At 39.9% G+C, this 1,132,010-nt stretch overlaps 7 protein-coding genes across 12 annotated transcripts; 3 read left to right on the top strand and 4 right to left on the bottom strand.

Moving 5' to 3' along the window:
• Positions 1–51,571: 51,571 nt before the first annotated feature.
• Positions 51,572–164,612, top strand: ABLIM2 (actin binding LIM protein family member 2). The gene is made up of 21 exons (XM_086464636.1): positions 51,572–51,587; positions 60,018–60,161; positions 75,644–75,827; positions 85,563–85,678; positions 90,487–90,613; positions 92,700–92,793; positions 109,000–109,087; positions 112,353–112,411; positions 116,160–116,237; positions 120,900–121,046; positions 122,871–122,903; positions 125,544–125,664; positions 133,008–133,109; positions 134,393–134,446; positions 140,490–140,542; positions 141,159–141,306; positions 147,619–147,677; positions 150,034–150,088; positions 151,430–151,494; positions 151,663–151,743; positions 164,499–164,612. The coding sequence occupies exons 1-21, from the start codon at positions 51,572–51,574 to the stop codon at positions 164,610–164,612; spliced, it is 1,938 nt and encodes a 645-aa protein (XP_086320762.1).
• Positions 164,613–230,170: 65,558 nt separating this feature from the next.
• AFAP1 (actin filament associated protein 1) lies at positions 230,171–296,046 on the top strand. 5 transcript variants are annotated; one of them, XM_086464135.1, is made up of 18 exons: positions 230,171–230,297; positions 235,546–235,643; positions 249,311–249,419; positions 254,941–255,152; positions 259,176–259,355; positions 268,842–268,934; positions 270,426–270,510; positions 273,953–274,102; positions 277,417–277,628; positions 279,120–279,265; positions 282,797–282,914; positions 284,446–284,703; positions 286,589–286,703; positions 288,201–288,365; positions 288,939–289,129; positions 289,822–289,983; positions 293,264–293,314; positions 296,020–296,046. In XM_086464135.1, the coding sequence occupies exons 1-18, from the start codon at positions 230,171–230,173 to the stop codon at positions 296,044–296,046; spliced, it is 2,499 nt and encodes an 832-aa protein (XP_086320261.1). The 5 variants fall into 5 exon arrangements, with proteins under 5 accessions (XP_086320261.1, XP_086320262.1, XP_086320264.1 ...); XM_086464136.1 differs by lacking the exon at positions 293,264–293,314 and adding an exon at positions 276,671–276,674 and having other exon boundaries at positions 273,953–274,106; positions 277,380–277,628; XM_086464138.1 differs by lacking the exon at positions 284,446–284,703.
• A 19,844-nt stretch (positions 296,047–315,890) lies between these two features.
• On the bottom strand, positions 315,891–887,426 carry SORCS2 (sortilin related VPS10 domain containing receptor 2). Of its 2 annotated transcripts, XM_086463685.1 has the most exons (28): positions 886,962–887,426; positions 698,134–698,201; positions 563,623–563,722; positions 429,434–429,598; positions 424,623–424,696; positions 411,231–411,295; positions 408,951–409,069; positions 405,009–405,098; positions 391,793–391,972; positions 386,305–386,451; positions 384,813–384,915; positions 374,267–374,343; positions 369,179–369,270; positions 367,608–367,715; positions 352,775–352,895; positions 351,311–351,444; positions 350,581–350,709; positions 349,022–349,193; positions 345,443–345,629; positions 340,897–341,030; positions 339,433–339,556; positions 337,519–337,631; positions 335,766–335,891; positions 330,961–331,060; positions 329,391–329,493; positions 318,523–318,680; positions 316,255–316,334; positions 315,891–315,914 (listed from the first exon to the last, which is right to left on the bottom strand). In XM_086463685.1, exons 1-28 carry the CDS (start codon positions 887,328–887,330, stop codon positions 315,891–315,893), a joined length of 3,462 nt encoding a protein of 1,153 aa, XP_086319811.1. In that variant the 5' UTR covers positions 887,331–887,426. The 2 variants fall into 2 exon arrangements, with proteins under 2 accessions (XP_086319811.1, XP_086319809.1); XM_086463683.1 differs by lacking the exon at positions 315,891–315,914 and having other exon boundaries at positions 316,174–316,334; positions 886,962–887,330.
• Positions 887,427–936,434: 49,008 nt separating this feature from the next.
• On the top strand, positions 936,435–943,593 carry GRPEL1 (GrpE like 1, mitochondrial). Its single transcript, XM_086464097.1, has 4 exons — positions 936,435–936,505; positions 937,454–937,622; positions 939,235–939,316; positions 942,355–943,593. The coding sequence occupies exons 1-4, from the start codon at positions 936,435–936,437 to the stop codon at positions 942,699–942,701; spliced, it is 669 nt and encodes a 222-aa protein (XP_086320223.1). The 3' UTR covers positions 942,702–943,593.
• Positions 943,594–944,779: 1,186 nt separating this feature from the next.
• Positions 944,780–951,089, bottom strand: TADA2B (transcriptional adaptor 2B). Its single transcript, XM_086464096.1, has 2 exons — positions 950,820–951,089; positions 944,780–949,582 (listed from the first exon to the last, which is right to left on the bottom strand). Exons 1-2 carry the CDS (start codon positions 951,087–951,089, stop codon positions 948,590–948,592), a joined length of 1,263 nt encoding a protein of 420 aa, XP_086320222.1. The 3' UTR covers positions 944,780–948,589.
• Positions 951,090–959,550: 8,461 nt separating this feature from the next.
• On the bottom strand, positions 959,551–1,032,273 carry TBC1D14 (TBC1 domain family member 14). The gene is made up of 14 exons (XM_086463793.1): positions 1,032,231–1,032,273; positions 1,026,004–1,026,739; positions 1,008,174–1,008,294; positions 988,365–988,483; positions 985,619–985,701; positions 983,348–983,465; positions 981,655–981,761; positions 980,678–980,758; positions 979,648–979,742; positions 978,679–978,750; positions 977,204–977,332; positions 974,063–974,172; positions 963,873–964,131; positions 959,551–959,747 (listed from the first exon to the last, which is right to left on the bottom strand). The coding sequence occupies exons 1-14, from the start codon at positions 1,032,271–1,032,273 to the stop codon at positions 959,682–959,684; spliced, it is 2,139 nt and encodes a 712-aa protein (XP_086319919.1). The 3' UTR covers positions 959,551–959,681.
• Positions 1,032,274–1,041,534: 9,261 nt separating this feature from the next.
• Positions 1,041,535–1,112,046, bottom strand: KIAA0232 (KIAA0232 ortholog). The gene is made up of 9 exons (XM_086463789.1): positions 1,112,016–1,112,046; positions 1,093,564–1,094,067; positions 1,077,486–1,077,623; positions 1,062,033–1,062,099; positions 1,060,582–1,060,663; positions 1,055,973–1,059,270; positions 1,045,730–1,045,811; positions 1,043,574–1,043,671; positions 1,041,535–1,042,613 (listed from the first exon to the last, which is right to left on the bottom strand). Exons 2-9 carry the CDS (start codon positions 1,093,792–1,093,794, stop codon positions 1,042,434–1,042,436), a joined length of 4,176 nt encoding a protein of 1,391 aa, XP_086319915.1. The 5' UTR covers positions 1,093,795–1,094,067; positions 1,112,016–1,112,046; the 3' UTR covers positions 1,041,535–1,042,433.
• Between the last annotated feature and the right edge of the window lie 19,964 nt (positions 1,112,047–1,132,010).

Genomic DNA, 1,132,010 nt, shown 5'->3' with positions numbered 1-1,132,010 from the left:
CAAAACTATAGATTTGCCTAATAGTAGCAATCCAAGGCTTGAAGTGAAATGTACTTGTGCCCACTGCTAATTATTCATTCTTGGCCAGCTTTAGTGCAGAGCCTCCAAGGGATAGCATCATGCACATTAACAGAGGCAATGCAGGGGAAAAACATCATTTTCTAAAGACGGCTAGAACAGAACAGGTACTGCATGCTTAATTCAAACAAGCAGGAAGTTTTTTATTAATTCAGTTAAAGAATTAATCTTCTGCAGGAGCCCATGGTGCAGGAAGACTGGCATGCAAGGATCCAAAGATTTCCTTGGAGTAAAGCAGAAGAGAGATATACTGAGGCCCAAAGGCTAAGTCTGCAGCAAGACTCTCAGTGTCATGAACATCAGGAAAAAGGAATAGAAATGGAAGCAGAGCACAAGTAGTCGCAAGCTTCGCTGCTCCCTCTACAGTCACTGATGTGAGACATCCTGCAATCCTGTTTCTTGGGCACAAGCTACTTCGGTTTCAGAAAAGTGTAGGCAGACCATCAGCCAATGCATCCACAATGGATGTAACTCACGTAGCCAGCATGTGCCCCAGTGATATTTAGACCCTTTTCCTTAGCGGGCTCACACATGCCTTTGATTTCATAAAGCCACAGGATAAATTTTGCTTTAGTCCTGGCACTTGGGCTTAATCCAAATTGCTCTGTGGTTACTCCAGCCATACTCATTAACGAGCTACATTAGTTATGAGTATACAAACTTGCAATCTTTGTGAAATTTCCTCTCTTGTTTGTTTTCCAGCAGAAATTGCTTAAAACTGAAGCTGTTGATGGAAGATTACTTCCGCTCTGCCAAAACCTCAGACTAGTGTCTGGTCACCTACTATCCCCTTGTGATCTGCCTTCAGACTGGCCAGGAAATTCCTCCCTGCTCCATGCACCATGCAATGTGGTATCCCAAAGCACTTTGTTCTGGCTTGCTCCTTCACATACATGCCCTCCAACACTTCTCACCCTCCAAGCTTCACACCATAGATCCCTAAACCTGAGCAAACTGAGCACCAATGTGAATAGCACGAATAGCTCCTACCTGTCTGCCGTGGTAGGCAGGTACATGGCACAAGGCAGTAATCTGTTTGCACAACTTTCATACTGTTTTGCCCTCACTAAAACCTTTAGCCCATGGAGCAGTTGAATAAGCAGTAAACTACATATAGACAGAAGCATGTTATGCAATTATAAAAAATTAATGAGGTATACTTACAGGTGGTCTGACCAACTCAGAGAATTAAACCGTAACCACATCTACCACAGGCACATAAGTTAATGAAGTATGAAGAAATCTAAGTGTCTACATTTAGTCTGTACCAAGGCTAAACTGTAGCAGTTGCTCTATCACCTGATGACCCCTCACCAGCCAGGAAGGGGAAATCGGGAAAAGAAGAGAACCGTGGGTAGAAGTGAAAACAGATTTAATCAAACAGCAGTAATACCAATAAAGGCATACAAAGCGATACTCAGCCAAATGAATACATAGGAGAGCAGCCCCCAGGAGCAGGGAGGAAGAAGAGGAGGAGGAACCCCATCAGGAACACCACAGGAACTCTTCTTCCTTAGCAAACCTTCCCCCTTTATAATGACCATGACATGGGATGGGCTACACCTGTAGCTAACCCAGGTCAGATGCCCCGGCCAACTCAAAACTGCTGACAGCCTGCCTAGCATGGCTGGGCTGTGATTCTATCCTGGATAAACCAGGACACTAGGCTGGATGTTGTTTTACTGTTTTCATTGTTCCGTTTTGCCATTTATTCAAAAGTGCCCATCAGAGTGGTGAGGCCAATTTTCAAAAGATGCTTTGTGGTGTAGCACTGCAGTTCTCCACATAGAGTTACATGTATAAATTCATATACACCTGTGAAACGCAGATAGTAACTCAAACACAAGTGATTTTGATGCCTTTTCTCAGAAAAGAGTATTTCTACTAACATAATTAGGTAGCATTATAGTTCTGACTTCAGATCTCAGTTTCTTTTGCTAACTTCTCTGAAAGTTGATGGCTTCATTATAAATGATTAAAAATACAGGCCTGCCAGAGACCAAACTCACTTTTCTAGGGATATGCTTTTTCATTTGTATAGCTTGTTATTCCCTTAAAGTAATGTCAGTAGCTAACACTATTCTTTTTAGCACTGTACCAGGATTTTATGTAATGCATTGTAATTTTTACAAGAATTAAACTCTTCTGCGTATACTTTGTAAATACTGCTATCTCCCATTGATGAAGATGTAAATATTGTCATATTAAGAATAATTTAATGCCAAAGGTGGTTGTTTAAATTACATTGTTCTATGATTCCAAAGCCAGTTGCTATTTTTAGATCAGGATTATCCTTAATGCCAGAAACAAAATTTAGTGTTCAGAATATTCTTTTTTTCCCATCAGCTCCTATCTACAAGCAGAAATATCATCCTTGAAAAAATTTAGGAAAACAAATATGCTGTGACTTGGATTCTTAGAATTCAGTTGAGTTGGGGAAAAGATATTTGTTAACTTCTCAGGTCTTCTGCATCAGAGCATGTTGGTAAGATTTACATATATAAACAGGGTAGTGAATGAACCTATAAAGCTTGGTGCTGCAAGAGCAAGTAGGACATCTGAACAAATCAAAATGGATATGATCTGTTTAAGATGATTCAGTCGTGTATCCCAGATCCTAAGCCAAGGGAAAAAGATCAGCATGAGTGAAAGAAAATAAAAAATGGTATGTTCTTATCAATGTTTTCTCTTGGCTTTTGCAAAACGCACAGAATGAAATTCAATTCTCAAAAACATTTTTAGTAGTTATGCTCTCCTCTATGGATTCATTTCCCATTTTTAATGTTTACCTTAACTATCAAATGTCAATGCATGTGGCTCTGCATAAGTACTGAGAAGATAGTAAAACACTTTTCTGTAGCTAGGCATCTAGTCTACCTAGGTCCTTTTGAATATTTAACATCTAAATGTATCCTAAGTGATACAAATTTTTTCCCAAGTGACAAAGATTTTACAGAACTTTGCACCACATCTCCGCCCTTTTACTGTTCACCTTTGACTAATGTATAAGTATCCCAAGGGGCAAAACTGTAACACACAATCAATGTTATGGTATAATCATATTTGTTATGCTGATGCTTTCTCATCAATTATTAAACTGTTCCAGGTCAAATTAAAACAGATTCAGAGGCACCAAACCACAGAAAAACATTCGTCCAATATAAAACAGATTTAGAGAATATTAGACTTCAGTACTTGAGTCACTGTCATCATTAGAGATTTTTCATAATCCTATAATGTTAATTTACCATTATACTTACTAACAACTAGCCATTTGTTGATAGCAACAAATACAAGATGCAGAAATGGATTCAAGATCTAACACTCACCTTGTAAAGCAAGTTTGTCCTCTATAACTAGTTCTTATAACCTACATTTATGTGCACTGACAAGGCATTTTATTTGTATTTTAGACAAAATTATTTTATCTCATGCTCTTTCAGACCTAACCAAGAAATTCATATTTGGTGCAGGACATTGGCCATAAAACTTAATGATCATCTCATTTTTCCAAACCAGGAGCCAATGTCTAGTCAAAAGCCATGGAGGCAAGAGGTGGCAGTCCCTGCTGATCCAGGGGAACCTCACTTTCTAAGTCAAGCTCTCGCAGTGGGGATGAGCAGTGAGAGAGGAGAGGCAGATGCTAGACAGCTCAACAGCTCATACTGGAGCGCTACTGGGTTCACTGGTGTCATCCCTCCCCGTGGCCTGAGCTGCCTGAACATGCTGCTGCACACAGAGCCCTTGGTAGTACCTGTCCAGCCTTACAAGGCTCAGAAGGTCACTCTACCTTCCCCTTGCTCACAGGGCACGGCAGGCTGGAAAGGTCTGTACTCAACAGCTGTTGAACATGAGGTGGAAATAAGACACTTTTCCTACTGGAAGTTCAATAGAACAGTTCTGTCATCTCGCTTTTCCCTCTGTGGCTGCTTCCTTTTTTATTGAGTGCTTGTATCTGTTTTCAAAACACAGATAACCAGAAGGAAAAACATATAGCTTGACATTTTCCATTTCCCTAACTATTCAGGCTTTCCCTCCGCCCCTGCCTTTTGTTGTTGTAAGAGAAGATGTGGATGACAGGAACACTTTCTTTCCCACCAACTCCTTCCCATTTAAAGGGGATTGAAGAAGAAAACTAATAAAAGCCACCAAACAGGTTCTCTCTCTTTAAAGGTCTATTTCCAAGTTTGAGAATTGGATCCAGTACATAAAAATGAGTTATATTTGAACTAGCTGCCTAAAACCCGCATGCAATGCAGTATTTCTCTTTCATTCATTATCTTTCCTCTAGGAGGCTCAGGACAACTTACCAATGTCTAACTTCAGGTTTCCAGTGGCAACTATAATTATTCTAGTTTTAGAAATGGAAGTCAAGACAAAGATTATTTGCATCACACAGGAGTGATACAGAAGTGCTGGAAAAGTAGCCAGAGTCTAGAACTGAACGTAAAGTTGAATTAGTTTACCCCAAGAGGATTTTCATACATATTGGAAACCTCCTGGATGGTACAAGGTTGCTGCCAGTGCTCCTCTGTGCACCAGTTACTATCTCATCCAGAGAAAATGAGCACCAGCTACTCTTTGTTTCTCCCCTCATCTCACCTGAGCCCTTGGTGGATCGGGGCAAGTCTTCTAAATTTAAAGTCTCTAGACTCTTCCATCACTGCTACTGTACCTGAGACAACAGAACTCTAGTATCCCCCAAATTTTTACTCATCTCATGCAGTGCGTTGTGTTCCTCCAGGGCTCCAAACCAGGCAAGACATTTAGTGAAGGCTGCATGCCTTCATTTAAAGGACATTTAACTGTGTGCATGCCCTTGATCCTCTGCTCTGCTTTATCTCCTGTACATCTCATGTCATACAATACTTGTCTTGCAACTGTACTGCCACGATTTATTCTAGATCATTTCCCCCAACTGATGCTAGAGCAGTTATTTTATTATTCCTTCTCCCCAGTTTCAACTCACATTTGTTTCACATCTTCTGTATTAGGCTACAAACATCTTACAGTCAAAATAGTGATAAACTTTGTCCTCAGAGAGAGTAAATCACAGCCTTGATTGCTATGAAATTCAGTCACAGGCATGAACTAAAAAAATCCGTACTATGTTCTGTATAGGCAACATTTAACACTTTTTTCCTCCAGTGCTTCTATGTATTACACAAAAAGGTAAAGCAAATCTGTAATCAGGGTAAACAGACTTAGGAATCTGAGTACTCTCCAAAAATGGAAGATTGGCTCCTTTATCACTGAAGTAACTTTAGGCTAGTTAGCAATTCTTAGTAAACTATGTTGTAAGCAGTATCATTGTTCACAGTTGGTCTACAAACAAAAGCACCCTAACAAGCTTCAAAGATGCAACAGATCCCTTCAAAAGTTTTAACCCTCTCCTACAATTTTTTTTTTTTTTTCATACCTCAATAGCACTGAAATATACTTTCCACCTTCAATCCAGATCTGAAAGCACTGTAAGTCCAAAATTTCCAAGTTTAGGTACTGAAAATTGTAGACTAAAATCCTCAATTTCATATCTGATTAAAAATAATCATAAGCTTATAAAAAAAATCAGATCACTGTTAGAAAACTGTAAGAGGCATCTGTGAATCTCGATACATCATTTTGAGTGCTAGATTTGACAGTTTGGCCTGTGGCAGCTATTTCAGAGAAATAAAGTAGAAGGAATGCTTTTGTTACTGAATAGCAGCTCAGCTCACACAACACTTCCTAGAAGAGGGAACACAGAGCAGCACGGGAACTCCCAGTAGGTTCTCATAACCATGAAAGATCACATTTACAAGTATTTTCCAGTCATTTCATTATGGGCACACCAAAGTATTGAACACTACTGAAATTACCCCTGTTTAACTGGCTGCAATTCTAACATGTTGACAATAAACCTACAGTCAAATACCAGATCACAGGTACCTAAAACATAGCAAAAGATGGACCTGAAGATACAGAGCACAAGACTTTTCCTACCTTTTCCAAGTCCGATTTGCTATAACATGCTGGTAAAAAGCAGACAGATCCGTGCCTTCCTCAGCTCTGCTCAAAACTGACTCCAGCACAGCTCTTCCTGTTTGACCTTCTTATCTTTCCTGTTGATTGCACAGCCTGGCTTGGATGTGGCAAGTACAAAAAGTTGTCTATTAACTGATACTGTTAATTCGAAAACATTTTTTTTTTTCTTAAAAAAAAGAAACATTCATGAGCATGGAGTTGAGCTACTAAAGTTCATTATGCAAAGCAGAAACATATAAAGTGTGCTGGAATGTTCATTCACACACTCCTGCTTTTCAAAGCAATAATTCATGTTGGCATTTTGCATTAGTGGCTAAAAGGCTCCATGGGACATATCCAGGCCATTGTGCTAAGTGAGCATTGTTCAGACAAAGTAACAAATAGTCCTTCAGACAGAGTACCCCGCTTTGTTGCCACTTTGCTTTTGATCACAGAATTAGATTTCTTGCTATCATTCCAGCTACAAAAAGCCTGATGAAGAACTGTGTGACAGTTAATTTACTCTGATACGCTTAGGTTTAAATTGCAGAAGTATAGAATTTTGCACATCTATCATGCCCTATGCAGCTACGCAGCATTAAATATCAGTTTGGGGAGTTAAGCAAGTCTGTTGTGGAATACATGCAAAGCATATTTTCTGTGTCACAAGACTTTATCACTGATCCAGATGCCGTGTCCTAAATGACCCACAAAGGAAAGGCTGAGAGAAACTGAAAATAATCCATCCTATTTCAAATCTGCTTGCTTTTTGTCCTCCACACCTTGAGATGTTCTTGTATTCTCTTCCTCCCTAACACACAGAAAATTTCACGTACAGTTAGTCACAGTTATGCTACTGTAAGCACTGAGTATCCCACATACCATCACTGTGGGCTGCATTGCAGCAGGTACTACGTGAGAACGGAACAGTGTCTGCCCCAACAACCGTACTTCTGCCATCTCAAATGTCTCTAGTCAGCAATATTGACCAGTTGTGTGTGTGTTGGCAAGGGGAGGTGTTGTCCTGGGATACAGCAGTCAAAGAGCACTTGTGGGACAAGGCAGCACCTGGGGAATGCGGTTTGAGGTGATGGGTTGTCCCACACAGCACTGCAGCCCACTTACAGCTCTTGCTAGGGGGAATAGAAAAAATTGACCCTTCAGATGTCTTAAAGACATTAGTTATGACACCTGCTAACCTGTCTCATGCACTTAAAAGTTTGGTTTAGACACTATAAACTAGGTATTAATTATAAATCATACTCTCATTTACCTTACTCCATCCCATCACACCATGTTAACATGAATTATAAATGCTGCTTCACACTGATCAGCCAATCTGTTCCTGCAGTATGCTTGGGAACTGTCCATCTTTCCAGAAATTATGAAGTTGGAAGGTATTCAAATAATTGTATAAATCACAACTAACTAGTCATCCCACAGAGCTCTCCTCCCACTAGGATTAATTTGATATCGCACTATAATGTAGTACACAAAGCATGCCACTTCTGGTTTGATTAATTTATATAGTAGCTATACCAACAGCACAAAATACCACATTTCTGTCACCATTTTACTGACTAATTTTCTATGCGTTTCATAAATGTATGAATCTTTTCATCACATTTATTTTATTTTTATATTTAAGGATAATCTTTGGTTACATTTTTTAACATCAGTTCTTCACTGGTATTCCTATCACTCTCCTGTTTTATGTGTACTCCAGATAGTTTTGCAAAAAAAACCCCAAAAATCATCTAACCCTATATTTTTTCCCAATGACTATCAGTCTTCCATCATCCATTTCTACGGCCCAATCATTGCAGAATCTACCACCCGTTAGTATGTCCCTAAAAATCTCAAAAAATACAAACAATTTTTATTTTAGAGAAGTGAAGATGCAACTCACTTAAGGAAATAAGTAACAAAATAGCAACAACAGAACTCCAGGCCCCTTAACTCCCTTTTCAATACCTGCTTAGAAGCATAGAACAGTTTGGGTTGGAAGGGACCTTTAAAGGCCACCTAGTCCAACCCCCCCTGCAATGAGCAGGGACATCTTCAACTAGATCTGGAATCCTCAGCTTCCTCTAAGATTTTACTCCGAATGCCATGCACAGTACTTCAATTCTTGGGGGTGTCTATTGACTTGTATTTTAAGTGGAAACAAGGAAAACAAAGGTTTCAGCTTCAGGATAATGGCATCAAAAGTTGGCCCTGCACTCCCTGTTGTCTTATTGAAACAGTACCAATCTGCATTACAGAAACGTAAGTGAATAACCTTGTTGAAGATGTGAACAGCTGCTGTCATGAAATAACTCCAGAGGCCAATATATTGTAGCAAGCAGGAAAGACACAGAGGTAGCACAGAGTGGTTTCCATATCAGTAATCACATCCCTTATACTACATTTTAGTCACTGAAATTGTGCTATCTGTTCAGGTTTTCTTATGCTAAAAAATAGGCTTGAGAATACGTCTTCTTTTAAAATTGCATGAAGACTTGATGGCCCTGTTTATGTTTGGTGCTCCCTGATCTTTTCAGGATTATTAAAAGAACCTGCCAGGAGGCAGAGGAGGATGTTGCGTATTGAAACAAGACACTTCCTCTAATTGTCTCTCCCTGTCATTGCTTTTCATCATCCTGTTTGTCTGCCCTTCTGCAGCTGCATATTTGCCCGACTGCTTTTCACTACAGCAGCTCGTTTTTGGAAAAACCACACATTTTAATATTAAGGCCAAGTTATACCTTCCAGTATAACTATTATTCCATCACAGCTGAGGACATACCTATGAAGTCTGCTGCAAAGGGACTAACTTTAACATGTAAGCACATTGAAATGTAAATCGTTTGACTGTTCATTAATAACTGATAGAAAATACCAGATTTAGGCAAGAAGGGATCTTCGTACTGACTTTAGTAAATTCCTGCCTGATCTCTTTCAAGTCCACTAAATGTTACAAAGCTTATTTCTCCTTGCTGAACCCTATCATTAAAAGATCCTCCTTGTTTCACATTTTTATGAAGTTATCATCCCTCACTATTTACAGCTGGCACAACAAATTTGAAATCACACAAGATCCTGCTTTCTTGGATAAATTAGTCTGTGCCAGCTCCTATTTCATCCAATGAGTGAGGTATACTTGCTTAAAAAGAAATGTAATGTAATACAATCTGTACTGCAGAGTTCACAAAGAACTATCAATTGAGCCCCTAGATGTGAAATCTACCCAGCTTGAAGCATGAACTCACAGTGGCAACCTTTTACTTAGCTAAATTACCCAAATAATTATATTAATTTTAGCAGGATTAGCAGCATGCATAGATATTAGTTGCATTATCATGTTCGCACTACAGTTACACAAAACTTCCACAGAAATAGGATTAGCCATATGTTTCCTTTTGATTAGCATGTTATCTCTCCACAGTATCTGCATCTAGAGCTAGCTAAAGAGTTCAAGTGTTTTCTGATGGAGTCTTGTCATCTTTTCGTCTGCCTGGTTGGAACCCAGATAGCTTTACTTCCCCCACGTCTTGCAAAAAACACCACTCCAGCTTCATAGTCTGGTTCAGAAAGGGAAAAACAGAAAACATGAAAATAAAAATATACTGCCATCCATCTGTACGGAAATGCTGTCGCCTTGTAGTCTGCAGGAAAATGCTGAGTCAAAACATCCAGCTGTTACACTGCTTAAACAGTTCCTAAGCTATTTACCCAGCTTACTAAATAATAGCTAAGTTTACTTACAATTACCAAATGTTAATAATAGATGTTACTGAGCTTGTTATTCCTCAGCACAAACAATAACACAGGGTACACACCTGACAGAGTTTCCTCCTTGGTTTAACAGCTCCCAAGAGCCACTGTTATTCCCTCAAGGACATTTTTGGCCATGGACCAAAAAGCCAACATCCTCCTACCAAGGAAACAATTTGGGCTTATATCCAAATCCCAGCAGGCAAGAAGGTCGTGATTGGATTCGCTGTTCCATCTCAGCCATGACACAGACCATAGGCCTCCAAGCTTTAGAGAAAAAGAAACCTAAAGCAGTTTTATCAATTCAGAATAAAAATTGTTAATTAGCACTTACCACTTAGAAGACTAATAATGATTTCCTTTTTTTGCTGTCTGGGTCACCGGGATTTATTTTCTGCCTGGCATGGATAACAAGCTCCCCAAATTAGGCACAAACTTTTGAGTCACACACAGAACAGAAAGCTTTTACTTGTCAATGACACCAACCCAAAAATATTTAGAGAGTTTGTATTCACAAGCTTCACTATAAGGAATGAGCTTTCTCTATTTTTGTTTCATTTTCAAATATCTTCTCTTATCTACAGGGATTAACAAGCCACTTGGTAAATAAGGCATCTCAAACATCCAACCAGTCTTTAAGAATGTAGGTAACGCATGTTGATATGGAAGCAGTAATTCTGTTCTACAAACCTGCAACTGTTAAAAGTGTAAAATAAAATTCACATGCAATTCAATTTACACATAAACTCCCATAGAACACCTGCTCTTTAAAGAAATTAAATTATTTTTTACTCTCCACAGGCTAAAACCCCACCTTTTATAGCATTGCAGGTGTTTTAAATTAAAATGGGTACTTGCTTTTATAATCAGGTGAATTGATTTCTCATTAAAGGTTAACTTTTTTCAGCTGCTTGAAGTTTGCAGATAGAAATGAGAGTTTATTCTTAAGGAAAGTCTTGTAACCTTCTTAATAGATAGCCAGGAAATACTTATGTGATGGTATATTGAGTAGAGATTTTTTATTTTGTCATTCAAATGAATCTAATGTCTCTTTTCCTTCAGAGAAATATTTTCCATGTTAGGCATTCAGAAAAGGGCACTAATCAAGGGTTTTCCCCAAATTAGATTTCTCACTTAGGTTGTCACAGATTTTCTGCTAGCTTTTAAACCAGAGAAAACTATGTTAGTGTATCTGAAACTGTTTATTATGAGGAGAGAAGTAGAAAGCCATGGCTCCTTGATTTTAAAAAAGAAGCAGGAACAGCAACAATGAATGTTTAGCTCTGCTTCAATTCCTTCTCCCTTCTAAGGATTTGCATAAATGTATACTATTTGAAATGTATTTTTATATTTCTATATACATTTTCACAGTCTTTTTTTTACTAGGGTGCTAAAGCACTTCTGGGATGGATAAAAAGACTTTCAACTTGCAATCCTTAGCTGTACACTGAAACACTTAATTTGCAATACTAAAATTTCATCCATCTGCTTGGCAATTCTGCTTAGTGCTAGAAAATGCAGGGTGAGGGTATTTTATTTATGGGACTGTGTAGATTCATGGAATACTGATCTCCTGAGCTAGTTTTGCTATTGAGGAAGTAAATTTTGACTTACTTAAGCATCCAAAGTGGAGAAAAGATATTGCAATATGGATTCAGTAGAAACAAAGGCTCAATTTTGCCTCTGCTCATGCTCTGTGGAAGAACATGCCTGAAGGAATGCCAGGAGGACCCAAAATGATAGATAGCCACGAGGCTAGAAACGTAGAATTGTGATTTATCATTCTCTAATCTCTGTGCCATTCATGAGATGCAACACAGTTTAGTGCCAGTAGCTTCTGTGTGAAATGGAGTGAATGTTGGTGGTAGGCATGCCGTGTAACGGTTTTCCCTTTGATCAAGGTAGTGCAAAATACTACCTTCTTATAGTTTGAGATTAACATCTCCAGCCACCAAAATGTCTACAGTATAGAAATTCCTGTACTGATAATCTTGACTTCAACAAATAACTGTAGAAGTCTGCATCTGTGTAAAACTGGCAAAGTAATTGGGATTTTTCCAAATTATTACTGCCCTCTAGCTGAGACCCGAAGAAGGGCTCACGTGTGCAAAATGGAGTCCATTTATTGCAGCCTAATCTGTAGTTACAGATAATTAATCTAAGTTACAACTCCTAGTAACATCTTTCCTCTTATATGTATCTTTTGAGATCACTTGGCCACAGACACCACAACTAAGTCTATAAAAAGATGGCGATAAACATAACAAGCACAACACTCTCTGTTTCTCAAGTACCCAGCCTTGGCATGCTTGAGGCTCTATTTCTTAGAAGAAGAATAAAATCCTTAAAAGGTACAGTGCAATCAACAGTCTCGAGAATTATGAAGAAAGATTTTCTATTTAACGAGAAGTTCTGAGGCACAGTGGGGCTTTTGTCAATATGGATCTGGAAATCATCAAAACTCTAGATGCTTCCAGTCTGAATTTTGGCCTTGGAATCATCTTACAATTCCATTTATGGACTTTTGATTAAATGAAATATACTTTCTCTTGCCATCACAGACAATAATGATGTTAAGGTGTGAATGTGTGGGGGTATACTATAAAAAGATTAATACGTTTAAGGATATGCAGCAAAACACAATAATTATAATAAGCAGTAACGCATTCTGGGATCACTCTGTTAAATGCACAGTATGTGTCATGTCCTTTGTTATATTCAGTAATATTTTTTCCACTTTTTCTCACGTTTGGAAAAAAAAGGTTATATTTTCATTTCTTCTTATTTTCTAATTGACATCTATGCATGTGTTATCCACAAACCTCACCTAAAACCTTCAAGTCAGCTTTTAGGTAGGCTTGGCCCAGGCTGTTACATACAGATTGGGACCTTCACCTTGTATTGTTAAGCCTGGAAAGCAATGCTGATAGCACAAGGCAGCTTTGATGCAGCTGAGGACACAGACAGAAGTTTTAGGTCACAGCTGCATTTTTCTAGGGTCTGATGCCTGCAAGCCCAGGTATGTTCCCTGGCAGAGTGTGCTGAAAGCTTCTATAAACTCTCATGCATCTTACCAGGCAAAGCCTCACTTACAGATGGTGCTATGTGAGAATTTTATCACACAGGAAGAGTCTAAATTCTGCTAGCATGATGCTGTATTTTTTTTACATAAGAACAGTGTTAGAGATGCAATGTAGGACAAGCAACAGGAAATCTGCATACATCAGCCTGTACTGCAAAGCAGAGTTAAATTAGCTCAGGGCAATGGGTTGCAATGGATTGTAATATCATCTACTTCAAGTGAGAATCTGTAGCTTCACATAAAGAGTGGTTTTCCAAGGAGTCATGTTTGCAAGAGATCACAATATGCCTAATAAGTGTTAACCTCTCTGCAACAGGCACAAAAGGGACAGTATTACATGTTTACTACAGAAAGCACAACATTATTTACATGTTTACAGTCAGGAGTACTGGTATCACTGTTACACAGACTGTGTAACGTTGCACTGAAATCCTTGAAAGCTTCATCTGCTGTTCTCAAATTAAAATCAAGTTTTTGCCAATGTTTTTTTGCAAGTGTAGTGACTTTTATATTATTCATGCTTTGTCTTGGCTCTTCCCCAAACCTTCCTTTGCATTTGTACTTCTGCACATTTCATTGCTGTAACCTGGGTGGTTGTCATTCTTCTGTCTAAATTATATATTGATGCTAATCATTACCTGCTAGACTTCCTGTCATATGCAGCAGCCTGCAATATTAAAATTTATTTGTTCTGACCAACTTTCCAAAAGCTGACTGCTGACATGAGAGAACAGTCCTTGATTGTCTCACTGTAACAAAGATTTCTTTCATCCTCAGCCATTGTTTCCTTTGATGTTATTTCATTCTGTTTTCAAAGTTTGCCTGGGAGTTTCATTTGAGCTACTGATCGTAATGTGCTTAGCTTTGTAACGGGTAATTGATGTCTAAGTTATAAGTGCTGATGCAATATTTATATTCTGACCATGGTGTGAGAGGAGCTTTGCATAAAAGTTCTTACAGACATCTTGATAGTGCGATGCAGATATCTCAATATAGGGCTGTTATTATTTCATTACAGCTGCTTCACGCTAATTCATTATTTATAAACATGTGTACTTCTGGCTGAGTGAATAGTTGGCAATTTATTTGCATACCCAGAGTCTCATTTCAAGATCCCAGCCTGTTATTCTTCTGAAACTACAAACTTGACTTATGTTTTATCTACTATCAATGTCGTATCAATACAACGAACAGTAATGTGGTAGAGAGGTAACTTCTGTCACAGGCACAAAGAGGTGACAAACACAAGCATGGCTTATTTTGGCAACTGTTCCAGAACAAGTAATTCCCTGTTATGGTTTGTCTGGGAGAGAATCCTGGCTTTAATGTAAAACAATTCATAACTTAGATTTGGGATTAGACATAAAAGTAGACTAGTTCAGCTCTAGCTACAGGACTGAATTCCTGAGAGACATGTGACTCAAACAGGTAGAAATGTTTTTAAGACAGAGGTGTTTAGGGAGGTTTCTTCACACAAAAGAGAATCAGTAAAAAGCAAAAGAGGACTCATGACAGTATGTCATACCAGTTTCTTGGTCTTCTGTACATACTGGTTTGGCTGGGATAGAATCCCAGCCCAGCTACACTAGGCAGGCCATTAGCAGTGTCAAGTCAGCCAGGGCAGCTGACGTGAGTTAGCTACAGGGATAGCCCATCCCATAATGTCATGGTCGTTATAAAGGGGGAAGGTTGGCTGAGAGAAGAGAGCTCCTGTGGGGTTCCTCCTTGGACTCCTCCCTGCTCCTGAGGGCTGCTCTCCTGCTGACTGCAACTGCTGCATGCTCAGTTGGCTGCGTATCGCTTTGTATGCCTTTGTTGGTATTACTGCTGTTTGATTAAATCTGTTTTCACTTTAACTCATGGATCTCCTCTTTCTGATTCCCCTTCCTGGCTGGTGAAGGGTCATCAGGTGATAGAGTAACTGCTACAGCTTAGCCCTGGTACAGGCTAAATGCAGACACTGTCATATAAAAGAATTGCTGTTTTGGAGTAATAGAAAAATGACATTTCTAGAAATTCATAGAACACACTTGAGGGATAATTTGTCACTTAAAAATAAGCACTTCAAAATAAATCACTATAAATTGTAAGATTACTTTGTTTTCCAGAAGATATAGTTGTCAAAAGACAGCAGCTTGGAATGAATATGAGCTTCATGATTACATTTCAGATTAAGAAGTAAAGAAATATCAAAGTTATTTATAATTCTAAGCTCAGTTTTCGGGACTACCAAATAGAATTTAAAGACGTGGAATACAGAGGTGCACAGTAGGTTTTACAAAAGGATATCTAATTTATGTGGGTTTCTTCTGTTTGAGTATGTTTTCATGAGAGCCATTTAGGACACTTAGAAGGGTTTGAACAACTAGTAACATTGCTGGCACAAACTGATTAATTGTTCCTTTAAGTCTGACTTCACGCTATTTGACGTGAATATCTTGTGATACTATGCCAGCTTTGAACCTGAAGCCAAGGGCCAACTTCATCAGGTTAAACAGCTACTTGAATTTGTGGTCTTCTATATTTGGGATTAGCAAGTAAAGCACTTCTGGCAACTGGCTGGATGATGGTTTTTTCACATGTGCTTTTTTTTGCTGAAGAGACGAAGGTTCTGCTTCATTCCCAGTGCAGAACTTCTAGTTCCCCTCCCTTTTGCTGGACCCTCCATCACTGGGATACTTTTAAAATATGACCCCTTTCATACTCAGTTAGCAATGACCTAAAAGGCTTTGTGGACAAAAAACCTCAAATAAAAGTAATAATTTTATTGTGCTGGAAGCCTCCAGCCTCCTCATTGTTGGAAAGTTCAGAAATATTAGAAGCAATCTATTTTGCGTGCTTCAGCTGGACTTTTCCAAGAAAAGCACTAAATAAAAAATGTTGTATGACAACTTTGCTGTGAAACTGAATTTTAAAACATGAGTATTATTAATTGAATATCACCCCAATTGGATTCCCTGTAGTTTAAAGGTAATGTACTTTTTGATGTGGTTAACTTCACTTAAATATGCAGGAGGGAAAATAAACAACTTTCAGGCTGCCTGAGCTACACCAGCTTCTGCAAGAATGTATATTTTGTCTGACCATAAATCTGCAGTGTACTTAACATATGGAAACATGCAGTCAAGTGTAATACTAATATCTGTTAATGAATATACACTATATTGCTTGTTCTGTTTTGGTTTACATTGAGTGCTCACTCTTTTTCCCTTTACGTGAAGCTGTATCCCCCTACTTGTTGAGGGAATATACAAGAAGATGTATTTACTTACTCGATGAGAATGCATATCTGATGGTTGAGAATTCGATAGATAGTGAAGACTTTTTTTATTCCAATACAGCTATTGTAATACAGCAAGATGCTTGAATGTACTTAGACATTCAGTTTAAATACACAGGGACAGTAAAATGCAACAGAAGTTCTTCCATAACACTATCTAAATAACATTAGTGGAGAAATATTAGAAAAAGTTTGTGTACTAAAAAGTAAAGTCTTCTGCCTTGCATAGTCTTCTAAGCTGTTCCAAAAAAAAAAAAAGTGGTGCTTTTAAAAGAATTGAGGATGACATTGAGGATGTGGAGGAAGAAGCAGGATTATCAGGATTGCCAAATGCCAATTCAGTTTCCAGTAGTGACAGAACTGATGTGAAGTGCTGTTTAGAGGCTGACTTTTCAGCCTTCTTTGCAGTGGCTGGACAAGCTGATTGCTTTTAAAAATGAAAATAGAGAGATGACTGCCTACTAGCCTGAGACTTGGATTGGTAGCAAGAGACTGAATCTTACACTTATTGGAGCATTGTATCTGCCCATTCTCAGGATGGATCACTGTCCTGAAAGTTCTCAGCTGTACCATCTGTGAGACTGGATGCTTCGTTTAAATCACTTGGTGTAAAGCTTCTTGCCACCTCTTTCTGAATGGTTTCACTTTGTCTGTGAAGCCCGCAATTCCACCAAACTTTTGCTTTCAATGCTTTTGAAGCCAACTTCCTTAGCAAGAGAGACAATGTCTTTCTGGAGAGCAAGGACAGCATCAAATCCAACAGAATTCAGAATAAACTCTGATGACTATTTTTGCCATAGAGCACTCATACACTGAATTGTGACCTAGAAGTAATGCTAGTGTCATCTATGCCATCCATGATATTAAACTATCTCAAAAAGTCATTCAGGCAGGGCTTTTCTTTACCTATTGTCTCCTGGATAAGCTTGGGAGTTTTAGACAGTGGGCCTTGAAAGTGGTGATTACTCCCTGGTTCATTGGTTGAAGTAATGGGACCCTACTAGTGGCAGAACATGACTTTTCCATTGGGTCTCCTAATTAAGCTTGTGGCAGGTTGCACTGTCCTAAACAATGAGAATTTTGAAGTCCGTGACCTCTTTTTCATAGTGTTCACAGACTGGTAGGGGTTGCAAGGTACCTCTGGAGATCATCTAGACCAACCCCCCTGTTAAAGCAGGTTCACCTAGAGCAGGATGTACAGGGTCATGTCCAGGAAGAGTTTGAATACCTCCAGAGAAGGAGGCTCCACAACCCCCCTGGGCAGCCTGTTCCAGTGCTCTTTCACCCTCAAAATAAAGATGATTTCCCTCATGTTCAGATTCCTTAAAGTCTGCACCATAGAGACACATTTGTTAGTAACCTGGGCCTTTCAGTTGTTTCTATGACTGGCAGAGAGAACTTCCAAAAATCCTTTTGTGGCCTGTAATGAATAAGCAAAGACTTTAGTGTGCAGTCTCCTTCTGCACTGCTGCCCAGCAGAAGGGTTGAACTATCTTTTAGCAGCCTTAAAGCCCAAGGCAGTTTCCTCTTCATTACATCTGATAGGGATTGCATGCCCACCGCCTTCGATACTAGTTTAGCTTCTAAAGCAACACTTCTGTATAGCCACAGGCTTACTAGCATCACACAAAGGTTACCTTGAAGTCATGATGGTTATTATATGCAAAGATAGTTCATAATTAAAAACACGAATTGCAGCGGTGCTGGAGGCCAGATCCCATTGGCCTAAATGCAGAACAGACAAGATGGATCCTGCTGCAGAGCCACAACTGAAGTGCTTTACTCATTTCTACTAGTGTGATACACAACATACGTGCACACACGGATATTCATGCATCATCTTCATCTTAATGAGGTTCTACGAGGCCAACTGCAACTCAGCTGGCATGCTTCAGCAGAGCTGGGCAGTGCAGGAGAGCTTTCAATGGAGAATGGGTGGTAGAAGATTGCAGGATGGAAGGTGGGTAATAAAAGCACTTAGCAAAACATGGTGTTAAAGAATCAATGATGCAACTCCAAAACAAATGATAGAAAGCAACAGACAGCAGCACAGTACTTAAGTTACAAGTCGCCAGTTTTAAGGAATGACTAAGTAAAGTAGGAGTGAAGGGTGGAAGCTGATAGAGCAGAATGAGCGATGCAGAGGAAGTGACTAGGGAATGATATGTTTGCTATCTCTTTACTACAAGAATGAGTGGGCATCAAATAGAGAGCGCAAACAGCAGGATCGAAACAATAGCAGATAGTTCTTTGCTCCTCACATAGTTCAGCTGTGAAATCCCTTGCACGGGATCCTGTAGTTGCTTGAAGCGTGCATGGGTTCAAACAACAACTGGACAAAATAATGGAAGAAAATCCATGGAAGCTTCTCCGATACAACGAATGCACATCTGGCTCAGGAAGTCCCCTCAGCACATATCCACTGCCGGTGACTGACAGGAATGGGAAGTGGAATTGGGTTGTCTGATCCTGTATGGCTGCTCTGAGTGCAGGTCCACATTCTTCCCAATGGCAGTGGTTACCTCCAGTTCTCAGTTCTCATCAGTCGAACAACGTGAGAGCCATACCGCGCTGTTGTGCTTACACACAGCCGAGGATCACGATTCCCTACCGAATCATGACACGTAAGCACTGCCACGGAGCTCATTGCACCTCAGGTACTGGTGTAGGACGGGAAAGAGGTGTAGGTTTTTATGGTTACAACTGTTAGTTAAGTCTTAACTTTTAGATGACTGTTGGTGGGAATGAGCATAAGCTTGCCGGTGCAAGTGCAGAGCAAGTCTTCACACACCTATTTCCTCATGCTGTTACTGTCACTCCAGGCTGCCCTGAACCCAGTCTGAACTCAGCATCACACAACGCACTTATGTAACTGCAGCAGCCTCCTCCTGGGTTAGTGAAAACAGATGTTTTTTAGTTTTGTTTTGTGGATTTTTTTTTTTAATTATTTCTTCCAGGACTATAGTAGATTTTCAGATTGATGAAATACTTAATAAGCTGGCTTTAATGAAACATCGTGTGTCTTGTGCTTTCAAATACGAAGGGTCAGTGAGAGCTCACCTGGCCCAGAAAGCATCACCTTCTCCTCCTGAACAGCTGGACTTGCTGCCAAACATCTGTGCCGTCTTGCGCTGCCTGGAGCCTAGGCTGAGCCGAGGAACAATGCAGGCATCCTCATCGTCATTCCCTGGGCGTTTTGGGGCCATGCTAAAGCACCTGTGCGCCAATTTGCTTTGCTCGGTCATCGCACAAACCGAGCCCAAGTAGGGCAGGAAAATGCAGAGGCAGGACCTCACCCCCGGGGCGCGGCGGGGCTGGATGGAGAGCTGGCGGGAGAGCAGGGGAGAGCAGACTGCGGCTCTGGCCGCGCCGGCGGGGAAGTTTCTGCTGGCGGGGGCGGGGGGCGCGGGCTGCAGCATCTCTGCCCGCAGAAGCGGCGGGGCCGGAGCCTCCCCCCACCGCCCTCCCTGCGCCGGTCGCAGCAAGGCACGGAGGGGGATGTAGTCCGCGGGCGGCGGCGCGGGGAGGCGCGGAGCTGCCTACACTTCCCAAGGTGCCCGCCGTGCCGTGCCGTGCCGTGCCGTGCCGTGCCGTGCCGTGCCGCGCCGGGGCTGTGGGTGCGCGGCACCTGCCGGCGGGGGCGGAGCGCGGCGCCGCCTGCCCCGCTGCGGGCTGCGCGCCGGCGGCGGCGGGCGGGGATGGTGCCGCCCGCGGGGGCGCGGTGACGGGCGGCGGCGGGGAGCGGCGGCGGGCGCGGCCCCTCCTGCGCGCCATGAGCACCGGCACAGGTAGGCGGGCGCGGGGGGCAGCCGGGCACCTACCTACCTACCCACCCACCCACCCCCCGCCTTGATGTTTTGGAAGGGGGTGTTGGCGCTGCTCCGCTGGGGTCCGTCGCGTTGCGCTGCGGCTGCTCTCCTGGGTGCGGGCAAGGGGAGCCGGCTGGATATTGCTAACCTTAAAAAACCAAAACAAAACCAAACGCCGACCACCAGAAAATCCGAGCGCGGGTCTGTGCGCGTATCTCGGAGGGGAGCTGCCGCTGCCGCAGCCGCGGGCGCTGCCAGGCGGGAGGAGCTGCGGCTGCCGCCGCCGTGCCGGGGCGGCGGGACCCTGCGCGGGGCCTCCGGCGTCGCCCGCACCCCCGGCGGGGAGCCCCGCGGGACGGGCTTGGCCGGCCGCAGCGGGAGGTGGCCCGGGTCGGCCACTGCCGCCACCGCCGGCCCCCACCCCCGACACGGCTCGGGGGGTGTCGCGTCCCGGCCCCGCAGCCGAGATGCGGGTGAGGGCGGCTGGCAGGCTGCTCCCCGCCCCGCATCCTGGGGGGTGGGACCACGCGGCTCCTCAGGCGGAGTATTTGGGTTAAAAGCTCGTCCTTTTCGGCTGGCCGAGATACCGTGGTGACAGGGTGAAAATCGCGGAGGGTTCATGGAGCCCTAGCTAGGATTGCCACCCGGAGGGATCCAGTTGCCCTGGGCAATACAAAAGTAATTTATCCTGTGATACGTGCAGAATCTGAGAACTGACTTGGAACTGTATTTTCCTGCAATTCAGAATTCATCTGCGTTTTGTGGCGGTGGGGGGTGGTTACTTTAGAGCGCAGCTGATGACAAAATATTACAGTCTTTAAGGCAAATACAGGGCTCTGCGTAGGGGAAAGGGAGAGCCTTTGAGAGTTGATTGTGTATTTCATTTCTGAGGGTAACTGTAGCTGCTAAATATACCCTCTGCCACAATAACAGGGGGATGTTGAACAGCTACAATTACGTGGTGACTCTGTATGTCAACATGCTTTATCATAGCACATCCTCGCAGAGAGCCAAATGAAAGCCTAGTGCAAACAAAGGGGAAAATGAGCTCCCTGTTAGAACAGTGTGAGACCTGGGGTCAGGCACCTGCCAGAGATTTCAGCTAAAAACGTAGTTTGGCATTTCCTCGTGTCTGTTGAAGGTGTAGATATTTCCATGTGTGCCGATCATCCACGTTCCCATGTGCTCTGTGGATGAAACATGCACTGCCAGCACGCTGGTCCTCTCTGGGGAAGTGCCCAGGCCAAGACAGGTGCCCAGGGGTGCGGGTGAGAGCAAGGGTTCAGGGTGAATTGATGGATTGAGTCGTGTGCTAGAAATCCCGAGTCTGTTCTCTGTCTTGAAAGGGAATCGAGATGGTTAATGCAGATGGTGACATCTGCGTTGGAGCTGATTAAACTCCGGCACAGAATTCTGTGCTCTGTTACTTGTCTGTAATTTTGAACTGAAGAGTATGGAATACTGTGAAACATTTAAATTCTGTAGTGGTAGAACTGTGGCTGGAATATTAAAGTCCAAAGTTGTATCTCTATAATATTTAAAACACCAATTAAATAGATTGTAAATTTATAAACCCAGTAGAAAAGTTAGTGCATAGCAGTCTTGTGCAGAGGAGACTTGACAGAATTCTATGTCAGTAATTGCACAAAACATGGTGTAAATGAAATAGCAAAAATGAACGGTGCCAAGATAAAAATAACATCCTGGGAAAAAAGAGAGTGGAAAAAAACCCCTGAGAGTTCTTAGCTCTCGTTTGAAAGTATAACTGGCAGTTTTAGGAGTACTGGGTTTAAGTATAGGTTTAGCTTTGATGTTTCCAAATTTTGATTTTGCGTGTCTATGTGGGCTATGTAAACAATTTACAATCAATTTTCATGATAAGTTAAATGTGAGGAGCCCACATCTACTAAGCAAAATCAATGGAAATTTTCCATTAACATCAATTGAGGCAAGTATTGTACAGCGAATTTAATGCCACAGTTTGACTAAAATCACTGTTTCCAAAAGATTTCCACTGAAATTACTATGGAGAGGCTGTAATTCGATGTTTGATGTTTACTATAACAGAAAGATGTTTCTGGTTCTGCAAAGAAAATAAGGGTGCAGTGTGGTATTAAAATCAGCCTGACACAAGGTTCAAGGAATTGCTGCACTGTTTGATGATCCTGGAGAAATCCCTGCTCTTCCTGTGGCTCTTGAGATGGAGTGAACTGTTGTGGATCTGTGCTTGTTACTTGGGAACCTTTGCTCAGTCTATGTCCCCTCTTGTGCTGATGCAACACAGCATTACATATCTATATCAAGAGAATTTCAGCCAACCTTGCAATGCTGCCTTGCTGTTATAACCATAAGATTTGGTGTTAGGTGTAGAAATGCTTATATTTGGTAAACATTATTTAGTTCGTATTATATAGATACAGGTAATATAAAATGGCTCAGTACTGCATACTTTGAACCATCATTCTGTGTTAATGGACTGCAGGCTTATACTGTAATTTTAAATCTAGAAAGCATATGACCATGTCGCATAGTAAAACACAGCTCAAATGCATTATTACATATGTTGTAATTAGATTTTTCCACATGTGATTTTCCTCAGCTGCCTTCCACATACTTTGATCTTGGCTGAAACTATTTCTAAGATAGAGCCCGTTCACTGCTTTTTATACCTAGAGATTTACATGTCATGGCTGTGCTTTTAGGATTCTAAATGTACTTTTAAGAGTTTATAATATGGTTTTCAGTGTAATATTTCAATTCTTTGCCATCTTGAAATCACAGCAAGAACAGACTAGGTTAAAAAATTGAGATTGAGAAAATTAGACTCCCATCAATTCCCAGAAATAGGGTAACATAGTGTCTATTATTTAAGTGCAAAAAAAAGGAATCACAGAGCTAATTACATACGAGGTGAATTATCTTAGATTAGATTAAATTAAATGTCATGGCACAAATGCACAGGGCTATTTAGTCTTTAAACTATTATATTAGAGGGAAAACTTGATTGCATGGATCAGAGAACAGCTAATGGAGTGTCACAGCCCAAATGGAGCAGGAACATGGCGATTCTGGTTACAAAAGAGGTTATGCGGTCTGGTCACGCAGGGTCCTGCTCTGCTTGGGAGATGCTTAATTCATTTGCAAAGTTCCCATGCAAATACACCTATAGGAATACGCTCTGGAGACATTAGTGCAACTGTTTCAGACTGTAATATATTTTATAGTTAGATACAGTTTTTTAATTTCAACCCTTTATTTTGAGCACTAGTAGAAGAGAGCATTGAATTACTAGATAGGAGCAGCAAGAGGTCGACTTGCTTTGGAGTTCTCCAGCTGATGAATGTGTGCAGATTATAACTTGCAATCCTCCAAGTAGTAGAACAACTTCATTTCATTGTCATTTTGACCATGTCTCCTTGAAAAAATAAGCAATGACACGTATTCCCCGATGGTATTTTCTTCCTCTGAAGTTGAATTGCGTAGACTGTATAGAATTTCTTAGATTGGAAAAAAAATAGGAAGCCATATCTTAGGATTCTTTAAGGTTTTTGGTTGAAGATTCTTCTTTACAGCTCTTTAGAAAAGGATTTCATCTCAGTGTATGACGTCAGTTAAAAGGCGTCATGCTCTTGGATTGTAAGAACGTACAGCACAGTTATGAGAGGATGAAATAGGTCAGAAGAGGTTATCAGTTGATGGTACATCAGCTGGTAACTCTTGACCGCAGGACATCCTGGCTGCCATGGGCCTTCACGTCCTGCCCCAGCACTGCAGCAGACCTCTGGAAAGGTGGCTAGTTCTGCTTTAAAAAACCCAGATATTTGGCTTGGTGAGCAAGATCTACTTCTTGCTAATTTGCCTGTTTGCAGTGCAGCATCTGTACAGTAGTGGGCATCCTCCATGGCTGGTATCTGTACACACCTGACTGCCCTTTCAATACAATGTTAAAGTCAGTATACTTTCAGTTTTGCTTCTCAGGGCATTAGTGGCTTATGTACTGAATGCACAATAATCAACTTGTCATAAAAACATAGAGGGCTAAGAAATGTAAAGAAAATTGAAAAATTGATCAAAGCATGGCTACTGAGGTAACCTTTTCCCTCTCTTACCTTCTTCTATGCCATGGGCTGGTCAACATTCAAAGAGAAGTGAGGAAACCCTGATTTTAATTTTGCCTATTTTGACAAGTCATTCCTCCTCTACACTACACAAAGTCAGGCTTTTAGCAATGGAAATGCATCTCTCTCAGCTGTTGTTAACTTTAAGCTCACTGCTGCATTTTCCAGTCCTGCTAGGGGATTGCTGGTACCGTTAACTCACCTTCAGACCGTGGGTTCTCAAACCAAGCATCCAGCACTCGCAATAATGAATGAAACATACTTGTGTGGAAATGGGCTGTGCTGCTTGGGGCTTTCCGAAGCAGAGCTCTGTAAGCGCCCGGGTGAGAGGGGGCACAGCCCATAGGGCCGTGTCTCTACACAAGCCTGGTGTCAGATGCAGGGAAATGAATGGGCCTTTGAAATTATTGGACAATTTGCTGGCTTGCTGTCTGCATCCTTAAATATAACCTTAGGGCAAATATTTCTGAATTTAGATTATTCCCCATGTCAAGATCCGTTAGCAGTGTGTCAAGGTCCTTAACTGTTATCATCTGAAATATTGGAATGTTTTTCTCACAGCTTATTAGTTGGTGTTCGTGCTCTGAAATCTGGATGGAGTATTGTTTTGCACAAAGCACGGTTATTTATTTTTCCATTTTAGAAAAGGAATGTGAGAGGAATATAAACTCCATTCAGTGAATATTTCTATCTGATTTAGGAGCTGTTTTTTTCCCTTTCTCTATAAAAAGCAAATCATTCTTCTACTGGAATTAGTCAGATTGATCAATAACTCTATTTTGAAGATGCTTCTGATCCTATAGGACAAATTTTTTGACCTGTAGTTGAAGCAAAACAAAGTGTAAATGCAATTGGCCATGAAAAATAAACAATCCTGAATTGTAAGATATCACTGGTGATATTTTAAAAAGACTTTACTGTTCTTGTAATATGGATTTTTTTTTTTTTTTTTGCCATTTAGAAACTGTTATTTTTAGGTTTAAGTAATACTGTGATTGTAAAAAAGTAACAAATCGCAATTGCTCCTCATGGTGGATATGAGGAACAAATGTGGTATCTTGGTTGCTGCTGTATCACAAATACAGCATCCAGTTTCCTAGGAAGTTTTCAAGTACTACTTCTAACACTTCAGAAGAGGATGAAATGTGATTGTCCCACGTTCTTCCTCTTCCTTCTTGTCAAGTTCGTTTGAGCTTTGGGGCGGGCGGGGGGGAGGGGAATAAAATAACATTCCTTACCCATATTGGTTTATGGAGTGAAATAAGTGGCTATAGTATAAATGTGGAGCACTAAGTATACAGCAGTTGTGTTCCTTCAAGCCTGCTTCAGAGGATGACAAAGTAAAATCCCTGTGACACTGTTCATATGTTGAAATCCTTGGTGAAGTAGAAGGAGTTGATGTTTGATACATACCACATGAAGAAGAAGCCACAGAACCTGTTATGCAAGAACTTTTGTCACTTTAGAAAATAGGTCATATACCTCCTTCCCCTCACAGGTATATGACTTGAGGATTCATGGATAGCAGGGAATTTCAGAAGTAATACATAAGGCAGTTTAATAGTTAATGTCTAAATATATGGTGGGATCTTCTCTGCTGAGGAACGCTAAATGAATAGGCAGCCTTAGATGCAGGGGTTAATTTTGAGAGTTCTTGATCACAGACTGCTTCAGTTTTCGCTTGACTTATTTTACCTCTGTCAAGGGAGTTTATTGAGGTACATTTATAAATCCCAGATTGCTGCAAATATTGCTGTTTAAAAGGATGTGAATGCTGTAGAAGCAATGAAAAATATTTTTACGGTTTCATCTTTTCTTTCATCTCAGTTCCTTTCATTTGCTTTGCTCTGTTTACAAATTCTCTACCTCTTTTCCTGTTGATGTTCTCAGTATTGCAGACTTATCTGGGACCTGCAAGTCAAACAGGTATTTCTGTTGTTTACCTTGTAACAGACCGGTGAGGATTTTTGATAGCATTCAGCTGACAAGTTTGGCTTCAGAGAGTCTTGTAGGGTTTGCCTTGCTCTGATGTTTGGCTTTGCAATACCAGCAGCATTAAAGCAGTCACTGGGTTACACTTCTAGATGCAACACAGATACAGAGGATTTAATCTTTATAACTGTGTAGGGCACAGAGACCAAAGGAAACCATAGAAACGGGCCGTGTTGCCACTATTACCCTTGATGACAGGAAGGCGGGAATGGAAAAGGCTTTGCAGCCAAATCCCATAACCGGGATACAAGGCAATCGGGAACAGCTGGGGCTGCGTCTGTCTGCGCTGCGAGTTGTAGCGAGTGTCTGGCAGTGACTCCAGCACCTCACCCCTGCGACTCGCACATATGCTCTCCATTCTGCTATCTGTTAACCTGGCTATAAGTCAGGCTCAAGGAGTGCCAGTTGTAGGGTTTCTGCTTGCGCTCTGAGCCTCGGTGTGCTCAGCGGCTCCTGCCTTGCTCAGGCTAAACAAAACCCCGTGCTCTGCTGTAGGCTTTGGAGCAGCGACAGGAGTGCGCCTGAGCGCAGGCGGAGGGTAAATACTGGTGATAAGAGAGCAGTGTTGGTTTCCGTGCTGTCTTGAACCTCTCCATGACTAATAGTGTACACTTCGGTACAGCGTTCCCACCCACTTGGTCAACAGAGTCCCACCCCAAATCCTACCAGGGTTTGTGCAGTGTGCATGATGATAGGAGCTGCTGTATGCATCCCTCAAGTGTGTGGTGTGCGTGGAAAGGTGGAGAGGTCTACTTTTGTTCCACCTGGAGAAGGGAAGGCCTAGGGGAATTGAATTCTGGTCTTCAACCCCCTAATAGGTGGGTAGAGGGAAGATGGAGCCAAGCTTCTTTCACATGTGAATGGAAAAAGGGCAAGAGGCAACAGTCAGGAAGTGTAGCAAGGGAAATTCCCACTGGTTGTAAGGAAAGAAAAATCACAGTGACAATGCCTGAACCCTGAAGGAGGGTGCCCAGAGAGGCTGGGAAATCTCCAGCCTCAGAAATTTTCGAATTTGATTGGCAAATGCCTGAGCAACCTGACCTAACTTTGAAGATTGGCTTGCTGTGAGCCAGACCTCTGGACATCTGGTCCAAAATTTTCTGAGTATCTGAAGCCATCCTTAAGTGTGACTGCAGAGCTCCTGTTGAGCTGCTACAGAGATGTATAGGCAGATCTTGAATGTTTTGCTTGTCCGTTTACCAACCAGCCTTCCTGGCCATGTTTTGATGGCTCGTTGCTGTCTTGGAAAATTGGAGAAAAACTAGTATGAGCTTCATGTTTCAACATTTGTAAGCTCTCCTGCACCAGGCCCAGTGGAGGAGCAGGGTTTATGCCCACAGATCTATTGAACAGTTGCCTAAAGATGCAGACCTCTCTCATGGGTTGTGTATGTGCAGGTGCAGAGTCCTTCCTCGACTGGGACAGAGTTTGGTGGGAACATCTGGCTTCTGCATCATTGCTGGGACTTTAGGAAGTATTAAGCATCTATCACCCTTGGGTGAAATCACAGTGAACTGCAGAGTGTTTTGTCGCTCTGAAACCAGGGCATGCGTTTATGTGCCTTAGTACAGAATTAGATGTAAACACTTTAACATTTTTAGCCTAATAGCCATGGCTTTTCACAGTGCAAAACTGAGATAGCAAGCATCTCAGAGACTGTCTTAATGTGTTGTCAACCGTGAGAACAACCAAAGCTTTTCTAGCATCTTCTTTAAGGCTTCTGTCCTTACGAACCATAAGACCTTTAGTAATAAGCATTTGTGTTTCAATTTGCTGTATGCCACATTTATTGTCATTATTTAAGATCATAGCACTGTCTGTGCCAGTTCAGATTAAATGTCTGTGTGGCCCAGTTGCCTGTGTCCAGCTGTGCCCATCGTCCTGACCTGGGAGCTAAAGATAACAGTAGCTAATACTGTCTGTCTTGGTCTTGAATGTTTTTCAAGATGGTACTAAGTGATCTATCACCTCAAATGCCAAATTTTACCTCTTTCCTGGTAGTGTGGCCTTAATTTCGTTGTCCGCAGAAAGCCAGCCTAACAATAAAATTCTATTAATTTCTTAATAGAGCTTAATATCTTAATAGAGCTACCCTGTTACAGTGCTGTAGCTTTGATTGTGTCTATATTATTAGTTGTATTTGACCTGAGACCAACACCAAGGTTGTGCTGAGGACCCTTAACTCCCATTATTTCTAAACTTTGGGATTAAATAATATTTCTGGACTGAAGTGATATGCTACATTTTCAGGAAAACTACTGGAGCAATAGGCACCCATTTCACGTTTCTTTCCACAGATCTGTAATGTTCACTTGTGATATGCCTGAGCTTTCTTCCAAGGTCAAGGCTGATTTTCCATGGGAACAACACGGTCTGTGTCCTGTAAAGAATGAGACTGACGTTAAGGTGATGCTGCCAACTCTGAAGAAACGCTCGGCTGGGCTTTGCATCTTGTCGCTGAAGCACACAAGGTCTACATAGATGTAGAAGTGTGCCATAGTCATGCCTATTTTAGAAAGCAGCAAACAGCACGAGCTGCAAATTTAAGTTGGCAGAAGAAGCCTGGCTGTTAAGCTAAAGCTGTCGGGAGCTGCCATAACGCTGGTTGGATACTTGCTTGATTTACCCATTCTGTTAGGAGTTAGAAAAAGGCAGCTTCTTAGAGCCTTTCTAAATACAAAAGTACTTAATGTTTTTGGAAATATATAGGAATGCTATATATTGGAGGCAGTCCCAGGTTTGTTTGCAAAAGCAGAGCTGTCTTCCCTCAAGACAATAAAAGATAATGAACCTATTGCTTCTCCGTATAGTCCATTTCTGTACTAATCACTCTGCTTGCTTAGAAAATGCTGCACTGGTTTATATTTTTATTTAATAAAAAAATAATTTTCTGTTTTCTCTAGTTGAACCTATTCTCCGTGAGTGAACCCGTGAATTAATTTTAAGGAGTTGCACATCCAGTGTTGCTTACAGAGACCTTAGCAGTGGGTAAATAGCAAACCTTGTAAAAGCAAGCTTCCTACTCTTAGCTTGCCCTGTGGCTCTGTGCTGTGGATCTGGGAGGCAGGTGATGACTCTTGTGCTAGGAGGCAAAGGACTGAGGTTTAACAGGTAGTCCCTATGAATTTTCTAGGGAAATTATATATAGAGAGAAATGAATTTTCTAGGGTAATTATGCTATGGAAAAAAATTATGATATGGAAAGTATTTCCACTGCCTTGTATTATGGTACCTATGAAGTATTAACAGTTACCAAAGAACCTATATTGGTCACAGGCTATTTGGCATTTCAATTTGACAGCTATGTATGGCACTTGAGCAGTAGGGAGGGAGGACTTTGGATGGACAGTGAGAGCGGCGCATGCAGGAGAGCTGTTGTACTGACCCATAAACAAGTCACCCGATGTGTTTCATTCCTTTTTGTCTCCAGGCTGCAATCTCTTCTGCTGCTTCCATGGCGACTATTGCATATTGCTGTCAGTGTTAAAGTCTCTTTTCATCAATTTGTTTAGACTTTTTATTGCATACTTCTATGTAAGCATCCTAAAATGTTACGCCTTAAAGAAATCATTAAAATGCAATAAAAAATTGGAAAACTCTTTTAAATACAAGTAATGTAATTAATAGGGTAATTGCTGTTATATTAATATTCTCTGTATTTCATCAGACTGCAGTTTGTATTGTTTGTAAACTTTTTGGAGGAGATGCTGTCTCTGGCTTTGTGGGCTATATAGACAGCTGTACTATTTTTAGTCCCAAGCTGGAAGATAACATCATCTCTTTAGGAAAATTCTGCCATATTTGCAGGAACTCCTTCCTTTTTTGGTAGGATGTATCACTCTTCACATTTATGTTCTCTGATGTCAATGTTTCTTTTTGGTGGAATTTCATTATGTTACTGTTGGTGCTGTGTATTTTTATGGCTGTATTTAGCTTTTTAATAGTATTTTTTGGCGAATTGACTGCAAAGCTCTTGAAAGAGAAGGGAATTTGCTTGTACACACAGGAGAACTGAGAAGAGATTTGTGAATTGTGTTTGGTACGATTAGTCAAGAGGAAAAGAATCTGAAATACCAAAGTCTGAATTAAATTTTGCATCTACTAGGTCACTCTGACTTCACATGTATAAGGCTTAATACGTTTTGGGTTATTTTTGGCATTGGCATGAGTGGCTGACATTTGTCAGAAAGGAAAATAAAAGCTTAATTTGTTTGCTATCTTTCACTAAGTTTTGAAAAATAATATCTGATCCTTAGCTTGTCCAGCAGTTCAAGGAGGGAATAGTTGGGCTTGTAAAAACCAACTGCAACAAAGCCAGTTTCCTGTTGATAACTCCATGCCCAAGGCAGCCTAAATATTCTCCACTTGCTTTTTGTTTCTCTCTGGATCATATCCACAAGGAGATTTCGTTCCAAAAAGAAATCAAGATTGCAACAGATCAGCCATCAGATAAGACTGCACATGTAAAATACTTAAAAACAAAAAAAATCCACAAGAACCTAACCCTGGAAAATGTTTTGGTGTTCTGTTTGTTTGTTTGTTTGTTTTTAATTTTATTTTATTTTTTAATTTTTATTTTTACATGGTAGGAAACGGCTGCACGTACTGGCACCCGAGCTGCAAGCGTGCAGCCCCACCCAGGAATCTGTGCAGCCCGCAGTGACGCCTGTCCTGGCAGACCCCTGCCAGCAGCTGCCACTGTCACTTGCCAGTTGTTTAAAGCTCTTTAAAGGTGACGTATCGTGGCAAAGAGATAACATGCAGCTCTCTGCTCTAGAGGCAGGCTTAAGTTAGTATTTCCCTAAAGGCCAGTGTTATAGATACATGCAGAAAAGTGGAAAAGCCCCTGTTTTTCTCTCTACTCACCCATCTCCCTTTCCCAGCCGGAAAGGGAAGCTGGGGATGGAGGCAACTTTCCAATTTTTCAATTTTTGCAGCTTTCATCAGTTATAATCACATGAATACAGTGGGTAATTTGGAAAATATTTGTGATCCATTCCAGATCAGACTGATAATGCATGTCAGCTTTTGTATTCCCCGGTGACCTGAAAGCTTAGTTATTGGGGTGAAGATTATTTCAGTCCTGTGGGCTTGTACTGAGTCAAGCTTGCTTACTGGATACATTTGTCTAGATAAAGTGGACCTAATCCAAGCCACACTTAGCACTTCTGTTCAAAAAAAGATTGAAATAACCATGTTCATTTTAAGAAAAGTCTGACCGAAGTGCACCACACTGATTGTCCCCTAATGCTCTCTGTGTGGCAGCATCATGTTCCTATATTCATGTGTTTGTAATCAAGTTTTAATCATTTCATCGTTCTAGAAGAGTGTAAACACTGGTATAATTTAATACTGGGGGAAAGAGCATCTACATAATGAGAACCGTTCAAATGAGATGTGGAGCAGACAGGTCACACCAGGGGTGTCTGCTGGGGACCAGCACAGCACCAGCCCAGAGTGGTTATCAAGAACTGCGTTGCTGAACAAGCTCATTTCAGCTTTTGTGTCGTTTGAAGCCTTTTCCCAAAGTTTAGCCTTGTTCCCGAGGTGGCTCACAACAGGTTGTGTCTGCACGTGTTGCACTCGGGGATCATTGCAGTCTTGTTGGCGAGGAGCGAGCGTTTGACCACCATCAAGTTGAAGGGGCCTGGTGTAAAGAAAAGTGCTGACAGGTATTTCTTTGCAGAAAGTCCTCAGTGCTTTATAATAATGGGCTTTAACTGGGCTTCAAACCATGGAAGCCTATGTCTCAGAAGCTATATTTTGAAAAGTGTACTCCAAAATTTGTTCAAGTTTATAGTTTATTTTAAGAAATTCAGAAGGATTATTTTCAAGGCTGTTGACATGAAGCCACTGATGAAATAGCAGCCAGCCCTGCAGCCTGCAGCCCCCATAGGGAATGGCTGTCAAAATATGCCATGGCAAAGCATCAGGGTAAGGCGCTGGCAAGTTAAATTTGTCTTATGCATGCCCAGAGAGTCTCAGGAAACCAGAAGTGCTAATGCTAGGGATGCTGACTTATCAAAGGAGTGCAGCTACATGCAAGAGGATTAATTTTACTAATACATGCTTATAGTTCGTCAAGCTAATAAGGCTGCAACAACTGATGCAAATCCACAAAAGAGTTAAATTTAGTAGGCATTATATTGTGCCCTTAGTTTGAAATGGACATTATTCATGTTTACAGATTGGAATTCCTCATTTGGAGTGCTCATCATAGTTTTAAAAGTTATTCTAAAATTGATTCCTTAAATGTTTTTGAGATGAATAATTTTCAAATTCGAGACTAGATACGCTCTTTGTCACGTATGGTCCTATTGCTTGGAAGAGTCCCTGACCTTAGAATTGAAAATTTGAAGAGTCTTTTTTTTTTTTTGAAAAAGTTTGATTCAAATAAGATTATTTTAGATTTTAGAGAATTCCAAATATAGCCTTCATCAGCTTTCTTGTGCAGACATAGATATTAGAATGTTATTCCTTAAAGTTGAACCCCCAGAGCCCCCTCACCAATGAACTATGGTGCTGCAAATTATTATGGAAGTTCACCTCTGTCTTATGTCGTTTAATACAAATGAATTGTAGATAAAATATGCTAGGACATTAAATGTTTATTTGAGATAATAATTTTGTTTATTCAGCTTGAGGAAACTAAAGGTGAAGATAAGAGTACACTTAAACAATGCAGGTAGGAAGAAGAAAACAGGTTTTAATTATGATTTAAAATGAAATAAATAAGCAAATAGGTCTAGAATAAAATTATAAAAGATGGCTGTAGGTTGCTGCGGTGGTACATTAACATACTAAACTATTTGGAGTGTGACACATTTTCCACATCAGAATTAAACAAATAGCAGCTTAATGCGTTAAGTCGTTTCAGTGACATCTGCTCTGTCAGTTGCCTACAGGCTGGAAAATTCAGTATTATGGAAAAAGATAGGCAGATGGATCCAGCAGCTCAGGATTCACTCCAAGTGGTGGAGGGCTGGGGGGCCAGTTTCGGGTCCCCTGATACCAGTCACATTGGTGAGATGCTTTTGGTTCCTACCTTGGTTTGGTAGGAGATGCTCAGCTACGGGCATTGTCAATGGCATCCTGTTTCCCCCACCACAGCAGTAAAATCAGTGAGGCTGATTCTGGCATTTCCAAGAGGAGTATCACTTGCTGTGGGAGTATTTTTTCTTTTTTCCCCTAATATTTTTCCCTTTCATGGGGTCTACACTGGTGAGTGGAACTGCTCTGCTTTATCTGCTTTTCCCAACAGCCTGGGAAGGCAGCTTCACAACAAAAGGCATGTGATTTGCATTCTTGCTCAAAAGCAAGGTATTATAGTGTATCTCTAGGACTTTAAACAATCTTTTACTATTTTTTTTTAAATTACTGTAGTGTCATCAGTTTACCAGGTAGTATACAAGCAGAAGCAAAAATCTTATGCGTGCCCCTGAGATCTATCAATTCGGCCATGTAAACACGCAAGAAGATTAAGGGAGAAATCACAAGCAGTAGCATCTGTATTCATAAAACAGAATACAGGTTGGAGCCTCTTTTTTACTATTTGAATTATGTTTATGTTGTTCACACAGAAAATGGATGAGGAGACTTTTTAAAATGTTGAAAACCCTTAACCTTGTCCTGCAACTATGACAGCTAGAACCAAATTAAAATAATAAAAAAATAAAGAACAGGTTGCTGCATAATCACTTATCTCCCAGTGATGGTAATTAATTTAAAACTTCAAGTATTTCAAGGCTGTGATAAAACTGAGACTTAACAATACTTCTTATGTTGCAGTCAAAACTCCCAGAGCTCCCATGTCGAAGAGTCAGGCAAAATTCAAAATGCAGCCAGATTAGCAGTGTTAATCACTTTGCCTGTTCTTTAAATTGCAAGGAACCTGTGCGGGGTGTAGAGGCTGGAAACTGGATACCTGTGCAATAATGCCTGTGACCCACAGGTTATGTGGTTAGGTGGGACTGGTATTTACTGTCGCAACAAAATCCCTACTTCTAAGGCAAGTGAAATGTATAACTTTGTAAACCAGGTTGATTTCTTTGTATGTTTGGTGTATGCGTAGATTTAAAAAGACAGCTTGGCTTCTCCTCTTCCTGTGGCTTTTTGGTGGTGGGATCACCAAGGTCATGGCATGTCTAATATTTGGGTTGTAGGATTGTAATGAAGTTCCTCCTGAATTCTCAGGGTCAGTCCTTGGACCAGGCTGCTGCAAATCTGAAGGCAGGCAGTGTAAGTGGAAATAGGCATATTTGTTGTGAGTGGTAGCACTATGGGACAAAAAATTTCTTCTAATATTTATATCTGGAAAAAAAGAATTAATTCATTTAGCCATTTATACATGAGGGTGCCTAAAATTAGCTTCTATTCTGTTAGGATCCAGTGATTTAAAGCTACGTCTTCAGATCAGAAATGTTGACCCCAGGAACATCCCAAGTTCCTTATGGCAGATCCAGTGAGAAAAGTTTTGCTTTATTACTTGTGGTATGTAGTACAGTATTACGATGGAAGGAGGCCTTGTAAAAAACCTGGATGGGCAAAGATGCAGTGAGTTAAAAGTGATCAGCAGTGCTGAACACCAGGTCATTTTTCAATAGATGCTAAATATGAGTTTGGAAGGCTAATTTTAATCAACCTGCTTTAAACTGTGTGTTCTCAGTCACTTGTGATGATGTTCATGCTAGAGGGGGATTTTAGACGGGTCTGGTTTGCTGTCATGCCAGGGTCCTGCCACTGAGATGAAGTGGAGCAGATCCATGGATGGGCTGCGTGGACGGTCAGAGGCTGGGTGTACAAGGAGGGGCTGCGGGAGCCAGGCTCCTTCAGGAGGCCGAGGGAGAAAATCACTGTCTTTGTGTCCCTGCTGGTGGGCTATAGAGGAGATGTACCCAGACTCTTCTCAGAGGTGCATGGGAAAAGGACAAGAGTCAACATTGTGACAGCTTGCAACACGGCAAGTTCTGATCAGATACAAGGGGAAAGAAAATTCCCAAGAAGGTGGTAAAGCACTGGAGCAGCTTGTCCAGGGAAGCGGTGGCCTTCCATCCTTGGAGGTTTTCAGATTTCAACAGGACAAGGCCCTGAGCAACGTGATCTAGTGGGATCGGCACTGAGCAGGGGGCTGGACTAGATGACCTCCTGAGGTGCCTTCCAACCTAAATTATTCTGTGGTTCTAAATATAGTGTGTGGGAGTGCTAAACTTGACTTTGGCATGATTAAAATTGCATTTAAAGCTAGAGCAGGACAGCAAGGCAATGCTTCTGGGACTCTCATGCAGCACTCCCCAAAAATACAGACACACGTACATTTTCAATGGAAACTCAGTTATTCTGTAGCATAATGGTATACCAGCTGAGAGTTACATGACTGTTTTAAACTGTAGCTATGTCTCGGGCTGTGGATGATGCTTAGATGTACTTTCTAAGGGATCAGATGCAATTCTCCAAGTCATAAACTGAACAGATGAATGATTCAAGGCTTGTATTTAGCATTCTATGACAGATTATTGAAAGATCTAATCTCTTGTACAGCTGGCCTGAGAATAAAGACAATGCATTTCCAATAGTCTGTAGATTTTCTGCATAGTAGAGTACCCAGCTTCTCATTTTTAATTTAATATGTCATTACTACAACTAGGCCAATTTTATGATAGTGTCTTGAGTTAAAGTTGAATCTTGGGACCGTTATTTTCTTGTGGACTGAATGTAAAATATATAGTGAATTCCTAGATAGGAGAGGTAGAATCTCATTAAAACTGTGAAATGACTGTAAAAGATATTGAACAAAAGGAGCTTTTTTTAAAGATTAGAGCAATTTCAAGTTTAAAAAAAGCAAAATTTATTTTATTACATTTTCTAATTATGTCCATTCCTTATCATGCAACTAATAAATAGATTGATGTGTACCAGAGTTTAGGATTAGCATATAAGCATTAAAGCCTTTGAGTAAGTCTGAGTGTGTTTGAAAGGTTTTAGAGCAGTGCTTTAACTAAAATAATTAAATCTTACTGTGTGAGTAGAAGAATACCCTTTAAACTGATTGTTATGATTCTGCCTTTGTACAAATGTAATCTCACTTGTTGAAGAGGGAACATACAAAATGAATGAAAAACTGTCTCGGTAGCTTTCATGTTGATTAGTTTATTTTCTGTCTTTTCCCAGTTTCTGATAATTATTAGCTGACCAAATACGGAAGTAGGAAGTCTGTCAGTCTTCTGGAGGATCCTTGGGGACTGCTATTGTAGTGCTATAGTGTTGGGCATATAGGTTGCCTATCTGGAGGACAGAGAGATGATTTACAGCAATTTTCCTTTACCCTTCCCTGCTATGAAGTGGAACTCACAACTGGAATTGGCCTAATCAATTTGTAAATAGTGTTGATTACATCTATATAGGTATAATCGTGCTAGCAAACTGCCAGTAATTGATCTAATGGCATGAATTAGGTGATGGATTTGACCTGCAATTGGAAAGAAAGTTAAATGGAGGCTTAAGAGAAGCAAATTGTAAAGCACAGCAGAAAGTGTTCTTGAACTAGAGGTGCAGGGATTCTGCTGCTTTCTCCAGTGCCATACTGAATGGCACTGTATAGTGGTGTATTTATTAATACGGATAATAGTATTACTATGTGTATGGAAAACCTCCATGACACCATTTTGACCAAAGAATATTTTATTTAAAAAATCCTAGTTTTTTAGGTAATATGTAGTAATCAAAGAATCACACAGTATTACTCCTTTTTTTTCTGCAAATAGGTAGCTTTTGGGGCACTTTTTATTGTTTTGGTTAGAAGGAAGGATTGACAACAAGTGCAAATATTCCATGCAAAATTAATTTTTCTTAAAAACATGAAGAAAGGCTATTTTTGTTGTGAACAGCAGGGCCAAAGAACAGGAGACAATCTCCTGATTCAGAAACTTCTGTTCCAGCTGTTTCTTCACTCCAGAAAACTTGTTGCTCTTCTTTTCCTGTTGAGGTTAGTAAACTGGGTGTTGCCTTTCTCCTGGTCCTTCTCTGTCCTCAGCGAAGGACCCGTATTTGCCAGTGGTTTCCAGGTGTTTATATGCCGAGGTTTTCTATTGTGTCACAGACCTTACTCTAAAAGAGGTGGCTTTATTTTTCTTTCTTTTTCACTTAATATAAGTCTTTTTCATGTGATATGAATCTATATTAAAGACACTAGTTTGCATGGGTATTTAATATTTAGTTATATCCTGAACTTGTGTAGTCAGAATCTGGAAATAACAGTTTGAGAAGTTGTGTGAATACTAAGTCAGAAAAGAGACTTTCTTCTTCCATTGCCTAATTTTAAAGCTTAGAGATTAAAGGTATTTCATTTTTTGTAACACAGTGCCACATATTGTTAATTCCTGCCCAAGAGCAATGCTTAAACTCTTATAAATACCTTTGCTTTGAATAAAATATATTTACGTGTAGTTTCATACATAATGTTCTGGCTAAGAGATTTCATTTGGAAACTACTTTCTTCTGATTAAACTTGCATAGCTATTGGCAGTAGCATTTCAGCAAACAAAAGCTGGCATCATATAGACTTAACAAAGTATTATGATCCTTCCTTCAAAGAGCTAGCGGTGTGACCTGCCAAACCCGTCAAGATAAATATCTGTGAAGGTCTTTGACTTTTCGCATAGGAATATTTCCGCTGACTTCCACGCTGCTGAAATACTGCACTGCTGTTGTTCATTCTTTGCTGATGTTCATATTAGTGTACACTCTACTAATATGAGCATCCAAAAATATGAAAGACTGTTAATGGCCTCGTGTTTTCAGAGAAAAGTCAAAGAAAGAGACTAAATAGACATTAATTGGGATAATTCGCAATTAAAATTTCATAATTATGTAGAGGTACTTTAAGGGGGAAAATAGCACAAAAAGGAAGAAAATGGTACAGTGCTGTCATGGTTTAATCCCAGCCCTCAACTAAGCCCACGCTGCCACTTGCTCGCTGCCCCCTGGTGGGATAGGGGAAGAGAATGAGAAGGGTAAAAGTGAGAAAGCTCGTGGGTTGAAATAAAGACAATTTAATAGGTAAAGAAAAAGCTGTGTGTGCAAGCAAAGGAAACCAAGGAATTCCTTCACCACTTCCCGTCGGCAGGCAGGTGTTCAGCCAGCTCCAGGAAAGCAGGGCTTCATCAGGTCGTAACAGTTACTTGGGAAGACAAACGCCATCACTCCCAGTGTCCACCCCTTCCCTCTTCTTTCCCCAGCTTTATATGCTGAGCGTGAGGTCATACAGTATGGGATATCCCTTTGGTGAGCTGGAGTCAGCTGCCCTGGCTGTGTCCCCTCCGAACTTCTTGTGCACCCCCAGCCCACTCATTGGTGTGGTGGGGTGCAAAGCAGAAAAGGCTGTGTCAGCACTGCTCAGCAGTAACGAAACCATCCCTGTATTATCAACACTGTTTTCAGCACAAGTCCAAAACACAGCCCCATGCTAGCTACTCTGAAGAAAATTAACTTTATCCCAGCCAAAACCAGCACAAGTGCGTTGCTGAAGTAATGGATTGAAAACTTGATCCTGAAGTGTTATCAGCCTCACCGAATTGTTAGAAAAAGCTAACTTCCAAAAAAGATTATATTTGTTTATAATTGTTATACACAATTCCCAAGTAATTTGGGGGTGGGGGTGGTGTGTCGTTAGAAAGCTATCTTTTTCTTTTCCTAATGAAGGATATGATTTTCACATGTTTACAGGGCTCCCACACTGTAATCACAAGAAGCATCGATAAGGAGGATCAGAGAGCTGGCAGCTGAGTGACAGTGAGATCTAGAAAACTCAGACATGATTTGCCTAGGAAATAAAGAAACTCACAATCCCAACAAAAATTTTAAGCAAGCACAGAAAACAGAGTCGCAGTTATGCACTCAGGCTTGGATTTATGTCATCTGACTTGAAGTATCTCAACATTAGGTATCTAGCCTGAGCTAGTCCAACGTTGAATGGAAAGGAGGCATTTACAGAGGACGTGCCTATGGTGGCAGTGATGGACTTCGTGGTGGGAAGTTTCTGTCTCTTTTATGATAGTGGGAACCTACTTTAACTACATTCCTAATTTCTGGATGCCTGCAGTTAGGTGAGATGACTCCCACCCTAGCAAACAAGGGAAGGCTGAAGGTTTACCTGATCTCTATATTTGTATAAAGCTCATGTTTTCGTAGAGTGAAGAACTGAAGACATGTTCCTTTGATGATTACAATTGCTGTTGGAAAAGGAGCCATGTTAGTCTTCCTCATAGTGCTTTGGAAATATAAATCTGTCTAAAAGCATTGTTGTTACGAAATCAGTGATACAATGCATGGTGTTAAAACATGTCTGCCTTGGGGTGTCAGCGTGGTGCCAGATGGTGAAACTGTGACATGATGGGGGTCATCAAGCTGTATGGCTTGGGGCATAAGTGCATGTCATTCCCATTTTCCAGACTGAAATTCAGACCAGACTCTTCAGCTCTGTTTCAACTCAGTGTTAGATGAGGAGCTAAAATTGAGATAGTGCTGCAATTTCTAATGCTTAGTGATACAGGAAAGTATTTCTAATAGAGTAGCCTAAAGAGATGGGACTGTTTGTGATTGACAGTATGAAAAAATGTTATTAGAATGACTGAGTCGGGAAGCTAGGCCAAATTAAGGGTTTCTGCAAGTCACAGTGGCTAATTTAGAGATATATGCTTTTGGCACCCAAAGTCTCACTGGCTTGTGTAAGCAAGTTGGTTAATCAGCAGAGAGAAACACTTACAGCAGATGTGTCATTTTGCACAGCCCCAATGACAGTTGTAGTTAAAATTATTACGAATGTAAGGATTGAATTGCATTAAGGAATTGTTCCTAGTTCTCTGTTAGCCCTTACTGTGTGCTTTTTCTAGCGCTTATGTAAGAAACTGTGTTGCAGAGATAATTCAATTGCATCCTATCATTTTTCATACCCTGGGGACCTCATCAGTCTTTTCACAGAGTTGGGTATCATGCTTTGAATATGAAATTGATACTCACTTCTTTCAGCTTGGTCAGATTAACTTTATTAGACTATGTTTTTCTTAGGCAGCTCACTTAGTGCTGCGTTCACACCCATGTTTTAAGAGAGTACCCAGAAAAACAAAATAACTTTCTGAAATTCAGGCCTGTTCCTACAGAAACACTATTAAAACCAAAAAGTTTTGAAGTACAGATACTGATAGTGCTTAGCAGTGCAGAAAAACGAGTCATACTAGAGCGAATGTTGATTTCATTCATTACAAAGCAGAATTGTCCTTTTTTAATTCAGTGAGAGAAGGGCTGTCACTCTAAATGATAGAGAGAAATGGGATGCCATAGAAAGGGTATTTACCATCTGAGTCATCATTTACTTTATAAGTATTTGGACTGGGAGAATTATCTTTGATTATATTCTGGTTTAGAAATAAACACTGGAAATGTGCTGTGGTAGCATGGATCACTTGCTCTTTCTGTGTGTCACATTATACTAAAGTTAGGCTTCTCTCTCGTTAAAACCAGTATTTTTGTGTGATACTCTGGGAGTAGAGCAGGGCCAGATTATGCCCTGATGCTCATTTTATAAATGGTCTGCAGTGGGGAAAGGTAAAAAGGGCTCCCATGTTTTGCTGCTGTGCAAAACAGTAAGGGAGGCTCACCTCCTCCAGCTCCACAGGGAGCCCTAGGGCTGCTGGGAAGGAAAGTGTGGAGAAACTATGTGCCCAGGAGAAGGGAGATGTCCAGGAGAAGGATCGAAGGTGGGGAAAGGAGGCATCAAGGTGGGTCAGGGAGGAGCATTTGTGGTAAACTGGAGAGAAATTAGGAATAAACAGGGCTGGTTGCAAGTAAGTTAGCTGCCACGCAGGCAGTGTCCTCTGGCCAAGCCCAGCGCCTGATGGCCACAGTCTGTCCTGTTGTTGTCTTAAACTGTGTGGGTTTGGTAGGGGTGTGTGTGCTTATTCAGGACTGTAACCCAGCCTCCTTGCTGGCTGCATGTGGGAGGCATCCCCGTGTCCCATGGTCCCCCAGAGTTGTCTATGCATAATTTATCCTGATTCTGTGTAGTGCCAACTGGCTCAACAGCAGTCATCAATGCACAGACCAAAACGACATGTAAGATGTGGTCATCCTTTGTGGCGAAGCAGAAGGGAGCTTGAAGTGGTTAAGGAGGAACAATGTGAATACAAACAGCCTCAGAGCCATGTGTACAGCAAGAAGGGGATGCAGTAAAACGTGTAGTGTCGTGATCTGAGTCCATGAACCAGGTCGGCTGTGTCAGCGATGGCTCAACAGACCAAGTCTCACTTCAGCGGCATATAGGTCAAGGAATATCATCCTGTGTAATTGTTGCCTTACTAAAGACTTGAATCAGTAGGATTATTGGCAATTGGAGCAGCTTGCAGCCAGATGAAACTCTCCGTTTCCTTCCCCTTGCACGGACAAGGAGTGACCTACATCTGTCCTGTGGGGCTGCCAACCTCCACATCGCAGTGGCTCACTTCTGTGTTCGGGACAGAGATAAAGGCTTCTCTTGAGACAGAGGAAAATAAAGGTTTTTCTAATGCTTTTGCTAATCTAGCTGGTGTTCACGAGGCCTTGGCTACAATTTTGTAGATTAATTGTATTTTTTGCTTGGAATGTGAGTGCTTACAAGGTTCAGTCCCAGGGAAACTAAAAACCAATTTAAATTAAGAAGGTACTTCAAAACAGTTTCTTTTGCTTTCTCTTGTTTTGACTTGAAAAGCATTCTTTGGTGCTTTCCTTCAGTTATATTTTACAGTTTGCCCCCTTGGTGAACAGAAACAAATCCCTGAATCACACTTTTGATCATGCAGGGCTGCATTTATTCACAGAATCATAGAACAGTTCAGGTTGGAAGGGACCTGAAAAGATAATCTGGTCCAACCTTTCATGGGAAGGGGAGCCTAGATGAGATTATCTAGCGGTCTTTCCAATCACATCTTGAAAACCTCTAGCAATGGGATCTCCACCACATCCCTGGGGGGGGGGGGGTGTTCCAGGGCGTGATTGTTCTCCCTGTGAGAAATTTCTCTCATATGTCAAGATGAAACCTCTCCCAGTGCAACTTATACCCATTGTCACTTGTCTTCTCCATGTGGCTCTGTGTGAAGGGAGTCCATCCTTTTTGCAGCCACACTTTAAATACTACAGTACTGTGATGAGATCCCCCCTGAGCCCACTCTTCCTTCTTTTCTAGTGAGTTGGACTAAATAAATACAAGCAATGTGAAGACTGTGGCAGCTCCTGTTTGTGCTTACCGCAGCCTCACCCTGACATGCCACTGGGACCAGACCCTGGCCATGAGTTTCTCTCACCTGCTTTAAACTAAGGTCTCCATGCAGAAGCAGCCTGGGTAGAGAGGCTGCATGGGGACTAGCGGGCTCCAGCATCTCCTGCCCTCAGACCACACATATCCCACTATTGTTCCCTCAGCACAATGAATGTACTTTGTGTTTCAACTCTGTTGAATCAGGAGAGTGAGGTTAACGTGGGATTTGGCATTGCATTTTCATCCATCCTTCATTGAGTTGCACTTCTGTACATGATGTGGGAAAAATGGTGTGTGATATGTTTCTTTTAAAAGACACAATTTTATCAGATGATGTTGCTTCTTCCCATTCCGTTTGCAAAAGGTGAATATAAAGCTTCAGACAAAAATACTCAATTTGACCTAAAACTCATTCGCTGTCTGAATGAGGTGGCAGGTTGCAAATTAAGCAACCTAAAACTCAGTCAAAAATCAGGTTGTATAGAGAGCTCAAAAATATATCCATTGACAGTAGAACTGTTAGTTGCAGAGCTGTGCAAGAAGTAGCACAGTGGCTGTAGGCTCCGGGGTTGTGTTTGTGTGAATATAACACATTTCTCTCATGAATGTGGTGTTGAAAGATAATTGATTGCAGAAATTGTATAGTCTGAATGTGAAAAGGGAGGCAACTTGCTGATGTATATGATTGGGATGAAGCACAATTAGGTTTGTATGAGTGTAACTGACTCTAAGAAGAAGTTCTCATGCTGTGACAACTTCACCAAAGTGAACTAATTTGCACCTGTGTAAGGTAGTGTGACTTTAGCACCAGTACTTCAATAACGTCAATATCTGTATATGTTTGAAGTAGCTGTATGGTTGCAATAAAACAGCAGCTAATCCCTTCTTAATGCCAAATTAAGCAGAGCAAATAAAACCAGGAGTTCAGTTTTCTATTTCAGAGTAATTATTTAAGACATTTTTATATGCTGTAGAATACAACATAAAAAAGAAAGAACCTTTGGAAAGGTCCTTAAATTATTGTTTGTAATCCTTTTAGAAACACCATTTCATACAGCATTAGTGGAAAGTTAGTAAATTGTAATTTAATTAATGATTGAATTAATTAATGATTACTTAATGATTCATTGTGACTTGGCTATTGTTGAACTATTTTTTCTACATTATATCATCTTGCTTTTGCTTTTTGGTGTTGCTATAACAAGCAGGCATTGTCATTATTATTCCGTTTCTACCAGGGAATGGAAAGATAAATGAGCCATGGAAATTCCTTCTAAACTGTTTTTTCCCAGTTCCAAACATTTGCTCATTTCCGAGCCAGGGAACGTGCTTGTTCCCCTCCTCCGTTCAATGACACAGATGGAGCAAATAGCAGCATGAAGAGTGACACCAAACAGGGGTGCAGCCTGGTCAGTGCTACAGACCTGTGAGGAGGAAATAGCACCGAAATGCTGGTTTCTGGTCTAGGGTCATGCATTTCTATAGCTTAATGCCCTAAAGATGAGGGGAGTGATTATCAGGCAGCCAGGGAGCTGCACAGCATTAATAGACAGAGAGTCCAGTGATTGTTTGTTTTATTTTTTTTAACTGATTCTTAAAATTTCAGAGCTACTTCCGCTGGAACTGAGCAATAAAGAATATAAATTAATTTAGACATACACCAGGAAAAAAAAAAAAAATCTATCTATCTGCTTTGTTTCTTGGTATTAAAGTGAGCTCAGAGACATAATTTCATTTCAGATGTTACTGATGAGAAAGTATAACCTTAGGCAACCAGGGGAAAGGATGAACTTCCTGGTAGTGATGAGTAAATTGCTAAGATCAAAACTTGGCTGAGTTCAGATCAGAAATTAGTGTTGTTGAAAGTCGTCAACTTAGATCAATAATAGTTTTACTGTTGGACTTCAGTGGGAACAGGATGAAGTTCAACAGCGTCATGCTCCCAAAGATGACTTCTTTTTTTACCTCTTTTACTTTCAGAACAGCACTCCCTCTTGACAAATTCCTCAGTGATCATCAACCAAAATTAATATATTTAAGTGGGCTTTGGATCTGACCTGCCTGCTTTTGCAACTACATCTCTTTATAGAGAGTGGGATTTGGAAGGCAGGCAGAAAAATGTTTTCCGGCATGGTCACTGTGGGGTAAATGCAAGGATTAAAGCGCTGGGAGTTGGGTGCATGTGCACGGGATGCAGGGAGCTGGGGATGAGGATGCGTCTGAAATCCCCTCTGCCCTCTGGGGCAGGTTGCTTGTTCAGGGCTTTACACTTGGGATTCAGGCTGGATCCTGACCCTGATTTCAATGTCTCTCTCTTTGCCTTTGTAAACCTGAACAGAGCTCTCTGTGCAAAGGCTGAGGTTAGACTCGCAGCCACTTGAGCCCCTGAGTAAGTGGAATTTGCAGCTGTGGTTCCCTGTTGGATCTATTTGGGTCAAACTCACCTTGACACTTTTTCAGATTGCCCTAATCTGGAAACTGTAGCAAATCTTTTGCTAAGAGTGGTTTCTGCATGTGTGTTTGGCCATGCGTGCCTGTCCTGGTAGTGCCATGCATCAGAGACAGGCTGAGCTGCACGGCTGTGCAGCAAGGCAGCTCGGGCTCGGGGCGGGGGGAAGGTCTCTGTCCAGGTTTCCTCCAACAAACGTGCCAAGGATCTGGAAAGGTCTCTATAGTCATGTTTTCTTGGAAAACAAGGAAGGTAACTTCAAATGGAAGATTCTCAGATCTGCTGGGTGATCAAGTGCAGTGCTCAGTACCCCACACTCACACAAAGGATATAAGCTTCAAACAAGCCCATATAGCTGCTTTACCATCCACTATATCTGGAAAAGGGGAGGGGGGGGGGAGGAAGACGGAGGCACTTTCTTGCAGTTCTCCGTGGACAGCTGGGAAATGGGAAGCAAAAAATCAGCTTGCTCTGCCTTTGGACGTGCAGAGGAGCAGGCATGAGAAGGGGCTTTTCAGCCTTGTGGCTTTGGACTTACATCTGTGGCATTTCAGGCACATGAGTCTTTCCTTAGACCTAGTCCCAGGCCTCTTACTCTCAAACTCTTCCATTTTTTCAGGGGTTTTGTGTGCATTCATTGCTTTTTCTTTATAAGACACCTCCAAAGTTAAATTTCTGGATTCTAATTAAATCACATGAGAGGTTGAATCTTTTTTCTAAATAGCACCCAACCCACATTATGATTTGATAATTTTGTATGATAGGTAGCTGGTGATTGCAGAACAGTGGCAATGTCTGTGTAACTTTTCAGAAAAGAGTGAAGAAGTAATGAAGATCCTTTCAATCTATCTAATTTCTTAGTTAATACTTCAGCTTATTCTCTATCTAAGCATTCAAAATTATCATTGATTAAAAATCCGGTCAATTTAAATAGTAATTTTGTATGTAAAAGTATGATAAATTAACATTGTGATCTCTTTCTTTCTGTGTGCATGCAGCATCAGCCCACACAGAAAAATCTGTCCTTAAAAACCTGCTCTATGCATCAATTTACTCCTGGAAGAAATACCCCAAAATGATCTTGGCGTCTTTGCAATGCCTGTCATCTTTCTTGCACCGTTCATGATTCCCTAAATGTCAAATTCATATTGTAGTTTAATTCCTCCTGTATTAAATGATATAAATGAGCTTTGCTAACTTTCATGCCTACTATGTGCAATTTTTGGCCGCACCAACTGACATTTATTGCCTTGTTCTGCTTCTTCGATTTCCCTCCCATAAAATGCCAGGCTCAGATTCTAGGTTTTATCTCAGCAGTTCTTGTTACGGTACTGTGTCTATTGCAACTGGAATGCCTTCCCTTAACACAATACATCCCATTATCCTGTTCACTTTCCCAGTTTACCGCTAGGTATTCAGCAGACAGTTTAAGTTTCCCTCTCGCACTCTGAAGTTCTTTCTCTGATTAGTCCCTTGTAGTGCCAGACCTTTTAGAAACTAATACCTTTTGTTAATTGCTTGCCTTATCCTTATTACATGGTGTTTTTTTCTGCACTAAATGGTAGCCTGTGACCTCTGCTTAAGCAGATCTTTTCTTATCTGGTGTCTACGCAATCTGTAACCGGCCGTCCCTATCAGTTTCATGAGTTCAGCAGATTCCCTGTGTGGCAGGTTCATTTCTGAAGGCGTGTGACCTGTGGTACCATTGCTGGGGCTGTCATTATCCCTTTGCTGCTAACCAGACTGTGTCCCTTTACCCTCTGATCCATGTCACTTTGCAGACCGCTTTTTGGACATGCTGGTACTCTGTCACCTCATTATGAGACACCGTTTGGGTTTTTTTTTCAGTCCTCTAAGGATTTTCTTGCACCCTATTGTTATCCTGTTGTATTGCACAAGTGGTTTGATATACCACTTCTTCCCATTATAAAATCTCTGTTAAAGGCTTTGCAGGCTTTATGTTTGATTTCTGCTTGCTATTTCGTGCGTACAGGGAATAAAGCACTCTTTGGTCTGGATCTAGGTCTGCTGTAGAGCGGTCCCCCCTGAGATAAAGGAGCTGGGAGTGGGAGAAGTTCTGGTTTCCTTCATCTGACTTGCTGGCCAGCAGACAAGGGCTGTCATCACGAATTTCAGGGCTGAAGCTCTTTATTCCCAAGAGATGGCAGGGAGCAGGGAAGAAGTGACCCAGTTACCTCTGGAGCAAGCACAGCTGCCTGCTCTCCATTATGCAGAGCTCAGAGTGGATTCTCAGCCTGATCTCATATTTTAAGTTTTCCTGCTTCATAAATATGCAGCATTGTTTGTGTCTTATGCTTCAGTACCTCGTACTACAAGAGGTCACAAATTGTTATTTTTCTCTCTCTTGCTTGTATGTGTATTTCAATAAAGATGCCCATGTACATGGCTCGTGGCTGTGCAGGTGATGAGAGGTGTTTTCTTGTGTGTGAACTTGAGGATGGAGGTGTTTGAGAGCCAGAAGTTTAAATTCAGCCTGTTTCTGGGCAGCACAGATTTTGGTAGGGAGCAACTGGTCCCCGTGAGCATGATTGGGTGACTCTGAAAGTCTATTCCCAGCAGGAATGGAATTTATGCAAGAGAGGCTGGGCAGAAAGTTGGAAGACATGGGTTTAGCTGCAGAGATACTTTTTATCCAACTCTATCTTACTAAACCTTTGACTTACCCTTTTACTCTTCGTTTTCACTCCTACAATGGGTTTGTCCTCTTTGTTTGGATCACAAGTGCTTGAGGGCAAGGACTGTTCAGCAGTAGTGGCAACATTGAACACAACCACTAAGGATTGATTCAGTTCACCTAGTAACTGATGGCAGTTAAAAGGAAACATCTGTGTCTTAATTTTAGTTTTGCCTAGTGATCAAACATCTGCATTGTTGCATACCGAGATATACTTAATTTTATTGCATTTTTGTGTTTGTGATCATATCCTTACTAGAGAATCCGAATAAACACTGACCTGAATCAAAGCCACCGTAAGTCAAAATGAAGATGAAGCAGCTCTACAGCCAGTTTTTGAAACTTAGAAGGAAAGATACGTTAATGTGTACCGAGAAAGATCTGTGAAACATGATGACTTCTTGTATTTTCCAGCATTTTAAAAGCAAAATTCGTTAATTATAGATTATTTATGGAAAGTAACCTGTATTGAGACTGGACTCCATAGTCTCCAGTTGCTATTAAGCAGTCCTATACGCAGTTGGTTAGAAACTTAGTGAGTGACTTAAAGTCCAGAAACACAGAATCATAAAATCATAGAAGATCCTGAGTTGTAAGGTACCCATGAGGATTGTTCAGTCCAACTCCTGATTCTACACAGGGCAACCTAAAATTAAATCAATATCCAGATCCCAAGCAGCATGAGAATTGCTGTATGCAGGCAGGTACATTCATGTAGTGTATTGCAAACTCCCTGAGTCTCTGGTGTGGTTTTAGCTCTGATTTGTAAAAAAATCTTCATTAGTATTTTGTATTTTGTAGTGAAGAAAAACATCTGTGTTCTTCCATATTTAATAAAATAAATAATTGTTTCTAAACATTTTCAAAGACAGGCTATGGAAGAAGCTCAAAATGGGTCTAGTGAGGTGCCGTGAACATGGAAGAGCAGGAGCGGGGTTAGACTGTACTGTCACCTTCAGTTACTGTTGACATTCACTTTAATTTTTGCTGGGAAGAGGGAAGTGAGTTCAGGAAAAAAACCAAACCTGTTAATAAGAACGTTGCTGAAATCTTTTAAAAATGGCCTTTTAGAACCGGCGGTACCATAGGTTATAAAGAGTTTGCAGCCAGCTAATCCATTTCAGAATGGCCTAAATTCATTGCTAAGCTGTCTGGCTGCTGTTTGCAAAGACATGAGTGAAGGCATTGACCTCGGTACTGTAACCTTGGTGAAAGGAAACCTGAAACAGAGGATGGGTGAGGGCATTGCTGTGGCTACCAGAACTTTTCTTGAAATTGTAAGAGGAGCCAAGTGCCTCATCCTTTTCTATAGCAAAGGCAGTGTACTGTTATTACCTTTAAAACAGTGGAGTTACAGGTGTCTGGCTTGTGTTGATTTGAGAAATCAGGTTAAAGCTGTTTTGCTTTCTGGATCATTTGCAGCAGGAGTGGCAGCAGGCGGTGTCTGAGCTGTCTCGCCTGCACTGCCGTCACTGCTGTCTCTTGTCACGCTCCCCCGAGTCAGTCCATCACACTAATGAAGTACAATAGTCTCGTAGTTTGTGCCCGTGAAGCTCGTGACTGGTGCTGGAGTTTCACAGCAACACCATCACAACCCTCTGAGCTCTTCGAGTATGATTTTTTCCTTTGCTGTAGCCAAGCAGTGAGACCACAGGGGAGGCTCAGGGATTACACGTAGAATTGTAAATACAAATTAGTACACTATGTGACTGCATTATGATCATATAATGTCAAAATGTGGGTTATATAGCGTTTAGCCTTGAAAAGGAGACAGCCTGGCGAGCGGAGGGAAAGGCTATGTTAGAGTGAAAGCCCTTTCACTTTTCCTGCCTATTAATTTACGTTCCTTCAGAGCATTGCTATTTAGCAAAGTGCCTTCTGCGTTTCTGCCAAGCTGAAGTAGCTGCTGGGAAAAACTAAGTAGGCCAAATCCTGCAGATATCTGGAAAGCTCCACCAGAGTGGCTGATGATGATCCAAAAGAGTGCAGGGACAGATTTGGCCTCACACAGACAACACAACAGTATTGAACAAAATGAAACATTGCCATAAGGTTTTAATCCCAAAAGTCAGTTGCTGCAAGATAATGCATATATAAGAAATTTTACAAATTTCATAATTTTGATTCAATATGCAGAACCTGGGATCTTCAGATCTGCTCTCTGGGTCTCAGGCCATGTCAGCCAGGGGCTATTTAAAGTTACAGACCATGTCTGCATGGCCCAGGGCAGTGGTGTACTTACCATATAGATTCCTGAAGTCAGAGCTTCTCAGTGGTCCTTATAGAAATGCTTGTCCTGTTCCCAGTAGTCTACACTGGACAGACAGTGTTTTGTTTCATATCCACTACAAAATATAAAGACATTTTTTGTAAGTAATAAACCGAAGGGAAACGTTCTGAAACTCAGGGGAATTCTGGATTTCTGCTTTAGGTGATGGGCATTTCTGTAAGATCAACAATCAGCGGTTTCTGGCTTCTCAACGTGAAATACTTTTAAACTTGATCAAAATTGCATATAGATGCTTTTGAAGCATTGACGCTTTTTGTTTTTGAAAAAGAATAAAGAGCCTTCACCCCCTCTTTATATACTGTTTATAACAGTTCATCCATAGTGACCTGTTAGGAACTTAAAAAAAATTCATAGCAGCTTCACTAAGCCATAAAACTTACACTTTATTCTACACAAATAAGGCCTTTTCCAAACAAATTAAAATAGCAATATTTCAGGTTTTAAACAATAGCTTGTGTTTTGAAGGAGATTGGAAGGTATTGAACTTTCTGTGAAATGATTCGGCATCGACTGTTGAGGTCGATGGAGACTCACCCTTCAATATACATGCAGATTGAATCAGTTCAATAGATTTTAATATGATTCAGTACAAACTATTCTACAGCCTGTGTAGCAGAGTGAACTTACTGTGCTTCTTGTGCATGGTGCTACACAAGCTGTGTTGCTTTCACAGCCCTCCCTCAGCAGCATCAGAAGCTGTGGAGACCTGTTTTCACTTTCACACCACTGACCAATTTCTGTTTGCTGAAGGAGAGAAAAAGCTGTTTCTTTGCTGCTTTGTAACCAAGTAGGCAATGGCTGTGTAAAGGATGGTGAGCGATGGAGGGGGGGAGAGTGTTTTGGCTTCTGTGAAGCCTGCAGGGAAAAAAAAAAGATCTGCATTGTGAAAAAGGGAGGTGCAATCCTGTTCCTATCCCAGCACTTTGCTCCAGGTTTAGCCAGTTTATTCTCCAAGCCATCAGTCCCCTTTCCGATGCACAAGCCACATTACTACCTTCATACAAATTTAGTCCAAAGCAAGTAAGAGTTACAGATTTTAATCCTCTGGAGTATTCACATGGTAACTGGGCAAGTAAGTATTGCTTTAAATAGCTCAACACATTGCTATTATTCCAGTGATATGCAGTCCAACTCCATATGAGCAATCAGGGGAGAGATTTTTGGCTGCCAGATATCTCACTGACCACCTTTGGGAGAGACATGCGCTTACAGCATCTCCTTCTGACATCAGGGCTGTGCCCTCCTGCAGCAGGGACTGCCTGGACTAGTGGGATGGCTAGAGGGGTTTCCCAGCTACCTCAGGTCGTATTTTTAATTTGTGGGCAGGCAGTTTGCAGGTTTTCCTTCTTTAAGCCTTTTTCCCCAGGTTCCCAGCACCACCCTGCAGTGGCTATGGCAGGTGGCCTCACCTGATGCAGAGACAGCCATCGCTGGCCCGTGTTGCGTCCAGTCCCTCTGGGACCCTGCCGGCGGTGGCCTGCCCTGTGGACGTGACAATATTTCGGCTTCTGCAGGACTCTATTTTTACGTGGCGGCAGCAGCGAGGTGTTGGCTCACGTCCCGCCTGTGCGTGGGTGCTGCAGGAGTCATCTGAGCCCGGGGTGCGTTGGTGTTGGAGCGGCTGCCGTGAGGGCACGCTGCCGCAGCTCCCGCTCCCCCGGGCTCCTTGCGCCGGCCGGCCACGCAGCAGCGGTGCTTCGGGTGGCATTTCCACTCTCCAAGGGAGTCAATGCAGGAATGCCGGAGGATACAGGTACAGTGTGAGAACCCCACGTTTTGGAGAGCCTAAACCCAAAATGATTTGTTTTTCATCTGGAGGTGCAGTAACTAAATCGCTGATACTGTCATGAGAATAATTATTCTGTGTTTACATGGAAACGCAGCAGAGTGGAGGGAGGTGGTTAAACATTGATCTTAAATAATGCTTCATATTCTTTTAATTATGTGAATGATGATTTGGAAATTATAATGATTCTGGCACTTAGCTGACAGCTCAATTTGAAAACTTTCCTCATTTTGTTTAATTTAAATTGACTTTAGAGTTTATATTAGACTGAAAATTAGAAAAAAATACCCAGTGCTTTATGTAGATATATTGGAGTTCTGTTTCTATATCCTTTCTCACTGTAATCTTCTAAACTCACACAAAAATAACCTTTACATTGCTGCAGTAATTGTTCCTAAAATTCAGCAGAGATTTTTACTAACTGGCTTTGGATTTCATAAAGATTTTAATATAATAATGAGGGCAGGAGGTTAGCTCATGCTAGGCTTGTCTATGTGATGTGAATTTTGCACTGAGCATATGGTGAGATTTGCAGCTCTTGTGTGCTGAGTACTTGTGCTGTGTTGCATCTATGCATGGTTGTATTTGCAGTCTGCCGGATAACACCTTCGACTCTGATCCCTGAACTCTGTAATTAGTGGTAAAAGCAGAGTTTGCTTCAGTTGTGATGTCTGCCTACTGTCCTGTATCAGCTATAGGTTTCTGTTTTGGTTATGATCCATAAGGAAGTGATGGAAAAGGCATGAAATGCTTTTCTTAGTGCCAATGGAAAAGCACTGTAAAAGCTGTTGTTTATAAGTAGTAGGTATGCATTTCAAAAAGGACCACGATTCTTGAACCATGTTATTTTGCATTTTTGGACTATGTGAATTAATTCAATTAAATAGAGACCTACTATTATAAAGATTTATTGAATTTGCTGAATTGCCCATTTTACGGTGTAGGAACTAAGAGAAGCAGTACAAGTGCTTTGTTGTAGGAGCTACAGCAGAGGTCTCAGAAAGAGCAGTGAGGATTTCTGGGGGAACGGCTGGTCCTGCTCAGTGCAGAAAAGCCCCGTTGAGGAAGCTGGTGAGCTCATATGCACTGGCCTGGGGACAGTTCAGCCCTCTGTATGGCCAGCTCGAGGGCTTGAGGGACTATGTAATATGGACATTCAAGGCAAAACTTCTTTAGCTTTCCCTTTATCCTTGTAATCTTCTGCTTTGTGGTGAGATGTGTGGAATAAAAAGGTATTGTGTCATAATGACAAGGCACTGTAAAGCATGCAAACGCGTTTAAACTGCTTTTAACACAAGCTGCTGATTGAGAAATATGGTAAAACAAATTACCACTGGATACTTAACATGCTCTTGCAGAACATCTGTTTCTAATTCGTCTGCTGCTGGACAGGTTTGCCCCATCCATTTGGGCACATGTGGTCCTCGCTGCCCCGGTGCATGGCTCACCGGGGTACATAGCCAGGCCGGGCTGGGGAATTGCTCTTCCCTGCTGCCGAGCGCAGTTGGAAGGATGGATGGGGAAAGCTTGTGGTTCCCCATTTCACAATTGCTCTTTTTCTCATCCTTTCTGTGGAAAGGACCTTCGAGGTCTCAGGCCCCCACAGGGTTCCATAATGAATCTGCAGTTCTTAGGAACAAAAAAAATCCCAATCCCCTTATCTAAAGTAAATTTATAGCTCACACCCATGCAGTTCTCTGAACACCGCATGTAATACTGTATTACTTATTACTGTCTTACATTACCCTTACCCCCGCACCAGCCCTGGAAGAACTCCTAGTCACTGTATTTTACACATGGACACAAGGCAGGGTGGGAGCAGGGGCCAGCTTTAGGCACTTAAAACCAGGAATAACTATCACAGGATATTTAGAGGCACTTAAATGCTTGTTTCCTTTGCTTTCATCTGGGTGTTTTTAAATCCAACCCTGAGTGTTTTGACTGAGGCGACACAAGAAGGGTTTGGCAAAAAACCAACTTGAACTTCAATCTCTAATTCCGGTTGGGTGCTGCTGCACTCATCTGTTTCTCCTTTAATCTGCTCAGAGAAGATTGCAAATTTAATTCTCCTCTGGGCTGCTGTGAACCACACCCTCCTCAAATCAGTGGATACAGCATTTCAGCAATCAATACTTCTGTCCTGTTTCTCAAATACTTAACAAGTAAATGGCATTTGGGTTTTATATTTGTTTATTTTGATTTTCAGTAACCATCTCTAGCTATAGGGATGAAAGGTTTCGTTGTCAACACAGAGATAATTTTCTGCTGATTCCTTCATGAAAAATAATACCCATTAACAGAGCTGTGCAGTTTTGGTTCAGAGTTGTAATGTGGACTTTGCCTTTGTTGAAAAAGCTGTACAATTTGGTAATTTTAGATATTAATATCTTTCTAGTATTTTTTTTTTTCCTCAAACAAAATGTTTACATCTCATGGAGCAAGTGTAATGAGTTGTGAAGAAGGGATGTTCCTGGTGAATTTATGGAGGACCCAGTAGTGCTCATAGTTGCTAAAGAAAATGGATGTAGTTTTTCTGCTGGTGGAGGGTTGTTGTTGAAGGCAAACGATACTGTATTTGTATGAGCCTGAAATGGCAAGGCTTGTACTTTTTTAACTCAGCCTCCAGAACAGGATGAAAAACCCCCCAAACAACCCAGAAAAAGAACAGAGGAGGCGATACCCTCCCCACCTCTTTGATTTTCCTTTTACTGTTGCCTTTAGGTTCTGTTTCTGCAGTATCCATCCAGGAGTCTTGGTGAGGAATTAGCACTTGCCCTGCATTGAGAGGTAATAGTTGGGATTATGGAAACTTGTTCTTTAGGAATAAAATATTTGTTTATGTGACAACAAAATATTGTTGTCTCTTCATTCAAATTACACCTTACTTTAGTTCACAGTGCTCTTTAAAAATGTCCATATGAAATATCACAGAAGGCCAGGTTGGGTGGGGCTTTGAGCAACCGGGTCTGGTGGAAGGTGTCCCTGCCCATGGCAGGGGGGCTGGAACTAGATGATCTTTATGGTCCCTTCTGACCCAAACCACTCTAGGATTCTATTGTGGCATTTAGCCTTTGTAATTTCATGCTTCTGAAATCACCAAATCTAATAAATTTTTTTCAGAACAGGGTTAAAAAATGTGGAGTAAATGGGATATGTGGCCTTATTCGTGTTCATATATTGAACAAAGCATGTGAAAGTCTTTATTATTAAACTTCATATTTGAGTATATTCTTTGATATATACTCATTGTTCTATATAAACTTCGTGTTTAAATGTATATTCTTAAGCATGACACTTCTTAACTTTTCAGTACTTGATTTCCAAGCTCAGTGATGGCTTCTGTGGGTTCTTATGCTAAGTTAAAACAAAGTGCACCAAACTGGGAAAAGCATTATGACTGTGTCGAATTCTGCCGTTTCTGGCCATGTGTTTCTTCATCAAGTCTGTAATCTACCATGAAGATTTCTTTCATTTCGCTGTTGGAGAGTCTGATAGCAAAGGGGTTTGTCATCCTCTGCATGGACCTGTCCTAGGTGGGATCTTTTGCCAAGGGTTTGATTTCCCTCAGCAGTTTGCTCACAGCAGAGAGAAGGTGACATTTCCCATCCCAGGCTCTGGAGCAGAGCATGACCAGGGACTCGCAAATCTTCTCCCTTCTGCCACAGCCGTCAGCTTGTCTTGTGCTGCTTCCAAAACACTCCTGGCTCAGCCAAATCTCATCCTCAGTCCTTGCACCTCATCCTGATCCCCACTGCTGTTAAATCTTACCTAGTGTAGCAATGCCGAAGGAGCTGTGCTTATTCAAAGGGTTTGGGCTTTTTTGACCACATATTGTGGATTTTCATCGAACCAGTGTACCCATCACTAAATCCATCTCTGTCAAGCTTCAGCCTTTACTCCATGTACTTCCAAAACCAGGGTGCTATGCTTTCTTTTTAACATGGACAAAAAATAGATTGTATCCTATTCTTTTTTTTCACCTTTATAAGAAGGTTAAACAGTTTGTCTGAAATTTCCCCTGAAGAAATAAGCTCAAGAAACCGAACGTGAATAATGTCTATGGAAATAGTAAGTTTGGCAAAGTTACAAGCACACTGAAAACAAAATAACAAGCGATACCACTGTCCCCTCTTCCCCGTGATACTTGCAGCAAGTGCATATGTCTCGACCAAGCAGTATAGAAGTAAATCTAAGGAATATATCTTGTCTGACAATTTTTTAATAAACTATCGCTAATTCAGTAAGGCCTACCTATCCAAAGTTTCAGAATTATGTGCTGCATAGACTGTTGGAGAGGGGCTGAGTCTTGACATCAGAAATATGTGAGCACAGGACATTTGGCAAGATTGTTGGCAGTGATGTTCCCAGCAGACAGGTCTTGTACACCAAAGAAGTGCTGTGGAAAGTGTTTGCTAGTTCATTTCTTGCCAGTTTTTGTGCTTGTCAAAAAGTGAGTGCAGTCAGGTCTTTTAAGGGTTTAGGGATTGGTGGAGATATCTCTGCTAGAGCAGAATGCAGTCTGGGAGAAAGGGAAATTTGGAGAATCAGGCATTCATTCGTATTTCTGTTTAGAAGAAGTCATTTAAAGTTAAGAAGGAAGTTTCTAGTTTCATTAAATTCTACAAATCAGGGTATAATGTCAGCATTTAATTTTTAATGAGCTCCTTAGTTATGATATGATGAGTAGTCTCAGATCATTGCATTCCATCAGTAATTCACTGTTTCACTCATTAAATATGTTGATTGTATCTTCTGCTGCTTCAGAGACTGATTTTGGTGCATAAAGGCATAAAAGTAGAAAGCTGAAAATTGCCATGTAAACATATTTCCTTAAATATGATGAGAAAGTTAAAATGTTTGGTTCACTAGTATAGTTTCTCAAAATTGTCAGCCGTTGCAATTTCAACATAAAGTATAATGTATTTTAAAATATTGAAACTTAAACTAATGTATCATTAATTATGTCAATTTGTGCTAGATGAAAGAATAAGTATTTAAAACTATCTTCAGAAGCAGAGTTTTATAATGAGCCTGAAGGCACTGTATTCCCACTGGAGTTTTGTGTGAAATACTGCGTAGCTTAGTTCTGAACTGAGAGAAGAGCAAAATAGTTATTCATCTGTCTACTACACATATTGTAAATATGATTTGTGTTACTTCAAGATTAATGGAAGAATTCCAACAGAAATAATAGATCTTTTCCTTTTCAATTTATTTTATAGCTGAGTTGTTGGTTTTTTTGAATTATAAACCTTGATCCAGAGACCTGAAGAGAAGCAAATGTGTGACGTCGTCCTGCCCTGCGCTGGGTACCACATGCATCGTGGAAAGCAAGGCTTTATGTTTTCTGCCGCTTTGCAACAATTTTCACAATTCAAAAAAGAAGTTTGCAACAATTTTCAATTTTCTGCTGCTTTGTAATATGTGCAGCATTGAACTCTCATGTGCAAGAAAACATAAAAATGACGCTTTCTCTGGAAATGTGACAGTATTTTCACTTTAGGGAAATGGGGTATTCTTGGTGTGGAGGGCTTCCCTCGGGGCAATATGGAAGTGCGTCTGGATCATAGAATCATAGAACAGTTTTGGTTGGAAGAGACCTTCAAGATCAAGTCCAACCTTTGTCCTAGCTCTGTCAACACCACTGAACCATGTCCCTAAGTACATCTACCCCTCTCTTAAACAGCTCCAGGGATGGTGACCCCACCACCTCCCTGGGCAGCCTGTTCCAATGCCTGACAACCCTTTCAGTAAAGAAATTCTTCCTAATGTCCAGCCTGAGTCTCCCCTGGTGCAGCTTAAGGCCATTTGCCCTTGGGTCCCTCCAGCCCACGCTCTGCACAGTGGCTGAGGCTGCTCAGCCAGGTTGCTGCCCTGCCCGTGGGACACACCACGGCACAAGATTGCGGCCCTCTGCATACCTCCGCACTGGACAGGTGCTGAAGCCTCTGGAGAGATGCTGTTCCAAAAGCCTTAGCCATGGGAAGAGTCGAGCGTGAAAAAAGTCAAATGTTTAATAGTTCCAATCAGAATTTTATATTTCAAATGTAACTTTTTAGGCTAAAATGTTCTGGGTATGGTCCGCTCTTTTTAAGTCAAGTGTTCCATGAATTAAGTGCTACAAATTAGAAGCTTATTAGTAATTCTGGTGGGAGCAAACCTTCTTTATCCATAGTTACAAACTTTTAGCAGCTACTCTACTAAGTAACTCAGGAAAATAACTCTGTTTCAGTTCCTTACAGGGTTGATTCTTTTTCAGGGAGAGTAGTTTGTTTTGGGCAGGTTACAGTAAAGAGAAATTCTCACGTCAAAAGTTAAGTATTGCGAAGTTCAGAGTTTCCTTCGTTTTCTTTTGAGGAGTGTCAGACCTTCATGTTAGCTTGAACCGTGGGCGCTGTTTGCTCTGTGTAGATTTGGGCATCTGCCTTTCTATAAACTTCTAATTGCCTATCGTGATGTGTTGTTTTTTTTGGAGATGTGCTTAATTATAACCAGGGCTTCAGTAATCGCTCCAAAGTTCACATTGCCTCAAGCAGGACTTTTTTGACAATCCCAGAATGGGTAATTTCAGCAGATAAGGTAGAATGCTAATGGGTGTTGAGTAATGCTATGGGCAGCTTTATCCCCTGTATCTCCTTGGGGAAAAAAAAACCCACCGCTTTACTTACAGGAGTAGAAAGTGACAGTTTGGACAAAACTTGCAGAAACTTCCCTGGGAGACTGGGTGGGAGGCTCAGCATCTCATTGAAGTACTGACTCCTTAAAGTCAGTGGATGTGGAAAGGCCTTTTAAAAGGTATCACCACAAGGTGCTGGCGGTGGGTATGAGAATAGAGAAGGAAGAGCAGCAAGGTCAGATATTACAGAACAAGAGCTGGATGACGCTCACTTACCAATTTTGGTATCATCTGTTATCATATGTGTACATAGGGACAGTACCATCACTGCCTCTCTATAGCATCCCTACCTATGGTGATGGTATAGGCATTACTGTTGTTTTGTTGTTGTTTTAATTAAAATAAATTTTATGGGTATTTTTTTCCGCCCTTTTTTTTTTTTTTTTTCAGAAGCCTTTTTTTTTCTGAAATAGCAACTCTGATATTACAATAGGAACAGAAACTAAAGGTCTTGGCCAGTCTGAGTTTAACCCAGCCTCTTAGAAATTTACTAACCGTTTCGCAGCAGTCTCGTACAAAAAGTTACTACCCTATTATTCTTTGAATGTTGATGAAAGAAAAGGGTTACACAGCAGTGGCGTTATCCTTTGACTAAACCCTGAAGGGAAACATATCTGATTCCCATTCATACTCAGGGTATTGGCCTATGAGAGGTTGCTCTATCTTGACTGGTTGGTTGGTAAGTTTATTTTCAAGTCAAAATTAAAAAAAATCAATCACTTCAAAATACACAATCCAACCTTAGAATAAGCGTGCCACATTACAGAAGAAGAATGTCATTAAATATGTAATTTACTTAAAATGCTTGCTATATTTTCCTGTTATTAGTTCTTCTTCACATAGGAAAAAAAGCCCAGTTTGAGTCACAGTACAGCCCCTTTATAATGAGCTGCCTTGATGTTTGCTCTCTAGACTCTTAAGTACACTGCGATAAAAAATCAATGCAAGTGCTGCAGCAGAATTGCAAGAATAAGGTGATATCTCAGCTGTTCCGCATAACACACTGGGGTACCAATTTTTATTGTTATTAACAGCCCAATAAATGCAATTTCTAATTTACATCACAAGATGGCAGCAAATTTTTAAATCACTTACTATTTTACTAACCTAGGTAAACCTAATCTCTTGGAATCGTGGTTTTCTTAGAAAATGACAGCAACCTTTGTTTAATGATCAGATGTACGTGGTATTTATAGGGATGTCAATGTTTCAAAATATGAACTCAGAACACCTACGGTATTTCTATCTTAAAATCAGTGACAAAGGCAATTACCTTGAACTTTAAAGATCAGTAGCTCATAGTGTGATAGTTACTAAATCCCATTAAAGGTATTTTGGATAGTATTTTATCTATTTTTTTCTATATATCTATATCTTTTATCTCTAGTGTTTGACTTCTTGAAGAGAAAATGTGACAATGCATTTTTTTAAAGTTAGACAGAGGCTCTCAATACTTGATCGTGTGGATTCTTTCCTCTGTATGCCATTCTGATTTATTTTTGAAATGTTTGCATGCATGAGTTTTGAAAGTTACGAAATGAGAACCTTGGCTCAGCTCCTTTAGCAGATCTTTTCTCCTGTGCTGACCAATACGAGAAGTTAAAACTGTATTATCTGTTTGATCTGGTTTGTCCCGGGTTTTAATTGCCGTTATTTGTAGGTCTTACAGAAGATGCATCTGATGGCCTTTAAAATGCTCTGCCTTTTGTTTTCTCTTGCAGTTTCACAACCACAGGCTGTACACAGCCAACTGGAGAAGCCATCAAGTACTGCAATTCTCTGCAATAACTGTGGAAACCCATGCAAAGGAGAAGTTTTGAGAGTTCAGAACAAATATTTCCATATTAAGTGCTTTGTTTGCAAAGGTAAGCATTTATGACAGCTGATCCTATGAGTAGGGCGTTAACACTGTTTGTGTGACTTAATGGTCCTGGAAACTTCACAAGCCTATTTCAGAATTCCATCTGTGCCTGAAAGGATTTACTGTAAACTCTATGACTGCTTACCGTAACATTATAAACATCCTAAATCCTAAAAATGGAATATATTTTGAATTGATATAAACCTGTGCAGTTTACTATAGAGTTGGGCCCTGAAGAAGAACCAGTTGGGAGAACTGGTAGTGACTGAAACATGGTGCAGGGTTAGCAGAGAATTAACATTTACAAAGAAACTTGGAGGTAGTCCCTGTCCCAGCCTTCTATTGCATGCCATAGGGTAGGCCATGGCCACATCTGTTCACACTCTCTTGTGTTGGACTGTGATGTTTCAATCCCGGTGTGACCCTCTGTGCTTTTCCATTTTTTGGGGGGGAACTACTTGGTTTGCTCTGCTAGGTTAGTGCCCGGCTGTGATCTAATATTGACACATTGTGAATGGCAGAAGGATGGTCAAGGAAATAGGGAATTAACTGATACAACATCACTTTTGTAGATACTTGGTTGTTTGAAAAACTATATGGAAGTTGCAAATATCTGATTTGTTTTGAATGTGCAAATGAGTTAAAGTAAACTGATGTTTACTGGGCAACGTGCTTACTTCATTATTAAGCAGTACTTCAAATGACATTATTAATTCTTGTAGCACAGCCTAGAAACATGAGCATAGCTCTGGTCCCAGCTGTGTTAATGTGACTATTTCCATTTCTATTTGGAGGAAACTATCAGAAAGAAAGCTGTCATTATCTGTCAGCTACACTGGCTTAATCCCATGGGATTAAGTATATAGTATTCAATACCTGAGTCAATCTTTAATGAGTTAGACAGGATTAAATGTTCAGCTCAATAATTGTGTTCTTTGCAAAATTACAGGGCAAGAAAAATAAGCATTGTGCACTATCCTAAATATCAAAAATATTTTGGTCACCTATTCAGAACCAGAATGGTATTTAAAGCAGGGCACAGCCCATACACACCTCTTTCAAACTCTTTCAAAGTCACCCATTCTTACATCAAATTTTATTATCAAATTAGTTTTTCAGACCTAACTCAGGAAGAGAGCATCTAATTTGTTATTCAGGAGTCTTGTCTCCTGCATGAAGTCTCAGTAACATGCTGGTATGTGCTCCATATAATTACCTTGATGAAATCCAAGCTCCCTTTTATACAGATCTGCTGTAAGAAAACGTTCAAAAGTCCTGCGAAGGGAACAAGACACTATACATCCATGTTTTCATTTCATAGGGCATCTCCTTTTAGAGGTTCCCGGGTCATCCACAAATGCAGCAAGCAACTTCTGAAACTATTCACTGATCCCAAATTTAGGCAGAGTGGAGGCTTTTTTCCCCACCCCCATGCAGAAGATGATGATGAAGGTACTGTAGAAGCTGCATTGCCCCACGTGTCTGTATGAGATAAGGAGGAGTTTGTTCGCTTCAGGCACATCTTGGATAAAATGAGAAAAAAATCACTATGTTAACAAGGAAGAAGCAGGGTAGCATCTGTCAGCCACCCATCAGACTCTCAGCTGGCACAGGAGATAGTGTCAGAGACGTGTGGTTAAACTGCGTCTTGGTGTCAGGGCTCTTGGAGTGCTTATATTCCTCCTTACTAATCATTTTGCCAAGTGCTAAGTTTACAAACACATGGTTGGTTTTTCCCCCCCTCATTATTTAAATGTCATAATTTCTTTTATCACTTTTCAAGGGTTTCCATCAATTTGCTGGCATCCTTCTGGAGTCTGTTTTTGTTTTGTTTCTGGGTTTTATTTGTTACTTAAGAAGCATAAGTTGCTGTCTTGTGTGGATTTACCGTGTTGTTACGTGAGAAGAGCTTAGGAACAGGACAGAGCACTGAACATACATTTTACTAGCTAACATGAAGGGGAAAAAATATCAGGTTAGGCAAACGTGATTTGGACTTTTAATCATATACTCAAATCAATGAATAAATTGTTAATGTGTTAGGATTTAGCAAAAAAAATGATATTCAATTCCCCTGGTCAGTTAATCACTTACCTCCTGTCAGCCTTGGAGGAGAGGTTTGTGTCATGCCCCCTTTTCTGAACCCCTTTTCTTGTCATGCCGCTGGACTGTTGTGCATGGGCAGGGTGGTGATCCTGGGAATATATTTACCTTACAGTTGACTCCTCCCTGTGGTGCATTTATTTTGATGGTATTCAGCGATGCAGTTTGCCCCCTCTCGCCTCATCCGCCAAAGATAGCACCTTGAAAGAGGCTGCGTGTCCAGTGCCCAGTGCAGCTGCAGGACAGTCCCAGGACAGATAATCCCATGTGTGGGCTGGCTGCATTGCTCCACTAAGCTGCCTGCCTGCTTAGGTTGACTGTCTCTGTATTAAAACATCTCAGAGCCGTCATCAGAAAACCTTAGGTATTTGTAAAACTGCAGAAAATTATGTTCCTTCTCACAGTATTTACAGGTGTATGATGATGGAGACCACAAACTGACAAAGAGCCCGTGAAGAAGAATGACAAATGACCATGTCTTGAGAGGGTGACTAGAGGTATTTGAGGTCTGTTTGAATGACTTGATCAGTGACAGACGATATTACACTGGAAGAAGTCACACTTACCTTTTTGAATATGTGCGAAATGTGGAACAATTTCTGTGATAGTGTTGGATAAATTATAAGGTTTCAGGGAGGCAGAGACATTTAGTTGTTTCAATTTTTTTAGGATGGAAAGTTACTTTTCCCTATTGCCATACTGCCTCCTGATTATTCCTATGGGTTCTATGAGTTTCAGAATGGTGACAGCAAGTAGGCAGATGCCTTTTGTATTTAAATTAAATTATATAACCAAGGAAGGTTAGTATAAAGTCATTCATTCCAATCAAGTTCTTCTTACGTTCCCTAGATAGTGATTCTAAACAATTCTAAGAAAAGTTTTAAAAATTGAACAATTCTTCTCCTTATTCAAGACTGAGGTACATATCCAGATTAATAATTTTAGTAGCAATGCTGTGAAGTTCTGCTAGTTTTCCTCAGTACCAAAGTTTACTAGGACTTATGGATGTAAATAGTCGTTACAAATAAGGTTTATACTCATACCTATTATATATATTATTTCTTGTTAAGGTGCACATCTAATTGCTAGTAAAAGGCTGTAGGGAACATGCCATCTAGCCTCACTTCAAATTTTTACTCAAACTTTACTTTAAAATATCTTTAAAGTATCTCCCATTTTAATTTGGTTTAATAAAAATGCATTTATAATAGAATAGATGCCTTTGAAATAATAAGGCAAACATTCATTAGGTGTCAAGGGCTTTAGTTCCCATGTTTGCGAATCCTCTTACTATTTCTTACCACTGTAATGAAAGCACCATGGAAAATGACAAAAGGTGATAAAATATTGATGACTCAGACTATCAAATTAAATTGTGTTGTCTAGTTCATTCTGAGGGTGTCTGTCAGGTCAGGACTGCTTCTCATATAGTGTATGGTAATAGGCAAATACTCACTTGGAGCTTGATTACAACAGTATGATTTAGTGAGCCCATAGAAACGCAGACTAATGCAGAATTATAGATAGGAGAGATGTAGGTGCTGAGCTTATATTATCCTGGGTAGCCTCTTTGATCTTTCATAAAGATAGAATTTACTTTGTTTTAAGAGTGTTTGTCAAGTATTTCTTTTTCTGTGATATGACAGCATCCTGGCATTTCCATAGTAGCAGTAACCTACTTAGGAAATATTGGTAGTGTGAATCAAAGCCAGATATTCTTAGGGAGTCTGGATAGTTTAATTACTATAGCTTTATATAAAATCAGAAAGTACACTTTACAATATTTTATATCTTCACTCTAGCAGACCAAATAATGGACAATCTATAGTGCATTTGCAAATCTATTTGCATGCAAAAATCCTGCTGCCTCCACCCTAGTTAAATGGGAAAATCCTTGCAATCCTGGAAAAAGCTGTTCTTTGTACAGGATTAGTCATATGTGAGAAGAACCATAACTCATATCTTTGTCCTTTACTGCTTTGGTCTTGATGAAATATAGTAAGTTTGCAGTCCAAGCCACATGACCATTGTCCTAGCTTCACTATGTACAAGTCTGCCTTGTTTTACCCCTAATCAAAATTCACTGGATTGCTGTCTTGCTATGGATGCAGCACATGCAGTCTTCCATGCCATCACAGCTAGCACTTTCAAGCGTACTTTTTTCCCCATGAATTTTCATCTGTTTGTTTAATTAACCTCTTAGAACATATCACATCTTCAGCTTAGAGTTGGGAATGTGGTTCTGTGGGTCAGTGTTTCTGATTCTTGTGGGATTACAGTTTTCTGGGAATTGTGAAAAAGCCCTGGGCTGGATATGTCACTTCTATGCCGTCTTTCAGTAGAACATACACCACGACCCAGAGTTATATCATTTGTTATGAAGCCATATTGTTGGGAAGGGCTAGGACAGAATATTTGGTGAAAAGGTTAAAAACATTGAGCAACTTGGTAGTAGAAGTGATTTGTTTGTTAAATCAAATGCATCTGCTAGGATATAAATATGTGAAAAGCTACGCTGAGCAATCTGAGGGACTCGCGTTTGAACATAGCTATGGGGTTTCACGTTTCAGAGTGGGAGTCATTTACGGGAAGCTCACTAGTAATACTTCTGAGTCCCAACTTTTGGCCAAGCAGTAGCAGTTGATGGCATGTGTGGTATCTTAGGCACTGGGGATGAGCGTAGGGGCTCTTGTTCATCGGGTGCTTTCAGCAATGTGCCCATTGCTTCCCAAGTACTTTAGGAGTTTGCAGTCCCAGATCATATTAACTAAGTACAAGAGAAAAAACTATGCTTCTGACGCAATGCTCACAGAGTCTAGCTTGGGCAGTATGGTACGTTTGGGGCTGACTTAGCAATGTCATGCTAGCTTAATATTTTATTTCACTGAAATAATAATAATAACATTAGCAATAATAATAAAAATAATGATGATGATAATAACCACAACTTTTGCCTGTGCAAAAGTAATTTAATGCAGTGGCTGAAGATTCTGTGCTGTAGCGTTGAGATTTTTAAACTTTAAAAATAATTAATCACTAACTCTCTAAAAGCAATTCAATAATTAAAGCATGAAAAAAGGTTTTGGTCCGTTAGTAAAATCTCACAATCACAAAGTAATTGTAATTTTTCTTTTGTTTTAATCACATTATTATTGCAACCTTTTTTTGTATTCATAAAGAACTTTCTGCAGCCCCTCATGTCTTGGTCATACACCAATCACATCAGCACTTTAGCAAAAGCTTTATTTCATGGCATATATTTCATCCAGAGTCTGATGAATTTTTTTAAGAGTATCTTTCATGTATTTACATAATATTAGTAAACTGTGGTGAAAGGGACAGGGGAGGAATCACAGTTGCAAGTAATGGTGATGGAATATCTTCCGAGCATTTCAATAAAGGTTAGCTAGCTATCTACCACAGGAAGCCAAGCTTCTGTTATTTCTTGTTTCCAACTTGTTTTATTTCATTTAAAGACAAAAAGTTTTTGGGGTTTACATTTTTAGGGCATAGTAAAGCTATACATGCTTACTCTTGTCTTTATACCCAGGATATTACATAATGGCCCTGATTTATTTTCTTACTACTTATATTTTTCTTTAGTCTTTTCTCCTTATTTACATCCTTCTAGACCTTCTAGACCAAAGACTAAGAAGTTATACTCGGAAGCTAAGTGCTCATTATCTGCCATGCCCCAGAAATTTGAATTTAATCCAAACTGCAGATGCAGCCATGTGCAGATGTTTGCATTGCAGGGGGCTAGTTCCTAACTGGGAAGAGAGGGGTATCTGGGAGAGGTGCTTAACAGTGCTGGGAATGCTGAGGTAGATTTAGACAGAGACACAAAAGAAATGGAGAGTAGTAAAACTGATCCTGGTTGAAATCAAAGCAGAACTGGGACAAAACTGAATGCATTTAAAAATTATACCTCGTGTTCATTAAATAAAGTTTTGGATGGTAGCGTAAGCTTTGCAGAAAGTACAGATACTATTCATATAAAGAAGTTTTGAGCATACATAATTTCAGCCCACATTAGATAATGTCACACCCACAAAGAGCCTGTAGTTCTTTTGAATTACTAAAGTTCTCTTCTTAGGGTAAGGTTTTTCCCCACGCAGAAAACATCAGTGCAAGGATGCCTTTATGCAGGGGGCCTTTCTGTCTGTATCACACTCTTTGACATGGGGATACAGCAGGGATACAGCCAGCACGTTCCAGTAGTTACTGGGTGTTTCGGTGCTCTGAGCCTGCATGATGTGAAGCCTGCATGGAGACCCAGAGAAAGCTAATGCATAAAATTCATCACTGCCACAGTGGTGTTATTCCACCTCCCGCTTTCTGCAACTCATTAACATGAGACCATCTGCCATATCTGTGCATAGTCAGAGCAAGCACTTAATTTGCAAACCTGTAACTGACACCCAAAGCATCATTATGAAAAATCATATGAAAAATATTTAATGTTGTTGCTTTACAGGTTTTAAAAAAAAAAAAAAGAAAAAGGCAAACTATTTTAATTAGTCTGGCGAATGATAGCAGTATTTTATCATAAAACACTTAAGATGCTATTAGGTTAAAAAGTGATTAAAACACTTTATTCTGTTTATTACATCTCTTTAGCATGCTTGAAAATTTTAAATAATCAGATTGATTCCTTAAGATAATAAACCAGTGTAAATCAAACAACTTTTGCAGTTTTCCTGGGGGTTTCAGTAGCTTGGAACAGCCACGTACATAGTGCTGTGAGGATCTCTCTCACCCTCAACAGTATAGGAGAGCTTTCATAGGGCAGTAACACCATGTTTAAGCTGCTGGGAAATTCTGCTTTCCAGAAGGGAAATGGAAAATGGAAATGCACTTTCTAATGCAAGAAGTACCACATGTGACGTTCCCATAAATTACAGGAGTCAAGTTACATAGTGCACAGGAAAATCCCCAAACTCTCCTTCATTTTAATTAGTACACCTGAGTCGTTAATGTTTTGTCAGTCTCATAAGAGCATTCTGAATCTCTAAAGGTTTTCCTGCACTGATTAATTTCTGGGTATCATGGCCAGTCCAGCTTGAGAGCTTGTGTATATGTGCTGCATGCTGTGTCCTTTATAGCCTTATCAATGCTACACATGCGTGATGAGGTGTCATAAGATGCGTACGATATATCCCCACAGTTCTCTGTATCTTTTCTGTTCCAGAAAGTTGTTCTGATTTTCCTCTGGCAGACCTGTCTGCCTTCCTGCAGCTCCTGGTTGGGAGCTGGGGAAGGGGCCAGCTGGTCTGCCCCAGACTCTTCTGGTGCTGCATATTGCTATTGTTTGCCCTGGACTGTAACAAAATGAGATGAGATTCCAGTCCTTCAGATTATAAATGATATTTCAGATATTATAGCTAAAATGCTGCTGGTGACTGACAGGCTTGAGTATTCTTGATTGCACAGACATCTTCTTGGAAAGACTTAGATATGGTCACTTCTGCCTAGGAAGAGGGATTGGATTATATGGATCATATACCATCTCAAGGTCCTTCTGTCTTGCTGCTGCCTCACCAATAGACAGAACTTTCAGGTGTGAATTGTCCAAGAGGGTGACTGAGATATTGCCATGCAGAATTCGCATGGTCAGCAAACGTCCAGCTGGGGAAGACTTCCCTAAAATGTTCATGAAAAGCTTACCTGGACTCATCCACACCATGCAGCAGAAAGAGTATCACAGTGACAGTTTTCTTCTGGAAGTGGCCTTAGACTGCTTCAAACGAATTGCAGGTCAGTTTGAAGTCAAAGCTGTAGCGGTAGAAGTTTTTGCCATGTGGTTGCTATTGCTTCTCACAGGTATAGTGGCCAGGAGAAATGTTTCAGATAATAATCATGGGCTTTTGGAGAATGGGCTCCCAGACTGCATCAACAGTGTATGAAGACATGCAGTTTAGCTGCCAAAAGATAATTATGTCTACAACATACTACATGTCATTCTTGAGATCTTAGTCAGCCACCAGCAACCACCTCGGAGACGGAGGAAAATACTACAAATGGACAGGAAGCTGCAGTGCTGAGGAAGAAAACTTTTACTTAGCTCTGAGCAAGCAGAGATCTTTTTCTTGTTTTCTCTGTAACGACGTTATGAATGGGTCTTTTTTCCTTCTTTTATTTTCAGGGTCTCTGCTTCTCTCTTCTGTGTTGGATTCATGCCTGGTTGCTTACATCAGGCAACAAATGAGAGGAAAAAGAAATAGACTTCATACATGCAGTTTCAGGTTGATAAGCAAAATGCTTGATTGGCAGGCTGAAAGCAAAACCGCATTGTTTGGATGACAAGAAGACCAGTGCATTTTAGTGCTACAGGCTGCTGTAGTGCACAGCAGCACAGTGAGCCTCTCAGGACACAGCTGATTTTTAGGCCCAGCACACAGCCAAAAAATTAATCTACTTTCAGTAGGTTTATTTGCCAGCAAGGAAAATAGAGATGCATTTCATATTTGTACAGTGGAAATGGAAATCTGATGACATACAATAGCAGGCTAGCAATGTGCTTGAAGTGCATTAATTAATTGCTATTGCTGCTATTTATTTTTATAGGCTGAAGGCAATAAAGAATTATGGAGTTAGATTGACTGTGAAATCATACAGCATAAATGACAGTGCTCCAGATGCTGTTACAGACACTGGGCTGGGGAAGAAAGTAGCCTGTTTCTAAGCAAGCAGAGGAACCTCTCAGATCTGTATGAGGTATTTTGGTGTCAGGTAGCTGCAAACCATCTTAATGAGTGGAATTACTGAGTTATCAGAGAAGCCATCCTGAGGTACCCTCCTCAGAAATGCTGTGGATATCTCCCACCTGAAGTCCCACAGCATGTCCGGGTCCTGGCTTACTGTCAAATACCGTAAGAGGAGACAAACATTTATTCACTACTTGAAAATTACTCCTACAGCTTGTAACTGTTCAGGATAGGGCATTGCCTTGGTATGCGGGGTAATACCAAGACAAACAGCTGAATTACTCAGTATTAGTGTCTTCATTATCATAAGTGCTATGTTTGCAGTGCTTTTCTTGTTTCACTAAGATGAACGTCAGTAATGGTTGGAAACTGTTTCTAGGTTTTAAATAACCCTACCTCCAGATACTCATTTTGGATGACAAGTGTTGGGTAGGAGTGGATCTGTGACATGACGCTGATTTCCTGTCCTAGGAGAGTAAAATCTGGTAGTTGCCTTCAAACATGCTCCCAAGACTTCCTGCAGCTTTCCTTTCCCTGATTTCTTGTCTCTGCAGGTCTGCAGAGTCATCTCAGCTGGGCAGTGTCTCTGTCCACGTAAGTAACAGGCAAAGAGCACAGCATCTCGCCCAAGGGATGGCTAATGGGTGTCTTTTCAGAGCCAGTCTTCTCAGCTTTAAATTGGCTCCATTTTAGTATCCAAACCAGTATTTAACTGGAATCCCTGTGTGAACCTGTGGACCCATGGAGAGAGAGAAACCCATGCTTGAGCAGGTTTGCTGCTAGTGAGTAACCCCATGGGGGACCCACACTGGAGCAGTCTATTCCTGAAGGACTGCACTCTGTGGAAAGGACCCACGCTGGAGCAGTTCGTGAAGAGCTGCAGCCCATGGGAAGGACTCATGCTGGAGAAGCCATGGAGGACTGTCTCCTGTGAGAGGGACCCCACGTTGGAGCAGAGGAAGACTGTAAGGAAGGAGCGGCAGAAACAACAGTGTGCTAAGCTGACCGCAGCCCCCATTCTCTGTCTCCCTGCGCTGCTTGGAGGGGAGGAGGGAGAGAAATCGGGAATAAGCTAAGCCCGGGAAAGAAGGAAGGGGTGGGGGGAAGGTATTTTAAGATTTGGTTTTATTTCTCATTACTCCTCTCTGAGCTAATTGGTAATAAACTACATTTTTGCTCCCCAAGTCGAGACTGTTTTGCCCGTGACGGTAAATGCTGAGTGATCTCCCTGTCCTTATCTGAACCCACAAGCCTGTTGTTATATTTTTCTTTCCCCTCTCCAGTTGAGGAGGGGGAGTATAGAGTGGCTCTGATGGGCACCTGCCATCCAGCCGGGGTGAAACCACCACATCTACTTTGGTCAGCTGGGTGTCGAGCTAAATTGTATCAGATTCAAAGAGTGCACGAGCATGCAAGGGTTCCTGACTCAAGTTGTGGCTGGTGGAGCACAGCTGATGGTGGAGTGATGTGTGAAGAGCAGGGGAGGAGTATTTGGGTTGTGGAAAAGCTGTGACTTCCCCATCCTGCATAATCAGTGAGTAAGAGGGAGAGTATAACCATGAAGACTCCCTCCTGTGCTCCAGATTCACTTATGAGCTGGATTTATCTTTATGCATGAATAAATATAAAGACTTTGCAGAGGGTAGTACCTCTGTGAACTGTCACGTACGTGGTCTCTGTTATGGGCGTGTGCCAAAACAAGATGGAAAGAAAGTGTTAAAAGGGAGCTCTAGAAGAACTAATGACCACTGACAAAACCTGAGATTAAGGGGCCCAATGTGGCATCAAGGTTTGATACAAATGATTTTTGAAACCTCATGGAATGCTGAAACACTGGAAACCTGTATCAAAAGTGGTGTCACTGATACAGATGAAAACTTGTGTGATGGCTATGTCTGTTTGAAATCTTTTCATCCCAGCTTTTTTCTCTGAAGAAATATTTTACTCTGTACCTAACATTTTTGCATGAAAAGCCTGTTACTGAAAAGCTATAATGGAAAAATATTTTTCTTTAATATGGCACATGTAAGATTGCTTTACAAAATCTTCCCAAGTTACATTTATGTGACATAAAAGTGGCTGGCTTTATAAAAGAAATATTCAAGAAAATTGTAATCCTCTGCTATAAAAATGTTCTTGCACTAAACTAAATCAGTAGTCATGCTGACGTACATCAGGAGATTTAATAGTCTTGCTGAGCAGAAAAGGTTATCAAGTCTCTGAAGAACAAGCGTGTCGGCCACTAGTCTCAATTCAATTTGTTACGAACCTAATTGGTTCCAAATAAATTTATACTATAACCTATTTATATTTCAGTTTATTTCTACTACTGTATTATACAGAATTTTCTGTAGAGAAAGAGTTTCTTTCCTTATTTCCCATGCATTTTGGGTGTAAGCAGAGAATTCATGGACTTGAAATTTCCTGCAGTATTGGTGAATAGTTGAATAACTGTTCAGATATTTGTTTTATTGTAATGTTTGCTGAGTACTGATTTTATGGAAGATGACAGATGCATCTGCTTAATTAAGCAGAAGCATTAAACAGAAGAACTGTGCTTTCGAATGTCGATATTTATGTTTTATGGATGGTATTGGGTTTAAGGTAACCAAACCCTAAGAAATCTAAAAAAAAATAATTTTTTTCCTAATTTTATCCAAACTTGTCTCACATTTGATACTTTTTATGGTTCTAGGATCTCTATTGCAAATGCTTTAAAATATAGTCTCTTTAGGCTAATATTTTAACTATATTTCATCATCCCTTTTTAATATTGCTCAGGCTTCATTCCAAAGCTAGAGAGATCTGAGGTCTTTTTTTACGTGGTTTTTTTTCATTCTTACTGGGGTGCCATTCCACAACTTCTATCCTGTAATGGTTGGAAACAGTTCTATTAATTTGCAGCCTCCATTTATTCATGGCCAGAGTTTCCTCACTTGTTCTTGTGACAATATTCTCATAGTATTTAAATAGCTCTTCATCTTTTCTTTAACTTGCTCTGGTTAAACCTCAGATGTATGTTGAGATGTTAGTTGTTTCCTAAAGTGGTTGTTTTTTTTTTTTTTTTGTCAGGCTAAACAAGCCAAGTTCTGCTTTTCTCTTAAAATAGGCTTTCATGCTGTAGGTCATCCTGATAGCCCTAGGCTGCTGTGAATCAGTCTTTTGTGGAAATAACTGAGCAAGTTTTACCCTGTGCACTAGATGAAGGCTCACACACAAGTTTTACCATCTTTAGTACTATCTCACTCTGTGGGACCTTCTTGCCCCAAGTGAATCCTTTCTTATTGCTTCAAAACATTATGACTTGTAATTGTCCTGTGATTGCCAATATTTGCAAGTCTTTCTTTCCTTCTGCCACTCAGAAGGGAACATTTTTGTTGCTCCTATTTGAATGAAAGATGTTTCACCTTGTGCAATTAAAGTAAATCCCTTCTCCGTTTCTCCAGATGTCCAGCTCTCCTTCTATCCAGATCCCCTTCTGTACGAATAGTGCCTATGGGCTTTGGGTCGTTAGAGCACTTCATTGCCATGGGTCTTGTTTGTTGTAGCAAGAACATTATTCCTATTGGTGGTTCCCTTAGTCATTAGTCAGCTGTACTAATAGCCTTCCTTAGGGCTGTACTTCTCCCTTCTTCACAAACCCCTGTCATCTGCCCCTTGGCCAATTACCTAATTACAATCTTATCCTGTCAATTTTTTCTATTCTATCTATTGCTCTAGAGGTACAGGTAGGTGAGGTTTACAGCACTTTGTTTATCTAGAAAGTTCTGTATCTTGAAATAGCTTTTTGCAGGAATTAAATCATTGTTGTGGAGCAAGTATGTTGGTAAGCTGTTTTTCCTTCTCACAGTCCACTTCATTTCTTCTGTTTCTTGTATGAATTTCACCATAGTGTGGTGCGTAGTGAAAGCCACTGAAAGAATCCTTACTTCGGCATACACTTCACTTGCAGTGTACCTGTTATAACTGTCAGGCTGTAAGTATTAATTGGAAAGTACAATAACAGGTATTAGAACAACTTAGGTAGAAAACAATGCTTAATTTTCATTCTGCTGTTCAAATGAACATGGAGCACTTTGTGTTCCTCCTTACTGAATTCAGCCACTCTTTGTGTACAGGGAGGCTGAAGTGATGGCAATGCAGAAAGGGGCCTGATTAGAGGATGCCAAGCTCAGCTTTTATTTTGAAATCCAAATATCTTGGTTTTCTGTCTCTGACTGGGTGAACAGTTTCACTGCAGGGTTTCCTGAGAAGCCAGGATTAAGTGCATTAATGCAAACTGCTTTGGAGTAATACACAATTAGCAGCAGTAATTGTAACCTCAGTGTCAGCAGACAGAAAGGCACATGCCTTCAGGGTGAGACAGGGTCCCATTAAACACCAGTGACAGGGCTGTCACCAACCCCACCTGCCCTGAACCTCATGCTGGGGCCGTGTTAGCAGCAGTGAGACCGGACCTGCCTGGCTCCCCTTAAGGACCCACGTCAACAGTGAAAACACGTAGATTTGCTTCTACTTACTGCTGATTTTAGCAGGTGAGTGGCAAGAGTGCATGACACTATGAACTCCCCATCTTCCTTTTGTTATGGAAGCCCAGCTCCAAGTCCCTCTTGGATGGCACAGACCAAAACGCATAGTTTAAACTTTGCAAGTTTAACTTGTATCATACAAACACTGTATGATACAATTTAGAACTGCTGTAGTGCATCATTATTATCAGCTCAGCATGCTGTTCAGCATGTTCTTAAATCCATAACTGATTTGTGCATCTGTCACACCAGTACATACCTAGGTCAAATATACAGACTGAAAGAAGCTCATAATATTCAGCAAGTCATGCTGTATTTTTGAAAAGTTGGTTCAAAAAGTGTGTCCTTAGTAAAAATTAGAGCAAGGGTGAGAAAGAAAAATGTTAAAGCAAATGTGTTAAGCCTGTGAGATAAAGCACATGAACAATGTATTGCAATATAAATCATCTAATCCATAGTTGTTGTCTGTAACAAATGCAATATAATTGGAAATATTTTGACTTATAAGAAAAGTTAATTAACCCATGGTTCTTCTTCTTGGTCATATACTAATACAGTTTCAGCATGATTGTAGTTTTCTGTCAGTGATTGGGAACATATCCAGGGAGAAAAATCAGGATTTAAATGCCTACTCAGGGTTTAAAGAGGGCCTTGAGCCCAGGCCTCCTGTGCTGCAGTCTCTAACTGCTAAGAACGATGGTAAAAAAGGACTGGTGATTGGATGTGTTTTTGAATGAATATTCAGGATCCTGTGCTTTCTTGGGGTTTCTGTGTTGTGAGTATGTGTTATTTTGTGCCTTGAGCATGCCTATTGGCTGGACTCATTGCTCATAGTTTAGGTGCAAGATGACTGATTCTGGTGTTGCAGACAGGCTTTGCTGTGAGTTGGGAGGCTTTACATTTAAAAAACCAAAGTGCCTGTGGATGCTCAGGTACCCAAGCAGAAATCTCACTCTTGAACTATAAACATTTTGATACTTCTGCTATTTTGGGACCAAGGCACGGAGCAGCTCTGCAGTGTTTTGCACATGCAATCCATATTTGATAAGCAACACTCCCACTCTTCTTCTGTGTGCTGCATGCGAGTAGTGACACTGCTGCGGTCGTCTGTTCAGCCTCATTTGACTGTAAGCACTGTTTGCTGCTGGAAGTGCTTCCCTACATGCACATTCCCAGGAGCAGAAGTACGTAGTAACAAGTGTGATGCTGTGACTGAGAGTAAAGTAGTAGGCAGCACAGCAGCAGAATGCCATTTTGAATTCAAGCTCTCCTTATAAAGTGATTCAAATCTGTTTTCAAAGATCCTAATCAATATGGATGAGGATTATCTTCTACATATCTGTCTATTTCTGTGTGACTTCAGCCAGACTGTTGTATCTCTCCTTTTCCATCTTATATGTTCTCAAAATGCCAGCCTAGTTCTGTGCCTGATGCAATGGAGAAAGCCCCTGAAAAGTCTCACAAGCCTTTGGTTAATCAACTTTAACACTTTCCTACAGATTTAGCTTAAAAAAATGTAAATTGACAGATAGGATTAAAACCTCCACTTCTGCGAGGAGCAGATGGTTCTGGAGATCACTCCAATTCATGCTTGGTGGGTGTTGTTTAGCAGGTAAACATAAGATCTGATTACAAAAGCCTTTTGGAAGTTTACGGCCATTGCCATGCTCATCAGACCCCCGTGTTTAGAAGAAGCAGTATTTTAACCACTTTTGTGTCCAGGAGGAATATCAGACAATTGTAATCTGCCAGAGACATTTCTATGTAACATTGATGCTTTAGATTTGAACGTTTATATCCTTTATGCATTTTCTTTAACGTATTAAATATGATGGGTGTCATATATGCTAGCTCTGAACTCAACTCCTAAAAACTTAACTCTTGTACCAGCAGACTGTGCACTGAATTTAGTATTTTTACATGGAATAAATCCAAACTATTAATGTACAAAATACATCACTGTTGTAATTTACTATAAACATAGTGTTTTTCAGGTGCACAACTGTTCCGTGATCATAAGCCCCTATATTGAAGTGCTTAAATATTCCACTGGGAACTGTACTGATCATAGGTGAAAAATCAGCATCGTCTTAGAGAGCGATCTTTGCTTTTCCAGTCTTCTGAGTCTGCCTTTTCTCTTCCTGCAGCTTGTGGATGTGACCTGGCTCAAGGAGGATTTTTTGTGAGACAGGGAGACTACATCTGTACTTTGGACTACCAGAGACTCTATGGCACACGGTGCTTCAGTTGTGATGAATTCATTGAGGGAGAAGTGGTCTCAGCACTGGGCAAAACCTATCACCCAGACTGTTTCGTGTGTGCTGTCTGCAGGTATGTTTTCTACATGAAGCTGTGTTTTGTTTAAAAACTAGATTTTGAAAGACCAATGCCAGGCATTCAAACGTACAGCCTATAGATGGAAAATAAGATAGTTCTGTTTTCTATTATCCGCTCCTTAAAAAGTAGCAGAATTTTTTTTTTTAAATGCCTCTTTTTTTTTCAAATGCTTTTTCTGCTTTATGTTCTCTTATGTAGGAGGTTTTCAAAGTACTTGAGAAACCTCCACTGCCTCTACTGTCATACCTTTTTCCCCAAATGTTGATTTATTTTATGTTTTGTTGACTGAATTTACAAAGGATTCCAATGCCAGTGGCTGAGTCGAGTGGATACTGTATTAATAGATTTAAACTGAAGTTTCGCAGTGCTGCTTCTCAGAAACTCTGATAGTCATTTAAAATAGAACAGAGAGGTCCTGGACTCACAAACACATACATGTTGAATTTCATTGAGGATCTCCAGCAGCCATGGAGGTGATAAGTGACACAGCACACAAGATTTCGCCCCACTACAGCCCAGTGTAGCTCGGTGGGATCATTTCACACGTGGGTATGTGTGGCGTTGTGACCCAGTGTGGGTGGGCATGTTTGCAGACTGCAGTACAAACAATTGATGTCCGATTGACCTACATCATAATTCTCGTCTGTGGAAATAGCGCAAACAAATCTGTTGAAGACTTCAGGAAGAAACTTTAAGTCAACCAAGCCTTCAGAAAATCCACTGTTACAGCAGTTTGGAGCAAATGGAAACGCTGTAATAATTTCTCTGGCTAGTTTGAGCCTTTAGCAGTACAAGAAAAGTAACCCCACATTCAAAGGGAAAGCACAACAGGGCTCTGATGCACCACACTGTAGATCTATATGTGCTGATGCCTCATTCAGGTGAGTATGCAGTCCAAAACCAGCATGTCCATGTCCCTGTGGCTGTCTGCCAGCCAAATCTGCCCAGCCCGTAGGGCTGCCGAGCTCAGATGTCCTCCTGTGTTGATGCAGAAGCAGGACTTCAAATTCTAGAACAGACCCAGTTCATGGCAGGATCTCAATGTAATGTATCAATTGCAGGAGTAATTAAAAAGCCATGTTAAAGGGAAGACTCTGAGGCTGACAAGCCTTTATTATATCAAATTCTGTCTGTTCAGGATTTGCTGTGTTTAATAGGAGATTTTTTCTTTGGGGTACTTTAAACAATCAGGAAAAGTAAAGATAACAAAAAAGCCTAAAATCTTTTTTGTTTTGTTTTTAAATACGAGGAAAAATGATTTAATTGGGTAATTATGGATCTCATGAGTTAACTGCTGGCTGAACGTGCTCTTGGCCTGCAGCCTGTCGGTATTGTAGCTCTTGTGTAGATGAGCACAGCTAATACTTAGTACCGTCTGTAAAGTGAGGTACTTCTTCATTTAAGAGAAAACCAGGTTGATTCAGTTTTCTTGCTAAATGCGCCACACCATTATGTTTTAGCATTCAGGCATAAATTATTTACCTGTCTGTTACTTTACTTAGCAGCTTGGTACCTAATTTAGGTTTCAGTCAGGCCGTTGGATATATTAACCTTCTGCTGTATTTAGTCAGTACTTTGGCTGATAGTTTGGACTTGGTGGTACAATTTGTCCCATCTCCCTCGAAATTCAGTGTGATTTTCTGTATGACTAAACTATTTATTCTTAAAATTCAGGTGGACTGAATTGCAATACAGTGAAAATACTCACTAGAACATGCTACAAATATCATATGTATTGAAGACATGCTAAAGCTTTTGAAAATTAAGTCCTTCATACATCAGTATTTCATATTAAAAAATAATTCAGAGATGATCTCTAACCTTCTGTATTAACTAAATAGTTGGATTAAAAGCTGTTTTACTGATGAAGTTTCTAATTGCCACTCTCTAAAACTTCAGTAGGAATACACAGATCTACTTCTGTTGCTTTCCTTAGATGGACACACAAATTCATGTTGTCTTCATCAGTCAAGTAATGCCCTGCTGACTAGCAGGATTCAATTAGTGTCTCCCAGGGGGGTTGTAACACTGACATGTGGTGCAGAGCAACAGAAGAGCCCTGTCATCTGTTTATAGTAAAAACCTGGACCAGGTCTTCAACTGCTTTAAATCAGCATTGCTTTAATTACCCCAGTCTTTGCAAGCCAGACATAATTTATGGTTTTTATGGGAAAGAGTGTCCTATCTAAACATCATCAGCATTTATTTTATTGAGTGATATCCTCAGTAAAAATAAGGTGGGTAGACTGTAAATACATGTGGTTTAAGCAGAAAGAACTTGTTTGTTTTAAAAAAATATATATTAAAAGGCAAAATATAGAGCCATTTGATTTGAGGTACAGGATTATAAAGCACTGTACCTTGGCATTTTCTTTGGTGGGAAGAGTCAGGAGTACCATTTGTGTCTTCATTTCTTACAGATGGGCAGAAACCTTAAATAATAGGCCAAAAGTGTGCTGTTTGAGGCAGTTAGCTGATCGTGCAAACTGCATCTTATGTTTCCTTTTACAACTGGACTTTAATGTGGGTGCTCTTTTAGAAATCTGATTTCCAGAATAGTGTGAACTTGAGAGCTGATGATGGCCTGACAGTGGGGCTGATCCTGCTCCAATGGAAACCAAGCAAGGCTCTTACCAGCTTCAGCAGGAAAACATTGGCAGCAGAATGCACTTAGCACTCATGTCACGGGTCTCCAGAGTGGTGCAGGATTGTTAAGTGCTTTGAATGAACTCTTTTATAACCTGTATTTCCGTAGCTCTGAAGTAAGGCTTTTAAACTGTTCCTGCATTGAATAGTAAACCAGTCACAATATCAAGTCCTTTTTTTCTCATTTTCAGAGAAGATAAGATTTGAATAGAAATTGATGGGAGGTGTATATTGCTTCAGATGGTAAAATCAGTGAGAAAATCTCATGTGCATACAGCTAGCTGGAGCAGTGGGAAAAAGCCAGTAACACAAGCCCATTCGTTTTCTGAAGCTCCTGGTATTACTACTTTTGAATGCAACTTGGCCCAGCGTCACAGAAAAGAGCTGTGTTCCCTGGTGCCCTCTGCACTGCCTTCATAAGCTGCTGCCAACACCCACCTCATCCCTGGGCGTCCCGTGGGACTCAGATGCTGTTGCCCAGGGCTTACACAGGTCAAAGTGTGAAAAAAATGACTTAGTATTCAGAGAAAAGCTATTAAAAGTACAGTATAATATATTGTCCTATGGGATTGTTTCTCTCTGTCTTGCATTGACCAGTTCACTCTTAAACAAATTTAGGCTTTAATTGCATGTTTGCTCTGCTGGCATAAAGATTGAGGGTTTGGCCCCTTCTTCTTCCAGTGGTGTTTGTAGTCCAGTGAAATGGTTTTCTGCTGTTGTTTTTTGTTGTGATAATGCCTAAAACTAGGACTGAGTAGAAGAATAACAATATAGATTTAAAAAGTTGTATATTAGCTGCTTACTCTGAATTCCCAGGAAATGGGTGAGCAATCTTATTCTTACAGCTTCATTAATTGGAAGGGGATCTGTCCTCCAGGTGACTGCCAAAGACATTTCCTTCAAAAAGTTCATGTGTTTGTAAAAGTGAAATAGAAAGAGGGAGAAAATTAAGGCTATCTGTGTCATCAGCAGCTGAGTTTTATTAAAATTGTGCATGCAGCTCTTGTGTGGGTGTCAGAGACAGGACTGTACGGCTCCCAGGAGTATCTTATGCAGGATGGGAAAGGGCAGGAAATGGAGTCTTTCAAAAATCAATGGGTAATCATACTTTTGAAATAATACTTTTGAAAACAGAAGTTTCAGAAACTTTTGGGAGAAGTCTTAGCGTGATAATAAGTTATATAAATGTATTAATACATCCATGCAGACCATACATATTTAAGATGTACAGTCTGCGTAAGGTTGTACTATGCATAGACTCTGTATTTCATTTCAGTGTTACTGATGTGCTCTGTGTGCATAAGGTGCCAAAAATCTGAGTCTTGGTTTTAAGGGTTAATATAATTTGTAAAGTTGGGGGTGTTGTTTATTCCATTATTCCATTCCTCCAGTTGGAGGAATGTATATAGTAGTTATCCCTTTAATTTCAGTATTCGTTTAATTAATGGTTGGAAAAATATAGCTTTTTGTGACATATAAATGATGGAGAGAGGACAATTTAATTCTCACTTAGCTGGGAGGATAAATTAGCACATATGTTCCAGGTTACTCACCAAACAGGTACATGTTTTCTTTACAGAACTTGGATATCTGAGTTCAGTATTTTGTCTGAATTCAGGAAGCTTTGTCTTGAAATAGCATATTGACTGAAGTTAAATATGTGCCATGCAGAGGTGAATAATGTGTGGAGGGGTAAAAGGCAGTTAAATGTTCTTCAAGGGATTTTGTGCCAAATCCATATCTAAAACTCCTCTCAATCCTTTTGTATTTCTGATATCTTCAAGAAGGTAATTCACTGTGGCCAGGCAGTTGAATATTAAAATTCAGAAAGCTGAAAACTTTTTTTTTTTTTTTAACACGGGATCTTATAGTCCTACATACAGCACTCCTATTTCTTGAAAAAAGTTGAGGGATTTTGTGTATGTATGTCTTAAGAAATTAGTACTGAAAATTAGAAGTTAAAATTCAGTTTGTTCTGGAATGTAGCAATTATGTCAGACTTTTTGGATATGCTAAACCTTTTTAATTGCTTACTTATTTTAGTGCTGCTGAATTTTGAAAGAGTTTGGTTCCCACTTCAGCAGTGCTGGGTACTTCTTAAAGCATCTCATGACACAGGCCTCTTCATCTGGATGTTGAGGCCAAAGTTTTGAAATCAGACTAGGTGGTGTTCTTGGCATTCTGATTCTAAAACAAATACATTTGCTTCCTGAACAAAGGAGTCTTGCTGTCCTGCTCTTCAGGTTTACACCTGGAGCATACCTATTGCCCTAGAGTCATGTAAGATGGAAAGGACCTGTGGATGTCCTGTGGTCCAGCCCCTGGTTCAGGGCGAGTCCAGTTTGAGCAGGCTGCTGAGGGCATTGTCCAGTCACATTTTAAATATCTCTGAGGATGGAGGTCCCACAGACTCCCTGGGTAGCCTGTTGCAGCATTTGAGCATGCTCATGGTAGGTTTTTTCTCTCCTTAGAGCTGGCATTTCCCATTATGTCTTCTGCCTCTTTTCCTTTCCCTCTGTACTTCTGGCAAGAGTCTGGCTCCAACTCATATATGCATCATCAGGTAGTTTTAGACAGCAATTATATCCCCCCTGAGCATTTTAAGGCTGAACGAGTCCGTCTCCTTCAGCCCTTGCTCATGTGGCCTGTGTTCCAGTGGACCTAGCCGCCTCCACTGCTCTCCCTCCAGTAAATTTTGTCCTGAGGAGCCCAAAATGACACACACTGCTCCAGATGCAGCCTCTTAAATGACGAACAGAGGGAAAGATTGCTTCCCTGGATCTGCTGACTACTCTAACGCAGCCCAGTATGCAGTTAGCCACCTTTGCTGCAGGGACACTCAGCTGGCGATGTTCGACTTGGTGTCCACCAGCACCCCACATCTTTTTATGCTTTCCAGCTGATTTATCCCTGACTTATACTGGTTCATGGAGTTATTCCTCCCTGAGTGCAAGACTTAGTATTTGGCCTTGTTGATATTTGTGAACGCAGTAGATAGTAAGTAATGTCCACTTTGTCTCATTGGGTTTAACACCCTGGGTCAAATTCATACCTATGAAGTAACCTTGAAGTATGTGATTGTACCAGGTACAAATTAGAGCAGAATTTGATCCTGTAGATGCTTAGGTTTCAGTCTGACATTACACCTGACCCAGTGTAACTACAGTCTGCTACTGAAATGAGTAGCTTTGCTCTCCCAAGAACCCTGACCATATGCTTCTCTTAATTTTCTTATATAAAATTTAGTTGACTGTTCAGCCACAGAGTCAGATCAGCAATTTAAAGAGCAGAAGACCATCCGTGCGCTCTGAAAAAGTTGAATATTTTCTTTTGGCCCAGAAAGGTTGAATGACTTGCCCACAGCTGCATAGGTTGAGGCATGGTGCAGAGAAGCATAAGACCAGGACCAGACCTTTCAGTGTCAGCACACAGTTACTCTGCATCAGGCTGATGGTGGTTTGATGTTTTACAATATAATTTTGTTGGTGAGCTCCAGTTGTTTCTGGGTTTACAAATATTGTAGGCACATGGATAAAACAAAATTCACTGGGAAATGAATCATGGTAATACATAGATGAAGTATTAAAATCCTACAAGTCATTTCAGAGAGCTGCTTTAAAGATACTCTTAATTCTCATTTTAAAAATAGATTATCCAACTGTGAAAATCACACTGAATATTTTTGAAAGGATAAGTAGCTAATTAAAACTCATACCTAGCAATGTTCAGTGGGTGACTGGTGGTGAGATGTTGTATTCGAAGGCAGATACACTGCTCTTAACCTACAATGCTATATATAGTCCTGCTCACAAGTTAGAGCTCAGAAACTGAAACCTCGTTAATTGACTGTTACCACCTTCTGTTGTGCCTTCACATGTACTGGCGTCAAAATCCTCGAGCAGAGCTGCTTGTGAAAGGGAGAGGTCAGATGTTACAGAAATACTGGCAAATGTGTTGTGTATGAATTCTGGATTCCCAATGAAGAAGATAGTGAAGCAAACTCTGAGACTTGATTATGGATTTAGAAGACCACTGAGGGAAGGCAACGTCTGCCTGTACGTTTGGGCAGATAACTTCCAAGGAGGATTTCCCTGATTTTTTTAGAGTAAGGCATCTTGCAGATGTGGAAAACTTAGTAGAGAATTGAAATTGATGCTCTCGCCCATCTGAATGGAAGGGCATTGTGATTTGTTATTAATCCCTTAGAAAATAAACCAAGAAAGATACATTTATGGGCTAGGAAAGCCCTCACATGCCCTCCCCTCTAAGGCTCTGTGGCATGCTATGGTGCCTGTGAGCTTTGGCATGTTTTCTGGGTGTTATCTACCTGGCTCTGTGACATAGGAGGTCAATTATCCTATTCTTCTCTTCTACTTTTAACATATTTTCTTTCAGAATATCTAGTTGCCTAATGTAGGTGTAGCAGAGCCAATTCAAAGTGATTGGTCTTTGCTTCCAATTTACTCGATGCTTGGTGCACCTGTTTGAGATGAGCTTCTGTGTTCAGCTGGCAGTTCAGCTGGATTTTTGTTAGGTAAATCGTTGAGTCAAAAAAATGTATTAAACTTCCCTCTGGCTACTGCTCCTAATATACTAGATTCTCAGTAGTCATGGTCATTCTTCAGAGCAGTGAATCATTAATGGCTTCCTGTACATCACCAATCTCCAGGATTATTAATGGTGTGAAGCCTGCTGTTCTACTGAGATGACTCATGAGAGCCCGGTTGGGTCATTAGCTGAATCCCAGTCTTGGTCCCTGTAAAGACTATAGCAAAACTACTTGATATTAATATCCTGCCCAGGCCATGCCACTATGCATAAAAATGAAAGATGTTGTTTGATTGTGTCTGTGGAGCAGATTACTGGTTTTGTGAGGATTTAATTTGGAGCAGATTACCAGTGGTCATAATAAATCTATGGATATCTGTAAATCATGATGAGATGTCTTCCTAAAAACCATGTGGGAAGTTGATTACAAGTTCTCATCTCAGTTCTGGAACAGTTGAAATTCCTTGGCTTGTGCCTTTCCAGGTCAATCAATAGTGCTAAGTTCTAGACTTGATTTTGTAATATTTTGTTAAAATGAAAACGTGATTAAATGTTTTCTTTCATACTCGAAGCAGAAAACTAAGACAGCATTTGGATTATATCCCACCAGTTTTGAGAGGTTTTGATAATTAATAATTAATTTTTATTATCTATATAGAAGTGAATTGTGTACTGATTTTTATTCAAATGTATTTATGTTCGTTTGTGTAAACTTCTGGGGTGCACCAGATGACCTCCAGAGATCCTTTCCAACCTCAACTGTTCTGTGATGTTCATGAAACCTTTTTATTATTGCATGTATTAGAAGGCTCAGCAACTTTAAGCAGTATAAAAATCTGTTGCAAATATCAGTTGTGACCTAAAAAGAACATTTTTTTTTTTAATATATGCATAACACAGGAGCTTGCTGCTGCTGGATTGCTGCAAGACGGGACAGACTTGCTGCTCACTGGAGCGGTGTGGCTCCATCACATCCTGTCTGTGGTACTAGAGGCAGTGTTTACTTCTGATCAGGTTATTGAATAAAATCCATGATAGAAAATCCTCTCTTGAACAGGTAGAAATTTAGGACTCCTGAATCTGTACTAACATGGGGCTGCACCTGTTTGTACCAGAATCACACAGGAAGCATTTAGTTGTGTCAAAGAGCAAGACAATTTTAAAGGCTATTTCCATAAAGTATTTTTCCTTATCTTAACTTTAGGTAAGTAAGAACGTAGCAAGTATGTGGAGTATAAAGGCATTAGTGAAGGGGGGAAAAAAAAAGGTGAAAAGCAGGATTCGTTATCAGATATCCAAAGAATACCCATATTTAAACTCCATGTGTCCTCATGATTTTTAAAGTATTTCCTATGGCCCAAAATGGAGGGCAGTGTTGAACAACTATTTAGCTGGTTTAAAACAGATTTTAGTAACATTCTTTAGAAACAAAGGACAGCATTGCTTTTGTTCTCTTTTTAAGCAATAAAAATTTTCTTCTAAATGCAACACAAATGTAGAATAAGCCTCTCTTGGGTTATTTAGGGAGCAAAATAATGTTTACACTTAGCAAGAGGTATTGTTTTAGTGAAGACAACATCTCAATTGGTATTAATTTGATAACATTTGTGAGGGAATGTCATGGAGAGTTTTAATGAAATGTTAATGAAATAATCTGATCAGATGGACTTCACCATGAGGCAGAAGGCCTGTGTTATGTTTGTGCCCCACTTAAGCCATATTTTGATAGCTTGCTTGGGATTTAGTTGGACATGAGCTTTGGGTGGAGTGAAATGTTTTTCTAAATCCTCACCATCGTTTGCTATATTATGAAGTGATTTGTCCATCTGGTCCTCTTAGAGAAAAAATCCTCAGCAGTTTCTGTGTCCAGACAAAGCTCATGGCAGAAAGCTTTTTGTTTTAAGGACATTGATAAAAAGGAAGGATTTAATTAAGTGTAAGGAGAGCTGTTGTTGAGTAGAGCAAACAAGTAATGTAGACGCTTTTGGTTTTATAACTGGGTTAGATTTTCTGCTATGAGAGTTCATTGACATTGCTTTCTGAGCATATGGATTAAGAGAAAGACTTTGATATTATCAAAGTTGGGAGGACAAGTGCTCTTTTTTTTAATGACTTTAATAAAAGTCATCGTTCTTGTGCAGCATTTTAACAAAATGAAAGCAGCTGCATTTGCCTGTACTTGCTCCCTGTAATTCCAATTTTATTTTCATTCTGTAACTGATCCTGTTAGTGATCAACTCTTGCTGATACTATGTTTCTTAGATACACAGGGATTTGGACTTGAGTGATCAGTGTGGTTTTGTATTTTAGTTATTATTTTTTTTCTAAGTACCTGTTAACATCTTCATTTGTAATTGTCTGTTTGATATGTTCCTTCGATACTCTACCCTCCAAGTGCCTGAAAAATTGTGAATGAGAACTGGGCAAGCAGAGAAAAAGAAACCAGAGTAATAATCAGTTCCTTTATGGAAAGATATTTCATTTCAATAAAAGTGTGAGACTGTAAACTGTTTGCTTTTGTTTCCTCTGTTGTAGGCTGCCTTTCCCTGCGGGCGACCGCGTAACTTTTAACGGGAAGGAGTGCATCTGCCAAAAATGTTCCTTGCCCCCTTCCAGCAGCACTGGCTCTTTCCCGATACAGAACCTGCGAAGTAAGTGGAGGTTTCTGCTCTTTTCCGTTGGTACTTCTTAGTCTGCACAGGTTGAAATAGCAAAATCTAACACCAATATGTGTAACTGGGACTTCTGCCACTATGCTGTATAAAAGATGTCAAGAAATACAATGTAGTCATGTGAAAAAAGTATATGGTAGTTTTATGAGAAAGTCTGATATTAAAAAGAAGCCCAAATGGTGCCGTTATAGGGTTAACAATACACAGAATCAAAACATTTGATTAAAACTGAAGTAAATAAAATAATTTGGAGAGAGGCATAATACAGATTTGAGAATTTAGTCCAACTCCAGCTCAAATAAAATGCAACATGAGATTTAATAATTTGTGTTACAGTATTCCTTCAGAAAATATCAGTGACAGGACTGAATGGCTAAATACTACACAGGAAGGGTTAATGTATGCACTGTGACCAGAGGGACATTTCCCTTGACCTCAGTACTACTGTGTACTATTAGAAGTTACAAACACTGCAGAGAAGAAATGTGGTCTTTTCATACCACCTTTTTTACAGCAGATCATAGAGTGGCATTGTTGCTCTGAAATCTGTTCCTCTGCTGATTTGTTCATGAGAAGCTTCCACACTTTAAGAGTCAACTACTGCCTTTATGTAATTAAACAGCAACATCAATTCAGTTGAACAGCAAAGACAGAGATATTTTTAATGACTGTCACATCGTATCAAGCTGGATTCAGCATGGCTGAGGAGGGGCTCCATAGATGGCTCTTCTTTGTGTATGAGGAATTCAGCCCACTTCAGGGAGAAATCTCTCCTTTCTTTTCCTGTTCCCCCGCCCCCCCATCTCTCTACAGAAGTTTTCATCATCTCTTTTCTCTAGTTTCTCATCAAAAGCTACTGTGTGAATGCAGCTGCTGTGAATGCAGAATGCTATGTTGATTCCTCTTTTGCCAATGCTGTTGTCTTTTGGGGAGGGGATGTCTCTCTCTTAGGTGCTTTCTCTTGTCACTTATTCTGGAGATGGATCATCCTCAGCCATCTTGGCTGGCTGCGTTTGCAGATCCTTACTTTAATGGCCTATCATCAGTTTGTCTCCTTGTCATATGGGAAAAGTGCCTTTGACTTTAATGAACATTATTTGCCTGATTGAGTACTGACAGAACAAGTTCATTTGATTATCTGTGATGCAGAATCTTTTAATCTGCTTACATTCCCTTTCTCTGTACACACACCCCCCCATGGAGTTCTTGCGTTGCATGTCCTCTCTCAGGTCACTGCACCAAGTATCCCCAGCGCGCTGGTACCTGCAAAGCGCAGCAAACCACTTGCCTCAAAGGGAAATAGCACTGGAAGTATATCTTTGTGGCAAAACACAACCTTGGAAAACAAACTCTTAGCTTTTCCCCAAGTGAAATCTCAAACATATGTATTTAAACCTCAGATACAGGTCTGCTTTAAATCTCTTTAGAATGGATCAAGTCTTACCATAGGTTTCAGTGGAATTGGTTAGGAGTCTTAGTTCAAACTTGGATGATACCTGCCACACTGTAGACTGGACTTATAAAGGAATTTGGTCTTGTCTTCACCTGAGGCTAACCAGCTCTGCTTTTCAAACAATGTACTGATGGGGCTGAGCTGATGGGTGTAATGACTTCTCAAAGTGCAAACTGAAGTCCATATCTGGCCTGCAAGTAAATTGTGCTATGATGTTGCCAGGTTCCCGGATAAATAACATTCTTACCTGTGTAGACTGTATCCTTTCTTATCTCTTCCTTACTCCGTTTCCCCCGTGTCTTATAGTGCAGCTACAGGCCACCATCTTCTGATTTCATGGTGACATGCAGCACCCAGCTGACCCAGGAGCTGTGGAGCTCGTGATACTCAGGAAATTGGATAGCAATGGTATAATTCCTCCGTGGCGTGGGGGATAGAGCTTTGATGGGTCAGTGGGAAACACATGCTGCCACAAATACATGGAGGCGCCTACATGTGTATGTAGCAGGGTATGTGAAAGCTTGACCAATGACAATACACAGAAAATTAACGAAATATCTAAAAATACAACAAAGAATTTGGCAAGCATTCAGAGCAATGTGTAGCACCAGCTGTTTTCCAAGCACCTAATCCTTAGGCTAGAACCAGTGTTTCAGGAATAAACAAGCAGCATCAGACACATCTTGGTTGAACTGGAAAACTAAAGGTCCGTAATGGCTGTCTTTAGCTATGCTGCATATTACACAAAGCAATAAACGCTGTGTCCCTTCTTGAAAGAGACCTTAATGTTTTAAACAAACAATTCTTTTTATGACACAACAGTAGTGCACAAAACCATGCGATTTTCAAGCAAGCTGAGTCAAGAGCCAAGTAATACACTGACCCACTGTTACATTGGTTTTGCTTCTGGCTCAGAACTGCCTGATATGTCCTGTGCCTGTTAATTCGTCAGCTTAGTTATCTCTGACTCTAGTTTAAGAATGCTTTCAGATCTCTTGGGACTCTATGAGCTCCCTCCCAACATCACTGCCTCCTCTGACCAGTCCTTCTGTTTTCATCCTCCCACTTTGGTTTTGACCTCCTTGATGCATTACATTTGGAAGAAATGAAGACTGTTAAATATTTGCTTTTTGCCCGAGTCCTTGATTTTTTTTTTTTTTTTATTATTATATATATACCTACCTACCTGTTTTGTTTTGTTTATAAAACGCTAGCTTCGAAAACCTCTTGTGGCAGTGTTGATGCTGAAAGAGTACTCAGAGAATATCAACATGTAGCAGCAAATTGATGTGTTCTTCAGAGTTATTGGTTGAAATTAGATGAGTCATCAAAGGATGCTGCATCCAAGACAGGAAGACAAGGACGTCGTATCGGTAGGCACTGTTGGCATAGCAACCACAATATTTGTTTTTAATTATCTGGAACTTAACAGAGAAAACAGCAGTTGGGAATAAAAAATGTAACTCACAAAATGCTGCATTTCTGCCCACCCAAGCTTAAGCCAGATGAAAGGTGAATGACATCTGAGCATGCAGTGTTGTATTAAGTTAGTGAAATAAACCCTCAACAGTGAGATTGAATTAGATTACCAGATGAACCCCTGGTGAAGGGGAGATCACAAACAAATCTCTGATTGCAGTTAAAGAATACATACTGCAGAATACTGCAGTATTTATTCTCTTGTGTGACTAAATCCAGGCATACACCCAAATGTTCTCTTTTATTAGCAAAACTCAAATGTTCTGACCTGTGGTGCACACGTTTTTGTGCTGGGCTTGTTTCCACATATTGGTGCTCTACAGGGTGACATTAGAGAGACATATTATTACTCCCTTAATCTGTTCCAAATCCACTAAAGGAAAATAAGAACTATCCTTTATTGTTGTGTGCTCAGAAATGAAACATTTACAATTTCACTAACAGTCTCATTGGGGTCACGTAACAAACTAAATAGAATCTTAAATCAGAAAGTTTGTAAGAGGACTGTTTAAATCTTTTAATGAGATCCTACGTTTGGAGTTCTTTCTTAATAACTAGATAAATCTTTTTTTAATGCTTTTGTGTATATTTCTCTTCCATGCAAGACATTGCTGTGGTTTTTTTCTTTTCTGGCATCTCTTCCAAGTGTCTTTCAGGGTTTGTCTAGCAAATTGTTGGTATATGTGAAGAATTCCTGAAAAAAAAAAAAAGGTTTCACATAAGATGGAAGATATAACCATATGGAGGATTAGAAGGGTCACTGAGATATTGATACTAGAATCAGTTTATTACTGATATTTATCCCATTTTTCCCCCATATTCTGATTATTTTAACATTTTGTAAGAAAATTATGCACAGACAGGAATCTGCAGGGTGAAGAGTGAATGAGGGCTGGACCTTGTAGGGGTCCATTAGAGGATTCATTTAGGATATAGAGAACCAGATTCAAATCCGATGTCTGTGTAGCAACTCTAATGCACCAGTGCTCATTGGTGGACTGTTGTGGAAACTGAGAGTAGGTTTAGCTTTTACTAGCATAGTCAAAATCATTTGTCATTAAAAAAAAAAAAAAAAGTCCAAAAGCAAACACACATTCCCCCTCCCCCCCCCGAATCTTGTCCTCAATTACTTTTCCTGGGGAGTATAGCTAGTTCACATATAGCTTGTTTAACCAACATAGGCTACCCTATGTTATCCTGTTGTGACATGTTTTGCAATTAGTTTTCATTATCACTTTTTGGTGCTTTATGTAAGTGAATTTCTATAAATAATAAATACATACCCAGCCCTCACTTTCACGTATTGCAACGTCACTACTACTCGGGAATTTGTAATGCCTCTTAATTATTGGTGTATTTTTACTGGTTACAGAATTTCACATAGAATTTTAGCTTAGGTTTTTTCCATGGTTGCAAAAAGAATTTTGAAATAATAAGTAAATCTTTCAGGCCCAGAAGCAAAGTCTAATGTGAAGAATCAATTATTTGTTTTAATCTCATGACTTTTACGTCTTTTTTTATTAATTTTATTGGGCTGATTTGCAGTGCTTGAAAACTTAATTGACAAAACTCCTTATCTTTTAAACACAGTATAAATGAATTAAAATAAAACCTAAGTCACAAGGAAACCTAAGTCATTAGTTTTTTTCTTTGAGTGATTCATGTCTTTTAGCAATGTTACGGCAGTATTAGGGCAGCACCACTTGCCATCCAGCAGCAGGCAGCCAACAGCAAGCTTCAGAGCCTGCATGAGCTGTTACTAGAACACCGATGGATCCTCATACTGCAGTAGCTGGTATTGTTGTGTGATCATCTAAAGTGTGTGATTCACTCATATTGGATTTTTCTCCTGCAGATTGTGGGGGCTGTGGTTCAGAAATAAAAAATGGACAGTCGTTGGTTGCCTTGGACAAACATTGGCATTTGGGCTGTTTTAAGTGCAATACATGCGGCAAGCTACTGAATGCAGAGTACATCAGCAAGTAAGTTGAGGAGCGTTTGCACTCGTTTTCAGCATTTTTTAATACCAAATAATTAATTTAGCATTACATATCCTTTAGTTTTTGTTTAAGTATATTTGGAGATATATAAAAGAAAACAGATTATTATCTGAACTGTATTAAAAGCAGAAAAAAATAAAATGAAGAAAAGTAGAAGTTGAATTTGTCCATTTACCTGGAATGGTACTTGACAAAGCAGCTATGCTATAGAAAGGCAGCGGGTGGAGTATGCTTCAAAGTCCCGTAGATACACCCTTAGTTATGTCTGTTTGACTTTGCTCTATGTGACGCTGTAATGTGAAGAAGCAGATATTATCCTTTCCATATGTTTCACATAAGCAAAAATATTTTCAAAAAGTCCGTATGTATATCATGCTTTTGTGCTGCTCCAGACCCTCGTGCTGTCAAATTTGGACTGAATGTGATGACAGCAACAAGAGGCAGCACGAAGCACACACGCAGACCAAGTCCCGTGTCAACACTCCTATGAGTCCGATGAGATATAGGGCTTTCACTGGCCAAAGCACCTGGGATTAATTTCTGCCTCAGAGAAGGATGTTGATGTGATGAAATTTTCCTAAACAGCTAAGTAACTCAATCACCAGTGCCCAGAGATGATGGAGTTTCAGAGCTGGTGTCCCACTGATTTACAACAATTCTTTGGATTTAGATTAATACAAGTGTTAAATTTAATTTCACAGCTTGCACTGAAGAAACAATATTTAGTAAAAGGGTGTTCTTAAATAAGGTTTTGCATTATCTCAAATGTTATACTACTCTGCTGTATTGTGGTACAGTACTTTTTTTTTGCATGTTATTTAGTAATAAAACCCCCATAAACTGTAAAGATACAGTAATTGTGAAATCCTTTTTTGAAAAGCTGTGTGCCAAACAAAATAACTCAAGAGAAGAAACATCCTGGCTTCAATTAATTCAATTAATTGTTGTGATAACTTGTAGGTTAGTCTCTAAGCAATCCAACTTGTATTCTATAAAATTAATTTTTATGTTTCTCTGAGGAAATGTCCAGTAAAATTATGCCTCTGCTAACAAATCTGTCTGATCATGGGCTGTTTTAGCATAACACACTAAGCATATTTAACTATGTTTAACTTGTACTTTGAAACAGGGTAAAAGTCTCCAGTTTCTTCTAGATTTATTTTCATTCATGGGTTTAGTGGTCTAAGTGTAAAACTTGGTAAAATTGTGATCTAAATGTAAAATTAGCAAATAGGTTCATTTCAGAGTAATAGTCCAAGTGTTCTGGTTTTGAATTTTTAGAATAAAAGCTAAGAGTCTTGTTTTTATTTTTCATATTTTTAAATTATACTTTATCTTAAATCACTTGTGGTGGTGAAATAACTGCTCACATCATGCATGAACGTACTGCAAGATGTCTTCTGCTGCTGAGGTTGAATTCTCGTAGTCATTACTGGCTTCTATGGAGCAGGTTCCCAAGATGGTTAATCCATGGCTGTCTTTAAGCAAGTCCAGTCAAGAATGTCAGTAGACTTAAATGTTAATCAAAGCTTGGTTTACAGTCAAGATACTCAGTTGAGAAATTACTCTGTGCAGTCTAAGCTAAAAGATAGATGATATATATATATTAGATGATATGTATATTAAATGAATTAGATGGCAAGTAAAGAGGGAAGGAATAAAATGTAGAAATAATTATTTTTTCCAAAGAGAGAGAAACACATGGACAAAGTTAATGAGTAACACTATCAAAACAAATGGTGTGAGGGTCTTGGAGACTACGTGTTGTGACAAGGAGAGAGGCGATGGCTGAACTCAGCGACAAAGCAGGAAAATGGGATCATGGTAGACTTGGAAGGGCCAGAACAAAGCAGGAAAATGGGATCATGGTAGACTTGGAAGGGCCAGAATAGTTCATTAACAATTCAATTCTTTACAAAATTAATAAATACAAGCATCTGGGAGGTGTGAAAGTCCATAAACACCCTCTGAAGTATTGAAGCATTACCAAATTTTAGCTGTATAATCTCCCAGTAAACATGTAAGCCTACATAAAGCAATCTCTGTATGGCATGTTGTTTTTCCCTAGGGATGGTGTTCCATACTGCGAAACGGACTATCATGCAAAGTTTGGTATCAGATGTGACAATTGTGAAAAGTATATCACAGGAAGAGTGCTCGAGGTAAGGAGAACCTGTCATTCAAACACATCTCAATGTACAGAGACTTGCTCTTTTGGGTGTAGACATATGCTGACAAATGAGTGTTAATGCAACAGTTTAATGTTACTTTTATGAAATACTAGGTAATTTTTCTATATTTCTTTTTTGTTTCTTCTGTTAATGATTTGATGATACACTCTCTCCCTCAATGGGTATTTGCGGTACTGGAGAATGTTCAGGTAGCAGAAGTAATAAGTGAATGGGTTATTGGACACTAAAATGAACCATTTGAAATTTGTTTTTGCACCCTGAAATGAGCTATGTCGCAGGGATTTTTTTTTTTGAGTTTGTTGTTCTAAAAAGCAAGGAGGTTGTTTAGTGTAAGTGCGTGTTTATACTTTACATGAAAGAGATTTCCACATAACTGGCCCAGAGTCAGAAATTAATATATTCCTTTGATCTGAATAGAATTTATCCTTGGATCTAAGTGTATTGTTATCCTATCAATGTCATCAATCATCCTTTTTTCTTTCTGCCCTTTCCCTGTATCTTGTGAAGCCTTAGCAGTACTGGAGTTAGGGAGAGGTTCCCCAGGTTGCTCAGTTCACTCTTTTCTGTTCATCAGTTAAGAAAGCCTGGAGAAGTCCCAAAGGACTTCTACCAGAGAAGGATCTACTAGGAGTTGTAGAAAGACTTGACTATCCAAATGGTGGACAATTATAGCTAGGTAGGAACTGAGAAGCAAGTGGAAGGAAACAGTGAGTCCATATTAGATGGTATAATACAGTGTTGGGTTAGGCATGGGAGGCTTTTCCGTTATCAGAGGGTTTTACAGACATCTCAGAAAACAGGCTTCTAATAAGGAATTTGAAAGAGTATAAAGACAGCTTTCTTGCTTTTTGCAGATGGCTCTCTCAAGTGGGAGAGGCAAAACAGAAGAAAACATTAAAAACCCTTTAAAAATTTAAGAGTTAACCAGTGGAAGCTGCTACATGTTTTCAGAGATGTCAGCCTTTGAAAGGTAGTAAGAGGGGGCAGGCTTTGAAGGTGAAGCTAATTAACTTATATTTGATGCAATGGAGGAGAGGTGAATGCAGAGAAGCGTGTCATGGTCAAAGCTAGAGCAAATTTGGGGTGCACTTACAGCAGGTTACAGGGAGTGATTAATACTAAGATGGGAGAAGAACAGGCACTTCAATTTCTGTACTGACTCTTGGCTTCACAATACTGTGTTTTTCTGTCCAGGTTCTTGCCTTAAAATATGTACAAAAATACTATTTTTATTTGGTAGTATTTTACCCACAGTGTGGTTAAACAATAGCATGTGGTGTGATGTGATTAAGAACTGGGTCCTTATTGTCTCTGTGGATGATGAAAAGGAAAAAGAAGTTTAAAAGATCTGCATAATAACAGTGGTGAGTTGGATTTGTGGGACCTGGGGGCATGTGTGGTTCTATCTGTTTCTCATAACTGCTTGGTGAGAGCGTACTGTACAGGAGGAGAGTTCCTTGTTTGTATTGTATGTAGACCAATAACAAACTTGAGACAAGTTAATTCTTTAAAACTATTGTAGGAATTTTACCACGTCTGATTACGTATGTCAGTGTAGTTATAGGTGATGTTTTTGGTTAGTACATGTGTGCCCCCCTCCTCTCCCCTTCCCCAATGTTGCTCTGATGACAGTGCTGAGGCACTGTTTCTCTTCATACTTTTGTACTGCTGCAGGCTGGAAGTCATTGAAGTCTGTGGCATTTAACTGTGGGAAAAAATACTGGTGCAAGATTCTGAAACCTTTAAAAAAAAAAGATGAGGAGAGGACTTTCGCAAACTGTAAAAGCACAGCAGTGTCAGGTAGTGTGACTGTCAAATAGGAAAGTTAGGTTGAAGTTAGTATGAAGCAAATAATGGATTTGAGCAGATAAAATTATATTTAGTGTCTGCAGGCTTGTTACGACAACTTTATGGTCTATAACCTTCTTTTCGTAGTATTGTATAAAACAATTTGTTGTTTTGTGTGCAACAAAACTAATGAAGCTTGAATACGACTGTCCTGTGTCCTAGCATTCTGCTGTCATGATAGGTCCTGTTCCTCATGATGTCTCCCAAAATACCTGCTCCCATCCCCTGTTTCCCCATGAAATATCTTGAGAGCTTTCATTACTTTTCCACTGTCTGTTTACATGGTCAAGAGGTGACACACAGTGTGAGGCCCTTTCCGTGGTGATTAGTCTGTGATTTCCACGAGCCTTCGGACCTCTGTAAGGGATCACTTTAAATGGCCATTGAGTTTCAGTGTTGACTGTGGAGAGCAGTCAGATGAGGAGGTAGCGTGCACACCACATTTCATTAGGAAGCTAGACTAAAAGTCATGACCTAAGCAAACAGATTTGAAAGAATACAGAGGGACCATATCCGTAGCTAATGGAGTTCAGTCATTTGTTCTGCAGCAGACAGACATGTTCGAAAGGCTTGGAACTGGAGCTGATCTCTGTCTGGTAGTGAACTTGCTGTGTGTTTGTTACTAGCCAGCTTGTTGATATGTTTGTATATCTCTAGGTCAGGAGGACAGGGGGGAAAAAAAAAAAAGTAGCCATGGCTGGTTTTTGTTGTAGGATGTATTTTTTTGTGGAATTCTCTGGAATCCTGAAACGTTTTTCAAAACGTCAACGTTTCTTTTTACCATCTTGAATATACTCTGAAGATACACAGAAATAATGGGGCAAATTGCTATTAAAGTAGGGGAAAATCTTGACAGAAATACTTGTTAGGCAGAGGAAGTCTCCCAAGGGAGCTGCTGGAAGCTATCACTTAGATAGCATTAAAACAAGATTGGACAAGGCACTGGAAAATCTACGTTGGGGAACAGTCCTGCAATGACAGAGGGAGGGACTATATGACCTAATAGGATTTTTTCCATCTCTGATTTCTGTGATAATGTCAGGAGGACAGCTGCTTCCACAATTATTCTGTGCCCAGATTTTGTAGTATTGTCTCCCTTTCCAACACTTGTTAATTTTAAGTGTTTATTCAGCAGAGCAGGAAGGGAGAGTCAACTAGTGTGAATTACTGATAACTTATAAAAATATGGCTGTTTTTGTAGGTTGCTAGCCAAATACAATGATGATTTAGTTACTTAAATTCTTCCTTCAGCCCATTTTCATTCCATGTAGTAAATGGGCTTAACACAGGATAGCTCTGTTTATAATTCCTTTCTTGTTTCTTTCTTCCCCTCCAGTCCACCTTGGCTTGCGCCTAGTCTCCCAGGGAACTTGTACTGGAAAAGCTACAAAAGCAGCTGAGCAGCTAATTTACAGAGTCCATAAATTCTTCTATTGCTTTTAAAGGCAACAGTTTTGCTGTTCTTTTTACAAAAACCCTGCCCACCAGTGCTTTTTTTGGGCAAGGTTTGCTTTGCTCATGAAGCATACAGAGTCCTGTTTAATGCAACATCAGTCCTCCCCTAGAAATTAGTATGTTTTATCCCTGACCATATATGTTGATAAACCTACCATCTTAAATGGGGAGCAAGAGGTGGCTGGAGTTTACTTTATAGTTTAACTTAAAATGCAGTGCAACTGAAAACCTTTAGGGAGAAAAAGGATATATTTTAGTGCTTATACTATAGTTTTGTTCCCAGTCCAGCAATAGCTAAAATCATGCAATTACACAGAAAATAAACACATGTTAAAATAACAAGCTGTTGATTTTTATAACCAGCCATTTTGTTGTGTTGCAACCTATTTCTCTGCATTTGGCACTAAAAATATTTTTTTCTCTCTTTTTGTATCACAAGCAGTTTTTTATTAAATAAAATGCAACTTGTGCTAATAAGCGTTACATAAAAATAGACAAAATAAGTGTAATTCCCTTTTCTCTAAAAATATACAGTATTTCACATATTAATTCAGAGCCTGACAGAAACTGCTTTCAATCAGGAAAACACTTTCCGTTTGTTTCATGATTTTTAATCAGTCTCCTAGCTGTTTTTTGCTGGGAGGAGGCAGTGGTGGGTTGTCTATCTCCTGGTCCTTCCCACACAGCAGGCCGTGCAGAGGCTTGGAAGGCTGTTGAGGTGTGTGGAGGAGCTGTGTGACAGGCAGTGACTCCTCCTGGTCCCCTTTTGGGGAGCATGCATGGGTTTCCTTAATATCTGATATTTAGAAACTTTCTCTCGGTTCCAGCACCTCTCTATTTTAAAGTGGTCTGTGTATAGTTAGTATTTCTTTGGATACAGATTGATTTTTAGCTTTTTTATCTTCTCCCCTTTAATTGATGAACTCTAAGGAGAATTTAGAGAGAACAGTCTTAGTTCCTGTCAACTTTTATTTTGCAAAACTGAATGAACCAAATTCTCTTCTGATTGTAAGTCAGCTCCAGGCTCTTCTGGTAATGCTGGTAATGCTCAGCATATATTCCTAGCTGGAACTGCCTTCTCTCAGCATGGATGGACATTGTGCTCCAGATGATGCGTCACCACTACCTTGTGCAGTGATAGTAATGCCTTCCACTGTGTCTACAGAAAGTACTTTCCCTGGTATATGTCGCACTGAGTGTGGTTTTTTCCTGTGGCTTCGTTAACATTGCCAGCCTGTAGCAAGATATGATTTGGGGAGTTTTCTCTTCATCTGCTGTTTCAGCTAATGATTTCCTGTGTTGTGGAGGAAGCTTTGATATCCAAAAATAACCTCCTGGGGTTTTGATGGCAAACTCAGTATAGGCTGTGAGAGGGTCAGGTGTGATTGCTTGGATAGGCAACTGCAGCCCAGTGCCGTCCAGGCTGAGCTGCCTCATAGCAGGCCTCTGCAACCAACTCTACTGGTAGCTGATGAACCAGATGGATCTCTACTGCTACTAGCTGGTGTTTTGAATTTCATGTGAATAAAAGTTGACAGTGTAGCACATGGGAAGTTATGCTTTTGGAAAAGTCTCTTGGGGCTTATTTCATAGAATCTTAGAATAGTTTGGGTTGGAAGGGACCTTTAAAGGCCATCTAGTCCAATGCCCCTGCATTGAGCAGGGACATCTTTAGCTCGATCAGGTTGCTCAGGGCCCCCACCAACCTGGCCTTGAATGTTTCCAGGGATGGGGCTTCTACCACCTCTCTGGGCAGCCTGTGCCAGTGTCTCACCACCCTCATTATAAAAAATGTCTTCCTTAGATCTAGTCTAAATCCGCTCTCTTTTAATTTAAAACCATTACTCCTTGTCCTATTGCAGCACACCCTGCTAAAAAGATTGTCACCATTTTTCTTATAGGCCCTCTTTAAGTACCGAACTTTTATGCTGTTGCATGCAACCCAACTGCTCCTGTAAGCACTGAGGGGTATTTTGAGCACTTGGCTAGACTTCTGTCTACAACTGTCGCATGATTTATAGCTACATGGTGCTGGTGAAAATGGCTGTATCGCTAAACATAAAGATGGGTCCAACCACTGTATCTGACATCCTAACATGGCAGCGTAGCACTCAGTATATGGGGAGGAAGAAAGGGTTAACATTTTCCTGGTTTACATGCGTGTGTAAATGTCTAGAAAAGCATAATCAATATTTTTTTTAATCTTTTAATCACAACCATATGTTACTTTAAAATAAGGGAACAAATGCAGTAGGCACTAGGCAGGAATGAGACTAGAAATGTCAATAATTTATATGTCTGTTAAATGCCACTTATACCTCAGTGACTTATTAATTAAAACATTAATCTTATTTTCTTCAGTTTGTTTTTTGCCTCGCAGTAAGGTTGAGCTGCTTCTGTTTGCAGTCACATCTACTTTGTAAATCAATTGCTTTTCCCTTTGCAAAAGTCTCAGTATAGCAGAGAGACGAGACTAATTCTTTACAGCAGGGTGTACAAATTTCTGCCTGCAGTGTGGAAGAATGGTTCATTCTGAAATGTCTGTTACCCTGCTGTTTCACTAACAACAAAACCTAGTGATGTGTGAAAGGTACTTGAGCAGCTTATAATATAGCCATTAATACCGAAACGTGCAATAAAAGCAGCTTCGTCTATACGAACGAAGGGTTTCCTGTAGCATGAGCAGCCTTGCGAAGGCTGTCAGAGCTGCAAAGGGATCCAAGTGTCAGTGCTGCTCTTCGGTTAGGAGCTGCTCTCTACACGTTTTCTCCTATCACAAGAGAAGAAGGAAAACTTGGAAAAGACACATCTAAATAAATCAGCATTAGCTCTTGCAAAAGGAAACCATATAAGGTAGGAAACTTTAACTAGCATTTTCAATGTATAGTGTTTGCTGAGATGCAAGGCATTTTGCAGCTTGGGAACAGTCTGTTTTGGTGCCACTTGCATTCACCTGGGGCTGATGATTTGCAAAGGCAGGTTAATCATCAGTGCATAGTATGTGAACTTGGCTGGGTCTTAAATGTTAATTGACAGTTGACTTGGACTTGCTGTTTTAAAACAGGCATCATTAAAAAGACTATCAGAAAGCATACAAATAGCAATGCAAATGCTTTTGACCTTAGCTTGTAGCCTTTTCTGTAGCCCAGTTGTTTTTTTAGATACATTCACCTTATCTTTCTCCCACCCTCATCTGTTCCCTTTCTCAACCACCTCTTCTCTCCAGAAAAAGATACAGAGCTACATCTATCCATATCTATCATCTGAACTGTTAAAAGCTCGCAATTGTTGACATGTCAGGAAAAGCCAGTACCTATTAAAAGGAGCTGTTTGCATAGTTTTTACCCAGTAAATCAGTTTTTAGGTTTATTGAGGAAGACTACTGAGTAGCATTTGGTGATAGCTTAAGCCTGTTACATTTTTACCAAAGTAAGAGACTCTGCAAACTATTTCTGAATAACACAAAAGAGAAGTTCAGAATTTGAGGGAAAATGGTTGATAGAGAAGAAAGAATGACAATTGCAGGGTTTGTGGTGGTTTTTTTTTCAGTTACTTGCTTGCTTTTCTGTTCAGGATTTGTCTCATATGTATGGGAAAAGTCCCCAGTAGTGCTGCAGTGCATTTGTGCCTGTGTGGGTTTGCATGTTTTAAGAGTTTTAGTGTATAGTTTGACTCGTGAGCCTGGCAGGCAGGTAAATTATGTCCACTGCCTTTTCCCATTATACAAAAGTGTTGCACCAGTTAACTATCTTAAATTATCTTACTTGATTAATTAAAGCATCAAAGCAGTGATTCCAGTAGTCACCTTGATACCTTCTGAGCCTCAGACACAAACAGCATACAGTATGCCAGTTACAATGCCTCCCGAAGCAGTGTTGCTGTGGAGATGCATTATTTATTATCTAGTACTATTTGCCAGCATTTGAATACTTTGACAATGTGAAACGTTGCACTTTTGGGATGTCTTCAGTTCCTCATCCTATTACTTTGAATAATTTCTTTCATTTATGATGGGCTTGTGAGTCATGCCTGGGGCACGCTGTGGTCGGCCAGACCATTGCTCTGCAGTGCCCTGGACCTACCCGACAGCACAAGCGCCTCCTTCCAGCTCGCTTCCATAACCATGACAGTGGTGCAGCAGTAAGTGCACTTAAGTGACAATTGGCTTTGTTGATAAAGTATCTCCAGGATGCTCTGGCCCATGTGACAATGGTTCAGTGTGTCTGCTAATAGCAAGAAAGCAGCCTATGTGATATGTTTCTTGTATCTTTAAGATTTTCCATCCTGCCAACCTTCAGCATTTTTTGTGCTTCTCAATTTTTTTTTTTCCTGTCAAAGTAAGATCTGCTGAATGGTACCTTGAACTGGAAATGTGTGGATGAGTCTGAAAGTAGCAACTTCCTACTTCCAGGAAGGCCTATTAATATCAGTTCTGCACATGACAGCAGCATTTCCAGTCCCAGCTAAATCTGGGGATACAAATATCAGTCCTTATTCAGGCAGAGAATGAGAGACGACTACTGTCCTCAAATGTTTGCAGCCTGGATCACCACAACCAGTGTGAAAAGAGCTGTGCTGCCTTCATCTGATAAATCATGCTGCCTCTCCAGACCTGTTTGGTCTTGGTTGCAGCTTCATTCTTCCCATCTGAAATGGGTGGGCTGAATGCACAGCTGCAAAGTTGAAAAGGCAAGGGAATATGTCTGCAAGTCATCTTTCTCCTTCTTCACTCCCTCTCCCTTATCAAGGGATGGTAGAAGTGAGAGCCAGCTGCAGCTTGTCTTGGCCCATAAGTGGGTTTTAAGGAGTGGGAGAGGAAAGTGGAAAAGAAGTGAAGAAGATTGTTGAGCAAACGGGAGACAGAAGCCTCTTCCAGTCTCAGTGGGTGGCAAGAAAAATTTGCAAAGCTGAAAAGACAAAAGGGGCAGATCACTCATTGTGTAACTAAAGCAACTGAGTGCAAAATCAGTGATTTTAGGCATGACAGACCATTTTGGTTTACAAGATCATGTCCGAAATTCCGTAGAAAAAAGGCACTATTGTCCTTTCCCAGGTTTTGCCTGACTGCGGCAGGCTGAGTGCTCCTGAGTCAGAACGTGTTTGTGGATGTCACAGAATGGGATTACAGTTATAATCATGATGGCTTTTCTTTCTAGTCTTTCTTTTTCATAATTATTCCCTTTAGGGTTTTTTAATTATTTTTTTATTTCTCCCACAACCATTAGAAACTTCTCCTTCTGAGAGTCCAGTATGTAGTAAGTTACTGTCGTTCTGAGATAAATGTCCTTGTTGGTATGTTCGATCTGCACTTTATACCTGGAAGAATAAAGAGTGTGTGGGAGGCAGTAAAAATGACTCAAATGTGGGTGGGAAGTCTCAAGGCTCTGCAAAGTACAGCAGGATGAGCCAAAACCAAGACAATATGAAATAACTGTACATGTGAGACAGCTAAAGCTGTAAGTAATGTTGCAGGTGCACGTATTGAACATTTCACATGACTGTTTCTTGGCATCTAGTGGGATAATAAATTAATCCAGTAAGGAGAAGACGAGGAGAAGGATTGATTCAAAACATTAAACTACATTTACACTAGTGTAAACCCTGTTGAAAACGGTTCATTTGCCCTGGCACACTGCTGAAGTGACTCAGTGGTGAGTCAGGTCCACTGTGACTAAGAGAATTAGTAAGAGTTTTCCTCCACATAGTTCTCTCTTTGTCTCCAGGCTCTCACACATTTCTCTCCTCAGCACTGTTGTATAACATAAGTAATAGATATTTTGCCAAATACCTCTTCCTTAATAATGTTGCCTGTCCCTTCATACCCGGTAGATGACATGACAGCTGTTTACTAACTTAACCATTACTGTATACAACTATTACTGAGTAATCCTTCAAGTTCTTCTGTAGCATGTGCAAAACTTCAGCTTTACTAGAAATGTGAATGGAGATTTTATGTTGTTACACTTAAAGCTGATAACTGAGCACAGTATTCTACTCAAAGCAGCAAAGGTTATCTGATTTTCTGAATATTATCACTCTAATTTGCAAATACCCGATAGAATCCAGTTTATGGAGCCAGTATTGTCCTCATAATATGCCACTGTGCATGCAATGGCAGAGTTACGAGTGTGTGGCCATTGAACAACAGTTGATGGTGTGGTGCTGTGCAACTTCTACATGGTATTCTTGAGATAAGGACAGAAGGACAAACACCTGGGCCCTTGATTTTACACAGCCTTTAGGGTTAAATCCACATTGCATAGTCCCATGTTGAAGTGCTGGCCAAGGACAGGAAGGTTGTATTACCAGGTGGGAATACACAAGAACAAACCCTGATTTCAGCCTAGTAGGTGGAATAACTTGATAGGAAGATTTTTCTGGGCCAGTTCTGTGCTGTTAGGTCAGAGAGTTATTAAATCATAACTAATTTAGTTCTAAGAGCAGTAATTAAAACCTTAGCTCAGCCATAGTCAGGGAACCACGTTTACTTACAGAAATTGTGAATTTGCCTCCATAAATCAATGCAATGACTGGTTGGGCCATTTAACATCAAAATGCTGTATCTCATTCAAAAACTTCATTAAATTTCATGAAGATAAATATCTGGCGTTCCTTTTTATACCTGTGTTTCATTATCAGTATCCTGGACACTTCCGGCACCTAAGAAGAAGAACAGTTCATTCACATAATAGTTTAATATCCCAGTAAAAACAGTCATTCAGGGAATGAATGAGGAGATATAAACAGGATAAATTAAATATCCACTAAAGAAGTTCAGTGATTTTCTACTTTTTTTTGATTTGCATACTCTGAAAAAAACTGCCCAGTGAAGGTACATACCCCTCAGTGTTGAAATTAAATTGATTGATAGTGAACTGCCCTTACCCAATGTTTTTCCCCCCAGATCTACTCATACGAATTCATGGACATAAGCTGAAAGTGGTAGCAGATTCATTTATCAAGGAGTTATGTCTTGATTTTATGTTCTATTTCAGTATAATGTATGTCCATCAAGCACATCTTGATTTATTTTGATGTCTTATATTCAATTATCAGTGCTTGGAAATGTATATGGGATATGGTGGACAGTCAGCTAAACCTGAGAGCAGTGTGCGCTGGCAGTGATGAGGGCCGCCAGCCAAGAGGGCAATTTCAACAGGAGCACAACCAGTAGATTGAAGATATGCCTCTTTCATTCAGCATTTGCTAGACCATGTGCAGGATACTACATCCAGCTTTGTGCCCTCCCATACCAAAAGATGCTGATTAGCTGACATGAGTTTGGTGGAGGACCACCATGATAGTTGAGGGCTGGAGCACATGTCCTGTGAGGAGATGCTCAGGGAGCTAGACTTGTTCAGCCTGGGGAAGGGATGGCTTTCAGGGGACCTAATAGCAATGTTCCCATACCTATAAGGAGACCCTCAAGGATGTGGAGACAAGCTCTTTACTGGGGTGCATGGTGGGAGAGCAGGAGACAGCTGTCATAAATTGAAAGAGGGGAAATTCTGACTGGATAAAAAGAAAAAAAAAATTTGTTCTAAGGATAACTAAGCATTGGAACAGTCTCTCAGAAACTGTGCAGTCTCCATCATTGGAGGTTTTCACTATCCAACCGGACCAATTCCTGAACAGACTGATCTGAATTGAGCATCACTTTGAGCAGGAGGTTGGATTAGATGACCTTCTGAGATCCTTCCCCACCTGAATTGTTCTATCATTCTGTGGTGCACTTGCACACTTCTTGACTTTAAACTGGATTATATTCTTCTGTTATCTGTAGTACAAAATGCACTTGAAGAAATCTCAGTGTGCTTTAGTGAATGAATGTGAATGTCCATGTGAATGAGAATTACTTAGGAAATAGAGACGATGTATAGAAAAGAGAATAATTTCTTGTCTAATTGATGTTTTAAACTTCTGCCCGTCACTACAGTAGCTAAGTATTTTTCCCCTTCCCATTCCAAACAATTAGTGATTCCATTCCACTTAAACAGGTAGCAGCAGTCAAGTCATATGTCTTTCATAAGAGCTTTAGTCCTTCATTTCAGGGTGAGAAGCAGCCTGATAGAAAGGCTTATTGATGGTCGGTGGTTTTGTTCTTTATTCTGTTTCACTTTGCTTGAACAGGTGCTTGTCTTGTGATGACCCAACTCTCCAACAGATTTGTTCCATGTGAAAAGCTTTTAACTAAGAATGCTTTATACCAGTCTTCTGTGGGCTTTGTTTCTGGGTCATGCGACTGCACCATGCCTTGGCATGCCAGCAGGCTCAGGCTTTAGGAGGCCAACTTGCATTATCTTTGCTCAGGATAGGATACAGTTAGGACATCATTTGGAGATTTGTAGAGTATAAGGACTGCAGGATTTGGGCCTACCTCAGTAGTAGTAATGTCACTCAGTGGTAATAATGCGCTATTACAGCAACCTATATTGTATTATGCCCTTAAAATGGAAAATATGCTTTGATGTGATTGAATCATTGCAGCAGTCTGACCTTTTCTCACTTCCACAAACTCTTTACTCCCAGGAGTAAAAGATGTCATTTACCACTGTGCATTTTGATAACAACATAGATTTTAAAAATTATTATTATTTTTATTTTTACAGGAAAAATTTTACTGAAAACTTTTTCATTCTCAGGAAAGGAACCAAATAGTTATGGACTTATTTAATACATTAAATGATTTTGCCTACTTTCTTTCTTCCCTTTACTAGCTACTTCACTGAGCAATGCAGTGAGATAGGATGTACTTAGACTTTACTGGTGAGAGAGTCGTCAGAAATCTCGAGTCTTTTTTCCAGGACCAAGCTCACACTTTGAACTTTAGGCTGCTCTGGTTCAATCCTTCATGTGTCAATCCATAAGCGGTTGTCACTCATCGACTGCAGTAAAAAATAACATCACTCACACTCCTAGCAACGGCATGAGATGCCAGATGAGCAATATCATTGTGACAGAGTTACAATTATTATACATATCATCTTTTATATATTCTGCCACTTCATCAGTTACTGCAGCCATAGCCAGAGAATGAGCAGAGGTTTTTGCTGAGCTGTCTGCAATAATGTAGTATCTTTTTCTTGAGTGATGACAGCTATTTTAAAACCCTACCTGAACTAGTTAAGGTTATTCCTTTCGGTATGAATTACTCCAGTTTTGCTAGCATTGCGTGTTTCATACTGTTGGTGTTCATACTGTTCTACAGACTTTATGATAACAATCCTTACTGTCTTCAAATTTTGCATTAAATGATGTGATTCACATTTGTTGCATCACGTTTGTTCTTCTAGTTCAAGCTCTGAAGTTAGGAGAAATGAGAAAAGGTGGTTGCAGAACTTTCTGGTCCTGTTTTAAATGAAGCATGGATGTACTTGATGTGCTGTGGGACAGATAGCAACACTGCGGTGCCCGCCATGGTTGGGGCAGGGAGTGCAAGGAGGTCCTCGGTTCCACTAGGAGGATGTTCCTCACATTGACTCAGCCCAGAATGGCTCTGCCTGCTGTGCAGAGGAGATTCACCGTTCAAAGCAGTCCCTCATACCTAAAGGGAATGAAATAATTCATAATAGTTTATCTGTGCTGCTAAGGACACGCTTTGCTATTCAGGTTGGAGTAAATCTTGGTTGAGAATTAATCTTTGAATTGATCTTCATAATAATACTGTCTTCACATCTGGTTACCTGGGCACAAAGACCTGGTGCAGCCTTGAAGCAAATGTAGGATATTGAGAAGGTTTCTTACAATCTACCACTTGAACCATAAGAGATCTCAGAGATGAATGTCACTTCTTCTGTGCTATGTGTGTGTTGATATTTTATTGAACACTGAAACAACAATCTGTCAAATTAAGCTTTCAAACTGTGAAAAGAAGTAACCATATGGTTAGGAATTTGTTTGCTGCATTAAACTGCCTCACGTCAATATAACTAAGAAAAGAAAAAATAATGAGGCCATCATTACAACTAAACCGAAAACATAAAACAGTTGCTGCCCTAAGCTTATAAAATTTCTGGGCTCTGCTGGAACTGATTGTTCATCTATGAGATGAAGCCTCTGAAATAGTTTGAAGAGAGAGGAGAAAGGGCCACTGATGAAAGCCTCCTTGGCACATACCCTGGTGAGGTTATGATTCACATTGAGACCAAACACACCCAGGTCCTAGGTTTTGATATAATTTATGGTATCTAATCAGGCTAACTGTATAAACATACCAGGGAATATTATTACTTAATTCCTGCATCAAGTCCCTAGCCACAGATTGAGCTGTTGTCACTCATTTACAAAGATGGTGTGATCTGTTTTAAATACTTAGTGATGAAGAGTCTGCTGTGTCTTGTCTTCTATGCTTTGGCTAGAAGAGGGACAAAATACAAAAATGCTAAAAGGAGGGAACAAAAACCACTGTCAGCACTTAGAGTTGTATGAGAATTTTGACAATGTCCCATTTTAATTCAGAGGTAATTATGCAATGTCCATTGGAATTATCCTGGTGTGATCATCAGCAAAAGGATCACTACACCTTTCTCCCCTGATTTTTCTGTTATATCTAATAAAAGAGGTCTCTTTGTGTCATTCTACAGCTAGTTGATATTACTTTCCTATACAGAGTGAATTAAAATGATGTATTTGGTTGCACTGTTAAATTTGACGTAATACATTTTATTCTGTGGTGCATGCAGGTTATCTGAGAATATGTTCTGACAGCTTATTTTAGCAAAGGACTAATTGAATTCCGGTAGAGAGTGTTACCCTGGGAATTGTATCAGCTGTGCTAAATCAATTGAGTTATTGAGGCTATGCATTGCGTTAGCGATGTTTGTGCAGAACAAATCTAGAGGAAATGATATTTCTTTTCAGCTTCATATTGCAAACCTAACTTTATCTGGTGATAGTTAGATACCCTTCTGTGCTTAAACACCTGCACTTAGGCAAGCAATTTTAAACCTGGGGTTTAAGCCAAATACTGGTACTTCATGGTCTGATACTTTAAGGTGTTGGCACAGTTAGAAGTTCTTCAGACATCTTCCATGTCTGAAATTGCAAAAATCACTCAGCAGTGTGCACAAATGACACCATAAAAAGAAACATGAACTGAAACAAAGCTGTTTTCAAAATGGCAGTTCTGATGTGATGTGTTGCTCTTCCTTATGGGTGATTTAAAGTGCAGCAAATTATGTTCTTTAGTATCTCTGAAAGCTTTGACATTCAGTCAATGAAAAAGAGTAAGACAAGTCGTCTCTGTAGTAGCAGTGTTAAATTTCTAGATTGATAGAAGGGGAATTTACAGTGCAATGCTGTGAGAGCATATTCACATGCTGAAGACAGTGGGGCGATACTTTATAGTTCCTTAAAGGCACACACAATCCTAGTAGCACTTTCAACCTTTTTCAGATGAGCAGGTTATGACACAATCTACATGGACCAAAATTTGCTTATTTTTAACTTCGGGAGCCTTTCTATTGAAGTCAGACTTAGCTTGGCTTTAACTTAAACTCAGTTTAATTTAGCTCTAAGTTTTAGAGTTACTTGGTCTCCAGGCTTTTGTTCATAATGGAAGTGACATTGACCTTAAGCCACTTGAACAATGGGCCATTCTGTCTAGCACAGAAGAGTGTGGGGTCAAAGAGGAGGAAGGAGATGCCAAATTCGGCTTTCAGTTCTGTAGGGGTTTTGAAGAGTGAGGAGTGCTGGGAGCATCTGCAAGAGCTGCCTTTGGGCTGTTGAACTGTGTTTTGTGAGTGTCACCTGAAAGATGGGGTGGGGGTGCAGTTTGGAGAGGCTGGCCAGTGTCGTTGACTTAGAAGAGCACAACTCCCTGACTGCTGTTTTTGTCGCTGGCTCAAGCCAACATTGCCTTGTGTTGCTGGTGTCCTTGCCTGTGGGAACCAGAGCTAATGAGTTTGCCCACAGTGAGCCATAGAATTGAATTTTGGCCAAATTGAGTCCTGCAGAAATCCCTCGATCCAAGAATCTTGTCTTTTTTTCCTGGTAGTCGTTTGAGGTTAACTTCACCCTTGTCTGTGTCACACATTGGTGTTCTGACATAGACAAGCCCGTGCTCCTTTATAGCAGGTGGAAGTCTCCTCTTGATAAACACACCGAGGTCAATGGTGAAGCTTTAATTAATGGGGTTATAAGGTAATTGGAGATTTAAATTTATGAAAATCAATGAGTTACTAAGCTGCTCTGAGCAAATTTAAGACTCCAAATAATTAAAAGAATGGTATTAAATTATGTGGATTAATCTCAGAACAACTGGCAAAGCTCCTGGCTTGTCTGTGTGAGGGAGTTAACACACAGTACCCAAAATTGTCAGCTCTGAACTTACAGTCCTGGAGGGACACCACACACATTCCTCATGGAAACCCTTTAGTACCCATTACCTGCAAGATAGTTTCAAAGCAGATACAAACGTTCCTTGCACAAGATGGTTCTTGCTGTGCATTAAGATTATATATTCAGTGGGATCATGACAAACATACAGTTGAGTTGCAAATCCGTGCTCAAGGTTATGACTTCCCAACTTCCTTGTGCAGGTGAGTCCTAACCTACCTTGCACTTGGTGCACAGTATAGTTGTTTACAGTGAAAATGTGTTCTCAATATAAGATTGATTCCATTCTGTAAATTCAGAGACTTAACTATTGCACATTAACTTTTTTTTTGTGTAGGCAAGACAAAAATTATGTTTTAAATCATTAATTGTCTATAAGAAAATAAGTATTGTGGTTGTAGGAGATTGTTGAACTAATTTGCATTAACTAATTTACTCCCATTAGTCATATTCTAGAGGATGAAAGAAAAACTCCTCATAGTGAAGCTGCTAAATTGATCAGTGTACTTAATCATCTGTACCTTTTTTCCCAAACAGGCAGGAGAAAAACATTACCACCCAACGTGCGCACGATGTGTCAGGTGCAGTCAGATGTTTGCAGAAGGAGAAGAAATGTATCTTCAAGGTAAAAACAAAACCAAACAAACAAAACCCAAACCAGTTACACTTGTCAGCATGGCCCTCTTGCCCATACCGACTAGCAGGGCTGAACTGTTTTGTACATATTCTCACTTCATAACTACCAAAGAAAGTGAAGAATGCAATGTGTAGGCTAAGGGAAAGCAAAAACAAACCCTTGTTGCTTCTTACTCACCTATTACTTCTCTCTCAGTTCAAATCCAATAGCCAGTGTGAATCACAGAAAGGATGAGTTGTAGCAGTTATTTCTTGCAGATGGAACTACTTGACAGTGAAGATTATAAAATTTTCTGTTTACTAAAAAAATGTGATTTTTCTACACTGATAAATGGTCCAGATGAATGTTAACACACGGACAGGACAGCAGGCTCCCTAAAGCTGCTCTTGCAGTCCTAAGACCAGTTCTGTACCCATTGCCCATTTGAGTATGAGGAGAAAATCTGAAGTTCCTTACCTGGATTCCCCTCAGTCAGACCTAAGTGTCCTCGGAGGATGGAGAAGAGGATGCCGTGGAGCTGAAGCCCTTACCACATAATATGTGTATATCTTATGCATCCATAAGCTGGTACAGGAGAAATTCAGTGTTTCTTGTCAGGGAATTTCAGTGGTAGTAGAGAAGGACTTGCACAATGATTTATTCAATGAAAAAAAAAAAAGTTCTTTAACATAGGTACGAGCTAAAATCTGTATTTCATATGGAGCAATTTTTAGCTGTACTAAACTGATGAAAGAAGTATCTACACAGTTAAATACAAGGTCAGGCACCAGAGAAAATGAAGGGTTTTGCCTGTGTCTTTGACTGGCAGTATCTTTTCAAAGGAAAACAGAAAAGAGGAACTCAGTAGCATGTGGGAACTGCAAGGCTGGTGTATTATCCTAACATCACATGCTTGCCCAGATCTGTATTACAACTTTGCAATTGTCCACAGTTTTCTAGAAGCATACTTTGAAATCATTCATTAAGTTGGAAGAGTTAGACTTTATTTAAAAAACAACAGTGGTCTCAGTAAGATCTAATTATAATTTAGTACGTTATTTAAAATGACAGTCTTATTGTCACTTTGGTTTGCAACAAGAACTAGCTCATTAAAGGACATAATGATCCTTGTCTGTGTTCATGGATTCTCCCTCAGGAGCCAGAAAATTCTGTGGTTTTTCCAATTGCAAAGTAGCTTAGCAGTACTAAAATCCCCTAGGAAATCAATGCTTAAAAAAAAGATATCAAACTACAAATTTGTTTCTAGATTTCAAACCCTCTGAAACTGGATTGAAAGTGAATCTTCTTTTTAAGTTCAGTTTGTTATAAGGGTGGATATTTGTTAGGTTTTGTGCTGTTTTTTAGTTCAAATAATCACAAAGTACACAGGTCCTGTTAATTTGGACCCATCTTACTTTATTTTCTGATTCATGAAGCAGTCATACCAGCTTACTATCATACACTTTCACTTTTTATCTTCACATGAAGAGCAGTTTCTGATAGAAGCTGGTGTTAATTTCATGAAAGATCTGTGATTAGGTATTTGGACTGCTTGACCCGATGTGTTAGATAACAAAAAATATCAGAGCCCAGGGTTTAGTAACTTGTTCTTCATCTTCTTAATAAACTACCGTAAGGTTCCTTTTGGTGTTGCATGTTCCTTAGCAGGAACTGAGCTTTCACTGGTTATCCAGCAGATGACTTTTCAGTGAATAGACTCTTTTTCTTCTGTATGAAAAAGTTTCCCAGCCAGTTTTGCTTGACCACAGATAGGAGTAATAAAAAAAGGGTTGATCTAAACACTTCTTAAAACCATTGGGAAGATTTACATCAACTTATGCAGCGGTTGGGACATATGCTTTCAGTGGGCGAGATCAGACCCACTCGTAATTGGAAGATAAATTAGCATTGAATTTAAAGGTACTATAAAGATGTTTCATAGTGGTTCAGTCCCAAAAAACTTCAGCGACTTAGTAAACATAATTTATCCAGTTTGTACTTACAGATAGTCTTTTACTGCTTTAGTCTGTGTTCATCTGGATTATTTTTGTGAAATAAATTCTAATGATCTCCATCTGTCTTCTGGGAAGTAGACTTTGTGTTTCTATCTTGTTTCCAAAATCCACTGGTTAGAAAACTATCAAACTGCTGTGAAAACAAAGCATTTCTAATAACTCTTCTTGATGCTCTCCACCCAATATAAACATTAAATACTTATAACAAAGGTTCTCAACTTCCCATTTAGTCAGGCAGAAGCTGTGGTACACTCACATTATTTAACTATGTGGAGCTTTAGTTTATGTCTTGTCTGAGCTCAGACTGACATAAACATAAAGGTTCCTTTTTACTATTAAAATTTACAAATAATTCTTTTATTTTATATAGTTAAGCACATTCCGCTTCAACTGAATTGGAACATTGAACACTGACTATTGAACACGCTGTTGAACTTTTTGAAAGTTTTTTTTTTTTCCTTTATGACTAGTGCAAAATAATTATTAAGTTTCTTTCTCATACTTAATGTTTACTTGTATCTCTGGAGTTCATAATCCTCTCTTCAATACTTACATGCAGTAGAGAATTGGTTCATTCTCTGTTTTCTGATTCCTCCAGGATGTATGTTCCCCTGAATTCCCCTTAGTATTTGGTATATGAGAGACAAACATACAGAAAATGCAAGATCAGTACAGTGCATAATTCAGAAGGACTGGGTTTTCAGCTAGTGTTAAAATCCATAATACTATTCATCCCATCAAAGTATGATCACACTTTGTATGACCTGGGCCGGACTATTATAAGAATATGTATAACAAGAGTACAGGAAATCCTAACTACATGTAAGGAAAAAAAAAAATTACCATGGGAGTGGAACAGATTGCCCAGAGATGCTGTGGGATGCCCATCCTTGGAGACAAGCAGAACCCAACAGGGCATAGCCCTGAGCTGCTTGCTGTAATGGGACCTGCTCTGAGCAGGAGGTTGGGCTGGAGGAACTCCAGAGATTCCATATCACATTTCTTAGGGCTCAGGTTTTGATATTGATCTCACATGTTGAAGGACATGTAGCTTTCTGAAATGCACCTTGTCTTTAAAATGTATATGATCAGGCTTACAGCTATTGAGAAGTTGTCAGGTTTAGCTTTGAAAGTACATATGAAATAGTGACTGCAGTGGAATCAGTCAGTATGCTGTATCTTATAAAACCTTATAGGAAGGTTTAATAAGGTTCTTATTGGGGAACTGAATTAAGCAGAACTTTAAATTTACTTTCCAGGTACATCCATTTGGCATCCAGTTTGTAGACAGGCTGCAAAGGCTGAAGAAAAAAACAAGGTAAAAAGACCGTATTTTTACCCATTGTCATTCCTTTGTCATGTTGTTCTCTATTCCTTTTTTTGCAGAGGGCATGGAGGGAAGAATTTGGAATGTTTTCACTACCGTAATTTTAAATTTTAAAAGACAGAAATCTAGTAAGTTAATGTAATGTAATAATGTAATACAAATATTCTGCTTTTACTTAGTGATTAAAGCTGCAACTTCAGGAGAATGCTGACCTAAGAGTTTTATGTATAAGCTGAATAAGGAAAAATGTGAAAATATGAATAAGAAAAAAAAAGTTAATATTTAACTTCTGTCTGATTATGATGTGATCAGTGCATGACCTCTTCTCTTTTTATATGGCTCTGCACTTAAAAGATCAGAGGACTTTCGCTTTATTTGTGTTATTTAAAAAAAAAAACATCTCCTTGGAATTTCTTTTTTAATATTTGTTTGTAAAATGTTGGCAAGCCAGCCCCAGCTTAATTTAATCTCTGGCTTTAAGTACCTCCTTAAGTTGGATGATTTGTGCATTTGTCTGTGTGCAAGGGGAAAAGGGGGATGTTCTGGCAACGATAATAATTACGAGTTTAGCAGATGAATAAGCTGCCCCTAGGAAATGAAGAATTAATCTGTAGCTGGGGAAGTGATCCCTCTGAAGTGGTGGTACTGAGATACAACTATCTCATTTAATGCAGAGGCCAAGTATGGGGTTTTTCAGTTCTGATGTTCTCTGATGCTCCTTGTTTGAAAAAGCTCTGCTTTGATTCATCAAGGCTTGGACAGAAGGCACATGGACAAGTCAGGACAGCAGGCAGCAACTATAAAAAGATTTTTTGAAAATCTGGTGTGTTAACAAGTGCAACTTTGACTAAATTACAGTTCTGAAAAAAATTTCGTTTGGACTTTACCCTGAACGATCTTGGCTGTATTTTTTTGTACCCATGTGTTTGGGAAGTGAATGCTCTGATATTCTTCATGGCGAACTCTGAATACCAAATAAGTAGCGTTTCAGTATAAAAGGTATTGTTTGATGTATGTATCTTTAAAATTGTCAAAATACTTCAATAAGTGCTGCTGATTCAGCCTAATACTATTAAGCAGTATTTCAGGCTTCCTAAGGATTTTATTCTGTCTGAGTAACTGAAATTGCAAGCTTAAAACCCCATGTAATTTACTGAAAATATGGTAGGGTTTGGGTTTTTTCTCCCCTCCTTCAGAGAAAGACAACGGACAAGGTTGTACTGGGTACCTACTTGGCTGCCTTTTCCTCATAAAGACAAAGTGTACTTGTAAGACGCCATTTTGAAGAGGGTAGCAATGGACTTTCCAACATAACTTGTAAAGTTGGGAATGGGATATATTGGTTGAGAAATTTTCTGGTCAACCTTTGCAGTTTGTTGTTTTTAAAAGTTATTTTTCTGTATATTTTTATAGGTATATGCACAGTATGTAATTAAGGTAGGTGGCAAAGGCAGAAGGAATAAGTGACAGCACACTCCAAAACCTTGAAGGTGGAGTGGAAGGAAAAAGAAGTTGTAAAAGAGAGTGACAGCAAAAAGAAAAATTATGGGAGAGTGAGATTGTAAGCAGAAGGGATGAAGCTAGAAAAGATAGAAGAAATCAAAGTAGCAAGAGAAAGAATAAGGATTATCAAAAGGCGTAAAGGAAAAAAAAGTTAGGTGGAGGAAGCATAAAAATTTGTAGTACAGAGAAAAGATCTGAACAGAGGCAATGGAGACAACTGAGGTGTGAGTTTTTATTGCAAAAGCTAGGAAATTATGTGCAGTGGGCATAGACTGGGCATGCTAAAAGGGGTAATGGATCATGCAGAGAATGAAGAGCATCTCTGAGATGTGGAATGAGCAGTTTTTAATCACCAGGAGGAGAAATGGGGAAAAGTGTGGGAGTAACTGAATAAAGTAAAGAAGAACAGAAGCAATCTGCAGAAGTACCTTAGAAAGATGAGACTCTACACTTTGATTGCAAAAGTTAGAAATTTTAATGAATTGCAGTTCTTAAAAACATGATGGTACCTCTAAGCTGAGGAAAGCCCATCAAAAAAACTCTGGAAATTTATTAAGAGTTATTAAATATATTCAGCCAGGTATGTTATGTGTTTTAAGCTCATGCTACACTGTGTGATCTTAAAACACACTCCACTGATCACTGATGCACATGACACAGAAAGAAGCTCTGAAGCTTTATCTAGGGAATCCTGAGGTTGATCCAAAATTGTCGTTTGATTTTAACAGGGTTTAAATCATTGGAATAGCACAGGGGGTTTTTTCTTTGTTTTTTTTTTTTTCTCTCTCTACTATATTGGGCCTCCTGTAGGGACATCATGAAAGAGAAGTATAGTTTGCACATGACATAAGTGCATTGATGGTACTTTCATGTCATTTACACAAGTTCTGGAAAACTGCAATGTGCTTTAACTAGGCAGAAGAGCAGTGCAATTGCATTTTCTGTGTTAAATGATCATCTCAACGGCAGCCACAAGTATTTCTCAGATAATGCTCTGTTTCCATGCTTGTTCCCTTGGACCTTCTGAGAGTGTACAGAGCCTCAGTGTGAGACAACTGAAAATGAGAGGGAGAAAATTCCAAAATCCCAGTCAGACATGCCAAAACAAAGAAACCAAATTTTTTTTTATAGGGATAAGTATCTCCACATATTGTCTCAGAGAAGCCACAGGACTATTTCAGCTAAAGAAGGTCAGAGGAAGGATAGTTGTGATCATTTAGTTTGTTTGCTTTGCTAACACAACACAGTACAGTACAGATATATTCATATATTGTTTCTAAAAGCTCGTAAATGCTTCAAGTAGAGACTGGAGTAGAAGGAGGGATGCTACCTTGACCTGACAGTTTAATAATGCTAAAATGCTTTTTGAAGTTGTAACCTCAAGGGAAGAAGTGTCAGCCTTCGGTGAGACAGTAAACAATGGTCATTCTGAGAGTATGGAAAAATATGTACTTTTTGCAATTGGGGACAGGTTTTTACATAGATGGGAAAGAGTATTTACTCAGAATTAACATATCTGGGTAAAAGAGGGTGTAAACCCATTGATTTCATAGTAAGATTTGTTTAAACTTTATTATGAAAGTCAGGTCTGTTCACTCATGGTTAATATGATTGTGTCTCGCAACCCTTTGTTATTTAAAAGTAATTCTATTTTTCATCATAACGGAATCTACCGAAAAGAAAGCAATAAAAGTCTGTCACTCTGAATGCCAGAATGATTGAAAATAAAGCAAAAGCCGTTGAATAGTCTTATGATCAGAGAGGGGGAAGCGAAGCTATTTGGTGTCCTGATCTGCAGGATGCTCTGCAGGATGTCATGCTGTTTGCTATGAGTGAATGGTAGCATGACACGTTCCAAAAGCAATGTAGATTGGTTTGATGGTATAACCTTAGAGTAAAAATGCTGCCACTGTATTGTCATGTAACTTGACCTGTGCCTAATAGTGCCCTGGCAGCCCAGACGTGCTCCAGGCCATTTCATTCTGAAGGGAGGGGAGGAGAAAGTCATACATAAAATAATTTTTGCGTTTTCAAAAGGTTAATTTCATTGGCTAAAAAAGTTCTTTTGTTTTTAACTCCTTGGTATGCCTGTAGGTTTTGAGCTCACTGTAATATGCCATTTTTGAGTGGTAAAGGTTAAATTAAATGAAATCGCTTACGTACTCTTTTTGAAGTAACAGTTACATTTTCTTTTCCTCTTCTCTATTTCTTATGTGTTTCACTTCTCCTGCTGTAGGAAACAAGGACTTCTTCTGAGAGTATTATTTCTGTACCTGCTTCGAGTACATCAGGTTCCCCAAGCCGTGTGATCTATGTGAGTATTTCACAGTGAAATGCTTTCTGTGGGATGGGGAAACCCCTATGCTTCCTCCTACAGTTTAGCATGTTGCATGGAAAGTTAGTGACTCCAAACCGCTGCAGTTGGTGATTCCTCTAAAATGGAATTTACTTTCTCACATTTAAAATGTTTGAATACTGCATTTTCCATAATAAAATTCTGGCAGTTTCCTCTTATTTTTTGTGGTGTATTTGTAGCACTTACATTATGACTAGAGCTGGCTTATACCAAAGCACGAAAAATACCACAGTGCTTTCTAAAAAAGAAAAGTTTAAGTAAACAGTACAGCCCACAGGTAGATTACAAGCTTATATTTGAATACAAGTCGAGCTCTTGAGCCTGCATGTGATTGCTTATGAAAACACTCATGTGTGTGATTGCAGAACTCGGGCCTTGACAAATGCCAGTCCCTAACCTCAGAGAACCTTTGATGTGTTTATGGTTTAAGAAGTGCTATCTCTGGAAAGCTTGTAAAGAGAATTTAAAATAACAAGTATGATAAAAGCTAATGCTGAGTATTTTTTCAATACCAGTTGTACCTCACTTGCGATAATTTCTGTAGCTAATGTTCATGGCCAAATTCTCAAGGCTGCCACCAATAGGTAATAAATACCTACAAGTGTGGCATGATCCATACAAACATCTCTTGGAGAGCTTCAGTATTCCCAGGGCTAATCTTTGTCCTGTCCATGTATCCCTCAGGTAGGCAGGTCATTTTCATCAGATGGGACTGTATGCTAAGAAAATTGCTGAAGATGCAGTTGACTGCTGGAGACTGTATTGTACAAAGATTAGCTCTTTTATCTACAACACTAAGAGAAGCAAAAGAGGGCCTTGGAGCCAAACTTGTCCTTTTTCTTGAATTAAAAATTATTTTGAATGCAATATACCCTTTATCTGAGTGAGATTGAACTAGAAGTGAAGGAACTACCTCTTATCTAAATGCTCATCAGTGTTTCTGAGTTCTTCCGGTAGAGCTCCATGCTGCTGGATACCAGTGGTATATTTCCAGTAAAAAAATGTCATTGCCTCAGCTCCTCTGAACACAATTCATTGTGCTAGGAGCCTATTATCATATAAGCACTTTTTTTGGCCAGATGGTTTCTATCTGTCCAGCCGTGCACCACTTGTTTTTATAAGCATGAGCATTCCTTTCAGATTTGTATGTTTTTAGTGACATTTATCTAACTGTTGGATGCTATTTTTTCTTGATGTTTGTGATTATAGCTTTAAACATGCTTCACAGGCTGTTAAAAGTCAAGGATGACCTCCATCCTCTTTTTCTGTTGTGGTTTTTTCTTTTTTGTTTTTTTTTTTTCCAAAGGATATCATTAAATCAGCACACAACTCTAATGTTTGTTACTGTAATATATGCGAGAGGCAGCTGGGACTGTGAAAGAATAAAGTTGTCTAGCAAATATGAGTCAATTAGGAAAAAAGATTCCCCAGAGGCTTGCAGGTTCTTGCTGTATCTGTCTCATCTTTGACTGCTTAATTGTCAAAGCTGTGAGATTGATTAAACCCTGTTTTGGCTTTCATGAACAGGAAAGTAAAAAAAGGATTAAAAACATGTTACTGGACTTCTATATTATAAAAATGATTCTTTGGATATTTTTCACATCTGTTTTCTATTACAGGAGTGCTATGACATGCTCAGAATTTGTCTTGGGTGCTTTCATGATTGGTTTTACCAAACCTAAATTCATGCCGCTGCTGAAAGGAAGGTCCCACCTATTTGTAGCCCTGTCCCTCTGTGGCCATGCTTTCCCATCTCCTCTTTGGTGCTAGTACTAGTGGGTACACAGAAGTATGATCAGTCAGATTTGAGACTAGATTCAGCTAAAAAATAACCCATGAAAAACCTCCAGCCAACCAAAGAGGGAAAAAAAGACCCAGGCATCTACATGTCTTCTAATGCTAACGTAGAAGACAGAGCAGAGTGGAAAGGTACACACAGGATAGCCACTTTCAGCAGTAGCATGGATTTGGATCATTAAAACCAATAGTTAAACTGTACCTTAACAGTTGGTGAGCTCTGTGAAGTATCATGTTGGACAAAAGAGAATTTAGATAAAATGGTTAAAGCTTAGGAAACATGAATTCGTGGTGCTCACACTGTTAAAGGCATCAAGTCAGAGCAATGCTATCATTCTGAATGAGATGCCATCTCATGGGAGATGTGTTCCTGGGTCATGGTTGAGTGGTCAGCTAGGGAAAGGTGAAGAAAGTGTGTTTTGACTAAACCTGAGTGTGATTCATACAGGTGGTTTACTAAAGGTATACCACTTTTTCTTCATCTGTTGATATCAGACTTTGATGTCTTCTTGCACTGAGAGAGGGCACAGGCCCGTGCCCTTTGAAGTTAATGGGCATCTTTTCATAAACTTCAGTGATGGCCTCATTATATCCAGACTGAAATTTACCCTAGTGCTGATATCCCCTCAAAGTCCCTAAATACTACTTAAAAATGAGTTGGTTTCTAAATTATGCCATTAAGTAAGACTTAAGTAAAGATCCTTCTTTATAGTTAGCTAAATTTTATGAAGAGAGAATTAGGTGCACTGATGTAATATATCCAACTGGAAGATTCAGGTTAGGTTACATAACTGCATTGTATGTTCTCATACTAGGAATAGAAATCACGTTACATTTCTTTACAGATCATATTCACAATTATACAATTGTAAAATTATGTGTTCCAAATGAAATAGATACTCTAAACTTAAAGCATGGTTTTAATGGAATCCAAAATATCAGAGTCTTGAATAAATGGCTTAAAACCTCTTAGCTGTAATTTGAGCCTTCCCTAGCATGTTTGAATTCCACTCATGTGTTTGAAAGTAGGTGAAACAAATAAAATGAAAAACAGTATAGGCAGAATTGAGTAGAATTTTGTAGAACTGAGTGTTTACAAAGCAACTGTATCTCTAAGGTGTTTTTTCATCCAAATTTGCCTACATTTTGATATCTAAACTGGAAGGAATTACGTAACTAGATAAGTTTTACTCCTGACACTTCTGAAGTCTAGTGGGAAGATCTCAAGTTGCACATCTATGTGGAGAGATAGGGGCTAAAATTATGTAATTCACATTTAAATATTCCTAATTCTGAACTTCTTTGGGTTCTCTTCAATAATCTCCACAACCCTGGATACCTTAAAAAAGAAATTATCACAACCTCCTTGGCCTTCCTTGTAGGTACAATGCTGCCCAAATTCTTCCTGGAACAGACCTGATGGACAGACTTCTCCTTACCTCTGCCTCAGAGTTTGCCACTGGCTTCTCAGTAGGGAGGGATTTATTTTCATTAAGGGGCTGTTTCATTGCTCTTTAACTTCTTAAAGTAGCTGCCAGGAGGGTGAGATCTGTAGATCGCTGAAGAATCACATATTTGATTAAACCACATTTTTTCATTAGTTTTGAGGATGAGAATATGTGATGGTTATGGCAGCTTTATTCCACTTTCTTAGTTAAGAGGAATCTTCCTCCTTTCCGTGTTGCTTACATTTGCACAAAATCATACATTGATTTAGAAAAAAGAGATAACTGAAACTTGTCACACTAAGTTTTTCCTGTGTGATTAACTTAATAGAAAACTTCCCTGGAAAACCTATTGAACTTTTGTTAGCTTATACTAAGAAAAACTATAATCACTGCACATATAAATCCTAGATACTTTCATATTTTTTGCATGTGGAAAATATTACAGTTTTATAGCTGATCATACTGAGATTTTCAGAGAATAGCAAGATTCAATCATCATTTTGTTGCCAACAAAGAGCTTATCATTCTGCAAAGCCTGAACTGGGAATGAGACAATTACGCTGCCCATTTCTCCACTCTCAATGTGGCCAACTTGTCATCGTATGTACAAGACAGTACATGCTGGATACCATTTTGGTGCAAGTTACCATTGTCCTAAGAATAATGTGTGAGAATGTGGCATTTTGATAATTATACTTTTGGAATGAGCAGAATGGGGAGTGACAAAGCCCTTTCCCTCTGTTGGCTGTCTGAGGCCCATGAAAGTATTTGAAATTTACTTAAGTGGCATCTGTGATCTTCCAACTAATCCATCACGGTGCAAATCCATCATCTGCTGGTTTGTGACCCATAATTATGGGCTACTCAGACATAGTTAGGAAAGGAGGTGAATCTGTGGAACACAGCTGAATAGGAAAAATTAAAGACCTGACTAGTGTTTTTCAGCATCTGGAGAGTATATGTTGGAAATACGTATTTGATTATTCAGTACTGCTTCTGGTAGGGGAACCCTGCACACTGAAACCACTTTAAAGGGAAGAGTGTTTTGCCTGAAAAAGACTACAATATCTGTCCCCCGTGTCTCTCTGTGCAGCTAGCAGTAAGCGGGATATAACCAAGGGGACTGTGCTGATGCCGTGCTACTCCTGTTAGACAAATGTGAGTGACAAAGTAGAAAGCACTAGTATATAAAAAGAAAACAGCAGTAATATTTAGCATTGTGTAGTAAATATAAGAGATTTAAACGTGCACAAACGGAAAAAGTAGTTTGTTATTATGATGGTGACTTTTCTGCCTGCACTTGTCTGTCCTTTTCTGATTACATCCTGAACAAATTCTTTCTTATCCTCACTGCTTTCTTTCCTCCTTTTCTTAGGCAAAGCTTGGAGATGAAATTCTTGACTACAGGGATTTGGCTGCTCTTCCTAAAAATAAAGCCATCTATAACATTGACCGCCCAGATATGATCTCCTATTCTCCATATATCAGTTACTCTTCAGATGACAGGCATAGTTATGGGGAGGTACTGAAACATGGGTATTCTTTTTACTATGGATTTGAGATTTTATGTACATAATTGAACATGTTGCTGAACACTCTTAAACATGTGCATAATTAAAAAAACCCAACTAACTAACTTTTACAACTTCAATTAATTGAGTCATGTCATCCATTCATTCACAAGGCCTTCCAAAAAACAAGCAAGATGTTCATTTCACTTTTTAGTTTGTGGAAATGAAAGAATCGCTTTCTGTGATCAATTTTTAAACAGATGACATGTAATTAAAATATGTTTTTCTATGAGAGGAGTTCTGTATGCATGCGGTAGGAAACAAAAGCCATTGCTAATTATAATGCAAAAATCAGAAGTGAAGCCAAATGTCTTTCATGAATTTTTTTCTTTTTTTTAAAGTGTACCATGTTATTTTGGTAACACAATAATGGTATCACTTTCCTGTGTACAAATTTCTTTCAACTGTCCCTTACTAAAGTTCATCCTTATGTCACACATGCATTTCAGCCTATTCATATGCAGAGCTAATATTACACAGTTTGTGCTAATGAAATCTAATTTAGCATAGTCTTACTAATACTACTAATTCTGTTTTTTATGAAACATGTTTGTATATAACTCCTGTCATGCAAGTTAGCTTTTCTTCCCTAACCATATCTACCTTTGATTTGAATTTCTGGTTTCTTTTATAAATTTAGTTATGTTTTTACAAATCAAACCTCTTGGATATACTAGGTATATTAGCAAGATATATACATTCTAGAGTAGTCCATATATAGAAAAGTCTGCTTTGTTCTCTATAGGTGTAAGTGAACAGGTAGAAATAAATGCTATAAATAAAAGACATATGATTTATAGTAGTCCTAGTCCTGCTATCACTTACACTTTTTACGCTTAACCAGTACCACTAAAGTCTCAGTACTACTCTGAAGTGCAACCCATATGTTAGGTTTTGCAGACTCGCTTCCAAACCCTCTCTGTACAATGCTGAACCACAGGAGTTCCGTTATAATGCATCATAAAAGAATTAAGATTGTAGATGGTATTTAGATTTCTGATTTCACAAAACCAACACCTGCTGCAAAGCCCCGAACCTATGGAGTGTAAACTTTCTGTGTCGAAATTTGTGGGTTCTGGTAATGTTGTGGCCCTCCTCAACTGCCCATTTACATCTAGGCTTGGCAGAAGTGACATCTGGGCTTGGCAGAGGTGCATAGACTAAACAACCTTCGCCCAGCTCCTGTGAGGACTCAGTCATTGCATCCATTCCAAGGTGGACAAATTTCAGCATCCTGGCTACTACCTGAAGTGCAGTAGTTTCAGTAGACTTGCTCAACTAACCAAACATAGCATTAATTTTGAAAGGAAAGTGAGTGAACAGCAAATTGTCAAATTACATGATATTTAATTAAAAATTAAATAGGACAAATATTTTGCTTTCCCTGAAGCCAGCTCTGAACAACAAAGTTCTAGTCCAGATTTTGGAGGTGCTTCAGTGCAGATTTAACTGGGGCTTGTGTGTAGTTTCAGGCAGTTGCTTTGAATGGGAGTTTCCCTACTAGCAGCACTCTCTGCGGCACAGGACTGGCCTCACCAGACCCCAGGATTTTGTAGCAGAGAAATCAATAAAAGCTTTATATGAGATTACTTACATTTTTTCCTTATTTACTTATTTAAAAACAAATAAAAAATGCCCTAACTTAATTGACAGGTGTTTTTCCTGACTGTATCATGTGTTTTACATGGATATTGATATTTTAAGAGTAGTAGTTCTCACAAGTAACATCATGCATGAATTTGTATCACTAATTTGTTGTGTGTTGCTGTTTGCAGTCACCTCAGTTGCTCTCTCCAACACCTACTGAGGTAATCCCCAATGCCTTTATTCTCCTGTTCTGACCCATTTTGTGATGCATAAACCTGGTCACATTGATAACCAGCAGTGTCTGAAATGTGGGTTTGCCTCCTGCCTCTATAGTGCATGGGGTTTTATAATTTATGTTTTTCACAGTGTTACTTGTGTTGAATACGTGCTCTGCTTCTGGATTGTCATCTGTATGCATCTATCTGCACTGTCATCCATGTTTTTGCTTTCCAAAATAAAGGTTGTATGGTGGTCACTTCTTCAAGCTCTACTAAATAAATTACGTTGGGAAATATGATTTATGTTTATATTATAAAGCTGCCAGCAGGAGTTGACTTGAATTAATGCTCAGTGTAGGTTTCTTTTCTTTTTTTCTTTTCATTTTTTATTCCACAAATAGTTAAACTGCTTACACTATTTGTGCACACATACTGTTAAATCATTTGCACGTACCTGAACTTCTAAGTCTGCATATGTTGATGTGCATTAATGATCAAAGCCAGTCATTGTTTCAAGAAACATCACCTTGGAAGCAGTGATAGTGTTTCACATAGTTTCCTAGATGGTAACTCAATTACATATCACAGGCCTGGCTAGTTTCTCTGTTATCCCAATTTAATGTATGGCACAGATTTGGTAATAGTGGAGAGTTGCAGATCTTCATTAAGGATTGTAAATCACAAACTGTCACTATAAGCACTGGTTAAACAGAGAAGTTAAACAATAGGGATGTAATTTAATTGATAGTTTAAAAATAAAAATGTGCTTTATTTAATATTGGATTTTAGGAGCTTGATTGACTATTCCTTACACAGACACAAAGTACACAAAAAGTGTATGAAATCTTGGTGTGTTGGCACATTATAATAATTTGCTTTAAATTAGCTATGAGGTATCAAACTGTCAATACTATTAAATTCTAAAAGTGACTCTGCTATGGAGGCTGGTGTTGCCGTGATTTGCATTACATGGATACTCCCACATTATCCAGCTCTGCCATGCTTGCTGTCTTTCTCTATGTCTAGATGAGCTCTAGAGTCTATGATGAGGTGCTCAGGCATCACCATCTGCAAACCTGCCACTGTTTTTTTTGCAGGGATTTTTATTAGAGGAAAATTCTCATGTCGTACAATTGTATACATCATAGACCATTAGCTAACACTCATATGATACTTAAATATCATCAAAAAACTTTCTAGAGACGTTGGTATACTGCTTGTAACTCTCTTCACAAGGGTTAGAGTGGATATTAAATAATATAGCTGCTTTGGGAGGGAAACTTGTCTACAGAACGCTGCAAGTTTGAGAAGGCGTCAGTTGTTTTTTGTTGGGTTTTTTTTTGGTAGAATTTCTTCTGAAATTTATATTAAAGCAATAATGCTACTTACTACTACTACTATACAAAACTGATTTTCCATTTTTGAAAATGCAGTCAGTACATCTGGGGTGAGGTGAAAGGGTTGGAGCACACCTGAACCAGAGGTGAAAAGCTGATGATGGGAGAACATTGTATATCTCTGTAGAGTAAAGGATAATCCCAGAGAAGCCAAATTCATCTGAAGATGAGTGGATGGATAGAATTAAATTGTCCTGATAGGAACCTGGGAGATGATGATGGGGCTAAGCAGGATCTCCAGTGTGTTTAAATGATGAATGACCCAATGGAAGTCACACAGATTTCATGTCAAGTGGCTAACAGCTGCTAAGGTATAGCGTATCTTCACTCACTCCTACTGGAACAGGAGAGGTGAAGCATTTTCTGGAGTATGACTTTCCATAAGGGAGCATCTCCAGGTTACATTGATTTGTTCTACTTTGAAGTTAACTCAAGCAAATTCTTGCTTGTCTTAAAAAAACCAAGAAATTTGAATTTGCTTTTATAGCTAATTTACAAAAAGTCATTTCCACATCTAATTCACTCAGTAATGGATTTACTGTTAAGAAGACACTACATGCAAATTGCAATCGTAATTTAACTAGCTATAGAGAGGCAGGGATTTGGAATGGGTGTACATGATTTTAAGTGGTTGAAGCCAAGGGTTTAGCAGGAAATGGGTTGTGTGACTTGCCTTGCACAATGCTGCACTATTAATGCTAATGCTATATATGGGTGTTTATATCGGTTACCTAGATAGTAGTGACCACGTTGTAATATGGTACACTGGGCAGTTTACACAGCAGACACAATCATTACTGTGATGTAATGAAGCCAACAAATGCTGATTTTTGTGTTGCCTGTAACCATTACGCATCCGTTCTTATGGGTACAGAGTGGCTGTAGTACTATCACACTAACCTCATCTTCCACCCACCTGTGTATGTTCAGGGAATTACACCGTCCTGAAATAACACTTCTACAGTGTTACGTTCTTTTCAAATGATATTGTCTTTTTTAATTCATGTATGTGCTGACTTTCCTGGGAACATGACTGTTCTCTGATACTTGTCAGAGCTCTTTCAGTCACACTGCAGTGGAGATGCTTGCAGCTGAAAGGCATCTCATTTCGTTGGGATTGTATGGAGCGTTACAACAGCATTGACTTCCATCTACATGGCACAGAAATGTGCAAAATAGCATATTCTGCCTGTTTCGGAAGTTATTTCTCTTCCCTAATGACATATATTTCCTCTCCTTCTGTCAGGGTGACCAAGATGACAGATCTTTCAAGCAGTACAGGACATCAAGTCCTAGCTCTGCTGGCTCGCTGGGCTATGGTCGCTACACTCCAACCTCCCATTCTCCTCAGCACTACAGCAGACCAGGTAATTGAAAAGCAGCCTTTTTGATTCTCTAGATTTTTCCACTACTTTGTCTTATGTTGTAAGTAGTGTAGACTCTAGTAGACAGGGGTTTAAGGTGAAGTAGCAGTTCATTGCAGTGCTTTATTTACTGTGAACAGAGAGTCCCATGGGGAGAAAGGAAACAAATGCTTCAGGAATAAGCATATTAGAAAATAAAAACAGACATCTAGAAAGGTTGGTTTTATGTATCTGTAAACAGAAGATAGAACAGTTTAAGGGACTTAATCCTGGTCCCGTCCTGCCTGAAGCTACACATTCAATCCACAGCTCTTTCAAGGTGCAGCATGGTAGCAGGAAATGCACAGAAAGCCAAGAGGGTGATCGAGTGACTTTGTATCCCTTCTTGTACTGCAGGGTTATAGTCCTTGTCTCCTCTCCACAGTGCAAGAGCTGGAGGAATGGCTGGATTTTGAAGGCCAAGTTGCTTTAGTTGAGAAGTGTACAGCAATGTTTATTGCAGCTTTGGGCTGTAGTAGCAGCTGTGTTGGTGCTCTTGTCACACAGAGAGGAGGGATCACCTCCTTTTGATCTTTGCATGGGAGTCCCTTACAAAAGCGCGTTCATATTTGGGCATTGTACAGAGTTTTATCCTTGGAAATAATCAACTAAATTGCTGAAAATTAATTCTAACTTTTATATACTCCATCATTTGGGTGGATAATACAGAGCATTTAAATTATTTTCTTGGTGTCTTTTAATTTCATTTGGAATACATTATAATTATGGGAAGTTGGGAGTTCTTAATCTCTGCAGTGGAAGTTAAAATTCTGCGGGTAACAGAAACAATTTTTACAGGAATAACGAAGTTTTTGATGAAGTGGAAATGAGATTGAGTATCAAAGATCTATTAAAGAGAAAAAGGTTTAGTCTCCAGTGAAGGCCTGGCAGCTGTGTCATGCTTAAGCTTAGCTGCACACTGTTAAAACAAGGTGGAAAGGCAAAAGAAATTTCAAATTAATTCCAAAGTTTTACAGCTTCATTGAAAATTTAGCAGGCAGTCATCATAATTGCCATTTTTAGTAATTGCTATTGGTCCACCAAAATATGTTATCAGGATATTATTACAACAAAGCAAACAAAGATGGCTTTTAAGAATGTTTTTCAAAGTACTTAATCACATGTCTAACTTTCAGAGCTCAAATAACTTCAGGATGCTTCTTCAAATGCTTAAATTAGCCATGCACTTGAGTGCCCTGGTGCTTTGTGAACTGAATCCTATCAGTGTGCACTGATGGCAGTGAGAACTGGACCCACTCGTAGCACAGTTCTCAGCAGAGACAAGGCTCTCCCCATTTCATTTCATTAGATCCATTATGAGCATATATCATTCCCTCTTGCAGCTTTTGAATATGCCAGATTTTCCCCTGAGTGCAGCTATGCTTTTTGTGATGCCTTTTCTGGAATATTTTCTGATGCGTTACATTATCAGCATTTTATATGATACTGCTTCTGTCTGTGGAAAGCCCATGTCCCTTGGCCAACCGCATAGTATGGCTGCTGTGATATTTTTAGCAATAACCAGAGAAAGATGAAGTCTTAAATATAAACTATATGTTTTCTAAGCATCAGAAGGAAAATGTTCCTGAAAAAAGGATGGCATTGTAATTTGTGGCTTTCAGTAAGTGAACTAAATAGTTTATTTTCACTTACTCTCTGTTGCCCCCAGCTGGTACTCAGAGTCTTGGTACCAGTAGCTGCATCTCCCTGCCCCAACACCCAAGCCCTACATCTACATTCAGACATCATTACATCCCTTTCTTCAAAGGTAAGGTCCAGGAATGCAAAACCGTGCTGTGATACTGTAGACTTATTCAGATGTGTTTCACTTTTATGTATGTGCAAGCATGGCTTCCACTTGGATAAAATTTGTCTTATTTTTGTGCAAGTGCTCTCTTGATGTACTGTGTAACTTTTAAGAACTGAGTGGGTATGGGTTGTTTTATTTTTGCTTTTTTTCAGTGAGCGTTAAGTGTCTTTCAAAGGGGTGGAGGGAAGGAATTAGCTTTTATAACGAAAATGAGGGAGGCAATAGTTCAAAATTATGCTTGTTGTAAAATACATTGTTTACCTTTACCCTATTTTGGTGATGCTAAATAAATATTATAACCAGCTTGTACATTGGATCCAACATTGGATGATCACAGTTATACAACCTTCTAACTTGTGTTTAGATATTCTTCATATTATTTGTAGCATTACCAAAAATTATGCCAGTTAAGCTGGTTAAAACAATAGAGCTGCACTGATTAGCAAGTAATCTTTGCCATATATTATAAAACAAAGTCACTGAATCTATTTTCCTTGCCATTAAGTTGTTGGGGTTTTTTTGCCGTGGATATTAACTATTAATGACCTCCGTGTTGCAGATGTGAGACAGTACTAAGGAATGCCGTGAACCCTTGAGGCAAAGGCTAGTTTCCTTAGCTAGTTAATTAAATGTCAGAAAGAGAAGTCATTCAGCTACCGCATGTGTCTTCTCCTGAGTCTGTCCTCTCTAGTAACAATATGAACAGGGAGGAGACATGAATGGCAAACATTTTCAGTGCCTGTTCCTGACTCTTATGTGCTGTTTGATTTAATAAAGCGAAACTGTTGTTCTTGCTATCATAACCATCACAGAAAAGGAAGTGACCCTCTGCAGGAACTAGACTTGGAAACTCAAGTGAATAGCAGGCGCTCCATTGCCTTTGGAACAATAACTAATGAATCTTCATTGGGCCCTAATACATCCCGGAACAGTTCTGCCCAAAGTCAGCTGAGTTTCACTTGTATAAACAGGAACAGAATCAGGCTCGAGTCTTCCAAATATGATCCCTGAGAGAAAATTTTGGAGGGAAAAGCTGATGAGATTCAGCTGTTTGTTGCCATTTTAAAGTCTACCTGGAAACTCCTTCCCACAATCACAAGTAGTCACACACAACGCCATCTCCCCATTTCCTAGAAGGCAGACACTCACCCTGGTATTCTCAGAGGCACTGCTTGAACAGTTTTTTGATTTTCTAAATTTGGATGATCTTATCCAACCTGATGCTCTGAGTAAGAAGAACCTCCTTCGTGTGGTGCAGTGCCTAGTTTCACTGTATGGAAAGCCCTTATTCGAAAGCCCACCTGCAGTTGCTTAGCAGCACTCCTGTTAAAATGAGTTTCTATTCAGTGCTACCTGCTGTTGCTCGATCAGCGATTACTTAGTGCTGCTGTTTGAAGAAAGAAGTCCTCAAGTGGCAGCTCCTTGTCCCCAAACAATTATTAGTAGTGTGATCAAAATTATAATATTTTGCAATTCTGCAGCACTTTTTATCAAGGAGCTAAAATAATTTGCAAGCAGTAGTTTACAAGGCTTCGCAGCACTCCTGTGAGGCAGACAAGCCTGTTTATAATTTTCCTATGTAGGTAATTCTGAGCACTGCAGAGGTTGTATAGATTATCCACTGTTTTACACTGAGTTAACATTGCAGTCCAAAAGGAGTCAGAAGATTTGCACCCATCCTCTTCAAGGTCTCTAAATTCTTTTCTATGAGTTGCAGACTGTATTTTTTTCCTTATCTAGAGAAACCTTTTGAGGGTGTCAATGAACTATTCTTTTCTCTTCAAAGTGGATAGTGTGGGAAGAGTAGGATTGTACCAACAGTTGCTTTGTATCCAGACCAAGGTTAATGTTGCCACTTCAGTTTTAAAAAAGCAAAATCACGCTCATTTAAAAAAAAAATTATTAAATCCCAAAATAATACACTGCTTACTAATACTAGAAGTAATCTTTGTAAAACTAGCATTCCACGATAGTCATAAAAAATATTTCTTTAAGCTTCCAGGAGACAGAAATACTGCTACTCTAGGGAAATAAACAGGCAGAATCTTCCTTTTGATTTCACTGAGTTTGCATAATATTCTTCCTGAGAATTTCATGGTTCATTTTTCCAGTGAAAAATGTGATTACTGACTTCATGTTCTTTCTTCAGTGTACTGTAGTCTAGCGCCCATGAAGTGTAATAGAATTAGCTATTCTTTATCATGCAGACAAATGATTTCTTTGTGCTCTTTTAAGGATTTTGTCTTCAGAATCTGTTCAAAATAAATCCTCTGACAGCCTCACTTCAAGAAAGCTTCACTGTTCATGCCCTTGTGAATCATAGGGTGTGATATTCCAAGTACCTATGCTTGGTGTAACTCTTCCTTTTGAGCTGGTGAAGTCAGTGAGCATACAGGCTGTGCTGAGCCCTGCTGAGAAAATGCTTACTTAAAACATGGTGGAAAGTATCTTGCCTTTCTAGTGCAGGAGCACAGCTTCCAAAGCCCATTTATTTGGCTTTGAAAGCTTGAAAAGAATTAGTCATCAAACTTCAAAAAACTTTGTCTAACTTAATGCACCATGTGCAGAGATATTAAAGGATCCAATTTTGGGAGTAGGCTCTGATATCTCCCTCATTAGGCCAGTGGTATCTGTTTGTTGTTCAATCTCGAACTTGGACAGCTCTTACTGTAACTTGTTATCGAATTTCTCATCCTGTCAGATAAGATAAAAGCTGACTAGGAAGGAGATATAAACAATATTACACTTTTTCAGACAATTGCTTGAAAAGGGAGCATGGTCTGAGCGCTGGTCAGTTGGCTCCACACACACAAGGTTAAAAGAGCAGCCTACCCTGTCAGCAGCCAAAAGACACAAGGAAGTTTTTGTGGTTGACACTCAAGTTCAAAGTAAACCTTTCCAGATTTTTTCCAAGTTAAACAAAATCCAGGGAAGGGTCCATGATTCTGGTTTTTTGCTCTGCATTGACCAGTAGAGCAGATCACAGCCTGCAGCTGCTTGTGGGAGAAGACAAAACCAAAAGTTTGAAAAATTGCTCTCTCTGGTAGTTGTGTTTACTCTGAGACCTTATTTGAAGTTTTTCCTCAGTGTATACCAGCCAAACCTTGAAAGAGACAAATTCTTGGCAAAGTCTCATTTTAGAGGTTTTAATTATAGGCTAGATTAAATGACCGTCTGCAGTTCCTACACATGAACTTTCTACATGGGTCTTCAGTTTGTTTTATTATTAAACACTTATTTTTGTATACAAAATGTGAAATACAGCTACTCTTGTGTGTTTGTCCAAATCAGTGGTAGAATTAAATTTTAAATGTGCATCAGCTTGTACAAGTGGGCTGCAAGAATCTTTTCCCTCATTTAATCCTTAATTCTTCCCTTTTGAGCACATTGGAGGTGATGGCTTTGCAAACTGCTCCACATAGATGATCCTTGCATCGAGCAGTTTACAGATTTGCTGTCCCCTGGTACTTGTGCTTGCATCCTGTTTTCTCACAAGTTTATTCCTCTAAATGCTTCCTCCTAATTCCTTGCTGACACTCTACCCTATCCCTGAAGAATTACTCTATGTGTGTACGATACCAGCACCTTGGGGTCACTGCTCAGTGAAGTGATTCATACAGGTCATATGTGAATATGTGTTTTTAATAATATGCTAATTTTTAAGTAAATTAATACACTCTGAAAATCACTTGAAAACTTTCCTTTTCTTTTTAAATTAAAAAATTTCAATAGTATCATCACATGGAATGAATGACATTACAAGATTTTTAAGGTTTTTGGAGTTGTAACAGACCTTACTTAAGTGGGTCTACCACTGCTCTTTGCATTCAAACTGGGAGTGACATTGAAGCTTCTTCCATTTAGTAGGGATGGCCAAGCATTTGAGCAGCAAGCAGCAAAGAGAAAGGGAATTAATAAATGAGCAGTGAAAACCTGTCCCCACTTCTTTCCTTCCAAGAGCAAAGCAGGAATCAAGAAACTGAATAACCGTCTGGTTCCTTGTCTGAGGACAGCTTGACTACAAGCTGGTGGTGATGCACCAGATTTTCAGTAATTCCAGAATTCTTCCCTTACTTTTTGGAAGGACTGTAGGCTATCAGCATGTGCAGTTGTGATTTCATTTTCTCAACTGCTCAAATTACATTCTTTTTGGTGAGAAATCCCTGTTATTGAGTACACAGTGGTAACAGCTGAATACTTCTTGAATTTCAGTTTTCCAACTGTGAAAATAACACACAAAATTTCAAACGGATTAGTTAGTGTATCGTCATGAGATACACAGCACGCTCTTCTGACCTCATCTGGCCTGTTTCTGCTCCTGTTGAACTCAGTAGCACTACCCACTGGCTTCAGTGGTGCATGTCAAGGCTGGCTTTGATGACAAATTGATGACCATGTATCCACTACTTGTCAACAGAGGCAGATACCACCTCCATGGGCATGGCCTAGACAGTTACAGTAATCCAGTAGTTTTATGGTTGTAAAACTTCCCCTTCCTTAAGGCAAAACTCAGTTAACAGATCTAGTGCTCTGAGCTGCTGCACTTTCTTTACCCCCAAAAAACTTGCTATAATGTCATCGTTACTAGCCATTAAACTTGTGCTTCATCCACACTAAAACAATAACAGTGAATTAACAACCATTTTATGTTGGAATAAATGTCATGTTTGGCTTCCAGTTGCTTAAAAGTGCTGTAAATTAATAGGATTTTACAAGTCCCAAAAAAGTAGAGCTTTACTTTTTTGTTTGCCAAGCAGCGCTATAATGCCATAGAGTGTGCTTTCGGGAAATAAGCTAAGAGGCAATGAATGGCACCTAATGAGTATTTGACAAAACAATTGGAAAAATGAATACGGATCAATCCTACGTATATCTTGAAATTTGACGAAGTGACTATGGCATTATAGATCCATGACTTGATAATCCAACCTTGTTTGCATAAAGGAAAAAGGCTGTGGCATGTTAGCTGTGGGAAAAGTTTGCAATTAAGAACTAAATTTCAACATCTGTCCTTGTTGCATGCAGGAATATTCGACTTAACCATAACATCTGGGTTTTGGTCTAGTCCTGCTTTGAGATAATTGAAACACTACTGAATGATTTCATTACTGGTTTCAGGGGTAGGCCATGAGCCATAGCATTAAATTTTTAAAAATCTTGATTGATAGATTATTCAGTTAAGTCTGTGCAAAACACATTGCAAGATTGTGGATGTTCTTACCCTTTTATTTTCTTCATTAAAGTGTTGTTGAAAGAGAAGTTTTAGTTTCAGAGTAGGGCAGTTTGATCTGATACTATCTATCAGATATCCATTATTGATGAGATGTTTGGACACTGAGCCAGTACACTGTGCTGAAAAATAATGGGTTTTACAAAAACCATATATTTAAAACTGTTGGATTAACAAGTCATTCTGAACAAGCTTTTATGCTTGAAATACTCTACTTTGCTTTCCATTTTTTTCTTTTATCTGCTTTCTTTGCTCTTCCCCTTGGAGGCAGTGAAAGTGGTCGGAGCACTCCAAGTTTATCCATGTACTCAGACAGCAAATCTTCACCTTCTGTCTATCAGCAGGCTCCTAGGCATTTCCATATTCCAGGTAGGCATACACTGCTTAGCTTTTAATCTTCAATTGCTGGCACCTGTTTATTCTCTCCTGAATGTAATTTTTCTTTTTTGCATCAATATGTGAATTTTGAACTGCAAGAAAAGAAAATATCTGATAAGTGAAAATCAGTTACCTGTTGAACTTCATCTCAGAAATAAAGGAGTTAGAGAGCTGTATGCTTACGTAAAAAAAGAATTGTGTTAGAGGAGGCGCACAGTGGCAAAAGTTATTAAGCATACAAAGAAACAATTATTTATAGTGCCATGGCTGCCCGTCACATCTGTTGAATTTGTGTGCAGGAGGGAAGATTGAGGGGGGGTTTTGGATTTGTTTTTTTTTCCTTATCCATCTACTTTCTGAATTAGAGAGTCATGTTAACACAGACTTTAAATATAGCTGGAAGACCATAGAGCTCCAGGAGGCTCACTGTGGCTGTGTCTGCATACGTGCTATACTGTTTTCAGGTTGACATTCAGTCAACAAGCACATTAAATTTAAGTCCACACTGCTTAGCTTTTTGACTGCTAAGCACATCTGCCTGCTCAGTGGAATAGTTTTATATTTATGTTTAGCTTCTGGGGTTAACATTTCTGTAAACACACCGTAATTAGGAATTATACCTGCTCACGTCTGTAGTACTAAGTAAATCTGATGTCTGTACAACATGACATGGGAACCCTGGACTGTGGGTCTGGGGGCTTTCAAAAAATCCCCAGAAGGCCAAGTTAGCGATACAATTAAAAATATAGACAAACTATAGGATTTCCTGTAAGAATATTGGGCATTTCTAGTATAAACATGTGTATCTGAACATGTCTACTTTTTTTACAATTAATGGAGAAAGTCCCTTTTCAAGCGTGACTATTATAGTAGCCTGTTGTACCTGTATATAAATTTTGTTTTAGGTAGTAACAAGTGTAGCCAGCTTCTCTTTGTTTCCAGTGAAGTATACATTGGTAGTGCAGGTGTAACCAGCTATATTTCAGCAAATGGATGCCATTCAAGGTGTCTCAAAGCATTTTGAAGGACTTAGGGGGGATTATGCTGCATAGGTAGGTATAGCCAATGTTTTAAATATATAAAGATGATGGATAAAGCTTCATTCTCTTTTAATAACCAGTGAATGTCAAACCACTGAATGACAAACCACTGAATGAATGCATAGTCTTTGCTGAAGTGTTTGCATTTTTAGTGTTGTTGAGAGGAGATGAGCAGCATGGTCTGAACTGCTTGCTTACTCTTTTATTCTTTCCTTTCTCTTTCCTCTTCCTCAGACACTGGCGTAAAAGATAACATCTATAGGAAACCTCCTATCTACAAACAGCATGGTACAGTCTGCCTTTCTCTGTTGCAATTTTCTCTACCTGTCTTTGTAAAGAGATGCGTATTGACTTCCAAATTAATTTGCTGTAGTCTTTGCATTTCATTATATCCCCATATTCTCAAATAGAAAAGGAAAAAACGTAACGTGAAAATTAAATAGCATTTCATATAACAAGCTGTCCAAGAATTCAGTAAGTTCTCTCAAACTGGGATAATGATATTTTTGTTTGTCTTGGTAATTCAGAGCTGATACTAAGTTCAAAGTTATGGAATGATATAAAACATGTAAATGTTGATGATTGCTCTCCTGTTTTCAGACCATGCCTTGGGGTCTCTAGTTCTTGTAAATAATTCTGACTTCTACATTGCTGGGGAAAAAAAATGGTCATTGATAAGTGGTAGATATGAGATACCTATTTTTCATCTGCAAGTTCTTCAAGCTCTAAAACATCAAGAAGAAATGTAGTCACACCATGGCAGTTAGGAACAAATTTAGTAGCTGATAACATCAGCAAGATGTGATTGGAAGACCTTTTGTAGACCCAGCAACAAGATTGCTGTCTGAGTTTCTGAACAACAGAAAGAAATATGTGGTGTGTTATGCCACTGAGAATCTGACATAAGACACTAGTAAATATGAAAAATAGAAATGTAAAGTCTGCATTCTTCTATTTTTTTTTTCTGTATATTTCACTAATTAACATCAGTGCAATTTCCACGTTGCTGTCGGTGCCTACTGTTTTCACAGCTATATTTGACAATGATCTTGGTTCATGATACAGTATTAGTAATAGGAAATTCATTTTTCTAAACTGAATTCCAGTAATAATCTTTGGAGACAAATATGTGGGGATTCTGCCACAATAAGGGTGCCTGAAAAGTACAGAAGTACATTTCTGATTAAAAGAGTCATGACTGGGGTACTCCTCTACTCAGAAGCAAAGGAATGTGTGATATAAATCTGCCCCACACCAAAAACTGTTTTAATCATGATTGCCTTTATTTTAATCACAATTGTGCCCCTACTTGGAAAGGAATGAGAGAATAAAATAAACATGAGAGGTGTTCATCACATTGTGAGCTAAGGCACTTTGGGAATGAAAGCATGTATCTTCAGGGATACAGGTGGGAGAACAAAGCTGTGCCATTCTTCATGGCAAGGGAAGGTCCAGGCTGCGCCTGTGAGCAGTGTCTCTGTTGGAGCAACTCCTCCCATCTTACTGCCTTCTGCAGCACTGTCCACACAGAGATGACTTCCCATGGTGCACATAAGAGTGAGAAAGCTGCATGTGTCTGTTCTGCCATACTTTGGCTTTAGCTGATAGCTGATAACTTTCACTGAGTGAAAAGCTGGGGAACTGCAGATGCATCAGATTTCACATATTTTTCCTTTGTGATAACAGGAGGCTTTAACTGATTTTAAAATACAAATTAACATAGTTTTAAAAATTAAAAAAAATGTATGTAGTTATTTTTATACTATCTTTCATGGAAAACGTCTTTTGGATGAATCATAGAATCATAGGAGTCATAGAATGGTTTAGATTGGAAAGGACCTTAAAGATCACCCAGTTCCAACCCCCTGCCATGGGCAGGGACACCTCTCACTAGACCAGATTGCTCAAAGCCCCATCCAGCCTGGCCTTGAACACTGCCAGGGAGGGGGCAGCCACAGCTGCTCTGGGCAACCTGTGCCAGTGTCTCCACACCCTCACAGGAAAGAACATCTTCCTAAGATCTAATCTAAATCTCCCCTCTTTCAGTTTGAAACCATTACCCCTCATCCTATCACTCCACTCCCTGATCAAGTGTCCCTCTCCACCTTCCCTGCAAGCCCCCTTTAAGCACTGGAAGGCTGCTAGAAGGTCTCCCCAGAGCCTTCTCTTCTCCAGGCTGAACAACCCCAGTTCTCTCAGCTCATCCTCACAGGGGAGGTGCTCCAGCCCCCTGATCATCTTCATGACCCTCCTCTGGACCCACTCCAGCAGGTCCATGTCTTTCTTGTGCTGGGGGCCCCAGAGCTGGACACAGCACTGCAGGTGGGGTCTCACCAGAGCAGAGTAGAGGGGGAGAATCACCTCCCTTGACCTGCTGGCCACGCTTCTTTTGGTGCAGCCTAGGATGCCATTTGCTTTCTGGGCTGCCAGTGCACATTTCTGGCTCATAGTCAGTTTTTCATCCACCAGCACCCCCAAGTCCTTCTCCCCAGGGCTGCTCTCAATTCACTCATTGCCCAGCCTGCATCTGTGCTTGGGATTGCCCCGACCCAGGTGCAGGACCTTGCACTTGGTGTACTTGGCCTTGCTGAACTTCATGAGGTTTGCACGCACCTGTCCAGGTCCCGACAAAGTTGTTAAACAGCACCTGTCCCAATACCGACCCTTGTGGAACACCACTCGTCACTGGTGTCCACTTGGACATTGAGCCATTGACTGTGACTTTTTCGAGCACGACCATCCAGCCACTTCCTGATCCAGTTCTAGTTTGGATCTGGTACAGCAACAGCAGAAAGCAAATTGTCAACTGGTGTCTCCCGACTGAATGAATCGACATGAACACGCACAAATCTATGCATGTCACTGTAACGGGTGCTTCATGTTAAAGTAACTGAGCATTCAGATTATCCACGTTTAGATAACCCCTGTGGTTTTTCTGTGTATGTTTTTGAGCAAAGTCAGACTTGCTGATGTTTCAGTGCACTTTAGCTGCTGGTCTTTGATAGACATTTTCTGCTCACAATATCATAATCTTGGACAAACTAATGTTACCTCTCAGGCAAAAAGATAGTATCTGTTTGGTTTAGTGCTTGATTTAATGTAATCTGCTAACCTTATAGTCTGCCCAAGCTCTCTAATTCCTTCTTGTCTTTAGATATACAAATCATTTGAGGCAATCGCTCAGGCTGGGCAAAAAAAGATACTGACAAAGAAAAGCGTTGGATATTGTAGTGGTGTTTGGAAAGATCATAAACAAATGCAAAATCTGGTGTAAATCTGCATAGCTTCACTGATTTACACAAGCTGATAATATGGCTCCTATGTCCTGTATCCTGGCTGTGTCATTTCATTTTATAGATATTTTTGGTTTGCAAAGAGGATTCAAAGCAGCAACTTTTTTTTTCTTCCAAGCCAGGCATTTTTTTATCTATTTTCCATCTGTCAGATATGCAGTCGAAGTCTGGATTATGTCAATTTTGCACTGCTGTATGGAGTTGTTCCTTGTAATCACTGGAGTGAGAGGAGAATTAAATTACTGAGTCAGCAATCTCTATAGGTTAACAAGGATATATGTTTTAAACTTTCTTTTGTAGATTATAGATGTTTTGAAAGGTTGTGTTGAAAATGCATGCTGATTGTTTTTCTACTGAAGAGCAAAACATAATTTACTCTAACTCAAAAGAAAAAAAAAAAAAACAGTGAACTTTCCTTCCAATTAAAAAAAAATTAAAAATAAGAAAAATAAATAGAATTTACCTTTTGTTCTGGAAGAACTCCTAGATAAAGCATGAACACATGAGCAGCTGATGATTCAGCTCCTCAAGCTAACGGGCCACTGAACTAATAAATGCTGAAAAGGAGCCAGAGAACATTCCTTCATTGAAGAGACCAAGTTTGAACAAACAAGCACAAAAATGTTCTTTAAAACAAAAACTGCAAGAAGCTCTTCCAAAACGTTTGTCTTTAAAAGGTTTCAGTTACAGCAGTGCCCAACAGATTTGCTGTAGCTACAGCTTCTGTGTTTCTATTATAAACACCCAACTTCAGAATGAAAAAAAGGTGGTGGAAAAATTTGAGAGATCAGGCTGAGAGCTGGGGTTGGAAAGTGAAGAGTGTGGGAGCTGGTGTGGTTGTCCTTTTTTGTGTGTTTGTGTTTCAGAAATATTTGATCACTCAAAGTTTAAAAAAAAAAAAAAATTGAAGAGGTTTGCTCTTTGGCAATATTGGCACTGATCCGCATGAAACGTAGTTCACATTGGGGTTCACAGCAGAACCACGTATCCCTTGTAGTGGAGAAGTTGATGCTCAGTACTGATGGAATTGAATTTAGGCCACTTGAATTTAACTGCCAGTGATGTGTTGTTATATGAAGCCCTCTCAGGAACCTGGGAGGGGCAGGCCTTCATGGCCCCCCACTGATTTGGGTTGTACTCCTTTCTATTGCTTTGAAGTCGGATGCTCTCAAGATCCCATGGAACATTTGAAATCTCTGAATAACACTGTGGATTAAACTTGGTTTTTTTCCTTTGAAAACATTGAAGGCTCTTTTTCAAAAAATGCATCAGATTCTCTGTACGGATTTCTGATTTAGTGAGAGCAAGATCCATACATATAACCTGGAACAACTTGTTGACTGGTGATTTATGGTATGCTCCCAAAATATCAGTGAACCACTTTTAAGTCTTTGTTGCACTGTAGGGACTTTATTCTTCATCTGTCATATATGGATAATATATGGATATTTCTTTCTATTTATTTCTCAGAGAAGCAGATTGCCATCTTGGGAAAATGCCCTCATCAGTATGCTATTACCTAACCGTGAAAACCTTCGGTTTTTTCATAATGCTTTTTTTATTTTATGGCCCAGCTTTTTTTTTTTTTTTTTCACATTAAATTGAGAAAAAAACCAAAACCTCTACAGTTACAGGTTTTCACCTCTAACCTATAGATTTTTCCTTACTGTAATTTGCAATTTTTTAAGTATCACCTCCTTAACAAAACCGGTTAAGGTCTGGATGTAAGCCCTGTGATGGCACCGGAAAATGAAACAGAATAGCACTGAAATGCTGATGGTGGTGGCCTTTTGCCCACGTTGTTTAGATGCAGGGCAGGTCATCTGCAAACATGCTGGCTGGGGAAATGGAGAGGGGAGAGTTGTTCTCCACTTGCCAGGAGTGTTGCAGCACTTCTAATGGTGCAACTTAATCTCCTCCCCAGCTCTGTCTCTGAGAATCTTATCTGAGCCTTAACCTTTGCATTATCATACTGTTTTTATTATTAATAAATACAGGTTTTGTCTACATTGTGTTTCATGGGGCTTTTGTGTTGCCCTTTTACTCAGGTGTTGCAGACTACACCCTTGTTATGATGATTTCTCATGGGCTTAAACTTATGCTAGATCGTTGCATTACTCCAGTTTTGTACTGTTAAATCTCTCCCCCAAAAAACAGAGTGATACAAAGGCAACTAGAACTCAGATTGGGAATTTATCTAGAATTATGTGAAATTTGGCACAAAAACTTTCTGTAAGATTCTGAGGTGTAATTCAGTGTCTGGAACAATACTCTGGGGCATAAAACACAAGGAAAAACACATTTGATGGTTGGGAACTATCTAATGAATAACTTTTAGGTTTTCAGTTTTGATTTTCTTCGCAGCAAGTTGGAAAGAAGAAGATTAACAAACAGAAAAATATCAGCAACTTTTTTTTTGTTGTTGTTAAAAGACTCTTTAAGAGGTCAATATAGTCAGAAAAGTGGTTGGTCAAAGAAATGTGAATTTTAGAGTCTGACACGGTCTCTCTTATAGATGTCATGAAGAAGTAATACCAAATTTGTTCCTATCTTCTTTAGCATCATTGTCTATCCTTTTTGGGATAATGGCAGTCCTTTTAGGAGGCCCAGGTGTGCAGACCACCAGATATCTATGTAACCACGTGTATTTTCATGCTCATGGTAACACAGAAGAATGGGGAAATGACTGCACTGTGTGCAGTGACCGTATAAATCTGTCCCTAACTTATGAATCAGTTTTTTTTCCCAACAATCATTCCCCAAAAGTAGTTTCTACCTAAAAAGATAGGTTCAAAATGCATCAGGAATAGATTGTCTAAGTTCACTGTACACCTGAAGGATGAGTATTACTGTAATAGTGTCAAAATTATTTTAAGTCATTCTGTGAAACCATAGCTCTACAGATCAAATTTCCTATCCAGCTCTGGTTTTGGGTTTTTTTTTCCCCTCTTAAAAATATTTGGAACATAACCACAGTCAAAACAGGAGACAGAAAGTTGTAATCTGTTCTAATGTTTAAAATTAACTTATTCTTCCAGCAGCAAGAAGATCAGAAGGGGAGGATGGAAGCTTGGATCAGGACAGTAAGAAGGTAATGATCAGAAGGAACGAAAGGGAGTAGTTTATTGATCTTTCTTGAAGCAACTGTTTTAAAAACCATGTTCATACTTAAAGGTATTCTTTCATATGTCTGAAATAATCATTACTACTTTTACGTCTTTCCAAGAAGATATAGAAAAAGCTTAATCTCTCAACCGGAGGTTTTAGAACTTCCATTGTACATTAAAGAAAGAAGTAGCGATATTAAGAGCAATAAGCTCATGGATTTTCACTCAGTCTCAGTATATACATTGGTGATTCAGCCAAGACTGTGGACTTTTACTTAGGATGAATATTAACATACCAGAAAAATGTTAACAGCAGATTAATTATAAGAAAATTACATAGTGCATCTTCTAAAGTGGGGCTCAGTGGGCAGCTTAATTAACAGAGAAACTATCTTCAGCCCAGCTGAAAGTTACAAGTTTTTGGTAGCTGTGATTCAAAGTCATGATATAGTCAACTCTTATAATTTGATAAATGCTGGTACAAGTTGAAATGAGCATAAACATACGATGAGTTCACAAGACTTTCTAGAGAGGTGAAGTAGGAGAACTGCATTCAGATGTTAAATCCTGAATCTTGTAACAGACTTTTACTCTCAACAGCTGAAGACCAGTTGGCTTACTCTGAAAGGAGATATGGACACCAGAACTAATTCCCCGGATTCGGATACACGGTCCCTGTCTCTTACTGCCGGAACTGACAGAGAAAACTTCCCAAGGGCACAGGAGGGCATGACTGCTGGCTATTCCCGTGAGTACTGCATCCCCTGGCCTGACAGCGTGGCTAAGTCGGAATATGGCAAAGGAAGGTGTCCCTGCTGCAGCCTCATCCACATAGCTGTCTAGTTGGCTTTAAGCTTCATATTTCTATCATCATTACACCTATTTGTTAGTTTGTTTTGCTATGGCTTGTAAGTGTTCAGTGCCTTCAGACCTGGATAATGAAGCTATTTATAGTTTCATATTGTGAAAGAAGAAGCGTTGCTTGTTTAAAGAAACTGTATTGTCTCTTTGGAGAGCAGAGGTTCTTTACCACAAAAATCTGCCCTTCATTAATACATAAAAGTGCCTGTTTATTATATGCTATCTGTTTTCAGTAGACAGGATAGTAGTGTCAGGCAGATTGTTGACTTGTGCTAGTGTCTCCTTGATACAAACTGTGTATTTTCTATATTGGTAGAGCCAAAAGCATAGAGAACACTTTGCTCCAAAGATTAACTTAGAAAAGGCATTTTTGTTACCGTTCACAGTTACACCTATAAGTTCACAAAAATCCTCCAGGTGCGATAATGGGATAGTTTTGTTACTAAATACTGATCTGAAGACCATATGCCCATGCTACTTGTCAGCACCAAAAATGTGTTTTACACATTTCTTACTCCATGTTTTAGCAAGTCAGGAGGTGAAGGTGAAGGAAATAGTCGTCAGAGTTGGGTCTGAATTTTATTTTTCACAAAATCACAGAATGTTAGGGATTGGAAAGGACCTCAAAAAGATTCATCAAAGTCCCTCAAAGGGACCTCAAAAGATCATCTAGTCCAACCCCTCTGCCAGAGCAGGACCACCTAGAGCAGGTCACGCAGGAATGTGTCCAGGCAGGTTTTGAATGTCTCCAGAGAAGGAGACTCCACAGCCTCTCTGGGCAGCCTGTTCCAGTGCTCTGTCACCCTCACAGTGAAAAAGTTTTTCCTTATGTTAGTGTGGAATCTCCTACTTTCAGATTACATAAATGACACAAAATAGGTTAAATCAATTTTAACAGATAATTGAGCTGTTCTTTTCCCTGCCTTCTTCACTTTACACCATACAGCAGGTCATCTGGGGTAAACAAGTTGGGGAAGCAGTTTTCCAAAAGAATGCATCCAATGCAAAGCATGTCTGGCAACAGAGCTAGGATGTCAGTCTTGTGGGCATTTTGGTAATGTGATAGCTGGCTCCATCAACTTATATTAAGGAAATTATGGCTTAGCTATTCAAGGAAGAGGAAAAACAGATGCTACAAATTCTGTCACAAGACTGTAACAAGATAAAAAAGAAAAGTTATTTTGGATCGTCAGTCTTACTGGTCTATCTTGAAGAGATTTGATTCCTTAGTCCTCACCAGACATTGCATACACATGCACAAGGTATATTGTAGGAATGAACACCTAAACCTTTCATTGTAATGTGCATGTCGGGTATGTTTGGAAGCTTTCTGGAGTTGATCTGATGCTTTTCTACATATGCATTGAGACAGTAGTCCTTGCACACAAATTTTAAGCACACCGAGGGAGAAGTATATAGCACACCAAGAACGAACTTATACAGGAACAACATTTGGTGTCAATTTTTTTTTCATTAGAATATTGCTATACCTGTTACTCTTCTATACCAGCATTTCTTTTGTATTTTTGATTATCTTGGGAATGTGAAGCTAGTAAAACCAGAAATGCAAAAGATGGTTCACACCTCTGTCAGGGTCAATATCACCTCTGTGCCAATATAGGTTGTGTAGTTCATTTTTCTATTGCTTTTTGTCAGCGTTTGTCCCTCGTGAAAGTTGTCCCGGTTACCCAATTAGCAGCTACACAGAAATGACATTGAGGAAGTTTACTTTTCCTGACATTTATCCTTCCTTGGTTTGGGGTTGTTTTTTTTTTTCCTTTATTCATGATTTTATTCAGCCACCTAACTGTTTTAATACCCATGGATATCTTAAGTAATTCCTTCTCTGCTCAGCGTTTTCCTATTTAGTTCTGAATATTTGTAGTCTGTCACGTGCCCTGTTGGCCACGGAAGAGCAGATTCTCTGCCTCTTGCACTTATGGTTGAGAACTCTGACATTCATCCCCATCTCTATGGCATAGTCAGTGATTTTCACAGAAAATAATCTTTTCAGGTGTATGTTTGGTGCCAGGTGGTTACCTGCAGAGTGGAGGGGGTTAGCAGGCATCAGACTGCGAGTCTCTGGTGGTATGTCCAAAGACACTGTGCAAACAGCCCTGCGTTCATCTGTCCAGCCTAACCCAGAGAAGGGTTATTCTGCTGTAGAAGGTGTTTAGCCACCTTACATTAGCTATATGCCCAGAAGAATACACCTAGCAACAGAGCACATCAGTATGAGGCTTGTGTAATTAACAGACATCTAGAGTGGAGCTTACATCTCCTTATATCCACCTATGTAAATGTGTCTTGTATCTGTATATGTAGATGTTTAATAGTTAACCATTTACCACAGTTCATGATTTTAAGTGTCACATATTTAGGGAAGCAGACATCTAGCGAGCTATGTAACCCTCCCTGTTCATGTGTCCCTCAGAATATCCAGGTCAGAGTGAAGGTCATACTGGAAAAGGCAGGAGCTGTATCCATGCAGAGAGTCGCTGACGTTCAGACAGTGCCTAATTAGAGAGAAAGATCGCTTTATTTTGTCCAGTTACTCCAGAAAATTTACTGTAACAGTGCAACTGCAGTTGGATGTGATAATGAGCAGTATGTGGTTGTTGGCATTTAGTGTTGTATTTTTCCTTTATATTAAAAAAAAAAAAAAAAAAAAAAAAAAAAAGAAGAAGCAAATTAAAACGTGTTTAACTTTGTAACTAAGTTCATGGGAAACAGAAGCTAAGTGGAATGCCATTCCCACGGGAATGCCATTCCCAGTGGGTCTTGCTAGCTTGTTTTGGGCTATCTTGGCTTTATTCCCCACTTGGATTTTTTCCAGCCGGCCACACGATGTCGCTTGTGCCCGCGGATGCGGCTCAGCCCCGGCAGCCTGGGAGGCAGCTCCTCAGCGGCTGCGCGCTCAAGTGCGTTGTGGTTGTTTCAAGCTGCTCTTTACCTTAGTGCGTTTTTCCTTGGTAACTGAGGAGTATTATTTGGCGATAGAACAAAACTGTCGCACCCATCTTCTCTGTAGCCAAGAGGCCGAGAAACTGAACTCCGCATTGATGTTCAACACCAGCGTCTTTTCCCAGGCAGGAGCAGCGTTGATAGTTTTGTTGCAGATACATTCATTCTATCTTGCAGGTGTTACAGTCTTTGCCCTCTTGTGTCACTACCATTCAGATAACAGCCAATGATAAGTTTCTGGTTTCCAAACTGGAATGTCTAAGTGACCCATGTAATTCAGTATTCGTCACTATGTCCCTGTGTCAGATGTGGAAACCCCCTGCAGGGCTGAAAGCAAAAGTTCTGCTTGTAGTTTATACTACTCCTCAGAGAGTCGATTATGTTTCTAAAACCTCTCTTGCTTTTACAGATCGTGTTCATCTCACTGGTTTAAGTAAGTCAAGTTTATCAAGCCTTCTTTCCTGTGATGAGTTTTCATTGCCCCAGTTATCCTGTAGGCCACTGGTCTGGTGGAATTAATTTAACCCACTTGAACACTGATGAACAAGAACAGCACAAAGGATTCCTCCAGGATTTCCTATCGCTGCCTGAAAATACTATTACTTCCATATCTTACATGTATCAGGACAGGCATTTCCAACTTTTGCCTTTTTTTACACTTATATTAGCAACTCAAGTTCATCTTGTGATTGAGCTATGTATCTAAGCCTGCCTTCTTCCCCATCATTTCCAAATGATGAGCTCTCAGCTTGCATACTAGAAGTTTGGGGTATTTATTCGTCCCCAAGTCCATGACTTTTCTCATTAATTATTAAATTTTATCCCATTTCTATTACTCTAATGTTCAAGGTTATCCTAGTTCTTTATGACATCCCAATCCTCCTCTTTATTGGCAATGCTCTGCAACTTTGTGTAGACAGCAAAGTTTATTAGCCCATTACTATTTTTGGTGTCTAGATTATTAGTAAAAACATGAGGCAATTTCAACTCAACACTGGTCCATGCTGACACTTTTCGGTATCAGCTCTGCTCAGTTCTCAGTACCCATTTCTTACATTAAATTATTTCCTTTCTGACCCTATAATTCCTCTGATAAACTCCATCTTCTCCAGATTTGCTTTTAATTCCATGTGCAGCCAAATACCAAACACTATAATGATATCACATTAGATGAAATACAATAAAATGTACGTTATGCAAAAGTAATTTCTCTTAGCAAAGAGAGCTTCCAAGCAAGTCTTGATAAGTTCAAGACCTTCTAGTGGCCTTCCAGTGCTTAAAGGGGGCCTACAGGAAAGATGGGGAGGGACTCTTGATCAGGGAGTGTACTGATAGGACAAGGGTTAATGGTTTCAAACTGAAAGATGGTAGATTTAGATTAGATATTAGGAAGAAATTCTTTATGTGAGGTGGCGAGACACTGGAACAGGTTGCCCAGAGAAGCTGTGGCTGCCCCCTCCCTGGCAGTGGATGGGGCTTGGAGCCACCTGGTCTAGTGGAAGGTGTCCCTGCCCAGGGCAGGGGCGGTGGACCTAGGTGATCTTTAATGTTGCTTCCAATCCAATCCATTCTATGATTCCATGATATGAAGTCTGGCACTGTGTCTTTAATTTATGTCAAACCAATTAAAATCTATGTGAACATAATTTATTTTCTGGTTTCTGTGATGGTTTTGTTCAGTCTTTGCTTAAGTTTTCTGTTGGAAGCAAACTGGTGCTTCTCATTATCTTTTTCCCCTCTATAGTTGATGTTCTCCAAGGGTAAGAGGTATTGGACTTGCAATTCGATGTGAGCTTGTTGCTCCCTATTTAAGTACATTAAGTGCTTTGAATTATGTTTCCATCACAACTGTGATTCATTGATGTACCCTTATTCTGTTACTTCCCCTCCTTGCTCAGTACCTAACCTTTCATTCCTAAAAACGGGGGTGAAATACTCCTTCAGTGTTGGAGCCCTACCTAGGTTACCTTTCACCCCTGCTGTGTACTGACATAGTGTAACGCCCAGTGATCACATTTCTCCTTTCCTTGTTCTCTTTTTGTTTGGATAGCTGGAAAACCTTTTGCTGTTTGTTTTAGTATCATTTTCAGTGTTTAACTCAGCTTGACTTCTGGCAGTTCTCACTTTATCTCAGCACATCATGAGCTCTTTGCTGATCCATCTTTTGTTTTTTCTTTCTGTATGCTTATTCCTAATCATCTCCTTAGGATATTTATTAATCCAGCGGGGTCTGGATTCCCTTCCTACCCTTTGGACACAAATTGCTAACATTTTTGACAGAAAGAAGCATTGTACATTCAGTTCTTTGAGCTAACTGACTTCTGTAACTCTTTGCATCAGTTTATCAAAGTTTCCTATACTGGAATCAAGAATGTTTATTATATATGTCTTTGTTCATCTTCTGTTTAATTTAAACTGACTCAGCTTGTCACTTCTATTCAGCATTATTTTTATTAACCAAAAACTAATCTGAAACCCTTTACGTCCTTTCACTGACAAAAGGAACTTCCAAGCTTTCCTATTAGACTCTAAATATTAAAAGTAAGGCTACTCAGTTGTTTCATAGGGACCACACACAGTTTCATAACCATATTACATCCAGTTTGTTCACGGTGACACCACTTTGCCGATTTCTTCTATCTTAAAACTTTCTTTCTCTTGAGTATTTATACTCTCATTGATTTACTATATCTGTTGCCATATCTTCATTTATGCTTTTTTCCCCTTGAATCAATAGGAGTTTTAAAGAAAGCAAAACAAAATTTGTGAGGTTTTTTAAGTGGTAGGGTACTAACCCTTCTTTTTTAAGAAACAACCAAAACCAGACCACATACATCATGATCAGAAGTGATGAAACTCTAAAATGATGGTACCTTTAATTCCATTTTCAAGTCATGGTTTAATACCAAGTTCGAGATTTCAGTAGCTCTCAAATCTGCTTTTCATCATGTAGCTGCTTAAGTCTTCCATAACATGAGTCCCACAACTCGCTTCATGTCATGCCAGGTAAGGTGAGTGCATCCTGCCATGCTGTTATTTATAGACATTGTTACACATATTCATGTACATTAAATATGGAGAAAAGATGAGCATTGCTCAGTTACATTTCATCTCATTAATAGAATGTATGTATTGATCTTGTAAATGCTGTTTCTGGATGCTTTCGTGAATTCTGTGTTTTAGTAGGCTGTAAAGGAATTACAAAGAATATAGCTATATGTTATGTCTTTTACAGGATTTCCATATTCTAAATCTGCTTCTCTACCTGGCTATGGAAAGAATGGCTTACATCAGGTAGGTATTTAAATGCGTTCTCCAGGCAATAGTGTATCATAAATAGGCAGCTTAGTAACTAGTTGAAAATATACACAGTAATAACACTTCAAAGGTGTTTTGCCTGCCAGCCCTGTCTGACAGATTCATACCTTATGTGGGATACAGTTTGTCTGTCTGCAAGAGTAAGACAGACTGAGGCTTCTCCTTTTAATTGTGTGCATCATGAGCGTTAGGAGTCTTGATTCTCCTCCCAAAACAAGCAAAGGTCCAAAATGTACAGGCTGCACGTGTTAATAAATCACAGTATAGCTTGAATTGATGATAGAGAGGGTTAGGCCTATAATTAGCAAGTAATGATTTTAGAGGAAAGGTGGAGCAGCCCACATCCATTGCATTTCTTGAACCATCTGCTCTGCTTTTTTCCAGTATGCGTGTGTGTGTGTGTGTGTGTGTATATATATATATATATATATATACACACACACAGTTGTGCTGCTTTTAAGGCAGGGAAGGAGCAATACAGAGAGCATGGCAGGCCGCAAAATCTAGAAAAAAAATGCTTTGATAGAATTATGATCAGAGCAGGCTAGGCATTCCTTTTCTGATCCTTTTTTATAATTTTTCTAAGTCCCTAGTAAAAAAGGCATCTTTGACACTGTGGTCTCTCTTTCTCCCTGGCATCTAACATTATGGGTTCTCAGTTCATGGCTTGTATTTTTAGGTACAAACCTAAAGTTGGCAATACATAGATGCAATACATAGAATCACATGCACTTACATTTTGAAGACTGATTTGTGTCTAAATTACATGGACAGGACCTCATTCAAATTCCTTCCTTTCTCCAAAGGAAGATATGAAAGCTGTAAAAGTACACGAGCAGGATCAAACTTCCCTAGTGACAAGAGTCAAACTGCAAATCATCGAAAGGAGCTACAAGAAAGCATCTGTCAGAGAGTAGCTAAATAAATTTTTCGGCAGCAACCGAAATGTCTATCCCTTTGAGTTAATTTGACAAGACTTCTTTGCATTGCTTCAATGCCTGGCCGCTTGAATTCCTCTCTGAAGGAACCAGTGGCACTGCAACTTGATCAAATGAGATTTAGGAATTTGAAAGGCTCTAGATAAACCTGTCCCCACCTATGAGACAAAAGCTTTTTTCTGACTTTTCAGAATAACTATTACCAGTAACCTGAAGCGAGTGAGGGACGGACCTGAGCCCAGCCACTGTGCTGGTGAGGCACCAAAGCCATCAGAAGGCTTCATTCACACAGATGAGGCCAAAGCAAACTGCATCAGCAGTGGAGCTGGCAGCGCTTGCAGGCTGAAGCCGCGCAGTGTGATATGAAAGCAGCAGATGGCAGCATTTGTCCCACCTATGGATCATTCGTCCCCAGCCTCACAGCCGAAAACTAGGAAAGTTGAAAAGGTTGCTCATGGTCAAATCCTTGAGGCCAAAATTCTTCTCAGAATGGATGTCCTCTGTTTGGAAGCATACCAGCTTTTGTGGTTTGTTATTTTTAATCAGCCATCCCTGCGCTGTGTAGCAAAATAAACCAAAACCAAACAATAAGTAGCCTTGCAGGTTATTGTGAGCATAACTATGCACACTGTTGATACCCTAACAGGCAAAAATGAGACTCGAGGGGGGAAAAAAATCGTATAATAGGGCTTTTCTGATCTCCTGTAATGTTTTTCATCATAGCATTTTCCAGCAAAGGAAAAAGACAGTGGATCAAACAAAGCTATGGCACATATGCACAGTTCTCCCTGGTCTGAGTGGCATCAGCAGCATGAAGCAGAAAGCAGAATGAGACAAATTTCAGTGCAGCATAAGTGATTTGTGATGATGGCAGGGAAAGGCATGCAACAATTTCAGTCTTACCTTACTGCCACGTCTTCAAAAGGGGATGGCTGGTGGCTTTTGGACACCTTTCTGCCTCACTGAAAGCTGCGAGGAATTAGAGTTTGAGAACAGCCAAAGGGCTTAGGGGAGAGGTGGGTTGATATGACGCTGCAGTTGCCTCTCTGACATCCAAGCTCCAGCTTTTGCTGGTCTGTGGGAGTTCACAGCATAGGCAGCGAACTGCACCTGCAGTGCCTCCCGGGACCCAGGCGCTCACTTGATGCTCCATCCTCTTCTACAGGCAGAGCTCCTTCCCTGTGATTGTAGATCGATGGGTGTTGTGAGCACTCAGGGTGCCTGCTTTGAGCAATTAGGTCAAGTTTGAATGAAACTTTATTGTCTTTCTCTCTTGCAAGGATCTGTATTTTGATTGTGTGGTGCCAGCTGGTTTTCTTTTTTTCTCTCAACAATGTGCCGAATGGTTTTGTGGTATATTTTGCTGCTGCATTGCTTCTTTCTTTCTCTTTCAGCCTGAAAATATGGGCCAATATGAAACAGACCAGGAGGCAAGCTGGGGGATGAAAGGTACCTTGCAATGTCATTTCCACTCTACTTCATGTTTTCTTCCTTTGAGGATGCTTGTTGATGTATTGCTATAAAGGTTATTATTCTGAGATCTTCTTGTAGTTCACGTAATAATGACTAGGCAGAGATCCAGCTCAGTATCATGTTTATCACAAAGAATCTTCTTTTTATCTAACCGAACATAAAGGCCTGACTGAAGTCCTGCCTCATAAAGTGGTGCAACCAGGCTGAGTCAATCCCAGTATCCTCAATAGATGGCAACAGCCTCTGTGGTGGTGGTCTCATATCAGAGAGAGAAAGAAATTTAATATAATCACTCCTTCAAGTCATATCTAATTTAAAAAAAAAAATCCATTGTGCTTCTTGTTTGTGCTACAGTGTGGTTAAAATATACAGAATTCAAAAAGCAGAATTTTTTTGCATTTTTTTTTATTACAGTTTAAGTGTGCTGTGAACTTAATATGGAACTTGGGTCGGAATTTTCAAAAGACCTGAGCAATTTAGGAACATGCATCTGCTCATAGGGAAGAGTAGAATTTTGTTTCCAAGACTCTTAATTTCATTTTAAAAGTCTTCCTCTAATGCTTCTCTTCATGCCTCTGTGTTGATACAAATCTTTGCCCCTATGTTTGAATAGTTTAAAGTACAGATTTTGAAAAGTAGACCATCTCTAATTTCATTTCAGACCATAAAAAGTCTATGAAAACATACTAGCTATCCTCGTTGAATTTATTCATCGTCGTGAATAGATGACCTTATAGTAGTCATATCCTGTATAGTCATATACTGGCTTAACTAGAATACTCTTGTGCTACTTTAGATCCAGGAGTCATTGTCCCCACACCCCCAAATCATCTTTTCTTCACTGTCGTTATTCCCACTGCCCAAGTGCAGAATGTTGGCATTGTGGAGTGGTTTTCATATATGTTCCCAAACTGACATGGCTGTAATAATCCATTTATTTTAACTGTTTTCAGTAAAGAACAATAAAGGCAGGACTTTTGGGTGACAGACTGACTTAACCCTGCACAAAAGCCTCCTGTAAAAAGAAATTCCCAGTTTTGCCAGACATACTCACTGTGTAACCCAATGGCATCAGGAGATGAGTTTTCTGTAATAACCCTTTGATTTCAAGGACTGTTGCTTTGGTAATAGATAGTGTTATAGGCATTCAGGGCATGAGGGTCAAATGCTTACTATGCATGCAGTTATCCAACAACTGTTGAGAGGAGGGAAATCTCATAGCATAACAAATAGCTGATGTACCTAAATGTTCATTGTGGTGACTCCAAAAGAAGCCTGTAAATTCTAAACTGTGAACCTGTTCTCATTCTCTTGCAGAATACAAGGTAAGAAGGGCTTTTCCAACACTGGAAGAACAATCAGATTCAGCACTTCCTAGCAAGGTTACATGTGTTCTTTTTTTATTTTATTTCATTATCTTTTGTCCCAGTGAAATATTTGTCAAATCAAGATACAAGTATGTACCATTTAAATTAGTAAGTTCCCCACACTGTCATTTCCACACAGAATCAGATTTGGCTGGAGTTCATGTGCTCTTGTCTTTTTAACAGATTTATCCTTACGAAACACTTATTGTAACAAACCGAGTTCGTGTGAAATTGCCTAAGGATGTGGACAGGACCAGGCTGGAGGTAGGAATGATATTTACTTGATGAATTTGCTAGTCTTTGTCCTGTTCATTTACCATCTTAGATATTCCTGTGCCCAAGTAATAGCAATGAAAGAAGAGAAAAGAAAAGAATAACATTATCTATTATACGTTATTTCAGAACATTAGTATGTAGGCAATTTAACTAAAAAAGAATAGTCAAAAACCTGGCAAATGTCTGGCCAAATGGTGTTTTACAAAGATACTGATGAAACCAATTAGTTTTGGATATTAAAGTTGGAATGGGGCAGGTGAAAACTTGGGGGTTTTAATTCTTATAAAAAACACCCTCTTAGAAAAAACCCGAGTATTGTAAAAAAAGCTTCATTTATCCTGCAAATTTGTAGACCTATGTTTCTGGTCCATTGTCTTATTCAGCCTCTCCTTGGGCTGTGTGATCTGTGATGGCTGTGCTACAGGTTTGCTGTAGCATCCACCTGTCTCAAAGAGCAGTAGTTTAAGCTGGAGAAATGCAGGCATAATTCATCATAAAGGAAAGCTTAGTTTCCATAAACCAAATCCTGAAGTTGATGTTCAGGCAAAATTAATGAGATTGGTTTTTTTGACTGAGTAATGAGAGGACTGAATAAAGACTCATCTAAATTATTAAACTAACATATCTTTGTGGGAATTACTATTAAGAAGAAGAGATACTTCAATAAAAATTATGTGACTTTGGGAAGATTTATGTTTAAATAAATTTATCATATTTTTAACTTGATAATGTGACAAGAAAGAAACTTTAATCTTAAAGCAAAAAAGAAGAAAAACTATGAAGCAGCAGAAATTTCCGCATTAAAGATCAATTAAAAAAAAAATCATTTACCGAATTCTTATACATGTAGTCTATTTTGGAAATAGTGTTATATCTTTAAATACTTCAGTGTGCTTGTCGCTTGATTACCCGGGAACAAGCCTGGGGTATAGCAAGGCATGACAGCAATAATAAAAAGCCTAAGTCCAGCAAAAGGAGCAGGGAGTTGGAGGGATACTCATCTGGACACATCCTGTAAAGGATTCTTTTATATATATGTATATCTCTATGTGTATGTGAGTGTATACTAAAGAATAGAGTCTTTGTATAAAGACATCAGACTGGTCTGAATAGCAAATGCGACTCCAAATTACTTTTTTAATGCAACATATAGTTTGCCTTGGATGGATCACGCCTGTCCTGGCTGCCATTATCCATAGCACATACAGTGTCCTCAGCTGGGATCTCTGTTTGTTTGACTTTGGAGTTGTTCAGTCTTCCTTGCACCAGGTGCAGCCCAGTGCCTGATGGCTCAAGGAGCCTGACCACTTCGAAGATCTCACGGAAGTTTTTTGCGAAAAAGAACAATAAACAAGATCTGCTTCAAACCTGCACCAGAAAAGCGATAAGGGGACCAGACTGACCCTGCTGATTGCTGCACTATGTTAAACATGTGTGTCTGCAGGAAGGACTCCTTTGTAGACCATCTTACATTTGTTAGGGATTGGTAGCTTTTTAAACAATTAAATTAGCAGTGTTTAAATAGGATTATAACTACTGGAAAAACAGAGGCAGCAGCTCATCTACACATTCAAACCGTATGCAGAGTTGAGTGACAGGCACAAACTGGTGCCTTCCCTGATGGCCTCTTCCCCTCCTCCCTGTCCTTTCCTTCTGCATTACAGAATTGATGGAAATAAGTAGCTTTGTGTACGAAAGCAATTTGTCATTGTTTCCTCTTGTGGGAGAAGAAGAAGATTGTAACTTAATTGCTGACTGGTGCACTCGACAGATTTCAGGCTTGGGCAAGACCCAGGACTTAGGGAGCCCAAGACTGCGTGGGTTTGTAGGTTTGCATAGGAACAGATCAGGATTAGACACACACACACACATACGCAACCCCCCCATCTGTTAGTAAAAGACCCACTTAGCATATCTTGGTATATTCAGGCTTTTGGGGGCAACACTGGGAATGCTGGAAGCAGGTACTAAGGTTAGATTTCACCTTTTCTTGAGTTCCATTTCACATAAGCTAGAGGGTATGATTTGATGCTCATGAATCTCTAGGAGGCAAGTGCTATCTCTGAGCAGAACTGGTTACCAGCTGATCCTCTGTTTTCATCCTGCATGTCCAATATTACTTGTGAAAGGGCTGGATTGTGCCTGAAGAAATTTGGAAAGGTGATAGCACTGATAAGCCCGTGTATTACCCAAACTGTGAAGTGATTTATCTAGGAAAATCTTTTAAGAAATAATCCATGTTCTAATATTCCAGTTTTGATCTGATCAGTTTTGCGGGCTGAAGCCTCACCTTGCTCTCGCTGCTCCAGATCAGAACAAGTGTGGTGGCTGAGGACAGGGTACACGTGATGTCAGTGAAAGGAGACCTGGAACCTGTGTTTATATATATCAAACCTGAAAGTCTTCTTAGCGTGTCCAGTATGATTAGAATATCTCACATGTGATGTTCCTGATTTCCTGGTATACTTAGGAGCAATTAGGTGACTGGATCTGCATGAGCTAGATTTATTTAACAGCCCTCTTGCAAGTTGACTTGAAGTGGGCTCCTGTTTGTGAAACGGTTTGTTGTGAACTTTGAACAATCTAGCATAAATAATCATGGAAAAAAGCACTGTTTGTCTCTGATCCCCTCTTCCAAGGGAAGTCTCCTGTATTGAGTGTTCCTGTTCTGAAAATACATAGCATTAGCTCCTTGAGTTAAATTAAGGGAGGCTGCAATGAAGGCCTCGGCTAATGGTCAAGGCCCACAGGAGGGTGGGGTTTTAATGGGTGGTAGTGTTTTCCTAACTTTGCTCCCATTGTGAGTATTTTTTAGATTACGATGTTTTGCAAGAAATTTATTTTAAGGATGATAAAAAATATTTTCTTGTAAAAACGCATATTTTTCTAGGCTCAAAAGGTATCTAGAGATTAGGAAGGCTCAAATGGTAATAAATGCATTCAAATAATAGGAATTCTTTCTTCAAAAGCACACGTCTAAATGTAGAAACACTTGGCATGTTTTTGTTTGCTTGTTCTAACTCAGCAGTGAGGCAGAAGCACCCAGTTCCTTGTGCTCCTCCAGGAGATGTTTATGCCAACAGTGAACTAATATATACAGCATTGAGAACTAGTTGTAATAAATGACCTGCTGATTTTAAATACATTACTTGTACTCAGGCTTTTGAATGAATAGCCTGGATCTTTGTTTAATATAAGCTGATTAGAAATGTGGGGAATTTATGCACAAATAGGGATTTGGCCCATGAATTTTTTAGAAGTTTCTTTCTACCACAGTGCTGTTTATTCTAACGTTAGATGAATGGAGCAGCTTTCCCTTGAGCTATTCTAACAGGAAATGGTGAAGAGCAAGTTAATTCAGATACTGTTGCAGAACAACAAAGCAGTAGCACAGGGTTGGATTGTACAGTCTGAGTGAAGAAGAGGAGTTGCACCCTCACTGCAAATGACACAAACCTGAGGGAACCAGAGTTGATGCTCAGGTGAGCAGAGCCTCTCTTCAGAGGGACTTGGCCAGGCTAGAGGAATGGGTCAACAGGGACTTCATGAAGTTCAGTGAAGGTAAATCCAGATTCCTGTGCTTGTGGCAGAATAATGCTATTCATCTGCACAAGATGGGGGGAACAGTTCTGCAGAAAAGTACCTGATGGTCCTAATGGAAAACAAAGCTGAACCTGAACAGCAGCTCACCTTTACAGTAAAGAGGTTATAGAGGAAAACATACCCTTCACAGAAGTAGGCACAAGAAGACCAAGAGGCAACAGTTCCAAGTTGCAGGAAAGGATATTACAATTAGATATAAGAGTTCCTCACTGGGAGAGTAGTGCACTGGAACAGATTGCCCAAGAGGCTGTGGAGTCTCCATCCCTGGAGGCATGCAAAACTCGGCTGGCAAGGCCTTGAGGAACATGGTCTATTTTTAAAGTTGGCCCTGCTTTGAAGACCTCCATAAGTCCCTAATTTGCTTAGGCTGGTATATTCTGTGAAGACAAAGATTTAACATAATATAATTACAAGATAGGATTATTTGGTGCTCTTGCTGCAGTAGCATTTGAAAAAATACATAATTTTGTCTGTCTTGGAACATTTTATCAAAAGGATCATTTTATTATGCAGGGGCTTAAATATAAGTGTCCTGCAGCAAACTTGCCTATTTTGGACAACTTAAGTCCTGAGTTTCCAGAGACTAAGACATCACCTTTGGGTAGTACACATTAGCACATTCCTTACCTGCTGGTTTCCCAGTGTTCCACATAGCCTGTTTCTTTTTCCCAAAGGAAATTTGGCTTATGGACACTTTTGAAAATCTCGATACCGCTTTTAAGTGCCTGAATACCTTTTATGATTTAGACCTTGGGCTCCTAAAAGCATGCACTTGATACTTTTTTCTTAGATTGGATATTGTTTGCCTGTTGTTCAGTCACAGCAATATGGTTCAGTGCTTGCACATCCAAATTGATGGTTCATGTCCAGCTGCATAGATTTTTATGGTTTTTTCCTCCTGAACTTGCTTTTATCACAGAATATAAGGTTTCTTTTGTGGTCACAGGCTGGTAGTTTTGAAAGCCAACATAGTTAGAGTCTTCCATTTGGAAATCATCTTCTAGTGTTTTACTTTGATTTTCTTATCTTAATGTATCTTAGTTTCTTTAGCCTTTTCTTTTGAATGTCAGAGAGTTAAAAGCATTATTCATTCATGCCTATCAAATACAGTAGAAAGTAAATTATTCCACTTCTGTTTGAGCCTGTTCATTCTTTGTTTAACATGGTTACACTGAAACAATTGCTAAGGAAAAAAATATTCTGGAATGTCAAGTAGCAAACCTTCATCTGCCACCTTGTTCTCTTGTAAACAGAAATGAGAGATTTAAACATGGGTGCGGTCTTGTTTGAACAGAGCACTCACATTAATTCAAACATGCTTTTTCTCCTGAAACTGCTTGTCTGGATTTGTTTTAGGGATGACATTTTTTCCACTAGTTTTTATTCAACAGTCACCCTGGGTTCTAGCCATTTGGGCTGCAACCATTTTAGGACTGGTTTCCAGTAACTGAGCCTGAATTGTAACAGCCCCAGCTCCTAGATGTCATTCACACAAGTAACATTGTGTCCCCCACCTCCTCTGGAGCTCAGATGGGGAAAGTCAAAGAAAAACTGGAATGCTGTGTGTGTTAAAATAGAGAACTGCAGTTTGTAGTTTGGAGATGGATTTGAGGTTACAGGCTCACTTCATGATGAAGCTCGTAACCTGGAGTGAAAAAGTGCTGGTCACTGACTTCAGTGAAACTTCACACTGTTTAACTTGAAAAACGTTTGTGTGGTGTTTCTTATTCTAGAGATGTGCTTGTGTTGTGATCAGTGCTGGGTGTTTATATCAGTTTTCAAAGCCTTTAGGAAAAGAGCTGTTGTAAAATGAAAATATACATGAGAAATGATGTGATATGTATGAAAGCTAATTCTTATCAGAGTAGAAACACTGTGGGAGTGAGCAGAGATTAGATGTGGAGCATTCATATTACAGATGCACTAAAGCCCAAACTATGGGAAACTGGAAAGAATAAGGTATGAAAATTTTGAAACTGAGAATCTATGTATTTTCATAATTCATTATGGATTTATAGTTTTAGTTTTATTTATTAATTATTTTCTTAATTATATGTTTTTATCAGCAATATGCTGAAGGCAGTTACTTATGACAGTGTTGGTATGAAAAAGCTCATTTGTTTGAATGACACAATGATGGCACAGGTTATCCTCAGAAATGTTCTGCGTACCGTTATGTAGGTAATATGTTGTTATCCCTGAGAGAAATACTTGTATCTTTTCAGCTTTTTGCATATTTATGGATGACTCAGATGGCGAAAATATTGAATGTACGATGCTACTACAGAATATTTTGTGTGTGCCTTGTGATATTTCACAAGAGATTAGATTCTAAGTACCCCACAGTAGTAGTGCTGAGTGGAGTGCAGCTTCTCTGTGAAGTTTCATGATACCCTGAGATACTAGATGAGTTACATCCACAGATCCAGGAACCTCGTATAGATGCTTGGGGTGACATCAGCACAGGGAAGGGTTTCAGACCCCTTTCCTCACTGCTTCTGTTACACTACTTTTCCTGGGAGCCTTTTTGGGGACCCACATTGCTATGTGGAAGCAGAGGAGAGAAGGGGATCTGCACCTCCTGCCAAGGCTTGGTTGCACAAGTGCTCCAACTGTTCGGTGTTGTCTAAGTGCCCTCATCTAGCATAACCACAATTGTAGCCCCTACTGCCTCATCCCCTGGTCAATGGAGCTGCTCTAGTTATCTTTTGATACCTTTTGAAGTTCATTAGGTGGCAACTCATGCCGTTTCTTAACTTTTCCTCTCCTATCACATAATTACTTAATAGCTTGAAATATTTATTGAGCATGAAGCTTAATTACTCTGTAGATAAGCATAACATTCAATACTCCCTTGGGAACATGGCGCATGGCTAATTACAGCTTTGCAATTAGCCATGCAGTAGGCTTAGAAGAAACCTCTGAAAAGCCTGCTGAGCTGCAGCAGTGCAACATAAAGAAGGGTGAAAAGGGCAAACCTTGTAAGAGCAAAATGAGGATTCAAAATTCAATAGATAAAAGAGACAATTTTCCAGAAAATTGTGGTTGGGCATCTGAAAGTAGTATTCGGGCTAACTTTGAGAGGCACAGGAGAAGGGAATGGAGGGGGAGGGGAGAGGAGAAAAACTGGAGAAGGGAGGAGGCTATTATTGTTCCAAATGTTGAGGTACTTCTCACACCCTAAATCTTAACACAGGAAAAGACTATGTCCCACCAGCAAGGCTTCTGCACTGCCCTAAAGAGCTAAGATTTGGTGATTTATTGATTTACATGAATGCTCTCTTACCTGTGAATAAACATTTCCCAGTAAATCCCAGTATAGTTTGAATATTTTGTATTTTGAAGACTCTGGAAAAGATCCTGTACCTTTTTCTTCTGGATTTTGTGAATGAGAGATTGGAAGTGTTACAAGGACTCTGAACAAAAATTAATTGGACAACTATTTAAAAATACACACTATAAAATAGAGTGCGCAGTAGTGCTTCAGAGAGAGACTAGGCGAAAGATACATTATGGATTCAAGCAAAGGCAATGTAATGCTCAGCTGTCATTTCCTATGAACATAGCAGGAAAAAAAAAAAAAAAAAAGGCAAAACAGAAGCAAACCTTTTTAAAGGTTTTAAATGACCTCTAAGAATTATGACTTTGATTTTTCTAGTCTTCAACTCATCACCTCCTGCCATCCACTGTGTTGATCATTGCTTCAATATTGACTCATGAGGTAGTATGATATCCTCTGAATTTCCTACATCAGCAGGTTTTCACATGAGGACTGCCATCCAATTACTGACACAGAATAAACATGCTTGTGCAGCATGACCTAGTCACAGCTTACTGCAGTACGGCTGTAGGTTAACTGCAATTTTCCTTTCCTGTAACGCATTCACATTAATGTCATGTTCCTAAGTATTAGTTTTGAAGATCTCTGAATTTCATTAAAAGCACAATTATTCTCAGGGAAAAGAAATCTCATTGAATTAAATAAACATTATAACTCTAGTCAGAATGATTAGTGGCTTTTTAGCAGGCCACAAAAAAATAGAGATAAGCCTTATTAACTTACAGGGAAAAGCATCACTTCTTTCTGAGATAACACTGTGGAGCAAGTATTTGAATGTGCAATTAATTACTTTGTTCTGAGAGACTGAAAATGAGCGTGTATCTGTACTGCTCATTTTAATGGTCGTGTTTCATAGAGCATGAGGATTTTCCATTACAGGGGATGCATTGCAGTAGAGAGGTTTAGCTCAACCCATGCTTAGTTCTGTATATCTTAATAAGAAACATTTGTGTTTTCATTTTTCTGTTGTGCATTTGTATGTTTTAGCAGAGCTAGCTACATAATTACAGCAAGCATGGTGACCCTTCTTACACAGTGCTGTGCCCTATAGGTAACATTCAGGTGAGGAATTACAGCAGCAGCATTTGGTTCCCAAGCTGCAGGCCAACTTCACGCTTTGCAAAGTGGGATCCCAAGGTTGTGATTCTGTATCTCTAATCCAAAATGCTGCCAGTGCAGGTGAGAGATTGTGCTTCTGGAGACATGACTCTCCTCTTCTATACAAAGCCACTGCTGTGACCCATGGGTGCATCTGGTGGATCCTCAGCATTTTACTGAACTTGAATCTCACTGTCTTTTTCTGATTTCCCATGAAAGCTGACACAAAATGCTGTCAAGAACAAAAGACCGAGCACTATTGATTTTACGAGCCTCAGCTTAATACAATTTTATCAAAACAATATGATGCTGTAGTCTTTCCTAGTATGGCAGTTTCACGCTTGAATATATCCAAAATGCTGCTGTTCTGATGCTGCAAGCTCCAGTATCGCAGTGCTTTTAACAAAGAACCATCTTTAAGCTGTTTACCTTATCTTTTAGCAAGGTTTTCAGGTAGCATCATGTTAACATCACTATGCATCTTGCAAACTGAGCTTACTTACTTAAATACAGTCAGTTCAGCGTATGGGCAGAGGGGGACCTTAATCTGGTCCTCTGTGATCTCCTCAGTGTCTGCAATGTGCCCAGCTTTGCCGTAGATGCAGAGCAGAGAAGTAGATTGAGTTAAGCTGCCTGAATATGGCCAAACTGTCACAAAGGGAATTAAGAATCAGTTACTAGCACACTGTAAAACACCCAGACTTCCTATGTAAACAAGGCCAACACTAGTAAAAAAAGGAATGAATGTTACTTTTACTAATAAGTTTGGCCATTCCTTTAATGGCCCAATGATGCACTGTTAACATAGCTGGCTATTTTAAGCTGATCCAATCCCAAAAAGAAGAAAAAAAAAAAAAAAAAGAAATCATGTTCTTGGCCTTGTAAAGCATGGCTTTACACACACATCTCTCATACCTCAACATGAATAGCCTCCGTATTCCCTACGCATAAATTTCAATTTCCCTTCTTCTGTTTGACTAATGAGACAAGGTAACGCTTCAGTTAAGACAAATTAATATTCAAATAGCTGAGAAGAAAGATAAATCAATCTTAAGATTTCTTCGTGATGCATTTTCTCTGCCTTTGTTTGGGAAGAGCTCTAGGTCTTAAAGCTATAAGGTTTAGAAAGTCCCCACAATAGTGCAGGCAAAATTTGACATCAGACATACAAAGAAAAGTATGAACATAAACTTCCCACACTGGCCTATTCCCGTGGTGTTTAGACCCTTCAAATACTTTTAGACAGTTACCATATTTTCCCTTAGTCATCATTTGGCTACTCTTATACATACTTAGGCCTTTTAGTCTTTCCTTATAAATCAAACTCTGCAAACCGTGATTACTTTTGTTACTTTTATCTGAAGCTTTGCCAGTTTGATGACATCTTTCTGGGATCAAAGTTTATTCAAAAATTTGCAGACAGAATTGTAATCATTGCTGCTTCTAGGATTGGTCCCAAAGCTAGAGCCCATGGTGCCTAAGAAAGGGATGGTGATAGTTTCTGAAATGCGGGGAAAACAGTGGGAATTATGCTACACTGGGCACAGACTGGTGTCCTCAGAGAGGTTTCAGACAAAAGGGGGAGTGTTCCCTTCTACTAGAATTGATTTTGCATGTGGATGATGCATTGATGGAGTTAGAAACTTTGCTAATATTGCAGTCTGGTTGTTAGTCCATGAGATGAGGGACAGTATGTGGAGGAGAATTAGAAGTAAAGAAACTGCCTAGTGGAATGGGAGGTGGAAATAAGTGAGCTCGTGCTTTCCTCATCTCAATCTCTGCTACCGCATCCCTGGGCTGGAAACTCTCAACCGCTTTTGGACTAGGCAGCCCCAACTGAGAACTTCTGTGAGGGAAAAAAAATTGGTGCTGGTGTAAAACAAAACCTCAGTATAATTAGAAAATGAGTTCATGCAAGGAATGAAGGTGATGTCATCTGGATACAAGCAGAGGAACAGAGCACACATCGAATTCATACTGGCTTGGATAGATGCGTGCAGATTGAAGCTCGTTAAGCCTGAGGGCAAAGCGAAATGATAAATGGCAAAGTACGGCCTCGGAGAGGAAAGGGGAAATTGCAGAGCTTGTACTGAGATTGACCGCAAGCTTTGTTGGGAGGTGAAGGTGTAGCGAGTATTTGGCCCCCTGCAGAAAAGGCCCGAGGCCTGCCACAGGGCTTGCTGACTCTCCCTCTGTTGACCTTCAGTATTGAAACATAGCTGATGAGACCACAGCAGTTTCTAGGAAGATATGGTATAATTTAGCTCAAGAAAAAAACAGTGAAAACATTGCTTTTAAAGTTTTGCATTTCCTACGGGTTTGGGTGATTGGCAAAGCGGCTTTACCTGCAGGGTATAGGCTTTCTGATTTTCTTTTTGAGTAGAAACTGCAGTTTGTCACTGCTTTCTCCTGAGTGAAGGGACATCTCAAGACTTACCCACAATCTAAAAAGTAAGATAGAACAAAATATGATACGCTTTGCTCATCCAGCTTCTTTTTCAGTCCCACAATTTACAGACATGTTCTTTGCTGTGAGAAATTGCTGAAGCTTGCTCACATTTGTCCACTGGATTAGCAGGAAAGCACTAAAAAAAAAAAAAAAACAACAAACCAACAAAAAATGTAGAAAGAAGTTACTTTTTCTTTCCAAATCCAGTAGAATTAAATTCTGTCACTGAGAGATTGTTTCTAACATACATTGTCAGATGTTGCTCATTTCCATGCGAAACAGGATCTCCTTTGCCAAATATGCATGGCGTGTTTGTTCCATGCTATGCATAGTGCTTATGGTGGATTGCTATCATTGGTCAAATGAAAAATGAAGGCTTAGTTCCAAACTCTTAGTCACTGTTGTTCTGAATATGTGGAATCTCAAGGGAAAAAACCAAGGCTGTCCTTTTTTAAGAAACCACAAGGGCCCATGATGACCATTCAAGGTAATTAAATGTAGTGGTTTCTTACAAACAATTTCATTAGTTTTCCTTGAGTAATTTACATTGCAAAGATAAATTCATTGTTAATAAATGCAAAGTAAAATTTTGCTTTCAAATTTGTCAAAAAAATTTGCTTTGTAATGTAGGGCCAATGAGGCTGTGTCGATCCTGATCAAGTAAACCATTGTGAGGTTACCGGGGTGTGTTAGCAGGCTCCCTGCCACAGTTTTGGTAACAGCAGCAAGCAATCTTCCAGACAATGCTGCAACCTGATTCAAATGATAGACAACCTTGGCCTATTTGAATTACTAGTAAAAACACAGTCTAAAGGACCTAGTGGCTCCCTTTCCCCACAGCAGTGCTGTGCTCCTCCCTACCTTCTTGCACGCAACTGTTGCTCGTAGCTTTATTCACATTCATGAGGACTGTATCTCCTTTAAAATTACCCTCCTGCCTGTCTTTTCGACATGCATCTTGATAGTGAGTAATGCGGACTAGGTGGTGGTTCTGAGCCTCTTCAGAGTGATGAGAACTCTGAACCCAGGTTTCTCACCTCCTGGGAAGTCCTGCAACCAGGAAGCAGTGAGACAAAAGGAAAGGGCCAATACATGTTATCCTAGTGTGTGATGAGCCTGATTCTGCTGTGTGAGTCATGTCCAAGCATTTCTTGTGCTTAGTAGCTTTGGGGGACCTAGTTTTTGGATGCAAGTGGTGCTTCAGCAGGGGCTGAGGTGCTCAGGCTGGGGCTGCCCAGGTGGGCCTGGAAGGAGAGCTGTGTCTGGGGAGCTTCAAGTCAAAAGCACGGTTGGGGAGGAGACGGTGAGGTTGCAGGGCTGGTCCCAGGTTTCAAGGAAATCTTTGTGGAAGAGGAGAGTCCATGTTTAAAAATTGCTATTTGTAGTTCTCATTGCACTGAATCTGTCCTTTTTACATGGTGTGTGCTTAATGCATCAGAAACAGAGAACCATAACTGATGCTACTGAAATGCTTGAGCAAGAGTTAGTCCACAATTATCAGAAGAATTTTATATGATAGTCATTTCTAATTCACACATTTATCTTTTCTGCCTTTTATGTGTGTATACTAATAATTGTTAAGCAATTGTTATCCAACCTCCTTCAAATTCTTTATGTTGGTATTCTCCCCTCTACCTCTCTCTTTTAAAAAAAAAAAAAAAAAAAAAAAAAGAAATCGTGAAAACATCAAATAGAAGCATAGTTCTTGGCATTTAAAAAACCCACACTTTTTCCAACATGGACATCTGATGAGAGTCTATCCCCATGGATAAGCACATTTTGTATTTAAGAATTTAGCAGTGTGCTCTCTCCTTTGTTATAAGGCTTCTATTAGTGGACCAGTGTGGTGTCCACTGCTTTCATTAAAGATCAAGGCAAAACAAATCCAGCTCTGAAATTACATTGTTATCAATCTCTTTAAAGTCCTAGAATAGCTTAAATTTGTCTCAGCATGCTCTGTCATCAAGCACCATGTATAAACACATCTTTTTCCCAAAAACCGTAACTTCTGCTCAGCTGGAACTGTATTGAAAATATTACTTTTTTCAAAAGTCACTACTGCCATCAATAATTTCACTTCCCAGCTACTCTGAGCTCATTTGGTTTGGATGCAGTCTTTTCCAGAACCAATTTGGGAATTCAAATGCAAATCCTAATGCATTATTTTGTGGTGTGTTTTAAAACTTAGGAAGGGCAGAAATGTTCCTGTGCACAGATGAGCTTAATGATACATTTTGTATTTTCATTTTCAAGAGGCATTTGTCCCCTGAAGAGTTCCAGGAAGTCTTCAAAATGAGCATTGAGGAATTTGATCGTCTGGCACTTTGGAAGCGGAATGACCTGAAGAAAAAGGCCCTGCTTTTCTAGCCCCTCCCGGATAAAATATGTGCTTAATCAAAACAAAAATAGTCTTGCCAGAACTATCACATGCACTTGCTGTTGAACCATTGTCCAGCTTCATTGTGTTAGTATGTGTCAGGGGAAACAGGACAGATTAGATGGCAATGCGTTGGAATACAGAGAATTTGCTAATCTTGCATGACCAGCTGGTTTTGTCAGTAACTCCTGGTCCTACCCAGTTTACAACGTGCAAAAAATCTAGCTTTAAATTTGTTGTTGCTTGCAGTTATTGCTTGATGCAAACAGAAATTCTGAAAGGAAGAGAAAAAAAGTGTAGCTGTGACAAAGGAAATGCATCCAACATTTTGTTCCGTTAAGTTTTACAACACAATTTTTACAAAATCAAGAAAATAATGAATATAAAATTCTCCAATGGGGAATCACATGCTATTAAATATGGTAAAAGCCAAAGAAAAGCATGTTCGCAAGCAATTATTGCAATTGTTTATGTGTGGTACTTTTTAAGAATGAAAGCAAAAATATGGAAGCACCTTAATTCTACTTCTTATATTTAGACACAGCCTACTCTCGACAAGGTCATATTTGTCTAGAAGGTAACTAACTATCTTTGATTACAACACAAGAGTTTTTATTTTATTAAGAATATATTGTGACATAAAACAATTTTAATGACTAAAATGTATACAGAAGTACTTAAAAATTTAGTCCCATTCATCAGGAAAACTGAAGCCTTACACAAAACTGGTTTAAGAGTGTATTCTGCCAGTTGACTGTTTTCCTACTACTTTGGGGTGTTTGGAGAACTTTTTTTTTTTACATTTCATGCTGATAAAAATACCATGTAATCTTAATTATATATAGATAGATATCTCTACCTATAAAACAATTGTTTTCATTAATATATGTCCTAAATAAAGACAGTCTTACTTTCTCCACTTTCTGGCTTTACACAATAAGCCAGGAGAACTGTGATGGCAACTGGTAGGTGTGGAAGTAGAACAGTTCAGCATAAAATGTAACAAAAAAAGTTGATGTGCTCTATCAATAATACATCCAATTATAATCAAATATATAAAACCCTCATGCATTACTATTTGCATGTTTCTGTACAAATCAATTTTAAAAAAAAACAACCTATATGATACTGGTGCAGTACCTTGAAACTATCTTAAATAACAAGCAAAGCTAACAAAATCTGAGCATTTGATATGAGCGTTAGACCTTAATATCTCTTCCAGCTGAAAGACTGTATTAAATTTAATAATTTCTTATAGTCAAAAGTATGGTTGCTGACAAAGAATGTTTTAAAGTGAGTTGCTAGTTTTGTGTGATACTAAAAGAGCATTACAAAAAGTACATTTTCCAGCCATGTGTCAGTATTCTGCATTTTTACTGCCTTGAATGTTTGTATTCACTTCCTACTTCACTATGTCTTTTTGCATTTCCTTAAAGTAACTGGTTAATATATGCACTACAACACACTATTTCAACTGACCCAGCATTGGAAAAATCATAGCATTGAACATGCCTTCTTCCAACTAACTTGCAAAATCCATGCTGTTGGGAATAAATATTTTCTCATGACCTAAATGTTTTGTCTGATGATACAAATGTTTAAAAAATTCATTAAAACAAAGACATAACTGAATGACTTTGCTAATGTGTGTATAATTTTTAGATTGTACTGCTGCTCTGGATAGGGTCTTCCCATGATATTAATGTAAATAATACGTAATTTGCATTAGATTTGCTCAATGAGGAGAACATTAAGTGTACCTCTGAATGGCAAGTTACTGTAAAGTTGGTCACGATTTAAACAATCTGTCTAGCAACTGTCATATCTCACCAAGCAAAAGCTGCTTCGCTGGTGGTGTTCAGTGTACAGAACCATTAGGCAGTCTTAACTGAGAGCTCCTGATCACCTGTAGACCGCAGCCGTAATGCTCTTCAACCTCAGAACAGCTTGTTACATTTGACTACATGTGAAAACGCAGCTCACTGAAATGGGCCAATCCAAAATGTGATCAGCAAGGTCCGTTGGTACTATGAAAATCTAGATCCAGGAGAACAATTGGTTGGAGGATGACGATGAGTAAGTTTAATGTTGGTGAAGACCACTCTTCTCATCTGCACCTTCCTGGGACATCAGATTGATTACAGGCATCTTCTCAATGAGTAAAAAAATTGCAGGTTGATCACAGAAATCTGTATACCAGTGTAGATCAGGTTCCATTGGATCTTTGTAAGTAATTTCAAAATTGCTTAACCACAGCAGCTATTGTACCAGTGTAGGAATCCACCTATGCCGTAAGGAAATGTGCATTACTAAGCAACACATGTAATCAACAGCTCCATGCTGCTGTACAGTATTATGCAGACGTATGGCTGATGACAAGTGAGGACAGTGAGAGCATGTGAGCTCCATTTGACTGACCCATTTATGCTGTTTTGAGCCAGTTAGACTGTTATAATGTCAACAGCCTTAAAAGTGTTTCCTGAAGGTCCTTGTCCTCCCTGAGCTAAATCAGGTACAACTCTTGTTTTACATAACCCCATGGAGATGTTTTAGTTCATGAGCATTGGTTCTTATCACAATGCACAACTGTACCTATGAGTGTACCCCATCACCTATATGTGCTTACAAGTCAGTCTGTCATTCTGTGCTCCCTTTTATGGTCAGTGAAGAGAAAAAAAGTCACATCCTAATGTTCAAAACTAGTTACATGAATTGCATCTATCGTATTTCTGTCCTCTGAAGAAAGCCAGTCCAACTGTATAAGTATATATTGCAAGCTAAGTTTAGATTAAATTAATTCTATGCTTACATCTGTAAGTGAAAATAATAAGCCAGTTTTTACCAAGTTGGTGGAATACCAGTCTTACAAACATTGGCTGTTCCTAGACCATGTTACAAAATCACTTTCAAACCACCAGGATAGTGCTTTGAATTGCACAGATCTCACAAAATGCCCCAACACAGTAATTCTTTGTGCTCATTATACTGTTTACCAAACAGGCACGTACTTGATGCCAAACACACAAAAATATTTTAGAAGACAGTTAGTTTATCAGCTTATGTTCCTTCTAGTGGCCAAAACCAAAAAGGAATTTTGGCTTCCACGTACAAAACCTTTGCCAGTGTTAGATGAACAAGTACTCGTGTGTCATTCTTATTTCATTTCCCTGAAAGTTTGAAATAGTCTGTAGATGTCTATTCTATGCAAAGGTGGCACAACTCAATAAGCTGTTCTGGTTTTTAGATGACACATGTCAGTGTATCAGTATATTTAAAGCATCTACTGTCATATGGTGTAGTGACCTATTTAGTTATGCTTTCTAACCTAACTAAATTCTCATTTACAGTATGATGTTGTATGCTGGATTTGCCACCAACCAGATATACCAGTGTAAAAGGGCCATAAAGTGAATAGTGTTGTAATTCACCTCACTGCTAAGTTTTTTGTACATCACCTAAGCTCCATAAACCAGAACATGGCATACAGAGAATACAATGTTTCTGTTTCTAAAATTTAACATGTTTTCCCCATTTAAAAACTGCAAATTGGAATTTCAGTCATGTAGTCTTCTTTCAGGAACTTAAGAGTGTCATATTAAATGTGAATAGGCTAACATGCATAATCAATATTCTGGTTTATTTCTGGAGTTCCACATGCTAACCTTAAATAGCATTATGAAATGGAAAACGCATTTCAGAGTAATGAGATAAATCTTTGCCAGAATATTCTATCTGATAGTGTGGTCTGGCATTGGCAGTAACAATGCTGAGAGTCTCCACAAATCATCAGCTGGTTTTTTTTAGATGATGCTTTTTAGAGTTATTAAGATTCTGTTCCGTAGTCTTGTTTTGAAGGAAATACTGTCATTCAGCGTTTTGGTAAGTATGGATATGGCTATGCAGCTCAAAAGGATCAGTATAGCTCTTGAAGGAACCTATCTTGGTACGTATACAAGAAACAAGGGAATTCTGTGAGAGATTTCATTTTCATACTTGGATCTGAGTTGTATGTCTCAGCTGTTCATGACAACCCTGATGTATGGCCTAATTCTCACCTCATGTATTTTAAAGAAGGCATGTCTCAAACACAGCAATGAAAGAGCCAACTTATTTCATCATCATAGTCTTTGAGACAAAGTAACACATGGATTTTTGTGGTTGCTGAGGAATATCTGACCAACAATTCCAGATAGGAAACCAGGCGTGCCATTATAGCTGTCTGAGAAGGCTGGACATTTTTGTCTGACCTTCTGCTATTTCTTTTCCTTGTGGTTCAGGGGAGAACTCTGAAAACTGGAACTGCAAAAACAATAAAATATGTAGTTGTGGGAAGCTACCTGGAATCTAATAACCCTCTGAGACAAGGCTAGTTTTACATGAACAAAAAAGATACAGTTCAGACCAAGAGAGGTGCTTTGTCTTACATTCCTCATATTAATGAGGAATCATCTATTTATCATTTCCCAGGTGTGACCAAGGCACACTATTAATTTTATTAGCCTTTTCACAGATCTGCAGGAAAATGCTGTTCTGCTATTTGCAGATGAGCTAGGTGAGATCCCAGGCACTGCTGTCTGTATGGCGCATGGGCTTCAGAGCATCCTCATATTCTCCTGCCCCTTTGACTTGGGTATGAGAAAAAGAGTCATGTTCTTCTAAGCTTCCTAAGATCTAGACTGAGCCTTGACCAACATGATTACTTGATAGGTCACAGGCATGCCTGCCCTATTTCAGATATCTTGAGTATCTGAATAAAAGACGACTGTTTTTAATATCACAGTGGCAAACCGCAACCCTCATACATGCAAAATTTTACTGGAGGCTTGCATTTCTTCATATCCAGGCCACCTCTGAGGTATAGCCAAATCCTCACAGGCTCACAGGAGGTGCCAGCTCAGGCTTTTTGAGTCTTTGTGTCCCTTCTCACTTCTTCTGTTCTGTGAAAAGCCATGTTAGAAAATGTGTACTTAAAACATTAGATCTCAGTAGTTTACTTCTCTGGTAATGAAACACACGCAGCAAATAGGAGTTTATGGGGTTGTTGCAGCTGGTTATTGTTCCCTCCTCACAACCACCGTCTGTGAGTTACAGCTACGAGAAGTAAGTATTGTGTTTTTCTAAGTGCTCTTGCTTTCATGATTTAGCATGTTTTCTTCCTCCCACTCAGTGTTTGACACCTCAGCTACTATGCACACAGCTGTTTGTAAGTAGGTAGGTTCCATATTTTTTTTTAATGGTTGAACAAATCTATGCAGCACTCAGGCAATTTGGACCAGCCAGCAGTCCCTCCGTGCCAGACTGCCCAACAGCAGCAGAGTTGATCCAGAGTGATCAGTAGGAAACCAAAACCAGACAAAAGCAGTATGTACCATGTATCTAAATGTGTAATGATTCAAGGCTTTAAGGAAGATGTTTACTGTATCAACTACGATGGTTTTAGCGTTTGTTAGAAGTCTGGATATCCTTGATTTCTGTTTCTGAATCTTGGTACATTTGTGTCCAGAATCATAGAATCATTTAGGTTGGAAAAGACCTTCAAGATCATTGAGTCCAACCGTTAACATATCACTGTGAAGTCCACCACTAAACCATGTCCCCAAGTGCCACATATATATGTGATGATTTGCCATTGACCTATTTTCTCCACTTGTTATGATGCACTCAGTTATTACACCCTCTAACTCATTTCTCCACTAAAAATGGCAATGTTTTCAATTTCATTTGAGATTAAAACCTTTCTTTGCCCTTGATAATTCTTATGCAAGCTCCTCTTAGTCCATTGTACTTTGTGTTCAGGAGGTGGTCTTACACAATAAAGACATTACGGTATTTGCTTTATATTCACCACATTATGTCAAACATTATAGCATCTTTTTTTACAGGTGAAGAGAAAAGGTAAGAATGACCTTTTTTACTACAAATATAGATTATGCTGAAGCCCTGCTTGAGCTAGTCTCACTGTCACAAGTTGTTGGGGCTTTTTTCTATCCAAGTGGACATGCTTCTGAACTCTGACATAAGAGTCATTGTAATTTTTTACACAACTATCTATAATTTTTTTCTATTAACTGATAATTAAATAGGCACCATGATTGATAGCAAATTAAACAATTGAGCTGGTTAATGGTCTGTCTGAATATCCTTACAGTTCTCTGGCCTGGAATAATTCAGTTGGGGAACCAGGTTAATATTCTTCATGTCACTTGACAATTTTGCTAGTCAGACTTTAAAAAAAAAAAAAAGGTTAAGGATGTAGAGTATAGATACTTTGGGCTCCCTAGCTTTTAAAAATTTTATAGTAGAAGTTTTTTATCTCCCAGATAGTTGTTGATAGATAGTAGTGCCTGCAGGACTTTATGAGTCACTGTATAAGCATCCAATTGTTAAATTGCACTTTTTTCTTAATCCTTTTTTTCAGGATAATAACTGGTTGTTTTTATAGTGCAATAAAAATAACATAATAATCAAAGGCTACTGAAATACTTTATTCCATTTTAAATGGCACAGAAGAGAATATAAATAGACAACAGAAGCTGAACTGTATCCTTTTTTTTTGAGTAGGGGCTAAAATTAAGGGGTTCTATGGAAGAATGTTCTCCTGTTGTCATCAGTGGGAGGACTCTCTTCCTGTAGGTTATAAGGTGCTGAATTTCAAGGCAGACACCTTCCTCTGGGGTCTATAAATGTTTTTGAAAATATAAGTATCAGATTAAGTGCTTTTGGATTTCCTTTTCCTTTGTACCTCTGAAATAGACTGACATATAAATTAGCATACTTTGGGCCTTCTGAACTCATGAGATGATTAAAATTAGTATTTCTATACTAACATCAGTTAGGCAACACTGCTGTTACTCTGAAATCAGAAGAATGTATGAAAATATTCTTGAATGCTATCTTGCTTACTAAAAAATGGTGAAACATGTACTGTAACAAATTCAGCAAGAAACAAAGAGGCCTAGTACTTGCAAAAAAAGCCTTACAAAGATACTTACTGTACATCATCAGACCTTGATTTCCAAACACTGTACCGAAGGTAAGCGTTAATGTAGCCGGTGCCCAACCATAAATAAGGTCTTTTTCTTTCAAAATCCTTCAATTGCATTGGCTTAAATGGAAAAATTGGGAAAGGTTTTTGGAGCAGAAAAAGTATGGCTTTGTTACTTCTGAAAGTATCATGAAAAGCAAACCTGGCCAAGCTTACTTGAAGGAATAAGCAAATTACTCACGGAAAAAAAAAAAAAGACTATGTGTCACAGTGAGTCAACTCGAGAGTAAATAAGGTGTAAATAAGGAGTAACTTAAATTAGCTTTTCCAGTGCTTACAAAAGTGTTCTTCTGTAGGAAAAAATTGCAAAGTAATGGCATCATAAAACAACACAGTATGTTTATCTAAATAGTTGAGATTTTCAACAGAATTACAAAGGCTTTATTTTGGCAGATGATGTAAGTTTAAGAACTGGCTGTTCCTTGATCTTGATGATAAAGGAGAAGGAAGGTATAGAGTTTCATACCTTGTTGAACAATGTGGGAGGGAAAAGAGTCAGGGAAGGGCTGAGATTCGATTTTGACTGAATTCAAAGAAAGCATGGGCAAGGAGGTGAGATTTACAGGAAATCTTCTCCCAGTATTTTATATAAAAATAAAAATAATGAGACTAGGTTGGAGTTTTTTATGTTTGTGCTACCCAAAGGTAGAGCTTCTTTTCAGTGGTGCTGGGGGTTTAATATGCAACTACTAAAAGGGTGTTAGCATAGCATTATGAAAACATCAGGTGCTAAATGCTAAGCCCACTGAAATCACTGGCAGTCTTACCTGCACAAGACCACAAAGGTCAGGTTATATAGAATTTCTTTTAAAACTCAAATCAGAAGGAAGGATTGTTTGCTTATGTTTAGCTCTGACAAAAGAATATGAATGGGAAGTAACCATTTTTAGCTACACATTAAGATTTTATGAAGTATATGTTATCCTTTTGTATGTATTCCCTCCTTCACGCTGATTCCAAATCAATTAGCAGTGGAATGAAGGACCTAATTTAGGATATTTTACATCTCTGGGAAGAGAAGATAGTTGCAAATAGTTTTGTTACACAGGAGAAGACCTATCTGTGTAGAAAGTACGGAGAGGCCTGTGCGTTATGTAACAGCAGCATAATCCCCCTTCCTGAAGTTCCTATAACGCATACTTTTAAAAAGTTGCTTTCTGCCAAAGGTGAATGGCATTTCTACAAAGGTAAGTTTTACCTGTGTAAGAAGTATTATTGGGACACATATATATACTCAGCACTGTGAGATTCCTGAAACAACCTTTAAAAGTATATGTAAAGTATGATTATTTTTTTTTTCCCCAGTGAATCTGGAAAGTATGTGGGACCCAAGAAAAAACAACTTGAAGAGATACTTCGAAAAGATACTCTTTTTAAAAAAATGGAAAGATGCTGAGTATTCGAGTAGTAATAACAATAGATTCTGCCATAACAGGATCACAATATATGATAAGGGAAAAAAACCCTTTATCAAGCGCTTTCTGCTTTGCATAAAAGACATTTATTCCTAGTTTATAAATGCCTCAAGCATCATGAGAGAGCTGTAGAAATACTGATGCTTGCCTTACAGAAAAATCACAGTTTCAAAGTAACAGAAGAAGATTTTTGTTCTAAAAAGCCATAACTTGCCTTCTGTTTCTGAAATCCTGCCATCATTATGTTTTACTGGAGAGTGGCAGTTACTGTAATGTCACTCCATGTCTTGGCAGCCCAGATTGCGCAGTATTTTTGCCTGCTTTTCACTATTCCCTGAGACTATCCGTTCCCCCATGCCAACATGATGTGAGGGCTGGAGGTTGGACATGGTGGTAGGCAGCTGCAGCAAGACTCGCTCCAGGGATCCCTCATCTCCCCTGCCCGACACACCGTTGTCTGGTCTCTACATGAAGTCAACATTTTGCCAATTGTAGTTGTTTTATGTCTGCTCAAACAACAAAAATCCATCAACGCTCCCCACGCCTCCCTGCCCCCCCCCCCCCCCCCCCCCAAAAAAAAAACACCAAAAAAAAACCCAAAACAAAGAGGCAGATAATTTTGACAGCCTTTCTGGTACCAAATGACAAGAACATACAGGCTCTTTCTAACAGCTATGATTTCACTTTAGGATACTGAAAAAAAAAAACCATGTTCTTGTAGAGGCATCTTGAAAGGTCTTACTGAAAAGTATTGAGCAGATTTTCACGGGATACCTATCATCACTTACATCATCCCATAGCTTTTCTTATACTTGTTTTCTCACCAGGATGTTGCTGAGGTTTTTGGGCCTCTTAAACTGGTGAGTTGTCTGCTTATGGACTCAGTCCAAGGCAGATTGGAAGTGGAATTGAGTATATCTTTTAAAACTGACCCATACTTTGAAATGCTTAAAGTGCTGCCTTTTTACATTATTTAAGTGAGCCAAATCCAAATTGCTTGGAGTTCTTTGCAAGACATAAATCACAACAAATGCTTGGACATTTTTTTTTCATGCCTATGTTTCTCAGATTTCATCCAGTGTTGATTTTCCAAGGGGAAAAAATATCTTAAAACATGCATAATAACTCTTCTAAGCACATCCTAAAAATAATAAATATGGCCTGTCATTGTCATGACTTTTCTCCTTCAAAACACTAGGGATTATCTGATGGTTAAAGTCCCAATCTTGTAAACAACTATATTTGGATACCTTGCTGCTGGGACCACACGATTATTTTCTTTTTCTTTGCTCTGACTATTTTATTTTTTGTGATAACCAGTGCTAAGAAGATTACAGGAAGATAATGGCGTCCCTATGACTAAGCTTCATCAAGTCATGCCTAAAGCTTGTGAAGATAATTTCTACAGTAATGAAGCTACCCTTGATAGAGTGGAAATTTATTGTGAATTATTGAGAACAAAGACAGTATTTGGAACATTGCATGGTTGTTTGGTCTTAACGCTAGAAGGTGGTTTTTCAAGTATAGAGGATGTGTGTTTCAAACAGGGAGATTTATACAAGTTTGCCTTATACTACTTTGTGTTAGAAGATGATTAATTTAAGAATTTTATTGGGTGCAATGTATGACGTATACAGTTACTGTGAACCACTTATTTCCTAGTAATGACATGACTTCAGTTTCCATGCAAGAAACTCCTTAGTAATCAATTGATTTCTTTTGATGATATTGTGTTTGAGGTGAGTTATATGCTGTTCCTTTTAATTCTGTATAATAGAATTTATATTTAAATAGTGTCATTAAAGACTCATGGGAAAGAAATTCACTGAATTGCTAAGGTCTATGTTGCAGCTGAAGTAGTGTAGAAAATGTATATGGCCGAACTCAGAACTGGGGCAGGGGGGAGGGGGGAATGCCATTTAAAAATGCAGCATTGTGGAAACTAAGAATTTGAATAAGAAAAAAGTTCTTTTGAGCCCTTCAGGTTTAAAGAGAGTTTGTCTTCAAGAGGAACTGTTTTTGCTGTCTGATGTTTGTCTCTCTGATGGTCCATTCTTTAGTCTCCATGGAGTTACCACTGGAAGACAAGGAGTCCTTACCAATCTCTCCAACAGCCTAAGGACAAACCCCTTGTTATCTCACTTTCTCATCTGGCATAGGGCATAAAGTGCATATTTTCTTGCTGGTCTTGTGACGACTATTTCTCATCTTTTTTTCTTTACTGACCAGCCTCCTAACATCTTCAGGACATTTCTGTGGAAGAAATACTCTGCAGTGTTGCTAGAACCAAGCACCCTGCTTACAAACTGCAGAGGTGCCACACAATGTCTTAGGGCACACAGAGGTTATACACTGAAGTGTTACTTAATGTAATGTGCATTAAAATTTGTCAAACCAGAGACAGTAAAGCCACCAAATCCTGGAAGTGTTCACTGCAAGCATACAAATCAGTGGTACTATGCACAGATTACACTGCATGTGTCAGAGCAGCCAAGGGCTGTGCTTTTCCAGCAAACTTTTGGATTGCTCTCTCTAGTTATCCTGTTTTACAGGTCATGATACAAACCAAGTAGCTCTAGGACAGCAATAGCTGAAAGCAATTGAACTGTGGAGAAGAGGACCTACGGTTCAACTTTTCAAGGCCGACTAAGCTCTTTAATATTGCCAGAAAAACGACTGCTTCCAATGCCTCCAAACCCCACTGCTGCCAGCTCCCAACAAGCAGAATGAAAAAAGGCAGGCAGGAGCAGGCTGCTGCTGTCAGGAGAGCTCATCCAGTAGGCAAATCCTTCCCTGTCCATACCCAAAGGCATACAAGAAAGAGAATAGCTGAAAGTGAGATTTTAGGCTAAATAATTTGTCCTGATAAGGTTGGGCTATGAATTCAGCACTCCTGGTTTAGGCTACAGAGATCTCATGCATATCCTAGCTGGCCATGCAGTGTAAATGCTAAATAAACAGAATTTTCCCTAGTTAAATCGGTTACTTCGGGTATCACCCTATGGGCAGAAGACCACATTAAACTTGGAGAGATCAAACCGAATTTTATTCACCAAAATTAAAGATGCCTAATGAGTTGTATACTCTAAGATGTACCACAACATAAGCTACAAGCTTTTACAGAATGATGAACTCGCCTGCAGAATGCTCCACAAATACTTGTCACAAAAGAACATTTGTGCATCCAACTGTTATAGTTGAAGTAAAAGAAAAGATGCTCTAACGCCCAGCTGGAGTAAAGATGAAGAAATAGTGTTGCTTTAACTAATGTTCTTCCTTTAGTAACATTCCTCTGCGAGCTCAGTTTTCCAATTTCTTTACGGACGGAGAAGAAAATGAATACGTGAGCTCGTCAAAGTTGGAGCATGTTTACTCACCTTGTCCATATGCAAGTTTGCACTCATTGTTTTAAATCTGGCTTGTATCAGGCTAAATTAAGATGACACAACCCAATTTTAAGTCCATGTTCGGTCTGTGCATGGTTTTACACCATTTGAACAGAAGGGCTTAAATTGTGACTGTAGATAAATGGCGACATGCTCGGTGTGCTCCAATTCCACGCTTTGGGTTATTCCCCCACAGCTAAATGCCAGAGACAGCGTCTCCAGGGCATAAATGGGAAGGGGAGGGAGAGCACTGAAGCGCCAGTGATGGTATCACAATGTTTCAGCATTTGCTCGAGAAAAAAAGCCTCCGTCCACCAAGGGTGCTTTACTCAGGGGCAGGAAGCCCACGTTTGACCTGCCAGCATCTGCCTCCCAGGGGGGCACCTCGGCTCACCTGCCCCTGCCTGGGGGAAGCTGCCCCCCGCCCCGAACCCCTCTCCCTGGGGGCTGCCGCGCACACCTGCCCCCTCCCGCTTTATACCCGGGGGCTGCCGCACCCCCGACCCCCTCCCGGGGGATGCTGCGAGGGCCGCACCGCGCCTTCCCCGCCCCGCGCCCTCCGCCTTTGTTCCGCTCGCTCCGCCTCGCCCCTGTCCCCTCCCCGCGGGGCGGGGGGACCCGCGGCCCGGGGGCGGTGGGACCGGGCGGGCCGGCATCTCCTCCCCGCCCGGTGCCCGCCTCTCCCCGCCCCCGGCGCGGCGCGGCGCGGTGCTGGCTGCGCTCCGCGGCGCTGCGCTGCGCGGCCGGAGCTGCGCCCGCCCCCGGTGCTGCGCGGAGCTCGCCGTGTGCCGGCAGCCGCCGCAGGACGGCCGGAAAGGTAGGAGGGCTCCCGCGGCCCCCGCTCGCTCCCCGCAGCATCTCTCTCCCGAGCTCCGCGGGCAGGGAGGGAAGAGAGGAGGAAAAAACAGGGAGGGGAAGGGCTGGGTTCAGGAGAGGGCTTTTTTTCTGCCGAGGCTCCGCTGCTGCTCCAGGCAGCCCCGCGCTAGGAAAGCTGTGGGCTTACTGGAAACCACCCCCCCCCACCACCCCCACCCCACCCCCCCCCGAAAAAGTCTCGCTCCTTTTCTTGGCCGGGGAAGCAAATGGAAAAAGCTGCGAGGGACCCTGAGCATCAGGCGGCGGCGGCTCCGGCGGCTGCCGTCCCCCTCGGCTGCCCGCCGGGCCCCGGCATCGCTGCACGATGCGGCCCATGCCTGGACTTCGAACGAGCAGAAATCAAGCTGAGATTCTCCGGAATGAAACCCTCTGTTTGAGATCCCGAAACTCGCATCCTTTCCCAGGCAAAGGCTTCAGCTGCGCTGCTGCTTTGTACAGCTGAGAGTTTCACGATTTTCTGCCTTTTAGGGTGGGAAGAGGTGGTCTCTCTCCAGACTTTGCCATTTGAACCCGTTTCATCATAGCCAAGAGATTGCATCATGTTACAGTCCTGGATTCAGTAAGGGCAAAGGCAAAAAGAACCATCCTTCCAGATCTATCCCATTGGCTTCCCCATCCGATCCCCCTCCTTTTTATTTCCTGTTTAACAGAGAGGTTAAAATTAAAAAGCAGCCTGCGATTGGTAGGCAGCGGTTCAGTTCACAGCGACGTATTTTGATTTCTTCCACTGAGGGTTTTTTTGGAAACTCAATTTAACTTACTCCATTCTATGCGTGTATGTGTCCCGTGTGTGTGTAGGATAGAGGAAACTTGCCAAAGATTTAGCCGGTAGGAAAATAATAGGCAGCTAAAGAGCCAGATAAACGGCCAAAAGCAGATGTTGCTTTATAAACTACAAGCCCTGGAGTTGCAGGAGGTGAATGGATTCAGGCAGGCATCCCTGAGAAACCAAGGCGTTCACCTGCCCAGAAAGGCAGTGAAGATGAATGAACACACATTTCTGAAAGGCAAGACAAGACAGATGTCAGGAACAGAGAAATATTTGGCTAATCTCCCCTCTGGATCCTATACGATCAGTTTGATGTGAACACTTGGTGTGTCCTTGCCTGTTTTATTTATGATACCTTTGCAATGACTGATCTTTTCAGCTGAGATCTGACTATAAAATAGTACAACTCAAAGCCAGAAAGATCTAATTAAATATGGAACTGCAGTCCAGGGCTTCCTAAGGCAATGGATTCTGCTGTTCTTTGTGCAGCTCTTTGTTTTGTTCCATGGGGAAAGAAATGTCACAGCACAGCTTGGTTCAGCTCTCGGAGGTTTTGTCCATAACTAGTGTCTCACCCTCGCAGGTGCTCTGTCGCTGTTTTCTCTGTGTGTTACAGGGCCACTTTTTTCTTTCATGAAAATAGCAGTATTATGTTCTTTTTCTTGGCTTCTCCAGGAAGGGTTGGTGCAGGGGGACAAGGGAACAGCTTGGCAGCCAGATGGATCCATCCATCAGCGCTCTCCTATATGGGCACTTGGTGCCCTTCAGTCATCCCTTCTGCCTCCTAGTGGTTTCCATAGGAAGAGCTGCACAATTACTTTCTCCTTTTGAGCAATCCATTTTTCCTTTTGGAACTGCATTGGAAGAGGACAAAATCCTGCATTAGAGCCGGTGGGAGAGCAGTCCTGTCTTTCTGGGCCTGTAGGGCACCAGAGGAGTTTAAGAAGAATTTTAAATGGATTCTGAAAAGAAGCATCTGCAGTTTTCTTTGTGTGTCTGGATACTCAGTGATCGCAGTGACAAGCTTGTGCACAGAACAATGAGCAGATATTCACTGCCTTTGGTGATATATGGCACTGTTTGGTGTTTTCCAGGAAGTATGTCAGCAAAAATTCAAAGAGTTATGTGGTATTACTGGGTCTCAGGTAGAGTTTTAGATGGAGGGTTTTGGAAAGTCTGTGGGGTTGAAACTGCAGTGTTTCTTGAAGCAGTGGCAACAGGGAGGGGTAAAATGCAAAGACACTTCAATAGGTCAGCCACTCACACTGTTTTAAAATCTTAAGAGGTTTTTCGTTTTTCATCTCCCGAAGCTCTCAAAATTGAAGGGATACTCAGAGACATAAGGAAAAAAATACTGACATCTCAATGGGAGCAGGCTGTGTTTGGTACACATATGACTAACTGTGCTATGCCTATCAGTGGTGCGAAGGGAACCTGCTCTAAGGTCAGATCAGGAATTGTCTTGCCCTGCTGCTCACTGCAGACTTCCTTGAGACATTGCCTCAGGACAAAGAGCCAGCGGTTCAGGGCTGGTTTATGCAATCTGGAGTCGACCGATTTAATTTCCGTTCCTTTTCAAAAGTTTCCTATCTGATACGTCAGTCAATGGGAGTATGGTGTCCGGGAGCCTGCCTGGTTAACTGCATTGTTCAAAGCTGCGCTCTTTGTTTTGTGAGGAGGGGGTGAGGAGGAGGGACGCATGTGCTTTATACTCATTTTCAAGAGATCTCTTGCTAAAGTGGGAGGGTGGGATCGAGGATTTGTGTTTCCAAACTCCCGTACAGTTTGGTTCACTCTGTGCTATTATAGTTTTAGTCACACCAAAGCCTACTGTGTCAACTTTTCAAAAATTTATGCATCCCTTTCAGTTACGCAATTCACTTGTTTTAGGTGTGAATGACACCTAGCTACAGGTATGACCCTGAATTTCCTCTGATGCATCAGTTTATTGACAAATACAGTGTTTCATCTGGCACAGGAACTGTCTGTCTGGGCTGGGCAGGTGTGTGTGTTACACACTCAGCAGATATTATTCCAGGTTAATATACTCTAATATAAAATGTTTTTAGGCTCCCAGTTGAACTCTAATAGACAAACCCAACGAAAGTAATAGAACAATTGAGGTCAACTAAAGGACTACAGAGTTACTGTGAACTCTGAACCAGGACTGAAAAGGCTAAGTCTTGAATATACTCCTATTCTACATCTATTAAGGTTATCTCTTGAAATTTAGGAGGTCTTAGCTTTTCTACTATGAAGCATCCTAAGCTGGCCTTAGAGCAAATTTAAGTTTTTAATCATACCAGGTGTTTTTCTGGGGAGTGACTATAAAGCAATACCGAGAATAGCCTGTCAGCACCATGAGCAGGTAGGAAAACATGTAGCTGCAATCTCAGGGGGGTGACCCTGAGTATGGTGTGCAGGGGTTACACCAGCACGACTGTCTGCCTGCACCTGCCCCTCTGTGTATACCTGAAGGTCTTGTATTTGTATTGCGTATGCAACAGCTCTGTAAAATGCTATGTATAGATTAAATTGCTCTTACCCTCTGATTAAAAGTTAATTCTTGACTCCCCAGGTCATGAAACATGTGCTGATGCTGGTCATGCTAATGAATAGTATTGCAGGAACGCAATTGGGGTTTGTGGAAAGGAGGATATCTCATAGCGGATAACAAATGAACCTTTTGGGACATAAGCCCTTTTTTCCAGAGATATGGTAAGAAATGAAATCCTGAGTGGCTGAAAAAGAGAGTTGTCTGCCGTCCATTATCCTTCTTGCCAACCCAAACAGAAAGTCTGTCATGACATACGGTCCGTAGTAAGGTTTGACTGCTCAAGGTGCTGAGCACCTTTAACATATAGCGATGTCCAAATGAGCTGATGGTCATCGTCTCTCTTAGAGTAGCCCTGGGAGAATACGCTAGGCTGTGAAAAAGATGAATCAATATCTGTTGTGTATTTTACCAGTGTCTATCAAGAAATCTAGGAAAGAAACTCTTAATAGGACTTTGTTAATAGGTTTGATTTTATATAGATACTGCTTTTTACATGTAGTGGTATCTTAAAAGTTGAGGTGTATGCTTGGCAGTAAAATAAGCAAAACAGGATAGGACTATCTTTAAATCTCTCTCCTAAACTGAAAGAGAAATAAATTTTTTTTTAAATCAGTGCTTTATTCCTTTCATGGTGACACAGTGGTGGGATTTTTTTACTATCTGGGGGATTTCTGCTGCCAGCATCTCTTTGCCATCATGTATTTTTGAGCTGAGTGATAAAGGCTGTCTTTCTCTAGGACAGATGTCAGTAATGGCCTTATTGTGCCAAAATCTTTATGAGTACAAAATGCTGAATAAAAATATTTCCATCCATTAATAGTAAGTGCCAGAAAAGAGTACACAAGTGGTTTCAAATTTAATCTGTAATGTAGCTGATGTCTCAAGATAACAGCAGTTTAGCCCCAAGAAATACAGCACTTTGTGTATGTGAGGTAATTGCTATGAGTTGCACTAAATATATATTATTCATTAGGGGACTGTCATTATATCATGTTTGTGAAATCCCCGAAGTCCCTTATCACTGTCCTCATCACAGCTAAACATCTATGGAAAACAAGATTTTGGTGTCCTACTTGATGGACTGATGTTTTGGCTTGCTGAATTTATCCTAAACTGGTAGCCAATTTTAATGAGCATGCTTGCTTGGTTCATTTAAAATGAACTGACTTTGGGAAAGGAGCTTAATTCCCTTATACACATTGTCAGAGATAGCACTCCTTCACAGAGAGTATGTAGTGTTATGTTATCTCAGTTTTGCAGGGAAGCAAATAGTAAAAGCTCTTTAATATGCCACTTTCATGTTCAACTACTATGCAAATGTGTAGTCTTCAAATGTATAAGGGCTCAATATTTGGCCAGTTGCTGTGGGAGGATTTTTTTTTTTTTTTTTGTCCATTAAAGTATGTTTAAGTGTCTCTTTGAAACTTACCTGGTCTCTCATCAGTTACACATGCTTATGGCATTCCCATTGTTCAAAACTGGAAGAGAAGGCAATGTAAGGAGGGAATTTCCCTGTTATTAGCAATTAGCGGATCCAGATTTTATTTTGCTGTACCATTTCTTACCAGGAGCAGCTGCAAGGAGAGAATTACAGTGTGACCTTCACAGCATTTCCTAGTGCCGTCATCAATCAGATCTGGCAGGAGCTTTATCGCATCTATCAGTGTGGCTCATAAGCCACATGCTGTCTAGTCTGGGGGGAAAAACAAACAAACAATGGGAGCTACTGTAGGTTTTGTTTAAAATAAAACAACCAGGAGTGAGCTTTTCCCATATGTGCCAGCTTTGTAGGCAGATTTCAATTTTTACTGTGTGTTGTTGGGCTGATTAATAAAATATGATGATTGTAAAGCAGTGGAAGAGACTTCCACTACATCTCAGTGGCATTGGCAAATCATTCACAAGCCGTTGCAGCTTCAGCCTTTTGCAGTTGATGCTCTCCAGTCTTCATTCTAATCCTCAACATTATATTTACTAAGAAGTTGATGCAGTTAGATTAGTTTAGGTGTTTTCTGCCCATATAAATGTTAGGGAATAAAGAATAGTTTTCAGACTTCTCTGATTCTCATACAAAATAACGTAGCTTTCTCAGATTAAGCGGTTTGCTATTTTTTTGTGGGAACGTCTGTGCCTTCACAGGCTATTGCAGGGCTCTTTCGGAGACAAGTTTATAATGTAGTGGCCAAGGTTAGCTGATCAGCTGCAACTTCCCACTTTTAAGCATGTAAACCATTATTAACACTCTGTAAGCATTTTGTTTGTTTGTTTTGTGTTTGTTTGGTTTTCCCTACTGACCTTGGTCTGGTTTTGGAGTTCTACTGAAATTTAAAACATTTTGTGTTCTTGATTTTTTTTTGTTGTTACACCAAGTTCACTGCCATTTTCAAATTCCTTTGCTCTCCTTTTCTTGACAGCTGCAGTAAGCACAACTTTCTTGCCTTGCTTTCTTGCTTTCCTTTACAGTGCTTAGTACAGTGACAGGTCGTCACTTCATGCCTGGCTTCCTTGCAGGCAAAGTCCTAGCTGACAGGTAGATGGGAGAGCAAGGGGGACAGGTAGAATTGCTAGTGTGTAATTCTAACTTCCTTCACGAGCATTTGTTTGTGTCTATGTATGTTATATATAGATATATATGTAGATGTACATAGATAGATATTGAGACTCTGTATATGTGTAGGTCATATATATTAGAGCTGCCTTTGTCACACAGATTTTTGGAGAAAAATGGTTCATTGCTAATAAATGTATGTATTTACTGTTAGACTATCAAGTAAAAGGTTACGGCCCTGAGTGTCGAACTGATAATGTTGATGCCCAACAGCAGAGTATGATCTACATTTTTTGTGGTTTTTAACTTGCCAGTTCTTGGTAGAAGCTACCTTGGTACCGGATTTGGGCAAGGAAGCTTGAAATGCCATAAGAAGTGTGCAATAGCAAGTGCAAGGAAAATGCTCATAAAATGTGAAATACGTTGAGCGAAATGCTTATCTACTCTGTCAGGAAAAAAATCATGTGAATTTGCTAGCTGACTGTGGAAAGAATGACTTTCGTGGTTTTCCTCTGCATGTGCTGTGTCAGTTTGACAGGTTTTATGGCCCCAGCTGCTGAACTGGCACTAAGCAGGGCAGCGGCTGCAGATCTCAGCCCCTGCCCTGGAGATCACCAAACCCAAGTGAAAATGAGCATGCCCAAAACGATGCTGCGTGTCGTCTGATTTCAAATGCTGGGTCTGTCCCTGAGGATTTTGGCAGCCAAGGGAAAGGGTTTGACAGACAAACAGGTTTCAGACAGTGCTGTCAGCTGCTGTGTGCCTGCAGTGCCCATCCTCACTGTTGAGGGGGCATCAGCCCCTGGATCCCAGCCCAGCATCTCCACCCGACCAGGGGATGGGGCCAGGAGAGGCTGAAACTCAGGACCACAAGCTCCAGCAGCCAGGCACTGTGGCTGCAACCACTTGGCAGAGGGGTTTTAAGAGGCCAAAGCCATAAGCAGCCCTGCTCCAGCAGGAGGATGAGGAGTAGAGGGAAGGGGAAGCTCCCAGCAGGGATCAGCCTTAGGAGCCGAGTCCTGCGTTGTTGTTCACGGGCTCCTGCTTCATGAGCATGCAGCAAACCAGCTGGCTGCCTGCTGCTGGTGTAGACCAAATGAAAAGACATCACTTCAGCCCTGCAAGCAGGGTGGGCCGCCATGAGGAAATGATAAAATGGCAGGAGCTGAAAATAAGATAGATAATGTAAAAGGCAAAGTCATTAGATAAGAAGCAGGGCTGCCGAGTGTCACCGGGGCAGTGGTGGCCAGGAGCTGAGCTGCAGAGGGGCCACCCTTTGATGCTGTTCTGCTGCTGGAGCTTAGCATAGATCAAATACAAAGAAATCGCCCTCGTGGAGTGGGGGGATTTATTCTTGTAAGCCAAGTCTGTGCTAGAGAATAGAGTGAAATACTTACTGGATGTTGTCGCTGGCTGTAGGAGATACAGACAGAAGAAAATAAATACCTGAAAATGTTAGGACCTAACTGATTTTCAACTCTGTTAACACACAACATTATCAAAGAATACCCTTTGGAAAAATGAAAAGATTTTCTTCTTGAAGGGGTGGGGGGCAATATTCAGGCTGGGGAGCTTCTGTGAGGATACAGAGCTCTTCTCCTGGCCTGGTTGCTCTATCCGCACCATGTGTTTGCCATTAGAACCATGAAAAGCTGCAAGTCGCCTTGGACAGGGGATGATGGGTGCATGGTGGGTCCTTCGGGAAGAACCAGAAGAGCTGAAAGGAGATAGAAGCTAGGTCAGGCTGTGGCATTTTGTTTTGAGCTTAGCAGGAATGAGATCCACCCTGAAGAGTCTTGGGGAAAATTCTGGATGAGGGCCAGTGTGAATAATGCTGAGTGCAGATGGGTGGGACCCCACCTGGTTACAAAAACAATCCTATTTCCAGGATTAGTTAATTCTGCTGAAAAAAAGGGATATTTAACAAGTAAGGTCTCATTTAAAAGGAAAAAAAACCTCACAGTTGGAGACAAGCCCCCAAACATGCAGACAGCTGAAAGCACACACCAAAACCCTCAGATAAACAAAACAAGTGTCCTCTGGGGAAAGGAAGAGCTCTTCCCTCTCTGGGAAAGTTTGTCTGTTCCTGTGGCTTGTGAACTTTTCATCTTCTCTGGGACTTTCTGCTGTCCTTGGTTCAGTTTTTGCAGCTTCTTGGTTTCCTGCACCTCTTTCCCTGGAGCTCAGAGAAGTGTTTATGCAAGCACTCAGCTTTAAATAAATGAATCATCTTATTTGATGTCAGTGAGATTAGTGCTTGGGGTTGCATGCATGTTTATGCTGGTCTGATGAACGGGAGCCCCTGCAGACAGGAGTCAGCTCGGGAGGTGTGTAAGTGTGCCAACCCCACATCAACCTTTCTGCCCCCAAAAGGAGCCCTCCCACCAACATCCACTGCTGTGGCTTGGAGCCACAAAGACACCTTCCCCCTTGTGACAACCGTATTCTAAGCCTGATCCCAGACCTGATCTGGATCAAACTGCATCCACAAAAAAAGGCACAGCAGTTAATTTTACTCTGACTCAAGTCCCAATTAGTCTCTTGGTGTTCTGTCTGTTTGCAGTGACTGAGCCTCACAGCCTCTCAGTGCTGGAGTTTCTTTCACATCGCTTTGGATCTTCTCCTTTATTATTATTTACAAAACATCCAGTCTAGATCTTGCATATGTGGAAAATCTTGTTGAGAGCTGTCACCTCTTTGACCTCATCTTCTCCAGATCTCTCATTTTTCTGTCCTCTTGCTTATAGTCCAACTATGTAACTTCTTTAAGTAATTTGAGTGTGAAAAATAAGCTATGCTGAAGACTTGCCTGTAAACAGTAGCACTCTCTACATCCTAAGGGCAATTACAGGTATGTGTAGAAGGCCCACATCACTGTCTGCCCCAAAGAAACAACAGAAATATTGATTAAATTGGAAGGAAAGCAAAAGCTGCATTGAAGAGGTATGATGTTTGGGGATTTTTAGACTTCTTCAACCCTTTTCAACTCCTTCAGCTTCTTTTTCTTACCACAGTAATATCTTTTTAAGCATTATGGGACTAGCTCTGCTGTACTTGCACTTGGGGATTCCTTTCTAGTTTATGGTCAGCTCATCTATGAGCTCCAAGATCTAAGTGCAAACTCATATTGCCCTGAAGTTTATTGTACTTTATGAGAGCAAAGGGTGAAATCTGTCTTTGAGACTTGGGGTCATTTGGGCTAGTTTTCCTGACATGCCAGCCCTTACAAAAAAACAGCTGTTCTGGGGTTGTCATTCTGCCAGCTTTAAAGAAAAACAACCAAATTAAAAAAAAAAAAAAAAAGGGATCAAACCTTAGCTTGGTTTGAGTGTGCTTTAAGTAGTCTCAGTCTTTGCATTAACACTACTTAAGGTCTTCTTTCCCTTCAGGGAGGTGACTTGGAAGCAGTAGTTATGAAAGAGTCCAGCCCTTTCCCTGTACAACACTGTAGGGAAGGGCTGTTTCCTACTGAGGTCTAAGTGCTCTCCTCTGTGAGTCAGGATCTGGGTAACCCAGAGCAAGATCTAAATGTAAGTATATGAAAGTAAAGATACATGAAATGAAGGTACACAGCTCTCCTAGGTGTGACTCCAGAGCTGTTCTTGGCCAGGAGGCATCACCTGGATGGTCCAGCCATGCAGCTGAGCCAGGACCAAAGTTGCCCAGAGACAGCATAAAGGAGCATGCCCTTGCTCAAGCTGTAGCTTGATTTATAAACATAGACAAAGAAGTGTGTGCCCTTCTAGCAAGTTGTCAACAGTGACTTACAGAGCACTTGGTACCCTAGAGCAGCTCTTTTAGTGTTAATAACTCAGAAAAAATTAATGACTTCATGAGATGGGATGGGGAGTAGGAACAGGAAATGGCAGATGCTCAGGGTGCAAAGGGAAGGAGAGAACTGAGTCTGCCTCAATGCTTGAAAGACATGCATAATAAAGTTGTAAGGATTTTGGTACACTGGTCATCTCATCAGCCTTCTGGTGCCTCAATGCTCCTGAGGTTTCAGTGCAAAACCGTAATCTTCACTTTAATGAAGTGCATAGGAGGGATGTAAGAATCCTATAGCATCTTTTCCCTTTTTTGCTATAGTCACCCCTGGTTTATAAGCTTTCATCTTAACTCCTGCAATTCAAGTGAGTTTTGGAATACTCCTAAACTCTGGGATAAACAAGCATTTATCTGCTTTACCTGGGAAACAAATTTTGGAATGCTAGGTGTTATATCCATAAGACCATTTGTCCACTTTAATTTGAACTTTTGAACTGCAGTTTACAGGGGTTAGCTCACCTGCCCCTTCCGTCAAGCAGTGTGTGGAGCAAATATCTCACCTGCTCTGTACTCCTTAAATGTCACATAATGCTGTACTATTTGCTATTAAAACTACAGACTGCGCTTTTCTCCCAGCAAGCCAGTAGAGAGAGCTGTGCAAGTTACTTCACTGACATGAGACATGCTGGATCTCTCCGCAGCACGGGGAGGTACATGCACTTTTCTTTGATCGCATTCGCTATGGTCAGCTATAGGGGGTCATCACCATCCTGGATCAGTTCATTTCATTACAGTAGACTGCCAAAATAATCCTTCCCCTACTCAGTTCAGCTGCACCCACTGTGATGAAGCAACTAAAAGTATGTGTATAATTCTAGAAGGCTCTTATCAGCCCTGGGAGGGGTGGAATGAAGCATGACTCTGTGTGTACCATAGCACTTCACAGGGTGGTTTTGCTACAGTCAATAATAAGGAGCATTTTTGCACAGTTCAGAAAGGCACAAAATAATATTGAGCAACTGTACCTTGTGATAATGGAGTCTATCAGGGTATAAGTACATGAAAGCAGACGAAGGGCATGACACAAACGTTTTTCCTTGGATTGAAGCAATCATTATTAGTGGCATAGTTCTCCAAAACTGTAATTATTGGACATTTCCTGAGGTAAGCCCACCTAGGAAAATGTTAAGTTCCTCTTGTCATTGTTTCTTTATTAAAGTGAGAATTTCTTCCCAGTGAGATATTTCTAAGGAGGAAGCAGATACTCCACATTCATCAGTGGAATTTGTCCAAAGCAGAAGGGGAAAATGCCATTTCAGACTGTTAAGAACAGAACGATAAAAGCCACCTGGAAAAATAAATGTTCAGTGATTGCTGATTTCACATGTAAAGTGCATTTTCCTATGGAATTATTATTTATACTGTAGTAAACCTAATACAGAATTTAATAATTTTATTCATTTTTAAATTTGGCTTTATAATCTGTGTGATGCCTCTTTCTTCCTGTGCTTAAGAAATAGCATCCATGTCTATAATGAGTCTTCCTCTGCCTGTGGGCAAGTGGATTTTTGTCATTGACTAATAACAGAAAGACCAGGGACTTGGGACCCTGATAACAGGACTGCTGGGAAATCACTGAACTCCTGCAGAGCGCCCTTTGAGTGAGAATTTTCATTGTGTACTGCCATTATCTTGTTTTACATTCAGCTTGTCTGCCGGCTTGTGAGTAGTAGTGAAGATTACTAGAATCTGGGCCTTTCAGGATACCATTATTTTCCTTTCTTTATCTGATCGCACCATGGAATTATGTCACTGAATTAAAATTCTGATGGTGGTAGACTGTGTGTCCTGGATGATTAAAAGCTTTGTTGGCATGAAGTTACATGTTCTTTAATTTAAGGATCAGAAGGCTACATCCCATCTGTTCCAAGTGTAAGAGCTAAGAAATGGCGTTACTAAGCTGTTCCAAGTGTGAGGGCTAAGAAATGGCATTGTTAAGCTAGCTAAACAACTGTAAAATGTATATTAAGACTAGCAAAGGGATTGATTTGGGTAGTTTTGTATTGCCCTAGCTTCTTTATCTTCCCAGAGGGTTTTTTTCTACCTTTTTCATATGTGCACCCATTGTCAGAATCTTCCAAGGCAAGATCTGTGTATTCTGTAAGATAAGTAATAATGTGCCGTCACTCTTTTGCTGTATTGTTATTGTAGAGTTTTTACTAAGATACTTGTTAAGTCAGATTGCTATCAGTTTAAAACGTTATCTACTGAAGGGAAAATTTAAAGTGGTGTATTGATTGTGACTGATAGCAGCTTTTCCAAACACATTTCCAAACGATCATCTGTCAGCATCTACCCTATCCTCTATAAATTGTCTGCCATCCTTTTTTTTTTTTTTTTTTTGCCTTGCCTTACTCTGTATTTGATCGAGTACCTGCTTCTGTTGTGAATTTTCATGTGAGAGGAGATTATGATAGAGTCTGTATCCTGACAAATTGCTTTAGAAGACAAATGGTGAGAAAGTCTGGACTAGATGATCTCCAGAGGTCCCTTCCAACCCCTACCACTCTGTTATTCTGTGATTCTGTCTCCCCTTGTAAGAAATCAGACTGAGGTCCTCCAACATGCTGATTTTCAGGCCCAGAATAGAGTCTTGCCGATGGGAATTTGTTTGGGTCTTCTTTCTTATCAAAAGACCGTGGGTAGAAATTATGTAGGGGATTTCATTTCAGATTATTTTCAATCACTCTGTTTCAAGGACAGAATGCAACTTGACATGTGCAACCAAAGGCAAAGTGAAGCAGAGGGCAACCAACTTGAACATTGATTGAAGAGGCAAATTAATTCAAATAGTAACAAGATTTGTGAAAGAAATGCGTCGATGCTTATTTACATCAGGTGTGGAAGAGTAGTAATGGGATATAGGAGAGCAGTGATGGGATATATAACTGCATTATTCAATGTACTGCAGGGGCTGGAGCTAAATTGACACAGCTGATCTGGTATTGATAGGTTAGGAAAAGCCAGTGTACTGAGTGCAGTGCAAACCCTTACTCTGCTTATCCATGGGACTTGAGGCAATAGGCATGCTGCTTGCTAAAACGTTTTCATTATGTTTGTGGTGGCTTGTCGAATTGGCTGTTCTTGATACACCAGTTGCAGCTACAAGCCAGATGAGCTTTCTTTCCCTCCTCCCTTCTCTTGGGACAGTGGGATGAAATCTTTCATTCATATGTCAAATCTGTTGATTTTTCACACCAGAGTTTTGAGGCTGGGAGAAAAAGACCCATGATGAGGCTGTGACAGGAGGAAGCCAAAATTAGAATGAAATGAGAATGCATTTTTATGAAGTAATGTTACATTTACTAATCTTGAAGATTAGCGTTTGGAAATGTGCTAACTGAGGAGAAACAGTTTATTTTAATCTATTCACATCTAAATTAGGACTAAACTATTGGTGCTTGCAAGACACTAACAAAAGCAGTCACTCGGACCATCTGTGTTGAAAAAATGGAGATATGAAGCTAAGTGTCATCTTTTGTTCACAAGTCCTGCCTGTCCCTGGTGCTTGTAACAGCAGAATTACGTGCATGCTGAGTGAGTCAGAAACCGAGGGGATTCTACATGAGCTCAGCTGTGGCTCCCAACGGTGCCAGTTAGTATGTACTTCAGAAAAGTCTAGATGTTTCTTCTACTTCTGTTCTCAGTAAAACTGGTTAAGCACAGGTAAAAGATGACATAAAAATGGTAAGTAATAATAGCACTATTAAATATGTGTGGGAATAGAACATGACTATTTAAACAACTTTCTAGCTATTTTTAAATAGCTTTACTGTAATGAGAAAGCTCTTTGTCACTTTCATTTTAGTAAACGTGGGATCAGATTTTCAAATTAAAGTAATGTGAAAGCTGATAGGCACTTAGAGTGGGATACATCCTGCCAGACTTGAGACGCACATGGGAGAGCAGGTCTACAGCTGAGCTCATTCCCTGTAGACTTTTAAAATCAGGGGATATAAATCTGCTTCTCTAAGATATAATTAATCCGATCTGTTCTAGATATCTATTTTAGGAAGCCTAAATTTCTCCATTGACTGTGCATTAAGCCTAGAGCAGCTAGCTGAGATACAGATGACTACATTGTAAGCATTGGCATTTAGTCAAAGGAATGTCACCTCTAAATCTCAAATGGTCTCCCTCCCTACTTTCAACCCTATAAAATGAGTAATTCTTCTGAAGTAAAAGAATTTATTCAGGAGCCTTAAAACAAGATGATCGTTCTTTGGGTTTGCATAGATATGCAGATTATTTATACTCTTAATTTGGGTTTACTCGGTGCTTACAAAAATGTCTGTTGCAACATCTTTGCATGGCTACTTCAACGCTTTGAAGGCTCATGGGGCTCAATGAAAACATACTTGAAAAGAGACTGGAAATGCAGGAATGATGACTAAGATTCTTGGAAAATGAGTTTTATGTTATAAAATTCTTAGCGGTGTATTTCTGAGTATTGCTGCATAATTTTCGTTCTCTGCTTTATGATTAATTTGCCATATTGGTTTCATGTAAAATCATTTGTATACCAAATGCCAGTTCATTCAGCTGTGAGATTTTTATTTAGACTGCTGTGCTCAGTGCCTTGCTAATTAAGATATCTTGCATTTGGGTGACTGAGATTTGTAATCTTAAATAAGCAAAAAATAATTAGTTTTGTTACTACTGTTTAAAATTAAAAAAGAAAAAAATGTGCTGTCAGATCACTGAAAAACATGTTCTGAAGACCGAAAAAGTAGAAAAGAAAGTGACTGTGTGGTGGCTTGGGACTCGTCACATGGGAAAATACAGCTAGAATTTGGGAAAATTTTGTTGCTTGTGTCCTTGGAGAAGGTGCACATTAGAGGCCATAATTTCTGGGAAGTGGAAGCATCTGAGTTTAACCAATAATTTACTAATCTTTTTAAACATAACTCCTACATCTAAGTAATGTCAAGGATTTGGGATTTTGAAAGGAAGTCCAGGGAGAACCAGTGGCTTGAATTTATTATCAAAACCTGATTTTTTTATAAATATACTTCAGATTTGGGCAGGAAGGACAGACATAGATAATTGAGAAATACAGCTTTCTTCAGCAGAAATCTATACGCAAAGTATTGTATTGCAAGCTGATCTCCTCAAAGGCTGTTTTTCGACAAACGTTTTTCTGTTTTGGTTTTTATTATATACTATATTATATTACATATTAAATACATCACAGAATCACAGAATGTTAGGGGTTGGAAGGGACCTCGAAAGATCATCTAGTCCAACCCCCCTGCCAGAGCAGGACCACCTAGAGTAGGTCACACAGGACTGCATCCAGGCGGGTTTTGAATGTCTCCAGAGAAAGAGACTCCACAGCCTCTTTGGGCAGCCTGTTCCAGTGCTCTGTCACCCTCACAGTGAAAAATTTTTTGCTTATGTTAATGTCGAACCTCCCGTGCTCCAGCTTGCACCCATTGCCCCTTGTCCTGTCATTGGCCATCACCGAGAAGAGCCCGGCTCCATCCTCCTGACACTCGTCCTTTACGTATTCATAAACATCAATGAGGTCACCCCTCACTCTCCTCTTCTCCAAGCTCAAGAGACCCAGCTCCCTCAGCCTTTCATCAGAGGGGGAATGTTCCACCCGCTTCATCATCTCTGTGGCTCTGTGCTGGACTCTTTCAAGCAGTTCCCTGTCCTTCTTGAACCGAGGGGTCCAGAACTGGACACACTATTCCAGATGCGGTCTCACCAGGGCAGAGGAGAGGGGGAGGAGAACCTCTCTCAACCTCCTGACCACCCCCCTTCTAATCCACCCCAGGATGTCATTGGCCTTCTCGGCCATGAGGGCACATTGGTGGCTCATGGTCATCCTGCTGCCCACCAGGACCCCCAGGTCCCTTTCCCCTATGCTACTCTCTAACAGCTCAGTCCCCAGCCTATACTGGTCCATGGGGCTGTTCTTTCCCAGATGCAAGACTCTACACTTGCTCTTGTTGTATTTCATTAAATTTCTCCCCGCCCAGCTCTCCAGCCTGTCCAGGTCTCTCTGAATGGCAGCACAGCCTTCTGGTGTGTCAGCCACTCCTCCCAGTTTTGTGTCATCGGCAAACTTGCTGACAGTGCACTCTGTTCCCTCGTCCAGGTCATTGATGAATATATTGAATAGTACTGGTCCCGGTACAGACCCCTGAGGGACTCCACTAGATACAGGCCTCCAACTAGACTCTGTCCCATTGACCACAACTCTCGACTTCTTTCCTTCAACCAATTCACAATCCACCTCACTACCCGATCATCCAGACCACACTTCCTCAGTTTAGCTGTGAGGATGCTATGGGAGACGGTTTCACATGCTTTAGTGAAATTGAGATAAACCACATCCACTGCACTGCCATCATCTGTCCACCTGGTTATGTCTTCATAAAAGGCTGTCAGGTTGGTCAAACATGACTTATATGTTATATATATTTGTCATTCTCAGGTAGTTTAGGAGAGCAATAACTTCCATAGATTTTAGTGAAGAGATTTACATAGACATGCCTGGAAATGGTAAACACACAACAGCACTCATATGACTCCAATAGGAGGGGAACACATATAAAAATGGGGTTTTACCCATGAAAGCAAATCAAGCAAAGTTCTTTACACATGTATGTGTTTGCATTGAAGGCAATGGTAAAATTCAGAGAATTAAATATGTCTATTAACATGCCAGCAGGTCAAATAAAACTGCAGGCCTAGAAGATTCAGAGTGCCTTGTGAAGCTACTTTGTCCTGGGGTTAACTTCACCTCTAAGACAGACAGTGTACATAACCCATGTTCTGTATTTTTTTTCTGTTGGCATTTGTTTACTGGTGTCAGCCTTTGTCTGACTTTTTGTTGCTGTTCAAGTCTTAAAAATAGTTCAAAGACTTAAAAATAGTTTAAGCTGTTTTTATAAAGAATGTAGTTCTTCATCACTGCTTCAGGCTGAATAATTGCTGTCTGGCTACATCTTGCTTATATTACCTATTGTAGGTGACCTCCCAGAAAGATTCATTGTTGTTTGAAACATGATGATTATTGCTGTATTGTTTTACCTAAATATTTTTTGTTGGAAGTTAAATATTATTAAGAGCTGGAGAGGTAGAGCATTTATTAGAAAGTGCTATTCATAAACACATCACATTCACTTGAGTGTAGACCACCACATGGCTGCTGTTTAGTTTAGGCAAGTGTGCTTTTACATGTTCTTTACGAGGGCTTATGAAATGCTGAGCAGCTGGAGTTTATGTTAACATTATGTATTAACTAGAAAGGCAGGATAGAGCTAAATGAGGGCATCAAGCCTAGGTAGGTATTTTTGTGCTTTCCCCAAAACTGTATCCAGATCCCTAGCAAAACACCTCAAGTTGCTACAGATGTTGGTAGGAAGAGACCTGTTGTAGATATTCAAGCAACCCTTCTTGCCTTACCATCCAAAGAACTGCTGATATCTCTTACAGATAAAGACCTTAGATGCAATAAAATTTAAAGGACTGGGCAGGGATTAGGAATTTAAGTGCAAGGAACAACCTTCTGGATATGCCTTGCTTTCACTGTTGACCTTGATTTGAAAGAAACTGGTTTGTACCTGTGACCATATAGTACATAGGTGCTTATACCTCTTCGTTTCATAACAATATTAATAAATACTATTTGGATAGGATTTCTTGACTTAAAACTAGTTTGCAACTAGTCTTCTCCTCTGGAAAGTAGTGAAGTCTGACCTAGTAATCTAGTAAAGTGTAGTTCTGGAATAAAAATGTATCCTGTTCAAAAAGCCTACATCAAGAGAGCACAAACTCTCAATTTCAAAAGTGTGGAAACATTTTTCAAGCAGCCTCGTTTGCTGATCATAAATATATTTGGGGAGAATTGTCACCAGCTTCTTAATAGATGACTAGTTGGTGCTGACCACTCGTCCCCTTTCTGTTGCTATTCCACTAGCAGTGTCCTACAGAAAATGTATATATATGTGTGTGTGTACATATATATATATATAAATATATGCTCCAAGTGCTCTTCTTGTGTCAATGGAGGGTGATCTGAGGGAAGCCATGCTGTGATATGACACTCACATCTATGCCTACCCTTGCACTGCACTGCCTCATCCCTGGCACTGAGATTCTTGAGTAATGTATATCCCCTGGGTCTTTGCAGTGGACCTGGATCTTTCCCTCTTAATTTAGACAAGCTTGCCTACTTTTCATGAGTCCATGATGGAGCTGTGGGATTTTGCTGCAGAAACAGGAGCACTAGGTAAAGCTAGATAATGCTTCCAGTTGGTGAAATGGTATAGCTGTGGGATAGGAAAGACACTGTTACTTAAACCATGTTATGAACAGCTGGTCTTATATATGAATGCATGTGTGTGTAGTCTCTTGCATTAACTCTTCTGCATGCATTTATACTGTGTAACAGACAACCATAGATGAGCAACTAGAAATATAATATCATACGTAACCCATTGCAGGGGAATTCTGAAAGCCTTCAGGAGAGATTTCTTCCTATCATTTCAGATACGTTTCCATTTTCTTGTGTACTGGAAGAACCAAAGCTTTCCACCTTTCTATACTCCATCCTTAAAGGGTATGGATTATTTTTATTAGTTTGGGTGTTGGGATTTTATTATTATTATTATTACTTATTTACTGCATTCATTTGCTGTGCTGCTTGCGGATTCCAAAACTTTGCCAGGAGGTACTTTAAAAATTGCTGACTTCTCTTGTTTGTTACGTGTCAACACAAATAAAAATATTTGTCAAATATTCTTCCAATAAATAGTTTTATAAAATTTATCTTAGAGAGTAAGAATATATATTTATTTTCTATTATTATTATTACTGCTTCTCTAAGGGTTGAATAATATGGTTGACTCACTAAAAAAAGAGTGTAGAAGTAACTGTATTGTACTTGATTGCACCTGGAGAACAAGTTCCCTTAAAATGTAAGGTATGATTTACTGCATGCACTCCTTCATTATAACATTTGCTTATCCAGTTTCAGTCTCTTCTGTTTAATTATCAGGTAGAAACATAAAGTAATAAGAAAAAGTAAAGGGCAGGTGTGGTAGCTCACTGGTTCATTATTTTTGCAAAAATAAAAAAAAAAAGAAATCTCTACTGATGTTGTGTTTATTGACCTTAAGCCAAATTTTCAAAGGGAAAATAAACATTGTCCCTAATGTAAAACATGAAATACTACTGGACTGTTTAATTCTCACAGAAATATTCAGAATGAACTTTACTACTCTTCATGGTTGTTTTGTAGTCTTTAAAAGCACAGAGCTGCATTGTTATCAGAGCAGCTAATGCTTTCCACAGAGATGCAGGATAACACCCCTGCTAGGAATGCACTGCCCCGGGGAGGAGAAAGCTAAATGTGAGCCTACTTGCAGCTATTGGTTTCATTTGAAAATAATTATAACATTCAGGCTATTGGTGACATTGCCTCTGGTAATTTCAACAGTTTAGAGTGTCTGAGTTTATTTCACATACTGTACACAGAAGTATTTTGCATATGTGTTGAATAAATACCATTTTTTACCTTCAGGTGTTTTGTTACAATGTGGTCTATGCAACCTAAAATTTCTATGTCCGCGTCATGCATGCTCCAAGAAGCTGAGTATACTGCATAATAAAAACATCCTTATTTCTGCTTCCACATAGCTACTGATTTCTACACGTAAACAAATGAAACCCCCCAGGAACAGGGACTCTTCTCTGAGGAACTCAGGGTGAGCTCTAGCCTTCCTGCTGTACCCCAAGTGCCTGACCAAGGAGATGGAGGTGTTTTCACCCCTCATCTCCCAATAGCTGTTGTGCTTCCACCCACAGCAACATGAGGAAAGTCACGTGTGTACATGTATATTTGTGTGTGTTTATATAAGCACACATATATGTACACTCATATAGGACTAGACCGTGTGCAGAGATCCCTTCCAACCTGAAGATTTGTGCGACATTTACACCAGAGACTGTTGTTTCACAATAGCTTTAAATTGAAATGTAGGATGCTGCTAAAAGAGACAATCTAACTCATCCCCCCTTCTTTGCTTTTTCCCTGCCTGGGCACCAGCAGTAGCTCCTGCGCTCTGTGCCCTCCTCTGGCTCACCTGATGGCCCAGAAATACTAATGTTGGCCCAAAGGAAAGCATGAAAATGAGGGATCAGAGATGAGACCAGCCCCTCTCAGCAGCAGCCCAGACATAGGTTAGCTTAAAGTTTTTGTAAAACCACAGCTTGCAGGAAAAGTGAGGAGGAAAAAAAGCAGAAATAACCATTATCGAAATACAAACATATTTGCAGATTTGTAGATGCTTTTTTCACTTGTACAGACTGTGCTGAATGTCATCTCAATATCTCAGAGTGACTCTCCAGTTACTGTATTCTCAGTGTTGGTAACTTGTTTTAAGGAGAACATCCAAGCCTGGCCTAAGGATCACAGGTTTTCTAATTAGGAAATAGTTAAGCTGAAAGCACCCCATGAGCATCTTGGAAGGGAAGAAGGGAAGTGGAGAGAAAACAACAACAGGAGTTTTTTATTTATGTTCAATTGCACGTGTCATCTTCTCAGAAAGTGTATTATTTAGCTGATGCCAATCTAAAGAGAAGTGGGTGAATACCTTTTGAATTTAAACTCTTAGCAATGTCAAAATTACCTTTTTCTTACTTTTCAAGGTATATTATTTGGATATGTCACAGCTGATGTCTAAATAACTGCTATTCCTTGACAAGCATGAGACAGATCCCTTAAGAACTTGATTTCTTCCTACTTAAACAGCACTCGGCATGATTAGATCTAAATCATTAATGAGAGACACTTATTTCCTGTGAAAATTATATCATGTGATAAACTAACAAGAAAGAAGAGGAGGGTCTTAGGAAAAGAGTAGTTACTTGAAGCTCTGTGCAGGCTTCTTTACTGGTAAGCCTTCCAAACTCTCCTTGGTTGAGAGCTCTGGCATACCCTTCATGGCCAACTGAAGTTAATACTACAGTGCATGGCTGAACTACTTGTGAGTCAGCTGCTAAACTGCTGCGGCATTTAAATACTAACCAGAAATAGGGATCTTTTGCATTAACATGACTCTTTCAGCCACAGTGGCTTATCAGCTGAAGTAAGACTGTGGCAGCTTCCATGTGTGGGGAAGAGGGAGAGCAAAATCCTCAGCAACTGTGCCAAGGTACGTCCAAGCCCTAAGAGATTTGTGTCATTCTTTTGAGATGAGCTGATTTTGAGGGGCTTGTGTAGTATCTCATCCTGTAAATATTTTGCCTCTTCTTTCCTCCTGTCTGAACTCTTGTAACAATTCAGGACAGACAGAAAGGAGCCTATAAGCGGTTATCTCCGCTCCATAATTAGTTTTTGTCCTGCATCCACTTCTTTACAACCTCATAATTCGTCATATTAGCAAAGCAATGTTTCCTCATCATAACCTTTTTTATAATGAAAGGATAAGGTCAGCTGGGCTATGTATATATTGTCGCTGTTAATACTTCAGACAGATACAGGCTGTTTCTCTGCTTAAAATGATGTGCAGTAGTATCAGGAGGTGATAGATTGTGTCGTGCTTTTCCCCCCAGTGCTGACACTGTTACTCTAACATTACTTAAGCAAGTAGCAAGTCCAGGCTGAAGGCTGTTTCTAAACTCCTAAGCACCTCATTTGTATCATCCATTTGCAATCCTTCCTCTTTCTACCATTATGCTTCTCATAAAACTGGCTTTTATTACATGGAGGAGGAGTTAGCAGGTCTTCTCCAAAATCTTGGTGTGTGGGGAGGGGTCTCAACCTAGAGCAAAGCGGTTTCTTCGGACAGCTACCAGCTGGGACGTTTGCAGCTTTTTTGTCATCTCATGCCCAAATGACAAAAAGATTTATCATTCTAGGCAATTAGGGTGAGTTTTCCCCACTCATTTTTCATCTTTTTTTCATCTTTGGTGTGATAAATTTGGTGATGAAACCCTCAAGACTTTTTTGTGTTGCTTATGCAGAGGTTGAAGGCCAGTATCATTATAAAATGTCATCCCTGCCCCTCCCCTCCCTGTGTTTAAGTAATAGAAACAATTTAAGGTAAAAGTAAGTGGTATCTTTCATTTTGTTGCATTACCTGTAACAAGAATAGAACAGTTGTATGTACTGCAAAATATGTAGATGTGAAAGCCACATCTTGGCCAAGTCTGAAGGACTGATGTCATGCCTTTGCCAGAAAAGCAGGCAAACATTTTACCGGGAGTGTTGTCTGGAAGAGATGTGAAATAATGCACCAGGCCCAAATAACCTTGGGAAGGCCTCAGATGGAACAGTGTGTCATGTGAGGCGCTGTACGTGAAGGAGAATATGGACCATTGGAGAGATTTCAGAAGAAAGCAAGAGGAATAATCAGAAGGCTGGAAGAGTCAACCTGTGTGAGACTGGGGATGGGATTTCAGTTGTTTAGCAGAGAGAAAACTGCGGAGAGGCATGATAATAGTATTCAAATATGTTAAGGCTGCTACAAAGAGAAAGGGAATGTGTTCCACATGTCTTCCATGGACAGAACCAGAAAAATATGGGCTTAAAACTTGGCAAAAGAGATTGACAGTGGATATTAGAAACACTCTTTCTTATGTTAACAATGATTGAAGGTTAGACTTGATTGCCAGCGGAGGTCAAAGGACTGACTTCCATGACGAATGAGATAGGTATAACTGATCTCACCTTGGATGAGAATGAACATCACTTCCTCAATGTTTCTTTCAGTCATATTCTTTGATTGAACAAGAGCTATTTATGTTATGTGCTTTCTCCTGTTTTTCTAGCCCTCTCCCACCCAAAATACAGATTTTTCCTCTGTCTTTTAATAATGGCTTTCCTCAAGCTAGTGCTTAACAATGTCTTAGCAAAGTAAACTTAAACATAGTAGAGAACATTTTTCATGAGGGTAGCTTGGATTTCCTGGCTGCTTTCTTCAGACAATGACCTGACAGCTTCTGTTTCTCAATGATGGTCATACAGTCACTATCTGTAGTGATGGTGGTTTTGACATCTTGGAGGAAGATTTAACTGCTAAATAACATTGCGTCACTTTCATATCCTTAGTTCTGTCTTCTCTGAACACAGTTTCATATTCACTCAAAGCTTTTCCATATAATTTTATATTGGAACTATTCTGTTCTTTCTTTTCTCCTTTTATTGCGTTGAAATTGAATTCTACAATTCTTAGCAAAACTGACATGGACTCTTCACCTTTGCTAGCAGCTGCAGGATTAGATGCTTTGTCACCTCTTCTTGACAGTAATACCTTCCCTTTCTCTCTTTCCCTCCCATTTGCCCCTGAAATGGGCAGAAATGGAAGAAAACCAGCTGCTGTCAGACTGGGACATGCTTACTGTCCCCTCTCATTTTTTAGTGGCTGGCAGTACATCATTGTACTGACTCAGCTCACCACTCATCCTGATGAGATGCAGCCTCTGAGAGATAGGAGTTGCAAAAGACAGTCCGCTCAAAGAAACATAGAAGTCAGTGATTATTAAAGCCTAACTTTTTAGGAGGAAAATATCCAACTGAGCATTTAGAGGACGAACATTGGAGAGGCTCTGACTGAGGTGACATCTAATTCTGCTGTTGTGGTCTGTCCTTCCTCCCACCTGCCTCTGTTGTCTCTTCCTGCTTCCTCTGATTGCTGCTTCTTTAGAAGTGGCTTTAGTACAAAAAAAGGTTTTATTTGAAAATTGTGGAAATATCATTTCTAAGAAAACATGACCAGCAAATGTCCAACTTTCTTCTTCAGCTATCTTGTTACGATACAGCACTGATATCTGTGTTCCTCCCCCTCTGGTGTAAGACAAAAACTTTTAGTGACTTTTACGGTTCAGTTACTTTTGGCAGACTTTGGTTCTCCATGTTAGACCCACACACTTGTATAAATATAACTGGCTTCAAGCTGTGTTAAATATAATCACTTAGCTACAAAACCAGAAAGAGATAATGACTAAGATTCCACTTTTTATAAACTTTTTTGGGCTAAAAATGATGATTTGGAGTGGCAATCACACCCTGCGTGCTAGTACTTTTCCCTTTTTTGTTCTTTAGCTCTTGCACCTTTCCCTGTTGTCTTTGTCTTTGTCTTTGCTAAAAGCGCATTTTTCCTACTCTGATCCCCACAGAAACAGATTCTGCCTAAATTGTGTCTTAAAAACCACGTAGAGACATGACAATGGCAAATGTAAAGCAAAAGCTGAAATGTGACACCACTACTCCTTAGGGAGAACAGTACTGAATATCAATTGCAATCCTGAAGTTCCTTGTGCTGCTACCTAAAACCAGCTTGATACAGGTGGTGAGCGTTAAAAAACAAAATATGTTGTGGAAGGGTCACAATCAGCAAAAGAATTCAAAGAATACATTTGCTTTATGTTGATGTTTGAGAGTAAATATTTGATCTACAGTACGGTCAAATAAGAAAAAAAGAAACTATAAAATAATTTGTAAAAATCCGTGTGCAGTCAAAAAATCCTACAAGTAATGGAACAGAAGAGATTGCAGGTTTTATTTTTAAAGAGGATGTTGGGATGCTCGTTAAAAACACCTCCCTTCCACACAGTCCTCCAAAGCAACGGCTCACTTCAGTCTTTGTTTGAAAGTTAAAAAAATTACCCAAAAGAAAAAAACAACAGACCTCTGTTTATTGAAAAATGACGCTAAAAGCATGGAAATGTTTTTCTTACAAATGAGGTCAACACAGCCTGATCACTCCCCTAGCACTGCCCAAACTTGAACTCTATAAAAGACACTTCCTGAAATTCAGAAAACCCAGTTGCACATTACGTGAACATCACAAGCTGTAATAAGAATTTAACTTGCTTTATATCTGTCTTTGTAATTACAGCCTTTAGTTTAGACAAAAAAAAAAGTAACTGTGCCAAACAGTAATATTAAGCCTTGTGTTACTTCCTATTAAGCTGCAGCTCTGGGACTGCTCAGACTCCAGGAACGACTGATGAACATGAATTAGCTGCTGCTCTTCTGCAGACTTCACTCATACACTTGCCCAGGTGTGAAGTTTTCTAGTTTGCTTCTCGAATACACTTTAAAACCTCTGAATGGAGCTTGGTGCTGCTTTCAGTATAGGCAAGCAGGTCGACATGAGCAGATGAGCTAATAGCTGAGCAGGTGCTTGATGCGGCTGCTATTCTTGCCACTTCCCAGTGAGGATGGGGCCAAGCTACAGACAAATTGTTGCTCTTCCTGTGCGTTCCCAGAATTTCCGATATGTGCCTGAAAGGACATGGTAAACCTGTGGAGATATGCTCCCAGAAGCTCTTGCAAAACCCATCTGGAAAGGCAAGAGGTATCTTATATATGCTGGATAGAGCTCCCACACCTGAATGGGGTAAGTCCATTGAGCAGTAAAGCAGATGTTGTTGCAGCAGAAGACATGTTTGAGCAGATACTTAAGTATGAGTTTCATGATGATTGGTTGGTTGATTATAGGGAACGTATTAACTACTGAACAGCCTCTAAAGATTTGTTTAGACTGTAAAACTCACAGAGAACTTCGCTGAAAGATTCATAAAAAAACCCACTTGAGGATCCTTTCTAGCTGCTTGTACAACCTGTGTATAAATACGATTGTAAGTTACTTTATTGTCTTCTCAAGGGATAAAAATACTCCTAATTTCATTGTAATATAGCTGAATTTTTGAGAAGTCCAAAGGATCATTTTCTCTGTGGTCTAAATTGCTCTGTTGACGAAGAGGAAAGCGTGTGGTTAATATTACTAGAGAAAGGGCACATTTCTATTGATGGCACTGCTTTAGTTTACTTGGTTTTGGAAGCCATGGATTTGCTTAGGGGAAATCCAGATGCAGATGATTAGATGAAAGGGGAAAACTACCAAAAACAATAGGATGAGACTAAATCTGTGGAGCCACCATAATATATCTGTGTATCTGGATCGCTGTTTTCTCATAATGAGTAACAGGACCCGGAAACCCTTTAACATATGTTACACTCACAGTGAATCAATGCACGGTTTTACTCATATCCTTTTTATACTTTTATAAAACAAAATTTGGATCTGGTTCCAGCAATTTAAAAACACTTTATGGCAACTGAGTCAAAGAATTTGGCAGGTTTTGCAGTTTGGAAGGCCACTGGAATGTTTTGCAAAAGCCATGCTAGTGTCTTAGTAATAATGAGGTAACAGTAACACATTTTTCTGCGTTGCAGAAAGTAAGATTCTTTCTAATTTTTATTTGAATATTTAGAAGTTATTCAGTCTCTAATAGATTCTTGTAGTTTTTCCCTTTCAAATGGTAGATGCTCTGTAAGCGTAGTGTGGAGTAGTCCATGGGGAGCCTTCTTACTTTTTCTTATATTTACATGGAGATGGATGATTTAATTTGATTTGGCAGAGATAGACTACACTGCTTTGTTAATATATTTGTTTAGAAAAGTTTGTTTAGAAATGATTGCAAAAATTTGTGGTCGCTTAACTTATAAAATTAGAAAAAATAATGACAAGAATGTACTGGTTTTCTAATTGCAAACTTAGTTTTTGAGGGAAGTAACTGAGAGGCAGTGTAGGATAGAGTTTGTATGTTTAATATAAGGGTCAAGAATGTACGCAGTGCTCCCTGGAAATTGTGAGAGTGTAGGAAAATAATAGCAAAAAATAGTAAAAAAACCTCACCACTCTTCCTTAAATATTTAAATGTCAGTGTGAACCACCATGTCCAAATGTTTAATGTGGCCTATGTGATTTTGGCATAAATAACATGATGTTTTTTCTATTAAATATCCTCACTTGGTTTTTTTCGGTATGTGTGTTTTTTGGCAGTAAGTATTAACAATTCCTGACAAGCAGAATCTGTTACTGATGCTGCACTTTTCCAGAAGTGCTGAGATGAGGAATGAAATAGCACACAAGTGCAAAGGGACGAGGAATGGGTTTCTTGCTGCCACTGTGTTGTGCTAAGGATTTTAGGAATATAGCTGGATCTTCTTGCACACAGGAGTAAAACAAGGAGTAAATGCATTGAAGTTAACAAAAAAACTATGTGTTTAAAATCAGTGTGTTAAAAGTGTTGGTTTATTTACTCCATGATATCAGCCAAGGTGGCACATGAGGGCCTATTTGTACAGAAGCCATTGGATAATTTCATATCTGTAGAAGCTACATTATCAGTAGGTTGGCTCTAGTGTCCTTTCTGAGAAGCAGACTGTGTTAAATGTTTGATGTGATGGTTTGAAGGGGCATTTGGCAGTTTGACTGCTTCTGTCATCTTAATCTGGGGGCTTCAACATATTGCAACACTTGTGAAAAGAAGGTTAGAGTTTTCAGAGGCCTTAAGTGATGTCAACATAGGCTGTACTGGAACACTGTGAAGAACCTGAGACTAAAATGTAGCAATATAAATTTCCAGCCTCTCCTGTCTGCAGGGAGGAACCACTGGTTCCTGATTTGTAGAGGAATGAGTCCTGAAAACCACCAGGAACGCAGCAGTGTTATTCCGTCTTTAGATCAGCTTAAGCGGAGCTGGAGTTACGTGAATGAATTCGTGTCTTGTACCCACCCCGAGGGTCACTCCTTAGCTACCAGTAGAGAAAAAAAACCTGGTTTGGCTCTATTAGACCTTGAGACCCAACAAAAACCTTGAGATTTTGATTTCCTTGTTATCTGGTATCTGTCTGATATGGGATATCGTATATATCCACTGGGACACACACAAGATGTCTTTGTGGTTTAATGTACCTTCCTGTATACTACTGTACTATTAAAATAGACTTGTGCCATTCTGGTGTGCAGAGCAGGTGTCCCATCTGCCGGGGACAGAGAAGGTGGGCAACAGGGACTTGTGTTTCATAAGCAACAAATGTGTCTGAACGCAACTGTGCAATAAGGAGGAGTGGCTTCTGCTTCATGTTGCTCAGAATGAACAGAACTTTAGGGAAAACTAATGTTTGTTCAGCACATTCATATGTTATCATAAATTGTTAACTCCTTTAGTCCAGTTATGATGAGAAGTGATTAATTTATCACTTTTTTATACTCTCCTGTGTCTTCACAGTATGCGTTTATTTGTGGGATAGGAAGCACATTCTCACCAGAGCATTGAGAAGGGAATAGGTCCAGTAATAGCGACAGACTTCAATAAATTTGAAACAAAGAACTTAGGGAAAACAGAAGACCAAGCAGTCTTAGAATAACCTTTAGTGTTTAAAGAAAGCTATATTTACTTCAAAATGTATCATTTAAAATATGTAATAGTAGATCATCATCTCTTTGGTTTTGTTGTCTTTTTAACTTTGATTACCCTCTTTTTGGTGCCATATAATCTGCAGTTATTTTAACTAGCACTCACATCATAAACAATCTCTACAGGTTTTTCATTTTTGCAATTCATATTTACCAAATAGTGCTTTTTCTATTAAAGTAGTTTACTCATAAATTATTTACTTGTATCAAAACAGAATGTGAAATAGTCTGTGTGCTTTTTCAGTAGATGCTTAAGAATGCAAAAGGAAAGTTGGACCACACAGTGAGCACTGGGAACTGTTATGATTATTATCCTGTATTACAACTTGCTTTTACCAAATATCTTTTTGATTGGTCACCAAGCCTTTCCTGGACTTCTAAGATTTGAAAATTGAGTCAGGCATATTGTTTGAAAGATTATAGTCAAAATTTGGAATAAGAGTACAATTTTATATGTGTTTGTCTTCATGGCAATTCTGATTTTTAACTATTCTTTAAACCAATAAATCTACTATTTAGTTCAAACTGTTGCCAAATGAGTGGTTTCTGCCAGCCTGGCTAAGAATTTTTTCACTTTTTTCTCTCTGAATACAAAAATGAGTATCCAGTTAGTGTCACTTGAAGGGACTCAGTAATTGAGTATGTAGGATTGTTCATCTTTAGGTTGTTTAAATCCAGCCAGCCTCAAAGTCATTAACACTGCTGAGGCCATTTCTAGCTGGTGTGAAATGAGCTGGAAGTGTCACCTAGTTATTGATAGGCATCTGTAGTAAAATGCTTTTCCTGCAACTGGTGCAGAAAATATATTTCTAGTGGGTGTAATTAAATACATAAATAACAAAATAATGCAGCTTCCTAGGATGTTAGAAGTTGTTACCCAGAAAACTTTTTCTCCATATCATATTTGAGGTCTGTTAGTGGAGCATCCTCTGGAGTTTTCCGTTATGTTATCATGCTATACCTGCTGGGCTTTTAGAAAGAAGACTTCAGTTTTCGCCGATGTATATTTCAGACACGGTAGAATAACCTTCTCTGTAATTACTATGTCTGTGTCTGAATGAAACCTTGAGATGAATGTAACCTTGATCCACAATGGAAAGGATGTAAGAACTGACTCTTTCCTAACACTAAAATAAATACTAGAGGCAGACGAGATTATATGTGGATAAACCAACCTAAGCGTCCAATCCTGCAAGTAGTGGTACTGTCTTCTTAGTGATAATAAAACCTCAGTTAATTTCACCCCATTTTGCAGTCTTTTGGCTATTAGCATAATGAAAATAATAAAAGCATTGTCAGTATGCTACAGCTGTCGGCAGATGTTACTGAGGCCTGTGGCGCTTCATCAAAAGGCTTGTTCTGAGGACATGAGCCTTCTGCAGAAAGATCTCTGTGTGTAATTCACAGCTCATCACTGGCATTCAGTTAAATTAACTTAAACAGATAAAACTGAAAAAACCCCATGCATTTGCCTTTGTAGTTGCAAAAATGTAGAATTAAATGTCTTTTGCAGTTTAGACCAATTAACAGGGTGGGATCTTTTACAGCCATGGGTGGTAGAGGGAAAATTGATTTACAAATTGGATGTGACTTTCGTTCAACTTACAGAGAAATGTTTGCATGCAGATATAGTCTAATAGCAGTGACGCAGGGAGAGCATATTAAGCCTGAGGACAGTTTGTGGCATGGAAGGGGAGGACTGAACACACATGAAAGAGTCTTGCAGCAATTTTCTACCATCAAGGCTAGAGGAGATGGGGAAAACCTACAGCATCAAGCACTGCCTCTTTCCTTGACTGAGCAGGAGCAGTGCTGGGACAACAGAGAAGGGTTTCAGCTCCCCAGCTTCACCTTTTTCCTGTAGTGTGAGTGAAGGCAGGTCCATGTAGCCCAGTGCAGTTTGGTCCTGGGCTGGGGAGGGGAGGATGGGGAATTTTGCCCAACTCCAACTCCGGGCAGCATCTGATGGCCTTAGGCTTTCTGGGCCAGCACTTCCTGATCCTGTGGGGAGAAGTGTAGATGTGATGGATTTGCTTAAAATGTGAGTAGTATGCTGATATATCCCATGCATTAGCTGTCCAGGGGGGGCGATGGGGTGATTACAGAGAAGAATGAGAATGAACCTCTGTCAGTATGTGTCCTGCTGTACTTGGATGAAAGGATGCCTTCCTGCCAGAGTATGTATCAGCCCTCTGAGGACCCAAGAGAAGGGCTTAATCTCCACGTAACTGAGTCCAGAAGGAGCATGTGCTGAAACAAGTGACTAGTCCCATGAATTCAGATAATTACACATGTGTCTGGTGTATTTTGCTTAGTACCTTATCAGAGCAAACCTTAACAGAGAGTAAAGATGAAGGTTCCCAGCTGCCATCCACCTTCCAGCAGTTCTCCCCCCCAACCATCTCAGGTCTAATTCTACTTCTAATTTGAAATTATGTTTTTCACTTTTAGAAACTTTTTTTTTTTTCTTTTTCCTTAGCTGCTTCAGCACTAGAAAGGAAAGCAAGCGCTAGTCCTGCAGCACAAAGGGTGGTTTCAAGGCATAGCTTTGTCTATGGACATATGTGCACAGAGCGCTCAGACGAGAAAGGCTCAGACCCCGGCAGAGTTGTTTTGTGCCTCAGGAGATGCAGCCTCTACCAGGATGAGGCCTGTATTTTCCAACAGACAGTGGCCTAATATAAAACTGCTAGCAGGAAATGCTTAATAAAAAATTCAAAACCAGTTCCATGGCAGCTCCTAATTTTCTGTATCTCCGTGTTAGCAAAACATTCTCTTAAAATAAGAATGACTTGCTGAACTAACTGCTTCTGCTGCAAAATTTAACTGCCCTCTGTCATAAATTATCTAATTAAATTTGGGGCAGTATGGTTGAACAAATATTGGAGGAATGCACTTTTTGAATATAAATGGATTTATGATTAAACCTGACTATCGAAAGATTGCATACTCAACTTCAGAGTAAGACATTAGCAAGCAGAAGAAAAAGCAGTTGGAAATTGAGCAGCTGCAGAGTCATTGTAAAATGGAAGTCAGCAGCCCTGAAGATTACAGCACCTGAGTGGATTGCTTTACCAGTGTCTTGGCTGGATTTGTGATGGGTGCACCAGATCTAACAGTTGTGCAGCTGTAGGGTGAGATGACTCTTACTCAAGGTAAAGGAATCCTTCCTTTTGCACTGTATAGAGGCTCTCTGTAACAGCTCAAGTCTAATCTTGATGCAGGGAAAAGCCAGAAACCCACAGCAGAAATTGTGGGGCATAGCAGCTCCATCCTTTACCAGCAGCCCACAATCACACTGGAGTAGAAGGAGCGAGGAATTGCATTTCTAGCTAGATGAGCCATAGGACGATGATTCAGGTTAACTATTGGGTTTGCTGTAGGTTCTGCAGATCTGTTCAGAGCAACATTTCCCACATGCCTGAAAGAAAGAGAAGGCTCTCTAGGACTATATCTTTTATTATAATTGTCTCTTTGATGTAATGGGGATTTTTTTTTTTTCACATTAAACCATGTAAAAGTAGTACATTACAGTATTGGCATTAATACTACATTCAAATTAATGTTTTTACTTTATTTAGAAAATGTTCCAAGCCAAAGGCAAAATGCCCCAAATTAGCTTAAAAAAAATACAACCCAAAGAAAAAATTGTCCCCTGGATAAAGCCCAGCTCTGGGAACAGAGAGAATTTGATTATCTTCCTAACTGGCACCAACTTTTGCGTAGCAATTGGCAGATCACCTAGGTCAGACTTTAGCTGTAGTGTTTATGATTAAGTAGAGAGGCTCTAGTTTCCAAACAGGTTAATATGTAATGATATTTTAATTGATATTAGGGGCCAGTTCTTAAAAGTGATGAAAACTTTGAATTTTGGGGGAATTTGAAAATGAATCCACGAGATTAATTTTTAAAAAGATATATAAAATGATGACGTAAAGACACAGACTTCCCTATCTTTCTATTTACAAAATTACCTAAAGGTATTGTAATGCCAAAAATTAATAAGTATTTGAAAAGAATGAAATGCATTGCTGTTAAAAAGGCACAGACCAGCCAAAAATAATACCAGAATGTTCATTTTTTACCCTCCAAAAATAAATAACTTGTGTTCATTATAAACCCTACGATTAGGGAGGTAGTGCAAGTTACAAAATCTTTTATTTACTTTGTTTTGAAGTACAATTGAAATTGATTTCCGCTTCAGAAAAAAAGTTTAGAGGAGAAAAAAAAGAAGTTTCTTATGACAGACGATTTTAATTTACTTCTAATGGATCTGACTTGTACCATACTCATTCTTCTGGGCTTTTATTGGAAACTGCCCGAGCAGAAAGTTCATTTTTCCTGAAAAGTCACACTTCCTTCTGGATGTGAGTAATAATGTGTGTGTGTTTATTTAGTAAAAAATTCTTTTTTTTTTTAAAACTTAGTGAAAGACCTCTCCAAATACACAAGGCTGCCAAAAATGGATATTTGCTGGTAACCTACATGGTAAGTTTCCAGAGCATCTTTTTTTAACATTTAATACTGTATTATTCTGAGGTGAAACAAAATGTTCTTATGCCTTGAAGGCAGGAAGAAATGGCTCTGGAGCACTGGCTATAAATGAGAGGACCTTCTGACTCTGTTTCAGTACCTCAGGTTGGTGGGGCCTTATATTTTGTCCTGATAAAAGACTTCTGAACAGGTCTTTGGTTCTTGGAGGGGGCTTCTTGCCACCCTGCATTATCTTGCCTTTTATGCTTGGCATGTTGCAAATCTCTCCTCTCGGTGTGGCAACTTCTCACGCTCTTGAGGAGAAAAGAGAAGGATGGTTGAGGAGGTGCAGAAGATCACCTGCTCTTTGTCGCAGCGTGCAATTCCTGCTGAGAAAATGGTCATGTAACCAACCCTTCACAACCTCCTCCTAGTACACCAAGACATACCTCCATCAGAGTGGGATGTGAGGCTGAATTCAAATTATTCTGAAGCTCCTAAAGACCCTTGCCAGTGATCTAATATGCACATGCTTATATACCACTGTCTTTCACTGGAGAGCCTCACAGCTGCTCAGTGAACAGGACTGTGATGTTACAAACTAGGAAACTGTATTTCTGGGATGGGGCTTCTTTTCTTCCATCCCTCTTGCTGCCACAGTGAAGTTGGTGGCTATCGCACACAGTTCAGCATCTCTTTTCTGTGAAGAGCATACCTGAACAGCTGCACTCCCACCAGCCACTACATAAATGTTGGGCAAAATTACACTTTACCTGCTTTAATGTACCTAAATCCTACTATAGAGGAGACTTCTGTTTTCAAGAACACAGCATATTCTTTTACAATGCCAAAGTAAATAAGGGGTAGGAGACAGGGATGAAACAGAGCTAACGAGGATTTTCTGCTGAGTGAATGTTTGGATTGTAAACTCTACAAGGGTTTGGACTGTATCCACACTTGTGTTCTGAGGAGGCTGATCTCCCTACCAGTGTCCAACAATAAATAAGGTTTTGCAAAGAGAATAAATAAAGTTTTTCAAAGAGAGATAAGGCTGCAGCCTGTCCAAAGCCAAAAGACAGCAAAGAGGCTTGTTAAGATGTTTCTGTTAGGAAACACAAAGAGACAATACAATGCCCTTGGAAAACATGCAAATTAGAACAGAATTTCTTAGAATTAAGTGAAACAGAAAATAATAAACAAATAAACTATGACCCAGACTATTCCTTGCACTCAGCTTCCCCCTTGTCTTCTCTGCTGATTCAGTGGCGCCAGGGCATGTTCCAAATGTAGGGGCTGAAATAGGGATAATTAGTGATGATGGAATCAAATATTGCGAAGATGTTCCCAAAGCAAATGCAACACTTTCCTCCTGTCTGCCATTGTGAGTGCACTGTTGCTGGAGATCCACCTCATCTAACCAGTGCGCAAAAAGAGGATGCCTCACCCCATCCTTGGTGATCTTGGCATAACCTGCCCTTCCAGGAAGTTTCTTCTTAACCCCTGAGAGATAGATAACCCAGTTTGGTCTTTGTCCTGCCCAGCAATCCAGAATTATTATTCTTTTCATCCTTCCTGATATTTTATATTCATACTTTTCATGTGACAATTTTTAGTAATTTCCTTTTAACTGTTCGTTGTCTTTCAGTTTTGCTGTCTTCTTGCTGTTTATTTATTAAGAGGAGTGAATAGAATCCCGGTGTCCTGTTTTACATCATCTTTACACTTTTTCCTTTCCTAAGACAAGTGGATTATGTTTTTGGTTTTTCTCTAAAGCAAGTCTGCCTGATCTTTTAAGCATTTCAATCATCTATACATGGGTTTTGTGAGCAGCATGTAGCATTATAAAAATTAATGTTGTTTCTGTCCTACTGTTTATACATTCCCTGTTCTGTTGCTGGTTGGGGTACATGAAGTAAATGTGTTCACTCAATTTTCTTTTTTGTCATGTGTGATGGAGTGTGGAATCAAGATGGCAGGGACAGAAAGAGACTGGGAAGGTGCCATAGGGCACACTGGGAATTGCTGGGGTGTCACTAGGAAGTGGCATGGCGCACTGTCCTTCATGTGGGCCATGCTGGAGAAGAGCAGGAGGGAACAACGGGGGAGGCCGCAGCCCAGCGGAGCTGGTGGGAATGGGCACTTCTTGGTTTCTGCATCAGCTTGTGGGTGAATGATGGCAGCAACTTTTGCCACCAGCATCAGGCAAGCCCACAGTTAAGGCACCCTGCATGAAAAGGCAGTGCAGACAGCAGCTTTTCAGAACTCCTTCCTAAACTTTCTTCCCAATTTTCCCCTTCCCAGACTTTGCATTTTTCAGCTTACTACCATCTGTATTGCCTCAGTCTTTTTCTTTGATTTGTTTTTACTCTTCCTAAAGTTCTTATGTTACTTAGCTTCATATTGTTTACTTTTAAGTGGGAAAGGCTTGAAGATATATATTTATTTGTTCATTTGGAAAAACTTTACTGTTACTTAGACCACCTAGAAGATTAAACCCTGCCAGGGTACCAATGACACTTCCTGTGTCCTTTACTCAAAGGAATAGACTGTAAATGAGAGTAAATAGCAACTTCTGTTTTTCTAATGCAGGGAAAGTTAGAAATGACTGAACAAATAAGACAGAAGTTTGGTTGCTTGCTGGCAGACCTTTGGGATCATGCTCTGCTAGCTACATTGGCAGCACTTTTTCTTCTTATCATGCTTTCAAGTTTGTGTGGTTGCAAAACCATTAAACTATTGGATGGCATATGCAAGAATTCTTCTGTTGCTTTCATATGTGTGTTCTAAGAAGATGATATAATGACGTCTAACTCTAATGTAGTGTCTTTCTTTATGAGATATCAAAGTTCAAAACAAAAGGGAGTAAAAGTATTATCTTTGTCTCCTATGATGGGGAACCTGGAAGACAGAGACGAGATATCAGTTGCTGGACTGCATCTCAGAGGTCCTTGAAGAACCAGAAGAGGGTCTACTGAGTCCTCTAGTATCTTCCTTTTGGTTCTCTGTCTTTTGGGAAGCAAAGGTGTTGGGGCACAGCATATAGTTGGACTGCTGCCTAGGCTTTCCAAACAGACTTTGCAGCCAGGGTCGTTTCTTCTCTAAATAGGTTTTTGAGATGTTATTGAAGCTTCTTGAAGCAAAACTGTTTGGCCCAGTGTTTGACTGAAGGATATGTATTCTCTAACTTACATTTAAATAGGTGCCCATCTCTAACTAGCGCTTGAGGCGGTGTTTGCTGTGGTAGTCCTCACCTGCAAGTCAGAATATACAGGGCTTGGAAGACACTCCCTGACAAAGTGTTATTTTCCAAACTTGAGATATTTTCTGAAAAATGCTAGCTGACTGACAATTGCCAAAGACCAAAAATTTATGTCAAGAGCTCAGTGAACCCTTTTCTTTTTGTTTTTAATTTTAAGCTCTGCTGTCAGCACTGCTCCATTGATCAGCTGCATGGATCACTGAACTGTGGCCTCACAGAGCAGGCTTTGGGAAACTGCTACCAGATCTCGAAAGACTGATATTATTATCTCATGATTTGCTACATTTAAGTAATGTTCCCAATGGACCAGGGTACTGGCTGAGTTTTCAGAGCTCTGAATTCATCTCTGGCTTTGCCATTTATTTTTGTAGTGCTCTTAGGCAATTGGTTTTCTCCACAGTCACTTAGTTGTTGCACTTTTTACCTTAAAGAAAGATAATTGGTAAAAGACTTAATGAGGCTATGGAGAAACTACAGTCTTGAAGTTCTACTTAGCTGTCTGAAGCTGGGCTTTTATACCTTGCTTTTTCTTCCTTAAAGGGAAGATATCAACAGTCTGATCTGAAAACTCCTAAGCTGGGAGGCTTAATAAATACTCATGAAGTGCTCTGAAGAATAAGTGCGTAAGAATTTTCCAAATCATAATCACACCTGCTGACTTTTATTCCAAGCCCCCTTCCACCTTTGCTCTTTCATTATTTCAAAATATAGTCTCTTTGTGCCACAGAACTAAGACCATTGCTTGGAATTTTATAATGAACATTTCAGAGTTGTACATGTGCTTTGCTTGAATATGATGACAATTTTCGCCTCTTGTTTTACTTCTCCATGTTCTTGTTTCAGACTTGTAGGCTAAGCTGATACAGTGGGATACAGTTTCACCATAGCCTATGAAATAACTTTTGCCAGTGTCATCATGTCAGAGAATTACACTAGCCACGTATGCCCAGGCTGTGCCCTTGAACGTGCAGCCATCGGTTGGTGGCATTGGTGGGGAAGATATATTGGCGTGGTTGAGCATTTTTATTCTGAAACATTTATTCTTTCTCAGTGTAGGAGGGTAAAAAGGGAAATACGAGTAGTTTTAATTAATCCATCCTGCAAATAGTCTCTGACTGGGCTTGAAATCCAGTCCCCTTCCTGACTACTCCTGGACTTAGGTAAGCCATTTACCTGCAGGCTAGTGCAAGCCAGGAATGTAGATCTGGGGGCCCAACATGTCCCGTGATTCTCCTCCCAGGCCAGACTCCTTGGGTTCGGTACAGAGCATCGTATGCTGAAATTTGGTATCCCTCTGAGCCCACACCTCTCCGTTTGGCAGCGGCACAGCATCCTTCTGCTCCATGTCAGGCTAATTAGGTGAGGGGCCCCAGGGGCTGAGACCGCTGCCAGGATGGCTGTCAGCATCTGACTCCTCGCCAGCCATCTGAGGCAGTTTGGCATTATAGATTGAGGAGAGGCTGGAAACTAGAAAATTACGAACACTTACATGGTTCTGCCATCATCATCATCATTATTATTATTTATTAGCATCTGCACATCTGGTCAAGCTATGGTGCAGCATGCGCAGAGGCAGCTCCTGCCAATGGGTTCTGCCCCCCTTCACAGGGCTGTGGTCCTGGGACTGCCCTGCAACGTCAGGGAAACCTGCAAAGTGATGTAGAAATTTGTTAATAAGGTTAAATATTATTAAAGTTATTAAAAGTATAATAGTAAATTCCATATGCTTTGAATGATTTTTTTCTAAATTCTCTAATACAAATATCTAATAATTTACTATATAGGGGTTTGGGCTTTTTTAAGGTTTAAAGAAAACTGCCGCCTTCTTCAGAAAGTCCTTAAGGACTTTCCACTGCATCCAGGTCACGTGATTTAGATGCACATTTTAATTACAAAAGCCAAAGACAAAAATAGACAACACTGTCAAAAAACAATAAAATCAGTCAGATTATCTTGAGAGGGCCACAGCTTGATTTGGATTTTCAGATGTGCAAAGGGTTGCATTATCTCAGCAGCCATAGCTTTGGGAGAACTTTGCCATTAATGGGAATCATTAGACAAATGCTGTTTGGATCTGAGATTTTGTCTGAAACATTCAGTGTTACACATTCAACATGACTATATTTGGTCTATAGGGCTAATTTGATGTTATAGCACAGAAATTATGTTGACACCAAAGTTGTGGCTTTAGAGAACCACAGAATGTGCAATTTTCCCCGTCTTTTGCTGGTGTCCTCAGGAGGGAAATATGATGTATTCCTGCTTTAGTATGAGCACAGAAGTGCTCCAGCATGCTTTGTGGATGGCACACCAGCCCCTCAATGTGTCCTATCTCTCCTTGTGGTATATCAGGAAGTCGGGCACAGAGGACAACCTGATTCTTTCACACTGAGATCTCCCACTGTTGCCTGATCCTAGGATAAAAGGATTTCTAAACAGCTTGAGTTTGGGACTACAACACCACAGAGCTCCATGGAGCGCTAACTTAGGTACAAGTAGATCTATAGTGGTGTTCCACCACAAAGTTACTCTAGCAAAACTAGGTATTGCCCCTAAAATCTGTATCAGTCCCCTGTTCCAGTCCCCTGCTGCACAAGCACACATGTCACCCTGGAGAAAAGGCAGGAATGACAGCCTGGCTTTGGGAAGGGTATATGCAGCTGCTCCTTTTGGTGGCAGTGCCAAGTTATGGTCCGTGAAGGTCTTTGTGGTACTGAGACTGCCTCAGTTTCCCATCTGTAAACCAGAGAGACTGCTACTTTGTAACCCAAAAGGTTGATAGGAAAATGAAATTGTTAATGGATCTACAGTGCCTTGAGAATAAAAATTACTTTCTAAATGTTACGTGATGATACTTGCTCTCCTGTTTCTCTCACTTGAAAAATTGCAAAAGTTTTTTTAGAATCCATGCCTTCATCATAATTCATTTCTTGATTTGGCTGTTAGTCAGATTTCATCTGGAATGAAAAGAAAGTTTAAGCTGATTTTGCCTTTCTATGTCTCAAGAAAAATTTGGAGCAAAAAAGTGTAGTAATGGGAAAACAGATTAAAAACTATAGAGGAGAAAAAAACTCTGCTACAAGTGCATGTTTGCATCTTTCCTATACAGGATTTAACTGAGACAAACCTTTCTGTTTTTCTTCAAGGAATACTGTTAAGGTTCATGGAGTCTGAATGACCCATCTCTCTCTTGTTTTTATTCTCCTGCTTCTTCCTATCCACAGGACAGCCTGGCATTTTTGAAGCACCTTTCTGCTATTCTCACATGCTCCAAAACAAAGGCTTATTTAAATAGTCTTCATTTTTCCACTGACCTTTTCTGCCTTTTGCCAATTGTTTGTCATTTTATTGCTGCTAGGAGGTAAAGGAGGTCATCTTGCAATGTTTTATTGCTAGTGTGATTGTATGTCATGAGCCTCTGAAGACAGGGGTACAGAACTGGAAAGGGCTAGGACATGATGGAGCATTTTATCCTTTTTATATTTTTTTCAAGTTTTAGCAGCTTATTCACTATAACCATGGTGCTCAAACAAAAGCTTATAAGAAAATGGTTGCAGACTTTCTTCTTAGAAGTTTCTTCACTGCATATCAAACTTTGAACAGGAAGGGTTTTTTGGGGTTTTTTTGAGATGTATAAATTTCTTTAGGATTCCTCTAAAAACCATCAAAGTGGATTTCACTGCTTGTTTTCTTATTGTAAATAATTTCTAACTTGAATGATGAAAAGTAGGGTAAAATCATTTTTACTAGGAGTCTTTTAAAAATATTCAATTTGATTATGTTCCTATAGGCAGTTCCCAGTGTGTCTTACATCGGAAAGAAAAGAACTGATTTCTATCTCAGAGGTTTTCCCCTGAAGCCTGTGAAATTAGCCCTTCTCTAAAACCAGTATGTTGCTCTGGATTAAAGGCCACAGAATTAAGATTTGTATGAGTATGCTAACTTCAGGGACTTTATGGCAGTATATACTTGATTCGTCTCACATTTCTGCTTTTCTTCATGCAGTGCAAATCAGATGCAAATAGGAAACTATTAGGAATAAATGATTGAGATGATAAACTGTCCTTAATGTCCATGATTGGCAAACAGCACCTAGAAATTGGCCTAGGAGCTGTAATTTATACAAGCCAGACCAGCCCTGAGTTTTCCATACATTTGCTTGTGAAAGACCTTTTTGTGTGCTTTGAAAGAGATTTACACTTTATTAATTTACTTTTTAGCTCTGATGAAAGTGTGTGTGGGAAGAAGGGGGAAAAAAGGGAACACAGATTTGGAGGAGGAAGGTTCAGTCCGATTTGTTTCAGGGTCTGCAACTGCAAAAGCATTTTGGTCTCTCTTGATGAAGGACAGATCGTGTCAGATTAGAGGCCACTGTTGCCCTGTTTGAGCTGCAAAAGGGGTTGCATGTGTAGTCTAATGATTATCTGTAATGCTAAGGAAGACAGATGTAGCATTAGCTTCTGATTCAAGCAACCACCATATTAATTTTCAAGTGAGCAGCAGCAGAAGCAGATGGTGAGATGAGGCAAGGATGCAAATGTTTGCCACCAGTAGCTTTTACCTTTGTGTAATAGCTATGGCTGATTCCGGGCTGAGCTGGTGGGGCCTGATCTCTTCCCAGTGGCACCAGCTGGTCCTTCCCCAGCCTGGCTGCTGAGGGATGCTGCACAGGGCTCATCTGTGCACGGCAACAGGCGTGACAAGGATTGTTTGTGCTATGATGCAATGGGATCACTTTTATATGGAGTCAGCACATTTTTAATAATAACTGAGACCAACAGATGCAGCAGTCTGTGGTTTTGTAGTTACGTTATGAGTCTGTGAAAAGCAAAGCACGTAAACCCAGGAAAATACGCAAACTTGCTATGAACTGAAATCCTTGCTCTTTTTTTTTTTTATTTCTTGGGGGTGGGTGCTGGGTTTTCGCTTTTGAGATCTCAGTGGGAAGATGTTTGGCACTGCATCTTCTTTGTTACTAAGGAATACAGGAAGAAATGGAAAGCCCCTTTTGACGAATACTGTTAAATAAGCCATCCAGGACCTTATATACAAGCACAAGATCGATGGCACACCCAACCCTTGGTAAAGCTCATGTTGATCAGGATATTTCCTCAGCTGTGACAGAAGTCTGGTGAGGACACATGGAGTAACAGTGATCCTGCTAGTCATAAAATGTGGCTTCCTTGCCCAAGTGATACTGCTGAAATGCACTCAGAGGTAGCTGCGTAATTTGAATAGAGGGTTTTTTTCAGGATCCAATGGTCCATTTTTATCTTTATGGTATCTGTCAGCTGACACAAGTGGGCAATCATGGTGAGAATATGCTGAGAATATGTGTAAAATGCATATTTTTTCTCTCTTGTGGCCAGATACAAAGTTTTTAGGTGCCGTAACAGTGAGAAGCTGGTGTTGCTTGTGCTGTTCAGTTCTGTGGCAGCACATTTTGCAAATGGTAAATGAGCTCATCGACCTTAAAAAATGCACCTTGTCTGAGGGTGAGTGAGAGACGTTGGTAATGGTAACGTTTTGGACATGCATCCGCAGAGCTTTGAAATACTCTTGTATGGAATATATCTTATTTATTTATTTATTTATTTATTTATTTTTTATTTATTTATCACCTGCCTGTGGGAAAAGGCCAGCTATGAAGGGGGGAGGATGGAGCAGGCACAGCCGGTGGGGCATTGCCTGTGGTGGTGCCAGGGTACCTCCCAGCAGCTGCCCTGTTCTCCCATCCTCGGTGCTGCATCCTCCTGCTGCTGGCAGGAGGAACAGACACCCGACTGTTTGTCTACTTTGCTCCTGTTGCACAGGAATCAAATCACTGCCTTTTAGATGTTAATAACTAAAACACAAATTTCTTTTTTCTCTGAACTCATCCTGTGGTTGTGGTTAGTGAAACTGATCAGAAGGATAGGGACTAATTTTTTTTTACCATGGGAAAAGGTTTGCAAGGTCTGGCCTAAAGGTAGATAAAAAAAACAGCTGCATGATGAGACACGGCACAACTGTTAGGCAAGGGGGAATGTGAGGATTATTGTTGAAGGGACTGCTGAAAGAAAGAGGGATTTCATGGGAAAGAGGGAGGTTGCTTGGCAGGGAGAAGTGAGGCTGTTCCAAACATATGGGGCAGCGTAACCAGATGTAAAAAAACTGGATAATATACAGAAAACAGAAAGCAGCCAAGGGGAGTGAAAACCGTGGAGGTAAATTTTCCCTGAGATCTTGTAGGTAAGTCTCTCTATTGCAGTCTGTATTCCAAAGAGGTGCGAGGGTGATCGAAGAGGAAAGGTGGCAGAAGCAGCCTGAGGGAAAGGTCTTGGCAGTTTTTTACTGTTTGTTAAACATATGTTTTCTAGTTTTGTGATAAATTCAAAACATATCTATAATTAAAATGAAATCTCTGTAACATATAGGTATTAGCTGTATATCCTAGGTTGCAATGAATTAGTTGAGCATCAGTGAAACCGTGAGAACTACACCAGATAAGGCCTCAAAGTTTTTAATAAGCTTTTTTTTTCTATTTTGTTGTGAGGGGAATTTGGTTATTTATTTATTTTATTCTGTATCCTCAGTATATAAATAATTAGTGTTTATTTTGTTTGATGAGGGAAATTCAAATTTAAGTCCAAGTTTTGTATTCAAGCAGATCGTATATAAAAACATCCAACAAACAGTAGTTAAATAAATTTGTCAGAATCTGCATTTTTTCAGGCAAAGGTTCCTGCTAGAATTTTGTACTGTAAAGAAACATACCAGCAAACAGAACTAAGAGTGCTGTAGTCCATTTCAGTGTCCAGCCTTGCACTTCATCTTTCTGCAGATCCAGCTCATCGTAAGTCTTCAAACTAACTCTTGGTTGCATGAGAAAGCGTTTTCTTTGAGAGCTTGTGCAGTATCCAGTATTTAATGTTTCAGTGATCTAACTGTGCATTTTGAAGGCTACTATGAAGAAATAACTTCACCAATTTCAGTGGTTCTGTCCATCTTATGACACACTATACAGTCAGTAGTTAAAATCATGCATCACTTACTGATTTTTAAAGGAATTGTTCATGGTTCGTGTTTTATGCCATGAAATGCTCAAGTCTTTTGAAATGTAATGGTCTGATACCTTGTTTTCTGCCTGATCAGTGCTGGAGACAAAATCCACCATGTATCAGTACTCTGGTTATTGAAAATATTTGGCTTTACAATTAGTGTATTTCTTATGGTTCACTGGGTTACTGTTGGTGGCATGGTGACAACTTATTACATCAGATTTGTGGGGTCAAAATCTGTTCATGAAAATTGTTCCAGAGCGTTTGTGATCCTTCCTCTATAGCATGCTCAGTTTCAAGCCCCATCACGATAATACTGACCGTGTTTTGCCAGGGCAGTGAACCTTACATGCATACAGCTGCATTTCTTTAAAACTCTCATAGGCACCTCCAGAATTGTGCTAGAATATTTAAATGAGGAAGTTTCTGCATATTTTTAAAGGCAGCAGTATGAGATTTTGTGACAAAATAACATTCTGAATTCCAGCACAGTCTTTAGCTCAACTGGCAAAATTTCTGTTGACTTATTGAACCAACTTATGACTAGTGTATTCTTCTTTTCTTAGAAATATGTACAAATGCACTTTTTGGACTTCTCATATTTTAAGGAAAAATGACAGTTTCTTGGACCTAAGTTTTCATAGGTTTCTAAAAGTTACTTGCTAACTTTATCTGCTTTTAGATAGAGAGCGTAATCTTCACTTATGAACACATTTATGGAGACAAAAAAGGCGCCTTGAAGGTTTCTCTGTGGAGCTCCATTAGCAAGTGTGAATTCCAGTCTTGGCTGATTCCTCACCTCTGGTTAGTGTGTTTGCTGTGGCCCTCCTTTGGAGCAGTCTCTGTGCAGGCCCAGAGGTGCCTGGACCAAATCCAGGCCCCCAGCACTCACTGTGCCCGTTGACACCGCAGGGTTAGATAGGGAACCTTTGGTCAGTCTTGTTTGGCGTGCTGTAGAGGTGTGCTGAGCGAAGGAGCTGAAAGGAATAATTTGCCTCTGGGTATCTGAGTTTGACTTTTGTTTTTGGTTAGAAACTATAAAATTAAAAGTTTATTTAATTTTCCTGTCTGTGTAGTAATTGTGAAGGAGAACCAGAAAAAGGAGAAACTGGAAGGACATTGAAGTACTTCGGAGAAGTAACTTGAGGGCTACAAGGGGCAAAGTGAATTGAAATTCCTCATTTTAGGATTACAATTTTCCTACTTTATCACAGCTAGCCGAATCCACTGTTGAAATGCACATGTTGTTGTTTTCAACAGGCAATATATTTCATGGTTATGTTTACGGATCATGTGTGTCATTACAGGTCCAAGTGAATGGTATACCAAAGAAGTTCCGCAAAGTGGAGAAAAACCTTGAAAGCATAGCTTAGGAGGAGAGCTGTTTCATGTCACCCATTGGTGGATTTGCTTAGCATGTAGGCTCTGCCACCAGCCCTACCTGGGTGCCACCAGACAGTAGGTCCTTACTTACATTACCTGCCTGGTGCCTCAAACCCCACTTTGTATTTTCCACTTCAGACCAGGGTCAGATCTGGTACTGAAAATTTTCTCCATTGTTACCACACAATTCCAGTGCAAGGGGCTACATACTAAATGGATGATGATGATGATGATGATGATGATGATGATGATGATGTTATATGAGCTTCTTTGTGAATGCTTACACAATTACACAATTCACACTTTGTGAATTATGAGCTGGTTTCAATATGTTGATTGTCAGTTCTCCATAAAACCATGAATGTCCTGGGACAACTCGTCCAAGACATGGTTCCCTTTTGAGCATCAGACTGTGACAAGCTATTTTAGATGGGTGCTTGTTAGGAAGGGCCAGTAGCATGAAAGATGATGCTTACTGCAGGATATTCTCCCTTAAGGTCCCATACATTTGCAACTCTTTTCTCCCTTTGGTCTCTAAAAGTCTGTGTTGGAGATGTAGCAAAGCTCACTTTCCTTCTGGCCTGGAAAACATGTCTAAGGGTACAGACTAATTAACTGGGAAGTTTAATGGTGATATTTATCACGATGGTGGTAACAATTTTTAAGTTTAGTATTTCACATGTATAATAAAAATTGTATTGCTGAATACAAAAAATACCAAATTATAACATGCAGTTCCTTCCATCGCCGTATTTGAATTTCTTTGACATTGTTTTGCTATTCTGTTTCTCCATTCTATTAACTTCATTAATTTACTGTCTCACATTTTTGCTGGATATGTAATTATTCATAACTTCAAAATAAAACCTAACCTAAAATGGGATCTGTGTGCAGCTGAGGATCCGAGTGAAGAACTCACAAGGTGTACTGCAACCCCTCACTTTCTTTTTACTTCTGCAGGTTATCTTCTGTGTATCTCAGCCTTAACTAAGCCCCATCTCCTCCTGGGTCTTGGAGTCTGGGGCAGGCTTTCACCTCCTACCACAGATCTTCTGTTTCCTTTTTGCATCACAAGGGAATTGCTTTTCTTTTGTGGAATCAGAGACCGTTTATAAATTCTGTAGTGGCTTCTTATCTTTTGTGGTTTGGAGTTATGGAGGAGCTGAGCTAATGCAGGAGCCAGCAAGGAAGACCTGGAATGTCTTGTCCTGACGAGGTGATGTCAGCTGATGCATTTGGAGGTGGTTAAATGCAAGAAATTTCAATTTTCTGCCCTAGTAGGGTAATGGGAGTCTGAAAAGAAAACTCGACCTGAATGCCCACAGTGAGCACAGAGGTGGGAGGGTGAGACTCTTGCCCAGCCTTCTGGGCGTGTAGTTGGAGTGAAATCCATGTTCATTTGCTTTACAAGGTATGTTACATTTATTTTGGGAACAAAAGAAGCCTCATGTGGAAAATATACTTTTAGAGAAAGCCTTTAGCAACTTGATAAAGTCCACTGTAAGGCTCTGTAGTTAGTTTTCAGCTTTTTTTTTTTTCTTGGCAAATGTTTTGTGAGTTCAGTGAATGCCTGTAATACTATTTTTTTTCTTTTTTTTTTTCTCCTTTCTTTGTTTTTTCTTCTTTCATTTCTTCTTTTTTTCTTTCTTTTACTATTTTCTGTCTTATTTCTTCTTTTTTATTTCTTTTTTTCCCCTCCTTTTTCTCTTTTCTTTTTTCTCTTTTCTTTTTTCTCTTTTCTTTTTTCTCTTTTCTTTTTTCTCTTTTCTTATTTTTTCTTTTTCCTTTTTTCTTTCTTTTTTCTGTTTTTTTCTTTCTTTTTTCTTTTTTCTTCTTCTTTCTTTTTTTCCCATTTTTTCTCTTTTTTTTTTTTTTTTTTCAATTTTTTCTTTCTTCTCTTTTGCCTATGAGTTTGTGAACTTGCTTAAAAGGAGGCATACCTCTCCAAAATCTGTGGCAGTGCATAAACACCAGTCTGGACTTTAAAAAATAAAGTCTTTATCTGTTTACCTTATGCTAATGGATTACACACTTGCATTGCTGTCACTCATTTCATGGCTGTAGCTGATTGAGTAGGATTTTTGGCAGCTTGTTTCTTGTCCAAACATTTCTTAATGCTTTCCCACCTCTTGTTTTATCACCCAAGTACTGCAACCGCAGCATTTGGAGCTCTGATAGCTTTTTTGGAAAGCTGACTTTGTAAAAGCCAATTCCTTGAAAACTGAAGCAGAGGAAAGAAAGATAAAGAGGAATATATGTGGGTTGTGGCTCACATGATCCCTTGACACTCGTTGAGGTTGATCATAAATATGCATGAGACAGGAGGAGTTCTTAGTAGCTGTGTTTTCCCTCTCTTGCCTCAAGCTGTCTAGAGAGAGAGTTTGTGATAGTTGAGGGAGCTCCAAATTTTAAATTGTTATGAGTTTTTAGAGAAGCGTAAATATCATTATTTTTATGTTCAAATATTCTGATGACAAAACTTGTGTGTGTTTTACTTGCTCCATGCTAATTCTTCATCTTTAGGGCTTCTTCTACTATTTAGGGTTCACCCCTTTTTCATACACCTTTGCCGTTCTTTCCTGTACTACCACGTACCCCCAAGATGATAATATCTCCACTTTCTGGAACAGGTTTTTAGCACACTTAGCAAGTAGAGTTCATCACACCTTGTGCGCTATTATTATTAGGGCAGCAAAGAAGGGCCAGTGCAACCAAGAGAAAACTCTCCTAGTGAAAAGTCTTGTCTTTTCACTCCATGTTCTTGAAACAGCGTGCCTTGTCATTTCTCGGAGGACAGGATTTTGATACAGTTTTCAAATACCTCATCTAGTTTCTGGTAGTGTATTGAAAAAAGTAAAAATTTTTCCTAGTGTTGAATACGCTATCACTTCCTGCTTCCAGAGTTTGGGTATTTCTGTGTGACATTATTTTCCTGGATAATGATAATGTAGTTTTGAAAGGAACTTTTTCACTAAGTACTGGTTTTTTGTAACTGCATTATAGGATTGAGTGGAAGTGAGTCAAAGCGATTCTGTGTTTCTCTTCATAAAGATTTTTGTCTCCTTGTGGCTCTGTATTTTTCATAGTGTCTCTGATATTTATATCTTTATAAAATACAGACATGGTTTCCCCAGCGGTATTCTGTTATGAGCTTTTTAATAAAATATTCAAATGACAACATCCAAAACTAAGGATGATGACACTATTCCAGTAGAAATGGGTATAAACATGTAATTCACACTCTGGTTTTGGTTCAAAACTAGATCATGTGTCTGGTTTCTCCACTGTCACTTGTGTACCCAAATGCCAATGAGGCCTTTTTGGGAGGGTGGGAGAGTCTGTATGTTTCAAGAAGGAAGTTTTACACTTTGGCTCTTAGTAGGCTTTAATCAGATTTTGAAACAGAATAATTTTTAATCATTGAGCCAACCAGCCAACACCAGCTTTTAACTTTTTTCTGAAGCAATTCCTAAAGTCTCTTACTGCTAACAGAATATGGAGGCTTAGATTTTTAAGAGGTGAGAACATAGATGTAATGAAATTGGTCTATGTGTTAGTTATGAGTTAGAGAACATCTCTTTATCTAGTACAAAACTGCAGCATGAACATTTTTCACAGAATAAATACTATTATATGGTTAGGTATGTATTTCATTTAATGTAGCCTTGCAATAAACGAACGTAAAGGCAAAGTTGAGGCTGAGAAATACGCTTTGGAAACCTCTTAGTGGTTACCAAATACAGGGCTTGTGTGTGTGTGCGTGCGCATGTGCATGTGTGTGCTTGTATTGGGTTGTATTTGGATTGAGGCGCACCTGTTCTCAATATGTGAGTTTCTTATATAGCTTGAAGATTGGCATCAATATTATCTAAAATCCAATCAAATCTGTTTCAGGAAGTTAAATGGGATCCCCCCCTATGAAAGTAGGGCTTAAAATGCTGACATAGATTTTTGGCTTTCCTTGAAGATGTGCTTTAGGTAAATACAAGTCTCTCCACTAACAGAGGAGTAGCTAAATGAAAGTGTCTGGCCTGTATTGTGCAGGAAGTCAGATTAGTTGATTTCTTCTAGTGGATCTCATTGACATGGTCTGTTCTAGCCTTTAACACAGACTAAGCAGAGGACAGAAGATTTAAGCCCAGAGAAATTTGATTCAGCAATATGCAAGGAACTGATCAAGAGGATCTTCTAAAAATTTGGAGCTCAATTTTAATTTATATTTCTGTGATATATTTGTATACATGCATTTATAGTAGACACGCAAGCATGGAAATGCATTAACTTTGTGTGCGGGTTGCGTTGTATGGACAAGACAGTAATTAATAAAAATACTTCTTGTCATCCTACCTGGATTTGTATCTCTTTTTCATTAAAAATTCTTCAGTAAAGAGGTACTGTAATTGCTGTGAATGACCAAAAACCAATCTGACCATTCTAATGAGCTCATCCTTGTTTTTTCTTCTGGTTTAAGGAAGCCTGAAGTCATGTGTGTGCTACAGCAATGCTCCTATGATTTTTTTTAATCAACTGGAAGTGAACACTTTATATTCTTTAAAAAATGGTTATAGGATAGTACCCATAAATGCAGATTTGGAATAATTGCATCATCATGCTCTTTCAGTCCCGGCTGGTTTTAGTTCTGGTTTGGAACAAAAACTACAGTGTGATGTAATTGCCTTCCTCTGATTATTTTTACCTTGGTGTATTCCATGCTGGCTTGTTTATATAGTTTTTTGTGCTGTCATTTGAAAAACTTTAAAGCTCATGAGAGCCAGTCTTGGAAACCCTTCTGGATGTATCATTGTTTTTTTATTTGTGCATGGCAATTGCAGCAGCCCATTAGGGGCCTATAATTCCTTTTGAGCATAGAATGGACTTCTCATCATTTAATATGGAATGTGATTTTGCTCCTCAGTCAAGCTAAAAACTGCTTACTGTTGTGATTGCTATCCCTGGGCTCCACCCTGCCTTTCACCACCTGCCACTTAGAAGTAATTCCTTTGGCAATGAGAATGCAACCAAAACTGTCAAATAAATTGGCTCCTTTTTGAGAGCCTTCTGATTATTATTCTTATTTTGTGGTGATGTCAGATTTCCAAGGGTGATCTCTCCCTGGAGGAGTATGTTTTTCTTTGGGACTTGCATCACCCTCTCATTTTTAGTCTCCATTTCAGAAGTAATGATTGCTTACTGAAAATATGCATTATGTGGATTTTCTATTATTCAGTTCCATTACTTTCTGTGAGCACATCATTACATTTCTAGGAAGGAGAAAAGAAGATTCTTTTATCAAGAAAACAAGCCAAGGATTGACAACAGGCAAACTTGTTTCTTCCTGAGCACATTCAAGTTTATTTGTTGCCATCTTAGAAAAAAGAGTTTTCAGTTCCTTATTTTAAATACTTTAAATGCACTCCATGGCAGTATTTCTGTTCTCTGCTTAAGCAGCAAAAGTATTAAAAAAAAAAAAAAAAAGGTGCACTTTTAGGACATGTGGAAAGAGTGTTTCTTACTACCTGGGAATGATGTTTCCCTCCTTTCTTTTGGGATGTTTGACATCATTGCATATATGTAAAACAAAATTAAGAACTACTTTCCTTCACACTTTAGTAATTGTGATGCTATTAACTTCCAGAAGAGAAAACAGAACACCAGTTTAATCCTGGTAGAAAAGTAAGAAAAGCAATGTCTAAGTGTTCATGCCTGGCATTTTAAAGCAGCTGCTAACAATTTTATTCTGTTGTCATACTAAAATTTTAAACTAACATTTACGACTGCTTAGTTGAAGTTAGTGCCGTATACCTGTAAGCTTAGAAAGGCAGGAAGAGCAAGTCTTCTCATGCTCTGTATTCATTTATGATGCACTGTTAGATATTTGAACCACAGTGCTGGACACCAGACCAAATGTAAATGCTGTTACAGTGAATGTGTTACCAAGGCAGTGGTTTTGAGATTTTTTTAAGCATTGTCTCACTGGTATCAGCTTGACCTTGTCATCCTCTATCAGTCCTTGCCAAGGCTTTTTTTAAAATCCTCTGCTGGGGGCAGTTAAACTGCTTCCAGTAACTTAGGTGGCTTGGTTGTTGTAGGCCAACGGACTGTGGTCACCAGTGACTGCAACGCAGATTTTCTCCAAAGACATAGGGGAAGGCCACACGTTTATGTGATGAGGCCTTAGGAGAGATTTGGGCTGATGCCAGCTCCCAGGAGTCACTCCAGCCATGGTTTCCTATCTCCTCTTCTCTTGCTTCCCTGTCTCTTTGCCTCATAACTCCTTCTTGTTTTCATTTCTCCTTTTACAACCTATCTGTTTGTGTTACATTAAAAGCTCCTGAGTACAAGGATCTTACAATTTTTAATAAATAACCCAACACACTGTGCACATCAATGGTATCTGATGCTTTCATCCTTTTCTCTCTCCTTTCCCAGAAGTGAAGGTTCTCAGAAAAGAAATGGGGTTACTGTGGCACAGGGCATTCTTTGGTGAAGAGGAGAAAGGAGATCTCCCTTTCAACCTATTACAGTCCCTTGCCTTAAAGAATGCAGAAAACATGCCATTGCAAAGCAATTTTTGTGCAGAAATATATGTAATTACGACAGTAATTTATATGGCTGTAGAACTACTTGAAAAATTTACATTACTTCCACTGTATGCTGAGCAGATTTCACAATGACTGCCTAGATTCTGTGGTAATGATAGCTTTTGAAATTCACGTATTATAATGAGTAAATATTAAAAGATTCATATGTTCCATAATGAAAATAAAGCTCATGACAACAATAGTAATACATCTTATATTCAAAGCATACTTAAAAAGCAAGAGACCACTATACATTTAATGGAACATATATCTTATTTCTAAAGTGCGTCATTTAAAAAAAAAACTAAGAGCTGATTATTTGGGTATTACTAATTTTTTTAGGTCATAGGTCCTCTTTCTTTTTTCCTCCTTGAGTCTTGTGATCACTTACAACTTTGCAAATCTAAAGCTATACCTTTTTGCTTTAGAAAACTGTATGCTATAGGTATATATATTGTTGTTCCATAATGTGAACAATGCCAGAAGTGAAATGCTTTGGATTTCTGATGGACTTATGGACAGCTTAGACAGCTGCAAGTATGATGGCAAAAAATATGACCTGTAGCCCTGGGAGGTTTTTCATGAGCTAGACTGTGATGTAGACAGTTTTGCTGTCATTTTGGATACCCTCTTTCTGCCTATATATTGTAAAAGTCTTTGAGAAACAAGTTTCCTGAAAATGTGGACGTTTTATATAATGGCAGTGCTACTGCTCAGTTGAATAGAAGAACATATTCACCAAGAAAGAACTTGGGCAGGATGGATGAATATGTTCAAGTTAATGGTGACTTTAACAAAATATTTGCCCCAGTGTACTTCTTCAGGGGTTTCTTCGTTAAGACATTATCGTGCCTTGGTATTGCAAACTGGCATGTCTTCTGTGCTTGCTAGGAGTATGTTGGGTTTGCCGGAGCAGCCTGAGTGTACTTGCAGGTACAATCTGCAAATAAATGGGAAAATCTGCATCCACTGGAGACAAGAAGGGGCCAACAGCAGATGCTGTTGCCAAGTGTAGGATAAAACAAATGCATCTTGACCAAGGGTTGTTTAAACATCCAGACACATTCTCAGTAACGGAAAAAAGGATTCCTGGTTCACTTGGGTAAACAAATGTATCAGAAAAGGTTTTAGGAGTAGAGAAGAGTTGGTAAGGGAGTAAGCAAAGAACATACTTTTTATAGGTCTGGAGAGGCTTAGCAGCGGTCACTCTGTTAGGCCTTGAAAAGACTATGAAAACAAATGTGATTAAGTAGAGAAAAATTTAAGTAGAGGCGTTTTGAAATGAGGATAGAACTGAGATTAATCTCAGGTGCAGCCAATGAAATGGATGCTTGTCCTCATCTTTTAATGAGGATAATCATCAGATACAGAAAGTATGCAAATTCTAAGCAAGATGAAACCAAAACTAAAAATAGCAAGTCCACTTAAGCAAAGGGACCGGAGAATCTCAGAGTTGTAAGAGAACTGAAGCATGAAACGGAGGTTCAATGCCATGGGCTTCTCATAAAACTGCTGAATAGGTACCATGTGATTAGGCTGTAAAAAATATGTTTATATGTATGGTCTGAGCTACTGCAGTTGTTAAGACAACACTAGAGGTAGTTTGAAAGGAAAAAAAGTAGAAATGTGCTTATAAAGTTTGATTGAGAAGAACTGGGAGTACAGAGAAGGAATGTCAGTTGTTCTAGAACGAATTGGAAAGCCTTGAGATCTGGAATAGTAGAAATAGGATAAAATATGAAGTGCATCAGCAGGAATCTGGGGAGTAATAAGAAACTATGTAACAGGTTGGGAGCTTCTCTTTGAAAATTGTAAGAAAGACAAATCACTGTAAAAAAGAAATACCTGCTCTTTTTTACCGCAGAAGACAGATAATAAGAAGTAAGATGAGGCAAAGAGAGACTTTCCCTAAAGATTTATGAAAATATCAATGAAAAAGCTTTACCAAACTTGAAATTTGTTCTGCAGTTAGAAATTGTTTCTTAAAGGGAGAGGAACCAGAATGGCACTGACAGAAAAGTAGATGACCACCACTCCTGCACTTAAGAAATACTAGAAAATAACTATGAATGTGAATAAATGAGAATTAACTGTCTTTTTTCTAATGGGACTTTTTAGAAAAAGTAATTATCTCTTTTTTTTTTTTTGTCTTTCAGCCATGGAAGAGTTAATAGTTGAGCTGCGCCTGTTTCTTGAACTTCTGGACCATGAATATCTAACTTCCACTGTCAGGGAGAAGAAGGCAGTAATAACTAACATTCTCCTGAGAATACAGTCATCAAAAGGTCAGTGTCAGGGGCGGATTTTCTTGCTTGCAGAATGCACAGAATAAGTTTGTGCTCAGTGAAATAGCTTTAAGAGCTCAAGACAGGCCCTAAATTGAAGGAAGACAGAAAGACAGGGTGAAGCCAAAGTGTAACTTTCCTAAATGTTTTCCTTCATGTTCAGGAGTAAAATATAGCATAAGGCATACTGGAAGTATCTTGGGTGCACACGGGTGAATCCAGCCACAAAATTACATGCTAGATATAGAATGTTTTCACTTCTGCTGGTAGAGTGGTTACTTCATTTTATTTGTGGTAGCAATGCTATTTATGAGTTTTGATGGAGAAGTTATACTGCATCAGGGAGTGCTGGCCACAGCACCATTTTATAGATGCGTGGGTGCTGCATGCTGCTTCTCTGTCAAATGACCCAAATTCATCAAAAGGCTTGATACAGAGGTGGACTCTGGTGCATGGCTGATACCGGAGTGCCAAGCCAGAACTAGGAAATGGTTTGCATTTTGGAATTATATTCACTTCCTGTTTTCTTCCTATCTAAAACCCATATGGACTGCACAATCACTTTTGTTTCCATCAAGATTATGGAATTGAATGTAATATAAATGATTCACTGTGTACAGCAGCCTTTCCACAGAGCTTATACGAAGAATATTCCTCACTATTTTCTCTAACAGAACTCTATATTTCTGTACAGCACCTTTCTGTATGAAGTGGTGTCTGGGCTATAAGACCTCTGTCTCTCCTACATTCGACAGAAATGCTGTCAGTGTAAACCCTCAATGTTTTTAGATTTTTGAAAAACACCAGAGTGTGTTGAAGAAAAATGCCACTGCCATTGTGAGCAGCTGCATTTCTCATGATTTGTTTCTTCTCCATTGCTAAAAAAAATATGGTCTTGTTTGATGCAGTGTTTTCCTCCATTAGTAAAGAAGTAATTTTTGCCACAGGATTCAAGTCAAAGGAGATCAACCTGAAAAAAATGGTTGTCCTCCTTTCCATTTTGACATTCTTAAAGACCCATTGCTATTTTTATTTTACTACTGAGAGAAGGAGGCAGGTACCAATTTCATATATTGTGGAAGAAGGCTTCATGCTCCAAAAGCTGATCAAAATACACTAAAATCCCCAAAACCAAAATCTGTAGGTGAGAAGCTGCAGTTTGGCATGTTTAGAAACAGCTGTGTTTTAGAGGAGTTCAAGATAACCTCAAGAATGGTGATTTGACACTTCATGTTGTTGTAATCTTTTCAACTAGATTTATTAAGAAAACCATCTGACTTCCTCAAGAAGATGACATTCTGTTTCCAATTTTGCAAACACAGGGAAGGGTTGTCATATCCTTTCCTTCTGGATTGTGGATGGTGTGTCAGGACACAAAAGCTACAGCTCTACTAGTAAATTAAACAGTGCTGGGTGTGTTTCTGGACCCTAGAACTCAATTATTTATGCTGTTAAAACTATGGAGTCATCCTTGGCATTGGTTTGGCCTGAGCTGACTTGTCTTCTCCATCAGTTCCTAGGCATGATTTGGGATCTGACGCAGAGAAAGATCTGTTCCCAAGAGACAGTTCAAAATCATTACCCTCCACCTTGGTTTTGAGAGGTGAGAGAGTTTAACTGTATAGATATCAATTTATCCATACCAGAGCACCTTCCTAGACATCTTCAATTTATGACTCTAGATATGGCCAAGTATAAAAAGACCATAGCTTTCTACATTTCAGCACCTACCATTTTGGATTTAAAGCCTATTACAGGATCTATAAAAAGATCCATTACATCCTATTACAGGATCCGTCCATTAGCAGGATCCGTCCATTAGCAGGATCCATCCATTAGCATGATCCATATGAGATCCATATGTTACGTAGTAGGGCTTAGCTCAGTGCAGATGTTACTGGAATATTTTACCCACTTCTAGCACCTACATTCAAGGAGATAAAATTTAGACATTTCAAAGAAAAGTCATAAAAGTGATTTGATTCTGTGAAATATGCCTTCAAATTATCCAAAATGAGATACCATAATTAATCTTGATGTAGAAAAGGAATGACTGAGAAAGAGCTCTTAGACTTACACAACAGTCAGTGCAATGGCTGAATGTTTGTTTCAAAGTGGAAATAAAGCACATGTTTTGAGCACTGAAGCTATGAACTAATGGAAGAACTACGTAAAGTCTGCATGCCATTGCTGGCATTTCATCAAGATGGAATATTTTTCTAAAAGATATGTTCTGGTTCAAACAAGAATCAATTCAAGAAAATCCCATAGTTCAGTTAAGCAAGAGGTCATAGGACTATGCTTTATATGTCTATAAACTCTAGTTTATGGAATTTCGGTTTAAATAGAGGCTAAGCCAGCATGTCCTCTAAAAAAAGCATCCTGTTTCTCTCCCCAGGCTACTTATTCTTGCTCGTCATATATTGCTTCTTCCTTTCTGCTAGCACAAGCATTATTTGCCTTTTTTTTTTTCTGGTTTAGTCCTAACCAGTGTTACTTCCCTGGTCTGGTTCAACCTGAGGCCACACACATGCTTACACTGGCACAAAGGAAAGGTTGGTGCCGGAAGAGAAGGCAGGGAAGGAGAGGAGCTGCCTGCTTGGGAGCTCTGCCATCCCATGCTGGCTTCAAGTGTGTGTGAAACTGCCCAGGGAGTCATGTACTTTACTGGAGCTGGCCCTGCTGCTTTTTTTATCAGTTATAACATTCAGTACTCCCATCCCTTTGAAACTATTCATCTCTTCATTAAAATTAAAAGCAATAAAAGATACATAAACCCACAGTTCTCTGTAACAAAACTGAACTGTCATTCAGAGTCTGTTTTTCAAAATGTTGTTTTACTCCACCCACATAACTCCATGAGAGCTCTTGGTTTGCTGGCACAGTTTAAGAGGCCTGAGGACTATGCTGAGTTCAGAGTCTTTATATGCATTTGCAAAAATCAACTGTGTGAATCCAAGAGGATATTTCAATTGCTGGAGCAAACCATTTAAGATCAATGGGAAACGGTAATGAAGGATCTGGGCAACTGGGAACTGGCTGGGTTCTTTATAACATCTGGAAATGGACAATTATGTTTTTCTTTGTAAAGGTGTGGAAATTATTATAATGGGCTGTTTGGCTTTTAGTGAAACAGCTTAAACTCACTAAGTTCTAACTTGGGGAATTCTTTAGAAATCTTTTGCCTTTTTTGTTCCATCTCCCAAATGCAAACTGTTTTCTTCAAGTCTTATCTATCAAGTAGAGAGAACTGGGCCAGGCAGATGTGTTCTTCAGGTCATAGCTGCCTGGCCTTGGCCTGCCCCTGTCCAAACCAGTGGTTACTCTGAATAGCTGGCAAAACTATAAACTTTATTTTTCTTCCTGAGCCTTGGCATGCCCAATGGATTGTAGGTCTGAAGAAAACACTTGGCATTTCCTTCTGAAACAGACTTTCTTCTGAAAAACAAAGACACAAACAGTTTATTTTGGAGTAAGAACTGTTGCTGGATTTAGTAATTTAATATGACTGTCAACATTGCCAGTTTTCCTTAAAGGGACCTGATGTCTTAAACCTATAGTGCTCACTTTGCTGTGTAATTTGGTAGAGGAAAATAAATGTTAGAGCAGGTTCTTGCTTAAACACACATAATTTAAAACTGGGGAAAAACTAGTTATATGAAGTCAATAGAATTGACTTGGAATACTTTTTTTTTTCTCAGTAAAAAGCCCTTCGTATTTGACTTGTGGTTGTTATGGAAAGCATGGGAAACTTGGATATGGATAGCAGTCATAATATGGATTCCTCCTACATAAAGAGGGACAAGTGAATGTTACACTCAGAAAAAAATAGTGTTGGAATGTTTCCCAAGACTAATACCCCTCTCGATTTGTAGGAAGAAAGAAGAATCCGTGGCCCTTGGAGACAGTTTATTTTATCAGTGTTGTTTTTCAATCCATGACTTCACAGCCAGTGGGACTGGGGTATTATGACAAGAAACATTTCATCACTGATTACATTTTTGAGAATTATATGATCTTGATCAAAATATATCCATTTGACTATGTAAATATATGTTTTAAAAACTAAACTAAACAATAGGAGCTAAATTCAGTCTAGGGGTAAGCAGGGTAGAATCCATTGACTGAATTTTTGCCAGAACATTGAGAAGATGCACCCTAATCTCCCTTTTGATATTTAGAAAAATAAACAATATCATGTTCCTATCAAGTGAGTTCAACTGTGATTTAAATTATCGTGCCAAAAACTAAGAACAAGTGGGTCGCTCCTCTCTTCCCCTGGGAGGGAGTTGCAATGGTGATACAAAGGACCCTCAAAGCAGCTTTTACATTCATCTCCTTTTCACTTTTTAAATTCAGCTGCAAAACTATGGAATTATTTTTAAAAAATGGGTAGAAGAAGGAAATGGTGGGAAAACATGCTCAGTGTGCAGTTTTGTTAATGGTGAGTTGGTTAGGGCAGTGTCCCCCCAGCAGCAGTGTGCTCCAGGTTGGGATGTTGCAGCATTATGAATCTCCCAGGACTTTTGCAGACTTGCACCACAGCTCCATGATCTCATATGGTGGTGGCAGCAGGGACCCCAGGGAACGTGGGTGCTGTGGCCTTGGCTGAATAGCTGTCACCATCACTGCCAGGAAGGGAGGCAGGCAGGGTCTCTTCTTCTGCCCTCTTCGCCTCTCTTGTGTCGTGGGAGGTGGTTTGGGACTTGTTTCTGCATGATGGCCTTGCCCGTCCAAAATGTGTCATGGGAACAACTATTGCTTGTCTCCACTGGTAAAAGGCAGCTAGGCACATACAGCCCACAGGCTGACTGTGTTTTATTCACTGTGCGGTGCTATTGGGATGTTCACAAGTGTGGTATCTTCCACCCATAAATGGGTTTATCTGTATGGTAGATGACTGGCAATGTGTTTGAATTTTAGCTGTTTAAGTCTTTCAGTTGCAGATGGATAGGCAGTTCAGAATGATTTCCTGTAAATTTTTTCTGGGCCTGGTATTTGTTGATCCAAATAGCATATGTGTCATTATCATATAGAGTAAGTATGTGTTTGTTCTGCTTGATTAAATTCCTGAATTCCCAGCATTCTTCCAGTCCTGCCTCAGGAACTGCGCTTGGGAGGTAGGCTGTGATCAGCACTGTGTGCCAGATTTCGGTGTGTGACAGTCAGACCTGGTGTCCACATATGGAAAAAATAGTCCTGTTTGCCTCTACCGAAGTGTTCAGTGATGTCCGTTGCTCTTCCACAGGTTTTGAAATAAAAGAACATGTACAGAAGCAAGAAGTTGCCAACAGTTTGCCGGCGCCTCCTCAAATGCCTCTGCCAGAAATACCTCAGCAGTGGCTGGTGAGTGTTAACTTAAATATATAAATATATATAAGAGAGAATATATTTGTGATAAGCACTAGCAGAAATGGTTACAAGGGGAAGGAGCCTCCAGGTCCAGGGAAATGATTATTCCTCTCACCTATGCTCTGGTTAAGGGAATTTGGTTTGACTTGCAGAAGAAAAGGCCAAAAATTCCCTATGGTGATACAAGCCTGGGAACAGGTCACCTGCAAAGGCTGTGGAATCACAGTCTTTGTCGAATTTCAAAATTCAAGCAGTAAAAGCCTGAGCAACTTCAGGCTTCTTAACTTCAAAGGTTGACCCACATTGTGTTGGAGGTCAGCCTGGCCAAGCCCACAGACTCCAGATAGTTTTAATGATCAGCTTTTCCTGCAGTAAGCCTTGTGAGAAGACTCCCTCCTGATAGCTGAAAAACGAAGGTGCAAAGTTTTAAAATGAAGGAAGAATGCTTCTTTTTTTTTTTTTTTTTCATAAAGTCTTTAGTGCCCTTCTGTGCTCAGTCTCTGGGTAGGAAATTCCCTGCAGAACAAGTAGAAGTGCATGTTCTTGGTGATGCTTATAGCGAAGATACTGACTGAGATCTGTAATTCAATTCCTCCAGTTAGGAGCAACTGTCTTGTTACAGAATAAACTATAAAGAAGTTTTAATGTTCCTCTGATGCTAACTTAAAAGTAGATTTGAAGAAAACTTTTTCAGCATTTTTTTAAAGAAGAATAAGCAAATTGTGGTTTAGCCTGTTGAAAGATTAACATGGTCTTAGCCCTAATACTGACAAATTATCCACCTTTTTATTCATTTGTGGAAAATTTTGTGCATGGTGATAAGGACAGTTTGTGGAGACCCACATTTATTGGCTGAAGCAAGAAGTAGAGATGTGGCTTACGGGAGCAGAACAACTGGATGGCTGATGTTCTGCTTCTTTTTAGTGTGTTATTCTGTTACCACATTTATGCCCAGTTCTAAGATATATATAAGCCAGTAGTATTTTATGAACATATGAACTAATTTATCAAACTCTTGGCCATCCTTTCATAAAAACCTTTATGTGATGGTGGATAATGCTATGTACTGCAGAACAAAGTGAAAAAAAAACAAACACAAATGTGTTATGTAGAGTATCTTAATCATAAACACTAAGCACTGTCAGGTTTTGGTTTGTGACCTGAACAAGATTTTTTCTTTTTTTTTTTTCAATTTTACTTCTACTTAATGTAATGAGATATGCTGAAATCATTATAGGAAGGGAATGTTTATGCTAGAAACTTTCATATTCAGAGTCGGTGTATATACTGTAGCAAAATTCAGCTAAAATGGGTGCTGTAAAATAAGTATGCATAGGCTTGAATGGATGCAAAACTGGTCTTATTAATATGCAGGAAAACCTGAGGAATCCATTTCATGGTTAACAGTGCCTGAAAATTATTATTTTTCTTTAATTCAAGATGCGTATAGCATAAATTACAAGGGAAGGGGTTGATGAGAGGCAGGAAAATTATGCAAAATGCACATGCCTTTGAAATGCAGACTCCAGGTGCTAGCTTCATAAACTGAAGCCAGTTGAGATCCTCGTTCTTTCATATTTATGTAGGTTCAGTTTAATAAATTGGCTCTGAAGATTCAAGTTGTTTTTCTAAAGACAACTGACCTACTTTTCCTTTCTCATGCACTAATGTGTAAATTCCCTTAAAGTTGGTACAGCTGCAGCGAGTGAAATGGTGAGAAGTATGAATTAGGTCCAGGAGGTCAACACTGGTTTTTACCGTAGTTCAGTTTTGGTTTTTGAGTAACAAACAGTTCTCTCAGATACAGTGGGAGTTACCATGGAAGTTGACACTGGCTGGTCTGGAACATTCGTCTTCCTGTGTTGAGCCTAGCAAAGTGGACATGAGCCTCCCTTCTGACCTGCCTGTAATGCTGCAGATGCTTTCATCTCCGTGTAGTCAGCAAGCTGAGCTGGTTTTCCTATAGTGGCAAAGCTATTTTTGCCAGTTTTTCTGCAATTCTGTTGCTGCTGTCATGCAGTTGTGGCTTTTACTTCCCTTTCTGGTGTCGGTGCTGCTTTGAGATCAGCCAGGCAACATCCCGAGCCTCTTGTTGTCTTGCATTATCCAAACACAGGTTACGAGTGGTGCTATTTTAAGAGGTAGTACATTGTAATTTGTGCAAGAGATGACAGACTGCTGCTGTCCTGCAAAAGACCAGGTGGGGTCAGAAGGGAAGGATAAAAAAAGGGAAGGACATGATGGAGGCAATCTTTTTAGCAGGGCCTGTTGTGATAGGACAAGGAGTAATGGTTTTAAACTAAAGGAGGGTAGATTTAGACTGGTTATAAGGAAGACTTTTTTTACAAGGAGGCACTGGAACAGGTTGCCCAGAGAGGTGGTAGAAGCCCCATCCCTGGAAACATTCAAGGTCAGGCTGGACGGGGCTCTGAAAAACCTGATCGAGCTAGAGATGTCCCTGCTTGCTGTAGGGGAGTTGGACTAGATGGCCTTTAAAGGTCTCTTCCAACCCAAACTGTTTTATGATTCTACGATAAAACCATCAGCTTTTTGACCTTTGAACACTGGGGCAAGCTCAAACCCCAGACTGACTGTTTAAAAACTTCTGAAGTCGTATCAAACAAATGGAATTGATCATTAGCTGATTTTTGGACATCTTTCTTTATTAGATGCCTCTTTGTTAGCTCCTCATTATTATTAGATATGATCCGAGACTGTCATATTATCTTTCTTTTTACATCAGGCTGAACATCAGTGACAGTGGCCAAGATCTAATTTTCAATTTCCATTAGTGCTCCCGCATGGTGATTTTCAACCTACCCTGAATCAATGGACTCCTAAAAATTTGTAGCTGATGATGCCAATCTCTATAAAAAACTGTACGTAATTATGTTGCTCAGTGACACAAACACTGAGCCACCTTTCCTAGCCACTTCTCATAAACTGTGCTTTCGTAGTTCAGTGGAAGAAATCCCCTGGGCCCATCAGAATCTAGGAAATTCTGCTCCAAGTTGCCCTTCTTTACCTGGCAAGTGGGAAGTCATGTTATATGGCACCTCTTTTGCCAGCCATTCGGGGCAGAAACTTTTTGCCACTTGCTGAACAACATCTAGCAGTGGTCTCAGCCTCCAGTGGAAACACAGTGTGCTGCTGGAACATAGGAATTTGCTGCAAGTGGGAATCAATAACTTTAAATAAACTATGCACTGTTTTAAAACCTATGTTTTTAGCACATCAGTTATTGAGCGTGATGGTTTCATTCACACCACTGTTTCTCTTTATGGTACTTGAGGGATTCTGCATTCAAAAATGTTTAGTCTGAAGTGATGTTTAAGCTTTTACTTATGTAAAGATGTGTGGGTGGGAAGGAATTCAATACTCCTTAAAGTAGTGCCAGGAGCCAGAATTATGTGTGGGCAGGTGCTGTGCAAGGTTTCCTTTGTAAATCTGTAAATAGACCTGCGTATTTGCTCAGGCCAAATCTTGTATCAATTTTGTAATTCATCAGCCCATGAACAAAGAGCATAAAATTCATTTTATTTAGAGACATGCTGTTAATAGTTTAAATGAAGTCTCTGGTTATTAAAACACATTAAAGCCCAGAGAGTTTTCCTGGACTCAGTGGACTTTAGACCAGGTCTTAAAATTGAGGGACAAATTTGGACCTTGCATATACTTGAACAAAGCGAGTCACGAAGCATGCAGTCTCTTAGTAATTATCTTTTTCTGTATGCATTCCCTTGCCTACATCTGGTCTAGCAGACTTTCTGTCAGGCTTAGAAAGCACAAATCCTCGCTTGCTTCAGCCTATGCATACAGCTCCTTCAGAAGGCCAGCAAAGTAAAAGCTGCAGATAAAGGATATGAGCATAGGAGCAACATGGAGTCCTGCCGCAGAACTGAAATGCTGCTTGCCTGGTGCGTTAAATGTGCTTGCTAGCGTGAATACAGTGCCAGCAGCTAGAGATGCTTTGCCTGGGTCAGCAGCAGAGGAGATCACTGTGTTTGAAACAGAGTCATAATTGGTTCTCCCCTCTTGAATCTGCTTACTGTGAGGGCTTGTGTCTTTTAGCCTGCTTTCTCCATCTCTAGATCAGCAGCTACTTCAATGGTATTTCCCTGCTCTTGACGGGCAAGAAGCAGCACTCAGTGATGGGTTTAGAGGAATAACAGAGCCAATGCTCTGTGTGTACCTCAAAGTGCTGCTGGTGGTTTGACACCTGGCATCCCGTCATTGCACTATCAGCACATTGCCCTGAAGTACTTTTTCCACTGAGGCAGTAGGATAACATCCGGTGTGTCCTGCTGCTCACATGCGCCTAAGGATTACTGGCATAAATTATCCACAGCATGACAGTGACAGAATACTTCTAGCCTCCAAGCATTTGGTTGTCATATTACCTCTGACAGTCGGTGATTTCAGTGCACTGTGCAGTCCAACAAAATCAAATACAAACAGCACACTTAGCTATTTTGCATGATTTTCACAGTAAAATTGAGCATATGTTTTGTTTTTCTTGGAATATGGACAATTTAGAAATTATTTAAGCGCAACAAGTGTCCAGCAGGATGCCAGAACCCCTGTAGATATAAATCAAAAGGATAGGTCATCGTTCTCCAACCCTTTCCTGCAACGTACACAGTCACTCTGTGGGAGTGTTTCATATAAATGGTTTCCTATTGTGGAGAAGTAATTCGACAGCCTCCCTTTATCTGGCTGCCTGTCAGGTATACTCTTAGATATTTATTAGAAAACGTTGAAAGGAGACACTGACCTTGGAGAATAAAAATCAACCTGATATCAAAAGGATTTTTGAGGTGATACATCACCAATTACATTAATCATTCTTTGAACAACAACCAAAAAAGTGCAAGTCTTAAAGCTTCTTCTAAAATGTGCAGTGAGACTAGTGCCGTAACAAAAGCAAAGGGCTCATGTGCCAGGTGGGTACTTGTGAATCTTTATTTCATCTTGCTTTTTCTTCTAACACTGAAAAGCAGTTGTTATTCTCTGTTCTTCTTAAAAGATAATCTTAAGATAGTATTAGACTTGAGTTTTTTTTACTTGCAGAAATTTTTTTAAAGCCACAAAAAAAAATGGAACAAAAATTCAGTTGTTTCATTCAGAGCTGGCTAATAGCTTCAGCTTGAACAGATCTCAACAAGTTTTTCTGTAATGAAGGAATAACTAAAGGGGCCTTTGTGGTTAATCAGTGCTGTCACTCTTATACTGCAAGCAATTATAAAATATTAACCCTTTCAGAAACTTACAAAAAGCCTATTTACCAGCATTTAGGTTTATTTAACCCACTATTTCAATTAGAATGGCTGTTCCACCATCCCAGTGTTCATTGCCAGCCTTTGTCCTTGTGTTTAGGTAGCTTTTTTTTTTTCCTTCACCTTGGTACCTGTGTCTCAGATATCCTTTGAAATCACAATCATATTCCTCTCAGGTTTCATTTCGCTTCATTGAGTATAAGAAAGGCTCCATCAGTTTCATCTCGAGCTATAGTTTAATTCTAGTGAACTATATCAGTATTTGTCCCATGCACCTGCTCTAATGCTCATGTTCTAGTTTGATCACAAGTGACCAGAACAGCAGAATCTTGACATAGAATTATAGAAGCAAAGAATCAATTAGGTTGGAAAAGACCCTTAAGATCATCACGTCCAACTGTTAACCTAGCACTGCCACTAAACCATGTCCCTAAATGCCACGTCTACATGTCTTTATATATCTCCAGGACTGGTGACTCCACCACTTCCCTGGGCAGCTTGCTCCAGGGCTTGATAACCCTTGCAGTGAAGAAATTTTTCCTAATCTCCAATCTAAAGCTCCTCTGGCGCGACTTGAGGCCGTTTTCTTTCATCCCATCACTTGTTACTTGGGAGGAGACCGACCCCCACCTCGCTACAACCTCCTTTCAAGTAGTTGTAGAGAGCAATAAGGTCTCCCCTCAGCCTCCTCTTCTCCAGACTAAACAACCCCAGCTCCCTCAGCTGCTCCTCATAAGACCTGTTCTCCAGGCCCTTCACCACCTTCGTTGCCTTCTCTGGACACACTCCAGCACCTCAGTGTCCTTCTTGCAGTGAGGGGCCCAAAACTGCACACAGGATTCGAAGTGCGGCCTCACCAGTGCCGAGTACAGGGGAATGATCGCATCCCTACTGCTGCTGGCCACACTATTTCTGATACAGGCCAGGATGCTGTTGGCCTTCCTGGCCCCCTGGGCACACTGCAGTTGTGGAATACTTTCAGTCATCATATGTGATTGCATAAGGTGTAAGGCTAAAGGAATATTTACAGCCTTTTTTTTTGTGTTGGTTTTGTCTGGCAGGACATAGTTGCCATTCCCATTTCCCCGGAGTGGTGTTGGTGTGTTACTGTTGATGCTTTTTTTCAAATTTGCAAATAATATCATAGAAAAGTTTTAAAGTAATTTCCTTCTCAGTTCATTTATAGTATAGCTTTATAACAATGTACATCATCGTATTTCATAGCTTTCTTCATGTCTAAGCTGCCAGAATGAGCTGTTCCTGACTGCCTTTGGCTGGAATTTGCATTTAAACTGGATGAGCTCAGGTCAGATTTACAGTAGGATTGAACTGCTTTACCAGGTTCTTGCTATGATCACTGTGAAGCTATATGCCCTCTTTTCTGTCTTTACTAGATACTGATGATCTTTGGCCTTCATATAAGAAAGCTATTAAATTACTAATGCCACAGATTTGATAGGACATTGCCCCATCATTTTTTATAACGTACTCACACTTCTGGCCTCAGGTTTTTCGTTTCTTGTTTCTATGCTGTACCTGTCCATAAAACATCCTCCCTGTGCTGACAGGGACCAGGCTATTTGCTTTCCTAACTGTGCTCAATAATGTTCTGTGCACAAACACATGGGAAAGGAATTAGGCCAGTAAGTACCAAGTCTTGTCTTGTTTTTGTTTCATGCAATGCTCAGACCCTTAGAGAATATTGTTCTGGTGGAAATGGTGTTGCACACACTTTTCTCACTGTACTGCCTTGTCTTGTCCTTGCTGTTATGTCATGTATGTGGATGAGTTTATTAACTGCTGAAGAGGAATGTGATTTTATCTTTGCTGGGTAATACAGACTCTTCTTTGAGCATAGTTACAATAGCCACCTCTGACTGAGGGTCCCATGCTGCTTAAAATTCAGATTAATCTTTCTCGTGTAATATGCATGAAAGTGTTCCCTAGCATTAATTAAAGCCCATTTCTTTTCTTGGTACACCCAGACCCTTTGCTTGATATAAGTCAACTCTATTGTTTTGTCTGAGTGATACGTAAAACTGACTGTGTAATAATCTTTTATTATAAAATCTGAATGATAAAGAAATATTGTGGGTTCGTTTCTGGCTCATTCTTTTTCACTTTTGAATTATTTCCTTAGATAATTCTGTTACTTCCATGGAGTCTGGAGTTTTTTTCCACTGCTGTCTTCCATAGAGTTTGGGTGTAACTCCTTCCAGCTTGCTGTCCTTTCAGTGGTGTGTTCTATGCTCCAGTCTTTTCAGTTTTATTTAATATCTCAAATGCTAATTAAATACAATGGCAAGAACTGAAACTTAAGCTTATGCCTGGGTACTGCCAGAGGCTGATGTTGCCATCAGAGAGATGCAAGAACCAATTGGGTTCTCTGCTCAGTCGATATACTGTGTTTGTTTCTCAGTGTTTCCATTTGGTCCTCTTCATTGCCATCTTTAACTTCCTGTTGCTTAGGTAAAGGGTTTATCAGGTTATCTAAGCAGAAGTCAGATGTTGTATTTTGTGAAATGGTAACAAGGTTCCTGGTGAGGTTCCTGTGTAGATGCTCTCCAGACAATCTTCAGATCAAACAGTGGAGCCATAGTACGCCCTGATTCATTCTTTAAATGCAAGCAAGTTTGTTCAGATCCTTTTCCCATCATCAGGTTGTGCTTTCTGAGGCTGTGATCTGTTTACAGTCACTATACATACTAAGCACTTTTCCAGAAATACCTCTAATTAGGCATTCATCCCTGAGTCAGCAGACACACTCTTAGGCTGTGTCAGATGTACCTCCACTCCCTGGAGGACTGAGTGCAAAGCATGTACCTTCTTTTGTTCTTAGTCTTAAACCTACTCAGGTCATTGTTCAGGATCACTCTAAGGAAAATTTTGCTTGTGCTTATACTCATCCTCCAGCTGGTACTAGCGTTTTCTCTTTGCCCTTATCTGTTCAGCACTGCAGTAGGAGCTGGTGGTTTACCAGTCAGCTCTTCACAGGATTGCTGGGTGTTGCTGGGCCTTCTGTCATGTCTGACTCTGGCTGTTGATTTCTTGGGCAATTCCTTTTGGGTTTTTTTTGTTTGTTTGTTTGTTTGTTTTTCCTGTGGCACCAGTGTCCCAGAGGCTTGCACTGTAATTGCATAGGTACACTCAGCGGTGGGTGGGTGGGACTATACCCACAGCCTGTCATGCAGCTGTATTACCCACCTTGTCGTGGGACTGATAGCAGTACCGTTCCAAAAAGTTGAGTTTGGTGTCTGGCTGGCTGGTTTGCTGTCTTTTGTCAGATGTGCTCAGAAGCTGAAAAGAGAGGTTGTTAGACTTCTTTCATGTTATTTGGTTCCCGGTTTTGTATGGTCCAGCTAACAAGATGAGAAATTAATAACTTTAGAATACAGAGCTGAGGTCAAATGAAGAATTCTTCTCAGCTTCTACTTGTCTACACCTAGGCTAGTATTTCCCTCCTGCACAGCTCAGTATGTTCTTAACATCCCATATAGGCAGCGCTTTTGTCCTGAATAAATCCAAGGTACATCCAGGTCCTCAACTGCTGGCAATAAACTGTGATTTCTCTTTAGTGCACTAATGATTCTGAGTTTATCTAAAGGCTTTCATACCAAGTGCATGGCGAGTACTAATGTCCAATTTCCAGCCTTTACAGTGATGTGACAAAGTTTGGTTGAAATGTACAGTCAGTAATTTTGCCAATTGTATTGATACTCAGTTTGTTTATTCGCCTTGCTTTCTGGACATCCATTTTCTAACATGTGGGGAGAGGGATCATAAATGTGTGAGCACTTTTCCACCTCCAGGCTGAGGATGCGATGGGGTTGTACAGAGGTCAGGTCTAAGTGTGCTCCAAAGCAAATGGCATGTGCACGTGTCAAGGTTTCTTCTTGACAGCCCACATTTGCCTGCTGGCTTCTGAATAGCTTTATTATACATCACCAGTGTGTGACCACTTTTCCAGTCTCATGTTGCTGCTTTCAGTGTTGAGGGGTTACGTAGCAGCTGGCTCCGCACTCTGGCTGGATCCGAATTGGTGGTTGATCTAATAACACACATGCAAGCATGGCCCTTGAATTACTGGCAGCCTTTGCCTGCAGCACGGGGATACTGACAGTCTGCTAAAGGCACTGCTTTGCACTGGAAATCTCTACATCCTAAATCATTGCATAAAGGGAGGTGTTTCTTTCTATTTCCTACAGAGTGAAAGTCTTCATTGGGGTGTAAAGTGATTTTATATCCTCAGGTCCCTATATGATGACATTTATTTTCCTCTGTCTTTCATACTGCTTTCCATACTATATAATTCCATATCGTCAGCAGATATCAGCTAGGCTATCCCTAAAAAAAAAAATTACTGCCTGTCTTGCTAGGTACCCTTGGACAGAAGAGGGAAATAAAGTAATTTATCTCCTAGGATAAAGAAAGAAAGAGATTATTTGTGGTCTGTGGAAGACTGAGGGGCAGATGGAGGGGAAGACTATAACATACCATAAAATTGATATTTCCCTAAGTCTGTTTCATAGTGTCCAGTAAAATAATGAATTTTATTGTTCAGGAAAATATTGTTTATTATTTGGAGATACTTGTTTCTTTCTCTCAATAATCCCTCCTGTAAAGTGGAATTGGGCATCACGCGCACAATCCAGCTTTTAATGTCTTCAGACATCCCAACTCTGTAGAGTAAATATCACCCCATCTACTTCTTGATTTCAAATAAAGCATCTCTCATTTGGTCTCAGACCCAGCACCTGACAAACATCTTGATCAGTATTGTTTCAGTATTACTGGTATTATTCTGGGCAATAATATGTCACCCATCTTTGTCTCTTTTCCTCAATGAGACAAAAGTAATTGTAATTTTTTTTTTTAAACTCAATTCTTCTTCCTGTGTTTGAGCAAGATTATTTGTCTTGAAAGGCGGCATTCTCTGATTTTCTTCCCTGCTGCCTGTCATTAAAAAAAAAAAAAAAGGGAAGTAGAAATTCATGCTAATGCCTTCTTCGCAGGTTGCCAGATCTTTCCTCGTGATACCACTCAAACTGCACATGTTCTCTAGGATTTTTTTGAGATTTAATCCTTTTATAGAATATGTAAATAGTTTTGCGGGTTTTATGGCTTTTTTATTTTTCAGGTAAACTAATGACAAGTTATTGAATCAAGAACTATTTTAGTTCATAACTCATAACTTCATCAGAATTCTTCCACTAAAAAGTTTAAAGAATTAAACAATACAACTAGCACTGTAGATATTAGTAAGAAATACCAGAATGCTCAGATGTGCTTTTTACATTTCTCAAACTCTTTTATTCCATAGATCTCAAAAGATGTTGTTGTTTATGGTGCAGATTTGAGTGAGATATTTTTACTTTGTATTTAATCATTTGGAAGTTCTTTCAATATTAAAGCAGCCTTGCTTTAATCAGAAGGTGTTTGATCTTAGATGTTTCTCCTAATATTTTTTTTTAATTGCAAAAAAATCTTTTTTGTAATTGTTTTCAACTTTGTTATGGCAAGAACTGCAAAAAGCATTTCAGAGAGGAGGGCCTGGTTAATTCAGCAATGGATTCCATCTGTGTTGACGTTGGCTGCACAGACCAGCCCGCCCCAGCTGTATGAAGTAACTGGTGCTCCAGCAGGGTCGAATTCAGACAAGCACCATTTGTGTTTCATTTCCTTTTTTCTTTCTTTCTGAATAACATTTTGTCTAAAAACAAGGTTTCCCCCCCCCCTCCCCCCCGCCCCTGATCTTTATTGAAACCTCTTATTTGTTTCTGAATAAAAGATAGCTTTGAAACCTCAATGCTGTGTCAAGTCAAAATTGGAATGACTCTTGGGACAGGTATTTCCTGGGTGAATTAGGTTTAATAATGATAGGAATTTCATATATTGTATATACACCTGACGGGAAAAAAAGTTTAAAGCTAGACCAAGATATTGCTATATCTGTCTAAGGAGAGGCGTGGTATAATCTACACTGCCCCAGGAACAAACCTGGACCCTGACTCTCTTGAGCATGAAGGGAGAAAATACAAACTCTTTGGAGACAGTTCCACCTATTGTGTCTGGCAGTGCAGGCCACACAGAGCTGATGTATGCAGGTTTGTAGGGCAAAATTAATAATTGCTGTCAATTTTACAATGTTAATGAACATGTAGTATTTTTTAATATCCCTTATGCCTGTTGCACAGCAGCAGCTAACCTTGAAAGACTCATGTATCGTGCAGATTTGCAATTTAGGGGTTTTTTCGGCAGAATTACAGGGATACTATGCTAAAAGTCCTATATTTTCATTATTTTGCTGCTCTAACAGCTGATTTCTCTAGGAAAACTGATGTGTGAGGAAAATTCATTTGGTTCTCATTGTAGATAACAGTAATTGCGATCTCTTATCTGTAACTGAGTGTGACATATGAAATTGGCTATATCGTTTGATACAGGACTAATATTAGTGTAAATGTCAATCTGGTCAAGAATTTCTGAGTTCAGTCTCAAATTGGTTCATTGTTCATGAGGAAGTTTCTGATTTTACTTGGTGGACAAAGGGAAGTCAGTGCTGGATGAGCTGAAGGGCAGGTTTAGTCACTAGCTCCTTGCCTTCCTGCACATTGGGAATACACAAGCACTTACCTGCAAGGTGGAATAACCTACTCAATATGAATTTAACTACAGAGCACACTAAGGGTGGGACTCGTCTTGCTGATGTTGTTAAGAATTAGGTGTCTGGCATAGGTGTGTAATCAGTAATGAGATTTGAAGATGTCTAGCTTTGGAATATGCAAAGATTAATCCAGCCCTGAAAGCAACCACAGAAGTAATTTCATCATAGCTAATGCCACGTGTTATTAAAGCTCAGATTCTTCCTGCACAACTTTAGGTCTATAGCAAAAGGGGAGTAGTCACTGTGGCTTCATGTATATTGTGTGGAAGAAGGCTCTATGCCTCTGCTAGAGTGTTCACCCGACCTGAGTTGCAGTCCAGAAGTGTCTGTGTCTGACCATCAGCGAAGCCCACCCTGACTAGTTTTTTACTTCAGCATCTCTGTTCATTCCCCAAGTTTAGACTGGATCAGTCCAATGCAGACAAACACTGTTACATCTCTTTCATTACACGAAAAAAGAAAAAGATGTATTTAAAAAATGTTACTGCAGAAATGACACTCTGCTTACAAGTTATATTTTTGTAGTCATACAATAAACCATCAGTGTTGGAAAAAGACTTCAGTATTTTCTCTAGTATGAAAACATGGAACTAAAAACCTGTGGCAAATATGAATGAGGTCTATAAGATATAGTTGTTTTGGTACTTGTTAAGGAAAGCAGTAAAGTCGTATGGAAGAAGTCAGAGAGTACTAAAGTTACTTTGTTACTGTATCAACATACGAGCAGTCAGTCAGTTTTAAATTTAAAACAGGTTTATATTTAGAAAAGAAGCATTTTAGAATTTGATCTGGTATTTGAAATATTTATTTTATCATATAATAGTGTCTTGATGTTCCAGACTTTTCATTAGTTGTAGCTCAGTTTTCACTATGTAGAAATAGCATTTTAAAAATTAATGTCTATATTAAGAATTGATTTGCCATTGAAAAACAAAATGCATCATGAAAATATGGTCTAAATTATCTGTCCTTCATCTCTGCCAGCCCAGGCTATTTAGCTTTTCCAGACTGTTCAAACAAACTGTTGTTTGCTGCTGTAATATGAATTGGTTTAGGTATAAAATAATAATAAAAAAGCCTTAGGACTGTAAAATGGTCTATACACAGAAATCTCTTTCCTACATTACGCACTTTAGATTTCTAGTTCTTAAATAGAAAACTGTATCTTTTCAACATTCTTACCACTTAATGCTGTTGTACAAAGAACTTCTTTCAATGTAGGTGTTATCTTGATTTTGCCATCCTTAACAATGGCAAGTAGGATCCTACTGTGTTTATATCTCCAAAGGACTCAGTTGGAGGACATGCGAGAAGGTTCTGCTTCCTTATCATGAGTGGTGGTAAAGGTCTTGAAAATAATGATATATTTAAAAATGTATCATTATGTTATGAAGCATAATTGTGCATCAAACAATTGCTTCAAATCTCAAACTCTACTTAATGTTTGATTATAACAACATATGAGGAACTTGAGATTTAGGCTTGTTATCCTTCTAAATGATGCTACCTTTCAGAACAGGCCTTATTCAAAGGACAACATCTAATTCACCCCTCCAGAGCCTCGCCTTCAGAGACAATTAACATTAAGAAATAGTCACAAGAGCAGCCATTGGGTTTATAAGGCTGGTAACATTAGCACTGATCATAAGCAGATGTTCTGACCGTGTTTAATTTAACACCTTGTTGCTCTGTAATTACTTTTTCTTTGTTTCTTCATTTAGCCACCAGATAATGGGCCTCCACCATTACCGACCTCTTCCCTTCCTGAAGGCTATTACGAAGAGGCAGTGCCGCTTAGTCCTGGGAAGGCTCCCGAATATATCACTTCCAGTGAGTAATATATTTCCAGATCAGTTTCTAAACAATTGGTCATTCCAGTGTCCTTCAACTTTTTTAGTATTTGACAGCTACTTCTCTGTTAGTGCTGTGGTGATGTGTCATAAACATGGCTTTGACCATTCGGAGCCGGTTCTGGTTATTGTCACTGGCCATGCCTTGGTTTGGTTTGCAGAACTGTTTTGGTGTGCACAAAGCAGGCTTCTGTTAGAGGAAACTAAACCTGGAGCTCAAGTTAGCTGCACATAAAGGTGTTTCGGCTGCTATTGGAGACATAGGGTCCAAATCAGCCGCTGGTCTTTTGGACAGCTTTGAACCATGAAAGGGGCGGGGGGGGCATTGGACTAGGAGTCCAGAGTTAAGTATTGTTCACTGGCGATGCTGTAAATGTAGAGGGCTCAGAAACTGGTGCTGATCTGCAGATCTACTGGTATGCCTCTGTTTCACTGAGTTACTTGCTGAAGTAGACAAATAAGAAGAAAAACGGAATTATTGAAAAGATGTGATTTGCAGCATTTCTGATGAGATGTTTGTGGAAAGTGATAAATTAGTCATACTGGCTCCCACAAGCAGTGTTTGATGCACGTGACTATTTTGGTGACTACTTGTTTAGTGCAGAGGCGGAGGGCTGCCTCTGAACTGACCACCAGAATGTCCTTCTGCAACACACAAACGCACTTTCTCACATCCAAATACTTACCCAAAGACCAGTGCACTTAAGTGGAGCTATGCTGAGAGCATGCTGATGGAACGCTGAAGTGACTGCTGTGAGCGTTTACACAGGGTCAGTCAACAGGACATTATGTACCAAAAAATTGCAAAGCTTTTCCTTTTTGCTGCTTTTTTATTGGCGGGGGTAATTTATTACTTGTGTAAGGCTGATTTATCACTAATTATTATTTTCTATGGCCCGAAGATTAAAGGCGTATCTTCCCCCATTTTATAGCCATTTTTATTATTTGAACCAGAACAAATGAATAAAATGATCTCTCTGTTCTTAAAACATGCATAGGAGTCACCTTAGAACATTAATTATTCATTTGTACACTGCACAAACTGAGGTTATCTGGCAGCTCTTAATTTAACTAAGAAATTCAAGGTAAGAAATAGTTTCATATACTGTAAAGTAAATGAAGGAACATACAATCATAGCAGAATCACTCCTCTCTTCATTTCCTCCCTTGAAATGCTGCAGGGTGGTCCTGTTACACCCTGTAATCTGGGGAACGGCTGGTTTGTGTTTTGTCATTAAACAAGAGCCATGCTTAGGCAGAAAAATATTAATAGTACAAATATTAATAACACTGCTAAAGGATTGCCTAGGGGAAAAGATGACAAAATATGAAACTGATTTCTTATTGTACTTAACCATCCAAATCCATAAAAATATTTAGGATATCAGCCTTAAAAGTTCATTAATAATTCCATAAATTAAGTATTTATACCCAGACATTTAAAGCTCTGTTAATGTAACTTATCGTCTTGCTGTGATTTTGTGTATTTTCTTACATCCTGAACTCCTTATCATGTCTTTTAATTTGCTCTAATAGTATTCCCCTCTTCATCAGTAATAAAGTTGCTTTTAAATTCAATATGCCATTAGTAATATATCTCTGCTCAAGCAGAACTTGAGTTTTGATTTGAGTGGTAACTAAAATAAGCCACTGAAGCAGTGTATTAACCAAAGATGTAACCCTAGCTGTTCAGATTGTTTGAGGTGGAGAAGACCATAACAAAGAAGTGCTAAAAGTATAAAAAGTGGAAGAATAAACTGTTAAACAACTGTTAGGATAGATATCGTTATCTTAAGTAAATATTCCTATGGAATGTTTTTGTAATGTCATTAATAGCAAAGAGGCTTACATACCATGTGTCCTACCTGCAAAGGCAAACAGTAACTGAAGAAAATTGCAGAATATAGGTCATGAAAATGAAATAGCCGTAACTTCCCCAAGTCCCTGTAATCTGTTTGTAAACACACACTTGCATGTAGATGAGAACTGTATATGCCTTGACTGACAACTTTCTCTTTATTAAAAGCTACTGATCTGTACAATAGCCTATATTATTACAGACTAATCTTTGGTATATGCTGTTACAATTTCTGTGAAAGTCCACTGTGATTTTCACCCTTTAACAGTGGAAAATTTTGGTGAAGATAAGGGTGAAAAGCCAATGTCTAAAGAAGCTAGAATAATCAGAAAATACAGAAGATGCAAAAAAAAAAGGTGGATTAGCAGCATCGAAACATGTTGTGTCAGTGCATCCTAAGTCTCTGAGACTATAGTAGTCTTAATAAAACCACATTATTTTGAAGAGACATTTTTCTCTTTTTCTACACATGCTAGTTTGTGTCTCAGAGCCTGGAAGTCTTTTTTTTTGGATGTGATTCAGCAGTTTGGAGAAACAAAGAATAGAAGCGGGATGTGGCAAAGAGCAGCAAAGTTTCAGCCCAGATAACATGAGTACTCCAAGGTGGTCATCCTTCCTGGTGTGAGTCACACAGCAAACTCTTCTGGCCACAAGTCCCAGAAACCAAGGAGAAGAGAAACATGAGCGGTCGTTAATGGGCAGGGTAGAGCAACAGGTCCCCAGAGGTCCTGTTAGATTGTGTGAGGATGGGAGCCTCAGAAGCTCCTATTGGATTTCATCCTTCTATAAACAGATATTTGGATGAACCTGCAACTACTGTGCCAGCAGAGTCCCTTTGCCAATCGTACAACCTGTGGCTAACATGAAATCTGCACTTGGACTGCTTGTGAGCCACATAGGAAGTACCTGTAGGATATTTAATGTGCAGAATTTCAATCTCTGCTTTGAAGTCTCAATCAGCACTTCCTACAATTAATTTTTTAGAAACTGGTAAAACTTGCTGTGAGAAAAAAAATTATAATGTTCAACGTTGTGAGGAAAAAGCAGTTATTTAACCTGGTAACTTCGCTGAAAAGAAGGCAAGATTATTGCATGGGGTTTATGGTAAGAAGAAAACCATCTTTTTGATATATGGTAAAGATATGACCAATAATTTTATCCAAGGTGAAACCTTCTTTTCTGCAATATGAAAAAATTAAATCGTGTCCTAAAGGAAAAACAATATACTAAAATAGATTCAGGGTTTTTTATCTTTTTGATTGTTGCACTTAAAAATCTAGATGGGGAAGACATATTTCATAGAACATCCTCTGATAGAAAAGTCTTTTGACTCTTTCGTGCAAATATCCTTTCTTCAGTGTATACTCAGAGTGTAGAAAAATTACCCAGCTCCACTCTCTTGGGAAGACTATGAAGAGTGTCCCTCTTGTACAATCATGTTTCAAGTTGATCTGATGAAAATTAACCCCCAGACACTCTTACACTGAAAAGGTGGTTTCTTAATTTCAAAGGGAAAATTCTCATTAGTAAACAGAAAAATGCTACTGGAATAATATTTCCATATCTCAGTATATTGAGTAGTGACTCCTTACTTTTGATTCTTACCTCAAAAAAAATTAAGCTTCAGAACAATATTATTGCCAAAACTAGAAAAAAATCACAAATGAGGTAAGAGTGTTGTAGAAGGGGAGCAAGCATCAAGGTGAACATTGTGACAGTGGCATAGCTGCAACAAAGATTGCTACTAAATTCGAAGATGGGATGAAGAGGTTACAGGCACCTAAGTATTACTTTTTTGAAAAGGGAAAGGCAGGAGTTAAAGATGAAGTTCACAGGGCTTTAGATTATGGCACCTTGTCCCTCAGCCCGTGCCTTTGGGAGAAGGCCTTCTTGAAGATGCTGATTTAATGACTAGACCTTCCATTTTCATAGTAGGGAACACCAGGTGAATCATTCTGCCTCTGCTTCAAACAGGCTGGCATGCTACTGTGTGCTTGAGACTGGTCGATGATCTCTCAAGCATTTCCTGATGTTTCTGTGTAAACTTTGTGGATATCCACTCCAGAAGGAGGTCAGGGGGAAGAATGTCTTGGTTTGGTTCTGGTTTTGGTGGGATTTTTTTTTAGGCTTTTTTTCTGCTTCATGGGGAGGAAGGAGGAAGAGATGGATGAAGCAGCAAGTCCTATCAGGTCTTACACATGCTTTTAAACAAATATGCAAAAATAAACACTCTGGAATAAATGTTTCCAAATCTGTCAGTTTAAATATACATCCTAAATTTTTCAATCTTCCTCTTGATTTTGTAAAGCAAGTAAAAAATTGTAGTGTTTTCCCGTTGATAATTATCTGAGGCTTTTACCACTTGCCTATGTGAAGCTGCGCCAAACCAAATACCCTGTAGCAGAATTAACCAGAAGACAGAAATTCAATTAAAATGAAAAAAATCCATAGTTTCAATTTTATTTTCATTTTACTTCAGAATGAAGATACACCTTTTTGTACATTTTTGTGAAAACACAAATCAGATCAGGATATCTCATCTTGATTCAAAGATGTGAGGTCTGTGTATATCTCATTCTGACTATCCACATAGGGAGGAGCTGATGTAGAATGAGCTTTCCAGCAATCCCCTCTCTTGTCCTCTTCCCAATTGTCACAGGTCTCCTTCCCACATCCCAACTGTGTCCTCAATATCTGGCTAAAGCAAATGAGAGGTTTTCTTCCACCTCCTGGCCTAAAAATATATCAAAGTCTCCTTGAAATGTTTAAAGTTTCAGCTGTTAAAAATATTCCAATCAATTCTCCTCCAAGGGACTATGTGCCAGTGGATAACAGGCATACCTTCAAGTGTTACTATCTGAAGAGTCTTATATCTATCTCCATATAAAGAAATAAATTTGGATGGTGGAAGAGAGGGTTCTGTGATAATGAGACTGGTAGAGCTGCCTGCTTGTTGAAAATGAAAGGCCTGAATAAAGGTTGTTTAATTAAAAAGGAATCTTGCCATTCCATCACGAAACTTGGAGCATTAAGCTAAGCACATAACAGAACATTTTTTTGCAGAGTGCCTTTAACTCCAGCAGAAGCTGTAGTTCAAGGAACAGCATTATGTATTCAACATTACTTGTATCAGTGCAGGTGCTGTATTTGAGAATTATGTGGAATGTTATGTTACATAGGTAGTGCCCCATAATGTACTCGTGACCTTTGTCATATTCAGTGTTTGTTTCTTGATATGCTGTATTAATATTGACAGCTGTGTGCCTACATTTTGCGTTATGCAATAGGACAACATGAAGATGTTTCTCTGTAAAAGCATTAGAAAAGATGAAGGTATCTGCAAAATAATATCTTGAGGATAATAAAACACTACCTAAAATTCTAGCTAGGTATTCCCAGCTTATTCTTTGAATTAAAATTCCCAAGGTGTCAGTATGGGTCCTTTATAAAGTTTCATAACAGAACAGCATCTCTTATTCAATTAACAAAATGTATCGATACTACTAAGCACTGAAACAGTAATTTGTTCACAGCTGACTTTCAAAAGCCTTAGCTTAAAACAGACCCTAGTGAGATTTTCAGTTATGTCAGTATGCTTCATGGCTAAATGTTTTAACTTGACACTTTTACGCTTTTCTTAAAGATTATGACTCAGATGCTATGAGCAGCTCTTATGAATCCTACGATGAAGAGGAGGAGGATGGAAAGGGGAAGAAAATGAGACATCAGTGGCCTTCCGAGGAGGCCTCTATGGATCTGGTGAAGGATGCCAAAATCTGTGCCTTCCTCCTTAGAAAGAAACGATTTGGGCAATGGACAAAACTACTGTGTGTTATCAAAGAAAACAAACTCCTGGTAATTTTTGTTTTTATCTACCTACATTTTCTTTTTACCTTTTAGATGATGTATTTATTTTTACAGGAATCTGATTTTTGGAATATGTTCTGCAAACAGTGGCCAAATCTACAGTAACCTGAGCGAAGGAGTTCGGTCATGATTTACCCAAGAAACAGAAGAGCACTGAAATTATAAGTGTATCATTTAGCCACTTAGAACTTTGATTTTTATTGCACTTAAACTTAAACTCAGGCAGTTCCTTGATATTGGAAAGAAAATCTGGCCTATTATCTTCTAACATATTTCATTTGGAAAAAAAATTGCTGAAACTGTAAATCCAATCTTTCATTCCCTGCGGACAAAAAATCTCGTAGGGAGCTTTGTGTATGAACTGTTGGATCAGACTGCTGGAGAGAAAAGTCCCTTGTTAGACAGAATTCACTTGGCAGCATATGCTGTGGTAATGTATACACTTTAAACTAAACCTTTGCCATCTGTTCTGGGGTAATTACAGATGCAGTATTCACATGATGCACAGCTGCATTATAGAAAGAAAAGAAACAAGTGGATGTATTTGTTCCTGAAGCAAATCTGTTGTGTTTATTTCTGATTGGAGGCACCAGTAAAAGATTCCTTAAGTTAGTAAATTACCTGCTCACAGAGGTCTTTTTTTTTTTTTTTTTTTTTTCCGAAAAGAGAGGCTAATTGAGCTAAATGCTTAATTCTCTGTCATTATAAGCGAACTAATGCTTAGAGTGATAAATAAATTAGGTCTTAGGCACCCCCTGTCTTCCTATCTGGTGCTTCCAACTGTGGTACCTAATTACATAACTAATAATTACTGAATATCACAAATGTTAAAGTGATTAACAAGTGATAGAACATTTTCTGTAGAACCTTGTTATTCTACAGTGGTACAATGTAGCTTAAGTGTGTCACTTTCCAAGTACATTTGTACTCATGGAGATGTAGGAAATAAAAGGATATGAAATAGAGGTAAGAGGTTTCTGAAAATATATTTGGAATGAATTTGCTATTTTTCTCTGGTTACTGCGGATTTAGTTTTTGTATCCTCCTCTATTTAAATGTTGAAAAGAATGTTGATTCAGATTCAATTTTTTTATATTATTATAATGCCATTATACTTAGTCCACATTTTTATCACCATATATCAGGATCATATCAGATTTCAGGACCATCCGATAACATCTTGAAGAGAAGAAAGAAAAGGGAAAGAAACAAATTTTCCTCTGAAGTCACACAATATTTCTTCTACAATTACATTTATTGTTCTGTATAGAAAAATGTTACTTTTTCTATTTTCATTTCCTTTTGCCACATGTGTGGTCTGAGGAGCTTTTTTTTTCCTTATAGGGATTGTTTTTCAGTAATTCTGTAATGGGGATTAAGAAAATAAAAATCACAATAGGAGTCTTAACGACCAAGTTACACAAGACTGGTTTATTGTTTGAAGGACGACTTAGACGTTTAACTTATGAGATATGCAAGTAAAACAAATATATGTTCTTAGGGATTAGGAATTGCTTGTGTTACAAATGCAGCTGTCATCATAAAACCAAAATATTTTAATTAGAATTATACATTAGAAATAACAATTAGTAGGGAATCATTTTTCACTTGAAGTCCATTAATATATAAATACTTCAGTACTAGTAATGTATAATTCTAAGTAAAATATTTAAATTAATATAAAGGGAATTATATGCTGTTTATTGCTTCCTAAAGTGACTAATGTTGTATGTTTTCAAGACTTCATAGCTTGAAAACTTAATAATTTTTAATGTTACAAATTTAAAATCTGTGACCAAGCTAGAGAAACTTTGAGTTCATGGGCTTTGGAGAGGGAAGGATGATTATGAGTGATTTGTAGAGGCTGGTTTGGAGTGGCTGTACTTGCTCAGCCTGAGTTGTACTGTTTATAAAGTACTTTTAACAGCTACTGTCTTCCCGACACTTACATCATGACATGAATACTGCTGCAGACATGCAAATGTTCATGCCCTTTTCTCTGTTCACGTTTATACTCAGCTATTCTATGTGTTCATATACTAATCAGGCTTCCTTATTAGCAGATACATTCTTTATTAGCAGATACCTTTTTAGCCTTCATGCTTGTGAGTGAAGGCCCCATTTACGTAAGTATATAAAACAACTGGACATTTATATACACAGTTAAACATTGTTCTGTAGTCTGGCACTACAACAGGTTTGGGAACCTCAGCTGTACTGATGCATTGGAAGGTGTGAATTACAGAATCACAGAATGTTAGGGGTTGGAAGGGACCTCGAAAGATCATCTAATCCAACCCCCCTGCCAGAGCAGGACCACCTAGAGTAGATCACACTGGAACACCTCCAGGCAGGTTTTGAATGTCTCCACAGAAGGAGACTCCACAGCCTCTCTGGACAGCCTGTTCCAGTGCTCTGTCACCCTCACAGTGAAAAAGTTTCTCCTTATGTTAATGTGGAACCTCCTGTGCTCCAGCTTGCACCCGTTGCCCCTTGTCCTGTCATTGGCCATCACCAAGAAGAGCCCGGCTCCATCCTCCTGACACTCACCCTTTATGTATTTATAAACATCAATGAGGTCACCCCTCACTCTCCTCTTCTCCAAGCTCAAGAGACCCAGCTCCCTCTGCCTTTCATCAGAAGGCAGATGTTCCACCCCCTTCATCATCTCTGTGGCTCTGCACTGGACTCTTTCAAGCAGGTCCCTGCCCTTCTTGTACTGAGGGGCCCAGAACTGGACACACTATTCCAGATGCGGTCTCACCAGGGCAGAGGAGAGGGGGAGGAGAACCTCTCTCAACCTACTGACCACCCCCCTTCTAACACACCCCAGGATGTCATTGGCCTTCTTGGCCACGAGGGCACATTGGTGGCTCCTGGTCATCCTGCTGCCCACCAGGACCCCCAGATCCCTTTCCCCTACGCTACTCTCTAACAGCTCAGTCCCCAGCCTATACTGGTCCATGGGGCTGTTCTTTCCCAGATGCAAGACTCCACACTTGCCCTTGTTGTATTTCATTAAATTTCTCCCCACCCAGCTCTCCAGCCTGTCCACGTCTCTCTGAATGGCAGCACAGCCTTCTGGTGTGTCAGCCACTCCTCCCAGTTTTGTGTCATCGGCAAACTTGCTGACAATGCACTCTGTTCCCTCATGCAGGTCATTGATAAATATATTGAATAGTACTGGTCCCAGTACCGACCCCTGAGGGACTCCACTAGATACAGGCCTCCAACAGGGACTGGGTCCATAGGACAAGTGATGTAATGTGGAGCCCTTCACCTTTAGGTTACCAATACAAACATAAAGCAGGTCATCAGTGATCCAGCATGAAATAGCTGTTCTTTGACAGCATTTACTAATGAGAGAAAAAAACATCACCTAAGTCATAGCGTTTTAGCCACGAGCCTACAAAGTAAACTGAGAGATTTATGCAGTTTTGTGTAGTGACCATTAAGCTGTATTAGGTGAAAAAGTGGGACTCTGTCCCCTTTCCATACATTTTGTTTTAGTTATCTCAAGAAAAGGAACAGCTGAGTAAGGCATGTGCCAGTGTCTGCAACTACAGTGTGTAGGCACTGATGTAGATTTGCCTTGATATGCTGGGTTGTTGCTGGAAGGGAGGGTAAACATCTGGGCTTTAAAATCGTTAACTGTACAAGTTTATTCTTCTGCTACATGTGAACAGATATCCTAAATCACTCTCTTACTACCTGATCAAGGTCAAGATTGAGTCATAAGGATAACGCAGAGAAGCTTAATGCTCTCCATATGTTATACCTGTCCTGCAATAAAAGATGTCTATTAATGTTGGTCTGGAAGTAATTTTGCTTTACAGAGGGGATGAGAAGGAGAAATGCAAGGTTGTCATTGGCTGAACTGTGTGATATGTGGTAAAGGGGTACATAAAAAATATTAAAAATTTTAAAAGATCATTTGTATATAATAACAGCTTTCCCCTGAGGTTCAGAAAGGTGATATCTAACTTTTGAACTTTCCTCACATTTATTTAGTGTTACAAAAGTTCCAAGGACCAGCAACCCCAGATGGAGCTGCTCCTGAATGACTGCAGTATCACGTACATTCCCAAAGACAGCAAAAAGAAGAAGCATGAGCTGAAAATCTCACACCAAGGAGCGGATGCCCTGGTTCTGGCAGTGCAGAGCAAAGAGCAGGCAGAGCAGTGGCTAAAGGTAAGGGAGGGTTCTGACCAGGAGCTTTTTCACCCACAAAGGGCTTCCATTGCCTGCTCAGTTGCTGTTAAAAAATGAGATACAGACAGCAACTTTGAGGCAAATCCAGACCACTTAAGTCCCATCTAATTTGGAACTGCAGAAATACAGACTTAATGTTCAGGCCTCTAAGCAACTCCTTGGACAACCAGCAGCTCAGTATTATACAGCTGTTGCTGCGCATGGTTTGCACTGCTAACAATAATCTGGCACTGAGAGGAGAGGTGGCAAATTCCCATCCATCTTCACCTCCAGCTCATTTTCCAGAAGACTTTGGTGGTTAGGGCACACTGGTAGTGAGCTGAAGGTTCAAATTCCCTAAGGTGGAGGGGGCTGGCACCCAGGTTGCATTTTGGAGTAGTGTATATGCATGGCTGCCATAGGCTACCCTGCAAAAACTGAGCGTACCACCATAAAGTCACCTTTTTGAAAAGAAGGATCTCTGAGGAGGTACCCCTTTGAATTGCTCTGGATGCAGAAAAATCCTTCAGCTTCCTGAAGTCAATTCAAGTTTGCTAATCCTGGTTTAGCAGCATACTGTCTGTTATGGTTTGTTCTGGGAATGTAGACTTCTAAGAAATGGGATTTTGTTGTCTTCCACTCCTTTCTGTTCAATGTCTGCAAATGTGGAAAATCCCAATGCAAGAGTTGCAGTTTTAGATCCTAACCAGATTACTAGTATTTATGTTGGACCTTGCCAGTCTCAAATGTGGAGGTCAGTGAAGTAGTGTGGGAAACTGTCACTGCAGTTTCAGTAGCTTGTTTTAAAACCTTGAAATCCAGCCTTTTAAATGTGTGTAAAAGTCTGAATGTGTTAAAACTCATCAGGCATTCTGCATGCTGCACTCTGATCTAACCTTATATGGTACTTATTTTTCTAAGAATAAATTGTATTTTTCAAATACAAGTGAATTAAACATGTAGGAATTTCCTGATGGCAGCTGGTTTTTCATCAGAAGAGGGAGTCATAAAATGCAGCTTAAAAGGTATGAGTACTGCTGAGGGGTAATTTACTAAATGGAAAATTAATCTGTAATTTCCTATTTTGCAATACTTGAATATACCTTTTGGGGGTATGTGCGTGTTTGGTTTTGACTGTGAGTTCATATCTTAGCTTAGAGAATGCACTCTATTTTCTTTTTAATAGAAATGAATCACAGCAATCTATTCGTTAGGCTGCTTCTAACATCAGTATCTTATTCTGTTTAAAAATCTAGCACCATCCAAGTGTCCCACTAACTCACCTAGAGTTTAAAAAACACTGATTGGAATCAAAAGAAATTCATAAGTCGTATTATTTTCCAAGGGAATTCCATTGTAATTAGATCATAGTAACTGCACTATTGTTTCCTGTGTTGCTCTAAACTTGGGTTTAGTAATGCTGAATTCACTGGCATTTATCAGACTTTCTTTCATATTTTTTTTTTTAATTGTACATAAAGCATTTCCCACACAGGCAGACAGAGCAGTGCTAGATTTTTCCATATCCCAGATGCATTCCTGCTACTTTAAAAAAAAAAAAAAAAAAAAAAGGTTTCGTACAGTTGCATGTTAACAAAGTGACAAAGTTGTGTGCACTGAGGGTGAATGGCTGGACAGTATGTTATCTGCACAGCATTTAGAGACAGTCTGACAGCACTTTGTTTAGCTGCAAAGCTCTCTATTAATAAAACCTATTTCAAGTATATGGCAGTGCTACTGTATGCTGAACTTACAAGTCCTCAGTGCTGCTGCAGTGCTGTTCTGTGCAGTACAAATCGCCTGTCAAACAGGTAACCAAAAATGGTCCATGCAGCTCTTGCAATAGCTCCAATGCTTTCAAGAATAAGGACAACTTTTTGAGAAAAAAAACATTCTTTTTTGTACTTTTAAAAATGTAGCAAAATTTAAGGGTTTTTTAAAATTATTATGAAAATAATTACTTTTTGCTCATTCAAGCCTTACTTAAAAATGGGCTTCTGAAAATCATGAGTGGCTTTCTGTAGGAAGTTCCTGTACTGAGAAAGAGATCGCTGCTTTGTCTTGAGAGGAGCAATTTGAGCTTTCCGTGCGTGTCACTCGGAGGGCCAGGGTCATCCCCAGCACTCTGTCACCTACATGTGATTTCTGTAGTTATTAAAATGGGCAGATTCAGAGACTGACAATGAGAAAGATCTCTGCAACCACATTTTTAAATCATAGGATGCCTTCTCTGGTAAAGATACTGTACCAATACATGCCAGTGGAGCCAGATTATCAGCCAGGAGCAATGGGTTCTCATGAGTTCATAGGAAAGTGTCAAATTAAAGCCTGAAAAGCTCAAAATGGCTTTGGAGTAATGTAATCAGTTAAAATACATTTACTTAAGCAAATAATTTTAAAGTATCTATTGGAAGACAAGTGTGAAATAAATGCAGAATATTTTAGACCTTTTTTGTAAAGATGACACCAAAATAACCCAGCTGATAAACCTAGTGCAAATTGAAGTCTAGACTGGAAACCACAAAGGGAGTTTCAATTTTACCAGCTAACAAATGCCTGACAAAAAAAGGATAGCTGATGTCACCAAAGAGCCTGTCAAGCTTTCAGAGCAGGGAGTGCAACTAGTATAAATTCAGGCTAGAGCTGAGATCATAGCAGTAATATGGTGGGCAACATAAAGTGGTGGAATTTTCCAGACTTGAGTCCTGAAATGTTCCCACAAAAATGTACGTGAAGAAATGTGTGTAGTTACACACTCTGACCCAAAAATGAGCTTTTTCCATGCACACTTGAGTATATGTGCATCTGTGTGCGCTTTTGTGCATTTGTGGTCAAGTAAGGTCTTAAATCTGCCTGTTTGTCTCAGCACATCCAACGGGCTGGTGAAACTACACTTACTTGTCAGCATCTCTGGGAAATGCTACGTTAAAGATAAAAGGACTGCTAAGAACATGACATTACAAGAAGATGCTTGTTAGTGGCTTCATTCATGCGGATGAATGTGTTCTGTGTGCAGGACCTTCAGACTAGGCCACAGAAAGCTGCTCTTTATATTAAAACTATATGGATGCCAAAGAAATTAAGTTCTGAAGTAGCTCCTTGTAGAAGAGTGGTAAAAGAAGGAAATTGTCATGGTGTCTGGTCCCAAGGCTTTCTCTTCCTCTTAGCATTGCCTCCTGCAAAAATGTATTTCTGATTTATCATGCATGAGAGGTAATCTATTTTTTTGGAGTTCTAGCCTTGATTTTCATTTTTCTCTAACACTAGGCAGCCTTTGTTAACTTTTCTTCATTTTATGGTGTGTAGCCATTTTGCAGCAATCTCTTCAGTTGAGGGTCTGTAATTGAGCAGTGAATCTTTCGGGCATAATAGACATCTCTGCATCTATCATTTTGACAATGTTCAGTCAGCTCTGAACTTCTTGTAATATGAGGCATTTTTTTGTGCTGAAGAGAGAAGAAAATCAAGGTTGTGTCCATGTCCAGTCATCCAAAGACTCTGCAACACTCCTCGTAGGGCTGCTAACTCTGCTAACAGTTGTCCCACTCAGTTTCCATCTCTGATAACTGCATGTTGTCTCCTGTAAAAGTCTTTGAAAACATCTTTTTTTTTCACTGCCATGAGCTTAGTGAGAGTAGTCAAGTAACTTCTGGGTTCTGGTCTTGATGTGGACTTAGTTTTACTGAAGAATAAGCTACTGACAGAGCTCTTCTTTTACCAGTTTAAATTGGCAAAAAACTGAGCTTCTAACTGTAAACATTGTGTGGCTGGTTTTACTTTCTATGGGAATTTCCAGCTAGAGATCTCAAAACACTTCAAACATTACTTTCTTGGCTTAAGTAATGTTCCTCAATGAGGTTATTATCTCCATTTTATAGCTGAGTAGTGTCAAGTGCTGAATGGTCATGCCTATAAACTGATTGGAAAAACTGTGTTTGGGGATACATACTTGGTACAAGTGATTTCCATATAGCATCTGTTAGTTTATAAGTAACTTCAGGAACATACTGCGTCGCAAAACGGTCGGGCTGGGTTCTTTCTCCACTGCACATCATCACTAGCATTGAAGGCTTTGCAGACTAAATTAAACCTCCCAGGACTTACACCCCTGTTGTCTCAAAGTGATGGTTTTAGATACCTTGGTTCAAATCACAGCAAGGTCAGTATGTTTGCATAAGAGCTATTTAGGGCCTAACCTGGAGATGTGGTGGACTGAGCTGCATGTGAGAGCTTTGACCAGCCTGTAGGACTGCTGCCAGTGTGCTTTGACAGAGTCAGAGGACCCCAGCTTGGCCGTGAACCAGAGTGTGTGTGTGTGACCGGCACCATGGAAAAAAAAAAATTACTTAAAAACACAGATGCATATGTAAATTAAAAAAAAAAAAAAAAAAAAAAAAAAAAAGGCAAACAGCAATCAATACAAAATCACAGTCTATTTGCTTTCTTTAAGTTCCTGGCTAAAATCACAAATGGAAGCTGTAGCAGATCTCAGAGCAGAACTCAGGAGGGCTGAGGTTTGGTCCCCTGCTTTCATGATTACATATATTCCTCCTCTCTCCTACTTGCAGCTTTGAATGGAGAATTGTTTAAATCACACCTAGCTCAGATTTACAGCCTAAAGTGTGGTCTGCATCTCTGAACCGCCTGGGCTGGGGACGCGGCTCCCCTTGCACAGGGTACCTCTGCCCTTGCAGCAGCAATGCCTCCAGCCACCACTTCCCAGCCACCCAGTGCCTCCTTCCCTGGGCTCTGCCTGATTCAGTGGCCTTATATGGCGATAGACTTCATGGTAATAATGCAAGAGAAATGATACAGGGGTTGTCTTGGTTGAATATGCCAAAAACCTATTTTTAAGGGGATATACAGACACTAAAGATAGGCTTGCTGGCTGCTAGTCTGCTAGAATCTTATCCCCACTTTGCTCAGACAAACAGCAATAAGGCAGAAAGGTGAATCTTTTCATGCTAGGGGTTGCTTGAGAATGATGTTTTCCAGTACAGAACGTAAAGGGGTTTTCTTTTTGAGACTTAAAGCATAGGATATGATGTGACTAGTTTCTGGTTTTCCTCTAATTTATCTAGGTAAACTGGTAAACTCCTTGGTGTATTTCTTTCCTGCAAAATGCTAACAGAGTTTTGGTGCTGTCTTAAGAGGGAGGAGATTGACATTTAACATATGTAGTATGTAAGGGTCCACAAGAGCAAGAAAATCAGAATTTAATCATGCCAAAATGAGAAAGCGTTCTGGAAAGTCAGTACTCCTCCAGCACTGAAAAAGGAGTGTTTAAGGAATGACAAATACTGAGTTATGTCTGGAGCCAAACACTTTTCCCTCTGCTGTGTTATGCATAAGCAGATTTCAGCTTTACCATATTCTTATCTTCAGAGTTAAGTAGCAGAGACGGGGAATACAGCCTATCCCATTTCTAGCAATTCCTGTATTTGCGAAGCACGTGGGTAGATGGGGACAAGGGGGTGGGTTCGCTTTTTCATTCCATCATATTAAAAGTGTGAGTTTCTCCTGTGGGTTTCATGAACACACGAGATGAGACCAGATGCTGTAATCACATCCCTGTGGTAAACACAGCCTGTAGCCTGAACTCATCCCATGGTATCCTCCAAGGAGAGAGGTCTGCAAGCTCCTCAAATGCTGGATGACTTTCTTATTCCTTATCACGTCCCTAAGAGATCAACCACAAGGAACCATCTACAAATTTAGTAACTTTACTCAGAATTCGTTGGGATTCTGTGTGGCAGGATCTGGCTGGCAAGCAGCTGGCTTGCTTGTTTTACTGCATAGCCCGTGTTTTTTATCTGAAGCCTGGATCTTTGAAGGTAGCTGGAAAAATCTAATTTGATTCGTCTGACTTTGCATGTAGAAAGAACAAATGTAGAGCAAGTATTTTGCCTCCAGTCCTGGTATGTCTTGTAAGATACAAGAATTATAGAAATTTGTAGATGAGTGCAGGTATGAAGGTTTTATACTAAATGTTAGTGTTTGTGTAGTAAGATAGCTTTAAACAGAGAGACATTCCAGACACACCACGTGGCAGAAATTCCATGATGACTTCACCCATCATTGTCAATGGCTTGGGGCAGGGAATCTTTCCAGATTTCTGCCTGCAAATATTGCCCCTCTATTCCTCACATCACTGCACTCAATGTGATACACTGATGTATGTCCTGATCCAGCTGGGAATTCAAGGCCTTTCTATGACATAAATAAGGAAGAATAATACAGTTCAGGCTGCACAAGGTTTTTCCAGGTCTGCATTTGAAAAAGGCAGTTCTGAAGTCTGCTAATTGTAACATTATAAAGGTAATTGTGGTCTTTAAAATTCTTGCAATGGAATAACAGATTATCGTAAATGTATTTAATTCCGAGGCTATCTGAAGAAATGAAAGGTCTTCAGTTTTCTGATTACATTTGCTCGTGTATTTTAAATATTTGAACACATAATCTGTTTATGATCTCAGTTTGATTTTCCTGGCAGATCACCGTGTGTATGTGTATATGTAATGTGCAAAGGCATTTGTGGTAAGAAAAAGATAATTATTTCCCTTTTCTAATATGTAAGAAAACTTGAACTGTTAATGGAGTATGCACCGTTACAAAGTATTCTCAGTACAGCTTTCCAGATTATGCCATTTTATTAAAAATAACGCATTTGGGGAGTCTTTCTATTTGCTTTCCAGTTTTGGAGCCATTGAGATACATTTATTCATATTTTCACACATTTCATTGCAATGGATGAAAGTTTGCTGAACTCCTTTCTCCAGTCTAACTAGGAACTATTTTTTAATGAAAACAGTGATCTTTTGTTTTCATATGACTCCAGGAGATGGAACACAGAAAAAATTGACAAGGACTCTGAGCCTTGTGATTGAAATTCTGCAAGTTGGCAACACTGGTGGAATGTTTTATCCTTAAAATTTCGAGTTAAAGCTATAAGCATGTGAAAACCACATTTATAATGGCAGCTGTCTGCAAACGTAATTATAGAGAGTGCATCCAGGCAACCATTATATATTAAAGGCATTTCATCCTGGTGTGCTGTAGAAGTATGAGTTTTATACTGAGTGTCGAACACAATTATATTGCACATAGAAGGTGATGAGCAAGTCTTTGCCAGTGAATCCCTTGAACACAAATGAAGTCCTGGATCCTTGAATATGCATTTACTTCAGATCTTGCCACGAACTTCCATTTGATTGTGTGTCATTTTTTCAATCAAAATTTAATTACAACCCAATTAACCACTTTAACTTCTCCTTAAATATGTGAGGTATGATAAGAACCGGATTTACTTGAGTGCATGACTTTGCACATACTATTCAGTTAGTGCTACCAAATCATTTCCCTCTGTTCTGTCTGTAACTTCCATTACTATCTGCCTTTGCCAAAATTAACTAACTGTGTGGTGTGAGCAGATGCTGAAAACATGAGCCATTGAATCAGGGTCATGCAGGAGACAGAAATGAATGTTCCCAGAAACTGTATGGTCACATTTCTCTAGGAAGAAAACAGCAGTGTATTTACACCATACTGAGGACCAGCAATTGAAAATAAAACAACATGCATAAAAAAAATTCTTATGCTTTTGGGGAATTTAGGGCTACGTTGAACTCTGAGGTGCAAATGCTCTGCAACAGTTATATCTAAATTTTCTGTTACAAAGGACGCCAAATGCCATGAAATACTGTGCTTATGTTTCTGGGACAAGATATAGGGAAGTTCAGACAGTCAAGAAAGGATGCAGAAGGGTTTTAAGATACTAGTTCAGAAATGAAAGTGTAGGTTCGTTTCCCTGCACTGCTTAGATATTGAGTGATTAAATTAATCTTTCTTTTGTTCCCGAGTTCTCCATCTATAAAACAGGGCTGGTGCTGTTTCTTTCTTTATGGCATATAATGCCTGTAATTTATGATGTCCTCATAAGTCATAGCAATAGGGTCTTTTTAAGCCCATAAACATTTGATTTGTTTAGCGTCAACCTTAAAGGGAGAACTTCAGTGCTGTGAAAGGACTGTTTGGTGCCATCTTTAGCTCTTTAATAGTTTCCACAGCAAATCTGTTCAGTTAGAAACTAAAAAGACATTGTTTTGCTTTTCCTTGAAAGAAATACAGATTTTGACAGTTAGCTAATTGCTGTTTCCTTGGAACTAGGAGTTCTCAGGCCAGATCTTCCTCTCTGCCAGCTGAGCTTGCTGTAAACAGTGTAAAGGGAGGAGCTGGATATGTAAACACGCATATATACATGTAAAAGGGAAAGTTCGCATGTCTAGCAATACTGCTTCCAGCAGAGTAAGTTGCCTTTATTTCTTAAGTCGCTTGGCTCTGCCATCCTTGCATGGCTGTAATCAGCGCTATAATGCTCAGCACCCCCTCAGCCTGAGTCTGGATGTAGAGTCAGGACCTGTTCTCATCAGCAGAGTTTCAGACTGATAATGGGCTGGTGGTAACCTCACGAGGCATAAAGAACTTAATGATATCCATGGCAAATCATCAAATGTCATTACTCATCACATATTTTTACATTTATATAGTTTCAGGTTTTTAAATTCTTCAAATTTTGTGAAAATCTCAGTGAATTCCAGGTTCTGAATTTTTCTTTAAGTTTTTAAAAGCAGACAGTGCCATTCCCGTTTCCTGCAAACACATTTACAATTACTTTGACCTATACCTTTGTGTCAATGTGCAAGTATAATACAAAAATGCCACAACATATCACTGTGCAGTATTGACCGTAAGTTGATCAGCAATTCATTAGTTCTCTGTAGCAAAAAAAAGAGCAGCTGGGTAGTGTATCATGCAAAACTCTTGTCCTTTGACTTGTGGGACATTGGATTTAATCCCACTTTTTCGTCATTGTAATGAAATTAATTTGGTGGTGTCAGCTGAGTTCACATTGCAAAACTAGCACATGGAAATCAGCAGCACTGTTGGTTTCTTTACTCAGGAGAGCCTTGGAGCTTAGCTTGTCTAGAAATTGAAACCTTCCACCTCTAGACACCATGTCTCCTCCAGGTCGTACATGAAATGACTTAGGGAGGCAGTGTGGAGAAATTGGTGTAGTGGCAGCCTGCCTGACACATGCCAGCCTAATAAATATCTGTGTGATTCTCATTCCAGTCTACCTTGACAGTCATATATGGTTTCTCTGATTTGTATTTTATGAATAATTAATCATTGAATCATAGAATTGTTGAATGACTTGTGTTCGAAGGGACCTTAAAGATCACCTAGTTCCAACCCCCCTGCCATGGGCAGGGACACCTTCCACCAGACCAGGTTGCTCCAAGCCCCATCCAACCTGGCCTGGAACACTGCCAGGGAGAGGGCAGCCACAGCTGCTCTGGGCAACCTGTGCCAGTGTCTCACCACCCTCATAGTGAAGAGCTTCTTCCTAATATCTAATCTAAGTCTACTCTCTTGCAGTTTAAAACTATTACCCCTTGTCCTATAAGTATTGCCTTGTCTCCTAAGGTTATAAAAGATGTGTGCAGCAGCTGTACGGGAGCTGTGGACTCCGATGGGCCATTGTCTATTTCTCCAGTACACAAGACAGAGCTGGAAAAGGTAAAGTTATCAAAATGATGAATGCAAAATTCCCTGATTACTTATCAAATCGCTAGACACTGGATGTAAATACTTCCTGACTTGTACTGTTATTTTAGACTGTTAATCCCTGTGTTGTTTTTGTTTATTTGGATACATACACACATCCTACACAGTTACAACTTCTGCCATGTCTATTCATTTGGTTATGAATAACCAGCAGACTGGCTCGTATGCATTAGCAGCTTCTCTGTAGCCTTTTAGAAGGGTGCAGACTAAGCAGGTCTGATATGTGCGCTGTGATGCGGAGACACTTTCCATCAAGTGCAAAGAGCAAGCAGGGATGTGACTCTCAGGGAAGAATAGCTGAAGATTATACAAAAGTTTTAAGAGAAGGTCTTTTAATTTTGTGAATCTAGTTCTTGAAGAGCTCTCTGGGGATGCTGAGGTCACTGTTTTGGCAGACCCTTTCAAGCATTCATGCCTCAATACAGAAATTTAGCTATTCACATGTGGTTGTCTCTGCTGCCTTGACTCAGCAGGATACAAGAGCAAGAATTAGAAAAGAGAGCAGCTCTGCAGTGAATGATCAGTACATTACCAGCACCAGTTGAAGGCCCTGCTCTATTAAGGCATCCATGTGACCTTTGCAGGCCCTGCTTAGAAGTCCCACTGACAAAGAGTTCATCACCAAATTCCTGATGGCAGGTTCTACCCCTACAGTGGAAGGACACCACTGTCAGTAGTATTATGTTGCTTTGCACCTGGGAAACTAAGAACAAAGCATATTCCATGACAGCTCAGACCTCCTGATTTTACAAGGTGAAAGCTGTCGTGGTTGCATGCTTGCACACATCTGCACAGCATTAACAAAGTAAATGAAAGTGTCATAAAATAGTTGTTTTCTAAAATGCATGCCATAAAAAAGTGTAGCAAAACTTCTCATGGCTTCAGCGGTTGTGAGTGATGTGGTTACCAAAACTGTGCTGGCATAAGTATGCTGCTCCATCCCATATCTCATACACAACCATTACCGAATAGTCAGTGCTAAAATTGATTTCAAAAGCCTCTTTATTGCACATGTTGAAAGTATTGAAGCACCTTGTAGAAAGGCACTATTTTCTGCTAAGTTGTAATTGTAAATGCATACTTGAAGCATTATTTAAATGAATAATTCTAAAATTATTCTGATCTGATCCATGTTCATTGCTTAGCAGATTAATAAACAGCAACATCTGTTTCCATTAAAAACATATTGTGTAGTAGGAGGTATTGAATTATTATTTTTTCACTGTTTTGACTACACTTTCAAATATAGACCTATTTTGTGGTTTCTGTGCTTTTCTAAAGCCTCTGAAACTGTTTTTTTTACTATCTTCTATTTGTTTTCCAAGTGGGTGAGGTCTTGAATGTGTTTTATTTCATAGTAAGCATACTTTTAAATTGACTCATGACACGCCATTTGGCAAAGGTGCCAACATTATATGTCAACTAATCTCTTTCCCCCTACAGAAGTTGTCATTTGAGAGGCCAAGCTCAGATGGGGAGGGTGCTGTGGAAAATGGCATCACTACCGTGTGCAACGGGAAAGAACAAGGTATGTCTCAGATCCAGAGATGCTTGGTGTAAATAATATGTGCGTATAGGGAGTGATAGGTAGTGAAATACCTGGCTCTTGTCTTTTAAAAACAGGTAGTAAAGGTTTTTTAATATTTTTATTAGGATTCAATTTAACTTGAAAGCTGAATTATGTCAACAGTGAATCCTTAAAATTTTGCAGTAACAGAAGGATTTGATGTTAGTGTGCAAGTAAAATCAATATAATTAGCAGAAGGAAACAGAATATAGAAGGTTTGACTTGGCCTTTTGTGTGTTCAAAAGTACAGTTTTTCAGAGCTTGGGCAACCACTACAGGCAACTAACAGTTGCTTTTAGTAACAGATATTGTATAGTAGCAACAGAAATAGTGAGTGTATAGCTTCTAAGCAAAAAAGCTATCATTGAATACCTGAAGGAAAGAATCATGCATATTATATGTATATGTATGTATGTATATAAACATACATATGTATGTATACATATATATACACAGTTTATATGTGTGTGTATACACAGATGCATATATAAACTATGATGTATGATTATTTATATTAACTTTATATATATAGTTACATAACTAGAATGTATATAATCATGTAATATCGGTGGGTTTGTGAGCATATATGTTTATAGTTTTACATATGCTACTTTGTAGCCATGTATGTTTTGTAGTCCTTGTAATCTAACAAAGGCAAATCTCAGACCCAGAGGGAATTTTGTCTGACTTATATCTAAAACACTCAACTCCTATGCTCTCTTCTCCATCCCTTCCCTCCTCCACAAAGTGGAAGAAATTCTGTGACTTTGTTAACTTGCCATATAGCAATGGCATCGTTTAGATAAGACATTTTTCTGCAGCTGTCACGATGAAGGGTAATGTGAGCTGCAGTGAGCACAATGTCAATACTGGCGTTGGTGCCAGTGCTGTCTCGCCTTTTGACTCATTTCCTTTATCTTCTCCCTGGGTCATTTTCCAACATTTCCTGCCTGTACAGATCTCTGACATACCAAACAGTATGGAACATCAGGTTTTTTGTTTCTAGAAATTGTGGTACATGGTTACATTTCACCCTATAAAATCTTCTACTAAGCTTTCAAAAAGCACAGTACTGTTTTAGTCTCTGAAACTTGCCAAGAAACATCTGTGACCCAAAATCAGTGTTGTCCATGGTGTCTGAAAGTGCCTTGTGGCTCAGGTGCCCTGTGGGAGCATGCTGATGGAGCATGTGCTGCTGGAAAACCAGCCCAGCTTAGATGTCTCAAGGAGGGTAATTAAAAATAACAATTACTTTTGAAAATTGTGACCTTCAATATGTAGTAATGAAAATAATAGGCTTTAATGACTGCAATGAGATTTAAAATATCCCTGGCATCATTTTAAGGGGTTCTGGATGAAGTTACACTATTTTTTTAAAGAATGGATAGGAAATGCTTAAGGGAGTATGTGGGAAGGGAGACTCCGGAGAGCGGCCACCTCCAGCTGTCACCCACCAGCCAGCCTCTACTCTGCTCTTAACCAGCTGCTCATTTTGCTCTGGGGAAGGAAATGAGAAGAAAAGGCTTTTGTGAGAAAAATCACCGGCAGTCAGGCAATCAGTGTATTCTTTAGACTTGAAAAGATTGAGTCATGAAGGCCTTATTTCTGCTGCCTCTCAATTCTCCAGGAGAATAAAACAGTAGTGTGAAGGGAGGATACGACAGAAAAACAAAAAAAAAACCACTGAAATGCTCTTATCCCACTGTTTATGCTTGTGAGAATGATTCCTTTGGGCTTCTATCTCATAGAGATGAGTTTTTGTCAGTCTGTGGCTTTTTGCAACGCTTTTCATCTCTTCGCCACTGAACAGCCACCATGGGTCACTGGCTGCTGTGGAGTGGGACAGAACCTCTCTGTGGGCAGGTGCTGCCTGCACGCTGTGCCTCGGGCAGGGGGTGACTTGAGCAGATGGGACAGGTGGCCTTCCTCCCCCCGAACACGGGAGCTCATTGCATGTTTAGAGAACACAATGAAAGCTGTGAACACCCTTTCCTTAGGAAGAGAGAATTAGACCTTTGCTTGCACACGCGTGTCGCTGTGTTGGGGTTTGCTGGTGAGCATCCGTCTGCACCTGAAAAGCTGCCTTTCCCCCTCAGCACGGCATGCAGCAGGTGACAGATTTGTACAGTCATGGCTACAGATACAATTTCTAAATAATGTTCCATGGTTCCTAACAATTTAACTAAATATGATAAATTGTCCCATTGCAAGTCCGAACTGCTTCTCTGTTTTCCGTGCATTCTTCTTCCCAGTTCATCAATTCATATAGTCATTTCTCATATGAACATTTTGTCCTTTTTTTCCTCGGTTTACACAAGTGCGTAACCACTAAATGTTCCCTGTTGCAATGGGAATTGATATGTCAGGAATAAAGTTACAGCAGCTCAATCTGTAACTATCCTAAATGTATTTTTGATCAAAATCATGTATCAGGGCAATCTGATGGATATTTTTGGTGCCCTGTCAGTTAGCAGAGAGACTTTTGCTCTGTTGATGGATTCCAAATTAGGCCACTGAATGCAATTTCTGAAAATTTATTTTGTTTCTTCTATTTTGCAAATAAAAGGTCTTTTTTTCTGATTCTGTTTGATCTTAGAAACTTTTTTTCTAATTTGTTAGGATTTTAGTAAGATACGCACTTTTAAAAATCATATCCATATACCTTGCCATGTTATGTTCAGGAGCTCAAGGTGCCTCAGTGCACAGAGACGTATTATTACTAGTATCGTATTAAGGTAATAGAAGCATAGAGTGGATGTTAGCAAAATACTTCTTTTCAGCAGAGCTTTTTCTTTCCAAACCCTCATGATCACAAAAAGTGCCGGCTTCTAACCATTGAGTGTTTATACCGATCCCACTAATTTAATTGTTAGTAGTTAATTTGTAAGTCTTTCGAAAAGATCCATTGTGATAAGGTATCTTCACCTAATTGTACATGGCAGGAGTATTTTTGCTAGGCAAGCATATTCTGTCTTTGTTGGGTACTTAATTGCTGAAGTATTTTGAGGAAAATGTTTAGGAACAATGATTGCCTGGCTGGATTTTTATTCTTGTGTATATGAGCTAAATTTATATGCAGGTACCTCAGTCATACTGATAAATTAGATGATCACTGCTCTGGAAAGAGACTTTCGGCTTGATTAGATTAGATTAAGTTAAATTAGAAGCTTGATTTTTGTTTCTCTTATCCTTGATAATGCCATGACTTTTATAGCACAGAGGTTATTTATAGGCATCTGCATTAGAGAGGGCATATAAAGTTTAGCTCATTGCAGTCTGCAACTTTTGTACAAATATTCGTCTTCCATAGGATTGATGTCTGAACTACTATTTTTATTCAGGTTCTGTCTATTAATTGGTTAATTTAAACACACTAAAATACACACTTTTGCTTTCTTAACAGTGAAGAGGAAAAAAAGTTCAAAATCAGAAGCCAAGGGCACTGTGACTAAAGTAACAGGGAAAAAAATAACAAAGATCATTGGTTTAGGAAAGAAAAAGCCATCAACAGATGAACAAACCTCATCAGCCGAAGAAGATGTTCCAACATGTGGTAAGTGGTTTTTCTCCTTGAGTCTTAAATGCACATTCTGACTAAAACTTTGTAAAATTCTAGCCTAGAGATTCCTCTAAAATTGCTTTTACTGCTCTAATTTTCCCCCCAACATCAGAAGGATGCACTCAGACTAAACGACGAGTAATCAAGAGCTTATCATTTGAAAACAGACTAAAACAACTTGACCTTTCAAATAAAATGGTAGCACAGGCTCAGAAGGAATATCATTGCTCTTTGCAAAGGTGAGGAGGAAGAGAAGTGTGGACAAAAAGCAGAAACAAGAGCTGTTTTCAAACAAATGGATATAAAATGAATATAGGCTGGACTATGAAATAAATTTAGGCTAGGAATTAGAAGAAGGTTCTTGGGAAGGGATCAGGTCTTTTATGATGGATCGTGGTGAGGTTTTATGGGATAGCAACCAAGACAGCAGTCAACTGGCCTTGGCCAAAGTGATTTGAGTTTAATTGTGGGTTCCAAAAGTGATATATATTGGGCAAAATATATATTGAAGGAAGTAACAAGTTTCTAGTAAGCTATTTTAACTCCTAATGTTGACCACTCCATATGACAGCTATAGTGCTTGGCAGCACCAAGGAAGTATGTAAAAAGGCATGCAGAAAATGCTTATGTTTTGTGTCTTAGCTGTTAAAGTTTGCTCACAATTTAGGACTTTGTGCAGTGCACTTAGCTGATGTCCTCATCACAGCTCTGGTATTTTCAAACAATGCAATGTATTTACATTCTCCTGTTTGCTTTTTGGTGCTCCAGTGTTAAGTAACACTTCCATACATGAATAAGGTGGAACCCACCCTTTTACTAACCCTTTTAAAAAAAAAAAAATCCATAGAAAGAAAGCTGTGAAGCAGTTGCACCGGATTCTGCATTTGGATTTGCCTTTTCCCCTTTAATTGTCTAGGAAAACTTTGCGAAACCCAGAAATGTGTGATTAGGCAGCAGTCAGAAGAACTCATTGGTGCTTGAAACATGATAGATGCTTGCCCAATGTGCAAGAAGCAGATCCATGGACCACCAGCAAGAACTTCATAGATCACAGGTGGCTCTCAAGCCACACTTTGGGAATTATTCACATAAGCAATCTTTGATTAAATAAGTGTGTGTATATATGTCTATGCATCAGCTAAGTGCAGATGTGATTTATCAACTGAAAGAACAGCTGGGAAAAGCTGTGTCCAGCCAGATGCATTGTCCGAAGCATCTGGCTTCCATAAAAGCTCAAACTTCCGGGGTCTCATAATCCATTGATTATTCTGTATTATGTGAGATGTTAACCACAGCTGTACAATCTAATTCCTAGTATTTCTATCATTATTTCAGATATAGACATAAATATAGACATTACTATTGCCTGCATTTGGCTCTACTCAACACCACTTGCAGATTTTATAGGAAAATATGTAAGTGCCTAGGCTTTGGTCATTGCAGGAAGTCTTTGCAGAAGGAGTTTCTCACCACCAGAAATTTGGCTCAGTTCAATGCTCTCTGGGAGGCTACTACATAGTTGAAGGCTTTTACACTTTACAAGGCTTTGCCTCCCATGAACCAAGGGAAAATCCCAGCGGGGCTGCAGGGGACACCCAGCTAGAGTGGAATCTAAAACCCACCTGCACTTGGAGTCACGGCAAAGCTCTTCCCTACGGGATCACTGGTCTTTGGCCGCCTGGGCTAAGCTGAAGTGCTAATGCCCCAACCGGGAACACACTCAAGGCTTTTTCGTCATGTCAGCTGTTGAAGGTTTAGATAGGAATACGTGGGAGGAAAAGCATGGGATCTTGCTTAGTTCAACTGAAGCAGGAGGGTGTGGAAGAGCTTTTCTGAGAGGTGTGTTGGGAGCAGAGGGAAATATAAGCACTGTCTGAAAAAAAGGACTCTCGCTCCAAAACAAGCCAGCTGGCTTGCATGTGAAGTGTTTTACATTTCTAGGGATTATAGTATAATGCACAGCTATACAGGGTTTTGTTACAGGAGGAGGGAGAAGAACTGTAGAGTATGATCATCACAAGCAGCCAAAATCAGAGGATTGTGCACATCCTCCTTTTTTTATGGCACCTTCCAAGATGTGTCCAATTCTGATCTGCTATATCCTGTTGGATCAAGCTTTGACGTTGGAACCATAATGTTGGAAGGGAAACCCAGAAAAATTAATGATAAGTCATAGTTTTAATGAAAACCAAAGAGACAGTGATCCAACAGGATTAAAGAAAAAATCAGACTTGAGATAGAAGACTATTTTTTTACATAAATTCTGGCCTGTGCAAGATATCATTTATTTCCCTCCTCATAGCCTGTTTGGAAGCAGCAAAATGCTGAATTCATGTACCATTCATAATGTGCAAGCAAAAGTAAAAGTTTTTTTTTCTTTTTTTCAATCCCAAACTAAATAAGGGAACTAAGCAATGCCCAGGAAAATTGGGCATTGTCTTGATTTTAAGGTTTGAGTCTGGAATGATTGTTGCTATGGGACAGAGAAAAAAAACCACAAAACACTGCCCATTTAATGATATTATGTGACTAGACACTGTACCCAATATAGAGCATGATAAGAAAAGTGGGGTTCTTTTAAAAGGCAATTTGTTAATGAAATTTTGGATTGTCTTAAGGGTACTGAAAAAAAAAAATCTCTGTTTAAACCTTTGTCTTAAAGTTTAGTCAGAGTTTCATATGCATTAACTTCTTGAATTTTAAACCAATGTGAATTATATTTTTATAATCGATAATAATCTTTTAAATTCTGCAAACCAAATGTGCATTCTTCTTTCTAAATTAAATTAGAGCATATAACATCAATGCTTACTAGCATTTTGTGTGTTACAGAAGGTAGCTCATCACCTAATTGATGAGCTATGATCACCAATATGAGCTATGATTTTCCCATAAAATTTTGGTCAGCCACAGTTATCAAAGCCATTACACATGGAGAAGATGGGTCTTCTGTGTGAGCACACTGGCTGTGTACATACCTTTTTCTCACTGTCCTTCTCCCATCCCTTACTAAAGGGGATTGGTGTGCTCTTGCTTACCCAGCTGCTAACACAGAACAGCCGTTTGCACATGAGCAGGATCACGTCTTTATATGATTTTTTTCTAGACTATTGGCGCAGTGAAAGTTTTCATTAAAAGAAGTGAGGCAGGGTCATTTACTTGTCTTCCTAAAATCCATCTGGACTTTCTATTATAAGAGCAGTAAGTTGTTTTAAGTGCTAGCATCACTTTGAAAAGTAAGTTTCTTTTTTTTTTTTCTTTTCAAAAAAAGTCAGGAGTGAAATATCTCACGTTTCATTTTATTACAGGATATCTGAATGTGCTCTCAAATAACCGTTGGCGTGAGCGCTGGTGCAGAGTGAAAGATAATAAACTCATTTTCCACAAGGACAGGACAGATCTGAAGACGCACATTGTTTCTATCCCTCTCCGTGGCTGCGAAGTCATCCTGGGACTGGATTCGAAGCATCCCCTGACCTTCCGCCTGCTCCGAAACGGGCAGGAGGTTGCTGTTCTCGAGGTGCGGTGGTTGCTAATGTCTATGCCTTGTAGGAACACCACAAGCTACATTAGAGAAGTACTTTCATACAACTTGGCCATTTAAAAAAAAAAAAAAGTCTTTGAAATAATATTATTGCAGAGCTGGATAATAAATACTGGGAGAAAAGAAATATTAAGCGTTATAGGCAAAGAGAGAACTGAGATTTAATGCTTTTCGGAAATCTTCTCCATAAGATGCTTTTCTCTACACTGACCTTCCCTTGACCTGCTACTAAAATATCCCTGCTCCTTCTCTAGGCACACTTTTACATCAGGGCTATAATTACATTGGGTAAATAACTTAGCAATGATTAAATAATGGATCACTGTTGATGGGAACTCTAGAGCTCTTAACTCCCATTTATCTGCTGCTTATGTGAACTCCTTTTGCTCAGTCTGTATCGATATTAAGGTAATTGTGCAGTAAGAAAATGCCGTGTGCCAGCAACCTGGTGAGTCTCTTGACACCCCACACATGCACACACTGGCACACTCCTCGCACTATGAGGGTCATACCTTCATCTGTGCTAGGTGGGTCAGGGGTTTTTGAGGAGCTTTATTCATCACTTTTTAAAAGCTGAAATGAGAATACACTTAAAGCCAAGTTTAATGAAGATATAGGTGGAAGCAACCTTTTGCTTTCAGTGGCAGGGCGGACACTTTGTCCACTTCCGGTTTCCGAATGCAGGCCTTGTCAGTCTCCTGTCCTTGCAACAAGGCCTGTTATATGTGAGCTGTTCAGAGAAGTTGAAAAGCTAGAAAGTAGCTCAAGGAACTGCAAAAGGCAATGAAATATTCAAAAAGAACAAGAAATTTAGAAGCCGCACAGCTTCCTTTCCCCCCCCACTTTTTTCCATTATTTATTTTGCTACTGTTTAACTTTGCAATTGGTGACTTGAAGCAAAATATGAAAAATTTAAAATTATTTTAATAGTATTCGTGTGTGTACTTGTGCCATTAGGAAAATGAATGCCATCATCAAGACAAAGTTAGTGGAATTTTTCAAAAAACCATTATTAAAATCTCTTCTGCTGTTTCATTCTGACACTCCCCTTGTTTCTACTTAGCACTAGCATTTTCTTCTCAGGAGTCATGCTAACTAAAATCTCCCATCCTAGCATACGAAAATAATTCTGTTATAGCTTTCAATTTTCTGAAGTCTAAAATAAGCATGTCTTGAATCTAAATCCACTAGCCTTAAACAATTATTTATTTCTTCTTTTTTGGAGATTGCCCACTTTGTATTACATCATAACTGATGAGTACATAGCTCACTTAAAGCGCACTCTTTCTAGCAAAGCCGATTTAATAAGAAATCCTGGGGTTTTTAGGAGTTCAGCAGAGAGAAACCAGACCCTTTCATACAATGTGGTAGCAATTTGTCAGCCAAGAAGAATATGCCGTTTTGCAATAATGCTCAGCTCAGTGGCAGAGCAAAGACCTGACCTACGTTCTTGCCCTCTCCTCACAGGCATCCTCCTCTGAAGACATGGGCAGATGGATAGGAATTTTGCTGGCGGAAACAGGGTCTTCAACAGACCCCGGAGCTCTGCACTATGACTATATTGATGTGGAAATGACGGCAAGCGTCATCCAGGCTGCAAAACAGACCTTCTGGTGAGAGGCGTTCAGCTACCCGGGTGTTTCCAGTACTCTGAGAATTTATATCCGTATGTTAACTCAGATGCCAAGACAGCTTATCAAAATCCACCTCCCCCTTTGCCAGATATTGAACTGCTGAAGTGTTTCAGCATCACAGCATGTTAGATGTGTTTATGATTATCATGTTGGCATCCTGCTAAGTTGTGTAAAAGATGCAGACACTATCCAACTTAACTCAGATCTTTACTGATTTTTTTCTGTAAGTCTCCTTATCAGATGCTATATTTTAATCTTTTATTTGCCTGAAGACTTAGAACTATCCCTGGAAGAGGACGAATATGCTGAAATATGCAGCTATGTAGTTCACATTTATCTGTTGGCTGTATTTGCTGTACATATAGCCAATATATATATATAGCATATATTGGCCAATATATGCTGTTCACTAAAAAGGTATAGCAAATTTAAGTCTTGGATATTCACATTCTCAGTGTTGCCTTCTCAAGTTCTTTATGATTAATTAAAAATTTTATCAAGCTCACACCAGTCCAATTAATTTCTGGGTTTTAATGTAGGAGGTGGAAATTGGGAAGGTGTCTAGGGCACAGCACGGGAACTCTATTTAAATTGCAAATCAGTACAGTGAATTCCCCATTACTGATCCTGTGCTAAGTAATGCATATTTAGCATATATAGTGATTTACATGTTCAGATCAGTTTAGGCATTAAAGGAGTCTTTGGTGAGGAAAGACTGACATTTTTCCTTGGCTAGATGAGGTTGTTCAGAAACGGGAGTGAAGGAACTGTTGGGACAGGCGAGATGTCCTGCTGCAGACATTCCCCGTGGTCAGAAAGTGGGTGGCCTGAAAAGACAGCTGGCAAAGGTGTCATCCCTCATCTCACTGCAAAATGAGACTCCCTACACAAACTTAGAATTTGTGTGACTTAATACATTAGAGAATCACACCCCATCTGCCCATCATAACTTCAAACAGACTGAAAATGATTTAAAAAAGCAAAAGCTTCAGAGTTTTCCAAAAGAAGACGCTCCTGCCATTAGCAAGGTGTTAAGAGAGCTTCAACGAGGGAAAATACACAGCTTGATTCAGGATCTGGTTTGAATGACTTCTTATAGAAATGGGAGTGAGTCAGTGTTACCACAAGCTCAGTTTTGTGAAAACCAGATAATTTTGATAGAATCAAAATGCACTTAGCTTACAGACTTATGTTAATAGTTGTTTTGAAGTTAATGCGGCTCAAAAAGTTTATTCTGTGTTGACATGTATATTTGCTTCAGTCAGCATCTAGCAATAACCACATTTAAGAAAGAAATAGAATGGAAACCTTTTCCCCCTGAATACTGATGACTTTCCTTTTCTGAACAAATGTGATATTAATTGGAGCCAAGTGAAAAAACATATGCAACTAGACCACATGTTAGAAAGGAATGTCAAACAACTTGCAAAATAGCAGAATTCCCCTATTAAGAATTAGTTAAAATTCATTGGGTGTCTTTAAAAGGCTGTAAGAGCTTGTTGACAAGCAACTAGAGTGGCTGTCTGCTGATTTTCAACTGCTCTTAGAAAATGAGGAGAAATTAATGATACTTAAATGTTAATAAAATACTGTTGTTGCCCTTTATAGAATGAATATCAGTATTCCAAATTAACTGCAGTTATCATTAAAGCTTTGATTATCGCACAGTCACTTCAGGGATATTGGTTATTCATTTCCTGAGACTGATGCTTTGCAAAACAATCATCTCTTCATTAATAGTCCCATCAATTTTCTTCATCTAAATCATTAGGTAGGTAGGAAAGGCTAAAGAAAAAATGCTTCTAAGCGTAAGTTTTCTCCATTTCCTTTCCCATCCAGCAGTTTCAGAATACAATTAACTTACATGGATGCATCTGTAAACAGGATTAACGAGGCTTAGTGAAATAATGCTTATGAAGTGTTTGCAGATACTTAGATAAATCTTAGCTTCCTTTGGTGGTGGAAATCATTACTACAGGTGCATCAGATGTCATTAATGAATATCCCAGTTTTCAGACATGGTTATTATACTTCACTCTCATTGAAGCTACTTAAATAGAAAGAAATACAATAATGACTCCAAATGCAGTCCTTCAGACTATCCAGAAACACTTGAGTAATGTTCTTCGTCTAATGAAGTTAAATAAGTTTTTATCATGGAATTTATCTTGGGCTTTTTTTGATTTGTTTTTGTTTGTTTGTTTGTTTATTTGTTTGAAGTAAGAAAAGCCTCTCTCTAATGATAAAATCCACCCCCGCACTGCCCTGAAAGGTTCACACAGATTGGGAAGGTTTGTCCCTCCTGTGAGCCCAGGTCACAGGGCCTGTCCCTCAGGTGAGCCACAGTTGGGTGAGGTCTGTCTCCCTCTGAATGAGAAATTCAATGGACTCCATGTTATTCCAAGGCCAAAAGAAAGCAACTGTTGAAACCACAGCATTCTTGAGCTCCGTCCAGCGCTACAGAAGACCCTCTCTGCTGTAGTAGAGCTTTATCATATTTTATGAATGTCAGCACAGAGTCTGAATAGTTCCATTGTTTGGGATGGAAAGCTTTGTTTTCCTATTCATGTACACCTGAAGCTATAGGAATTATTTGGGATCTCACTCTATACCTCATTCAATTTCAGCAGTTGCTACAAAGGAAAACTCACCCTTGGGGACGTCATCGCTATTGGGCATGATTCTGCCATTTTCTGCATTGTTAAATCTTTGCAAGGCCATTGTAGTCCATGATATCTCACATGTGTTCTACAGAATTCCAGTAAAACAAGCTATACTGATGATTTTGGGGGAAGGGGAGAAAAATAGATAAATATATATATATATATATCCCTTTTATAATGTCCAGAGGACTCAGATCCACCATGTGAAACAGAACAAGAATGAGCATTCCATATTTGCATGGAAAATTACCGAGACAGAGTTAGGAAGCATAGTGCCATTGTGCACACTCTGCCCACCCAAAAGTTGTGATACGGAAAAGAAAAATTCCCAGATTTTGAGGAAGTAATTTTTCAGTAAAATTTTGTGAGATGTGTTAACTTAGATTTTGTCAAAGTTCCACCTTTTTTTCAAATTTTTTACGGATTTGATTCTTGTTGCTCCCAGTTCCTAAGTTCGCATTCCCCCTGAGTATGTATGCACCCAGAATCACCTGCTTCCCCCGCAATGCAGACAACAAGGGAACTTTTATGGGACATTGGCAAGCTGGTTTCTAACATAGATCATCAGGTTCCCATGTAAACACGCCACTGAGCAGTTACAGCTGTTGCCCTCATGGCTTTCACACAGTCATATCCCCACTGTAAGAACGGAGTACAGGAACATATGTTGTTATATTGGCTGCTAGCAGCAACATGTGAGTAGCAAAAGAAGGAAAACTGTCCTGCAGAAAGTGAGAGGATATGTGCTTCCAGGCCACATAATCAGAGACAAGGAACACACCACTGAATCATCATTTAGACTTAGGTTCAAGCGCTGGGTTTTATTAATTTATTTTGCTTTATTCAGTTTCATGAACAGGCGAGTTATATCTACAAATCCATATCGGGGAAGCACTGCCAATGGCTATGCCTGTCCGAGTGGAATGGCACTTCATTACGATGATGTTCCCTGCATAAATGGATCGGTAAGAATTGAATTTGCACAGAACAAATGGTTTGCATGTGTTGAATGCATGGACATCTGAAAATTGTATTATCTAAAAAGCCCCACTGGGCAGTTTCCAAATGAACTCCTATTTTTCTGATTGTGGGCTGCAAACTTCTCTCACACCTACAGAGTATTAAGGGTGTGGGACATATTGTTTACATTAACCTCCACGTGAGCCAACATGCATTTAGAAAGCAGTTGCCTGTTGACAATTTGTTGCCAAGTCCTTGAATATAATACTCACTTGAGGGGGTATTTTTTAGATCACGCTGGGCCTGGCAAAATTAAGTGCCTCAGTTACACCAGGCACTTTTTGGTGTCTATTGAGAAAAACCCACAAAACCAAACACTTCTCAGTCCCTGGGTCTGCATTCTTCATGACAGCAGGTACTGCTCATCCCAAAGGAGAACCACAGTGATCGCTTCCATCTTCAAAAACTGCAGAGCTGATCATAGGGAGATGTGTAATAGGGTTTAACACACAGTGGATATTAACCCACAGGAATATGTGGTCCTCAGGAAGATCTACAGGGGAGCTACATCCCCTGTCAGCTTTTAATTTGGACTGCTTCATAAAGGCCTCCCACTAAGGCCAAACTCAAGAGAAACTCAGACTTTTGAAGTGCGAAGTGGACTGCAAGTTCGGTCCTCCACCATGTCTTATTAATGTCAGAAAGATGGTACAAAGCCCCTCTTGGGAACAACACATGACCATATGTGTGGTGAGTAGACTGTATGTATAGTTCTTGGATGTGCTCATGCCTTTGTATGAGTCGTGTACTGCCACAGCCAGGATGGATTAAGGAAGGGTATTTGGCAACCAGCTCGGTTTCTTTTAAGATTAATTGAATGAATCACTGGAGTATTGTTGTTCAGCTTTCCATTTTTCTGAAAAGAAAAAAAAAAAAAAAAAAAAAGGAATAGCCTGCAGCTATTTTAGCTGGTTGGCTCAGAATAAGAATTCTTCAACAAATAAAATGTACTGCTAGCATACCAGCAGCTGGTATTCACTGGAAAGACATATAGCCTGAAGCAAGAAAGAAAAAAAAAAAAAAAAAAGAAAAGAAAAAGCCCTCTTGGCTTCTACTGACTGTTAGGCCATATTACTTTTAACAACTTATGTACCAGATGTAGTCCCACAGATTCATCTGTGTAGCTTGTGAGCACCACTCTGTTAACACAGTCTGCTTGTGCCCCCATGAGTGCTAGAGCTAGCAACCGGAGGTGCAGTCTGTGACACATCAAGGGTGATAGGATAGTACTGGTTTGCGAATACTGTGGAAGATGCACAGGACTGAGACTGTGAGCCATGTAATGCAATGCTTCCTTTCCACATTGTGTCCTCCCCCCACCTTTCTAAATAGTTTGGCTCAAGTGTAAGCAATAAGCATATGCTTGCTAAACAGCGAGGGCTTGCTATGATCAAAAGAATTACTAATGTTTTAATTTCTCTTAGGAGGTTCTGCATGGTGTATTGTTTACTAACTGCCAAAGTGTATGTGTTGCAGTGGGAACCAGAAGATGGCTTTCCTTCTTCTCGTAGCAGGAACATTGGAGAAGAAATGCTTTATGATAACGCAGGCCTGTACGATAACTTGCCGTCTCCAAAAATCTTTGCACGCTATCCGCCAGCTGACAGAAAACCCAATAGGTTATCTACTGACAAACTCTCCTCTAACCATTACAAATATCCTGTCTCATCCAATCTGTCTTCTGCTCAGTCTGTCACTAATACCTCTGCTGTGGGGAGGGGATCTGGCTCACAGGTACTGTACTATTTAATACTTAATAAAGCTTTTTATTTCTCAGCTGTTCTGTTTATCTGGTTGTTATCTTAAGGGCATTGGGCTATTTCAGTCCCTTAATGCTAGCACTGAAGTTCTTGGAGTTTAGTCATGAGCCCAATGCCAGTGGAACAGGTTTGCTAAGTTGTAAATTCTGATATAGAAGTATTGGCACCTGGGAAAGGCATTCCCCACTTCTTGATGATTTACAGATTGTGGATAATAACAAAAAAATAGATATGACCTTCCAAACCGAACTTGAATACATATCTAGCCGCCTTCTGTCTCCTTAGCAGTGAGGACTTAAAAAAAAAAAAAACAAAAACAAAAAAACCCAGAAAAGTGAAACATGAACTGGCTGTGACAGCAAATTTACCTCTCATCTGTGTATTCTGTATACTATGGTTATAAATATTGTGGATATACATGTATATTATAACATATATTATATTATGTATACTAAATGATATTATATATAGTGTGTATGTCACAGAATCACAGAATATTAGGGTTTGGAAGGGACCTCAAAAGATCATCTAGTCCAACCCCCCTGCCCAAGTAGGACCACCTAGAGTAGATCACACAGGAATATACCATATTTAAATTACTACCTGTTATTTTCTTCTCCTGAAAAAAACCCTAAGCTTATGTCTCTGCTGTTTTCTGAGAGCGGACTCGGGCTTCTGGACGACAGCTGAAATGCAAAGCTATAAAGCAGATGAAATCCTGTGTGCTCAGCCTCAGTAGCAGACCCCATCGGGGGGCAGAGCAAGCCTTGCTCACAGTCACGTCAGGGACCTTCTCCAGAGCCCATAGCCTGTCTCCAAAAGCATAAGCCTATGAATGTATCACAAAGAGAGGTGGTTTTCAATCTAATCTGAAAAGGAACAGTTAAATGTTTCCCTCGTATACGGTACCTGTCATACTGCGTGTTAACTCACTTAACCCTTACAAAAACTTCATATTGGAATATTAGAATTCAGTGAAGTTGCAGGATCGGAGGTGGACCCAAGCAATAAATTGCCTTGAACCTTGGCTGCAGCAGCAGCAAGCTTCTCATTGCACTCCTAGTTCAGTCCTCAAAAGCTTTTGGCAGCAAGTGACAAGAGCATGGCACACGTATGCCCTGTGCTCGGCTAAGGCATCCCCCTTGGACACATTATGATTAGTCAGGACAGTGTTGCTCTTCCCAGGGTTCAGTTCATTGCAGGGGAACCCTCTAAATGGAAACCCTTTTGTCATGAAATGTGCTGTTTCTGGTAATCTTGTGAGCTTGTCTGGCCATTGTGAGAGGGTTTTTTAAGTAAGAAAAATTTCAAATCAGTAGCTAGAGGTTGTATAAGAGGAAACTGATATGTTAACTCCTAACATTTATAAATGTGTAATAATTATATTGTTTTAAAAACATGCACCACAAAGATGGCAAGGTTATATAGTGAATAAGAAAGTGTGTTGAATTTTTGTGTGGCAAACCCTGTTGGCTTTTTCTGTATGAAATTAACTCTGACAAACCTGTGTTTAAAGAATCTTTACTGTATAAAATTATTCAAGTGTACAAATTTTCTACCTCACAATGGCTTTCATAATACAGTAAATGCCAGAGTTTTAAATAATTTGGGAGACTGTGGTGCCACCAGAGATGAGGAGTTCATTCCCTTGTTATCCTGTGATTGCTGGTGTGGCTCCCGCTGAGCAGGCGGCTCAGACATCTCTGGAGGAAGTGCTGTCTCCAGCTCAATCAATGTGCTCTATTGAGTCTCTCCGAGCAGACAGCTTTTTGTCAAGCTTTGCCCTTGATGAAAGAGTGACTGTAATGCCAGTGTCACAGGGATTGCTGGAGCCCAGTTGTACTTTTGTTTTCAAACAGTTTAAAGGCAAGAAGCCTCCTGTGACTGCTAATGGGGTCACCGGAAAAGGGAGAACCTTAAATAGCCAGCCGAAGAAATCTGAATCAGTGTCATGTGTGAAGCGCACTGCATCCAGTAAGTATCTCTCACTGCTTCTTCACTTGTGAGACGAGTCATGAGGATACCCAAAATAGCTGCCTTCTTAGCAAACAGGATACTGAACCACTGTGGTTCTTCTGTGGCTGGGAGGTTGAGCAGGAGCTGCCCACCAAGACTTTGAATAGGAGATGGTGTGTGCATTAGTACTACAGCCATGCCACGAGATAAAAGATCGTCATATGGAGAAAAATAAATATGTAATGTGGACCCATGGCTGCAAAGTCATGAGGACAGTGGGGAAAAAAAAAAGGACAACAATTCTTCATCTAGGGCAGCGTGTAATTCTGTATTTCTGTTGGAAGAGGAAGATGAGATGCTGGGAAAGACATGAGAACATTATGTTGCACAAAAGTGGACTTACTGTTATCACTAACGAAAAAGAAAAATGTATAACAAAATAATGAAGACAACCACACAGCTCAAAAGCTTCCTCAGAGAGAGGAGATTTCAATTTGTGAGTGGCACATTCAGAAAGAGTATTCTTCTGGGCAGGTGAATTGCTTCTAGGAAATCCCTAACAGGGATTGCTTTGTGTAAAGAATTAAAAAGACCTCTAATAATATTTTTTAAGATATGGCCTCAAAAGCACAGCTTCTAGAGAAGGAATGAATCTGGTTTTTTAATCCCATGATAATTTTTTAAGAATTCCTGGATTTAATGGCCACAAAATAAATTTGTGTTAGACTTCAGGAAAAAACTATGTACCTTTCTAACCATGCAGGTTGAGTGGCACTGGAATAGATAGCTGTGGGAGTAAAGGCGTCTGGGTTCCTAAAGACCGACTAAAACTGGTTTGGCAAGTCTTTGTCAGGAATGATTTGGTGTCCTTGAGTTTGCCTTCAGATATGCAGACAAAGTGATCTGTTAGCTAACCTGTTTTCTTTGAGTCTGCAGCTGGAGCAGAGGTATAGAGGAGGCTGTGATATAAATTAGACCACAGATCATGCGAGCCATGAAATGAAAGCATTTATATGGGAAATTAAAAAAATAAAGCTCTCAAGTATAAAAGAAGTGAGAACACCTTTGGGTTCTCTCATGTCAGGTGAGAAAAGGCGTGTGCTTTAAGCCCTTCAAGTAGGAAGGGAAACCAGACAAAAGGGCAAATGGGTAGATTTTCTTCTGACCCCTTCCAATTAAATTCAAGAGTTCAAAGATAAAAAGGAGCTTCCTTTCCTTCCTCTGAACTACATAGAAAAGGAAGGCCATTTTTCAAAAGCAACGTACTATGAGGTAACTGGTATTCCACATCTTGCCTGTACAAATGTAGAGAACAAACTATGTATCCCTATTATTTCTGTAGCTGTGCTGCAGAACTCAGTGGGAATCACGGACCTTGAGAAAAGGCAAGTGGAAGAAGGATGGCAAACTGGTTTCTCAAACCATGACATGCTTCATGTCATTTTCAGTCTCAGGGAATAGTTTAGAGTTCTACTGTTAGTTTTAACCATAAATAACTAAATCAAATACATACAGATGCGGAGCAGTACAAATATGGCAAGAATCGTGTGGAGGCAGACGCAAAGAGGTTACAAAGCAAAGAGGAGGAGCTGCTAAAGAGGAAAGAAGCACTGCGGAATAGGCTGGCCCAGCTCCGAAAAGAAAGAAAAGATTTACGCGCTGCCATTGAAGTCAATGCTGGTATGAGGTGCTTTTTTGTGCTGAAAACTGCCCTGGTTAGGCTTAATTACACGAATAGCTTTGTATTCTGTGCTGAAGACATGCTGCTACATGAGGTTTGGTTTTGATGTTAAGCAATTCTCTGTAATGTCTATATTTGCTTTCTATATAGATACAAAATATATAATACAAATATATATATTTTTATACTTTATATATTTTTTAACATATGTGTGTATATATATACACATCCCTATGAAGTTACACCAATGCGGATTTCAGACAAGCAGAACATGGTAATAATTTTATTGTGCCTGGCTAATTATATTTTCATAACATGGAAAAATAACAAAACAAATACTGATTTGAAACTAGACTAGAAACCTAGGGAAAGCACCTGAAAGAAAGCATTTGTTTTCTGTTGCTATACTTTTTACATGAAAAAAAAGTGGATTTTGCAATGTATGTAATTTTTTTTGTGATGTCACTGATTTTTAGAGACCTTGTTCCTTACTTTTTTAAAAAAAGAAAATAATTTTTGTAAGTGTCAATTTAAGCTTCTTATTTCAATAATAAAATTGCTATGGATGACAGGCAGGAAGACCCAAGTGATTCTTGAAGACAAGTTAAAGAAGTTGGAAGAGGAGTGTAAGCAGAAGGAGGCTGAGCGTGTAAACCTGGAGCTAGAACTGACCGAGGTGAAGGAGAGCCTAAAGAAAGCCTTGGCTGGTGGCATCACACTGGGCTTAGCTATTGAGCCCAAGTCAGGAACATCAAGCCCACAGGTATGCAAAGCCATTAAAGATGCAAATCCCAACTCCATGGGCTGGGAGTACTCTGCCTTCTTAGCTCCAGTAAATTGAGTGGAAACTGAGAGTTTTCAAAAGCTTTATTGAGCCCAGGAAATAAGAGCAGAACTAAATGCCTCTCTGTGTTATTTGCATTCTTCCCCTACATCTGGTATACTTTCTGCAGGAACAGGGAGCAGGTAGATGTGGGAATTACAGACAGTGTGTGTTAGGATAATGTGCAAAAGCTGACACTTCGTTGTTCTCAGTGATTGTAAAACTGCATGAGCTGAGACATTGCTCCATCCCAGGGAGATTTAAACGCACCAAGTCATCATCCAGTGATGGAGACCTACTTGTGCCAGTCCCCTATCAGTCACTGTTGCCCTTTGCAGGGGCTGCATCTTACCCATTCACGATGGAGCATGGCAGTCCTGGCTTATGCTATAGATTTGTGTTAGAAGCAGCCATCAGAAGGATCAGAGAATGATATGTCAATTCCTCCAGATGACCCAATGTTGTTTAATCACAGAAAACAAAGTTTAATTTTCATCACAGAACACACACATTGTTTTGTTTTCTTTTGTTCTAACCTCTTTCTCATTTATCCATCATTATTATGAATATGGTTTCTTTAACAAAAAATGTACTTGGAGGAAACTCAATGTAGGCTTTTCACTTTTCATTAGTCTCCAATTTTCAAGCACCGAACATTGGAAAACTCCCCAATCTCCAGTTGTGATACCAGTGATACTGAATGCTCAATACCTGTGAACAGTGCAGCAGCTCTGAAGCGACCTCCCTCGTCAAACAATTCTCCATGTCGAGGCCATGTCCTTCGAAAAGCAAAGGTGAGAAGACTTAAGTCTAGTTTTCTTTTTCCTGTCCTTTTTCTTACTTTCTTAAAATAGTCTTACTTCTTGTGGAAACACAGAGGTCGAAAAGGAGAGAGGGAAAGATTTGTTCCTCCTGCTTCTGTGGGTGAAATTAAGCCTTAAGAATCATTGAATCATAGAATCATTCAGGTTGGAAAAGACCTTTGAGATTATCGAGTCCAGCCATCAACACTAGTGTGCCAAGTACACCCCTAAATTGTATCTCCAAGCACCACTTCTAAACAACTTTAAACACATTTAGGGATGGTGACTCAATCACCTCCCTGGGCAGCCTATTCCAATGTCTGACAACCCTTTCAGTAAAATAATTTTTCCTAATGTCTAGCCTAAACCTACCCTGAGGTTGAGTCCATTCTCTCTTATTCTATCATTAATTACCTGTGAGAAGAGATGAGCACCTACCTCCCTACAATGTCCTCTTAGGTAGTTGTAGAGAGCAATAAGGTCTCCCCTCAGCCTCCTTTTCTTAAGACAGCCCCAGTTCCCTGAGCTGCTCTTCATAAGATTTATTCTTTAGGCCTTTCACCATCTTTGCTGCCCTTCTCTGGATATGTTCTGGCACCTCAATGTCTTTCTTGTATTGAGGTGCCCAAAACTGAAAACAGTATTCAAGGTGTGGCCTCATCAATACCAAGTACAGGGGGACGATCACCTCCCTACTGCTGCTGGCCACGCTATTTCTGATACAGGCCAGGATGCCATTGGCTTTTTTGGCCACCTGGGCACACTGCTAACTCATATTCAGCCACTTGTCAATCAGCACCCCCCAGGTCCTTTTCTGCTGGGCAGCTTTCCAGCCACTCATCCCCAAGCCTGTAGCGCTGCCTGGGGTTGTTGTGACCCAAGTGCAGGACCCGGCACTTGGCCTTGTTGAAGCTCATACAATTGGCCTCGGCCCATTGATCCAGCCTGTCCAAGTCCCTCTGTAGAGCCTCCCTACCCTCAAGCAGATCAACACTCCCACCTAACTTGGCGTCGTCTGCAAACTTACTAAGGGTACATTCTATCCCTTCGTCAAGATCATTGATAAATACGTCAAACAGAAGTGGCCCCAGTACTGACCCCTGTGGATCACCACTGGTGACCGGCTGCCAGCTGGATTCAACTCCACTGATCACCACTCTCTGGGCCTGGCTGTCCAGCCAGTGTTTTACCCAGCACAGCATATGCTCATCCAAGCCATGAGCAGCCAGTTTCTTCACTAGAATTCTGTGGGAAACAGTGTCGAAAGGTTCACGGAGGTCGAGGTAAACAGCATCTACAGCCTTTCCCTCATCCATTAGGCAGGTCATCTTGTCATAGAAGGAGATCAAGTTCATTAACCAGGACCTGCCTTTCATAAACCCATGCTGACTGGGCCTGATCACCTGGTTGTTCTGTAAATGACTCGTGATGGCACTCAAGATGATCTGCTCCATGAGAATGTGCCATATATAAATTCCTTGTATTAATACATAGATATTGCTGATTTTGAGGAACCTTTTGCAGAAGAATTGGTAAGTAGTTTGGGAGACAGATTTGACTCTATTCCCTCATTCTGTGTTTTTCTGTATTCCTTTATAGATTTTGCAGGTAAGTGCATTCTATGATTCTGCGGTCTGTGGTGCAGACAGTCCATCTGAAATTCAGGAAGTTACACTAATCTATGTAGCAGAGAAGTGGTTAAAAGAGCACTGTTATAGTAAGTGTTCTGAAACAGCACAAGATAGGGTCTGATCTTTGCCAGCTGGTTCAAGAAGAGAATAGTTGCATGTTATAATAATTGACAATGTGTTGTGCAAGTATCAACACTTAGTGTATGCTTAAAGCAGAAACTGCATTGAATTAATTCTAATCTTGCAAGAACCAGGCTGAAGTTTGCGGTCCTCTTATATTGCTACATTTTTGTGATTTTTGTGCTTTAGTTTAAATGCGATTTGCATGACCATTCTTCTGGGCTAAATTTGCTAGCAACATAAGCATGTGGGCAGCACGTAACCAAAGGTGACAGTAATAGCACTGGCCCAAGCTTTTGATGATTTAATAGTTCACTGCTAATTGTAATTATAAACAAATAATCATAGACATTTGCCTTTCATGCAGTCCATTCCTTTTTTCCAAAACTATTAAGTATTCTGTATAAGGATTTTTTTTTAAGTAACTTTTGTTACATGGCTTCAATGATTATATAAATTTACAATTACTGAGCATGAGCCTGGCACCTAAATGTGGTAGATGCTGAAAAATTATTATTTCAACAAATTATTTGGTTTTCTGGCACATCCTAATGTCTCTGCTTCGTTCCTCCCCCAGCCCCTTGAACCTCTCTACATTGCCCAGGCCATGAATTACATCTCTTACTATACCTTATGTGAGAGCTTTCTCACCCTTCTTCTACTACCATCTCGTCCATCCTTTTCGTGGACATCAACTGCTTTTTCTGTCAGTTAGCACAATTCATTTGTATTCAACCAACAACAATTAAACTCAGCCTAATAGGTTTCAGTTCTATTTAACTTTCAAGTTTGCTGCTTGTGTTTCAAATCTGAAGAAGGATTCATGTGCTCTAAAGCTTATCTGTGTATTTCAATTACACCCTAATTTGTCTTATAAAGATATCATCTCTATACACTTTGTCTTAGATTTGCATGTTAGCACAGCGTTACTCAGGGAATGCGGTCTAGCAGAGTGCAATTCTTATGAAAGGGAGTGTGGATTTGTGCTACATGCCGGACAGGCACATTAAAGCCAGCCGTTTATGCTTTATAGCTGGAGAAACCAGGGCACTATAAAAACCTAAACATTTTTGGTGTAAAGAATACCTTCCAGCTGTAGTACATTTTTTATGCTCAGCATATACCATACAGGAAAAACCCTGCTGCGTTGTTTGAAATCACTGTGGTTTGGATGGCATGACAGGTTGGTCAAGCTCTTTTGTAGAGGAATCTTGGATATAGGATACAATCAAAAAGGATATGGAGCTACTAAGCATATTTGCCATCCTGGGAAAAACAGCTCAAAGTATTCAATTCAGCTTTAACAGCTTTTTCCTAAAACATCATGCACTAAATATTAGGAGTGAAATTTTGCTGAATTAGATAGTGCAACACAAGCTGTACTCAGCCCACTCGCAAGGAGCTGCAGCCAAAGTCCGCCATCAGGTATGCATCTGCAGCACACCCTGCTTTCAGGGGGGGAGTTAACTGTACATGTGCGAGGGTGGAATTTGGCTCTCAATTCTTTTGGCCTTTTGCAGTTACGAGTGAGCCCAGGCCTTATAGAAGTGGCTAAGGAAAGGGCGTCACACGTGAGTATCCCGGAGCAGAACTTGGCTCTCCACGCATGGATGTCAGTGCAATGCGTGGGAGTGAAACGGATTTCACGTCTGTGCTTGCACTTGCTTCTTCAGCAACTGGCAAATGTCCCAGTGTTATGAGGGAGTTATATAAGTGTTCAAAATGTCAGATTTCCCCCCCCCCCCAGTATGTATTTGAATGCACTGAATGCTTCCCTTCTTGTTCTTTCCTTGCACGAAGGACGCAGTCTGTCACCAGCCAGCCTCTTGTTTGCAGCCACCCTCATATCACTGCCGTGCTAATGAGCCCGCAGCCCTGCACTGCTCCCTGCTAGGGTGGCTGCTGCTGAGAAAGGTGTGCAGTGTGCACTGGTTAGAGCTGGGTGGCACAGCAAGGCCTTGGAGGGGAGGCAAGGCACCTGAGACAGCAGGCTTGGGAGCTGCTCCACCAAACTCTCTCTCCTCTCAGATGCACAGACGTGAGAAGGAAATACAGAGAGAAGCAAGAGGACAGATCTAGTTTTAAATCTGAGAACTAGCAGCAATTTGAGGATTGACTGTATAGGCCTTACACTATACATATCTACATATATGCATACATATATTTGGATTTTGTTAACTTTTCATTTTGTAACGTATGCTTTTATTACTTTTTTTTTTTTTTTAGAAAATAATAAAGCATATTTTTAAGAAGTCAGAAGGCATTTTAATTGTGATTTTATCAATCTCTACTTGGCTAGAAATGGAGACTGTGTTAAAATGTGGAAAACAATATTCTGCGTTAGCATTCCTAGAAAACTAAAATGGTCCAAATATCCTTGCTGTACAAGAAGAACAATTCTTCAAACAGTTCACATTTCAAATTAATTTCTAAAACCAAATTGTTATATGTAGCAAGGAAAAGGCAATGATTATTTCTGATTTGTTTTCAAAACTGGTGGACTGGTGGACTGGTGAATGTCAGCAGCTCGCATTTTGCTTATGTTCAGGAACTGGAGAAGAAAAGGAGCTCTCCCAGTTTCCCAGCTCCCAGTCAGGCTGTCAGTGTTGACTGAAGCATTCTTTCATTGGAGTGAACCTGCTGGATAAATGGAAACAAAAAGTGCCTTCTGCACCTGCAAAAGAAGCTACTGCTTTCAAGGCTTATTTAATACTTTACTTTAAAAAAATTATCCTTCCAGCTGCTTCCCTTAGAGCTTTGGTAGCCTGTATGGAGGGAATATACATTTAACAGCCTTTTTAAAGTAATCTAGTTTTTACCAATACTGTGTTTTAAGTTTAGGGTTACCATAACTTGAAGTATAAAACTGAGTATTTAAAATATATTGTATTTTAATAAAAGCACCATTTAAATGAAGAAAAAAAAAACCCACAAGGTTAAAAAAATAGTAATAGTAATCGTATACATGCTTTAAACCCAAGATTTTTTTCTTATATTACTAAAGCAGCCACCAAATGTGACCTTTACTATTGCTTTACAATGGTTGAAGAGGTGTCATGGTCGTGCAGCTGTTTTGCCAAACTAATGCAATTACTGCTCTCAGCAGCAGAAACAGATATTTACGGGCAGAAGTAACAGTTTTCAGTTAGAGCTATTACATTTTGTGGAATGAGTGTTAAATTCAGGAATTCAGGTTGGGAGCCAAGTCAGCAGGCTGCCTGCAGAGTATCTCTGCAGAGTAGATGGGTGGGAGTGGAATCTGTAGACCCCAGTGCCTGGCTAGGATCAGCTGGGCGGTTGCTCCCTGAGGATTACTTCAGTGAGAGGCCAACCCCTCCATATCTCCATTAGTTCCTGATTGCTGCAAGGGTGTGATTCAAGGAGTAGGTACGGTGAGGATGTCCTAAACTAGGACAATCCCTCTTCAGCTCTTCTGCTCCTACATACTATTAGGAAATGCTATAGGTATCACTCAATAGCCACAGATTTGATTTAACTGGGTGTTCAGCTACAGCAATCTCATGATTTTCACTTACGTGGCAGAAGAAATGGCAATACCTTGCTCTAAGACATGTGGATGAAGACATTATAGATTATGTGTTTTGCTATGGATGGTAGGCGTCATTGTCCTCAGCTAACAGGGAAACTGAGGCACAGAAAGGCAAAAATTATTTCTTTAATTTGCAGAGCAATAGCTCAATTTGGATTATGTATATGGGAAACAAAGGCAATGTAAACTAACTTGTTTACCCTGCCTGTAAGTCTCTCTGCCTCAGTAGGTTGCCCTTTTCAGACATAGAAATGTGTGTCTGCCATGAGTTTTATAAGAAAAAAATTGAAGAGTAGTAAAGCAATCGCTTGGTGTCAGCTGTGAGAGATATTGAGTACTTCCTGCTGTGTCATGCAAGTTAGAAAGCCTATATGCTAAATCAGCCTCTCCCTTATTCAGCTCCAGCTGAGAGCTTCACACCAACTGGGGTGTGCGAATTTGCTCTGTAAGTACCCTTTGCAGAAAACAAACGTGGCTTATTTGCACTGCAGTAGAAAAAAGTTGCTGTATATAGTTGCGGAGGGATGGAAGCTGGGCATATTCACTATCAGAACGTACTTGTTAGCATTCCCTAACTAATCTGTGGGCAGAAGACTGGATCCAGCAAAGTTAATGGAAAAACTGTTACTGACCTCAGCTGGCTTTAGCTTAGCAGATCTGATGACAGCAGTGAAATATCCTGATTTCTCTAACATTTTCTGTATCTTCTTGTTTTCTCCCTTCCAGGAATGGGAGATGAAAAATGGAACATAAATACAGCAAAACCACTTACTTTCCATAAAAGCCTTACCTATTATGGACCAAGACATAGGCTGCAAAAGACTCATCTGAAAGGTGATATCAAGCGATACAACATAAGAGGTTTTATAATTCTGTTAAGTTAATGGTAGCTTGGCGTTAATTTGCCTGTATTCCCTCTACTGTATTGCTGTGTAACTATGTGTGCCCCTTTTTATTAGCTGTAACTTTTTATTTCCGACTTCACTGGTAAAGAAAATAAAAACCAAAAAATCTAAACCAACCATAGTAATTAAAAAGGAGCATAAAGTTGCAACTGAAAGCTTACACAGCACAGACCAGCAATGTTAATTATATACCATCAGTTGGCCTGAACACCACTGAAGACTGGTGCGTTAAGAGCAATGTGAAATCATAACTCTTACAGGTTAAAACTGACTTTTGAGATCTGCCACAGAGGTGGCTGAGCGAAGTCTTGCTCGTTAGCAGTTGCTTCACTGTTAGCTGTTCACGTGGCAAAAGAAAACCGAAGAAGCGTATTCACAGAAATGGCAGGGCTTGCTTGGCCGGGAAAGCAGGAGCTCTTCAGTGCTGCCGTCGTCTACGCTGGTGTGAGACCGTGGGATGACACAACTCAGCTGTGAAGCATTTTTTGGATACTTTTTAGAAGGATGCTTTTGCCATTGGGAGATAAAAAGCTGCCACTCTTTGAGAAAAATGCATTTTAGTATGTTCTCTTTATTAATATTCTGAAGCACCAGTCATTTTCAAAGGTCATGTTGTTGAATTATGACTTGTTCCTGATTTTTTTAAAAGGCAAACAGGTATTTTTAGATACTGCTTCTTTTCTATACTTTTTGAAAAAAGAAAACATTATTGAAATTAATTCTCAACAGATAAGGGCAACTCAGAATAGCTTATGCAGTCAGTCTTGTTTTGTTTTTATAATATAGTATTGTTAAACTTGAGTTATAGAACACTGCTGTACTTAGTTTCCTTCATCTTTTCAGACCTCAGCTATTATTTTTGAGGAAGATGGACTGAAAAGATGATAATTTCCAGACTTTTATAAAAAATTTTACAAAGAATTGGGGATTTTCTCAGACAGGAGTCGATTTCTGTTTACTAGGAAACTGCGTCTTGCATTTTAGTCTGTAAAATTATAGAAATCTGTTGTTCTTTGTCTGCGTCCACGTCACTCCTGAGAACTTACATGCAGTAAATTGCCAACTAAAGTCCTTCAAAATCTCAAAATTGGCTTTAAAAAATCAGGAGAGAGAGAGAGGGAAAAAAATATATAATAAGTTGGATTATTTTAATATTTTCTCTGTGGTTATTTTAAGGCATTGGAGAGCTTTCAATCACATTCTCAAGATTTTTTTCCTCCTCAACTGTGAGGACTAGAAAATTACTTTAATTAAAAAAATTAAAATACTACTCATATTTTGAGATAATCACAGATGTTAGGGCTGGAGTCTTGATGATTAGTTAAGATTTGCAATTAAAACCACAGAAGTTGGCAAGACAGCAATTTTCAAGGATCACATCCCTTTATGGCCCAGCCTGTAGTTTGTTTCTTACCTTTAGGAATAGGCATGTGTAACTCCTGAAGGGTACACTGGAATTCCCAGCTGAGCTGGACGCCAGAGGACTTCCCACAGGAGCTGATGGGATTTGAAGGGCACAGAGCTATCAAAAAGACCTGATAGCTGCTAGGACATGGGGCTGTGTCCTGTTCCCAACTGCAATTAGTGCCAGGGATCCCATTGACCTTAGCAGAGTAGAAATGGGGCCCAACATGAAAAAAGGCTCCTTGCTTCTTGGGACTAAGCTTTGTACAAAGTGCCGCCGGAATGCAGATACAGTATGGAAGCAAGTGTCAGTGTGGTTTTCACTGAGAACAGGATTTTGTAATATTATTTTAGGTCATCTGCTTACTTACTAACTCTATAAGTGGAGGGCACATTATATGCTGTATGACTATGGACTAAACAGTATCAAGTTCCCACAAATATTAGGAGAAAGAAATTTGAAGCAAAAGCAAGTTCATTTAGGCTTTTTATTTCAAAATAAGTTATTTATTTGTATATTGCAATAAATATTTAATTTATATCTGTACATATTTATGATGCAAATTAGGCTTGTAGTCAACATTTGCAATGATGTAACCGTTGCCATTAACAAGTGGTCCTGCATCAAGAAATGCAGAGTAGTCAAAAGCCAAATCACTTCTCTTGTTTACCCAATATTGGAATTGTATCTTCCACCCCCTATATCCCATGGGAAAAAAACAAGTCCTTGGCAAGGACAGGTGTTAAACCATACCTGAGACAGAAGTGTGCAAATTTCTGTCCAAGCAAACAGCAATCACGTGGTGCTGGGGCTGCACACACAACCCCAGCCCCAGTGCTGCAGCTTTCTGCTTGCCATAGATGCCGGTCACCCTCGGTACCTATAGTGCCCTTGGCACCTATAGTGCCTGCTGCAGCAGGGGCTGCTGGCAAAATCAAGCATCTTTCTCCCTTCCTCCAGCAAAGGCTCCATAAAGCCACCACTGCCCCCTTGCCCCCAACCCGGCACGTACTGGAACTGTTAAGTACTTTGGTACCATCACAACTTGCATAAATGACGTGTCTATCCTACGTAATGGCCAAGGTTTTGAAAGGAGAAAGAACTCCCACAAAAACTCGGGAAATAACCTCTCTATAGACCACATTTGGTGCTGTGAAATGTACTCTGTTTCCTTGAGTAGTACTATTGCTGCACAATATTTTATAAAAAGCGACAGAGCTTGTATTTTCACCATTTTTAGATTTCAGGCTCACCAGGCAAAGTCAGCTATAGAGCAGTATGACTTTTGTTTTAAAGGAAAACTCATATTTTGAACCATTTGTATGTCTTTTAAGAAAATGTTACACTTGTGCTTCCTCAACAAACTCCTGTTACTGTACCAGGTGCTTTTTTTATTGTTTTGGGTTTTTTTATGGGTGATGCTTTTTTTAAAAAAAACCAAACAAACAGATCATAACTTGGGGATCAAAGGTTTTGTTGTTTGTTTTTTTTTTTTTAATGAGATGATTGTGGCAATTTGATTTTTTCAAATGGAGAATACTTAATTTAGTATCAATTTTTATTAAAGACACTTTCAAATTAATTGGCCCAGGCTGTATGTTGTAAGATAATGTTCTCATATTAAGAATGTAATTATTTCCTTATTGTATTTTTAAAAAAACAAAATCGTATTTAAAAAAAATCTCTGTGAAAAAAGCATGAAAGAAACATGAAAAAAGTTTTTGTTTTATTTTTGTTATTGGATATGTTGGCAGTGCCCATTATAATTGACTGTAAATATAGTCTTTCTACTGTATTTCTCAATGTATTTAAGTTTTATGACACAAATTCATGGAAACTTCTGTTAAAAAAAAAAAAAAAAAAGGTCAAAAATAGACCCACCTTCATATGTGTGTCTTAGTAGCTTCAACTAACTTTATGCCTTTCTAGTTTATTCTTCAGAAAGTCTTGCAGAGTGTGAAAAAAAAGACTGGCACCTGGTAGGTGTGACAGATCCAGACCATTATTAATAAAGTTACCTGTCAAAAAAGAAGTATTTGCATCGTTGTTTCTTGGTATTTGTGAGTGTAATAAGTAGGTGGCACCTTAGCAGGACACCTGCAAGAGTCATCCTCGACCAAGTACCATTCTGCCATGCCAGCTGGCTGAAAAATGCTTGGGCAGGTTATAATTAGCATAGTTTTGGTATCAGTTCTGTCTCCATTTAACTGTGCGATGACCTTCTGCAACTTGAAGCAGGCTATCTAAGGGTTCGTCTGGCAATGGAAAATGGAAGTTCAATGTATTTAGAGCTCATAGAGCAGAAAGTACCGCTTATCTAGTGTTACTGTATCAGTTTGCTTAGATGTCAGCCCCATTAATAAATAAAGTAAAATGTAAAACATTAAAAATTACCCCTTAGAAATTAAACTGGATCAAAATCAAACAACCGAGCTAATTATCAGGCCACTTAATGATGAATATAGCAATTCCTTATAGATGACTGACAGATGAGATTTAAAAGTGATAAGCCATAATTACTACCTGTTGCTTTTCCTAGATTTAGCTCATGCTCCAATTAGACTAAAATTATTAGCAAATGTCATGCTTACGTAGAAAATACATTTCATTTTACCAGAATCAGGGAAGCAGTATTATAAAGTAGTCTAAATGGTTTCCATTCTGTAATCACAGCCTCTTTGACATAAGGAAAAAAAGGTGGTCAGCATTTGTAAAACAACATGTCATGATGGTAAAACTAATAAGAATTGTCTCTCAAGTAGACACAGCTGTTGGTTCAGTTAGTTAAAGCTTATAACCCTTCACTGCCTTTTGTCAATTAGAAAGCCTTCAGAAGCAAAGCAAATTATTAGTATTTCTTTAGAGAAAGACTGTCTGTAGAAAAGATAGATATAGGACAAGTTGTATAAAAATATGTATGTTCTATATAAAAATATATAGTTAGAATAGTGTGTAATATATACTATTATTATAGTATAATAGTATATATGCAAAAATTAGAAAACTAATACCTTAAGTTACTCAGGCTCATGTCCTAAAAAAAAAAGCCTGAAAGAGGATCTTGGTCCTTTTCTATAAGCTACATTTAATATTTGGTCCACCCACTTGTATCCCAAAGGCATTCAATATGAAAGACCCCCACCAGCACCTAACACAGTCCATTATGGTTTATTCCTGCAGGTGGGCATCCACATGGTAGGCATTGCAGTTCTTTAATGTTAAGTTGTTTTTTTTAATTTGTTTTTTAATCATAGACTCATAGAATGGTTTGGGCTTGAAGGGACCTTACAGATGACGTAGTTCCAGCCCCCCCTGCCATGGGCTGGGACAACTTCCACCAGACCAGATTGCTCAAAGCCCCATCCAACCTGGCCTCAAACACTGCCAGGGAGGGGGCAGCCACAGCTGCTCTGGGCAACCTGTGCCAGTGTCTCACCACCCTCACAGGAAAGAGCTTCTTCCTAAGATCTAATCTAAATCTCCCCTCTTTCAGTTTGAAACCATTACCCCTCATCCTATCACTCCACTCCCTGATCAAGACTCCCTCCCCACCTTTCCAGCAAGCCCCCTTTAAGTACTGGAAGGCTGCTAGAAGGTCTCCCCGGAGCCTTCTCCAGGCTGAACAACCCCAGCTCTCTCAGCCTGTCCTCATAAGGGAGGTGCTCCAGCCCCCTCATCATCTGTGTGGCCTTCTTCAGGACCCACTCCAACAGGTCCATGTCTTTCTTGTGCTGGTGGCCCCAGAGCTGAACGCAGCACTGCAGGTGGGGTCTCATGTGAGTGGAGTTGAGGGGGAGAATCACCTCCCTCGACCTGCTGACCACGCTTCTCTTGATGCAGCCCAGGATGCCATTGGCTTTCAGGGCTGTGAGCGCACATTCCTGGCTCATACTCAGTTTTTCATCTACCAGCACCCCCACGTCCTTGACTGCAGGGCTGCTCTCGATCCACTCATCACTCAGCCTGCATCTGTGCTTGGGATTGCCCCAACCCAGGTGCAGAACCTTACACTTGGTCCTGTTGAACTTCATGACGTTTGAACAGCTTCAGGTAAACGACATCAGTTCCTCTTCCCTTATCTACCAAATCTGTAACCCCATCATAGTTGGCCACCAAATTTGTCATGCATTATTTGCCCTTAGTGAAGCCTTGTTGGCTGCCACCAATCACCTCCTTAATTTCCATGTGCCTTAGCATAGTACTCTGTGCATAAGTTGAGCACCATCAGACCCATCATTACAGTACTTAAGCACAGGGCTTTCTAAAGAATGACTCCTGGCTAGAGAACCAACAATGGCAAATGCGACACCAATTTTCAAATGCAGAGGGAAAAAAATCAGGAAACACAGACTGTTCTGGCTGATTGGGCAAAAAGACAGATGGTATAATTAAGTGAAGGGGGGGGAGAGTCAATGCAGGTTTTATACTGGGCTGTCATTGCTCATGAAGTGCTAAGAGGTCTGTGAGGCTGTTAGTGAGCATCCAGGAAAAGAACATATTCTGCTTGGATTTCTTCAACACACTTTTGACAAGGTCCATCACTAAAAAGGTTTAAGTAGCTACTGGAGAAAAGGAAAAGGTCCAATAGGATAAATAACTGGTTAGTAAACAAACAAAAAAATAGGGCATAAATTCTATTTCCACTGGCCTTGGCCTTTCCAGTCAGCCTTGGTATCCCACAAGGGCTGGGTCTGAGCCTTGTGCATATCAGAATATTCAGAAAGAATTGGGGGAAGCAGGGAGAAGAGATGAAAAATTTGCTGTTGCTAATATATTCAGGATAGTAACACTAAAACCCAACTACAAGGATTTGCACAAACACCTTTCACAACTTCACCAGTGATTAAAACATCAGAAGAAACTCAATGTAGAAAAATACAGAGAGGGCTGCCTGCGATAAGAAAAGAAATATAAAAAAAAACTCCAAAAAAGCCAATCTAGACAGTTATGAATGCTGCAATGACACTACATCCACGATGATCATGGAGTTTTAATTGTTTGGTCCATGTACTGCATAGTAGCAAGAACTAGGAAACAAATCCCCCCCCCCCAACAAGCAAACAAAAACCCCCATGAAAAACACAACCAAAAAAAACCCCAAACCCCTGGCAAATATCTTGTGGTCCAATATGCAGCAAATAGCTCTAGACCCTGTCTGACTTGCACAACTTTTACACAAACAAGAAAAAGAAAACCACCCACCTAGCATCTCTGATACCTCCATCATCTGCTTTAGGACCTACATAACATTATTCAAAGTCTGGGCACTAACTGCCATAAATAGATAAACTCCTATGGGCGATAGTACAAGGGCAAGAAAGAAATCCAAAACACCTCCATACAAGTATTACTGATATTACAATGAAATTCAATGAGGAATGAAATATAAGGACTTTTCAGTGTGAAAAAAAAGAAATCTTGAGGAGGGAAGGGAATATATTAAAAGGTTATAAAAATCAGCAGCAGAATGGGGAATTAAATAGTCCCTGTCACTAACAGTTACAAACTGTGAGAGTACCAAAATTAATAAGGCAGGTTCACAGAGGTACTTTCATTCACTGCCCAATTCAGATATAGAACTTATTGCCACAGAATTTTATGGATGCTAAAAGCTTATATGATTCCATAAACAATAAACAAAATTCATGGTATAAAATAATTACTTAAGGCTACCAAACACAAAGCTACCAGGTCCAAAGCAGAAAGGTCCAGCTCCAGGGTGGATGGAGGCTGGACGCCCGTACTGGGTAAGTGTCCTTGTGTGCTTCCCTGTGTTCCCCTGACATATTGCTATTGATAAATGAAGCTGGTTTCTTTCACAGAAGACTACTTAATTTTTCCCACCAGCAGTTACAAAAGCATTCTCTCCTATAAAATAATGAATCGTATTCTTTTCAATTTGATTTTTAAAGCAAGCATCTGTCTTAAGATCAAGACAATGCAATATCATTCCTTCACAATATATTAGGTAACTGAAATAATTAAATTACATCAAGGATATTCCTCTTCAATAATCTCTCCTGATGACAAGGAAATAATTTTCCTGTTAGGTTTTGTAGAATTATAGCTCAGTAGAATTACGGCTACATGGTCCTGAGTTGAACTTAAGTGAAAATCTTCATTATTAATTTTTAAATAGAATGGTAGTTGCTGTCATTGAATTATTCCTTGGAATTATTACTTTTTTTAACCTGTTTTTAGCATGTACTGCTGCTTCTGATTTTTTTTTGGAGGTCAGCTTTTGGTATGATCCTGTAATGATGAGAATGAATCCTTTTATCATGTTAAAAATACACAGAGTAGCATTTGTAGCATTTTGCTTCAGCTTTTGAAAACCATAAGGGTCAGAGTACAGTAACACTTCCACCACAGCAGCTGGATTCATATGAAAGCAAAGCATCTTTCAAGGCATAAATCATAAAAAGAAAAAAATGGAAAAGAAATCAGTGTCATAATGGGAAACAGGAAAAAAAAAATATTGGCTGGTGTTTATGACTCAGAAGTTTTATTATAGAGCTGTAATTTATGATGATGTTGAAACCAGTTAGGTTTCAAAATAGCCTAGCAATTAATATGGCTTTGATGAGGACAGCAAAGGAAATAGAAGTGAAGTGATTATCTTATTCTTTTTTCCATGGAAATTGGTTTTTGAAGTAAAGAAGCCCTTCAGGTTAAATATTACCAAGTTTCATTTGGTGTCTCATTTATGGGAACAGCTTGTCCGTGTCTGTTCTCACTCCTGCCCTTCCAACTCAGGAGCTTTCCTCGGAAAGAACTATTGGAACATCATTAAAAATATGAGGCTTTGGGGTTTCTTTTCATTTTGCTTTTATTTATATTATAGCACTAAATTTGGAAAATGAAACATAGTCATTTGAGATTCAACAGGCTGCTTTTTTAGTGATAAATTGCAAGTTAAAGTCTCAGCTAGCCCCAATACAGGATTAGAAAACCTAAAATGACAACCATCAAAATGTTTTCTAGCCGAGTTACACAAGTAGGGAAAGCCTCAAGCTTCATTTCTGAGCCCAGACTCACATTTAGCATGATGTGCCACAGGGTAGGACCATATAGCCCACACCACAGGCTTCCTCCGGCTGCTAAGTCTTTCAGCAGGCACTATGAAAAAGTGCTGAACTAGGGCAGACAGAAAATTAAGTCAGTTATATTTTGGAAATTTTTCCTTCTAATTGACCAACTTCTGATCCTTAAAATATACCCACACCATTAATAAATAATCCATTTGTTGTCCCATTAAAACTTCATTGTAGTTTTAAAAATTTCTATGGCTAATTAAAAACTTGGTAGATAATTTTATGTTGCTGCTTTATCTCAGTCTCACCACAGAGTGTCACTCTTCACCAATTATACTGCAGCAACTACACTCCTAGGGAAAAGAAAAAAGGTCTTTTCCCTTTTTCCGTAGGAGAGGAGTTGAGCTACTGTATAGGAGGATGAAGTAGAGTTGCTAAAGTAGACGAGGATGAAGCTTTGCTGCAGCCTTTGAGTTCAGTGCTGCTCAAATTGAGTAGTTTGCCGATAATTACTGACAAATCAAAACACAGAAACAAACTCCAGGGACTGGTTAAACCATTTTCCCTTCACAAATCCCATTAAATGCTTCACAAGAAAAACAAAGCAACCAATAGTTTAGAACCAAATTTTATTAAAGAAAAACCTGTAGTGCAGGTTCTCAGGACAAATGCATACCTTTGGATGCAGTGGAGTACACAGATACGTATACAGTAGTTTGCCTGCTACATGTTTGGAAGCTGAAAGAGACCACGATAAACTGTACTGCACAGTTCATCACCATGGTTAAAAGTTGCCAAAAACTTGGTTGTGGGTCACTAACAGATACTTGGTTATGTGTGTGCACTACATATTGCACAAGACTTTTGATTAAGCTATTAATTGTGCAATTGAATCACAGTTAAGTGTTACATTAAGCATATTCAAACATATATTTGTGGGTTTTTTTTTCTCAAAAACAGCACGTCACTACAAAACTGCCATTAAATGTTACATATTTACAAAAATATACAAATAACACTTTTCCCCATTTATGACAATGCACCAGTTACGTATTAATTTCATTCTTCCCTTGAGCCCTGATAACTGTATACAAAGAAACCTGCTGAAAGTCAAAGTCTTCTGAAACAAAAATTAGGAAAAGGCATGTTTTCACAAATACTAGAATGTACAAAGGCAGAAGGGGAGGACTGCGTAGTCATGTATGTTAAAGGTATGGACTATAGCATACTGATGACCACCAAGAGTGTTTACACAGATTGGAAGGGCCCTTTTGTCAGAAATTCGGTTAGAAACAGACTTTCTGATCATATTCTGGAAAAGCAGTTGCAAGTAGTTCAAAAACTAAGTTCTACCTTAGCTGTACTTAGTTTACCTCTATCTGCAATACTCTTGTGCTAACCATGGGAATAAGAATTACAGGTAAAAATCAGAAGGTCACCTGTGCAAATACAGATGCAGTGAGATGACGGCTGATTTTAGTGCAGCTGCATTTTAAATTCACTCCGGGTGAGCATCTTTCTTCTGTAACACAAAGCTCAATTGACAAAGTCCGTGGAACTGCACGGTCATAAATTAGGGTAGAATTTGCCTTGCAATGCCAAATAAATAATGCTCCACATAAGTAAAAGGGTAGCGAGAAATACTTTCACAAGAAGTATGTCAAGTCTAGTTTTTATTTTAGTGGCTTTCATATCTTTACCAAGAGGTACTTAGCGAAAAAATATATTATTTGGGCTTTCTTTAAATGTCACTTTTTCTCCTTTTGTTCACATGGGTAATGCCAGCAAAATCTATGTGATTTATCTGTTGGAGTCTGGAATGAGAGATTTTAGACCACCTGTGCTGAAATACATGCACTGTAAATATGCCAGTATTCATTCTTTACTCTTAAAATGGAAAATTCTCCCATTCCAGTTCTCATTATGTCTCCAAATCTTCCTCCAATACTTAATCCAGGGTGGACTGATATTCCTAGTACAGCTTCATCAATACAGACCAATGATACTATGATAATTTCATTTAGGTGAGGAAGGGGGATAGTGGATGTCTCCTAAAACCACAGTTGCAAATGCACTAGTGTGATATTCTTTAGTACCACCTCCCCTTTTGCAAAGAAACATATCTATGGTTAGTGGAAAGGTAAATTACAGTAGCTGTAGATATTTGTAAAAATAAGTGGTAAGTAAAGCACAAAAGTGGAAGCTTCTCAAAGCGCTCTGCCAGCTGATCAAGTTCCCCTCCTCTTCCAATCTGCTATTCCTCTGCAATTTTTTTTTCTTTTTTTTTTTTTTTCTCAGCCACACAGAAGAGGATAAAAATGAGTTAATCCCCTTTTGACATTAACTCAGCTTACTGGCAGAGGCACAATCAGAGAAAAGCAACTCAGAAGAGACTGGGATCAAGAGGGGAGAATTCAATGACGTTTTTCCTCCAGAGCCTTCTGCACTGCAGCAAGTGCAGCCCATGACTTACACCCATGAGGAAATAAATCACAGCTTGTCAGTGACAAATAAACAAATCAGCAGTACTCAAATGCCTGGTGTATATATGAAACGGAGGATCTCTGTGTTCCTAAAATTAAAATTTTGTCACATGTTCAGTAAACTCCAGTGGCTGTTGTTTACCCTGAAGAATATTGTACCAACTCCATTTATCCCCTCTAAACATCATGAAATTACAGCTCATAGAGGGATTCTATCAAATTACATTTAAGCAGTATAAATCCAAGACACAGACACTGTAAAATAATCCTTCTCCCTTGCCTCCTAGCTCAGAGCTGTGCTAAGGAGGAACGCCATTAACAAGTGCCCTACAATCATCTCAGAAGTAAACCTACATTGGAGCTACTTCTGGAGCACACATACACACATCCTGGCTCCTGGGAAGCAACCTCTTTTCCATGCACCTCAAGTGGGTTGTTGCTGTGAGTTACATCTCTCTTATATTATAGGTAGAAATTCTGATAATTTTGCAAGTTCCTGGTACTGCATCGATTTAGAATCATGATTTAATGTCTCTGTATGCAACCAACAAAACTGAAAATAGTTGCCATTATGACTTAAAGTAAGCTCCAAGACTTAAGCAAAACAAAATCAACAACTCATGGCAGAATCACATACACTGGTAACATTGACTTTCTCCCTGCTTCTCCTTGCCCTATTTAGTCTTGTGCTCCCCTCCCCCCTGCATCTCTCTCACATACACTCCCTCTCTTACATAGGCTTTACCCTTCCAAGATACTGCTAAGCTTTTATCTTATTGCCATCAACTTGTCCAAGCTCCTCCAACCAGAAGATTTTGCCAACCTAGCCGGTGACTTTGCTTAAACTTGTTTGCCTCTGCTTCTAGGAAAGGCTGCATACAGACCCGTCCCACAAACCTGACAAGTGAAATTGCTCCCAAATGGAATGATCCCTCTGTTAGCAATGGACCCTCTTTACTCCACCTATTCTTCAGCTTCAGGTTGCAACATTTATCTAAACGGCTGTGTGTGCTCGCTTGGGCCTCAGAATTTCCCACACAGAAATAAAAAAGCAGCCCAATGGCCTGACAAGGCGTCTCTGCCCAACCTTGCTGCAACTCTGTACCTGCCAGATCGAAAGGCTGGCTAAGCAAGCCAGCTCTTACTGTGCTCCAGGAAACCCATGCAAACACCACGTCTCATCCGCGTAACCCAAAATGAGGCAGAAGGAGGCATTCGGGAGATAACGGGTATAGCTGTCTGTCAATTAAATATAGATTTTCCACTACAGAACAAAAGCAAGGTCAATATACATGTGGATGAGAGAGAAAAATGCTAGTTATTTATTCTTCCAGGGAGTACACCACTCATCCACATATCAGACTAGAAGTATGTGATCTCTGGGACGAGCAGTTGAGAGAAGTCCTGGAAAGGCAAAAGTGAAGAGTTCCAGAAAGATTTAGAGAAAATGAGCGCCAAAATTAAAAGTGAAAGGATTCAGAGAACTGAAAGTGGGTGAGGAATAGGAAGAATGGACCGCAGTGAGTCAAAGCACGGGGGGTACTACATCAACCCAGATAATACAGCAGATAATAACAGAGCTCAGAGGAGAGACAGGGATGGGGAAGAGATAGCGATTCATGCTGTTATCACTCAGGACACAGTAGGGTGCATATCCAAATAAAAACAGAATATAAAGCAAAAGAAAAAGCAAGGAAGAAAAAAGTGGACTGTGGAGAACTGCCATCAGGAGAAGGAGGCAGGCATGGCAGAGCCACAAACAGCAGCAATAATGAAAAAGAACAAAAAAGGGATGGGGAAGGGGGGAAGAAACAAAAAAGAATGGAAATTCAGACAGTTTTTTCTATAAAGCATCACCAATTACTTAGTACAAAGTTGGAAGCATTATACAATGCAGGTCACTTCTCTGAAGAGTTCAGCGTCTCAAAAGATTAACCCCAAAGACAGGAATGTATTTACCAGCAAATGGAGCCAGTGAATTGGCCATCTTCCCAAGTCTGTGATGATATTCTGTAATCGTAACCATTTAAACGCCCTTCTGTGAATCCAGGACATGTAAGTGGTGCATTAAAATATTCTCCTTTAGAGTAGTTTTAGAGTAGTTTTATCGTTTGCAAACTGCCTACGTGCATGTTACTGATGTTTGGGGCGTACACTTCTTCGCATAGTCCTGCCTATTCATAATCCATAACGAGAATACCTCAAAAACCCTGTGAATACAAGTCTGCGGTTTTCCTATACAAGCTGCTCTCATTAAAAAGCACCTCTTTTGCTATTTCAGAAAGACTTCCTTTTAAAACTGTTTTAATTAATAAGCAAAAAGTGTAAATTAATACTTTGTTTTTAAAAAGAGAATAAGCCAGTTCTTGCCTGTTGTTCTGCAAGAGCAGACACTGTCATCAAGAACTAAATATAACTGTCAAAAGCTGGCTAAAATTAGCAACAAATAACACAGAAATGTAAGACATGCTAAGAAAGTAATTTGGAATGCCTGGACTTCCTGGTGATTAATATACTCATTATACCATTAAAAATACGTGCCACAAAGGCGTATTATTTAAGTAGCGCCATGTGCTGCTGCATGTATTATTGCTGCCCAGCAGGGCTTTATGTCCATTGTATTGCAACAAATCAGTGTAAAGATGCAAATTCTACAGAAACTCAGAAATTAAGTTCAATCAATAAAGTTCAAATTTGTGTAATGCTTTCCAGTATTGCAAGGAAATCATTTTAAACATAATTACTTGTGTAAGGGAAAAAATCCGCTTTTTTCAGGGCTAGTAAATGTCATTCCTAAAAGAAAATCAATCTGGAAGGAAGGAGAGACAACAAGTATGCAATTAAGAACGTGTATTTTTAGAGATACTATTAAAAAAGTATTTTAATACAAACCATAACAACTCTTTAATAAGGATTTTGTTCACATAGCTATATCATTGCACTTTAGAGTACGTATTTCTAAGCCTTCCAGTATTTCTTATCTTAGATACCATCTTCCAGGAGATCATCTCAGCTACCAGCACATAAACTAAAATAGTAATTCTGACAAGCTTCATATAAGGGAAAAAAAAAAAAAAAAGAAAAATATTAAAGGAATGAAAACCCTACATTTGGTCATACATGGCTCCACAATTCATATTTTAAGTAATTTGCTACTCCATTTAACAGAAGGAAAAAGGCCAGGACTGAAGACTTAAAGAAATGAGATCTCACATATTAAAAATTATGAAGCTAACTTGCTGTATGTATCAATTCCAGGGGGAAAAAAAAAAAAAAAAAAAAAAATTTCTAAGAGGAATGCATTCTTTAGTCTTCACACCAACCTGAAGGACTATTACAGGTCCTTACTTTCGTGACGGTATGTACAAGCTTCTCTGCTCTATGCAAAGAAAGGAAAAATAAAAACTTTGTCCACATGACATTCCCGTTTAGATTTGGGAAATGAGCTGTTCTAGTCCATCTTCATACTGAGAAACCCTTCTGCACTCCCTCAGCTTGAGGTTATAAAAAGAATTGGAGGAAAATCTGCCGAGGCGATCAATCGGGTAGAAGGGCTGACTTAGGAAAGAAGATTAAAAAATTAAGAGTGCACAGCTTGACATTTCCCAAAGACTGTGGGGTTACACTTTTAATTGCAAAAGCCAACTGGGTGTCTGAGTTATTTGAAAATTGGTCACTTTGATGATTATAGTCTGAAAAGAAGTGAAAAACATTACATGTATATCCATGACAGGAATAAACATGCATTTAAATGACACTGAGAGGGCTAATACTGAAACACTGAAAGGAAATGAGGAACATGAGAATATAAACAATATTAAGAAAACAATCTGAGCAGATCCTGTAACTACTTCTAGGGAATTAAATGCTATTCTAATGGAAGTTTCAGAAAGACTTTCTCAGACTAGTAAGATTAGGCCATATGCCAGACTCATAAAGAAAGTTGTAGAAGCAATGTGCATTTGGGACCAGACAGAGAAAATCAGCCAGGAAGCAGCTTTTTGGATGGACTTAGAAGACTCAACAGAATTTTGCATCTCAAAAATCAATATTTATAAAGGTAAATGCTTATAAATTTCTTCCTGGTGGAAAGCCAATAATTTGAGAGAAATGTGTATGCACTTTCATATACAACTCTGAAATAAAAACAAAGATGGAAACAATACAGCGGTATCAATCAATATACAATAACAATTTCAACTGTCAGGAATTGTGCAATGAAATAAAAATTTTAGTCTCTCTCTTCCCCTCAAAGTCTCATTAATGAAAAATTACAAAATATTGTTTTATAGGAAACATAGGAAAAATCTACGACTGAAATTGTCATCGATTCTATCAACTTAGCAACATTGTATTGACTTGAAATAACACTAGAAATTCAAAGCTTATCAGAACCACTGGTTCATCATCAAAAAGTTACTGCAAACAAATACATGTATTTAATGTCTTAAAAATAATAAAAAGACCCCACATTTCTTTGAGCATATATTTGTGTAAGGAGGATGGAAACTGCTGCAGTTCCATTTCACTGACCTCTATTAAAGAGCCAGCATACAGTAGTAGAGTGTTCCCAGTAAAGGGATGTCTCATTGGACCTAAAAAACAGCTAACCATCGTAATCACGTCAGGTGAAATCTGCATTGCACTGGGAACTAATGCAATCTGCACTAACGGCAAAGCGCTGATTTGTCTCCGTCTGTCCAGAGGACAGTAATTTCACAAATCATCTTCTTTATACGAATAAACACTTTACTCCTCTTTACACTGGTCATTGAAAGCAGAAAACTCAATGAGAAGGTTATAATTCAATGAGAGTATCCTAAAAGAGTTCAAATAAATTGGATGTGAATTGAAGGTAACAACATCTTGCCTCAGACTGGTACCTTCTATTTCTTCACAGCCATTTCCACTATCCTCTTCTACAGGGTATAAAAAACCTACATTGTTTTATACTGTTTTTATTTTTGGAAAATTAATTTATGCTATATGTGGATTTTTCTTAAATGTCTTCTGAGCATTTCTGAGCACTTTATATGGATGGACCACTCCAAAGCCATATAAAACATTCAATGTCAAAAGGGAAAGCAAAGATAACAGCTGTAAATCTGTTAGAATGCTTAATATCAGTACTGCTTGGAGCACTCCGAAAAGGACTGGGTGTTTTTGAAATTGCAAATACATAAAATCATAGAATGTTTAGGTTGGAAGGGACCTTAAAGATCACAAGATCATCTAGTTCCATCAGAGGTAAAGAAGGCCAAAAGATGTAAATGAGGCCAATACACTGCTAGTTTTGTTGTTTTCAGTACAGTTCTATGTCAATGTTGGTAAGTATCACCGTACCCATTATTATAAGGCTTTTGACCAAATAACACTGCAGAAAAGTAAGATACTAGTGTGTAACAGCAAAATCACAGTTGCAATGTTACCACATAACAACACGTTCCAACAGTTTTTAAATAAAATGACTTTTTTTTTCAAACAGTGATGTAGCTTTTTTGGATTATGCATTTTTACATTTATACATAATTGCAGCTGGTTTCAGGAGACTACCCTTAATAACAGCAATAATTACAAGTAAAACAAAGAAAGCAAAACTATTAATAATTTACGTTCACAAAATTCTCTCACTCTGAAGATCCTGAACAGACAGTAATTAATTTAGCCTCACAATACCCCTGTGAGGTAGGTAATTACTAGCAGCCCCATTTTACAGGTGGGGAAACTGAGGCACATACACGTTAAGTAACTCGCCCAAAGTCTCGGTACAGAATCCAGGTACCTGACAGCCATCTTCTGTTTCCTACCCACCAAATCACCTTTCCTAACACTAACAAATTTAACTGGTATGTACAAATACTGCATGTGTGTGTGCATGCATGTGCGACTAGCATTTGTGCATAGAAACAACTCTGTGTTTCTGCATACGCGTGTATCAGGACTTTAGATACATATAAAGGACAAAACGCTAAGATGTCATGTATGTAGTTCAAGAGATTCAAAACCTAGCACTAGTGGGACTTTTCATTTTAAGATAAACCAAGACACAATGAATGGGAAAATGGTAATGACATTTTCGCAGGTTTAAAATAATTTTAAAGTTATTCTTGCCAGGGAATCAAAGGCTTCCTTTATTATCTGCTGTGTATTATTAACACAGTTACGTCAATACTGACATCTCTTTAGAAAACAGTGGGTTTAGGACATGACAAAGAAACCTCACAGGAGTGCTGCATGAATCAAATTAATAAGCATTGAAAAACATTATTACAGGCACTACATTGTGCTAAGTGTTAATTAAGAGTACCAAGCAGCTAAATATTCTACACTGTTACAAAAGACTCCTGTTATCAGAGACACGAATCATCTGAATTAAATGTATAAAAGTAGCTGTTAAAGCATAAATTAGATGTGTGACCTAGTTCCGACAGTGTCCTTTGCCAATCAGACGAACCATAGGAGAATAACCTCAAGCTAGAACTTCCATCCCATCCCTTGACCATGAGGCTAATCTGCCACTCACCTGCCCTATACAAATAACTCGCTTCAGATTTATTTCACGGGAACAAGTAAGCTGTTTCATTCTCTGCTCCAGCTCATTTCTACTAGAAAAAGCATAAAGAGCGGGTGAGGAGGGAAAGCCTCTGGTGCAACGGTCCCAAGAGTTTCCAACACTCAGCACATTTTGTATTTGTACTTCTCTTCAAGAAATCCAGACTCAGATACATGTAACACCTTGGATTTCTACACAGCCTGGCATACAACAGTCAGTTAGAGCATTGCTTCTCCGTAAATCAGTTTGCATGGCACTCTACAACTAAATAGGCAGAAATTTTAGAACGATTTTTGAAATTATTTTCCTGAGCAGTTTGCAAGCGTTTTCCAGAATATTCACTTTTAACTTTTCCACCTAGTTCCTTACAGTAAGTTTATAATCTAGATTTTCTTGTGCTTTACACATACATCCTGTGGGGTTTGTGAGAGCCTACAGTACTACACTGAATTATTACATCCCAGTCCGCTGCATTTGATGACAATATGCTCTAGGATATTCACAGCTACATGGAAGAATTAATCCAACACATATGATAATTTTAAGACAGTTCTTTTCTGGTTTACCAGCATTCATTATTTTCTGTTTGTTTATTCAGAAAGATGTGGTTAGCTATCTGTATCCTCAAGCAAGGTGGTGTGCGAGCTTGCCACTAGCATCAGTATGACATTCAGTGAGTAAAGAGCTATTTATTCTCTATCGAAGGCAAAAAGTGAAGAGATTATATAGGTTTCTGAGAGAAGCATCCTAATCCCAGGCAGCTGTGATGCATAGGATGCCAGATGTTTAAACTCATCACACCACAGTCCGTTTCCTATACGGCTCCATAAACCACAGGGAAAAGACCAGCAGGGTGTGGATTCACCGCACTGGTGTTCCCCAGGGATGCAGAGGTCAGGATTAGGAAACTCTGACCCAACTCACAAAAATGAGATTAGGAAACTCTGACCTGACTCACAAGCCTTTCTGCAGGCAGCTCCTCCAGAAGCCCCATTGATCTCCCTGCAGAAACAGGGGCCAGTGGTGGTAGGGATTGAGTGACACTCTATGGTGATGGAAAGGACACACGAACCCCTAAATCACAGCCCACAGCCCTCTGGATTGTCAAACCAATCCAAGTAGAAAAGGTCAGGTCAGAGCTTGCCCATCCCTGCCTACAAGGGCAAACAGTCAGGGAAAATCCCAAAGAAAGATGCGGGTGGGAAGGGAATGGCAGCATGCTACCCAGTCCTGCCTGGAGGAGAGCTCTGACCCACCTGGCACCTCTACCCTAACAGGAAATTTTAAAAAGTAACCATACAAAGAAAGTGACTTAGAAGAGGTATTTACACTCTCTGGAAATTTAAAAACAGACAGGCCACCAGCATGGGGTTTTATAGGATAACTCATCCGGCAGCTGCCATCATCTTAGAGGTGCTTGCTCAGGAGACAAAAGAGCAACTGAAAAGACTGTCTGCAAGTGAAGGCACCTGGTCTGGAAATAGCATCAAGCTGGTGTTTTTCTTTCATGGGGCGGGACTGGGGGAGATACACTAACAAGAGCATTATCCTATATTACGAGATACTTAATTAACACTTTACTTCCTTTAATCCACAGAAGGGCCTAAGCCCAAATTCATTAGATTGTCTCACACATATTTAAGTTAAGAGCTTGTATTTACTAGGAGTGCATTTGTCTCCTCGCTCAGTCCTCTCCCAGTACAGAAACACTTGGCTTCCTAAAAAAAAATGTCATCATGGTCAACAAACCACCTGTTCTGGTCTAGTTGCTTGTGTAAAAATCACCTTTTTTGGGCTAAAGAGTCCCAGACTTTCATTGAATACCTCAATTAAAAATATAATTAAAAAGTTACAGTCAATCCTTCTAAAAATAAACATAAAGAACTAGAGCATATATGGAAAAGAAATAAGGTGGCATTGAAGGTGCCTAGGGCTACAAATTTGCTACCATAGTTCTGAGTTTCAACCGTAATGAGCTCCCAGGCCATAGAGAGAACACAAGACGTATTATCCTTCTCCCTCGATAACTGATGATGGACGCTTTTTTCCACAGGACTGATAAGAAACCTCCTCTCCACCAGCATTTACAGCCATATTTGCAATTTTGTGATATCACCAGGGAAAAATAAAACAATACAGAGAACAGTCTTTCGGTTTCTGTGTTCAGCTGTAAATATCAGCTAACCAGGTAACTGTGCATCTCTCTGGAGTTGATGCTCAAAACCACGCCTGAGTGACTGCCTGTGAAAATATAGAAACAAAAGTCCAGCATTAGTGTATTTCAGGCACTTCACAATAAATCCCCCTTTTATGGCAAGGACAAGTCAATCGCATAGAGAGAGTGGCTTTATCAAACAACAGGTCAGGTGAAGGTTGGTGCAACAGCTCCATGTACCTACAAGCATACTCTCGCGCAAAGCTTTTGCTCATGGTGGTGGATTTGTGGTGAATTCCTAGGGTTTCTATCCCAGTGACAGCATAAGTTGGTTGTCTTTGTGGCTTAAAAAGGTGTAGTTGTCTCGAGGGGTGCAGGTGAAGGAGGAGAATGGAACCTGAGGCGTCCATTCGACATGCCACTGACCTGGGACTGGACACTGACCGGCATCAGCAATAAGGGAACTCTGTAGCTGTTCAAGTTGCCACTTCTCCCAGAAGGAGTCACTGCAAGGTAATGGTGTTGAGGAGTCCCAAGGTGGGGGTTGCGATAAAGTAGGCAACATAAAATATATAGAAAACAAAAAAAGTGGATGGGTGAGTCTGGAAATACTGTACTGTGGAAATTCAAAAGTTATGAGAAGAGAGAGAACAAACAGAAATCCAGGCCTGTAACTCCCTGCTGTGCACAGATCAGAGGCTGCTACTGCCATCTCCCAACAGGGAGGGAGAAAGCTCACCAGAACTAGAAGGGATCTCCATAGCATAGGAACCTTCTGCAAATAATGTTGTAAAACAGAATTTAACATAAAGCAGGGATTATAATATGTTTCATACTCTAGCCAGATAAAATAGAGGAATATCATTAACAGGAATATTTTCTTGGCAGTACTGAGCAATACCGGAGCTAGTGGAAAGTACTGCAAGTAACAAAACAGTGCAGCAAGCAGAAGCATAATTTTATGTTTTATATAAAGCCTTGTGACTAAAAGCTGTACAGTAGCTGACAAATATGGATGATTATGAGCTACAGAAATGAACTCTTTATGCTCTGCTGGAAGTGCTGCTGGTGTTGACAACCTGACAGAAGCACAAATCACCTCAAGATCTGCATTTGCTAACTTGCATGTCTTAAGTTTCACATCAAAACATCATGATCTTTCACTCTTTAACCCTAATAATGCTCTGCCCAGATAGAAGAGGGTTGTTTTGTGTTTTTTTTCCTCTGATTAAGGAGTGAAGGTCAAGTAGAGATTATTTCTGAATGGGTTACCAATCAGGGTAGCATTTCTTTATTCCAGCATCCCAAGCTGCCTTATATAAATAGGCCATAAGGGATTTTCTCCCATTAAAAGAACTTATGCTTTTGTACATTACTAGAGGTGTTTGAAGGCTCCATTTTAATAGGCATGTCTGCAAGGACTTTGTTAGCATTCAGCTGTCTCCTCTAAAGACCCCAGAGATAAGCTGATCAAACAATTTTAACATAGATGTTGTTTTTCCAGGGTTGTTTTTGGAACCAACTCCGGTAAAGTCAGGAGTACAACCAAGGTCATCTTGCAAAATCTGAATGAAAACACAGTGACACTCATACACAAAGGTTGTCGAAGAAAAGATAGAAATACACAAAGCAAAGCAAGAGGCTGGATTCTTCCCTTGCGCTCAAAGCTAACACCTCCAAGAACCTAGAAGCGGCACACAGTTCAGCAAATGAAAATAAAGACATTGACAACAAATGATAAAGGTGAAACCCAACATAAAGAAATCTTCCGTCTGCCAAAGTTCTGTCCTTCTCCAGGCTACCTCTGGTGCAGCTAAAACACATCATCTTCTGTGGGCTCACGAAGACATTACAGTTGCCTGTTATACCATGAACCTACTGCTACAAAATGGCTTTGGGTTATCTGGTTTATTTTCACAAAATGCGTAGAAATGGAACTGGGGAGCTTTTTCCATTGTCCTATACTTTTCAGACTGTGACCTGAAAGCAGTCTGAACACAACAGTAAATTTTACAAGAAGTGAACGTTATAGATCAGCACTCCATGTTACATTAAAAATAACCACAGGGTGCCAGGATATACACTTCCACCTGACACTGAGATCATTTGCACCGAGAGACATTCACAGAAAGTTTCTCTCATGGGTTCCTTATAACCACCCCATGAACAGTAGAAAGTTACCAGCTAAATTAGGGAAGACTTATGATACTTTTTATACAGGACTAAATGTAATGTTTCTAATAATGAAAATTTTAAATGCTACTGGAATGTGATGGCAAATATAGCAAAGGATCTAGATAGACTCCATCTGAAATCATGGAAAAATTGACTCTACAAATCCTTCTGGCCTAAATTCCACTTTCCACTAATTCAGGGGATTATTGAGGTAATTCAATCGTTACCTATTATATCCTGTTCTACCAAATACAATTTTTCTCTAAAATAGTCCAAGTAAGTCTCCTGACATTAAACTGCACTATCTCTGTACTCATGCTCCATATGACATGTCATCCATACATCAGCCTGTATCACCAGCAAGCCAAAAGAAGATAACTGAGATAATCCTTTGTTAGTGGTGTACTATTTGCTTCTTCCTGAGACTGAGCAGAAAATGAAAAAAAAAGCTAAAATGAAAACAAACATCAATTAAAAATCAATTACTTACAAAAATTTATAAACTAAAAATGAAGTTACCTCTTGCGTTACCTAGTGTTTGAGAGTCCAGATCATCATCAATAAACTCCTCACCCTGGATGATGTTCTGGGTGTCCTCACTATGATTAACAGGGCTTGTCATCTCCTGCTCTTTTTCGTTGTGCATCTGAGCGTAGACATTTCTGCCTGGCAGTTTCCTAAATTGGACAGGAAGAAAAAGTCTCGTGATGGAGCTCCTTTGTGTCATGCACATGTTGGCATCAGAGCAGAGCTACAGCAGAGCAAAGTCCTTCCAGAATCACAAAATAGCCCTGATCCCACCCTTCCTTAATTTTGTGTTCACATCAACCCCTTATTCTCAGTCACAGTTTTACGTAACTGCCTTATCACAATGTTCATGCCAACATAATAATTAAGCATCAATATCTGACTAAGACTGACAGACAATGAACAATACTGAAAAAAAAAATTTACTAAAACCACAGAGAAACTATTTTAAGAAGTCAAGCAATAAAAAGGCCCAGGAGCCCTTTCCTGGTTCCAGGTGTCTTCAGAAACATTAAGCTGGGTCACAATCATCATCGCATCTCTGTGAGCCTCCCTGGTGAGGTGGGCTGACACTGAAGGGTGACAGCATCAAATGGCACTCTCATACGCCAACAGGGTTGAGGAGAAAGAACCAGGAGAAATCCAGGAGACAGGGAATGGAAAGGGAGCAGAGTGAAGAACCAGGAGGCCAGGACCAAGGGGTAAGGAGGAAAGAGACAAGCAGGTAACGAAAAGGGAAAATTAGAAGACGGGAGGTTAGTGAAGTTAAGCAGGCAGCACTAAAGGAGACAAGAGTGTAAAGCTTGGCTCAGGAATACTGGGAACTGCTGAATTAGACAAAACTCTGTAGGAGACAGCATTCAATTAATTCATTCTGATTTGAATCTAGAAAAGCAAAAAGCATGTTGTTAAATGTCTCTAGAGCTCTAATGAACAATTAGCACCATAGCTGAGACTGGAAGGCTTAAGACAGTATTGATAAAGAGTTCTTAACTAGATTAATGTAAATTAGACTTTGTAAAATCAAAGGGAATAATCAGGGACTTCTAGCTTTACATCAGAATTTACGGTTTAAAGATTTCTTCAGAGCCATACCCTTTGCTGTAGCTGTGTTCACCTGCAATCTGCCCAGGCACATAAGGAGATCCTTTCCTAAGCATCAAGCAGACACTTCTGATGAGGGAGTTGCAGGTTCTGAGCTCCATTTCCTACACTGCAAGAAGCAGCTTGACAGCTTGATCAGCATGACAGCAGATCATGGCTGTCAAAGTCTGTGCTTAAACACAGATTATTGCAAAGGGCAGACAATCAGAAGAAAAGAGAAAATGGGCTTGAACTGCTGAGGTTAAGCTGTGGTTTCTGCCAAGCTCCTTTAGACAGTGAGAAAATAGAAAATGTGACACTAATTTTTAGGCATCTCTCTAAAAATTACTATCTTCTGCTCCATATTCTGGCAGCAGTTTGAAAGCTGGATAAATACACAGGTTGCTCTGTTTTCTCCGGGCTTTTGAAGATGACCTGTCTTTAAACGTCATTTCAGAAGGAAGGTTCTTTACCAGGTGGCACCATCTTAGTTTCAGTCAAAAATTACTGCAGCTAACTCTTTTGAACAGCACCTTTCACTGCATCAAAGGAATTAGAACAAACAGAAATTGCTAAACAATGAAAGATGATCAAGGAAGATCTCCTCCCTTTAATTTGAACTATCCAAGAGATGAATTGCATCCTATATACCTATGTATGTATACACACACGCGCATCTATATAGGTATGTGTATACACACATCCCCACCCCCACTCCCAAATTTTATATATATATATACATATACATACACACAGAAATCAGGTATTTTATCCCATTATTTATAAGCAGCACAACAAAAGAAATCTGACTGCTCTTTTCTCTATCTCAGTGCCCATGGAGTGAATAAAGCACAGGACTAACCAAGTGCAAAGGACAAGGATGGAAAGGTCTCATAGCACAACACTGTGCTATTTTGACCACTTCAACAGGTCCGAAGGCTCCTCCAACACAAACATACACACAAAGTCAAGCCCTGCATCACTCTCTTCCCATTAACTGGATGAAAAAAGTCACATTGAAAAGGGGAAGGACATTCCTCGTTACCAAAACAAATATGTTAGATAATTAATTTTGATCTTTTTCTCTAAGGCCAGTAACTGTTTTTAATGCGTCTGCTAATGAAACTGATCATGTGGAAAACAGTACCCCTCTCAATCAGACCTGCATCAAACCTGTCAAATTGCTCACTTTCAGTCCACCGCCAAATGCCTAAGGGAAACAAAACCCAAAAGAATGTCTTTGCAACACAGCTGCTTAATTAGCTCATACGTTTCTGCAACAATTAGGGGATCTTCTCAAAACCGTATTTCTGACAGATTGTAGAACCATTAATGGCATTATCAAAATATTTTTGACATAATACAAATGTCATTCATCTCAAACCCATATGGCACATCAGACCTTTGCAGTTAAGTAAAGGGAACCGAGCTGCTAGTCTAACTATGCCTGCCCAGGCTGAAGGACCTGTCTGAAACCAGGTCAACAAGGTGTATCTTTTGGTGTAAAGCCTGAGCCTTCAACTCATATCTCTGGTAAGACTAACTAGTTAGAGATCACCACAACTACAACACATACTATTAAACATGTAAGGGGTTCCTGAATAAAGAAACCTCCTAAGTAACCATTAAACGTATTGTTGTTACGAGCAGTTCTTTATGAGTTATAGATAAAAGAAGAAAAGTCATAAGTTTTTATTTCTCTCTCTCATCTAAACCTCATGAGCCCAGCCCTGTGAAATACAGATTCTTTAGTGAAGGTATAAAGTTGAGGTACTCAGTGACTCTTCCATACTTTCCGTTGCTCCTCACACTTATAGAGGAAAGCATCTTAGATTGTAACACAGACTATGGATGAGAGGAAGGAGAATATTATAGGTCTTGTGAAGGCATACACTGTAGGCATTTGACCTTTTACACATTATAGAGATCTCTGCGTGTTTCATATTGGTTCAGTTTTACAAGGAAAAGACTCAACCAGACTGAAGACAATGATAGCCCAAGCCTTTTCAAGAGGCATTTTTAATACATGTGCCAGATGTTCTGTTTATAAGAGACAACCACACTGCGGGATGAAACAGGATGTGGATACTGAATCCTTGCTAATGATGGGCCTGATTCTGGCAATTTTCCAGTCACTCCTCACTGCTCTAACATATAGGAAGGATGCTGCTACCCGTAATTATACAGAGAGAAACTCGTGTACCCTGATGTGCTTTTCTCTTCTTAAGGAAGCAATTTATGCTGAGTCCAATGTAACTGTTTGAAGTAGGCAGAGCTGAAATGCTTGGTTGTACACAAAAGACTACTGTGAAAACATGACAAGACATGGAATTTGACCCAAGAGATTTATATCAGCAATATGAAAATTGAAAGCACATTTATAGGAAAAAGAGAAAAAGATTATGCAATAATTTCTTTTGGGGGTTTACTCTTCAGCTGCAAAATGCATGTGCTGCGCATCCATCACTGGAGACAATTACCTCTGCTGAGCAGCGATCCATGGTTTACATTTTTAGTTCCCTTTGTTTTCTCTGTAGCATTTTATTTCAATTATGACAAAGAAGAAATATTCATTACTGCTTTGAGGACCATAAAAATATGAACTGGAGACTTAATTCTGCACAGAACTATGAATGAACATCCCAGCACATAGCTTTCACCAAGCTCTCCAGGTTCTACACCTTTTAGAACATATTCCAGAAAGTATTTTTTTTTCCTCCCTATATTCACAAATTCTAATCAGTTCATACCCCAAACTGTTTGCACTTAAAAATGTTCAGCAGTAAGGAACTGCAGGAGGGGGATGAGATATTGATTCCCACTCATTTAAACTCCCTAGTTTATGTGGCTTTCTGTTCCTTCCTTGTGGAGCCAATATTGCTTGGCCTTTATGCAACTTCATTTATTTTCCAGAGGCTTGATTAAGATTCTGTTTAGTATGCAAAATAGGAACATATTCACATGGCAAAGGATATGGAATTATGTAGCATTCTCTTGGAACTTAAATAAAAATAACAACAATAATAATCCATTGAATTGAATACTTTATTGTGGTGTTGGCTTTATTATGTTTGGATTAATGTTCAGATGACTGACTTTGTGTTTAAGGCACTCCTGATTTACTTGCCTCTTTCATTTCAGAAATCTTTTCTACATGCTATTACCTGATTTCTGAGGAAGTTTTTATGAAATATTATGGATCATTAAATTAGTGCCTGTTTTTTTTATAACTAAATGGCATGGATTGGGACTAAGCTTGCTCTCATGGAACATAAAAGTAGTATAAGCAAGGTGTGGAAAAAAGATAGCTTTTCTTCAGAGACTGAAAATGAGACAGTAAGTCAATGAGGCAGAAAGATAACACAGTTCTGCTCCAGATTGTGGAAATGACCCAGGAGGGGGTTCATTTACCAAAAGTGGCACTTGATAGTAGTGGGGAAAAAAGTAATACACACAAAAAGGTGTCAATTTGGCTGAAGTAGATTCACAGCAATTTGTGAAAACCATGTATGCAGCTTTAAGTACACAGGCAGTAGTTTGCATACAAATTAAAGGACGAATATTTTCATACTCTTTCAGAGAACTGAATTTGCTACTATTAACCAGGTTAAATACCTAAGCAGAAAAGTCAACTATTTGCTCTGGTTTGGCTACTCTAACATCTTGTTGTTATACAGAAGTGAAAAATGAGAAAAGGATTATTTCAGATCTTCTACTAGTGACATGATGATTGCATGGCAGCTTTGATGTGGCTAAAAGATAATTTTCTTTTCCTCCACTTTGCCTAGTGCAGACAGTGCTGTTTACCTTCTCTATACTGTTGCCCAGGATCTCACACCATACAATCTTGCTCTGAAAGGATGAAGAAATCTTTTCTGGATGGCAACTTGAAACCCACAAAAAGTACAAACAATTTCAAACAGAATGGAAGAAGTGTGTTTTTTACTGAAACAAATTTAGTAAAGATGGTATGGTATAGAAAAAAATATATGCAGGTCCCAGGTCTGCATTAAAAAAGAGACCTGATTTCTCTAAAATATTTTCCAGCTGCTTCATATTGTTCTGGTCAAAAGAAGCAGCTGTAGTCCATTTTACCTGGATGCTCAAACAAATGAAGCATACTAGTGAATATTGTAACATACTGTTTGCTTGAGGCATCAGATCGGTAATTTCCATACTCAGAAAGTGAGAGCAAAGAAAAGGCAAATTATTCTTGGCTTGACCGCCATTCATTTTTGTTGTCTGCACTGCTGGTCATGCCGCAGCCAGTCAGATTTAGCAGCTGGGGTATCTCCTCTCGCTCCTTGCTGCCATGCTGAAAATATCCCCCCCAGATTATCTAATCAGCATTTATCATTTAAAATTTACTTTTCATTTACTGGGTAAAAATAGCTCTAATCTGAATTGCTTACCTACTCTGTTCACAAAGGATCAAAACCCTGCATGTCTCAAGACTTTGGGGCTTTTTTTTTTTTTTTTTTTTTTGTCTAAAGCAACTAACAATCCTCAGGATCACCATTAGTCACTCCACAAGCTCTGGGGACTACAGCACCAGTTTTTTGACCACAGGTTCCTGGTGAGAAGGGGCTGGATGCACAAACAGGCCATTAGATAAAGTGGGGGGCATGGCAGGGGGAGGGGTGCTGGGGAGACAAAATTGTAAATGCTCACGGTTTTACTGCATATACGATCAGAGGGAAGCAGTCTTTCTAGTCAGTGTTTAGGGATTCGGGACTAGGGCATATCAGAACCGACGTAACCTCCAGTAATCATTAGCTAGACAGCCATGACAGCTCTGATTACCCAGCAGACCCTAAATTTTAGTTTTGATTGGAGTAGTGGGAAATTATACAATTTTAATCTTTTCTTTTTAATGGGCATTGCTTCAGGACTGATGCGATGGCACTGATTTTACTATGCTTATAACTAATCAGGCAAAATCCCACTAGCTCTATATGAATCTGTCTCTGTTATTCCCCTACCTCCATACTTAATTAGATAAAATACTCTCTTCATTTTCTGCATATGAGGCATCTGACACAGAATCTTATGCAGGATTGTTATTTTTAGATTACTGCTCTCCCCCAAACTAATTTTGTGAGAATTACTTCTCACAGGGGACACCAATTTTTAGGGCTGGGTATTGCAGTTTTCAAAAAACGAGCAATTAAATAGGAGCAGCAATTTTCATCATAGTTGTTCTGATTGCCCTGAAAGATTCATAAAAATGGGGTACTAGATTAGATTCAGTCAAAACTGACTATGAGCCAGCAATGTGTGATCACAGCCCAGAAAGCCAATTGCATCCTGGCTTGCATCAAAAGAAGCGTGGCCAGCAGGTCAAGGGAGGTGGTTCTTCCCCCCAACTCCACTCATGTGAGACCCCACCTGCAGTGCTGCATCCAGCTCTGGGGCCCCCAGCACAAGAAAGACATGGACCTGCTCGAGCGAGTCCAGAGAAGGGCCACACAGATGACTAGCGGGGTGGAGCACCTCCCCTGTGAGGACAGGCTGAGAGAGTTGGGGTTGTTCAGCCTGGAGAAGAGAAGGGTCCGGGGAGACCTTCTAGGGGCCTTCCAGTACTTAAAGGGGGCCTACAGGAAAGGTGAGGAGGGAGTCTTGATCAGGGAGTGGAGTGATAGGATGAGGCGTAATGGTTTTAAGCTGACAGTGGGTAGATTTAGATTAGATTTTAGGAATATTCCTTTACTGTGAGGGTGGTGAGACACTGGAAGAGGTTGCCCAGAGAAGCTGTGGCTACCCCCTCCCTGGTAGTGTTCCAGGCCAGGTTGGATGGGGCTTGGAGCAACCTTTTCTGGTGGAAGGTGTCTCTGCCCATGGCAGGGGGTTGGACTGGATGATCTTTAAGGTCCCTTCTGACTCAAACCATTCTATAATTCTACGGTGATATCTTGTCAACATCATCTTTCATCTCACAATTCTGCCTTACAAAAATCAGTGTAAATTAAGACCCAAGTACTTATGACACGAACTTCAGAAATAATCCAGGCAGACCATGGTCCAGGTGACCATGCTTGGTGACAATGGGCCTCGCCACTCAGGAACCATTGGGCAGTTTGGGCAGCTTTCTCCATTTTCTATTGAGGCTGTACTATCATCTACACAGAAGTCCACTATTCCCTCTATACTTTTCATCACAAGTCCTGAACAGTGCCTCTGCTCATTGCAAATGGATGAAACGTTCTCATGTATGAAGCTGTAACCTCCCTGACAATTCAGTCCCATCTTATCTGCAAGCCAATCTTTCCCTAGAATCACAGAATCGTTTTGGTTAAAAAGACCTTCAAGATCATCAAGTTCAACCATTACCCTAACACTGCCAAGCCCACCACTAAACTGTGTGCCTAAGCACCACATCTATACGACTTTTGAACACCTCCAGGGATAGTGACTCCACCACCTCCTGGGCAGCCTGTTCCAATGCCTAAACGCTCTTTCAGGAAAGAAATTTTTCCTGATATCCATCTTGCATCTTTCCAGGTATCAAACTTAACCTTCAGTAAAGAACTGTCCTTTGGGCTGTCAAAGAGAGAGAGAGAATAGTCCAAAGCATGTCCATGCAATTTTTTGTAGACCACCTGCTTTGCTTGTGCCCCAGTGTCAACTTCAAGTCTCGTAGACTGAATTAGTGAAGTGATAAAACTAAGATTAACAAACATTTCTCTGACTTAGGGAAAAAGGGAGTTTTAACCCTTTTCTGAAGGGAGCACCTGACTATCAAGTTACATAAATGAAAGGAAAGCACCACCAAATCTCTTCCATCTCCTCTTTAATTTTGTGGATCATACATAAAAATTATGGACAGTATTAACATTTCAACTCCTTATACGTGTCTGTAATTTCTATGTGGAAATAATTCATATTTATATTTGCATGTGTTGCCTGAGTTACCACGGGGCCCAGTAAGTGTTTTTCTGCTAAATTATCTCCTAAATTTGAACAATTTTTGTTGCCTATAGCATTCTTTCAGCAAATTAATTTTTAATATACAGGCATATAATATTGACAAGCTGCCTTTGTGCAACCTTTGTATCTATAAAGGACACTCAGTTTCATAGCCTCTGTCCCTATGGACAAGTTTGTAAACTTACATACTCACTGTACTGATTTTAAAGGGACTATACTTGCAAGTAAGTACTCCATGGGGATCCAGCAATTCACCATCCATTTTTATAAAGACAGGAAAGACTTTTTTTAAGGGATTGAACAACCCCATGCACCAGTATAGGTTGGGGACTGAGCCATTAGTGAGTAGCGTAGGGGAAAGGGACCTGGGGGTCCTGGTGGGCAGCAGGATGACCATGAGGCAGCAATGTGCCCTCGTGGCCAAGAAGGCCAAGGGCATCCTGGGGTGGATTAGAAGGGGGGTGGTCAGGAGGTCGAGAGAGGTTCTCCTCCCCCTCTCCTCTGCCCTGGTGAGACCGCATCTGGAATAGTGTGTCCAGTTCTGGACCCCTCAGTACAAGAAGGACAGAAAACTGCTTGAAAGAGTCCAGCACAGAGCCACAGAGATGATGAAGGGGGTGGAACATCCCCCTTCTGACGAAAGGCTGAGGGAGCTGGGTCTCTTGAGCTTGGAGAAGAGGAGAGTGAGGGGTGACCTCACTGATGTTTATAAATACATAAAGGGCGAGTGTCAGGAGGATGGAGCCGGGCTCTTCTCGGTGATGGCCAATGACAGGACAAGGGTCAACGGGTGCAAGCTGGAGCACGGGAGGTTCCACATTAACATAAGGAAAAACTTTTTCACTGTGAGGGTGACAGAGCACTGGAACAGGCTGTCCAGAGAGGTTGTGGAGTCTCCTTCTCTGGAGACATTCAAAACCTGCCTGGAGGTGTTCCTGTGTGACCTGCTCTAGGTGGTCCTGCTCTGGCAGGGTGGTTGGACTAGGTGATCTTTCGAGGTCCCTTCCAATCCCTAACATTCTGTGATTCTGTGATTAAAGATTTGGGTGGGAGAGGAGTTCACAGGGAGCACACAGGGAAAAAGTGATTTTTTCAAACACAGCACCCTAAATATTTTTTGAAGATCAAATTGCAAATGAAAGATGCAACCCATAAAAAAATTGTCATCTTGGAAAACTTTAGCAGGAATACTTAAAAATAACTCTGTCAAATATCTCAGAAACAGATATGATATGGACTAAAACTGAATACATGGTCATTCATCAATGCCAACAGCAGTTTTCAGGCTACTGAGAAGCATTTGAATATATCTCACAATTCTCGTCACTCGTACCTAAATTGAACCCCCACAAAATTTAAATGCAAATTATTTTCACAAAGTATATATAAAAGTGTGAGAGCCATTAAAGCTCACAATTTGCAAATTGTGCTATAGTTTCCTCCTTAGTAAAAGCTCTATTTATAAAGCACTGGTTCACTGGGCATTTTAGAAAGAACTCCAGGAAAATGATTTTTTTATTCCTTTCTTGAATATTTTATACTTCTTTTGCCATGCAGTAATTGTGTCTGTTATTTAATTGCTCTCATTTAAGAGCTAATAAATGTTATAAATCATACAGCTTTTGAAAGATAGCATAAGCAAGTTTTATGATCCCACATTACAAACAGCAAATCCTCCATGTATTCCTACTGAAATAATGTAATTACATCACATCAACCATTTTTATGCTTTTCCTTGCTGCAGGCACCTAAAATAGCAAAATGGATTTTTATTCAGTTGTAGACAGTCCGATACAGCATTCTGGGTTTTGTGCTTTAGAGTAATCAGCCACTATGAGCTCTAAGAAACAGAGAAGTGAGACAATTAAGACATCCTTGGAAAAAAGGGTTTTTCTCTATTGACTTAATGTTTTTTTTTTCTAAACAAACTCTTTCTTAAATGCTGTCTACACTTACTGCTATCACAAACTCACTGCTGCACCCATTTCTATAAACTTATGTTTATTTCAAATAAAAATCAATCTTTAAACAATGAGATAAATCAACAGGAATCCTCACTAAGTAAGGACATCAGAATTTGATGATGATGAAGGCTTGTTTCCAACATGATCAAATTAAATGTCCCAGAGATACAAAAATAACAAAAGCACAACCAATGACTACAGAAACACATCAATAAGAACAAAATTCTTTAAATTCCACAGCACCCTAGTAGCTATGATTAAAACAAATTGCAGACTAAAGACCTCCCAGACCGTCAAAGGCTGGCATGGTATTCCCTGTCAATTTTGAGAACATGTCTCTCATAAAGGACATTTTCAGAATTATTTCTCCCCTCAACACACTCTAGTGTCAAATTAACACTAATCTATTTCTACCACTCATTCTATGTGGCATCGCCCCAGCAATTAAAATGTAATGTGCTCAAAGAGAAACTCCAGAGCGCTAAGCGTTTTGATAAAACTACTTTAAGCAAATCAGCATTGCAGATGCACTCATTGTTCCGATAGCTTTAGTTTATTCACAACTGCTAGCAGTAATGAGGTAGGAATTAATCAGGAATTATATTTTATCTCAGCTCTCTTTCTTGATGATATTATTTAGACAAGCTGAACAAACTCTGCATAGTTTCCTATTGCTGCTATTTATCTTGGAAGGCAGTAAGTGAAAGCAAGCTTCAGTGTAGTACCTTGATGTCTGAAAAGTTCAGAAAAACACGATTTTCAAATCTGTGGACTTTTCAGCCTTTCTTCAAGAGATCTCCTTTCCAAATAGCAAACTCTGTTTTGCTGATCTGTGGATAAATCTAATTCTTAAAATGTATATGTTTTTGATTAAGGTTTACTTGCCTTTTGAACTTGTAGAGGATGATAGCCCCAACTGCAACTAGACAGATAACAAAGAGAACCACAATAGCCCAGTAGCCACTGCCTCCTCCAATCCTCTGAGAGTCTGAAATACGAAATAAAAGAACAGCTTAGCACATCCTCTTCCAGATCAGTCACATTCCTGGGCCTTCTTTTCTATTTAATTGTCAGGTCAAAACCATTTTTTGTTCTTTGTCTAACCTCTTATTTTCACTCCATCTGTAGCCTCTTTAAAAAAGCAACAACACAAAATTAATTGGTGCCTTGTGACTGAACGACAGAGGACAGTTAAAAATTTAAAAAACCCAAACCCCTGAATATTTAACTATTTGCACTCTCACAGTTTGTTTTGGTTTTTTTTTTTCTGAGAATCCAAAGTCATCATAGGAAATGATCACATATCCTAAATACATGTGTTGCAAAAGCAGGGCTGTATTAATTTCACAGGTGGAGAAACTAAAGCTCTGAACAACAAATGAACTCATCAAGGTCATACGTTGTTAAAGGCTGGAATGGATATGGGCTTCTTTCAATCCTGACCATTTGTGCTGGCCAACAAATGTTAGCCCTTCCAACCAAATTAGGTACCACAGCAAAACTGTAGCATGATTCTACATTAGAGACTAGACCAAAGAGCTTTGTCTTCTACAGACAGCTGACAGATAAAATATCATATCAATATTTACATAAATTGATTGTGGTCAGCTAAGCTGTTCTCCCACAACACACTGAAATAAGAAAGGAGGATATATTATGGAATACGATACACAAACAAAAAATACAGGACATTCTAATACAAGGCTCATGTCAAAGCTGAACTTTCTGATTAAAACATTTTAACATATCTCTGTTCAAAATACACACACATGTAAGCACACATAGTCTCTCCAATCAGTTTCCAGATACATAGTGAATCCAGAGATGCAGGAAATGCATGCAAAAAAAAACTTCTTCCATTTGTTTTAAACACAGAAAAAGCATATAATTTATCTCAGGACAGGATCAGCAATGTGGACACCCTAAGCAAGCTTCACGCCAGTTGATCTGAAGATCAGAGATACAAGGCAGTGACACGAGGCTATGTCCCAGACCCCTGGAGTTATATCTACAAAGTTAATGGTTGAAGTAAAGAAACTGCTTTCTCGGCAGCCAGTGCAGCCAAAGTGTTTCACCAGACGTTTTTTTTGAAGCCTGGTTGGCTCTTCCTACAGAGCACTGTTTTGTATAATGTAGATATTTAGTTAATGTCATGGTTACACAGAAAAAAGCAAGAACCTTATGAAACAAATAATGAGGTATGACAATATGGAAACATGTAGGAAATATATATATATGTGTGCATGCAATAGTATATATATTTACATATATATACACGTATATTTATGTGTGTATCTATATGTAACAAGTACCAAGTAAGTGTATGTGTGTATATACATATGTGTGTGTGTGTATGTACACATCTATATTGATAGGAAGATTTTCTCCTTAAGTTATCGGAACTCAGATAGGCATCCAAAGGTTGGTCTGTTGGGAGCTCTGTTTATATATTTACCTGAACCGGAGTCAGCTAAAGTCACTAAGACCCAGTATCCTCCCCTCAGAAAGAAACTGATGTTGTGGGCATTCAAGGCCTGCTTTATAGCCGCTATTCTCTGAAAAGACAGCAAAGAGAATGTCAGACATCTCACACTCCGTTCCACTTTGAGACACTCAATGCTTTAAAAAGGAAAACCTCTGGTTCATTAAATGGTGAGAAACTCAGAAAGCATTTGTCAACAATGAGCTGAAATCTTAAAGAAATTCCATTTTTAAAAATCATGCAAAACTCCATGAGCCATAAAAGCTGAAAATGTAAAATCTTTGTAGCCAAATCTTTCTTTCTGCTAACCAAAGCCTTTACGTTTACCCAGTATGTGATAGACAGCATGTCATTTGCATGCGCTATTGGGTTTACCTGGGTCATAACTCACACAATGCAAAATCCATATTAAAAACTCTCCATTCTTCTAACCTATCAGAAGAAAACCTGCAATGCTGCTTTAGATTTCTTGCTATGAAAAGTAACTGCTATTTGATAATGAACTGCATGTCATAATTTACCTCACCTCCTTACCTATAATGGGATGGATTCCATTTATACCCAATTTTTAACAATTCTCTGTAGAAATATATACATCCATCCATGCGGAAAAAAATCAGGATTCCTCATATTTTTCTCCAGTGGATAGAGCACAATAAAATATGGTCTCTCACATTTTTATGGAGCAGAACCATTAAATATACCATCATATCCTAACCCCAGATGACAAATTGTCTGAATTTTCCCTTCTACTCACTTGTGTCTTCAACATGGGTAATTTTCCAAAAGATCAAAGCTAGTTTTGTACTCTATGCCTTATAATTTAGGATATGACTTCCCACAAGATGCCAAATTAGAAAAACGCTTTATATTCGTGAAACCTTCATGAGTAACTCCTTTTATGATATTATCAATTACAGTGCTCATCTTTGAAAGCCTTTGCAGCATAATAGATAGAAATGCCTCTAGTCTCTCTCATGTTATGGACAGAGATTACACAAAAGTTCAGATTCAAATATCCTCACTCACATTGAGGAATATCTAACTTCTGAAGCCATTCCACTGACTTTACTGCAGTTTTTGTGCAGGAATGAATTAACATAAGGGTGGTGTGCACATGGCCTCAGTTATTTTACAAGACAATTAGTCCAGATAACTCCTAAGTATTTATCTTTTTGCCCAAAGGTTGAAAAGAGAATGGATATGACACCTATATTGATTAACAGCCTTTAAAGTGATGCTGGCACCACTGAAATAGAGTTACTTCATCTCAGTCCATGTTCATTCACATGTTCGTGGTATACAATGCAAGAGGGACCAGTACTTTAGGCTAAGCTGACTTTCAGCCAGTAAATAAAATTACTGAGCCCTGTAACTTTGGACACAGCATATTTTCCTGGCAGGTGTTTGAGGAATCCAACATTTGCTCTGTTTTTTCCTTAAGTGACTAACACTTGTTTGTTATTTCCCTCTCCGCTCCTGGGTTCCCATCCAAACCTATACGAACTACACTTTCACAGGTCAAAAATTTGAATCTCATGTGAATCCAGCCAAAGGTTCTGGTTTATTTATTTCACTGTTAGATTGATGGTTGTTTCAGTATTCATGAGGTGTTTTTTTTCTGCCCCAATGTATTTATTGAGCACAGTGCTGCCACCTCTCCAACTTTTTAAAAGACAAATCCAGTGTTTGGAGCTCCTCCCTAGACACTCCAAGTTAAGGTTTTTATACTGGCATCTGAATTTTCTACCTTCTTTTTCTACATCCGTTCCAATGATAATATTTGAATATGTGAACACAAAGGTTCCTGTATTGTGGTATAAGAATGCAAAAATGACACTATTCAAACTCTTTCCCACTTACACATCTGGGGGTCTGACTTGCCCTTTTTGCCAACTCACCGGGAATTTTCATATAGTAGTTTGTCTAGATAGTTGTCCAAATATTCCTCAGAGCCACTGCTCTCCAGGCTATAGTTTAAATGCACTTCAACTGACTCTTTCAACTGGACTTATCCCACCTGACATTAGACATGTAATAGATATGCATAAATTAAGCAAACGAGTCCTCTTCTAGAGTCAATGATTAGAATGAAATACTTCTGAAATTGCCATGTTCTCAAAACCAGGTTAAATCACACTCAGTTTTTATTTCTACATGCATAAATTTGAAAGAAAAAGTTTTTTTTTGTCAGAATGGAACCAAATTTCAGAATTATCCAAAGTGGTCCTACTACTACACTGCCAAGTCACTTAGGATCTTTGTAATTGCTGGCTACTTTTATCAGTAATTACTCCTATTCTAGACCGCTAACTTAATAAATAGCATCATATCACAACACTTCATGTAAAACACCAAAACTCCATCAAGGTGTTCTCTGCCTGACCAATTAATGATTACCTTTAACAACCCTTTAAAATCATGTAATATCCCAAATCTAAAAGGTTTTCGGCCAAGAACAAATAGGTTCTCTTTAATGGAAGACTTTTCATAACTATGTCTGAGTTAAGGATTTCAGACTTCCTCTAAATATGCAGAAAACTTTCTGCCTTGGTGTGTCCTCACAACAGTGTCACAATACTGACTTTGAGAATTGGCACTAGCAGCATAACAAAGTACATCCTTCCAGTGAAATATGATGGAGACCTTCAAGATCCTCTTCTGGTAACAGAAAAGAATGTAACAATCTTTAAGCAAGTGACACCATGAGTATTTTCCTGTTGACTCTGCTTCTAGATTTATTTACATAGGGTATATTTTCAGGATATTTCTCAAGTCACAATGGATTCTGATACTACACATATTTTATCAAAATTTGTGCCATTCAATTCTAAATTAACAAATTTTTATGCACATATCAATAGCTAAAGTAGTGTCCCTAAGCAATAATATACAAACAGAAATTTAGGCAGCTAGCACTTGAAGTCTGGCTCTACAGCACAATACTCTATAAAACAATCAGTGTTGAAATGATACTAGTGCACCTGATTTCTTATCATTGGATAGCATAGGCTGTTGCAATTGCTGTCTCCCTTTGTTCCTGCTCCAACCAAACGTAGGTTGTACTGTATTTGGTATTTCCATACATGTAATCCCCAACAATCACTCCTCTGGCCTGGTCCATCCTAATAGTGCCAGAAATGTACATCTATTCTCCAGATTATACAATTACTTTCACCTTTCAGTACTCCTCTAGTTTCAGAAAACCTTTGCAAGGTCTTACTGGAGGACTACTTGTTACAGAAACTGTGCCCTACTGAACTACTGTAATTGCCCCATAGCCCCACCAAACAGAAGTTTTCCCAAATAAATTGCAACATATGATTGTTCTTCTTTATGTTTTGGAGTAGCTCACAAGATATTTCACAGACAAACATGAAAAAAGCCTTGAGACAGCACTGATTATAATTGATGATATTCTCTAAGCTGCCTTGAAGCACTGCAGCAATATAACAGTTGAGACTTAAAGGGAAGTAATATGCATAACACTTTGCACTGAAATAAAATGTTTGCATAAACTATGAACCTATCACCATCAATTTCCTTAAACTATTAAAGAGACCCATTCCATATATGATCAGAAGAAAGAGAAAGAATTTCCTTTAGAAGCTGCACCTTACTTCTTCAAGAAATGGAAAGATGCAAATAATTTTGAAGTGGTAATACTCACCTTTTAGAGCCATAGTTCATAAGTGGCTCTCTACTAAAGAAACAACCTGTTAAAAACCGTTTCCTGCAATGTAGTCAGGATTTCAACTCCCAGGAATACCTCATGCGATTACAGAGGGAAAGCCATAAGAGTTTGGGGTTGCCACAAAGCAGAAAATTTTGTGCATTCACACTGTACCCTGTGCATTTTAAAGTACGACACCTGTTCAAGTACTTCAACAACATCAACATACTCCTTTGGACCTTCCAAAGTGTACCCCATCAATTCCAAATACAATCTACTGGGTTTGTGTTAATAAGAAGAGTTTCATCTTACGTCCTTCTCCAGCTCTTTGGATACTGTGACCTTGTCTCAGAAAGCTGTAAAATGCCCTTCAAAATTAACAATATCTTACATTGGGGTTCTTTGCAACTGGCAAGACTTGAACTGCAAAACACATGCACGGTTTTGGGAGCTGTTCCTTTTCTATCACAGCAAAAGTATGAAGAACATTAATTATAAATGCCAGTCTTCTGATTTTCAACTGGCATAAGGTCTTTTATTATGGAAGAAATACTGTTTGGAAATAAGTAGGGAGAAACTAATGTCTGATTTTCATTCCTGGGTTCACTATATTTGTTTCTTGCCAATTGAAAAGGACATTTGCTCATAAAGGCAGAAGTTACCTGCCTGATGCTCTTTACTTTATAGGTCAACTATTAAGGTTCTGTTTCTGTTTGACCTGAAATCTAATTTGCTTCTGAAGACAGTGAAGAGATGGTTCGTCCCTCTTTAGAAATATCAGTGTTCTAAATACACTCTTTGCTCTACTGGATCTTACAGACTGACATGCCATCACTGTTGTTTCTGTTTAAAAAACAGATCGGTATTAGTTATTCTCAAGAAATACACTAATACAAGTAAGCACTAGATTACGCTGGTCTATACGCTGTCAAACAGCGCAGCCACAGCTGTGGCTAGCTTTTATATGTCTCTTGTCAGGTGGGTGTGAGATCTTCACATAGTTAGGGAGCACCTTTTAATTTCACCTAATGACAATGAGAGTAGAGCCACTGATTGCAAAACAGGATGAAGACTGCCCTAACCAGACATACATTCCTCTGGTTACCTTATCACTAGTTATACTTCTCTTCCTTTTTGGTTGGTTTGCTGGTAGTAGCACATGCAAGTCAGCAGTTGTGGGCAGACCAGGTTTCACTACTGTCATAAGTGTTTCTTCGGGTATATTGGTTTCCTGTGAAGACAAAGGCACACAGCAAATTATAGGACAGTGTGCTTTATATTTTATAGAAAATACATAACTAACTCCACATGTGTCTTTTAGTCTTTGGTGTTCAGATCCTTAATATTTAGAGGGGATTCCACCAGAAGCTAAAACATGAACAAAGGCAAACATAAATTAACTGAAATGTGAGCTGCTCTTTGAAGATTGAAAGAGCTAAGCACTGTTATCGCATTAAAGCGATTTAGTGGCATCGTGGAAAGAAGCAAAATGAAGTGGTATGCAGTTTTAGCAAAACTCTGCTGTGGTTGTGCATTTCTAGGGTAACATAAAAAAATCCTAAGTGATTTAGGATCCTTTGTGGGCCATTCAGACACTTAGTAGGCTTAAAAGGGCATATTCATTACAGATGACTTTAGCTCAGGGAGGCTACTTTTCCATCTGTGTTTAATGGACAGAGAGAAGCCTTCTAGGGTGAGACCAAGAGCATTTAGGTTCAGTTCCTGAAATTGTAATGAATACCTGCATCCCCCACTGAAAATCAAGTGCATCCCTTTTCAAAATAGTTTGTGCAAATTTTGCTTTGAGTCCCAAATTGCTCCATGTGTTGTATATTCAGCCATAGAGTTCTAATGACAACACCCTGGGCACTTCCTGGAGCCTTTCTCAAACAGATTCTGAAATTCCATTCAATCATGCACATTCTTTTGCAAATGCTTTAGTACTTACTAAAATGCAAGGGCTATTTTATAAGGGAGTAAAATATTTGTTTGACTGACACTGGTTATGGGATGGGTTTAAGTTGATAGAACTGGGAAAATCCTTTAATTTGACATTTGATATGAACCTTAAAAAAAGGACAGAAAATGGTATGAAGCAAAAATTCCAGAACCTGCTTGGCACTACTGCAAATCCAGGAAAAGTCAAGTGATTTCACATACAACTACTTTAAAAAGACTATCAACCTGCACCTCAGTGCTATTGCCCTCACAAAAGTCAGTGTGTGCACACTCAGTTGCTGGGAGTGTGTGTACCTGAAGAGCACAGCTCTAGAGCTCTCGGTTTTCATGGGTGCTCTTTACTTATCTCAGTACTGCTGCATGGCTTTGTACTTGATTTAACCTATAGGATTCAGCTGCTCACAGTCCACATTTCTTTTGTGAACATGATCTAAAGAACCAGCTGTACGAACTGTGTGCCTATATATTACACATATTTCAAAAGTTACACAACTGGCATTGTGAATTCTTTCTTTCTGCTTTGTTTTTACACAAAGACTATGTCTTTTATATTACACAGCATCCTTTGCTTAACTGCTAAATATATCACATTTAAGCTACTCTTCCTGTTTTGCAGTCAGCAGTATTTGCCAATATGTCTATCCCTAATCCCAGAGAGCAATATTTAGCATTAATTGCCCATTAGGCTGTGTTAGACCTAAACTGTCTGTGTTACAATATTGTTGCCTACAACCTGCACGTAAAAGCGACACAAGGCTCAAACTTGCTTGAAATGTGGCTCATGAGGTTCACTTTATTATTTTGCTCTGCCTCCTTTTTTCTAAATGAGAAGCCACTAACTTAACCTTCAAGCTTTATGACCGGCAAGGGAACATTTTACGAGTAATCTGAAAGAGCACCTTTGCAAGAAGTCGTGTTACTACCCGCCCTATATCTTCCCTCCAGTCCGGTATGTCAGGGTTGTACGTGTCCAGGTGCTTAGTAAACTTCAGAGGAAGAACATGAAAATGATCTAGAAAACCAAAAAAAGAAACATTTTTGAACAGGTAACAAACCAGGCTGCAAAAACAGTTTTGTAGAAATAAAAGCTGAAAATATATATTTGGCATTATTTGCTGTGCAGTGCTGCAGTATTTAGGAAGCCCACTGCTCTGTGTTGCGTACTCTTGCATGGAATAAGAGCATACTCCTGTCAGGCACTCAATTTCTTTTTGCATTTTCATCAACATCATCAAATTTGTGCCTAAAGATAAAAAAGCCAAAAGCAAAAAAAATAAACAAAGCAGATTTACATATGTGCTCTGTAGTCATAACCTTCCCAATAAATTTTCCTTAGGACAATACACCACACAGACATGGTTAGTTTGTTTTATTTGTAACGGGAATGCGCCAATGGATTTTATTCTCACTGAATCATAAACATATGGATTTTTCCCACTATATGTTTCTGTTTTTCATGTAAAATTGAAAACTTCATATACTCCCCAAACTAGCTATGAAAATAAGAACAGAAATGGTATGACAAAGCCTAACTACTGCCCTCTTTGAAAAATAAAAACAACATACACCCACAACATTTCTCTGGATATTGTCAAGAATATCTGAAATACTAGAAATGGGCTGTTCCTCAGAAAACAGTCTTTAAAATCTTCCCTTTCTCCATGTAGGCTCCTTCGATGAACACCTGGGGAACTTAATGCAAAGCAGAGAAAGAGATCCTCTGGAATGCATGAGTCAAACCTGGCCTCCCCAACACTTCCAACAGAATTGTATTTTAATGTGGTTTTCTTTTCCAAAGCTTTCTTTATTTCCCTTATGGCCAGTACTTCCTTGTTCTTGGTATCATGATTGGCCGACACTAAGAGCAGAAGAAGCGCTGGAAAGCCAAAGTCATTGATCTAGTCACACTAAGAGGGTTATACTTCTAAAGATTTCTAAAAAAAGTGGATGCACTTATAAGTGGTAGCATAAAGTTAAATCCATCTGTTTTAGGAAAGAAGAAGGTTCATAAAGCTCCATTTAGCATGAGTCTGGTTTTCACCATTATTTTAAATTAGTAAGTATACTAAAGGCAAAAATAACAGAATCTTCTTCATACAATAGAGATGCATCATGTTGTGTATTTCATGATATCAGAAGGCTTTTAGCTCGCATTAAAAAGAAGCTCTTTCACTTATCACAATTCCCACATGTGACAGCACAAATACAAATGAAAACAATTTGTTGGCACTACATTTTTCACAGTATATTATGCCTTGTCACCAGATTATAAGGCACAACAAAACACACCAGCGCACAATGTGAAACAAGAGCTGAGGGGCTACTCAATAATTACAGTGGAGCTGGACTTGATCCAAACTCTTAGATAAACATCAAAGGAACAGTGATATATTGTGATAAAAGGCAATTATTTCACATTGGTTTTAATGCTGACAGCATATACACAACTAAATTTTCTTTTTTTCAGAGGTATTTAAAATACTTTATTTAGAAATTCTAAGAAACTTCCTAGTCATTGGCCAAAATGCTACTTCAACACTATCGCTACATCTAGCATTTTGAAACCACAGTAACATTTACAATGACCAAAGAAAACAAAACCTTTCAGATTAAACCCTTCCATACAATCACAGTATTTAATTCCGTGGAGTTACCTAGTGACAGTTCACCCTTCTAATTTTAAGAATTAAATGTGGCATTAGATATAATTTTACAACAGGTTCAGTTGTGTCAGGGCTGGTTTAAGAGGTGTAAGAAACAAGTACACATGAAACAAACAAACAAACAAAAATCTAACAAGAGTAATGTCTCACCAAAAACATGGACAACTTTTGAGTCCTGAAGCATGGAGCTCCCACAGGAAGCTTGCACTGTAACTCTGATGTCACCTGTCTCAGCAAACTTTGTCACCAGAAAACTCTCCAATGTAAGGAGTGGCTTTAAAAAACAAAGAAAAGTCAAAAATAGAATTTCAGCGAGAATCATGAGAACAGAGTCTGAAGAGACCGTCATTAAAAATATTAACAAAAAAGGTTTTACATCAATTATTCAATTAATCAACATTTCATCAAACTATTCAATTAGAATTGTCAATACAGGATGTTTCTATTCCTAAATGGATCCTTTATAAAAAGAATAGCTGCCAGATGGGGCAAGCACTTCTTTTAGAATAACTGGTAGAGCATCAGGTTTTTATTCAGATCCCACTGAAATAAATGGGTTCTGAGGCAGCCTCCACAATCTCTGCAAGATCATACGTAGCAAGTCATTTACCTAAACAAACGTAGGATATGTCAGGGTCAAAAGGATTAATTCTGTTGACTTCGAGCATGACCCATGGAAGTGCATCTGTCCACCAAAACCTCTGAGGTGGAGCTGAGATACTCTGTTCCCTGATCATATCCACATGAATTACAAAACCCTTCACAAGACTACATCCACCTGCAGTGCCTGTTCTAGCAATGGCAAAGTCAATAATAATGAACAGATACAAGGTGGGATTATGGTAGACAGCACATTTACAAGACAAAAGTTCATTGTGCTTATCTGAAGCATTCCTCTGTCACACTTGGTCTGCCCCATAAAGAAAAAATCTTACTTATCTGTTTCTGAAGGAATTACCTAAAATAAATTAACTCAGCTAGACAAGAAATATTCTCGATAGAAATACTTGGATATTTATTGCTCTAGGATATGTTTATCTAGAACTTCTATCCCCAAATGAATATCACTAGCTTGTTTGAGTGCTCTCATTGTTTTGATATCCTTTTAGATATCCCAGTTATTTTTGATATGCCAGTTTATTTTAGAATCCCAGAAAATATTTATCTATACAATGAATATACATATCTCTATACAGCACACAAATTTACAGTCCTCATATAATCAACATGGAAGTGCATAAATCTAGTTTTCATCATTCACCAATGCAATGATCCCAAATGCATCCCACTCCACAAGTTTTTCTTTTCCCCAAGTAAATAGAATAAATTGTTGTTCCCCCCCAAAGAAAATTGTTTAGAAATTCAAACCAGCTCTAGAAGAGAAATTTCCATTTCTAGCAAGTAGCAATAAAGGGAAATTAACATCTTAAACGCATGTGATAAAACAGGAGACGTTAGCTACAGCTTGCCACCAGATATAACCAGCTATATGGAATGAAAGATGGTCTAAATGAAGTCATGCAACATGGTAGTATTTCTATTAAAGTAGAAGGTGTCACTCAGCCTTTACTGGAAAGAGACTGAAAATAATCTCAGTCAAAACCATTCATGTACCTGAAGATTGTTTCCTATCCACCAGTAAAAGACTGTCAAATTAGGGTTCTTAGGCAGTATGATGGCTGTCAGGTTCACCTCCTGGTTTCTTCCAATGACTGGAACCACTTCTAAATTTAAAGCCTGCAGTGGAGCTGAACAAAGTATACATCAATTTATTAATGCCTCTTTCCCTGAAAACTTCTCACCTGCACATCATAAGGTCCTGAATTTATTTTTTCTCCCTCCTGCTTTCACATCTGTGTTGAAAACTACAGGCATAATTGGAAGGACCTCATTTCAACTGACAACCCCCCCCACACCCCGCCAAAAGAAACCCAACCACCCGTCCCCTCACCCCACCCCCAACAAATAAACCCCACAAACAAAATCCTAGAACAATGAGATGGATAACCAAAGTGCACCTCTCTGATGCACTTTTCCCGTTCCTGTCTAATTCTAGAAAACATAAGTAAATATCCCATTTAAAAAGTGGAAAAGGCAATCTCAGCTTTTTTTTTTTTTTTAAGTAATAAAAGATCAGATAAATAGACATCTAACAAATCTTAAACTGCTAAGGGAAAAGCAGAGAACTGAAAAAGAATGTCATTGTACTCATTATTGTTAGAAAATATCAGCTATTAAGCTCGCACCACACATAAACTCTCATTAATGGATGATTTAAAATAGATGTGTACATCAGGGTATTTATTTACAAATTGCAAAAGATAACCTCTGTACTCCAAAACGTGTCTTAGAGTAAGTTTAGTCCTTTCTTAACTTTTGTCTATGAAGGCTGTAAGCATTATTATTTGTATAAAATAAACACATCTTTACAATGATTTTATCTGCTTCTTAATGTTGTATTTTGCTTCATAGTACAGCAAGTTTATTGAAAGAAAACCTTTCCCTCAGAGGTTTCCAAGTATATCTTTTTCAGAATGTCTGAATGTAAAATCTTTATAATAGTATAATGTGATAACTAGAATTTCTTAACTTCAGCTGCACCATCTATCCAGGATACCAAACCACTGTATGGTCCAACATGCATTCATTAAAAGAACGAATACTAACCAACCCGCTTTTGTCCATTCTAAATATCTTTTAAGTCATTCAAAGGTCTTTCATCTCAGTGCAAACTTGAAGGTAATTAACACCAGTCCAAGGTCTTTTACTCTCTTTCATGAACTGAACCATTACCCATTCATTTTGACTAAGCTCATCGAACTTCTCTGAGACCAAGTTCTCCGAGCTGTGCACATCCTCCTTTTCCACCTCACTTCATCCAGCCTGTGTGCTGCTCCATCCGAATGTAAGGCTCTAATTTCGTTCTGCGTTTTCTCCAGACTCTTTAACTACCTACATGAATTCAAGAAGTGTTGAGTGCTTAAACAGATGGTTTCTTTAATGGCTTCTTTACTGAAACAGAGTTAAAATGCTCCTCCTGTTCCTGGTGTCTTGAGGAAAATTCAGAAATTGTAGGAAATCTATTAATTTTTTTCCTCCTAGAAACTGATTTTCCTTCTGATGAGACAAATTAAAGAAATCTGGAGGGATATGCATCACTGTTTTGCTTTTGCTATAAATATACATTTTTCCCAGAGGAAACTGATCATTTTGAGATATGCTTTTGCTCCTGAATAAGGTTACTTTCTTTTCCAAAATTTTCAGAAGGGAAGTTGTTTGGCATTTGAATGATGTTTTGGTATTTGAATGTTATTTTAAGTTTGCCATTCCTATATATTAAAAAGCTAAAGATAATTATAGTGAGTCCTTCTGCTTGTCTCAGTCACATAATTCCATAATGCATTTGAACAAGCTTCATAGCATCCTTCAGTGTATACAATTATGAATGACGTTCACTTACATAATTTCTGTTTAACAAAGCTACAATTTCAGTACAGTTTTCAAAGCTCCCTGATTATTCACACACTATAGAGATTATACTTCCATAAAAAATAAAATGTATGCCTAGTTCTTCTTCAGTTCTTTTTATTCTGGGCTACCTACTCATGTTTATATTATCAGACTTGCTCTCATTTCTCTTACAGTTCATTAGCAAGCTGTAGATTGCATGATCTGGATCAGAAAGCATAATCTGGATGACAGACCAAAGTTCATACAATTGTCCTGCAATACAGGGCATCCCAGAATTTGGCAGGAGCAAAAAATATTCCCTTTACCATTCGTTCCTGAAAAAATTCCCTGAGAATACACCAGATGGAGACAGAGTGAAAGCAGGACTATCCATGGATGTTTCTGCTTTCATGGTATTCCACAGTGAAAAATGTCTCTGAATGGCTATTCGTGTTTCTGTAGAATGTAGAAGTTGCAGTTTAATTAATGCCAGCTAGTTTACTCAAATCTTGTAATTTACCTAAAAAATTAAACAGAGCAAATGACACAGAAAGCATTTATTCAAGCAGGCTGGCTAACATGGTTCCATGAGTCTTCTAGACCATGTACAGCATCCATGGACATGCTCAGCAATGGACCACATCTGTGTCAGTGCTCTGCTGCCTCTGCCCTTCGGCACCAAAGTCCTCTTAACGGATCAGTCGTTTTAGTCGTGAAAAATACCTCCAGCTTCTGCAGTTTATAAATCCACTGCATAAAACACAATCAACATCTTTTATTTTTACTGTTTATCCTGATTAGGCCACACCAGAAGTACATTTTGAGAAAGTGATTGTTCCACTTTCCATCAGGGCTTGCTACTGCTCATCACTCTCTGAATGGTAAGTAGAGGCCGCACCTCGAATCCTGTGTGCAGTTTTGGGCCCCTCACTACAAGAAAGACACTGAGGTGCTGGAGTGTGTCCAGAGAAGGGCAATGAAGCTGGTGAAGGGTCTGGAGAACAGGTCTTACAAGGAGCGGCTGAGGTTGTTTAACCTGGAGAAAAGGAGGCTGAGGGGAGACCTTACTGTTCTCTACAACTACTTGAAAGAAGGTTGCAGCGAGGTGGTGGTCAGTCCCTTCTCCCAAGTCAGAAGTGATAGAATGACCTCAAGTTGTGCCTAGACATTAGGAAGAATTTCTTCACTGAAAGGGCTATCAAGCACTGGAACAGGCTGCCCAGGGAAGTGGTTGAGTCACCATCCCTGGAGGGATTTAAAAGACTTGTAGATGAGGCGCTTAGGGACGTGATTTAGAAGTGGACTTGGCAGTGCCAGGTTAATGGTTAGACTTGATGATCTTAAAGGTCTTTTCCAATCTAAACAATTCTATGACTCTATGATTCTAAGTTTTTCTCCCAAAAGAGAAGGATGTTACACAGAGTGTATTGCTGTTTATTGCTTGTACAGATCTACTCTTCCTGTGCTTAATCTACTTTTCAGCACCTAGAAGCTCCTAAAAAGTAATGGTGAAACCCTAAGATATTTAACTGAGCTCTCTGGAGTTGTCAGATGATATAAAAAACCAACACAACAAAGAAACAGATAATGAATCTGAGGCGGAAATTCGATTCTGATCCTTTCTGTTTGATTTTAATAGGAGATTGGCCACTAGCATTAATGGGTTGGGCTCCATCTGCTAATCAAAGCAGAAATGGAAACTCTGGACTCAAGGACTCTGACTAGCAAAATACATAAATATCAGCAGTCACCAGACAGGCTGACATAAAGCACACAGATCTGTGAAGAGCCTCGTATGTGGCTCCAGTAATTCCCATTGCTTTGGGATTCGGACAGAAGACACACCACTCACAACAGAGGGAAAAAGACGCCTGGAGAATGCAAGATGAGTATCTTTTCTTTTGATGTTACTTGTTTCTGATTTTTTGACACATCTGAAAACAGGCAAAGAAATAGCTGTCTTGAATCTCAAAGGAAGGGGAAAATTCAGTTCCAGTTACAAGTTTCCTTCTTCATTTCAATTATGAGATGACTGAGGTACATTAAGCTTGCAATGGTGCATGATATTCCCTGTGCTGTGCTATTCTTTTCTTTTAAATCTATTTGATGGGGTATTTTAGGTCTTAATTAAGGACAGGGAGAGAAGTCTAAGTCAAGCAATACTGCCTGCCAACATGAAGTTATTCCTAAGTACCACTTTAAAACATTATGAGAATTAACTACCTAAACCCTAGATTCTAGTACTTTAATAAGTAGTCTGACTTTTAGAAACACTGAGGTTTTGATTCTTTTTTGAAACCATACAAGAGCTCATACGTTTCTCAACACATCTGTTCACTTGCTTCACACAGCACCTAGAAGCTTTGAAAGAGGTATAGCTTGAAGTGTTAAATTTTAGTTGCCAAGACTGCCAATGGGGTCTTGAGTCAGGAAGATGGATCAAACCCGAGATTTGAATCTAGGCATGCTTACTATTTAAAAGATTAATACACTATCCTCCCAAATGTAAACAAAACTAACTCTGACCTTCAAATACATTAGGTTTACAAGCCTTTCCATTAACAACATACAGCACTGCAAGACTGCATGATGTTGTTGGAAAAATATCTGTTTTTTCTAACTGTGATTAGTCATTTTCTTTACGACTTCATAGCTGTCATGAGGTTTTCTACACAGCAGCAAAAGTAAGAAAACCAAAGAGATGATTTACAGTTGACTTGGACGAACACCACACTCTCATCATGCCCAGCCACATTCTCAGCCTTCACCGAGACTCGGTAAATCCCAGGATTCTCATAGCGGTGACGGATGGGTTCTCCAGTCATCGTAAGGTTCACATATATTGCCTTAAAGCCATCTCCAAGATCTACCTGGTATTTGGTATTCAATGTATCACCCTAAAATGAAAATATATACAAAATATTTAAAATGGCCAGAACTTAAATAGACAGGACACATGATAATAACCATTTCCTGAATCACAACAGCATTTCCAGCCCCAGTCAGATATTTTTACACAATTGCAATAGTTGCAGTAAAACCACTACACACATGGCAAAGATTTTAGTGCAACAGAATTTTTGTGCATTAATAGAGATAATACCAAATTTTCACAAGAAGGTGCTACCTTAAAATAAGTCACCACAGACCACTGACCAAGTTGTATGACACAGAAACCATCACTCTTGTCTTAATGCAGCTGGACATTAACTAACACAATGGTGCAGGGCAGCCCAAAGTTCTGGAGCGATGCTCATATGATTGCAAATAACTGAATATTGTTATTTCAGCAAATTACCACTCATCCAGTGAACTTTTAGCCTATGTAATTATAAAGTAAAATTAATTGGTTTAGATGTTCTTCACAGCATCTTCTAAACACACCCTCTGAGTATCAACCATATGGCCTTCAAGATCCAAGCTGGGATCTTCACACAGAGTTGCACTGCTTTACACAGAGCCACTAGCATGTCTCGAACAAACATTCTCTACTGGAAAATTAGATGCATGCTTAATGAAGGAGATTATTGAGCTGAGTTTGGGAAAGGGCTTAAAAGCCCAGCCAAATAATTCTGTCATGTCAAACATCTCACAGAATTTATAATTCATCGCACTTCCACTACGTGCTCCTTTAAATGACACTGTCTTCCTAAACTCAGCCCTAAAATACTGCAAGACTGATACTATTGTCAGAGGACAAACATATGCTCATCACTCATGCTGTCATGGTGTGGCTGCTTGGGAGCAAAGTCAGGCATGTGCTTTGTGGACTGGCAATGTGGATGGAGTCAAAGGAAAATTCATTTTAGCTGTGAGCAGCAACACTTTCTCAATACTACTGGCAGCACTGACTTAGCAAGCTGTCCTGCTTCCTTGTTCTTCAGCAATCTGTTCCTGCTCGCTTGCCACAGCACACGGCCACAGTCATCCAATTAAAACAGGCTGCAGGGCCAGGATTGCTAGAAAATCCTCTGTATTGTGAAAACGTGTTGATGTAAAAATCTTCAAGGCCTCTAGGAAAAGAACATATGCATCCATATGCTAGTCAGGTGACCTGAATGGTCATCAGAGCAGAGAAGGATTAACACCCATCGAAGTACTCAAAAATAACTTCACTTCCCTAGAAGCCACTCTCTGCAATAGGTTTGTATCAAAAATCTAATCCCAAAAGGCAGCACTAATGTAAAATCAAAGGAGGCAACAAAGCCTAGAACTTATGTACCTTAGCATTACAAACGGAAGGGAAACATACTACTATTTCCTCCTTTTATTATTTTGCAGTTTGGTTGATTTTCTTCCATGTTTTATCAGTTGAAAGAGCATTGCTTACAATGTAAAAGAATATCCATAACAAGGAGCCTGTAGAGCTATCAAATACCTAAGCACCATATTTCAACACACATAAAGAACCTTGAAAGCTTCTTCACTGTGAATTTTTTTTTTCAAATAACATCTTTGTTTTGACAACAGATGGGTAGAACTTAGTAGAGGAGATAATATGTTATTAAACTTTAAAGCAAAGATGTCTTCTTGCCAGCAATGTGCCAGTAAGCGGAATCTCTTTATTAGCTTGCAAACAGTTCTTGTTCCCTCTTTCTTACGCTAACAAGTATACATGCATATTTTTTCCAGGTGAGACAGAAACTGGTGTTGAAAGACAGTAGATGCAAGCTTCTCTTAATGTTTTATTCTAATAGCTTCCCTTGTGTAGAGATGAGAGTACTGTCTTCAAAACATCAAGGCACTTCTCTCTCTGACCATGAAAGACAGAGAACAGTGGGCAGATAACAAGAGTCACATTGGGAAAAAGCAGATAAATTTTAAAGGAATTGAGGCTTCCACTTCCACACAAAGCTCATGACTGTCATTACATTATTTATTCATAAATTCAGCCACCAGAATTTGGGAAACAATAATTATAATTATAAATCATCATTATTTCTAAGGTCACTTGCAAACTGCCCAAACATATCCAAAGCCTGCTTTCATTACCCCTGATGTCTGATGCATTCCTGCACCTAGTAACATGCATTCACATAAACTAGTAAATTAATTGGTTCAGCAGAGAAAGTGGATTGGTTTTGGTTTATTCTAGTAGAGCTTGTTTCTTAAACTCAGTAATTATTTCTTAAACTCAGTAATTCTCATTACTCATTAGACTGTTGTATAGATTAAATCCTAAATAACGCTCAGGACATTTGAGTATAAATATTGTTTTTAGCCATAGGGGGCAGCAAACTGCTACATTTCTTTAAAATCTGCCTTCCACTTGAGTACACCGGGCAAAGACTTCATCAGAAAACTCAGCACGGGATTCCTTCAAGATCCCTCACTTCTGGAGACTTTTGAAGAGTTCAAAATGTTTTATGTATTGCCACAGAGATTCCTGAAAGCTTCAGTAGGAAAAAAAGTCAAACTGCCAATCAAAATCATTAGAGTCCAAATTGCAACCAAATGCTCTATTCTTACAATAAACATTTCCAAACAAATTATAAAAAAAAAAAAAGCCAAACTGTTGGGCCACTGCAAGCAATGGGACACAGAGCCTGTGAAGTATTAAGCAGACGGTGTTCCGCACATAACCTTCTTGATTCCATTATAGAAAAAAATCCCAAGTGCCCAATTTATATCACAGAGGTTTGCCAAAAGGTGTGAACTTTCTTCAAGTTCTTGCAAATCAGTGGGGTTAGCCAGAAAGTACAATACTCTGGTAACCTGAGCACAGCAGTTATAGTCTAATGCTAAAAAACATTAGGAAACATACCCATGGCAAACAATTAATCCAAAAGTTACTCACTGCTGTTGGTCAGGGCCTTAGGGCATTGTGTCTCTCAATAAATAGAAAAAAAGGTATCTTTGGCAACACAACTAATATATAATAAATGTTCTTATGCCGTGCCGTTTGCTGATTCCTGTAAAGCTTTGCCTCATTCCTTTCTGAAAGGCAGAGTCTCAAAAACACTTAAACCAGAATATTAAAATTTCTCTGCATTTCTGTTCTTCTCTGATAGCAGTTGAAATTTTCAGTCCAACAAGACTTAGGTAAATTAGTTCCTTTGATTTTCCAAGAAGCCATTGTTTTTAAGGAGTAACAACTGACTACGTTGCTGAGGAGACAAATCCCATTCTGTGGACAGAACTTGGATTGTCTGATTCACTTGAAAACAGAAGTTTCAATATTTAGAGAGTCATTCATGCTTGTCTAAAGCACAAATTAATCTTCACTCAGCAGCAAACAGGCAAGAGCGAAATGAACCCTAAAAATAGTGAAGCCAACGCTCATTACTACCTGCTCTTGTCTGACAACGAAGGTGATGTCTTCCCCAGGCTTAACAGCCAGGCTTTCTTCTCTGATGCTGATCTGAAGTCCCTTGGGAGCAATCAATGGACACATATGCTGTGCTAAGTTCTGCTGCAGGTCTACGCCACCTTCACACACATTAGAAACAACTTTCCTGTACCTGCAAAAACAGGAAGGAGTGAGCACCGTGAATTGGAGATGAGCAGGAGAATGTCATCAGAGGCACCGAATGTGTGTGGTGGTAGCTAACGAATATTGCTTGGGTTCATAAACAGACGAGATTGCAGATGATCAAAACCAACTCATGATGCAAATACTTTGAGGTACATTGCCTTTACTGAGTAAAACTGAAGAAAGAGGGTGTGGAGCACAACGGGGATTTGACCTGCACGCATTGGAAGAATCTGCCTTTTCAAATTTAGAATCACGCCTGACCAGCTCTCCAGGAGCTAGATAGTCCACTGTCCTCTCTACCATACCCTGTCCTAGCATTCAACAGTCTTCAATGTTCTAGAGGTCTTGGTTCAAACCCCAAAGATCAGGAAGACATTAGACCAAGCAGCTCCTGCATTAACTCAGAACCATTTTCTTAACTGCTGCTCTCAAATCTATGCACTTCTTAAAACACTTAAAGCATTTATTTAACATAACAGTATAAAAGAATGAAAAGCCTAACACTTTTAAAGAACTAATAATGAAATTCTTGGATGTATACAGTAATTATTTACAGATCAGTTTCATTCAGGTATGTTATTTTTAAACATCCCTTAAAATCAGAGTCAGATTTCACTCTGTTGAATTCTTATTCTGTATAACACAGCTGTCAGCCACAACCCAAAAGGCATCATTTTCCTCGGTAAAGCAAATATACACAGAGACTGTGATTCTATTGCCAGATTTGACATCTCATTCATTTGGTTCTCATCTCCACAACCGACAGAGATGATGTTATGATAAGCCAGAATAGATGCCAGCTGCAAGTTATTCTCAGCACAGACGTCAGACTACATTGTAGTGTATACTCTATGCAGTATTGTTTACAGTTACTAAAGCTTTCCTTTGATTCTGAGTGTCCCATATGGTCAGGAAAAGAATCTATTCTCCACAGAGCTCCTTACCCCTACGGAAGTGAGAGACTGGGAAGTTCTGTGAGATGTTACTGGTTCCTCAGAGTAATTCATTGGATTCAAACTGAAAATTGGTCTGAACCCAAGCAACGGGCTAAAAGAAAACACTCTGAACAGACATTCCTATCAGAAGTGCAGCAATGGCTACAAAACGTTACCAAAAACAAAAAAAAATGAGAACAAGACAGCTCCCCTCTTCTCAAATGGATTAGTTTTCGAACTGCTGTGAATATGTAAAGTAACATTTCTCTTTCAGCAGCTGTAGGAAGCTTCTGCACATGCTCTGAGTCAGTCAGAACTCTTGCATTTCCCCGTTTTTAGTTTGCTCTATTTAAATTTCCTTCAAACCACTTTTGCGGCCCTTGGTTCTCCTCCTCTCTAGAAGCCTCTGCAAGCCAGATGAATGCAATATCAGCTTACCCAGTGCTGCTGGTGTATGCCTGCCCCAGCACGCAGTCTTCAGGAGGTGCTTCTGGATTAAACCAAAAGTCAGCAAAGCATTTGCTAGACTCTGACTTCAGAGGTGCAGAGCGCTCAAATCCATAATCACTGAAAAACATCAACACCAAGTGTATTACTATCTGCACTTCATTCAGCAGTCTAATTTGGGGTGGATGAGACTACTTTTTAAGAGCAAAAAGATTTTTTTAGTATTATTGTACCAGCTAAACATACAAGTTGATGAGTTCTGTTCTAAGCCTAATTTCAATGGGAGTTGTGTACACTTGGGGGAAAAACTGGTTGTAATTACTTTGTCGGCTCTGCAAAATGAACTCTCTGGGTATCTTAGATTTTTAAAAGGTTTCCTTTGCCACTCATATCAACAAATTTCTTCTGTTTTTTTTTTTTTTTGCTTCATTTGCAAATAGAAAGGGTTTGCTTGCCTTATAAATCAATCCAATGGTCATTTTTCAAGTCTTGATCAATAGAGGAAAACATCAGGATTTGTTCAGGTGAAACAAATACTTAAAACATGGTAAAATTTTTAAACAAAGGCAAATGCAAAAGCAACCTGTTATTCAAATAACAGGTTGCCTATTTGTTTATACATGGCTATGGGGAGAGGGGCAAAAGGAGGCAAATAAACACATCTCAAACTCTAAGTAACTATTTACTAGCAATAAATCAAAAGGTCCACAGACAGACTCACCATAAGAAATCAGAGTTCACACATTCACAAACTTTGGATGTGAGAGCTGATGTGAAACTTCTCCCTTTAATGCACCATGATGAAATCTTCCTCTTTCGAAAGCTCCTCTGCTGGCCCATGATGCAACGATCTCCCTGAACATCAAAGCACTGGACTTATTGCACACCGTAACCTACACCACACAGATGTGACCTTATGTTGTCCCGAGAAAGGCTGGTCTTGCTGCCAAGACTATAAACTTGTATCAACTCTCTCATATTCAAATGTATAGGTATAGAAAGCTCTTATATCCACTGCTGTCCACTAATGGGCCATTACAGAGTTGTAACTATAGTTGTGCTATATTTCAGGGCACAAATCCAAAGATGTACATGAAAAGTCAAGTGCAATTTAACCCTTGTTTCATGTGTGCACAATCCAGGCACAGTCCCACAACTGGCCATTTAAAAATCCACTGTGGATGCAGGTGACTGAAGTTCTATCTAAATCACTATGTCTCATGTTGTCAGTCAACACAAAGCACCAACCATGTGGACACGGGTAGAATGAAGACTATCTGAACACACTCCGCTGGTAATTGGGCAGCTCTAAGTACTCTGACAAAGTCATCTTAGTAGTTACTAATTTCTGAAAGACAGTTCAATGCCAATATCCCAAGACACTGTTACTTTTTAGCCTCAGCTCTGCATAACATTCTTTGTAAATACACAGCATTCCAAAACAACAAGTGCAAAATCAGGCATGAGAACTAGCACACGAGAGCTGGAGTAATACACAGTAGTATGCAAAAAAACCCCAACCCAACAGACAGTGAGAGAACAAATGTACTGGAAGAAGCAAAACAAATAATCAGAATGATTATGAACAAATATGACATATATTATGAAAAATTATGACCCCTAACATTGGTCTCTTTAATCAATACATTGTACAGAGAATGCAGCTTCCCAAAATTGGATGTGGCCAGAGCACCAGGATTAGCAAACCTTAATGCATTACTGCAGAAATGGTATTGCCCAAAACAACTGGACTCTGTTACATGATTGGTCCACTGAGATCCTAAATTACTTCTAGAATGGGCTTTACTTATGGCAATTTATATATGAGTACAGTATGTGGTCAGGAAGTTGGCAGAACACATGACTGCACGTTCAAATTGCTTCAATCAATATTACACTCTTTAGTTTATGGTACATGCTTCACAATCCAGCAGGACCACCTATTATTACAGCAGACCACCAGATATGGTTCTGCCTTTCCCAGGACATAGATCACACAACCAAAGGGAACACAAAATCCTCTCCCATTTTAAACTATTGTAAAATCAGCAAATCCAACATAAGGAGATCAAAGCTGAGGATGTAGCATCCAAGTTCTATTTGAAAACATTTTCCTAGCACACAGTTGTACATGAATCTGAAAGCTATGGGAAAGTTGTGGCCGTTAACGTAAGACTGTGAATACCTGTAGATTTGTGAGCTCCCAGGACTCATAGTCATCGTCAGTGCACTCCCTGGGGAAGGATGGTCTGAAGTCCACCTTCACCAGTTCCCAGTCTGAACGGTAGCTAATATGTCCAAAGACTCTGAACAAAAAGATCAAAAGTAAAATCTTATTGCAAAGAAATACCATACATCTGAGATTCAACTTTTCAGTTCTATCTTTTCCTTTCCATAGTCATGGTCCCTACTAAAAGGTCCCTGGTTAATTTTTCTTACAGTTTTATACCTCTTCATATACAATGTGCTTAGTTAGAAAACATTAGCCAATTGTCTATGAAACTTTACGATGAAGAATATAGCTCATAGATTAGACATTTTTTTTCCCCCAGCAAACTATCCAGAAATTTAATTGAAAATATATTACCTTTTCTAATTTGGAATCCAACATTTTTGTCTATTACCTTGTTATGTGAAATGTACAGAGCTCTCAGATTTTGACAAGGAGCTCAGATCAGGGAGCAGAATCCAGGATCACCGGATTCTATTTCCAGCTTTGTCACTCATTCCTTATGATTATAGTGCAACTTCTTAATTTTGTTTTCTTTTTTAACTTCCAGAGATTTCAGACTGGAAATTACTATTGTTTAAACTCACAGCAGTATCATGAAATTGTATTCATTTCTAAGGAATACACTGCATCTACACACTGTGCTGAAGAACTCTGAGTCTCCTCTTCATTTCAGACAGTCCAATTTTTAATAAAAACCAGCCACAAACTGTAATTTTTTTTGGGGGGGGGGGGGGGGGGGGGAGGTAGGGGAGGAAATCTCATTGCTTTAAAAACCAAGCTGCACTTTCAAAGCAGTCAACATTTTCAAAGTCAGAATATTTATTTCCAAAACAAAATGGGCAAGTATGACATCCAGCAACAAATTAGAAAGGATAAAGACTCTTTTTGGGGAAAAGTCAAATGTATTTGTGGTTTGTATCAGACTTATGTGGCTTACTTGCCAAAGAATTTAAGGTTGATTCTGAAGCCAACAATTTCTCTGCAGTTTATACTGCACAGAGTTTATATTCTGAGCTTTAGTAGCATTCTCCAAACTAACTCATTCCTTTTGTTTTGCCCTCAGTTTGTCCAAATCCAGACACAGCAGGAATGGTACATTTTTGCTGAAAGCATTCTGCTGTGCACAGCCATTTCTCTTGTCCTGAATACAAGGTTCAAAGTGGAACTAGGGTAGACCAGAAGTGAGGAAATGGTGGATTCTCTGCAGCACAGTGGCAACAGCATCACACTAAGCATCTTCCCTTGTAGATGGATGTAGAGGCTGAAAAACAGTCACACAGACTAAAGAAGTACAGTGATTTACCCCTTTCCTTTCTGGTGTCTTTGCTTCTCAGCTATAGCTCAGAGATGTAGATATCTATAGATTATTACCCATACTGCTCACATTATAACGACTGAACAATCCATGCTCACAGAAACTTCACCATCAGAAGTACACTTAATTAACAGAAACATGCATTTAGTTTGTATGTCTTACTCTTTTCTTGCAAGGCTCTGAGATTAAAGGACTTGGATCATCTACTTACTTTCCTTCTAAATGTACCCATGGCTCAGAAGTAGAAAAACAACACACAAAAACTTAAAAACGTGGCTCGGTCCGCTGGTTGTATTATGCATAGGTGTGGGGTCCCACTGTTCTCATTGAGACCTACAGGCTTGGTTCCTTTTTCTGGTTCAGCTGGATCCTGAGAGCTGTTATCACCATATAATCTCACTCACTTGTGAGCTCTTGTAGTTACATGCTCAATAAAGTGACTACTTAGGTGGTCTCATGCTTTTTGCACAATGCCTGCTTCAATATGACTGGCTGTGCTGACAGGCATGAAGTATCTTTTGCACGCTAAATACCTGTACTTGTTTCTTTTCTGAATCTTTTTTTCTCCATACAAGGTACTAACACAAGGCAGACTTCACCATGCGCTTATGCAGCTACCTACATCAGCGAATGCTTCTTTAGACACCGCAAAACTTTACAAACTGGTTACATTTCTTTTATTAACTCATTTATCAACAAATATGTTAAAGTGCAGGGAGCCAAGTCCTGTCAAAGCTTCGCTCCTGCCTCAAGAAAAGTATTTTCTATGGAACAAATAAGATTTTCTTCATTCATGTTGGCTATCTCAGACAGATTAGTTGCGAAAGAAGAAAGGAGATGGTTGTTTGAATTCAATGTAGAACAGAATAACGAAATTCTCCTGAAAATATAAAACAAAATCTCTGAACTATTAATAATCATCGCTGAGACTTCACAGAGGATGAGGGTGAATCCAGATGACTATGGAAAGGGAAACCTTTCGCCTACATATACATATATAGATATGGATCTGAGCTGCCCAATAACTCCATGCAGCATACCACCTCTCCTGTCCTGAGTGACCACCATAAGAGATGGAGCCCAAAGTCATGGACTCAACGGACATTTTATGGACATTTTACAAGGGTGGCCCATAGACTAAGAGAACGATATCAGCGTATTATATCAACGGATGGGAAGCAGGGTGGTGGTTAATGAGGTTGTGTTGGGCACTGTGGGACCTGAGTACGATATAAATGGTATGGAATAAGGGGTGGAGAATGTGCTGGTTTTGGCTGGGATAGGGTTAATTTTCTTCAGAGTAGCTAGCATGGGGCTGTGTTTTGGACTTGTGCTGAAAACAGTGTTGATAATACAGGGATGGTTTCGTTACTGCTGAGCAGTGCTGACACAGCCTTTTCTGCTTCTCACCCCACCCCACCAGTGAGTGGGCTGGGGGTGCACAAGAAGTTCAGAGGGGACACAGCCAGGGCAGCTGACTCCAGTTCACCAAAGGGATATCCCATACTCTATGACCTCACGCTCAGCATATAAAGCTGGGGGAAGAAGAGGGAAGGGGTGGACACTGGGAGTGATGGCGTTTGTCTTGCCAAGTAACTGTTAGACATGACAGAGCCCTGCTTTCCTGGAGCTGGCTGAACACCTGCCTGCCGATGGGAAGTGGTGAAGGAATTCCTTGCTTTCCTTTGCTTGCACACGCAGGTTTTGCTTTACCTATTAAACCGCCTTTATCTCAACCCACGAGCTTTCTCACTTTTGCACTGCTGATTCTCTTCCTCACCCCAGTGCAGGGGGGAGCAAGCGACTGGCTGCGTGGGCCTTAGTTGCCAAATAGGGTTAAACCACGACAATATATAAACCAGTAAAACGGAGCCCAGGGAGTTACAGAATTAATTTTGATATCAACAAAGATACCAAATAAATTATTAAGCTATCCACTTAGAAGCACCTTGGAGATAATTAAAATGATAACAAACAGCCACCACGGATTTGTCAAAACCAAATCATGTCAAACTAATGTAATTTCCTTCTTTTACAGGGAACTGGCTTAGTGGATAAGGAAGGAAGAAACTGGAGCATATTTTGACCTCTGTTAAAACTGTTATACAGTTCTATCTGACACTGTCTTAATGAAAAAAAGAAAGCATTTGTGCAGATAAAATATTTCTAATGAGGAATGGGAGTACATATTCAATTAGAAGAATCCATTATCAAAAAGGGAAATATTTTGAGATATGTATTACAAAGATATGATGAGTCCACGGTCAATATTTTCATTACTACCCATGTGGTCAAATAACAAACGCACAAATTTTTGCAGATAACACAGAAGGAAGAGAGTGGACACTGACTGATGGAAGCAATGCTCAGAAATCAACATGATGAAACACTCCAAAACCAATTGCAAACAGTACTCCTAGGGGAAAAAACCAAACCAAACCGAACCAAAACAAACAAACCACAACAAAGATGCAAAATCGTAAATGCTGAATAATTTTCAAATATTGAAGAAAAGGCTTGGGGAATTCTAGGGAACTAAAACAGGAATGTAATGTTGATGCAAAAGAAGAAAGACTAATTGAAAGTTGTATTCAGGACTGGAAAACAGAAGACATGGAGACAATTATTTTGATAAATGGCACTAGTGGAGCCTCTGAAAGAACATGGTGTCTAATTTTGGATGTTATATGCATATTTACACATCCACTAGAAATTAATTTGAAGAGGGGCAAGGATGACTAATAAGCTGCTTAGGAAATGTAAACAATGAAGAAAGACTGAAATTGAGTTTCTCTGGAAAAAAATAAAACTGAAAAGTACAACAAAATGTCTTCAAAGAGTCTTGCTGAAGATTGAAGAGTTGTCTTCAAAAAGACCTGGAGAAGGGGCAAAAAGAAGGAAAGGCAAGGATCAGTAAACTCAAAAGATACAGCTGCACAATTCTCTAATTCTTTCTCCTCAGCACTGGTAAGACCACACCTGGAGTACTGTGTCTACCCTTGGCCTCCTCAGTACGAGAGAGACATGGACAGATTGGAAAGAGTCCAATGAAGCGCCACAAAGATGATAAAGGGCCTTGAGCATCTCTCCTGTGAAGACAGGCTGAAAGAGCTGGGACTGTTCAGCCTGGAGAAGGCTCAGGGGGATCTTATCAATGTCTATAAATACCTGAAGGGAGGGTGCAAGGGGGATGGAGCCAGGCTCTTTTCTGTGGTGCCCAGTGACAGGACCAGAGGCAGTGATCACAAACTGGAACACAAGAGGTTCCCTCAGAACATCAAGAAAAGCTTTTTTACTGAGAGGGTGAGGAGCACTGGCACAGGTTGCCCAGAGAGGTTTTGGAGCCTTCATCCTTGGAGACACTCAAAAGGTATCTGGACATGGTCCTGGGCAACCAGCTGTAGGTGGCCCTGTTTGAGCAGAGGGCTGGACTAGACAACCTCCAGAGGTCTCTTCCAACCTCAACCATTCTGTGACTCTGTGATTCTGTAATGGTAATGATACAAGCTGATGAGGCTGTTTATTCTCCCTCTCTGTAGCAAGAAATCAGTGAAACATCAGGATTAGAGCCAGAGATTAGACAAATTTTTGAGACATTGCCCAATCCTGCAACCTTAATTACATAGAAATTACATAAATTATGCTAGAAATTATGCAAATTTTACTAGAATAATATGGAAGCTATGTGCAAACTATATATGTATACAGCAAAGACACTGGTTCAATGGGTGAACTATAAGCCTCTCCTCTGTGGATTTTTAGCAAAAGACAGAAATAACCTTTCTGCCTGTTAGTCCAGCCTCTTGCAAAAAAATACTCACTTCCATTATGGCTGTTCTGATTCTACACACTGGAAACCATGTTCTGACAGAGCACAGTAATTGCACCACTGATTCCACCATTCTCTGGCTTAATTAAAGTTCCTGAGACTCGAGGAAGTGTCCCAGCACAGCCACAAACCCTATGAAAAATGCAGCCATACAACTTTGAAATTCATAGGGAAAATTTGCTGAGGAATCCAGCACCTTAAATGCACCCAGTTTAGCAAATTCTTCAAAAAGATGGCCTCATGGTTAGTAACACTGTTGCTGCAATAACATTTGTTGCCCTACTGAGGACACGGTTTTGTAGACACACCAGAGGAGTCCGTTTAAATGCATTGTCAATCTTCACTAGAATTAAAAATAAGCATTTTTCCAAAGTAAGGAAGAAAGGCATGTTTTAAGTAGGATTGAATGGATTACACAAAAATATGAGCTACAATAAAGCAACACATAACAGTAATCACAATCTAATTGCTCAGGTGCAAAATATATATATGTCCAATAAAATCATAATAATGGAAAAACTGGAACAGTGCAGCAACTGTAACTGATGATTAGAAGTTAAATATCAAGATGATAGTAATTCATAAGCTACTAAAACCTTCTTCTTGATTAACTATATTTCATTAGAAAGCCATCAAATCAATTCTGTTGAAACTATGAAAGATGATGCTGTGATAAATAACTTCTAAAAGAAATTCAGAATACTTTGGAAATTCATTTACTTTTATTTGCAAGAATTTTGGATCCATAATTTTACCTTCAGTCTTTTAGTTGCTGTAACAACTTTGTACATTTGTTCCTAGTTCATTTATGAGCATACCATTTTTTAATTTGATTGCACCGTTTCATAGCTAAGACAGTTTAATGCAGCTACCTCATTTAAATGAGCTAACTCATTTAAACTATTTGCTGGAAGATTGCTGGTTATTTCTGTTCCTGATAAAGCTCATAATCAGGGGGAGCTAATTTAACAGAAAATATATGCAATGATAATCTTTTCCAGTAAATTCATGTTTCTATTCAATAGAAAAAAGCATCTATTCAATAGATGTTCCTAGTTCAGATAAGCAGTAATAGCTGTGTCGCTTGCTGTCTGTGTCACTGGCAAACCACCTGACTGCAGCTATGATGGTGCTGCTGCTGGAGGCTCCCAAAGACTTACCAGGTAAACATTCAGCTTCCATGACTTCATTCAGGAGAAATGAGCCTGATTTTGGCAACACACTGCTCATCTCAGATGTCACAGACATCTTTTTATAACCACTACACGCCTTCCTCTTTAGCTTTTCCAAGTGTTCTTCAGGATTTTGTTCACAGGCTTTCACAGCATCAAAACATTCTTTTGCCAGAGCAGATGGATTTTAGCTACAGCGTCCCATATCATGGAATTAATGCCATATAAATTAAGACATGCCTTGAGCAACTTTTTTGTAATATTATGGTCATTTACTTTTGAGTTGTTAGCCATATTATCTCTGGACAAAGAAAATAGCTTTGAGCAACCTGATGTCTGATATACCCACTGGATCCTCAGAGCAGCGTAGCTGAATCTGCAACAGTTCTGCTTTACTACTGAGTATCTGAGAACACTCAAAGACCTCAGAGTGATTCTGCTGTCACAAAGACAGCACATGTGGAATTTATTCAGATGTTTAATGTAGTAACTTAAATTGTTCAAGTTTTGCAGCCGTACTGAAGACTAGCAATGACAACAGCATAATGCACAGCTACTTTGGTTTGAAATCAGATGTCTCTCTCATTCTAGACATGTTGCTTTAATCTCCCAAGTGCTGTGTTGGCTTTTGCTCTCCTCTATATGACTTTGTCATCAACCATGATGTTCAAAACAGTGTGCTGCCAAGGTAGCAGAATTTGTCTGCACAGTCCTGTACTGCCCTGTTGACACACTCTGCTAACTTGATATGTCAGTTGGGGGCAGAACAGGACCTCTATTTTTTTTTGGGAGAGCCTTCAAATGTATAAAACTACTGACAAGAAACCCCAGGGTTTGAATCAGGGTCAATCGAGGACCCCACATACAGGTGATATGGGCAATCTCAGCGGCTCTTTCTTGGATAACATGTCTAATTTCTTCTGGGTAGCACTTAAGCAAAGATTTCCAAGCAGGTGCAAAAAGGCAGGGACTTGAAATTCATTATGGATCTAAACCTCAAAATCCAACAGTGAGCATGTGATAAAGGTGGGAAAGGAAAACGGACCCTCAGAGATGCTAGTCAATTATTTTAACAATTTTCAGTCTGTCTCTTGGAAAGTATTCATTTAAATGCAAACAGTCACAGAGCTATACCAAAAAGTGGTATTTAGATCTTGTTCCCCATATAAGGCTTCCTCTCATGTAGTAAATTGTATTAGTAGCAATCACAATTGCCAGTGAACTTACTGTACTGTAAAAATATTTTTTTAACTGTCACATCTCCCTGATTATTTTTATAACACAATTGCAATTTCAGATTGAATACTTAATTCACCTTACAGTTCACTGGATATCAGAGGCCATTTGCATTAAAACAGCAGTAACTTTCTCAGATATCTTTTGTCTAAAAGGTACAGCATGTTAGAAGTTTCTTATCAATTTATGGTGAGCTCAAAGAGATGAGTCCTTTGCTTCATTTAGACCTTTGCTACAAATGATGACAATATAACTGAAAAAGCAAATAAATGTGATAACCTTTTTTTTGTTTGTTTTGCCTGTTGTAGTTCATACTATTACAGTGCCTTCGAACATACAGCAAGACACATGCCGTCCCCATGCCAAAAGCTGTAAAGAAATTACCAAGTTGAGGGAGTAAAGCTCTGAGGTTGTGGCATGGAAGGAAGCATTTTATCTCTAGCGTAACAACTGCCAAAAGGTAGCGTTTTCCTTAACTCCCAAAAGCAGTAACATTATTAATGAAAACGTTCCCCTGGGGATATGGGTTGGAAGAGCAGGTTAGGCATGACTATATCCTACCATGCTATTTAAAGCCTACTACTTTAAAAAATAAAATGACAGATGAATCTTTATAGACATGCTTTCCTTCTAATAGTGGTCTTTGCTTCCTTTACATCATTGTAAAACCAACAAAAACTAGATAAGTGAAAGGGTCCAGTAGTAAAATGGATGAAAGTAATGTAAGATTCAAGCTGCAGTCTGTTATACATCAAGATTAAAATTCAGCATATTTTTCTAATTCGCAAAAGCATGTAACAGAGGCCACATTTTCAGTGGCCTTCCTAAATTGCAACTACAGAAATGATGAATGTTTCCATGTGCAAAAGTAGACACCTGCTTACATAAAGCAACTGCATATAAACAGTGCTTGTGTACACAACAGATGATGTGCAAATATGCTGGGGCACTTATGATTTAAGTACCTTAAACTGCAAACACATGCATATACTTAATGCACTAAAGAGAAGGGTAGGGGGTTTTGGGAGTGGGGTTTGTTTTTTTTTTGGTTTGGCTGCCAAAGTGAAAAATGAGGAGAAGAAACAATTTCGTTGAAAGTGGACCAAAATAGGTTTTATCGTTGTTTCCTGATCCCCCCAAAATAATAATTGCCATTCATTCTTTTACATGAAAACATCTTGGTATCAGCTCTTTTGGGGAAAAAGAATGGAAATGAATGCTTAGGTTCTGAGTAGGTTCTGAGTAGTGCTGGGGAGGAGCAGGATAACATGTTCCCATTTTATCCAGAAGCTCAGCAGCTCCATGATGTTTGTGAATTACTTCCAACATTTTTTTCCATCTATTTGGTAAATTCCTGCCCAAGAACAACCTTTTAACATGTAAACTGTCTGGAAAAAATAGAAGATTTAGTGCCTACCCAGATGCCTTATGCAGAAGTAAATATAAGCTGGACAGTGAATAAAATGGATTCATTTAAAGAGAAACATATGACATTGCAGAGGATAGTTTTGCATCATTCAGCTCTCTGCTGTCATCTCACTTAAAGATCAAATTAATTCAGGATACTAACAAAATTTTATAATTAATTCTGTAGCTAATACTTTTTTTTTTTTTTGTACTTACATATTTAAAAATCAGCTCTCTTTTCTCACAGTTGGGAAATTCTTCATTCAGACTTCACCTGGCAGAGCCAGAGTAAATAGCCTATGATCACCTAAATTGAGGCTCCTTCATCTTGACAGCAAAATATAGCCACATGGAGTTCAAGGCCCCACCCAAAATCAAGTAAAATGTTTGAACTATGTTATTGTTTGCCTAAGTTTCTAATGTCTACTTCATCATCACAATTTATTACAACTAGAAACTAAAATGGAACAGTCTCCCTGAAAGAGAAGTTGGAGCACCACAGCTGCAGGCACTCATTCAGTAGACAGAGACTCAAAATGACTCAAAGACTCTAGCTGAACGCAAAAGTCATGTGTCACCCTTTTTCTCTCCTTATCTCATCCTTTAAATAGGGACAAAGTGATAAAAGATTCTTACACGACATGGATTCCTAACTTTCCAGTTCCTCTTCTTGAAATATATTTCCAGGTCTGCCCTCAAAATGTATTAAATATGGGCTTTAGCAAGACACTGAACGCACCATGTTCCCATGCTTCTGAATATGTTATGAAAACTTTACAGAAAGAAAAGATAAAAATAAAGCTTTACCCACCGAACTTCTTTTGAGCAGAGGGAGAGACAGGGGCAGTGCCATAGTCTTGGCTCCAAGGCCACTGGTTGGCAATGACACTAATGCACCGACTTGCTCTGCTAACATCTGTGTCCACAGAGATGCCAGCAAAACCATTAGACTTGCCACTAAACAGGCATCTGTACAACATCTGGATTAGCTAGATTGAAATAGAGTAACCAGTTTGCTTTTCCAATACTGTTTTCACCATTCTCTTCCTGTCTTTCTGTATGTTTCCTCCATCTATTGACAGACAGATATATTCCTCATTATGCAGAGCAGAACAACCACTTCACAACTAAGCAACACTTCTCAAACAAGAGATTAACTAGCTGCAAATAAAACCTAGAACTTGTCTTGGGAAATCAGCTATTCATTTACATAATAAGGCTTTATCTACCATTTATCTATCTTTTTTAAGGGTTGCAGTATGACAAGGTTAGTGGTGAAGAATTCTCAACACAGAGAAGTACCTCGACGTAGTAAGTTCCTCAAAGACAACAGGAAAGGTAGTGTGCTGCCCTGTCTCGTACAACAATAAGCCCCACAAACTACACATAACATTGACTGTTATCAATGTTGTTAAAGGTGAGGCTGGCATTCCTAGCAGAAGTGACAGTAGCAAAAATCCAGATGGTTCTCCCTAACATCTAACACCTGTTAATATCATATCCACCTCAGTTTGATTAAATTGAAACTAGACTATTTTCTTGCTTCCATTATCACCTAGGAACCCAATGCAACATCGGACTTTTAAGACAGCAAAATGCACACACAGGATTCTGCAGTTTAGAGATGTCCTAAATTTCCCAGCAGCATCTTAAGTTGTTACTCTATGAGACCACAGGGAAAAAAACCCTCTGGAAAAAATACAATTACCCTTAAGGAAGCTGTTGATTCTACCTGACATAAAGAAAAGCAGTCCTTTTATGTAACTTCATATTGGCCTTTTAAAAGGGTCTGTGGTACCATGGTTATCGTGCCTACTGGGTTTACAGTGCAACCTAAATAACCTGGTTTGGGAAACACTCTCAGAAGCTGAACTGTGATTTAGAATTAATTTTAACAGGTTTGAAACTTTCATTATATGAACTACCTCCTCTGAAGCAGAACATCAATATTTCAGACAAACAAAAATTCTTCCTTTTTCCATTGACTTAGGCCATTACTCAATCCATTGCTATTAAGTGATTTTTCCCAAATAGAATATACCTTTAAGTACACACTGGGTTGCAGTAACTTTAATTCTTAAAGAATTTAGAACAAAATAAAGCCTACTAGTCCATGCACTATTTTGATTAATCTATATCAATTAGTTGAGATAATTTGTTAGCAAACCTTACTTACTCATTTAGCAATAAATGGTGGATCTGAGCTCTTCATTTAGAAACTGATTTTTACAAAGACCGAATTTCCTAAACTTTATGAATACATTATTGCTTATCTTTCCTAAAATTCTTAACTACGTCTATTTAGAAATGGATTTTCACACAGAATGAGTTTCCTTAAGTTTTTGAAAACTTTACCACTTAACACTCCTAAAAATCTTAAGTAGGTCTATTGCAGAGCACAAAGGAACAAAATATTTTTTCCTTGGCATTTGACTGTAAATAGTTTGAATACTGCAGGGGATTTAGATGAATGATTTAGATTAATGTCGACTGGCAGATGACAACTCAGCTTCATGAAAACTTTTGACAACTCAACCTTTGTTTTTTCTCTGTTTTGGAGAAAACACAAAACTTTCTGAAATGAAGAGAGACTTGAGGCAACCAGGTTCACATTCCCCTCTTTCTTCAGCGAAGTTTACCACTCCACTTCATTTTGGATAAGTTAGGATAGAACAGGAATTCAAATGGAAGTCCCAAGTCATCTCAACATCCCAGTCACCATGCTGGAGAACGAGAATTCTCTCTTATACATAGTGTTACCAGGTCCCTTAACATCTTTCCAGTCAACCTTTTTGTGGAATTAATACAAATTAAAAACCCTGAGGAAATCCCTAAGCTGACTTCAGTGGAACCAGGATTTTACCCTGCAGTAACAGACACTTGCCATACAAGTAAAATACTGTTTAACCCTTTTGTGAGTTTATTCTAAACACTTTAAATGAAATAGTGTCTGTTCCACAATTTTGCCGTAGACTTTTTCAGTTATTACCTTCCCACTTCAGAATTATGCTATGTCTCCTAATTCATGCAGATTTTGACACTGGACTCTATTCAAAGTCCTTATTCAAACAAACTCCATACCAAAGGGAGAAAATTAAATTCCTGTACAAGTAAAATATGTCAGAGTAGGTCCTTAGTAATGGATTTGGGGATTCCTCAGGGTCAAAGACACTACTAATTTCTTTCCATTACCATATACAAGTTCATTTTACCATGTTCTACCCAGAAGAAAAAAACATTTTTTGTCTAATAAAATGAAAAAAATGGCATTGTTGATTTTTTTTTCCCCAGGGAGTGTGTATCAGTGCATGACATTCCTCAAAAGCAGCAAATCACTGTAGATTAATTCATGCACAGCAACTGAGTACAAGTGTGCACAAGTTTTGAGAGAAAATGACCTAAGCCAGACAGAAGTAAAGTCAGACAAAGCACCACTGGGCAGACAACATCACCCTGAAGGTAAAACCCAGTCAAAGGCAATAGGAGAGGCAAGGAAGCTGATACAATAGCAACAAGGGAACATGTACTGCAGGTTTATTCTTCTCATTATCTTTAGAGTCTGGTAGGAAGGCTGCAAGTATTTTCAGGGCCAAACCGTAACAGTAAGTGTTTGATGTCTGTGTTCAGTAGAACTAGCTGCAAAGTAAGATCCTACAAGCCTGGCATTGAGATGCTGGAGTCAGACTCTTGTTCTGCCCTTAGAAACATAAAAGTCACGTGCTGCTTTTTTGTCCATTTGGGCTCATGTACCAAATCGAGCTACAGTTTTATATATTTCAGATGGATGATTTCAAAAAGGCATCATGTTTTACAAGAGCTCTTTAGCCCATTCAGGCAGATACTTAAATACAACTTCACAAAATCACTGTTTTCAATGATACTCAATATGAAAAAAACCCTAAAACATAGAGCATACAGTCATCAAATATCATTTTATCTGCCTGTAAGTACAGTTTAGGATAAGATTTTGATCCCTCTACTTTCATGGAAATCAATGGAAATCTTTCATTCAGAGGTATAAGTATCTCCATGTGGCACATATTATAACATTAAAAAATCCTATATTTGAGAGAAGGGGAAGATGGTAGGATAATACTGTTCTTCTGAGGTCATATATGTATAATGGAGGATAAATGGGACAGTGGAGAAAGAAAGAAGGAACAAATAGACCAAATTCCCCTCAGTGCAGTACAGTGTTACAAACTTGGCGCAACGCCTTTAAGTACATTGGGTAGGATTTCTGTTTTGCTGAGGAACCTTTACACAACTCCACACTGGGCTTTTTTTTTTTTTTTTTCCCCCTGGGGAAAATGCTACTGGCACATGTCAAAAGCAGCTCTATTTGTAACTCCTAGGAGAAAAAGCTTGTCATGAACACATTGAACTTCAATATAAAGGATCTCACAAGCTGTTCTGATAGGAGCACACGTAACAACCTGCACATCTCTGACTGCATTCCCCTTTCCTGCTGCAGTCAGCATATGCCTTTCTCCCTAATTGGACAGGCATTTTCTACTCTCAGACACTTCTAAAATATATTAGCATTTATGCCTGTAGAAAAGGACTTGAGGGTGCTGGTGGATGGAAAGCTGAATATGAGCCAGCAATGTACACTTGCAGCCCAGAAAGCCAATGGCATCTTGGGCTGCATCAAGAGATGTGTGGCCAGCAGGTCAAGGGAGGTGATTCTCCCGCTCTGCTCTGGTGAGACCCCACCTGCAGTGCTGTGTTCAGCTCTGGGGCCCCCAGCACAAGACATACATGGACCTGCTCGAGTGGGTCCAGAAGAGGGCCAGGAAGATGACCAGGGGGCTGCAGCACCTCCCCTATGAGGACAGGCTGAGAGAGTTGGGTTTGTTCAGCCTGGAGAAGAGAAGGCTCCGGGGAGACTTAAAGAGGGCCTATAGGAAAGGTGGGGAGGAACTCTTGATCAGGGAGTGTAGTGATAGGATGAGGGGTAACAGCTTCAAACTGAAAAAGGGTAGATTTAGATTAGATACTAGGAAGAAACTCTACTGTGAGGGTGGTGAGACACTGGCACAGGTTGCCCAGAGCAGCTGTGGCTGCCCCCTCCCTGGCAGTGTTCAAGGCCAGGTTGGATGGGGCTTTGAGCAACCTGGTCTAGCAGAAGGTGTCCCTGCCCATGGCAGAGGGTTGGAACCAGACGATATTTAAGGTCCCTTCCAACCCAAACTGTTATATGATTCTATGATTCTGTGTCTTACAGATGGAGCAAAATCTACAGTTCAGATCCAAACGTCCCTGGCCCTTTGGAAAAGAACAGATAAACAGGGGCCTAAGTTGCAGAAATTGGTTATTTTTAACTCTATTCACAGTATCTGTCTTAGTCCCTGCACAGACTAAAAAAGTGTATTTGTTAGCACACTGTTTGGTTACACAGCTGCAGAACCAGTTACTACAACAACGATATAGTTGTTCACACCGTGACGACATTTTTCACAAGAAAGAATAGATATTGAACATTTTTGAATTCTGCCTAAGCATCTGTAGAAAACAAAAAAAGGCAATAGTTATTTTTTTACCTACGTTTCTCGTATTTGTAATCCTGTTATCCCACTTTCCCTGGTGGTAACTTCATGAAATTTCATATGAATATAACAGTTCATCTTTACAATCTGAAATACTGCACTTAGATATTCAAAGACATGTTGCACACTAGGGCTGTTTGGAGATCAGTGTAAGAGTCTGTGTGACTGCAAGAAGCAAAAGTCACTGATTCAAGGACTATCTCCCATCCACAATTAAAAATATGCTCCAGTGCGTAAGAGAGAGCCCTGAAAAAAAGAGATGAAACTAGAAACTTACGTCATGACCAGTGTCTCATCTCCAGGTTCACTAAGTAATCCATCTACAAATACTGAAGTGCTGGTAAAATTATGCGTACTCCATGTCTGGCCTTCATCTATGCTGAATCTAAAAAAGAGCAGAAATGGTTTTCATTTACAACTATTATTACATGAAACAGAATCAATTCATTCAAAAAAACCCACAAACCCTCACTACTAAAGTCCAGGATTTACAATCATGAAAATACAATATGCCTGGACAGTACATCATATTAATGTGATCTTTTTTCTCAGCAACGTATCCAGGGGCTCACAACTTTATTAGAAGGTGTATAATAAATTTGCCACATGAACTGAAATTCTCAGGCAGATAAAAACCGAGGTCTGTCAACAACTATCTTGCTACCTTGTGGGTTCAAGAGCAATTTAATTCACACTTCATTCTTTCTAATAGTCTCTGAGCTAGAAACCTGTCAAGCAGAGGTCAGTGAAACATGAGAGGCAAAACAGCCCAACTGTTAAAACATGTGGGAGGTGTGGTAACTGTGGGCACCAAGTTGATGGCCCTTCACAGCTGCTACCATGCACTTAAAAATTTGCAAATGATGCTGATGAATCAGCAAAACATATTTAAAATACTCTGTGCACCCAAAATCTATGAATCAAAGTCTCTTTTCTTCTGTACATTTCCTCCAGGTCTTTTGGATAGCAGGTTAATGATGGCCTTCATTCTAGCTAACCAAGTATATATATAGTTCCTATTAATTTATTATGCAAAAATGAACCTAGTCACAAGTGATAAAGATCTCTTATGTTTTTTATGCCAAAGAGGATATTTTGTATGCCATGACATAAGGTTACCATATTTTGCTCACTATCATGTAGTTTAAAATTTGTTATTTCATAACAAATGCTTTGCAGCAAACCTTTCCTGACAAACAAGCTGAGAAGGCCATTTGCTCCATTATCACTACATGACAGTATCTTCGCATACTAGAGTTAATTTGTGCATTAATATCTCAGATGAACCAGATTTCTTGCATACTGTGTTACATAGCACATAAGCACACAGAAGTCCTTTCCCCATTGGCTCCAAAAGTCTACATTATATTACTCTTGTCAGAGCAACTCAGGGCCATTCTCCAACATCTTCATTCACCACAGCCCTTGGAGGGGACTGAGCTTTACTACAGTAGCAATGAACCATTCTGACTGGATACCTAAGTCACATATGCATCATCGGTTGAGCAACATTGCCACATCCTGCTGGTGCAAACCAGCAGCAGATAACAATCATGCTGAATATGACTTGTACTGTAGAGTTCCAGGATAGCCTTTTAAGCAAAAATACCTACACTGATGAAAGAAAACTTTATTGTGATTAATGCATTCTGCCATGGTACCTTCCGCACAATGAAGTAATCTTTAAGAAAACATCCACCTGCATTTTGTTGACTTAATGCATGTTAAATTAAGCTGACTCCACCTGCGTTTCATACATAATCACATGGAAATGCTCATCTTAAACTCTACACTTTGCCTGAGGTCTCCAATACACAATAGCTGTACTTTAATTGACTGTAGGATTACTTGAGTATTTTCAGAGGGATAGAGGTGTCTTTGATGGCCACAATAACTCCACCATGGTCCAGGTACAAGATGTGATGTTCTTCTTCAAAGACCTACAAGTCAAACAAAAAAAGGCTAGCTAGGCAAGTGTACAAAAGAGCAGAAATAAAATGTATGGGCAAACCAGGATTAAAAGACTTATATGTTTTGTAATGTCCACACTTCAAATTGAAAAGGACATAAAAGTCAGTTTAACTTTTATATTTCTCCCAGCTGCAAAAGAAAAGAAAGTTAAGCAGGTGAATCAGAAAACGTTCAGGTTCAAATCACAGTCAGATTAAACTGTCTAAAGCGATTTTAGCCCAAGCTTGTATTTCTCACAGTATGCATTCTGCATTCCTTCCTGTTATATATCACTAAGTGACCTATCACCTTACTTCAGTGTTTGCCATATTCTGTGTATCTTGCAGAATAAAATGCTTTGTAGTCTAATTTAAAGAAAAATAAGAAAAGTACTGCTGTCCGTGAATTTCTCATATGTTCTCCAGACTCTACAGAGCTTGAAATTGTTGGTGCAAGCATGCTTTCTGTATTTCCAGTGTCAAAGATTTATTTAAATTGAAAATTTATGCAATCTCACACAGTGGCCTCTCTGAGTTCTGAATGAAAATACATGTAATATTGATCTAATGTTATAAAGGATTCAAAATTTCCTAAATGAATTTCATTCATTTTTCCAGAGGTCATCAGCAGTACTAAAATAAATGAACAGGCAGATATTTTCCCTTTTCCTTATCTGAAATCTGTTTTAAGGCAAGGTTTACTCATGTTATTAATCTGTGAAAGTTCATTTAACATAAAAGCAGGTTATAAAGTGAAAGTTAGTATACATATTTAGCAGTTAATAGATGAACATGCAGCCTCCCACACACTTTGACAAAGCAAAGTGAAAAACATAACAGTTAGCTTTACTTTGGCTTGTGAACAAAAAATACTGACAATATTAAATGCTTCTTTTTAGCAATACTAAATGCTAAATTCAGAGGATTTATCAGCAAGACTGGACCGGAGGAGGGAAAAAGTATCTTATAGCACATTCACAATTACTTCAAAAATAGTACGCATTTAATTTGGGTTGAGAATTCACTCTTCCTCTCATCTAGTAAGAGCATATTTTATGGGAATCCTAGGGCTTCAAGTGTCTGATCAGTTTTTCAATGTTGCCAATTTACAGATGAAACCCTGATATGAGGCATTTACAGTCCTATCTACTTGTTCCACACAGCTGCATATTTTAGAAGAGAATTCAGTAAAGGACAGACATTAATTTTAGATGTGCTTCAAAAGGATGAGATCAGCTGGAGTCAGATATGCAAGCAGAGTTTTGATCCTCCTCTAAACTTTGCTTGAACTTTTGCTCAAATCAAAATGGAATGGTATATGCTGGAACACCAAAGTGTTCAAAAACTTCATCATCATAGTGAAGACAAAGCAAGCTGGCATCTGCATCACTTCAACCAATTAGGTTTTCCCAGAAAAGCATCATGGCACTTCCTCATGCACCATGTTAGTTCCCCAGCTTTAGCACACTACAAAGCACAGCAGACACATTACAGGCGTATTAATGCCATCTTTATACCATGCTCTTCTTGCACACATTTTGAACAATTTATAACCAAAATGTATGAAATTCCTTATGAAAGCAATTCTTCAGTACACTGAAAAGAACTAACGATTTCATGCCTGTGGAGTTCAGCACAAAAGTAAATATTTATCTCTAATTTTTTGGAAACAAAACCAAGGCAAACAGTTTGCAAAGGACTTATGCAAAGGTGATCCCAGTGCCAGAGCTGAAGTTCAAACCCAGAAACATGAGACACATGTGTTCACAGTCAGCCACAAATTCTGATATACGTCTCTTCACTAACTAAAGCCAGGTATAAATTTATTATGAACCTTACTAGTAGCCAGCTGATAAAGAGCTAGATTTTCATAAGCAATTTCTACATTTTTCCTTCTCTAATTTTTTCAGCTTTATAATCATAATGCCAACTTCTTTTCTCTACCTCTCCTCTAAATGTTTTTTTTGTGTCTGTCTTAACAACTTCAGCAGCGATTTCAGGCTAGAATATCTGCGGGGAGCAATTAGGAGAGCTCCATGAAATCAATGAAAACACGTTTAAATGATCCTTGAGGCATATACTCCACACAATTTTACTCTGAGATACAGAAGTTTCAAAAGTAACCAAAAATGTTTGAAGTCACTTGCTTCTCTCACCAAGTGACATCCATTTCTAAATTCAAATCTGGAAACAGAAGGGGTTTTTTCCTGCACAGAATGAGCCAGTTGGACCTTCCCAGGGGTGAGAGGCTGGGACTGCAGCCTTTCCTGTTGTGCTTAAAGGTGTTAGCATCCATCTCTTAAGATGTCTTCAGAAAAACAAGTATTTCCACTAAACAACGGTTTTCCAAATTGCTTTGGTGCAAAAGGAGTTGACACAGAGAAATAATATTCCAACAAACAAAGCACTAGCCTAAAGCTCCAGAGATCTAGATTCAGTTCCTAGATATAGAACAGACTCTCTGTGTAACCTTATTAGCTTAATTGAGCGTTTTGTTGCTACACTAGCTACTTGGGTAGCAGATCAAATATGAAAGGTTTTCTGCTGCTGAAACACCAATGGCAACCACTACTGTGAACAGAATTATTTTTTTTTTTTAAATAATATACACTCATATGTATACAGAAGGCCATCCTTAGCATTTGACAGAGTATCCTAGTATTTCAAAAATCATGACTGAAAGAACAGGCCCCACAGAGGACAAAGAAAATTAAAACCTGTATGGTCTGAAATTGTGTTCAAAGGCAGCCCATTTCTCCCAGGATGCAAGATTTATTTATCTATCTGACTCAGTATCATGTTCGTTAACACATTTTATGATATTGTTTTCCTGGTGTAATAGACAGAGAAATCTTCCAAATAGACATATCTGTCCAAGAAGTTCACCTTAGGCTACATCTTCGTGGTTCACTTCAGATGATCTAAGCCCACGTAGTTCATGATAATGTCAAGGTGAGATTCCCCTCTCCTATGGGCCAGATCACTGCTGCTGCATAGATTTTTAAGCTACTTGTAAATCAGCTCCCAAACTACTGCTATTTACAGTGCAATGGTGTACAATACACAGTCAGAAATTTCAGTTTGCCATAAAATGGTACCCAGTGTTATTTCAGGAAAGCTTTTAATTAATTCCTTGAACTGCCTTTTCTCCCAAGTCTTTTATATTTACTTTTCTGTGTTGCTCTGTCAGACTACATTGCTCCTCTTCTAGTCTGTAGACAGCTCTTCAACATCATGTGTGGCACCTGAGAAAGGTGACAGGCACTCACTAATGACAACCACAAAGTTTCCAAATCAGTGACTTAAATCCACCCAGAGAGTTGTGCCAAAACATGAGCTCCATTGTGCTTTTGCCAGCTCATAAGACCTGTAATTTACTGTCTAAATAATTCCCATATCATCTGACTGAAGCCTTGTCTTTTGTTGCATGAACTCCAACAAAGAAAGGAAATGTACCACTGACCTCTGGAAGGACTGTTTGATCATGAAGAGTGAGGCCATAAAATACATACAATAATCTACATTTTCATTCTGATCACAAATATTAAGATTGAGTAAGCTCTTTCAAAGGCTTTGTAGCAGTTTTAATTAAAACAAAGCCAGCAATTGTGTTTCTCATTTTACTGTCATAATGAGGGATCAGTTTGCGGTTGGTTTGACAGCATGAATAGTCATCTTAAGGTCAAGTTTCATCACAAATCATTTGCCTGAGTGTGTCTCAAATAAAAAGCAGAAAAAATATGAATTTGATCCTCTTCACTCTTTTATTCTTATCTTTCACCCCAGAAAAACTATAGAACTTCGTCAAATTGTGACAATAAATTATTAGAAGGCCTCTGTGAAGTGTTAGACAACACAGTACTCACTGTAAATCCTGGAAAGCTTTTGCATTTAAACACCTATTTATCATACACTAGAATTCAAGAAGGAATTTGGAATAGAATTTTATCTTTTAAACCTCAGAGGACATTATCATGACAAAAATAATGTATTTCTTTTAAAAAGTCCTTTTTTGAAGTATTAATGGCACCCTACAACAGCAACAAAAGAAACCATCTGTATTTTAACCTCAAACTCCCCAAGCTCAGTAACACTAGTGAGAACACTTTCACACTTACTTCTCAGAAAATAACACAATTTTATTTCACCTAAACACTAAACCACTATTTTTTACTGAAATTAAATGACTTCTTGACACACTTTGGTCCTTTGAAGATGTATTTTTTTTCTCCTGGATATACATTATAAGTAGATTCCAGATCATATTGTGTGTTACTGCTATATACACACAGAAAGAATCCCTGTGATTAAGCATTGCTGCGACACAGCAATTTAGGAAAAAATACATAATAAAGGTGAAATGCTTAAATTGACACTGGGCATTGGAAGCAGAAGACACCCAGAATTCAAATGGCACCTCAGCTACTACATGACTGTCCTTTTTTAAATACTTTTCCTGTTTATAGTCCCAGAATTAATTAAATCATACTAAAAGACATTCAAAGGTTTACTGTTTCTTTTTTTTAAATCTCTTTTTGCTTTCTCAGTTTCAATGAAGAACAAAATTTAAGCTTAAATATCAGTTTTCAGACTATGAAGCAGAAGAATTTCTGCCTTTTACTGAAACCATGTCTTTTAGGTTGGACTATTTGAACTGCAAGATCTAACCCAAGTCCACTTCAATAGCACAGGAAGATTACTTACACTATTAAAACGTAAACAGACTCTATGTTTTTTTAAGCACGATACTTATAGGATCTTTAAAGAGACCAAAACATTCAAGTTTCAGCAGAACCTGACAGACTGACAGATTTGTCTTTATAAAACATCTCCTTAATCTCTCACAGTTTCCAAGCAAAATTGGAATAATAATAGCCACCTCCCTTAAAAGCGTGGGTATATAAAGCTTAGTTAAGCATTATAAAGTTCATCACATTTGGTACACTAGCATTATTTTCAGGTGTCTTTGATGATTTCTGTTTCCTACCTGACGCCACGTGTTCCCACAGTCAGACGTTATGTACATCTCTTCTTTATACTCAACCAGCTGGGACCCCAGGTTACCTGTCACAAAACAGGAGGAAACAAGGGTTGCATCCACATGAGCAAGACAGACTGGATCTAGTCCTTACACCAGTCAGAGTGAGAAGTTTCCAGGTCAGAGCAAGAACTAAACTCAGATCAGCAGGCTTACTTCAATTCTGGTAGCACCAGATAAATCCTTTTAAAACATGTATGTACACATTTAATGTCTTCCTTTACACTGCTAGCTATCCAGAAGTAGGAGTAATGAGGCTTAATTCTAATAATGAAACGCAGAGGCCAAACCAATAGCTTAGTTTTGTCACCGCATGCTGAAAAATTATTATAGAAGAACACGTATTTAAGATGTAAGTCTGAAATGCCCATAAACTCAGAAGCCATACCTTAACCTTAATCACATTCTGTAAAATTATTCTTCTTGAACTTGAATTGTTAAAATGAAAAAAAAAATTATCTGTAGACTTTACGAAGCAGTAGCAAAATCTAGAATCTGGAGAAATACGTAACACTGAAAAGAGGGGGCAGGGCGTTTGAAAAAGTGTGTAAATACAAAAGAATTTACAGCATAATTACTTGATATACCCAAATATTGACCAGGAAGCTACTGCATATTTTGTCAAAAAGCACTGAGGAGCAGCAGCTAGCATTCGGACTGCTGCAAAGCAAACAGAAGTGTAAAAATAAACTTGTGGAAGACAATCCTAGCAGATGCAATCCCAAACACTGAGATCTCCATCTCTTAACATGCGGTATTTCAAATAGCAAACTATTAAACCACCAGGCAGTTTACAGTGTTCTAGGGGAGAAGCAATCATAGCACAGTATTCCTTCTAAATGACATCCTCCAGGGGATTCTGACTTAAATATATGGTTTGCATGTTTTTACAGCAGAAATAAGATAAAAGTTATCAGATCCTCTTAAGGAAGCATGACGATGAAAGAAAACACTTGAGATTAGGACAACAGTATGAAATTTCACTTCTGTTACATAAATAGCTGTTTTTAACCACCAAAACAGATCTGTTTATGCAGAGCATGCTCACCAGTGCTAAAAGCAAGTAAGCAGAAAGTGTCAGGCTGACTCAAGTATTTCATAGATTCACAGAAATGTTTGGGTTTGGGTCAGAAGGGACCTTACAGATCAGGTAGTTCCAATCCCACTGCCAGGGGCAGGGACACCTCCCGTTAGACCAGATTGCTCAAAGAACTGGCTCAATTGAACACTGCCAGGGAGGGGGCAGCCACAGCTGCTCTGGGCAACCTGTGCCAGTGTCTCACCACCCTCACAGGAAAGAATTTCTTCCTAATATCTAATCTGAATCTACCCTCTTCCAGTTTGAAACTGTTATCCCTCATCCTATCACTACCATCCCTGCTCAACAGTCCCTCCCCACCTTTCCTGTAGGCCCCTTTTAAGTACTGGAAGGTCCCTAGAAGATCTCCCCAGAGCCTTCTCTTCTCCAGGCTAAACAAACCCAACTCTCTCAGCCTGTCCTCATCGGGGAGGTGCTCCAGCCCCCTCATCATCTTCGTGGCCCTCCTCTGGACCCACTCAAGCAGGTCCATGACTTCCTTGTGCTGGGGGCCCCAGAACTGGATGCAGCACTGCAGGTGGGATCTCACAAGAGTGGAGTTGAGGGGGAGAACCAATTCCATCAACCTGCTAGCCACGCTTCCCTTGATGCAGCCCAGGATGCCGTTGGCTTTCTGGGCTGCGAGCGCACATTGCTGGCTCATAGTCAGGTTTTCATCCACCAGCACCCCCAAGGCCTTCTCTGCAGGGCTGCTCTCGATCCACTCATCACCCAGCCTGTATTTCTGCTGGGATTGCCTTGACTCAGCTGCAGGACCTTGCACTTGGCCTTGTTGAACTTGATGAGGTTTGCACAGGCCCACCTCTCCAGCCTGTCAAGGTCCCTCTGGATGGCCTCCCTTCCCTCCAGCGTGTTGACTGTACCACGCAGCTTGGAGTCATCAGCAAACTTGCTGAGGGTGCACTCAATCCCTCTGTCCATGTCACCAGTGAAGATGTTAAACAGCACCAGTCCCAGTACCTATCCTTGAGGAACACCACTTGTCACCGGTCTCCACTTGGACATTGAGCCATTGACCATGACTCGTTGGGTGCGACCATCCAGCCAATTCCTGATCCACTGAGCGGTCCATCCATCAAATCCATGTCTCTCCACTTCAGAGACAAGGATGTCATGTGGGACAGTGTCAAAAACCCAACAATCAGACAATATTAAGTCATGAAATATTACCTAATGAAACAGATCCAAAATTAAAGCTTCACACTGAATTCTGTTGTATTTTCTCCCCAAATACATGTTTATTTAAAACTATTCGGTTAATAGCCATTTTGAACTTATTATTATTTTGAATCCTAAAAAACCTATGTTAGCAAAGATCAGGAAAAAGTATTTTATTTTCCTGCATATCACAGATCTTATCAGGAAGTAGGACCAGATCCCATCAGCTTTGTGTAGGAAAGAATAATACGGTCAGTAGAAAGAAGCATGAATGAGAAATCACCTTCTTAGGACTGAAGGAAGTGAGATTTGACTTGCTATTTATACAAAACATATTTCTTTTGCTATTTTTACTGTCCTCTGTACTGTTTTCACCTGCATATGTTTCTGCAAATGGGTATATTTCTTGTGCTTCTGCAATTACTCACAGAACTTTTTTCTGGGATAGCTGAGGACAGAATCTAATGTATTGCTGTCATTCTACACCCTTCTTTGCACACATATTTTTAATAAATGCATTGTTAGTTTTGCTCCTGGACAAATGCTGCTTATTCTACCTCTTTTCACCACTTACGGAAATCTACTTGCATTAGTAGGTCTTTATTTTGAGAATTGCTACAGATCTGCACTTTAAAAAGTGCAGTGGTAAATTGCCTTAGCTAATGGAGAATTAGCCTATAAACTAAACAGCATCAACTTGTGCTTCATTAGAAAGCCTTTTAAGTCCAGCTGATATGGTAATGACTGAAAGGTATTAGCAACAGCTTTGTGATTGCAGCTCTGTAACAAGACAGACATGACTTCTCCTAGTTTGGGTTTTACCTTTATTGCCTTTTCTTGGTAAATGCACGAAAGAAGTTGATGTGCTCAGTTATAATCACAGAGAAATTCCATTCTGTCAAAAAATCACAACTGATGAAAAACTTGGCATAGAGGCTGGTGTACTGCTTTGGGAAAAAGGAGTTCACTGCTCTTTGACCTTTGAAAGTAGTCCATCCTCAGGCCAAGGGTGAAAACCCTGAGGTGGGTGCGTGCAGGAACTTCTGATTGCTGACATAATGTTCTGCACGTTAATGAAGGCTGTTATTTCCACTACTTCCAGATTTTTTAAGGAGACAGAGTTATATTACGTAATTTTACAAACTTTATAAAATCATCAAGTTTTCAAGCACATAAAAAACCCCTTTCTGTACAGGAGGATAAAACTCTTCAATTTAGTTGCAGTTTGCTATGTGGGTACTGCAGACAATGTCTTGCTGAAACACAGTGTCAATGGATTCATAAAAAAAAAAAAAGCAAGCGAGGTAACAAGCAGGAAACCTGCATGACCAATGGAGACAGGGAGGCTCCTGCAAAGCACAGGGTGTTATTTGCAGTGGGAAGCAGCCACACAGCCAAATTTCAGAGGTGACAGGCAGAAGGAAATTTCCATAGGAACACACCAGGGTATGTGATGAGTTTGTTAAGCCAAGGATATCTTTGAAAGCTGATAGCCTGAAAAAGGAGAACACAAATAAAACTAAGTCCTTCAAAGAACTTAGCGGACTCACCAGTTTTATTTGCAAATGTTTCTAGTTAACATGTGTCATGCCAGAGCTACAAGTTTTCTCTATTTAAAGAGTTACACTGTTTTAACTTTATTTTTTATGTTCTAATAAAAAATAATTTCAAAGATTTGGGACATTCTCTTCTTTTTGAGATCTAAAATAAAGCAATAATTTTAGGCTTTAGCTACCTTGGAGTATGTCGTGTTACTGGATTAAGCCAGCTAACTAAACAAAGCACATGTAATAGCATCCCATAAACCCCTTTACAACAGCTCCAATTCACATTAAGTGAAATGCAAAAAATCCTGACATTAATAACATTACAAACAACCAACTGCAAAGTCACAGGAGTACTCAAAGTAGAGCTGAGACGTCCTGAAAGTTTCCATGCTCTATCTGAGGAAAATTATGAACCACATTTGTGGTAAACGTGGCAGCCAATAACACATGACATCACAACCAAGTGATACAGAAGGTGAGAAACAGCCAAACCAAACTCAGCCCCAAGACTGGAAGGCAACACTTACAGTGTGTAAGTACCATTCCCACCCTGTCCTGAAGTGTTCTGACTGTACTGCACACCCATGAACAGTGTGATGTTGGCCTGATGACTCACACCAAAATCTGTGCTCCTTATTACCCCTTTAAATACCTGCAGTAACTCCTCAGGTGTGCCATTACAACATGGAAACTTTTCTATCATTTTAGCAGGTTTGTGTCAGATCTCAAAATCCATCTGTGCAACAAGCAAAGGTAATCTAATATACTGAAGGCAATTCAGGTTCATACTGAAAAATTTACTGCATCTGGAATGGGTACTGCAGGCTTGTGCTGGGTTTGTCTGGGGTAGAATAAATTTTCTTCACAGTAGCTAGGATGGGGCTATGATTTGGGTTTGTGCTGAAAACAGTGTTGATAACACAGGGATGGTTTCGTTACTGCTGAGCAGTGCTGACACAGCGTCAAGGCTTTTTCTGCTTCTCACCCCACCCCACCAAGCGAGGAGGCTGGGGGTGCACAAGAAGCTGGGAGGGGACACAGCCAGGACAGGTGACCCCCATTGACCAGAGGGATATCCCGTACCATATGGCGTCATGTTCAGCAACAGAAATAGGGGAGAGGTTGGCGGGGGCTGCTGCTGGGGGACTGGCCGGGCATTGGTCGGTTGGTGGTAAGCAACTGTTTTCATTTGCATCACTTGTCTTTCTTGGTTTTTATTTCTCTCTGTTATTTTCACTTTCATTACAATCTACTATTATTATTAATTAATTGCAATTATTAAACTGGTCTTATCTCAACCCATGAGTTTTCTCACTTTTACCCTTCCAATTCTCTTCCTAGCATCCCACTGCAGGGAAAGCAAGCAAGGGGCTGTGTGGTACTTAGTTGCCAGCTGGGGTTAAACCATGAGAAGGCTATGCTAGCCAGAGCTACAAATGGTAGCATTTTAACACAACTTTTCAATCTAACTGACCTGAAAACTCCTCTGACACATGACACAGAGTGTTTTGCCATTTAGTTTCAAAAAGTTTTGTTTGCAATACAGAAGCTTCTCAAGTTTGTCTTATTTTATATTCTTTTTGTAGCTAAATAACAGGAACAGGAAAGAAGACCCTTCAATTACTGTGTTACTTCAACTGCTTCAACTTTGCTTTCTACATTTCTCATCCAATTTTAAATATATTGTTGTTAGAGGCATTGTTAGTGGTTCATACTTTGTCCCTAATAAAGGGATGGCATTATGGCAAACACCACACACACATGAAATAAGGGAAGGCCAGAGACTGTCCTGTACCTCAGGCCAGTTGGCATGATCCAACCATGTTCACACCACACAGCACTTATCCCAGCTCTCCCCAGGAGGTGCTGCCATGGCTGAAGATGTATTTTTGTGAGGTTCCCCCTCCCCTCTCCAGTTCAAGTTACCTGAAATAACGTGAGTGTTATGCTGTACGCCATGCAAACAGTGTTTTCATGTGATGTTACTGAGGATGTGTGTGGCATGCCCCCGGTCATGATGGATGTGGCTGAACGTCAAGGTACGATAGTTTTGTTGAGCTGTGCTGGTCAAGAGATGTAAACCTGGTGCTGTCTTGACCATATCACTTATCAGAAACAGTCTCATGTGTGTGCGTTCTCACAAAACATGGACTGGGGGGCCACATACACATGAATTGATCATAAAACACTTCCCCAAAGGCTTTCATCACCAAAAGAGCCAGGATACTGTGCTACATGGACTCTTGGCCTGAGTCAGTATGATTCTGCTGTTGTCATGTTCTGACACCTTGTTTCTTCAATTTAGGAAAAGAAAAGAAACATTTTGGCCTGCATTTTAGATTTTTTGGTTAAGCACAGTCATTTTTCATTTTGTTACTTGCATTCTTACAAACCTTTTCAAACTGTGCTTTTTTACTTGTCCTGAGTAAAGGCAAATTTTAAAGTAACTGGATAAAATCATGTGTTCCACCCCTACAGGAGTGGCAGTCCCGAAAACTGGAATACAAGGGTACTAACTGCTGTTCAACGTAATTCTCCACGCTATTTGTAACTGTGCACATACCAGTTTAGCAGTTGGTAGTGCAGGGATGTGAAGGAAAGCAATGTATTTCAGTGATGACTAGTGGCCAGCCAAGCTCTCTGGAAAGGTGTTATAGCTGTGAAAACCACATACAGATCTCAAGAGAGTAATTAAATGTTTGTCTTTGCTTAGGCATTTTGGCAGGTTCCTACTGGGTCACACAAATATGGGAGATTACTTTCATCTACAACTTACCATTAGAGTACATGTTTTAAGTTCTACTTATCACTACATTTGCCCTTATTTTTTTATGCGATTTTAGAGGCGCTTATGTGAGAAGAAATAATCCCCATATGCAAACCTCTGATAATCCTTCTAATATGGAAAATCTTTTCCAGCCACTTAAATTTAGCATACAGGCAGACACCTACTCCAAAAAGAGAGATGTGTCTTGCCTAGATTACTGGTAATTAATACAGTTGTAACATCCCTTCAGTCAATGCACAACAAGCTAAAATTTCATGGTTTGTAAACTTGTAGTCATAGTGTAGAACAAACTAACAACCAATTTGTGTTTAAATGTCCCAGATAGACAGTTTTTGCCTGGCAAGCTGAAGATGTGTTCAGCTGAGGGAGTGATTCATACCAACAGAATGGGGGAACATGTTGACATGAGAAAAATCCAAGGGCACTGCAGGATCTTCACTCCAAAATGCACTAGGAAATGTTCAATCATCTCCCTGTTCCCTCATCCTTTTTTATATTGGCATCCTGGTATGCTATTTTTGTGAAAAATGATAGAAATTTACCACAATGTATGCAATGTATTTGGGCCTGATACGACGAAAAGTAAACCGAACTTTTCCAGTGCTTCCTCAATTTGTGTGAATGTGCAGAATTTACTGCTTGCTTGATTTGCCATCTGGATTGGAAGCTAAGCAGACAATTATTGTAAACTAGCACCTGAAAAATCTACACTTCTCTAAACATTTTTCATAGAAAAGTCCTTTGCAAGTTCACAGTAAAAATTTACACATCAATTGACACACATTTCATAGCTGATGCTGTGAGAAATAGAAGCTGTTGCCAAGATTAAAATGCATGAAAATCAAACGTAAATGCAAAATCCTATTACATTTCTTAAAGGGAGCAAAGCAGTTATTTAAAAGAACATTTTAATATGCAGCTATAAAATTTAGTATTCTGTCTACACAATTTATATATACACATAAGCTAAAAGTACGCATTCCTCAGAACTATTTATGCAACTTTAATAGAGCTGAATTTTTATTTGTAAATATGAGTTTAAAAGATGCAATTTTAACATCCTATTATTGCATTTTTCCCAAATGCTCTAGGCATTAATGCTGTTCACGATTTAATTATTTTTTAAATTAAAAAAATATTCAGCAGTCTCTGTGCTCTGATTTTCAAGCACAGTATCAAAACTGTCCTTAAGTCACAGCTTTGGTCTTCCATTACCACAAGCAGCTGTGTTGTATAAGCTTCCTATAAAGTAGCCAAACTCCATGTTAAAGGAATTTAGGGGTTGGGTTTTTTTGCATTTTTGACGGAGAGCCACACTGCTCTTATTGAAAGGATGAACTTCATGGCTCTCATGGTTAGAAACTGTTCTCTAATTTCTAGTTCTTATCCACTTGTTTACATCACTTGTTTTTACCCCATGGTTACACTTTCAGGAAAAAAAATCATGTTCTTTACTGTCCTTCATTTTTCTCAGTTAATGAGATTCCTCCTGTAAATATTCTCTGTTTCCATTAACTGCCAAGTAGTCCTTCTTAGCACCTGCTCACTGGTCCTGAAAACTGATGATCAGTATTGTACACATTCTTATTAATAAGGTCACTGTACAGTAATTTGCCAGAGTATTAATATTTCCCTCTCTCCATTGGCAATCATTTACGTACTTCACACTCAGAATAAATTTCCCTTTTTCACAGCACTGATGGCTTCTAGACACACTGTGATCAACTGACATTCAGAGATCTTTATCATCTTCAGTCATTTCCAGAAGATGTGCTCTCCCTAAATCTAACAGTAAAATTCCAATAGTGAGTGATGCGTCCCAAACAATCTGATTTCTGTATGTGCTAAGAACGTACTACTTCTGCTGATTTGCATAGGATTATCAGTTTCAAGGATCAGGCCAGAAGAAATTCAAGCTCATTCTATATAAAGTATTTCTGATAAGAAGTGTAAGTTTACAAGGATATCAGGTTTGCCAGATAAGACTGAACACGTGCACTGAATCCAGATGACCTGAACATCCAAATAACGAAAATGCAAGTCAAAAATCAGAGTTGATTCAGGTCATCTGTTGGCAAGGGGATGCAGCTGCTCTTTAAGACTCCAAAATAAGTCCCTTGGCTCTGTTTGCAAATATATGACTTTCTAGCAGAGAAAGGACGTATTGCACTACTCTTGCACAAACTTTTCCCACTTTCACACCATCCCTCCCAGCTTTTTAGCCAGCTGCTATGAGTGAGGGTGCCTCTCTACCATTTCCATTACATTATAGGTTCCTCCACAATCAAGTCAGATTTAACATATCAGTTCAGTTCTTACTGATATCTGGATGTCGTCAAAAAGACTCCCTCTTGTTCACACTGAGGAAAGCCATTGATAACCTTACCTACCTGGCACAGTAAGACAATGTCGCAGCGATAAAATCTCACTCCATTCTATGAAGGAATTATGGGCAAATACTCTTCTCCAACCTGCCATCCCTAATATCATCTAAGCAAACAGTGCACTTAAAAAGCGTCCACAAAACCCAATCAAAAGAAAACAACCCAACATCTCAACAAATATCAGTTCACCACATCAGATTATAACTCAAGGAAAGAGAAAAATTAAATAGAAGTAACGGACTAAGTAATTAAACCTCACTGCTTAATTTGCTACTAGAAGGCATTCAGGTACAATATGATGAGGCTAAAATTAAGAACATTAGAATAGGAGTACCTTTATGTAAAAAGAAGATTCCCGAGAGAGAAATTATTTTTGAAATATTTGAATTCATAAAATGTGAATTAAATACTTAATAGAAATGTATCTGCAAGGGCACTGTATAAATTCTTAGTCTCCTTCATGTCCATAAAACCAGCAGCATTTTACCACATAGGTCTGACTGCAGTCGAATACTTTAAACTCCATTTACACTAGCGGGAAACTTGAAATCTTCAGTTATATTGAAGTAATGACAGTTGTCATTCTCTTTAAACACCAAATATGCTCACTTGATATTCTCAGAAAATTTTCAATTTAGTAAGCCATTTATAAGATACCAGTGTAAGCTAAAACAAAAACCATTATTGATTAAAAACAGATATACTTTTACAAAAAGAGAAGCGAAGCATACATGTGTGTATTTCACCTAAACATAATCCATAACATAAGAATAAAACAATGCAATTTTAAAAAGCTCTTAGAACAGTTAACATCTCAATAATTTTGAAACAAAGAAACAGAAAATTAAATGAAATTAATAGATGAATCAGAAGGATACAAAGTAAAACAGAGTTGCGTGAATATTTTTCTTCACCAGTAGTCAACACCGCAATGGAATTTGTTTTACTAAATGCCATTTCACAGTATCATGACTCCATATGTATGCTATAATGAGGAAGCCACAACCAGCACTGTTCCCAACAGAGACACATTTGCCTCTTTCACTTCACCTCTCTTTAGGCAGAAAGGAATTATAAAAACTATAAGACAAATTATCTGTATCTAAGCTTAAAGAACAAAGGCTTGGCCACCATTTACATCAGTTTATTGGATTTGCTGGACTATTCATGATGCTGGAGGCCCTATACCCCATTTCCAGAGAAAAAGACTGCACGTCAAGTCCCTCAGCCACCGTCACTCCTCCACAACACAGTAATGGGGAAGGAGATACTACACAGCACAGAGAATCACATTTTTTCCAGGTGACTGTTATAGAACAGACCTAGAAGACACAGCTCTGGGACTTTAATTTACTTTTATTAAATCATTTGATCAAAAGATCCCATAAAGGATTATTCTACAGGGAAAGACTTATTTTGTCAGTGTTTGCAGTGTGGTATTGTTATAAACTGAAAGACTCGGTCTACAGAGAACCACTGCCATGTTTCAGGTCTTAAAAAACAAATGTCATGCATTTACCTGCCCCCATTATGAGTCCTGGAGCAGTGTCCTTCGTGTGGACTGTTCCTGACACGTAGGGATTGTCTGCCCAGCGGAGATGGAGGTGAAGGTAGCAGTCAGGCTTGTGGGGGAAGAAGAAGACGACGACAGGTTTTAAAAATAACTGGTAACAGTTATGCTCCTACAATAATGTAAGCCCATTTAGAGAGCAGCTTCAGCAATGTATGGGTTCAGAGGTAAAAAGTATGGCTGTTTCCCATGGAGCTAAATTCCAGTCTGAGATATCAACCTTAGCTTTCTAACAAGAATCTCTGGTGGTGTCTGCATAGTGTGAAACTATCTCAGCAAAAGGTTACAACTCACAAGAAGTCAGTATGAAATTATTGTATAAAAAAATCCCTTCTGACAGAATAATTGCTTAATAATACTAACAGAAACAGCAACAGGTATTGCATGTTTGTTGGTTCCAGGTAATTGGTAAAATGATGATTAAAAACAACGGTTTGTACTGAAGTTTCTTTTTTAGAAAAAACGTGGTATGAAGAATAGTGTAATGACTTTTGGACACATCTGACCATATCTCTTTGCTAAGCAACTTACTGCTTCTTGCTCTTTGTGCAGCGGCACTCAAAGGTCACGTTGCTCACAGCAATCTGACCACGAGCTTTACCAAGAGCAGGCTGCCAGCACCGCCTGGGAGTTGCTGCCACTGCAATCTTTCCACTCATTTCAGAAAGCTCTGGATCAGGCCTTGCAGGCTTGAACCATGTAGCACAGTCCTGAACTCTTCAAAAGGGTCCAGCCTTCCACTTCTTCTATGTGGAGAGGGATCAAAGCTCTGGCAGTGGCAGGACTAAAAGCATTTATTACACCCAGCAACGCAGAGCTTCGAGTCCCCAGGAGCAGAGAGTCAGTGAGAAAAAGACAAGGTTTTCAGTACAGTCTTACAAATAACAAAACATTAGGTAGCTGGGAAATCAAAACAAACTGAAATAATATCATCTTATGAAAAGAAAGGATTTTTTCATGCAGTTAACTGTGGTGTTTATTTGCAAGCAACCGTCAAGAGTTGCCTTTAACAGAGAACCAACGGTTACTTTGGTTTAAGATGACACAAAAACATGAAAGATGGAAAGAGAAAAGGTATTGGTAAGCTCTGTTTGACTGATGGTGTGCCCCTTATTGCCTCTTATCCAGACACAAATGATTGTTGTCATGGTTATTCTTAACCGGGTTATGTGGTTGACACAGAAGAAAAAACGTCCTCTTTGTGTCAAAGTGATGTAAAATACGAAATGCAGTGCAACAGAGTCCTGACTACTCACTCTACAAGGTGACTGGACTAACAGCTTGTGAAACTACTGCTCATGCAATGTAAGTAGATTTGCCTACTAGTTTGGTTGGTAAACTTAGCACAAAGCTTGTGAGCTGTTGAAACTACTGCACATCCTATCATACAAATAGTTCTAGTGCACTTTAGAGAAAGGATAGGCCAGAAAGAGCCACTTACAGGTTTGCAGTTTGTCGGTTTGCCATTCATATCGATGTCTGGAGGGTTTAGAAAATCCCAGTCACGGCCTTTGTTGTAGGTTATCAGAGTTGTAACTTTCCCATCAATTTTCTGGTTGGCCAAAAAGACTCCTTTTACACCCCTGACCTGAAGCATACAGGAGAGAGGGTTAATGACCAGCACATACACATGTTTTTCAACAGGATTATCCCTGGTTAGCTGCTCTTTTGTGGCTCGGAGGCTTGTGTGTGTTTGGGGGTAGTGGCTTGTGTGTATCTCAGGTAGTTTCTTCACTAGAAAAGTGAATGATATTTGAAAAAAAAATTAAGGCAGGCAAAAGGATAAGAGGAAAGGGAGAGGGGGGAAGAGGACGACAATTACTAACTGATTTGTATTTCTAAATAAATTGAAAAGATCTATTGAAAAGGATCTAGTGTTCTCTCAGTGTTAGAAGGCTGATCAAAGTACATGTAGTTTATACAGCAAAATACAAAAATTACAATAGCATGTATACTACCGTTAAAATCACAGCTCTCCATTTTTTATAAAATATGGGCATTTCTAAAATGTTATTCTACAAATGATGTAAGCAATTTATAACAGCAACCTGACTTTTACACTTAAGTCATGTGACCTACATCTTATAAACAGTACACAAATAGGTTACAATACCAAATGATGATATAATATTCTTTAAAGTAACACTGAATCAGGAAGCACAATTGCCTTTTGTAGGAAATAAATGCAGACAGATCATCCGTGGAAGAAACAATGAGGGATGAATCAACCTCTCAAGCATCTGAAACCCACACCCAGTGCACCTCCACATATTTAGCCTCCCCTTGCCTGTTTAACCTCTTGGGGAAAAAAAAAAAAAAGTTTACAGGATCTCTCTTCTCTTGGGCAACCTTAGTTAGCTTATTTCAAAACAATCTGTATTAGAAAACTATTAACAACTCAGAGTGTCAGAGCTAATAGGAGTACTTTTTAGAAGCAACCTGACAGTAATCACACCTTAATATGTTCAGTTCTGGCCCTAACATTTACGTTATGTGTTAATATGTTTCCCTTGTGATTATTTATGAGGCATCTTGAATTTTTGAAAAATTCTTGACAATGTATATAAACTCATATACTGTTTCCAGCATAGTACAGGTCTCTAATCTGCTTTTTGCTGACATTTAACAAAACTGAAGCATTCATTGTAACTAAATGTACAAGATAGCCAGCTCTTTGCATGATCAGGAATATTTCCCTCTTGCTGACATGATTCATTCCTGGACTTAGTGTTTTGTACTTGAAATACTTAGTGCTTCTTTTTTTCCAACTACTAGTTATTAACTCCCTTTGACATTCATTTAACAGAAGTCTGCATTTAGGGTGAAGAGAAGGTGTCTCTTCCAGCAGGCTACTTGATACGTACTGTCTATAAATGTATGGGTTTTTTCTAAGGAACTGACCCAAAACTACAGAGAATAAGAATGTTCTGCTGGTTATGGTAACAGCCTAGAACTTGGAAATAGATTTCCAAATTTAAGTAACCAAATTCTAAATTCTATTAAAATCTATAGACATTTTAATATGTATAAATAATATGTATAAATGAATAGACATTTTAATATCTCACTCTCTCATGAGCTCCTTCTTCCTTAAAACCCATGTACATGTGATTGGCTTACTTAGGATGCTGGAAGCTCAGAATCACGTCCAAGTCAAAAATACTATAAAAGTCAATTACTTTGCAGTGCAGGTGAGAAATGGAAGGGGAGGGAAGAAATGATGAACCTGCTTTCTTTACTTGTAAAATATTTTTCATCTTGCTGGGGCTTTATTACATATTCTGCCATCCAGAGATGGCACTGTCATGAACACAACTGAAAAGTCTGGCAGTTCAAACATTTACATGGGAAAGTAGACTTGGGGTTCAATTTCTGAGCATGTCTTCCAGAGAACACAATATTAAATATTTAAACAATAATTAGACCAGGGACTGCAACTGAGCTTTCCCTCTTTGTTTGTGGATGGCAAAAACAGTGCTGTATCATGAATATTTTTATTTCCTCTCTCTCTTCCCCCCTATCCTTTTTTAATGAATATTTAATCATTCTATATAACCATTCAATGGGAGTCAGACTAAAATTTTTCTCCATTCCCACTCCCATCTCCAACCTAACCAAGCACTAGGGTCCTCTCTAGAATATGGGACATAAATGTTTGAATCTATGAGGCACAGAAAGGTTATGGAAAAACTTCTTCCAGTGTCTCAGTTAACTTCTCTCACTGATGCTCTAAAAGATAAAAGCTGACCAGCACTACAGCACTGTATTTTGAACAAAAGGTGTAAACCCTGCTTGAAATAATAAATAAGTTTTGGGCATTTATCTTCAGAGCAAGTTCAGAATTATGATGTTCAGAGTGGTGCATTAGACTAAAAAATAATAATCAATATAAAATTATGGTGTGTAAAAAATAGCAGCTTTAAAACACCCACGCCCTCTGTAGCATTTTCTATTTTATTTCTCCTGTGACCTACGTAAAAACACGATAACTCTTTCTGTAAATACTGAAATGCTGTATGTCAAATCTACCTTCCAGATTTGACTATGATGCCCAGGCACACAAATTCTTCTGTACTTTCTACTTCTTGATTCAGATCCCAAATCTAAAATTGGGAGATTAGTATCTTTCTACCCAGAAGGGAAAAGATTCACATTAATAATAAGGTGCTATGGAAAAGAAGGTACGTCAACATTGTGTTCAGTTACTCTGATAAACAGTCCAGTAGCTATCCAAGACAGATGAACACATGTAAATTCAGAAATACCTTTCCTTTGATTTTCTTTGGACTTTTAGAGTAGTTCTCAGAGCACCTATCTTCCAAAACAGTTCAGGGGTTAGTCGTTCCCCAGTACTCTTAGAAAACCACTTTGTACCTTATAAACCTATTTTTAAACAGGTTTTCTGCTATGACTATGTATTCTGTGACACATAATTGCTGCATTGTTACATTACTGACTTCACAGCCAAACAATATTCTATACTAGTAGGTGGCACAGTTCAGATGGCCCAGAGTGTTTATCAGTAGCAGTTACTGAAATACAAAAAATACTGCTATATAATATAAGTTTGTGATAAAAATTTAAATATATACTATTTGTTGTTTGGGAATAAAAACCATGAAGAATGTGTACTGCAACTTGTGTAGCTCTTATCTATATGAAAAATCACAACAAGATCCAATCTAGAAGTATTACATTAATATGCCAATTTTGCAAATATGCCTATGTCAAATTTGTGACTCGTTCACACTGGCAGCACTTGATACAATTTCAAGGACATGCTCCTTTTGTACAGTCACAAATTTCAAGGGCATGCTCCTTTTGAACAGCCACTTAATACTTTACCTTTCTTTTTCTTTCCTTCTTTGAACAACTATTTGGGAGTTATTCCCCTTTCACATATGCATCATGAAAAGAAACATGGTACAAAAAAAGATAAAGCACATAAAAGAAAATGAATGCAGACAGCTAGAAACCTATAAAAGATTTTATAGCAGATGTACGAGTAAAAGATGAAGTGAGGTCAGCAGCAGATAACAAAAGATGAACAGTGCAAATTTTAAGTGGAATTATGCATTGGTGGAAAGAGAAATTGTCAATCATTGAGGACTGTCTCTCTGTTGCACTGAAGATTCCTCTTCCCAAGATGGGATATTTGCATTAAAATGCCCAGAGAGAAAACCCAAACTAGACCAAAAAAAACCCCACCCTCAAGGACTGCAATATGTGTTATATTTATTAGCTATTTTGTACTGTGTAAATAACCCATACATTACTTGTACGTGTAAGTACTTGACCACATTCTAGTAAAGAAGAGGAACACTAATTATTTATTGTACAAGCTATGTGGAAGCTGTAGCCTTTCTTATTGTAAGCAAACAAAAGTGCACTCCTATAATGCAACACTATTCCAAGAATAGCTCTAAAAAATTGAATTGTATGCCTCCATGTGTACTGTCTTTCAATTACTCTTTATCACCTGCACATTCTGTTTTTAATGTAACCCTACAACTTAATCCACTACACACGATAATCTAGGATCTATGTCCCTCTCTTGTGCGATATCAAATATGGCCTCACTAACATTGTGAAATTCTGAAATCACCAGTGAAACTGAATTAAGTGAGTAACTTATAGACAAAAGGACAGCCAGGGGTGGCACCTCTGTACCACTTACCTGAAATTACATGCTGCAGGTGACGCAGGGAGTAGACATTGTACCTGACCCCCTTTCAGCTTCGCATCCCACAGGAGCGACCAGGAGCAAAGAGCTGCAAACTAATGCTCCCAATAAATCACTCTGTGGGAATGTGGCTACAGCAATGTATAGCTTCACTCATTTGGAAGCCTCATTTCTAAAAAGGTAGGGTCCAGAAAATAATCATTGGTAACGACGGACTTTTTTATTTTACTACAGATATTTGGAAAGAAAATGCTAAACAAAGATGGAGGAGATAAGGTGGAAAAAACAACTATCATTCTCCCCCATCAAGAAGAGTCCAATTACAGCCATTTAACAAGCTCTGTAAGTTTATGTCTTGTATCCAGAATTACTCCTTTTCCAAATAAGTCTGGTGCACTTATAAAGATTTATTTTTTCTAAACTAACACCAGGCAGATTAGAGTCTAACAGTGGCCAAACTGGGTTGGACCAAAGGTCCATTATTTTAATATCCTGATAATGGCCAGTGGTCTGTGCTACAAGAAAGTACAGAACCAGAGCAAATGTACGCCTTATTACATTTAAATGTCATCATCAACAGGAATGGAATTTATAACAGTTTGTGCCACTCTTCTTAAACTGTATAGTCTTCAGTCTTTTATTTTGCCAAGTGCACTGATGCTAATATCCAAGATAGATGTGTTTTCAGGAGAGTTTCTCTCATAGCAAAAGCTGTTGGCACAAGACACCTACTGCAAGCAAGTGGACTTGCTGTTCAGTATCTAACTTCGTTGATTCTTCGCTTGTCCAAGCTGACACAACCTAGCACAAGGCTCACAGGACTACTATTGAAGATCCTACTGGCTAAAAGATGTCCTGCTCTAAGTCAGGACACATACTACTGAGTCACCTAGAAGAAAAAGCTGTATGAAGGCAGTGGCATAACTTCTTACTTCAATAATAAATTGAGCTGCCAGCTTCACTTTTCAATATCTTAAAAAAAAACCCACCTCAGCCAATTCTGGTTTTGCACATCCACGGAATCCCATACCAAGAACATAGTTCTTAGGGTGCACAGGACGTTATCAGGGCAAGAGAGAAACACATAAGTAGTAATGATGCACTATCGGTAAGAAAGAAATCCTAGTCTTTTTACATTAAAGATAACTGTGAAAATATGTTAATGTAAAATTAATTATACTCATAATCAACATTAAAAAAAGAAAATTCAAACTTCACAAAGACATTGGAAGAAATAAAGACCTACCTCCAGAATATCTATCAGGACGTTCTCTTCTGGCTGCTTTGTGCTCCGGACGTTCTCTAGCAGGATAGAGTAGTAAACACCTTGCGGGTCAGACTGGTACAGGTTGTACGTGTCTGTCTGGTACCACTCTTGAACAGCCACAAATACTTGGTTTTCATCTGTACTGATTATCTGTAAATCCTATAGAAAAATGAGTTACAAAATGACTAATTTTTCCATAATTTCTATTTTAAAAACAGTAAGTTGGCCAGGACAGTTTAATACCGGGCGTGGGATAAATGCACCTGAAAGTGCAGTAACAGTCATGTCTCCAAGTAATACTAATCAACAGGCGGTACCCACCGCTCCGAGGTGATCAGTCACTGCCTTTTGGCTACAGGTTATCAGAGTGCAAACCAGCACAGTGCAGACCAAAATCATGAAGGTGCAAAAGCTGCGATCTGCTCTGATGGGGGGGGCGGGAAGAGGGGGGGAGAAGGGGGAAAGAAGGGGAATGTGAGAGGGGAAAACAGGGGGGGAAGGGGAAAAAGGGGGGGAAGGGGGAAAAAAGGGGGGGAAAGGGGAAAAAAGGGGGGGTGGGGGGAAAAAAGGGGGGGAAGGGGGGAAACAGGGGGAAGGGAAAAAGAGGAGGAAGGAGAAAAAAGGGGGGAAGGGGAAAAAAGAGGGGGAAGGAGGAAAAGGGGGGGAAGGAGGAAAAAGGGGGGAAGGAGGAAAAAGGGGGGAAGGAGGAAAAAGGGGGGGAAGGGGGAAAAAGCGGGGGAAGGGGGAAAAAGGGGGGGAAGGGGGAAAAAGGGGGGGAAGGGGGAAAAAGGGGGGGAAGGGGGAAAAAGGGGGGAAGGGGGAAAAAGGGGGGAAGGGGGAAAAAAGGGAGGGAAAGGAGAAAAAAGGGGGGGTGAAGGAGAAAAAAGGGGGGGAAGGAGAAAAAAGGGGGTAAACGATTTTCCAAGATCTGAATGACAGTCAATGAAAGACTGAAACCACACAAATAAAGCTAATTAAGAAATTATCCTCTGATATCTAGAGAATGAAGAACTATTTTGTCCAGGGTAAAGGATAACATAGCACAAAGAGGATCAGATATCATTTACAGCAGTTACACATAGGAAATAGTACATATCATGCACACAGCTCATGTATATTCTAGTACATAATGCTAATTTTTCTATGTAGACAGATCCACTGAAATATTCAATAGTAATAACATCAGAGTCAACATTCTGCATTCATTTCCCAAGAATTTCAGTATAGCTGTTGCAACAGCTTGCTTTCAGTTTTCCCAGCTTCTTCACTCCAAACTTCTCAGGCAAAAATGCACAGCTGGGGAAAATAATTTAATACTAATATTAAACAGAAGGAAAAAATTAGGAACTAGTAGCACTGAACTAAGCTTAGCAAACAGGGGAAAAAAAGTACATGAGTTTGCAATAGGACATGGCAGCATAAAGGCAGACGTTGGGACTACATATGAAATGACATCTAGTCACGGAGACTGAAAGCTTGTAAAGTCTTTATGACCTTGGCACTTAACTGGGATATTGTATTCAGTTCTGGTCACCTTATTACTGGAAAAATAACTAAGACAATGGAGCAAATATTAATTAAAGCTTCAAAAACATCAAGAGAATATGAGTTTTGGGAAAATTTGCTTTAAAAAACCAAATTAGAAAACTATCAAGAAAACAACTTTGCAGAACTCTAAGAGAGAAATAAAACAAATTCTATAAGAATCCATTTAAGACTGAAGAAAATGTAAGTAAGAGAGCAACACTGAATACTTGGCAAAGCATGGCAGTTACGCTTTAGGAAAAACGCATTACATGATTAGGGCACTTAGATTAAAAAAAGAAGTTAATAGAAATAAAATAATACAACGGAAGTATTTTTAATATGAACAAAAGATGCTTATTAAATAAATAATCATTTAAAGTATTTTTACACGTGACACATGTCAACACAAAAGAATCTAAAGTGAAGTTTCCTATCAATGACAGATCAATGCTGTTTTCAGACTTCCACGCTGAACTATGTACTAAAGTAGACTTTTGTTTAGCATCCCATGAATTGTTCCTTTTTTCTTGTACTCAAAAACTACTCAAAAGCAGAGAGTCTGGAAGAAATGCCAGCAAAACACAGCAACTGATCCCAACAGGTTCTTTAATAAGCCTCTTAAATGTACAGAACACTTCATACCCTGCCTTAAACCAGGGCAATAAGAGGCTGGATAGCCCACATTACACCACATCTAATACTGAATTCACCTCTTGTTTTGCAGTGTGAGAAAAGCTCCCTGATTATCTGATAAGTGAGGATGGAAGCGAAGCAGAGCATCAAAAGAAGGAATAACAAAACTGTTCTTTTTTCATGCGAAAACCTTTAGAAAAGCCTTACTCTCCTGTGATGTCAGGAGCTTTCAGCAAAATTATCATCTACATTATTATAATAGAACATTTATAAGTATCATAAACAAATGCCAAACTCCACTGAACGTAGGTAAGGCGCTTTCTTTGCCCCTAGCACTGGTGGGGTGGCAGTGGCTGCATGGGTGGCTTGTGGTGGCAGAGGTGAGAGCTGGTAGGACGGTCACAGTTGCGGTTCTTGTACCTCAAGGAGGGGTAGGAGCTGCTGAGCCAGCAGAACCAATACACAAAGAGCCAAAATGCATGGTGCAGAACAACAGGAAGATTAATTTTTGGCAGAGTGGAGGGACCAGGTGAAAGAGGGGTTGGAACACAGAAGTTTACTGCAGCAAATGAGAGTTTACTTTTTTCTAGGCAGTGACTGTTACCAAGAAAGAGGTTTGTACACTTGGACGGCTGGATTCCAATTTTTTCTGAGGCAAGAACTTAACAGATCCTGGTCTTAGCAAGTGAAATTGCCCTTCTGCTGCCTTGAACTTTGTTCCTTCCACTCAGAATTTACACTTCCGGATTTTCAGTTCAGTCTTATTGCTGTTTTCCTTTCACAGTGATTTCTCTCAAGAAGCAAACCAGTCCTTCAGTTATACTACCTTGCAATAATCCTGCACAACGCTTTCTGCCCAGTCATGATATAGTCCTCTGGGAAAAAACAATTGACAAAGTAAGGAAAACTGAAAATTTCATGCTTGATTCTTAAATTTATCTTTTAAAATGCTGTATGACACAGGCTGCTGAAAATCTAGCTAAAACAAAGCTAAACTCTCATGTCACTCTTGTACTATTCCTATCCTGGAAAGGTGAACTTAAAAAGAAGAAGAAATTGATCGACAAACACAGAGGCTGGGTCTTCAGTGTGCCAAGTCCACTTCAGCCCAGCTCAACAGAGCCCACTGCTCAACAGATAACAAGCACATGAAGATGGGATATGAGCAAATACTGCTAGACAGAACTTACTGCCACTAAAGAAATGTCTTGATGGAGGGAATGCATGTTTTTATTGCTTTATGTAATTCATGGCCACAGATATGACCTTAGGCTTTAATCTCAGCAGATCCTATAAGGAAAGCATTTATTCTTTGATGATTTCATGCTTGGGCTACTGCAATTGCCTTCTTGCTGGACCTCCTGCTTTCTCTCTCCATATTCTTCAGGCTACTCAAAGTCCCGCTGATCATCTAATTTTTCTGTAGTTATGCTATTCACACATGATTTATTCAAATTCACTTATAAAGATCTTCTTTACTGGTGTTAGAGATCATCAGTATTTGGAACATTCCTTACTCTAACTATTCAGATTTTTGTTTATCTGCAGGCCCCTTTTTTTAATATATTCAGTATCTGAGCTCTTGTGCTTTCCTTTCCTTGCCATGCTCAAATTACAGAGTCCACACACTTTCAGGTGTCCCAAGGCAGCATCTTTTTCCTGATTTGCTGTAGCAACCGTGTTGTTTCCTCTGTGGCATGCCCATTCTTCCATGGACATTCTTTCTCTCATCTCTACTGCTTTTGTTCTGTCCAATCTGCCACATCTGCTCTGTTCCGTGTCTTGCTGACCCAAGCATCCAAGCTCTCACATTCTCACTTCCCTCTCTCTCTTTTTTGTTTTTGCAAAGCTCATCCAATGGCAATTTATATCAACAATAGACTGTGATTCCCCTACCAGTATTCTCCATTTACTTTGTCTTATTTTTTTAGGTTGTAAGCTTTCATACAGTTCTGAGAAGCTACTAGCTGTACTGTTCAAAACACCTTTTTTTTTAACCCCTAAAACCCTATGAGATTTCTCTGTTCTGTTTGCTAAGGTGCTTCTTGTGCGCTATATTCTGCGAATTCTCTTGTCACAATGTTTTGTTCATCCTCCTCTCCTCTCTTTACTAGGTAATGTTATACCACACTAAGCACAGATGTCTGTACGTTCACCAACAAAAATCTGTGGATTTTTGTCCAAAAGAGTGGACCAATCCAGGGCCAGGCATAGGTCTACCTACAGGTGCAACCAAAGAAGCCTGCAAAGTGCTCTAAAATCCACTCTGTAGCCAAGTCCACAGAGCCATTTCCCTAAGGTGGATAAGAGCAGACAGAAAACAGCCTTCAAATAATGTAAAAACCACCCCAAGGAAAACAGAATAAACTGTCTTCTAAGCCTACTTGGAGTTAAATACTGATTATAAATCGCAGCTAAGGAGATTTAGGTTAGACATCAGAATATTCTTCTATAGTAGGGCCTGAACATACACACTGAGGATAAAATGCTTAGGGAGGTAAAGTAATATTCATCCTCAGGAGTTGTTAAAAGGAGATTACAGAAATACTGTCAGGACTGTTTTAGGCAGATGACCATGCTGTGGAAAAAGAGCTCTCAAGATCCTTTCCATGCCTATTGTCTCTGATCCTGTGAAAACAGGGGAAAATAAAAACATATCTTATTGAGATTACTTGAAATGTTACACATACAATTAGAAATATCATTAAAAAGATAGGATTTGGTTTTGGGGTTTTTTTTTGGGGGGGGGCAGGGGGGTTGACCATAGAATTAGAATTAAGGGCAGCTGGAAATCTGTTGAATCAAAAGAACTTTTCTACAAAACACTAAATGAATCCTGAAACAAATCAAGGACTGCGTATTAAAAACTGGTATGATTAAACAAGGCATTCAGTGACAAGTCATACCACTCCTGCTCTCTCAGGGACTTGTAAGCTGCTGTGTTTGTACCTTACATCAGTAGCAGAGAACATAATTGTTCAAATAAATGCAAAGACAGTTTCAGAGAGATACTAGAAATAATTAGACATGTATAGAAGGCCAAATTGTGCCAAGACAAGCACCACTTCGTATCACATGGACAGACCTCATCTGTTAAACAAAATTAATGAATCTGAGGGTGTGCACATGACAACGAAAGAATTCTGTATGTTCAGCCATGACATGGAGAACAAGCAGCCAAGAATCTTCCAGCAAGTACAGAGTAATGATCAAATATTACTTCTTAAAAACATCCACAGTGCTTGAGAATGACTTCTCTACTTTTAACACAGAGATACCAACATGATCAGTCTAACATTTTTTCAAAACTATCTGCTTGTGATGCAATTGAGTCCATTTTCACAGAAGGCTGAACAAACGCCAAATCAAAAAATCAAACATCAGTCAAGCAGCAAAAAAGCATTAAACAATTAAAAGAGTTTGGTTTTGGGGAAGCTGAGGATAGAGGGAAAGAAGGAAAGAGGTCTAGAGGAGGAAGAGAAGAGAAATGCATTGTTTTCACTGTGTACAGCCCCATAGCATCGACATTTAGTAACCCACCAGCCTATAAGTCTGCTCATACTTTATAAAATCTTATATTTGAGAAATGCTCAGCATGGTTTACTGTATTACTAACTGTGATAAAACCCCCTATGACACAAATAAATACAATTACCCCCTGAAGACAGAAGGCTATAAAAGATGACAAGGATCTCACAGCATGCCAGTGCTCCTTTGCATAGTAAAATGTTGTCTACGTTTAGCCTGTACCCAAGGCTAAACTGTGACAGTTGCTCTGTCACCCAATGAACCCTCACCAGTCACGGATGGGAATCAGGAAAAAGGAGAGAAGACCCGTAGGTAGAAGTACAGCAGATTTAATGAAAACACCACCAGTACAAACAGAATAATACTTGGCCAAATGACTATGCTGTTGTCAGGATCTACCACAGAGTAGTCCTCAGCAAAAGCCAGAGGAGGAGCAGGAGGAACCCCAGCAGAAATCGCACAGGAGCTCCCTCTCCTCAGTAAACCTCCTCCCTTTATAATGAGCATGACATTATGGTATGGGCTAAATCTCAGGTCAGCTGCCTTGGCTGGCTTGAAACTGCTAATAGCTGGCCTATGATGCTACCCCAGCCAAACCAGGACAAACGTGCTGATGACAAAGGAAATATCATTAAGCGAAAACACCATAGGCGATGTTCAGCATAGCCAGCATAATGCTATGCAGGCAGGACTGTAGTGGTTTTGTCAATAAGGCAAATAAAAGAGAAACTCAAAATTCCTGTTTTTCAAATCTTACAATTTTCAGTCCAATGTCAGAATTTTTGGCCCTATGAAATCTTTTAATGCCACAGCTGGGAAACACATTAACCTGAAGCAAGTGATAAACAGCGAATCACGAGGAGTAAATGTATCAGAAGTGCAATAGATGTAAGCACTCAAGGCTGTGTAGTCTCAGCCTTGACCTCCGGATGCACCACATTTATACCCCCGCAATCTCTTAAGTACAATCAAGGTAACTGGATGGCACATAAAGATAATCTTCCTAATCTTCCTTGCCTGGACAAGTAAAACAGTGCAAGGAGAGAAATCAATAACAAGTTACACTGTGAAGAAAAGAACAGTCCCTGGAATCCACCTCGGATGGATTTGTACAACTGGGGAGCCACACAGCTGCTACAGCTCAGGTTCTCTGGGTACTGCTGTGACACCGCCTGGGAAAGGAATACTTCTCTTGCATCAAATGCCGCTGCTACCTGTATTTCTATTTTGTTCACCTTTGTTCAACAGACATTCCAGAGGACTTTCAGAAGAATGGTAAACAGTCCTGCTGCAGCTGCAAACTGCTCTTCTGCCTGGCACAGAGCTACAACCTCAGCTGAAGCCTCCCAGGGCTGTGGATGGCAGAGGTGGTGAACAGGCTACCCAAGCGGAGAAACAATCCTTGGGAGACTAAGACCCTTGCTAAATGAGCTCTCATATCCTCAGTACTTCATAATTCAACCATCACATGCCCAGAGCCTCAAGAGAATTTTGCTGACAAAAGGGCTGCAGGAATCTCTCCTGCCATTTCTGCTGTTAATGAATGGACCCATTTAAGGAAACCTTTAAAAAGTTATGGTAAGAGGGAGCTTGATAGAGAAGGGAATACATGCTTCAAAAGACTTATGGCTATTCAGGGAGAAAGAGTAAAACTTCTCAAAATATTTTACTCTTGATGGTGTTATATCTATTATTGAATGACACAGACAACTTTGGAAGAATGCCTGTGGTTAAAAGTGATGTATATCTCAGACTGAGGCAAGAAACAGGTAGGCCTGTTTCAAGCCCCTCAGAAGGGCACTAGGTGATAAATAAGAATATATGGAGTTGATAAAAAGCATGTATAGGAGATACATATTAACATGAATATATTAAAGACTTTAACTTATTTCTAAGGCAATAGGATCTTTTTCTTCTTTTATTTTTGTTTCGTTTTCCTCTATACTCTCTTTTATCTTGGTTACCTGAAAAATTTTACATTATTGCCTATTTCACAAGATTGAAAAGACATACAGAGATCAAAACAGATGAAAGAAGCTTTTTCCACACCACATATTTTCAGAACTAAACTCTAAACTTTATGAATTGCAGTAGGATATAACAGAAAATAAAAGCTGTCACATTACTAAGGTTTTGTAGCTGACATGAACAAATGAAGAATCAATGAATGCCTTGTATCAGTTCATAAAATGAGATCATTATCCACGGAGTTTATTTACCAGAGGTGGCAAAGGGACTCAGAATAATTAAATTATTCCCAATTGCAACAGTAAAACTGCCATGATTTGCAGCAGATACTATGGTTTGGTCAGCAATTTTGTTAACGAATTTTTTGCTTAAATCTCAGAATGAACTAGTTTCCACTTTATTGTTAGTCACATTACAGCATGAGTCAAAATCTGGAATAAGGACCAGAACTCGAAATACTCCTCCTTCTCCACACCACACTTCTCTAGGAGAGTGCAGTCAGAGCTGCAGGAACTGTTGTGCAACACAAGTGTGATGACTCTGGATAGGGCCGTAGCCTGCACCCCTCCACAGACTTGCTCTCCCAGCAGTGGCAGCTGAACCCCTGCTCCAGGCTGGAAACAGCCCAAGGGGGATTGTTGGATCTCCCTGGAGCACTCCTGGCTGCCCAGCAGCCACCTCAACACATAAAGGCAATCCTGCTGCTCTTGGCTTGATTTCGGTATTCCTTTCCTACAAATTATTAGCTTCTGATTTAGTTTTAGCAGCAGAGAACAACCAATCTTGGTAAAATGGAATATAGTATGAAAACCAATTCATTTTTAAAACAACAGCTCCAATTTTCCTCTTCTCTTTTGGGGAGCATACAGGCAGCCTTTAGTATGGTCTCACCAACATTTGCTACCAACCTCCCTGGCAGCAGCCAGCACTTGACTCCTGTCAAACACAGGGGACAGCTGTGTGATTCAATGTAGTGTCAGTATCAAACACAGTACTAAAAAAAATATAACAACAGCACAGAAAAAAGCTTTAAAAAAATTATCTGAATTTTGTTCATTATAGCCCCCAACAGCTCTGCTCTGTATACAGAGCTATGATGTGTTGCAAAAAGGTGATCCAAGTGGCACTGTGGAGCTGGAGCCTAGACAGCACATGTAAAGCTTGGCTGGAAGCTGCTTTTAGCAGCCTTTGATTCATAAGTAAGAGGGCCCTGAGATACATCCAAAGGAATATTTATCCTTTTATAGGTTTCACTTTGGTGGTAGATTTGGACGAATATAAACACAAATGCAAACACAAACAAAATAAAAACAATCGAATCATTTTTTTGCAGATTTTCAACCTCTTCATATCGAAAGGAAAATAAGACATCAACAACATTTTCTAATTACTTAGTCTGAAAATGTTTGTTCTATCTCCCTAAGTAAAATCACTTTGAAATGCATCTGTGCAGCAAGAGAATAATATCTGAAGAGCCCAGCACTGCTCCCTCAGGCTAGAGCCTGGTGTTCCAGCACAGCTCTCCTAACGTTGTTAGACACATCCTTGACCAGCCTGTAGTATCTTCTGACTTGACTACAGTTTTCCTTCCCTGTACAAAATCACTGCTCAAAAACTCTGGCTGATGACACGAAGCACTTTACAGAGACCACTCGGAAAGAGACTTTTTGAAGCCTCATTCAATTACTTTGAGAAAAATGAAATATAGCTTATTTCAGATCCTCTTCATCTTCTGGTTAAGCAGAATCTAATACTACAAAACCCCTGAAACTCAGTTCTTTCAAAAACTATTGGTTTAAATCAATCTTAAAAAAATAATTCTTTGTAAATTCTTTCATTCTGTTTATCTCTTACCACCATAAAAGTAGCAACTCCACAGTCATGTGTTCTAGATGTACTCTTAGCATGCCAGTGTCTTTACTGATATCCTGCTTCATTGCAAAATTTCTTAAATAATTTGCTCATATGAATCTTTTCCCTTCTGTTCAAACAGGATTGGAAGAAACATTTTTACTGCACTCAGATGATTCTCACTGAAATACAGTCTGGTGAAAAATTTCAGAGCTGTGTTCTTATTTACTTCAATATCTAAAATTTCTGCGGTAAAGTGAAGGTACCAAATCACTTTAAATAATATATATCTTTTACAGAAGAGGTTAAAATCTCTCACATTCACTACTGTTCTAACAGATGTCTGGCTTCCAGGCCCTCTTAGTGAAATTTTCAGCTCTGTTGTATGCAGATACCAAAGAAATTTCTCTTAGAGGCATCATCAAAATGCTAAAGAGATACAGTTTATTTCGTTTCACTCATCGGGTACTGCCTGAACTAGGAAGAACAAAAAACTATCCCTTTCAAAATGACACAGTCATCCTGTTCCTAGCTAGTTATTGACTCTATCCAAAATGAAACCATTAACTTCTAATTTATTTATTCAGTCAAGCCTGGAGTTAATCTGCTTAGCAAGGGAAAAAAAAAAGACAAATAAACAAAAACCATATTTTCCAAGACAAAGAGTTCAGCATGCAGCACTATTTCAAACAATCCAGACTACATATGACAGAAATATGAGGGAGTTATGACTGACACTTTTTGAATATGTCAGAAATGCACTCAGTAAGGGCATACGCCCAGAAAACTAAGCACCCTTTGCAGATTAATAGATTTGAAGGCTAAAAGTGATGATTAGATCCTTCAGTTCTCTGCTATCCTTCCAGCCAAAGAATTTCCAACGATTTTTTTCTGCATATTTTATAAGATGCACAAGGAGCAAATAACTTCTATATGGTTAGGGCAAATCTCCCAGAAAGGCACTCAGTTATGATTTGAAAACTTCAAAAGCTAGAATATCTGTCACTTTCCTTGGCACTTTTTCAAATACATAATCACCAACACCATTAAGAAGTTGAGCTCAGTTTCTAATTTGGACTCAGCTCCCAGCTGTAGTGGGTCTTTCTCTACTAAAGCGCTTTTAAGACTCCATATTTTCTCCCCATGAGGAGGCTTCTTCACTATAATCAAATTGTTTCTTGATCTGCCTTTTTGAAAAACAAATTTTACTTTTTTAAGAGTTATTTTTCACTGAGGTGGCTACACTGATCTTGTTTACAGTGTGGTCCCACAAACACAACAGCGGTCATCGTGGACTGCAGAAGAGTGCTAGAAATAAATTGCTGGAGGGACTTCTTAAACTGATTTTGCTGCCAAGGAAAGCTCCATGGGATAGAGATCTAGGTCACCCACCGTGTGCTGCTGTCTCCAGCCCTCCCATAACATTTGCTGCTCTTCACAACTGATGCAGGCTCACCTATTACAAACATGGATGCCTATAAGACAATAGTCTCATGTAGTTCTTGAGTTCTGACAACCTCCACTGATTTATTCAGACCTGTCAGATAGATCTGAACCCAAATAACATGCCCTTTATTAACATAGTGTACTGTGATACTGTTATTTAAATCAGAGGCAGGTGTCATTAAGAAGGTATAGTACATATCAAACTTGTTAAAAAAAATTCAGTTTCGTGAATGCTTGAAGTAATCATCCACACATGGAATACAAACTACCATCTATAATTGTAACACTCTGTACACTCTTAAAACACGGAGTTATTGTCCATCGTCTATGTGATGGCAGTACCAGGAACAACAAACAGCACTGCCTTGGCTAAATGCAGCAGATTACTGGGCGTGAGAAGGAAACTGCAATGGAAAGGTACAGATTCCTCCTGCACAAGTCATCCAGAAGCAGAAGGAAGAAATGCCCTGGTCTTTCTTGAAAGGTTTCTGCCCTTCTGTTTCACAACACACATTTTCGCACACAAGTTAGCATAGCGAACGCTTGTACTAAGGTGCTGACTCTTCTTCAGGAAATCTGCTGTGGGCAAAACATTTGCAACTTGAGGAACGTTACCTGATTTAATTTATTCTCAGCTAACGCATGCTTTAGGGTTACTGATTTGGGCACTGAGAAAAAACCAAAAGCATAAACAAACACCTAGGGAAACATCCTTCCCTCCTCTTCTCTAGGCTCAGCTTAACCATATACCTCTTCTACCCCCTTCCTACTCTCAACTCCCTTGTTTCCACCTTGTGTTAAATTGGTTCCCCCCAGCTCCTTCAGTGAGGCAATAGGCTGTGTAGAAGGTTGGGTCATCTGCAGAAGAGTTTCCTTCTATTGCTCCTTGCTTATTCTTTGCTTTCCTCCCTTGCTCCTCACTTGTCATCTTCTACCCTGGCATGGGTCATCCATGGGCTGCAGTCCCTTGGGGTGTCCATGTTTGACATGTTTCAGTATTTAAAACAGGATACTCTCCTGCTGCTTTCCTAATTACAAATTCCCCCAAGAAAGCATAAAGGCTACTTTGAAGGCTTTAAAAACACTGAAATGATTACATGGAAGAGATGATAAATATTTACCTTCCTTGGCTATACATTTCTTGTCAAAATAGATACATAGACAAATATGTAACTATTTCTACAGCGTTACTGGGAGCATATCCACGTTTCAGATTTTTGAGGATTTGATTTGAGGATTTTGTAAATAGATTGCATATTTAAAACCAGAAGATTTCAGACCACCACTTAAGACTAAAATAAAAAAAAATCAAAGATGAAAAAAAAATATATTAAACACATTCTTTGCTTTATAACAATAACAGAAAGAAATACATTGTACTCCACTGTCCTTCATTAGGTGAGCAATGAATTAAACATGTGCAATTCAAGACATGCAAAATAACATGGCTTAGTTCTCTGCTAACGTGACAGAATCACACAGAACCCCAGGAAAAGGCATGAACCTCAGGAGGTCTCCAGACCAACTCCCTGCAGAGAGCCTGTGAGGCCAGACCAGGTTACTGAGGACTTTATCTAGCTGGGTCTTCAAAACAGTCTTCTACAGTATTGCAGAAGCCTTCTAACTATAAATAAAGTTAGGAAACACACTGTGTGCAGCACAAAAATTCAATTGCATCAGTTAGACCATATGTAAATATCTGTCTGTGCTTTATTGCTAATTTAGTATAGAAATACAGAAACCCTGTTACTACAAAATTATGCCAAACTGAAGGAACCTCAACAAGCCTTGTGATTTTGATAAAGAATTAAAGTCCATATTAGGATTCTTTAATGAAATAGAGCACCACCAACTGGAAAAATTCTGTTATATTACTGTTCATGCTTATACCAGAAAGTACCACGTGGAATTTAACTGTAATTGATTCTTGAAAGAACACTTGCTCAGTACCGTTACATTGCCATTGGGTGTGTAGCACTGCTTCATGGAAGCAAAGGTCAAAAACTGTTGCAGTAACTGCAACACACATGTTCTTTCCCTCTATGTTTTATGAGCTACTACATTCCTAGAATGAAAATAAAAACAGTAGGGTATAAGAATATACCACAAACGGGATTCAGATACCCTTACAAGAAGAAACTGTGATCTCAGAATAATGAGGTTTGAAAAAGCAAAGAAGAAAACTAGTTTAGGTAGAAAGAGAAGATGACGAATATATAAATAGAAAAATGTGTATACTTACTTTTGGCAATGCATATTTTGGCAACTTCATCTGTACAAAGCCATTTCGACGGTAAGACACATAATACTTGGTCCGATTTGCTGATGTTGTCTATACAAAGGAAAAACAGAATCTTGTGATAGTTTATGTTAAATCCAAAGAGCCTGCGATGGAAGATGTTTTTTTTTTTCTTTTTAACCTGTAACTGAAATACATAGCTATTACTTTTATTGCATGCAATTAACTTGTACAGTGTGCTCCTACAAGAATAAATCAAAAGTCGTGACAAAATAGACTCAAAATATTTTTCTATCCTCCTCTTTAGGAAGAAAAAAGTTATTTCTGCCTTTTGCCGTTTCAGCTGTCTTGGGTGATACCTGAGACCAGCATCTCGCTGTCCCCAGTCCTTACAGATATCTCTGTACCCACTGGCCTCCTACATCTTTGTCCTTTTGTCGAAGTCCAGGCAGCAGCATCCTTTAGGTAAGAGGTAGAGAGGAGGTACAGTGGCCATGAACACCAGGTACTTCAAAGGCAAGTGGTACTCCAACAGCACAATTCAAAGCAGAGCACAAAAGGCCGAATGCATCACACTAATGATGTAAAGCATTCACTATATTTGACTAATATTTTCTATGCAGTATAAAACATTTCCCAGTGCAAGACACTGACATGCCACATGGAAGATGATGATGCAATTCTGAATCCGTTGGTTGATCAGTTTGAAAGTCAGCAATACGTCCTGAAGACACAATTATAAGCTCAAATAGAGAGGTAAAACACACATTTCAACTGCAAAAACCCAATGCAAATATTGTTCCAAAGTACCAAAAGGAATATTCTAAAGAAACATCAATGAAAATATTCAACTATCAGCCTCCCTAAGGTTTTTCTAGTCAGAAATGTAATGCCAAAATCTGTGCCGGTATAGAGATCAGAATCTTTCCAACTAAGCCTCTTGAGCACTATCAGATGAGATTAGCAAAGGTTTTAGCCTTTGGTAAATAATATTCACATTTTTCCCACTTCCCCCCCCCCCCCAGAAGATCTAGGTAATACCTATTATGTCTTTTTCACTAAGTTTATAAAGGGTGACTGCTTTGCAGCAATGGACTGGTCAAAAAAAAAGAAAACGGAAGAAGTGATGAAATGTCGAAAATTTTTCTCTGGTTGTTCACGACAAAAGCATAAATAGAGTCATCTTCTTTCTTTGACGTAGGAAATCTATTTAAAATCCTACTCGTCTCACTGCTTTTCTCCTTAACTTTTGTGTTTAAAAAGGGAACCTGATTTGGAAAACAGCCTATCCTGAAGCTTGACTTGGCTTGGTAAAAATAGAGTTGATGCATGACAGCAGGTCCACCTGCCTGAATATATTAAAGATATCGAAGTATTTAAAATTGTAATCATTTTCACTCTTTCTTTAAACCAATTTCCTTTTTTTCGTGGTAGAAAGAATGTGATGCCCTTTAGGAATCTGATTAGTTAAATGATGGATTAAACCCAAAACCTCAGCATTTATTTAATTAGTGTTAAAGAGCAGTCTTATCCATCTTTTCATAGCCTTCTTGTTCATTATGCACTTTTTTAATGTCACTCATTTTAAACGACTGAAGATGATGCAAGGCAGCTGAGAATCGGAGTTGAAGCAGCTAGTCATGTCAAGCTGCACTGACATTAAAGGCTGGTCTGTGCTTAAAAACAGCATGGAAACTTTGATCCTCCTACTAAAATCATCTCTGAAACTGTCTGACTGTCAGTGCAAACTGGAAAAGAAATTAGTATTAGAAAGTTCCTGATCTTCATGGATATAGACATACTGAAGAAATGGTAAATACTAAAGATGTTAAAAGTCTGAGATTTGGGCCAGGATTAGCAGTGCAGACCTGCAGCACTCTGATTCAAAGCTGCACAGCTCAGGAGATGTAAGCAATACCAGGGACAAGAAGACAGTCTCAAACTCTCCTCTCTTTCTGCACAATTATTTTGTTCCATCTTCTTTCTGACAGATACTGCTGTGGTACTAAAAGGAGTCTCTGGTCTGATTCTAACTTATATAGCAGTATTTTAGTCTAGTGATAAAAGAATTTCCACATGATTTCAAAAGGATGCTGTTTCTCAGATGTGCAGCTGATGTGTGGTTTCACTGGAACAGGTAAGTAGTGTCCTGCATCACACCTCAGGGATGGCTGTGGTTCAGATGTGACTAAAGGATCCTGGAGTTATCTTCTATCCTCCAGTAGTATAAATATGACTAACAGTAAACCAATTTAGCAATAAGAGAGATTTATATTACATACTGTGATTTACTGTATATAAATCTGAGAGGAAAAGACTAAAGACGTTTCCCCTTTTTATCATCTACTGGCATTGACATGTCTCAAATCTACAGAGACTAGGTTACCAATGGCATCATTTTGCTAGTAGCAACTGTCTGTTACTTTATGTGTACATTTCTAGATTGCACTTCCATTTCGTGTCTGCCCGTGCCTGGCATGAGATAGAATAACAACAGCTTGAGATGCAATTGCACACAACAATTGCAAAACAAAATGTTTGAAAAGGAAGCAGCCAGTGTTTTGCTGAGCACCACAGTCTGGAAGTTCACATGGTGAGAAACACTTCTCACTGTCTGCACACCATGAAATGGATTTTGGAGTGTGCCTGGGTGAGCCACAGATAATAATGCCTTTCAGCAAAATGAGTGCCATGAGTGCTAGACCTGAAAACTGCCTACTTTAATTCAAAAATTCTTTCCCAAATCCATTTTGCTGTTTCTTTGTGGCACTAAATGTTCTAAGTAATGTGGGCCCTTGAAACCACTGTGCCAAACAAGAGGAGGACAGATCTTTTGTGTCTCTATTAATTTATAGATCCTTTTGGAAAAAACAACCACGAAGGGGGAAAGCTGCAAAGGAGCCAATCTGATGTACACCGAGGCAGCAGTGCGGAGATCTATGCATTGCCACAATATTGCTTTCCTCCAAAAGTCAATAAATAGACAAGCCTTGCAACAAGAAAATCACATCAAAGTAAGGGAAAAATGATAGCCAACCACTGAGGAAAGTACAGGCAACTTCCCTAGTAAAATCTTAAAAAACACGGAGGTCATAAGTGCTCTTTGAGAAGTCTGCAGCTCTGACAGATTCAAATTACAACCAGTCCCAAGAACATAAAATGAAATTTTCAAGTCTGCCTTAGCTGTACTGGTGCCATAAGGCTGACGGAGTTCCAGCCCAGGTTTCTGCACACAGGTCTTGTAGTCTGGGAATTAAACAACCCCAATGTAATTTGGACCATCACAAGTTGCAGACGTGGTGTTTAGGGACATGGTTTAGTGGCGGACTTGGCAGTGTTAGGTTTACGGTCACTTGACGATCTTAAGGGTCTTTTCCAACCTAAATGATTCTATTCTAAGTTGCTCCAAGCTCCCCAGCTATGGCCATTTCACCCTTTTGCTTCCCAAGCACAGCCATATAAGTTCTTTCCTGACAAAACCTCTTCAGAGGAGATCCATATGAAGAAGCTGAGTCACTACTCTGTCAGTGGCTTTCCTTGCATGCTTTTCTCAGGGAACTTTTTCGTGCTATGGAGGTACTGGAAAGGATTCAGAAAAGATTGTAAGCATAAGAACAAAAGCGTTGCATTTTGCCTAACACAAAAGAATATTTATAAAAAGTAACTTGGAACCACACAATCCACTTGAAAATTTTCATATAGTTAAAACTAGGTCAGTGATAAATTAAAATCAACCATATAAACAGGCAACTGGTGGCACAAATTAAAGATGCATTGAGTTTTTTGACTGATAAAGGAATGCTTTGTTCCATGTAAAAACTTATTGATTGTCATTTACACCCTGGAACAGGTTTCTCCAAGCTCCCAAATTACAGTGCTGCTGCACTGTTCAAAATTTTATATTTGAATTTGAAAATGGGCCGTCTCTCCAGAAAGGGGAAGTACCTGAAGAAATATGTAGTCATCCTGCACAGTCAGGGAATCCCGATCAGTGCCACCAGCAAACTGGACTGTCATTGTCTTATCAGAGCAATTTTGAATCTGGCAAGTGATGTAGCGATAACCTGAGGGAAGAGAGACAGAAACATATGACAGGGCTATCAAGGGAAAAAGAAGCAAGCAGTATAAAACGTTATTCATGTAGAGAAAACGCTGCCTTTGCCAGGTGAGTTAGTTGTAAAATTATTATTAAACCCTCATACAAGGGTTTTTCAATCTCCAATGGACTGAGAATATATTAACTGCTTACAGTTCAGATCATTCCCAGGAGGCAGCCTGTTATTATCCAAATTTTGCTGGTCCAGAGAGATTAGGGGTTAGATGAATGAGACATTCATGGGTGGGGATAATAGAAGGAGCCTCTTTTCTCACTTAACCTATGCATAGAGCCAAATTATTCACTTGGAGAAATAGCAGCCTGACTGAAATCAATAGATCAACCCCAGTATAAAATAGCGATGAGTGAGAAAAGAATCAGACTCAGCTTAATAGACAGTGTGCAGAATTTTAAAGGCTATTTTCAAAGCTCTGTAGGAAAGTTAAGACACACTATCAACACGCTATTGGAACTGCTCTGTTGGGGCAGGACTTCTATATTCAGAGTTAATGCCTTGCAGAAAAAGCCTGGACTGATTTATATCAGTGAAGGCTATGGCCAGTCTCTCCCTCTCCAGTTAGCAATGGGCAAGGAATATCCTCTCTGCCTGGGCTGTTAGAACAGCATCACTGCATCTTTGATGCAATCTGGTTTTATCAGAGAGAACAGAGCCAATAGTCATATCTTACAGAGCTGTGGCCCAAAGACCTTCTCCTAGAATCAAGCCCTTGTACAACTCACCCTCTGTCACAAGCCTCTAAGCAAAAAGCATTTGAGTGACTTTCCCAAGCACAGTGAGAAAAATGTTATGTAAGGAATCCTATGTCCAGACCACTAATTCTTCCCGTGCTCCAGATACGGTACAAAAGTGCAAATAATGCACCCCCATGTTCTTCATTATTTTTGTAGTGTGCTAGAAAAAGTATTCCACACTTTATGACTTTTAATTAGAAAAGGCCAAACCAGTATACCAGATACAAATACTTGTTTTAAAATCTGGATCTGTTTAACAGGCAGCTAGTCAAGCCAAGTTCTCCTACTTATGTCCAAACCATCACCACAAGGATATTTGAGCAAGCACAGCAACGGGCCATCAAAATGTCTTTCAGCTATTCATGATTCACGTGACAAGCACTGTAGTACATATAGTAAGTACAAAGACGCTGTTTCTGCTAAAATCAGTGGCAATGCCTGTACTGACCGTAAGTGCACAAAGTCAGTTTGTTGAACACCCAGCCAGGAGATATTTCATGTGAGCTTTTCTTTTTCTGCTGTTACCGTTAAACAACAACAAAAAAATCTTTCCATTCAGCTCCTGAAGAATTTTCTTACGCTGTGTCTAAACAGAGCAGCTGGTGAAGCTGCATAGGGGTCACCAAGTCTCAGAAATCTCACTGCTAAAAGATTTAGAAACTTTGTCATCCAGATTTTAACATGGTAACTTTGATTTTTTAATAGGGCTGAAATGATAAAAAGCTACTGGAACAGGGAAAGCCAAACTGTGCATTATTTACAACTAATTTTTAAGACTGCACAGGAACTTAGATGATCTAATTCAAGGAATCGAATTATCTTTCAAGAGTAAAATTGGTAACAAGAAACTATACAAGCTTTTGCAATCATGGTGACTTTTTAGTACAGCATATCCACACTGCTAATCTGCTTTTTCATTTATTCCTTTTGAAGTCTCAATGTATGCTGGATACTTTGAGAGGAAATGAGGAAATTCTGGGAGATGGTGTTTAGTGCAGCAGGACTGACATGCGCAACGATTCACTTTAAGAGACGCTTACCCAGCACTAACACTGTGTTGCCAGTTTATTTGCAAATCAGGAAAAAATGTTCAACGTTTAACTGCCAGAATAAATTGCACTATTACTGGACATTTTCAACAGAGCATAGCATCTTGACGTCAATTCATCTTAGAGTGGAAAACAAGTAAATTTTAAATCATACTCTATTTTTATATAACAGGACAGCTTTGCTGAGTACAGACAAAGAGAGAAACAATCTGACTTGCACAATTTATCTTCTGACTAGTTTTAAAAACAAACCAAAAAGTACTCTCTAAAACAAAGCAAAATGACTATACACTAGGGTATCAATTGATAACACTTTCATTTGCATACCTCCACTGGGGTCCTGGATTTCCATATGAACTAAATTAGCATCTCCATCAACTCCAGCAACGGCCCTGAGAACATAATATAACCAAGTTATGCAAAGCCAGCTACAGAATCGTAATTATGTGAATAGAAGAAAAGAGAGGATTTCATACTAACCAGCTTTAACATTCTAGCTAGGAAATTAAAATAACACCCATTTATAACGTCCTATTACTAACATCTAGATGCAAACTATTTTTTCTGAACTTGACATTATATTTTTCTTAAGTTTTTTTAGAATCTCTTTTACTAAAATATGCATAAAAATAGGATCAATTGGAGAAAACAACAGAAATACATATGAAATTGGAAACAAAACCTGATAAGCATAAATTTATATATAGAGGGATAAATACACAGAGATATGCGCACACTCACATGCACTGGCAAGTGCTAGACCATCTTTTTACAATTATGTTTAACATTTGAGACTACAAGGCAGATTCAGTGCTAAAAAAGACTTAGATTCCATTCTTATTAGAAATATCTTAAACTTGGCACACTGTTTCCATAATGAATTGACATATCTTTGGTTAGTATATTCAAGAGAAGAGTGGATTCTGCTTTGACAAAGGAAGAAAGTGAAGAATAATTTTGAGAACAACATCCTGAAAAGGAAATTCAGTCAGAAGTGATCAAGGTGCAGTTTAACTTTGACAAGGTGTAATGAGAATACAGGTTGATTTTCTCTTAATATCTCCCATGTCAAACATGTTCAGCCAATAGATGAGTTTTCTATCCTCAGGGCTTCCATCCCAACCTGGGAACAGTAGACCTAGCTGCACTTTTTTCTGGCCCTTCCATCATCATTAGTCAAGCAGATTCTGCAGCAAAAATTTTGAGCAAACAGTTGTGTTGTCACTAAAGCAGAATCCGGCCCCGTTCCCACAGCTACGTTGCTCTTCACAAGGCTCTTCACCGGCATGTGTGCTGGTTTTGGCTGGGATAGAGTTAATATTCTTCACAGTAGCTAGCATGGGGCTATGTTTGGACTTGTACTGAAAACAGTGTTGATAACACAGGGATTTTTTAGTTACTGCTGAGCAGTACTGACACAAGAGTCAAGGTCTTTTCTGCTTCTCACAGCACCCCACCAGCGAGCAGGCTGGGGGTGCACAAGAAGCTGAGAGGGGAAACAGCCGGGACAGGTGACCCCAGCTGACCAAAGGGATATCCCATACCATATAATGTCATGCTCCGCTGGTGGAAGAAGGAAGGGGTGGACATTGGGAGTGATGGCGTTTGTATTTCCAAGTAACTGTTAGACGTGACAGAGCCCTGCTTTCCTGGAGCTGGTTGAACACCTGCCTGCCGATGGGAAGTGGTGAAGTAATTCCTCGGTTTGCTTTGCTTTTGTGCATGGCTTTTGCTTTACCTATTAAATCGTCTTTATCTCAACACATGAGTTTTCTTGGGTTTACCCTTCCTATTCCCTCCCCATCCTGCCAGGAGGGAGTGAGCGAGCGGCTGCATGGGGCTCAGTTGCCAGCTGAGGTTAAACAACAACAGCACGATAACAGTCCATTGAGGCAGCAGATGTGAGCTGAAGACAGGCAAAGGAGATTCATTGAGTGATAATGTGCAGCTGGATGCAGATATTAAAAAACCCCATTAAAATACTTAAGAGAAAATTATCATTTTGATACAATTATTAATAATCAAATGCAACAAAGCTATACTTTGGACTGAAATTACATCATTGTTTAATGATTTTAATAGCATTGATTTATGAGAAGCGGTTAAAACTCAAACTCTGTAATTGTTGGCTCCTTGGGAACGCAGGCCAGGGGAAGAGACTGGATGACTTCCACTGCTGCAAAACAACCAGAAATAATCACATTGCTGGTTTTCCCTAATAAGATAAATGATCAGTCCAAAGAAGGAAGGGGAGGGGGAAGGATGAGCCCCCTCCAAGCCATGAGATGTAAAGGAAACTTTAGTGGGAACAGCTAGTGGGAACTTTTTGGTAAATTCGTGGAAAAATCTTGCATTTACTAAGAAATTGGCCTCTGAAACACAAATTATTCTAGCATTTTGGAGGCAACACATTAAGTCAGAGAAGATGTTATATTGACTGCAGTCTGATAAGAATATATATGAGCAGAAGGAAGGGATCTGTGAACTTTTTTTGCCATGTGCACGGTATCTATTTTTCTAGATACTCACAACACCAAATCAAACCTGTTATCAACTCTGCAGTCAGCTTTTTGAGGGAAGAAAATGATGTTTGCTGAATAGTTTGCTTTTTGTGCTGGACCTCATGCAGCTGAACCACAAACTAACAGACTTCAGGGTTGAAATTTTCCGAGGCTCATCCCGACATGCTGATCAGCATCAACAATGCAAAGATAGTTTTGGGGTACTTTTGAAACAACCTCTTGTATCTGTAATTTATCACACATGACTTCATAAACACAGTCTGAGATATTTGTCAATATCTTTACCTTTTCATATTTCTTTCAACAGCTCAGAAGTGACAATGATTCCATGTCTACTGTATTCCTTCTAACAGTGGCAGCTGGCACAATTAGCCCCTAATATTATTTCCAGTGTAATGTTTTAGTGCAAGAAGCTGTAATGGATCTGTTTTAATGAACACTACATGGACACAGAAAATGGAAGTTTCCAAACCTGACTACTTTTCTCCTTTCTATTTTTATTTGAGTAGATGTGAATAAATCATAAGGAAGGTTTTTTCTCTTAACTCAGCCATGAAAAACTAATACCTCTTTCCCCCTGAAGCTCAGACATTTCCCCTACCCCTCCTTTTAAAACTACCCTGTATTAGCCAGAGAACAGTTACTTCCAAAGGTAAGTCCTCTTTCCTAAACCAGATGGATCATCTCCCACAGTGTCCATTCACTATAAAGAAGGTTTAGAACGACAGCTCCATACTGCAGTTTGACAAGCATTTCTTCTCATTGCTCTACCAGATTAAGCCATCCCATTCTGTGTCCCCAATCTTGGCTCTCCTTCACCACCTCAACCGTCCCATGACCTTGCCAGGTCCCAGGGTTGGAAATTGTCTAATTTAAAGGTGACCCTACAAAGATGTAAGCCACAAGGCTACCAAAAGAAGTGATCATTAAGCTATACCCATAGATCTCTAACTTCCGACAAGTCTAACAGGTGAGATGCACCCTTTAAGTGCAGAGTTTATCCATTCTGAAAGGCACGAATTAAGTAAGTAGAATATTTCAAAAATGTTTTGTGTTTTTCTTTTATCTAAATGTACAGTTGAGCTATAACAGAAGAGACTCTGTTTACTCACTGAAGACGTTACACCCTCAAAATCTACTTTTGAATGTCAGCTATAGAGCAGTTTCCGAAGTCCCTTTACTCAGCTTTAGAAACACTTAGGAATAGTCCTTTCTTTTTCTACTGAACAAAAGACCCCATCTATTATGGCTGCTAAGAAAATCTTCAGAACAGAGTATAACTAATGCAGAGAACTTGAAGCTATATCCCTGAAGAATAAACTAATCTACTCATTTCAGTGGACTCCTCTGCCAACAGTACTTTAAAAAGCAGTACTGTTATTTCACTTGTGCTTAAATCACAATCCAGAGCAGAAGTCGTATGGCAGTGTGCAGGCTAAACACAGTTTATATGTGATAGAGTTTTCTTAAATGATGGGCAAACAGCGGACACGCAGGAATACTTACAGTAAATGATTCACTTAAAAGGAAGGCTCAATAATAAGTTTTTTCTTATTGAACAAGAAATGCAACATGATTTTTTTTCATTTTCATTTACGAACTTACTACTACTACAACATAAATGCAGTGTGAGGCTTGTGTCCACACACCCATTCACAAGCACAGTTTACTGTTCCTCAGCTGGCTTCAGGATAGGACCTCTTCTGTCTTATAAAGCACAGATGCAATGGACCCTGATAATCCAACAGCTTTTTCCTTTTTAGTTGACATTTTAGCATAAATTTTTATATTTTTTTTCCCAAATAGAACAAGCACTTTCTCAGGAACTATCTATTTTTCCTCAATTTCAGCAGGGTTTTTGGTTTGGTTTGGTTAGAATTCCCCCACTTTTCTTCTCACAGTAGTCTGCAATGAAAACGTTCATATCTCTAGCAATGTGGGACCATTTCTTTGTTTATTTGTTTTACTTGGGTAAAGAAATGCTTCCCACTGAATTTAGAGTCTTCTGGTTTGGGGGTTTTTTTGGCATTCTACATTCAAGTGTTAAATTTCCAATGAAATTCAGGCTAACTTTAACTTTAGACCAGGCAAGTCTTCCTCTAGGAAAATATCTCTTGACCAAGATCACATAACAGCATGGTTACAACACTTCAGAATTAAAATAGCTCAACTTGATTGTAGAGTGGTGTAAATACAGGCAGCCTCAATATGCTTCTTCCCCTTCCTGTGAACACAAGTTCCCATTATCTCCCTTGTGCTTGTCTGACACCATGTTGAGCTTCTTCAGAAAACTAGTCCTGCAGAATGTAATTTGAGAACTTTTTGAAGGGTTTAGTTTTCTGTTTCTTAAATCACTGGATCACATCAACAGTTGAGCACCAATCTTGTGGAAGAAAAGCAGCAAGATAGCCCCTTTTGGTCATGAAGAGGTGAAATTGCCTCAGCCCCAGTGCACCCTTCGTGCATGCCTAACCTCATTGATGTTGTAAAGCTGCATCTAGTAAAACATAATGAGAGGCAGAGGGAAATCAGGGCACCTTTGTTTCCATTCAGGCCTCAATTTGGTCTCCTGAGGGACACTAAAGCCCTTTCTTATGTACATAGTTTTTCAGACTTTAGGGAAGTTCTCCTTAAAGATTAGCTCTTGTATGACCTAATTCTTCACGTCTCTGTGTTAGTGGTCTGCCAGGTAATTCCACTGACCTTAACAGCATTACATCAGCATGAAAATGGTGCAATGGAGGGGACTAAGAAGCCCTCTGCATCTTCCTTGGTCTGTGTATAAATGTATACTCCATGATACAATCATTAGGTATTTTATACTTTTAAATAACCAAAGCAAAATTCTAAGAATTTATAATTCTGTTAAGAATTTAAATTACAAGACTTTTGGCATTATTTTAATAATAATTTTTCTTTTATTCTTTACTTTCTTCTTCACAAAGTGCCCAAGTATTTTCTTACTCTAGTTGCATGCAGAATTACTCACCTGAAATTTGATATTTATGTAATATACACGAACAAAATTTACCACTGACATGTAACACTACACAACTCAAAATGGGAATCATAAGCATCGGTCCCTTATATGATAATTATGATTCATATTTTACTTCAAGCAGGAAACAATTCTTTGTTTCCAGTAGTCCAGCCTCATTTTGTAGGGAAGCAGTTGTCTGCAAACACTAATCAAGTAGAGTTTGCTATTGACATACATCTTCTCTATCTCCAGTGTATCCCTTCATTGTTAAACACTTGATACAGTTCACTAGGGTGCATATTAACGGAGAGCCATTTTCAAACAGGATATCCGAAAACAAAACCAAATTAAAACAAACCTGCTCGCCAATGTGCAGGAGCCTCCAAGCAAAGGCCATTTGAAAACTTGCCGGTCTCCTCAATCTACCCCTCTCATAATCTCTGAAGTTTGTCCAAAAGGTAACAGGTTCCCAGTTTATACTGACTGACTTCTAGCAATTGGCTTAAGGGCACTGCCTTGCTTAGAAAGCCAGTCAAAAACATGCAAATGTATTTGGCGAGTGGCTTAAAATGGTATTGACTCTTGGCAACATGGTTACTCAGGAAGACAAAACTATGACTTGATTCAAAGAAGGTAAAAATACGTTTGATTATGAGCAATTCATGTTTCACACCTTGCTGCCTTGGCTTCTGCTTTGAAAGACGCACCTTCAATGATTCAGTCAACGCCCTACACAGTCAATGTGTGCTGCTACTTATTTACTCCCTATGCTTAAATGCTTTTTAACAAAAGCATTTTTCCTACCACCTTTATCCAAACAGCAAAGCTGGAATGGTTTGTCATTGCTGTGGGTTGACCTTGGCTGGCCACCAGGTGCCCAATAAGACACTCTGTCACTCTCCTCTTCTTAACAGGACAGGAGGAGAAAATAAGATGAAAAGCTCACGGGTCAAGATAAGGACAGGGAGATTGCTCACCAGTTACCATCACAGGCGAAACAGACTTGGCTTGGGGAGGATTAAGTTAATTTATTGACAGCTAATAACAGAGTAGGATAGCGAGAAAAAAAAAACAAACTAAAAAAAAAAAAAAAACTTTCCCCCCACCCCTTCCTTCCTCCCAGGCTCAGCTACACTTCTGATTTCTCTACCTCCTCCCCCCCACCCAAGTGGTACTGGGGGATGGGGAATGGGGGTCACAGTCAGTTCATCATGTGTTGCCTTCTCTGCTCCTTCCTCCTCATGCTATTCCCCTGTCCAGCATAGGGTCCCACCCACAGGAAATAGTCCCTCACAAACTTCTCCAACGTAGGTCCTTCCCACAGGCTGCAGTCCTTCAGGAACAGACCGCTCCCCCATGGGTCCACAGGTCTTGCCAGAAAACCTGCTCCAGCATGGGCTCCCCTCCTTGGGTCCACAGGTCCTGCCGGGAGTCTGCTCCTGCATGGGGTCTCCATGGGGTCACAGCCTCCTTCAGGACACATCCACCTGCTGTGGTATGGGGTCCTCCATGGGGTGCAGGCAGACATCTATTCCACCATGCACCTCCATGGACTGCAGGGGCACAGCCTGCCTCACCACGGTCTTCACGCTGTCTACAGGGGAATTGCTGCTCTGATGCCTGGAGCACCTCCTCCTCCTCCTTCACTGACCTTGGTGTCTGCAGGGCTGTTTCTCTCATTTTTCTCACTCCCCTCCCCCAGATGCTGCTGTGTAGGTTTTTTACCCTTTCTTAAATATGCTTTCATGAGACATCACTCATGGGCTCAGCTTCGGTCAGCGGTGTGTCTGTCTTGGAGCTGTCTGGAACCAGCTCTTTCTGACATGGGGGCAGCTCCTGGTCTCTTCTCACAGAAGCCCTGAATGCTCCTGCTACCAAACCTTGCCACATAAACCAAATACAGTTATACACATCAGCACACAGATAGAAAAAGAAACAAATACCATCCCAAGTGATTTAAGTCAAATGTAAGAATGACTGCCCACACAGATTCTTGGCTTCCCACACAGATTTTCATACAAAATTCAATGTTAAAGGCTCAATGAAATCCTCTTTGCATTTCTCTCCTTCAGGGCATAACATCACTGAAATCCCCTCTTTCACCTGACACTTGAATAGCCAGGAACTTTCTACACTTGACATTAATGGGTTCAGCTATGATTAATTACTTGTATGGGATTTCATGATGAGAACAAAACTTTGGTCCCCTGAGAACAACTGCTCTACCCAAATAAGCTTGTCATTTTTCATTTTTATGTTCTCACCTCTCATGAAAATGGAGAACCTATAGCTAAAAATAAGAGTAACAGATACCCATAGCATAAGCGCCACATATCCTAGTGAGCTGAAGATAAAGCATTTCTAAGGCTTTAGACAGAGTCATAAAGGAAATGTGCTGGGCCTAATTCTCTGGTAATTACCAATTCATGACTTACTGTCCTGAGGTATATTTGTGCTGGTGTAGACAGCTGATTCACAATCTATTCTTCGCTTATGTATTACTAAGCTCTATTTTAAGAAATCAAAAGGAACTTAACTGGTGCGTAAGCCTTGGGGACTGAGAAGAGTAGCAGCAGAGCCAGAGGAATCCCAAACTGCACTACTCTTTCTTCTTCTCAAGGACTACCACATAATGCACCATTCTTTTTTTAAAATGGGCTTGACATATAAACCCAATTACATATCATGTGATGAGTGGGTGTTTAATGTTTGGCTGGGATAGGTCATATGTCTCTGCATTGCCTCCTAGAAATACACCAAGAACTGGAAAAAAGTATTATAAAGGATGGGTACTATAACTTCCCTTAAACAGAAATCATCACACTAGGGTAATATTGCATGGCCAGTTGCAGTTTATATGCAGCAGTAAAACTGGTCATGGTAATCAAAGATTGTTAATTTTAAAGCACGAGAATTTTCTCAAAATTAAAAAATTTCACCTTAAAAAAAAAAAAAAAGGATTTGATTCTTCCTAGCTACTATTTATACAGAAATAAAATACTGATTTTAAAATGTTGATACAAAACAAAATTTTTTATTTTGAATTAGCGTGACTTAGCATTTCATTTTATTAAGTTAATTGCAAATCCACGTTTTGTGATTTTACTTTGAAAAATTAAAAAAAAGGTTTTTAATTAACAATGTCAGAGCATATATTTTCAGCATTTCATATTTTCTGAACAGTTTTTCTTCTATATTTTGGTTTTTTCATTTCAATTTGAAGGAGAAAACAGTCAAAAAACCCCAAATAAATTTCTAGAATGCATCTGTTTTGCAACCATCTTTATATCTATCTGTAGCCTCACCAGCTTTTTTGTTTTTAGAATAGACTAGAATAGTTTCAGTTGGAAGGACTCTACAACGATCATCTAGTCCAACTTTGTGGACACGTCAGGGCTGACTAAAAGTTAAAGCATGTTGTTAAGGGCACTGTCCAAGTGCCTCTTAAACACCGACAGACTTGGGGCATCGGCCATCTCTCTAGGAAGCCTGTTTTGCCTCCTAAGATGCTAAGAGAAGACAAACTGCTATGAAGGATTTTTCAACTTTGCTTTCCAAAAGAATAAATGAAACAAATTGGGAAAACAGCTGCCAGGGGTAAGAAAACGCCACATTGTATCACAGATGGGAAGAAAATACTCTGTGCTCCTAAAACAGAGATGGTAGTATACACTTTCCACTGACACCAATAATCTTTTATTAGTTCCACTACCATGAAAGACCAAAATCCATACATTAAATATGCAAAGATACTTAAGGGATGGTCCAGAATGCTTGAAAAGAAAATAAAGCCTAGAAGATGCTTTTAATAAATTGCTTATAAACCTACAGTATAAGTTCTGAACACAAACAGTTTAAAATATGCAGTCCCTACTGACCTTCCCTTAACACATTCCATTAAATTAATTGCAGTTAGATTTTCATTGAGTAAAAAAAGCTTCTTCAGGAAATGTATGAAGATCTGGCTGCTGCCAGAGGCAGAGGAAAAAATTGTTTTTACAAAGCACAGGAAAATATTATGACTGATAATATTTGTAATTACCAGGCTGAAATAAAAATCTTAGGATATATTATCAACCCAAATGAAATCAAAGAAGAAACATCTGCTAAAGATCTGCCCAGGGAAATGTTCTTGGCACAACCAGTCACTATCAGCAAACACTACCCTCATTTATAGTGAGATGTACAATTTGAATTAATTTCACCTGTCTTTAACACAGCAGATATTATATATTGCCCAGAAAACAATACTGGACATACTTAATAGCCAAGGTATGATAAAGCCCATATTCTTACATCTTTTGAAAACTGCACAAATACTTGTTGCTATCTAGCACTTGTAACTCAGGTGATGAAGACCATGAAACAGTGGAAAGTTTCATATAATGACAGACAAATTCCCACTGGAATGTCATCACTTCCAACCTTCCACTTGCAGCACATTCTTTATGTAATGCAATGTCCCATATGATATTAGAAATAAAATATATTTATATGTCTTTATTTCTATGGAAGTTTAAGAGAAAGATCATTTGGTACTAATGAGGCACTAAACATCTGCTCCCAAATCTTTGCTGTTGCTGGCTGATACAGTATTTGAGAGAAATCAGAATGGTCTATATACAGAAAAGGGAAAAAAATAACAACTTAGAAAATATTTCTAATGGTTATAAATGTCCAGAGTCTTTGAATTTATTATTCTTATCTGAGAGGAATGTGACGTTTACAAACAACCATGACTTTGAAGTACTACATGGGAGTTACTCCTATCGAAGTTACAGGACAATCCCTGATTTTCCGTGAATGATACAGGGAAACAAGGATTATGAAACACAGCAAAATACAAACTTAATATTAAATATGCACTTGCTGGCTTTAATTATTAGTACCTAAAACATGACAGATTGTTTGAGTCAGAGCAAAACTGACACATATTTCAGTAGTATGCTACATTTTTCATAATTTAAGTGTGCTAAATATACCCAGAATCAGGTAAGGAAAAAAAGCATTAAAAAAGTCTGCAAGAAAGAGGCTTCCACTGTGTGTTCCTACCTGTTAGTGACTTTGATGGTTTTCAGATCTAATATATTTGAAAAAAAAATTTTCATTAAAGACAGAGAGCCACATGCCCTACTGATGTACATCCTATACAATCTTCTTAAGGAAAAATCAGTTATAAGGCAGACATGACATTTCTGATTCACTGTGTTACTTTAAATGATTATACCCTTTGACATGGTAGTTAAGAGATCTGTAAAGTGTATTGCTTATGTAACTCCAGCAGCTCTGTAGAAGTAAGTTCTTCAATAAGGCTACGTTTTGCAGGAGCAAGTAAGCAGAAAGTGTCAGGCTGACTCAAGTATTTCATAGATTCACAGAAAGGTTTGGGTCAGAAGGGACCTTACAGATCAGGTAGTTCCAACCCCACTGCCAGGGGCAGGGACACCTCCCGCTAGACCAGGTTGCTCCAAGCCCCATCCAACCTGGCCTTGAACACTGCCAGGGAGGGGGCAGCCACAGCTGCTCTGGGCAACCTGTGCCAGTGTCTCACCACCCTCACAGGAAAGAATTTCTTCCTAATATCTAATCTGAATCTACCCTCTTCCAGTTTGAAACTGTTATCCCTCATCCTATCACTACCCTCCCTGCTCAACAGTCCCTCCCCATCTTTCCTGTAGGCCCTGGAAGGGCCTAGAAGATCTCCCCAGAGCCTTCTCTTCTCCAGGCTGAACAACCCCAACTCTCTCAGCCTGTCCTCATCAGGGAGGTGCTCCAGCCCCCTCATCATCTTCATGACCCTCCTCTGGACCCACTCAAGCAGGTCCATGACTTCCTTGTGCTGGAGGCCCCAGAACTGGATGCAGCACTGCAGGTGGGATCTCACAAGAGCGGAGTTGAGGGGGAGAACCAATTCCATCAACCTGCTGGCCATGCTTCCCTTGATGCAGCCCAGGATGCCGTTGGCTTTCTGGGCTGCGAGCGCACATTGCTAGCTCATAGTCAGGTTTTCATCCACCAGCACCCCCAAAGCCTTCTCTGCAGGGCTGCTCTCGATCCACTCATCACCCAGCCTGTACTTCTGCTGGGATTGCCTCGACTCAGGTGCAGGACCTTGCACTTGGCCTTGTTGAACTTGATGAGGTTTGCACAGGCCCACCTCTCCAGACTGTCAAGGTCCCTCTGCATGGCCTCCCTTCCCTTCAGTGTGTTGGCTGCACCACACAGCTTGGAGTCATCAGCAAACTTGCTGAGGGTGCACTCAATCCCTCTGTCCATGTCACCAGTGAAGATGTTAAACAGCACCGGTCCCAGTACCTATCCTTGAGGAACACCACTTGTCACTGGTTTCCACTTGGACATTGAGCCATTGACCATGACTCGTTGGGTGTGACCGTCCAGCCAATTCCTGATCCACTGAGTGGTCCATCCGTCAAATCCACGTCTCTCCAGTTTAGAGACAAGGATGTTGCGTGGGACAGTGTCAAATGCTTTGCACAACTCTGGGTAGATGGTATCAGTCACTATTCCCTCATCTACGAAAGCTGTAACCCTGTTGCAGAAGGCCACCAAATTCATTAGGCATGATTTTACCTTAGTGAAGGCATTTTGGCTTTCACCAATCACCTTATTTTCAATGTGCCTTAGCATAGTTTCCAGGTAGATCTGCTCCATGATCTTGCCAGGCACAGAGGTGAGACTGACCAGCCTCTAGTTCCCCGGGTCTTCCTTTCAGCAGTACAGGTTGAGACAAACTAGATTAAATCACATGGGCATTACTGCAAATCAACCACGGGCTGGTTTTCGAAAAGTGTGGACAGTAAGTAGCTTTGCAGATTGAAAAAGTCACTTGGAAGTGTGTAAATCTCCTTTGATATGTCCAGGGATAATTACATCAACAGGGCAGCAGGGCATGTTAGGTCTTGTGCTCCCAGCCCTTTCAAACAGGATTTAACCTGTTCACGTCTCCCTGCCCTGGGTCACAGCCTCTTCCCTGTCTACCTTCGACAGCAGCAGCACACATGCCAGCACACTTTTGGACTTGCCCAGTTATATTTGGGCCAGTGGTCAATGTTTCTGTAGGTACCAGAACAGCTCTGTAACCTCTATGCCAACAGCTTAAGCAGGTTGGGGTGTGGTTTGTTTTGTTTTTCCATGAGTCTGGCCAGGATAAGTATCTATTTCGAAAAGCAACTACATGAAAACAAGAAGGATCACAACATGAATGCCAAACACATCGGAAATTTTGTAACCAACCCCAAGTATATCCATTTCAATAATGGCAACACCACTAGGAAACCATAAAATATGGCTGAAAGACAGATTTGACTCCATAGACATATGGATAATTATACTTTATGCAATTGACATGGATCAGAGTCCTTCTAGAACTAAAATGAAAAGTCATTTAGAGAACCAAAGTGTCTAGGCATGTTATGACTAGTCCTGTAACAAAAAATACCAATTATTGTTAATTACACAGTTACGCACAGTCCATTCTTACACAGTGAAGTAAAATGTGAAAGGGGGAATTCTCTGGCTTTTTCAGTGGAAATCAGACAAATGTTGAGTGTGCAACAACCATTTTTAAATATAAAATAGATTAAAACACTATCAAAAGGTTAGGTTTGGTGTAAAATAAGCTATACACTTTTCAAATGAATTTGTATCAAAAAAACAGGCATTGACTTATTCTTCAAACATTTTGTCAACCTGCTTATATCACTTCTTAAACATTTTGAGATCCTGCAAAATATTTGAGCTGAAAATGAAATAATTTGATACACTTATACTTGATAGTCATATTTTTCACCGGTTTCCTTAATAGCGTAAGTTTATATATGACCCGAGTTAATAGGTCTGATTCAGCCTCTCGTAAAAAAAGGTTATAGATTTTTCTCTGAAAAAAAGACTGCTCTCCTTTCTAAAGATCAATCTCACCAGTAAAATGAAGAGCAATTTCATGGGACATCATAGCTCTCTTTAAATCTTCGGCTCCATAGATCCAGACCTATAACCCTTATATGTGCTGACACTCAATATGATCACTGGCATGAGTATGAATTCGTTAGAGCAGATGCAGCAATGCTGACATACTCAATCTGCAAAATATGCCAAGGCTCGTACCGTCCCCATCAGTACCTCTGGAAACATCTTTCTTGATCAGAATGATATACTTTTGCTGCTCATTTTTTGTTTGGAAAATAATACATTTCTTACCAAAAAATGTGATCTTTTGAAACTCGTTCCTGTAGAAGGATCCATTTTTTCCCCAAGTCAACGGATACATAAACCTACAAAAGGGAAAAAAAAAAAAAAAAAAAGAAAAATTAGATGATAGAAAACTCAAAGAGAGGTCCTATTCACTATTTAAAATGACAGAGTGCACACCAATTAAAAAAAAAACCACAAAACCCCACAACCAAAACAAACAAAAAAACCCCAAACCCAAACTAAAAAACCCGAAACAACATTATCAGGAACTCTCTACAACGTTTTTCAGAGTAATAGCCTTACATAGAGAAAATCTTTTAAAATATAATCTATAGTGGATAAAACTCAGTGACAATGTCTTCTTGTTTACTATGAAAACAATTCACAGCTCATGTTGGGTCAGATTCTTTTTTACATCAGCATGTTTACACAAGAGGGACGGCAAGAGGCCACTCTTGTTGTTGTTCTTCCCATTCATTCACCAAACGAGCACAAATGTTCCCTTTATGCTTCAAGCCTTATTTCCATCAAAAATACCTAAGCCAGGAAGTAAATGGATATAAAATTCTGCTAAAATAGGACTAAAAGTTATTAGAGAAATGCTTAAGAAATTTGATGAAGACAGATGCACTTAAGGGCTTTCTTCATGGACACCAATTTGTGACCTGTGAGAAGTGGTCACTCAGCAGAGAGGCAGATAATGGCCTGGAGGAGGAGGACTCCAGCTCTATCTTCCCTCTGAACAGTTCACCCCGCCTCTGAATAGTTCACCCCTGGTAAAAAAAACCCAAATGCTAATGATATGGATGGATATCAAGAGTGTAGATGAAAGCTGTTTTCCCCCATAATAAAGTAGGATATAGAATAGCTGTTCAAAAATCTCCCTCCTTCAGCATTTGCCTTCACAATGTGTTTCCTCTAGTTAAAATAGGACATATCTACCAGACTTCTAAAAAGACAGATTTAAAGTCCCCTGCTGTCTGCATGCATTTCTTATTTCATACCACTTACATATGATGTGCTTTCTCTTAATATCTCTTAATAGGGACAAAAAGGCAAGTAAAACTGTTCTTTGATGTGGGAATAAGTCATAAGTTCAGTTGCTGATTGTTCTACGGGAAAGTGTCTTATGAGGGATAAGTAAGGAAGGCTAGTAAGGAACGTTTTTTGGTTTAAAATGACATGTTCAATGACAAATCAAAAAATACCCTCTGATTATGTATTGGTTTACTACAGAAAACCAGCAATATTAATATGTAAAGATAAGGACTCAGGTAACTTATCTTAGCATAAACTCTATGGGTAAATTTAGTAAAATTTCATTTAGAGATAAAAAAGTATTTCCCACTTACTCTGCACTTCACAATGACTGAGCTTTGTTCCACTGCACACTCAGCTAAAGCAGGTAGACCACCATTCAGGTAAGAAAATACAATCAGGACTCAGACTGCTTCAGCATTCGCCCAGTCAATGCATAGACAGAAATGATCAGGGATCAAAAAAGGTTTTGCCCTCAGAGCTAAATGCATTAATAGTGGGGCTGCAGAGCCAGGCTCCTTATTTGCCTGCTAACTTTCTGACCTTAGTTTTATTATGTGGGTTAGGGTTTGCACCAACCAGCATATTTTACTGCATGGACCTTAGGAGCAACCTCCTGGGAGGAAGGGACGTGGCTTTGAATGGGCTAGACTGTACAGGATGAAGAACCTAAGCTTCTTACTTCTTCAAACACTTGTCACCATGGGCATTACAGAAAAGGTAACCCTTGGTTTCACCATCTTTCTAAAAGGGTGGACCCTGCTCAGCTAGTTATCTGTCTCAGCAGACTGCTATAAATCTGGAACAGATGATCATTCAATGTGCTGCCCTAACCCTGGTGTCCAAACTGCAAAGCAAGCCAAGAATTCAGAGGTTTCTGGCAAGAGGGAAAAGAGCTATTTAGGATAAGGGACAACACTGGCACATGAACAAAGGGATATAGTTTTGTCATGGATGAATTTCAGAAGAAGATGAGAGAAGATCCCTGCCATTACAACAGTGATGCCTGTGCAAGTAAGGGCCAAAAAGACCAAACCAAACTCAAACCCCCCCCACCAATCTCAGACTACGTCCCCTCACACACATTTAAGACCGAAGTCTGGGAGTTTATGAATGAACAGTTTGGCTTAGAGTAGGGGCAAGCCATTGCAATCTCATTGTAAGGGAAAGTGAAGTAGGACTAATACGGCAAATTCAAACTGAGAGGAATTTTTAACTGATGCAGTATTTTAAATAAATAAAAAATAATGTGTAACTAACTTATGCATGCATTCAACTTTTTTTAATTAAAAAGATGACACTTTTTTTTTTTTTTTAACTGGTACATATGATAAAACTACTTAAATGAGATTAGGTATGAGGTGAAAAATCTGGCTTTAGCAAACACACCTAGTAGGTTTATAATTCTATTTAGTACCACCCATATAATACATGTGTGAAATCACTCTTTATATTGAAAATGCTTTTCTCACTTTTGCCATTTTTTCATCCTTTCAGCTTCCAAATGAACAACTAAAATCTACTGCATCCCCATTAGATTTTAAAACATCTAGAAGCATTTGTATAGACTCAGTGAATAGCTGATTGTTACTCCTTATAACTGAGGTAGCTAGAAAAAAAACAAACAAACAAAAAAGAGTATAGATTTGAGGTAGTACATGGATTAATCCAACCACATGGACTGGATATGCATTCATTTATAACATCGGCTAGAGCTTTATTTAAACAAATCTAGGGTTATGAATGAAAGAACACATATTTTGCAGTATAAAATAAGGCCCAAATCAAATCAGAAGTTGTGACAAAGGCTGTGATGCTCCAGTAGACAGAGAAGCCTCGCTGATTGCTATTTATGTAGGATGTGATCCTGTATTCCTTGTATTCTCAAAAGTACCTTTGTAAGAAATCATTTGAGTAACAGGAGGTAACGAGTTTTAGATTTTGTTACATCCTGATACTACTGTCTTTCAGTGAAGGTAAAGTTACTTAAAAATCTAGAGTATACCATCTCCTCAGGCCAAATTCAGATCAACACTGTCTCTCAAGACCATTGATTTTAGCACAGTGACCTTGGCTTATGTCAAGTTGCAATTTTGATTTTCAATTCCTCCTTTGCCAACATCACTTCATCTTCCTCTCCCTTCTAGGCCAAATAAATCAGATCTTTTAAAAAATGTAAGCAGGTTACTGACTCAGTCGTAGTCAAAGGCATCCTTCATTCCCACGCATCTTACGTAAAGATGTAGGACTTGTCCAGTAAGTCTTTATGGTTGACTCCTTTTAGTGTCATAATGGAAGCCTGAGAAAAGTCCATCAGATTACTTAACCCTTCCTGCTACTCCTGCAGAGTTATTCTTTACCAAATATTTTGTAGGTTTTTTGTGCAGTCACATTTCAAGTGTGGCAAATAATAGCATCACTCCTTTTGGAAGATTACCCAAGTATAAAATGCCTGAAAATCTCCCTATCATACATAATTCATCAAAACACAAAGCAAATGCTTCACTTTGTGCTTCTGCCTCATCCTCTCTCTCCTGGCAAATATTTCTACCCACTTGTTGTGATCTTGTAAACTTCTTTAACACACTTCTTCAGACTACTACAGTTCAAGTTTCTGCCATTCTGTAAGTATACAGAATTCAGGAATCATATCTATCATCAGAAACAAAAGTCAAACCGAGAAAAGAGGTTTTCATAATATAGGCTTTTTATAAGTTCAGGCTTCCCTGAAGTATTTTCTTTACATAACATGCATTCAACATATTTGTAATTGTGTTAGGATTTCAAATTGAAGCTGCTAAGTAAAATATTTAATGTAACTTGTGACTGAGTGTGCTTTGCTGTTTTTTATTCTAGTTCTATCCTTATTTGCAACTGCCTGTAAACATGAATTGTTTCAGGATCAGCTACTAACTTATATATCTCAGAAAATATCCCAAAGGACAACTTGATATAACATCACTGAAGTCAGTGCAGTATTTGGCTGCAGCATGAGCAACTTTCTCTGACTAATCTCACCACCTAAACATACACCTTCTGTGAAGTCTGACAGCGATTAAAACAGACTAGAGTTTACTAACTTCAGTTTAAAACAGGAGTAACAATGGAGGTGAGTCAAGACCACTACCAGGACCAGAATCATAGTTTTGGCTGTGTGAAAAAGAGATTAACTACAAAGCTAGAGACTGTGTGAGCACTCATCAGTGCTTAGCGTAACCCATCCAGAAAAATAATTTAAGCACAAGAAATCTGAAGGATTTACAGATATGATACAACTCCTGAATCTGAAAGTGGTATAAATACCTCATAAGAGAGAGAATTATTCTACACTTCTACAGATTCACTGATTCCACAAATCCTCTTCTGCTGTACAGTTTATTTTATATTACTTTATTTTACACTCCACGAATGGCCTTTGGAGGCACTATTTCAGCTTCATTAACCTTCTACTACGCTATAAATTACAGAGCAATTGCTTATGGTCACTTTCTAGGGATGAGCACATTTCAGAGGTACGACTTAACTACATCATGAAGGAGGATAAATACTAACAATATCCATATCAACTGAATATGCCAGGATTGAATTTACCATAAAAACCCAGATTTGGACATGAAGACAATAAACATTTAAATAAACCATAAAACCAGAATATGATTCCCTTCTGGGCAACTGATATTTAATACAACCCTAGACTAATCAGAATATCAGAATTGTTTTATATCTCCTTAACAAAGCAATTCCTAAATTTCAAAAAATGCAGTATCTTCAAGCTTTACCTTGCCTTCCTTCGTGTAAGCAAGTACTTTATCTTCTTCTTTTGGGTGAAAAAGGAGAGTTTCCACAAAGAAAGTAATGGGTTGTTTCTGGAAAGTAGCTCCTTCATCCGTGCTTATGAAAAGGCTTTGGTCACGGTCATTATGGGAAGAACTTACAAGAATTATCTAAAAGACAAAAAAGACAACATATATTCAGAAGCCTGTTCATAACAGACAACACAGGCTTACTCTTCTTGTGTGTCACATTTTGTACACACCTTACCTATCAAAATTCTGTGGACAAGGAACTCCAAAGCATCTAAGAGATAAGGACTGCAAGAACCTATTAATCTTCCCTGATGAAATCTGTGAATGTTAAATTCTATAACTTCAATTTGGTGTCATTTGTAAGTGATCATGCTCCTCATCTTTACTCAAAATGACTGCCTTAGATCGTGGTCCTTGTGCACTGTTCATGAGGCCACATGAGAAAATCTCCAGACTAACCAAAAAAGAATACAAGTAATGACTCATTTTAACATGTCCATATAAATACACCACTTTTCCTAGTGAGGCTGCCTTTATAAATACTAAATGTAAAAATAATCACTGCTATAGTTATATCAGAGGAATGACCCCGGAGAAAGAACTAGTTTACAACCTCTCTCCATTGCTTCACCATTCTCCTCCTGCTGACACATTTTGTATAAAAAGGCAATTCACTTTGATGCAGAAAAATATGCCAATCAAGTATTTGCATTTCCATCTCAGCTCCAAATAATACCTTGACTCAAACACAGTAATAGCTTGAGCTGTCTCCTTGTGTGAACTTCATGTCAGGCTTTCAGCAACAGACAAATTCTCCCCACATAATTTAATCAGAATTTCACTCTTTTCAACTTCACCTTTTGCAGTTGGACAGCGTGTTACAGTGTGGCTCTAAAAATGCCAATGTGAGAATCCATTTTTTTTATTGTTTTTCCAGATCAAACAGGCCCAGTTTGCATTCAAAAAGTGCCTTTATCAACTGACACAAACAAAACATGGATTTTCAAAGCCCTGCTGGGCTCTATTTGGCTTACACTTCAAAAACTTAATTAAAAAAAAAAAGTCCTGAATTCAAAATTCAGCAAATGATGCAGAAGACACCACAGAATACTGATCCCTGTGATACAGTGAATGTAAATTGCTTACAGAGACAAATGGCCAAGAGTTTTGCAAACAGAATTACAATAATGTGAATACAGAGAAGGAAATATATTAGATAAAACAGCACAATTTTTATGCACTCTTTTAAAGTTAAAATTTGAAATTTCTAATAAATTACAGAGATATGACAGCTGGACTGAGCTTTTACTGTAATTGGTCTTGTGGGAAAAACTATAAATACAACATTTGTAGATGCTCTAATTTGACAGATTACTTAAGCATGTGCACTTGTACTTGAAGCACATACACCGTTGCACTAATTCTGTGTATCTTTCATATACCTAAAATGGGGCACAAATGGAAGTATATCGTTGAACAAGAGAGAGAACTGCAAATACTTCAGGGTCCGTGGCCCACCACCAAAACCCCATACTAAAGCACATACTAAGCCAAATCTGCTTCTCTCAGCTATGTGACTAGGTCAGTAAGAACAGCAAGATAATAGCCTGTAACCTTGCTACTAACCTTGTATTTATTTAATGATATACTTCATGCAAGAGTGGGAAACTATCATTTTTATTGGAAAGCCTCTATAAATGACACCTTCACAAATGCCATCTCTTTCCTACTATATCCAATGGCTTCCTGTCTCTTGACAAACTCTTCCAACAGTAGCTGTTTAATTTATTACTATATACTATATAGTACCTTTAATTTATTACTATATACTATATACTCCAAGTCTGCTGCTGGTGGCCAGGATACAGCATTCAAATATTCTTGTAACACACTCATTTGGCAGGTTTTTTGCACAGGGCATAGCATCAACCCAAAATTGAATGTCGCTGTCATGTGACTGCACTTAAAGAGTCACGGTCAATGGTTTGAGGTCTGAGTGGAGAGCAGCGACGAGTGGTGTTCCTCAGGGGCTGGTATTGGTTCCTGACCAGATCACAGAAAGATGGACCCTCTCCTGTGCTAAAACACAAGCAAGGCTGTATTCCTGATGAAGCTTGTGTCCAGGCACATCCTTGCATTTTAATGCATGCACAAGGCTGGTCCTGAGACCCATGCTTGGCTTGCAGCGTGTACAAGTCCTTCCATGCTGTATCACTAGAAGTAGTACAGTAACAATTCCATATAGAAAGCATAATACCTTCGGACACAGTCTTCTAGTCCAAATAACACTTTCTGTAAACACAGTTATCTTCATTCTCTCCTGTTAATGTATTTAAAAACGTATACAACCAAGACAACAAATTAGTATGGCATAGACTCCAGAAAAGGCATGAACTGCCCATGTACAGAACGGTAGTCTCTGGACTATAGCGCTATTGTCTTGCATTCTTATTCTGGCACAATAAATCTTACATTTCAAAAAAAATCTAAACTATTAGCTTCAAAATAATAAAGGAATGAGGTTTACAAATTGGGAGTAGTTTTCGCTATTAATAAGCCTTGAGTATAGGCACGTGTGTCACAATGAGAACTCAAAAGCAGCTTGCAGAGAACATCATTCTTGAAACTGAAGTCATAAAAAAAATGCTAGCTATAATGAAATGCAAGCACACTGTTATATCTGCTAACCATGTCCTTCAAAAATATTATATATCTTTCGGGTTAAAACTATCAAGAAAAAATAGCCTAAAGATTGTAGACATCTAAGCATATATGGTAGAGTCCCTAACTATACTTTTGGTTACACACACATTATAACTCATTTAATGAAATATTTTTCAATTTCACTCAGTGTTCTGATTTATATTTCAATAGTTTAAACTGATCATTATGTGCCAGGCATACAGATTTGCTTCCCACAGCTAACACACGGGGTGCTCAGGCTTGCCTGCTGGCTAACACTACTTATTGAGGAAAATATTCCAGAGTGAATATTGTACCTACATTAAATGCTTTCCATAACAAGTTTTATTTACTTTGTAAGTGGAACAAATAGAAAAACTTTCCTGCTAGCAACTGATGACGGGATGCAACTGGGACATACTATCTGGAGAGCCAACTAACAGTGATTGCTGAGCGGTTTAAGTCAAAATAAACAACTACTTGCTTGAATAATTGTGTATCCAAATACCGGAACAGATTTTAATCCCATCTAAATTTCACTTAAGCTCCTTTTAAACAACTTTTTACAGAGCATTTCTCCCTCCTGTGAGACTCCCCTAATGTTTTTTCAGTAAATTGTAACTTTATATTAGGCTGTTTATCCCTGACCTCACTTCTTAATCTCCCATCAGTTAAATAAACCACAAAAACACGTGTGTAGACATTCAGATCAGTTGTAAATCTACAAATTCCAATAGTTAAGCAGAGGTAAAAGAATATTTCAAAGACATAAACTATCCTATGGTTTGTAACAAAAATGAGTAAAAATAAGATATGTTAGAGAACAACAGGGAGGAAAGTAAAAAAGATTTCTAATAAAAGTGACAAATACTATACCGTGCCAACATATGAATTAAAGCATTCCAAAAATAAAGAAAAGCTATGCTTTCCCTCATTTCAGGAAAAGTTAGTGAGGCAGGAGGTAATATAAAAGCCAAACAAATCTGAAAATAACATAATTAAACCCTTTTATTTGATCTCTCTTTCAGGACTGATTGACCAATGTGCATGTCTAACCATTCCCTCTGCTGACCGGAATCACAATCTGAGCCCCAAAGGATAAAAAGACTCTGACAGCTTAGGCCACAGTAGCTTGCGTACCATACGTCTTCTTCCGCTGTTACCATGAAGACTTGGAATAATCATAGTGATTACTAGGGAGTCTTAACTGCAGATCTGGCAGCAATTCAAAGCTATGCTGTAATTTCAAGTGGCAATAAACACAGGATATTAACATGCATCATTTGCACTGTGTCTGAAATATAACCCCCCTCCCCTCAGTTTAGGTCAAATCAAAATGTAAACTCAAGATAAATTTGATCTTAATCAGCACTTTCTCTAAAACAAGGCAATCTTCTAACATATTACAATTGTGCTGTCTCTTTCAGCTTTAGCAACTGATCCTAATTTTAATGTTAGCTTTTATTTTGCTTTCCAATTCTCTAGTATTAAGAAGGGAAGAAAAAAAAAAAAAGGTCAAAATGTTCATCATGAAGAAATTTCTAGACTCACATCTGACTTGCCACAGGAGATTTCTGCAATAAGTGGTGAGAGAGACGAGACACACTATTTTCTAATTCTATAATCCTGCATATGGTCAGAAATCAAGACACCTCATATTCCTCAGCACTCTAAACTGTCCTTGAAGGAAGAAACCTCCTTTGGGCTGAGTAAGAAATCAAAACACAGAAACTTTTCATTTAACACACAGCAGCCATGCAATGAGAGGCCAGGCATGCCCAGGAACCACCTACACCTCTTCAGTCATCTCCAGTAGACTGAGCTCCCACGGGGCATACAGGATTTGACTATGGGGATTCAATCCTAAAGAGTGCTGGCCTCACTCCTGCAAAAAGCTTAATGATGCCAACTTATGAGCCATCCTCACTAAGATTAAATAACTTCCATTAAGAACATGTAATGTTAATGCCTAGATGAAGGTTCTTAGCTAAACTGGAGACAAGGCTGCAGGGCACAGGGCAGCATCAAACTCCTAGTGATACCATCACATAAGTCTGTGTACCCACATGCATTTTGAAGATAAATATTCTTTGTGGCAGTACTGCCAATCTCGGGGCAGTATTCATAGAGCTTCACAGCACTGCAGTCACACCCTCAACATTTTTCAGATTAAGTAACTCATCTATTTTTCTTGGGTTTACAATTTACATAATTTATGTGTTATTAGATATGCTTGGCTGATACAGAAATTAGTCTAGCTCCTGGTTCCAATTGTAAATAAGATGTTGCTTTTCAGATGGCATTCATAAAACACACAAAGTGGACTGCCAAGGGTTATGATTTTTATTTTGGATGGTAGGAAAGACCTGATAACTCAAGAGTGGGAAAGCTGCAGAGTGAAATATAGTTCCTTTACTCTCATAGTGATAAAAACAATATCTAAAGCATCAACCCAGGGCAATTCAAAGCAGAGAGTAAAGTAAAATGCCTTCCAGATAGCAGTTTAATCTTGTATGTTTTCCCTGGAAGTTGCACCCAAAATCACTCCTCACGAATGTTAGTTATCAATGAATCTAATCACTAATGAACCACTAAAAATTAACAAGAGCTAGAAAAATCAGCTTATATGTGCAACTCAGTTGCATAAATGCAAGTTGATGGAATACATATATACATGAATGTACATACATCCCAGAACAGTATATTACTTTTCACAGTAAGCATTCACAGCTTCCTCTAGAATTTGCATTTACTTTCTTTTGAAGAGCGCTTTCAAGCTGTCACACAGATGCATTTCAAAATACCAACTAGTCTCTATGAGAACTGCCATATGGGAAGGGAAGGTGAGAACATTAAGGATGTGTCCCAAGAAAATTCCCACTGCACTGATCACATAATCTCAGGACACAATCAGAGGCTATCTGAAGAATCCTGGTGGAGCTAATGGAAAGCATGTGTTACAGTTTGACATCTCCTGTGCTGTAGTCAGCTCATTAATAATTTGGAATATCACAACTGAAGCTGTAGCATTATTTATCTATTAGGCACTTTAGGATGTGGAGTGAATATTAAGAGGTTAGAATCCTAAAATGAGCTGGGCACCAACTGGAACAGTTGGTAACACATGAGACATGCTGAAGAGGGAATGAACATCAGTTAGCACCTTAACAGAAAAACGTGCTCAGAGCAACTGGAAAGAGAACAACTGGCTCACACTGCAACTAGGCAAGCATGAAATGATACAATCTGATTGTAAAAGGAAATAGCATAGTTGGCTTTTCTCTAGGGCATTCAATATAGTGGAAGCAAGTTTAAGGGTGGTTATATCATACCATAATAATGAATGCCCACAGAGGCACAGTGACAAAAGTTATGACGGATGTTGATGTCCAGCCTGAAAATCCTGCCCTGCTGCACTTTTTGGCAACCTATATATATCTAAATTTGCCAGATCTCTAAAACCGAACACCTCAAGGATGCTGACGATGCCAGCTCTCTAGCTGATACCAATTACAGCTCAATTCTTCAGTTGTTTTTTTTAGAGAAGTTTCAGGTAGGATAAGCAAGCTGAACATTACTTCCTCCACCATGGGAACAAATCTCATTTATCTACAACCTGCTGGAACCAAAAAATTATTACCACTTGACCAGCATGGCAGGCCAAATTTTCACAAGGAATGTTCAGTTCAAAAACATTTCAGAGTGGTAACTTGTGCCTCCAGCCCAAGAATTCTAAAACCTGGCCCGTATTCCTGCAATACACTGAGAGAGGTGTGAATATGCCAAAGGTCACAGCAGAAGGAAACAGTACTCAAATCTTCATAGACAGTCCTTTCTTTAATAGATAATTTTTCTAGTGTAATTTGAACCTATCTTGCAGAGCTGATATACATTGTTCATCTTCTGCAAAATACATTGGTACTGTTATGAGCAAGTAGTTAATCAATAAGGAATAGCTTTAATATATCCAGTGGTTCTCTTGGCACAGGCTGAACTCGCACCGAAAGGAACAGAAGGATTATTAGGTACCTGAGGTTGACATAAAGCAACCTAATACTATCTGTTATGGATCCTACTTTTTTGCCTCTGTTTAAAGAGAAAACAGAAGAGTCCTGTGGTCCTCCTGCAATGACTACTGTTAGCCTGGCCTTTGCTAATTCTTCAGCAAAAGTGATCATTTAATGTACCCTTTGTACAGTTCCGACATCTAAAAAGAGCAAAACTTAACATTGAGACATTTTGTGGGATGATCATCATATTGATATCTTTACATACTCAAATGGCTTTATTTAAAACTATGCACTTCAGTATACCAGGAACCAAATCAGATAGTCTTTCCCAGTATGCCCTAAATCAGTAGTTTGAAAAGGGAACAGCACTGGGGGAGGCATAGTGCCAATTCTTGTCACAGCAGGGGAATGTTCCCTAACCAGGTTTTATATTGCCCATAAAATACGGACACTTTTCGTGTCTTGGAGAAAAAAAAGGGAGTTGGATTGCACAGCAGAAATGGGCAAGTTTCACTCTTTCCTGCCAACATCTCCACAAACATTAGTATTTCCCAGACAGAAGAGGCACACACTGATCTTTTTCACTTGGGCATTCACAGACTAATCTAATTCAAGAAGTTATTTTGCAGACCTCCAATAAATTTGTGAATATTTTCTGCCTGAAGACATCACAGAGCAAAAATATAAAACAATGCTTCCCAAAGAGGATAATGATGCATAACAACTGACTGCATATGTGTGTTGATCTAACTTAATGAAGAAACAGCTCAAACAGTTCTTATCCACTAGCCATTAATTTGTCAGCAGCAAAAACTGCACTAAGCTCAAAGAGAAATTACATGGATGGTAACTAGTGGACAGGGAGAAAAAAATGCAGTAAAGGCAGGCAGTTGTGGTGGTTAAAAATACCAGTCCTACAGGATTGATCAGGGCCTTGTTGTCTTGTGTAATAAGGTAAACACTCATCTGCCTTAAAAATATCACAGGTGTGCCTTTTAGTCTTTTCTTATGAAACTCAGTTCTATTATAAGGCTGCACAAGAATTTTCTGGCTAAACTGGAAAAGGAAGCTCTCAAAACATTACTCTGGAGAATCTCACTTTGCACAAATTGACTCCTCCAATCAATCCTAAATACTCAACAGGTTCCTGGTGTTCTCGCAGCCAAAGGCCTTCCCATAATGTTCCCAAGATATCCCTAATGCCAGCTGAGGCATCAACTTCAAGCACCTCTATTCCTGTCTCTCCCAGTTCTATAGAACACTTCTTACGGACTTCAATGTACTTAATGACTCTGTTACAAATCACAAAGAATAAGTAGCATTTGTCAGACTTTGAGATGTGTGTGTTTATGCGTGAGTGTACCTGTGTGCACATATACATCTGCAATTACACAGAGGTTCATGCAACCAGATGGGCTACATCCAAAGTTGCTGAAGCAGCTGGCTGAAATCACTGAGAGCTTTGAAAGGCTCTAGTGACTGGGAGGGGTTCCTGAAGACTAGAACTCAACAAAAATCATGCCCATCTTAGCATCACCTACAAAGTCTCTCAGATGTGTCTCACATTGTATTTTGAACTTGTCTGTCCCCATATCTAAAGGGGTAGCTGGCACGATGACATGAGTTGTTGAAGTCCTTACCCTTCAGGAAGCACTTGCTTCCTTTTGAGAACTATACGTGCTTTCCTTAATGGAGGTCTGGATATAGTTAAAAATTGAACAGCTCTTCTCTCCTAGACCACAAGGGAAAATACAAACCTGGGGAAAAAAGTGGCGTTGAGCAAGTCTTACATATGAAAGGCACAACTGATCATGTGGTTTTGAAGGTGAAAATGGAAGGGGGAGAAGAAAGGGAGGCAGAGCAGCAGAAGCAAGTGCTGGAAAAACAGTAATTATTTTTCACTTGAATTTGGCCTATCTCCATTATGTAGGCTACAAAACTTAATTATAAAAGCTCTTGCTATTGAAATATTTCCCCTTATCTTTGATATCCTGTCCAAATGGACTGGAAAAAAGCCCTTGAAAAGCAGAAAGGAAATGTCTTTTAAAGTAATTTTTGGTCCCATTAGGGTAGATCTCATTAATAGAAAAAGGACTTCACTGAAGAATAGAGCTTTTATATTCAGAAGCATACAGTACTGCTGTGCCTGATTCTAGAAGCACTGTAGATAATAAACCTTTCTCCAACAGGGCTTAGATTTTTGCAGTTGTAAAGCACCCATTTTATATTGAGGCAGGATTTTAGTAAATGCACAGGGTTGGCACTCATCACGCTAGTTTTCTCCAGTTGTACTCGGGATGGGTGTTGATTGGAGCTTTTGAAAGAGGATGTATAAAACATTTTTTTCTATTGAAAAGCATTGTTTTGCCATAACTGAAATGTATTGCTGAAAACTTAGGTCAGAAGATTTACCAGCATGATTCCTAAGGCCCATGAGGGAATTAGGGGGAGAAGGTATTCCTCCTGGGGCTGTTCCACCTTATGCACAGAGATAGAAAATATTTGTTGGGACAGAGACACTGACTTTGTGGATCAGCTGTTAGGGCTCTTGCATGTGTCCTTGCAGGAACAAGTCTTGGTATCTTCCCAGTTGAATGCTGTGATTACTAAACGTTTGGCAATTCTGTACATATTCTCATATATATGAGAGAGAAAATGCTGCACATCATCAAAATCAAGACAGAAATAGAAACAATGTTCTTTTGCTCATTTGCTAGACTGGTAAAATTTAGGTGCACGGGTTATTTTTTTTATGTTTGTTCCCAAGCACTTTATTTTAGCTCTTTTTTCAGTACATTTTAATGAAAAGTTGAACACTGAACAGGAAAATAAATTAAATTAATGCACAAACATTTCTACTAATCCCTCTTCTCTGACTTTTACTAACATTTAATCCTCATGAAAAGTTTGTACTTAATCCAGAGGATTTTATTTTTTTTTAAACATAATATTTTACAGAAAATGAGAAGGTGGATCATGGCAGTGTGTTTCCAGACACAGAAGGGAGATAGGAATATTTCAGGAGCTTTCTCTCTTGGCAAGACTACTGCTAGAGATTCAGCTATGAACTATGGCTGATACTGAAAAAGAAAATCCAGGTGATACCATTATTTTTCCTTCTAAGACAGACAGCTACACAGAGCTCTAAAAACAGACTGAGTTTAGTCTTGGGGTACCAATTCTGTTCTCAGTCAGCAAGAACTTTGCAAACTGACCATTCTGCAGACCCTGGACCTGACTCCATCTAAAGCAGAATCATTGGTCTTACCACGACGTTGGCGCTTACAAGATTTTGCAATATTCTTGAGGCTGTAACATGAATGTCTTATGAGACTTTATATATACACCACATATATCTCTACATTTCACATCAATACCAACAAGATACGAATAAAAATATGTATGTGCTTACAGGTGGTATTAAAAGGGAACCGGTGGAACCACAAGAAGATATATGAGCAGGAACAACTGCATTTCAACAAAGAAAGGAGAGAAAAAAACCTCTCTGCCTTTCTCCTCAAAATCTCCATATTGTTCATATTCTGATTTCATTAGCAGAACGTACCACACACCATATAAGCCACTGGATTGTCTTAAGCGTATTGGAAGCAAATATGGGGCTACTGGAAGCAGGCCTAAAATTAATTCCAGGAGTAAATAAAAAAGGAACTCCTCCCTTTTACACATCACACCCCCCACCTCCAATACTGTCAATGAAATAAGTATTAATCACGAAAAAATGTTCTTATTAATACCAGGAGCTGTTCTTATGAAAAAAAAAAAAAAACAAATCAAAACATAACAAACAACAAAAATGCTCAACAAATAAAACCCCAAACAAACCTATTGCAATGTAACTTCAAACTTTCAGTTTAAAGTACTATCCACTTGCAATGACTGAACAATAAATTTCATCTCTTTACATTAAGACCACACTATACTCATGCTTCCAGTGGTCTTGGTATCTTAGAGTTAACTTTCCTGAGGGAAGAAGGCCTTACTGCTCTGGAGCCAATTTCTAATCTCAGCTGTGCATGTTTTTAATTAAATCTATTGGTCAACTGGCATGCACATACACAGCAAACAGAACACAGACCTGTATGTCTTCAGATATGAACAGGCAGTCTGAAATAACCTGGGTTAGACAGAAGGATAAAAACAATTCATCTCAGTTGGTAACCAGGTATAGTTCTGGGGGATGCAGTTCCAGTGTTTAAAAGACCCAGACGGACACTGCCCAGGTGTTGCATCAGAACAAAGCTCTTTGACTTGGAAGCTGCATGTTTTTACAGTTTTTCCTTTTCTTTCTTTCTTTCCTTTCAAAGGAACATATTATTCCTAGGTAAGAACTTCAGCTCATCTCACTGTTCTTCCTTCTCCTTTTGCCTATGCTCCTCAGATCATCTGTTGTGCTAAGGCACGGGCTATGTGGCTACCTAGAGTTATTTGTCCAGCGTAACTCCTAGAATGCCGAAGAGAAGGGAACAACACAAAGCTATAGGTAGGAAGGGGCTTCTGGAGGTCATCTAAATCCAACCTATTCCTCCAAGCAAGGCCAAGCAGAGCACATAGTTCAGGACCATGACACACATTTCCCCCCCCCTCCATCCTGACTATCTCTAAGGATGGAGATCCCACAGTCTGGATGGCCTATGTCAGTGTTCAACCACCATCATCATAAAAATTTGTTTCCTTGTAAGCCATTTGAATTCCCTGTGTTCCAGCTGCTGTCATTGGCTCCACCTCTAGTCCACACTGCTGAGAAGAGTCTAACTCCAGCTCCATGCACAGCTGGTTTTAGACAGAAATAGGATCACCCATGAGTCTTGTTAACGCTGAACAAGCCCAGCTCCCTCAGCCTCTCCTTGTGTCTCTTGTGCTCCAGCCTGGATCCAGCTGCCCCTCCACTAGGCTCCCTACAGTATGTCAAAGCCTTTTTTGTCCTGAGGAGCCTCAAACTGGAGGACCTATTCCAGATGCAGTCTCAAAATTCCTAAATAGAAGGGAAGGATCACTTCCCTTGACCTGCTTGCTACACTCTTTCTAGAGTATGTGCTTGGGGTTTTTTGCTGCAAAGGCACATTCCTCTGTCCATGGGAGTTCCACAAGGAACCCCAGATCTCTCTTGCAAAGCTGCTTTCTATCCAGTCAGCCCCATTCCTACAGTTGCTGGCATAATTCCATCCCAGACAGAGGATTTTTTTTTTTTTTGTATTTGCCTTTGTTGATCTTCACATTTCCTATCAGCTCGTTTCTTCAGCCTGCACAGACTCTGAAAGTACCATCCTTAAAATATTTGTAGGTCGAGGCACCTAACAACTGCTGCTATCTCAACAATGACCACCTCACTGTCCCCTACAAATGCTGCTACCTGTACAACCCACAGCGAAGGGCAAATACTGAAGCTGGGAAGACTAGATTGCCCTCTGTATTTTTCAGAGGTTTCTATCTATCTTGTTGGAGAAAGCTAGATGCCTAGGTAAAGTGAGTTTGATTGCCTCAAGGAGTCCAAGCCGCTAACATTTTGATAAGGCAGGATCTCAGATTCCTAAGTTAGAAGGATGAGATTCCACCCTTGATTTTCTAGCATCAGTTATAATTAGGTAAGTTTAATTGCTCATCTGTGTTCTATAATACATTCAAATTACCTTTTCTGGTCCTCACATTGTCTCAAAAATTTGATTTTTGTTCTTTTTATTTTTTTTCCTGTTGGTATTAGCCCTGCAAACAACAAAGTGTAGGTCCTTATGTTGATAAAATCCTTTCCAGTATAAATTTCTAGGACACCTTGTCCTTCACTTTTTATGTTTTAATCCATTGCAGCCCTGGACCATAGCTAGCCACTGATAAAAAGCATAGGAAGACTTATGGTCCTTTATATCAATTGTATTTGAGGTAATGCTCCTAAAAACTTGTAAGCACCATCAAATTCACTGTATTACAAAACAATTAACTGAGTGTAGGCTGGGTGGTGTGAGTTAACCATAAAGGATGAGACAGAAAAAAAAGAAACACTACAAGATATGAAGAGCCTCTTTCACATAATTAAAAGTTAATTAAAAATTCTCAGTACAATCTATATCCAGAAAAAATGGCCTTTTGTCATTTCTGCAAGTGAGTTCCCTGAAAGAAGCACTCATCTGAGACTGCAGCCCATTCCAGAAAAGTAAACAGAAATCACACAATAATCAACAGCCTGTCCCAGGTGGCATACTAATTTACTAACAGTTCTTGATAATTTATTGCAAGTTAAATGTTCAGTGACAGGCAGGGGGAAAAAAAAAAAACAAAAAGGGAAAAAAAAGTGGGTTATTTACTCTCCTGCCTGACAGTGTCTTACAGTCAAATCTACCTCCCTTCATCAGCTTGCTCCTAGGCATTTCTTTGAGAGAATTAATAAGCAGACAAGAAAAAGTTTGTAGAGGATTAGGCTCTAACTCATTTATTGCCACTGAAAAGAAAAGGGCCTATGAGACTTAAAAGATATCAAAGATGCTACGTATATAAAAAAACCCCACCAAACCCACAAAAAAACCAAAAGCAAGTAAAAAAAATAAGCCTCCTTCAAGAAGAAAGATTGCCTAGGTGGATGGCTAGTCTTCCCAAAATGCCTCCAAACAGACCTCTGTGGCCTGTGAAATAATTTGTCTTTAATAACTAAACAATATTGCATGTTTATACAGAACCAAAAGGATACTAAATCAAAATGTTTCAGAAAGTAATAATCAAAATTTCTGTGAGTTTTAGCTGTATAAATCAAGGTGGTGATCGGGGATGCAGAAATAATACTCAAGTTAGGGTTCATAAACAAAGTAGCAAGAGGATCCCACCATCTAAAATGCAGTCAGCATGCCAAGAGTCCAAGCTAAGTTTTCAAATGGCTTCAGCACATCCAGTTCTCTGTCAGCCTGATTACAAGTTGCCCAGGGCAAGACTGTTTCTCCACTTCACATCTGGACACTGCCAAGCTCAATCATACCTTTGCCTGTAGATGCTACCATTAAAAAAGTAAATAAATACAGCTGAAAAAAACAGACTGGTTGCACTGAGTGTTGAGAGCTGCCAAGTGTTTTTTGAAGTCAATTCTATTTTTTTAACCCCTAAATGAGAACTTGGCAACTTTTAAAGACACATCAAATATTTATGGCAAATTAATTCAAATGAGCTATACACTGCCCTCATTTCCACCATCACACACAGAAAGCAGGTCCATTAATTTCATTCACTGTACTACTGCTGATACACTAGTGGCGTGACCTGCAATCTGCTCAGCATCAGAAATTCCCAGTTGTATCATGTTCTTTCATGCTTTCCACAATTTTCAGATATTTTAAATCTATGCCTACAGAGAAGCCCAAGTCTGCTTAGCCTCCTATTCCGAGTATCTTTTCCAAGGTTTATCACTAGGACGAGTTTTCAGTATCCTGGAGCTACTAATGTGACTTTGCAAACAGCCATGGCAGGGGGTATTAATGAAAGGTTAGATGTAATTCTGGCCATTATAATTACTGCAGCCAAGGAGGAATTGCGTAAAAGAGAACAACGCAGGTTCATGCTCGAAGAACGCGTTGGGGCACCATGCTAACTGACAGTAACCACCGCAAGCCATTGAGAAGCTGAACTGTTTACCTGCAAAACAAGCTGTAAGAAATGTCAGATTGCCAACAGCTAGTTGAAACAGGATGAAAGGAGAAGTTGAAACTATGTTTTTGGAGTAGCCCATATAAATTCTGGGGAATGGTAAATCCCTGCAAACTCTCAACAACATTCTCTCTCTCTCTCTCTCCCCCCCCCCCTCTCTCTCCCCCCCCCCCCCTCTCTCCCCCCCCCCCCCCCCCCCCCACTCTGTGTGACACTGGGGGACTCTAAGGTCCATCTGCTGAACAGGGCACAGGTTTTTACAGTACAAGTTTTTACAGAAATCCAAGCAGACAGGGCAGCTGCGGCACAATGCCAAAATTTTTCTAATATAAACCAATTGTTGACATCTTCTCATCCACATTCAAATCTACATTTAGTGAGTATGTTTAGTCTTTTTTGAGAGAATTTGTGAATTCAGATTTAGGCCATAGTTTCTTGCGGAGTTTGGAACCTACATCCACTATAGAGAAACACTTTTCAGTGAACTGGGGCCAGACAGCTCAAGAGCATGCGGATTTGGTTTCCACCTAAAACCAGTTCTACAATAAAACAATCCCACTGAGAAAAGTCTGCCTCATCTTGAGATATTTCTCAGAAAGACTTGAAACAACTAAATTTTGCAGCCTACCCACATGTTCACATCATAACCCATTAACCAGATGTTACCTCTGTTTATCACCTGTAAAATTAATATGGACAAAGTCTTTACACATCTGCAAGGGTTTGGAAACATTCACGGGATACAGATCATCTTACGATATGCATTTCAAGTTTGTATTGTCATTAGAGTCCAAGATTTACCATGCTCAGACTGGGAATTTATGTATCGTGTTCCTCTAACCCTCAGGTACATCTTTTGACTTCTCTCCATTATTCATGTCTATGTGAAACTGCAAGTTGACAAACTATCACTGAAGGAGAAGGCGAATGAGTAGTGTAGGTTACAGGTAATTTAAACACACCTATAAGCGTTTCCATCAAAAGTTGCAGTTAAAGTGATTTCTGTGCTGCCCTGTATCTTTATTAGATCTGGGTCCCCCAGTAATTTGATGGTCTGAAGTTCCTATTATGCAGCACAACAGCAATGGCTGATCCTGTGATACTCTAAATTCTCACATATTGAAAAATGTTTTTATGTCAGTACTCTGTCTACACTTGCCTTCATAACTTAGGATTGCATTGTATTTTTTGGTATCTATTCCCAAATCCAGCTGTCATATTTTTAGGCAATATAATCTGCTGTGACCTTTATTAATCCATACTCACTTTGTTAAATATAAGGGGGGGAAAAAACACCTTCGAAAGTTTAATTCACTGAAGAGTACTTTTTGCAGTATAGTGATAGTAACAAAACAATTTGCTGTGAATGCTGTAACATAATGCAAGCTGACAAGGTACAATAACTGCTTCCCAAAGCACATTGCACTCCACAAACATAGATCATGGCTGCAAAAAACACACAGCCTTTTCTCAACAGAAGGTTTTTAATAAAATTACATGCTTACAAAGCCTTCCCCCTCAACACAAGACCCTAAAGCTATGCCAACTCTCTGCTGAAGGTTACACTCTAGAAAAGGAACAGCAAAAATGCCTGCTCTGGTCATAGATCAGTATATTATGACAAACCACTACACTGATAGTTTAAACAAGATTCCCCAGATGACGACCCTTGGATCCCAGTGAGGATGTGGCTGCAAAAGCAGCAAAAGCAGGCATTGGGCAGGATCTCAAGCTGCATCTGAGATCTTCTCAGCAGTCCACTATAAGACTTGGGGGACTGTTTACCTCACCTCTCTGTGCTTTGTAATACCCATCAACATAATAGAGATAATACTTAGGTGCACTGTAGGACTAAGATGATGGAATTAAAATGTGACTTACTATTAAACTGTCCTCTGCTGCAAATACTTCAGAATATCCCTACTTACCCTTCTCCAAAGAAACACACATTTTTCATCCTGTGTGGGTTTCTTCTTGTTTTCCATGCTGGCATTTTGACCATTTAGTATAAAACTGTTGTTGTTATGAAAATAATGTAGATCAAAATAGTAGCCACTCAACAAGGAAACCAATGGTACATTGAAGAAAAATAAACATCATCTGTGCTGTCAAATGAAGTCCTGAATTCAGATTTTCTATAAAGTAAGTGTAACCTCCACCCATTCCACTTCATAGTTCCCTCTAGAAATGACAGAACCAAATATGAAGACCATTAAATCTGCTGAAGCTCAGTCTAACAGATATAAAACTTTACTCTGAGAAATAAAATCTCTTGCTATAAAATCTGGTTCAATCACATTTGCCAGTGTAAAAATTGTGGCTATAGATACGAAGTCCAGATCTGTTTTGGTCTTTCAAAAAAACAGAGTTGGAAGTAGGCGTCTATACAGTCCTTCTTCACTTTAACATATGAGGTGTTTTAGTGAAATAAGTAATCCTTTCTTATGTAAGAGGAGGCTGCAGAATCACGTTTGCCATGACCATCTGTTGAAACAAAACGATTTGTGATGAGTGTCTTCGTTTTCAGAGGTGTAAGAATTCAGGTCTTGGAGCTGGTTTATCCTCTATAGCACACCAGTATTACATGACTTTCATATTATCAAGAGGTGCTCAATTCAGTGTGAAAAGTTAACACTTGTATTAGCACTTCATTTCCCCCACTATTTCTGATCTGAAAGTCAGCTAATATATCTATTTTTAGATCTAGTAATTACTGCTAGTAGTCTCACCACTCTGAAGAAAAAGCAGAATCACAGCATTCACCATTATTTACAAATTCTGAATGGACCGTACTTGAATTACTCAGTAAAATAGGAATCAAAAGTCACATCGTGTTAAATCATGCTGACTACAAGTCAGTAGAAAACATTCTTTGCCTCAGAAAAAAAAGTCACTCCATCAGCATTGTGAATTATTGGTGTTTCTGGATGCTGAGTTCTGTGTTGGTTTATTTGAATTAATAGAAAGATACAGCCTGATCAGAGAGAGATCCTTAAAAATATGTTTCAAGGAGGCACTTGTGCACAATCTTAATCTGAGGTTTTATTAAAACATACATACTTCTGTACTCTGGAGAATATAAGATCAAGAGGGTCCCTTGCAGATGGAAGAGAAGACACAGAGTTTCTGGCGGTTCTTAGTGTTCCCTCAGACCAAATCCTAAGAAAGCTTTGTCTTCTGCAAACACAAGCTTCCCTGCTGGGCTAAGGAGGAATATGATAAAGCAGGACTTCAATACCCATGGAGTTCCACTACAAATAAATAACTAAATGTACAATTTGCAAATACTGCTGAATTATCAGAATAGTCGTCTCCCTCACTTCCCAATACCTATCCTGAATTCAGTCCATTCAATTCTGAATAGCAATTTGGAAAGCATTAAGTGTGTACCATAGCCTTCCATCTTGAAATGGTCTTCTTGTAAAAAGACAAAGGGCTAAAATGAAGGAAAGTCAAGTATGATTCTTTCTTCAAAGCAGTACTAGTGTGTTCCAACGCAAGCGGGAACATATACCATAGCAGCAAAATATGGCAGAGAAATACAGCAGTACAAATCATTCTAAGATTTAAGTTATTTTGGTTTTACCTACATAGAAAATGTATTTACTAGAGTAATTTTAAGAACCTTTGAAGAACAGTATTTGGCTTCTTGAGAAATATTATATCCCAGAGTGGCTTTTGTACAATTTACGTAGACAAAAACTGCAGGAAACCTTAACAAGTCCTACTGCCTTCCAAGTAATCACAGGGGATATCATCATTACTTACATCACATGGCCAGCTTCTCCCAAGTCATAAACAACCGTAATTAAGGAATGATTGGAAAGTGTCAAAATTTATCTTCAGACTGGACTACCAAAATGATTTCCTTAATCACCACAACAGCAGTATAAAAAAAACATTGCCAGCAATAGAAAAGATTTCTCTTCACAATTCCTATTCTATACATAACTAAATCGATTTTCACCAAACTGGATCTCTATTTGTCCTGAGAACGATACAGGTGCTTTTTTTTCCCTCCCTCATCATCTCTTCACTATCTGTCTTGTTTATTTAATTACATCCAGAACAGAACTTGCTACATTTTACAAGGGCAAACATTTTTTCACATTTCAATAGTGGCTCTTAGTAGTCAACCCAGCTCCCTGCTACTCGGACACATTTATTTCTCTATTTTCATTACAACGCTGAATTAACGCATATCCCAACATTCAACAAGGAGCAGCACTGTAGGTGGATGGGATCAATGTGGCTGAATTTCTGACATGACACTTGCTTCCTGAATCACTTGTCAAAAGAAATCTCCAGCTCCTACAACTTTCTGCTCCTGCTCTTCCGCTCTCTCCCTGCTCTTGCAACTTTCTTGACTGCCCTTGGAGGAAAAATCTTTCTTTTCCAACTCATCCTGGCTTGATCCTTCCCCCGTTAGAAGCAAATTTAACACTCTCAGTCCTTATAACTTTGACTGGAACACATACTGATTGTTTTCTCAGAAATCCCGAACAATTAAAGGCTGTGTGATCCTGCCCCAGAAGGCTAAAATACAACAGATGGATCTGAAGGACTTCTGAATAATTCTATGACTCTGTACCAACCACAGCAGACAAGAAATGTGAGCACAGAGGAGACAGATCTTGACCATCATTTGTAACGTAAAAAAGAAAACAGACTGAAGTACAAGGCAAAAATATAACTACTGCTCTCCATGTTGTGAATTGATGGAGAAAAATAAAGACCAGCTTTCAAAAAACCTTACCTTCTATGGAAGCACGTAAATAAAGATGTGGTTTTCAAAAATGCTGAGCATACAGCAACTCCTGTTGTGACCTCATGAGTACATTTTCCAATTATGTCAGAGTTTGGTATTCTAAGCTCTTGAAAATCTGATCTTAATCACAGGCACTGAGCAATTTTGATCCTTCCTCTCCTCTCCCGCCATCCCCCAAATCCACTCCCAAAAGGATTCTGTAAACGTGAAGTCTATTGCAGAGCTGGGTATTAATGCAGTGCATTTTCTGTTTCACTCAAGAACTTAATTCCACACATTTCTTAGTCTCATATATATATTTTTTTAATATTTATAGCAGTCAAGTACCTGTTCTGAACATGTGCCATTAATACAAAGCACCTGCAACTCATCCTTTCTACCACATGAAAGAGAAATAATAGTTTCTGATGTCAGATTACAGCTGTGATGTCGCTGATGGAAGATTATTCTGTTTAATAGAATGACCTGTGTTACCTTTTGTTAGGGAAGTGTCAATTCTGAAATGCTTCATTAAAAAGAGAGAACAAATGAGCAAGACAGAAAATCCCTTTAAGAAAGTTGGGCTGTCAGGTTTTCTCCAAGGGAAGTAACAGTTCTTTTCACACTGAGGTGTGAACTGAATCATATTTGACATTTATTCCAACTCGAACCTACCTAAAAGTTACACAGTCAATCAACAGTCATCAGAGTCAAGAGTTAGGATTTATTAAAGTGTTTTTCTCTTCTGCATATCACCCCCCTTTATAGATCTTCCATCAGAAACTTTCCAACTCAGCATCATATACGACAGTCAGCTTTTTACTGAGCTCTGTACATGTAATATCCTTGCTCAGTATGTTTTATGAAGATGGTCTGTACCCATGAAATTTCACAGATAAGTGTAATTGAGAAGGAGGTAACACTGCTGATACACAGCTGACACAGATCTGCACCACTGCCCTTTACTGGACCTGTTCAAGCCTTTGCGATAGCAACCTACTGCTATCAGCTATTTGCCGTCGGGGTTTTCAAGTGAGAGTTCAAAAGGTGCAGCATTTGCTATTTCTATCCTGCCTCCTCAGTTTCTACCTCTTAATCAAATTTTGATAAGCTATCACTTGTAGAGCAGAGGTGAATTTACAGATTAGACAACAGTATCAACCCAGCTGTCCTCAAATCACGACAGTGTTGGTTTTAGTGCTCTGAACTTGGATTGTAGGATGATAGCATTAAGCAATGTTCCTGTTCAAATGCAGGGCATGTTTGAGAAAGTCAAGTAACTGAAAAACCTGGAGGATAGAACCCTTTATCTCTCCTTCTGTTATACAAAAAAGCCCTGTAAGAAAACCATATAATGTTTTGCTGTGTGTCTTAATATTAACTCTGAGCACCAGATAGTCCTCAAGTAATATCTATTATGAGGCTTCCATTTGTTGGAGGAATTGCTCTGAAAGGTAGACTGCAACCCATATGTAAACAGCTGAGTCAATTATGCATTAAATTAGACACCAAACAATTTTTAAAGTACTTTTTTATCATAAAAATACAGACCAATTGTTGCATTTTCCATAACTATAAAAAACCCTCACAGAGTCTTATCTTTTAAGGCTAGAAGAGGCCACTACAACAGTCTCTTATGAGTGCAACACTGCTGAAACTGCATGTGATAGCACCATAGATTTCTAATCACTTTTACACTGGCATAATTTTGCTGGCTTGCTGGATTTTCCCCAGATCTCTACTAATTATCTCTTTAATATTACACTGCCTATACTTGTTACATAAAAACACTGTGATGTAGAGTAAAACTTGAAAATGGTGCAACTTTATTTTCTAGATCAGGGGTCACTGCATGTGTTCTGTTTTTGCTGTAAAATGTAGTACATTCCACAAAGCAGAACAATCCAAAGACCAAGAGGGGCTGGTGACAGTCATACTAACACCATCCTACTCAACATCATATCAAACAAATCCCCTATGGGGGATGTAGGAGTACTTCAGGTCTTATCAGGAGATATGGGGACACCATTAGGATCCAGGTAAGCTCAACCATCTCTACATTGATGGAATCACATTTCAACTGAAGAAAGGTCTGCAGCTGTCAAGGAAGAGCATTACCCACACTAGGAATTGCAGAAGCAGTTGTGGCAAATAAATGGTGCTCCTGAAGTACACTGGGTTTTTTGCCTGGGGCCTATTTCCAAGCAATTTTTCAGTGCCATTAATGACAGCAACAAAATGCTATACTTGGTTTATATCAGACCTGAAACTCCCACTCTTTAAAATAAAAAATAATAATAAAAAAAATCCACTTTACACAGCTCCTTTCTTTAATATGTATCTCAGAAAATGACCTCTGCAAAATCACCCCAAAACATTCTCTTTAGGAGAATACATGGGAAACCCCCCCCAAAATTTATACTGTAAGATGGCAGACACATATGGCTGTCAGTTTGCCATCTGAACTGTTCACTAAACATCTTATCTTGGTTGAAATCGAAAGATTTTCCACTAATTTTAATGGAATGACTTTGGAATTACACTAGCATGAGAGCACAATTTTCCCCTTAATGACAGTTATTTGCAAAAGGGAAGCTGTTCTATGGAATCAATCAGAACACCTGCTTTTGTAATCAGCCTATGTAATCAGACAGATTACATGATTACTACCAAATACTGTGCAGATTCATTCTGAGAGAAGAATTCATTGCCATTTCACATTTTTAATCAAGGTGGCAGGAAAAAATCCCTGAAGAAATAAAAATAAGATTCCATTTCAGCAGGTATTCATAAAAGAAGGATGGGAGAGAAGCATGAAGTTTGGCTGAAGCATGTTTTTGGAATAGATTTAAAACCTTTAAACTTAATTTTTCCCCAAAAAATCATCTTTTGATACATAGAAGCTACATACAGGGCCTGAAATCAACAAGCAATCTACTGAGCACATCCTTAACGTTAACACCACTTTAGAATATCGAGGGAAAAAAATTGGCAGTGGGCAGGATGTCCCCTCAGACTCACAGCAGGACATGAAGGACTTGTGTGAATTGTGAAAATTAAGAAACCACGCTCTTCCCAGTGAGCTCTGCTATGAGAATCCACTGCTGAACAGCAACACTTGCTAGAATACCTCATGAAAAATAAAACTTTGGCACATCCTCCACCAAGTTACTGGGCATTAGTATAATTTTTATTGCTCTTTTTAATTTCTAATTCAGTTGTTAAAACAATTTCCTACAAAGACAACACTCGTTAACATCTCGGTAAAATATCTCACATCGAACAAGTTGAGAAATATATGTTTGGAAGAAAAAAACAAGAAATCAAGTGAGAAATAGCACCAATTCAAAAACCTTGCAGATAGTAAACTTCAGAAGTAAGGAATTAGACTGTGTAACACGTAAAATGCTTCAGCATATTCATAAACATAAATAAATTTGCAATCTATTATCCTGATACATGGCAACAATAAGGAGAGTCAACTAAGATATCTGATCGTATGCAACTCAATCACAGTAACATTGTTATGAACATGAGGAACCTTAACACTGAACTCTATACTTTATATACAATACAATCCTTTTTAGTATTAGAATACTAGTGTCTTGAATGTATAGTATGATTCAAATCTCAGAAATTATGAGCTTCTCATAGCGTTTTGAAAGTATCTTTGTATGATGTTCGTGCCAAATTTGTTTAGAAAATTAAGCAAAATGCAAATCTTGGAGCTTATCTGCAACAAATCAACAAAAGTTTTGCAGTAAGAAAGATTCTTTAAAAAAACATTTTTTATTTTAAGCCTTTTGACAAAATTGCTCCAGTTATAAAGAAAACAGAAGAGGATTCTAGCCTTTTTTTCAGCTTCGTTATGGACTATGTCATAGAAATGTTACTTTTCTGCACCTTCTGCATGAAAAAAAAAAAAAAAAACCAACACCCAACCCAAAAAACCAAACCCCAACACCCAAAACCAAGCAAATGATGGTTCTCCAAAGAACTGGTCCCCAAAGGACAGAAATGCTTCTAACAGCTGAGTTCAGCACAGAAAGACTTAGGCGCTCATGCCTCCAGAGCGCTGCCTGCACTATCTTCAATTTATCAGCTTTCCCAACTATGTGGGGACTGAAACGATTTTGTAATCACAAACCCACTAACCATATTAAACAAAGGGACATACTGTCAAGCATGCTCTTGAAACATTAAGATGAGTAACCATTTTGTCAGTGGCAGAGCAACCATAATTGTGAATGACTTAATTTTTTAAAAGTCACATGCATAATTATGCATGCAAGTAGATGCAGATATGTAACTGGATGTTGATAGGAGCAACTACTGAATTTTCATCATCACTATGAACACAGGTTAGAGTTTTATGCTTGCAAAGATCTATACACTTTTATAGATGCATGTGCATGTTTCAAAAATACAAATAAAGTCACTGAAGACCATTACTGAAAACAAAATACAATCTTCTGGTTTCATATATGTTTGGAAGAAAAAAACAAGAAATCAAGTTACACATAAAATGCTAAGATTAAGACTAAATGACGATGTACATTTGACTGGATAGTGATATGAGGTTTATAAAACAAAACATGTTTCTCCTGATAGAAAAACAGACACACAAGCATCAAGCAGAAATACAGCTAGAGTCTATTTTCCTTACTATTTACAACAGAACCACTTGATTTCCTCTACCAAAAGTATTTCTAGGTTGATTACTGGCCCATGCAACTTGGCATGGTGAAATCGCACATCGTGTCTTGCTGGAAAAGAACACGTCCTGTGTCACCATTGCATCAGGTTGACCGAGCCCAATTATATTTGTTAGGTCAACCATGCACATAACTGCTCGCATAGCTTGTGCGTTGCTATATTTGCAGTGTGTTGAGTTATTAGCATCAGAATATATCTTTCTTCCCCTTATCAAGAGAAGCCAAATTTTGATGTGCTAGCTCAGTATTTATTCCCTCTATGGGAGGGGAATTAACAGAACTTGCTAGAAGTCAAAATTAGAAAGAAATAATAAGGACCTTTTTAATTTTTTTTTTTTTTTTTTTTTTTTTTAGTTGCCAGAGAGAACCTCTTCTCTATATGTACTCATGGTGAGAGTCCTCTTGCTCTGTGAGCACACCCAATGAATCCAGTAGGGCTACTTCTGGAGCTAGATACTAATGCACGTGATGAGTAAGGTCACTGAAATTGGGCTCCAACATGTTATTTCTGGACAATAAAACCACACTTGTTTTCACTTATACTTCATGGGAAAGACTGAAGAGGTAATATGTCTACCACATAATTGTCCTGTGCCAAAAGGGTAAATGGTTCAGCAAGGGACCATTTTACTCTTCACAAAATAGCCTAAAATAACACCAGAGTAAAGCGTCCGGTTTTGGAAGCGGAAGGAAGGAGGGGGAAGGAAAACCAAATAATACTTCAATTGCCACATATGCATGGGAGGGTGAAGCACATGCAGCACACAAGGAGAGACCCACAGGATTCGGCACTGCCTTCTCCAGTGCTCCAAGGAACAGGGAATGCCTCTGGGTTATCTCAGGCACAGTGTTGCACTTGACTGACAGAGGCCTCCAGGATCCACTTGTTTGGTGAGCAAGGCACATAAATAACTGATTCAGAGCTGAATGTACATGGGCCCGCACAGATGTGCTTACTCAACTCTTAATATTCCATCATTCCTGTCCCAGAGATATGGACCAGAAATGCTGGAGCTGTAATTGCCAAAACTCACAGCGACATTGCTTGTGCAACCTTGACTCAGCTTCTTAGGTATATATTACAAATGAGTCTTTGAGCACATGTTCTTTTCCTTCTTGCACATAGTTCCATATACTTCCTTCATTCACTGGCAAAAGATATATACCTAATCTTCAAAGGCCATTTACTGTCTAACATTACCCAAAAAATGTTAAAACTTTCACAGTTAATTAAAACAATCATGTAATAGATACATCACATAAAAATTCAGCCAAAATTTTACCAAACTAAAGCCAGGCAGCGTTATAAGCAACTGAAAAGTAAGTCCCATATTAGGAAATACTAGGCAACTTTAATGACAGCCACAAATACTTGGATCGCCCCTTTGACAACACACACAGCATGATCCCATGGTTTTGGTACCTGTGCATTTTATTTTCTAATGCCATGGTATCTGCTGGCAATAATGCATTGCCATTAATGGGTTATGAAAGATATTTGGTATGATGTGCTTCAAATCCTTGCTATCTAGTCTGTACCTGACATTAGCAAGACGTTTGTTTAGGATGCTGTTGCTTGGCGCTTTGAACATGAGCCAACTCTTACCTCCACCGGAATGCAGGGAACCCAGGGAGCGGAATCTTACTTTGCATCACCAAAATCCTTTACCAACTTCTTCAGTTCCACTTAAGGTAAAAGCAAATTTTTAGCTGCTCTTCCCATATTTACAGATCACAACATATTTCTCCCTTCACGTGGACTGGCTTTATTTCAGCCTTATTTTACGTCTTCCTTACTGGCCCTTTTACAGACATGCTAGGGCCAGAACACACTTTGGCTAGCAAGAACTTGAGTTTAATTTATTGCTATCATGCTGATAAAAAAAAAATTACCTACCACTGCTATCAACAGGACGCCATCTCTGGTTTTTGTTTGATTCTGAGTATATGCCTGGTGCACACCCTGTACATTAATAGCCACATTCAGTGAAGTTCAAGTTTGAGAGGACTCATATCTTCTTTTGTTCCTGTTTGAGTGCTTCTGTCCTAGGGTATGTCCATAAGGAGAAGGAAGTTTTTGCCCCCTGGATGTATTTGTTCTTTATCATGCTTTTGCTGCAGAGCTGGAGGTTTATGTAGAGAACACCACACTTTTTTGTGGGCATTTTTTATTTTAATGGATTTCAGCTATTCTTCTGTTTTAAGTCACCAGAAGCCTTTAAGTTAGCAGCCTCCAGTAATTCAGTTAAAAATTGGGAAAGTGCTACATAAGCATTAAGCGCAATTGTTAATATCTCCTGGGGGCTGCAAGCAGCTCAGATTACTCTTAACTGGCCCCTCTGGCTGCCACACAGGGCTGCATTATTCATCTCTGGAGGGAGATGTGTCCAGCCAACTTTATCCACAGCCAAATATGTTTATTTATTACAGCACTTCAGTCTGTTCTCTAAACTCTTCTGTTCTGTTCTCAGGCATTTCTGGTGTAAGAGGCAGGATTAAAAGAATGCGTCTCAGCATCTTTGTTTATCGTTAAATTTTTCTGCAAAGACGTGTATAGAGACAGAAGCTATCCCATGGTTCTTAATAGCACAAATGATAAGTGATCCTCTTTGGCTGTAAAACATACCTTGCAGCTGTCCCTGATTTTTACCTCAAAAGTTCACTATTCTCCTTGATCTCAATTGTACTTTACTGAAGATTTGAGGCAAAAAAATGTCAGGTAACAAAACAAGGGAACATCCTTTTGGCAACAATTTTCTGTTTAAAAAAAAAACAAACCTACAACAAAAAGGAAGGACTTCGTGGCTTAATGCAGAGTTTAACAGTATCTCTGCTTCCAAGCAAAAACAAAAACATATGGGGGTGGGAACTAGATGATCTTTCAGGTCCTTTCCAACCCAAACCATTTATGATTCTATATTAAAATATTGTTTACACAATGAATTTTTCAGATGCTACAGGCTCTTAAGGCAATCTCTACTTGAAAGGGGCAGAGAGAGCAGCAAGCCAAACATCTTTAAAGGTACTCAATAGTAAGTGAAAATTAACGTGTCACTTTTTTCCTGTCTTAACACACCCATAGGGACTGCTCCACAAGCTCAGGATACTGCTAACTGCTTTCACTATTCCAAACACAACATCACCATGTGAAAGCACAGGTTTCCTCTGAATAGCCTCCAAGTCCAGTCCTCTCCTGTCTTCACCATCCTCCCTTTCTGGGTTCCTCCCCCAAAGGACATTTGTCAGATTCAAAGGTGGCATATTATGACTGGGAACCCAAACATAGTAGGGCTGTATTTATTTGACTTCTGGAATAAACTGTCTTTTGCAAGAGCTAACCTGAAAGTATCTTATTCCATGATGTCAACTTACTCTTACAGCTGGTCTTTGGACATGCTTGCAAATAATCAAACCTCTACCTGTCTAGAATAGCTTAGGTAAGACAAAATCCACATGCTAGCATCACTAGTTAGCCTAGATGCAGATAACAAAGACCCCAAAGAGAAGCATTCACCTTGAATGCCTAATATTTAATAGAATCCAACAATATTTTATTTATACATTTGCTCAGAGAGTATTTTTTTTTCCTAAAGCAGCAGTTAATTTTTTTTTTTAATTAAAGAACAGTAGAACCATACTTATGGGGTACAAGGAGTGTGAAACGGTTGTCTTCTCAGAGGCTGTCACTCCTTAAATTTTTTGGAAAGCTTATTTCAGATAGGATAGATTTATCGGATAAGGAAGATTAAAGAGGCTATAGCTCCTCAACTATCACTAGACACTGCGGTACATATTCCTTGATCACATGAAATGGTCACGGTTGTGTAGACACGTAGCTTGGCTCAACCTTTCACCCTCCCTTCTCTCTATCTATATCTGGAGTATATCCGCTTCTAAATTCATCATATTCACTGGGTAGAGATTACCTTACTTTTTCTATGCGCTGCACAAACATTAACTTATTAACCTTCACAATAACAATTGGAGATTAATCTGAAACCTATTCAAAATCCAGTGGAGGATAGGGGAAGATTCAGCTTCGAATCAGGCTCTCATATAATGGATGAGTAAAGCAAAACATAAGATTCTGTTTAATTTAGGACCATATAGGAACCCAAACTTCAGTCAAGGTCAACTCCATCCTCTTGATTATTTATGGATGTTCCAATTCCTCTGGCTGTTTAAAACATTCCTGTTACTTCTGGTTCTGCTTACAACCGACACAGTGTTACAGCAAATCTCATAGTGAAGATAAAGCATTCAAGGCTCCTTGTGGTTTCATTAACCAATTTTCAATATTTTTAAAGCAATGCTTATGCTCTGAAAACAAAGATTTTCTCAAAATCATTTATGCATTTGTGAAGTTCATCATTATCACAGGTTACAGCAAACACAGGATACATTTTCAATGGTATCTAAGCACATAATTTTCACTGCTACACGTTCGTGTACGACATTTTCGCTTTAAAAAATTCTCCTTGTTCTGGTCAATTAAGATGAGCAATAAAGTAATCAGAGTGACTCAGTACTATATCCACTGTGATTACTTAATGAACTTTTTAAAATTCAGAATGAACCTAATATTTAAAGTAATAAAGACCTAATATAAAGGCCTTTTCTCATTTTTCCCTTTATTTTGTTTTGGGTCCAGTTGTGGGGGTTTTTTTTGTTTTGTTGTTTTTTTGGTTTTTTTTTTGTGGTAGGAATCCTCAAACTAAAAAGCATGCCACTAAATTAAAAACCCAGTTAAACCATGACCTTATCTTAAAAGACTCAAAGAGACACGTTGATTCTGATTGGTAAGGCGTATCACTTTGTGCCAAACACAGTTGAATTCTGCAGGTTCAATACGAAAATTCAGCATTTGTTTCCCAAATTACCAAACAACTGCCACAAACACCACAAATCAAGTAATACTAAAGAAACCAGCCCATCATGACACGGGCCACTGTGACTCTTTCCTTTAAATGTCAGCACACAGAAAAAGGGAAACTTCAGTCATTATGTGTCATTAGACTAAGAAGCATTGTACTCATGTATTTCCCCAATGCTTTGTTCAGAATTCATGAACCAAAATTATCGGACTGAGATAACCTGAACCCAGGTTCAAAATGAAAAATTTCTCTTAAAACCTCATACAGCCATCTGGTAGTTGAAAGGCTTTAAAATGTTCTAGTAGGACTTACTATCAAAGAACAGATGCCTGCAGTATACAGCAGACATGTCACCTAGGGTTTCCCTGCCAAAAAATCAATTATGTAAAACAAAACTTCAGCTAGGTGCCAGATTTGAAAAGGAAACAAACATTTGGAGGAAAATAAAACACCTTTTCAAGAAAAAGAACAGAAAAGCTCATCTGCTTCTGCACGCTCTTTCCACTACACTCTATTACCGCAATAATTTTTTTATTCCCTTCTCTTTCAGTGATAATTATTTCAGGAAATTCTGAAATTTCTTCAGTAGACAGTTGTACAATAGTTAAGTGGCTCAGGCAGGAAAACACTGCTGCAAAAATCATTCTGTTAGAAGATCTGTATTTCTGATTCATTGAGAAAGAATGTGCCTATTAGAACAAGAACACAAGGCTGAATAGAAAGTATAATAGAAGAGGAGTTATTGAAAAACTTCTGTATCTCATCAGCAAGTTAAACATTGCATCGCAAACATAGATAAAAACACCTTCCAAGCCTTAGCAGCCAGTAAAAACAAATATGATTAGTACTTGAATAAATATACTGTTGCCCCCCTGCAGATCCTGGCGTAAGATTTTATTCTTACAACCACTCATGAAAGAAATTATTCATCAGACTATAACAGAAATTTGGCACATTGGATGACCTTGACCCACAGTGCGAGATGCTTTCCTGGCACAAACCCACAGTCACAATTTTAGGCAACTCTGTTTTGACCTCAAACGACAGAACTATGGAACCTCCTAGGGTAGGAGGTTCTACTTTATTTCACCTACCTGATATCATCACTTGACTTTTCACACACATCCTAGCTTGTCAAGGACTGAACTAGTTGGATGCTGTATTATCTGACAACCACAGCTACACAGTGTATGGGGATTGGGAAGATTTTCAGCTGGGTAATTTTTTTGATGATAAAATTTCACTATACAAAGTCCTTATGACATTTCATCTACAGGAATCCAAAACACCATATGCAACTTTATATTCCCCTTCAGCTTTTCTCTTTTAATATGGTACACACTTCAGAGGCTTATCTTTTTACAGAAAGGTGCATTATGCAGCTTCAAGGAACTTGCTAATACTTTTATGCCATGTTGGTCAAACTCTGATGAGACATAAATGTGTCAGACACTAAATACAGGATCTCAAAGTAACAGGCTAAATGGGAGGCATTTATGCTAAGCTGTCATTATACAGAATATAGTTTTTCTTTATAAGTAGTATAGTTGATACAAAAAAGATACTACATTGATGGAAAACCAATAGGATTTCCTAAGAAAAAAATTTTGAAAGATTACTAGTTTCTGATACTTTATTATGTTTTTGTCACGATGACTGAAAATGCAAAAAGAACCTTTGGGGTTGGTCATCTTTTTCTTAGCCTGAGCTTGAATTTGGCTTAGACTACAAAGAGCACATGAGTTCTGAATTCCATTTTTGCTTTCATGTTCAACGATGCTCACATCAATGATTTTTTTCCTCATCTGGCTTTAGCTGGGAATACAAAATCACGAAGAAACACAAATTACACCAGATGAGTCCCAGGCACAGTACCTGTGTTTCACATTTCAAATGTTAAAGAATTTAGATAATAAAACTAATGAGGAAAAACTTTTGTAAGCTGGATACGTGGGCCTAAGTGGGCTTAAGCCTGAAAACAGATGTGACAACAGACAAGCTACAATCCTCGGAAGAGCGAAGAATGAGGTGGAATAGTGCTACTTTCAGAGAGAAGTAATTGTTTTAAATTAGTGAGACAATAAAAATTACTCATTTCTATAGCTGGGATGAAGTAAAACAAATTCTTCAGAACAAATTTAGCAAAGATTTAAATAAAGGAGATCTGCAGACAGTAAAGGGAAAGGAGTCCATTTCATGACCCATGTAATGAGTAAAGGAATTTCATAGTCCAAAATCCACATCTGCACAACACCTGAAGTCACACTGGTTTTCACCTATCCTTCCCTTACACACATGAAGAGAAGAAAACCAAGATGTGCCATATCCAAAATGCAGAAGATTGGAAGAAACAAACCAAACATTTATTTTTCAACCCAACTTCTAGCGCTTGATTTCCATATATCATTAATCTTCAGTTCTTTATTTCTTCACATATCAGTTGAGAAAATTGCTCACTGTAACACTACAACAGACTGAAAGCTAGTCTGAATTAGAAGAAATCTCCTCAAGCAGGAATTCATTGGAGTCACAAAATACATGTTTGATGTGCAAACAGATTTCTTACTTAGAAAGTGGGTCTCACTACAACTGAAATAAAACCAATTCCGAAAAACCTAGAAGGAAACTGGTCACCTACTGGGTAGATTCAAAGCAGGAAAACAGGACTAGCACAATGAGGAACTACAGAAATCTGATGGCTATGCTTGACGCATACCCTGCACAAGACAATAGAATAAGAGAGAATTTGTGTTGCAAGTAAAAATAGTCATTCTGTTCACAGAGTTTTAGCTCCAAACAGATTGCATACTCCCCTTAACTGGACAGGGATAATTAGAAATCTGGCTGAATATTTATGCTTTCACTTCCCTGGCAAGGAAATACAACAGCTATATGCCTCTTGCAATAAATACTGCCTCATTTCCAAATGTAGCTGCCTCTGGCTACCTAGCAGTTCTTATTAAATACTTTCTTACCTCTCCTCCCAGCAAGGCAGCATGGTTCAGCAGTCAGAATTGCACCCTAGTGACCACCCACTCTACTCCAGGCATTGTCATTATCTGGGGCTGACTCTCTGCCAGTGAATCATGATGAAGAAGCCTCTTCACTTTCCTGAGCGCTAGACTCTTCTGTAAAGATGATGATGATAATACCTTTCTCATGACAAAAATGAAAGGGGAATGACAAGGACTGTTAATTATTTGTACAACACTGAAAATGTGGAGCACCATTTAAGCATAAAGTGTATTTGAGTTACGTTAGCTATGAAAGTGAGATCACAAAAGCATATTGGAGCATGGATTAACACTTTATGCCAATTATTGGTGGAGAGAGAATGAAGAAACTGGCCTTTCTATATCCAGCACTAATGAGACTCAATTTGTGCCTGCTTTTACCTAATCTACTTATGAGAGCAAAGAAAATCCCCACCCTATCTGCTAGATGTATAGAGGAATAAATCTTCTCCCACAGAGATTTGCCTCATCATGGAGGCAATCAGAATGTTTAGACTTTGATGTGAAGATGGAGACTAAAGAGGAAAATCGCTCTACAAATTAAAAATTGCCTTCTAAAATAACAGTTAGAAAAATTTCTATAATCAACACTGTATGAATGATTGGTAATGATGTCCCAGACCATAAGCTAGACAACGCGTTTCCTCAGCAGAATTTTTTTGCTTTTGAAAGTGCTTATACACTCTGAAGAAACTTCATCTGAAGTCAACACACTAGTCTGCCCCTTTTTCCCCCCAAAAAATTACACACATAAGGGTGTCCATTGACAACTGCGGTTAACTGATGTGCATGTATTGAAAGAAATTTAAGAGTGTGCTATAAAATATTCTCTTGCAGCATCAATACCTGTCCTAGTCAGATTTTACTTAACCATTTTAACCAACCAGAAATCAAAACAAGTATCTACAATAATAACAGCTAATACAAAAACCTTGTTCTTCACTGGCACTGTTCCACACACTAATCTTTTTGCCAAGGCATATCCCCTTCAGGTATACACCTAATGGCGATGTTCTCTGAAGCGGGACTAGGAGTTGTCAGGGACCAAAGCTGCAGGATTTCTCAGCCAAACAGCTGATTCCTCTCAGAGATTAATAAATTTCTTCTCTTACACGACCCAAATATAATTTTGAGATTCATATGTATATAAATATATATGTGGATATATACATGTTCATATACATACACACATAATATGTCAGTAATATTTACTGACATTTATGCTACCAACATCAGTGCTAGCTATACAACCTAATGAAAACAATGGCATTGTAAGTTCATATCTGGCGCATAAAAGTTGACTCATTACATACATTTAGATGACAAAGTCACTGGCTTGAATCTACTAACACATCTGCTACTACTACTTGCATCTATGACATCTACATACATCTACTACTGATTTAAAGATATACAAATGGTTGTGTTAGTGTGTAACATGGCAATAAAATTTAAAATAATAAAATTTACCTGATTTGTAAACACAAAATTTATGTATTATTTTCAGCAAATCAAACAAGACTGAAACACATTATTCAATTATCCCTATGCATTATAAATTCCAAATAGAAGATAGTGTGCTACAAACCACGTAAGATTCAGAAAATCTTTGTCCTGAAATAACCTGAGTGGAGTCAACCTCAATGATTATTCTTTAAAATCACTTGAAAGATGTATTTCAGTGCAAACTCAGGAAAGTTGAGCAGTCTTGAGTTTTACTATCAGGATCTATGTTTTTTTTCCCTGTTGGAACATTAAGTGAAAATTCTTTATCGTTACAATTCAGATCCAAAAATTACCAGAAAGTCTTTAAACAGATGTGGAAGAAATAAAATCACTGAGCTTCACTCAGCTATAGTTGCTAAGCAATTGACATGCTATCTTACTTGTAAAGTGTTACCTCTATATATACGTATTTTTTGCATAGCATCCTGTACTCCTTGCTTTCACCAGTTAATTCTTCATATAGAAATCAACAGGGTGAAAGCTTACTGGCCAACACTTCCACAGTAAAGACCACAAAAAGACCAAGGTAAATTTTAGTTATTTTCTATTAAAGTTTTAGTTGATTAAGGTAAGTGATAAGACAATTTGACCTACCATTAAGAAATGTGAGCAAGTGCTTCTCTGCAGACAAATTATCAATAACATTTTAATTAATATTTGATTGAGCCAAAGCAATTATCATTTGGCAGCACATAGTGAGCAGCAAAGTGCTCTGGGTATCATTCTTCCCCTGCAAGGGCTGGAGGAAGAGGGAGTAATTACTCTTGACGAGGCTAATCTTCCTGTCTTCTAATGTTAGGCATGCTCAGATGAGACAAATCCCACTCAGCATTCCTTGTCTACAAATTGGTCATTTACATAAACATGTTTTCTCGCCAACATATGCTATTGTAGTAGATTATCCAAAGATGGCAGTAGGCCAGTCACTCACTTAGCAGCCAATGTTCATGTCTTTTCTGTAAACATATGTGCTTTTCTAGCCTCTACATACAAGTCTGGAGACTAAACCTCAATAAGGGCAGGTGAAGCTTTGGGTCAAAACCTATTGACAAGGATCCCTGCCTTTGAAGTTGTTTGCTATCACCATAACAGTATCCAGCTGTAGTACTTACTTTCCTGCTTGACATAACCTGTCCCCCCAAGGAAACTTTGAAAGTTTTTGTAAGTAAAATTACTGTTAGACAGAGCATACAGAATTTTTTATGTAATGGTTTAGCTGTCCGAGAGCATTATTTCAACACTGCATCTACATTATCCACACAAAGCAGGAACCCATGGCGTGCCTTCCCCACGTTGTTTCAAAGCAGCTTTTACATTTGTTTTCCAGATACCAAACTAAAACTGGGGAATGGCATTATTTCATTCACATGTTTTTTCACATGAAGACGCTGTATTTATTACTATTCACCTCCTTGTCCCTGCAAAGATCAGACTGACTCTGTTCTCAAGGGACGAGAGCACCCTGCCAGGATGGTTATCTGCAAGTAACTATTGTAGATTATTTCAGTGACAATTACTGATATCAACAACTGCCCATCCAGTTCCTGCATATTTCTGTGGTACTCCACTTGGCTTTGTTCTGTGCAAAGGGACAGGGTAGTGGTGTAAAAATAAAACAAAACAAAACCCAAACAAAATAAAACCCCTGCATCTACCTCTTATTAATTCTCTATCTTTTTTTTTTTTTTTTTTGAGACTAAACAAACTCAAATGCTGCAGTATAAACTAAATGGCTACACAAAAATGTTGACAGAACTTAGGTTTTTAAAAAAGTGACCTCCATCACGTCCTTCAAACATATTTCTAGCTGTTCCTGCTGATGAGCAGCTATCACATCTCACAAGGCTTCAATCACACTAGGAACAGGGTATCTAACTATTCTGCATCCATCACTGGAATGATCTAAGCTTGGACTAAGAAATAAGCACCAAGCCATCTCATTTCACAGCAGATCTATTTAAAAGACTGATCTCTATAAAACAGATTTCCTTGTACAAAAAAACACCCAAAACAAACCCAAAGATCAAACATTTCTGTGCATCAAATTTAAACATTCTGCATCCTCTCAATGATTTCCACAAGGAAATTTGCAAATGCATTTGCGAATTGTAATTACAGTCTTCCAAAGTCTAAAATGCCAATCATCTTACATGAATTTTTTCTACTTTGCTGAGTAAACTTCTCTGATCAAGTGCCCCTGACTTCTCACTGCAGGACAGGTGAAATTTTGTTAGTATTTATCACTTGCATAGTGTCAGAAAGAAACAGAAATGTACTTGCTATGGACAGATGGACGCTATTCTGAAGGGCATAAAGTCAAACTAGGTAAAGAAAGAAAAAGAGAATGGATAAAAGTATGGCTAAGCTCAGTACACATTCTGTTGGCTCAACTATATTTGCTTTTCCTTCCACATCTGCACAGACTTCTTTATAAATAAAGACATTGCCTGATAAAAGGCAGCAATGCATATGAATCCTGCCATATGCACTCCTCTCTGGTATCAATCCATGCTGGGATTAAATGTTAGAACAGTATCCCAGTGCTTCACCTGAATACAATCCCAGACTGCCTATTATCACAAAAACACTCCTGTGTTTTGCTCAAGCTACATTACTAAGGATTTTCTCTACATTTTACTCTATGAAAGCAAAAACCCCACAGAATCAGTCTTTGCTTTCAAAAGAGAATTGTAGAAATTCAATAAGGTGACCAGTGTAACAAAGATACTAGGCATCTTTGCATACAGGTAGTATCAAGGTTACAGGCAGTCCTGCAGGAAGCAGAGACTTGGACTTGATGATCCTTATGGGGACTTTTCAACTCAAGATATTCTATGATTCTATGATACTCAACAAGTGAAACTGGAAAAAGTAACTAACTGAAATATAAGATGTATTTATTAAACCCCACCTGACAATTCAATCCCTTTTGTCCTTGAAAAGTTTGGTTACAGCTTAAAGATGACAGCTGTAGATTTCCCTCTGTGGTGTTTCAGAGGAGCTCTCTCTGAGTATATTCATCATGCCTTGATATCTTTGTAGGGCTAATGTGGAGATTACACTTTCTCATATCTGTTGTCAGATACCAATAAAATGGATTCTATTAAGTCTGTAAGGATTTGGTCTGAAACTTTTCACTCCGTGCACCAGTTGCTTAGAGATTCTTGGTGATGGGGTCAAACAAGAAGGAAGGATAACACATTCGCTGCTCATAAACCCTGGGATGCTACATCCTTGTTTCATCTGTTTTCAAGAATAGTTACAAATTTTGACATTACATTTCTGCACTAATTAAACCAGATAAAAACTTACACAAAATATCCAGTTAGAAGTGAAAAACTTCTGCTGTCAGATTCCCAAGATGGACATGGGAAATACCCTGCAAGGTGCTTCAGAGGCACTGGCTGGCCCCAGCCCTATGGGACCAATTGTCAGTGGGGCAGCCCCCTGGACTGTCCTTAGCCCGAATCTGATCAAAATAACAGTGATAAAATTTGCTCTGCCCAGAATGTTGTAAAAGGTCCTGCTTCATGGGCTGCATAATTCAAAAATGTAGGGAATGATATGCTCTCCTAAACTAAGCATCGCCTCAGCGGCAGGCACAGGTAGATGGGATTATTCACCACACAGCTCCTGGAGCTCTTCATTTACTGACATGACTGTAATTAACCTTTCAGCTAACACATTGCTGTTGCCATGGGAATCCACCCTGGACATAAAGACAGTTTCATTATGTACTGCATACGCTGAGGAAAAGTTACGCTTCTAACAACTGCGTTGTCATGAAAGGGTGTCAAAGCAGTCATGAGCATCATCAGTTTGGGGAGACATGGGATGACAGCTCAATAGGAAAGTCATGACCAATCTAGAGAAATTAAGGCCACAAGAGTTGCCAGGGAACCCAGAAAGCCATGTCACACCAGTTCAAATCACCTTTCCTTCCACTTCTCCAGAGTAAGCAGTCACTGCAGAAAACAAAAATCTCAGAGCAGGAGGAAAGAGTGAAGGAGAGCATTATTCTGTATCTCCACATAGAAATGGAATCATATTAAAGAACCCCATGAATTAAAAAAAAAAAAAAAAAAAAAAATTAGCACTTTAACCTAATGTACAATACACACAGAAACTCCATAACACTATTTATTTTTTTAATGAATGCAGTAGGTTTATCTGTTTGAGAAAATAAGAATCACAAAAGCTAAACAAAATAGCACCTTACTAGCTAATATTTAGTTTGCACTCTACAATTTGCATTATAATCACCGTCTACTTTCTTCTCAGAAAGGATTTCTAAAGACAGACATAATGAGATTTCCAATTTACTGTACATTACCGTAAGAATCTCAAGCTTTACTGAAATTTATCAAATAATATTTATTATTCTATGAAGCCTTTAATTCAATATTACTCTACATTTGTCAAACAAAGAAGTAAAATACATTTTGAGTTGCATTATCTTTTCCTGAAAAAACAACTCAAATCTGTATATTCACTAATTTGCAAAATTCAGTGCCTATTACATCTCTAGATCATTAGCTCCTATTAGAACCTAATACACTCTTAATGAAAAAGAAGGTAAAAAAAAAATCCATCTGTAGATTTTAGAACTAATTTCTAACATAAAACATTCTATAGCAATACAAACGTCCTCAATGTATGCGTGCCTCAGTTTTCCCCAAGACATACTTCAACTGTCCATATTTAAGGGAAAAAAAAAAAGCACACAGGCATCCAAAATTCAAATCAGGCAAAATTTAGGCAGAGTCCAAACACGAAAGATACAAAATAATTTTCATTGTAACACCTTCCATACCTAATGGATCCTGAGAATTTCTGTTTTCCCCAGAAAAATTACTGGGGTGCTTTGACTTTGCTGTTGTGCTTTTGCCACCTTTCCTCAGCTGTGTATGTAAACATATGCCAACTCCAGCTCAGATTCATAAATTCAGGCACTCGAGGGCATAAAATTTGTCTAGTAATATGGGAGATGTACTTGGTGCATGCCCATGAGCCCAGACAGCACCAAGCTCAAAAAAGGAGGAAAATGAAGAGCAGAAGACAGGAGTAGCACTTACATTTTCCTAACAGTGTGGGGCGCCTGGGGCCCCTGCCCAGGTAATAACAAGCCCTGGCTTCTAGACCTTCACCTGCAAACTACTTGCTCAGTAAAAATGCAAAATGCATAAACCACAGTCAGACAGAAGCTGCAGCCTGATTTCTTTGCTTTCTTCCCTCCTGCCAGCCAGCCCACCTTTCACAGGGAGGCAGGGCTGTGCTGCCAAGGCAGTGGATGCAACAGAACCCGTCTGCCTGTTCGCAGGGAGGGTGTGTGGTCATGAGGCCATGCACAAGTGGCAGAATCCTCTCTCTTTCCATCTCAACAAATTAAGAAAACAGTGATAAATATAATTAAATTCCTGAAATTGGAAATAATGAATGCCTACCCCAGAAACACTTCAGTCAGGCCACAGACACACTTTTGCATGCTATCTTTGTTCACCTTTTCCTGTCAAATGACTCAACAAGTGACTCCAGGTTTCAGTATTGTTAGCACAATCCAATTTTGCACTGGCAGTGCAGTGGGTGAAGAACCAGAAGCAGTGACCAGCATTTCAAGGGCTAGAGGGGCTGTGGGGCTTGTATGGGAAAGACTGACAGCAAGATGCAGGAAGAGTACTGGGATCAGCCTGATTTGGAGGGAATGGGTTTGAGGGACAGTTACTCAAACTGCAGACAGCTGCAGATCTCTTTCTTTCTCTTCCCCCAAACCATATTCCTTCTGGGATCTCCCCCTCTCCTCTCACTTCATGATACAGCTGACAGCCTTCAGTTGCTGCTGAGACAGGTTTGCATTACATCCTGCAGCCCCAGGCAACTGGCTACAGCTTTGAGCTGGCTTAGACAATCCTTCACAGTTCACATGCTTGGACACCTGACAGTCTCCACGTGCTTTATAAAGAGCAGGTGCTGGAAGGTGGGCTTGTGAGCTCCCTTCCTGGAGCTGGATATTCAAAAACCAACCGTGACGATGGTCAACAACAAGTCCTCTCCCAGGTCATCTGCAGACCTGCTGGGTGATATGATACGCTTTGAGAGAATCAAGGTGAGGATGCTTCATTGTTCCTCTAGGGAATTCAAGACTTCAAGATCCTTATTCTAAACCTCTTTAAGTTGAGATGAAAATTGCTTTTCTGCTCTTTTTGCTTTTCTTCTGCTAGGGACCTACTCCCATTCTCATAGGGCTGGTCCAAAATTCACAGAGGTCAATAGGAAGACGTGTAGTGACAACAGTTTCTTTGAGCAGGCTATTTACTTTTGACCAACAGTAGCGGGATCAAGCCTTCCCATCCCCCCACAATTTTTGTCCCTCCCAGTACAATGAAAAAAACCAGCCACAATAAAAAGAGTTAAAGTTGCTCTCTGTGCCAAAATAAAACTGAAAGGAAATACATGCTATTGCCTTCACTATTTCACAAATACATAAAACACCTAAAAACATGGGATCATTCCGACACCTCAAAAGAAGAAATGGCTAAGAACACGGTTCATTTGCATATTAGCAGAATTTACTGTCTGATAATCTGGATTATTGGCTCATGAGAAGCAAAGCAGCAACAATCAATCCCTCTCTAGGCTTTTGGAAGTTCACTGCTCCATGGCTGCCTGGTTCAGACCAAAAGCTTTGCAGAAAGTTTTTTGTCTTGTCCAGCACAGACACTGTTCACATTTAAGAACAGTTATTACAGAGAAAGTATCGAAGTGGTCCTAGCACCTCAATTACTAAAAGTTATCCTTTAAATTTAGTTATTTTCATGCTTTCTTGCAGGCTTGAATATGAAGGCAACCAACGGCTGTCACAGTTGAGTTTTGCATAGTTGGAAGCATGTAGATATATCCACTGTGTCTACATGTTAAGCACAGTTAATGTACTTTGCCATTAAATAACTTCTTCAGTTTAAGATCAAAACATGATAATAATTTTTTCCTTTCTTCAAGGTACTGATGCAATGATAATCCAAGAGCGGAGGCAGAGTAAACATCACCTACCCTCCAGTACATCACTACTTGAAACGCATTTAGCTACATCATACAACAGCTATTATCACTTTGATTATTGAGTAATCATTTTTTGATTACCAGTTACAGGCTAAAATGAAAGGGTTGGAAAGCCCCCGCATCTCTATCAAAGTTTACCATTTGCCTAGCATAACTTTCCAAATTGCAGCAGTTGTTTTTGATAGGATTTCTATATGTTTTTGCTTCCAGTTTATTTTTAATGAGGCCATGCAATCAAGTACTTAAATCAGAGGATAAAAAGCCTAGGGAAAATTAGGTACTGAACCATGGACTTCACTGGGTGACCTTAGACAACTTTTCCTTCTGATTCATCCAATTTCTAAAGCCAAAAGAAACCATGAAAAAACACCCCACACCTGTATAAAAAATTCTCAGGTCTTGCAGAAAATTGGAGGTGACATGTCAGCTGAGCTCACCTTCAACACCATCCCATTGTGGGGCTTAGCACACACTTCAATTTTATAAATTATGTGTGCTGTAAACTGCAAGAAGATTTAGGTGCAATCCTGAGGAGTGCCAGCTTGCTAAATCACTGTATTTCTCTAAACTTACAATCTGAACTTAGAAATCACTGTGAGAATTTCAATTAGTGCAAACTATGTTGTACTAAAAAGCTGAGTACAAGTAAATATCCTTCTAGTTTGCGGTTTTGATGTAACAAATTCATGAGATTACCAGTGAAACACAAATAATGTTGTAGTAATGGATGTAGATGTTTATCAAAGAGAAATCAATCTCAAAGAATTTACTCAGTTAACAGTGAAGTGCCTTTTCTGAAGCCATGTGTGCCATGTCTCTTTAAAAGATGCAGCAAGGATTTAGGACACCATAACATGACCCATCGTTTCCAATCCATGACTTGAAAAGACGTCCTATTTCTGGAACTATTTTTGCTGCTCTTTCTTTCCCTGTGTGTCCCCACTTCTTCATCACTTGGGTTTTAAAAATTTATTGCTTATCCTCTGTTCCTCCAAATGCCATTTTCTATCAGTCCCTGCTGTCTTCCTCTGCACTTGTCTGGAGCTCTGAGATGAAATGGATTATCTGAACTCAGCACTATCTCCAGAGGAGTCACCATGATGACAAAATTCAAGGAAATAAAAACATCTCAGTCACTGATTAGCAGGAGAAAAGGGTCAGACAGGACAGGTGGGGAGGAATGGGAGATGATGACAGATAATTATAAACTTCCCAAGTGAGTCATGATGAATAAAACCCTGCACCCGGCTGAGAACTAGGAATTTAGGAATCATGGATGACAACTTCAGCAAACTGATTTACAGTGTTTCCTGTACAAATACTTCCCCTTGAAGCACAACAGAGTTGCAAAAGGAGTATTTATGAATCGTATTTTAGAATACCTCACTGAAAAATACACAGCAACAGACCCTCACAATTCATCTGTTTGCCTTAATTTACCAAGAAAATCCAGGACATGAAGGAATTCTGAGTTCTACTGCTGTGTAAAAATGACAGCGATAATTTCCAAAAACAACTGCAGTTAGGTAGCAACAGACTCCTCAGACCTTTTGAGAATGACAAGCAGTTGGAAAGAAAGCTTACGGATAAAATCACAGGCTGCATCCCTTTGCTCTAAATGGGGGTCAATAGTGCGCTCTGCAAAGGGTATACGGGAAAAAAAAAGAAAGATCAGGATACAGGAACTGAAAGGGAGCAGCACTGATTCAGTATGAATTTAAAAAGCAAACAAACAAAACACAAAATAAAATGTCTTTGTACAGATGTATAGCTTGGTGCTGGATTTTGTCCCAAAATAGACAATTTCCAGATATGATAGCCTAGCAGTACCAGCAAATCATTTCTATGAGATCTTGCTTGCTTGTTTTTTGCTGAATTTTTTTACTACTGAAATTATAGATGTCCTGAGTTACAGAAATCTTTGTAATAAAATTAAATTTAAACATAAAATTAAATTATTTTAAAACCTAAACAAATGCCTGCAATGAGCAGGAAATGTCTCTTACTGAAGAATAGCTATTATTATTATTGTCTTATGCTACAGCAGACATTTTATAATCCTTCTGTATATTATCCAAAGTACTTCTGCGTTTTAGATATTGTACACCTCATAAATCAGAATATTTTAGTATAACTTTTCTGACTTTATAATATAGTATTTTAATAATACTTAAAGCACCATGTAAACAAACTGTTTTGCCTACAGACTCCAGACAAGCTCTTTGGCTTGTCACACTGGTGATATCCTGTGATCTGTTTTACACAAAAAAGTTCAATGGGTCTTCAGGCCTAATTTTTGCATTTCCCTTAAAAAGCAAACCAACAGCAGCAGCAGTTACAGCTTCCTCACAAACTGTTTCAGGTCTCACATTCTTCACCGACTATAAGTAACTCCCTCTACCCCAAAAAAGGTCTTGAGTTTGACCTAGTAACCTCGCAAATTCTAGTGGTCAAATGCTATCTTCCTCCAAAAAAAGAAGAGATAGCTCTGACACACTTCACTAGCTTTTTTAATACACAACATGAGAATGGTAGAGAACACTCCTCTCCTTCTCTTTATGTCTTTATTGAATGACTGTCACTTCAGTTCATTTCTTGGATAGCTTTTCCTGTTAGACACAAGCATTTTCTTATGAAATTTCCTCTATGTCTATTATCTCCTGGGATATTCTGCTCTTACCATTCATTTAATATCACTTCCCCTAACCTTTACAATTCCAAAAAATTCTCCCAAAGGTATGAAGGGCAGTAGATGGGGATGACAGGAAAGACTGGTGTTCCATACCATTCACAAATTAGCAGTCAACAAAGAAATCACAATATTATTACAATAGTTTGCAGGAGAAATATCCCTGTTTAGGGTGATCAATACAAAGAATTTTAGAATGCCAGAAATTAATGACAATGAATACAAAAAAGTGACCAAATTTGACGGATTTTCAGGCCTATTCTAGCAGCTGCCACTCAAGAAATATTACCTCCATAAATCTGAAAACATCTGCATGGATAAGGGGGGGGGGAGGGGGGGGGTGGGGAGCAGAATGTGAGGAAGAGATCAGGTCCAACAACTAGTGATGAGAGCAACAGCCACAGTATTACAGGATCAAGTCTTAACATTATCATTAGTTCAGAAAAGATTCAGAAGAGTATAATTTCCAAAAGATATTTTGGACAAATTTGCAGCCATTCATTTAAATCAGAGTTGCTCAAGTCTGACAGAAACCAAATGAAGAGTAAGAGAGAGCTCACTGCTAGATTTGGAAATTTAAAACTGAAACCAAAATGTTCAGTCAGTTCTAAAGAACTGGACACAAAGTTTGGGTTAGACTCCACAAACAGGGACATTAAAAGCTCCATTTAACAAAGATGATGTGCCAATTGCTTATTCTTTTTGGGATGTAGGAGCATAGACCATAACAGATGTAACTGCCAAGATCTCACGAAAAGTTTATGATTTTCATGTCCCCTATTTTTCAAGATCTATTGAAGAAAGGTTTTCATTCTGCAAATGAAGCTTAGTTTCATTTTTTGGTCTAATATTGAAAATTTCTTTTTAATAAGAATTTGAGAGGTCAATGTTAGCTTAGTTTTGCCAGAGCTTTTTTTAACTTGGGAGTCATTGATTTCTAAGGGAAAGGGAACATCAGAACTCCAAGCCTGAAATCAGTGCAGTATAAGACTATGCAATACACTTACTACTCTCAAGTTCAACTAGTATTTGCCTACAGTATATTTTATTTTATACAATAAGTCACTATTTCAAGCCAGGAAGCTCAAGAGGTGAAAGTCACAACCCATTAAAATTTGCATGCAGTATGAAGTTCAAATTTTCTGGCTTAGGATTTCTTGAAAACTATCTCCTGTTACCATACTTGTAAATCATAGTCACATCATATCTTGGTATTTCTTTTGATAAACTAATGAGATTGCACTACTTGAAAATTGTTTAAAAATATATATATATATGAAAATTTTCCACAAACATGCAGATTTCTAGCAGCAAAACAGTCACCCAATTTGTGACAATCTGCACTTTTCTATCACGCTGCAAAAGATTCCACCTTTGCATAAACTTATGAACCTCAAGGTGACCCACAAGTAACTGAAAACCATCACCTAACTCCCAAGTCTATTGAATAGTACTGGAGGTTACCAGTGACTTTTACTCATTTGAGGGGATTACCTTACAGTTTAAAAAAATTTTCAGGCATCCAATCTAGGTGCCCCTCTTATCTTACATTCTAAGCCGAACAAAAGAAAAATATGCAAATCTTTCCCTCATGCCAAAGAAAAAAAGGAAGTGATTTGGTTTAGAGTAGGAGTAAATACTGGGGTACTGCCTTTCATTTAATTGCTAGCATTAAATGCTGACAAGGTTTTAGGACACTGGTATTACTTAAAAGCCCGAGAAGCCATCACCAGGATGGATAACTGCAGCTGAGAGAGAGAGACTGTGAATGAGGGTGGACACTTAGAGATTTTGACAACAACACACAAAATCCACTTGAAAACCATTCCGGAAAGATTTATTGTTAACCTGCCAGCACTGAAGAAGTGCTGCATGCTCAACCGCATTCTCAACCCGTGTTGAACATTCAAAGCATACATGCGGTACATCTCTAGCACCTTTCCTCCTCTCTGCAGCTCCTATAGCCTCAGAGCAGCAGCTGCTACACACCCTCTGCCCAGTTGCCTAATCCGTTCTTATTTCACTGACAAATGATTTGGCTACGTTCAGTTTCTGAATCCTGCAATTCCCACCTGCCTTCTCACTTACCCCTCTGTAATCGTCCATTACCAAATACCCAACAAAAAATTCATCAGCTACCAAGTGCAAAAATATCCTTCCAGGGTAGTCATAATTTTTTCCATTCTTCCAACCCAGCTGTAAGATGGTCAATGTTCAGTATGATATGCCTTGAACCCAGCTGCAGATCTAAGGGTTAATATCCTGTCATCACGCATCCAGATACAAAAAAAAACAAATCACGTAGCATTCAAATTCTTGCAGATGTGATGTCATACAAGCCATGATAAGGAATTGTAGCTCCTTTGATTTCTCTCCAACATGCTCCTTTTAATTGAAGCTGTACCTTAGGCCAGTAGCAAAGAGATGTTAAGAGAGGATAAGAAATATAATACCTGTCAACATTTCTGACAGACAAAAACAGTAAGGTAAGTCAAAGGCACAAGACTGCACTCTGGCATTTTTGTTGAGTATGTGCCACCAACAGATCATTTAAGATATGCTGGTCTCAGAACATTGCCTTTTTTATTTGCTTACTAATTTTTTAAAAGGAATGAGATGAAGTCTCAGTACAAAATTCTTCAGGTTGAAGAGATTGTGTCTTCCTACGAGTATCATTGCTCATGTAAGGCAAAGTCATGATAAAGCATTGATCAGTTTTTATCCAGTCTGCAGAAAGATTTCCTTAATGTTCTTATGAAGAATCTGAATAAGCTACGTTTAGGTAATTTTCATGTTTAACTGCCACATAGCATGTACTCAAAACTGAATTCTGCATCTTTATTAAAAGGTGTTAAAGAGAGGAAACACTACATTAAGGTAATTTCATAAAGTTCTCTTTGTATGCATACATACTTCTCAATACTACTAACAATTAAAAAGGATTTTTTTTTTTTTTCTGTAGTAATGGGCCACCAAGCTCCTCTTCGCCTACAATTTAATTTATACAATAAAACTTTTAGAAGATCTTCTATTATTTACCCTGGGAACACCCTGAGAACACTGACAGCAAGAATGGATAGAGATGTCATATATCGTCTAAAACAACCACACGTAAACACACACAAAGCCAGATGAGAGAGCAGCACATACTTTTATCAGAAATCCATCATGCGTTTACAGAATACAATGGGGACTCAAGTGTCAAATCTCACAGTGGTGGACTTCATCAAAGAAAGAATTACAGCTTTGTGTCTTCTTTGAATAGTAGACCAGGATTTTCTTCAAAGCTTTCTGTAAAATCCACTTCTAACAACCTCATAAGTCACCTTTAATCTTTAAAGTCAGAACCAAAAAAGGTGCAATTTTAGAGATGTTAGAGATATAAAAATGAATTTTTAACCAACAGACCATTTATAATAACACAACGGAATTTTAACACAACTTCCTCTAAACCTAAGCAATAATGAGATCTAAGAATTCAAGCTTGCTCATTAAAAGGAGGATGTCTCAAGTCTTTGCCTTGAAAACAACGCACTGAATGAGATCTGCTACTGCAAGTGCAGTTGTTCTCCAGAAGAAAACAAAATCTGGTGTCACTGTAATGTGATCCATAATACCTTGTTACCACAGAAGAAAACCTGTGATAAGATAAAGGGATTTCCCTGTAGCATAGGATAAATCTGCTTGAACACGGAAAGAACTTTCCTGCTTATCCTGAAGTACACATATTTAGTGAAATTTGCATTATAAATATGACTCCAAAATTTCATATTCTCTTTCGGAGATTTTTACATTTACTGCTCCTCCACTCCAAACTCAATCTGGGATCTCAAAGTCAAGCTGAACTGCTCAGAAGTTTGTCATCACCAGAAATACAGCTTCAGGTATTAAACTATTATTGTATTTCTTTAAACACATAGTACTCAACCCTGACGTTACTAATATGTCAAATAGGTACAACTGCTTTTAAGTCCATAAATAATCTGACTGACATATAAACAGAAACATTAATGAGTTTTCATGAAGATAGTAAAATTTAGTATGATACAGTACGAGTGATGTTTTAAATGGGACTCTTTAGCCTGGAGAAAAGAAGCCTCAGGGGAGGATCTTATCAATGTATATAAATACCTGAAAAGAGAGTGCAAAGAAGACAGAGCCAGTGTCTTTTCTCTGGTGCCCAGTGACAGGACCAGAGTCAACTGGGCACAAACTGAAACATGGAATGTTCCCTCTGAACATCAGGAAACACTTTCTTAATGTGATGGTGACCAAGTACTGGCATAGGCTACCCGGAGAGGCTGTGGAGTCTCCCTCTTTAGAGATATTCAAAAACTGTCTGGACATAGTCCTGGGCAACTGGCTTCAGCCAGGGAGTTTGACCAGCTGACCACCGGAGGTCCCATCCAAACTCAACCATTCTGTGATCACTACCAAGGCAACCTATAACTCTGAACTAGTGCTGGGAATGAAACTTTTCATTACACATCTGACTACCCAAGATCTTCCCAAAGTTGAAGCCTCCTAAAGGCAGACCACCCAATACACAGAGCTTATGGCACTCATCTGCTCTATGGGAGGTAAACATTCATATCTCAGTACTATGTGCACAAAAAATTCGGATCTCAGTCTCTCAGATTTCATACATTCCAACTTTATTTTTTTTACATGTGCTTTACTCATAAGTGAGATGGGAAATGTATTTCTGTTAAAGGCTATTGACAAAACATGGCCTGAACAATACAATTCCAAATTTTCCAGATTTCTTTATCTAGTGAATAGGAGCTCTTAATTCTGAGATTAAACAGGCCCTTGCATAATGATGAAAAGTCCTACGTTTAAAAGCAAAGTTTATTCTGGGATTTAAAAAAAAAAAAACCAAAACTAGAGAGCCGCAGATGGTCATAAAGTCTCAAATCAACAGTGTCAGTAAAGAATCAAAGTTTGTCATATATTCCAAAAAGAACCACAGGCCAATTTCAGTGAAAGACCCAATGTTAATTACAGAAAAAATATTTCCCACTACTGCTCTTACCTTCTCTTAGCTAAGAAAGTTTCTATCTGCCAAAAGTCTTCATGTATTTACCCTATTCCATTACCTTGAAATGTCACCACTGGAGGATATTGCATCAGAGGCTCAGCTACATACTACTGATCAGTTCAAAAATCAGAAACTCAGTGAAGCAGCACCCACCCACCTCCTTCTTGCCTTTGAGTCACTTCTGAACAGCAGAGGTTGTACTAGCAATTCTGTCACAGCTTACAATGTGCACAGCACTCGCTAAGCTAGTGACAAATTGAATTTTGAGGTAAGTAAGTATTTAGAAGATAAGAAATGTGAGAAATTCATTCTGGGTTTTAAAATTGCGTCTGTTTTGGATTAGAAGAAAAAAACTTATATTTTGGATCTATACTAATATTTAAGTAGGCTAATAGTGAATATTCTGGCTAATACTTAAATTAGTGAAGTTGTCCTATTGCAATTTTTTTTTTAATTTTATTAACTGCATTAAGCTGTTTTACAAATACGCTGAAACTACTGCTTTGAATGGCTTTAACAACATAGGAGCTATCGATTTTGCACCCCATTCCAAGAGCTGATGAATGTCCTTTTTCCACTTAAGGAGAAGAGAGATGACAGCTTTTCCATCTGTTGGGACTGAGAACCTTTGTGAGTGAAAAACAGATAGCCACAAAAAATTGGCCATGTAGATGTTCTTTAATAGGCAGCGCTTAAACTGAGAGTCTATAGCAACATGAACTGCTTTCTATAGCTGGTTTGTTTGTGTCTCAGCCACAGGAGCCAAGGGAGATGGCTGCATTATTTCCTGGATGTTGCTGTTGCTGCAAGATAAATACAGCATTCTTCTTTTTATCTCTGAAGTGCCTTTCAGATAAACAGTCTGACCTGAAGTGAAGCCTTTTGCTGTTTAAAAATAAAACCAGAAGAGATCTATTTTCCCAACAAAAGCAGGACATGGCAGAGAGGTGGCTTTGGACCTAATGTTTAAGATCACAATTTGATAGGATCACAACCAGGTTTACACAAGCAAGAGGTGAAAAGGAAAAAAATAAAAATAAAAAAAAAATAAAAAGAGGCTCGGTTCCTGCTAAAAAAGTTATGAGACATAGAAACAAGACTATAACAAGGCTGGAATTTGCAGGACCTTTGCTGTCAGGTTCTGCAAAATCAAAGTCAATAACAAGCACTGGCCAAGAAGCATTGGGCCCAGTGGTGCCATTAGGACAGGGTTAGGACAGAACTACAGCTCTCCAATGGAAATGCCGTGCTCTGAGCTGCTGAGTGCTGAACCAGCATTTTAGGAAGAAAAAAAATCTGTAAGAAAAGCAGTTCAGATTTGTTCTCTACTTCACCCTTGAAAGGCTAACAGGTAGAAATGCCTTTGCACAGGAAAGAGAGCAAGGGAGTAAGTTATACTCCTCTTCTCAGGTTCAACATGTATTTAACTGCATTACATCCTAGTATTTTCATGTATCAGTATCATACAACAAACATTCAATTACAAACATGTTGTTTCCAAGAATCCAACATAAAGCTAATAGATGTTACTCGATGCATCAGATTCGTATGTATCTATTACCCTAGGTCAAAGAGCTCCCCATGCTCCTGAAGTATTCCCCCAATACCAAGTACAGATACATGTTCTTGAAACCTGAAATAATGGAAACCTCACATTCTCCCTAGGCTACCTGTTTCAAAGTGTCACCATCCTTATTGTTAGAAGTTTTTTTCTGATGTATAACCTAAATCTTCCTTGCTGCAATTCAAGTCTGTTTCTCACTGATCTCCTTGTGAAAGACTGTGAATGTATTCTCTACCTGTTTGCAACAGCCTTTTATTTATTTAAAAGCTGTTATCATGACACCTTAGTCTTACCTTCAGTGTATACCAAAAAAAGCCAGTTCCATCAACCCTTTCTTATTAGTCCTTTTCTTTTTTTTTAAACCGACTTCTGAGGGCTCTCACTATTTTTCTCTGAACTCTCCTAAATTGGTCCATATCCTTTTTGACCTTAGGATGTTCAAGGAGGGATACAGAATTCCTTCTGCTGTTTAACACAATGTTCCTGTCACACACTCCAGATGGTGTTTGACATCATCGACAAGAAGTTGTTTACCTAAGTTCAAGTTAAAATTGACTATTAACCCACATTTTTTCTTGTACTGCTGATGCCTAAGGAGTCATTACCCATCCTATGCTTGTACAGTTAATTATTCCTATCTAAATATAGAAGTTTAAATCTGTTCTTTCTACACAGCAACCCAAATAAGCTTATTTTCCCGTAGTGTTTCAGTAACAGAACAACTAGAATGATTTTATTCTCACAAAATTCAGACCTTGCATCCCAATCGTCTTTGTACGTTTTCTAACGTTGTTGTCACCTGAAGACTGAATAAGCAGTCTCTATCCTTCATTCAAAGTATTTAATGAAAATACTGAATAATAATTGGGCTGAAGTCAGGCTCCTGAAAAGTCCCACTTGATGTATCTGTCCATTCTGACAGATTTTCTAATATGTACCTATACAGACATCTATGGCTTCTCGTCTATCTACCAGAACTGTTAAAAACTGTCAGAATAGAGAATTAAATTCATATGACACCTTTTTTCTTGATTAGCTTGATTTCTTGATTACAGTTATTACGCATCATCACAATCCTTTATTCCTTTATTTTTCCAATGCTTTTCTAAAAAAATGAGTTAAACTGATAACCATGTAATGCCGTGTATCTTCCTCGTTCCTGTGTTTTACAGATGGCATTACGTTTGCCCTCTCCACTCAGGTTTTGCTGAAAAAGTATTGTGGCACTGAAGCCAGTTTCAAAAATCTAGGTTATTTCTTGTCTATGTGCCTCTGGAGCCTCAGTCTGGTAAGTGTTCTCAAAGTAGTACTAACAATTACTACCAGCATCAAAACCTGAACAAATGCAGTTGTGACAAGAGTAGAAGCTTGAAATCCAACATCTTCCTCTACCTGAAAGGATTCAAATCCATGTCTCCTACCAAAGTGGCTGTAACTATATTACCTCATAGTAATGGATACTCACCAGTCTATGAGGCCGGACGAGATCCACCTGAGAATACTGAGGGAGCTGGAAGAGGAACTTGCCAAGCCACTCTCCATCATTTATCAGCAATACTGGTTAACGGGAGAGGTCCTGGAAGACTGAAGGCTTGCCAATGTGGCACCCATCTACAAGAAGGGCCAAAAAGGAGGATCCGGGGAAGTACAGGCCTGTCAGCCTGACATCGGTACCTGGCAGGATTATTGAGCGGTTCATCTCAGGTGCACTCACACGACAAGTGCAGGACATACAAGGAATCAGTCCCAGCCAACATGGGTTCATGAAAGGCAGGTCCTGTTTGACCAACCTGATCTCCTTCTGTGATCACGTGACCCGCCTAGTGGATGAGGGAAAAGCTGTGGATGTTGTCTATCTGGACTTCTGTAAGGCATTTGACACAGCCTCCCACAGCATCCTCTTGGACAAGCTGGCACCTTATGGACTAAACAGGTGTAGTCTTTTCTGGGTTAGAAACTGTCTGGATGGCCAAGCCCAGAGAATTGTGGTAAATGAAGTTAAATCCAGTTGGGGACTGGTCACAAGCGGTGTTCCCCAGGGCTCAGTACTGGGGCCGGTCTTGTTTAATTTCTTTATCAACGACCTGGATGAGGGGATCAAGTGCACACTCAGCAAGTCTGCAGATGACACGAAATTAAGCGGGAGCGCCAATCTCCTTTAGGGTAGGGAGGCTCTGCAGAGGGATCTGGACAGGCTGGATCGATGGGCTGAGGTCAATTGTATGAGGTTCAACAAGGCCAAGTGCCAGGTCCTGCACTTGGGTCACAACAACCCCAGGCAGCACTGCAGGCTTGGGGATGTGTGGCTGGAAAGCCGCCCAGCAGAAAAGGACCTGGGGGTGTTGGTCAACAGCCGGCTGAACATGAGCCAGCAGTGTGGCCAGGTGGCCAAGAAGGCCAACAGCATCCTGGCCTGTATCAGCAATAGTGTGGCCAGCAGGAGACTGGGTCCCTGTACTCAGCACTGGTGAGACCACACCTTGAGTACTGTGTGCAGTTTTGGGTGCCACAGTATAGGAAAGACATTGAGGTGCTGACGTTGGTCCAGAGAAGGGCAATGAAGCTGGTGAGTGGTCTGGAAAACATGTCTTATGAGGAGCGCTTGAAGGAACTGGGATTGTTTAGCCTAATGAAGAGGAGGCTGAGAGGAGATCTTATTGTTTTCTACAGCCACCTAAAAGGAAGTTGTACTGAGGCTGTGTTGGTCTCTTCTCCCAAGTAACTAACAACAGGACAAGAGGAAATGGCCTCAAGCTGTGCCAGGGGAGATTTAGATTGGATATTAGGAAACATTTCTTTACTGAAAGAGTGGCTGGACATTGGAACAGGCTGTCTAAGGAGCTGGTGGAGTCACCATCCCTGGAGGTGTTCAAAAGACGTATAGCTGTGATGCTTAGGGACATGGTTTAGTGGTGGGCTTGGTAGTGTTAGGGTAATGGTTGGACCTGATGATCTTAAAGTTCTTCTCCAACCAAAATGATTCTATGATTCTGCCTCTGGGGAGGATGGAGCAGGGAGGAACAGGGATTATGAAGCCTTGCATCCCTGCTTACAAGACCACTCAGGTTAGTTACAGTAAACAGTCTTCACTTAACGCAGAAGCTGAGTCACAAGGATTCATATCACTCCTGTTTATTCTTTCCTCCTCAGTTGCTTTCTCTCTTGCTGCTTCTGCCTTACACTCTGTGCAATGGGGCAGTTTCAGCAGGAGTGGAGAGTCACGGCGTCATCATGCTGATGACAGCACTGAATCTGCCTCTTTCACCTCCTAAGCAAATATTCCACGGACATAAAACAAGAGTATCTTCAGAAGATTCCTCCAAACTACAGTTAGAAGACTTATTTTCCTCACTTTTCTCCTATTAGAATATGCAAAGGAACTGACAAGTGAACTTGCACCCAGCAATATGGCTGCTATGCCAGAGACAAGGAGATTGAATGCTAGGTGCTAGAGCTCACCTCTCATCCTCAACCCTTCTGCACCTGGTCCCAGTTCCATTGAGCAGGTGGCTGCAGCAACAATGGCAGTGTGATTTCAGGCTAGGCAATACATCCGGGCATGTGGTTATTGTACTGGCCAAATGCAATGAGCACAATGTATGGTAGCCTGCTTAAGTACTTTTTTAGCAATCCTGGTATTGGTTTTTGCCATGACTCATGTTCCTTGCTTTACAGTTATGGAGACCATACACTTAAAGGATCTTGAAAGTTAAAGTTCTTCCTATAGTGTGGGTATCTAATAAGGTTTCACATGTTATGTGTTCTATCTGAATTACTACAATTGACAATGTTTTCAAATTATTTTGCATATATATTCTTACAGTTAATGCTAATATTTAGCAAATCCCTTTAGAAAAGTATTTTCTATTTCACCCCAGAGTATTGGATTCAAATATGACAAAATCACCTTTCTAGAAAAACACCAAGAGAGACCATACACTTAAAAGTAAAGACTTACTCTGTGTGCCTAAAAACATCACTGCAAGAATGCTTATTTGCTCCTTAGGTAAACCACAAGAAAAAAAACTACCTTAATTTCCTAATACATAAAAATACCTAGCTCAATGCACCAATAAACACAAAGCAGTGATCACATTCAACAGGCATAGCCTGAGAAGTAGTTAAATGACCAAAAAATCATGACCTCTCCCCAACAAAAATACCTTTTAATAGTATCTGTCTATATTTTTAATAATGTTATTTTTAATTTGCTTCGTAACAGTGACAAATACCCCTGCATTTAACTAACAGAGCAATTTTCTCAACACCATAGTAATCCTTCGCGCTGGATTGCTTTAAATCTTAAACAAAAAAAAACAAAAACCAAAAAAACCCCAATCAAAACCAGAAGTTTGCAACCATTGAAACAAAACTATGTGGAAACTATTCAAGATTCCTTACTTCAGGATCAACCAAATTAGTACAGGCAGAGCAAGGAAAGCAGGTAACATAAGCATTGGAATGTACTGCAACTAAGTAAGAAAACAATAAAAATGGCTATATTATAAAGGTACAGTAACTGCTTACAAAAAATGCTTGCAAAACATATGATCCTTATGGTCACAGAACCACATTACAGGGGAATGCCTGTGGGTGTTCCCGTTATACCTCTGTGATTTATCATCAAACAAAATGAATATAAATAAAGGAATAAAAATCCTCTTCACACTTTGGTTTAGCCCTGCATGGCCTCCTCTGTCACTCGACCTGATCGATTATCTTTCAGTGTTAGTAAAAGGTTATCTTGGCTTGTATTTGCACGTTGCAGGCTTATTCAAATCGTACTACCGTAGAAACTGTCAGCACCTTTGAAGCAAGAAGTTGACAAGCTTTTTGGAAGTAACCACAAGATATAAATAGCAACATAGTTTCTAATCCAGGCCAATTATAAGTTCTTAGGCTGTTTTATCCATTTCTCTTTGAAGTCTGTTCTAAAAACCTATAGCTCCATTTAAACAAAATTAATTCTAAGTTTCCTCTTAATGGCTAAGACCAAGAACATCTTCAACACAACAGCACAGGTACATGCCTTGCCTTTGAATTCCATACACAGACCAATGCTTCTGAGCACAATGAAAAAGGCCCAAACCTGAGGAGAACACTGTCTCCAGAATGTAATGGAAGAAGAAAGGACTACATACATTTTGCAGAATATAGAAGCGTGTATATTGCCATATGCATACATTAGTGCCTCTGCTTTGCTGCAGTTCCCTTAAAATGCTGAAGTTAACTCAATTTCACCACCATTTCATTAATAACACACAGATCTTTGGGGCAGGGGGAAGACCTTAGGAGCAGTGAAGTCAGCAAATCCCAGTTTATGTATGGCCTGATCTCATGCAGCACATGCGGTGCTCGCCACCTGTAAGGCTGGCAGTAGCCCCGTTTAACTCAAGGGAACTCATAACACAGCTGGAGTTGAGCAGATGACTAGGTGCTAGGCAGGAGTGAGGCCTTAGTCCCTCAAAATGTTACTAAAACTGATTAGGTATAAGAGAACCAAGGCTGGTTCTCGCCTCAGGGTAGAACCCAACCAAGTGTTTTGTACCCACTTGTCTCCTTCTAGTCTGTAATACAGTCTAAAATTCAGAGCAAATAATTTTTCTGTAAGTTTTAAGATGACTTTAAGTTGTCTGCTAACAGAAATACTGTCCATGTAACAACAGGCTTCATGCAAGAGGTTACAGAGCTCCAACTCCAACTTTCACTGAATGGGAAAAGTCACTGACTTAAGTGCAGGAACCCACTGGAGGTCAATAAAAAGCCTCTGGTATAAATTTTGAGTACCTGTGAGCAGATAAAATGCAGTGTCAGATTTCCTAAATATACACAGAGCAATTAGCATAGAAGTAACTTTTAAAATTATAGTTTACATTTCTACAATCTTGACCTCTTTCTCCCTGGAAAGAACAACTCCGCTTTTTCCACTCCATCCCACAACTACCAAACTACCTTCTCCCAAATGGTTCAGCTGGTATCAACATAACTAAATCCTGGCAAACTGTTCTTTCTGCTTGTTCAGCTTTTCCCAACTCTACAGGCAGCACAACAAAAAGTAACCAAGATCTATTCTTTTCATGGTGCATCCACCACTCCACGAGAGCTGGAATGGACAGCTTTTTCATAGAGTTCACATGCAAACTCAGGGCACATTTAATTTATCATTTGGAGGTTAATCACTGACAATATTAAATCAACTACCAATATATTCAAGCTCTCTCCTTTGTAAGTCTTGGACAGAATAGATAGAAGGCTAGGTCTGCACTTTACCAAGGCAGGTTTTCAAGTTTTAAGTAGAATTCCTGTTTCCGTACTCAGACATCAGTTCTGCAACCCAGAACTTTGAAGCATCGATGCAAAAAACTGTCACAGAAGCTCATTAACAAATCAAAGAGTGAATTACTGCTTTAAAAATAAACAAATGAAAAAACACAAACAAAAAAACCAAAACCAAAAAAACCCCCATCAACCCCCAATCAACTAAAAAAAAAACCAAACCCAATCAACTAAAAAAAAAAAAACCCCAAACCCAAGAGTTGGGTATAGCACAAACATACTGACAGGTAGACCAATAGATAAAATTTGCAATTTTGCTAATTTCTGCTAGGAAATTAGAACACACAGTATAACAAACCAGCCTTCACCACAGCTTAAAAAAAAATCAGCTTCTCTAGCAATATAAATTTTACGCAGTCTCATAAATGTATCAAAGGGGGGGGGAAAAATCATCTACAGTCTGACTAACCAGAAAATTTCCTTTGTTCTTCTTATGAATAATGTTGAAAATGCCACAATAAATTCAAATGCCAGGATCTATCAAAATCTCCTTGTTGGAAGAGGCTTGATTTTTAAGTGAAAGAAATCCAGAGAGATCTGACTTATTAATGGTTTATTAAAAATTAATTCATGCCAAGAGCACATTAAGTGTTCACCTTATTAAAGAAAATATAATGATTTCAGTGAAGATAAAACAATCTTACTAAGGATAGTAAAACATATTAATGAGGATTAATACTAAAAATGTATTGTTTAGAAACACAACAAATGAAATGCTAACATGGCAAACTTACAGCAGTTTCACATTGAAAAAAAAAATATTCTCCACAGTTATTTTGCAGTTAAACAAATTTTGGAAGCATTTATTTTGCTGAGACTTGATCACTTAAGCCAAATAATTGTGATAGGATGAAAAGAAACTGTGCAGCAGTCCTTGTCTTAACCCCACAGTGCTCCTACACTTAACAGAATTTCTTTAATGAGGTTAAATCAATATTATTAAAGGAACTGGGATTTGAATTCTAGTCCTTCCATATTTCTTTTGTGAACGCAAGTAAATAATTTTCTTAAAATAATAGTAGCTTCCTAAAAGAGGGTTTAAGGATAGACTGTTGCAAAATGTAGGGCCCTCAAGAATAATTAACATGCATATAAAGATAAAGGTACAGACAGTATACTAGGATTTATGCACACTTCTGTCAGATGCAATATAGGGTGTAAAAACAAAGTAACAAAGTGGATAACATCCTTTTAACAGCAATATCCAAATATGACGCTAAACTACTTTAACCAAGAATATTTGCTTTCTCGTTGTTACAGAGAGATGAAAACTGCCTCATTACAGAACTTCTGATATTTTCAAATGATCAAATAAATTATATTTTGCCTACTTAAATGATAAAACATCAGTCAATACAAGAAAAAGCTTATGGCTGGGTAGAGCAGAGGTATGATTTGCAATGCTGAAAACGAAGTTTCAAGCATTTGTGATAAAAAATAGCTTTTAAGTTTTATACAAAAGATTTGTGCTTCTCTCAAACAGATATTATGTCTCTTTTCATTTGCATGGACTCTTTCACCCAGGTCATTAGACAGAAATATCACACTTTAAGTGCTAAAATGGACACTGAAAATCAAATCTTTTCCAATTGCAATCACCAAGAAAAATAGCAAATGCAATGATCTGGCACGCTTTATACCCACCCCCAATTTATTTTAAACCTCAGCAAATTTGAGGCATTCCCTACTTACTGCAACATCATTAAATTGTCCACATACCTCTCCCTATGTAATCATATTATAATGTTTTTTTCCTGATCTTTTCCTTCACTATTTTCCAAGTACTTACAGTATTTCTCAGATGGTGTCATCTACAGATTTAATAAGCACATTCTTGACACACGCTTCTTTTTGACAGTGAAATATTAATAACACTCCCCTATTATAGCTTTTTCAACAGTTTTCTATCCACCTACAGTAATTTCTTCTGCTGAAGTCAAAACATATGACATCTACTGCCTGTCCTTTACCCACAAGACCTGTTATTCTACGAGAGACGAAAATTAAATTAATTTGACACTTTTTGTTCTTGGCAAATGTATGTTTACCATCTCTCATCTCCTTTATTTTTCTAGTTGCTTACAGGTACACTTTTACTGACTTCTTCCAGTATTTTTCCCAAAACTGAAGTATGTGATAAATCTCACTGAATTGCTCAAGTCCTGTGTAGAAAGGGTATATCAGCTATTAATTTAAAACAAAGAATGCTTTTAAATACTTAGTTGATTCAATTTTCATGCAACCTAAAATACCTAGGCTTCTTAATCCCCAGACTATTTTCTCAGAAACAGTTGTGACATTTGAAGAGCTGGAGAAAATACCTTATTCAAATATTTCACTCATAGAAGCATAATAGAAACCTAACACTCAAAAAAGCTACCCAGTTTTCAGTGACACAGGTTTCAGCATGCTGCAGCCAATTATTTGTTGAACTTTGTATGGGATTGATTTTATTGAGTTCTAAATTATTATTATTATTACTAAGCCCAGGACAGTCTTTAAAAGTACTAGTACTAAAGATGTGAGATCTATGCGTATTTTCTGCCCTACAGAAGACCAAAGAGCTGGTATCACACCATGGCTTTGAACACAAGTGTAACAAAAAGTAGCTCAGGTGATATGTTTTGCATCAGTTGTAACCCCTTATCTTTCATGAGAGAGACAAAGCTCACCTTCCTTTATTTACAAGATCTATAAAAGAGCTGAACTAAAAAGAGGTCAGTGGAATTGTGTTACTACAAAATACAGTGAGGCAGATCACTTCTCCATTATTTAAAAACAAAACACAACACCAAAACCCTAAAATACCCAGCTCCTTAGAAGTTTAAGATACTAAACTAGGGACATCACAAGAAGGAACATATGCGTTTTATTTTCCTACTTGAGGACCTCCTTCCTCAGCAAGCCACTGTCTTGGTTTGAAAAGACAGGTGTCTGTGGAGGAAGGCAGGAGCCTCCCTTGAAATGGAAAGTGCAACCCTCTTCCCTCCAAATTATTATAATTTTGAAATTAACGGGCCTTCAGGCAAAGATATGGGGAATAGGAATAACAGTTCTTTACTAATATATATATATATAACACAAGGCAGGGAAAAACAAACAACCCACTGGTTTACACTGACAGAGTCAGGAATACAACCTGACACCCTGTTAGGGTGGCAGTAGCAGTCCGATAAGATGCTGGCTGCAGTCCTCCTGAAGCGATGGGTGTAGTTCTGTGGAAGCAGCAATCAGGTAAAAGAGTCTGGTCTTCCTCCGAAGGTCCAGTGGTCGGCAGGTAGCTCTTGTCCTCTGGAACTCCAGTGGGGGGGAAAAGCTCCTCTGGGAATCCAGTGGAAGAAGGCTGCTAGGGTGTTCAAAATCTCCGTTTCTATTTGGCATGGACTGCTTGGCTCCTTCTCCCCCCTCCCCGGGCGGAGCATCTCACAATGGGATGGGGAGTCGTGAGGCAGTTCCTTGATGGGCCATTAACAGGAGATAGCCCAGGAGCGAGTTATCGATGGGTCAGGCGATAAGGCATTGTTGTGCCCAGTAACAGGAGATAGTCCAGAGGGGGGAGGCAGGGAGCACCGCCCCACCTGGTCTCAACAGCTCCTGAAGATGGTAATAGAATATTTTTTTTTCTTTTGGCACATTTTACACTGTAACCCAGGACAGCCACCTAACTGCTTGCTTGACAGAGAATGCTTAACATGCGCTCTACTTCGATTTACATCAAGGCACTTCACACTACATTGGCTAAAATGCTCCCGTAACACCTTCCAATATTATTATATCATCACTTCTTTAGGTGAAGAAAAACATATTTCTGGAGAACCTGTACTATTAGATTGTCCACAAATCCATCAAGTTCTAACAATATTAAATACCATAACTGCGTATTGACAACTGGTATTTCACTTACTTCTTCAATGCTTACAGTGACAGGAAGAAACATGATGCAAACATGATCGTTCTGTTCACTTGAGTAATGTTTTCATTGAGTAATGTATGTAAAGATCTGGCTTATTTTCAGTTGACTATGACTTATGTATTGCACTGATATGTAACATGCTTAAGTCACCCAGTTTACTACAGACTTACAACTGCAAATAAAAGCAGCTAGGTGACTGTCTTTGGTGTAAAATTGTGTAAAAGAGATTATATTTCTAGCAGAAATATCCCTATTCGCAACTAAACTGTGTCTTCCAGGCTAAGAGCTTTAAGAAGATGCATATGCCTTTTCACAGCACCAGCATTTGATTCTGTGATGGGTATATTAATACCAAGCTGCCAGAAGTGATTAGTAATCTCCTGTGGGAGCAATCAGCCCTGCTGATGCTCACTTCATCCAGAATGGAAAAGGAGGAGCAAAAAGAGTATTACTCCTTATCCTGTGGAGCAGGAGAGAACAGCTTTAGAGGAGGAGCTGAAGACTTGAAGGGGTCTGGGATGTGTCAGAAACCTGATCAGTCCAGTTAAGTCTGTGTCCGTTGCTGCTACATAAGCCAGTTCACAGCGAGAAGCAGTAACATACACAGCTTCTTGTTTTGCTTTTAACCAAGGACTCTGTACCCCCTTAAAAAAAACAACAGGGGAAGAAAACCAAACAAAGAAAAAAAAAACAAAAAACAAAAAAGCCCACAAAACTCCCCCCCCAAAAAACCCAAAAAAGACCCAAAACACACCAGCAGCCAAAACTTCCAAAGAATGACCTAGAAAGCCCCAAAGTTAGCAGGGAGACACCTACAGCTAGACATCAGGTTTGTCTTCAAGTTCCTCTGATGCTCTGAAGCAAAGGCACCTGAGTAAGGGCTTAGTAGCTCCCTCCACTTGAGATCCAGGTGTCACACCTGCAGGTAGAACTTGTATCTGTAAGCCACGTCCAAGGGTGGGTGACAACAGTTGCTTACACAGTGACCTATAGGTTAGCTTACATAACCCAGAATGGAAGAGGTGTGATCTGGGTCTTCCCTTAGGTAGGAGAAACTCAAACCCACACGATCGCGCATCTCAGAGAGGCAAGTCTTTCTCTGTTTAATTCTAGGTGCTTTGCTAATCTTGGAGAGAATTTGTTATGGATCTCGGTGGGTTGAGAGGAAATACGTGTGCATATGTACAACCTGCAGGGCCATTTACCTGTAAATATGTTTGATGGAGAACTGCTTCTCTCTTTCCATTCATTATTGACAGGCTGAGAGAGTTGGGGTTGTTCAGCCTGGAGAAGAGAAGGCTCCAGGGAGATATTATAGCAGCCTTCCAGTACTTCAAGGGGGCCTATAGGAAAGGCGGTGAGGGACTTCTACAAGAGCATGTAGTGATAAGACAAGGGCTAATGGCTTCAAACTGAAAGAGGGGAGATTCGGATTAGCTCTTAGGAAGAAATTCTTTCCTGTGAGGGTGGTGAGACACTGGACCAGGTTGCCCAGAGAAGCTGTGGCTACCCCCTCCCTGGCAGTGTTCCAGGCCAAGTTGGACGGGGCTTGGAGCAACCTGGTCTGGTGGAAGGTGTCCCTGCCCGTGGCAGGGGGGGTTGGAACTAGATGACCTTTAAGATCCCTTTCAACCCAAATCATTCTATGACTCTATGACTGAGGTAAGATCCAGAACTCCTTTTAACTTTTCAATTAAGCACCTAGAAGTTAGTGGGAGGAATACAAGTCAGAGTGCCTGCCCACAAGGCTACAGAAGAATCTGGTGAAGATGTGTTTCACAGCTGTATGTTGCCAGGGTGAAGGTATTTGCTGGCAGAGTGAGCTGTTTCCATGGCCTCATTATCAAGGTACTCAGTAGGAAGTGGGAGGAAGCAGTTTATACTCCCTGCTTAGTTTATGCTGCTCATACAGCCACCATTTGAAAAACAGAAATAATCCCAGGAGCAGGGCTCTGAAGTCAGGTCTGAGTCCCCTGACATTTGACTATGGAGCAGCTTGCAAAGGTGACATGAGTCGCACCACATTTCCATTATGCATTTGTGACTGATGTGCACGAAGCAGAATAGAGTGAAAGAATTACATTGCATCCCTCACCTTTTATTAAAGGATAACAACAACAACAAAATCTGTCTCACACTTTCAATTGCAGTCTGCAAAACATTTCATTTTTGGAATACCATTCATCCAAGGGGAAAAAAAAAAAAAGAAAAAAAAAAAGTCCATTAAATAAACATACTCATTTCATGGCCGCAAACACTAAATGCATATTTTTCTGGTAATTGTTACACTAAGTGCAGAGATCATCCTCATCTGTTTCCAGCTGTGGTCTAATGCTTTAGAGGAATGCATAAAACCTCATGCTCCTGGAGATTAGTCCAGTTGTCAAGCTTTGGGTGTGCAAGCTGATCAGTTTACATCATTTGTACTCTACATTCACATGAGTAGATGATTATTCCACATTCAGTAAATTTTACTGTACTCATTTTCACATTAAAAACAATTCTTTGTGTTATTTTCAGATTACTAGTTACAAATTATACCTTTCTAAGGGGGGGAGAGGGTGAGAGGAATCTTGCAAGACAAGCCTGGTACTGTTACTATCATGGATGGGTTCACCCCCTCCTTGAGTCTATTTAATAAGTTACGTCACTCTACTGAGACTAGAGAGTATCATAACAATATTAATGATCTTTAAGAGAGCTTTGAAAGATCCAAATGGCTTACAAATAAAATAAAAAAAAGAGGGGTCAGGAAAGAAAGGAAAAAGTCTATTTTTACTGATGTACTCACACTTACACACTTTCTCCTAATTTTTAATGCACGCTTGGTGAAATATTGCCTTACATAAGCTGATGGCAAAACTCCTTTGGTGAGAAATGTGTTGGAGGGGAGGTAAAAAAAAAAAAAAGAAAAACAAAAGCTGCCTTTTTACTAAGACTGGTGCCTGCTACTGGAATGTTGTGGCGGAATGAGGTTATGCAGAAATAAACTGGGATGTGTTAGAGTTAAATGCAGTGCTCAGAAAACACAAAAGAAACTGGAATGTTAATGAAGCAGAGAGCACAGTTAGAATGCAGAATTAATTTGTAGTCAAGTGAAGCCTGAAATTTGCTATTGTATTCTGCCACTTGTTGACTGTGGTTGTGTTAGGTCTAAGGCTTGCTTTTTTCCTCAGTCTGCTGGGACTTAGCATTAAAGAATAAACAAAATTTGAGTATACGAGTCACACAAATGACCAAGGAGCAGAAGGCTTTAAAATTGCTGTTTCTTGGCCAACTGAGGCTGATTATACTCTCAATCCTTTGGTAATAAACAAACAGAAAGAGAAGACAGAAAGTCCTTTAAATCAAAAAAGTGCAGGGTGGACATGATGAACAACAAGAAGTTCCACATAGTTCCAGGCACACCGACACACTTGTACTTGTCTGAAGTTTCTCACAAAACTGTAATTTTTGTCACATTTTTCAAGTCTAGAGTAGGTAGCAACACCAGACATAACAGTGCATGTGTCATGCTTCTGCTTATAACTTTACTTCCCCAAGCACAGCATTCAAAAGTACCTGTCTTGTTTCTACAGTAGCATTACTGGACTACTTGCCCATGCTAATTTATTGACCCTTTCTTAGCAGTACCAGCATCTTATCTATTATCAGCACCAATTCCCAAATTAACCACCCTGGGCTCACTCATAGATGCTCATTCCACAAACAAAAGGTACTAGAGATTCTGAATTTAAAAATATATACCAGCTGCTGCACGGGCTTGTGGCCCTTGGAAGCATCAACAAGTATTTTGCATCACTGACTCTTTGTTCTGCAACTAGATAGATATAGCAACCCTCTAGCACCCTGAACACATGGGGGTAGGTCCTCAGGAATTTGCAATTCCTGAACATGATGAAGTGTTGCTCTTAAGCCTCATTATTGCACATCCTGAACATTATTCTCTGCTCTCCATGGTGAGCTGCATGGTGTATCTCTGCACCTCACTTACAGGACTGACAGTCAAGACGCAACAGAAACACTGCTTGTTGCCTGGTGTTTAGCTGCCCCATGCTTTCGTTGCAGACATCAACCACTGCCAGGTTCTGCTTGGTATGTAGATTTGTTTCATTTATTTTGTGACTATGCCTCCAAAAGACAGTCTTCATCTTGTGTCTTGCCCATTGCTCGGCATGCTGTGACGCCCGTGCTGAACTTGTGCAGTCAGACTGAAGTTTCATGACCTGCTAACCTTAGCTTTTCATCTCAACTCTCAATTATTTCAACTCACAGTGTAAATGTTTGCTGTCAAACACAGTTCACATTTAAATTAATGGAATCCCCAAAAGAAAAATAGAGCCATTAATTTTTATGGGTTGTTCATGTTGAATGGTACTTGATAATACAACTATTCCCACCACTCACTCACACACTGATTGGCAACAACAGGAAGACAAATCAACTAAACAATCTGAGAACTGACCTCAATGTGGAGAACTGAGCTGGCATTCAGACTAGTGAAAATGATCTGGCAATGAAAGAAAAACCTTCACAGATTACTCAGGACTATAGGTACTCTTGATTTCACTAACAGGTCTTGTTTTATATTCTTAGCAGAAAACCATGTAACAATCACTAGGTGAAGAAGAGAAGCTAACAATAGGAACAGGATCATTTAAGACAATTTTTCATGAGTTCTTCCATATTTTAATATCTTTTTCCAAGAATAAATATCAGAAAAAAGTTGGCAACAACTTCTCTCAGCTAAATATTTTAAGTAATGTATATTGCTTTTGGAACAGAAAAGAAATAATGGGAAACTTAAGTCCTGTGCTAGGCTCCTTTATCTGTAAACTTTTATTGACTTTCCATGTTTGCAAACAATAAATAATAATAATAAAGCTGAGCATTTTTATAGCTGTTTTCATCTATAAACTCTGAGGTACTCTTGTCTAACTGTAGGAAATAATTTTCCCCTGTTGACTGCTGTGGAATGCTAAATACAAGTGTAGTCCATTAAAAGGGAAATGAGGAGAAAGATTGTCTTGTGGTTAGTGCCTGTGACTGGGAGTAATAATTCTTCAGTTTTATTTCCAGCTCTGCCATTGACTCACAGAGTGACCCCAGGCAAGCCACTAAGGCCAAGAGACAAAGAGAGAACAGAGTTAAGTTCCTACATTTGATTTAACCATCAATAAGCAGTTTGATTTTCATAACTGCCAGCTATCTGGAAATTCTCTTTGTGGAAAAAATTTTGCCCTAATCTCTTGTTCCAGTAGTTGACCCATCTGAAATTCGGTCTTCATGACACATTGAACTGGTTTAGCTCGAATCAATTTTAAATTGGTCTCATCAATTTGTTATAAATTTCAACTGTATACATGCTTAAGCCAAATAAACTTTCTTTTAAGTAACAGCTAGGCTTATTTGGTAAAGTATATATTTTATTAAACACAAGTCAGCAAAGTTCATGATTTGGAAAGCTTCTGGATTAGGAGATGGCACTGTTTTATCCTGGTTCAGACCCAACTTGCCACTCAGGCACCTTTTTATCATGCATCTACATTTTGCAGGTACTGTGTGCCAAATCTAAGATAGGACCTCCATACTATCAATCTTGTCCAATGTATTACATTACTGCAGATTCCTTTTTCCTGGCCTTTTCAAGTGCAGTCTTCTCCCACTGATACTCATCTAAACAATTTTCTTATGCTCCTTTTCACTCCCTCCCTCGCTGGCTCCTTTTTTCCTGTCCCTGTGAACTACAGCATTCCTGGCTTCGCTTTCAAGACTTTTAACCACCTTTAACTCAACTTTGACCATTCAATGACTGTGGAGACGTTTGCTTTTAATTCCAACTAGCTGATCTTCCTTTGTGAATGTCTTCTGGGATGGAGGGAAAAAAAAAAAAAAAATCAAACCACCACACCCAGAAAAGATTCTAACTGGTAACACTGGTCTGACAAGACTTCTCCAGATTAATTTACTGTCATTTGTAATACTAGTCAGGATCTCTCAATAATGTATGGGGTTTAGATTTTAGATTAAAATGTGAACTACTTGTTTTCTCAATAAATGGAAAAACAAAGCAAAACCATGTTCTAATGAGTGACATAGCTGCCAACCTTTTCTATTGATCCCTAGCAAAACCTGACAGAATATCAATGGCACCTTATTGAAATTATCTGTACCCATTCTGAGATGGAGTGCCTCATGTGTGTTTAACACATTTAAAAGGAAATTATCATTAGTGAGTGCATACATTTTAGAATCAAATTATCCACAAATAGAACCTTCCTGATATTCATAGTTTAATCAAAATTAAGTCACATTTATTAACAGTTCAACACAGCGAAACATTATCTGAAGCAGAATGACCTCCTGTCCTTCCTTGCAATGTACTGCAGTCGGGAGAAAAGCTTCATGCACTGAATGCAGTGGGTATCACTACTGACCCTGATTTGACAAAGAAATTACCAACTCAAGTTTTTCTAGATGCCTTTCAGATCTTCTCACTGTCCTCAAATTCTACGTATAACAAAGTAATTTGTTTGTTAATTGACATGGCACTATCCCCAGTAAAAATCGATGGTCTTTACTTCATTAATTCTAAGGTCAGCAGAGCCTTCCAAGACATTTAATTTCTTCATTGTGAATTCTTGAGAGTCAATTTGTCAAGTTGCAGAACAGAAAATAAATACAGAAATATATGAATCATTTACCGTTTGGCTACAATGACAGTATTTCATGTTGGACATTTTTGCAAACAGGGTAAAGAAATTTTACTTAAAGCTACAAGCAGCAAAGAAACATCATTTCTAAGGAGAGAATACAGGGCTGAATGTCCAACTACTCAGCAGATGGGCCAAGAGGGAATAGCTGCCAACATGTTAAGTGACGAACAGGAATTTTACTTCTACCTCCCTCCATTGTAGTGGGTGCAAAGTTGCCATTTTTCTGTAAATTCATTACTCCAAACAGAATGTTGAAACTATGAGTAGACTGTGGAAGGTTAGGATGTTTTTACAGGAATGGAAGTTTTGTAGACAGAAAAGAGGGAGAATAGCAGAGGACAGAAGCTGATGGTCAGAATGCTATGGGCACCACACAAGAGAAGCAGCAGCAGCAAGGCCAGATGGGAGAAGGAGAGAGGCTTGAGATAAAAGAACTGAAATACTGAACAGAACTATGTTCCACAAACCTAAGACTTCTTAGGCTTTAATTTGCTCATTTAACAGTTTTACAATGGGATGCAAAGTAGCCTATAAATTATTGAACACCTTTGTGAATAAAAAGATTGAAAATATACTGATCTGTTAGGCTTTCTACAGAAAAAACAAACGTGCTTATAACATTGCAATAGCATGTTGACAATAGAACTTCACTAGGAGGAAAAGCATTGCTTTATAATACTTAACACAAGATCACAGAGTAATTCAGCCTTTCCGATATATACATATAGCGCTTTCAAAAATCATAACTACCAATATATTTTATAACACTATTGAAAATAAGTGATTTCACCAAATTTGAACCCCCTCCGTCATGATGGTTTGATATTGAACATCGGAGAACTTGCCTGCATGATAAGAGAGGAGAGGAATGATGAAAGGAAACATCTGAAACATTAGGAGTAACACTGGGCAATAATACAAAAGAACAAAAAGGAAGTTCAGGGCTACTCTTCCACATAGGTTTAACAACAAAACAGGCACAGAAGCTACAGACGTTTTTTAGTGGCAAACAAATGACAAGAGGGTATCTCGGGTCTGTATTATGTTACTACTAGATTACTATTACTACTGCCATCACACAAAATCTATGGTAGTTGTATTCAAGTTGCATTTTTTCCCCTGATACGTTGCAGGTTCCTCAGATAAGGACAAGGTCTTTCCTGTGGCTTGTGTGGCATAAAGTTTAAAGTCTATGAATGGTACCATAAGAATTTAAAACTTAATAATACAAGTGAGCATGTGGAGAGAACTGAATCTTGACTCCTCCCCTAGCACTCATTCTTTTCTGAGCATTTCCAGTGACCTGCATGCAGCTACGGACTGTAAATGACAATAATATTAATTAAAAAATCCCCCAAATTATACATTCACTGGAGGTTTTAGCTCCTGTAGTCAGATTTATTAAGGTATTGGAAGCACTCAAATATGAATATATGCTTAAAGTGAATAGCGCTCACAATGGTTTAGCTAAACTTTGGGTTTAATCACCAAATTGTTTAAGCATCTATGCAAATTCTGCAAGAAGTCTGTCTGCTTCCTTTGGCCCCTTAATCTCTTTATAAACTTTAACCAGTCTCCAGCTCTATTCATGTGGCCTTAAAGCTTCATGAAATCCTAAACAGATCAGCAAATCTATGCAGAAGGAAGCCAGATCTAATTCCAGAATCTCTATTGAACTATTTGATTCTTCATGTATGGCATGATATTTAAAAAAAAAAAAAAAAAAAAGAAAAGCAGCAGCATGGCCTGTCATTTGTCCCTACAACATTATCCCAACTTTGGCCAAGACTGACAAGACACCTCATTAGACAAAACACATGCGTATAAACTGCATATGGGCACAGAGATGAAATTTATGAGCTCTGCACGAAATTTTCAGTGGAAAGCCCGAGGGACAAAGCCATCTTATTTGCTATGGTTTGGAACAAATTTAGTTCCTCTTTAAGCAAGTATTGGGTCATGTTGCATGGTAGATTACCCTTCCCCTTCTAATCTAGGTAGCATCTGGTTAATGAACAATTCAAATACACTGGGGATATGCCAATTCTCTGAGAAAAAAGCATGGAGTGCTCTAATTTATTTAGAAGAAGTTCTGTTAAGGTGAGAAAATCGTAATTAAGGTGAGAAAATGGTAATTACCCTTACAGCACAGAATCATCAGCATCTACACTTGAGTAGCTAAAAAAAAAATTCAGCCTAAAAAGAGGCTGGACTTAAACAGCCAAGACAATAACTACTGCAGGGATCTCTGGGGTTCATACCTAAGTGGGACAAGTGAAAGCAAGCAAGCAAACAGAAGTGCATAGTACTCCAGCTGTAACATCATGCCTTATTTAACTACTTCCAAACAGCCTTTTCCCCTGCCCTTCCCTACACAGCACTAATTCCAAACCCAGGCAATTTAAAAGATCCCTGATATGCCACCTCACTTATACATGCTAGGAGATATTCATCACCACTTCACACTACCTCCCCCCCCCCCCCCCCCCCCTTTTCTTCCTGTAATGTTTTTAAACAAGCTGCAATTTCGTAGTTAGATTGCAATTAAACTGATTTCACCCTAGCAATCTGAAAAGACAAACACCTAGTTTCTCTCTAACATCGTGGCAGGGAGGTAGGCGCCTTGAAAGGGCAACTTCTGCTAGTCATATTAGACATCTACTTTAGGACAGAACAAATCATCTTCTGTAGATGCCTCTGTCCATTGACTAGACAGAAACACTAGAAAATCAGCTCTAGCTGACTTTCATTTATACTGCTAAGGCTAAGTCAGATACATTCCAACCTTTAACATTTGCTGTTGAGATTTCTGATGTTTATGGACTATTTGTTCTAGTAACAGATGCTAAAGCACTAATTGATATTAAACTCCACCTTGCCTTTTTATTTAAACCTGAAGAGATAAAGCTTTTCCACCATTTTTTTAGGTATCCAGATGGCTGGAAATATTCTCAAAGGCCATCCAATTAATTGCAGTATATGGTTCAAAATGGAGCTCAGATAGTCACTTTATGCATGTACAGCTAATTTTGAATGCCTTGAAACGCCATCATATTCTCATTTAATGAACCTTTCTCCTAATGTTGCCAGTTTGTGGTGTCTCCCTTTGGAAACCAATGAAAAAAGAATCACCTCCCTTACAGGCAAAGACAAAGGCAGCAAAGGAAAGCTCTGGTCATTTCAAAGACAGTAAACAATAATTTTGAAGTTTTCATTAGTGCCATTGTGAACATATCTGTGACTATTTCCGCTGATTCTCAAGACTTAGCCATTAAAGAAAGCAAATTTTTTTATAACATTTCCATTCCCAAGCCCAACCCTTTTTTTTTTTTAAAAAAAAAGGCAATTAATATAAGTTTAGGGTTACAGTCAGTGCTACTCCATTGGTGATAACAATGAAACAGGAATAAGTTTCATTTTAATTTAAACTCACTTAAAGCAGACTTCCATTCAGTTTGCATCATTTGAGCATACCAGAAGATACAGTAATATTCTGCTTGCTCACTAAATTTACATCAATACCATTTATGTTTTAAAATAAGTGTAAAGAAAAATAATCTGTTCGGAAGCCAACCTTCATTCTGCACTTTTTTAAATGAGTGTTTCCTAAATCTTCATTCTGAAACAATTCTGCTACAGATGTAAAGCTTCAATTTATATATATATAACTATATACACATATTGATTATAGACAGCTTCTATGAGACAGAATAGATTTACTATGATTAATAGATGCAGATACAAAAGTATATGCATGGAAAAAAAACTTGGCCAAGTATCCTCATTACTTTCAGAGCTTGTGTTTCACATAGTTATAACCCTACAAACTCTCTCCTCCTCTTTCATCTAAACACACTTTCTCCTCAAACCTATAATACAGACAGCTAGATTCATTGCAGCTATTTATGTTCAGTGCTTGCAGAATTCAAACCAGAGTTCAAAATACGCGTCCACTCTTCTTTCATTTGGCAGCTACCAAGTAAATATGATGTCTTACGTAGTGATCTCCATCACTTAGGATCTGAGTGCAGAAATATTTAAAGCTTTTGCATTTATGTTTACTTATATTATTATCACTCTTCACTGAATAATAACATAGATATAGTACTTAAAATTATGGAGCATAACAGACAAAAGTACACTAAATATATTTTGCTGTGAGAATGGAATAGTTCAGAGGAAATTATTAAGGTTAAGAAACTTCACGCAGAAGATCCCACTAAATAATACATTTGCATTAAGTCCTGGAAATATAAGGACTGGTTTTCAGGGGAGATAACCAGCATTATATCCCATGGAAGACCTAAGTAACAAGACCGCTCCAGGACTCTTGCAAATCTGAGCCTTATTTGCTGTACACCTAGCCCCCAAAAGGATTTAAGAGGTTTAACGTAAGGCCCCAAGGCAGGTTCATGATGCATAAGGATAAAGAGCTATTGCGCTGAATCCTTTTGCCCTGACAGGTGTTGTTATGCCTGCATCAACAGTATGAAGGCATATAAGAAAGAAATATAGCCAGAATGGCTGGAAAGGCCCTGCAAAAGCATCTGAGAGTGGCTGTGACAAGGAAGAAACCATAATCAGTCAGGTGAAAAATTCTGTACTACTACAACTTTTGTCATTGTTTTTCTGTTTTAAATTTAAGATTAAGAGAGAATGCCAAGAAATATATATGGCTCTGGTCCACAGTGCTATGGAGAAGGGCACTAACTTTTGCTCAGCCACACAGAAACGCTTTTTGGGTTGCTTTTAGACAGCATAATTATATCGCTTATTCCAATGCCACAATGTCTACATTTAGCCTGTACCCAGGGCTAAACTATAACAGTTGCTCTGTCACCCAACAACCTCTCACCAGCCAGGAAGGGGAATCAGGGGGAAAAAGGAGAGGAGACCCGTGGGTCTCAGATTTAATGAAATACCACCAATACCAAGAGAGATATACTTAGCCAAATGAATATCCAGCCATCACAATTGACCAGAGAGCAGTCCTCAGGAGAAGCCAGAGGAGGAGAAGCAGGAACCCCACAGGAGCTCTCTCTCCTCAGCCAACCTTCCCCCTTTATAATGACCATAGCGTTACGGGATGGGCTACCCCTGTAGCTAACTCAGGTCAGCTGCCCTGGCTGACTTGACACTGCTAATGGCCTGCATAGCATGGCTGGGCTGGGATTCTATCCCAGTCAAACCAAGACACACAACAAAAAAGAATGCTAAAAATAACTAACACATTTCATCAGTGAATATCTGAAAGTTTGCAAGCTCTTAATTTTAAATCTGTTTTATGGAATAAAAAAAAAGTGAATAGAAAGATCATCACTGAAATTGGAAAATTAAAAAAAAAAAATCTTTTCAGCAAATGGTTCCTAAGATGTTTGGGGCACAGCTACCCATGGTATACATACACGCTACCCAGCACAATCTTTACAGGTGCTTTCCAGTTTTTACTGCAAGTCTGTGAAAAATAATAGTCCTCTCAATGACATCCATTTTCCCAGGGTTTAACAAAATAAATCTAAAAGATGAATAGCCTTCCTTTTTCAAATCAGTCTCAATATCACAGGGATTCACCAGTACAGTACAGCAGTCTCCTTGAAAGTAACAGAAAGCAGACGTAAACCTAGTTTAATCTCCTGATTTGATGTTTTCACACCCTTCACACCAAAACAGAGCAGCTGGTATGCACTAATGAATACAGGCCCATCACTCCCATTTTTAAACTCCTCCTTTCTCATTCCAAGTCACATTCTAACCCAAATCGACACTCACAGCAGCAGCAGCAGCTTAATGGAAATTTTTGATTAGTAACAACATTAAGGGCTGGTCCACAGCAAACTACCCTGAGAATGGGGAGAGAAGTGCACACAGCCAGAATACCATTCCAGATTAGGAAGCAAAAAACCCCTTGGTTTACTGCCAAGCAGCTCCTTCTTTGTTGCTTCCCACCACCTCTAATAAGTGTGCTACATTACACATATTTGTCATATCCTTCTGGAAGTGGTCTCCCTGTACTTTTTCCCCATGGACCACAAAATGACTGCAGGAAGCTGCTGTGTTGCCTTCTCACACCAATCCTGTACAGCCCAAATCCCATCCCAGCTTGAGGTGAGAATCAGGGCATTGCACAGCACAACTCAATGCCACTGAGAGAAGGGGTCAGTGAGACAAGGACAGAAATTCCAGATCTCCTTGGCAAAAAAAGGCACTGAGGTATTTAAGAGTGGGTTCAAGGAGCACCTTGATGGCAGGTCCTGGTTAAAACTATCTTGAGATTTTCAGAAAACTTAGTTCTTAACTTCGAGAAACAGGACTCCACATAATCTTCGCAAAATAGACCAAAGCAGACATAGAAATGGACTGTATTGCTGCTTCATCCCACAACTGAAGCAATCAAGAGATCACCTTTTTGCTAGCTACTTAAGCAAAAAAACCCACCAATATTTGCAATAGATATTTAATGACCTTCAAACAGAACAAAATCTAAAACATTACATTGACCACGAGACATGAGATTGGAAAGAGTGAAACGATAAATCTAGACTTTAGGAAGAAAAAGCACATCTCCCTTTAATTCACTTCCTCTTCCTTTGGTTAGTCATATAAAGAATAATGAATTCTCATTCTCTTCCTTAGAGGCTCTATCAATAACATTGCAGACAAACCCAATTAGCATTTAAAGGCTGCAACCTGCTTGAATTGCTTTGAGATTCCTTTGAGCTCATCTCCCAGCCAGACAATATACTGAAACTGATTTAGCCCACTCTTTTTGAAATATTGCTGCTATTTTGCCCTTAATATATCACAAACAAAAATATGCCTTCATTCTGATAGAGGGCCACAATGGATTTTGCATAAAGTTGAATAAATGAGAGCAGATGATAAACAAGCAATATCCAATCTGATGGTTTCAAACAGTATATTTATTTTGCATAAACAAATTAACTATAGAAAAAAAAATTCCTCAAAACCATTTACTTTCTACTTGGTTCAGAAGTAGTGAAATCCGAAATCATCCCAAAGTCACACTGTTCTAGGAGCATTGAAATTGCTTTGAAAACACTCAAAGCTCCTCTTGTTTTTGAGGGGGGATGTTGCATATTACCATCGCTGTAGATGTTTTGCTTGTTCCTACACATATATATTTCCAGTTCCTTTTTTCAAGGCTGGTAAAACATTAGCCTCAATGCCATCTTAGGGGAATGACTGCCATGGGTTAATTATGCAATGTGTGAATAAAGTCTTTTCTTCCATCAGTTTTCAATTTCCCCCTTCCAGTTTCAATCAGTGTTTCCTTGTTCTTCTTATTCAAGCTTTAAAAATAAAACACAAATTCCCATCATGCTTTACTTTATTGTAATCATTACTTTGGCTAGTTTTACTATTTCCCTGTTATTCATCTCTCCCTAAATAGTCCAAGTCTTTTCAATCTCTTTTCATGTAAGAACGTTTTCTCCATACTTCCATCTTTCTCTTCTCCCTCAACCACTCCATATTTTCCAATGTGGCTTTCTGATGCAGCAATCAGAACCAAACACAATACCCCAGGTGAGGGCACAGCACTGACTTTTCTTGTTTTTTAATAAAATCATGGCCATAGTGCTCTCAGTATTTTTATCTCTCCCATTCTTTTAACTTTTGAACATTTGTTTATTCTTTGGCAGCTGTTGCACAATATATAGAAGCCTGAATTCAGCTTTCTACACTGATGCCAAGGTCTATTTTTGACTGGAAGCGATCAAGTTAGAGCATAAAATTAATTTCTAAATTTAGACATCTACATAAATACCTAGATCTGAGTTAGTTATCCAAGCTTCTCTAGGAAACAAAGAGAAATAGGCACTTTTAAGGTACAAATTCAGACATCCATTCTATGAATTGAACCGCATCCTAAAAGTGCAGTTCCTTCCACCAATTACAATTAACTGAGATGTTGACGCCTACACTTCAGGCCTGAGGAATCCTACCCAAAAAGTTAACCACCTTTAGCTTTTACAATTCCACCCATTCGTATTAAAAAAACCCCAAAACATTACAAAAATTGAAGTAATAAAAATCATGTGAAAGACAAAAATGACAATACTAATTTTAGGGGATTTTCCTCCCAGGCTTGAAGCCAGAGTTTTGCGAAGTGGTCATTACCAAACCAAAGAAAAAGAGGATTAGCAGAACTGGTCAACAATGTTTATTTTGATGACAACATTTCAAAATCAATGTTGTTCCATTCACAAACTAGCACAGCTTTATTCCATTTTTTTCCGATTAATTGTTCAAACAATTTTTTTCTTTCCTTAGAAAAAAGCTTCCATTTCAGTTTGACAATTTACAGCTTGAATTACAGAGTTGAATTCTCTACTACTTTGCTGAGTTGGTAAAGCTTTCCGAGTGCAGGAAGGCACACAGGTAAGACACTCAAACTGCAAACCAAAGAGATTAAGAGTTTCTCTGAGACAATGTCATTTAAGACTACTTCTCCACTTCTTTGCAATTTGGTTGCTATTTATGCCATTGTAAAGAAGTGGAGTTGGAGATGGAAGTGGAGGAAGAAAAGAAGGAAGGGAGCAAGAACATAGAGCTGAATAAAACAAAAAGAAAGAGGAAAAAAGTAAAACCTTTCCAAGCAGAAGTTACTGTACTGGTACAGCATATATGTGATTTTTTTTTTCCACAAAAATTGTAGGCTATGCTTTCTATAAAAAATATTTTAGGAAGGTCCTAAAAAGAAGTCAAATTTAACGTAAAACTCCAATGGCATTGCTGCCCTTTTGTGCAAATGCTGAAAGCTGGAGGAAGATTTCGTTTCCCAATGGCAATGCAGAGAGCTGTGATCAGGAGCTTTCCGGGGTTTTAATTTTGCTTGTTTGTTTTCCAATAAAGTACTATTGATTCCCAGTCAGGTGGTACAAAAGGGCTGCATAAAATAGTTTCTGCGAAAATAGCCACAATGTCTTTACTCACCTCCCGCCCTCTCCTTCCACTCGACTTAAACAAAGGATTCTGAATGATTCTCCTGCCTGATGCTTTGGAGAATAGGAAACTGCACTTAGAACAGCAACTGCTGTTTGCTTACCAAGTCTTTCATCTTAAATGCCGGCCCTTTAAGAATATGTTGAGCTGATTTTTAAAAACTACAGAAAAAAACTAGAAGCTTTTTCTGTATAATCAGACATCAAAGTTTGATTTGGAATATGGTTTTGCAGTAAAATTTCATCCTTTCTCATTTCCATTTCAAATAAACCATTAATATCTTACAAAAGGACTGAGAATGAAGATAAAACATACTTTACACTTTGATATGTCAGCTGTTGTTCACCCCTGTGGCTTCAACTTTTTTCTGCTACTAGAGTGACTACAACTTCATACCACTCATTTTTTAACTTTTTTTTTTATATTTAACCTTATGCCATCACAAGTATCTGAAGCTCAAAAAGCTGCCCTGACATGGGTTTCTAAACACCACAAAAACCTATAATAGAGATGGATTATGGCTTCAAACGCTTTCAAAGTGGACTTGCCGCTTATTTTTCTCTTTATCCTCATCCAGTGTCCTCAAACTCCCTTTCAGCCCCCTTTTGTAGCAGGCAGCATCTGCTGCTGGACTCCACACCTGCCTTCTGCTGCAACATTCTGTAATTTGAAAACAAATTTAACAGAAAGATTTAAAAAAAAACCCAAAAAAAACAAAAAAAAACAAAACCACAAAAGAAAACAAAACCATAAATGACCTAAATTATTAGTCTGAGTTGCTTCAACCAATGTTGCCAATCAAGTCTGCTGCTGTATGTAATTTAGAAATGCTACCAGGAAGGAGAGGAAAGGAGAGGTTGGGTCATCACCGTGGTGCTCATTCCCACAGTCACCACACACTGTGTGAAGTACAAGCGAATTCCTATCAGCAAGGTCCCAAAGCAGTAGCTGTAGTTTCACAGCACTGACTTACACCTGATTAAGCACACTGCATCAATGAGGGGAGAGCAGGAAAGACGACACATAACGACCCCAAAAAGATCTGTTTCTTGCCTACCTGACTTGTTTAAAAAAATACTTTTAGGGTATAAAGGTTGTGATTATTCTGAATAGTCTGCTTTTGTTTCAGTGAAAGGTCATTTCTGGTTTGTGTGCAGCACGGATAGAGTCATGCAGAGATGCACCTCAGAAACACTAATAGAAAGATGCTTGCAATGCATTAGGAAAATCAAATAAACAACCAAAAAGGACAAATACAGTCACACCTCATCCACATTTCCCAGGTGAACGACCTCTGCTGTCCCTGCTAAACACCCACAATCTGACTCTTACCACCGCACATATTGATCATTTGCATCACTGACACAACTTCTGCCAGCATATTTCTGTCCAAAGCCTGTACTATCAGAAACGCATCAGCCATAACGAGGATGCAGACTGCAGAGAACCTTGGCATGCCGGGCATTAGATTAAAACAAGACTCACCAAAGCGAAAACCACAAGAGATGTTCACAGACCATCATCTGGGGACGGATGTTAAAGGTCAAGTTGAAACAGCGTTTTCCACTTCTAACTAGGTCTTTTCCATCATCCTCAAAAAGCATACATCTGGGATGATCTTTCTACTGCCTGGTCTTGGTTCCAAAAAAAATACTTTGGAAAGGTTAACACAGGATCATTTTGCCAGTTTTGAGTTATTTAAGCACAAGGGAAAACACAGTTGTGTCTTTTTTTTTTTTTTTTTTTTTAAAAAAAAAAAAATATTCTGTACTTTTCTGCACACAGGTAAATCTAAGCCTGACATTTTATGTGTAGTTACTACTTACTGTTTGTTTAGGGTTGATGATATGCTCTGCACTGTCATGGATGAGAAGTAATCTCTGCCCCAGAGAATGAGGGTGATGTGTAGTCTTAAACTCACAGGTAGTCCTCACTGAATTCAAATAGATTACTCATGTGCGTACATGTGTGTTTACCATTTATACTAAAGCGAACAGATATTCAGAGCTTAAAGGCTGATAAAAAACCAAACCAAAACAAAACCCCAACCAACCAAAAAAAAAAAAAAAAAGCCACTGGAAAGCGCAGAGGATGGAGTGGAGGGGGGAAAATCAGAAAGAACTCCTTACCCTTAAAGAAACACCCTGAGAATATGAGCCTGTGCCACTGTTCAGTCATACTGTAGCATAACTAACCACAAACCTTGATGTTAATAGGACTGTTCACATGGATATGGTTTCCTCACCTGAGCTCAGAAACAAGCAGAAAAAATGATGGTTGGGAAGTATGTTTTATTTAAAATAAGAATAAAAATTGTTCTTTAAGTCAGCACTTTCATATTGTTGGCATTGCACATAATCTAACTCCTGATGCTTTTATTTGTGGAAAAGTGAATTAGAAATTATTATCCTTGCCTGTACAAATAGCCCCACTCGAGACACACCTCACGAGTCAATACAGGATTAGGCCTTAATGTGTTGTGTTTGGAAACCACCTATTTCTCTGCATTAGGAAGGTGTTATATCACCTTCTCACATGAAACTCCCAGCAGTGTTACCAGGACTAAGATGCATTAAACTTCATCCCTCAGGATAATACAGGACAGCTATATGGTTTTCTGCACACCGAAAACATTCAAAATATTACATCTTGTGCATATATATTAAACAAATTACTCTGAGATCACAAAGGCCATCTTTGGATCAACATTACTCTCGCATCAGTTATGCATTTTGGATAAAAGATTTGCATTTGCTTTTGAGAATTGCCTCTTTACCAACTGAAATACACACTGTATCTACAAGAAAATTCAGAGTTCCTTTCTGCCATTGTAATTGCAGATGAAATATGATAATGCATCTGCTCTCCAGTTCCAATGTGTTGTGTATCTACAGAATGTTATTAATTCCTAATTCCTGGATCATGGATTTCTAAATATCTAAATTAGAGACTTAGAAATTGCTATGAAAAAAAAATGGTTCTAATATGCATTTCCTTTATTCCTGAACATTTGGGGGGAAAAAAAAGAAGTATTAAAAACTGTGCATAACATAATTGCCCACCTTAATGCATTTTTTTTTTCCTGGTTACCACAACTTAAAAATGAAACTAGATTTAAAAAAAAAAAAAAAGCCAGTACCTCACAATATCATACCCACTTTTTCAATCTCTTATGTAATAATGATATTAATTCAACAGAAATTTAAAAGTAGTTTTATTAAGCAAAGTTCTGCATTTTTCACTGGATATAACTATTATAGGCAACATAATGCCTCCCAACTCTCCAAAACAGTCATAAAAGGCCTTGCAGAGGGCTGTTGTGACTTAAGCATCGCACAGGGAGACTGTTCGAACTATAGTTCCATCTGAACCCAAACAGAGGGTTTTAATAGCCAGCGCTGTCAACCTGAAGAGATGTTGCTAAATTCAAGTAAGGCAAAAAGCGAAAATCAATATTATTATAAATTACATGTTTTCTTGGAATTTGCAGTCATTGAGAGACATTTCTAGGGAACCAGATATCCATTTCTTTGTAGCTCTGGCCCTTGCACAACAAGGGCGATACTAATAAAACACTTACATGTGTCAATACTTGAATGAGTAGTTACTAAAAAGGTTACAAGTGCAACGATAGTAATCCAATTATAAAAGCAAAAAAAGTCCATAAAATCTATATCAAAGCTGGGGTATTAGTCTAAAACTTATTTTCATTCCACTGTGACAGATGAATGTGATATCACCCTTAGAGGTATCTACTGAGTGTTGCATTTTTTGCTCTCATTTAATAGTCTACTTATACAAAATCAATACTCCCACACATGCTGTCATTCTTCTTCTGTCCCATTCAGGACTGTGGAAGCAAAGAATCCCCATATGTAATTATAAATCCATTTAAAACAAAATATTGAACCATGTCTTCAAATCTTGTTGATAGTATATGGCATTTTCAACATAATTACTTCTAAAACTTCCACAGCTTAAGTTACTTTCCTGATGGAAAAGGCTTAGGAATACTTTAGAAATTCAGAAAAGGATGAAAACGTGTAATTTCCAGCATAGGTATCAACATGGTCCTTTGCAGTCATGTCCAAAGGGAGGTCAAGATACCTACTTGCCAAAGCAGAATTAACCACCCTGCTTTCTTCGAAGCACAAAAGTTTGTCTAACCAAGTGCCCCAACAGGGCTTCCTGAGCCAGCTCCGTAAGCAGACGCATGATGCAAAAACACTCGAGCTGATACTCTTGCCTATTATGCAGATTCTAGGAGTAAAAGGCAAACGCATATATATTGTGTCTTGAGACTTGGGTTTTCCTTAGGTCTGTGTTAATTTTTAATTTTTTTAAACCTTTTTTTAACCCATTCTTTATTCTGAATGTAGAGACAGGCATCTAGAGTGGAATTCAACTACTGTTAGTACATTGAAAAGGGCAGAGGATCATGAGTACACCTAAATTAAGTGAGATAAAACGGTGAAAAATACCACCTCTTTCTAGTGATTGTATGCTGAGCAAAAGCCTCCAGCTTGATACCAACAGAACACCAGGGTTATCAGCTTTCCCCTAAATTAAACGTTTCACTATATATAGACAGAAGTGACACATACTTTGCTTTTAAGTTGGAGGAAGGAGTACAAGAATTGTTATTCACTACACTATATGGTAAACTACTCACAAGCTTACAAGCTACACCCAGCTTTCAGCCAAACTGGACAAGGGCACACATTAATGCTTGGCCATTGAGTCAGCAAGAAGATGAGATTTAAGGAGGCAAGAAGGGGGGAGGTAGCAGGATCCTGCCTCTAGGTCCCCTCTTTTGAGAATCATCTGGGAAGGCAAAGTCCTGGCTTTCAGAAGTATATTTTATATTCACTGATCATTTAGTACAAAACAGAAAGTCTCCTAGGAGAACAGAAACTTAGGGGACACCTCTGAGAAGTGGAAGCTCTGGCTTGGATTCCCTCTAGCTAAAGAAGTCCTAAGATCCTGGTTTTCCATTCCCGGGACAGATGCTCTTATCACTTACATGTATAACCACTACGCGTAGCAATTACAGTACCTATAGCTTCGCAACACTATAGATGAGATGTGCTGAATATACCTACTAGGTTATTTGCTCAGAGGATTAAGCAGTGGGATGGTGGCTGTGTGAATCACACACTGCCTCAGGCACCAGATGGATGCCAACACATTCATCTCATCTGGGACTGAGGCACCTCTGGGCTTGCGTGGCAGTAAAAGCCTAGGCACTCTAGAACTCCACTAGTGAAAAGAGTTGAACTTCCAGGGATTGTAACACACCCAGTGACATTTTCAGGATTATTCTCCTGCCCTTCGATTCCATCAAAATTGTATTTAGATGCTAAATTTTTAGCTAGGCTTAAGAGAAAGACGATGAGTGTGCTCTAAGAAGCAACAAAGAAATGAATAACTGGGGAGAGTTGTGTTATATTCACATAGAAGACTGTATCCGTATCTATCTGCTGAAAGAAATGAGAAGATTTAGAAAGTGATGAGAAAGTTTAGCACCAATATCATGTTCATCCACCGAATCCTTCACTTAACAGAGACAATATATAGAAAACATCACATGGTAAATCTATACAGCAATTCCATTCAGAATGTTGAGAAAAAGCATGTTGAATCATTTCAGGAGCATTCACGTATATTCTGGTACATCTCCTTCTGAACAGAATCATATACTGTGTGATACATCTTTCATACTACTGGAACAGTTTTAAATTAAATAAGTATTTTCAGTTACAAGAGAGTAAACATTCAATAATCTATTCAGAGAACAACTATAAGATTTAACTCAAGAAAATATATTGGGTGTATTCATTGTTTCACCTTAAAAGAAAAAAAATAAAAAAAATACAGCCACAGGGAGCACTGGCCAGAGGAAGATGCAGATGCTATGCAGGGGCTCCTGCAGTTTTATACTCTTCAGATACTCATAAAATTAGCCACACTGGTGCTGACAGAGGGTTCACATCAATGTCTTTTCTCCAGAACTGGAGAAGAATAGATTTCTGAGAAAAACTACTATAGGAAAGTAAATCTTTGCCCAATACTTTTTGTCCTGCAGTTTTTCTACAGTGCCACCTTCCACCAACTCACGGTTCAGTAGTTTCCAAGACAAGAGTGGCAGCTTTGTGTCTAACAGTCTAGATGTAGTTTCCTTCCATGAATTTCTTAATCCCTTTTTAAACCACTGCAAATGTTTAGCATTCACAGACTCCTGTGCCAATACTGAAACACACAAAGCAGCTGTAGAAGAAGGGAAATAGAATCATTAGAAAATCCAGTTAGACTATCAAACAAATCTTTCTTGCTCAAATATTGGTTGGCTCCTCAAAAGACCTCTAACATATTTTTAAGACATTCAGATTCATGTAGAATCCCTTTGATAGTAATTTTATTTATTATTCTTAAAAAGTGTTGCTAATGATTAGTTATGGATATTGGGCTTACTGGGTAGTTCCACAGTTTACACATCCTCCCTCTCTTTTCTTCCCCCTCCAATTTTGAGGTGTATTTGACACCTTCTGTCCTCTGGTGACACATACGATTTCAGCAACAGGTACAAGGCAGAGCTATTTCATCCCTAAGTTCCTTTCCTGCCTGGGTGATTACCATCAGCTCCTGGCAATTTATTTTAATATCTCCTCTACTGGCACTTCAGCTTCATCCTCTTGGAAGTCCCCTGTGAACAAGGGCAATGGCAGGAGGACCTCTTGACTCATTTCAGGCAAGACAACTTTCTTCTATTCTCTTGATTATTTCAGAGTTTACACCTGCCACAACAGACACATTCAAACCAAATTATTATCTTCACTGTACATCTGCGAAGTGGGGAACAACCTGATGCTTACCTTCCCATTGATGTTTATAATTTAAAATCAGAGTAATTTTATAAGTGTTCTAAATCTAAGATGCTATTTTGCTGAAAAAAAAAAAAAAGACATTCTGTATTACAGTACATCAGAAAACAAGTAACTATTCTCAAGAGCAATTAAGTTCTTTCATAAGCTCAAGTTAAAAATCTATTTCATTCATGCTATGTTAAAAGCATTAAGGAAATTGCTCCAATCTGAATGGGAAGCAAGAGATCAGTTTTCTTATTCTTTGCCGTCAAGGAGTACAGGGGACACTACAACACCCTTGGTCGCGCTGTAGCAGCTTTCTCTCCTGAACTACTGCTTGCTCTATACGTTCAGATCAAGCAATTATTGAAGACAGACATTAAACCAGATGGTAAAACTGGAGACAGTCCTGAACTGAGTAGCTTGATTTGGCCACATTTGTAGCTTTGAGGGCTTAAACACAAAGTTTCTTATCAACAAAGGAATATTATTAAATATATCAAATAACTGGATTTGACCTTTGTAAAGGCATTTCCATAAAGAATCATATTTAAGCCAATATTTCATGTTTAATTTAGGGAAAAAAATTGAAAAACCAGAAGGTTTTGTGGTTGGTGGTGGTTTGTTTTTTTTTTTTTTTTTTTTTTTTTTGTAATCACACAATTTAAACTTTCTTCTGTTAGAATTATGTTAGAATATTTCTGGACTTCCAGGATTTTGCCCCAGAAATCCAATGGCCTATGGAATCCTTTAGTTGCTTCAGCAGATTTAACTATATACATTTTTCAAACAATATTACTGTAAAGCCATGTCATTTTATGGAGGGGAGTTTGTTTGCTTTATCTTTTTGTAAAGCCAAACATTTTCCCTGGCAAGACCGCAGCTCCCCATATAAAATGTTTATTCCCTTTAAAAAACACTTTATCACATTAGTAAACTTAAATTGGAGCTGTCAGATTTCTTCAAAGCATCCTGAGGAATCTGTCAGCAGTGTGACCAAGTGCATAAATTCTGGCATTTCTTTTCACAGTAGATCAGAAACTAGATTGATGAATGATCTGAAACTGTCATGTGTGTGCTGCTGTCTGAAAGAGTTGAGCTGTTTGCTTTAATGCCAGACAATGTTCTTCCAGATGCACTTATATGACATAATCATGATGTACAGCCAATGGTCAGATTTACAGTCTGTGATATAACACCTTTAGATAGGTGAAAGCACCAGGCAGCATGCTGCCCATTCAAGTTTCTAGTTCTAAAAGGCAGCCTTCAGTCACTAACAACAGACACAGCTCTCCTCTTACTCAAATGTCTACATCATCCATCAGCAAGGAGATGATTAGAAGACTTGGTCTGAGCACTGAGATATTGGTCCTGCCATTAGCCCTTGCTGCCAAATGGTGATTTCAGGGAACCATGCCTGCATTTACTTCTCGAATAGAACAAATAGCAAAACATGCTCAGAAAAATGGACTCAAATATGACAAACATCTATTGCATTCACAAATAGCTTGTCAATCAAGTTCAGCAGCAGGAGTGCCTTCAAGCGCACCAGCCTGACCAGCAGAAGTATATGGCAATGCAATCAAAAAGGAATTGCTAAAAGAACAGAAAAGGGAAAGGTAAGTTGCCAAATGTTATCAATAAGATTTAAGCATATTTGCTCTTCTTACAGAGAATTTTGATAAAGAAATCAATACTTCATATAAACAGGAGACATGTGAGTAGTGTAACACAACAGCAGCAACCTGTTGTGGGTTTAGCAAGTATTGTCCGCTTTAAACCCTGGATTTAGGCTTTTGCTACTCTAATTGTACTGTGACCTGGTCTGTCTCCATCTACCCTCTGCTAAGAGAAACTGATTCAGTCACTTCAAAGTTGTCCAGCCGAGGAGGAAGGTGCTCCAAGCTGAACTAATCGTTACATTTCTTCTTTTTCTTTTAAAAAAGTTCTCTATTTTCTCTCTGTATCAGAATTCAAAAAATTATTACTAAACTTCCAATTCTCATAGCTTCTGGTTAACAGTGGAGAAGTCTTAGAAAAGAAGAAAGAAAAAAAAGAGAAAAGAAAAATAACTGAGAATTACATTCTTAGATATCTTAACTACTATCATACTGAAGTATATCAAATATGTTATACTTTATTATAGAACAAAAACTATTCTAAAGTCTCCTACTACCAATGGTACTTAATTTCTTGAGCATTTCCATACAGCTTCAGTATCTTTTAAAATTGGTAAATAACTGAGTAATTGCTAGAACTGTTCAAAATCCCAGACTACCTTGAGAAACACTTGAAGTTGCAATGACTTCTCCAACATTGAAAGGAGATACTACCAGTGAGAAGCTCTAGTGTTATCCTTGGGATCTTGATAGTAATTATTGCTCCTATCTTTAGATGGCAGAAATGAAACACTGATCCTTCAATGTAAATGGTAGCCAGACATCAGCCACATCATCCTACGTCCTGGGCCAAAATATGTGAACCAATATGAATGCAGACTGCTCTAGTTTCTTTCCCAAATAAAGGACAGCTGCATCACGACTGTGGATTAATTTAACGATTAATCTAAATGTATAATTGTGTGCACTGAATAAAATAGATGTTTCACCTAATATAATATCAATGAGCAAGGAAGTGCAAAATTTAGTAAACGATTCTTTGCCAAATTTAAGTTAATTAGAGAAGATGCAAAATTGGCCTTTATTCAGCCTTTGTATATAAAATAGAGGACACTCATTTTGCATTTTCCCATCAAACTAACTTTGATTGTGTTTTTTATTTTCACTGACAGAAGAGAAAGCCTTCTAGTTATCCCTTAAGAATTACTTGCTTGCAGTAAGATACTACCAATAAATATAACCATGATGAAAAGTTTACACAAATGCACATTAAAAGTTGAATTATATTTACAGGACACAACTTTTGAACATGGTCAAATTTGCACCCATTTAACCTAAATTTCCCTGACCTAATGCAAAATTCAAGCAACCTCTACTGTTATTCTACAGTGGCAGATTACAGAGGGAATGTATACTCAAAGACACCGTTAGTAAAGATTAAGTCCTTCTTTGCTCTCTTCTTTACTATGTAAAGACTCCTCAACGTACGTGCAGTCCCTGCTGCATGCAGCCACGGCCTGGCAGCACAGACACTAGTTATGAAAGATAATCCCCTTGTAGCATCTTCTGACTCCCTGACAAACAACAAAAAGCGGTATACAACAGATGTACCAACAACTTCTGACTTGCCCCTGGGCTGGTCATGAGTTGCCTCCTTCTGACCTGTCTTTTCATAACAGTTACCAGGTTTTGACTTAGACGTCATTAGACAGAATTTGACAATCATGCAATTTTTTAAATGAACACTGATATATGGAAACAACTGCTCCTATCAAACTTGCTTTTTCAATTTTTCTATAAAATGTGTTTCATCAAGTAGTCAGACAGCTCAGATCTATCTCCCTAATTGGAGACGTACTTTAGTCTAACAGTTTTCCAGGATATAATAATTGTTAGGCCACAATTCTGCAAGGATTCAGCAAGTTTATGTTTAATTTTATACTCCATAATTAATTCCAATGACTTTATTTGTATTGTAAAAGAAGTAATCTATCGCTATGTAAGAAATATATTAAGCTGTAAAACCCAATTTAAAATTACTCTAATGCCTTGGTTCTTTCAAAATACCATTGTGCCTGTGTAACAGCAAACTAAATAAATCCCGTGATTTGAAGAACATCCTGACATGCATTCTAATGCTCTTGAATTCTTTCTCATCTGCAACAATAAATTGAGTGCCAGTGCTCAATTAAAAAAACCAAACAAACTTATCTAAAAGACCACCATTGGCATAAGAGAATTCTAATTGAAATGTTAAAGTTTTGAGACGTGAAAAAAGTCTGAGGTTTTTACAGAGGAGCCACTTTTCTTTTCAAATTCCTGATATACCCCCATCCACCCTCAAGGTCACATAGCTCTCACTGCTCATTCATAGAAGACTGGGGTTCTAACTCCAGTGCTCAGATTCATACCTGCCTTACAGGTCCACAATACACCAAAAAAGTAGACCAAGGCAAATATTACTCAGGGTATTCATATTAGGCAACAGAATTTTTTTAAAAATGAAAATGCTTAAGTATGAAAAAAGGTGTCTAGACAACATGGATGAGGATGACTTCACCACTATTAATTAAGAAAAAGATGAAGACAGATAAAAATGGATGCTATAATTGGAAGAAGCAATTGAAACAGCAAAAATAAGTAGTCCAAATGTTGTCCTTATTTATTCTCATAAATATGTAGATTATCTTTGCTCCTCCAGTGGCTGTGTTGCCTGCTTTATGCTTCCTTTTGTTATCTACTTCTAACACACTGCTGAGGAACTGGGCATTCAAAAACCCAAATAGACAAATTGCAGATTTTATAGGAAATATGTTGCTCTTTCCCGACCATCCAAAACATAACAAGATAGATTTTCTGATACTAACTCCAGCTACCTCTAGTCTAAAGGTAGCAGCAACAGGTCAATGAACAGAAAGGGCATTATTTTCTGACTCCATCTTTTTCTATGATGCTTTGTTATAACAGTAATTTATCAAAGAGTTTGAGTCTGGAACATACTTTAAAGATTAGCCATATTTTTAGGAATTCTTTGTAAACAGAGCTTCTTCCTTTGAAGTAGGATTTGAAAACATTGATAGTGTTTATCCCAGAAGGGAAATAAACAAGAAGATGCATAATTAATGTATCAAAAATAACGAGTTATATTGAGCGGAAGCTTTAGTTCTCTGCCTCATGACAGAAGAGCAAGGGTCATTCAACAAAACTGACTAGTGATATTTAAAAAAAAAAAAAAAAGATAGTAAATATTAACTCTTTCCCCTTCACTCCTTGTTGTGAGATATTGATGTTTTTCCCAAATAAATGTCTCTTGGAGACAGGATATTAAACTAAGCAGATCACATCTATTTGCCTTAGTTCATATCTATTAATGTAATTCTTGGTTTCCTAGCACACAGATACTCTAATAAAGAAGTTCAATAACAGTGATACTCTTCATGCATACATTCAGCCTTGGATTAGGTTCCAAATCCAGTTATTATAGTTTATTCAGCTACCAAGTATTGCCAGACCCATGGCAACCATCAGTGTGCATAGTCTTAGACCATAATAAATGCTAATTAATGCACTACAACTTAACGCGCAGTGAGAGATTGTTAAAGATAACTTGCATGACTTTGTCAGAGGCAATTAGCACAATAACTTGATTGTGTGTTTGAGCTGTTAACACCAAATTCAGCCCACCTAATTGCAGACAGCCAAGGGTTATATTTAATCTACGTGCAAGCATCACAGAAACACAGACTGGTAGGGGTTGGAAGGGACCTCTGGAGATCATCTAGTCCAACCCTCTGCTAAAGCAGGTTAGCCTAGAGCAGGTCGCACAGGACTGCATCCAGATGGGTTTTGACTATCTCCAGGGAAGGAGACTCCACAACCTCCCTGGGCAGCCTGTTCCAGTGCTGTGCCACCCTCAACGTAAAGAAGTTTTTCCTCATGTTGGGGCGGAACTTCCAGTGCTCCAGTTTATGCCCGTTGCCCCTTGTCCTGTCACTGGGCACCACTGAGAAGAGCCTGGCCCCATCCTCTTGACACCCACCCTCTAGATATTTATATGCATTGATAAGGTCCCCTGTCAGTCTTCTCTTCTCCAGGCTAAAGAGCCCCAGGTCTCTCAGCCTTTCCTCGTAGGGGAGATGCTCCAGTCCCCTATGGCATGTGGCCCTTCTACAGCGAGAGAAAAGACCAAGCACTGGATCACTCACATCCTAGATGGAAGAAAATGCACCCTCAAAATGCCAGTCCCTCTCTACAGGGGAAGATTAAGATGTCAAGTTAGGGAGGTAAATCAAAGATAGCCATGCACTTTTTGGAATTAATCTGAACTCCAATGTACAAGTCCTCCCATAATGTACACCCTCCCCAACTTTATTCTCCCAGGTTAAAATAAACGAAGAAAAAAAATGAAGGCTAGCATTACCAATGGCTACATGTTTCTACAAGGTGTAAGCCTTTCCTTGCATAAGCTCTTTGCTAACTCTTCTTCAGCTGGTGAACACCCCTCCCACTGTTGATTGAGGAGTTGATTGTATAAACAACCCTCCTCTTCTTCAGTGCAGAATCAGATGGCTTGACTTTGATAACTAGTGAGACCTGATTAAACAAAGACAGTTGATTTTGCATGAAAGCTTCTGAACAGCGCTTCTACGATTTGTTCTGCTACCTCAACTGTCTTCCAGCCCAACCTCCAATGCAACGGATGAACAATTCAGGGATGATACCATCTCTTCCCACTACAGCTGTTTGTTGAAAGTCATCTGACCCCAGCTGAAACCCCACTGATTTCATAAAACAAAGTACTATTCCTTCAAGGAGAACAGGACCTGACAGTGGGTTACAGGCACACTGTGAACTGGCAGCATCTCTGTTAAAAAACTGTTAATAATTCATTATCGCATTTTATACCAGTCAGCCCCTGGAGAAGAACAAATTAAAAATGCTGCTTGAAATATCATCCTTACCAGCAATACTGGGAAAAAAACGCAACTCCTCCTCCCTACTCACTGCATGCAAACATACAAACAAAATGGCCTTCTTTAAAGAAAACAGTTGCTGACATTTTACATTTCTGTTTTTACTTTATTTACAGAAGACTCTGTCTACTGGGAAATGACATTTTCCTTCAGCTAAGAAAATGAAAATATATAGAAAAATGGAAGAGCTGGCATTTACAGGAAACACAGCCAGAAAATTACAGGGGACAAACAAACACCTATGTTTTCTATAATTACACAGAAATATGAAGTAGAATTTGTATTATTTTGGTATACTTACAATTCTATTTATGACCTCCAGAAAGCAAGAATGGAATTCTTTTCGTAACCTCCCTCTTATAGAACTAGTCAACACTGACTACCACAACGAACATTTCTTGAAATTACAGTGTTAGAGTGCAATTATAAGGTTTTGTAATATGGTGACAAAAATACTATATTGCATAACGATGAATACACAGAACTCTTATCTCTTATCCAGGAATTACCATAGACTTTTATAGTAAGATAATGCCTATAGACTTTTATAGTAAGATAATGCCTAAATGATCACATGAATTTATTTACAGCCCTGAAAATACAGAGAGAAAGATGAAATACTAAACTCAAAACAGAATTATTCAATCAAGTCTATTATATTCCACCCAGAAACAGGATATCATGCTAATAGCATACTGGGGTTAGGCAGCACAATTTGACTAAAAATGTGTATTTTTATTCATGACTTCTACGAACTGTCAGTAGCTGTAGGAACACAGACTTCATGTTGCCAATGATAGCTGACAGCACAAGTGAAGTAACCAGCTTTCCCTTCTCTACATGCTTGAAGAATTGTAATATCATTTATCCACTGCAAAGGTTTACAAAGGCCTGGCAGAGTGAGATTAATATGCTTCCTTACGAAGCAAGCAGCAATGTTTACATCCTTCCTTCTCCCCAAGTAGCGTTTGACTGCAAACTCTTCATATAATCAGGCTTGATGGGTGTTACTGGAGGCTAAAAGTAAAATAAATGCAAAAATCATTCTTTAAAATGAATGGGAGAATATTAACTCTTTGTGGAAGAACTACAGAATTCAAGGAGGATCAGCCATGTTTCTGGCTTTTGATTCACCTTACATCATATGGCCAGCTTTTCCAGAAGAACAGCAGCAGAGCATTGCAGACAGCCCCATGCATTTGCACTGCAAGACCAACGATACACACCCTGAAAAGCTGAAAGACTACATTTCCAAGTCCTTCAACTCAAATACACAAGAAAAACTTGTCAGCACACTTCCCAGATAGACTCTGAAAACTGAAAGCAAGGGGACACACTTGATCTCCTAGGAGAAGAAAAATTAGATGCCTTTTATCCACAGGGACTTGGCTACTGCATTCCCAAGTGGCATTTTCATCAGCCTCCTACGATGCTGCAGCCAGGGATGCAGCAAGCGGGAGATGCACTACTGGGAGTCACAAATCAGCAGCAACTTGACACTGAACCTTGTTAAGCCACCCACGAGTAAAGCAAGCAGTACACCATAGGTTACATTCTGCTCTCACATCAACGCACCATGAAGTTAGCATGGATCTGGTAAATTTAGTGGAGCTGATTGGGATCGACTCTGGTCTAAGTACTGACCACAACATGGTCCTGTGTCTGTTGCTCTACTTACAAAGCAGCACCTCAGATTCCTTCTGAAAATCCACCTTTTTCTGCAGTCCTGCTGGCGATGATTCACTTGCTTATATCGACAGTCTCGCTATTTTATAAACTGTAACTAAAAGATTTCCACCAACTTAGTTAACAATAGTCTTAAAGAATTGCAGTAGTTTGGGTATTACCTATTTGAAAACAAACAAAAAAAAATAATAAGGATGCCGAAGAAGACAGTAATTCAGATTCTTGTATAAACTTTTCTAATTCATGCCCAAGGAGGACAAAAATAGACGAAGTTTCTGTGTATACATGAAAGCACACAGGCACATGCTTACATGCACATATTGTCTTTCCAAAGCATCCAACACTTATTTCTCAGCCCTGGAGATTTCTCAGCCCCAAAATGACAGGCCTAAAATTGTTTCTTTGTTGAGGCATAAAAGAGCTCCTGTAAGTTATTTTTAGGTTGAATTTCCACACCCCCCTCAAATCATCTTCACTCCTACAGACTCAAACTCCCAGTGGGTGGCTTAGCTTTAAAAAAAGAAACCAGAGACAACCATTTGCTAGAAAATTATTTTTGGTTATAATTGTAGGGTAGGATTTTCTGAAGCTCTCATTGCCTGCCTAACTTTGCTCCCACTGGCTAGGAAGAGAAGTTTACTATGGTCTCCAGCAGGACCAGAACTAGGCCAGCAAGAAAGTCTTTGAAAAGCCAGCCTCAAAATTACTGTTACATATTTTGTAAAGAACTCAAGAAATAGTCAGCTGTCCCAGTTGTAGCGTATATGTAAGCAGCATTCAGGGTTCTTTATCATCCAGTAACTAGTCACCATCACTGATCATACAGATTCTCATATAGATTCTTTGCTGGTACTGCTTGTAGGTGACAAAAAATGGATACAGAGTATTAGGTAGATAGGGCAGGGTATAGTTAGCAAATACATTTGCTCAAATATCAAATGTGATAATGTCATAGAACTGTAAGGAAAAAAAAAAAAAGCACCACAGAAATGCTCCAAGGGCTGAAAAGTCAGCTTTACCATGTAAGGCCTCTAGAGCCCAATCTGTTCAGCAAGAGCGAACTGTTGGTACTCAAGACAGGGAAAAGATGTAATGAAAGAAACGCTCAGTTTCTATGATGTATGTCTTTAGGATATGATAGCTGAAAGTAGAAATAGAAAGACATGATGTTGTGGCAGTGAAAATAAACCATTTTTGAAGTTCATGGTTTTGTCTCCTCCATGTTCACATGCGATTTAGGATGGGGGAGGAATCTTACCCCAGAAAACTGTTCAGCCAAGGCATGCCGTGCAGACCTGGAGCAAGTAGCATCTTCTGCCACTGCTGAGGCTTCAGGCATTGGCCATGCCCGAGCCTCCCCTGTTTGCTTGTAGTGTGCAGCGTAGTTGGGGAAGAACTCTGAGCAAATCCCAGTACAACACTAAACACAATTTAATAGCCAGTCGGAACTTTGCATGATTTCATTCTCCCCTTTCTGGTCTCAGACACTGTGAAATAAAGACGAGTCTACAGTCAGTCACCACGCAATAGGCAGCCCTGTGCCTCCTGTGCTAATAGCATCAGTGCTCTGGTTCTTCTTACACACCTAGCCTTCCTTTTTTCCACCTCCTTTCAATTGCAATCTTACTCATTTCTAAATACAGAGATGAACTTTCTGCCTATGGCTTCCTGCCAAGCGCTCTTTCTTTCATGTTCTTGAGTCCTGGCTTTATTAGCCTTGTCTATCAGTATGCCCAGAAGATGCTCTCACCAATGCACCTGACAGGCTCTTCCTAACATTTCCTGAAGTATCATCAGCAATGAATTGTCTTGCTTCTTACTCTGAAAGAATTTTAAGTTTCTCCTCTCTCCTTTAGCCTGAAAGAATTTTAAGTTTCTCCTCTCTCCTTTAGCCTGTCAGTGTGAAGCACTCCCTCCCTGGCATCAGGCTATTCTGCTCATTGATCCAGTTCAACAAGAATTACAAATGTTTGATTCTGTGAAACTGAGTTACTTAAAAGTTCAGTAATTTTAGAATATGAAAATTCACCTATAGTAATTCTTTAAAATCTTATCTAAAGATGTTAATGTCATCTGCAGCTGCTGCTTTTATTAACATGGTAATTAATATATTTGTATTTTGGTGCAGTTTTGTATAGTGGTCCAGATGTAATCAGGGTTGCCCCCTGCCAGGCATTCAGTCAAAATTTGACATCGAGTCTCCCGAATCCAACACAGTCATGCATTAATGTGTAAAATCATTGCTTTCCAAAAGATTTGCCTTCCCAGCTTGTGCTCCTGAGGCTCTAAGGAGAATTTTCTGAAGGGTGACACTGCATTACTTATTTGAGAAGTGAGGCCACTTACAGATGATCTAGGACAGGGATATAGTAGGTTACCTGTCATAAGACCATGGAAAGCAAGGGTCGCACACTGCCCCCTTCGCTGAGCCCACATTTGCTCTTGTTGCTTCAGCAAAAAGACTTTTTTTTTTTTCCACATGGAAGATTCAGTAGGTTGGCTTGTATTGTGCCTACAATTTTTAATCCAAGAGGATTAATACCCTCCAAATACCCCACCATGCAACCCTCTCCACGCCTCCTGAAGTGACACAGGCCTTTTACTGACATCTCTGACATCAATAAACCCTAGCGCTCTTGTTTACATTAGGCTTTTTTCTTGCTTCCTAATTCTTCATTTCTGCACATTGGCTTTTATCTAACATGACAAGAATGTCTATAACCATTCAGATAAACACTCACAATTCTCTTTAAGAGGTACTCTCCCTCTACATTTGATATGACATTGTGTAGCAGATCTGAGGTCAGTTTAATCCAGCCTTTTTTTTTCCTTTATCAGATACCTGAATACATCTGGAAAAAGCAGCTTAAGATAAAGACATTAGAATATTGGTATACATCTGTCTTCTCCTCTTCCTATAAGATGAGCTGGTGTCCCTAAAATCCATACAGCCAAGACCCTTCCCTGGTCCCTCTCTCTAGCTTTTAGGGAGTCTTTAGATTTGGATCCCTTCCAATTTCTTTCATAACCAGTCAGTACCAATTCATGGTACCTTTCTTCTCCTTAAAGCCTTTACTCCTTCCCCTCTCCAGGAGCTCAGGTGGTTAAAGACAGGCATCATAGGATGGACATGCGGCAGATTCATGGGGTGCTGCTCCCACAGATCCAGAGGGGCATCGGCGATGGCCTTGGCCACTTCACGGAAAACAGCACCGAAGAGATCAGCCTTTTGTTTCTCAGGAGGAACAACAGATCGGTGGTTTTGTCATCAGCACTACCAGTAGTCAGGCTATACCACAGAAACTGCTGATCCAATTACCAAACTAAATTAACTGAATCTCAGTCATACGCGCAATGGTTGAAGAGAGAAAAATTAACATCCTTCGAGCTACAAAGTTTATTCTTTCATATCACTGTTGTGGTAGAAATTCATATCTTTGCCTGATTTATTACAGAGGAATGTCTTGAATGTCCAAGGATATCACTCGCTCACCTCCTGGTATAAGCCTTGAAGCCTTCTGAAATCCCTATCGATCCAGTGCTAACTCCCCTGAATTCGTAAGTCAACAGCAGCAGTGGAAACTATAGCTTGCAGGCCTTACTGCAGAAACCCATCTGTCAAAAGCCTGGTAGAACACACAACAGTTTCCTCAAAGAATTGTTAATTTGCCTTCCTGCCATCTGTGACACTTTGAAGAGTCAAAAGCCAACGTTGCTCATCTCGATACCCAAATCTCTATTGCTGTTGCTTCTCACAAAGGTTCAGCACATAGATCTGCACATTCTGCAGATTCAAATTTCCCTAGATAATGTGTCTTTTGGTATTTACATTTTTATTAGCAATACTTTAACACAGCAGTTCTGCTCACCCCAGAAGGCTTCAAAGTCACATAGAGTGCCAATGAAACCTCCAGCATCTGTAACAGAGTGACAGCTGACAGCTAAAGAATGTGCCTAACAATTACAAAGTTCAGCAGATTGCAATCTTAATGACCAAAAACCCCCCACCTTTACTAAAAGAGCCATGGAATCTAAATATCCTCATCAAGCAGGCAGCACTCTGATATTTCACCTTCAGTTGAAAATGCCTATGTATTAAATTGAATGACTGACAATTAACTTGCTTCAGAAAGGAGATGATAATCACACCTGCTGCCAAATCTGACCTGTACCACACTGAAGCAGTCCATCGATTATGTATTTCAGAAAGCATGTATTGGTATGCAACTGAGGAAGCCATTTGAGTTCTACAAATACATTACAGTAATTTTCAGTACATCTTAAGTGTTAATACTATTAACATATAACCTTTATGAAGAATCTCCTTTCTTCATTAATCACACTGAGACTTTCATTAAAGGTTAATTTTAAAGGAATTTAATTACTTCAATCATACCTTATTGATGATAGTTTCTTGTTAGAACTACCACCCTTCTCAGGCAACATACTAGTATACTCTATTAAAACAATGCCCACTGCAAATTCCTACCTAGCTCAAAATGACCTGCACGTGGTCTGGATCTACAAATACAGTTACTTCATCAAGAGACCACCTGCCTATTCATTTTTAACATCTCTGTTAGATTAGCATTAGACACAAAACTGTTATTGTCCTATATTTGCAATGTCTGCAGGAAAACCTGCTTAATATTAATACCACTGTGGTCTTGAAAGAGAGACAGATTGTACTTCAAAACAGCCCTTCTGAGGGGAACATGCAGCAAACACTTTTATGCCCTCGTAATCAACAGGAAACGGCCATAGACAATGAAGATTATTTTAAATGGTGTCACATCACCTAGCTGTGTATTTTCTATTAAATTTTCAAAAAAAAAAAAAAAATCCCAACCAAACTACTGTTAGTAGGAGTGAAAAGCCACTTCAGTAGAGATGGAGCTCAAGTCTAATCTGCCATGTGCGTACATCATTCTAATTTTTTTCAGGTAATTTTTTCCTGACGGTTAACAGTGCACACACAGCTGAGAAAGAAGATAGCTTTTCCAAAGACAAACACCTGGATTGTAGAGATATCATCTATTAAAAAACTAAAAGCTAGAACAATATTCCTAGGTCACTTAGTTCATCTCCAGCCATGCTATGATGGGACCCTTCCAGTTTTACTATTTTCCCCTGTACTGCTGCACCCTCATTACACCAATTTGCAACCTGTATTGCAGTTTCCCAGTTTCCCAGGTTCAGAAGTCATATTTTAGTGCTTTGGGAGGTGTTCAACATGCCTCTTGGTGCAACGAGAAGTACCAACAGCAACAGACACCCAAATGGCCACCTAACGTATTCTTAAGAGTAATAATAACAGCAATTTATATACAGAAGATATGAACAACTGAGCAACCAATGGCATTGATCTATCATTTCAAGTCAGTTTATGATGCACAGTAGAAATGCAGATAGAAATTAGGAATTCCTCATTAATAGCTGTCATTTGTCAGACACCGAATAAACTCTGCAAGCAAAATTCTCCTTTGGTAGTATTGATTTAGAAATGCAAACTTAACACAGGATTAGATGCTTAAGGTTTTAACAGCGAACACACACAAAGAAGAAGTCAATAACGACAACGAAAAGCCAATTTCTAAATCTTCAGTGGTTATTTCTAAAATCCTGCCTCTCAGTGAAGATCTCAGTCTCTAGACAAAGATGCTCACCTCCATACTTTCCATATTCAATTACATATTTCAACTATCTCTCACTCCAATTCTATAATGTGTCATGTTGAGATGCTGTTGGCTTTTCTTTAATTTGGACAACTAATATGTACTAAATGCCCAACTTTCTGGATTGCTACAGTTGAAGGAAGCGAGTCCCTCCTCTCTCCTAGATTACTAGCCTGTAATCAATATCAACATTTGTATAACTTCTATAATCTTGTACACAGTACGCCAGACCCAGAACTACAGTAGCAATAATTTTTCCTTTTTACAAGTCAGTGAACCAAAGAATTATGGGAGCAAAATGCCATTCTTTAAAAAAAAAAAAAAAAAAAAAAACCCAAACATATATTGTTGAAGAATTTCTCCTTTTCCTAAATCATGAGGAACTAGAGGTGCAGTTTAACAAGCAGCTTTTCCTTTTCCCCCATTCATCTTTTCTTTAATATTTTGCAAGTTACTTCTCTGTCCCACACACTTGATCAGTCAGGACCACTGAGTCCTTGCAGCAATTACAAATAAGGGACAGAGAGGTATCAATAACCGTGTTTAAAGACTGCAAAGTTAAATGAGCCATAAACACTGGACTGCTATACACCAACCCTCGAGTTCAACTTGAGGATAACACAGCACACAGATTTTAATACAATAAATGGTCTGGCAGAAAACAAGATGAGCAACACTCATTACTGTGACTATAAAACCAAATACAGGAGCAAGCTGGAAACACTGGATGCACACCGCTGGTGCGGACAACACATTCCAATGGATGAGACATCAAACCAGTGCCAGGAGACCCAAGTTATAATTTCTGTTTCCACAATCCAGCTCCTGTCTGACTTCAGGGACATCACTTCAGTCTTAGCTTCAAAAGTAAACACCGTAACATTTAGAGAGGGGAGCAAAAAATGTCTCTAAAATGGTTTTAGAGAAGGGACAGTTGAACTTGTGAGTCAATGTCTGAAGTCAGTGAGTGTATGGGAGGGTGACAAACCAACCACTGAGTAGAGCTTGCCTTGCACTTAACACAGGGAAGGTAAGAGCCACCAAGGTCAGGTCTGCTTTCCCCTGATTGCCATGAAGGTGGAAGCTGTCAGGTTTTCACTGGTTGTACATACATATTTAAGTGACTTTACAGTGATAATGGCTGAAACATCAGTCCAGGTTCCTGCCCATTTAAGTAGATGTTTGCTAACCGAAAGCTTAAAAATCCAATGACCTTTTATAGTTGCAGCAACAGCTGTGTTATCCTGCCAATATCTACTCTTTCATGAACACCAGGCTCATTAGTTGACTTTAAGTGTGATTGCTGTAAAGGTGATGTAGCTGAGCTTTAAATGGTACCTGCATTGTCCTATGGATACTTATTCCACAGCTACTCTGTAATTAAAGGCTTTATCAAGCCCTTTGAGAAATTTACTTACAAACAGAGTTAAAGAAATATGAGTTGTTCTAAATTACTGTATTTTCACCCAGCAATTCAGCAGACTGCCAGAAAACACAGCCAAAAATCTCAAACACTTTTTAGACCAGGAAATGAGATTAGCAATAACCAGATCACACAACTACTATGTTATTTTCAGAGACCATTCAAGGTACTGACCTAAACACCAATTACCCTTCTGCCTTGCATGCATACAAATAAGTGTCTTGAATCCCACAATTTGGAAAACACAGCTGGTGATTCTGAAGGTTGAACAATACATTACATTGAAGAAAAACCTCCAGAATGCACTTCCTTGCAGCAAAACAAAATTAAGTCTACAGTTCCCACTCAACCAAAACTTTGCCACTCCAACAGTTAAAAGACAGAGCTAAGCTCAGTCAATAACTCTTTCTGATGTTATCTGGGTAACAGCTAAGCCCACTTCCTAGTCTTTCATAGCTAATTCTTGCCATTTTAAGTGTGGCTAAAATAAATCCACAGCAAATCAACCCAATAGAAACATGAGATATCACATAAAGCCAAATCAGCTGAAGTCTACAAAGCTCTCTACAAATCAACTCACTGTCCCAGCCCTTGAGTAGTGACAGACTGGTTAAATGTGAGTGCTGAACAATACAGACACACAACACATTATAGCTCCATTTTAACCTTTCTTAAAAGTAGTCTTAGGAAAGGCAGTAAACTCTGTTATTTCTGTGAAGTATGCTATACTGATTTAAAAGATTTATTTATTTCTACATCTGTTGACATTCATTTTTAGCACAATTAGCTCTCATGGATCAATAAGCATGGATAACAACTAAAAGTAGAGTGAGAGCATCCACCAGCAATCTTTTTCATTAAGTACATAACCAAATATTATTTGTTAAGCTGAAACACAAAATGCATCCAAAGGATCTCATTTTGTTCAAAACCTGAGGGACAGCCTGAACATGTGACCTTCTGAGAGATGAGGACATACAACCGAAGCATCCAGGATCAAACAAGTCCTTACAACTGCTACGAGATTTAAAGCTAATTTCTACAGATGAGGCTCCAATATCCAATAAAAATGGTACCTGTTAGAATTAGGCCCTCAGCAATAATATAATCACAAAATAAAATAAATCCAAAAGCTTTAACAAAAAAAAAATCTAAATATTCTCGATATGTATAAGCAAATCATAGTTTTGTCAGTTGACAGCTCTTTAAAATCATCAGATAATCAGGAAATTCAATAGGAAGTATTGATTAAGGAAGCAGAGGAAGAGCAAAGAGAGAGAGTACAGATAAAGTAATGTTTGTTTTTTCAGTCTAGCCCCTTGACATGTAATTTTTCCTGTGTGTTGCTCAAAATATTATCAGCACTAGTTGCAACACAAAAATCTGCTTCTATACCAGCAACAACAAAAAACTCCACCAAAACAACAATACCTAGGACACAATTTTTTTTCTCACAGAAACAAGGATGTCTAAATGAGTTCACCTAACAAATTTTTCAGTTTTTAGAGAACTTGAATTCGGACTTAGGCATTCTCTTCTTACTCTGACCCAGTATAAAACTAATTCTTGCACAGAGATATCTTATAAAGGTCTGCATATTAAAAAACTCTGTACAGATCCTGCACAAACAGCCTTTATACTTGGGACAGTGACAGTGGAATCAGCAGAGAAAGCACAAAGCATCACAGCTACACAGTACGTAGACCAGTGAGCGATGATGCTCATTTAGTAAAGCTTGTGACTGCTCTATTTCTTCATGAAAACAAAAGCCATTTCAGTAAATTCTAGAACAGCACTATTTCAGTTTTCAGACAATCTTGCCAGAAAGATATTTTAGATCAACTCACATATTTTTTACATTTGAGTACTAGCAGAATTTAAAAACATTAGCAGCATTGTTACTAATAGAGTTTGCATGCTTAAATCCCACAAAGAGAAGTGAGACTATTTCCCTTAGCTTCCATTATTCAACGCTTTAACTGCTAAAAATGTCCCTGCTCCAGTGCCCTTGCAAGAATAACTGTACTAGGCAAGAGACTGTTCAAGTTTTAGAAGTCTCAAGAATAGGCATCCTACACAGTCAGATCACCTGAAGACATTCACACTTTACCTGTGAACAACATGGAGGCAGAGACAAAGTTATGTTGATGATCTACCATCGACCCATTAATGGCCTTGCATGACATCTGCAAGCCTGCTCTCAATATGCAGTGGCAGCAATGGTTATTCAATTTTTCAGGATGATTGGAAGCTTCATATTCCAGGTGTAAAAAGAAAGTCTCAGTCCTCAGTATATCTTACATTTCTAATTATCATAAAAATAGTCTTCTGCTTTTCTGAAAAGGAGAACTACAGCTGACAGGGTAATCCCAATGAGCAATACAATTGCTTGTGTTGGTCCTCTCTTCTCTAACAGTGGCTCATTAAGAGCCTTGATGCTAGTTAAAGTTGTGTCAACATTTTCCCTTAATGCAAAGCAGTAGCTTTCCAGTTGCTGACTATTTTGACATTTCTAGCTAAAGCAAAAAAAAAAAACAAAAAAAACCCAAAACCCAACATTTCAAAGTCTGTATTGTCTGTAAGAGATACAGAGAGTGGACAATCTGTTTATTCTTGCACATTTGCTTTCAAGGTTTATCACTTGGTCTTTGTGGGAAAAAAAGAGGGGAAAAAAAAAAAGCCAACAAGAGCAGAGCTTATCTGCTTACGTACGCTGTGAGCAAACTGTTCCTTTGGAGTAAAGGGGGATACAGCGAATATGGGGCATCAATCCCATCACCTTCCTCACATCCAAAGCAGGAGCCAATCTGGACAGAAAATTGCCACTGCTAGGTGGGCTGAAGATCTGTCTCTGCTCCCTTTGTATATTGTGTATAGATTACAGACAGTATCTCCCACAGTGTAACATGCATCAGTAGTCTCCACAACACCCCTGTGAAAGTAACTTACAGGACACATTTTGTGAATTTATACTGATTGATCTGCAATCAAAGGAATACATACAACCCAAAGGGAGAGATGCTGTGGTTCCCCCACAAGGCTGCCACACCGAGCTACTCAGGGGAAGACAGAGGAAAGCCTCCCAGAGGCTGGGTTCTGCATTTGCCTCACATCCCAGATGAGTCTCTTTAACTTGTCTGGGTGACAGTTTCCCCATACAATACTTGAAAACTGTACCAAAATTGTACCAAAACGCTTGGATGGGAAGTGCCACCAACAAGCTGTTAGTGGTGGTCACCAACAACTACGTGCACATTGGGTTTTCTGCCACAGGACGTCACAATGCTAGCTTACTCTTTAAATGTGGGGATTCATGGAGAAGGCAACAAAAGGCTATCCCAAGCTTGATTCTTTGCACTAATGTATTTTCATTTTTTACTACCTTTTTTTCAGCATTTCTGTCTCCTACTTTTACCCTGTGCTGCCCTTGATGCTTTCATAGACTTAGCCAAGGAAATATTACTCAAATACATAAAGCTGTTTTCTGCCACTATTACTAATACTCTAAACAATACGATATAACATATAATTCTTCCTCTATAGCCTTATTCAGTATGAACAAAGGAAATAAAACACAATCCACAGAATTTAGTAAGGTATTTTCTTTCAAAATAGTTTTCAAGCTTATCTGTACAATTTTATATAAGGAAGAGAATTTATTTAATACAGTACAATTACTCCATAGAGAGACATCAAAGGGTAAGGAAAAGCAAGAAAGTAAACAAAATAACCCTGGCAGGATGCATTTAGACCTCACCCCCCCCAACTCCTCGCACACATAAAAAAAACACATAGGCACAGAAGTCAATACATACTATACAATATTTATTCTCAGCTTATTGATACAAATATAAAACTATTCATTTTAAGAAAGCATATATCCATAAGTTTTGCTTTTCTGACCAGTTAACATCTAACAGAACTTCATTTTAATAGAAAAAGCAATGATTTCTAGAAGGTTACAGTCTTACAGTGACTGTTGCGTTTATTATTAGATACTCTAATCTTACTTTCCTAACCATGATGTCTCTCTCAAATTAGTCAGTGGTGGATGTCAGCTACTCCACACCTCCAAGCCCACAGAAGTCTCAATAAAGCAGCTGACCACTTGAGACAAAAATCTCAAATATGGCAAGTCACCACAGCTCCACTGACTCCATCAAGGCCAACAAAAAGCAGTCTGTTTCTCCAGACAGATGTATTTGACAGAGAACTCTGCTACAACTGTGGCCTTATGAAGATCTCCAGTATGCCTCCCAGTCCTCACCAGCATCACCTGCTCTCAGATGCAGCTCTCATTGCCACCACTCTTCTCAACCTTCTCAAGTCACTAAATGAGCTTGGAGATGGCCCCACTTTATTTCACTGCACAGTAGTGCAGACACAGGTGCCTTTTATACATTGTCTGCTGACAGCTCAACAGAGATGTACCACTCTCCTTCTTTCTAATTAACTTGGGCTAAATGACAGGCTACTTCTGAAAAAAGATTCAGTGTGGGAATGACTACTAACATGTAACAAGGAACTGAATATCTGTACCCACATTCTTAAAATTAGTCTCACTTTTAATCAGTTTCTGCTTGAAACACTAAGCATCTGTTCTTAAAGAAGAAAAGAAGCGGCTCCAACTATGACAATGCAGCTATTGTGTCTATTTGCCAGTTAATGTGCTGCAAAGACCTACACACAGATATTTTATCTTCTTTAGCAAAACAGCTAGATGCTCCATCTATTCATCCAGTTTAGCATCACTGCCTCTCTAACATTTCTAGTGCTGAATTAACCAGCCTCTTTAGTCCTCACAAATGCATTAACAAAGCCTCCCATCAAAGTATCACCCAAAGTACTATTATTAGCTTAGCTTTAATATAGCACAGAAATTAAGAATGGCTGCGGCTAGCAAAAGCCTATCTGGGTGTTACTCATCTGCCAGCTTCAGGCTTATTCTCAACATGTTAAATAACTCAAAAATTACTCAGCCAGCTATTCACTGACATCAACCCCTGCACAGCTGAGTAAGTAATGTTAAGGCCCTGTAAATGGAAGGAAATCCTATTATGAATGCCAGGAAGGGCATCAGTCTTTTCTTCCAAGCCACTGCTCCCTATGAAAGAGGGGAGCAGCACTAAGAACCAAACACAAAGCCAGAACTCCAGCAGCTACAGTAAAGCCACACATTCTTCCAAGGTGAGGACTCCCACGGAAAAGCTCCAAAACACTTGGGAGCTGCTGAAATACTGACGGTTTCAGAGACAAATCTTAAACGTTAAATCTTCTACAGTAATAGAAACTTCACAGAGACTATACTGGGTAAACAACACCTGGATGTTCAAGCCTCTTGCAGTTTTTGCCTTTTTTAATTTGCTTTTGCAAATACTTCCTTGAAGTATTAACAAGGCTTCAGCTGGGCAGGCAGGGAGAAGCTGGGCTCTACAGCCCTTGGTCTGCAGCTGAACCATCTGCACTGCAAGTTATCTTTTATTTAAAAAAAAAAAAAAAAGAAAATTGCATTTCTGGGATTTCTCCATCTGCAATGCCTTCTGCTGGATAGAACACATCCAGAAACCCAGCAAATGCCTACATGTCTCCAAACAGACCAAGAAAAAAAAAAAAAAGTGGGGGGCGAGGGGGAAGGGGGAAGGAAGTAAACTGATACACAAAGAGAAACTTTCAGGCACCACAAAATGTCCTGCCAGGGAACGTTTGGCAAATACTGTTGAGGTGCATGTAAGCGTAAGCAGATCCTTTCTGTCACTTCAGTGACTGGAGAGGGATGAAGGAGGTCTTACAGCAGGGAATAGCCTTGCAGAAATGGCAGTTACTCAGGGCTAACCAGAAAACACTAGCTCAACCTCAAAGCATTCAGAGCTCAGACTTAATTCAGACTTAAGACTCACCATTCAGAGCAAGGGAATCAAATTCCATTCTGGATTTACCTTGGCTCAGATCCTTTGGTTCCACCTCTGAATTACCCCATTTTCTGTGATTAGGACTCAGGAACATTATTTCTGTCCTTTAAAAATAGGACTAAACTAAGCTGAGAGTAACTATATCTAGTATTAATATGAGTTGGGCAATGGATAAGTCTTAACTTATATATGTAGAAGAAAATTAAAGCAATGTACAAACATCTGACAATACACAAATTAGTAAGACTAAATGTCTCACTTCTCATACTAATTGCTTCTGGAGTTAATGAAGGAGCTTTTTCTCCTCTCAGCTGTTCTGAAAGTTTTGTATTCTCCTCACATCTTTGAACCCCTCTAAGGTACTGCTATAATGAACATTTGTCCTGGAGACTCCTGGACAGATTCAGCATGTTTTGGCTACCATTTCCATGTGACAACTACTAAAATTCACGTGAGCACCACTGCAACACTTGCTGGACTGGACCACATTTCTGTGATGTGTTAAAAATGGGAAAGTTGCAGCTCATTCTCTCTGTGGCTTCTGCCATCTCAGGAGAGCAGAGATCAGCCCTGTAACACAGCACTTACCTGTAGGCCACCAAACTGGCCTCTATATTTTTCTATTTTTCTCATTAACAGTAGACAGAGCTGCCCATGTAGCCCAGGGAGAGCCATATCTCTTTACAGACTCACTTGGAAAAGAAAAGAATAAGTATCTTCCGAGGATTACATGTTTTATAACGACTTCTATTTCTCTATCACAAGCAGCCTGACAGAGGTTTTTCCCCTTTACAAAAATTACAAAATACTGACTGCATATTCCCTTAAAATAACAATATAAGATAATAAACAAGATAAAAATCTTTATAAGATAACATAATAATAAATATCTTTATAAGATAAAAATACAATAATTTAATTCTTCCAGTACTGAAACACAGCTTGAGCTTTATTTACACCAGTAAAAATGAAAAGTATTTCATTTCAAGATTATCTGAATCATACTGAAAATAATTCATGTAACTGAAAGTAAATCACAGCTATGGTCTCAGTCATACTTGACATTTTGGTGTAACTTACATGAAGTAAGATCAGAAGACATCAGCTCTGAGCAAGAGATACTCAAGACTTTCAGATTACTCCCCATTTACCACTAGAGGCCAGCAGTTCACCTGCTGCTGCTACACCGAGGAGTACCTGGCCACCTGAAGGTAATTCTGCTCCCTCTGCCACCTGCTAAACCATATTAAAATAGGCTAGAAATACATACACTCCTATGTCACACACAGAGAACAGATCCCCTTGGTCATAAGGGATGCTATATACTGGGAGAGAGAAGTAACTTAGGCATTCATAGATTTAAAGGAGGTACACACACACACAAATTCTTTAAAAATATAAAAATACTGGAATGAAGGGGAAATAAAATAATTCTTGGGTCATGTCCATCCCCGTCCCATTCCACCCCACTCCACACCCCACACCCCCCCCAAAAGCTATCAGTCCAAGGAAGGGTACTATTTTTTCTGAATTTTAATGCTGCCTCTGAAACTAGTATCCATGGCCTGAGACGTACCATTTAACATTTAGCTGCCCTTCCCTCTAGCTGCAACAGGCTGCCTAAAAAGAAAAGACAAAACGGATCTGATACCCCATTCCAGCACATCCACTCAGAAGACAATCCCTACTTTATAAATAGGCAAGCAATAATCATCTGAAAAAAAGTCTCAGTTTAGACATCCAAAAAGGTAGAGATATTCAAAATGTCTTTAGCATATATTTATTTACCTTTATTTCTTTTGAAGACTTATACATATAACAGTAAGTAAGCGCCGATAAATAGCACCTATATCATAGAGCTATTACTTCACAGTGCCAAAACAACAAGGGAAAATCCTCAACCTATCACAGACATTGCACTGTTGTAGACAGATAATGAAAACTGCAGTTTTGGACAAAAGCAGCTTAGTGGTTTGGTTTTTTTTCAGGTCCCTCTGGACTCAGACAGCACACATCTCTTACAAATTTTCTAATTTAAGAGCACTACAAGAAAACAACTTAATGAGATTAAGCTATTCATTAAAAACTTTATCTGATATTAAAAAACAACCAATCAATCAATTACTAGAGGAGACGAAGCTGTCTAAATGAAAAAGCTTTAGTTATAGTTTTCCCAAGGAGCAGGAAACCTGGAAATGATAAGCCCAACAATTTCTTCCCCTTATTTCCACCTATCAGTAAACCAGCAGCTGAGACCACAATGCAGATACTGCTTATGTAAATATCTCCAACATGTTACAATACAGTTTCTCCTTGAAAATGGGAACTCCTTTTAAGCGTTTTTACACTGTGAAGTGAAACAACATACCACATGTATTTATGCCTGCCTCAGGGAGGTTCCATGTCTGTGACCAGCTGGTGCACTGGAGCTGGGAAGCATTAGAGGTGGCAATTCGGCAGACTTGTCAAAATCCAAGTAAGGAATCTCTTAAGACTAAACCTAGATCACAGAATGGTATGAGTTGGAAGGAACCTTAAAGATCACCTAGTTCCAATCCCCCTGCCATGGGCAGAGACACCTTCCTCTAAATCAGGTTGCTCCAAGCCCCATCCAGCTTGGCCTTGAACACTGCCAGGCAGGGGGCAGCCACAGCTTCTCTGGACAACCTGTTCCAGTGTCTCACTACCCTCACAGTAAAGAATTTCTTCCTAAGATTTCATCTAAATCTCCCCTCTTTCAGTTTAAAGCCATTACCCCTCGTCCTGTCACTACCCTCCCTGATCAACAGTCCCTCCCCACCTTTCCTGTAGGCCCCCTTTAAGTACTGGAAGGCCGTTATAAGGTCTCCCCAGAGCCTTCTCTTCTCCAGGCTGAACAACCCCAACTCTCTCAGCTTGTCCTCACAGGGGAGGTGCTCCAGCCCCCTCATCATCTTCATGAACCTCCTCTGGACCCGCTCAAGCAGGTCATATTTGCACCATCTCACAGTAAGCAAGATAGCACAGCACATGGGAAAAATAGCAGTTACATGCTGCACATTGGCCTCAGAAAAGCCCCAAACACCAGACCCTCAAATTCATATGAGTGAAGCTCCCCTGAACACAATGTAATTGCATCAATTTATACCAGCTGGGAATCGAGCACATGTTTTTTCTAACTCTCTATTAACAGCTGGTATAATTCTGTTAAAACTGTGTCTTAGCACAGTTCAGCTGCAGGTCAGTCTGTTTCAAAGAAAGCAAAGATGATAGTTTTAGTGAAATGGTTGCCTGAAATGCAATAAAATACTCATTAGGAAACTCAGGCTGTTTCTGTCCCTGAAAACCTTTATTAACCCTTGTATTAGGATCCTCAAATCCTTTCTGCTTGCTATGTAAAACCAGCCTTGTTTCTCTGCTGCCTCCATTTTGTGTTGTCACAGAGCTGATGGGGTACTTGTGTACTTGAAGCTTCTCCTCACAGTTTTAGAAGTTACTAAGCAGGTTTCAGGACAGCAGAGAATCTAGCCCCAAGAGTATCAAAATTATATTTGTTAGAAAAAAAGACATAACCTCTAAGAGAAGGCAATTCCAGCCATTCAACGTCATCGAATCCTTCCCTTCTTTTTCCATGGACTTTCCAGGTATATTAGGTTTGCACATCCAGCAAGAGCAATGTTACCAAAACAAATTATGCAAGCTAATAAAAGATTCTTGATGCAGTAACAACCAAAGCGCAGGAGAGGGCATAGCAAAGACAGGGCTCAAAATCTAGCGTTGTCATCAACAAAGCTTTGCCTGTTCACGTCAACAGAGCTGTGCCTGTTCTGTGCTCCAGAAGAAAGGAAACAGGGAGGGAATGGCTGTAATTCCCTAGCTATCAGCCAGACTAAAGAAGGACCTACCTCTAACAGAGCTACTTAGGAAGTACTTCAGTAAATAGGTCTTAGTCCGGTAATTGCAGCATTCTTACAGCAGTAAATAGATTACTAAAAAGCAACAGCAATTCTGAGGAAAATGTGATTATGGGAATGGAAGTTCTCATCTAACTGTTTTGTGTTATTTAGCACGTATTTTCCAAGTCGTACACGACCTGCATTTTCAAAGAGAAGAATAACTGCCTTACAGAATCCAGGGAGAAAAAGGCAGCTTGAGAGACCTGGCCATTAATATGTAACATAGTAGTCCGCAGATACTCAGATAGGCTTGATTAAATGAATTAATTGCCTTCAGCTCCAAGACTTTAACTATCAATTTCCCTTGAATGGCATTTAGTTTGAACAGGAGGCCCAACACTTAGACTAAGCCCAGAGTTTTCATGTGTACTGGAGACTTAAGACTCCCAAAACTTAAGACTGACATGGCTGCCAATGTACAAGAAAAGAGCAGGTATACAGTTGTAGAGGTAAAAACATATAATGCATCTCGTAGTTCCTAGCATAGCCTTGGAAACAACAAAAATTAAATTCGTATTCAGAAATAAAATTAAAATCAGTTATAGCGTAGATCAGTGGGACGTACTACAATAGAATCATGGAATTGTTTAGGTTGGAAAAGACCTTAAGATCAAGTCCACCCATTAACCTGGCACTGCCAAGCCCATCACTAAACCATGTCCCTAAGCACCACCTCTACACCTCTTTTAAATACCTCCAGGGATGGTGACTGAACCACTTCCCTGGGCAGCTTGATAACCCCTTCAGTGAAGAAATTTTCCCTAAGAGCCATTCTAAACCTACCCTGGTGCAACTTGAGGCAATTTCCTCTTGTCCTGTCACCCAATACTTGGGAAAAGAGACCGACACCCACCTTGCTACAACTTCCTTTCAGGTAGTTGTAGAGAGCCATAATATCTCCCCTCAGCCTCCTCTTCTCCAGACTAAACAACCCCAGTTCCCTCAGCCACTCCTCATAAGAGCTGTTCTCCAGGGCCTTCACCAGCTTCACTGTCCTTTGAGCACCTCAGTGTCCTTTTTGTCATGAGGGGCCCAAAACTGCACACAGCACTCGAGGTGTGGTCTCACCAGTGCCCTACTCCTGCTGGCCACACTATTTCCGGTGCAAGCCAGGATGCTGTTGGCCTTCTTGGCCAACCACCTGGGCACACCGCTGGCTCATGTTCAGCTGGCTGTCAACCAGCACCCCCAGGTCCTTTTCTGCCGGGCAGCTTTCCAGCCACTCATCCCCAAGCCTGTAGTGTGGCTTGGGGTTGTTGTGACCCAAGTGCAGGACCCGGCACTTGGCCTTGTTAAACATCATAGCATTGGCCTCAACCCATGGATCCAGACTGTCTCTGAAGACCCTTCCTACCCTCAAACAGATCAACACACCCACTGAACTTGGTGTCATCTGAAAATTTACTGAGAGTACACTCAGTCCCTTGTCCAGATCACTGATAAAGATATTAAACAGAACTGGCCCCAATACTGAGCCCTGGGGAACACCATTTATGACCAGCTGCCAGCTGGAGGTAACTCCATTCACCACAACTCTTTGGGTCCGGCCATGCAGCCAGTTTCTTAACTTAATTTCATAACTTAATTCGTCATTACTGATTTGTAGGATTAGTATGTTACATTGAGAGAGTCTATCCCTTTTTTAAGGTAGCACACTCAGCTGTCACAACCTACCCTTTTAACATCTCAAAACATTTGTTTCAAGTTACGGTCATCGTTCTGAATACTGCAGTGACAGTCTCAGGTTGTAAAAAGCATGTTTCTCCTTTTCCACTGAAAAAAATCCACCAGCTCACAGCATTGTGGGAGAAGAAAGAGATCTGAAGTGATCTGAATCCTGTCTTGTGACACATGCAAACTGACAGGTATGGTTGGATATAGCTGCTAGAAAATACAGTACACTGTACACTAAGCAATTACAAACTCGCTGTTTGTCTCGGGAAAGGAGAATTGTGTAATCAGTAAATCTAACTGAGTTTTATCGATCAAGCCAGCAATGTTGCCTCTTCAGAGACCTGATGAAAATGGCAATATACAGTCCATCAGTATGTGCCCTACTGTTTACAGGGACAGCTGAAAGGGGGCACCAAATGTGCTGTACAGAACATACTTGGCCTGTAGGTACACTGTAGATTCTCACAGCTTGCCTGCTTTAAAAAGACTTCGGGGAAAAAAAAATCCTATACAATTCTACCTTCAATACCCTGTGCAAACAGCCAAAGACCCAGCAGTTCATGTGCTAACAGTGAGGATATATGCCTAAGAAACTAAACTTTGAGAACATGGTCTATTAATCGGTATGCAACCAGCACTCTGCAAGCAATCCCTGATGCTGTCACACACAGGGTGTGACCCACCTCGATGGACTCTACCTTTGTCTGTCTCTTTTTCCATGAAAAATTGCGTTCTAGCAACTAGCACTCAGTTTTTCCATGGGTTAGACAAATCTGTAGCATGCTTTGATGTCTTTGAATGAACAACCCGAAGTGAAAAGTATAAACCTGTTTATCCAGCTAGCCATATTCTAAAGAAAATTAGATGGAAGAGGTGAAAAAAATCCATCAGTAAACAGCAAAGTATTTGATGTATAGAAAAGGAAAAAAATGTGCAGAAGAGCTGACTGCTCTGGAAGGGCATGAACACTCCATGTGCACACTATTTTTTTTTCTCTTAGCAATGAACTTGGTACAAAGGAGCTTGCAAACCTTTTGCTTAAAGGAAAACCATAACTAATGGCATCTGCCACAGGAACTGATGAGCATTCACTGAATTGCAAACCACAGCTTCAGACACCCTTAACTCCCACACAATAGATCACCAGTGCCTCTTGGGTTCAACTGGTCTCCAGCGTGCCACTAGACTTCAAAACAGGAAGGTTTTAAGTGACAAGTCAGTCAGCCAAGTGACAAAAGAACCAATACCAATATACATAATGTAACAAAACTAAGTGAACTTGGGTCATCTTGCTTACAACAGCACAGCTTTCCACTCCTGGAGAATTTGGGATGCTCTCAGCCTAACAAGGCACTGATTCTTGTCTCACTCTGGCTCCAGGGGGGATGACAGGAGCAATCTTTTGTCCTATCAGGGGAAAAGGAGGAAGGAAATGCTACAATCTTGAAAAGTCTAGTTCAGGTACTTAAAAAAGGGAAAGGATATCAAGGAAACGAGAAGTTGTTTAAAATGGATTCTGTGGCCAACTGGAGGATTGAACCAACACATTTTTGTACAGCGAGCAGTGAGAAATTGGTGACTTCAAGACTCAGAGGATCTATTTCAATGACTTATGCTGCATGCTTCATAGCATATTCCTTTCTCATGGTGTCTTTAACTCTACAATATATAACCAGATTGTATACATAAATGTCCCAGTTCATACTGCTTGTCTTATTCAAAAGAGAGTCTGAAGCAGTTTTGAATTTAAGTTAAACAACTGGACATGTAAAATAAAAGCCCATTAAGTAAATCATAACCTCTGTCTGGAAGAACCATGGAACTAAATTCTGAACATGTGTGGCACTCAGTAACCCCAGAAGCTCAGTAGACATCAGGAGGTCTCCACTCCAGCCTCCTGCTCAAGCAGACCAGCCTGGGGGCCGACTGATGGGATTAGCAGAACAGCTAACTCGAGTGGAAAATATTTGTGAAAACTTTGGGATGAGAGGGTACAGAGGTAGGCTACCAAGATAGTAAAGGATTTGGAGCATGTCTCATACGAAAAATGGCTGAGGGATCTGGGGCTGTTTAGCCTGGACAAGAGAAGGCTGAGAGGAGACCTTATTGCTCTCTACAGCTACCTGAAAGGAGGTTGTAGCGAGGCGGGGGTCAGTCTGTTCTCCCTAGTAACAAGCAATAGAACAAGGGGAAATGGCCTCAAGCTGCACCAGGGGAGGTTCATGCTGCACATTAGGAAGAATTTCTTTACTGAAAGGGTTGTCAGGCATTGGAACAGCCTGCCCAGGGAGGTGGTGGGGTCACCATCCCTGGAGGTGTTTAAGAGAGGGGTACATGTTGTACTTAGGGACATGTTTTAGTGGTGTTGACAGAGCTAGGACAAAGGTTGGACTCAATGATCTTGAAGGTCTCTTCCAACCAAAACTGTTCTATGATTCTATGATTCTATGAAAAGGCTCCCAGACACCCTGTGGGAAGGCCACAGTGGGGGCTGACCCCCTTGATTGTGGATGTGCCTGGCAATCTCTGTCCCTGCCCCACCAGCCCCAGGATCACCCTCGGCTCCCAGCACTGCATCGCACAGGGAGCAGCTGTCCTATGCTGCACCCTGATACTGAGCATTGAAGCTGGAACAAATTGCATAGACTTCCTTCAGCCAAGGCTCTCACTCCATACGGTGGAAATAAAAACTAAGTAGCACTCTGTAGAATTTAAGTATTAATAAGAGGGTTAAAAAGATGACAGTGTAAGTACAATAAGTAAACAAGTGGCTTCCCCAAACCTGTGCGCAAAAGCGATAGCCAGGTCTACTGTTGCAGATCTAAGAAAAGTTTCAAAGCGAAAGAATTGCTTTTTTAAAAATAACTTTTAAAATATATCATAAAATTAGTTCACAAAAGGTATTTTAAGTAATGCAAAGATCTTACAGCAATTTGAGTCTGGTTCATCAACATTAGACAATACATGCCATGGTGCAGAACCACATCTCTACTTATGATTCACATTAGTAACTTACCCAAAGTTAATAAAATAGGCCTTTATTTTGCAGGTTGATTACATTAAAAGACCAGTAAAAAGCAGGTAAATGTGCTACAGGCTTTCTGGAGCAAGGTATCTAGTGCACTTTCTGGTCTGGCATTTATGAATTACATAACCAAAAAAGAAAACTGACAGTATATCTCTTTTTAAGAAACATATTTCAATTATTGAACAAATATCACGTTCATAGAAGAACAGTTGCACTTCTATAACAGGCAGCTTTAATGAGTCTATTTCCATAAAAATGCTTGTTTTTCAGCTTCAAACCACTCCAGGGCCCTCCCTCAACTCCCTTGTTAGGCATCTTATTAAAAAGAAGTATTATGAAAAATATTCACTATTTTATTCATTTGAGTTTTATTCCAAGACGATTCCCTGACATTAGTCTTACCTGTTTCCCACTAAATACTCTAGAGAATCCATTGCTGATAATCCATTGCTGAGCACCCCCTCCTCGATCCCCACTTCAAAGAACACGGATTGATTTATGGATTGAGAAATGGTCTAATATTGCTTACAAAGTCTCCTACCTTCTATTGTAATGAAAGTTAAAAAAAAGAGTCACCTTCACAATGGATATTATTATCTGCCACTTCCACAAGAGAGGGAGGCTTCACTTCTCCACTCCCTGACTTTCAATTTAGCCATTCACAGCTATGCAAAGCTAATTACACACCACCCTACCCTCTCACCAAAAACTGCTGGATCCCTACCGAGCTCCTACAGCGTGAGCAGAGCAGCCAGCCTCACCCGCACCATCCCAGATGACAAGCACCACTGCCTCTCTTGTGGGAAGTGCTGCAGGCTTTATTTCAAAGGCAAACAGAAGAAACACCAGGACTCACTCCATTTAACATCCCTTGGGTCTGCACTTTGCCCTTCAGTCATGTGGGGGATATATCTTTCTCTTCGTGAGAAGAGCTTCTTCGAGCCCAACCTGCTGCTCCCTCTTTTTAGGGGAGAGGGAGAGAGTGAGATCCTTTTCTGGAGCTCTGGGCTGGGCTAAAACCATATTTAAATGGCTAAAACCATCACTGAATGGGAAATGACGCCCTGGGACAGATCCCCAGCATATACGTGTCCCTTCACTACAGAGCAGCCGTGGCACCTCTGCATGGTCTAAACCTTGTCATCTTCCCTATTTCAGTGGTGCTTCTTGTAACAGTAGCTTAAAGCCAGCCCTTACTATCGGCAGCATTTCAAACCCCTTCACATTAGATTTGCCTGAGTTTAAACAGCACTGAGCCATGCAGTGAAGATACAGCCTAAAAATCAAGCTCTTCCAGAAGAGACCCCAATGAACAGCCAATCAGGAATGTAACAACATTATGACACTCCCTAAATTCCTCAAGAAAAAATATGACAACGCTTTTCCTCAATGCTTACTATGGTCATTACCTATACTACTGTATTTTAAGATTTAACATAGCCCTGATTCACCAGCAATACAGGAGCGACAGAGAAAAGCAAGAGGTCTGCCAGGTCTGTTCTGGTCTGGTATAGGTTCTTTTCTGGAGTGTGCAAGCTGCTTTCAGAGCGATGAACTGCCCATCACTGCTGGAGATGTTGCTTCAGGAAAACCCACAGTGGTTTTAGTCCTTTTATCTCAGCAGAGGTCACCCTGAAAGCTGCATTGAAGAAGCAAAACAAAAGCATATCTGATATAATAAACCTGACTACAGAGAAGGAAAAGCCCCACAAGCTTAAAACAAAGCCTCCAGCAAAAGGCTTTTGTGTGCCCTGTGGCACACGTGGCAATTAGCAATTTATGATTTTAAAAAAAGAGCTAAGGGAAGGCTTCAGATAAACTGCATTTTGCTATAAAACAGTGACTGCATTTGCTGGAAAAAAGCTACCCTTCTCATTTATAAATTAAGATATGGAGAGGTTACTGTCCCGCTCCTCTGGTAAAGACTTTGTGCATTCCATTTTATTCCCCAGTTCCCAAATGCAATTGTGCAAATGCTTAACCTTATGCACTAAACTGAAGTCAATAGCATCATCCACACGCTTAATGCCAAACATGAGCAATTTAAACTTCTGCCAAAGCAGAACACAGAAACCAATCTGAAATTCAGGTCTCCATTCTTCAGTGTTGATGAAACTCCAACTGACGCTGGACACTGCAGGAAGAGGGGATGTTAAGAAGACTGTCCTTAATACCCATCTTGGAGACACAAAATGACACCGCAGCAGTACAGAAAAAGCAGCTCAGGATTTGTACCTGCTCTTCATTTCAGGCTGAGTCTTTAATTTCTCAGACCTATATGCTAATGGAGTATTTTGCTAAGCTGTTTCAGTCCTTATCCAGACACGTGAATGTGTATCTTACTCCAGACCTTTGCTGAATTAAGCATGATGTAAATGGCATAGGAAGCAGAAAGTAAGAAAAATGTATCACTGGTTCCCTAAGCCAAAGTCTTACTGATTTTAGAGGACACTTGAAAAGACGAAAACCAAATTAGGAAAAGACATACATGGATGCTATATAAGCAGTATATGTTTAATAACTGAGGTCTCTTAAAAATTTGTATTAGCCCCATTCTACAATTTGAATGTATGAAAATACATACTGCAGTCTGTGTGTACACACTGTATAAAGCTATCTGACACACATATATGACTTTCTGAGCCAATGAACAGCAATAATTTCCAGAGGAGCTGATAGGAAGAGATGCTGCCCAGCACCTGCGGGAAAGGAGGGTCACAATCCACATGATCACCTTCCTGGAGCTCCAAGAGCCTCACACCCCTTTTTCCAGGGCTTTCTACCTCAAGCCTAGAGTAAGGATATGTCTTTTCTAAATAGTGAGCCTGGTCTAAGAAGGCAATGGGAAATGGGTGCTAAGCAGGACCCTTTCATTAGCAGCAGTTATAAAACAGAACACTGTTACACAATGCAATGATGTACCACAGCAATAGTGTATAAGCAGGATTGAAATACCCAAATTACAAAGCAAGTTTACACTATAAATGAGCTTAATATTCCTAAGCAAGCAAATATTTTGAAAATCAAATTTATAGCCATTTCAAAATATTGTTTTCAAACAGATAGGCCAAAACTTTCAACCTTAGCACAAGCAAAAATTTGCTGCATTTAGTACAAATACTTGTTCATAACTAACCAAAGACCAGCAGCTCTTCTCCCCTTCTTTTACTGGAAAATCAATCGTTTGCTGAAGAAAAACATGTGCAAGGAAAATATTTGAATGCCTATCAAGAAAAGTGCAGAGAATTTCACTTCCACAGAAAAATGTGGACCAACTGGGCTATTCCTTGTAAAGATTTATAAACCAGCTAGAGATTGTTGTCACTCCAGGCCTAAAACAATTCTACCACACTTAAATGCTCAGGAATGCTTTTGTTTGAGCACAGAACTTTTCTAAACACTCTGCAGCTTTGCTAACAGCCACCAGCCCTGAAGTGGAAGCCCTTGGAGAGGTATTACCCTGAAAGCCATTTATCTTTTAGTTCAATTTGCAAGCAAACACCAATACAGAGAGCCATTAGAGAACAAGTGCTCTCTGGATGCTGAAAATCAATGGAGGAAAATTAAAAATCAACAAAGCTCTCACATACAGCCTCCTAAATGAAATGGCCTGTGATCCAGTCAATCCTTGTTAAGAGAGTAAAACAAATTCTTAATCAAGGATGAGCTCCAGTGACACTTCTTATCATATTTATACTGCATATCATACATCTCTAGCTATATTCGGTGTCATAAGGATATAATGTGATAATAAAGATACTCATAGAGCATAGAACAATTAAGAAACCATTTTCAACACTCAAATTGTAGTACCAGACAAAAGATTTAGGCTTTGAGAAGCGAGATGACATGTGAACGAAGTGACACAACTAAACGCAGCACAGGTTTTGCACAGTACTTTGATAAATCCCCCTTCACTTAAATCCTGAAGAGTAAATCCAGCTAATTTACTTTTTGTTTATTTTTTTTTAACAGTATTCAGTGAGTTACCAATCACTTCAGGTCAGCTTGTAAAGCAACACTGGGAGCAACACACTGCCTATGATGCTCTTCCATGTTGCTCACAGCCATGGAAAAGTCAAAAGAGAAAGAGAAGAAAAACATTTAAAAGATTTGTCTGTGCTGTCTTACCGACTAATCAATGTCACCCATGAACCAGTCAAAACACTGCTCCTGAGAATGTGATGAAGTATTGATACAAAGGTGTCAACAGAATGCAATGGCACATGTACGAACCAGTCCATTACCTCGATAATTACAATAAACATGCAACGGTATGAGGTATGCTAACAAAATAGAAGATCATTCATCCAGGCAATTATTAGCCACCCTAATGTAACTATTTCCTCATGACATAATAGGTATGGCACAATTAAATAGTTTTGTCCAACATTTATTGAAATAATCTGTATTGCCTGAATTCATTTTCGGTATTATTTCTGAATGATGAAAAGGTCAGCGTTTCCACTTTTGGTGATAATTCCTCAACATTTCAAGAAGACAGAAGTTGAAAGGATTTCCTTAAATCCTTCTTAATTTTCACTGTAAATGTGACTTTTGGGAGGAAAGAATTCTCTGGTGAAAAATTATCAGAAATGAAAGGCCTCATACCTACGGCATCTCCTCCCAGGGTGTATTTGCCTACACCCTGTTCAGCAAATAGCACTAGTACTGCTAAATTAATGCAAAGAATAGGGTAGGAAACTAGGTGCAACAGTTTTGACTGAGATCAACAAAATGTAAACAGGATCAGGTCTCTAAGTTACCTACCATTTTACCTGTTGCTGCAATTGCTTCTAAGTAGATGTGCAAGAGTACTGCATGGCACAATGGTAAGAACCGATTAGTTCACAATAGTACTCGGTGGGCATGTTCAAATGACAAAGCTGTTAATTACTCCAGAAGACCAGAATAATCTGACCCTTTGATACCAACATGGTCATGGATTTCTCCATTAATTAACATGTCATAGTCCCAGCTGAGGCTCTTCCGGTGAATCATCCATAGTTGGGTATTGTGGAATCAACCTCTGCTTCCAACCTCAGCCAGCCAAATCTGGGCAGAATATGGTTTCTCCTTCGCTGTGCTTCCAGAGAAGAATCAGTGCTTCAGGCTCTGCTGTGAAACTCCTTTACCACACACTTTTCACTCAGGCAGCATAACGGAATTACAGATCCAACCAAAGCACATAACCCCTCCACACACTTGGCTGTTACCTCTTTTGACCAGGCTGTTTTCAACAGCAGTCCCTCATCCTTGCCTAGCACTGATGAAATTGCTCGACCTTCTAGAAACATACGGACTTCGAAAACCATTTCACACACCTTTCACCTTCATCTTGCACAAGGACTGACTATTTTCCACAGTGTTTGCAAGCTGCTGGGCATAAAAAGTCTCTAATGATTACCATCTTTTCTTTGTTACTAGTGAGAGTGCTAAAAATGTGGGCATCATTGCCATCTTCCACCACAAAATACAAACTCTAAACTACTCAAAAGGTTACACGTAATAGGTTTCTTATAATCATCAAGACAGATGGCATGGCATATCTGAACACAAACATGACAAATTTAGGACTATGTACATCTGCAGAATTGACTCTTCAGGATATTTGTTTGGCAGTGAAAGTGTTCTTCAAAATTATTAAAACAAAAATTAGCAACTTATTTTTTCCAGAATAAAGACAGGTCCCACAGGTCTCCCCTCTGGTGACTAAGCCAGTAGATCTTAGGGGACAAACTCAGTAATTTTTAACAGGTAAGAGAATAAAAGCTAAAATACAGTTTGTATTTTAACTTTTTGTTTTATTTTCTCCTCTAGGATTAAAAATTCAAGATGGCTCAGTAAGAGAGAGAGACTAACTCAGGGAATCTTTCTTTCTTGTAAAGCTCAAGAAAACTTGTGAGAAATCAGAGTAGATTTTCTCTGATTAAAAAAGGTAAAGGTAAAATGGCAGTTGCCAAAATCTTGAATATGTTGCTTGCTCTTCCCTAGCCAGGCTCATTTGATTGCGACTTGACTCATCAGATGTTATTTTAACACCTCTTGAGATGCACAAAGTTGATGTCTATGCTCCCCTGAAGACAAGAACATATTTTTCAAGGCTCTAGGCTGCCAGCCACACTGCAGTGAGACATATGCTGTCCTGTTACTTCAGATAACAAACAGCTTCTCTTTTGTTCAATGGTTCAGCCACACAAGTAACTTACTCAGTCTCCTGAGACTTCTGAAATGAGTGAGGTCTCTTCAAATAGGCATCAACTGCATTGTGTGTACTGGATAATGTACTTCTAACGCAAGGCTAGATTATTCCAACCAAGCCATGGTAACTGAGCTGCCTTTTTTAAGTAGCAGCTGAGGCAATTGGTTAGGACTCCGCTATTCCCAACGGTAATCCTTATGGAAAGACTATAAATATTGCATACCCACCATTACATGCAATGAACAAATATTGACAATATACTGTATTCTGAAATAGTCAGTAAGTAACCTCATTCACTTGAGAGAACAACATTTACAAAGAGTTTTTTAGATCAAGTAAATGTATCCAAGATTAAAAGACATCTGGTGACATAGCTTTAGAAACCTGTAGTACTGACATCAGTCACCAGCTCAACCCCATGAGGCACCACTGCTCCCCATACTGTGATTTCTTTGGCATGGAGAGCATTTAGTCTGGATCATAGCTTCTTCACATAGAACTAGTCTCACATAAAGAGGATCATGAGGGCATTAAGAACACCACATTAACCATCATCACACTTTTCGTCTTTGGTATTTAGAAGCCACCCATCACCATGGCGCTCTCAATCCCCCCATCCAGACCATTAATAACTTTGTCAATGAACTGGACGAGGCGATCAAGTGCACCCTCAGTAAGTTTGCAGATGACACTAAATTGGGCAGCAGTGTTGATCTGCCTAAAGGTAGGAAGGCCCTACAGAGGGATCTGGACAGGCTGGATTGAAAGGCTCAGGCCAATGCTATGAGATTTAACAAGGCAAAGCATTGGGTCCTGCGCTTGGGTCACAACAACCCCCAGCAGTGCTACAGGCTTGGGGATGAGTGGCTGGAAAGCTGCCTGGCAGAAAAGGACCTGGGGGTGTTGGTCAACAGCCGGCTGAACATGAGCCAGCAGTATGCCCAGGTGACCAAGGTCAACAGCATCCTGGCTTGCATCAGAAATAGTGTGGCCAGCAGGACTAGGGCAGTGATTGTCCCCTTGCACCCAGCACGAGTGAGGCTCCACCTTGAATACTGTGTGCAGTTTTGGGCCCCTCACTGCAAGAAGGACATTGAGGTGCTGGAGCGTGTCCAGAGAAGGGCAATCAAGCTGGTGAGGGGCCTGGAGAACAGATGTTATGAGGAGCAGCAGAGGGAGCTGGGGTTGTTTAGTCTGGAGAAGAGGAGGCTGAGAGCAGACCTTATTGCTCTCTACAACTACCTTAAAGGAGGTTGTAGCAAGGTGGGTGTCGGTCTCTTTTCCCAAGTATCAGGTGACAGGACAAGAGGAAACTGCCTCAAGTTGCACCAGGGGACGTTTAGCCTGGACATTAGGAAGAATTTCTTCACTGAAAAGGTTATTGAGCATTGAAACAGGCTGCCCAGGGGAGTGGTTGAGTCACCACCCCCAGAGGTATTTAAAAGAGTTGTAGATGTGGCACTTGGGATGTGGTTTAGCAGTTGACTTGGCAGTGTTAGGTTTACATTTGGATTCAATGATCTTAAAGGTCTTTTCCAGCCTAAATGATTCTAAGATTCTATGGCATCCCAGTATGAACGGGATTCACACCCTAGAGCTTCAGAAAGGGAGGAAGTGAATTTACCTAGAGATTTGAACAAGATAATGCCAGCATATTTCTTTGTCCAAAGGAAGAAAACAATACGTTAGGAAAGCAGAGCACCATTTTGAAGTGATTCTTGACCAAAATTGCATTTGATACACAATTTTACATCCGACACGCAACTCCTTCAGCTTCCAATGCTGCAGTCGCTAGCAGTGCTGGTGCAGGGCTGATCAGCAACACAGGATGAGCTGAACACTGGGGGCTGGGAAAAGCCCCCTCCAAGCTGATCAGCAGCTGGAAGGGTGGGAGGAGAAAAAGAAGTGGAATGGAAATAAGCTGGAAAAGAAAGCTGGAGGGACAGCCAGTTACACCAGGGAAACACTATTTCAGGGCTTTCACACAAGCAAGGTGGGGAGAGATATGCCATTTCCAGCAGCCCACTGCTCCTGGGAACTGACTGCTTTGCCTAGAGCTGTAAGAAATAAAAGCAAACCAGGTCACAGTGATGCCAGACCTCCCCAGGTTATTATTGCAGTTCTCCCTATCTGGAAAATCAATACTCAAAACACATGAAAGCCCAGATTGCAGCACTGTACACTGTTAAACAGCCCTAGATGAAAGGTCATCAAGCTGAAGTACACCTGATTACCATATAATATACTACAACAGAGCTGGGCAAGCCTAAATTGGAGGTTTCCTCCTGATTTTTGTGGTTCCTTAAGAAACCAAAATAAGCTGGAAACTCAAACCCTTCAGGGAAAAAAGCACAATAACATCTTACTGTGCAGCCATCAACATATATTTACTGGATTAAAAAGTAGACTGAAAATTTATTGTGCATTCTTATGCTATTCTTCACTTTTCTAAGATCTGCTAAAAATGGTTACAGCTGCGAGAATAGACCTTTTTTGAGATTTCTGGTAAAAGCTTGTAGTCCCTACCACAGAAGATGTCATTGCCAGTTTACAACCACAGTGTTCTCTGGGAATGATTTTCTTAGCTGAAGCTTATAAACTGACCTGCAAAGGCAGAAAGGGGGACTCTTGGGTTCTGCCATTGCAACACTTGGTGATTTTTAAATAAACTTATTTGCTAGCATGAACATTTAGAGATTTAGCATTTCTCTGGTTTTTACCTGGGTGATATTTAGCTTACTTTTGTGAACATGGCTTAAATGCCATGGCAGGTGACACAGTAGTATTAAGGAACAGCGAAGTGTCCAACCTCAGCCACTGACAAGCTGCAGTGCTTTCTGCAGTCAAAGAGAGCAGAGAAGAGATAGGGTAAAAAACCACCACAAACAAAACCCCGTGTGCTATCAAAATGTTCAAGAAAGATAAACGATTGGCAATTACCTAAATCGTGGATCACTGAATACAGGAAAAAGAAAAACATAGCAATGTCACCTGCAGGCTGTGAGCATCAGCCAAATGAATTTGCCTCTCAACATCTTAGTTAAAAAAAAGGGGGGAAAGGACAAACCCCTTATTAATGAGTCAAAGAACACCATGGAGAGAAAAATATGTAAATAAAGCAGAATACATTATAGCTTTGAGATCAACTCAGAGTTATAAATATTATGTAAGTAGAAAAATTACCAGCTATCACTGTAAAAAACATGTAAGATTCTGGCACTTTACTGGCTATTAAAATGCCAGGGAACTTTCAGAAAAAATAAATTTTGTTCAGAAAATGCTGAAGTGACAAAGGCAATGTTTTCCAATAATTTTAATTTTGACAAGTTTCCCAATTCAAATACTAATTTTAATTAGGAGTATTTATTATTTTTATAAGTAAACCTTGACATACTTTTAAAACTCTATACTTAAGAGGGTCACAATTTAAATGAAATATTTCACTTAATCTCATCTGGTTTTCCTTATCTTGGCTCCATCAACTCTTTAGTTTTTAAAGATGTGGTTCAAATTGCCAATAACACTTTGGAAAAGCTTTAAAACTTCTTTTGTTATCATCACTGATCAGCTTTCTATGAAGTTATTAAGCAATTCAGCTCAGAAGTCACATCAGAAGAGATATTGTTGAATATTTTATTAAATGCTGTGTATTCATCTACTTAATCTTCCAAAACGATAACACAATAAAGTGTAAAAATCTACCTGGTCCTTGCTTAAAGTTAATTACGATCTTAACATTGAAAATACTTTCCAAATTTCAGTCCTTCATTCTGGAATTATTAATCATTCTGAATGTTTTTAAAAAATAATCTTTCAAGTAGTTGACTACTGATAATATTTATGGTATTGACAGACCTTCCACAAGCACATACTCTCCCTTGAACTGGTAAAAATGCATTTGATTTAACTAATCTATGACTTTGTTGAGGGGCAAAAGGGTAGTTTTGTGCTTCAAGCTGAGATGCTGGCTTAGACACGTGGCATATTATTAAATTTCTCTCATTTCTTTCCCAGGCAGGTCTTTTACATCTTTCTGTTTCCACATCTGTAAAAGGGAAATCCTATAACCTCTTCAGAATTCCCAAAGCTATTAACAGGAGATACCAAATTATCTAAGCGCATATAAAATTCTGAGATCTTATGACAGAGAACATCTCACAGGTGGTTTTAATATGGTCTTACAATATACCAAGCAATATTAGAATGGAACATTACTACCTCCTGAACAGCAATTTTATTCCAGAAAGGACAGTTTTATAGACTTGGTCTGCTTAAGTCAAGTGAAAAGTTATGGCTGGACCTTGCAACAATACACAGTGTGGGAGAGTTCCAAGAGGAACCTTTGGGTTTTGCAATCCCAAAGCTCAGCAGAAACCCTGCATCCCTGAGTTCCACATAACAAAGACGTAAAAAATGGAGGCCCAGATCTTCTGCTCCTGTGTTACAGCACCTTGCAGAGCAGAGAAGTATTTCTCAAGCCTTCAGCTGCAGCAAGCAAGAGAATCATTGTCTTTGCTGAAGCCCACAGAAAGAACAAAGTGCAAGACACTATTCTTACAGACAGACTGGAACCTTTAGCCAAACCCCCACTAATTTATGCCTGCTTGCACTGCATCACCAAGAAACTGTAAAAGCACTTAAACACAGAAAATCCTATCAAGTGATGCAATGTGTAAAAAAAATTAGTTCACAGGTATGGTTGAATGAAACAAACAGGACATGTATTAGCACTAAAGAAGAATGACTTCAATGCATTTAATACGTTAAATTGACATGAGATATTTTCTTACGCCCAGGGATCCTGGTCCGATTCTTGTAGTCATAGTTACACCGAAAGCACAGCTTTTTATGCAACTAGCAGTCGTCTGTTTTTGACACCGGGGTGTACAAGATAAACACTCCACAACCACTCACTGTTACCTGAGGCACGACCCTCGACAGACCTTTCCACCAGATCTCCTTGTGTAGACTTTTTTTTTTTAAAGCATTTTAAAGTCAAATCTGAAAGCCTTTCAGTGTCCAGACTGATAATATAGTTTAGAGAACTAAGATTGTAAAGCTGTAAATTGTAGATCCAGCAATTGCGGTAGAAATTAATCCTGTTCCATTTGGGGCAAGTAGCTTAATTTCCTCATTTATGTGAGAATAGAAGTACTACCATCATATTCAAATTATTACCTATGTCCTGAACCAGCCATGCCTGATAAATGCTAAACAATCTTGAAAAAAATAGGAGCATATATATAACAATTATTTTCAGCAAGCTGCAAATCTTAAAATGCTATTCAGTACTGCAGGGATGTGACACAAAAAGTACCTTATAAATATGCATTCCTCTTGAAACAGGATCATAAAAATACTGATCATTTATTTAGGGAACAGAGGTGCTCTGCAGACTTCAGTAATATTGTCTTAAGTTTATAAATAGAGAAACTAAACCAGACTAATTCTATACTTCTTGCAAAACCTTGTAATCTGACCTCAAGGTAGACTGTCAAATCATGTCATGTCACAGTGTTTTTGCACAAGGCAAATGATATTACAAGGTGCGAGGCAACGGGAAGTCAGGCTTCAGGGAGGCTCAGGCTTGCTCAAGGTCGTAGAAACTGAAATCAGGTCTCCTGGCTAACAGCTCCCTGATCAAATCATTCTACCACTGCTGTTGAAGATATTCATTTTATGAATTATAGCTAGGGATGTCTCAGCATTTTTATTATTATCCTAAGAAAATTGTGAGTTTCGAATAGAAACAGACCATTATCTACATTCTTCTAAACAATATTTTTCTTTAGTAAAAGTAACTATGAAAGAAAAAAGTTTAATTCGCTCCAGAACCTACTTGTGAGGTGTAAAAAGGACTAATGGTCAGAAATGAAAGAAAGAAAAGCAGGAAAACAAGAAAGCATTGGAAAGCATTGGAAAGAGATTAAGAGAGAGAAGTACAGAAAGAGGTGATGAAAGGTCGCAAAAAATCATGAAAAAAATGAGGAAGAGAGAATTACTGGTTAGACACAAACGAAAACAAGCTTGCAGAAGATGCCTCCTCAAAACCGAATCAGGAACTAGGAAGAATTCATCGTTCATCTGATAGCAAACTTCTGCTATGAAGGGGTGACAGCAACCTACCACATTACTCCACAGATAGAAAAAATCCCTAGCACAAGCCTGAAAGAGGCCACCATCAAGAAGGCTTCAGAGGTGGCTTAGTTAAACGTAAGAGATTTCAGTTTCCAGGAGTAAGAATCTTTCTCTGCCTGACAGAAACACATCTGTGAAATGAAAAAAAAAAAAAAAATTCTGTTTTATGTTTGCATGAATTTTTGATGACTACATTCAAATAAACGGGCACAGGCTGCATGAGAAGGTTATGATTAAAACATATTTGTCACACAGGTCCTGCCTTTTCAGTAGCAGTTTGCTGCTACAAGGTGCTGGGGCTACTGGGAATTAGGGCTTATTTCAGAATTAGAAACAGGCAAACAAACAGTTATGTTCATCCCTTCTAGTAAATGCCAGAAAAAGAGTGGAATAAACAAAATCACTGGAATACTTAACTTTCACATTAGTTTAGGAGTCCTGTACAAATATTTGTGCCATGACAGCAAGATTGCAGCAGCTGACTGGTTTAAGCAGCAATTTTACTCCTGGCAGTGTAGGGGGGCGGCAGCCATGGGGATACTCAGTGGGGAGAGTATGCTGCCAGCCCTGCAAAATGGCCATGGCAGCATTTTAAACGCTGCTCATTTCCACTGTGCTTCCATGCCTACCCCAGGGAAAAAAATGCTGCTACATCTCTGCTCCTGAGAGACCCAGAGGACTTTGTGTGGTCAGCATGAGTGGAGGGAAGTCAAACAGCTGCAGTAAAGAGAAGCAGAATTTGACACATCAGTAGATTGGAAAATGCTAGTAGAGCATGAAGCGTGGAAGCTGGGACTCATGCTGTCGTTCCATCATTGGGGAAATGAGGAGGAAATGCACAGGTCTCCAGGAGATGCAGAAGATCCATCAGCAAGCATGATGAATACATTTCAAACATACTACAACATTATTTTTGGGCTGTCTGCGGAATATGCCTACCTGCACATTGTCCTTGCAGACCTCCTGAACGGTATTACTCACCTTTCTTCAAATACCATTTAGAAGTTTTCATATAATCTCCTTAACATTGTCTTATTGGTTAGGTGCTAGGTGCAGTTAGACCTTGAGTTAAGATGAAAGAGTTCCCAATTTCCTCCCTTCTGTAACATGCGCACCTTGATACATGTCTCTAGCCACGTTGTGATGTTTAGTAAATAATTAGACAAAAGTAATCTCAACACACAGGATAATAGCAATAGATACAAATAACCTAACTTAAGCACAGAAAAATCTCATCTTCTGATTGTCAGTTTAGTAGAAACCTAAATCTGTTCTTACAGACTTATGTGTACCTATTTCATCCTAGCATATTGGGCAACCAATTAAATACTTATTAAGTACCATAAGATGCTTGTTACTAATCCTTTACCATTTCCTTTTTACAATTAGCTTCTCTCTCTTTTCTCCTCTTTCCTTTTGCAAAGATTCAGCACCACTAATATAATCACCTCTTCCTTTCTAGAGATTTCATGCAACACTGAATCGGTAACTCTCTATTCACTCTTCTCCTTTGGACACTATCCCATATGTTATAACTTGCCTCCTTGTTATATTTAATTCTGCAAGCTCCATATTGCATCAGAAAATCTTCCAGGATGATATTCTCATGGGAATGTAGAGCCTTAAAAAACAAATGTGCGTGACCCTCATAGTTATTATTTAGGAGACAGTTGTGGCTCTAGCTAGGACACAAGGAATTCTCTGCCAGGCTGGAGAAAACTCTAGGTCTCACTCAGGTCTACAGACTTACCGCAGGCAATTTCGGATCAATAGTTGATTTCGGTTTTCCCCCTAGTTGTTATCTCAAGCTGAGGAGGAATTAAGAAGTACTTTGGGTCAATGAGCCCATGGTCGGACTGCACAAGCGAAACATACAACTTGCCTCGCGTCCTACACAGAAAATCTACCACCATCCCCCCAATATATTTATCTGGCATATGGCTCAGATTTAGATTTGGGCCTAAGTATAAGAATCTACATTTTAAAATAAAGAGCTTTGAAATGACAGCCCAGTCTAAATTGTGCAGAATTGCCATTATTTTAAGACATACCAAATGAAAATCCCAGATCTTAAAACCCCTCTGGTGGGCAACATGATGCTTTCCCGTTTATGGCTCCTCTCTGACCAGCCACCCACTCAGCAGCACATATTGCTGCAGGTGCTGCAGGTAGCTTCAGACCTGCTTTCTGCTATATGCTCTTGATTGACTATTCCTATTTCTCCAAGCAATGACCCCTGCTCATCATAACAGGAAATAAAACCTTGCTGAAAATACGATGCTTGGATTCCTTCTCTTCCCAGAATTACAGGGAGGAAAATGGATGTCTCTCAAGTGCAGAATCATATGCGCAATGGTCTCTTAACACTTGCTCACAGGTCTCTTCCATTATCACATAAATCTTTTTTATGTTGTACTCCCACCAACTAGTCTTTTTATTTTTGGCTTCACTACAGTAAACTTAATTTAACATTATGGCTTTTTGGTAGTTGTTGGTCTGCTTTTATGATTAATGAGTTTTAGACAGGAAATTCATAAAAACAGAACAAAAGAATCTATAATAGACATGCAGTAAAGACAGAACTATTTTTCCTTAGAATAATTGTATGCCTGAGCACAAAAGAACGCAAAAGTTGCACATTACACTACAAAATCACAGTGGAAGGTCAATCTCAAAAACTTCAGTTGAGATCTCTACATTAAGCATCAAATAAATTATAGGATAGAATAATAACACAGAATGTCTGTTCAAGTGTGCACCCATTTAGCCCACACAACCTTTACCTTGATGAGTAATTATCCTACACACTATGGCAAACCTACACACTAGTCATGGCACTCTACTGTTCACTTGTATTGTAAGCCAGGTTTGTTGGTTTGGGTTTTTCTGTGGGTTGTTTTTTTTTCTTTTCTTAAATGAGGTGCAGCCTTTGACCAGTCTACTCTAGGTACCAGACTATAAAACATTTACAGGTCAAAAGGAGAAGAACTGAAACAAAAAGGTTTAGAGGCAGCTTCAGACTGCATAGTTCACTGTTTTGGTAGACATGCCTGCAAGAAAGTATTCAAAGACAACAATGCATCTAATCAACCAGAGCTGAGGAATCCTTTCCAGCTCTTTACATAGAAGATCAGGATGGAGAAATGCACAGAAAGTGTCTGCAAAATTTTTATGGAAACCAAGCCAAACCTTTTGCCATCACACGATATAGAAAAAGGCATTCACAGTCTACTGTTTAAGAGAGAGGGCATACTTAAAACTGTAACACTGCTACTACCTTTGACTTATTTGAGATATTACAAGGCATTAGAATGTGAAAACCACGTAAGAGTTAAACATTTTTGATGCAGCCCTGTTTATGTGCAAAGTGTGAAAAAGCCCTGGTTCCTCAAACATAGCAGAAATCAGACAGGGAAAGATCTAGCTCTAGATTCCATTTAGCCAGTAAATAGCTCAAATACTTTTCTAATAATCTTTTAATTTTCAACTGTTCCGCTCTTTGTTTCTCAAAGCTTTATCATACTTTTCCCACATATACATACTCACACCCCATCAAATAGCATCCATCAAATCTTCCCCCGTATGGCTTGGTTTCGGCGGTGCTACATGAACCTCTGCCATGGATGGTGGTTCCTAGCTAACAGCTCAGTGAAAGCTCTGACCGGTTTAACCTATTGAGTTCCACTTGCACTTAATAGCTTCCTGGCTGACAACTAGACAACTGCTCATCAGCTGTGTGTGAATAAAACCTGAGATTTCTGTATAGGACAGCATCTCACAGCAATCCACTTACTAGCACATTACAGGTGGAAGAAAAATTTCAGTACTAGGCATACTTCTGGAAGCATTTGGAAAATCTGAAGATTAACTGAACAGTCCTGGACAGAAGTCTTAAGCAAAATGATGTAGTCAAGTTCTATCAGTGCTCTGGTGGTGCATCACTAGAGTAAAACTGAATGGTGACACTGCTTATAAGGAAAGAATGCATCATGTTAGAGAGATGATGCATCACAACATACAGACTCATATTTTGCAATTTCACAGCGAAGCCTTCCTGAAGTAAGTACGCAGGTTATTGAAAGGAATATTCCACAGTTGACAACTTCTACTAATAGAAGTGTAAGATAATTCTGCTCTCTGTGTTTGCAGACATTCTGGTATGGTCTCTAAGGAGATTGATACTTGACCAGAATTATTCCTTACAAATAAATGTAGTCTCACTGTGTTTTGACAACTTCTACTATCAATTGTTCTGCTCTGAAAGACAAATGTCAAAATGCTGTAGGACTGCATTTACCCGTAAGTGCTTACAAACATTGCTCAAACCAGCTGCATCTCGGGAAATGCTTTTATAGCTGTGGCAAATACCCTTTTGCGATCATGTGTAATTTATACTATTTTAAAGTATCAGGAGTTAAAATACTGTACAGGACAGCCTATACCCTTATTACTGTCTTAAGTGTTCTGCATGGTTTATCAAGCAAGAATACATGTTTGTCATCTTGCCTTTTAGTTTGGAAAAACATGCAGCTATTGGTTATTGTGACAGCTGAGAAATGTAAGCATTCAACCCATTTAACTAATAAGTCAGTGTACGCACATCAACATTTATTTTCTCTTAATATGAAAAGGCTGAATACACATTGCTTAGCTGCCTCTTTTCCAGAAGCATATAAACAGAAGGATGGATGCATCAGTTGCATTTAGTACCAATGAAATTTAAAATATGTGCTAAATGTGGGAAAAAAAAAAACAGCGTGTTCATTCAACTCCTCCCCAGCAACATTATACAAAGAGAATCAGAGCAGACATGTACTTTCTACATCCAACAGCATATACACCCTATAAAAATGTTAAATATTTTGTTGATAATTTAGCTTAGTGAAGCTGAATTCTGCTAACTTTTGTCTTCTGTACAAAGAATTTACTTTTTCAGCTAACTCCAGATTGACACTATGGAAAGCATAGTCCCACACTCCATGAATCATGTGCACCACTTCCAAATCACAATTATAATGTTGTTTTGGTAAACAGAGGATACAAATGAAATTATTTCTCTCACATGATACATTATGGGATGCCTGCACTGTTTGACAGTACCAGCATAGAGTAATTACTGAAAATGAGATAATTACGTAAGTTCTGTTGTTTAAAGTGCAGGAACATCCCTTACCAGTGCACTGCACTTCCAAGGCCTGCATAAAGTAAGGCTATTTTATTTCACAGATCAATGAAAAAGTGCTTCAAATGAAGAAGTTAGCATCAGAGAGCTTACACAGGAGAACTCACCTTCGTTACTCTATAACTTTCCAAAACCATATCAGAGTAATAGTTTCAATGTCTTTGTTTGCAGGTTTATATTACACTGAAAACAGCCAGAAGGCAAAGCAAATACTAATGCATCCTTAGGAAGAGTCAACTCTTAATTACAGTGTTACCTCACCTATTACTCTATTGTTTCATAGCATACACAGTCTTTTGTAGGTAGGTGCAAATGTCTTCTACTTGTGCTGCTGGCTGACTGCAATTCAGCTCTGATTCACAAACAATACAGCCATGGTTCACGCCTCCATCCCATGATTTCATCAGAAGGGCTCATTCAGAGCAATACACAAAGCCTCTAAAGCTCTACCCTCAGAGATTTGTCATAATTTCTTGTCAAAACTGGGCTTCATAGCTTGAGTACTGTGGTAACCGCAGCAACACAAATTCTGCATCAGAGTTCTGCTGCGTTCAGCCAGAAAAAGACCCAGACTGAGTGAATTTACCTCAATCCTCATAAGATTGTGTAGATATGACCTTGATACCACTCCTTCCTGATTCTTCTCTTAGACCTATGAACCATACTCATAACAACTTGTTCATAGAAGGTTAACAGAGAACAGGAATGCGCCACTTCTTTGCATGTATTTAGTATGTTTCATAAATGATTTCCATCCTTCCACCAGCTAGTTCAAAGTCCCCAGCTTTCCTATATTTTACCTCGTAATTTTGCTCTGGTTTTATATACAATCCCTTTTCCATGTAGCACTATGTGAAAAGGATGTTGCTGTACCTTCTGCATCCGCTAATGCACTTCTTCATGAACAGCATTATAATTGAATTTTAACTTCTTAAACAATCGGATGGGGAAAATAAGAAGTAGGAACTTTTCTTTCTTTTCAATGTATCTTAATGAAACGCAAATTAGAGAAATTCACAGGCACTGAAGATTTCCAGTACAATTTCACATTTGCTGTATAAAGCTCATTCATAAGTCCATTGGTCTGTATGGTATAATTGCAGCTCACAGAGTCCATGGAGGCATGTTGACTCTAAGTCACTCCAGGAGCTGGTATACCAGCAGAGATAAACTGAAGAAATAATGTCAGTCCAAGAACTAAACTGGAGCCTTCTAAAAATATTTCATCTAATTGCATTCAAAAACAAAACAAAACCAACTTCCATCTTGTGCTGGTTTTGGCTGGGATAGAGTTAAATTTCTTCACAGTAGCTGGCATGGGTCTATGTTTTGGGTTTGTGCTGAAAACAGTGTTGATAACACAGGGATGGTTTCGTTATTGCAGAGCAGCGCTGACACAGCGTCAAGGACTTTTGCGCTTCTCACCCCACCCCACCAGCGAGGAGGCTGGGGGTGCACAAGAAGCTGTGAGGAGACACAGCCAGGACAGCCGACCCCCACTGACCAGAGGGATATTCCGTACCATATGATGTCATGTTCAGCAACAGAAATAGGGGAGACGTTGGCGGGGGCTGTTGCTGGGGGACTGGCCGGGCATCGGTCGTTGGTGGTAAGCAACTGTTTTCATTTGCATCACTTGTCTTTCTTGGGTTTTATTTCTCTCTTTCTGTTATTTTCCTTTTCACTACATTTTTAAAAAAATTATTATTACTATTACTACTACCACTATTTTATTTTATTTCAATTATTAAACTATTCCTATCTTAACCCACAAGTTTTCTCACTTCAACCTTTCCAAGTCTCTTCCCCCCTTCCCATCGAGGGGGACTGAGCAAGTGGCTGTGTGGTGCTTAGTTGCTGGTTGGGGTTAAGCCACGACAGATCTCTTTGTACACCTTTGTAGCAAGCTGCAGTTAGCCTCTGTTCAGACCCACAACAGTCACAAAGGCATTTACAGGAACCCACAAGATCATCCAATCTTATTCCCATAAGTACAAAGAACTATCATTTTAACATGATGAACTGCCTGGAGGTACCCACATTTCTCCTTTGACTGTAGAGCGGGGGGGAGTTTGACTAGATACCTGAATCCCAAGAGCTAAAATCAGGTGAGGTTAATGCTCTGATGACATTGAGGTGGAAATGTTGAGCATTAAATTTGCAGTATCAGTTCTTCCACAGATGAGGTCTAGAATGGGTAAATGGAATGAAAGCACAGAACAATGCTTAATATGCAAAGTATTCAAAAAAATCCCCATCAATGTCTTTTATCTTTGCTTTTATGCATATTCCCAGACCCTAAATGCTAAGTAGTAGCATGGGGCTACTTATGCTTTAAATTTAAAGTGCATGCTCAGTTCCACTATGCACGGTCAGCACTCCAGTTTTCATTTTCAGCATATTTCAAAATATGTGAACTGGCTGAAGAAAACCCACACCATAATGATCTGAATTCTGGTAACATCAGGAATAAGTGAAACCCCAAGACTTCTGCTCAGCTCAGAAAAAGGGAGTCAGAGCTCCAAATGCTCTATTCCACCCCAGTGCAACTGCACTGAAATGGACGGGCAGGGACACATGTTCTCCCATCTTTCTAAGCAACTTTCGTGAAATCAGCTGGTAGCCTAAGTCAGTGTCCTAATCAAACGTCCAGCACCAGAAAAGTTCCCATTATGACTGACAAAGTTCTTACAACATGGAGACTTCCCCCTTACCTGCCACCAGTAACTGCAACACCTACAAGACCAGTCTGAAGGTGTTGGCTTCAATCTTTCACCATTTTTGTACTATGTATGCATGTACGTATGTACATTTGCATGCATAAATATATCTCCCTTTAGCATCATTTACAGGCTCTGCTTTTTTTGTTGTTTGTACACTATTGAACAACATTGTGGAAACAAGTCTCAGCATAAAAATAGTGTATGGGGGGACTTTCTGTAACAGAGGGATTCCAATATGCTATTAGTTTACAAAACAGGGCTTGTCTCTTTAAGAACTTCGACTTGTCTCAAGCAGAATATAGATATTTCTAGGACAGGGTTAACACGAGATTTTTTTGTCAACACTGGTGTGTCCTTCAGGCTTGAAATTCAGCAATGATCTTACCACTGTTTATTTTGATAGACAACTGGCACAACCACTTTGTCACTGACCCCCCTGTGCTTGTGTAGGCTTTTATATTGTAGCTGGGTGAGCTGGGAGAAATCATCCACAGACCTCTCATCCATCTAAAACTTTTAGCCTTTATTCCAGAAACTGAGATGGGTAAAGATTTTTGGTTTTATTCTTTTGGACTTGAGATCACCAGTAGATCTCATCTCTGAGACACCGATCTGCAGAAACTTTGTGCTTGGTGGTAGTTCCTCTTCAAGAAACAAAAAAACCATTTCTGACTTTGCAGCTCATTAAAAATATATTACTGAGCTCAGGCATAGCATAGCTTGGACACAAAAACTCCAGTGACAATTGCAAGGGAAATAAAAAAAGTACTTCATCATCCAGGCAGCCTCACTGAGTTCCACTGATTTTTGATTAAGCAGAACAGACAGATAAACACAACTAACATTGTCCTTCCAATCAGCGGCCTCTGCGTGAAATCAATGCTTCTGTATCACACTGGAGTTAAAAGGCCCTTATCAAGAGAAAATTCTTATTTCATGAAAGACCTACTGTGCTTGTGTTATTCACAATGTATTTCACAATTCTTGCCGTTTAAATTACAAGCATTTCGCAGACATAGAAGGGTTGTTATTGTTTTTTTTCTCATAATCGCTCTTCCTGTTGCTTCTAATATAACATCCATTGTACATACACTCAATGGGTCGATTTCACTCTCACTTACAAAGTCCACTTAATCTTCCTAGGCTTCATGAAAAGCTTTTTGGTTTGGTAATGATGCAGGAACAGTTTTTAAGAAAGAGTTTCAAGGAGAGGGTTTTTTCATCATTTAATTAAGATTTTACACAGGATAAACATCACTCTCAATGACAGCCTGCCCAATCCTTATGCTTTATATAAAGGAATGTGCAAAGGACTTTGAAATTGTGCATAAAGGATGAAGAGGTTGAATGTTAGTCCCAGAATCTGTGTCGATGTGTGAAAACCTACAGGAGTTCCTTTTCCATTTCCATGGAAGATTCCACAGAAGCTCAATTTCTAGGAGTCAATGGCTTCAAAAGTTTTCAGGGTCCATCAAGGCATTTTTTCCTTTCTATATTATTCACGAAGAATAAATATCCCACTTCCATATGTCACAAATGAACCTAAGGTGACCTGCCACTTTGTGAAAACCACTTCTCTACATTTTGAAAACCTGTAAAACACACTTCACATAGTTGCAGAATCTCAGCTGCACTATCAAAAGGCTCTTTTTTTTGCTACATACCTTTTTTTTGTTGGTGGGACAAATGTAGAAATTGTCAATAACAGTGGCAATCCCAGGCTGTAGATTCAACTTTGTGTATAACGTCCCAAAATCTGAGGACCTGAAAGAAATCAAACATCGGTAAGGGCTCTCTGCTAAAGTCTTCAGCATTGAAACTCTGCAAAAAACTCTGCAAAAAAACCCTAAAATCAACTATTTCCAATGCTTCTCTGCCATCCTTTTGTTCTTAGTGTTCATTAGCTACTAAAAGAAACCTGCCACTATTAAGACTATTCTTCTAGGTTTGAAAAAACATGTCTAGTTCTGTCTGTATTTTGCAGTTCTGCGTGGTGCTAGTTTTCATCCTGACACTGCACCGTGCAGTGACAGAAGCCCAACACATACACCCTTCCATCATCACCCACAAGGTGGGAAAAAAAGAGCCAAGCAGAGCAAAAGCTCATCGACAAGTACTAACAGCACCTCCTTGGCTATGCAGAAAAAGAAGATCTGATTTCAGAGCCTCGTGTTGCATAACAGAACAATTTGGCCTGTGATATGCAAGACTCGCAATGGACCTCTACCAGAATTCATACTTAATAAAGGTATCCATCCACTCCTCCAGCTCTCTTCCAGAGGATCACTAAATTTTGAATGAATAAAAACAAAGTCAGTACTTGCCCATCAGTATGTCATACACACAAATTTATGAATATTTCAAATGTGGGCACTCTGCAGAAATTGTTCCATATTCCTGAAAAACCTACAGTGAAAAATGGCATCTTTGCTATGCACCTGTATCAGCAGTGTCTAGTATAAAAAGAACAGACAAGTAAAATGTTAGTGTAGGAAAACAGTAGTTAGTGAAACTCAAAGCAAGTCACATCCAAAATTAAATCACTTTGGACGAAGCCTCATTTGTTCTATATAGGATCAAATTGCACCATATGGTCTCTCCATATCTACAGTTTTTCCTTTTGCATTTGGAAGGGGACTCAGACACATCTAAGGCACCTGTCAATTCTTCACCAAGAAGCCATCCATAGGACAGATGGTTGGTGGGAGGACTTCCAATCTATACTCCTCTTTTTTCACTGGGCTAACAATCCCCTTTAATGAACAGGGCTGAAGGTGCCCTGCCCGGTACCTCTGCATTATTCAGACAACTGGGAACATGCCATAGCTCTCATGTCCAAGAGAACCAGATGAGTCCTCTGTCCCTCCCAGTGTGACACTGAGGACTGCCTGTGCAGTGATTTCCGTCCTACAGCCCCATTCTGCCATGTTCATTGTCCCCCAGTGGGCTCTGTTGTCTCATACTCCTTGCCCAGGGGAGACACTGCTGAAATTCATAGGAACGTGACAGTGAGAGAGAAAAGTGAGAAACCAGATCCCTGGCTGACCATGTACACCTTGACAGGTGGCCCACAGCCTGAGGTCTCCTCCAAGCCACGTGAGGCAGAACGGTCCCCAAGGGGCTGGTGCCCACAGGAGGCTGCCACAAGCATTGTGTACCCACTCCCTGCCTGCCCATGTCCCAGCCCCACCAAGGATGTCATTTAAGTCAGAGGGCATGTGGTATGAAGCCAGAGGCAGCTACTTTGCTTTCACACATCCAGCTTTCCATGTGACACGAGAACTTTCAGCTGTGGTCATGGAGCAGCTTTCTATATCTTTGGCATCACCAAGCATACTGGGCACAGAATGAGATGCCTGGATCAGGTCCTAAGGGACACGAAGTAAAGAAGGGTTAAAGTTTACCCTGTTTTTCTTCCCTCTCCACCAGTCAAAAAATGACTGGGCATAGGCCTATGACACATGCTCACAGTCTAAAGTTGAGAGTTTACCTATTTTATAGTGACAGCTGAATAGGGGGTTTTTCCCCATAATGTTGCTTCACCTGCAGATACACAGCAAAGCATTACAAAAGTTAATGGAATCATAGCAATCCAGTTTTGACAAAAAATTATGTAGAAATACATGCAACTGCACCGCACTGGGTATTCAGCATCAAGCTAATTAAAATTCTAAGGGGAATAGGATGGACAGTGCTAAACCTAATTTGCCAGAGGTGTTTGACAGAAAAGAAATTAAAGCAAAGACTAAAATACTGATTTCAGCCAGATGTACTGAAATCATGTAGAACAAGTATGTATGATGGATACAGAATTTAGACTATTTTCTTTGAGGAAAGAATATCAGGCCAGTGGCTTGTCCAGTGATATCATCCTGAAATAATTCTCTGAACCTTAAAGATGATCCAATTTTCTTTGAAGAGGCAGTTCCAGGATTAATACAATGGGACCACTGGAGAGTGACACTGCAGGAGGTGGCAACTGTATGAAGGTATGAAAAGAGTGCGGGCAGGAAGCCCAAAGATGATAAGCCATTTCAGAGATAAAAAGTTCCAGTCTAGAAGTTCCTCTTCTAATTCTCATGACTTATAAAAAGTACTAGAAGAAAAGAATAAAGTTGTAACAAAAAGAGTACGCTAAGGTAACTAAGGTACTTTCAGACTAAAGTAGAAAAACTATATAGCCAAGAATCCTTTATTTTCTGGTACAAATTAGCTATCTCAAGGGGAAAAAAAAATCCAATTCCAACCTTAGACAACACACTAACGCATGCCCATAAAGGTACACCATGCCTAAACAGCAAGGCCCAGATTAGCAGAAGATCTGTGGATCTATGGAGAAATTTATTCAGACTCCCAAATCTTTTTTACTGTAACCCAGCCTTGAGGGAGCCCAGGAATGTCAGCTACTCTTTGAGACATTTGAGACAACAGGCCATAGTTCAAGGACATCATTCAAGGGAAGCACTGTCCAAAATAATATCCAAATCTGCTATAATCCAGAGAAAACAGGTCACCATGACTTCTTTACTTTAGATATAAATTCCAAGTTCCTGACTCTGCCTATATAAAGAATTAACATTTTGTAGCACACAGCTAGAACAGAATGCCCTGTAATTGCACTAATGGGCTACAGACAGGGTTGAGGAGGATGAATCCTGGGATCTCAGTGCACGCCTATTTCAAGAATATATTATGAAGAAGCACAAGATTTGGTTTGTATCAAATTCAGGAGAGGAGGAGCACTTTACGCCCTTCCAGTCATAAAGAGATTTTTTTTGTGTGTTAAAAACCAAACTTTTGCTGCATCAAAAGTGCTAAGAATAGGAAAAAAAAAAAAAAAATCATAAATGAACCATCTGTGTTTATCAGGATAAATACATTCTCTTTCCTCCCTAAAAATTCAGGAAAAGGTATTTCAAGGTATAATGGAAAGAGGATACACATGTACCTGATAAGAAGAGTAATGCATCCGTCTATAGCATGGTTTATTTGCAGTACTAGCACAACAGCAGAACTCCATAAACCAGAGCATGAAGATTAAAGTCTGATTTCTTACAGATGGGCTTGACCTGCAGTTCTGAGTGATCTGGATGCAGTCAGTGAGCATCCTGGCTTTCTGTGAGACATTCTAGGGGATACAGAAAGCTATCCACAGGCTGCTTCCTGCTGCTGCTTATCCACCTGTGCACTACAGGCTACAGATTGTATGGATGTTTCTTAGTGTGTACATCTGCTGAAATTCTTTCTGAAAAAAAAATCTTTTTTTTTCTTTAAGGAAAAATAACTTGTCACTGTAACAACGGCATGTTCAAATAACAATCATCAAAATCATAGAATGATATTACAGCACAGACAGAATTATGTCAAAACAAAACTTCCAAAGCCCCTAAACTCTGAGGAAATCTGGGTCTCGTCCTTAAAAATGTAACTTTTTTATATTTGAGCTAAAATAAATCTATGCCCACCTAAACTTGGAACTGTACCTAAACTCTGAGTCTGGACTTCTTCCAACAGAAATATTGAGAAAGAAGAAAAATTTAACAAATACCGAAAGAGACTTGAACCAAATGTTTGCCTGTCTAAACTTCACGGTTATTATACAGCCCTCCACTGATGACTCACACCTATGATCCAGTATTGCTCACTGTTAGCTGTTTTTCCAGATATATATATATACAAGTATATATTAAAATATATATATAAGAAAAATTAAAATGTATACAGTAAGATACGAAAAATTTTAGAGATGAAATTTGCATTCCCCAAGTCAAATTAAATGCTCAAAGAAAATGTCAGCTGCAAATTATTTCATCCCTGTTTTCTTTTATTTTTAATAAATTGAAGAGACACACTGGACAGAGAATGGTTGGAACACTTAACACTCATGTTCATCGGATTTCTTCTACCTTTTCTTCCTAAAGATTAACCCTATCTCCATTCTAGCAAATGAGCCAAACTGTACAAACCCTATTAACTGAAAATCCTAGAAGACAACAATAAAGAGATTTCAAAAGACTCATGGATTCCTTAACTCACAAAACAAAAAGAAAGCCTTTAGAAAAAAACATACGAAAGATCTGCTGGTTTAGATTACTGATAAGTTGTTCTTTTAAAAAAAAAAAAAGATTCAATTGAGATGCAAGTTACAGAATCAAGGAAGAGTGGATATGTGCATAACTCTCACTGGACTTCTTCCCACTTAATTTTCTCCAGACTGTATTAAAAATGTCATTTTCTCACCCTCCCCTCTTTTTGGTCAGAAGAACAACCCGGTATTTACACCATGAACTTTAAAGTGCAAGGGAAATTAATCTGGGTTTTTGCTCTATCACAGACTTGTATCTAACAGCAGGATTTCCTTTGTTTTCTGGTTCTTTACCTGAAAAATAGAGACAGCACTATCTCCTATACCTCAAATGTCTGCAAGGAAAATCAATAACTATGGGACAGTAGAGTAATGAAGAACTGCCTGATGGTGTATCTAAAGCAGATACATCAGAAGTTCCAACAACAAATGCCAGGAAAAACCTACGGAAAGGGAGGTAAACAGGAATACCATTAAAGAAGCGGTATAATAACGCATCTTCTTTACTTGAACAGTAGATCAGTTCAAGAGCTCTTAAGTTTACAATGTGGAAATTGCAAAGACTTTGGTTAGTCTCATAAAATCTTTTTAAACAGCAACAAAAAACCTCCAAAACCCCAAAGCCTTTCTTCAGAGTAGAAACACATTGTAACGTTGGTTTACTCATGTATTGAGGTATTTGTGCATATGAAAGTTTCTTCATAGGCTGTAGAAGAGTATGACTCCTAGCCATTCAGTCACAGATTACTCATCAGCTATCAGCACTGCTAGAGTACTTTCTGAAAATACCTCTCTCTCTGCTTTCCAGAAAAGTTGAGCCTTTTTGAAGTTACATATTTTTCCCCTCAAAAACAGAAATACAGAAATGTTTCTTCCTTAGTCCAATTTTACACTAAAGAATCAATGTCATAGGCAAGAGCTAACAGTTTATCACCTTCACATCTAGGCAATACAGTTTATCTTTTTTTCCAAAAGCACTATGAAGATGAATGTATCCTGGGTTTACTTACCAATCCATTACTGATAACATATATTGATCACGTTGCTGATAACATAGATATTTTTAAGAACTGTGGCTTTTTTAGCTGAAGGGATCTCGCTCTGTAATGCTCTAATGAGTACAGAACACGGTACACCTCTGCATTTACAGAGTCATAGAGATTCCTTCCCATTTTTACAGGTATTTTGTGCACATAAAGACCCCTACAATCTCAGTCACTCATTGGCAGCACAATAAAGGACAGACGGCCATTCACAGTGGTTTTTCAGTGACTGGTAAATATATGTTTGATTGAAAAATACTGACCTAGAAAAATCCACAGAAAAAAACTCAAAAGAAACCAAAACACTGAACAGCCACATTCATATCGAGTGAGAACTCAAGAAAGATCAAAACGACACAAATTCTAGAACTGGACTTCTATTCAAAGCATTAAATATACCAAATTCAACTGGTTGCACTGAGAGGGAAAACCAGTCCTCTGTAGCTGATAATAAAAGCAAGAATTACCCTCCTAGGTGACTTTAGGAAGTCAAATCCTTCCTCAGGAACTATGGTTACTAACTTCTCAGTGAGGAATAGGACACAGGCTTATTTTGCAACATACTTAAAAACCACAGCAGAAAACAAATGCTAAATGATGCTACATATTGGCTTCTCCCCTGAGGGTCTGACAACCAGCTCCCTTGACTCCACTCCCTACCTGGGCTAACTGTGCCCCATACGCACACACATACAACTCTCCATCCTAGTGTTGCAATTACCTTTGCATAAAGTTTTTCAAAGCCCACGTTTTCCAGGAATTACCCTGTCTCAGAGCTGTCTGCACACAAAGCTTCGCAGAGTACTGGAACCATTCATGTTTTCTTACGAGGGAGCATGGAAGGTGATAAACAGAGCTCTGTGTACAGATGAAGGTGTTACTTGGCGCAGAAATTCAAGCTATATGATACATACTTATTTACTATATCATATTTTCCCTTACTGGTATCTTCTGCCATGCATTTATCATGTACCGTTTCTGGCTAACTACTTAATCTGCACAAAAACCACAAACAGTCTTAAACTCCAAGAGTTAGCAGCACTGTGTCTTTAGTATATACTGCATATCTTTCAGTGCTGTATTTAAACATTCCTGCTCTGCATAGCTTCACTCTACATGACCACAGTTATCTTTTGCAGCCCTTCATTAGCCCTTCAATATACCACAAACATCCTGCTTATTAGCCTATAATCGTGCTCCTTATCTGTTACATTTTCAAGCTCCTCATCACTTTGCTACAGAGTTCCAACAATCAGACTTTATATTTTACAGGCCCACAAAACATATCATTAGCTCCTATTAGCTGCAGCAGTCACCTTTACTCCCAGAAACGGATGCTTAGGAAAGACACCTATTCTGAAACTACTGCCTTGGTGCATTAATTCCATCTCCAACACACTGCACTTGCTGACGGCACGTCTTGGAAGGTACAGCCTGTAGCCACGCTTGCGGTACACGAATATTTGTGATGAATCCGTTCGACCATGAAACAAGCAGTGTCACATGACAAAGCAGACAAGATGCTGCCAGGAAGACAGGGTTATGTCTCACTTTTGTAAAAAGTAAAAGCTCTGTGTTATTTCTTCCTTCTTAGCTTTGCGACCCAGGTGGGGCTGGGGCAGGCAGTGGGGCATACAGCCCTCGAGGTGCAGTCGCAGGACACAGCTGGGCCGGGGGGCACCTTAAAAATTCCCCACCATCGTTCTACCCTACCCATTTGCTCCTGTTAAACAAAACCACTGAAATGACCCACATTCAAATTAATCGTTTTGAAGAGTTGCTTTTAACCTGGATCATTTCAGTAATCCTGTTTACAGCTCAAAGAGTTGTAGTGACCTAAATAAGGGAGTATAAAATGAGAATGAAATTGTAGAAATGGGGAATGATCAATTTCTTACCACACTTTCTTCACTGAATTCAACATATCATGTAACTAACTATTACTGTTCAAGCATTTATCCTAAGAAACAGTCCTGTGTAGATTTAGTTTCAGCAGCTGCAAATCCAGCATTGCATTAGTAGGTCTCAGCAAGGAATGGAGTATATCATGGAGCGTCTGAGGCGTTTGCTACTGAGAGACACCTCTGGCATATTAGAAACACAAATAAAATAGCAGAACTGATAGCTCACACAGTGCTACAAAACAATATTAATTTAGGTTTTCTTGTACAATATAAATGCTAGCTAGATTAGAATACAGGAAGAATTTTACTGTTAGGTGTATATTTTTTAATAAAAATGCTTTCCTTCACAAGCTCAATTTATTATTTCTGAAAGTACTGTGTTGGAAAAAAACAGTGGCTTCACTTAACAATTTAATTACTACCTACAAAAGAAATGAGCACTTCATTTCCTATACAGTGTTAACCTCCTTCCACCAATTTGAAGAAAAACAACTTTTGTAAAAAAGGTGTGTTTGTTGAAAATTTAGGGAAAAGCAAAAAAGAAAGAAAAGCCTTTGCTGCTAAACTGCAATCTTCCAAAATTATGCTTACTAACTATATTGCCAGGAGTGGAAACATCCTTGTACCACTTCAAGGACAATTCTTCTTTTATGAGTGCTGTGATTGGAAATGAGTAATCACGAAGGAAAATTTCTCATCTCACATACTTGTGTTCTTTGAGGAAAGGGGATGGTTTAAGAACATTTTCTTGTGGTTGGCAAGGAACATTAACATTCTCCACCATGGAAAAATGGTAAGTATTTCCCACAGCCCAGGTTTTTTATTTAAATCACTGCACACAGATGAAATATTTCTGAAACAACTTTATTCTCAGTCAGGCAGCTCCTTGGAACGCAAGAAGGATGCTGGGACGTATAAGAAGAGAGAATTTGGCCTTGTGTTTTCTGACCAGAACAGCAAGTTTTCTTATAATCGCTAGATAGATCTGGCTGCAACAAGATCATTTATTAAACTAAAAAATAAGTTACAACAATTTAATAAATTCAATGTGCACATTCACACACAATTATGTATTCCTCTAGTAATGGACTTTACCAACTGTAATAGTCAGCTACTTACTCTTCAGTATAACTCTCCTTTAACTTCATCTGTAGAAGTTTTTGCTTTTGCTGCTGAAGTGCCAACCTCAACTTTGTGATTGCTCTGGAGGAGGTGGGAGGAGGAGTGAATTATATGGCCAGGTTGTAGCACTTCATAAAAAGGTAAGTCAATGTTTTGTCAGTAATTTGACTGTGGTACTCTGCCCCTGAAGCCAAATGCTTGGCACAACTAAGGGAGTAACTGGACATTTTTATAAAGAACAAAAATATCCTAAACAGTAAGTAAATGCAGATAATTATATGCTGAAAGCCTTATGTTGAGTGCATCAGAGAGCCATCAACTGCCCTAAAGTTGTCTGTTGTTGGTTTTCTGCCACACTTCTCTGAAAATGCTAGTACACATCACGGATGGAGGCTGGGCAGTGTTCAGATGCAGCACAGGTCCATCTAGGATATCAGTTCCCATGTCCGCAGTGTCAAAGGAGTGACTATTCAAGTTACTACAATTGCATCATTCCTTTACAAGGAATTTTAAGGCATCATTTTGAATTCCTCTCCTGTAACAGAAGTTCACTGTCCATGTAGAAAACACTGCCTGCCTCACCCATGTCTGCCCATGAGTGAGGTTGCCATGATGTGTCTGAAGTCAGACAGTTAAACAAGATCAGGTTTTCCTGGCAGCCTTTAAAACCACCATGTGTCTGTGCCACCTGAACTGCCAGTTTGCAGAACAGAGGGAAAGCCTGCAGTTAACCATGGGAGCAGGCACACCTGAGGGTGCTGCAGGAAACAGGGCAGGTGGGGGAATTCAAATGCTCACAATCACTTCAGCACGATTTGTTTCTGTTACTTGCTAATGACCCCAGCCATAATCTCCTCATAGCCTTCTACAACTGCTGAAGGTTTGGGGGTTTTTTAATTTATTTTGTTTAGAGCTTTCAGCAGCCAAATTTCTCTTGCAGTCCTTCTCCTGTAACTGCAGTGACACCTGGGGAGGGCTGAGCCCATCAGCTGTAGTTTGGCCTGCTGTTGAACTTGGCAAACCAGCAGCACATAAAGCCCCAGCAGATGTTTCTGCTTTTATAGCAGCTCTTCCAAATCCTTGGCCAGACATAAATCCAAAATAGATTCAGAAAAAGAGACAAACAGTGCCACCATCACAGCTCTTAAAATTAGGAGGCAGAACCAGCCTTTTCTGCAGGACTCTGAGAGACCATTAGCAGCAGAAGGTGCTGTGAAGTGTTCCCATAAATTATGCTGACAGATTATAAGGGCCAGCCACAGCAAATGCAGCACATTTTGAACTGCGTCACAGTTTGCTAGGAAACAGTATCCTAAGACAAATACATGCATTTACATAGGAATTTCCAAACTGAGAAGACCACACTTCACAGCAACAAGTAGAAGAACCAGGCAGGTTTATGGCCATTAACACGTTCACACGGATCTATGGAGCTTCCATACCATCATAATGAATATTCTAAAAATAAAACAGTAAGGAGGTGATCCTTGTCAGATGAAGTCTTCTGACTACATACTATGCTGGATCAATTTTGTACAAAGAAAGTCGCACTAAGAGTGTGTTCACAGCTGACACTGTGCTTCAGAGGAGAGAGGGTTGATATATACCAGGGTGACATGCTGATATATTTGTTCACTTGACCATGACTAACTGCTCTTAATGGAAGCTTGGTCCACTACAAATTGTTGCCATGTAATTTCAAATGCAAGTGAAAACAACCCGTACAGAAAAGAATAATTATCTACATTCAAAACAACACAAAACTCACAAGGAGCCAAAAACTTCAATCGCATTCTTATCTGGCATTAAGGAAGACTAGGAGAGAAAAAAGTGACCCAGCATCTAAAAAGTTATTTTGCAGCAATCATAGAATCATAGACGATTTGGGTTGGAAGGGACCTTAAAATCATCTAGTTCCAACCCCCCTGCCATGGGCAGGGACACCTCCCGCTAGACCAGATTGCTCAAAGCCCCATCCAACCTGCCCTTGAACACTGCCAGGGAGGGGGCAGCCACAGCTTCTCTGGGCAACCTGTGCCAGTGTCTCACCACCCTCACAGGAAAGAATTTCTTTGTGATATCTCATCTAAATCTCCCCTCTTTCAGTTTGAAACCATCACCCCTCATCCTATCACTACACTCCCTGATCAAGAGTCCCTCCCCATCTTTCCTGTAGGCCCCCTTTAAGTACTGGAACGTCCCTAGAAGGTCTCCCTGGAGCCTTCTCTTCTCCAGGCTGAACAACCCCAACTCTCTCAGCCTGTCCTCATAGGGGAGGTGCTCCAGCCCCCTCATCATCTTCATGACCCTCCTCTGGACCTGCTCGAGCAGGTCCATGTATGTCTTGTGCTGGGGACACCAGAGCAGGATGCAGCACTGTAGGTGGGGTCTCACCAGAGTTGAGTTGAGAGGTGAGAATCACTTCCCTTGACCTGCTGGCCATGCTTCCCTTGATGCAGCCCAGGATAGGGTTGGCTTTCTGGGCTCTGAGAGCACATTGCTGGCTCATATTTTGTTTTTCATCCACCAGCACCCCCAAGTCCTTCTCTGCAGGGCTGCTCTCAATCCACTCATCATCCAGTCTGTATCTGTGCTTGGGATTGCCTCAACCCAGGTGCAGGACCTTGCACTTGGCCTTATTGAACTTCATGAGGTTTGCATGGGCCCACCTCTCCAGCCTGCCAAGGTCTCTCTGGATGCCCTCCCTTCCCTGCAGCGTGTTGACCACACCGCAAAGCTTGGTGTCATCAGCAAACTTGATGAGGATGCACTCAATCCCACTGTCCATGTCACTGAAAAAGTTGTTAGGTAGCACTGGTCCCAGTACCGACCCCTGAGGAACACCACTCGTTACTGGTCTCCACTTGGACATTGAGCCATTGACTGCAACTCTTTGAGTGCGACCCTCCCTCCAATTCCACATTCACCGAGAGGTCCATCCACGAAATCTATGTCTCTCCAATTTAGAGATAAGGATGTCACGTGGGACAGTGTTGAATGCTTTGCACAAGTCCAGGTAGATGGCGTCGGTTGCTCTTCCCTTATCTATCAACGCTGTAACCCTGTCACAGAAGGCCACCAGATCTGTCAGGCACAATTTGCCCTTAGTGAAGCCATGGTGGCTGTCACCAATTACCTCCTCATTTTCTGTGAACGAGTGAAGGTTATTACACGTTCTCCTGCTTCCCCTAGCTTCTACCATTCAAGCTCAGACGGAGCTGCCAGCAGAGGATGCAGCTCCGCCTGTCTGGGTCGGCTGGGGTGTCTGAGGTCTCTCACTGAGGCTGGGACAGCAGGAGATGGGGTCCTTCCTTGCAGGAGCTTTGTGGTGGTGGAAGATCTGGGTCACTAAGTGATGAGCTGCAGATAGAAGTCAGCAGATTTCACAGCTTCCAAGATGACAGGAAAGAGAAACATAGGATAGTGACAGCAAATCTGTAGATGATACAAAACTGTGAGGAGTGGCCAATATATCAGCAATGCATCTTGTGGAGATAAGGACAAACAGGAACATCATGAAGCTCAGCAAAGGGAGGGACAAAGTCCTGCACCTGGAGAGGACCAGCCCCATGCATCAGTACATACTGGAGGCCAGTAGGCTGGAAAGCAGCTTTGCACAAAAGACCCTAGGGGCCCTTGTGGACATCAAGTTGAACATAGGGCAGGAATGTGCCCTTGCAGCAAAGAAGGCCGACAGTCTCTCAGGCTGCATCAGGAATAGCACTGCCAGCAGGCCAAGGGAGGTGATCCTTCCCACTCAGCACTGGTGAGACATGTCTGCAGTATTGTGGCCCCACGGTATTGAGAGAGGCATAGACCTATCGGAATAAGCCCAGCAAAGAGCCACAAAGATGATTAGAGACTGGATCATCTATCACACAGGGCAAGGCTGAGAGAGCTGGAATTGCTCAGCCTGGAGAAGAGAAGGCTGAGGGGAAACCTTATCAATGTGTATAAATAGCTGATGGGAGGGGGTAAAGATGAAGCCAGACTCTTCTTGGCAGTGCCCAGAGACAAGACAAGAGGCAATGAGCACAAACTCGAATACATTAAACTCCATTTAAATATAAGAAAAATCTTTGTTACCATGAGGGTGATTGAACACTGGAACAGGCTGCCCAGAGAGGTTTTGGAATCTCCATCCTTGACGACACTCAAAACTCAACTGGACAATGTCTAGAGCACCATGCTTTGAACAAGGGCGCTGGATTCAATGATGTCAAGAGAGTTCCTTTCCAACCTCAATCAATTTTTGGTTCTGCAGTTACTGAAAATTATGTTACACAATTCATCCTTGTTGAAGATACTGTGTAACAAAACTCATTATCTGTAGACAACAAACACAATTAGAGCATCACCAAGCCACAGAAGGAACTTATCTGAATATTTTCTAGCAAATCCACAACTTCACATAGTCTTCATCATACTAAAAACAAAAGCTCATTATGTTTTAAGTTCAGTGGAATCAGAACTCTGCGTGGAGTCTACTTGCACCAAAGCGCCCAACTGTGCAGCAGTGTTGCTTAAGCCAACAAAAGATACCCACACGTTTACTGATTAGCGAAGTACCTACAACATAGGGCCTGTCCAATCTTTGGATATCAAGACTGAAGTTACAGTCGTATCTCAAACTCTACATTTGCAGTTTGAAAGGTGGCAGAGAAGCATTTTAGCTACATTTCTTTTTGTGGTCCTATAACTAAGTCTTATTCAACTGCCCAAAGAAGTCAAGCTTAAATGGAAAAAAATGTGGGTTTGCCCAACGAAAGCTTTTTTTTTTTTTTACTTTTATGCTGTTGTTCATTCCACTCAAAACCATCACTTTGGGGAATTTAACCTATGAAACCTTTGGCAAACCTTTTGGTATATGCGGTCAAAGCCTCAGCTTCACATTGAAAGTTCAGTACACCACCACTGCTCTACAAATAAATATACAGATCCCAAATGCTAGACACTAATCCCACCAGGCATATTTTATTAAGTACCTTCTATACACGACTTGGAAAACAGCTTGATCTTACACCAATAAAACGAAAAACAACACACCAGTGTTTGGGGAGAGACTAAGATACATCTGCTGTTCTTCCAAATCGCATGCACTCCAAAGCAGACTTTTTCAAAGAAATCGAGACTCCAGCTATCGTTGGAGAAAGCAAAAGGGAGGTGGTTAGAAGTTGCTCAGTGCAATGCCTATTGCCCCACATTTGTGGGTAATCCCATGGAACACAGCAGACTGCAGTCTGCCCTCCTCTCAGCTTCATATAGTAAAGTAAATTTACATGTAAATGTATCTTGTGTTCACACTGGATCTCCAGATATGAACTGACTTTGGTTTTCTTTTTAACTGAGACAAACTCTCATTATCATCATGAAATAGTGACCAAGTGAAAAAGTCTCACAATGTATATTAAAGACACATGTAATATCTTGACTGTTGAACGCATCTGAAGTCCTTTCACATGTAGGCATTTTATATTTTCTCTAATTTTTAATATCCTGTTGTTCCTATACATTTATTCAGTAGATAAAGGGAATTCCTTCTTCCAGAGCCATCTGTCTTAACTTTAGACTGTGTTTACTATTAAACTGATAGGCTGGCTGTATTTAACATTACCACTGATCAACCTGTCTGTAACATCTAACCCCGTAGAATAATTGCCACAGAAGATTTAAGGAAATGAAACACACTGGCACCACCGAGCAGACTAAAAAGTTCCAAAAACTTTCAGCAGAAAGTGAGAGGAAATGAGCTAGCTTCTGAGCTGTGTATTGCCAAATGCATTGACAGTGAAGATTGCACACTCATACAAAAGAGTAGGTAATAAATGGAAACAAAATTGTTTTTAATGGCTGTAAATGACCATCCTTGAGTTATCAATACTAAAACCTGATAATTCTTAAACAAAATTTAACCATCTTGTTTATTTTAGGTATTTTAATGTATCTTGTTCAGAAAGTTTTGGCATAATATTTTTTTTAGTTTCTGAATTTCAGAAGTTTTAAACTGCAGAAGAGGTTCTCCTAAAGGAGACTACCGTATTTCCAGACCATATATAGTAGTTGTTCATCATTAACTACTAGTCCAGGGATACCAAAATGGACGTCATGCACATATATTTTCCAAGACACGATTTTGTCATGTTCTGATCTCTTTTCTTTATTAAGAAGTTGCTAGTAAAACTGATTGATGGGTAGCCTTATTGTACCAGGAGGACTTGTCATTCAACACTTTGACCTTGTCTTCACACTAACAGTTGAATGTCTTTGAAATCTGTTTACTTCAGAATTTACAAGAGTATTAATGACAGGATGTCAGCACTTCTCAGGTTTGAAAAGATCTAATAATAGTAAATGAATCTGGACAGCAGGATCATCTGTAATGTACTTTTAAGAAAGAGAGACCTTATGATTAAAGACAAGTAAAACAATTCTTAAACCACTTTTTATTCTTTTGTGGATTTTTTAATTGAGGAACATTCTTTAACTTTGAGGCCATCATAGAACAAGAAAAAAGCTATACTGTCAAACAAAGGACTTAACTTGACAGATGCAACACCCATTCCAGACACAGGTACAGAACTTAAAAAGCTTAGTCATCTCTTACTGAGCAAGCTTTGGGCAAGTTTGAGAAGCAGCCTTCATGACTCAAAGCTGTTTTAATCTTTCATCATTATGTACAGTCTATAAAAATGGGTTATTTGTCCCTCTGTCACTAACATGGGGCTTGCATTCCTGCACTTCAGATTTGTGAAAATGAGACATCTAGATTTAAGGAGGGGGATGAAGGAAGGAAATCTTTTCCACTGGTAATACCTTCCTTCCTTCATTAGCAATATTACATAAAAATTTACATATGGCAGTAATTTTCTCCTGTGTTTGCTAAAGACCCTTTGCTTTGCTGCAGAACTGCCTCAGGAGGAAAAGTGATCTTTTGTTCCAACTCCTTCCAATATAGTTGCATTCTCCTTATTTACTTGCTCACAAATTCATCTGTTCTACAGCATGAGATTAGTAAGAATAATATAAAATATGATAATCAGATGACCCATCAAATCTCAGAGAAATTGTCCTCCAAAATTAGCATTGTGTCTTCAGGAACTGACTAATCTAGCAGAACAATGAACAGTCACGTCACACCTGTATTTGCATTGGCCACATATGGCCTATTTGGCAGCTATGTGTGGGGAGCATTTTGATTAGCCCTTAAAGTTTCTAATATTTTTGTTGTTGTTACAGCTTTTGAATCTGTCTCAGATTCTCCTAACATTTCACACATTTTACATAGATAAATAAATGTGCATTCAAAACAACTGAGCTTCAGATTCCTCAAATTTCCTCAAATATTATAAAAGGTCAAAGAAACTTCTGGGTTTGCCTCAATAAAGCACAAAAATAGAACAAAGTTGATACCTGTTGCCTCTAAGGCATTGAAGGAGGTGAAAGTGAAGGATATTACCATACGATCAAAGGAAGCTGTAAATGATTGTGAAAAGAAGTAAAATAAGAAATAGCTTTGAGTCACTTATTCTGGTGAGGATGCAAATTATAAGTAAGGGATATGAGCTTTCGAGTGATTCCAAACCATTAAGTTATTCACACTGATATCCAAAATGTAATTACTTTCAAATCACACAACAGAGTTGGATTAATGGAACAAATACTTTATGAGCAACCCATGAGTCATGCCTACTTATTATTATGAGGTTTCGGTTACTTATCATTTCAGCTCTGCGGCTTTACTAAATAACAACAACGGTAATAATAAATAACACCACATTCAGACTCTCACATCTCTACACACATGCTGTCAAGTGTAAGATGAAAGAAAAGAAGAGCATTAATGTCATATTTTCAATGGAATATCTTGAAAAAATACTTAGGTTAAGCATACTGTAGGTGGATCTTCAGGCTTCAATTTTATGCTTTGCAGTTACCTTTTCAAATCTTTAGGTATAGATTTCGGGGGGGGGGGGGGGGGGAAGTTAGTTGTCTTTGTTAGTAAATGTGTCAAATGACAGAGAAGAATGCGGGAGGGAATTAGTTCTGCTGGTCCCCCATCCCTCAAGGAGCAGTTACGTAAAAGCAGAGGTATAATGAAACAGGAATGTAGCAGGGTCATCCGGGCCTTGAAGCTGTAGTGAATAAGCACAACTGTCAGGTATATGATAACTAGAGATGCATGTGATTTCATCACTAGAAGATCTAAGGTCCTGAGGAGGAAAAGATGATCTGCTATCCTGTGTGGCCTACCCCATCCCTACCTGTTACTTCTTGTAAGCCTCTTGCCCGCAGTTTACAGGCTGACGAGCAGCAGAGCAAAATTTGCCTTTGGAGATGGCTGACCTTTAGTAATTGCATTTCAAATTGTTATCACTGCACCGATTGCACATACAATCTTTCTTTTATACCTATCTTTTCTTTGCCTTCCCCAGCAGAACAGCACTATTTTTTGCTATTTTTTCTTCCCATTTCATTCTTATCTTTTGGCAGTGATTACACAAGACTCTCTGTGTAGCATCAGCAAGGAGAGAGAAATGCATTATTCCTTATTTTGAAAGCTGGACATGTTAGGTGCAGATTTCATCTAAATTGCAGGTAGAGCATCACTAACAGTACTTATAGCAAAGAGAGGCATCCTTGGCACACAGACGAGAAGGCCTATTTGTATTTGCTTTGGAATTTTCTATTATGTTCTCTTTTAGCATATCAGTGCTCAGTGTTAATTTACTGCCCCATCTCACTGAAGAGGAAACAAATGCCTTAAATACCAGCTATGCTGTCTGCAGGTTCCAAAAATTTGGGGTAAGTGGACCTCTGTCAGAATATTTCAAATATCACTATACTTTCCGCTTCCAACTGGAAACAATGTACCTGCAATGTAGTTCCACAGCTCATCTGTGAAGCACTGGCCCATGAACTTGCAGACCACCAGTGGTCCATACCCACTGTTTGTGAACCACTACATAGGAAGCCTACAAATACCTCCAACAGCTATTGCTAACTATTCAACAGTTTTGATACTCTGCCATCAATTATGGAGAGAAAAATAGGACAGATGGCTGGAAAATTGTTCATCTAAACCTACAGTAGCCTGCTTATTTAACTGCATCGTCTCCATGTACTTTGGATTTAGCCAGTGAATTCACTTGCCACCTTCACCACCCTAGTTTCCATTATAATAGAGAAAAGGTGAAGCCCTGGGAATGGTGAGACAAATTGCATTTCCTGAAAATGGCAAATGTTCTGCAAAGATGTATATAGGGAAGGAAGATATGCTGAAAGGCAGAGAACAGTCCATCCTCTAAGTCCCCAATAAAAAAGGCACCTAAGTAAATCACTTGGAATCAAGCCCTGTGCTTTCTATGTGTATGAGCACTAAATTCACCTCAAAACACAAGAATATCACAGAACATTGCATTACATTATTTATTCAGACAAATTACTCTTCTGTTTGTAAATTATCTGAAAAATCAACAATAGTTGTCTCAGACTATTTGTAAAGTAATTCTTGACCTGTTGCTTGTTATCTATAAAATACCTGAGCCCTGACAAGGTATAAGGTAAAATGTTAAGTTTGGTTGTGCTTGATTAAGTTGCAACTTGTAGAATCAGACTTCTGTCCTAAGCATTTGTGATTATAAATTCCAATTGCTACCCTCGAGTTTTCTGTAATGTATAGTTAAAATGCATTGATTTGGCAAATCCTGCCATTTGCTGAAGTCTATTTGTAGAAAATGAACACAGGACAGGTCTAGACAAGATTGAAATAAATTAATTCTCAAATATGAGCTAATACTCACAGAAACCTTGCAATATTCTGTTGCTCATCTCAAGCAGAACAAGAGATTCAATTACTCGTGTGACTTCTTTGGGTGCTCTGTGTCCCAGCAAAGTCTCAGCTCTGCAGCCCACTGCCATATGCTTCCTGTCTGAAACCTAACTCAATCGCAACCTCAAACACGCTCAAATACAGGGAAGACTTACAAAGGAAAATTAATGGCCACGGTCATTTTTTTACTGGTGAACTGCTCACCTCTACAGAAGATTAATTCAGGTGTCCCTCAAACACCACAGGGTCCTCTGCCTGCTCTGCCATGCCCATCTCCACGACGTGTAAGGCAGTTACAGGGACAAAAGAGACCAAATCCTTCGCCTCTCTCAAATTCCCATCAGATTGTGATGTAGGTTATTTCTCTCTGTGATAAAGATGTCACATTACTTTCCAACCTGAGTTTATACTACTTCACACAGTAGCATCATGCCACATAGAACAGCACATCAGTATGAATGAGACAAAAGCACAGAGGCAAATCCCGCTTTAATGTACAAACTTCTACTGAAGTTAGAAATAAACTCTAATGCCATGGAGACTAATGTGCCTGTGGAGCCTGTTAACATTCTTACTGTGTTTTCCAAATTACCACTTTCAGGAGGTCACAATAGTAATCAGAATAAATCTGACACTTAAAATAGAGCCATAATACTAACAATATATTTTATTTAGCATCAAGATGTCAGAGCAGATAAAAGTGTTTATTTCAGGCATGGTCATAAAAGAAAGTTCTCCAGAAGGAAGAACCATTTACCACATACTGAAAGGATAGTAACATCTGATTTTAATCTATTGCAGATAGATTAAATAATTATCAATCAGCATACCAGTATTGATCTGCCTAATTTAAGAAACCCTCTTATCACTTAAACATAAGCAATATTACCTGTAGGTGTGAAATTTTTCAGGCTTTAAATACATAAAGCAGTAAGTAGTCCTAAACCCCATAATTTATTTTCTGATAATATCAATCTGCCATTAGAATCACAACAAACAAACTAACAAAACCACAGAAATCCAGAAAACAGGTCTGCAAGTTTCTTCAGAAGAAGCCTACTTCACTGTCATCCCCAACAGATGTTTGTTTATCTATTTATTAATCTCCAGTAACAAAGATTTTATAACCTCCTCAGGCAAATAATCCAAATGGCACATAATTTTATAAAGTTTTCCCTAATTTCTAACTTCTGTTTTCTTTGCTAATATATAAGACTGTTAATCATCATCTAGCACTATATATGTGGAGACTGTACACTCTCTGCTGACATTTTTTAATATATTTGAAGACCATTAACAAATCACCCATTGGCTTCCCTAAAATAAATAAAATGGTCTTTGCCATAGGTCATATGTTAGACCCTCCTTCATCCCTGATGCTCTTCTCTAGGCTCACTCCCATCTGATGCCCTATAAAGCTTAATTGACAAGGACTAATTTGTACCTTTTGCATGTAAGCTCAGGTATACCTATATTCCAGTGTAAGGCTTGGCTTTTCTCCATCACCAAGATAGGACTGAAGTTCAGTTTGTGCTCCATTTTAATACTCAAATGTTATGTCTGTAAAACTTCCACTTAATCAGAAGCTGTTATTTCCTGTTGAAGCACAACAGTTTGCACTTATACCTACTAATTAATCTCTCCTTTTCCAATCGTTTCCTTAGTTTGCCAAGATCATTTTGAATTCCAATTTTGTCTTACAACATGCTTATAACCGCTTCAGACTCCATGATATCTACAAATTGAATATATACACTGCCCAAGTCATCAACCAGATCACTAATAAAAATTGTTTAACCCTGAACACACAGATCTCTACAGGATCGCATTCATTTAACTTTTCTGTTTTCCCAGTGAAGCAGTAATGACTCTTTCTGAGAAAGTCTTCAGACCAACTCTCCATTTCCTCTGTAGTAGCTTTTCATTTGATTATCAGCCCTTAGTTGTTGGAGTTTTGTCAGGAGGCCATCAAAATCTTTGGACAAAAATAAAGAACTGGATACTTAAAAATTGCTTCATGGAAAACGAGTAAAACATGGAAGACTGAGTAAAACAAAAAAATGTACATGACTTTTCTTGAACTCATACTGATAATCTCATCAGCCTATGTGCCAAGTTTCCATTGACTTCAGTGCTCAGTATTGGAATATTAACAATTCACATTATAATTCTGGCATTGTACTTACGAGAGAGATGTGGTACATAACAGCAAAGGAGATGATTTACTGTAGTCCTTTGCATGCTAACCACAGAAAGAGAAATTAAAAACTGCAGCATCTGTGGAGAAAATATGTTTTCTAGACACTAACTCAAGTAGGCCTTATGACTAGAACTATTTTTGGTGGAGAAATCTGAGAGCGGATTATAGCGTTGTCACTTGTAACAAGTACAAAGCCTTGTAGTGTGAGCTCAGGAGATTTCAGATTTGGGACTGCAGAGCAATCCAGCTCCACATGCATGAGAGCCTTGTGCCCCTGGCCAGAAGAATTGTAGTCTTGGACATTCAGAAGCCAATTTGGAATACGATCAGATTGTATTAGACTATCTTCATGAGCTAAATTTCCACAGTTCACATTTAAATGCATGCTTTTCTTGCGCTGGCTTTATTCAAAAGAAATAGTCACATTAATTTGTCTATATCAATGTTTGTAGGATGCCTAACAGGAGAAACAGCAAGACATTTGGAAAAAAAAAATAGAGAGCAGATGTAGTTCATCCTAAAACTAAAGAGAACAACCTAATAGGAAGGCAGGCCTGAAGAGCTGAATCCATATAGCTTGGGATAACAATGAGTTACAGAGGATTTTGACAGAGTAAATACAACATTGCCAGCCAGTATAGTGTGCCAACTATTTAACAAAAGGAAACAGGCTCCAATGTTGACATATTTAGGCCTCATTAAATCCAAAATACCAAACCTTCTCCATATTTAAAGCACAGGTGGTTTATTCAGCATTGAAAAGGCGTCTTCTCTCATTTTAACTTTACCAGGAGAGAGTTTCCGAGGTTTCCACAGTGCCACCAGCATATGCTCAAACCAGAAAGCTTAAACAATTCTAACTACCTGTTCAGCTTACAACTTTCTGTGCATTCTGGGGGCGGCAGGTAGGTATTTGTCTCACAACTAAAGGGAAAGGAAAGACCCTTTTCATATGACAGGACAGAAATTTAAAAGTGATTTTTAAGAAGGTGCTTCGTGACGCAAGTTCAGGAAAATGCAACACTCTTCTTTTTGCTTCCTGCCTAATTCTTTAAGAGGGTGTCTGTGATGATGCAAACCTAAAATCTGTCTGAACAACACAATTGCATTATACTTGACAGTGTTCCACCATATCCAGAATTCCAAACTAGTAGAAAGCATTAATAGAAATCAAATTTAATAACTGAGAGAACATTGCAAGGAAATATTTCTGTGCATACCTTCTCATACGACAGAACACTGCACAGTCCAACACTTTTTGGCAAATAAAACATTTTATACATATATGCATGCATATACTTCTGTCATCTCTGGTTGTGATCTGAGAGGCAACAGCTGGGAACAGGTAACAACTATCTAGGACATATGAACAAATGCCTAAACAAGTTACAACTGCATTTGTGAAATACTACAAAGCCAGAGCTATCACATGGCAATGGAGGCACAGTTTTAAATTCTTGATCATCCCTGTAATTAAGCTTCCTCACTATACATATAAACCAGAGAATACATTCTGCTTGACCTATAATGTGCGCAACAAGTCTCAGATAACACACCTTTAATCTGGCTACTTAAGGAACAAGACTTACATGATCATTTGTTTCCTCTTCCAGTTCCTTTCCCCATCCAAAATGGCTTTTGGACCCTGATTTCAGAGCAAGAGAGAACTCAAAAATCCTGAACTCTAAGTTTTATGAATAGCAGTAGCTGGATAAAGGATACAGACCCAGCCAGCATCTCCACTGAAGAAAAGGCAAACAGAAGAGGCCATCAGGGGTTCTGGCAGGCAGTGGCCAGCTGGCTGGCTAACAGTCACACAGCTTGTCATCAGCCAAAGCAAGTACTGCCTCTTGCCCTTCCAAGAAGCACGTGGAGATGACCATGGGGTATTGCAGGAGTCAAAGAGAAAGGTCAGGGGAGCATGCCAAGGAAGGTTGTTACTACAGTGGATGGAAGGAAAAGCCATAAGCAAAGTGTGTTGTGATTCTACTGTCAGAGCTACTTCCATGTGAACGTGGTGTACATGACTGTACAGTGCAGAGGTTTACTAGAATAAAAAATAGAATGCTTTAATGTATCAGCAGAAACTTCCATGGCCCTTCCGTGCAGTGCGTGGAGTTATCTGATGTTCCCCTTGTACACAGCAGCCTATAACCACAAACAGTAGAAGATGAGTATTCTTTTATACGTTTATGATCTTCTCCTTAATAAGTAATTGCAAAAACAGCTATAGCAAAATCTAGATATAAGTTCACCTGTGTTCAGTCATCTCTTTCAAAAAGTGGTTATTTCATCTAATACTAAAAATACCATCTTGAAACAAAACACTCATACACTATTGCTGATTAAGTACCACTGCAATCCCATGAGGAAAAAAAACCAAAAAACAAAAAACAAAGAAACAAAAACTTACTTACGAACAATTTCTGAAAGATTAATTTTCTTTTTCTTATTTTTTAATCCAGCACGACAGTATGATGGGTCTTCTGCACATGCTGCTTAGTGTAGTACACTGACTACATTTTACCTCCTTTAGGCTCATGCAATGTTACACCACGTATCTAAGCGGTTCTTCTTCATCAGATCTCACAGTAAGGTGGTCTATATTTTTATTACTAATTTGGAAATTGTGTCAACCTACCCACATGCTTAAATTACTGAGATTGTATCATTTCTTTACTAATATTTCATAATCTTTCTCACTTTACAATGGTGTCTCTCAGAGATAGGCAGGAAACCAATTTCTTGTCATATGAAAGTTTTGAGACTCCATAAATTACCATGGTTTGAATTAGGATGAAAATAAGGACGAAAGAAGACCTGCCAAGGATTTTCTCAAAAAAACCCCACAACAAACCAAAACAACAAAAAACAGAGAAGCAGCAACAACCTAGAAGATACAAACGCCCTATGGTGAAGATACCCACTAGTTGTGTGAGAACCTATGGTTCAACTTCTTGATCCTACACTGCCTAGAGCGCCACCTTGGTTTTTCTGAGATAGGTGTTTGCCTGTCTGTATGTGGCTCCCTCCCCTTTCAGGGTTTCCAGTCATAAACTAGAAATGCTTGTAAAAGCATTCTTGGTGAAACCAGTACATTTCTGTAAAAAGCTTTCATTTCAGTAAATGTAAATGTACATTCTAAAAAAAAGGGCTGTCAGCCACTTCAGACTGACCTTCACTTTATGTTCTTACTGAAAGCTGGTGAAAGCACAGAGCCAAGAAGAGAGTACACGAGTACACAATTACACACACATTTTCCCAGAGTAACTGTCAGCATAGTACTGGTAAATCCAAATGAGAAAAACATCTCTGTTTAAGTCTGTAACTCATTATTTTGTTTTAAACCTATTCACAGCAACTGACTGATAAGGAAAAAGATATTGGTTTAGTTCAATTACTAAAATATTTGAGTTTTAATATATGCTTTTTAACCCATTTATTTATTGTTAGCTTCCAAACCTGTAAAATCTTTATTTGTGAGCTTTTTAATTTTATCATCCTAGCCATCTGTAGCACATCTGTTACTTGCTAGTATACAGTAATTAACTTAAATGTGGACTGGGTACTATTCTGCATCAACAGATAACAAAGCACCTGCTTTGATAAGAGACCAACACTTCTATCAGCTATAATAGTTGGTCAGATTAGAGCTAGGTTTACTACCCAAACCCTAAACTTACGTGCTATATCTCTATGTAGTAATTGAAAGCAAAGTCCGGGTTTTTTTAATGTTCTCCATCCCAGTGGCGAAATGCTGTTTCTTGAGAAAGAGTTCTTACGTTAAAAGTCAGACAGTCTGGTACTGGTATTTATTTGGTTTTAAACACAAAAAGTGAATGTTTCACATTCACTCAATTAGGAATCTTGTGTCACTGCAGGTTTTTCTGCTGTGTATGAAAAAAGGGATACATCTCTCCCTGTGATCTCTGCTGGAGAGAGAACGTTTAATGAATCCATTACGAAAGTTCTCAGAATCATAACCAATTCATTAGGTTTTTGAAAAACTCCTCAGGATCATGTTGAATCCACATAACTACCACCACTTGGGAACTTTGTAGGCAGCCTTGAACTGGCCACACGACCGCAGCCATTAGACTTCTAGGCCAACTGGATCTGTCTTTAATTGAATACTTAGTACAAGTCAGTTTTGACAACCCTGTTACATTTTAAACAAGACATAAATGAATCCATCATGAATCCCTGGATAATTGCACTCTGTTACCTCAAAGGTCTGCGGCTCCTATAATTAATTGCATTCTTTTTAAAGTCAGCCCAGAAAAGAGCGGCTTTCTGCCAAGAAAGTTTTTATAATGTTCAAAGACTTATTCTGAGGAACAGCAGGTGCTCTTTGTTTTTATTTCTCAGTGTGCTAATGCCAAAGAAGCAGGGCATTCAATTGCCATGTGTCCACAACCTAATGCTCTCTCCATCTCCATAAGAGAGAGATATTATCGAACCATTCAGAGCAATACCCCAATAAACCCAGTAAGGACTGAACTATTAGGTAGGCTGTTTTGGGAAGTTGTTCTCTTGGGGAAACACAGTTCATAGGTGCACGTGAAGAAAGTCTGCTACAGTATTTGTGCATCAAACCTTTCATCACGTGTTACGTCTTTAGTGAGGGTGCTCAGCCTGTGAGTTCTCAGAACACAAAGCATTTCAGTCTGCCTTCCCTGGGCAGCAGGGAGCTCATTAGTATCACCAGCTCACCATCTGTCTCTGAAGGAGGAAGAGACAGAATTAATATATGATGGAGGGGAAAAATAAAAAGACAAACAAAAAAAATGGTTGGGAAGCAGCAGGATGTCATCCAGAAACGCACAGAATGTTTCCTTTGAAATCATCTCTCCTTGTCTGCACAAAACATGGAGAATGGCTTGGGCATACCTATGAAATGTTCACAAAAGCATTCGTAAAGAGTGAATTGGCATAATTTTACCTACAGGATCTTCCAAAATCCATAGAAGAGCATCATTAAACCCAGCTGCCCACAGATGACTCCTGCGAAACTTGCCTGGTTCTGTACTGACTGAATTACGGGAGCAGAGAGCAGCTGAAATGATGCCTTTCTGGCTTTGAGGCATAACAAGACAAAAGCTAATGAATGAGAGCAGCTCCTGGTATGGACTGAGCAGTCATCCTGCAGCACAACCATGTGTGGGGTGGGTGACAGAGAAGAAAAATGATCTACAACTGGGTAGTGTCATGTCTGGTCTGCACACCCGAAATGAAAGCTGCAGTCACCCAAATGCACAACAGTCTCCTTCCCAATTCGAGCCTTTACAAGTGACTGGGAGAACAAGAAGAGGCCACTGGAGAAAGCCAGGGTGGGACAGTGTCATTGAGGACAATAACGGGAAGCAAAGGACTGCAGAGGAAGAGGACTCCACAGGGCAAATGCAAGGCAGAGCACAAAGCTGTGAGATAAAGGACCAACCTTCTGAATATTGAATTAATCTAAAAATTTCTAAAACATCTCTTTCATTACATGTTAGTTATTTTAGTAATGGAATTATAAGAATATTCGATATAGACACATAATACAATATAAAACAATGCAACCACTAGAATACCCAGCTAACAGGACAACATTTCTTTGAGTACCTGAGAATTAAAAAAAAATGTTTGTAAAAAAACTAACCTCAACTTATTTGGAGAAGATTTTTAAGTACTAGCAAATAAATGCATACATATAATTTATTAATAAGTGCATTTGGGTGACTGCATTAATAAATGCATTTCAGTGACACAGTGGCATTTATACTCATGTACCTAAGCAGATGCCTTGATCTTCAGAATGGCTGAGCAGTTGCCAATAGGTATTGTCAGGCACCACCATTTTTTGGAAAAGCAAGTCATTGACCTACAACGTATTATAATTGGTTTTAGGGTTTTTTAATTTATTTATTTCAAAGCTAGGTGTTAAAAGGGGAAAAAAATGTGTCTAGCTATGAATGTGAAAAAATGTTAATGGTATGACCTCGATTTCTGTTGATCATGAACTATGTGGAACTTGTCCAACAAATACAATAGAGTAGGAAAATGAGTAACTGAGTTGTTGAAAAAACAAAGTGAGTCTGTCATCAGCACACAGAGTCAATGCACTTCTGTGCTACTTTTGGGTCACAGACACTCTCACAGCCCACAGTATCCTCCTCTTGACTCTCTCATGCACCTCTATAGGTCTGAGCTACCTTGACGGTACATCATTGTTGTGTAAGCAACTTCAAAGAAATTAATGCAGTTACAAAAGCAGCACGCTACAGTAGCACATCAGCCAAATCAAATCTTACATCTGAAGAAAAACATGTTAATGAGCCAAATGCAGCTCTGTTTTACAAAGCTGTATAGCTGGAGTAGCTCCCTGATTTTCATTGGAACTGCCCCAGAAATGCAACCACAGAACCCTTTTTAACATTGGTGTAACAAAGAGGTGAGTCCAGTTCACAGCACAAGTGCTCCTACATTTCCTTGAGAAATGGTAACCAGGTTAGTTAAGGAAAAAATTACTTTAATTTCTGAAGTTCTGCTGTCAGTGATGAGCAGATTACTTGGTTGCATTACATTATTTTCTACTTCTCATGGCAGAATGTATACCAATGGGATAGAGGCATGCAATTGTCGGATGCTAGTCCCCTGATATAGAAGAAAATACAGATATACTAATCCCAAGACACAACTGTTCATACTGGTTTTGTATCAAGGAATGGAGTAGCTACAGCACTGGAAAACACATGTTCACAGAGTGAGGTATATAAAATAGGAAATAACAAAAATAATAAATATCTGTAAATAGGAAGACATATGGCAGGGCAGAGCAGGAAATATGATTGTGCTTGTTACAAACAAATACTTGTTTCTTCTGAAGATACTAATGCAAGGTTTATTCATGTCACCACTGTACATTCTACTTTCACTGTTTCAGTGTTAAAGTCTGCTCATAAAAAAATTAAATAAATGAATACTGGCCTTCATGCTATGTTTAACAAGTCTCTTAGGATCTGAAATAAATAGTCTTAGTGCTATCCAACTAAATTGCCACACTGCCTGCCTCCAACACAGAACAGTTAAGATTCTCTAAATACATTAGTTGACCATGACAGCTGACAAGCACCTAAATCTCTTGTATCTGTTGGCACACAAAAAGCAGCTCTGTAGTAATTTATGACAACTGATGTCCCCAGTATTAGAATTTTGGTTCTGCTCAATAAGTGGTCTGCTAGGTAACAAATGAAAAATGGAAAACGACGTCTGAAAATGAACCTTCCCCTTTTGATTAATTGTGATGGATGGTAATTTTGAAGCAGGTGGTTTCGTTTTTTAAGTATGGAGTTTGACTAGATAGAGGACCTCCAGAGATCCCTGTAAGGGCCTGGAAAGCATCCACCCTCCTGAAAGAGACGAGGAGCATGTGCCAACCCAGAACCGACTTCCCAAAGTAATCACTGCTGTTGCAGAATTTTATCTGCTGAGTAGCATACACAGGTGCCCCAAAGCTAGAAATACCATCAGACACACAAGAAAGAGGACAGAACTACAGCCAGTTCTGAAGGCACAAGATGTTCACAAGGAGATTCATAATGTGTTCCGTCTTGATGAACCTCTAGCAAGCAAAAAAGTATATATATACACTTGTAGACCATTAATGTATTGTTAACATAACTGGCATAACTTTTCAGAAGCAGAAGGTACTCTCTGCTTTACTGGCATAGTCCCAAAGTAGAGCCTCTTCTTTTTGTCTACTGAGCTCTTGCCTTGAAGCATTTTTCAAGGTTTTTTTTTTTATTATTTATAATCACACTAGGCCTCCTAAAGGTTTGGAATCTTGTTTGTTCTAACAAATTGCACTCATAATTAATAAATGTGCAAAACTTGCTATCAACCTAACTGATGAGGAAAATTTGACTGGGTCCTCGCAGGGAAAGATGTTTTCCTGTTGTGCCTTTGTTAAAAGAAAAAATCTACTTCTAGTTGAGGACCGAGGTATTGAAATGAGAGAAATTATGCATAAACATTTTAAAAACTCAAAAAAAGTTGAAAAAGGGTAGGATTTTAATTTTAAAGTCAGACTTAAGGCAAAATTTAACTCATGATTGAAATCCAATTATGCTTTTGAAGAGCTTTAAAATGGCAAGCTGAAAAGAGATGATTGTCCTATTTTATGTATTGCCTCATCAAGAAACAAAATTCTGGCTGATCTGGTCTGCTGATAGCCCACCATATTCCTGTTAGTATTTCCTTCTTATGGACACCTATAACTGTTTTTGCCAGGACTATCTAACACCCACCTATGAGCTTCATAGAGAAAGAAGAGTATTATCCCCATTTGGTTACCCAGTGCCCAGAACTTTGTTCATGGGGCAAATGAAAAGCTGGCAGACCTGAGTGATATTACAAAGACCCTAACTAACATAACTGAATCAAAAAGCGACGGTGTGTTTTGTAACCTTGTGCTTGACTTGCCTGTTTTTCAAGGTAAGCTTATCTTCAGTACAGTTCCATGTATAGAATCTCATTTTATATACTGCACCAGCTGCTGCACAAAGGAAGCTCATTTAAAGCTAATGCATAATCACAGGGAACGCTTTCAGACTTCACCAAAAGGAACCCACCAAGACCTGCACCTGATAATATATCTGGGCTCTGTAAAACCAATGGTAAATAAGGAACATCCATTGGTGCTAGCTGGCTAACACACAGTTGTGCAGAAGTGCCTTGCAAAGGAAAACTTCCCAGTGGTAAATTGATGTGTTTTAAAAACTGTGAAAAACACAGTTTTTCAGTGTTAAGAGAATGAACTGTGAAGTCCTCAAAAAAAATGACAGATTAATACAAGTGTTTTCTCCATTGATAAGTTTAGTAGAACCGTGCCAGCCTAACCATTTGTCAGTTCAAAATGCAATGCAAAGCTTGAGAGGGAAGTAACACCAAGCACTTCAGGGGTAAGGAGACATACAAATTTTCTACCCTCATAATAACAATTACCCTCATTTCTAGGGTAGAGCACAAGGGAATAATAATAAAAAGGAAAAGGAAATATAACATGAAACCCTGACACTTCTTATCAGGTGTCAAAAATCCCATGCGCCAAAAGCCCAACAACACCGGTTTTGGCTGTTAAACTTGTTAAGATTTTCACCAAGCACAGCACAATAACTAGCCATAAATAAATAACCACGCTGAACACTTGGGATTCTAAAATACGAGGACAGCATACCTATGTTAAATATTAACTTATTCATTATTAATATATTATTTAATTAGTAAATAACTTATTACATTAATTAGGTGGAGTTTACACTGGGGTTCCAGTGGTAATTGTATTTGTCAGGACAAAGTCATACTCCACAATTTCAGTGTAATATTCTTCAGAAGTATGGCTATTGATTCAATCTAACTGTGGTTATCTAATTGTGGCTATAGGAATTACAGTGCTATTTTCAGTATAGACTGTAAGTAAATAAAGAATATGCTTGTGATGAAAAAATAAAAACAATAACGCTATTAGGTTACATGTGATGCTTTAGAAGCTTGCCTGGAGAATTCCCTCAAGTGAAGTTGGGGATAATATTAAAACCAGTGAATCATAACAGCTGCCATAGGGGAATTATCTGGTACACTATCCTGTTCTGGTAACCTTGCACCCCATGAACAACTAGGTACACGAAGCCAGCCTCTGGGGAAAAATAATCTTTATTTCTCTTATGTGCTATATTGTAAAAGCCTGAGGTAACAATTTACTATTTGCTGTTCTACCTTTTTATCCCCCTTCTTAACCGCTAAGCCGCTCTGATTTCACTTGCCATTGACAATGCTTAGCTCAGGGCCACAGAAATGAAATTCTTGAAGGAGTCCCTTCACCTGCAATTTCCTCAATTAAAGGTATACCTTTGCTGGGAACATCAGTGTGAGTTTCTGACTTCCTAGTCACGCTACTATGCACATCCTATTTGCGTCTCCTCAAGCTCCACAGTATTACCTTGAGTCAAAATAAACTATTGGGTCAGACAGCAGTGCTTAGATATCAACATAAATATTGCCCGACTCCACATGGAAGGTACAGGGTCCCCAGCTCCAAAGTATCTGAGTTTCTAAACAGAAAGGTGGATGAATAATGCGGTATCTTCATACACCCCAGAATATATATATTAAAACAGTGTTAAGCAGAAAGGTTGCGCTGTATTTCCACTGATGTTATTCAGTATAGTCTATCCCTGCTAAGAATAACTCTCTGCTCCAGTAACCCAGAAAGTGGAGCAACATACTCTGCCTTAGCCCTACAGCTAGTTATACCATACGGCATTTACACAGGCTTGCATTTAATCTCTTTGCTCGTATACTATATTCACAAATGAAATGGGGTAGTGAAAGCAGGACAGACGTGACAGGATAGGAAAAAAAAAAAGAAAAAAATAGTATTAGTATATATGCAAGAAGTATATATAGCAACTATATGTAAGAAAGGAATGAAATTTTAAGAAAAAATTACTCCCCTGTACAGAAGTTGTAAAGGTTGCTGCAAGCTGGTGAGAATCCGCTTTCAAATTCCTTCTTTTATTAACTTTCTCAGCAGCTTTAAACATTTTTCCAGTATAATTTTATGGCTAATATATTATCATTATTCTGAATTGCCTGAAAATCATGAATCAATTTAGTCACAAAGCAGATCTGTTCGATTTAATGTTCTTGTTACTTACTTCCTCAGTGTCACAATTTTCCCCCTTTGCTTCCTTCATTTCTCTGCCTCTCCTCACATCACCCTGTTGTAATGCCTTTAATATAAAAGATGGCCTTCATTCTTATGTACTATTTAAATTCATCATGTCTGACCTCTTCAAACGCAATGAATGCATAATTAATTTTCATTATAAATTTAGAATACTTCCTCTCTTCTTGCCACTTCAAGCTTCCTTTAGCTTTCAACAACTATCATGTTTTATTTTATATTCCTTAAAAAAATTCTTTCTTGATGTCTTATTTTTGAATTTCACTTCACCTACAATTACAACGTGACTTTGGTACACACACAGCAGGAACCTGCCCAGAACCGGATGCAAGAAGCACTGGTAAAAGAATTGGTGTTCGGTCCATCACTAAAAACACAGACTGCGCACACATGGCTGGAAAAACAGCTGGCATAGCAACCTCTGTGTGAATCATCTTCCCAGTAAAGAGAGGTTTTAGGATTAATATGGAGAGTCCTTACTGTTAATATCAAGTATTTAAGAAACAGAGACAGCACAGAGGTAAAAGTATACATTTATTTCTCGCTTTAAATTATGTCATTACTTCAGCCTTTTTTCCTTGCCACAGCCGTTAGGAATGCCCTTACGTCATATTCACACACATTTCCAAAATCCTGATACACAGGTTTTATTTGGATATTGGTTCTCTTGTTAAAATCGGTTGACATTTCTAGTTCTCTACAATGCTGCCAATTGCATCTTCAGCATGACAATGGGTGAGTAACATGAATTCATGGAGACAGGGTTATCAGCCAGAGACTATAGGAAAAGAAAGCAGCTTGCTCAGTTTTGATTTCAGCACCTTCCACACCATGGGGACTACAGCTTAAGGGAACCTCCTTGCAACTTCATGGCACTAAAAATTAAGAACTTTGCTGAGCAACATCAGGCTTATCTAATTGACCAGAACACTTTTGAAATGTACTTCAAGCTGAACAAATAGACTTGGGGAACTGCAGCACTCAAAATGTTTTCCCATGAAGGCCACAGAGGTGGAAGATTTGCTTAGCACCCATTTATTTCTTCTCAGTATTCCCAGTTTGTACGATAAGCATAAGAGTACACTCCAAGAAGTTTTATGATTTGACTAAAACTATTTCTTTTATGACAACTGCATTAACTTCAGTTCCTGGATTTCTTTTTTCTTTGAACCTTGCAAAATAGTCTTCAAAAAAGTCTTGGAGAAGATCTAAAACTATTGCCAAAGAGAAAAATCAAAAAGGCTTAAAAACTGGTGACTAATCATCACTAAAAGATCAGGAGACCTCCAGGACCACTGGCCAATTTAGCTGCCTCCCAGTCTATAAAACACACCATTTCAAGACTGGTGCTTTAGTTGATGCATCAGATCTACTGTAATGTCACAGGAAAGCTTTCTATATACAAATTAAACTACAGGTTAATTACTCTGCAGTTTAGTTGTACTGCTTTTTCAGGACACGCCTCCATCGCACCCCTCCATCTCTACTAGCTCACTGATCTGAAGAAAGCCCTGTTTCAGACCAGTAAAGCGGGAATTGTCCTTGAAGTCTTTCCAGGCTTGTTTTGCTAAACCACTTTTCCTGGGAAATTTGTAATGTTGCTGGCATTTCCATCCTATTGTCCAAACATAACAAATTTTAACCTATAGGCAAATTTTTGCCAAACAAGGTCTCAAACACATGACATCAAGGCAGAAAGATCACACACTGAAAATGCAATAGCAGCTGCACTGTAATTGTTGTTTTGATGGATTGTCTTAGGAATGGTTTTGTTAAGGCATGAAGTGTTGAATTTTTCTGTTCATCCACAAAAAAAAAAAAGAAAGCAAAGAGACTGCACAAATACTGTGAACTTTACCTTCTGATTATAATTCAGACAAACTGATCATTTCCTAATGGAAAGCCATCTGCTATGCACACCATACTGCTGTTCACATCTACTTTGCTTGGATTTAAAAAAGCTGTAATATGGAACTAAACAATATTAAAAGCAAGCAAATGGTACAAAGTCCAGAGATTTAACTTATGCAATGGAGATTACTGGAAAAAATAGAAAAACTGTTATTTCATACGTTGGATCTGATATATTCAACAGATAAAATCCCCCTCAAAAAACACTGTAAACAAAAAAGCCTTTTAAAAAGTTATCCCAGTCTCTTCAACGCAGTCTTGACAAAGCACTAACACACTATGCAGACTACAAGCCTGAAGGCAGTGACTACATGCCAGAAGTACACTTATACTGTTTTCCTGGTCTTATGGAGAGATGGCGAGGTGCTTCATATGGAAAATGGCATTCCCGTATGGTTACATACTGGAAAATATCCTGGGGAGAGGGAGGAGAAAGAAGGAAAATCCTTGAGTGGCAAGAAGATTTATTGGATAATTTAATAGGATTTTCTCATCACTAAATTCTATTTTTCTTCTGTCCCTAATCACCTTTCTTCTACCTCATTAAATCCAATTTCACTTCATCATATCTTCCTTTTCTCTCTAATTTAATACATCATCATGTAATTTCTCTCCCCAAACAGCATACCGTCTTTTTGCATCATTCTTTCTGCATCTAGTATTTTCCACCTTATCATTTTGCTGCCTCATTTCCTGCTCATTATCTCTCTTGCTGTAAACAGGTCAGTCCTATAATGCTGTCCACCCTGTCTTTCTGCAGCATTGAGAAAACACTGTGCATCTCTACTTTGCTCAATTTCTTCCTTTCAATTTGTTGACTGAGCTATTTTGAATTTCATTATTTTTCTTCTTTCTAGAAACATATACATATAGAAATGTAGGCGGAGTTACTGAATGTCTTCTTTGCCTCCGTCTCTACTGCTGGAGACTGTCCTCAGGAGTCTCAGACCCCTGAGGCCCCAGAGGAAATCAGGATAAAGGAGGAGTTTGACTTGATTGATGAGGACTGGTTTAGGGATCAATTAAGCAAGTTTAACATACATAAATCCATGGGCCGTGATGGGATGCACCCGTCGGGGCTGAGGGAGCTGGTGGAAGTCATTTCTAGACCACTCTCCATCATCTTTGGTAAGCCGTGGGAAACAGGTGAGGTGTCTGAGGACTGGAGGAAACCAAATGTCACTCCAGTCTTCAAAAAGGGCAAGAAGAAGGACCCGGGTAATTACGGACCGGTCAACCTCACCTGCATCCCTGGAAAAATGATGGAACAACTTATCCTCGGCGCTGTTATCCTCGGCACCAAGGGGAAGTCATGTTTGACCAACTTGATAGCCTTTTATGAAGATATAATATCAATGACCTGGACGAGGGAACAGAATGCACTGTCAGCAAGTTTGCCGATGACACAAAACTGGGAGGAGTAGCTGACACACCAGAAGGCTGTGCTGCCATTCAGAGAGACCTGGACAGGCTGGAGAGCTGGGCGAGGAGAAATTTAATGAAATGCAACAAGGGCAAGTGTAGAGTCTTGCATCTGGGAAAGAACAACCCCATGGACCAGTATAGGCTGGGGACTGAGCTGGTAGAGAGTAGCGTAGGGGACAGGGACCTGGGGGTCCTGGTGGGCAGCAGGATGACCAGGACCCAGCAATGTGCCCTCATGGCAAAGAAGGTCAATGGCATCCTGGGGTGTATTAGAAGGGGTGTGGTCAGGAGGTCAAGAGAGGTTCTCCTCCCCCTCTCCTCTGTCCTGGTGAGACCACATCTGGAATAGTGTGTCCAGTTCTGGGCCCCTCAGTCCAAGAAGGACAGGGAACTGCTTGAAAGAGTCCAGCACAGAGCCACAAAGGTGATGAAGGGGGTGGAACATTTCCCTTATGATGAAAGGCTTCAGCTTGGAGAAGAGGAGACTGAGGGGTGACCTCATTGATGTTTATAAATACGTAAAGGGCGAGTGTCAGGAGGATGGAGCCGGGCTCTTCTTGGTGATGGCCAATGATAGGACAAGGGGCAACGGGTGCAAGCTGGAGCACGGGAGGTTCCACATTAACATAAGGGAAAACTTTTTCACTGTGAGGGTGACAGAGCACTGGAACAGGCTGTCCAGAGAGGTTGTGGAGTCTCCTTCTCTGGAGATATTCAAAACCCACCTGGACGCGTTCCTGTGTGACTTGCTCTAGATGGTCCTGCTCTGGCAGGGGGGTTGGACTAGATGATCTTTCGAGGTCCCTTCTAACCCCTAACATTCTCTGATTCTGTGATTCTGTGAAATGATAAAACCGAGCTATACAATCATTAAATCACATTATAGGGAGTTACGCCCATGTTCCTGCAGACATTGTTGACTATATTGTGGGTACTACACAAGAGTAAAAATAAATTTAGTACTTCTACATAGTTTGGACTGATCTGCATCTTACTCGTGCCCCTGAATTATGCTTTATGTTTCACCAATGAACATTTCAGTAATTCTGCACATTTTCTGGTTTTACATAAAGAATGAGACTAGTTGAACATTATGTCATCTTGGGAAGATTCAACGACATACTTGAAGCAGCATTCAATCTTGTCTGCATTGGAAAGTCTGAATCCTGTCAAATACTGTCTCAATACCATGTTTTGTAATATGTCCCCCATATATTCTTAATGAAAGAGAAAATGTGTCTGTACATACACCCCAAAAAATCCTTCTTAAGCCCTGTTCCACATCTCTCAAGGTTGCAAAGGAAAATATGACAAAAAGAGTAACTACCAGCACCAATAATTATTTTATCACCTTTTAAAGAGTCCCTAGTCTTATCATTTTAGTAGATCCTTTAAATAAGTCAATTGTCATCTAAGGCAAGGAAAGGGGCTGGCACACTCCCAAGAAGGGCAAAGACCCAAATAATCAGACATTGTAGGAGGTTTGATTTGTTCCTATAATAAATACACCTGACTGTAGGAAGCTCGGCTTGGGTATTTGCATTACATTGATTACTGTTGATTTTGATTAAAATCACCGATGACATGCAAAAGAAGTTACACTGTGACACTGCACTGGGAATCTCGAATGTGTGAAATTACCAAGTCAGGTTTCTCAAAAGGACTTTATACAGCTGTTTTTAATAATGAATAGGGCCCTAACTTGTTTAATTCTTTAGTTTATTTTTGATGCAATTAAACTGTTTCATCTTTTCAAGCTTCTACCACCACGATCACAATGCCTATCAACTCTATCAATGCCTATCAACTAAGGCTTCATAATAATAGCACAACGTAAAAGCACAGAGTATTAAGACATGCTTGACAGAAGAGAAACTCCAAAACCAAGAGCACAAAGTAAGGACCACTAATGAACCAAAAGAGGGCAGGACATGGAAGCAGGATAGGGCGTCAGATAACAAAGTATTAAAAAAATTCTTTTTTAAAAAATATCTTATTTACTACTGTGTACTTGGTGTCTGTCTGCTGGATAGGCAATGTGATTGTAGCAGGCTTAGCACGACCACCAACTAATGACAGTGATTTATCTCAGTTGCATTTGCACTTAAAAGAAAAACTGGGCAAAATTCATATTTTTGTAATATCTCTGTAAAATTTTAAGTTAATTCACATATAATCATGCTGATCAGATGTAAAATCTGGGTACAGAAAAAACAAACCAAAACAAAACAAAAATTCCAGTTTTTCTGTACTGTGTTTTCCAGTCGCAGGTCTAACGTTACATTTTATTATATTTAACAATGTACAACTTTATTGGAATCAACTTAACTAATGAGATGTCAAAAATATACTTTGTTGGATTAATCTAAGTTAGTAAGAAATTCAAAATTCTTTTAATTAATATATTTTAATTTTGCTGTCAAAGAGTCTTTGAGGTTCTACTATAAGTGAATGCATCTGTTGTATAAAAATTTGTCTGTAAAGCTGCATTCATCATTTGCTTTAGGAAAAAAAAAACCTCACAACCATAAAAAGGCTTCATCTGGACATAAAAACGTAGAAGAGCAAGGACAGAAATAGGAAGAAGAAATCATTTAGCTATAAAGATACAATAGTAAAACCTGATGCACTGTTACACTAAAACATTGGTGCTCAACTTGTTTAGTTTGCCATCCCAGTAGCCAGTGATTAAAAACCAAAAAAAAAAAAAAATTACACTTGAATACTATACACCAAGAAAAGCAACATAGTTCCACATATCTCTCTTCCTGATTTTATCTATATAATAAATAAATCTTTCATATTTCAGGGCATAAGCGCATAGAGCATGTGGAAATCAACATACAGATGGCATCAGTCAATTCAGAGCCAGCACATCAACAGCTTCTCTGAAGAATAGATTTTGTCTAGAGACAGATACCAGATTCAAGAGTCTCCGAGAAATACTTATACAGGACCAAGAAGACGGAAACCCACCCTGTGGGACTCTGAATTGCATTTGTAAAGAGGAAATAAAAATTCAGTGAAATAAATGGAACAACTGTGCTTCAACCTTGGAAAATATTTTGGATTTAGGGCCTGATAGTACCAGCCCATATTCCAACATCATACAAAAGCTCTCTAGCCTAGTGGGTATGGGAACTAACAATCAATACTGTGACATGCATGGAATGAAATGAGTGAAGGTACAGAAGCAAATGGGTTCTCATTTGTCACAAGCACAAGGAGATGTCAGAAACTAAACACCATTTTAATATTTTACCATGAAATTTATATTTCTCAAGAATGCAGAAACTTTGCAGTCTACCATAGAAAAAATATTAATTGGTGTAAAGCATTAACTTACACTGCTGTTTTCTAAAAGCATGTGAGCAAAGTATCAGAGGGGAAGAGGGATGCAATTTTCATCCTGCAATATGTACGTTAAATCTAGAATCACAGAATGGTTTGGGTTGGAAGGGCAAGGGACCTTAAATATCATCTAGTTCCAACCCCCCTGCCACTAGACCAGGTTGCTCCAAGCCCCATCCAACCTGGAACACTGCCAGGGAGGGGGCAGCCACAGCTTCTCTGGGAAACCTGTGCCAGTGTCTCACCACCCTCACAGAAAAGAATGTCTTCCTCAGATCTAATCTAAATCTCCCCTCTTTCAGTTTGAAACCATTATCCCCCATCCTATCACTACACCCCCCCGATCAAGAGTCCCTCCCCATCTTTCCTGTAGGCCCCCTTTAAATGCTCTGCAGGCAGCAGAGCCTTCTCGTCTGAAGACTGAACAACCCCAACTCTCTCAGCCTGTCAGGGTTGTACCTGGGGAGTACCTCAGGGGAGGTACTCCAGGCCCCTTATCATCTTTGTGACCCTCCTCTAGACCTGCTCAAGCAGGTCTACGTGTTTCTTGTGCTGGGGGTCCCAGAACTGAAAGCACTACTCCAAGTGGGGTCTCACTAGAGTGGAGTTGAGGGGTGAGAATCACCTCCCTTGACCTGCTGGCCATGCTTCCCTTGATGCAGCCCAGGATAGGGTTGGCTTTCTGGGCTGAGAGCACATTGCTGGCTCATATTCTGTTTTTCATCCACCAGCACCCCCAAGTCCTTCTTCACTGGGCTGCTCTCAATCCACTCATCATCCAGTCTGTATCTGTGCTTGGGATTGCCTCGACCCAGGTGCAGGACCTTGCACTTGGCCTTGTTGAAAATCATGAGGTTTGCACAGGCCCACCTCTCCAGCCATCTCTGGATGGCCTGCCTTCCCTCCAGCGTGTCAAAGACACCATGCAGCTCAGTCTCATCGGCAAATCTGCTGAATGGCGCACTCGATCCCACTGTCCATGTCACCAACAAAGATGTTAAACAGAATCTGTCCCAATAATGACCCCTGAGGAACACCACTCATCACTGGTCTCCACTCAGACACTCTACTCTCCTTTTAGGTATTCTTTGTACTTTTAAAGCTGCATTCATAGTTGTCTAAATTCTTCTTTCCTTTCAAAGCTTTTTTTCAGCCACGACTTTATACACCTCTGGCGCATCAACACTTTAGTAACAGCATAGAGCTGGCATTTGCTATTTTCATTCATTCTGTGCAATATCTTATTATTCAAACACGGTCATGAATCCCTTTGGGTCTTCTCACAGTCTTAACTGAGAGTAGGACTCTAAGTATTTAAATCTCTGAAACTGTCAATTTATTTGGACAAAACTGATGATAAAACATGCAACGTATGCCATATGAGGCTCCATATTTTCCATAAAGAGTTTACATAAGCACTGAAACAACAAGCCAATCTTTCCTAAACCAAGGGTAATTAAAAACACAAAATCTGTAAGGAGTACCAATCTTACATTAAAGACAAGTTTAGATTCATCGAGTCATTGAAAAGATGGGAGGCAAGATGAGAACTCTGAGGATGATGTTATTTACTAAAAGTTGAAGTATTTTGTGATATGAATCTTAATAGCCCTGTAGTGTGCCTCATGTACAAGATTAGTCCAAGGCTTGTAAGTCTACAAGTAGAGAGCTGGAGGAGAGGCAGCAATAACAGTCCTGCTATGGAGGGAAGTTCTGGGCTTAGAAGGTTCTATCTCTGTCACCAGAGATTAGCTCTGTGGCCTCAAATCGCTTGGTTTCTCTGCTCTTCAGCTTTGCAGCTGTAAATGGGGGTAATTTTTTGTTTGTTTTTTTTTTTTTTCCTAAACACAACTCCTCTTGCCTGATGAGAATACAAAGTCAAAGTTGCACACAGACACACACATAATACTTGCACACACCTACACACTGGCATAAAGGACTCCCTCTCCCACTGAGAAGCACTTCAAGTCAATGCCTACTAAGAAATATTAACTAAGGGCCTTCGACTTGGTAGTACAGAACATGGGAATCAACACTGTTTTCACAGCTAACAAAACTATTTTTCTCAGAGTATAGTTCTACTCTATTATGAAAGCAAAAGAATATTAATTAATTGCATATGGCCATATTTCTTCTGCTTGAGATGAGAGTCTAGTTTGGTGATCTTCTCTGCCTTCCCACCAATACTGCTTTTCTCCATCTGCAAAAGTATGCTATTTTGGATTATTACAGTGTAAGGATGGCCAGACTGATCTGCCTTGGAAAGAAGAGAGGCTGTATTTTAAAGGAACACTGCTAGAATACTTAAGAGGTTATTACAGAAAAGAAGGACCATGTAGAGACTCTCATGGAGAAGGTCTCTGTCTCTAGAAGGAGGGATTTATAAATCTGACAGATATTGAAGGGTTCAGTTCTGCCATTCCTCCAGTTGAATACCCTACTTTTATCCACCCTTACACACTAATCTCCTTTTAAATCTTCCTTCTTTTTTCCTTGTTTCACCTCTACAGTTGAATGAATGTCACCTCTGGAAGAGAGTATGTGTTAAACTACACTTCGTAGAGTACTGCTTTCTCCCTCTGTAATTGCGTTCTTTACCTGCATAGAAAATAGTGTGTTTGCTTATAAATGGACAATATTTTGTTCTAACAGAACAGTCACATATAATAAAAATATTACATATGGTACACAAAAAAGAAAATGAAAGTTAAAAAGGCCAACGTGCTTGTTGCATGTTTGTATTGCAGGTGTAATTCTTTCAGAACTATTCTTATCAGTGGATTTCAAAGAGTGGCATTGCTGCTTATTCTTGTGCCAATTTTATGCCCTTTTCCTTTCTTCGCCACCAACTAGTTTCTGTAACAAAGTTCTTTGCCCCTGCAAAGATTAAGATTTTAGCGTAAAGTCTTACAGAATGGAGACCTGCACAAATATTCAGATGACAAGTTATCACTTAAAGTTGTAACATTAAGAATAATGCTAACGTTTTCAAGATTCCAGACTTCACAATTCTTCAGCAATAACTGGAATATATTTTCAGCTTCCTAGGAAAATGCTATCTTTACCAACATTTTACTTTTTTTAATGTCACAAGTTGTATTACCCCATTAATCAAATTGATAGTGGTGGCTTGAATTTCACATTAAAATCAAAAGTAGTAACTACACAACCATGAGGAAATTCTAGATTGCACGTCAGTCATTCTCTTAAGCAAACACAGTATATCGTTCACTGAATTTCATGTAGAAATCATTCAAAATGTCTGTTCTAAAATCTTCTAAATGAAGATTCAGGAGTCGTGCCAACAGTACGTTTTATCTAAAATGCTTCTGCTGACAAAATACCTTGTTTGTTTCCATTGGGCTGAGAACAAAGGTAGCTGTAAGATAATTTTTAAATAGTTAAAAATGGGAATCACCTTTCACACAGGTTCAAATTAAGAAAACGAGAAGTGAAACGCCCCATTTATTACTCAATAATAACATGACTCGTTTAGTGATGGCAACATGCTCGGAGCTGCATGCAAAAGAAGCAAAGACAGGAACCCTGCCCCAAGGCAGTTATAATCACATACAAAACAGACACATAAGACATTACAGAGCTGAAGATGACTTTATATCAAACTGTAAATCATTTTAAGAACTCCTAAAAATAATTTGCATGGCTTATCAGTATCAATCACACACAGAAGATGAGTTCTCAGAAAGGGTATGAATGGGGAAAATCTTCCACGTGTAAATAAGAGATCAAAGTTCAGAGTGGAAAAATAAAACTAAGATAAACTATTTAATATGAAGAGCATGCCGTGGACATAGAAAGCGAGAAAATCAGAAATGTAAACAGCAGCAGAGAGCAGAATATAAATGGATGACATTAGTTTTGCTAGCAAAGAGATCAAGGGAAAAGAAAGTGAGCAGTGGTGAGGGCAGGAGGAGGGATGAAGAATGGAGAGAGGCCAAGGGCACGTCAACAGAAATTAAGACGAGGAAAAGAAGTCCTAGTTTTGGGGACAGAAACACAATTCCACATGAGAAACTGCAGTCCAAAAAACGTAAAAAAATACCAGAGACTGAAGGAAGAGAATGTAAAAAGAAACTCCTCTTGTATGTAGGACCTTTCCCTTAGTATTTATTGCCACAACAGGAGACTAATCTGTAGATATTGATCCATAGGTATGTTGGGTAATTGAAACTTTAATTTGCAATTATTGTTCCTTTTATTAGAAAGGTCACTTAACCTATGTCAGCTTCTGCTTTCTCCAACATTATTTACACTTCTTTTCAACAGCTGGAGAATAATTTCTGTATGTAGCAAGTAGAGTAGATTAAGATTTATCATACATGGGCCTAATAGGCTAAAAATTTCTACTCTGAACAGAGGAGTGTGTAGGTGTTATTTTTGCATTTTTATCAAAATTTTAAATTTCATATAGTAATTTATATGAGTCTAGAGAGCAAATTAGTAAGTACCTGTTATGCTCTAGCATAAAACAGAGCTAATGACTGCGTAAGGCTGCTAAAACCATGAAAAAGACTATTTCATATATGAGAGTGCTATTTGCTAAGGCAGAATTATATTGTTCGGATCAATATCTAGAATAAATTTAACAAATTCATGTATTTTAAAGATTCTTTTCAATTCCTCATTTTTGCATTTCCTCCATAAGGTACCAATCTTTCCTGGAGAAAGGAAACTGGGCTGGCAGGACCGCTGCCCTGACCAGAGTAGCAGATCTTATGTTCTTTCCTGAGCAAAATGAGGACATCCTGAGCAAAACAAAAGACCATAGAATCATAGAACAGTTTTGGTTGGAAGAGACCTTCAAGATCATTGAGTCCAACCTTTGTCCTAGCTCTATCAACACCACTAAACCATGTCACTAAGTACAACATCTACCCATCTCTTAAACACCTCCAGGGATGGTGACCCCACCACCTCCCTGGGCAGGCTGTTCCAATGCCTGATAACCCTTTCAGTAAAGAAATTCTTCCTAATGTCCAGCCTGAACCTCCCCTGGTGACACATTCTGGAGAGAAAGGCTGCTTAGAGGCTGTTAAACTTCAGATTTACTAGAAGGGGAAGGAGGACGTGGCCAATGCCCTTGCTAGTGATCCTGCAGTTTTACTGAAATGAGTCAGAATATTTATAAATCTTTTAAAAGTAGAGGTATTCCAAAGAAAAGCAAAGTTGAGGCCAAGAGAAACAGATACCAAGTCCTATTCCAGTTTACTGCTAATGATTGCACACAAATTCTCCAGCTATAAAAGTGAGCTCGAGGAAACAAACAGCATCCCCCTCTACCCCACCTGGAGTACTGTGTCCAGCTCTGGAGTCCTCAGTGCAAGAAAAACATGGACCTGTTGGAGTAGTCCAGAAGAGGGCCACAAAAATTATTGGGGTAATGGAGCACCTCTCCCATGAGGACAGGCTGAGAGAGTTGGGGTTGTTCAGCCTGGAGAAGGCTCCAGGGAGACCTCATTGCAGCCTTCCAGTACTTAAAGGGGGTCCGTAAGAAAGATGGGGGCAATCTTTTTCGCAAGGTCTGTTGCAATAGGACAAGGAGTAATGGTTTTAATCTAAAGGAGGGTAGGTTTAGACTGGATACAAGGAAGAGATTTTTTACAATGAGGATGGTGAGGCACTGGCACAGGCTGCCCAGAGAGGTGGTAGAAGCCCCATCCCTGGAAACTTTCAAGGTCAGGTTGGACGGGGCTCTGAGCAACCTGATGGAGCTAAAGATGTCCCTGCTCACTGCATGGGGGTTGGACTAGATGGCCTTTAAATGTCCCTTCCAACCCAAATTATTCTATGATTCTATATGCCACGGAATCATCCAAGCTAGAAATTGAAAAAAAAAAAAAAAAAAACACAAATTAAGTAGACATTCATATTTCCAATATAGATTTCTAAAACATGTTTTCTGACATTTCAGTGCTGTATCAACTTCAGACTATTAACATGCCATATCCAGGTCCATCCCTTCCGTTTTGGGATCACTGTGAAGTGTTAAGCCTAGAGAAACTACTGAAGTGACTAACAGAAGACTTGAGCAGGGGTGTTTTCAACATTTTTCCCTTTCCCAAAGAAGACGGATTACAAAAGCTATGGATTGATTTTGACAGCAACCCAAGGGCTGCATGTAAATCCCAGCCCAAAGCCCTGTTTTCCTAATTACAGCAAAGATATCCTGTGTCTTTCGGAATGAATGGCATCCTAAAGCTTGAAATGAAAATACAGCCTTCTGATTAAAATCCTAAATGTAGAAAAAAATTATTGAACAGCTAACTTAGATTAGAAAAAGACAACCTTCCCCCCCCAAAAAACTGTCTGAAGTTCATTAATAAAGGTGGAAAGAATTTCATGTAATCAACAGGATAGTAGTTTCACCTCAATTTTAAAAGAAGGGATGAAAATTTACTGTTGGCTGACTTCCAATGACTCAGGTTAGGACTTTATCAGTTTTAAGAAAAAGTAAGATGGAGTCTAGGTATAGAATATAGCAACTGATATGACATGACTAACTGGCTGTAGTCAAACAAGGAAAATCTATCAGTAATTTATTTTATATAGGTCAGACAGAACCTCCTTTGTACCTGGGTTTTACCCAACAACATCTTTCTTCACTTCAGAAATTCCAGCTGCAGTTGTGTTTCATGAAGTCAAATCCCATTTCTATTATGAATGGGTCTGACTGGCATTTCCAAAAGGAGACTCTAACTGTTCAAGTCTTCCTGTTACTTAGAGTTTTGACAACTTTCCTTGATTTGCTGCAGGTAATGTCCTTGTGGATATGGGTCTAAAAAGCTCTTACTCACGTGGCACTGCAGTCAGTGGCTCTCACATTGTAGCTGCTTTCATGACTTGTGCAGACGTGGTTCCCCACTGGTTTAGCACCTTAATAACTGAACTCAAAGCTACTCTTCTGTAAAACATGTCATGAGATGCAGCACATTTCAACACAAGTGCAATGTGCCACTGCAATAAATTACTTGGCAATTTATATTCTACATGGCTTTTATATAGCTTTCTCAGCTGAGAAGTGAGTTTGCATATTAAAATCAGTAATCAAGTAAGGTTTGGGGGTTTTCTGACTTTGCCACGGCAATGGTGGGACTCATCTTGCCAAACATTATACAGCTACAATGTAAATGCCAAATAACATCTGAGACAGTCACCTGGGCTCACTTTATCACCCATGAGAAGAAAGAGGCATACAAGGGCTCTGGTTTGGAAAGCTGCTTTAGGATCATGTTAATAGCACACAGACAATCTTTATACAAACACATATAAAACAGAAATCCAGACAACGAACACAGACGTCTACATCTTTGATATTTCAATTAGATCACAAAGTATCTGATGGCAATACCCTTACATCAAAAAGCAGGTTCTAGCTTATTTTGCCAAATATTCCTACTTATTTAAATTACCTAGTTGGAGTAAAAATACCAAAACATGGCCTTGAATAGCTTTGACCATTTTATGTTTAGAAACTTCCTGTACCTGCAATGCTTTCCTACACCACTACAAGCCATTAGATATTTCTCCATTTCAAAAATTGAGTGGGAGCTCTTGCCTGGGTGTTGACAGTGAGCTCTAGAAACATGGTATGCAGTCACAAGCCCTCCAGAGTCACTCCATAGGCACTTTTTTTCTCAGAAGCCCTTGCAAAGAAGATACACTCTAAAGGCCCGGATAATTTTGCTGTTCTAATTCTCAGATGTCTTGGTTTGGCTGGGATAGATTCCTAGGCCAGCCATGCTAGGCGGGCTGTTAGCAGTTTTGAGTCAGCCAGGGCAGCTGACCTGAGTTAGCTACAGGGGTAGCCCATCCCATAATGTCATGGTCATTATAAAGGGGGAAGGTTGACTGAGGAAGGGGAGCTCTTGTGGGATTCTTCTCCTCTTTTGGCTTATTTGTCAACAACGTTGGCAGTTGTGACAGCTGCATATTCATTTGGCTGAGTATATTCATTTTGTTGGTATTGGTGCTATATCATCAAATCTGTTTTCACTTCAACCCATGGGTCTGCTCTCTTTTCCTTGATTCCTCTTCCTGGCTGGTGAGGGGTCATTGGGTGATACAGCAACTGTTATAGTGTAGCCCAGGATATGGGCTAAGTGTAGAAGTCAGCCATCTGTGATCTGCCTGCTTGAGTTACACTGAGAGCATTTTTCTTATTAAAGCAACTGTATGAAGTGCAGTGTAAGAAGCTTAACTCTCATTTCATTTCCATCACACTGTATTGTGTGAACTCTGTGGACCCTGTAGCGAATCATGTCCAGATCCTCAAAGGGATGCAGTTAAAAAATGTGGACTTTAGATGTTTTAGTAAAAGGCAGTTACTTAAAATGCTGTTAATGACTCCAGAATATGGAATAAACTTCAATAAATATGCTTCACAACCAAAATTATGTAACAAAATGATAGGAGAAATATTCCATTATTTGTAATGACATTTCAGTAAGTGAAAATACTAAGAGAAGATTGCCAAATAACCAAGGTACTAAATACTTGTTTGATCTCTAAAATGGGTTAAAAAATAAATCTATGCCTTAAAAGACCCTACAAGGAGGGCATCAAAAATGAAATAAAGGTAATCTTGAAAATGTGTACTACGCTGAGATGTGTAATTAGAATTTTTAATGCTAGGAAGACTTACATCACCAGATGGCTTAAAACCTTAATCCTTTTATCATTTCATGGCATCTCTTACAGACATCTGGAAGAACCAATGGAGGTGGGAAAACTGAGAGACAGAGTGTTCACTGAAGAATTAAAGCCTTCCTCCATCATAGTCAGACACAACAGAAGGAAGCTGTTAAATTATTACTAGTGTACATACACATATTTAACTGAATTATAACTGAAGGTATGTCGAGAAGAACGTAATTCTTCTCTGAGCAGCAATCCCATGATGGTAAAATTATTTTCTAAGACCTTTTGCCATCTGGGATTATAAACATTTATCCCCCTAAAATCATGACCCCTGTATAAATTAGAGCTCTTGTCTGTTGCACAGACTTTTGACCACCCACATTTCATGGACTTTTTCCTTCCCTCCAAGACAGAACAAATGTAATTTATACTTTCATTGTTTAAAAGATAGATATGATTTTAGTTCAATTTATGGGTAAATCTGAAACTTGAGTGTTCTGACACTAAGCCTGTGTGTAGATTAGATTAGGGTAAGCTGACTCCTGTAGAGCACAATTATTTTTCTATTCAGAAGCTATAATGGCAGAAGACAGCAAGCTGTTCATACATTTTAAAAAGAACCCCCAATTCTAAATGCTCAACTCAACCCTCCCCTAATATTTTTCATCTGTCTTCTGAGTTCTTTGCTTTCTACCTTGGAATTTTAGGAATCCCATGGTTATCTTTTCTTTCTTGAAAAGAAACAAAAATTAAATAAAATGAACAATATTAACTGCAACTGCTGATCATGAAGAAGTTGCAATGTCTTCATAGGTGACAAATGAGTCTCCTCAGACAGAAATAAATTCTTCTTACTAAGAGCTGAAAAGCAGAATTCTTGTCTCCCAACCACACAATGCTTACAGCTTCTCCCTCCAACTAATGAGGGTCGTTTTTTATGAGAGAAGCATGGAAAGAAATGCTCAACCTACAATATGTGCTGGTAAGAAGAAAGTAGAATCAAGTCTTAAAGCCAAATAATTTTTGCATCAGTCCAATTCCTACTGAAATTAATGAGGAATCTCTCCACTGGCTTCTAAAGATGACAGACATGTTATAGACTTCAAGGTATTTTAGGAACAAATTGCATCTCACCACAGTTTTGCCCATCAAACAAATAAACAAGAAGGAGTCTAACTGGAAACAAATTAATAAATTATCAATGTCCTAGCAACACACCACCTGATGGAAACTTACACTCTTTTGAAATTACAGCCAAATTAATAGGAAATGTTAATGTTAATTATAATAGCCCTGTCCTTATAACTTTAATTCATAATGGACCATCTGGGGGATTATGAATGAGGGCCATACACCTTTATCCATGCTCATGGATTACACATACTAAAACTGGTTTGTAGGGAAGAAAGCCTCCACTGTTTTATTCTCAAATTTCCACTTCTTTCATCTTTTCTTAAAATTGAAACTCTGGAAAATTCTATTTAACAGACATTTAAATCAGAAGAAAACAAAATATTTTGACAACTGCCTCTGTTGGCTTCAATAAGCTTCCACAAACATGTGAAATTTTGGCCTCCATGAAAGCAGAGAGGCTTTTGCAATTGCCATCATCTTCTACAGCAAGCTCCAAGTACAAGAGGAAAGGATATGTATACCTTAGTTATGTTTTTTTAGATATATATCAGACTAACAACACCAAGTAAAATTAAAATTGGTTGAAGAGTGTATTTTATAACACATGACATAAAAATCAGTGAAGTTATCCTTATAAAATACAAATGAAAGAATGTGGTCTTTTCTCATAACCACCACGTTCGGAACACAGAGTGCACAGCCTGATGTCAAGGTTGGGCATTGTCATTTTTTCTTTCGTTTGATGCCCAATAGTGTATTTTACAAAAAAGAAGAAACCTTCACAAACATTATTAAGTACTGACATAATTATAATGTGACTTCTTAATAGCAGAGATGTAGAGATGAACATTAGGTTACACTGCTGAGCATTACCAGTATCAGCGTTACTGAAAATGACTGTGTTTTTAACAGGCAATAAACTACACATTAGCAAAAATTTGAAGCACAAGAAAATCAGTGTGAAGAGAGAATCAGAAAAAGTTCTGTCTGTCCAGATTAGTATGAGTGGAAAGTTTCTCCCTAACGGTACAATGAAGACACAATAAGGTCATATTTAAATCCACTGCAATTTCAATTTCAAGACAATTTTTCAGAGAATTCTCTATAAATGCCTCACTGTAACTATAGATTCAAAAGCAAGCTTCTAGTGCATGCTTCTGATCTTTGATAGTGTTTCCTCATAATATCCTAATATAATGGCACTTCCTTTGATCAATTCTCTCATATTCTTCAAGTAAAGTTATTCCTAATACCACATTTCCAATGTCTGCACTGGGGGAATTTCATTGTTGTAATGAGGGATCTGAGAATTCAGAATTCTGAATTATGCCAGCAAATTTATGTTCATCTTAACTTCTTTTTCACATCTGATTCAAGGTGAATATCTTATTAATAATAGGACTACAGTGGAAAAAAACAGTTGAAGGGCAGGTGTGGTTCTCAGGATTTTTACATATGATAGAGTGAGGAAAAAGTGGTGCAGCTACCTGACCTGAGACAGTTGTCTTCCTAATAATAGGCCTTGAGGTGCTTCATAGGGAGCCTCTGCTGAAAAGCTTCATCAGGATGCTATATGTAAGCTTCTACAAAGGGCACCTCTTGTTATTGTTCTAAATACCTCTAATAAAATCCCTAAAACTGTCCAATGATAATGAGACATGTGATCCTACTGTACTCTTGCCAATATTAAACAAGGAACCTCCTGGAGCTGCGAGGAAAGCATTATGCTTCACTTTATCCCACAAGACCAGGGTCTGAAATTAAAGGTCAGACCCATTATTTCACATCAGTGCTAAAGGCAGGAGAATTTATTCACTACAGAATTAAAGATTAACCAGATGCTTCACCAGGCATATGACTGTTCATAACTTAACAGACAGTAAGACAAAGTACAAATCCAAGAGTACCCTGTAAAAGCTCCCGGCTGCCTCCAATCTTTTGCTGGACTACAGAAAGGGGCCGGGGGAGGTAAAACAGCAAATCTATTTGTATTTTCAAAGCCAACCTTTTTTAGCATCACCCAACTCTGGCTGCAGTTTGTGCAGTACATCAACCATAAGGACAAAAAGGGAATGAACTCCCCATGTCTTCCCTCCTTATCTCACCTGGAAGATGAGCAAATAAAGCAGTAAAATATTTGGTGGTGTTTAAAAATTATATACTTCAGGTGTTGCTTCCCTCTCTTTCTTTTATTTTTTGCCTCCTAGATCCATAGGGTCTAAATAGTTTCAAATACAACCAGTCTGCCACCTAGCTTTTGCCCAAACTTTCCATAATATTTCCATCTCTAGGACTGTGTAGCATAAACAACGAACAACTGAGATCAATGTGATCAGATTTAGGCCAAAAAAGAGTCACATTGTTCTCTACAGTCATCTCAGCCTATTTTCAGCTGGGTTGCTTTCTTCAACTTCCCATTTATCCAGCCTATAAAATTCAGTCCCATGCTAGCCTTCGCTTGGGTTAAAGGCCAGAATTTTAGAAAACATAATCTAATGCAATTTTATAAATTTAGAAGGATGACCTCCTTCCTGTTAACATTCTTGTTCTCATGCTCTGACAAGAGCATCATTTCACAGAACTGCCCTCTTCTGCATTCAAATGTATAACATCCATAGAGGCCAGACATTGCTTCAGTTGCCTTAGTACAAATGGCAAGTAACTCTACTGAACTAAACAGTTCGATGCTAAATTTGCAACAGGTTAACTAAAACCAAAATTTGTTTAAGATTTTACAAAAAAAAACCCTCCTACAAATTGTATTTTGGGAAATGTGTACAAAAGGTCTCGAGGCCTCAGCACAGGAGAGCTTTACACAGAATGTAATTCTTCATTCCCTTCAGTTCTTGTTGCACCTGTCTTCTCTTGCTCTTCAAAAGTGATGTATTTGCTTTCTGCTCCAATGGATGAGCAAAGCTGCTCCATCCATAACCATGTCATTATATTTCCAGCTCTTAGATGCTTCTCGGATACTCCCTCAGGCATCACATATTGTTGCAGAGCATGACCCATTTCCATAATCTCCTTTTTCCACTGTTGTCTCTCCAATAGCGACACATTCTCCTTTTGTCTGAGAAAATGCAGTAGCTCTCCCATGCATATCCAAGACGTTCTTGCTAACAAGTTTCATCACTGGCTTACTCATAATGACGTACCAGCACCATTACTCTGACAAACAAAAGGACTTTTGTGACAGTCCAAGGTTTCCCTAGCGATCTAAAGCTCACTTACCCTTAGTCCCAAATGTGTAGATTGCAAAATGATGACAAATGAATTCTGTAGCAATGCACGTACATCATGCATAGCATCTTAATAGTCTGTTTGCGAAAGCAATTGCTTAGGTATTTTGTTCATTTTTACAGACAAACTTTGAAATCAATTAAGAAAGCATTTTTTCCTCTTAAAAACATGTCAGAAAACATTACAGTTTCCCATCCACTAAGAGAAGTAAGGTACGTGCATCCAAACGTGATTTAACCGAGCACACCACTGGTAATTCTTATCATTTTAGGGCCCAATTCTGCCCTTCTCTGATGTAATGCTATCAGAGTGTCATTATCCATGCACTATGGTAGGTCTTGAAACCACTGTGAGCAGGCAGGAGTACACACATGCATCGCAACATACCCCAACCTGCCTCACTACCAGATGTGATTAAAGAACACATTTTGGTCTGGAAACCAGGAACATGAGGATTTAAGATGGAAGTTTTACTCACAGCTTCTTCACTTACAGGGAACCGGACATCAGTCTTTGTGACACTAAAGGCAGGGTCTATCTGCTGTTTAATTTTTCCTCTCAATTTATCTTCCAGCTCATTAATCCGTTTCCCAGCAACCTGTCCCCACTTTCTATTCTTACATGCAATTCTTCTCTGAGCTCCTGCTGGGAGGCATCCATCTTTCAAAGCAGCCAAGCTTTAATTTCTTCTTGTCTAGCTTGAACTACATCAATCCTCTTCCTTTTTTTCTGTCCTGCAAATTCAAGACTTGTTCTCAGATTAAGAAAATGGTGCTGGAATTGGGACAACTAGCCTGAGTAATGGACACCCTTCCTTAGAGAATAAGCTTCCAAGTAGCTAGAAAAGGAACGCCCCTTTTTCTAGTAGAAAAACGATAACACCTCAGTAAATAGAGCCTCATTTAGCATGGCAATTCTTCAGAGAACACAGCAAGTATCTTCAGCTGCACAGCACCTTCTAGAACACCATATATAAAAACATTTTTAAAAGATCCCATCTAAAAACTTTTATATATATACTATGAGGTTCCTACATTTGACACGTTTCATTTATCCAGAAAACAACTAAACAATTCAGACATTAGTTTCAATTCCCACCACACTGATAGTGGTGTATATAAATAAATGAAAACTTCTTTTTAGAGCATCTGCATATACTGCCAATGCACATTAGTGTCTTGGCTGCTGTGCTATGTTGTTTGCTCTGGTTATGCTAACAGTGGAAAATACTTCTAACACAAAGTGCTCCAGGTCACTTCTTGTGCCTGATGCAGAGAGAGATAATAAAAGGTGTTCTCAGAAATACTTTCTTCACTTTCAGTCCCAGCTCAATTAAGAGATGTGTTTTCTTCGCACACAGTTTTTCTCTCTGTCCCCATATCTCATTTCACACACTCAGGGACAGCTGCCAGACTAACTGAGCCAGTCCTACTGCTATCATAATGACTGTAGGGAAGGTAATGTGACTCCTGGTTGCTTCAGTGAAAGATGCTCCTGCAACATTTTGCTGTCTCACTCTTGTGCTACCGTTTATACCATACTGTTTAGGCAGACACGTGCCATATATTTGGAGCTAATTTTATCAGCAAAAAAAAAGGGGGTTGTTTTGTGTTTTTTTTTAATTTAGGGGATTTTTTTTTTCTTGCTGGCAGTAACTCCAACGCAGGGCTATGCTTACAAACAAAAGATGGAGAAAAGTTAACAGATATGATTAAAGGAAAACATTTATTTCCCTCTGCAGTACTCCTTTTTTATTACTAATTTAGGGTTTGAGGCATGAAGTGATTCCCTTATCTGGACAGATATATTTGACCAGAAGTAGCTCAAATAATAGAAGCAGTAAGGAAAGCTACACAAAAGAATACAGAGCAAAACTATTGGAGACAATACACCTGGGGAGGCTCTACAAAGACAGAGAGATGGTGGATGTGGAAATACACAGGAGACATCATATTGAAAATGAAAAAAATGAGAGAAGAGGAATAAGAAGCAATAGCCTAGCTTGAAACTTGTTGTATTTCCTCTATACTCCAAGGCCTGGATGGCACACAGCCTCTCACCACCAATTTCTTCTTTATTATTGTTGTTTCTATTTCATCAAAGATTCTGGTCCCACTAGAGGTGCTCTGGCCATGCTCATACTCAGGCTTGCATCATCCTTCCACATTTTCTTTGTGGACAGCCTGAACTCCTGCTATCGCAGAAATCCATCTACATTTTTGGCACATAAACTTGGTGGCCATTTAAGAAGTACTGCGTGAATATCTGCTAGATGTGTACCAGAGCCACAGGAGACTGCCAGGCTGCATACAAATAAATACACATGCTTAAGTGTGTGCTGAAACAGGAGTTCCCAGAAACACCACTGGGTTACCTCAGAGGCAACCCTGAAGGCATTGGAGAGAATGAAGTATATGCATGATGAATTTGGCCACAAGTCTGGCCCCAGGGCAGCTCCTGCACAGCAAGAAGGATGGAACCTGCATGTACAAATGCTTCCTGCTGTAGAAGTAGTATCACATACTTCTAAAGCAAAATTTTTTGCAACCCTAGGCACTATAAAGGGGCACAATGTCTTTCAATATTGCACAGCTTAGTCAGCCTCCAATGTTGGGTGACAAACAGTGTTAACTATGATTAATATGAAGACAAGAATATGAGTTGGATGGAAGACTTATTTCTCCAAGTATGTAATCTAAATGATAATTTACAGAGGATACTGGGCATTCAGTGCCGTGTTTACAAATATGAACTATTGAGATGCTAACAGCAGTTACATTAGAGAATACTTTTTTCCACAGCTAACTAACATTAGGTGATTCACTGACCTCGTGTTATGAAGAGTTCACTGCCAGTTTCATTTGGAGTGTTGTCACTATGAATGAGCAGTTTCTGGGGAATTTTGAGCAAGAAACCCCTCCAATACTCCTTAAAAGTTTCAAGGTCATAATTATAACTAAGATGGATATCCTGGTTTCTATTCATTTATCACCACAGTCCTCTGGAGAAGACTTTTTTTTCTGTGAACAACAACAAAAAAAAATGAACAGACGAGCCAAAGACCTGGGAAATATGACATAGTACAGGATTCAGCAGCCTGAAAAAGTATAGACTGATCAGGCACACTGGAGAAGAAGTCTATTTCAGTGCTTGATGGAGTGACTCACAAGCTCTGTATCTTAATTTTTCCTTTTCCCCGCTTGTCTTCCTTTTACTGTTTGTTATAAACCTTTTTGTGCTCAATATTCAATATCTCTTCTTTTCTCCTCCAAAGGTATTTTTTTGTACAATGTGGAATCAACTTACATTCATATAATCTGTAAAGGAAACCAACAAAAGCCCATGATTCAAGATGTGATTCTTTGAAAAAACACAGAATCAAATATTTATAACACAACTGTGTGCCCACATCTATATATTTCATCCTATAACAGCATCATAAGTTTATTACAGAGCAACTATCACTCCACGGTAGCAGTTGAGACTGGTTTTCACCTGTAAGTCACATAAAATATTTCTTATAGAAATAAAAGTTCACGAACTTATCTACCCTTATCTACCTCTCTACTACAACGTAACAAGCTGTTTGCTTTGCACACACATTATCTCCCCTCAAAACAGTAAAATATATGTGCCAACTTCAGTAGAACTAATTACTAGATCAAAAATAAATATACTTTCAATTGAAGAGTAAAATACACTGGAGGCATGAAACATTTCTATCAATAACTTATGTATGCCTGGAAGAACACTATGTAGCCACTAAACCATACATTAGTCAAATCTCTATTTGTTTACATACAATCAACGTATTTCATAGCACCACCAGCTGAACTACTGCCATTTCATGAATCAAAACCTATTTCTGGACCATATGAAAATCTATGACTCATAAATGTAAAGCACATTTTGGGATTATGACCCTTTCAAACTTTTTACTGTTTATTTCTGATCGAGTCCAGACCTTACTGAAGTCTTGGAAGGATCCTTATCTAGTTTTACAGTGCTCGTTTAACCCATTGGGCAGTACGTGCTGGCCCAGATGACAGCTGCTATGGCTGAAGACCCCGGCTCAAACGCAAGACAGAAGTGTGAAGATTTCCATTACCATCTCCTGCATGAGCCAACAGGGAGCCATCACACTTTGACAAGACTCATAAGAAACTCCCCATGCTATGTTCCAAAGTGTAACTGCATATTTAAAATAAAAGAGGATGAAAGGTAAGCCTTGACAGATGACGTATTTCATTGGCATAAAGTGTAATGTAAGAGCATGTAATAATAAAAAACTGGCTGGATCCCTCAAAACCCAGACATCTCTAGAATAAGCTTATTCCATCCAATTTTTACAATTTAAAGAATACATTGGGGAGAGAAGAACCAGAGCATTACCCACCTCGAAATACAAATACACTGAACTAGCAGAAGCCAAGAGCTAATTGTCAATGGCTGATAATGAGCTAATCATCATGTTGGGCAGAGAGCAAGTGAGGGAGAAACCTATGTATTAACAAACATAAACTCTGAACTAGTTTAAAGACTATAAATGCATTTTGTCTTTGGCTCAGAGAACAGAGTTATTGCTCCTTCACCTTCTCAGATCATAAAGCAAACCTAAGAACAAGAATACTGTTATCTGTACTATAACCAATCCCACCTTGAGGTTCAGAACAATCCATGGCAAGTTTTTCTCAAACTCTCATGGGCTCTCAGATTGTGGTCTCAAGCATGCTTATGGGTCAGGCACAGAAACATGGCAAGCTTCCATAGCTGATTTAGAAAACCATGTTAAATGGTCATTTCTAATTCTACAAAAATGTGTTCATAAGGCAGCCCAAGCCAGATGAAAAAGAAAACACCTTGAAAGTATTCATTTCAAGCATTACATACAGCAAGATTTGAACATTATACTGATTCATGTCTTAGTCTCTTAAATAGTCCCAGTGAAAGCAACAGGATGACTTATAATACAAGGTGCAAGCAATATGGTCTTCAGGTTAATAAAAGGCACATATTCTTCTAGGTATTCTCTTATAACGGTGAATCTCAGAAAGAGATTAAGTGATTATGAAAAGCTTTTTTTCCATCTTCCAAAATTCATATTCCTCTTTTCAATTTCACTTCAAGTTACACACTTCATACATTCAATTTATGAATACAAATGTGGTCTTACACTCTTACACTACGGATTATGGCCCTTCTGGAGCGGGGGCAAAGAAGCTGAAAGAACATTTTTAAGCAGTAATAATCTGCAAAAACTCAGTTCTTCCCAGGTGGAGAAATGAGAGCAGGCTGTGACAAGTGACTGCATGTGATTTCACTAGCAGGGGAAGCGTTTGCCTAATGCAATTGTTTGCAACAGCTCGGATCCTCCAAAATGTTTGGGCGAGCCAGCAATTACAGCTGCTTCTGTCTTCACATTGTAGAGGAAATAAGCCATTGTCGACTCACGGGGTCACATAAAGACAGAGAAGCCAAAAAGAGGTCAGGGATTTCAGTTTGAAAACATCAAGTAGTCAGATCAAATATGCTGGAACTCTACAACAGGAATTACTGCTGGGCCATACACAATGATTCAGATTTCAATAAGCACAAGTGGCAGGGGCTGACAGTCAACGGAGTTAGGCTGCAATTACACATTCACCAGCAGTACGGCCTATAGCAGCTTAAGTAACCAACTCCTCAGTGCCAGCCACTTATTCCCGCCCTTGCATAGCATGCAGTGCTGTGCTTGAAGAGGTATTTGTGTGCCCATTATACAACTAGAATGGGGAAACTGGTCAAGCTGCAAAACAATTCCATTAGAAAAGTAACAGTGACTGTTATTACTAGGACAGTGGCAGCACACACAGAGAATCAAGGAGACAGCCCAGAGAAGGAACAGATTAAGCTACACTGCTACCACAACGTTGCTCAGCAGCTACATGCATTGAAGAAGAGTTGCTGCATCTCCCTGAAAAAGTTTAACACCACGTCATGTGCCAGCATCCTGGATGCTGAATTTCCCATTCTTATTTTAACAGGAATTTGACAATGAAGAGTAAAACCAAGTAGCACATTGAAGAAGCCTGCAGCTCAATATATTGGTCTTTACATATTCACCTGCATACATATTTCTAAATCTCCAAGGATTAGGCTAAGAATTAATCAGTATTTACCTGGATTAGAAAGCACGCTGTATCTTCTACTATAAACTAGCCTAAATTGGCACACTCAATGTACAATCTGTCTTTGCAAAACTGCTTAATAATTTGCTTTTCTTTCACAACAGAAACCTCTTCGAGTTTGTTTGGGGTTTTTGTGTTTGGTTGTTTGGGTTTGGTGGTGTTGGTTTTTTTCCAGAAACAAAATCGAAGCCAACATCCCAATGGATTTACAGTGACATAACAAAATAGCAGGAAAATGGTAGCAAAATACCCTGTAAAGAAAAAAGTTCAATCATCCCTGGCACTGTATTTAAATAACATGCATTTTTGTACTTACTGCACCTCCCATATTGGAGAATAAGTCTTTGACTACGATCTTCTGAAACTTTTCAGCCCAGTGTTTGCTCTCTCCCTGGATCGGTTGATCTCTCTTCGTTCTCAGATTTGTGTCCCAGAAACCAACAGGACACATGACACTTTTCCTAGCAGATAGTTAATTACCAATATAGGGAAAGATGTTTTTTCAGACTTCCATTTTCAGACAGGACATTGCCTTTAAATTGTTTCACAGAAGCAGGCAACAGAGTGTGTAGTTTGTGTATTTTGTCTTCTTTCCTCCCTCACCAAGATTTATAATAGAATGAACCTAAAGCAACTATTCAAACACTGGATTCCAGTGTTTCAGTTCATGCAGAGGTAATTTTTACTGTTGTGAAATACACAGAATTATCCTTAATTTGTCAAAGAGCAACAAGGGGTGACTGCTCCCTTCAGGACAAGGTCAGCGGGCCAAGAACCTCACTGAGTAGGGCCTCATCCTACCACGCCAAGTGATCTGGACAGACTACAGATGATGGCCAGGTCCAACCATGAGTCCAGATCATAAGGCAATGTCACGATGATGAAGCAGGTCTGAGGTCCAGCCAACAAGTAGGTCTGCCTGTTGGGGTCCAGATCATCAAGGCCCATGGCCAGGCAGGGGCATCTGATGGCAGAGCTGGAGACAGGCACAGCCACGATTGGCTCAGGCAGGGACTGATGATCCCAGGCTGAGCTGAAATGGAGGTCCTGGGCCCATGGGAAAGGCCCCAGGGGAGGTTAGTCAGGGCCACCAAGGCCCATTGGTGTCTTCAGGGCACACGATTCTAGGAGGATTGAATGGGTTATGTTGTTGTTTTGATTTTGGTTTTAAAAAAAAACCTGGAAGCTGGAGAGATCATGCTTAACCTCTTCCAAGTGTTCTCCTGAACTGTTCTTAAAATCCATCTTAATCTGGAGGATTCAATTTGCTTTTCTTTTCAAATGTATGATATTCTAGAAATAACAAAAGGATATATGTGTTTTCCTACAGAAGATGCTATTATTTCTTATTTTCAATTCATGATTAGATAACATAATCAGTACAAAATTTCTAAGACCTTGTTGTGAAAATAACCCACATACCATTAAGTCTTTAAAAGATAATCATGGGGTATTAACTAAATATAATCTTTAATCAAGGGAAAAGTCTTGCATTATTGTCATTCCACATTTGAAAGTCCATGTTTAACCGCTGTTAAAAGATTCTCCAAGCGACACTGAATCAGTAACGCTCTACAGGGACTACAGAATTGGACTCAATGGGCAAAAAGTAGAAAATAACTTTGCCACAAGTACCTTAGACAATTTTCTGTCACATACTTATACTAATTTGCCAAATAATCTTGCTCACAAATCTATGCATTAACAGTAAGTATTTTTATCATCATCAAACACAAATAATTCCAAAAAAGCTGAGTTCTAGTGTGCTGGGAGCTGCATGCCACCACAGATATGCTAAAGCAAATCTTTGAAGCTTTTTTTTTTAAATCTCAAATAACCATAAAAGGATTCAAATGTTGGTCTCTCTTTTCCTTCTGCCATTTCTGAACTTTAAAGTTTCACCTTTTTTCTCCTGCAATTTTCTTTGCTTTTCTCTATTTGTCAAATCATAATAGAGCCAAGATACACTTTTGTACTAAAATTCAGTGTGATGTGCTTGGTTTTCCTTACACCGACCTGAAATTTCTTGGGACCTATTTGTAGAACAGCCCTCAGTTATCCAATTCCTCATGGTCCAAATGTGAATACCTCTTTATACTCCATCCCACACCTTCCTTTTGATACAGTTTCTCATCTTTATGCCTTAGAGCAGACTTTTGTATATTTGCCAAAACTTTTTCAAGTTTTTAAGTTATCCACACCTCTTTCAGGTACAATGATTGAGATACAAGATACTTCTTGGGACATTTAACCTTTGTTGATAATCAATTCCACAGAAATTACTTGTATTCACTTTACTTCTCTCATAAAAAAAAATAATAAATGTGATAGACATATGGCTATTTTGAAGCAATGTGTTTTAAATGAACTCTAAAGAAGTAATAAGCCCTACACCAGCCAATCGAATACCTTAATATAACTCCACATATTCTATTAATTCTGAATTGCATTCCTCCTTACTAAACCTTCTTTCAGATCTCATGTCCTTAATATACAATTGAAGAGCACTTATGGGTATTGGAAATAGAAATTTCATAGTTATGGCTGCAATTCATTTTTTTTACTAGAACTCAAAATCAGCCCATCAGCCAAAGAAATACCATCTCCTGTAACTGTTTGTGAGGGATGGGATAGAATTTTTCTACTACTTTTGAAATGCATTATAAAATGGCCTCCTTAATTGAGAAATCCTAAAATCAGAGGTAGTAACCAAGACCAGAATGACGTTTCAGTTTGCAGATAGAGGAATTACAACTGATTTGCCTAGTTGAAATCTAACCTTTAGAATCAAAGCCTGTTGAATTTTCCATTCAGAACATAGTATCAGAGATACTTTATCTCTAAATTCAGAGATCTTACATGCTGCAAGGCTGTTTAAAATCTATAGTTTGATATTTTGATTTTTTTTTATTTAGAGTAGTTGAATTAAAAAATACAAATTATCTAGAGAGCTAAACTAATACAGAATTTTAGTACTACTGTGTATCTATCACTACATTATCTGTATCGCCCAACCTGAGGCAGACAGCAAAGCACAGAAGAGGAAGATGGTCTTGACACAACACCTTACAGTGTAGGCAATTAAGCCATTGAATATGAAGTCAAAATAACAAATTGCTTGTTAAATAATCTTAAGTGATACGTTTCTGAGAATATTCTTGTAACAGCTTGTTACAAGATTCAATGTCCCTGTCAAAATTCAATGTCTCTAGTCCCACAGACTATGGCAAGCAGATTAATAACAGAAAACGTAATGCGCTGTTATCCTTCATTGACTCACTGACAAATGATGAGATTGCAGCTGTATCTTTTTTAAAAAAAATCTTGTGGTTTATAAATGGTATAATCATGAATGAAACTGCTCCAAATTTTACTCCTGACAGTTCATCTGTGAAAGACTGTGCTTACATTGTCAGATGTTGCTTCTGCTTTAATTCTTGGAACAGGATTTGGATTATGACTATTGGAACAGATAAAGGATTCTGGTGATAACTCCTGTATTTTCCTGTTTTAGAAGGCCTGACTTGGTTTGTTTTGACTGAATGGCACCCTATAATCCTATTTTCTTGCACTGACAAATTTCACTCTTACAATCCTGGCACATGGACAGGACTGGATTGCAAAATTCCATTGCACTTCTGCAAGGTGTCTGTATCTGCTCTCATTTCAGTTTAAGCCATGTATTTATTTCAATTTAGCTGAAGTTGCTTAGGAACACATTTAGGGTAAACTAAGTTTAGACAAGCAACCAAGAATACAGATGTATACGCTGAAAACTCGTGAGCAATAACAGCTGTACTCAGGGTCTTAGATTAAACCTGTTTATCTGAAAGGGAGGCAAGAATTTCATCTCACATTTGTGATGGACTAAGAGCATAGATTCTACTGATGAAAATGAGCTGATGAGCTGAACTTGTAACACTACTAATACGCAAGAGCGTGTTAAAGCCCTGTTAAGACATAAGGCCTTTGCAACAATTTAACTAAGGAAGACTGGTAAGACAAGACCTCATGTTAATAGCCGTACACCATCAAAACCAAACAGCCGAACTAGTCAAGATCACATCACCTGAAATTTGTTTGCACAAACAATTTGGCTCACACTTATGAACAATGGATGCTTCTGTGGAGGCAGGATCAGTACATTAACAGAGTATGGAGTGAATTATTCATAGAAAATAAATTATTTAGCACCTGTGCTTTAAAGTACTGCACACCATTTTGGGCACTTATTACAAAAAGGACATTAATAAATTAGAGATAATCTAAAGTAGGCAAGAAAAACAATGAGAGGGTTGTAAAGATAAAGCCCAAAGGAGAGAGATTGAGAATGCTTCATTTATACCTGGCAAGAAGGGTGCAAGTACACCTTTTAACAATAACCTCTTCTGGTAGAGGATTATTTACAATGGTAGAAAAGAGAACTAAAATGAGTAATAGCTTGAAGCTAAAAGCGGTAAATATTAAAGCTGATCAAAGACTCATAAGGAAGCTAAACAGGGTAAAAAAAATTACTGATAATATACACCTAGATTTAATAGAAACAGAAGCAGTAACTTAGAAACACAGACACATGGTGAGATAGGTATTTCAGATATTCTACTGTACTCTACAGAGAAATGCATGCTGCAAAGCCTAGGTCACAATTTAAAAAAAAAACCAAAAAAAAACCCAAAACAAACAAACATGGAAGAAGAATAACCTCAGTAATCATCTGCCACAAGACACAGGGGAGAAGAATCTAAGTGACAAAATTCTAAAAGAAACAGATCAGACAGTCTGAATTGGAGTCATGCTCAATAAAAGGAGACATGTGAAAGGAGGGGGAAAGCTGGCCACAAAAGGCATTAGAGGGATTCACTCTATGCAAAGCCTTGTCTGTACCACATCTAGAACAGGCTGTCAGGTAGCTATAGGATCTCATATAGGGGCTTTAAAACAGTATCAGAAAATACAACATCAGTAATACAGCTCAGTCAGGGAGAGGCAGGGAGGGGAGCAAACCACCAGGCTAGAGATTCACTTCTTGATAAGAAATCTTTTGTTTTGCACACTTTCCCAGTGGGTCTGAGATCTACTTGAGAGGTGACAAAACACTCCTCTCTTACCAACTGTACCTCTCTTTACTTGACTACAATAATTTCTTTCATTAAAAGCTTTGGGATGCAAATAAAATTGTATTTATAACACAGACATGAATTCTTGAGATTACCTTTTATTGCAAGTTCAATACCTCTATTAATGCTCTAGCACTAACAGTAAAATATCACTTGCAACAGTGTTACCTTACCCCATCCTTATCATCTGACAATAAATTTTTGTTTGGGTTGGCTGGAGTGCTTTCCTCTTCCTCTTTCAGACAGAAGTTGTGCTACTCTGAGTTTGTATCATTCTAACATTAACACATCCAAACAAAAAGCAACAACTTTCTGTTGCCTCTCCAAACAATGGGACTTGAATCTTTCTTTTCCCACTGAACTCTGTCTATATCAGGAGAAACTCTGCCCCCTCACCACAAAGCAGTTCACATTCCAAGTAGTATAAAGAATGAATGAGTCACTTAATCATTTAATGAACGTGAAGTATTGATAGAGTAGATCAAGAAATGTAATATTATACAGTAAGTCTGTTCCATCGGGTGTTTTGTTACAAAGTAGGTAAGACTGAAAAATCATTAGAAACACTTAGCTGATTCTCAGTTTGGCTCACGTTTTCCGGTTGGGGAAAGGTCTTGCTGTATTAAAAAGGCCCTGGCTATGCATTAGAGCACTGGAGTTGAGAAATTAAAATCCCTGCTGCTCACAGAGCTTCACAGCAGCAATGTACACCAGTACTTAAGAATGGCCCTGATGATACAATAGCTTGGTAAAAACTGTTCGAGCCCTTTGCCTGGAAGGATCAATTGCTCTTACCAGAGAGAATTACAAAAGAGATTTCTGAAATATTCCAAACCATTCTGTATTAGCCAATTAAGCAACAGGGGAACTTTCTAAAGAAGACATAAAGAAAGGCTGGGAGTGAGCTATAAATCACTTTTTCCTAGAAGATGGTGAAAATGTTAACACTGAAATTTGTATTGTGCTCTACTTTTCTAACACCTGAGCTTGCCTTCAGTGACATTGATAACAATTATTTCACTAACACCCAAAATTTCACAATTCTATTGCTGCATTCTGTGGTTGGACATCCTCAAGTCTTTGAGCCAAATGTCTGCTGTGGTATGTATCAATGGCAAGGCACCCCATTCTCGGGAAACATGAGATTACAGCAGCAGCTTGCAGAGTAAGCACTGACATTGGCAGGGGAAGAAAAAGACTTTCTAATTATTCCAGGTTTGCACAAATCATCCCAGAGGCTGCAGCCAAGCCATGGACTGTAATTTAGACATTTTGCAAACACCTAAGCACAATTTGGTCTACTCATAAAGCCACAAAAATGCCCACTCTAAATTAGTTCCAAGTTATTTTAATACAAGAGCTACAGAAAGATTTTATTTGGTGCATGGTGGGAACCTCATCAACTGCTAATTCTGCGGACTGTACTTTTGTCCCAGGGAAAGTACGTAAAGCCATATCAAAGGGAAGTGTAAAGTGACAGTGACTGTGAGAAGCCCTGTACCATCATTTTTATACTCTATCCTCTGGCAGTAACAGCGCTTTTCTACCTTCTCATACTTCGTAATCCAAAGGTGAAAAGTACCTAACAGGCTACGTCCATAGCACAATATGCAGAGGCACTGCCTCAATGACCTGAAGTTTTAGCTATTATGACTCATTTATTATTTTAACACATTTTTCTGTTGTAAAAAAAATTACTTTCCCTATCCTCAGAATGATCAATTTATCCTCCTGCAGTACAGAAATTTCACATACATTTCTGCTTTTCACTGCATTTCAAAAAAGTTAAATGCAAAGAAGTAACATTAACAGCTGCAGCCTTTAACTACCTCTTACAGGTTTTAAAGACTTATTATCTCGAATATTGCAGCCTGATAAAAGAAAAAAGTATTCTGAATCTTTGTTCATTAATAGGAAGAAAGTCTACATATTTTTAAACAGAATTCCACAAAACCACAGTCTTATTGTTATTAAAAATCTCACATTAAACCTGCTCTACTGACACATATTGTTTGACAAGCAAAAGTTCAGCTCATTTAAAGACTATCATTGCATAGAGCTTGCCGGTAACCCTGACTCAAGCGCCACAGTAATCCTCCATTTGTTACAGACTGATCATAGCCTAATTTACCTAAAGTAAAAAATCAGAAAATTACATTTCAATTTCATACATTTTCAAAGTAAGTAACAGGTAAAACCAGAATGATACATTTTCCCATTTTTAATGCTTTCAATCAATGAGACTGCAGATCCAAGAAATGCTGATTGCATAACACCTTTCTACACACATTATAATTCCCTGCAGCAATGCCTCTTGCTCCCAGTATAGCAATAGTGTAACCAATTTCATGCCAGTGTTGGAAGAATCAGTATGCATGAAGTGTTTGTTTCCTACTGAAAAATTAATTAGTGCTATTTGTATGCATCACTCAATTTTTTTGTAACAGTGAACAAGAACTGCACAGCGATTTCCTAAATTCTGCTCTTACTTTTTTACGCTGTTTTAAAATTCAATAAGCACAAATCACTGCTGTTTTATACAGCTAAACAACAAATTGCTTTGCTGTGACTCCTACATCTATTTACTTAATGGAGACACTTATAAAGTAAAGGCCTTTGAATACCAATGCTTGTTTCCATAGATGCTCAGTCCTAATTATAAAGATTGTGAAAAAAGTATTACAAAAGAAAAATACAAATTACACTCTACCCTAAATTCCTCTACATTTCCCATATATCATGCCTGTAACTTCAGAATCCACACCTCAAGTATGGATGTGGCTCAACATCTCACCCAAAACACCATGTCGAGATGTTGAGACAATTGATGTCCATGTCTCTATGTGTGATTTGGATATGGAATCATCTGGCACAAAGAGAAGAATGCTGCCAACACGGACCGAAGCAGCTCTGCACAAAGCAGCAGTGTTTTTATTTTACTGTTACTAAAAAATAATTCCTGCCTCACTTAGCATTATTAACATTCACAACATTACAAGTAGCGCAATAAAATACTGGATAGCCAAAATAAGCAGCCTTCCAAACTTTCCCAGCAAACAGACAAAACTCCCAGCAGTGAGAGGGATTTCAATAATGAAATTTAAATACAGTACCTAGAAGCACTATGTATGACTGATTGATATGTTAACACAACTATACGACATGAGTTATTTATTTAAGCCTTCAGTAATCCTGTATCATATCACTGACAGCCTTATCCCATTCAAGATCAATCTCAAATGCTTGAACCTTTCAAACGGGCTAATGCTGCCTCTCAGTCTTCATTACAGTGGGAATGAAGGGCAAACTAAATGATTAATGGAGCATTTCATTAGTTTTTTCATCGCAAAGTGTGAATAGGAGTTTCCATTCGACCGCCCAGTTTCAGCCCATTTGGAAAAAGGAGACGATATTGGCTAGATCGGTTGGGACACAGGGTAAGTAGCGATTCACGCGCAATGTGTTTGTGGAGAGAGAAATTCAGTGAAGCAAGACAAAGCCATCGACCAGAAGAGTAACAATCACCATTCTTCTACCACCCACTAGGTGAAGGCCAAAGTGGCAGAATTTCTGTGAGGGATATTAATGTATGGCTAGTCAAGGATTTACAGTATTTAGTTATTTCAAATATGCCATTATAAGAAAATGCTGCTAAGATATTCACACACAAAGCAGGTTTAACTCTTTAGACACTGGCTACTACAGGTTTCTAAAGCAATCTCTAGTCTAAAATACATCCATGCAAGCAACACAAAAACTAAAACCTCTGTCATTAGCAAGCCCTTCAATTTGTGAAATTCTGAATATACCAGCTGAAAACTTTGTCCATGAAGGGAATTGGCAAGCAAGTACAGTTGAAGTTAAATATTTGCTTAACTTTGAATTGGTAGTATGTAAACTGCTGAGCTGATAACAATATTTTGTAACAAAACAACTCATTGCCTGATTAATATCATGTCTCTCTTTGGAATCTCAAGTTCAGCAAAGCTTCTGCAAGACAAAAAACTAAGAGTTAAGGCAAACCTCCGAAAAGTTAAATCCTACTCCTATTAGAGAAGAATACTGGGAATAATCTGCCTGTGTTCCAGATATAGTCAGTACTCAAGCAATCATGAGGTACTGCATCTTATCAAATTAAACTCGAAAACTAAAAAGATGTTAGGATTTATCTGTAGTCCTGTATGATTGTGGTGGTATCCCTAATTCCCAATAAACTAGTATTGAGATAGATATTGGGCTAATTCAACAGGGTTTAAGGTTTAGGTTCCCCCCACCACCCACCCAATGCTACAAACTTTAATGTTAACATAGTGCTATGTCCTACATGTAAAGCTCTAAGTGTTATTTATCAGCAAAAGTTAATGAACAGCTCTTCTGGGAAAAGGTCTCAAATCTCAGCTCACATTTAGATGGTACTTACCCCGGGCAGGCAAAATGAGTGTTTCAAACTCTTACTAGATAGTGTTTGTATCTCATGAAAGAAGATCATCAAAGCCTCAGATGACATAGATAAACATGTGACAACATGGAAACACCCACTTCCTTTTACATATGCATTTTAAATCACGCTGTCCCTCCACAAAACACATTGGTATGTGCTGCTGCTTTCAGTACAGCCATTTGGCACCTGTCTATTGGATATTACATGCTTCTCTCCAAGATCTCTTAAGGTTTACCCAAAAGGAAGGCTACGGCCACAAATTCACTTCACCTCAGGCCTGGCCACTTTCTCTCTGTAAACCACTCCTAAAATTCCCAGGACAGAGGAACAAGCAAGCTGACCACACAGCACAGTACAGTCTTGCATCTTGCAAGCAAACCTCTCATACCAGCCATGCTGCCTTGTGATTCCTCAAGCGCCACCTATTCAGATCTAGCCGACCACTGGAAGCTCTCACAGTTCCAACTTCCTTTCATATCCCTTTACCCCCGTGGAACATTTCATCACCCCAGAATGGTGAGGCTTTCTCCAGTGCTTTCAGATTTTTAGGACCCAAGACCAAAAGCTGGCTTTTGTGCAATTCTGAAAAGCTCCACTAAGATGTGCGATGGGTTAAAGTAGGGCTCTCTACAGTGATGTTCATTACCACAGCACCCTGAAAGCATTATGTTTTCCCTTCTTCCTTCATGCCAAGTAAAGATTTAAAACACAAGAAGAAAGGAAACTGATCCTCAGCTGAGTTGGCTGCAGAGTGCCTGAACAGTGTGACCACCAGTGTGCCATTATCTCCCTGCATGCTGGTTACACACTCCCACTTTGTTTTCCCTTGCTTCTGGTCCATACTAGCCAACTGTAAGACTGCCGATTTGCTGTTTTGAGGACTTATGTCCCAAACTCCTCCCCATCTGCTGCCAGTCATTCCAAATATGCCAGTCATTCCAAATATCAGCACTAGAGCCTGGGGGAACATCTGGAATGGTCTTATGGACAGAAATACCTAATGAGTATCTCTAGCACTATGGCAACCTTGGTTGGATACATCTTCAAAGCGACTTTTATCAGTAAAGACTAGGGACTGCTAATTAAGAAATATTAATGCAGTCTTATTATTTTGTTCACAAAAAAGGGCTAAGCAAATTCAACTGTATTCAGCTGAGCCATAAAGCTTGTTTAAAATCTGTACAGAGGGCAAAAACAAAGTAATAATTTCATAGCATCTAAAAAGCTGATACTTAGTCCACCTGGAATATGAACTAGCAGAGAATCATTATAATTTTGAAAAAGGCTCAGATGAAACACTGTTACCTGATCAAGAATATATCTGCTGAGCAGTACAGAAATACTCCTAAAGAGATCAAAAGAAGGTGCATGAAACTCAAGCAAATAGCTATAAAAAGGAGTCCCAAATCAGAGGGGATCCTATGCCACTTTCCAGTCAAATACACCCAAGGAGATGTAGGAACGAGAATATCAAAATTGCCAAAGCAGTATTTCACTTTTTTCTGTCAACCAATATATTGAAACACCACTCTAGAAAACCATGCATCAATCTTGATTAGTACTTACATTCTTTAGCACTAATGCTGTCATAAATATCCTATGTTAGCCATCCGTTCAGCTGCCTTTGACAAACAGCAATGCTGTCCTCCTTCTCTAAATAAAGTACTGCTTGCTGACGCCTTCAGAAGTAGATACACAGGTTGTCCATAGCCCTGCTCCCCTGCCACAGACCACCTTTGTACAAAAACCACAAGTGAGAGGAGTGAACTAGAGCAAGAAACTGCTGCAAAAAAACCCTGGCTGCAAACTGCTCCCCTCCCCAAAGCCGTCAGCCAGCCCCGCGCTCTGCCCTGCTCGCACTGCAGCTGCATCAAGAGTGCCCACGCAGGGGACGATGTGGGTACGACTGGCCGGTAGCTGGGGAAGGAGAGGGAAACGAGCTGCCCCTTTCTCTGCCAGAGGAACTTCTGGTCATCAAAATGCCTGCGCAAACCCAGCCCTAGGGTACCAGCAGCAAGCACATGGGACACAATGAGGTCCAAGAAACCAAACACAGCACATAAAGCGTACCCCAGCTTTGCACTTGTAGTCCACTCACAAATAATTTGAAGCCATTCCTAACAGTAGTGCGGGTTTTATATCTTTTTCAAAAAATGTACAGCAACCTGAAGGCAGTGCTGCTGTGTGGAATGTGTCCACGCAGATGCTCCACTGTCTTCAAGAAGGGAAGCTGTGTAACATTCCACTCAGACACAACTGATCGCACATTCATCTAATCCACATGACTACCCTTCCATATGCGGCTCCCCCAAACACATATGCGTGTAACAAAGCAAAATGTCCACATTCATTCCACAAGCAAGATTATATTCAAAGTCAGACTTCTTTTTCAGAAAGATTAATTTTAATGAACTTACAAATAAAACCAGCGAAGGCCAGACAAATTGGAGAGATTAAAGTGTAAGACCAAGATGGGCTAGAGAAATTGTGCTGTGAATAATTAATCACAAATCAAAAGTCTTCTGAAGCCAATTATTTTCCTAGGATTCTTTCAGTTGTGAATACCCACTACTGAATGACCTATGTCTTTCCCATTTATGCTTCTCTGAAGCACATTACAGGTACCACGAGCTATATCAAAGGTCTCCTAGTACAGGACAAAAATCCTTGTGGTAGCAGGGGTGGGGTGGGGAGGTTGTTGCTGACTGATAAATCTTACAATTAACTCCTTTGGAGAGGATTTTCAGCCATGAAAAATCTGTGAGTTTTCCAAAACCTACAGAGCATGATAAATCTCGGGATATCCCATCAGTTACCAATGACAGTATGGGCAGAGGCTGAACAAAATAATTTTATCCAAGTAGAGTGATGCTGGAAGGCTCCTAATTTCATCAGTACAAAGGGGTATTACACACTGCCATGCAAGTGCATGGATTTCTAATGCAAACATGCACAATTCAACAGCAAATTGGGAACACTGACCTTTTTTTGCATTGCTCACTTTTTTTTACAACACACATTTGCTTAAGCAATTACTATCTGCTGTCTTCTGTGTACTAAGCATTTGGACTATCCTGCTTTTTTACCTCTCCAGTACATCTTCAAAAACAAGGTCTCAGCAGAATCTTCTCTCTTTTAATTGCCTAGTTCAATGCTTTAGTCTTTTCAACGTGCTCACTGAGTTCTTTAAATATTTAAGGAAGATACAAACCCCTTCATCTTTTGAAAAGGCCAGACTGTCATCTGAAATTCTTCGTTCCAGTTTGAAGCTCCATTGAACTTGGAGCAGCAAGTCCAGGAAACCGTCCTGATCTCTCATGAAGTTGCTCCCCTGCCTCCCTCCTCCATCGGCAGCACAACCTCCCTCCCCTCCTTCTCATGCCCCTTACACGAGAAGCTCTTTTAAGCAAATGATTCCTCTACAGATTTCTCATTGCTCATATGCCTTCTGAAGACCCACTACTGCCATTTATACTATAAAAAAACCCTTTCTTTTCAGCTACGTTTTTTTTTTGCCCAACATACTGTGCTTGTACATGATAACCTCTTTAACCGATTGCTTCCTCCAGTGTCACTTTTCAGCCTGTAAGTTCTCCAAGGAAGTGTCTCTACCATAAGAACAAAGCACACAGCCCCAACAAAACAACGCAGGCTAAATGCTGAAACTCGGAAAGACACATTTATCATTAAGTTGGGCTCTTTCTTCGGTTGCTTTGTTTCATTTCTGACATTAGGGGATCTCGGAGAAGGATTGCTCCTGGGAGGCTTTACAGAGTCAGGGTAGGGATGCAGGTGAGGCTATTTGATGCTGAAAGAGAACAAAGGAATACAAATTAGAAAGGACAGGGGAAAAAAAAAAAAAAAACACAGAGAAAAAGACACAAGGATATACAGAAAATATATATTCGGGAAGGAAATATGAAAGCTGAGCAGGCAAGGAGAGGAGAATAGGAAATGCAAAGAGCAATCTTAGCAAACCACTGAATGTTAGAAGAAAATGTTCATAATGTAAGAGCCTGTCCAAACACTTCAAAAGGTCAGTACAAATTGGTTCATCATGTCTCAGCTCTAGGACAAAGCTCATGTCCAATCTGTACATGTTATCTGATCACTTTTTCTTGTGCTGGAAACATGCAGGTGAAATCAAATGTTGTTGCATATGTGAACAAACCCCACTCACTGCATCATTGAACCTACATAGAAAAAATCTGCTAAATGCACGATTAGGATGTGAATGGATTAGGATTAGGATTAGGAAAGGATGTGTATGTAATATGTTTGCCCAATGCTTAAAACATTGATATAGGATCTATTGTTGTTTTCTTTATTTTTCTGTTATTAAAGTACACTACTTTTGAGTGATCAATAACTTAGATCCACTCTCAGTTTGTGAAGAAGCTTACAGCAGCAGCAAGTAAGCTTTAGATAAACACATAAACTGGAGTTGGTTTTGCCTTACAGATATAGGGCAAGCATGGGGGAATCTGATGATTTCACAGCATGGCAACACTTTTCTCTCAGCAATTCACAAAGCTACTATTATCAAATCAAAAAACTGCAGACTTCACAGGTTTCTTTGTTTGCTTTCCTGTAAGTAAAACACGCTACCCGATACGTTTTCCACACTGTGAAAAGTTTTCACTTTCACTTCTGGTACCACTTCTGAAGGTTTATTTCATTGTCAAGGCTGTTTTTTCATGTGTTTACTGAGGAAAAAGAAAACAATTCTCACCTTTCAGCCTCCTACCAGGTTCCTCTGTGAAAACCTTTCACAGCCAGCAAAGCCTGGCTTGCACCCTCTGCCTCACAGCTCAGGAGGGAAGGCAGAGGGCAGACACGGGAAACAAGGTAGAGAAAAAAAGGAAAATGGGGAGGAAAAGAGTAGGTTCAGAAAACTGAAGACCTGGCACCATACACAGCCAACTGAGACTGTCCGTGCAGTGGGAAGCAGGCTCAGGAGGACACAGCACCGCTTCTGGGAGTGCTCCTGTGCACCGGCTGAGTGAGGGAAGGTCAGAAGCAAAAGGTGTCCTCACCATCCCCCCAGCACATCACCTGCCCGGCATCCCTACTGACAGTAGCCTCAACAAGCAGCTCTTTGGTAAGCATAAATAGAATGAAGTGCAGGGGCAAAATAAAGGGTAAAAGAGGACAAAATAAAAGGGAATGTGCTGAATTTACTAAATAGCATTTTTAAAAGAATAAATTACGTTTACCACCTGTCAGTCATTGGGCAAAGGAATTATACATGCACAGAAAAACACTACAGAGAGAGAAAGAGAGAAATTCATCATGGCCTGTACAAGCCTTCACAGGTGCTGGGAAGTAATTTTTTTTTTTTGCAATGACCAGACACAGACTTACCTCTCCCCACCCCTCTCCCTTCTTCTTGTGAAACTCTGAAGTCTGATTAGTATTGAATTGAGGCACCCTGCATACCTGTGACTTCACTGCTCACTATGACTAGGTGAATGGACTGACAAGTTTCTCCTACAATTGCATCATTTAGCACTGACAGTGGCTGAGAAGCTGCTAACACTTTTCGAAGGTTTCGGACCCTATTCCCAAGCCTCATGGTGACAGGTCTGAGGGACGGAGGCTGCCATCTAAGGACTGACTGATACACATTGGTTTTCAGCAACCAATACCTCTGGAGATGTTGTTCAAGAAAAAACCAATTAGAATTAATAACAGAGACAGAGGGAAATCTTGAGGGAGAAACCTCTTAGAGTGAAGGTTTTGCTTGAGCTAAACACAGATGAAACAAACCAGTGTGGGATATGCTTGTAGTTAATTATTGTTGTGATTAATACTGAAGTTAAGTATGGTATCAGATTGTCTTTTGCCTCCTTAGTGTGCTCAGAAACCATAAACTGGAATAGAAACACAAACAATGGCCTGCCTATCCCAGATACACAGCATTTTAATACAAGACAATGCTCTGTGGTATTTATATGGCAGTATTAGCAAAAAGAATGAGACATTTACCAAAAAATTCCCTTTAATGACGTGGTTTGATTAAAACAGATCTCCTCTCATGGGAAAGAAGCCACCAAGATATGAGGCCACCTTTAAAAAATGGATTAAAATGAGAAATATGAAAAGTCATCAAACATAATAAGGGAATCCATTAATCCAGTCATAGAGATCTCATCTTTCAAAGGCATTGGCAAAACAGGAGTACCCCACCCGAGGATGCACAAGAAGACAGAAGCACAGAGTAGCAACTCAGAAGGCTGATCAAGCCCTACAAGGGGTCTTGGCAACATCTTGAACATCTCCAAATACATTTGTCAGCATTTCTCTTTTTGTCACTCATTAATGGGTGACTCAACTGAAGAAAAAAATAAAAAAGAAGAGTGCAGTTGGGCAATGCTCAGTATTTGAATAATGGATCATTTCCATTAAGTTGTAAAAAGAATGTAAAATTGTATGGTGATCTATTAATTTGATTTAGTGATGGATAACTAAAGTGATGAATATGTATTATATATTTTTAATGAGTGTTACATTTAACAAGCATGAACATTGGTGAGTGTGAACATTAGTGAATGAATAGCAAGGCTTATAAAGTTTTAGATCTGACAAATCCAACTAGAGCTCTTTTTAGCATGCTTATTATTAGTATTTTGAGATTAAACAGTATCTGTTGGAGCACAAAATTGTTGACAGATAAAGAGATCTTAGGTCATGTAAGCTGTATGTTTCCTCCTGTTTGGTGAATAAATTTTAGTGCCCATCTTGCACTGCATGGAAATATTTTCCCCTCACTAAACCGTACTGATCTCTTTCCTATCATTTACCAGGCTGGCATTGAAAAGAAGAATGAAAAATACAGGGGTTGCTCAAATGTTAGTGTAATTCAATTAACAGGTATGAAAGGAAAGCTCAGGAGAGGCAATGAAGTTGAGACCGAGTTTCACTAGAAGACAACCAGATGACAGGCTGTCCACGCTCTAAGCAAACAAGTACTGGAACAGAGACTCCCCTGAACCAATCCAGCCACCCTTCCAGCTGCCAAACTCGCCTACAGCTGTTGATTAGCAAATCTCACCTCCTCCACAATCTCCCAAGCTGCTCATATCCAAATTCAAGCATGTTATTTTTCATCTATTCACGCACAGCACAATAAAGATCCTTTCTAGTAGAGCTCCACTAGTTCTCTACCCACCTTTGTGGCAAACACAAACTCACTTTTTTATCACCTATTAACTGCTTCACTTTGTAGAATCACTCTTTCTAGAAGAGCCTAGACTTAAGCCTGTTCAACACTGTCCTCTTTCCTTTTTCTTCCCTTTTGCAGTCTTATGTAGCTGCTGCAGTAATGTCAGCAGGCAAAACACAACATTGTTCTCCTCCTCAAAGCATCAATGATCGCTTTTGAAGCTGTATCAACTAAATAACAAATTTTCTAGACAGCTTGATGGCAATAAATTGCAAAGAACTTCCAACACTTGCAGCTCCTATTTCACTTCAGATATTTACCCCTCACCAGTTACTCTCTGTTACGCCCACTACTTTTTGGTATCATGATGGTTGCAAGATGCAGGCATGAAAACAATGATATTAAGTTATACAATGGGAAATACTTCTTTAAAAGAGAGAAAAAGAGATCTTTAGGCAAAAGCTGGAAAAACAGACCCTCTTTGCAGACAGAGCACACCAGACACAAGGTATGACAGGTCCTGAGAGGAGCCTCTTGTGGAGAGATCGAAATCCACATGTCTTGGCTTTCAGGAACAGGAACACATCACTTGACCTCCTGTGCAGTACCTTTACATTGGAGCTGATGTGTTCGGGGCTACTTCTCAGATTTGCCACTATAGAGCTTTTTTGTCCATCCTTCCTCTCAAGTTTTCCCATGTATTCTGTTTTTAAGTCCCTTTCTTACCCATCAGCTACCTCAGTCTGCCTAAAAGAAGTTAGTTACAAAAAGACATAAGGCTAAATACCATGACAGCTCCAACTTTGCCTAGTTCCCCAATTCTGTTAATTCAGTCACAGAGCCCACTATGCAATGATAACTACGATGCAGTTCTTTGTTTCACGTATCAGTGAATACTCTTTTCAGGAAGGTGATTTTCATTTTCTTTAGCACAACTGAGGTTTGTTTCCTTTTCATTTTCCCACCCTAGGAGGAACAGTCTGCCCTGAACCTCACTGGTAAGCAATTAAAATCTGGAAGCTTGCCAGACTCTGTGGTACTGTGAATTCATTTCCCAAGTAGACATGTAATTCTTGGAGCTGAAGTCGAGACAATAAAATGTGTAAAACTTGACTATAATATGACTCCTCACTAAACGACAAAGCCCCTTTCATATAAAGAAATTGGAGCAAACCAGTCGATAATGAGAAAGTGCAGGCACTAATTATTTTATTATAAATCTGGAAATGATGCATAATTTAATTTTCGGAAATTAAATGTTCTACTGATAGAATAATCATTTTTTCAGACCTGACGTCATTAGGACTCCAGTTGTCTTTAACATCTCTCAATAACAGACTTATTCTCACCATTAAAGCCAAGCAATATTCCAAATGTCTGAACTTCAAAAGCCTGTACTCAGTTGGCCACTATCAGTTTGATACACTCCAGATACTGCAGAAAAGGGAGAAAAACAGTGGATGAGGGGAAAGGGCATTGTAAAAGCAATGTTTTAAAGGTAGCACAGCCCAGCAAATGCAATTAGTGAAACTTTGCCACGTACATTGAATAAAATGCAGAAAAACGGCAATAGAGTTGTTACAGGGTTCACAGGAAGGTCATGGCAACAGATGTCGGTGCCCCAGACCAGCCACGTTTCACTGGAAGGCTAACCGACTCCCAGCAACTTATCCCTCTGGATTGGATGTGGATTTGCAAAAGCTTCAGGTTTCAAGCTGGGAACCAAAGAAAAAAGGGGAGGGAGCGGGGGAGAGAACAAGACCCATCAGCCAAACCGTATTACATTTCCCACTGCACTCCCACTGCACAGGCAGCTCGGGCCTTGAAAGAAGGTAATCCTAACAAAACCATATTATAAAACTTTTTTTCACCTAATTCATACAATGATTTTATTGTTTGTGTATGTGTACCTATCCCACACAAAGATTTAAACTGTGGTGTGCCTTACATATATTGGAAGATTAACAAAGCTGCTACAGCATGCGGCTTGTTGGAACCAAAGGGAACAGACTTGTTTCAATGTCCTAAACAGTTTTAACAGAAGTTATTTCATCTGAAATCCTATATGGTGTCCTATGCTTTATAGTCATGATTATGACATTATAGTTAAAGGTCAGTAAATGTTTCTTTTACAGACTTTGATAAGTGGAGGATTTATTTTCTCAAACTCTTTATATGCCAAAATTTAGCACTGTATGATTTGGGTCCTACATTAAACACAAGTTTGTTTCTGAAATGCGGTGTTGATCCCTTAAGGAGCATAAGAAAACCTAAGATCTAAAAAAACTCTCCCATACTTAGATAGCAGTGCACAAGAGTGAAAATATTAAAAAATAGTCCTTTGTGAAATACTCAGTAATTATATTAACTTAATCCAAAAATAGCTAATAAGAAATTAATATTCATTCACCAGTGTCCGCATACTAATTAAGAAACATTTCTGATTTAACCAATGTATTCACTTAGGCCAAGGTTCAGCGAAACATTAAAGTACAAGTTTAAATCCATTTCTAGCTGCAGAATTAGTCTGCTTTATGCTTAATCCAGATGGCTAAATCCATTTAACAAGAGTTTAGGGGGAGGGGGGGCGGGGGGTGTATAAGATTAATTATAGAGTGATAGCAGTACTCCCTGGAAAAGAGTGACTTAAAAGACTGAAAGATTATGAAGATAAAATTAAAGGAAACATGGCAAGTGTGCTGTATAACAAAAGCACAGGCTATAGAGGACTGATCTGAACCTTTTTTAGTGCAGCACCATGACAAAGGTATACTGAATGAAAGAAAGAACATACCAAATCAAACCTCATCAAGCAAAAGAATCTTTCTCAAGCAACCCAGTCCATGGATTTCCCTGTCACATCATAAAGAAGTCAAGCAGCGAAAGACTAAGAATGATATTTAGGTCACTGCGTGACACTTCGAGAAGTAAGTATTTCTAGAGTTGCTGGCAAGTGTTCCAGTATATTTTGGAAACATTATCAAACCCAGTTCTTCAGTGTCTCAAGAGGTTTAGACACCAAATAAACCTCTAACACATTCTGGACTTTTTCTTAAGCATTTGGTACTTAAAATTTATACACTGGACTAGCTGGATCATTGGTCACCTACTAATCATGAGCTGCTTCAAGATCAACATACAGATTTTCTTATATCAGCAAGAAACAGTGATTTGATTACTTGAAAGTGTAACTGCACTGTTGCAAAATTCTCCCTTTCTCTTTCTCTTCTTATGTTTATCTGCAGTGTTGTATCTGTTGCTCTCATATACTTGACTTTTCTTCCAAGGTATATCTCCAAAGGGGAATTTTTTTGTTGTTGATGTTTTGTTCTTTTGACTATGGAAGAATAGCTGCTATTCCAACACGGGCCACAAACAGTCTCCGAATGAGATGCTTACAAAGATCAGTGGTCACTAGATCAGGTATATTCAACTCAGCATTTGGATTTTGTCATGACAACCACATGCCTTGCAACTAGCATTAATTATTTCTCCCAAAGTAGATCTGACAGCTTTACTCATAATATATTCAATCTATAATGTTTCATGCAGCACTGCAGGCTGAATACTGATTTTGAAAATCTGAATACGAATACTAACAACTCATTTCTCATAAACTAAAGTCAGCACAGGACCAGTTAAAGTGCCTTTCACAGAGTTTCTTTTCAGTAAGGTGTCCAACCCCACGACAGAGACCAAAGCCATCATTGAGTATGTTTTCATTTTTGTATTTGTTTTTAAAATTCAGTATTTTTCCTTTTACAAAGCATCACAGTAGTGCAAAGTAATACCATTTTTCCAAAATCACTAACAGCAGAAGAAAGATTAGTGTTAGCACAGGTCTGAGGACCCGAGGAGCAGAGCACCCTCCCAGGCTATTTTCTCCACTGGGGCTATAACGTAGTCCTCGCTTCCTGCTGTATCACTACAGCAATATAACGCAATGAACTTGTGCAAGATTTACAGTAAAAACCAGTGCAGCACCAGACACCTTTCTTTCAACAGCAAAGGCAGAAGATCATAAGGGCAACTGGGTTGCACCTTTCTTATCTTCCAAAATGCAAAAGCCATCAATACTATTTCAATATAGCACAGACCATGGAAAGGATTGGAATCATCTTTCTTTGCTGAGTAGAAATTGAGAATAAAATGCCTGTGCTAGATGACGAAAGTAAACTTCAGACACATAATCTCTCCATGATAGTTACTTCCTTTTTGATACAGAACTGCTTTTTTGTGATATGAAGCTTAATTTTTAAGTTGTTATACTTTTTGAGAAACTGGTATAAAAACATCAAACTAAGCTATACACTTGATCAACAGCAGCATGTTAATTATTAAAACCATAACATTAATTTGAACTTACAGATTTTATAGCTTTAAATACAGAAAAGTTCTCACATACAGAAAAAAAAAGCTACAGTAGCATAATTTTGGTTATGTAAATAAAGCATTTTTTACATTCAAGGACTAAGCTTGATTCAATTAAAAGTGTCTATTCTCATATGGCTGATATCTGTTCAAATATACTTTATTCTACACAGGCTAATGATTTGAATCTCCTCAGAGATGCACAAATTGCATTGTTCTACATTTCCATATCACTTGTGTCAGCCCTGGTTGGTAGTGCTTGATATCATTGCAGCTGAACAGTTAAATACTAATTTACAATTCAAATGCTCACAAAGGCACCGTACGTACTTTTATTTTTTGTAATACTGTAGTGAAAAACAATACAGAAGATAACCATTCTTACATAGCCCTATTAGGAAATTTTTCTTCTACTCTTTCCAAAGAACCAAAAAAAAAAAAAAAAAAAAAGAAAAAAGTTATGAGAAAGAGTTCAAGAAAATTAGTGCATAATTCCATATGTACTCACTCATAAAACCTACCTGCCTATCTTATTCCCCCTGCTCATATAAAGGAATTCCCATGCAGTGAAAAACATTTGCCTGTGTTAGAATATTTATTTCACTTCTCAGAGATCAGGACCCACAGGTTATATTTTCACTCTGCCACTGGCTTGTTCTGTAACCTAGGGCAAACCACTCAATGTCTCTGTCTTCTTTTATAAGGAAACTGGGGCTATGAATACTTCCTTTAAGAGGGCAATTCCAAGGATTATTAATGCTTTGTGAAACGCTTTAAGCTCTTCCAATTAAAAACACCAAATAAATACTATCCAGAGCATAGTCTTATAGTGTAACAATTGCACACTAGTATTATAAATGGAAATTATTATTATTTTGAGAACTAACAAGCATAATATCACGAAGATTTAAATTACACCTTTAAAAAGCCTTTGTGAATAGCTTTATTTAGGAAACTAGGCAACTATTGCTTATGATCACTTGACTTCCTAGGTTGCTTTAAGTCTAAATTGTCTCAAGCAATTAGTGAATAATTGACTCTTCTCAAACCAAGCTCAAACCACAGAATCAAAGCAAACAACGTCCCAGATCCTTGCCAATGCAAATCAAAATCAAAGGTCTGTACTAGGAAAACACATACAGGGCAATGCAAAGCACACTTTTATTTTGATCTTCTTATGGGCATTTTTTGGTATCAATTTTGTCCACCAGGCAAATTACTAAGGAGATCAGAAGGGAGTTGCCCTTAGCGAACTGTAAAAAGCTATCACATTTTGGACATTTTGTAAAGCTCAAGAAAGAATTCTAGTAAACCTGTCATCCTAGAGCCACAGTCTTCAGACCCAACGTCTTCCTGTCCTAGAGGGGTTATTTAAACCTCCATGGCCAGTCCCTTCTTTAGGCTCCAGAGGAACGGAGAAGTTTCAGAGCCCACCTTCTCCCCTGCTGTTCAAGGACTGCCCTTGCATTGATGAGGCCCTGCTGCCACAGGACAAGTTGGAAGAACATTTCTAAGGAGAAACGTGCCTAGGTCCTGACAGAAGGCATGGTCGGAGAACCACACACATAGTGGGTAGATTGCCCTGTACTTAGGTAAACAGCCAAGCAAATGTCTTTTTTCTTTTTCCCTGGCCTGAGGCAAAAAATCTCTATATGCATAACAAACAATATGACTAGGAGTAAACACATCACAAAACAGGCAAGGTTCATGACTCATGGAGGATGATACTGAAGCATGTGTACTTGAGCCAGATTTCACCACGAACATTGACATATGAGGGTAAAAGGAGCCGTATTAGTCAACACAAAAATGAACCTTTTCTCACTGCTGACCCTAATCAAAACACCCCACTATCCTCCCAAGGGAAGGATTTTTCAACCCCAAATTTTAGCTTTTGTTCATTTTTTATCTAGGCTTTTCAAATTTTTCTAATTCTGTGTAATGACACCTGGGACAATTGTTTTATTTAGTTTTCTCATGCCTCTGAATAATAACTAAACCATTTTGGCTTGAGTTTAAAAACAAAAGCAGTTAGATCCCCCCTTACACCAACAAAACTCTCACTCTTGGGCAGAGACCAAGCACAGACAATTATAGCCTTTGTAGAGTAAATCTTGGAAAGAAGGAATCAGAATATAAATACTTCGCAACCATTAGTAGAACTTTCTTCTCTGCTCTCTGCATAACTACTTTACATCTTACACCAAAGAATTTAGCAGGTAGTGCAATTGCACTAAAATATTCTCTTCTCTTGCACTAATATATGAAAAATTAAGATCTTCTGAAGATGCTTTAACCAATACAGTGTACAACTCAAAAGTCAATAAAATAACTGCAAAATAACTGATCTGGAAGCCATAACAGATCGTCTCTGTATCTGGAGTGATACAATGAAAGCCAACAAGTGACACAGGCCCATGATAAATTCATAATCATGACACACACAGCACTGGCGAGATTTCATTAGAGCCTTTGCAGGTGACGGGACATAGTTCACCTCTGGAGACCTTTATTACCCATCTTCTGTCATTACCATCACAATGGTCATTATGGGTTCCAGAGCCTGACCTTCAACTGCGTGCACCAGAAGTAACGAACGGTCGTACCCGAACAAGACACGCCAGTTTGATTCTCTTCACTGCAACACTTCAGAGAAACCTAGGGTATAATGCTGGAATAAGCACAGTCAGGAACTCGATAATTCACAGTCAAATAAATTCTTTAGTATCTGGATTAAATTCTGCTTTGACTTATCACTACAGTCTGATGTTCAGTTATCAAAATTACACATCAAATTTTGCCTAAAAGTCACGCATACAGAAAGACATGTTTTCTGGGAAATTACACGTAATTCACTAAACTTTTAAATTACTTTACAAGTCTGCTCTAACCTCTCGTGTCTACAGAAGCTTTTTGCCTTATCTTTTCTTATAGAGGACTTGGAATGAAGAGAATAATTTGAGTTTTTTCATATTATTGATAAGGAGGGCACTCCACTGCCTTGACTTCAAATCCAGACAAGGAAACACTTGTCCATACTGGAAAAAACACCCTTAAAACTTATTTCGATCAGCAGTTGGAAGGACTCAAGAACTAATAGAAATTATGAAAACAAACAATTATAGCAGCTACCTACTTTGGCTTAGTCACCTACAGCAGCTGCAGTCACTCCCTGTCAGTGTGTGTTTTCAAGGTGTTAGTTCTCAGCAGACACAAGCACTCGTACCTCCTGTTGGTGGGAGTTCAGGCCACTCAGACTTAAATGAATTAGGCATTCTCTTTAAACATTATATCCACAAAATAAAACCTGCCAGATCCATTTAATAGCATGTGTATTATGAGAATGATTAAATGTATCAAAAATAAGGATTCACCAATCAATAGCTTCTTTTTTTTCCCAAATACCTTCAGCACTTTCCTGTCCAAGTTTAAGCTATCTACTCCGTATCTCCATAAGCTGCACGTCAGGTAACGGCTTATCTATCCACACCACTAGAGATTATAGCAGCCAGCATAAAAACATCATCTAATTCAACAATCGACATTGAATTCTGCAGCAAGCCATGCTTTTTCTAGATAATGAGATCAAATGTTGCTTTGATGCAACTTACAGACTAATTTACTAAAGATTTGTAAAGCATTTCTGAAGTTTTCCCTGCAGAGCTCTCAACCTGCCAAGACCAAAATCAGAAGCAAAGATGCAAAAAAAAAGGGTACGTGGTTTAGCGCACATACAAGTCAATCTACACCAGCTCTTCATTTCTTGGCAAAACAGTATTTGCACTACTTTGAAGATACAACCACCTTTTAAAATGAGTTATCCAGTAAATATTTTCTTTTCCTATTGTACTTGACACAGATAAGAACCGCAAATACACTATTATGAAAACCTGTATTTTGCCCTGGTGCATACAAAATTTTTTGATTATCTAATGAGGGATTAAAAGTTCACACACTTGGTATTAAACAGACACTAATAAGGAGGTCAGGTGAACCAATAGATTTAGGAGATGCAGCAAAAATATAGAAGATGAGACAGTATTGCAGGAGGGAAGGAAAAGGAGAAGACGTGCCATCAAACAATCATGGCTAGTTGTTAAAATAAATAGCAGTTAAAGCACAGCATTCATTATTATCTACACTTCAGGCCCCATGAATCAACAAGCACAGTATAGTAGGAGACATTCTAAGTTAACGCACCAGCTTTTTCACTCTGAAGGTCAACATTAAAACATTTCCAGGTTTTGTTCATGGAGAATTTGAAAACAGAGGCTGTTCAGTTCAGTGTAGTTCAGTCCTGAGGTGGCACAGAGAAACCTGCACTTTTCCTAACTACATTGTTTGCTGCATTTAACCTCAGTACTATAATTTAAAGAATGTAGTGTAACTTTTTTTTAAAAAAAAAAAGTATAGAATAGGACAGAATAGGACTGGATAGAATGCATCACTTAGAATAATGCAAGGAGAAACAATACAATTTTGACTCATTTACCACAACCGTACAGTTATTTTTAGCATAGCTGTTTTTCAGTTAATTTACACCAGGTCAGAGGACAAATACCCATTTATAAATAGCCATACAAACAAGTGATCTTTCTTTCTGATGTAATGTTCTATATTTTCCCAACCTTCTAAAAAATGTTGCCATCATAAAAGTGAATCACTCCTTGAGGCAAGAGGTGGAAGGAACAGCAGCCATAAGGAGATAACATCCTTTCCACATTTCGGATCAAGGAGAATGGATACTTACAGGAACCTTATAGCACGATAGAGGTTTTTCTTCTTACTATATTTCAGTAGTTAAATTTAGAAGCATTTGCTCAGCATCACCCACATGCAAGTAGCTACTTATGCCAGTTAATGGGAATAATTTCGCCCGTGCATTGCAAGCACACACCCATTTTAGTGTGTGCTTTAGACCAGAAGAAAACATGATGAGAACCAGCCTGTTGCACCGTACTTCAACTTGGAAATAAATGCAATAAATCACTATTTCTCTGACACGTTACAAGGCAAAAATATAGCTTGGCTCTTTCAACAGTTTCTAGAAGAGCTGGAATCAACACACTGACTTCAGCATTCCAGGCTGGGTAAGCAGGCAAATATGGACAGTGCAAGCTGGTGGAACCAAAGGGCTTTTTACATTTTAAGAATGACAGCAAAGCCTGAAAGAAAAGGGGTTTAACACCTCACAGGAAAATTTAGAGCATATTTAACCATCATTCCACAGGAGTAAAGTTCTCTGCAAGTACAGAGATGACGTAAAGAACTCCTACTTACTTCTACTAAAAAATAATCCTCAATGAAGTGTTGTTTACGGAAAAAACTCAATGTATTTCAGATGTATATTTCTGAAATGCCAGACAGAGCTATTCAGCTTTGTACTGAATTTTCACCACTAGGTAAATTCAAACAGTCTTGTCCAAAATCAAAGCAAATCACTGGTGGAGCTGGGAATTAAGCACTTGGGGGACACACTGCATAAGCCAAATCTTTGTTTTTAAAGAAAAGATAAATCCTCTTGAAAAATGTGATTTGGAAGATGAGGTTTCACAGAGGTAGTATAGGAAATTTGTATGCATAAAAGAGGGATGATAACAAAGTAGGTTATAGAAAAAGGTGGACAGCTTTCCAAAACATGTGCTCATAGCAGAGGCAGAAGATTCCTATGCCTGTGAGTAATCCTGGTAGTGCACAGGACAGACTCCAACCTTATTGGTTCTTTTGTAGGTCTTCTTCCTTTGTATTGCATAAGCAAAGGAGGATTCACAAATGGCTGCAGTGGCTGCAGTAATCCTGATGCAACCTCTGGTTCAGCAAGTCTCAAACATTGATTGTTGGCAGAGGCAGGAGGTGTCTGCCTGTCTAACCTGTTTGCTTTCATATTGTTTCCTAAGCATTGGCTCTCCATCATTGTTTATGAGAGGATATTGGGCTTAAAAACCCTTGTGAACATTTTCCAGTTTTTACAAGGATTTAGGTTTCTTAAATCTCTTATAATTGTGTTGTCTTAGTTTGGTAAAAATGAACTCCCTATAAAATTTGGCACGAGGCAAAGATTGTAATTCTCTTGCATACTGTTGGCATAAAAGTGCACCCACCTCCATTTCTGCTACATAAACCCACTTAGGGACACTATCATGAGGATAACAATTCTGTTATAAAGAACAAGAGTATGATCCAGAAAAACTGCTGTGAAGAACTTAACACACCTTCTTGTATCAAAATTGACAGGGATCAATCACATCTGCAGTTATTCAATATTACCTTCTGCAAGAGCAGTACCAGACATATAGCTAACTGATTCTGAGAAAGACTCATTTCCTGATTATGAAATTTCTTTTTCCTGGGAAAAGGTTATCTTGAGATGCAATAGTGATCTCTGGAGCATGGAAAGTATTTGCTCCATGGATTTCATTATCTGCATCAAGACTGGATTATAAAAAAGTCTTAACTGTTGGAGATGCAAATGTTATGATTCTAAGTGTTATGTGTTTGTACGAAGACACTAAATAACAGGCCAAAACCTCCATCTAAAAACAACTGTTCAAGATCGTCATGTGACTTCTGTTCAACTTAAATACCTGGCTGAATTTTCTAACCGATGGTATTAACATACTGCCTTCCCACAGAACACACAGTACAGCAGAGCTGACAGTCATACGTGGGTATCACTGAAACAAAACCATTTGTGCAAATCTATGAGACGTAACAGCATCTGTTCACAACCCAAATTATCCTGTGCTCTCACATGCACAGCTCCTCTCATAGGCAGTATCACCCTGGAATCTGGTGCCACCATCCTCCCATTTTCTTCATGCTCTGCCTGCTCCAACAGCTGCTACCAAAGGCTGCTACTTCTCAGCTATTCAAAACACACTTTTTTTTTTTTTGTTCAATCAGTATTTTTTTGTGGAAGGCAACCCTGAGCAGCAGCCTACCCCAATGTGCATACTACAGCATTTCATCTTGCACTCCCAGGGATGCATTCAGCCACCGACATCCCACTACCTCAACATTCGTGCTCCAGCTTTATGGAAAGTGATTTCACAGACAGAGTTACCTTACCACTGTCTCCTAGACCAGTCTGTTAAGGACATGCTGAGTCTGTCTGCTTTCTCCGAGTAGCCGCTGTATTCATAACTATAAGTGATGGAAAGGAGAGCAACTCTGCAAGCTTCAATACGTTAGCTTTGCGGACCACCATGCTCTCACTATATATGGGTCTCCCTCAGTCCTCCCTGCGCTAACAGAAACAGGAATGACATACTAAGAGTTAAATGAGCAGAACATTTGGACAATGGGCAGTGCTAAACTCTGTTAAATATAAAACATCATTTGTGTCTTGGCTGTACATTAAAACCCAAAGCTTTCCCTTAAATGCTTGGCTTACTTCAACAGAAGTTTGATTAGACTTAATCCAGTCAAAGGGAATTATTCACCAGTGCTCACATGCAGGTTCTGGAATATACTGGAAGGTATTTTTAGTCCTTGTATAGTCCATTTACCATGACTAGGACACTTACTGAAAGAACAATGCTGAACCTTTCACCAACTGAATTAAACACCAACTAATTTTGTCACCTAAAGTTATTCTAAAACTATATAACCAGATCTCATAGAAATCAAAATAAATGGGAACTACCATTTAGGGTCCACATTTGCACGCAAGTGTGTGCACTTCAGAATTCCTCCCTAATTTCTGCTTAATCTGTGTCCAATTCACATTTTACTACAGAGAATAATATGTGTGCATTCACTAGATCTTTTCTATCTTTCCAACCCACAAACCTAAGATCAAAAAAATTAATGGATGACCCTCAGCTAGATCGGGGCTTGCATGTAAGTTGTTGGCATGGCATCAGTAGAAAAATAAGAAGAGCTGGCTAAGTTTGCTCAAAGTGAACTCATTTTTACATAGTTACATTTTTTTCAAAACCGGCTGCATATAGCACATTGACCGTGTATGAAGGCGAGGAGGCAGAGAAAAGCTGTAGAGAAAAACAGAAGCAGATTACAGGTCATCATCAGAACAGGTTTTATTCCCAGATTTCAGCAAAAGTGAGTATCAGCACCATTTTTTAAAGATCAGCTGAAGCAGAGGGAGGCCTCAGAAGGCAGTCATTTTCCAGATATATACCTCCTATTTGTAAGATATCAAAGGACAAAACCCAACTTTTGTCTTTCTATTTTGAACTTTACTTTTATTTCTTTTTCAACCAAAAGCTCTCAGTGACAATTCTGGAACATCAGAGAGATTTACTTATGATAAAAATCTATATCTATACCCATATATGGATACAGATAATAATATTGAGCAAGGGTATGATACTATCTTCATCATTTAAGGTCTGAGCTCCAAGAACATGAATTTCTTTTTATTAATGGAATATGAAGGAAGAAGGGAAGGCAGTATCAGAAAACTAACAGGAAAGAAAATGTGTCAGCTTTAATCAGTAAACTTATTTACATAAACATGTAAATGTATTGTGTATGTATGTGATGCTATATGTAAATATGTATGTATTGTATGTATGTACATACATGTACACACATGCATGTACATATGTTCATGTATAGGTATGTATGTAATATGTAAATATGTATGTAATGTAAATTACAGGTTTGTATGTAAATGTATTTATTTGTAGTACGTAAGGTATATGTAAATAATGCTATACAATAATGCCCCAATAAGGCAAAAACTGCTGAGCTATGGAAGACACACTTCTGAACAAGGATTTGCTTAGGGCAAAAGTACACATGTAGAATACAGTTTCCCTTTTTCACCACTGCTGCTGCCTTACACGTGGCTTTCAAAAAAAGGAAGCTTTCTAACTCTCTAACATGCCCTGTTTTCCTTGTGTCATTAGTACAAAGCGAAGTTCCTACAGAGATGACGTATTTTGGATGCTGTATTTGGACAATGGTTTCTGCACCAGGAGCTAAAGGTGGAGCAGCTCACTTCTCTGAACCGCAAATGCTCTGATCCCTGGGCAGAGGCTCGGGTCTGTGGCACCTGTGAAGCAGGAATCTCAGACAAATGAACTGAACTAAGAAACTCCAAAAAGACTGAAATTTTACAGGGAAAAGCCAGATTATTTTCCAGGAAATCACAGATAGGCAGGAGCACGGCCTACACACCAGGAAACCACAATGTTTTTGGAGAAGGTTTCCCACTAAGTCTGTGTGCCTGAGCATCCCTGGCATCAGTATATCCTGCAACCCAGCTCCCTCCCTCCTACACCAGCTTTCCCAGAGGGGTTCTGCAAGAGGTGTTTTCTTCTGCTTCCTTGTTCTCCATGTGTAGCTGAAGTGAGTCACAACAGATTTTATTGGTTTCAGCAGCAGAAGATCTATAAAGGCAGTAAGGGTAACCATCAGCTTACCCAAAATTAATTTGGGATTGTGACTGCCCTGCCCCAGCATGTGGAACTCAAGGTCTCGGTGCAGGGTTTCTGTTAGGGCCTGGCACTGTGTGCCAGCTGCGGGTACCGCAGAGGATCTGTGGTGCCTATAGGGCCCGTCTGCAGCCTCACGCTGCTATACAGCCTCCCAGAGGCTCTCACACCCCTCGGAGTACTGGCTATCACCTGACTTCCCGACTCTCTCACATCATACCAACTCTCCCAGATTAACTTGAACATCTCTTCAAATTTTCATGTTAAAGTAATCAGTAATTACTAATGCATTCCAAACATTAAGTATAATTTCCTATATTAAATATTCATATCAGTTAGGGTTTCAGTTGTAAGAAATTAATGCTGTTTTAAAGGCCCTAAGTCTGTAGAATGTAACTTTAAAGAATGTAAAAATTTCACAGACTGACTAGTTTTCTCTTGTCTATGAATGACATTTTATATTGCCCTCAAAGCCTACAATAAAAGTATGATGTAACTGACAATCGTAACTTTTTACTGATTTTATTATATGATAAGTAGTCAATGCTACCAAGTGACACATTATCTTACTGCATATACAACTTGGGTCAAACTACAGCTGGATATTCAAGTTTTAGTTTGAGCTTCTTGATGTTTGTTTATGTTCTTTTTCACCCCTACTGAACAGAAGCCATGAGTGTGCGACTCACTTATTTAACAGTATCGTGGGTGTGTAGAAGTGAGAAAAACCTAGAGGAAAAAAAAAACACAAGCAAACATATTATGAAATAAATTGAAAAGGAAAAAAGAAGTCTCATGCTGTTCTTGCAGAACAAACAAACTATCCTGGCCTTCACAAGCAGGAGATATAAATATCTTAAGCTAGAACATTCAGACTTGAGGAGCTTATAAGAGCCTTGAACCAGAACTATTCAGTTTGCAGCAATTTGAGCTAAGTCATCCTGAACTGAACTTGTAACTTCCATGACACAGTATACTCACTTGACAATATATAGCTCGTGGTACACGGGAGCATAACGAGACAAACTCTTTGAAGGTATCACACTCTCTCTGTATTAAATCTAATCCTATTTCATACTTGTAATATAGCTATAAAATATAGTAATGCTTCTTTTAGAAAATCCAAGACAGTTTGGTAGAAATATATTCTTTCTTTAATTTCAAAAAGATTCCCCTCCTTTTTAAATTAAGGTTAGTCAAAGCAGCACAACATTGCTCCTGGTTTTCCAACAGCCAGGCATATCCACAGCAGCCAGGAGCGTCAGGAAGGCATTTTCAGATGGGAAGCAGCTGTACTGAATAAGCTTCCTTGTCACCCAATGCAGCACTTGCAGTAACAGCATAGCCCTGTGCTATTTATAAAGCAGCGGATGAATCAAAGATTTTTAGGAATGTCCTGTACCCCCCTCAAAGATATATCTTTTATATCTGATCTATAAAGTACATGCTAAAGACACCAAAGTGAGATAATAATAACCCTGTTTAAGGCCAGAAGTGAATCACAGCCCAAGTTAGCAAGTGTCCGTTGCTGCCCACCCCAGCCCTGCACATGGGGAATAACCTCGCTGCATGCAAACACTACGTATTGTGGGGAAAATGCCTCAATTCAAAGACAAGTCTAGCATTTACTGCAATGTAGGGGAAAATCTTGCAGCACACTGACAAATAAAATTTTGAAGTGGACTAAATATTAAATAATTAGGTCAGCATTTACTCCTCTATTTTAATCTTATACTACATTTGATTAACTTGGGTGGCTTTGAAGATTTAAACAGCAACATGGAGAAAGTTTTGCACTGAAAATGCACAAGGACATTATAAATCCTGGCAGGAAAGGCTACAGGGAAAGCAGAAAATTTGACAGATGGAGAGGAAATACTGGAAGGTTTAGATACCTGAAGAAGCCGTCTGAGACTGGAAATCAAGCGTATTATTTCATTAATTATTCCACTGCCTAATCTAGGCAATGAAATAATTACCTAAACTTGAAAGAGCTGCTATTCACACTGTTATCATTTGATTTTTTTTCAAAGTTTGGCATCTCACTGAAATAAATATTTACACCCCTTAAAGACTATTCTTACAATCAGGCTTTAAAACCACACAAGCAAAGAGATGCTGATTTACACTTCTGAAAAATGAAAGAAATTACTGAAGAAAGAGGAGCTTGATTGGTTTGGGGATGTTTTTTTCCGTTTTGGTTTGGGGTTTTTTTGTTTGTCGGTGGTGGTTTGGAGTTTTTTTAAATAAAAGCTTAGATACAGGACCAGATTTAACCCAAGGAATCAAATGCAGTGTATTATGTGTTGCACAAAGAGTTGTAGAAAGTGACTGAATTATCTGTACATGTACCGACACTTCGATGCCAAAGCATTTACAGGTCAAAACAACCTTTTTGTCATTCCTGGGGAGGAAGTGGGAGGCAAGGGCAAAAGCTTCTCCTGAACTCCAACATATGAAGAAGGAGATAAAAATCAATGAGATTGAGAATCATGCAGCTGATGTCCTGCAGCTCCTTTCCATTTCACTCCCATGTCTCAGACAATGACTTTGACTCTCAGCCTTACTTCAAATATATGCGTTGAGGAAAGGAATGACACAGCACGGGAGATTTTCTGTGCTTGGGGCTGCAAGAAGAACAAAGACCACTGCTGAGTACACTTTACAGTCACGCTGCCAGGACTGTAGTTTTAATTTTCTTTTTCCACCTTCCTTCTATAGCAAAAACAATGCAAAGTGTACCCCTCTAGCAAATCAGAAACTCCCTCTTAATAAAATAAGAAATATATAAAGCTATTTTGCCTATATCTGTAGGTTTCCATACCACCAAGGCAGGCATTATTTCCTAAAATTGTTTTTTACCCAGTTAATTAAAACAAATAGGTTTCCCATCATTTCCTCACCTCCTTGATGCCCACAATTCTTAGTTGGGTTTTATCAATTAGTTGATCAATCAATTTCCTATTAGAGACCCAAGCATTGAAGATGTGATTGTAGTACAAGGTTATTTAGTCTCCACACATTCAGTGACAGCTAGAAAACAAAGTCCGTCTGTCAGCAGCCAGCCACGCAGGGAAGGGAAGTGATTAAAGTGATTAAAAAGGGTCAAACAAACCATAAAGCACACTTGTAATTGTATTCATAATGAAGTCATCTTTACCACAGCAGCCAGAGCAGTCAAGGATGCACCAATATCTACAGGAGTGCTAATGAGCAAGGGAAGAAAGCACAGGACTTAGAGCCAAAATCTGAAGGGGTGGATGAGATGTATAGAAAATATTGTGATAAATGTGTCAGGTTTTGAGGAGGCAATTACGCTTAGGACATCAAGTCTGCACTCTCTTAATTCTCTACATTTCAAACACTAGATTTTATCCCCAAGCATTCTCTTGGAGCTAAGAGCAACACACAGCTATGAGCCACTCCCACTAGGTATTAAAGATATGTACCCACAACTCAGACAGTGGAAGCAATCCAGTCGGAGTTACAGGAAGATTTGTGAGACCGAGCTGCTGTAAGCACATGAGCTTCTTCATTCAGATGTGCCCTCTACCCTCAACTATCAGCCCCTATTCTTCTGCTCCCCTCTGCTGCTTAAAAATTCTTAAACAAACATCCTTTCTGTGAGGAGAAAATTTCCTAATCAGCCCCACAAAACCTCCCTGCACACAGCCTTTTCTCACTGTGCAGCATCCTGAGCCTACCTGGGCTCACGGAACAAGGCAGAAGACAGGAAGAAGAGCAATCCGAGCCCCATCATGAACAGACTCTGACGCAGGGTGGCCGTGCCACATGTCTTGGGTTCACACCAGGCATCAACCACTTCAGGGTAGTTGCTTTCCTTCTGTAGTGTTTCCTAAATGTAAATCTGAACCTGTGGGGCTGCAGAGCTCTTTGCTGCCAAACAGACTAAACACCACTGAAGGCAGGACTGGGCACCAGAGCAGCACGTGGAAGATGCCAGAAGGAGCCAATACAGCTCAATAAAACCCAAAAACTCACCATCTCAAACACTTGGGGAGTAGGAAATAATATTAATAGCATTGCAACAAAGAAGGGACAGCAAACAGGAGATCTAGCATTAACAGCTCACACACCAGAGGGCGTGAATGAACAGTTTTCACTGTAATATTGGCTAAATACCACTGACTATCATTAAAAGGATGTTGCATTTGCAGATACCAGCTTCTGGAATTCACTGATGGCACAAAGCCTCCATGCTGCCACAGTGGCACAGCTCTCTGCAGGCTCTGCAACAGCTGATTTTTTCAGCTCCACCAAGAAAAGTAAAGGAAATTCTAGCAGAGACAAATATTTGCCTTCGTCCATTGATAAAATCAACATGTCAGAACCCCAAAAAATCCAGGTTTATCACTCAATATCTGTTTCAGATATCTGAATGTGAAACACTGTTCAAAATAAATACTCAACCTCAGACTGTGATACTCATGATTGTGACTTCACTGCACTTATCTTGTGCGAAACACCTCCATACAAAAAAGATAAAATAAAATAAATCTATCATAAAGCACAAGAACACATTTTACAGGAAATATGAAAACTCTGGGGGATCATTTTTCCAAAATTTAAAGCAGCAGTTGGCATAAAACATGAAAATCAACAAAATAAACTTAAGTTTTCAGTTTTAACAAAATACGAGGATGTCTTTACAGCTAAAAACTAAATTCCCAAGAAGTCATCATTACCCAGACGCACACAAAGAAGGCCAAGAAAGTATCTTGCTTAAAATGGGACATGGAATTACCAATGAAAACAGAAAAGAAACTAGAACGTATAAAACATAGAAAAAAAAAAAGCAAGCATGTGGATGTATAAAGCTGAAGAAAGGTAAGTGAATGACAATGCATAAAAGATAATAGTGGGAAGAAAACAGATAGGACATCTGCAAGAGGTGAGTGGTAAAACTGTAAAGGACAATGTAAAGTACACAGAAATGTTCAGATTTATTTTTTTTCTGTTCTGTATTCAGAATGAAGCAGGAGGCTGCATTCACCTCATGCAAAGTTGCAGATGGAATAGAAAGTTTGCCATATGCGATAAAGAAGGAAGTTAGGCAACATCTGCTAAAATTAAACAATGTTCAAATCAGCAGCCTGGATAACACATACCCCTGAGTGTTAAAAAGGACATGCTGAGGAGCTTCCCTGAATTGGTAATACTAATTTTTAAACAAACCTTTGAAAACTGGGGAAATTCCAAAGAAATAAAGGACTGCCAAAGGAGATCCAATATTTAAACAAGGATAAAAGAGATGGGCCTCAGACCTCTAGAATAGTCATTTAGCATTCAGTAAAAGGAGTGATTAATTTGGAATTTCATCAACAAAGAATTAGAAGCTAAAAATCTAATTAATGTCAATCAGTTAGTTTAATGGAAGGTTGGTCTTGTAAAACAAACCTATTGTCTTTGTGTGAAGAGATAACAGGTCTGGTTGACAAAGGCAACTGTACGCTATAGTGCACTTGATTTCTCCATGGCATTTGACTTAGTACAACATGACATCTCAATTAAAAAACGATGATGTGGAATTAACAGAATGTACTTCAGTTGGATTCAATTGTAGCATACTCACAGGTCTCAAATTGTTCTTGATAGAGACAACCTCTCATTTACTGGAGCCGTAAGGGATTAATTCTTCATCTGAAGTTATTTTTATCAAAAATGTAAGATCTCCTGTGGTAACAGAGGTAAGTGAGACAGCTTCTCAAAGCTTAGGGAAGAAAATGCGGTCTCTGAGAAGTAATCTGAGTTGCTGCCTACAAGGAGCATCTAACGAAATTCATTTTAATAGAACCAAATGCAAGGCAACACAAGGGGAATTAATAATGGAGTTTTTTATGTGCCTAATGGGAACTTCAGGATTGTACTCAACTTGCCTACTTAAGGAATTTAGTTTTGATGGTTGTCAAAGTTTTTAAAATAAGAGCCTATATTTCCTACAGAATTACGGAAAAAGAAACAGATACTTCCAGAGTTGGATGCCTGAAGGCTATCAGTTGGTCACTGCCACAGCAGCCACTCACTTTGGGAACTTGGAGAAGAGCTTCGGTGGAAGTGAGAGAAAAAAGAGAAGCTGGAAGAACGAGAAGGATGAGAACTTCAGGACAAATTCTTGAAAGACTTCCTTAGTGAAAAGCATCTATGGCATTCTTGGGGGGAAAAAAAAAAATCAAACAAAGGTTAAACAAATAGAAATCATCTCATCTTTTTTTATATTGTTTGTGAGACCTCTGACAGAATACTGCATAGTGGTCACAATTTAAGAAACGTGGAAATACTGGAAAATATTCAAAGGAAGGCCACAAAAATTACTCAAGCCTAGAAAACAAGATTTATGATGTGAGACTTAAGAAGTACAACATATTCAGATCAACAAAGAGAACGCTATAGGCTGACTTCCATCACCACGCACAGGTATTTTCCAACATAAAAGCTATCTGATAACAGGATGGAAATAGTTAATCATGGAGACAATGGCATAACTAACTTCCAGTCACTAGATCTCATTAGCAAGTTAAACCTTGAAAGAAGCTTTTGATTTCTTTCACAGATGGGAAATTCAAATTGAAATATTTTACCAGGGGACTCTGCATTGCTTGAAGTCTTTAAAACAAAATTATGCTATCCGTCTAGAATATGTTTCTCCTTTTTCATTTTCATTTTTTCATGCAGATTCTTGAAGAAATTCTCTGCAGTTAATGTGCTCTGTTGGACTGGACAAGAAAGATCATGTTTTGACTTTCAGGGGCATAAAGACTATAAAGGTAAACAGACTTCAAAACTTCTGCCTCCTCATGTCTCTTCCTTCATAGGAAGTTTCTTGCTTTCTCCTAAGAGCCAGAATGAATTCTGTTCCCCATTAAGGAAATAATCATCTTGAAATCTCTTATTTTAGGGCTTCCAAAATCACTCAATGAGGTCAGAAACAACATGTTCTCCCTCCCATGCAGCTCTCTAGACTTAATCCAAAGGCAGAAGAGGAAAGAATGCTATTTACCTTATTCTACAATATTAGAGATTAAGCACAAGCAAAAGATAAAACTAGAAAAATGGTGCTATGAACTCTTTCTTTTCTGATGGACTCATGTAATCATACCTAATAAATTCCCTGTCATTCTAAGAGTATCAAGTAATGGAGGTTTTGTGATCTCTCTGGCACCAAAAATTCAGTCTCAATACACAAAGTCTTTAATCTGAAAATAAAGGAGTATATGGGCATAAAAAAATATTTTTTATTATTATTATTTTCTTTAGAGAAAATTAGAACTAAATCCTCTAGTGGTTCCTTTGGGCCTGAAACCCTGTGAAGTACAGTTTATATCTTCATAGTAAATCTGGTGTTTCCATGATTTTTGTTATCAAGTTTCAGCATGTCTGTCCTGGTTCGGCTGGGACAGAATCCTAGGCCAGCCATGCTAGGCAAGATCTCAGCAGGTTCAAGTCAGTCAGGGCAGCTGACCTGGGTTAGCTACAGGTGTAGCCCATCCCATCATGTCATGGTCATTATAAAGTGGGAAGGTTTGCTAAGGAAGGGGATTTCCTGCTGGAGTTCTGGCTGGGGTCTTTCCTCTTTCTGCTCCTGAGGACCTACTGACTGTGACTGCTGTATGTTCCTTTGGTTGAGTATAATTTTGTGTACCTTTGTTGATATTACTGCTGTTTCATTAAATCTGTTTTCAGTTCAACCCATGGGTCTCCTCTTCTTTTCCCAATTCCCCTTCCTGGCTGGTGAGGGGTCATCAGGTGACAGAGCAACTGCTATAGTTTAGCCCTGGATACAGGATAAATGTAGATAATGTCAAAATATAACGTGAAAGATAGGCAATGTTTTCTGAGTGGTCCTGGTGGAGGTTGTAATTGTACTGAGACTATGACAACTATAAACAGAGAATAGTGTCCAAAAAGACTGGATTGCACGAAGTGAGCACTTTGCATGGGACTTGAGAAATGCAGTATCTGCATACCACTTAAACTGTCGGTGATGAGAGCAGTGTACCCAGCCCAGGGAGCCACTTTCCCAGAGCCATGATTGATCTTGAAGCCTCAAGCACAAAGTGTACCCAGCCCAGGGAGCCACTTTCCCAGAGCCATGATTGATCTTGAAGCCTCAAGCACAAAGGTCACCGAGGTTCTTTGTAGATACCTAGGGAAAGCTCCTTGAATAGCGTCTGAAAGCACCATGTATGAACACCGCAGAGCCAAACCCAGGATTTACGCCTGTACTAGAAGATTATCCATTTAGTCTATCTCCCAGAATACATGGCAAAAAAAACAGACTGCATTTTGTTCTCATCTGTTTAGCCTTCATTACTCAGGGCTAGGCACAATCCTGTGATACATCATTTAGCCTGCAAAAACAGTCTGCCAAGTTATTTAGCTACCTTTATTGTCTTTAAAAGCAGTAAAAAAAATACCCTCAGTGAAAACTCCAAGCAAAGCAAACATTAGTCATCACATGCAAAGAAATCTTTCAAGGAAAACAACAAAGAAAATGTATGCCTTGTTTCTAAGATTAATAAACCATCATTACTAGCATATATAAAACAGGTAGTTAATGCCTGCCTTCTGGTGATTTCCAGAACTACTTGCCTACTCAACAGGATGCTAATGCTCTGAGTTAGAGAGATGCTTTTCCTTGCATTCATACTAGAAAATGATACGGTATTTGTTATTGAAGGTCTCTATTATGGCTGGACCTCCACGAATCTGAGTCATCGCCCCTCTCATCTGCCCACAATATTCTATCACCCATCTGCCATCTTCTAATATTTTCCCCATGCCACCGAGATGCACACTCTGAACTGTGAAGTTATCCCAGTGTTTCACACTGACAAAGTTTCAAAGAAAGGAGCTAGCCTACTGGTAAGTGCTCACTCCTGAAAACCAGATCACCCAGTCTTGAACTCCCTTTACAGAAAAGACATCACAAGGCATAAGGATCCCTGAGAACCTGCTACACGCCATCTGGTCTGCACATCCCTGCTCCGTGTCCCCCCCAGGGAACGTCGTGTTGCAAGGAAAACAGTCCAAGCTCTTAAACTGGCTGAAATTGTTGCACTAGAATTTAAGTGTAGCATGCATGTGGGTTTCTCCATATACACCAGAAAATGTCTTTTTTTTTTTTTTTTTAACTATATAATTCCTTAGGTTCAAAAAAGCATTATAATGATTTTGTCTTTATCATAGTTATAAAATACAGTGCAGTCGCTGTGGCCATTCCCCCTCTGCAAACGTTTGTATACTCCCCACACACTGTTTCTTTCAGTCAGTAGATGTTTGCATGCCAGGAAAAGACACTTGACTTCCTTATCTGTTTTGTCATCAAGACACCAAAAAGCATAAGGTTTACTGCAAAACCCACTGTGCCTTGATCTAGTCCTACTTTAGAAAAAAGATTGGGTGGAGAAAGGCAGGGAAGGAGCATGAACTCGGGCAACAAAACCTTCCAAAAGCAAATAAAGCCATCCATGTTGTTACTGGGAAGTTTCTATATAGCTGCCAGCCAAGTGTTAGTGCAAGAAAAGATTATTTTTAATAGCAGAACTGTTTCTAAGAGAATGTGTATTCCCATGATCAAATCTAATGCAACACCACTAGGATTTGGCTCTAGATAACATCCATGACATTTTATAGTACTTATCAGCACCACAGTTAAGTGTTGCTGACAGGGTCTGTGGAAAGCGAGCTGGGCAGTCAAGTTACACCGGAAACTTTTAAGCTCCCAAGGTCTATTTCTGCCGGGATCTACATCCATCTCCAGATCACCACAATGTTGTCTGCAATGGCTCTAATGCTCTCCCCTGCCACAAGCTGACAGCCCTCACTCACTGGGGTGGGGCAGGGGGGAAGCAAAGTAAGCAGTAAATCACACAGACACTTTAAAAACAACAAAAGTTGATACGCAAACCATACATCCTTACACTCTGCAGCAACACATGGCAGGAGTTTGCAGCTCCCACATGCTGTCGATTTTTGAAGTCCTATTTAACTTTAAAAAAACAACAACAAAACACACTCCAGAACATCCAGATTTTCTGAAAAGTCCAAGATTGTTTCCCATTTCACTGCATATATTATTTCATCATCCAGAGGTTTTGTGATACATTTCATATTAACTTTCCAGATCAGCAAGTTTCTTCTAGCTTAGATCAGTGAGCCACAGGTCTGTGGGCTCAGAGCCATTAACGCCTCTGCAAGTTTTCCACTTAGGCATCCCCCTATGATTTGCCACCATCCAAAAACCCAAGCTCTACCTCAGGGCTGCCCTCCCACCGCTGTTTTCCATTCCTCAGTTCAGATTCTGTCCCATGTCCGGCCAAGTGAGAGGGAAGAAAAAAAAAAGTCAAGATTCAAGTTAAGTATTCAAAAGGGATTCTGTGCTTTCTTTAAAGTTTAATTTAATTTTGCAATTTTCCTAAAGGAAGTATATTCATCTCCAGCAGGACAGATAATTCACTCCAACAGCTATGAGAGAACAAAAGGACTGAGTCTCAGGAATGAATTCCGAGAGCACCTGAGTCACTGCATTAAAGCTGAACTCTTATTTTCATAGGATGAATGTGCCATCCGTTCCAACACAATGCTCTGGAATATTAATTCCCATGGGGCATGACTGAAAGTATCCTGCTTCCTCCACCGACATCAGGAGCAGTTCTGTCCCGCCTGCAGAGCAGCTCACAGGAGGAAGAGGTTCCCTATAGAAACATCCTGTTATTTTAAACAGCACTGACCCTTCCATCTTCAGCTCCTAGAGACAGACATGAAAGATGTCCAGCCTTCTCCATAAACAATGATGTATTTTTCGCCAGTGATATTACATAAGAAAGATAATATAACTCTTCTGGTTTTACCATGTGCCCAACTCCAACCCATGCATTAGAGAGTCATTCTATCAGAATAGAGAGAAACAAATGTATTAGCAATTGTTAATGATTAGTGCAATCTACTTGTCCGTTTCCTACTATTACGAGATCAAACAGAAACCTCAATCTGGAAACATTACAGTCTCATTAAGCCTTAAAGCCAGAATGGAACAAACCATTGCTCACAAATTCATTTACTCCTGAAATTCAAACCAGTCAGTCAGTGTAGGATGGGAAGGACAAGCAAATAACAGGCTTTTGTAGTCTGTAAATTATGGACAAATGGGTTTACACAGCAGAAGATCTAAGTTTTTAAAACCTAGACTCAACTAAAGCAACTAATGCTAAATACTAGAAAAAGACGTTTCATGTTTTCCGTTTACTGCATGGAACATACATTTGCTGATGTGCATCAGTACACTAAAATGTGTTATTATAACACTAGGATAAATATGGCCACTGTCTCCCCAAGTCCGCTCCTGCATACAAACCAAGCAAACAAGATGATGGCATTTATCTTGTGTGTCCAATGGGTTCTTACGCAGCAGGACTGTAGGAAGACATTTGGAACCCAGCTACAACGCATGCTGCAGGTTGCTTCACCTGCCACCATCTTCCCTTTGCAGGGAACTGCAGTGGCCTGAACCTAGAACATCACACCTGCCAGCTGAATGAAAGAAAACAAGATTTTGTCCCAGATCCACTTGAACAAAACTCTACCATGTGACACTTAAAAGTTTTCAGCGAATCAATCCAACAGCATGAATCCAATTGCTTGCTCCTAACCTAGGGGGTGTTTGCATGTTTAAAAATATATGCATCTGTGAATTCATACTTGCATTCTAAAAACGCAATTTTATCTCTGGCACTCAATAATTTTGGATGTTATACAGCTTCAGTTGCACTCATACAGGTTAGCACAGACATTGCTTTTCCAACTTTGAAGTGGTTTGAGAAGGGACAATTTAAACTCACTGTGGTCTTTGCTTTCCTCCTAAGTGCCCTGTACTGACTATCCAAAAAACCCAAAGGTTTTTTTTTGTTGGTTTCGTTTGGTTTTTTTTTTTTCCTTCTGATGCAACATGTGAATCTTGAATCGTTTTTCAATCAGTCATTTGCTTCCTCTAGTGTGAACCAAAGAATAACTCAGGGGGAACTCCAAGAGCCCCCACAGAATATAAAAGGCTAGACTTCTTGCCCAAAGGAAGAGCCATCACACAGATACTGTATTTCTGCAGAAATGCTCACTGACACGATCCATATGTAGCCCTTGCTGTTTAAAGTTTGCAAGTCCTTACTGTCTCCACGCATGTGGCAGCCCCATACCAGGACATGTTACAAGGCCAGAGCTATTTGGGAGGAGGGAAGATGGTGGCAGGTGAAGCAACCTGCAGCATGCGTTGTAGCTGGATTCCAAATGTCTTCCTACAGTCCTGCTGCGTAAGAACCCATTGGAATAGGAAATACCTATGCCAGGACTCAACATACCTTGGCTGCACCAGGTGTGGGGTGTTATGGAGAGAGAAGGGAATTCTGTCCTGGGAAAAGGCAAGATGCAGGTCTAGATGTGGGAATTATCTTCTGCTTTATACTGTGAAATCTTATGACAAATACGAGTATCATCCTGAGACTTATTATTTTTTTCCCCCTTTAAATGACCTCTTTCCTTTCAAGGAGATACATAATCACCCAAAAATCCCAGCTTTTCCCTTTTTTTTTTTTTTTTTAAAGCATTGCAAAATAAAACTTCTGTTCTTCATCAATGCAGAAAAACCCTTCAAAATACAGGTCCTAAAGGCAAAAATGCCAAAAAGCAAGCAAAAAGAACTCAAAATTGACTAAGCCAAGCTTGTTTCTGACTTCTGAATGCATCGGATTGACAATACTGCTGAGAGTCCTGTATGACCCCAAAGATTTAGGTCATGTTGCATCTTTGTATACAAATATAATTAATTTAAAAAGATATACTTCACTAGTAAGTCAGGAAAGATTTCAGCAGTCACTTATTTCTAATGCCACTCGAATTATTCTTCTTTACCCTTGAATTCTGTTTCTCAATCTAATTCACATGTTGACTCAAACAACTGGTCTTTCTAAATAATCCAGACTTTCACTAACAAAAGTGATGAGGATCCTTTATTGTATATGATAAAGCAGTTTTGCATATTTATGATGTCAAAGTTACATCAGTAAAAGTGGAATCTGAGGTTTCATTGAAAACTAATGCAATATGCACTGCTCTGCCCCAAAGAAAATTTGCATGATGACCTGATGTTGCCTGGTGTCTACCTGCTATTCTGGCATCTCATAAGGGAATGGGAAACACTCACCAAGATTTGCTATTTAATGAGCACAGAACACAGGTTCCCAGTGATGATTAATACCCAAATTTTCATTACATTCAAGTGCATCATTAAATTCAGGGATTTGTTCTGACCCTCTTGAGAGAGGAGATCCAAAAGCAGTTTGAATCTAGATTTGCTCCATTTCCTCCCTTACCCCCCCCCCTCTGGGAAATATTACCAAGGAAAGTACAAATAGACTGCAAGATACCAGCAAAGTCATTGCGAACGAAGTCGCAATGACTTGAATGATATCAAGTCATATGCTCCAACTGGTACACATACACTTAGCTAACCAAGATGCCCGTGCAATATTATAATGAAACATAATAACCAAATGAAAAATAAATAAATTCAGTAGTGGAATCCTGGATTATAATATGTGTTCTCTGTGTCTAAACAGGCATTAGAAGTTCTTTAAAGGGATAAAAGGAAAGAAATGGAGAACATTGCAAATGTAGACTTGAAATGAAAAATCTACAGAGAATTACGCAAGGACACACATGAAAAAATTGTGCAGGCATTGCACATGCCTTCTTTAGTTTTAAAGGCAGTTTAGTTAATAGCAAGAGATTTTCTATTTTCCAGGGAGGCTTTAAGAGTAATTATTGTCCGTATGTTCTTTGTCCATAAGTCTTTAAGTGGCAGCCAGCAGAATTTCATTTTCTTCCCTTATTTCAGCAATAAATTTCCTTAAAGAAACTCTCTTGTGCCCTGACAGCAAAAGCAGTATTCATAAATGGGAAAAAAAATAAAAAATAAAAAAACAGAGAGAGAGAAAAGAAAATAAAAGAAAATTTCCGCAGTTGACTCATTTCGACAAAATAAGCCTAAGCAATAGAATTTTTAAAGGTTCTGACAATAGAGGAGACAGATCTCTGGGCTCAAGCCCACATTCTGAACATGCCCTCAGTCCTTAAACACTACCTCTTTAAGGACTCAATATCAGCTCCACAGCTTTTAGCAATAAGAAAGGATGTTCACAAATGGCATTTGGATTCAGGGTTAAATTTTTCATTTTGGATATATCACTACTTAGAAAGAACAAGTGTAATGGGAACTTTTAGTTCATCTAAAAACCATGTTCAAACAAGAAACTTTATACACTTTCTAGTTCCTTTATTCATTTTTAAACTGTGCATGTAAAATGCCAATGGATATTTATATTCCTGTGATATCTTTCCTCAAAGATCAACTAAACAGGCTTTTCACCTCTTACTGTAAGAAATTTATATGGTACAAGAATTTTACACTTGGATCTATAAAGGCCGTAAAGCCAGAAAATATGAAGTTCTGAATACACAGAAAGTTACTCTATGGAGCATAAAGGTTCACCACTTCCTAAAGCAAAATAACATTTTTCTTTCCATCCAGCACTGTACAGCCAAATAATGGGTAAGAAACACTTCATTCTGCTTATGACTTGCAATGCTGAGTTCCTGAGTTACTTGTGACTGGCAGTGCTGTGTACCCAGGTTACTGCATAGCTTGGGACAATGGGTACTGTTGGAAAAATCAGCATTGAAAGAAAGAGGTAGAAATAATGTCCCCTGCTGTAGAAGGAAAGAGGAAACAGATGACTCCCTAGGGTTTCTTTCAGTGTGGGAACATCCTGCATCTTTAAAACATTTATTTGAAAAAATAGCATTACTTTGCAGATTAGACTCAAATGAAAGTTAGTAAATGGCAACATGCCAGAGCACTCAGCTGAGCACTCCTGTCAACACGGGGATCCCTTCAATAACCAAGAAAAATCTTTAACTATATTAAGAAGCAGAAGACCTGCACCCTCTCCCCTGTCCTGAGATCTCACTTTTATATCCTGGAAATTCTCAGTATGTATAGAAACACAGACATCCCCATACACCACTCCCAGACAAATCCTTAGATAACAGAAATTAAAGTAAAACTCATCAGAGTTGATGAAGACAAACTTGTACCTTCAAAGACATAGCGCACCATTGACCTCTATCTGCTTATAATAATACTGGCTTATTTGAGTTGGTGGGCAAGTGCTGGGAGAGCAGATGGGCTTATGAATATCTGCAAGTATTTTCTGTGTGCAAAAGCCCACAACTAAATATGAAAAAACCAAATTATTATTCCTAGATACTGTCAGTGTTTATTTCTATCCAGGTACTCCTAAGCCACAAGCATCAGTTTTCAACAAGGTGTAGCCATTAAACCATCTAATTTAGCACCAATGCAACACCAGCATAAATGTCTTCTCACAGACTGTGGGCAACATTAAATAATCCAGCAAAGGTAAGGAAAGCAATACGAATGGCTTGAAAAATTTAATTAGACCCACAAAAACTACCAACACAATTAGTACTAATTGACAGCCTTATTGGCAATCACACACTAGATGTTAGTGGTTCAACAGGCAAAAGCAACAGAGGCTGTACCTTCCTTCTGCTAGAGGTGGTCCTTCCAAACAGCACTGAGCTGAGAAATGGTTCCTACTATGACCTTTGCTATACCAGTTCTGCAGATAAAAGGTGGCCTTTACTTCCCAATACTATGATTCTCTCATATTTCAAAACCACTAGGTGCTTCTTAAATATTTATCCTTCAGATATCATAAGATACGTTGGAAACAGGGCAAGGAGGAGTTCTCAGCTATTACCTATCTTCAAAACAACATCAAGGGATAAATGTATATTATATATAGTAAATCCTGGAGTTCCCTGTGAGCATGCAAGCCTGATTTCCACTTCCATGTTATTTCCCTTGTCACTTTATACATGCACTTCTATTGCTTATACGAACAGATTAACACCAGTCTGTCTTTACCTAACAGGTATTGCTGAAATACTGCCATTGTTCCTTCCAAAAAAAAACCCTCCCAAAATCAAGTTTCATTCAATGTCAAATGTCTGGAGCCAAGCCCTGAAACTGTTGTTTGGAGCAGTGTTGTAAGCAATAAAGGTGGAAGGATGTAAACATCCAAGGGTTCTTACTTATATGAGTACACCTCAGTGGCTTGATCCCTCTCATAAGCCCTTTATAAGGTACCTTTATTACCTTAAGGAAAACAGTAGTAAAATAAGAAAATGTTAAAACACGTGCATATATAGAAGCTAAATACCCAACCCCACAGATACGTCAACAATAATCCTTCACCTCAGTTTGCACAGCTGCTGATGGTGAAATTGCCCAATGCAAACATCTCAGGAGTACTACATAACCTCCAAAAGTCACTTCCAGTCAACAAGCCTGTGATTCCATGATTGTGCTTCTACAGCCCACTTATCCCATCCCATGAGCCTTAAACTGCAGTTAATTAAGTCTCAGAGATTAGACCACAAACAAATCCATTTCCACTCCCTACAAAGGGAATCCATGTTCATCTGATGTCAAGAGACTTCTTGCACTACCTCTGTGCCACGTCATCTGTCCTTAAACCACAATCACTGGGCCAGGGACAGTTTGGAGATGTCCTTGGAGATGCCTTTAGCTCGGCTTCATCCTGACACCTGCTGCCTCCATCGCACTCCGTAGGACACAGAAGTCTCTCTCATCTGGTAGGAGGTCCAGGTCCCCACGATCCCCAGGCTAAAGATATAATAACATTAGTTTCAAACATACCTCTTCCAAGGAAAGACAGCAATAAGAACAGAAACTCGAGCATTGTACACTCGGTTCTGGCACTGAATGGAGGAAGAAATTCAGCACCATAAAGGACCATTGGGAAAGCTCCTTTCCTCCCCTGTCACCCCTCTGTTTACATCAGCTCCACAACTCAGCCATGTAACACATCCTCTGGTGAATTCTCATTCTAAGAGCTGAGGCTTCATTCTAGTCACCTTTTCCAAAGGTCTTTTGCTTTTGGAATCCTGCCTCTGGCCTGCTTATCCAAGACAACACCAGGTATTATGCAAGTGGGCAACTCCTGCTGCAATCCTGATTTGGGGTAGATCTTCCCCTTCAGAGGAGTTTACAAAAACCACCTGGTATATGGTATATCAAATATGGTTAGCCTCTTTTAGACATTGCCACAACTCTATATCCTTACTTGGAATAAACGTCAGACAACATAAAAAATCTTCAGTGCTATCACCCCTGTAGGAAGGGCCTGCTAGAGAGATATGGGTCATTTGTTCAAATAATCTGTGGCTTGAAGAATGGCTTAAGAGTTCAAAAGCCTGAGGGGTATCGCAAGAATGAATTTTACTTTCCAGGGAAGACATCAAAACCAGACATTTCTGTGGCAGACATACCAGCATATCCTTTCAGATCCCTCTGAGTATATTTTCTGCTCTTTGGATTTGAAATCTTGGAGCACTAAAACAAGCTATCATTTCTTAATTAAGTTTCTTGTAGGCAAGGTTGAAGAAGGAATATCAGAGGTGAGTGCCTCTGAAGTAGGAGCTAGCACAAAGCCCCACTAATATAGGCCTATCGACCCAACATTCACAGGCTTATATTTTCCAAAATACTAAGACACTCATACTGCTTTCGTTGGGCTGGATTTTTTTAATTTAGTTCTCTAGTGAGGGAAAAAAAAAAAAAAAATTACATTAATTCTGTCCTCAGTTGTGTGGTTAATATATGTTGCCTGCACTTGAAACCCGCCAGACTCTCACTGTTTTCAAATCAATGGATTCAGTAAAGATGAAGCCATACTGTTTTTCCATCAAAAAGTCACTACAATATCCAGATGCAAAACCATAACCCTAAGTAGAGATGTCAGAAGATGATGACAGTAATTGCTCTTGTATCACTTTGGTTTTCTTTTTATTGAAATCTGCAGCTGAGAAATTCACGCCTCTGTCTACCTCTCTATGGAGTTACATATACACATGCATATAAAAAACCACATTTGAATAAAGGAATAGATCAATACCAAGGTAATCGCATTCCCTGGAAATAAGGAAAGGATAATGCTTAAAGAAGCGTTACCATTTTTCGCTTTGAATGTAGATTAAAACAACTGCAGGGAAACTACATCGATACAATGTTATGCTGAAGATCCAAATGCTAAACTTCAGGAACCTACTTGCAATACACACACATATCAAAATTTAAAAATATGTAAATATGCAACTTTTAATGATTGAACTCCAAAGTTACAGATCACAATTTCATTAATACACTATTTTAGTGAATTCAACCTGCCAAGAAAACTTGCCAGCTGGTTTAAGGTTTCTAGCTTGCTCCAGGAAAGCCTTGAATATGTACTTCCATTATTTGGGCACAGGAGAAATCCCTTTGCCCTGAAGGTGATCAGCATGCCACCCAGACTATTTCATGCACAAAAGTCCGAAAAGGAAAATACCTTTCCTAAGTTCCTCCTCTAAGTAAATTTCAAATTATGAAGTGTAGCAACAGTAAGTGAATACTTCAATGATAATCAGTTTAAAAACAGGAACTTCCTCTGTTCTGTACAGAACAGAAAATATTTAATAGAAGTACTTAGGTAATACATTTTTCCAGGTGAATCTAAATACTGAACATTTTCATTAGCAATTAAATAATTTTACACCCTAAGGATAACAATGAAATTTTCAAACACATTGTCAGAAACTAAACACAGAGTTTTAAAATATACAATTTATGTAATTGCTTTACACACAGTTGAATTTTAAAACAAACCATACTCCATGTAAAGATGCCTATTTTACCGTATTTCCAGTAGTATAGATATACTGATATGCCTGTATCAATCAAGTTATATTCCACAGTAATATCTTATGCAATTAATCAAACAATATGTAACTATATTCCTGCCATGAAAAAATAAAAGATTACTTAAATCATCCAAGGGAAGGCTGTAATTTTTAACACCTTGTTGATTAAATTCCATTTTTTCAGTAAGGGTTAAAGTGTACATTACACTTTCTACTTTCCTACTCATACTTTCCAATGTGTTAATCCTCTTTCTTCTGAAATCAGTTCAGATACTCCTGTTGCCAATCTGCTCAACCAGCAGATGGAGATGGCATACTGAGCTGTTTCTTTCTATAAGAAGAGGAAGCCTCCCTATCCAGACAGCCAGGAATTTGTTGGGGAGGACTGCAGTGTCCATTTCTTTTGGATACTTCTTGGAAGGAAAAACCTAGCAACAAACTGAACAAGGCAGAAAGCCATGGCAGGACGAGCTTTGGTGCGTCAAAAAGACTACAGTTGTGGTTATCACCACCTACCTAGCAAAACCTCTGATATATACAATATACGATCAGCAAACCTTTCCATACTCCAGAAATGTCCTGCATGGACTAAGTGATGGGAGTGAACCAGACGTAAGCATCATCTGAAAAGTTGAATTTGATCTGCTACTGATTTTCTCACTCTGTGACTAAGTCATTCTCTTATTGTATCCCTCCCACCTTCTTTACTGGTTCTTGCTTAACAAGGCACCAAGCTGAACTTCACCAATCGCACTTCCCCAGATTTGTTAATATTGTATTTTTCTTTCCTCCCTTCCCCCAAATGCCCCAAATGTATGTTAGATCATCATCTCTGATTCTAAAACAAGCTAACTGGAGAGCTGGTATCTACTCACTCCTCTTTTCCCAATGGGACTCATGATCCAGATCCATCCCACTTAACATTCGCCTTGCAGAAATCAGTGGGCAGAGAAGGGCAACTGCCATGGTCAGGTCACCACTCCTATCTTCCCAATCATCCTCTGGAGGCCTGTACTCATCTCCCTTAGCTATACATACGACCTCAAGCAACTACCTACCTAATTTAGGCATTTAAGTTAACAGGGATGTCTGGGGCTTACAGTCTCTATGTGGAAAGGAGAAAAGGGAAATAAAGTTAGTTACAACTCTTCTCATTAAAGCCTAAGTATCTGTATTTTCCTTGCTTTCCTCTTTGTTTCTAGTAGCACTGCTAAATATCTTAGATAGTTTCTGCTGAGCAGAACAAATGGATTGAAGCCCCTACTAATAAGTTCCCCAACTCCAAATTACCCTCTGACTGTAAGAAAAGTGGCAAAAAGGACAATTTAAAATTTATAACTTCCTCAATATTGTGTACAATCTTCACAAAAATACACAGACCTAAAAAGCAGTTAAGTAACTGCAGTCCATTTACCATAGACAGTAACAGAACTTCCAGAAAATTATTATTTCTGTTTAGCTCCAGCTGTCTGTAGTTTGTGGGGCTTTTCTGACAAAGGCAAAGAGGAATTCAGCCAGAAATCTGAAACCTGTTACCTTTAGGAACACATTTATATGCAGTAACTAAGTGACTGATGACTTCACAGGAAACTTCCAAACCTATTTAAAATTTGGGAAAACAGCCTGTCAGGTATTTTTACTTCCTGTGTAATCTGTATACCACAGAAAAAAAAGAAGAAAAGAAAAAAAGAGACAGAACAGACACTCCTTCAAAAGATCCTATACATTTCATAGTCTCCCAGAGTATCATGTGTATAAAATCTTGCATACTATCGTACTATGAGCTATAAGACCTCTTCCTGTAGCTTTAAGGAAATGCATTCAAAAGCAATTTTTTAAACGAAAAAGATGGATGGCTGAGACCCTACAACTGCTGAACGTTTATCATATCCATGTAATCTCAAGGCAGGATTCCTCCTCCCCCTCCAGGGGATGTCAGCAGTCTCTGACTGCCAATACACTGTCAGGCAGAACAGTGAGTGTTACAAGAAGGAACAGAAAAACAGTTAAAAATGCCTGTTCAAACCTTATTTCCCTTTGTTCCCTCAAGACATACAAACAGATTCAGAGTTTGCTAGAATACAAGGACAATCATTACAATTTCCCCAGAGGCTGGCACAGTTCAGTTCTTCCAGCATTCCCCATCCCCACTTAGCTGGCCTGCTGCTTCATCCTTCTGACATTAAGGCTGATGGAGCAGCCAGTGTACAAAATGGTTAAGCTGCCTCCTCCAGCGTAAGACCACCGGAAATTTCTAATACACATTGTCCAATCTTCTACTCCAAGCTTCTGGATGATATAGAAGCCACAAACTAATTACAAATAGAAGGATACAGCCCCCAACAACACAATAGAAAAATCACTCAGAAAAATATTCATGTCTACATATGAAAAGGGGCAAATGAGCCAAAAACAGGAAAGAAAAGAAATTCTATTTTATATTACTGCTCTTTCCTTTTCATTGGAAAATGAAAGCATCTTGGTATCCCCCAGTCCAGCCAATGACAAAAGTACATTAAGAAATTCAGATAGATCCCAACTTGCAAAGCTGTTCGACATTCAAATTTTTTGCCAACACAGGCAAACAACATGCCTGTGTGAAGGAAAAAAAAAAATCATACTACAAATAGAGCTGGAAATTAGAAATTTAAACTGAGAATTTAACATGAGCCTTCCTTCACCACTTGCCTCTCTACATTTTAACAAGGTTGCTGTTTTCCAGTTTTAGATAAATCTGCCTCACAGCAATACTGTTAGTATTTAGATTCACTTAGTTTTAATCTGGAAAGAAGCACCTGTCCTGACCTGCTGCATAAAAAACTAGCCAGAGCAATTTGCTCAAGCAGAGCTACACAAGAGGATGGTGTCTTGTCTGATCAACACATGTCTTCCTGCAAGCCACCAGTCTTTACTAGAGGAAACTATCGCTTATTCTGATTGGTTGTTTCAGCACATAATTATGTTTCCAACTAAAAATGTGTGCCTGATTTCTAATTTGAATTTTTTTTTTGCTTCAATTCCCAGCTATCACTTCTATTCATGCCTTTTTTGTCAGAGGGTAGAGCTCTCCAGTACTGGGTATTTCCTCTCTTTGACAGTTCAATGAATTTCTTCTAAATAGTATACATGTCTGAGTACAGAAACACACACATACAAATGCACAGAGTATCACATCACCATTACCTGTGATCATCATGTCTACAAAGTCTGAAAAATGTGCATGTAGCACTTGAAGTGTGTCCAGGATAATGGGTTTAAGTCTTCTCCTTTTATAAAGACTGGCTTGCTAATAACAAGAGAGAATGATTTTATTTAGCACCTTATCAAAGAGACAGCACTGGCATAAATTTTCATCACTCAGAGGGGCAGAACCAGTTACTTGGTGGCCACCTCTTCTCCCTACTACAATCAGCACATAGCTCCAGGTTTGATATAGCAGTAAGGAAGCCTGCCCTAGCCCTGCTCACTTGGTGATGGGGTCCAAAGAGATTACAGCTTGAAGTGATTATGGCCCCACTGCCAGATGACAGAACAGATTTCCACCTCATGGCAGACAAGTTGACTTTCTGTATAATCCTGGCACATCCTGAAGTCCCATCCTAAACAACTGACATTGGCAATAAAACCAATTAAAAAGCACTCCTTGGTGCTTAGACCTTGTTTTGGTGCTGCCGATGAGGAACGGTGCAAAATCCCAAAGGACGGACAATCAGTCCCTGCTTACAAAGCACTCCACATTCCCAAGTAGCCTTCGTGCAACCATAGACCCCTAAACACACACAGCTGAGCTGACATACACAAGCTGACAATCTAATGATGATACAAGCCTTAATACACTGTTTAGCTGGCATGCAGCATTTATTTATATTTTATATATTAGTATTTTCCGCAGAGAAAGCATGAAACAGTCTCATAGCAATTCCTCCCACCTCTTTTTTGTTTTTTTCCCCCCGAGCTTTCACCTCCTACTATCCTCTCCTCTTCCTCAGACACAGAATACACCTGATGAAAGATATACAGGGACAAAGGGATAAGGCTTCCTCCTTTTCTCTTCCTGACAGGTCTGATTCAAAAACGTGTTCTTGTAATGGGCTCCTTAGCAAGAAAAGGACATTCTGCTGTACAGGAAGGTCGTGAACAGAGTTTTACTACTGCAAAACCAAACAAAAGCCCTTTTCTTAAAAATATATGAAATCATGTTTGGAACTGCATGGAAACCTTAAGAAATTTCTAGGCTATTTGATCCACAACTACCCTCTTGGAAATGATTTATTCTTAAAAATGCTGATCTCCTATTACTAACATTTCTGCTTATATTTCACAACACCCTGAACAAATCAGTGCAGGAAGATGGGGAGAGATCTGTTCTCCGGGAAAGAACATTATAGGTCTCCCTATAAAGGGGAAGGCAGAAGCAAGAGGCACAGATGGTGAGGAAAGGACCAAACACCACTGCTCAAATCACAGACTGGCAGGATCTATTACAGGCACGAGTGGTAGTGAGATAAACTACAATCCAGATGACTAAGCTGTTTCCAGCCGTAAAAATTAACGAATAATAATGTTCTGGAGGTAATGTCTATGAGGCATTAAACAGCAGTTTTATTTTAAATGATGCAAATCCATCCCTATGCATAGAGCTTTAATTGAAAAGCCAACAGAAAGTGTTGGCTGCTAGATGGAAGGAGTGTGGGAAGCTACTGCAGACATGCAAAGTCTGTTTTATTCATGTACACTTTGTTTTTATTCACCAGAAAAGTCAAAGCCTCTGAATTCTGGTTAGTTTCAACTTGGTTTTATACTAAATATGTATAACTAAAAGAAAAAAAAAAAAGGAAAAAAAAAAAAAAAGAAAGAAAGAGAAAAGGAAAAGGCCAGATGACAAATGTACACAAAACAGATGGCCACGGATTTTACAAAGGCTTCCTTGCTCTTAGTGAGAATTTTCCCAGGGAAGCTGCTGGAGTGAGGGAGAAAGGCAGGAATGCTTTTGAGTTAAGGACCCTTTCCCTAAAAAGAAACAGTGCTGCCCTATTTTTGACATCTCCAATGTGTAAACTCACAGTTGTAGCAAAATAAAGCAAATTAAGAAAAGACAGCTTGAAAAAGAATGCTGAAAGGCACAGAAGGAAATGCAGTTTGGGACAATGCATTTTTTTGAGAAGGGAGTCGACACTGTATTCTTAAGCAAAGAACAGGAGAGATGTTGGCCAGCTCAGACCAGAGGATAAAGTAAGTAAATGTCCTTCTATATAAATGTTAGATATAAGAAATTGGTAGATTGCTTAAACACTGAGGGGGTGGGAAGGGCGACACAGAAAAGAAAAAAAAAAAAAAAACCCAACACAGAATAGCTAGCAAGGGTACTATCCATCATGAAAAGCTTAAAGCTAAATCAAATAAGTAAGTTAACTGTATGAAGTACACTCAATCCCTGTGGACTGGAAGTTCAGTCCCACACAGGCCTGGGACTGCAGTATGCTGGTTTTAGCATACCACCACCGGGCTGGCCTCATGTGACTCTGATTTGCTTCATGAACTCAACAACAGCAAGATTAGGAAACACAGCAGTAATGGGAGATTTCAATGACCCCACGTAGATTGCTAAAATGTTGTATCGGGGCACAATGCCAAGAGCAAATTTTCAGACCCTGCTTCATGAGCAGCTAGCCAGGAAACTCCGAGAGGAAGCAACTCTTCCCCAGGTCTCAGCAGGGCTGTCAGTGAGTCACTGCAACCACGATCAGCACGGACGTAGGTTCAACATCTGTGCATAAGCAAGGGAGCCAAAATATCCAGAATGGGAGTGAGTTCAACAGGATTCTTACACAAAAAGGAGGAAGCTTGGTAAAAAGAAGAAAGCTAAAAGAAGCAATGACACAAGTAAAATATTAGAGATATCTTTTCAAAGGCATGAGATTGAATTTCAGTGCAAACGTGTACTACCTAAAGTGGACCAAAGAAAAAAAAAAAAAAGGCATGATTAAAAAAAAAACATTAGTTGATGAAAGAAAGACAAGTTTAACAAGCTGAATTTTTGTCCAGATGAAGATAACAGGGGAAAAAAAATCCTCAAAAGGATAACACTATAATGCAACAGGCCAAAATAAAACCCTTTGAAACACAACTTGAAAAAGTTTACACTGCAATAATAAACCTTCTGTCAGCATCAAAAGATGTGAAGCCTGCCACAGCAATCTGTGGAGCCAATATATGAGCAAGGTGAGAAAAGAGCATCCAGAGACGAGGCCACAGCAGAGAAAGCAAACTAATGTTTTGCATCGTTGTTCACCCTGGAGCTGCTTTGAAAGGTTCCCACGTCAGAGCTCTTCTTTGCTAACGCTAGGTTAAGATATGTCTCATATTAAAGTGTCAGTGAAAGACACTTTACACATATCAACGCTACTCATCTGCCCAAACCAGATGGTATTCATCTAAATATTCTAAAGGAACTCAAGGATGAAATCACTAAGCCATTAATTGCAGAATGTCTTCTCATTTAAAATAATGTTTGTATTAGAGAAATGGACATTACAAATACGGATTCCAATTTTTTAAAGGTCTCCAAGAGCAATTTAGAGAAGTACTTCAGGGCAGTAAAGTTTGAAGTCAGCACTAGGCAAATTAGTAAAAACTATTCCAATTCTGTAGTTTGACACACAGACTAATAAGAAGTACTGAGAGTCCACTCATTTTTCGACAGAATCAATGAATATATAAAAATGAAAATTCAACCAAACAGCCTACTCTAAAAATCTTTCCAAAAGATCCCCCACAAAATGTACTCAAGAAACTATATTGCTAGAGCATAAGAGGATGAGTGGACAGGTCTTCATTCGGAGGAATAATTATTCTAAAAATGGGAAACGTATGGTTTGACCCATTTTTGCTATTGAGAAAAGTCATCAAAGAGTCCCGCAAGGTACTTTGGTCAATCCTATTTAATGTATTCATAATTATAGAAAGAGGAGCAGAAGGTGACAAAAGTCTGCTGATAACACCACATCATTCAAAGGAGAAAAATGAAGACAAGTAAATATCAAGTAAGATAGTAAGTATGAAAAGTTGCAGATGAAACTCATGACGCTGAGTGACCGGTCATTAAAATGGCAAAAGAAATTCATAGTAGATAAATTTAAAGGGATGTTCTAACATTACATGCAAAATGAATGCTTTTGCACAAACTACTACCATTCTGTAAAGATACCTGAGTGGTGTGATACAGAGTACCATGGAAACATCAATCTGGCATTCAACAGCAATTCTAAACCCAAGTAAATTCAGACATTTTTAGGAAGGTAACAGAGAAAAAAAGAAAATGTCCATATAGCACTGTATTAGCCCCTTCATTGTGCCCTTACCTTTAACACTGTTTTCAGTACTGCTCTACTTATCTCAAATAGGACACAAGGGAAGCACAAGAAACACATAAGACAGATAAGGGCAATCAAAGGAATGAAGTGACTTCAAGGACCAAAAATTGTAGTGTCCATAAAATCAAAAGCTTACAGGCTAAAGCGGTTGGAGGTGTTTCATCATAACCCACAGCTGTGGCAAAAAAATGTGCCCAAATTACAAAAATTAAAAAAAAAAAAAAAAGAAAAAAAAGGAACCCCAGATTTGTGAAAAAAAATATTGTATGAAGGGATATTAAATCAAGGGACTGCACCTCAGGCCCAGGAACTGTCTTGAGTCAAAAATAGTTAGAGGCTGTGAGGGTGTTCATGGAAGAATGAATGTCCTTTGTATCTTCAAGGAGGCATGTCCACCTCACCTTCACCCCTAGGAAGGATGGAGCAAATAATCCTGAAACCCCTTTCTGCATATAGGAACAAGAAGTTTTGGGAGTAGTCAGCATGGATTTATGAAGGGGAAAATCATTCTTAGCCGAACTGATAACCTTGTAGGATATCAGCTCACAGGACGAAGGGAGAGCAGTAGGTATTGTTTATTTTGACACTTTTGACATCACCTCCCGTAACATCCTAATGGACAAACTGATGAAGTATGGGCTAGATAAGGTAGGCTGAAATCCTAGGCTCAGCAGGTTGTGATCAGCAGCATGAAGTCCAGCTGGAGGTGAGGCACTAGTAATGCACCCCTAGCTATTAAGGCTTGAGACAGTAAGGCTCGGGCCTTAAGGTACGAGTCAGTGAGACTCAGGACTTTAAGGGATGAAACATCAAGGAACGAGCTATTAAGGCTCGAGATGAGACACTAAGGCTCGAGACTTTAAGGCTCGGGACATTAAGCACTAGTAATGTACCCTATGGGTTGAGAACCGAGGCCAATACTGCTTAACATATTCATCAATGGCCTGGATGGTGGCACAAACTGTAACCTCAGCATGTTTGACAATGATACAAAACTGGGAGAAGTGACTGATAATTCAGATGGCCGTGCCGCAATTCAGATGGACCTCCACAGGCTGGAGAAACAACTGACAGGAATCTCACGCAAGTCAACAAGGGTGGACAGCATGTTGCACATGAAGCAGCAATGTGCCCTTGTAGCAAAGAAGGGCAACAGCCTCCTGGGCTGCATTAGGAAGAGTGTGACCAGCAGGTCAAGAGAGATATTCCTTCCCCCGCAGCACTGGTGAGTCAGTCTGGAGAGCTGGGTCCAGCCCTCGTCTCCCCAGTAAAGAGCGATGTAGACATACTGAAGCAAGTCAGCTAGGGGCCGCCAGGGTGGTTACGGGACTGGAGCACCTGACACATGAGGAGGGACTGAGAGAGCTGGGAGCGTTTATCGTTATGAAGAAAAGACTCAAGGGGAACCTTATTAATGTGTATAAATACCTGATGGTAGGGTTGTAAAGAAAATTGAGACAGACTCTTCTCTGTGATGCCCAAGACATCAATGACAAGAAGCAACGGGTATGCATTGAAACACAGGAAATTCCATTTAAACATCAAAAAAGGACTTTTAATGTGAAGAGGGTCAAACACTGGTGCAGGCTGCCCAGAGAGGTTCTGGAGTCTCCATCCTTGGAGATATTCAAAACCCAGCTGAGCATGGTCCTGGGCAACCTGATATAGTCGACCTGCTTTGAGCAGGGACCTTGGACTAGATGAACTTGAGAGGTTTCTTCCACCCCAATCATTATTATGTGATTCTGTGAAACTCCACTACAGACTTGTGTCCTTTTCTTACAGTTTGTAAGTATTAGGTATGAGCTGCTGGGACAGATCAAGGACTGTCCAGCTCAGTACTCTGTTGTGACCTACCACAGTCATTCTCATTTTCTAGATTGCAATTTCCAGTAAACTATTTTAATTTAAATGTTACAAAGTTTATAATTTTAAGCTCGAATCAGTTTATGTTGATGAAGAACACTCAATTTGATTAATACTTCCCAAAGCTTTCTAGGTTAAAAAAAAAGAAAAATAATTTAAAAAAAAAAAAGAGCAACACACCCCCCACACCTTTCTTCTTGCATGGAAGAATCAACAGTACAGCAAATCACAAATTAAAGCATAAACCTAATGTTTGCTTTCTTTCACCTCATCTGATTAGAGCCATTAAATTTTCATCATCCTTAGCTTTGCAATTATTATCAAGGAAATCTTAGCCTGTTAAAATCAATTCTCAAATTGCAAAAGCTTTCCAGGGAGTGATTCTCCTTTTAATATAACCTCCACAGGATTTAAATGCAGGTTATGTTATTTGAAGAATCCATTCTTCTTCCTTATCTTCCTCCTAAAGGAGAAGGTGCTCGAGCTGGTTCGTAAGGACCCAATGGCTCCTTATCCCAATTCAAAGAATACAGGGATGAAAATGATGAATGTCTAGCTGAGAAGGACTCTAATATTGCTTTGCACTACATCACTCTGACTCTCACCATACTCAATGAGTTTATTGTCACCTTCCCTCACTCCTCATCTGATAGCAAAAAATGAAAAAAAATAATGGCAAGAAAGGGAAAAATGTAAAAGAAGATTTTCCTAAAACAATAATCTCCTAAAATGCTTTATCTGCATGTACAAGGTTGTTTTGGAGGGTATTTATAATAGGGGTTTTCAAAACCATATCCTCCAATAGACAATTAATCTTGATTTATTTTTGTCTTTCCTGCCTATGTATTTTAAATTATAACAATTTTCAATCCATCTGAATGTAATAGTGCTATTCAGAACAAAACTTGAACAATTTTTCATATTCGAGAAGACTGCTTACCCAGCGTGGCTGCTACTCAAATTGACCATTAAAATCTACCAAGAATATGTAATCTCTGCTCATAGAAATGCCCCACATCCAAGCTGCCTAACGTCACTTCATAACATCTCTATTTAAACTTAAATAAAGTCTGCATTTACCAACTTACAGTGTTTCTGAATCATGTAAGTCATCTGTTCGCCCTCCAAGTACCAACCCCTTCTCCTAACAAGTATGTGAGTAATTAGAGTATTTCAAATTGCTACCAATCTAAGCCACTAGGCATTCCATCTCTTTCTTGGGATTGTTTCTATAAGCAAGTGACACAAAGATTCACTCATTTTCATTAATGCAGCATTTGCTGATAACCTTTCAATTTGAAATATCTTGTTTCTTTTTAATTAATACTCTCTTGGGAAAACATTCCCCATTTGAAGTGACAGAATACGTGGATGAGAAGCAAACAAAACAGTAATAATATCCTCGCCCCTGATCTCAGAAGGAAATCCCAAAGCCTGAGAGTGCACATGAACCTGAAGGCACACAGAAATGGTCTGTACATGCCGCACTTTGTTAAAATACCTCAGTTACGCAGGCACTCAGTGAACATCACCCGTGATTGAGACTGGATTCCTTCCTGTCTCTCCGCTGCACAGAGGTGATGATACTTTCATACTTCACGTGGTCTTTAAAAGGATTGACTAATGAGGTTTCAGAGTTTCAAAACCTAACATTGACGAATCCAAACAGACAAGAAAATAAAACCAATGATTGTGCTAATGGCCAAAGCTCTGATCTGAATTATACACATGCAAGGAGAAGAGTGTATTCCACAGCTACATTCATATCAGTTCCCTGGTCCTTCTGCTGCAGCTGCCTACAGGAACATCAATCAGCATCGACTGGTGGGGCTTCCAGTCATTTTAACAACTTTGCTGTGAGCAATCAGACCAAGATTACCAATACTTCCAGTGCAAAGTTGGTTCTATGTACTGTTAATTTTTAAGTGGGATGAAACTCATAAACCAAGTTAATATTGTTTAAAATGTATTTTTGGCACGTGAAAATGTTAGAAAGCTTTTTGTAAAGGATAGTGATGAGTTCTTCCTCGTAGTTATTTTCTTACTTGCCTCTTACTACTCTTTGGCCTTCCCCTCTGTCTATCCCTCCTCTCCAACAGCAATCAGAGAATGAACATGCCCATCCAACAGAGCAGTTACTGACTTCCTTTCTTTTTTTAAGGGAAACTACTAGAAAATAGTTTAGAGAAATCTGTTTGGCTAAGGAGCAAGGAGTTAGAAAGGTATTTTTGGTCAAAACAGATAAGATGGGGAATATCAGAAAGAGAAAACAAATTAATAGACAAAGCCGTCATTTCCCTGCAGCCTGCTGGCTACAGCCAGGGTCACCTAGGGTTCAGCAGAGCAAACATCAAGCCCTCTTGTAAACTTAACCATTAGATTAAAGAGCCCTTTACTTCCCTTTTGATAAGCTGAAAGACTGAACTCTGTGCATCTCTCACAGCAGGCCATTTTCTCCAGCATTCAAACGCTCCTATGACTCTCTTCCACTTTTCTACATGTGTCTGAACATATGGACAAGAGGCCCTGACGTATTTCAGCATCACCCTCACAGCAGCGTGCACAGAAAGCAAGACACTGCTCTTCTCCCTACCCAGGAGTGTGTTTTACATGAAGTTCACAATCACCCAATACACAACCATGGAGGTCACCTCTCTGATCCCTTCAGCCTTTTTACCATTACAATTTTCCAGCCTATGGCAACATCTTTTGTACATCAGATCCCACATTTCTCATTCCCAGATAGATAACATTCCATTAAGCTTGGTTTCGATGGCCCAGCTTGGTTTCAATGGGTCATCTTAAAGCTATTCTGTCAGTCCAGTTATTGTAACTCTGCCAATTCTCTTTTGTCACTCATATCTGTAATCAGCTGTAATTTGTATTTACTGCCAAATAAGTGGACTAGAAGGCTGATACTGATCACTGCTAAACTCATCGTTAATTAAATTTAAAAGATCTGTGAATTTGTCAGTTTTTAAATACATTTAACTTCTGCCTTACTGATACTGCATAGTGCTTTCCCCCACCCCCTCAATTACAGAATATCAGGAAATTTAAATTTTAAAAGATAGCGAACTCCCAGAATAGGATATAGAAAAGAATCAGTGAAGCAGACTATATCAGTTCAAAGACTTCCAGACTAATTTCTAAAGAAAAAAAGCTTAAGCAGAATTTTGGTAAAGATGTAGAAAAACAAAGTAGAAATCAATAAAACCTGTTCAACTTCTAAATTTATTTTTGGAGATACTTCTTGTTCTATTGCATAAACAAAACAGTTATCATCCTTACCAGATCCCAAGAGTTCTGGGTGCTCAGTAACTAAAACACAAAACTTGATCAATAGCACATTTTCTTTGTTTGTTTATTAATTTAATAAACTTCACCTCTCCATTTAATTTCAAAGGTGATAAAAACTTTGGGTGGCTCCCATTCAGAATACTCAGAGAGAAGAACTTGGTAACTTGAAAGTATTGAACACCCATCCTCTGAAAATTAGGTGGATTATCAGTAATTACTTATCATTTATGGAAATACTACATTAATTTATTTAGCATGTGAACAAATACAGTGATCAACTTAAGGCACATGATAACAGCTTTGATGAGCCTTACAAGACTCTGTGTGAGTCGTGCTGATTTTAAAACAAAATATGAGAGCACCAGATGCCACACCAAGTGTGCACCCTACCACTGACCAAATTCTGAGCAGTAGCCCCAGACAGCTGGAGGCACTCAGATCTCTTACACTTATATTTTGATATTCGTATCTTTAAGCAGAGGTGGGACTGATCTATTTGCTTGTTTTCATTACAGAGCTAAGCCAGGTGCTGTGAGCAAACTGTGACGGACAGAAACTATTGCCTTCTGCAACCGGCTGTCTCGCTGCCATTCGGCTGCCTAGGCAGGATTGAGTTAAGCCTGGCTGGGGAAGGACAGTTCAGCGCTGGGACTCCCGCCACTTGCTATTAAACACAGAAGGAAACCAGGAGCCAAGAATCTACTCCAGAGCTACTTTGCCTCCAGCGTGCCTCCTTGAAATCTTCTGCCCATTACACTAAATGACAAAATGAGTGGTAAGGGATAAGGGTCAACAAAGATCCTTCCCTGTGACAGAGCAAAGAATAGGTCAGGGAGCTGAGAACAAATGGATGAGGAGATTTTGTTCTAACACGCCAATACTCTCCACTTTAATGTCCAAACCAACACAATGATCATCAGACGCACGGAGGAAGTCCAAGGCCTTTCAAGCCTATAATTTCTACTGAGAATAATCTAACCTGTACAGAATCGACATTGCCTTCCTCCCACTCTCCCACCCCAAGTAAGATCACCCAGTTTCTGCCTAGATGAAAATGCTTTGTGATGCAAAAAAAAATTGCTGTGCAAACTGTCAAGATGAGAAAATTCCTGCTGCTGAGCTCAAGTTTAACCCCTTTTCTGCTGCAAGGCTTCATCTGTGGAACAGATACTCCAGTAATCAACAGAATGCCTCCTTGGAAGCTACCAAGCATACAGAAAAAAAGAATGGGAACAGATGATTACTACTTCCATATTAAATAACACTGCACTCCACAAATGTTTGCTCTAAAGTATCCACAATTGGTACAAACTGCAGTTGAAGTCTATTGTTAGTTTTAGGACCTGACCTGGAACCTGTGCAAATCATTACAGCTGCACTGCTTCCAAAAGCAGTGGCACTCTATACACCAATTAAGTCAATCTATTGCCTTGTCTCCCAGTAGGGTACATGCATTTGTGCCCTAAAACACAGTTTGTTTTCAAGGAGAGAAGGTGGCAGGCCATGCAGGTTAGTTTGTCCCCAAGGGTGACACTACACAGTTCACTTCTTCTGGAGTGACTGTTTTCTAGTAGAGAAATCACTCTGTGACTTGCTGACAGAGAAATCCAGCTCACTGTGAGCACAACAGCAACAACAGCTGCTACTTCTTATGGGAATTTTACAGCAAGGGTGCAAAGGAAAATTAAATACTAAATATGCAGCACTCTGTGGAGCTAAACAAAAACTGGAACGATCCCTGTCTAGTCAAGGGTCTGCCTCAGTGCCATCCCAACACTTGCTTTGTAACATGTAACACAGTAATTCACTGTGCTTCGCCACCTGTGAGCGAGCAGACTAGAGCCTCTTCAAAAACACCACTCCCCATTAGCCAGTCAAACTGAACATATAGATTCAAAACTGAAAAGAATCATAAAAGAGAAAAGCTTTGACCCTTTGTTCTTTAAATTCTCTCCTAATAAAACACTATGGCAAAAAAAAACATGTTCAAGGAAACCACCTTCAATGGACCATGCAATTGAATCCCTTCTGAGTCCTGAATGTTCTCGTGGCAAGACCGTTTCAGAAGCTTGCTGCATGAATTGAGGCAAATCCATTAGCTCCTCAGAGATTTTGGGGTGGCTACTGTATATTCTGATTTTCAGAGCTAATGCTGATTTTCATCCCATTTCTTTCACATTGTTTCCAGTCAACTTGTATCTATCACATACTCCACAAAAGAATCCAGCTTTGATGGGAAGATATCAAGAAAGCCACCAAATTGCACCTCTTACAATTTCTTCTCAGTTCATAATCCCTTTTTAAAGCAATCAGCAGTTTTTACTCCAGAGATTTCAGGTGTCTACATTTGACCCTTGAAACCCTGTCAATCAAGAATATCCACGTACAAGAGTACAGATCAAGCTAAAGATGACTCAAAATTGTCCAAAACTTCATAAATCCAGTAGCAGTAAAAACTGCTGTAAGGAGTCCACTCTTTGAACAAGACCTTAGCTTACCCACATCCCAGGATTAGTACATGAATTCTTGCCCTCAAAAACTGTGCTTTGCACATTTCAATATTCTCACTTAAAAGAACTGTCTTCTAAGCAAAGGATCTACTCTAGGTGGTCCTGCTCTGGCAGGGGGGTTGGACTAGATGATCTTTCGCAGTCCCTTCCAACTCCTAACATTCTGTGATTCTGTGGATCACTAAAAAACCACATAATTCTCCTTCTTTTCCTGGCAAATTTAATACTCCTAACGTTTGTGGCCACAATAACGTTTACCTGTGTTAGATAAGTCTTCAAAAGAAAAAAATACTTTAATCTGTCATTCAGTCTGATTAATGCTTTATTTAGAAGAGCCTACATTACAACCAATTACAGCACATCCTGCCTAATTACCTTACCTGGGAGTTGCTCTACAACAAACTACAATTCTATAACTAGAAACAATAGGCTTGGCTTTGGTTCATGGATTACAGCAGCTGCAGCCAAGAGATGTCATAAATAATGTACCAGCAACTAAATCAAAACTTATCAAGAATTCATACTGCATAACAAAAGTGAGGACAAAAAGTTATTGCTGGCATCCCCACTGTTCTTATGTTGAGAGGTTCAGTGCAAACGAGACCAATGTTATCTTTTTCAAGAGGTAATGAAGTGACTTGGGTGCCTAAGTAATTTTTAAAGAACTGCATTTCCCCTGTTAATGTTAATTTCAGCATTTAGGGATTTTCACGCTTACGTTTATATTCAGACAAATAGGGCAACTATTCTAAACCATTCATGCATGTACAGTCTATTTTATGTGGGGAGAGTAGCAGAGAGGGACCCCCAGAGGACATCTCACTTCTACAAATGGGATAAAATAATTTTGTGTTACTTCACAGAAGACAGAGAGATCAGCAACCTGGTGGAGGGTCACTAAGATGGTGAGGGAACTGGAGCACACAGTGTAGAAGGAGTAGCTGAGGGAGCTGGGTTCGGTTAGTCTGGGAAGTAAGGCTAATGGAAAATCTGATTTCAGTCTTCCAGTATCTAAACAGAGGTTATAAATAAGACAGAACCATGGTATGCAGTGAAAAGGTGATGGATGGCAAGGACAAGCTGCAAGAGGGGAAATTCAAGCTGACATAATCCCTTGCAATGGGAGCAGCAGAGCACGGGTAGAGGTTGCTCAGCGAAGCTGTGTGATCTCCAACCTGGAAGATTTTCAGAACTGGACAGCACAAGGCCACGAGCGACCTGATTAACTTCTGCAGTGAGCCCTGCTTGGAGCAGGGCTTGTGCTTGATGACTACCAGAGTTCCTTTGCAACCAAAATCATTCTCTGAATGTATGCAATACAGAAGAAACTTCCCAGTAAAGCAGTTATGTAAGTGACCAACTAAGAATCAGAAAACGTATATGTCCTATTCCCAGCCCTACCAAACACGCTAAAGAAATAATGTTTTTTGTAATAGTTTCAATGTGTATCAATTCCCAAGATGAAATCTAAAAAATTTTTTATAAAAACTCAAGCGTTTGGAAGTACCAAGACATTCAGTATACGTAGAAATCAAATATAATTTGAGACTTATATATTTACTCATATTTACTTATTGAAGTACTTTACAAATGTTAACATGCCTTTTGAGAAGCTAAATCCTATCATCACTGTGAAGTTCTTGAAAATCCAACCCTGCATTTCACATACCAGTGCACATTACAGGATGTTGTACCTGAAGTACATTTAAGCAAGTCAAGGTCTCCTGTGAGTGTGACCCATTATGGTAATGCTGTGATAGGTCAGGGTGCTTTATGCAGCGTATTTGTAATATACTTTTCTGATCTTTAAATAATTAACTTCCTTTCCTTCTTAAATTTCATTTAAATGTGCTTCTTGGATGCTTTCCACTGTGGAACACCAACAGATTCATATATTCACCTTAGGCCATATGAAAGCTGAGGCATAAGAGTTTTCACTCTGGGCCTCCGCACTTTGTCAGAACGTGCTGCCCTCTCACAGCACAGAGGAATAGTATTTTACTGGTGCATCTTTCCCGTTAGCACACAGCAGTCTGAACTAAGCTGAAAACCGCACCAAAACAGCACCAAGATTTTAAATATTTCGCACTTGAAATCATCACACATACAAAACTCCATCACATGTATGTTTTGCTTCCAATTATTTTTAAATGAGGCTAAAAAGTAAAATATTACTGTTTTTTCTAGTTTTACATGTCAGGCTGAAGAAAAAGCAAATTAAAAACTACTGAAACCTGAGAGACCAATATTTAGCACAGACACTGCCTAGGGGTAGGGCAAAGGGAGAGCAATCTCAAACTCTAGCCAGTGTACTTCAGAACAGCACAACTTTATTTTTTAAATTCTATCACAAAGAGACATTATAAAATTAAGGAGTGGACAGCATATGGTAAAAATTAAGATAAAACAGTGATAAGTCTCCAAATTCCTGGACAACAGTAAAATTTAAAATAATTTTCTCTCCCATATGTTAACATATTGTGTTGAAAATCTTCAGAACAGTCAGCAATCCTAAGGAGGGATCAGCATTACAGAAAACTCTGAATCATACAGAAAGCACAACCATACATCCTCTTCCTGCCAGAAAGGAAAGCCTGAAAGACTGGGTATCAAAAGGCTGAATAATGTAGATGCTTTTGAGCTCAACTGTTAAGTCTTTTTGATATTAAGAAAGCACACTTTATTGTGTGTCTGCTTTACTTATTTCCCTGGCTTTTGCCCAGAGGTGGCTGCATTTCACTGTCTTTTTATCAAGGGGTGTAATTTGAATTGCATGCACCCTCTTCAAGAAAAACAATATCCATTTGCCAAAGTACATACCATACTTGAAAAACAAAACAAAACAAAACATAGAAAGGTACTTTTCAACAAATAGCCAGTAACACACCACACCCACCCCCCAAAATTACAATTTCAGATCCTGTGATAGAAAATTGGGATCAAACGTTGCTCAAAGGTCATGTAAATATCTACAGGCTGTCAAAGCAACTATGGGGGGAAAGCCCTGACATCAGAAGGACATCAGCTCTGAAAGAGTTTAAAAAGCCAGCCTTGGAGCTAACATGTTTAGGTTAAAATGCAAGAAATTTGGTAAGCATTTAATAACCCATCCAAACAGCAGCTCCTCCAGTCTGGACTGGAGAAGTCAGGTCTGGAAAAGACAGAAGCCCAGTCCCATGAAAGAGGGAGGATATAACTAGCAACAAAAGGCCACCGGGAGAGAAAATTAGTGAGAAAGTGAAGGTTTTCTCATGAATGGCTGCTTGTTGAAGCAAAGTTCCTATCCCTGTTCTATATGCAACAGGAGGAAATGATGCCAAAGGGGAAAGAGGGGGAGAAGAAGTAGGACAGGACAAAACCATTTATCTCATGAAAACAAAACAAACAAACCCACCCCAAAAAAGTGGAGGAACAGAGATTCAATTGACTAATCAACTAATTATCAGTCATCTGTTCAACAAGAGGTAGCAGGGAGAAGAAGGAGAAACTCAACTAATCTTCCATATTTAAGAACATCAAAAGAATCACAGAATCCCAGACTGGTAGGGGTTGGAAGGGACTTCTGGAGATCATCTAGTCCAACCCTCTGCTAAAGCAGGCTCATCTAGAGCAGGTCACACAGGACTGCATCCAGGCAGGTTTTGAATATCTCCAGGGAAGGAGACTCCACAACCTCCCTGGGCAGCCTGTTCCAAGCTCTGCCACCCTCGATGTAAAGAAGTTTTCCCTCGTGTTGAGGCAGAACTTCCTATGCTCCAGTTTGTGCCCGTTGCCCCTTGTCCTGTCACTGGGCACCACTGAGAAGAGCCTGGCCCCATCTCTTGGCACGCACCCTCCAGGTATTGATAAGGTCCCCTCTCAGTTTTTCCAGGCTAAAGAGCCCCAGGTCTCTCAGCCTTTCCTCATATAAGAGATGCTCCAGTCCCATGGAGACTGGATTATCTTCACGGCACTCCTCTGGACTCTCTTCAGCAGTTCCCTGTCCCTCTCGAATTGAGAAGCCCAGAACTGGACATAGTACTCCAGGTGTGGCCTCACCAGGGCAGAGTAGAGGGGCAGAATAACGTCCTTCAACCTGCTGGCCCCACTCTTCTTAATGCATCCTAGAATACCATTGGCCTTCTTGGCCGCAAGGGCATATTGGTGGCTCATGGTCAACTTACTGTCCACCACAACTCCCAGGTCCTTCTCCACAGAGCTGCTTTCCAGCAGGTCGACCCCCAGCCTGTACTGGTGCACGGGGTTGTTTCTCCCCACATGCAGGACCCTACACTTACCCTTATTGAACCTCACCATGTTCCTCTCTGCCCAGCTCTCCGGCCTCTCGAAATCTCACTGAATGGCAGCGCAGCCCTCTGGCATGTCAGCCTCTCCTCCCAGTTTAGTATCGCCAGCAAACCTGCTGAGGGTGCACTCTGTCCCTTCATCCAGGCCGTTGGGGAATATATTGAATAAGACTGGACCTAGTACTGACCCCTGGGGAACAGCGCTAGTTACAGGTCTCCAACTAGACTCAGCACCACCGATCACAACCCTCTGAGCTCTGTCCTTCAGCCAGTTCTCTCTCCACCTCACTGTCCACTTGTCTATCCCACAGTTCCTAAGCTTACCTGTGAGGATGTGGTGGGAGACATTTAAATCTTACTTTAAAATGGGCTTAATTTTTGTGAACTACCCACACCCACAGATTCTTCAGCACATAAGATTATATATTTACATTTAAAAACTGACCTGTATGGAGTTTTTAATTGTCCCATGCCCTAAAAAAATAAAGCAGAGAAAGCTGCCTAACAATACAAATTTCCTAATAAATAAGTTATATGGGAAATAATGCCTTTGTTATTTTCACGCTGAAAAATATATTCCATACTGCAGGAATAATGAGAGTATAAAACATTAACACTACATTTTTCTATAGTATTCTGCATAATTAACTATGCAGCTGCTCATTCATTCAGCCCCAACAACCAAATTAATTTGCAATCATTTTGGAGGGGATGCCCTAGAGCAGACCGTACATACTACAGAAGCAAGCGAAGCTGCTCGCGTGCCACATACCACATCAGTGACATAAGGTGCCCAACACTAAGAGATGCAGTGGGGGGTTGCAAAACAGCATTTTCAAAACAGCAGCTGAGAAAAGGCGCTTTGTCTTTACCTGTCTTGCAGTGAAGCTACAGGTAAGTGGTTTTGGATGAGTCTCACGGTATATCAGTGCTTTCTGACAGTCCCTCATCCTTCTCAGGCTCAAGCCAAAAACTTCAAGGAGACAAACATTAAAAGTCCCTAAACATTACAGCTCCTTCATTTCTATTAATGGAGCATTACAGCCCCAGCATTGATGGGAGTCCATCCCACTGCACTTGCACAATCAGTCCTCCGAATTACTTATATTCCAAAGAAACAAATTTGGCAAACACCAAGTGGAGGAAAGCACAGGAACAGAAGATTCTTCAAACAAAGTCACACAGTAGGCTGAAGGTGGAATCAGCAGCATTACTAGCTGCTGAGTGCAATGTCATATCTACTTTACCGTATGCTCCCCTAAGGCATGACTTCGCCCTTTTCAAGTTTTAAAAATATATCCTATTCAGGTTTTTATATCTCATTCATCATCATAAAAATGTGATGAGCAATGAAACTAGCTGCTTTGATTGTAGTTTCTTATTTATTCCATTTTGCAGAGTGGCAAAGGAAACATTGCTTAAATATATACGGTGTCATTCCATCTGCCCCTAGGTTACAGGCCCTGCACCTCCCTGCTGTGCTGGCCTGCTGACAGTGGGAGTTAATGGATGACAATGCAGCAAAGTACTTCTGATTAGCTAAAAACTGATGGCTCAACTGTTTTTATATGAATTTAGTACAGAGGAATCACGCCACAATAAAAGCTCTGAGATTGCAATTCTTGGTTTGATAGTACAGAAGTGGATCATGGGCAGTGCCAATGCATCCCTCTCTTACGCAGGGAGGGAGGGCAAAAGTAACACACACAAAATTACAAACCCCGCAGATAACTAATGCATAGAAGGACATTGTTTCTCTACTCCTCACCTCAAACCTGTCTGCTGAGGCTAGCAAGACAGATGATCATTTCTTGTAGGGAGGCTTACGCAATAAGATACCATGACAGATCTAAGGAAATGCCAGTGAAGTGGCTTTCCTGAACTTCCTACTGCTACCAACCTGGACGGGTTTTGGGTAGGAAAGGTTGCTTATTCTATTACTGTCAGTCCCAGCCAAAAGGAATCTACTTAAAACAAGAATCTGTGGTACAATTTCCACAGAGTCTGTGCTTATAAAAAAATGTTTATGATACCAGTTCCAGTTTAAGCAATCAGAAATTCCATGACTTAGGTTCAAGTTACTCAAACAATAGGACAGGGTTCTTAAACCATTTAGAATAAATGGTTACTTTCTCTTAACAAATTGACTCACTCATTATGAGTTATATCTCACAATGATTTAATTCCTTTTCCAGAAGGAAGATTAAAGAAAATAAAAGAGAGGAAAAAAAACCAACCTGTAAAGTAGCAAAATTTCCATGCTCCAAGATACATTTAACATGCTCAGCAGCAACGCTGCAACTAGCTCCAAAAAACACAAGCACACTGCAATCAAGAGCCTTTTCCTAACTATAAATCACAGCTTTCTAACTGGTTCTTAATCCATATGTCATATTCTTTGTGTATTTACAAACTAGTGTAGAAACATGTAAACATTCGAAATCATCATCACCACTCGGACCTGTTGAAGAGTTGAAAGTTATGACACAGGCTCTCATCTGTGAGCAACAGATATTCAGTTAAGAATTTTGGATAGACAACTTTGGTAACTTTTACTTGCTTGTAGGATTTATTTGTGTTCAGTTCAGAACTTCATACACACTAGACGCAAAAACATTTTTAAAATGCTATTATGGTAACACAGACTATAAAAGGACCTCCCCAAGCTAAGCCCCATGCCCTGGAGAGCCATTTAAATGACATCTCCTTCAGAGGGGTCTACAGCTCATGACTCAGAGAATGGTTCCCAACATCCACAACCAAAGTCCATTCCTTTATTGAATGGGTAAACACCATAGCCAAAACACGTGACGAGTGCAGCACCAAGGTATCAGCAAGGTTATGGCCAATGTGATGGGTCCTGGTCTTAGGAAAGACTACGGTGGTCGTGTGTCCCTTAGAGCATGCGCTACAGAAGCACACTGCAACATCGGCACCCTTTAGGTCCCTACATCAAAATCATCTCTTCAATATCTTGCACATCCCAAGATTTGTCAAGACATGTTCCTTTCATTTCCTTTGTCTTTCATGTATTTTTCTTACCTGATACCCATAATAAAACATTGCTGATAGTCTGAAATCCACTACATTCACTTTCTAACTATGGTTTTACAGCTCATTTTAAATGTCAAAAATAAATTTAAAACAGAGACTTTCCTGCACAATTCAACTCATAATAATGCACTGTTAGCAAGACAGAAATTGCAGCAAAGATAATGAAAGTCTTTGTAATGCTATTAGGTGAATATGGAAATATGATCAAAGAGAGCATAAAAGTCTGTTGTTCAATAACAGAAAGAAAATTCTAATTGTAGGACTGCCTTTTCAACAGTAGTGTCCAAAACCTCTTCACAGTGGACCAGATGTAAATAAGGATATAATAGGAGGACTAAAGAGCTGCACACGTATAATTGAGAGCAATCTATTTTGATTGTAGAACCTGCATTACTCAGGATGATGCATTAGCCAAAGAAAGCACAGCTAGACATTTGCTCCCAAGCTGAGTTTGCTGGGCTAATAATTAGAAAGCCACTTCTTTTTTTTGTTTGTTTTTACTTGCAAAGAGAGCAAATTTGATACGGAAATCACAGGCTCAATAACTCCATCCCTTGGGGCCATTTCTACAAAGTCACTTTTCAAAACAGAACCACAACATAAGACCATCTGGAAGTGCAAGTTGCTGCAGAATACAGTTGCTCACTTATTAAGCAGCACTTCCCACGAAGAAAGAATTTCACTGGGGCACCAGATCCTGTATTTGCATTTTAAATTAATTTCAGGAAACAGGTGAAATGAGTTTCACCTACAAGCCCAAAGAGTTCAGAAACAAACGCTCATACTCATTTTCTCGCACTCTGTGAGTCACACAAGGTCTGGAAATTTTACTTTCCTGAGTGGTATGTTGTTCACTGCATCTCTATCAAAAGTATCTCCTCTTTGTACCCTGGATTTTAACCTTAGTGCAGGCATGCACCTTTGTGTAAATGCCCAAAGCACCACGTGGTCACTGTGCACTGATCGCTACTGACAGCCAGTGGTCTTGTACAAACACGTCTTGCTCTGAACACATGGCTTTTTGCAGATAGAAACAGCTGTGCCAGCAAAGATAAGTTTTCCTGACTGCTTGAGCTTTGTCAAGTCTCATGCTGTCTGTGAGGCTCACCCAATTGCTCTTACCTCCAGCTGCCCAGGAACTGACCTGGACTCACAACCTCCTTGCACAGAGCTGCGACTTCGCTCCCTCCTCAGGCTGCATTTGGAGTAAGGAGTCCCAGGGAGTTCAGCTGGATATCCAACCATATCTAAGCTGGCAGGGAAGTCTGTTTCTTCATCTAGCAGTTCATGGGGCAAAATATCCCAACATCTCTGAAAACAGGCCTACCCAGCCTGCAATGCTACAAGGATTTAACACTGCAGTTATCATCAAATATTGCCGTTTGTTTTGCTGTGGTGAAGCAATAACAACATGGTGATGCCATTGGGAACAATGGCAATTACACAGCATGTTGCTTTAGCACTACCATATCATTACGGCTTGATAATATGCAATCAAAACTTTATTAGTAATCATCAGCAGCATCTATTATTCATTGCTTAGATTGAGCTAAGAAGGGGAAGGGTGCATGCATACCAGAAATAGGACTCTGAGCCAGGGTTGGAAGCACAGGGTTGGAAGTTAATTCCATGGCCATACAGCGCTGAGTCACTGCATAGCCTTCAGCAATCAGTTACCATCTCAGTTGTCCCATGTATAAAATGTAGTAATAATAATAATAAAAAATTTCCAAGAGACATTATGAGGATTAATTATACAAATAAGTATTAGCTTTAATTTCTTACTGGCTACGAATTCAAAGTTAAAATATTTGATTGTAAGATTCAAATACATGTATCTAAAGCTGCAGGCATGCAACGTATGCAAGCAGGCACCTGAGGCTGTAAAATATGTGCACCTACATATTTATGCACAAACTGGTCCATAAAGCATATGAAAACACATACTCAAGTATCTATTATCCTAAATGGTCTGTTTGATTCAGCTCCTTCATACTGTAAACATGCTGGATGAAGATGTGCATGGACTCCGACAGGAACAGCACTAGCATGCCAAGTATCTTCAATGTATGCACAATTTGTGAAGACAATTTCAGTACCTGAATTTTAAGTTTTAGTCACAGTGTCAGTTTTTTCATTATGCTAATGTGGACTAATAGGACAACCAACCTGTATTCCCAATATGTACTGCAGTTTAGAAACTCTAAAAATAAACCTGAAAACAATCCTCTGTTTCTTCTCAATAAGTTATTTTAATTTATATTCTAGAGGCAACCAATGTCATCTCTGTTTATTTCCCTACCTTATTTTGAGTCAAATAACTATATAATTTACCCCAACTTTAACAATTAATTAATAAGCAAATTAGCAAAGTATCAGAAATAGCTGACTGGAGAAGCACACCCTGGTGTTTTCTAACTATATGCTTCCACTGAGATTTATGCCTCCAACTCTTCAGTGTAATCAGACATGGCTGCTACTAGTAAAAAAGTTGTTAAGACTTTCATTATCAAGCACCATTTTCCCTGTTTATTCAACAATAAAAAAAATTCCAAGGTAATTAAAATTTAGGCCTTCCAATCCCGTAACTTGACTTGTGTGGGCAGGCATAAATTACCTACACAAATTAACAATGCTCTGCAGAGGCATAGAAATTCGTCATCTAGATCCACTTCCAAAAAATTTATCTTCTTTGCATAAAGCCTCTCCCCCAGCACGTACTCCCGAACGATGTTTTTCCCCACCGTTTGCCTTACTCTTAAAAGCCTGACTGCAACTCCAAGGTCATTAAGAACAAATAAGCATCACTGGACCACTGAGTCACCCTTCCCTTCTCACTCCCTGTTCCACTAAGCAAGGAAAAAAAAAAATTATTTTCAGTGATGGGAGAAAAAGAAAGAGAGACAAAGACGAAATATGTTTTCAAGCAAGAAAAGAAAGATGCAGTTTCAAGAAACAAAAGAACTAATAAATGCCAGGCTAGGATAATATTTACTGATTGGCAAGATAAAAGTGGGAGGTTAACAACATTAGAAAATTAACCTGGTGGGGACTGATCAGGTTATAAAACAAGTTTATTTTCACCTAGAGACTTAGAGAATATCAAGTGTCTGGTATGATCTAGCCGGGCAAGATAGGAAGTAGAAAAACATCGGACTAACTCAGGAAATAACCGGACAGAATCCATTCCCACCAGGACATAGAAACCTCAGAAAGATTAATGGTTTTTGTCTCCTGACAAAAAATCCTATACCATTTTTCACACCTGTTTTACTATGTATTTGTTCTGACGCAAATGAGAGGAATACAAAAGAGAATCAAACAAAAAAGTTTAAAAATATATACCTTGTGCATTCAGGGCAGGCTGCCAATGCGAGTACAACAGCCTGGCTCCATCAGCAAGCACGGAGTTTCAGCAATTTACACCCAACCACTTTACACAGAGAAAAACACACAAGTTCCCTGACTTCATGGACAGTTTCGTTCCATATTTATTTTTATTTTATTGAGGACAAATAATGAGCTACACTTCAACAGAGAGGGGCACTATTTCATATTTTTGCACCAGTTAGTGCCATTTGTGGTTTTCCAGATCCAGGTACATTTTAACTCCCCAGTCTCACAACCGCACATACCACTTTTATGACAGAGACAGGGGAAGGAGATGAGCCCAGAGCAGAACATACCTAGAGATGGATCAGCTACCACCCCTGGCCCAAGTGCTAATAATCTTAAGCACTTGCTTCTTTCAGCTTTTCCATCCTAGTTTTATAAACAACCAAAGCATCTGGTACATCTATTACTTGCAAGTAAAAGGGCCTGATTTCCCTATGATGCATGCTAGCATCACTTTTATTTGAATGCAGTTCACACCAGTTCTTCCTCACACCAGCTGTCAGTGAGGTCTGAATGACCTTGTTTAAAGTGTTTATGTTCTCAAAAGAAAGCAACATTATCTGAAGCCTGTTTTATGTTTATTTTGAAAGAGCAGAGAGTTTATTTTGAAAAGTCTGACTGAATAAGCTTAAAAGACTTCTATGATAGATTACACTGAAGCGTGGAGAGCAAAACTTGAAACATATTGCACATGTTGTATAGGCCAGGGGCATATAACAGGAAGGCAATGTGTGCTGACGCAACTATGGGAGTATCCAAATTGCCATTTGGTTGCCTTCTTTGCACAAGATGTTGGACAAAAATTAAAACAGAAACAAATGTGCAATTAATGTCACATCTTGTAAGTTTAAAGGATAATCACAAATGAACAATCATAGCCCTAAAAAGGCCAATCCTGAGCCAATACTAAGCAGCCTCTATTTGATCTTTCTTTCCTGAACACCCTCTTTTTATGACTAGAAGTGTGTTTTTACTTGAAAATGCTCCTGTGCTGCACTGGACCACCGCCCCGGCCAGACTGTACTATTCAGAGACTAGTATGACAACAAGGTCACTGTGAGAAATCCCACAAGGTTAAAACAATGCAGCCTCTTCAAAACAACCAACAAGGCCGGTTTGCAGCGTGTCCTGGTCACAGACTTTTCCCACTCCCTATTCCCTTGCCCGCTCCTTTTCTTGGATTGTCTCTGTAAAGCTCCCTTACACACACAGATGAACATTGAGTCCCCATACAAGCTATTGGGACAGTATGAAGTTTACAAGTACCTAAGCCACAAGGTATTAGATAACCCATTTGTTTCTAGACCTGAAGCTTATGGGCTACATAAGAATTTCACAGAAGACCCCTCAAATAAATCTCCTGTCATTTATAACAACTATTTAGATATCCCAGCAGACTATTTCAAGAATATTTCTACTGCTGCAGATAACCCAGCAAAACTAGCATAGCAAACATTGGAGCAATATTATATTAATTGATAAAAGTGAAATACTTTCACTTCTGAAGCATACATAACAGGTCTAGCAAAAATTTGTGGTGGAAGACTTGTACAGATACACAGAAAATCAGAGCACAAAAAGCCCACTTAGAAAAACAAAATTAACACATGACAAGGTAACAGTATGACTAGTGTAACATAGCCTCACCCTAGCCCTGGTCTTGTGCAATTTGTGCACACACAGGCAACACGCATATTGATATTTTAATTCACGAGTGTTAAGGAAATGAGAAGCAATTGAGAAAATTATTTGGATTACTACATATTCCCAGTTGTCATAAGACACACTATAACCTGCACTGGTATCACATTTCATCCAATTATGACTGCTTCCAAATCAGGATTATTTACTAACCTCAATATAGTACTCAGGAGCAGCAAGAACTCCCAACAGACGCATCTCAATACAGTAAGTATTTCAAAGTTTTCAAGTAACTTTGATGCAAAATTTGTAAGAAAAGGAAAAGAATGGTGTCTTGCAAAGTGGCATCAGCAAGGTACCATATACGCTCTCCCATTGTTTGCCTCTACTGTTAAAACTCATTTCAAACTCTTATTCAACTGCAGGAACTGCATTTAAGGATGAGGAGTAAGAGCTGATGAAGATCTCTATAATCTTGCTATATTAGCATTAATCAGCTATCAACTCAACTCATCAGCAGTTTGGAAAGGGAAAAGAGACGGACATATTCTGAAGATAGGGAGGGGGGGGAAGGTTATAGCAAAAGCAGAGAACTTACCTCCACAAAGAGCTCTCCAGCACCTTCCCCATGTCAGTATGATAATACTTGGTAAGGATCAGGATCACCTAAAAAGAAAAGGAGAATAAATATATTTATATAAGTAAACTGATATAAAAAAACAGTTGTTGATCATGGGCAGCATTATTCTAGTGAATGCAAAAGAGAGGCTCCTGAAAATCTGAACTGTATCTCACTTTGGTTTTACCTCTTAACCAGTTTTGCTCTTAGACTGGGTTTTTTCCTTTCTATTTCTGAGAAGAGTGATTTCAGCACTCAAAGTTTTCTGCAAACCTGGTGACTTTGTGAAAGATTGCCCATTTCACATAAGCAGAGTCGTTGAAATAGTCACATAAATCCCCCCACCACATGACAGCCCCCAAGTAATTTGTATGACTTGCTCAGTAGGAAGCACCAATCTGGTGGCTAGTTTAAATTTAGAAGCCAGCTTTCTTGGACATCTACAGCCATTTTTATTTATTTTTTTTAATCCAAAGTGTAATGATCAGAAATCCAACTTTCATGTCTGTCAGATTTTTTTCCTAGAAGTTACCACTTTTTTTTTTTACTTCGAGAAGCACCTCTGTGCTCTGTAAATTAGTCATCTACGTCACCAACAGCCAACAAAATACACAAATAAATTTCATCCACAAAACATCTTCAGCCTACAGGAAGAGTCAGCAAGAAACACCTTCCATTCACTCAACATCCAACAAATTCACTGGTCAAACAACATAAAGCACTAGTCCATGACTGGTGTATCAAGCTGAATGCTATGATTTATATTTAGATAACACAAAACAGATTTCCTTCACTTGCTGCCAGTCCATATTAATGGTTCTTATACCCATGTTCCCATAGCAACCCCACAGAGGTAGAATGGGAAGAACCTCTGGTCCCTTGTAGAGCTGTTGGCTTTCTTTAATGCGGGGTCTACTTCAGTGTCCAACAGTTTGGAGCATGCTGTTATTTCGCTGGCACTTCCTCTGCTCTAGACCACCAGATGAAATCTCCAGCAAACAGTAACTGTAGGCATTCACTTTGATTATTCAGATAATTAATAAGCCAACGATGCATTTATGCTGCAGTCTCTGTATGCTGAAGCTTGTAAGATAACAGAATTCCAGACCATGGGTGTTATGTACATGGCACTTTGGAAAACACACAACATTTTACAGAAGTGAGCTATAATACCAGTCTCACTCAGGGTTATCTAAACCTAATAAATTCACGACACGTATTCCTGGATGTATATTGATATAAGTAAAAGCAGAACTAATCCATAATTCACAAACAGTATTATTCTCTCCTATTCTCAAAAGGGTCACAATCTACAAGACCATTTTGTTGGAATTTGATGATCTATAAAAATAAAGGTTCAGTTTAAAATAGTGTATGAAAAAAAAATAAAATGTTTTACTTTTAAAAAGGTTACTACAAGACTTACAAAGCCAAGAGAAAGAACCATTTCCCAAAGGAGAGAGTATCTACTGATGAGATTCCTGGCTACAGCCCAAGCACGCTCCGTCAGGTCAGCTATTTATTCTATTGTCAGTGTCTTAACTACAGCTTTCTGCTGGTGCTTGCAATTAAGGAGAAAAAGAAAGAAACTTCACTACTGGGAGCATCTATTGGCTCCAATTATCAAGGAAAAAGTTTCAGATCATGCTTTTCTGAACAACGGAAATTCCTCTTAGGCCACAAAAACTGACCCGGGAGGTTTTAGGGGTTTTTTACGAGATACAAGAATGCATGAAAATAAGAAAGAAAATATTGAAAGATGTAAGAGATTACACTTTGTTTCCTTACATTCAGGCAGAACCAGAGACTGAATCCTCAGCTTGGTGAGCCAACTTTTTTCATCCCTGTACATCCTACAACCATAACTTTTAAAATTCAGATGATTTTCAGCAATGTCTGTTGGAGCCACCCTGCCACGGGGTAAGCCTGATGTTTCATGCCTGAATTAAAGTGGTTACTGTCACACACAGAAGATCCTATTGGGTTACCCTCAGTCCACCTGCTTTGAACTTAACCTCTATGGCAAGGATCAAGAAAGCACCTTCCAGATAAGCCATTTCTGTAACTCAGCACCTGTCCTAAGTGTTAACCACTTTCAGGAACAAGGGGTGGGCTCACTATACCGCTTGCTAGCCATAGTTCACCTCGGGCATGCACACATCAAATCAGAAACCCTTGTTCCACACACTTTAAATGAATGGCTTTCAGGTAACTGCAAACTGCATCGGGGAGCAGCCAGAAGCAATAACATGTCTTATTTACACTGCAGGATTGGTGCCTTAATCTGAGTCACAGCTCTGTAACACAGACGTCAGTATTTTCCACTACAGCTGGTAAATTCATTTAAAAATTAAAATACCTTATTTTGCATTTCAGAAGTAGGGAGAATGACTAAGTAGGAGAAACAAAGCCATAATAAGCCATCTTTGAATTCCTAAACACTGTTAACAGATTTCCGTCACAGCTTAAGAAATATGAGGCTGCCAGGGGGCTGACCACTATTTCAACCACACCAGTGGATTTCGTCCCAATATCCGAAAAATGTAGGTCAGCTATTTAATAGATTTTACAGCATTGTCCTCTGGATTGTGGGCATCTTTACAGGTCAAATAGTGATCCTGGCAACCATAATGATGTTCTTTCTCAATTAATAAACAGATCCAAAGAACAGGAGGAATCATTTCACAATAAAAACATAAAAGCCTTCAGGATCTCTGGATTCTTTGTGTCGTTTCTAAGAGCAGAGCCCTGTTTCACTGATTTCGTTTCAATGGGACTCCATAACTACAAGGATTTTACAGGTTGGATTGAAGCCTATGGTTCGCACACCTGGCTGTCCTAGTGAAAGCACTTGAGTGGCCTGTAGATGGGGAGAGGCTTGAAGCACAACAGCAACTGAGTAGTGATCAAGGGCATGATTCTTAACCAGCTCACACTACCATCAGTCATGGAGAGCTAAAATAAATTTAGCTTTTTTGTAATATTATTATATAGCTAAAATAAATGTAGGCAATGAAGGAGAAATAGATTTAGGAAATTCTTTATTTAAAGGATTTATAGGGTTACCTAGAGATGTCCTAGTCCACCCAGCCTCCTATTTTATGAGGAGACTCATGAAACCATTTTAAACCAGCTCATCTTAAATTCACCTACAGTTCTTTGAGTTAGTCCCCAGAGTATGTCAACAGAGGTGGGAACAGTAATTCACTGTCGCATGCTAGGGATCTACGAGCACCTGGTGGTGCTTCTAGACAAATATACCTAAGAAATGTATCCCTTCTACTTTCATTGCCCTGAAACAAAGGTCCCTAGGCATTCCTTCTTCACAGAATTTTGGTTGATTGGGAGTTTTAAGTAAAATACAAGTAAAAATACATAACACATTTTGGTCCAAAATAAAGACATGGATGTCCGGTACAGATGTTTTGTGCAGTATTTGAGCATCACAGACTTCTCTTAGGAGCAGTCCTTACTGCACCTTACAGCTTTCTCATTACCCTTCTACTGCTTGCTCTGATCCCAGCACCTTCTGCCTCTTCGCAGCGAGATGGCAGACCACTGCAGTTTCACCTCCCTTCAGGAACATTAGAATAAACTCCAGGTTCCCCGCATAGAATTCAGGATACAATATTTCACTCTTTTCTTTCCAAGAAATTGCTTTGTTTTGATACTACATGACAGGCATATGCCAACCATGCCACACTGTATAGATTTAAAATAAAAAAGGAAAAAAGGGAAATGAAAACTTCCAGCTGTTGCCACAAAATTAGTGCTCTAAAAAGCTGCCTCTTTACTAAAGCCCTTGACCTCTCCATAATGTCAGAGTTGGCCAGTATTTCTCTGTATGGGCCAAGGTATGGAAGATAAATCCCTTAGAATTCCAAAAGTCATCTGCAAAGTGCATTGGAAGTAAGTTTTCAGTAGAAGCAACAACTGTAACTCTGGTCAATTTGTCTAGGCTGTGAGACCTTCCAAGTTCAGAAAATTCTTTACCTCTTTTTCATCCTCCTCCCACCTTTTTTTTTTTTTTGGGGGGGGGGGGGGGGGTTGGTGGTGGGCACTGGGGTGCACAGAATGAACTTTGATTCTCCCATGCCATTCCCCAACTTCCATAACTTAGTTCCTGCCTGGGCGGATTCTCACTGTTACGGTAGTTTCAGCTCAAAACTGTCCTCCAAACAAAAGAGTTGTAGCAGTTTCTGACCAAAAAAAGCTTTACTCGGAGGGTGGCAGAGCACTGGAACAGGCTGCCCAGAGGGGCTGTGGAGTCTCCTTCTCTGCAGATATTCAAACCCGCCTGGGCATGATCCTGCGCAACCTGTTCTAGGTGAGACTGCTTTAGCAGGGAGTTGGACTAGATGATCTCCAGAGGTTGTCCCTGCCAACCCCTACCAGTCTGTGATTCTGTAATACTTTCTAGATGTAGACCTGTCTTCAGGAATACACTAGGTTTTCAGTGAATGATTGACAGGGAAAAAAAATGGAAAATTCTACAGATATTATTATCCATGAATAATTAAAATTAGAATGATCTATGTTTTTCCTCCTCTTCTTTTCTTTTGCTTGCAGAAAGGCTGAACCAAAAAGAGCAAAAGTTCACTTTAAGAGATACAATGTGCTTTTAATAATTTTCTTACAAAATTTTGGCTTTGTAGAAGCCCATTTTAATCCTCGATTTTTATCACCATGTCAGCTAAGAGGAGCGAGAAAGGAAAAAGGAATGAATTCTAGATCAATCACTTTCCCTGGTGTTTACATTTTATCTTTGGGTTTTCTTCCTTTTCTGCGAAGGATTTGCTAAGATCCAACTCTTTTTTATAAACACTCGCTTATGGGGAAAAAAAAAAAATCTTTTTTTTTTTTTTTCCATGCTGCATCCATGATGTTTTCTTTCACGGACCATTCTTAACAGAATGTTGGGGTTTTTTTTTTTTCTATCTACATGGAGTTTCTTAAGGATTAGGCTTTATTGACCTATGCCATTTGTGATTTGAAGTAATTTTTTTTTTGGCATCTATTCAGAAGTTTAATAGCAAAAGACTCATACTTTCAAACGCATAATTGCAAGTATGATTGCAAGCTTTGTGTTTTCCCAAGTTTATTAGAAGGTGAGAGCTGTAAATACTTCTGGGTAGCCAGAGCTACCAGGAAAATATACTACACAGACAGACTCAAGTTTCTGCAAACTTTTTAGCATCTGCCTAATTTAATTCATGTGAATGAACCCACTGAAATCAAAAGAAGTGTTTATGAGAGTCACTTGAACAGGCACTTAATAACTCTGAATGACTGGAACATAAGCTGCTGTTTTGTTCAAGAACACAGCCTAACGCACCTTTTCAGCTATTAAACTATAACCATTTCACTGTAAACTGTAACTATTTCAGGGAGATCAAGATGTTCTAGCCTATTAATTCATCACCATCACCCCCTGTATTTCCAAAACTTCCTTGACAACTAATAATCAAAAAACTCCCTAACAAATTATAGGCAACCACCTACCACTCCAATCCCTCGAGCCATTTCCACTTTTGCAGAAGGAGGCTCTTCAATAATCATGCTAAGGTTGACATTAGTTTTTATATTCACTATTTAAAACAAAGATTCTTACAAGAAAAGCAAAAATCAAGATATTATTAATATGAACATATATTACCACAAGTTTATTATATGGATCAACTGCCATAATACTATTAACAGCTTCATAACAATTCGATTACACTGTGAGAACCGTTAAGTGGGAAAAGAGCATTTAGGTTTACTATGTTGCAGCGTTATGATGAAAGCTGAAAAAGGAGACATTTAGACCACTACTAAAGCTATTAAGAATTCACCATATAACCTTCTACTCCTCTCTGGTAATAAAGTTCATAAAAGAAACCCATGACTTAACATGAAAGACTTAAAGAATTAGATTTATAGTTCTTCCAACTAAATTGTATTGGGAGAAGAGAGAACTTACTGTGTATGAAGTCACTGACCGGACCAATGCACTTGTCTTGAGCATTAGTAATAATTCTGTACAGCGAATTTCTTCATAATTCAAGGCAAGACACAATAATGGCCCAATTCCTATTCTCCAAGAGGTATTTCTATGCACAAGAGCTGAACAAGTGCATATTCTTGAAAGCAGTGGCTGTGATTGCTTCCGGATTCAAAACCATTTTAAATATAGTACTTTACACATTGCCCCTACAAACATTTATACAGAAGAGTAATTTTAAGATATCCAATATATTTAATCCACTATCTAGCACAGAACAGGATTATATTCTGTTAGCACTGTACAAACACAGAACAAAAAGATAACCTACTGCCTTCAGAAGCCTGCAGTCCAAGTTCAGAAAGAAAGAAGTCTTCACATCATCAGCAATCAATGTCAGATTTTCAGTGCAAGCTCCTAAGAAAATTATGTTTATGTGATGACACTGCATGTACATTGTATATATGTGGTTTTGGCTGCTCATCCCTACCTTATAATGCAAAATCCCCTGACTGATTTCAATCATATATAACAGAGAGAGAGAGAGAGAGAGTCATATGGCTGAAGTAGCCATACCATTTCATACCACAGGTCCATCTAGAACAATGGCAAACAAAAAAAAATATAAGAATGGGGTAAGCATATAAATAAAGATACTTCCCAAATATATTTTCCAGCCTTCAGTAATTTGCAACTCAGGCAGTTGGGCTGTTACTTCAGTTTTTAGCAGTTGGCTGCTCAGATAAGCACAGGCTTCTAGGTGGTACTGCTTGACCCATCAGCACAAGACTATTGTGTTTGTAACTTTTAATGGTCAGTCCTCAAAAAACAAGGCACACGTAAAATTGGTCAACCAATCTGGACTGCTGCTACTCTAACATATCCCATGTTGCTGCTCATTTCTATAATCATTAGATGCAGCTCCAAGATTTCTGGGCACGCTGCAGATGCAGAGCTCGCTCAAGCACACAGGAACTCAATTTGAAGGCCACAGAATTACAGGATCCAAAATTCTAAACGAAATCTGCAGCTTGAGAAGCAGTGTCTAAAATGTTCAATTGAACTACCTGTTCAGTTAAACTTCCTGTTATTTTTCAGAGCCCAAAACAATGTCACCTCTGACACAAAAGTCTCCAGTTTTCTGCCATTGCTTTTTTCTACACAGAGTATTTCTTAGGTTTTAATATTTAACATAGCATTTTATAAACTCTTAAAACCACATCTGCAAACATGCCAAGAGAATGAATTTCCAAAGCATGAAGCAAGAATATTTTTTTCCTAGTCTGGCTTGGCTCCTAATTGTAAATTTTTTTGAAATATAGACTAGCTTTACTTATCTCCTCTAATAATGTATTCTAAATTGAATGAATAATTCTTCCTGCAGAAGTGAACCTATTGTCTGAATATTATTTTCCATTCCCAAGAATATTCAAGATGAAGAAGAGCTGACATCCATAGAAGACATACGTAAAGCATCTTCACTCTCTTCAGATATTTCAGTAATCCAGTATTATGGATAGGCAGTTCACCTTGGTCATCAATGTTATATAGCTATTCACTACCAGAAAAGAAAGATCAAATTTTAATTGCTGTCTGTGAAATATTCCCAGCCTGTCGTGCAGTGTTACTGTCCAATAGTAAAATATAAAACTTGAAAGTGAGCTTCCAAATCTGCATCACTAAACCTTTTTTCAAAGCCAGAGCTTTTTTTTTTTAACATTACCATATAAAAATAATTATCCTCTTTATTTCAAAAAAGAAATTATTATGCATGACATATGGAAACATCTGAAGAGGATACCACAAGCTGGGAAGACCGTTCATTTGACGCAAGGCTGTTGGCAGATATGTTCATAGTGGTTACTCTCCCTCACAGCCGCTCTGTCTTCACCAGAACCACAGGATTAAATATCATTGTACCAGATAACATCATATTTATCAGAGGTTGCATCAACCTACACTAACCTCAAAATTACATTTATTTATCTCTGAGAACGGCTTACAGTGTTCAAATAAGACCTAACTGCCTGTCATAAAGAGGCTTTATAAGACTGTATATGGGAGCAAAGACTTTGACACTGCATCAAGATCAGCCAGTCACAATGTTTAATATCCTTCTTATCATGAACAGGGACTGAACTTTACATTTCCTGAATATTGTAGGTACCCGAATTTGTTCTTTATAAATGAGAAAGATAAAAATGGCCACATGACCTACAGAAGGGGATAGCAGCACACTCCTACCTGAAAGGTGTACTGCCAGGACAAACATGCTAAAGATCCAGGCACTTGCATTATAGTGACCATCAGAGTGATGCTGATTAATATTTTAGTCAGAGGACCAGAGACATAGCAGAGGCAGATGCAAAGCTTGTTTCACACCTTTTCGTAATACGGAGCATGTGTGCTGCATTGAACAGCACAAACGTGCAACGGGGTACTTTAACAGCTCTTCTCCAAAGACAGAATTAGGCCTGGCCAAAAATACAAAAACAGTGAGAAAGAAAAAAATAAATAAAAAAAAAAAGAAGTCAGGGGGTTGCCTAGTGAAACAGGAATAATACAAAACATATCTGGGCATGTTACTTCAAGTCCTGTCTAAAAAAAAAGTCCTCTAGTCCACCAGCATGACCCTGCTCCCAGTGGGGTGGGCCTGGGTGCCTCTTTGAGCAAGGACTCTTTGCTCTGCAGCTTCGCAGAGGGACAGACTAAGCCCAGCGCCACCCCCTCGTCCTCCTTTTACTGGGTGGAAGCTGGTCTCTCTACAAATGCCTTTCATTTTAACTGTTTCATCTCTACTTATCTTGCTAAAACAATTAATTTCAGCAGAAGTCCCAAAACACTGCTCCTAGCATGCTATGAAAGGGGACCATTCCCTCTCAAATGCCAAGCCCATCTGCTCCCTGTGGCCACATTCAGAATAAATTTGGAACACCTCAAATGACATTAACAGAATTCAGCTACTCTAAAATACTGGGAAAGACCCCCTTTGACAGGAAGAAGGATGAAAGCACATTTATCTTCAGCATTATCCCTGAAGCAGCAAAACTTCATATCCGTGCCAATAGAAAGGGCGTAAAGGAGCTGAGGGAACATCCAGCTGGGTTAGGAGACTATTAGAAAGGGCTTGGGAGCAGTTGGGAAAATTGGTCAGAGGCCAAATATGTCAGAGAAAACATTGGAAGGGGCTGGGGGAGCACTGGAGAGTTCTCCACACTCAGTCCAAAGCCAAACCGGTAGGTTTCCAATCTGTGAGCACTGAGTTTTTGCCAGCTTTTTGTATTTCCTCACCCAGCCTCTGCCCTAGGTGTTCATTAGTTTAATAGCCATGGGGCCATTAAAGCTAAGTGGAATTATACAGCATTATCTGTGAAAAGAAATAGCTATTTCACCAGGCAATGTCACGTCATTTTGGATCCCCAGCTAACACTGTCCTGTCACACAGACACTATGCTTTAGTTTAATCAGTATGAAGACTACTAACACAATTGGTCATCTTAGATCCAGGCTTCAACTTAGCCTCGCATTCCAACCTTAAACCTCTAATACATTTTAAATGACCTTCAGATCAAGTAGATACAAACAGGAAGAGATTGTAGGCCCTGATAAATGAGGTCTATATTTCTTTATTTTACTCCAGCGAAGATTTAGGCATTCGACAGATTCTTTGGAGACTGTTTTTGCCTGTCAGCATTTAGCAGGCTGTAGCTAGGGCTGCAAAGCAGTTTCAGTAACAAACTCTTAATGTGAAATTCTCCCCTTAGAGACTGATGTTTTTCATGCTTGGTCTCTCCCCTGTAATCCCCAATTGTTTTAGAAATATGTTAAGAACTTCTTTCTTCATGTTAGGAGAACTACTCTTTTCTGTCTTCGTAGATACATGGATAGGTACAACAGTTACGCAGCACAAGACTTGGAAGGAAAATATTTTTAGTTCATGCCTAGAACACTTTTGAACAGTTATCTCTAACACACCTTCTCATGGCTTTTTTTAGGTAGAAATGCAGTAATTTCAGGCTTCTTACATAAGGTAGTAGTACTGTCTATTTTACATTTGGGAAATGGAGGCAGAGATGTATCACTCTCGATTTAGCCCATCTAACTTTAGGATATACCAGCCCCTAGGGACAGATACCTTTTGAGATCAGTTTTGCCCACCTACATCCAAATGGTCCTTTGGAAGTACTTTTTTTCCTATTGATTTATCATGCTGAGGACCTACACTTCCAGCTTGACCCTCTCAGAAAGACTAGTTGAATCCGTGCTTAAATGAGTTGCAGAAGTAGTCCAGGCAGAGCAGAAAACTACATATAAAAAGAGGACAAAACAAGAAGCAGGACCAACAGACACAATATAAATTCTGTGTGCCACTAACCTCAAGGACCCTTTTTTCCAATACATGATGCTCCCAGACCCAAGCCTTGCATCTCTTCAGAACCACTTACCCTAACACTGGTACCCATGACTTACCAGCAATGCACCCACACTTTGCAGAGCTAGCAGGCCTGAAGTACAGCTATGTGCTTCTATACCACAGATGTTCTACCTGACATGTCATATAAACTGTGCCAAAAAGTCAACGTTTTCAACATGGGAAAAATTCACTTCTCCCCTTACCTGCCTTTGTACCCAGGAATAAATGGAAATCCGAGGAAGTAGTTAGAAGAAATTTATGTAACTATGCATCATCTCAGAAGGTGCAGCAGACTAGATTTTGTAACTACTAAAAAACCACATTTCCTTTCTTCAAAATAGCATGTATGGCTATGATGTGTTTCATACCAAGGTACTTTATTACAGAACTTAATGCTATTAAACAGTTAAAACTTTTGTACAGCATGCATAACATTTACTGTTGTCCTTCATCATACTGAGCATCTCTCTGAAACTGCTATTTATTTTCCAATCTTTTTTTCTAATGAGTTTGTTCTATATTTGTATTGTAAATGCCTGTCTTTATTTATATTGTCTTTCTGAAACTGACAGCATAGCCTTCTCTGTTTATAAGTCAATAGTCTTTTTCTTATGGAAATTACCTTATCCCAAAACAAAGGAAAAAATCTAAACCTTTTAATTCTCGCAAACTGTTTTTCTTGAGTTCGGAGTTTGGGGTTTAACTGATGCCATGACAGAAAGGAACTAATAACCAGAGTAGAGAGGATACAGCCCAAACCAAACGGCAATTTTTCAGCTTGATATTGTTAGCAAGCAGGTGTTTTTCTTGCTCCCTCCTTACCCTTCCATACCCATGCATTTATTTTGAGCTTGATCCAAAGTCTGTTTAAACCAATGGGAATCTGGATTAAGCCCATTCTAAACATATTAAAAGTAAATCAGATCTTGAAATTTCTTTCATGAAGGGAAGGATTCAATTTTGATAAAAGCAGTATTTGCAAAAGTCTCATTCATTCTGGGCATAGGAGAAACACCCACACTGTATTTTCCACAAAATGGAGGTAGTTGCACAAATTTATGGCTTTAAATGTCAAGTAATAAGGGACATGAGACTACGCAAAGAGAACACCTAGGGTTATACTTAACCATGCAAGCTTTTTTATCCTATAGTCGGATTAGACTTCTGAAGATCTCTCGAAACAGACATTCCTTAAAGCGAAAGTTCACTCACAATGTATAAGAGAAAGTGGACAGAGGTGGACTACTGGAAAAGACCTCAGACCTATTATGTCTATCCATGATCATCTATGTATATTTGTTTTTAAAAAAATATTGTATTTTGCAAGAATTTTACAAGATTAAAAGCCACAGGAAAAACGCATCACCCATACATCTAAAACAATATTCAACTCTTTTAATTTCCCCACTTTTGCATAAAAAATATCTTTTCATCAGCACAGAAAGAATATTCCAATCTCTCCCAATCCCATTATCTTCTTAGACAGGGCAGTAGGCCTGTATTATTCAACAGCAAGTAGAAGGGAAAAGATGCTTTCAATCCAGCCCAAGAAATAGCTTGTAGAATTTTATTTTGTAGGCACAATAAAATGAATAAAACATCCATTCAAGACTACTCAGCCACCTCCTAAAGACAGAAGCATGTCAAAAGCTGATCAAGGTTGGGGCGGGGGGTGGAGGAACCCTGCCAATTCTTCAACGAACTCTCTTTCTCCTGTGACAATTCTTCAGGGAAAACAATATCAAAAATAAGGAAACAAAAGTTTATTTCAGCTAAAATTTTACTTTCAAAAGTCAAACGTGCAAATGGTATCCCAATGAAAACTCTTACGCACAATATAGGAAAAATACAGATCAAAATGGCTCAGGATTTCTTTCAGAGACTTAAAAGAGCAAGCATAACACATTACAGTATTAGTTAATTAATACAGCATTGTTATTACTGCTATACTAAGACAGAAATTACAAACGCTGAAGTACAGCACTGGAAGGTGTTAACTCAGTCCAGAGATTTCCCACCTATATTCGCAAAGCACCCGGCTCAGAGAGCTACCCACAGAAACCCATGCAATTTCAAGGGCATTGATTCCCTATCAACAGGGGAAGAAATCAAGTCCCCTCCATATTCCCTGGTCTGGAGAGGTGAAAGCATCCTTTAATTTCTGTGACAACAAACAGACAGCAATTTACCTGAAGTGATTTTTTTGTAGCTTCCCTCACCCTCCCCCAAGTCACAATATGAGCAGCCTGAAGTGCATTTCCCAGGGAGGAGACGTAACACATATCGCTCTTAATCAGTCACGCTAATTAACTAAGGCACAACAGGACGATGATCAAAAAAATTTTGAACAAAAGAAAGAGGAGGTCCAGAGTATTGACATAAAGGACATAGAGGACTACAGTGAAAAAAACAGGAATCATCAGATACTTGGAAATATTGTGCATTGCCCATGAATAAAATAAAAAGGCAGTAAATGTGCTATCAGAGAAGGGCATCAACCGGGAAGGGAAAACAAGATGCTCAAACACATCAGTCCAGTTCCTTGGTTCCTACCCGACTCAAGCAGTGTCCATTTTCTCAGCGGGTTAAGCTCTTTGGAGAACTGTCAGTCCCTAAGAAATATTTACTTCTCAGTGCCTTAAGAGAAATAGCTTAGGGAAATGTGCAGGGTCTCCGACCACAGCTTAGGCAAGTCTTTGTTTTGTTTTTAGTATCCTGGTACCTAGGGTTGTCCTTCTTTTTTTTTTTATTTTCTCAGAACAAAGAATACTAACAGTCTGTGGCTGTGCATGAGCGGTTAATGTGAACAAGGACTGAGAGATCTGCAAACTGAATACTTAACTCACCGTACCCAGGAGCAGCGTTACGACTAGTCAGAAGCTTAATCTGAAGCTTGTAAAATAGATTTGTGTTCAAAATCAAGACTAGCTGCTAAGTCCTGCTGTTCTTTAAAAAGAAGAAAAAGCAACTTACATACTCCTCCCCCCACAAATCAATGCATTATAGATACATTCCTCTGGATCTATCTTTAATTATTAATTACCATTCAGCTTTGCAGTGACTCTCGTGGTTATTTCACACTGACAGACTACAGAAAAGGGTCCTCACTTCAGCTAGAAGAGAAGTAAGAGGATGGACAAGAGTAAAAAGAGGGGGGAAATCAGTAAGGCTCCAAGACAATCTGTTTAGTTTATAGTTTCAGAAGATTATGCTGTTTAAAATTTTATTTTCAACACCCAAGGAAAAGGACAGAAATAAAAAACTAAATAATGGCCTGTAGCTAAATGTTTCCTATCCAGAATGCTTAGAATTGAGCTGCAAATCCATGCAAGTAGATATTTCTTTAAGAGATTGCAACTGCAACCTTAATTCCAGTAATGTTCAATACAGTAAAGTACAACAGTCTTCATAGCGGGTGATGGCAGATAACGATCACAAAAGCTAAACGTTTTCTGCCTAAATTTATAATGAAGCCAGGTGGATAAAGGTTATGAGGTAAATGTTTACTAGGATCGTAGAGACAGCAATTCTTTCCTGAACTAAAAGGAAATTGAATAAATTGTGAAAAAAAAAAAAAAAACAAAAAACCATGTTTTCACAAAAGTAAAACGTTTTGCTTCCCAGCAGTGGTTCCTTTTTACTGTAAAGTGAATCATTTCTGTACTTAGGCATCTCAGACATCTTGTAAGGCATTTTGTAGTCTAGCTTTTAGATTCACTAAAATGTAGGTTCTAGCTCCTAAGATGCACCTGTAGTCTAACTTACCCTAACATTATTTGTATTTTGTGTAAAATTCTGTGATTGTTCCTGAAGGTTTACGCGTCAGAAACAGGCATGATAATCTGATTTATTCTAAATTATTAATTTGATAATTTGTTTTGTTGATATTTGATATTTTGACAAAATTCCCACAGTCAAGACTGTTCACCTGTGACACAGGGGTAAGGAGAAGATGGTCTCTTGATGTAGCCATGAGGCAAGAACAACTCTGGGCAGTGGAACTGGCCCTCGTAAAGCACAGAACACAATCATGTCTCCTAAAAAGGCTCTCTTTTTATAAAGAGCTGTTGAGCCAAAGATCTAGGTTCTTTGCATCTATCATCTCAGGCACTGTCCCATCCCAGGCTGTGGCTCTCCTCAACATCCTGAAGGAACATACGCTTGTTTGGGGGGTGCACTTGGGCAGGTAGGACTGCAGCTAGAGCCAAGCATGTGTCCAGGAGGAAAAGAGATCTCTCCTGACCCGCTGCAGATTGATGCTCCAAGGTGTCAGATAATTATCACTTTGCTTGAGATTTGCAGCCACTATGAACACTCAAATGGCCCTTGAATGAAAGGAATGAACTGAAGGCACTTCAGATGCAAAGTCCAAAGCTAGAAAGGATCACTTAGTTCTGCCTGTCCAGCTTCCTCTCCTCCTTCCCTTCCAGACCCAAATACATGTAACTCAGAAACATACTTAAAGCACATTGCTCGAAATACAGCTACCAGCATTTCAAAAAACATACAGCTCCTATATCTTTCTCTAGTAAACAGTCCCAGTATTTATTTATGTGGACAGCCAGGTAATGATTACTTGTTTCTAGACTAGATTTGTCTACCCTCGATCTTTAGCCAAGGGATCTTGTCATGTCCTTTTATAGGACATTAAAAGGCTCCTGCTGACAAATATATTCTCCATACATAAGTACTTAGACACAGCAATCACATTACCTCTTGACCTTTTTTCTTTGATAAGATTAATGACTGGCCTCCCTACAAGTCACCTCATAAAGCTTATTTTCCAGTGTCTAGATCATTTTTTGTGAGTCCTCTCCCCAACTCTCACCCCTTGTCTTCAGAGTATGTCATGTAGAATTGAGGACACTTCTGAGGTGAATGCACTAGATCTGAACAACAGCAGCTACCAGAGGCAAAGGCCAGTTAATATTCTGACTTGCACTTGATATGCCCTTTATGGACAGCCCACAGACAGCTTACAGGAGCCTCATTGCAGGTTTCCATGAATAGTGATTCTGGGATAAGTCAGCACAGTGCTGCTGTTGGAATGCTATGTTAAACATTTTGTTCTTCTTTCCCTAAACAGGAAAGACCACTTGGCAAACACACTTAATAAAATTAAGGCATGCAGAGAGGGGATTAGATGAATGCAGATACATACAAAAATAATCAGCATTTTTTCATCCATTGCCACCAGGTTCTCCCCAAGAATCCAAGAACTATCCAAGCCCAGACATTATGCATCTCTGAGACTCCAAAGAGCTGTTTCTAATCTGTCTCCTCTTGTTTAGCCTTAGGCTTTGTAGACCTCCACCTACACCTCCAGCAATAATTATTCTAACTAGTCTCTGCTTCCCTGGGCTAATTGTCAGTAGAATCAAATTGATTTTCTGCAGAAGAGCAAGTTTGTGAAGAAAAAGTCTGCAGCCAAAGACAAGGAGGGGAAAAAAGAAAAACATATGAAAAAGAGAACAATCTTCCGAGTTCAGTTCAAAAACACAGATAAGAATTTCAACAAACCTCCTGAGCCCTCTTTGACGTACCAATTCAGTTTAAGTACATGTTGAACAAGCTACCCTCCAATAACCTTACATTGACTTCTGGGTTGCTACTTTCTAAAGCAGCCTTCCATTCAGAGAGTCTTATATCCATTTTTTAATTTCCTGATGTACTGCTCTTCATCTGGCTGTACTAAAATGAATTTTGCCGGAACTTCATCATCTAATCAGCCATTTCAGATTATCTTTGCAACAACCTTCATTATTTTAGCAGGTTTTGTACCATCTACAAAATTAACAGAAAAATTCACATCGTGTCCCTATCAGTGATTGAAAATATGGAAATACAGAGTAGCATTGGATTCAGAACTAAAGCCTAGAAACTAAGGTAATGAGTTTTCACAAAATGGTGAGTTAAGTCCCCACTGCTTCCCAGGGAGATTTCTTTTTTTCCTGGCACTTGCCTCAAACAGACTATTCTAGCCAGTGGAAAACGCACACCAGCCCCTCTAGCTGACAGCCCTGCCTTGGACTGTAAACACCCAAGATGCTTTTTTCAACACTAAGCCATCATTCGAATTCACAGCTTATAAGAAAGCACCACGTGTTCCAACTGTCATATTTACCCAACACTAAAAGGTCTACCAGGAAAAATAAATTTTATTCTTATAACGCAATGGGTTTACACTCCTAATTGCAGAACTGGAAACAGTTAAAAAAGGAAACTGTTCAGTGCATTACATCATGCTTAGCACTAAAGTGGCTCCAGTGATTCAGTTAGCTTGAGGGTTTGCAATGTGCTTGCTCCAATCAAAAGACACACTCTCACTCATCTCTCCATAACTCAACTTCATTGTCACCTCTCCAGAAGAATTAGGCTTTAAAATTTGTACTTCATACCACTATCACAAGCGAGCAACCTCTACCCTCTCCTCTTCTTTCAAACCAGGTTTCTCCCCCATCCCTTTTTTCTCAGAACCTGAATACGAGGTGCAAAGGCAAAGATTTATGTAAGTCATCCTTCCAGGTTGCATTCAGTTTCTCATGGCAAGTTTTGCATATAAACTAAGTCCTCTTACATCCAGGTAGTCGTGGGGATCCTACCGTTGATATTTATCATGCAGCAACTCCCTGTCAAAATCTACATACGAAATCCAGAATACTGTGTCCATTTTGGAGATCCTGCTGCAACAAAGACTGACAGACTAGCATGAGTCCAGTGAGGATCATGGTTAGAGAGCTAAAGTACATAACAGATAAGGAAAAGTAAGGGAGCTGCATTTGCCTAATGAAGAAGAGAAGAGTAAGGCAGTATCTTCCTCTGCCTAAAGATAAGAAAGACACAGACTCTTTCCAGAGAAGAAAAACAACAACCTGGAGGGTAAAGTCCAGTGGGATATAAAAGGAAACATATTTTCACCATGAGAGTAGTTAAGTACTAGGACAGGTCATTCAGCAAGGCTGAGGAATCTCCTTGGAGGTCCCAAAACGCGCCTGGACCAGGCCCTTAACAACTTCATTTCACTTTTGATATAAGCCCTACTTTGAGCAGGAAGATGGGCTAGATGACCTCCAGATATCCCTTCCAACCTCAATTACTCTGCAATTCTACGTCACATGAACCGATTTTAAATTAATCTCATGTGCTTTAATATCTCATGTGAGTATCATCTTTTAAGACAAAAGATTTCTTGATCAAATTTCTAAGTCCAAAGCATTAGAAGAAATCAAGTATATTTTAATACCATAAGCATTTTCACCACTTTGTAAAGAAAAGTTTCCATTCTTCTTTTAATAATCATTTCACGAAAACATATTTGAATAACTTATAACTTATCAACTCTACTACTGCTATTGCAATTAGTTCTTCTCACTCTGATAAGCAGAGAGGAAAGTCTAGTTTTTCCTGAGATAAAGCAAGTTCAGAGATAGCATTTCTACTCAGACTTTACAATCTCTACCTCAGTTTCGTGGCATAATCCATGGGCAGAGTACTTTACTAGGTTTCAGTTCTTTTTCACCTTTGTTGTTTTCATATCCTTTCTCATTATCAGAGTAAGGCAACAGAAACCCTGTAGCTATGACAAATAGCTTAACCTAAACCCCTTGAAAAACATTTAGTATGAATATACTCACTTACTAATGAGTATGACTAATAACAGTCTCGTCCTCCCCCAAAATAACTTCCTTTAATACACCAATAGTTGTACCCCGTGATTTAGTGCCAGTCACTAAGCAGGTTAGTGGCAGAGCAGGGACCAGAGCTGAGGCCTTATAAGTGAACCACCTTTACCACTAGACCATCATGCCTTTACACATCTCAACCACTTCTTCCAGTGAGATACTACGACTCATTTGTATGTATTGTTAAATAAATCAATAAATATCAACAATAGGCTTTAATAATTTTTGATATTAAATATTACAAATTTAGGAGTATTTGTTACAGACTAGCAAGTACATTTTTAATTGTGATGCTTAGAGTTAAGCCAATAATTTTGCCCAGAGAAGGAACAAGAAGTATTCTCACTTCTTTTCCTAAGCACTGTTATATACGCTCTTTGGAAAGGGGGGGCACTATATACCAGTGGTAAACAAATTATCTTCCAATACACGGTCTATAAAATGTTTTGAAATATTCTGGAAGAAACATTGCATTGAAATATCACATCATATGCTGTCATTTTCAATGACTATATGCTGTTGCACTATGCCTTTCACTCAAATTCACGTAACTGAAAAGCAAGGGCAGAAAGGTAGTGGCAGGATGGCTCATTTTGACAAAGTACCCTGTAGCAACCATATCAATTAGGTTTGCATAGATCTCCAAGTGTGAGGCAGTTAATGAAACACTGATCATTTTCCCCAACTCTAACTTAGACATGTTAATTAAAAATTAGAGGAAATCATCATCATATAAAATGAGTTCACTGAGAGAGAGTATAAAAATACCTACCAGGCAGTGCTCTGTACACGAGACTTCTTTTCAATGCTAATTAAAATGGATATTTCTGCACATGCAAGTCTACCCAATGAAACACAAATAATAGTGCAAGTTTAACATTTAATGATTTCTCTGTTAAAGAGAAGACTTTCATTCAGGAATGCTATAATTTACTCTGAGTAAGATCCACTTAATCATCATGTTTACTGCCTCCTTTTTCTTCCCACACTTCCTTTTTCTAGCCAGCCATGCAATTGGCAATTTAAGATTTAAATTCTGACCACTTAAGCCTTTATCTATTGCATTTCTCAACTCACATCTTTATTTTCCTCCTTGTACCACAGATGATGGAGATGAAAATCTTCCATAGCTGACAAAATGAGCTGGTTCCACCAGTGAATAAAGCACTGACAAGTACAGCTTCACCCCACAGGGGAGGGATTACCCCCAGCAGCAGCGTGAGTTTGGTTCAGCTGCACAAGTGAGCAGCGGGGTTACAGAAAGCTTTGCAGCAGGAGGGGGAAGAAGCCAGGTCAAAAGGAATAAGGAGAAGAGGGGAACTGGTCTAGAGGCTCACATCCTGAACACAGACAATTCAGATCGAGCTCCTCTTACGGTAAATTTTCAGCCTCCTAAGTCTCCTTCACCTTAACTCCCCATAAGCAGAGTAAAGATACAATAATTCTTTGTCCTCCTCACCTAGTCCTTGGTTTGCTAAAACTTTATGGTCTTTGAGACAAATGCTTTCTCTCATACATGTGTAAAGCATTTCGTGGGATGGGATTCTGCCCTTGACTGAGATCTTAAGGAAATACACAGTGGTTAGCAAAATTAAAGGATGCAACATCAAGCACTCCATAGACTGGCAATACTAGGATTAAAACCACTATGTGTTTGTCATCTCTTCTCTTTCTCCTGTCTGTCTCTTCCTAGATAGTTCTGGTTCCCAGTCTACCACGGGAATCTCTTATTACCCAAATCAGCTTCTCATGCCTGTGCATGCACAAGCCAAGCCGCTAATTTAGAGGAGACTATTTTTAGCTAGGGTGCCTGGTTTCCCAGAGCGACCAGGGCTATAGCTGCAAAGCATGTCTTTCACATCTCCTACCGCAATGAGGTGGAGCAGCCAGACCAGGCAGCAGGGCTGCTATAGCAGGATGAGTGAGCGGGATCTGCCCTGAGCACTCACTTGGCTCTAAGATAATGTGAACTCTTATGAACGCATTTGCTGAAATGAAAAATTTAACAGACTGCAAAGACAAGACTATACCCTACATTCATAACAAAATGATTAAACAAACTTTTTTTTTATTAAGATATACAGGAGTGGATGAACAAGGGGAGATGACTCACTTTTCTTTTTGAGCCCAGAGAGATTTCTGTTAAATCCATCCTGCTACTGCAGCAGAAGTGGAAGCAGTCTGGGCCAGTAGCCCACTATGAAGAAGAAAGAAAATAATGGTGTATTGTGAAAACCACAATGGAGGCTAATGGCCAAAAATGTCATGAATTGCTGTCTTAATCAATGCTGCTAATCAAAAAAAAACCCAAAACAAACAAAAGCTACTGACAAAGTATTTTTATTGTTAAACTGCACACAAACACACAGAGAAGACTTCAGGACCTTTCACAGCAAAAGGACCCATAGCTTAAGGAAAAAAAAAAATCCTAAAGAAAAGCTACACAGCTGCAGCAAGTGGCTACAGCTCACTGCAACAAGCATGGACTTGTTCAGCTGTATGAGCAACATTTTCCGAGCCTGAATGGTGACTTTCTCAAATACTCATCATAAACTTAAAATGTCCCTTCCCTACCACCCCGTGCAGGGTGCTCAAAGGGGACAGAAATCATGACCTTTAGGAAACACAGAAACACAGACTTCTATTTAACAAAAGGATTTTAATATATTAGTTGTGCCACAGAAGGGACAGGCAAGTTCACATAGTTCCCTACTGCACAAGACATTCCCTCAACAAAACAAGCTCAGTCTATGTGCAGGATTCCCAGAATCAGAATCCCATCCAGCCAACACTCTGTGACAGCCCAAAGGGGAGGCAATTACGAGCAGCCAAGCCTGTACTTCCAGCAGAGAAACCATGACTCAGCGAAGCACCCAGGCACATACCAAGTATTCATCGAATTAGGGTGCAACTCCTAAAGCTCATTTTGTAAAGGACAACTGTGTTGCTGACCTAGACAGCAGCAATTTATTCCAAAACAACTTTTATTCTATTCATACCATGGGCTAGCGAACACCATTGATCAGCTGCAATTCAGATATAAAGAAAAAATGCATGGCAACAAGTGGCTTTTTATTAGTCTATTTTTTAATTCTGGTATTCCCACTGCAGGAGTCAATCGTTCAAACGTGACTGAATGTTAATGTAAAAAAGAAGAGTGCCATTTAATTGATCCTAAGATTTCTTTCATAACACACACAAGATTTTTGTAAATTATCTCCTACCTGCCTGTAGCACCTTGGAAGCACACAATATTTTAAACCTATTTATACTATTCGAATGCAATTGGATAAGCTGTGAGATTGTTTCTGTCATACTTCTGTAAATATCAGAGGTGTCATGGGCTTTTTAAAAAACAAAAAACAAAACCCAAATATTTCATTTCAGCATCTAATTCTCACCCCCACAAGGATGACTGTATGTTCATCACATCGATGAATTTCTGCTTTTCAGAATGTCTCAGTTTGAAAGAATAAGATTGGCAGTTACAGTTAGGTTAAAATTCTTCCCACAAAACCAAAATTGATGGATCTGATTCTTTTTTCTTTCCTTCTCTACAGACTCAGAGAGTGTTATATGAATATCTCCTGTTACATGAATGTGATCATTTATACAGTCCATTGCAATGCATCAGAGTAAGTCCCATTAGATTCTACATGAATATATCAAAAACCCTATAGCTTGTTAAAGCTGCATCTCCTTCTTTGAATCAGATCATTTCATTTTAAACACAAAGCATTGGTGGCTTGGAAAAAAAAAACTTTAAGAAGTCACCTGTCCACAAGCTATTCAACATACCTACAGATCATATTTTAAAAGAATCTCAAATAATGATATATTCTACTACTGTAACACCTGGTAATTAAGGTACTGTAAGTCACATTAGAAAAAAGCAAACAGTAGCCTGTCTCCAAGATAGGTTAAAGCAAGGACTCTCCTCCCCTCAGTGATTGTAACTTTGCAGTAGTACACTGCACCATGAAAAGGAGTCCTTCCTCTACCCATCCTTTAAGACCTTTATATCCTTAAGACCATGTTCTGATAGTTGCTGTAGTTTAAGCCTAGAAAATGAACTAATTTTGTAATGAATAAGCCTTAAAGTTTACACAAATTATCTGCACTGGTGAGATCCTACTATGGACCTCTATCTCAGATGACTTTCTAGCAACTTCTTCTGCAGACTGTAAAATTATCATCTGCTGAAACGATGCTTCATTGCAGCTGATCAGGATTTGGAAGTGACAGTATTAACTAGCTGTAAGCTATTAAACGGCTCTTTAAATTGTGCAAATAATTCGCACCAATTTACAACTAGATTTTCCTCACAAAAGTCAGTATAATATGCACTTTGCTGTTTTTTCTTTCGGTGGAAAGACATATTTCCAAGCATTCCTTTCTTTTATGAACATATCCAACACATTGCTAGACTACAAACATCACCTTTAAAATGGCAAATAGTGTCGCTGACAGTGTGAAGGAAAAACTCGTTTTACTGTAATCCCCTTCTCCCACTGTAGAAAAGAAGAAAGAAATATGAACAAGCTCAAAATAATAGCAAAAGATCCTAAAAAATTTAATGCTAAGAAAGAAAAATAAAGTATTCAGCAATGTGCCTAGTTGTGCTTCATCTACAGTTGGTTTCATTTAATGGCACTGCATACAAGGAGCACACTGGTAGCCAGGCTCAGACTGCTTACTTCAAATCTAAAATTAAGATGAGCTGAGTCCGATTGCTGCTTAGGAAGAGCTACAGCGCTCGCTCCATGCGAGCTTCTCTCATGGTAAGGTTTCAAAAGCAGTTGAAGACATTAACCACTCATTTTCTTTCAAAGTTTCACCACCAGCTTTATATAAACAGCTGCTGAATCGGAGTTAGCCTGCAGTTTGACGCTAGAACAGAGCTACCCCGAGGGCTCCAAAAAAAACACCAAAGCACTGCTTCGGTATTAACTCACCCTGACAGTTCAAATCTGACAGGCAAACACTGAAAAGTTAATTTTCTATTGTCGAGCTTTATGTTGGCTCAGGTATCATCTGGCTGTACCATTCCAATCACCCCTATGGATCAGGTAACATCTGTCTTCCAGCATCAGGCATGGAGCCAGCCTGGATTTCACGCTGTGCTGCCTGGCTAATTTGACAGCACTGCTCCAGATCACGCTTGGGCTGCTGGATGATGAAGTAGCACCTGGCCTGGGATTAATGATCATGGAGCTGGCCTCTTATTTCTGACTCAGCTTGACCTCGGAGAAGCTCAAGCTCCCAGAGAGGACAGAGCAACCATGTGCTGGCCAACACGCTCCTGTCCTGTGGGATTGCACAGCCCAGGAACTAAGAGGAAGAGAGCAGGCAGGGCTGTGCCCAGAGCCCACGGCAAAACCCACCGCCAGGACTGTGTGCCGAGGCGACCCCAGTCACGGGCATCCGAAGGTGGTCAGAGCCCGTTCGCTGCTATGCAGCCAGCAGTCACATTTCTCTTGCCTGCGGCGGGCACAGGGACAGAACAACAGCCTCACAGCAACCTGCTCACACTGTGGAGCCATAAATGTGCGTGAATTCGCTCCCTGGCCATCCTCGATTCAGTGGAGTTGTGGAGGTATAATTCTGACCAGACCACTCTGGATCGTGCAGCAGTACAAAATACAGCCATGTCTTTCAGATGCCATCCAGGTTATTTGTCATTTAGCGGAAAACATCGAGACACACTGTCAGTTTGGACATCCATTACTGGATCTAATTTAACGGTGTTAAGAGCTGATAACAAAGATCCCTGACATTTAAATTTATTTTCTCTTAAACCTTCAAAGACAGAAATGGCAATGCTCTGAGTCTGTAACAAACTTACATAGACCATGAGTGTCTGTGAGATGAGACAGCATAATCTCCAGAGTACAGGAAGCAACAGTTTGGTGTAACGATGTTTGTTGTAACTCTAGTTTTCCCCGAGGACCACTTCCATTACAAAATTTGTAGAAAGTTTATAACAACTGAAATGTAAATTACTCCTTTTTACAGAGTATTTTGAGTAAAAGCAATTCCACAGCAATTCCCCTATGCCTCTGCTAAGGTGACTGACCATAACTTGGCCTCCAAAAACCCGTTTTGTAGGCAGCTGGTTTCCATGGTACAACAAGAATGAAGGTGCCTGGGTCACATCACTTAATCCAGTGATGAGCTAAGAGGCTTGTCAATATAAAGACTATGGAATTTTTCATGTTAGGATCTCATAGGTTTTTTTGCTGGTAAGTAAATAAGCTTCGACAAAACCTTCCCTAGTTACTTTAAGTTAAATACATACATCATCATTAGAAAAAAATTGTAAATTTTTTCCTTCAACAGTGACCACCAGACTTAGATCCTCCCTGTTTCAGAGACCTGTGTGAACTGAAGAAGCATCTCCATTTTTGATACCACGCCAAAATAGTGCCTCAGGCTATACACTAACACAGAGTCCTGCAAGACGTACACAGTCTGATGTTTATATATTTTTTTTACTTCTTGCAAAGAGGGCGGATAAATGTTTTTATCAGGGTTGGTTTGTAGTTTGTTTGTTTGTTTCATGACCCACACATTTGTTTTTCTGACAAACATAAACATGAAGCACAACTCTAAATCCTATTAAGTAGATTAGATGAGGTCATTAAGTAGATGAGATATTAACATTAAGAATAAACTGCAAATATCAGGAGATCCAAAAAATGTACAAAATACGTATAAAATACAAACAAAAACTGCAACATAGGCTCTATAGTAATTTAGACATAACGAAGAAAATAACAAGCTATTAAGAAAATTTGAAAGTTTTTCTTACTATTTACTATGCAAAACACATGTATCAAATCTTTATACTACTGTTAGATAAAAAGAGATGTTTGCATCTCCATTGTCAGAGCCCTACTCAACTTGCTGTAATGCAAGAAAATTGAGATATTACTGGGGATGGCTTTCTTCATGTGCCACTAATGAATTATAGCGCTTTTAAAGCAACATAAAGTTAGGAACAGATATATTAAGTGTCCGGGGTTGTTAACACCAGGTAGTGTAGGTGATTTGACGTTTAAGCATTTCTGACAGCACCATAATTGAGCCTACATCTCAGCAGCGCTCTCTTTAAACCCAGCCTGCCATAATATCACTGCCCCTCTGCTTTAAAAGCTAAGGGAAGCAGAAGAAAACTCCCCCATGAGCTACCATGGTTCCCTAAAGAGATACCACCATAAAACCACCCAAACAGTCACGTTTTCATTTAGCACAGTGCTTGAGAAATATAACTGCCTCCACTCTGTACCCAGCACAACGGCCTTTCACAGACACCACGACCATACACACTGAGGCAAAAAATAACCTTACACGCAAGAGCTGCTGCAATGGGGTCAGAACAATTCATAGAGACAGTGACAACCAACTGCTGGTCACTGTAAGGCTGGGGAAACGTGACAAAAGCGCAAAATGCTGGCAACTCTGTCAGTTATGCCTAGATTCAGTCAAATTATCCAAGCTGCCAATTAACCATACAGGGTTAGCGACGTAACTCTCTGCAGAGCACGCCAAAGTTTATTAGCTCAGGTGCAGCAATAACTCAGTTTTGCTGCTTCTTGCCCAGGTTTTGTCTAGAAGCAGTACAGAGGTATTTTATGTTCACAACCCAAGCTAATTAGCCTTTCCAGAAGCCTGAGGAGCTCAGTACAGTGATTCAAGGGTCTTTAAATTGCACTCCAAGCATATCCTGGATGAGGTACATTATCCAAAGCCTATGCCAACCTCCCAAAACCCTAGATAATGGAGAAATGACTACAACCATGATCTCTTGACTTATAATGCAAGTACCTAATCACTTTACCAAGCGATGAGAAAGGCTACCTAAAGCCTTTATACTGTACAGATTCTCAGAAGAGTAAATTAAATCAAACACAAGCACAAATACAACATATGCAGCAATCCTAAGGTTTGCATAAAGAATTCATTTGCACTGTCCATTTAAACATAGGTGAGAATACTGATCAGACATAGCTTTTCCAAAAAGAAAACAAATTTGTTTCTTCCCAGCACCAAGGCTTCACTTCCATTTCCAAGGCACTTCATACAGCTACAATCCGTGTTTAACCTTCTGTTGTCTCTTTTGCTCTGGTTTCAATTTGTGTCATCTGAAGGTGTCGCCTGAGCTTGTTAAATTATCTACATTTTATTTGATTCCTATTCTGTTTATTCAACAGATGCCTCTTATATCTAGGGCCTACAGAAAAGATGGGGACTTTTTACCAGCGTGTGTAGTGATAGGATGAGGCATAACGGTTTCAAACTGAAAGAGGGTAGATTTACATTAGATCTTCGGAAGAAATTCTTCACTGTGAGGGTGGTGAGACAGTGGAACAGGTTGCCCAGACAAGCTGTGGCTGCCCCCTCCCTGGAAGTGTTCAAGGCCAAGTTCGATGGGGCTTTGAGCAATCTGGTCTAGTGGAAGTTCTTTAAACTCGGTTCAAAGGTGGAAAGGGACAAAACAAGACCCACCAGCGATAAACCTAGGAATGATATGCCAATGGGGGTGAAATTGATAGCTCAGCTCAAGTGCATCTACACCAATGCACACAGCATAGGCAACAAACAGGAGGGGCTGGAAGCCATTGTACAGCAGGATAGCTACGACTGGTCACCCTCACAAAAACATGGTGGGACAACTCTTATGACTAGAATGCTGCAATGGATGGCTATAAGCTCTTCAGAAGGGATAGGCAAGGAAGGAGAGACGGTGGGGTGGCTTTGTATGGTAGGGAGTGTTTCGACTGCGTAGAGATTAATGATTGTGAGGACAAGGCCATGTGCTTATGGGTAAGGATGAGGGGGAAGGCTAACAAGGAATACATCCTGCTGGGAGTCTGTTATAGACCACACAACCAGGAGGAAGAGGCAGATGAGGCATTCTACAAATGGCTGGCAGAATCATTAGCCCGCAATCATTAGCCCTTGTCCTCATGGAGGTCTTCAACTTAGCCGATGTCTGCTGGAAATACAACACAGCAGAGAGGAAACAGTCCAGGAGGTTCCTGGAGTGTGTGGAAGAGAACTTCCTGACACAGCTGGTAAGGGAGCCTACCACGGGAGGTGACTCACTTGACCTGCTGATTATGAACAGAGAAGGACTGATGGGAAACGTAGTGGTCATAGGCTGCCTTGGGCTTAGTGACCATGAAATGACAGACTTCTCTACTCTCGGTCAAGTTAGGAGGAGAGTCAGCCAAACCACAACAATGGACTTCTGGAAGGCTGACTTTGGGCTGTTCAGGATACTGGTCAAGAGAGTCTCTTGGGAGACAGTCCTGAAGGGCAAGGGGGTCCAGGAAGCGTGGACATTGTTCAAGGAAGAAGTCCTAAAGGTGCAGGAGCAGGCTGTCCCCGTGTGCCGGAAAACAAACTGGAGGGGAAGACAACTGGCCTGGTTGAACAGGGAGCTTTTGCTGGAATTCAAGTTAAAAAGAAGGGTATACCACTCTTGGAAGAAAGGGCAGGTAACTCAAGAAGAGTATAGGGAGCTTGTTAGGTCATGCAGGGGGAAAATTAGAGAGGCAAAAGGCCAACCAGAACTCAGGCCAGCTATTGTCGTGAAAGACAACAAAAAATGTTTCTACAAATACATTAACAACAAAAAGAGAACTAACGGGAATCTCCATTCTCTGTTGGATGCAGAGGGGAACATTGTCACCAAGGATGAGGGAAAGGTTGACTACTTAATGCCTTCTTTGCCTCAGTCTTTAATAGGCAGACAAGCAATCCCCAAGGTAATCAGCCCCCTGAGATGGCAGCTGGGGACCGAGAGCAGAATAAACCCCCATAATTCAGGAGGAAGCTTTGCCACCTGGACATCCACAAGTCTATGGGGCTGGACAAGATCCACCCAAGAGTACTGAGGGAGCTGGAGGAGCAGCTGACCAAACTGCTCTCCATCATTTATTATCAGTCCTAGTTAACATGGGAGGTCCCAGATGACTGGAGGCTTGCCAAAGTGACACCTATCTACAAGAAGGGCCAGAAGGAGGATTCGGGAACTACAGGCCCATCAGCCTGACCTTGGTGCTGGGGAAGATTATGGAGCAGTTCATCTTGAGGGATGGACAACCAGGGACTCAGGCCCAGCCAGCATGGGTTCATAAAAGGCAGGCCCTGCTTAATGGACCTGATCTCCTTCTATGACTAGGTGACCCACATAGTCAGTGGGAGGAAAGATGTGGATGCCATCTACCTGGACTTTAGTAAAACTTTTGACACCATCTCCCACAGCATTCTCCTAAGAAAGCTGGTGGCTCATGGCAGAGACAGCTGCACACTAAGCTGGGTTAAAAACTGGCTGGATGGCCGAGCACAGAGAGTGGTGGTGAATGGAGTTAAACCCAGCTGGCAGCTAGTCACAAGCGGTGTCCCCAAGAGTTCAGTATTGGGACCAGTCCTTTTTAACATCTTTACTGATATCTGGATGAGTGCTCCCTCAGTAAGTTTGCAGATGACACTAAATTGGGCAGGAGTGTTGATCTGCTCAAGGGTAGGAAGCCTCTGCATAGGGATTGGGACAGGCTGGATCAATGGGCTGAGGCCAATGCTATGAGGTTTAACAAGGCCAAGTGCCAGATGCTGCACTTGGGTCACAACAACCCCAGGCAGCGCTACAGGCTTGGGGATAAGTGGCTGGAAAGCTGCCCGGCAGAAAAGGACCTGGGGGTGTTGGTCAACAGCCAGCTGAACATGAACCAGTAGTGTGCCCAGGTGGCCAAGAAGGCCAACAGCATCCTGGCCTATATCAGATATAGTGTGGCCAGCAGGAGTAGAGGACTGATCATCCCCCTGTACTTGGCACCAGTGAGACCACACCTCGAATGCTGTGTACAGTTTTGGGCCCCTCACTACAAGAAGGACACTGAGGTTCTGAGGCATGTCCAGAGAAGGGCAATGAAGCTGGTGAAGGATCTAGAGAACAGGCCTTGAGGAAGGTGAGGAGGAGCTGTGCCGGAGCAAAGATTCCCCTGCGGCCCACGGTCGGGTGTCAGGCTGAGCCCCTGAAGCCCATGGAGATCAGCCGTGGCCCAGTTTGGCCTGCAGCCCATGGAGGACCCGAGGCTGGAGCAGGGGACCGAGCCCAAAGCAGGCCATGAGTCCGAGGAAGGCCGCACTGGAGCAGCCCATGGCTCAGAGGGTGTCAGCCCACCGGAGGGACCACGCTGGAGCAGGGGAAGACCCCGAGGAGGAAGGAGCAGCAGAGACATCTTGTGATGGATTGACTGTAACACCCATTCCCTGCACCCCTGCATGCTGAGGGCAAAGGGGGTAGCAGAGATGAGCTCAGGTGTTTTTAAGGCCTGGTTGTATTTCTCCTTATCCTTAGTGGGGGTGGTTGTTTCAATTAAATCGTTGTTTTTCCCCAAGCTGAGTCTGGCTTTTGCCTGTGACCATCATTAGTGAGTGAGCCCTCCCTGTCCTTTGTGTCAACCCTCAAGCCTTTATAGTTATATTTTCTCCTCTCTGTCCCTGAGAGGAGGGGGGAAGGATGAGTGAGCGGCTGCATGGTGCTTTATTGCCAGCTGAGTGGGCTTAAACCATGACACTCCTGAAAACAGTATCTGAGTACTTTATAGAAGTATATAAAGCTGTGATTAAAACCTGCTATGTATGAGCCTTCTCCAAGCTTCCTCCAGCCAGAATTCTGCATGCCACCAAGAATTTTATTTGAGAACTTTAGAAAAATAACATAAGTCTAAGCTGCTCTGTGTTTGCTTTTAAAAAGGCAAGCAGAAAAATTATGCCTTGTACAGGGAAAACAAGTTGATGAGCTTTGCAAAAGTCCAGTATTACACAGGAAGATACGTATTTCCACCTGTTACCCCACACTAGTAAACAGCAGTAGCCACACCGTACTGCACAAGTCCAACAAACTCCTGTAGTCAAAGGATTTCCCCCAGTATTATGATCAGGGATGCTTCTGTGTTGACATCCCTTGGTCAAACCCCTCTGGTGTGTTGCCTTTATCTGAAGTCTGAGGCAAGTGATGATAAAGTTCCTTAGTGCTGGGAGTTCTGACTGCATCACATCCTCTACAGTGGACTCATTTGCCTTCTTGCACCTGATATATGTCACACAATCCACTGAAACTCACCTAGCAGATAAATAAAATTTACTCTAGTGTTACCTATCTGCTTTATAGCGACTCCATTTTGTTTGGAAGCCTGGTAACCTTAGCAATGAAAGCCATCATACTAATGAGGTTAAAGAAGAAAAAACACCCCACAATTATCTGTGCATGACCCAGCAACTGAGAATCCAGTTTAAGTCATGAAAGTTGTTTAGCTTTTTGGTTTGTTTTTTTTTACCCTTTTCACCCTCTCTGCCCCACAAATGCAACAAAAAGTCGCTGGCCTTGGAATTTTTTCCTGGGGGATATATCCATACAGTCATTTCAAAATACAATCAAGTCACAACTGGGAAATAGCATCACTCATCTATGACGACATGGCAATTCAGGACGTTTCCATCAAGTTGACAAAGACGCATAACTTAAATAAAAATTCATGTTCAAATTATCAACAAATGAAAGTTAATGATGGATCAAATTTGGCAGAACTATTCTAACATGTAACACAATTTGGTCCCCAGCTATAAGATATGAAATTTAAGTGATAAATGGTTGCTGAAGACCTTTTCAAGATAATTGACATGCTACGGTGCATTAATATTTCTTTCATTAGTATCAATCTGGAGCACTCATCAGTTGGCAGAAGGCCAAGTGCATTGTGTAAAAATAACCCCCACACAAGAGTCTTCTACTTGAAAGACAAATGACTCGGGAAACCAAATATTTTTACTATTAGTCAGATAATATTAAGAATCTGATTTTTGACCTTGGTTCTTCACTGTCGTCTCCTTTTGCATTCAATATCTTTTACGGAAATGATAATACCAGCAATCTAAATTATTTATTAAGTACTTGATTTCTGTCTGAAATTGAGTATTTTGATATGAATTAGACCTGAGTATCACCTGCAGTTCCTTTCACAGATCAAAAGCACAAAAAGATTTTGGAAAGCCAGGCTTTTGTAGCAAGCATGATGTAAGTCCATTCATTTTTTTCAGAGTAATTCAGTTACAATTATCATCTTTTTTAGCTGTTCTAAGAAATATATTTCTCCTCTTCCCTTACCAGGCTTTTCTACTGTACATGAAGTCTTGGTAAGAGAGGACATGAACTGGAATCATAGATCTTTGTGGGCTTCATCCCACCCACTGTTGCAATGGTAGCATCTCTTCTCCATTTTTCCTCATAATAGCTCCATTTGAAAGCCAGCATTCACCCATCACAAGCTCCTTACGCTCATTCTCAACACAGTCAGCATCATCTACCTTTCAGCTCTACTAAGCACTTCTAACTTGTCACAGTGACTTTGGCCATAACATTCTCCCAGTAAATGCTTTAAGAAAATTAAGTCTGTCAGGGTCCTGAGAGCACCAATAGGCGTTATTTGCCCTGGGCAGCCTCGCCTTGTACCACAACGCATGCACTGTCTTGTTCACAGCCCTGGGATCTTCATTTCAGCTCTGGCACAGAGTCCTGGCCTCAGCTATGTCATAGGTGTGCCTGTTCTCACTCTCATTCTCTTTTTTTCCTGAATAGTTGCTTGGATCTCCTGGATTGATCTTGGACCTGACTTGTTACCTTTCCTGCAAATAGGAAAGTAAACATTTTACATAATTTTTAATCTAGGTTTTCTATTCCCACATCAAATTTAAAAAGCAAGAAAAAATTAAGTTTAAAAATCTTCAGACACTGGTTGACCTGCTCTTCCTAGCTTGTTCTGCAATATCCTTCCAGGTTCTGAGAGGTGGTTACAGCATATACTGGCAGCTGAGGTGGAGAGACAGCACCACAATTCAATTAATGTTAAAAAGCTAATAAAAATACTTTTAAACCAATCATTGGTATGAACTCAAATAAGTACAAAAGACAGAAAAGATAAATCCTGTGGATTCCTCTGAGCCAGGCAAGCCTTGAATTCCCAGCATCAATAACAGGAACAGAAAAAGAAGAAAGAAATGTAGTTGTCCCTTGTGTCATCATATAGAAGTTAAAAAGCACAAGACCCTTTTCACCCTGCACAATCACAGTTCACTTCTCTTTGAAAAGATCTAAAGATCTTTTGAGAGATGAAAACACATCTATTTTCTGCTATTACAACCACAGCAGACTGATCCTCACACGGGTTTTATGCCCACACACAGGCTGCTAAAAACAGATAGTGAAGCAAGCAGCTGATACCTGAGAACAGCAGGGCAAATAAAAAAAGAACACCACAGGGCAAGTTCCTGGCTGCCAAAGCAAATAGCTGCTAATGGTCCGGTGCAGGTACTGTTTTGGGACCCACATGCTGCCAACCACTTCAGCACAGGAACTTCCATTGTCTGGGAAAGGAGGATGCGAAGCCAAGTTTTCTCAATCACCGATCCACAGCATCACATATGGATTTCAAGGGAATGATAGTAGAGTAAATCTGGAGTATCTTGGAGAAGATTATTTTAGCATAGGAGACTTATTTACTTCTACCACAGAAAGAAATTTTTTCCCCACAGAAAACAGAACTGAACTAATGGCCTGGGAGAAAAAGCTAAACAAGCAGGCAGCAAGCAGAAGTGCAAATGAAGATTATGCTAAACGCACATGGGACAGAATGTAGGAATGTTGCTGAACAAACAGCATAAATCCACCACGCTAGACAGACACTCAAGGGACAGAAATCAGAAGAGAAGCTAAATTAGAAGGAAAATAGCGTAGAATAGCATATACATAGATGAGACAGACATTAATAAAGAAGAGCATATTGTGCGTTCCTTCTCAGTTACACAAACATTGTTGCCACCCTGCTTAATTTGTGTGTAGTTCCATGGGCTATGAATTCATCCTGGGATCCACGCACATCCATAGTCTTCATTTCCCATTTCTCCTTTGGTTTTAGTATGTATTACCCACCAAAATACAAACACGTCACCTGCTTCCAGACACACAGGTCCCTTCCTTTTCCTGACTTTCCTGAATGTTTTCTATATGCACCTTCCCCCACCACAGGTTTTGCCCATTTGGAAATCCAGTAAACCCACCTGGAATCTTTTCCTTTTTACCTTATTCAGTAATGATTTTTTCTTGCTGCTAAGAAACTCTAGCAGTCTGATTCCACAGAGTTTTCAGGATGTGATCTGTATCAGAAACAGCATCATTCATCTCTGAGTGATTCCTGAGCAGAAAGGCATTTAGCAATAGAGACCTTTGAACTGAGGCTGCTTAGGGCTACACATCTCACAAAACATACCAAATTCCACAGACGCTGATGACTGAGGTTACGGTGGCATTGCCGTACTGCAGGAAGGAGAGCAGAATGCAGAGGGAATTAGACCACATAATGAACAGGAATATTGCATCAAAAGACTAAGAGGCCAAACGCAGACCCACCTCTGATCAGAACAGCCCTCAAAGGACAAGCAATACAGAAATGCCCAGCACAGTGACAGCCCCACAGAGACACCTTGATCCTTACAGAAAATTCAAGCACCACACAAATTTTGTCATGTGTAGAGAAACAAAGAGAACATTTAATACTGCTTTACGGTTTCTTTCTATTGCATGTATCACAGAAACAACAAACTGTCTCAGTTAAAGTTCAGTCCTCATCAAGTCTCATTACAGAGGCTTGGGCCAACTGGACTTCTCATACTGGGTTTCAGTAGCATCTCACTCAACGTAACACCTGTCATGGCTGACAAGCTGCTTTTTCTAAGTGTATAAATTCCACTTGTTTGGGTGCAGCTGCTCTTGACTTGGTCAAGGTGAACAGCCTGTGTTTCTCTAGCTTAGTGACCCATAACAAAACTAAAGAGAAGTTTTGTAAGGCTTTGATATAAAGCAATGTTCAGTGAGGGTACCAATAAAGCAGCAGGAATCTTCATTAGTCCTGTGGGGGAAAGGTGTATTTTTATTATCGTTTCCATCAGATAGTGGAAAAAATATACGAAAAATATAGGAATTCCAGTCCTTGAGTAAGAGCATCTGTAAAATCAAAGACTGAAAGATTAAAAGGCCTCATGTACCTCTGAAGTACAATAATTTGAGACAGGAAATTGGTATCACTATAGCAACTAACGTAGTGTCATGAATGACTGAAGGGAATTTTCTAAACTTACGGGGTAGGAAACCATGGATGCCTAGGATATGAGAAGACCATTTTATTTACAGTTAAGCAATAAAAATAATCAGCCATATATTACATCATATTTCTAATGAATTTTTCGTCAACCTCAGCATTATGCAGCTTTGTTATACCTAATTAGTAAGAAGTCTAATTATAGATCACAGATGGCAAGTTCTTCAACTGGAATACAAGATTACTTTTAATCAGTCAGCATCTTACTTTGGTAAGTCTGCAGGCACTATATCCAGATGTAAATAAAGTTTAAAGTGCCAAAACATCTCCTATGAAGGAATGACTTGCAGGAAATGAACGCCTGCAGGAAAATGACCAAATTTATATGGAACCCCAGTATGAGGTATATACGGGTATTAGCCTTGCACAACATGTTGGAAACTTCTCTTCCAAACCACCGGGAAGAGAGGCAAGAAAACCATTATAATTTCTCCTGTCAGTCAAATTCCCAGCTAGTGATGAAAGTCCAATCAAGGGTAAGGAAAATTATCCTAAACCCCAGAAAACAATGATAGGCCTCTAAGAATGGGTTGGGAGTTCAGAAGTATTGTGACAAAAATATAAAAAAAAAAGGAAATAATTGATTTTCAAATTGATGGGGCAGGATGAAAGTGATCTGAAAGCATGTGAAAATAAATAGGAATGACAGGGAAGACAGTCAGGATGGTTAGTCTAGTGAGAAGGATGGAAACCTTGTGTCTCCTCTATAATTGTTCTCTATATTCTGCTTTTGATTTATCTGGAGCTACTTAAATGCAAAGATTTTCTGAGAAGACAGTGAACCTAAAGTTTGGTACAAGATAGGTAAAGAGAAAGATCTGTTTGTTGGTTGTTTTTTTTTTTTTACCTAAGATGTCCCCTGAACTTTAATGATCATTAGTTTTCATGAGGATATTGCACATTAGGCCTTTAATTAAACCCATTGTGCTAGATGCTGCACAAACACTGAGCCCAAAAGATCCCTGCCCCAAAGCACTTAGAAGACTAGATAATCCCACAAACTGTATATACGCACGTTCAACAATACTGCAGGACCCTAAACCCAGTGTGCCTAATCCAGGAACCAAGATGGCACAAAGAGGAGGGAAAAGGAAATTTTACATGTACAGAAATAAATCTGGATTGCTCAGTCTTTGCTTCATCAAAAAATGTGTTTTTTCAGACACAGGTACCTCTCCAGCTGAAAAGCCAGGCCAACTGGCCAATACTGGCCATGAAATAGGCACCCAAGGGACAGCAGCTCTCGTCAACCATCTTCATGAGCCCAGGGAAGCCCTAAACCTGCACATCCACATGTACAAGAGACACCGTTCATCTTCTAGAAGAAAAACAGCTCTACCTGCATGGATTCAATCAGAAAAATTAGTCAGAAACTCTCAAAAGACCGAATAGTTTTCTTTCTCATTCCATAAGCAATTATTTCAGCATGCTAACAGCCTGAACAAAACACAACACCCCTCTAAACAAGGGTAATATGAAGATCAAATACTGTGCCCAGCAGTGAGATGGAAAAGCAGTGTTCACCAGGCCTTTTCAGATGTTTGGCCAGCCAAAAACAGTACGTAATTACAGAAAAATAAAAGAAAATCCTCTAAGACTGTAAACGGTAAACACCAGAATGGGGAGCTGAAGGGGAAGTCTCTCCAAAACCGAGGAGTATTCTTTATAGCAAAGAACCAAGCACGGTGGATCAAAAATCCCCATTTACCTAGGATTTTGCAAACTGTACTTCTCCACACTTACCAAATGCAGACAGCCAACAGGATCAGGCAACTGCAGCATTCGTCACTACAGAAAATATGTTTTTAGTAACAGAAAATACAGGTTTACAACCAACAGACAGAAGCTGATTAATTTCTTTGTATGTAACGCCTATGATATAAACAGAAGGAAGCCTTTAATTACTATAGTAGGGGTTTAAAATGAAAACAAAACAAAAAAAAAACCTAGGACAGACATTTCTGCTACAGCCAAGAAGAGTCCGCGTGATGGATTCAGATGAATCTTTCGTGCGCTAGCTGAAATTGAGAGAAAAAAGAAGACGGAGGGACTGTCCAAGATGAAAAGCTGGGAAAGAATCTGTGAGAAAGTGTTTTCGCAAATATTACAGTCATGAGATGGGTCACATTGTTAAGCTTGCAAAGCCCAAGACAGCACTGAAATAATTTTCTACTCTCTTGCTTGTATTTTCTTAGAGCACCAAATATTTTTCATCATCATTATGGCTTACATGATTGCACCTTGAAAATAATCAGGATCAGAACAGAGGATTGCTGGCAGGAGAACACAGAAACTACTGAGTATCTATTTTTAAATGTGCATTTCTCGGCTAAGATGTGGTGAGAAGTATTTGTACTCTTTTACTGTTTGAGATACCAGAAAGATCATAACAGCAATATGCAATTAAGTGCTTTATTTGTAGTGCTGTTTTGACTAGAAAAGAGGGGAAATACCTGAAAACTCAGCATTTTGATCACTACGTATTTACCACACCTGATCCTATGAATACTACATCTGATAGTATCATCACATTTTATAGTTACCATAAATATTCCTAATCCCTAACGACTTTAGGTTATGCAAAGTGATATTTAACTTGCACGACATGTAACCCTAGAGATAAATGACAACCAAACCTGCTCCAGTAGGAGCCTGCTACAAGACAAGACCTTCCAGCTGTTCTTTCTCCTGATCTCCATTTATTTTAACAGAGCTTTGCATTTCCATCATAAACTTTAGTGACAAATCATAAGCAAATTTTAAGGAAAAGACTCAAAAAAATTATTTTTCAAATTTAATCAGCATGCATCCATTTTCACTTCAAATGTCTGAGTCATTACATTACTGAAGTGAGAATTTCAATAAGGTTACTATTTTGCTTCTGTCTCATTAGTGTTATTACAAATTGCCATGATTGATATCTATTGTAAATATTAATATACGACACTTACTTCAGGGTTACTTCCAGGCTAAACTGTGATTCAAATCTACACTTTATTACATTTAATTGTGTTTCTCTGAAACACGCTTCAGCTATCAGATCTACATGGGATATGCTATGTCTTGAATTACTTAGCAGTTCTAAGGAATTTAAGTAAATTCAAGATTCTCCTTTCCCCTGGAAACACAAGTATTTCCTATCAAGGTAAAATCAGTCCTGACTGCTTACTCTGTATTGTGAGGTGCAGAGGGAGATGTAGAATCTAAACAACTCAGAGGTGCTGTAAGAAAAGCCTTTCATCCTTTTTTTTCATGGGAAAGAGAAACGTGAGAGGAAATGAGCTCAGGTTTTTGTGTCCCTGCAACACCCTTCATTCAGAACTTCACAGCTGAAAGTTCACCACCCATGCAACAAATCTGGCAGAAAGATTGCAAGCTCCAAAGTTAAGAATTCACTACAGCTCATTTAAAAGGAGAACTAGAAAAAAAGGCCAGCCTTAGCAGGCTACTTATCGACTGCGTGGACTCTGAGAAGTTCAAGTCAACCCTTCCAACCCACAGATCCATACTAACCCAAACTAAGATACAGTATTTTCCTCTGCAAATAAAAAGCTCCATGCTGTAAGCAAGCAAGCTACTTTGGATTTTCCTTGGCATGCCTAGCCTTCATTTTCCAGCAACTGAACTTCTTTGCCCACAAAAATCATCAAGAGACATGTGTCTTCAATATAAAAAAATACATAAAAAAACATCAGAGCATGTCTGTGGTCGCAGTACAGCCTGCCTGCATCCAGCTCTCGGCAGCCACACACATCCACAGAGGCTATAAAGCATGTGATGCTGGAACGGGATTGAGGGCAAAGGGAAGACTATTGCCCAGGATAACTCCGTACTGCAAGAGAACTGTGGGTATCAGTTAGTTTATGGCATCACACAGGGACGTTAGCGTCAACAGAAACAGTGATGTTTGTGACACTTCTCTCCCAATGAAATGTATTAAGATTTTTTGACTAAAAAAAAATAAAAAAAAAAGAAGCTGGAGCATAGAGAGAATTTAAACTCCAAACATCCTGATATGACTCTGAACTGAATGGCAATTTCTGCAGATACGGTCAGAATATGAAAGCTCTATGGCTTTAAACAAAAATATGAAGAAGCCAGCAATAGGTAATAGCCCTTGTAATGATGTATCCAGATTCCTTTTCTTTTTTTTAAATACATCCTTTTTTTTAGAGGGATATGTACATTTAAAAGGAAAAAAAACAAACAAACAAACAAAACAAACCACAACAAACCAACAACAATGCAGCATGTCAGCAACATTTTCCTAGAAGAAGTTTAACGCACTTGAAATGCATCTCTGTTCAACCTTTATGTCCATTTCAGGTATTTCTTTCACTACCACTGGAATACAAAGCTGCTGATGTGCAAAGTGCTTTTTTACTTCATGGAACATAAGGCCAAATAAAATCCTCTTTTTAAAGTTCTGCCACTCAAAAATAGGGATTAGCGTTCTCAAGGGAAATCCAAGGAAGATTTTTTTTTTGAGTTCTAGATCATGAGATTTATTTTCCATGCCAAAGGCAGTGGATGCCAATAACCTTGACTCCAGTCGATGAGGACTTGAGAGGAACTTCCATTAAAAATATTCCCATCAGAGCATCTTACTTCACAGCTGAAACAGGAAGCACTGGAGCCCGGCAGAAAAAGCCATCTCTCCTGGGGAAAAGGGTTTGATTGTGGCCATTTGGGATGAGATGAGTGATCAGTGTGCACTAGCTGTTTTGTACAATTTCAAGTACTTCTCATTCAAAGCGTTTGAGATTTTCATCCCCTGTGTAGACACTGAGTGCACTCAGTGTCTAAAATAAAATGAAACAGTAGGAGGAGGTCTCATTGCATCTGCAGGAAACACTGTTCAGCCAAGCAGTGACACAGAATAGAGAGTTCTCTTTAGACTTAAAAAAAAAAAAAAAAAAGCTAGTTCTCATCTCTGCCTCCCATTTCACCTAAGTTCTTGTAAATATTACAGGTCCACATCAATAAAATGCAAATCACAGAGAAGTTTTAAGTGACCTTTCCAAATGGGAAGGAATTTGGCATCAATAATTTATCACTACTATTTTTAACTTTTAGGATTTTACTGCAATTAAACACCTATTACAGAAAATTATTTACTTTTTAAATTCTAGCTCAAAGAAAAGTTCAAAAGACTTCAGCAAGTAAACTCTAGCTGCTCATACATCAGAAAGCAAACACTGACAGAAATAGACCCACTGATTATGTTTGTATTTACACGGACTGTATATAATACCTGATCATATACAGAAAACACATACCCATATGTACGCACTCGGTAAGATGCTTACTGACTTCACAATAGTTTAACCTCCTGGTTTTTTGATCACCTGCAGTTTGCAGAATACTGCAACCTCTCTCCTTTCACATCACTCCTCTACCTACATAGTGATTCTATTGTGCTTCATATGAACATCTGCTGCTGTTGAGAGACCACATTCATGCTTGCATCTTAGCATGCCAGGCTGGAGATGTTGTTACCTGGAAGAATAGCTTTCTTTAAGATCTTCTCCTCTCTATTGAAATAGTACACTGTCTTATTAAAAGAAAAAATGATTTACAACTGATTTACAAGAACCTGACTTTTTTCTTCTTCTTCTTCAGTATGAAGTGTCTGACTTAGAATTGGATTCTAGTCTAAAGCTAAAGGGCTGACAATTCCAGCCTCTCTTCTCATTACTGTAAAAATAAGGAAATACAAATCAGGGATGCCTGTCAATATGGATTTTCAGCCTTAATTCTGAATTTCCTTAAATCTTCGAGCTTGAGCCAGACTCTTCATTATTACGTAAATGTTGGTTTATCTTCCTTAGTGGATTTTTTGTTGTTGTTTTTCTCCTCCTTAGCAGTATATGTGCATATATATATATATACACACACACACACACATACATAAAGCCTTATAAGTAAAAAAGGCCTTCCAAATTTTACACATGCTTTAACAGTGTCTTAACTACCTAATTACTCTGTAAGAGTATCTAAGAGCTGCAGGCAATGCAATACTAAGAAATGTGTCTAAATGTGCTGTTTTAATGAATAAAACTATAATGAGGACTTATAGCACACGATGAGTAAAAAAAAAATCCTGAACAGCTCCTTCATGTCCGTAAGCAAGCAGGCTCTTCAGACCACTGTTCCGTGCTCCCATACCTTGTGACAGATTCAAGTCACCGGCTCCTTCGTGCACTAAAAATCAAGCAGTTTAAAGAGAACATTTCAAACAAGTTGTAAATCAGTGGGTACAGACAACAATGGGTTTTTCTCAACATGTGAGCCAAGTCCCTTTGTGAAAATGTTGGCAAACTATGTCAAGGGAGAGCTAAGTCATGGGATTTTAATTTGTACCTCTGAGCACATATGTGCCTATGAGCTATGCACAGCATCTCTCTTACAAACAGGAAAACTAAGCCGAGTCCAAGGCCGTGTGCATTAGCAATGCATCCTGAACCAATGAGGCCTCCTGCTCTCTAAAGCTGAATGACTGCAGGCACGACGCACAGCTTTTCAAAGCTAAATTTTTTCAGAAGAGTCATGTTTCAGTTTCTGTGAGGCGTAGACTAAATTGCATTTGGCTGTGCCAGGGGAGGAACTCCCAGCCTTTCTCACAGTCAGTGCTTGCCTTCACCCCCAGCCTCCACCAGCGCTGGGAGCACGTGCCCACGCTGCCTTCCCGGCTCCGGGTACACCACTTACCAAGGCAATGGCACGCGGTGCTGGGCCCAGCCCCATGCTCCTCTCCAGCACGGTGGGAGCGTGCCCACTGCGGCAGTGAGGAGATGCTGGCAGGCTCTGCAGACAAGCTGGGTCCTTAAGCAGCAGGAGCCACAGTTGTGCGTGGAGATATGGGGCCAGGAAGCTCGTTCAGGCTTGGCCCTGAGCCGCATGAGGATGGCACCTGGCAGAACATCGCAGTGATTTTGTTACCTCCATCAGCCTGCTTTCCAAACACCTACTCTGCCTCTGCTGAGGTGCAGAAACCCATCTGGATTTCAGGTTTTCTGCAGTGGGGTTCACTACAGCCCAGGAGCATATGGTGCAATTCTCCCACACTGGATAGTTTGTTTTTAGGAACATAAAAGGTGCTGTCTCTCATTACGAAACTGCTTTATGCATCTCATCTGCCTGATACAAGAACTCTGTCCTAATGGCTAGGCAACTGAGATTACTGCTAATGACACAATTACCACCAACACCCAGATTTCCATTCTCTTCTTTCCTGGCTACTTTATTTCTCTCATTGCTAAATCTAGTGATCTAAAGTGCAGGTTTTCCAATGCTATATGGTTACACATGTCTAGCAAAATAAGGATGCAACTTAGTTGTGATCTCTTTATATAATGGGAAAACAGTTATTCTGCCATGGAATTATACTAACACAAGCCCCAGACTGACTTGGCCCTTTGCCTTTTCACCTTTGCAATACAAAGCACAGGCAGATCACATTTTTGATGAAACAGTAACCTTTTATAAAAATTACTCTTCTTCCTCCTTGCACCTTCTTCACTTTTTCTGCTATCATATTGGCTGCAATTACCAGTATAATCTGTTGTTTAGTGCAAACTGAAACAGCAAGCCAACTGCATTTCTAAGTAAAACCATACCTACCCAGACAAAACAAAAAAACCAACAGTGGACATGTATCTTAGCATTGAAGCTGGATAACAAGACAGCAATTATCTATTACAGTAGATAACAAATAGTTGCATCCTACCTATGTCTGCTGAAATTGTAATTTTTTGTTTTCAAAAACTCTGATCTTTCAAAATAATAGTAAGTGCTGCTAGCAGATTCAGATGTCAAAAGCACTTCCACATGAGATTAAATTTACTGATCATTTTGATCAAACCAAGCATCTCTGTACTTGAATTTTGGAGTTATCACTTTCCGTATATGAAAACACTGAAGAAAAAGCTGCATTGTATCTATCAGAATTTTCATTAGCGATACCAAAACCTCTTGCTTGTGGATTATCAGTGGGTCTTAGAGATAGCTGCGCAAGCTTACGGCTTCCAAGTAGAGGAAGAGGCAGGAAAGACCAGCTTTCTGAAACATTGAAAGGGATGGCAAGCCAGAAGGCAGACAGGAGGAGTAATTCTGTACGCCTATTTGTATGCACTGCAAATACTTTCACGTAGTTTTCCTTGTGCCAGTTGTCTTAAGAGACAGCACAAGTGAAGTGAAGCCAGCTGTGCGAGACCTGGCAAGGGCATCCCAGCCAGAGTTGCGTGCCCAGATGTAAGACATAAGAGATCGTCTGTGAAAAGTCAGTTTGCAAACAATTAGCGAGGGAGCTTCCTAATGCACTGGCGAGCAGCGCAAACACACTGCACAAACCTACCGACCAAGCAGTACACAGACTTATAAAGTAGATGCTGAAGCTGGGGTTCTCCTAAAGATATCAGCTCTAATTCTTAGCCTCAGGGCAACTGCTTCACACCAGATGTAACAATTCAAGAAACAACTGCTAGGAAGCGGATAAAAAAAAAAATTGGAAAAAGTCCATGTGAAGCTAGTCACTGGTATCCTGAGGATCAGATGAGAAAGATCATTTACAAGGCAAATCCCCAGTCAGCTGACATTTAGAGATAACACCAAGTCAAAGAACACAGAGAGAAAGTGGCTGAAGCAGAAGGGTAACCAGCGGCAGTTAATAAGTGTGGCCTACGTGAGGAGTTGCCCAGATACCTGTTATGAGACACAGGGAGACACTGAGGGCTGCAAACCCACAGCGTGGTGTGATCCGAGGCCCTGGAGCAAGTCTATGCAAGGGGTAAAACTCCTGAACTGGGAACAAATTGAGATTTTTTTTTTTCTTTTCCAAAAGTTGAAAATTAGTCATAACTCACCACCAGCCTCTGCAATAAAGAAGGAAAGTTTACTTTCATTGGAATGAGAAGTCTCTGCTCACTGTATATACACATATACAAGTTTATAAAACAGTACTTCTGATACTGCTGTACTAAAAAGAAAGATCATTCCTTGATGACAGCATCATAAGAAGTCCTAGCATATTAACAGAACAAACTTAGTTTTGGGCGAAGTTTCAGGCAGTCCCACCAGATGCCCCTCCAAAGCAGTCCTCTTGCATTCTCAAGACTTTTTATCATGCTTACTAAGCGATCAGTTGCTCTCTTCCATAGTTCAGACAAGCTCCATGTAGTGTTACCATGTCCCTAAGGATATTGTTGCAATGAGCCTCGAAGAGTGTTTTTAAGTTAAAAAGCTCCAGCTGAGACTGCTGTTTCTACCAATTTTCGATGCCAGGTGGTCAAAGATAAAGGCTGGCTAAGGGAAACTAGTGCAAGTGATAGAAGCTAGAGCTGGGGGAATTGAAACACTAGGACAGCAGCTGAAACTAGTTGAATATATGTTTCTCAGTGTAATACTAACTTGGAAAGGAAAATGCAGTTTAGTATTCCCTCAGACATCTGAAGTGAGGGAGGAAGCATTAGATTGGTCTCCTGACAATATGAAGCATAAACAGCTTGAGGATTTAAGTACTGGTTCATCAATATATCTACGAAAGAAAACTAAGGCTGAGCCTGGAGTAGTTCAACAGCAGTTCAGGCTACTGATCTAGTTAGTAATTTGCTTCATGTGCAGGTTTTACAGGACTGTGTTTTCAGTAAGGTCACCCAAAACAGTACGGGCAAGTTTCCATAAACACAGCAGAGGTTTTTTGTAGGGGGGAGTACCACACAGATATTCAGTGCACATCTCAGTATCTGCAGCTATTCAAATACGGCTACCAAGTGGTTTTTGTTGTTGTTGGGGGCTTTGGGGGGGTGCTTGTTTTGTTTTTGTAAGAAATATAACTTTTCCAAGGCCCTATCAGTTCATATAAGCTGGTTGGAAAGGCCTACTATCTTCTCCAAGTATGCAGTGCAACAGCTGCAGACGAATACATGAGCTAAAATAATTATGGATACAGCAGTGAAGCACCCGATACTTCAGACTGGTCCACTAATCTTCATACAATAAAGGAAGAGGAATTTGAACTACCATTGAGCACTGGAAGTGTGCCTGTCCAATAACCAGAGTCAGGACTAGAGCTGCCTTCAGTGCAAGTAGCTTGGAATGGGACACGATAAACCGTTTATTCCAGGCTTTGAGTCTGAATTACACCAACAAGATATGAACAGGGAGACTTTTGCAATCTCTTCCAGACACCAGCCAGTACAGCACAGGCTGCCTTGCTACCTCACGGAGTATTTTTGACCTCTCTAACATCTGTTTCACTGTGGTTTAACTATTTAAGCGACAAAGAGTGGGAAAGGTCCTTTCTGCTCACAGGCAAATAACATAACAGCACCTTGTGGCTTAAGGACAGCCGTCTTGAATATGAAAAAACAGAAATATGAAAGAAAGAAATGCATGCCTTACCAGGAAGAAGAGGTGGCCCTGCAACTGAAATTTTTTTCTTTTTTTTTGGGAGGAAAAGTTTCACATAGTCATTAAGAACCTAGTTCAATTATTCTTGGTGATTAAAAACATGGAGGAGTTCATACATCAAAATACATCTCTAGATTCTCCTAAAGAAAGGGGAAGATAAGCCATGCCACAACAACACAGGGAGGAAAGTATGTTAACACCCCAGCATGCTTCACTACAGACCAGTGGGTTATCGGCTCTGAAGAACTGGCAGAATAAACCCAGAGCCTCAACTCACAGAAGACTTCAAAAAGTCTTTTTGCTGCCCAGCCATGATCGCTTTATTCTTCCTCATACCAGTGGGCAGGTATACACACCTTCTGCATATGTGATAGACTAAAGTAGTTGAATTCCTGTGAATAATAAAAATAATAGACCTTCTAGTTTTGCTTTCAAACTCTTACTAAACAAATATATGACCTGGTGAAAACAGTCTCTGCACCATTAGATGCTACTGCTCCTTTATCTTCAGGGACTTTGATGTTATATTGTTGGATAAGGATCAAGGATTTAAAGAATGTTAATTATTGCTGATACATAGCAGCAATTGCTGCTTCTTGAATTCCGATAAACCCTTTGATATCAATGTATGAATATTATAGGAAACATTGTCCCATTGAAATGACTAAAGACTGTCAAAAAAGGAAAGTATGTGGAGATCAGCAGGCAAGTAGGATGAATAAGCTGAAGAGGAAGCCACCATAACTCTTGTCAACTCCATTCCTTTCGATCTAAGTCACCTAGGAAATGTGGAGGCACATCCTCACATCCCTAGCATGTAGGGGGAAAGAGTGGGAATTCTTTGGGGAAAATACAACTGGGGAAGTCATCTGGCACATGGGGAGACAGCTACATTGTGGCTGGCTCTTCAGAAAAATTTGGGAACTATTTATAAAACAGATTTCAGCAGCAGCTGGAAAAATAGAAAGAAATTCATATCTATATTGACCTGGGAGGATGGCAGGGGGAAGAACCTGACTGAGGCACGTTATCTCTTTATTCTTAGCGGAAAGGGAACTAAAGAGAGCACCCCAGATGTTAAAAATGAAGAGGCTAAAGTCCCTGTTACAAAGATAGACCAATCAATTTCCACTTTGATAACTGTTTCAACCACTACATCCACAATGTCTGCAGCTTTTGTCTTTCCAGCTCTACTAAGGTATTTTTTCATTTTAACCATGTATCCAAGTGCTTACTGGTACTTAAGCAGGACCCCTGTTCTTTGTGACCCACTTACCTGGAGAAACCTGGTGGGCTGCTCACTTGTCAGAAGAGAGGTCCTCCACCACTCCTCACCCCAGATGAGTTCTGACCCATAGTTCAAGTCTCGCTGAGCACAGCAAGTGCATGGCAAGAACTTCACCACTGCAGAAAGGGCAGTGGTGACTGCAGAAGAAACTCCTCTCCAGCTACCCGATGCTTACTAGCAAAGGCCACAGCGACATGGATGCACCACCACCAGGTTGAGGGTCTACTGTGCCGACTTCTCATGCTCTTCAGAACCCAGCTGTACCACACACACCTCAATAACCCAGTACACTTAATTCTAAGCACTTGCTTGCTTGCTTTTCTATCCGAAGTAGCCCAAATCTCCATTATTTATGGGTTCTCCCAATAGGAGCCCCTCAGTTTCCATGAACACCGAGCTGTCAAATACCCACACAATCTGTATGATCTTGATACACACAACCAGTCTGCCTCACAAACCCATTTTCAGTGCCACCCACCTCCTGGTGACTAAGCAGTCCATCCACATACAGCTTTCCTGTCAGATGCCTCAGGCACCCCGCTTGCTTGCAGGAGATGTCAGTCAGCGGGTGTATTTCTTGTATACTGCCACAGGGTCTGATGTTTCCAGTCCCTTCCCTACATGTACAGTATTTTGAGCCAGATTAACTGATGACAATCTGGATTTTTATTGTAAATTCACTTAGAATAGATTTTACTAAATAGATTCATAAATTTTTTTATTTTATTAGTAGTCAATATTTTACTAATAGATTCATAAACCCTGTCAGAGCAACCTGCACAACGTTTGATAGCATTTTTTTGGCTTTACCTAGCTAAAAAAATCATCCTTTTCACTGTGGGTGGATGTGGATGTGTGTTGAAGTGATATTTTCCCAAAGAAGTCCTAACAAGTATAGCATTACATCTATTTATAAAATCCAACTCTGCTGTTGACAGTTTTTCTGCAAGCTCAATGTTTTCTATGATTAGGATCACTACGCTGAAGTCAGAAGTTCTATACTAACAAAGTCACAGATGGAAACCAAGGTATAGCACTAAAAAGTATTGATATCCACCACTATGAGCTCAGATTAAAACAGCTAATATGTTTTCACAAAGGTGGACAGGTTATCAACAGTGGGAGTGAATAAAAAAAAAAACACCTGCACATACTTCAAGATAAAATAAACAAAATCTCCAATTCCAGCTACAAAAAAATACCAAAACATGTCCAGGTTGAAGTTTGCTACATAAACCACCATGACCACTTTTAATACAAGCTATGCTTCTGCCAACAGGCTCTGCTGAAATTAAGATTCTGGAAATTTAGATATTGTCATAATTGATGCGCGTTTGTATGAGAAACTGAGGCCATGCTCATGTCAAACTCCCAACCTTCCACTTCTTCATTGGTCAGCAGGATATAGGCACGCTCTTCTCATTAAAAATTCATTGAATTATTTAAGATAGGCTAAATGACATTTATATCTGTTCAGAGGGTTTTTTAGTTTGCTTTTTTGCTAGTTTTATTGATTGATTGATTTACAGCTGGGTACGGGGGGCAGAGGAACACTTTCCCCTATTATTTGTCAGCATCTGGTTTCGGTCAAGATGTAAGTCTGCTGCTGTAAAGCTCTGGGTGCACCAGCAGTGCAGCCCTGGAAGCCCTGCCCTTCATGCTGCATATAGTCCTGCACAAATTTTGCTGACTCTGGGTTTCTAACAGCTGTCATTCATTAGTAAGGGCAGAAGGACAAAGCTGATGATGATAATGACAGCAAGAAATTAGAAAGATTCTATGGCTTTCAATTAAAGGGGAAAAAAAAAAAAAAGAAGAAAAAGACACATTTACATGAAGTGAAGGTCCATAAAAACATATCCCTGATATGAAGGGATAAAAGAAAAATCATTCACCTATAAATACCTTCAGTATCTACAATATTTAGAGCATTTGCTACAGTACACATCTGCATGCACAAAGGAGTGATAGTGATTGTTAAGACAGCTTTATTGTTTTTCTTTATGTAAAACTGGTAAGATAGAGGGCAACAAATCTTCATGTTTAGTCATTTATGATCAGATGTTGTTCCTAGTAATTTATAGACGACTGTTTTCATTAGCACATGCCCCATGTCCCTTCTAAATATGCAAGTCAGACACTTTATAGACACCTCTCTCTAGCCAAATCATATTCAACATATTCCGAACTGGGAGACTAGTAAAAGCCTATCCTGTTATTTAACCAGCAATCAGCCTGATTTCAAAACGCAGTAAATAATCTCTTCTCCCACTGAATTCTGTAAGAAGTGCAAGTTATCAGCACTCAAGAGATCTAAGTGGTTTCTGTTTAGCAACCTAAATTAATTTGAAAATGTTTACCTGCTGGGCCCAAACCTTGAGTAAACGACTTGTGACTTGAACAATGTCTTCCAGAACATAATTAAGAATATTTACTGGTAATGCAGCACTTAACAAGACACCAGGGGGCCTATATGTAGCCAACAAACAGGGGAATTTCAATTACTAAGTTGTAACTACACACAACGTACAAGCAAAGAGCTGCTGGACAGGAAGATTAGCCAAAAAGAAAAAGAAGAGGGCAGGGAGAAGAGTTGCTGCAACGGAACGTATTTGGATAGATTTTGTTATTTATAAATGGATCATTATTCTAAGCTCAGGACATCTCTGCTCCATCCTCTGAGCTCTTCTCTGTTAGGCTTCGCTATAACCAAGGCTTCATACCACGTTCTTTTATATGCAAAGAAGCAGCAGCCAAAACAGTACCAACAAAGCACACTTAGAACATGAACTGCTGGACTTTGTCATTTGCAGAGGAAAAGTGTCAAAGAAAGAAATGCACCTGGTGATGAAAACTTCTGCTATTGATTAACAGATAGATCAGCATGGCCTCCCCTCCAGAGATCGCTGGAGACTTCCAAAAAGGCTTTCAGAAAGTTGAAAAACTCACCTCAAGGCATACAGCAAAAATCAGACCTGAGCCTGGCTCCTCAAATGCTTCTGTCTCTGCTGGAGTCCTCTCCACTCCCACTGATGCAATGCATCAGTGATTCTCAATACTGTCATAAATAGCATATGTTGAAATTCTGCTAGAACTGGAGGAGGGGATAAAGCCATTGTTTTAGATTTCCAACAGAAAGCAGAAAAACCTTAACTCACAGAAAAAAGTCTGAAGTAGCAGGGGAAAAAAAAAAAGGCATTTCTAAGGATATACAGTTGAATCTCTAGTATTATGAAACTTAGGCCTGCTTTACAGGCAGAGATCATTATAATTTATTCTCACACACAATGTGAAAAGAAGTCAATAATTATTCTACGTAGTACACTACAAATACCGGTCAGAAAATAATAAATTGGGCAACCACAAAAGACAACAGTACATCTAGGACAAATCCTACCAGGGCAGCATCTAGCACAAGCATGCTGAATGCCCTTGGTTTTCACGGACACAATTCCTCAGGGGTCCTTTGCAAACCACAGAAGCAAGCCTTCAATCTTTATTTTTTCTTCCAAACTAACAAGAAGTGTTTCCTACGAGAACAGCGACACAGGAAAAGTATGTACTACCTAACATCTGTACTTCGGTTTTCCATCATGTACCTCCTTTTAATGGTTAAATAGTGCTCCAAGAGTTCATTAACTAATACTTGTAAAAAGTTTTGAAGCTGAACATTAGTAGATAAGGATGACTGTTGTCATTCAAGGTCAGAGCAGAGGTGATCAAGTGTTTAGCAGATTTGTGCTGCATGATAAGAGCTTTACTAATTCTTGTTCCTCTCTTTACAAATTCTCTCATTTCATGAAAAGATGTTGCAGCAAGGACATACTAGTCGTCAAGCTATTCCAATGCTATTTACTGACACCAAAACGTTTGGGGGAAAAAAATGTTTTAAAAATAATAATAAAAAAATATTCTTCCATTTAAATCTAGCACCAAATTTCTACTGAAAATGTACATTTTGAAAATGTTGATAGATAGAAACATATTAATCTTATCTGTGACTGAGGTAGTATCTGTCTGGTTGTACCAGTCTGGTAATTCTGTTCACTGGTGACATGCATACATATCTCTCTACCTGTATAACAAAACTGAATGGAAACAGACCTGAAGTCGTTGTCACTTTAATTTATTACAACATAAAACTCAACAATAAAGCAATAAATCTGTTTAGAAAATAGATAGGAAAATGTTAATGTTGCTGCAAAGACCCAAACCATCCAAGTGCAGGACGATTTCTCACTGCAGCAAGACCACATGGACATGCAAAGAACATCCTAACTTGAGCTAATCAGTACGCAGCTAGCACCCCTCCAACAGCAAGGACTCCGGATTTATCACAATTCCCCCAGTCTGTTCTTTAAACAGAGAGAAAAATGGTACAGGAACCTGAAAATGCATCTCCTAACAATTGCAGCTAATTACCATTCAGGCTCCTGCTCCTGTCCCAGCTGCTCAAGGATAATTACCCTTAATGAAAGTGGTGGTTGCAGGCTTCTTGGCTCTGCTAAGTTGCCTTACAATAACAGACCGACGAGCACGTTTGGCATTCCATACACCTTGCCACAGAGGAACAGTATTGATCCATGCGCCATGGCGTCACATTCAGACTAAGAAATTCATTTGTGAAAAACATATGATACACTCAAAAGCAGAGGAAAACATCACTCGCCGAGACCAGACAGCTCCTCTGTGCCAAGACGCCGTCTGAAATGCAGCTTGCCCGCAGGACAGCACAATTCCTTAACACAAAGCCATTTCACATGACAGAAAATTAATGCTTTTGTTTACAGAGCAGCTAGGAGAGGTGAGGCTGCCAACAAGCCACAGCAAGCTCAGGTAGGGTTGGAGCAGAGCCTGGCCTCTTGGGCCACATCTGTATAGGGAAAGTTTCACCACTACAGCTATACTGCTGCAAAAAATTGTTCATGGTTAAGACATGGTTCAAAGGGACATGACTTCTTTTTAGTCAACAGGGGTTATTCCAACTCAGATTTCCCTTCAGCTCTATATCGGCTCTTTTGGCAAGACCACTTTCTGCTTTTCTCCCAGGTTTTTACTTGCACAGCTACCTTAGCTGCCAACCCTACCCCCACCCGGCAGTACTTTATCAGAGACCTTACCTGCGGACACACTGCCAATGGCCACGGACAGCTGTCCAAAGGGGGCATAAACCTACAGTGCACCTGATGATACTCACAGCCCACACTGTACAAAATCATTATTTTGTACTATGGAAACAGGGAATAATCACAAGAAACACTTAAATTCATGCTTCTCACGTTCAAATCTGAAACTATTTCCAAAGAGTTCAATCAAACTAAAGCAAAACAGGATTCATCAGCACTGTTTTAGTCCAAGAGATATCAGTAATGCGCTGTATTAAAGCTCCAGCTCTACAAAAATGCTATCAATATTTCCTGATCAAGATACTTTCGTGTGACAGCTTTTCCTTGTATGTGCTACACAGCAAATGGCTGCATAATACTTATGATTTTGAGAAGGAATGATTTTCATTTGGTCTAAAAGTAATAGTAGAAAAGCAAGGCTGCTTGCCCTCCCTTTCTACATAACCATACTCAACACAGATAAGCCAACCTCAAGACACAGTTCTGCACAACAGAGCTGGGAGCTGACAAGGAATATTTTCAGAAACTGAGCCTCACTTTTGCTGGGAAAGAAGCAGCCTGGTGAATTAACAGAATAAAGCAAATATTATACAACATCATCTTACCTCGAGTTTTTCAAACAAACTGTGCCCATACTGTTTTTTTTTACCTTGAAATTATACAATTAGTGACTGTAATACCAAGACAGAGCAGAATGACAAAGAAATGAAGATACAGACAGTGACAAGGGAGAAAGATACGTTCTTAGATGAAACGTGAAGTACAAGGGACAGTCAATAAAGTGAGCTGATGAGGTGGAGAGATGTGAAGAAATTGTTCCAAATAATAGAATTCAGAAAAAAAGGAGCTTCTCTGACAGAATGAAAACTTTCTGATCTGCCAAGGGAGTGGTCATCAAGATGCAGGTACAGGAGGCTGGGGAAAGTGATACAGAAAGATATGAATTGAGAATGTGGAGGACTTGGGGAATCTCTCAGGCTCTTTTATTTTTAACCATGCAAAAGTCATCAAGTCCTATTGTGATTGAGATGAAATTACATTTTTGCCTCAAAGTACGAAAAAGAAAAGGAACGAGGAAAGGAATAAGTACTATGATGAAGATAAGAACATAAAGTTAATCAAAACACTGATTGAGAGGGTATCCAATCAATACACAAGCTAATGTTACAAATAATGTTTTGAAGGGAATACTATTCTACTTTTGTTTGTTTGTTTGCATATGATAAGCCCCAGTAATGATGAAATTTATGTTTATTTGGCAGTTACCTATTACTGGCCATTGTCTATCCCAGCCTTTGGAAAAACCTGGCGATAGGCACCTCGCAGTTGTTTTGATGCAGCATTGCAAGTTCTGCATCCTCCCTGTCTGTGTTTGGTTTACAGTCATGTTCAGAGTTTTGCCCAGAGAGGTGCCTAGGTGGATGGTCCCTCACGCCATAGAATTTGAATACCACTCCTCTCAAATACTAAGAATTATAACCTGAGGCCTCAGAGACTGTAGGTTCCTACCACGGCTGAACTGTAGCATCCTAAGTTATGACTACACAGTCACCTATAGGATTAAAGAACATGTAAGTGATTTGTAATTAAAGTTAAATACAAACCTTTTGAGATAAGATCAAATATGTAAGGTCCATGACAAAAGTTGAAAAAAATTCAAAATCAATGCTAGGAATCCATTCTTGATGTCCCTTCCAGTGTTTGGATAAGTGGTCCCAAAGCATTGGTTGGCCTCAGGAAGAAGTGACATGTTTAAACGGCATTTTTATGACATTATACATAGAGCATCTGCAGACAAAGTATTACAGCAGAAACTAATTTAAGTCTTAGTTCTGCAGTTCCCTGATATGGTAGATTTATATTTGTCTTTGCTGGAATTTAGGAAATTATTTGAATGCTATTCCACATCCCAGCTCTGTGCTTCACGCGAACACCTTGTCCTTAGAGCATTCAAGGATGCATAAGCACACCCCTATTTAGAAACAGCTTACTCTTCTCTGATAGTACTCCCAGTTAAGTCTTTTTCTTCCTCTGAATAAAGCTGTTGACTGACTGATAAAACTTTCTTTGCTGTCCCTTGGAAATTAACAGTTTACCTCACATTCTCCTCAATTACAGGCATAAAAGAACTCGAATCCTCTCACATTTGCTCCATCCATCTAGTGTGACAACAGTCCTCTGCTCCAGTTAGGAAGGAAAGAGGATCTTTACACTTGCCAGGTTCTGCACAGAGGGTGATATGTGACATTGCCACCTAGTCCTCAATAAAGATCACCTACTCCACTGCACTCAATTTGCTTCCCATCAGCTGTAACAAACATCATTTCACTTTTCTTGTGATTTTGCTTCTCTAGGGGAGAAAATAACAACCTTGACTAAATTGGTGCTGCTGGTAGGAAGCCATGGAGTCCAAACAACAAGGAGACCCAATGACCTTTCTTTTAACCTTATTCCCTCCCACAGCCCTACCACAAAGCCTGGTGATCTGAAAAGTGAGATGTAACCTCTAGGTCTCTGCACTATTCAGCTGGCAGTGATTTCTCCCTCAAAGCCCTTACGTAGGTACTTACAAGGCTTCAGTGCCAACCTTGTCTGATCTGAACGGCAAGGGATAAAAACTAAAGGATCAACAGCATTCAGAATTACAGTCTTCTGTGTCAGCTAAGTGTAAGGCAAGGCAATAGCTCCAGTCCACTCATCTCTTCTTCAATTAGTTAATTCTCATTTGGAGAGCATCCACCCTCAATCTCAGTGAATGACTCTGCTGCCTTGTCTCTCTTCCAGAGTACTTGGCCTTCTTACGTGATGATGGGTGATTTCTAGGATATGAACCACAACGTACTCAGTTGATTTTGCTAAAAAAAAAAAAATTGCAGCTTTGTCAAGGACTCTGAACTCCCCCACACAAGTAGTTTTGTCCTGTTTCATGACGTTACCTAAGCCTAATTTAACACATCATTTTAATTATTGCTAAAAATCAAATAAGCAGCACACAATTTCTGTCTCCTGGGAGAGACAGCAATTTACATCTCCAAAAATAATATAATTCACAGCAAAATTAAAGTCCCAATGCGTATAATAATTTTCTAAAATATACCCACCGCTGCCAATCAACCAAAGCCTATCTAAACCCCTCTCTAATGCACCAGATAATTCAAACGCTAAAATATCATTTAAAATCCCATAGAATAAATACAATACCTCATCCAAGACAAAGTGATTATCATTTTCATTTAACTTCTTAGACAGTTCCTAATAGGGTCTATTCTCATAACATATGTGTGCAACATCCATTAAGGACAATGAGAACAACACGCACGAAGCAAATGGGAGACAACTCATGTTTACTGGTAGGGACCAGACCGTGATTTCCTTTACCACACAGTGTAGAATAAGTCAGCTGAGCACAGTTACTTCAGACCTTGACAAATGAAAACAGACCAGAATCTTGCCCTAGATTGCTAGTATTTACGTAAGACTAACTAGATCAAATATTTAAGGAAATAGCTTGAAAGGAACCTCAGAAATCTGTGTGCAACACAGAAGTAAAGGAAAATATTGCGGCCAGCTGAAGACAAGAGAATATAAATCTACTGCACGTTTACATCCTAATAGACAGATATATTTCCAGATAAACTACAGAGCTATTATGAGTTATTTCTGTTATTTTTATATGAATAGATACTACCATTTACAGATAAATATTTTTAATGTTTTTCATATTTTCACTGGACAGCAAAGGGCCAACAATGGCCTTGAACAAGGAACTGAATGGCTATTAGGCGCTTCATAAAAGGCGCTTCATGGATTAACTCTGCTGACACCATTAACTGGACTCATTCTTTCACAGCTGCAATGGAGAGTTACTCTAGGCACCTGAAAAGGTCTAAAAAAATCATATTACATTCTCTGAATTAACACAAAGATCTCATTCATTAGGATTCAGCGTTGAGGTTTTGTTTTGTTATTTTTAACAAGAGCACAAAGGTTCGTTTTTAGAAAGCTCCACGTCTGCTGGTGGTGTCGTTCTCCCTAGTGTTCCAAGTTTAAGCCAGCCTCGTCTTTTGCAATAGATGTTGGTGCCCAAGTTAAACTGTAATGCCTCCTGCAACATATGCACTATAAAAATGCTACATTTAAGCAACAGACTTTCCAGTACGACTATAACAGTGTTTATTATTATCAGCCATCCACAGTCCACAGATACCAAGCAGGAATACACCAGCCTATTTGACAAGCTACTCGTTCTACTGTGGAGGTGGCTATATCCAGTCTCATTACACTCAGTGCAGGGAAATGATATAAGGAGCAAGAAATCCTGGAGTGGTATGGGGAAAATTATTGGGTTTTGCAGGCTGAGCTCAGCATCAAATCTACTCGTGTCACCTTTGATTTACTTAACAAAAAAACTGATGCCAGAACTAGCAGACTGTGATGCAACGTTTTATTTGTGGAGCCACAGTGTTAGCAATGGTTCATTGAGATTATTTCACATTAACTGTCACTAAAGTACTCCTTGTAATTATGCTGAACAATTAAGCATAAATTAAGTTTCCAAAAATGACACTGGGCAAAAACGTTTGCATGGATTAACTCTGCTGACCCCTGTGACTTTACAGAGGCAAGAATTCGGAGGCAACAAAAAATATGATTTGATGGGCAACCTGGAGCCAGGCAGAAAAAATAAATTAATATTTCAATCCTATTTAATTTGAAATACACTTATTAAAGGCATTCATCCTAATCCAGACTCTTTTAATTTATTTACTATATATCTAAATATTCTGAATCAGAAAAGCCATTTTAAAACAGTCACCTTTCTGAAGTGAAACGAAGGCGTTACTACACATCTGGTAAAATTCTGCTAGAATTGCTGTTGTCCTGTCGCAAACACAGCCCTTTCTGCTGAGGAACAAGAAAGAGAATTTGGTCTTTTTTAAAAAACTCTGTACAGATTATAAAAAGATTGATTTTCTTTCCAAATGTTGAGGGTTTACATACACATGCCCCCACCATAGATTAATATATGCTCTACATCATCTGTAGAAAATTGAACACCAAAAGAATCTTCCATCCCTTTCAGTGTAAAAACTAAATGAATACTTGGAATCATTTCCCTGTCTTCCTTGTCTACATTTCCCATTTTTAAAAGCAATGGGTACCATAAATCTGAAATGCAGACACACCATTTAAGAAATAAAGAACAAATGTTTTCTAAAAAGTTGTGTAAATTAAGCCTTTGTAAAACTTTTTTCTAAGATTCCATGAAAACTACCATATTTAAAGTAAGCTTACTCTTTTTTTTTCCACGAGAAGAGCAGATAAAATTAAAAACGCCATTTAGTTTGAGCAAAAAACAGCACAAGATAAAAAAGATATGTTTTAAAAAGTGGAAAGCAAAAGTATTTCTAGTAACCTAAACATCATAAGCCCTAGAGAAAAAGCCAAAGTACTTTCCCCCTAAAACAAGGAAACATTTTCTGGGCCTATTCCACCAAAGTCAATGGAAGTCACAGTCAGGTTATACTAAACCTACAGTCTTTAAATGTCTCCAACAATAAAAATATTTATCATCAGTCATCAGCATTTTGTTTAAACCCACAATTGAACTGGTACTTTAGTACAGTTGAAAGGATTTGCCAACAAATTAAGATAATCATCAATCATCCTTTTAACAAATTGTACTATGTCAACTAGGAAGCCTTTTCCCTTCTCCTGTAAAAGCAGCTCACCTGACTTGATCAAGTTGCAGGAATCACATGTAAGTGCTCAACAGATCTTACTGATCCAGGGAGCAATCTACAAAACCCGAGCTTTCATTAGTAGGTTTCATGAAATACTTTCGTGTCTTTTGACTCTCTACCACTGCCATTTTGATTACCGTTGCTCGTATGTTAGTGTATTAAATGTACACGGCCCTGAACATCATCAGAAGAAAAGATTAGTATGAACTTTGCTTTATTCGACAAGTGTTTGTTGTGAGCCAGTGAAATTTTCACTTACGGCTTTATCTTGGTGCAAAGACTCTGTGCATTTCACAAAAGCTGGGTAATAGCTTAATAACAGTGTGCAATGACAGTTTGATGACTGATGAGAAAAAATGGTGTGTATTTAGAACCAAATACCATCCCTGCAGACTTCCCAGATCGTGCATAGAGTCATTTGGGATACGCATCATGATTTCTTCAGCTACTTTCCATCCACTCCAAAAAGAACAGGATTGACAGATGTGAATATTTAACACACTTCAGTTTTTTCTTACGACCTCTGATACAGCCACCCTCGCTCTTTATTATTCTAGTACATGCAGAAACTGTGCATTGACTGAAAACCATTTGTGGTGACTTATTCATGGATGGATCCTATTCTATCCTGCTCCAATCTGTTCTACATCCACAAATAGCTGAAGACATTCAACACCTTTCACCTCTCACTGATTTACCTCCAAGGGGAAGCTACTCAGCAAAGTATTCAGGAACTGCCAATATAAGGCTCTAGCTTTTCTCTGTTTTATTCGCTTGCTATAAAGGCATATCAAGTTTCTAAACACTCAAACACAGGAGTGCCAGCAACACACAGAAAATAAATTCCATCTTTGACCTTTTTAAACTGCTCTTATAGCATCATTCTGTAAAACTGAATTTATTTTTCTACTCAATATACTCCATTCAAAGGCTGTAAGACATTAACTAGGATTCAAATCAGGTCAACAACACTGAGAATAAATAGCACTAACCTGAAGAATACAAAGGCACCAAAACACCCAAAAATGGCCATAACAGATCTGTTTGCTCCAAGATTCAATATTCTCAGTGGCAAGCCAAAGTTCCTCTTGAATCTTCATGAGGATTAACAATGAACACCATTTAAAAGATAAATATTACATAGAAGAACATGATGAGGTCATCACAGGCTTTAAAGGTGAAAATGACATTACTGTTATTCATGACATCATAATGCCCAGGGGCTCCGATCGCAACCTGGGCACCACTGTGATACTAATTTTACAAAGAATGGGTCATAAATTGACCCATCACACAAAAAGATATATTAAATATATAGATAACAGAGAATGGGCCAGGGCCTCAGGGCCACGGTGTCTCACATGAGAATTTGTGTCCATACAGCAAATCAATTCATTTACTGACTTGCCCACAGCACCAAACGCCCCTTTTAGATTAGTTCCTCCCTTGCAGGTAGTATGTCTGTATGTTAGATGTACATGACAACATCTAGGCACATAGGGGTATCACCAAGAATTAGGATTGCACCTAAAACCTTAATCAAGGACAGAAGTATGGTATCTCCAGCTAGGTCTATCTCCAATCAAGGTGGCTAAAGTATACAGGATATGTAACACTTTTCCCCCTTGCCCACCTAATCTCTAAATACAGATATTACATATGGATATCCCAATTACAGATGCACGGATAGCCCAATGCATTATCTGCAAATACTATTTGCTATTTCAGCAGATAGTTCATAAGAACTATTGTTCTGGTTGTCAATTCTGGAGTTAGATGAAGACCTCCTGACTTAAGGCATGAGGTCTACAACACGTGCTGAAGAACTAAATCCACTTGCTGGTAGCTCAAGCAGACCTAAACTACTGGCCAATAAAGCACTGTGGCGAGAACTGCAACATAAGGTTGGACTCGATGAGCTTGAAGGTCTCTTCCAACCAAAACTGTCCTACAACTCTGTAGTCTTGGCAGCAAGTCACAGCAGGTTGTGTGGGTTTATTTGGGCTCTTAGGGAAAGTGGATGCATAGCTCTGCACTATACAGACATCTACCAGTGCCCTCTACTGGCTGCCGTCACAAAAAATAAACAGCAATTACGAAGTTGAGTTAGATCTCCTCATGTATAATTAGTTCATGCTGACTTGTCAGGTTGAGGTCTGTCATTTTAGTATCGAAGCACTTAGATAATGTTTTTCATGGTGCATGTGTGAAGTTATCCAGTGACAGGCATGCTAACTTATGACTGACCGTAAATAATCATGTGCTTTTTCAGGTAAGCTGTGCATGCACTGTGCTTTTAAATCTAACAACTACATGCTGTCCCTGTTTTCAGCAAATGCATGGCTGCTTCTCTGTGGCATTTTCCTTGGACATTAATATAACATCAATGATGAAACCCAACACTAGGGAGGCAGTCCGGTCTCGTGGCCAGGAAAACATGCCCTGGAGCCTGGGTTCAGTTCCCTCTGCCCCCACCTCACCAGGTGACCTGCTGATATGCATTATTTACATTACCGTAGCACCTGGAGACCTCAGGAACGGGGCAGAGTGGGGGCACTACTCTGGTACAAGTTGTTATCAAAAAACAAGCTTGGCCTTCATAGGTAACAAGATACAAAAGAAAGATGAAATAAATATATTGTAATAGGGAGCCAGAAGTACTATGTCATTAATCTGTGCTCCAGTTTCCCCATCTGAAAAGCACTTTGGGATGTTCACATGAAAAGTGAACATGGATTTTTTAAACACTGGTATTACATTACTTGAGGGTTTTGACACGTTTTCCCACATTAGGTTTTCTTCACTGGAGCAGATAAGACAGACACTTTCTGTACATTGTGTTTCTGTGATGACAAGATACACGACTGTGCAATATATTAATTAAATGTTTGCTTTACAACTAGCAGTAAAAAATACATCTGATACCTTCATCCTTGGTACTTTGCTCATCCATAGTTGCAAACGATCACTTCTAAGTGAGATTCAGGAACAGGACTTCCACACTAGGGTTTTGGTACTTAAAGAGATGCCCATTGAGCTGACAGGAGAGTGAAAACCTCCAAAGTTTAAAAAATAATAATTAAAAAAAAAAAAATCACGGCAGGTTTTCTTTCTTTTGATTTCACCCCCTGCAGCGGCTGCTTCTAGGCATGTGTATCCACTGTTCCCTTCTCTTGCCTGCACACACAGAGAACTAACTTTAACACAAAAATTCAACCCTCAGTATCATGCTGTCATCGCACTAAAATGAAACTGCTCATTTTTAACCAAAGGAAGCTTTTTTATGACTCGGTCCCCCAATAAAGCCATCATCCCATGCTAACGAGGTGCCGTGAGATAGCTCACATGGTCAAACCGAAATGCTGCTCCTTCAGAGGAGTGAGAGGAGGCTCAGCACAGCTCGACCTGCCTGATCCCTCATATGCAAGGAGAAGTCACCTCCTCCTGACCCTGTTCTTTGAGCAAAATTAAGAGCCTTTCCATTGGAATGCAGTGCTACAGGCAAACATGCCCTAAGGAAATAAGAAGAGCTATTCAAAGGAGTAAAGCCTTGCTGGATGAGGCCCTGTCTCTATCTTTCCCTGATATTCTTATTTTCCGTTCCCAAAAGCTGTGTCACTGTCAGACCCCAAAACTGCAGCTCCCACATCACTGATGTTCAAATGAAGGTCCTTGTGGGTTTTGCTTAGTTAACTAAAATGAATACACTTTAAGCTAAATTCTAATTTGCTGCTTATTTGCAGTTTGTTAACATGTTCCTAAAAACAGGCTGGGAAGAAGAAAAAAAAAAAAAAAAAAAAACAAAACAAAACAAATAACACTCTGCTGCAGTTTATTTAATTTTTTAAAAACTCTCTCAACAAGATTCCTAAAGGGTAGCTAGACCTGAAAAGGATAAAATCTTACATTTATCAAAACCAGAAAGAATAGAATTAAGGGGAGTTAGTCAGGTAGAGTGGCAGCTCTAAGGTTTTTTTTAGCTGGTGGAGCTGTCTGCAGAAGGCACTGTGTCTTCTGCAAAGCACGTATATGCCTACGTACATAACGCAATGGAGTTTTAAGACAACAGTATCATACCAAACAAGGCTAATTTTCATTACTGTTATGAAGATAATATTAGGAAAAAAATTACAATATTTGGATATAATATGGTAGAAAGCATAAAATATGGCAATCACCTTTAATAGACTTTGTAACAGTTTCCCATGTGCTACTTTGTCACAGCCTGCATCTAGTCTGTCTCTGTGACATAGACACCAAAATGTCCACCAAGGGCTAGCATCACACACTATCCATGCTTAGCACAGCAGGGAAGTAAGACTAAAAGATTTTACCAAGGGTTATAAAGGTCTGGTAGGGATGAGCCCCTTTTTCCACGGTAAGAGCCACACCAATGAGGAAGACAATCCCTCCAGCTTGATGGACCATATCTTGTAGTCATCCACAAGAAACGTTGCTGCCCTGTCCACCATTCAGCTGCAGAACTAGTACCACTGCTGAGCTTGAATTTTGTCATTCCAGTAATCACATCAGAAATAGGACAGGTATGAAATGCCGTAAATCTGGACTTAAGGGCTGCTGCTGTAAAGCCAAGGCTCCTTAAAATGCCCCTACCCATGCCCTGAACTCTTGCAGGACTAAGTCCATAATTTAGTACTGGTCTAAAATATTGCTTTGATCAGCCAAAATGCCCTGGAGATGTCTTGTCTCAAATAGGCGTGTTGAACTGCTTAAACCTGACCTGCATGCGACTGCAAAAATGCACCTAAGAACTATTGATTTATGAAGCTAACTGAAGAACTAATTCACTTCTAATACAACAGGCAACCACAACTCTAGATACATGTGCTCTGAGAAAACCGTTCCCAAGTAAGTCGGTCAGTAAGTATCTCACACGTACCTCCTCCAACCCAGCAGTTTGTAGTCCCCACTGTCCCGTATTTTATTTGGGACCCAAAACACCAATAAACTTCTAACTTTATATCCCTGGGATGTCCCAATCTATTTAATGGGAAGCACCAAATTCAGCCGTACAACTTAGGTGTTTAAAAACGGCAAGATTAGGAGCTGGCAATCCATAAGACAACCTAGGACAACAAATCACCTTCTGTCACATAATGAAGGTCAACTGACTTCGGTTCTGTAGGACTGAGGGTGGTAGCAAGTTTTTAGACACAGATGTTTGTGTGATGTCTAATACAGAGCTTATAGTTTGTGCCTGTTAATAAATGTGTCCTTGTAAAATCCCTGTGAAGCAGAAAAGTAGTGTTATTCTGATTTTTCACAGATGGAAAATGGAGACACAAAGAAATTAAAGGGGAGAGGCTGTCTCTAGGGTAAGCATGACGCAAACCAGCCAAATCTTTATAGGTCAAAACTGCCACTTTGAATTGCACCTAGCAACAGATGGGAAGCCAGATTCATTCCATTATGTGTCCTTTTCAGGAAGGAGACAGAAAATAACCAGTGTAAAAAATATGCCTTATTATTGCTATTATTGTTTCTTAGGCACTGCTAGAACAGAATGTGCTGTGGAGGAGATGGAGGGGAAATGGCGATTATTGCAGGGGTAACATTTACCTACAGATCTTGTAATCGAGTAGTTGCTTTTTGCACCAGTTTATTCCCAGCAGCTCTGAAATCTCCCAGATGAGTAAAGACATTTGGTCTCTAGCCCAGTGTTCGCTCAAAGGCAGTATAAACACAAAGCCAGCAAAAAGGGAAAAACCACGCTTATCAGGCTGTTGCTGCTCTATCTCTTGCTGCCTTCCACAGTTTGCAGGGCACATGAAAAGTAAAATAAATACCCAGTTACATTTTGCTTATCATCTGACACATTTCACAAAAAAATAAAGGCATCCACTGAGGGTTTTCTCTTTTTAATTCTGTCTGCTGCTGACAGAAGGGGTGCTTAGCATTAGACAGAGAAGATAAAATGGTTTTAAATATGTATATATTTAAGAGGTTATCTCAAAGGAAAAAATATTTTTCTGCTGTGGTTGGCTGCTATCTTAGCCCCACTTTAAACATTTATCTGATGAAATCATTGCATTCCTCAAAAGAGATGGTACATGAATCCTCAGAGTTTTATGGCTAACAAATAATTAAATAGCCCAAACTCCACACTTTTAACGGTAAAGTGTCTGACTCATGATGCCTAGTTAAAAACCCAGCAGGTTCAGCATGCCACCCCAGCCTGGCTCAGGAAGCAGACAGCGGGATGAGATTTTGGCCAGCCACCTCAGCTCAGGAATCCCACACCATTTCAACCAGCCCCTGCGAACAGCATACAGGCATAATCACTGTGGAGCTACACCGCCAGCCAGGACAAGAAGCATTAACATTGCAGAAATTACAGCGAGATGATTTAAGGACATCGGCTTTTGTTTGGGATTAGCTGGTTTTATAGACCTCGGGAAAAGCATCAGCTTTTTAAAACTAATTCTCATTTGAGATTGCACAGATCGAGAGCCTGTTTTTAAAGCTACGGTAGTGACCTCAGTTCAGACAGCAGTATAAATGCTCTAAGAATTAGAAGCATACCTGCTAATATTTATAGTTCTTTGGCATCCAGGTGTCTCACAGCATTTTAGAGACATTCGTGAGAGGAATTTCTAGAAACTGTAAATCACACCGGTGATGGCAAACAAGAGACAAATAGCTACAGAGAAGTTAAATGACTTCCACGAGGTTGGCTGAACATCTGAAAGTCTAAGTCAAGTCCTTTACACTACACTTCCATGTGTTTTTATTTCATAGTAACTTAAAAGTCCTGTCCATTCATTCAGAGGTACAGCATTGTCAAACACAATGTGCTGGCAACTGCCGCTATCATTTCACTGGCATTTTCATTTTAGCATTTCATATAGCATAACCTGTCAAATCGCAGGGGAGGCAGGAATGCACCCAGTACTTTTCTAAGAGGAATCACAAGTAATTAGATCATTTCTACATGTACCCAAAATTAGGAGGAAAAATTACTTTTAAAATAATTACATTAGACTAATTCAATCTTGAACAAGCCACATAAGGGGGTAATAATATGACTTGTCATCATTTTACAAACATTCTCAACAATAAGCTAAAGACAGCTGTCAGACTGATGGAAAAACAAAAGGATTAACACAAGATGACCGCAATGACATTTTCTATCCAAAGGAACCTCTGATGTCAACCAATTTACAATCACACTAACATATTTTAAAAGTTTCACATTTATACACATAATGGTCTGCATGTGTTAGAAACACTAACTGTTGATTTGAGGTGCTAGTAGTTTTCCATGGCACCTCTTTTCCCTGACAGCATGAAATGAGGTGGCTGGTACAACAGCCTCAACTTCATTTACCTGTGAGGACATAATTCTAGATGCATGCTGTCTTTGGAGTGAAAAACGCATGTCATTTCTTAGGCTCAACCAATCCAGGTTTTAACATGACAAGAGAAGGCTAAAAAATCTGCAAGCTGATATGAGTGAGATACAAGCTCAGATATCCTTCAGAAATTGATGGGAGGAGGGGAAGACCTTGAACTAGACTAATTTAATTAAAAATAACCCACTAGTATGCAGCTGATGGAGGTGAGCACTAATAAGCCCCCTAAGAATTAAAAAGGCTTAAAATCAAGGATCATAGTTTATCTGACATGGTAGAACACCTGCCTGCCTGTTTAGGAGGAGCTTGGCCAAATCACTACATCCAATTCAATTTCCTAGCAGATACTACAGAGAACCTTACAAATTAATTACAAAAATTTTAGCTCCATGAAGGAGATGATGCTTTAGTTGGTATTGAGATCTCTTACACACAACATCAGTTCAGTGCAGCAGCCAGCAAGGGATCTGGAGGAAAACACAGAAGAGAAACAGGGGAAAACTTCTTGAAGCATCTGGACTTTCAAGCGACCAGCCCCACTCTGCTATGTCTCATCACGTGGCAACGACCTAGCACCTTTCCATGTGACTTTGCCTTGCTTCCCTAAGTGTGGCAGCAGCAGCCATCTGAGGGACTGAGGGCGGGATGGCAGTGCCTCTGAAGTTGAAAGAAGGTCCATAAAGGTCAACTCAAGCCTTGAACACCACAAGTAGTTCAGTGGTTCCCATGGGGTAAGAGGTACCACCGGGGATGAAAAGAAGAGATTCTGTGTTCTGCACTTTGGACACGCCAACAGCTCACCACCAACCTGAAGACCAATGATTATTAAGAAAAAAAGCTACAACTGTTGACATTATTCATATCCAAGCAATACTTGCTCCAAGATCATAAAAAAACTCTCACTTGCCACAATCTATTATCAGACATATACGATGTGGCAATAACACAGGAGTGCAGTCCGGACTCCTGCTCCTGTAGCTCAGCCTGGGCAAGGTGGGCTCCACATGGCTCTGATGCTACTTGGGAGGAGCTGAAGACAAGCCAGGTGAGGAATAGACTAAGCAGGTCTCTATCAGCCTTTCTTTCCCAAAAAGCTTCCCCACTATGTGAAAACATTAAAAGAAGCTGCACAACACTGAGCCAAAGCCAGGTAGTTCTGGATATTCACAAGTCTGAAAACCACTCATATTTTGAGCTTATCCTCATTACAGTAATGGTCAATACACCAAGGCCATCACAGTATAGGTCTTCTGTCTGACTGTAATTTTGAATACAACTCACTTATCAAAAATTAACTTGAAAACCATGCCTTTAGGTTAATTTGACCAGTTCTGACCTATCTGCAGTGCCTGAAAGTTGCCTTTGTTCAAAAGTATACACTATATATCTTGAAGTTCTTATGTTGTCCAATCTAACGGAAATATGTTATAGTCCACATTTATAAACTGTAACATCCCAAACAAATTTTAATCATTGTTCCCTCGTATGAGCTCTCCTTACTTGTAGCTAATTAAAAAATAGGGTCCCAGATTGCTTGCCCTTGTAATACCCTAGAAAAAAGAAAAAAAAATTATAAAATTCATCAAACACTTATGGAAATTACCTCTCTTATGGACAGAACAGAAATAAGTCAAGTCAAAACAGAAAAGCCAGGTCACTGAGAAATAACTTTTCTCCTTACATCACTATGTAAACAAGTAAGGGAGTGAATCTAACGCCTGGGGATCACAGTGAAAAGCCTACCATGGGTGGAGTATAGCCAGTGATTCCCAGAATCTGTATCAAAGAAAGAATGCAACGTTTGTTTCCATCCCAAGTGAAAAGATTCTGGAGATGTCCCTACCTTAGTCCATTAAAAAACTTGTAATAAAAATACATTTTAGATCACTAAAATGCTTTAGTGAATCTATGCAAGAGTGGAACTTTTCCATGTTTGCTCTTATTTAATCAAGGGAAAAATTTCATTTCACTGACATTTACTCTGTACGAATTCATCAATGCACAGCAGTAGCAAGTAACTTAAGCGTACGTGATTCACAGATCTTAATCTTTTACAACGTAGTTTTTAAATCTCCCACTTTCCCATTTTGAGGGTCCTAACAACAGAGCACATTCATTCAGTCCTTTCCCAACCAAGCAAAACACTCACTGGGATTTCCTTTTCAAGCCTGCTAATTGAAAACATTCTGCAGCTTATTAGTCACTATACAGATTATCTGCTGACATGCAAACTCTCACTCATTCCAGACTTGTTAATTAACACGTAATTACTGATCCCACAGAGACTGGACTGCAGGTGTGATGCTCTGGGTCCTGCTCTAATAACCATTCCTCTCGGATGCCGGCACAGACGGAATACAGAGCAATTGCATTTTCCCAGAACACCATTCTACCCGCCGCAAAACTGCTCAGGCTCTGGTTTGGTTTGAGTATTTTTTTTTTTTTTTTTTTGTCTAGGTTCTTTATGTCCAACGTCCACCCACAACCTATCATGAAAAAGGAACAAAAAATCTGCGCTCTCCCATCAGCCTGGCTCAGCAGGAGCTGGCCCAGGGCAGCTGTTCTGCATGGTGAATTTGAACAGGAAGACCTAGTGAAAAAGAATGGCAGAGAACGAAGGAGAGCATAACAATGAGAGAGACAGGTACGTTCAGTCATTTCTGTGACTAAATGATGATCTCACCTACTGGTTAATTCAATGCAAGGTGATACTCAGTCAAGTCTTTTATACAGCATAAATCTTACTGTTAAAATACTATGTTCCATTCAATTACTCTCCTACGAAGCCTCATGGTACCGTAACTATTCCCTCTACGTATTCTTTGGATAATGATCTGTTCAAGAAGAAACGTTTTTCAAATCTCTTTACATCGAATTTCCTTTAAGACTTGAAATGTTTTAAAAGAGTCTTCGCTCAAGTAAGGCAAAAATGTTATCAAATAATAAAAGTGAGATTATAAAGGCACTGCCATGGAAAGTTAGGTCAGATGAAATCACTTATAAGTTTATAATTCCTTATTAGCAAGGGTATACTGGTCACGGGATGCGGTCAAGAACCACATCCAGAAGGAACTTTATTAAGCAAAGTACATTTCCCAGGGATACGTGTATTCAAACTTAAAAGACCTAGAGAACTAGATTGTTAAAAGCATGTAGAGTAAGTATATAGTTCTATTCTCACTGAAATCAAGAGGTAAAACTACCTTTGATGCCCCACTGGGAGCAGACTATACTATACAGTTTTGAAAACTCAATCCTCCATATATAGGTATTAACAACAAACACTTTCCACATCCCGGAGACTGAACCTCCGATATAAACATGACCAGAAGTCATGAAAATTACCACCTCAGATGGACTCCCAAAATTTGTTGCACTACAGTTCATTATGATCCAATGAATATGAACATGACAAATGAGCTTTCTATACTCTTTCGCAGTCACAATCAGTTTCAAAGCTCCAGTTTAATTTACTGGATTTCAAGAACAACTAAACCTTTTTAACAAGAACACTGTGCCACTATTAGGACCTTCTGGACCTGCATCGATTCATCTTTCTATGCATTCGCTGTCAATTCACTGTCAACTACGCTGTTAGTTTATGAACCTTTTCAGAAGGAAATGAGTAAGAAAGATGGTGTCAGTACAAATTAGTTAAGAGAGTCACTAATTAAATCTGGAAAAGGACTTCTGGAATTAATAAATCTTTTTTATGGCATGGAGATACTATCTGGGAAGTGCCTGTACATTTGCATCAGAAGAGAGAGCAACTGTCTGGAACAAAGGTGCAGAACCTGCCACCAGGAGAAGATGGGAAACTCTTGTGTGACAGACGATTCTGAGGTTGTCAGATCTGGGTCAAGTTATTAAACTGGAACAGAAGTAGTTAATTTTACTAAAAATGGCACATTAATGACATTAAAGACCAACAACGTCTCAACAGCCATGGAATTGATAAGAGAAAGCTGTTGCAACATCAGCCTTTCTGTATGAGAGCAGCAACATGTTTCAACCTGGTCTATAGGACACACCTTTTCAAGTCACTGGCTTCAAAAACACTCTAAGTTATCATATGCCAGCAACCTTCCGAAATGATGACGATTCTCAGCAAAATCCAGGTTCAGTCAAGCTTTGGGTCAACAGTCGCTACCTGACCCTGACCTTCCCACCTGCTCTCTCTACTAGAGATTTGAGAAGGGCCTGCTGGCAAACTTCTCATCAGTAAAGGTTTTAGAACAGACTCCATGCCATGTACTTCATACAACTGAATTTACTGAACATGCTGAATTTACAATGGACATGTGACGCACTGTAGAAAAGTTTATGCACTGGAATTTTATGATAATGCCTACTTCGGTTACAAGAAAGACTTTTTATGCAACTCAATAACAAAAGCAAACTGAAAAGAAAACCAGCACTCTGAAGAAGGGAAATATAAGATGTTTGTTCACAAAGTGATGATAGGTGGAAAGAAAAATATTTATATAAACAGTGATTAAGGTGATGTATTCAGCTTGACAGTAGACACCTTGTGTGATCTGCTCCCCAAAAGTCAGCAGAAAATACTGCCTACAGAGTAGCAGTTGGAGTGAAATCCAGCTCTTCAAGAGTTAATGTAATTCTATGAGAATGAAGCAAATTCTGCTTCTGACCCTGTCTGTGATACATCAATCTTCATCATCTTTAGATGGCCTGCCCTCTTTCTCCTAGCAGAATGATGAAAGACAGCTACTAAAGCTACTCAATTTCAGATCTCAGCTTCTAGGACAGAGGCAGTTGTCAACCTTTCTAAATAAGAAAACATGGAAAAGAATTACCATAAAAAGTCACACTCAACCACAGCTATAAAAGGCTTTTTCATACCTGGATAACATTGGAACAGGCTTGTCAGGAAAGCAACAGCACCATACAGTGCCATTGAGTGGCTTCCAGCCTATAGTTTGCTGCTGAAAAAGTAGGACAAAAAACAGTGAAAGGAAACAAGTCAGGTGCAGTCCTATTTCTCTTTACTTTGCTGACGCTATTATTCACACGCACTGGCCTGAAAGGTCTCCTCTACACTTCCAACTCCAACACTCATGGGCTTTTGTAACCATTATCCTACCTTAATTTAGTTTCAAATAACATCAAAATAGGCCCATTAGCCTTTTGGAAAGATGACAAGGAGACTGTCTACCAACAAACAGAATCACATAATGAAATTCGCAGCAGATACTCTTAAACCTGTATTTTCAGGTAATGTCCTGGACCCTTTCTCCTGTAGATTGTGATGCTTGTATTAAAAGTATCCCTTGGAAGAGGAGGAAAACAGATGACACCAAAAAGAAAATGCAAGCACATATTTGTCTTCTAAAATAAAGCCAGAGAAGACCTGAGCTGGAAATGAAATACATATAGAGCTCCTCAAGTCAAAATTACTTTTATAAGTGAAAAAAGGGAAAACCTGAGTAAAAGATTAGAAAGTATTAGTTCTTTAATCTTCCATTTTCTCTTCCTTATTTGTTCACCTCAGAAAAAGAAATGTGTTGTATTGTTTATGTGGATTTTTTTTCCCCCGAGATGATCTTCACCTCTGGAAAAGTTAAAATGAAGCTTGGTCTGTCTGGTATTTCTGCTCAATAACTAATGGAAGTAAGTGAAATTTGGAAAGGAAAAAACAAACAAACAAACAAACAACAAAACCTCTCCTTTACCCAGGCTGGGTTGTTACCTAAACTGTTGTTCGTAAGACACTCTTGCCTTAATTATCTACTATCAGTCTTAATATTTACAGATCACTACAGTATTACAGAAATCTTTCAATATTAAATACAGAATTCTACTCATTCCAAGAAACTTTCTGACTGTGCACACTCACTCGATGCATTCTACAGCAGAGCTATCCTTTTGAACCGGTGCGGTACACAGATGTTATTACAGAGTCTACAAACACGGTAACAGGAATAACAAATTGAAATTTACATCAAATGTAATCTCACTAATTGTCTGATCACATCTGAGTTTGACTATTTAAATGCATTAATAAAAAATACTCTATTACATGACAATAAGCAAAGACTCTATCTTGGTTAATTTCCTAAAAAATACCATTCCAGCTCGCTACTGCATCTTGATTTTATCTAACCAAATTTTAAACGCATAGCATTTAGATTTGGAAAGAAGTTTACTCAAAGAAACAGAAAACCTGAGCATTGCCCTAAATGGCTGAAGTCTGAAAAGAGCGCTCTAGATTTCGACTTGTTTCCCCATACACTGTGACAGACTGGACACCACAGACCCAGGTGGACAGAGAGGAGACACTGACAGCATGAACCCTGCCAGCCCCAGGCTGTCAACAGAGCGGGTCCAGCATGCCCAGCTGCAAGCCTTTGAGCTCACCTGAAGGGTCTTCAGCAGAAAAGAGCTTGGTTTGGCTCCAGCAAGCTGATGCGGCACCATCAGATTGCCACGGCTTCGTAAGGCAAGGAAAATGCACGTGCAGGGAGAACTACACTAAGGTCTTAATGCCTACTTCACACCACCCAGCCAAGTGGGAAAATAACAACACTCTGCACCAGCTTGGGCTCTACTAACTAAGATGGCTGGATTCAAGTCAATGGGAGGATGCCTGCAGTCCTGACATCCTGATTTCTTTTCAAATTAAACACTACGTGAACAAGCTCACCTTAGACCAGTTTTTGACACTGCTGGGAAGCAGAAGGTGAGCTGGGAGCACATTTTCACCTCACAGAGAGGAGACCAAGTCAAACTTCCGGTTTTTAACATCTTTTATCTTTTAGAAGAATTCAGAGGAGATGTTACACCTGCAAATAACAGAAACGCTACCAATTACACAGAGCCTGCATTTTCACCTGCTGACCCATATTGTACAGACTTCAGTCCCTGAACAATTCTTTCTAACCTGAGTCACTTATTTGTTTTATACAGCTACACAGAGGTGATCGCTGTGAATACCTCTCCAGAAGCCCTTCCACTGCAGTATGAAGCATTCTTAAAAAAAAAAAAAAAAAAGTTGTTTTTAAATACGTAGTAATAGCTCAGAATCAATTACAGGTTGAGTAAATATCTTTAAGAAAAATGGAAGGTATGTTACTAATGTAATAGACTTCAGATCGTATCCTGAGGGTGCTGAAACTAGGCTCACACATTTTATTAAGAGCCTAAACACATGGCTTTGTTTTTGAGAAGTGCTCAACCTGTAGAAAGTTCCAATGATTTGAAAGTTCAACATTTTTCAAAAAAGGTATGTAATTTAAAATTCTAAACACAGGCTTAACAGAATTTGCAAAGAAAATTCAAATAAATACCTATATAATTAATTTATGGGCTTTGAAGAGTACCATAGGAAGAAATCTACTACAGGTTCTTAATTTACAAACTGGTGGCTGTAATCCACTGAGGTTTTTTAATGTACTAGGAATAACATAAAAACACTTATCCCTACGATATTCATTATCATTCCAAATTCACATTACCACAATGTTGTTATCCCTATGCACACTCTTAGCCCACAGCCAGGTAATCCCATGCAGCTCAAACCTCTTACACTGAGATTTACGGTAGATTATGTTGCTGGGCTTTCACTGCTGTGTCTCAGATAATGCACGGTAATTTATTAAGCTGTAATAAACTGATTATAAGTCTGAGCCCTGAGTTTCTCCTGAAGATATGGGCACTTCACCGAGAGTCATGGAGTTACAATCACTTAAGAAGTTACCACTTACCAACCATACTGTGTGGGTACTTACATTAAGCATCTCTACAGGCGGTTTAAATCAATTTGGTTTACCTTCCAATTAGAGTCATTCCACACTCCGTTGCGTCCATACCATAAACAACATAATTTCAAACTGCATTATCGAACCCCATGCAGTTGCCCTTAAAAACCAATTCTGATTCAGGTAGGTTTAATTTGCATAAGCAAACATTCAAATGCAAATTAAATTGATGTAACTAGTTTTAAAACAATATATATTTGTACATGGAAGAATATGCATCCATTTAAATACATCCGTTTCTTTTTACCCATTCTTAAGTAAATTTCAAACTAAATTTAGAAGTATTTAAACTGTTAGATAAACATAGCAGAGCTCTAAAATACCCAATTAGTTTCACATAGCTTCTTGGATCTTTAAGCATTAACAACCATAATTATCAAAGAGTCAAACAGCAACTATCCACATTATTCTTTAAATCATATTATTTTATATACAACTTCATAGGGGAACCTTCATTATATTATCATAGAAAATGAAAGTTAATCCACCCAGGAAATGTTGAATTAAATTTAAAAATCCTTCACGAACTGCCTGTTAGTGATTTGCTGAAAGGTTTGTATATAACATGCCATTCTACAATTTCATAGAATAACAAAATATGAGAATTTATTTAGGCTGGAAAAGACCTTTAAGATCATCGAATCCAACCATTAACCTAGCACTGCCAAGTCCACCTGTAAACCATGTCCCTAAGCACCATGTCTACACATCTCTTAAATACCTCCAGGGATGGTGACTCCACCACTTCCCTGGGAAGCCTGTTGCAGTGCTTGTTAAACCTTTGAGAGAATAAATTTTTCCTAATGTCCAATCTAAACCTTCCCTGGCACAACTTGAGGCCATTTCCTCTTGTCCTGTCTTGTGACAGTCTTGTCTTGACTTGGTATGAGAGACCAACACCCACCTCACTACAACATCCTTGCAGGCAGTTGTAGAGAGCGCCCTCAGCCTCCTCTTCTCCAGACTAAACACCCCCAGTTCCCTCACCGCTCCTCATAAGACCTGTTCTCTAGACCCTTCACCAGCTTCGTTGCCCTTCTCTGGACACGCTCCAGCACCTCAGTGTCCTCCTTGCAGTGAGGGGCCCAAAACTGCACACAGGATTTGAGGTGTGGCCTCACCAGTGCCCAGTACAGGGGCACGATCACCTCCCTGCTCCTGCTGGCCACACCATTGCTGATGCAGGCCAGGATGCTGTTGGCCTTCTTGGCCACCTGGGCACACTGCTGGCTCATGTTCAGCTGGCTGCTGACCAACACCCCCAGGTCCTTTCCTGCCAGGCAGCTTTCCAGCCACTCATCCCCAGGCCTGTAGCACTGCCTGGGGTTGTTGTGACCCAAGTGCAGAACCTGGCACTTGGCCTTGTTGAGCCTCATACAATTGACCTCAGCCCATGGATCCAGCCTGTCCTGATCCCTCTGCAGAGGCTTCCTACCCTCGAGCAGATCAACACTCCCACACAATTTGGTATCATCTGCAAACTTACTGAGGGTGCGCTCAATGCCCTTTTCCAGATAATTGATAAAGACATTAATTTCAATACCACAAGCAGGAAATCTGCAATTTTAAATTGGTACATCTACAAAGAAACCAGGAAACATATTTTCACAAGTGTGTGGATTTCTGCTCCACAAGATATAGAAAAAAGTGACTGGTGCCAGAGCTACTCGTCTGTAAATTTATATTTGTTATCATTCCAGAAGGAAAAGACTAAGCCTAGAGAAAAGCGTAAGCAAACCCATGAGTTTCACAAGAAAGGTGAACATCTGCTCTTTTCTAGAACGGCTTTTATTGGCTGCAGAACTGGAAACCTGAAGGGAATCTGGAACCAAGAACCCTAACATTTCTATGTAAACTCTCAAAATATCGTGCCAGTGGTACCTGGCAGCACTTCTCAGCCGGATGCTGCAGTCAGCACTGGTAAGAAAAGGTCCACAAGGGAGAAGCTGGAAAATGAAATGCTTGTTATTTGTTTAGCACCTGTGTAAACAGCAATTGATGCTTTATCAACACAAATGTCCAGAGTCAAAGCTGAATTTATCTAGTAGCATACAAATGCTACAAAAGGGTATATATCAGATTGTCTTCGGTATATTACAAACAATTACGAAACAAAAACCATTATTTAAAAACCTTCCTCAGGTGGAAAGGAAGAATGACCAAAGTCTGCACACAATATTATAATAAATATATGCCTAATTCTTTCCAGAATCAAGGTGTAGTTATAGATGTAGAAATTATTCCAATTTTATAATATTTAAACAAGGCTTTGAGCTGTTAATCTGTTGCACCTATCTTGTCCCTCTGTAAAACAAGGGCCATAATGATGAAATGCAACTGAGCTTACCATTTGGAAATTATTTTAAATGTTATCCAATCACTAAAGATTACAATAGAGCAGCACATACTACGTCGTGCTAGTCTAGTCCTGGTTGACAGGATACCAAGCAAAGACTGTCTGCTTTATCAGAAAAAGCAGGAGACTACCTCCTGGATTTTGGCAGAAGATCAGTCCAGAGTTCTTGGAGTATAAATCTATTTGCAAAGCACCTGCAAGAATCCTACAGACTGCAAATTAAAAAGCCTGACTTTCTCAGCTCTCCAGAATCCCAGAAAAAATTGCATGCTAGTAAAAGAGGAACCAAAATGTGTATATTATCTAAATCATTCCTATCTCTCCTCAAGTCATGTGGACATTTATGTCTATAGCTTGGGTCAGTACTTCATTATTCTATGAAACTAGAACTTAAAAGGTTAACCCAAAATTTCAGGAATTCTAAAATCCAGGTGGAATCATGCCTGAATCCAGAAGATATAATAACGGTGAGGATATGACACAGAGCACATAGACAATTTTCTTTGTACCTGCACAGTCTGTACCTGTCACTCCAGCACATGGAGGAGACCTATGAAAAAATGTTACTTTTAAGAATTATTCAGGAGCCTTGTTTCAGCACTGTCAGAGTTTGCTAAGTAGATGTCCCAAATTGCTGAACTCCTACATGCAGTTATATGGCATTAAAAAACAAATCTCTGTGTGTGAAGAGCGTAGAGACTGCAGTGGCATCAGCAGCAGGGAGCTGTTATTAGCCCCGTCTGCTGCAGAACACGTCAGGTAGTCAAGGCTGAGGAAAATGAGTATTGATGAGTCTATGTAACACTTCCTTGAAGTGATGGCAAGTTAACACACAGGTCCAATCAAAGCTTTCAGCATGCAAAAACAAAATCAAAGCAGGGCCCTGGAGGTACTAAATATAGCTCCAACTCTAAACTTTCTGAGAAATGTTACTGTATAAGAAAATTGATGTATCCTAATACAGAGTCTGGAGCTACATCTGATCTTTGGACACTTGCCTATCAAGCCACATTTTAACCAATTGCCTCCAGTGTTTTAGTTCATGTCGTTCATTTCTCCTTAAAATGGCTATTACAACAACTACTATCAATTTGGATCTGGCAGCACAACCCACAGTCTGGTGCTATCAAAAAAATACATTAAATAAGATTATGTACTAGATCACACTACACACCCTGAAAGCATTTGCTGAGAATCTATGGTATTATAGCTTTGAAAACGCTGTAGCAATTGCATTCTCATAGACATATACATTCATGAGCTCATATGCATACATACACTTTGCAACAGCTCATGTATATAAAAATATACGGTATTTGCACTGTAAGAGTAAAGGACAGCACGAAACAGTGTTTGATCTGTGAGCAAAATAGCTTGACTGTGATTTTTTTTTTTTTAGCAACAGTGAAGGAAAAGTAAATGAAGAAAAGAACAACTGCATCAAATCTGCAGTACAGGCACAGCAATTTACACTTGGAAAGCACTACATTAGGTTGCAACTTCATTTTTTTAAAAAAATTAGAAGCAGGTACAACAGCTCAGCAGGCTTGTGGCATAACCCCTCCCGTGTTGTCCCAGCTCTGGCTGCAGCACAGTGCAGTTGGCTGTTACTCCCAGCTGAGTGCCTTCCCTCACTTTATTTCACAACCTGCGCCTCCTGGACCACGTGCCTGCTGGCTTGAGGATGGATTTGACGTGGCATTTCTTCTGTCAGGCTTGCTCTATTCCGACAGGCACTGAACTTTTGCTACAGCTGTAGTTGAAGACTCAGGGCATTATGTACATATGATCAGATTGATGACTACAACTGCAAGAGGAAGGAGGAGAAGGAAGCGAATAGAAATCAATGACTTACTGTACCAAGAAAGAACCAATTATTCAGCAGATCTGCTTTGCTAATTCTGTCACACAACCTCATCTATTAAAGTTCCATCATTATTTGGATTAACTGTTGCTGTCACAGCAATAATATTCACAATCAGCCACTCACATTCTGCAACTACCTAGCTTATATTAGAACCAATCTAGTGATACTGCCTGCATCTAACGAACTGGTTTGTAGTTTAATTATAGTGCTTACAGGCTAATTTATTAGACAGCAATAAAGCTTAGATTTACTTCTCATGCAATAATCCTGCATTATTAGAAGATGTATACATGAAGCTGCATTTTGCTCTCAATTACACAAGTATAAATCTTGAGCAACTCTACTGACGTCAATAGTTATTTTACATTAACATGCAGCTACTTCGAAAATCTGTAATAAAGAACAAAGTTTTGTTTCATGCATGTGCATTACTTATAGCACTCCAGGTGGTTACTTTGATAATGATACAGAACATTTTTATACTGTTAAAATAAATGGCAATCCTGTTACAGAAATTGGTTTTATTATAAGGAAGGAAACGAACTAAATGTTTAGTACAAGAAGCAGCGTTCAGACAATTCCTGGTATATAGTCAAAGATCATTAAGTTAAAAGGAAAACTGCTCTCAAAAAGGTAGATTTCATCTAACTTAAAAACAACTCAGTGAAATATTAGCAAGCAGGAGCTGTTGTATAAACATATGACTTTGAGATCAGTTAAAGTATTGGCAAAGCTAACAGTTAAAAAGGATTGATTTTTACATACAGATAGGAATAAATACAAACAATTAAATAGAAAGATAAATCATAATCAAAAAATATAATATAATAATATTTATCAGATTACAATACTACGTGGTTAAGTTCTAAGGCTACACAGGACCCAAACTCCAATGTTTTCACAGTCTGAACCTGGACAAACTCAACACTAACAGATACAACTTCATTTTCTTATTTAGAATAGTGGTGGAATTTTGTAGCTGCTTTTCTCACATATAAGCATACAGCAGCTTGCAGTCCTTCACATACTTGCCTTCTAACCAAGCAGTGGCATTTCATACTGAAGACTGTGACTCTGACCCTATCTCAGGGGTGAAAGTTGAGCAGGGAACTACTGTGAAAGCAAGAGAATTCCTACATTAGCCTTACAACCCCTCTTTGAGATGTCTGTCTTGGGAATGCCATAGAAAGCCTGATTCACTTCTCTATCAGTTCTCCTTTCAGTAAAGCAGGGCTTAGAATACAGACAGTTAGCTTACAGTGCAGGTATTTGCGGAGACTACCTTCTGCATGATTTTTAAATAACTCTGACCTGTTCAATGGCAGACCCAGTAATATAAAACAGACTGATGTTTTTAGAGATTTTGCAAAACGTGGGCTCTGTTCCTGAGGATCCAGGCCTTGAGTAGATGCAGAATATCTAAGTCCAAATTAATAACTTCCCCATGCCTATACCCCCATTTGCAAAAGGGAGATACTAGTATTTCCTTTGTCTATTGCTAATACTGTTATATTTAGGCTGCAAACCTATCCACTCACAACAGTTTCTCAGTTTGTTTCTGTAACAGACAAGGTACTAATTTACGGTGGAACAGATAGATGCCACCAGCATAAAAATAACTGATTACAAAAATAGTAAAACAAGTTCTTTTGAACGCTGGCATTTTTTAACATTGGGAAAACACAATAAAATGCACTAATTTTAAAAATTTAGGAAGCATGAAATGCCCCGACTTTTAAACATTACACATTCTTTCCCATGGCTTGCTTTTAGCCCTCCACTTCAATTTTTAATGAACAAGAGCCTTTTGGCTAGAACACCCCACGAGATCTCAAAGCCCACAGCAGCTTCCATCGTATCAGTATCAGTAACTTCAGCCCAAGCTGTGAAACCGTTGCAGGCAGAATGACTTTGAAGTAGCTGGAGTTCTGCAAGAAACATGGTTTTGACCTAAAATTTGAAATTTTAGAAAGGATAAGCTGAAGAAAAATCCAAATGGCATCCAACCTCTGCCCCAGTCCTTGAAAGTGTGAGTTTTATTTCTCAAACAGTGTCTTTCCTGTGAAGCTGGCTTTTCTCCTCAAACTAAAGTGCCTTCAAATGGTCTGTGCGTCTGCTCACACAGCAGGTAAGGAGCAGACTGCCGGTTTAAGGTGCTTACCTCTACAGGGATTTTTATTCCATAGCATCCTGTATATGTTGGAAATGGCAGAAAGGCCTTGGATGAAATAGGAGGAAAGAAAAATTACAGAAAAGAAAATTCTAAAATACTTGGTTGGTGGGAGAAAGAAGTATGTAAGTATGTACACATTCACACAAAATCAATACAATTTATTTACATTTCAAAGTTGTAGCTGATAGGTAACCAGGAAAATTTCTGTCCTGAGGTTTTAAGTCAGCCTACTCCAGAGTTAGGGGCTCTTTGCCAAATCAGATCTGAATTTGGATTTCTGATATATACAAAAGCTCAGGAGCTGGGCTCACCAGCAGAAGAAACATTGGCCACACTCACACCTTCCATCTGCATATTCACCACGTCAGATTCCCTACCTCGTTAACCAAATTCCCAAAAGCCTTCAATGTAAATACCATTCCTCGGTGTCATATAGCAATGAAAGGAGCATACAGGGAAAATAGATTAATTAATAAAATTAAAACAGATGAGAAAGAAAAGAGAAAGAGAAGAAAGTGTGTAGGGAGGAGGATGGAACAGTTCATTTTCACCTCTCAGCATCACTCACCCACATATGCATACTGAAAAAATGGCAAGGTGGCAGTCGCAGACCACTAAGCACAAAAGAAATCTAATGGAGGGGCACAAAAAGAACTGAAAATGGTAAATTCAGTCTGTCCTCCTATCTCCCACCACTGATGAGCTAGAAGAATACCAACCCTGGTGAGAATGCAGTTGGTACTTGCTAGTACAGCTAACCTTGCTGCACCTTCACTACAGAAAAATTAAATTGGATTTTATTATTGTAGCTTAAGCTCCCACACATGAGACCACAAAAATTATGTTCATCCATCAACCCCTAAAAGCCTCCTATATATTGCACTTTGCAAGAAGCAGCCAAGTATTCAAGAAAACCGGTTATTCATGCTGTTCCTGTCTGCCTTGCATTTATATATTGATCAACTGTGTGAAGTGACCACATGGCTTTAGCATGCTCCAGTCACCAATGATCTGAGTCAAATCATTTACAAAAATGCAATGATCAAAGGTATTATTGATCTTTCTCTCCACACTGAAGGCGAATTCTTGTCTTGTCTTTACCAAACTCCCCCCCCTCCTGCTACGTCTCCCTTTAGGCTGCCAACTCCTGACATTTGTCACAGACAAAAAGCATACACTTAGAAATAAGATACCTACAGAAAGCTGAATAAGGTCTTAAAAAACTGAAGAGTTGCTCCACCATATCAAATACAAAATAAATGTAACTTCATGCTGATATCCACAAATGAAGTAGAACAAATTAGAAGTGCATACAAAGAAAGCAAAAGCTTCTCCCCAGTGCCCCATCAGCAAGTCCTTTACCCAGACCACCTCTGTGTTGGTCTCCGAGCTCTTTCAAACCTCTCCTGAGTATGCAAGAAAGATTTTGACAATGATGTCTGCAACTCCTAATGCTGCACTGAGCCCAGTTCCACTTTCCTATGGCAATCCAGCAGACCTCAGAAATATTTCTCCCTTCTGCCCTAGGCTAAGCCAAACTAGCGAATCTCTTGGTTTGAGTTTCCTATTCCACCATAAGCCCAGGAGCCACAGCTGTCAGTGGACTCCCCAATAATATCCACACGCAAAAGTTAATATTAATGGACAGTTACACTTTTTAATTCATTTTTGACCTATCTGCAGTTTAGGCTTCACCCAAAGTGGCAAAGCCAAGAAATACATACAGTCAAGTTCCACAAATCAAGTTAGAACTTGTTATCTGAAATATTTTGGTACTACAGAGATATTCATGACAAAAATGTGTCAGCCTTCAAGATAAAAAAGGAAAACAATTCAAGTAAGAAACTAAGATAAGACTTGCACAGCTCAGGGGTTTTTTGGCACCAGCCTATTCCACACATATACAAGCTGTATTTGAGTTACTTAAATACAAGACAGTGGTCACTTTTAATATGTCATATCCATAGGGGTTTTTTATTTCTAGAAGCTTTTTTGGTCAGAATAGTTGGGTTTGTTGTCATCTAAAACAAAAAGCTATTTAGCCGTAAATACTTACAGCAGTAGCAGAGACCTCTGTGTGACTATTTCATAAAATCTCTATCTTAATTTGACTCATATTGAAGTTAACTATTTTAATGATAACTGCTCTCACAGGAGGTCATGCAATAACGTTTCTCGGTCTGTAGGGAGAGGCTGCAGCTGAACTGAGACAACAGCACCAATACAGTTTTCTGCTGTTGTCTGCTTCATACTTTAAGGATGCATCTTCTTTTACGCAGTTTACCTGTTAAATATTATGTGAAGATGCTACTCATTTGACTGAAAAAATACACAGCTTGAGGGAGGCCTACACTACAAAGCTACTAATTTTAATTTAAGTTACCGAAGACCTCTTCAGAGGTTTGATTGTTTTAATTCCACCACTAGTTTTTACTCCCTCATAAAAACAGAACAGGCCAAGCACAAAGCTACTACACAGCACCCGGTATTCTGCATCTAAAATTATCTGTAAATTCAATGAATTCAATACAAGGACTGTGGCAATCAAACCTACTGATACCTCAGCAAATCTGGAAGAGCACTGAAGTCAGCACCCCTTTTTCTTCATCAGTTTTGTACATCAGCGCAATGACATCACTTCAGTAGATGTGCATGAGCTTAAGAAAGACCAATGGCTGGACCACTATAAGCAAGATGAGGACTGGGTTTGTGATCCCAGCATACATACACTGTTAGTTTCTTATTTTAACAAGTATCCCATCTAACCAATAAAGCAAGAACCTCTTCTCTGAAATTTAAAACAAACAAGTGTACTTTTGCAACTATTCTGTGTACCACAATATAATAAAATACACATTAAAAAAAACGCAGCACATTACTTACTGCCAAACTAACACTGAACAAACACAGAAACAATGACAATAGATACGCAGCAATTGTTATTTTCTACTCAGACCCTTCATACTAGACATATCAAAAAAATAAGTTAATTTTCAAAGCTTAAAACCTTGAAAAGTCAGAAGCACTTTGGAGAGTTTTCCTACTCCTCTGAATACTGGATTACACTATGTGCAACTGACCCTGAAGACTATTAAAACAAAACAAAAAAAAAGTATTATTTATGCTTGAGTGAGGCGAAAGTGTATACAGTACATATTTCTGATCAGGACTATTCCTGAATAAGCATCCCATGGAAGTGGAATGGAAAGGGAGAGCTCACCTTCAGCTCTTGTACAGAGGCTAGTAACTATCCCTAATCCTTCCCAGAGCAGAGGAAAGCATGAGGACTGGAAAGATCTGGATTCAAATGCTGGCCCCGACCACTTCAGACGAGTCAACATTGCATCCAACACTGAACACAGGAGATCTATTTTAAGCAAACATAAGGAAGCACAAACAAGTAAAGAAATGCAGCTTCAGAACGTGACTGCTGACAATCAACCTCCTGAGTCTGCAGGACTCTCCAGAGAAATTGTTTTATTAGACCTGATCATCCAGCACCTAGAGGGGGCCCCAGACTGTCCTACATGCAGCACTGGTGTAACACAGGTCACTTCTCAGTGATAAACAGCGCAGCAAATTGCCAGAAGCACTAATGAGAGCCCCTGTTGCTTATAAGCCCAACAGTTAGAGCCACCCAAAAAGGATTTTAAACTGGGCATCATCAGCCAGCAGAGTTAAGACCGCTCCCAAGTCAAGAAGACTTTGTATCTCTTCCCTTCCAGCAGCTACACTGGTATAACCCACTGCACGAGGCACAGGCAGGGGTGAAACAGAGACACTGGCTGCAGCAGAATGACACGAATGTTACAGGCTGGCTCACGCTTCCTATACAGCAAGCATCTGGGGTTTTAATCCTCATTAATGCTATCCTCACTTAAAATCCCTCTATGAGAAAGAAGTAGGCTGCCCTTTAGGTCACCACTTTCTGCATTGTCAATGGAAGCATATAAAAAGTTTTACTTACACTTTTAATTTCTAATGGTCCTGCATCGCCATTTCTATGTCAGTCTTAGTAAAAGATACTGTGCCATCTGCATCAACGTGCCAAGGCTCTGCCCACCTCAGCACACCACAGATCTCTCCCAGATGTACTTAGCGTGGGCAGCAATTTATTTCAAAACATGCTCCGTTTGTCTTCATAACCACATTCGCTTGTTTGTCTTCATAACCTTTACCTCTGTCCTACTCATTCCTGGTGAATTAATCTCACAGTGGAGCAACCACATACCTGGTTCTTTGGGCATGCATGGAACTACACACACAAAGCAGGGTTGCTAAGCTGACTTAATTTCCTTAACATACACACTGTGCATACCTAGATTTGAAAAGAGGAGTGAGATGGTACAAATAAGGTCGATCATAGCAAAAGTTGGGAATTATTCCGAGTGAGGATATCTTGAGTTAGGTGCCAGCACAGAGATCAGACCTCACGTGGCCACAAGCCCTGGGTCAGCCTTGCCTCACCACGTGTCAACGCAGCGAACAGCTTTAAAGAACTGCACGTAAGAGGACACACAGCTGTGTCAATCTGCACCCTCCAGGCGTCCAGTGCTCACAGCAGTAAATACCTGGAATAAAACACAGGTGCCCGAAGTACACATGGGGAATGAGCTACACCCTTGTTTGACCGGAGACACTACTCAGTGCAACCGAAGACCGCAGAGTTCAGGTTTTACCAAGCAAAGAATACATTTGACTTAGCATTATTCAGTATGTCATGGTAGTCAGTACGTGTAAATCTACAGTAATTCCAAGTAGAGACACTTGGATAACACCAGTTTAAAAAAGGTGAGATTTAGAAGAGAATTAGGCAACCTCCTTGCTTTGTTTTGCATGGACTAATTAACAATAACTGCAAAGTGCACTAATGAGGCAGGCTTTATCTAAGCGTAAGCCGCAAAAAACAACCTCCTAAGCAATTCCCTGTCTAAACATTGTCTTCCTCAAACTTAAAAATGCATTCCATACCAATTCATTTTAATTACCTATAAGCAACAGGGGGGAAAACCACTCACATCTTAAGTCATTTAAGCCCAAATTTCACTAGTACACAGATGAGTTACTAAGACCTCCATAACACAGCTCAGGATGGAAATGCTGACAAGCTGTTGAATCTAATGATGCAACAGAGAGATTAAATTTACCTCACAAACTATTCAAATCCAGACAGAGACAGATGGAGAAAGTGCATCGAATATTGGTATTTCAGGGGGAAAATTTTAAATAGTGAAAACATAATTACAAATCAATTTAGGAAAGATAAAATCTACTAAGGTCTGAATCCTCTAGTCCTCAGAGGTCTCAAATGCAACTGCTAAAGGATCAATGCTACAGTTTAATTGTGCAGATATTCTGAGTATGACTATTACAAATAATAGATGTTTCTACCCGGCTGCTCCATACCCCCTGAAAAAAAGAGCTGAGCGTCATCCTCCAAGCACAGGACCTGGCTTCAAATACTGGCTTCAAATCCTGGCTCTGATTCCACTTCTTTCGGACACTGGGAAAATAATTTAACTCCTAATGGCCCAGTATTAATGAGTAATCCTGCACAAACCCTCCAATATATCAAGTTTTAACTAACGAATTCTTTCGGAGCGTGCAATTTAACCTGAATGCTACTTTCCTCTTATCCACTGGGGTAGCAAAAATTTAGCCACTAAAAGGTCTCCTATCTCCTCCCAAGAGTGAGTCTTGAGCAGGCACAAAGTCACCATCTCAGCCCTACCCAACTCCCCTTCCCCTGCCCTTGGGAAGACTTGCACCCTGGCAGGCAGCACGTGACCCTGGCTGCTCCATCACACAGGCACAAGTTCGAGCAAACCAGGAGCTGGAGCCACCTGCAGCTAACAACAACAAAGCAGTGTTATTGAATGAATGAGAACTGCATATCCCAGTCCACAAATCTGTAGTACTCTCCTGGTTCTTGTCACTGCAGTCAAAGGGATCGAGAACCAAGAAAAAGTGAGCAACACTCTTCTATTTGCACTCCTTTCAGCTACTATGAATATTAGCCCTGCATATCCTTAAATAACTTTTTCAACTCTTCAGCCATCTTCACATGACTAAAGTAAAAGTTTTCTCTTCACATGCAACAGCCACTTTCACTCACCCTCTGCTCAGTATCTTTATTTTCATGCTTCTAATTTCATGCTCAGTAACTAATGACGGCAGCTAAGTCTGACTCTGCCACCTGTTCTTCGCCTGAAATTACAGGATGTGACCTGCACAGTACATTTCTGTAGGGTCAGACGTACTAGAGACTCCACACAACATTAAAACCAGGTGAAAAATGTACCTCCTCCAACACTGACCTTGGCTCTCAGCAGGACACCTTTTACTCATCGGTAAAGAGCTGCCCACCTCACAGAAATGATCCTACTCTCTCTGGCTTTGCAATTAGCACCCTTGGTAAAAGCGACAGAAGAGAGCAGATACTGTTGGGCTCAAAAACTCCTTTTCCCAAATGAAGGTTTCCTCAAGAAACGGGTTGCAGCAACATGCGCAATAAGTTCTTCACATGACAGAGGGGACATCAAGACATTGCTGTATGTTTACCAGCTGGCTGGGGACAAGGTGGGAATTAGAATAAAGAGGAGAGAACCACATGCAGAGGAGCGATGAGGGTGTCCCAGCTGTAAGCATTTACAAGCCAACACACACAGCTGTCAACTGGTTAACTGACAACACATGCAGCCCCGACTGTACCACACGCTGTACTGCATTATGCGGGTCTGCTGAACCGTCCCCTTGAAACGGTCAGACAAGCCTTTCTCTGCAACACTTCTGGTTCCTCCGGCTCAGCATGCAGGACGAATCTCACAGCCATGGAGACTCACAAAGCTGCCTGAAACTATGTTTCATAGATTCTGACTTTAAGACCAGAAGGACTGCTGTGATACCTCATCTGACTTACGTCTCTGACAGAATGGAGCATATAAATCCCAGAAATCTCTCAAATCCTCCCAGTACATCTTTTAGAAAGACTTCCTACCAATATAAGACATCAAATGATAGAGACAGAGCAGCATTCCCCGATGAGACATTCCTATGGATAACACCCACACACACCCCTGTTAAAAAACTGTGCTTTCACCTTCTGCTTGAAATTGTCTACCTTTGGTTTCCAGATACTTGATTTTGCCATGTCTTTGACACCTGGATTGAAGATTCCTCTACTCTCAAATATTACTCCCTGTGTGGGTAACTATAGTTGTGACACCATTCAGAAACATGCTAGATGTTCTCACTTCTATTTGTTAAATTGTTATGGTAGAACTAGTCAATTTTTCTTCCAAAGTGTTTGTAGACAAAAATAGATTTCTCCAGAATTAAAAATATGGAAGGAAAAAAACCCAACCAAACAAAACATTTTGGAAGAGAAGTTTGGAGATTTTGTTTAATTACTTTGACAAAACTTATAGGTCCTTTTTTTTTTTTCTCCACAGTTGTTTTTGTTTCTCCTTTTCACAAATCTTTCCACATCCTCTCATTTCTCATTAGCAAAATCAAAATGGCTTTTAAAATTCAAACACTTATTTATAAAGACAATAAAATTAAAACTTTCTGTTGAAATTTTCAAACTTAAAATAGTGCCAAAACTGAAAGCACAAAAGGTTTCCTTTTCTCTTTGCTTAGGCAACTCTATCTTGGCAGGTTACAGTCTCCCATTAAAATTATATTCTTGAAATTAAAATATATAAAAATATTTTTTGAAGGAGCATTCTCCTCTGCTACCCATCCTCTGCAACGCTCTTTGTCTCCTCTCTTTTCGTAGATTTTCCTTCTATTTTCATTGTTTCTGAGCTTTTACAGTAAGTTCTTTTGTTGTTTTAAGACACAAAGAAAAAAATTCAAATGGCACTGAAGGATAAATGTATATAGAAAAACAATCATGAGCAGTACAAATTTATTACTTCTAGCTGTATAACATGATGGCCTTATTTGCAATATATCATCTTTGTTGGCTGTTACATAGTGTCTTTTTGAAATCTGTTAATTCTGCAATAATGTCTTAATAATATCAAACTGTGTGTATTACATAGCACATATATTATCTCATGTATTGAAATAACTTCTCCTTACAGCGTTTCCTAACTCCTACATCCCCATTTGAGAAACATTTAAACAATTTTTACCTCATATTTTAAAGTATGGCTGACAAACGCAGAAGATGAATACTTGCAGGAAAATAGAGGAATACTAACGAGTATACATTTTATTTGTGACAATACATTTTTCTGTTTTTATTGTTCACAGCACTAATACAGCCTGGGGAAGACAGTGCTGCTTCAAAATGCAGCTACTGATAGAAGCAAATCATTAATAATGGCACATTCTTTTTTCCAAGTACCTGCTCCCTTAAATCTGAGTATTTTTAAGACTAAATTATATTTGAAATACAAGCAGTAACAGAAAGCCGATCAAGAGAAGCCAGCTAGGCTTTATTTTTTCCATTTCCTCACCCGGCAAAATTGCCATCTGTTTTCTTTCAGGAAAAAAAAAAAAAAAAAAGAAAAAAAACAAACAAACAAACAAAAAAAACCAACACACCTTCCTGCTAACAGCAACAGGAAGAAGACAGCTTGATTTTCCAACCCAAAATTAATTTTTAAGACCAGAAAGTAGAGAGAGGATATAAATATGAAGCCCCACAAATTTTTGGAGTCACCTTCTGAACCACAGACCTATTTTTCTGACAACAAACGTACTCCAATCTAGAATAGAGGTCAACAATGATGCTCCCGTGGTCAGAACACTCCATTATATCAGGCAAATCAGTGTTTCTTTTATTCATAATGTCCTTGTGTTTTGCTGTCCAAAGTCACTCAGGTAAATTTACTGAATATATTTTCACAACAGCAGATCAATTGGAAAAGCTTAGGAACACATAATTATTCCATATCATTGCATTTTACTACTGGGATAAAGTTATCCAATGGGGAAAAAAAATTTAAAAACATCCATTCCAGAGCACAGAGGGTTTATTTCTTTCTATTTCTCTTTTTTTTTTTTTTTTTCCAAATGTCCCTAGCTCTTATACTTTCGTAAACAAAATGATTCACTGCAGGAAATGAAGCGTTAATGCAGCTTCACGACATTTTGAAGCTACAGCTGTTTCAATAGACAAGATTTTTAGCCCTGAATGTACCAGTAGCACTTGGAGCTGAAAGCATCTATTGAGTGAAGAAGGGCTTGACCCTTTGCTCAGCAACTTCAAAGTTGAGTCATATGGCCCGGAAAGAATCCCTGAAGTCTTCAGAAATAAAAGTGCAACATAACCATTGTGCTACAAATGCCTTCTGTAAAAATAAAAGTATTTATCATTATGCACCAGAATACATAAGTGAGTGTGAAAATTTTAACCGTACTTTTCAAAGGATAAATGCAAAGAAATAGGAAGCTGCAGGCCTAGGACAGCTAGGTCTTACTGATCTAAAGAAGATCTGGTTCAGCTCCCACTGCCATCTGCAGCACAGGCTGGCTCTGGGCTGTGCTCTCCTCACCTCTCACCAGCAAACCCAGGCCAGGAGCAGACAGTAAGGGCATGGGAGCTCTCCATGACACCAAGAAGGCCAGCATACCTAGAACATCATTTGATAACATCTACATAAATTGTTTTGTCAAAGAACAAAGAACAGGTAGGAAGCACAACTGCCACAACTGTACTGTCTTCCATCTTCTTCAGCAAAGATTGCTTCATTTACCAATTGCAGAGTACTCTTTTCTTTGCCTCTTAAAAAACTTTGTTTAATAGCTTCAGTGAGAGCTCCCATCTCTCAGAGCCTCAGCCAGGGCCAATAGGCAATGAATGAGTCTCTCAAAAGGAAGGAAATCCCTGCAGGTATTGCTGAACAACTGTACAAGAGGTAACAGCTACTACAAGCACCATCTCATGTCCAATATAATCAAGGTAGAATGGGGAAATATATTTCTACTACCTGCATAAAATATAACCAAGATGAAGGAAAGAACCTCTCGATAAACAAGAGAGAGCATGAAAAAAAAAAAAAAAAAAAAAAAAAAAAAAAAAAAAAAAAAAAGAGGGGACTAGTAAAAAAGCTGAGGAAATGATTCTATGAGTCTATCTAGGAAAACCTGAGTAATTATCGGTTTCAATGAAGGAAGGGGAAAATAACTGGAACAGAGATAAACCAAAGGAGAAAAATACTGCAGGCAGTAATATCAAAGAATACACAAAATTGGTAGGAAACAAAATAAAGAAGAATCTGGGGAAGAAAGGACAGGTATGAGTGCTTATTCACCCAAGAGCTGTGAACACTAGATACTGGTCTAAATAGACAACTCTGATGTTTAGAAAACCACTTATATAAGAAATATATAAAGCATTTATATAAGAAATTAATTAATAGATATGCTGCCATGCTCTTAGTAACTTTGGGTTTATGTAACGTCTTCATTAGAAATCTAAACAGTTTAAATAGATGTCTGTGGGTGACACAGTATCATTTAGGTTGGACTCTGGAACAACCTGGGGAAAACTATTAAAACCAAGCAAAGCAAAGTGTTCCAGCAAAATAACAAAGGAAAGGCACTGTAATGAAATGCACTTTGGAAAGATTCAATGAATTCAAAATCAGCCCCGACTCCCCAGGAAAAGAGATCACCTCTTCATGGTCATACGGGCAGCTCAATTAAAATCTTTTGCTCACTATTACGGGAAAGATGCACTTTGATCTGTCAACCAACCTCCTTTCCAGTGAGGAGGCATTGGTTAACTGTCTCCCAAAGTACTTTAGTTCAGACAGATGCCGAGTAATTCATGATTCTTCTAGGACAGAGAAGAATAATGAATACTGAAGGATACAACAAAAAACTTCGTCTTCCTTTAGATGGGTCTTTTAATTCAACAAATCCACACAAAAAGGTGATAAACAAAGCTGAACCTGGTGTGAAAAGAACTATTTTGTAGACGGATCATGAATAATAAAAGGACGGGCTTGCTAGACATGCAAGGGCCCGATGAATCTGTCTGGTGCCAGCCCACCCTTAACTTTGCTGCCTACAGCTGGTATGACGCTTCCCCATGTCTGCGGACTCTAAAGGGTTAACTACATGAGGGTTTTTTCCTATTCAAAACTCCATGCAACCTATTTCCTTACCCAGAACATCTCGTGCATTGTGCTAGCACACAATGACGCTATTCAGAAATTCTTATGATTCAATCTTTTTCTGTCATTGGTTTTAAGCTTCTGGCTAGGAAAGTGTTACTGTGGAATAACAAGTGCTCTGCTTAAAATCACTTTGGGTTTTTAATTCATCTCTTCTGGACATAAAGTGGCACCAGCTGAAGCAGAATCTGGCCCCTTCTATTTCTCACATCCTTAAAATAAATCCATGAAATGTGGCTTCATCACTCTCTTCCTCAGATACAGGAACAACACTGGGTTTGATCACTGATGTCAGAGGGTCACTAAAGCCCAAAGCAATACAATAATTTTGGTCAGCTGAGGGAGCAGGTCTGTTGTTCTTTAATGATTCAATAGGTGATAAAATCTTTTCATTCTGGAAGGATGCTGCTATCATCCTTCCAGATGTGCATCAGCTTTTTCCGATTTAAACATCCATTTGCATATGAAAAGATATTTTTCCTAAATTATATGTGTGCTCCACATGCAATGCTTCACTGTAACCAAATGACAAGACTAAAAATGACATGGATGTTTGAATGCTACACATAAGTACTTATGGCTACTGATACCACAAAGTTAACCCATCTGTAATTAAAGATGATAAAGAAAACCACTGCAAGCCCCTATGCCCCCAGAAAAGCTTAGAGAATAAGCTAATACAACAGCATGGGCAGAGAGGTGTGTCTTGGAAAAGCAGTTTGTGGCTCCATCTCAGCTTGCCAGGCCCCTAATTGTGACCCACATGATCTTACTGGCTCAGGTATCCATACTAAAGAACAATCTGAACTGTTAAGGGTCTAGTTTGTTTTATTTAGAATAACCCAGGGGAAAAAAAAAAAAAAAAAAAAAGAAATTCTCTATGAAAACAAAACTACAGAGGGTGGAGTTAATTCTTTCCAGGTTTGGATCCAGGCTGATCCGACAAGCCCAGCTTTGTCCCACATAAGTTGGAAAGACAGAAAATTTGCTTACACTTGCCCTCAGGAAGGGCGAACTGGGTAGCAAAATGTTGGCGGCTGAGCGAAATAAAGGGCTTGTGTCCAACTTGTTTCTCAGACTGCAGAAGCCAAAGCTCTAAAAGATTATGGTACCTCCTTGCTGGAAGACAAAAACCATGTTCTTTAATAAAAGATGCTGTATCACGGAGGATTTGCTGCCACATACACACATCCTTCCAATTTTGATGAAAGTCTCATAAATAAAATTAACAAAACTGTCTCTCTCCCTGGCAGGTCATTTTTTATCATAGCCAAATTTCTTAACAAGTAGCAATTACCAAGCCATGTTGCCTGTAAGTGCACCCAACAGTCACAAACTACAGGATGATATACTATGTCCATGAATACCTCACAATTGAAATACATTTTCCCTATGGGACTACATCACTGCTTGATTTAATTTTTCCTGACATTTGGCCTGGAGCTTCTTTAAAGAAATGAACTTAGGATGGCTTTGCTGACAGGAAAGGACAAACCATGGCTATATACACAAATCCTACTTAAATCATGCACACTACCCTTTTAAAATACTAATCCTGCATAAATCGCAGAATAGTCACCGAGATCTATTAGTCAGAGTTCATCTTCTACTGTTTGAGGATGAGCTATAGGTCCACATACGCAGTACAAAAGGTCCAGCATAAATCATACAACTGTGAAGGAATAAACACTTTCACCAGTGACAAATTTATCGATGCGTAAGGAGATATGCCAACTCGTCAGAAGCCCTACCAGGGTTTTTTTACAGCCTCAATGGTTCTTACTATGAATCATCCATATTCTGGTTTGGATTGGTTTCTTCTTCCTTTTCCTCCACAATGTTCTCTAAAAAACAGGTATATAAAAGGATGCCATTTCAAGAGTACTCCTAAGAGAGAGGCAAATGGAGTAACTTACTGTAAACTGGGGGAGAGGAGATGGATTAGGAATTTGAGTACTACAGTGCTTCTAATAAATCTCCTGCCTGAAGAGCGGCCAAAAAAGTCTACATTCATTCTGCAATTAGGTTATACCTTTCTCTTTAACATTATGAAGCTGTTATTAATATTATGAAGTTGTGTGTCTCTCCAAATATTAAATTTAATGCCTATTATAAGTGACACATTGACAAGTTCAGAGACACAAGTGCTCTGGCTGTGATACAGGCATAATAACACCACCTATGCAGTATTTCCAATGGTTTCCTTAGAGTGTATTACAGTCCTGTGCCTGAGGACCACCCTACAGCTGTACAATCTCCAGTTCTGTTTGAATCCTTGGTATCACCATTGAGGGGAGCTGAGTATATCATAAGGAGGAGAACTACATAGTTTCAACTCTGTAAAGCTCTAAGAAATTGTAATTTCATTAACTTATTTCCAAAAAAAAACAGACAGAAACGGTTCTCGAAGGCTTTAGAAAAGGAAAATTATGGGGGGAAAGAAAAAAAAAAAAAACCCAAACTGAATTAGGCCTGGCCCCAGTCTCATTCCTCTGAGGACAGCTCTCTCCAAATCTTCACCTCTAACAGTAAATCCTCCTCAACACAAACTGATCTGAAGTTGGCGTTCAGTCAAGACAGCAAGTAAATGCCTCCATCCCAACAGCAGAGGAAAGTACTTGGTTCACAAGAAGACTGGCCACCCAGGCACCAGTGAAACACTGTGACAAGTCAAAGCAGGACAAACAGCAATGGTTTGCTGTTACCATTACACTAGATGCACGCTAGGTTTTGTGACCCTCCTCTGACATTTTGAAGCACCTCATCCAAATACACAAGTTTTTCAGGTGCTGTGTAATCTGTTCCATACAAGTATCTCTAAACTCAGTTATTTCTTACGCTCTTTTATTGTTCTTCCAATCCTCTTTTCTTCCTGCTTTCTAGAGCAACCTGACCACCCACAACTGGTATGAACACATGCATCGAATAACCCATTTCTGGGCTAAAACTGGTCAGTTCAGGATTAAAATCGGCCCTGTTGACCAGTCTTTGAATACATGAATCTTTGAATAAATGGCAGAATTCTTAAAAGCATCTTAGATCTGCCCCAGGAACAGCAAAACAGAGTAATCAGGCCTGTTTATCACACTTTCAAATGCCAAATATTCACATTTCTCACTCTTTCAAAGGCACAGCCTGCTTGTTTGTGGAAACTGTGGGTCAATATGCTCCCGGCTCATGCCTTAAGAATCATCTATTTCCTTTTTCATGCATCTACAGGACTACTTTTGTCCCTGTTATCAGGGTATCTTTTGTGCCCTGAGCATTTTTTAAGAATGCAGAGAAACAATCACAGACAACTGAGTTCCTGTTTATCACAGGAACCTTGGTTGCTAACCGATCAAATGTTCTCACTGAAAACACGGGATGAAATGCACTTAAACTACCACAAAGTAAAGAAATAGAAAAGTTTTCTAGACAGAATGATTGCCTACATGAGCCATGTTTCACACTCTGTTGGTGAAATCTGTATGTTTTGGGGAAAAAAAATTCTCCCCATCTTCAGAACTAAGTGAAAAAGTCTCAATTCAACCTCTGAAAAGACCTTTTATGCCTTTAGGTTTGCACAAAGAGACTAGTCTGAATCATACCTCTCAAGAACAGCAGCTCCTTCCAGTTCAAGTGAACTGATTTCTTTTTCCAAAAAATCAATTCTTTTTGCTGAGCTCTTACTCTCTGTTCTGTCCCTCTAGCACACCTCATCCACATCTCCCTTTGCCCACGTTGCTCTCAATAATAATGATTTTCACTCTCCAATACTGTAACTCAAGCTCCTAGTCTTATCCTAGGTTTCTTTTGCTTGAGGCAGTCAGAACTAAAAGGCAGATCATCTGTCTTAAAACCTGCATTTTTTCCCTAGGTATGTAGCAGATCCTTGGTGTGACCAAGCAAGCCATTTAGCTCTCTGCTTCCATCTCATATAGTTAAGGGAGAACATCATCAGGCCGGGAAAATCCTTCCATAACTTTTCACGCTCAGTGGAACCATCACTTCGTTAAAGGACCCAAACTGTAATATTTCTGTGTCAGAGTTTAAATTCATACATGTTTTGGTTTGCAAAATGGTAAGTTAATTTGTTTCTTAACAACATTGTAAACCTTTTAAATCATGTATAAGCAGCAGAACGGAACCTCTACATTGCTGGGGCAGAATAAGATATTTTCGTGCCAACTCTGGTCCATTAGATTTTAATTGGCTCCAGCTGGCAGTCCCACAACTATAAAGTTTTTTACCTGCAGCTGAGCAGCTGTCCACACAAAGAAAAGAAAAAAATTTCCTACCCAGGAAAAAGAATTAAATATGTTGCCTGCAACTTCTTCCTTACGGTCTAATACAGAACCAAGTACAGCCAGTGTACTGGATTAAACAGCTCTTTCAGAGTTCCTATTTATCCAAAATCCAAATAATCTCAAAACCTTAAGTTCTGCAATATATTTACACAAGGAGAATCAATCATTCCAACACCCTTCTCCAAGGAATCTGTATAATGCGGTACTACTGAGAGAGTTAAGTTTAACTCAGAAACTTAATATAAACTCAGAAACAGTAACAATCAGGATTTTTCCAAATCTCTGCTGCCTCTTTACCTGCCTGGCTGGATGCACTACAGGACCGAGCACCCCACCGCTTCTCGCTGGCAAATGCAACAGGCGCTACAGCTCAGACCGGACAATTCCTTAAAGTTTTCCCACTCAGTTAAGGATTTAGTCACAGAAATTGCGAAACTGAATTTGTGCTGCCACTACAACAATGAAGTACAATTTTAGAAAAGTACAGGCACGAAATCACCTTTGTATGTGTAGATAGACAGAGAGACAGATATCAATTAAAAACAGTTCACAAAAGTTACAGCAGCTTGATCAAATTCTAATCTCATTGCAGCAAATCCAGAGTAACTAGCAAACCAAAGAGGGATCCTGTATTTTCACTGGAAGACAAAAATCACAACTTGGTCTGCTAGATTTCAACATATCACCTTGTCTTTTAATTTATTCCCCTTTGAGAATGAACGTGGAGGAAAAAAACAGAATTTCAGTCTGACCTGCAGATCAGTCTTTTCAACTAAAATAGTCTCACCTGTATCACTGCTAGCAGTGGTAGCAACAGACACGACACTGTCTCCTGCAATGACATAGAAAAACACTTTCCATCCCTCAGAGGACAGGGTGCTTCAGAGGAGCTGCACAAGCCTTTCAGAAACACCATAGTGCTCCCCAGCACCACTGCTGAGCTTCCTCACCACCACGAGCAGCACAAGGACAACCCCAGTGACCAGCAGAAGGAGAGCTGCAAAAATCCTCCCTCACTAACTGGTATGTGCAACACCTGTAAGAAGTGGGATGGCACAGACTCGCCTTTAAAATCTTGAAACAGGTGCAGTGGTGCCTCCTGGCCGAGAACACAAGCCCCGTTCTCCCATTTCCCCTGCCCGTCTCCTGCTGTCACAAAGGTCTTTTGAGGAACTAGAAAAACCATGCTAAAACACATACGCCTGCAGTGGTGTGCAGGCCTTCAGACCTTGAAGCCTCGAAGATTTTCTCTGCTCAGGGAGCACCTAGGAGGATGCAAGGCTCGGCTTTCCACTCTGCTCAGAAATGAGCGGCGCTCGTGTCTGACATCCCTCCTCCCAACACGCACACCGGCAATAAAGCAAATAGACAGGGCTATTTAAAAATGACCCTAATGATGTAAATTAGACAAACATTAATAAACTCAGCAGGTTATTTCCCTACTGGAAAAACCACTGTATATCAGAACAGCTCTCACGTTGGTGATTCATATTGTTATACAAGGCCTGTGTCTGAAAATAAAGGTTCCACATGAGACTAGCATTGAAAACACCTTATCTGCCAGGATCGCCCTTATTATTTCTGAACTACAAAGAGGCCAATAAAAGAGCTGTATTAAAACAGGCCCCCTGTTACCAGAATGCTGTGATTAAATGTTTGACTTACAGTTTGCTTTATTAAGCAAAGCAAACACCAGCAGCTTTCCAGATTTCTGAACTTTGAGTCATTTTTCAGCATTAGGGCTGACCCAAACCTGCTCACATCCCACAAGCCTGGAAACTGCGCATAATAAAAACTTGCAGATTATATTTTATCCTACTGTAAAGTGTTATAAAGGGTTAATTATATAAGAGTTAATTTCCTATTACAGGGATCTCTTAAAACTATACAACAGAGAGACTACAGACTCACAGTTTTGCTCTTGATGGCAGAAGGCTTACATTAGATGGCTACAACTTTGTATTTTAAAACATATAATCTTACATTAACATCAGCCTAAGAATTCTCATATTCCTAACGTTTTTGGTTAATGACATGAAATAATACATGATACTCAAAAGAAAAACACTAAGGGACTACAGATTAACAGCAAAAAGACTAGAAACACCAAAGTTAGAGTAAGCACTCTTTTCCTACCTCCATAGTGGAGAAAAACTTAAGCATGAAGAGAAGCTCCTTCAACACCTGTAACAGCACCCAGATCAACAGGACTACCAGCATGACAGTGGTGGATGAGGCCTTCAAGCACCTACCGGCCAAGCTCCACCCTTCCAAGGCCTTCTCCAAATATACTGGTACAGCTGATCTTGACTTTGTAGATATGATGGCCACTTTAGCACTCGAGATCCCTCCCAGCACTATCTTCTGCAATATCCTAATATGAATGATTAATATCATACAACACAACACAACTATTTAATTCTATGCTAGCAATAAAAAATACGAAAGCAGACCAGACTACCATTACAAACACTGTTTTTAAATATGATGTCAGCAACCAGTGCACAATGCACAAAGAAATTTAGACATCAACCTCTGTTTCAGTACCTGCATTTATTGTTGAGGTCCTATGACAGCCTCAAAATCCTGCAGCTCAGCTGTTCCTTCAGTGCCTCAGGTGTATGGATGTTAAAGCCCACACAAATCTGCACGCAGGAAACAACCCACCTTTGACCCCGGGTTCGCCTGACACTGACAGCTCTATCTCAACAGGCCAAACCTTCCTCATCTGCTGTGCTGCAATGTTTGTTCCACGTTTGTTCCATGGGTTATGAGAAGGCATACTCATCTTGCTGTGAACTGCACAAAGAGAGGCTTGGATCCAGCTCACAGATGGAGACCTAAATGTAGGCGCCACACACAGGCGTTTACACATGAAGAAGTCACCTGAGCACTCATTACAGTCAACGGAGTCCATGTCAGCTGCTCAGCTCATCCTAAAATAGGTGCTTAAATTTGGTTAGCTGAACAGCCCTAGACTGTGTTGCTTTAGAAGCTGAATAGCTTTAGACTCTTACAATGAGATCTTTACTGACTTTATAATAGAAGCTTAGACTCCTGCTTCACATGTGGACAACTCTTTTCAGATATTTAAATTCACAAACAGAATCTTACCCTGAAGTCTAAACAGATGATCCAGGTTCAGGTTTTACTGAATGTGTTGTCATCCACTCTTTTCCACCCCAAAAGGGACAAGTGCCTTCACGAGGAGTGTGGGAAAGCTTACACTAGAGACACATTTTACAATATATCAGTTTGTTAGTTACACGTTAAAATAGTGCGTGCTGTTCCTTCTGTCTGCAACTTATAAGTAGAAACTAAATTTTAGACACATAACTTAGCCATTGTTCCTCACTTACAGTATAGCTGTTCTGTTCCACTCTGTCACTCAGTACCATCAAACGTGTGAGGCCACGAAGGATTTAAGCATGTCAGTTAATCATTCTCCAAAAGGCAAGCTGAACAATGTCACATCTTTATCATTGCATATGGCATCACTTACCCTGATAGCTGTAAAAGCAAGAATCACTGTTAAGCATTTAATCCTGTCAGACAGGGATATTAACCTGCTATTTTAGAAGCCATTGCCATCTGATCTGTGCAGTACTGACAATGATGGCTTCCTAAGGAACAATTCTTTCTGCCAAAAAAAAAAAAAAAGAAAGGTGCAAATAGCTTTGATGGAGATGGAACTCTAGATGTGGTGGAGAAAACTTTAGATGGAAGTTATTTCAGTAAAGACAGTGTAGGGAAAAAATGAGTTCTTTACAACATTCATTAACTTCCTGTAATACACAATGAATTCATCTCTTTCCCTCATTTGTAGGTACACATGCCTGTGTTATTCACTTATCTGTGCCTACAAGGATAAAACCAAAGAATGACCTTATGCCACAGTTCATGTCCTAGCAAGGATCTCGACCCTAAAGTATGCTTCAAGGGGGAGACAGGGAATAAACAGGAGATTTCAAACCACGGATTTCACACTTGCTTGAACAACTACTGAGTTGAGACTAAGCACAACTGAAGGAAGAAACTGGACTCTGGATTCTGGGCAGAACACAGTCATACCAGCTGGACTCAGTTGACAATGACTCTTTCAGACACAAGATGTTTCATTCATATTTCACACAATGGCTACATGAGTAATGAACAGATGGTTTTGCTATTCGCATCACTTAGTGGAGCATGAAATGATGCACTGACAGGTAGAAGAGAGAAGAATTCGAAGCAGGTGTTGTAGTAATACTATGGCATCCTACAGTATGTCAAAATCCAGGGTGCAAAATACTTAAAATGTATTCAGAGGCTCCAAAATTAGAGATATTAATAGTTAATTTTTAAATTCTTTTTTTTAAGCCCAGAGGGCAAAAATTGTAATAAGCAAGGACATTTTTGAGTGAACTCGGTAGGTAATCCATTCAGGCCTGTATGTTCTTCTGTACTAACGGAAGAGAGACATATGACCTCCAAGCCTGACTACCGCAGCACACAGTGCGTGGGACTGAAAACTAGAGGCCTAAATAAACTCCAGCTGTGTAATAGGCAGCTGCCCAACCAGCAATGGATTCACTGTCTCACAGACACACTGATGCTCTGGTCACTGCACTCACTGATGAGAATAAAGGGGAAAAAAAAAAACAAAACAAAACAAAACAAACACCATGTTTTTTATCTTCAAATCTAGCCTACCATTTGACCCTCAATGGGAAACTCCAGCATTGAGTTTATGCCAATATATGATGGTGTCTGGAGCTGGAAGGTGACCCTCCTTCTCAAGATAACATGCAGGCAACCGAAAGCAGTGTTTAAAAGCACCCCTGGTTTCTCTTGGAGCAAGTTAAACCATGCAGAACCTCACTCAGAGGCCAAAAAAGCCCAATTTTAAAATACATTTTGGATTCTTTTTAAGTCTCATGAACTACTTTTTAAGTCTAATTCATTAATTTAGGATTGAAAGTTTTCAATATTTTAACAAGAAATCTAGCAAAGCATACCCAATTTCATTTCTTCCTAAAATATTTTAATAAAATATTAACTATTAAATTAAATATTAGTAACAAAATATAAAGTAAATTATTTTTGGTGTTATACTAAACACAGTGGAGGTTTTTGCTGCAACTATCACAATGGGAATGAAATAAAAAAAGAGCTTCTGTTCCATGAGGACATCTGTCTCTGTGAGAGAAGCTGCACTCGGGAGCAGCACACCTCCTCATGTGTCATTTGTCATTAGGGTTTTACCCATATTACTTACCTTCACTGTCCTTTTCTCATGTTTTTGGACAAACACCATGCTATGAAACCAGGTTGGGATCAACCCCCTTCCACTTCCATACATGAATGATGAGCAGCTCCACAAGTAAAGGGACCTTTAGTAAGACAAGGCTTGGATCTCCTGTCTGTATTGTTTCCAAACTCTGTGGTATAATAAAAGTAGCAACTGTTAACTTGGAAAGATGAGATGTAATTATGGCAGCTACAGCCTACTGGGGTGGAACACGCCTACTTCCATGAAATCCACACAGCAATCCTGACTGGCCCCAGTTCACCAGGGTGTGGGCTTTATATCTCCAAAAGAGGGCACCTGCAGAACCGCCTTGCAGCTCCGGCTCACTGCCTCTCTGTGCTGACTTGGAGGAAAGAGAGTGCCATCTACTGAGTTAACCCCTCCATTAGCAAAAAGGGAGCTAAAGGAACAAAGAGGAGGTTCATGGTTAAGGCAAGGAGGTTCCACAGACATCAGCTGTTCACACTAACAAGGATTCAACAGGGAATAACAATTTTAAGTGAGCTTTTTTCTTCTCTTCCTTTCCTCCCAGTCACTTTCCCTTAGTCAACAGACTGATTTTCTAATGCGAATTTTTCATTCAATGTATCCTTTTACAACATCTAACCCCTGTAATCCTTTTGCTCTGAAGGACAGAGATTGCTGTGCCTGCTGTTTTGCCGCACTGAAGTAACAAAGCAAAAAGGTGAAGTGAGGAAAACAGAGAAAAAGGTGAAAAACAAAAACAGAGAAAAGGATAGTGGAGAGTTCCAGGAAGGGAGGCTTTTGAGCACTCAGAGAGTTCATCAAAACATTTATATGAAGCAGTCATTGGAAAAGATCAGAGAAAATGCAGTAAAACATATAATGTATAAAAGAACATTGCCACAAACAGCTAGTCCCCACTGACAGTGCAGTGGGTTGCTAGCACTAAGATAGAGCTTAATAAGCCTCAGTACTTGAATAGCATCTCAAAGCAATCGCAAATATTAAGATCCCTCCTTGCACCAGGTGCTCTGCATGCTCATCTATTAATATCCACCAGAGCCAATGATGTTCAATAACTCGCAGTACCCAACCATAATTGATTAAAAGCCTCAAAACAACCTGATGAGATACGAATTATTGCCTCCAATTTAACCAGGAAGAAACTAAGAAACAAAAGAAATTATTTCAAAAGATGCTGCACGCCTCTAGGTTCCACTAATTTTCTTTGCAATTCATAGAGTTCCTACAGCAAAAATAATGATGAAATGTTCAGTCCCAAATGCCTGTATCAATATACAGTCAATTACCCAAATAGCAAGTGCTGGGAGCATTGAGTATCCAGAATGAAAAGCAGAGTTGTGGGTTCACCTTAAGAAACTAGGTGGCTTATACAAGCACCTGGTTGTAGAACAAGTAACCTCAAAATTTTGTCTGTGTGACTTTTCAAATGTCATGAAGCAAGCTGATATCAAGGCTACGATGAGGATATATGACTTTTTATTCCTAGCCAAAAATGCCATCCCTTGTTTTTTCCCAGGAAACTACAAACCAGTCAGCCTCACCTTCATCCCTGAAAGGTGATGGAACAGCTCATTCTGGATGGCATCACTAAGCATATGGAGGAAATTAAGATTATCAGTAGTCAACATGGATTCACCAAGCGTAAATCATGCTTGACCAATTTGATAGCCTTCTTGACGGCATGACTAGCTGGGTGGATGACGGCAGACCAGTGGATGTTGTCTACCTTGACTTCATCAAGGCTTTCGACACTGCCTCCCACCACATCCTCACAGGTAAGCTTAGGAACTGTGGGATAGACAAGTGGACAGTGAGGTGGAGAGAGAACTGGCTGAAGGACAGAGCTCAGAGGGTTGTGATCGGTGGTGCTGAGTCTAGTTGGAGACCTGTAACTAGCGCTGTTCCCCAGGGGTCAGTACTAGGTCCAGTCTTATTCAATATATTCCCCAACGGCCTGGATGAAGGGACAGAGTGCACCCTCAGCAGGTTTGCTGGCGATACTAAACTGGGAGGAGAGGCTGACATGCCAGAGGGCTGCGCTGCCATTCGGTGAGATTTCGAGAGGCCGGAGAGCTGGGCAGAGAGGAACATGGTGAGGTTCAATAAGGGTAAGTGTAGGGTCCTGCATGTGGGGAGAAACAACCCCGTGCACCAGTACAGGCTGGGGGTCGACCTGCTGGAAAGCAGCTCTGTGGAGAAGGACCTGGGAGTTGTGGTGGACAGTAAGTTGACCATGAGCCACCAATATGCCCTTGCGGCCAAGAAGGCCAATGGTATTCTAGGATGCATTAAGAAGAGTGGGGCCAGCAGGTTGAGGGACGTTATTCTGCCCCTCTACTCTGCCCTGGTGAGGCCACACTTGGAGTGCTGTGTCCAGTTCTGGGCTCCCCAGTTCAAGAGGGACAGGGAACTACTGGAGAGAGGCCAGTGGAGCGCTATTAAAACAATTAGGAGCTGAAGCATCTCTCATATGAGGAAAGGCTGAGAGACCTGGGGCTCTTTAACCTGGAGAAGAGAAAACTGAGAGGGGACCTTATCAACACCTACAAATATCTAAAGGACGGGTGTCAAGAGATGGGACCAGGCTCTTCTCAGTGGGGCCCAGTGACAGGACAAGGGGCAATGGGCACAAACTGGAGCACTGGAAGTTCCTCCTCAACACGAGGAAAAACTTCTTTACACTGAGGGTGGCAGAGCCTGGAACAGGCTGCCCAGGGAGGTTGTGGAGTCTCCTTCCCTGGAGATATTCAAAACCCGCCTGGATGCACTCCTGTGTGACCTGCTCTAGGTGAGCCTGCTTTAGCAGGGCGTTGGACTAGATGATCTCCAGAGGTCCCTTCCAACCCCTACCAGCCTGTGATTCTGTGATTTGCTCACGATAGAAAGCGAGGCAAAACCAAGAAGGTAATTATTTTTTCCCAGGATATCTCAATTCCATTTAGCCAACTCTGCCCTGAAAGAAATAAAACTTTTCCGCTTTACTTCTTCCCAGTGCTGTTACAACAAGCATTACCACATAATTTCAGCTGGCTGCACCTGTTCTTGACAATGTCACTTTCCAACTGTGCAGAGATTTGGAAATGGTTATTAAACACTCATCAAAGAATAAAAACAAAATTGAATCTAAATGGACTGTGCTACACTCCATGGAAGAAAGACAGCTGGCAGAGCTACACTGCACCGAGGCATCCTGTCAGGCTCCACAAGGAATGCCATTCGGCTCCACTGGTGGCATCACAGCTGTAGTAGCAGACTCCCACATTCCAGGCTATCGGCTCAAATCGATTCTCCATACACAGTAAGAGATGCCTTGCTTGGTTTCCTTCTAACAGGCTGCTGAATATGGCCATACTTAGAAGCACCTGAACAGAATTAATTCAGCTGGTTTGTTAAATATATATATATATCAATATCACTGTTCATTTTTTATCTTATGCTCTTTCAAGTAGAATCACCCGTTCTCACTCATCATTCAAGGCAGAAATGCCTGGAATAAAATTAATTTCCTATACTATAGACCCTCCTGGGAAAAAGAATTAGGCTTATGGAAAAGTCCATTATTTACTTATTACAGCCAACATTATTTTTAGTGAAACAAATAATCTATTGCATAGACTCAGAGATGCCACACTCTCCCATCACCCAGGGAGGTCACGTCATTGGCTAGGTGCTCTAAAAAGCAGTCTGAAGTGGCCACAAACAAGATGCACCCCATTCCCACCTGTAAACTGCTTTGCAGGCAAGTTAGAGCAGGATCCAGCACCCAGCAGGTTCAAGAAGACGCACTCTGATGAGACCTGTGCTTCCACGTGCCAGCTTGCTGTTGGTACTGCCTGCAAGTCGGGTTTGAAAGGCAGCTCCTGGGTTGCCTTTAGCAATGCACTGGAACCATAACCACTGTCTCAGAGCAGAAAATACTGAGATAAAGAGAATTACTCCACTTTTTTTAATGGATCAGATTTCCAGCTGTTAGAGACAGTTAGAAGTTAGTCCTACTCAACCCTGCACTAACAAACCTTAGCAGCATAGGAATAAAAGGGTTACACAACTAGCGATTGTAAAACTGCGAGAACTGCAAAGGATAGACCCAAGCAGTGAAATTTTCTTCCTCACACTAATAAAACCTAAAAGAAGAAACCAGCCTACAAGTAGCAAAAATACTGCTCTCAGAACAGAAGAGGTGAAAATATTAGGAAATATTCATATAGAGTCATCTCGACTTGATTGCAAAGCTGTTAGCTACAATTTTTCTGCTTGCTGCAGTCATGCATGTTTCCACCCATTTCAAAGCAGTGTCTTGCACGATTTGGAGCTAAAGACTGTATTTGAGAGATGCTGTGACATTTTTCTGCTAAACAACTGTAAAATGTTAGTAAATAACTGATTTCTTCACTATCCACTCTCCAGTGGAGAGGGTGATGGAGGAAACCTCGGGGGAATGGGTCTGATCTCATTTCTTGTCAACAGTACTCTTCTGCCAAATGCAGCCATCAGGGAAAACACAGCAATCCTTAAACAGTTAAAATTGGAAAGACTGAACATCCCCCAGAGAACAGCTACTGTTATACAGAGCTTCTCACCTCCAGGTCACTGGCTCAAATCTGGCTCCTCTCAGGAGCAATGAGACTGCCAGGCAAGCTCCTCAGCTGGGTAGGAGGATGCTCTTAAATCAGCTGAGGGCTTGCTGCTCGTCAGCAAGATTTGAGAAATAATCCATTGCACACCAGTCCTACTCTTAGAAGAGGCTGTAACTTCTGCATGCAGAATGTCTTACTATCACAGCCGAGGCATATTAACGTTGAGGACGAGGTGGAAATACACTGCCCAGGATGCTTATTTAAATTTCAACACTTTCATCTTCTGCCATGGTTGACAGTTCCCAATCCAGTGTTACGTACTAAGCTCTTTTATTCAAGATGGGTTTTTTACTGTTTCTGCTTCATATAAATGGTCTGACAAACTCGTATCAAACCGCAGAGGGAAGGCAATGGGAAGGAATGCAAACAAAAAAGTAGATAAACTTTTAGGCTACGGAATAGTGTTTTTTTCATACAGTGATACTGTGGAATTGCCTCCCACACACTGTTACAGATGTCACATGTATAAATGGATTAGAGAAATTACAGAAAAGAATTAGAGTCATAAAAGGTCTGATTTAATGGGCACTGGAACAGGACTACAGAGACTCCGAACATGTACTAATTCCAACTGAAGTTGGAACATTAACATCTCCACCTGCCGTAATGGCACGTGGACAGATCTTTTAGATAGAATTTAGTGAAGTTACGGAATAACAAGTGAAAAATTAATCTCCAAATATCCAGATGCATATTTAGAATCATGGAATATAAGGGAAAGGAACTCTGGACGCCATCAGGTCCAATGCCCTGCTGAAAGCTGGGTCAGCTTCCAAGTTAGAGCAGGCTGCTGAGGGTCGTACCTAGCAAAACAGTGGGGATCCCACAGCTTGTCTGAGCACCTGTTCTAATGCTTTACCAACAACAGTTTTCACGGTGAAAAAGTTTTTTACTAATATCTAACGTCATTTTTCTGTTCTTTATAGCAGCAAAGCATCAAGAACATCCCTGAACTGTTGCTAGTCCCACCTTGATACCACAGAGGTTTCCTGATCAGATCTGATGACATACTGTATCCTTTCCTCTTTTTTTTTCCTCTTTACCAGGAAAAAAATGAAGCTGAAACAGGGAAAAAATCTGCTTATTTGGCATCTCAGAAACCATGACATTAACTGCTGTGATTCTTCCCAACACCAGAAAGCGAAGTCAGTGGAAGCAGTCAACAACACCAGCATCGGATTTACAGATGGTAGAGCTGTCTCCAGGTATCCTTTTCTCAGAGGCACGATACATATATATATAGTTCCATTAATATGTAGCCTATGTTTTTGGAAATTTTCATTCTGAAGTTCCACTCCTGCTATTCAAGAAACTGTTATTCAGAAATTATGCCTGAGGAGGTTATTTCCACAGTGGCAGCATGGTTTTGGTGACAACACAGTTTGCCACAGGTGATGTGATAAGACATAAAATCTCTGCTATATTAACTTCATCACAGTAGTCCCCTGCGATACATTACTGGAGTGTCTTCTTACAATAAAATTCAATTTTAAAAATAAAAATGACCAGAGCTATATTTAGTCCTCTGTTCTAACTAAGCAGCTTAAGATGCTGCTAGAACTATGCCTCCAATGTCTTCAGGAATTTGGTACTTAGCAATAATACACAGCAGAGCATGCACATGACAAAATACAGTTCTCACAAAGCGCTTTATGGAATAAAAAGAAGCATCGTTTTCCTGAAACTAGAATCTGTTACAGTATTAACGATTCAGATATTCAAAAGCTTTCAACTAACACTCAGGCAACACAGTTGAACATAATGTCAATATTTATAAATACATGAATACATTAAGATAATAGCAATGAGAATTCTCTCCTACTAATTGACTCCTTTCCAATAAAGACTTAGCATGAACTGCAGTTGTCCCTGGTTCTTCTCTGACAGAAAGATACATGTATTCTCAGGCAAATTCAGCATTATTGGGGGGGGCGAGAAGGGGGTATCTTGTCAAAAAGGGAGTCTTGATTTTTTTCTAAATGCATTGAAATCTATCAGTGAACAGAACCTACCCAGAAATTGTTGGAATTTCTACTGAAAGCTTAAGTTCTTCCAAAATAACTGGTGATTTCACATGCTTAATTTAACAAGAAACACTGAAAGGACTTGATTTTCGGTAAGTGCTGAGGATGGGCTCTTTCAGAACTGGACGTTTTTATGGGGCGACAAGATAGACACATAAAAACTTTAGTGATTTTTCAAAGGGTAAATCAGCAATCGGCTCCTAGAATCACAGGCCCAGGCGACTGAGCAACCAGTATTACACACTCATGTCGGAAAGGACTTGAATACAATACCTTAACCAGCGGAAGCCACTAACAGAATTTAGCGAGACAGCACATAATTACCCAAGCTGGAATGTTGCCCAGATATCCAAGTTAACAACCTAGAACATACATACCATGGATCTTTAATTACCACCAGTGTTCACAACGTAAGTTTTATGCATCATCTGAAGTCTGCCCTGGGAAAAAAGCAAAGCCTCCAGTATACACGACTGAGTGAAAAACAGTAAAGGTTTTGATGACCTTTAGTGAAAAAAAGGAAAGCACTGGTCTGATCTGCAACGATCTCTCTAGGAAGGTAATATGGATGCAGAACCTGATTTTTGTCTCAAATTACTTGCAGCTAGCAAGATCTCTTGGAGAAAAAAAAAGATTGGGGTCAGACTACCACCCCTTTTCTTTCATCAGTCAAAGCAAGTTTGATGATACTGTCTCTTGATTTAATGTTGCTGTACCCAGGTATGAAAGAGAATTTCAAAGCTACTCCACTATTTAAAGAAACTCTATTGCCTTAAAGCTTTTAGAGAATATATTGATTGCATTACTAAAAGACAAGAAACACCAGCTCTTAAAGAACTTCTGTATCATCTTCATCGGACTCTGATTTTCTTCTATTTTTCATTTTCTTGTGTGTTGTGATACTTAAGAATAGCAAAGTGTTGGATGTACTTCCTGTTATTGAAAAAGGTTTTGTTTGTTCATCTCTTAAAAAACATGTTAGGGCACTCTTTTTAATCTGAGTTAAATTATGCAAAACGCTGCTTAGAAAAGAGCTCTACTGGAGAGATTATGAAAGGCAGAACAAAACCAGGTTTTTCTTTAGCATCTACTGTAATTCTTCAGTGAGCTGGCTAGTTTTTAATCAGATAGATAGGATTCTCTTGTCACTGCCTGTCTGTTCATACCATCCCGCTGTAACAGTACCCACACATCACTGAATTTACTCTCACATGAAAGTAGGGACCAACAGACAGGGAAAAAAATCAATGACTTTAACTTTGTTTAAAACATTTTATTTGGTCTCAAATTTTTTTAATTCCTTTTTGCCAGGAAATTGGAAAAATCAGATTTACTGTAAGACCTAGACGAGGTCTTTGGCCACAAGACCATCCATCTTACTCCACATGCTGGAGTTAAGGAGGCAGCAAACCAGGCACTGGTACAACCACACAGCCTGTGTCTGAGTCTGACCAACTTCTCTGACACTTGCTGAATTACACAGGCTACAAGGTAAAATGATGTGTTCATTTCCTTACCTTTTCCTTGTTAATGTGTCATTCTCAAGTTATTTTTCTCAGTATATTTTGGCTACAGCACAGATGACCCATTGTAATTTGCCTGCGAAGACTCACTTTGAAGCTCTCAGATGTTTGGTTTTACTCAGAACTGTGAATGCATAAAGATTTCACGTTTCCTCTGCTCCTTTTCTTTTACTCTACTGCCCATGTAGAGTCTGACTGAAATCGGTTTAGTGGAATAACATGAGCAGGGCATGCTGCTTTCTGCTTCTGCTCATCCTGCAATTCTAACTCGGTGAACACAGGAGGAACTGGATTTTATTCTGACTCACACTTCATCAGCAGGACTGTTAATGAAGTCCCAGCATTTTCACCTGCACCACCACATTAACAGAAACTTGTTAGCACTGCAGCTACAAAGAGCAAAAGTACAGTAGAAACCCACAGTGCTGCTCTGGCATTCACTTTATCCCCTAGTTCTCTTTGAAGGAAGGATTAAATCCACAGCTGAAATAAACATCTCTCTTGGGAAAAAAAAGGGGGAAGAAAAAAAAAGAAGAATCCCTCTTAACTGTCTGTGTTAAATCCGGCTTTTCAATAGCATTACTCTCTGCTGTAAAATCAAATAGGTTCTGCAAATAGCAGTAATTCCTCAAAAAAGGAGATTTGTTATTTGTTAGTTATTTATAATTTGTGTTACTATTCAGAAATACACCCTGTTAAAATAAGAAATAGACAGTTTTGACACTGCAAAGGTTTTTTCAGTTTCTGGTTTTACAGACAAATAATAAATCACAAGGTGGCAACACTCTGACTCTCTCCAGGCAACAGACATTTTAGTAGGGTCTTGGGGGTTTTGGTCAAGAAGATATCTGGGATTTAAAGGACAAATGCAGGTCTACAAGCAAGCAGATTGATGAAGTTCTCTTATGTATGGACAAAAGGAGAGGGAAAAAAATCTGGGAACCATAAAGTTAAGTCAGTCACCTATCACCAAATACATTCAAGTGCTTGTACAGGCAATTAGAGATCTAGCAAGCAACCAATAGCAACTGAATTAGTACCATAATTCTGATACCGTCTTTGGCTTTTAGGCACATATTAGAAGCTTAAAGTTTTTGTGAGGGTTTTTCCTACAATAAGCCTTAACATCTGCAAGCTGTGTTCAAAATCCTATTCATCACCAATGCCAAGAATATGAAAGGACGTTACCCAGCACACACAGGCAGGAGCCAATTCATCTAAACTCAGCATGAAAATGTGCTGTTACTATTCAAACCAGAGGGCACAACAGGCAATGAGGCACTGGTTGGCCTTTGTTGCCACAGTGTTGATTAAATTATTAAGTAATATAAATTCTGATTTACAGAAAAAAAAAAAAAAAAGACCGCAAACTGAATCTTAAAATTAACAAAAAACAAGCTTTCTCCAGGGCTAGGAACTGATTTAAATCTTCAAGCATATTTCTGACTTTGGAGTACTAATACATCATTGAAAAACAAAGAGGGCAGATAACAAGCTAGTGCAGTCAGTTAAATCACTGAGATCTGACTGGAGATGTCTGTGAAGCAATTAGGGCACACTTAAGGCCTGAGACTCATGAACAATCACTCACAGAAAGTCACCATGGCTCAGCTGACTTACAGTAACTGGTTAATTATCGATACCTATGGTGAGTGTGAGTCCTCTGAAGAACTATGGTGCAAAGAAAAATAAGACTTAATTCCCAGAAAACCCAAATCTGAAAAGTCATCAGTTAAATATCAGCAAAAGAGCCTGGAATAGCTAGAGCAGGTACCTGTCCTTCCCTCACCTTGAAGTAAGACTCCTGGGGAGACACTCACAAAGCAAATTATGGCCTGAGGAGACAAGTCAACTTTGAACACATCCACAGATGGTAAAGTCTCCAGAAGAGAAACGAAGCCTCCAGAAGGTAATTCAGAATCACAATCTGTTTCTTTTTACAAGAGGTGGACAAGTATGAAATCTGGCTCCTCAGGATCAAGTTAGCTCATGAATACATCTTTAATACCATTTACTGACTGCTGTGTAACCACAGGGCCGCAGACGTGCAGAGAGATGTTACAGCAAGGAGAGCAGAGAAAGTCCCCCCCTTCAGGCAACCCACACTCCAGATAAATGCCAGAACAACTGAAACAGAAAAGGGTGAAAAAAACCTTCAGCAATCAGAAGGTTATTTTCAACCTTAATTGACCAGAACACTCTATGAGATCTGTAATTTTATCCTGATGAACGTTGCGTGTAGGGATCCTCTGTTCCCAGCTCTGCTGTCGGCACAGCCGGACACTGCAGTCCCTTGCTCTGAGGTTACTGGAAGTTAATTCCAGCTCCACAACTGACCCAGTAGCTACGGCACATCATTTAATCTTCCTGCGATTCAGACATTTCACCTATGCATTACTTAAAATACCAAAATGTATCTTGTATATAATCTTTGACTGATGTATCTAAAGCACTGTTACCTCCTTAGATGTAGGAAGATAATCATATCATTTACATTTACATCACACATACGCCATGCATACTCGTCTCATCGCACTTTCATTAGATAATCCAAGTATAAACCTACAGTGTAGCTGGGCACTGATTTTAACCTCTTCTTCCAGAATTTCATTCCCTCCTGTAATAATCTTCCACCCTGCAGTTTGCTGGGGATTTTTTTCTTTTTCCTTTTTTTTCCTGCTCCTCATTACCTTGGCAGCCCAAGGGAAGCAGGGTTTGGATTAACTTTCAGAGACTCCATGGAGGAAGTGCTAAATATTAGAACTCGTGCACCCCAATACCTATTTCATTTAACGTTCACTGGAATATTTATAGGTCACAGCATTTTGTTAAATGTGAGACTGTATGCAAGGGCACTTTATCTTAAAAATAAATCTGCTCACAAGAAGAACATGAGTTAGGATACACTATACTTACAGGGTTTTTTTTCATAACGTTAACGTATTTGTCTCCTACAAGCAATTACTTCAATGGCCAAAGAATACAGGAAAGCAGAGAGAGCACTTACAAAAGTGAATCTCATTCTGTTTTGCAAATCATTATTAAAAAGTCACTCTTGAAGAATAAAAGAAAGAACAGGAAAGAGGTCAGGTGTAATGCAACCTAGCTGCTCAGGAGGAAAATTCCCACACTGAGTGCAAAGTTAAATCAATGAAGCTTAGAAAATTTTAAAGAGGAACATTTTCCAGTTACTTCTTCATGAAGTAACTGAAACGTGTTTTTGCAGCACCCTCTTCCCTTGCCTTCACTTTCTCTTTGTTCCTCTCAGAGAGGGCTACGGAAGATGATTTGGTATAAACAGGGGATTAGTTTCCTCTCTCATTGCTCACTCCTCATTTGCTCTGTTTTGACAGCGCAGCCCATTACTAAAGCAGTAACACAAATACAATTCTGCTTGCTTCACATTACACAGGGGCCACGGGTACTTTTACTTACAGAAATTGAAGTAGAGAGGAATGATCAGCAAGCTAGGTCATTCCCAGGTTCTATTCAGATTCTCAGAAGCTGGCTGAGGGCACGAAGACGATGAATATATTTATGTACTGCTCTCCTCCTCGGCACAGTGGGGCTGGGCCAGATCAGCATCACCCACTGTGCCAAAGCCCGGAGATAGGAAGGAAAGGAAAGGGTCGTGGCACTGCTCTCCTCTCTGTGGACCTACGCACAGGGAGTGCAACAACCACATGCCTGTTCTTGGAAGCAGTCTGCCTGTTAATGCTGCCTTTGAAATTTTCTACCTTCACGTTACAGCTCCATGCTGAGCTGTAACGCTACTGCTAAGTCGCAGGAATTCAGAAAATTAGTACATTTTCATAAATCATGTCAAGTTTTCAAATCCTCCCTCCTGCACTCAGCCTGGTCTTGGAAACAACAACCAGTTCCATTTCCCTGGTTGGGTACAGTTGTTCGTGACAGCTACATGAATCTGGAAGATGCCCACATCGCTCTAGATTTACACCACTAGAAACGAGAGCAGAATCCAGCCCTATGGTTCCGCCCTTTGAAGTGTTTTCTGTCACGTTTCATTTTGCTGAACTGCTTTTGACTTTGAATTTCCAGCGCGACAAAGACTCAGACAAACAAAAAAAGCATTTAGCAAAATTTACATCATAGCAAAATTTCTAATTATGTTGGGTTTTATATTGCCTTCTCTTCCTTTCACCCCTACTTGCTTAACAATGCCTACATCTAGGACACAAACCGTATGGTCTAAAGATGCAAGTGAAGAATCCTACTGGTATCAAAAAATATTTTCACATAAGGTGAACAGGACTTGGCCCAGAATCCCTAATGGGGGGAGAGGCTGAAGGCAAAGAAACCGAAAATGAGAAATTGAATTCCCCAAGGCTCAGTGTCACCATATCAGCATCAGTGTGGGCACTGCCTCATTTTATTTTACACAGAGATGTGAACTTTAGCTACATTAAAAGCCAGCTCTATCTACAGCTGTTCTTTGATGTTTAAGGCCAGATGGTTTCCAAAAAAGACTTATTCAAGCCATTGTAATCCACACCAAAATGGAAGGCAGTAATGCTAATAGTAGGATAATGTGAGAGAATGCGCAGTGAGAAATGGGAAAGAAAAAGCAAAGCTGATCACAGTCAGTTGCTCTGCTCCATCTATTTGATGTACAGCTGCTGCTTAGCTATCACAAGTTCTGTTACAACATGTTTTTTTCCCTTCTTTTTTTTTTAATCATTTAGGCTGTGAAGGCCCAGCTTAATTGTTTCTCTGCAGTAAGTACAATTTTGTCTGATTATCACTGACGTTCTGATAAGAAGAAAAAGACACTAACTCCTGACAACATCACACTTGCAGAGTTAGCCTCAGTATTTGTTTTCAGCTTCCCTCTTGTCCTTTCCATTTCATTTTTTATTCTATTGCATATTCAGCAACATGCTTTACAATGTGTCATGTGTGCCCCCCGCTTTCTAACCAAGCTTTGACAGTGTTCATTGCTAATCCAACAGTTTGCACGAGTCCATAGCACAAGGTCAAGTCTAATTATCTTCTCCATTTTTCCCCCACTCCCTCAAGGCAATAGTACCTTCAGGGAACTAAATACAGGATCAAAAATGAGAACTCTGCTCCTATTAATTGACATGTATTTTCAGCAGCACTGGAAGGGGAATGTCAGGGCATCAGGTGCAGCAGAATAAAGATATTAGCACCTGCTGTCATACGTTAGGCCTCCTTACTCCATTCATATGTTTGGAGCTCATATTGCCCAGACAGTATTTTTCTACTTTTGTAGCAGAGGCTGCTAGAAGTTTAGCCTACATACCAGATGCAGAGCTATGTCTAACTGAGCTTTCATTTGATAAGAATTTTTCAGTCCAACTTTGTTCCAGATACTCTGTTCCATCTTTCTCTATGTATGTGCAATTCTTCATCTTCCTTGCCCATACCCTTCTCCTTACGCAGACAATTACAAGGCATCCAAAGTTCACTGAATATCTTAAAGAAGGCAGAACGACAAAGCTAACGTTCTTATTCTCTCATGGTTTAAATAAAGAGAAGACTACAGGAGAAACACATATTGAGAACAAGTAAGAAATTAAGCAAAGGTCAGATTTTCAAGATTATGAGTTTCCTTGTTTGCTCTAGAGGCAAGTCATGCTCTGCCAGAAGCATCCTATAATCTATTTCACAGTGTTAGGATTAGAATTCATGTTTAAAGAGTAGTAGCATGTATCAAAGACAGCAAGTAGTTCTTTTTATTAAAGAAAGAGACAAAACTCCCTAAAAAACGCCAGCAAGCTGAAATTTAGAAAACTATCTCCTATCTTATCTACAATCATGGAACAAGGTCTCTAGGATATCTCCCCATAGATATCAGTAAACGAGTTAAACTTACGAAATTTTCCCCAGATCTTCTGCTGCCATATTCTGCCACAGATTGCTGCCTCCTCCTCATGGAGGAGGAGTATACATCCAGCATGCATACTTTCCATTTTCATAACACCCAGCTCCTCTCTATGAGGAGCATCATAAAGCCCTGACGCATCATACGTTGAAGTCTCTCCATTGACCGCCATTCAAGGACACCTTTGTCCCCTGCAGAAGGCATCTGCACAGCCTACGCTTCCACTATTTGTCTCACTCCAGTATGCTCCAACATACCAACAATGGCAACCTCAAACAGCCATTTGTCCTCTGTCACCTCAAACTCTCTTTCTGACACATCTAGCCCTAGGAATGCTGTCTCAGGACCAGCTGAAAAGGTTCCGCTCTAAAACCTCTTAGAGGCTAACAGTTAACTGCGGCCAGACACCTGCATACCCTTGTAGGAACTGATTTTTACCTACCCAGCCATGGGCCATATCATGGTTGCCCTCACCACCTTCCATCCCTTCATATGCTTTGAAATCAAGAAGACAAACTCCCCAAAACATCATCTCTCATTTACTACATGTTTGCACCATTCTCAGAACACCACGGACCAGATCTGACCAAGTGCTCAGTGCAGCAAGAGTATAAATACAACAGCAACAACAGCTTTCAATTCCTGTTTATATTGAGTACCAGAGAACACAAATGCCATACAGAGTCATCTTTTTAATCAGCAATTTAACATGTTTTTCCTATTATCCTCAATTCTCATGTAACCACTCTGAATGACTCCATCCACGCTGAAGACAGAATTCCTGCTATCTTACTCTGCAGGAGGTTTGTCTCATGTTGGTTTAGGGTGAGCAGCACTCCTCTCTGTTCCATAAGTAAAAAGAGACTCACCACTGCCCTCTGATCTCTTGGTAGAGCCTCCACCCAGGTGTCAGTGAGGAAAGAGACAACACTAAAATCTCTGCCGACAAGAGCTGATACAAAGAGCTGCTGCAGAGGGAAAGGCACCACAGAGGGCTGGGATACAGGAGGAGGGGGGAGGTCAGTGCTCTTCTCCCACCAACATGAACAAAACCATAGCAGAACAGAAGAGACGTTTGTACTGTGTACTGTGGACACAGACTCAGCTGATGCCTCTATCCCCAAACTATTCATCTGCATGACAGAGAAATTGCCGGACCGAGCCTGCCACAACCTGCACAGCCGGGAGCCCGGAGAAGCGGCTGCAGAGGGAAGCCTGGACATCAGTGTTGTCATCAGCATCTGTTTTGCACAGCTTTTACTCACAACATGCTTTGCCCGGGACAGGCTGTTAGCCCCTTCGCTCTGCAGTCCCCAGAGGACACCCAGGGCACTGGTGTGGAAGGAGTTAAGATAAGAAAAGCCATCAAAGCTACAGGGGACTCTTTCAAATTGCTTCTTGTGGGGCAAAACACAAATGTTAAAATACACATTAATTTTCTTCCCCATAGCAGCGGCTTTGCAGATATTGACAACTCTCTCAGGATGAGGCTTACGGCAGCTGCATTAATTTATACTATTGAGCTATAATGCTTTTAATTTATTTTCTAATTTGCTTCACATCCCCAAATTCCCTAAACTGCTTCTGTCTGTTTAATATGAAGGTTAGCCAAGGCTCCACCAGATAAATCCACCTTAAGGCTATCAGAAACCTTTTGTGAACCAAGAGCATTCTCCTTCCAAAGAGGCCTTTCTTCTGTTCATCAAAAGACTATTAATAACACAATTATTCCTGTTGAAAGAAAAGGCCATAATTAATAGACTCAAGAGCAAAACATCCATCCTACAGGAAAACAGACTTTCTGCTCCTGGAGGCAAGATTTTAAATCCAGAGTATTTCTTTGGATTGAGAAGCAGCTAAGTCTAGAGAATAATAAAAATAATAGAGACCGAAAAGAAAAAAAAAAGTTGCAGATTCCATGAATAGCTCAGCACTGAAAGCAGAAAATGAGAGGCTACACTTCCTATTTCCCAGCAGTCAACTAGAATTACCTTTCACACCATGGCTCGAGCTAAATGATCTGCAAATATATTTTACACATTATACCAAGGCTCAGCATTTTAAGTATATAGGTATGTATTTTTAAGGATACAGCTGCTTCAGGAGAAGGACTTCCCTTGTTTGTAACCTCATTCTGTTAGCTGGTAGCTGAACAAAATATTAACAAGCTTTCTGCACAGGGCTAGAGGAAAAAGACCATGGAAAAGAAGGGTGAGACAAATGAAGAGCAGAAAGCATACAGATACCAGACCTTTTTGAAAGCTAGCAGTCTCCAAACTTTTGTAGCTATTAGCTGATCAGCATTGCACCTGTACCAGTGACAGCCTCCCCAATCTCAGCTCTGCTTGAGGAGAACAGTTCAAGTCTGCTCCATACCTAAACGCCTTCTAAAACACAGGTTTGCAGAAACTGAGCCCCATTTTGATTTAAAGTGAACCTAATTAAATGGGATGCATGCAGGGAGATAGAGAGACTCATTGACTAGGTAAAGAGTAGGAGCCTGGAGCAGCAGTGATAAAAGTGAAGTACGAGGGGTGGCACCCCAGCCAGCTGTAAGTTCATTTCAATTCCATAATATTTCATGGGCATGACAGCTGCTCGTCTGTGGTGCTTCTAATCAGCTGTAAATGTCTGGGGGGCTGTCGCGCGTCCATTTGTCACCATTGTCTTCTCCTGATTCGCACACACAAATGCCAGCATCCCGGCTTTTTTGCCATGTTAATCACAGTGTGGATTTTTATTGGGGTTTTTTGTTTCTTTTTCTTTTTTTCTCCATGTTCCCTTATAGCTTTGGCACTCTGTTTTATTTCCTCTTCTATCGTGATTTGCCATTATTCTCTTACCCTGTGCAGTGGTTTGGCTATCCCACTTTCCACCATTATTACTGTATATGCTTGTACTAGTAGACACTGAAAGAAAACTGAACAGTTGAGAAGTTACTGTCATTTAATCTTAAATGTGTTGCTGGAGGAGGTTTCTTCAGGGCAAACAGTGATTCAGCATCTTCCTTTATCAAAATCATACCAGGGTGTTTCGTGCCCCTCTGCCTGAGCCCCCATTGGCTGTAGCATATGTCACCCAATGCTTACCAAACTAAGACAGTGTGAAGTCACATCACAAGCACCACAACTCACTCCTCAGAGTAAAACACATAAACCATGACAAAACACTTCACTTGTGTTGCAAAAATAAAGCTTCTGTTCTTGACAAGCTTGACCTTTAAGTGTTCAGTGTACAGAGCAGAAAAAGGGTATTTTGCCACCACCTTTACAATAGAAGATTCCTATTATGTTCTACAGAGTGTCCAAAACCAGAGCTTTCAGTGGTGAGACCTCTGTGTCAGTACTGTTATTGTACAAAAAGACATACATGCCCACATATAGACTTAAATACACTGAAGGATGCTGTAGCATATAATCCTTTAAAATAAATTAGATAGTTACCTATTTCATTACTACAATTTTATCAGGTACTATACCATCAAAACAAAATCAACACAGAGCACTGCATGAATTACTTCGGGATGACAGAAACTAAGAAACAATCTGAGAGGTGAGGAGAGGCCTTGCAACAAGTTTGGCTTTGAGTGTATATTCTGTGAGGACTGATTATTTAATATTTACAAAGTGTTTTGCATATAAAGCCCACAACTATGGATATTTTTAGTATTTTTCTACAGCAAAAAGTCAAAAAGCAGTGTCACTACTGCTGGGTCTGCCCTCGGTTTGGTTGCACCAAAAATGCGTGCTTCACCTGCAAAATCTCATACGACAACAGCTATCATTAAAATCTGCTGATTCTTTCTTTATAATGAAGTGTTGTTTCAGGCTTAGTGCATATCCTCCAAAGTGACAAGCTACACAGGCACCCTTCAGGGAAAAATCTGCAGAGTATTATTACGTTTGGATAGCCAGGCTGAAGGAGAAAACACTCTTCAGTATAAGCTTGTTAGCTTATAAATCTGCTACCATTTGCAACGAGGCTAAAACAACTCCTCTAGGAGTTCAAAAGATGTACACTGAACTCAGAGGACAGCATCTATCATAGGAACAGGTAGGGAAAACACATTTTGCATTAACAGCACAAAATCCCCACAGACTTCCCTGGCAGGAGCTATTCTGCCATCGCCCCAGGGGGTAAAATGGCAAAACAAGCCTCCCAGGCTTGCCCTGTGCCCTCCATCTCTGACGCACAGGCACGCATCTGCCATTAACCTCACCATGCAACTCAGCGCCCAGTTGCTGCAACACAAATCTGCGGGACAAAGCAGCAACCTGGAGTTAAGGAGACACATGGAGGCTGCCCATGCCTTACCTCTGGGAATTCCATCCTTTGCATTTCCAAATGCAAACCTTTTAGCCCCCTCCCTACAGCTCCTGGCTTTCTCTATTCTGAGGGATACGACATCCACATTTTCCACATGCAAGTACATGTTAGCCAAGCTTTTATAGCTCATGTGCTTTCTTTCACAGGTCTTTTCAGAACCCTGACTATCTTTTATTAGAATTCTGTGAAATCCTTTATTTGCCACCAGGAGGAAAAGGAGGAAAAAAAAAACAACCCCACACCTGCTAGATTAATTCCTGTAGATTTCTCCTTTCACGGACCTTTAGCAAATTTATATACATATAATTGAAGAGACCGCTGTTGTTAACCCTCTATAAAAGAATTAGCCTCTTTATCTTTCACCCATGGATTGGCAAGACATTCTGATGTCGCTAGTTTTCCCACTTCCAATGTGAGTGCAACCAACTGCATTGAGGTCAGAGCTTAGCTCACCTCAGCTACATCTAAGACAAGAGAGCTCCTTCGACTGGCAAAAAAAAGATGGAAAGCAGCACCCAGGACAACGAAAAAATCTTTCATTTTGTATTCTAATTTTTGGTCATTGGAAGCTGCTTCTCTATGGTGATGCTAATTTGTTTTTTAAAAATGAGACTCCCCCCTGGGATGAAAATCTCCTCAGAGGGCTCTGGCCTTTTGTTTCAAATTCCTTGTGAAGTCCTTAGGGTTGAAAATGCGGCTGACGCTTAATACATTCAATTTTCCATGCATTAGGGTCAGTAATCCAGTCCCGTGCAGAGCAGGATCTCCCAGTTGGCTCTGAGCTTCCATGACGACAGCGAGCAGGGAGATAAACGTGATGGAGACGCAGAAAGCCCCCATCAGCAGTACCTCACGAAAACACTACCCAGCCTGCCTTTTCTTCTTTTCTTTTTTTCTTTAAATAAACCATCAGTGATTAACTGGCTTGTGATTATGTTCCTATGAGAAGCCATCTGACAAACCATAATTAAAAACCATACAAAAAGTCATTCACCACATTTTTTAACATCTGCTTATAAATCCCCTTTTAGACTTTCCTACCTATTTTGGGCGCACAGTGTATGTAAAACCCGGCACGCTAAGGGAAAAGCGTTCATCTCATACCACTTTATCTTTGAAGTGCTGATAAGGGGACCTAAAAATGCTAATACATGTGGAAATTCCCCACAGAGCCATAATGAGCAGATTTATATAAACCTCAGTATTCTGCCAGTGTCTCGGATGAGAGTATTCTTCACTAAAAGCGGTTTTCTTCCTCATCCATGCTGCAAGCCTCAGACAACAAGCAAGTAGAAGAGAAACGCTTTGCAAAATCTACATTTACTCTCCCTTCCTGCCTGTACGTATTAAGAGGTTATACATTTAAATCCATGCAGCCTACCTTGGATTGTCCAGTTGCCATACTACTGGGAGAGGGAGGAAAAAAGCAAGAGCTAAATCAACTTTAGCTCAGTACAGAGCAGTGGTCCAAAGAAGTACAAATGAGAGAGAAAGTGGATCAGCCTAACCTGAGGGCAGCATGAGACTCCCTAGCAACCGCAAGCAGCAGATGGCTTTTTCATCCCTCTCTCTCTTACAAAGGGTAGCAAAGTTGTCTAGCGATTAAAGCTGCTGGGAGACACGAACCCAGACCACTGAGCAAGATGTATAATCTCCAAGAACGATCTAAGTCTTTACAGATTTTCCGTTGCTACACCTGTAAAACAGAGATAATGTTATCCCCCAATCTTTCTAACGTCCTAGAAGGTTCCTGGACGTGAGGTACATATACATCCATTTTTTGGAGGGAAAAAAAGTAGAACAGGTTGGAGAAGAGCTTAACGTTCTCAAGGAAACAGTATACCAATGATGATAACAAAAACTTGGAAATGGCACAGCATTTTTCATCAAGAGATGTCAAAGCATTGTGCAATGGATCTCTGCCTCCTTATCTTTATCTTACAAATGAGGGAGAGACACAGAAAAGATTTGCCAAGGTCATCCAGTAAGTCGAAACCAAGACTAGAGAACCAGACTCTGTTATTAGCTACCAGCCATCCTAGGAGAAACAATTTTGTCCAAGACAACAAACCCAACCTGGACTCAAGTATATTTAATTGCCTTCCTAAAATTCTTGTGTGTGTAAAACACTATTTCAGAGTGGAGTGGAAGCTGAATCTAATATAGTAAAAGAATTTTAAACGCACACGCCTTTTTGTCCCAAAGCATTGCCTAGTTTTTAACATGCCTTACTTGCAACATCAAGAAAATGAGGTAGCAGAAGGATATAGCATCAATGTAACTCCTGCGAAAATGTTTGAAAGTGACAGAAAAAATGTGGCCAGGCAGTCTAAGAAAACTTACATTCTTACGGGATTGTGTGATTTTAATATTGGTACAGCAAACACAGGAACTGTGTTATATAAACAACCAGTTCATGTGCCCCACTCCTTTCCTCCTCCACACACTAGGACTACATATATAGGCACAGTGCATAAGCTGCCAGATGTAAAAGTTGTGTTGATTCTATGTGAGGTCTTTGAACCACAAGGTCTTTAAACTCAACCGACCCTAATCCATGAAATATGCTTTACTTGTATTTAATGGCATGTTTCTGTGCTTATCTTGTACTCACGTTTCTTCACTGTTTTGTGCCTAAATATTTCTGCCCAACCAAATTTTCTTTGTATTTATGAATTTGTTTAATTATTTTTCCAAGTAAAGGAACTAGTGAAATCAGTATTGAACATACAATCCAGCACATTTATGGGAGACTTATTTTCCACAAACATTGAAGCACTGAGAGACTAAAAAATGGATTCTCAGTTCCAGCCTCTGAGCCAGGCATCACCTCTGTAGTTAGCATGGAGTTCAACAGCCTCTCCTATAGAATTGCTTGGATTGATATTGTCTAAGCTCTACTTTATTTGGGGATGCAGAATAGGGTGTAGGGAGAAGAAAAAAACATTTAAACACTAAGATTTAAGTGCAGACTATGACAACACTGCCTAACTCCTACTCATGGATGTTCCAAAGCACAATGCACTGACCATTTCTACTACTACAGAGACCATATTTCAGTAGCAACAAGAAGAAGGTGTGCTTGGGGCTTGAAAATCTCTAGTGCCCCTCTGGTGCCGGTCACCGACACGGACAGATACAGCAAGGATCTATCTAGAAGTCATTCAGGTGCATAACAGAAAAGAATACTTCCTAAATAGGCAGAACAAACAAATCCATCTGTTTAAACTTCTCTTAATTCATTTCAGGTTTATTCTCAGATTATATAGGTACACATGCCCGAGCAAGAAGATAGATGTATGGGCCATCTGCTGTTTCAGGCTTCTGCAGAGTGAAACTGCATTATCTCTACTGCATTAAGGCCTTACACAACTGCCTGAATGGCCTTGGGATTAGGTCCTATGGGAAGTGAACACAAAAGTAAAATACTTGAGTGTAAAACTAGATCAATAATCCTGAAGCTTTTTATTCCTCTCAGTCAAGAGTCAAATGAAAGACAATCAATACAATTATTGTAACTTCTTTCTGAAAAAGCAACAGATAATCTATTCCGCAGAGTCAGAGGAACCTAAAGTGCAGTGCAAAAGATCAGTCATCTTCATCATGAGAACAGCAAAGGACGCTCAGTGCTTTTCCAGCCTGTTCTGCCAAACTCGCAGGAAATAGAAACAAATTCCAGATTAGTGCCATTATCGTCAACGGCCGCTTTCTAAAAGAGGCTTCATTTCTCCACATCATTTAACTCTGCATGCGGAATGGAAAACCTCGTGTGCACGAAGCTCAAAACAGATTTTCTGCAGAGTAAAACTTTCAGCAATTATTTTATGGCGCAGGACAAGAAATGTTCAACAATCCAGTTTCTCTGTCCACATTCACATCTTTGATTTCTGCACTACCTCCCCATCTTTTTCAATTCACACCTACAGCCACCCATGCAAATTCCCTTTATACAAGCAGCAGCTGCTCTAACAAGAACTGAGCATCTGACATTATTAGACCTTTTTCTGCTATAGGTCCTTTATAGAGACTAAATAGCCCACAAGGAATACACAGCAATGAAATGTAAACAACCATGGCAGAGAGGTGTAAAAAGCAAAGCACTGAAAAAGGAACTGAAGAGGAAATCTGGGAGTCTTGAGGCGAGTCTTTAAAACGGTGACAAGCATAGTGGCTTTGCAGTAGGGATGCCTCTTTTTCAAAGGCAGTTTTCATAGCAGTAGTTTCCCAAGTACGAGAACGACACACACTTCCCGTACAGAGATCTGTCCTGCTAGCCCCAGCCCAGCCCCGCTCCCCAACAGCTCTGCAGTATGGGGCGCTGACAGGCGTACGAGGCGCAGGTGCACGCACACACCTGCGAACTGGGGAAGCTGCTCCAAGCTGCACCTCCACTGCAGCTGGGCATTAGCCTAAAATCTGAGGTCTCTGCTTCTCTTGACAACTGGCTCTAGCCACAACCTGGGTGGAGGGTGTAACAGCAGTGCTCCCCAACCACCCACACACATCTCCACTCAGCCACTACAAAGCAATGGAACCCCATTGCCATCTATACGGAGCCTTCTCTCACCTTATATAGATACAATATTGCCTTCGCATCTAAATTTAGAACTATCAACTATGATGCCTCCACCAGATTTGCCTTTTTATCTTCCTCACAGGTGACTCAGTTTTGGTCTTTCATCTCTCTGTCTAGTACATATGATCATCGTGGCAGCAAAAGAACAATTCTTCTGACAGATTGCCCCAGTAACTTGCACATCAGTCCGCCTGCATTACCTTCCAAAATGTCTTTCTATTTGCTTCCAACATTACTGTTGTCATTACAGCCCTTCTATGTAGGCAGACTTCCCGAAAGCCTTTCCCAAGGACTCTGAGGACAGCACTCCATCCCGATGGTACAGGCACCCATTCAAACCAGCTCCTCTTCTTCTTTTCACCAGAAGTTGCACAGAACAAGTTTCATTTGGTAAATTTAAATCACTGAAAGTAACAAGGAAAATGCAAAGCTTCCTGGCAGAGGAATTAATTCTGCATTCAGTTATGCACTTACTTACTTTCATTATTCTCAGCTTTTTTACTGTCACTCATTACTCTCAGTTATTCACAATTCTGTGTACTAATACAAAGGAGAAAACATTTATCCAGTAGATATTGGTCCTACAGTGAAACCTGCATCTCCTGCTTTGGTGGAAGGTCCTCTAACCACCAGGTCACTAAAAAGACTGCAACAGAGACATTTTTCCAACACTTCCACTGTCCATGTAAAGGACTACTTACGTATTTTACAATTAAAAAAGAAAAATAAATAAAGGGGATGGGGAAATAAACAGCACAAGAAGCAAGTACTAGGACCCAAGTCCTTTAATGAGCCTAAAAGACTTGCCCACAGTTGCACAGAAAACCTGTGGAGAGAAAGAAATTCTCAGTCGCTCAAGTTTCATAGGCACAAACTAGTCTTCCCTGTCTATGAACAGCACAGCTTCTGTATTTTCAGCAACAAACAACTATTGTGATTGATAATCTGTGTTAATGTATTAAGCCATCACCTCTAAAAACAGCCTGGAGATGTACATTGGTTTGAAGAGCAGTGTAATTTAAACTAATGTATTACGTTGGACAGCAGTTAAAACACAGTGGTATAGACCAAAATCCACCAAAACAAAGAAAAAGTGTGCATGAGAGTATTCAGGAAGTGTGCATGAGAGTATTCACTGACTCCTTGATACACAGACATTTTCCATTTGCTCACTATTTTCAGACGAAGATCAGAAGCTGATAGTATCTCTAATGCTCCAGGATATCATTGCAAGAGATAGTCCAGGCTTTGTCTTCACCCTTGTACTATTTTTAAAAGATTATTCATGAGGGACAACGTGCAATTTTGTGCTTGGAAGCAGATGAAATCAGAAGTGTGTGTCCCTGTACTTTAACATGCAATTGGAACAGACCTGTGAGTCACATACAATGCAGCTTCAGCTTATTGTAAGAGTCTTTCTCCCAGGAATTTAACTGGCTATTTGATTATGGATATGTAACTAAAAGGGGTTTATCATAGCCCAAAATCTTGACTTTAAGAACCTCCAAGCTCCTCTACTCCAATGCCAGAAGGTTTATTTCTGACATACTGACAGCTTTTTAAGGAAAAAAAAAAAAAGTTAATCCCAGAAGACTTACTTGTAGAAACACTTTAGTAATAATGAATGAAATGTAAGAAAAAATAAGCTGCAAGCTCACTAAATATAGGGATAGAAATGTATGTGGAATTTTATCTTAGGTTCAGAGTCAAATTCCACAGTTCTTCCTTGCTGTACAGTTTCATGCACTATACCAGCATATCTGAACTTCCCTGAAATACAAGGAGAGACAGAATACAAGAAGAATGTAGGCATCAATCTCAGGTCCACACATCAGACTCAAATTTTTTCCTTTATTTAAACCAGAGATGAGTTATGCCTTACGCTATCTTGCTTAATTAATGAAAACACATTTTGAGACAATGAAAAGACACAATGTCAGTTTGTATTCAAAAATTAATACAATTAAGTAACTAATTAATGCAATTATAATTCTCATCAGAAACCAATTCATTGCTGTTTCCCATAAAACTTCACTATCTGTGAAGGTCTCAATGTGGATAGGGCCTTCTCTACCATAAAGTCCTCTTATGCTTTTTTTTGAAACGGATGTTAAGAATTCATCCAGAATGGCAGAAGTAAATAGAACTCCTTTCAAGTCTCAGTTGACACGGAAAGAGAATATACAAATGTTTGTGTACTTAGAAATGTATTTGCCAATATACTACTGATCAGATTTACCTGTATTAACACACTATCACAACTGAAAACACTTAAATTACTTATCAACAGCCCTTTTAACACAGATCTAGTTGGCTAACCAGCACTTCTATGCATAGCATTATTTGAAAGACGTAGATAAACTGGAGAACTCTCACGGAGGGTAACGAAACGTGATCAGAGCTGAAGGGACTCGCCTATAATGAAATAACACAGCAAGCTAAACGTGTGACAGTTGAGCTGAAGGAAAGAGAAGGAAACATGAATGTAGTTGATAATCAACTATGTGAAAAGTAAAAAGGGAATAAGGGAAGGATTTAGTACACCTACAATGTGCAAAAGGAGAAACTGTTCGAAGAGCTAGAAAGTGTATAATGATCTTTCTATACCATGTCATATCTATATAATGTCATTTCTATAAAAATGACAGCGGACATGACTTTTTAGATACTCAAAAGTATTGTTCTGTTCTGAAGAGCTTCAAAATAAAATGACACCACCTTTTCCATGGCATCTGCTCTTTGCAGAGACATACCTGAACAAAATGAATTATTACTGCTTTCATTCCTCTTAACCTTGTTCTTACTGCAAAGTCCCATCACCTTCAGGGGGTGAGGTCACTGAAGGCATAATCTGAAAAATGTGGATTTTTTTTTCTGATGGCAGTCAATGAACCTTCCGCCTGAAGAAGTTTCTCTCTCACTGGAGACAGATTTAAGCACACACACACATGCACACAGAAAAAGGAGGAACAGAACTTAATTCTCACATTTCAAATTGGGTTTACACGACTTGCAGAAAAAAAAACCCACAGAGTTTTTTCACTAGTAAATCTGATACTTAAAACATTGAGAAGCTGCAAGTATAGAGCCCTTGGACGTACTGACAAAGGCATTTGAGAGAGGAATTAAGGACTAAACAAAACTCAAAAGTAACATACAACGCTAGAGCAAACATTCACAAGAAATCACACCTCTCAGATGACATCCTCACTGGTATGAAACCAGTTACGACAAGGAGCATACAATAAAGCAAAAAAGGTCCGCATTGGTAACAACAGTTCCTTTCAGCCCAGTAACAGCAATTCACAGGCATGCTATAACTATACATAGGTAAGATGACAGTATTTCTATTTTTTTAAAAAAAAACATTCTAAAACCATTTGCTCAGGTAGCCTTAAGATACTTGTTTGTGCCTGAAACCAAAAACACTAATACACTAAATAATTTTTTGAGTAGTATTTTAAGCACAGTATGATTTTATAAAACAGATTTATGGCCTGTGGCAGATAATCACGGAAGAACTATTTCTTCTCATTCTAAGAGTCTGCAGCAGAGTTTGCGCTGATGTACATTTACAAGGTTGAGGATATGAGTAAAACCTACATTTCTTTTCATTGGCACTCCTCTTGAAGGAAGTTTATTAATGTCAATTTAATAGTCTGGATTTATATTGAGTACGTACCAGACCACATTCCACAATTAAAGCTCTGTTCAAAATAGCCAGTTAGTCATGTTTTCTGAATTGGAGAATCTCTATTTGGAGTGCCACAAATGTAAATTAAAAAAATAGAGGGAAAAAAACCAAACCAAACCATACCAAAAAAAACCCCAACCACTCAGAAATGCTTGGATCCTAACCCCCACAGTATTGAATCTCTTACCACATTTTAAAAGAAATTAAGAGGGAGAAGATATTGGTGATGTTGCTGACACACTTGAACATCTAGTCTCACTACCACTAACAGCAAAACCATCAATATAAACTGAAGTGTGCATCTTTATTAAGTTAATGTAAAGTGGACTCAGGGCTTTCCCAGAGATTCTGCTGATATTACAGTGGAATATGGGAACTCATAAATGAAATATAAAGTTACTGCTATTTGGTTTTGCAACCAAAACTGATGGGGGATCATTTTTATGTATTTTCTTTTTTCATTCTTGCTGCTTGGGATTATTGCTACCGATTATTTGATCCCAAAAGAGGAAGCATGTAGAGAGGAGAATGAAAAGAAATGAAAGGGCAGACAATTATACTCCATCAGATGTACTTGAAATCAATCACAATGCAGTTTACTCAGGCTGTTTTCCCGAGCTTGCTGTCTCTATGAACTGTTCAAGGGAAAACCTCAGTAATGATCTGGCTTTCTGCACATTGATTTTTAACAGCATTGTCATTTCAGCCAATAGAACTCAGGTAAAGACTAAGTGAAAACGTTTTCTTTTATTGGGAAACTAACGAGTGCATGTAGGAATCTCCCCAGAAAATACAAAAGGGACGGAAAACAAAAGGGGTGTCTACTCGCAAAATTACTGGGAAGCACTGCAATGTAAAAATAAGTGAAGGGGGAAGACTATCAGTGAAAAGGAAAAAGGAGTATTTCTGGTTTTATTAATGAGGTTTTTAAATGCTGCAACTTTTGTTTGCATTTTGTTTGTATACATGAAGCATTCTCCAGACAGGTAGTATTTTTGTGTCTGTCCATCAGCTGCATCAAGTTCATTCACTGGGCTCCAACAGAGGACTATAGTATGTTCAGTTTATGGCTCATCTGTACATTAAAATTTGGTGACATCGGGGAATCTTTACCAAACTGAAAATGAGGGCAAAATAATTTAGAATTTATTGTTTTGTGAAATAAAGACATCTCGTAAAAACCTCTAAGGTATATTTGATACTCACTAGCCCTTGGGACAACAGAATCACAAAGGGGCAAAGAGTAGGTGTAATAATTGACCCACCTTTCCAGTATAAAGCATGAACAGTAGTAGGCAAACTTAATTTTTTAAAACATTTTCCAGTTTAACAACATAAGTTTGTCATCTGTTTAACACCCATCTGTTTAACACCAAAAGCAATCACTTCAGGAGAGGAAGACGTCCACTTCAGCAATTGATTTAGTTGTACCATTTTAATAACAAGTAAACTCAAATTGCCTTAACATGCCAATGCAGCAAGTAAAACTGTTCAAGAAGCTGCACACTCCAGTGAGAGCTTTGCTAGTGCAATGGGTGATACTCTCCCAGTTTTCTGAGTCTGAAGTTCCACCAATTACCAAACACATTCTATACCCAGAAGACTTTCAGGATCGTATCTTCACTTCCAAGTGCAAACATTCAGAAACTCTGCACATTTTACTTGTAAAGATTATTGAACTTAACAGTAATATGACTACTAGAGAAGACTTGTTATATTGGTTGTGCATGGGACTGACTATATTTGAAGGGTCAAATATCAGAACAGTTGATGTATGTAATCTAAATCTAACCAGTACATCTACTTTGTCTTCAGTGCACAAATTAAATTAATTTTGTTTTTACATAGCACTGCTAGTGTCTAGGCACTTCAAGTTCTAATCTGGTGATTCTTCTTCCATCTCAGTTTCCCCATCTGTAAAACAGGGATAAAACTTACCTTCCCCACTCAGCGGATGTGTGGATTAGCTAGAGAGGCTGAAAACCCTTTGAAGATGAGAAGTGCTCATCTTTATTATCCAACAGCAGCATTCCAATTACAGGCTCTCGTCCTTCTTCCTTTAGAAGCTGTCAAACATAATATACAGCTCCATGCGTCACAAAGATTAAATATGTCTAATATGACAGGTTTAAGATGGACAGGATATTATCTTAACAAGGTTACATGCAAATATAATTACTTGTTTGCTAATTCATTTCATTTAACCTACAAACACTGTCAGTCTGCTTTCAGCAAAGAAGGACCCCAGAGTTCTGCCATTAAAGGGATGTTGTTGGTTTACAGGGTGTGTGGAACAACCTCTTCTTCCTTACTACCTCCACCATGTCAAACCTATGTATTTCATATAGGTCTCATGAAGGTATTACGAGAATTTTACATTTCTTGGCTTCTTGGAAGTTACTTTTTGTCCACAGCACACTGTCCAACTGCCACACATTTTCCATTAGTGAATTAATACTGATTATCTTTTCATTTTACTGAAGGAATATCTAGAGTACAGAAGCCACTGGGAAGATTTTAAAGGCATTTAGGCACCTGTAGTAACTGCAGGCTAAGAACAGGTTGTTTTTTTAAAATTTCACAAGGTCTCTGCCCAAATATTGAAGTACCTACACAGTCTTTAAAAACCTTATTTTCTTCAAGTCAGAGAAAAAACATCTAAACAAGAACTGGAATTCATGTGTTTTGATATCAGCAGGACACATCTTCTGAAGAGTTCCACAGACAGCTGATTCATTAAACTGAATTTCTGGGGCAACAAGTATTCACAACAGCAAAAAAAGGTACTGTCACCAGCAAAGTGTATGTAGCATATCTAGTCCTTCAGCATAAAGGTGCTCCTTTCAGGGGGACAGGTTTTCCATCCTAACAAGCAAGCATTTGGTGTCTCGTTTCTGTACAACCCAGGCAAACCCACTGTACCCAGGGCCCAGCTCCATGGAGTTAATATCACTTCTGGCCCTGCCACTTCGCTCCCTCCCTTGCTACCAGCAGCTCCCGCTGTGCTGGACTCACCCAACGTGGGCGACACACCAGCAGGCACAGTCTCGTCAGCACGGTAGTCAATACCCTCAGCAGCAGCAGAACAAGGCCACACGGCCAGGTGCCCTGCCCTGCTAAATAACAGACAGTTAAGCTCGATTTTGCAATGTAATGAAGGAACTGAAGTAAACGAGAAGAGCTTAAAAGGCATGTGAATAGGATAAAGAGAACACAAAAATTTTTCTTTGCCTTTGCTCAAAATTTTCATGTCAGCCTAAGCTGAGATGAAGGCACCAGCTGACAATCCTCAGGTAACCTTCTGGAAGTCAAGTTTTACAGGTTAAATTCAATGAGTGTTTTAGAAACCCACTGGATTCCTTACAGCAATCCAACTTTATTAGAGAGTTTCCAAACATACTGTAGCTTTGAAAAAACAGGTGACAGCACATCTAGCTTCTGACCTAGATACTTACCTTTACAGAACTAGATTTAAAAAGAGCCCTGCAAAAGGTGCTGGTCTTCTAATCCGTTTAAGCAATAAACAATGGGATTTTTAAGGCTCACTTTGTCGTGAAACTACAACCATGCCCTTTTATGTGGCTCCATAGGTCAATCCTACAGCAAATGCACAGGCAGTCAAGTTCCCCGTTTGCTGCAGCCAGACACACAAACACACACAAGCCTGCTGCCCTTTCAAAAATGGCAAGCAATACTGAATTTTGATCTGTTTTGGACACCCCTACTACACTGTCAAGTGAATCAATTCCATAGAAACGTTCTTCCCATTGATAAGGACAGCTTCTTAGAGAAACATGGGCAATAAAGAGGTTTAGAGCCTTAGGGGGGGTGGTTGCATTTTTTTTAGAGAAGGCTCCGTAAAAGCCATCCTTCTCTGTTAATAATCGTTAATTTTTAAAAAAACAACTTTTAAAACCAGGTTTAATTCCTGTTCATGACTTTCTACAGACACAGACTGTTATGGGTAAAGGAGAGCACTCACCAGCATTACAATTTCCAAGCCATTTGAAACCTGTTTTTGCAGAGAAGCACATAGATGCACTTGAAAGTTCGATGAACAGACCTACAATTAATTTGCTATCATCTCATGACAGCAAACAAAGAGGCTGAAAAATGATTGATAGATAATGCTTCAGAGAAACAGAGGGATATCTGAGCAACTTATCTTTGTCTTGGTTACTCTGCAAGAGATTGACCTTTTTAATTCCCATATGAACCTGAAGCTAACTTAGAGCAGAAAAGGCCTGCTACACTCACTGCACTAACAGCTAGAAACGCTTTTTTTTCTTCAGACTAGAACATACATTCCTTTATCTTAAATTTTTCAAGGGCGAGGACAAAAGAGAGACCGCTGGGACGGTGGCAGCAGCCCTGGGGCTACAGCTGGAGCACTGTGGCCAAACCAGAGCATAATTCCTCTGCCTGCATCCTTCACACTCCAGTGTGGCTCAGCGAGGCTGAAGACCCAATTTCGCAGCCATCCATCCTGACTCTAGGTAGAGTCCCCTACAACTGCAAGCCTCAACAGGCAATGTTGCATTCTGACTTAAGTAACTTCCAACTCTGACCAGCTGTCTCAATAGCCACATCTCTGTACCAAAGACAGCAAAACACTACAATTCCAAGGGCTGTATGTGGCAGAAGACCAAATACAATAATGCCATATCTATATGGGCTTATTTCTGTCACTACGTTTTCATACCCTTAACAGCTTAAATATCTTCTTTATCTCAATTAAATCTACAAGCTAGACTCCTTGTTCGCATAAACTACACGTTTCTTTATTGGTATGCACACATCCAAAGTAATCTTTGCAAATGTCTACAATAAAAAAAGCAACAAAGGCAGCACAAAGTAATCTGAAATCTTTGCTGCTCCCCTGAAACACAGAGTGGCTAATTTTCTTTAACCATCCGTTCTGTCCACCTTAAACTAATACTAGTCCCCCACCTAATCTGAGGACAAACTTTTGTGGTATCCAAAGCTCTGCTACACCAAGCAATAGGTGTAACAGATCTTCATTACCATCTAGCCACCACCATCAAGACCCATTTGCTTGGACTGCTCAGATAGAGCAGCTGTCTAGATTTAAGATCTCTGCTCCAGCTCAGCCCTGATCAGAGGAGCCTCAGAACACTGTCAGTATATTTAAAGTTATTCGCTGTAATGAAGCCATACCACACACTTTAGAAGTCTCTTGCCAAAGCATAATTGCCGCTGCTGCTACACCTTAGGACCTCTGGACTGGATTACTGCATTGATTTTTACAGGGAGCACCTGTGGATCACTTAAGAGTTGCAAGCAATGGAGAAAGCAGCTATCCACAAAGAACACAACAACAATTTTTCAGACCATATGACTGCTCTGTTAACTCTAATGCAGTTCAAGATGTTGATGCTGAGCTATGAAAGTCTTTACACGGGTTAGGTCCAAGCTATTTTTAACATGATCTTCCTTCCTCTGAGTGCCAGAGCTGTTAAGAGAAGCCTCCTATTTTTAATTAATAATGCCAACAGCAGGACATTTTTATTGAAGCAAATTTGACAGTGGACTATTGTTCCCATACAAATCTGATACTGCCCTGCCTGTGTACATTTAGCACAAGGTATATGACTATGAAGACACATATGGCACACAAACACATCTCAGCAGTATATGAATGCTTCTTTTTAATTTCAGAAATATTTTAAAGCCTTGTCTTAAATTTGCAAAGCCTTTAACCAACTGCCTCTACAATCTCCTCGTTTTACATGATCTTGCACGATAGCTCTGCTCTCGAGGAACAATGCAGCTTTGAGCGAAGCAGCAAGGACTGTGTATTTTCAATGGCTGGATGCCAAATATTAAAGTCCCTGTCAAAAGAAATTTGCCAAAGCCTGCTGTTAACTCCGAACACAAACTACATCTCGGGGAAAACCTTTTCTAGGTGAAGCACCAACAAAAGTCATCACCACAAGTGGAAAAAGGAATGTTTCATTCATATGCTTGTGAATGCAAAGACATAACAATCTTGATGGGAATACATACTGATATTCTTACTTTTTTAAAAACAAAGCCTAATAAACAGATTGACTTCATCTTTCATTGGAAACTAAATTTGATTTCTAAATCTCTAGCTATAAATCTTTGAAAGTACTCAGCGTCTGAACTCAGGAAGCCCAGCATCCTTTGAAAATGAAACTACGTGTATTTCAAAGCCCAGAGAGGATTTAAGAAGGTAAGCTAAAAAAAAAACGAGCCACCCTAAAAACTAAACAAACTTGAAAATCTACTCTCCATATCACATACACCCAGAGAAAGGAAGAGTTGCATGCTGTCTGTATGTCTTAATCCTGGTGTGTTTATTTTTATTTCTACTGCCTTTGATGATTAAGCAGTAGAAATCCATGCACCTGGGAAGTTAAAACAGAAATTGCAACCCAACTCTGCAGGTTCTCCCAAACACAATTTTGTACTTCCAGAGAGGTACAGGTCCTGTATTCCTCCTCCTCCTCCTCCTGCTGAGTCAGGATTATGCACAAGGAAGGACTGTTCAACACAGGGGAAGGCTATGGGATCAGGACCAATATATCACTCGGGAAAGTTGAAAGCAAACAGTAGCATGCAATATAGCACGGAAGGCACGTGGTTTATGTGTGCTTCCATGGGTGGCTTGGATTAACTACCTATAGCACAGTAAAAAAATATGAACCATGAAAACTGTAATGGACTGGTATCATTTCTGGCCACTTAGTAGCCTCACACTCTCAGCCTTTTACCCACACACTGGAAAACAAACACGTACAGGTGCCAGCTCCTTGTAAATGGGAATAAGCGAAGCTTCCCTAACAGCTGCTTTATCTGCTGTCTCTGAGATAATATTGCAAGACGAAGCCCTAACTAATCCAACTGCTGTAATAAAAAGGCTGATGCCATCATTTTTCTAATCACTTCAACAAGCTACATATACAAAAAGTTATTATTACATACACTATGCTCCCCTCGCTTGCAGAAAACTGATCATCCTATTGACTGCAGCTTTATATTTAGATTCCAACAATGAGAGTATCTCCAGCTCAGAAAGCAACAGCCTGGCCTTCTGGTTGGGTAAATCCGTATCAGATAATTAGTAGAGACAGCTAAAAAAAAAAAAAAAATCAAAATCAAAATCAATAACTACATTAATATCTATGACCCACTAGAAAATGTTCCCCTTTAAAGACTTCCATTCTGGACAGCCATGCAGTATCTCCACTAAGAAGTATTATTTTTCTTCTCTGCCCAAGTCAGAAGAAGGTGCATTTCCAACCACAACCCTTAGAGATACACGAGCCCTGTCAGCAAACCCAGCAGGAGCATTATGCCAATTGCATAATTCTATCCCTTGAAGAAGAAAAGGGTTATTTTGAATGAACAGCCACCACTGAAAGACCTCAATGTTACTGAAGAAAAAGAAAAGAGAGAACTCATGCTTATGCTCTGATAATGATATTTTAAATATTGCTTCATCTTTAGCCATATGCCATTGCATTTGGATGGTATCAGATCCTGAATGCCACAAACCACAGACCTGAAATGGTGCAGGGAACAGCTGCAGGCTTGCCTCGAGTGCAGCCAGCACTCCCACAGGAGACCAAGCAATATGAGATGTCCCGAAGAGCTATTTTGGTAGAAATCGATTTTTTATGCTTCCAAAATGTTATTATGTTTATTTGAGGGTGTTGGCAAAACGTGTAAGACAGGAACATATTAGGGAACAAGCACACTGTAAAACTCTTGGTGTAACCCCAGGTGAAGCCAGCAATTTTATATTCTACTCTTTCTCATTGTACCATTTTATATTATGTTCCTCCCAAATAGTAGTTATTATGTCAAGTTGACACTGCAGGTGTGCAGCACAGGCCTCTGTATTATCAAGGCACTATGGAATAACATAAACTGATCAATTTAATTGAAATAATCAAAAAGTACTTACTAGAATTGAAGTCAAATACGATCAGAGCTTGGCTTCTCTCCAGTATGTGCTAGCAACAATACCCCAACCTTGTTAACGTATTGCAAGCTTTTGTATAGGCAAGAGATCACAAGATAAATCAGATCCTTCTTTCTGCAGCACACAAATCATATACTCATTCAATACACACCAAATCCTTCATAGACATCTTGAAGATTTCTAAGAATACACCAGGCTGACTAATAAATTAAAAGTATCTTCCATGAATCGACCAAATTCCCAGTAAGGCTTATAGAGTTCAGGTGCATCACAAAGCAGATCCTTTCAATAAGTTAAGAGAAGCTAGAGAAAACCATCAACACTCAGTGAAAGAAACTCAACTGTTTGTTTTGCAAAGTTCACAAAGAATTTGATTAATATATCTGAAATAGTCCTTTTTTGGTAATAAGCATGAAAGAATTAGTCCTCTAAATTATCTGTTCTAATAATTAGGATTTTATATCAATTCCATTTTTTCAACTTACCTTGTCACCTTGCACATCAACATAGCAAAAGATAAGCAAGTAGAAAATATTTAGCATTAGCACACACACAGATACATGAAATCTGCTATTTCAATGAGTCAGGCCAGGCCTACACAACACAAATACTGCATTAGCAAATTTACATACAAAAACCCTATGTTCTCCACCTGAAAAGACTGAACCAGCTAGGCTGTCTATGGAAAGATGTCCTTGCAAACAGAAATCCCCATAGTATCAAAAGTACTGTTAGTCACGCAAGTCATCTACGTGGTAAGGACCAAAAGCATAGACCAAAGACCTCACTGTATTCTAAAGCTTAAAAATGAACACTACTTCAATATAACGGCCTCAGCTTCCAAACACAGGCAGGGGCACAACAGCATGGAGCTGCTGGAACTCTGGAAGACAGTGATACACGCTTCTAACGGCACCTAGACACAGATGTTCTTCAAGGCAGCTCTAGATAACAGAGTAAAATATTGGGGTGGAGAGGAATCAAGGTTCATTCAGCAGTATTCACTACAGCTGACTCTGCCAGAACAGCAGCTGTAACTTCTCAGGGGATTGTAGATGAGAGGGATAGAATAAGGAGAGAGGGAAGGTAAGAGTGGCCGAAGAGATGATGCATCTAAAAGACTATTCCAGAAAACTGCACTGAAGCCTATGATCAAGTCATTGAAACAAAGGCTAAAATTCTGAAAGCTTCATCCTAAAGCTGGAAAATATTTACTTAAGTAACTAACTTGTTTCCAAATTATGAACACCATGAAACTTAGGAAAGTTACCAGAGGCTACAGGTGCTTAGCACTGATATAGATCAGGTCACTTGGCTATTTAAGATAGAGCCTCATATATGAGAGGTTCCACACATCCCAGATTTCGGGGCCTTCTCATAGGCCAGGCTGATGAAGGAGTGACACAACTGAGTGCTCTTCCATGTATAGGAGGAGCTAATTCCCATCTCCTCTCATTCCTCTTGGAAAAACAGAAAGCAAGCAGTAGAAGTAGTCCAAAGAATATCTATTAGATTATGCTGATTTAGGGATGTACCTTTAGATGTGCCTGGGATTTGAAAATCCTGTTTGCTGTTACTTCATGCATGAGCAAAAGCACTCCTCTCTCCAATCCCTCAGGACAGAATAAAAGATCTAGTAAATCAATAGCTCCCATTAAATGTGAAACTATTTCTGAATCCTCACGGTAAATAAAGAAGCCATGTCTTATCTAGTCCTTAATATACAAGGATACCAAATTCTTGAGGTCATATTTTACACTCCCCTGATAGCACACAGTACAATTTATTAGCTTGGGGACAGCAAATAATATCTTATGATATATTCATGTAGGCAGAGAGCAACCCACCTCTGCCAGTTAGACCCAGAAGGCACTCAGAAGTTTATTTTCCTCTAGTGTCTTCCATTCTGAAGACCTGGGAAAATGTGAATTCAGCTGAATCCACTGACTTGTCTTCTCCACATAAATAGCAATTTGGAAGAAAGCAGTTAAAAGGCTGCTGTCTGTTGAGCTCAATATATTACATCTTGAGAGAAGGCCATTATTGACTCGATAAATTGAAACTGATAAATCTTAGGTTGTATCTATATCATAAGAAAAATTAATCATGTGGACTGAAAAGAAAACCATAATGTTACATCACATTTGCCTCAACTCCAAGAATGTACCTAGTGGGGTACATTAAGAAGAGTGGGGCTGTGGAGTCTCCTTCCCTGGAGATAGTCAAAACCTGCCTGGATGCAGTCCTGTGCGACCTGCTCTAAGTGAGCCTGCTCTGGCAGGGGGCTGGACTAGATGATCTCCGGAGGTCCCTTCCAACCCCTACCAGTCTGGGATTCTGTGATTCTGTGAAACATGCATTTCAGGAATCAAACGTGAACTGTTCAGCAATCCCTATATTGTGACTTGAAAGGACTACTCTGCTTCAAAAAATGACTATAATGTATACATCAAAAGAGGAATTAAAGCTTTGAGAGTTTATGTAGTATTTAACTATTGCTGAACTACAAATGTAATGGCTAATTTCAGAAAAAAAAAGTCATCTATTTCCTCAAGACCAAGCAGTCATAAAAGTCTTGACTGGTTCAAATGATCAAAAACTACAATGGAAGTGTGTCTCTCGAGCTGCACAGTTAACATACCATCTGCTTTGCAGAGTAACAAGCTACAGGCTATATTACCTGGGGAAAATGTCCTCTTATATGTTCTCTTATTCTCCTGTGCATTTTTATATTAACAGATTTGTATCATACAGCTTTTTTCACCCTTTATCTCACATCCATTAACACAGAATAGAGTGTTCTCAGGAATGAAAGTGTTCCTTTTTTTTAACTGATTAAAAAAATAAGTATGATAGATATCAAATTTTACAAATATTTAGTCATGGAGAGCAACCACACTGTGTAACACATCCAGCACTTAAAAATTCAAAATATCAACTATAAATATAGTCAGTAAACAAACCCTAAGAACTTGCAAGTTGGATAAAATCTCATTCCAAGAACTAAAATGCAGAGCTGACATGTGCTTAACACTTATGTTGTAGAAGTACTGCCAGGCCAAAGCCAGCTGAAGCCTGTTAAGTCTGTGAATCCCGAAGACTGTATCATATTAAAAAGTGTATGTTTGGAAGAGCTGCAAAGAAGATTTGGAAAGGCTTCTCAGCACTAGCTGGCACTCTTCTGGCACGAAATCATAGTTTAACAAAGTCTAATGTAAATGCAAACCATTAAACTGAACTACATTCATCCAGGAAGGAAACTTCTTATTCTTGATGGGGACACCCATGAAAACAGCACTTACTTCCTACAAGACAGACAGACAGTTAAAAGTTCTGGATAGCACTGCCCCTATTCACCTCAAACTCTCTCAAGTTATTTAATTAAGAGAGAGAGCACAGAATCAGAACTGGAATTACTCTATCACATTAACTTCTGATTACAGACGGATATAAATTTTGGGAAACAAGCCTAGACAGACCCACAAGATAACCACCAGAACAAAGACCGTCATTAAGCAAAGACAGAGAGGAGTTGGCTGGATATTTGTCTTCTCTCTCCCCCATTCAACAACACATTTGTCCTTTTTTTTTTTTTAATTTAGAGGTGGCTCTACTACCTCCAAATAAACTTGTCGAGGTAGAGAACAACATCAGGCATACAGTTGCAAGAGCCAGCAACTGAGGAATAGTCACTGCACTATCTTCTCAGTGTAGTTTTTAATATTCTCTTCCTCCTGCTGTTTTTCAGGAATAGAAAAAGCCTCAAACTATAATTATCACAACAAATGAAAGAATATTGGACAACTCTTCATACAGGTGCCCAACCTTGATACACCTGCAATGCCTTCCTGCTCACAAGCAGCCATGAATCTCGTTCTCTGCTGCCATCAAGAGCTCTATTACCAAAATAAATACTATGGGGGAAAAAGGGACTCTCATGATGGTCATCTCATCGTAACCCCTCTTCTGACCCTTGCTCTTAAGTTTAGCTTCAAGTGCCTTCATCCATATCAAGGAAAGCAAACAGATACCAAAAAGCATCATAAAATATTTGACTCATGGTTATTAAATCATTTTAAAGCACCAAGTTGAAAACAGACTCCTATGCCTTTTTTGAGAATTCAACAAAGCGAAGAATATTACATGACTGACAGGTGTTTGACAAACTATATCCCATAAGGAATCTCAGATTGACTACAGATCACTATTCAGGAGTCAAAAAGCATCTTTTCTTTTTAGAGTCCTCACAGAAATATTTGTACACATGCTATTGAGGAGAAAAAGACAAAACCAAAGTAGTTCCAGAAAGTTCATCGCCCTGCTGGAGACTGGAAGGGATACCAGCCTCAGTTTCTGGTACAATCATTCAAATCCGAAAACAGCTAAAAAATGTTTCATTCTGAACATTCGCATTCTCTCAAAATAATCAATTTATGTTGCTCTTTTTTAAAAAAAAAAAAAAGTACTTCAGATGCCTGCTTCAGTAAGCAAGCTCTCAGAATGGAAAACACACACGGGAAGATGGGTCCTCCCCTTGGCTGGTTTACACTGTTGTAATTAATTCAGGTACTGAATCTCACCAGTGGAGAATCTGATATATCAAATAATTTAATTTCATGGATGGCCCTACATGGCGCAGTGGATGTAGCTGCTGCTGATACACAAATGTTTGTGGGTTTAACAAAGTCTGATCCTTTCTGGATGGCAGGCAGGTGCCAGGGAGCAGCAGGTTACCTGGTGCCCCTCTCCTCACACATCCATCAGCGCGGGGACGGACGCAGTTTTCCGCAAGCGCATGAGAGCACCAGGGCAGCGTCTGGGAGGCAACTACAGGACTCGAAGTCCAAACTGAGGACTCCTGTGCAAAGCAAAGCAGGGTTGCTGGTTGAACTTCAACACATGCGAGCCACTCTGCTCGGTTCATTCCAATAAAAACCTCCTTACCGCTCTACCAAGGTTGTGTAACGAGAGATTCTGTCTCACAAGAGACAAAGGTTTTGAGCATTAAGAAATTTGTTGCTGTGGTGATGTTGATGATTCACCCTTAGTCTGTGGCTTTATACCCAACTACCATGGCACAAACGTCACACACACGACACTATCAGACTCTTGCACTTACATGCGGAATAGACTCCAAGTCAGCAAAGCACGTACACCCACGCTCACCTCCCATGGTAATGCAGTGGGACTTAGTCATGCGCTTAAGTGACTTGTTGACTAAAAATGGATTAAACCCATGCCTGTAGTCAAATGCATGCTGAAGTGTTTGGCTGAAGAGGGACATAAATCTGCCTTGAGTTTAACTCTGCTTCCTCCATCTGTGTCGATTTGTGTTGGTAGTAGTTTTTACAGGTTTATAGACAGAGGGATAAAGATTCTTCTGTTATAGCATCTCCCAGGACTAGCTGGGAGAACTCGGGCTGGAAAAGAGTGCAGCAGTAACACACACCAGAAATCATAAGCAGAGTTTTGCAAAATGCATTAAAATTAGTTTGCAAAATTTTATTTTCAAAATAAAACTGTTCAAAGATAGGAAAGATTCCCAAACCACCAAGCAAGACTTACTTTGGCTCCCTTGAAATTTCTGAATATCCTTAGATGGATTCTAGCAAAGAAAAAAGAAAAAAATAGGGCTTCAAACACCAGTGACCTGACTCTGATCTTAGTTATTCAGGTGTAAATGGAAAGGAACTCCACTGAAGCCACTAGAATAACAGCACTGTCATCTCCTTAATCTCAGTACACTGAGCAAACCACATTCAATATTTGTCAAAGATCACATGTCTGGACTTATCTGGAAGAGTGCAGAACTTGGCCTTGAGAATCCCAATTGAAGATCATTAAACAAATCAGCAAACCAAAGCTCAATAATTACACTACAAACATGATTTTGTAGACAGTTACAATGGCAAGCAATGGCCTAATGCTTGCATATTTAGAAGCCAAATGGAGCAACAGTAAGAAAGCTGACATTAAGGTGACAGGGTCATTGTAATTCTATTGCCCACATCCTGAAATAGACATATGTCATTCTTACGCAGTACATAGTAAGACATGATCCATTTCATCAACTGCAATAGGAACATTTTTGGCACCCCCCACCAAAAAAAGTAGGCAAGGTGTTCAGCAATCACTCTGCACATAAATTCCCAGAGAAAAGACTTGTTTTGTTTTGTGTGGCTTCTACTATGTCCACTCTTAGAAGAGTTTAGCAGCACCCTCTATAAACTATTTGGAAGAGTCTGCTCTGAAGCAAAGATTTAAAGGAACTTTAAGAAGAAGGAAGCAGGCAGACACATACAAACCATGACAGTTTTGATTCTGGACTGTTGCCAGCATGCAGCACAGCTTTAATATTAAGATACACAAAATTTTTCTGCATGTAGATTTTATGTGTTTCTTACTCATGGGATCCATATATCTCACTCAGACATACATAATAGAAACCAACATGTATATAACTTTTTTCCAGGAGTGAAATGCAAATTGCATTTCATACATAACAAATTCCCTGATTATACAGATCTATTACACAGGACATTTGTGTTTCCATCACATCATCTGAAAACATTTAGAGGAGAGAGGGGTTTGCATGTGTGCGCTTTCGTTTGTTCCCAAGCAGCTACTTCACTGCTAAGAAAAGCTGATGAAATAGATTTTTATTGATCAGCTTCATGCTTCACCTAACATGCTAGGATGTTCGGTGCCTGATCCACAGTAATTGAATAATCAATTCCTTGCTTCCTTAATAAATTAATTTATTAAACGCAAAATAGGTACAGCTGATATTTCAAGGAGATAATTTGCAAACTAAGGCAATGGTGGGATTCTTTAAGTTGACCTCTGTGTTTCAAAAGTCTGGGGACATATAGTAAAAAAGGGAGCCAACAAACTAAAATATTTTAAATACAGTTGTTTGAGTTCAAGTAATATAATTATCTGCCTTAAAAGAAAATAGACTGAAAGAAACATACTCACTAATAAAAAACGTAATTTTTTTTCATCTATCTACTTTTTTCTTTCGATATGTATGTTAGCCAAGCCTCCCCTGCATTCTCAGAAGGGTCGGCAGTTTTATTTTTACCATTAATCACAGAACAAACGGATAATACAACACTTGCTACATAACAAAAGTAAAGCTATCAAGCATTATCATCATCACCTCTGAATCAGCGTTCATCTTTCTGGAAATGGAAGGGAAAATGCCAACATCCAAGTTGCTCTAAAGCGGGGAGGAGAAGCAAGGTTAGTGCAATTTCTTTTTTTCTTTTTTAAACTCTTGCCAAGAAATTCCACCTACAGCTCTCCACAACAGATCTCAAAAGCACTGTCAGGTCTAACACTTTCTGAAATGATGCCAGCAGGTGTATGTCCTCCAAAAAAAACCCCAGCTTCTCATCGGTGGAGAACCCCGCACAGAAATGGGCTGACTGGAGGGTAGGGGAGATGGAAGAGTTTGAGAGCCCTCCGTTCCCTTCCTCTCCTCTCCAAAATTGCCTCCCCAGCTGTGGAGGGGGTAGTCTCAAGTCAGACGATGTGGCGAGGGGCCACTGGCCATGCAGGAACCGACCAGCCTCGCTGCAGGTGTGGCAGGGTCTGCTGAAGTTAGCACAGCCTCACTGCTTCCAGCATACACATACATCAGCCTCTGCGGGTACCGCAGCCTGTTAAAGGTTTAGATACAAAGCCTGTATCTGAAAGAAAAAAGTTCTTATGACACTAGTTGCCACAGGCACTAAACTGTCATTGCAAATTCAGCTATTAGAGAACAGATAAATATCTTCAGGGCAAGCAGTGGTTATATTCTCTGCAATAACTCGCTGGTAATCTTCTATTTAAATGGCCTCTGCTCCTTCTCATCTATGTTAGGCCGTAACCACTCGGCTCCTATCTGAACTCCAGCATCAACCCATTTTGAGGAAGAAACTTGGTCACATCAGCTATGATAGAAGAAAGTCACAAATCTTGATGTCAATTGTGCTTAAATCAGACCAAAACATGAGTGAGAGCCTTCGCATCAGCAGGAAGAGTACCAGGCCCCACCAGAGTGACACTGAGAAGCTGCTGCCTTGCTTTTGGCAGAGCAACTAGCAAGTGCTTTTCCCCCATCTTCTGCATTAGCCCCAAGCCTCAACATAATGATGATAACTGCAGTCTATGCTTCTTTCCAACAACGACGCAGTTATCATCAGGAGGGACGAGATCAAAACTTGAGGAATGCCATGTGCAAAAAAACACCTTGGCCGTTTGCAAGGTCTTGTAAAAGAAGCGACAGTTATGAAAACCTGTCGCTGCTGTCTGGTCTTGTCCTCACGGAGACTCCTGGACAAATCTTCACCACAGCATGAGCAGGTAGCAGTGACGAAGACAAACAGGAGATGTATTGCCGTACAACCGGTGCTTAATCTATAATCTGTACCTGCCAACAGAAACAGTGTGTCTTCACACTGTAGCAGACTAACGAGCATGACAGGAAACCTAAAGCACCTAGATACTGTAAGCTGCTGCAAACACCCAAACAATCTTAGCCCAAGATAGCGTATCAGCAATTTAATGGACAGTGGACATTTCTAATGATCACATGTGATTGACTCGTCACTCTCAGTCGAGCGCAGCAGCTGACAATGTACACTCCTAGGCCTTTGCAATGCAAAATAAAACAAGGCCTTTTAAAGCACCTTCACAGCCAGTTTTTAAAATACGGCCACTTGATTGCTTGCAAATAGCTCTTCATGTTGGGATGCTTACTCTGGAATCAGAGGCGAATATTTCAATTTACTCACAAATTTGATTTGCCGGTCTAGGAAAAAAGTAAAAGAAAAAAAAAAGATCATTGTAGAATAATGATATCCCCATAAGGACATATACCAGTAAAACTGCAATTGTTTAAATTCACACTTTAAAAGCTTTTTACAAGCTGTATCCTTAGCTAGCTACGTACAAGACACCAACTGGCCAGACTGTGAGAAGCTAATTATAAGACCTTGAAATACAGTCATAATAAATTAATACAGCCACTGCTCAGTTAACCATGACTCACATTTTCTGGTAGAATGAGAGTAATTTCAAAAAATACGGGTAAACACCAAAGATCACGAGAACTGTGAGCTCTCCCAAGGCATTAACCAGCCAGGAAAAACAAAAGTTTGGAAGAAAATTCTTCCAACAGTCCCGGTGTACATTTGTGCAACAAAACTGGAGTTCGTGGAGACACTCCTTATTTACATGTCCTATTAAAATATCATCCTAACATCACAGAAGCAGAGTAATTTTGATCAAACTCAAAGAAAAAAGAAGTCAGGTTTTCTTAGGATGGGAAAAACATGAATTACCCATGCAAGGCAGACAAATTAGATCAATCTGTTGTTATGGCACCTAAATAAATCTGTCGAGCAAAAGTTTGCAAGAGGCTTTCCACAGGCAAACAAATTGTTTCCAATCCCACCTTTTCTCCTTCTTGTCCATTTGTATCGAGAACTCTCCTACTACATTCCATTTTGTAGAAAACAAAAATGTCAAATTATTTTTAAAAATGCTGAAACAGGACTTTGCAAGTATATTTAGGAATAAATCTCAGAAGACTTGCACTGTCTCAGTATTTTTATGTCAATTTTATTGTATTTGTACTGGTATCATTAAGCATTCTATCTGGCAGAATTTAAATGCAAGCAATTCATAACAGAATACTTTGAAATAAAGTAATGTAACACATTAACTAGAACTTTCAGTTACACCGTACAATTTGTCAAATTGCCAGCAGAACAACTCATTTGAAAAGACAGATTGTTGCTTATTCTTCAGCTGTCACTTGTGTTACTTCACTTCAGCTACTTTTGCCTGACACTTGGCGCAGAGTTAGTCAATCATACTGACGGCTGCCTGATGATCTCTGATAAAACGCACAAACAAAACAGAGATTCTAGTGACTCATCCATCAGTCCGGAGAGTAACTTGATACCCCAGATAGTGGCTCCAGGGAAGAAATCCCTGCCAGCCACACATGCCGGTAGGTATTACTGACAAATCTAGTCATGGCATCCTTCCCAAGATTGGGAAATTACTGGGATAAATTACTTGGATTTGCTGGATTAAAAAATACCTTAAAATTCTGAATCTGTAGCTCTTCAAAGTATTTTTGCAAACTCTGCCTGCTAAGGGCTTCTTTCAAAGTTAAGGCATTTAAAACAGCTATCCAATATGAAAAAGAAAAAATCTGTAGAGTGTGTAGAGATTCTCTGGGCTTGGTCCAACCACCTCTGGAGATCCAGCCAGACATCTTCCAACAGGACTCCACCAAGACCACCACCAACTTTCATATTAGCCACGCAACAGCTACAATGCAACATGAACACCTTGCTATTCTCCCTTCTCAAAGGCTCAATTTTCCTTTCATGTGTTTAACTCATCCATATATTTTTCTATCTTGCCTAGCATTTCACAGGTGGAGCACAAATAAGACCTTACAAAACAATGACGCTACAGAAATAATGACAAGCATGTCCACTGTCTGCCACTTTCCCTCTCCCTTTCATATGCACATACACAGCAATAACCTTCATGCATCTTAAAGCTGCAACTGCTCACTCGTGTGTGACAATGAACCTCAGACTTCTACCAGTGATGAGGACAGAAGCCTAATGGTTTTGTCCAAATTAGCTCTTGAATTGGGTCATATATATTTTAATGAAGCAGAAGCTAATGTGGGGGCTGGAGTCAGGAAGCTGGATGCTAGAAGAGTGCCTGTGATTGCTTTTGTCCTTGGTCTGATTAGTTTGGCAATCACAATCATTTACATAAATCGTGAATATCTTACAAAGGGGGAATCACATCCCAAGGAGGTGGGAGAAAGGAATGTACAGCCTATTCATAAAAAGATTTTAATGTGCAAATAAATATTGGGTAATTTTATTTGCTGCCCATGTGTTCCTCATTGACAAAGAAACTCAGGTGGCTCAGTCAGTGCACACTGACCTGGACTGCCTCGCTGGCCTAAACATGGATTACTGTGAGAAACATGACGAACATCAGGTGAAAAGAGATGGAGATTTTTCCCTGTCATCCTAGTAAACAGGTATATGCATTCTAGCAACAACTATAATCTCCATCAAACACACCACTAAACAAACATTTAAAATTTGCCCCAGTTTGTCAACACAGCCTTGTCTCAGAGGATTCACCCTTCTCGAGCAGCACTGCAATTCACTGACTCAGTCACAAAGCACACATATGCACAGAAAATAATGGTGTCCAGAGTTACTCAGTTTAGAATCCAGCATGAATCCCAATGGAATTAGACAAGCATTAGGATGTAATAAACTTTCATTTGCCTGCAAAACTGATGCAGGCTGCAAGGTTTTCCACTGGCTGGTGTGCATTCAGATATGAACTCAACCCATCCACCTCAGAGGAGAACACATAATGTGCATCCTGATGTTCCCTCCTGGTCATTTCAGCTGAGCACAGCAACTGAGAACTTCGCTGGCTTATGGAAAGGGTCCTTTCACATCTTTCTTTTACATACTGTACTGAGGCAATCAAAACATTTCATCTTCACTGAGCAGTAGCTAGCAGGTGTTACCAACTTCATGACATTTCCAATTCTTCAGGGAAGCCTTTTCTCCAACACTTTTATCTGTTGCATAGGTGAGTCAACATTGTGTAAAAAGATATATTAATAAAAATAATTGCAATAGGTCACAGATGACTGGACTGGTCATTAAACCTGACTCAAGGGAATTATCAATTTAAGGATACTAAATAGTCGCTATCATCTCCTCTAGGAAATTACCATCTTCCTGAAACCCTCAGAGGTTAAAAATGCTGATCCAGGAATACCCCAGTGATATTGTCCACACATTTCACTGAAAGCATCATGGCTGCACATCCTTCTGTAAATTAAAGAGCGCTAGGGAACACTCCCAAGCACTGGAGCTCACCTGCCCGTGCTGAGAGCCATTGAGGGGCACCACACTTATTTGGCTCATGCCAACATGGTCAGCAATCCCTAGACACATCCTGAGAGCCATGGTGAGCCAGGGACTTGTCCCAAAAGGAGAAGCAGTTGGAGCTGCCCTGGTTTGGAGGGCGCACTCAAGCAGAGGTGTGACAGTCCTGGGCTGTTCTCACAACTGTCACCCTCCAGGCCACTGTGCTCCCAGGGTCGTTTGTGTTGGTACTACAGGACTGTCCTGCCTATGGACTTCATGATTATCCCAAGTAGGAAACCTGTGGGACTCCTTGCCAAAAGATGTCATGAACACCATGATTTTACATGGCCTTCAGGGGAGTTAGACAAGTACTTAAGAGATCCACTGAGAGTTACTGTGTAAACAAACCGCATCAGGTTCAAGAAATCCCCTGAGCTAAACACTGAGGCACAGAGAACGTTCATGGAAGTATCAGACATGCTTGTCCCCTTCTTACCCCCTGGGTCTCCTTATTATGGCCACTGTTGGAGACAGGATATTGGGCTAGATGAAGTCTTTGTCTGAAGCAGTACAGCTGTTATGTTACTATGCAGAATTGGTAACATCCATAGGATTTTACTGTGATAGAGCAGATGTGAGGAAATGTTCAAGAAAACAGAGGAGCTGAGAAGTAATTTGGCAAGTAATGTTTTGGCAGCAGTTCTGGCTTAAATAGCCTCCCTTCTCCCTGACCTCACCCACTTATTCCCACCACTCCCTTCTTTGTGCTTGTACAGCTGTTTGTGTAGCCACATCGTGAACCAGGCTAGAAAAATGATTTGGATGAGACACCTCTCTTCTTTCCTTTTTACCCTCCCTTTCTCTGGGTTATTTTTCAGCCAGATCAATATCCAGATTTAGCTGCTGCACAGCTGAACAAACAGTTTGCCAGGGCAACACAAGATGCAGCGCAAATCAGGAACACGTGTCCAGGGCCAGGAGGTGTTTATGCTCAGCATAAGCAAAGCTTAAGTGGGACCATCACCGTCACCACCACCAGCCCACAGCCTGAGACTCCTTGGGGTAATGGAAGAAGCGGCTCTGCCCAGAGTGGGAGCAGGGCTTGCTACCCAGCCACAGCAACAACTGGGTGGACACTCTGCCTACCTGGTCTAGAAACAAACAGAGCTTCAATACAGATCAGTGAGTGAGAGAAGTTGGTTGTACAGACATTCCCCGCATCATAACTCAGACAAAAGTAAGGGCTCTCCTATGAGAAACCAGGCCACGTTCAGTTTAAAAGTGGGACATGGCCCAGGTACCTGTAAATCACCTAGGGATGTTCCTGCTAAGCAGAATTACTGTGTCTCTTAAACAGTAGTTATTGAGTACATTTGGCTTTATTAGTTCTCTGGGCAATTTCCCGATTAGAAACATCCTGATTAAGTGGAAAATGATACACTGCCTTTGCATTCTCTATAAACAACATATGGTAGTTTACTACCTAGGCACACACAGAGGCTGAGCAGAACACAAAGCAGAGGAGGAACCTGGGTACTACTAACAGCTGCTTTCTGAACATGGGCAGTAAATGACAGCTTGGCCTCCATCTCCTTGCACAATCCAGTCTGACACCTTTGCCTCACAGGAAGCAGGAACAATGCATCAGGGAACAGCAAGGTGCCACAAAAAGCACACACCTTTTCTTTCTCATGTAGGCAGCATTTAAAGGTAGGCACCACCATTCACGTTGCTTTCCTAATGGGCTGCCAGAAGTAGGAACCAGCTCCTGCCAGAGATTGTGTCACTTTGATACAGGCGGACCAATGGAGCAAAATACAGTAGTCAACAGAATACCTTTACTGCCTTAAAATAACAGTAGCAGCCACTAAACAATGGCATGAGTGCTGGCAGCCAGATTATGCAGCCTGAATGACTGGAGGGCTTTGACTGCATAAACTCCTCTCAAACTACATCCTACCACACCTTCCTAGATACTATTTCCCAGGTCCGCCAGAGGAAACCAGTAGAGTGTGTGTGCATATAGGTAAATTAAATTAACTGGGACACTACAGACATCTTAAACTCAGGACTTCATTATGTTCAAAACACAAACACAAGTCAAACACATACCAAACAAGCATCAATCAAAGTATTGATGTTGTCACTCTAGACTGTCTCCTTCTGATAAACTCTGTGAAGGTGAAGGAATCAGGTGCATTCCAACAGCAGGGTCATGCAATACAACTGTACAAAACCACAAGAGAAGAGACAGAATTCAGACACAAAAGCTGATTTCTAAGAAGCCCCAAAACTAAATTCACTTAACCTCTCTCAACCCTTGAGATGCAACTGTCTGGTAGATTCTCCCAATACATACATACCAGCTAAAATTAGGCTCACAATTGTGAGTCATCCAAGTGTCTGCCAATCTCTTAGTTAAAAAAAGAAACAATTCCAGCAGTTGTGTACCGCACACAGCCCTGTGCTGCACAAGATGCTTGAATCCAAATTGGAGCAAAGCAGCTTCATGGCTTTGGAGTCAAAAAACAACACAAGCAGTGCATTTCTTACAAGTTAACATCCTTTCTGATACATTATTTAAAACCACAGAAAACACAATTGCCTGTGCTGATTCTGCTCAACAACTGGATTTTGAAAGATTGATCAAGTATCTGATAAACCCGTTTGCTTGAAGAACATTTTTCTGGCAGTCACAACGATTCTGTGTCTGTACTGGTTCTCCACCTGTTAAAGAAAAACTGCACCATGATAATCAAAATAGACAACGCTCTCAGTGTTAACCCAATTACGTGAAAAGGACTGTCACACCTCTGTATCAAAGCACACCAAACCAAACCAAGCCTGAAAGACAGCCTCATCAGGAGCCACGGGAAAAATTGTTTCTGAGCAATTATGTCTGTCTGTTTAAACTGGAATCTTCTGCAGCGGAGAACCCCAGCTTCCAAGGGTGATAAGCAGTCAGCTCATGTTTAAGTCACTGGAAGCAAGAGACAGTCAGTACTTCTGGACATAAACTCCCTAAAGAATAAATTATAACAGAAGGAATCCAGCGGGGCTGGCACTACATTTAAAGACAAAATTCCCATTGAATTCAGCAAGACAAAAGTAGGCTTTGATACACGTTCCACACAAAGTTTCAGCAGACTTTGGTCTGTCCCCAAAAGGGGCAGAGTAGTCACAGCACTCACGAAACGGAAGGGAGAGGGGTTACTGCAACTGAAGACGCTTCTCCCTGCAAACAATATTATATTCACTGGGAACTTGTTATTTAACACGCACGCTCTGGAGCTTAACTCTGCAACAAGCTGAAAGCTGCAACTGCACTTACTACTATCAAATCTAGTCCTTTAAAGTATGCCACAGAACTCACTTGCTTTGTATTACGAAGCAAGATTAACATGTCCTTGCCACTGCAAACCTGGACCAGAGGAATTTAAAAAGAGAGCTCTAAGCTTTGGTCCCCCATGTGATGAAAAGGAAGTTGGCCCCCAGCGTAGTTGTAAGCTCCTCTGTTCTCTATGCCAGAGATATATGATGAAAATGAGACTGGAATGTGGCCCCAAAACTTTACCAAAATAGTGGAAATCTTTTTTCTTTTTTTTTTTTTAATAAAATGCTTAAACATTCTGTCCCAGCCCATGGAGCCAGCATGCTTATGAATTCCGAGTACCACAAAGGAGCCCTTATCTTATCAGTATGATATTGCACATGCCTCTAAGAAACTATCTAACTGCTCATTAAGAAACTCAGTTCATCTGTTTTGATGGAGGGTGGATCAAATCAGGCTGTGTTTATCAGGACAGTCTTGATATTCAGAAATGTATTAGATTGCTACATTTCCACACGACAACTTCACTATGTTTGGGCAATGGGTCTGAAGAAATTTCCCTCCTTACATTTTAACAATAACTGTATTATTCATAAACCAGAAAATAGCAGCTACTGGTTGATCAAAGCACTTTCATAATCAGAAAACTCACTGTCCATCAGTTGTCCTCACATCCTCTTCAGCCAGGTAAGCCTTATTAGGTTAGCTTAGCAGAGGGGCAAAAAATTAAGCTTGTGTAGGTCAAGGCTGACATTCCCAAATTTGGCTGTCTTACGTTATGCTCCTAAATCCACATTTAGTTGTCAGTAACGCTGCAAACCCCCCACACAATATAACACATAAAGACACCGTGGGAGTCAGTGTCTATAAAAATCAGAGCAGTCCTACTTACATGCTTAACTACAAATTTGGATGTCTAACTTCAGACATTGACATTCAAAAAATGTTGGCCTAAGTGATTTATTTAAGGCTGCAAAGATAGTCAGGGTTAAGGACTGGACATGAAACCAGATGACCTCACTTATGCTGCCTCTGCCTAACCAAAGCTGCCTTAGCGTGCAAAGGCACAGTTATCTGTGAGCTTCTAGCACAGAACTAAGAGTTAGAAAAGACAGACCACTATGGAGAGAAGTTTTCGATCTGCATAAAAAGGATCATGCATGGAAAGCTCTCGTTCCTTCCGTATGGAAGCTTAATATGCAGGGTCCTGAAATGAACATATCCAGTTCTCAAAGGCAATTACATTCAGTTTCTCCAGCAACAAACTTCCAGAGGACACCTTACTCACTCAACGCTCCTACACTCTGCAGCTTACATTAGGAGATGCACCCAACTCCAGCACCCAGAAGAAAAGAAACCACAGTTACTGTTCAGTATATTTTTCACTCTGTATTTTATCAACATCCAGAAGGACAACTAGTAATAACTAATCAATCTGCGATCTGGGTGCTCTGCAGAAGAGGTGGCCGTGAACAGCTGCTGGAACATGAGCTTGTAAAGCACTTGGCGGCCCTGCCCTGGTCTCCAGGAGGCCGGAGCCATGTGGGGCACGAGGGAAGACCTGGTGCCTTCCCTCTCAGCAGCCATAACGTGCACGAGTGAATCAGCACCAACAAAGTTATGCTCAGTCTATTGCAAAACCATGGAAAATTCAAATTTAAGGCCATAACTCTGCCCGCCCCTGCACCACCGTGCTGAGCTGAGCTAGTGCGTGTTGTGTGTCGTGTTTGATCACTGTGCTCCCAAGGACATCAGCAAGAGCCAGGCATGAGAAAGTGGGATAAAAGCCGTGCATTTCTGATATGCCACAGAACGTTCTCGCTTCTCGGACTTCAAATTGGATCCACATTGTTTCCTTAGCACGGTCTATTATTGCCTAGGCTCCAGAAGGTAGGGTGGGGCCCAGCCCCCTGGCAAACTACCGGAATCCCCCACCCTCTGAAGGACTTGCAGCTTAGTGTTATGATTCAACAGAGATTCAGGCAAAGCAAGGAGGGGAGATCCGTGGATAAAAACAACAGCACGATGCTTAGTTTGGCTGAACAGTCTTTAACACCATCTATTTCTCCTAAGTATATGCATATTAATTAAAGATATTTCATAAACTGGTAATGTTTGCTTGAATGGCTTCTGGCAAGCACTGTGATATGCTTGAGTTTCTAGAGGATAAGGCAATGAAAAATATTGCCAATATCAGGTTCAGTATCGAAAAGGGCCAACATAAAAACGACCAAACAACACAGCTTAAAGACAGGAGATGCGAGGAAAGTAGTAAGAAGAATCAAGTACTTTTCGTATTATTTTAAGGTGGTAACAGGAGGTTTATTTCTTTAAGAGATAGGGTTGTTTCTCAAGGAACTGAGCCAAATCCAACAAAAAGCTAACAAGACACAGACAATAAAGTACTGCCAGTGACTATAACAGCTGTTTTTCAGCTCACTTAGTTTAACCTGTCCTTGCCTTTGGCAGAAGACTTTTGATTTTAGCAAGACAACTAGAATTTCACAGCAATGCTGAACAAACATTTTATACAGAACAGAGAGAAAAAATGTTTCTGCATTCTCTGTGCACTGTTTATCCAAGATGGACACTGGGTGTTTCCCTCACCTTCCTCTGTTTGAAGCGAAAAGTAAAATTGACAGAGCAGAATTAAGCCACTGCAAAGAGCTTCTGAAAATCTCGTGCTTAGTATGTTCCAGCGTTTCTCTTTACACTCCCCTGAGGTAGTAATTTATTTTATTAAATAAGTACTCTATGCTGGAATTAAAACAACTTATTGCAGGTATTTCTTCATCAACTTCATCAAGCTCAAGTGAAAAAAACATTTAGCTTGTTTTAAAGAGTTCCAATATTTGCATTTAGAGGATTATTAAGTAGGATTTAAATCATGTTCCTGACATAGCTGCGATTTGATAAATAAGTAATAAAAATGTCTACATTATATCTTAACAAAATCCAGAGTTGTTGCCTTACTAAAATACTATCATGCCATTTAAGCCTGTAGAATATTTTGCTGATTTTAAAATACCATACCCAGTCCTTGTGTTGGGTATGCATTAAATCACAAGACATATATTGCTTCTGTCCTGAAAGGAAGATGAAAGGCGCAGTTGGGCTAACCTAAGAGTCGCCTGGTCAGAGCACCAGAAAAGCACAATATTCTCGTGGAAGTCTGGAGTTCCTCCACGGCTAAATGTTTCTTCTGGTGCCAGTAAAGGGATGATGTGTCACAAGGGGAATATCTGCCACTTCAGCTGTAATTAAACTTGTTGCTCAGTATGATCCACATAGAAGTAATTCTTGATCCACTTCAGCTAGTGATTATTTCCCCACGGAAAACTGAAGGACTTTTCGCAGGCAGTGATGAAGGCATGGGGTTGAATACAAGCACGAAAGAGCCACCTGGACTGGAACAGGCATGTTGGAGGTTTTAATCTTTGCAAGCGTTTTAAAGCAGGGTACAAGACTAAGCCTCCTTATAAGACTACTTTCAAAACAAGTCAATTGATCCTCATCAGGGGTCAAAATTGCATCTTTCCTATGGCTTTTCCCTGATAACTGGTATTTACCACATTACTTATTACAGCAAAATCATTCCTTCATGTACAACTTTCTGCATTTAATCTCTAAATGTTCTTAATAAAAGACTAGTGAGCTTGGTATCTTTCCCAAGCACAGGTGTGCAGCCAGGTGTGAGCTAGCTGTCCATAGATGGAGCCAGTGAAGTTCCAGGCATTACAGCTGGAATTTAAATAAGTATTTAGTGCAATTTCAGATGCCTTAGTGTACCCCACCTGGCGGACCAAAAAATTCTTACATTTTTCCCAGGTCCAGCATTCTGCCAGTTTCATGACTATTCATTGGCTTTCAGACAGCCAAAGTGGCACCAAGTCAGTATGTTAAACACCTGAATTGCTCCCCAGTGTTTAGACACCACATTTATTTGTCTGCACCCTCAGGCTGGGCTCCACCTCGCTCTGCCCTGGCCCTGACAGCAAGGAAGAGGCAAAGGGGAGGTGGGATGAACTGGGGGTGATGAGGGGCCGCGATGTGACCACAGCCCCGGGCGAGACGCTGTCCCCACACAGACAGGAGCCACAGAGGGCTGTTCATGTTGGCCATTTTCCTCATAGGCCTGAGTTATCGCCCATCCCACTGCATTTGAGTAAATCTGAAGAACAGCAGCCCTTTTTCCCTGGGCAGCTGAGGGCTGGGCCTTTTGTCAGCCCCTGTACCTCCCTCCCACCGGTTCTACAGTGGCTCTGTCACAGCAGGCAGAACACGGGCAGGGGCCATGTCACAGGGGTCGGTGACACGGCTGGCCCAGGGAGGGAATGCAAGGGGCTGCGTGGTGAGGCAGCCTAGGCTGGAGGAGAGCCGGTGGGTGAGCAGAGGCTGAGGCGAGAGGACAGGGAAGAGGGCAGGGAAAGGGACGGCTGGGCCGCAGGCCAGGAGTCAGGGGTTGCCTGTGGCGGAACAGTTAGCGGCTGCTCTTCCTCTGCCTTCTAGGGCCAGAGGCCCTGGAGAGGACACGCCGGACCATGGCACGCTCCTGTCCTCAGCCACTCAGCTGGAGAGATTTGCAACTTTCTACAAGACAATGACATAAAGATAAGGAATCAAAATAACACCTGGTCAGTGCCATTTTTGAGCTATCTGCTCTTGGCACCAGCCCTAACAATGTAGCGGCCATGTCACAGTGTGCAGCAGGCTGGTGATGGGGGTTGGTGACATGGCCACCCCAGGACAGGTGTCTCCAGGCTGCCTGGGAGACATGGGACTCACAGCCTTGGCCCAAGGCTTGGAGAGTCCTGGGCAGAGGTTGCCCATGGTGACCAAGGGTGGCTGCTCCTGTTGTTTGTACATATTGTCCTCATTTTCACAGCCTCAGGCCCAGACAGGGACACAACTAGACCCTGGCACACTCGTGTCTCCACCCTCCTCAGCCACTCAGCTGGAGAATTCTGCAGCTTTCTGCAAAGCCCTTGACCTGAGGACAAGGAAGCACAGACAGCCCCAGCCTGCACCATGCCATGGTCTCACAGGCAGCTGGAAGCCCTCACAACCATGGACAAGGTGACCTCCATGACACCCGCCTCTGTCTGAAAGTTACATCGAAATAAAGTTTCTGGTTTATGGAAAAAAAAAAAAAAATCTAACAAAACCCCACCAAAACATTTGTACTGAATGGGACTACATCTGGCCGGTGACTGACCACCAGCAGTGCTCCTCAGGGTTCAATTCTAGGGCCAGTTCTGTTCACTACATCTATCAATGATCTGGATGCAGGAGTTGAATGCACCATTAGCAATTTCACTGATGATAACAAACTGGGAGATGCTGCTGACTGTCTTGAAGGATAGGAGGCCTTGCAGAGGGATCTAGATAGATGGGAGCATTGGGCTATGATTAATGGGATGAAATATAACACATCAAAATGCTGGATTCTGCACCTAGGACAGAGTACCGACAGGCACAAGTATAAACGGAGAGAGGGATCGGGGGCGGGGCTGGTCGACAGCAAGCTCAATACAAGTCAGCAGGGTGTCCTGGCAGCCAAGAGGGCAAACCGTACCCTGGGGTGCATCAAACACAGCAGAACCAGCTGGCCAAATCGATGATTGTCCCACTGTATTCAGCATTGGTGTGGCCCCACCTTGAGTACCGTGGGCAGTTCTGGGCCCCACAATTTAAGAAGGATGTTCAGGTACTCGAATGTTTCCAGAGGAGGGCAACAAAGCTGGTGAAAGGGCTGTAAGGAATGTCCTATGAGGAGAGGCTGAGGACTTTGGGCTTGTCTAATTTGGAGAAAAGGAGGCTGAGAGATGACCTCATTGCTCTCTACAGCTTCCTGAGGAGGGGACATGGAGAGGGAGGTGCCGAGTTCTTCTCCCTGGGATCCAGTGACAGGATATGTGGGAACGGTTCAAAGCTGCACCAGGGGAGGTTTAGACTGGACATTAGGAAGCATTTCTTTATCGAGAGGGTGGTCGAACACTGGAACAGACTTCCCAGAGAGGTGGTCAATGCCCCAGGCCTGTCAGTGTTTAGGAGGCATTCGGATAATGCCCTTAACATGCTTTAGCTTTTGGTCAACCCCAAATTGGTCAGGCAGTTGGAGTAGATGGTTGTCGTACATCCCTTCCAACTGAAATAGTCTATTCTATTCTAGTCTTCTATTTTAGGTTATAAGTCTCTTTTCCTCCTTTTTTTTTTAATAATCAACATATTTTGCTTAATAAACAAACAAAATGCAGTTCAAAAGCATTCAGTTCACATTCATATTTCAACTAAAATTAAACTATCATCTTGCAATAATCTTGTGGCCGATACAGGAGAAAGGAAAGGAGAGGCATGGGCAACTAAACTCCTCTCAGCTACCAGGAGCAAACCAGAAATAATGCCACTGAAGTCAATATAGACTTGCTGATATAAAAAAGCACGGGCAAATCCTTAGGCTATTTCTTTCTTTATAAAAGCAACAGTTGTTGCAGGCTGTGGAAATCACCTCTGGTTTAAAACATACCATTGCTGACAGGCTACTCTCAACATCACCTGAGGGTCAGGTGTCATCAACCTACACTTTAAAAGCCAATTTATTCTTACAGATATTTTCTTAGAGAACATGTGTTCACTATTGCTCGTAAAAGACACATTAGCCAAAGGTGAGAAATACATCACTAGAAGATATCAACATACTTCTGTGGTCCCACATTCCCACTGCCTGGTGGGCATCTTTCCTTATCTGACCCTTTGCCCAGAAAACTACTGAAGACATTTCATCTCTCACTGTGCTGTTAAAGCATATGGTATAACTTCAAGCCTCGCTTAAATAATCTCCAAATCAGTGTATCACCACCACGCTTTTATTAATCTTCTAGTTTAAACAGAGAAGACTGGATACTTATGGGAAAAGTAACTCTTTGGTAATGGCATTAGCATAGGACTTCAGATAAAGCCCTTGCTCTGTAGACGCCTTGTGGAAATCCTCACATCTTCCTGTTTGTGAGTTAGGTCTGTCAGCACTTCTGTAAGGGCACAGTGAAAAATAACGTATGCTAAAAAGCAGAGGTTATGGTAATTAGGGCCATGCAAGTACCCATGATACACAAACACGAGATGCAGAGATGATGCACAAAGCATATGAGAAATAGCTGACTTCTAATCATACATTGCTTTTTCTGGCACAATAGCTGAGATAGGCATTTGGGAAATGAAAAGGAGAAGGTGAATAAAACTTATATTTGGAATTGTTTTGACGGGTAGTGCTTGTGCTAATTCCTTTAAAAAGGATTTTGTTTGATTGTTTAGATAGCATTTTAGGAGAGCAAAATCCAGCAATGAGACAGGTCTTCGAGCACTTAAACACTTCCAGAGGGATTTACGGACAAAATCTTTGGTGATCAAGAACAATCAAATACAATCCAAGTCCTGAATCAAAACGCTAGCCTACTTAGGGCTTTTCATCTCCCTTGAGAAACCATGGTCCCTTGAAAGACTTTGGCAGACCTGGCTGGATACTTTGGTACTTAATATGCAACAGCAAGAGCGAACAAGCTTGTGAACAGCCATTAAATTACAATCAAGGATAGAGTCTAATCAAGTCTAAAAAGAGCAACATTACGTTTGAGCATGCAGTTTGTTATCAGCTGAACACATTAAACCATTAAAAGGATTCACAGAGGAATCTGATGAATAATTTCATAGATAGATGATACCAAAATTTGAATATGAATACAAGCCACAACCTCACTCTGAGTTGAAATGCCTGCACCTCTCAGCTACACAGCAGCAGCAGATATAATGCAGGACACAAATGTGATGTTAATAGGAATATTTTACAAAGTAGGCATTAAAACGAGAGAGGTAAACAGCTTAAAATTTCAGCTGAAGGGGACGGCAATGTGGCAGAGGGAACTCTTAAGCTACAAAACCTGCAAAGGGGGAGTTCATCAGCGTTTCCTACCTCCATCAACTTGTTTCTATTCCCCACAGCAAAAATATAGATTAATACAAAATAACACCATTGTGCTCATTTTAGAGAGATATAGATACAGAAAGGCAAAGTATGTCTCCACCAAGGGCCATAACAATAAATAAAATAATAATTTAGAGGTGTAGTTTGTAAAGTATTCAGAGTCTTTCAGAAGTATTAACTCTGACAGCAACATGATGAGGTGTATCTGTTTTAGTCCCCTGTACAGAGAGCTTAAATGAAGCTAGGAAAAGAAAAAAGGCATCAGTGTTTCGAAACAGGGACCTCAAATTAGGGTCCTCAACATTAGATAGACAAAGATTTTCTAAAGTGACTGGTGAGCTGACTCACACTCATCTCCATTTTAGGCAACCTTAACCAGACCTGATTTTCAGAAAGTATTGTGTTCTCAGTGTTTTCAAATGATCCTTCCAATAAAACACCCAAAATGCATATCCAAAAATCTTAAATATTTGAAATAATTAAATAGCTGTAAATATATAATTGTAATTAATCACTTTTAAAACTCTGTTTTGCCATATGAATTTATTTCCATACGAGCTAGGCCCTTGGTCTTTGTAAAGATGAAAAAGCAGCATATCACTTCTGGGAAAAAAAAACCCAGCCAAGTTCATCTAAATACTTAAGCATAAATTTTAGAAAATGAATTTTATTCATACAAGTTTGTAAAGTGTTCTCCAAATCACATTTTGTGTTGTGTGTGCAGAGCATATAGAACAAAGATGTTCAGCTCCCTGCCTGGGATGCTTAGATGCAGTGGTAACACATCAAGAAACAGCAACAACAAACCAGCAGGGCAGCCAGCACCAGCATCCCAAAGTCTGCACTCCCGGCACCTTATAAATCTGCCTGGAAAACTCAACCCAGGAGTGCCAGCTCCTGCTCCGTGACAGAGCGCTTTACGTTATCCCACACTAAATGTGAAAGTAAAGTTAGGTCTGGCACTTCCTTAAAACTGCCTCTGCTTTGGAGTGTGCCAGTGGACAGAACAGCAGCACCACACACATCATGGCACACCAAGGACGTACATAGTTTCACTGAACTGTCAGCATTCACCAGCTTAACTGATCACCAACACAATCCACTCTTACTAAATAAAACTTCATGAAGCAGCACCAGTGCATTTCAAGGTCCTAAATCACAAAATCCAAAAAGATACAGAGTGACAGCTAAAGGGAAATGCATTAGGGACGGAACAAAGGGCGAGTCGCATACACTCTGACAGGTAAGCTGCTAGACACTGAATCAATTAAAAATTAATTTGGCTGCAAAAAGTCTTCTTGGCCCACCAGATCTTCACAGATTGGAAGTTTCTACTCCTACATAGAAGGCTCCACATTAGGGAATATGAAGTAGACTGGTAGTGGAAAACTTCATTAACAACCTAGCAGTAGTTATGGACCTGAGAATATTCAGAACCCAAAGTCAGATGAAGAGAACAGTGAAGAAAGAAGAGAGAGGGAAAGAAAAAACAGTATAATGAAAATATAAATATTGAGCACTGCAGTGTATTTCTTGTAAGCTTGGTTACATAGTCCTAAGGCACACATTGAACACTCTGAGCGATGGCAAGGGCACTGAGAACTGCCAGGAGTGTCCCGCACACTGCAGAACCGAGCGCTCCAACATAAACAGAGCTATTGCCATCACATGCATTTTATAACGTAATCAAGGCATAGGAACATATCCAATGTATGTCCAATGCCTACTGGGAGACAATGGAAAACATCATTTCACTTTCGTTTTAACTTGGACCATGGTTGGAAAGAACAAAGTGCTGGGTTCCAAAGGAAGAGTCACATGAACTTACAGTCTCGAAGAAAAACAAGAACTTCAGATTCCACTTTTGCCCTCATCTCAGTGTAGTCCACAGTGCCAAACTTTAGAAAACCTCAAAAACATCACTACGTATTCCATGGAATCTAATTGGATATAGTAGGTATGTAACCATTCCTGATACCAACACTCCCACAACGTACTTGTAGGCCTCCCATCACTAGCAACTGGATGTTAATTAATTAATTCTCAGAATAACTAACTATATGAACATAAGGAACCACCATTATTCCCATTTTACAGATTCAAAGCAGAAGCTCAAGATCCCAGACACTGGCCACTTCGCTCTGTCTTCTGTTGATCTAAAACAATGATATCCATCATCAAACACAAAGGATCGCTATTACTATGACCTAAAGGATTCCATTCAAGTCAAGCTTCTAACCAAAATCGTCAAGAAATTCCATATAAATACTTCAGGAAATGGGTACACTTTATGGCACAGTCTATACTTAGACTGTTCTGCAGTTTTTCCACAGGATGGTTAAACTCATCCCTATCAACTAATTTAATTCTCCTTGTAGACGATGCAGTCCTAATACATCCACACTGTGGACCAATGAATGTAGTCACTCCCTGTGATCCTAGAACTAAAGAAGCTTCAGCTTAAATTCATTCTTACTTCTTAATTCATTGTTTGGGTTTTTTTTACAGCAGGTGTTTATGAACTTCACAAGATGGGAGGCCACTGCAATGACAGCTAAATGACAAATAAAAAGTAATAAATATTCAGGCTAGCAACAAAGATGCATCCAAAGTCACCACTTCTAAAAATTCTGTCCTACAATCTTTAGCCAGGGAGATAGTGGGTGGCTTCGTTTAAGACAAGTATCAACACCACAACTGCAGACAGTAAATCCACTGCTTTAATCACCATTTATGCACTTTAACCAATGATCCCCTGAAGCAGCCTCCCCCCTCCCAGCATCCACACTCCTACAGCATCCGGCCTCCTCTTCCTTATTCTGTATGGGGCCCCCTTAAACCTCTTTACCCAGCAGCAAAAGCTCAATCAGAGGATGCTGAGCAGCCTCCTTCCAGCCTCATCTATTACTTGATTAGGAAGTAGCTGGCACTGAGCAGAGCTGGATACTTGTCAAAGAGTAAGTATGCTGAATGCACGCAATACAGTAAATTACAGGCATATTTACTTTAATTTAATCCTTATGCATCTCCTTAAATCAGGAGGTGGGAAGCACAACCTTTTCTGTATTCAAAGTATTCATACTGGTTCCTAATCATCATTCTAATAAAATAGTAACAGTGAGCTTATGGAAGGTACTTCTTGCAGTTTTTATGTGCTCAGGCACTCTTTTGGTCACCATTCCCCCTTTTCTCATTTAACCTTAGGTCACACAAAATCTAAGAAGTTTACTGTATTTTCATAGGTAGCACAGACAAATATTTCATGATGCTTCTGCAAATAAACTCTTTTTTATTCATGCTATGCAATATGAAAGACAAGACGATCAGCTGGCTACTGAACCTAAAATAGTTACTGGGCTTCCTCTGTGAAATGATGCAAGGATAGAAAAATGGAGTTAGACGGCAAAAGCAAGACCCAGACCATCTCCTCTAATTAACGTCACACCAGCTTTCTGGTTTCCTGGCAACTTTGGAGTTTCAGCCTTGTCAGATGGAAAGTATTTGCTTGATAAAATTTTCAGAAATTCTCATTACTCTAATTTGCCAGTAAAACAGATTTTTTACAGGGAGCAGGAAGGGAAATTAAATTAGATCCTGTTTTCTTCTTTAATCAAACTGATGAAAAAAAAAAAAAAAAGGCTGATAAAATATTATGCCAATTCTATCATTTATCTAAAACCTACTCCTCATTTCACATGAAAGACCCAGTGGTTCAACCTGGGTGTATACAACCCCCCTTGGACATACTGCAATAAGACCTCAATCTGCATGAGTGAATCTGACTCCTTGGTTTTGCCAAAAATCTGTACACTCATTTGTGAACATAACAACAAGCATTTAATGTCTCAGCCATTGGTACAATAATGAGAAATGCCCTTTCCACTTGGCTGTTAGAAAGCTTGTAAACTTCTGAGCAACATCAGTAATATAATCCCACACAGATGGTCCAAATTTAGAGTACCACAATCAAAAAAGATGACAAGGGGCCAACCTCGTAATACGGCCAGAGACTTTGTTGTCATACAGGAGAAATTAATTCAGTCCAGTTCAGATTACTATACTGCACTTCTCAGCACAGCATCTGAGCATGTCTGCACCATAAAATGGTAATAACTCCACTGAAGTCACAGAAAGAGAGTTGGATCCCTGGAGAAAACCCTTCACAATCCCCCTGTTCTGCTTCTGTGCCATATGGCCGAACCCACATCTCAATTTAATAAATGCGAGACTATGCAATCCCTTTGGTCTCTCAGGCTCTGCATCCAAAAGTTTCCATCTTGCAATAGGATGAAAACAAATCTGCTTGAAAAACCTTTTGGAAAGAGCATGACAGTTCCCAATTTCTATTTCTCCCATTCAGCTTGTCCAGGCTCACTCCAGTGAAAGCATGGCATGCCTGGGCCAAATCCCATGAAAAGGTGCTCCTGGAATCATGTCAAAACTCACTTTGTGGTAATCCAGGCACAAATCATGCTATTAAAAATATGGTGCTCCCAAGACAACTTTGCTAAATACCTCTTCTCTCACTATCTAAGTACTGCTAAGAGACCTTAAATATTAGCTTGATACCATTATACAATGATACCATATATACAATGAGGAGCCTTGGTTGCAATCAAGAGTCCTTTATTTTTCAGAATTGTGTGATTAAATGGTCAGAATATCCTACAGGTGCTTTTGAAGCTTTACATCCATTAGCCCAGCATATACTATCACTGGTAAAAATATTAACTATTGTTCCACTAGACACAGAATGATGAGTTATTCTCATTTCAGTTATCCCAAGGGCCAAATCTTTACTTTGTTTTGTTCTGTTTCCCAGCTACAAAGAGCAAAACATGTCCTTTCAGTCTGGCTGACTTTCATCAGTGATTAAGGGGAGAAAGCAGAAAACCTATCAAATCTAAGGGACACGCAGCAAAAGCCAAAATGTCCATTCCATAGTGCCATGCTCAGACTAGATGAGCACTCAGTGCCATGGCAGACCACCAGTTTTCATACCACACTGTCCAGGGGAACTGCCGCAAGCTGAATGATGCCAGGAACTCGGGAAGGGTAGACAGAGACGGAGGATCACGACTTGCGCTGGCAAGGCAGCAGCTCCTGCTGTTACAAGCACTGCTTGGTGCAGAAAGCCACTATCTTCCCAAAGGTGGGATAAGACTGAGCAAGACTGCAGCAGAAGGCAGCTTGCTCTGAAGAGGTCAGAGAAGGAGGGAGCTGCTGTCCCAGCAGAACATGAGCAAAGAAAGATTTCTGTCTTTCTGCAATTTCTGCCTTTCAGCTCCCATTGTGTTCACATGCCAACGCTCCGCATTTTTATTTTGTGGCTTTGAGCATCGCCCAGCTATGAGTGACCTTTCTGGGGAGAAATAAAAGTGCGGAAACTGTTATTTAACATGTAGAAATATACAAAGTGGAACCATAGAGAAATCACTTTCCAGCTGGCCTTGTTCTCCCATTCATATGATAGTTGTCATATTCTTCTGGATTTCTGCTTATTCAAACTGCTGGAATATAGATGCTGGTCACTTTAACAGAGCAAGCAAACTCAGCATCCATCACTGACCTGCAGAAAAGGCATCCTCCCGATAAACACAAAGTTACTTTGAAAAATCCATCAAATGTAAAGAAATTCAAAGCATCATTTCTCCTGCGATTTTTCATTTTCCACGAGTTGGTTTGTTTTCATTTCTTTATTTATTGCAGAAAACTGCATCCTGCATAGTGAGGAAAATGGCATCTTTTCCTTGTAATTTATCCCACACAGCACAGACAGTCAAACTGGTGGTTCAGCAGAAAGGAGGTCAATGTACTAATGGAATCAATAAACTTAAGTGTGATGAAGTAACTGCCACTTCAATTACTGTATAAATCGTAAATAATTTTCAAACTCAAGAAATGTCCTTCTCTCAATAAACTACCTGTTTAAGCAACTGTTTAAAAATCAAAGTGTGATATTGTAAATATTTTGGGGCTCAGTTACACCGTATGTCTTACCCATAACTTCCGCCTGTTCCTCATTGCTTATTCCTTATTGATTCAGATTCAGAACAAAGACAAACTGAAGGAGTACTTACAATTAGAAATTATGATAATAGCCTCCTGTTCCCTACTTGTTCCCTCTACTCCTTAGTTAGTCACAACTGGATGCTGTGACAGCAAACACTTCTCCAAAGAAAACTGGGACCATGGAGCCATACCTGTGCCCACTCCAAGCACTGGTGCTGTCCAGATGCAGAGAGCACCATCTTCACACAAGCTCTCTGCAAGCCACCATCAACTCTACAGGCTGATCTGCTGTGTGCTGATATGGACCAATGGCTAAATACCCCTGTGAAGCTCTTTATGCTGCATTGCCCTGTATGACATGTCTCTAACTCAGGAAGCAAAGGCAAAGCCATTTTTTCCCACCCTGGAAGTTTAAAATATGTTCCCTAGGTGACAGGAAGTCTTGTCTACCCAAGTTAAAGATAAATATTGTAGCATGATATAGCATGACCTCCTCTTAACAGTCCTCATTCCCCAGTGCAGTGTACCACACACTCACTCCCTCAAACCCTGAAAGATGCTCACTGGCACGGAAAAGCAAGAGCAAGAAAGTCCAGAGAGAGATTATTACTGTTTAAGTAGTATATATGCAGTGGCGTCAGGATGCACAGCAACCCTTCGATGGAACAAAAACTTACCATCCTCTAGTCCAGGATAGACATGAGTTATTACACAGAAAGTGACAACCACTGGCAACACTAATTGTCTAGCCTGAAGTAGAACATATGTGGGATCACAAACTACTGAAGCATAGATTATTAGACAAGTGGAGCCAACACTCTCTCTGTAAACTTTTCCTAAAGATCTGCTACAGCTCAGCAGGCAAAACAATTTGCATCCACTCTGCTTTTGGTGAACTCCTCCCTCTGCACTGCAGAACTACAAAATCGCTCAAATTTGGGATTCCTCTGTGCTTTGTGCTGCAGAAATGCATGGTAAGAAACTGCCTTTTCCCTGAATAGACAAAAAGGATCAAAAAGAAAATACAATGTAGACTATCAAGATCAAGAAAGAGGTTGAGTTGTTAAAAAATCAAATCTGGCTCTAGTAAAGCCAAAGTGAAAAATTGAGCCTAATGGCCATAATACAGTATCACTTTTCCCCATCACAAAACTCCTGCATCTCTAAATATACTCACACTTTCAACGTGACCCCATGCTACCTCAGAGCTCAACTTCCTGGGTCTCAGAGAAGCGGCAGATTTAAAAACACAATGGCTACTCCCACTGGCACAATCCCCTCTGTTCCCAAAGCTGTCTAAAATTATATTCAGAGCCTTTGTTACATATTTACAAACTTCACCTTTATTTCTTCCTACAGCAAGAACACCATGAGCTCCAAAAACCCACTGACCATATTAAAAAACAGTCCAAGCAGTAACAATGTCAAATTCAGAGCCTTCTTTAATATTCAGTGAAAATACCTAACGCCAAGGATTTTAGGATGTCTTTTGAAGACCCAAGACCTCTCTCTTCTGGCATGCTAAGCCTTCCTTCAGCACTCTCCTAAAGAGCACTGGCTTTGCCCAGTCCTCAGCTACTGAAGTCCATGGATCCTACCAGAGGTAATTTTCATATTATGGCTCTTGTTTCTTTACGATACAGGTCCCCCAGGACAGTGTACACAGCTGCTGATACAGCTTCACTGACCTCTCTAGAAATACATGGGAAATGCACAGTTCTATACCTTCAGCATTTCAGTTTCCTCATGCTTAGTGGCAAGCCCTGCCCATTTTCAGTCTTCTTCTACCTACATAAATGCCATTAGCAGTCTATGAAACCTACTCAGCTTGCAATGTAGAGCATGCAGGACAGTGAGGCATTTTGCTACAGATGAGCTGCACCAGAAACAATCATCTAATGTTGTGTGTAGCTACCACAGGATTCCTGTGTGCACAGCAGAGACACTTTGCTCACCAGTAGCCCTGGTACCACTGCTGACTCTTCAAAAGACTTTCCTCAACAGCTTCATCACACTATCTGTAGTGACAGCTTGGTACGAGCACCAGCAATGTTTCTTCTTTGTTCTGTTCAGCAAGCTATGCACTTCTGTTTATCCGAAAAATCAGTTTAATTCTTGCAGACATAATGCTCATTAACATTCTGATATTTTTCTCCTGTTGTCTGAATGTCTCTGTAAGTAATTCTGCAGGCTTAACCAAATGCTTGGTTTTACTGTAACTCACAATAGCTAGCCTTGGTCATAATTTAATTTCATATTGCTCTCAAAAGTTGTCTTGGATTCACTAGCAGGAAGGGAATCATGTAATTGTCAATGTTATCAAATCACATTTGTCACTTCTTCCTGTAAACACCCAGAAGGAATTTACTCTGCTCAATGAATTCCAGATATCTGCCTAGGAAGACACAGGGACACTTAAAAACTGTGCGGTAATAATAATAAAAGTGAGAAGCCTGCCTCTCAACTACTATGTTTAATGCGTTAACGTCTGCTGAATATTATTACCTGCTTTACTGTAGTACCTATATGCCCTACTCCAAGATCAAAATCAAAATTACACTAAGTGACATACAAGGTACTGTTCCAGAAGCATAGATTTCACATTGGCCACATGGGCAAAGGGACAGGGAAAAGAAAACATACAAGCAGCCACAGAGGTCATTATTTGTAAACATTTCAATGATTTTCTGAGGAGAACATAAACAAGAGGTTAACCTACAAAGTATTTCAAGTGAGACATAAATAAGTATACACAAATCCACACAGAGCTTCTGATCCCTCCCTAATTTTAATATTTTTACCAGATGTGTATTTTGCTCATGCAAAATTTACCTATAAATGTCTATAATCCACAAATGCATTATGAAGCTCATGCAGGTTGAAGAATTAAGGATGCAGAGAGAGAGAGAAAGCAAATGCTAGCAGTGTCAGGAGAATAAAAAGAAATAAAGAAAAAACAAATCATGGAAGACCAAGAGAATGCCAAGCAAAGTGCAGTGAAGCAGAGGTGGGAGGAGGCGTGGAGGCCATATGCTGTGTGCCCGTGTTCTAGTGTGGAAGAACTTGCAGGCAATGTCATGCAAAAGCCAATGATACTATGCAGGCCTTGAAGCAGATGCAATTAATCAAAGTAGAGTTTGCCATGTGAAGCAAAAGCCACAGGAATACAGAAATATGTATTCTTCTAAAAGATTCCTGTCTTTGCACATTATTTTGATCAGCAAGAAAAATAATTCAACTCATGGAGTTTACCAATAAAGTGATCAAAGCTATCCAGAAAACATATTCAATGTCTTCAATTCCCAGAAAAATTCTAGAAGCTACCACTAAATAATCTGTGTGCAAGCAACGAGTGAAGCCAAATTTAAAATTCTCAAAATCAAATACTATAAAAATTATCTTAATTCCCTCATACAGCAGAATAACAGGCCTTAGGGGTAACAAGGAGGCAACAGATACCCTCTCTATCAAGTGGGCTTGCACAGGAACATAGGCTGGTACTATTTAACACCTGTGTGGAGTGGCTATGCTTATTAAATTGGAGGACGACACCAAGCTGAAACACAGACTGAGGTACAGGATGAGAACTCAAAGTGATCTTCATAAATTGGAACAATGATCAAAAATGGCCAGGTGCCATTCAGCAAGAACAATGGCAGTCAATGAGCATAAATACTAAAGAGCACATAATCAGAACAGGCAAGAGCAAAGCACATTGAGCAAAAGAAGAGCTGGGAGTGTTACTGAATCCTGAGACACTAATGCTGCCTTTTTCGTAGCAGCATGGCACCATAAGGTAATGGATAAAGAGGCTGCAAGACACATGCAGACTGTGAGTCTCAAAAAAGGAAACTTCTACTCCAGACTGAAGACCTCAGTTGTGTTCATGCCAGAGAATGAAAGGACTAATGTGGATTAATTGGAGAGAGCCTGGAAGAATGCAATAAAAATGATGAGAGGTCTAGAAAAGCAGCACCAAGTGAGCAACAAGGAAAGGATGATGAAGCTGAGGTTATTAAATCTAAAGAGTGCAAGACATAGGAGAAGCATAATAAAGGCTTTCAGATATATTAAAGCTTGATGAAAAGAGACAGGGAATAAACATTTCTCCATATCCCTAGTGGATAGGGAAAGAAGTAAACTGAAGCAAGGCAGATTTAAATCAGACATTAAAGAAAATAGTCTAACCTAGCCGTCCAGGTTCCTCTTATCACAATCAATTCTCTACTTCAGTTCTCCACAAACAACTACACTGACACCAGCTGAGAGGGCTTGTACAGGCCTGGAAATACTCCGTGGCTTGCTTAAGACGGCACTGCTACCCAGAGAAACGGGTAGCAAACTACACGTAAAGGAATCTGTTTCACAATACACTGATTCAGCAGTGAAGCTACTTCCCAAAGCTCCCAGCTCCCTACTGCTCTGCCAACGTGTTCTCAGTCCCTTGCCTCTGTCCAATGCCCTTTCAGTTGTGTCAGTGCAATGGCTGTAGAGCTGCACCATGCATTGGCACAGTGAAATGAGGCAACTTCAAAACAACCCTCGTTTTGGAGGGTTTGTTTTAAGCGGGCTATAACCTGGGAGAATGCAGTCAGCATCCTGCAAAGCATCTAAATCCGTACAATAGACAGGGGAACCTGGGTCGCTCACCTAAGTGGGGCATGCATACCACTTTTTACACTCAAAAGTTGCTTACCTCCAAAACTTAAGACAACAATCTCTCATCATGTAAAACTGAGCTGGGGATTATACACCCACCGCAAACTTCTACATTTTCTTACAGCTTTGTACCGTGATACTTACAGGACTGTTTCATGTCCTGTACATCCCTACTGAGACCAAACAACTAGCACTGCGGTAATGGAAGTGGAACGCTACGATGACATACTCTAAAATTAAAACATGAACATGACTTTCTCCTAGACACTCCCAAGGGAATGGTGGCACTCCCACCATTCTGCAGTAAATTTCAAAGCAGGTATCCTTTGAAACTAAACACATTATGACCATTAGCAATGCTAATGCAATGCTCACTAAATAAATGCATTTTCTACAGATCATAAATAAAAATCCCTCTCAAAAATAGAAAGACAGCAAGACAAATATTGAGGTTTATTAGGGCTACAATTACAAGCAGAAGGTTAGCTAACACTATCTAAATATTTAACCTTTGGGAGCTCGTTGCTGGAGTACAGTGGTCAACATCGTACAACATGCATGTAGATCCCAGGCCTTCCAGAGTACCCATTACAGTGGTTACAAAGCAGGCAGGTTAAATCTGTTGTCTAAGTAGCTTAGCAATTGACCCTGAAAGTAACTAAATATGAAGGCACAGTTAATTTTAAAGACACACAGATTACGTTGCTAACACAGCTCTAACAACTGGAAGAGGAACAAACAGCCTTGCCCCAAATTACAATGACAGTCATGTGAAAGATTCAGGAATTAAAATAGGGTCCTACTATATCAAATTTTAAGCTCACTTTGCTAGACCACAGATATCCCTTATTATACCTTGAAGACCTCATATGGCAATTATTTTAGCCCAAAGAAAAATTCTGCAGCGCTCCACTGATTTGTAATTCTTCTGCTCTGGAGGAATATTCCTTCACAAACAGTTTAAATACTAATTATTTCTTTGCTGAACCCTGCAGTGAAACTCCTATCTAGAAGGGGCCGTGTAAAAGCACTTCTAATATTTCTGCTGCTCAAAGAGCAATACTCTTCATCCGCTTCAGTGATTTTCTACCCAACAGGTACAACATTGAAGTAATGAGCATTATAAAACTTAATATGGTGCCATATATATTTTATAGCTTTGTAGATCCAGATCAGAGAACATCCAGATTGTTTTTACAGAAGTAATGCCAGACACATTTCAAATTATTATGTATGCAATGATTCTAAGAAATTTATAACTCTTACCAAATTGAAATTAAAAAAAATATAGTTCAGAAAAAAGAATTTTTAAAATCCCAAACATTCTTTAAGGAAGGTAAAATTTCCCAATGATTTTTTAAGTAGAAAGAAAGAATGAAAGAAAATAATATATATTTTTAAAAGAAGTGGCTTGGTAAGTAGCATATTTCACTAATGCAAGTATCAGGTATTAAAAATATGTAAATGAAAAATCATTCATAATGCTCGACTGTTTTTACAGAACAGCATTTAAAAATCAATATCATGTAGGATGTAAAACCACATGAAAGCTCTGGATAAGGAAGTGTAAAATGAGATTCCTTTATATCAGACTAACATCAGAAAAATAACTTTCCTATGTAGTTTGCCTCTCTTTTGCCTTCTGTTTACCTATGGTAACATGATCACACAAATTTCCAAGGTAGCCAAACACTTCACGTTCTTTGATGTAGCCCTTATAACCAAAGAGGCGGAACAAGACTGCCGTATATGACATTTAGCTATAGAAAGATTCAAGTTACCTGCTCAAGGTTGAACAGAAAGCCGCTGGCAGCCCTGCAAACCAGAACTGGTTCCCCTGAAGCCCAAGAAATGCAAAACCAACCAGACCTGCCTTGTTTGCCATTTCTGCAGAAACCACATCATGTTGCAACTGCTGAAAGTCCTCTGTAGAGAAATCACAACTCACCTGGAGTTTGCCTTTGAACTGACACAGAAACCACAGAAACAGAGGCTTACGCTGTTGGTAATCTGAGCAAAAATGTCCTACTTTAGGAATCTGTTCAGGAGAAAGACTGGCTTTGGAGCAGTTCCAGACCAAATGGTTCAAAAAAAAAGTACCCGATGTCCAAATATCTTGATTAGAAAGCTGTTTAAAATTTGTTCAACACCGTCCATTACCATCAAACTAAGTTTTTTCTTTATTCAATTTCTCTTCCTTAGCAGCAAGTTACAGCCTGGTGTAATCACAGAGCATTAGCTCTATATTGGCCAAGTACAGCAAGAAGAGTCCGCAGGAGCACAGTTCTCTGACAGTGGTGCCATAGTTAAAGCTGACATAAAGTGGACAGGCTTCCCCCAGCTCCCAGGGAGGAGTCATCCAGGGACTCTCCATCCTGGCCTCACTTAGAAAATTTTACAAAAGAACACATCATATTTTATTTATAATTATTTGTGTTTTCAAAGAACAGCAGCTCAAACTTCTGTATTAGGTCTACAAACTCTACAGGCAGAGTAGGTGCCTGACACCACCTGCACATAGAGTTTCACATAGAGCTCATACACAAAACCGAGTTCCTGTGCGAACACAAAGTTGAGAACATTCAGACTTGGAAAGCACAAATTTCATCAGAACTTCTCACAAATCCAGTGGGAAGTAGTTTCATACAGAATCACTCACCTGAAGTCCAGCTTAGAAGCAGCACACCGCTGTTCAGGAAGAGAGAGCAGGATACTGCCCACGAGTGCTGTTACATGTTGCTTTTCTGACCCACGTTTCACAGCCTAAGCCTGCATGCTGCCACCACCCTGCAGTTATGACTAGGCCTATCTAAGACCAAATTTCATCATGAAATCCAGAAACACCTCACCTGAAAAGCAAATCTATGATTTCATTAGTCTGTGCTTGGACAAACAAATTTTACATTGAGTCTATTTCTACAGAAGCAGCAATCTGCTATTTCCACAGCAAAAGCTGCAGCCTTCAGCTCTCACCAGAGTATTCCCTTCATATTTAAGAAACCAAATCAACATTCCCAAAGGCTCCAATTTCAGTGCAAGTTATATGTCTTAATTTTATTTAAAATGTCTTCTGGAAACTACTGAACATCCTCTCTTTCAACTTCTTACAGTACTTCTCAGGTATACGCAGGGAACTGCCCAGGAATACACTGCAATACCAAACACACTTCTGTTTCAGTTTAGTTGTGTTAACAAAGCACATCCATCCCAGCTGAATTTGCCTTATAGATAAGGTATAAGCAGCACTGCTTAATATGCTTCACAATTGCCTCCAACAAGGTTTGTATGAAGGACAGAACAAATACAAACAAAATTATCTTACTTCCTATTGCACTTAAGTTTTGACAGACTGGAAACTTTCCAAATTCTCCTACTGTTTTGTGGTTAAAATAGGAAAACCCGGTCTGCTACAAATGGAGAATGGTCCAATTAAACACGTTAGCTACTGAAGAATTGTCATCTCTGAGTTGCCTTGAAGCATGATGAGTCAACAAATATGCCTGCTAAGGAAGTATCAGGTATTTAATGACTAAAGTTTGTGACATTAGCAAAGACCCTTCAAGCATGAAAAGTGATACAAATTGCTGCAAGATTTGCTTTCTAAACTTCCGATTGTTCCTAAATATGATGCAAATAAAACCAGTCTAAACCTATTCATTTTTCCAACATCCATTAAGGCCTCTTAAAAAGTCTATCCTTAGGAACAATTTAGCACATCACAAAATGATGACATTTGCACCACAACATGCTGACATTATACTACCCCATCAACAAGTAAATGTCACAACTTGTGACATAAACACTGCCCTATGACAACCTTTTGTTAGCCTCAATGATACCATACACAAATATTTGACCATGTAACGCAAATAAAATCAATGACATCTTTGGGACCAAAGCAGAGCAAGTCTGTTCCCTTGTGCAAGCCAATGTCAGCTTATTTGCTCCTAATTCTACGGCATCAGAAAAGCCACAAGTGCTACATGCTCTGATCCAGTGACACAAAAACCCTACTTCATATCTGAACAAGAACAGTCAGACGCACAAGGAGTTAGGTCACTGCAACAGCCAAGCTAAATGAAGCAGTAACAGAATTCTACAGTCAACGTCTTTAAGCAGTAACAGAGAAGGATGAATCCAAATTAGCCTTCTAATTATTTTCTCTTTAACTTGGCTATTTAAGCCATTACCTAAGTTACACAGTATAGTGCCCAGAAAATTTTTATTATAAACCAGACCTGCTTTGCTGCACTACTGCTCCTTCACCAAAAAAGTGAGGGAGGAGAAAAAGCACCGTGGTTTTTTCCCCATGCAGACATAATAATGATGCCTACTAAAACAGTGTCATTCCTCAGAGTTATTAGCAAGCATGTGGTTCAGAAACTACAAAAAGCAACTGAGTATCCTAAAAAAATTAGAAATAAAACGGGTCCTACTTTGTTATCAGGATGAGCCTCATGCTGTTAGCAATGAGAGATCCCTCCTAAGGCTTTTGCGGCTTCAATACCTCTTAACTAATGCCATGACTCATGTGGTTGCAGCCCTGGCCAAGGATCTCATCCACAACACACTGCAGCCTGCTGTTGCCTTTTACAGGCTTTGGGTTCAGCAATCCTGCATGGAGCACCACCGCTCTCCTAGCTAAGCGACAGCAGAGCGCGTCAGCAAACTCGGAAGAATGAGGCTCCAATATAGGGAGCCTTCTACAACAGGAAAGCGATGAGGACGCGGGTGTCGTTTCTCCCTGTTGAACTGATTGCCTGTGCGAGGAGATTGATGCAGAAATCAATTCACTCTTGCCAGCTGGTTTCCCTCTATCTGCAGGGATGGTAAGTTGATCGGGATATTAGTTTTCTTCAGCTGATGTGCCTTCCATATGTAACATGCTGACCCTAGTGATGCTGAACAAACCAATACAGCAGCTAGAAAGATTAAATTAACCAATCCATAGAAAGGAAGGTAGAGGACCACAAGGGAGTAAGAAGACAAAGAAAGGCAAAAACCTACAAACCTCTGCTCAAGATAACAAGCTTGGTTTTTCTAGGTAAACTTGATAATATAGAAATGTTTAGGGGGGAAAAATGAAAAACAGTAAGGAAGAATAGTGTGGAATTAAACATTTAAAATATAATTCTTGTGATATTACCTCTTTCTGTTCACTTTTCCCCATTTTCTAGGCTCCTGTCCCTCTTCTTTTCCATTACTGTGAACATTCCACTAACTGTGAGACAAATCAAGGCTAAGAATCCTTCCATAATGGGTGAAATTTAAGTCAATGAAATGGTGCTGCTTTACTCTAGCTGAGAAATCTAATCATGGCACGGGTTCCCATGGAGCCTACAGACAGTCCACTATAATTGAATGTTCTTATTGATATTCGTCAATCCAATATTAAAAATGAAAAGAGAGCAGTAGAAGTCTTTATTTAAAAATCAAGAACTATTTGTAAACAAGCACGAGCAAGATTTTCAAAATTCACCTTCAGCACTTCTTAAAAACTAATAAATTTGATCATGCCTGTTTAATAACTGGTGTTAAAGTAACTTAAGAGAAAAGGGTTGATTTTCACTTTAACAGAATCACCAATTTTTACTGAACAAAACCCTAGCTTAATTATGCCATGCAAACTTGGAACGAACAAGCAGAATATCTTGTATGTATCAAAACAACTGTATTATACAGCACACCAAAAGATCAGCTGTTTTAAAGTCAAACACTGACACATCAAAGGCATTTTTTAGTACTTGGAAAGGGTGAGACATTTGAATACTCTCAGGTAAACTTTCATAAATTAAAAATGAGAGTCACTTTTTGATAAGAACATATACTGTATTGGTTATGTACCAAGAGAATAATGGCTTGAATTTAAAATTAATCCTGGCTCAGATGAGGTTGTCCATTGAATGAACGTTTATTCAACTTTAAATAACCAAGGAACACATTCAGGATCATAGAATCATAGTGAGCAGGGACATCTTTAGCTCGATCAGGTTGCTCAGAGCCCCGTCCAGCCCGACCTTGAATGTTTCCAGGGATGGGGCTTCTACCACCTCTCTGGGCAGCCTGTTCTAGTGTTTCACCGCCCTCATTGTAAAAAACTTCTTCCTTATATCCAGTCTAAATCTGCCCTTCTTTAATTTAAAACCATTACTCCGTGTCCTATCAAAACAGGCCCAGCTAAAAAGGTTGCCCCCACCTTTCCTGCAGGCCCCCTTGAAGTACTGGAAGGCCGCTATAAGGTCTCCCCAGAGCCCTCCCTTCTCCAGGCTGAACAACCCCAGCTCTCTCAGCCTGTCCTCACAGGGGAGGTGCTCCAGCCCCCTCATCACATAGTACTTTTTCCATATGATAGTACCATTATCCAACACTTCTAGAAAGATGCTTTAACAAATTCCATATAAACAAAAAGACATCTAAAACCTGCTGTTGCCATGCATCTTTCTTTCTAGAAATAGCACTCACTCAAGAGAAATAGTACCCTTTAGACTTCCCAAATTGGTGAGAAACTTACTGTAGAAAGGAAGCACATTGTAAATTGTGTGTTGATAGGTCTACATGTTATTTTATATAATTTGTTGGAGTTTAAATACTATTTAAATCAACATAGTAAGAAATGCATTTGAAAATCTAAAGTGTAGCTACAGATCCACAAAATCTAAATCACTCAGAGAATATCGTCCAAAATTTGAACTCATTTAGGTTTGTGGAAAGGATGATGTAATCAATCGAAATTCAGTACTAGCAATTTTGGCTAGCTGCTGCATTAAAGTATATAAGTTCATCTTCCCTCTCATTTTCATGTTTATAAACAAGGTATGTTTCGTGCACCTGAAAAGCTTTTACAGTTACCCCTGAGCCACAAATTGCTGTTGGCCAGAAAAGCTGTCTGGTGAAGGATCACAAAACACTCGTCTGAGTCTTATGCTCTTCCCTAGATATCCACGGGTCGAGCCTAGTACAGACATTCTTATATTCTTCTTAGAAGTCATTCCCATAAGACAGTATCAATTTCATGTTAGATAAAAGCACTCTAAATCCGTTCATCTTCTTTCGGTCTGTGAACTGTAGGGACTGCACAGCAAGTGCACTTGCATCAGAGAAACAAGCTATGCCAGAAACCAAGACCTCAGCGCTTTCCTGCTTTTGACTCCCATGTTTTCATGGCTCAGCTAAAGCCACAGAGGTTGCATATATGACCTGCAGTCTCCCTCCTATGACAGCTTCATGCTCATTTGCTGTCTCTGCTTTCCTCAGCTTGTGTTTGTTTTCAAAAGAAGCATCATTCATTTAAATTCCTGCAATAAGCAACAGCTTGTAAATATTTCATTTCATTGAAAGGAAAAAGCATTCATTGCCTATAGGTTGTGAAAAGTAATAATGAGGCATACTTGGCAAAGTATCATACCAGAATGACATCACCCAAGTATCAGAATGACATGCAGTAATATCGGAACTTAATCAGACAATAAAACCCGCAGTAATAGATGTTTCAGAAGTTGTGTTTCGCTAACAATACCTTATTTATGCACTATATCTTAACACTGAGTACATTATGATTATTTTTCAATTTAACCTGGATGAGCAGCATAGTAATTCCAGTGACAGGTAGTATACAAATTCTGATTAGATGGCATGTGCCGATTACAGAACTGGATGACTGGAAATGGGATTCTGAGTCTTTCATTTCTCATTATGATCATTTAAACTCACCCAGAAGCTTGACAAAGAGGCAGTGTATTTCACTTCATGTCCCCAATCTAAAACTCATCTTAGGTGAGTTTAAGAGATCACTTCACAGCTTTAGGCTGGGGCATGAGGTGAAACACACTGCTTCTGGGCCAGTTTCAATATAGATGATGTATTTTGGGGACAATGGGTTTTTTTAAACATCTGCTATTGCTGTCGTCCAGGGCTACAGATACTGCCATGAATGCAAGATTTCCTTCAGCAATGCCGCGCTATCGGTCCAAGCCTGCAGACATGTGACCAAGTGTGAACATCTATATTCACTAGAATGGCAACTCCCAAACTGACGACATGTCTGTGTCATTACTAACCATGTCTTTGAAGATCTTTTTTTCAGATGGAACCGAGAAGATGATGCTATTTAAGCCCTCAGGGGTGAGAAAGGTGATTTAATACAGAGAGGAAATGAAGGGAGAATAACAAAGGAGACACACAGAGATAGAGAAAAGAAAGAAGAAAGGAGGAATGAGAGACATACAAAAAAGCAGTCAGAAAAGTAATAGAAACAAAGGGCAGATGCAGAAGTTGCCTAAAGGGGAGCAGAGTTTCTTACTGAGTGATGGTGACTGTGACAATCAGGTTCAGTTAATAAATACAAGTCTATTTAGTTGCTACAAAAAATAAAAAGCTTGCATATTTTGTGCAAACCCTCCACATACAACAGACTGTGGATCAAAGACTATGAACTCTTTATATTATTTCCTGGCACACAGTCTATGCCTAAATGTGAATTTCAGTGCTCTCATCTGAATGGGCTTGACTTCTGAGCTACCGACCCCTGTGAAACATCACGCTGGACTGAGTCCTGCTCCCTCAGGGAGCCTCAATATACTTCACAAAATACAGCAATGCAATAACCAGACTTGCTGACAATTTCTGCAAACAGGATAAAGATTATATCCTTGTCTAGCCTTACATTCCCATCTTCAGGAACAGTCTCTTTGCAATCACAAACATCAGAGCCAAGATGTAATCCCTCACAATAATATGGACATTGATTCAAACAGGAAGTGGAGGGTCTTCTTTTCATGCAGCTCCAGTATTCGTGAAACATCTCTTGCCTCAGTAGCACACACAAAAGCAGCTCAAACATTCCTGCATGCTTGCAGACTGACCAAGCTGAACCAAGTCCACCCACTGATGAAGAAGCTTGCCTTTCATTCAGTTCTTAAGTTGTGCCAGTTTGTACCAGTTTAAGAAGTAGCTTTTCTGCAGTTAGCTAAACTAAAAAAAATATATTATATTGATAATTTACCTGCTAAGAACCTAGTTCTCACACTGATTATATATGGCAGCCTGATATCAATCATCTCCCTTCTCTCCCCCAAGGGTATTTTAAATAAAGAGATGAAACATGGGGCACAAGGTGCTTATACAATGAATGTTAAAAATGCTCTCTTAGAGTTCTCTAGGAGCAATGAGATTATTAAAAGGAATACCAAGGTTCAAAGCCCTGTAAATGTAGCCCACCGTATCAAAAAACTTCTGTTTTAAAGCAGAGGGAAGGGAAGGGAAGGGAAGGGAAGGGAAGGGAAGGGAAGGGAAGGGAAGGGAAGGGAAGGGAAGGGAAGGGAAGGGAAGGGAAGGGAAGGGAAGGGAAGGGAAGGGAAGGGAAGGGAAGGGAAGGGAAGGGAAGGGAAGGGAAGGGAAGGGAAGGGAAGGGAAGGGAAGGGAAGGGAAGGGAAGGGAAGGGAAGGGAAGGGAAGGGAAGGGAAGGGAAGGGAAGGGAAGGGAAGGGAAGGGAAGGGAAGGGAAGGGAAGGGAAGGGAAGGGAAGGGAAGGGAAGGGAAGGGAAGGGAAGGGAAGGGAAGGGAAGGGAAGGGAAGGGAAGGGAAGGGAAGGGAAGGGAAGGGAAGGGAAGGGAAGGGAAGGGAAGGGAAGGGAAGGGAAGGGAAGGGAAGGGAAGGGAAGGGAAGGGAAGGGAAGGGAAGGGAAGGGAAGGGAAGGGAAGGGAAGGGAAGGGAAGGGAAGGGAAGGGAAGGGAAGGGAAGGGAAGGGAAGGGAAGGGAAGGGAAGGGAAGGGAAGGGAAGGGAAGGGAAGGGAAGGGAAGGGAAGGGAAGGGAAGGGAAGGGAAGGGAAGGGAAGGGAAGGGAAGGGAAGGGAAGGGAAGGGAAGGGAAGGGAAGGGAAGGGAAGGGAAGGGAAGGGAAGGGAAGGGAAGGGAAGGGAAGGGAAGGGAAGGGAAGGGAGGGAAGGAAGGAAGGAAGGAAGGAAGGAAGGAAGGAAGGAAGGAAGGAAGGAAGGAAGGAAGGAAGGAAAAGGAGATCTTGCTAGTGGCCCTCAGTGCTCTGCTCAGTAGCCCTTGAGAGATGCTGCATGGAGATGAACATATGTATTTCATTATGACCTGAAAATGTGTTCGCTGAGCTACATCTTACAATTTTTAAGCAGAGATGCCCGATTCAGCCTATAAGCAGGGGAATGCATTCCTTCTGCATCTTCCTTCACAGCAGCTGGTGGGAGCCAACAGCTTAATCGGTGAATTACAAAGTGGGTTTCACGGAGCTACAAAAATGCTGTTCGGCTGATGTGGAACATACTTTCTTGCTTCTCTCCTTTGCAGTGGTTTTAAACAGAGTTAAATAACAATATCTGTGACCCAAGAGGAATTTAAAACATTGATAGCGGGCTGCTTGCTCCAAAAATATGGGCACTTTTGCTCCATCCACACATCATCCTCCCTCCTGCATGTGCTCAGCAGCACTTCAGTGGATGTCACATACAAGAGAGGAAAAAATAACTCTGTATTCTCTCGTATTTGTTTTTCCTATCAGGCTGGGAAACCTCAAAAATAACAGGATGAGGTCTCAGCTGACTCCACCAGTACTGGCCTCCCTCATCCAGAGGGAAGGAAAAGCTCAAAACCATCAATAGTAGCACCTTCCCAATTCTCTACCTCCAGCACTGGCACAGCCAAGGGCAACCAGGGAGTTCACTCAATCCTTCATAGTCTGTCACTAGTGCCCAGGACACAGCTCTCACTCCAAAGCCACTATACTCCCAACACAGATGTTTTGCATTGTTTCTGTTCGGTTTGTATTTCTCACTCACGGCAAAGAACATCTTTCAAGACTGCTCTCAAGGCAGCCGAGACCTTTTGACATGCTTGCCATTATGTGGTTGGGTAACAGGCAGGGAAACATAGGAAACCACTGATTAAAAGCCAAACAAATTAGCAAAATAAGAAATGCCCCTCTAAATCAAAAGCTGCAATTCTGATGAAGCCCTAGTGCCTCTGTGGGTGCATCTGAGCCTGGGAGAGGAAAGCTTTTTAGTTCATATCCCTGCTTGCTTCTATGCTCTAACCACACGAAATACTACAATACCCAAGACTCCAAAGTCCTATACACGTCAATTAAACTTTGTGGTTTACAAGACTAAAATGAGAGAGGCCAGAAGGAATGTTGTTCACATAGCATATCCGCAAACCAATATGTAGCAGCCGAATCTAATCTGAACCCTTATTAGCCTCAACAGGACCCCATAAAGTGCTCAGGAAGAACACAGTGGGATCACTCTAAAAACCAGCTGGCAACTTAGAAGTATGTTAATACCAACCTGTTGTGGAGTAGGATGCTGGCATTTATTTAGCTATCATCATCAAGACTAGAGCCTGTAAGTACAAAGACGTAACAGATCCCAACCATTTGATTTTTACTTCCTTTCCCACTGTGGAGACCACTGCAGGTTGAGGTGAGTTGGGCAAAACAGCATTAGTGTTTCTGTGCCACCCAACTGCATGGGGTTACGTGTCTCCAGCATCACCAGCTGGGTTCCTGGACATCTTCAGGCATTTGCTGCTACAAATCTCCCCAGAGTTCACCTGGGGAGTAGTAACAGGCTGATCATTGGAGCACTGTGCATGTGTGCTGCATCCCGATGGGTGCCCATTGCCTTGTGGTGGTAACTGATTGGCAAAGATATCTCTATGCTCCCAGAAAGTAATGCACCTGTCACTGCCACGTGTTGCTTTTGTTTGTTTTATTTCTCTTTTTATGCCTCACCCACGGAGCCCCAAAGAATTATTCCAACATATTCCTCTAACCCTTCAGCTCCATCCCCTTGGGCATCTGTGATCTGTCTTGCAGAGACAATTGCTGGTGGAGGCAAGCATGGGACTGCATTAACCATAAACAGGTTGTTCTTCAATACCTCAGCAAAGCAACTTTTCTTTCCTGTAGCTCAGTTAGAGAGGCCAGGCTATGCACTGCTGGAATTTACAGGTGTAACAGCTCAGTCCTCAGTCATCATCCTCATTATTATGCCACCAACTCAGAGCAGAGCCCCAGTGTGCCACATCTTGCTCATACACGTGTTTGGGGGAAGACTGCTCTTTCTCTGTCTGGAACTGTCAATCTGGGGAGCAGAGAAGAGACAGTAACAGCGATAAAAAATGTGTTTTCACAGAGTGTAGCTTGCCATCTGCTAGAACTGAACACACTGGCCAGTAAACATGGGCCTACTGCTCCGTTGGAATAAGGACACAGCACAGTAGTTGGTGCTTGCAAATACGTTTCTACAAGACTTCATGCAGTGTTACTGTACCTCCAACGAGCTTCCAAAGACCATGAAAGAAACAAATTTCATAAAGTGAATGGGGAAAAAAAACATTAAATACATCTACTTCACCTACTAGAACAAACTTTTAACAATGTTACTGCACAGAAACTACAGAAAATAGCTTTTTTTTTTTCGCATGACCAGATTAACATCTTTATTAAAAAAAGAAAAAAAAACTCAACAAAAACACTATTTACTGATACGTGGTTTTCTTTTTAGCAAACACAGATAATCACAAGGACATTAAAAAGAATAGAGGGAAGCCAGAAATTAACAATAATTTCTGTGTGTATGTAAATTTCTAAAAATGTGCCAGTCAAATACATGGTAGGTAGGTACTATTATGTGTAGGTACTGTCCTATCCAGATGGTGCAATTTAAGAGCTAGCAAAAGTGAGCTATAATAGAAAATTTTTAAGGCCAAAATAAATGTTATTCAGAGAAATAATTACTAATCTACAAGAGTAGGGAAGATACAAACACTGAGAAAGAAGCACAGTTATTTCAGTATACTGGTAAATGAGGGCAGAAAAAATCATGTTAAATACATGTTAAGTTTCACTGAAAATGTTTTTTGTCACATCATCTTAAGTCTGTTCAGTGATCTTGGAAGTGCCAAGTCTATGTATTTAAATTAAACTGGACTACACATTAAAAGGAGCCCTGATCAAAAAAAACATCAGAACAAGCAGAGAAATTTGCATGACCTGTGAGAGCCTTTTCTTCTCTAATTCCTACATTGGACTGTGAAACAGTCAAAGAAACAATGAAACCACAGATGTGATTTTCTATAGTCCTGCCTCTTTTACGTGCTACGGTGATAACCAATACTTTAATACTGAAGTGCACAGTTTATTTAGAGCAACGGCAATCCTAAGAGATAGGGAAGCACCATTATTCTCACACTGCAGGTAGGAAACTGAGGCACAAAATCACCTACGTAATGCAAGTGCTGTTTCAGAGAATAGTGGTGAGGTAACTGGCAAAGTTCCTCGGTACTCCTATTCAGCTTCGCTTTAACCCAACAGCCGTTCATTTGGAACCTCACGCTCTACCTCTGGCCAAGCCTCAAATTTCCCCAAGGTATCACCGTGAACGCCGCAGCACTGCTTCAGAGGCCGCAGACGTGGCGACGGGGCTGTGTGGAGCACCACTGGCTCTGCCAAGGGTGGTGCACACGCCCTCAGTCCTGCAAGACAGCAGCACCTCGGCATCTCTCCTCTTTCCACAACAGCCTCAGCCAGGGCTGACAAAATCCAATAGGATCCATCAACATGGCACTTCTCCACTCGTCTTACCGAAGCCAGGGAGTCCAGCGGACGTGCCAGCACACACCTATGACACCGACAACTTCACAGCACACAGCGGCAACTCCCTTTGAAACACAGCTTCTCACAGGAGGTGACGCTGCCCTCCTCACCCTTGCACAACAGCACTGGGGTGAGGAGTGCTCCCCCTGCAGAAGAGTCTAATTCCCTCTTCTGCATGAAAAGCTGAATACACATCTCCTGCCAGAACAGAGACTCACAACCCTTACTGCTAGAACTGCTCTGCTTTTTCTTGACACATTGCACATCTACTGGTTTGGACAAAAGACAGAGAGACAGAAAAACACACCTCCGTACATAGACACAGAGTGGGCATGTTTCTAAACTCCTGTTTAACTTTCAACTCAGAGCGGAAATATAGGCCTTGATCCAATGGCTGCTTATGTATGAATATTCCAAGTCATTCGAAAAAAAAAAAAAAAACAGCTGTTGGAGCAGCCCCTGGACCGAAACCCAGACCTTTGTGTAATTTCTGTCAGTGTACACCCTTTAAGTGTGTAATTCTGCTCCTCAGGGATGTGTGCAGGTAGAACTGTAACTATAAAATCTTTACAGCTGTATTTTTGCATCGGGGTTGTGCAATCTCATCGAATCATAGAATCCTTTAGGTTGGAAAAGACCTTTAAGATCATTGAGTCCAACCATAGTATCTACCACAAGAGAGTCTTAATCCATAACTGAAACTCTAACAGCCATGCTACAGTAAGGAAGGAAGGAAATAACTGCAGCAGCAATGAACTCCAGATATTTGGGTCAGGGATAACTTTAAATAAATTCTGTATTTTATCTGTTTGTCATCTAAGCCTCTCTACAATAAGTGGAGAGAGATACTTGATTCCAGAAGTCAACTCATCCAAACTTTCTCAAGGGAGACATCGATCCAGGATCATCTCTATCTCCTCCCTACTGCAGAAGTCGAAGCTTAGACTTGAAGGCTGAAGTTAGGCATCACGAAGGACCCCATCCATTATTTCTCTCAAAAGCGCTTTTGTCATTGGTGATTTGTTAGGGTTTTAAATTATTATTACTGGGGCAGGGGGGTGAGGATGGGAAAATTTGGTAAAGAATGTGAGACTATGGGAATAAAAATGCCGAAGGAATGTCACAGGTCATCAAGTTTCATCCTGAGCTACAGTGAGCAACTTAGAGTTTCAGCTTTTGCTTCAATGAATTTGTGCCTTCAGGAACTAGAAGGATTTTGCATTGTACTGCAGATTATCTCTCCTTATGTTAACATCCTCTGGTCTTAATTGACAGGACCATGGTGGACTTGGCAGTGTTGGTGGACTTGGCAGTGTTAGGTTTATGGTTGGACTCAATGATCTTAAAGGTCTTTTCCAACCTAAGTGATTCTATGAAAGTATTTTACTTGGACATACAAAGAACTTGGCATAAAAACTTCTGTAATCTGGGCAGTTTCATGATTCAAATTCATAAATCAGTACACACAGTACCTCACAGAAACTCCCATTTTAGCAGAACAATTACTGGTTTTCTGAAAAGCTTGTCATTTTCCCCTTCTGTTCCTTCAAAAAGAATCTACTAGTCTATTGAATTTTAATAAAATCAAAAGGGATGTCCTCATTTCTTTCTCCAAAGATCTGCTTCAGTAGATTCCTAACACTGTCGAGCTTGGGAAGAATGCATTATGTGATATGTGAACCTGCTATCAAGAGCCTAAACACCTATCTAATGACTGATATTAAGCCAGATGGGGTTTATCATGCACCAGCAGTATCAGAAATAGGATTTCAATCCGGTGTCTGTCTTTAGTGTTCATTGCTAAATTTCCCTCCTAGATATAAACTGAGCTCGTCCCAGTCTCTGCATAGGAGTACCTACCCATGCTGAGGCTGCTAGTAGCTTGCTCCTAAGCAAACCAGGCAACACCAGTTAAACCAGCAAACCAGGTAAAACCAGGTACAACTGCAGGTGTGGAGGGCTGCACATGGAGGACAACTCTCAAGCATGTCTGAAATGCACACTTACTAATTAAAGCAAGTGTCAATTTTAAGTGCCTACTTAGAGGACGAGAAGAGGTGCACTCTCTTTTCCTTAGCAGTTAGTTAGAATTTGCTGAAATGTGGAGAGAGCTCAGCAGGCAGCGACATGACTAGAAAGCTGTAGAGATGGAAGAGAGGGAAAAGAGAGGCTGGTAGAAGCAAATAAATTAAGTAAGCTATAAACTTTATATCATGACAAAAAAAGGAAAAAAAAAAAAAAAAGATGTTAAACTCCAGAGTTACTTCAGTCAGATTAAAATCATTCTGCTTTCCGTGTGGGATTCTGCTGTTCCATTCAAATACGATTATAGGGTTTGGTTTCTGTTTGGTTTTTATCTCACTATCATCTCAAAGAATCTAAAAAAAAACCTCCCTATGGGAAATCGGCCTTTCACTTTGCAGTATATCTGCCATTTATCAAAGGTCTGAGCTGTCCAGATTTTTGACCTTATGCTCCCTTTAGTTTCCTAAAAAGTAGTCTGGCTACTCTGGAGAAACAGCACCAAAACCTTACCACAGATGGGCTTTTGCCCAGTTTGGGTAGATAATTACATTTACTTTTACAGATACTGCTACAGTAATATTGAAGTCAATGCTTTTTATAGATTCCCTCAGCAAAATTTATTGCAAACTGAACAAAACAGAAAACCAATTAAAGAAAATATCTGCTAGAAGAATACATTTAGTGATCACTGGGCTGTATAAATCACATATGATGAAACTGTATCACAAAGACTGATATTCTTTAAATTAAATGAACTATCTGTGTATCAAATACAGAAAAGTCTGGATCAGCTAAAGTTTTTGTATGAAGCAATTTCTGTAGATGTGTGATAAACATTCCTTTCTGATAAGGTGCTGCTAAATATTAAGTCTGGAAAAAATTGTGTGTATATCTATGTTTATTTTCCATAACAAAGAGCTACATGTTTATGAAGGATCATGACATCAACTCACTGGACAAATAAGTGCCTGCATGGACTTAATATTTTGACAACAAACCAAAAAAAGGAAATACTGGCACCATGAAACCGCAAACTTGGAACTTGTTGGCTGAAGTCCTGTTCACAACACTTTAGCAGTCTGTACACAGCATGAAGAGCAGCCCATGAATCAAAATCAATCATGAACACAAGTCTCATTCTCTCTGTATTTCTGTTTTGGTTTTGATTCTTTTTTTAAATCAGCTAGTATTAATGCACAATGGGAATTCTCCAGGAGGGTCAAAAAGAATATACTTTTGCAAAGAAAGTTGTTTACCTCGCACAAAAAAGCTCCTGGGATGACTATAGGGCCTCTTCTAAGGAACAGTAGGGTTTTTAAAAGCTGTCATCAATTGATTATTTTTCCCCAAACCAGAAAGGGTAGTGTATTTTTAGTGAAGCTGGGAACACACGTATTCAGCTTAATGCAGTAAGAGGCTATTCTGCAAGCATGCCACCTGTATATATTCCGATGCGTAATACCACGTTATTTATCAGTTATGCAAATGTCAATCACTAGCCCTTACCAGAGTAAATGGTGCACTGCACCACCCCCACCTGTCATGTCTTCAGTTTATGATATTTTAAGACTGGAAAGGAAATTAGTTCCACTTGCATAAGCCTTTGTTTGAAAGTAATAGCGCACAACAGATTTCTGTGGGCATATGGGACAGAGAGCATAAATATTAATTGTAGGAACCCACTAACCAGATACACTCTTGATGTTACAAGGACTAGCTTTACAAGACTTGCACCACTAGTGATGGGTTTAACTATGCATCGCACTGTAAAGAAAGGGTGGGGACAGTCCTGTCGTTTATGGATTTTATAAATAATTAATTATTAGAATACAAAACAAAAGTAATGAGGACACAGAACAGGAAGCAATTTGCATACCTCCCTGCACAGCTCTCTCTTGCCAAAGCAAGGAAGTGTACAGTGATCTTCCCAGTTATTCAAGCTCACTTTACAATCAGTGCAACCATATACTCTGCTGCAGTATCAAATCCACCGTTTCCCTAATTCACAAAACTAACGGCATTACGAGATGATACTACAGTACACGTCAGACTTCTACAGCACAGAAGGGGGAGGAGAGAGGACCAATTTAATTTACAGCCTCCTTAGTTTCTTTCAAGACAACTCGAGCAAACAAAACTCACATACTCCTATTATTGCAGCAGAGAAGATTCACAAGATGTAAATAAATTTTTAAAAGCTCCATGTGCACATCAGCCTAACCTCTGCCCCTTTCAAATTTATTTATTTGCCCTTGATCCACACATATGAGTACTTGATGGTGGCACCTTCAATGAACTATTCATGCCAGTGAACATCCCTCAGGGAAGCAGCTGCCCCCTCAGCTTATATGGTTATTTGTCTCTCCATCACGGAGCTCACAGGAATAATCCTACTCCATATTTCTTCTTCATTTATTTTACTAGGTGAGGTGTTTAAGAGGATATACGGTCATCTGGAGCTCATCACTGTCAAATTTTCAGCTACGCAGCTGTAAAGGGTAAAGGAACTAGTTTAGCTCCTTGGTTTACAAAGTGCTGAGGACCTCCAATGAGGTGCCAAATGTGCGTGGTGACACTTTAAGATTGCTTAGTGCCTCCTGAGGTTCACAGGGCCTGATCCAAAACCCCACTGTTATGAATGACAGTCCTCCCCTTGACTGCAATGCGCTTGGGGCAGAGCAGTGCTTCACAGCTCAAGCCGGTGCTTCTGAGGCAAGGCAAGATTTGCCATAGATTTAAGAACACAGGGTAAGGTGCCAGGTTTGAGAAGCACTGGATTTTAGTGTTGCTATGTCCAAACACTTAGCCCAGAGTAAAATAAATACACACATACATATCTATATAAGCAAACAAATATTCAAGACTACCTCAAATATGTTTTAATCTCACATAAGCACAGGCAGCAAAATTCTCTCCAAACTCTTTCCACTTCTTTTTTTTTTTTTTTAATTTGTAAAGAGAGTCTGTAGAATCTTTTTTTTTTTTTTTTTAATTCTACAGACTCTCTTTACAAATCATTTTTCTCTGGGAGCCTTTGTTAAATCAGCTCTTCTACTGGAAGCATGCAATAAAACAAAGCTAACAAGAAAAGAAGGTGCAAAAAATGCTGACAGTCATACTGTAAAACATCCAGTGCCAAAGACTGGCTGCTCTCATTTGGGTTAAGGCAGCAAAGAGTCTTTCATTACCAGCTCACTCGGTCAAATCCGGTCTTGCTTGATGGTAATCACCTGATGGCAGGCAGAGTAAGCTACATACTTCTTAAGTAACTCTGCAAAAGTATTTTTAATTGAATGGGTAAATACTGTAGACAATGTCTGCAAGCATTCACGATGAGAATATCATCCTGCAGGACTGAATTAGCAGAGAGTAACCAAGCAAACAGAAAAGAACTAATTTGCAGCAAAGACTGTAACACTTTCGTTTATACTGACAGTTGCCATTTATCTTTGATTTGAAGAAACTACTTAGTAGTATTCTAGTAAGTGAACTGTAGCATACTGTGAAAAAATAATAACATTTTAGCAATACAAGCCCTCACTGCAGCATCTGTTATTAAATCTTTGCAGAGAGGCGAGGAGAGACCACTAGTCATAAATGTGGATTAGCAAGGATCTACTATATTCATTTTAGAGTGCAGAGCACTTTGCATGAAAGCTGTTACTTGCCTTTTAAGTCAAAAAATGAACTTATGCCAACTTTTTAATACTGAATTCTTCAAGGAAGTAGTCGTAACAGCCTGCAAGCACTGTCCACAAAAAACGGCAGCAGTCTAACAGCAGAGAAATGGAGGAAGGACAGAATCAGAATAGCTGATGCTGCTGATTTGCAACGTTTTCTTTTCACAGAAAATGGCCATCACCTTACGCTTCCATCCTGAGCAAATCAAACACTGCCTTTCAAAGTGTCAAGCCTTATGATGCTGACTCCAACTCTGACACCTTATTATACAAGAGCATTAACACAAGCGCTGAGCATGCTCGAGGGAATCACTGCATCCTCACCGGTGGAGCCTTAGCAGCTCCACATCCTGGGAGACTCCCTAGCAAAACAGGCAAAAGCCAGGACTTGAGATCCTAGGGAAAGGATGACAATTCACATACTTATGAGCCATACAACACAAGCTCTCTGAACTGAGCCAAGTTTAAGTAAACTTTATGCTAAATTCACAAAGTTCAAGCACAGTCAGAGCTTAGCTGAACTGTAGTAAAAACACTCAAGAGTTTTCCAGAAACACTAAAATCCTCCAGGAGAAAGTTGATCTTGAGCCTTCATAACGATATTTTCCTGTCTATGAAGTTACACAGACAGTGCAAGGTGCTATGTAATATTTACCTATGACGCCCACTGTTATGATATAATGTTTCAGTGAAGGATAAATTAGAAGCAGCAAATGCCTGAAACCACCCGTGCAAATACACAACCATTAATGGGTCGATACATAAAGAAATGAAGACTAGCCGAAATTGAAAATTAGTTAAAAATAGATTATGAGCGCTCACCATGAGAGCTGCTGTCTAAGATAGATAATTAAATAATAACGGCAAGGCACACCGCTTTAACTGCGAAAAGTTCTGAACTCTGATGCTCTAATGCAATAACCCTGGTCCCAGCGCCCGATTTTTATGCCTCGATGAGGCTGTAAGAATCCTCGGAGAGCGGCTGCCATTGCCGGACCTTTGCGGGACACACACCCACCCCCCATACCCCCCGGGTGCAGCCCCGGCCCGTGCGGGGGGCAGCTCGCCCGCCCCCAGCCCTGCCCGGGCACCGCCCGCGCCACGGGGCCGCCCCGCTCGCCCGCTCCTGCCGCTCACACCCGCCCCAAGCCGGGGGCCGGGTTTCATGTGATTTTTGGGTTGAGTTGGGTTTTTCTTTCCCCGGCGCTTGAGGAGGCAGAGCGCGGCGCGGGGCAGATTACACGGGGATGACTGAATCGAGGTGAATCGATTAAGCCGCGACAATTTAATCTGGGGCTTTATGCGGGGCTGGAGGAGATAATCTCCCCACCGCAGCTCGCCCCCTGTCTCTCCTTTACCCGGAGACCCTCGCACAGCCCCGGGGGCACGCCGATCGCAAACGGCTACCGCCTCGCCTCTCCGGGGCCAAGCCCTCCTCCTCCTCCATCTCCTCCTCCTCCTCCTCCTCCTCCTCGCAGCGCGGCACACACCGCGCACCCGGCCCCTCTGCACGATGCGCGCTCGCAAACTTTCCAAACTTCTGGGGAAGTGGCGGAGGGTGCGAGGGGTCGGCCCGACCCCGGCGGCGCTTCACCTCCCGGCGGCACCTCACCGCCCTCCGGGGCGCTGCTCGCCCCCAGAGCGGCCCGCGGGGACCCCCGCGCCCCTGGCCAGCGGGAGCAGAGCGCTCCGGCCGCACCGAGCCCGGCGGAGCGCAGGCGGCAGCGGCAGGCTGCGCCCCGCAAGTTGGGGAAGCAAAGCAATGGTAAGGGCAGGGGTAAGGGCAGGGGTAAGGGCAGGGACCCCCACACACACCCCGCCCACACCGCCCCTCGCACTCACGCTGCTGTTCTCGCCCGTCCAGTGCACCATCGCCTGGTTGTGAGACGCGTCCCCTTTGAGCACGAAGGAGGTGCTGATGAGGGAGACCTGCTCCCGGCCGGCCGCCGAAGATGCTCTCCTGGAGCGGCTGCCCCCCGCCGCCGCCCCGCCGCCGCCCCGCCGCGGCTCCGGCGGGCTGCGCGCCCCGCGGGTCAGGGCTCCGGGGCGCGGGCGGCCGCAGGGTTCCGCGCAGCGCGGAGCGGCGGCGGCGCCCAGCAGCGGCGGCGGCGGCAGCAGCAGCGGCAGCAGCAGCGGCAGCAGCAGCAGCGCCGGGCGGGCGGCCCCGCGCGGAGCGGCAGCGGCGGACACGCGTGGCCCGCCGTGCGCCATGGTGGCTCTCCGGCGTGGTAGTGACAGGCGGGGAGGTGGCGGGGAGGGAGACACCGCCGCGGAGGGCGGGGGCGGGGGAGGGTTGTAACCGGAGCGGGGCTCGCGCGGCAGCGGCGGGCGCGGGGCTGCGCGCCCAGCCGGGGCGGCGCCGCCATCTGCTGGCCCGCGCCGAAACGCCGGGCGGCGCGCGGGGGGGTGGGGGGCGCCGGCCCCGGCACCCGCGGGCAGGCGCGGGGTGACGGGCGAGCAGCGGCGGGGACGGGTGTGCCCCGGCGAGGCGGGAGCGGCCCGGCAGCGGCAGAGCCCGGTGGTTGCGGAGCCCCGCGCGGAGCCCCGGGGCAGGAGCGCCTTGAGCAAAACTCGGCGGGCCCTCGGGGCGGGTGCGCCGCAGGCCGAGGGTGGCCGGGGGCGAGCAGGCAAGCCCTGCCCCTGCCGGCACGGGGGTGGCCTGGCTCGGCCCTGCGTCCCGGGAGGCTGCAGTGAAGAAGTCAGAAGGGGCCTGTTTGTCCGCAGCTGGAAGCCGAGGAACGAATGAGGCAGGTGCAAAAAGAGGATTCTTGTGATTAAGACGAGAAGTGTGTCCGTGGAGAATGGGAGCCTGTCCCTCCGGCTGCCCCCCAGCTCCTCGGAGGCACCAGGCTCCTCGCCGGAGGCAACGGCCGTATTGCCTATTGCCCGCTGCGGGGACGTGTGACCGGGGACGGATCCATGGCAGCCCCAGGAAGCGCTCAGGGCGCTGCGGTCACGGCCGGGAGGGGCAGAGGCTGGGTCTGTGCAGCGAGGCGTAACTCAAAAGGGACAGGTGAAGCGGTGGAAGAAGATTTGGGCATCTCAGACTGGATGCTCTTCCTGCTCCGCTGCAGCGTGCTGCCTAACTGTGACTGGACGGGGGCTTGTGAAGCAGCGCGGCGCGGCGAGAGGGCGCGGGTTGGAATCACGGGGTCATTGGGGTTGGCAGGGACCACCGGAGGATTCCGAGTCCAAGCCACTGCGCAGTCCCAGGCCAACTCTGAGGCTGAATCTAACGTCACAGTAAGATAAGGTTGCTCAGGCCTAAATGTCAGAAAACACACTTGAAAGACGACTGAGGGAAGTCACGACTCCAGCTACAGGCAGACACGTTAGATGACACCTAACCGGAGAGATCTGGGCCAGGCAAAACCAAGGTGAGTAAAGTTAGTAAACCAGCTTTAGTTGTAATCTGCCTTTACCCTAATGGCCTAGGAAATTAGGATTACAAAGGCTTTTCTAGGAAGATTAATAGAAAAAATAGTATCCACTGGTTTAACTATACCGTTTACAGGCCCAGGATGACTACCATAATGACCTACAGTAACCTGGTCATCCCAAATTCATGTAAAAATTACTTTCAGCTAGCTCTGTGATTACATATTAGCTGTACACCTTCAGTGTTAGAAGACCTATGGTAACCTGCCCTGTTATTACTGTAGTAGCTCCAACTATAAGGCAGCTTCAAATTCAGGATGACTCACATTTCAAAACGAATAAAGATTAAAAATAAAAATAATTTTTTAAAATATCCCATGTGCTTTTTCCGCAGCTCCCAATAAAGTTCTCTTTCAGAGTTCCAAGCACAGCCCCACAGCCTCAAAATGGCCTCTGTGCAGCCTTTCCCCTCAATCCTCCAGCACAGTGTCTGAATTAACAGAAGAAACTGCCCCTCCTCTGGGAATCCCCAGCTGCCAGTTTCGGCGATTCTGCCCCGAACACCCTGCCGGCAGGAGCACGGGCAGCTGGCAGGAACTCAGGCAGGCAGCACCACCTGCCCCAGGTCACCAGAAGCTGCCCCTGGGACTCCTGAAGGGGCTGTATATTGAATTTGTTCCTGAAGTGCTTTACGTCTTGTGTAAAAAGCAAGTAAAAGAAATTATTTTTTTCTTCAAATCGTGATTTCAGAAGGCTTAGGAGAAGCTACAGGGAGCTATCTAAAGGAAGTGAAACCCAAGCGTGAGACAAGAATGATCATGGCATGCAGCTATTTTCCTCACAGTATCTTATCCCTCTGAAACACAACCCTTGCAAGGGGAAAAACACCTGGTTTTCAGTGGGCAGAAAGTTTTCCAGACAAAACCCCCCTGACTCTTGCAAAGTGGTCTCAGTGACAGATGATGGTCAAACGCTTGTTTTGCGTCATTGCTGTTTGGACACCTTCTTCAGGGGTGCAGAAATTAGGCAGTGATTCAACCGCTTGCAGAAGACGCACTAGTGGAACGTCATTCCTGCTCGGGTAGCGCTTGCATGTTGAGGCATGTCACCTTCCATCTTTTGCACCTCTGCCCAAAAGGGAACAGGATAAAAACGGAGTGCACTGACCGGCCACAATCATACTGACCAACATGAAAGGTGATTTGTCCATTACTGGGAAGTGAATAATTTTGATTCTGACATCATGTCCTGTCTCCTGTGAAATTGTGAAGATTACTCAACGTTTGTAGAATACCCTAAAAATACTGAGAGTAGATGGAAGGCCCTGAGTCCCTAACAGATTAAAACTGGCACCTGAATGGATACAGCTGGACTTTGCCATGCTTATCCGTTTTGCATTCACCACTGTGTTTGACAGGTAGGGCTCCCAGTGAGCAGCAGATAAGAGAAGAGATGATAACATCCACATTCCTAAGAGTCAAGCACTTTCTATCTGTCATTGTCTGACATTTCCCACAATGAGACTGAAAAAGAAAAACAAGCAGTAGTTTGAGAAATAATGAAGCCTGGTTTCCTCCAGCCTTGCATCTTATGGTCAACTGCAAGGTCTGCTTGGCTCTTTTCCCACTGTCAGAATTATTTCCCATGTATCTTCACAGGAATGTAACAAATCCACTAATGAAGTCCTCCTTGTCTGCTCAATCACAAAACTTGCCATTTATTTTTGTGACACACACCCCCCCTTTGCCAGTTCCATTGAAATTGTCTTACGGGTTCAGAAGATGTTGACCAAGGTGGATGGACAGACATTCAGCCCAACTGATGACTCACTGACAAAGAATAATTGCACAGGCCTTTTATTCTTAGGCAAGTCAATTAAAAATCTCACCTGAAGGATGCTAAAGCAGAGAGAAGTGGATGTAATTCTTGTTTCTCTGTATGAATTGTGAGATTTTACATGGGGATGAACCACTCAGCCTACCACTGCGCTTGTCACTAATTGAATCTCTCGGTATCAAGTTCTTAAGAGGTCAAGGATTAAATGGAAACAAACGTAACTTCTCTATTTTCCCCCTTCAGAGATTATCATAACCAAGACAGACGAATGCTATTAAGTATTTGCTCCATCTCTTGTCTCTGCAATAGACATTCTCAGGGTAGATATAGAGAACTTCTGCCACTAAGTGAAAGGCTTTTACCTGGCCACTTCTTCAACGGCTGTTGAAGCTGATTTTACATCAACCAGTTTAATACACACTTACTGAATCTTCCAGTCTAATAAATAATGCATATTTAATATATCAGTAATTCACAACAATAAAATGCTGTAACTCTAGGCTAGGGATACGGTAGCAACAATACCTGTACCGCATTATAGCACTACTGAGTACACTTAATGACAGCATAGTTTCAAAATATGAGTATCGAGCAGATTGGATGACAAGGCTGAGGTTTGCAAAACTGGAAAGGAAGTTTCATTATATAACTCCCATTAACGTCATTCAAAGTCCTGTAGCTAAATCACCTACGAGGTAAACTCACACATTTGTTTTGCCCAAAGTCAGGGGACCACATCACAGATCAGGGCCCCGTTGCATTAGGTAGGTACTGTACAAAAAGAGAAAACAAAGGTTGATCCAGCTTCACAGAAATATTTGGTTATGCAAAAGACAATCAAAACAACATACTTCTAGTCCAAAGCGTGACCAGAATATTTAATTACTTCTGTTGTGACTATTCCAGCTGAAATGCAAACACAGAGAACGGAATTGCTACTGACTTTTATAGGTTTAAGTAATGTTAAGTATGTTAATAAAGGAAGGACGGTAATTACAGACCAGTGAGTATAATTTTGCCTAGAAAGCCCAAGCAAGATAAGCAATGTAAGAGACCAACTCTGAGAAGCGAAGGGCTTTCCCAGTTTCAAGGCTTGTTTAACCTCAGGGTTGCCAAAAACCTAGTTTAGACTGAATTTAAGGATCCTAAAACAAAAGGTGACAGAAATTTAGGGAAGCCTCTTTATGTCTTCTATAAACTCTGGCTCAGCAAATACTCACAGGCAGACAAAAGACAAATAACCTACTATCAGGCACCTCTGAGCTCCTCTAGTCCCAGAACAGAAATAGAAAAAGCTTGAAAAAGAATTAGTGTGCTGTAAATCCAAGGCAAGTTTCTTCCTGTTAATGGCAGAATTATTAGTGCTATACTAATAAAGTCTACTCACATTTTTATTGACTGTCAGATTAGATTAAGATTAAAAAGGCTTCAATTAACCCACTTTATTTTTACCAGGTTCATTTCTGATCAAACACTGAAAGTATTACAGAAAGCTGCAAGTTCTGCTTGAGCAGAAACCAAGATGCAATGCTAATTAATATTCCTCTTGCTACTGGACATAAGAAGTACTCTTGCAAAAAAAAAAATATTGAAAACTATTTGTTATATGCTTCATACTCGCAGCCTTGGGTTGATAACGCAAGATGACCACAATATGGCAGAAAATCATGGAAGAATTACCCATTTAGCATGCTCCTTATAGATTGTTTACCTCTTTTAAAGGTTGATTTAACATATCAAGATGCATTTAGGATACTTATTCTAGTCATTAGATACAAAACCATTTCCATTTACATTGTGTTTATGTTAACAACATCATTAAGAGCACAGTGACCTACAGGGGTTTTGACAAAATGCTAATGCATGAAAACAGATTAATCTCACACGTGTCTTATCAAAATGCCTGACTCCAAAACAGCCTTATTACTCACTCTAACCGCATTCTAAGCTAACAAATTAATAAATGGCAAAGCTTTATTGCCTTGTTACCCAATTAACAAAAAACAAATGCTTTCTTTTGTATTAAATGCAAATTATTATCCATAATGCCATACCCTCCACTTCCCTTATGCAAAACAGCTGAGTTTTTATTTAGCTAAGCCTCTCAGGGTCCAAAATAATTTCTATTTGTATTACTACAATTACAAAAAAAAAATCTTTCTATAGTCAACCAATCTAGGTGTCTTAACACTTTTCTTAGTAGTCATTCCATCTGAGAGAATAAAAAAATCAAGCAGATGTCAGATTGGTTTGTTTGCATTAATGCACCAATACGTTGCTGTCAGCAGCTAGCCCAGATGCCCACAGAAAAAAGCCGAATTAATAGGAAGCAATACTTGTCAGTAGAAAAACAAAACTCTACTTCTGTGGGAGGTTCTGAAGCCAAAAAAGTGAGTAGCTGCCTTTGTTCTATGAAGGACTGAATAAGCTACAAAGCACACGTTCAATTATCCTGTTCAAATTTGAGCAATATAAAAGAGAGAAGATTTCGGTACAGTGTATTGTCAGAGAGCTGTGTTCAGGTATGAACACACTAACTGACATACACCTATCAGAAAAATTTGGAAGAGCTGTAAATTAATTGAGGGAAAGCTAAATATCTTCTAATTGTACCAGTATCAAGCTAGCAAACAGTATGCATGCAGAAAAAACTGACACAGCCACCCACCTTTATATAGGGCAGTAGCCCATAAACAAGTCATCACTGAGGTAGACTAGAAACCTCATCCCTTGAGCATCTTCAGCTCTCATCTAATTCAGTGAAAGTAACTGAACAGCTCAGCACCCTGCAGGACTTGTACTGGTAAGTAGGTAAATATACACTCTAATTTTCTGTAGTTCTAGCTCATAAAATTAAAGAGAAAAAAGTTGTAAAATTACTGTCACTTACAAAACAGGCTGACAATGAACACAAGCTGCCTTGAGCCCCTAAAGTTTTCTCTTCCATCAGTCAGAAAAAATAAAAATACAACTAACCTGTATAAATTTGTTATGCCCCAGAGCCTGAAACAGTGACTTAGTCTGAAATAAAAAACATATGGTGAAGCATAATGTTGTGGTGGCTATTGTAAGATTATCTGTCTTCAGCCTTCATAATTTCTTACCAACAATTAATGAGGAGAGTTCTGAAAACATGAGTTGGATTAATTGCCTACACCTTAAGAGCTTATAACAGAACAAGATGAGCTTTTTCTTTTATGTGGCTAGCTTGACTGTGGGAATTTGTTTTTCTCAGAATGGCTTTGCAGTCATGCTTTTTCTGTCTAAAAAGACAGAAATTCTAAAATTTCATGAAGCTTATTTGAGAAAATATGGAAAGCTGGGAAAGATTTGGGTATTTAGGTTAAGTAAAATGTGGTGTGAAGGATGTAATTCTCAGGTTTACATTCAGCTTCATATGGGTACAGCTACGCAGTTCCTTTTATTTAAAAAATACTATTATTGTCTTACCAACCACTTACATTCTAGTCTAAAGTTACCAGTATTTTTACCAGTGCCATGTTATTAAGCAGCTTGCTAATACGGTTGCATTTCTGAGAAAATGGTATCAGAAAAATAAATAAATATTATGCTCAACTAAACCCAACCCATTCTAAATCAGTCTTTTGGTCTTCTGCAAAGGACCCCTGAAGGCACCATTTTTCTAATAGGAGATCTCCCATCTGGTACATGGTTAGTGGGCAGGCAGTACGACATGGTTACAGCAACCTCAACCCTCTCAAACTCTTCATGGAAAGAGCTTAGCGAGGAATGCAGATGTGAGTAGGCTCCAATTTATGGTTAATAGGTTTTGACCAACAGAGCAAATCCTTTCTATTGCAAGCACTCAAGATTAAGTTGGTGTGGGACTAGGTACGAACTGTGTGGTCTTGCATGCCTGTTTGAAGGGGTGGGGAAGGATTTTGCTCTGTTTTCCAGGGAGTTTTCTCTCATGGCTGAGGTCTGCAGATACCTGGTTCAAAGCCAAACCAACAAAAATGAGAGTTTTGTGTAGAAGACATAGTCAATTAAAACATAATAGAAGACACTATTTTCAATCTGTGAAATAGATTTACTCATAGAAATGACCTTCAGGAATAGATGCTTTAAATAATTAACAGAATAGCACATTAATTGTGTTTAGGTAGTACTTTTTTCTGAGCTGGCTTATTCTTTTTCGTGTCTTTTTTTTTTTTTCCTGTTTGTTTTCAATACAGACTTGCATGGTCTAGATGAATGGATAAAGTTAAGTCTTCCTCCTCTTTCCCCAAAAAAGCAAGTTACTGAAAGTAATGTAGCACCGTGAAAAATGTGACCTAGCCCGATGCCAGGGAACCTGACTAGGACACATTTTGGAGAAGACCGTTTTCAAAAAAAGCCGTATGGGTGATAGTGAAAATTAAAATAGAACCATAAAAGACAACTGGCTCCAATTCCCCTGCTACAAGCTATTGTTGCTGAAAGATGGAACAGCTGAAGGCAGATGTTTTGTGTAAGTAAAAGGCTGGAGGGTGTTGGAATCACAAGCTGGAGAAATACAAAGGACATCGTACTTCCCAAGGCTCCCCTTATCAATTCTATTTCTACATTTAAATGTTAATTTCTTTTAAATCATTCTTGCTCTGCATTTGACCTAGTAAAATAACAGATAAAACCCAAACCATATTTTGTAGCATCTTTTGTTTTGTGCACCAAGTCAGGTTATTTGTATCGAGACTATACTACTTTTCCCAAAGAAAAGGTGCCTTTTAGTATTGTCCTGTGAATATGGGATCACCTAACTCGAAAAAAAACCAAACCGGCGCATAAATATCAAACTGTTTTGAACAGCTCGCTATAAATTCCATTATCAGTACCTCTTATAAACACACAGGATGAAAAAATATCCAAAAGAAAAGCATTTCTCTATCTTTTTTCTTTCCTATGCAATATTTTCTCTCCAATTCCAAATGATTGCAGCCTACCCTCAAGTTCCCTTTGATCCAAAATCTCAAAAGAGCCTAAATCTGTAAAGGTGCAGGTAGGCATTTTCAATGCTTTTGGCTCCTAACTTCTAAAAGATCAATGGGATCTAAGAGCCCAAATGCTTTAGAAAATGAATTTGCCTTTCGAAATCTGGCATGAGTGGCTGTTTCAATTTTCTTTGGGATTATCAAAAAGCATGGAAGTCTGGGAAACGTATGTTTTTCCATATGCCTGCTATATCATTCACTTGGAAACTGGGAATAAGTACTGTGTGAGGTAAATAAGAGCAAATGTGTATCCATAGGAAACAATATATAAAGCTTATATAGCAGCTTGTAGATTCACAATATTTTTCTTAGAGCTCCAGCTGTTGAAATCAGGAGACTGCATAAAAATCTTCAGTGTTGGCATTTAGGAAGTGTGATAGTCCTCATGTTTTCAAAGAAAGACCAAAACCACAGAATAAATTAATCCTCTAGATTCAGGATATTGGAAGACAAGAAAGTGGAGTCAAGAATTTCAGTTTAATGTCACATTCTTTAAGTCATTCTCACGATTTTTCAACATTTCAGTTCTTCTTTTGCAGTGCTGTGGCAGAAAGATCTAGCACAAGTTTCTCACCACCTTTTCCTGCCTGACTACACTTGCAAAAGCTTTTAGTGGTTATTACATTACAGGACTTGAGTTGATTTCTTCTGGTTTTGAAATGATACTTGGGAAATAATTTTTAAGAAAAAATTACCTTAACTAGGATTTTTTTTTTTCCATTTTTAGTTGGTAATTCTGTATCCCTGATCTACAGAAGATGGAACCAGAAATCTGGAAAAGATGGATATTAGAAATACCTAACAAAACAAATCTGCTTAAGGCTCATGAAAGAGCATATGAAATCTGAATTTGCATCACCTAAACTGTAAAAATTGACACAGAAACAAAGAATGACTTTTATGTATATTTTAGTGACAAACCTACTGCTAAATTCCCATACTTCACTCGAATTTCATATATGATTCAGAGTGTAGCACCCAGAATAGTAGTACATTTATCCACTAGAATACTTAAAAGAAATAGTACTGTGGAAAAAAAAAATCAATCAAATAGAATGATCAGATCTTTTCTCCCAGGACAACTTGCTCAAGAAAAATACAGTAAGGCCGCAGATTTGTTTCTGCTATTGTAAAGATTCTGCAATTTTAGTCTATTGTAATCATATAAATTCATCAATCAATAAACATAACTACTCTAAGTCTCATTCAAGAAAAGCCATTAAAACTACCTGAATGGTAGAGCAAAGATAGCAGTCTGAAAAGCAAACATACCATCTATGGTATTTTTATAAGACCTAAACCACTTACGCCATACAGTCAAAAATTACTTTTTCCCATGAATTTTAAAACTCTTTCATGTGGCAAAAGTAATCACCCTTTGTGCCTATACTGCAGTGTTTACGTGTTTTCCCTTGTTCAGCTTTCAACCCAGGAGTAAATCATTGTTCCTGCAATTTTCCAGCAGTGCTCTTGTAGTTTTAGCCTGTGTAGAACTGCATCACAGAACACAGATCTTCTGTTTTGGGAAGGAAAAAAAATACTTCTCATGGGGTCTCTGTTGTCAGCAGAAGAAAATATTAGTGAAGATATTCAGTTGCAGCTGACTTGATAGAGAATTTGTCTCATCCTTAGTTTATTTCTACCACTTTATTTTCAAAGCACCTTCATTTTCTAGGTTTTCTGCCTTAGCTGTATTAGTAGATATTCCTAGGGATAAGAGTATTACCGTGAATAGTGTGCATGCTTGATCTTTTGTATTGGCTGAGTCTCCCCCCCATCTCCAAAACCAGTCTAACTCTTTGTCAAGTGGAATATTGCACAGGGCCCCTGGACTTCATTATTTCAATCAGTCATTACAGCAGCATTTCATACAGAGCTTGTCACAGTTGGGTTATAAATTACAGCAAATATGTTGAATACATTACTGACTTCTCAATGACAAAAAAGAGTAATAAACGAAGGTCCTATGCCAAGGCTCACAAATCAGCAGACCTTGAGCACACATTTAATTTAAGTCATGCAAGTGGGTCCACTGATTTTAATAGGAATCTTCCTTCACATCCCTTGAAACAAAACATTTTTGTGCATTTTTAAAAAGTGTTGAATACGGAGAAAATCCCAACTTCATGTCCATTGCATTCACTAAGCATTAGCATTTCAAAGGAAAAGGATTGACTTGATAGTAGTATTTCCCATAGTAATGATGCCTAGTAAGCTGTCCTATTTGTCATCTGGACTTTTTATTTCCAGATTATCCTAAAGTCTTATTCATGCTGTGACCCGCAACCTAGGTCAGAAACCCGTTTGCCGCACAGTTGAAAGGAGTGGCCACTTAGTAATCTCAGGTTTGTAGGTCTTGCAGGGCTGAAACCTTAGAGATACATGGATTCCAGGAATGCCATCAGGTCAACAGACCAGCCAAATTAAAGGACATTCTGCGTGTGGGTTATACAAAGGATGCTAATCTAGGACAGGTCATGCAATGCCACAGAAATATGGATGCTAGTTCTGGTCACCAAACACCTATCAGAGAATTAAAGTAGCCTCTAGCCATTCAGAAGTTAACCACCTCTGACATACACATCAAATTTAATCATGTCTTAACAGCTACTGCCATTCACTTATTTCTTCTACTATAAATGTTGTTTCTGAACCTCAGATAGACTTACTGCCATGCAAACCAAGCCTACAGTGATTTTTTTAGCTGGATGTGTGCCTTAAATAAGCTCAAGTGTAAGAAAATGCAACTCCATTAGAGCCACAGTGCAAATGAGATGCGTTGCCTAACAGTTTTGCTTTGACTGTTTCATTATTTCCAGTTAGTTAGATATCCTTTCAATTTCTCTGAAAAGTTTAATTCCTTCCCTTCATGATGTTTATTCACTTTAAATAGTTCTGCCAGTATTACCAATCTTCATCTTGTAACTGTGATTTCCCCAAGTTTTACACGTTAAGCCAGATTCACATCAACTGTTAAAAGTGATAACCAAACTAGCTCTGAACAACTTCAGTTGTGCCTTCCCCACCTATGTTATCAAGGTTGCTGTGCTTACATTACCTTACTCAGCTGAAACTGCACTAACTCCTTCCTGAATCACTTGTCTCACTGCAGCCTGTAATTTTGAGTGTTAAAATATATATATATATGAACCTATATGAAAGTAAGATAACAGAAAAATGCAGAAGTCAGGTGGGAATGTTTAAGCGTTTCCCTTAAAATAAACAAACAAGAAAGGAGATTGTACTGGGTTTGCGTGGCAAGGTTTTGGTAGCAAGGGGGGGATACAGGGGTGGCTTCTGTGAGAAGCTGCTGCAGCTTCCCCTGTGTCCAACAGACCCAGTGCCAGCCGGCTCCAAGACGGACCCACCACTGGCCAAGGCTGGACCCAGCGATGGTGGTAGCGCCTCTGTGATGACGTGTTTAAGAAAGGGAAGAAAAGTTACTGCACAAAAGCAATTGCAGCGAGTGTGAGGAGTGAAAATATGAGAGAAACAACTCTGCAGACACCAAGGTCAGAGAAGAAGGAGGGGGAGGAGGTGCTCCAGGCCTCAGAGTGGAGATTCCCCTGCAGCCTGTGGTGAAGCCCATGGTGAGGCAGGCTGTGCCTCTGCAGACCATGGAGATCCATGGTGGAGTAGATGTCTGCCTGCTCCCCATGGAAGACCCCACACCAGAGCAGATGGATGCCCAAAGGAGGCTGTGACTCCGTGGGAAGCCTGTGCTGGAGCAGGCCTCCTGGCAGGACCTGCAGACCTGTGGAGACAGAGAAGCCCATGCTGGAGCAGTTTGTTGGCAGGACTTGTGACCCCGTGGGGAACCCTCGCTGGAGCAGTCTGTTCCTCAGGGACTACACCCCATGGAAGGGACCCATGCGGGAGCAGTTTGTGAAGAACTGCAACCCGTGGGACGTACTTACGCAGGAGAAGTTTGTGGAGGACTGTCTCCCATGGGAGGGACCTCACACTGGAGCAGGGTAAGTGTGAGGAGTCCCCCCCTGAGGAGGAAGGAGTGGCAGAAACAGTGTGTGATGAACTGACCCACGACCCCCATTCCCCATCCCCCTCCACTGCTGTGGGGGGAGGAGGTAGAGAAATTGGGAATAAAGTTAAGCCCAGGAAGAAGGGAGGGGTGTGGGGGAAGGTGTTTTTAAGATTCGGTTTTATTTCTCATTACCCTTCTCTGATTGGACTGGTAAAAAATTAAACTAATTTCCCATGTAGAGTCTGTTTTGCCCATGATGGCAATTGCTGAGTGATCTCCCTCTCCTTATTTCCACCTATGAGCCTTTTGTTATATTTTCTCTTCCCTGTCCAGCTGAGGAGGGGGAGTGATAGAGCAGCTTTGGTGGGCACCTGGTGTCCAGCCAGGGTCAACCCACCACAGAGATATTTGCAAAGATTTTAATTGGAAGCTCATGCATGTGAACTACAATCTAATGAAATATTGCCAAGAGATGACCCACTAATGACAACATGATGAGAACACTGTCACTGACTTCAGAGGGAGCATGATGAGGCTTTTTAGATAATCATATACCAGCCTACTGACCCAGGGCCAGACTCTGCAGGTAATCAAACACCTCCTACAAGCTGCTGTTCTGATGAGCATGAGTAGATCACATCAACTTCTGTGCAATACACATTCTTTATACTTCTCAGAATAGGATCTGCTTCTTTTATATATGTGTGCATGTCTCACAAGTGTTTGGGTAGGGAATCCTTGGACAATAATATTTTAGAAGAGCTTTTGTTGGCTATATTTATTTTCCAAACATGTGCAGGTGCAAGAGGCAGAAAGGCTTGGCTTTTAAAGCCAAAACATTCCTCATTTGCACACCTGCACTTCTGGCTAAAGATCATAATGCTGAAAGCCTCTAAGTGGCACTGCTGAATGATTAATATTAATGTTCAACATTTACTATCCCTGTGCATTGACTAAGCTAATCAAAACTAAATAATGTGGGGCACTATCCAACTGGCTAAAACCAGAGCAAGTTACATCAAATTCTTATCCCTTCTGAAGTCAACAGAGTTAATTGTTCCAAACACCACATGTGTTGAGAAGCTTAGGCTTGGTTATAGACCAAGTACAGCTGTAGCACTGACCAGTACAGAAAAGGCATTCATCTCCAATGTTGTCTGAACATCCTTCCTTCCAAATCCTCAAGGAACCATGTTGGATGAGATACTTAAAAAAAGTCTTCTCCTCAATCAAAATTTTAGCATAGCATCTGCTGTTTCACTGTATTCAACAGCAGCCAGATCTTCAATACACACCAAATCTATAAAACCCCCACAGGATTCCGCTGTCATACACATATGATATACTGATTCACACAGGATACTTTGTCATGTGGTTGGACTGTGATGCTCAGCTTTCTTTTTAGAGCACTTTCTATCGCTAAAGAAACCTGTGAACACTTGGCTAGTTCTAGAAAAACACTGGGAACAACTTTCTCAGTGATTGTTCCATATGAGGACTGAAATTGCCTCTCTGCTATTTTTATTATGCATTTCTCAAAAACTATCAGTAAGTATTCCATTGTCAGAACACTTTAGACTAAACACGTTCAAACTCAAATTCACCAGCTATGACTGTCATGTCCCCCCCCAGGTTGTGTTCCCATGGATTTCTCTAAGATGCGTTGTCTTTTTCAAGCCAGTATTTTCTTTCAGGCTTAATATGGAGGATTCATACATTTGTGATTGACTGCTAGATATCCAGGGTATCAGCCAAAGCAGTACCTTCCACTAGCTATCAGGCCAATGTGCAAATATTTCTGTGCAAAATACCTTAGACAGAAATATGGCACCTGTACCATTTTGTCAATGACCTGAGTTCCCTATCTACAGAAGGGAGCAGGTCACTCCAGACTAGAGCCCAAGCGTATCATACAGACCTTAGGGATGACTGTGGGAGTAGAGGGGTGACACCTGAAATTCAAGCTAATACGGCAGCAAGATCTCATTCTTGTGTAGAAGTAAAAGGTCCAAAGTGCAGAAAGAAATACTAAGGGAAGGTATCAGGAAAAGTTCCCTAAGGTGAATTGCCAACACTTGGGACAAAATACCCACGGGGACTGAAGATGCCCAGGCAGCTTTTTAAGGACCAGTAGAACAAGGCTTTGTAAGGATGGCTGAGCTATAGCTGATCCTGGTTTAGAGCCAAGAGGTTCACCAGATGACCATTACCAGCCATATTTTGTATGTGTACAGGTCTTATTTAAATCAAATCACCACAAATGGGAATTTAGCCCTCAGCTGTATGGATGCCATGCATCCAGAGCAAAAGCACTCACTAACACCTTTGGCTCAGCTCTTCCTTGACCCCTTTTCAAACAGATATTCCTTTTACTCTTTTCAAGCTACAGTCCTTCATGCAGACATTAGTTTCCTGGACCATTTGCATACAGTTTTTCTTAAGCTCTTCTACGCTTTAGGCTTATATTATCATTTAGTTTTCCAGTCACTCCGCTTGCCAGCTTCTTTACCCTCCATTACCTTGTCTGATAGAATTTAGATTGCTGTTCCAGTATCTACTTCACCAAACCATTTAAAAGTCATTCTTAAGCACTCTTGTATTATTTCTATAGCAACTTTAATTTATTATTCTCAAAAACCCTTATATGTTGTACATACAGGTCTAAGATCATGAGGAGAAAAGTATATCTGAGGTAGAAGTTTGTTAGTGGAGTATTTTGTAGCTTTTTTTAAGCAGACTATTCATCTATCAATAGAAACATTTTATCATGTCATGGGTACAAAAGACCTCCCATGCATAAAACCATGAATAAAACACTATGATGCTTGTTATTAACCGTACAGTTTATTTAGTACTTTTATTGCTCTAGCTGCAGAGACTTTTTTTTTTTCAAAGTCTTCACTTGAACATGGGTCTGAGGCACAAGAAAATACTGTCTCAGTTTTAACACTCTTACCTTAGTGCTTAGTGATTTAAGAATAGAGGTTTGATTCTACCTATTATAAACACAAGGACTATTCCTTCCATGTCACATTTCAGTACTGTAGGTCTCCAGGTTAGACTTGGACCGATGTCTACTTATAGTGCCATTGTGACTACCTCTGGTTTTTACAGTTCACTGCTCTGCTCCATTTGCCTTGTCACAGCCCTCCAGTAACTTTAACTTACACAGTAAGCTCTTATGAACTAAGACGACCTTTTCTGTCAAGTTCATATGCTGCATGACAAAATGGGCCACAGACCTCCAGTCTCCCATCACATTAAATGCTTCACCATTGGTTTCTAAAAAAGATAAGAAGGGGAAAAATAACACAAGCAAAGTAATGTAGAAGTGGAAGACCCTGCAAGGAGAGTAGGTAGTGAAGGAAGAACATGGCACTCCACGCATGTGAAAGCGGTAGGAGGAACCAGGTAAACAAAGCAACGACTACTGGCATGTATAGGCTGGGAAGTACCTTTGCATACTTAACATGGGGAGCAGCAGTTACACCAAGCAAGCAGCCAGCAGTAGCTGTTTGTGAGGCTCAGGAGTGAAAGGGCTAAAGGAAGTACTGGTCAAAAAAAGTATCTGCTCCAGAGCCAGTCATATCCAGTGAAGAGAATCTGGCCATTGGGGAGCTCTGAAACTCACTCAGACCAGGAAAGGGTGCATTAGAAGAGATCATAAGGGTAAGGTTTGGTCTTCCTGGATGAACTGCACAGCTGATTGTCATGTAAACACCCTGTAAAGACCACGTAAATGGCATGACAAGGTATTCAAACATTCTCTTTCTCCTAGAATGGCCACATTTTTAGAAAATAAATTAAGAACACAGTGTTCCTACACTTTAAATACTGTATGGAGTGCTGATCTTCCCATTGGCCTAGACAGATGCACACTAAGCTGGGTTAAAAACTGGCTGGATGGCCGAGCACAGAGAGTGGTGGTGAATGGAGTTAAACCCAGCTGGCGGCCGGTCACAAGTGGTGTCCCCAAGGGTTCAGTATTGGGACCAGTCCTGTTTAACATCTTTACTGATGATCTGGATGAGGGGATTGAGTGCTCCCTCAGTAAGTTTGCAGATGACGCTAAATTGGCTGAGAGTGTTGATCTGCTCAAGGGTAGGGAGGCTCTGCAGAGGGATCTGGACAGGCTGGATCCATGGGCTGAGGCCAATTGTATGAGGCTCATCAAGGCCAAGTGCTGGGTCCTGCACTTGGGTCACAGCAACCCCAGGCAGCGCTACAGGCTGGGGATGAGTGGCTGGAAATCCGCCTGGCAGAAAAGGACCTGGGGGTGTTGGTCGACAGCCGGCCGAACATGAGCCAGCAGTGTGCCCAGGTGGCCAAGGAGGCCAACAGCCTCCTGGCCTGTATCAGCAATAGTGTGGCCAGCAGCAGTAGGGAGGTGATCATGCTCCTGTACTTGGCACTGGTGAGGCTGCACCTTGAATCCTGCATGCAGTTTTGGGCCCCTGACTGCAAGAAGGACATTGAGGTGCTGGAGCGTGTCCAGAGAAGGGCAACGAAGGTGGTGAAGGGCCTGGAGAACAGGTCTTACGAGGAGTGGTGAGGGAACTGGGGTTGTTTAGTCTGGAGAAGAGGAGGCTGAGGGGAGACTCTCTACAACTGCCTGAAAGGAGGTTGTAGTGAGGTGGAAGTTGGTCTCTTCTCCCAAGTAACAAGTGATAGAAGAAGAGGAAATGGCCTCAAGTTGTGCCAGGGGAGGTTTAGATTGGACATTAGGAAAAAATGTGTTTACTGAAAGACTGGTCAAGCATAGGAACAGGCTGCCCAGGGAAGTGGTGGAGTCATCATCCCTGGAGGCGTTCAAAAAAACATGTAGATGTGGCACTTCGGGACATGGTTTAGTGGGCATGGTGGTATTAGGTCAACAGTTGGACACGATGATCTCAGAGGTCTATTCCAACCTTATGACTCTATGATTCTATGATCTCAGAAAGAATGTAACAGAACCAGAAGGAAATGTGCAACAATGACACTTGGAAGTATGAGCAACTTCTGTATGAGAAGAGGCTAGTCGGACTCTTGGGCTTGGATGAAGCATGACTGAAGAGCAATACAGTATAGTTCTATGGAATAATTTGTAGGAAGAAAGTAGCTTGTGAATTCAGCATGCAGCAGGTCTAAAACATACAAAATTAAACACTTCTTAACATAATTAAATTCCACATGAGATGTTGTGGAAGCCAGAAGTATAAGGAGACATTAGAGAGGGGTAACAGCGCATCAAGGCTTTTGAGCATCATGGTACAGATGAAACATTCAGGTCTGAATACCCCTAAATCACCATTTACAGAAAGGCTGAATGGCACCAGGGAAAGATTATTCAGTATTTGCCCTGTTTCTTTTATTTTTCTCAAAACATCTGTTACTGGATATTGAGTGACATTGCTCTGTTTATATCTTTTGTTCTTATTGTATCACCATTTTAACTTTTTAAATGCAAAGTAACAACCATAAAAGGAGAGAGCAGTAGCAAGCACACCTTTCTGTCTCTATGAAGCTACACTCAGATATGGACCAATAACAAAATAACAACACAGGCATGTGAAATTCAATTATTTACATGTCATTTTCCACTACTTTCAGATGGCATTATCAAACTAGCCAGACATCTACCAGAATTACGTTCTAGTCCCATTAATTTAATGAAATAGAATTCACTTTTGCAAGACATTAAGCAAGTCAGCCATGTGAATATCTGGTTCCCAAGAAACTTGGTGCAAAAGCACCAAGCTTAGTTTGAGTCTCCCTCTTATTGAATATGTTACTTCAATGAGGGAAACGGTGCAAGATTACTGAGTTGTAAGAATTCATCATTTAGTCACAGAGGGATTTAGGGAAATGAAATGATTCAGTGTCTCAGAAATTGCAAGGGTGGACTGGAGTATGTGTTCTGGACCAATAGGATTAAAGACATAATGGCAAAAACAGAACTGCAGAAAGAAAGTCTGTATCTGTTGGATAGATTACTACTAGTTACTGGACTTTTTCAGCAACAGTTTTCGTTAAAATGTATTGAACTCTTTCTAGTGCGTAATGATGGTAAACCTCTAGTAATGCCCACCAGGGAAAAGGACCTGCAAACTGTTAACTTTCTGAACAACGAGTTCTAGCCCAATGCAAGGTGACAACTTCAGTGCTGTGCACCAATCTTCTCCATATTGCCTACTGTTCTAAAACATCATGGCCCCTACCTGCTCCTTCGCTTTATAATAAGGTGCAAAGTCTGTTCCAGATTGGTTTGGGCAGTCTTGTCACCAGCTGGTAATATCAGAAATTATGGTCTCTTCTGTACAATCAATACCCACCGGAACAGAAGTAAGGTGTAGTTGCTACTTGTTACAAATCCTAGATCTAAAACATGAAAAACATGTAAAATTAATTTCATAGAAAGAAAGCATATTCTACTAAAATCAAGTGCCCTCTCATTAGGGTGGTGGTGAATGTTCTGTTACTTATGGTCTGCATATGACTTCATTTAATTGCTCATCATTACCAAAGCTTTTATTATCCTAACTTGCAATCTCAACATAGAAAAAGTATTGGAAGCTTTGATTTTACTCTATTTAATGACCACTCCTTATTAAATGTTCTAAAAAAATCTGCTTAGTTGTTTGAATTACAGCTTCTGTATACGAAGTTCAGAATTTTTCCCTTCATCACATTTAGACCTTAGCTTACCTGTTAAAAGACTGAACACTCAGTTATGGAGTGCAGTCTATTTCAATAACGAAACAAACCACACAGTGTTTGAATAGTAAGACAGAAAGAGTCTGAGAAACTGAGTTACACAGATTCTAGTCCTAGTGACCTAGAGTTCAGTCAGGTCATTCAGCCTAAATGGACAGAGAACTCCGAAAAACACAAAGGAGAGCTTTCAAATTTCAGTCAGACAAATGATAAAGTTGTAAAGATTAACACCACGGGTTCAATATGGTTCCATCTCCTGGAAGAAGCCTATATTAAATATTTACATTCTGAAAGCATCATGATGTACTTGGTTTCTATGAGTTTGAAAAATGGATCAAACATAAGGATTGGAGTACCATATCTGTTCTTAAAGTACATGAGAGGTGACAAGCACAGGATTCTTAGGGAGCCTGAGACATCTGTCTTGAGCTCCTGCAATAGCAACACTTATTTACAAAAAAATAAATTAGAATTAAAATTTTCAATAGTTTTAAGACTATTAAAATCCTTTACAATTTCACCATTTATTTCTTGTGCCATATTTAGAAGCTGTAGTCAAAAGGCTATCCAGTTTAGAAAGAAGTCATTAAGGAAAAAGAGACAGTGAATCCAGTTATCCCCAGACACAGCCTTTGAATGATAAATCACAATCAAAGTAAACAACCATTTAGTGAGTCCACCTGTTTTAAGCCATGTACTCCTATAATTATTAGCATTAAGAAAACCTAATAGTCAGGACGGATTGACACTGATGCCTGAACACTTTTGAATCAAAGGTATTCCAACACCAACAGGTGACACCTCCTTCACCAGCCAACCTATTCTCACAAAACATGCAGGAATGTAATACTTCTGATAGCTTTACTCCCCTTCAAATTCAGGTGTTTTAGTCATTCCTGTTGGTGAAACCACACCTGGATTCAGCAGACTATTATTATTTATTGTCACTAAATGACTCTGACAAATTTCTTGATGCTGCTTAGAGGACAAAGGAAGCTTAAACCCCAAGTGGTACATACAGCTGCAAAAACACATCTTTTGTCTATGTAAATAGAATAGATGTAGCTGCAGAAAAAAAAAAAAAAGGGGGGGGGGGGGGGGGAGGGGCAGAGGGAGAGGAATATTCATAATAGCTCAGCATCTGGCCCTAAAGGAAAGAGCTTCTTGTTATTGTGAGACTGGTGATGGTGGAAAGTCAAGTCATGGTACTTGACTCCTTTCTCTCTCCCTACACTTCACAGAGGTAGATCCGCTACTTTGCATATGAGGAAAGCAGTGGACCGAGAGGAACACGTGATATTAGTCAGATGATACAGAGGCAGTCATCCAGCAACACCCTTTCTTTCACATTATGGTTGCATCTGGTTCTGGCTTTCTTCTTAGGTCTATTTATAGCATTCTCTTGTCCTTTCAAATCTTTGAATAAAAGTAAATTATTTTCAGCAGTTTTAAAATCAGAGAGATAACTCTCATCACAATAGTACCTTCCTGAAAAACAAGATTTCAGATTTTTGAATTTCAGATTGGAAATTTTTTGTCAGTCAGGGACTTACAATGATATTTCTGCCCTTCCCAAAGTGATGTCCTGAGTGTCTTTTGCTCCTTGATAAATGAGTCAGACAACTATGTTGTATCATTCCTTTAATAACCTAACGAAACTCAGCCTAAAGATGTGCTGGTGACTGTGGCCATGGCCAAAGGATGCAGCAGTAAGAATACATTCTGATTAGGAGACACCTATGCCTGGGGATTGCAGCTTCATTAGCTGCAATTAGCATGAATATGCAACAAGCTGAAATATGCCCAAGAGTGCAGGACCATGACTGCCATTCAAGAAAATCAACATCAGTTATGCCTGAATATCAACCAGTTCGATTCTGCATGCAAGACACATACAGAAAGAACTCTATACCTTTACGTCTGAGCCCACAGAAACTGATGCAGTGATGCTTGACAGAGCCTGAGCCACTGGCAAGACATCTGTGCTTATTAAAAGCAAGAAAATATGAAATTCATATTAATTTTTTGTTTGATCAGAATTTGAATTTCATATTAATTATGTTTGTTCAGATTTAGAAGCATCTGTCATCCGAAACCACCAATCAATATTTTATTCATCACACACCATTTAAATCCATTGAGAAACAACCTGAAGTAACAGCACAGAATTTAAGTGTTTTAAATTAAAATTAAATTATTTTTAATTAAAAATATAGGTCAGCCTTTTCAGTCCAAATTAATGGTCTTCTGAGGGCTTTTCTTGTTGTCTCTCCATTAAGTTCATATGCAAAGATAACTGCTTTTGTTGGCTCAATTTCCTTATGGTGGTCAGTTTATTTTTATCTACTTATAGTTAAAAATACAGAGAAAGTGTTACCAGGAGTAAGAAAGAAGAAACTAAAAAAGCAAAAGACCATCCATAGTCTTTGACTAACCACCACCTTACTGAACAAGGCGCTGCAATGAACGTGATTTCCTGCAGAGTCAGTTACCATTTCAATGTCTGTAAAAACATTTCCATTCAGCCCTAACTGCTGAGTAAGCATTTTACCACTGAGGAATTACTGAAAACATAATTGTCAGTCTCCTTCTAAAGAATCTTTCTTCTATTTCCCATCTTGCCACAGAAATTTCTGTCTTTGAATACTGCAACTGTCTGAAAAGTAAAGAAATTTATGCTGCTGCCTTTGAATTACTGATAATTTCTAGCTATGCTGATAGTCACAGATTTTAATTATAATTTGAATTACCAAGTAGAAAACCTTAAATTATCATTATTTTTGTTCTGCAATTGTATTCTTTACTTAGTTAATTTTCACTGGTGGCATGCATTGTTATTTTCTCTATGTTGACGAAAATAAACTAATTTAAGACCTTTTGTGTAATACACAATTATTTTGACTCTTCAGGGTCTTAAAGTCAGACTCTTGTGATTAGCATCTGTCTTGTTTATAAAATATCTGCTTCAGTGTACCTTCTGTCAAAATCAATTAAGACTTAAAAATCTAATTCACCCCCAATGCATAACACAGCATTTGAAGCTACTATATCAGTAAAAATCTTCAGTCTGCTGTATACCTGAAGAAAAATGCTTGTCAACTCACATTTCCATTTCAAAATTTTCTAATTGATAAAGAAGGCTTTAGCAATCCAAAATTAGCAGACTAATCTGATTGTCTCATAGCTGTTGTCTTCAAGTGTTTAATTAGGAGATCTGATCCTCCTATCACCAGTTTGGGAGAGAAAACCAAGATTTTCTGCTTTTTCAGCATAGGTTAGTTTCTCAGCTTGGAGTTAAATAATTATTGAACTGAACTATTTGAAAAGGCCAAAATAAGGGAGCATTTTTTTGTGTCTGCAGAAAAAAACTAATCCTGTATTACAGCCTTAGCAACCTATGGTTTCAAACACTAAGTGACTGCAGCGGTTTGTCTATTGAAAATATTGACAACATTATAATAAACTTCTGATGCATAAGAGCAACTAAAAGTACTTTTTACTAAAGTCAGGGCTTAGTATATACTCATGTTTTAAAGGTATTTTTAAAAAACATGTATTTTCAAAAGAAAACATGTTTAATTTCAATTTTAAAAATAATTTTAAACTACCTGGGGTTTTATTCTTTATCATTACAAGCAAGTTTGACAAATAACTCATCAGCATCATTTGTTCATTATACACAGGTCAAGAAAGAGGAAGAAAATAAGCCAAGTATTAGCTATGGCTAGTCACCTAAAGTATACACATATTTTATGTACTAACTTTAAGGTTGGTACTATTCTCATGGTTTGCCTTCATTAGAATGAAGTTGAAATTAAGGGTAAAACATTAACAGTGACAGAAAACTTTGTAGTTGTCTAATGTAACAGCAGATTGAGATAACCCTTGGCCTGATTTCTGAAACAAACCCAGCCTGCACTTGCCCTTGTTTTCATGGGGGGGAGGCTGGATCCTTAGCGTTGCTGTGCAGACCTATGCTTACCTAAAAGGAAAGCACTAAATCTGACACAGGGGACTGGTGATACCGGCCACAGCAGAGAGTGGGTAAGAGAAATATTCCTTGACGTTGACAGTTTTTTGTAGGAGTTATTTGTGGGATTCAGCTTTCCCTAGAGTGGCATTAGAGGCTGAGTTCTCCTCCAGAACCGCCGCATGATGATCCCAGGACCGAAGGCACAAGCATCCAAGTGGATGGCAGCCTCAGAGGTGTGGTCCCACCTGAACAGCTGATCAGATCTCCTTAGCCAGGCTACATCCACGGTGTCTCCCCAAAAGCGTAGTTAACTGTTATCAAGAGAACATCTTCCAGCGCTTTGTACACCACTGACTGCCGGCCTCCTTGCACCTAGAAGCTATCCTGAGGCTAGCAAGCTCTTTGTTCTGTCACTGGGTTATTCCACCCCCAGAGAAGTTTTCAGCTTTCTCACAGTACAAGATAATAAACATTATTATATTCCTGTGACTGCAGCATGTACCTTGTTGGATCTTCTGGGAGGCTGAAGCAGCAAGACATTTCCACCTGGAAAGTCAGCTGGGAGTGGGCCAAAATAATAAGAAGATCGGAAAAAAAGACAGATACTGTAAAAGAGACCAAGGTTCTGTTCAGAACTAGGTTCAGCAAAGACAGACTGCAACACAAGATAGTGCTTACAAAGAAAGAAAAGAACATTGAGGTAGGAGTTGTCCCAGAAAAAAAAAGCAGCAAATTTCAAGGTGGTCAACGGCAGCAAACATCAAGGCATACTTGGCCCATACATGTGGGCCCTTATATAGAACTAAAAGTGCTTTTGGGTGCTGCACAAATTCTCAAACATCCAAGAGCCTTATCTTGGTGCACATTCAATACATGCTAGAGAACTTCATGGTGCTGAGGGCAATTCATGGTTTCAGTCCTCATTATCAGAGATTGGGGCTTATTTGGTACATACCCACAGTGTATCTTCTGGTTTAGTTTCCTCTGAAAGCAATCTAGCTCATCCAAACAGCAACTGCTCTATAATGCAAATAAATATGCAGTAAGTGCTGACAACTGGGAGATCTGTTTCAAAAATACTCTCCTGCTTCAAAGTGGGCTAACAGTGAATCCGTCAAATGACACGTCACTGAGCCTGGATCTTCCTTCCACCCACACTGTCACGCTGGTCCTGCCACACGGTTGGATGTCACGGCACAGGAGGAAGAGAAGGAACACTGCTTCATGTACAGTATCACACAGAGGCTTAACTCCGAGTTTCATACGCTGTGAGATGGGAGCCCTTCACATCAGTTGCATGTGCCTCTTTCAGCACAGGTAACATTCATTCTGGCATTTCCTGAACTGACCTTTCAGAAGCCAGTCATAATATTTGTGTGTGTAATTAAACACATTTGCACAATTCCACAGTAGCTTGGGGATACTATCTAAAAGAAAACCCTCTTTACTTACGTACAGGCAGATGAGGGAATACAAGGAAGCAGTAACACAATATTGATCTGCACAATAAGCAGCATGCTGCAGAGCAGAAACCAAAACCACAAAACACAGGCTACACTTATAATAAGGTTCCATTGATAAATATTTTATAAAGGTTAAATGACTATAACGTTATACGGTATAGTTAAAAGATTTACATATTACAGATGACAATATTATTAGAAGGTTTAATGCATAGTTAAAGGCAATGATCATAAGCAACCTATTGGACTGTAATTGCTGATTTGCCTTTTACTCAAGTATCTGTTAAGTCTTTTATTAACCCTCTGTATGACCTTCACTATAAATTAGGATCATAATAAGGATTTCTGTTTTTTGGAGTCCTATCCACTTGACAATTTCCCTAGGTCAGAAAACGTATTTTAGACAGTGCATGTAAGTAGGTGTTTTCAATACATTATGTTACACCATTTGAAGAAAACCTAAATTTATTGCAGTTCTTCTCAATAATTAAGCTCTTTGCCACTTGGGAGGACAACATTGCTCACAGAAAGCATGTTTCAAAGCAGTTTAAAATTAGTTCGTTCCCTCTGCTATTATAGTTTACTGGCACTCTCTTCTTTCTCTTTTCCTTTCTCTATGTTCCCCTTGGGATAGATGGAGTGAGTAACAGTGAATAAAATGATACAATTAAATTAAATGCAGCAAGCTTCGGCAGGCACAGTTCCTGATCCTGCAAGATGCCAAGTACTCTCAAGTCAAGATCAGGTACTTAGAGCTCTACTATAAATGAAACAAGCATAAAAGACTAAGTACGAAATCATTAATACGGAACAGGCACCAAAGAAGGGCACCTCTTCCCTCACCTACAGGACTACTACCGAATCACTTAAATGGTCAATTACCCAGGACATCACTGCAATACCAGTTTCCACTTTTGACTCCCACAGTCCTATGAAAATCAATGACTATACCATTGGTGTGTATTGGCTTTCATGTACTTTGACGCTCCCGTTTCCCAAAACTGCTGAAGCTAGTAATTGATATTACAGTATGTTCTTTATAGGACATTTAATAACAAAATATGGGTTTAATGAGCCCAGTCATAGTCCATTGTATTATTTATTTTTTCATAAAGCCAAGTAATGATAAGGGAGTGACTGAGGATAATTCCATAGGCCACATTCGAAGCAATGCCTGTTTTTCCTGGTGTTGCCAAAGAACAGCTTCTCACTTTTATGACACCATTCATACATGGATTTCAAAGTACTTGAGAAACACCAATAACACCTCCCATTAGTTAATCAAGCAATTAAAGGGAGACACAGGCATCACAAACAAACATACAGAGTGGGACACAGGAGCTGATTAACATCACATAGCTATGCTATTCTATGTCAAAGCTTAGAGCAGTGTTCATCTCAAACTGCATGGGGAAGTGGATTTCACTATTTTAGAATCAATCTAAAAGCCCCTAAACCCATCAAAAATCTTGAGCCTTGTGACAAGTTCCACTGAAATTAACTAGACCACTTGTAAAAAACAGGAGTAAGGAGTCATCCTTGTGGAGCGTGAGTATGTCAAGGACACTGAGCTTAGTATGTGTTCTCAAATAATACAACTTTTAGCAACACAAATTTCAATGAACTAGAAGGACAGGCATGTAAAGGTACCAGAATCATAAGCTTAAGGAAAAAATTTTACTCAGCCTTTTCCATGCTACAAGTCAATCTATTAGCCCTATTTACTTTTAAGAAAAACACAGAAACTTTAAAGGGTTATTTTAAAATCATTATACCAAAGAAAATGTATTCAGGAATCAGAATTCTCCATACTGCAGTTAAAGGGACCTGTGACTCCAGCACACAGTTTGAGATCAGTATAGTTCAACTGATCTTTCTGGCTCTTTTTACCACTTTATCTCCCTTTCTTTATCACATAAAAATACACTACTCATAGAAGTCCAACTAAATTTTACAGAAGTATGTACACAGATATTTCTTTTTCAGCCAACATAACAATAAGCTATGTTACCACAAATGTGTTTCAACAAGAAAGGAAAAATTATAGTTATGCTTTATAATAGTCTCCTTGTACTTAGCTATTTCCCAGGTGTCACCATGCGCAGCAGTTATCATAGTCTACAACAGAATGAACCAACCAAAATAATCCTTAATCAATAGGAATGTTGTCTTTGATAAAGACATCAGGTTACTTCTGGCCATCTATTAATGTATGTGTGTGTGTGCAGGATTAAGCTGTAGAACAATTTTCCCAGGATCAGCACAGGTCAAGAATTTTCTGTCAGAAAATTGGCTATTGGAAGAGACCTCTTCTCGACTAGGTATTTAGACAAGGTCTCAGATTATAGCCTATTAATTTCAGAAGGATTTACGTTCCTCTTCTGAAGCTACACTATAATACTGACCATCATAAAAACTTACTGTTACTACAGATAGCAATGTTGCTACAACATAAGGGCAGAAGCCACATTATGCCATATCTCTTCATAGACTTCAGGCATTGTTGCTATTTTCCCTCCCTTGCCTGCGCTTTAATCCAGTTTCCAAACAACAGAGCTAACAGCAGCAACATTGTCACCAGAAACATGCTACCTGGGTGAGCTCTAAATTTTGGGCTGAGACTCCAAAGTAGTATCATTAACTTTCACAGAATAGTCCATTAAAAGTTCACCAAATCTGTACAAATAGAGTCTCTGTTGTACTTGACAGGGCTTCTGAGCCCACTTAAGCAGGGAAGTACTGTGAGATACCAAAATCCAGTGACTTGCTGGAGGCCACAAAGGTAATGAAGCTAATGAAGCTGAAAAAACCTACAACTCTTGCAATCAAGTCCTGTGATTTATCTGCAAGACCAGCATTACCTTTCTAGTTGCATATAATTACAAATCACTCATAGATCACATCCTGGAACTTCATAAGGAATAATGAGACAAGCAGGGGCAGCAACAAAATAAAATTCAAAGCTTTCTGAGTCACCTGCCATATGTTCACAGTAGCTCTATCAGAGCAAAACTGAGCAAGGGACAAGTTAATATAAACCTAAGTCTAGTATTTATTTTAGAAGCACCATCTTCAGAGTAATTTAAATCACAGCTTTATACTCTCAGTAGGTAAGAATCCTTTTTTCTTTTTCTTTATAAAGAAAAGGATGAATTCTGACAAATAATTGCTATGAACAAAAATTTTCAAAAGCTTCAGTGCCATCCTGAGCTGTCTCAGATGTGGGCTTTCAGTTTGGGAAAGGTAAGCAAATCAGCAAACACAGTTCACAGTTCCCTTGTCCAATGGTCAGAAATTAGCTTGGCAGATGCTGTGTGTGGGAGCAAAGTCAGGCATTTAACACTGCTGAAGCACTACATCATGTCCCAGTCCTGCCCACAGTTGCATGGCCCAGGAGAAAGTAATAGCACTCTTCCACAAGTGAGTTAATCTGCCTCTGGCCATGGAGTGGGCTTTAAGGTTGCTCTTCTATTGCCTCATGGCTGGCAATGCATCTAGAACTATTCACTGGGTCTCTGAGCTCTTCATTTTAGCAGTTGTTCCAGCTGCCTTTGTACGAAGGTGCAGGGAACACGTGCACACACAGTGTGATCAGACATTTCCTTCCATTTTGGGAAAAGGAAAGAAAGGAAGCTGCAGTACTTTGCCAGAAACAATTCGAGTGGCAGCAAAGTTGCTAGAAGAGACTCTCAAGAGCCTATGGCAGCAGTCCATATTCAGTTATTTTTCTTAATTCTAGCTCATAAACCCTGTGAGCACTTTACATCAACATTGATTGAAAGTTAAGGGTTCACAGTACCCTCCAGGAATTAACACTACAGAATCAACAGAAAGTCTTCCACCAAGTCACATAACGATTTCAACCCCAAATAAAGCCCTGTGGTTTTATTTTTATTTTGGGAGGAGGGAAGAGAAGGGAGACAAAGGACAAGCAGAGTCTTATAAGCAAATACAGATTCTTTTCCCCTGTCTTGCCCCATTAACCATAACAAGACTCTTCAGCCTCTCTCCTCCAGATTAACTCAATCCCAGTCATAATTGCTAACGTTTCCATTTATAATATGAGTTTACTTAAGTCTCTCACTGGGAGCAGTGAGCATTGAGGATTTTGATTTTCTCTCAGCGTTACATGAGAAATGTATTCTGAGAGAAAATCCAGCTATAACACTTTGCATTTTTATAGCATTGTTCATCTCAGATCGTGTTTTACAAAAATATAGCACTTACAGGCCTACCCAATATGAGGTTGTGGTATGGTGTATGCTAACCAACTAGCAAAAATTCACTTCCTGAACAAAAAAAGTTTGCAGTCTAAACAGGGAAGGAATGGGAGGAGAAAACAAACTAGTGACTTACACATTATCAAGGCAGCAGCATAGTCCAGTCCAGAAGCCAGCTCAGCCTTGCGTCCTGCACACTGGACCATGCTGTTATTCAGGAATTACCTGAGCTCTGTGATACTTCTAAGAATCCATACACCCATGGAAATCAGGAGAGCTGACTCAAGGACTAACCCAAGATCTAAAAAAACTTCTACAAAAGTGCACAGAGTCACTTTGAAACCTCACGCTTCTTTCCCATCTCCTTGCTACATCTCTCCTACATCCCAGAAGGATGTCATGTTCAAAAGTGAAGACTTATTATAGAATGGGATAATATAGAACAGTGAGGTTGGTAAAGACCTCTTAAGATTGACAAGCCCAACCTCCTCATCAAAACATGGTGAGTTCCAAAGTGAAATCAGGTTGCTCAGGAACTTGAAAAGTTACAATATCTACAAGGATGGAGACTCTATGACCTCTCTGGGCAATCTGTTCCAGTACTTAAGCACTCTCCCCTGTGAAACAGAACTACCTTATACCTAGAAATTTTCCTAACGCCTTTGAATTCTCTATGCAGCAACTCGTATCCATTGCATCTTGTCCTTTTGCTGTGCAGTTCTGGTTCCATCCTCTCTAATATCCCTTCTCAAGATAGTGTAAGGCTGCAGTTAGATCCTCCCTTAGCCTTAACTCATCCAGGGTAAACAAGCACAAGCACAGTGTTCACAACTTTTCCTTGCACTGCCTTAACATTCCTTAATTTTCCTACGCTGCAGCTCCCTAACCATCTCACTCACTCCCTGCTGGACTTGCTCCAGTTTATTCATCTCTCTCTTGTACAGGAGGTCAAACCTCAACACACTTCTCTACATGGGGTCTTGTAAGTAATGAATAGAGGCGAATAACCACTTGACCTGCTGGCTACAGTCTTCACAAGGCAGTCCAATACACAATTGGCTTTCATTGCTCTGAGGGTGGTCCTGCTGACTCACGATCACCTCATGGCCCACCAGGACCCACCAGGTCTTTCTGCAGAGCTGCTTTCTAGCCAGTTGGCCCCCAGCCTGTACTAGTCTGTCTTGGCAGAACAGTGCATTTGCATTGTGAACATTATCAGGCTACTACCAGCGCGTTCCTCCCACTTGTTGAGGTCCCTCTGTATGGAAGCTCTGCTCCAATCTGCCATATCAACTGCTCCCCTCCCACACACACAATTTGGCATCATTCATGAACTTGCTGAGGGTGCATGTTGCCCCTTCATGCTGATCAAGATGTTGAACAGCATTAAGCCCCAGTACTGATCACTGAGGCAGATCACTTGTCGTTGCCTGCCAGTTTTATTCCAAACCATTGACTCCACTCCTCTTTGAGCCAAGAGTTCAGTTTTTCATCCACTACCTGATCCATGTCTCACCAGTTTAGCTACAAAGATTGTATGGGAGACCATATCAGAAGCCTTGTCAAGGTAAAAAACATCCACGGCTATCCCTTCACCAACAGAGCACTCATTTCATTCTAGAAGGTAACAAACTGGTCAGGCACCATTTGTCCCAGTAAATCTGTGCTGTTTCAATCATCTTCTCGCTCTTCAAATGTCTGGGAAGTACCTTCCCACATGACTTTCTCCATATTCTCTTCAGGAATTGACATGATACTACCAACCCTCAGTTCACATAGTACTGCTGCTTGAGTTTTGGTAGAACCTCATTAATTTAAGAAACTTGTGGAAGGCGGGATAGGAGGTAAAATAGGAGTAACGAGAATGAAAAAAGCACCGTGGAACATGAAACCACAAAATCTTTATTTTTCCTATGCCTGATGCAGTAGCAGAGGGAGGAAGAATTCTGAGCATCCTGAGTTGACACCTGCTGTGCCCATTTTCCAGATGGAATGCTAGTTACAGCCAAAGTACACAGCTTTTGAAACAGAGTTATTAACTGCCAAATCTCTTCTATGGTGTCATACAGGAGAACACTATAATCAAGCATGTATCTGGCTAAAACAGAAACGAAACAAAATACTTATGCTTCTTCAACTCCTGTTGTAGACTTAAAGATGTTTCTCTAAAATCTCTCTCATGTTCACAGAAAAAGTCAGAAAAGATACTTAGACAGGAAACTGGGTGCCAGATTCTGATCTGACAGGATGATTTTCTTTTTCTTTGAGAAGTCCAGCTCCTATTAATCAATAGAGTACTGCTTTCAGTACGCGTTAGACTGAGCCATTGATTGCACTGGGTACAAGACTAACATGAAGGAAGAGACCAGCACATATACAGTCTGATGTTTGTTCTGACAGAACCAGAAAAACAATTTTCCTCTAGAGAACAACCTGGAATTCAAAGTTAACAACTATTTGGCAATCAAAACCATCTGTATTAGTTTGAGGACACTTAAGCAGAGTTTAGAGAGGGGAAAAACTAGAAAACACTACAGTACCCAGCTCAATAAATTAAAGATGTTTATTTTAGCATAAATACAACTTCAGTGAAATATCTCCTGGAAAACTGTAAGTACATATGAAACTCTCTTTCAGACCTAAACTATGCTTAAGAGCTGCAAGTGTGTCTGCCTCTGAACACAACATTTCTGTCTCAGAATTCACCTTTGGTTTCTTTGCCATAGATCTTTACTGGGCATTCGGGTCACATTTAGTTTATAAGCCATTTTTTCTCCTAGACCCCTTGCAGGCGTATCAATATTTAAAGAATCAAAAAATCAGAAATAGATGGCCAGGGAGTGACTGCTCCTTTCACAGGCATTACTTTAATCTAGATCATTTGCCAGGAAGATTCAGTAACATGTACAAAATGAGTCACTATTTAGTACAGAGCATGACATTTAAAATAACATGGGTTACCCAGGAGCCAACTCTTATTGACTTTCCATGACATTTATTCTTTCCAGTGGCTGAGTTGATTTAGACAGTGGGGCTTAGCAATTTTCGTCATGTAGTACCCTTTCTTCCTCCCAAATCCCTCTGTGACTTGCATGGGCTTAATGAATGATATTTTTAAGTATTATGCATTAATATTATGACATTCTTGCGTTCCATCTAATCTGTCTTACACCTGTGTAGTTTGCATCTGCTTCTTTGAGTTTATGAGAGTTTGTATCTCTATTTTTATGGTACAAAATGAAAAAATATAAACCAGATTCTTAGCAGCTGTCTGGAGCAGTTACTGCCCTAACACTGCCTTCGGCAGTGTCACTGCCCTAAAGCTGCATGTTGCCATCTCTTGGCTGGAAGTCATTCCCCTTGCATCAGAGCCAAGAAGCCAGAACGTGTGAGTCCTCCTCATTTCTTCAGGGTGAGGTCAAAGGTCATGCTAAACCATGCCAGTCGTGGCTGGAGCTACACTGGCTGACTTTGCACCACTTGGCACATTTACCAATCTGATGCTCTGCAGCAGGTGTGCTAACCTCTAGCTGAAGAGTGCAGGCCCCTTTACCTGCATCCTGGATAGCAGGTCTACCCACAGTTCCTCCACAGCCTCTAGCACAGATTCAAATACTGGTTCAATAATGCCCTTTTAAGTCAAACCAAAATTGACCAAGGAGGCAGACCAGCTCTTGTGCAGAAGCTAACATTTCAAAAAGCGCAATGGTAATTACTCGTAAATCATAGAATCATAATATGGTTTGAGTTGGAAGGGGCCTTAAAGATCACCTAGTGTCAACCCCCTGCCATAGGCAGGGACACCTCTCACTAGACCAGGTTGCTCAAAGCCCCATCCAACCTGGCCTTGAACACTGCCAGGGAGGGGGCAGCCACAGCTGCTCTGGGCAACCTCTTCCAGTGCCTCACCACCCTCACAGTAAATGCTACCATAAAACCAAACAAAATTATGTCTGTTATAGAAAAACAGGCTGTGTACACACCATATAACCATTGGCTTTTTTACATGTTAGTCATCACATAGACAGCACAAGTTCCTTTACCTACTGTGGAAAGACCTCAAAGACCCATGGTCCATAGCTCTGCATAATTTTCAGCAATTTAAAATAAGGCAGAAGTGTTCAGTGTTAATAACTCACAATAAAAATGTTTTGCATTCACATTACACTGGTATAGACAACCTGCATCATAACCATACTGCAAAGTTACAGAAAAAAACAGCACATTTGTAATGCTACAAGTTGTTCTTCTATTCCAAAATGAGACTGAAGTATCATCGAAAAAGTGAAATGGAAGTTCAGGTCACGCTGGAGCACCTCCCCTGTGAGGACAGGCTGAGAGAGTCGGGGTTGTTCAGCCTGGAGAAGAAAAGGCTCCAGGGAGATCTTATAGCAGCCTTCCAGTACTTAAAGGGGGCCTACAGGAAAGATGAGGAGGGACTCTTGATCAGGGAGTGTAGTGATGGGATGAGGGGTGATGGTTTCAAACTGAAAGAGGGGAGATTTAGATTAGATTTTAGGAAGAAATTCTTTCCTGTGAGGGTGGTGAGGCACTGGAAGAGGTTGCCCAGAGCAGCTGTGGCTGCCCCCTCCCTGGCAGTGTTCAAGGCCAGGCTGGATGGGGCTTTGAGCAACCTGGTCTAGTGGAAGGTGTCCCTGCCCATGGCAGGGGGTTGGAACTAGATGATCTTGAAGGTCCCTTCCAACCCAAACCATTTTGTGATTCCATGTTGCAAAGAAGCTTGTATCAGCTATCAGTAACTTACAGTGGCTTGTTACTATCCCTTGCCATAGGCTACTGCCCTCAAACCTTTGCTAGCAGAAGACACAAGTAAGTACTTCTCCTTTCCTTCAGTGCAAAGCGGGCTGTGCCAGTGGACTTTGCCAGGACATGGTTTGAGAGCACCTGCACAACGCAGAGCACAGGACACAGTGCTGCCGTTTCCAGGGGCTGTTGTGGTGACTTTAATGGATGCAGCTTGATCCAGATGACCCTGCCTATCTAGGATTACCACCGCATTCTTCTTGTCTATGCTCTATCTGTCCTGGGAACGAACACAGAATTTTGCCAATTTTTATAAATACTAATTTCATTAGAGAAAGATGCCCAAATTAAATATGGTGACTAAAATTTCTGTAGTAAAGGAAAGCCCGTCAAACATTTAAAACAGCAACAAAGCTATTGAAGCAATTTCACATTACTCAAGTTACTTGAAAGACATAATAAGCTGACTAAGCCATACGCTTCTCTATAATGTCTGAATTGCTTTCAAGTGAACTCTCATGACAGCATTTGATATAATTAGGAAGTTCCACATTTCAATTCAACATTCAGGGCTTGCAAAAATATCAAAAGATGTCCATCTATTTATTTTACCTAATTGCTAGAATTTAAATAAAAGTGGTAGAATACCAATTTAAGTCTCAACTTGGTTACTGTAGAAGTGCTGAGGGACTCTGCTGCCATCTTACAATCAGGAAGTAATTCCACATGGAGACACTGACAGTGAGCACAATAACATTTCTGGATTTGTTGCTGTCGTTACATAATACGTTAGGAGAGACGTCATTTTTTATTAAGCGAGTAAAGAATTCTGCTCACTGAAATTTTTCCAGTCCATTTCCAAAATGGAACCCTTACAATCTAATTCATATATAAAAATAAACATTGTCACTAGACTTCACAAATTGCATGCTGCTTTATAATTTCTTTATTTAGAAACAGGATAGGGAGAGGAATTTGTGTGAGAGAGTGACCTTTGCCTATATCTATATGTTCTAGAGTTTAGATTTTTAAGTGCATTTATTGATTTGTGGACTACAAAGAGCGCAACACTACTGGGTCACATATAACATTCTTCTGTTGTAAGATATTGCTGGAACCATTAATGAAATCAATTAACACAAAGCTAGATCGGAACCTTGTGAAAAACTGAATGTGGGTCTCTTAGAAGTCAAGTCACTTAGGACAATTTTTGTGTACTGACAAAAGAAGAATATGAAATGCTGCCACTTCTTATCAAATAGGTTCCACAGAAATAAGAGAAACTTAGTGGCTTTGTGAAATGTTTTAAGACAAGAAGTCAACCAGTGTCAAACATAGCCAAACAAACATTAGTTCTAGATACACAGTGAGTCAGGACACATAAAGGTGAGTCTGCAAAACTACCCGTCTCAGCTGGGAACGCACAGAACCAAGAGAAACACCTGGGCTTTTGGGAGCCACCTCAAAGGCACAGGACACTAATAGTAAGGGTTATATTTCAATGGGTTACAAATCAGCAAAATCAAAGGGTCTTTTCATGACAGTAGCAGAAAGGAAGCCTTCTCGCCTTTGAAATCACGACTGAAGTGCATCAAGAAGAAAAGCAGGCAGTACAGTGAACAGAGTACGGAGGAAAGAGATGCACCCAAAACCAGCTTTCCTAAATCCTGTTCTTGTGAATGGGTTATAAGATTTCAGACTACAAAGAATCTGAGACTATGCTTTTAAACATCTCAGCTGAAAGAACCAGACACTGAACTATTCGAATTGTTTATCTGTATTATTTTTTAAAAATCCCATAAATTATTCAAACCAAGGAATTAACAATCTGAAAGTGTCAAATCTAATGCTGCAGTCACTAAAGTGTGTGTATGGCAACGTTTGTGACACATTTGGAGTCTTAATAGTTCCCAAGGTGAAACAGAGTTAAGACTGCTTTTATTTTCACAAAATTATGGAGTTACTAAGCTCTGTTTCTTTTTAATACAAGGAACTTCGGTCCTTTAAACAGAATGGATCAGAAAGTTTTCTTTGCAAGTATGAAGCTTTACTAGTCCCCGTCATTCTGCTAGCAGCACTGTTCTAGCAAAGGGTGAATAGAGCTGTTAAATCAGTGTATATACACATGTGACCTTCAGTATGGTGTGTTTTTTCCAGCAACCATGAAGTGTCCACAGTGGTGACAAGTTACTTTCTGAGTAATCTTGCGTGTATATATATCACAAGATGATATAAGATTTCATGCAGTAATCTTACTCTTCTCAGTGGAGTTAGTGTGACATATGCTGCTTTGTGATATAGAACGGAGTAAAATTGAGTTTTATAATGTAAGTCCTGACAAAAATAGTAAGTGAAATACCAGTAGTGCAATGAAGATGGGGCAAACAGAGCCACCATTATGGGCTTTGTAATATCTCAGACACAGTCCTTGATTTTTAGAATTAATTTCACTGGGAAATGGAATGTCTGACACGACACAGAGGAGATTTTTAAGAGGGCCATTCACAGAAGCGACCTCAATTTAACATATCTGCTGAAAGATAGTACCTCTCATCATGTAGCTTCTTCTAAAATCACTCTTCAGTGACAGCATCAAATAGGACTCAAAGTCCCAGGGCAAGACAACAACCAACCTCTGCTCCAAAAGTGAATCCACAGTAAAAAATTAACACTCTGTCATAACACCAGGGACTTCATGGTTGAATAGAAATTCATCGGGAATCACAGGTTATGCATAAAAAAAAATTTCCATTGGACAAAACTAACACCTATCCAAAAATACTTCTGTAAGGAAAAACTTTTTCACTGTGAGGGTGACAGAACACTGGAACAGGCTGCCCAGAGAGGCTGTGGAGTCTCCTTCTCTGGAGACATTCAAAACCCGCCTGGACACATTCCTGTGCGACCTACTCTAGGTGGTCCTGCTTTGGCAGGGAGATTGAGCTAGATGATCTTTTGAGGTCCCTTCCGAGCCCTAACATTGTGTCATTCCGTGGTTCTGTGATTCTTCATCTCCCAAGAAAGCAAGCAGCAGCAGACTCATTTCATGAACAATCTAACAGAGGCTGAAGGACATGAGTTTTAGAGATGTGATATGTTTAGAAAGGTGACTTTTCAAGAACTTCCTGGCAGGTAACTCCCACTGAGCTCAATGAAATTTGGGTAACCGGGAGTTTTCAAAAATCTGCCTAAAATTACTTGTTTAGCACAGCAAGTTAGATGTAAAGTCATAACTGAAACTTTGCAAGACCAGCCCTGCACCCCTCCCTGCCTTGAAGCTGACCACATCTCTTCATACTCCCCTTTTCATATTGGATTCGGCTGAGCCAGTTGGTCATATTCTGATGCAAAGAACTGATTGCAAATCATCCAGAAAGGTAAGTTAGGAGTTTAAAACTTGAACCTTGGTTCCATGTCATCTTTCAGCAGCTTATGTCTGACCTCCTATTGTCTTTGCTTCACAGTCCAAATATCCTACACTTCCGTGCCCTTAGGCTGCTGTATTATCCCTGCAGGACCTCCTTCACAAGGCATGTTGCTTTTCACATCTTTAACCCCATATATAATTTCTGTCACCTCAGAAGCAGGAAAATCTCCAAAGCAGTGTTAACATCTCAGTTACCAGCTTCTCATTTTTAAATTAATATTTACAATATTAATAAAAAATTCATATTTACCATGGCAACCTGTATCATATACATGCTACTGGTGACAGTGAGAGAATCCATTAAAAATAAATGAAAATAAGGATGCACAGAAATTAACCTTACACATTTCTGGACACATGATACTTCCAAGGGAGGAGAAAAAAAAATAAATCAGCTCTATTAAAAAATTCAGATTTTCACATCAATACAAGGGAGACTGGAACATGAAATGTTGGCAGCGAATTAAGAATCTTCAGTTTACAGGGAACGTGCTCAGTTTGGGTCTGTACAGCCTTATAGGGAGAAAAAGAATAATCTCAAAATAGAAACTGGATGTCAAATAATCTCAGTGTGGTCCTACTTCCGAGTAAACCTTATACTCTTCTATTCTTTTTGACACATTTATTTCATTAAAATAGCAGCTTTGGAAAAAGCCTATTTTCTTTTGCACCACCTGGTTTTTGTTTTTTGGTTTTTTATAACCACAAAATATTCTGATACAACACTAGAAACTTACTTATTAAAAAAATCAAAGCTCCTCCCACACCCCTTGGATTCTGGATACCCTGTAGAAAATATCAAGCCTGAACATCTCATGAGTACTAACCCAAATTTGTTTCTAAAGAAGGCTTCTGCCTAATCAGGTATGCGGTGAGGCATTCCAGATGAAGTACGTGATATGGAACAGCATCCCTCTGAAATGAGAAAAGCTTATCTCATCCCCCTGAAAGCCACGGATTCGAGTTAGGGTGCTGTTCCATCTGTGCTGGCTACAATCACACAAGCAGCTGCAGCAGCAAACACAACCTACATGTTCACATGTATTCAACTGAATGGGAGAAACTCCGCTCGAGTGTAGTCTCTCCTAGAACAGCAATACAATCAGAGCAGGTCACTCTCACGCCTAGCTGATTTCAGCTGTAACTACGCTGATTTCCAAAAAATTACAGCAAGGGTAAATTTAGCTCTGCACAATAAAAATGAGAACTTTACTGCAGCTGAACAATTGCTGGTACCCTATCTCCTCTGTGCAGACATAAAACATCAGAGGAGGAATACTCAGTATGGCTTGTATTTTTTATTGTTATTCTCAATGCCAGTTACTGTCAAAAATAGAATTACATTCATAGCAGTAAAAAACAATCACTCCTATACTTCCTACTCTTCTTTAACTCTTCTTTCTTTTCTTAAGGGGAAAAAAATATTAAAACATCATGAATTACTATTTTTAATATAGGATTTTTATGTGCAATGACTTTTTTCCAAACATTAATAAATCAGGGGAAAAGGCTTGCCCTCCTTGCAAAACACAGAATACATTAGGTACAATTTGGTTTTATTGATTTTTAGAAGCATTTACAGAACACAAGGTACAGTATAAGAAGAATATATTACTTAATTCACAGGCATGTTCTTTTCACTTCAGAATTTCAGAAAAATAATAGAAGATCTTTCCAATCTGCTGTATGCTGGCTGCCACTTCTGTGTGGCGTGTGGGACAGAATTCTTGTTAAATACAATGGGGTTTATTCTCAATATGGCCCAAGCACCAGGTAAGTATTTATGGTTAAATGATATAAATCAACATTATCTTTTTTTAACAAGTAGGAACAAATGCACCCACCTTGACAGGACTGAAAACAGACCTTTGTAATGCTACTACTAGCACTACTAACTTTCTAAACAAGGAAATAAATTTTAAGTGTTCAGTTCAGTCTGTGATATACCTTGATATGCTCCTCAAACAGACACGGTAGTATTCTGACACTATGTTAACCTGACCATTACACATATCTCTGTATGTATGATATACATACCTCACCTTTGTCTCTAATGTATGTTAGAGAGCCCAAGAAACATGAAGGGTAAGCAATGAGCATTTGGCTCATCACAAGTCTTGCTGAAGAAAGAAGATATGATATGGAAATAGCAAACTCAACTTTCGCTAAGCTTTACGAAGTCCTTCCTGAGGTTAAACTACTTTTTCACTCATCCCAAACATTTGATCTTCCTTCCTATTCACTTAGAAGGAACTAGTTATCCAAAGCTACAGAAGAAGGCTCTTAAGGAGCATCCCAAGCCTTCTTAGGCCAACAGTTTGACCTAAAAGCCTGTCTCCTGAGGTGGTCTTAGGGTTCAAAGCAAGAAGAACACTGTGGTAAACAGTCAGGAATGCAATATGAGACATAGGGATGCACTCAGATGACTCAAATCAAGGTTATGGTGACCCTCACATTTCTGGCCAGCTCACAAGACAGAGCACAAAATGCAAGAGTCAAAAGGCAGGCTATCTCCTGGAATAGCTGGGTAAACACTGACAAAAGTCACAGCCACCAGAAATACCAAGTGAGGCAGATGAGAGCAGTGCCAGGGAAAACAGACTGAAGACCAGAAGACTGAGCCAAACAAAGGCCTCAGGATGATTCTGGAAGGCAGACTGGAAAGGGCATAAATAATTTTGCCAAGAGCCAAGCAGACACATAAACACAGGGGATGCACAGGCAGACAAACCCCAGTGATGTAAAGCTGCATTCTGACTGCAAGACAGAGAGCAACTTGCTGGGCCTTAAATATCTTTGAGAGGTTCTTTTGCCGTGCACACAGGAGCTTGTACACCAGCTGCAATGGTACAGCTGATATGCTAAGGGTAGAACTGCGGCTTACAGGACTTTTGTAAACATATTTGCTTGAACTGATGTTTGAAGAGCAATTCAGGTGCCTAAAATTAAGATATCTAAAAACATGTTAAATGAGACGTTAGTATGGGGCTGGTGGAAACAAAACAAGCTTATGCATTTCTGGAACAGCTGGTGGAGGCCAGGTGGCGTATGTGGGGTGTCTACAACAGGACCACACACATTTAGCACCTGAATCACTCACTTTGTAACTTACATGGTGTAAAAAACAGAGAACACTTCTGCCAGCCCAAATGACAGGTACAAAAGGTCCACAGTGGCCAAACAAAATGACGCCTGATGCTCAACTTCTCCCTTAACCCTTTGTAGGTCAAAACACTTTTGGTTTTAGTAATGTATTACTGTTTCAAGCCTAATACCACCTCCACCTCACATTACATGTTATCTCAGCTCCCCTGCTCCAATTGATCTTCCAGTCCAGAAATAAATGGAACAAATTTCACATAAAAGCAGAAGTTCAAATAAAGTAGGAGCACTTACAGGGCAAGTGGAGTAATGCTAGAAATGATATTCCAGAAAGTTCCTAAACAGTGAGATTTCACCACAGGGAACAGACTTTTCTAGAAGAAAACAGAACAGTTCTACAGGAACAAGTTTCTCTAAACCAGAGGTTTATGTTTATATAGGTTACAGATTTATCTAAACGAGAATTTTACCTAAATATACAAGGAAAATGTATACAAAATTCAAGCAAAAACTGATGAATATACAACCCGTGTAAAATTAAGACTACTACAAATTTTCTGGAACTGCTAGTGAAGAACATGTCTGAAGACCAAAATATTTATATGCATAAATACAGCTCAGATGCACAATTTCACAATTTGAAAATTTTGCTTATAGCTTTCATAAAGGCATTTAAGATACTGGTATTTCTCTGTGTCAACTGGATACATGTCATTAACATGAACTGAAGAAAATGAGAAGATACAAGCGCAGTCAAGTTGTAATTACAGTTAGCACAGTGTTTATCCCACTGTAAGGTCAGGCCTGTCACAGAATCACAGAATGTTAGGGGTTGGAAGGGACCTTGAAAGATCATCTAGTCCAACCCCCCTGCCAGAGCAGGACCACCTACAGTAGGTCACACAGGAACGCATCCAGGCAGGTTTTGAGTGTCTCCAGAGAAGGAGACTCCACAACCTCTCTGGACAGCCTGTTCCAGTGCTCTGTCACCCTCACAGTGAAAAAGTTTTCCCTTATGTTAATGTGGAACCTCCTCTGCTCCAGCTTGCACCCGTTGCCCCTTGTCCTGTCATTGGCCATCACTGAGAAGAGCCCGGCTCCATCCTCCTGACACTCGCCCCTTACGTATTTATAAACATCAATGAGGTCACCCCTCAGTCTCTTCCAAGCTAAAGAGACCCAGCTCCCTCAGCCTTTATGTATTATTTCATGTACTATCTCTGGCTGGGAGTTAGTTCTCTTCACAGCAACCTGTACGACGTTGTGGTTTAGATTTATGACTAAAACAGTGTTGACGTCACACGTATGTTTTAGCTACTGCTGAACAGTGCTTGCAGAGTGCCAAGGCCGCCTCTGGTTTTCACTCTGCCCCCAGCAAACAGGCTGGGGGCAGACAGGAGGCTAGGAGGAGATATGGCTGGGATAGATGACCCAAATTGACCAAAGGGTTACTCCATGCCGTATGTCATGCTCAGCAACAAAACTGGGGAGGGAGTCTTTCCAAGGCACTCATCGCTCAGAGGCTGGCTGGGCATCAGCCTGTCGGCGAGAGGTGGCGACTGCCTTTGCATCACTTGGTGAGTTCTTTCATTTTTTCCTTCACTTATTAAACTGTCTTTATCTTGACCCACAAATTTTTCTTGTTTTTGCCCTTCCAATTCTCTCACCTGTTCCTGCTGGGGGTTAAACGTAAGCAAGTGGCTGGTGGGTGCTTTGTTGCTGTCCAGGGTCAATCCATCACACTGTGCCAAAAGAGGAAGATAAATGTATCCTGTCTTTCCCGTTCAGTGACTCTGCCTGAAAAGCTGAGACTACCTTAAGTCATCACCTGACTTTATCAGCATTTTGCACTTACTTAGTGATCTGCAGAGCCCTTACAAAGGCAGGTAATACCTGAAAAGTAAAAAGCTGGGTAAATTTGCTTGCTGCCTCAGAATTGCCCCCAGCTGAGAATTTATTCCTTACAAATCATGATCTGTAACTAGGAAATTGTCATTAATGCATAAATATTCCCTATGTTATGCTCTTGCTTGACCTTGCTTGTAGCGGCACTGGCCAACTGCTTGCACGTACTACACGGCTGAGCTGGAGTTTACTGAAAAGCTGGCTCTGAAACAGTTATTTGCAATGTGAAGAACCACGAGAACAGATCCTGTGAGTCTGTCTTGCTGTTTTCTGGCAGAAGAGTACAGCATCTACTTTACAGCTCTCAGAGTTATATCTGCAGCCTCAACTTCTTGTTTGTACATCTTTTATTCACTTGGTGGTGTACCAAGGTATTAACAATTGTTACTGAAAAACAACAACCAGCAGTCCAAAACAGCTCCTTCTGTTTCAAAACCAGAAAAGCTGTCAAATCAATGCGCAGACAGTCACTAATGTGTCTGCAGAGCAGTATGGAGCTGTATGAGATACAAGCTGCCTCAGACACTAGTAGCATTCCAGAAGCATAACCAGCTCAGAGCTAATCAGCATGACAATGTACTGTGACACTCAAGCAGGTTTTCTAGCACATACAGAATTCTTTGGTACTTCCAGACTACTGTCAGCATTCAGCTTCTACAAAGTTAGCCTGGGTGGATCTGTCCTACAGAGCAAACACCACTGTAACAATAGTACAGATACATCATTTGGTTTATGTGCATAATGTGGAATTAGGAAGATTAACACACTAACAGTTCATAATGGCAAAATAATTTTACATTTTTCATATGTACTTATTCTATTTTACTTAAAATTTCTCCAAGATAACTCGTATTCCTCAGCTTCTTCAGACTTGCACAACCCATTCCAAGGAAGGAGTGGATTTTTATAGCTATAACATGACAGTAATTTTACTCATTAAGCCTTTGCCAGCCAAGGCACTTGGGGAGTCATAGAAAAGTAATAAACATATTTAAAAAGACACAACAGGATTATCATTTTAAAAACAGACTTAAAATACAAATTAAGCAATCAGAAAAAGGTGGTCTAATAAACTGCAGACAGCACTAGTCATTAAAAAAGCTATAAGCTCTTTGAAATGGAAGTCTGCTTTGTTCAGTAATAAAGATGAATTAATAGAGAAGCCCTGGTGGGGCAGGGATTCTCCACCTAAATGCTTTACCACAGAACAAGCATAATTATCAACCATCACTAATATCACACCATCTCTAGAAATAAACAAGGTGTGGTGGAAGCAATGTTTAATATCAAAAAGGTGAATGTGTTCTTGACCACAAATCATGACGAGACCTTAGGCAAGGATAGCTTCAGCAAAACCCAAGAACGAGTGAGTAAGCAGAGATGGAAACTCTGTTAAAGAGTCTCTTCCACTCTAAACAGAGCGGACATGGTGATGGAAAGTGCAGAGCAGAAGGTAAAAGAAGAAGGAGGAGAAAGGACTGCACAAGCCTGGGCAAAATCCAAGGACCAACAATGGGTTGTAAAGGCAATGAGAAGCAGCTTGTCCAGTCAGATCAGAGAGCAGTGCAGAGACCAGAGAGCAGTGCAGAGACCAGGAGCTGGTAACAGAGTCAGAGGGAAAGACTATGTGGTTTCAGCTACAGCGGGGAGAATTCCTATTTAACACGTAGCTGGAAGTACAGATTCCCTCCCTGGTATTTTGCTTTAGAAGCATCTAGCACAAGAGCATTCACAGTGCTGAACCAATAATTTTCAACCAGTTTCTCACTGATTAATAACACATTAACCTGAGGTGATTCGTAAAAATGAGGTGACCTTTAAAACAGCAGTGAAAGTACCTTGGTGCCAACTATTAGAAAACTTAAAGCAGCCATGCTCTTGCTTTCTGAACAAGGTGCAAGAACTGGGGATGTAAAACAAGGGGTTTCATTCAGTTTTGTCCATACCTGCCTGGCACAGGTTTTACATTCAAATAAGCTCCAAAACCTGGAGTTATACCACAGGTATCAGTAAGAGAACCCAACCAATTTTGAGGCAAATCTGACAAAAACACACACCTCCCTTAAATTTCACCAGTCTAACTTTAATGACAATATGAGCTCTTGTAAGACTTGAGATGGTGCCTTCACAGATGCTTGTGGAAAAAGAACAAAGCGTGAAGGACTCATTTTAGGGACAGGTTTAAGTCCAGGTTCAGAGACTGTGACCTCCACATAAAGCACCAAAAAGCTGTCAGGTAGATTTCACTGATGTGGAAACCAGATTTTTGGAAGCCTTTTATTGTCTCCCACTCCAGCTATTTTCAGCTGCACTCTTTGTCCCCATTGTGGCTAGACTCACCTAGCCAGACTGGGAGTGAATGGAGCACAGCAATGATCCCACAGGAGTGTTCACCCACTCATTAATTACACATAGAAACACAACTAAAAGCTCTTGCTGCTTTCTAGATGAGTCGATTAAAAATGGAAGATAACCTTTTCAAATTTTGCTTTACGCTTGTTTCACTCATAGCTTTCAATGTCCTTGCACAACATCAGCAGAAGGAGCACCCCTCCTTTGTCAGCCAGCTGGGGGCACAAAGAACAGCCTACCTATGAGAGGGAACTGCAAACCAGAGCACCGAAATGTCATGCCTATACAGAGCTCCGTGCACAGGTCCAATCCACAATGCCATTCAACATCCTGTCAGTCACCACCAAAAATATATAAAAAGCAGGGGAGAAACATTTGCACAAGTCACACTTGAGCAATAAATAGCCAGGCCTCAGGCTTTTACAGCGCCACTGGCAGCCTGTTCGCCTAGCACCTGGCTTGGCAGTCCTTCCCCTACAACATTCCCTTTGACTAATACAAATCACCTGGACACAAGGGCAGCAGAAACAGGCCCATGCAACTAATTCATCAAATCTTAAAGAAAAATTACGAAAGAACGAAAAATTTAGATCTCAATGTCAAAATACCATTCCAATAACAGCACTTCCATTGTTAGCCTCAGCACAGAAATGGATACCAACAACTGCTGTCTTCTTGGCAAATCCAGATGTGACGAGAGCTGACCTCCTCCGCTATCAACTTGTTCTGGTAAGTTAAAAGGCAAGAATTTATTTTTAAGAAAAATATTAAGAAAATCCATGACATCACACTAAGAGAATCACAGTTGATTTGAAAACTCTTCTCTCAAAGGTCAACAAATTTGTCTCAAGGTAGAAAGCCACATCAGAATGACAGATGATTTGAACAGCTTGGTTACGACTGGTAACTAGACTAAAGTAAGACAGACAATGCTTGATTGACAGTGTTTTCCCATTTTCATATCTCCAGGAATGTTGCAAGACATACACAAGTGCCCCTGATAACATGGGGACTAAGAGAACAAACTGTAATAGCCAGATCTGTATAAATCCTTGGGATACCAGACGACTTATGCAGCAATATTACAATAAATTGTCTTTGAAATTGTGGCATGCTGCTTTGGGGCAGGATCTCTTCAGTGTCCTCCCAGGAACAGAACTTTTGTCATTCTAAATTGCTCTAATTAGCTCTCTTCAGAGCCCTGTGGCTACAGCTATTAGATTTCCAACACAGCGACAACATTCTCCAGGCAACAAGATAGTTACAAAATGTACCTTTCAAACTAGTTAGCAAAAAGCTATGGGAACTCAAAGAGTACTCCTTATAATCAGAGCAAGATGTATGATTCTGTATTTTCAGCCTAAGGAGAAACTAGGCAGAAAGTAGGTATTACACATTCTCTCTTGGGAGAGATTTCTTAAAATGTTTGCATTAAAAATTATAAATTCTGAATGTACAGATTAATCGCCTTAGTACTGCTCTAACTGAAAGAAAGTAAGGTTATTTCCCCACCGCAAGCCGCATTTCAGGATTTGAAGTTTTTGGATTCAAGTAATGATTTAATCTTTATTGTCCTTTGTCTGAAATGGATCCAGGGTGTAGCTGATCCTCAGTCTCAATAATCCTTATAGAGGAAAATTTTTTATTATTTTATACACAAGGATCAATCCATTAATTTTACACTAGACATCTTCCCACAATGGACTACGGAATACTACGGCCAAGCGGTCTTATCTGCGATCTTTTTTCAAGAGCACAGGTATGAATAACACATTTGTCTTCACTGCTATATAGTTCAGTAACAGTCTTACAGCTAAATTAACTTTTTTTTAACTTGATTTAGGTATTTCCTGGTAACTGGCCTGAAAGGTCACTGCTAGAATATTTACAAAGCCATTTTTGGTTGGGTTTTTTTTCCACTTGCTCCCACCATAGCTCAATTTTTGGTTATGATTAGGATGACATATAACATATATGATTGGAGAAGACATGATACCCTTTTGCTTCTATCCTCAAAATATTAATAATACAGTTCATACTTGAAACACAAATGTAATGGCATTCTGTTTGCTGGCTGAATATCAATAGACTGTATCTTGGAATATCTTAGCAGTAGGAGGCTGAAGTAGTTTTGGTGTTTTTTTTTTTTTTTTTAGAGAAACAGAAATGCCTTAATTTTTCATTTAACTTTTCAAGCACAAATCTTGCATTTATGGCGTTTTTCATCTCAAAGGATTACAAGTCTCTTTACTACAAGTGCAATGCTAGTAACAAAAAAGAGACTTCTCATTCTGTTGACATTCTGAATTTTCAAAATATCACAGAAATTCCCTTATGCTCTCTAAACAACTTTCTTGTAAGGGTACTGAAAGACTACTACCCTTAATTGGTAGTTGTAGAAATATGGAAATGAGGTTAAATAACTCCACAAGACCACAAAGTGAATCACTAGAGGAACTGGGAATTATATCCAGACTACCTGATTCTACCACTAGTCCAAAGAAATTAGAGGTTAGACTCACTTTTAACCACACCAGGTTGAAAAGTAGCAGCTCATTAATCTTTCAGAATTCAAGATAAGCATTACTCATCATCACATCATATTCAAACCCGCTATTTATGTGAAGAGCAAAAGACCGCTTGGTATGGAGAGGACTGCTCAAGAACAAAGCTATGCTGGTTCCTGAACACCTCTGGCTGCCACCCAGGTCAAGCAACACATGCTGAACACTCATTAGCTGAGTTTTAAAAACAACAAACCAACCCACTAGGTGGCACTACAAATAAAATAGAACAGACTGCAATAGTGTGAGTCAGACCAAAGCATGAAAAACTCCTTTTTGGTCAAAGTGGGACAGTACTTATTGCCAACATTAGATGCAAACAAGTTGCATGTAAACTTGCATGCTCTTCTTTTGTGCTGCGTATGTTGTTTAGTCGTGATCCGTCAGTACCTGTGCTAGCTGCGGGTTCTTCTTGACAGCTGTTCCAGTTGAGAAAATCACAACAAAATTCATTTTCACTGTGGAGTTATCTTGAACATTTGCTTGCAAAAGGCCTATGAACTGTCATTTGGGCTAAATGGGTCCTAATACAAGAAGGAACTTGCTTCAGAAATCTTGAGTCTAATATATTTAACTTGGTTATTAATAGGACATTCTGACAATGGGCTTTTCTCAGCCTTCTGTTATCAGTTCTGTGATTTTATCAATCATTAATCAAGCACAATTTCCGAAGATGGCAGGCAGCAGAGAATGAAGAAAGGCTGAAACAGGAAGCTACATGCTAAGGGTGTCAGGGAAAAACAACAGACAAGAAAGATCAGACAGGCGGACTGCTTGTTTAAATTTTGTAAGGAACCAATAACCTTTCCAGGAAACATTTTAAACACACCAGACCTAAAGATCCACTTACCTTCTCTGTCTCATTTCTTCATGGCTTTCTGTGGGTATCATCCTTTATGGCTATTCCTGTTTTTCTCCTTGTTCTCTCTGACCCTTTCTCAGTGTTACCAGTGTCTTTAACAAATTTCCTCAACTACTTCTTTCAGTACTTCTGAGGACGAAGCTTGGAATTTATGCCTTATCTACTTCCCAGAAAGCAGACACTGACAGCACTACAGCCACTCCGTGTACGGGCAGCACGTGGCGTATACCCTTTCCCTTTGTTGTGTTCTGCACAGGCAAGCTGTTGGACTCTACCAGGGTCACATCGCAAAACAGCGATCACCAAAACATAAAAACCATGGACTGCAAAACCATTCTCATCTTAGGGCTGTTGCCTGTTGTCACCCAAGAGTGTTTATTGGTAAGCTTCTAGGTCTTCCAAATCTTCTCACAGGAGGGGAAATCCACATCCATGTAACTGTAAGAGACAGTGAGACTCCTTGGGATGTAACAGTTCTCATAGTATGAGGCCACCAGCCTTGTTATACCATTTATCCTGCCTTCTGCAGAGGCCATGAAGCATCATAGACAAGCAAACCTGCCAAATAAAGGCCATGCTGAAAACTTGGTGCACTCTGCCAAAGTTTGACTGGAGTTAGCAAGGTCCTAACTTCTGCTGAAGTCTCATGCAGCACGGCAGAAACGTCTTCTGCTGCTTCTTTTTTAGTAATACTTTAATTATACACTTGAGTGTAACATTTACTGAGTTTGCATCATGGAATCTGCATCTTCTCTATCCTTCAGATTTCATTTGGAAAGTGCAGGAATGCATGCTAAAATCAGGTTAACAGCTGGCATCTGTGAAAAATCTGGCACTCACTTTGGGACGGTACGATAAACGTGTGACCTTGATGGTTTGTTCCCCTTTAACAGGACAATGACAAACTAATTGACAACACTGCCGAAGTTATGACATCATCAAGGTATCGCCCACCAGGGTTTCCATAGCCTCCAGTTACACGGGACACTTGCACAAACTGATCGCACCACAAGCAGGTGGTCAAATTTGGAAGCCGTGGATTAGCAATACTATCCCCTTGAATGAAAGCTCAATTATCCAGCAAGAGCCCGTACAGCAGTTACAGTGACCACGTATGGACACGCACAACAAAAACCTCTATGTGGAGGTTTGCAGACAAACTACTGACAGATGCCACAAGGTATTACTGCTAACAGGGTTATCCAGCAGTTAAAAAAAAAAATAAAAAAAAACCAAAACCAAACGAGCTGCAGTTTTCAAACGTTTTCCCTCACAACTCGCAGAGGAAAGATGTGGATCCTTAGCCTGGACTACCTGCAGCCACCGAACTGCCTCCAGCCCGCGCTGACCAGTTGTGGCAGGAAAATACCGACGCCTGGCCCTGGCCATCGCCCCGCTCCCGCCCGACGTTGTGCCCCAACACCCCGCGGAGGGGCGGCGGGACCCCGGCCCAGGACAAACCAAACCCAGCCCACCCCACCCCACCGACCTCCCTCACCAGACAAAATGGCTCCCGCCCCCGAGCCCCGCCCCTGAGCCCCACCCCCTCGCCTCGCCTGCGGCCACGCCCACACGTCGGTTTCCGCCACAAGCGGGGGCGTGAAGACCGCGCCTCGCACGAGCTCTCCGCAACGCCCCGGAAGAGCTGCAGGCTCCACCCCCTCCCCGCCTGAGGCGGCCACTCGCCTCGCTGATTGGTCCTCGGCCGCTTCACTCTTAGCCTGCCCGCTCGGTGATTGGCGGCGGTCCCGCGGAGGCCCGGAGGGGCGGGCTGAGGCTGTCGGTGGGCAGGAAGGCGCTATGGCGGCGGTAGCCCAGTGCGTGCGGGCCGCGCTGCGCCCGCGGTACCCGCTGCTGAGCTTCTCCTTGAGGTGAGGGTCGCGCCGCGCCGCCTGGCCTGGGTCGGGCGCGTCGGGACGGGTCCGCGTCTGGCTGCGGCTCCGCACTCACCGCCCCGCCATCGCCCGGCCGGGCCAGGAGAGCGGGGCCGAGCCCCGCCGCGCTGGGGTGCTTCACCCCCCGAGGCCCGGCCCTCCGGCTCAGCGCCGGGGAGACCCTTCCTACAGCCGGCATGGGCTGGTGCCGGCCCCCCATCCCCCGTCGCTCTTTGCTGGCTTCCGTTGCGCTCACCGGGAGAGCGGCCCGGCCAGGCATTGCGGGGCCCTCCTGGCCCGGGCTGGAGTGCGAAGGTCTCCAGGCCTGGAGTCGTGATGTGGCGTGCAGGGGCCCGAGGCCTTTTGTCACTGTGGCACTGATCCACCCGCCTCGTCTGTCAGCCGGTTTGCTCAGGGAGCTCGGCTAGTTCAGCCTAAAAAACGTTAGGAAGGGTTAAATAGTCGTATTCGTGGAGCCTGGCCCGTTCTTGATGTGATATTTGTGATACAGCAGTAAGATACAGCAGGCACTTTCCTGTTGTGGCAAAGTGCTGTTCACGTTGGGGTGTTTTCTGGCAGACTGTTGCAGGGGATTGCATCACGTAAACTGACTTTGCTTCCTGATACTGTGCTGAAAACGAGCTCGTAGCCCCTTTCAAAGTGCTGCGACTTTATAAACTGCATATAATGGATACTTACAAGCTGATTGATATCTTACAGCAAAGTTATTCTTTGCCAACAGTTTAGATGGGCTAAGTTCAGTTACTTCTGATAAAAGGTTCTGCAACCAGTTTTCACAGACCTAGAGTTGTTGTATTAATTTCTGCTTTAGTGTAAAAATTCTGTAGACATCAATGTGTCAAGCAAAGTGTCCAGTATGTCCAGAAGATGCTAGTATCTTACAAAGTAAGCAACTGATTAATTCTGTCCACGTTTTTGCCTTAGGACTTCTCCACGACTGCTTTGTGTAGCAACACAACAGAAAAATAGTGGCCAGAACTTGGAAGAGGACCAGAGTCAGAGCCAAAACGAGCAGAAGGTTGAACCCAGCTCTGCTGAAAAAATGTTAACTGAAGAAAAGGCCAAACTGGAAGAACAACTAAAAGAAGTTACTGTAAGTGTCTTTGGTCATCAGCTGCATACTTTACGAACTGCACACCTAAGAGCATTCATTACGGGTTCTCAGTGCACAGTCTGGATACAGCTGTGTGATGGCTCTTTCGTTGTTGAATAAAACCCTCCAATTTGATAATTTCTTTAAACTTTAGAGTAGATGTACTACAAGACCCGAGATGCATCCCTGGTCCAAAATTAAAATTCCAATTTCTGGATGGAATAGGACCTTCTCCAGCCTGAAAATTTGTTACTGAGTTTCGCTGACTTCCATTCAGTTAGTTAGTTAGTTTTGCTAAGCAGAGAAATAATTTTTGGAAGCCTATGGAAGGGTTTGAGTGTGCTGTTGATGTGTGTGTTTGTGTGTGCTAAGAGCAGGCTTTCTGAAAACAGCTGCTGACTTCTCAAAGGTCAGGGTTAATGGTTTTATATAGTAGTGTACTTATTCCATACTTGGGAAGTGGAAGTTTCAAACCTTCTCTGTTGGAGAGCCCTTCAAACACAAGGCTGAAGCGTCATGTTTCCTCTGTCTGGCCTAATGTATCTTGCATTCTCTCCTGTGCGTGACCAGCAGAGGGTGAAGCATGCCCTGAGAGGTGGGAGGCACGGATTAAACAAAGGTTTAGCTTTTCTGGATGAGTACTTTATAGGAAATACCTTTCTAGAGCGTTTTAGACTTTGAGAGGTAGCCAGAACCTTCTCTAGAAGCAGCACCTACGGATCATGTGGATTGAGCTTCCCTTCTGTTGCTCTTCCCAAAGCACTGAAGGACGAAGCTGAGATGCTGTTTAACATCTCTGATGACAGCATTTGTTACATGGCTCTTCAGTCAGCTCATTGACTGGTTTTGTTCTGTTTCGAGATTCTTCACTAGCATGTGAAGGTCAAGCGTATTCAGAGTGGGATCACAGAATCACAGACTGGTGGGAGTTGGCAGGGACCTCTGGAGATCATCTAGTCCAACCCCCTGCTAAAGCAGGAAGCCCAACATGGAGCTCTGGGTGAGGTGGTGAAACACTCCACCTGAAGTACCTAAGTTTCTTGAATTTCATTCTTGGTACATCTGCTGCTAGATGGCCATACTGCTCGGAACAGACCAAAGCTGAACCTGAACAACAGAGGAGTTCACAGCTTGTGAAGTCTGGAAAAACTGGAGGATGCCCTGTGGTATATATGGAGAGGAAAGAACGTTTGGAAGTCTTGGCTGGGTTGAATCTCGTTTGCCATAGTGTCAAAATACCTTATGACTGATGAAGGTTTCCTGTGAACGCACGTCAGGAAAAAGCAGAAGTCTTTGATTCATAAAACCTGATATATCCATAGAGTTAAACATTTCTTGCAGCTAATCTGTTCACAGATATCGAGAGTCTGGAAACTCATCTTGTTTCCTTTCCCTCACTTCTGTCTGCACTAAAGTGAAACAAACATCTGCCTTGGTGGGAAGGATGCTGTGGTAACTGGCATGTTGTCTTCGGATTACTCTTTAGATGGTGGGTTTAGGCAATGTAACTGTTTAAAATGCTGGTTTATACTGACTATGACGGTTTGAATTATTGTTAGTTACCTAACCACCAGGAATAAAATCTCTTCTGTTACTGTTTTTTCTCCTTTAGGACAAGTACAAGCGTGCCTTGGCAGATGCGGAAAACGTGAGGCAAAGAAGCCAGAAACTAGTAGAAGAGGCAAAGTTGTACGGTCAGTGGAGGCTCCTTTGATGTATACCCGTAAGACCCAAGAAATGAAAAGCCTGGAAAACAGCTGACAGGCCCAGTTTTCACAAGTTGTACTTCCCAATGATTCTGACTACTTAGTTAAAAAACATTTGAGGCAGAGAGGTTTGAACAGATCTAACTTTGCATCAGAATTATAATCATCTCATTAGACAAGAGCAAGACTTAAACTGCTAAAGTCAACAACTTGAAATTTTCTTTAAATTAATTTTCAATCTGATTTCCTGCATGTACTGCACTAGCAGATTTTTCAGAAGGTTTGCAACCTGAAGCTTGCGTTTTTCACACACTTTAGTCTCAGAACTGACTGCAGAAAACTGAACCAAAAGCATGGAGTACTCACTTTCCCTCTGGCTTGGGTTTCTTGTTCTTGGTGGAGTTTTTTGGGTTTAGTTCTTTTTTGCTTAGCCTTTTAAAAAAGGGCAATGAGTGGCCTTAGAGCAGCCCTGCTGGACTTGGGGGTGCTGCTGGATGAAAAACTGACTGTGAGCCAGCAATGTGCACTCGCAGCCCAGAGAGCCAATGGCATCCTGGGCTGCACCAAAAGAAGCGTGGCCAGCAGGTCGAGGGAGGGCATCCTTCCCCTCTACTCTGCTCTGGTCAGACCCCACCTGCAGTGCTGTGTTCAGCTCTGGGGCCCCCACTGTAAGAAAGACACGGACCTGCTCGAGGGCCACAAAAATGATCAGAGGGCTGGAGCACCTCCCCTGTGAGGACAGGCTGAGAGAGTCGGGGTTGTTCAGCCTGGAGAAGGCTCCGGGGAGACCTTCTAGGGGCCTTCCAGTACTTAAAGGGGGCTTGCTGGAAAGGTGGGGAGGGACTCTTTAGCAGGGGGTGTGGTGATAGTACGAGGGGTGACGGTTTCAAACTGAAAGAGGGGAGATTCCAATTAGATCTTAGGAAGAAATTCTCTCCTGTGAGGGTGGTGAGGCACTGGCACAGGTTGCCCAGAGCAGCTGTGGCTGCCCTCTCCCTGGCAGTGTTCAAGGCCAGGTTGGATGGGGCTTGGAGCAACCTGGTCTGGTGGAAGGTGTCCCTGCCCATGGCAGGGGGGTTGGAACTAGATGGTCTTGAAGGTCCCTTCCAACCCAAACCATTCTGTGATTTTCTATTTGAATAACTTTTCTGTTCTGTTGAAGGCCACAGCTTTCCAGTAGAATACATTTAGACAGGCAGATCCTTTTCAGTGGTAGGAATGTATAGTCACTGGCTACGAGGAGTCGTAGAAACACATCTTTGTTCAAGAGCCAGGCTACTGACATCTGATTTAGCTTTTTGACAGTTCAGAACCAAATCTAAACCAGAAATTGTATGGAAATATTGCAGCAGAAGTGCTATATCATCTTAGTGTTTTACTGTCACGCTGGCTTGACAAATGGGTTGACCTTTTTTGCCACACACTATACACAGCTGTATAGTGTAATTCTGAATACAGAAGTTTTCATTTCTGAATACAGGGTCTTCATTTAATGTGTTCCGTAAGAAAAAGTATTTCTCAGTTCCATAGTATTCTTGTCCCGTTTTCATGGATGTTCGAATGCTTCATCCTGAAGTCGATTTTCAATAAACATTGTTTCACTAATGTGCTACTTAGTGCAGAAGAACTTTGAGTCATGTCTGAGCTCAGAGATGCTACATTAGAAATAAATATTCAAATAAAATTTCACGTGAAAAGGAAATTACAGATCATCTGCGTGAGTGTAACTTTTCTCATTCATATATGACTGCTTTTTCTGTTGAAGGAAGAGAAATTAATTTCTAAGACTTGCATAAATTCACAGAGATGCAGTCACAGGTAGTTGCAGAGATAACTTATGCCCCAAAAAAAGCCAAAACAAAACAAACCACCTTCTAAAGAGTTTGTTATTTGGTTTGATCCAGATCACTAGACAACTGGTTAATCTATGTTTGGGACACTTCAGTTCTAACAACAGTTTTAGTTTTAATTTAAAACTTTGATTCGTATTTTTGGAACTACTTGGGCACTGTTAGTTACTGCTGTGTAAAGAGCTTGAGTCTCTACAGAGTTGTGCAGTTGTTGAAGTGACCCTTTGCTGTGTGGGTGCTTCCGTATGTTTGGTTTTTTGTTTGTTCAAACCTGAGACTTCTCCTCTGGTAATGCTCATATCACTTCTTGGTAAGGAAAAAAACGTCTAAAAACTGAGCTAGAATTGAAAAGGCTGTGGCTAGAAAAAACAAAGCAAGCCAAGACTACCAAAATGCACTGCAGTTTGTCATTGGCTTACCTCTATGGAGGAATGTGTTATTCTACTCAATTGTTTTGATTTTTCATGATTTCTAGAGGCAGTTTGCCTTGAGATTAGACCAGACTCTTGTAGTGTGAGCCAGAGAAACAGGTTCAGGACACGGCCTGTCGTTAGCTTAGGGATTGCTCGGTCTTCTGACTGTGAAAAGTGGTTTGTCGTGGGAGGGAGAGGTGTGAGTTCTTTTCATAGAATCATAGAACCGTTAGGTTGGAACAGACCACTGAGATCATCAAGTCCAGCCGTTGACGAATCCCTGTTCATCTGTCAGACTCCTCATCAGTCTGACTCCGTGATTTTTCCTCTGCAAATATTTTCAGCACATCAGATTAAAGAGTGGGATTAGGGATTTGAACTTTCAGTGAATCACAGAGTGAGAGACACATGAGGAAATTACATTAAGCCACCTGAAGGCTTTGGTAACTTTGGTCAGAATTTTAGTGTTCATGTCAGGTCATCAGCATAGCCTTAGCTCTTTTAATTTGAAATACATTTTTTTTCATGGAATCGGAGGAGGTGGTGTGGATTCCAAGGGATCTGTGACAGTTCTGTATCATCAAGCAAAATTGGAAAGGACATCTTACCCCAAGTGTTTACAGTATCACATTATCTTGTTAAAAAACTAAAAGAGTACAGAGTATTGCTGTAGGTTTTGGGGTTGTGGGTTTGTTTTTCTTTTTTTAATGCTTGTTTCCCTCAGCACACTAATCCCGTTCCCTTCTCTTTTATTTCTTTTTAGGGATTCAGAGCTTCTGTAAGGACTTACTGGAAGTTGCAGACATTTTGGAGAAAGCAACGGAAAGCGTTCCAAAAGAAGAAATTAAGGATGAAAATCCTCACTTGAAGAGCTTATATGAAGGTCTTGTTATGACGGAAGTACAGATTCAGAAAGTGTTTAAAAAACACGGCCTGCTCAGACTGGATCCTGTGGGAGCCAAGTTCGACCCCTATGAACATGAAGCGCTGTTCCACGCTCCCATGGAGGGGAAGGAGCCCGGCACTATTGCTTTAGTATCCAAGATCGGCTATAAGCTGCACGGGCGTACGCTGCGGCCTGCCCTGGTGGGTGTTGTGAAAGACGCTTAGCTGCTTAATCCGAGAATTTAAAATGCCATACAACTATTAAACAGCTGGATGGTTTTTCTCTTACACTGTGCTCTCCTCATTCCTCTGACCCGAGAGGTTTAAATGAATTGGTTGAGGTCTCCCAGTGAAAACGAAGCCATTGATGAAATTCTTCTGCTTAGGGGCCTTCAACATCACTGTTCCATACGCTCTCTTCTTAAGTGTGAAATGCAAGAGCATTAAGCCCTCTAGTGCTTTAGATTAGATAACAGTTTTTACAACTGCTGCTACTAAAGGTGCATTAAATTGAAATGAACGAAATGTTCACAAGAATTTTGCCATCTCACGTTTATCACTGTGCGTAGACTGAAAATCCCAATAGTGGTTCAAACACTTCCTTTTGTTTTGCAGAATCTAACAGTGCAGAAGTGGGTGAAGTAGTACAAACAGCCCGTTTTCTGCAAGGGTCCATCAGCTTTCACACACTGATGTGACAAATGCCCCTTTTTGTCTTCTCGGAAAGAATCTCTCTCGACAACTGAAATGGAAACCTTTGTGAATTCTGACCTGTAAATAAAAGGCACCGGAGAGCAGATGTCTTTTGTAGTTCAACCCTTTTTGTTCTGTAGTAATGTTGACTCAAGAAAACCATCTAATATTTGTATGGCATTGAAGAACCAATAGAATTTATCCTATCTCTGGATTGTTAATTTAATATTGTATAAATTGGTTTAAACAATTTTGATAGTCTCGTAACTTCCAAGCTTTACAATCAGTTTGTTATGCAAACTGTAGTTACAACCCTGCTGAAAACCAGAATACCCAAAGCAGCAAGTAGCTGTGAGTTTGGTATATAATGTCTTCTAGAATTACATAAATAATTGCATGTAAGTGGCTCAGACAAAAATGTGAACTTAGTTTCATCGTCATTTCTTGCATTTACTCAGCTTGGATCTTACGCTGCAACAGAACTTTTCCCATACACAGCTCCTGCCATGTCTAACTCCACCTGCTGCTCCCAGTCCTGCAGAATCAGGCTAAAATACAGCGTGTGAGGAGCTGAGTGCTCTGTCCTACACTTGTCTGGCCACCGGGACAGGAGCGGATGGAACTTGGCATGCTACACAACTGACACAGCAGCTGTCCTCAAAGCCTATACATTAACGCACAGGACCAGACAGTTAACTAGCAGCAACCAATGTGCATCCCGCTGTTTGGGGTTAGTCATGTTTAAGGCTTCATTCATTTATTTCAAGACAGAAAATCAATGCTTTGACTAGGGAGGGGAGGGAGAGTAATTTTTGGTGCATGTGAGAAGACAACTACAGTGTTGGTTTGGTTTTGTTTTTTAAACTAATCAAGTACAGGGATGAGGATGCCAAGATTGAGTGGAAAGCTACAGGAAAAAAAAAAAAAAAAAGATATTTCATATACTGAAGTTGGAAGTAACTTAACTTCCGCCTGGGTCAGAGCACACTGTAGCTGTGTGAAGTAGGACTGAGGTTTCTACTGCACTTTGATTGGAACCTGCACTCAACTGATAGGCCAGAAAAGGGCCAGCGTTGATTTATGTACCTTTTAAGCACTGTTGTGGTTGTTCTGACCCCTCCTAGCCCCTCTGGATGTAGACTAAATCTAATAACAGCTTCATTAGTATAGAAGGTTTTCCAGTAGGGCAAATAAAACACAGGGACAGCTTCTTCTATAGCAGGTTTAGATTTTGTTAATAGGCTTCCCAGCACCTCACACAAACTGTCTTTTTTGGACTCTATTACTTCATTCAGGGTGTTCTTAAACACAAGTTACTGTTAAATCTACCTACCATCATTAAAGCTGATAACCGAGTACGTCATTTAAATGGTTCCTCTTCCTTGGCCTGCCCTTTCAGAGAGGGAGGGAGCACCTCAGGCTTTACCAAGAACTCAAACCACCTCTGCACTCTGCCCTACAACAGTAAGAAGCCCTGAAGAAATCAAAGAACAGAGGGAGGTGGTACCCCTCACCATTTAGCTAAAATGCATCTCCACCTGTTACTGCAAAGACTTATGCCGTTTTCCTCATTACACAAGCTGTGTTACCATTAAATCAGTAACAGAAAGAAACTTTCATACAAGTTTATTTACCAATATACAATGCAAAAAAACCTAGTAAAATGCTGAGTGTGCACAACATCAGTTCGGTTTTACATGATTTCAGCACAGGCATTTGTGTGTCTGGCACAGCCACACCAGTACACTGTCCAAATGAGTGCAACATTCCCTTTAAGGAAGAAGCTGATGAGCTGAACGCGCTCACCAGGTACCTTCCTTCACAGTATTTAATGTGACATGACTTAAGAGCAACTGGGGCACATGCAAAAACATTTTGCAAGAAGAGAGAGTAAACCGAAAGGCTAATGAAGTCCGTGACAGTTGCAAAGAAATTCGATGCAGCCACCGCACAGGAGAACCATGGCAGAGCGCTTCGTCTGTGCGATTTACAAGGCAGTTTGTGGTCAGAGACTCGTGCAAACCTACGAACGCTGTTCTTAATGCCTGCTGGGGCTGCGAGGGAATGGGGCAGGAGGGCCTGTGTCCAGAACACGCTGTAACAAGCCCTTCTGCACGGGGTAGGACACACAGAACGGAGATTAATGCTCCCTCGTTACCTAGTGAGCAAATAGTACTGTAAAACATCACCGGGACTGGACTGAATTAAGCATATAGCATTAAAACAGACTTATTGCTGCCTCTATCAGTAGCAGAAGATCAGTATTTTGACCAGCTTATGGAGTGTCACTTTTTCATAGGCTTACATCAATGCTGTTAGGACAGGTACTAGCATTAGTAATATCTTTAATTAGAAAAGTCAAGAGCATTAAGCATATAAAACACCTTTCATTAGCAATATGAAGGCTAGGTTATTTGTACAGTACAGGAAGCACTTCCAGATCAACACAAGATACAAGCTGAAGAGCTCTTTGCCATGTTTTTTCTCAGCCCCTTCACCACAGAAGAGAAGCAGCGTAGCTCCGGTAAGTTGCTGGATTAACATAACTGCATCTCAACTTAAAAACAAACAAACAAACAAACAAACAAACAGCAGCTCATATCAAAGGAATGCTTAGACTAAATCAGTTCCATCTGAAAATATGGAACAGCAGCATCCTCTAGTGCAAGTCACCTTTAAAATTAAAAGCGTAGCTGACAGCGAGACATTGCTTCTAGGGAAGCCCTTTCCAAGGGACTAGTATTTGCTAAAGCAAACATTTACCACCTTGAATTTGCTTGCAAGTATAAAATAAATATTGATATCCATATTCCATACATTAAAAATACTTTATTTTACATTCATTTTGATGTTCAATAAGTTACGTCTAGCACCAAAGAAACATTTTGGAGGGGCTGAGGAATTAAGAAACTACTAAGTGTAAATGAGTTCGCTTCAACGTTTATATGACTCATTGGTGCCTAGAATATTTTTTCTTTAAAGTTACTGTTCAGAAGGGCTTTAGGCTATTGCTTCAGTTAGACTTAGATGTGCCAAAACAGTGTAGAAATATAAAAGTCACAGATTTGAGAAAAAAATAAAAAAAAAGCCCCACAATTCTTTTAAACTCTCAGCTACAAGCAGCGTTGAGGCTCCAGAACACTCTCGGCAATGGTATGTTATGGCAGTTCAGTAACGAGTTACAGGAAGAACCAAATTGCATAACAAGAATCGTAGAAAGAAAGGCTGAGCTTCCCTTCCACGGGAGTAGGACAGAGAAAATAACCACGGGTTTGTACCTCATGGACTCGTGTGCTGTTTGGACATGCATCTAGGGTGGAAGGGGTTCTTAAAGCTACTCAGCGCACTGCAGTTAGTTCCACGGCTGCCAAGGAGAGTCGGTTTTGTCTCTCAGGTATTCCACAACAAGCCACGTTCGGGTAAGCCGAAGTATTACATCCGAGAGGACATAGCCCTTACCTTTTTTGAAGGGACATTACATCACAAGCTCAAAAGAAAAAGGCACTAGAGTTTTGGTTTTTTTCTTCCTTAGAAATGCTGGCTTTGTAATTGTACCCCTCGCTTTTATTCCAAGCTCACTGGTAACACTATTTTGGTAATGCTGGCTACATTAACTAAACCCCAGTTCCTATCAGTACACCTCTGCCAAGCTGCAGAATTAACACTGTTTTAAGATTTTGTGGTATCCTCACCGACTACAGCCCAAAGCATCAAACCAAGATGACGCTTCCAGTGCTGGCACTTGTTCTGAAGCCAGCCAAGTGCCGTGTTTCGGCACACCCACACTCCACAGGAGCTGCCCAGCTGGCCTCCGGTCACAGCTTCCTGCTCTGGACAAGACCAGTAGAGAGGCTCGGGCACAAGTAACACTGTGCCACCTTCCATGGGGCAACCACCCTTTTTTATTTGTTTGGTTAAATACCAGCATGGGAATTGAAGGATGAAATGAGCATAAAAATCCTTTCCTAGTCCTCCTTCAACATCTTCCCTTAACTGGTAGATCTTACTGGAACAGCACTGTGGAGCTGGCAGTCCCGTTACACGCGGTGTTGCATCGCCCATCGCCAGCACCCAGGCCAGGCTGCAGCCGCCAAGAGCTGTGAGGAGCTCCCTCCCCAGGGGCACTGTTCTCCCTGCAAGGGGCTGCATTCCCAGTTCTCCTACCATGTCAGGAATTTCAACTTCAACGTGCTTGTGCTTAGTCCGGTGGTCTCCAGGTGTGTGCAGTTAGAACCCTGTAATGGCTTGATTTACAGCTCCGTACTTCAGGAGCACGCGTCACCTGTGCATTCTGACCTCATCGGCATCACTTCTCCTTTTTGTTTCTGAAAACCAATCTCAGTGATCACTCTGCATTTGAGAATCTCGCTCCCTTTCCCTGTCCCTCCCAGTCAAGTTCACAAGGAGGCAGCTGCACCTCCGCAGCCCGTACAAGCTCGGAAGTTACAGATACCACAGAAGGAGGAGCAGGCTCCCCCCAAAAGAAGAAACAGTGATTTTGCTGCCTGAAGCCCCCAACCGCTGCAAGCCAACTCACTGCCTGTTTTCCCAAACCCCATTCCTGGCCCAAATCCGCCACTCGCAGTAGGACTGACCCCCGCCCCCGAGCAGAGCACCACAGCTGCCACGTACTCCCACAACTTTGCCACTAACTGGTTAACACCAAAGCTTCGGTGGGGTATGTTTTCAGCAAACACTCACGTCAAAGCTATGTCCGGATCAGCTGGGTATGAAGGCGGCTCTGCAAGAACCCTTTCCACAGCACAGGGACCTGACGGCATCTCACCTACCGCATTTCTTCCCTTCCACTCCCTGACATGGCTCATCGCGGCTGCATTCTCGACAGAAACTCTCAACCCTGCTGTCCCAGTGCCTTGGCTGTAGTTACTAAGGAGAATGTTCTGAAAGCTTAGCAATGGTCACAAAAATCCCCGCTCCACGTGCTCCTGAGCTCAGGACTTTTGTAAGCTTCACTTTTGCTGCCAGCATCACGCCAGAAAACAAAACAAAGGGAGAAGAAAGTTTCCAGCAAATGAAACTATCTCCCACCTTCAAAGAAAAGCAAGGATTACACTGATAGTCATTTGTCCAAGAGTAAGGACTAAAGTACTCTGGGACTACTGGACTTGAGTAAGTTCACAGGAAAGAAATTGGTTCTAACAGTGTACCAAAAGCAGTGAAATCCAATGCAGAGTTTCACAATTACGTATTTTTCATGACCCAAAGCAAAAGTCTATTTGAATCGTGGATCATGAATACCGTGGGGGTTTATGTACTTGCCTGTTTTTTGTTTTTAAGGGACATAATTTCTGTATCTTTGGGGAGGGAAAGAAAAAAAAATAACAGAGTCCTTGAGAGTCCTATATCTAAGGGCCCCCCCATAAGGGGCCTCTGCTGTGTTTTTTCCAATTAGCTGAATTTCATGAAGCATCCCTGGATATCCAACCACTTTCTGTTAGAAAGTTTAAAATCCTTTTCTTCAGTACCTTATCTAAGTAACTGGGAAGGCGACTCTTTGAGGGAATTCCTTGTCTTTTTTGGAGATGGTCTTTAATGATTATTGTTTTTACAGTCACATAACGTGCAGGACTCAAGTTCAGAGAGCTGCAGAGCACCTTTTCCCTGTCCGATAAGAGTTCAAAGCCAGGCAGATTCTCAATGGCAGCAAATTCACCTTCTTTGCCATCTTCCTTCCCTCTCTTGGAACTAGCTATGTTTTTGTTCTCCTTCCTCTTTTCCCGTTTATGCCTGGCTGCCTCGTACTCTGCCGACTCTTCCATTTTAGTGATTCCATTGCGACGATACCGCTGCAGCTCCCGAATCTTTGCTCGAAGTATCCTCTCCTTGTGCATGTTCTCAAAGAAGTCTTCAAACTCCTTACAAGACATGAACTGGTACAGAGGCCTCAGCTTCAGCCTCAGCTCCTTCTCTTCTTTCGTGATCTTTCGTTTGGGAGCTTTCTCCTTGTCCTTTTTATCCTTCCCCAGAAAGGCCGGTACCAAGTTGTAGTCTCGCGCGATGTTCTTCCGCCGTTGCCTCTCCTTGAGTTTCCTCACGTACATGTCCACGTGGGCTCTTTTTAACTCTATTTCCACGTCATCGTCATCATAGTTCACCGAAAGGCCACTGATCAGCGTCTCCGCGTCCTGATCATATTCGATCTCGTAGTCATCCCGCAGCGGCATGTATCCCAGCTGCTGCTGTTCGGCCACCGATATATCCAACGGAGGGAGCGGCGTGGTCAAGCTAGGGGAAAGCGGGCCGCCGCTGGGACACGTGTGGTCCGTCACCCTGTTCGGAATCGTGTCAGGGATGCAGGCTTTCCCCAGGTTGCCGTGGATATACATGCTCACGTAGTGCTCCATCACCTCCTGAGGCGTTCGGGAGGCTCCCACGTGAGCAGCCATGTCCTCCTAAACAGAAAATAAGGAGGAGCGATAAAATGATTCCCATTACATCTCCAGCACAACGTGCACCCAGGTAAGAGCACGAGTTCTTCTGCCCTGCTCCTCAAAAGCCAACTCACAATACCTGAACTTTTCTAGCAACACTTGAATTAGCCACGTTTCCATGAGATCTGCATTTCTAGGTCCAGGTAAGTATTGACATGCAGAGGGGCAGGTAAGCCACGACAGCAGCAGCAGAAACAGCACTAAGACAAGCTGCATCAGATCCTCGAGGTACAGGAACACCATCGAGACACTGGATCCACACGGTGATCCCGGAGCATCCATCGCTCCCTCAAAGTCAGCTTACCATCACCAGGGAGCTTTCTGAGTCCCAAGCCAGCACTGAGATCACTACGTCGTTCGGACTTTGCTCATTTGTATTGCATTGCTGAAGTACTTTTAGAGCAATACAGATATAAAGATAGACGGTATTTACAGTAAGAAAGACAGTATTTAGTCTTTTCTAGTTATTTCAAAACTGAAACAAGCTCCAACAATTGTAAACATTAAGGTTTTGAAAAAGTCTTTATGTTTAATGAAGCAAAACATAATCAAGCCACAATTAATGAATCAAATGATGATGCTTTTTACTGGTCCTTTTTAAAAACGAGCCTGACCATACGCTGACACAGCGGGCAGGCAGCAAGGTTACAGCTGTGACATACTGAAGGAAAGGACCGAACACCCAGAAGAAGATGACATTCCAAGATCTGTCACCCGAACAGGCTGGGGCGAGGCGTATGCTGGAACGTCAGCTAAGGACAGGTCCGAGCAGCCCGAAGCGCTGCTTCGACCAGAGGTTCTCCTGCCGGTCGCCCCGTAACGCCGAGAGGCCGCCACCCCCCGCGCCTGCCAGCCAGGAAGGCGGCTGCCTCCGCAGCGCGCTGGGGGGCTGCGGAGCAGGACGGGACCCCGGGGCCTCCTGTCAGGACCGCGTCCGGCCCCCGCTGCCGCCAGGCCTCCGGGCTCCCCTCAGGCCGGGCGGCGGCCGCCCACTGCCCCACGCAGCCGCCCCGCCGAGCAGGGCCGAGGCGCCCTGGGCACGGGGAGGGCCCGCCGCGCAGGACCGGCCGGCCCGCGGCCTGAGGGGCGGCGCTGCCCCGCCGGGCGCTGCTCGCTCGCTGTCAGGCGGGATGCGGGCCCCGCCGCCGGCAGCGCAGCCCAGCCCAGCCCAGCCCGCCCCGCCGCCCGCCGCCCTTACCCAGTTGCCGAAGCCGAACTGCTCGATGGCGTCCAGCAGCAGCTGCTCCTCCCGGCTGCTCCAGCCGCCCTCGGCCTCGGCGCCCCAGAGGGTGAAGCGGCCGCCGTCGACGAGCTGGTAGCCGTGCCATCGGCGGTGCGGGCCGATCTCGGCGCCCGCCGAGAAGCAGTCGGGGCAGAGCTCGATGTCGGCGCACTCGGTGCAGCGGAAGCGCAGGGAGCTCACCTCGGCCAGGCAGTACACGCAGTACTTCTTCCCCAGTTCCGCCATCTTACCCCGCCCGCCGACAGGCCGCGCGCACGCGCCGACACGCCCCCGCGCAGGTATCGCCAATGGCAGCGCGCCCGACGGGCGGAGCCCCGCGACGGACGGCGAATGGAAACGGAGGGCTCGACCCTCCTCCCGGACCCCAGGCCAATGGGACCAATGCGTCTGGGCGCGGGGGGTATTAAAACGAATGAACGGCTGGGATTGGCCGACCGGCATCCGTCTTCCTTTCCCACGACCAATCGGAGAGGCGACCCCGAGCAACCTCGCCGCTGAGTGGTAGTCCGAGGCAAGGGGGCGGGGCCGTCCGCCGGCCGGCGGAGCCGAGTCCCGTTGCCCGGGCGACGGGGGAAGCGGGGAGCAGCCCGGCCATGGCGGCGGCGGCCGGAGGGCCGGAGCTGGAGCGCCCCGGCGGGCCGGCGGGGCGAGGGAAGCCGAGCCCGGGTGCCCCAGGGCAGTCGCCGCGGCCCGAGGTGCCAGACGGGCCCGGGGAGCCCGGGCCTGAGGAGCCGCCGGAGCCCTGCGAGCCGGAGAAGCTGGGGCTGGAGGAGACGGAGTCCTCGGAGCCGTCGGACCCGGGGCCCGCGGTGGCCGCGCCAGCCGCCCGCCGTGCGGAGGAGGAGAAAGCAACGAGCGGCAGGGGCGGTGCCGCGGGCGAGGCGCCCCTCGCGGCGCGGGCTGACGAGGCCCCGGGCCCCCCGGCGCCGGCCGCCCCCGGCGGAGCCGAGTGGAGCAGCGGCGAGGCGGCGGGCGGGGCGCCCGAGGAGCGGGAGGCCGCGGGGAAGGGCAAAGGGGAGCGGGCAGCGCTGCCGGAGCAGCACGGCGGGCCGGCGGGCGAGCGGGAGCGGCCGCGGCAGCGGGAGAAGCGGCGGCAGGCGGGGCCGGACGGGCCGCGGCTGCGGGGACCGGCCCGCCGGCGGGGTGGCGAGGAGCGGCAGCCCCGGGCCCAGGCCGAGCGGGCCGCCTTGCAGGCCCGCCAGCAGGCAGCGGCCGGCGGCGGCCCAGGCAGGCGGCTGGGCGGCGGGGAGGTGGCGGTGAAGGCGGCGGACCGCATCCAGGCCGGGGCACGGGACGAAGAAGCAGCGGGCGAGGTGAGGGTCAGGCCCCCGCTCGAGCTGCGCTGCAGTCTCGTCCGCCTCATCTCTGTCTGTCTGCTCTTGTCAAAAGGATTCTGAGAAGGCCAGCGTTTCCCTGCTCTTAGAGACAGGGCGCTTTCTTCCCCCACCCTCTACTGCTCAGTATTAAACAACAGAAGATGTACAATGCTTTTCTCCCCTTGAAGCTTTATTATGGTCATGACTTATTTTAAGTGGAAGCACTTCTTCCCTGACAAGGCAAGGATTAAAGAAATAGAGTAATTCTCTTTTATTTCTACTCCTCTAGGCCCATGTGGAAAACAGCAAGCTGAAGCATGAAATCCAAAACATTGAAACAATCTTGAAAGCCCAGGGAGAAGTGCTAGAGGGTCAAAGTTTTATGGACTTTGAGTACACGAAGAAAGAGAATCAGAAACACAGCGCAAAGACTGACACCCTCAGTGATGAAACTGTGAAGCTCAAAAAGAAGGTATTGAACTCAGTACATATTCTCAGCCAGTTCAGAGAAAAACTACAGTTTGTGGAAGCTCAAAATCAACGCAGGAAGGCTGAACTGACGGACATTGAGACCCTCTTGTCACAGAAGAGAGATACTCTGCTCAGAACAAAACAGGCCAGAGACAGATTGCAGAAAAACAACTTGAAGTTGCAGCAGAAATGTGGGTTGCTTGGAAATGAGATCTTGCTTCGGGATTTTGAGGAAACGGCAGATACTGTAGAGCTGCTAAGTCAGCGACTGGAAACACTGAAACGTCACCATGCTGGTCTGATCCTTGCTTGTAGGGGAATTCAGAAAAAAATCAAGGAAGCCAATTCCCCTTTCCTTGCTGAGGATGACCAAAGAAAAGCAAGTATGCAAAAAGAAAGGCGTTTTCTGTAGTTCTAATTTTTAACACGCTTCTTTTTGGTAAGTCTTGGGGAACACATTACACGTGTGCTGCTGAAAAAGCCTTTTCTAAGTGACATGTCAGTGCTATGCATTCAATGAAGAGATTACAGAAGTTACTAGTTTTGAATGAAACCATATACATGTGCCCATCTTAAACAAAAAAAGCCTCAGTCAAAAGTCTACACTTTCAGAAAATTCAGGCCTTTAAGGCCAGGGCATCACCACACCCCAACTCAAATCCTGATCCTGCCACCCTCTGTATGGGTAACTCAGTACTGACTTAATCTGTACAATAAATGTACCTGCCTCTGGGCACATCGTAAGGGGCAGTTCTGATAGATGTGGCTGAGAACTGGAGAGAAGCTTCTTGTCGATTCCTGACGTGATGTGCACACAGCCAACACACAGCAGAAGCATGAAATCATTCACTCATTCTGTAAAAAGACCTGGCTGCCAAGTTTACCTTGCTGGGGCAAAAGAAGAAAGGTTTATTACTTTAAGAACTATTCTCATAGTATAAATATATACATAAATCTTGTAACTCAAAACTAGAATTTTTTTTTTTTGGTCTTTCAGCTTTTACAGTTTTAGGGGTACTCAGTCTTGTACTCCTTATGCACAGTGGGTGAAGAGGGTGAGGGCAGGGTAAGCCCATCAGCGTTTCACTCCCCTCTGCACTGCTCAACTACAGCTTATCGGAATTCCAGGAAAAAAAAAAAAAAAAAAAAAAAAAAAGAGGAGGGAGTGACAAACATTCACATGTTTATGACTGTAGAGCTCACAGAGCTTTACAGGAAGCAGCTTCCCCTTTCAAAATACTACATCCTTTAAAACTCCCATTCCTTCATGGCAAACAGCGACTATGAGACTGATCCATACCCCGCAGCTCTTGCTGCTACTGCAGCACTGGTTTTGATTTAAGGCACGAGATGGATGTCAAGAATATTGACACACCTTAGGCCACTAAAGTGTTGGTGCTCCGATATCCTACGTTCCCGTTACTGAAGGAACCACAACTTTGGTCGGCTCCCCACAAGCCGTCACTAGCTCACGTGCCCAATTACTGAATCAATCCTACCTCGTTAATTGTTCGTTTCTACATGCGATACCACCACTTTGCAACCTCTAGTTCCATTTTCAGTAGTCAGAGTTGGGTATCAAAGGTCCAGATTTAAGTGTTCAACAGCTGTGAATTTTGCAGGAAAGAAGCCACATCCCAGCTGTAAAGAGTAAGAGTGGAGCCTTTTGGTTTTCCACCACAGGTGGGAATTAGCACCCGCTGGGACCAGTATTGCTGAGGTGTATTTGAGCTGCTGGTTCTAGTTCCAAAATAAGTTGCATATGCATTTAAACAAAGTACAGGTCACTGACTGCACTTACATGGGGATAAACAGTAGATACACTGACATAAAAACATTTCTAGGAACTGCTCACACCTTTCTCTCAAATCATCTCTGAACTAGGTTTTCTGAATTGCCTGGATATTTAAAAGACAACATAAAGTGGGTATTACGCTATTAAAGGCTTAAATATTGGTTTTGTCATAGTGAAATGAGAGATCAATAATTTCTTACTCTTACTGTAATCATGCCGTAGCAATTCGGTTATATTATTCAAAGGTCCTTACAGTTCTGAGGAACTATGGCATAAACACAGTGGAACTGTGCAGGCTCTTGTTCTGCAAACAACTGAAGTACTCTGAATCTTCAGTAGCTCAAACACTCTATTCATGAAGAGATGTTATACAACTAATATTCAAAAGCTATGCACAAAATACCAGATCTAGCTCTGGCTGTTGTTGCTGGATAGTAAAAGGAGACAAGTGCAACAGCCAACCATCTATCTTAAAAAAACCAAAAAAAACCCCAACACAACAAAAAACCCTACCAAAGTCAGTACCTTTCATCTTAAGCCCTGTTACCAAAAGTGAACTCCTCCTGCTGAAAGAGCAGCTATCGCACAAGTCGAGTCGCCTCCTGGTGTTCCAGAAAACTGTTTTCACAAATTAAGGATGATCAGCAATCATCTCCCCTTCTTACAAATTCCTGCCAGGAAGTCTGACGCTTCTTCTTGCTTTTGGCTTAAGACATATAAACCTTCCTTTAACTTCTTAAACACTATTAAGCAACCAAATAAAGGGAGGGGAAGCAGGGAAAGTAAATCTTAGATGCTTTTTATTGCTGCATGTTTGACATCTGGAGAAGGTAAGAATTTAGGGTGCAAATGAGATTGATAGTATATTCCTTGAAATGAGTATTTCTACTGAAACAAATACTACTAAGATATTTCCTTACGCTTCACACACTGTGTCCAAGACTTACTTTTCTTAGCACTGAGCTGCTGACACAACCCACTGCTACCCCAGCCTTCCAAAGCACCCTGAGGGAGAAGATCAAAGATTCCTCCATTTTCCTCCTATAAATAGAGGAGGGCATTCTGTCAGGAAGTAGTGAAGACAAATGTCTTTTTATTCCCTAATCTCATGTGCTGGCATGCAGGGAAGTACTTCACTTCTCTTCAAACAGATTAGAATTAGTACTGGGAAAACAGGTCAACAAAAGCTAGTTTTGAACAGTTTTGTGCAACTGCTGCAATATACAGAATATAATGCTCTATCAGGATCAAACTGGTATAAGCTTATGGAAAGCAATTCTGATTTTATGTTCTAATCCAGCAAACCAAACTTAAAGACACTTCTGTCCAAGGAAGTGAGAGACTTGTTTACCGGAGAAACTAGAATCGTGGCAGCCAAGCCTTTGACTACGTTCCCCACGTAGTCTTGTTGCACATGTACTGTCTTCTCGCCTCTGCTTTTATTTGGCACTTCAATGTCTTTTCAGTTAAGTATGCAACAGGAAGCTGCTCCACTTTAATCTCTGAAGTTACGCCTATGTAAGAATTAAAACAATGCTGCCTGAAGTTGAGCACAAAAATGCCTTGTGATTATGAAACTTGCAATAAACCAAGATTTCTTCTTTTAAAACAAAGAAAGGATAAGGTATTCAAGCATTTCTGAGTTCTGCGCATCTCACAAACATGTATTTAGATCTATTTTTCATAATACATTTATCAGATCTCAGACCCAGTCCAGAGAAAGGCCTATGAAATGGATTAAAACATTGGCACTGGAAGTATCAAATCTTCTCTATGACACATGTAACATAACAGGTATTTTAACATGAGAACCCGGAAAGCATCACCAAAAAATCCTCCACCTGTGATACTTAAATGTCCCGAAGTCCTGATTTTGGACAGACAAAAACTGCTAAAGAAGCCTGTGAAGACACAGACAGGTACTTGAATTTTTAATTTCTGAATTACACTGACAATAGGTGACTAAGATAACTTTACATGACTTTATTTAACAAAACCATATATTTACAGTTGAAAAAAGTTCCAGTTTGATACACGTATCTAAACAAAACAAACTTGATAACTACATAAAACCAATTTAAACATGATGTACAGGGGATGTATCAACAGTTCTCTATACATCATTCTAGTTTTTAAAACATTCAAAAATAAGCTGTAACAAGGTACCTTTTTTTTTCAAATGAAATTTTTTTACGAAGTGAAATAACATTAATGACTGATTGCTGACTGAAGTTGCAAACTGGCTTTATTATAAAGTGCAGGTTGTACAGAATTCCAAACCTGGTTGAAGTTTTATGATTTTGCTGATCTGCTGCATTTACAGTGGCAGTTGCAGATTTCTGCTGTATTGCAACATTTTTATTTTTCCTTAAACCCATGAGGAAAAGAAAGTTTGCTTGATGGGGACACTTGCTCAGTGGCAGAAAATCTCATGCATCTTGTTACAGATACTCTCAAGCACCTGAACAATAAAATTGTCAAATTTTTTATGCAATCCCTGAATTTATTACAGAAATCTTCCTTAACAGCTAATTAAGAGATTTGGTATGCTGCAAGAAACTTAAAAAGCTCAGTGGCAAGTAATTCTATGCCCTTACTATTCATCTTTGTTTTTATCAAAATTCAAGCAGTAATTTCAAATCAAGTTACTGAGAAGTTGAAACAATTGCATCTTTAGGCAGGTGATTTTTTTTGTTTCAAATGTATTTTGTTTCAAAATGAACTGTGCAAAGCTCCTTATTGCATTGCTTTTCTTCATTAAAGAACATACCTTATATACAGAAAGAAATGATTTAGAAAATATATACATCTTCTAAGAACAGAAACATCAAATCACAAAACAAAATAATTACATTTGCAAGTAACAAACAGTGCACAAGTGTTGCAGCAGGCCTTTTTCCCACAACTATACCCATTTTCACTGTTACATTCAACATCTTACTGAGAAGAGAAAAAGGAGCACAGGCTGTCGATGGCTGCAGAGATACCTAGTAGCTAAAGAATGCATTTTAACCAAATGAGCCACACTTGGAGACTTGGTTTGAAAGGAAATGCAAACCTAGTTGCAATGAAGACTTAAATCACAAAGCCAGTTACAGTGCCACCTAAAAATGTATACCGAGGAAAAAGTTGTCTCTGTTTAAAAGCTTAGTGCAAATGTTCCAGATGGTAGGCCTCTCATATCCTTCATGGAAAGGCATATTTGTTGTAGTAATAGAAAAGTAGTATTAAAAAACATTTACTGACCTTCCAGCTTCCTATTGCACTTCAAAGCCATGGAGCATACAAGTACCAGTCTCTGAAGGACCAAAGCTACACAAATTCTGGGAGAATTACCATGTGTTTCTTACCAACATCTCAATGTCTATTTTCAGTAAGCGATGACCTAGAAGAAGTCTTACGGAGGAATTAAGATGGCCAACGGAACAGCACATCCAGTACGCCAGGGACACAAAGCGGACAGGAAAAGAGGCCGATGAGGTATCAGGCTTGCAAGCTGCATTTGCCTTACACATCTTGCAAAGTGATTATGAGTCCTCACTTATCAGGGAATCCTGCTCTCACTCTTTTTAGCATTACAATCAAACTATCCCTTGCAGAAACTACGTTCGTACTAAAGGACAGTATTTTGATTATGTCCCACAGTCCTTTACACTGTATATAGAGTTGAGCAGTGTGCAACTATTATTCTCATTTTTTTTATTCAGACAATGCCAAAATAATCAGCGTAAAACAGACTGAAGAGCATTGGGAAACTGCTGACCACACAGCTAGAGGAGTTAGTAACGCCTGTTTACAGTTAACACAAGTATTGCTTCAGTTAGTTTCCCTTTTCAATGATCGTCGTTATTTATAAAATAGATTTTACAATATACAGTATGCAATAAACATTCTTGTAAATCAGAGGCACCCATGATTTACAGTTCAACATACATCTGAATGCAGAGGGGATCTACGCTGCGTAACAGAGTCATAGAACCGCAGTCTGCGGCCTCTGTAACTTGCTCCCATGTACCAGAGGCTGGATAAAACGCTAGGAATGACAGCTTGTCCTCATCCTGATGGTATTTGTCTGGCACATTCCCCAATAAACTTCTTTCACTTTGTCACGACCTACAGATCAGCTTCACATAACGCTTCCCTGCAGCGGCAGCAGCAGCTTCAGGAGATCCCACAGAACCTTTGCTTTTCAGCTGGCCTACATAACTTCTCCCCTACACCCTCCCTCCTCAGTTTCACCAGTGAGCAAAGCTGCGTTTAAAGTAACTATAAAAACTGCTTTTAACCATTTCTGAGTTTAACTGCTCAGCCCACAGTTTTATCAGCATGACTGGAGAGACAGCACAGAGTAAGCAGCTGGTAGGCAAGAACACCCCAAAACGGCACTGCCCCAGAAGAGGGAGACGTGGAAGCATGTTCAGTAGTATGTGACCTTGGCTTTAAACAGAGGAAAGAGAGTGCAACTGGGAAATGATGCCAGCTTAATACTAGAAACCCCTCGGTGAGTTTGGAATCTAGTCTGATTAATACAACTTCTTCCACATGCATTCAGATCGGAAACACAGATTTCCAAGGCATCTTGAAGAATAATTGGTTTTGCACTGCTAGTGTGACTTCTCTTCCAAGTTTGCTTTCTACTTAACTTTTTCTTATTAAAGAATGGAATGTAGTTCTATGTCTACATGATTTCTTTGGTAAATGGGACCCACAGCCTATAAAACAAGAAGCATTTCTAAAGAAATGGTCCTTACATCATTTAACTACAAATTCCAGCACCAGTTATTTAAAATCCAGATCCAGCTACTGGTATGGGAAACACATCCTGCCTAAGAATGAAACTGGGGAACAGCTTTCAAAGCAACCGACATTGCTGAATGCCCAGTCTTTTAAAAAATCAAAGAAATAAAAAAATAAAAAAAACTTAATATTGTTTAGTTTCACCGCCCTCATCTGAAGAACAGACTGTGTAATGCTGTCCACAGCAAACGCTCATTCCACCAGAAGTTTAAGGCTAAGCCTAGGTTTAATTTATAAGGGGTTTTATCCCCCGATTTCCTTCCTTCCCCCCCCCCCCCCCCCTTCTCTTTTTTACCTCTCTCCCCTTTAAGGCTAATCTACTACTAAACAAAACTCTGCAATAACACTTTGATTTGCAGGCTCATACATGTCAAACAGTACTCAATACTTTTGCCACTTTAGCTGTTTTTCTGTAAGTCACTGGAGGGAACCGTAATTTTAACGTTTGAGTGAAGGACTTCCTTTTTCCATTTCCCGGTTATCTTTCTGCAGAGCAGCCAGTATCTAGACATTTCAAGGAACAAGAGGAAAAAAAAAGTATTAGATTTAAAAACTGACTCAATAAATCATTGTCCGAAGGGTTTCCCATTCAATTATCTCTGAGCAGTACTAGTTTAACTATTGAATGTGATCAGATTTAGAGAACCTTGCCACTGACTGAGACGTCTCCCAAAAGTCCTTGTGCCATGGTAGATACAAGTGAATTTAACAGAGGTTTGAAATGCCATCTCCCCCCAACACACACTTTCGGAACCCGAGATAAGATTCTTACCCAGATTACACAAGTCTAGCACTATTAAAGTACGCTGCCTATGGGGAAGTTGTAATTCTCAAGATAAGTAGGATGTCTAAAAACACTGCAAATGAGCAGCCTGAGCAACATGACATTATTGAAGAGTTCAGGACAGAACCACCTTAGTGCTGACTGACGCTTGTCCAGAGCACGTCACTCTCCGCAGATCCGCTTACATCTTTTTTGGAAGCAAAAAGGCCGCATTTGCATCTACACTGAAAATCTGTATTTCCTTAATACCCAATGCTCAATTTTGTTTTGTTAGCCCTCGTGCAGAGGGCACAATAACAGCCAGTTTCTCATGTTGCTTAATGCACTCCCTGCCCTATAGTTAGTGCCTGCTGAAGAAGTCCAGCAGCATCCTCAAGAATTGCCCTGGAACTGAATGTACTGAGGGACATTTCATCCCATAGAACTGCAATTATGAGTGAGGAACCTTCTTTTCTCCCTCTGACTGATTTTGAACCAACCTCTACGCCATCAGAATTAACAGGAGGTGGGGCTAAATCACTCGAGGGCAATCACACTCCCACCTATACTTCAATGCAAAAGCACCCATAGCTGCTGCGACAAGAGAGTTCAACTTGGGTCTGAACAGAGCCACAGCTGGTTGCCTGTTCAGCAATTTCTACAATTGGAGAGAGATTTCAGTGAGGTCCTCTTCATAGAGATTCAGGGTAAATCAACAGCTACTCAAACGGGCTTATGAGAGTTTCAAGTGCCATAGTAACAATGTCCTTGGAGGAAAAAAGTTACCCTTTTTAAGGAACTTGAGAATGACATGAAATACTGATTGAGAAAAGCATAGATCTTAAGCCAACTAACAGAGCCCAGATTCTTTAGTTATTTGGAAAACTTTATGGAGCTAAGATTTGAAGAGTACAGATCACAGAAGTGCCAAGCCAACAGTCTAGTCTGTTCTGCCATCTCTGTTCCTCTGCTGTTGATGACAAAGCAGTAGGTGTAACAACATCCACTCACATTTCAGGCTAAGGCTGTATGGGCACAACGCCCCGGAGTTCTTTGTAGGTAATTCCAGAAGAAAAGCAGAGCTTGCAGGTTTCCCACTGATAACCAGAGCCCTTGTTACTAGAAGTGCTGTGTCCATGATTTACCAGGACCCCCTTCAGTCTTTAGTTTCCTGATCACATTGTCAATGATCAAGGGAAAATGGAGTGAGATGGAAAATGTACACCAGCCCGTCTGATAAGGGAATCAGGACTGTGGGTACGAGCTTCATAAGCAGCCCATAACGTTTTAGATGAGGTCCTGCATATATCATCTCTAGACAGCATCAGGTCAGAATGTGACCCACAGGGTAACACCACCGTAATTACCCTGGTACAGCAAGGTCAAAGGTTCTGAGTGCCAAGTACACCTGCCACCGAGATGCGAAGCTGAATTTGACTTCTGAGTTCAATATACTCCTACAAAGGAGCGGTATCTCAACCTCTGCTGCTTGCTTATGCAATAGAGTTACTGTAACCAAATAAGGTGATGCTAGAGCTGCAAACACAAAGCCCGCTTTTCTAACTCAAGAGCATTCCGCATCCTCTGGGAACCAGTGCACCCAGTCAGTCAGTCCACCTAGGAGTTTATGCTGAAAGTGGTGCATCCATCACTCTTGACATTCATTTTGCTAATTTGAAAGGGTATTTCCCTACAGAAAATACATGGATACTACAGCAAAGCATCTGACTTCTACAGCAATAGCCGGTCAGGAAATTTTCTACCTAGGAAGCATCCCACATGCAGACAGACTTCTCTAGCATACTTGTGGGCGTCATACCCCAGCACTGCCCTGAGTCCACCTGTGCAACAAAGTCACACGCTACCAAAACCCTGTCTGTCCTAGAAAAGCAAAGCTCAGGCTTCTGCGTCCAAACTCTTCCTGGTGAACTTTAAAGACAAGAGAGTAAGAAGCCATCACAGGCAGCATCTTAGTAACAGAAAACAAAATCCCACACCCTCTTTGTCTTGTTAATGTTTCTAGGTCGGTTCCAATCGTGGTACCTCAGCAACTGAGCAGTCCCAGTAAGCGCATGCCATGAGGAAACTCACAGCCCCTACCCACTTCTGGCTTGGAAAAGGATGGCAGGCTTTCCTGGTGGAAACTTACTCAGCAATGAAACTACCTGGTGCAGAAAGCCAGCTGGTGCAGAAGTCCAGACAGGCAAGAGGTCAGCCAACCCCAACCCTACAGCACGCTAACTCCAAGATCTAGCTGCACCACAGCTCAGCAGCATTTTTTCTTCAGTTTGCCACAACAAGTGAAAACAGCCTGGCAAACTCCAGCGCAGTCAGAATGAGGCTGATGAGGAGACTGAGGACAACTGCTTGGGCTAGGTTACTTTGAAGTCTTCCTCCTGTTGCGATAATCACCACTAAACCTTCACGTGTCACAGACTGAAAACGACTGGCTAAGAAAGCCTGCTACTTGGCAGGATAGGACCCCTATCTCTCCTTCTCTGCAGACTCTTACCCCAGGAAAGAACCATAAACTCCCATTTGCAGCTGAATTGCCATAACAGCTACATTTAACATCACCTTTCAGTTTCACTGCAAAAAAGAATTTGGATAAAATGGGGAGGGCTCTATTACTGCATGACTCATGAAGCAGGCTGCATTACTGCTTTGAAAAAAGAAAAGAAAAGGAAGAGAAAAAAAAAAGAAAAAAGTTATCCACTCCAAATGCTACAGAGTACGTTTGACCTAAGTCTCCAGCATGAATGGCTGTTACAGCCACTTAATAATTTCCACATGAAGATGACACACTTCCATCTTTTTTCTTTAAACTGGAATTTAGTTAAAGTTACAGTGATGTGACATAATTTCTGAAATAGAGGCTTCAGTGCTGAATTCCAATAAAGAAGTCAGAGATGCAATCACTTCTGTACAGCCCAAAATTAGACAAAATAGATTCTCAAGAACATTAAGATGATGACTGTATGATAATGTGTCCTGACAAATTGTCATCTTCTCCCAAAGAGTGAATTTCTGCTTCTAAATATCAAGTTGTAATGTTGCCAACAGCCTTTGTAATGAATAAATTTAAAAAGTCATACGGTACTCTCCTTCATCAAGTCCACTCAATGTTTAAATTTTGAATATTGACTGAACTCTCCCTTTCCAGAGGAGAGGCCACACCTAGAATACTGCGTCCAGTTCTCGGCCCCCCAGTTCAAGAAGGACAGGGAGCTACTGGAGACAGTCCAGCAGTGGGCTAAGAAGATGATGAGGGGGCTGGAGCATCTCTCCTATGAGGAAAGGCTGAGAGACGTGGGTCTCTTTAGCCTGGAGAAGAGAAGACTGAGAGGGGACCTTATCCACACTTATAAATATCTAAAGGGCGGGTGTCAAGAGGATGGGGCCAGGCTTTTCTCAGTGGTGCCCAGTGACAGGACAAGGGGCAACGGGCATAAACTGGAGCACAGGAAGTTCCGCCTCAACACGAGGAAAAACTTCTTTACATCGAGGGTGGCAGAGCCTGGAACAGGCTGCCCAGGGAGGCTGTGGAGTTTCCTTCCCTGGAGATATCCAAAACCCGCCTGGATGCAGTCCTGTGCGACCTGCTGTAGGTGAGCCTGCTCTGGCAGGGGGTTGGACTAGACGATCTCCAGAGATCCCTTCCAACCTCTACGAGCTTGTGATTAAGTGATTCTGTATGAGAGTAGGCCCAGGGAATCCACTCACCTGAATGTATGTTAGCCACATCATCCTACCTGCCTGCAAAATCAAATACTAGCTCTGCTAACACATTCTTCCAGGTGTTGCCAAACCCCATGTTCATGAGTACAGTACAGTCATCTGTTATCAAAGATTAACATCCTCTTTACCTGAGCCCACTTTTTGTTTCTACTTTGCATCTGAATGGCAGCAATAGATGTGAAAAATTCTTCCGAAGGCAAGTCCTCTGGTAGCTTTGTTAAAAACTGGGCTATGTGAATAAAGTCCATTTTGGTCAAAATATCTTCAAAAAGTTTTAATATTCCCAGGGCTGTACGGAATAAGAATTCTTCTCCATCACGGCAGAACACATCCCAGACACGACATGCCAAGTCCAGTGGCAAAGATTTGCTGTACAATGTGAATATCCTGAAAAACAAATAATAGATATATAAAACAAATAGATACTCACAGAAGTACACAGATCGATCATCAGTAAGTTTGGGGCTTTATATTTATAACTGAACATTTCTTTTTTTATTTCCAAAGTACTTCTACTAGTTGCAGCATACCAATACATGAAACAATATAAAATTCTATAACCACTAAAGCATCTTGCTATCAATCTGGGTCTCCAATTTTCTTGGGTCACACCAGAAGAAACAATATGCATGGTTTTATGACGGACATGCACTGGCCACAGGTGTAATCAAAGGCATATTTAATCATCACTTCAGAGTTGATGATTACGTCATTTTAGCTGCAAGAACACAAAAAGCTGAACCGCAAGACACACTGCAAAGGGAATTTTGTGGATCAGATGAACCAGATGTGTAAAATTAACTCTGTGTTCCAGGCTTGATTGACTGGCAAAGTAACAACAGCATGAGTTTTGGAGGAAAGATCAGTTTAAACTCTAGTGAGTTGAGAGAAACAAGCAAGATGTCCAGAAAGAACGTGTAAGACAGCTGTGATAAGATGGTAGTTCAGTGGGCTTGAACGGATGTGTTCAAAGAGTAAAGGTAAGAGCAGAAACAAGAACCTCCTCCCAGTTGCTAAAACTGTATTTTCATTAACTGCCAAGAGCACGCTTCTTCCTCCATCGAAATGCTGGCAGCCTCGCAGCCAGGAATGCAAAGACGCTCCCTACTCTCTCCCCTATACAACACTTGTTACAAGGCAGAGCAGGTTTCGTTGACACTTACAGTGTCGTAACAGCAAGTGAAGAGAATTAAGTTTCCTGGAATCACGTTATAGTATATAAGGGAAAACAGTTATTTTTTTCCTTCAGAATTTAGAGAGAACATTTCTCCACAGATGCACTGCGTAGATCTCCATAAAACTGCAAATAATTTTTTCTCCGGCAGAGGTCAGCAAAGCCTCAAATTTAAATAAAATCTTTCCACATCTTTTAACACAGAATTTCTCTTCAAGTACGCTTAAACAGTAAGCAGTTCTCTTGTGTTTAAGACTAACTCTATCCCCTCCATTTTTTATTTAGGAAATTCGGGTTTACATTAATAAAATGGAACAGACACACACACACACAGAGAGAGAGGTATATAGAATACAAATGAATGTATTTTCACAGCAAATTCTAATAATAATCAAAGGGTTTCTGCAGTATCCGCTTCTTACAATATAAAATTATTTGAATGATGTGTCATCAAGTATCTGGCTTCTCTGTGAACCAGTGCACTTTAGGTAAATGGGAAAATATATTCATTTTACAAGCAGCAAGATGCAACTAAACCATTTGCACAAATTCAGGTGACAAGTAAATTGCAGGCTTAGGAGCCTTAGGATTTTACTTTTTTCTATTTTTACATCTCATAGCAATGTTTTTATAATAAGTGGAAATTGCTTACATTCTGTTTGCCAAAAAGCTAAATTATAAGTAGAAAATTAAGCAAATAAGAGGTAGTCTGGGATGAAAAACCCACTACTGTTCATATATGTATTTTACATACATACATGAACATATAAGAATAGCACAACACAAGCCCCTTCTTTGGGTTACTGGCTGATCACGCGTTGCAGACTTTGTGTACTCTTTCAACATTTTTGTACAGTCACACACCATATAAAAGTGTCTTGTTACAGAACACCCACACAGCAGAATTAAGACTTTTTGTTGCACACGCACAGGAAACAGCAACAGCTTTTCCATTTAAAAAGAACGGTGAATAAGGAAGCAATTCAATCGTGTCCTTTCCTGGTCACCAAGCAGCAGGGAAACACTCAGCCAGAAACTAGTCCTGGTTCAAGATAAGTAACAATACCTATTTTTTTTATCTGTTTTTATTCACAAAAGCTATTATTCTGTCATGATTCAGACCTAACCTGAATAATCCACGTGTATTAAATCTGCAGCTATGCAGAAAATTAACTGTCAGAAGAAACAGTCAGAACTATTTATTAGAACACTACTTTTTTAGGAAAAGATTTACTCGTGTCAAAGAAGCTGTCACATCAAATAAAGAAATTGACATTGATCTCTTCATAATTTGGAAGGAAGTGCAATTTGCAGGAAATTCGTAAGGCAATCACTTTTCATTAACACTAGCAAGGAACTAATGCATCAAGCCCTAAGAACAGAGACTAGGCCCCCTCGAATAAGCAATGAAACAACAGCAGGAATCATTACTACTAAGAATGGATACAGCATTTGCTCCTTCAAACATTTCCTGCTGAAAGGAGTTTTTATTAGACCTCTGAGCTACTGGTCTGAAACCCAGCTGAAATTTATTATAGTAATAAAGCAGCTGCTGGACTAAACCAGTCACGGCAGCGGCTCTCCGCAGCGCTAGCACACCGCTGCACACGATCTGCTCTCCTGCACTGCGGGGTGATTCTCCGCCTGCAGCGCTCTGCCGACAGACTACGAGTCCCAGGTGCAGACAACACACCAACTAGCACAGAGATGTCCAGTGTCAGACGAACGAAAATGCAGGCTTATGGCCACTAACTGGTTGGAAGAGGGATAAAACCCTGAAGTACGAGATGCTCCTGCTCCCCCCAGCCCTGCTTACAATGAAAGCACACTTTGAGGTAGATGCATGAAATCCTGGCCGGTTTGCTGCTCACAGGGAAAGCGTACGACCATAATGTTACTAAGAAAGCAAAGCACCGTTGCCATGATAATCACAGGCTCTGTCTTTTCTTTCCTTTGTTCCTTCCCCTCTGCCCCTTCTTTCTTTTTTAATTAAAAAGTCTTCATAAGATATTGTTAGCAACAGCGATGAAGACGTGTGCCAGATTTTGGATTGACAACTCATGCACAACAATACTGATGCAAATCAGATCTTCTTTTCCCGTGTCTGTAACGGCACAAAAATATTTCTGCAACTTCTGAGTTCAGCTGTGGAGTTCGATGAACTAGTTCACCTTTTAAACTTATTCTTGGATGCTCTCTCCTTCACCCTGGTACTAATTTTTAGTTACATTTTGTATCAATTTCAACTACAACTGCTTTGAGACAAAGATTGCACCTTTCTAAGTGTTCATGCGTTACTTGGTTGTACAGTGGCATCTGTTCTCATTAGCACCTTTAGAGTTGTTGCAATAAGCTTGTCAGTAACAGTTCATTTAGTACCATTTTAAAATCATTACAGTTGGAAAAAAAGTGGAAGTATTTACTTTGTTCATTATTAGGAAAAGAAAACTTTAAATATTATGTACTATACAATACTGACTGCAACAGAGCAACTTCTTAGCACTCAGCAAATGTGAATATTGTAAAGTGAATCAATACAAAGTAAGTATTGTGTGAGTTTCTGAGCAATTTCCGACCACTCAGAAGCACCCAAAAAGCCCTGTTCTCTCACCTAGGAGCATTACACAGCAGCACAGTATTTCACTTGATTCCACCCTAACCTGCAGTGACATAAGGATGTGCACACCACAACTTGGGCTAAAGACTGATCTTCTGGAGTCCATTAACAAGTCCAATTCAAAAGATCAGGATGTCACGAGAAACCTTTGGGCAGGATTACAGTCCATTTTTTCCTTGAAAAGCAGGCATACATTTAAAGCATCATCTTAAGCTTCACTTTTTGAGGGGTGGAGAGTTACTGGCTTGACACAGACTATGTTTTTCTTAATGTAACAGATAGCAAGTTTATAAATACTTCACTGGGAAGTGCCCACTACAAATGTCCACACGAAGTGGCCTGGACCTTTATCATGACAAGCAAACAGTAATGCTGTCAAACAGAAAGTTAGTGTTCATGGAGCACAGTCACTGTAATACTGAAGAACCATTGATCAATCCATCAGTACAAACAAAGCCCTTGGCTATAATTATTGCCAAAAATCATTTCTCTGAGTACAGAAAAAGAGGTATTTGTATAGCAGCAGCAGGCCATAAATAGACAGCATGTGTCCTTTGCAAATCCACGTTCTGCTCTGCTCACAAGAGCCTGCTGTATATCATCTGACGGAGCCGAGAGGCCAAAACTGGGCTATTCAGACACACCATTTCCCCTCTATTCTCTGTGAAGCTGACTGCACGTGGCTCTTTACAGCTTTCTCACACTTGATTCCCTTTACATTCCTCAAAAAAAGTAAACCAACTGTCTAGCTTTTGAATTCTTTCCATGAGGTTTATCAGCTGGAGCTTGGGCTTGAAGCACAAGGGTTCTTTTTAAAACAGATGCCTTACTTCTGGCAGGTATCCACTGATAATCATGCCACTGTACCTTCTAATTAAATTCTTAAGTCTCTGGCGTTTTCCCATTACAGAAGGCAGTGGTGGAACTGAAGTGGCAGAGGAGCTCCCCTCCCTAAATCCTCTACCAGCCCAAGAAAACGCAAAGCAGCATTGCATCACCTGCAGAGCTGGGCCCATCTTTATGCACAGCATTTCTTTTTCTTGGAACACATCCCTTCAGAAATGATTTAAGCATACCAATTTTACTGCCCATCCCCACGGCACTGGTTACAGGAAGCAGCACAAAGGAAACTAGTTGATTCCACTGTAATTGCAGCAGGAGCAGCAGGGTTTCCCAGCAACTGGTTTGTGCAGCACTGGCTACTGGAGCCCTCCCAGAGCTGGCACCAACTGAGATTTACTGCACACATGCCTGCACAGTAACCATGCCAGCAACCGGGACAGCAGCAGGCATCCCTTTGGAGCTCAGAACAAACGTGCATTTAAATAAGAGTAATGTTGTCAGAGCAAGGCTGTTTCATAGAGATTTTTACCTACAACCAAAAGGTCTGTCTATCCAGAGCAACACTGTAGCATATTGTTCCCTGACTTAAAACACACTGGAATCACATTCTTATCTTTCCAGAAACAGTTCTGTCTTTAATGGAGTGATATCTGTACTACAGCAAATTGACTGTCAGCCATGAGCCACAGGCAACCTTATAAACAACATTTTCAAAAGTCCTTAGCTTTAATAGTTACTCACTTGTGAGAACACAGACTCATCTGATTCTTCCTCACATTTTTTCTATATTGCTTCCTGGAAGCAATGAAAGGACAGTACATATAAAGTCCAATTAGCTAAGTTTCCAGTGGCCATTTAAAAATTCATAGAATCACAGAATGGTTTGGGTTTGAAAGGACCTTACAGATCATGTAGTTCCAACCCCCTGCCATAGGCAGGGACACCTTCCACCAGACCAGGTTGTTCAAAGCCCCATCCAACCTGGCCTGGAACACTGCCAGGGAGGGGGCAGCCACAGCTGCTCTGGGCAACCTGTGCCAGTGTCTCATCACCCTCACAGGAGAGAATTTCTTCCTAATATCTAATCTGAATCTCCTCTCTTTCCGTTTGAAACCATTACCCCTCATCCTATCACTGCAGTCCCTGCTTAAAAAACAAATAAACAAACAAAATAAATGAACAAAAAACAACCCCCAAATCTGCTTCCTACAGGATCAAAGTATTTTAACGCAGAAAGTATATATTTATACATATTTAAATATATATAATTTTATAATATATATTTAAAATAGAAAGTATATATATGTACGCACACACACATATGTATACCTATACTTATATACACATGCACACACATATATTTAAACCTAATATCTAAATCTTACAGTTCCATACCAACTCCACGGTCTAACAAAATTAAAGTCAGAGCAGGACAAGCTGTCTAGCTCAAGACAAGTGTGAAAAAAGTTTAATATAGGATTGGCAGGACTACCTCAACTAGTCTACATTCCTGTGCAAGATCACAGTGTGACTCTCTGGGGATGGGGAGGAACATCGTAAATTGTCCTTGGGATTAAAATAAACAGCTTTAATATGGATGCAGGTAGTCAGCAAGAAATGCTAAGGGTTGTCAGTCCATTGGTACAACGACCTTGAGAAGCACCACCCACAATGACTCCCGACGGAAGTTTCTTTCCAACGCTCTTGACAACATCCACAGAAGGAACAAAAGGGGGGCCTGATGTACCCCACATACTCAGACTTCAACACTTCAGTTCTTTGCTTATGAGTCAGTAATTTTTTTTTCGCCTATAAATGTGCTCAGAGAGGACAACTGATCACATAAATATTTACTCAAGAAAACACAATAAAGACTAGTCTAGCAAAGCAACAATCGCTGAGGGCAATGTAAACTTTCAACCTTTCATCCACACAGTCTTTTCCCAAATCTCCAATTTCTGGTGTTGTTCCTCAGGGTTCCTTTTTTACAGTGTAAAGCTCAAAGTTATACAACAGAGTGATATTAACATGCACCATGAAGACACTCAGTTTTAGTCTCTCCTAAATAAAAAAAAAAAATCACCTTATTTATGACAGTATCATATTAAACTAGTAATCCATTAAAAAAAATTATAACCTAGTGATTTTAATGTTGCCTATCCAGTTATTCTCCAGTATGTTTACAGTCTTCCTATTCAGACATCCCTTTTATTCAATTGCTTACTCCACACACAGGCTTTTCACAACATTGTCTGAGGCAACAGAACTTCAACACTTTTCCTCTTACCACTGAACATACCAGCCTCTACCCTCTTCCTTCCCTTCTATCCTATTCCAGGATTTTTTCTAGCAGCTTCCTGCTCTGTGCATAAATCTAGTTCAGTTCAATATTCTTGGCCTTCAGTCATAAATATCCTTCCAATGGTGTTTCTCCCACCAAATGCTGGGAGAAATGAGCCTATCCATTACACACATCCCCATTCCCCTACTCATGTTGCATGAAAATTCAATCCCAATGTAAAAGCCAAGTCAAACAAAGACCATGTTACACTATGTTCTGTGCAAGAGGCGTATGAAAATGAAGGAACTCAAGCAAAGGCAGCAGGAGGCCTGTACGGACGAACAAGAACCTCCTGTCAAAACTCAAATATAAAAAGGAAGCACACAAGAGGCTGAAGGAGGGGCAGATGACCCTGGGGAAATGCAGACTTTGTCTGAGTATGCAGACAAGGGGCTAGGAAATCCAAAGCCCATGGGGAGTTGAATCCAGCAATGGATGTTAAGGACAATGCGAAGGCCTTTCCCTACGTCAGCAGAAAAAGAGTCTTGGGAAAACATCAGCCTGTCGCTGAACAGGGCAGGGAACCTGGTGACAAGGTACTTGCAGAAGGCTGTGATACTCACCGCCCTCTTCATCTCAGCCTTTACTGAGAAGACTCACCTTCAGGAATCCCCGGTCCTCCAGACCACTGAGAAAGCTTAGTGCAAGGAAGCCCTTCCCTAGGTGAAGGAGGATCACATTAGCGAACATTTAAACAAACTGGGCATATACAAGTGCATGGGACCTGGTGAGACACACACACGAGTGCTGAGGAAACTCTGGTGTCATTGTAAAGCTGCTCTCAATTATCTTTGAAAGAGCCCAGTGATCAGGGGAAGCTCCTGAGGATTTGAAGAAAACAAATCTTCAAAAAGCAGGATCCAGGGAACTATAGGCTGGTCAGCCTCATCTCCGTCCCTGGGAAAGTAATGGAAGAAAAATTCCTGGAGATCATTTCAAAACATATGATGGGCAAAAAGGTGATTGGGAAAAGTCATTATGGATTTATGAAAGCAAAACCACGCCTGACCGATCCAATAGCCTTCTACAAACAGATGACTGGCTTGGTGTATGAGGGGAGAACAATGGATGCTGTTTATCTTGATGTTAGCAAAGTTTTCAACACTGCATCCCATAAAACCCTTGCTGATGAACTGATGAAGTATGGACTAGATAAACGGACAGTGAGATGGAGTGAAAACTGGCTGTAGCTGCCAAGCTCAGATGCTGTCAGTGGCATGAAGTACAGCTTCAAGCCAATTCACTGGCAGAGTATTCCAGGGTTTGACATCCATCCAATACTTTATATGTCTTCATTAAGGACCTAGATGAAAGGTCAGGCTGTACCCTCAGCAAGTTTGCAGGCAATACAAAACTGGGAAGAGTGGTTGATACACCACTCCATAGGGACCTTGAGACACTGGAGAAATGTGCCGACATGAGTCTCATGATGTTCAAAGGGAAATGCCAAATCCTGCACCTAGGTAGGAAATAAGCCCAGGCACCACTACCTGTGGGAAGCCAACAGGCTGCAAAGCAGCTCTGCAGAAAAGGACATGGAGGTCCTGGTGGACAAGTTGAACGTAAGCCATCAATGCGCCTTTGCAGCAAAGAACATCCACAAACTCCTGGGCTGCATTAGGAACAGCACTGCCAGCAGGCCAAGGCACGTCATCCATCTACTCAGCACTGGTGAGCCAGCTCTGGGCTTCCCAGTATGAGAGAGACTTAAATATACTGGAGCACACTCAGCTTGCCATGAATATGACTAGAGACTTGGAACATCTGATAAACAGGGCGAGCCTGAGAAAGCTCGTACTGTTTAGCCAGAAGAAGAGACGGCTCAGACCCAAATGTGTAAAAATACTTGACAGGAGGGCGTAAAGAAGACAGAGTCAGACTCTTCTCAGCTGTATCCAGTGAAAGGACAAGAGCCAACGGACACAAATTGAAAGACAGGAAATTCCATTTAAACATAAGAAAATAACTTGTTCACTGCAAGGGTGGTTGAACACTGGAACAGAGCTGCGTGGAGACGTTGTGGAGTCTTCTTCCTTGGAGAGATTCAAAACCCAACCGGACAAGGTCCTAAGCAACCTGCTCTACCTGACCCTGCTGTGGGTTTAGATGAGATCCTATCCAGAGCTCCCTTCCAGTGCCTCAGCAACTCTACGATCCTATGAAAACTCATGTATTCAAACTTTGAGCTGTTGGATTGGACTGAATTACTCTAAATGGATTTCTGCCTGACGGATTGGCAGGATGTTCAGGGCTAGCAACTAGGTCTTAAAGATCAGGGTATCAAGAGCTTGGTTAAGGTAGCATTGCATTAATGGTACAAATTTTTCCAAAATAACTTATGAATCTCAGAAAAAAATGCTATTACTACTGGTAACTTAATTTTCTACTGAAGTTACTTAGACAGACACCCGAGAACAGCAGAAGTTGTCAACAATTTAAGGGCAAATGAATTTTTCACAAAAAAGACTTCATATCATCCCGAAACTGACAACAAAGCTGAGAAGAGATATTTCAGCTGCCCCAAACCGAAGCCTGACAGGCACAAATGCAAACATTCAATTTGGAGTGCCTTGTAGCACACTGAAATTTGGCAAAAGTGCAAATAAGATCCTTGTCTTTTTTCCTCTCTAAGGAAAAGGGTTCTAATTATACCAGAACTAAAAGGGAAAGTAGTTTCACCAAATAAAAAGACTGTAATTGCCTTTCCGCCAAGTGAAATAGCTGCAGTAATCAAAACCACGCTAATACCCTTTAGCTATTCAATTGGACTGTGTCAAGATCAGTTTTTAAACAATCTGTACTGGGATCCTCTAAACAGGATCTGGGACCACCTAACATGAGTGAGATACTGCCCAAGAGTCATAGTTCACTCTGCCCAAAGCCTAGGTGTTGGTGTTTCTGTAGCTTCTAGCTTTTTGCTTTATGGACAAACATTTTAACTACTCTTTTCTGTCAGGAGGACAAACTACACATTTGAAACGCAAGACTAGCAATGCTTTCTGGATATACACCCCTGATACACACCTGCACATGCAGTAGAAAAACTAACAGCTTTTCTCAGAAGATCAATGCAAATATGCACTAAATATGGATAAACACTGCTATACAGCTCTATTTCAAAATAAGCTTCAAACTCAACACAAGTACAATAAAAAAGGTTAGGCAAATGTTAAACATCACAGAAGTATCTGGGAACGATTTGGACTGACAACTCAAGTATTGAACGAAAGATAAAGCCGTTCTCTTAAAAGAATACTAAACCAGGTAAGAGCACTCCAGCTTCTGTCATGAATACTGACATGGAGCTATATGCACATTAGTAATTATACTTTCAACATCTTACCAATCAATAAGATAGATGTCTGGAGTTAAGTTATTTTTTTTGAAGTGAGCAAATAACTTTGGCAGATTTTCTTCAAAGAATACCTCAAACGCGGCAAAGTAAGTCAACATCTGGGAAAACATAACGAGGAGAAAAAAAAACAGTTATCTTGTATTATTAATAGGCTTAAATGTATTATCTACTGTTGGATTCATGCTCTTAAAAAATAGGATCATATGAATTACATGACACCATAAAGAGCTAAACATTTACACAAAGGGCGGCATCTGCAAGCACAAAGAGTTTAAGATCCATTCTATATACCGTTCTCATGCTACACAATATAATTATTGTTTTGGGACTTGGCCAGCTTCCTTTGGAAAGAAAAATACCAGCAGGAGAGAAGTTATTTGCCGATTTCTCAAAATAATTATGATAACAGAATGGTATTTTATGCTTGTGGCAGCAATTTAATACTATACTGAATAAAATCCAAGGCCTAATGGATTGAAAAATGAAAATACAAAACTAAAATAATTTAATACTGCACAGCAAGAGTGAAGAGTCCAGTTAGCTCCAGTCATAAATCATATTCTAATACTAAAGCTTCTTTTATACTATACATTTTAAAATAAGGTAATAGGCATTTCTATTGCAAAAAGCGGGAGACAAGGTTCACACAGAAAAGCCAAAGACCAGGACAAAACACGTATGCAAGAGAAACAGATTGTAACTCCCATCTGATACCATAACCCCTGAACTGTACTGCTTTTAACACAAAGACTTCCATGTTATTTCAAAATTTGCGTATTTAGGTTGAATTTCATAAGAGAGCATGGAAAAAGAAAATCTCACAATCTCACTAAGAGTTAAAAACAAACAGACTTTTTTAGCCGCCCACCGTCCCTCTTAATAATAGGGAGAAAAGTTAAGCAAAGTCCTTGAGTGATTCAGAAATTTTAATTACAATATCCCAATAAAAGCAATAAAGAATGGCTGTATTTTCTTCAAAGTATGAGCTGTATCAGCATGTTCTCCCCAAACCACCATGACAGCAAAGGGAAAAATGAGGAGCCTTTTGTCTGAAGTCCTTCAAAGGACGACAGATTTGTTTCCCCGTTTTTCTCATGTTCTTACAGAAATTTTTCCTGTTTCACCTGAATGCAGTGACAGATGGTGGACTACCTTCATTAACAGTGGCAAATAAAAATTTTAGCCTGGTAGTCACTAAGAGTGTAAGGCTTAAAAGCCAATCAGACAGGTAGATGCTACAGAAATAACCATACAAAGTTTTGTAAAATCTCTGAACCATCAGTTACTGAGAAACATGTTCATGGCAAACATGACACCAAAAAACTAGAAACCCACTTTTTAGGGAACTGTACAACTGAAACAGCTTCCCAATAGGGATTTTTAAATGCATGAAATCCAAGCATCACATGAGATCTGCAAGTATAAAGAAGGACGAAGGTAGCGCAACAGACAGTCCTGCTTCCAAAATGATCCATTTAGATGCTAGGACCACGGTAAGAGAGTTCTACTAAAGCGTTTCAAAAGCACTTTAGAGAGGGGATCTTACACGTAACTGCTACAATCACATCTGCTGATAGTAACACAGCAGCTCTATTAGAAATGCAATAGCAGTTCAGTATTTATCCTGATCAGATCGTCATTCAACAAGACTTATTCAACTTAGTAGCAATTAAAAAGAATTCTAGTTTAATAAAACTGTAGCCAACAAAAGAAATCAAGATAAAGTGGTATAAATTGCTCTATCATTTCCACAACTAACTTGTGCTGGTTTTATTTTTCTAATTTATTATACGTTAAGACAAATCCGCATTTGGTTATTAAACCACTGTGAAACTTGACACAAAAAGATGAGGGCAGACATCTCAGGTCAGTATGTTAACCACAGGAAGCCAAAACTGTCTCACTTTACGTTTCACTACTCTGTTTGAAATATTAGGTACAAAGTTTTACTTGTGCTGTGAATCATGTAATCTCACAATATGTAACATTATTTCACATATCAACATCTCTACTCTTCTACCATTTAGCCTCTATTTAGCCAGACTAATAAACTAAACGGCACTAACCAAGAGTACATCAAAACCCGCTATTTCAGCTAAAAAAAAAAATTTACAAAATCTTATTCTAGCAATTTTAATTCCAAAATCACAAGAACTGTATTTACACACTGAATACACGAGCGTATCCTCTAGGTCCAAGCATGGTAATGGAGATGACTGATACTGTTTCTAGCAATGTTTGCACTGTGACACATCTCCCTGTGGGCATTTACAACTGATGAGACTCAGGGGCTGCAACAGGGAATTACATATTGCTTTTCCAGTAGGAAATACTGATAGGACCCCCAGTATCCTACTGTTTAAGCAACAAAAATGATCGTTGTTGATGTCATCCATTCCCTTGCTTTATTTCTCCCATTTAAACTCTTGAGAAGCAGATCCTATTTTCATAGTGTTAAAAGGTAAATAAGTGAGAAATACAGAATGCCAAATATTTTACAAAAAAATACTTTTAAAGTAAATTAAAAACACTTTCCGGGAGATGTGTCTTATTTTGCTACATTACACAAGCAGCCCAGTGTACAGGCTAACAAGGAATTTTAGAGACTCCAGAGAGAATCAGGCAACCAGCTCCAACTGAAAATTGGAGGGGTCTGCTCATCTGATTCCCCCAACTCCTTTTCAAACACAGCTGCTACAGTAAGAGATGGGAAACCTGGTTCTCCCTGCAACAGTCTATTTTTAGCAACCTTTTAGTCTGGGATAAAAAGCACCTTCAAGACACTTCTAATATTAAGGTGTTTTCAGCTTTCAACTACAGTGCTCAATTTGAATAATGTTCTCATAACCATTCTCTGAGCATCATAAATAGCAGCTGAACAATTTCATTCACCTCCTTGTTCAAAAAGGTTAGTGGGGTGGGTTTTGGTTCGGTTTTTTTGAGGGGTTGTGAATGTGCGTCTGCGTTGGGTTTTTTTTTTTTGTTTATCAAGTGTGTTGCTTCAAAATAAATATTCTCTTACTTTCCAAGCTACAGAGTCCATTTTTTTTTTTTTTTTTTTTAAAAAAAAACTTTCCCAACACGTATCTACTACACTACATGCCAACTACAATTTTCTTGCATACTTACAAGGCCATGGTCCACACGGAAAAACGCCATCTGACAGGGTTTATTTAAAAGGTTAGAAAAAGCAATGAAGGCATCTGCAGTATCCAAGTTCAAGATCAACACTGCTGCTATGAAGGACATGCCCTGTACCTGGAGAAAGGAGAAGTGTTACTATTCAGCAGTAACTGTGCTCTTCCATTTTGTCCTCGTAATCAACAGCATTTAACCCACCCGCTGAGCTGCTGAATTTTGCAAAAGGTTCAGCAAGGCAGGATTTTTTAACCCACGTCACCCTTTGATACTGCATGTTCAGAGCATGGAAGCTAACAATGCCCATGTTGCCTCCTTTCAAAGACTAAGTAAAACTCCTAAGACAGGCTAGGATGACAGCACTTTCAAATATGCAGAATGAAGGTTTTTTTGAAGAATAAGCTGTTTCTAAGTAATCCGTCTTCTCCTAGGGATGGGTCATATATACACACTCTTCTTTGTGGAAAGCTGGACTAGGACACTGGAATCAAAGCCCATTCTTTCCTTTTTCAATCAATTACCAGCACTTACAGACAATTGCAACGACTCATTTGACAAGCAGTACCATTTTAAGATTAAGCTTGTTTCATTTACCATAAGCTCACGATATTGTTGCATTTTTCTACAAAGTACACCAAGGAATCAATGCTGAATCTAGGCAAAGCTTGCTGCCTCACTCAGAGGGTGTAGTGCTGCCACTGCAGAGTCACAGGGACCAAGGTGTGACAGTCCTTCCTGCAAACCTGAGGAAGAAGCTCCTTCCCAACACAACCACAGGTTCCATGCCGAATGAAGCATACCACCTGATCTGCCCTTTTTCTGGTTTCCCAGCAGTCATGTTCAGCAGTTTTTGCCAAGCATCGCATGCTACTCAAAGAACAGGAACATTATCTTTCTGCATTTGCCTTCTCTAAAACAACTGCTCCCAAATAAAGAATAAGCTCATTTATATATATATATATCTCTGTTCTGGGAAAAAAAGACTAAATGAAGTCTCCGAAATCCACGCAGTCCTCTGATAATCACTACCTCAAATACTTTGAGGGAGCTCATGTAGCCTTGACAGGCATTGCTTTAAAGAGTGTTCCAGAAGCTCACAGTGCTAATGCACAGAACTACATATTAAGAGGACTAAGATACTCAGCTCAACAGAAGCGTCTCAGTAAGACTGCCATTAAGAACAGTATGTACTTCAAAGGACCAATTTAACTACATCCTCTGACTCCCGTTTTCAAGCACTACAAATACATACTTTTGAGGTCTGCAATTACTTAACCTGTTAAAAAGCTTAAATCTAGCAACAGAACCATTATATACACTTCTCAAGCACATACTGGAATAGAAGAAAGCACACAGAAACCCCACAAGTATTCACAAAATCATTCTACAAAGGTCTGATTAACACAATCCTCCCTCCCCCTAGTTCTCCATTCCCACCCTTGAAAACAAAAAAATTCTTCACTTACGTAGCCTACGTCAGGTCTGTAACAAGTATAGGCTCCTAAAATACTGTGCAACGTGTCATGGTAAGGACCACCCTATAATTATATAAAAACAAGACAATACATCTGAGCATATAACAAACATGCTGAAACCCCTTCGGTGCTACGGTACCTATTGGTACATATTGGACAGTATCTATTACTTCTGATGAAGGACACGTTATTCCCCTATGCAGCTCTGAACAGCCCCCCATACCATATTTATTACAAATGCATACAGTTCACCCAATACATCAATTACATATTAAAACCTTATACAAGAGGAATGTAAGTCTAAGAGATTCCTTATAGCTCGGCAGCACTTCGACAATAGCGCCAAGAAAGCAGAACATAGTCAGAACAGTGACAATATGCTGTAACATAAACACAGAGCACATCAAGAATGACACATATAACTAAAAAGAATTTCACACTGTTGACTATTAACAACTGCCATATCTTACCTCAAGTACTGTAACTGGCTGAGAATTTCCAAATGGTAAACTTTTCACCCAAAAATGTTAGATTTATCACAATCTAAACTTTTTACAGGGCTGCTGAAATTTGTGTATAGAAGGACAAAGTATCTGGGTAAAATAAGTCGTTAAGGCACACCAAAACACACAAGTTAAATTGATCTTGCACTGAACCTAAAAAAGGCCACCAAATCTTGCTTGCTTGAGTTATGTTATCACTTACTGTGTATTTGCAACCCAGCAGCGCTGATTCAGTGACCTGGAAACACTTACCTGCATCACTTCATCCCACAGAAACCAGCATGAACTAGGCTAGAGGAATCATGATGATTAGCCAATAGTTTTCCAAAATATTTAGGAACTTTTTCCTCTCAAGATGTCTACTCCTTCAGATTTGAACTGTTTCAACCAAGGGACGGGCAAGATTACGTAAACTTAGTTTCTCAGAGAAGTCAAGGCAAAAGTTAATACCACTTACTTGCTGGAATATACAGAGATTAGGAAACGTTCTTGAGATATCCAGTTTTATTAACTCCAAGCTCGCTTCTCTGTCAGCTGTAGAAAATCCAGCATCTGTAAAAGCCAAAAAAAGCCAGGTAACCATGGATCAGTGTACGCCTTTTTTTCTCCCTTTTCTAGTTAGGGTTAGCTTTTTCACAGTTCATTTATTTTGATGCAATTAAATTTTATTTTTATTTTGTCTATTCTGGCAAGTATAGTTGGGAATCACCTACTGCTACTCATTGAGCAGTCGAAAAACAAGACCTGTCAGTAGCCAATGCTTTACACCAATCACACCAGCATCTACACTCCAGAAAATAAAGTGCAAGAGGAAGCTGGAAATGTACTAGATGTCCTTATTTAAGACGCAGGCAATCTTCTGAGAACAAAGTAGGGGATTTCCAATCAAAAATATTTTTCTGTTGATAAATGCCAGTATGTATGTTCTCCTTTTTCTGCTCAGCATAATTACTTACCAAAGGCAATTTCAAGCATCTGCATGTAGTTTTACACTCTCTCGAAAACAGACAGCTCTTCCAATCAATTAGTAAATCTCAAACCACTCTGTCTGCAAAAATAAATTGCTGCTCTCTGAAACACACTCAAGAGATAGGCTCAAAGCTGCAATAATGGACTAAAATGCAATTTTCTGCTATAATTTGAGTTTCAATTCCAAAACTACAGATGCAGTAAAGTATTTTAGTGCTGCAATTCAAATTATAATCCCTAAACTTTCCTAGTTTTCCTACAAAATGCCATCAAATAAGAACTGTACCTAGAGATAGTTTATAAAGAAAAATGAAGAAGTCTGCTCTGTAAGAGACCATAGTCTCATTGAGAAGGAAGAATACAGCTACTCCTTGCTTCCATAAAAAGAAGTTTTCTTTTTACCAAACTCATCTTTATAGCTGAATTATTTTGTTTAAAGTCTGTGATTTCATTTTAATAAACAATTGTTACAAGTCTCTTATTCTGTAACACGCATAAATCACTCATGAAAAGTGTACCTTCACATTCTACTTCAGCCCCTCCTGTGCTAAGTGATCGCCATTTCTCTTTGGCACGAGCCAAGCAAATATCATACAGTTCTGGAAAAAGAAAAACAGATGAAACCAAGCCCACTATTTGCATATGCTCACGTCCGCTGTCACGTACTAACTGCCCACCATACGAGCAATGCTGCCCCAGTCATTGCGAGTAACTATATCTCCAACATAGTAGTTGAATTTCTAAGTAGGTCATGGTTCTGAAAGACTTGTTCCACTATAACTTAAGGTTAAGCGAAAAGGAACGGCAATCCAGGCACAAGTTGCATTTTGTGTTCAAGTGTTTTCTTTTCTTATAGAGCACTGATGTTCAAAATTATAGTCTGACTGAATAATTGGGATAAGTCTAGAAAATTCCATTTAAAAAGTACACCCAAGGTAACTAAGCCAAGCACAGAAAAGCAGCACAATACAGCAGGAGTACAGGCAGTACCACCTTTCCATGTTCAAATTAATTACATATGTTAGTCTTTCAGAGCTGTGTTTTTCTGTACTCTGAAGTAGCACACTATTTCTGTTTTCACAAACACAAGTTTTCCTAAGGGTCTTTTAATCTCTCACAAACCTCGTGTCTTGCTCTAAATCAAAGGAAGCACACTATATCCATACTCACGGGCATTACAAAATTAACAATACTAAGTTTCAGAAAAAAAAAAAAAGCCCGAGTCATTAATTCTGACCATCTCCCTCTAACATCAAAGCAAGACACAGTGACAGCAGTAATCAGAAACAATTCACAGCAGCAGACCTAGAGCAGCTACAAGATTAAAAACACTGTATATTTGAACAAAAAACATCAAAGCACCACAAAAAAAAGTTTAACTAGGTAACATCTCCTCAGACCCACACCTCAGGTTCTGATACACCATAACAAATACAAGACTGTCCGCTTAGTAATTTCTCTTCGTAACACAACGTAGACAAAACAACAGTCTCACCGTGGGTGATGTTTAACTCGTTGCCAATTGCCAAGCTCCAGACCTTGCCTCTCACACTTGGTGGAATGCCCTGCCACCATAGCTCTCGAACTTTACGGGAACAACACCTGTTTAAAGTAAACGGGTTATTCTAAGAAACATTTCATTGCCCGCTGAATTGCAAACGTGTCCTCCTACCACTGCTGAAGGGATCCAAACCAAAATGAACATCAACAGGCCAAGAAGTCAAACATGACATGTACATACCAATTCTTTAGTACTGTTTTGCTTTGAACTTGTAAAGGAAAGCTTACTTCCCTGCAAGCTAATGGCTTATTTTGACAGAAGCACTGCAGTCACGGTATCTGTAATCTGCAACCACACTTGACCAGCAAGAGTCATAGAGGACAGAAAGAAATGAAAAGGAAATCCGTATCTATGCCACTGCCTATGCTGAAGGCTAGATACCTCCATGTAACACAAAACACAGAAACAAGCTATGGAAGTCTACGCTCTCCCCTCTGTCATCACACTGCTGTGCAAATGAGACATGCAGTTTCCCACCCACCTTTGCAGCTCTAACCCTCCCGAAAAATGCATGAAGATGTAACGAGTAATAATTTTTAGGTGGGAGCATGAAAGACATTTTAACAGAACACAGGCTTTGAAATGGCTGCAGCTGATGTTCACCAATCTGAGAGCCCAGAAGGAAGAACAGAACAGCACCTAAGCATCAACGAAAATACGTGGTAGTCACCAAAAACCCCACCAACAACCCATTTATCTAAGCAGATTCTGAACTAAAATGTAAAAAGGTGAATACATTTGGGAACTTCTGGATTTATAAACCAGTATAGGAAAAGGTGTCCTTATTTTTATAGCAGCCATAAGAGACGCATCTTTAAATACCACAGACAGGCATGTAAATCTACAATCTGCCTATACTTAATTTATTACTTCAGTTCTCCAGAAATGCATTTTCCAACAAATTCTGTCTACATTTTTAACATATATTCTCAGAACAACTGAATTCCATGATTAAACAAATTGCAATTGTGAGTGCTGTGGAGGTGGTTATATTTGGGGGGGTGCCCTGTTTTTTGTTGGTTTGTTTGGGTTTTTGTTTTTTTAAGATTACTAGCAAAGTCCATGAAAAACTACAACAGCAAAAGCAGCTTACCAAGTGCCTCTTACGTGTCTTTGTAGGAAATCTTTTAGCACTTAGTTATTTTTTTAAAAATAACTTTTTCCCTACTTCTCTTTTCCATCACTTGATTATCCCAGCAGGTATACCCCTCTGTAATTAAAGAGGCTTCGTAATACCATACATGTACTTCAAGCTGCATCTGATATTGTAACATCAACAGCTCAAGTAGTCAAGGAAAGCTCATTTCTGATAAACACACGGTGTTCAAGAATTACGCTTTCTGCTTTTACATTCTCTACCACAGATCACTTCCCAGTGTTTCACAGTTTCCAAATATCCCAAACCCTCATTAAAGACCAATGAGAAGAATTAGAACTGCATCACTTCCAGTCACCTTGCAGAAATAATAAAACTTATGTTGCTCATTTTCTTTGTAGCTGTCCAAGAGCAACTTTCAAACAAAAGCTTCTACGACCATTTAAAATTGTACTTTGTAACTTTTTAACTTCTCTTCAGGATACAGAATCAGCAATTTTAATTAAAACTCAGCATAACATACTGTCTTACATAGTTTCCCAATTGGGCAAGATTTCATTGTTCCAAGTTAAAACAGCATTGCCAATGCTGTCTTCCAGTTTACAGCGTTCTTCCAGTTGTTTCTTTCTCTTCTGGGCTTCTTTAAGCTCTGCAGAAAAGGAATTTCCTTTTTAAGTTAACAGAACCAGAAACCAAATATTCAGTTAGCTAGTCACGGCTATACAGCCATGTAAAAGCACGCTACATTCACCTAAACGTACAGTGGACTGTTCAAATTCCAACAATCTCCCAGACATACAGCAAGCTAAACAGTGATGCCAAAGGTGAATAAAGGACAAAGTGGAACTATGCATAAGACTCATTTTCAATGGATGGGACAAACTGAGTTGGATAATATGTGGCTCCTTTGACCCTTCAAATCTCACCACATTAGTAACTCTGAATTAGCACCTCTGACAGCCAACGGCCCCACCTAGTAGGCCAGATCAGAGTATTTCCTAATAAAGCCCCACCTCTTCTTTTATTGCAGACTCAAAAATACAGGCTAAAATAATACAAATTTTGTATTTTGTTTTCACTCTTATGTATTGTTCTTTGTAGATTACGACGTAGATACATTGTCAGGAAATCACAAGAGCCACATTTTTGATGCTGCTTAGCACGTGGTTAATCTAAATGTCATACATCACAAATATATATATATATATATCTATCTATATATCTATCTATCTCCTGGAAACCTTCAGTTCATTAAAAAGAAAACATTTTTCATGTTTAGTTTAAACGCATTTTACACTTTTGCATTATCATTCAATACTTCTTCTTGCATCATCAACTACTACTTTTTCCACCAGCGAATTTGTTAGACATGCAATTTAACAAATGCAGGCAGACACATTTAACAAATGCAGCCACACAGCGGAAATACAGGACCTGCACATGCACACACACGCTGTCTACAACTTGGGAAGGTACGGACTTGACAAGGAAAACTAACTCCAGTACCATGAACAAGGTCTTTGGAATGAACACATGCAACCTAACGGGTCCACTTTAAAGCCCAAGAGAAGCTGTGCCTGAGCAGAACCGTATCAACTGCCTCACAGTATTTACAGCTTTGATATGAGCTCTTTGTAAGCCTGCTTAAATACAGGCTTTGAATTTTTCTCTAAACAAAAAGAGGGCGTTCACACTCTTTTGATTTCCTGACCTCTACACAATACATCACTGTGCAAAGCAGTTCATCTGGAGTGGCTTTAGAGAAAACGGGTTTGTCAGGGTATTTATCTGGACAGAATTATGTGCTCCAGTCCAGTGAAGACAGCGTAAGGACCTGGTCCATTGCCTAACCTGAGCATCATCCCATTTCTCTCAAACCATCTACTCTACATGCAAAGAAAGAAAAGAGAAACTCCTTTGGGCAACGTTAAGTGGATATACTAACGTGGGAGTCACATTAAGTTAGAACTTCACTGGTAGGTGTATGATGTTCAAAACCACAAGAGGATACTTTTATTAATATGTCAGTTGCAGAAAGCAAGTAAGTCCTGTGTTCATATCACTATTCCACTGTTTCATATGGCCCAGGGGCCTGGCCAGCTAGGAAAAAAAAATTATTTCCAGTAGCTCTCACCAGACACACAACCTCTGTGAGTCCAATTTTCCTATTATTGCAATGCTTGTTTTTAATTAGAAAACCTAGATGGTCAAAACCATCAGCAGACGGAGCCACTACCGTCAGCTCTACCCGATGTGCACAGTCAGTGTTACTCTGACACTTCTGTGAACAATGTCAGACAACAAATTATGAGCAAAACCTTGGGAAAGCTGTAAATTTAAAGCAGGAGACAGATTATCAAAAGAACATAACTATGCACATTTTCCTATGTGGAAAATTATGTATTTATGTACTACAGCCTATGCAGGTTGCTCCCAATGTGAAACTATCAAGTAGCCTGTTGTTATCTAAGTAAGTCTAGTCTTCACTAATTTGACTGATAATCTTCTTCAGTATTATTAGTACGTTTTCAAAACCACAAACAGATGCCACTCAATTATTTAAGAGTTACAAATTAATAAATTCTTTCCTGATAGATCCTAGGATTGTTTTCTTTTTCAGCTTGGGGTGGGGCTTTTTAATGAAACTACCTTCATTTCTCTCTCTTCTCTGGATTGATTCTTCTTTGAGGGGAGGTACAGATCCCTCAGGTTACAGAGCAACAGACTGACACAAATGCATTTCAGATTTAGAAATACCCCTTAACTTTACTTCTCTCCTCTGAAGACAAGAAATTCCATCACCTCTTTTTTTTGCTTGAACCACCATTTCTTCGTACTGCTGTCTGTGTTTCTGAGCTTCTTCTGCTGGTTTTGCAGGGAGGTTCCTTAAATTTAAAACCAAATAATAATCAGTATTTAAAGTTGGCATGCCTGTCTAAAGAAAATTCTAGACACTTATAAAAGAAAAGCATACGCTGCTTCTTGTCAAAATATGTGATCAAAGAGCAGAGCAACGGATCCTTGGAAAGAATTTTTTTTTTTGCCAGCATCAGCAGAAGAGAAGGGAAGAACACTGACCAGCTACAACTCCTTTTATACACAAAATACGCTGAGTAATTTCCTTACGTTTGGTAATTTCAGCATTTTTATTATTAAACCAACTGAACCCACAGGCTGATCTCCATAAATAAAGGGAATATACGGGTACACACCAAGCTGGCAGTTTTAATTTAAACTGATCTCTACAGGTAAAGATACAAGACTGTACTCTCTCTTACTGTGCACCTCATTCAAGAGTTACACGCACAACTTTCTTTACCCATGCAGTAGTGACTCCCTACATCAGCTTCCTTTTCCTCTCTGCTCTCTGAGATTCCATTTCTATTTTAAAGGCCTAACACCCCCCCCTTGCTTCTACAGCAACAAGTGGCAGTGGGGCCATCCTCTATATCCTCCCATCATCAATACCAATGCAGCCATTTTGATTTGTGATTAAAGCCTTGACTGGTAACATCTCCGCCACACAAATATACATGCATATATGTCAGACCACATCAATTTTAACCTAACTGTATTCACAATTAACATAACCACTATGTATCTCATACAACTACAGGATCACCAACACATCAGAACAGGAAACGACAAAGTATTTTGTTCCTCTGTATTGTATTCCTAGGACAGTTTACATCTTTGGTTAATAAAAAAAGATATGCAAAAATTCACTTTGACATTGCTGTAAGGTGTCACACAGAAGGCAGCTGCTAGCCATCAGCACAGTCACCATTAACAGCAGTATGCTTTACTACTTACATAACCGTATCACCTGTGAAGCACACACAGCCATGTCATACATGCCTATGAATATTTTTTAAAAATCAAGACTGTTACAAGAACCAGGAAAGCGGATTTTCATGCCAGTGTCTTTGTTAACCACAGAGAACAACATACTCTCCAGTTTCATTTCTGTAAATTGACTGTCATCTTTTTTAGATCCAAGTCTTTAAAAATGGTGAAAGTTAGGGAAATTTTGAAAGGAAAACCAGATAAAACAACACAAGTTCTACTAACTTAAATTTCACCACTTAAGTTTTTTGTCCTATCTCTTAACGACATCACCATACACGTGAGATGATGTTTAGTATCTATTAAGATTCAACTTTCACTTTTTCCAGTTAAAGCTAGGACTATGGAATACTTATTGAGTTTTCCTAGAAAGTTTTCCCTAAACCCTATAAGTGAGAGCAAAATCAAGAGCAGCCATTTTGGAAAAAAAATCTCACTGCATTTTTCTTCCAGAAGGTTTAAATCTTTTTGTCACAGGAAATAAAAAACAAATTACTTAAAGTCTAATAAGAAAAAAAAGTAAGCAAACCGTAAGTAAACAATTAAGAAAGATTCTTTAGAAGAGTCATCAGAAGACATCACTGTTGTCCAGAGCAATTTTCCCTAATAGACAAAAGAAATGACGACTCACTTGTCCAGAATCTTAAAAATACATTTTCTGCTAGAAGTTCCTCAGTCTATCAATGATAGGAAAGAAAGCAAAATCTGAATGTTATCCTGTAATGTATGACTAATTCGATCTATCTAAACACTGTACTTCTCAGATTATCTCACATGAAGAATTATTTTTAACAGACAGGTTTTAAATACAACAACTAAGCTAGTATGTATCGTTTCCAGCTGTACATTATAAAACCTGCTAAAACAAATAACCACTCTTACATTGTTCTAGGTGTCCCAAGAAGTCTTATCACAGTCTACCAGTCAAGCCAAAAAGTGTCTTAAATAACCCTACAACTAGACTACTTCGATATGATTCTTCACAGAGATTTGCTGATGAAAACCCAGACCTATGTTACGCCAGTTCTTTACACCAATGCACAGCTACGTTACACAGGTGCCATACCTGTAAAGCCAGGTACCATTCACAAATTGACTAAACATGACTGAATTTGTGTAATTCAGGAGCAAACCACGGTAAAGCAGCTGCCAGTAAACCACAATGGAGTTAGTCTGCATATGCCAGAATGCCCTTGCAGTAACAGAAGCATGAAACAACTTACCAAGTACCTGACAACCTTTGAAATGCAATGCTGAACGCACTGCAGAACAATCATTATATTGTTTCATTATTTATGGAGGTGGAATCTTTCTCTGTGTAAACAGGACACTGTATCCTTGCTTCTCCATTTCTTTAGCATATACCAGCTTTTGTTTTTATGCTTACCTCCTTTTAGGGAAAATAAAAATCCCTTATTCATGTTTAGAAGGTAGAATTACTCAAAACTAGAGCTCTGCTCTCCTAATTACCTTCTTTTATACAAAGTCATTGCTTTTATTATAAAATAAAGTTACTTTTGTTTCACTATTTTTTCTCATAATCATCCCACTTTCATATTCACTAGCCTTGAAAAAAAAAAAAAATCTACTTTAAATTTTAAATCATCTGTTTAAGTTCTGAGTAATCAAATACATGCACTAAGAAAAGCTTTGCTACCCTAATTTTAAAGAGACCCTCACTGTAGTACTTTCCAAAACTTACGCTGGTCTGTCCTCTAAAATAAGTGCTGTGGTGGAGAGTGGTTCAAAATCAAGATTCTTCCTCACATTCTGTTTAGGAGAGAGTGGTCTGTGAGCTCGTCCAGTTTTTTCTTCATATTCCTAGAGAATAAAAAGACAGGGCAAGTTACAGTAGTGCAGAACACCAAGATGATGCACATGAGAATTTAAAAAGGGTCCACAAAAGTCATCAACATAATGCTTTCACATCTCTGCCCAACTGCTTTTGGACAGTCTCTTTAAAGCTTTTCAACTAGAGGAACCTCAGGATTAAAAACAGTCTTAAAATTTATGATAATTTTTTTTTCGGGAGTGAGTTTTGATGGCTTTTTCCATTCCTTCTATTTGTAGCAACATCTTAAGTTCCTCTGACTGACAGCCTGCTTTTTACAAAGTACTGCTAAGAACGAGCTTACAAACAGCAGATATTATCTGAGGTATAAAATAAGACCTATTTAAAATATTTTGGTTTGATTTACATGGTTTTGAAATTGATGCCAAAACCGACCACAAGCTCCTTGTCTTAAAATCTCATCAGAAGCTTTCTCCTACCCAAGCTACTTTCAGATGCAATAGTTCGGGGATGGCAAAAAAAGAAGGTAAAAGTCACAGTTAGACAAAAACCCCACACTTGTTATCATGCCTTGAAGTACAACAATCCTAAATCATAACAGAGTGTAAAGTATTAACCTGTGTTTGCAATATATACACTGACACACAAGAGCGAGACCAGCAAAGAGGCACCAAGGTGACCGGGGTCTGGAGCAAGTGACACACGAAGAGAAGCTGAGAGAACTGGGCTTGTTCAGCCTTCAGAGAAGGCTTTGTAAGGATCTTCAGTGGCTCTAGGCAGCAGTAACAGGATGGCGAAGGCCGAGTACAAGTCTCTGAGGCGCTCGTATGAAGAACAAGACGACAACAGGCACAAACGGCTACAAGGGTAATTCTGGTCTTAGGGAAAAAAATCACTAGGAGGGCAGTCAAACACTGGGACAAGTTTCCTGAGACATGGTGGAACCTCTGACCTTGAAGGCATTCAAAGCTCAGGTGGATGAGCCCTGGGAACCTTGTCTAAGCAGACTCTGTTCCGAGACAGGATTTAGCCCCTCAGAGGTCCCTCCACCCTTAATTACTGTATCACTATGATCTACGTTAGAGGGCTTGGCACTACATGTACCGTGCTATTTTTGTTTTGTTTTGTTTTGTTTTTTTCTACAAACACTGTTTCGGAAGAAAATGTCCCAAAACCATGACCCAACGGGATAAAACAGCCTTTACACAACTTCCATCTACTGCAATGCTTGAAGTACTATAGCAAACATTAAGTATCCAAAGTACCAGTGACATATAAACAGTCCTAAAAAAACAAATCCGTATTAATGATACTTCTACATTCAACTTTATCATGAATTTTGCCACTTCCAAAACTTACCTGCTCTCATGTACAGTTTGCTTATATCATTTATATTAAAATTTAAAAAAGGGAAACTATACTGTGAAAACTAATCATTATAAACAAGCACTGTGGTCCTCACAGATGGTACTGATTTCTTTCTCTCAACCTAAGCTGTCAATTATGTCTAAACTCCCTTGGGCAATAGATCCAACCTTTCCAACACAATCAGAACAGCCTGGATCATTCACAAACTAAGATGGGATCTCTACCACTTCTAGAACGGCCTTCTCCTCCAACCCCACCTTAAAAAAACAGATGGATGAAAACCACACATGAACGCAGAGCCACACGGCTGTGGTTTTCTACTCTATGCTGTACAATTCAATTCTAGCTCAAGCTAGCTCTGTGGGACTCATGGTGCGGGTCTGTGAATCTCTCAGGACACAGAAAAAAACAAAACCCTCTTTCCCTGTTTGTTAACTGGGCACCATCTCAACAATCAAGCCTATGATGCCTGCATTGCTGTGACGGGAAGCGTCGTCATGAATTTGGAATGTCTGGCTCATTAATACCACTTAATACCACTATGCATGACATCAGTTTGAAAACAAGGAAAAGAACCAAGAAAAACTTATTTAAACTACTGAATAGTACTTAGCTTTGTTTAGTAAAGGGATAGTGCTCATGCAGACAAAGCTGTTCACTTAAAAAAAACCTCCAGAGAGAAAGTAAGCAAAGAAATATCGTAAAAAAGGTATTGTGATCAAGAGCACATTCAGAAAGCTACGACGCTATTCTTGCATTAGCAACTTCTTGCAAGCAGCTGACAGTGACAATTGCATGAGTGCACCACCGTAACATGCTTCAGCTGCACCATCAACTGCAGAGTACATCCACTGTGCCGACAGCAATGAAGCAAATGGCTATTCTTTCTCCCAGTTTCTATTAGGAGACTGATTTTTTTATTAGCTATTTTTCACAAAATTAACATAGTCAAATATTAACCTCTATTACTGCTTCCACAGACAAGGTGAGCCTTGTCCCTAAATCTAACATTTTAACTCCTTTGAGACACTACTAGTGAAAGAAAAACCATCTGGCATCCACAAGAAACTGCCAATATGCAGAAATCATCATATATTGATCTCCCTACAGCATCACAGAACTTGACATTAAAACACATGTACCCAGTGCTTATCACAGTAGAAGTTCCAGAAAAGCTGCTTAATTTTGGCTTATGAAAACTATTTTCAGGGTTTTCTTTCACTGAAAGCCAGACGCAGAGCAAAATTGCTTTTGGAAGGTAAGAAAAACTGTACACCCTGGGCTGCAATGGGCATTTTATTCCGTACAGTATAATTAATTTGGAAATCTCATTCAGTTAAGCACAAAGTTTTCCGGACCAGCACTACATGTATCATTCCTCCAAGGACTTCTTGGTTAAGGAATGTTGTTTTATCTCAGAATATGGGTGGCTAGTTACAGTATTAGCATATTAGCACAGTCATTCAAACCTCTTAAAAAGCAAAAGCCCACCCTGCATTTCAGCAAGTATTCACCGACATGTTCTACTCTGCACTACCTACAGCAAAGAAACCAGACCAGCACAAAAATGGGAGTGGCACATTTTAGCAGATTACAAGTATGAGTCCTTTGTAGTAATTTCACCCTTTTCAGTGGTGGCCAAAAAAGAATAAAAACATCTGCTGGTGACAGCCATTACCTACAAGACCATTTTTAATTACGGAAAATTAAAAATAAACCAAACACAAACCAAACAAAAAACCAAAACATCCAAAATTCACAGTAGACAAAAGCTTGTGAAAATTATTTTTTATTCCAGTAAGAAAAGAATGTAATTTCAAACAGAGCACAATGCATGATACAGCAATGAAGCAGATGAAAGCCTCCACAAACTCATATTAAGAGTATCTGCTGATTGAGCAAGTAGAAGTATTTGCACATACAGGCATACTGCAATAGGCTGAACCACACAATAGCTTGTTTTAAGCTTTTTTTTTTTTTTTTTTTAAAACCAGACTCAAATCTCTCACAGGTACAAATAATTCAGCATCTATTTAAATCCTGTACTGTAATTACGGGTTTCTAACCTGGTATGGTTGCAAGTTAATTTTAGGATGAACTGATCATTTATGATTTAGAATACATCCTTATCACTGAGATCACTTAGGCTTTCTTCCAGGTTTCGTCTTAACCTATTCAGCATGCAGCCACAATAGCTGCACTAGGGTTTGAAGGTGTTCTAAGAGAGCATGCTGCAGATTAAAGCACTGTTTTTTTTTTTAAAAAAAACAACAACAACAACAACAACAAACCAACCAAACAAAAAATCCCACAGAAACGCACTCCCCCGAAACAGAAGTTTAATTCCAGGTGGAAACCGGCAGCTTCACAGTTGAGGTGCAAGAAGCTCAAGTTGTGGTGATCCTCCGCAATTCTTCAGGGAGGAGAAGCTAACCTGCACTGGGATCCTAAACCATCTCGACAGAGGAACACAAACAACCCGCCGGAGCACAGGGCAAGTGCTAAAAGACCAACTGCGCTAACCGGGAGAGGGCTGTGTGACTGCCCACACGCACCGAGCCTCCCCGGGGACCGGCACGGCATAACTGAACCTACAATAACAAACTGCTCGATCAAGGTCATCTTGTTTTGGCCCCGTTTGTTTAAACGTAACCACTCTCCGAGGAAGCCGAATATGAAATATTCGTGCCAGGCGACAGAGCGACAGACGCCAGACTGCTCGGCTCTGGCTCCCTGGCCAGCAGCTTGCCCGGGACGGGAGATGCCCGCCCGGAAGCACACCCGCCCGTTCCCAGCCGGCAGCCCCCAGGCCGGACCAGCCCAAGCCCCCGGGCGGGCCTCTGCCGCCGCCTTCCACCCCCGGCGGGGTCTCGCCGCCCCGCCCCGCCTCGCCTCGCACAAAGAGGATCCCCTTCCCGGGAAGTTGGTTCTCTACCGGACCCAGCAAAGCGGACAAAGCTAGGTTTACCGACCGGCGCTGAAGTCCGCGCCCACCCATCCCGTCTCCCCCCGCCCCAAGCGCCCAGCAGCCGCCCACCCTGCCCTGCCCTGCCCTGCCCGCCGGCTGCCCGCACCCACAGCCCCGGCGCGGCCTCGCTCACCATGAAAGCTGCGGTCCTTCACAGGCAGCAGCGGCGCCGGAGCCCCATGCCCGCCCCGCACCGCGGGCCTGGCTCCCCGCCGCGGCGCCGCCCGGGCCCCCACGGCCTCGCGGGCCGCCCGCCCGCCCCGACCCTGCCCTGGCCGGGCCGCCCTCCGCGGGCGCAGCGCCTCCGCCCGGCCCGCCCCGGCCCGCCCCGTCCTGCCAGCCCCGCTAATCACCCGCGGAGCCGGCGCACCCGATCGGTTCTCTCCGTCTCGCCCAGCGCTGCCTGAGCACGCACGGCGCGCCCGGCGGCGGCCCCACGGGGGGAGGCAGCCCCGGCCCCGGCCGGCGGGACACACGCTCCCCCCCCCCCCCCCCGGCCCGGGCGCCCCGGGGAGGCAAGCGCTCGCCCTGCCAGGCGCCGCCCTCCAGCTGGCACGAACTTTCCGCCCCTTGTGCCGCCCGAGCAGCCCTTCTCAGCCCGCTGCGGATCCGGGCCCAAGGCGGGTAACTGAAGCCCGGCACAAGCTCGGGTGCGCCACCTACGACCCCCTTCCCCTCCGCCGGGGCCGGCCCAGAACGGCAGGTGCTGTCGGAGGTCGCAGCCGCATGGCCAATACACCGGCATCCCTCTCCGCTGCCTTCCCACGCCCGCGTCCCCAGCTCCAAGCCGGGCGTTGGCGGGTACCGGCACTGCGCCGCGCTCAGCCAGCCTCTGGGACAGCCCTAGTGCGAGCGCAGCCCGAACTCACCAGCCCTCACCTCAGCGCCGGAGACACAGCAGCAGCGCTGTGCTGAAATACTTCCGACGGCACGCGCGTCTCTTCGGTACAACTCATGCTCTGACCTCTTCAGACAAGCTCTAACAGATACACGTACATATAAATAAATCTCTTCCACAGTTCAGACAACTTCCGCGTCACAGTTTGTTAAATACTTTGCCTCAATCCAGATTAATTAAATTTGACATTTTTCCTTTGTCCAAAACCTCGTTATCTAACTCACAGGAGACACCCAAGTTGCTGTGGCACCACCTCTGGCAGACCCACGGTTTATCCTATTATCTATTCACCCGCAACCATCAGTTGCCCTTGTCTCAGCGCTGTACTAAGGGTTTCACATTCCTTAATCTCACTGACTGTGGTTTGCAGCTGCCAGGCTGCACTGCTCACAGCCTTTATCAAGACCTGATCCCAAATCACGAAATGAGCAGGAAGGACCAGCTGGGAAACAACCAAAGTCACTTAAGCATTCTGCTTTCAAGAAGCGGCTTTGCAAAAGCTGAGATAACTGACTTCTTCAGAATTGCTAGCTGTTGTCTCAGCTATTGTTTTCAACCTGTGACTTCTCATCTAACTCATGGATGCAGCAATACTACACCAAACGAGGAACAGCTCACTGTTCAAAAGTAACTCAGCTTCATTCCCACCACCACCAATTAATTACAGACATCTGCCATCCAAGCAGCTAGTGTCAGAGCACTAGTAATTACAATGGCAAGTCGACACAGCTCATGAAAAGCCCTACAGCCTCCAACACTAATGCTTCTTCTCATAAGCTCATTGCATATAAAAAAAATATGTAAAATTACAGCTATTAAGACAGGAAAAAACTTCAGATCAGGAGGAAGAGCAACCTTAGGTGGACAATAGTATTCCCACGGTACATCTCCGTGGTTTCACAGGCTGAAAATAGAACAATATTGCAGCTCTTCGGGATGTAGGAAATAGCCATTCATCGATCCACAAGAAGAGGAGCTCAATCAGCTATGCATTCTGCAAAACAGTGATTGGGCGTCAGTGATGCCTGGTGACATGGGAAGATACTTCGGGGTGAAAAGCTACGTACGCTCCAACTCAAACCACAGCAAGCCACACGTTTACACAGACGGCTGGTAGCAGTCGGTATTTTTACTCTGCTGCAATTGCAAGAGTACCTGAGGCTACTTGAACGAGTTATGCACAAGCTTTACACAACGTTTTTTCCACAGGAGTCCCCACTTCATTCAGCATACAAGACAGGAATGGGACCAGGATTGCACAAGCAAACAGAGTATTGTTTTTCCTGGTTTTTGAGTCTGACTGCTACCTAAGTATTGCTTCAATGTTCCCTTCTGTTGCTTCATAGCTTTCTACTGCATGTCCACTTGTCTGTCTGCAATCTCTTGCCTTTTATTTACCAGATGATTTCACGCTGGTACTTACCTGGCACTCCACTGCCCTCCCCTGCCCTTCTGGCCCCTCACACCATTTTATTGTGCCACCATTAAGCAGTTGTGTGACTGCACAATACACGAGATCGGGGAAATGATACTGCTAAAAACTAACCTTTTGTTTTGTTGGATTAGTTTGGTTACTCTGGTAATGTCTGTTGTGGGGCAATGTAAATGTAACGTGGAAGGGAAAGCAGCAAGCAGCAGGACTGTTTCTTTCAGAAGGTTAATTGAAACCAGCAGATCATGAAACTTGTGATGATCTTCCAGCTGGGAAACTAAGATCTGACTCTTGACACGGCACCAGGTCATAAAGAAGTAATTTTAATGGAAGCTGTTACATATACAGTAATCAAGGAGACGGACACCTCAGGCAAAGATCAGATTATGAGAATATCCTTCAAAACTTAACAGAAAGGAAATACAAACTGCTGAGCTCAGACACTAAACTTTCAAACAACTCCTTAAGGGATATACATGAGGGCTTTTTATATAACTCCAAACCCACCACTGAACTATTCTGAAATTAAATTAGCTCCTGATCGAACAACCGGAGAAATCCCAGTTGCACGCTCAACCTGCACACTTTCCCAAAGGGATCTGGCAAGTTCTACCATTAATTAATGGTTCAAAGCCCATCAGCCATACTTGCTTTACCATCTATATATATATTTATTCCTCGTACATTATAGAAAGGATACCAGAGCAGAAGATAGCAATGTGATGACAGAACTTGATTAAAATAACATTATGTGCATGAAGTTCTATCTCCCACCAGGACATCCTTCTCGTCTTTAGCACCACAGTATTCTCCTGTTCCATACTTAAAAAATTAGGAATGCCTAAGTCATGTAAGGGTAAGAGATATGGGCAGCTTACACGAGAAAAACCTCATACTACCTATTTTGAGGCATCATTTCATGGGCTCTGAAATTCTCCCCTTTTCCCCTGAGAAGCACCTACTTCTCTTCTGATTACAGATGATACAGAATTTGGGCTTGCAACTGCAGTCCTGCAATCACACGGAAGTGAAATGAATAAAATAATGCACACATCTTCCAAAAGGTTAACAGTAAAGAGAGATTTAGAAGCCACATACTCTGCTTTGCAGTCCTGTGCTCCAGCCACTGGACTACTTTAACAATTTTTACATATACGTATTTTTAAAACCATATTTTGAGCAATGGAGGCATCAAATTAAGGAAAATTTAAAACCTAAGCCTAGATAAGGCCAAGTTAGGGCTTCCAAGGAAGAATAACAGTTTGCTGTTTGGAAGTCTGTCACCTCTAATCTTGGAACGTGCTACGTATCAAATGGTTCCCACCCACAGGGTTCACATTTCATTTGTGCTGTATGTAAATAATTTAATTGATTTTTGTTCATATAGAATGACGTGCTTTATTTAAAAATAGGAGCCTAGAATAGTTCCCTGTATTTTAAGTGCTCTGAGAGACAAAGCATACCTATGAACCATGGGGCTTAAGCACAGCTCTCTACTGTCAAATGCGGGATCTTTAATCAGGTTGTACAGAATACTGTTGGAAGTGACTCCAATATGAGTCACAGTAATGGAAAAAACCCCTACTACTCAGAACACTGAAAAGGTTGTCATTTAATCTGCATATACAAACACGTGCACAGTTTCCCTATGTACTGATACAATCTGATACACTGCAGCATCAAACCAGTGGAAACATCTACAAGAAAGGTTTCCGTCAGGGCAAGCATCAGGTAAATGCTTGAGCAAGAAAATACAAGTTAAATGTTTTGGAGTTGGTTGTTTTTTTTTTTTAATGAACGTCTGCCAGAATAACATACTACCAACACCTGCTTTCAGCATACCCCTTAAATGTCACTTCCAGAGACTGGCATTACACTGGATATGGACTTCATGTAAAAACATTTTATATAAACTACATGTCCACTCACTGATCTCTGTACAGGCTGAGCACCATACCCTTCCCAATCATGTCAGCAACTTTTTCTTCCAACACTTCACATTAGTGCTGATGTCGCAGAAGAAAACTATCTTTCCTATCTCGTTTCAAATAACAAACTCTTCCCTCTGGCTGAAGTGCAGGTCAGAACTGTTCCCTCATTCTGAGTGAGACAGAAATAAAAGGACTCTCCATGTCATGTCAGCTTCACGTTGACACCACTCTGAAATGGCCAAAGCACCAGGATGACTCCAGGATATAGGAAAGGAGTCACAGGAAAGTGGCATTTTATCTTTCAAGTTCTCAAATCAGTTGCAAATATGACCTCAAGTACTTGCAATCTTCAAAACAGTGTAAAAGTCACCCAGGAACACCATCTACTTTGCAACGCACTACAACTCTTGTCATTATGCTGTTCAGATACCCACTGCAGCACACAGCTACTATTTTTGTTTGCAAACAGCTGTCTCTGTAGGTAAGTATGTGCGGGCATTTAGTGACATGACTTCTATACGTACACCAAACTAGCGAGAGAAGGTACCTCACTTGATACTTTTAACCATATTCCACTTCCCCCCCTCTTTTCAAACGCCTCCACTAATTTCTATTCTGCTTCCTCATCAAGATTTGTGTATCTCAAAGGATTTCTGATACTTGCCTACCCTTAGAAACAACAGAAAAACAGTAAGTCTATTGCACTAAGGACTCTTTGTTGCATGGCTACATCCATGTCTGCTTTCTACATCCATGTTCACTTCTCTGACCCCTGAAATCACCCTTGATGGAGTTACTGCTACCAGTTTCTTACGTGTCGAATAAAAGCTGCTTCTGTACTCATCCTGATGGTGTGCTTCGTATTATCTCTCATCATCTGTTCGGACTGGTGGACTCCTGTGCATGCTGTGTTTAATTTTAAAAAAAACTGCATCAACATATAAATTTTCCTGAATATAATCTTTACAACTTAAGGTTCAGTCTCGAGGAGAAGTGAGCGTAGTTTTTTAAAGCTACACACAAATACAAAAAAAAATATGTAGGAAGGCAACATACCTTCATAGTCTAGCCTCCAGGCTTTAATATTCATGAAACTGTTTCCACTAAGCTTTGTCATGCTAAAGAGACAACTTCACAATAAAGCAAAAGAAAATTTTTATGCGGAAATTACTAACAGGAATGTTAGTAAAAAATGTGTAATATCATCTTGAAAAATGAGATCAAGTGTCCTGTGAGAGACAGAATGAGAACATAAAATTTTAAGAAATATTTTCCCAGTCTTTCTTTAGAAAGACACTTAACGAAAAAGTACCAGACTGGCTTTTTAAAATCCAGATCCTCGGGGTTTCCAGTAACACACATACAGTAACTGCATTCATTTTGCAAAGTCAAGGAACATCAGCTTTGTTTGCTGATGTTAGCGAGCACGGTAAGAGTCATCCTTTCAAAACCTTCACCTCCTCCCCCCTTCTTTAATTTTAGATGAAGTTTGACATGTATAAACTGGAGGACAGGCAGAGAAAACCTTTAGGTCAGGTTTCTTGGGAGCTTGCTTCTGTTTAACACAAAAATAACACTGAAATCTAGCAAAGCTTTCTCAATTTTACATTTTAGCAGTGCAAGTTCTAGTCTCCTGTTAGGAACAGCAGTTCCACCACAATATTTAGAGGCTAACACACCTGCCTGTAAGGATTTCCCTCCAGCTTTGCTTCACAGTAATGTTTTGCCAAGTGTTTGCATGATGCAACCTTCAAAAGCATGCGCTGGATTTCTAGGCTTGCTCTCTACAGACTTCTGTTCTAATTCACAAACCCATGCGGGGCAGAGGGAAAATCCAAAACCCTCCTGTATGTTGCTTATCAGCATGCACGGTGAAATGTTACTACACCAAAAAACTTCCTGGCTACTCAAAGACGTAGGTGTTTAAGCATCTGCCTACAAGCACTAGCAGACACACAAGTGCCAGCTACATGTGACAACAAACGAGAACAAACTTCCGCCGGCGTATCAGGCCTTCTGAGAAGCTGTCTTCCCAGGCCTTGAAACTCTGCAGGTACGAAGAGCTGTGTACTTCATCCTCACAAGTCAAGCACTTTTCCATGAATTTGTGGCTTCCTGCATCACAAAATAATCTTGTACCATGTGAATTTATATTCCATCTAATGTTGAGCATCAACTTGGGCTATGAAGTAACTGTTTCAATTACAACAGACAAACTTTACGATCTCACTGGACAACTTTAAACTTACTGCATTTCCCCTAAAACACACCACTGGCATTGAAAAAGACCCTTCAGCAGAGACTACTAGCTGACATTTTAACCGCAATAACAACTAACAAAGCTTATACTTCCATCTACTTAACATCTTTATTCCAGAAGGGAAATACCTATCCTTAAACAGCTCCTGTTACACCTATTTAGGATCCCTCCAGCTTTCAGGGCTTTTGACCCAGGCAATTTAAGAGGAGTTTTACAGAATGATAAAACTAAAATAAAAGCTTTAAAACTGGAAAAGGAGGAAAACCCCCCTCTCACTTCCTTTCAAAAAATACTTTGCAGCTTGTCGCAACTGCTAAAACTGATACTCAAAGCTTATTATTTTCTAGTAGCCTGATGTCTGTAACAGATTCTGTGCTTTCCCGTGTTGATACCATAAGGGAAGAAGTTCCAATGGCATCAAAAGCCCGACTTCGGCAGCTAGACTCTGCTAGATGATGATACCTGGGTGGGTCGTATTACATACTTTCATTATTAAAATACTCAGGAACAATCCTTCTGCCGTAGTCTTAAATTATCCTTTCATTTACTATGGATGGAAGTTATTATTCTTGCTTTATCTGTTTAAATATGATAGTAGATTTGTTTGAGGTAGGTAATTTTCAAGTCAGGACAAGAGCAACATGCTCTTTGTAGAGTAATACAGCCTACTGGAATTGCTGAATAATCGAACTACTACAGTTCTTGTTCGGAGAAAAAAAGGTATTTTAAGACTTCATCAGTGATAAAACAGGTTTCCTTTCTTATTTTTATTTACTTTCACAAGAATTAGATGCTCTTTACATATGATTACAATAAAATAAAAATATTTTTAATGGAATCAGAAATGAAGACATTACAGAGCAGTGCATTAAGGCAACTTACAAGCTTTGGGTTATAATTCTTAAGTGGAAAAATTAGTTACACCTTTACTTCCAGAGACTGTAACAAGGATAAGTATAGGTTAGTTTTAGACTAACCACAGTAACTATGCCTTCTTGCACTGCAACTGGGCTTTTGTTTCTTTGTTCATAAAAAAAGGAACTCAGGCACACCATGACAGATCTAACTCCTGCCTTTTTGAAGGCTGACAAGTAGAAATGAGCCCCGAGGAGGAGAACAGAGGAAGTGACTCATTTACACCCTCGGACCTCCACCGTGGAACAGAAAAAAGTGCAGTAGACAGTTTAGAGCCCAGAATGCTTTAAAGCGTGAATGAAGTCTACATGCACACACTCACCCCACCACTAAGAGCTACAGCCATTAGTCACGACCATTTATCAGTGATCTACCCAAAGACAAACTCAGTATGAGCAGAAGACAATGCTTAATCCAAAATTGTAGATCTAGCTCCTGCCACAACCAGCAGCCAGTTTGAACCAACCACTTCCTCTTCAAAAGGCCCTGAATGGACCATCTGAACGTTGCATAAAGCACGGGTAAGGCCAACGCTTACGAAAGCTCAGTATTTTTAGACAACTGCCACCCCTCAGCAGAGGGCCACGGATGCGGAAGCAGAACACACGGCAGCAGCAGCTAGCCACGCTGCACAGCTTCCATCTGGAGTGCTCTTGCACTTGGAGCTGCACGAGAACCTCCACACATCAGCAGTCAATGGACTTTGCTCTGTGGCTTTTGGTTGGTTTTCCTTTGGTTTTGTTTTTTTGTTTGTTTGTTTCCAGGATAAGACACACTGCTCTCAACAGCAGCTCTTATCACTGTCTGCCTAAAGCGTGGGGTTGTAGTAATTTCTTTCAGTATTTCTAGCTGGGTGCTGTTGCTCTGCAACTTTTCCACCTAATAGGTTCAAGCCAAAAAACAGACCTTGAGTAAAGTGATTTTATTAATCAACTAGGACTACAGCTTAAAGAAAAAAAAAAAAAAAAAAAAGGAAAATTGAGTGAAGATTGACTTGAATGATAACTGACCCAAATCAACTTACAAAGGTTTTTCCTGGAGTACTGTTATAAGCTTAACTATTCATCCCCTAAAAAAGCAGCACCTATGTATTTAGCTGCTTCAGCAAGAGCTCATCTTCACTTTATCATATGCTGCAGAGTAAGCCTCTTAAGTACAATTGATTTTAATTGACTGGAATGTTGATCCCACGTATAGTCATGATTAATTATTACAGAAAAATATAATTGGTAATCACATTGATTTATTTCCTGTTAGTGCATCACTCCTAAAAGAAAGCCTGTTGTGTCTGAAAACAGCCGAAGACAGCCCAGTTGGGAAATTTTATCACTGGTACCAAAAAAGAATGAGACTTTTCGATCTCCCCCTTTCCTCGAAAGAAGCCAATACAGGAAAGATTGAAAACAAATTAAAATCAAAACAGTTTGATAGGAGAGGGTGGGAACATGCAGCTGACAGCTTGTATGACAGAAGCAGCATTATATTAATGTGATCATCAAGGCTGAACAATCTGACTCAAATGACTGTTGAAGTGGTAAAGGGTAGAACAAGCAAGGGATACTGACAAGTCTGGCTATAAGCTCCTGTGCTGCCACTACAGGTACTGCATGGCTGCAGTCTGCTCCTGGGGCCTCGCACAGACAAACTGCTTACCCACAGCTGCACGTAAACCCCTGGCTTTCCACTGCATCTGAGGTGGGCAGACTGTTTTCATCACCGGTGGCTTCACGGCAGGAATCCAACTCCCCACCAATGTACTTACTTGAATACTTATGTCAGGGTGGGGGAAGTCTCCCCCACTCCCACATGAACACACTATGGCTTTCAGAAGAGAAATCCTTTTAAGTTTGGGAAGAGGACAATCCCCAGGTTAAAAATCATAGCTACTTCCTATTAGTAAAGAACTGCCATTAGAAATTCTAAACATTATGATATGGAATGACAGCAGTCAGATCACAAAATATTTAGGCCTTAATTTATGAGTAAAGATTGTTTCTGAAAGGCCTTAAGTGTTAAATGTCCTGAATTTTACTGGCATTGAAACTCAAAGAAAATGAAGATATTCCATTGAGCTCTTACCGGAATTCACACAGTTAAAGTTAAATTGAACAGACTTCATAGGTTCACAGCACATTTGGAAGGGAAAAAAAAAAAAAAATTCCTATTACCGAAAGAAAGAAGAGACATACACTATAGAAAAAATAGTCATTTCATTTAAGCTGCTCCTTTGGGGAAGACAGCTGTAAGGTGTCCCTAGGACGCAGTAGAAATCTGAATTTCCTCTCTATACACATCTCTTAATACACAAGATCTTGACTGGCCAGTTGCAAACAAGTTCTGTGAAGTCTGATCAAAAGAGAGAAGACAACCAAATGATATGCTGAGAACAACGTTACCGCTTCCTAGTTTTTAAAGGAGTTTCTTTTTCAAAAGCATTCGCTAACAAAATAGGGGGGGGGGGGGGGGCGCACAGATGAAGTCGCAAACACGTGGTATTTACATCTGCTGTTCTTGCCAATCTTGAAAAGAGTTCCTGAAAGAAACAGTGGCCGCAAAGCCTAGCTCAGCTCTACAGTCCATTGGAAGGGAAGACAATTTAACTTTTGTGGTTATTCTCCGGGAAGTACTGTCATCTGACTTTTAGTGCATTTTCACACATCAGTTACAAAAGCAACTGGCATAACCAGTTCTGCCTAAGCAGGATTCCTGAGGATAATTGATATAAAAAATGAATCATGCAAACCTCCACTGTAAATGCATTTCCAGTTTCTCAGATAAGATGACGTGTTCTGACAGCTTTTAAGCTTTAAAACATTTAACTGGATAAAAACCGTACAAAAGCTCTTGGTGACCATGCAAAGCAAACCATTCTTAGCAAATGCCAATATTGATTCTTCATCAAAAGACTAATATTCATGTGTATTGTCAGCATTAAAAGTAGGACAAGCAACAACTTAAGTGATTTTAATTCCCACACTGTTAAAACAGAGTATGATGCTATGTTGTACATACACTAGCTGGACAAGTGAGTGCTGTCAGAAGAGTGTTTGCAGGACTTGAGAAAAGGCTTATGTGCTCAAAAACCCGTCTGACCATTCTTTTGGTCAGAGTGGAAAAAACGCTACTTCTCCTTACCTACTGTGCCTAGCTCAGTCGTACAGGTACAGCCATCCTCAGTCATGGTATAACAATGCTCAATTTGTGAATGGCAACTGAAGTTTCAGGGTCGAGAGTTTTCATTATTTATTTGTTTATTTTACAAGTAGAAGGCAGGAAGGAAATAAAAACTGGTATTTCTAAGATCAACTTTTAATCAGTTCAATTACTTTTTTTTCCTCTTTTGTACTTTACAGAAGCACGTATCTTAAAACTGCAGTCTTTCTTGCAAATGTCTTTCAATCCCTGGTGAGATAATTATGGCAAAAATATCAGAACAATATACAATAAGAATATATTTTAAAGATTGTTCCCTTTATGTAAGTTTAAAAAATGTGCACACAAACACACCATCTTAACTTTCAGAAGACTATTTAAGTTCATAGCCAACTCTGTTCATCTCGTTCTGGGAAAAAACCCAACAAAAATCTTTCAGCCATATAATAAAGTTATCAGAAGATGGAACCATGAACACACCAATGACAGGATTCCACAGCCAAATTAATGGGATAGTCACAGGGCTCTAGTTAGTGACCTGGCACAAAAGATTTCTTTGATGTCTGTCCAGAAGCAAAAGAAGCTGACTTGAGAAAGGATTGCTTGGTGGCTCAGTCACCTTAGTTCCTGTGCATGAAGAGCTTCAAGTACAATCAAATGGATTTCCCGAAGTGTGTGAAACTTGAGGATTGATACAAACAGAAATTGATAACCACAGCTACTACTACGGTCGGGCTATTTTGTGGCGTCTTAGCTAATCCAAAGAACTTCTGCTAGTCTAAACAACTTATGTGCAACTTGAATCTTATTTTTCCTTTTTCAAGATGATGAACCATAATCAAGTAAAAATCACAATGAAGAATTTATCACCTTTCCTCTAAGTTGCCTTTCAGAATTAACTTAGACCAAGACTTTGCTAATAGAAACAGTACTCAAGAGCCTCCTACAATCTACGGGCTAGTGAGCATTTCACCACAAAGACAATAACTTCACTGTGAGCAGACAATTTGCAGGAAGACCTGGATTCCATGGTGTGAGTAAGTTTGGGGGTTTTTTAACTTGAAAAGAATCAGAAAGTCAAGCATGAGTAGTCAGAGAATGGGAAAGCTCTTGTTAAACAAACAACCCCTGTTTCAAGTCCAGCACCAAGAAAGACAGGAACCGGAACAGGAGGGAGCGGGTCAAGCTCAAAAGGACAGCACAGTCTACATCTCCAGCCTTTCCCAAACTTCAGGCATCTCAAGTAACAGACTCTCAGAAGCCTGTTGGTTTCCTGCCACCAGCAAACAGGCATGAAACCTTCTAACAGGGCTCCGAGTACCTCTTCAGTACAAACCAAGATGAATACCCAAGAGGCAGCAATGAAAAGTTAGTTAGAAGGGCACACCAACGTGCAATTCTTTTGTACATCATGTCAGCAGCACAACACATTAGAAGTAAGTGTGTCTGAGCACTGAATCCTATGAATGAAGTCAGCTAATCCTGTACGTACAGAAGACGGAAGGAATAAAGTGTACTATGGGAAGGAAGCAATACCCACGAGAACTGCAGCCAGCAGTACATGCACAATGTCCTATTTCTCATCAAGTCTGCGCAAGCCCAGTTGTGTAATATAATCAAAAATCCATGGCACGGAGTGACAGGTGACTGCTGCTATGAATCACCATGGTAGCTCAAGAGATCACCAGACAGCAGGGTTCAAAACCATGCTGATTTCCCATAATGTCCAAAAATCTGACTCCCCCTTTTCTCCCTCCAGTTTGGTTTTCTTCAAGTGTACAGGAAGTTACACACAATGCTACATTAAAAGAATACTTAGGTTTTTAACTAGTCCCTTCTGTCTAGGTGGCATTTTCCACTTGGACACGTAGAGCTGACAGTGTTCAATTATGATGTTGCCATCATTGTCCAGGGCCTCACAGCTCCCTGCACAGTCCTTAAGACCCAGCTCCTGTAGTGACAAGTTCACCTAGAAGTCTTCCACAATGTTTTCCACATCTCTTTGCACAAGACAGTGTGGTAGTCAAGTCATGAAACACTGGTGATCAAGATATGGAGCCTCAAGCTCCAAAACAGTCACCAACCTTTGCAACTCCACGCAACCGGCTTCTCAGGGCTCCTAGTGTTTATATTCGATTTCATATAATGCAAGTGTTAACTCCCATTGCACTGAGCTTTAAGGAAGGCCCCAGCACTCCCAGAAAAAAGAATCTAAAAAATAAAATCAAGCCAAATTTCAGCTAAAGCACACATAGAACACATTAACTACCATCTATGAGAGAAATAGTTTAGGCCCCTTGTTTCAAGCCCCACAGGGAAAAGCGCAGGCACTGAAATGGTTTACTAGGACGCTAACCATTTACCTTGGTCACAGCTACTTTCTTCCCAAACTCCCACATTTCCTTGCATACCTCCAAATTCTTCAATACATGAGATAAGGATCTTTCAAGCACCTAGTCTTCTGGCCTTGGAAATAAAATACATACCTCAAAGTAGACATAGGCCCAGAGCATTTATTCTCCTGGCCTAGTACCCCTTTTTCCAGAAAGAAGGAAGTGGTGTTGGCCAACAGGTATCATCCCTATAGCCATATGCTGTCACCTCCTCCACTTACACATACACAGGTTCTTTAGGCACAAACCAATGGGCTGAAAGCATGCCTCCACACGGGCAAACAACTCTGCAGCACAAGTGCTACTTTGTCATTGTCGAAGCAAGCTGTGAGGGGTAACCTAAATCAGGATGTGCTTTTGGGCACTGGTGAGGCCTGATTAGTTACTTACAGCATGATTCATGTCTCAAAGTCTACGTGTCAAAAATAACTTCCGGAAAGTGCCAAATAAATTAGGAAGGATTACTTATCGCTATCCAACAGGTACTGGAAACAATTGTTTCAGACTTGCAATCTTGCCAGAATCTCACTAATTGTTGGATGACATACCACATAATTTGTTAATAGCTACTTTTTTCCTAACATATTTAATACAACCACTCAAAGCTGTAACGTTCCAGGAACACTGAATACTCACGATGTAAGATAGTTTGGATCTAAAAGAAACATATTCACAGTATGAGGAACAACCAAAAAACTGTAACACATTAGTTACCCACTTACCAAAGAACGGATGACTACAACAAAATACACTGCTAAGTGTCAGAGTACGGCGATTATTAAGCCTCTTCAATTGTGTCATCAAAAATCTCTGGTAACACTTCAGAACTGTTAATTTTATCAAGACAAGCAGTAGATAAAGTTTGAATAGTTGATCGTAACAACAACTTCAAAAAGCTGCTTGAACTTCACTTTAATTAACAGCCTAGTTACAGCTAAGAACAGTCACACAACACACACGGATTTCCAGAGCACTTAACCCTAAATTAAACAGCACAGTCCTTCAAATCAGCATTCTCATTTCACACACAGCAGCTGGTTTTGAAGTTCTTACTACATGGTCTCTCTCCATGCAAACCTTCCTATGCCCACAGTGGTTTGAACAAAGAAGTTAGAACCCAATGAAATACAACAGAAGCCCCAAACACAGAAAATGCCTATATGCAATCCAAAAATCCCAGATGAAGTGAGACAGATTGAAATAGGATGCTTTCTTCTCACTGAAAGTGTGGTTCATGAACTATTGACCATATAGTTGGATTTCACTACGTTCTTCCCCGTTGGGAAGGCAGGTTATTTGATTCACTAGCAATGTGCTTGGGTTCATCTGCAGTAGAACCAGTCCTCTGAAGTGATACGTTTTCAACAATGTTATAACGCTATAGCTTGAGAAGTGATATGCAAAGAAGGAGAAAGGGGGTTTTCACTGTGGTTTTTTTATTCTCCTAAAAAAAGCTAAGGCAGGCCTGAAAAGCTTTTTGTATCACTTCTTCACCCCCCTCCCCAACCCCAAACACAGCTGCTAAGATTTGACACATCATAGATCTAACTATTGGCAAATATAAGCAACAGACACACACATAAAAAACAATGTCAAAACTAGTTAAGCAGCAATGAAGGCACAGAGAAACCTAAAATCTTCGGTGTTTCTGATGCTTTTAAAGTTTTTCTCTATTTAGGGAACCACTTCAATAAACAACTTCAATACACACTCCCCTTCGAATCATACTGTACAAGGAAAAAAAATTATTCCATTTACTTATCCTAAACTATATTGTATTCTTCCAACATTTCAAGTCAGTAACCAAATTTTCAGCAAGGCCCACACATGGAAAATTTCAGCTCCAAACAGCAAACACTTCAGAAAACAAGGAACAGATGAAACTAGCATTCCAACACAAGTTTCTGGCTCTCTACCACATTCATTCAATCTTGAATGTATAGATTTTTAATCACTGTTTAAGCACAAAGAAGCCAAGGCCCAGCAGAACACAATTCCCCTTCAAAGAGCACGTTATAGACGGGTGTCTGACACAAAAGCCACAAACCAGTGAAAGCTACAACAGGACAAAGAAATTTGAAAGATTTTCAAAATACCTGCTAAGCCTGATTATAAAAAACAAATACGCACTCATGTATTTTGAATCTTCACACTAAATGCTTTATACCAATACAGTATGTGTTTTCATGGAGAACTCAACGTAATAACCCCGTAGAACACGTTGTTTTGAATGGCACTGTTATAATGGAAGAAAAATTTCAATGAAGAACCTTCTTTGATACCATCCAAAAAATCCTGCACAACTCATCAGACAGACAGACTTCACAGTCATATATACAGATCATAAACTTAACTGGCTTCTACATTCACCACTAATCCTAACACAGAATTAAACAAATACCTTTTGTATTTTCTTTGGATCTTTCTGCGAGTTTTCTCTGAGAGGTACTTTTCCAAACAACTTCCATCCCACATCACTTTGTTTTTCAAATCTTGCACTTTGCTTTCTGGTAAACAAATTCCTACAAACAAAAAAAAAGCTTGATTAAGAAAAAGGTTGAATAATTATAATAAACAGAAGGGCAGACAATTTTCTAACCTTACGTACCCCCATCATATAGCAACTCCTCTTACAGTTGTGCTGGCAGGCACTGTTTCTCATCCTCAAGAGGTCCATCATGCAGTATTATCACCATACTCAGCAATGGACTTAGTTAAGTAAGAATTTTCAGTAGTAAAAAATGTTAATTTGGAACTTTATAGAAGTGGCTTCTTTTTCAGCCTCCCTCTAGATCATTCAGCTCACTTTTAAATTAAGACTAAGACACTACACCTCTCGCGGCACAAACATTCTCCACCCACCTGTTACAACACACTACCAAAAATCACAAAAAAGTTGCAGACGTAGTAGCTTTTCACTGTATTTGACCTGCTTTCATAAATGATTATTTTTCCTGAATAACCTTAAAAGCAGCTATCAAAACACATTAATTCTGAAGTCTCTCTGAAATGTCTCAAATTAATCAGCTTAAACACTGTAGTAACAGTCATATAGCTAGACATAAAACCACTGAAAATTAAGTTAATTTTATTGACATTGCTAGTTTTCAATCATAAAGCGATACGCCACACTCGCGTCTTCTCACCGCAACTACGTTTTTGCAAAACTGGACATACAGCACAGACCAGCCTTCATGCTCTTGGTAGCACTCAGCTCCTTCAAGAGCACAACAGATATTCTACACCCACAGCATGTCTGGATTATTAAGGTAACAGATTTTCTTTTGCCCTGTCTAGCTCAGCAAATATTCAAATACGTCCAGGTTAGCCCAATTATTTATACACTTTGTGGCAGGTTTTTCTGGGAACTTGACTGTAGGTTTTTGCTCCCTCATTTAAAAGAAAAAAAAAACAATTCCACTGAGACAAATGCATTTTTGCTACTTAATCAGCAGGCAGCAACAGCATCTTCATACCACGGATGCTTCCAGTCTGGCATTACTGCTTTTCCTTAGAGTTACTACCTTAATGTCCAATGGATTAAGCCATCAAGTACAAATTGTTTCTTATTCACAAAGTGTGGCAGTTTGGGAAAGAAAACTATATTGAGCTTCATGTTCTAAAAGAGTTGAATATAAATCTGCAATAGGAACAACCTGAAGACTTAAAAGCTGGTTTTCCTAGCCACTTTGGATCAGCTAACATAAACGATATTGTAAATACACCAATAGAGATAATACTGCTTGGAATACAGGAGGAATGTTTAATACAAGAAAAACAATTGAGGGACAAATGTCAAGAGCGCTGGAATGCATTATAAGATTAACAGCGTGCACTGCCATCCTTAAATATGCATATATTTATACAAATGACGACATGCTTCTGTATCACAAGGGTACAGTTACCTTGAAACCCAAATCAAGAACAGACTATCATATTCAAACATAAAAACAATGTGTTTAGGTTCAGAAATCACACAAGTCAATAATAACTGATGTCAAAGCTAAACAGTAACTGTACTTCTACAGACCCCCTTCAGCTCTCTCCTACCCCACCTCACATAAAATAGTACAAAGATGTACAGGAAAAACTTGTACGGAAAGCTCGAAAGAAGAACAGCATGGAAAACAGAAACATACTGCCATGGTGAATGGAGTTAAACCCAGCTGGCGGCCAGTCACAAGCGGTGTCCCCGAGGACTCAGTATTGGGAGCAGTCTTAACATCTTTATTGATGGTCTGGATGAGGGGATTGAGTGCTCCCTCAGTAAGTTTGCAGATGATACTAAACTGGGTGGGAGTGTTGATCTGCTCGAGAGCAGGAAGCCTCTGCAGAGGGATCGGGACAGGCTGGATCAATGGGCTGAGGCCAATTGTATGAGGTTTAATGAAGCCAATGCTATGAGGTTTAACAAGGCCAAGTGCCGGGTCCTGCACTTGGGTCACAACAACCTCATGCAGTGCCACAGGCTTGGGGATGAGTGGCTGGAAAGCCGCCTGGCAGAAAAGGACCTGGGGGTGTTGGTCGACAGCTGGCTGAACATGAGCCGGCAGTGTGCCCAGGTGGCCAAGAAGGCCAACACCATCCTGGCCTGTATCAGAAATATCATGACCAGGAGGAGTAGGGGAGTGATCATGCCCCTGTACTTGGCACTGGTGAGGCTGCACCTTGAATCCTGTGTGCAGTTTTGGGCCCCTCACGGCAAGGAGGACATTGAGGTGCTGGAGCGTGTCCAGAGAAGGGCAACAAAGCTGGTGAAGAGTCTGGAGCACAAATCTTATGAGGAGCGGTGGAAGGAGCTGGGGTTGTTTAGCCTGGAGGAGCTGAGGGGAGACCTCAATCTCTACAACTGCCTGAAAGGAGGCTGTAGTGATGTGAGGGTTGGGTTTCTTCTCCCAAGTAACAAGTGATAGGACAAGAGAAAATGGCCTCAACTTGCACCAGGGGAGGTTTAGATCAGCCATTAGGAAAAATTTCTTTACTGAAAAAGTGGTCAAACATTGGAACAGGCTGCCCAGGAAAGTGGTGAAGTGTGGTGGTTGGTGTCTGGTGGGGTTTTGGTAGTAAGGGAGGCGGCTCCTGTAAGAGGCTTTGAGAAGTTCCCCCGGCTCCATTTCAGACGCAGCTCTGTGCAAGGCCAGATCAATGGCGCCTCTGCGAATAAGTGTTTTAAGAGTGAAAGAAGTACCGGTGGATAGTGGTCTCTTTGTTTGGTGTGTTTGTGTTGGTGAGCGAAGGGGGAAGGGAGAGCGACAGCCCTGCGGACACCCCGGTCAGTGAGGCAGGAGAGGGGGAGCTGTGCCGGAGCAGGGGATCCTCTGCGGCCCGCGGGGGGGTGGCGGCTGAGCCCCTGCAGCCCCGCGGTGGCCCAGAGGTCGCCCTGCAGCCCGCGGAGGGCCCCGGGCCGGAGGGGCAGGGACCGGGCCCGGAGCAGCCGCGACTGCGGCCGCGCTGGAGCCGCCCGTCGGTGGGAGGGCGGCAGCCCCGGGAGGGACCCGCGCTGGGGGGTTCTGGGGAGCTGCGGCCCCGCGGGAAGGACTCGCGTTGGGGCAGTTCCTGGGGGGCTGCCTGCCGGGAGAGGGACCCCGCGGTGGGGCAGGGGAGGGCTGCGAGGGCCCCTCTCCCTGAGGGGGAAGGAGCAGCGGAGACCCCTTGTGCCGGCCGGGCTGTGACCCCCATTCCCTGCCCCTGCGCTGCTGGGGGGGAAGAGGGAGCAGAGCTGAGCCCGGGGAGGCAGAGGGATGGGGGTGGGGGGGTGGTGTTGTATTTAAGACGTGGTTGTATCTCTCGTTTTCCTTGATGGTGGTGGGTGGTTTGTATTAAATGTATGTTGTTATCCCCAAGCTGAGTCTGTCTTTTGCCCGTGACCATAACTGGTGAGTGAGCCCTCCCTGTCCTTTGTCTTGACCCCCAAGCCTTTTGATTGCATTTTCTCCTCCCCATCCCTCAGGGGACGGGCGTACAGGTGAGCGAGCGGCTGCGTGGGGCTTCTGGAGCCAGCTGGGTAGGCTCTAACCATGACATGGAGTCACCATCCCTGGAGGTCTTGATGTGGCACTTGTAGACACGGTTTAGTGGGCATGGTGGTATTAGGTCAACGCTTGGACTTGATCTTAGAGGTCTATTCCAACCCAAGCATTCTATGATTCTACATTTTCTCTCTTTCCACTTGTTTCAAAGCATGAAATTTTAATTCTACTGGATCAAAACCAAAGAGTTGCTTTGTCTCTATAGCTAGCATACTCCATTTCAGTGTTATGAAGCTCTCCATCACAGCTGTAATGCTACTTACGAGATTTATAAATAAATTACAACATTAATCAACAAGTTTGACTACACTGCTACACTGGTAAAAAAAAAAAAATGATACCATCACAAAAACAACTTCCAAGATCAGTGTCTCATTTGAATTTGCTTTCCTTTCATCAGTAATTCCTTCACCTTGACAATATAAAAAAATCCATTCTATTTGAGTGTTTAGTACTCTGAAGGGCTTCTGCATGTAATTATCTTCTTACCCCTGCCCAAGTTCATAACATGTACGTAAGACAGCCTGAGACGACAGGTTTATAGGATCATTTGAGATAGCTTCGAGGGAAATAAAACACAAAGAGAGACAGACATGAGACCATTTTTTATATATATGTTTAGTTAATTTAAAAAGGAGAAATATCAAGCAAGTTCTAAAATATATCCATGAATAAAAATGAAAACATGACAGGAATAACATCATCAAAACCACTGCAGGTAAATAGGATACACAATGCAAGACAGGCTGGCTGTTTTTGCAAAAGGTTTTCTTTCAGGTTGTTACTACTTCAGAAGCAAGCAAACTAAATTCCAGAATACATACTGTCTTCAGAGAAAACAAGAACTTCTAGCATCAGGGACACCTGAAACAGTGTGTGACAGTTCTGTGCACATTCAAATCCTTTTTTGCAAGGCTTTCACCAGAGTTTGTTAGCACTGTGTAACATGAAAATTAAAGGACTAACGGGCAATTTTCTCTCCCTATCTACCCACATGAGAGGTTGCTAGCACAGGTATATACAAGCAACAATCCCCCCAAGCTCCTCGGACGGATTTTAAGAGCAGCAGTAGGTCTTTATCCTCAGAGCAAAATAAAGATGAATTGGAATGATAAAGTATAATAGCTCTCTGCTGCAAGTGCCTGCATAGGATGAACTAAACCTGAAAAGTCAATCTCACATACTTGCTTTCAATTCCACAATCCTAACTATGTGTTTTCCCTTTAAGGGAGCATCATAATAAGTAATCTGTTCTACAGCTTATCTAGCAGATAGCACAGCACTTGCCCAGCTCACTCTTCTTTGTCTATGTGATTTCCACTGTACTTTCTAGAGCACCAGGCATCTCTTCCTTTCTGTGCTTTGTCAGGGATTTCCAGTTCCCTTTTTTTCTTTAACATGTGAAATACGTATTGAACTGAAAGCACCAGGCATGGTCAATATACAATTCCCATTCTGCACACAGCAACTTAGTCTCCTTTTCCTCTTTATCCCTGGTCTGTCTGTGGTGCCCACACTCTTCATGCACTCAAAAAAGTCTCAAAACTCCCAAAAGGTATAACGTTAATCAGAAGCCACAAATTGGCACAATCAGATGTAGAACTGCAAACTACAACCTGTTTTTGCTTTGACCAAGGACACACAGCATTGTTAAACCCTGATCTGCCCCAGACTGGAACAAGGCAAAGGTAACAAGCCACAGGACAGCTGGTTGACATAGAAGGTGCGAAGAAATGCTGCTCCCTTTGCACCTAATTTCAGAAAACTTAAGGAATAAACAATACTACAGAATGTTCTCTGGTCTGATTTCTGAAAAGCTTTCCAATCAATCAGGACAACACCATAGTGTCCCGATAAAGCCACTACTTGAGACTTCTGGACCAGAAGTAAACCCTTAAAATATCCAACTCCCTTAGAAGGAAGTAATGATTTCTGCCATATATATATATATCAGAATAAGCAGTTCATAGCAAAAGCTCTCATTTTTCTGCTGCCGCAGCACAACAAACAATTCCTTTCCTCCCGGACTTATACAGCTCCCTAGAATTTTCAAAGAAGCACTAAGCAGTCTCACTTCTGAGCAAATACAATTCACCAAAAAAAAATCCACTCTAAAGGTAACTTAAGAAGATCCTACCTAATGGAAAACACAGGTTAACAAGGAGCAAAAATTCCCTATTAAAAACCAAAACCAAACAGATCTTCACTCCAAAGATGAACTCAGAAATCCTGAGGTAAAAGATCTCAAAGTTTAATTACAAGTGGTTTAAGATACAAAAATTAGAGATCTTGAATGTAAAAAGAGTTGACATGCCTGTAAAGATTGCATGCTGATCATTACCTCAGTCTCATTGTCCTCTTCACAACCATTAGAGCACATCATGCTGATTTACAACAGGGAAATCAACAGGAATATCTGACACGATACATCATGTGTGCAGTATCATTAGGGTGAAGCCATTAAAGTGTCATGGGTTACATCTGCATTCCTATTGAACGTGTTAACTCTCTTACACTGTCTACACAGAGGCTAAATCGAGATCACATTTCAAATATAAAATTACTTTTGCACAGTCCCCTAAAACAATATTTGGCACCAAACAGCTGTTTAACCTTGTTATTTTAATTGAGCTGTGGAGAGGAATTACCTGCCTGAAGAGAATTTAATTCTAACTCCAGAGTTAATGTTTACATACATGCCAATAACATCCTGTGATACAGGAGAGAGACCAAACAATCTTTTGCTTGAGCATACACATACGGCATCATTCCTGTATACTGATCTGCCAACTGCCTTTTTTGTGGGGAAGGGAGGAAGTTAATACCAACCAATAAGTTCAGCAGTGCCAGGAAAACCTTATTTTTTTTGTATTTATACCTATCCACGTAGCATCTACTACAGCTTTTTCAAGCTTACACTTTTAAACAAAGCACCAGTTCACCACCAAAGCAGAAAATTGGACTGAATTAGATAAACTCTCTTTCTAAAAAGCCAGGAAGCCTGTAACACAGCTGCCAGCAACCAGTGCTGCGTGACGAGTTCATAGAGCTGCTCCACAAGTGTTCACGTATTCACTTTTTCCACATTTCAGCTGTGGTTTGTCCCAAGCAAGGTTAGGCACTTATGTGAAGTCACCTTTCAAAAGGTCAGCCCTCCTCACCACTTCCTCCAGTTCAGCATACAAACCTGTCCACTAAAAGGAGCAGAGATAGTGCTGCCATGGTTTCTGTTGCCACCTTACTCCAGATCTTGAAGTCAGCTGTAAACCTCCTCCCTGAAAAGTCTCAGTCTTCCGTAGCACGGCAGGCTCAATACTGTGCCCCTTGAGATACCTCTGAAGGTCGGTATCACCTTGAGATATCTCTGAAGGTCGGTACCACTCTGAGTCAAGAAACTGTTTCTCTGGCACATGCCACCTAACAACAGGAAAAAAATTGTGGGCTCCAACACAGTAGCTGTCAGAGCGTGGAGCTGAGCAAGGCAGATACATGTCCACCCGCTGACACCCGTTGGTGCACACACACCCCCTACACCTGGACTTCCAGGCAATGCATAAGATTTTTTTTCCCAAAAAACAAGATACACCGTTGCCTGAAATGAAAGGGTACAGGAGCTTAGGACTCAAGATTTTTCACTACTAGAGTATTTGGGTTCTTCAGAAAAGCTGAAATTGATGATTTTTAACTATTTTGCTGTTACTATTCTGACATGGCTCCTCAGACGAAAAGCCACAGTACGTGAACTACTGGCACGCAGCATGGAATGACAGTCCGGAGCAAAAGGAAAGTGAGATGATATATGCTGCTCTCTGGGTATTTTAACACTGACCTAGCATAGAGATTGTATTTGCAAATAAATGGGTTCCTTACTCTTACAAAGGCAGTTGCTGTAAAGAAACATGCATGAGAATTAACTAGAAACTGACTCAACTCATGCACAGACTGTCACCATTTTTTAATATGCGTTTACCCAAAACTAATTTGCAATTGCAAGTAAATTTTTGTTACAAGCATTAAAAACACATACAACATTTCCTGCTCTCAAGATGCATGCTCGCATCCAAATTTTAATCAGTCTTTCAATTAAGGTTATTTTCATTAGACAAAACAATTGGAATGGTCATGCAAATTAACAACTGGATTTACCACTCTCATGAGTACAGCAAATGAAAAATAAGGACAGTGAAGATCGTTCAAAAGATCCAGATTTTGTAGAACAAAATTATCTTGAAAAACAGTTTCAAATGAGTATCAGACTTGCATGTGTTCTTAAGAAGCAGGAAAGAAACAGTGGCAAGTCAAGTTTGTTTCAGCTGCTTCTGGAGGAAGATCCTGAAATTTCCTGGTAAATCTAAACTACATGAGGAAAGAGCGCTAAGGTCCTGAGCCCCGCAGCCTATGCAAAGGCCGTCATACTGGAGTGTATAACGGGCTTTATCTAAGGAGTCTGACAGTAAGCAGCCATTAATCCTAAGAGCTAGCTAAACCCACGTGGAGGACATAAGCACAGTGTAAGAAATGTCTCCACAGACATTATTTCACAAGGCATCCAGAAACCTACACTGAAACAAGACATTTCAAATTATATACAGCACCTATTAAGCAACAAATATTTAAAGATAAAATTTATTTACTATTTGCTGCATCGTGAGCAAAACTGCCCAGCCACCTTACCTGGCATGGTACAAATTCAATTAACACTATCTAGGAGACATTCTCAAGCTATCAGGGGATTTAGGCAAAAGGTACAACAGCATTGTTTTCTTCTCATCTTTCAACGACCTTTTGTATTCTGTACTAACCATAACCTTCACAACTTACCCTCAATAAACAGAAGAAAGATTCTCAACCTGTAGATGTTCCAAATTTGACCTCCGGCCACTTAAACAAATTTCCAAAGGCACTGAAAATAAACCCTGAAAAGTCAGCAATGTATTCTATTATCAGAATTTTGGTTATGTGAGTGGTGGAGGAGCAAGGCTGTGACACATAAATCATGATGACAAGGGAACTGATGGACTTGAAAGGAAATTCTTGTCAGAAGCCCCACCAAAATCTCCCAAAAAGCCCTAAATTAGCCCTCCACAGCTAAAAGCCAACAGTTGGTACCCATGACCAGATACCATTGGTTTCTAGAAATAATTCACTAGATGCAGTGATGGTCAGTTCTTGCATTGCCCCCTCCCAACCCCAAGTCACCTCTCAGCCAAGCTCCAACTTTTATTAATAAAAAATAAACCCAACCAAAACAACCAACAGAACAAAACATCATCAAAAAAGTCCAAGTATTTTGGCTATGGTGAAGAAACTTCATCAACAAGTCAAAAACTATCCTTTCAGTAAGATTCCAGAAACACACACAAAAGCAGGGTTTGCAGAATTCTATCTCTGAGAGACTGCCAAAGGTCAGGGTAAAGGAAGAACAATGCTTGGTTTATGAATAAACAAATCTAACAGAAGTAGTGCCAGACAGCCTAGAAGCTGACCTACCTATGAAAGAGGTCAGGAATGACAAATCATGTTTTCTAAATCCCCATCACATTTTATAAACAAAGTTTTCCAAGCACTGACATTCCAGCATGTTCAGTAAGAGCCAAGAATAACGACGCTTTACAGTGTAACAATACCTGAAGGTCTGAAAAGAGATTTCCACAGTTGAGGGTGGCAGTAACACAATATGAGTTAGCAGTACAAGATACCTGATAGCTTGCAACAGGGTAACTTGGAAATCTTCCTTTAGTTTTATGGGGAAAAAAAGCAGGGTTTGATAAATTACTTACCAAGATTACACTGTTCTGCATTTACCTTTTGGTCTTAGAGGGTAGCCCTCATTTCAGAGGAGAACAAAGCCGAGCTGCCTGCTTGCATCAAAGACATGAAAAAAATAAATCAGCCAGTAATCCTGCGTGTTTCGCAGTTAGGACTGGTTGTAGCAAACCACAAACTGTTTTGCATGTGGATGAGGCACAGTGCTAGCCTACCACGTGAATGCTGCAGAATTCTCAGAAACAGGAGTTTCAGCAAGTTTGGACTTTCATACAAAAGCAACGTTTGGGTCGAAGTTCAAACTATTGAAGAGTCAACCGGCTATACATAATGGTTCTTTTCTAGCTGACAAAATCCCCAGTTATCCCAGTGTTATCAGAATAACCCAAAATTCTATTCCCGGAGTCTGAAAGCAGATTTCTTCATTAATCTGAAGTACTATTACCACACAAAACAAAAATGGAATGAATACATGAAATATCATCTTAAGCAAACAGCTGAACCTGAGTCAGCAGTTAAGACCCTGCAGCAATAAAGATTAAACATGGACTGGGTTGTATTAGCAAGATCAGGAGGAAAAAATTATTAAAAGCTCTACCTGGTACCCATAAGACTATACCTCTACCCAGTTTGGGGCCCCTGGACTAAAATAGAGGAAGATTAAAAACTGGAGGAAGTCCAATGGATGACCACTACGACGGCTGGGTGCTGAGGCCTACGACACACAAGCAGGGATGCTGAGAGAGGTGGTTTCATTAAGCCTGAATGACCATTCCCAGAGATGCAAACAGCAAAAAACAAGAGGCGAAGCAGCAAGCTGCTGCAAGGTAAATTCCAACTGGATAAAAAGCGGGGGGGGGGGGGAAGAAGTCACAGTGGTAGTGGATAAATCCAAGATTATGTAGCCTGGAGACACTGCGGTATCCTCAGATATACTCACAGTTGACTCGACAAGGCCCTGAGGAACAAGATCCAGTGCTGAAGTCAGCTCTGCATTGAGAAGGAGGTTATACCAGATGCTCCAGAAGTCGCTTCCGACCTAAACTGTTCTGTGATTCTGTACTTGCAAAAGGCTGCAGCTCACAAAGGGGAGTCCAAAAACTAACTAAATGCCTTGAATACCTCATGATTGTTACCAAGTGCTTGTCTTTATTCTGTCAACATAAGGTGTGAATGACTCCTTATTTACTGTAGGGTTTTCCCTACCTTGCTCTTAAGGTATGGCTTGAAAACTTTTGAGGTACTTAATGGCTGCAAAGAGAGGCTTAATATGGATAGTTCCTGAAAACAGCAATGTAACCAACACCCAAATTAAGATTAACGGTTCATAGAGAAGCATTCATAGATTCGTTTTTTTTTCCTGCCAGCAAACTCGACGCTTATTAACAGAACTTCATATCCAGCGCAAGGCACAAAAAACACGTTTTCCTGCTTCAGAAAACCCATGGTGTCCATATACTATTTCTGTTAAATAAGTACTCATCCATACATAGAATTTTATTAACGGATCATTTCTTGTTTGAGCCTTTACAAAGATGTTTAAAACAAAAGTTAATGTCGACTCCAACTTCCCCACAGATTACATAACACAGGAAGGGAGGCAGTATTAAAAAAATAATCAATTGCTTATCAGCTGATATTGCTTATAAGGAAGAGAGGGAACAAGAAGTCAGTTGAACATTAAATGGTATTTTGATTAGAGATAGATAAGCGTCACACAGCAGTGATCATGCTGATATTCCCTCTCTTCCCTTGTGCCTGTCCACTTCTCACAGCTCCTTCTAACAAAGGGAAAGGTCAGGAAAGTTCTTGTTAATTGACTGAAGAAATAAAGACCATCTAACCCACTAATTCAGAAAACCTTAATCTAGACAATGAATCAGAATGAAAACAGACCTTAATTTCATTCATCTGAATTAGTTCCTGAAGTCCTGTATATATCTATCAAAACGTATGTAATTCTTACTTTTTCTATTCAAAAGCAGGCACGTAGAAAGGGTAAAACCGAGCAACTGCAAGCTTTTCAGAAGGCAGCCTCACAACAGGAGATTAAGGAGAAGGAACAGGGGAAAAAGCATTATCGCAGAGTACTGCAACATACAACACCCCCTCTGCTACGAATCTCATTCACTAGCCCCTGTGAGACTTTTGTAATGCTTCTCACCAGCCACTAGAAAACAAACATATACATTTGACTATTTTAAATAACTGGACCACATTAAGTCCTCACTGCATAATTTTATATCATTACTAAAAAAAAACAAACAAACACAAAGAAAACAAACCAACTAACCTAAAACTCAAAGTACTGCTGAGCAGATTTTCGTTTAACCTCCATAATTAACGAATAACTTCAACAGGCCTCTTACTTCTGCTGTTGAGTAACTGAAAACAGTTTCACACAAACAGGACTTCAAATAAACCAGATTTTATCTGCAAAAGCAACTTCCCTTTATTCTAAAGAGCTGCATCTCAGGTAAGATTTAATGCAAAATTTAAAGCAGAACTAACAGAAGAGCAATTCTAAACAAAAGTTACATTATTCCATACTTAAATGGAAAACAGGGATTAAAATTAATACGGACAGTTTCAGTTCAACACCTAGTGCAGAACAGGCCACATGACAAAGTTGAAAACCTCATACACTGAATTAGAGGACAGGAATCCTGAAAACTGTTTCAGAATTTTCAACAACTTTCAACCTTCAACAAAAGAAAAGGCTGCTATTTTTGTAGAACTCCAACTTTGCACCTATGGAAGACCTGCTTTGAGAGAGAACGTTATTTCAGAAAAATTCTGCAACTTTTCTTTTGTTCTACACAGAGATGTGACAGTAAGTACACAAGAGTGGAGGGCCACTAGTCTTTTGTTTCAAGTAGACAGAAAGTGGCTTTCAATAAGTAGTACCCAAAACCATATTGTGAAGGCTGAAGCAGCTATCAGATGAGTGTACATGAATGCCTCACGGGCTGCTGAAACGTTATCTGCAGCATCATCTGTTAATACAGATCCCCAGAGCCTCTGGTGCTTCCCACACCACTGAAACATAATCTTGTTTGCCTTCCTCCCTCCTCAACCCTTTTAGATGCCCGTTAGTGACAACAAATAGCTCAAAATGCACCCAGACAAAGCTGCAGGGAAGGACAAACTGCCACCAAATTCCTCTTTTCCCTCCAACAGCAGAGTGAATCTCGGGGGGGTCAGGCAATGGCAGCACTGGGGAGCCCAGCCCGCCCGCAGCACAGTGAAGCAGCCTGTGCCGGGTGTCCGTGTGAGTTCCCCCCGACAGAGGCTGGGTTTCTGGAGTCCTCCCTCCCAGCTTCCAGACAAGTCTACCTCCAGCTCAGCTAGTTTTTGTTCATTTGTGGGTAAAAGCAGTGTACTAATACCCTCCCCCACAGCGCATACAGCTCTTTCTGTCCCTCCTCCTACACACTTCAGTCCTGTTCTCAAGCTTGTCTCCTCCTGAACAGCCTATACTCTAACAGGCTTCATTTAACATAAAACATGCACAGAAGAGGAGACAACAGCATATATGAAGTTTAATATCTCGGATTACTCAATCATAATTATTTTCATCCTTTCTCTTCCCTACTATGGTCAGTGAAGTCCCTTTTTGGAGAGATGAAAGTGGGAAATGAACACTATAGTGTTCCTTGTTATTCTACCTTCCTTTTAACACCAAAATTAGCAAAGCATGATAAGCTGTCCTCCCCTTAAAAGCAACAAACAGCATTATGAAAGGGTCCTATTCATTAACATAGGTGACTTATCTATGCTATCGATGGACCTAATTCCTAAATTCAGAACTCTGAGTTATGGTGTGACCAGTCACCTCAAAACATCTATGTGTGTATACGTGATATAAACATATTGTATTCACATGATTTCAGACTTCATGTTGAAACCAGCAGCTATTATTTTGGAACTTAAGCCCTTTTTCTTATCAGACTACAAGTAAGGCCACAGTCTGGACTAGGTTTGTGCTTCTATGGATGGTATAGGATACCAATCCTGCTTCAGAAGCTTTCTCTCGGAAACAAGATATTCTTTAGAAACAGTAAAATGTAACGTTATTCTTAGAGCCCTTCATTTCATGTGTAGTCCCTATTCTCTGTAGAAGTTTTCCAAGATCCTGCTACTTAGAACATTTGGATCAAAAACTTCTAGAAGCAGCCTTAAAAGAAAGAGGATCCAGATTTCTGGAAAAATAGAAAATATCCACAGCACTGGACCAAGTAAAGACTTTGGATTCTTGTAGTCCATTAAAAAGTAAGGGAACTGCATGGCTTATTATTTAACTGAACATAGTCCTAGTCCTTGTTATGGTCACTCTGTGTGTAACCATAAAAAGCCTCATTCTCAGTCTCCAAAACGATAAATGAAAAAGACAAATGAGAAGTACAACTTCTGCAGTAAGATCGCAACAGTCCTGATTCAGCAAAGCTGTTTAAAACCCAAGCATTTCAAAAGTCTGCATTTCAGCAGTACTGTACTGAAGCAAAGTCTAAAGGTAAAACTCATTAACCTGCGTTACTCCGGTCACTAGGGCAAAGGGACAGACAAGCCACGACTCTTTAGTCTCTCAGACGATTACTTGCTCACACTATTTCTCAAAGTTCCTGCATAAATTCAAATTAAGGAAATTAATTCAAACTCATGCTTTACGTGAAAGACCTCCGGCCTTTTAGAGCTGATAAAAGTACACATGACAGTTGAAAACAACCAACGTGGCAGGTTACTTTGTCAGCAGTCAGCATTACAGCTGCTTTCAGAAGCAATAATCCATTTTCATGTGCTAACCTGAAGCCTAATGAGAGCACTGGTACTCCACCTAGCACTGTACCTGTGATGCCTCAAGCTCTTTCAAGAGGAAAGCTATGCGTAAGCAAGCAGGAAAGCAGCCTCTTTTTCTCACTTTGGATCTTCCTGCCACACCCAAAGAAGCATGCAACAGCCTGCGGAAACAACCAGACCTTTTGGAGTCTCACACTGCTGAAGAGACAGCAACTGAGCCAGAGAAGCAGTCCAAGAAGTTTTCTTCACCATAGTGCTTAAGAAGGCAGGGCAAGAGCACTCCATTCCCGAGTGCCCCTGAAAGTGCCGGGATTGACAAGCAACGAGCCAACAGGGTTCTCCTTTCTTCCATCTCCTCTACAACTCAACTTTCAACTCCAGCCCCAAGCCAACACCAACACTTTGTAACACACCGCAGATATTGCCACAACTGATATGAAACACACAACCTCAAGCATAGCACACGTGCACACATGCATACAGTCTCACAAGAAAAAATAAAGCTACAGAGTGCTAAGAAATAATTTTATATTCCAAACTATAGAGTATTTAGCCTAAATTTATACATAAGCAGCTTAGGTGCATGTGACCAAGCACTGGAGGCATCTAATTTTTGTCAATATTATCTCTACAGGCAGCCACAAATCTTAACTGGCATATGCAGAGAAAACTCAGTCTTGACAAGTTCAGGGAAACTAACACATTCTCAGATGACAGACAAGGTTCAATACAAGCACAGCTGCCATTTCAAGAAGCAAGGTTTCTTCTTTTACCAAATGTCAACAACTTGAGCAAAAACTAAGCTGATTCATCTTCACTTTCAGCAGCTCAAACCCATAACCCATTACTGAGAGGAGCCCTCAAAGAGCTAAACCTGCAGGCTAAGGCTGAGAGCCCCTGCACTGCAGCCTTACACCATGGCCATCAGGCTGCTGGAAGGCAGAAAAGCTCTGTACAAACCACTCAGGTGCTTGTTCTTCCACACTGTACACAAGCGTGCCAGCCACCAACCAAAGCCAAAGCAATCTGGCTTTCTCCTGCCATGGTTCATCCCCAGTTTTCAAAAGGGCAGGTTTATGCACTTAGCCTGCAAGACTGTCAATCTCAAGTGAAAATCCTTTCGGCACAGTCTGAAGCGCTAAGAACATGCTCCTCTGAGACTGTTTATACCTACCACTGCAGCACTTTTTACAAACTACTTTAATAAGCTCAAGCTCCCTTCTCAGCAAGCTGGTCTTCAAAGACACTATTCCAAATGCCACCTCCTCATCTAACACGATACACAGAACCTGGCACACAGCACAGGGTGAGCTAGGTAGGAAGGCCCCTAGAAGCAGTTACTTTCAAACAAAATACTGCAGTGCCCAAAACATTTCCTGAAATACTCATTTAAGCCCTGGGAATCGAAGGAGCCCACAGGAACTCCAGGGAACAGAGACTGTACGGGATCATTAGAGGAAGCAGTTACAACCCCATGGACAGCAGATGCAAATATTAACAAAAACTAGCAACAGCCCATTTTCATCCTTAACAATGTTGACAGAAGCTCCCTGCTTATTCAATAGCTGTGAAACTCACCACCAGGTTGCAAGACATAAGACAGTGGATGCAAAAAACATGGGTGTGTAGTATGCAAGCAGACAGAAAGCGAGCAACTCTTGTTTTCAAAACAGAGCAGAAAGTGCATATTAAAGGAAAGGATATTAAAGGCCCAGTTATAGATAGAGCACCTGGAACTTCAAAGTCAATCACCTAGTTTGAACTTAATCCTCATATTCTCCTGATGACCTCACATGGTGCCCAAGATTTCAGTTCCCCATTTAAAAGGTAGTAAAGACAGCCTTTGTTCTCTGAAATTCAATGTACCTGAAAAGACTCAGGTTAAAAAGCTCAGTCTAGTGAGTACAACTGTTCCTGTAACACTGGCAAAAGCACTAGGGATTACACTAGAACAGAATCTGGACAGATGGCTTTATTTTGTTGGATGAGAGAAGTTGAGAAGCAGTTAAACATCCTACTTTGAGCAGGGTATAAATGCGCCTGTTCCGCTGTGCTCCCTCCGGGCTGGACGACAGCATTTGTTTGAGTTAGCAGTTGTGCTACCAGAACGGGTAACAAAAGTTCATGCTTTGAAGTGCCGAGAAGCCTCCTGCTTCAGAATTAAGTCTGGTTCCATGGCAACAAACAGACAGAGGTCCACAAAAGCTTCAGCACCTCAAACATGATTGATGACTGGAGTTCTGCTGCACAGTACTCTAACTTTAACCTAAGAATAAAAATCAATGAAGGCTTCAGCCAGTTCAGTTGACCTAAAGAAACCGCTTCTCTTAAGCTTTGCACATAAGGCAGCTTTTCAAAGAACGATGTTTGCCAACTCTAATAATTCCATCAGCCTATTCATATCACGAAAAAAAAATTACATGAGGAAAAACAGATTAGCTGAAGCAATCACGTATTCAAAATAGGTTAGATACAGCCAACTCTGCTTGATGTCTAAAGTTTATTTCTACAACCATTTCTTCAAAATATATCATACTTCAGACGTTATATCCTAAAAATAAGAGACACTATGACAGAATCATACAGATTCACAGAATGGTTTGGGTTGGAAGGGACCTTCAAGATCATCTAGTTCCAACCCCCCTGCCATGGGCAGGGACACCTTCCACCAGACCAGGTTGCTCCAAGCCCCATCCAACCTGGCCTTGAACACTGCCAGGGAGGGGGCAGCCACAGCTGCTCTGGGCAACCTGTGCCAGTGTCTCACCACCCTCACAGGAAAGAATTTCTTCCTAAGATCTAATCTGAATCTACCCTCTTTCAGTTTGAAACCAATTATGAAGGCCTTAAATAAATAAAACCCCCAAAAATTCGAGCAAACAACCCAACCCCCAAAAAGCAGACTAGTCCTTTTCCTCATTCATCACTTTCACCTGGGTATCCGCATTTAGAACACCTTACTGTTGATACAAGGGCCACATTTAGAAGAGGTCATGCAACTACTTAGTCGCCAATGCTTTCACTTCAACAGCTGAGTGACAGAATGTCAGATGTTCTCATTCCTTACAAAAATGAAGGAAAAAAAGGTATTAACAAATGTATAACTGAGATTTGGAAGAATCATAGTAGTCATGCTAGTGTTTTAAAACTATTTCTATTTTAAGCTTGATACACTTATATTGATCAATAAAATGCTCTATCACTACGGGACCACTTATGAATCCTTAGATGTCAAAGCTCTTCAATATAGGTATGGATCCTACTGACATTTACCTATTTATGTGACATGAGATTAGGGACCTTGGCCAAAAAAAAAAAAAAAAAAAAAAATATCACAAAACACCTTGTTCAGCGGGGGAAAAAAAACTTGTTCAGAACTCCTTTTGCTGTAATGTAGGACTCTTGAAAAGATTTAAGATGCTTCTACATATCATAAATATAATACAGAGCAGGATTCAAAGACTTAGTCCCTAGCAATATTTGCCTACTTAGAATAGAAAAAAAAGTATGTCAATACCAATTTTAATTAAAATAGCAAGCTATTATCTCTTTCAAACTAAAATATCACAAGAGACCTTTCTTCCATGATCTTACTTAATCTCACTGTTAAAATACAAATATATTTTATGGAAACGTTACCTGGCAAAGAAGTTCGTAAAAGGTCCCAGTATTTTTCGTTTACTGTCCACATCTGTCTCTTGACAACACTCCTGCTGGCTCTCATCATTGGTCTCTTTAGTGGAATTCAGGGTAACATCCGAGAAGTGTGCTTCATCTGTCTCAAGATTCACAATTGCACTTGAACTGCTTGTGACCACAAAGTCCAAAATGTCTTCATTGCTAACTGATAAAGTTGTTGACAGTTCTGTGCTAAGACTAGAAACACTACAGACAGAGATATCATCACTTCGATTCAGAGTTTTTGAAGTTGGACTATAAAGTTTGACAGTGTCATACCCAGTTCTTGGGAAAGTAGAGGATTTTCGCACAGCATGGTCATGTTCAGAAGTCAGAGAATGTGGAGGCACATAAGACGGCAGTGTGCACGCGCTCTGAAAAGCCCTATCAGGCACAATTTCAGGTTCCGACTGCTTTCTCTTCACACTTAACACATTGCAGTGAACAGGCTCTGGATTTCCTATTTCTAGAGTTGGAATACCAGAATCCACTGATTTAAGGCTATGACAATCTTCTAAAGCACTGGACAGCCTGCCAGGCCCATACTCAGGCAATGAGAGAGATGTTGGGGTCCCGGAGTTGAAGTTTTGAAGGCCCTGGATACTGCTGCCCACTCTTGCGTCCAGAATTCCCATGAAGCTCAAACCATTTAAGGAGCTGGATAAATTTGTATCAGTTGTCTTGGCCCAACTGGTAACTGGTTAAAAAGAAAGACAAGACAAGATTATGAGTTTGCAGGAAGGTTGTGGTTTGTTCTTGGCTGTTTGTTGTTGTGGTTTTCTTTTTAAATACACACAGTCCTTTCATAATTTAGGCTTTTAATTAGAAGTTATTCGTCTTCTCTTGCACATGATTACTATCCCTTCCCTCTGCTTGAACAAGCAGGATAATGGCAACTTAACTTAGGCTTCCAGAAAATGTCAAGCATGAGAAGTTTTTCATAAGCAGTTTGTGTGCCAGCGTTCGCTCCATATACACCTCCTGAGAGTGAAATTACATACTATAATATTGACATGGAATATGCTGGTTTTAAGACAAATATTTGAAATGTATTTTTATACAGTCAAAAATGCATATTTACTGATGTTGGGGGGGCTACAAAACTTGCTTGCATACACTTAGATCAAAACTCTGAAGTGTTTTTTTAAAACACTTTTTTTCTTCACATTCTCCTGGAAACCGATAATAACTTTCTCACTGAAATAGAAAGCATAATATATCAGTTTTGCATTAAGCAAGAGATGCAAAATCTGAATAGCTATAAAGCTATCCATGTAGTCAACATTTTGACAACACACATAATGCACTTCATCAGTGCACATACAGCAAAACTAACACTTGCAAATATATTGTGTTTACTGCTCTCAGGGATCACCGTCCTTCATATTTGCAATACACCTTCAAGCTGCCTCCCCAGGGGCTGCCAGCAGGTTAGTTAATCCCATCAGTGCCCCACTTCCAGTCTAAATCTGAGCAACCCTCAAAGAGAGGGCAGTCATGTACGAGCTGCAGGTCAGATACCCTGCCCTCGTGGGCACCTGCAGCCTTTCATAAACCTCAAACACCATCAGGACTGCCGCCCAGGCTCCCAGAACCGCTATTGACCCTTTAAAACCCTACGTTATTATTATTGTGACATTACATATATCTTCTCTTTCTATAGGAATCGTTAAATTATCTACAGCTCTGCTGAAGTTTGCAATTACTCTGCAGCAGCTGGCAGGACAAATACGCACATACTGCTTCATTTTCTTCACTCTGAAACACCCTGGGCTAAGTGTGAAGGAGTAAAGAATACTCTTCCCACCTTGCAAACAGCTTGCTTTCTAGACAGATTTTTCTCCAGTTCCTGAAGCCTGGTCTCCTGCTTCTGGTCTCCTATTTTCTCTCAAGTGTAACGCTTAAAGGTGCCAATTGTTCTCTAGGAGATCCTCCCCACAAGATTCTACTTTTGAAAAAACAAACAACTGCCTCCCCCCCCAAACCCCAAGTCAAACCCTAAACATCTCATTTGGGAAAACTGTTTCCTCCCAGCAGTTCCAAACCACTCGCTAATATCACCTAAGCCCTGCCAAACACCAGGGTCTGATGCACTGTCCATTCTTAGATCTAAGCCCATCAATACACTTTGGCATTGCGATACTGACAGGCAGTAAATGACGGAAAACACATTTCAAACATATTCCACTGGTCTAAACCATAACAACTTTTTCCCCAAGCTTTCAGTCACATGAAAAGTTCATGAATCCAAACGTACTTCATGTGCTACACAAACTCTTCAGCTTGCTATCCAAATGCTATTCACTAGCTGATCTGACACTCCAGTTCACTCCTAAGTGTAGGGAAAACTCAAGTAGAAACAACCCTGGGTATTTCATTTTTTAGACCTTTTCAGAACTTTCTAACAGCCAGCTACGTACTACCCATCCAAATCAATCAATGCATCAATTACCTAATCCTTTGAATAAGCAATTTCAAATGTATTGACTAAAAAGCTTTCAAAGATGTACACTTGTCTTATAGTTGCTATAGCAACTTTCCTTTTTTTCACATTACCATGGTTTGAGAAGTTTACATCCCCTGCAATTTAAGTAAGAGGTATCTTGAGATAGCATACCAACTGCATACATTACACATCTCTTTGTTCACTCAATAAAGATTTCAATGACCAGCAAAAAACCGACCAACCAAACCTAAACAACAACCCCTGAATACAGGCAACAAATTATTCTACTTTATGAAGTCAACTGTGATAGTCAAAGTGTAAAAATATGACATAATATGGAGCATTAGATGTAATTACTGTGGCATATACTTGGATCTCCTGCTCTCAGACTTTCTTGCTTGCATTCACTTATTTTTCTAACATAAATCTGTTTGCTCTTCCCCATGCTCACCCACCCTTTCATACACATTATATCGCTCTTTACGTCAACAGCCCACTGAGCCCCAACCTCACTCTAAAGCACACACACACAGACACCCGATGGAACTGTGTAAGCAAGGGTGCAGGTGTTTGCTTTGTCGCAATTCATACTTATTAGTGCACCTAGAAAATGCAGTCCAAAAAACAAAGTACAGAAATGTAATCAACCAGGAACACCTTTGATGATGTCTGGGTAAATAGCACAAGCATGTTCCCATCGTGAATTCCTGCAGTGACTGCCTTCGCTTCTGCTCTGCGATTTTCCCAAGCAGCAGTCAGTCCTTAGTTTAATTGCATGGCTCTTCTCGATTAAGCTTACAAATGGTAAGCATTCAAGTGGCCTTGGTAGAGCCAGTAATACAGCAGCTCAAGAGGCCAAACAATTCTGTAAACAAGAGTTCAAAGAGAAGTGAAAATAAATTTCCACTCTGGGTACCGAAGCTATTTTAACTTGGCTTCGTATTTTTTTAAGCATGAAATTTAACAGAAAAAGATCCTTTAAATGGGCAATCAGCAAATGCAGAAGTATAAAACAGCTACAGCTTGCTGGAGCAAGTTATGCAATAACAAGCAACAAAGGTTTTACACAGTTCAGCGAAACTGCGGGAAGCTTTGAAGTGTACCCATCAAGGGCTTGAAGTGAAAACTTGAGATGTAATCAGCTGTCAAAAACATACATGAGAACTCCTTGATTCATTTTGCATCAGGTTGTTGTAGGATTGTTTTTGAGGATGTAGTGAAGTGATGTTTATACTCCGTATTTTAGCTATCTCAATGTTAAGTGCAAAATAGTGTCAAACATTCAGCGTCACATCCTCCAATACTAAGTTCTTTCCATAAATCATTTATTAACATATTATTGTAACATTATCATCATAATAAACATAGCACTACTAAAGTATTAGTAGCATAATAAACTGTTGAGAAAGAATAAGCAATTCTGTCTGCACAACATTCATAACCCCCACGGTTTACTTAAAATATATCATCACCTAAATAAAATCAACTTTTGCTAAGCCTTAACATCCTATGTCTTATAGGAACCATGATCTCCTAAGTGTGAATATCCCAGAAGAGAGATAAAAAGGGAAAGGGAGATAGGAAAATCCAGCGGAGGTCACAAGTAGCAATGTGAAGGTAAGTATGGATTATTTACTCATTAACTCTTCCACTATAAGTGTGAAGGAGCACCAGATAAAGATAGTTTTATAGCCAGGTTCAAAATTAACATCAGGACGTAGCTATTCATGCAAAGGGCAGTTGAACTGCGTAACTCCTTGCCACAGTACACAGAAATTTATATATAAGCTCAGGGAAGAAAAAAAATCAGTAAGTATTGCTACCAAAAAGAAACTCGGGAAATGCCCAAACTGCAAGTGTCAGAACTTCATGGAAATATCAACCTACATTAGTCCTGCTTTTAGGCCCTCTCCCAGGTAAATTCTTTGGTCTGATGGGCGGAGCTTTCATCCGTGCCGGTGCGGCTGTCCATATGGCCTTACATTCCCCAGATTCTGATCACGGCATGCAGGAAGGCATGTTCTGACAATAACCAGAGGCTTTAAAACAGATTTTGACTTTGCGCATCGCTAAACCACACAGAGGGAACAAGTCATATTTGATTATAATTTCTAAGAACTAGAATAAAATGGCTTTTTAACCCATTTGATTAATGTAAAATTTAAAGAAAGCTAACAGCAATGCCAAATCCTTAGAGTAAAACAAAGATCAGAAAGATGCCAGCTCAAGCCACGTTCTTCCAAGTTGTGGAATTGTGCCTTGCAGTGCAATTTAGGCAACAAACTTGTTTAGAAGGAAGGGTAAGACTGCTATCTACAAAACAGGCTTTGTATCTTCTTGCCTCACAGGAATGAGAAGAGTAATGGTTTACATATACTGCTCAGTTCTCTGAAAGTTAACATCTCAATTCTTATCACGCACCTTGTCTCTTCAACATTTATCTCTGCCAGCAATTTTTTTTAAAGTTTTTAAGAGCAACAAATTTCCTCAATTAGAAAGTTGTGACTTCGTTTCTTCTTAAAGAAAAATATTTTTTTAAAAAATAAGGGTTTATGCTGTCCATGCGTTTGACAATGTTTTTTTGCATGTACCAAGAAACACATTGCTGCTATCGCGTGCAAACTGCAGGTGACCTCAGCACACAAGAGCATCAAACCCAGTTTTGTTTATTAAACATTTCTTGGTTCAGACTGTTCACATCCTAACAGCCACAGCACTGCCGACAGTGAAGAATTCCTGAGGCTACAAAACAGTCCAGCTTTCGACAAAGCATGAGATACAGCAATTAAGGCTACGTACGTAAGCACTGCCAAAACTTTAATGGCAAAAAGAAAAGCAGCAAGTTGGGATTTTTTTTAAATTAAGGAGCCTTTTATCTAACTCCCAGCTGGCACCCTTTATGAAGCATGAGCTTTACAAATCTGGCTTCTGAGCGGGGCGCTCGGAGAGTGATCATAACTAAACCATTCACCGCTTTTACACTTTTTTGCTACGTCAGGCAGGCTGTATAAATGAGTCACAGTGTTCTTCTAAAGCCTCTGCTCCAGAAGCAGTTTACAGGGCTTTTTTTCCTCCCCACACCAACATCACTGTAAAATGCGAAGCCACGTTAAATTAGCAGCGGCGTCATGAGAACTTCAGTTAATGCGAGTTGTAGTTTTGTTTGGTCTTTGGGGATTGCCTAGGAGACTTCGACTAGAAAAAGAGGCAGCGGGAGATTAAAGTTGCTGCCTTTTCACGGGCTTTGAGGCTGACCCGACACTGCGAAGGTTTCCTAGCTAGTAGCCTTCGTTTAACAAAAACAACAAAAAAAAACCCAAACACAACCAAACAGAAAGAACCACAACCAGTGCCCTTCCCCAAAGCCTTGAGGAAGCAACGCTCACCCTCCTCCGTGGTCTTTAAAGCACTCGGTGAAGAGTCCGGTGCCGCCGAGCTGCTCCTTTAACTTTTGGAGGCGGCCACGGCCGGGTAAGGCAAGCAGCCGCCCGCCCGCAGCCCGGCCGGCCCCGGCGAGCCCCGCACGGCCGCGGGCTGCTCCCGCCCGCCCGGCGCACAGGTGGCGGCGGCGCCGGCCCGCCCGGCCCCGGGAGCGGCCCGCTGCCCCCTCCCCTCCGGCTCTGCCCCGCACCTCAACAGGTGCCACCGAACACCCCGCGGCCCCAAGCGCGGGCCGAGCCCCGGCAGGGCTGCAAGCGGCCGCCCGAGGAGGAAGAGCCACGCGGAAACTTTGACGCCTCACCGGGGTAGCGCTGCCCTCCGTCGCTCTCCTCATGCTGGGCCATGCCCGACCCGCCCCACAGCTGCTGCTGCGGGACTAGGAGGCGGCTGGCGGCTGCTCCATGTCGCTCTCCGGTCCCCGCGGAGGAGCGGCGGGTTCAGCGGAGGTGAGGCGGCACAGCCCCCGCCCGCCGGGCGCCCTCTCCGCGCGGCGCAGGGCCTCCCATGGCGCCCGCCCCCGCGGCGGGCACGGCACGGAGCGGCGCACACCTGGCTGCGGGCGCAGCGGCGGGCTCTGCCGGCGGGACAGGTGCCGGGCTCCTCCCGCGACGCTCCGGTCCCCGCGGCTCGGCCTCCTCCCGCCCCGCCGTCGCTGCTCCCCCTCCCCAGCGCGGCGGTGAGAAGCGCCGCCCGCCCGGGAAGGAGACGCCTGCGCGGTGGGGGGGCGGGGAGGCGGCTGCTGGGCACCGGGGGTGCGCGGCGGGCGCCATTTTGAATCGCCTGAGCGCCGCCCGAGGTGGGGGGCAGTGGTGGGGTCGGGTTGTGCGCGGTCGGCTCAGCCGCGGCGGAGGCGGTGGGGTGGCCGCGGGGAGGGGAGCGGGTTGAGGAGCGGTGGGCTTTCACCGAGGGCGCTCGTTTGGAAGAGTTCCGCGCCCCGCGCCGGAGGGGGGCCGCTCCTTGGCTACCGGGCGGCGGCAGCGCGGCCGGCGTTACGGGCAGCGGCAGTGCCGGGGGCCGGGCTGGCGGCCCCCGGGAGAGCAGGTTCGCGGCGGGGCTCCGTTTGTGTTACCGGCCGTGTTTAAGAGGAAAACAAAATTTGGTGTTTTTTGAAAGACTGGGCTGCGGAAGGTCTGGGACATTGAGTGAAGGTGAATTCGTAGCTCTGCGGAACTCACCTGTAATGCCACGAGCGGAGGCTCTTACATGGCTATTCTGGCATGTTTGATTTATGTTTCCATTCTCTTACCTTTACCTTCCATCTCGAAGTGCTCCCTTCTGGCGTTTGCATAGTCAACCTGTCGCACATACCTCTTCTCTCCGTCCGCCCCCCCCCCCCCCCCCCCGCCAAATCAAAGGAGTTAGGAGCAGTCAGTACCGTACAGCAGAGCTCTTGAGGTTCCTTATAATCTTTGGAACTCGTCATTGCCTTTTTCTGCAAAGGTCACACACATTTTGCACCTAGACTCGGTGATCTTGTCTCTAGAATGGTAGTAAGATAAAGATGTAAGTACCAGCCTGTTGTCACCTCACACAGCTGAGGTCTACCCTGAAGGTGGATGTGTGTGTGCAGCAAATGCAGAAATACCCAAGCTTGTGTTAATGTAATTATTTCAATATCAAGAAGAGCAAAGCCACGATGATTCAAGCTTTGGTGTGGGCAAGTTACACCTGAATATACTGTGAGAGGCTGAGGTAAGCTTGTACGGAAGTACTTGCCACCATGACCCCATTGACACCAGTTCCATGCTATCAAGGCGAGAATTAGCTCATTATCAAGATCAGAAGTGGGCACTGAAAACCTACCATCAACCCAGAATTATACCTCTGGAGATGCTTTCTGTGACTGGGTCAGAGGCTGATAAATATCAGTGCTTTTTCTGCTGTATTACTAAGATGGATGTCAATATAAAACAATTAAGATTGGCATTAATTTTTCCATATCTTTCTTCAAAAATAACTGCTACCTCTGTAAGACAGCTTGCATATTACTATTAAAAGGAGATAAATGAAAGCAAACCAGCTTTGAAGCACTATGAACTTGTTTATATGCAAGAGCATATGCATGTCACTAATTCCTTTTTCAGTATTGATATTTTCCTTCTGGTTTTGAGAGTGGGAATCAATTTTCCTGTTGGAGCAACCAGAAGAGCGTATTGTCATCATGGTGTCATCAAACTTAGGTCAAAGTTGTTAGGTTCCTTGGTTAAATAACAGAGTGGAAATACAGTTGTGAATTCTGTAGGTTTGCAGAGTGTCTCCAAAGGGAATAGTGATACTGCCATCTTTGTAATGTTTAGGCTGGAGAAACAATTGGAAAAATCTGCTGCAGGAAATCTTTCAGCAGCTAAAAGTTTCAAATCACACAAGGAGTTAGGTGCTTAAACGCTTTTTGAGTCAGCACTTAAGGATAGAATTTTGCCTGACAATCACAACACCTCTGAGATCCTACTCTAAGTGATTTATTTTAGTGTCTATTTTCCATTTCCAACCCACAGGTGACTCTTTCCTATTCAGCTGGGAGGTTTTTTAATACCCACTCACAACAAAATTCTTACTGTTCTTTGCACCCAGGAAACAGACCAACCAGGGTCCCGAAGTGCTAGGCAGCGTAAAAATACCAGGGTCAGCCTCAAAATGTTATCACAGCCTAGTCAATATAAAAAAGATAGTTGTTATTGCACGTGAATGACCATGTAGCTTGTAGAAAAGGGTAAACAGCTTTTCTGGTGGTTGTGAGCTATATTAGCAAAAGTTGACCTTTTGCATTAGCAGTTAGCATCAGTTCTGTTGAAGCCACCTCCATCCAAGATAACGTAGCTTCTGCCTGCGAGTGTGGTGTGGTATTGTTCCTCTGAAGGGCTGACATGACGTGACTAAATACAGCGTCACACCCTGAGCTCTCATGGAAGAGTGGCATGTCCTAATTAGTAAAAGGAAACAGAACAGGTCCTACCAGGGGTGGGAACCGTGAGTGCAAAGGGGACCTGGAGCGCCTTTGGTTTTCAGCTGTGCAAGATCTAAAGTTCATCCAGAAAGGCATGCTGAGAAATCAGGTCTTCCTGTTTTAACAGATGGGTTGTAAGGAAATCCTCAAAAGCATGAGTAGAAGTGAGTGAAGGCACTTACTCAGCATGGTTATCATCAGTCCTCTGACATTGACTCGGGCGGGTAAACCTGTAAAATACTTAATTTTGTAAAAATTCTTGGGACAAAATCCTGATGTTCAAGAGTGTCTTGCCTGTGGCCGTTGGGTAGAACAGAAGCACTATACAGAGCAGCTTCAAACTGGCAATGGATATTCACCTAGTGGGCAAAGACCATCTGATAATAGGTCAGTGCTAGAGAACTTAGCTTTTTGAAAACATACAATTCAAAAGCTGTGTCATACAAACTCATGTTCATGCCAGCAGAATTCGATACACCAGTTTTCAGTTACTCCGCAAGGAAGCATGAAGAGTTTGTGCTCTGTTCTGTCTCACTGGTTTCTCTGAAATACACTACCTATGGAAAAGGTACGCAGAGTAATAGTCCGTCCTTTGTTCCTTTAGAGTTAAGGAGCAGAAACGCAAGCTCCCCTCATGCTTCTTGTGCCTGTGGATGTGCGAAATCATCCTCTGCTTAGGCTTTCAGTTCTGTTTTGAAGCTTCAGCAATTTTGCAATTGCTACAGCTTCTAATTCAATTTTTTTTTAAGAACTAGATGGGAACATCTAGATAGAATTTTCATTCATCAGAAGCCAAGTATGATGCAAGCAGCTTTCAGAGACAGCCAAACTGAGCTTCATTTGAATCCACTGTACAGCCCCCTGTCCATCTTGAGGTCAGTAATTCTCTGTCATAAACTAGAAATTTCAAGATACTATTTTTTTCTCTCCTTAACCAAAGATTTGCATATTGTCAAGGCAGAACAGTGCACATCATCGAACACCCCTGCCTCCATTTCCCATTGCTGTCATTTAAGGTAGTTTTAGCTCACACAAGCACGTGTGCAAGTGTCGCAAATGATGGACAATCTCTGTTATCATCCATCATGCTGAGAGACAGAAAAGTTCTCTCTTGAAGGTGTTGGAACAGAAATGAGACATTGACCTTTTTCCTCCTTGCTTTACAGAATTACTTGTATGTATGGTAAAGTAAAACTAATGCATATTTTACAGCACAGAAAAAGGGAACAATGAGTAAATTCAGGTTTCCACTGACTTGCAGCAACAAGCAGGATGAGGATTTGATCAAAAATATCAATAGCTCACAAGCAAATGGTGATGTTTATGACAAATGGAGAACACTGTGCTCTTCTACTTCAAATTCATCACAAACTAATTTTGTTCACACAGAACTAGTACTTGTCTTTTGCACGTCTGTGTTTGCCAGCAGTCCGTTTCCAGCACAGCCACCGTCCACACGGGCGATCCTGCTAGCAGTGGAACGTCTGTGCACCACACCACGGGGTGTGTAACAGGTTTGGGATGAATTGGAACAGCTGGAGAACATGCCATTTCACTCTCCCGAAAGGCTGCCGCCTCCTGTAGGAACCTAAACCTCATAAAGGATGAGGAAAATGAGGCCGAGTCTATAACTACCGTTATTGTTAACCCTTGTGTTACCACTGGGTAAGAATAGACTTGCATGGTTTAAAGTTCGCCTCCGTGAGACAGCAAGAAAATGAAGAGCAGGAATGGCAGGGGAGATTGCGTGAGACTCACCGGCACATCTGAATTGATACTACGGAACCGTGTTGTGTGTGACTGGATTGTTTATCGCTGGCTACGGGCTGTTCAGGAGAGACAGAACGAGAGGTAAGGCGTGAAGGAGTACGACTGTACAAGCTAAAAATACTGCGACTTGTATTAATACACCTCAGAATGGCAGCATCTTAAGCGCCCATAAATAATTGCTGACAGAGGCTCCATAATGTCCGTTGTGGATCTTCGCTGCTCACTAAGTCAGACCAGAGAAGGAAACACGGCTTCTGTTACGCGCAGCTGCGTAATGAAAAGTTGGGATGCTGCAGCGGATTTACTCTCTTAAGCAAGCACAATTTAACTTACATTTCTAAAAGCAAACAGATCAGTTCTGTAACACCAGAGGTGTTGCACCCAACGTGTGGTAACTGTCTATTGGAACTTGCTAGGAAAAAAAAAGAACTGGACTGAAAACAGTTGTCTAGAACTGGTAATAATGAACGAAGCCAAGTAACAATCTGGGCAGATAACAGATCCAGTTACTACGTCTCTGTAGATCTGCAGTGCTTCAAAATTTTTTTCTATTGAATAAAATTACAGGAAAAAAATATTTTAAAAGCATGAATGACAGTTGAGACTTCTTGAAGAAGACTTTGTTGTCAAATAGGTAAGGGTTCCAGAGTCAAAAGACTATGGGCTAAAACCCCATCGCAAAGTGAAGACGATGAAAAAGCCAAACATCAACACAAACATTAGAAGTTAGGAAATGTAAAAAAAAAAAAAAAAAAGTAAGAGAAAAAGGGAAAAATCCTACCAAAAGGGTATGTCCTGGTTTAGGCTAGACCAGAACTAATTCTAGTTTAGTGCTTTAACTTTTCAGTTAAGTCTCCTCTAACTAACTGCACTTCCTGAAACAGCAGCCTGTTTTTCCAGACAGTGACTGCTTCTCGCAGTGACAAGGCCTGACGTTTACAGTTCGTACCAAGGAATGGGATGCAGAGAGGCCCTGGCTTATCCTTGTTCTTGTAGCAACCGAGGTCACTGCTAAATCTTGTGCTCTGTGTTGGGGTGCCGGGAGTGAAAAGGGTCACAAATCCAAAAAAGGTCTCCCCTGCAGGGAGGAGCGAACTGGACAGGTGACCCAAACCTGACCAACAGAGTGTTCCATCCCATAGACGTCACATTCAGCATAAAGCTGAGAGATCACGAGGGTCTCGCCCTCTTGCTTTCTTCGATGGCCGACATCTGAGGAGGACTCTGTCCTTTTGTCATCGATCCCGATCCGTGCATCCCTGAATTCAGTGCCTGAGTCCAGCTCCTGCATCCCGTCCCTGTCTGCTGCCGAGTCCAGCCTGGGACTGCCCCAGTGCCAGCCCTGCGGTGTGGTGGTGACGTATCGTCATCAGGGTGGGGGGGAGTTTGGTTCGGTATTGGTTTTGTATCTATTTGTACATATTGTATATATTTAATTATTTCCTTATTTTTATCTTTTATTGTTATTGTTTCATTAAAGCTGTTTTAGTTTTCTTTTCCAAACCGTAAAGTCTCTCTCCCTTGTTCTCTCTCCTTTTCCCTTTTGGGAGGGGAGAAGGGTTAATGGAGAGCGTCTGTCATTGGATAGTGGCCGGCACAGCCTCAACCCCTGACAGGGCATTAGGAACAAAAAAGGTGCTAACAGTCCTTAACCTTCGTTTTTGCGTGAATAAAGTAACTGCAAAAAAAGAAAAACACCAATTTCTGTCCAGTATGCAGAAGGGGTCAGGGGGGCCTGCCACAGCAGATAGGGATTAACGAGGCAAAGTACTCTTTGGGTGATGGACTTAAACCACACACAGCTTGTACGTTTTTCAAACACAAGTTTGGGATCAATAAAGGAAAATTGCACAAGTTTTAATGCCCCATAGGCAATCTAATGGTTCCTTTTTCCTCAGTAAACTACCGATCAGTTTAATAGCCCTTCTGGATATAAGCTGTTGCTGTATGGAAGACAGGATTCAGAGAAATCTGGAGATCGCTTAGTTCCTCGTTTTTCCCTGAGGCAGGATGTGTGTACACAGACCTACAGCGTTTCTGACACGTTTGTCTAATCTGTTCCTAAGTCTCCGGTGGTGGCAGCAGCGTCCCTTGTTTAGGCAGTCTATTTTAGTGCTGTAGTGCCCTTCGCTTGGGCATTTCTGTGGCTACAAACAAGAAAAGCACTGAAATGTACATGAAAATACACTCATCTGTACCTTTCAACAGGCTTGATTGTTTAGATTGATTTTAGAAGAAATTCAACAATTTGAGACTGCTCAATTCTGTGATACAAGGAGGGCTGTGACATCTCACTGTGTCTCCATTTCCTTGCAGTGGGTAAAATAAGGTCTACGCAGAAACGATGGGCAGTGAAGCCCGCTTCAGTAACAATTTCTGAACTCTTGATGTGAAGAGCCCTTGGAGCAGTAGCCCAGAGCGGTTACCGCTGTTGATAGCAGTGTCCCTGCGTGGTACTGAGGGGGAACAGAATGACCGACTGCTCGTGGTCTGGGATTCGCTGGGTTCCACAGCTGCCTGCATAACAGCTACAGGTACCAGAAGCCCTTGCCCTGCAGGGGGCTGTCAGGGAGAAGGCAGCGTACGCGCAGGTCCCTCACCTGAGGGTCTGTCCTCGGCCCATTCCTCATAGGTGAAGCTCTGCACCACGATGAAGTGGGGCACAGAAACCAGTGTTCTGCCACCCCATCCCTTTTTCTAGGCAGCATGCTGACCCACCGCCAGCTCTGCCAGCTCTGGGTTTCCTGTTAACCCCATTATCATCACATCGGAGCACAGAGGTAGCTCATAAAATTTATAAACGCTTGCACGTTATAATTAATTTTGAGAGCAACCTGAACAAGGGAAAAGGGATCTTGGCTAGAAGGATAAAGTGTATCAGTTAAGTCCCGTTTGTCCCAAGCCTCTGGAGTCACGTTGCTACTAGTTTCACAGGTCACAGAAGAAAATGGTGTGAGATGCTGTAGGTGAACAGTAGATGACAAATTCCTTGAGGAGAATACTTAAATCTGCTGGTCATGGCAGGAGAAGAATGAGTTGCTGTGAAGGAATCTTGGGATTGTGGTATTTTGTACAGAAATAATTAGAAGTGGGGACTAAGCTTATTTTGTCTATTTTTTTTTTTTTAAAGAACATATGCAGTGTATTTAATGTTCCTGCCTTGTATTGAAAAAGAGTAAAAAAGAATTAAAAAGTGACAGCACTGAGAAGGACTCCCAAAGTACATACCTCATGCTACCTCCCCAGAATGTTTAACATCCAACTGCCATGTTGTATCTAAGCTACGTACGTGACCCAGAGAAAATGAACACACGCGCACGCCATCCAGTTGTCCTTTTGTATTTTTATTCGGTGTTAAGTAACTCCACAAGAAAACAAAATCAGTTACTCTGGTGTACGTGAAATCAGAACAATACAACCACTTGAAGCAAAAAGTAGAAACAAATCTCAGCCCAGGAATGGAAAACTGATACTTCAGTGCTATGGATATGCAATGCGCTTCATACCACGGTGCGGTTCAGCGTATGCCAACCTTTAATGCTCTTGTTGGTGGTGGTGGTGTGTGTGTGTGTGTTTCTATCCATACAGAAAAACTAAAAACCACACTTCAACTCTCACTGAAAGCTTTAGAGCTTTAGCCATTGAACTATGAAAACAAGTAAAGACAATTTGTTATTGCCCAAGCTCAAGATACAATTTTATTTTCCCCAAAGGTGCTGGAATTATTACATGCCACCATGTAACAATAACCAGCACCTTTGTAATTTTTGAGCCCTTTCTTACCAAAGAAGCAGCTCTAGCCAAAATTAACCGAGCTGAAGTTTGTGTTTGAAATATGTCCATTTGGTCATTTCTTGTTCTCGAATGAAGTTCTATTCCATTCTTCACTGTAGTGATTTGAAGAATTGTGTGTAAAGTTCTTTTTTACTTTCATGTTACAGTTAACTAGTTCTCAGTGCAGGTGCTAAACAACCTTTCAAGGAAGCTCCAGAAGAAAGTAAAATATATAAAAATCTATCCAAAGTCTGCAAATAAATTAAGAAAAGAAACTGTAAAGTGTCAAAAGAGTTGTTGTAAGAATACAAACCCTAAAACATAATCTAAGAGGAGGACCAAAAGAAAGTCCCCGGGTAAGGACAAACCAAGCCAATTTTAAGTAAGGATCTCCACAAAAGCGTTGCGCAAAGAACGGCATGGTTTCCCAACCACGTATCGAAATTCTTACCTTATCAATTGAATAAAGGCAACAAAACCCCGTTACTCAGAACCCCTTCCTAGCACAGAACATATTTCAAAGGCAGTTCAGCTCACATGTCAAACAGCTATAGTTCTCTTGAGGTTTATTGCCTGTCAAAATGAACGGTTAAGCTTTTCAAGTCAGTATCGGACTTTCTGCACTTCCTGATGTTATAGACATGCTGCTATCGTATAGACTAGTTAGTTGTTGTTGTTTAAACTATGAGTTGGTAAAAACTTAGAATGTTTAGTTCTGCAAATATTGCTCCTCCTGGCTTATACATTTTGCATAATGTGTTAAAAGCACAAGGAGTTGATAGTCTTGTACAGATGCAACTTGACAATGTATTGACTTTCTAAGTTAACAAAATAAAATTGAAAAGCAAGTCACATAAAGCAACAATCACTACTGCAATCACACATGTATGTTGTAAGTCATCGCTTTCCCTGCCCCCACCCACCACACACAGAACTTGCCCCACACATTCTCTCAGAAACACAAAATGAACTACGAGATTTACTAAATTACAGCCACAACAGCAGCTAACTGCAGCAGCCACAGGATTTCTTTCAAGTGAAGCACTGACCCTTTGCATTTAAACACTGAACACTCTGAGCGTTTTAGATAGTTTCAGTCATTCAGGCTCAAGTTGAGTACAGGATGCTTTTGCAGGTTACATGAATGCCATCATCTGCAACAAGACAACGTTCTCATTACTCGTTACAAAATTCACAACAATCCACACATCACCCCAGTGGTTTGTTATTTTTGGTGTTACTTTTCAAACTTCTGCCCCACATCGGCAAGTTGCTAAAAAGGACAAAAAAAAAGAAAAAAAGGAAAAAAACCCCACATTGCCTCCATACCTACAAAAAATCCTTGGCTTCTCCAGTTAGCAAAAATACAAACCATGGTATCCTCAGTGTTGGTTTGCGGGAGGGGGGAATCATAGGATAGAAAACACAGTTTCTGTAAGTCTCTAAAGCACAACCCTGTTGTTCCTACTTCAAAGTTATGAGATTTACTGAATGAAGACTGGACAAGTCATTCATGCTTTTCTCCTGCATTCAGAAAGGCACTGATAGATTACAGTGTTAAGTATTTATCTCCCAGTTCTTAAAGAACAAAGCCTAATGTGCAGAAAGCTGAAGTCTCCGAATAGCAGAAGTAGTTGTAGACACTGCGATGCTAAGAAGATAGTAATAGTGGTAGGGCTACAGTTACGAATGAAAATAACTGCAATTAAGATGCAAAAAAGCAGTGGTACTACTAAGACAAGCACATGCACATCCATTCTTGATTTGACAACACAATCTAGTCTAGTTCAAATAGCCAAGAATTTAACAGTTTTTTGGGGGGAAAAAAAAAAACAATCTTCAACAGGACAGCGGTGTCCTCATCTATAAAATAAGCAAGAAGAGAAAGATAAATACACATCTGAATCCATTAACTGAAGAGGAAACTCAAGTTGTTGTTTTAGAGCTACAGACCCTCACGAAGGATAGTTTTCCATCTCATGTTACTTTTAAATCATCTGTTCTACTCTGCAGTTTTTATAGTTGAGTTCGAGAAAAAAGCTCCTCCTCACACGGATCAGCCCATTCACTTCCACCTTCTGAAGCTGTGTCTTCAGAGCTGGAGCTATCACTGGAGTAGATCTTCTTCCTGAAGCCATTTGGTTTTGCCTCAGCATTTATATCATCTGCACATCTCGCTTCATAAACTGAAGAAACCTAAGGATTTAAACTGACAGTGTTGATGGGGAACAATAAAGAACATGCTCGCTTTTTTCTGGGCTGGAAGGTTATATAGTTTTGTAGTTGTTCTACAATTCCAGGGCAAGTCCCTCTTTCCTGACTAGAAAGGACTGCAGAACAGCAGGGAGGACAGGTGGGGCTCTTACTATTTTTTTCCTATTCCTTCATTTTAGGATTTGCACAAAACAGCAAGAGAATCAAAAGCGAACGCAGTTAGAATGCATCGTTACCACAGCTCATGTTAGAAAATTACCGTAGAAGTTATCTCCAAAACTTTGTAGAAAGTATTAAATATCAAGAAAACAGCACAGATCTGAATACACTGCAAGCAAACCCAGTATGTTTTCAGCTGCATCAGTGAAGCTATAGCGAGCATGTCAGAATGTACATTTAAGCGCTACCATCACTATGAAGTTTAAAGGTATATCAGTAAGTGCACATGTACATTAATTTTTTTTCCCTACAGAAAAAAAATCAGCTTTTTTGCTCGCAACAGTTCAGAATTCAGCACACATTCTGTCTGTCTGTGCCTCTAGTTACTGGTCCCTTCTGCCTTCACAGTGCACACCAGCCCACTCTTCTACACTCACTGAAGTTAGAAGCTGAGGAAAGGAAGACTCATGTTTAACACACACGACAAGCAAAAGCCAAGTGTTCCCAAAGGAAACTGAGTTTGCTCAACTACTAGAAGTACAACTGCGCGTACGAGGGTTGGACTCCCCAAAGTACAACCCTTGGAGGAATTTTCAGAAGAATGCTCCAGACACAGAGGAGGTTAAAAAACAAAGCAAGGAAAGAAAAGAAAAGCTTTTGAAGGTTTTCGTAGGAATTTCATTTGAGGCCAGACTGAAAACTGTGATGAAAGCAAAGGTGTAGTAGCACGCCCTTATAAAATGAACAAAAAAACCTCCTCCCCCAAACCAATGACAAACTTACCATATTAAAATCTAAAAGATGTTCATCATCATTGGGTATTTCCTTTACATCTGCAAATTCTCCTACACCATTCTCTCCCTTGGCATTTGTATAACACTCTTACATTGTGTTTGTGGGGGTGTTTCAGAGGAAAAAGGAAGAAAAAACAGAATTGAGGAACACTGTTATTTACATTTAGCCAAAATGAAAGCATCTAGAGAAGTACTCTTGAAATTCACACTCTAAACCATGTAAACTCTGTGCTTGTCAGGGGTTTTGGTCTGACATCCTTAACAAGATCAGCATAATACCTTATGGAAGCATCATCAAATCTTACCTGATTAACCAAATAATAAAAAAAAGCAGCTACTTAGTTAATGAAAACATCTAAAATAGTAAGGTAAGAGCAAGAATTACTTTTTTCTTATAAATGCTTCAGTACATTTTTCAATTCTGATACTGCATGGTCTTTTTAGATCGTTCCTTTTTTCTATACCCATAAAAAATACACTGCAACAGCAGCCTGATCCTGACTGAAGCTCAAAAAAAAAACCCAACTCACATGAATGGCTGTGGTTGCTACTTACCAGAGTAAACTTCCATATATATAATACCAACGCATGTCATATAGATATATATGGATCACAAGCATCAACACCCATATACAACAAACACTCAAACAGAAAACTGGATGGAGCTAAAGACTCGTGAAAGATGACATTAGCTCTGAGGATGAGGTCTGGTTTTGTTAAACTTAGTCTAAAGGAGGAAATCCTCGAACTATTCCACTTCACAGAAACTCTGCCACTGTATCAGGCAGGTTCTGGACTTCCCAGTATTTTATACCGTATATTCTGTCTTCCTCTGAGCAAGGCGGGTGGTGAAACACTTGCACAGTTTATGCAGGTTCGCCAGCAGATGTCAGCAAAGAAATGACACCAGTCACTCACAGGAATTCAAGGACTACTCTGTGTAAAGTACATAGTCAACAGTGTGGGTCACTGCGCTTGCTATTAGACCAGTAATACCTCTGCAATGATCACCGTGAAAAAAACCCCACAGTTTTACAACAGGACACTAAATGCCTTCACTTTGTAAATACTGAGGGTTTTTTCTGACATGGGAGGTTCTGTGACCGGTCTAGGAGGCAAATCACAGTCCTGAAGGGATCGCTCTGTAGCTGGGAGTGAAGCAAGTTCTTCTCGAAAGTAACCCAAACTGTCCTAAACACCAAAGTAAGGGCATTTAGGCACCGAGAACACAAGTTTAGTTTGTTGCACTTTAAGGTGCACTCCGAAAATAGTTCAGTAATAACTACTGGCTAATCTACTTCCAGATTATTAAGGGACGAGGTCTCTGATCAAAAGTTTATTGCACTGAGCCTCTGCCAAGAGAAAGCATCAGCCAGACCGTCAATTTGGTATACAGAATGCTCCTTCTTAGCTCCTTGCCTTCCTTCTGGAAAAGGCAGACTGGTAGGCAGGCCAAAAGAAGCCCTCTGGATTCTTGCCTGCCCGCTGGAAAGTGGGGCTTGGGCCGGCTGTCAGATGCTACGGATTCTTGGGAGGCAACAGAGAGTGCTGGAAGCCCATCTGCCTCCTTCCGCCTGCCTACCAAGGCTGGGCTGACTCTGGGTGGGGCAGAAAAATTCCCAGATTGTCCCTGTGAAAGGAGAGGCCAAGGCGCAAACCCCTCTCCTTCCCAGCTGGAGAGAAATTCCAGGCATTCACTGAATAGCTGGCGTGTTAGTTAGAGGAGCCAATGAAAGGCAATTACCATGTTTTCACATTCTTATAAAATTACCGACCTAGTAAGTATTATTCAGGTTGAAACATATTCAAAAATGTAATGAAATATTTTCAGAATCAGATATTAATATTTTATTTACTTAATTGCAGGCTCTGGAATTAAGTAAATTTGCATAAATATTAAGACTATTTTAAAAGCTCTTTCATTTAAAAACTACTTAGAAGCATGCTAGAGATCTATTACAAATGTAACTGGAACATCCCAGTTCTCCCTCAGATGAGGGAATTTATTGTGGAAGTTTACTGTTTCTTTAAAAAATACAGATGGCGGTTCCAATTCATCTGCAGCAACTCCAATCCCTAACAAAGAGCGTTTCTTTCTAACACAGGTGCAACAGCAAGTGAGTTCAAACAGGCATAGCTGCTTACCTTCACACTGTGATGCAGGAAAAAGGGGAGAATAGAGCGCCTTTTCCCACCAGCATTGCTTTTCCTGGCTGCCACTCATTCTCTGCAGATTAGTATTCAATATAGGAAAGCGTTTAGACAATAATCACACTTCATTTTGTCATAAATAATATACTTACATGTAAAGGAGGGAACTCTGGTATTACAACCAATTTGTTAGGTCGTATAGACCACATTGTTCAATTTTTAGTATCAATGGGAAAGGATTGTCAAACTACAACAGCATCGCTTATCTGAACTCTTATAGCCAATACGAACTCCGCGCAGGGGCTCATACTTTGCCCACACAGAGCTGTACAAATCCAGAACAAAAGGATGAATTCCAGCCCAACACTTCAAAATCTAAGTACAAACCAAAGGGAACAGATACCTACCCAAGAGATGAAAATACAATGAAACAACATTAGTCAACATGACAAACAGTTCAGCATAAAACAAAACAGAAAAGAAAGCAAACAAAAAGCTGCAGAATTTAAAGTCTGGAAGGGTGAACTGGCAGTGCCATTACCATCAACGGGATAACATAAAATTAAACTAGAGAATTAATGTGTCAGCGTGAGGAAAAAGTGGTTATGAGGATGATTAACAGTTTGTCTTTATGCTAAAAATCATCTCAATGTACTCACTAAAAATGCCTAAATACTCCCTCCCCCATTTTAATGCTATTTTTTTACCAGAGCCCTTTCTTTATGAAATTAATGGCTAAGGCTGAAATACCAGAGGCTTTTCACAAGAAATATGTCCTTAGTTTTATGACTGCATCTCTGGTAACCCGACTAACCTTCAAAAGACTATGCTAGCTTGTAACATGCCCTGTAGATATTAGGTAGAATGATTCAAAAACAAACCATAGGGCAACTAGGTGCTAAAAACACTAGCAAATGAGCTTCAAAACCGAGTTTTTATCCAGCCTCCTCCTCTGTAAACCTGAGAACATTTAAGCATGGAAAATTAACAAACCTACTTTTGTTCCTTAAGCTACTGTTGAGCTACGAAATTGTAGAACCTAAACTTACAAATGCTTATTATTTCATAAAAAGAAGTCCCTCTCAAACCAAATGAGCAACTCAAGAGTGCTCTATTCAGAAGCATGTGCCAGATAAAACATTTTCATGTGAAATTCTGCTACAATGAACAGTGAACTTATCCATGCTGGTTTCCTCTCGTAACAGCCCTTTTGGAACCACTCTCCAAAAGCTCAAACCCCAACTCCAGAAAAGGGAGTTCTTAGAAAGTAAAAGAAAAAAAGAAAAAAGAGAAAAAAAGCTCAGGGGTATCTGAAAAAACAGGATTTACTAAGAAATATGTGTGTTTAGAAATCCATCACAGAAGCCTCGCTCTGCTGCTGGCTATAGATAGAGGCATCCAAACTCCATAGACACAATGCTTCCTTAACTTCAAAGTTTCCCACGTCGGTGCCACACCTGCACTCCCATCTGCGTGCACAAGGAGCTGGGTCAGTGAGCCCCAGCGGGCCACAGGCAAAGCCAGCTTGGCTCTGGCAGGGAAACCCGGGGCTAAGTCACCACCAGAGCCCACGGACGTGCTGCAGGACAGCTCGGTGCCTGGACTGACGCTGGCTGCAGGCTGCCTCAGCTCCTGTGCCCTTCCACCAGTGCCTCGTCAGTCAAAGCCAGACGCACGTCTCCTGGCGGAATGCAGCAGCAGCCCAGCAGGACTTGAGCTGGAGCTCAGACCTGGTCCTCTTGCCCCGACAGTGACCCCCACGCAGTGATGTCTGTTCTTTCTAAACCAGCATGAAGGCCAGGTGTGTAAAGCAAAAGGCCAGATGTGGAAAGACCCGCTATCCATACTAAATCCATGTGGGGGGTTTGTTTGGGAAGGGATTGGGAGCACGAGCTGGTGTCCATTTTATACATTCACTGAAAGAAAACCATTTTAACATCTACAGTTGTGTAGATGTTTGCTATAATTGCACAGTCTGTCACCATGAAAATTTCTGTGAATTAAAGCAATACTCCCAGTAAGTAAACATGAAATACTAACTCCAGCATAAAACCATGTCTCTACTTTCTGTTGTTGGCACTCTTTCCCTTTTAAAATGGCACTTTCCATTTATGCCTCCTCCTCTCTCACACGTACACTTCCAGTGTTTTATGAAAAGCTTTATTAAATTTTCCAGCTACCCATCTAAATAGCTATTATTCTCAATGGTACCGGTGTCAGAAATTGCAGGTGGAAGCCCTTCCTCTCTGAAACGATGCATGTCTGTTTTACTTTATTCTTAAGCAGAGCTCAAAGACAGTAAGGCAAACCCAACTGCAATGCTGTTCCGCTCCCAGTCTTGCTGCAGGTCTGAGAGAAGACTGCTGGGTTTCCTTACTTGTCCTCCAGCCAGACATATGGTAACGGAGCCTCCTCTCAGCCTCTGCTCGGGGCAATGTCAAATCCCCCGAGGACTTCAGCATTCACAAGCACAAACACTACTGCAATGTTACAGTTACGCAAGATTCTCCTGCGCCAGTTCTGGCTGATTTCAACCACAATTGCCTATGAATTTTCAGTACATTTGGGTCAGAATTGTGCAGTTACATGTAGAAACTAAAACTCAATTCTGCTTCTGTCCCCCTCTCACCTCTCATACTGAGAGTTACGCCAACAGCAGAAAAAAATAATTTGAACGTTTGCTATTATTTGTGTAAGAGTTTGAAAGAGTAAAATAGTTTCAAAACCTTAAAAAGCACTTTTTAAAAGTCTTTCACTGGCACCTAGCTCACATTTGTTCCTTCCAACAGAATTTTATGTCTGTTTTCTCAAATGATCCTTCCTAAGAACTTCATACAACAGCAGGGCTGTCCACTTAGGCCTTTCGTCCTAAATTTCAAATTAAACCTCTAGTATACAAGAGAACAACCATTCTCTGAAAACATCAGTACAAATACTTTCTAAAGGAATAAAAGCAAATATTAGGGTTTTTTCAACTAAAAAAACCTAGTGCTGCTTCAAAGATCAAATTACAGTGGAACGACTAATCTGGCTGGAGTAAAGCAGCCAACATGAAGGAGAGATTCTGTGGGCCTAAGTGGAGAACGACCATTTTAAACAGCGTATTTGAACTCCAGCATCACGATGGAAAAGCAATTCAATGTTTTAAGGATACAACTCAATAAAAGGGAAAACAATCAGAGAAGCGAAAGATGTTTCCTGCACCATGAATGCCATTTCCTACAGCCGATTTTTCCTCACCTGTTCCACTCACACACATACTTGAAGCAATGCAGCCAAGGAAGATTACAGTTCTACCCAGCTTTATCGTATTGCTGCTTTCCTCACGAGACTGCTATGGGCAGCAACACTCAGTCCATTAGCTGATGAAGCTGGACTGTGAGGACGGAGCAGAAGATCATATTGTATCGATCTGGGGAAAAGGACAAGCCGCTCTGGCAACCACACTGCAGACTGGGGAGCTGGGCCTACCAGAACGAATGCCCGAGAGGAGCGTTTTACTCTTTTGCTCCTTTTTCTGGTGTGAACTGTTCCATATTCACTACAGCAGGGACAAATCCAACACCACGGTTTTCAACTGTGACCAGCAGGCAGCCTGACAAACAGCACATGTGAGCGGTACTGCTGAGAGCTGAAATTTAACTGTAGCTTCTGTACGAGAGGACACTAAGCCAACTTTTAGAAATATCTCTGACAGAAGCATTTAGGCAGGTGAGGAAACAATGACTACGAGAGTTGGGAAAGACCAGGTCTGGAAGTATGAAAGCACAGTTCAAGGAAAGAGACCCAATCACATGATAAAATGATACCGGTACTGTCACATCTGCAATGTGAGGTTTTATTACCCGAATGATAAATGCGCAGATGGAAAAGCCAAGGAACAAAAGGGAGGAGAAATGTGGAGAGGGAAGGGGGTGGGGTTCCTTCTTCCTCTCCTTATGTATACAGATGTATTAAAAGGGAAGTTCATGTTGAGAAATTTAAAAAATAATTATTTTATTTATATTTTTATATACGTGTGTTGCTTTTCAGGTAGGAGCTTGGTTGCTCATACAAGTAGTTCATTAAAAAATTATTCCTTCTTCTTCGCAGAAAAGAACAGTTTTATTTTGCAAACTCACATAAATTTCTTAGAAAGCATTTATGAAAATGCAACCCATTTTTCTCCTCCACCAAGAACTAGTATGGGATGTGCTTAACAACTTAAATCTTACTTTATCAACAATCTGCATAGGGGGAAATATTAGTACGAATTTTTTTGCTGTTCCTTAGCTAACACTTTTGCATGACATAGCAATCATTCTTGCGGATTTCCTTGCTTCCATCACAAGTTTTTCTCTACAGTTACAGACAAAAGTCCACAGCAAGTTCATACGGCAGATTAGTTGTTTGCTAGTTTGAAAAGTTACATTCATCAGAACTTTATTATTCAAGCATCTTCTCAGAGCTGGGGTCTACAGTTTTAAGGACCATCTGCCCAAAGGTCTTGAAAAAAGGGCACTTCCAGTATCTTATGAAAAGTTTTATTAAATTTTCCAGCCACCCTTCTAAATAGCTATTATTTTTCATCTAAATTGATGTGCCTTTCAGGATAGGCTACTGGGGCTTTAGATACTAATTTGAAAACACCAGCACTGAGTATTTCTACTCCTTCAGCACACATGCTGATGAGGATCGAGGCAGTGGCAGGAGTTTTGCAGAATCTGAACAGAAAAAGCACTAAAGCTTCATTATGATCTGAATGTTATCTGAAGTGTTACGACCGACAGCTTCATAACCAACCACAGAAAAAGTCAGTCACATTAATCCGTAAGTACAAATTTCCTTGAACCTGCTCTGCAACCCCTCACTAGCAGAAGGAGTAAGGAACACATGAATAATTTAGAATTCAAAGCAGCACTGAACCCATCGAGTCCCATTCCAAAGGATTCATCAGCTACCCAGGCAAGGTACATCTGGCTCAAGAAGCTGGTCACAAATGAACAAAGGAAGCAGAGTCTAGACTGTATATTCTTCAAACCTATTTGGCAGTCACCTAATCCTTGAATTTCACTGAAAAGGTATGTGTAAGGGACCCTGTCAGATCATCTAGTCTCTACTCTTGCACAAAGCCAGAATCAATTACAGTGCATTATTCCCACACTAAATCGCTTCAAGACAGAATTTCCATTGCTTCCCTAAAATTAATTGAGCCTTACAGTAAGCTCATTTTCTGGTTGGAATTCTTTTTCTTCAATTTCCCTTGCTGTGATTTACAGTCATCATATCCATTTCCTTTGTGTTTACCAGAGCCTACAGGAGAAGGACAGCTTTTTCCTTATTTCCTGTAACTATGAACATGGCTTCTGCAAAACTGCAGGGTTCTTCTTCAAGTTTCTCTTTTTTTTGAGATAAAACAACCCCAGTTCCTTCATGCTGTTTTCAAAAGTAGTGATCTTTGTGTTGCTCTCAGGACATCTTTCTTGACACAAGGTACTGGGAGCTGAGGCTAGTACTCCAGCAGAAGGCTTTCCAGTTCCAGCTACAGAGGAGCAATTACCTCCCCTCTTACAGAAGGGCATTCTTGTTTATATATCACAACGTTGCTCTCTCTTGCAGCGTGTCAATCCTGATTTATGCTCAGCTTATGACCTACTTGAAGATGCGTTTCTGTTTCACATCATTTCCTCACCTGTTACTCCCCACACAATGTTTGTGAAGAGGATTATTATTTTCTTTAGAAGTTTGTATTTGTCCCTGCTGAATTGCATTTTATTTTTCAGACCATTTCTGCAATTTAGCAACCTTTTAATTCCAATCCTGTCTCCCAGTGTAGCTGCAGACTTTCCCAGTTTGACATCATCAGGGATTTTCAAACATGTATTTTATGCCCCAGACCAGAAAAAGTAATCATCCCCCTTGCCCTCTAGCAAGCCACTGACTGTTGAGAGTGCAATCTTTTTACCAAACCAGCACTTAGAAACTTCCTTAGTTCCTCACGCATCTATGCCATTTACAGTTTAAAACATTTCTTTAGAGAATTTGAGAGTCATTGGTAATACCCCAAGTTCCATTTTCCTCTTTAAAAAGATAGAAATGTGTTTACTGTTTATATATTTTCTATCTTCTGTGTGTTCTCAAACAAGTATTCTACTAGGCTCTTTTCAAATTGGTTGCTGCTCCTCGTGATATTTAGCTGAATATTCCTATGAGCAGCTGCAAGTGTAATTTATCTGTACTACTACTTTGCTTAATTGTCTTTTCACCAACAATTCAAACAATGACAAGATCCACACTAAACAATACCTTTTTGACATCTTTTCATAGCTTTCTAAGCTTGCTAGTTCCATCTCTCAGAAATACCTTTCAGTCATTTTTCTGTTCCTAGGACTTTCAGGTGTAACAAAGCTTTATTTTATTTGCTTACTTTAAACTTTTGGTTTTTTCCCTCATGATTTTTGTACTGTCATTGTGAACTCTTATCTTTTTAAGGTCCTTCTCATACAAGATACTTTCACCCTTCAAAATCTCAGCAAATTAATGTCTCATTAGTTAGAAAGTTAGAGCTCAGTCTTTGTAGGTGTCTTCAACACCTGCCACGACCAGCACATATCAAGAACTATCTGGACCAATCTTTTTTTGGAGAGCCCTAAAATGACTCTCTTTTACAATGAAGTCCTTTGCTTTGTATGTGGCTGACTCTATGCTCTGAAATGTGTTTCCTACTTGATTCTCCTGATATTTAGGCACAAAGCAGACCCCTCTGAATTTTGGCTCCCTCTCAGCACTACCTAGGTTTATGGCAGGTTAGCTCCTACACTACTGCCCTCAGACCCAAGGTATGTAAGGCATCCCTCTTCCCTTCCTCTCCACAGCCCTTCCTAAAGGAGTCACACACTCACACTGCATTAGCACCGCCAAGCAAAGTACCTCACCAAATCTAACAGGCCAATTAAGTCATGAGATCCATACACACCTACGGGTTTTGCCAGTAAAATTTCCTCATCCCCAAATGCATTGTTCTCCCCACGTTCAGACCTTACAAGTTTGTACAGATGCCAACAAACCCCACAAGTCCCTTTATCTACCTCAAGGACCCAACGCTACGAGCATTCTTAGGGCACACCTGCTAGATCAGACCCCATATAAAACTTGTTGATAAGAGATTCAGTGCTGTTGCACTCAAGAGACCATGACCCGGACCAGACTGTGTACTTACCCACAACTCCACAGCTAAACGGTAAGAGCATTTACTTGGAAGAAAAAGGACTGTACTTCAGAGGGCATTTTTGTGGGTTTTTTTGTTATTGTTGTTTTGGGGGTGGGTTGGTGGGTTTTTTGGGCTTTGGTTGGTTGGTTGAGTTTTTTTTTTTAATCTTAAGGCTAGGTATATAATTATCATGAACTTCTGCAGGAGCTATCAACAAATTCCTGCTGCAAAATATGCTATAATTATAAAATAAGTGTTGTAATACAGACAGTAAGAGGAAGGAAACTGAACCAGATTCTCCTACAGTCTTACAAATAGGAGGTGTTCAAAGATGTGTGTTTGCACAGCACACATGCAATTCAAGCTTATGTGATACAAAGCAGAACGTGTTACTATTACACTGTGGTCTACATTAGTATTTTCACATCCATTATTTATGCAAAAATACTGGAGGTACCTCAGAACACAATTCAAACTTTATGTTAGATAACAGTGAGTTAAACAGTAACTTTAATTTTTTCGTAAGTCAATAAAAGGAAGCACAGAAGTTTCATTTAAAAAAAATCCTTTACAAATATTGATCTATATTAATCAGTCCATTCCGTATCTCTGCTCAGGTTAAAACTCTTTTTCCCATGGATGTACATGTGGGATGCCCAGGAAGAATGCTTCTCTTAACCTGTTCTAATTCTAAGTATTTTATATTGATTTTGTTTAACGCTCATGAAAATAAGTAACATCACTCTTAAAAAACCTCGTATGCATAAGACATACTTGCATGACAGCTGCACCCCTTCCTGCGCACGGTATGGTCATCATCTTTACTGATTAAAGTTTAGTTTATAACCAACATATTAAAATTGTTTTAATGCTTTAAAACCCTCTCTTCTTTTACAGACAGACTTTACTGCAATAATAAATTTAGATTAAATGTTCTCAAGCCAAGAAGTCAATTACCTTCAGATGCACTCTACTGGCTCTTACAAAAGCCCAGAGTGTGCACACATCCTCTTGAGATGTGCTAGACACGGGAGGGCTAGGTAGCCCAGTCCTTCTGAGTTTAGGTTGTGATCAGGCTCCTCAAGCCCCCTAGGAAGAGCTTAATTGCAAACCAAGTTGGAGTCTGGACCGCAGAGATGGTTGTTGGCCCTTTGTACTTCTCAGTGGCTTGTAATTTTGAGGCTATGAAAACGCCTACAAAATCTGAGCAAGGGAAGCAGATAGTTTTCCTCTTGCACTAAGGAACTTGAAGAAAATAACATACCAGAGCTTTCTAAGTACTCTTCAGTGCCAAAGGTTTTTTCCAAGCCTCATAACTATCATGAACTATGGAACCACTGTAAACTTGTCTTATACCACACACTTACTACTTTCTTGAATGGATAAGCAGTTGAAGTGAAGATGAAAATAAACATCCTCACGTGGCATTATGCATCCAGAAAGGAGATCTGGAAAGGGCTGGGAGGAACTTTTGACTCTTGCTGTCACAAATAACTGTACTATACCATTTGTTTATTCATGATGAAGTCCGATTCTGCTTACTCCTGGTAAAAGGTAATTCCAGAATCTGTTCTGACTTACAGTCCAAGTTTATTAATTGTTTTGGTGACTCTTTTTCAAGGCCTGGCATGAACACAGAAACTTCCCAGACCCCAGAAAAGACTTCTGGAGCCACTTCACCTCTGCCAACTTAACAGAGCAGCAGGAACCAAGATGTCTAGAAAGGGTCTGGAAAAGTCACAAATTTGATTCTCCTCTGCAAGCACCAAACATCAACTTATTGACACCAGGAAAAGAAGCTGCAAGAGCAATTAATTTAAAGGAGGACGAGAGGAGAAACAAATGGGGAAGAAGGAAAATAAGGAACTCTGATTTTGTTCAACAAAAAGGTTAGTTTCAGTTTTAGCAAGAGAAAGGTTCGCTTTCCCACACATGAATTTGCGTTTCAAACTTCTAATTGATGAGGATACAATCGCACAACACAAGCAGGGTCCAACCCTTCAGTTGAAAATGAAAAAAATTCCCTCCTAATGTAGAAACTACAACCGAGTATGTGGAAGAGGCTGAACAGGAAAAGAAAATGTAAAATGCAACTTACAACTATCCAGCCAATACCTCTGGGCTGGCTGCACAACTAAATTATTTTGTTGGTCAAATATTTCTTCTCAAGAGCAGAGGGAGCTCACAGCAAGAAAAACCTGGATATTTTTGGATGGAAAGGATTTTTGCTATCATTACTTAATCTATGGCTATAATTACCTGAAAGAAAACTCTGAGCTTAACCCACAGTACTGTGCTAGTGATGGATATTTTGCATCCGTGTTTTATTTCGTTTCATGTCTATGCTGACAAGAGAACATCTTAATTTCCAGACAATTAAGCCTTTCTACAAACCTTTCTTTGCTGAAGGTTACATTCAACAATTCAACTCCAAATTCCTCTACTTGGAAGTAACTATATTGAAAAGACTGACTTCAGTTCTTCCATTTCAAAATTTTAAAATAGGTTTGAATTGAAATCAGTAATATCTCATTACTCAAACTTTATGCACATTTTAACATATCATATGTAAATCAAATAAGCTAAAAACCTAAGGTAAACATATTTTAAATCCATGTGACTGTACACATGCATGTATTTCTAAAGGTATGCAAGATGACACTGTTAATGCCTGAAGATGGTTAACTTTTCACAGAATCACCGATAGATTGAGGTTTGAAGGGACCTCTGGAGATTGTCATGTCCAACTGCCCCTGCTCAAGCTGGGCCACCTAGAGCAGGTTGCCCAGGACCATGTCCAGATGTCTTTTGAGTGTTCTCCAAGGATGGAGACTTTACAACCTTCCTGGGCAACCTGTGCCAGCGCTAGGTCACCCTGACAGTAAAAAAAGCTTTTTCTCATGTTCCGATGGGACCTTCAGTGTTTCTACACAACTGTATTTTCCAGAGAGCTATACAATGACAAACATTTAAATTGAACTGTCACATGACAAATTGCTGGTTATCAGCTGCCAGCTACAAACTCTGTAATTTTATATATCCACATACCTCTTCAAGTTCTCCTGAAGAAACAGGATTATCCTCGTACGTGGGGAAATGGCACCCTGCTTTACAACTGCAAAACCTGCTAGTCTCCTCACGTGGCTCCACTATTCTGCAGTTTACTTTAGAGCTCTCCACGGCCCTCCCATCTAGAGATTCTTTCATACTGCACTCTAAACAGGGATCTTGGTTTCCTACTGGCAACATCCCAGACGACTCTTCTTGGGAATCCAATGATGTTTGTGCACTCTTCTCCATTCCAGACTTTTTTAATCTGGGAAGGAATTTTCCAGATTCGAGCTCCGATTTTCCATAATAATGCCCTTCTTTTTCTGCATCTTCTTCCAGAGGTTTGAGATCTGCTTGTGGATCCTCAAATACATCTACTTGAGAAGGGACAGCAATACCTCCCTCATCTTTTTCTGACTCAAATTCTGATTCACTTCCACCACCTGGAGAAAGTTCAGATGCAGAAATTGGGCGAAAGTGAGTCCTTGGAGAAATCCGTATAGCCCTGTACTGCGTTCGATCAACACCACATATCCTGGGGTGTAAAACCTCACTGTCTGAATCAGAGCACAGAATTGACTTAGGTTTAAAACTAGGGCTGAAAGATGCAATTCCTTCTGGCTCAAACGAACACTCTACATGAAGAACTTGTGAAAATGGATTGTTCAGGTCAAAGGAAGAGAATGAGTATTCAAGCCCTGGTTCTTCAACTTGAAAGTTACCACAAGCTCCTAATAAGTCTTCATGGAAGATAAAAGAAAAACCCTTATTTAATCCGTTATCTCCACTCTTTGATTGCTCATTCTGCTCAAACGATACAAATGGCCTCCATAATTGCCTATGACCAGGGGCAAAGCTATTCCCTGGAGTCATAAATACATCTGTACCAGCTATTGTCACCACATCAGAAGCTGCACATTGCAATAAGCTCCCTTTCGAGTGACTAGGTGGCACCACTGCCCATTCGCCATCACTGTTAAATGTTTTGAGCTCCCCATACACGCCACCAAGTATAAATGAGTTTTCTTTATCCTGGTTAACATCCCAAGGTTTTGATGGTGTAGTATAGTCACCACCATCTACTTTTGATAAATCATTTGAGACAAAGGCTCTCTTCTCTAAATTCTCCTTTTGACCTTCCCAGAGATGATACTCTGATCTCTGCACTGCTTTATTGGGCTCCTGGAGGGTTTCAACTTTTGCTTCTGTATCCAAACAGCAGCAATAGTTATTTACATCAGTTGAAAACAATTCATCTTCTATTCCTTCTACTTCTACCATCGCTGCAGAATTTCTGTCTGTCATATTTGTCCAAATATCTTTAATAACCCCTGAGCTGTAGCCATCTCCATGTGGACTGCTTTCACTACACCCTTGTGTAGTTTCATAGTCTTTACTTTCTGTTTTTTGTTCTAGCTGAATACCACAGACAGATTCTAGCTTAGATTTTTTTTTGAAAATCAAAGTGGGCATTTCTCCTAAAGTTCTAGCTTGTTGCTGGCAGGTTTCTTCTGGCAAAAAATCTAGAATTTCTTCATCTACATAACTCGAAGACACTCTAGGAACTACATAATTAATATCTTCTGCATTAAATTGCGTGGATTCTTCATACGGAATATTTAAAGTCTCATTGTCTGAACGTGTTTCTTCCGAGTGTGACCATGGACTACAGGTTCTTGTTGAAAGATTGGAACAGTGTTCATTTTCATCAAAGGCACTATTTTTGGTCCATATTAGCAATCTAGACTGTGTTTTCCCAAGAATATTAGCAGTGCTACTAGAATCTGCATTTTCATTTCCCAAGTTGAGTGTTTCAAAAGAAAATGGTAAAACAGAGTTACTGCATTGCACTTCAAACACTGAAAAACAAGAGTTTATACCAGACCCTTCATTAATATCTGAAAAGAGCTCTTGATTGCCAGCAAGCATGTGTGAATTAAGCATTGTGCTGTCTAAGATGGGGGAGAATCTGATCGGAGAATCTCCTCCAAAACTTTCCCCATCTGCATCACCAGAACTAGAAGATGAACAGCACTCCCAAAATTGAGCTAAATTACTAAGGTCTTGCAAGAACCACCCTTCAGCACCAACAGAGCTGGTCGAATCTGTCCATATTGCACTTTCCCCTTGCAACTCCATTCCATCTAACACTATGCAACATTCTGCCTCAAAATCAGTTTTTTCTTTACTCTTTTGTCGAATCATATTTAAAATCCGACTTTCCCCTTGCATCGCATCTGAGGCACCAGGATCCAACATGGATTGATCAATATCCACTTCATAGAAGTGTGTTAGTTCTGACAGATGAACATCATCTAAATATTTGTCGTCCTCTGGTTGAGAACAAACTGAGGTCCCAGCGAGGTCAATATCCTCATTTAGAACTGCAGGCATTTCTACAAAGTGACCATCGATGAAAGTACCTGCTGCGAGGTATGTTTTATGAATATTATTGTTGCTAATACAAAGACCATGCACTGATTCAGACAACTCTTCTACAGCCTCTGATGTTACGCCACATATATCTTCTCTGTTGCGGTATGTAGTCTCCAGCTTGCTTTTTCTGCTAAGAGGAACAAAGTACTCTGTAATCGGCTCAGTATACCACAAGGGTTCTTCTTTATATTCCTTTTCATTTCTGCTGTCTAAATACAAATCTTTTCCATCGCTACCGCCAGCTTCTTTTCTTCCAATTTCTTTTAATGGCCTTTTACCTCTTTTGCACAGCTGTTTGATGGACCCGCTGCTGCTGCTGCTGCTGCTTCCACTGTGGACTTTTCTATCAGCCTTTTCACCGGATTTCACTGAAAGCCTGCTTTGCCCATTACGCCCTTTTTTATTTCGAACCTCTCTTGTTTTGTGTCTTACTTTAATACATTTCATTGATGCCTTGTATTCACCTTGATTACCACTAGAACTTGAGCCACCCTCGCTGGATCCAGATGACCAGGAGCGAGGACGCATCTTTCCTTCAGACTTATGTCGGACTTGCTTTTTGTACAAAACAGGCTTCTCTTCAACAGTGTTGTTACTAAATTTGTTTTCTTTCTCATTTTTACTTTTCTTCTGCTGGGTTCTTTCCTGTACAGTGGTAGATACTTTATTACTTCTGTCTTTAGTTACTTCACTTTCGCTATTGCAGTCCTTTGGAGAAGATGTATCCGTGCTAGTTGGTGGAGCAGTGGATGAAGATGAGGAGCTAGAGTAAGAGCATACTTTGGATTTATTCCATACAGTCATAATTTCCTGCAGGCAAACTGGCTTTTCAGAAAGAGGAGGAAATGCTTCATAGTACCTGAAAGCAAAACAAAAAGGTGACGTTCAGATCATAGAACTTCAGACAGGCATTAAGATGAGAAAGTATTACTAAAACCACATCAAACCACTACCAACCTAACTGACAAAAAATCTAGTTTGTTCTACATATACGTGCCACTCATTGGACCATTATTTGAATGGTAACAAAGGCGAGATTAAGATAAAATTTAGAAGCACTTATATTAATATATGTTTAAAAATATCCTGCTGAGTAAAATAATCCCATTTTTAGGGAGTACTAAACTTCACTGTAGACAGAAATTGTGGATGCTTAAAACAGTGAAGGCCTGACTCCAGATTTGTTAGATAAGGTTGCAATTCACTACAGTTTTAAACATGTTTCATTTAGATTACAAATGAGGAAGTTCTGAATTTCAGTCAGTTCACAGTCCTGAGTTACAGTTTTTTAAATTCTCCTTTGCAAAATGAGACGCTATCTGTTAAGGCCTACATAGTCTGAGCATCCAATTGCTAAGAAAAAGCTATTGCAAAAAAAGATTAGTTCTTGAGTAGTTTAAGATGTTTAACAGTTTTGTGCAACAGCGTCAATGTTAAAATATAGTTTTCTGCAATGTTCATAGCATGTGTTTGACAGTAAGGAGATTTATATTGAATTGCATATATTCCAATGAAAACCTATTAAAAACCATTCAGAAGTCAGTTAAGTTAAACGCACATTAGCACAATCAGTTCCCTGAAGAGGTACCGTCCATTTAGCAACATTTCTACTAGACTACCAATGGTTATTATCACAAGATACAGAGACAGTTGCATCTCCAAGAGAAGTCAATGATAAAACTCCTGGGTACTTCAGTAACGCTGGACTCGGGAATGTGGTTAACTAGCAGACCACTTTGGTTATAAAGAGTTAAAGGTTACAAGAGGAGTTTGTTTCCCATTTCTGCAACAGAAGACAAAGATTTCTGAACCCAGGAAACCAATTCTCTCCCTGCAAGTCTAACAGGTCAATTAATGCTTTTAATGGCTTTTAATTTGTTTGGTTGACTTGGTCTTAAGGCAACTAAAATATAGTACAATACGAGTTCTGCATATAGTCAAAAGAAAGCAGTCAGGACTTTGCCGGAAATGAAACTAGCCCATAGCATCAAATGCTCATATTTAAATATATAAAGATTAACAAAGAAGATGGCAGGGAAAAAAAAAGTATTTCTTAATATCCACAAAACTCTGTATTCCCCTCTAAGTCAACTTCACTGTGTTAAAATAGGTGAGTAAAACGAGAAAACATAAAAGCATCTTGGATAATAATAATTTAAAAAATGCATACATTTCTACTTGATCCTTTGCTGTGGGAGATAAATCAGCCTCAGGAGACAAAGAGCCTTCTAACTTTTTGTGAATCTTCTCCTCTGTTTTGGAAGAAAAATTAACAGAAAAATTCAAAAAGCCAGTGGATTTTATAACAGTATTTAGCAAAAAGTACCAGGCCGTATACCTGTAATGGTAGTACATTTCCACAAAACGCCGTAAATCACAGAACAATTTATACTCTGGTTATTACACAAAAGAAATTACAAGTTACCACCCAAGATTCCAAGTTTTCCACAGTTGTAAAATCCTGCAAATTTCACCAAATATGACTGGCTGGTAGCTGCACGCAACTTCACGGTTAGCAACGCACCCACTAGGAGACTTCCTACTGAATTTTTAGTTATTTCATATCCAAATCCTTATCTCCTTCCTGCATTGCTACATATATAAAAAAAAGATTTTTTAAAAAAATTAACTATGTAACTAAATATTTTTATGAACGGTTGCATCTAGCTTCTCGTGTATTTCACCCCTGCAGTAGCAGCTGTGCTTTGGGTGGATGTAAACGCATATTTCCTGTGTGAGAGGTGACTAAAGAGTTCTAATCCTTTGTATTAAAACCTGTAAAATATTAAGAAAATGCTGTGAGATACACACTAACTTTACTTTTTTTCAAAATAAAATGGTCATCATCACCTTGGCTTAGTAAGAAAGCGTCACAGCATAGCACCATGAAATACTAAGAGCTGAGTAGTAATTACTGTTTAAAAATAGAAAAAGGGAATGGAAACTGCTAAAATTATGTTTTAAGCAGATAAATATTTATTCTTTATTTATTCCTATTTATATTACACAATAAGCACATAAATTTTACTGTAAGTGTCAAAGGCTGCTGCTATGTGCCTGAAGAAACATTTATGTGCAATGAACTTTCACTGCAGACACCACAATTTTGTATTACGCTCCCTGTCTTAAGCCTGATAACATCACGTCCCCATTATCATTCCCCTAAAGCCCGGAAATTTTAAGCACACCTCTCTGTGATGGCTACTTGGATGCTTTTCACAGGAATAGCTCATAACAATTTTGAGGCTAATCTACTTTTTGCAAGTACCAATACACAAAAGGAACAGAATCAAGCCCACTTTATTTTGATTTATTTTGGTGGCAAGGGGGGATGCTGAATATGGAATATTTACAGAAAAGCAGGCATAGCTGGATATGAACAGTTACAGCTTTTCATGAGGAAAACGCCATTTCCAAATGGCTATTCCTTAGGTAAACAAAGCATACTAGTACAGAATTGCTTAAACTATTTGAATCAAATCACTAAAATATTTTAAAATTGCATGGCCTTTATTAAGACCTACTGAATTAACAGCCTGCTCCCCCACCCCCATGTCTCAGAATGTTACACCGTTGATAAATACAACATACGGCCCAGAAGTTTAAAGATTTCTTCCTCACCTTGCTTACTCTGAAGGTCTTTCAGTCTGGAGCAAAGCTCCTCCACTAACGTTTCAATCCCAGAGCTCTGTACAACAAAACACATGTGGGGAAGAAAAAGAAAAGAAAAAAGAAAAAAAGAAAACATAACTTACTAAAAAGAGTATTTATTTTATAAAAAGACATCAATACAGTAAACATATCTTAACAAGCATGTATTTTTCTTTTTGCATAGTGATACGCATTAAAAAACAACAAAAATTATTTCTAGGTATAAATCCATTTCTATAGATACATTAATTAGAGATCAAAACGATTCCACAGAACACGTGGATACATTCACACAGAGGTTTCACACGACAAGTCCCACTGTCGCATTACTGCTTATCCAAGGTTTTGCAAACTCTGCATTTACTCTCTGCATTTACTGTGCTGTATCACTTCGGATTTAGCCAAGAGCCTCAGGATGGAAGTTCAAGAATCGACTGATCACTAAGGTGCATTTTAAAAAAGCTAAGCCTGACCCTTTTAGTGGCACAATTTATCCCTGTGAGAAAGAGACAGTTAAAAGGACACAGAAAATCAGCAGTGAAGGTGAAAAGAAGAGTATGAAGATGCATACACGCAGGTGGCAGGGAAGGAGAGGAAACATTTCCGCAGTATCTTTATGCAAAATTATCCCATAGTTTTTCCAGTTCACAGTGCCCAGGGTTTGTTTTTTTTTTCTTTTTAGATGTTGTGTTGTTTGCTAAGGAGAGCAGAGGGAAAAATAAGCCTCTCTTTTCCTCCTTTGTTCCTCCACACAAACCTTCCATACACTCAAGCTTCCTGTTAAATCCCATTTCAGTGTTATTCTCACATGCTTCTGCTTTTACCGTCTGCCTAGACTTGCAAGCAGTTCTAGATAAAACGACCGCACCAGAGCGGCAAAACACTGAAAAATAAACACACACACAAACTGGTATAATATACCACCAAGTGTCTCACAGGAGAAAACCCCGTGCTACTCTAACAGAATAAAAATTTAATTCCAGTCAGCAAAATACTAAATACCAACCTGCAGCCTGAAATGACCATTCCTGTTGGAAGGAAAACTAGGTGAGGAGGGTACTGTATAAATATTTGTGTTCTTAGTATTTTGATGCTCAGGGATCGTGCTTGGAGGTTACGTTTTGCACTTTGCAAAGAGAAGGCTGGAATCACAGCAAAACGCAGCAATCCGAAAGCGTTGAGGAGGACGCGAGAAGTCTCCTGCACGTTACCGCATGGCTGGGAAAGGTAACGAGGGAGAACTGCGCAGCTTCTTGTATCCTATGCACGGTCCCCTCAAGAACAACTCCAGCATCTTGTCCCCATCATACTGGAGGCTGGGACTTACCCAAACCTCCTACAACACTACATGATCTAGTGTGCATACAGTCATGGATCACGCATTCTCTCTCATGCATACCAATGGTAACGCAGGTCAAATGTTAAATTAAAGAAATGCCTAAAAGGGTTTGATTTGCTGTGTCACCACGGTGGTATAAAGATTTCATTTTTCCATGATTTAAGAGTTTCTTCTCTCTCCTGATTACTAGCTAGAAATTGCTGAGAAACGTGAATATATGTCACTAAAGCACAAGAAAATAATATGGAAAAGGAAATACTAATTTATAAAGAGAAACTAGCTTGTTTAATTCTCTGTCAGAAACACGCATTTGAAAAATCATATACTGAAGAAATTACTTATATGCAAACTTCTAAATTTTAATTATTTGCAGTCAAGTGAGAAACCAATTTTCTACTCGTAACTGCATTGCTGCACTGAAGTGCTAAATATAAACCTTTATGCCACACACTTAACTGAGAATGACTTAGCAATATTAAACTTTAGAAGGCGTCCCCTAGATCAGTAAATTTACCAACATAAATCAACTTGTTTAGAAAGAACCAAGTAGCACAGTAATACAGACAAACCTACGTAGGTGTAATAATCATCACTTTATGCCTATATCACTCCTGACTCCCCCCTCCTCCCCCCAAAAGGGCAACAGAGGAGGAGCTGGCCTTGTTTTTGCCTAGCTCTCCGAACCCTCTCATCGAAAGGACACCTGTGGCAAACACACAAAATCTAAAGAATATCAATTCACTTCCCTAACTTAATTATAACATCATGCCAAAAAAAAAAAAAATCCCCCAAACCAGCAACAATATGCTCACCATTACACCGAAGAAGTGAAAACTTTTGGAATCACACACTTAATTTCCTCCTGTACCATGAAACTAATACTTGAGTCAGCTGACGCGCTGCACGCCGTCCCGCAGAGCATGCTGATGTAGCTAGCGCTAGCTTTAAAAAAAAAAAAAAAAAAAAAAAAAAAAAAAAAGAGGGGGGGAAGCCACTGTGCAGAACGCCAAGTCTCTGGAGACCACTTGCCCAGCCTCTTACTGCAGTATAGAAAAACAAGCTGCAGACTTACTGTAACGAACGCCCCAGCCATTATTTCGTGTATGACAATGTTTTTCTCTGAACATGGGCTTTAGTTACTGTATTTGTGTCATCGTTCAAAGTTAATGCGTTGTAGTTGCAGCAACCCCACTGCCAGAAAATAATTCCAGACACTGGCTTGGTTCAGTAGCACACCATCAGTTAACAGAACGAGGTGATCTGCCTGAACTGCTTTGCTTATGTTCAAATTTAAAGACAGATCCCAAATAGTGCAAGTACTGGAGCACCTTAAAAACATTTTTCAACATGGAAGCGCTCAATTACAATTGCTTTTGTAATTCCTACATGAAAGGCTTAAATCTTGTGATTATCTGTAAGATTATTTAAGCTACTGATCCAGATGTCTAGTAACCCTTTTCTCTCATTCAAACTACAAAGGACAGCATGTTTTTTTAATTAATATTTTTCATTTTGCATAACAAAACTTCCTCCATAACGAAAACACACTTTATTCTGTTCTACTGTTTCCAACATATTTCTATTTCCTTCCCCTGCCTTAATTTACATCCAGTTCCATCAGAAGTTGTTCTTTTTGGCTTTTCATCGGCTGGCTGAAGCGAGGGAAGGATTACGTAAAGGATAGGTGTTATGTTACTGGCACAGGAGTGACTGAGCTAACAGATAAATTAAGCTTCTGAACTCAGCCAGCGTGAAGAAGAACAGTCGATCTGATTGCTGGAGTTACAGCACTCGAATAGCTGGTGTCGTCCTTACTGACCACGGCGACTCTATTCAGAGCCAAATTAACGTAGTTCTGCATATGAGGAATGACAGCAATTAAAAGAAACAGCAAAGCTCACTCACTTTCTTAGATATATATATACACATAAAAACATATGTTGGTTTTGGGGTTTTTTGTTTTTGTGGTTTTTTTGGTGGTGTTTTTTTGGTTTTTTGTTTGTTTTGTTTTGTTGGTTTTTTGGGTTTTTTTTTGTTTGGTTGTTTGTTTTTGTTTTTGTTTTTTACACACATGAACATATAGATATGTAATGTCAAATCTCACATCAAAGATCTTTTCAATATGCTTTACTTTGGAAGTAGAGCCATCAGAAATGACAAGTAGCAGCTCATTAGCTTAAAGCAACCCAATTGCTTTTGTACATACATTCACACACCTGTATAGCTGCAGAAAATGTTCCCAGAAGGTATTACATCTACAAATTTAGTTATTTCTGAAATATTTTTATAAATTTAAAATAATTGGTTTAATTAATTGTGAGCCATAGAAACAGAACAGTATTACATACACCAAGTTCAAATCCACTAAAAGTTGTTGCCCATGTTAACAGCGGGCGCTGGCTTCGACGTTCTGAGTTTTCAGTCAGCAGCTGTGAAACATTAGTGCCGCTCACATTCTTGACGAACCACTTCAGTTCTTGTAGACATTCATCTCCACTAGTAAGTTACTTCTGAATGTCTCAAACAAGGACTGTGCAGTCACCATCCAGGACAGTTAACAAGTTTTTCCTGAATTCCATCACAAATGCTCAAGCACCACTATTATTTCACATAGTTACTCTATGGAACTGAGGATACCATTGGTCAGCAACATTTTTCGTTTTCACTGAGCTTTCACCACTTCTTGTCACCCTGCAATGATGTCTAGTTATGGCTCTCGTACTTCCATCCAAAAAATGCCATGCAAACGTATACTTTGTTCTGCAGATCTCCACATATGCAATAGCCAAAAATTCTGAACAAAAAAAGGAAAATAAAGTTCTGATAGCCAGTATTTAGCTTACTACATCTGATGTACCATAAATGTATACACAGAAACTGAAAAATTCCATCAGATTATACAACTCAAAGGGAAGGGTTGTTTTGGGCTTTGGGGAGTTTCCTTTTTTTGCTTCTAGCCTAACAACAGCTTCCTCCAGAAGCTCTGAACTGTGTAGTGTAAATATTTACTAAATATGCCTTGTTACTTCAGGCCTGTAAGGTATGACGGAAGTTCCTTGTTCCTCTTTAAGCTTTCTGAAAACACAAAAGCATTATACTTCACTCTACTTTCACAATTAAAATAATCACACATTTGCTTTTAGGTTTTTGAGAGCTTTCTAGCTTACGCTTTTAAAACAAATGCATTCCCAGATGCGTGGAATTGTTTAGGTTGGAAAGGACCTCTGGAGATCATCTAGTTCAAACCCCTGCTGAAGCAGAATCAGCTACAGCAGAACACAGATGCTCCTGTCACAGAATACAAGTTCAAACAATCTAGAAATTAAAGTAAATCAATATATTCAGAGTTACAAATCATTCTTTTAACAGGTCATAGGACTCTCCAGACTGAGACAGTACTCAGACTGTAGTGTACCAGGACTGTTTTCTTGGCACGTAGCCTGTCTTCAAGAGGACAGTTAGGCTGCTGTTCTATATGAATCAGCTGTTAAGCCACATGAACTGAACAAGGCACAAAATGTGGTTCACTGCAATCATGTTATCTATTTCTATATTTTGTGGTATGATGACAGCTAGATATAAGTCTAGGTTTTCATTTTCTAACATTCTGATACAGTATAATTCTTCTGATTAAAAGTACTCTCAAAAGAGGTGCTCAAGAGATAGAAAGACTAAAAAAGGACTAAAAAAAAAAATCCCTAACCCCAAGATCACCACTATGTAAATAAATGAACAAATAAATTAATAAATCCACCAAAACAGCAGCCTCCCTGGTGTGTTCAATCCAGGCAAAGTTCAAAGGAATAAAACAAGTTTCCAGTTTGCATTATAGGAATTTCCTCCAGCACAAGAAGGTGGATGACCCTAAGAAATGTTTAAGAGTATTTATACAACACCTTTTTGACCCTTCAGTAGTGAGAACGCAATTAAATCTTTATCTTTTCACCTGAATACATAATGACTGACAACAAAAACATTGGAAGTCAGAAAACCAAATTCTATTTATTAACTTCTCTTTTGCGGCTCACAAACACTTGATCCAAGTGATCTTCAATAGATGCATGACATGAGAATATAAAATTTCCAGGCAAACTGACTTCTTATCACAAAAATCCAAGCGATCTCAAGCAATAGCTCTCCAACAAGGAGATAAAAGTACTCTCTTGCAACTCTCTTAGTCCTGCCTTCTGTATTAAAGCAGCATTAGTCCCAGCACACAACCCGGGATCCCCAGCAGGGCCTGCAGGAATCTCACACTCCTGTCTCTCAGCCTGTAGTTCAGGCAGTCACGCGTGCTAGGAAGCCTCAGCAGACTCAGCTGAGGGCCTATACCCAAGACCGTAAGAGAAGGTACTTCTATCCACCACCCTTCCTTTCAAGGGGTTTGCTTCATTCCTGTCCCCAGAGCATCCCCCTTGGGCTCCTCCAGAGACAGCCCTGCAACCTTCCCTTACCAAGCAGCACAGGGACTCCCAGGGCACCCAGGCCACAGAGAAGCCTTCTCCATTTCCTTACCCAACCCAAACCCTTTATCTCTTTCCTATAGGCAGGAAAAATCCCCCCTCTCATGCCAGAGGTAGCACATAACATAAACTAAGGAGAACACTGAAGGTCACCAATTTGCACTCATCTAGTACAGCTCTGCCAGGGACCAGGCAACACGTTTGATCTCACAGGGACTCAACCTTCCTACCTGCGAGGCAAGTCCAGCAATACCGATTGGGAAAAGGCAAAGTCACAGGGACTAGCAAAGAGCTCACATTCACCACCGTGCTGTGAATATATGGAGAGGCTGATCTGTCCTCCCTCTCTGTAATCAGCCTCTCTCTAATGCCTGAGCAGCCCAAAGTTTTTAGCAACATAGAATAAGCTTGCTTGGTAGAAAATAGTATCTTTTACCAGACTGACTTGATGGGAACAAAAAGCATTCCTGACAAACCTTACCTTACCCATCTCCTGACAGCGCCCTGGCTAGAGCAACAGAGCTAAAACATGCGCCTGCAGCAGCTCTGAAAGACGGGGGGAAAAGCAGCTCAGCTTTGTGGCTGGAACTGCAATGACACTGCACAGGAAAATCAAGGTCTAAGTTTATTATACATCAGCTTTTCTCCAGCATCTGCCTACAAGCAGGGTCCTGTCCCACAGAAGACGCAAGGTGTCACACTCCACGTGCTGTGGGCGTAGATGCCCACCACATCTGCAGTCAGGTTACAGCTGCCTGCCTCCTGCCTTGGTCACCCACCTCAAAACCTCGAAGCGGGAAACTGAAGGGCACCGAGCATCCACCTGGTGCCTTCAGCCCTCAGCATCCTCTCTCTCTCTAAAGAAAAACAGAACAGGGCAAGTCAAATTATGCCCAGGCACCAGGACCTTCTAGAGGCATCCATCAGCTGAATGTCTAACCAAGAGACAAAGATCTACAATTCCTCTGTAACAAAGGTAAATCACATCTCTAGGGTCAGGCTCAGACTTCAGAGCTGTAATTCACCACTTCACACCCCATATTCTAAGACAGAGAGGTAATAGCACGTTATTTACTAATTCTTGATAAAAGAGGTCAACTACCAGCTCGAATTAACTTAAAATGAACACGCTATCCCTAAATGTAGGTTACTGGAGCAGCTAATCTGACTTCTGTTATTTAAAACTTAATTCCTGTACCTCCCTCCCACAGCGGGCTACACTGAGATAGAAGTTATCCCCTCAAGGAACGATAATTCCTCTCTACAAATTATTCTTCTTGATTATTATTCATCACTTATAAACATGCTGACTTTGAAAAGACTTACTATCCTTGTAAGCAGTGCTGCTGTGAGATTTCACTTAATCACAGTACTTCATCTTGCAGATTCTGAAATGCTGTTATCTATATTGTCAATAAAATGCGAGAAACTTCTTAAAGTGCGTTCCCACCAATCCCGTAAAAGTTATTTTCTGCACAAAGCGAAACGCAGAAAGGACACTTGAAACTTCCTCAGTGGACAATCTGACATATTCGCACAAGTTTGCCTGTGCATACGCTAAGAATTCATTATGGACCCTGATTCACATTTTTTATGAAAATGATTGTTCTACATTCAGGAAAATTAAAACCTAGTAACATTGTTCTGTGATGAGACACAAGGCATCATTCAGGAGAGCTCTATAACAGGCTTCTCTGGCATATTCCTGGCCATGCTTGTGTATTCGAAAGACTGTGCTGCCTTCTCCCTCCAAGCCGCGCACATGCAAACTGACTGTCTGCCTGTCCCAGACTTACCAGAGACGCTGCAGGGGAAAGAACTGCCTTGCCGCGTTTTGCTCCCATTGTCACTGGGAGCACGCACAAGGTGAAATAACTGTCAATCACACCAAACGCCTACTTTCAGCCTCCAAGACAAAACGATCTATACTTAAATACAAGAAACACAAGATAAGCAATAATTTACTTTTGCTGGCTTGATGTAAACTGAAGAACAAATACCCAAAAAATATTATGAAGCAACTTCTGTGTAGACTAAGCTTCCACAAAGAACTTTTCCAGTTCGATATATACTCTTTCTGTATCAAGAAAACTCATACAAAAATTGGAATAATTAAAACTTTTGTTGACTTCCACTGAAGTTACTATTGTATTCATGGTAGCAGTTTCAGTAACCTGACAAATCAGACAAGTGGTACTATGAATATCTATTTAAATGGCAAAGTCATAAAGAAAAAAGAATTGATTTATTGTAATTATTTTAGTCTGTGATGGTTACCTTGGCAAGATGAATGCACTTCAAATTCCTATATGGTATCTGAAGTTATAAAACACAGGCTAATACAGTTTGCCACATTCAATCCCATGGGGCTTGCTTAGTATATGAACAGAGAAAGAAGGAAAGCTTTTGAAGCCAATGGATTTCGTAATACAGAGCCAATACAAATTCTCTTAAATCAATACAAATTAAATTATTACAGCAAAACAATGACTGGTTGGAAATACTAAAACCCTATGGTGCCTTCTCACAGAAGCAGCTGGCTGACATCAGTCCTGATTTTATTTTTCAAAAGACACATCTTGTCTAAAATTCTTATTAGCTCCAGAAAATTTTTTAAAATCCTTTCCTAAATAATGCTGCATGTTCTAGGAACAGCCAGTACATCCCTTTCCAGAAGGTCAACTGGATATAACCCTGAAGAAAGATAACATTCACTGGTTTTGTGAAGTGTTTTGGCATTTCCTGGAAAAAAAACTCTGATCATCCTCAGACACAAGAAATGCCTACTACTGAGGTAGTCAGGATATATGCTTCAAGAAGCACTACGGTTGTTTTGAAACGTTAACTTCGGGGGTTTTCTGCTTTAATAAATAAGGACTTTTTAACAGCAACTTCACCATTTCCTCGTTCTGATTTGTTAAGATGACTTTTACACAACTTGCTTTGCTCTTGTGCAGTCCTTTATCTTTACATTACCAGTGTTTATCCTAGCACTTCATTACCCTCCTTACAGGGCTTTTTGACTAACATTTTTCATGGTTTTTTAAAAATAAGTCAAAAGAATATTGGGGATTTTCTTTACACATCTCTTGTTCACGTCACTTCTAGTTATACGAAGATGTGTAAATTACATCACTTAACCTCCCACCTAACGTTTACTAGCTGATTCCCTGGTACCCCAGCATAGTGGTCAGCAAGTATTACCTAATTAATATTGGCTTACATCACAGAAGCAGAGAAGAGCAGAAATAAATCAGTGATTAAAATAAATTTTAAATAAGCTAGTTAATCTGGCATCCTACATAAGAAGAAACGAAACATAGTCCCTGTGCTTCAGGCTCCACAAGTCCTTTTGCCTTGGTTCTCGCCCATCACTATTGCTAAGGGCAAGACAGACCGTGCAACAGTGCCCTGGTCTAACTGGCACAGATACCACAACCTTTGGAGACTGCAGTAGTTGGCCAGAGTAACCCATCAATAAAAACATGCCGATTGATTAGTTTGGCCTGATTAGGAGCTTAATTTTTCAAGGAAGGTTTATATGCAGAACTGTAGTAACTGCATAGAAAGCTTGACAGTTGTGCACTTAAGAGTAAGAAAGATGACAAATTTTCAACAGGATCTTATTTTAGTCGCATCTCAAATTTGTGCTGAAAGCAAGGTACATTTGGGAATAAGATTACAATTTCAAATTTTTAACAAGACTTAAACTAGAGCCACACTTGTTCCTGTAAGTGCTCCCATATGATAACACAGATATCAGAAGGGCCATATTCCCCCCTCATAATTCAAAGTAAACAAAACCAATGCTCCAAATAACAGCATGCCCAAACCCAACTACATTTCAAAGACATTACTGTTAGTAAGTTCCACCAATTATGTTTCAGTGTTACCCCCAAGCAGTAACTTCCTTAGAACAGTGGGATGGAAGGCACTGTTTGCTTTTGTTGAATATATTAGAGCAGTGCTTTTTCAAATTCATTATGGAATCTATCAACCAAGATTAATTCTTTGACACTCCACCTGGAGTGCTGTGTCCAGCTCTAGAGTCCTCAGTACAAAAAGATGTGGACCTGTTGCAGCAGTCCAGAGGAGGGCCATGAAGATGATGAAGGGGCTGGAGCACCTCCCCTGTGAGGACAGGCTGAGAGAGTTGGGGTTGCTCAGCCTGGAGAAGAGAAGGCTCCAGGGAGACCTTCTAGCGGCCTTCCAGTACTTAAAGGGGGCCACAGGAAAGGTGGGGAGGGACTGTTGAGCAGGGGGTGTGGTGATAGGATGAGGGCGTAACGGTTTTAAACTAAAAAAGGGTAGATTTAGAATGGATATAAGGAATAAATTTTTTACAATGAGGGTGATGAAACACTGGAACAGTTTGCTCAGAGGGGTGGTAGAAGCCTCATCCCTGGGAACCTTCAAGGTCAGGTTGTACAAGGCTCTGAGCAACCCGATCGACCTGAAAATGTCCTTTCCAACCCAAACTAGTCTATGATTCTATGATTGTTACTTTAACATGCTACACACAGTTTCATGTGGCAGCTACCAGGTTTTCAGTGCCTGGTTAGTTCAGAAATGGACCATATTGCCTAAACCCCACTATAACACGCCTTGAGAGATCAGCAGCATTAGACACCAGCAACGTCTTGGCACGTGCTGTGGAACAGCTTAGGTGAAGTGGCCACCTATAGGCAGAGAAGAGTCGGGGAGATCCGGGTTCATCAGTGCAGAAAGTAAGATACATATGAAGCGGTCTCCTTTACTCATTCTTCAAATGTCCTCATACAGTTCAGCAGAATAAAGAGACACAGATGGCTTTAACTGAAACTCTAGCACCATCTGGGGGTGGGATTTCACATGTAATACTACAAGTGTTCAGTGAATGAACTATATTATACAGGAACTGCAACAACACAGCTGAAAACCTGCTTACTCTATTGAGCAATGCCACTTTTAGCAGAGAACTAGTCAGTTAAAAGGTAATTAAGCTTGGACTTATGACCAATGGACAGGCAACACGAGTCACTTCAATATTATTACTAGGAAACGTACCTACTGAAAAGGCTTAAGCCTATCAGTCTCAACAAGTAACCTCTAATTCTGATCTTGCTGTGACAGTATCCACCTTGCACAAACACAACACAGGTGTATTTTTGAACTTTCACATTTTTACTAAACTTGTGAGTCTCAAAGCTATTGCTTGCTGTCTTGTTACTGACCAGTTTCATTATTCAAATCCAAAATAATTTACAGACTTCCAGAATCCAGAGGCTTAAAGAACCCCAACTAACCAACGAAAAGCCCCATCTCAGAAACTACACATGAAAAAACTGACCTTCTCAGTTTTAGGTGTACCAGACAGGAATTAAAACAACAACGAGAACAACAACAACAAAAACCCGCAAAACCGAAAGAAGTCATTTAATGCTGACCAGAAACAGATGTTTTTACTTAAAATTTGAGGCAGTAATTTCAGGATAAAATTTCTTATTTTCCTCAAAGGACTTTTACATAAACACTCCCCAGTCCTAAACAGTTTGTTCGTTTTTTTTTTTTTTACCCAACATTTCATTAGAATGGATGCCTGTACTTTGCCAGTTAACTGCAAACCAACGGTTTAAAGTTTCTTCTACAATTCAGCAGGATAAGAATTAAGATAAAGTCTCTACTTCAAGGTCAATATTAATAAGCTTTTTAAAATTTGAACAATTCCTCAGCACGTCTTTGAACTGCTATTTATACTCCATTCAAGGCTTTCAGAAAAAATAAACTTTAGAACTGCAGTAAGAATAGAAATTGATTGCTACATTAAAGTACTTGTCTTAAAAGTTCTTCTCACCATCAATCTGTCTTCATTTTCTGGCAAGTTGCAATGTACTTACATTTTCTCTGCTTCTAACTGCATCAAGAGCATCTGCAGCCAAAGATTCGTAAGAATATAGACAGTTTGAGACACCAAAATGCTTGTCACACAAAAAATACTGTCCTCAGAACATACGTAAAATAACAATTTGCATTCTTATATATACCAGATAGTATCTGTCAAAATCAGGCTGCCTCTCACAAAAGCACTGAGTCCACAACATGCTTTGCCACTGCAAGACACGGTGATGCAGAGCAGTCAAAAGCCTGCAGCATCTCTGACTTGTCACACTCCGTAACTTCAGAAATGGTTTAGAAATAAACACCAAACTGTAGGCTTTTTTTAAGTGAAATGTTTGTTTTCTCCATCCTAAAATGCTAACTAGAATCTTGTATTACTTTCAGACTAGTGTTTTACTGCATTATTCTTTTTATAAGAGACAAAAACCTGAATTCAAACAAAACTAAGCTACCAAATAAGGTACGCCCTATGAACGAATACTATGTACATGAAAATCTACAGGAGACAAGATTTCAAAATATTTATTTCAACCACTACATGAAAGATTGACAAAACAGTGTTTACTGTTACCAAGTCAATATTCATCTAATCTATTTTATGACTTCCTCTCCTCATCAAGCATTTTTTTTTTAAGAGATCACCCAATTTTAGGGCCTTTGACTACTGCTAGGGGCGAGAAGGCAGACTGTCTGACATTTCTCAACACATTACTGGTTTATGTAATTAAACATAAACATCAAAATTATGGCACTTGGATCTCTGTCATTTCCTATGAAAGTTAGAAAAGTTATTATTAACCCTCAATACCTTTTCACCCTCTACACATTTTTCCCCTCTAAAATAGATCAGGCTGCAGAATCCTAAAGTCTTCATTTAATTGTCTCCCTGTTTTGGGGTTCTTTTTTTTTGGCTTGTGTGTGTGTGTACACACACATATGCGTACACATACTCTCTCTGCAGACACACACAGCGTAAACATTCTAACCACCTCACTTAAATACAATTCTATTGACATATACTAAAGTTTAAATGCACTTTAAATTGACTTCTTTCAATTACTCCTCATAATGGAGCTACCTCAATCCTGCTTGCTTTGCTCCAGTGCTAAGGTTGAAAGAAGAGGTTAGGCTGGAAGAGCAAGTGTTCTATACCTGTGTGAGGACATTGGTATTTCTGTATCCACCTACTTTGAAAAAAGGACCACAGAAGGATAGCAAAACTGTAAGCAAGCTCCAGAACTGCCACGTGGACTATTGCCAGATCCCTGGCAAGAAGAAAAAACTGTGAGAACAAAGCTGCTAGCTGACGTATTTATGAAGATCCTAATGAATACATCTACCTATTTGACAAAAAAAATATCTCCAGGTAAACATTTTCAGATGATTCAGAAAACAATTTTTAAAAAAAAACACATGTACCATTGGAAAAGACGTATTTATTTGTATCTCAACAGTTTTTATAAACGCTCCTCACACACACCACTGATCAATTTCGGCTACAGTTAATAGAGTATTTTTATCTTTTTGTAGAGATGAAATCAAGAACATTACATAGAGCAGCTTGAATGCCTCAGCAGAAATAGTGGTTTACATTATGTTTCAAACTTCAAAAACTACTGATTATTCCCATCAGATTAGCACCCAACTATAAGTACAGATACCAGCCAACACAGGAAATGTGTTTGAAAAGCAGGGAAAAAAGGAAGATTATCTTACAAGTTACTCAAAATATCAATAGCACCAAAGCAGGATCACCCTTCCCCTCAACTCCATGGTTAAAAAAAAAATTTTTAAAAAAATAAATCTATTCCTCTCTTACGCAAGATACGTGTTAAACTACCTACAGAAAAGCTTTAAGTAACATCTTTTTTTTAAAAGGTTTAAAGGTTCCATCCTGTGTCTGAAAATGTATTAAAAAAATTACAACCTGCAATTTCATTAAAGACAATAAATGTGCAAGCTTCATTGTCTGAGTATGCAACAGAAGTCAAAATAGCCCTGAAATAACGCAAGTCTACAGGTAGATTATAGGTTAATGTTGAACAATAAAAATCTGACAAGGTGGCAGGAGTCAAAGGAGGAAGTTACTCATTCAACCTTTCAGATCACACATCTTTTTATTATTTCAAAACTCTAGTTGAAGGGTTTCTTCCCTTCTTCTTCTGTTTTAGATTATACAAACTTTCAAGTGGAGGCAGACCTGGGATTATTAATAAATTTATGTCCTTCCCTTTGCTTTTCAACTATATTTCTCCATATAATATAAATTCAGCTCTAAGTGATGCTCCTTGATTTTCAGCCATGTGAAGGTGCATCAAGAGAGTAATTTCTAAAGCTAAAAATCAATCATCAGTATTCCTGTAGTCTATGTATGAGACTACTACTTTTTGTTGTTCACAAAACGAATATACAAAGATAGTCATATCCTCAAGAAAGACATCACTTCTTGTAATTATTTCTTTGTATTTGCTTCATATTTAAACTAACTTTCATGGTAGTCGGAGCACTGACCTCAGTATTCCGTAACTATGAGAGCAGAGCAAATGACCAACAAAATTATATTTTGCATCACTTCGTTCGGATAATAAGTAATGGGAAAATGGGAGTTCAGAAATCTCTCAATTAGTCAATTAGCACTTTAGCAACTGAACAAATGCTCAAGTAGCTTCACAAACAGTAAGCCAGTATATGATGGCAATGCTGCTGAAGGTGGTAGTGGTGGGAATAACCACGCAGATCAAATCCACTTCCGTCATTATTCTTGGCCACATGCCTTCCTCACTCTTGCTGGCACAAGCGTCTGTGCTACAAATCTGACCAGGAAACCTCTCTGGGTTAACACTTCCTCCACCCCAACCAGGTTAATCTCAGGAAACTGGTTCACTTTCCCAATCCAGCGCTCCACACCACCACACAAATGCTTGTGCGAGCACAAACTGTGATAGGAAGCTGTATGGAGCAATACCGCAACCAGGCTGCGCAGGCAGGGTAGAGTTTCTTCTTACGGTACTGACAGATCAGAGTACTTGTAGTTCTGTAAACTAAAAGACAGACTTTCTCATGTCCGCTTTCTGAAAAAGCTCCCTGGAGAGCTTTCATTGACCTGTGCTACAGACTGGTTTTTCTTTTTAAACATTCCTTCAACGGTCTCTCCCTTTCTCCACTTCTCCATTGAGCTACATGGTATCTGCTGCCTCTGGTATCTTCCTTCAACCTGTTGCCTTCACCTCTCCTCACCTTCTCCAGTCAGGGCACTTCAACTTCACTTCCACTCAATGATGTAATCTGGAAAGTGAACATTTGCTACTATACATTGCATTTTATTTGGCAATTCTGGATTACACATACAGCACGCTCAAAGCAAGATGACTTTCTGCCCAGATATCCCATTCCTTGCTGCTCATACGCAACCCAAAGTAAATTTAAAATTTTAAGAAATACCTTTATGCAAAGCTTTGCGGTAATTTCAACATAAACTGGTGCATTGCAACTGTCCCTGACAAGAACAGGTGAGGGCTTACAGAAAGGAAAGCATGACACTACATAGTACACAATCTTTTGTGAAATCCTGCTGCCATACACAGATTTCATAGTTACCCAAAGAAAAATAAAGAACTGTCAGAGAACTCTTGGTGAACTTGCATTTTAAGAGGCCAGAAATTAAAAGATGAGCATCACAAGCTAAATATATCTAATAAACAAGAGCATAAAGTCTTAAGAATCTATTCAATAGTCCAAACTTACTTCATCAGAAGCAGAGCGAAGACACTGGACAGCAGCCTGTTTTTTCATTTCCTCTAGTGTTAGATCAGAGCACTTTTTCTTACTCTTTCCCCATTTCTTGTAAGCTCCCTTTTCCCAGCCCAGGAAGATGTCATTCTCCTAAAACCAAAATAAAGAAATTGCATTATTTAAAAATACATTAATATCTCAGTACTATAGCAGAACAGGACTACAAATAACATACTGTTCAAAATAAAACCAACCTCATCCTATCCACTAAAACTTACTTTTTGCCAAATTAAAGATTAGTTTGATTACAGAAAACTTGCACTTAACTATTCAGAAAAGCACATGTATTATTTCACGGGACATGGAGGCTACTCACACTTCACTACAATATTTTCCAATTGCAAAGCACATCCATAAAAATCATTTTTTGGCCAACTTATGGTTGAATGTATTACTGTAATTTACACAAAAAATGGTAAGAGTTTCACTGATCTCTGAAAGAATACAGTGAAAATCAAGTAGTTCAGAGTTAGGATGAAATGCAAGAGAAAGCTAAACAAGTCAAAAGGAGAAAATGCCGTGTTAGATCCCAAAGCCTTCAACTCAGTCTCACAATGAACATGATTATATCTAGAGATAGCAGTGCCTACCTTAAAATGAATCTGAACTGATTTTAGAAGAAAGTTAGACACTGCGGGGGTGGGGGGGGGAGGGTGGGTTCCCATGCATATAAGAACATTTAATTAAGAACAATAAAATAAAAGATGAATCCTATTGTATTATATGTAATCATCTGAAGATACATAGCATCAGCTTTATATTGCTTTTCAGAATTTACAAAATTTATTATCAGACTTGCTTACTCTTCACTGTCCATTCACACATATACACATGATTTCCCATGTTCATGTCATCAAAAAAGTATTTTGTCTACAGGAATATAACCTTTAACATCTTTTAATGTATGCTGGTCTAAATCATCTTCTTCAGAGAGTAAGAACTTTACTTCCACAAAGTACACAAATGCTTTCAGTGAAACTAGTTGTGTCTATGCAATCAAAGAATGAGATGGGGGAAAAAAAAAAAAAAAAAAAAAAGGAGTGGAGAGGGACCAATCACTTTCAGAAGCAGCCATTGGAATGGTTTTACATAACCAAGTCCTTCAGGAAAGAGTAGAGCAATTTATTTCTTAAAGTCTCATTTGATCACCAAAACTGGAGAAATGGACTTACATCTGGAAGAACAGAGAGCTATCAGTCACTCTTTCCTTACACTTGTGCAAGATGCCAGTGATTCATTTAAAATGAGAAATTTGAACAGGCCACTGTTCTGCTATTAGAAGGACTAACAGCAAGAAATAATACAAGAAAAATAAGAAAAATAAAATTCACGGAAAATAGGTTCATTAGCCTGTGCACATCTACGCTCCTTTTTTTTTTAAATGAATTTTTAAGTCCCAAAACTGTAGTTCATGTTTCTCTATACACACAACGAGGCTGTAGAGCACTAACTCTTCCCAATATCCACATGGAAGCATAGAAACTGGTGAGACCCACCTACCCTCCACCAGCTTCCAAAGCCTGTCCTGCTCATCTGCATGGGCACAACTACCAGGGAAAAGGTACACACCCACTTGCAATACATTCCTCAAAATGAATACCCAGGCACACCAGCAAATGTGCACTGGGTTAACTTCATTTATTCTGCTTTTAGGTGGAAAGTCGATTAAGGCAACATCTACACTAGGAAAACATTACCAAAATGCTATATATTAAAGTATTTTATTCATGCCAACAAAGCTTTGCATTGTACCGGTACATTAAAGCTAACATCTGCAAGAGCAGCTTTACTAGCCATGTATGCTAGCAGGCTGCCAGCAGAGCAGTAAGAACCTTCAAGCTTACAGAAATTTCTAAAGCAGTTCATTCAGTTCTGCACACACATAATTTGAAAGAAATCTGACACTTGTCTACAAACTCTGACACTTTTCAATATTTAAAAATTTAATCCTTCCAAAAGATACCCAATTTTTTTAATGGGGGAAGGGAGGCTAAATGGAATTCTCTTAGGTCCCCACCACAGAGCTGCATCTGTCACGGTCTCAGCCCCCCTCCCAAAGTAAGCACGTTGTTCATGTATTCACAGAGCAACACAGCTCATCTTGCAGGATGCAGCCATTGAGGGCAGAGCTCTGGTAGAATCCTCTCCTCTTTTCTATTCTTTATACAATACACAGAAAATTTGTTGCTGAACATACAGTTTTTAGTCATACATGGCTGACAATGCTTCACGTTGCCTTTTCAGATTTTATAGGAAAAGCCTGTTGAAAACTTGAAATTTTTTTTTTTTTTCCCCTGGACAAAATTTGCTAATTTTTTAGCCTCAGAGAGACTTTGCAAATATACCAAACACCATGGATTACAGCTATTCCACATAAAATTTTGAAGTTTAAAGTCCTCATGTAAACTACAGTATTTATCAGCACTATATAGGTATTTGATACAGCCTGAATTTATCAAAGACTCTGCACTTTCTGCACAGAAATCAAACATCACACCCATAAAATATTACAGAACAGTGAAGAAAAAAATCCTTACACGTAATTCTTGTGTTATAATCGATCAGAACCACTCTAAGTCAATTTAAAAAAGAAAAGAAGGCATTACAGTAAAATGGCTAAGAAACAAGACAATGTCATATACTGTAGACTGTGAGTTTGTAGAACTTGAGGTGTGACACAGAAACGAAGTGGCATTCTGCTTTTGTGATGACTAAAATGATTTGGGGAAAAAAAAAAAAGGACAACCCAGTAGTTTCAAATGGCTTAAATTAATCTTTTTTCCCTGCTTCCTTTGTCTCCAGTGGACAGAAGCCAATTAGTAGGTTTACTCCTTAGACTGGAAAATATTAAACCCATCACAGACAGGGAAGAAAGCAGTTCAACAAAACATTCTTCATGTACGAAGGCAAGTAAACTAGTTACTTCACATGGAAAGAATCACTAAGGACTTCCATTCTCTTCAGCTACTAGATGCCTTCATTCACCTTTGTTTCCTAACAGAACTAGAGATTACATGGTAACGCTTATTTTAATGCAAGAGCTCTACCAGAATTTTCAATTTTCACAATTCTTTCAGTGGCCACCAAATATTTCATAAAAGCAATGCCACCCCAAACTTATAGATTTAAAAAGCATGCATACACACAGAAGAAAAACTGGAACTGGGCTTACAAGATTCTAATATTTAAACCAGACTACCACTACTTAGATTTTTAAGGATGACTACCTAATATCAAATAAATAACAGCAGGAAGACGAGGCCATCTGGATACTGGAAAAATTCAAGTTTGAATATCTAAACTGCTATTTAAACATCTATTCTTCAGAGTCCTACTGTACCTACCTACTACATAATTACATAATTTCGTATTAGCGGTTTTTAATTGTAAAGACACTGACAGTGCAGTTTAATGACAAGAATGACTTAAGAACCATAAATGTGCTAAAGAAATTTTGGTGAAGTATCTGTACTCTTTATGCTAAAGCTGCCTCAAGAAAACCAGTATTTGGTGTGCTTAATTCAATCCTGAATTAATATACAGGTGTAAATTTTAGAAAAAGACTTCTAAATTGTTTCTCCTGCTCAACTACACAAAAGCAGCTATTCCACCACTTCCCCCCCACTACCAAAAAATTGGAGAAGCAGAAGAAAAGCAAGCTTGGTACTGATACTTCTCACTCTCATTTGTTCGAAAGATAACAAGAGAAAAATCTACTATCAGTAAGAGAACAAACACGGCACCTTGTGATAAGACTGAAGAAGAATGTTTTGAAGCTCATAGTCTACATAAACAGAAAATTAATGTTAAAACACACTTCAAGAATCTTGGAGGAACTACCTATGTTTCATAAACGCTCCAGTCAAGTTCCCTGATGCAGAAACACTGGATGACTCAAGGTCCCAGTTTCTATTCAGGTAAGTAAACAGGCTGAAATTTTGCATTATCAGCAGAACATACAGGAAAGTAATCAGATTTAGTAACCTGATCAACAAACTCCCTAAATGGGGCAATCAAATCAGCAGAAAAACATATTTTAAAAAATCAGATTTTTTTTCCTGAAAGTAAGTTCAGGGAAACTGATTCCCCAAGGTGTAAATGCACTACAGATTGAATCAGGTACACACTATGATGATAAACAAATATAGTGTATATCAAGTTTTCAGATAATGTATTGAACAACCTTAATTATCTATTATGGTCGGTCAACATTTCTAACTCAAATTATATATGAGAGACTTCAGGGTAAGAATTTCCATTCTCTTAGGGGAGAGAATAAAATACCAAGTTGAAAAAAATTCTGAATCAGACAATTCTGAAGAACTCTTTTTTTAAACATTTTTAATTTCAGGACAAACCAGCTGCTATTCAAGCATATTACCAGGCTGGCATTTCTTGCTCTCGTAGAAGTTATTGCTGGCCAGCCAAAACGAGCTGCTTCAACAAGCAAGTTCTAGTAACATGGTCATACAAAAAAAAAAAATCATTCAGTGTCATAATTTCTTAAATACAAAATAATCATACATACAGCGTCTGTCCCTTTAAGACGCCAACTCAAAGAATACCATCAAAATAAGTAACCTAAACATCCAGACGAGATCATCTAACATGAAAAAGAACTCCCAAAATTGTTAAGGTGTGCAAGCAGAGTCCTGCAAGACTGAGTAACATATGCGAACAATTTTTCCTTCTTATAATTTTCAGTTAACAGATTAAAAGATTTCTCCAAGGGGAAAAAAAATTACCCACATCTTTTTTAAAAGGGGCAAACATTTGCCAAAGACTTGGTAGAACAGTTGATCAGTATTTTTGCCATGAACAGTTTGGAGTTGTGTTATCTACTGAATGTCTGGCCATATGTGCAGTACATAAAGATTAAGTTTTGTCTGCTTGTTCCAAACTGGGGCATTAGTCTGCAGACTCCTCTATCAAGCTGCAGGAGAAACCTTTCTTATAAAACATTTTTAAAGACACTCAAATGTAATTAAAATAGACCATTAAATTACTGGACAGACCAAAGGGAAAACCAGAGTGAATGCTCATATGGACAGAGTGAATGGCGACTGCAGATGCCGTCATTCCTTAGAAAGAAGCTCAAAAGGAGGAAAAGACAGACCACCCAAACCAACTGCTATACCGTGGTTATAGATTGACACCACAAACTCCAAAATGTTTTGATAGAACTACAGAATTTGCGGATCTGTACTCTGCCTGTGAGACAGAGTAGTCTCAACTCAAGCCAGCAGCATTGTCCAAAGGCATTCACATTCTCTCCACAAACACACCCAAAATAACTCCTCAATATCAACACACAGTCCATAAAATGTCCCTCTTAAAGTCTATCATCAGCATATCTTCAGTGAGTGTCAGCTACCACTATTTGTAGGAATAAATGAAAACAAAGACTATATAATCTGACATAATGAAAACCCAGGTAGCCCAGCAGCCCTGGTCTCTTCTGACAACAACAGTTTTTACAGCATTGACATTTAATTAAATGCAATGTTCACACAGATAGGTGTGAACCATTGTGCACTGCAAGAAAACTTTTCTAAAAACTTATTCAAAGAACTCCAAAAATCAACAATTGAGATGTTTGGATAGGCAGGGAATGAAAGAAAATAGCCATAAATTATATCCAAAGAGTAACAGGTCCTCGCTACCTCCAGGAGGATCCCATAATGGAAGACTTGGGGAAAACTGCAAAAGATCACATGTGTGTTTCACCTTTAAGATTATTCAAGAGGCAGACTGTATAAATACCTTAAGTGATCTTCCCTGAAAAAATACTTCCCCTAAACTGAAATTCAGGAAAAACTCTCATAAATTGCTTAGAGCCACAGGGATATATACCTTTTCATAATGACTTTTGTGAAAATTTTTAAGAGACATTGCATCTCATTATAACTAATAAGAAAGGTCTATAACGGGTCAGGATTGGCTCAGCCATTCCTCACAGGCTGCCTCAGACTAAGACAAAGATAATGAGATATAATACATATGCAAGGTCATCGGAAGAAAGCACAAGAACAGTGACACAAGCTCTGGAGCTTATATTCCCCCAAAGACATGCAACAAGAGGTTCAGCAGACAAACAGCAAGTAAGTACACTTTCAGGGAGCAGCACAAGTTTTCTCCATCTCAAAAGCCATGCCACTACAGAATGGAGAAGACTGGAAAACATTCTTTAATGTTAGATAACTACTCCAAATCCAGGTATTACCAGAGAAAGAATTCATCTTGGCTTTTTTGTGAAAAGCCAGAGAACCATCTAGCTGCTACAGTCACCTCTTGCCCAGTTGCTGTAACTGGGACGTTACAATCTTATGCAATTGGACTGTAACAGAACAGCTGATCATGTATCGGACCACATCACACACTAAGACTTCAAGGTCCTCAAGGCATTCAGGACTGATGATTCTACTATCTGCAAGCAGGGAAGAACTCTATCTATCAAAACCAATCAATCTGAGTACAAAATCCTGTAATCCAAATTTCTGTCAATTATAAACTCCTGTTTATAATCCTACCAACTTGAAAGGGCAGTCTACGTGTTGTTCACTAATTAGAAGTTACTCTAGGCTGAAACCAAGCAGAAGAAACTTGACCACACCCACTCCCAAGAGCGAGAGAACATGCAAATACTGCATCTGTTGAAATCCTATGTTTGTTGAGCAGGCTGCCTTTAGAGTTTTCCCATTAAAGTAAAACCAGAAAAGAAGAAAATTTAGCAAGGCCATAGCTACAGCTCTAAAGGCATCATTTTACTTGTGCGATCACCTACAACGGCAGAAAAGAAAGCAGAAAATCAACAGAAACTGCCACTACAGAGTCCAGCTATCCAAAAGGGACATGTAATGACTAGAGAAGTTACTTCATAGCATTTATGATTGCTCTCTTGGACGTACAAATAAAGGTGTGTGGCAAGCATCGCAGACCACTGTAATCATCTGATTTCAAAGAATACAGGCAGTGTACATCTATGCTTGGAGACACGTGGTGAGTGTACCATGGTCTACTGAAGGATACTAAGGAGGTATCTCAGCTAGCCCCAAAATTCGAAACAGTGCAATTGTATTAGTACAGAGATGGCTGCAAATAAATCCTGACTGTCAGGAGGCCTAACCAGCCGGCACTTGAGCTTGTATCTCTCCTTTGCATTATGTAAGCCTTTGTAAGAATACATTAGTAGTCATAACAATTCAAAAGTGATTCTGTTATTCTTTTTGCATGACAGAGAGATATACCATAACTAAGCATTAGATGCTACTTAGAAAGTCACAAAAGATAATAGTACTGTTTAAAAAGATAGCTTTGATTACTCAGAGCAGAAGCTAATGATAACATTTTAACTATATTACACACAGGCCCTTCAATAGGACAGTACGCAAGACAGGCACCACAGAGCCTATGTAAGTTGGATGTCCGAAACAGACATTTCACATACTGGAATAGACATGTTTGCAAGGGAATCAGCATTTCAACATGATCACACACAGTGGTACAAAGACAGAATACAGTCTGAAAGAAAAATTTCTCAGATAACCACAGTCCTTTAGAACAAGTGCTTTTCTTTTGCTCTAACATCAGCTGAAGCTGACTACCCTGAAACCTGCACAATTTGCACAAATACAATGGCCCCAAGACCCTGCTGTGGGGCTCCAATCCCTGCCACTGAAATGCCTATCCCTAAACGGGATAAAGAATACAAATGCACAGTCCATGGCACTCCAAATCTCCCCGCATGTAATGGTCACCAAGACAGAAATACAGAACAGAGCAGTTATCTCATAATTAACAAGACAAATGCCAATGGAGGTGGCAAAGGAGGTCCCACAGAGGCACTGCACCAGTGAGAACTTGAGTTGCATCCATCAGAACTGTTACACGAGCTTTGGCTGGAAGCTCTGGTACTGACAGCACTTGCAAAGAACCCAACTGAAAGGATGTCAGCAACTGCAAAATAGCTATAGGTGCAGCTGTTCACAAGCAGATCTACAGGTGCTTTCACAGGACAAAGCCCATCGCACCAGGGGAATCACCAGTCTGCTCGAAGACCACTCTGCTGCAACACACTGCAGTTCAGAGAGAATAGCTGGGAGTTTTCTGAGGCATGTGACTTGACAGTAAAGCCATTTCAGTCATCTTCTGCTGCTTAACTGAAAAGGAATCTGCATCCCCTCGATTTTTCTCACCAAGTTAATATTTTATACAAAAGATTTATTTTCCAAAGTTTAAATATGACAGTGCGAGTTACATACAGCTAGTCACTCCTGAAAGGGGGGACACACACAGGCGGGAGTACCACAGCCAAGTTTTCCTCTATGAACTTTTTAAACTCAGTTACCTGAGCTTTTACAAAAGTTAAACTATTTTCTATTAATAAATAAGCTTTATGGGCATATTAACTTGAGGATATAGTACTGTTTCCTAAGTAAGACAAATCTGCTCTTTCTTCAGTTTACATGTTTATGTATGAAGAAAAGAGGGGGTTTATTGCCCAATCTTGCAAACATGTACACATTTGAATAAGGACTTCAAATTAATCATATAAAAAAGTACAGGCAGAAGTCTTGGTCTTACAGTTTCCTTTCTTATGTAACTATCCTTTTCTTCATACACATATTTCCACAGCTTGAAATTTACATACTTACTTTGGCTAACGATTAAAATCTAAGGTCAGAAAAATTTTAAAATTGTTCCTACAGGAATGCTGCGCAGCTTTATTACCAGGAACACAAGTACAAACTAAACTGGAAATGTTTTGCATTCAAGAAATTTACTTCTACATGTTGCTAGTGAACTTCGAAGCCTAGACACCTGTGTGCCGCAGTGACATGGCATTACCCTACTGCAACTGAACGATACTCTGTATATTTTAATGCATTTAAAAAAATTGGGTTTGAATGACCCACAGTTATTTCTTAGGGATGATAAAAGAACAGTTGTAATTATACTAGAATCTGCATTATCATCTTTTGTTAAATAGGCATACCAGCCGGATTAACGTTTAATATAGGGTTAGTGTAGCACACAGGACCAAACCCTCATTTCTCCTCCTGTCTTTTGTTTATGCATGAGATTTGCACTTCAAAACAAACACAACATATCCTCTTCTAGACATCAGGTCCCTCTACTGGGTTAATACAGGATGGCAGGGAGGACAAACGCCACATTTGACTGGACCTTGGATCCTAGCAGGCGCATCACAAGTGCTGTAAGTGAAATGCAGAAGAGTTGGCAATGATATCCACATCCCAGTTCAGGGTGATAGGCCAAAAGCATTTACAGCGATAAAACCACAGAATAAAGACCTAAAATTTATCATACGTGGGCTGAAGTCGCTTCTCCACTGCTACGTTCTTCTCTTAATATAAAAAAAGAAAATTACATTTTGGACTTAAAATAGGTATGTGCTAATGATGAAAATGCAAGAATAAAAACTATGATCAGAGAGTCGGCAAAATTGTAGCTATCATTCTGAAGACTTTTTCTGTCACTCCGTGTAAAAGATTACCTGAATGGAACTATTTCAAAACAGCCTACAAATAATTAGTCTACCAGAATGAAACCCTCCCTCTTACAAATTGAAAAAATCAAAAGGAAAAATCTCACGCTGGTCACAGAACACGGTTTGCACTACAACAGCTACTTCATTCTGAGGGTTAGAAAAATATTATCTTTTAAACCAAACTTTTTTAGGATTTTTACTTTCGAGGGTCACCAAAAAATGTCAACGTCCAAAAATGAGTTGAAAGAAGTAGATCAAAAGCAACAGAAGACTTGATATGGAAAGTATGCATAACAAATGCATTCAGACCTTCATGCTGCATGACCAAGGGCTTACAAACAAAGCCTTTATCTCGCAGAGTGTCTAGCTGTTGGGTTTCTTTTTTGGTTTTGTTTTTTGGTTTCTTTTCCAATAAAGGCTCCATCCCTTCAAAAGGGAGAAGAGTTTGCAGGCAAAAACACATGAACTTTTTATATTTGGAAACAGCTACGCTTACAAACAGTATATAGAAGATAAAACACAGAACACTGATTTTAATACTGTACAAATAAAGACCAGTTAAATAACGTTTCACACAAAATACATTTTAAGGCAATGCCGTCCGCTTCACACAGATTATACTATCTTAATGCAATATTTACTGTATCACAAACCTATCTGAGAACACATATATCTACAAATATACTTTTAATTAACATTTAAATAACAATCAGAAATCTTAAAAGCACCTAGTTTGTTTAACATTAGGAAACAGAAAACTAAGAGCAAGGCATTCTGACTTAAAATCAATCTAGTCTGAAGTCAAAAGGCTGTCTCACAACATGCAAATCTCTTCCAACAGCAACCCTGTGGGACCCCCAAAATTAAAGATTTGTCAGCAATTTCACGGCTTTTTCTCCTAACTTTATCCTTTATTCCAAAATAAGAAAAATAAGTAATAAAATGCTGAAATGATAAGTATAAATGATGAAAGCATTTATACTTAACAGAAACATTCTGCACTTTAGTTACCATCACAGTCTTCAAATCAATACCAATTTTATGAGGTTTTCCTTAAGAGACCAAAAGCATCTAAAAGGTCATCTACCCCAGGACAAAATACCATGGTTTCCAAACATTTTGAACAGAGACCATTGATAGGCCTCAAATCTTAAAACCAAACCAAAACAAAAACAAGCAAAAAACCCCACTAACACACCTAAATAATGAACAGAATGTTACATAATATGGTTCAACAGATTACTTAAGTAATTTGGGCAAATCTATCACTGAAGTCCTTACTTGTCTTCTGATATAAGAGACCAAAATAAGCAAACTAGCCACAAAAAACACAAGACTATTTCTACAAACATCCTGCTGTGTCACAGTAATCAAGGAAAATGTACAAACCCAATTCATATTGGCTTTCTATTCTGTTCTCCATTAGCCAACACTGGGGAAAAACCCCAAAGAACCTTCTCCGTTCCACCCTCTTAAACCCTCCCACCATCAGTACCATTGCTGCAAAAAAACAGGGGGAGAGGGAAATAAAGAAAAAAGTGCACACACTAAGAAGAAAGGACTGCTCAAGAACTTTTACATCTCAAGCTTTTAGACTCATTTCCAAAAGTAGCAAGTATGGCTTGAATAAGAATTGTGCTATAAACGCCAATGATAATTAAGTTAACTTCAGTACTTGAGTATTTTTAAAAAACATTTAAAGCGTGTGTATTCAGGAGGTGTTACAGTAATTCTTGATAGGAATGTATGACATATGTGCAACCATAGGAGCTCTGGGACATCTTGATACCACAGTACAACTTACCATAAACAAGATTCCTTTCTTGAATTCTCTCCAGTACCTAAAGCACAGCTGGGCAACACATACCTGCTTCCCAGTATTTTAACAGATATTTCAGTTTAAGCCAATGAGTCAGAATAAAAACTGCAAACATTCCAGTAAAATTTGAGTGCAGTGTATTAGGGTTTTACTGTCATGTGTGTTTTCTGTACTGTGCCTCCTTCCACAGCCCTCCCCACAAGCACTTGCAAAAAGCCCCTATCAACTCTCTGAAAACTCATGACTTACTGAGCTATCGTTTTGCAATATTGAGGCTGTGTCCATATAAAAATACCAAATATAGACCACTCTAATTGGCCACGGCATGGAATTGACAGCAATAATAAAAACAAAACAAAACTACTCCAAAAAACCTCACACACAAAAACCCCAAAACAAAGTAGAAAAAAAAGAACCAACCCCCAACATGAAACCTTTAAACACATTTTATCTTCTATCCACATATCAAACTACCTCACCATACAGCAACAGATAACATTGGAGGAAGAGAGGTCAAGTCACCAAAACCATGGAAATCTGCAGCAGAATCAAGACGAGAAACCACATATAAATTACTAACAAACCAGAAGGGAACATCATGCTTATACTCAAAAGTAGCCCTGAAGATCTAGTCAATCAAGGTTTCCACATTCATTTGAAATACTTATTTTAAAAGTCAACAGAAGTGACTGATAACACAGTAATACTGATATCTTAAATAGCTGGGTATGCCTAGTAAGACTGCGGGTGTTTTTTCATTAGTTTTTTATTTTAAATCTTTCTGTACTTACCTGACAGAACCTCAGTCCAGGACTTCAGAGTTCTATTTCCCTGCTACAGTTGATGACACCAGTACACTATAAAGAAAGCACGGAAGGAGGCTCCCTGAAGTGACTAAAACAGTGCTAATGATGTCATCAACATTCTGAGGTGGAAAGATCTTAACAACCTTCTTAACCTCAGTTTGCAACATTTCTAATGAAGATGACTTATACAGTATCCATAAGATTAAGACTTTCTAAATTTATCCTCTCCACCACCCCCACCCCCCAAAAAGCACACTGCAATGGATTGGTTTTGTGTGTGATCCCATTCTGGGTGTTCAGAGACCACACATTCCTTCTAACCTGTTCAAAACAGAAGCCATTGCTGTATTTTTGGGACGAAGTGATGGCTAATCATTCCCCACAGAAAAAGAGTTCTAGAAGCAAAGAATCATAGAACAACCCAGGTTGGAAGGGACCTAGAAAGACCATCTGGTCCACCCTTTCATGGGAAAGGGAGTCTGGATAAGATTACCTAGTAGCCTGTCCTACTGCATCTTGAAAGCCTCCAGCTACGGGGACTCTGTCACATTGCTGAGGAGGTTGTTCCAGTCAGTGATTGTTTGAAATAATAATTAAAAAAAAAAAAAAAAAAAAGTAAAAAGAAAAATTTTCTCTCATAGCGAAAGAAAACTTCACCCAGAGCAACTTGCACCCATTGTCCCTTATCTTCTCCATGTGGCTACTTGGAGAGTAGCCTCCATCCTCTTTGTAGCTGCCCTCTAAGTTGGGGAGAAATCATTGGAATAAACCCACTATTGAGAACAGCTCTTTCCCTGGAAATTCTGTCATTTTTCTCAAAAATCAAAGGAATCGTATAGGAGAAAAAATTCCTGAGATGCCAAGAACCAACTCCTCCATGGGAATTAATCTGAAGGCCAATGGTATCCTGGGGTACATTAAGAAGAGTGTGGCCAGCAGGTCGAGGGACATTATTCTCCCCCTCTACTCCGCCCTGGTGGGGCCACACCTGGAGTACTGTGTCTAGTTCTGGGCTCCCCAGTTCAAGAGGGACAAGGAACTACTGGAGAGAGTCCAGCAGAGGGCTACTAAGATTATGAGGGGACTGGAGCATCTCCTCAATGAGGAAAGGCTGAGACCTAGGGCTATTTAGCCTGGAGAAGACTGAGAGGGGACCTCATCAACACCTACAAATATCTAAAGGGCAGGTGTCAAGAGATGGGATGGGACCAGGCTCTTCTCAGTGGTGCCCAGTGACAGGACAAGGGGCAATTGGCACAAACTGGAGCACTGGAAGTTCCACCTCAACATGAGGAAAAACTTCTTTACATTGAGGGTGGCAGAGCACTGGAACAGGCTGCCCAGGGTGGTTGTCGAGTCTCCTTCCCTGGAGATATTCAAAACCCGTCTGGATGCACTCCTGTGTGACCTGATCTAGGTGACCCTGCTTTAGCAGGAGTTGGACCAGATGATCTCCAGAGGCCCCTTCCAATCCCTAACAGCTTGTGATTATGTGAATTAAAGGACATCATCAACTCTTGGTATTTTACTCCTAAATTACTTCTCATTTAGATGTTTATTTGCTGCACTCATCCCTGATTTCTATTTGTAAACAAAACTGGTATTTGTTTTTCCCCTTTGTCTTAGTGTTGCACCCACCACCAAAACTGTATTGCAACTGTTTATATGCAAACATATGCTTTAGAGTACAAGCTTTCTTGCTTCTGAAGGACTTAACAAAACCAAAATTAATTTTAAAATGCCAGGTCATAGAAATAACCAGTAGGTAATAAGTAAAATAAAAATAAACAAAAAAATAAACAAGCACATGTGTTTTAAGATTTCCTCAGTTCTCCACATAAGAAATTTGTATTTGCAGTCTTTAAAGACTAAACTATTTGAGAAAGGAATTAGGTAGCAGTATGTTTCAGAACATATGCATCCAATCATTATCAGAGTATCATCCCAAAACTAAATTGATTATTAGGTCTCAAAACTTAGAAAACAGTTATGTATGTAGAGGAAACAAATGGAATAAGAGTATGTTATAAGCAGTATCAAATTGGAGGAGGTGGAAGAGAAACTTCCAGCTTCTTCCAATCTCGATGCCGTTCAGAAGACATCCTGTATGTTCATACTACAGCACTCACTCAGCAACCTAAGTTTTGGCTACCCTGTCAGCAAGTGGTATTCTCTCTTTGGCTCATTAGGTTCAGATAATCAACTTGGAAAAAGAACCAACACATTCCTTAAAGCTCCACTATCAACTCACAAAGCACCCAGTTAAGGTATCGAAACTAGAAATAAACTGAATGAGGTTTTCATAATATTAGTTAGCCTGCTTCTTGCAAAGCCCGACAGAAAGAAAACTAATTTTGGCACTTCAGTCATTTCAAATTATCACAGTGGTGACTTAACAGTTTTGACTATGCTCTAAAACGTACCGAAAAGAAACAAGTCATTTTCCCCCCAAGGCCACAGGTCTATCTATAAAGCTCCTCAGATTCTGGTGTGGTTTCATTTGGTTTCTTTTTTCTGTCCTCACCCCACACCCTCCTTTCAAACACGTTTTGGAACTTTATTCTGTCCCCTTCTAAAATACGACTATTCATGTGTGACCAAGACTTAAATAAGTTCACTGTTAACTTACATACTAAAGAGTGCTTACAGTGGTGGTGGTGTTATTATTACTATTATTAATTAAAACCAAATTTGCCCATGAAGTCTTCTGTTTTGCACAATGGAAGCATGAAGGCTTTTACGCACAGTAATGGTTGCTAAGAGTTCAGAAACTGGCAACATCTGACATAAATGTTTCTGCTTCAGCTACATTTACACCTATTCCACAATACCCTGCCCTGCTCTCGCTGGATTTTTAAAAAGGTAAACTAGAAAACAAAGAAAGTTCTGAAGCAGTTAGGTAGCAATGTGTGAAGTATAACCAAAACAACACCAAAAAAGAACTAGTAATTAAGCCACCAAATAAGAAGCATTTGCTTTCCTTCCTTCCCCCTCTATCACAGCCACCTTCTAAAAGGAAGTCTATCATCAGCATCCTCATCCCTTCTTGAAAACACCAGAACTTCCCTGAATCCTATATCCAGAAAACTCTGCTATTAAAAGTATTTTGATTTAGGTTGATGATGCAGAGAAATTAAAATTGAAAAAAAAAAAAAAAGAAGAGGTGAAGTCAGGACTGAAAAGTATGTTCTAGGGACATATAAAATCCATAGCAATAAAGGCACATGGAAACAACACTAGAGTTGTGCCTGTCTGACACACAGCCTCACTTTTCTTCCCCCGTCTTTTCTCCTTTTCTGAATTACAGCCACATATAGCGACTCACTGCTCCACAACTCTTCTGCATGCCTGTTAGCGGGATTCAACATTAACATTCCTTTAGAAGAGATGAATAATGTATGTGCAATAATGTATTTTAAATACTTGAATACTAAAAAAAAAGTGATTTTTTTTTTTATTCTTTACTGAAAATAGCACAAGATGAAATCCATGAGGAGAAGCGATGGGGCGTCTACAAACTACTGTGAAGCAGGCCAATTTGACACACAGTTTACAAGCATTACATCAATTTACTAACATTCCAATATTAACTTAACCTTATAATCAGAAGTACTGAAGGTCTGCATGTATGACACAGGACATTCCAGTGTTAATAATTCCGACATCAATTGTAGCAATGTGAAAATTTTGTTTAATGTAATTGTTCTCACAGCAAGCTAGCTACATTAATCTCAGTTCACCCATCAAATTTTATTCCCACATGGTTTATACCCCCCTTCCACCCACACACAAAGACAACCACCCCCCATCCAATCCATACCCATGTATAATACACAAAACACAACTGGTACAAAAACTCACTTTCACTGGACAACATCTAAAATATGTAAATACCTGTTCCTGCAGGTCGTAGTCATAGCTATCATGCAGCAGAAGACTGAGGACATACCGAGTATAAATCATGGCATCAATGCCACACTTCTCTAGCTCTTGTCCCAGCCAGGTCTGCACTGGACCCAAAGCATGTAGCAGAGACATTTCAGAAACAGATACAGGGCCTGGATAAGAGCTTGAGGAGCTTTCAGATGGCAAACCATCCACAACAACTGTACAGATAGGGCGCATGAATCTAGGTGGTTGGCATCCTTATAACGTGAAGCATTTTCTGTAGTTGATATTCCGACGATATCTGGAGGTGATTTTCACTCCAGTAAATAGGAGAGAGGCTTGACTTCTAGGACAATCATTTATATTTCCTGGCAGTTAGCCGTCTAGAGACGAACATCACTCTTCAGGCATGACCAGTGAATAAACTAAATCCTAATAGCAAACACATATGTAGATGTGTTTTTCTACCTTAATTTCACATTGAGGCCAGATGCAAGTCCCCAGCAGGACCTATAAAGAGGAAAAAATGATAAGTTGTCATAATATATATCCATACATGAATAATATTAAACATGAAAAAAACACCCAATGTAGAAAGCAGTTATTTACATACTGCTCACTCCACATACATAGTACACCTACTCAGCGTCATTTTGAAGAGTAACAGGAATTATTCAAAGTTGAAAGGTGACTTTCAGAAAAGGTACTTTTTAATGCAGGAAGAGAAACTTTCATCAAAGACTTCACAACTAATCTGTTGGTTGAAATATATGTTTGATCTAGCTTTATGGGAAAGTTGAGATTTTATTACTTTCACTATCAGCTGAAAAAAACCCACTTTGATTAAAAAAAAAACCCAACAATCTATGTCAGCTTGCATAAAGACTGACTATATTTTGCACCAGTAGAAGACAATATAATCCTACTGTTTTGCAGTGATTTCCATTTCTGGAATAAAAACAAGTGTCTTGTTTATAAAACACCGAATTTATTAAATTCATCTGGCCAGGAGTTTCAGAAATCCCTGAACTAAACAGTTGCTATCTTCAGGCTTGGGTTTTTGGGTTTGTTTTTTTTTAGGTTCAGTATTTGCCTTGCCTCAGGACAGCAGAGCATTTTATCATCCAAAACCTATCCTCATAAAAATACAAATCTCTGGAATAACTTAACAAATTTAGGCAGAACATAGTTTATCGGTGCCAGAATTAACACTCAGCCCTCTTTACAGAAAGCATACACCAGTCTTACCTGAGTGCTTATACTCTAAGCCATATCCTAAAATAGACAAACCGTTTTAAGACTTATACCACCCACAATCCCAAATCCATCTCGATAAGTAAGGGGCAGAAGGTGCAAGCACCACACATGTGGGCATTCTGCCCTCTAATCCACAAGAAGCCAGTCCAAAAAACCCCATTTTTGGACTGGTCTGCCAATCAACTACATGCCAATCTGGCATTTGTGTAGGCCTTCTCTCTCCTCTCCAGATTCTCAGCGAGAGAAAACAAATCTCAAATCCTAGCACGACACATCCCTTCACTGAAAGGAAACAAAGACTAAAAGACCTAAGCAAAACCTACTGTTTTGTTTCAACCCCACTGCAAGATGACCACCACACTCAAATCAGACATCACCTAACATAACTATCTAAGCCATATACTGTGTGCAGCATTTCACATGGGCAGCATGTGTTTTGTAGCCAAACAAAATCGAAAAGTGGCCCTACAGTTGATACCTATGTCCACACAACAACAGATCATAGTTTTTAGGAGCTTTCTTTGCATCACCACCCAGGTACAACTGTATATTCCAGACCTTTACTGAACGAATTTCAACATTTTCCAAAAGAAACCCGTTGGAATCAGTTGCTACGGAGTTGACAAAACCCTATGCTACGCTAAAGCCACTTTACTTCTCTGATGGCAATGTTCATTTTGAGAAAGCAGGAAACAAAAGAGTATTCCAGTAAAACTTTTGTATTAGTCAGAATCTCAGAAGTAAGTACAAATAACAGCAGGTAGAAACATCCTGCAAAGGGCCTGGAGGTTGCTGCTTCATCACATAATTAGAGAACAGAAAGTACAAGAAAAGTCTAACATTGTGTCCAAGACACTCCAAATCAAGAGCCACAAGTCCAAACTCTCAAGCTGTCCATATTCTCTTAATTGTTGAAGAACGACATTCCACTCAAACACCTATTGTGTCCTTGTCCTGTTGGTACTCCGCATCACAGCACGTGATGAACACTTTCCCTAACTCAATGCCACAATCCCAGCTAGCCCCCCAAGCCCCATCTTTCAGAGATTTGGGAAAACTGACACTCCTGATCTGTCTTTTTTGAGACATGGAGCAGAACTACCTGAATGTTCAGGAAATCAAGAATTTTTGACAGCTGACAGAAAGTTCCATAGGAAAAGGGAATTATGAAAGGGCGGATGAGGAAGAAAATCAGGAAAAAAAGGGTGAGATAGCGACTGAAACTTAATTTATCCCAATTCAGCATGTCTCCCATCTACCCATAATCTTTTCTTTTACAAAGTGTACAAAGAGTGGAGAGGGACAACAAAGAGATGTTCCAAGTAGTCTTTGGTTTGCAAAGATACCATCAAAAACAGTCAAGAGAAGCGGGATGCTTTGGCTAAGGTGATTATATTTTTCATTGAAGGTGTTGAGTATCCAATATAGCAAAGCCACGGGCTTCTGGAAGTTGAGTTACTTCAATCAAAAGTATGCATTGGTGGGCAATGGAAGAGCTATGGATGTCACCTACTTAGAATTCTGTAAGGCCTTTGACATGGTCTCACACAACATCCTTGCTGTTAAACTGCAGAGACATGGATTTGATGGATGGTCTATTAGATGGATAAGGAATTGGCTGGATGGCCATGTCCAAAGAGTTGCAGTCAATGGCTCAACGTCCAAGTGGAAACTAGTAAAGAGTGGTGTCCCTCTAAGGTCCATACTGGGACCAATACTATTCAGTGTCTTCATCAGTGGCATAGGGGGACTCACTGCACCCTCAGAAAGTTTAAAGGTGACACCAAGCTGAGTGGTGCAATTGATTTGCCTGAGGGAAGGGAGGCCATCCAGAGGGACATTGACAGGCTGGAGAGGTGGGCCTGTGCAATCTCATTAAGCTCAACAAGGCCAAGTGCAAGGTCCTGCACCTGCGTTGTGGCAACCCCCAGTATCAACTCAGATTGTGGGATGAATGGATTGAGAGCAGCCTGGTCAAGAAGGACTTGGGGGTGCTGTTGGATGAAAAATTGTACATGAGCCAGAGCTTGCAGCCCAGAAAGCCAATTGTATCCTGGGCTGCATAAACAGAAGCTTGGCTAGCAGGTCAAGGGAGGAGATTCTCCCCCTCTACTCCAGTCTCCTATCGGAGATCCTACCTGGAGCATTGCATCCAGCTCTGGGGTACCCAGCACAAGATGACATGGACCTGTTACAGTAGATCCAGAGGAGGGCCACGAAGATGATGAGGGGGCTGGAGCACCTCCCCTATGAGGACAGACTGAGAGTCCAGCCTGGAGAAGAGCAGGCTCTGGGTAGACCTTATTGTGGCATTCCAGTACTGAAAGGGGGCTTATAAGAAAGATGGGGGCAGACTTTTTATGATTAGATTTTGACTGGACATAAAGAAGAAATTTTTTACAATGAGGGTAGTGAGACACTCAAACAGCTTGTCCAAATAAGTTGTGGATGACCTATTTGAAGTGTTCAAGATCAGGCTGGACAGGACTTTGAGCAATCTGAACTAGTGAAAGATGTCCCTGCCCACAGTAGGGGGTTGGACTAGCTAAAGGTTCCTGCCAACCCAAATCATTCTGATTCTATGATACAGCAAAGCAAATAGCTTCTGGATACTGAGACACTTCAATCAAAACTAACTTAGACACATGGTTTAGATCCTCAGCACCTAGTAAAGACAGTTTACGCTTCAGCCTTTCCCTGAATGAGGTAATAATGTGGCCTCTATTTTCTATCTTAACACTTATTTTCACGAGGCATTTGAGAAATTTAATTCTTGAGATCTAGGTTGACAAAATCTGATTGACTGTGGCTGACCAGTTAGAGCTTGTCTTGGTTTCTTTTTTTAGATGGGGAGGAGAGGGGAGAGACAGCAAGAGAGAGAGGTTATCACAGGAATTAAGAAATGAGACGACAACAAAATTTCTACGATGTCCAAATATTATGGCCAGCTTTTTTGAATATAATATTCAATTACCTATTTTAACATTGTTTCAAAATATATACATCATATAAAAAAAATGGAAACCTGAACAAAATTCTGAAAAAATAATCCAGAGTTCTCAATTTCAGCTGTCTCAAGTACTTTCTTTCACATAAAGTCTTAAATATATTTCCATTATGTTTTAGAATGAACAAAAATTCAGGCAAACTGAGTATTTTCCCATCTCAGTACTACAGAGAGGCTTTCCATTTCAAATTAATACAAGTCACTCACGGAGCTAACATTTCTGCTAATACATGGGAAGCTCGACTCTAGAGATAACATTTTCTGACAAATAAGTTATCATCTCTTTTTAATCTTTTTCACACTGTCTTGTTAAAAATAACTTTCTCCATCCTCACAATAACCATGGCTAATCTGAACAGGGAGACTACAATACAGCCTAAGTAGTTAGTGCAAGGCTAGTTATTTTAACTACCAAGTTGGAAAGAATTCTCCATTTCCAATGATACAATATGATGGACTGACACGCCTTATAATGAGAATTACCAAATAAAAATTTACAGACCTCTATCAATAGTTTATGAAAACCACTGATTACCTACAAATCCTAAAGTCAAAAATATATGATAAAATTATTTCATAAGAGTTTCTACTTACTTCACTTCCTAGTAGAATTTTTCCTTTTAAGTACCCTTCAGTTTTTGTAATTCTGATCAATGAGCTTAACAAGGTCACTGTTAGATAAGCTGTTAACGGCTTAACAACTAGAAGCACATGAGCCAGTTTGTGAACTGTCTTGTAAAGGAATGACAATACAATATCGTGTAAACACTCAGATTTTACGATGTAGACTTATCTTAGAATAGATACTCTTTCTCAAAATCCTACTCAGTGTGATAGCCACTAAACATTCTTTTGACCTAAAAAAAGACAACACAAGTTTTAGTGTCCTAAAGAGATCTAGTTATGGAAAAGCAACAACTTTAGTATAGCAAGAAACAGGAAGGGGGACCAATGGTACAGAAACTGAAGCTGGAACACTCCATATCTGTTCCCTATAAGAGTTGTTCTTGCATGGTAAACAAGCTTTTTTGAAGACTAAATGATCCTAGCCTTCCCCGCAACTGAAATGGAATAAGGGCATTGTCATTACAACTACATAAAAACAATTTAAAAATTAAAAAAAAAGTGTCTTGGTACTACAATAATGAGAGCCACACAAATAGCTTCTTGTGACAGTTGTGTCTACCAGAATACAGCATGATAGTCTAAAATTACACTAAGATTACCAAAGAACGCAGTAAAAGAAAGGTGTAATTAAATCACTCTTCAATGAAGCTTGATAGAAGCCCACCAAGAAAATGCTCGCATATGTAACTGTTCTTATCAGACTACTAAAAGAAAGAGTGACAGGCTAAAAGCTCATGCCAGGCAAGACATTTCCATGTCTTCAAAAGCTTTTTTTCTCCATAATTCCCTTTCATACAAAAAAAGTTTTTTTCAGGAGCTTAAAAGTAAAGCCTTTTTTTCCAATTCTTTTTACTCTTGGAAAACAGTGACCAAAGCTAAACCACAAAACCCACTGAATTAATAAAAGGTAACCTCATCTGTGTTTTATCAGCATCAAGAGGCCTCTGAAAATCATGTATCCACGCAGCAAGGTTCTGAGCAAACATTTTTTGTAAATGAAAAAAATAAGTAGACTTAATGCTTTAACATGCTTTCAAGCTTTCTTAAAAGATATACCTACTATCAACTCTTAGAAAATACTGGAATAGGAGAGTAAAAACCACACCCATTACTATTGTCCTTTCAGGTAAACTAAAGGTCCACAGACTGTTTCTTGGAGATCATAAAAAGGAAGAAAATTTTCTACAGGCTTAAACTCACTCTGCTGGGATCTACACTCTCAGCAGAAAAAAAATTACAGGATCTACATATTGAAGGAAGTTGAAAACTAATACATTACTTATTTGTATAACCTGCAAGCAATGTCTCTCAGCCTCAAAGTTACTCTTTACACATTTTGATACACCTACTACAGAGAAGTCAGTTTCTTGGCTAAAGCTACAGCTGCTACCTTTATACTTCCTTCCATCCCCAAAAGGGATAACATCTGTGTTCCCAGTGCTTCATTCTGCCCACTGCTACATGTTAACAATGAGGCCAAACACATTCTCACACAACAGTTAAGTCCTAACTGCTGTTTCAGACAGTTTCCTCTATTATTCTTTGAAATATGCCAGTACATTACATAGTTTACTATTAAGAGCTGTCATTTTCAGAAGTTTTTTTCCCTGCTGTGGTCTTTGACAATGTATGACAATTTTTCAACAAATGGAGGAAAAAAAATTAAAGAATTCTTACTACTTTTTTTTTTTTTTTTTTTTTTAATGTGGATATAAGTGTCCACATTTTTTAACCGGGACAAAGTTTTTTAGATGTAATATTTTTTCCCAGAATGGTTGTATGAAAAGCAAACAATCCTTCCTCTCCCTGACAGCTACATGTAGCAAAAATATGCAAATTCTAATTAGTATAAATCAAAGAAAATTTTATCAAGTTTGGTCAATAACCTACTAAAATCACATACTCATTTTAGTAAGTTTCAGTCCCTGCTAGAAAACCGATAATCAAAAGCAGTCATATCATATAACGGTAACAGAAGTCCAAAATTGTTCTTATATATATTTTCATGGAAGAATCAGCAATTTTAACATCATTTATTTTGTTTATTTCAGTAAGAAATCTAAACAAATCCTTGACATACAAACCGAACGGCCACACACTGGGGAGGGCACTGTCAAAGCCCAGAAACAAAGCCTATTTAAAATCCAGCGAACAATGGAATCTGTGTCCTTAATAAATTTCACATGGCACTTAAAAGACATGTGAGTTCAGAAGTAAAAGAAGTTATTTTTCAATCACATTCCTCAATAATCTAAGAAATTTGGCTGTATTGGAGCAAAGACAGCTTTTTTTATGCGTTGGTGATATTTACTGTTATTGTACAACAAACAGCAAAGCAGGGACCTGATTCATGACCAAAGCAGTGAAACAGTATCGTTAAGCAAAAAAATTGATAATGCCTATGCTACAAACAAACCTCTCCGTCTCAATCCATACAACTCCTGCCGCAAAGCTGACGAAGCTTTGCCATGCCATGAGAAACACAGATTAAACCACCTGCCTGGAATCAAAGGAAGGAACACTAGAAGTGGTTGGAAGCACAAAAGCAGCTCTGTGAATTAACTTTTAGATATACATAGAATCTCCTTTTTTAAGAAGTGTTATCAGGATCTGCAAGAGTGATACAATCTCATTTATAATGGATATATGTTTTACAGCTCACTGATGTCTAACAAGGCTGGGCTTATGCTATGGTTCTAGTATAACTCAAGTAGAGTCAGAGAACCCACAGAGGAGACGTAAACCAGTGTGTGGGTGTTACTGCAGGATTTTATTTCTTGTAAATCTACAAGTTTATTTTCATAACACGTATCCAAACGAAAATCTGAAGCTGCTAATCCTATATAAAAGTTTAATGGAATTACTCAAAGGATGCGAGAGCTACCATACAAGCCTCATTTACTCAGGCTGGCAAAGAAAAAGAGCAGAGATACAGCCAAGATGACACCAGGGGAGTCACCAGCAGTTTTGTAGGATTCTGCACTGGGACCTGCATTGCTTAACAAATTCCTAAGTGACCTGGAAGATCAGATGGGTGACATAGTTAAGAAACTACCAAATGACAGCAAGTTATCAGGGATAGCAAACAAAATAACTGGAAAAAATGCAGACCAATCTTATGGAAATGGACTGGGCAACAAAAAGGCAAACAAAATTCAGCATAGGTAAATTTGAAACAAGATACAGGGGAAATAATAGCCTCGTGCTATTAATACATAGAACAATGAGTTGTGAGCTGACTAGTTTAAGAGACAGGTAGATGTTGTACTTAGGGACATGGTTTAGTGTTGTTGATAGAGCTAGGACAAAGGTTGGACTCAATCTTGAAGGAATCTTCCAACCAAAACTGTTCTATGATTCCATTAATCCCAGGATCTATTTCCGAAGTAGTTTGTTAGATATTTCATGAAACTATAAGCTCAAAATCAGCAGTAGTCAAAAAAGCAAATGACAGAACAAAACTGAAGTCATATTTGTGTCACCAAATTAACGTTTTGCATGCACACTGTACATGACAAGCAACCCTGGTCCTGTAATATCAAAGACAACATGCCTCTCCATGGTTAGAGATGGACTGTTCAATGTCTTCTTCTAATAGAAAGTACCAACAAGTCAGTAAGAACTATGTACAAAACTTCACACAACGGCTACTAGAAATTCCTTGCCAAAAGATGCTGAGACTCCAAAAAGCCCCAACAAACAAAAAATGAGACGGGCTTCAAAGGGAATTGAACAAGAGAGATCCCTTGAGAGTTTCCAGATAGACAAACCACATCAGGCTCAGGCAATCCCCTAGACTGAAAATGGTGTGAGGCTGAGGGAGTATTCAGGAGAAGTATCGCATATAGCCTCCCTGTTCTTTTTCGTCCCTAACAGCTCACTTACAGATGCTGTTGCAGACAAGTACAGATTTGACAAAGCCTTTCTCTGAACCAGTACAGCTGTTCTTATAAAACATTCATGTTCACCATAATACAAGAACAACACTTCAATAAACAGTAGCTGGAGGAGTTCAATTAGCTGACCCACTCACAGGGCTGCACATTATTAACATGTATGAACTTTGTTACAAGATGTCAGAACATCAATCCTGTCAGAGAGCAAAAACTGAGCTATGGGAACCAGTTGTTAACGGACTGCAGAATTCACAGGTGAGGCATGTGCACTATGGGCTCAGCTGTATATCCGAGACCCCAAATTCTTGGCAATCTGAATATTCTCCACTTCCTTAAAACAAACATGTAATATAAGCTGAAAAACGTACAATTTTCAAGTTAGGGAGGAAAAAAAAGGCAACATGAAAAAGCATGACCCGGCAGCAAAACCTACAAACACTGTGAAGAACAGTCACAGCACACTATGTCCATCACATACCAAAACTTCATCACTTTACAGAATTCTAAGGTCTGAAAGTGGCTCCATAAATAGACTCTTTTGAAAGGGCTCCTATTACATACAGCAGACTTGTAAAGAAGCACCTCTACACAGTGGAGACCTAGGAAGTGGTTCTTCACTACATGTAATATGACTTAAAAATTTAATTAATAAGCTCCAATCTTTGGCAAGTTTCGCAGATCATGGTTCAATAGGTGTCTTGATAATTCAGGAAGTAAATTTTACCTTCAAGACAGAAGTATTGGTATTTCATAGCATCACTGAGGAAACTGTTTCAGGAGGTCAAGACTCAATGTTAAAGATGCATAAAAAAAATCAAAAGCAAGCACTTCATTATGCAGCACATAGCCATCACTTCCATTTCAATAAACATAAGGAAACCCACAGTGTTTCTGGAAAAAAAAAAAACAAACAAACCTGACAAATAGAACAGAGTTTGTTGTGCAGTTGTACCAGGTAAGTCTAAGTACAGCACATCTGCAACCTGCACCCCCCCAACCCAAAGTATTGTCTCCAAAAATTTCAGTATTAATTTTTGGAAGGGCTTACAACTCTTAAAAACACCTTCAAACACTGATCAGTTTTAATTAATTGAAAGATATTTATAGGCTGCCTAAATCTAGCAGAGTGCAATACTAAATTCACTAAATTCAAATGCCCACCTGCCATTAACAGCAACATCTACTTATTTTAGTAAGAACTTGTCCAAACAAGGTTACCCAGCTACCAATACAGTCCTAGTAATTCCATTCTATTCTTAAAAACAGTGATCACAAAATGCCACATGAAAATTTTTTCCAGTTTAGTTTGTTACTGAACTAAATTTCAAGCTTGCTTCAAACTGGTGTTTGAACTAAATTTTACTCCTTTGTATAAATGAACCTACATTTATTTTAAATTCTGTCCAAAAAAAGACAAATGTACACATATCACATAACTTAGAAATACACTAATATTTAGAAGTTTAAAAACATGAATCAGCATCTAATGACAAGCAATTTAAGTAAGTATTTTTCACATTAAAAAATAACTTAAAACAATGCTGCATATAACTGACAAAATTTGATTTAAAATTTGATTTAAAATTGCAGATCTTATCAGTGTATCAGAGCAAAGCCAGTGACAAACATCTCACTCTCCCTCATCTACCTCAAGTCTATTACACACGAGGATTGCCTGGATGGACTGCTACAGGGCCTGAGGGGTCCTGGCGGGGGAATATTTGCCTTCAAGGAGGAGACAGTTACAGTCTTTTTTGTTCAGTCCCAGGAGAATCTTCTCAGGGACACGATTTATCGAAAGCTGTATCTTTTACTATGTACACAAGCAACAGACCACACTTTGTTGATTACCATCATCATACTTCAATAACTCTTTCTCAGATTTAAGGAAACATAAATGGAGTTAATAAAAGCCAAACCCAAATATAACTAAAATGACAAAGGATGCACACATTTTAAGCTCACCAAGACATTTTGTCTTCAGGACTTTTGGCAAGGTAAAATCTGTAAGCTTTCTACTACCCGTGTCTCACTGCATTCACTAGCCTTGCCATTCCCTAGAACAGATGTGCAGCTTACCAATGCAACAGAGGATGAAGTCAAGTAAGGGAAAGATGAGATATACACTTCAACTATTTTGATCACCCTCCTGCCTGCCCTCCTGATGTCTTCAATTTACTCAACTTTTAGAGCAGTTCAAACTCCCTGTTACTAACAGCTGTTTGCCTGTGTTTGAACTCCCTTCCCAAGCGGGATGGTAACGGCTTGGAGGCCTGAGCACTGAGCTACGTGTGCCTCCACTAAAACAGACCTGCCTCGCGTTTCATAATGTCTCGGTGCGCAGACACAGGCACTGTGTGCCCCAGCAGGTGTTGCCAGCCTCCTCCAAGGCACAAGCAGCACCAGAAGGACTCATCCCCCAGACCACCAGTGGGGCCACTTTGACAAAATATTCAGTGCTTTTCACATCAGCTGGAACGCTACTGCAGCGCCATGTAGCCCAGTGGCCACTCTTTCAGCGCAACCGTGTAGGATTTATTTCAATTAATACAGAATTTATTCTCACGCATACATCTTATCTTTCAGTTGTGGAGAGAAAAGGAGAATGAATTATGAATTCCAAAGATCCAATAACCACTGCCCATTAAAAGGCTGTGGTATTTCTCCAGCTACTTGCACTTCCAAAGTTAGTAATCCAGCTGCATATAAACATCTAACTAGTTAACGACCACACTAAACATTTTACTTTGTTCGATGAACTTCTGTAACTTGTATGGTGGTCTTCTCTGAATGCTTACTATTGAAGTTTTCTATACTTGTGATTCAAGGAGTTAATTACTACCTTTCTGAAAAGCTTAAAATAGCCTTATGAGGGTTTAAAAACAAATATAACTATTGCCTAACTATATAGTCTTTTCAACAGCTCTTTTTATAAAAAAAAAGATGCTACCATCAATTCAGTTGGAAGTCACATACAGACAATGTTTTCATTAATAACTGTGTAAAAAAGTACAATATGTGGCAGTCACAAGAGGCTCAGTAATTGCAAAGAGTTCTGACAAGTTGAGTTTGGAAGCTCTATGCCTTAACCAGCAGAGAAGATACCGACTTTGCAGCAAAGAAAATATGGCACACCTACAAAACAAATTGTTTCAAGCACTTTTCTCCTGCACTTCCACCACCTCTAATTTCAAATCCAAAATGTCAGTAAATAAAATTCTATATATTTATGAAATTGAGATTAGAAGTGGGAGACTGCAATTTTGGACAGCGTAACAATTCACATGGAAGAACATATATTTCAGCATTTGAGCGCATTTGCATAGGCACTGTTTGTTCAGTTTGTGTTGTAAGACCACCAGGAAAACAACTTTTTCTTCTTCTTTTTCCATAAAAACCATGGTGATATTTGTTGCCATATTCTATTTCCAGTTTTATGATTAAGTATGTTGCTTAAAAATGCTATTGGTTATCTAAAAAAAAAAGTTTAGAAACTGAATAGGTAGGACAGGTTCATAAACAATAAATTTATAAATAAAATAGCTGTTTGCTACTTCAAATGACAGCTGCAAATCTTATTTTGCTAAAATGTAAAATATTTAACTATCACCACCAGAAAACCTCTTAGAAAAACAGCAGGTCACCATTATACCACTTCTCATCAAGGAAGTTACTGTACTGTTAACCAAGGCATTTCTTTCACAACTCAAGAACAAAGTTACTAAAAACTGGAACTGTGAGGTTTCCCTCAAGCTGATGAGATATCCTGTTCAGAGAAGCTGGTAAAAAAAAAAAATCATCTATATAAATATGAAAATTAAAATTAAACTAATACCTGGACTTACAGAAACCTTTTAAAACTCTTGTTTCACCCCACACAATTCAATATGACTTCCAGCAAAGCAGCCATAAAAACTTCAGTAAAACAAAAATTACTACAGGTAATTCAGTTTCACGGTTAAGTGCAACAAACAAATAAGCAGCAGAGTGAACTTCTACCCCAGAAGACACAATCAGGAGAAATGGAATTCACTCAACAGCAACCTTTAGCTAATTAGTAACAGTCACTAGCTCAGAATCTTCAGCCAGCAGAATTAAAATATCACGAAATAGTAAAAGGTTTTCCTAAAGTTTCATAAGTAGCATTATCAACCAGACAAATCACTGGAAGCTGGCTCCATTTCTTTCAAGATACTTGAATGTCCTAAATTCCACGCCGTGTTTTAATGAATGTTGCATTCCCACTCAGCCACAGAGTCTTCAAATTTGTTTCAAATTTGTAATAACAGATTACAATGTCACAAGGATTTAGTGAGAATTAATTACTCATCCAATGGCAGCAATACACATTACTGATTTCTTCATTAGTAGCAGCCTTTTTTCTTTAGGCTAATAAAACATTTCATTTTCTTAGAAAGCACACATGACACATGCTAAACGACCAAAATAATTTCCTTAATCACTCTGTGTATATTTTAGCACATTTTCCTACTTTACTGTTGAAGATCATTATCTCAATCTAAATCCTGACTAAGCTAACACTACCTGGAACAACCTTGCAGTGTATACATATCTTGCAACTCAACTCTGCTGTGATGATGTTAAAACTACAAAATCTTATGAAAAGTTGCTTTATTTTTTCTGGCCTTCAGCTACCTGTCATCTCTCACACTCTTATCTCTCCCTGTACTTTCTTCCACAGTCTATATATGCAAAACCTCATCTGTAATCCAACTGTGGCTCCATTCAGAATTCTTCTATAACCAAGCTAATTCATCTAGCCAAACCACGAAAACAACAAAAAATTCCCACTCGTACAACTTAACAACTTATAAAAGGTATAACAGCTCCTCCTTTCCATGCTGCATCTTAAACACAGGCACATTAAGACGAAACAATTTGCTTGAATTCACTCAGTGATAGAGCTGATAGAAAACTGCAGGTCTCTTCAACCCTAGTCCAGTGTTCTGTCCAACAGACCTTGTTCCTTATATAAACTTAATAGTAACGAGGAGAATATTTTTAAAAGCTACAAAAAGAACACAAAACTATGCAGATTGCAACCCTGTTACAATTTATTTTTATTAACAAAGTTTTTTGCACAGAATATAAATTTTCACATGCAATCCTTTCTAGAAGGTGGCCTAGAAAGTTACAGACAAAAATAAAATTAGCACAGACCATATATTTGAAACGTCTTCCTTAATACAGTATGAGCAATTTAAACATTCCCCAAATTATATTAAAAATGAAAATTGCTATAGCAAGCCTGAAGCACAGACTATGCACAAACTTAGCAGGATATAATTCATCTATTACATGTAATATCACAACAGTGAAAAATGAATTTAAATCCTTTGTAATTGAAATATCCACACTACTGCCTTAGAAATAAATCTCTTGGAAAGAAAGATACCAAAGTGGACATACAGAAGCTAAGTTATGAACAGAATCTAGAGGATGTAGAAATAATCAACCAATAGTTTTATGCAGGTAATTCCAAACACTTGCGTGTGAAATTATAAAGGAAACAGCAGATTTAAAATACTCAGTAGCTTCCAATAAAGCTAAAGAAATAACTTTAGTAAGAAGTCACTGAAAGAATCATCTTTGTACTGAATGTTCAAACTACTCAACCCTTCTCCCTGCCCCCCCCAACCACCACTGTGGCCCAATAAAATACACATTCAACCCCTCAGCACCCATTACAAACACACCCAACCAACTTTCAGGAAAGTAGAACAAGATGCTTCTTAGTAGAAATATTGTAACTAGTTTATCTAGTTCTTTCTCTACTAAACCACTCTGACAGTCCTGCAGTTACCTAGTATTTCTGCCTAGAAAAATCTGGTATATTATTTCCAAATTATGAAAAAAAAGATACCATTCCCTCCTATCAGCCAATTTTCTTTTTGTCTGTGTACTGAAATGCAACTGAGCATTCAAATATTCATTTGAACATTTTAATTTTGTATCATGAAATTGACTTTACTCAGAAAAAAATTCTTGAGGCAGGGTTGGGGGGATGGACGCAACACAACAACTCATTTCTGTAATGACATTTACAAATTACCTAACCAGCCTGTCACTGTCATTGGACTAACATGAAGGATTCCAATCTCTGTTCCACAATATAGAAGAAACTACCCCAATAAACAGAGCATATTAAATAGCTTCTAGAAGATCATTTGTATTCCAAGTCCCCCTAGCAGGGCAGATAACTAGAATAGCTCCTGCTGCCTCTCTCAGCCTACAGGAATCCTAAGTCTTGCTCTCTTCATTACATTCTGCTTTATCAGACATTGTTACTCATCTTATCACAGTAATAAGTTATTACTTTTAATTATTAGCTATTGGTTGTTATTATCATTATACAATTTCAGGTGCTTCACGTTATCAGTCTATCAGTCAGGTATGAAACCTATACCATAAATGCATGTCTTAAGAAAAGAAAGAATCAAACCAAGCTGCAATGGAGTAACAAGAAATAAGGGTCTTTTACTCTCACAAACTGGAAAAAACAAAACAAAATAAAACCAAACCAAAAAACACAAAACCAACCCAAAACAAAACACAGCAGATTAAAAAAGCTCAAATTTCTTATTTCAAACACTTTTAGATAGCTTTAAAGGAAATATCAAACACATACTACTTTCAACATCCGTCATCATGAATTTTGTATGCTGCTCTACGCAAAGCTTAAAGAAGCAGCAAACTGATAGACAATTTTGCTAGGATTCTAGCTAAGTAGATAGAAAGTCTATTCTGGCTCTACAGCACTACGCCTAAAACCCAATAAAACTCCACAGAAAATTCACCCGTGCCAAGTATAAAACCAACCTCTTGACTTCCTTCATTCCCCCTATTCACCTAGACACAAGATGCTCAAGAAGGACAAATAATGAAGTTACGAGCAGTATCTAGATCTTCCTCTGTCCCTATTCCTGCTCGAATGCACAGCAAACGAGCGAAGGAAAATGCTGACATCATTTTACCCCTATGGAATTTCTCTTACTTGAAAGAATAACGAATAGCAACAACAACAAAAGCAGCGGGGAATGCAGACTATGAAATCAGCATATTAAGATAACAAGGTAAGTTCAAGGCCTCAAATTTTTCCTCTTGGGTCACATATAGATGTTTGCCCCTTCCTTTTCTTCCGATTCCCCTGATGATGAGCAGAAAAACTAGAGGGTTACGTATCCAATCCAAATTTGCAAAATTTGTGGTCTCAAAGCATCATTACCCCCACGGTGCACAAAACAAACCGATAAAGTTCTGCGACTGTACATGTGGGAATATCTGCTAAGCAGAATATGGCGGGGATATAAACTGCTGATGATTTCAATGGAGTGTAAAAATCAGGACTTCCCCTATAATTCTCAGTCTTTCAAAGTGAGGAATATTATAAATGTATAGCGTACTACTAATTTTATTCAAGTTACCTACATCCCCTCTTATACCTCAATGCTCAAAATAGCAGATTTTAGTATCTATAGGATATGCTTTATTGATTGGAAGGGAGAGGTTGTACATTACCATTTTAGCATATCCATACTGTCAAGAAACAGCAGATGGAGGATTAGTACAAAATAAAATCTGTACAGTTACATGTCAAGTAACAATCAAGTTCCATGTCATTTACTTCTATAAGGCATATTTTTGTCTTAAATAATAAAGAAAAATGTCAATTTCAGACTCCCATGGATTGTAAGAAGCCCGCAATACTTGGGTTTTAAGCACTGCAGTGAAGTAGTTTGTTTCACACAATTATCTACTGAATCATCACGAGCTCACTTTTGACAGCTAAGAAACTAAATTTGATCTGCAATTCCCACCTCATCACCAGGAACACAGAAGTAATACATGGTGTGCAACAGAAGGGTAAACCTAAACATTTAAAAGGGTTTGCATGAGGAAAATCAACCACCCGTGTACCATAGTGTCCTCTGATCCCAGGCCTATAAACTACAACCCGAATTATTTATATACAGGAAACATGAGAATTTAGGAATGCCTTTTATTTGAAAGGACAAGCAAATCATACTATTTTCACCCTTCAGATCAGTATCAGGTACTGCAATGAGTAATTAAAACAAAGACAAAACAGAAAAAAGCTCCGCACTTTCGCTTTTCTCAAACTTTCACAATACGACTGAACAAACATATACTTTTAATCGGGACGACGCGAGGAGAAGATGGAAATGAGTTTGCTGGAATGAAGTGTCAGTTTGTGTCACTTCTGCATTCAGCTGTAACCTTCGCCAAACCTTGTGTGTCGTCCCCCCCCCCGCCCATTGCCTACGAGAGGCTGCGGCCCTGCCGGGCCCGCCCAGGCGGCGCGCAGCTCCGAGCGGCCATAGGATGCGGCTCCCGTCACTCTCCGATCAGCCCAGCTCCTCCTCCTGAAACACCAGCAGCCCCAGCCTTTCTATCCGCCTTTCGCCTTCAATAGGCCCTAAAGGACAATGCTGCCGGGGGGGGAAAAAAAACCCACAGGAGGGGAGCGAGTCCCACCAGGCCGGCCGCCAGGGTAACCCCGTAACGCCGCGGCTAAGCCCGGGGTGCTAAGCCCGTGGTGGTCTCCAGCTACCCCGACCCGAGGCATTTAGACCCGTCTCCCGCTCCTCCTCGCCCGGTCAGTGGCCGCTGCCTGCGCTTTGTACGATTACGCACAGGATGAAAGGTCACGGCGTGAGCCATGCCCGCGCACCCGCCGGGCTCGGCGGCAGCGCTGCGGGAAGCCCCGTCACTTCACCCTCGGGGTCAGGCTGGGCAGGGAAGGGGCTGCGCGGCTCAGGCTCTCCCTACTCTGACCCGAAGCGTCGCATCCTCCGCTTTCCCGTCCACCGCGCCGACTGACACCGGCGCAGGCCGGCACCCACGACGGGTGCCGCCTTCCTCTCCCTCCTCCTCTCCTCCCAGGCGTGACCCGGCCCGAAGGCACGGAGCCCCGGCTCCCGCTCCCGGCCGGCACCATCCTCCCGACCCTCGGCGCAAGCCGCTGACCTGACGCTGCGACCCCAGGGGCCGGGCCAGGCCGGGCCGGAGGAGCGGGGGGGGGGGGGGGGGGGTTGGGGGTGCCGGGGAGGGCGCAGCTCCCAGGCAGGCGCTCGGACCGGGGCACCCCGGCCGGGCCCCCGGCCCCGCCCCCGAGCCCTGCCTCGCCGCCGGCCTGCAGCCAGCCCCCCCCGCCCGGCCCCTCGCGCTCCCTGTCACCCCCTCCCCGGCCCCTCTCCTCCCGCCGCCGCGCTTCCTCCCCTCTCCCCCCCGGCCCTGCCCCCGGCCTCCCCGGCACGCTCCCGCCGCGCTGCGGCAGGCGCAGCCGAGAAGCGGGACGCGCCGTCTCCAGAAACCGTCCTCCCAGCGCCGGGCAGGCCCAGCCCCGCAACTCCTCCTCTTCCCGGGCTCTTAGCGGAGAGGGGAGGGGAGAGCGGGTCAGCGCGGGCCTCCTCGGCCGGGCCCCGAGCCGCCGGCCCCGCGTTTCCCGGGGGTCGAGCCCGCCCGGTCCTCAGCGCCGTGGCGGGAAGGAAGGGGGGGCGGGGGGGTGCCCGCCACCGCCGCCGCCCCCCGGCTCCGTCCTCCCGTTGCCACGGGGAGGGCGGCTGCCGCCCTCCCTCCCTCCAGCCCTGCCCCTCCCTCTGCTCCCCGCGCCCGCGGCGGGTATTTACCTGCCGTGGCGGCGCAGAGCGGGGCCCTGGGGCCTCTGGCAGCCGGAGGAGGCGGCGGACTCCGTCCCGCTGCTGCCGTCCCCGAGTGAGGCGGGCGGGACGGAGCCGGGACCTGCCCTGGGAGGCGTTACGTAAACCGGCGGCGGCAGCGGCGGCTCCCAGCGCCACGGGGAGGGAGGGGGGCCGGCCGCTCCGTCACCCGGCAACAGGACTCAGCGCCCCGGCGGACCGCGCCGCAGGCTCCTCCCCGTATCCTTCCGCCCAGAGGGCGGCCCGGATCCCGCCGCCCAGGCGCGCGGGCCGGGATGAGGGGCCGCGGCGGGGTGCCTGCGCGCGCGCAGCGGGGCGGCGAGGGGCGCTCCGAGGCCGCCGGCGGGCGGGAGGGCTGCGGGGGCCGGGCCCTGCCGTCCCCGTGCAGTAGTGCCCGGGCGCCAGCGAGCCGGCTCCATGGCGGGCTGCCGCGCAGGAAGGGCGGGGGGGGGGAGGAGGAGGAGGAGGAGGAGGAGGAGCAGGAGGGGAAGTATCCCTCTGCCCTGGTTGTACAGCCTCGGCCCGGCCCCGCCCGCCGGGGGTACGCTGCGCTGTCCGCCGGGCGCCTGAGGAGGAAAGGGGCGGTCGAGGCGTTTGAGAGTCACCGGGCGGTCGGCGGGGAGGGCGCCTGCGGGGCCGCCTCAGCGGCGGGCGAGAGGAGCAGAGCCGTGCCGGGGGGTCGCCGCCAGCCGGGCGGGGAGGCCGCCAGCCGGGCGGGGAGGCGGGCGGCGGCCCCGCGTCTCGGCGCGCCTCCCTCAGCGAGGTGCCGGCGGGAGCCACCCTCGCCCCCTCGGGAGGGCGACTGGCTGCGGGGTGACGGAGAGGGAAACACCCAGGGCTGGGGCGGGAATGCGAAGGAGGAAATTGGGGATAATGATGGACTGCGGCCCTGTCTGTAATGCGAGGTCCTTTTGAAATCCCTAGCGACTCTGAGGGCAAGGTTAGCAAATAAAGTTTATTTTGCAGCTAAATAAAAGCCAGTCTGGAAGGAAAGTTGTCTTTTAGAAGGCTGATGGCACTGAAAGTCGGTTTTAGTAGGCGAGCTCCTCAGGAGCCAGGAAAATTTTATTCCAACTGATTAAATGCCAGCTTAATCAGAACTGTTTACACAACCGTAGAGCAATGAAAGAGCCACATTTTTAGCATAGTAGATGGGTGAAAATGGGCCACTGTACGACTGAAAATATGACAAAGAAGACACACCAAAGTACTAATTAAGCTTCATAACTGGGAAAATAATAACGCCCTTTTCAGGCATACATTAGCACCTCACATTTCTCAAATATATGAACACATACGAGTCTTAAGGAAAGTCAATATGATGTAAGATGTCGAAGTAAGCCTCCTGTCCATGTGTAATCCTAAGCGTTTTCTTCCTTTTATTCACTGTTGAACATGTGGCTCCTGGAGTTCCAACATGCAGTACGTCATCTACGTTGGCTAACACTGTTTCATTTGTGCAAACAACATCTCTGGTCACTGGAACCGAGCTCCTCCTTGAAAAGATGGTCCCCCCCACCCCGGATGTAGTCCCATTTAGGCCTTTCAACAAGTTAAGCCTGTATATAAAAATACATCTCATAAGAAACAGGAACGCAAGCCAAGATGGTAACCACTGCCTCCCAGCCTGTATACCTATTTCCTGATGCAGAAGCAGTATTGCTCTTATTTTTGGTTTAGCTAGGGTTCACCTTTTTTGAACATCCTTAGCACCTGATTTAGTCATAAATTTGATTTAGCCTAGCCAAAAGTTAAATAATGCAGGATTGTGCGGCTACATGAGCTACCCATGTTCTCTTAAACACTGCTGAGGCAGAAATTGATGTCACACGAACATGGAGTTAATCAGTTCAGCTTTCTCCAGAGCTTCAAGGACTATTGCGGGAAAGCTCCAAAGATAAAATAGTGCTTTAAAACCCGTGATAGAGGGACAGTGTCATTCTCTGAACCATTTAGTTACTGTTCAAGTTATTTTCTTCTTATGAAAAAGTGAAACTGAAAAGCTTTGGGGGAAAAATCCTGCTGACTGTTTTCTGCTGAGTCATTCCGCTGGTTTATCAGAAGCATTTCACCAACACTGTAATACGACTCACGCCAATAGCAATCAAATCTCCTTTTGTTCGTGAGCTCAGAATCTGAATTCTCCTTTTCAAGGTAGAAATAAAATGTGGGACACCTGGGATTTGTCTGTAATAACAATTGCACCAATTTAAATCAATCTCCATTCAGTCTTCTGAACATATTCTCAATGTATTAGTGATGTATATCACTAATACGAATCCATTTAACTTATTTCACCCTTTCTATAATTTTTTTTTCTCTGAAAGCTGCAGAAGGGACAGATGCTCAGAACATCAGTGTCCCCCTAATTGAGCAAGTCCGAGCATGCAAGCCAATGACAGATTATTCTGAATATTCACGTAGTTGCTGTGTGACATTTTGAATTGACAGTTCTGGTTTTGTGGTCAGATCTCAGGAATCCCAACAGTGGAATTTTTTTGTTTGCTTGTTGGTATTGTTGGGTTTTATTTTCCTAACGGCCAACCCGATTCTGATCTCCGTTTGGCAAGCATTTCAGAAACAGCTGGTACATGACCATATGCTGTGCTGGCACTGCTGTGAGCTGATTTCCCACTTGTCCTCCTGGTCAATCAGAGCTGCTCCATGTGCTGAAGGACAGCTGGTCCCTTGGCATGCGAAGCAGCTAATGAACTTTTCCTCCAGAAAGCCGTGGGGATAGAGCATGCTAACTCAAATAGGTGGCTTTTCCTTTCTGAATTGCTATCAAAAGTGGAAGTTCTCTGTGGGAACCCTGTGTGTTGCCCCTGTGTGACAACGTACAGACAGTGAGAATTAGGTGGGTGTGCGCTGTAGGTGACAGCATTTGTTTGGAAATTCAAAGCTAAATTATCTGTGTTGAAAAGAATGCTAAACTACATCTGTGGTGGTGCGTGAGCGACTGATGGACTTGTGCTTTTAGCTGTCAACCTCAGCAAGTACCATGGTTTCCCTTTTTCATTCTGGCCCCTGCTGGAAAGGGTCCCCGATAAATGTCTAAAGATGTATCAATTTCACCATATAATATTTTTTTCCTGTTGAGGAACATACTGAAGGAGGAATCGCACAGCAGTTTGGTATTACATAGCCACAGCTTGTAAGCATTTTACTGTCAGCCATCCATCTTACTTCCTTAAAACTGGTCAGTTTATAACGTCCTCTAAAATTTCCTACTAGGTGCAATAAAACCCCCCTGATTTTCCCGGAGCAGGGGTTCTGTATCAGTTAACTTTGAAAGTCATGATAACCAATCATTAGACAGTCCTCTGTTGTTCACACTTCATAAACTGTTCGTATGAAATGCTTGATAGAAACAATCTGCCCGTTCAGCATTTTGGAAATGGAGATAGAGCAACATTCATGAGGGAATAAATGTAGTTTAAGAACTGAAAAGATCATCTAAGCGTGCAGGATCTAAATATAGACATAATTTCATAGCTATTTTTAAAATCCAGAAAATAGATGGACCTTAATGTAAGGTGAAACAAGGAACGTCCAACAAATACATGATGCGTTTTATTGGATATCTTGATGTACAGCTTCAGAAGTATATAATTATCTCTTTGAAACTACTTTGCTTAATTGCAAGAAGGCTTGCATAACTTTTTTACTACTTTTCACGGTCCATTTCAGGTTTTGAGCAAAGACTCATGCAAAATGTTCACACCTCCCAGAAGTAATAACTCGGTTCAAATGACACATTCAAAAGGCATTCCTCAGCACTAGATCAGGTTTCAGATTCCTTTTTACTGACCCCTCTTTCCTAATAATATCCCTGCCCGGTGACAAAGCAAGCTGTAGGTACCCACAGCATCAGGGGGCCACTGTGTTGTCAGCATCAAGGACCTCATCTACCGCAGTGAATGGAAAGTAACATAAAATTTTAGTAGGATCTGCATTAGGCCACACTTCGACTTATTTCCTTTCAGACTTCTGTGTAACAGGTTTCAATATCTTTACTAGGAACGCGCTAGCATGGTGAGTTTGGAAGATCTGAGTCACTTGAAAAACCAATGACATAAATCAAAGGAAAATTATTTTCTGCTTATTACAACTCTGTCACTATAACCTCTAAATGTGTTTTTGCTTTCTTTGAACACAAGCTGCACTTAGGAAACTGTCACAGAAATCGCAGGTCGGGCAGTGCTGTTCTGTAACAAGAATGTCTGGGCTTCGTGTTGGTATTTCTTCGGGACTCTACATTTTTTTTAAAGTTGTCCTGCTTCAGTGTACTCTTACCCTTTTCCACCCTGCAGCGCCAACAATTGGGAAACACTAATAATACCTTGAGAAACCTTTGGGAAGTCCAAAATAAGACATGAGCAGGACTCTGTCTCAACGTGCTGCTGGGTGCATAAAACAGACCACCTGAAGTCCGCTGTGAGAAATACCCAGAGAAGATGTGAAATAACCCTGATGATTGCCTAGACCACTTTGGACAAACAGCCAAGCAGTACAAAAGACAGAGAAAATGAAAGCTTTCTGCTACATGATGCATGTAAAAGTCCCAAGTACCTGGATAGAGCTTTTGAAACAGTAAACCAAGGAACAGCTTTCACTAGTGGTGTGATGAAAAAGACTACAGAAAGTACAGTGTTATAAAAATGAAATAATTTCCACAAGTGATTAAATACAGAGCAAGTAATACGTGTGATTGCATTTTAAGGACAGTTAGTCACCATAAACTATACCAATGTCTTAAGATCTGATCCTTTTTTTCTGTAATCCATAGGTAGAAGAATTTGATGTCATAATGAGGTACTAATTTAATTGCATTATATTTGTTGCTACATCAGCTATTGTCAAGCCATTAAGTTAATTACATGTTAAGTTTTAAACTAGATGAAACACATTATGACATCTGTTTTTTCCTATTTACTACAGCATTCTGGAATTACCATGTTGGAAATGTCTGAGGTTTTGGCAGCTTGCTGTATTACAAATAGTTCATGAATACAATTAACCATCCTTGAGTAGCCTGCAGCATCAGCATCCAATCCTTGCCTTACTCCTCAGAAATACAATTATTGTTCCACATTAATTCCACCAAACGTTTTTTTCCGATATTTGCCACATTCTCAGTCAGTGAAAATGCTGAAAACAAGAGCTGATAACATTATACTCACCGATGATCTGGCCACAGATTTTGGAGTGAATATACTAAAAGAGTAATTCCATTTTTATTAATGATCTATATGAAACAACAAGTGAAAGAAACACATGAAAGTGTGTTCAAGTTCTTCAATCAATTGCATCAAAATTATTATTCTTTTCATCCAATGCATCCGTGTTTTCTTAACATGATATTCTGTTGCAGACCCTAGTAAAAAGAGGAGATCCTTTGTGTATTAATGGCTTATTGTCCTGGCACTTTGACGTTATGTTTTGACTGATCAAAAAAGCTTTCTTATCTGATCCCATGGTAAAAAAACTGCAATGCAAGAAGAGTGCATGTTTTCAGGTGCTTAAAAAGAAAAAGAAATACATGTTTTGAAAGCTGTGGCAGGTAAGGGAATCTGTATGCATGACTTAAAGGCTGTAATAAAGTTATGTTTATTCTGTAATTTGTGTATGTGTGAACTGTTTTATCTGTGTGGGAGCAGACGGAAAAAATGGCCATTGCTTCTTTCTGATAGAACTGATAACCTGGGAAGTGCTGCCATTAAAAATAATTAATTACGTAGATATCATAGAACCATTAAGAGTGGCTGATTAATACAGGCAGCCATTACAAAGACTTCATATAGAATAGGAAAAAAAAGTCAAGTTTGACAAAAGCAGCATTTAAAAAAAAAATTGAATCCCAACCAAAAAAAGTACTGTTTTGATCTTAGAAAAAAAACATTTGCAAATACGTGCTGAGATCTAATACCTGCATTTCCAAACCAGTAACTGAACTGAGGAGAGATTTCTAGCTAGTGTGATTGACTACAGGGCTGTCAGCCTGAAATAGAAAGCATTGAGCAGCGCAAGAGAAGGAAAGGATATTTTTCTGTCAAGAAGTAGCTAACATTTCAATATTTGCAGCTACTCTGATGTGCTCTCTAAGGTATCTTTCATGATATTTTGGCTTGTAATTCTGACTGAGTGATATTTAGGTGCTCATTTGAAGAGTTACTCACTGGAACGTGTTAATGGGAAAAAACCTACCTTACCTTCCATGGCCAGTTTATGTATTTACATTGTAAAGGTGTTTTCTCTCAAGAAAGTTATCTCTGTTGAGACGAAAACTACTTCTTTTCTGGTTTCATTAGGATTTTGTGTTGAAATAGGTATGTATTTTGGGTCTGATACTATTTCAGTATCAACTGCCGAGAGACAAAAAACAGGCATAACTTCACCTGGCTGAATGAAAATTGCTGTCTCGATGTTAAAAAAAAACCCAGACATTTCAGCAGTTGAAGAGGTCATGAAATAAAGGAATGATTAAATGTCTAGGCCCAGCCAGCTTTTCCAGGTGGAGGGAAGACAGAGGTCGTTCCCCCTGAGAAAGCAACATTTTTTTCTCTCTGAGGCTGATTGTAGTCCCAGGTAGAGCTAAATCATGAACCTACTGTGATCAGATAACATAAGGAGGAGGCACTAAAGACCAAGCTAATCCAGTGGTGGTGTGTCAGAGAAGAATATTAGATGCCAGGTTTGGGCCACAACTACAGGTCACATCTGGGGGTATAATCCTATGAGATGAATCACTTGGACTTAATTTGTTGAAGAGGTAAAATGAATGCAGCATCACTAAATAAGGGAATAGTTTATTTCTCAGAACAAACATTTTCTTCCTAAATGTCCGTGTCAATATTCACAGCAGTGAATAAGAATTGTCAGCCGAGGGCATTGCTTTCTGGCTTGTTGCAATGTTTTGATTTTACAGATTTTTATTCCTGGGAGCCCACTTTCACAGATCCATGTGCTTCTGTACGTTGAACAATACTTGAAGTTTTTCAGGTAGGAAATTATATCCTTAAGAAACAAGCTGAAAATTCCATGCTTCACTGTTGTGCATAAAAGTGATTCCCATGTCTGGAATTGGAGCGTTGCTGTGCCAAAAAATATTATGGCAATATTTCTTCCATGGTCAATGAAAAAGTATAAGCCCCTGTAAGAAGGCGTTCAGGGCACCTGCATGAGGCACTGGCTGCTCTGCCCCAACTACCTAGGGCTGCCAGCTGATCCAGGACTCCGTAGGCTGGATGGAGAACTGCTTAGAGCTCATCAGTGGAAAACACTATTGAAAACCATCTGAAGAGTCAGTAGGTTTGGCAAAGCCAAGCTCTGGACACCCATTTTTACAAGTAAGTAGGGGCTGTGAAGGGCCCCCATTTCACGTCCACATGACTGCACTTTCTTCTCTCCTCACTCCCTGAAACCAGTGTGGCTGCATCCAGGTTCCCTATCAGGGATGGCTCTTGGCGTGTGCCGTTTCCAGGTGATGCTAGGCAATTGCTGTTGGCCAACTGTGCTAACAGGTAAGTACTGTGTAGTCCTGCGTTCGAGTCCATACCCTGGTCTTGTTTTATAGGCCACTGTAAACACAACTGCAGAGTTCAAATAACTGTTTTGTGTCTTCAGAGCAGGCAGGTACCAGTGGAGGATGTAGCTGTGGCAGCCCTGTGCACAGTAATCTGTTGATTTGTGCGTTTGTCTTGAAAGACAGAAATGTTTCTTCTAGGACCTTTTCAGTTTGAATAAGCTGGACCCACTGATTCTGATTTTCCAAAGGAATGAGCAAATGGTAGAATGCCCTAGGATACAGCCACTCTCCATCCCTCTTGTTGCAACTAGGTTATTGTTCAGAAAGGAAAGGCAGAACCAAGAAGAATATAAAAAAACAGACCCAAACTCCCTATATCTTGTTGCTGAAGATACTCCTTTGAAATGAAAAGTCTAAAAGCCTCGGAATTCAAACTCTATTTCTATTTCTATGTATGCAGTTTGCCCAACTCTGTAATGCAAAACCTAAATACTATCTATGTCTCACGAGCAAGCTACTGAGCGTTGAGAGGAGGGAGGATATGGACCTCATCCTAAGCTATTCTCTACACTGCTGGTTAGAGCAGTCTTTGGGAAGAGCTCACTCCACAGGCAGGATAAGAGTGCTAATGTCAGCTGGGAGTACTAAATGGATTTTGAGCTAAATTCAGTGCTATTCATAGATGCTAGGTGTGGGAATGGGCTCTCTGGGGTGAGTTTAGGCACTTCTTTCTCAATTACAGCTTTAAGACTTCAGTTTGGGATACTTTTAAGTAGGGGGGGGGGGGGGGTGTGAGTCTTTGTAGAACATTTTGCAGTCGAACATGGAAACTCTAGTAAATTTTAAGCTCTTCCATGGATAATAGGTGACCTGAATAGCTATTGGGCTTTAGGCGCTATGCAGACTGGAGCTATTATAAAGCTGGTAGAAAGACCAATGAACAGAGGTAGGCTCTTATAACTGAAATGTGTTGTTTGGTCTCTCATCATCAAGACACGCAGATTTGGAAAAGTAAAGAAGGCAGCTTCCCTGCTGACAGTCACCCGACTTTTGAATGAGGGGGTAAATTCCCATAGTTTGGATTCAGCTCCTTAAGATATTTGATATCTTTTCTGTGTGTCTCTGCAGTATTTCTTCTGTGAATGAGCTAACCATATATATGATAGTAGACTTCATGTTCCTTTTTTTCATAGATTTACCACCAACTGTCTGGTAATCTATCCAGTGCAGTGAAAGTGAGGTATTCACCTGCAGTTTCTTTTCAGCAAACTCATTAACTGACTTTTCTAGACAATCACTGCTTGTCATTATTTGTGACAAGGGAGATTTGAAAACTTACACGAGCTAGTGGTAGAAAGAAGTACTTCCAATGTACATTAAAAGCACTACTCCGTTTGTTTTACAAAGAAAACCTTAGCAGTAGCTCAGCTGAAATTTAATAACTGCCTGGTTCCACTGCTGTTAGTGGTCTCGTCCAGTCAGTGATTAGTGCTTACATTTTTCTGTGATTGGTCTCAAATTTTGAGCATGTGATTGCTTGCATCGACTATTCTGCTTTCTATAGTTACATGAGATGATAACAAGCTTCTATGATTTGTTAATTTTTTTTTTTTACCCATAGGTACAGGGGACATTTACACAGCATACCTTTTTCTGGCTCACCATCCTGTTTTGGGGCTTCACTTGAGGCATGTCTCATCGGAGGCAGCCACGTTTTGAGTTTATGCAGTTATATCAGCATACTTCTTTGCTTGCAATGTTGATTTTTGGAGGATTTTCTTTTAATTCTGTAATGATTAGGTTCTCCAGTGCACTTCTCTTATTTTTATGGTGGTAGGTTTTGTAATGTCAGCTGATATTATATTCCTTTGACACACCTATCATTTGCATGCACATAAGGCACTGAAGGTGCTCATTATTTTCAGCTAACAAGTAATCTTGTTCCCACTTAATTTGAAATACATTGTTCTCTGTATCCTAATTTTGGCTTTTACAGTTACTTGCCTCATTGCATTTAGATTACACTGCAGTGTGTTTTAATACATCATATTTAAAAGCCACAAGATAAAACACCACAATAAATAGATACATAGATATAAATGCAATGGAAACATTATGGCAGGTAGGGAGATTGACATGATTTATCACCCGTCAAGGGTGCACCGTCATAGGCATAGTGGACAGTATGGTGCTGCTCTGTTGAGTAGCAGCTCATTCTTTCCACTGGTCCCACCAGGCTCTCAGCGTTCCCAGGGCTGAGTGGAGAGGTTGTACTAACGCATTTCTCTACTCGCACACAACAGTGGCAGAACTCTCTACAGACAGGCTCTTGTGATAGTGTTGTTGCAGCCGCAGCCCATTCCCAGAAGGAGCTGAGAAGGCTTGTCAGAGGTTCATGCAGCTGTATTCTTCACTTCTTTAACCGTGGAGCTGGTGCTGGACAAATAGCCAGTCTCTGCTTGCCAAGCAATGGCAAATGACTCCTTCACATGGAAGCAGCAACCTCTGCTGAGATTCACGCACCTCCTGAATTAGTCATTTCCTTTCATCTCCCCTCAAAGATTGTACAAGATGGTAATGATTGTACAAGAGGAATTGTTTTGTGGGCTGTATTTGGCTTGCACAACACCCACGGTAGTGTATCGTATTTGCAGACAATATCAGTTACTGTTTGCAGTGGCTAAATGTCTCAGCAAGAGAATAATGGTAATGCCAATGAAAAAAATAATTTAAGCTATCTCTTTGGGAAAGCTTTACTGCACATAAACATGAATCCTCCTTTCGTCTTGCATAAGGGTTGTTTCTTTCGCTTTCCGTCCCTTTTCCATGTGACATCAGATAATCAAAAAAGCCATTTGTGCACTACAATATAAGGGACTCTACAAGAAGTCACAGAATATTTATATTTATATTGTATTGGAAAAGATATAGCATTAGGTAAACAGTATGTGGTACGTTAGTTTTCCAGAAGGGAACACACCCTGTAAGCCCCAATGCCGAGAAGGGCTCTCGGGAGGGACCATACGAGCTCTGTCATACTTCGACAGGGTATAGCATATATATAAGGTTCTAATAGCTTGCCACCTCCAACACGCTGACAGTTCAGTTGTGGACTTCTAGAAAGCACAGAATAACAACGATGCAGCTGATTTTTCACTTTAGCAAAATGTCAGAGAAGAAATTACACAGAGGTGAATCTATGTTTACCTGAGTAGTACACACAAATCCCTTATTCATATGGGAAGAAGAAAATACTGGTGTTGCAAAGTTTGTTGCACAATTTCATAAAAGTGAAAGCAAAAGTCCATAAATGTACATGCATATGCTAATATATATTCATGTCTATAAATTACACTGGTTTTTCAGATAGGAGTGCTGAATGGTGTGTCTCTGCATTTCTCAGTATAAATGTACATCATTTCCATGCGTGTTTAAAGAGATTGGCTGAATTCTTGAAGGTGAATGATAAGGGAGTGTGGGTTGTGGAGCACTGAGATAATGCCAAGAGTTACCTGCAGGGTCTGGAAAGGGTGGAGCTACCAAACTTACTATGTCAGACCTCACAAAAATTGAATATTTAAGTTGTCTCGGTGTTATTGAGTACATTTTTCAGTGTCTCATGATCTCTTAGATCCTTTTTGGTGGATTGCCTGGAGACTGTGTCCCGATCACAGGGAAATACTGGTTTACTATGATAAATATTCCTTCAGGAATGCATGTTGTTAAGCTGCTCTTTTAAACACTGAAGGGTAGGCTAAGCCTTAAGTGCATGCTGAGATCTTGATTTCGCTGGGATTTAGTCATGGCTTTAAGTGGTTAAGTAAGGACCAGAAAGATATACAAATTACAACTTATTGAACAGGAAGAACACAACCTGTTAAGGTCCTGGACTGCTCTTGTCATCCATATACATGTTTACAATATCATTTGCATACAAACCTGGGTAAAATTAGAGCTTTTTAAAAAGTGTTCATCATTCGCACAGGGTTTTCAGGTAACTGCATGGGACAAGATGGAGGGACAAAGGCAGGAAATTTGTAAGAGAAGGGAGTACATCAGAGCCTGCCTCTGACTTTCCTTGAAATGAGCAGTCATTGAATTTGGAGAATTAATTCAAACTTATCTCTAGTAAACATGTTTTGGAATGGCCAGAAGATGCTGGGATGATATCCAAAAGACAATTAATAAAACAAAAGCTATTTATGTTTTTCATGACACGCATCCTGGCAAACAGCTCGGTAAAATCGATATTGGTAAGCCAGTGGGGTCTGGGACACCGGGATTCAAGCCTACAAGGTTAAATATTGGAAAGATTTAGCAGGAGTTGTGGAATGGACAATTTTCACACCTAGGAAGTTTCTATCTTACAAAAAATAGTGTATTATTATAATTCAAATATTCAGTGCCATATAATTTCTTACATATACCAAAAATACAGGAAATAAAAAAAGAAAGTAAGATTAGTCCGTTCTGAAATAGATTAAATAATTTGACAAATAATATTATTGAAATGTATGCTTTAGATTATTTTCTGTGCTACATCGACAAAAATGTCATAATATAAACATTTCAAATATAAAACATGTGATTAATATGCATAAATTTAGCTAGCACATACAAAATAGACAACTGTAAAACAGAAATAGAGACAATTTCTGTTAATCAAGAATAGCTATTCTCCCACACCTAGTATACAAACAGCTGAGACTGGCTTCTGTTTCCTTTATTCCGGTTGAACGCATATTTGATCTTTTACTGAACTAGAGCAGTAGAACTGACACCACATACGATCGTACAGTGACAGAACGTGCTGCCTGAATCTTACATACGGGAACACCTGACAATACCCAAGGGCAAGTGCTGCCTGACCAACCTAGTGGCCTTCTGTGATGGAATGACTATATCAGTTGACAAGGGAAGAGCTATGGATGTCATCTATCTGGACTTCTGTAAGGCCTTTGACATGGTCCCCCACAACATCCTTCTCTCTAAATTGCAGAGATATGGATTTGATGGGTAGACTGTTTGGTGGATGGATGGTCACGTCTGGAGGGTAATGGTCAATGGCTCAATGTCTGGATAGAGATCAGTGAAGAGTGGTGTCCCTCAGGGGTCCATATTGGGAACAGTACTGTTTAGTACCTTCATCAACAACAGAGATGATGGGATTGAGTGCACCCTCAGCAAGTTTGCAAACAACACCAAGCTGAGTGGTGCAGCTGACATGCCTGAGGGACATAATGCCATCCAGAGGGACCTGGACAAACTTGAGAAATGGGCCTGCGTGAACCTCATGAGGTTCAACAAGGCCAAGTGCAAGGTCCTGCACCTGCGTCAGTGCAACCCCTGGTATCAATACAGGCTGGGGGATGAAGAGATTGAGAGCAGCCCTGCCAAGAAGGACTTGAGGGTACTGGTGGAGGAAAAGCTGGACATGAGCTGGCAATGTGCACTCACAGCCCAGAGGGCAAACCATATCCTGGGCTGCACCAAAAGAAGTGTGGCCAGCAGGTCGAGGAAGGTGATTCTCCCCTTCTACTCTGCTCTGGTGAGACCCCACCTGCAGTGCTGCATTCAGCTCTGGAGTCCTCAGTAGAAGAATGACATGGGCCTGTTGGTTTTAAACTAAAGAAAGGTGGACTCAGAGTACATATAAGGAAGACATTTTTGTCAATGAGGGTGGTGAAACACTGGCACAGGTTGCCCAGACAGGTGGTAGAAGCCCCATCCCTGGAAACATTCAAGGTTGGACAGGGCTCTGAGCAACCTGATCTGACTAAAGATGTCCCTGCTCACTGCAGGGGGGTTGGGCTAGATGGCCTTTAAAGGTCCCTTCCAACCCAAACTATTCTGTGATTAGAAACTGGTTCTGTGGTAGCGGTTCTGATCCTGAAAATATTTTGAGATGTGAATAGTTACATTTCCATATTTGAGACTTTATGTAAAAGATGTGCCACATGCCAGGTAAATATGCAAATCAAAACTTTTTTTTTTTCCAAGTTTAATTGTAGTAAGTTTACTAGCAAGATACAACAAGGAACAATGGGCTCCAAACGCTGGCTCGGTTTATAAGATCCCATGTCCATGTACTATTTTCTCTTTTCCTAACTTTCATTATATCCTTCTTAGCAGCCATGCAGGCATGATGCATTCAGTTCACTACTTCATGTGATATATCTGGTTACAGTGTCAGAAACAAGGTTACTCAGTGATTCAGCCTAATGGAATTACTGGTAGCAACTGGTAATGGAATTACTTTTAGCAATTTCTCTGTAAATATACGATGAGAGAAATCTTCAAAAAGAGGTAGCATTGCTGAGCAGAACGGTTGTGTTCATTTGGATACTCGAGATAAAAAATAGGAACAAAATGTATTTTATTGAAGTATTCTGTATGAAAATTTGCATTTTCTCTAACATGAAACCAAAAAATCCCATTCAATAATTTGAAGCTTTGAACTTCATTTGAAATCTGAATTCAGATTTGGATCCAAAATTAGTAAATTATGTAATAAGCAATCAAAGCTGAAATTTCTGTCTTTAATGGTGGCTATTGCACAAGAAAAGAAGGTATAAAAGGTAATAACAATTCCATCCAACTAATGTATAACACTTGTTTGTCATCATTATTTCTCAAAGTGCTTTGCAAATTGACTTTCTCTCATTTTGTAAAGGAAGAAACTGAGATGCAGAGAGAGAAGGTGATTTACCAAAGGTTTTAGAGTGGGCCAGAGGCAGGGTCCCAAGCAGAAGGCCAGTCTCTGCAATCAGGTCCTGCCGTCTGTCCACCAGCGCTGTGGTGCTCATTAGTGATCACTGGAAAACAAAAACCTTCTTCAGAGAGTATTAACCACCTTCCACCACAATCCAGTGCATTTCTTATTCATATATATGCATTACTTTCTCTGACTGGAAGAACAAGGAAAAATCCCTTCAATTTTCAAGATGAGGAACTGGAACATTATGGTAAAATTAATGCTGGCAGAAACATTTATCCCTCTGTGACCTTTCACTGCTTTCTTAAATGAGCAGCTTCTCTCCCTCCAGCCGTAGTGATTCCCTCTTCGTTCCTATTCAAAGAACCAGTTCAGGCCGATTCAAGTACTTTTACAGGCAGCCGCCAAATGAATACGTTGCATTTCACTGAGTTGCAAATGCTGGTTAGGTCACAAGATGCTCAGGCATGAAAGGCTCTATCCTAAACACTGGGCATTTTCACTTCTCTCTTCTCCTCTTCCTTCTTGCACGCAAGAGGGGTGAGATTCATCGATTCACATTTGTTTGTGAAATAGAGTCTGGTCTCTTCATATATCGTATACCAATTTAACCATGTTATCTGAGCTGTGTGAATTTTTACGACCCATTTAATTGTACTATTTAAAATGATGCATGTTTATACTGGTACACAGGTGTTTTGCACTGCTGCAGGTTTTCCTTCTGCTAAGGAAAAATAAGCTATTCTGATACAGCTCCTCCTAAACTGGAGATGTACTGCTTTAACTGTGGTAATATAGTTAGGTCAGCACAACTTTCTATTGTAAACAAGGCCTACTTTGCATGGCTAAGGCTAGATTACTCAGTTTTTCATAAGGTCTGCCTACAGAATATGCACAACCAGTGTAACTAGTTGTGTTTTAATAAATAGTAATAATATGTGTCTAATTACGACAGTTCATCTCGGCATTTCCTGCGTGCCTCTCACGGAATGACTAAGCGCTTCTTGTCTCACCACCGAGCCAATTACTGACTACAGGCTGTTATTAGGGGCAGTCCTATATAATTTTGACAATTATGATATATGTCATTTCATAGTTGTGGACTGCCGACAAGTGAGCTCTGTCCGCCTAGAAGAAAAATATTGCCTGCAATTGCTTTCAAGGGCTGAGAGAGGCAAATGTTTACTCACAGACACAACTTTTCTGACTGTGAACAGTCTCCCTGATTTCAAAGGGATTAAGCCTGGTTATAAGTATTTGCAGAATCAATGCCTTAATCAGCATGCTTAAATGTTTAATTTTGCTCCCTCCAAACATATTTGCAGGATGCTAAAGTTGTCTCATTCTTCACATGCAGGTTAGCTCCTCTTTTGCAGTTGCATTTCAATTTTTAAAAAGCTCAGGCAAGCAAAACCCACTGTTACACTTACTCCAAGGTGTGTTTTATGATGGATATAATAGTCAGAATGTTACACACACAGATACTTCCTTAGAAATGTGCAAATAATCAGAGAAATGTGCAAATAATCAAATTACAAAGCTCTGAAATCTCATTAAATAGTGGGATCTAGAAACTGTGGGTTAGATTTGTTGCTAGAATGAACAGACACTGGTCACTGACGTCAAAGGCTAAGGTAAAATAGAAAAAATCAAGCCCTACAAAATAGGGCTTTTATGGAAAGAAAATTGACATTAACATCTTTTTTTTTTCCTTCTTTTCCCTCTCCTTCTGTTAACATACAGCCAGCCATTACTTTCTGGTTTTGCCCTGTAGACTTGCTGTCATCTTTACCTGTCTACACTCTTTTCATACTTCCGTGCAGCACTAGATCCAAGAAATCAGTTTTGCCTGCTACTACCAAATCTGTGGGGTTTTTTGAGTGCTCCTGTCTGCCAAAAATCAATTACAGAACTTTACCTCTTCTTGTTTCCCCCTAATGCTTAATGCTTTATAGATCACTAAGGAGTTTAGCCATGGAGGTGCTCACTCTCTCTCTTGTAAGAGGAAATGTCCTTGAAGGTTTCCTGAGCCCATTCCAGGGAGCTTGGGGAAGATAAATAGCATGTCTGTGCTGTCCGCATTGATCTGTTGCAAATTTTGCACCTACTTCTTATCGTCGCAAAGCCTGCCTGTCGCTGTGCACTTGCAAATTCAGTCTGGCACCTGGTAGCTGGCTCCGTAGATGAGAAATTCAGGTGTAGGTGATAGCTGTTTCCATACTTGAGCTCCATCTCTTTGCAAGAATGGGTGATGCCCCTGTATTCCAAAAAGGTCTTTAGACCTCCACGCTGAAGATGTACTTGGAGTACAGCACGTGAATTATGAACACAGTTTTATATTTTGGCAGTGTGATTAAAAACAGAGTCACTTCGCAGAGAACTGGTTTTCCAGAAAATGTTGCAAATAAGTAAAGTTATCCTACATAGTTATATATCGCATGAACTTAATTCTGTCTTTGTTCTATGAACTGTAATAATTAAAATCTAATCCACAGTACAATAGATACATATTGCTGTTGCTTTCACTAATGTATGCACACCGATAAGAGTATAGGGAGAAGGTGTAAGCATATGTGATGAGGTTGATGAAGACTTTAATAATATTTCACTTGGTATTTTCATAACTGAGGTACATTTAGGTAAGATAAACATGATTTAATGTTAATAAATTAAAATTTAAAAATGGGAACTCCTTACTAGCAGCAGTTCAGTAGAAAAATATTTGAGGATTATAGAGGAAAAAAAAGCACGTATGAGTCAAAAATGTGATACTGTTGCACAGAGTAAACATCCTATGAGTATGTCTTAGGAGGAGCATTGCTTGTAAATAAAACCAAGCAATCCTTCCACACTACTTAGCTTTTTGAAGACCTGAACTTAAAAATTAGTCGTATTCTTTTTTGCAGATCAATGAGAGCAAGAGTCCAAGAAAGAGCAATAAGATTGATTGCCTTCCCTGACAGTTCAGGACCAGAACCATTGAGGTGCTGAAGAGAAACTCACTGTGCATGTATTTGGATTTACATCATGTGCCTAAGTGTTGTATGTTCATAAACTAATCAGGGAGTAGGATATTACTGACCTGCATGCTGCTGAAAGCATTTACAATTGGTGAAAAATATAGTGATCTTCTGGTTAATGAAGCAGCGTATTACTTGCATAAACTGGGGCTGAAAATTTAAGGGTCTGCATAGCAAGAGCCACTCAAAGAGATTATTTGGGGCAATATTGAAATAGTAAGGCATATCTCTCCTGACCAAGATTGTCCGAAGCAGCAGTATACAATAGAAGATTAGACTAGGAGCCAACAAATACTTCTGTTCTTGGTCTGCTCAGCAGTTATGGGGAAGTCAGTGTATCTCTCTGTTTCCCTTTCCACTGTAGTTCTTGGTTTCTCCTTTATGTTTTCTGACCTTTTTGCCACCTTTGACTTTTATCTCTTTGGAGCTGGACCACCTTTCCTAGTGTTTCCATACAGTTTAGTACAAAGTGTCCCTGGCTATTTGCGCGAGACTTTAGATGCTACCGCAATACTAATTTAGCAGGGAGGAAATTAATTCCTTTCTTCTCCCTTCATAGAGAAATGATCCCAAATATACGTTAGCATCTGAGACTTGAATTTTAACAAATGGCTCTTTGGTTCTGTGGCATCTACTTCAGCATGCCATTGGCTTCACAGTAAGTATGCTGCAGACTGAAGCTATACATATGCTGCAGACAACTTTCCTTTGGCCGCAGACTACAGAAAGCTAGACTGGCATTAACAGCTGCCTGAAGCACAGGTTACAGTAAAGTATATCATGTTCATATCATCATTACATACTTTGGATTCCACTGTAAGCCTGAAGTCTGGGGGTGAGGAGAGCTCTTCGGACCATAAATACGTTAGCTTGGCTTGATGAACTATGCAGCTCAGTCCCTCAGCTAAGAGAAAAAAAAATACTTTCATTGCATAGACATATTCTTGAGACTGCTGAAGAGCAAAGCAAGATAGGATTTTCTCCCTTGTTACAGAAAACTTTGAGATATTTCTGTCTGTCACAGATATTACTGATATTCTTAATGCATGTATATATCTGAGGCAAGGTTATGTGTAAATCTTCATTCACAATAAAATTTAGATAATTCATGAGTGTGCTTACAGCTAAGTGTGCAATAAAATACTTCATTATTATTCATTATGCAGTTTGCAGAGTGTTAGCAATTTTCTTACAGGGAATAGGGACTGTAGAAACAAAGAGATAATTATCAGAAACCTAGGGAAAAGAGAATTGCAGCTTTTATGATGCTTGAAGACTGTGGGGAAGAAATGGACAAAAGGGACAGAGAATCAAGGGTGAGGAAAAAACCAGATGCATGCTGCTTTTACAAAGAGGTGTTCCCAGCAAAAGAAATGTTTTGCTTTCCTTTGTGCTGGATCCTTCATAAGGCCAAAATGGACATGGGGAAAAAAATAAATCCAGAGGTAGAAATCCATCTGGCTGAGAATGGATCCAAGAGATTTTTTTTTTTCATCGAAGTTCAATACATAGTTGGGAGATAAAGATTTTTAAAAAGAATACATATTTGAAACTAATTGTATCCACAACTACCAGGAGTAAGTTCAGCATAAACAGAAATGCTTCATTGCTTTCCCTAATAAGGGAAAAAGGGCATGACACGATGTCTCTGACTGAAACAAGTTCTCTTTTTTCTCATGTTTGCTGTCAAAGTTTAACTCATTTATTTGCATCCACTTGTCCCAAATTTTCTGATAATTTTGCCATTTGCAGCCAGACCTCTGTGCCATGAAATGCAGCGTTGTCAGTTCACCCGAACAAGCTCTGAGCTGCACTGTTTACTGTACAAAAATTGAGATTAAATAAACAAATTCTGAATATAGGGCATTAGGGTGTTTGTTTGTACTTGGAAATCATCATTGGTTTTGAATCTTACTGGAGAAATTGCCCCACAAAGCAATTTCCGACCCTTGATTCAGCATGCTGCTTCTGCATCATTCCCAATCCCTGTTAATCCTGGGCATAAAAACCACCCGAGGCTACTGCGTGCTGCTGCAGAGCACTACACTGCGGGTCAAATGGACAGCCCTTTTCACCTTTCTTTGTTGCCCTCTATCAAACAAATAACTTGTAGATGTTAAAAACATTTGTTGTTAATAGATGAGACCCTGCTACAACGTGCAAAGTGTTTCGCAGCAAATGACACAGGGCTGTGCAGGTTTAACCTCTGTATGAGCTCATCAGCGTGCGGTTCCACAAGGCTAAGGACATGAGGCCCCTCTAGCAGGGCTTGCAAAAGCTCATCCACAAGGTGTTCCTGCCAATTGCTTAATGTACTTGAACATGTGGAAATCAGAAAGTAGCTCAACTTTTTTATCTAATTGTGACGTTCATCTTTGTGTACTTCAACTGAAAGCAGCTGAAGGGACCATCCGCCTGAGCAACGTGGTTGTTGGACTGGTATATGGGCTGAATAGGCAATTAAAAAACGGGTGTTTATTTAGTGTATTTCTCTGATAGAGTATATATAGTGTATTTCTTTTCTTTAATTCTCATATTGTGTTTCTCTCATATATCTCTATATGTATTTGTGCATGTTTCAATAATGTTTTTTACGAGCATCTTGAGGGTATTTTAATACAAATACAGGAGCATTCATATTCACAGATTTGAATGTTTGAAAATAGTAAATACTAATGGAATTTATTTCTGTAAATACAAGT

The sequence above is a fragment of the Leptosomus discolor genome, chromosome 4 (assembly GCF_034619465.1).
Source record: "Leptosomus discolor isolate bLepDis1 chromosome 4, bLepDis1.hap2, whole genome shotgun sequence".
In the NCBI taxonomy this organism is placed as follows: domain Eukaryota; kingdom Metazoa; phylum Chordata; class Aves; order Leptosomiformes; family Leptosomidae; genus Leptosomus; species Leptosomus discolor.
This window is presented reverse-complemented; position numbering and strand designations above follow the sequence as displayed.

Bases quoted from the DNA above. Each gene is read 5' to 3' on its own strand.
- GRPEL1 (XM_086464097.1), top strand. From the start codon at position 936,435: ATGGCGGCGGTAGCCCAGTGCGTGCGGGCCGCGCTGCGCCCGCGGTAC. The intron at 936,506-937,453 runs GTGAGGGTCGCG...TTTTTGCCTTAG, and splicing joins CTGCTGAGCTTCTCCTTGAG to GACTTCTCCACGACTGCTTT. The intron at 939,317-942,354 runs GTCAGTGGAGGC...ATTTCTTTTTAG, and splicing joins AGAAGAGGCAAAGTTGTACG to GGATTCAGAGCTTCTGTAAG.
- TBC1D14 (XM_086463793.1), bottom strand. From the start codon at position 1,032,273: ATGGCCCAGCATGAGGAGAGCGACGGAGGGCAGCGCTACCCCG. The intron at 983,466-985,618 runs GTGATGGAATTT...CCTTTTCTGCAG, and splicing joins GGTTCAAGCAAAAAAAAGAG to AGCTTAAAGAAGCCCAGAAG. The intron at 981,762-983,347 runs GTAAGACAGTAT...TACTTTAAACAG, and splicing joins TTGCCCAATTGGGAAACTAT to GTGTTGTTCCCGTAAAGTTC.
- TADA2B (XM_086464096.1), bottom strand. From the start codon at position 951,089: ATGGCGGAACTGGGGAAGAAGTACTGCGTGTACTGCCTGGCCGAGGTG. The intron at 949,583-950,819 runs GTAAGGGCGGCG...TTTTCTGTTTAG, and splicing joins AGTTCGGCTTCGGCAACTGG to GAGGACATGGCTGCTCACGT.
- SORCS2 (XM_086463683.1), bottom strand. From the start codon at position 887,330: ATGGCGCACGGCGGGCCACGCGTGTCCGCCGCTGCCGCTCCGCGCGGG. The intron at 384,916-386,304 runs GTAAGTGGCTCT...TTCCCCCACAAG, and splicing joins AACCGACAAACTGCAAACCT to CCTGACTGCTACCTTCACCT. The intron at 316,335-318,522 runs GTAACTTCATTT...ATTACCTTGCAG, and splicing joins AACACTAGGTAACGCAAGAG to TGACTCCTTCTGGGAGAAGT.
- ABLIM2 (XM_086464636.1), top strand. The intron at 92,794-108,999 runs GTAAGGAGAACC...TTTCCCAAACAG, and splicing joins TCACAGGAAGAGTGCTCGAG to GCAGGAGAAAAACATTACCA. The intron at 133,110-134,392 runs GTAGGCATACAC...CCTCTTCCTCAG, and splicing joins TAGGCATTTCCATATTCCAG to ACACTGGCGTAAAAGATAAC.
- AFAP1 (XM_086464135.1), top strand. From the start codon at position 230,171: ATGGAAGAGTTAATAGTTGAGCTGCGCCTGTTTCTTGAACTTCTGGAC. The intron at 268,935-270,425 runs GTAAAGTTATCA...TTCCCCCTACAG, and splicing joins ACAAGACAGAGCTGGAAAAG to AAGTTGTCATTTGAGAGGCC. The intron at 289,130-289,821 runs GTATGCAAAGCC...ACTTTTCATTAG, and splicing joins CAGGAACATCAAGCCCACAG to TCTCCAATTTTCAAGCACCG.
- KIAA0232 (XM_086463789.1), bottom strand. From the start codon at position 1,093,794: ATGCGCCCTATCTGTACAGTTGTTGTGGATGGTTTGCCATCTGAAAGC. The intron at 1,043,672-1,045,729 runs GTAAGCAGCTAT...ACACAATGTAAG, and splicing joins TCCTGCATCACAGTGTGAAG to AGTGTTATACAAATGCCAAG. The intron at 1,042,614-1,043,573 runs GTAAGTTTGTCA...TTAAATCCTTAG, and splicing joins ATCTTTTAGATTTTAATATG to GTTTCTTCAGTTTATGAAGC.